The following is a 1153433-nucleotide window of genomic DNA, read 5'->3' as shown; positions in this document are numbered from 1 at the left end:
CGCTGACACTTTCTGATGGCCCAGCACTGAAATCTGCAGCAATTTGAATGATTCTCTTCAGTCGTCGTTGGTCCCTTTCTTGCTGAATCTTTTTCCGGGCGCAGCGATGTAGGAGATTTGATGTTTTGTTGGATTCCTGATATTCGCGGTACACTTCATCGCTACCTCGGAGATGATGTGTCCCATAGCTCCTGCGTCGATTGTAACACCACGTTCAAGCTCACTTAAATCTTGCTAAGCTGCCACTGTAGCAGCAGTAAACGATCTAACAACTTTGCCAGACAGTGTCGGAAGTTCCATGCGGCTTTTCGCGGATGATGCTGTAGTATACAGAGAAGTTGCAGCATTAGAAAATTGTAGCGAAATGCAGGAAGATCTGCAGCGGATAGGCACTTGGTGCAGGGAGTGGCAACTGTCCCTTAACATAGACAAATGTAATGTATTGCGAATACATAGAAAGAAGGATCCTTTATTGTATGATTATATGATAGCGGAACAAACACTGGTAGCAGTTACTTCTGTAAAATATGTGGGAGTATGCGTGCGGAACGATTTGAAGTGGAATGATCATATAAAATTAATTGTTGGCAAGGCGGGTACCAGGTTGAGATTCATTGGGAGAGTGCTTAGAAAATGTAGTCCATCAACAAAGGAGGTGGCTTACAAAACTCTCGTTCGACCTATACTTGAGTATTGCTCATCAGTGTGGGATCCGTACCAGATCGGTTTGACGGAGGAGATAGAGAAGATCCAAAGAAGAGCGGCGCGTTTCGTCACAGGGTTATTTGGTAACCGTGATAGCGTTATGGAGATGTTTAATAAACTCAAGTGGCAGACTCTGCAAGAGAGGCGCTCTGCATCGCGGTGTAGCTTGCTCGCCAGGTTTCGAGAGGGTGCGTTTCTGGATGAGGTATCGAATATATTGCTTCTCCCTACTTATACCTCCCGAGGAGATCACGAATGTAAAATTAGAGAGATTAGAGCGCGCACGGACGCTTTCAGACAGTCGTTCTTCCCGCGAACCATACGCAACTGGGTGGCTTGCGGAGTATAAATGTAGATGTAGATGTAGATGTAGACACTTGTTGTCTTATGCAGGCGTTGTCGACCGCAGCGCCGTATTCTGCCTGTTTACTTATCTCTGTAATAGCTGACCCGGCGAACTTTGTTCCGCCTTAAAGCCAATAAATAATCAGATTTTGGATGTTAAGTTCAATTTTTTATTAGGACAAATAAAAATTAAGTATTTTAATGATTCTTTATGTTTTTTGGTGCATAGCTTCCACTCTTCAATTCAGTACCTTGTGATACACGACATTTTTTGTTTTATTATCAGGCGCAAGAACAAACAACGCATATGGTCTTCCGACCCGTGAACATGCCACATATAATTGACCATTTGAAAAATATGGATATTCCAGATTTAAACCACAAACTTTCAAAGATTGGCCTTGTGATTTGTTAATGGTCATGGCGAATGCAAGACGGATCGGAAATTGAAGTCTTTTAAACTCAAACGGCACATCGGTTGGGACCATCGGGATCCTCTGAATGAGAACTTCCTCACCCTCGAATTTTCCTTTGAGTATCGTCGCGTAAATAACATTGGTCATCAATTTACTTACCTCAAAACGTTTACCGTTGCACAGTTTTGGTTGGTTTATGTTTCGAAGCATGATTACTACGGAGCCAACTTTTAGGCGTAAATTGTGCGGTGGTATGTCAGGCACATCCTAAGAGTTTAAAAATTCAATTGGGTAGTTGGTGGCTTCATCTTCATTTGTTACACAGTCAATAGATTTGAATGAATGCATTTTACCAATGATCTCATTCTGAATTATATAGTTTAGGTATTCTACATCTTTATTCTTAGCCGCTAAAATTGCTCGCTCACTCAACCATTCATTACTTTTGTAGTTAGTAATGATGTTTGGGAATACTTTGTTGATAAGTTCGTCTTTCGATGAGTCAAAGTTACAGAAATTATGAGGAAATGAAATCAATCCGCTCGATTCTTCGACAGGTACTCGACCATTACCGATAGTCAGCAATTGCTCAAAGAAATCTTCAGCAGATGTATCATTAAGCAATGCAACTCTCATGTTTGTAGTCAGTTAAAGTTTCTTCACAAAGCGCCATAGATTCGATGATTTGAGGCAAGCATTTATTTCATCTGCAGCCATTGATCTTGGGACTACTGGCAGTGTTTGGCGGAATTCGCCAGACAGTAAAATCATTGCTCCTCCAAAACATCTCGAGTCATTGCGTAGATCTTTCAATGTTCGGTTAAGTGCCTCTAATGCACGTTTATGAGCCGTTGTGCATTCGTCCCCGATCTTGGATGCTGATAAAACTTCGGCCACTGCTGAGTTTTTTGTGATATTACATGTTGGTTATTCAATAGCTTGAAGATTTAACGGTAATTTTAATGCTGGCTGAGTCGTACAGCATCTTTCTAACAATGTGTCTGCTATTCCGGAAGAACCAACTGCAACCGCAATGTTGGATCTCGCACGAACAGTGGCTAAAACTACTGACATGAGGAATGTCTTGCCAGTTCCACCAGGGGCATCCAGGAAATATAAACCACTATTTCAATCATCAATTGCCTTCATTAATGTATCATAAACTTCCTTTTGTTGGGGGTTCAACAGGGGTACATTCGTTTGAACTACTAAATCTAATTTGCGTTTTGTTATTCCACGCCAGAAGCGTTTCTGTTATACTACGTTTTATAGCGGTCGAACGGAATAAAAAGTATCCTATGCCCGTCTCCTGGTTCTAAGCTACCTCTTCACCAATTCTCAGCCAAATCGGTGCAGCCGTTCTTCAGTTATAGTGTAACTAACACGACTTTCTTTTATATATAAAGATTAAGTATTCATTACACATTTCTGAACGCACGCGTAATATTTTTCAATCTTTTTTTAAAAAAATACTCATAATAGTTTATTCATCCATTTTAAATAGTTTATGAACGCATTCATAAATGTCAATCATTACTTACAGATTATGACAAAAAAATTTGACAGCTCCGAAACTAAAGAACTTTTAGGGAAAATAACGCATTTTTCAAGTATTCGTCAATTTTTCATTATTTTTAAGATGTATTCTGCTATTCGGGGCGGAGACAAATCCAACAAATCAAAAACCATGAAAATTGGTCCAGCAGATCTCGAGTTATAAGTGTTGTAACAAACCCGACTTTGTTTTATATATATAGATTTGAATACGCATGCCTATACCAGTCTCTTCGGCGCTTCAGCGTATACACTGCAACGTTTAGAATACCATGAGTGCAGTATAAGAGAGAGGAGCAAGATGCCTTATGGGCCAAAACAAGGTAACTTTCGTAATGTGGTGATCCGTTCTAAAGTACTAGTTCGAAATCTGAAGATTACCTGCTCATCAGATCGAAACTGCTAAAATAAAAATGTAGTACAGTGTGCGACGCAGTAGGTGTTTTCTTTCATTACGGAAGCAGTGAACACCGTTTTCCTGAGACGTCGTACCTTAGGTTGTGTTCGTAAAGAACTGCCAGTATTACGATGTAACCTAGCATGACACGAGTGATGAAAACTGTAGGTTGTAACGTACTTTGGATGCTTGCGTACGTTACATCTACAACGTCCACCTGTTTGAATAAATCTTGCTACGCCAAGTTAAGAAAGGTTGTGACCGAACAAATTAGGTAACTACCATAATGGTTCAAATGGCTCTGAGCACTAATGGACTTAACTTCTGAGGTCATCAGTCCCCTAGAACTTAGAACTACTTAAACCTAACGAACCTAAGGACATCACACACATCCATGCCCGAGGCAGGATTCGAACCTGCGACCGTAGCGGTCGCGCGGCTCCAGACTGTAGCGCCTAGAACCGCTCGGCCACTCCTGCCGGCGTAACTACCATACAATGTGTCTGTTTCAATGGCTCCTGTTGTGCACGTAGCATCAGATATCATGCCGGCCGCGGTGGTCTAGCGGTTCTAGGCGCGCAGTCCGGAACCGCGCGACTGCTACGGTCGCAGGTTCGAATCCTGCCTCGGGCATGGATGTGTGTGATGTCCTTAGGTTAGTTAGGTTTAATTAGTTCTAAGTTCTAGGGGACTGATGACCATAGATGTTAAGTACCATAGTGCTCAGAGCCATTTGAACCATCAGATATCATGCACTTTTCATCTCCTCATCATAATCATCACAACAACGTTCACCTCACTTATCTAGGCCCTACCTGTGTCCATTCATAGAATCAAAACATTCTGAAATTATTTCTGTATTTTCATCTCCTGATGAGGCACTGGCTGATGTAGGACTGTGAAACAGGATGGTATAAGTCGTGGTTGTAATAGCTCAGTTGGTTGGGTTGGGTTGGGTTGGGTTGATTTGGGGGGAGGGGAGCAAACTGCGAGGTCATAGGTCTCATCGGATTTGGGAAGGATGGGGAAAGAACTCGGCCGTGCCCTTTCAAAGGCACCATCCCGGCATTTGCCTGGAGCGATTTAGGGAAATCACGGGACACGTAAATCAGGATGGCCGGACGCGGGATTGAACTGTTGTCCTCCCGAATGCGAGTCCAACTAGCCACTGCGCCACCTTGCTCGGTCGGCTCGGTTGGTAGAGTAGCAATAATGGTAAATTGAAGGTCGAGTCCTGCTCTGGCAAACAGTTTTAATCTGGAAGCAAGTTTACTTTTCTATTGGCACTACCTACTTCTGGAGCAACCCGCCCTACACTCTGGTGACAATTCAATATCTTAAGCATATTCTTATGTGAACCTCATAATTTACCTTCAAAAAATTAATGTAAGTGGCCATTTCTCTGCGCCAAATAGTGAAGCAAATGTTCCTCTCTCTTTACCTTTTCGTTTCTCAATCAGTCCTGTGAGTTTTTTCTCCTCTCTTCATTATCTTGTTTCTTTCATGTTCCCATTCCCTTCCCCCCCCCCCCCCCTCCCCGTCACACCACGACCCCATCTCTTCTCTCAAGTGCATTGCTTACCACGGAGCACAATCTAAATGTAACCACTAGTCATTTGCCTTTATTATTCAACTTTTCACAAGCAAGTATATAGGAGTTGGACGAGAATATGGGTACACCGAAAACCTATTACTATGCCTACTACGATGTAGAAAACCCGTTGGCATTAAATACAACCTCCAGTCCTTTGTTGTTTTCAATGAAACGTTATACCATTCTTACTCAAAATAGAGGAAAGTTCAGTGGCGACGGCAGCTTCCTTGCCGCAGTAGATACATCGGTTCCCCTCAGATCACCGAAGTTAAGCGCTGTCGGGCGCGGCCGGCACTTAGATGGGTGACCGTCAAGGCCGCCTTGTGCTGTTGCCATTTTTCGGGGTGCACTCAGTCTGGTGATGCCAACTGAGGAGCTACTCGCCCGAATAGTAGCGGCTCTGGTCAAAGAAAGCCATCATAACGACCGGCAGAGCGCTGTGCTGATCACACGCCCCTCCAATCTGCATCCTCATTGAGGATGACACGGCGGTCGGATGGTCCCGATGGGCCACTTGTGGCTTGAAGACGGAGTGCCCTGCTTCAGGGACGACGAAGGAAGGGCATAAAGGTCACGCACTCTCTCTCCAAAGACGATCACAAAGACTCAATAAAATTATAATATTGACATCCAGTGACTGCAGTGGCCATGGTAGTTGCGACAGTTCATCCTCATGCTTACAAAACCAGTCCATGACGATGCGAGCTAGGTGAACAAGGGCCCTGTCGTCTTGGCACACAGCATCACCATTGGGGAAAAAGCATTGTACCATTGGATGGACCTGATCAGCCAAAATGGTCACGTAATTTTTGGCAGTAATAGGACCTCACGGAGTAAACACACAGCCCATCGAATACCACTACATGCGTGTCCAAATCATCACTGAACCCCGCCATGTTTCTTTCTGTGGACGTAAGCTCAGTCAGAAGATGGAAACAGAGCAGAACATGACTCCTCCGGCCTAAAGCCACTCTTTCATTGCTCCATATTCCAGGTTTTACGGCTTTCCTGTTACGGGCATTTGCGTCACTGATGAGTGGTTTCAGAATTCGAACTCATCCTGCAATTCTCTGCTTATGGGCCTCCCTTCATGTTGTTTTGGGGCTGACAAAGTTCGTGAGTACGATATTCATTCCGCAGTGCCTTTTTCTCCTGCCCTCTCCTTATTTTCGTCAAAATCCTCAGCAACGACCGTCTGTCAAGATCACTCAACATCTACACTACAGTCCCTCTCATTATTTCCGTCAGAATACTCTTCAATGACTGCGTTCATGATCACTCAACACATTTTCGTCGGCATTGCGACATAGCAGATCATGCTTTTTCTGCTTTCCCTGTATGCGCAGTATATCTTGGGTACAGCGTCTCTTGAAACACCGAACATTTCGGTTACGGAAGCACCCACCGTACGAACATAAATAATTTTTCCACATTCTAACTCACTTAGCTCCGACATAACGCACTCACAGCTACACAGATCATCGTTCTGACCACGACTGACACTTGCGACAGATTGAGGAGAATGGACATTTCGTTGTAAATTTTCATCAGCATGCTTTATGCCTTTCGCAGCGCCCTCGATGGCGAAAATGCGAAACTCAGATGTGTGGTGGGTTGCAGTTCACCGAGGGGTTCATCGTAATCTTTTGTCGTCCCTCAGGGCAAATGGTGGAAATAACTACGTTTCATTTGTTACTCAACTGATACAAACTGTTCGCATTATTAACATTTTCCGACGTGCGTACCCCACACACTTTTTAATAAATAATTTCGAAACGATGTAGCACGAGGCAAAGTTGTTTGCGTCCTCCAATGAATATCCAGTGGACATAATATATTGTATCAGACTTCGTGTATTGGAAAAGACGAGTGCGGCGTTGTTCACGCAACATTCTTGGACGGTGTGTGTGTTCTGATCTACAAAAGACATAACAGAACGTCATGATATTTTGTAGACTCCAGCCTTTCGCAATAATAAACGATCCTTTTCTTGTACGTCACATGGAACACATTGATGCAGGTTCCGCAACTGTGCTATTAATTGATCCGAATAAAATGCCAACAGCAGTTGCACTTATTTTATTTTAAAAACCACAAAATAAAAGTGAAATTATTGCTTGTATTTCATTCATAAATGACTCTTCGCCGATCCAGAAAGGTTTGCAATCTTAGATGAAATTCCCGGTGGAACCTACTTATCTCGCGAGGCGTTGCCGACGTACAAAAGATTAGCTGTAAGTTCTGCCGGTGCACTATCTCCCTTATCCGATTACTTGTTTTTCGCTTTAACTGTCCTTCACCTTTTTACTTTTTTTCCCACGAATTCCTCTCCTGAGCCAGCCTCTTCATCTCACAGTAGCACTTGCAACATACGTCCTCAGTTATTTGCTGGACGTAATCCAATCCCTGTCTTCCTCCACAGTTTTTACCCTCTACAGTTCTCTCTAGTATCATGAAAGTTATTCCCTTCTTGTCAGTGTTTACCATAAATTCCTTTCTTCTCCAATTCTCTGCAGTACCTCCTCGTTCCTTACCTTATCAGTTCACTTAATTTTAAACATTCGTCTGTAGCACCATGTTTCAAAGGCTTTGATTCTCTTCTGTTCCGGTTTCCCCACAGTTCATGTTCACTACGATACAATGCTGTGCTCCAAACGGACATTCTCAGAAATTTCTTCCTCAAATTAAGGCTTATGTTTAATACTAGTAGACTTCTTTTGGCCAGAAATCTCCTTTTTGCCAGTGTTAGTCTGTTTTTTATGTCCTCCTTGCTCCATCCGTCAAGGGTTATTTTACTGCCTAAGTAGCAGAATTCCTTAATTTCATCTACTTTTTGTCCATCAATCCCGATTTTAAATTTCTCGCTGTTCTAATTTCAACTACTTCTCATTGCTTTCATCTTTCTTCGATTTACTCTCAATCCATATTCTGTAATCATTACATTTTTCATTCCATTACTGCAATTCTTCTTCACTTTCCCTCAGGATAGCAATGTCGTCAGTTTATCTTATCATTGATATCCTTTCAACTTGAATTTTAATTCCACTCTTGAGCCTTTAATTTATTTCCGTCATTGCTTCTTCGATGTACAGACTGAACAGTAGGGGGCGAAGGACTGCATCCCTGTATTACACCCTTCTTAATCCCAGCACTTCGTTCTTGGTCTTCCACTCTTCTTATTCCCTGTTTATTTCATTCCTAAGGAACTTGTGTTTCTGTATTCCTGTATTTTCCGATACATTTTTGCACTTCCTTCTTTCATCGATCAGCTGAAGTATTTCTTCTGTTACCCATAGTGTCTTCGCAATTACCTTCTTTGTACCTACGTTTTTATCTCCTACTTCAGTGATTCCCTTTCTTAGGGATGTCCATTCCTCTTCATCTGAAATGCCTACCGAGCTATTCCTTATCGCAGTAGCTACAGCCTTAGAGAACTTCAAGCGTACCTCTTCATTCCTCAGTACTTCCGTATCCAACATTTTTGAACATTGATTCTTCCTGGCTATTGTCTTAAACCTTAGCCTAGTCTTCATCACTACAATATTGTCATCTGAGTCTATACCTGTTCCAGGGTATGCCTTACAATCCAGTATCTGATTTCGGAATCTTTGCCTGACCATGATGTAATGTAACTGAAATCTCGTATCTCCCGACCTTTTCTAAGCATACATCCCCATCTTCTGATTCTTGAACAGAGAAATTCGCTATTACTAGCTAAAATTTATTGCAGAACTCAATTAGTCTTTCTCCTCTCTTATAGCCCATTTTCTCGAGTAACCCTTTATTCCACTCCTTCCCCTACAGTCGCTCTCCGGTCCCCCGTGACTACAAGATTTTCATCACCCTTCACCTACTGAAGTACCCGTTCGATATTCTCATATACTTTCTCTCTCTTTCATCTTCAGCCTGCGACGTCGACATGTGTACCTGTACTATCGCTGTCGATGTTGTGTTGCTGTCAGTTATCGCTGTCGATGTTGTGTTGCTGTCAATTGTGATGAACTATTCACAGTAACACACTCTCTCTGCCCTACCTCCCTATCCATAATAAATCTTACTCCCGTTACACCATTTTCTGCTGTTGTTGATATTATCCTACACTCATATGATCACAAATCTTGGTCCTCTTTCCATTTCACTTCACCCACCCCCACTATATACTGAGCCTTAGCTTTTCCCTTTTCAGATTTTCTCGTTTCTCTAACACGTTCAAAATTTTAAGATTCCACGCCCTGACTCGTAGAATGTTCTCCTTTCGTTGGTTATTAAACCATTTTCTCATGGTCACCTGTCCCTTGGCAGTCCGCTTCCGGAGGTCCTAACGAGGGACTGTGCTGGAATCTTTTGCCAATTGAGGGGTCAGCATGACACTTTTCCAGCTACAGACCACATGATTTTGGATACGCATAATGTGTCTTTAATGCAGTGGTTTACATAGCCTTCTGTATCCTTACGCATTACTGATTCTATCGCCTTTAGGTGCAGTTTCCTACCCGACGGGCAAGAGAGTGCCCTTAAACTTTAAACGCGCCTCCGCCCACTTTACAAGAATGGCTAGACTTCTTATGCCGGAAGTCTTCGGCCGCCAAAGCTGATGATTATTATTAAAAATTTAAGCGGTGGCTAGGTTCAAAGCCCGGACCGAGGACGTTTTGATAACTAATCAGAAACGCTACCCCTACAGCACGGCGAACCTCTAACTGTGTACTTACCAGTAGAGATGCATTGTTCCTGAACTGTTCTGAGGTGGCCGAGCTTCTTAGGCTAACACTCAGAACCGGAAATTGTGTGTGCTCTAAGTACAACTTAAGCTCACTCATGGTTTGTGACGAATGGTGATAATTCGAAGATGGTAATATCGAGAATGAGCCTGCATGAGAAACACGACGGAGAACGTAGCACGCCTGAATTTTTTCTCGTTACCTCGAGAACTGATAAAGAGACTAAGACTGCGCGTCTTTATTAAGCCCTGAATGTAGGGACTACCATTATGGGAAATAGTAAGCAACACTGATGTACCTACACACGATTTAACTAAACATCTTGCTATCTTCTTCACACTATAAGTGAGATATTGTTTGTACCACACATGGAAGCCGGGTGACTTCATCAACAGTCTTGAGGTACTGCCTGAGCAGCTCAGATCGCTTAGCTTTGATGTGTTCCACTCACAGTGTTAGTTCCAATCGGCAAAAAATTTCCGGCGGGCATCTAAGTCTTACGCCGGCATGCTCCTACCTCAACCTATTTTATTTTTAACGAGGAGGTTTTTCTGAAAAGATTGATGGCGTCGCCGTGGGAAGCGTTCTTTCTCCCCTCGGCGTCCAGCTTCTTTGCGAACTGTTTTTAGGAGATAACCCTTAAAGCAGCCGCTCCTTCTCTCTCTCTCTCTCTCTCTCTCTCTCTCTCTCTTTGATGTTCCTTTATGACTGTTTCATAATGTGGTCGCATGAAGAGGATAATCTATCATAAAAGACTGCTGTTCTTTGATGTTCTGTCTAGATGGAAGAATGATAGGTTTCTTGGTCATTCGTTTTACTGTAAACAAAACACCGCAATATCACGCTAGGAAAGAAAAGGCAGAAGAAAATTGACTGGCAGAATATTCACGACTACGCTTTGTACGTATTTGATGTTTTAGTAATCTTATTACTGACTGAGACATATCCAAAAATTGTTTGAATGGAACTAAATAATTCTTTTACTCAAGAATGAGACAAATCCTGTAACGAAACTATTTAGAAGATCTCGCACTATAGCTTGTAATGTGTCCTTCCTTCCTGGTGGATAATAAAGTGAGAAAAAGAATTAAATCCAGCAGAAAGTATCCAGTACATGAACAAATGTTTGCCTCGAGAAATAAACGTCACAAATGCGATTGCATGATGCAGTCTCTATTATAACACACGTCAATTAAGTAATCAGTTGTCTTGTTGTATTATATCACATTCATTGTATTGCGTAGGTCGTCGCTTATTACCTTTCTTTCGATGTATCGGGCCATTGTTTAAAAGCAGTTTGACCGTGAAAACGTTAAATTAACTTACATTTAAAGAGTGGTATTACCTATCAATTCGAACTTCGTACAAGATGCAGGTTCAGCTTTTTAAGAATATAGTATTTAAACGGTGCGACACGATAAACTATCAGTCGTTCTGCCTTCAGGCAGTTTGTGCACAATTTCTGGCACTTTCATCTGAAATATACAACTCATACAATAAAATTAATATGTCATTACTGAAAGATTTCTATAATGAATGCAGACATATTTACTGACAATGTGACAATAATTAATAAATGAGACACATTACAGAGCCCAATCGAAGGTACCTCCCATAGGATCGTGGCAACATGTGAAGTGAGTTACAAGAAGAGCAAGGTCTCGCTACCAAATCTTTTGTTTTACAAAGGGTTGATTTTCTTCAACATTTCACGCATACACTGCCTCTGAATTACAACCAATATTCATTCTCCAGTCTTGGACGCTATATTAATATTTTATGACATAGTTCTCTTATAGATTAATTATTTCATCGTAAGCTCTTTAAAAAATTAATTTTTCACAGTACCGCCCGACATTGAAAATAGGTACAACATACTTCATTATTTTTGTCAAAAGAACACTTTTTTTTTGTAAAATAACTCAATTTCAATTAATACAGCGAAGCCGGATACCAGTGTGGGAAAGAATGACAATTTATTTATTTAATTGATCACATGTGCACTCCCACAAAGTAAATCCCTACATCCAGTTTGGTGAGATCTGTGAAATGAATGAATGTATGGTCGTCTGCTAACCGCAGATAGTGAATGTGAATATATGATCATCTTTGAGTCGATCCTTTGGCCACCGTTGGTGGGAACAAAGAGATGAAATTTGCCTGAGCTTTGAGCGCCTGAAATGTGGCTGACCAACGCGGTAGAAAGGTGCTCCCCCACTTCGACAGAGGTGGGAGAGAACCTCAAGAACGGCCATGTTTCAGCACTCTGCTGCTGGATCTTGTGCTGTTAAGACCTGTTTTAGTTGTGCTCCGTAATGACGAAAGAGTGGAGACATGGTATGCATGTGGAATATTTAAGAGTAGTTTGAAATAATAATTTCTCTATTTCAGGAACTTTTGTGGGGAGAATTAAATGTCAGGCAGGTAATATTAATGGGATTGTAGGAATCTTCGGAAGTGACCAACAGTCACAATGAAACCACGTGTAACAATAAGTTGAAATACTTCCGTGTGCTTAAGTTAAGCTGAATTACTAGCGTGTGTACAATAAGTTGAAATATTTAAGAAATAGCGTGTGTACCATAAGTTGAAATATTTAAGAAATGGCGTGTGCAGGACTTGAAATTAGAGACGAGTACTTCCACGTGGTGAGTACTGTGTGAGTCTCAAACTGTGTATGAGACAAAAGATAAAGAGAAGTACTCGTCCGTGGTATCAGTTGAGGACTCGCGTGTGTGATGAATACGTTCTTAATATTACTTTGCGTGATATAATTTCGCGTGACGCTAGATTCAAACTCTGAGAGAGAAGCAAGGTGAGTCGGCCGTCTATCCAGCAACGCCACTTGGCTTGCATTGCACAGGAAGACGTGCATGTATCTCCAGAGTTCGTAGTAGGAAAGTAGAATTACGAAGTGGGGCAGTGTCGTGTGAAACTGGGATAAATATTAATTGAAGTGGGAAAGCTGAAAGTGATAGTGTTGTGACTATTTAGTGTTTTATATTTCTTATTGCAGTGTGATGTATGTCAGGTAATTTTGGTATGTGTGGTTTGCATGGGAGAGTAGCAAGGTAGTTTCAAAAGATTAGTGGGTTATGCTTGTTCCTTCTGTATCGCTCGATCTGGAGGAAAGTTTCGTGATGATGATTGTGAGAGTCGAAGTGTGAGATATAATAAAAGATCCACCATCCTATCCAGAAAGTGCACTGTACCGTTAAATAATTACGAGACCATAATATAGAGAATCACCAATGTAAAGCTGTGCCCACTGGGCGGAATTTCTCATGTGTTATTGTTGTAGATTATAGAATTTGTGTGTTTAGGTTAGAGAATTTATCGGAATAAATAAGATAGTGAAAAGAAAAAGATTGGTGGGCTTTTCCTTCGAATTGTATGTTGCCATAATGTCCCGAATTTATAATGTGTGCGCCATTCATATTCAGTGCGGTGGCCACGTGTTGACAAAAGCCGATAAATAAAAAAAGAAAGAAAATGTGGTATTGCCAGTGCGTAGTGTACAGTCAGAGTTCTGTAAATTACTGATAGTCAGATGCGTGTTTCCGTTGCGTATTAATCATATAGGAGGATAACTTGTAACTTAAGTGTGAGTACTAGAGTTCATGTTACTCGATAAATAAGAACGAATCCACTCGCTTGGCAGACCACTCATCTTGCAGGCCTGACTGCTTGATGCCACAGTATGAGCAAGGCATGTGGGTGCCTCTCAACTTCACCTCAGTTTCCGTATCCTGATACGTTTTCCCACCAATATCCTAGACCAACTCAAAGTTCTCACATCTCTACAAACACCCGGAGCACCTTTGCCCGTACTAAATACCCGTAAATTCGAGTCACAGCAGTCTGTTTTATCTCCCACCCTCGAGAACCATGGCCTGCTGCGACTTTACGAGAGTGACCTAAGAAGTTACGGGCCTGTTAGTGGAAAAGGGAATTTACGTTTTGGAAAACCTCTTTAGCCCATTTCAACATTAACACACTTCAACTTGCAGTGTTCAGTGACATTATTCCATCCTTTTGGTGTTCCTCTGGAAGTGCTGCAAAATACTATGCAGAGTGATCAGAAAGTCTCACTGCCCTCTACGTATTACATAGATGATAATGTACGAGTACATCTGATGAGTCCACTTACACCTTGGAGGAACTGATCGTAATGAGCACGTGGGTTTACGAGTGACCCCATGCAAGAAAATCGATGAGAGGTATTCAGCGTGATTTCACTGTAAGGTTTCAGAAACGTTCCCCACCAAAAACCAACAGTTCCACGGTTGGTGAAGAAGCTCTTTGTGACTAATTGCATAAAGGATAAGTCCCGCACAGGAAGATCAACGACACAACTGGAATCGTGCGTGGAGACTGCAGCGTCTGTCGAACGTTCGCCAAAAGAGTCCGTTCGTAAGCTGCTGCAAGAGTTTGCAGTTCCTTACTCGGCGATACTAAAACATATGAAGAAAGATTTGGAGTTAAAGACATTTAAATCTTCTTTTGTAGATGAACTAAGTGATAATGAGATGCAAAAACGTCATCAGACTTTTGGAAAGTTCGAGCGAATGATTTGGCCACCCAGATCGCCCGACGTAAGTCTCATCAAACATTTATGGGACATAATCGAGAGGTCAGTTCGTGCACAAATCCTGTACCAGCAACACTTTCGCTGCTATAGAGTCAACATGGCTCAATATTTCTACAAGGGACTTGTTGGATCGATTCCACGGTGATTTGCTGCACTACGCTCGTCAACAGGAGGTCCGACACAGTATTATTATGTATCCCACAACTTTTGATATCTCAGTGTGTAATGGCCAGTCTGATCACATAAGTTTATCCAATCTTTCCGTTTAGCACTACTAAGAGCCCCCACCATTACTACCATAAAACAAAGTCCTGACATCAGCGCCATCACATCAAGAATTCATCTTTGTTTCACTGCATTAAATTTTAAGTTAGTATCACATTCGGTTTTATATTGCAAAGGATGAAGAGCGGCAATTGGACTGCTCCGGCCCACCCCCTGTAGGGTTTGTAAATTTGAAAACTGTCATACTTCAGCCGCCAAGAGCTGCTGACAAAACATTTCTTTATTGGCAAATGATTTCTATCATATTCACGTATAGGCCTATTCAAGTTATTTATATTGGCGCACATATCAAAATTACGGCGCCAAACGAAATAAAATCCACTTTAATCACTGCCGCCAATACTAAAATGTATTACGTTGTCAACAGTAACATGAACCAACACTGTCAGACTTTCAGTAGCTATTGTATAGAATGCCCACAACTAAATATGTACACAAAGTATGACAAGGTTGGTACACTTTACTATTGACTATATAACGTATTTAATTATTGACGGCAGTGGCGTAGGATGGCTTTCCTGTCATTTGAGCTACAGTTTTAATACTTTATAAATTGACATGAAGATGGTTTGAAAATCGAAACTGGTTTTTAACAAAGAATTATCAGCAGCTGTTGGCGGGCGAAGCATGACGTTTTTCAAATAATTACGAGCTTTGAGGAATACCTTCACAAGATATACGAGATGCGACAATAAAGTAATGAGACTGATTTTCTTTGTAAGATGTGGCAACCCTGCAGGCTTGCGTAGGCACAATATCTTTGACCTTGGTCTATAAGCTGCTTCTAGTCCAAGCAGCACATCGATGCAACTGCTCAGTCGTGAGTTGTGCTGTAATAAGTTAACACGTGTTTGTGTCTCTCGTCATGGAAATGGGACTGCATAATATTGCGCAATGGTATGCCATTTCTTTTTGCGTTAAATTGGGTGAAAACGCGACGACAACTTACGGTAAGCTTCAGAAGGCTTTTGGAGAGAAGGGTATGTCAAGAGCTCAAGTTTTTCGTTGGCATAAAATGTTTAGTGAAGGCAGAACGAATGTTGAAGATGAAGACCGCAGTGGCGACCATCAATCTCACGGACGGATGTCAACTTGGCCAGGGTGTGTGTACTTGTACGATCTCATCGAAGATTATCCATGAAAATGATTGCAGAAGAAATGATCATCAATCGAGAAACAGTTCGTCTTGTAATATCTGAAGATCTTGGTATGAGCAAGATTCGTGCAAAAATTGTCCCCAAGAATCTCACACCACAACGGCGAGAAACAATGAAAAATGCGGCAGCCTATCTGTTAGAGCAAACGGAAATCAATCCAGAATTGTTGAGCCGTGTTATCACTGGTGATGAAGGCCGGTTTTTTCAGTACCATCCAGAGACAAAACGCCAAAGTTCCCAATGGTGCTCCGAGGGATCACGCAGACCAATAAAAGCTCGCATGTCAAAGTCGAAAGTGAAATGCATGCTTGTGTGTTTCCTCGATTCCAAGGGATTTGTTCATAAAGAGTGGGTGCCTCCTGGACAAACAGTTAACCAATATTACTACAAAGAAATTTTAGAAAGACTTCGTAAAAGAGTTCTTCATGTGCGTGCCAACACTGCTGATAGTTGGATTCTGCATCACGATAATGCGTCATCCTATACTGCTCTGTCAGTACAGCAGTTTTTAATCTCGAAACAAATTTCAGTACTGCGACAGCCACCTTATTCACCAGATATCGCTCCGTGCGGCTTTTTTCTATTTCCAAGAGTCAAAACGGCGGTCAAGGGACACCATTTTCAAACAACACATAATGCCCAAAAAGCTGTGACGAGGGTCTTGGAGGATATTACAGAAGATGAGTTGCAGAAATGTTACCATCAATGGCAGAAGCGCTGGAAAAAGTGTGTGCAATCAGAAGGAAACTACTTTGAAGGAGACAACACTAAACTTGACTAAAATGGTAAGCAACGTTTTTTTCACATCAGTCTCATTACTTTATTGTCGCACCTCCTATTGAGAGGGTAGCGACGACTATATAAGTAAATAAATGCTGTTCTCGAGCTATTGACCAGTAAAATTCCTGTTGAAAAAACGAAGTTGATGTGGATGAATGACAACAACAACAACAACAACAACACTGGTAGGTAGAAGAGAGGAAGTGGCGGAAGTAAAGCTGCGAGGGCGAATTGTGAGCCGCGCCTGGACAACTCAGTTGGCAGTGATTCCGGGTTCGAGTACCAATCTGATACACAATTTTAATATGCTAAGAATTTTGGATAATAATACTAGAAATAATTATGTGAATATCCGCTGGCCGTTATTTTTCGTCGGCTTGTGACTGTTCGCAAAATGAAAACGATTGTCAACACTGGCTGCATATCAACAGACGTCTGAGTTGAAAATTATAGTCGCTTTTCCTGTACAGACAGACAAACAGCGCCTAAGCCCTAGGAGCTGCTGGCCGTTCTCTGGGAATGGTTGCTGATGAAAAGGCCTGGGCAAGGCGATGAGCCAAATGGGGCTCTCAGCCTGCGGTAAAAAACCGACGGACGCGGCGGCGCAGTTCCTCAGACACATTCCGCTGCAGACGCCTGAAGATGAGTCACGCGCTGCCCTCATCTCCGTAAACCCTTGTTAGCTGCGAGATCTGTGAGTATCCCACAGCGACGGCTACATTGCTCAGCGAGCAGGCGCAAAGTACAGTTCGATATGACGCGAAGGTCTGTTCGTAAGAAATCTAGGCCACGATACCAATTCAGTACTTCATTATCAAACACTAGAAGCAACCGCTCGTTGTAGTAGCCATCCTTCTCTGTCTATCGCCACCATTACCATTTGGTTATACCAGAAAAGGAGGGAAGCGAACGGAGGAAGAGGACAACGTTCCGTCGACGGCGAGGTCACTAGAGATGAAGCACTAGCTCGGATTACAAAATAATGGGGAACGAAATCGGCCGTGCCTTTTTCAAAAGAACTGTCCCGAAATTTGCCTGGAGCGATTTACGGATGGCAGGATAGAGATTTGAACCGTCGTTCTTCTGAATGTGAGTCCAGTTGCTGCAATTCATTCCACTGGCAACATTTTGTGATACAGATGCTATGGGTCTACTTCTTGATTTTTTTCCCCAGGATTTTTCCTTCTAAGACACTTTTTGTAAAGCTGTTGTTTTGAATTAGGTATCTACGTTATTATTTATTCTCTGTATCACTTTAACTAATATGTCACTTTCTCTTTCACTTCTTTTAGTATTTGCTCATTCAGCTTTCTTTTAGTTCCGGATGCTTCTGTGAACCTTTTACTGCTTCTAATATTTTTTTCCTGTTTCCGCAGAGTTCACTCTTCACAAACAATGCCTGAAATGGACCAAATAAATGTCCTTATGAATATCTTTCTTGTTTCTGTATTAGCACGGTCGTTGGTCACAAATTTATCTTACTTTTGAAAAGGGTTCATTGCAATTCTTGTTTCACTGTCCATTACACAAGTAAATGACAAATGTGGCGAGCAAATGAGACAAATGGCTGCCATCTGTTCTTGTGATTCCCAAGTAACAAAGCTAATTTGCATTAGTATCGTATTTTTTATCTTAATACCTGCCCCTACTTGTCTGGCAGATTTATCTGGATAAATTATTTCAGTCTTGTTAGTTTAATTAGATTTACTGAATCAGTCGAGATAAAATCGTTAAAATGCAACGATGCTAAATGATATAAGTGTTATGAATATTATGAACAACACGCAATCTAGATCACATTCTTTCAGTTGCACAGGACAGTTGATACCACTGATACAGTACAGATTGTGTGATGAACCGATGCACATCAGCTCATGCCTGTGTAGCACTGTGTTTTAGAGAGAGGTCGAGAACGATAATTGCAATTAAGAAACACGATATCAAGACTGGGATTTGTTCATAGAATTACAAAACGTGATCCATGTTATCTTCTGCGACACACTGCCTCCTTTCTGCAGCAGGAAGACAACAGGCATCCTAAATGAAATTCTAACATAAACTGACGGGTTGCCTACGTACAGGGGCAGGGAGAAATGCAGACAGATTCATTACGTCATCATGCTCCATCCTTCTCCTAAGACATGCCCATCGCCTCCATTCCTCCCCCTCGTCCTTCCCCCTCACTCAGCCCCAAACCCCATTCCCAAGCAATGCACCTTCTCGTCCTCTCCCCTCCCCACCCCTGTCCCAAGCCCTGCCGTTTTTGGGAAATAGGCCAAGCACAGAGCCTCTAAATCAAATTTGTTACAAATACTGAGCTCTCTCAGTCACAGGCTGCTAATTCGTTGCCATAAAAGCGAAACAGTCAATAACATTTCTCAGCCCTTTCTTGAGCCACACTGTCCTTTTTTGGAAATACGCCAAATAGAGAGCTTGCTATGGCAAGGACATAACATGGTTATAGTCCAGTGGTGTCAGTAATTCTATAATGTCTCCATGGCATGAACATATTCGTGTCTTTTCCATGTCCCAGGGCCCAAAATGGCGAAACGTTATACTACAAGCAGTTTGAGAGAATATTATTGAATCATTTTGCTAGATTTTTGGGTTTTAGATTCAGCTATTGTGAGCAGTATGTGCATAAACATATTATTTCGTATTTTAACGTTTTCCGAGAAAAAAGATTTGAAGTTACAGCCATTTCCATAGCGAAGTAAATAACCTATTTTTGTTTGCTGCATTTTCAATGTTTCTTATGTATTTGTGAGACAAATGTAAAACGGTTACTTTACTTACTACATACTATAGATTTGCGCTATTAAATCACTATATTTCAAAATTGAATTTTTTATGATAGTGTGGTCTGTGTGTGGGGGCAGCACCTGTCGCAAATGATTTTCAAGGAACGGTGTGTACGAGAAGAGAATTATTATCACCAGATGTTTGTACAAGTTTTTCACTAACGGTTCACTTCACCAAACACCAATCTGGGGGACAAGATGATAACGCATAGTGTTCGCTTTACAAAGTATGCTTGCCGTTATTGATTAGCTAATACAGATTCTTATTTGTTTAGATTTCAGACGTAGTTGAGTCTATGTTCCACTGAGGCAGACAACATTTGTTCTTATCTATATTATAAACATTATTGAAATAGCAGTTGGAGATGGACGGCTTCAAATGTAGACAGTATTATTACTGGTTGCAGATCTGCAACACATATATGAAGGCCCTCATCCCACTCAGCAGTATAAAAAAATGGGAAATTCAAGAAAAAGCTTAATTAAAATCCTTTTATTTCCAAATCGCATTTATGTGAAGCTATGGGGTGATTCTCACGCAGCACATAAAATTAAGGTAGGTGCGCAGATATCTTGGTTAGTTAATAAAAATAGGCTACAGTATTTTAAAAAACCATAGAATTAGCACCTGGAAGTAGCAACTCATCGGAATAATTCTGCTGCTCTACTGCACATGATAGACAAAGCAGAACAGATAGCAAACAAAATATAACAGAAGCGTAGAGAACACAAACAGAGGAATTAAATGCGTCATAACAAAGCACGAGAGAGATGGAGAATATAACTTCGGAATTTATGAACTCCCTGGGAGAAGCAGCAACCAACGATTGTTTAGGTTGTGTGTAGATTCTGTGATACTGGAGACATGGCACATGCTCACAGTCTCGATGACAGCAATGGAAAACAGATTTGAGAGCTATGGCACAATCAACTTGACAACTCTTGCATTCATGTAACTAACAAAGAAGACTGGAGAAGACAATTAAGGATTTGTTAGGTGACAATCAGTTTGCTTTTTGGAAAGGTAAAGGCATCAAAAGACGCATTTCTGACGTTACTCTTGGTAACAGAAGCAAGACAGAAAAATCAAGACACTTTCTTATATATGCTAGTCCCCCACCGGACGCCTCGCCAAGTGGCGGACCGGAGAAAGCCTCTTAGATATTACAAAATTGTTAAGGCTTTCGTGGCCACTTGTTGACAAACTGCCTATTGGCTTCTGTCTCGGGTTCTTCGGCCGACGTTCATCTAATGATTTTTCTGACGTTTCGCCAGCGCGAGTGGCTGGCATTGTCAAAGCTTCACCCTCCATTGCCGGTGGTGAACTCCACCGGCAATGGAGGGTGAAGCTTTGACAATGCCAGCCACTCGTGCTGGCGAAACGTCAGAAAAATCATTAGATGAACGTCGGCCGAAGAACCCGAGAGAGAAGCCAATAGGCACTCTTAGATATTGTTGGACCCTGGAAGTTAAATATTCGGGGCGGATCAAAACTAGCAACATGGGTGGCATCTGCACTCCAGAAGAGCGGCCAGCCAAAGGCTTGTATACTCCACGCTAAGGGCGGTCTTGAAAATCAGATCAACAATCCGTTCTGAAGCAAGCATGGCAGTTGTGCTTGTCACCTTTGAGTCGTCATGTGTTGCAGTAAGGTAAAACGTTCCGGTGCTGCATTAGCTCCGCATTCTGATCTCTGTGTGGGTGTTGCTTTAGTGTCACAAAATCCCAAATCTACAAAACGACAGAAGCATTGCTTTCACTTATGCACATATAATTGTCGTTCACTAGTGGGAGACGACAGACCGTCGGAACTAGAAGAGGAATTAGAAAAAAAATTAAGTGGACATTGTCGGCTTAAGTAAAGTATGTCGTAAAGAGGAAAATTGCTTTCGACTGAATTTGGGAAATTTCATCTGTTACTGTGGTGAACCAAATGGAAGAACTAAATGGCGTCGAGTTCTAGTAAACAAAACAATAGTGGACAACATAGCCGTATTAGAAGGCACTTCAAGCAGAATTGCTCGTTTGGTCCTCAAAATATCATAAAGGTATAAAATTCACGTAGTTCAAGCATCTGCTCCTACTTCTAGTTACTCGGACTAAGGAAGTAAAATCCTTCAATGAGTGCCTGAAAGAAACCTGTGAAAAATGGAGAGACTGCTTTTATAAAATTATAATTGGTGACTTTAATACCCAAGTTGGAGCATAAAAGGAAGGTGATTCAGTTATTGGCAAACATGGAATCGATGAAAGAAACGGCAGCGATGAGGGACTGGTTCAGTTTGCAGAATGCATGAGAACACCTATTGTATATACGTTCTTCAAGAAGCATCCTAGACGCAAATGTACTTGGAGGGGTTCTAACTTTAAAGTGAAAAATTAAATAGGTGTCATTCTTAGCAACAGGCCTCAAAACGTTAAAGATATCTCTGCGCTGAACAGGTTCAAAACAACCTGTGATCATGATTAATAAGAGCAAGATTTGCATTGAATACAAAAGATGAGAAATTGAGACTAATTAAAGAAAAAAGAAAAATTTTTAATATCAAAAATCTCGAAGAACGGAAGAAGGAATTTCAAGAAAAAATTAAGAGAAAATTAAAAGAATGTGAAGCAGAGACAGTAAGAAAGATACCAATCACAACAACTAAAGAAGTGGGTGGCTTGTGCAGATCTCAAAACCAACCAAAGAAGCTGACAACTAAACATTAAGTTCGATGGACGAGAGGAGAAAAATGAAGTAGTAAAAAAATGGTTCAAACGGCTCTGAGCACTATGGGACTTAACTGCATTGGTCATCAGTCCCCTAAAACTTAGAACTACTTAAACCTAACTAACCTAAGGACATCACACACATCTATGCCCGAGGCAGGATACGAACCTGCGACCGTAGCGGTCGCGCAGTTCCAGACTGTAGCGCCTAGAACCGCTCGGCCACTCTGGCCGGCAATGAAGTAGAAACAAAGATAAGATAGAATATACAGACTCTGAGAAAGAGCATGAAAGACGACATAAAAAGTATGAAGATGATTTCTAAAAGCCAGTCTTGAAAATAAATCTAATTTAAAGATAGCCAAGAGGAAGCTTATGATTGGAAAGAATCAGCTAACAGTATTAGACACAGACCAAGGCCGAATTACACTCCTGGAAATGGAAAAAAGAACACATTGACACCGGTGTGTCAGACCCACCATACTTGCTCCGGACACTGCGAGAGGGCTGTACAAGCAATGATCACACGCACGGCACAGCGGACACACCAGGAACCGCGGTGTTGGCCGTCGAATGGCGCTAGCTGCGCAGCATTTGTGCACCGCCGCCGTCAGTGTCAGCCAGTTTGCCGTGGCATACGGAGCTCCATCGCAGTCTTATAACACTGGTAGCATGCCGCGACAGCGTGGACGTGATCCGTATGTGCAGTTGACGGACTTTGAGCGAGGGCGTATAGTGGGCATGCGGGAGGCCGGGTGGACGTACCGCCGAATTGCTCAACACGTGGGGCGTGAGGTCTCCACAGTACATCGATGTTGTCGCCAGTGGTCGGCGGAAGGTGCACGTGCCCGTCGACCTGGGACCGGACCGCAGCGACGCACGGATGCACGCCAAGACCGTAGGATCCTACGCAGTGCCGTAGGGGACCGCACCGCCACTTCCCAGCAAATTAGGGACACTGTTGCTCCTGGGGTATCGGCGAGGACTATTCGCAACCGTCTCCATGAAGCTGGGCTACGGTCCCGCACACCGTTAGGCCGTCTTCCGCTCACGCCCCAACATCGTGCAGCCCGCCTCCAGTGGTGTCGCGACAGGCGTGAATGGAGGGACGAATGGAGACGTGTCGTCTTCAGCGATGAGAGTCGCTTCTGCCTTGGTGCCAATGATGGTCGTATGCGTGTTTGGCGCCGTGCAGGTGAGCGCCACAATCAGGACTGCATACGACCGAGGCACACAGGGCCAACACCCGGCATCATGGTGTGGGGAGCGATCTCCTACACTGGCCGTACACCACTGGTGATCGTCGAGGGGACACTGAATAGTGCACGGTACATCCAAACCGTCATCGAACCCATCGTTCTACCATTCCCAGACCGGCAAGGGAACTTGCTGTTCCAACAGGACAATGCACGTCCGCATGTATCCCGTGCCACCCAACGTGGTCTAGAAGGTGTAAGTCAACTACCCTGGCCAGCAAGATCTCCGGATCTGTCCCCCATTGAGCATGTTTGGGACTGGATGAAGCGTCGTCTCACGCGGTCTGCACGTCCAGCACGAACACTGGTCCAACTGAGGCGCCAGGTGGAAATGGCATGGCAAGCTGTTCCACAGGACTACATCCAGCATCTCTACGATCGTCTCCATGAGAGAATAGCAGCCTGCATTGCTGCGAAAGGTGGTTATACACTGTACTAGTGCCGACATTGTGCATGCTCTGTTGCCTGTGTCTATGTGCCTGTGGTTCTGTCAGTGTGATCATGTGATGTATCTGACCCCAGGAATGTGTCAATAAAGTTTCCCCTTCCTGGGACAATGAATTCACGGTGTTCTTATTTCAATTTCCAGGAGTGTAGAGGTAAGAAAGAAATACTCGAATACATCGAGAATTTTTTATAGTAACCTGCACTGATAATATGTCAGTCCTAAATGAACTGGATGCCTCTGTTCCTCACGTCCCAGAAATACTCCCCTGAGAAGCCAAACATGTTATAGACAAGATGAAAATAGGAACCGCTCCAGTTAGTGACGAACTCCACTCGATATTTTAAAGCTGATTGATGATGAATCTATAAAGCATTTAACTAAAATTTGAATTTGTTTGCACAGTGGGAAACTACCAAGAGACTGGAATAAAGCCATAATAATTCAAAAATATAAGAAAGGTAGTGCTTAAGACATAAAGAACTATCGCCCAGTCAGCCTCCTGTCGCTAATGTACAAAGTTTTTACTACATTTTTGACTATCAGACTTGACCTGGCCCAAGCCACTGAGCAATTCGGTTTCGTGCAGGGTTTAGTACAACTGATAACACCCTCAGCCTACGCGAAACAATTAGTAGTACAAATGAATACCATCTACCCCTTTGCCTTCTCTTCATAGATTCTGAAAAGGAATTCGATTCGATCGACCTCCCAGCTGTATTTGAGGCTCTAACAGAGCAAGGAATAGAACATGCCTATATTAAAATTTTATACAATATATGCAAAACCTCCACAGCGTTTATGAATGTAGCTGAAGAAACCAATGAATTTCCCGTCGAAACAGGCGTAATACAAGGCGACTCTATATCTCCAAAACTATATTCAGCAGTCCTCTAAAAATTAATGTCTAAATTAGATTGGAAAATAAAGGGAATCCAAATTCTGGGGAGACGTTGAATAATCTGAGGTTAGCTGATGATGTTCTACTATCTGCAAACAGTATAGAAGAACTCCAAATACTGGTTAGTGAACTTGCGTCAGTCTGCTCTGAATCTGGCCTAAGAATGAACTGTGATACAACCAAGATCATGATGAAGGAATGGACACAGGCGGGAAATATGTCTGTTAGATATACGCAGCTTCAGACGGTCTCAGAATAGGTCTATCTGGGTCAACGGCTAAATATGAAAGAAGATTTAAAACCAGAAATATTTCGACATATTAAATTAGGCTGGCATGCTTATGGAAGATACTCCTCAGTTTTAAAGTCCAAGAAAGAAGAAAACACTTTTTGTTAAGTGCATACTATCAGTAATAACTTATGGCTGTGATACATGAACGTAAAATGAGTTAATTGTCAGTAAACTAATAGTAGCCCAAAGAGGAATGGAAAGATGACTGTTGGGTTACACAAAGAAAGGCAGCAGTTGATATCAGGCACACAACAAAGTGAGTGACGTAATGGAAGGAGTGAAGACCTTGAAATGGCAGCTGGTTGGCCATGTCGCTCGAAGAAAAGATTGCAGGTGGTCAAAACAAGTACTAGATTGGAGCCCGATTTATCAAAAACGACCAAGAGGAAGACCAGCAGACAGATGGGAGAGAGACTTGAGCCGGAATGAACTGGCAACGTGAGGCTCAAGATCGGCAGCAATGGAAGACCTGCTGTGACGCTGTGGTGCACGCCGAATCAAAGAGGCCACATTACCAAGTGATCGAATTGGCTGATGGCGATGATGATGATGATGACGAATATATAATAGAATGATTTTTGGAACTCTACAAACTCAATGAAAGTGTCCTGAGGAAGAGAAAGAAAGAAAGAGAGAGAGAGAGAGAGAAACGGTAATAAAATATATACAAGAACAAAGAGCGAAAAATATACATGGAAGACCAAGAGAGAGAAGTGCTCGGAATGAAAGGGGCGTAATCAGGGATTCTGTATTTCCCATTTTTCAGTTTCTCAATCTATATATCGAGAAGAATGAAGATTAAGAGTGAAAGGACGTGAGTGAAGAGATTCGTTGCTAATGTTGTTATATCGTCAGGAGAACCGCATACGACAAAATTGCTGCACCAGGTATGTAGGATATATGAGAATAGCATAAGAATAGTTCCATTACCAGCAGGCAGGTGCTGTTAGATGTATGACCGGAGCAAAAGTTCTCATGTATTAACCATGAGGGGAACGTAGAAATCGACCTAGAGGCGATACACTTGAATTCCGGAGGAATACGTTTGGCAACACTGACTCCCTCTACTTATCTTAAAAGACTGATGGAAGAAATAGAAACCCTCATTTATACGTTTCGCATATTTAGAGAAAGTTTTTGACAGTGTTGACTGGAATTTATTATTTGAAATTCTGAAATTATATGGAGTAAGATACAAAGAGCAAAAAGAGACCGTACACGAATTCTCCAAAGTAGCGGAAGAGCTTATGTACAACTGTACTGCTTCGTATCAGTGCGTCAATGATATAATAATACTTACGTTCTAGGAGCTTCAGAATCTTCACTGTACGCCACACTTTCAGTCACACCTTCTTAAAGAAGGGGTCGTCTTACGACATACCTGCTGAAAGCGTGTGGTGGTGAGAGCGACATTATATTTCCTTCGGTTGCATACAATGATGATCCAAAATATAATAGCCACTGCCCAACACGAAATTGAATGCCGCCTGGTGGTGTTGTGGGCAGGTGACGCGGTAAGGAAAGTACAAGTATATAGGGTGAGCACGTATGGCGTAACACCTGCTTTATTTCGGGAACGATTCCAGGTATCAAGGTTTTCGGCAAATGATAGTACGCTGCAGTGCACGTACTCTGGTATGCGGTAAAGAGTCTTAAGCCTTGCATCGATCGAGATCTTGGAACAACTACGATTTTTTTTTAAACAGAATTATATACTTTCTTTAACGGCACCCGAAAGCGCTTGAAAAGACGAATACAGTGTTGTAATGCTCATTAATGTTTGAGGCTGAAATTCTCCGCAAAAGTATCCGTGAAATGTACTAAAACTGGAAAGCAATGTAGCTAGACTTAGCTGTTGCGGTGTATTCCACGATTTCCTATACGACATAGCTATATGGTCAGCTAAGATTTTCGTATATGGAAATACGCGGCAAATGCTGGCTTCTGGCGTATCAGATAGGTCTTAGGGAAAACTATTTCAAATGTATGTTAACAGGTCTTTATGGTAACAACTATAGTTCCGTCAGGCAGTTTTCCATTTAAACATCCCCGTTGCTGCTTACTTGCCAAAGTCGAAACAAAAACTTCAGTTATTCGTACTTCATAGTTATAAACAACGCTATTCATGGAGAATAGGAAACTATTGTTGTAACTTCCTTGGATCTGAAAAAAAACCTATATGTTTGTGCCTGATGCCGCCTGAATGCTTCTTAAAATTAATCACCTGCTGTTGAGCAAATATGTCTATAAATTCACACTACTCGAAAAGGTAATTAGGCAGAATACACTTTAAATAAACTAAACAGATTATGACCATATGCCATGCATAAAATAAATATTTTTCTTAACGAAACGCCTTTTTACACATAGATATGTGGTCATAGTGTTTACCGTCGACTGCAGAGGACATCTGGAATTGCCGTTCGAGAGAGACACTGATGCTCATAAATTAAGGATAACGCTGATACATGGTGAAACAACGCTCTGGTGGGCGGTTTGTGGGTTTAAATCACCTTTGGGTATGACCATGCGGTGCATTTGACCTGCGGTCGCCTCACGGTGGCGTTGGCAGCAGTCCACATACGCAAAGGTGTGTTGGTGCATGTCAGAGTACGGTGCAGCGAGTAAGTGTGCAGACGTTTTCAGATGTCCTAATGATGACTGTGTGTTGAAAATGGCTCAAAGAACACATATTGATGGCGTTATGAGGGGTAGAATACTAGGGCGGTTGGAGGCTGGCCAAACACAGCAAGTCGTAGAACGGGCCCTCCGTGTGCCACAAAGTGTGATCTCAAGATTTTGGCAACGATTCCAGCAGACATAAAACGTGTCCAGGCGCTACAGTACGGGACGTCCACAGTGTACAACACCACAAGAAGACCGATAACTCACCATCAGTGCACGCAGACGGCCACGGAGTACTGCAGGTAGTCTTGCTCGGGATCTTACCTCAGCCACGGGAACAGTTGTCTCCAGACACACAGTCTACAGACGACTGAACAGACATAGTTTATTCGCCCGGAGACCTGCAAGGTGCATTCCACTGACCCCTGCTCACAGGAGAGCCCGTAGATCCTGGTGCCAAGAACACAGTACATAGCCACTGGAATAGTGGCCCCAGGTTATGTTCACGGACGAGTCCAGGTATAGTCTGAACGGTGATTCTCGCAGGGTTTTCATCTGGCGTGAACCAGGAACCGGATTAATGTCCTTGAAAGAGACCTGTATGGAGGTCGTGGTTTGATGGTGTGGGGTGGGATTATGATTGGTGCACGTACACCCCTGCATATGTCTGACAGAGGAACTGTAACAGGTCAGGTGTATCGGGACGTCATTTTGCACCAGTATGTCCACCTTTTCAGGGGTGCAGTGGGTCCAACCTTCCTCCTGATGGATGATAACACACGGCCCCACCGCGCTGCCATCGTGGAGGAGTACCTTGAAACAGAAGATATCATGCGAATGGAGTGGCCTGCCTGTTCTCCAGACCTAAACCCCCATCGAGCACCTCTGGGATGCTCTTGGTCGACGTATCGCTGCACGTCTTCAAACCCTTACGACACTTCAGGAGCTCCGACAGGCACTAGTGCAAGAATGGGAGGCTATATCCCAGCAGCTGCTCGACCACCTGATCCAGAGTATGCGAACCCGTTGTGCGACCTGTGTACCTGTGCATGGTGATCATATCCCATATTGATGTCGGGGTGCATGAGCAGGGAACAGTGGCGCTTTGTAGCACAAGTGTTTCGGAACGGTTTTCTCAACTTATCACCAATACCGCGGACTTACAGATTTGTGCCGTGTGTGTTCCCTATGTGCCTATGCTATTAGCGCCAGTTCTGTGTAGTGCCACGTTGTGTGGCACCACATTCTGCAATTATCCCTAATTTATGAGCATGAGCGTAGATCTACAGATGAAAGTACTGTATATTGGATGATATGGCGTTGCGCGCTGTGACGATTCGAAGGCGCATACCGCACACTGGCGTAATTGGGGCTTCTTTCAGTACTCCCCATGGAAAGGAATCAAGAGGACTCAAAACAAGGGACCTGTCCGGCCATTGTACTCCAGCATTCCGTCCTATCCTATGGCCAAGGATCTTTCCATTCAATACCTGTGTTGCAACTCGGGAAGAGTGAGCTGGGCAGCCGTGTTGTTCGACCCACATACTCTGTCACTTATGCAATGGTACGTCTTGTAGTATCATTGATAGAATGTTCGTAAAAAAGTGTGCAAACAGATCTCTATTTATTGTCCCTCGGATAAAGTAAGGTCCCACAGTGGAATTTCTTATGATGCTGCAACATAGGTTTATGCTTCACCATCTTTGTCATTGTATCTAACGAAGCTAGCGTGGATTTTCAGGTACCCAGCAATGCGTACTACGTAAAGCTACATTACCGTGGTTCATAAGCGTTGCTTCGCCGGAAAGAGTTCTCGTTGGGAAAACGTAGTGCCGTCTCTGAAGCGATGCAGAGCAAGCCAACAAAATTCTATACAACTTTCTAAATTACGTCTTCGAGTGCCTGATGTAGCGACACATGATAAAAGTGGAATTTATGGCGACGTAAGATGCTAATGACACTCATCTGGTTGACCCCACATTCCTTGGCAATACGTTTTGTGCCACCGTTCACCGCATAAAAGTAGCACATCTAAATTCTCATTGGTGTATATATCTGCCCGCAAGGAGTGTTGAAGCAGAAGTGACCTGCCGATAGACGACACAGTCCATGCCACTTCTGCAGTGAACACAAGTAAACAGTCGACGTAGTCTTGCGTGAGATTGTTTACAACGCAACAGCTGATTTCGGCAGACTTGTCCTCCGGGATTATAATATTTCTGGGATTTATTTGCGAAGAGTTTCAACCTCAACATTAACAAGCAGTATATCATTGCACTAGTGTTCTCTAGCGCTTTCAATATCCCTATCGATACGAATTAAGACTTTATCACATTCCAACGTACATGCCTCTTCGTGTACTATCATTTGCCGAGAAACTCGTATCAATATTTGGAAGCGTTCACGAAATAAAAGGGGTTTTCCGTGACTCATCATGTATATCCAGAACAGAGACGAATGGGGGAAATCATTCTGGCGACGATACGGATCGCAGATGGGGAAATCCAGTGACACTCCACTTTGTTAAAGGGAAGATCGTTGTGGCTCGATGCCTGGGGCTGATCAGCAGTTCGCATGTCATGAGCGTCCACGCCTTAGAACGTTCAATTTTACGAACCCCAACGACTTTGACAAAGCGTAGGTTGTTGTCATCTCGTACCTGGGAACGCCTATCTCGGAAATGGTGCAGGTGATCGGTTGCTGAACGTGCTATGGTCGTTAGTAACTATGCAAAGTCGACGGAGGACGGTGAGACGACAAGTAGGCAACATGATGTTTAACGTTAGGGCTTCGCCATAGAATGTGCTGACGACAGAGCCCAATGCTGGGGCAGGCACAAGTTTTTCGGAACCCACCGTTCAGCGCACATTGTTGACCACGAAGGGCCACAGCGGACGACCCATTCGTGTTACCGTGTTGACTGAACGACGACTGCATGGACATGGGATCATCAAGACTGAACAATGAATCAGTGGAAACCTGTCGACAGGTCAAGTAAGCTGGCCGCTGTGGCCGAGCGGTTCTAGGCGCCTCAGTCCGGAACCACGCTGCTGCTACAGTCGCAGGTTCTAATCCTGCCTCGGGCATTGATCTGTGTGATGTCCTTAGGTTAGTTAGGTTTAAGTAGTTCTAAGCCTTAGGGGACTGATGACCTCAGAGTGCTTAGAGCCATTTGAACCATTTGGTCGAGTAAATCTGGTATTTTCTTACGTCGGGTCTATGGTCGTGTTCAGAATTTCCGTCATCAAGGCGAACGACTGATTGAAACATGCATCGCACCACGGACGGAGGCCGGTGTGGGCAGTATTAATTCTTTGGGACACATGCACCTGACCTTCCATCGGACCTGTGGTAGTAATCTATGCACCAAAATTCCTGTGGTTTACGTAAACATTATTTCGAGCCACTTGCAACCATTCATACTTAATGTATGACCGATGTGGCATATTCCAGCAGGATAGCTGTCCGTGTCGCAAGACCAGAACCGTTCTACAGTGTTTTTAGGATTATGATAGGTAAATGACGTTGATGGCCATCAAATTCGCCTGATCGCGACGCGATGGAACACATCTGGGACGCTGTAGTGCGCCAGCTCTGCGCCCACAATCACTGGCCCGGAATTTATGGGAACTATGTGACGTGTTTAAGCCGTCGGCACACGGACCGTGCATCCGGACGTTGAGCGTGCCGAGTTTCTGACGTCATAGCGTGGTATAGCACGTTCGGGAGTCTTTCTGAACGTGCAGAGCAATATCTGGCGTGTCAGATATTCTGAGCGTGCGTCTGAGCGTTGACCAATGAGATGGCACAACGCCACCTACGTCATACGCACGCCGTCACCCTTCAGTACAGAGCTGTGAGGATCCATATTGGCATTCATTTGAAACCTATATGTATATATGCCGTTTCTCAGCACCAGTAAATTGAGAATCACTGGAAAACCCGTTGTTAGTTGTGTGATTCGTTCCAATAAAATAATGAGAAACATCATATTCGTGGCAAAAGAATTATTGTAACTTGCGTATTATGAGAGTAGGCTATTTGAAGGCAGTGACACACTGAAGATCCACCCAAAACACATTGTTCTTGGTACAATTTGTTATAATTAAATTTCAATTAGTAACAGTTATCTACAATTAACGTTTTTAGCAAGGGGTAACACAATATGGCTAAGAAGAATGAGCGTCTTGTTGGTTAAGTGTAATGAGTAGCGTCTCTCTTCGGTACTGAGTTTTTGTAGGGGCGGTGGTTCGCGTCTTAACACTTCCAAAATTTTTTTCCTAACACTCGCGTTTTTATTTGGTTCTGATATTTTATTATTAGTTTGATATAAGTATATGTTATAATATTTGATGTTATGTAAATATAAGCTCACCTTTTTTTGAGGGGTGACTTTGTTTGATTGGCTTAATCTACAGGACAGCTTGCGCTACTTGCATAAAGATATTTTGCTCCTTTTTCTTTTACGCTTCGTAATTCACACGTTGCAAAGATTCTGCTACTGGGTAGGAACAGTGATCAAGTAAGACTGACCTTGGGGTTTTACTAAAATGTGGGAATGATGAAATAATGTTTATCTTATGCGGAGAAGTATTCCAAATTTGTACCGCAATTTTTGTAATGGAACTTTTATAAGCCTGTGTCGTTATTGACTGGACATGGTACATTCCTTTTCGTGAACGATGAAGGATATGTGCATTTTAATAGGGCTAACGTGGGAATTTTACGCGCGGCCGTTGAGTAAACAGTGTGATTTACGAACTAGAAACATCCCTCAACTGCCGCAGGAGTGCGTTGCGATCGCGTATACCACGTTGGGGCCCACGTACCGTATGCACAAGTCGCATCGTTCCTGAGCGTTTAGCAGCACGTTGAACTTGGCACGCTCAACGTTGACGTTCGACAGCACGGTCCGTGTGCCGACGGCTTTTTGGGACATCTCGTGCCGCATACCTCGGGAAACCTACCAAGGACTTGTCGGATACATAAAATGCAGAAAGCCCGCTCTAGGCGCTTCAGTCTGGAACCGCGTGACCGCTAAGGTCGCAGGTTCGAATCCTGCCTCGGGCATGGATGTGTGTGATGTCCCTAGGTTAGTTAGGTTTAAGTAGTTCTAAGTTCTAGGGGACTGATGACCTCAGATGTTAAGTCCCATAGTGCTCAGAGCCATTTTTTAGAAAGCCCGCTACATCGACTTCCAGAGCTGGGCCAACTTGCTAATGAGCAGTAGGTGATAATGTTTCGGATTATCAGTGCAAATCGGTGCCCATTGCGAAATGTGATAAAAATGATACTCTGTTTTAGCTATTTCGGTATCATCGCAGATGAACTGCAAGATGCACATGCTCTCATATATGTTTTAGCCAACACGCAAAAACATTTTAATAGCGGGGCGTGTTCAATGTGTTCTGAAACTAGTAACAAAATCGACGCTCTATTTTTTGATTTCGTTGTATTAATGGTGTTCTGTGTTATAGGACTAAGAGAAAAAGGGAACATTGGAGATGGTACCTGCGATGCAACGCCCCATGTGGAAAATTAATCACCGCTGCGCTTGGTTTTCTTAAAGCAAACGGGAACGCAGCTGCAGACGCCGCTGCCCTTTGTGCCCGCCTGTCCTTGTGGCTGGGTCGGATCACCCACGTCTCCCGTTGAGCTCGGCCTGAAGCCTCCCAGATGTTCCTGCTTTTGAGGGGGACACACACTCGCCCCGCCCACATCTTCCACCCGTCTACTGGCGACTGTTACGAGGATGTCACACGAAACACTTGGGGCGTTACTTGGAAATACTAGTGTATGGTAGATCTAAATAAAGACTCGAACGCAGTAGAGGAGGTAAACAACTGGCAACTTTCACTCTCTGTTCTTCCTATTTTCTTACTATTACCAAATTTTAAAAAAATGCACAGCACTTTGCTGTCTGTAAACTGGCAACTTTCACTCTCTGTTCTTCCTATTTCCTTAATATTATCAATTTTAAAAAACACTTTGCTGCCTGCAATTATGTTTTTTTTTTCTACAGGTTTCGGTTCTGAACTATCATCAACGGCAGAACAGAAATCGGCAGAAAAATAAAATACTTTATTGCAGACAGCACAGCGTTATCTATTCTTTTTTTAAAAAAAAAAAAGAAAAAAAAAGTTGTACATGCTGTTGGCCATCGTCTAAGCAAGATGTTCAGTTTACTATTATCATCTTGTGTATACAGTAAAACAATTTCTGTTGAGAAACTCTGTCGTTTGGACAACTCGGAATCTGTTGATACTGTCACTCAAGTTTCGGCATTTCCGTGTCGTTTACCACGCTCAAAAACGACGTGACTGATTCTCTGCGAATGATGTTCTGTACATGTAGAAGTCACATCTACAGAAGATCGTAGCGAAATACAGAGTACACAGATTGGTAGAAGACTCGTAACAAAATTATAACGTAGTGCTTAGAAATGGAAACGAATGCTCCTGTTACTGTAGGACTAACTACACAAATAGTGATCAACTATTAGAAACATCACGTAGCGTAAAACATTATAGAGTATCGTTCGGAGTAATTTAGAGTGAGATGAAAATATAAAACTATTGTTAAGTAAGGGGAAATTCGGTGTAAGAACTCTAAGCGAGTATTAATCACGCACGATGAAAGTAGCTTATAAAATTCACCTTTGACCGATTCACGAGTACTGTTCGTCATTCTGGAACGGTCAGCAAGAAGAACTGATAAAGCGCAGAGAGGAAATAAAAACAAGAAAAAGTGTGTTTCGTCAAGGACCGTTTAGAATGCTCGATATTCAAATGATTAAACCAATTGTTTCCTCTGTTTCATTTATTCTTATTTCTCAAAATACGCCTGTGACAGCAGCTTTTGAGCATCGGCTGTAAGTTTAGACGCTCTGACAGCATATACAAATTTGTAACGTGATGATATTCTAACGGCAAAGGGCTTTGAAGAGCAATTGAACGAAATGGAGAATCTTTTCAAAACTAAATCCAGGGTAACAGAATGTAGTTGAATTCAGTCAAGCGATGCTGAGGAAATTACACGAGGAAACATAGGAAATGTATTTTGCTGTTTGGGCAGCATGACAACTGAAGACGACCAATGTACAGGGTGGTTCTATTTAAACTTTCGCTACTTGTACCAGTGTAGAATGAAAACTACTCGTATTTACCGTATGTGTAACCAACTTTATATGTTAGTGCGCTGCAGGACTTGCGTTGTTAGGTGCAGGTATTGGTACGGCGACATATGTTTGAAACAAGCATCAGTCTTCATTACAGTTGCAGATACTGCAAGATGAGGAGCGCGTTACTCCTAAAGCTGTTTCATTAAAACTGCAATAGAGCTACAACTTCCAGGCTGCCATGGATGCAGATGGTCGTTACATTGAGTAAAGTTTGTAAATTGGTACGTAAACATCGTACGCAGTTAACAGATTAACCTTTCATGTGAAAATTGAAATTTGTTTCTTTTCACAGTGTATTTCTTACTTCTCTTCTGCCTGTGTGTAAAAATGTTTGCACAAAGTTTCATTGTCCTACGATCACTCGTTTTTCATGGGGGCCCTCTCAAGTAGCGAAATTTTTATTGTAGCCACCCTGTATATAAAATGGATACGGGAAGTGGCACAAAAAGTATTTCTGAAAGAGAGGAATTTGTTAACACCGAATATAAATTTAAGTGTTAGGAAGTCTGCTCTGAAGTTGTTGGTCTTGACCCTTGTACTGAAGTTAAAAAAAATAGTTCAAATGCCTCTGAGCACTATGGGACTTAACATCTGAGGTCATCAGTCCCCTAGAACTTAGAACTACTTAAACCTAGGCCGGCTGAAGTAGCCGAGCGGTTCTAGGCGCTATAGTCTGGAACCGGGTGACCGCTACGGTCGCAGGTTCGAATCCTGCCTCGGGCATGGATGTGTGTATTGTCCTTAGGTTAGTTAGGTTTAAGTAGTTATAAGTTCTAGGGGACTGATGACCTCAGCAGTTAAGTCCCATAGTGCTCAGAGCCATTTGAACCTTAAACCTAACTAACCTAAAAACATCACACACATCCATGCTCGAGGCAGGATTCGAACCTGCGACCGGAGCAGTCGTGCGGTTCCAGACTGAAGTGCCTAGAACCGCTCGGCCACACCGGCCGGCTGTACCGAAGTGGTAGAGTCCAGAGAAGAAGAGAACTGAAGCTTGTGAAATGTGGTATTACAGAAGAATGCAGAAGATAAGATGGATGTATAGAATGTACTGAATCGATCTGCGAGGAAAAACCTCTTATAGCACAACGTGAATAAAGAAGGGATCCCTTGATGAGACACATTCTGAGGCATCAAGGAATCGTTAATACGCTAAAGCAGGGAAGTGCGGGTGGATAAAATTTTAGAGAAATAACGAGGCTCTAATGCAGTAAGAAAGTTCAAATGGCTGTAGGTTGCAGCAGTTATTCAGACACGAAGAGACTTTCATAGGATAGCCTAGCGCGGGGATTTGCATCAAACTAGTCTTCAGACTGAAAACTACGCAACCACAGTTTTAAAATATATGAATATCAGATCGAAAAGCGTATGTGATCTGTAAAATTTGAAAACATCATAATGATCATCTAAATTGTTAACCAAAAATTAGGAAAAAACGTGTTGTGTGATTAGATAAATGATTTAGGCTTCACTTTGGGGACATTTCATTGTAAATATTTTTGGCATGTAAGGCGTTGGGGGACAGGATTCTGTATGAGATGTCGGTGAGTGGTCAGATCTCAGCGGTGTGGATGTAAATGTTGTATGTTAACCGGGGACCTAGAAACGATGGAGAGGCTCCATTCCCGCCGCAGCAGCAGTGGTCCGCAACCCCACGACTACCTCTCCGCCACCCTCTACCGAACCCAGGGTTATTGTGCAGTTCGGCTCCCGGTGGATCTCCCTGAGGAAACGTCTCACACCAGACGAGTGTAACCCCTATGTTTGCGTGGTAGAGTAATGGTGGTGTACGCGTACGTGGAGAACTTGTTTGCGCAGCAATCGCCGACATAGTGTAGATGAGACGGAATAAGAGGAACCAGCCCGCATTCGCCGAGGCAGATGGAAAACCGGCTAAAAACCATCCTTAGACTAGCCGGCTCACCGGACCTCGACACAAGTCCGTAGGGCGGATTCGTGCCCGGGAACAGGCGCTCCTTCCCGCTCCGGAAAACCGTGCGTTAGACCGATCAGCTAACGGGCCGGGCGGATGTAAATGTACTGAATACGAGCATGACTGTACACTCATAATATTCCCGCCTGCCGCATGATACTGTTTTGTGCTTGATTAGGAAAAACAAGCGAGTGCATTCCGCTTACTCTCGTTACAATCGATGTGTCGCTGACGCCCTTCACATCGAAACAAATGTGACCACATTCGATCAGCAGCGGTAGAGTACGTATCCCACAGCTCGATCTTTTGCATATCTGAAACTGCACTGCGCAACGAAATCAAAGGATAACTTTTTCGAGATCCCTTGATTGTCTTCTGTTACTGCGTGGAAGTTCGAAATTTGGCTCAAAGTGCCTACAAGCTTCCTCTGTAAGACAGTACCAGCATAGCGCCTGCGACCTCACCCTCGGGCTCGACGACGTTTCAAACAGCAAGGCATCGACACATACTGAAAAAAAGGCCAGAGCTCAGAAGTCCATGCGATGTGCAATGTGGGTAAATAATATCACGTATGCACCGAATTTCACCACAATTCTCCAAACGCCAGCCGGCCGAAGTGGCCGTGCGGTTAAAGGCGTTGCAGTCTGGAACCGCAAGACCGCTACGGTCGCAGGTTCGAATCCTGCCTCGGGCATGGATGTTTGTGATGTCCTTAGCTTAGTTAGGTTTAACTAGTTCTAAGTTCTAGGGGACTAATGACCTCAGCAGTTGAGTTCCATAGTGCTCAGAGCCATTTGAACCATTTTTTCCAAGCGCCACCGTGGACTTGGAACACAATAGGCACCCCCTCTTACCCTCATTTCATCCCTTCTTTTGACGCCTCTGCGATGGGGGTCAGAACCGCGCCGCCCAGCGCTGAAGTCATGTGGTTTTCTTATGGGTGGTCGCCGAAAAAATTTCAGATGCACCACCGCTCAGGACCGACACGAAAAGGCGTCCGGGGTTGGCATAAAGGGCGCCAGTGAAACCACCCTTCTCTTGGGGCGTTTATTAATTAACATTTCGCCGTCGAAACCGATATTTCTCAATGCGATTAGCAACAGGACGACGTTCTTGACAACCTCTGAAGCTGTTGACACCCCGGGACGTTACAGCCTCTCTCCGTGGGTGTGAAGGTACACACATCAAAAAAAGTTTTTCATCGCTCCAATTCCCAGAACTCCTGAAGATAGACGTTGACTGTGAATATTGTATCACAGATACAGTCCCTTTCACTGTTCAGATATGTCACTAACCCCCCCCCCCCAAAAAAAAATGTAAGCAATCATGCATGAGCAGTGCCTATTAGACGGAGAGCGTCCGACAGTCGATCAGTTCCAGTCATTCCAGCAGGAAGGAGGTACACGGCTCGTGTTGTCTATAGTTAAACCATGTCGAGACGGTGAATACCTCGGTTCGACCGTGTCTGCATGGTTACTTTGTGTCAGGAAGAGCTATCATCAAAGGAAGTGTCCAGGTGTCTCGGAGTGAACCAGAGCGATGTTGTTCGGATATGGAGAAGACACAGAGAGACAGGAACTGTCGATGACATGCCTCGCAGGCCGCCCAAGGGCAACTACTGCAGTGGATAGCCACAGCACGTCGCGTTACGACCCAAACTGTGCGCAATAGGCTGCATGATGAGCAACTTCACTCCCGACGTCCATGGTGAGGCCCATCTTTGCAACCACGACACCATGCAGAGTGGTACAGATGGGCCCAACAACATGCCATATGGACCGCTCAGGATTGACATCACGTTCTCTTCACCGATGAGTGTCGCATATGCCTTCAACCAGACAATCATCGGAGACGTGTTTGGAAACCACCCGGTCAGGCTGAACGCCTTAGACAAGATGTCCAGCGAGTGCAACAAGGTGGAGATTCCCTGGTTTTAGGGTTGCATTATGTGGGGCCGACGTACGCCGCTGGTGGCTATGGAAGGCGCCGTAACGGCTGTGCGATCCGACCGATAGTGCACCCATATCGGCTGCATATTGGCCAGGCATACGTCCTCATGGACGACAATTCGCGCCCCCATCGTGCACATCTTGTGCATGACATCGCTCAATTAGAGTGGCCAGCATGTTCTCCAGCCATGAACCCTATCGAACATGCCTGGGACAGATTGAAAAGAGCTGTTTATGGACGACGTGACCCACCAGCCACTATGAGGGATCTACGCAAAATCGCCGTTGAGAAGTGGGACAATCTGGACCAAGAGTGCCTTGATGAACTTGTCGATAACATGCCATGACGAATACAGGCATGCATCAGCGCAAGAGGACGTGCTACTGGGTATTAGAGGTACCGGTGTGTACAGCAATCTGGACCACCGCCTCTGGAGGTCTCGCGGTATGGTGGTACAACATGCAATGTGTGGTTTTCATGAGCTATAAAAAGGGCGGAAATGACGTTTATGTTGATCTCTATTCCAACTCTCTCTACGGTTCCGGATCTCTCGGAACCGAGGTGATGCAAAACTTTCTTTTGATGTGTGAATAAGGACAAGTGAGTGCCTGCAACCAACCTTTCTGCGGTCTAAACATATTTTCCTACAGCTGGAGTTATCGTCTGGGGTGCCATTTCGTACGACAGCAGGAGCACTCTCGCGGTTATCCCATGCGCCCTAACTGAAAATTTGTACGTCAATTTGGTGATTCGACCTGTTGTGCTGCCATTCGTGAACAGTATTCCAAGGGCTAGTTTTCAATAGGATAACGCTCGCCCAAATACCGCTGTTGTAACTCAGCATGGTCTACAGTGTGTCGACATGTTGCCTTGGCTTGCTCAATCACCAGATCTGACTCCAGTCGAGCACATATGGGACCTCATTGGACGACAACTCCAGCGTGATCCACAACCAGCAGTAACCGTCCGTGTGTTGACAGACCAAGTGCAACAGGCATGGAACTCCAATCCACAATGTGACATCCTGCACCTATTCAACACAACAGATACATTTTTGCATGTTTGCATTCAATATTATGGCGGTTACACTGGAAGTTAATGTACCAACATTTTACATTTGCAATGGCTTATCTCGTGCTTACATTACACTGTGATTTTGCCAAGGTAATCACTTAAATATGTACCCGGACAAGTGTTTTCCCGAAATTTCATTACTCTACGTTAATTTTTTCCTGGTGCTGAAATTTTTTTCCGAAGTGTATTTGGAAACAGTTTCGTACTGCTTAAACTTAACTCTACATTTTATCTTCGATTTTTTGCATATATGGAGTGTCCCATTTATCTTGAGCACCCTAAATATCTGTTTGTCCAGATGCAAATCACAAAATGTTTCAAGAAAATGTTCTTTAGCCGTCAGGGGGACATCAGGCAGCATGACTGCCTTCGTTGTAGCTTTGTTTTTACGAAGATATGAACACCAGTATGACTTTTTTAAATGGCACTCTGTATCTTTTATTCGGTAATTCATTTCCTCTATTAAAGACCTATTCAAAAATGTATCACAGTGTACCATTCACTGAAACACAACGTTATTAATCATATAACACAACATTGACGTTGACGCTCACAGCGCTTAGTCCAGGTATTCGGGATAATGGAACACATCCACGTGCTGACGATGACAGGGAACAGATGTAAACATAAGTAGAATGCACACCCGTCATTACGTCAACCAACGTCAGTGGAAGAGTTGCGTGAGTAGAATGTACACCAACGAAGAGAAGGTAGAAATGCTACTCATCTATGTGGAATGAAAGTTAGCAGATCAGTAATTGCAATACTATTTTCTTATGTACAGGTACATTTAGTACAGTAGTTTAGTCCGTTTGAATCCTGTTGTGTAGAGCAGACATATAGTAGGGGCTGTCCTTCCTACAAACTGCATCGACATAACGTTTCTTTTATTGCTGTCGTTGTTGAAGGTAGGCGAAATGCTACGCAGGCAGTGGAACTGTACAGAGAGCGACATCCTGACAAGAACCCACCTTCCCGACGCATGTTTTCTCGTCTTGTTGCGACACATCAGGAAACGGGAAGTTTCAACGCACGACAACGCAATCGTCGTAGCACTCGCACAGACAAAGCTGCCGAAGTTACTGTTCTCGGTTCCGTTGCTATGAATCCACATGTGCGCAGACGACAGCTTGAACACGAGATTGGCATTCCTAAAAGCAGTGTGCATCGTATTCTTATACGTTACCGGTTCCATCCTTACTACGTACACCTATATCAAGAATTGCATGGGAATGATTTCCAGAATCGTGTACAGTTCTGTCAGTGGGAACAGCAGCAAATCCTCGCCAACTCGAACTTCTTCTCCAATGTTCTATTTACCGATGAATGTTCCTTCTCAAACAAAAGATAGGTAAATACAAGGAACATGCGTTATTGGTCCAGCGACAATCCACGATGGCTTAGACAGGTGGAACATTAGCGTCGGTGGAGAGTTAACGTCTGGTGTGGGATGCTTGGTACTACAGTTATTGGCCCTTCTTTCATCAATGGTAGTCTAAATGGCACAGCGTATGCCAACTTTCTCAGACGAATTCTTCCTCGTCTTCTGGACGAAGTGCCGCTAAGAACCAGAATGCTTATGTGGTATCAACACGGTGGATGTCCAGCACATAATGCTTTGCGTGCAAATCGTGTTCTGAACCGAAGGTATCCTGCCAGATGGATTGGCCGAGGAAGAACAGTTACTTGGCCTGTTAGGTCTCCTGATTTTAATCATCTGGATTTTTTTCTTTGGGGATGCATTAAAGACGTTGTCTCTCGCGATATTCCAACAACTCCAGAGAACATGAAGGAAGGTATCGTGTTTGCTTTTAATTCTCTTCAGCAGGCAACACTGGAAGCAGTAAATAATTCTTTCATTCAACGAGTGCACCAGTGTATAGCTGTTCAGGGTCACTACTTTGAGGACATTTGAATTTTCTACTCCTGGGCAATAGTACAGGAGAGTCAAAGTCAATTTTGTGTTATGTTTTCACTTAGTTTTCATTTGTTTTCTGACAACTCTAGCAAGTGGACAAGTTTCTGATCCCGGGCTCGAAGTCAGTGGTGTGTTATGTAATTAATAACGTTGTGCTGGAGTGAATGGTACACTGTGATACATTTTTGAACAGGTCTTTAGGAGAGGAAATGAAGTACCGAATCAAAAATAAGGGTGCCATTTAAAAAAGTCATGCCGCTGTTCATATCCTTGTAAGAAACAAAGCTACAACGAAGCTGATTGAGGTCCCCCTGACGACTAAAGAACATTTGCTTGAAACATTTTGGAATTTGCATCTCGACAAAGAGTTATTTAGGGTGGTCAAGATAAATGGGACACCCTGTATATGCCAGTTCTCCGCAGTCCTTTGTTACTGCTCTACGTCCTAGGGTTTACCTTCTACACTGGTGAGCCAATACATTACGACTACCGGCATACATCGTGATGGTCCTCCATGAAACGCAATACAGCAGCAATTCTGCGTGGCATGGATTGGACAAGCCATTGGAGGTTTCCGGAGGTACGTGGCACCAAATGTTTATGCATAGGTCACGCAATTCTCAAACAGAGCTGCCTTGAATCAAAACCGCCACAAACAATGGTCATCACTCTAGTGACTGGTTTGATGCGGCCCGTCACGAATTCCTTTCCTGTGCTAACCTCTTCATCTCAGAGTAGCACTTGCAACCTACGTCCTCAATTATTTGCTTGACGTATTCCAATCTCTGTCTTCCTCTACAGTTTTTGCCCTCTACAGCTCCCTCTAGTACCATGGAAGTCATTCCCTCATGTCTTAGCAGATGTCCTATCATCCTGTCCCTTCTCCTTATCAGTGTTTCCCACATATTCCTTTCCTCTCCGATTCTGCATAGAACCTCCTCATTCCTTACCTTATCAGTCCACCTAATTTTCAACATTCGTCTATAGCACCACATCTCAAATGCTTCGATTCTCTTCTGTTCCGGTTTTCCCAAAGTCTGTGTTTCACTACCATACAATGCTGTACTCCAGACATACATCCTCAGAAATTTCTTCCTCAAATTAAGGCCGGTATTTGATATTAGTAGATTTCTCTTGGCCAGAAATGCCTTTTTTGCCATAGCGAGTCTGCTTTTGATGTCCTCCTTGCTCCGTCCGTCATTGGTTATTTTACTGCCTAGGTAGCAGAATTCCTTAACATCACTGACTTCGTGACCATCAATCCTGATGTTAAGTTTCTCGCTGTTCTCATTTCTACTACTTCTCATTACCTTCGTCTTTCTCCGATTTACTCTCAAACCATACTGTGTACTCATTAGACTGTTTATTCCGTTCAGCAGATCATTTAATTCTTCTTCACTTTCACTCAGGATAGCAATGTCATCAGCGAATCGTATCATTGATATCCTTTCACCTTGTATTTTAATTCCACTCCTGAACCTTTCTTTTATTTCCACCATTGCTTCCTCGATGTATAGATTGAAGAGTAGGGTCGAAAGGCTACAGCCTTGTCTTACACCCTTCTTAATACGAGCACTTCGTTCTTGATCGTCCACTCTTATTATTCCCTCTTGCTTGTTGTACATATTGTATATGACCCGTCTCTCCCTATAGCTTACCCCTACTTTTTTCAGAATCTCGAACAGCTTGCATCATTTTATATTGTCGAACGCTTTTTCCAGGTCTACAAATCCTATGAAAGTGTCTTGATTTTTCTTTAGCCTTGCTTCCATTATTAGCCGTAACATCAGAATTGCCTCTCTCGTCCCTTTACTTTTCCTAAAGCCAAACTGATCGTCACCTAGCGCATTGTCAATTTTCTTTTCCATTCTTCTGTATATTATTCTTGTAAGCAGCTTCGATACATGAGCTGTTAAGCTGATTGTGCGATAATTCTCGCACTTGTCAGCTCTTGCCGTCTTCGGAATTGTGTGGATGATGCTTTTCCGAAAGTCAGATGGTATGTCGCCAGACTCATATATTCTACACACCAACATGAATAGTCGTTTTGTTACCACTTCCCCCAATGATTTTAGAAATTCTGTTGGTATGTTATCTATCCCTTCTGTCTTATTTGACGTCCTCTAAAGCTCTTTTAAATTCGATTCTAATACTGGATCCTCTATCTCTTCTAAATCGACTCCTGTTTCTTCTTCTATCACATCAGACAAATCTTCACACTCATAGAGGCTTTCAATGTATTCTTTCCACCTATCTGCTCTCTCCTCTGCATTTAACAGTGGAATTCCCGTTGCACTCTTAATGTTACCACCGTTGCTTTTAATGTCACCAAAGGTTGTTTTAACTTTCCTGTATGCTGAGTCTGTCCTTCCGACAATCATATCTTTTTCGATGTCTTCACATTTTTCCTGCAGCCATTTCGTCTTAGCTTCCCTGCACTTCCTATTTATTTCATTCCTCAGTGACTTGTATTTCTGTATTCCTGATTTTCCCGGAACATGTTTGTACTTCCTCCTTTCATCAATCAACTGAAGTATTTCTTCTGTTACCCATGGTTTCTTCGCAGCTACCTTCTTTGTACCTATGTTTTCCTTCCCAACTTCTGTGATGGCCCTTTTTAGAGATGTCCATTCCTCTTCAACTGTACTGCCTACTGCGCTATTCCTTATTGCTGTATCTATAGCGTTAGAGAACTTCAAACGTATCTCGTCATTCCTTAGTACTTCCGTATCCCACTTCTTTGCGTATTGATTCTTCCTAACTGATGTCTTGAACTTCAGCCTACTCTTCATCACTACTATATTGTGATCTGAGTCTATATCTGCTCCTGGGTACGCCTTACAGTCCAGTATCTGATTCCGGAATCGCTGTCTGACAATGATGTAATCTAATTGAAATCTTCCCGTATCTCCCGCACTTTTCCAAGTATACCTCCTCCTCTTGTGATTCTTGAACAGGGTATTCGCTATTACTAGCTGAAACTTGTTACAGAACTCAATTAGTCTTTCTCCTCTGTCATTCCTTGTTCCAAGCCCATATTCTCCTGTAACCTTTTCTTCTACTCCTTCCCCTACAACTGCATTCCAGTCGCCCATGACTATTAGATTTTCGTCCCCCTTTACATACTGCATTACCCTTTCAATATCCTCATACACTTTCTCTATCTGTTCATCTTCAGCTTGCGACGTCGGCATGTATACCTGAACTATCGTTGTCGGTGTTGGTCTGCTGTCGATTCTGATTAGAACAACCCGGTCACTGAACTGTTCACAGTAACACACCCTCTGCCCTACCTTCCTATTCATAACGAATCCTACACCTGTTATACCATTTTCTGCTGCTGTTGATATTACCCGATACTCGTCTGACCAGAAATCCTTTTCTTCCTTCCACTTCACTTCACTGACCCCTACTATATCTTGATTGAGCCTTTGCATTTCCCTTTTCAGATTTTCTAGTTTCCCTACCACGTTCAAGCTTCTGACATGCCACGCCCCGACTCGTAGAAAGTTATCCTTTCGTTGATTATTCAATCTTTTTCTCATGGTAACCTCCCCCTTGGCAGTCCCCTCCCGGAGATCCGAATGGGGGACTATTCCGGAATCTTTTGCCAATGGAGAGATCATCATGACACTTCTTCAATTACAGGCCACATGTCCTGTGGATACACGTTACGTGTCTTTAATGCAGTGGTTTCCATTGCCTTCTGCATCCTCATGTCGTTGATCATTGCTGATTCTTCCGCCTTTAGTGGCAATTTCCCACCCTAGGACAAGAGAGTGCCCTGAACCTCTATCCGCTCCTCCGCCCTCTTTGACAAGGCCGTTGGCAGAATGAGGCTGACTTCTTATGCCGGAAGTCTTCGGCCGCCAATGCTGATTATTTATCAAAATTTAGGCAGTGGCGAGAATCGAACCCGGGACCGAAGACGTTTTGATTATGAATCAAAGACGCTACCCCTAGACCACGGGTACCAAATTTTAAATACCGAAACAGCCTCCAGAATCGTTTCACAAACCTGATCCACCACAGACTGATATTACCACTCCTAAGTCCACAGACAGGCATCCGAGGTATCGTCCTGGACAATGGGATCGCCAATGTCATTCTTTTCCTCAATTAATGAAATACGTGAGGTTCTGTGATGGTCGAGATACCGACCATCAGCCGAGGACAATGGCAATAAGTCAATCAGAAAGAGAAGAATAAGAGTTTTCATGGTATGTTTTTCTAATCTTTAACTCTAAAAATATAGATTTCTAGATAAAGGCTGCTAATACGTGCTGTCTTGGAGACACAGTGAAGCGAAAGTTGGTGTATTTTTCTTCGATCAGCAACGCGGAAGACCAGGATCGCCATGTGAAGGCTGGATGTGACATTTTACAGGACAACAAGACTGAGACAAGTAACGAAAGAGTCCAGAACAGTTAGTAACATAAATCCGCAAAAGCATGTGAAAGAAAGACTCTTAGTTATATTTAACACAATCTTTACGTATTGCTACCGTTTTGAGGACCAAAAATCTCCTAGTAGAACAAGTATTGTACAGGCAGAGATCCTATGAAAAGCTGGCACTGTTCGTGCACCAGTGGCATTTTTCTATGCCCGCCACATCTTTTTACGTAAATTAGAATACTATGGTTTCATTAACTTTGTTGTAAAATAAATCAAATCATATCTCGCAAACAGGAAACCGCGTAAGTACGAAATGCAGTGACTTCAGCTATCGATCCTCATCAGACTGGGAAGTAATTTTGTGTGGTATCCCAGAAGGGTCTATCTTAGATCCTTTGCTTCTACTTGTGGCCTCTTAATGACTTCTCGTCATTACATTGCCAGATGAAAAATTTGTTTGTTTGAAGACAATGCAAATACTGTATCAAATAGCAAGCCGAGCATAGTTTTAGAAAGGGCTGCTAATGACATTTTCCATGGACATTTATAAATGGTGTATAGCCAAATCACTGTCATCAAACTGTGATTGAATACGTGCAGTTCAAAAAATATAAGGTGTTTCCACGCAGCATATGTGTAAAGTATGAAAAAGCGCCAATAGAAGAGGCCAACAGTGTTAAATTCCTGGCATTACAACTTGATAATAAATTCAGTTGAGAGGAGCATATCACGGGACTTCTCAAACACCTAAACAAATTCTTATTTGCAATGCGAACGTTACTAGACGTATGTGACACAAAAATAAAAAGTTGGCACAGTTTGCTTACTTACATTCCATAACGTTCCATGGTATAATATTTTTGGGTAACTCTAAAAGCCAAAGAAAGTTTTCTGAGTCCAAAAGCATTATTTGCAGGTGAATTCACGAACATGTTGTTGAAAGCTGTTCAAGGAACTGGGATTACCAGCTACCACTTCTCAGCATACTATCTAAAGACGCCTACTTTAGTTTAAACATGGGTCCACTACTCAGGAACAGATATTTTCAATAACTTTCTATCATCAACAAGATGTCTACTTCTAGCTAAAGTTTAATTTAAGTGGAGCCTGAAAGATATAAATGCGACCAAGTCCTTCTACTCCATTGCCAAATTTCCGAATAAAGTCAGTTGATGTGCTATACGTATGTATGTATCTATTTATTATTATTAGTATTAGTCCATGAACCATGGACCTTGCCGTTGGTGGGGAGGCTTGCGTGCCTCAGCGATACAGATAGCCGTACCGTAGGTGCAACCACAACGGAGGGGTATCTGTTGAGAGGCCAGACAAACGTGTGGTTCCTGAAGAGGGGAAGCAGCCTTTTCAGTAGTTGCAAGGGCAACAGTCTGGATGATTGACTGATCTGGCCTTGTAAAAATAACCAAAACGGCCTTGCTGTGCTGGTACTGCGAACGGCTGAAAGCAAGGGGGAACTACAGCCGTAATTTTTCCCGAGGGCATGCAGCTTTACTGTATGATTAAACGATGATGGCGTCCTCTTGGGTAAAATATTCCGGAGGTAAAATAGTCCCCCATTCGGATCTCCGGGCGGGGACTACTCAAGAGGATGTCGTTATCAGGAGAAAGAAAACTGGCGTTCTACGGATCGGAGCGTGGAATGTCAGATCCCTTAATCGGGTAGGTAGGTTAGAAAATTTAAAAAGGGAAATGGAGAGGTTAAAGTTAGATATAATGGGAATTAGTGAAGTTCGGTGGCAGGAGGAACAAGACTTCTGGTCAGGTGACTACAGGGTTATAAACACCAAATCAAATAGGGGTAATGCAGGAGTAGGTTTAATAATGAATAGGAAAAGAGGAATGCGGGTAAGCTACTACAATCAGCACAGTGAACGCATTATTGTGGCCAAGATAGATACGAAGCCCACACCTACTACAGTAGTACAAGTTTATATGCCAACTAGCTCTGCAGATGACGAAGAAATTGAAGAAATGTATGATGAAATAAAAGAAATTATTCAGATAGTGAAGGGAGACGAAAATTTAATACTCATGGGTGACTGGAATTCGAGTGTAGGAAAAGGGAGAGAAGGAAACGTAGTAGGTGAATATGGATTGGGGGACAGAAATGAAAGAGGAAGTCGCCTGGTAGAATTTTGCACAGAGCACAACATAATCATAGCTAACACTTGGTTTAAGAATCATGAAAGAAGGTTGCATACGTGGAAGAACCCTGGAGATACTAAAAGGTATCAGATAGATTATATAATGGTAAGACAGAGATTTAGGAACCAGGTTTTAAATTGTAAGACATTTCCAGGGGCAGATGAGGACTCTGACCACAATCTATTGGTTATGACCTGTAGGTTAAAACTGAAGAAACTGCAAAAAGGTGGGAATTTAAGGAGATGGGACCTGGATAAACTGACTAAACCAGAGGTTGTACAGAGTTTCAGGGACAGCATAAGGGAAAATTGACAGGAATGGGGGAAAAAAATACAGTAGAAGAAGAATGGGTAGCTTTGAGGGATGAAGTAGTGAAGGCAGCAGAGGATCAAGTAGGTAAAAGGACGAGGGCTAGTAGAAATCCTTGGGTAACCGAAGAAATATTGAATTCAATTGATGAAAGGAGAAAATATAAAAATGCAGTAAATGAAGCAGGCAAAAAGGAATACAAACGTCTCAAAAATGATTACGACAGGAATTGCAAAATGGCTAAGCAGGGATGGCTAGAGGACAAATGTAAGAATGTAGACGCTTATCTCACTAGGGGTAAGATAGATACTGCCTACAGGAAAATTAAAGAGACCTTTGGAGATAAGAGAACCACTTGTATGAATAACAAGAGCTCAGATGGAAACCCAGTTCTAAGCAAAGAACGGAGAGCAGAAAGGTGGAAGGAGTATATAGAGGGTCTATACAAGGGCGATGTACTTGAGGACAATATTATGGAAATGGAAGAGGATGTAGATGAAGATGAAATGGGAGATACGATACTGCGTGAAGAGTTTGACAGAGCACTGAAAGACCTGCGTCGAAACAAGGCCCCGGGAGAAGACAACATTCCATTGGAACTACTGACGGCCTTGGGAGAGCCAGTCCAGACAAAACTCTACTATCTGGTGAGCAAGATGTATGAAACAGGCGAAATACCCTCAGACTTCAAGAAGAATATAATAATTCCAATCCCAAAGAAAGCAGGTGTTGACAGATGTGAAAATCACCGAACAATCAGTTTAATAAGCGACAGCTGCAAAATACTAACACGAATTCTTTACAGACGAATGGAAAAACTAGTAGAAGCCGACCTCGGGGAAGATCAGTTTGGATTCCGTAGAAACACTGGAGCACGTGAGGCAATACTGACCTTACGACTTATCTTAGAAGAAAGATTAAGGAAAGGCAAACCTACGTTTCTAGCATTTGTAGACTTAGAGAAAGCGTTTGACAATGTTGACTGGAATACTCTCTTTCAAATTCTAAAGGTGGCAGGGGTAAAATACAGGGAGCGAAAGGCTATTTACAATTTGTACAGGAACCAGATGGCAGTTATAAGAGTGGAGGGACATGAAAGGGAAGCAGTGGTTGGGAAGGGAGTGAGACAGGGTTGTAGCCTCTCCCCGTTGTTATTCAATCTGTATATTGAGCAAGCAGTAAAGGAAACAAAAGAAAAATTCGGAGTAGGTATTAAAATCCATGGAGAAGAAATAAAAACTTTGAGGTTTGCCGATGACATTGTAATTCTGTCAGAGACAGCAAAGGACTTGAAAGAGCAGTTGAATGGAATGGACAGTGTCTTGAAAGGAGGATATAAGATGAACATCAACAAAAGCAAAACGAGGATAATGGAATGTGGTCGAATTAAGTCGGGTGATGCTGAGGGAATTAGATTAGGAAATGAGACACTTAAAGTAGTAAAGGAGTTTTGCTATTTGGGGAGCAAAATAACTGATGATGGTCGAAGTAGAGAGGATATAAAATGTAGACTGGCAATGGCAAGGAAAGCGTTTCTGAAGAAGAGAAATTTGTTAACATCGAGTATAGATTTAAGTGTCAGGAAGTCATTTCTGAAAGTATTTGTATGGAGTGTAGCCATGTATGGAAGTGAAACATGGACGATAAATAGTTTGGACAAGAAGAGAATAGAAGCTTTCGAAATGTGGTGCTACAGAAGAATGCTGAAGATTAGATGGGTAGATCACATAACTAATGAGGAAGTATTGAATAGGATTGGGGAGAAGAGAAGTTTGTGGCACAACTTGACCAGAAGAAGGGATCGGTTAGTAGGACATGTTCTGAGGCATCAAGGGATCACCAATTTAGTATTGGAGGGCAGCGTGGAGGGTAAAAGTCGTAGAGGGAGACCAAGAGATGAATACACTAAGCAGATTCAGAAGGATGTAGGTTGCAATAGGTACTGGGAGATGAAGAGGCTTGCACAGGATAGGGTAGCATGGAGAGCTGCATCAAACCAGTCTCAGGACTGAAGACCACAACAACAACAACAGTATTATTATTATTACTACTAGTATCGTATCTCCTTATTAATACCAGATAATGTAATAAGAATCTGACGTGTTCCACATCCTCGAGGGTCTTCTCAAGAGGAATCAATGGAACGAAGAGTTCATCCAGTTTAATCTAACCTAATCTAAGATCAGCACGGCAGTAGACTAGGTCTGTGCGTTGTAGCTTGAGTTCTGGGAGGTGTAAGATACAGTTCGGCACTGGCGCCTAGTGAATAAAATACCATCTTACGGAATATCGGACCAGTTTTTTGATTGGATGGAGCTCTTCCTACAAGATAGGCCTCAACACCTATCGCTGGGGAGTGTTATTGGGCCGTAGCTGTTCACGACGTACTCTTATACATAATTTATTTGCTGGAGAGCGTCGAAAACTCCGACAGGCTTATGTCGTAGGCAGCGAAGTCGCAACGCCAGAAGATTGTAACGAAATGCCGAAATATTTGCAGGGATTGTTGCACGGTACCCGGAGTCCACCGTCAGCATAAATAAATGCAACATAAATCGACGGAAAGAGTCATTATTGTTCGCTTACAAGGTTTGAAATGGATCACTGGAAAGTCAAAGTATCTACAATTATGGAACTGGAGAGGTTTAAAGCAATAGTAAAACTTGTCGCACGAAAAGCAGATGCCTTCGATTCACCCAAGGATTCCTAAGGCAACCCTTTATCGATCAACGCATATTCCTCGCCAGTCAGAAACCCCAAATAGACGGGAGTAACAGAAATGATCCAAAACGTCCTTCATCAGTGGTTCGTTCAGTAAGCTCGAAACAGCCGCTGACAGTTACGAATGTAACAGTTCATCTGTACAACTCGATGCATCTGATATCCGATGACAGGCTACCCAGAAATTCTCACCAGCTGATGTCGTTTTACTAAGTGATCTGATCAGCATTTGTGCAATGCTGTTCCACTTACCTCACTTTATTTAGGGCAAAGAAACGGATTTTCAAGATCATTCTCTACTTCCTCTACTTAGCTACAGTGAACAAGTAGATCAATACAGAATAGCCACAAAACAAAATAAAATTCCACGTAAAGATATTAAGGACTTGATGAAAATTAGACTGGAAATATCAACTCTCGTGCAGAAATTACTTGAGTTGGACGACCCTCAGGATGGAACTGAGCCCGAGACACTTAAAAGGGCCAAGTGCTGCAAATCCTTCTGCCAGTATCGTTATAGCGGCAAATGAAGGGATGGTTGTGATGGTTTTCCAGTCTTTGATGCTCCGACTTCTCCACGGAGATGTAGGTTAACTTCGTGTAATAGTAGATCACAACCCGTTGCGAAAACCCAATTTACGTAATTAAAAAAAAAAAAAAACAGTTTCACACACAGAGGTAAAGTGTTCTTAATCTGTTAATGATTTTTCATTACTCTTTTCTAACGACTTTAATCGTTTATCTAAATTTATATTTTACTTTATACATGAATGAATAAAAATGTTTCACACAGTTTACACACGCTCGTAAGAAGCTAATAAACTAGAGACACATCAGCAGATTTCCGGAAAAATAGCATCCATACAATTCCGAAGGCAGCAATGGCAGATAAGTACGAGAATTATCGCACAATCAGCTAAACAGCTCCTGCAACAAAGCTGCTGACAAAAATAACATATTGAAGAATGGTGAAGAAAAATGGGGATCTTTTACGTGATGAACAGTTGGTTTTAAAAAGCTATGGGCGTAACAGAGGTAGTTCTGACGTTGCTTTTGATAATGGAAGCAATACTTGAGAATGATCAAGACACCTTCGTAGCATTTGTCGCCCTACAAAAAGCAATGTAAAATGGTTCAAAATGTCCGAAATTCTCAGATAAATTGGTATCAGCTGTAGGGTCAAACGAGTAATGCATAATATGTATAGGAATGAAGAAGGAACAGTAACAGTGCCAGACCAAGAACGAAGCACTTGGATTAAAAAGGTTATAAGACAAAGATACAGCCTTTCTCCACTGCTGATCAATCTGTACGTCGAAAACCCAATTACGGAAATGAAAGAAAAGTTCGGGAGCAGGATTAAAATTCAGGAGAGGAAGGATATCAATGATAAGTTTCGTTGATGACATTCTTATTCTCAGTTAAAACGACAAAAATTATGATGGGTTGTGTGATGTCACCGCCAGACACCACACTTGCTAGGTGGTAGCCTTTAAATCGGCCGCGGTCCGCTAGTATACGTCGGACCCGCGTGTCGCCACTATCAGTGATCGCAGACCGAGCGCCGCCACACGGCAGGTCTAGTCTAGACTCCCTAGCACTAGCCCCAGTTGGACAGCCGACCTTGCTAGCGATGGTTCACTGTCTTCATACGCTCTCATTTGCAGAGACGACAGTTTAGCATAGCCTTCAGCTACGTCATTTGCTATGTCCTAGCAAGGCGCCATATTCAGTTACTATGAATGTGTTCTGAACAGATATTGTGCATCATTTACCATCAAGAGCGACGTTCATCATTAATGGATTAAAGTTAAGTATCAAACTAATTATGTCCGCTTTCTGAATTCTAATTCCTTGTCATGTTCCAGACCTCACTTCAGTACAGTTCTTCCCTCCTCACGCCAGCCTGCGTGAGCTAAAACGTGTGCATTTCGGCCTCCACTAGTAACACGGTGTTGGCTCTTCTGCCAACACAAAAGGTTGAACAGCCTAAATGAGTAGATGACTTTCATTGAGAGTAGACCGGAAAAAGACAAAGGTAATTGGATGTAGCAGATATGGAATTTGTGATGAAGTTATCAAAATTAGTACCACGAAGTAGACGAAGTGAAGGAGTTCTTTTACTTTGGAAGCAAAACAACACGCGACGAACGAAGTAAGAAGGACATAAAAAGCAAACCAGTACAAGCAAGTGTGTCACAAGAAATGTACTAGTATCAAACATTGGCCTTAATTTGAGGAAAAAATTTCTGAGAATGTACGTTTGGAACACAGTACGGTACGGTAGTGAATTATGGACTATGGGAAAACCGGGACAGAAGAGAACCGAAGCGTTTGAGATGTGGTGCTCCAGAAGAATGTTCAGACCTAGGTGGGCTGAGGTAGTAAGGAATATGTAGGAAGTTTCCCGCAGAATCGGCAAATTTAACATGTGTTGAGACATAAGGGAACCAGAGGGAGTTTAAAAACTGTAGAAGAAAACAGAGGTTGGAAAATCCGACAAATACATGGTCCAGTCGCATTGAAGTGACGTCAGTATGCACTAACCATTCACAGACTGCAGGTATCAGCACTAGCAACGCCGGGTATACGGTATAAAGCATGTCGTAGTGACGCGGAAATAGTGAAGTCGTTGCGGAAAAGGAGCGATTTATCTGACGTCCAAAACTACATGATCATTGGTTTTTGGGCCAAGGGTGGAAGCATTTCTGAAGTGGGTAAGTTAGAAAACTGCTTGCGTGCCACAGATGTTTAATTATACAGTACATGGTAAAATGGCGCTTTCCAAAATAGACGTCGGGCCAACTGCAGTCCCCGTCACCTCAAAGACTATTCAGAGAACATTGCTACGTATGGATTTCCACAGCAGGTGCCTGTTCGTGCACCCGTGATGGCTGTCGTTCATTGGCGATGAAGGCTGGAAGTTGGACGTCAGTACTGCAAGTGGACGTCCACCGAGTGCCGACAGGTGGCTTCTCAGATGACAGGTGGCTGTCGGCGGGTACGTTACGAAACGCCTCAAAGCAAACAGTCTGCAATGCTCTTCGGAAGGGCCCAGATCGGATGAGGGAGCATTATGGTCTGGAGAATGTTTTCGTTGCATTCCCTCGGTGATCTCGTCGTTCTGGAAGGCACAGTACATCAACACAAGTAAGCATCTACTCTTGGGTATCATGTCCACCCCCATATGCAGTCTGTTTTTCCTCAGTACGATGGCATCTACCAGAAGCATAATGCAACATGTCACGTTGCTCGTGGTTCAGAGAGCACCAGGATCAGTTTGCCGCACTCCCCTGGTCACTAGAGTCCATGTATTTAAACACGACTGAGAATGTGTGGGACCGCCTCTATCGGGCTGTTCGCGCCTTGGATCCTCAGCCTAGAAACCTAGAGCAACTGGCTGCGGCACTGGAGTCGCAAAGGCTCCACATCCCTGTTTGTACCTTCCGGAATCTCACTGATTCTCTGCCTGCACGTCTCGCAGCAGTTCGCGCTGCAAAAGGTGATTATTCAGGCTTTTGACCGGTGGTCATATTAATGTAACTGGGCAGTGTAATTGAAAACATTGTGTGCTACTTTTGGCACTGGAGAAGATATAGTGGTGAGCTGCATAAAAAATGTCACCAGATTGAGGAATAAAAAAAAATGCGCGTCATACTCTCACTCTGAGCGATCCAAATGGTTCAAATGGCTCTGAGCACTGTGGGACTTAACATCTGAGGTCATCAGTCCCCTAGAACTTAGAACTACTTAAACCTAACTAACCTAAGGACATCACACAACACCCCGTCATCACGAGGCAGAGAAAATCCCTGACCCCGCAGGGAATCGAACCCGGGAACCCGGGCCCGCATCTCGTGGTCGTGCGGTAGCGTTCTCGCTTCCCACGCCCGGGTTCCCGGGTTCGATTCCCGGCGGGGTCAGGGATTTTCTCTGCCTCGTGATGGCTGGGTGTTGTGTGCTGTCCTTAGGTTAGTTAGGTTTAAGTAGTTCTAAGTTCTAGGGGACTGATGACCATAGATGTTAAGTCCCATAGTGCTCAGAGCCATTTGAACCATTTGAACCGGGAACCCGGGCGTGGGAAGCGAGAACGCTACCGCCCATCCTCAAGTGTTTATACATTCATGTACATGTTTATACTATTGGAGATCGCTGTATAAACAACCCGACTGTATAAATACAGTGGTCTCCAACAGTATTATCATGTACATGAATGTATAAACACCTGAGGATGGGCGCAAGCCTGAAACCGGTCGTTTGACATAAATAACCCGACTGTATAAGTACTGTGATCTCTAACAGTATAAACATTTACATTAATGTATAAACACATGAGGATGGCGCAAGCCTGAAACCGGTCGTGTGACAAATAAATAACCTTTTATTGTGCCTGGTAGCGGATATTTTTCTACACCCTTTGATGAATGAGTTTGCGAGCATCAAAATATGTGATTTAAATTGACGTACCTTATGACTGTAATGAATCAAAAGCTTCATTTTTTACACCACCAAGGGACCATAGACTTTAATATTTGACAGAAACTGGAACATGATTCCTGTAACCGATCCTGAGGAAAAGGGGTCTTGACTGCCGAACAGACAGACGCAGAAGTGAGTGCAATATCCCTTCTAAAAGACAATCGGAATAGCGTTCTCGAACACGTTCTTTAAATGTCTTTTCCACGACGGCATCAAGCACCAGCCGTTTAGAAGTCACACTTCCAAGTAAAACACTATATCTGTATTCAATACAGCAATTTTCTTCTTCATTTCAGGTGTAAGCTGCCGTTTTAGATTTATCTGAATGAATCACGGTCCCTGCCTCCTTATCCGTAGCGCTTCAACATTCCCAATGCTCGTAACCCGTGGCCTCTTCCCGTCTGGCTACGTTTTGGCGGGCCTACATGTTGTCAAGGCTGTTTCGAATACGCCTCAGATGTTTCGGTGGGAAGCCCTTAAACGTCGCCGGCCGGAGTGGCCGTGCCATACTAGGCGCTGCAATCTGGAGCCGAGCGACCCCTGCGGTCGCAGGTTCGAATCCTGCTTCGGGCATGGATGTGTGTGACGTCCTTAGGTTAGTTAGGTTTAATTAGTTCTAAGTTCTAGGCGACTGATGACCTCAGAAGTTAAGTCGCATAGTGCTCAGAGCCATTTTGAACCTTAAACGTCCTCCATCACATTTCCAATCTCTCCCCACGTGATTTCCATACTTTTGCAGACCTGAAGAAAGATACTCCTGGCCGTCGCTTTGACTCGGTCGAAGAGGTACACATCTCACATTCATGGTTCCGCAGACAACCACAATCAACCTTCGATGAATGCAATGACCGTTTTGTTTCACAGTGGAATAAATGTGTTAACAAGTTGGCGGTTACTATTGGAATTGCAAACAGTTTACTTACTCTTTTTCCATCTGTCTCGTTTTCATTTGACTGCCCATTATAGTTCGTGCCACATGATTTCAGTCTTAACATTGGGGCTAAGTTGTGTTATCCCATGATCTGACGATGGCCTGCGCTCGGAACGCGTAAACAAATACATTTTGAACAACAAGTGGACATTTTTTATCGGCGACCAAATGAAACAGCGAGAAAGATGTGATCAGTATTCACATAAATGTCGCAGACCTTCTGTGCAACTTTTTGTCGCCCTTAAACTAATTTAACCCCGTCTCCTGGGTCAGAGGTAGGCACTTGATCTTTAGTTAGCTTGATTTAGTCATATAGGTGTGTAGAGAATTACTCTGGGCTCACCACTCAACATATCCGAGTAAATCCGTGGAGCAATGCAATCCATACGGAAATACATTGTCCAATTTTCTCGCGTGTCACACAACGCTATGGCGACCGAGTGAAATTATCAGTTTCCAACGGCAAACTGTCCTACGTGAGGCCATACGAGCGGATGAGCGTGTGACGGACGACGCGGCGAAGCCGACGCAATCATCTACTTTCATATTTTCGGACGAAATGTGTAACACCTATTTTCGACCTATTTTGTATCTTGTTTCTGTGTCAAATTGTAGTGTTACTTACGCAGAGAGTTGTATCTATCATGGAAATCCTGTGACTATATAAGCCGGCCGGAGTGGTCGAGCGGTTCTGGGCGCTACAGTCTGAAACGCGGGACCGCTGTGGTCGCGGGATCGAATCCTGCCTCGGGCAGGATGTCCTTAGGTTGGTTGGGTTTGAGTAGTTCTAAGTTCTAGGGGACTGATGACCTCAGCAGTTAAGTCCCATAGTGCTCAGAACGATTTGAACCATTTTGTGAGTATACAAACATATTTCAATTATGCGAATTTTTTTAACGATGTTGTTTAAACAGTGTATTTGGATTTAAATAACTACTGGAACGCAGCTACAGAAGTAGCATGGCGGAGTGGAAACGATGAGGTTGGCCCGCAGGTGGCAACTCGTCCTTTTTGACGGGTAAGGAGTCTGGGCAGAGCAGTGCTGTGGCTAACATCTAGCGGATCATTGTGGCTCATATTCTTGGGGTTTTGAGACCAAAAGACCTTAAGAGCAGTATTTATGGCTCTCTGATGCTGCATTTGGTGGTACTATTATCATGGCATGGTTTTTTGGCCCTGTAAAAATATAACTCCGACGCCAAGAAGATCTGTAACAGGCCGAGGGCAACAGTACGGAGGACGACGGTTCAATCCCGTCTCCAACCATCCTGATTTAGGTTTTCCGTGATTTCCCTAAATCGTTTCAGGCAAATGCCGGGATGGTTCCTTTGAAAGGGCACGGCCGATTTCCTTCCCAATCCTTCCCTAACCCGAGCTTGCGCTCCGTCTCTAATGACCTCGTTGTCGACGGGACGTTAAACACTAACCACCACCACCACCACAACAGTACGGCCGTGACTGCATCGCCGCCATAACAACAGCCACAGCAAATTACGCTACCAGTGCCACCAGCCTTCCACTAAATTGTTTATATTTGGCGCTCTGTAAATGGACCAGGTAATTGTGAAATTTGGTTGATTTTGATAATGACCGTGGTGTTGCTAAAAATTCTATCTTACACCCGTGATTATCCCGAATCACAAACCTAGACAAGACTCCTATCCCACTGAATTTAATTCCGAGTGTTCTAATTTATTATCGAAAGGCTTATTCGGCAGCTGTGACTGCTTTCTAATGTGTAGAGTTACAGTGTTTAAAGTCCAGTTTTGTAGTTTGAGAAATACTCCACTACTAGAGCATTTTTAAATCAGTCTGCAGTCATTTTCTTAAATAACTTGCCTTACTTGAAAAGCTGTCTGAAACCAGTAAAGTTGTTAGTTACAAGAACCATAATATATCTGGAGTGAAAAAGATTATTAATTGTTGCATTTATGCACTTTGATCAGAATTACAAAGTTTTATCAGTGTTCATTTCATGAGAAAGTGGTTGAACCCGTATTTAATGTGGTGTTGGCATTTGCACAGCCAACTATATTTTGAGTACGTTAGAAGACTACTTATCAAAGCACATTTGTTATTTAAAGAGGTATAGTTTGTTGTGCTTTACTTAATTAATAATTGTTGATGAGAATACTTACCATTTCTCACACATACTTGTGTAGTTCTGTTAATGAGCATTGTTCTTCAAACCATGAAAATTTAAGGGTCCACATGTCCTAAGCTACGTAGCAAAGCAAAGGCTCTGAAGGAGTGTAGTTAGATTTGCATTCTGTTTAATTGCTTCGAATTGAGCTTAAGAAAGAAATATTTACTGTTAGTTATTCTATTGCAAGTTGGTTAATGCACAGGCATAGGGATCCTGTACCAAGCAATGATGTTATAGAGTATGATCATTAACAGACCCCCCGATTTAAATCAGAATCATTTCATGCTCTTCCCTGTTTAGTATTGTTATTAGTTTCATGTGTGTTGGTGATGGTTCTATGAACTACTGCACCTAATTGATTTAAGGTACATGTTGTTGAGAGGCATTTGTTACTGTTTGCTGCCTCGCTGGCCATTTGTTTGTCTGACTTCCAGGTTAGTAGTACATTTATCTGCAAAGTTAGGTTACTGTGTTGTAGTGTGAACAGATATAAAGAAAGAGTTTAGTGTGTAAATCAAGGAAGGTTAGGTTAGCCTTAGCACTGCCTTCTGCTTTATTAAATTGCTTGATACCAGAATACCAACATAGGATGGCGACCGATATTAATACGTAATATTACAACTTACTTTTGTGCTAGCAGAATGTCAGTTCCTGACCCACCTATTTACTGTTGGTCATACTCTGCTGGAGTGTTTCGTAAACGAATCCTAGTCTGATTGTTCTGTTGCCATTAGGTTATCTCATTGTCACAATTTCTCAAAAATTCCTCACAGGGGTTTAACGTTAGTATTGACAGACGTGAAGGTGGTTGGTGTTAACGTTACAAGTTGACTCGGTTTGTGGCTTGTGTTTCAGTTTACACTGTCTAATAATATTTTGATCACTGCTGTTGAAGACTGTTGTGTGCATGTACATCTATACCCTTCAAAACACAGTGAAAAGCTTGGCAAGGTGTATGTACCATTGTACCAGTTGTTAGGGCTTTTTCCCCTTCTAGTCACATGTGCAGGGGTGCTTTTTCTGCTGACTCCAAATATTTCAAGAATATGCAGACCGGTTAAAGTGGGCACTAATTTCGAATGAAACTACTTTGAATTATTATCTATCTTACACATGCAGGTTAACCAAAGCGCATTCAGCATTTTGGCAATCAAGTGGCGAATCTATCATCATATCATTACAGTTGCAATGGACATGTTAGAGCTAATTATGCCCCGACGTAACTACGAATCAGCCTTTGATCAGAGGGAACACTCGTATAGTATGCTGTACTGTTTTGTAGTACATGTGAATCACAGGATAAAAGAAACTGAAGTAGAGCTTCAGGCTCCTCTGTATAAATATCATTTCAGCAGCGTTGCTGGAGAAACCAGATGGCAAAATAATATCATTTCTTATAGCTTTAAATAATTCTAAATGTTGTATATAAAACAGAGGGTCCTGATCCAAACTGAAATGATTAAAACACGTAGTTACTTAGCGATTACATCTCGTGATCTAACAACAAACAAATTTCGTCTAAAGCTAATTAACTAACATAGAATATCGTTAATATTAACGTGTGGCGTGCCACAATATGCTTCTTTGGTGAGGTATTATATGATATCAAACAAAGTGCATTTTTCCATCAAAAAAGGTATATAACTATATGTAGATAGGTTGGTTGGTTTTGAGGAAGGAGACCAGACAGCGAGGTCATCGGTCTCATCGGATTGGGGAAGGAAGCCGGCCGTGCCCTTTTAAAGGAACCATCCCGGCATTTGCCTGGAGTGATTAAGGGAAATCACGGAAAACCTAAATCAGGATGGCCGGACGCGGGATTGAACCGTCGTCCTCCCGAATGCGAGTCCAGTGTCTAACCACTGCGCCACCTCGCTCGGTCTGTAGATAGGTAAAGTGGTTTTTAAGTTTTAGTCATACGGCAAAGTATGCACCTCTGTGAGTGTTATCATTAAAAAAACTCGTTTTAATATCTTGAACCATTTATGAAATGCAATGGGTTTTAGGACCATGTGTTTCCCGTTGTGCATGGTCAGAACTGGGCGCATAGCTACATTTCATATATAGAAACATATTGAACACCTTTTATTCGACCTATTTTGTATCAGTATCTATATTTATATGTCAGTTGCTTCTACAGAATGTTGTATCTCTCATGGAAATTCTGTGACTATATAAACATATTTCAGTTATGTGAATTTTTTGAGCGATGTTGTTTAAACTTTGCTTGTGGATTTAAATAACTTCTGGAATGATTGTTACATAATGTACTGTAAATGACTTGGTCCACAGTTAGGGAACGAAAGGTTGAATTTAGAAGATGTGGGGAAGCCCCGCAGCTATTAAAGTAGCATGGCGGAGTGGAAAAGCAGCGATTGGCGCGCAAGTGGCAACTCGTCCTTCGTGACGAGAACGGAGTCTGGGCTGATCAGTGCTGTGGTTAACATCTCGCTAGCAGTAGCGGATCATTATGGCTCATATTCTTGGAGTTTCGAGGCCAGAAGAGCTCAAGAGCAGTATTTATGGGCCTCGGATGCTGTATTTCGTGATACTATTATCATGGCATGGTTTTTGGTCGTGTAAAAGTATAATTCCGACGCCAAGAAGATCTGTAACAGGGCGAGGCCAACAGTACTGCCTTGACCGCATCGCCCCCATAACGACAGCCACTGCAAATTACGCCACCAATACTACCAGCCTTCCACTAAATTGTTTATATTTGGCACTCTGTAAATGGAACAGGTATTTGTGAAATTTGGTTGATTTTGATAATAACCGTGGTGTTGCTAAAAAGTCTGTCTTACACCCGTGATTATCCCAAATTACAAACCTGGACAGGAATCCTATCCCAGTGATTTTAATTCCGAGTGTGCTAATTTATTATGGAAAGGCTTATCTGGCAGCTGTAAAAATAGTTGTGATTTCTTTCTAATGTGTAGAGTTATAGTGTTTAAAGTCTAGTTTTGTAGTTTGATAAATACTCCACTTCCAGTGCATTTTTAAATCAATCTGCAGTTATTTTCTTAAATAATTTGCCTTTCTTGAAAAGCTGCCTGAAAATAGTAAAGGTGTTCGTTAAAAGAATAATAACAATGATATGAAGTGACAAAGATGATTAATAGTTGCATTTATGCACTTTGATCAGAATTACAAAGTTTTATCAGTGTTCATTTCATGAGAAAGTGTTTGACCTTAATTTAATGTTGTGTTGGAATTCGCACAGTCCACTACATTTTGAGTACCTTAAAGGACTGCTTATCAAAGCAAGCAAAATATTCAGTAACCAACGATTCAGTAATTAACACTGCTGTAGGTAGTTCAGGTAGACAGAAATGAATGTCTCTATGAAGTGAGACAGACAAATATATGTACAAGGAAGGTAACAGCAAAAAAGCCTACGGTAACGGATGAAATGTTCCAACTGATGGACGGACGAAGGAGATACAAAGAAAATAAACTGAGAAAAAGACAGGAATACAGCAGTGAAAATCACATATGAATGAATCATGTAGGAAGTGCGTAGAAGCTAAAACAGAATAACTGCAGTGATTGTGAAAAAATCGAAAAAGAAATGGTGGTCGTGCGGTAGGGTTCTCGCTTACCACGCCCGGGTTCCCGGGTTCGATTCCCGGCGGGGTCAGGGGATTTTCTCTGCCTCGTGATGGCTGGGTGTTGTGTGCTGTCCTTAGGATAGCTAGGTTTAAGTAGTTCTAGGGGACTGATGACCATAGATGTTAAGTCCCATAGTGCTCAGAGCCAAAGAAATGGTCGTAGGAATGATTTATTCAGTGCATACAAAGGTCAGAACAACCTTCAGTGAAATTGAAAGCAGGGCGCCAGCACTACGATTGCAGTGGGAATTTTACTGCTAAACACAGAAAATAGACCATATAGGGGGAAGCATATGGTGGAGGCCTCTACGGGGAGGATTTGTTCGATGACGTGATAGAAGACATGGGAGTAAATATAGAAGAAATAGCAGATCCAGTTTTAGAGTCAGACACAGCTTTGGAAGACTTATCATCAAATACAGCGGTAGAAATAGTTGACATTTCTCCGGAATTTTTCAAATCATTAGGGACAACCAAACGACTATTTAAGTCGATATGTTGAATCTATGAGACTGGAAAATACGGTCAGACTTCAGTAAAAATATCATCCACACAATCCTGAAGATAGAACGGGAAGATAAATGCGAGGACTATCGCACAATCAGCTTAACATCTCTTGAATTTGCTGACAAGAATAATGTACAGAAGAATGGAATAGAAAACAGATTAACTGTTACATGATGTTTAGTGTAGCTGTTGGCGTCAGGCACCAAAGAGGAATTTCTGACTTGCGCTTGATAATGTAAGATCTCTTGCTAAAAGAAAATTGGAATAGCGTTTACGAACACGGTCTTCAAGTGGCTTGTTTACGATGGCATCAAGCATCAGTGGTTTTGGAGTCTACCCTCCATGTAAAAAAGACTAAATTTGTCTTCAATAGGGCCGGCTGAAGCGGCTGAGCGGTTCTAGGCGCTACAGTCTGGAACAGCGCGACCGGTACGGTCGCAGGTTCGAATCATGCTTCGGGCATGGATGTTTTTGTGATGTCCTTAGCTTAGTTAGGTTTAAGTAGTTCTAAGTTCTAGGGAACTGATGACCTCAGGAGTTAAGTCCCATAGTGCTCAGAGCCATTTTTTTGTCTTCAATAAAGCAACTTTATTCTTTACTTTAGGTGTGACGTGACTTTGAAATGCATAACATAGCTCTCCTACTGGCTGCGAATCAAAACAATACCCACCCAACACATAATTAATTCTGTTGTCATCCAATATTTTTCTTGGCAACTAATCACTAACCAGTTAGGAAATTTTTTTCTGACCAATGTTTTAATGCTCCAGAATACCGTAAGTAGAGTTCATCTTTCCATCCTATGCAGTAAATTCCATTATCACGGCAATCCTCTGATATTCGTTTCCAGATGACGTTAATGAATTCCTTTTATGGTTCACTACCGTATTGCTCGGCATATCCCCAAGGACTGACGTCTCGTCGGCTTTACCAGTCTGGTGTGGAAGATAAAATGTGCCGTTGTCCCATTCGGATTACATGCCTGTGGAAATTATCGAATTTCACGGTAAATCTTTGTGCTAGTAAAATACTTCGTCAGATAGAGGCCACTTGTACTCATAAATCTAGGGTACAAACCAATGTTGCTGTTTTGGTCTTCAGTCCTGAGACTGGTTTGATGCAGCTCTCCATGCTACACTATCCTGTATCCCCTACTGCAACCTACATCCTTCTGAATCTGCTTAGTGTATTCATCTCTTGGTCTCCTGCTACGATTTTTACCCTCCACGCTGCCCTCCAATACTAAATTGGTGATCCCTTGATGCCTGAGAACATGTCCTACCAACCGATCCCTTCTTCTAGTCAAGTTGTGCCACAAACTCCTCTTCTCCCCAATTCTATCCAACACCTCCTCATTAGTTATGTAATCTACCCATCTAATCTTCAGCATTCTTCTGTAGCACCACATTTCGAAAGCTTCTATTCTCTCCTTGTCCAAACTATTTATCGTCCATGTTTCACTTCCACACATGGCTACACTCCATACAAATACTTTCAGAAACGACTTCCTGACGCTTAAATCTATACTCAATGTTAACAAATTCCTCTTCTTCAGAAACGCTTTCCTTGCCATTGCCAGTCTACATTTTATATCCTCTCTACTTCGACCATCAACAGTTATTTTGCTCCCCAAATAGCAAAACAAATTTACTACTTTAAGCGTCTCATTTCCTAATCTAATTCTCGCAGCATCACCCGATTTAATTCGACTACATTCCATTATCCTCGTTTTGCTTTTGTTGATGTTCATCTTACATCCTCCTTTCAAGACACTGTCCATTCCGTTCAACTACTCTTCCATGTCCTTTGCTGTCTCTGACAGAATTACAATGTCATCGGCAAACCTCAAAGTTTTTCTTTCTTCTCCAAGGATTTTAATTCCTAACATTGGGGATAGGCTACAGCCCTGTCTCACTCCCTTCCCAACCACTGCTTCCCTTTCATGCCCCTCGACTCTTATAACTGCCATCTGGTATCTGTACAAATTGTAAATATCTGTCTCGCTTGTGTGTTCGTGTGACCCGTTTTTTTTTCCACAACTGTAGCTGCTTTGTTAAAGTAAATGTCCATCTTAAACGTAACTCTTGCGTTGAGGCGACCGTGGCGAATACGTGAATGTGTGGTGGTGTGTTCGTGTTGTTCGTGAAATTTAGAGAGAACAGAAGGGGTCAGACCGCCGCGCGGGATTGGCGATCGGTCTCAGGTGCTGCAGTCATGGACTGTGCGGCTGGTCCCGGCGAAAGTTGGAGTCCTCCCTCGGGCACGGGTGTGTGTGTTTGTCCTTAGGATAATTTAGGGTAAGTAGTGTGTAAGCTTAGGGACTGATGACCTTAGCAGTTAAGTCCCATAAGATTTCACACACATTTGAACATTTGGTGTCAGACCCCCTGGCATCATGTAGCCTTACGTAACATCAAAAGGACTGCCGAACAAGACGACTTCACTGGACAGTCTTGTCACCACCAGCTGTCCCAAGTTCACACTCAACGGGACATTACCGAATTGTTTGGTATCCAAACCAGTGCTTCGGAGTAATTTCTAGTTATTAGGACTGCAAGCCATCACATATTCTACCTTTGAAGTCCAAATACTGCTGCTGAACAATTCTTGCGGCACCGGGATTCGACTCCACTACCTCTGGGCAAAACACTGCGACTATGAAGACGGACTGTAGTAGTCATTTCACAGATTGTAGTGAAACTTAATGTTACAAGGCCAAGTTTTTGAATATACGTCACTTGTCCAAAACACAATTTTGAGAGAAAGAAGCAATATTTGAATGGAAGGAAGAAATAAAAGAATATGTCTGAAAGTCTACTTGTCACGTAAATTTGGGTGTCGAGACAAGGTATTGGTTAGGAAGTGAGGTCTATGTAACTGACATACTGACGCTTCGATTAGCAATCGTAGGACTGTGTCAAATGGGTATGGCTATCGATTGTTCAAAGCTGCATGAGATTTTGATAAAGCGAGCTTGTAATCAAGCTCTGTACATTTATGAGTTAACTGTTCAAATGTGTGTGAATTTCTAAGGGACCAAACTGCTGAGGTCATCAGTCCCTAGACTTACACAGTACTAAAACTAACTTATGCTAAGAACAACACACACACCCATACCCGAGGGAGGACTCGTACCTACGACGAGAGGATGAATTAACTGCTGGCAATCATACTAGGCGAGATGCACTTAATGATGTATAAATGTCGTATAAAAAGAAAGAAAGAAATTCACTTAGAAACTAGGAATAAGAAAGTTACGAGAATTGTTTTCTTTTTCGCTTTTCACATTATTTGCTACTCTGTACTTAAAGCTGTTAGAGGGCCTCCAGTTTTGCACTTAGATTTCCGAACAAAGCACAAAAATATATTCCGAGAAGTGATAAGATAATAGAAATAAGAAAGTTTAAACATTGCAGAGTCTGCTCGCGTGTGAATCATGCGTGCCCTTCGAATGGATTACGTGACACGTTTTTCTACAAATAAGCCAGTGGAGCGTTACACCTAAAGCGTCAGCTCGTGAGAAATTATATGTCTATGTCTAAGGGATAAATTATGTCATAGAATATTTTGCACACCAGCGTCGACTAATGTAATGGCTGTCGGCTCATTTCTTATGGGATTACTCAATGAAACACTGTACAAAAGCAAACTCAGAGTAGTCGAGAGATATTAGAAAATTCTATCTACTATTACACGCTACACATTACCGCCAACGCTTTCTGAATTAATACAAAGTGGTTATAATTAAACCTTCGCTACTTGAGCCAGTGTAGACGGAAAAATATTTACCATAAGGGTAGGGAATGGTGTTCAGGCTGTGCGCGCCAGGATTTGCCTTGTTACTAGTTCTAGTGCTAGATTTGCCCTTTGGCCACGGTATTGGAACGGCGACGTACGACTGCAATTTGAGCGTCAGTGTGCATTACAGTTCAAGACAGTCAAGATAGATCTGGACAAGGTTAGCAGGACTTTATTCGTAAAGCTGTTTTACCAAAACAACAGTAACAGCCCTGGTGCTCTTCGCATTAAAGGAATACGGAAATGTGCTCTTTCCGAAGTGGGATTGAAAAATATGATTCCGAAGTTCGAATTAACTTATCATTTGCGAATTGCTCCTGGGAGAGGCCGACGGCTAATTGCGTCACAAATTGTTGAAAAAGCTATTGTTGCCATGACAAAAAATACTGGACGCGACGTGTGACCTGCAAGCAGTGCACGAACTGAACATCCGTGGTCCAGCGTTGTTTCGGGCAGCACTAGAGCAGTCTACAGGCTGTCGTGAACGCAGATGGCCATCACGTTTGTAACCTGGAGCGTAAACATGCTGTGTAATTAATAAATGTTATCCTCGCACACGAAAATTAAAATGTGTTTCTTTCAAAGGTTTACGCGTTTTTTCTTCTCTCGCATATCTTTATAAATGTCTCCACGAGGTTTGATTGTTCTACGATCACTTGATTGTCACGGGGCCCTCTCAAGTAGTGGAAGTTCAATTATAACCACCCTGTACATTCACGCGTGCTCGTTCGCAAATGGGTAAGATCCTCAGTATTGACTGTGAGTGATGGTACCTTATATCGTTGACAAGAAGTATGTATACATCTTCAAGTCGCTATTTCAATAACACCACATTTTAAAAATAATAGTTAAGAGCCAACGGTGAGAGCTATAGCTGTAACTTTGAAACGGATCACGTTGTCCACAACATACAGTAATTACGTAAGTCAGTGAAAAGATCAGCTTTGTGATGAGTACAGACCGCGGGACGTAACCCAAAATGCGGTCGCAGACCGCCAGACACCGCGTCGTGTCAATCGCCCGTGAGTAACGAGACAGCGGGCCACTGTGGCGGACAGATGACCTCTCCGATACTTGCCGAACTGCCGTGACGTCACTGGCCGGCTGGTTAACATGTGCGAAAGCTGTTTCGGCTTACGAGCGGCAACACAGCGGCGGAGCTAGAGCAACACAGATGCTCTGTCCGGTAATCGGCTTGAACGCACTCCCAGAACAGATACATATCACACTGATACCGACAAGCCGATTCTCTATTTATTAAGCAGTCGTTATTGTCAGCTAAGGCATTTCTTCTCTTGTACTGACATCAGTTCACGGAATCCTGCCAGTAGCTGTGTGCGCGGGGCAGTGCTGTTCTGGAAAAAGACCGCCTTGTCTTTTCCGTGTCGGATCATTATTTCTATCATAATTTACCTTATTAACTACATTTTATCTAAAAGCTCATACGGGAGTACAGTCAGTACTAGTACAACGACGTCCGGCTGCAGAAAGGGGAAGTAATTCGTCCATTCATTCCAATTAGCATATATCAAATAGAAACACGTTTTCAGGAAAGGCTTATTGGACTGTCTAGGCATGAAGATTTAAAAATTAGTTTGCAAGGGTCATGCATACATATACTGAAATAATAGCGATGACATAAGTGGCTTGTATGTAACTGTAGCAGCAACTCTTACCAAACTTCTGTCGAACCACCTTCAGATGGAGATATGTATATCTTATTCAGTTTTACTAGGATTTCCTATCAACTAAATCAAATACAAGTGCTCAATAATGCTCATATATATGAAGCAAAACACTATGTCCGGCTGGTTAATACCATGTTAGTCCACCTCTTGAACACAATACAGCAGAGGTTATTTGTAGTATGCATCGGACAATTTCTTGATAGCTTTCCGCGGAAATAAGACACTAGATGTCTATGTACAGCGCATGCACTTCCACTAAATTACAGGACGTGCTTCGTGGGCACGAAGCTGGTGCCTGTCAGCGACCCACATGTGTTCAATCAGGTTCAGACGAGACAAACGTCCAAGCTATCAACATGAGTTCAGTATCACGCTCTTCAAACTACTATAGCACAAATCTGGTTTTGCGGCTTGAACAGTTACGCTGCTGGAAGACATCAAGCATAAAGGGATGCAGGTGCTCCGCAACAGTGTTCACGTATTCCATAAGTGTGGTGACGCCATTAGTTACACCGTAGGCTCCATGCGGGGGCAGGTGAATATCAGCATAGCATAATACTGACCGACCGGTCTGCCTCCGTATTGCCGTGCATGTTTCGAGCGGCCGTTCGCTTGGGTGACGTGGTAGTCGGACATATCCTGGTGCAACAAGAACCGTATTTCATCCAGCCAGGCAACATGTTTCCACAGATCGACGGCACGTGATTGCGTGTGCAGTGCTATCGTAACTGACTAAGTTGTAGGATCAACAAGGAAACACGTAGGGTTCTTCTGCTGCGGAGTCCCGGCCTGTTTTCTACGTCACCGGGCAGTAACCACTCACAGACGACAGGTGGCAGCACTAGTAGTGGAGGGCGTACAGAGCGTGTCGGAGGAACAGGGAAAACAGTGCAATCGTTGTCGTAATGCGGAAACAGAGCGATTTATCTGTTACGCAAAAGGGCACGATCATTGACTTTTGGGGCAAGAGTGGAAGCAATTCCGAAACGGCTAAGTTTGTAAACTGTGAGCATGCCACGGTGCTTACAGGGTACCGTGCATGGCAAAATGGCTGTATCCGAAACCGCTGTAGTGTGCAATGAGTCGTAGGTGACCGTGGTCAACAATGCCTACGGAGAGGTCTAGAGTGAATAGCCGTGCAGCTGTCGAGCAACTGTTCTCCCAGATGAACCAAGAGGTTGCCAATGGTGTCTGTTGTGTTAGGGCCTCCACAGTAAGCACCTGGTTGATGCATCCATGCTGACTACTGTCCATCGGCGGCGACGGCTGGAATTTGCACACCAGTAACGCAACTGGAGGTCCTGTCAGTGACAACAGGTGGCCTTTTCAGATGAATCACGTTTCTGCTCCATCGAACAGATGACCGTTGGCGTGTACTGCGCGACAACAATCGTTGGAAGGGTTCAGGCTGGGGAAGGGAGCGTTATGATCTGGGGACTGTTTTTGTACCATTCCCTGGGTGATCTTATCATTCTGGAAGGCAGAATTGGCCAACACAAGTATGCACCAATCCTTGAAGACCATGTCCACCCCCACCAGCAGTTTGTTTTTCTTCGCCGCGATGGCATCTACCAGTAGGGCAGTGTGTCACTCAGATCGCAGTATACGGGCGTGGTTCGAAGGGCACCTGTGTGACAACTGTACTCCCCTGGCCATCAAACTCCCCGAATTTAAGCCGAATCGAGAATCTAAGGGATCGCCTAGATTGGACTGTTTGCGACATGGATCGTCAACCTAGTAACGTAGGGCAGATGGCAACGGCACTGGAGTCGGCTCCACATCCCTGTCAGTACCTTCCAGAAATGGTTCAAATGGCTCTGAGCACTATGGGACTTACCATCTGAGGTCATCAGTCCTCTGGAACTTGGAACTACTTAAACCTAACTAACCTAAGGACATCACACACATCCATGCCCGAGGCAGGATTCGAACCTGCGACCGTAGCAGCAGCGCGGTTCCGGACTGAAGCGCCTAGAACCGCTCGGCCACAGCAAACCGGCTACCTTCAAGAACCCCACTGACTCCCTTCCTGCATGTCTCATGCTGCAAGAGGTTATTATGCAGCTTTCTGACAGCTGGTCACATTGAAGTGACTGGATAGCCTACCTATATATTGCACAAGAATTGTATCTGTTGTCGTACGTGGCACAGATTGCCGCCTATTTCGCTTTATGGAATGGGTAATCCTGCCAACAACACATTCTGTGACGAGGTGTGGACGAACAACACCTTGTTGCCTATTCGTGGTTTCACCGTTCTTCAATTACTTTCCATAGATACTCACGACAGCAGCATTCGAGCAGCCGAGCAGCTTCGCCTTTTCGGAGATGCTCGTTCCCATAGCGACTCCGGGTCATAATAATCTCACCTTTTTCAAAGCCGCTTATGTCTGTAGATCCCGCCACATATTGTTCGGATCGTCGCTACAGTGATTCTGTAGTCGTGTCTCTTCGCCTGTATACTTGACTTTCCTCACCGCGCCGTGTCCAAGGCATCACCAGGCGGCATTCACTCCCACGATGGGCAACGGTTCTTATACACACTCACAGAAATGATAAGAGGAAAGTGTTACACCACGTAACACACTTGTTGTACATCAAACTATAAAATTACTCATTCTCTTCTTCCCTTGTTTGTATAAGTGAATGATGGTCATTGATCCAAGATTGAGTCTAAAATTCTTCAAATGCTTCAGGTTTTTTTCGGTGTCAAGATTAGAATTGTTTCACCGGTTGGTTTTGTCTTATCCATCACTAACGTTATCCTTCCGCACAATTCTGCTAAAGAGTTTAAACTTCCCTGCAATTACTTTCTTACTTGAGGACTGAGGTATTCTAATTAGAGATTGCACGTATCCCTAAATTGGAGTTGAAATTTGAGATTCTCACTCTCTCTCTCTCTTTCTCCTGCCACTTAAGAAAGGCTGTACAAACCTCTAGTGCAACATTTCTTTCACATGTGTTGCTATTTCGTAAGGGTTGATCCAGCCATCAGTTTTTATCTTGTATCTTCCTACGACAGTTTCGTTATATTGTGTCGAAAGATAATGTCACTCGTAGAAGTAACAAGCGAGCGTTCAACATAACCGTTTTAAACTACAGTACTGATGTTCCATTTGCATCAAGAGCTACATCTCTAATGTCAAAAAGTGCGCCTTCCTGTTCAGATTAATTGTCCAGTCATGATATCACAGTTCTGTCACGTATCTTAACGTAATGTGCTTTAAATAGCTTAGTTACAAATTTATTATTTAAATGATTTCGCCATATTCCAAAAAGGTTCTTACTTTTTTTCTGTCGGTTTCTTAGAGTAACTTGCTGTTCAGAAAGGTAAGTAGGGCTTATCACAGACAGCTGATAGCTGTAATTGTAGAAGTGTGCCTCGACCGAAAAACATACCAGGAGTGTGTGTGTGTTTTCTCTCACGCGACCACTTAAAGTAGGTTACGATAAGACGCGCGCCTGGAACGGAAAACAACTGGACAGCCGCTTCCAAAGAAAATGTCCGGCCACAATTTTAATGCTCATATGTATTTATAAGGAGAAAACTTTGGAAGATACTTCCTTCTGGAAAGAAAAGAAAGGATAACCTGTGACATCGTTTTACATGTACCGATTTTTTTTCTTTTTATGCTGTCATTATCAGCGATTGACTTGTTTCTATCAAATGTAACTAAATGATGCAGCAGTGAGAGTTTTACATAGCAGTTAAGACATCCATGGCCACTTGTTGACAAATTGCATGTAGGTTTCTGTCTCGGGTTCTTCGGCCGACGTTTCTCTGATGATTTTTCTGACTTTCGCCAACACTGGTGGGTGGCATTGTCAAAGCTTCACCCCCCCCCTGCACCCACCCCTCCCCCCATGCTGGTGGTGGCTCCATCGCTATTGGTGGGTCCACTACCAGCAGTTGCTTTGACAATGCAGCCACTAGTGCTGGCGAAACGTCAGAAAAATCATGTCGGGCGAAGAACCCGAGACAGAAGCCAAAATGTAATTTGTCAATGAGAGTTTTATGTATCATCAGGCATTTGTCCTAAGGTACTGGATTTACATCTCTCTACATCTTCCCATGTAATAGGTCATTCAGCTATACATATGCACCTGACTTCTACATGCTCTCTGATGTCATCCACCTACCGTCCATTAGATCTCATTTACATCCTTTGTTATTGCTTGAAATACAGCAGAAAATTTCCAACTGCATGGCTACAAGACCCCACCACCGCCAGTTCACTTCACTGCGATTAGAAACATAATTAAATCTTCCAGTAGGCTCGACTACTTGCTTCACTGATCTGTTAATTTGTTTCCTTGTTTTTCCAGTTCTGATAATTCCCAGCATGCTCCTCTCAGTTCAATGAGCAGCCTTTCATTTAAGAACACTTGTCGTATGGAAAGTCGATGTCCCACTGCCATGAGTTCAAACTGGTAAAAGACACTGATTCGAAAACTTTTGTTTGAAGTATTTTGAAAGCTTCGTTTTCAACGCTCTCTTAGTTTACTTTTCTCTTTCACTCCGTTGTTGCCTATCAAGTAATTGTTTCCAGCTGCCTTTAACACAAAAACTCGTCCACCGGTTGTGTAACTTCCTACTGAATCTGAACTGTTTTCTTTGCGATTTGTTGGTTATACATTAATTTAGTCTCACTCTGATAGATTTTGAGATATACTTTCAAACTAGTCCTATTTCCATTTGCATTAAAGAAAAGTAGAACAATGGTACCAAAAAACGTTAGTAGTCAGACAATTTCGAGTAACGTTGTATTTCTTCACATTTTTCCGAGTGTAAGGATCTGAAACATTTTTATAAGGCGACTGAGAAAGGTTTCGTGATATGGAACTTCCTTGCGTTGCGTCTCTTCCAGTTCCTAAATTCCCCGTTATGTTGACAAAATCTTACATTCCAGATGAAATATTAGACTAGTTCTTAAAACTTCGAATAACATTAACTCGGTAGAAAACTGGACTTATTACTCAAGATGCATGTCATTTGATCCTTTACATTTCTACCAACAAGGTAGTACAGAACTGAGACGCTCATACTCTTTGAAAATTTCAAAACCTCGATTTTTTTTGCTTAAAATGTTCTCTGGACACTCTGGTATATTAAAATTTTTCTTGCTGGTCGTTTTCGCAGCAGATGTATATAAATTAAAGTACTTCAAAGGAAAGAGGCCTTTTTTCCATGCTGCGCATTAAGCTTTTTATTTACCCTGTGCAAGCAGACGCGTTTCGCCTTAATTACAAAGCACGTTCTTTGGGTGTCCTGAAATATCACACGATTTTTTCGTTTTCACATACAGACTATCGTTTGCACTGATAGGTTATAGATTTAACACAGTTCGTTGAGATTTTTATAATAAAATGGAAAAGTACTTGCAGATCAGCGTCTAAATCATTATTTCTTTGCCAAACAGGTTTCTCCCTGGTGGCAAACTGATTGAAAGTTTACATTTTTCGTTTTTGTCACTTTTTCAACGTGTAGCAATTTAACTTCCATTTTTGTGTGTATAGTGTCATTTGTTTTTGTAAATTTTGCCAACTTTCTCAAGCTTTGCTTTCAACTTTTATTTTGTGACTATATAGGTGCTGATGTTAAGTTCTGTGCGTGCGTGCGTGTATGTGAGTGTGTGTGGTGTGGGCGCGCGCACGCGTGCATGTGTTTGTGTTTGTGTTTGTGTGTGTGGACTTTTATTTCCTTTCTCTTTCTTTGTTTATTATTTTTTCATGCATTTGTATTCTTGGGAGAGAAAATGAATCTTGTGATCAGCCTTTCGGACTACTCTCGATGATATAATCAATCAGTGTAAACGGTGACCAGTTAGTCATATTCACTTGGTCGTTAGGTAGTATCCATCTTTCAGCTTTTGTTTTGTTCAAGCGGAAATTTTCCGGTAAGGTTAGGGGTTGTGTTTCATTATTTATTCCATTTTCACATTTTTCTCTCTTGTGGTAAGTTTCTGATTATTTTCTCTAGAATCTTCTGCAAAAGATGAGTGGCTTGTCCTATATTTTCACGTTCTTATATGTTGCTTTGTGTCGGGCGTCGAATGTTCTGCTGGTTTGTCCTACATATCTTCCACCACATGTGTTGCATTGTAGTTGGTATGTTCCTGCTTTCTGGTAGATGTCTGTGTCTCTTGCTGTTTTTGGAATTTGCTTTTGAATTGAACTGTCTGTTTTGAGTGCTATAATTATGCCTTGTCCTTTGAAAATTATTGTTATTTCATGTGTGAGTATGCGCCTGTAGGTCCTTGTGTGTCATCCTTAATTGCCTTTTGGGGATGTTTGTTATTTTATGTGTGAGTTTGTGCTTGTAGGTTATTGTGTGCCATCTTAAACTGTCATTTGAAAATGTTGTTATTTTATGTGTGAGTTTCTGGTTCAAATGGCTCTGAGCACTATGCGACTTAACATCTGAGGTCATTAGTCGCCTAGAACTTAGAACTAATTGAACCTAACTAACCTAAGGTCATCACGCACATCCATGCCCGAGGCAGGATTCGAACCTGCGACCGTAGCGGTCGCCCGGCTCCAGACTGTAGCGCCTAGAACCGCACGGCCACTATGGCCGGCTGAGTTTCTGCTTGTTGGTCATAGTGTGTCCTCTTGAATTGCCTTTTGAAAACGTTTTTTATTTTATGTGTGAGTTTGTGCTTATAGGTCATTGTGTGTCTTCTGGAAAAGTCGTTTGAAAGTGTTTATTTTACGCTTGTAGGGCATTGTGGGCCATCTACGATATTGTGGTGTTCATCACAAGCTCGCCAGGAATTATGTTATTGAGTTACACAGCGATTTGCGAAAAAGTGTCTCCGAAAACCATCATAGCGGGACGAAAATAATCGACATTTTGCTTCAACCATGACATGACAGTCATTATGTAAAGTATGAACGGGTTCGACCTTGAGATCAGGCAAGCCTGTTCAACTTCTGCACAAACGCGGACGAAAAGTGTATCGACCAAGCAGAGCAGAGGATGACAGAAGCTGCCAAACAGGCCTGCAGGTGCACCATGTTCACGCAGAAGGTGGAGGAGGACCTCCTTTTGGATCTGGAAGGATTGCTATATAGTCCGGGCATCGATGACAAGAGTTATGTTTAATTTATCTATCAAAAACTTAACAACTCGAAATTGTATTTGTCAAACTGGTGAGAAATGTAAGTTGGAAAGGATACGGGATTTTGATTCTCTACCAGAGTATGTAGCCGTTTTGCGATATCTTCAGAAGTCTATTTCCGGTGCACGTTTTTTTATCAATTTTATGGGCGAAAAAAAAGTATTTGTTTCAACACGTCACAGTTTGTTAGAACTTCATATTTTTGAATTATTCTCTGTAAGCTGACAGGAAATATATCGAAAATGACTTATACAAAATTATTTTGTTACACTCCAATAGGAAGTTTTCGGAAATTCCCATCCATGACTAACGTTCCGTCTGCAAGGCGTTCTTCCTCGCAGTGCAGTGGTTACAGGGAGCCCCTGCTGTAGTTTACTAAACGATTTCTTACAAACAAAAGTGTTAAAAAATAAAACTATAATATCAGCTTTAGAATTAATTTTTGTTTTACTTGGGAAAAAAATCACGAAAATTACGTACTTTTTTGGGTTCAAAGAGGACTGCACCCTTAATGCCAGTTTTATAGTTCTTGTTATCGATTTCAATAACCTATTACTAAAATAGGTTACAACAAAAGGAAGGATGTAAAATAACGAAATTATACTCATTGTTCTTATATGTTAGAGTAGGGAGAAGGCATGATTAAATTTGTAGGTGATTTGGGAGTATACATGATGAGAAATTTGGTGCACAGAGGCGCCGCCTCACAGCCAACCTAATTCATTTGGACATAGGGTCGAAATGATTGTCGATGACACGTACCAGTGCCGCATTCCATGTCGCTTCAACTCTGTGCCAGAGTTCATCAACCAGCCTGCCAATCTCTCGACAAATTTCCTTGGGTGGAGTCTACAAATCAACACGGGTTTAGAAAGCATCGCTTGTGCGAAACTCAGCTTGCCCTTTTCTCTCATGAGATCCTGCGAATCATGGCGTATTCCGTATTCCTCGATTTCCGTAAAGCATTTAGCACGGTGCCACGATACCGACTGTTAACGAAAGGTAAAAGCACACGGAATAGGTTCACAGGTAAGTCACTGGCTCGAAGATTTTTTAAGTAACAGAACCCAGTGTGTTACACACGACAGCGATGCTCTTCAGGGCAAGGGTATCGTCAGGAGTACCGCAAGGATGTGTGATAGGACCGCTGATCTGACGCACGCTGACTGTAGAAGGATATAAGATAACTGCGACAAAACTTCTAGCTGGCGTTCTGAAGGGCGGCTGGCTCTAAACGTACAAAAATTTAAGTTAATGCAGATCAGTAGGAAAAGCAAACCCACAATGTTGGAGTACAGTATTAGTAGTTTGCTGCTTGACACAGCCACGTCGGTTAAATATCTAGACAGAACGTTGCAAAGCAATATGAAATGGAATGAGCATGTAAGCACTGTAGTAGGGAAGACGTATGTCCGACTTCTGTTTATTGGGAGAATTTTAGGAAAGTGTGATTCAATTGTAAATGAGTCCGCATTACGACGCTAGTGCGAGCTGTAGTAGAGTATTCTTCGAGTGTTGGGATCCGCACCAGGTCGGATTAATGGAACACATCGAAGCAATTCAGAGGCGGGCTACTAGATTTTTTATCGGTAGGTTTGAACAACACGCAAGTAATACGGAGATGCTTCGGGAAATCAAATGGGAATCACTGGAGGGATGGCAACGTTCTTTCCGAGGAGACTACTGAGAAAATTTAGGGAAGCGGCTTTTGAGGCTGTCTGCAGAGCGATTCTCCTGCCGTCAGCGTACATTTCGCGAAAGGACTATGAAGTTTAAGAGCAGTGAGATTGATGCTACAGGGTACAAATGAGCGGTAACCTTCTTTTGTCACTCTGTGACACATGAAAGTTCTGTGGATATTCATCTCCGTGGACTTTTTCTGGTGGATGGAGCAACAATGCATTTAAGCATTTAGTGCCCTTTTTTTCTAGGGTCTTCCGCTACGTTGTGCATCTGCCATAGACCCAGTTAAGGGATTTCTTTCCAGTTTCCGAAGATTAGCCTCCGTTGGGGCTTCTTTCTTCAAGCGACTAAAAGTTTTCATAATTTCATCATATGTCTCACCCGCTCATTTCTTTTCATGCACTCTACGCTAAGAAGAAAACGTTCAATTGAGAATCTTCTTTTATCCGCCATTATGAGAAATGTTTGCAAACAGTATCATATTGGTAAGAAAACAGAATACGAAAAGGCTCTGGGACATCTGAGATCATCAGTCCCCTCGAACTTAGAACTACTTAAACCTAACTAACCTAAGGACATCACACACTCCATGCCCGAAGCAGGATTCGAAACTGCGACCGTAGCGGTACGCGGTTCCAGACTGAAGCGCCTAGAACTGCTCGGCCACTCCGGCCGGCAAACAGAATACGATCACATGCCTTAGCATTCGTCAGAACCTCAAGAAAAATAACACGATCGCATACCGTATTTTCATGGAGTGGGGTCTGCATTGTTGTAATTTTACGCTTAGCTATTATCACCTGCACTGCTGTAATTTGAGTGATCTCTGCCAAAAGACTTGTGTAATACGGGCCGGAAACATTATTTTCAATCTAGAAATCTACAGTACATTTCCAAATCCATGTAACCGCGAAACTAAAATTATGTTAACTCACTTGAATACTTTTTGATCCCGACTTCTGGCCCACCCCGAAGAAGCCATTAATTCTGTCTTTTTTGTGTGGTCACTCAGAAATCTTAATAATTTACCTATTAAGTCATGTAATTAACTTTTCTCCAATTTGACTTTGCTGTTTGCCACCTTCATAGCGTTGCATATCTGTCGACCAGCACTGCAAAATCCGTTGTTAACGGTGCAGAAGGTAAGGAGTAGTCTAATTTTGACTGCTGTCTTTGTATCTAAGGCACTATAAACACTAAAGTGTGAAGTAGAACACGAAAAGTGTAACTTGTAGCATGAACACCTTCGTCACGCGAAGATAAATGTAACAACTTAAATCCCTGACCAGGGAGTCTGCGACCTCAATACACCTCCGGTGTACAGTGTAAGTTGTGTCACCCATCTAGTTCAACGTTATTGCTCTCCTTCTGGAAAGAATATTACACTCTCATTAATAACAACACTCCTTGCCACACAAGGAATTAGAGACTATTCTCGTAGCTGCAGCGTCATAAAAAGACAAAGGCGTGAACTCAGACCGCGTAGTGAGTCACGCTTGTAATCACAGCGTGAAAAAATGTCCTGCCTGTCTGTAGGTTTCTCACAGAGTAAACAGCGTTCTGATAACGAGACTCCGTTTGCTTCCCCAGCCGGCTGTTGCGACACGATGCCGCGGCCGTCCTCAAAGTTGGGGTGGGGGGGGGGGGGGTCGGGCGGCTCAGAGAGTAATAGGAGGGGGGCCGGCTTTCAATAAAGTATTTATATTTCATGTTATGTAGATAAAGACTTACGGTAAACAAACACTGGTGGCGTCTGATTCTCATTTCCATGAACCAAGTTTGGAAGCTGGCCCATCGTTAATTTGGTGTCTTATTTCACAAAAGCTGCCCAGTAGATCCTGTCAGCAGGAACGGTGAGAAATGTCACGAATCATATTTCATCACACAGTCTCTGTCACCTGTCACCCGCTGTGTTACTAGTAATGACCATAAGCTACTTTCCAATGTGACCGCCATTTCTTTGCAACAGTAATTGCAAGAAAAAACTGTTCTTCAGTCATTTTGACAGTCCACCCGATTTCAGCCAGGCTTTCGGAGTCCGCTCAAAAGTGGTGAGAAAGGTAGAAGTTCATTTCTATTGTGTGTTCAAAGGAAGTAATTAACCGAATTTAAAATAAAGCGATAAAAGTTCTATCCTTCCTATGGATAAGTTGCTGATTTGCGGATTACGAGAGATCCCATGGAAGAGATTCACAGTGTCTCTTCTCCTTCGAAAATATCCAGTTACAATAAGCAGAAAGATTCCGATTTAATCTAAGCACATTCTTCTTCCTCTGTTCCTATCAGCAACGTTATTTCTAAACGCAGAACTAAAGTACGATTATCTTACGTTAGGCATTCGTTTGAATAACGAGGAACGATCACAATGTGTTCGCTGTTTGGAAATTTTAGCTAACGACAGCCTGAAACCTATAAAACTAAAGACACCTACAGACAAACGTCTGGACCATGCAGCTAAAGCCATCGAATTTTTCAAGTGCCATGGGCAACGATTAAAAGGAAATGACAGATTCCTCAAAATCTGTTATCAGTTCGTAAGGAAGCCCTAAGTGCATCTCTACAGGTATCCCACGAAATTGAAGAATTCGAATCACCACACATTATTGTTGAAAAATTACGTCCTCCCGCAGCCGACGAAACTGCAAAATCGTGAAGGAGAAATGTTTGGCGAGCATCTGATGTCTGTACCACTGTCATTGTATTGATGCAGTAGTCACTGACACGAAAAATAACTTGCTATCACGTCTTCAAGAGCAAAAATTCGCTCTGAAACTTGATGACAGTATTAATATCGGAAATCTTTCCAGCCACTTGAGTTTGTATGCTACTGTTATGAAATTAAATGCAAGGACTTTCTATTTTGAAAATCTCTGGAAGGAAGGACTACAGGCGAAGATGTTTCTTTCTTGTGAATTTCTTTTTTGTTTACAACAATCTGTCATAGACAAATTGTGTTGGTATACATATCCATGCGGCGGCAGTATTTACTGGAATTAAACAGCAGTTAATGACAAGAATGTGTGATGTTTCTCGTCCGTAAAACTCGTACTTTCCATGACACACAGGGAGACATTGGTCCAGTGTGGGCTTTGATTAACGTATGGCAGCGAAACTTGGGAAGCGATTTACGCTGGAAAAAATAAGTTCCAATTTTGGCCACCAGATGCAAATCTGGCGCTCTGAATGCAAGAAAGACGTTGTAAGTAGACTATTTAGGTTTTTATATTGGTAACGCCATGTAGCGCTCTGTATGAAAATCACTGGCTGTGCTGTGTGCGGTCTGTGGCTGGGTTGCATTGTTGTTGGCTATTGTAGCGTTGTGCAGTTGGCTGTTAACAGCGCGTAGCGTTGCGCAGTTGGAGGTGAGCCGCCGGCAGTGGTGGATGTGGGGAAGTGAGATGGCGGATTTTTGAGAGCGGATGATCTGGACGTGTGTCCATCAGAAACAGTACATTTGTAAGAATGGATGCCATGAACTGCTGTATATATTATGACTTTTGAACACTATTGAGGTAAATACATTGTTTGTTCTGTATCAAAATCTTTCTTTTGCTAACTATGCCTATCAGTAGTTAGTGCCTTCAGTAGTTCTAATCTTTTATTTAGCTGGCAGTAGTGGCGCTCGCTGTATTGCAGTAGTTCGAGTAACGAACATTTTTGTGAGGTAAGTGATTTGTGAAAGGTATAGGTTAATGTTAGTCAGGGCCATTCTTTTGTAGGGATTATTGAAAGTCAGATTGCTTTGCGCTAAAAAAATATTTTGTGTCAGTTTAGTGTTGATCAGAATAAGTAAAGAGCGAAATGTCTGAGTACGTTCAGTTCTGCTCAGCTGTTTGAAAATCAGATAATGTAAGAGGTTTATCAGCACAGTAATTCAATAACTTTTCTAAGGGGACGTTTCAACGTATAGAAATATTTCCATGCTGGAACGTGGGCAGAAATGCATAATGTTTATTTTATAACTAATCGCTACCTACACAGTTTGTTCAGTTTGACCACTGGTGACATCGACGAGACGCTGCTACATCCGTAAAAAGACGTGATCAACAGTTGCTGGCAACAGTTCCAGTGGAATAAGAGCAACGAGTTCCAGTATATTGCCCTTCAGACCAGGCACAGACGGAACGTGTCCCGGTAAGCATCTTCTTTTAGATATCCCACAGCCAAAACTCAAATGGATTCAGCTCAGGTAATCTTACAAGATATGCATCTCGAAAACCTCTGGAGATAACACGTTCGTGGAACATTGCGCTGACCATATCTTTCACTGTGCGAGCGACTTGAGGTGTTGTCCCAACTTGCATGAAAACAATGGTTTCCAGTACGCTGTACAAGAAGATCTCGATAACGTGCAGACCTCAGGGTACCTGACAGGCCCTCTGGGTGTATTCTCGTCAAAGGAGAACCGACAGAGAGTATAGGTGCTTGTTAATCACACCATACAGTCACACATCGCCAGCACAATGGCTCTTCGCGCACAACACGCGGTTTAACAGTACCCAAATTCGGCAGTTCTGTATATTCACTGCACCCTGTGGTGTAAATGCGTCTGGACACTAAATACAATATTGACCAGTCACATAGCAGCAACTTCGATCTGTGTCAAAAACCGAAGAACAAAATCAGAACGTTGCTGCGGATCATGAGATTCCAGTTGCTGCACAGTCTGGATCTTGTGTGGGGTACCGATGTAAAATAGACCGCAAAACTTTCCGTACAGTTGACCGTGGGATGGACAATTCCTGTGAGCACTAACACTACCCGTGCTGCACAGTCAGTCCCAGCAACAGCAACAGCAACCTCGTCAATAGCTTTCACCGGAACAGGACGCCTTCCTCTTCCAGCTGACACACCAAGCTCACCCGTGTTTTCGAATTTCATTATCATCGTCTTTAAACCATTTTGACTGAATTCTCTCATTTTACAAGAGCTGAAGGGCGAGCTGTTTAATAGTTAAAAGCTATTCAAGATATATGTAAACAGCTGTGCTATTACATACGTGTTTGTATGTTGCAACAAGCAACTGTGAGCAATATGTACATGAATCTAGTCTGCTACACAAAGTGCTTTATGTTTTAAATGTTTTAGCGATGATAAACCTTTATAATGCGCTGTTTTTATCCACTTGACATCTTGTGATTGAGGTCGGTTGGTTTGGCGTATAAACTATAGGGTCATCAGTCCCTGTGCGTGAGGTCAGCGTAAAATGAACATGTTTTACAGCAAAAGATTCTAAGACCTGAAGATGACAGCTTAGTCTGTTGAAACCGGTTGTCTTAAATAAAGAAATACTTCATGCGATTTTGGCTGTTGGATGGTTTTTAACACTTAAACCATTTAATAACATCGAGCCTCTTCTCAGACCTTTCAGTCGGCAATACTCTCCCAATGCAGTATTTAATTACTGTCGTTCAGATGAAACAGTTCCACCAACAGCGCTCCGTCTCTCTTCCCGATAGCCGGCCGCTGTGACCGAGCGGTTCTAGGCGCTACAGTCTGGAACCGCGCAACCGCTACGGTCGCAGGTGCGAATCCTGCCTCGGGCATGGATGTGTGTGATGTCCTTAGGTTAGTTACGTTTAAGTAGTTCTAAGTCTAGGGGACTGATGACCTCAGAAGTTAAGTCCCATAGTGCTGAGAGCCATTTTTCTCTCTTCCCGATAGCCACACAGTTCACTCACGTTAAGGCTTGTCAGATGACAGCGTGGATGTCATACCGTGATACAAACAGTCTACGGCGCCAGATTTGCAGCTGACGGTCACAGTTGGAACTAGTTTGTTTTCCAACGTAAATCGGTCCCGCATTAGCGCATCTTCCAAGTTTCGCTGCCATACGATACTAACATCCCATATCGGATCCCCGTGAGTTGCTGCACTTTAATTAGTACCACTCGGTGCAACTGGAAACAGTGAAGTGCTGAACGTTGCAGTCAGTGTTGTAAATTTGGTGAAAGCACGAGGTTTGAACAGTACGCTGTTTTCCATTTCTTCGAGGATAGAATCCACGCATGATTCGCTTCGATTGCCCTTGGAGGTACGATGGTCGTCTTGTGGCGAAATTCTTCATTGTGTTGTGGAGCTAAAAATTGAAATTCGTATTTTCCAATTGAACAGGAGTCCCACACCATCGACTCAGTTTCTGGATTGAAAATGGCTTCTCATATTGTGCTGCTTGGCCGATGTTTTTGAGAAAGTGAATGATCTTAACATAGCACTTCAAGGACGAGATAGTAATATCTTTCTAAGCCAGAAAGTGCTTGCGTTTAAGAGAAAACTCGGATATATGGAGAAGGATAACTGCGAGACGTTTTCTTGACTGAATGATTTCGTGGAGGAAAATGAGATGGATGTTCGTAAAAGTAATGTAATTGGCGTAGTACATCCCCAAACCTTCTTCAACAGTTCAAGAATAAATTTCCACAACCTTCATCTGAGTGTGACTGAATGCACAATCCGTTCGATACAATCGTAACAAACCACTTTTCAACAGTGGAACAGGAGGAGCAAATAGAAATCTCAAGTGACGGAACCCTTCAAAATGAATGTAAATCGAAGTCTTTTGAAAATTTTTGTGTGCAGACTCGGAATGAATATCCCAATTTAACAAAAAGGACAGCAGATATATTGTTATCCTTTTCATCAAGTCACTGGCATTAATGAAGACGAAACATCGGTCTCGACTGTAGCTGAAAGGAGATCTGCGAGTTGCTGTTTCAGAGATCCAATGAAGACTGAATCCGATTTCTTCTTATGAAGAAGCACACACAGCATACTTAATGAGCAAGTGTAAAAAGAAAAAAGAAAAAAAAGCCTTGTGAACTTTTACTGTAGTTTATTTTTCTTGATGATCAGTTTGAATACAACAGTTCTTAAACTGTCATTTAAATGTTGAATATTGTTTTATTTGTACGTAATGATATATCAGATATTAAAACATTCTAAATGAATTAAAAACATTACAGATGCTAGCAGTTAAATTTTAACTAAGTAACGAATTTACGAACTAATTTGTAAAAAAACATGTAGTGAAGTACACATATTTTCTCAGTTACAACAACTACACTCACAGCTGCGGTTATTTATATACTAGTTGTATTTGTCATCCTGCATCACCTTTGACTAACAGAAATGTATAATAATTTTTAAAAAAGTTTACCTCTCCTGTGCTCGAATGACAATTTCTAATTATTACTATTATTGCTGTTGTAACAAATAGTTGCAGTGATTAGACAAAAGTAAATACCACGAAGAGCCAAAGAAACTGGTGCATCTGCCTAATATCGTGAAGGGCCCCTGCGAGCAGAAGTGCAGCAACACGACGTGGAATGGACTCGACTAATGTCTGAAGTAGTGCTAGAGGGAATTGTGGCTGTCCATAAATCCGTAAGAGTAGGAGGGGGTGGCGATCTCTTCTGAACAGCACGTTGCAAGGCATCCTAGATATGCTCAATAAAGATCATGTCTGATTAGTTCGGTGGCCAGCAGAAGTATTTAAACTCAGAAGAGTGTTTCTGCAGTCACTCTCTAGCGGTTCTGGATTTATGGGGTGTCGCATTGTCCTGCTGGAATTGGCCAAGACCGTCGGAATGTACTATGGACATGAATCGATGCAGGTGATCAGGCACGAAGCTTACGTATGTGTCACCTGTCAGAGTGTATCTAGACGTATCAGGGGTCCCATATAACTCCAGCTGCACACGACCCATACCATTACAGAGCCCTGCTGACATGCAACGTCCATGCACTCATGAGGTTGTCTACGAGGTGTGGCTAGAAAAAAAACCGGACTAGTACTGGTGAAACAATAAAACGAATGCAATAAGGCTGAAAGTCGCGTGGCCTGTCACGTGACTCTCGCTCCGCCTACTGCTCGAGTTTCATCTGCCTCCTGCACTCAGTCTGCCCGTGGCGTCTGTTTTAAGTAGTTGACGTTTTGTCTGTGCGTCGGAAAATGTTGAGTGTACAGAAAGAACAGCGTGTTAACATCAAATTTTGTTTCAAACTAGGAAAATCTGCAAGTGAAACGTTTGTTATGTTACAACAAGTGTACGGCGATGATTGTTTATCGCGAACACAAGTGTTTCAGTGGTTTAAACGATTTAAAGATGGCCGCGAAGACACCAGTGATGACACTCGCACTGGCAGACCATTGTCAGCAAAAACTGATGCAAACATTGAAAAAATCGGTAAACTTGTTCGACAAGATCGCCGTTTAACAGTCAGAGCAGTGTCTGAGTTAACAGGAGTTGACAAGGAAAGTGTTAGGCAGATTCTTCATGAAAGTTTCAACATGAACAAAGCGTGTTCAAAAATGGTTCCAAAGTGTCTCACAATTGAACAGAAGGAACGCCGAAGAATGATTTGTTCTGACATGCTGGAAAACACTGAAAGTGATCCCACCTTCTTACAAAATGTTATTACTTGCGATGAATCGTGGTTTTTTACTTATGATCCCGAAACTAAACGCCAATCGATGCATTGGAAAACTCCTGGTTCTCCACGATAAAAAAAAGCACGAATGTCAAAATCGAAATTCAAGGCAATGATGATTGTTTTTTTTGACATCAAAGGGATTGTGCACATTGATTGGGTACCAGAGGGACAAACAGTGAATCAGCATTACTACATTAGCGTCCTGGCTACCCTACGTGAGCGAGTACGGAGAAAACGGAACGATTTGTGGAGAAAAAAGTCATGGATCCTTCACCAAGACAATGCCCCAGCTCACAGTGCGTTGTCAGTGAAGACGTTTTTGGCAAAACACAACATTCCCATCTTAGATCATCCACCCTACTCACCTGATTTGGCCCCCTGTGACTTTTTTCTTTTTCCTAAAGTCAAGTCAGCTTTGAAAGGAACTAGATTTGAGACTGTTGAAGCAGTAAAAGAAAAAGCGACGGAAGTAATGTATGGACTTACCGAAAGTGATCTGCAGCATTGCTATGAACAGTGGAAAATTCGTATGGAGCGGTGTAGAGACCGAGGAGGAGAGTACATTGAAGGAGATAACATGAAATTGTAAATAATTGTAAATAAATGTTTTTTCCAGCATCAGTCCGGTTTTTTTCTAGCCGCACCTCGTATATACCCGTACACATCCATCCACTCGATACAATTTGAAACGAGACTCTGCCGATCAGGCAACATGTTTCCAGCCATCAACAGTCCAATGTCGGTGTTGAAGGGCCCAGGCGGGGCGTAAAGCTTTGTGTCATGGAGTCATCAAGGGTACACGAGTTGGGCCTTCGGGTCCGAAAGCCCATATCGATGATGTTTCTTTAATTGGTTCGCACGCTGATACTTTGTGATGGTCCAGCATTGAAATCTGCAGCAATCTGCGGAAGGGTTACACTTATGTCACGTTGAACGATTCTCTTCAATCGTCGTTGGTCCCGTTCTTGCAGGACGTTTTTCCGGCCGCAGCGATGTTAGAGATTTGATGTTTTACCGGATTCCTGATATTCACGGTACACTCGTAAAATGGTCATACGGGAAAATCCCCGCTTCATCGTTACCTCGAGATGCTGTGTCCCATCTCTTGTGCGCCGACAATAACACCACGTACAAACTCACTTGAATCTTGCTAACCTGTCTTTGTAGCAGCAGTAACCGATCTAACAACTGCACCAGACACTTGTTGTCTCATATAGGCGTTGCCGAACGCAGTTTACATATCTCTGTATTTGAATACGCATGCCTATACCAGTTTCTTTAGCTCTTCCGTGTAGAATTCGTGGACCGCTTTTGTTCCAAGTACGAGAAGTGCTGAGGAAGGAAAGCGAAGTATGGGAGGGGCTAAAACAATTTATGTTTCAGAAGGAGACAGATCGCGACGCAGTTTGAGAACTCCTGACGTACAGTATGTGGAAACTCAAGGAGGCTGCTATACCGTGGTTCAGCTGTTGCTAAAACTTACACTGCGACATTTCTTGAGTCTTAGATATAAAACCCCGAGGCCCGCGAGTCGCTGCAGAGATTAAGTCAGAGGCATTCACTTAAGGTGGCCAAAGAAACCGGCCCTTCCTTAGAATTATATGTACGGCTATATGCACGATCTGGCAACGTTGCTGAAGTGTCTGGAAGGAGTGTTCTCTTCTTGAGATGTTACAGTGCTCATGGTCTAGTATCACAGTAGTATTACCAGTTAGGCAATTACCCGATTTTCGGGTAAAACCTTGGTCGGTGTGTATTTTAGAGGGTAATATGCAATGGCGGGCATTTTACCGGTAATTTTGTAGTTTTGACACCAAACATTTTTGTTTATATTCAAATGGTTCTTTAACTTTTTTAAATGTAAGTACAGTTCATATATGAGAATATCAGAACTGTGACGTGTCACATTAGGCAATGAGCCTGGGAATTCGGCGGTTTCTCTGCTCTTCCTTTGCTATTTGTTTGAACGGGTGTGTATCGTATAAGCCGACTAGTCAGCGTGTTTTGAGAGCAGTATCTCACTGTTTTACCGGACTACAAGATTGAATGTTCTGGTGCAGGTTATATATGTGGTCAGTAATAGTACAGTTATTAAACTATAGTGCTTTTATTTCACTAAAACGGATAAGTGGTTGCGTAAAGCAAGTGTTAGTGTGATGTCTACAGGCAATATGCATACTCTCACCTAATTTACCCGAAACTCCTAATTCACAAAGTGAGCTTATTGAAAAGGACCATAACGCTACCTCTACAACAACGTCGGGTTCTTTGACAAAGGGGGGGACGGACATGATTTGGCTTACTGCAAGGTATGTGATAGTGTTTTATCAGCGCATAAATCTGAAATTTTGAGACACACGAAGTTTTCCAAGCATATTAATCAAATGAAAACCATTGCATCTACCTCTAATAAATCTTCAGCGCTAAATAGCAATGCAAACGACGTAAAAAGATCACAAATTATATTAACGCCGCTTTTTGCTGCCAATAATTTACCAAGCAGCGCCTTGGATTCATTGATTCCTCTTTGTAAAAATGTGTTTTCTGATTCAACAGTCGCCCAGAAGATTGCTTTAAAGCGTACGAAATCTTCAAGTGTTATTAAGAATGTGTTACGTAAGTCATTTTCAGAGCCGTTGTATGATAAACTGAGACATAAAGGTACGTTGTTTTTACTGATCATGGAGAAACTACTGATCTAACTGTTATTAAACAATGTGCATTAACAATCGTGTATTTTGATAGGGATCCAGGCCAGATTAAAAGTAGTTTCTTTGATATGTTTGAAGTTTCATCAGGCTTTGCTAACACCTTGTACAAGAAAATGATACATTCTTTCAAATCAAAGAGCGTTAATCTTGATAATCTCGTCGATTTTAGCTCGGACACAGCAAATGTTATGGTTGGAGAGCATCATTCATTTTTTTCGTGCCTAAAAAGAGACTTCCCGCATGAAGCACGTGTTAAATGGTCATGTCATATGATTTATGTTTGTACTTCAAAGCGTGCTTAAAATTTCCAAGAAGCATCGAAGATTTACTGAGAAACTTAGGTTCTCATATCAGTAGACGTTTTGGCAGGAGACATTTAAAGAATTTCAAGTGTTTTTTCGTACTGAAGTACACGATATTCTGTCCTAGTGCAACTCTAAGGTTGTCTGTCAAATCATGTGTGGACAGAGGACTTAATGCCTATCTGAGAAATGTTGTTGTGGAAGATCCGTTTCAGTTACAGAACATATGGTTTCAACTACGGATAACGTATTTATTTTCGTATATCTTGAATTCATGTCGTACTTTTAGGCATACTTACAGATTTTAATAACTTTCTCATCTTCTTCACAAACATGAAGTCGGAAGTAGAAAAAATGCTAAGGGATCTGTGTTCCAAATTTATTAATTTTGATCTTATTAAGACAATTCCCATTTTGCTGTTAGGTCATACAAATTCAAGAGACTTCGTTGGATTAGATAAAATATACTTGGATATCGCTGCACAGGAAACATTTGACGGACTCAAAGCCAACACTGAAGTGCAGCAACAGGCCATAAATTTATTTATTTATTTATTTATTTTTTTGCAGAGTTGTTTGAATTTCTGCGTAGAGCTTGTATCACAGATCAAAGGCGACTTGACTTCTCACATCCCATTTTTGAAATAATTACCTTAGTGGAACCTAACGTAGCTCAATCGTACACTTAAATCCTTGTTCCTTGTCGTAAAAAGGTTTCCTGTTCTTCAAAAATTCAATAACTGTCAGCAGCTGGACTCGGAAAGAAAAAATCATGCTCTGCTCGAACATGAGAAACTTTGATTAGATGTATCTAAACCTGACACTGTGTATTCGAAGAAATTTTTTGATACGATATCTGCAGCCAAAACTCAACATTTTCCAAATTTACAAAAAGTATTCTTACTTCTCCTCTATCTTCCATTTTCTAACGCCTCAGTGGAATGAATATTTAGTACCCTTAAAAACCTGGAAACGGTTCATAGGAACAGACTGAAAACTGAAACAATAGTAGTACCGAAGGCTACAAAAGAGGGGGTAGAAGGCAAAGGAGGGTGTGTTTGTAACGAAGCTACGAGAGAAATATGAGAAGCACTGTATGGCACCGCTCTGCGCCAGGAAACTCGGATTAGGTAAGTAAAATGTTTAACTGTTAATTTTTCATGTAATTTATGGTCATTTTTCTTGCAACTATTTTTGAAACCGAGGGTATTTTGAAATAAAATCGGGTAAGTTGATGATACCCGGGTGAGTAATTTAATTGATAAGCATTGGCAACACTGAGTGTCAGTCTGGCTTTAGAAGCCGAGCAGTGCGGACGTGCGCTGTGTTTCTGCCTGCGACACACATAGCACGTCTTGTTTCCTTTGCGGACTTACACTCCGCTTTATTGTGAGAAGGAACATGACCAACCGCTTTAGGAAAGTGACCTTTAACAATGAATACACACGACCAAAAGCGCTGGAAGTAGAACGCTTCCTCCGCGAAGAGGCAAAGTTTGCCCCACCATCGGACATACTGGGGATACGTCCTTCATTTCAAAGGAGTGTGTTATCTGTCCAGGTCGTTGACAATGCGGCGTGTGACAGGATCTTGAATGCTGCTCAGTATCTCCTCCGGTTTTGTCACGTTGACAACAACGTCGGCGCGATCACAGTGGCGCATGTCTTCGTAACAAAGCTGCCTTTCGAGACGCCGGCAGAAGAATTCACACCGGCCTAAGGTATAATTCACGGTCACACAGCAGAACGCCGGGTGCGTCAGATCGCGACTGATCTTCGTTGTCACATGCCGTCCTATTAAAATCATCACTGGGTGTCACACGGAGTTATACACAATGGTCAACCAGGTCTGATCTGGGTGCGGCAAGGACGGTCATCTCCGCTCGGCAGGCCTGCAACGGGGCAATACTCAACTACCGACCGCTGAGATGTCGAGAGAGGCCCCACCAACTGTATTGACTATCACCTACCTGGCGGCCTTCACTTCACCGCGACCGGCAGAGCCACTGCCACGTCTATCTGCGGGGTCCGACAGAACGGAGGCATCTGCATCCCTGCCTCCTTCTATCACACCGACGCCTGTGGATGCCGTACCGGACGCTTCGATTGAACTTTCACCACTCATCGTCGTTCCTACGACGGATTTTGTGCCGGAACGTCGGGAATCCCTCCAGTCTTCCGATGATCAAGGTCGGGTTCACAAGCAGCGCTCACCCAAAAAGCTCAAGCAGTAGCACCGTCCGGCTGGCCATCCTGATCTAGGGCTTCGTGATTTCCATAAATAGATTCAGGCAAAAGCCGGGGTGGTTCCTTTGAAAGGGCACTGCCTATTTCCTTCCCCGTACTTCCCTAATGCGATGGGACCAATGACCTCGCTGTTTGGTCCCCTCCCCCAAATCAACCAACCAACCACGCAATACCGTATGACCTCCAACCGGGATGCCTCGCCTCTCGTCCCTGATTCCATGGCCCATTGCCTTGATTTCTCAAGATAAAGAGGGCCAAGATGTTAAATTGGCAGCTGGACCAGTAGTGACACGTGCGATGCCTGCGCAAACTGACGATATAGAACAAATCTACCCGCCGGCCGTGGTGGCCGTGCGGTTCTGGCGCTGCAGTCCGGAACCGCGGGACTGCTACGGTCGCAGGTTCGAATCCTGCCTCGGGCATGGGTGTGTGTGATGTCCTTAGGTTGGTTAGGTTTAAGTAGTTCTAAGTTCTAGGGGACTTATGACCTAAGATGTTGAGTCCCATAGTGCTCAGAGCCATTTTTGAACAACTCTACCCCACTGGCTACTCGGATGTTCTGCCGCTGCCATCAGCGATGTTTGTGGTGGATCGTAAGGACACATTCGAGGCGCCGACGATAACGGTGTGGAGCGACGACGTCGAGGACGCATCGGACCTGCGTAGGGGCCTGTGGCGCTCGCAACGGAGCAATAAGTGCGTGGCAACAGCGATGGATTCCAGGGACACCTGGAGCCGCGCTGCCGTTGCCCACCTATGTTGCCTACCGGTGAGATCCCTCCACGCGGTGAGCCATTGCTTGAGACGTACCGCGTGGCTACGATTAACGTCCATTAGTACTGGAGGAAACGCCAATTCCTGTGAGAAATGATTTGGGCTTCCGACATTTTTTTCGCGCTTCTCCGGAAGGCGCACTTTTCCACCCTGCCGGACGTGCCGCTTACACCTCTTACGTCTCTCCTGGCAACGAACTAGGATGCGGAAAGGTCGTGTATGTTCGTGAAGGCATATTAGTTGAGGATGTCATGTACCTGCCTTCCGCAATTGATTTGGCGCTTACAATGGTAGGCACCATATCGTAAATTAGTATGTCCCGTTTGGTTCTGGCCATAAAATGGACAGAGCTCGATTTTTCTGAGATCACTCACCTCTTTCTCGGCCGCTTGTAAGTAGGCTGTTAAGGTTTTTATGTTGGTGACGGCACGTAGCGCTCTGTATTAAAATCGCTGACTGCGCTGTGTGTAGTCGTTTTGAACACTATTAAACTAAATACATTGTTTGTTCTCTGTCAAAATCTTTCATTTGCTAACTATATGCTTTTCAGTAGTTAGTGCCTTCAGTACTTAGAATCTTTTATTTAGCTGGCGGTATTGGCGCTCGCTGTATTGGAGTAGTCCGAGTGACGAAGATTTTTGTGAGGTAAGTGATTCATGAAGGGTATAGGTTATTGTTAGTCAGGGCTATTCTTTTGTAGGGATTACTGAAAGATTGCGTAGAGCTAAAAATATTGTGTGTCAGTTTAGTGATGATCAAAATAAGTAAAGAGAAAACTGAGTATTTTCAGTTTTACTCAGCTATTTCAATATCAAATAACGTAGAATTTTAACAGCACTGTCATTCTTTGCATTCAAAGAGGAAGTTTCAAGCTTCAATTGCGTTTTACATCGCAAAGACCAACAACCACACTGCCAGGAACTACGCTTTGTTGTCCACGACCTCTGTGACACTTGGAAGATTCGACATGGTGACGTGCAAGGCCATATATATCAGACAGACCACTCTTTAAGTCACCTGGATCAGACTTATACCTTCCAGGGGCTCGCAGGTAAAGAACGCTTGTCCTTGGCATTCTCGGACCACTGCGCGTACGTCACCACCATCCTCCACTTACAGCAGGCGCAGTGGTGCAATCATGTGCCATGGAAATTAAACACCACTCACCTTATTAATCCTGATCCCCAGTGACATATAGCGGAAGTTTGGACAGCTTTGAACACCGACGACGGCTTGTGGCTGGTGTGTGCCAAGACTATGATACGACGAGTCTTGATGCAATATGGTAGAGATGTCAGCAAGGAACCGCCATAAAGCAGGCTTCTACTTCACTGTGCTTCTTGATCCTGATATGTAACCAACTTCTCAGGTCGTTCACATGGAACACACCAGTATCAAGGGCCACATAGGTCACTGACTCATTGCAGATGGCAGGAAGACCCCTCAATGTATCACATCGTTATTGCCAGGAATCACTGCCGGTAACAACTGATCTCGCAGAGGGGCATAGGGGCCACCAACCAGGCAGGTATCGAGGCTGGCTTTGTGGAACACTTTTACCGCATCTGTCAGTATAAGCAACATTAAGTTCATGACTTGGAGCTGATTTTGTCCCACGTCACTGGCACCATCTCGGGCCTCGAAGCGGAAACCCTGATGAAGGACATCACTTGTTACAACGTTAAGGATGCGATAGCGAATGGTGTACCAAACAAGTCGCCTGGCATCGATGGCCTCCCTGTGAAAGTCTACCAGGCTTCTAAGGGTTTGGTAGCACCAAGGCTGATCGCGATGTTCCAAGAACTGTCGATGACAGCCGCCACGGTTCCGCCGGTAGTAATCGAAGGCATTATCATCCCAGTTCACAAGCCATTGCACATTATGGTTGCCCATGACAGCACACTAATCTTACAGAGTACCAACTACAAGATATTTGCAAATATTTTGGCAACAAGATGTCGTTGATTGTTCCAAGTATAATATCCACCAAACAAACGAAGCTTGGTGGACTTGCCAGTGCCTAGATGATCATTGATGAATGTCGAGATGTGATTGCTCCAGTAGGTATGTGCCGTATCCGTGCAGCAGTGTTGGCTTTCTATTTTGACAGCGTTTTTGATCGGGTGCGACATGGTTAACTCTTCGCCGACATGGAGTGGATGGACTTTCCTGCCTCTTTCATTGGTAACGTACAATGTCTCTACGCCAATGACCACTCCCTTGTCCAGGTTAATGGTTGTGTCATCGTACTGGTAATGATCTGCCATTCCTTATGTTAGGGATGTCCGCGATCGATGCTCCTGTATGCTCTCGCCCTGGGGCCATTTATTGGATGGCTCATGACACACTTGTCAGTATTCACTCTGTGGCAATACATGCTCCACTATCGCGCCTATGCAGATGACCTGTTTCTGCTTGTACAGTCATGGGTAGAGACCTTGTGCATACTTGATCCGATCCCCACGTGCACGGACGTGGCTGGCAGTGCTTTGAGTGTTGCAAAATCTGCAGTGATTGTAATTGGCCGTGGACTCATATGAGAAGAACTGGTGCCTCTACCTTGCATACAGAGCTTCCAATACCTTGGCATCATCTTTACGTCCACCACCCATCGCACAGCAGCAGTCAACTCCAAGTAACTCACATGACCATTCAGTAACACTGCCTCCATTGCCTTGATGCAATGCAACATGTGGAATGTCTGAGCGTCCCTGTAGTTTCCAAACTGGTTCATAATACAGGACACCAAGCGAGGTGGCGCAGTGGCTAACACACTGGACTCGCATTCGGGAGGACGACGGTTCAATCCCGCGTCCGGTCATCCTGATTTAGGTTTTCCATGATTTTCCTAAATCGCTACAGGCAAATGCCGGGATGGTTCCTTTGAAAGGGCACGGCCGGCTCCCTTCCCCGTCCTTCCCTAATCCAATGAGGCTGATGACCTCGCTGTCTGGTCTCCTCCCCCAAACAATCCAATCCATAATACAGGACATTCCCTGTTGTTGCCAACTGCTCGCAGCCTACAGCCTGCATTGGGCCACTTCTTGATGGCTGGTAAAATTTTATGGTCAAATACAATACACTCATCATGCCCCAAAAGGATTGGGGGGCTTGAACTCATCAAGATCCGGTGTCATGTGGCAGCCTTATATCTAAACATCATGAACAAACAATGGTCGGGCACAGAGAGTCGCATGACAGCTCTTGGACGATTACATGCCAACCGCCAGTGTTGGTAGGACATGTTGCACCTATGTTTGCTCTAATGTCTGTCTCCTTTCTGGACCTTAGCTACCCATGTAAGTGCTCCCCATGTCTGAAGAATTTCTCGATTTAATTACTGCATGGTGTACCTTGCAACAAAGTTGAGATCAAGTATCTAATAACGAAGTATACTGCAGTGTTGCCTAACATTCATCAGTTGCACCTCCCAGCATCAATTCCAGCGACATGGTACCATGTGGAAAATTCGCCACTCATAGCCTTCACATTTGATGTGATTGGTTTGATGGGTACTCCTTTATGCTCCAGCTGTCACTCAGTAGACGATGTCGGCCATCGCCTGACCTGTACCAGTGTGCAGCCAAGATTTATGTGATAGTCCAGGTCAAAGGATGGATGGTCACCTACCCTTATGTTGTCGGGGGCAAATTGAAGCTCACTCCTTGGATCCTACAACAAAATGAACATGTGGTGACTGAACGACGGCCATGTTACCGCGCTGTGGAAATCTGCGTGCTACCCTGCTCAGCTGGAATGTGCCTGGTGTGGTTGGCTCGGCTGCTGTCCAGGTGCATAATTAACACCCCCTCATGTTACTTCAAGTCCCTCATACCGCACTGTCCTTGTTTTCTATTTAGCCTCTTCCCTACCTACCACTACTGTGACGCACGGTGAAATTTCATGATTACAATTGCTGCCCAATCTATCCCCTTATCTGCTATCACGCTGGAGGCGAGCTACATGAATTCATCTCCCATCATCCCTAAATTCCGTTTGAGTACAAGGAACGGTCAGATTTCCCCATTTGCATTTTCTGGCGTTATGTATTGATTTGGTGTATTCATTTTTTTAAAATAAAGTTTATATTTCCCTCTCATGCTCCACTAAAATAAAGTAGACTGCAAAATAAAAAATAAAAAAAGAATGAGTGAAAGAGATCGATAAACCGCATTTTAGCTGTGTGCTAAAGTTATCAGTCTGATGGAAGTAAAAGATAATGCGCTTCACTTTCTAACCCATCAGTAATAGCAAAATCATGCACAGGTGCTGCCGCAAAACAGCTCATAGCTGCCTCAACGTCAGAACAGTTCACCCTCGACAGTTTCGTCGCCCTGCTGCAGCCAGCAGCTACCGGCTACCGGCCACGTGCCACCAGCAACCTCATGTCAGACGTCGTCCGACCAGGTAACCATGGCGCTATAAGTGCTTGTATCGACTGTCATTTTCTTATTTGAAGTTCTAGTATTTATCTTGCTGGTAGGTACAGAATTTCGCATACGTTGTTGAAGAGTCGGAAAGAGATTCGCAAGGGGACAAAAGTCTAAGAATTGTGACTTCGCTTTGGGCTTAATAGAAAAGTGAAGGCGGCGGAGGCAACTCTAAGCCGTTATATTGTGTGTGTGTGGGGGGGGGGGGGGGGGGGAATTCCTTTTGCGCAAAACACGCCTGAATAGGATTTTCTTGTCTGAAGATCATTCCTGAATGAATGATTATCCACATTTAGAAAATCTAGTTAATTGGCGAACCGTAAGTCATACAATGCGACCATTGAAATGTCTTGCGACATCTGCATTGAATAGGCAAGATTCAGGAATACTGCATGCCCTTATTCAAAGCAAAAAAAATCAAAGGTGTGACTACTACTGCATTCTTGCTTGAACGTCATCAGTTCGCTCATCGAGCTTTCCTATGGAGTATTATAACTGGCGACGAGTTATGATGCGTTTTGTTAACTTCTTGAGGAGAAATGATAATTAATTTAAACCCTCAGCTGCCGACAGGTGTTGTTGATATGCCTCGATAGGGACAGCTGAAAATGTGTGCCCCGGCCGGGACAAATAGCTGTTAGGAACATTACGTAAGTAGATTGTGGACAGTTGGGAAAGTTGGTTCTCACGGGAAGCGTGCAAGGGATAAGTCCCTGCAGTCGCGCTATTCATCTGTGTCCTCGGTGGCTTAGATGGATACAGCGACTGCATGTAAGCACGAGATCCCGGCTTCCTGTCCCGGTCGGGGCACACATTTTCAGCTGTCCCTATCGAGGTATATCAACAACACCTGTCGGCAGCTGAGGGTTTCAGTTAATTATCATTTATTCTAAAGAAGCTGCATGGTCATCAGTGGTATCTGATCTTTCGAGAACAGTTACTATCTTCAAACTTATTGAGAAGAAATTAACGGCTGAGCCATAAAAAAGGACTTGTTATCAAGTAAAGGTCAGTGTGAGCATAACACTTTGCATCTGGTGCCTCAGAAAGGGTGTTGTGCACTATCAACTTCTCCCCCCCCCCCCCCAGAGTGTCCATCGTAGCTGATTTTTGTTGCCACCAACTGACACACCTTTCAGCCCCAGTATAAGAAAAAAAAGTCCGACTAAACTGCTTCGCGTGTAGCTTTTACGCGATAACTCAAACCCCTGATTTCACAGACAAAACTATCCAGAACGTTGGTTGGAATATCAGCCCTCATGCGCTTGTTATTCTGATCTGAAGCACTCAAATATTTACCTTTCCCGCTCCGTTTCGAACAATCGCCGGACAAAAATCCACTTCAAATCTGGTTTGACGACATCTTCAAGACAGAACCAATAGAATAATAAAGGCGTGAACCGGTAAACTTTCTGAGCAATGTAGACCGTTTAACGTAAGGTGAAAGAATATACTGGTGACGATTAAATTCTCTCTGATATTTACTGTTGTGTTCAATAAATGAATGAACATGCTATTAGAATATGCATTGCACTAATACAAATGAAATACAACTTACCGTGAAAACTTTATGACGATCTTTTAATAAAAAGTAAAGTACCTGGAACACGAGCGTTTCTATATCGGCATGAATCAGTAATATACAGGGTGATTCAAAAAGAATACCACAACTTTAGGACTTTAAAACTCTGCAACGACAAAAGGCAGAGCTAAGCACTATCTGTCGGCGAATTAAGGGAGCTATAAAGTTTCATTTAGTTGTACATTTGATCGCTTGAGGCGCTGTTGACTAGGCGTCAGCGTCAGTTGATGTTAAGATGGCGACCGCTCAACAGAAAGCTTTTTGTGTTATTGAGTACGGCAGAAGTGAATCGACGACAGTTGTTCAGCGTGCACTTCGAACGAAGTATGGTGTTAAACCTCCTGATAGATGGTGTATTAAACGTTGGTATAAACAGTTTACAGAGAATGGGTGTTTGTGCAAAGGGAAAAGTTCTGGACGGCCGAGAACGAGTGATGAAAATGTAGCACGCATCCAGCAAGCATTTATTCGCAGCCCAGGAAAATCGACTCGCAGAGCTAGCAGGGAGCTGCAAATTCCACAATCAACTGTATGGAGAGTCCTACGAAAAAGGTTAGTTATGAAACCTGAACGTCAACTACCCGAGGCGATGGATCGGCCGCCAGGCAGCCTGTGACAGAGCACTTCATCACTGGCCTCCAAGAAGCCCTGATCTTAGCCCCTGCGATTTTTTCTTATGGGGGTATGTTAAGGATATGGTGTTTCGGCCACCTCTCCCAGCCACCATTGATGATTTGAAACGAGAAATAACAGCAGCTACCCAAACTGTTACACCTGATATGCTACAGAGTGTGGAACGAGTTGGAGTATCAGGTTGATATTGCTCGAGTGTCTGGAGGGGGCCATATTGAACATCTCTGAACTTGTTTTTGAGTGAAAAAAACCTTTTTAAATACTCTTTGTAATGATGTATAACAGAAGGTTATATTATGTTTCTTTCATTAAATACACATTTTTAAAGTTGTGGTATTCTTTTTGAATCACCCTGTATTATTCACTCTGGAATTCGAGACGGTCTATGTTTACTTGCTGTCCTATGTCATACTCTAGTAGTGTGGAAATGTGGCACTTCATACATAAAACTGTGTATTCACGCTCATTGTACTCTACAACGTGGCACCAGAGACCACGGTTCCGCTGCACCAAAATACTCAGAAGACATGCCAAATAACCTCAAAAATTTTGCTCGTGGAGTTTGGACTCATCCTTTATAATCATTGATCGTATAATCTGCATTGGGAAAACCATTTCCTTCCCATGAACAATCCTGAGTCAGTGAGTAAGCCGCACTTCCCGCTATATCCTTTCTCTGAGCGATTCGTATCTCACAGCACCGTGAGAGAGCCTCCGAAGATATTTGAGAGAAAGAGAATGAGTCCGTGACACGCTCTGAAAGGTGTACTGGGATTGTGTAAATGGTAGCTCATTGTGCAAGAAAGACATGCATCTTAATTTTAAAAAGTTGGAGTCCACAGCGAAAGCTCTGACTCAGTACTGAATTTAGCGAGTTTCGAAAACACCATGTAGTTGATGAAATACTGTGACTTGAAAAATAAGCAGGGTACTCGGACATGCTGGACAATACTCTGTCGTACTGAGAAAGATGAGCGAGGGAACAGGATATCAGTGTGCCAAGGATCCCGTGGATAAAAAATGCAGATTTCTTCCACGAGGTTCTAATTACAAATGAGAGTAAATTTAATTTTTCCGATAACAGAGTGTGGTGCGCGTACTGTAAGACCTTCGATACACACACCATCAGATTATTTGACTTGTCGCTCTAACGAAGTAGGCGAGTGCCAGCAATATGTCTCGTGGTCTTATCGTGGCGTGTTTATCTTCCGCCGTCAGGTCAGACGATAGAAATGCCACTTGCACGTTTAGAGTAGCAGATTGACGGTGACCAACTTTACACAGAAATTGATTAATTTTCACACACATTTATTAAAATAATAAAAAGCATAGACATTACGTAACTTGATTCTGGATGCTGTTTACAATTGACAATCTGAAGTTCCTTTGGTCTTGGTACGTTAATCTTATTCTCTCATATCTCTGATACTTGACAAAGTGTCTATTCATTTATATTCATGGCTATGACAGGAATATGGTAATCTTATTAGGCACAGACTGAAACTTGACTATAGACTGGTACAGACAAATGCAGACTGGTACAGACTAATGCAGACAAATGCAGACTGACTGATCGGAGGTCTGTACACTCGTTATAATACCTCACGCGTTCAGGTATCACTGCGCGAGTGCGATCCGCGAGGAGAAAAGGTTCTACGTTAGCAGCAATCTCATTGGCTGCGTTACATATTAATACGCGGATCTCATAGTGCGGAGACGGACGAGCGCTGCGCCTGCGCTGTTGTGCTTAGCGGGGCGCGCTCTAGTGGGAAAGTTGTGTACGCGCTGACTACGCGGAACTATGTACGCAACACAGGGGTAGACTCCTGTCGTGGGAAGGTCAAACAGGTACAATGAGAAAAAAATACAGCTTCTCCCACTATTGTAAAAACCACAAATTTTAGCCGTAAAATGTCAACCCCATCGGTGCTTTGGTGACAGGCATTGAAAAGGAGCACGTAAGTAATTGAATGATATGCTTCTTCAATAATGTAAGAATATTTACCAATACGTGACACACAGACTTGTGCAAAACATATCAGATGCTGCTATTTTTTTGTGATTTTGTATAGCTGTACGAATAGCTACAAAGACATGTATAGCCTGCTTCAGGTTTTTCACTGTTAATTTTTTCACTCTTCATTCGCTTTCCTTTCTACTGGAACGGCTTATTTAAATTTTTCTAGATATATTATTAACTTCTCAGAATTATCGAGGGATTGAGAACTGTCAAGACTGTAAGAATATGGAGAAAGACCCCACACTATTAACACCACTTTGGTTGGATTCTAAAAGAGATTTTGTTTTAAGCCAAGGTCGGTTTCGAACAAACATTCACTTTCAAGCAGCGTGCACATATACGAATATATGTATATTATTTGCCAAAATGGAATTACAGACGTTCGCTGCTTGTGGGCATTGATTTAAATCAATGGGGAAAGTTGAAAATTTGTTCCAGACCGGAATTCGCACCCGAGCCATAGGAATATGCTCTGACCACTAAGCCAGCCGGACAGAGTGGTCATCGAAACTGCAAGGACTACCGTAGCACGCTTCCCGTCAGACCCAAATTCTCAGATAATTCACACATTACTAATGTAGTACCCCATGCCCATTATGCTCATTACTCATGGCATTTCGCCGATTCCCGTTACGAGTTCGAACTGTTGTGCATCCGCGCACTGAAGAGATCATTGGCCGCCTTGGCACCTTGGTTCCAAGAGTTCTGGAACCTGTACAGAAAAATGGAATAGAGAACAACATAAAGATTGCTCATGAAAAGCACACAGTGCATGTTGTACCACCATACAGCGAGACCTTCAGAGGTGGTGGTCCAGATTGCTGTACACACCGGTACCTCTAATACCCAGTAGCACGTCGTCTCACACTGATGCATTCCTGTATTCGTCGTGGCATACTACCGACAAGCTGATCAAGGCACTGTTGGTCCAGATTGTCCCACTCCTCAACGGCTATTCGGCGTAGTTCCCTCAGATTGGTTGGCGGGTCACGTCCTCCATAAACAGCCCTTTTCAATGTATCCCGCCATGTTCGATAGGTTTCATGTCTGGAGAACATGCTGGCCACTCTAGTTGAGCGATGTCGTTATCCTGAAGGAAGCCATTCACAAGATGTGCACGATGGGGGCTTGAATTGTCGTCTATGAAGACGAATGCCTCGCCAATATGCTGCCGATATGGTTGCATTATCTGTCAGAGGATGGCATTCACGTATCGCACAGCCGTTACGGCTCTTTCCTTGACCAACAGCGGCGTACTTCGGTCCCACGTAATGCTACTCCAAAACAGCAGCGAATCTCCACCTTGCTGTACTCGCTGGACAGTGTGTCTAAGGCGTTCAGCTTGACTGGGTTTGGATCAAACACATCTCCGGCATATGCGACACTCTTCGGTGAAGAGAACGTGGTGCCAATCCTGAGCGGTCCATTCTGTACCGCGCTGCATGGTGTCTTCGTTGCAAAGATGGTCCTCGCCACAGAAGTCTGGAGTGAAGTTGCGCATTATGCAGCCTATTGCGCACAGTTTCAGTCGTAACACAACGTCCTGTGGCTGCACGAAAAGCATAATTCACCATGGCGGCGTTGCTGTCAGGGTTTCTCCGAGCTATAATCCATAGGTAGCCGTCATCCACTGCAGTAGTAGCCCTTGGGCGGCCTGAGCAACGCGTGTTTTTCTGTATCTCCTCCATATCTCCTCCACGTCCGAACAACATCGCTTTGGTTCACTCCGAGACGCCCGGACACTTCTCTTGTTGAGAGCCCTTCCTGGTACAAAGTAACTGCGCGGATGCGATCGAACCGCGGTATTGACAGTCTGGGCATGGTTTAACTACAGACAACACGAGCCGTATTCTTCCTTCCTGGTGGAATGACTGGAACTGATCGGCTGTCGGACACCCTTCGTCTAGTCGGCGTTGGTTGTTTACATCTTTGGGCGGGTCTACTGACATCTCTGAACAGTAAATGGGACTGTGTCTGTGATACAGTATCGACAGTCAACGTCTATCTTCAGGAGTTCTAGGAACAGAGGTGAAGCAAAACTTTGGAAAGAACAACCACATATGTAGATTATTTGCATTCGTACACGTGCTTTCCGTTTGAAATCGGACATTTGTTTGAAGCCAATTGGGCTTAAAATAAAACAAAATTTCGAATCCAATAGTGATGCCTTTCATCCTACATTCTTTCATATTTATGTTAACAAAATAGAACAACAATATTTATACGAATACTTCTCCACCATGTCAATTAAGTGTGGTCGGTAGCCCAATGGGTTGGTGTCAGAATACAAGAAATTCGGAGCTCAATACTCATTGGTTATATGACTGCGTTCCTTAACCTAACACTCTCTTCATCTCTAGTAACGATTAGTGGATGTGAGAAATATCAACTTACACTGTGCTTCGGAGCCCACTTTACACTATAGATTCCACTGCAAGTGTTTGGATAAGTGAGTTCAAAATTTGGAGGAAGGCAGGGCATACTACGGTGGCATATATGCCCCATTTCAGCCCACTTTTTATATTCCATCCTACAATGTATGACGGCTCACGCTGCTGCAAGTTAGAGAGCAGGCAAGACTAGTCTATGCTTCTACCCATAAATGACAGATGGCCGAGAGCATGAGAACGAAGGCGAGTCGTGCTGGAGCGTGCATAGGAAGCTGTGATCGCTTGTTAACACTGGCACCAAATGTGGAATTTTAGTTATTTCTATTTACCTTTTAAATGATTTTGCAGAGTTCCAGTCATACTAATGGTATTATCCACACTGACGGCTTTTTAAAAAAAATGGTTCAAATGGCTCTAAGCCCTATGGGACTTAACATCAGAGGTCATCAGTCCCCTAGACTTAGAACTACTTAAACCTAACTAACCTAATGACATCACACACATCCATGCCCGAGGCAGCGTTCGAACCTGCGACCGTTGCAGCAGCGCGGTTCCGGACTGAAGCGCCTAGAACCGCTAGGCCACAGCGGCCGGCGACGGCTCTCTGATTATGGTTTCAATAACTCTACTTTCACATCACGTTAAAATTTAAACCAGCACGTATGTGTAGGGTGTTGCGTTATTTAGCATAAAGGTGAATTGTTAATTAAAACGGCTTTGGAATCATTTATGTGCGGTTTCTATTTGTCAACAAACTCGTGTTACGCCAGTTTTATATATTATTATGGTGTTCGATAAGTGATAATTAGATTCTGCGATCTTCGATGCCAACTGACTAGACTGGATCCTAGAAAATAGTGGTTATAGCATGTGGATTTCTGACTGAAATAATAAAAACTCTGGAGACATCCTAGTATCTTGAGCATTGTTTATCGTAGAGTCGAAATATTCCCACACGTTAAACAAAAATTCACTGTTTGATGCATGCTTGTTATGATATGGCCGAGGTAAAAGAAAGCCAAATGGGATAAAGAGACAGCTATAGAAGACAAAGAAGTAAGTATACCTCCTCAGAGTCACACTATGAGACGATCTAGGGAAGATGATGGAGTGTTTTCTCGCGAAATACTCAACGCAGCACTCCAAATGCAACAATTCACAAAGAGCAACTTGTGTTGTTGGCATGTCCGGCACAGCAAAGTGTCCCGGCGGGAAACTCCCTACCTCACCCTGGTGAGTTAATTAGTTAGGAAGGGGCAGGAAGTGCTATACTTTGGCGTCCCTTACTGAGGATACAGCCGTTAAAGAGTGTGTCTTTGATGTAGTAGAAAATATTCTGAAAATTGCAATCTGCGTGTGAACTTTGAAAATAGGCAATAGAATGCGTTTCGTATAATAGATAATATTTTAAACAATTATTGCTACATGTGAACCTCGGAAACTGATATTAGACACTGAATAACTGATATGGTACAAAACATTTTCAATAATTAATATTACACATGAGAAAGATTAAGTTAAATATTGAACATTAGGAGAGAACTATGAACTATTGTACTGGATTACGTTATTATGGACAATGACTGTTGCGCCTCTTGCATAATAATAGATGTCACATTTGGCAATGTTTATTACGTGCAGTGAACATTAGCAAGAAATGGGAGACAAGTAGTAAACTTCTGAATAAAATTTATAGCGTTCTTTTTCTTTCATTATCTCGAATGAAAAAGTTATTTTTAGTCAAATATATGTCTTCACATTTTAACAGGAATATGAATACTTTTTACTGACAAAACCAAAAATATGTCTTTTTCAAAATTTCAAATGAACAATTTAGATAGTAAACGGAATATAACATTTACGACAATAGCCAAAATTTCAATAACCATTGGCGAATATTTATTGTCCAGCCTGTTGTTAAACGCTCATTCCGTAACTTGTTGATTGTAACTTGACTCTTTTCATCAGAAACAATATCATTCAAGGACGATATCAATTTTTCAGAAGCCATAGAACTTTCGACGAATCTCGTTTTTAAAAACAACGTTTAAATCTGAAAAAAAAACAAATAAACAATAACCGGTATCGATTTTAAGCGGTTGTTTTTTTCCCATCCCTAGCGCACAGCTGGACGGTGGGAATGACTTGGGGCACGGCGAGCGGCTGAGGACGTTACAACTGGCCAGGGTCCAGCTTGTTAAGCAGCTCTTCGCGCGTGCATTCAACTTCGTGACGGCGTCGACGCGCCGCCTAACTTCGCAGTAGTTAATGGAAGTTGTAGTTACATAATTACTAAATAAAATAATTTTTGGCGTAACTTTAGAAGAAATTCAACTTGCAATTTTTTGGGCTTATAATTCTTGTGAGTGGTAAATAATTGCTATTACAAATCAGACAAGATGAAGATGAATTCTTTTAGTTAAAATACAGGTCGTGAGATTGTCACCCAGAGAAGTGTTACCAATAATGAGAACAATATAAATGAATTGGTTAATAATGACAGTGATACTTTACTGCCTTTAAGTGAATCACATAATGTAGGATTTGACGATATTCTAAAGATAAAAGGGGAGCAAGAGATTAACGACAGTGTGTCACGTCGAATCAAGAGGATTGTCGAGTACTAATGATGAGACTAGTGTTGGGACTCCTGAAAAACCTGATCTTAGGGGTGTAATATATGTACTGAGATAGTTGTCACAAAGTAAGTTATAGGTAGAATGAGAATTTGTGTAGGAAATGTTAGCAAATTAATAACAATACAACTACTGAGCGACTTGATCTGTTGGCAAATCTTCTGAAGATACACGTAAGGAATCTGAAACTGAAATGGTCGAAATGAACTCTGAATTTACAGACTGGAAAAAATTGTTAATTGCTAGGAATGCACATACTGAAAATGACAAAATAGATACCTAAAAGGAGATATTAAGAGACGTTATAAGTGATGAAAATAAAGTACAGGGATACGTCAATAAAATGAGGAAAGGTGATGTTCAGAATTATGAACTGATGCCAGACACAGATGTCATAAATTAAAATATAAGCGAAATATAAGTGAAATATGTGGAAAAGTATTTTGAAGAAGGGAAACAGATTAAAGTTAACACTGAAATAATGGAGGGCAAAGTTAATCATTATACAGGGTGATTCAAAAAGAATACCACAACTTTAAAAATGTGTATTTAATGAAAGAAACATAATATAACCTTCTGTTATACATCATTACAAAGAGTATTTAAAAAGGTTTTTTTCCACTCAAAAACAAGTTTAGAGATGTTTAACATGGCCCCCTCCAGACACTCGAGCAATATCAACCCGATACTCCAACTCGTTCCACACTCTCTGGAGATGTTAGAGAATTGGCTGTTCCCTCAGCTCGAACAAGAAGCACAACAATTCATATTTCAGAAGGATGGAGCGCCACCACATTGGCACTTATCTGTCCGTAACTACCTGAACGTCAACTACCCGAGGCGATGGATCGGCCGCCAGGCAGCCCGTGACAGAGCACTTCATCACTGGCCTCCAAGAAGCCCTGATCTTACCCCCTGCGATTTTTTCTTATGGGGGTATGTTAAGGATATGGTGTTTCGGCCACCTCTCCCAGCCACCATTGATGATTTGAAACGAGAAATAACAGCAGCTATCCAAACTGTTACGCCTGATATGCTACAGAGAGTGTGGAACGAGTTGGAGTATCGGGTTGATATTGCTCGAGTGTCTGGAGGGGGCCATATTGAACATCTCTGAACTTGTTTTTGAGTGAAAAAAAAACTTTTTAAATACTCTTTGTAATGATGTATAACAGAAGGTTATATTATGTTTCTTTCATTAAATACACATTTTTAAAGTTGTGGTATTCTTTTTGAATCAACCTGTATAGAGTACGCGAATAAACCGATTTGTGGGAAAGCTAATACTTTTTGTGATATTCGTATCCAGAATGGTAAAGTTAGGAAAAGAGTCTAATTTTAATCGGTGAAGTAAGTATATAAATGACATAATTATCATGTAAGTGAATACAGGGGGGGATAGGAAAGAAAAGGGAAGAAAGTATTAATGTCAGTTGCATCGGGATTTCAATTACGCCTTCAGTTACAAAATACGTACCACAACTGCGGATTCCGCGTGTTGCCTGTTCTTTCGAACAGGTCAGAAAGAACAGACGCTATGCATTCATATAAATGGCATGATTACTGACAAAATTTGTTTGTTATCTGGTTATGATGAAAAAGAAGCGTTGCTCAAAGTTCTGAGAAAGCATCAGAAAATATTTTCTGAAATATGTTATCAGGGGAACTATGCTTACTAGTTTGAGATAAAAGAGAGTATCCCTTTCAAGGATGGTTTCTGATCATGCCATATTAATATGGCAAGTCGTAGGTAGTAATAATCAGCAACTGTTTATCAAGTTAAACTGCAAATATTATTATAACGTATCGTAAAGTTATGTTAATGTATCACTAATATTGTGTGCCAATGGCCACAAACGTATTTTCTATGTGTATATTACGAAAAAAAGACAGAGAAAAATGCATTCACAGTGCAAGGATTGTCAGTTCAGCCGGGCGCTTAATGGAATGGCGCAGGGATTAGTAAACGGTGAGCCGACAGCTGTGCAGTCAAGGACCTAAAGTGACTGGAAAAGCGCCGTTGACGCACTGCCTACAGACACGCGTCAGAGCAACTTAAGAGTCCATGTTTCGTTTGTCAATAAAAATGATATATTATTCGCTTTCTAAATAAGAAAATGAATCGTGTGTGGTTTATATTAAATATATGTTGTTTATATTATTGAATATTAATACAAATAACTTTATTGCGAGTTTCGTTGCCTGGAAGATTATGCTATTGCATATATCTAATTTGTGTACTGTTCAGTGTGAGTTGCATGTATTGTGCTGTTGGAGATTAATGGAAACAGGATGCTATAAACACCTGAACGCCATGACTAGCCTATTGATCGATAGCTGATTTCACAGTTAGCAACACATGATATGGCTGTGTCGTGAGTAAATCTACTCTGATGTGTAACATACACTCCTGGAAATTGAAATAAGAACACCGTGAATTCATTGTCCCAGGAGGGGGAAACTTTATTGACACATTCCTGGGGTCAGATACATCACATGATCACATTGACAGAACCACAGGCACATAGACACAGGCAACAGAGCATGCACAATGTCGGCACTAGTACAGTGTATATCCACCTTTCGCAGCAATGCAGGCTGCTATTCTCCCATGGAGACGATCGTAGAGATGCTGGATGTAGTCCTGTGGAACGGCTTGCCATGCCATTTCCACCTGGCGCCTCAGTTGGACCAGCGTTCGTGCTGGACGTGCAGACCGCGTGAGACGACGCTTCATCCAGTCCCAAACATGCTCAATGGGGGACAGATCCGGAGATCTTGCTGGCCAGGGTAGTTGACTTACACCTTCTAGAGCACGTTGGGTGGCACGGGATACATGAGGACGTGCATTGTTCTGTTGGAACACCCCGTTCCCTTGCCGGTCTAGGAATGGTAGAACGATGGGTTCGATGACAGTTTGGATGTACCGTGCACTATTCAGTGTCCCCTCGACGATCACCAGTGGTGTACGGCCAGTGTAGGAGATCGCTCCCCACACCATGATGCCGGGTGTTGGCCCTGTGTGCCTCGGTCGTATGCAGTCCTGATTGTGGCGCTCACCTGCACGGCGCCAAACACGCATACGACCATCGTTGGCACCAAGGCAGAAGCGACTCTCATCGCTGAAGACGACACGTCTGCATTCGTCCCTCCATTCACGCCTGTCGCGACACCACTGGAGGCGGGCTGCACGATGTTGGGGCGTGAGCGGAAGACGGCCTAACGGTGTGCGGGACCGTAGCCCAGTTTCATGGAGACGGTTGCGAATGATCCTCGCCGATACCCCAGGAGCAACAGTGTCCCTAATTTGCTGGGAAGTGGCGGTGCGGTCCCCTAAGGCACTGCGTAGGATCCTACAGTCTTGGCATGCATCCGTGCGTCGCTGCGGTCCGGTCCCAGGTCGACGGGCACGTGCACCTTCCGCCGACCACTGGCGACAACATCGATGTACTGTGGAGACCTCACGCCCCACGTGTTGAGCAATTCGGCGGTACGTCCACCCGGCCTCCCGCATGCCCACTATACGCCCTCGCTCAAAGTCCGTCAACTGCACATACGGTTCACGTCCACGCTGTCGCGGCATGCTACCAGTGTTAAAGACTGCGATGGAGCTCCGTATGCCACGGCAAACTGGCTGACACTGACGGCGGTGGTGCACAAATGCTGCGCAGCTAGCGCCATTCGACGGCCAACACCGCGGTTCCTGGTGTGTCCGCTGTGCCGTGCGTGTGATCATTGCTTGTACAGCCCTCTCGCAGTGTCCGGAGCAAGTATGGTGGGTCTGACACACCGGTGTCAATGTGATCTTTTTTCGATTTCCAGGAGTGTATATTTTGTAAAAAAAATTGTTAAACATATTTTAGTGTCAATATTGTGAAATGAAATAGAGGAGCCAGAACATTGAGTTTATCATATGTAATAGGTATCAAATTTTATCCGGCAGTAGGGATGAGTACCTTAGGAATTAAAATAAACATGAAAATCTGAAAAGTTGATAACTCAAAATAGCAGGGAAACCATACTGTAACAGTGTGGATAGAGTCCCAGTAGGGTTGGAGTTTTCTATATTTTTTAAATTTTCCACTTTTCACAAAACAGAAAATTTTTAAAACATTTTGGTTGCGAGATATCTGTCATTTTTGTCCCATTTCAGTCCATGTTTTATATTTCATCATACCGTGTATGCAGGCTTACGTTGCTGCAAGTTAGCGAGCAGGCAAGAGCAGTAGAATACCCTCCCCAAATAAAAGACAGGTGGCAAGAGAGAGTGTGAGAGTGAAGCCGAGTCGTGTAGAAGCATGCACAAAAGGCAGTGATTCATCTGTTAGCAGTGGTATCAGTTGTATAACTTTATTTATATTTATGGTTTGAATGTTTGTGCAGATTCCGAGTATGCTGCTGATCTTATCCACACTATTGGCTTTCTAATTATGAGTTCAGTAACTCTGATTTTAGTTAAATATTTCATTTGTTTATTTATCATTGCGGACTGAAATGGCCAATCATGAGCGGGCAGGTGCAAAATAATCAGGCTAGCTCATAAGGAAGTCTGGAACTATTTTTCACACAAACAACATGTTCACGATACGGGAGGATATTGTGTCTCGTTCAAATTAAGTTAACAATCAAACAAGCGACGGGAATCGTCTGTAAACACAGTCTAACTATTTTTCTGAGAGGCAATACGTGTGTAAAAAGAATGTTGATAAAAACGTGGTTTCTAAGTGTCAACAAACTCGTGTTATGACAGCTGTTACATGTTATTATATTGCTCGACAAGTGATAATTACATTCTGCGATCTTTGATAAAAACTTTGATATTAGACTAGCTCTTAGAACATGTTTGCTGTAACATGTCGTTTCCTGATTTTGAGAATGAAGTAATAAAAACTCTGGTGGCATCCCAGTACTTTGATTATCTTAGTTATCGAAACATTCCCACACGTACCCTAAAAATTTACTTTTTAATGCGCCTGTGTTCTCAATGGCGACCGACAGAGAATAAATCCAAGTGGACTAACGACGGCTATAGAAGACACAAGGTAAGCATACGTCCTCCAAGTCATGCTAGGAGACCACCTTTGCAAACTGCTGGAGTCTTTTCTCGCGAAACACTCTGTAGCCCTCCACATGCGGCAATTCACACAGATGCATATCTTGACTGTTAGTGTGTCTCATGCAGTAATGTGCCTCGGCAGGAACATTCCATATCTCTTCTTAATTTATTTATTAGTTTGGAAGGAGCGGAAACCGCTACACTACTTCCAACAGGACCATGCTTCGTAAACCATTACTGTATTCAAACCAGACTTGGGTTTCAGGAGTGTTGTACGAGCTCCAAGTAACTATTACAGCCAACATCCTTTCTGATCTGTTTTACGCATTATAGTTTTTGTCTGCTTCCCCTTTTTTCCTCTTACTGATTCTTGCAACGCCGGATAAGCTATTCCTGGAAGCAGTAACAGCTGTCTTGCTAACCTGACTTTCTTACTGGTAAGAGTCATGCACAGATGTCTTGCTAATATGACCTTTCTTCGGGTAAGAGTCTTACATAGATATTCTTCATCTTTACTATTTACTATTTACAACTTCTTTGTTTACATACCAATATGAAATAGAAGAAAGAAAGCTTCCTCCCGCCTGAACCACTCATTTCTTTTGTTGTCTTTCTTACTTCAGCGAAAGTGTATAATGTAGCTCCCTGAAGTAGGAGAATCCTTTCAGTTCCACAATTTTTTTCCAGTTTAAGTAGTTGAGCAAGTAGTTCTCTTTTCTCCTACTCATCAGCACCATCGACTTTTATTATGTGTATTCTCAAAGTCATATTCTGTGTTATTTGTACTTTCCATCCCTTTCAGCAGGTCTTATAAGTCTCCCTTACATTTGGGTTATGTCGTCAGCGTGGGTATGTACTCACATTACACTATCATCCCCCTTCCAGAACTTTATTTCACTTTCTCAATTGTTTCTTCATCGTACAAGGTGAAGCACTTAGCACACAAATAAACTGGGCTGCAGGTGTATGATAATAACACCGTGCTCTCGAAACCCATTTTTCCGATCGAGAAGGTAAAAATGAAATAATTTCTCTCTCCGTCTTTCTTTTCTAGAGTTATGCCGCCGTACTGAGTCCCATGCGTTTTAGGCTTTGTGGCCAGATACCGTACCTGTTGCCACAGTCGTCAGTTAACTGAAAGGAAGGAAGTCGTGTACCTTATCTATCTGTGAATCGTGTAACCTTTGTACTGTGTGTTATCGTTTTTTTACTATTTTTGTATCGTATTTTCTGAGACGGAGATTGCGTTCGGGACCTGCCCATAATTTGCTTATACTACCGTGGGAAACTGCCTAAAAACCACACTCAGGCTGGTCGGTGACCCAGGCCACCGGTCCTTAATTTTCCACACGGATTCGGTACAGGTCTGGCAAGCATTAAGCTACACAAAGCTTAAAACAAACGTTTCTCACAGAGGGCCAGATAACTGAGAAAATGATGGGTGTGGGCCGCATCATCATCATTGTGTACAATACTGGCAGGCCAGAACGAAAGCCACAGGGAACAAGACGAGAAATTAAGATCAGCATTCCATATTAATCGTGGATGAGTAGCGTGCAATGCATAAAGGACAAGGAAAAGCAACATACACAGTCCAGTCACACTGATGAGATCACCACCTATGTTGGAAGTCAACGTGCAGTAACTACACACAGACGGCAGGTAGCAGCACAAGCAGTAGAGATTGTATAAAGCGTGTCGGGGAGACATGAGAGACAGCCCAGTCGTGGAAGTAATACGGCATCGAAACAATTTATCGGACGTCCAAAAGGGCATGATCATTGGCTTTCGGCTCAAGGATGGAAGCATTTCCGAAACGGCCAAGTTTATCAACTGTTCCGTCCCGCCGTAGTAAAGTATAGCATGCATCCCAAACAATGGCGGCAAGGCAAGTGTGGTGCACCGTGTGCCATAAATGACAGGGATGAACGATGACTGCACAGATGTGTGCTTGCAAATACACGTGCAACTGTTGAGCAAATGACCGCCCAGATAGATGAAGGGGGTACTAATAGTGTCTCCTCAGCGACTGTTCAGTGGTAGTTGGCGCGTATCACCTTCCGCTGCAGGTGTCTGCAGGTGACAGCTGTTCGTCAGTGACTGAGGATGAAATTCACGTCGATACCGCAAGTGGATGTCCACTGAGTTTCGACAGGTGGCCTTTCCAGATGACTGACAGCTGTTGGCGTATACGGCGTGAAACGTCTGAAAGCAGAAACCCCACAACAAACGTCGGAAGAGTCCACACTGGAGGAGGGAGCGTTATGGCCTGGGGAACGTTTTCGTGGCATTCCCTGGGTGATCTCATTTCGGAATGCACAACACCACTTGCGGAACCTGCGCACCCCTAAATGCAGTTTGTTTCTCATCGGCACGACGGCATCTACCAGCAGGACAATGCAACGTGTCACACAACTTGCAGTGTACGTGCGTGGTTCGAACAGCACCAGAATGAGTGTACCGTACTCCGTTGGCCACCAAACTCCACTGATTTAAATCCAATAGAAAATCTGTGGCACCATCTCGATCGAGCTGTTCGCACCATGGATCCTCAGCCGAGAAATATAGCGCAACTGGCCACGGTATTGGATTAGACATGGCTCCACATACCTTTCGATACCTTCGTGGACCTCTCTGACTCTCTTCCCGCTCGTCTCGCAGCGGCCCACGCTGCAGTAGGTGGTTTTTCAGGCTTTTCACAGGTGGTCACATTAATCTGACTGGGCAATGTATTTATTCACTAAAAAAGATGTCACAGAAGGCGATGTTAGCAAAACGATAGTTATATCGGTTCTAGTACGCACGTGTCCGAATCTCTCACGGTAAGCAGCAAAAAACGTTACTGAGTTTTTTTTTTAAACTCACGTTTGGCTTTCAAAAGGTCATCAAGGTTTGGTTTGGTATCGCCGCATCCAGTCACGAGAATTGCTTTCAAATATTCATCAGTCAGTTCGTTCGATGTGCTGACTCCACATACTTCCTTTTCCGCAAATATTTCCTCATAGACATACGTTGTTCCAAACACCGATGCCATAACACAGGCAAATTTCTTCAGTTACGGAAATTCAACATCAGAGAAGCAGCGATAAAATTCAACAAACTTTTCCTTCTCTGTGCTTCTCTTTCAGCAAGTCATTTGCTTGCAAATCAGCTCGAATTGTAATTCAATTACCACATCATCAAGGTTAGAGTCACACAGGTTCTGGAACAGAACAACGTAATCTCAGTTCTGTCAAGGTCTGAAAATTTCTGAAAAAAAATGCTTATTCAAGTCACAAATTATTTTTTCGGAAAATCAAAGTTGATACCTTCGGGGAATATAGCACTAAGCTCTTTGAAATGAAAATGAGAAAAGCGATCTCCTTCCAGTTTTGCTTCAAACAACGACAGCTTTCTCCGAATTCATTTGATGACTTTGTAGAAATCACAGACGAGGCTAAAGTTTCCCTGAACTTTCAAATGCAGTCCATTCAGGTGGGATGTGATGTCGGCCATAAACGACAACTTTGGCAGCCACGCAGGATTTGACAGCTATGGATCAGTTCTCCTTTTCAGAAAGAAAGACATACGTTTTGTTTCGGAGCTGATAAAAACGAAACAAAACTGAGCCACTTCACTGCTCTGTGAAAAACCAAGTTACAGAATTCAGAATAAATGTCCTCAAGAAAATGATGGAACTGGCGGTGGCCGAGTGAAAGTCGCTGAATCACTTGAATGTGGGACAAGGCGCCGTCTGCGTTATTTGTAATGGTGAGCCGGCCGTGGTGGCCAAGCGGTTAAAGGCGCTACAGCCTGGAACCGCGCGGCCGCTACGGTCGCAGGTTCGAATCCTGCCTCGGGCATGGATGTGTGTGATCTCCTTAGGTTAGTTAGGTTTAAGTAGTTCTAAGTTCTAGGGGACTGATGACCTTAGAAGTTAAGTCCCATAGTGCTCAGAGCCATTTGATTTTGTAATGGTGATTTGACAGTCTGTACGCAAGATGATATGAGAACAGCGTGCGTAGATCATTTGTGTACAAGATATCCGGCTCCGTAAGTCGAGATGCCTGCGTCGGTCGAAAGATAAGGGTGGTACTCTTGACCTCCTGATGCAGGAACGAAGGTTCTCGTGACAGGTGACTATGTCGTTGTTCGAAAAATTCCGAAGGGAGTGCGAGGGGTTCGCTATACACGAATTATGTTTCAAAAGCTCCATTGCCACGTTTAGCTGCTGCGCGTAGTCCGTAAGTTCAGCAGCTGGGTAGAAACGTCTCGTGTTCCACGCGCTTATCAAGCAAATGCAGTCACCGTTGGAGAGTCGGATGAACTAATGTCGCGGGTAAATCCGGCCCGCAGGCCGTAGTTGGACAACTCCAGAGCCATAGGAACAGGTTAAATTAGTCCGCAAACCAATGCAAAGAGCATGGCACAGCGTAGTTAGAAAGGTACTGGCATGTTGTGTTTCTTCCCGTTCCAAAATCGTTTGGAACGTAGGAACCATTACTGCTTAAACACCTCCGTGCGTGCTACAGTTAGTCTAATTTTGTCCTTCCGATCCCTACGCAGCTATAATGTGCGAGACTAAAGATTATCTCTATATTCTTCAGTTAATACTGGTTCTTGAATCTTTATGAGTAGGCTTTCGCGAGATAATTTACATCTGTCTTTAATAAGAGTCTCGCAGTTCAGATTTTTCAACATTTTTGTGACGCTATCCCGTTAGTCACACAAACATGTGACCATTTGTACCCCCATATGATCCTACATTCATCAATAAGTGTTGTATGGTACACAACTCAAATGATCTTCAGAATTCATGGCTGTCAGGATGTCACGTCTGAAAAGCGGGAGATGGGTTTTCACATGACCGATGTTAACGAAATCCATGCTTGTTGGTCCGAGATAATGACATTATGTTTGAGCTCAGAATATGTAACACGCAGTCATTCTACTAGTACTACTACTACTACTACTACTACTACTACTACTACAAAGACTGCCTATACTATGCTTGTCCGTTCTTTTCTAAAGTGCTGCTGCGGTGTATCGTTAATCGATAGCACAGACGGACAATATTAGAAAAGTTCACAGAAATAGGAGAGAGAGTGCCACGAAGAGCTTAAGGGAGTTGGGCCTTTTTCGTTGCGGCGAGATGTTTTCACGAAATGACAATCACCACTTTCCTCTCTGAATGCCAATTCTTTTTCCTGACTCCCACCTCCATACAAGGAAAACTCCCCATACCACCCCTCTCTGATGTAGTGGTAAGATGGCCCACTGGAGAGCCCGTCAAAAACAGAACACAGATAAAGTATGAAAACAGGAAGAAGGCGAAAAGCTGTGGTAAAAATAGGCAAAATAGAAACAGTGAACGCTCCAAAAGCAACACGTGCAGTACTGAGCGACATTTGCTGACCGTCGTTTCGTGGTCATGTGGTCACGGGTTGGACTGCGAAGGCGAAAATCTGGGTTCAAATCTCTCTCATGCATCACTTTTTTTTCCACAAAATTATGAACTGTCCCTCCGGTCATTGACATGCTTGTGCGCTATATTCGTGGTGTAGCGTCCGTTTGCAACATCGACGTGTAACGAAGGGACCTTCAAACGTAAGTACCTCCTATTTGTTCTACGCAAGTACTACATGTTAAGCCTCTTGCGTTCCGTTTTGGAAGTTTTGACTCTTGAATTCCTTCGTTGTAATATATTTCACACTCATTTATTTGTTGGTTTCGTCTCTGTGAGAGATCTATGAGGGATCTCGCCTGCTCTCACTATTCATCACATTTACGTATGACAATAATATATTCTTACCGCATGACTCATATTCTATGACATATCGTATGGCAACTGCCAAGACTACAGAAGGTGAACAGACACGTCGATGACCGGACGTACACTTCATACATTTGTGAAAAAAATGGGACACGAGGGAGGTTTGGGCACGGATCGTCCCCTTTGCAGTCCAACACCGTGACCACATAACCACGACACCGTAGTTGTTGCGAATCTCTATATGGTGCCCAACTTGATTTTGCACCGTTCACTGTTTCTATTTTGCTTCTTTTTTCAAAGTTCAGCACATCTTCTTCCTGTTTTCACGCTTGATCTGCGTTCAGTTTTTGAAGTACTATCCACTGGGCCATTTTACCACTAAATCTGAGAGGGTGGGGGGTGCAATGGGGAGTTTCCCTTGTTAGGGGGAAATAACCATCGTGATAGAGTAGAAAAAAGAAGTAGACGTACCTTTTCTCCAAATGCTTCTATATTACTTAAACGCTATCCCCGAACCCGGTATCAAGTGCAGCGTAGGGGCAACAAAAATTCGGTTTTCAGTATTTCGCGTATGACGTCATATTTCGTGAACTACACTCATGCTCATAAATAAATGATAATTGCAGAATGTGGTGCCACACAACGTGGCACTACACAAAACTGGCGCTAATAGCAAAGGCACATTGGGAACACACACGACACAGATCTATAAGTCCACGGTATTGCTGATAAGTTGAGAAGACCGTCCCGAAACACATGTGCTGCAAAACGCCACTGTTTCCTGCACATTGTACCTCGACATCAGTATGGGATATGATCACCATGCACACGTGCAGGCCGCACAACGGGTTGGCATACTCAGGATCAGGTGGTCGAGCAGATGCTGCGTTATAGCCTCCCATTCTTTCACCAGTGAATGTCGGAGCTCCTGAAGTGTCCTAGGGGTTTGAAGACGTGCAGCGATATGTCGACCGAGAGCATCCCAGACGTGCGCGATGGGGTTTATGTCTGTTGAACAGGCAGGCCACTCCATTCGCCTGATACCTTCTGTTTCGAGGTACTCCTCCACGATGGCAGCGCGGTGGGGCCGTGCGTTATCATCCATCAGGAGGAAGGTGGGACCCACTACACCCCTGAAAAGCGGACATACTGGTGCAAAATGACGTCCCGATGCACCTGACCTGTTACAGTTCCTCTGTCAAAAACATTTAGGGGTGTACGTGCACCAATCACAATCCTACCCCACACCATCAAACCACCACCTCCATACAGGTCCCTTTCAAGAACATTAAGGGGTTAGTATCTGGTTCCTGGTGCACGCCAGATTAAAATCCAGCGAGAATCACTGTTCAGACTATACCTGCACTCGTCCGTAACATAACCTGGGACCACTGTTCCAATGACCATGTACTGTGTTCTTGACACCAGGTTTTACGGGCTGACCAGGGGTCAGTGGAATGCACCATGCAGGTGTCCAGGCGAATAAACAGTGTCCGTTCAGTCGTCTGTAGACTGTGTGTCTGGAGACAACTGTTCCAGTGGCTGCGGTAAGGTCCAAGCAAGGATACCTGCAGTACTCCGTGGCCGTCTGCGGGCACTGATGGTGAGATATCGGTATTCTTGTGGTGTCTTACACTGTAGACGTCCCTTACTGTGGCGCCTGGACACATTTCCTGTCTGCTGGAATCGTTGCCATAATCTTGAGATCACACTTTGTGGCACACGGAAGGCCCGTGCTACGACGTGCTGTGTTTGGCCAGCCTGCAGTCGCCCTAGTATTCTACCCCTCATAACGTCGTTTTCAACACACAGTCACCATTCTCACGTCTGAAAACGTCTGCACACTTACTCGATGCACCGTACTCTGACATGCAGCAACACACCTCTGCGTATGTGGACTGCTGCCAGCGCCACGGTGCGACGACCGCAGGTCAAATGCACCGCATGGTCATACCCAAAGATGATTTAAACCCGCAAACCGCCCACCAGAGCGTTGTTTCACAATGTATCAGCATTATCCTTAATTTATGAGCATAACAGTAGGTGTTGTTCGATGTCGATGTCATATTTCGTGAACTATGAGTTGTACAATTATATAATTTTGCAAGTACGTTCACTGGCGCATTTGGATTCTGCCCGCAAACTGCGTTGCGAGTACAGTTAGTAGTAAACAACCAATAAATAAAACGTTATGCCTGATGTTTAAGTTTGCATGAACAGCGGAAACGTAGTCAGCGATAAACTTTTTTCCTTTCTTCAGAAAATGGGCACTGGAGAGAGGGGGGGACGGGTGGGGGGGGGGGGGTGGAGGGCGTGTCAGGGAGGAAAAGTTTCGTAAAAGTTTGAAATTATGTGCAAAGTTTGTTGGCGGCAGTCACGAAGTGGTCTCATTCTCGAATAATGGATGAACAAGATCCGGACATTTGTGCGGCGTCAGTCACGCTCTTCAAGACAAACACACAGTTTCGCACTAGAATATTTTTCTTATTGAGCTAAACCTTTAACATAAGATTATCCCTCTTAAAGCGTTTTAAATTTTCAAATTCTACCTGAAACCTCTTGATACGCAGCAACGTTCTGAATTTGCCCTTCGGTTTCTGGTACTGATCGGTCACATGTGGCCGGGCGACATTCTACGGAGTGACGAGGGACATTTGAGACTACAGGGTGCAGTCAATACAAAGAAATTCCGAATTTGGAGAACTATTAAATCGTGTGTCGTGCACGAAGATCCATTCATTTCACTCGCCGTACGTGTGTGGTGTGGATTCACAAGCACCTTTAATTCTCCGCACGCTCTACTTTGAAGAGAATGCACCCGTGTGACCCGTCAGATGTACCGCGATGTATGTGCACGTTATGGAGACCTAGCATTTGTAGACTTAGAGAAAGCTTTTGACAATGTTGACTGGAATACTCTCTTTCAAATTCTAAAGGTGGCAGGGGTAAAATAAGGGGAGCGAAAGGCTATTTACAATTTGTACAGAAACCAGATGGCAGTTATAAGAGTCGAGGGACATGAAAGGGAAGCAGTGGTTGGGAAGGGAGTAAGACAGGGTTGTAGCCTCTCCCCGATGTTGTTCAATCTGTATATTGAGCAAGCAGTAAAGGAAACAAAAGAAAAATTCGGAGTAGGTATTAAAATTCATGGAGAAGAAATAAAAACTTTGACGTTCGCCGATGACATTGTAATTCTGTCAGAGACTATAAAGGACTTGGAAGAGTAGTTGAATGGAATGGACAGTGTCTTGAAAGGAGGATATAAGATGAACATCAACAAAAGCAAAACGAGGATAATGGAATGTAGTCGAATTAAGTCTGGTGATGCTGAGGGTATTAGATTAGGAAATGAGACACTTAAAGTAGTAAAGGAGTTTTGCTATTTGGGGAGCACAATAACTGATGAATGTCGAAGTAGAGAGGATGTAAAATGTAGACTGGCAATGGGAAGGAAAGCGTTTCTGAAGAAGAGAAATTTGTTAACACCGAGTATAGATTTCAGTGTCAGGAAGTCGTTTCTGAAAGTATTCGTACGGAGTGTAGCCATGTATGGAAGTGAAACATGGACGATAAATAGTTTGGACAAGAAGAGAATAGAAGCTTTCGAAATGTGGTGCTACAGAAGAATGCTGAAGATTAGATGGGTAGGTCACATAACTAATGAGGAGGTATTGAATAGTATTGAGGAGAAGAGGAGTTTGTGGCACAACTTGACTAGAAGAAGGGATCGGTTGGTAGGACATGTTCTGAGGCATCAAGGGATCACAAATTTAGTATTGGAGGGCAGCGTGGAGGGTAAAAATCGTAGAGGGAGACCAAGAGATGAATACACTAAGCAGATTCAGAAGGATGTAGGTTGCAGTAGGTACTGGGAGATGAAGCAGCTTGCACAAGATAGAGTAGCATGGAGAGCTGCATCAAACCAGTCTCAGGACTGAAGACCACAACAACAACAATGGAGACCTACTTGTACAGCGCGTAATCCCAAATCACTGTTTTCATGCAGGATATGGCATGACGCGCGCCCATTGAACGAGCTGCTTAGTGCAAACCTCCCACGAACGTGTTATCTTCAGAGGTTTTCCAGATGCATGGCCCGCAAGGGCACCTGATCTGAATCTGAATTTATGTAACTTTTGGCTCTGTGAGTATCTAAAAGAAGGCGTTCAACAGGGACACGTTCTATCTCTGCCTGATTTGAAGGCCTGTGTACAGGAACATTTACATCTACATCTACATGGATACTCTGCAAATCACATTCAAGTGCCTGGCAGAGGGTTCATCGAACCACCTTCACAATTCTCTATTATTCCAATCTCGTATAGCGCGCGGAAAGAATGAACATCTATATCTTTCCGTACGAGCTCTGATTTCCCTTATTTTGTCGTGGTGATCGTTCCTCACTATGTAGGTCGGTGTCTACAAAATATTTTCGCATTCGGAGGAGAAAGTTGGCGATTGGAATTTCGTGAGAAAATTCCGTCGCAACGAAAAACGCCTTTCTTTTTATGATTTCCAGCCTAAATACTGTATCATTTCTGGGACACTCTCTCCCATATTTCGCGATAATACTAAACGTGCTGCCTTTCTTTGAACTTTTTTAGATGTACTCCATTAGTCCTATCTGGTAAGAATCCCACACCGCGCAGCAGTGTTCTAAAAGAGGACGGACAAGCGTTGTGTAGGCAGTCTCCTTAGTAGGTCTGTTACATTTTCTTAGTGTCCTGCCAATAAAACTCAGTCTTTGGTTAGCCTTCCCCTCAACATTTTCTATGTGTTTCTTCCAATTTAAATTGTTCGTAATTGTAATACCTAGGTATTTTGTTGGATTTACGACTTTTAGATTTGACTGATTTATCGTGTAACCGAAGTTTAACGAGTTCCTTTTAGCACTCATGTGGATGACCTCACACAGATATCTTTTCTAAATAGTTTGCAGTTTGTTTTGATCTTCTGATGACTTTATTAGTCGATAAACGACAGCGTCATCTGCAAACAACCAAAGACGGCTGCTCAGATTGTCTCCAAAATCGTTTATATAGATAACGAACAGCAAAGGGCCTATAACGCTACCTGGGGGAACGCCAGAAATCACTTCTGTTTTACTCGATGACTTTCCGTCAATTACTACGAACTGTGACCTCTCTGACAGGAAATCACAAGTCCAGTCACATAACTGAGACGATATTCCATAAGCACGCAATTTCACTACACTTTCAGATTCCAGTGGAACTGCCGCGAACAAGTCCTAATTACGAAGTTTTACGGATGCTGCATCTCGTCGACGTCTCCGGTGCTCACACTCAACACAATGTGTAAGCGAAGGTTTATAGTAAAATTAACAACATGAATCGCTTGCATTCGTAGCGCCAGATTTGCATCCGGTGGCCAAAATTGAAACTAACTTTTTTCCAGTGTAAACCTGTTCCTCATTAACGCATTAAGATATCTGAGAAGTTTCGCAGCCTTACGATAATAACAGTGTAAGGTGTCGTGGTCTCCTGACCTCCATTACTTACATGTTCCGTCCTCACAATCGTATTCTGCACATCAAGACGCTTCATTCGAACCCAACCTCGATAAGGTAGGGTCAATTTTGTATGAATTCATGTAAGCGATATGCAAATCTAGTAAGTAATTCGCAAGCGCGCACCGAGGTTGAATAAATTCGAGGCTGGCGTACACAACATGATGGACACAGGAATTTTCGTTCTAAAGAGGAAACCAGCTCGCTGGGAAGACCGTCCCTTCAGAGGGCTGGGTCAATAACATACCTACTTCAGCCAAAGCGACCACCCATAGAGAAGACAGCTTTTGGCAGAACGAAGGGATAACGAACCCCGTGTTCGACTTAAAAGCAAATTCCGCTACTTTGTGTGGGAGCGACGAGAAGACGCATTTTTCACGGACCGACTGCGTAGTTACGGAGTTCTCACAGGAGGACAGTAGGCCAATATGCCTAACGGAGATGCTACAGATTTCCGCATTGGTCGACTCAAACGAAACGTCATTCTCCCGTTTAAAAGAGAAACGCTGATTGGCGGAATATTTCTGACGCAAACAGCCAGAGGAGTGAGGGACGACAGCGAATAATATACCCTTGCAACTTTTCCATTGTCGCTCTTGGAGTGGGAACACGTAACGAGAACGAGTGCGCTCGTATGTGTACGCAAAGAGCGAGGAATAAAGTCTCTCCTCAGTACTTCACTGGGAGAGCACCTCTGTCGTTAGCGAATCGGAGTGACACTCTACACTGAGTCGCTCGCGATTAAGCGTTGTTCACTGTGTTGGCCGCCACACTTATTGTGGGGTGTGAACACGGAAAGAGTACTAGTTAAACGCCTGTGAGCGAGTATCGAGTGGCATCGCGGTGGACTGGTTATCTGAGCGGTGAACCACACCAATAGTTAGACTAGGGTTGGATAGGAGTCCTTGACTTCATCAAGGCATAGGGAGAGTTTGATTGGTTTAGGTCAATCCAGATAGAAAGAGATAGTTGTGTTATTTGCAAGCAGTGAGCGATGCAGGCAGCAGTCCTCGCAGCTCACGGTATTGTGCGCTACAGCGTATGCGAGCCCCATCTGTCCTCCCTAACAGTACACTCCACTACATTTCTCACACGACAGCCTTGACCGTACCTAGAAAAGTTATTCAAGTTGTGTAGGAGCGGCTCTCAGCCATTCTGCAGAGTAAATAACATTCTTAAAGAAAAGGGAGAAAAGAACCTTTCCATACTTTGTAAAATAATAACATTCCTATCCATAAGAGGCAATCTACTGCTCCAAAAAATACCCGGAAATTTATTATTATTTTATAAGAAAAAGTTTCACTTGATTTCTCAGAATTTTTGTAATAAATAATATTTTTCGTTCGTTTTATGTTTTTCTTACACTAACTAGCAATACTCCCGTAACCAAGCATTCCACTAGTTACGTGAGAATATAGAATATTTTTGTGTCTTTTTCCTTACAGTGGACGACTCCAGAAGATATTTGTTGCTGAATGTTTTCCAAGCAGTTCTAGTTGGTACATTAGGAGCGTCTGTCTGACTTCTGTAGTAGTGGGAGGTGGAAATTGTTTCTTGCAGGCGCCAAAGGGTACTTGTTGGATCAATCCATTGTGCGACTTGACAAAATAAAAGCTACAGACTCACAGAACAGGCCACACTCGACGTCTGTGAGCAGCCGCATTTTAATTATAGTCACCCGGTAGATGTAACAAGATGATACACAACAGAAACATTTTTTTTTCGATGCTAAAATGTAGGTGCAGAAATAGATATGTCGGATTCCGCCAGGCAGGAAGTGCGCGATGAGCAGTAAACACGTCGGCTGCACAGTGCCGGCGACCCTGGGCTGATAAGGCAGGCAGCCGCGAGCCCTAGCCGGCTGTCCCAGCGGCTATTACACCGGCAGACGTCACGCCACGGCCCGGCCGAGCAGCGCGGGAACTTCCCGCCATCACAGGTTCAGCTGCGCCCGGTGAGAAGGAAAACTCGCACGCGTTGCAAATTTCTTGCGCAACAGACCTCGCGGGAAGCCGCCATCGTTGATATGATAAGCTCAGTCCTACCAACCGAGCCGACTGCCGCATCCTCGCATCGCACCGCGCATAACGAGCAAAGCTGTACCGAGGAGATGACGAGACAGACTCCCGTCAAGTGCGCAGGTACAGTGATGACGCAAAATCTGACAAGTCAAAAACAAATGCAGTTTAAATTTTTTTCTATCTTCTGCCTTTCCGCCGCCGGTGATTGCAAAAATGGTTCAAATGGCTCTGAGCACTGTGGGACTTAACATCTGAGGTCATCAGTCCCCTAGAACTTAGAACTACTTAAACCTAACTAACATAAGGATATCACACACATCCATGCCCGAAGCAGGATTCGAACCTGCGACCGTAGCAGTCGCGCGGTTCCGGACTGAAGTACCCAGAACCGCTCGGCCACCACGGCCGGCGCCGGTGATTGCAAATGCACGCTTTGGTCACGTATGTTAATACAGCATAACAAGTTGAAGTAATAGCTGCTTTCAAATTCTGGGTAAAATAGATTAAGAGCACTGAAATCGAATCCCATTTGGATATTTTGCACATTTTTCAGGGTATGTGTCAAGATATGATGATCCAAACGTCAAAATGGCTTTTCCAGAGACTTCAGTATCCTGGGTGAAAGGAGGCTATTTATTGTAACATCTTGTCCACAGCATACGACACAGCTGTTAAACTTCACTTCACAACGAATTTTCTGCACTTACAACAAAGAAATACAAAGTAAAATTATAATAAAACGATAATTCTTGGAGGATATTTTCTCAACTCTTAATTAAGCCCTTTTTTCTATTTCTAGCCAGTAACGAACGAGTATACACCATTTGGGAATTATAAAGAACAAATAAAATATGTTTATTATCATTATTATTATATGTCTGTGGACCCAGTAGGACCACGCAGTGCTTTTAGATTCATTTTCCCGACCTCTTTCTCTTTGTGTAGACAACACCCTCCAGCTCATTTGAGTCCTGGTTGCTTTGAAACCACATCGTAGCCAAAAGTTTATCTTTTGGCTGAACAAATTCTTGTCTGGGTTCTCTCGAGCTCTTTCTTAACTTGTTTGATGCATGATATATCATTTAATATTCCACTGTATGCCGTTATCTCCTTTGTAAGTCTTTAAACATTGCCAAAAAAAACTTAAATCCTCGTTTCCAAATGTCTACTCTCTCTCTCTCTCTCTCTCTCTCTCTCTCTCTCTGTCCCCGACCCTCCCCCCTCCACACACACACACACACACACACACACACACACACACACACGAATGAAACGAATTCACAGGTTGGCAACCTGCACGAAAAACAAATGAACAAACATAAAGCTGTAATACTGTGCTGAGTGCGGGTTGCTGCAAAAGAAATACTGCAAAAGGTAAAAAATTGCCGAGTGCGAATGTGCAACCAACATTTTTTCAGCTTCAGCCTATAACGAAGGAAAAAGCAGTGGTTTCCAGAATATGTGAACAACAGGCAGAAACACCGTAAGTAAAATGCACGCCTTCTTTTTAACGAAATAACTCTCTTAACCTATAACAACCAAAATGTACAAACTTTATGTATCCATATTTCCAGAACGACCGCAGTAGATGCTTTGTAAATAAACGCGAAACTCGTCTTGTGTAAAATTCCCTTTAATTAAATGCAGTATGCTTAAGACGGAAAAAACACAATATAATAGGAGTTGCTGTGGAAGACTGCCATGCAAACAAGCCTTGTAGTTTTTGAGAGAACAGCGCCTTAAATTATACTGACTGAATGTGACATTCCACGAGATTAGGAATGCCGATCTACTGAATATATGGTTCTGTTTAAATAAATCATAGCATATCTCCGTCCACCAATTACTTATACAGAAGTTTAATTGCCTTTTAAATATTATTATGTTCCAGAAACAGTGTTTCTATTCGTAGAATGTTTTACGACGTGTTCGGAGCGTCCAGTATACTTGCGTGTTATTCTGTATTGCGAATTTATCTTTCCGCCTTTTGTTATTGTATTCGTACTCAGGGAATACGAGCAATACTAATTAATATAAAGCTTTATTGTACTGGTCCTTTTCTCAGTTTGCGCTGAGTAGCGGCGTAGCAGAGCCCGCTCTTTACCAGCACGCAACAGGGGGGTGTGTGCACTGTCTACCTTTGTGCGTCGTCGTCGTCATCTGGCACCGGCGACTGTTCGGCAACAGGTGTCTGCTGGTACGGCGTGTCGCCGGCGTCGGCGGCTTTGGAGTGTACGCAGCCCATGGCGACGAGGCTTGTAGGGGTCGCGCACACTCGGAGTGTTTTGTGGCGGCGGCAGACGCAACGCGTGTGCAGTCGCGGCCGACGCCTGGTAGGCACTGCCTGCAAGCCACATGTCCGCCGCTCGATGTCGTCCGCGTTGAGTCACGCCCTCGCGCGGCCAGCCGCCGGACCGTCGGCGTCCATCCTCTGCTTATGTTTCGCACGTGATAAAAAGAAATGACAAAGTACCAAATAAAGGGCACTGCGTGCTGCGGCTAAAAAATACAGGCTGTCTCAAAACGTACGCTACAATTGCAGTTGTTTGTTTGTTTGTTGTTGTGGTCTTCAGTCCAGCTGCTGGTTATTGCAGCTCTTTATGCTACCCTATCCCGAGCAAGCTTCTTGATCTCCCAGTACTTACTGCAACCTACATCTTTCTGAATCTGTTTAGTGTATTCGTCTCTTGGTCTCCCTCTACGATTTTTACCCTCCTCGCTGCCCTCCAATGCTAAATTTGTGATCCCTTGATGCCTCAGAACATGTCCTACCAACCGGTCCCTTCTTGTCAAGTTGTGCCACAAACTTCTCTTCTCCCCAATTCTATTCAATACCTCCTCATTAGTTATGTGATTTACCCATCTAATCTTCAGCATTCTTCTGTAGCACCACATTTCGAAAGCTTCTATTCTCTTCTTGTCCAAACTATTAATCGTCCATGTTTCACTTCCATACATGGCTACACTCCATACAAATACTTTCAGAAACGACTTCCTGACACTTAGAAATTGCGGTTGATGCAGTGGTATATTGAGAGGTTGTCACAATGTAAAATTGTGCTGAAATGCAGGAGGATCTGCAGCGAATTGACGCATGGTGCAGGGAATGGCAATTGAATCTCAATGTAGACAAGTGCAATGTGCTGCGAATACATAAAAAGAAAGATCCCATATCATTTAGCTACAATATAGCAGGTCAGCAACTGGAAGCAGTTAATTCCATAAATTATCTGGGAGTACGCATTAAGAGTGATTTAAAATGGAATGATCATATAAAGTTGATCGTCGGTAAAGCAGATACCTGACTGAGATTCATTGGAAGAATCCTAATGAAATGCAATCCGAAAACAAAGGAAGTAGGTTACTACAGTACGCTTGTTCGCTCACTGCTTGAATACTGCTCAGCAGCGAGGGATCCGTACCAGATAGAGTTAATAGAAAAGATAGAGAAGATCCAACGGAGAGCAGCGCGCTTCGTTATAGGATCATTTAGTAATCGCGAAAGCGTTACGGAGATGATAGATAAACTCCAGTAGAAGACTCTGCAGGAGAGACGCTCAGTAGCTCGGTACGGGCTTTTGTTGAAGTTTCGAGAACATACCTTCACCGAGGAGTCAAGCAGTATATTGCTCCCTCCTACGTATATGTCGCGAAGAGACCATGAAGATAAAATCAGAGAGATTAGAGTCCACACAGAGGCACACCGACAATCCTCCTTTCCACGAACAATACGAGACTTAAATCTATACTCGATGTTAACAAATTTCTCTTCTTCAGAAACGATTTTCTTGCCATTGCCAGTCTACATTTTATATCTTCTCTACTTCGACTATCATCAGTTATTTTACTCGCCAAATAGCAAAACTCCTTTACTACATTAAGCGTCTCATTTCCTAATCTAATTCCCTCAGCATCACCCGAGTTAACGCGGCTACATTCCACTATCCTCGTTTTGCTTTTGTTGATGTTCATCTTATATCCTTTTTTCAAGACACTGTCCATTTCGTTCAACTGCTCTTCCAAGTCCTTTGCTGTCTCTGACAGAATTACAATGTCATCGGCGAACCACAAAGTTTTTATTTCTTCTCCATGGATTTTAATACCTACTCCGAATCTTTCTTTTGTTTGCTTTACTGCTTGCTCAATATACAGATTGAATAACATCGGGGAGAGGCTACAACCCTGCCGCACTCCCTTCCCAACCACTGCTTCCCTTTCATGTCTCTCGACTCTTATAACTGCCATCTGGTTTCTGTACAAAATTGTAAATAGCCTTTCGCTCCCGTTATTTTACCCCTGCCACCTTTAGAGTTGTAGTATGGTCACTCACATTAATTAAGATATTCACACTGTATTTGGCTTATGTAGCAGGCGAACTAACACACTAAAGTTAAAATTTTCTGAGGTGTTAGGTCGCATCATATTTCCTCTTAAATAATCGACGTTTCGACATCTCTGCTGGGATCATCTTCTGGATCTTCCGGTGTCCACTACTGCAGTGGACACCGGAAGATCCTGAAGAAAATCCCAGCACAGGGGTCGAAACGTCGATTATTTTAGAGGAAATATGATGCTGACTAACAGCGCAGATGATTTTAACTTTAGTGACAGCGACCATGAAAGCCTGCAGACTTACATAAACCAATTTTTTTACGTTCTATTTGGCTTGCAGCATAGTATATGTCATTATAAGACATAATGAAAATGAAAGCTCCAAATCTAGCTGCAGTAAGGTAATATGTTTTTTAATATTTACGCGTCAAGCCTATTTCGGCTCGTTGTCATTATCAAGCAGCGTCTAGTTGAAAGTAACTCCCATATTGCATCTATAGTAAATTTTTTCTGTCAAGTAGTAGTAAGTATAGTATTTTTTGTTGTCACGAAACATAAAAAATACGTTTTTGACAGATAGCCGGTCGTTGTGGCCGAGCGGTTCTAGGCGCTTCAGTCCGGAACCGCGCTGCTGCTACGGTCGCAGGTTCGAATCCTGCCTCGGGCATGGATGTGTGTGATGTCCTTAGGTTAGTTAGGTTTAAGTAGTTCTGAGTCTAGGGGACTGATGACGTCAGATGTTAAGTTCCATAGTGCTTAGAGCCATTTGAACCACTTTTTAACAGATATTTTGACAGTTCTTTGCTACGATGCTATATGTAAAGAATCGTCAAAACGCTGAAATGTCAAAATACCTGTGAAAAACGTATTTTTAACGTTTCGTGCCCACAAATATTGTACGTACCATGACATGACAGAAAACATTTGCTATATGTGCAGTACGGGCATCACATCCAACTAGACGTCATTAGATAATAGCAATAAGCTAAAATAGGCCTGTCACATTAATATTAAAAAACATATTACCTTACTAGTTTAGAAGCTTTCATTTTCTTTTGTGTGTATTCCAGGGTATCGTGAGTGAAGCGCAATGACAACAGTTCAAGAAAAGGCTCAGTGTTTGGAATCGTTTACTCAGACTAAATTGGACACGCAGTTTCAAAGGAACTTCCAAACGCAGCATAGGAAACACCCACCCCCGCGAACGTCGATATGCTGATAATACAGGAATTGTGTGCAGACACGAAGCGTTGACATGAAGCATCATACAGCACGATTTCGAACAACTGAAGCCAACACAGAATGGGTGCGACTGGCTCTTCATCAATCACTGCAGGGGTCTGCTCGGAGGGCGTTGCAGGAGCTGCAAATTCCTACGGCAAAAGTGCAGTGGGTCCTTCGGAAAGCTTTACATATGTATTCATACCGATTGCTACTGTTGCACGTATTGAAACCAGACAACAAGTCACAACGTATTCTATTCGCTGCGGACTTTCTTCACCGTTTAGAGGAGGACAGAATTTTTCCAAACAACCTAGCACAGGGGTAGTCAAACTGTGACCCGCGAGCCAAATGCGGCCCGAATTACGTCCGCGGTTCTCAGCCGCATATTATAACAATATGCACCTAGCAACTGCGACGGGAATCCAAAAACATCAACGTTTCTTCAGGGTGTAGTTTTCCTACTCAGTATTGATGTTGGTAAATTCGGACGTGAGTTAAGTAAAGATGGCCGCTTACTTCAGGGGCAGATGTCTAAAAGACCGGCCACTGCGGCGTTAGAAGACGTGAGAGGGGGAATGTTTTATCGCTTCTCTTCTGATGATGACGAATCAACGGGCTTGCGTGACTCAAACCTTTCGACTACAATTACATACATTGTGACACGGAAGTACCATGGATTCGTGAATGCTCATTGCAGATACGGTCGTCATCAAATGCGGTACTTTTTTGCAGCAAAAACACTGAATTAATTAAGGCTGTTTTAATACAATACAGTGAGTAGAAGGAAAAGGGCATTTAAATCACTTAACACATTTTTGTGTGCTGTCTCGTATTCAACAGTCCATTTAAATAAAAGACAAATACTGGTATTGAAGTCGTTCGCACACATAGTAAACCAAAACTTCTCCACGAAACTATAGTGTCAACTATTAGATCGCTTAGTTGGCAGACCATGGTCAGTACGGAAGTGTTCCGAATGGTTCCGGATTTAAAGATCAGTGCAAGCTGTTGCAAAGTGATCTTTACAGCTTTGATAGCGCACATTTCAGAAATGATGATAGGCAGAAAGTTGCGGTTTGTTACATAATGTACACACAAACCCAGAGCATTTTTTTATTATTTTTTATTTTATTTTATTTTTTTTTTAGGTACGTTGTTGACGAAATCCGGCCGGAGTGGCCGAGCGGATCTAGGCGCTACAGTCTGGAGCTGCGCGACCGCTACGGTCGCAGGTTCGAATCCTGCTTCGAGCATGGTTGTGTTTGATGTCCTTAGGTTAGTTAGGTTTAAGTATTTCTATGTTCTAGGAGACTGATACCTCAGAAGTTAAGTCCCATAGTGCTCAGAACCATTTGAACCATTTTTCTGTTGGCGAAAATGACAACGCCCGCTGCTGGCACAGTGGGTGGAATGGTTGACAGAGACCATATCTGACAATCAGGCCCAGGGGAACATCCGGACACGTTAGAGAAGCAAACCATCATCACATCCGACCATCAGACTGGCACAAGAGGTTCAAGGAACCCGTAAGTCTCCTGAAGAGGACGAGTTCTGGGTATCGTAGAACAAGTAACGATGGTGCACAGGATGTGGCAGAACGTTAATGAGGACATGTTAGATCAGACGTGGGAGGAACTGGAATATCGCTTAGATATCCCGAGTGCTATGCATGGCGCACACATCAACTCTGTTAAATGGCTTCCAAGACTTTTAGGTCTGTGTGAACGTTATGACGAAAACCACACCTATCCCAATTTCTGAAATACATATGAATATAGTCGTAAAGATAATTTGGGGTGGGGGGAGGGGGGGCAACTTATCGCGCCCTTTCTGCAGCTACTGTATTACGGGCTCATTACTTACTAATTAATGTACTTTACCAACTAATGACAAGATCGGTACATATGTGGCTCTACGTGCTGTCCCACCTTGTCAGTATTGGCACTTGAGCAAAAACATTTGACGACCACTGAGCGCGGGGTACCGGCGCGGTCTAGGGCGCCTTGCCACGTTTCGCGTGGCTCCTCCATCGAAAGTTCGAGTCCTCCCTCGGGCATGAGTGTGTGTGTGGGGGGAGGGGGGCGGGGGGGGTTGTTGTCCTTAGCGTAAGGTAGTTTAAGTTACATTAAATAGAGTCAAATGTTTTTTTTATTCCAGTCTTCGATCACAATATCAATTCTTTTGACGATGACTGGTTTCAGTTAGCAATGACCACCCTCAGATCTTTTCTACATTCAGCACAGATCTGAGTATATGTTTTGACGATGCCATTACGGCCAGATAAATTTAGGACATGGTGTAGAAAATATTTGAGGATGGTCATTACTGACTGAAACTGGCATTGTCAAAAGAATTGATGTTGTGATCAAAGACTGGAATAAAAAACATTTGACAGTATTGGATCACTGTTTATATACGCGATTATGTCGCAGCTGGTGGAATTAAGTAGGATGTAACCCTAGGGACCAATGACCTCAGCAGTTTGGTAGCATAGGAACTTACCACAATGAAACGACCACTAACCTAGCATTTTCTGACGAAGCAACATTCCAAGTGTGTGGTAAGGTAAACAATACAATGTTCGCATCTGGGCACAACCAGACCGCACCGTTGTTTGATGGTTGATCGCAGTGTGTGACCATTTTTTTCTCAGAAAAAAGTAGTTCAGTACAATAATCGCCTTGATATCCTGGAGCTATTTGCGTTATCACAACTGGCTGACCTCCAAGACACAGTCGTTTTCCAACAAGATGGTGCACCAACACAATGGGCTCAGACTGTGCGAGCAATTCAAGACCAGGTGTCTCCAGACAGCCGGATTGGGAAGGGTGGTCAAGTTTCCTGGCCTCCTAGATCGCCTGACATCACACCGATGGACTTCTTTCTATGAGGATATGTCAAGTACAGAGACCACCAAACGCATATCAGCTACACGAATGATTTAGAGAACCGAATCGTTGCTGCCATTGCTACAGTTGATGTAAGTTTGTTTGTGGATAGAACATGAATGCAGACTGGATGTTGTGCATACCACCACATGCGTACATACTAAATTGAACAAAAACTTGCAGAGCTAGTGTGTCACATAAGACAAACATGGTGTGAAAATCTTACTTAGTTTGGATGCTATAACACAGTAAAGTTGTACCATTCCTCTGGAAACACACTGTACTAACAGTTGTCAGGCTACTTTTCTGAGCTCTTTCCGCAAATTTTGCAATTTCGTTTTTCCAATGTGTAGTTGGAGTCACTGCAAACTAATGCTAATCATATCTTCTATGCGACGCCCTGTGGTTTTCCATTACAAAGAAATTATTTTTAAAGCATAAATTTACGCGTCCATTCGATAGAGTGCTTCTAAATTAATCTAACTGGATATAGTTTTATCGACAAGTATTAACAGGGGTAGTAAAAGAAGAAGAAGAGCTAGTGGTTCAGCACTACACTGGTCCCTGCTGGTTGCTACCGCCATGCAGCAGCGCTGCTCAATCACTGCTGGAGCATTGGTTGTTTATCCTTCGTGTTTTAATGCCCTTTCGTACATATTGATCAGAAAAATATCGTAATAGACTAATTTGCAACCGCTCTGTCGAATGAGCACGTAAAAATCCGTTATGAAATTTTTTCTTTTTTTGTAATGGGAATCAAACCAATGCCTTTTATAGTCAATGGGAGTCGCGTGAAAGATGTTTTTGGCTGTCTCTCGCTGCACATTACACAAAAGAAATTGCATATATCCGATGAAACGTCAGCGAAAATGCGGATGACTATTCATAGAAGGGACACCCGGCATATACAGGGTGTCCCAGGAGAAATGGTCCAGAGATATGGAAGGAACGATCATTCGAAGCAAGAAAGTCTAGTAAACGTTGGCTCTATAATGCATACCTTAAAAGCCATGAGCACCTGCTTATCTTCTTTACTGTGAGACACATTTCTGCCAAACAAGGTATGCGTTGTGGAGCCCATTGTTACTAGACAAATTTTTCTTGTTTTCGTCCATACTATCTCTTCCAAAAATACGAAAGACAAAGATCTTGCAGTAAAAGAGACTTTTTTCCCAGCATCGAAGATGAAGAAACGTTCATAACTCTTCAAAGCCCACGTTCACTACACAAATTTTTCTTGTTTTGGTCCATACTGCCATCTCTCAAAATATGGAAAGCGAAGAGCCTGCAGTGCCACAGATAAACAAGTGCCCATAGCTTTTAAGGTATGCATTCCAGAGTCCATTTTCATTAGACACTTATTTCTTATTTTTCTCCACACCTCTGAAAGTTTGTCATGAAAGTACGAAAGTTCCCTATTACAAACGCGAATGAAATGGAAAATAGTCTCGGCAACGGGAACATTCAATAGAATTAATAGCTACTGCAAGGGATAAGTAACGGTTAATTTCTAAAATATTGTACAAAATAATAGTTATTCGATAATTGTATTTTAACTCATTTTATTAACGTATGTACAGCGTCCTCTTCGACAAAGCTGGAATTACAGTTTGAAGAGGGCACATTTTAACAGACGTTTCGTTTTGTTAGTGCTCATTGGCATACCCTTAGTATATTAATAATTTCTCTTCTCGTCAGGTCCGAGTTAAAAAACAAAGAACGGCTTGGAATCTGTTGCTGAACTGTCCAGTGCCATGCGCCTCTGATCTTATGGCGTAAGTCCACGAACATTGTCCGTCCCGTTTTGATTTATTAGCAGGCGTGCTATGAAAATCATTCTATGTTAAAGGTCTGTAGACGGGAAGTTGTAACATATTTATCTGTGTCACTACTACTGAACGCTTCTTCTATGCCGTTAAACTTCAGGGTGTAACAAAACATGTAAGTACTGGGATGTAACAATTTGTGGGTATATGGAAAGGAATGATGACACAGCCTCAATCGTAGGTAAAGCAGATGGCAGACTGTAGTTTATCGGTAGACAAAGTGCAATAAGTCTACAAAGGACATAGTTCACAAAATGCTCGCGCGACCCAGCCCACAGAATTTTTCAAGTTCGTGGGGCGCCGGACCAAATAAGAATGGTGTACTGAACGTATGCAAGAAGGCTAACACGAAAGTGGACAAGTCTGGTTGCTCCATGGGAGCGTGTCATAGAAACTGTGTAAAAGCTAAACTGGCAGACGCTTTCGGATACACGACAACAAGCCCGCGAAAACTCGCAAAGTTTCAAAAACGACAACTATGTGAGGAACCTAGCAATATATTACAACTTTGAAGACAAGACTAGACTAGTTACTGTTTGTTTTTCCTTTATTGTTATTTCAGTTCCCCTCGCCCCATATCGAACTGTCAGTGGTACAGTCAATCCGCTCTTCAGTCAATTGGCGATAAAATCTAAATGAGACGATAAAATAATGAACACAGAGGCGATATATTTACGATGAATTTAAAACTTGTTAAAGGTGAAATTAAAATGGAAGTTTTTATATGTAAGAGACATGATTTCCTTGGCTTTTAGTTAAACACAGTTGTAATAAATGGTAAAAATCAGGAAACACAAGAAGATCACATTTAAAAACATTTTTAAAAATCTTGACAAAAGACACTGATGTTAAAAAAAGCAATTCACTGACACTAAAGTTGTAAGTACCCGCTCTTGGGTAGGCAGTCTGTTGCTGAAGGGGAAAAGATGTTCATTGAGAAGATAGAAGAAGGATGGAGGACTGGTGCAGATGTTTCGATGAGGCAGGAGTAGCTGTTGGGATACAAGAGGGGTTGGAGCAGAAAGTTTTTAAGGTGGCTAAAATTTGATGAGGACGTGGACTAGGGAAATAAGGGCAGAAGGGAAAGACGTTGAATAGTGAAAATATGGGGAATGGAGGGAGAGGGAGCCCTGGTGATGTCTAACATGTGTGGTGGGTTTAAAGCTCATGATCTGGGGAGGGGTGAGGGGCAGAAGAGGGGGTGGGGAGATGATAGAAGTTCCTTTGGGAGAGTATGCGCAGGGTGTGTAGGTGTAAGGTTGGTGAGATTTTTTTTCTTTATTGTTATTTCATACCCCCCCCCCCCCCCCCTTGTTCCCCATATGGGCGAAGATTGAGCGGTGAACTGTCGGCGCTATATGCCATCCATTCTTCAGCCAATTGACAATAAAAATTAAATGAGATGAAAAAGAAACAAATAGGGGAGATATTTACATTGAATTTAAAACTTCTTAGAAGAGAAAAATAAAATGGAAGTTTTTAGGTATATGAGAGATATAAAAAAACGTTTAAAGGTTGACGCCAAAGCATTGATATCTGAAAGAAGCATTTTCCTGTCACTAAGAAGCAGAAGGACCTGGGCTGGGATAGGGAGTCTGTTGTTGGCCGATTAAGAAGGAAGGAATCTGGCGGTATAAGGTTGGAGGACTGGTGCATAACAGTGATGGAGTAGAAGTTGCTGTAGGGACAGAAGGTGGGGTGGAGTAGCGGGAATGTTGTTGAAGGTGGGGAAAGTCGTCCGATGAGGAAGGAAAGAATCTGGCGGTATAAGGTTGGAGGACTGGTGCATAACAGTGATGGAGTAGAAGTTGCTGTAGGGACAGAAGGTGGGGTGGAGTAGCGGGAATGTTGTTGAAGGTGGGGAAAGTTGTCCGATGAGGAAGGAAAGAATCTGGCGGTATAAGGTTGGAGGACTGGTGCATAACAGTGATGGAGTAGAAGTTGCTGTAGGGACAGAAGGTGGGGTGGAGTAGCGGGAATGTTGTTGAAGGTGGGGAAAGTCGTCCGATGAGGAAGGAAAGAATCTGGCGGTATAAGGTTGGAGGACTGGTGCATAACAGTGATGGAGTAGAAGTTGCTGTAGGGACAGAAGGTGGGGTGGAGTAGCGGGAATGTTGTTGAAGGTGGGGAAAGTCGTCCGATGAGGAAGGAAAGAATCTGGCGGTATAAGGTTGGAGGACTGGTGCATAACAGTGATGGAGTAGAAGTTGCTGTAGGGACAGAAGGTGGGGTGGAGTAGCGGGAATGTTGTTGAAGGTGGGGAAAGTTGTCCGATGAGGAAGGAAAGAATCTGGCGGTATAAGGTTGGAGGACTGGTGCATAACAGTGATGGAGTAGAAGTTGCTGTAGGGACAGAAGGTGGGGTGGAGTAGCGGGAATGTTGTTGAAGGTGGGGAAAGTCGTCCGATGAGGAAGGAAAGAATCTGGCGGTATAAGGTTGGAGGACTGGTGCATAACAGTGATGGAGTAGAAGTTGCTGTAGGGACAGAAGGTGGGGTGGAGTAGCGGGAATGTTGTTGAAGGTGGGGAAAGTCGTCCGATGAGGAAGGAAAGAATCTGGCGGTATAAGGTTGGAGGACTGGTGCATAACAGTGATGGAGTAGAAGTTGCTGTAGGGACAGAAGGTGGGGTGGAGTAGCGGGAATGTTGTTGAAGGTGGGGAAAGTTGTCCGATGAGGAAGGAAAGAATCTGGCGGTATAAGGTTGGAGGACTGGTGCATAACAGTGATGGAGTTGAAGTTGCTGTAGGGACAGAAGGTGGGGTGGAGTAGTGGGAATGTTGTTGAAGATGGGGAAAGTTGTCCGATGAGGAAGGAAAGAATCTGGCGGTATAAGGTTGGAGGACTGGTGCATAACAGTGATGGAGTAGAAGTTGCTGTAGGGACAGAAGGTGGGGTGGAGTAGCGGGAATGGTGACGCAAATGGTTATTGGGAAAAAGGCTGGGAGAGAATGGCAGATGAAAAAATAGGAGGGGTAAGGAAATGTGGGGAGGGGAGGGGAGGGAGAGGAAGCCCTGATGAGGTGGAATGAGTGGGGTGGACTTGTAACTGGTAGGATGGGTAATTGGGTCGGAGTTCATGATCTGTGAGAACGAGAGGGATGAAGTTTCTTTGGAAGAGTGTATGGAGAGTAATGTAGATATACGGGCTGTGGAATGTATTGGTAAAGGCAGTTGGTGGGATGTGTTTAGTTATAGTTCGCACATCGACATTTTAACACTCATTCTTCCCGCGAATGGAACGGTAAGTAACATTAATATCCTACTTGGTACAGTGGCAAGTACCGTCTGTACTTCACAATCGTTGGCAGAGAAAAATGCCGGATGTAACATTTATGAAATTCAACTTACAATTACACACAATAAATCAATAGGTGCATAGTTTCCTGTCTCCTGTGTCTTCCGTTAGAAACCACTACTATCAAAGAAGGTTACTACTGACAAGAGTCTTTTATTCTTTTACAGTTTGCCAGGTCTGACTCTGTTGTTACAGTTCAACGTGCGTTCCGTATTAAGTTCCATTGCAATCCTCCAAGTGATAACATACGTAGGTGATACCACGAGTCAGAAGACACCGGTTGTCTTTGGAAAGGGAAGAATACGAGACGACCAAGCATGACTGAAGAACATGTTGAAAGAGTCAGAGAGTCTTTCACCTGTAGCCCTAGGATATCAGTTCGGAAAGCTAGTCGTGAATTAACAGTTGCAGTGACGTCTGTTTGAGAACTTTTATGGAGATGTTTACAACTGCATCCTTATCATCTGTAGCTGTTACAGGCTATGATTTATGCGCTAACATTACGAACGAAATGTTGTTGCATTACGACGAAGATTTTCCGAATCTTGTTATCTTTAGTGATGAATTGGGAATGTGAGAACGCTTAATGTGTGCATCTGGAGGTCAGTAAATCCACACGAGAGGTACAGCTGCAAAGAGACTCCCATTAACTGGATGATTTTTGTGTCATATTCCGGAGGAAAGATTATGGGCCTATCTTTTTTGGTGAAGCAGCTGTAACTGGTGTTTCTTATCTCGACGCGCTATAACTATGGTTTTTTCCTCAGTTGGAGAGCGAGGAACTCACTGTTTGGTCCTCTCCCTTAAATCAACTAACCATCCTCAATTGTAAGAAGCTGAATCACAGAGCTTTATTTGGCAGCAAGGCGGCGTGCCGCCTCATTGACGTAGCTCAGTACGCGATTAGTTAAATGGCATTGTACCCGACCGCTGAATTGGCCACAAGGGGCCGGATGACAAAGCTAGTTTCGCGTGGCCTCCACATTCACCCGAACTGACGCCACGGTGTTTTTACCTTTGGGGGATCATAAAGGATCGTGCGTATGTTCCTTCGCTACTAGTCTATCTACCCGACTTAAGAAACAGGCTCGAAGTAATTGTTACAACAATAATTATTCCAGACACACAGATCAAGGGTTGGGAACAACTCGCACATCGACAGGATTTGTGCCATGTGATACGAACGGTGCTCACATCGAACACTTGTAAAATAAACTGTTTGAGTCGCTCTTTCACTTGATGCATTATTTGTAGTTTTAAGTTGAACGTAATAAACGTTGCAAAGCCATAATTTTGGATTACATGAGCATAAACAGCCATTGGTTAAGAATTTTCAACTGTCAGCAGATATTTTAACTCCACCCAATTTTAACTCAGTCAATGTCAGCTATCTTTATTGCATCAAAATATTCGAGGACTGAGAAATAAAATTAATGAATTAACTATCTGCATAGATGAATTGGAGTCTTCAAACCCAGCTGACATAATCTGCCTCTCTGAACATCATGTGACCACTGGTATAGAACTTTTAAGTGTTACAGGGTTTAGGTTAGCATCTCACTTTTGTAGATCAGAAATGGAGAAAGGAGGAGTTGCCACATTCATCAGGAATTGTCATAAATTTAAGAACATAGACATTCATAAATTTTGCCTAGAACAGCATGTGCAACAGAATTAGAATTTCACAAAAATCCTTCATAATATTAAGTGTATATCGAGCACCTGCAGGTAACTTTAATCTGTTTGTAAGCCACCTTGAAGCTGTACTGGCCCATTTAACAACCAAAAACAAAGAAATAGTGGTTGCTGGTGATTTCAATGTAGATTTCCTTAAAGACTCTCCCAATAAGAACCTATTTGAGTTAGTAACACTATCATTCAACCTAATTCCCACTGTAAAGTTCCCCACTAGGATAGCCACTTGCTCACAAACAGCCATTGATAATATCTTAATAGAAAAGTCCAATGAACAAAATTATATTACAAAACCAATAGTCAATGGCCTCTCAGACCATGACATGCAGTTCCTTCTGTTAAGTGTTAATACTGAACAGGATATAAAATCTGTTAAATCTGAGCTCAAGAGGGTAATCAGTAACCCAAAAATTGATTATTTTAGGACACTCCTCAGAGACATTCACTGGACTGATGTTTACAGTGCTCATGGCATGAATGAAAATTATAACATTTTTGCTAATGAAGTGCTTACCTTATTCGAACACTGCTTTCCCCCAAAACTTACCAAGGTTAGAGCAAAGTCTACAAAGAAGCCATGGATTACTCGAGGAATAGGGATATCTTGTAAAACAAAAAGAAAACTGTATCTGTCAATCCGAAACATTTCCAATGTTGACGCTATAGCACATTATAAGAAATACTGCGAAATATTAAAGACTGTAATACGGATGCCAAAGCAAATATATTACAAGGAAAAGATAGTCATATCAGATAACAAAATAAAGACAATATGGGATATAGTGAAGGAGGAGACCGGTAGAACCAGACATGAAGAGGAACAAATAGCATTAAGAGTAAATGATACATTGGTGACAGATGTGTATAGTGTTGCAGAACTTTTTAACAAACATTTTATAACTGTTACTGAAAAGATGGGGTTGTCAGGTTCGGTAGATGCTGCTATGGATTACCTTAGACCAGACAGTTCAAGTAACTTCCATAATATGAATTTGACCCTCACTACACCAACAGAAATAATGTCCATCATAAAATCTTTAAAATCAAAAACATCTAGTGGGTATGATGAAATATCAACAAAGTTAATTAAAGAATGTGATTCTGAGCTAAGTAACATATTAAGCTATCTGTGTAACCAGTCGTTTATAAGTGGAATATTTCCTGAATGGCTGAAATATGCTGAAGTTAAGCCACTGTTTAAGAAGGGAGATAAAGAAATAGCATCAAATTTCCGTCCAATTTCACTGTTGCCAGCATTCTCAAAAATTTTCGAAAAATTAATGTACAGTCGTCTTTATAACCATCTTATCTCAAATAACATACTGGCAAAGTCACAGTTTGGATTTCTAAAAGGTTCTGATATTGAAAAGGCTATCTACACTTACAGTGAAAATGTGCTTAATTCATTAGACAAAAAATTGCAGGCAACAGGTATATTTTGTGATCTGTCAAAGGCATTTGACTGTGGAAATCACAATATCCTTTTAAGTAAACTAGAATATTATAGTGTAACAGGAAATGCTGCAAAATGGTTCAAATCTTATATCTCTGGCAGGAAACAAAGGGTGTTATTAGGAAAGAGACATGTATCAAGCTATCAGGCATCATCCAACTGGGAACTAATTACATGTGGGGTCCCACAAGGTTCCATTTTGGGGCCCTTACTTTTTCTTGTGTATATAAATGACCTTTCATCAGTAACATTACCAGATGCCAAGTTTGTTTTGTTTGCTGATGATACAAACATTGCAATAAATAGCAAATCAAGTGTAGTCTTAGAAAGATCAGCCAATAAAATATTTGTGGACATTAATCATTGGTTCCTAGCCAATTCTTTGTCACTAAACTTTGAAAAAACACACTACATGCAGTTCAGAACTAGTAAGGGGTGTCCCAAGAGTATATGTCTAACATACGATGACAAGAAGATAGAAGAAGTGGACAGTGTTAAATTCTTGGGATTACAGCTTGATAATAAATTCAACTGGGAGGAGCACACCACAGAACTGCTGAAGCGTCTTAACAAATCTCTGTTTGCAATGCGAATTTTGTCAGACATAGGGGATATACAAATGAAAAAGCAGGCATACTATGCTTACTTTCATTCCATAATGTCATATGGGATTATTTTTTGGGGTAATTCATCAAGCCAAGCTAAAGTTTTCCAAGCACAAAAACGTGCAGTAAGAGTTATATGTGGTGTGAACTCAAGAACATCCTGCAGAAGCCTGTTTAGGGAACTAGGGATACTAACTACTGCTTCCCAATATATTTGTTCCTTAATGAAATTTATCATTAAAAATATATCACTTTTTCAAACCAACAGCTCAATTCATGGAATCAATACCAGAAATAAGAATAATCTTCACAAGGATTTAAAGTCACTTAGTCTTGTACAAAAAGGTGTGCATTATTCAGGAACACACATTTTCAATAACTTGCCAGCAGCCATAAAAAGCTTAACAACCAATGAAATTCACTTTAAGAGAAGCCTAAAGGATTTATTGGTGGCCAACTCCTTCTACTCCATTGATGAATTTCTTAGTAAAACCAACTGATTTGTATATAAGTACAATATAACTTCTGCACAATTTCAGTGCAGTAATGTGTTCGTTGAAAGTTTGTATGTGTGTGTGTGTGTGTGTGTGTGTGTGTGTGTGTGTGTGTGTGTGTGTGTGTGTAAGTATAATCTAACTTCTGCACCATTTCAGTGCAGTAATGTGTTCATTGTAAATAAGTGTTACAGTAGTTGTATTACATGTTTATTACCTTGTAAATAAATAAAAACTTTTTTATTTTAAATTCAGTGCATTAGTATTTGTAAAATGACTCTTAGTGTTCATTAAAAAGTGACGATCATTCCACTTGGGACCTGTGGAATGGTACATTAGCTTATTTGTTTTAGTTGTAAATATTTGTCATGTATTGTTGTTTTTCCGACATGATCCACATCCTGGAGGACCTCCTCACTATGGATCAATTAGAATGAAAGTAAATCTAATCTAATCTATCCAGACACATTTGGCACCAGTAGAAAAAGATAATATGTTGCATGAACATGGATCTGAAAACGCTTTGTTTCCGTGTTAGAACTCTTTTTGTATAACTTTTGATAGTACATTAATTACACGAAACATACGGAACAAAACATACTGGTATATCGTATGATCCTTTTCCTTGGATAACATGTAACTAGATACCTTTGAAAGGTGGATATGTCAAGCGTTCTAAGTACTAAATCGCTCATTTGTCAAGGCAATATAAAAAGCAATGTACCTCTTTCTGTACATAACTTACTTGTATCCAAAAAAGTTGAGAAGATATTCGTATAGCATAGAACTAAGCTGCTCACCTCATCAGTGAAAAAAGAAATGAGAAAAATTAAAAATTAAAAATTTATGAAGAACTTCCTAAGTGCCCTACCAGGGAACTGACTGGTTATTATTGCCAATAAGACAGTTTTTGTTTCAATTGCCATTATCATCAGGTCTCCACGTTTTATTTGTAATACCAGAACTAAACAAATGCCAACGGCCTTGCTGACCACATGCCCTTCCATATCCGCATCCAGTGACGCCTGTTGGCTGAGGATGACACGGCGGCCGGTCGGAACAGTTGGGCCTTCCAAGGCCTGTTCGGACTGAATTTAGTTTTTAGAACTATAGAAATACGGCAGTAATATTTAACTAGCAGAACTGTAGACAACAAAAATGTATAAATTTTTTACCCGAGAACAACAAAATTAAATTCAAGAAAAAGTGTCTCAGTACTGACTTCTGTTTCTTAAACAACCCCTTCCTGGCGGTCAGATGCTGCAAAGCTTACTGTAGAACTTCCTCTACTATTGAGGAAGAAATGACAACATCCTCAGCAGATACTCCTTTTTTTGCAACTGATAAACATGGTTGGTCTTTCTGATGAAGCACTGTATGGCATACATCAGCCATGGTCTTCTTCCCTATTCTAAATAAATTTATACTTTTCCATTTTTTTCAGAGCAAGAATTTTTAATAGTTATTTGAGATGGATGAGTATGAGACACTTTGGTCATACTGCAATTAGCGAGCTTACACCCCTGCATGACAACAGTGTTACAGCAGCATCTTTAAAACCCGAAAAGCCAGTCTTATGTAATTACATAGAAAGGGTTCATAGCTTTACTGGCTCAACAATTGTGCAACACAGGCCTTTCTTAGTTTTTCTATAACTGCAAAATCTCTGTCACAGCTCTAAAAGCTCAGCCCACTCACAAAAAACTTCCCCTTACCTCTGTAAACCATCCCATGTTGCAGGCCTTGACGCATGGCTCTTGGACATACAGGGGAAAGCACTGCTTGGCGCAAAGACCATGCGCCATTTAGTAATAAAACTAAAAAACTAAACACCTCCCGAACATGCCATGAAGGGCCAACGGTACCGACCGGCCGCCGTGTCATCCTCAGCCCACAGGCATCACTGGATGCGGATATGCAGGGGCATAACGTTAGCACACCGCTCTTCCTGCCGTATGTCAGCTTACGAGACCGGAGCCGCTACTTCTCAATCAAGTGCCTCCTCAGTTTGCCTCACAAGGGCTGAGTGCACCCATCTTGCCAACAGCGCTCAGCAGACAGGATGGTCACCCCTCCAAGTGCAAGCCCAGCCCGTCAGTGTTTAACTTCGGTGATCTGACGGGAACCGGTGTTACGACTGCGGTAAGGCCGTTGGCTCATTTGGTAATGAATGTCTTAAATATTTCCTCCGTGATCTGACGCTTGGAACAAGTCTAGGGACATGCAAGAGAGTACCGAGAACACAATAGCACTGAAAACGCGTTTTCGAAAAAAATGGCAGTTAGAGGATTTGACATTCCCACTCATCATTCGCCCATGGTACTAACTCTGCCGTATCTCCGAGCACACCCCAAAAAAGAGGGATGAGCAACGCTAGTAACCAACTACCACTCCTTGGTCTGTACAACGAAATGTGTGTGAGTCCACCAGCAGTCACTGTCAGCTCTAAATTGATTATCACTGTTACTGTTTAATATTCCTAAACATAAGTGTCAGTAGCTCCATACCGAGTTACCCAATACAAACATTCAATCTGATACTATTACACTGATATGTCAATTTGAACGCTGTCCTTTCATTCCCTACGGAGATTTTGTGTTATAATTACGTGGTAGTGAGTGTACTGAGCTTTGTACCAAGCCCGGCCCCGATTGCTCCACAGGTCTGATATCTTGTTGAGACATGCGGTTGACACATCAGAGCGGTTTCTAGGCATACCAGTTAAATCTTACTTCTTCTCCACCAGCAAGGGAAATCTCTGCTCGACATCCACGAAACACGCTACACCGTCACGTATGCTCCCAACACCGCATATCACGTCAAACACTCTTACTCGTTCATTGACACAAGCCTCTGTAGCCGAGGTCACACCGGCACGGTAGCTCAGTGTGTTGGGTCAGAGGGTTAGCTGCACTCTGTAATAATATATTTATTAAAAAAACTAAGTGAATGAATCAACGATGACCTTGAACCGGTGTCATGGGAAGCCCGCCCCGAACATATGGAACGAACAATAACGAACAAAATTAGATCAGTAAAAGAAAAAAAAATAAAGATCGCTAACATACGCCTGTGCAGTGGCGCTCAACTCCGTGCGAAGTGGGTTCGAATCCTGGTGGTGGATGAAATTTTCACTGCCAGTCGTGCTGTAAAGTTCCTGGTTACGAGTCTTTGTGTCAATGTCCTGGATTAAATCTCAAATCTCTCCGCAGTGTCTCATGAAGTCAGGACATGTGACACTATTGATCTCGTAGCAGTCCGTCCGTCGGATGGGGACGTTCAGCTCGGCGACCGTCTTCGTGTTTTTCAAGAGAAGTAGACTATGTTCCATCACCGGATTTCACACTCTCTCAACGTCATCATACGACACAAACCTAACATGTATCCATTATGCTCACCTACAATCCACAAAAACACATTCGGTACAATTCTCACTTATCCGCAAGGAATGGCACCAATGTGCGCGTAGCAAGAACACCCTTTCTGCTTTGCTGAACCCACCCCGTGAGATATCATAGCCAACAATGCTATACGACGTTTAATGTTTGCCTACACTAACGAAAAATTCTCTCACACCTACTTATTCGCTTCCGTGAATTTCCAGGCGCCCTGCTACGTTGCGAAAGGGCACCGCCTCCCTCGGCCTTTGCTGTTGGAAACAGACATCGACGCTTTGAACTTGGTGAACAGCTGGGCATGCATTGTATACGTTAAAAGTGTATCAAAATGGAGGAGGAATTTCACAGCTTGAACGTGTTTCATCTCTAAAAAGAACAAAAGAGAGTGGGGCTCAACTTCTCACCGACATAGAGGGTATTAGGGACGGAACACAAACTCGGATTCGACAACGATGTAGGTGGAAATTATTATGATTTTTTTTTTCAAGAGAAAAGCTGTGGCATTTGTCTTCAGCGATTTAGGAAAACTAAGGGGAAACCTAAATTTGGATGAACGACCAGGGATTTGAACCGCTTTCTCTCCAGTGCGAGTCTGCAGCACCTCGATAGGAGTTTCATCAACAGATCGCGTGTGTTACTGCATTAAAAGCGGTAAATTGGTTTGGTTAGTGAATCGCGAGAAAATGCTCACGAAAATCTGCAGAATGGCAAAGTGAGTCCCGCTACTTGGACTCATCTATGAATATTGTATATAGCTTAGGTATTCATTTTAAAATTCACAAAACATCGATTTAAAAACACAAGCAGATCCTTTGCTAGGTTAGTACTTGTCCCACACCAGATGCTTCTAGATCGTGCCTCGAGTCGCTCTCAAGCTGCCTAGTTGCAAGAGGGCAATTTCTGAAAAACGATTAAAACATAGGCCACTAAGAAATTACTTATTGAACATTTCATTCTTAAAGTACCCCCTAACCCCCCCCCCCCCCCCAAAAAAAAAAGAAACAACGGTCCAGAGAGATTGTCAAGTGAACGTGGTTACTATAATATTGGAACTTCTCTACAGATCCATCTCGATAGAAAATTTTCATCCAAGAACTGGGAAACAAAGAAAGTAGTAAGGAAAGAAGATACGATTTTAACGTCCCGTCAAATACTTGGTTATTACCGTCGGAACACAAGTTCGGACTGAATAAGGGCAAGAAATGAAAAGGGCGTGCCCTTTTCAAAGAAACTATCCTGTATTTTACTCATACTATTTAGCCTAGAAGTGGATGGTCAGGCAAGGATTTGAAGTGGTGTCTTCCGGAATGTGACTCCAGTGCATTCTCACTGCACCGTCTCGCTCGGTCCATTTGCATATTAAATCGACGAAGAGCGAGCACTACATGCTAAAGAAATGACAAAATCATGTGACTCGGTCTATGACATAGCTTACCCAGCGCCAAAAGCAGCTTTGAGAAAAGACATCTTCGAACGAAGTGTCTATCTCTGCTAAAAACAAATTGTTTTACGAAGGAATATGAGTGAAAATATGGCATACACGTGGAATAAATCCACCGAGCTCAACTGCGATTATGTCGAAAATTTGTTTTACAGAAAAATCATCTAATATCTTTTTGCTTAACTTCAGTCTATTCTGGCGCAGGACCGAAAGGCGCATGATTGCAGAGGAATGGGCTAGAATCCCAATATATGTAGACGGAACGGAAATGCCCTGACCCTACTACCAGTGGAAGTATAGTGTGATACTTTCCTTGTGCCGTGCTGCAAAGCACACGTTACTGTCCTTGCGCTAGCTGCGTGCAGAAAAGTGCGGCGTGACAGGGTTGGAAAGCGCGACATACACACGCGTGACTGCGGCCGAGACGTGGCATTTTTTACGGGACACTTAATTTCACTTCATTATCATTAAAATTAATAACCATCGCAAGTTCGCAATACCAAAAAGTAAATGTAGAGTAATGAAATTTTAGGAATACATGTGTCCATGTAATAAAGTTAAGTGATTAACATTGCAACACCACAGGTTAACGTAAGTGCGAGTAAGCTAATGCAAATGTGAAATGCTGGTACATTAATAACCACCTTAACCGCCAGGACGTTGAATGCAAGCTTAAAAATGTGCATGCATCGTGCTGTACAGGTCCCGTTAGTTTGTGGGATTCCTGCTGCACTTGCTGGGTGAATACGGGGCGGTTAATGCTGGTTGTAGATGATGCTGGAGTTGTCGTGCAATGTTGTCTCCTGTGAACTCGATTGGAGACAGATCTGCCGATCGAACAGGCTACTGCAACATATCGACACTTTATAGAGCATGTTTGGTTACAACGCAGTATGTACATGAGCGTTATCCAGTTAGAAAACACTCCCTGAAATGCTGTTCATGCATTGCAGCACAACAGGTCGAATCACCAGACTGACGTACGAATTTGCAGTCAGCGTGCGTGAGATAAACACGACAGTGCTTCTACTGTCATACGAAATCGCATCCCAGACCGTAACTCCAGGTGTAGGTTCAGCGTGTCCACTACGCAGAAAAGTTAGTTGCAGGCCCTCAACTGAGCTCCTTCTAACGAACACACGGCCATCACTGGCACGAGGGCAGAACCAACTTTCATCAGGAAACACACCAGACCTCCAACCTGTCGTCCAATGAGCTCTTGCTCACTGAAGTCGCAAAAGACGATGGTTTGGGATCAGCGGAATGCACGCTACAGGGCGTCTGACTCGCAGCTGTCCTGAAAGTAACCGATTAGTTACAGTTCATTGTGTGACTGTGGTGCCAAGTGCTCCTCAAATTGCTGCTGCAGGTGCAGTACATACGCCAGATCGTACTGCGTCTGTAGCAGCAATTTGAGCAGCGGTTGTCTATACGCCGAACACGATGAGACTCCCTCTTGGTAGTGTCACGTGGCCGTCCAAAACACAGTGTTCTTGCGACCATACTTCTCGTAGCCACCGCTGCCAGCAGTCATATACACTGGCTACATTCCTGCCGTCTCTCTGTAGCGTCGCAGAAGGAACATCTATCTTCTCGTAGCCCTGTTACACGTCCTCGTTCAAATGATGGCGCGAAAGTTGAATAGGCAAAATCATTCAGATGTAGATACATGCATACTAACTTTTATGTACGTCGCGCAGCTCCTTCTTGGTGTTGCGATTTATTTCCATCAGTGTACAGGGTGGTCCATTGATCGTGACGGGGCCAAATATCTCACAACGTAACTGTCAAACGAGAAAACTACAAAGAACGAAACTTGTCTAGCTTGAGGGGGGAAACCAGATGGCGCTATGGTTGGCCCGCTAGATCGCGCTGCCATAGGTGGTCCAACTAAAACATTCATATTTCTTTACGTACTACGCGAATATGTAATAAAAAATGGGGGTTCATACTTATAAATACGCAGTTGATATCCGTTTGACCTATTGCAGCGCCATCTAGCGGGCCAACCATAGCGCCATCTGGTTTCCCCCTTCAAGCAAGACAAGTTTCGTTCTTTGTAGTTTTTTCGTTTGGCGCTTATTTCGTGAGATATTTGGCCCGGTCACGATCAATGGACCACACTGTATATTCATACGGAACTTGGAGTCTTATTTTCGCCTAAAACAAACAAAGGTAAAATTAAACAGAAATAGGGACAAGAGGTACATTACTTGCTCGAGAAAGGAAGAACTATGCCTAGCTCGAAAGACAAACAGTCAAGAACTGAAACTCCAGCCGGCAACCAGCAGGCAGCTAGCGTGCGCCCTTTGCGAGTGTACCCTTTAAGCTGACACAACCCTTTAGCTCCATTAAACGAATCGTAGAGACCGACTGCTGGAAATATCGGTTTCGTTGGTCGCCCAGCACAGAAAATGTGTCCCTGTGTCTCCTAGCAGCAGGCAATGCAACCTATTGTTTCTGAGTGGGACACTAAATTATTTACCATCATTCGCCTCCTATGATTTACGCAAATATCCTAGACGGCCGCTTCGTGGTTCTCTTTAGTGTCCTCGAGTGACAGGAAAAAGCGCTATTCCGATATGTAAGAAAGCTCTCAGAACAGAACTATAGACCTTTCAGTACGTTGCAGAATCGTTTACAATATTTTCTACTCGCTCTTGAGGAAATTTTCTGGAGACATCTCCCCTGTAATAATTAACAAGGTTCCCACAAGCGAGAAATACTGTCGGCTCCGACCGTTCAATAAATGCAGACGGGTTAGATAGTGGATCTCTGGTTGACAGATGAGCGACTTTGGAAATAAAAAAAGTCCGCAGGGGCCAGATCTGGGGAGTACGCAGGATGAGGCAGCACAGTGATTTCGGTTTTTGTGCAATAGTTACGCACCAACAGGGACGAATGTACAGGTGCGTTATCCTGATGCCGGAACCATGAAGTGTCTTTCCACTTTTCAGGCTGTTTCCATCTCACATTTTCTTGAAGGCGTCATAACACGTCCCGATAGCACTATCGATTAACAGTTTGCTCCTGTGGCACGAATTCATGATGAACTAATCTTTCAGAGTCAAAGAAAACTATCCGCATGGCTTTGACATTTGACATGGCCTGACGAGGTTTTTTTTTTTTTTTTTTTCTTGGAGAACCTTTCCTGATCCACTGTGAAAACTGAATCTTGGTCTCAACATAATAGGCGTAGACCCACGTCTCATCGCCAGTTATGATTTTTTTAAGGAACATCTAATTCTCATTTGAGGGATCCAAAAGCTCTTCACAGATTACGAGGCGAAGATCTTTCTGGTCTTAACTCATGAGCCGATGGACAAACTTGGTGGAAACAGGATGCATTTCAAGATGCTGTGTTAGGCTTTCATGACATGATCCAACTGAAATGTTAAATTCTTCGGATAGTCAGTCTTCGATTAGCACGCCCAATTTTTTTGACGTTCCTAACACCAGCGGCGTCGGTAGTCGTCGAAGGGCGTCCTGAACGGCCGCTATCGTTAACTTCCATCCGGCTATTTTTAAACCGTGTGCACCATTCCTAATACCGAGTACGGCTTAAGCACTCATCGCCGTAGGTTTCCTGCATCATTTGGTGTGTCTGTGTAAAGGGTTTCGTGAATTTCATGCAAAATTTTAATGCAGATGCTTTGCTCCTCTAAGTCTGCCATCTCGCAATTCACAAACTGTGCGACACAACGTGCTACCGAATACAGAACTGAACAATAACAAACAAACAAACAAACAACAATGAATTTTCCGGCAGTCACACTAGACACAGATTGTGCAGGGATGCCAACCGCCTTTCCCTCCAACACACCATTGACGCGAAATTACGAATGCTACAGAATTTTATTAACATGCCCCTGAGTGTTCTCAGTGAATAGGCACTGTGAGAAGCGAGAAGCAAAGGCAGTATCTGTTGTACCTAAATTTCATAGGACTTGTCCGTAAGAGCCTACTTATCAGTGTAACGCCATTGTACGCAATCTACGTAATAAGGTGGGTACTTGTTTTATTATTTGAGCAGTGAGCTCCAATATATGTCTAAAGTATTGCTGCTGTTAATTTTAACTGTAATCTGCACCACATATCCCGGTTGTTTGTCCCATTATTTTTTTAAAAAAAATCAGATGCTGTGCCGACAGCAAGCTGAACATTGCTGGACGTTGACAGCTGGCCGCCATTAAGCAGCAATTTCAAATTATCGTAATTATTATCCTGTTCTTTCCACAGTCGACACTGGAGATCGGGGATATCATTTCTTTCATCATGATCTACAGGAAACTGACATTTTCAAAGTATTTAACGATATATTCAAATGATTTTTGTTACATGCAATAGGACACAGATTTCGCCTGCACTAAGATGTAACTAAATCACACGTAGGTCCTTACATACTGAAAATGGTGAAATACATTTTTGTGTGTGTATATAGCCTATAATGATTAACTGTTTTTGGGCATGGATTTCAAAAATTATACATGATCCCATGCTACATTTTTGTATCAGTAAAATCTAAGAACGATCCGTGCATTCGCATATCTTGGCAGTGAACCAAAATCAAAATAAAAATAGAAATAAAATGTAAATTAAATCAAATTAAATTAAATTAAATAATAAAACTTAACATGCATATTCCATCCAACACTCACACATTAATAGTATATATATATATATATATATATATATATATATATATATATATATATATGCTCTCACTTCAACAATTATTTTTCTGTTCTTAGTGCTTTATATTTTGTTCTTCAATGCCCAACAGTGATTCCGTTCTCCCTTCAACATTCTCAGTGGTTCCTTGGGACAACTTCGATGTGTCACTGTGTTCATCCCACCTAAAACTGACACAGTGGAATAGTAACTCAAAGCACTGAAACACCACTCCCAGGCTGACTTAACTACAGCATCATTCTAATTTAACACACATTTCATTAATTTTCTTAAGAAATTAACAATAGAGAATTTGCTATTGTTTGCCTTCTGTTAATTTATGTTTAAATTTCAGTTCTTCTGTGATGTCCAGAAAATTTAATACCATGCAGAGTACAAACTCTGGCAATCTAACTTTAATGCACAAAATGGTCATGGAGGATCATCAATTGAAAGTGGGTGAAATTGTTCACACTTGTCTGATGTCATCTGTAAGGGTAAATCACATTTTAACTGAAGAATTAGAAATGAAAAAAATATCTGCAAGATGCGTGCCGTGACTCTTGATGCTGGATCAAAAACGCATGAGAATGGATCTGTCCAGATCGGAACAGTGTTTGGCCCATTTGAGGAGAAACGAGCAAGATTTTTGCACTGGTTTGCGACCACAGATGAAACTTGGGTGCACTGCTATATCCCAGAGACAAAACAACATTCAAAGCAATGGAAACATGCTGATTCTCCGAAACTAGAGAAAGCAAAGACAATTCCTTCGGTAGGAAAGGTCATGGCATCAGTTTGCTGGGATGCGAAGGGGATTCTGTTAGTAGATTATCTCCCCACTGAGCAAACAATTACTATGCTAACCTCCTGGACAAATTGCAACAAAAGATGCGCTAAAAAGGCCAGGTTTAGCAAGGAAGAAAGTCATCTTCCATCAAGTCAATGCGCACACGAACACATGTGCAGTCACCATGGCAAAATTATATGAACTAAGATATAAATTGTTGCCACACCCACTTCATTCAGCTGATTTGGCTATGTCAGACTTCCATCTCTTCCCAAAACTGAAAATTTTTCTTTTGGACGAAGATTCACTTCAAACGAAGAATTGATAGACAGAGTTGACAACTATTTTACAGGTCTGGAGGAAGCTCATTTTCGAGATGGGATCAAGGCACTGGAGCACCGTTGCATGAATCAACAAGCAGACTACATTGAAAAGTAAAAAATGTTTCCGTGTGTAAGTGCTTTTTTTCTATTTCATTCAGAGAACTTTCCAAACCACCCTCGTATTTTTGCACACAAATGTTTAACTTAATTGCAAGCATGAGCGTCGTAGCAGCCCCTTACTTAGAGGACCCGCACAACCGACAGACAAGATGGGCTGCCAACCTCCTTGCAGGAGCGCAGAGAGAAACATTAACAGCCGATATAAACAAACAGACTTTCCAAATAAACACGGAACTACTCCGCTAGACAACATGTGACATTATTCCACCAATCAAAACTCATATGACTCCTGTAGCACTTCGCCGACCCGGCTTTATAAGCGTTCCCAGACAGTCAGAACAGCAGTGTTTACCCACTGCTAGGAACAGCTCTGGCCGGTACTTGTGCTGGCCCTAGCAATTGTATACCCACACTGTAGCGTTGTATTAGCATGTTGTATTGTGTAATTAGCAGATTAGATTTTGATCAGTAATTTCTTCCATCGTCTTGTTTCCTTATCTGGTTTGCCACCCCAAGAGTTGTAGGGTTTACTTCTTGTTTTTGCGTTTAAAACTTAGTGTATGCCAAGAAGGCGTTTTCCTTTAATTATAATAAAGTGTTTTAAAATTGACTGTTCGTTCTTTCCTGCCGACGCAGGGCACTACAGTTATTGACGACCAGGATGGGATTTTCGTTTTAGAACGGCCTCCTTCAAGGAACTTCTTCAGTCCTTGGTTGAAACTCTATAGCAGATTCAGGCAGCGCTCACGCGTTCGGAACTTCGCTCTTGCTCACCATAGAGTTGATTCCATCACAGGTATATTGAACACTTTGCACGTGGCTCCACCGACGTTTCCGGCGCTCGATAGGTTTGCCGAATCATGGTCAAATTATGTCGAACAGTTGGAATAACATTTACTGGCATATGGGATCTATGAAGAAAATCGAAGTCAGGCTTTTTTTTTTTTTTTTTTTTTTTTTTTTTCCAACAGTCGGTCCAAAGGTGTATCGTTTAATTGTTTAATTCAACAATTGAACCCTGAGCAGTCCACTCGCGGTCTCTCATTTACTCACATTAAGGGCTGCCTTTTTGAGTACTTTGACGCACAAATACGGGTCAGACATTCTTTTCCTACACTAGGCCAGACTTATCGGGAATGGATTATGACGCTCCAGGGTCTCTCCCGCAATTGTAACTTCCGGTGCACCAACGTTGCCTGCAAGTAGTCTTATGCCTCTTCGTTGATTCGCGGTATGGTGGTGTTTCACACACCGACGAGGGTTTTCAGGCTGATATTTTGAAGTTACAAGACCCGTCCCACGACACCTGTCTGCCGATCATTCGTCTGTCTATCAGCAGTCTCATCAGCTACAACAACCGCGTCTTGATCCCGCTGTTTTGACGGCTCGGCAGTTGCCTAGCGCTGAGCAGGACTCTCGTCGATCCGTTAGTCTATCCGTGACGGAAGTCTTTCACCCGGCATCCATCCTGTCCGGACTGTTTCCGGACTCACCAACGGTCGGAGTGCCCCCATTGGAGAGCAAGATGCATGGCTTGCAGCGGAGCAGGCCATATCGCTGTGTTGGGTCAGGCTCAGGAGAAACTTCGCGTACATGCAACACTTCCTGCAGACGCACAGAGTCGTCACGAATCGGAAACTAAGGACCTGAAAGCCTCGTATTCCATTGATGGCCAAGTATTCTCCATCATTCTGTCGGGTGCCTGTTTTCTTCTTACCTTGGAGGCTGCGCATATTCTGGTGGTCTTCCAAATTTACATGGCATCATCCGTTTCTGTTGTGGAAGGAGCCACATACCAACGCTTTACCCCATACACTTGCGCCTTGCGCAGTTTCAGTAATCACTCTGTTAGTCGATGGCGTTTTTTCCACACAAATCTCTTACGACAGTTGTTCCTTCACCACTCAGTTTTTGAAGGTCAGAGCCCCTGGATGCTGATAACCTTTTTGTGTGGACATTTTCGGTCGTCTGGTTTTATCAGTGCAGGACACAGTACAGGCGGTGTCGATTCGGTCATCGGATACCCTCCTTGTCCCGTTGTTCAGAAAATACAAAAGTTTGTTATCCTCCACACCAGGGGTGAAGGGTTTCACGGCGCATGTTCAGCTTGTCCCCTCTGCTTTTCATCGTTTTTTTAAGGCCCGCCCAGTCCCTTTTGGTCTCCGAGGCAGGCTCTAGGCCGATCTTTGCTGCTTACAATAAAAAGGCATGCTTTCCCCTGTCGCGCATAGTCGCTGGGCGACGCCTATCGTGGTAGGCGAGAAGCCGAATGGTGCTTTATGCATCTGTGGCGATTTTAAGGTCACGGCCAATTCTCAGTCTGTCATCGATGTATATCTTATCCTATCAGTGGATGACATACTCACATGTCTTGCGGGCTCAACAGTTTTCGCCAAAAGTGATTTGCACGATGCTTACTTGCAGCTGCGTTCGACTCGCATGCAACTGCGTGTTCTGTGTGTGACGTAGATCACTGTCTACTTGCGGTCGCTAACAGCAAACCTCTTGGTCATCAGAGGACTTCCATCCTGTTTCGACACATTCCTCTAGACGAACGAAGATTAATGTGACGTACTCCATTCCCCTGCCGCGTCTTGGGCATAAAATCGAGTCTTCAGATTCTTAACTACGGTGATTCTAAGTTAGCGACAGGTGTTCGTAAGGTACTACAATTTCCACGTATACATCTGCTTGACAGATGTCCTGTTTACAGAGATAGTGGCGGCATGACGTGTGATTTCACATGTCGGACCCTCTGCTATGTGTTTGTCTCTTTCCTTGTAAGAGGCATTCTCCGTTACTAAAGATCATTTTATATAGGGCTGATGCGAGCATAGTATAATTTCTGGACAGTCATCGGTATACACCTATAGTAACAGCGTTGCATTCTATACGACTAATAGGTCGGAAACCATAACAATCTAACATTATAGCGTGTTTTAAGTGCAGAACATTGTAGCCTTAGGAGTGCATGTGTTTATCGCTTACCAAAACCTTCTTGGTAATGACCCCAGAAACTAGAACAATACTTTAGAATTTTTAGCGCAGTTGATTTACGCAAAATGCCGCAAGCTCCATCCGTCTGGAGCTTCATCATGCATAAAAACCACCCGTTTCTTGTTCTTAACCGTCTTTTATATCATCACAACAGTTTCATATTACTGTACACCGATAAGGGGTGCTAACCTCCTCGACATTCCCACATCTGGAGAAATCTTGTGCTCTTGGGTCGGTTCGGGATAGGATTTACAGCCACGGTTCGCACTGTTCCCACACGAAATGTGGAACGTAGTGGTCTACTTGACTACTTCTGGTCAGCTGCAGGAAGCGTTGGTCAAAGACAATGCGAGGAAATCTTCCGGTCTCTAACTTCTTCCAAAGAATGCGAGAATGCTCTGTGACTCCCATCCACGTGGAGAAAGATCGTAAGTTACAAACTATGATCGAAGTGCTAGAGATATGTAGGTCACTGTGCCGGCCGCTGTGGCCGAGCGGTTCTAGGCGCTTCAGTCTGGAACCGCGTGACCGCTACGGTCGCAGGTTCGAATCCTGCCTCAGGCATGGATGTGTGTGATGTCCTTAGGTTAGTTAGGTTTAAGTAGTTCTAAGTTCTAGGGGACTGATGACCTCAGCAGTTAAGTCCCATAGTGCTCAGAGCCATTTGAACCATTTTTTGTAGCTCACTGTCAGGTATTCTTTGGTGTATATGTTCGAGAATTAACAATGATTGAACATACTACACAGTCATCTACCTACATTCGCGGTGGTACTCGCAAAGTAGTGGAGGGGTTGTTTAACGATGATACAGAAACTGGTAAGTATGCTGCCGCGTCATTGGTCAGTGTTGAAATTACGATAAAATTGCTAAAACTGATCGCACTATCAACTATGATGCTTATTATTACAGTACATCTTTTCCAACCCAATTGTCTAGGTACACTGTTGATTACTACATAATGTGATTTACATTGTGCGATGTCTAGTCTCCTGGGGGAGTCAATGGACCAAACGTGTTAATGTCAGTTCAGAATCTGACACAGACATCGAAGTCGTGACGAAAAAAAAGGTATGGCAGGCCATAAAGTGTGTTACAGAAAACAAAGCTGTGTATCAAACAACGAAAACAGGGTTCCTCTCCTGCGACTGATGACATGTGGGAGAAGGTTCTCATACAGTACAGGCAACGAAACTTTACACCGATCTCTGCAAGCGACGTCGATCACTGGCTACCAGCTCCAATGGATCAATACCTGTCTATTTAATAGGATCGCCACTTATGCTCGATGCCGGCATGTAGACGGTATTCGTTTTCGATGTATCGGAAGGGAGAGATGCGGTAAAAATCTATTGGATGAAATTAACGGAAGTTTCATAGTTCGTAATTTTTCTCTGCCGGATGATACAGAATAACGACGACAGAATGTTTGGGTGATGTATGTGAACGGATCCTGAGGGACGCGGATCTGCTTCAATGTTGAGTCTTCCTAATTTTCCCAGCAAAACACTGCCATTACTGTTCCTACTGTCATTGTGTCGTAGAAGCAGGCTTCATTTGGCGCTCACATTACACATCGTACATGGGTGGAGGAGCTACGACAACATGTTCCCACTTCCACGAGTGGTCAAAAGACGCTCCTATAGCATTTACTTAGCTCACTCTGTTTCTAAATAGGTTGCAGAATGTGGTGGATATTGCTCTCTCCAGCTTCTGGGTAAAATTGCTAAAATTAATCTCACTGTCAACTACGGTGTTTATTACAGTACATTGCTCCATATCAATGGCGTCTTTCCAATCGCGACCGTCGATTGGGTACACTGTTGATTACCGCATAATGGTTGACTGACACCACTCTGTTGAGATGGAGGGAACCTTGACGGAGCGCTGGATATCTGCTACTTGTCGCTGTGGAACATGGGATTAAATGTAGAGGTCATCACCTTAATACAGCTGTTTGGAAGCGTTGCTACAGACTCGTCCTATTTCCATATGCTGCGATACCCTACAAATGTTTGTTTTCATTTTTTATTATTTTTTCACCAATAAGATAATCGTACCTCTTTTGATTTATGCTACCTCACGCGTGATGTGAGCAGCACCTTCCGGCAATGGTCAACATCGGAACAGTAATCATGTAAATGACTGCAAAATGAAGGAACAATGCTTTTCGAAACGGATCACCGAGACATCTGCTACTCTTTCGATGGGAAGATGAGATTAACTGTACAGATAAACACCTTCGAATAGTTATTGGAAGTGCTCTACAATAGCGCAAACTCTTCCAGTTTCCATATGTTGCGATGACTTCCACATTTTTGACAATGAGAAACATCGCGTCTGTTTTATTTCTACCGGCCTGTGGTGTGGTAACTGAATAGTTTATGCCGTGCGATGTGCAGTTTTCTGTGAGAGCCAGAGGATCGAAATGTGTTAATGTCGGTTTAGCATCAGCTGACACAGGTCTCTAAGCCATGGTAGAAAAAACAAAGTGCATGGCGGTGTCCACTTATTGGGTGTGTTGCAACTGAAAAAAAACTTCTTATGAAGGAGCAATACAGGAACCATCTCGTGTGATTGATAGTCTGTTGGATACGGTCATCCTACAGCACAGGAGATGAAACTTTACACTGATCTGTGGAAGTGACTTCGATCACGAACCACCTGCCCCAATGAACCAATACCTGTATATTTAATAGGATCGCCACATATGTTTGGGTGATAAGACATGAATGCACCCTGAGAGACACAGATCTCCTTCGAACTACCTGTACATAGTTTGGAGATGTATCACAAAATCTTCATCCTTCCTCCATGCCGTGTATGATGGGCAGTCTTCCTAATTTTCCCAACAAGAAACACCACCATAACTGTTGGTACTATCTCTTCTACTACCTCATGTGCCAGGGGAAAGCTTCGTTTGGCGCTGACCTTACACTCTGTACACGGTTGGCTGAGCTGTGACGCCATGTTCCCATTTCCACCAAGTAGCCAATACGCGCTCCTGTCGCATTAACTCAGCTCGTCCTGTTTCCCCACAGGATGCAGAATGTCTTAGGTATAGCGCTCTCCGACTTCTGTACAGGTCAGACTAAATTGGGATGATCACATGGACTAAGCTGCAGGGAGGGCGGGACAGAGACTTAGGAGCAGTTACAAGATGCAGAGGGAAAGTCTAAAAACAGCGCTGGAGTTCTTGGTGTATGGGATCCTCAGCAGATATGTTCGAAAAAAAAGAAAAAGGTGACTCGTTTCGAGATATGAGAGTGGCACGAATATGACTCACCAGTGAGTGTAGTCATTAAAAGACATCTCTACAGGATCCAATGCAAATATGTGGTTGAATGGATACACTTGATTCCAAATTGCGGACAGCATTTCTGCCTGAAAGCGTAACACTATCAGCGACTATGTGTGCCTGTAGACTCAAGACCGCTTTTTATGCAGGGTGATGATAGCATCGGCGTTATGATCGTGTTTTCTAATAGCGCGGTCCTTACGTGAAATGTATGTTGTGGCCAGCTTCAGATGTAATTTCTCAATAGTGTTCCTAAAAAGAACATTGTGTTCCCTTCATGAATTCTCAGTTGTCCTACTTGGTGAGTGTAAACCGACTGCTGAAAAAAAAGTTACTCGCCATAAAAAGTGACTCTCATGACTAATTTAATTAATTAGCCTATTCAATTGATATCAATGACGTGCTGGCTGGCGGGTGGAAAAGATGCCTAGGGCACTGCGAAATGATTCTTGACGAGTGTTTCGGTCTTTTTTTTCGTTTTGCGATATCTTTTAACGAAATTTCATTCTCCCACTTATACAGGGCGAGGCAGGCTCTCACGATTTGTTTCGTAAATGCTAGTATAATATAGCATAGCACTGGTAAAAGGGGCCCTGTCATAGTGTACAAAATAGCTACTTTCTCTTGAATTATTGCTTCTTGTTGTCAAACGTAAAATGAATGTGTTTTTTCCGACATGTGTGAAAGATTATCTGAAACGTTTGTAATACACACGTGCATGACAGTTTATTTACAGACACCGAATGCGAGAGACGCTCTCAGGTCGTGTAATTTGTTCAACAAGCTGGAAGAATTTGCTTAATATAGATTTATTTTTCTTTGGAGTTTAAATCCTCGCTTTTTCTTTACTCTGATGACAGTTTCGAAAAAAACGAGGACATTCTGTGGTGATCGGTAGTTCTCGCTTTAAAATAGTCGAATTTTTTTTCCTGATTTTACGCAGGGTGGACACGTCTCTGCTGATCATTTGTGATCGGTGGCGGTACACTTCGCTGGGCATCACAAAATAATGAGATGCGACTGCAGTCGAACGTAAAAACTATGCCGATTTTGCTCATAAAACTAAAAGAAAATTGACTTCCCCTACTTTCGTGGAAAGAGGACAATTATTTTGGTCGCAAATGTGTTTTGCTTTTTTTAATAGATGCTTGATTATAGATGCGTTTACGTCAAATACAATTGTTCTCCATCGCCGAACGGCAGGCTGCTCCTGGCGAGGGGGAGGGGGGGGGGGGGCGTGTCTGCTGTGTTGGTCAAAGGACACAGCCGCTGTATGTCCAGGGGGCAGCGTGTGGGGGCTCTGTCGCTATATTTTAGACGAACAAGTTGCACTTGAGGCGGCCGTCCTTTTATCTCCTTTGTTTAGTTGACTATACACGCTACTGTGTTGGCATAAGGAGCGCCACCTTAAGGCGGTGGCCAGATGGTGGAAAGCCGAATGCTGATCTGGACCATTCTCCGAATGGGCAGGATTATGCCTGTAACTTTGCCTTTTGTGCTAAGGGGCCCCACATCAAAGGCATGCCGCAAATCACGAGGGCATGTTGGGGTCTACGGCCGTAAACGAGTTGGCAGAAAAACAGCAAAGGGCGCGACTTTTGAAATAGCCATCTAAAGCGTCCTCCGGTCGGGCGGGGTTATGCTACTCAATTTCCCTTTTGTGTTGAAAGCTGATTGCCGCCAGCAAAGGGCGGATAGCGGCCTGTCCGCACTGCAAGGCGGTCAGCAGAGCAGCTGGCCGTTTGCAGGAGCCTGTGTCCCTCCTGTAGTTGAATGGAGAGGTGGAGGGAGGAAGGAAGGGTCCTCGATTTTCGGCAGTTTGTGGATGCCTATCGAGGAGAATGCACATTCAACTACCGCCTCCTCTGTATTCTTTTAGGATGACGATTTTCCCTGGTACATGTGCTGCATTATAACTGGTTCATAAGGAGTGCTGGTTTTTCCACAACAATTTCGAATTAAAACTGTGACGCATTTTTTTCCATCAGTTGTGGTAGCGTGTATTGGCTTGGATTACCTGGGCTGCAGTATGGTTTTTGACAGGCATCTGTAGCGAACTCTGACATCAAACAGTGATAGCTACTATATGCTTACAGGTAATACACTTTTTAAACTCCTCTTTATCCAATACCAGCATTCATCAGTTGAACGTATTTCCCACCAAAAAGAATAAAGTTAGTACCTTACACCCCACCTTTTTCCCGCCAGCTTTTAGGTGTAGGGTAGAGTTTGAGTGTGCCGGCTGTTGTGGCCTAGCGGTTCTAGGCGCTTCAGTCTGGAACCGCACGACCGCTCCATCGCAGGTTCGAATCCTGCCTTGGGCATGGATGTGTGTTATGTCCTTAGGTTAGTTACGTTTAAGTAGTTCTAAGTTCCAGAGGACTGATGACCTCATATGTTAAGTCCTATAGTGCTCAGGGCCATTTGAATCATTTTTTAAGTGTTTAAGTGTGTGTGTATGTCGCTACTTTGGAGTGGCATTGCGAAATTTCTTGACAGCCGGATAACACCAGTTGTATGGTGTCATCAGTTTTTGCGCTATATTGCGCTTTTATGCCGTCCTTCTGTAACGCTATGCATATAGTTGTGTACTTAGGCCCAATCTTTGTGATCAATTACGTAATTAGGATCGATTATTGCACCAGTTTCCCGACCAAAACAAATAAAGTACACTAACCTAACCTTCCTCTCCCGCATCTGGACAGTTTCCTTATGTTGGGGGTGCACTTGGGCTTTCCATCCAGTAGAATCAGGGTTCGAGTCCTGGAAAGGGAACAGCCATTTTTAATTTCCCGTCAATTCCAAGCACGTCTGCTGGTTTAATTGTGTTATGGGGGTGCACTTGGGCTTTCCATCCAGGTGCATCAGGGTTTGAGTCCGGAAACGGTACCGCCAATTTTAATTTCCCATCAATTCCAAGGGCCTCTGTCGGTTTAATTGCATTAGGGGGTACACTTGGGCTTTCTGCCCAGTAGGACCAGGGCTCAAGTCCCAGAAAGGATACCACCAATTTTAATTTCCTGCCAAAATTCGAAATTCCCGACAATTGGGTAGTTTGGGGGAGGGGGGTGGGGAAGGGGGGTAGAAGGCTGGGGCACACATGCAGCTGAGAAAAATATGTGATGTCATCCGGGGGTGGGGGTGGGTGCGGTCAGGGCAGGGAGGGGTGGGAGTGGGGATGATTAATTGATCAATGTAATTAATTTGCATATCAATTTGATATCAGAAGTGTCCTCGTAACCTCACTATACAACTACTGATGATGTCATCATTGGTGGCTCATCCGCAGTGGACCTTGTGAACAAGCTGGATTGGCGGTTTCAGGTTTCTTTCCGAGGCTAACCCGCATTGCTGCAAGGAAAAGTGTTACTTTTTTGCACGAGAGGTCAACTATCCCAGGTTCACAATTGATGCCCTCAGCCTCCACGCCTCTAAGGAGTATGTCAAAGTGATTCAAAACCTGCCTCCTCCCACCAATCTGAAGCAACTGCAATCTGTCCTCGGTCAAATCAACTATTATCAGCATTTTATAGCCCATGCCGATGAGATTTCGAGGTGCGAATTGGGTTTGGGAACACGGTATGTGAGCAAGCTTTCACACATCTCATGTCAGTTCTCTCCCTCCCTCCTCGTCTGGTTGGTTACACCACTTATGATCTTGCCCCTCATCATCGCTGCCAATGCCTCGGACTGTGGCCTGGGTGTGGTCCTCTCACACGTGGTCGAAAGCTTTGAGAGGCCAGTGATTTTCACATTCAAAAAATTGACCGACTCTCAAACCAAATATAGTAAAATTTAAAAAGAAGCTTTGGCGCTGGTTTTCGCCATGACAAAATTCTACAATTTCACGTGTGGTCATCATTTCATTCTGCAGACCAATCACAAACCTTTGGTTTCTTTGTTTCACCCGGGTGCTGCAGTGCCCACCCGGATGGCGCCCCACCTCCAGCATTCGGCACTCTTTCTGGTGATGTTTGACTTTGATATTGTCTATCACACCTCTGAACGGCACGCAAACGCCGATTTCCTGACTGCCTGCCGGGGCGGACCACGAGTATGCCGCCTCCCCCTTGGTTTGTTTCCATGTGGGCCTGGATGTGGATGCAGCTCTGGATGCGATTCTGTTGGATGCCAATGCAGTCTGGCGGGCCACCACACAGGATCAGACAGTGCAAGCTCTCCACCGCCAAATCTATGCAGGTTGGCCAATCAGTCATTGTAGTGTCTGCGGTGCCAAGGTCCATAATTTTTTGGATGATAAGCACATTCACTTTTTTCGCAGTGGCATCATCCTTTTGCATAGTGATTCCAATGTTCGCTGGGTGGTCATACTGCATGCGTTGCGCCACCATGTCCTCGACCTCCTCCACGCTGGCCATTGGGGCATTATCCTCACCAAACAGCTGGGATGTTGACACCTTTATTGGTGCAGTTTGGATAAAGACATTGCCTCCCCCATGTTAGCTTGCACCACATGCCAAAGACGTCAGGCAGCACCCCCATGCCAGTATTTTTTGTGGCCGGATCCAGCTGCTTCATGGGAATGTCTCCATTTGGATTTCACATTTCTGTTTCATGGTTCCCAGTGCCTCATACTGATCGACTCCATGTTGGTATACCCTTATGTATCCCACACGATGAACACCACTTTTGCTGACACTATCAAAATTCTCCTTTTTGCTGTCAAGGGACTCCCCAAAACGATTGTTATGGACAATGGTCCACAGTTTACTTCACCCAAGTTTAAGCAATACTGTATTGCAAATGGAATTTCCCTCATCCAGACTTCTCCTTTTCAACCTGTGTAAAACAGCCGGGCAGAACCTTTTGTGCAGATGTTCAAGACCCAGCTCAATAAGCTGCTGAGCCATTATCCACTTCTTTTTTTGTCTACATACTGTGCAGCCTTCCGGCATGTCAACCAGCTCCACCTCAGTCTGATGGACCATGCCACCCTGTGGTGGACCACTGCTTCTGCCTCTGCCTCAGCTGCTGTCTCCACCACCAGCTGCCCGTGCTGCATCACCACCTCCCGCCACTGCCGGGCACAAGCCCGTGGAAGTCGACCATTTTTTTTCCCAGGGGGAGAAATGTCATAGTGGCTCCTTATTTAGAGGGCCCACACAACCAACATGCAAGATGGGTTGCCAACCTCCTTGCAGAAGCATGGAGAGAAACATTGCCAGCTGATATAAACAAACAGACTTTCCAAATAAACACTAAACGACTTTGCCAGACAACATGTGACAGTGTTCCACCAATCAGAACTCATATGACTCACATAGCACTTTGGTGACCCGTCTTCATAGGCATGCCTGGACAGTCAGAATGGTAGTGTTTACCTACCACTTGGAACAGCTCTGGCCAGTATTTGTGCCGGCACTAGCATTGTATACACTCGCCATAGTATTGTTAGTAGCGTGTTGTATTGTGTAATTAGTAGAGTAGATTTTGGTCAGCATTTTCTTTCATTGTCATATTTCCTTATCTGGTTTGCCACCCCAAGACTTGTGGCGTTTTCTTGTTGTCCTTGCATTTAAAGCTTAGCGTATGCCAAGAAGGCATTTTACTTTAATTACAGTAAAGTACATTCAAATTGACTGTTTGTTCTTTCCTGCTGACCGCAGGACACTGCAGTGTGAGAAAAAGCTGTTACTATCTTGCTGAAAATGAAGAGGTTGAAATATCTCAAAAGCTTTAATAAAATCCATATGGTTGTGAAATATTAATAATGCAATGCCAAATGATAAAAAAGTTAATTTACTGACAGTTTGTGCTTCTTATAATATTCTCATTCCACAAAATAGTGCCAGAGATCATTATATGCATTATGTAAAAATCTTGTACTAAAAATTGTGGCTGACATATAATTCAAAGCTGATTGTAAAAAATCGTGGCATGGTATATCTGAACAATGTAAATACAGTGTGCAAATATCAGCAATTGAAATACCACTAAATTAACTATTTTTGCCATTTTACACATTTGTGTTATACATTTGTATAACTCAATGAGTGCTTCGTGTACAATGTCCATCAGTGCATATAATTCACAAATTTTCATGTCTTTCATTTCTCAGTCTCCTTGGTCTCCAAAAGGACATCAACATTAATATCTTGTTTATCACTGGTTAGCCTGCAGGAGAAGAAGAAGATGATGTATCCATAAATTCAGTCACAGAAAAACAGAAAGAAAGAATGATAACAATAAAACAAAATAAAAATGTAACGAAGTTACAGGAAAAAGTCATAACACAGTATAACTGCTAAATCCCTGTAGATGATGTAAACAAATGAGGGAATGGCTGATATGCAAACTAATGAAAGGAAGAAGTATTTTTGTAAATACTACAATTTTTTTTAGGATATTTCACATATTTTAAGCCAGACATAGGTCACTATTCTCCACATTTCACTCATATAAGTGCCTGTCTCTATAACACTGATACATTACTACATTATTGTTACTAATCACTTAATCTGGTTTATAAAATAACGAAAGTGTACTTTTACTATTGATACAGAGCACAGTAGTGTTTCAAAATGCCAAACTATATGTGAGTAAATTCATAACTTTTTTGAACATCTGCAATAAATGACTTATTGATAGAAGTATTTTATAGAACAAGTATTCGTTTTATGCACCTAATTCTTCACGACAAATTTTAAAATGTACCGTTATTTTACAAATTTGTTATTTAAGGCTGCATAATCTTTTACATAAAAAGAAACTCTGTCACTGTTCTCATACTACTACCAAAGATCATGGTTTCAAAATTAAAAACCTCTTTGCAAAAGCTACAACATGGACTAATTCAGAATACATAGAATATGGTAAAAAGTACAAAACATATCATTCTCTTGAACACAACAAATGTAAATCAGTCAAATGAGGAAAAAGGAAACAAACAATTACTGTAAGCTAATTTTTAGGAATGAAATAAATGATTATCACAAAAATGATCTTTACAAAATGACTAAAACATGATTCTAAAATTTAGCATAGACCTAAAATACGAATTTATTCATACAAAACGATTTAAATGGCTGTCAAAAGTTTCTTACAAGAAACCACACACAATATCAGCCCCTGCATGTTTTTTTAATTGTGTTTAAGGCAGATAAAGCTTGTGGTGAATCAGTGAAAGCCTTCTAAATGGCTATAATTTGATACAACTTGGAAGTATAAATTATGTAAAATTAAACTAATGAAAAATCTCAAGCATTAGGTTTTCTCCTTTGCCATAAAAAGGTAGAAACAGGAAAGACAATCTAAAAGCTTTATATTTATTGTTGTTTATGATGTTCTAGTCATCCACATTATCATATTGTTGTAAGTGGAACTATCTGAAACTAAAATTATATCCAGAACATGGAAAAGAGCAAGAAAAATTTGCATTGACAGTATGATTCTAGAAAATGCTAATCAGCATATCTATCTTTACTAGCTCATAAGTATAAAGGGTAATGTAAGAAATGAAATTTTCTGTCATATCAAACTTGGATGACAAGTTTTTGGGAGAAATTCAATAGCCTCCAGATCAAAGTAGTATATAAATCTGTAGATAACAGTTTATATATGCTGACCTACAGCTCTGAGACCTAGCAAAAATGAATTAACCACAGTAGACCTCTCAATAGTTAAAAAACAAGGCTTTTCTAAAAAAATAAAAGAAAAAATGGGAAAATGACATATGATCTGTTACTGACAACAGAATGGTCAGATTCATCATGTAAAAACCTGCTCTAACTTTTTTGTAACTCATAGTTAACCTCAGTTAAAATCCACAAATTTCAGCTGCCAACATGAACTTTAAATTACCTAAAAATATCATGAAGTGTATTTCCTTGCTTGGCACTTGTAGTTAGCAGAAGGACACCCCTGGATGCCATTACCTGTTAGTTTGGAGAGCATTGTGTGCATGACTGGGGGAGTGCAGCCATTTTGTTACCACAGCAACGTTCACTGAAGAAAAATACTGCTTCAAGAAAAATATATGTCCTTGGCCCAATACTATTCCTCAATAACATAAAGGACTTCCCACAGAGCATCAAGCATGGACAAACAATATTGTTTGCAGGTGACTTAAATGTTATAATCAGTGACAAATCACCAGATGCACTGATAGAAAAAGCCGAACAAACACTAAACAGTGTACGTGAGTGGGCATCCAATAATAAACTAACACTAAATTAAAAAAAAAACAGATGCTGTTAACTTCTATGTCTGCAAAAACCACACTATAACAACTTTAAGTTAAACAATGAAACTATAGAATGTGTAGACTTGGTATGCATGTTGAGTCAGTTAAAGTGGGAAGAACATATTAAATACTTACTAACAGAATCACTACAGCATGCTATGCTCTTAGAATTCTGATTGCAATGTGTGATACTACATGTGTCAGATCTGTATATTTTTCTTATATCCACTCTGTTATTACCTATGGAATAACATTTTGGGGAGTCAACAGTAAAAATATTCAAATAGTTTTCAAATTACAGAAAAGAGCAATTCGTATAATAACCAGGAGTGGCAGTAGGGCTCATTGCCTTGAACATTTCCAAAAGCTGGAAATCCTAACTGTCCCCTGTGAATACATTTTTCAAAGTATTATGTATGAAAAAAAAATAAGTAAAAATAAAAAATAAAAAAAATTGACTGCTATGTTAAAAATTTTTTAGTACACAGCTATGAAACTAGAAACCAATACAATCTGCATCTGGAGAGGAAAAATAAAGTCAAAACTCAGCAGAGCTTGTTGTACAATGCCGTTAAATTATATAATAAATTACCCCAAAATATAAAAGATACTGACACAATCGGACAGTTCAAAATAAAAATAAAAAAATTTTTATTAAATAAAAGTTATTATGCAGTAACGGACTATCTTAATTAAAACATGCAGCGTAATTAAAGTAGCTTGCATTGTAATACATGAGGAAATAATTATAATATGAAATCAAGAATTGTACAGTACTATAAGAAAATTACATAAGGATATAAAACTAATGTAAGATACTTTAAAAATATGTGTAAATATTAATTTTATGTGTATAAATTGTAGGTATATTGTATTGTATATGATTTTGCTGACGAAATCCACACAATGTAAATTGTTACATGGATTAATAAAGAAATCAATCAATCATTTCTGGGGGAGGGGGTTTCCTTTCAATTTCTAATAAGTATTTGGAAACACATGTTTTGACCCTAGTTCAATGAAGCCATCAATAGAAAAATACAAAGGGGTTATGTGATGTACAAAATGTTCTTAAACTCTTAGAGGAACATCTGAATAGTTACATGGTAGCCCAAGGCCACTGTGGCTGGGAAGAGCTGTTGAAAGTGTACCTCAGCATGTGATTTGTAGAGTGCCTCATTTTCTGACAGAAATGGTTAACAGAGATAACGTTCAAGCAAATAACAAAGGACTGTAATATTCAAAAGAATTCACAAATTTTGCACATCAGTCACTTAAGGGCACAGTAAAACTGGATCAATTATTCTTACTTTCCAAAATTTTCTCCTTCTGCTACAGTGTCTGGTAAGTTCTGATTCATTGTTTCTGGAAGTAAAAGTGCAGTAGCTTGTGTTGCCAAAGATAGAGCACCAAATATCACCAAAGGTAGTGGCCGCCAGTATTCAGCCTGGAAAAAAGAATGGAATTTACCATGTGTAGTTTTGTACAGTGAAAAATCAAGCAATGGGAAATCTGGACTGGAATAACAATATTATGAAAAAGACATACTGCTACTCACCACAAAGAGGACGCACTGAATGGCAGACAGGCACAGTGCAAAAAGGCTACTAGATATTATTAGCTACGAGATAAGACTTTTATCAGAAACAGACAAAACAAAACACACACATGCATAACTCACACACACAGTCACTACCATCTGCGGTAAGGCTCAACTGCAACTGCATCTGAGGTGAGCTGTGACCTTTGTCGGTGTTGGTAGTAGGGACACAGAACAGAGGAGGCATGGAGTGGAGAGGATGTGAGATAGCAGGGTAGGGGTAATGGAACACTAGTGCTGCCTGTGTGAGCATGCAAGTAAGTAGTGAGGACAAGAGAACTGCTTGCTAGGCACAGCATTGGGAGGCTGTGCTGGTGGGATGTGGGCTAAAGGAAGAGGAGAGAAATCGAGAAGGAAAAATGATTGTGCAGGTGCACTGGCAGGACATAAGGCATGTGTATAGGGGTGGAGTGCAAGCACAGAAGGGGTTAGGGAGGTGGAGCACGTGATAGTTGAAACCAGGTGGCTTACAGAATGAAGGATATGTTGCAGAGAGAGTTACCATCTATGTAATTCAGGAGAACTGGTGTTGATTGGTAGACTCCATATGGCACAGACTGTGAAGCAGTTGTTGAAGTTAAGCACATTGAGTTGGGTGGTATGCTCAGCAGCAGAGTGTTCCAGCTATCTCTTGACCACAGTCTGGCAGTAGCCATTAATGTCGACACACAGCTTGTTACAGGTCATGCCCACTTAGAATGAGGCTCAGTGGTTGCAAAAATGTTAAAATGTGTGTGAAATCTTATGGGACTTAACTGCTAAGGTCATCAGTGCCTAACCTTACACACCACTTAACCTAAATTATCCTAAGGATTAACACACACACACCCATGCCCGTGGGAGGACTCGAACCTCCACCGGGACCAGCCGCACAGTCCATGACTGCAGCGCCTTAGACCGCTCGGTCAGTGGTTGCAACTTAGTTGATAGTTCACTGCTTTCACAGGTGGCTCTGCCTTTGATGGGGTAGGAGGCTGTGACAGGCCCTGCATCTAGGTCTATCATGGGGATATGAGCCATGGGGCAAGAGGTTGGGAGCAGGTGTGGAATACAGATGGACAAGGATATTTTGTAGGTTGGGTAGGCAGTGGAATACCAGTGTGGGAGGGGTGGATATGATAGAAAAGAGAATATTTCTCATTTCAGAGCATGACAAAAGGTGGCTGAAATCCTGACAGAGAACATGATTCAGTTGATCCAGTCCGAGGTGGTTCTGAGTCATGAGAGGTTGCTCCTCTGTGGCCGGACAGTATGTTGGGGATGGCAAATGACTAGAAAGACAAATCATAAGAGACTTTATTCTGGACAAGGCAGGGAGGGTAATTTCAATATGTTAAGGCCTCAGTGAGACCCTTGTCATATTTGGAGAGTGACTACTCATTACTAGATGCAATGAGCAATGGTGGCTAAAATTATGGAAGAGATTTCTTGGTGTGAAATGAGTAGAAGCTGTCGAAATGGAGGTATTGTTGATGGTTGGTAGCTTTGATGTGGATGAAGATACTGTTGTAGCCGTCCTTGAGATGGAAGTCAACATCAACGAAGTTGGGCTAAGGAGGACCAGATGGAGTAGCTACTTCTACATGACTATTCTGCAGTTCACACTGAAGTGCTTAGCAGGGGTTCACATAAAACCATAGCCACACAGCTACTCTACTGTTCCACTCTCGAACAGCAAATGGGAAAAGCTAACACTTAAACCTGACATGCAAGTTCTGATTTTAATACAATGATCATTTCTCCCTATGTAGGTTGGTCTCAACAGAATATTTTCACACTCAGAGGAAAAAGTTAGTGATTGAGATTTTGGGAAAAATCTTACCGCAGTGAAAAACATCTTTGTTTTAATGATTGCCACATCAATTCATGTAGCATATCTGTGACTATCTCTCTCCTGTTTCATGACAGTACCAAATGAATTTCCCTTCTTTGAACTTTTTTTAATGTCTTCTGTTAATCCTGTTTTGTAAGGATCCTATACCGCACAGCAATACTCCAGCAGAAGATAGACAAGCGTACTGCAGACAGTCTCTTTAGTGGACTTGTGTCTTCTTAGTCTTCTGCCAATAAAACACCATCTTTGGTTCAACTTTCCTACAACATTACCTAAATGATCATTCCAATTTAACTCATTCATTACTGTAATTCCTACATATTTAGTTAAACTGACAGCAAATGGGGGAGAAGGTGTTGAGGTTCTGATAAAATGTGGAAAGCACATCCTCCCTGTCTGTCCAGGTCATAAAGATGTCATCAGTGAATTTGAACCAGATGAGGAGTTTGGGATTCTGTGGGGTTAGGAAGAATTCATCTAGATGGTCCATGACAGCTATATCCAATAGTGTGATAGCTAATAATACTAGCATATTTTCTCACTGTGCCTGTCTGCCATTCAGTGTCTCCTCTATGTGGTGAGTAGCAATGTCTCCTTTTTCTTTGCACAGTAAAAATTAATACAAAAACAAGTAAGAATGGTTCTTTTTTGCCACCTAATATCAGTTTCATCTTTGCTAAGCTCTGCATGTTTAAAAATGCTAATTTGTACCACAGCCTAAATACCATGAGGGACCGATGACCGTAGCAGTCTGGTCCCTTTAATCCCACAAACCAACCAAATACCATGTCAATCAGAAATTTTGCACCATACATGGCTGACTGAACACATCTGAATACATCAAGAAGAAGGCAAGAGTATTTCACCTACAAAAAGATGTAGAGAAAGAATATCTATTAAAACTAATCTTTGTGTTGATGATTACTTTACTTTTTATTAATGGAGTGTGGATACATTTTCTTAGTGACTTGAATATTTTTGCAGTATGGTACTGGTGAATATTTTTTAGGATGTGAAAATAATAAAACTTTTATCTGGCACTTACTCTTCATATTTAGCAGAAGCAAGAATTTCTTAGGAAGTTAAGTACATAAGTTCTCAGTGTATTCCAGACTCTGAGAGGATTTACTTTGATAACAGTCTAAACAAGTACATTTCCCTAAAATCTATATCCATGTAAATGGTTTAACACTTTTGGTGTAGTATCCTACACCATGGCTTCTTGGACAAACAAAAAAATACACAGTTATACTGTGAGTCTTCCATCTTCCGACAAAATAAATGAAAAGGTTGCATTTCTATGAAACATCAAGCAATTGCTGTGGTTCTATATAGGCTAGCAGGGCTCTGAACTCCGCATAATCTAAGACAGGCACTACTACACAGTAACTAAATGAGACTGAAATCAATCTCCACTAAAGGTGGACGAAACGGCCACGACCATAAAAAATAATGGTCGGAAATGGATAACAAAACTGATATAAATGCTTAACTATGTATATCAGACAAGCAATGCAAGAAATGTTGCTGTGTAACCAGCACATGCAGGTAGCAACAACATATAAACATTTTTCAATGTGTATCACAGTGCACAGAGTATTTTCGTTACTGGCCTTTTTTACTGACTGTAAAATATACAAGAACAAGAAGTAAAAATTAATCCAAGGCAGGCTGGGTTTATATCTACAGAATTAAAACTATACCATCATAACTATACTTGCTGTATGCTGAACAAGTGTAAAAATATACATGTCAGTTCCACAAGAAAGTATACATCATAATTTTAAATGTAATATCCACAGCAACATCTCTGGTAGTGGTCTAGAATCTCTAATCAATGCACTTTTGCACAGAGTACAGATAAACAGTTACATAAACAGTTTGAGAGTTGAATGTTTTGTCTTGTCAGTTGAAATTTAAAGTGAGTGCAAAATACCTGAAGCGTCACAAGGCAGTACTCCTTGCGAATCATCCAAAGGGACCAAAGATGTCATATGGAGCTGCTGCTAAAATTCTTAGTGTGTCAAAGAAATTCATTGCAAACTAGGTCAAATGATATTTAGAGGTTAGAAATGTGGATGATTTACCAGAGAGAGGGCTAATGCGCCAAGCTATAATTGATAATGGCAGCAGTCGGAGTAACTATTAGGTAATTGTGCAGCTAGTAATAACATGTATTTTCATGAAAACATATTTTTATAATAGTGTGTTTTATTTCAAACAGATAATGGTGTGCACTTTCTTGTGGAACTGGCTGTACTTAAGTTTGAAAGGTTTAATTATTTCAGTCAAAAACAGTGCTGTAAACAAAATAATTGCACTGACATACTGAAAATTGACTTTACAGCTATAACAACAGACTTCTTTAGTTCTTTCTTACTGGTCATTGCAGAGAAATTCATCAGTATACTTACCAAAATATTAACAAATGGTGCAAGTATGCCTCCCACTCTAGCACATGTTGAGCTAGCACCGAGAGCAACATTACGAATAACAGTTGGAAACTGTTCTGTTGAGAATATGTACAATGTACCATATGCTGCAGTTATCCCAAGCTTTCCAATCATGGCAAATGTAATTATCAGCCATGTCATATCTAAAAGTGAAAAGATGCAGTTAATCAATATATAGACAGACTCTCTCTCTCTCTCTCTCTCTCTCTCTCTCTCTCTCTCTCTCTGAAGTAACAAAGAAACTGGTGTAGACATGTGTATTCAAATACTGAGGTATGTACTTAGACAGAGTACACCACTGCGATCAGCAATGCCTATACAAAACAACAAGTGTCTTGCACAGTTCTTAGATCCATTACTGCTGCTACAATCGCAGGTTATCAAGATTTAAGTGAATTTGAATGTGGTGTTGTAGTTGGCACAAGAGCAATGGGACACAGCATCTCTGAGCTGGTGATGAAGTGTACCATGAATATCGGGAATGCAGTAAAGCATCAAATCTCTAACATCGCTGCAGCCAGAAAAAGATCCTGCTAGAACAGGACCAAAAATGACTGAAGAGAATTGTTCAAGGTGACAGTAGTGCAACCCTTCTGCAAATTGCTGCAGATTTCAATGCTGGGCCATCAACAAGTGTCAGCGTGCGAACCATTCAACGAAACATCATCTATACGGGCATCTCATGTTCGGCACTTCTGCATGGACAGCGAGGCCCTACACCATATCAGGCAGATGTACCAGTTTCTTTGGCTTTTCAACATGTGTGTCCACACACACACACACACACACACACAATATGGATGTAGTTCTCCAGTTTCTGAAACCAGGATATTTGTTGATTGAACGTAACACCCATGGTCTGTTTGATCACAGTACACATGATTTATCTGCTGTTCTCCATTTTAATTTTTATAACTAGAAATCAAAATTCATACTTTAAGCTTATGTTATTTTATTTATATAAGCTTAGAAAGCATTAACAACCAAATCCATAAAAATGTGTTCATTTTATTTGGATGTGAAAGTTGCTATGACGCTGCATCAGAGAAGGGTCATATAGATAACAGTGAGAAAATAGGTACACCATGGTTAAGATTTCATATGAAACTGTTTGTCTCATCCATTCTAATACTAACTCCCATGTTCCAAACTTCTTAATCTTCTTTCTGAGCATCTTAATCACATTATTATTACTGATTTCAAGTTTTCCAATAAATGCATTCCAGCTATCATTTATTAAATAGTCTCAATCTTCTTTTATCAAAACATTTTTAATGTCATTTTTCTGGTAGTATTTATCTTATGACTGCAGTACAGCCCCAGTTAGCTGAACTAAAGGGGAGTAAGCCGTTTCAGATTACTTTTTTTTCATTTACGCCATGAACTTGTAATATGTACTACAGTATTTCGTATTGTACATATTTATGAAAGCTTTGAAGGTCGAAGGAATTCAAAAATCTCTTTGTAGGCAATGCTTATGTTCTTCATTACATTTAAAATTACAGTTTTACGATTACAGTATACTAATACTGTTCTTCATAGTTTGCAGCACAGCACAAAAATAAACATATAACAGAAATGAACAACAACTCAAATGCACGACTACTGGTAGTGTAGGTTTGTTCAGACTGGTGAGTCGGTGGGTGGGGAAGCTACTCAAGGTCAGGTGTTCACTTCTTCCCACCAACCACCAACCACAGCCCAGCACACTCTTGCCTCAATTTTTTTTCTGTCAGAGTGTGTGTGTGTGTGTGTGTGTGTGTCTATATATATATAAACAAAGATGAGGTGACTTACCGAACGAAAGCGCTGGCAGGTCGATAGACACACAAACAAGCACAAACATACACACAAAATTCAAGCTTTCGCAACAAACTGTTGCCTCATCAGGAAAGAGGGAAGGAGAGGGAAAAATTGAAAGGAACTGGGTTTTAAGGGAGAGGGTAAGGAGTCATTCCAATCCCGGGAGCGGAAAGACTTACCTTAGGGGGGAAAAAAGGACAGGTATACACTCGCACACACACACATATCCATCCATCCTTTAACGTGTTTTGGCGGCAACACAACCACCTAACCTTTATGCACATCGTTGTCTACCAACCCAAGTTCACCACAGGATCAACACAGCACAGCTTAACCAACACTTTTTCGCCTTTTTTCACACCAGATCTCCAGTTGCTTTCTAGTTCACCTTTATCTCTCCCCATATATATATATATATTTTTTTTTTTTTCATTTTCATTTCAGCCTCATGTTACACTTTCCACCTTCTAATACCATGTCACCCTCACAACACCCCCACAATGACCCCATTAAGTTTTATTTACATTCCCTCCGCAAACATGCCTTCGCCCTAGCCAGATTACGCTCCCATATTTTATTTTCTCAGGCTTGTCTGACATTTGGCATTACCCCCAAAGGCCTCACACTTAAAGTTCCCATCTCTGGCTGCAACCCTTCTTTCCATCAGTTCCAAACTGAACAATCCATTGCCCTTACCCATCTAATCCTTCACCTACACATCAACTCAGCCAATGAACACACCCGTCAACTCCTATCCTTAATAAAAGTCCTCAATCTTTCCTCTCCCACATCCACACCGGCTGTTCAAAGCATCCTCCTACAGGCCAACCGCAGAACAGCATGCCACCATCCACCTCAAAAAACTATCCAATCTCCTGGTTTCCCACCTCCGGAAAGGCAACTCACTCACCTTTCACAACCTTTCCAGCAAACCTCAACCTCCTCTCATTGCACACAAACCCAGTCTCTCCCATCTACTCAATCTCCCACTTCCAGCTCCACTCCCTCCAAAACCTCAAAATTCCAATCAACACAATCTGGAACCACAACACCCTAATTCAGTAGTTAACCTTTCCTCCAAACCTCTCTCCCAATCCGAAACCTCTGTCCTATTCAAAGGCCTCACCTTCAGCCCCACTCCCAGATTCAACCAAACAGCCCTCGTCAAAGATTTACTGTCCTACACTCGTACTCTCTGCTGGAAATATCACTTTGCCACGAAGAAAAATGATCCTAATCCTACTCCTAATGATCCATCACCCCAAGACACTATCCAAATTGAACCCTGCCTGGAACAGTTCCTTCCTCCGTCACAGTGGGACCCACCTCCTCTTCCTCAAAATCATCCTCTCCAAACCTTCCAGGAATTTCTGACTTCCAGCCTTGCTTCTCAATCCTTCTTAAAAAACCTTAATCCTATTGCCAACATCACCACTGCTGAAGCCCAAGCTATCCGTGATCTGAAGGCTGACCGATCCATCGTCATTCTTCCGGCGGACAAGGGTTCCACGACCGTGGTACTTGATCATTGGGAGTATGTGGCTGAGGGACTGCGTCAGCTTTCAGACAACACCACATACAAAGTTTGCCAAGGTAATCCCATTCCTGAAGTCCAGGCGGAGCTTCACGGAATCCTCAGAACCTTAGGCCCCCTACAAAACCTTTCACCTGACTCCATCAACCTCCTCACCCCACCGACACCCCGCACCCCTACCTTCTACCTTCTTCCTAAAATTCACAAACCCAATCATCCCGGCTGCCCCATTGTAGCTGGTTACCAAGCCCCCAACCACTTTCTCGAATGCCTGGAATCCTTACCCAATCTATTACCCCCGGAAACCATCCTTGTAACCATTGATGCCACTTCCTTATACACAAATATTCCGCACGCCCAGGGCCTCACTGCGATGGAGCACTTCCTTTCACGCCGATCACCTGCCACCCTACCTAAAACCTCTTTCCTCATCACCTTAGCCTGCTTCATCCTGACCCACAACTTCTTCACTTTTGAAGACCAGACATACCAACAATTAAAGGGAACAGCCATGGGTACCAGGATGGCCCCCTCGTACGCCAACCTATTCATGGGTCGCTTAGAGGAAGCCTTCTTGGTTACCCAGGCCTGCCAACCCAAAGATTGGTACAGATTTATTGATGACATCTTCATGAGGACTCACAGTGAATAAGAACTCCAGAATTTCCTCTCCAACCTCAACTCCTTTGGTTCCATCAGATTCACCTGGTCCTACTCCAAATCCCATGCCACTTTCCTTAACGTTGACCTCCATATGTCCAATGGCCAGCTTCACACGTCCGTCCACATCAAACCCACCAACAAGCAACAGTACCTCCATTACGACAGCTGCCACCCATTCCACATCAAATGGTCCCTTCCCTACAGCCTAGGTCTTCATGTCAAACGAATCTGCTCCAGTCCGGAATCCCTGAACCATTACACCAACAACCTGAAAACAGCTTTCACATCCTGCAACTACCCTCCCGACCTGGTACAGAAGCAAATAACCAGAGCCACTTCCTCATCCCCTCAAACCCAGAACCTCCCACAGAAGAACCACAAAAGTGCCCCACTTGTGACAGGATACTTTCCAGGACTGGATCAGACTCTGAATGTGGCTCTCCATCAGGGATACGACTTCCTCAAATCCTGCCCTGAAATGAGATCCATCCTTCATGAAATCCTCCCCACTCCACCAAGAGTGTCTTTCCACCGTCCACATAACCTTCGTAACCTCTTAGTTCATCCCTATGAAATCCCCAAACCACCTACCTTACCCTCTGGCTCCTACCCTTGTAACCGCCCCTGGTGTAAAACCTGTCCAATGCACCCTCCCACCACCACCTACTCCAGTCCTGTAACCCGGAAGGTGTACACGATCAAAGGCAGAGCCACGTGTGAAAGCATCCACGTGATTTACCAACTGACCTGCTTACACTGTGAAGCTTTCTATGTGGGAATGACCAGCAACAAACTATCCATTCGCATGAATGGACACAGGCAGACAGTGTTTGTTGGTAATGAGGATCACCCAGTGGCTAAACATGCCTTGGTGCACGGCCAGCACATCTTGGCAGTGTTATACCGTCCGGGTTATCTGGATACTTCCCACTAACACCAACCTGTCAGAACTCCGGAGATGGGAACTTGCCCTTCAGTATATCCTCTCTTCTCATTATCCGCCAGGCCTCAACCTCCGCTAATTTCAAGTTGCCGCCGCTCATACCTCACCTGTCTTTCAACAACATCTTTGCCTCTGTACTTCCGCCTCGACTGACATCTCTGCCCAAACTCTTTGCCTTTACAAATGTCTGCTTGTGTCTGTGTATGTACGGATGGATATGTGTGTGTGTGCGAGTGTATACCTGTCCTTTTTTCCCTTAAGGTAAGTCTTTCCGCTCCCGGGATTGGAATGACTCCGTACCCTCTCCTTTAAAATCCACATCCTTTTGTCTTTCCCTCTCCTTCCCTCTTTCCTGACGAAGCAACCGTTGGTTGCGAAAGCTTGAATTTTGCGTGTATATTTGTGTTTGTGTGTCTGCCCGTACCCTCTGCCCATAACCTGTGCCTGATCCTTCATTATTCTACACAGATCAATTTTTTTTTTTTTCAGTGCTGTTATGCTGTGTCTAAGTTTCATTAAACATCATGATTTTACCAAAAGTGTTTCATCTTATTATTTGTCCTTTGTATCAGAGGTGTAAGAAATTTCAATTACAGCATCTTTTTGATCTTCACTAAAAATCAGACATTAGACAGTTTTTACAGTTTCCAACAGGCAATTCAACAAAACCATATGTTTTTTTCACAGAATGGGTATATGATTAGTGAAACTGAACAGTTCAAATTTCTAGGTGTTCAGATAGATAGTAAACTGTCATGGAAAGCCCATGTTCAGGATCTTGTTCAAAGACTTAATGCAGCCACTTTTACTATTTGAATGGTGTCTGAAGTGAGTGATCATTTGACATGAAAATTAGTCTACTTTGCTTATTTTCATTTGCTTGTACCACATAGTATTATATTTTGGGGTAACTCTTCCCATTCTAAAAGGATATTTTTTGCTCGGAAACGGGCAGTTAGGGCAATAAGTGGTGTAAGTTCACGAACCTCTTGTCGACCCCTGTTCACTAGTCTGGGTATTTTGACACTGGCCTCTCAATATATATATTCCTTACTGTCATTTCTTGTTACCAATATTAGCTTATTCCCAAGAATAAGCAGTTTTCACCCAGTTAATACTCGGCAGAAATCAAACTTGCATTTGGATCAGTCTTCCTTAACACTTGTGCAGAAAGGTGTGCAGTATACTGCTGCATCCATTTTCAATAAGCTACCACTCAAATTAAAAAAACTTAGGAGTAATCCACGTGCTTTCAAATCAAAACTGAAGAGTTTCCTCATGAGTCACTTCTTCTTTTATGTAAAGGAGTTCCTTGAAAAATTAAGCTGATTCTTGTTGTATTGTTGACTGCATTTACTTAAACTTATGGATTGACTATTTTTGGGTTCATAAACATTTTACTTTTCTATTATTACTTTTATGTTGTAATTTCATGTACTGACACATTCCATGACCTTAGAGATTTGCTCCTCAATTTGGTCCTATGGAACTTGACGTGTAAATAAAATTTAAAAAATCATAACACAATAACCTATGTCTCCGCACATTGCCAACCCCTTCCAAATGACTTGACTGCTCACCAACACACCTAAAATGTGACAGACATTATGAGCACAGTTAAGTGTTGACTGCCTTCATCAAGTTCATAGGCAGTCCTAAGGTTCTGTGCTGTAGTGCCACTGGGTCACGTAACTGACATGCTCTTGTTCTTTCTTCATTATATCAGTATCTCACTGGGGGTTATGGAAAGGTTCTTTCCCCAAAATGAGGGAGTAAATTGAAAAATAAACATCAAACATAACATTCAAACAATGGAAACTTCAAGTTGGAATATCAACAATGCAAGGGAAAGGTAGATTGCTTCTTACCATGAAGATGACATATTAAGTTGTAGACAGGTGCAACAAAAAGACACTTGCTCATTAGCTTTCATCCGAAGACTTCATCATAAAAGGATATGCACACACAGTCATACATAAAGCAAGCACCCTCACACACACACATGACCACCATCTCTGGCAGCTCGGACCAGATGTGTGCGTGAAGTGTGCTTGCTTGTGTGAATGAGTGTGTGTGTATGTGTGTGTTTCCTATTGTGAAGACGGCTTTGGCTGAAAGCTAATGTGTAAGTCACAAAGAAGCTACCACTCAAATTCAAAAAACTTAGGAGTAATCCACGTGCTTTCAAATCAAAACTGAAGAGCTTCCTCATGAGTCACTCCTTCTATTCTGTACATATTTTATACGTAATTTGTTTATAGTTAACTCCACATCTGAGAGTCCCTTGCCCATTATCCTCATTATTCATGGCATTTAGCCAATTCCCATAATAGTTCAAGCCTGGTGTACATCTTCACTGAAGAGACCATTGGCCACCCTCACTTTAATTGTATACATGTGGAGTCTGTTCTTTCAGGCATGTCCAAAAGAACAGACACCACATGTATATAATGTGTAACTGCCTTTCTGTTGTGCCTGTCTTCAACTTAATGTGTCATCTTTACGGTAAGTAGCAATCTATCTTTTCCTTATATTGTTAACGTTAACATTCACCTTCATGATAAATTTTATTGTGACACATTTTGCAGCTACATGATGCACCTCTTTTTTGTATGTTGTGATGTTAATTGAACATGGAGAGAGTGAGGCACCTTGGGAGCAGACTTCCAACCAAAAACCCCTCCTCACACACCCAAAAGCCATGAAATTCTAGCGTGTCCAGTAGACACTCAATTCAAAGATCATTTATATTTGATTCATCCTTATAATATGGCACAAACATACTTCAGCAACCTTCTCATTCACGTTTTTTGACACAGCTGAAGGACAAACCAACATCTAAAAACTCCATCACATGTATTATTTAAAAACACCGACTAAAACTGGTTAATTGTGAGAGCTCAGCATTTGGTGCTTTATTTTGGTACTGTAGTTGTCTGGATCCATCAGATTTATCTAGGATATGCATAAATTTTTAATTTTTATTACTTTTTTAAAACTTGTAACAAAAATGATTTGGTGGCCAGTACATTAACTTTAGGATTTGACACAAGTAACGGAAATACTTGTTGATTAAAGTTATTCTCTTATACACTGAAGTCCTCATCACAGTTTATAGTTGCACTCTAAGAAGACTCCCAGCAAGGTGGCTGAAGGGAGTGACTGAACTGATATAAAATGAATAATATGGACCAGTACTGACTGCTTTTTGGTGCACCAACTTAATCCAGCAAACAACATAGTGTTAAATGCATCTAACATCAATATATATGATGATTTCAAATAGATTACATATAAGATTTTAGAAATTATTAATGCCCTGTATCAGTTTGGGTTTCGTAAATGCAGGTAAGTTAAAAACAGTGTTGCCTGCTGCATACTGTAATATCAACACCAAAAATTAATTAAACTGTTATCTACATCCATAGACACATTTTCAGAGATAGAGGACAGTTAAACAGTTTTTATGTAATCACTGATGGAATTCTGTTCTTCACTTTTTAACCGATGTTCAGCTTTCTCTGTCTGCTTCCTTTTGCATAGGCATCAGAGTGAACTGTACAGTTCTGCCATTGCTCTGTACGGCTATTTTATTGTACGTGAATTTTGGATTAAGGCTACACAGTTAGATCAGAAGCACAGGTATTGACATAAACACATTGTACAGTGCACCCTACCAGAGAAACTATTAAAAGATAAGGTACATTATATTTTATATGTAATTTGCTTATAGTTAACTCCACATCTGAATGCCCTCACCATTCCTGTTTCTTTTTTAATTCTAGGAAAAAATTCTACATATTTCCTATTATGTGGCTTCTGCCTATAAATACTGATGTGGGAGGCAGACATCTAAGCAGGTAACAATGTCAATTATTCATTTCCACAAAGTCACATCTTATTATCGAGAGAGACATTCTAGCGATCTTTGGTGAAACTCAAAATTGTTATGTTCATATAGTTCCAAGAATATTTAAAGAGAGACATCTCTTTAAATAATTATTTCAGCAATCATATCTTTCAAGCAGTTATTATTATTACTGTATTTATTGCTTTAATTTTTTTATTTGTATGGATGCCACATTGGTGACCATGACAGAACTTGATTGTTGTGTACTAATCCATGTATTATTATCAATTAATGCGTAAAATTTTGATTCCAACAATCCCAAGTGGATGGAGAGATACAGGACGGAAGGAAAAGGGACAATTCCAGATGTGCCACATGGCAGCTTCTGTTGATTTAAAAAAAAGTTAAAACTTTCTTTTTTTCACTGGCTACTTTTCTGCATAGAGCAGAAGTACTAATTTTTTTTCAAAATTTTCTATGTGCAGAACTTCTTTCAGAAAGACAATCTCAGCATCAGTAGCAGTACGTAAGTATACATTTTGAGTGTTCTCAAATTTTCAGATTCAGGTAAATTTGGGTCTGTGAAATTAATAGCATCTGCTGTATAACAGTTATGCTCATCAACAAGTTTATACAAGTACAGCCACTGCCAATAATAATAATAATAACAATATTATTATTATTATTTTTTTTTTTTGACAAATGTACAAGATCCCTCACAGATGTATGTTCACGAAGTTATTTCTGGGCTGAAAAATCACATATTCTTACGCTGCATCCACATAACGACTTGTGCTAACTATACATTTCCCTTGTTAAATGTTCACTTGTGGTCACACTCATTTGATTTCATCACTCCCTGAATCAAAGGATCTGTTTTTGAAGGCTGCAGTTCCTTGGTGACTAATTTTTCCTGATAATTTACTTTTATGTTCCCAGAATGAGATTTTCACTCTGCAGCACAGTGTGTGCTGATATGAAACTTCCTAGCAGATTAAAGCTGTGTGCCGGATCGAGACTTGAGCTCAGGATCTTTGCTTTTTGCGGGCAAGTGCTCTACCGACTGCGTTACTCAAGCACGACTTATGACCCATCCTCACAGCTATACTTTTCTGTTAGCATTTAAAATAGATTCAACATAGTTTATATTTACATTTTGCACAAGAGCTAATTCGTGCAGCACAAACACAAACTGTCATTTGTGGAAATGATTAAACTCAAGTAGTAATGTCTACCAACACGGTTGCTTGCTAGAATGCAAATGAGGCACTCAGGTCCATAAGGACCTAAAGCACATGGCCGTCGATCCCATATTTAAGTGAATACCAGAGAAACCAGTGATACAGCTTTTCAAAAATTTTCAGATACACAATGTGGGCCTACAGCACAGGCAAATCTGACTCACCATAAGATCAACAGATTTCAGAAGCATGAATAAATGCTATAATCTCACAATCGACAGTGATGTGCTTTAGGGCCTACTGATTGTCACTGCCTCAAATGGATTACTGTATGATAAAACTCATAGCTTAATATTCTATAACCCATTCAGAAAGCCACAAAATACGTTTACTGTCAGTAAAACTTTAACATATACTGATGTCTGATCTAATTTCACTACATACTGAGTGAATTAGTGTACCTGAGGAATGTGCTATCACCTAGCAGGAATTATGCCAAGTGAATCGTAATAGAAGTCTGCCTCAGTGTGCTATGGCCTGGTGGCACCAACATAAACTTCTAGTTGAGTGGCAAGGACTAGCTGTGTACATTGTCAACTGTGCACATTGTTTATCAAATCTCTACATATTTAGCCTGTAAGGCAAGCTGCGCATGTGCAAAACCTCCTTAAAATGTGCACAACTAAAGGTGTTCTCTCAACCCTGATACCAAGTGCCATGGAGTCTAGAGCAGCAGTAACGCGGTAGATTTAAGTGCCATATCTTTCAAATTACAGCATCTATGTTTAACAGCATTCAAAGAAAAAGAAACCAATAAATCCGCAAAGTGTCAAAATTTAGGGTGTTCACATGCTCTTGTGCTCTTACACAGTAGCTGCCACTGCTCAACATTGTTGTTTAATCATAGCACAACTAATAAGTAGTCCTTTGTGTCAGGCTTTTAATAGACAAAGTGCCTCTAGTCTGTTACATTCTATAGTTGGATGCCATTACATGGTATCTGGCAACAGTGAGAATATTTCTTAAAAAGATAAGATATATTTATGTGCTAGTGTAGCTAGATAATTAATTTATTTATTTATTAGTGCATTTTAATTTTTATCTAATTAATATTCATAATGGAGTCTAATTCTGATGTTCAGCAATCAGTTATGAATCCCACTAGTCAGACTGGCGAGATGTTGAGAAAACTCTTAAAAACCTGACAGAAGTGAAGAGTACTGTCCTACAAATGAAAGGACATACTAAATTAGGATTAATAGTGCAAATTTAAAAAATTGTACATGCTTAGAACAAATTGCCCATAGTACAAGGGAACTTAGCTATGCAAGTTAATGAAATTGCATGTGAGGGAAAAAACTGAACAGATTAGTCATACCAGCAGTCAATGAAAGAAGAAATTGTCAGCTGGTTGCCAGAAACAGAAGAAAAACTTGACCAGACAATAGAAAATAAATTCCCCCAACCAAGCACGAGGCAGGTCTGCACTCTGTGCATGCATGAAGGAAATTGACAAATGTAGCAGCAAAATTATTTCCACAAAACTTAAACACCTGCCACTGCACTGCACACTGTGATGCACTTGTCATCCATACTGCGAGAGAACTGTCTGCAGCAAACCTAGAACAGGTATTTTCTTCTGACACTCTACCACTCTTGTTTCCCAGTGGTCTTAGTGTGGGACAACATGTGTGCCTTTTTTTTTAAAGTGCCCTTGTAATGTGAAAAACATTTTTGTGTTACACTTCTGCTATCTGTTTCACACCAGTGGACTCACAACATTAAACTCACAGGAAATTTTCCTCTAGCCTGAAACAATTATTCATCAATTTATGTACACAGTCATGTGCAAATCAAAAGTGACAAACAAATTTAACAAATAGCATATAACATTATTCACCAAAGAAAATATTTTAAGTGGGACTCTCCTCAGTTTATTGAGACAGATATTTCAAGTCTGGATTATATAACAACTAGGGATTAAAGTGTTTTTTTTTTTTAATTAATGGAAGAACTTTCTGAACTTCCCCATCTATGACACCAATGATCACAGAAAGCTTCCCTGTAGAAACAATACATCAAAATATGGTTGATGGAATTGGAACTTTCATACCTTATTACACAAGGTGTTATTGTCAAATTAGAATTAAAATGAGTGAAAGTCCATATGATCATATTAGCTGTTTCTTGCAGCTCATAGTTCATTCAAAGATACAAGACCAGTTTTGCACCTTAACAAAAGTTTTGTAAGTTTATTTAACACGACTGCAGTTGACAATACCTATACAGAACAGCATTTCTCATGAAAGTTTTTTACAGTTTTTTAAAAGAGAACATTTATGATTTTTGTTGTACTAAGATTGTAATTCTTTTATACAGAAATGGATATGAGGATTCACCTTTAAAGTGTTAAACAGGTCACAGGTCTTTCAATGGATTACCACAAACAACTAACGTGATCATATGGACTTTCACTCACTTTAATTGGTAATAACACCTTGCGTAATATTATGGTATGAAAGCTTCAGTTTTATCAGTCATGTATTATTTTAGCTCTGGTTGCACCACCTTCAGAGTAGTCTGTATGGTCAAAGTCACTGAGGAGTATAAAACATAACACTGTACTCATTTCCTTACCACCAGCACGATAGGAAAAGCACTTCAGGAACAGAAAATGTTGTTTGCAGAATTCTCCATTCCTTTATAAAGTAAGCAAAGAATCCAGTCCACAAGTATCCAGTTGTACCAAATACTTGGCACAACAAACCAGCAACCATTCTTTTGAATGGACCAATCATTTCCATTGCTGAAAAATGAGGTAAATGCATTGATTTCCACAATATGAATTTTAAAAAAATGTTATTCAAAATCTTCCATAAGTTAAGTACTATAATAGCTCCCATTATTTTGTGTGATACAAAAATATTAAAACTATATGGCATATCGGAAATACATAAAGTGCAGCAATTGGGTTTAAATATCTCTAAGAAAAATTATCTTAAAAGTTAACTTCAGTTACAGAAAAATAGAAAAGGCCACTACTTTCCAGCTGGTTGCAAAGGCACAAATATTCTCAACCTTTTCATCTCGTTTCAAATGAAGAATTCATGGTGCATTTAAACCATCTTTTTTGTGTGTATCCGAGTGTGTGCTGCCATTTGATATGTGAAAAATTCTTGTAAGTTAACTGACTAACACTTATGCTTACCTATAACATAGGCTACCAAAAACATTCCAGAAGTAGTAGCACCAATCAACATTCTAGCTGCAACATATGAAGAATAATTTGGCAGAACTGCAGCTCCTATTCCACCAATTATCTGGAGGACAAGGGAGAGGAAGAAAATTGGTTTCCGCCCAAATCTGAAAAGTTCATTAAAAAAATCCATTTTAAGTGGTTATTTTGTGACAAGTGGTCATTTTGTGACACAAGTAAAAAATTATCAAAACTGCAACTTCTGTGCTGGGCATGTTCTATGGAGAGAGAGAGAGAGAGAGAGAGAGAGAGAGAGAGAGAGAGAGAGAGAGAGTGTGTATTTGAGGAACATGTATAGTTCTGACAACACTGGGGAAAGGAATACAACATAGCACTTCATTAGGTACTATTCTGGTACGTACCTGGAGCTACCTTAATGTAACAATAAAGAACTCAGATTCATGAACTAGTTCTCCCAATTACAAATTCAATATTTAAAATTCACATCATGCTAGTTGTCCACTCTGCATGTCGTAGGAACAAGTTCTTTGACTTGTTCCACATCCCTGAAGGTTCTCTATGATGACAAAATATATAGCTCAAGATGAACGAATGAGTGAAAGTAATATATGCAACTTCCAACAGTTTTTTTAAACCAAGCACAAACTATTTTTTTAGTTAACACCGACTGCCTGTTGACACAATGTTTATCAGTAGTGGTACACTGTCAGTTTCAATAAGCAAAAAGAAGATAACGGTCTCCAGTCTTATTAAAGAAAACTTCCCGACTTCCACTTTGACCACTTCATAACCTCACTCAGCACATTCAAACTGTGTGCACTATGGGTGGCAGATTATAACTGATATTGATTGAACAGATATAACATACACTTCAGCTTCCTTCATATTTGTTATGTTTTACATTTTTTGCACAATTATCACTCACATTAACAACAAGAGTAGTGATAAAGGCAATATAGTATATTATTTCAGTCATGTTAGTACCATGGAAGAATTTTTCCTCTACATCACACCAACTAATACTAATGTAGCAATGAAAATAATCAATTTTTGACAATGTAAAGTAATTTGGTAGATAAATAAATCTACTCACCAAGTGGCAGCAGAACAACATGTATAAAAAAGGTTATACTTATGCAAGGTTTCAGAGACAGGGCTCCTTCTTCTGGCAGAAGGATTGAAGAGGAAGGAAGAGAGGAGAAGGGAAAGGAACTGGAGATGTATAGAAAAGGGGTAGAGTTCAGAAAAGTCACCCAGAACCCCAGGTCATGGAAGACTTACCAGACAGGATGAGAAAGAAAGAGTTCCTTTACTTTCACCCCTCTTCCTTCCTCTTCAATCCTTCTGCAGAAAGAAGGAGCCACTGGTTCGAAAGCTTGCGTAAGTAAAATGTTTCTTTATATGCATGTTCTGCTGCTGCTTGGGGAGCAGATTCTTCATCCATCCAATTACATTATATTGTCAAATAATACTAATGTAGTGCACCTAATTATTATATTCCCACAGCTTCATCAATTTACCTGTGTGACAAGTCACCAAATATTATAGAGCCAAGAAGAACTCCAACCATGAACATTGAATCAGCAGTTGCACTTAACCATGCATATTCACAGACCAGGTTAAACCGAAAGAAAAGTCAAAGCTTATTAATCAATAGTAATCGTATACAGATTACAGTGAGGGAGAAACCCATCACTTACCACAGACAGCTGTGCTGACTGCACCAACATTTTCCAAGTCACTAATCAGTGGACAATGTGTTCACATTACATCACTCTTATACAAATGCCAAAAAAGTTGGTGCAGTACCTCTTCTGCCTCTAAAATCTGTGGACCATATTGCTTTCCCTCACTGCAGAATAAATAGTCATGAAAGCTGTATGATCTCTTACGAGGACATAAATTATACTGACCAACCTCCATTATGGCACTGCTCTTGTAAGTCGTCGTGTCATATATACAACTGTCACAATCCACAGTGTTATTTGTTGGTAATCTTGCATCAAAATATTCTTGGGTGAAATTTGCATCTAACTGCTGACAAGATGACCATCTCATTGCTGCAGTATCCCATGGAATTGTCATATTAATTACCTCAGGTGCCAAAACATATGTACTATTTTCCATTTCATAAGGAAGACGGCACCTGTGCGGAAGTGAAAAATTGTTAACTACTATTTTCTGTATAGAATATAGCAATCACAATTTGACAACTGTCTCATAACATTAAATATTATTTTTAAAAAAGCATGACATATTTCAAGCTGTTTTTGTGCTGTATATTTGTCTGAAGTAAAAATTACTCTACATATAGAGTCAGTGTGTGTTCTTTTGCTTGTGGACATGCTAAATCATTTGATTTTTTATTAAGTGTGAAGTACTTTCCCTCATTTTCTTTTATTCTTTTTCTCTTATGATAACAGCTTTGTGACATAAAAGACACCTCTCACACCTAATATTGTTAACAACACATTAATAACACACATTCACTTGGTAAAAATCATTATTTTTAAGTGGAAAATAAATAAGTCAGAAATAAATGTTTTCACAATTTTTGAGCACAGGTTCCTTTTTTGGGAGGTAAATATAAAACAACAGCTCATATAGGAGAATTTACAAGTTATTCATAATATCAAGAAAGAGAGAGAATACTTTTTATTCAAGTATGAGTTCCATTATTTATTATGCCTTGGATTTGTGTATGTTTAATGTGTATCACCTCGCATTTAATACAAACTTTTTTAAAGAAAGAAGTTGCGAATATAGGAATGAAATTTTAAAATTACATTGAAATGTTTATTTTTCTCTGCCTGAATAAAAGTAATGAACTCAGCAGAAGTAAGGGTTAAATTCTTAGGAAATCAGACATTTGAAACATTGTCTAAAAATCAAACTCATAACTCTTACACATTAACAAACTTGGTGGGTCCAAGTTACATATATTTTATGGTCTTTCTGGAACAACCATATCAGATATGGTAATTTTAACATCTTATCAGCAACAAATGCATCAACACTCCAATAAGACAGTAAATGGCACAGTATACTAAAAAAAATGTGACCAGCAAAAACTTTATTTAATTACATTACATTATAAATCATATTTCAACATAATATATGCAGAACTGTATTGCAATGAAATATTATTGCAGAATATTTGTAGTTTTTTGTCAGAGTGAGTAACATAAGTCATGAAGAAATGCAGGAAACTAGAAAATAACTCTTAATTTTGCAACCAAGATGAAGAGAGACATTACATAGAAAGATAAGGTGTGGAATGCTGCTAACAGCTCTCTGCTCATAGTATCATAATACATACATTTTGACCTTCTTTATGATACAAGTACAGGAGTAAAAAGTACAGAAAGTCTCCTTAGTGAAAATACAGCTATTTAAATACAGTACTTGGAAAAACTGACAGCTAAATCACAGAAAATGGATTATTATAGAATTCTGACAGAACTTAGTAAATATAGTTCAGTACATCTCATACAATTGTATGTGCTATAACAACTGACTTCTCAAACAATGAAATACAAGAAGTAGAAAGTGTTAAGATTTTGGGATCATGGATAGATCACAACTTTAATTGGAAAGGCCACTGCCTGGAATTAAGGAAGCACCTTAGTTTAGCTATGTTTGCGGCATACAAGATGAATGCAGTAGGTGATTCAGCATGGAAGAAACAAGTTTATTCTGCACATTGCCATTCACCAACGAGTTATGAATCACTTGTAGGAAAAAACAATGCACAGGGAAAGTATTTTCTGAACACAGAAGTGTGAAGTGTGATGTATGGTGTTAGCCCTAGAATGTTCTGCTTACATCTCTTCACAAAACTTGGTATTTCACCAGCAGCTTCACAGTATATACACTACTGGCAATTAAAATTGCTACACCATGAAGATGACATGCTACAGATGCAAAATTTAATCAACAGGAAGAAGATGCTGTGATATGCAAATGATTAGCTTTTTAAGAGTATTCACACAAGGTTGGTGCCAGTAGCGACACCTACAATGTGCTGACATGAGGAAAGTTTCCAACCGATTTCTCATACACAAACAGCAGCTTACCGGCATTGCCTGGTGAAACGTTGTTGTGATGCCTCGTGTAAGGAGGAGAAATGTGTACCATCATGTTTCTGACTTTGATAAAGGTCAGATTGTAGCCTATCGCGATTGCGGTTTATCGAATCGCAACATTGCTGCTCGTGTTGGTCGAGATCCAATGACTGTTAGCAGAATATGGAATTGGTGGGTTCAGGAGGGTAATACCGAACGCTGTGCTGGATCCCAACGGCCTCATATCACTAGCAGTTGAGATGACAGGCATCTTATCTGCATGGCTATGATGGAACATGCAGCCACATCTCGATCCCTGAGTCAACAGATGGGGACGTTTGCAAGACAACAACCATCTGCACGAACAGTTTGATGACATTTGCAGCAGCATGGACTATCAACTCGGAGACCATGGCTGTGGTTACCCTTGACGCCGCATCACAGATAGGAGTACCTGCGATGGTGTACTCAATGACGAACCTGGGTGCTGGGTGCAGCATGGACTATCAACTCGGAGACCATGGCTGTGGTTACCCTTGACGCCGCATCACATATAGGAGTACCTGCGATGGTGTACTCAATGACGAACCTGGGTGCAAGAATGGCAAAACGTCATTTTTTCGGATGAATGCAGGTTCTGTTTACAGCATCACGATGGTCGCATCTGTGTTTGGCGACATCGCGGTGAACGCACATTGGAAGCATGTATTCGTCATCGCCGTACTGGCGTATAACCCAGAGTGATGGTAAGGGGTGCCATTGGTTACACGTCTCGGTCACCTTTTGTTCGCATTGACAGCACTTTGAACAGTAGACGTTACATTTCAGATTTGTTACGACCCATGGCTCTACCCTTCATTCGATCCCTGCAAAACCCTACATTTCAGCAGGATAATGCATGACCGCATGTTGCAGGTCCTGTACGGGCCTGTCTTGATATAGAAAATGTTCAACTGCTGCCCTGGCCAGCACATTCTCCAGATCTCTCACCAATTGAAAACGTCTGGTCAATGGTTGCCGAGCAACTGGCTCGTCACAATATGCCAGTCACTACTCATGATGAACTGTGGTATTATGTTGAAGCTGCATGGGCAGCTGTACCTGTGCACATCATCCAAGCTCTGTTTGACTCAATGCCCAGGCGTATCAAGGCCGTTATTACGGCCAGAGGTGGTTGTTCTGGGTATTGATTTCTCAGGATCTGTGCACCCAAATTGCGTGAAAATGTAATCACATGTCAGCTCTAGTATAATATATTTGTCCAATGAATACCTGTTTATCATCTGCATTTCTTCTTGGTGTAGCAATTTTAATGGCCAGTAGTGTACTTCATCATTACCAATATTTCTCTTCTCTCAAAAAGTAGTGAAGGTGGGAAAAAAAGACTTCAAGGAGTTAACATTTGTACACAATGATAGGTAAATAAGTATGAGAGCACTCACCTATGTTTTGTTTTAGCTTGTAGGAAAACATTTGCCACTTCGTGTGTAGCACAAAATATCACAGGCAAACTGAGGAAGATATAAATACTCTTTTGGTAACGTCCAGACTCTCCCAAGTAGTTCAAAATATCATCATAAGCCATTTTTTCAGTACATTAATTCTGAAATAAAAAAGTGTAAATAATTATAACTCATTTGATATTCAGTCATATCACTGTGATTCCAGGACACTCCAGATTGTTGTTTGTTATATGCAACATTTGAATTGACATACATGAATGTTAATACTTCTTTATGCACAGTGTCTCATTTACTTTGACCATCCTAATTAATTTGTTGTCTTAAAGCAAAATAAGAGAAGTATGAAGTAAATATTGTTTATCTATCAGATGGACATCAACCAGCATGATTGCCTTTCTTATAGCTTTGTTTGTTACATCTTTTTTAAATATCACCCTATATTTTTTTTTACTTGGAACCCACTTTGTCTCCTCAAGGTCCGTTCAAGAACATATCACTTTGTACTAATCACATAAACATGTCACTAATAATAATGTAACACAAAATTTAGTTCTGACTGTCTTGCAGTAACACACAGTGTAGGTGTCCAGGGTTACGACTGTAACTACAAAACTTGTGTGTGTGCCACTTCATAGTTCACATGTGATAGTTGTGAAGTTTGTGCTGGACTTTCTCACTAGAGACCACCTGGCCTGCTAGTATGACAACAGTTGCGTAAGCAGCCTTCCAGCTGTGACCCTGTTAAAATTAACGACTATACACGCCAGAGTGCAAGACTCCACCTGCCACTTGTATGTTAACTATTGTATGTATTTTGTCTCTCATGTGTTTATGCTTTTTCATGTAATAAAGTTATAGTGTTCTTGGGTTAGAACACTTTGGCAATGAGTACCATATTTGAATCCGCATATTCCACTTCAATAGCATTGAGTTTAATTTCTATGGAGGCAGTGCTTAAATCTCTTCTTGAGCAACAACAGGCTCTGACAGTTGCTATTTCCAGTTTAATGGCTAAATTGTTGCAATGTACAGCCCTGCTAACAAAATATCCGCCGCAGTTCACTGCACATGACAATGCAGCGGGAGACTGGGATGAAACTTGTGCAAGGCTCTTTTTTTGTCGTAGACCTCACCTTGTGTGTCTCAGTTGTGTCAGCTCACAGCCTTACAAGAATCTTCAACTCTTTCTTTCAATCAGGTGTGTGAGTTACTTTCTACCTACCACTGTAAACGTACTCGTATTACTGCTGCTCGTGTGGAGTTTTGCTGTTGCCAAAACACTCATACAGGGCACGAGCAGTAGAACTACATGGACTTAGTTATCATTGTAATTTTGTGACAAATATTCATGAGGAATCCTGTGCAGATCAAATTGTTCAAAATGCAATCATACATCTTGCTCCCGACAGCAAAATTTTAGAGTGAGCTCTGCAGTGTGAAAATCCTATGCTTACAGAAGTATTAAACATCGCTCAGTCATTTGACATTTTGTGGACTGCAGATAGTCAGTTAAAAGCTTGGTCCAAAGTTTCAGAAATCAGGTCCTATTACCCCTCCCGGCCTTCAGTCAGTTCACAAGAGAACAGAAGCTATTGCAGCTGTCCATCAGACATCTGTGTGTCATATAGGTGACAACAAGAGGTCACATCATGACAGCAACAACATTGTACTTCACTGCCTTCATGCCCATACTATTTCACACAACATGAGTGGAAATGCTCAGCAACATGTAATAGGTGCTATAGAAAGGGGCACATTTCTTCTGTCTGTAACTCTCTACCAAGACTCAGTGAGCATGACATGAACAAGGATGTGAACAGTGTGTCGGCAGTGATGCTGTCTCCTTGGAAGTTATACACTGAAGTGTATGTGTTTAAAAACTACTGAGAATGCAAGTGGGCGTGGATGCAGCAGATACATTGGTGAATTCTCAAATTTATGTGGATTTAGGTTTTCCCCCTCTGGCTCTAGTGTTACAAAGGCTGATGAGTTATAACAAACAACAGATTCCTGTGACTTACAAGGAGGTGGTTGGTCCAGTAACATTCCTAATTGTGGACAATACTTACACTGAAAATCTGTTTGATTTGGACACTTTTAAACTTTCTGGATTCTCCACCAATGACAAAGTGTGTTTGGTTTCTGATCAAGTTCCACCAACAGTTAAGTGCTCACTGTGCCGCATTTTCCTCTTCATTTTCTCAAGAACTGGGTCATGCAATAGAATTTCAGGGTCATATTACAATGAAACGGTCTGCCAGCCCCCGATTTTTCTCGGCCCACCCACTACTGGTAAACTTACGGTATCAAGTAAAGCAGAATTAGATCATCTTCAATCCTTTGTTGTTATTCAACCTATTTCTTTCAGTGAATAATCATTACCACTGGAATTAGAAAAAAAACTATAGGTAAATTACACCTCTGTGGTGATTTTTAAAAATCAATTAATGCACAATCACTGATACTTCTCTTTTAACGCACTCTGATGACCTGTTAGCAAAATTATTGGGGGCCCATTATTTTTGAGTGACTGACTTTGCAAATGTCCATTTACAGCTGCCGCTAGACGAGGAATCTAAACACCTTCTAGTTATCAATACTCCGTCTGGCTTTATCAATACCACCATTTGGCTTTGATGTGGCAAGTGCACCAGCTATTTTTAAAGGCTTTTTAGAGCAACTTATTGCATCAGTTCCAGGCTGCATCAACTATTTAGGTGACATAGTAGTGTTTGATGCCTCTACAGATGATCATTTGCAGTTGCTTTATGCTCTGATTTCTGTTTTACAATCTGCAGGACTAAAAAACAATTTGGACAAGACACAGTTTTTTCAACAACATATTATTTATTACAGTTTTGAAATGTTGTGTGCTGGCATTAAACTATTGTGCCAGTATACTGATGCTAGTGTGTTGCTACATCCCAGGTCCATCAAGGAATTCTAAAACTTATGTGGATTTGGGTTCTCCCCCTCTGGCTCCAGTGTCATAAACGCTGGTGAGTTATAACAAAAAACAGATTCCTGTGACTTATAAGGCTGTGGTTGGTTCATTAACATCCCCACTTGTGGACAATACTTACACTGAAAATCTGTTTGGTTTGGACGCTTTTGAACTTTCTGGATTACCTGTCAGTGACAAACTGCATTTGGTTTCTGATCAAGTTACATCTACAATTAGGTGCTCATTGTGCTGAAGTTTCCTCTTTATTTCCTTAGAGACTGAGTTGTGCAGTAGAATTTCAGTTCACATTATGATGCAATGGCCTGCCTGCCCCCATTTTTTCTGGGTCTGCCTAATACCAGTAACTTTATGAGCTCAAGTAAAAGTAGAATTATGCAAAATTGCATGCTACCATAAATTCATACCAGACACTGCTACTGTGGCAGAACCACTCCATGCATTATTACATAAAGATGTCCCTTTCCAATGGTCCCCAGCTTATGACTAGGTATTGAAGTTATTGAAATCTACGCTGCAGTCGGCCCCTGGTTTGGTCACTTTTCAGCCAGGGCAGCACCTTGTATTAGCCACAAATGCATCTCAGTTTGGCCTTGGTACCATCCTTGCCCATAAATATGCAGACAGATCAGCACATCCTATTGCATATGCCTGTAAAACTTTAAAGTCAGTGCAACCGTGTTATTCTCAGATAGAGAAAGAAGCTCTAGCAATTGATTATGCTCTAAAAAAAATCATGTTTTTTTATATGGATCTCAGCCACAGATCCTCTTTTAAGTGAAGTTGTTTCTTTTGCAACACAGCTGTCGGGACAAACCTCCAGGCTGTACTTCTGATCCTTTAAGAAAGCGAGCAGTAAGAACAATGCGTGTTCACCCACCATCAGGTACGTACCTCTATGAGGAGCTAGGCATTTTAACTGCGCCACCACAATACATAAATTCGCTAATGAAATTCTTCATAAATAATCCATCACAACTTGAGAAGAACAGTGATGTTCATATCTTCAACATTAGATGATACAGCGACCTTTATTATCCATTGTTAAAGCTGTCACTGGTTCTGAGAGGATTTAAATATGCTGCAATAAAAATTTTTTGATCGTTTGCCCAATAACATAGAATGTCTGACAATTAACAAAGCACAGTATGAATTGCACAAATGAGAAAAGAACGAGGACGAAACATCAAGAAATCGGAAATAACAGAACGAAATCTTTTTAAGAATAAAATAATTCGGAGGGCTTTGAGGGCGGAAGAGTGGAAAGGACCGCATGGGGAGGAGAACAACAACAAAGGAGAAGATCACTGTTACGTGATCCTAGTTGGTCAATACGAAGACAAGAAAATATTACAATAATTCCCACCATTATTCACAAATTTAATAAATACGCTGGGATAGTCGGATTTTTAATTATCTCCAAAAACAAAGTCGTTTCAGATTATGCTTATCCATTACGGATATTTTAGAACCGTGACTGTATATTAAATGTAAATAAGTTATACACAACTGCAACCAGTCACTTTTTTTCAATAATAATGCTTTATTACATGAACCGGTTTTCGATCCCTTTCAGGTTCATCTTCAGATGATTTCGGAAGGATCCGGGAAGTTACATCATTACTGGTAATAGCATAATGCTGGGTGCTGGTTCTATGGCAGAAAGATGGGTCACACTTTAATGTATCGCCATGACTATAGCTTATCTGTCGATATGGATGTAAATTTAGTTTTTACTTACTGCGACAGTATAGGCGGCTTTTTTCGTATCTGTCTGCCTCCATTTTGATGTCCAGAACACTTTCACACGAACTATAAAAGCGTAAACTAATATAGTTATATAGCGCGCGGGAAAGACGAACACTTAAACCTTTCCGTGCGATCTCTGATTTCTTTTATTTTATTATGATCATCATTTGTCACTATACAGGTTGGCACCAACAAAATATTTTCACACTTGGGAGGAGGTTGGTTATTGAAATTTAATGAGAAGATCCTGACGCAACAAAGAACGCTTTTGTTTTAATGACAGCCACACCAATTCGCCTATCATATCCGTGGCACTATCTCCCCTATTTTGCGATAATACATAACGAGCTACGCCCGTTTAAAATTTTTCGATGTCCTCCGTCAATCCTATCTGATGTGGATCTCAAGCCACACAGCAATACTCCATAAGAGGGCGAAGTAGTGTATTGTAAAGGGTTCCTTTAAATTAGTAGACGTCTTTAGTAGATCTGTTGCATGTTCTAGGTGTCGTGCCAATAAATCACTTTGGTTTGTTTTCCCCAAAACATTATATGATTATATGCGTGATAGATAAGTTATTCGTAATCGCAACCCCTAAGTATTTAATTGGATTTGCAGTCTTTAGGTTCGTGTGATATACCGTATAACCGAGATTTAGAGCTCCTTTTATTACTCATGTGGACGACTTTACACTTTTCATTATTTAGAGTCAATTGTCACTTTTCGCATTGTGGTATCGTCCAGAGATAGCGGTGCCACACCAAAGGCGGCAATGTGAATTGACCACCGACATAAACAAGAGCTCGCCCGAATCCGCGACAACCAATGGGAGGCACTTCTGAAGACCATGTCTCCCTCTCATCATAGCAACGCCCTCAAGCCGAGGTCATTATAGTGTCGACTGTCGAGCGTGCGAGAGGTCTACCCAGCTCGTGACATCATATGAAGGAGTCAGCATCTTGGTGTAGGACCAACGAGTTAAGCTTTCCGATGAACTTTTACTTTAGTCAGTTTTGAACATCGTACATCAAGAGAACAGATTGTTTATAAGTAAATAAACTGATGCTTTGCTAGCCAACGACAGTTGCAAATTATCTAGTGTTCTGTGGCAAAGAAGTGGGTCAAAGTAAGATGAATCTTTTATTCATTTATGTAATAATGAGAACTAATATTTCATGTCTTCTAGTTTGACTGGCCTTCTCGTAGAGCAATCAAAGAACCCACAGTTATGGCCAGACGAAAGTAGTTTTGTCTAGTCGTAACACACAGCATACATATACCTTGTCTAAACCATTTTCCAATTGGCTTTAATGGTCTGAAGAATGGTAAATGACAGCATCATCTGGAACAATCTAAGAGGGCTGCTCAGATTGTCACCTACGTAATTCGTGTAGAGAACAGGGACAGTAGATGGCGCATTACACTTCCTTGGGGAACGCCTGCTATTAATTCTGTGTTACTCTATTACTTTCCGTAAATTAATATAACTGTGAACGTTCTGACAGGGAATCCAGTCGCTAAACTGAGACGACCGTCCATAGGCACACAATTTCATTTCAAGTCACTTGTGAGCTACGATATCAAAACTCTTGTGAAAATATAAAAATATTGAATCAATTTGACATTCCTGTTATTAGCACTCAATGCTTCGTGAAAGCAAAGAGCTATTAGTGTTATATGAGATTGATATTTTCTGAATCCCGTTGGCTATCTCTCAATAAATCGTTTCCTTCGAGGTAATTCATAATGTTTGAACACAGCACATGTTCCAAAATCCTGCTGAAAATCGACGATAGTGGGGTCTGTAATTCAGCGGATTACTCCTATTTCATTTCTTGGGTATATTTGTGACTTGTGCAACTTTCCAGACTTTAGGTACGGATATTTCGACGAGGGAGGGGTTGTCTACGATTGTTAAGCATGGAGCTATTTTATCATCACACTCTGAAAGGGACCTGACTAGTATACAATCTGGACAGGACGCCTTGCCTTTATTAAGTTATTTAAGCTCCTTCGCTAGACCGAGGATATCTATTTTTAAGTTCATGTTGTTCTCGACTGGAATTCTGGAGTATTTACTTCATCTTCTTTGGTAAAGGAATTTCCGAAAACCGTGTTTACTAACTCTGCTTTAGTGGCACTGTCATCGTTAACATCGTCATTGTTACCGGGCAGTGAAGTATCGATTGCATCTTGCAGCTGGTGTACTTTACATATCATCCTGTCCCTTCTCCTTATCATATTTCTCCCTAAGTTCCTTTTGTTGCTGATTCTACGGACAATCACATTGTTTGCCTTATCAGTCCACCTAATTTTCAACATTCTTCTGTAGCCACACAATTCAAATTCTTCGATTGTCTTCCTTTCTGATTTACCCACTGTCCATGATTCACTACCATACTATTCTGTGCTCCAAACGTGCATTCTCAGAAATTTCTTCCTCAAGTTAAGACCTATGTTTTACATCACTAGACTTCTCTTCGCCAGGAATGCCCTCTTTTCATGCAGTGATGTGCTTTTTATGTCGTCCTTGTAGCGTCTATCATGGGTTATTCGGTTCAGGTTAGGAGAATTAATTAAATATGACTACTTCGTGATCCCCAATTTTCATGTTAAGTTTCTCGCTATTCTCATTTCTGCTACTCCTCTTTACTTCCTCCTTTCTTCGGTTTATCTTAATCTGTATCTTGCATTTCCAACATGTCGAAGACGGGATTCTCGATGCGGACCGCCAACATGCATACTTCTACAACCAAGGTTTCAGCCTAGTCATCCATCGATGGGTTAGACACTGGACTCGCATTCGGGAGGACGACGGTTCAATCCCGCGTCCGGCCATCCTGATTTAGGTTTTCCGTTATTTCCCTAAATCGCTCCTGGCAAATGCCGGAATGGTTCCTTTAAAAGGGCATGGCCGACTTCCTTCCCCGACCTTCCCTAGTGTCCGATGAGACCCATGACCTCGCTATCTGGTCTCCTTCCCCAAACAACACAACCCAACTCATCCATCGATGAGAAAAATGCGTGTCGCCTTGAAGGGTGGATATGTAGCAAGAGTCTAACACCAAGCAGAGTCATGGTCGCAGCTGTTTTATTTTTAAGCTGACAATTAAAACTTGATGAATATTGCAAGTTGCACAAGAGCGAAGGAAAGCAAAAATCAAGAGAGATAGATCAGCTATGTTTGAATTAAATAAAGATTTTCAGAAATTAGCTAGAAGAGATAAAAATATGTTCTTTAATGAACAGTGCAAGGAAGTTGAAGATAGTAACGGAATGGGGAAGACAAGAGATCTTTATAAGAAAATTAGAGAAATTAAAGGAAAATTCCAGGCAAAAATTGGAATGATAAAAGATAGAAACGGGAAAAAAAATGATCGTATGGCATTGTTGGCCGGGAGGTCCCATGCGGGGAAGTTCGGCCGCCGTATTGCAAGTCCTGTTTAGTTGACGCCACTTCGGCTACTTGCGAGTCGGAAAGATCTGAGTGAATCAGAGGATGTTAAGGAAAGATGGGCAGAATATGTAGAAGACCTATACAAGAAAGAACTGCATAATGACAGGGCTCTTACTGTTGATGTTAATGTTAGTTTAGAACTAGAGCCAGATATTTTGGAGAGCGAAATCCAGTGGGCCCTTGAAAATATGGCTGATAACAAAACTAGTGGACATGATGAAATACCAGCAGAATTGTTTAAAGTCACTGGCAAGGATGCAGTGAAAGTGCTGCACTCAGTATGTCAAAAAATATGGATCACGCAGCAGTGGCCAGAAGACTGAAATAGATCAGTATTCATCCCCATTCCAAAGAAGAGAAGTTCTAAAGAATGCTCAGATTACCGAACAATCGCACTTATCTCACGTCATGTTGAAAATCTTACAAAATAGACTTCGCCAATATCTAGATCGAGAGCTACCAGAAGAACAAGCTGGATTTAGGAAAGGAAGAGGAACTAGAGATAAAATGGCTAACATTCCGTGGATTATGGAAAAGGCAAGAGAATTCCAGAGACATGTGTACCTCTGCTTTATTGACTACGCCAAAGCCTTTGACTGCGTCGATCACAACAAATTATGGAACGTACTGAAAAACATGGGTGTATCAGATCACCTCATTCATCTGATACGGAGTCTATACCTTGATCAAGAAGCCACGGTGAGAACTATGTGTGGAACAACGAAATGGATAAAGATTCAGAAAGGGGTCCGGCAAGCCTGCATACTGTCACCGTACTTATTCAATCTGTATGCAGAACATGTTATGAGGAATGCGAGGCTAGATGAAGGAGAAAGAGGAATTAAAATAGCTGGAATAAACGTAAACAGCCTCAGGTACGCGGATGATACGATCTTGTTGGCAGGAAGTGAAGAAGAATTGAGAACACTCTTGCTGAAGGTGAAAGACGAAAGTGAAAAGGCTGGTCTTAGGCTGAATGTGAAGAAAACGAAAATTATGGCAACTACACCTACCAATTCGTGGGATACAGCAGGAGAAACTATGGAGGTAGTGGCCACATTCAGTTATCTCGGTTCCCAGATCTCTGCTGATGGCGACTGCAGCCATGAAATCAGGAGACGCCTGTTGCTCGGTAGACAGGCGATGTCAAACCTTGACAAGGTTATAAGGTCCAGAGATATAACACTAGCAACAAAGATCCGTATCGTGAGGGCTATGGTCTTTCCAGTTGTGATGTATGGATGTGAGACCTAGACCATTAGAAAGGCTGAACGGCGAAGAATTGACTCCTTCGAATTGTGGTGTTGGAGGAAACTTCTTAGAGTTCCATTGACTGCAAAGACAACCAACAGATCAATATTGGAACAAATAAAACCAGATTTCTCCCTGGAAGCTCTAATGTTAAAACAAAAGCTGACCTACTTTGGACACACAATGCGAAGGCATGCTTCGCTGGAAAAAACATTAATGCTGGGGAAGATTGAAGGAACTAGAAGAAGAGGACGTCAGAGTATGAGATGGGTCGATGGCATCACGGAAGCAATGTGTTCCAACCTGGAAGGTCTATGGGAGAAAGTGCAAGACAGGAAAAAGTGGCGTGATTTGGTTCATGGGGTCACGAAGAGTCGGAACCGACTAAACGAATATATGTATAGAGAGAGATACAATTCAATTACAGAAGATAATAGAAGGCAGAAAAGGAAAATGGAAACAACTATTTAATACGTGATTTAACATATTTCATAAAAATAATTGTATTTAATAATAACTGGAAATCTCGTTTAGATGACCTGCCAAGTGCTTGAAGATTCGGCTATATGCATTTCCTTTGTGCCCTGCATCCTAGAAATTCCCTGGGAATATTTGTTTCGCATGTTATCAAAAGTTCCCCAGGAATAAGGGTTTATTGATGCATAACGAAGGTACAGATTTAGAGCGTTATTGCCCATGACGTAGCTATTTTTGTTGTGGTCTTCAGTCCGAAGACTATCTTGATGGAGCTCTCCATGCTATTCTAGCCTGGCATCTCTCTAGAATTTTTACCCCCCACACTTCGCTCCAATACAAAATTTGGGATCCCTTGGTGTCTCAAAATGTGTCCCACCAACAGGTGTCCTTCGCAGTTCGCTGCATTACAGCTGTCGAGTCAGTTGGTGATGGTGGGCGGTTTGAACAGGCGCCACGTCACGTATGGACAGAAATTTTGACTGCTCGCTGTGTTCCTGCCAACGGCCTACACCAGAGATGATTTATGGAAGAAAAAAGGCGCTTCTTTCAACGCGTCTTAATCGCGCAATGGAAATGCTCTTCGTTGTGTGTGTTGATACTCTCAAGACCGTGCGGAACGCGAATGGAAGACTTATACGGAGTGTTCGGGAATTCCCGTTACAAACTTTTACGACTTGTGGAGGGGAGTGAGTACATAATAATTTTGCGTATGAATCCATGTGCGGGGCCGTATCCGTTCTACGACGGTTTCAGTTTAGATTGTAACGCGTCCACGTCTGCTGACAGAAAGAAAAAGCCTCAGAGTTTCTTGTCCTGATATGCAATAAGGTGGGCGGGATGACGTGTACTACATGAGACGGTTACCTGTAGTCACTTTACGTCTACCTTGCTGCGAGACCTATTCAATGCCTGTGCACACGAGAAGGATGTCTGTGTATTCTGAAAACGTGTACCAAACCATGTTTACCGTATCGGAGACGCACAGACACAACCTTTTGCGTTCTGTTGACCAATTACATTAGGTGTGTGAAAAGTCATCAGTTCCATAAAACTTGAGGTTTTCTAAGAGACTGTCATGATCTACACAATTAAACACGTTGGAGGGATCAGACAAATACCAGATAGCGATATATTATTATTTACGGCTTGCACTATTTGATGAGTGAATGTATAAATAGCTTTCTCAGCCGAGCAACCTTTCTGGAATCCAAATTGTGATACGCTAAATAAATTATTTCAACTTAAGTGTGTAACTGGTGTTTGGTACATTCCTTTTTAGAACATTTTGTAAAACATGTCAGTAAAAATTGGACGGTAATTGTTTAAGTCTGTCATAACACCTTTTTTATAAAGTTATTTAATAATTGCATATTTTTATCTATCTGGGAAAATTCCCTGTGGTAGTGATGCAATTCATATATCACAAGCTGGCCGCTATGGCCGAGCGGTTCTAGGCGCTTCAGTCCGGAACCGCACTTCTGCTACGGTCGCAGGTTCGAATCCTGCCTCGGGCATGGATGTGTGTGATGTCCTTAGGTTAGTTAGGTTTAACTAGTTCTTAGTCTAGGGGGCTGATGACCTCAGATGTTAAGTCCCATAATGCTAAGAGCCATGTATCACAAAGGACATCACTTCATTCGGTAGAGATGTCCAAAGAAGATTAATTTTCGCTTTGTTATCACTGCCGATATTTTCTCTTTATTTTTGAAGATCGTCTCGTTACTTCTCATTTTCCAGCGATCTATAGTTCGTATTTAAAGCATCTTTTTCTGATAATCCTTTTTATTTTTTCGCTTGATTTGTTCATTGTTTTTACATCAAGCTGAAAATCATAATTTTTTAAATACAGTAAGATAGTCTTCTTCTGTGAGATATTTCTACAACATATTGGAGACATCAATCGAATGTTGTTGTTGTGGTCTTCAGTCCTGAGACTGGTTTGATGCAGCTCTCCATGCTACTCTATCCTGTGCAAGCTTTTTCATCTCCCAGTACCTACTGCAACCTACATCCTTCTGAATCTGCTTAGTGTATTCATCTCTTGGTCTCCCTCTACGATTTTTACCCTCCACGCTGCCCTCCAATACTAAATTTATAGGTCGAATAGGTCATGTAAATCGATAGCCTCAATAAATGTTAAAAAGACTTCTTTGCAGTGGTGGTAAACTACAGGTAAACTCCATTCTTTGAGTGTTGAATTTTTATCTCTGAGTGACAGCACAATATTCGTTGTGCGGTACCCCATTCTCTGCATGTCACGCCAAAATGGCCTGAATAGAGAATTTTGTTAGAGAAAACACACTGGCGCCAGCTGTACTTGAACTACTGAAGTGCGATGTCAGTTATAGCGCAATGTTTCATGTCAGCAATCATAGGTAATACGTGGGACGGTAGATGGATTTTTCTTTTCATCCTTGATATTTAGTATAAAAAGTTGCCGAGTAGTTGAAATCCAGCGGCGGGAACTCTGAATTATTAAAAAACTGTACAATCAATCTAATATCTCGCACTTTAAAAACCGCCTAAAACAGTACTGTCGACATGAAACAGAACAAAGCAGCCGTTATCCCGCAGACTAGTCTGATTAAAGCCAACCGCCCCCACTTGCTCGGTACAGTATTTGGAGGGAAAAAAGAGGACGTACTTCTAGAATAGTGACAACTCTTGATAGTCCATGCGGAGCTGTAAGAGGGATGAACGAATAACACAAATGGCGATCTTGGGAAGAAGGGCTACGTCCTATCGAAATCCTGTTGGTTAAATTTAGAGAACCGATGCTAATGGTACATTGTGTGACTATTACGCTGCCACTACTGCACGCGTAAAGTTAGTGTTGAGGGCGCGTACAGAGGCATATAGATAGACTTTTTCCGTTCCTCAGTATGCGGTTGGAAGTTGACAGAAAACAGACGATGTTGGTACGAACTATCCTCCGCTTCGCGCTGCACTGTAACTTGCGGTGTATACAGGGTGAGTCACCTAACGTTACCGCTGGATATATTTCGTAAACCACATCAAATACTGACGAACCGATTCCACAGATCGAACGTGAGGAGAGAGGCGAGTGTAATTGTTTAATATAAACCATACAAAAATGCACGGAAGTATGTTTTTTTAACACAAACCTACGTTTTTTTAAACGGAACCACGTTAGTTTTGTTAGCACATCTGAACATATAAACAAATACGTAACCAGTGCCGTTTGTTGCATTGTAAAATGTTAATTACATCCGGAGATATTGTAACCTAAAGTTGACGCTTGAAACCTCCGACGTTCAGTTGCGTGTTGTAACAAACACGGGCCACGGTCGGCGAGCAGCATCTGCAGGGACATGTTTACGATGACGACCGTGTTTACGAGTGTGGCTGTAGTGCACTGTTGTGGTTTGGTCTAGCTGTCGCAGTGTCTGCATGTAGCGCTTGCTGCTATTGTTATTCTGCATTCGTCTCCGCACGCAGACCAACTGTAGTACACCGTGTTACCAGACGTCTGTGATAGTGTAGTGTTGTAGGAACTGTGTGTATTCGAACTCTGAAGAAGTGGAGATGATACTCATCTATGGCGAGTGTCGACGAAATGCAGCTGAAGCCTGCAGGGTGTATGCAGAACGGTACCCGGACAGAGAGCATCCAACGTGCCGCACATTGCAAAACATCTACCGCCAACTGTATGCAACAGGTATGGTCGTAGCACGCAAACGGGTCCGTAACAGGCCCGTCACAGGAGAAGCGGGTGCAGTTGGTGTGTTAGCTGCTGTTGCCATGAACCCACACATGAGTACACGGGACATTGCGAGAGCCGGTGGACTGGGTCAAAGTAGTGTCATGCACATACTGCATCGTCACCGCTTTCACCCGTTTCATATGTCGCTACATCAGCAATTACATGGTGATGACTTTAATCACCGAGTGCAATTCTGTCAATGGGAATTAACAGAGAATGCGTTGCAGTTCTACCTGTTTACCGATGAAGCGGGTTTCACAAACCACGGGGCGGGTAATCTACGGATCATGCATTACTGGTCCGTGGACAATCCTCGCTGGCTCAGACAGGTAGAGCGACAGCGACCGTGGACTGTAAATGTATGGTGCGGAATCATTGGCAACCACCTCACTGGTCCTCACTTCATTGCAGGGGCCCAAACAGCTGCAACATACATCGCGTTTCTACAGAATGATCTGCCAACGTTGCTCGAAAATGTCCCACTGGTTCAAATGGCTCTGAGCACTATGCGACTCAACTTCTGAGGTCATCAGTCGCCTAGAACTTAGAACTAATTAAACCTAACTAACCTAAGGACATCACACACATCCATGCCCGAGGCAGGATTCGAACCTGCGACCGTAGCGGTCACGCGGTTCCAGACTGAAGCGCCTTTAACCGCACGGCCACACCGGCCGGCAATGTCCCACTGGCAACGCGTCGACGTATGTGGTATCAGCATGATGGTGCACCTGCACATTCCGCAATTAACACTAGGCTGACCCTTGACAGGATGTTCGACGGGCGTTTCATAGGACGTGGAGGACGCATAAATTGGCCAGCCCGTTCTCCTGATCTTACACCTCTGGACTTCTATCTGTGGGGTACGTTAAAGGAGAATGTGTACCGTGATGTGCCTACAACCCCAGAGGATATGAAACAACGTATTGTGGCAGCCTGCGGCGACATTACACCAGATGTACTGTGGCGTGTACGACATTCATTACGCCAGAGATTGCAATTGTGTGCAGCAAATGATGGCCACCACATTGAATATCTATTGGCCTGACATGTCGGGACACACTCTATTCCACTCCGTAATTGAAAACGGAAACCACGTGTGTACGTGTACCTCACCCCTCATGGTAATGTACATGTGCGGCAGTGAAAAAGACCAATAAAAAGGTGTTGGCATGTGGACGTAATGTGCTGTTCCAGTCTCTTCTGTACCTAAGGTCCATCACCGTTTCCTTTGGATCCCTACGTAATTCGGTGCTATCCGATACACACGATTGAACAGCGGAGGAGTGGTACTCAAGCGTCAACTTTAGGTAACAATATCTCCGGATGTAATTAACATTTTACAATGCAACAAACGGCACTGATTACGTATTTATTTATATGTTCAGATGTGCTAACAAATCTAACGGGGTTTCATTTAAAAAAACGTAGGTTTGTGTTAAAAAACATGCTTCCGTGCATTTTTGTATGGTTTGTATTAACCAATTACACTAGCCCCTCTCCTCACGTTCGGTCTGTGGAATCAATTCGTCAGTATTTGATGTGGTTTACGAAATATACCCAGCGGTAATGTTAGGTGACTCATCCTGTATATATACAGATACAAAAGGTATTTCGAGCTGCCCGCATCTCGTGGTCGTGCGGTAGCGTTCTCGCTTCCCACGCCCGGGTTCCCGGGTTCGATTCCCGGCGGGGTCAGGGATTTTCTCTGCCTCGTGATGGCTGAGTGTTGTGTGCTGTCCTTAGGTTAGTTAGGTTTAAGTAGTTCTAAGTTCTAGGGGACTGATGACAATGGCTGTTAAGTCCCATAGTGCTCAGAGCCATTTATTTCGAGCGGGTCATATTTGTATATCTGTGCTTTATGCGTTAAATAATTTAGTTAGAAATAGCTGATAGGTAGCGCCCAAATGATAGCTTTCGAACTTGCTGGACCGGAAAGCACTCTCTTGACTGTGCAGTTCAGCATGTAGTGACAAACAAATTGTACATATGTAGCCAGTAATCTTACTCGTTACACACAATTTCGAAGAAAAAATATGCAAATTATCTGCAGAACATGCTACGAACTTTCCGCAACTGTGTGTGTTTTTATAATGTTAGTCACTCTCAAGTACTTCTCAAAATTTTTCCTTGAAACTGTACCTGACACAGGAGTTACTCGTTTATAATTGCAAAGCAGAGCTGCATAATACATTCAAATCAATACTGCAACTTCGTTACTACAACCGATACTCTTCCCCTTAGCGTATTCCGAAATGTCATCTGCCGTCGCTCAGTGATAACTATGCATGTGGGCTCCGCGAATTTAACGACGGAGAGTGTGAGAAACTGCGGGGAAGCCGACGTGCTGATGACAAATGGTGAGACGGTTTGCGCCAATCAACCACAGTTATAATGTAAGCTGCGTAGTCTGTTACGCTCTTAATGCTGTAACGCAAATGCCTGCCTGGAACATAGCGTGTTGTTACACACAATCTCAGCATGAGACTCTCACGACAAAGTCTCCACTCTGCAAGTTTCATCCATAAAGTAAATTTATACCACGTTCGCTTGTAACAAAAAACACTCTAGTCAAAGTAATGAAGATTTCGATATCTGTCCATCGAAGACTTTCCCCCCCCCCCCCCCCCCTCCAAGGGCCTCATAAGTCTTTTGTGAGTACGTGCTTGGCTACCACGGGACTCCAATCTTTACAGCATTACTTCCTTTGCGTGCTGTAAGCTTGTACTTACACAATCCCTTTCGCCCTCTAACTCTCCATCGGATGATTTTCTTGGTGCATAAACTAAATCCAATCTTGGACATGGTTTATGATATGGGGCTCGACTTTCCACTTCCTGGATTTTCTACAACTTTTCATTAAATAAAAACATGGTTCCCGTTGTTGGGTTTGACCTGCCTCCAATTTTCAAAACTCCCCAGAAGTGCGGATTGCGCAGGGAAGGCCGCCCAGTGCAGTGTATCCTCCAGCTTTGTGCCTTTCCATCTTTGCACACGTCCCCTTAATAAGGTAATACAGCCAAAATCCCACACCGTAGCTATCCCATTGTAGGAGAGGGTCCTCAAGTACCTGGAGGGTGATAACCCCCTGACCATATAGGGATCCCATTGCTGGAAGCTGAAAACTCCGCAGGTACGCCAAGGAGTATGTGACCATCGTGACTGGGGTATTGGACACGAGCAATGGATTACTGGCCAGGTAGCCATTGCTGAGGCTGGTTGGCGCCCACGGGGAGAGCCCCCATTCAGAGTAGGTGGCATAAGGACTGATAGGGATTCCTTCTTGGCCACAAAGCCCTTATTCTTTGTGGATAACATAGAAGACAAGAATGGGGAAGTGGCAGCCATCTCAAAAATGAGAAGTGGATCCATTTTGATCGAAACAGCATTCCCTGCCAGTCATGGGCTCTGCTCAGTTGTAACAAGTTGGGTGACATCCCCGTGACTTACTCCCCATGGTAGTCAAATGGTTCAGGGCATCATTTTTCACTGAGACCTGCTCTTGCAATCTTATGACAAGCTACATGCCAACTTCGAATGACGGGGTGTACAGTTTGCCTGTCACGTCCATAGAGGGCCAAAGGACTATAGGGTTGCTACTGGTGCCTTCATCTTGGCCTTTGAGGGCGATTCATTGCCTGAAAAGGTCAAGGTGATAGTATACTGATGCATTGTGAGACCATATATTGCCCCCCCCCCCCTCATGTGGTGCTTCATGTGTTTGAAATTCTGGGACATGTCTTCGTATTGCAATGCTAGCCCCATCTGTAGAGACTGTGGATGGCTGCTGCCTGCGAAGACTCCTTGTGCCACTCCCCCCATCTGTCGAAAGCACCATTCATCAAGTTGAACTGTTTTCCAGGAAGAGAAAAAAAATACAAAAGTACAGGACTGGACAAACTTATTTACCAAGAGGCCAGGAAAAAGTATCAGCAGTTGCACCCAGCATATATAACAGTGTCCTATGCTGCAGCTGTGGTGACATCATCCACTTCGGTGACAGTGCTCCCACCCATTACTCCTCCTACTATGGGCACTTCTCAACCAAGCCTGACCCCATGATGGTTGGGGGCTCCCATCTTGCTCCTTCTCTCTCATCTACTTTGGAATTGTTGACTTCCCATCGACTGGGGACATTGGCTCCCTTCTTCCAGCTGGAGACAAATTGCCTTCCTCTGGCTTCTCTCGCTTGGAAGGAGTCCCTCGGGACACTTCCTTCCAAGGATTCTGGATTCTGCTGGTCTACAACCAGATACCAGCCATCAGCAGAAGGCGCCACAGCCTGTTGATTGTGGGGCTTCATAATCATCATCATTACCTCTCTAAGGAGAGGAAAGACAAGAAGAAGTCCTCAAACAAGGAGGTGGTTCTGATGGCCCCCCACGCCACCAGAGCCATCTTTTCCACTCCTGTGGCTAAGGCAGAGATCCTGGCAGCTTCTGAGGCCCTGGGTTGCACCATACAATTGAACTCAGAACTTGTGCGTGTTGATGCATTAACTCCTTAACCAGTGTCAGCAGGTGATCCAAGGGCATAACCCCACCTAGTAGGTGCCTTCATGGCCTCACTGTGCATTGACAATATTATTCTCCACTGGAACTGTAGCAATTTTTCCCCTACATGGGTGAGCTATGACGTCTTTTAAGCACTTCACCTGCCTTCTGCATTGCCCTTCAGGAAACTTGGCTTCCAGTAACATAGGCCCCATCACTTTGTGGATACCAGGGATGTAATTAGAATTGTGCTGCCTATGACAGGATGACAGGTTGAGTTTGCTCATATGTTCTGGACACTCTGTATGGCAAACTTGCGCCTCTTAATATGCCTTTGGAGGCTGTGGCTGTTCGGGTAAGGGCATTTCAGGATATTACCATCTGCAATGGCAAACTCTCTCCCAATGGTGAAGTGTCTCAGAACATACTGCTTGCAGTGGTTTCTCAGCTCCCTCCACATTTCCTAATCTTGGGTAATTTCAATGCCCATAACCCTTTGTGGGCTGGAACCAAGCTCACTGGTTGCAAATGAGACCTTAAAAACTTACTGACAAAACTTGACCTTTGCCTCTCAAATATTGGTCACACATATCAGTATGGCGCATGCTACTTTCTCAGCCATTGATCTTTACACCAGCAGTCTTTATCTTCTACCATTCACCCAGTGGAGAGTAGAGTGAACTGTGTGATAGTGACCACTTCCCAATCTTTCTGTCCCTCTTGCAGCATAACTCCCCTGGATGCCAACCCAGATGGGCTCTCATTAGTGTTGACTGGGGTGCTTTCACCTCTGCTTGTCGCCTTTGGCTCCCCGCTGCACGGAGATATAGATGAGGCCATCGAGCATACAACAACAGTCATTCTTTCGGATGCTGATTCAGTGATCTCCTGTTCCTCGGGTCCACCCCGATGGAAGACAGTACCTTGGTGGTCATCTAAATCGCAAAGGCAAAGGTGGGCTCTCCAACACCATAAGTGCTACCCATCGATGGAGCACCTCATTACCTTCAAGTGACTCTGTGACTGTATCCACCACTTAATAAAATGATAGAAGTGATAATACAGGGAATGGTACATTTCAACTACCATACCATTTACCTTTCCTTCGCAGGTTTGGGCAAATATCATATCTCTCTACAGATACCAGACACCTTCAGATGTATCTGGTGTTACCGTGAATGGCATTTTCTACACTGATCCAGACACTGCTGTCAAACATTTTCCTCTACATTACGCTTGAGCCTCAGCATCTGACATTTATCAACCTGTCTTTTGATTCCTAAAACAGCTGGTGAAGTGAAAACAATTATCTTTTAATACATGCCACCTGGAGCCATATAAGCCTCCACTTCATTCACTGAGTGGGAATTCGTCAGTGTCCAGTTGCCCAGATACAGCTCCAGGGCAAGACTGCATCTACAACTAAATGATCAAGTATTTACCAGCGGATTGTTAGCGTCATGTCCTTGCAATCTTTAACCACATCTGGAGTGAGGGCAGGTTCTCATTGCAATGGCGAGCAAGCATCGTTGTCCGAGTATTGAAACCAGGTAAGCACCTTCTGGAGATGGATAGTTGTCACCCAGTTAGTCTCACTAAAGTTCTCTGTAAGTTGCTTGAACGCATGGTGATCCGATGGCTGTGTTGGCTCCTAGAGTCTCGATGTCTTCCGACTTTGTCCTAGGGTGGTTTCCGCCACCCCACAGCTACTGATAATCCAGCTTACCTGAAGTCTGCCATCTGAACAGCTTTTGCCCAAAGTCAACATCTTATAGCTGTCTTCTTCAATCTGCAAAAGGGTTATGACGCCACATGGTGATACCACACGACCGCTAACTTACACAAGAGGGGTCTGTGGAATCCACTCCCAATTTTTATCCAGAATTTGCTGTCATGCTATATGTTCCAGGTTCGAATTGGCGCTTCGCACAGGAACTCCAGCTCCAAGAGAATGGGATTCTGCAGAGCTCTGTCCTGAGGGTCCATCTCTTTCTAGTAGCCATCAGTGGTATAGCAGCAGCTGTGGGGCCCTCAGAATCATCCTCTCCTTGTATGCTGATGACTCTTGCCTCTACTATTCCTACTCGAATGTGGGTACTGCTGAATATCGAACACAAGGAACCGTATGAAAGGTGCAGTCATGGCCCCACATTCATGGCTTTCCATTTTCAGCTGCCAAGACTCATGTCATGCACTTCTGTCGACATCATAGAATTCACCCACAACCAGAACTACCTTGACGACCAACTACTCAATGTGGTGTTGTGATGTGGTTTCCCAATCTTTGCCAGCGGATGTGATAGTGGTGGATTCACCTTATTACACTTCACTACCTGAGTAACACCATCTGGGATACCGATTGCACTATCCTTCTGCATCTTTACAAAGTGCTGATACTTGTACAATCCTGCCTCAATTATGGGAGTCCGGCATACGGTTCAGCATCACCCGAAGCATTTTGGATATGGGATCCAATACACCACTGTGGGGTTCAACTTGCAACAAGAGTCTTTGGAACTACCTGTGTGAACACCTTACTCGTGGAGGAGACTGGGGTCCCACCATGGTGGATCAGGTACCAACAACAGCTTGTCAATTAAGTTACCCACATTCACAGCTCCCTAAGCACCCAAACCACTGTCTCCTCTTTCCAAACACGAAAATCCATCTCCTGCAGTGGCAGCCAGATAAGTGACTATGATTGCAATCTATATCCGGTCCCCCCTCCCTGAACTCCAGTTGTTACCTCTACCACCTCTCCTTTGGGTCCACTCACATATACCGCAGTGGTGCATCTTTTGGCCACTTCTTCGTGTTGATGTATCACAAGGTCCAAAAGATTCGGTTCATCCTGAGGTCCACAGCCACTTTTCTCAGCACATCTCTGGATTCAGAAGTTATCTGTACTGATGGCTTGATGGTTACTGGTCATGTAACCTTTGCTTATACTCATGCAGGACATCCTGAACTGTACTCCTTGCTGAATGGATATAGTGTTTTCATTGCAGAGTTGGTAGCCATCTCTCGTGCTCTTGAGCATATCCATTGCTGCAAGGGTGAGTCCTTTCTCATCTGCAGTGACTCCTTGAGCAGCTTGCAAGATCACGACCAGTGTTACCCTCGCCATTCGTTGGTCATAATTATTCAGAATTCCCTGTATGACCCTAACAAAGTCGACTCCCAGTGACCTTCATCTGGACACTGTGCTATGTTGGGATCCGAGGGAATGAACTTGCTAATAGATTAGCCAAACTGGTTATCAATAAGCTGACTCTTGGGATAGGTATTCCAGAAACAGACCTCTGAACAGTATTATGCTGTCTAGTTTTAGGGGTCTGGAATATGGAATAGCTTACTCTGACTTCACCAAAAAAACTATGGGTGATACAGGAGACTACAAATCTATGTAGTGCTCCATGTAGTCCTCTCGCAAGGACTCTACTGTCCTTCGCTGGCTCCACAATGGCCATTCTTGGCTGACTCACGGTCATCTCCTCCAACGTGAGGACCCAGCTCACTTTCGTCGTGGTTTCTGTTTGATGGTGGTGTACATCTCACTGCACTGTCCAAACCTAGCCGCCCTGCGCCAGAATCTCACTGTTTCGTTGCCCCTGATGTTAAGAGACAACGCCTCAGAGACTAAATTTCTTTTTGACAGGAGGCTTTTACCACTCTCATTAAGAGGGGCCACTTAATCTGAAAAGACCTCCTGTCGCCACTTAATGGACGTCCAGTTGCGGTATTAGCGTGAAAAATCCAGCCTACGTCGTCGATGAGCAGCAGTCAGCATGGGTGCACGGACCAGCTGCCTGATGTGGAGGCCAATACGCAGCAACGTTCGCTGAACGGTCGTTGAGGAGACACTGTTAGTAATCCCTTGGTTCAGTTGCTCAATTGCAAGTCTGTTTGCCCGTAGACATCTTGACAGCCACCGTTCACCTGTGCCATGTATAGCGCTTGGTGCACCACAGTTGGCTCGGCGCCAACCTTCAATGGCACCAGTTTGCCAAGTACGGTATATTTAACCACGCGAACCGTTTCTAAACTTACCCGTTTCGGAAATGGTTCCATGAGTGGCCCGATAGCCAATGATGATGCCCTTTTGGAAGTCAGATAGACCACCCGTAACCCCATTACGACGACTGCACTTTTGCCCTGCGACACGCTTCATATTCGCTCCACTGGTAGTGCCGTCATCTGCCGCCTGTGAGCGGTTATTGGACGTTGACCACGCACATGGGTGGTTGTTGTTGTTGTGGTCTTCAGTCCTGCGACTGGTTTGATACAGGTCTCCATGCTACTCTATCCTGTGCAAGCTTCTTCATCTCCCAGCACTTACTGCAACCTACGTCCTTCTGAATCTGCTTAGTGTATTCATCTCTTGGTCTCCCTCTACGATTTTTACCCTCCACGCTGCCCTCCAATATTAAATTTGTGATTCCCTGATGCCTCAGAACATGTCCTACCAACCAATCCCTTCTTCTAGTCAAGTTGTGCCACAAACTCCTCTTCTCCCCAATTCTATTCAATACCTCCTCATTAGTTATGTGATCTACCCATCTAATCTTCAGCATTCTTCTGTAGCACCACATTTCGAAAGCTTCTATTCTCTTCTTGTCTAAACTATTTATCGTCCATGTTTCACTTCCATACATGGCTACGCTCCATACAAATACTTCCTGACACTTATATCTATACTCGATGTTAACAAATTTCTCTTCTTGAGAAACGCTTTCCTTGCCATTGGCAATCTACATTTTATATCCACTCTACTTCGACCTTCATCAGTTATTTTGCTCCCCAAATAGCAAAACTCCTTTACTACTTTAAGTGTCTCATTTGCTAATCCAATTGCCTCAGCATTACCCGACTTAATTCGACTACATTCCATTACCCTCGTTTTGCTTTTGTTGATGTTCATCTTATACCCTCCTTTCAAGACACTGTCCATTCCGTTCAACTGTTCTTCCAAGTCCTTTGCTGTCTCCGACAGAATTACAATGTCATCGGCGAGCCTTAAAGTTTTAATTTCTTCTCCATGGATTTTAATGCCTGCTCCGAATTTTTCTTTTGTTTCCTTTACTGCTTGCTCAATATACAGATTGAATAGCATCGGGAAGAGGCTACAACCCTGTCTCACTCCCTTCCCAACCACTGGTTCCCTTTCATGCCCCTCGACTCTTATAACTGCCATCTGCTTTCTGTACAATGGGCGGTAGTCACATTAATGTGTATTACGGCCCGCAGTGTGCCATGAAGGCCACAGTACTACAGGCTACGGCGTAGCGGTGTGCCCTTAGCCTCGCACGCCGCCTGCTCGGCATGGGCGCGTGCACGTGTACAGGTGTGACGGAGGGGGGAGGTACCGAAGTGCTTGCAAGCTCGTTGCGACACAGGCAGCTGCGGCCGCTTTCCCTTTCCGCACCTGTTGCCTCCGCGTATCGCTCCTGCTCCTCCCAGTATTCAGCTTAGGGGTCTGTGTTCCGGTACGAGTTTTTCTCCTGCAGACGACTACAGTCGCTCATAAGAGGTCCGTAATGAAACGAGAAAACCCCAGCAAGCTCCAAATTATCTGGGCGCGGGTTTTCCGGCTTGCAGGTTATCCGTACGTAGTCCGGCGATTTAAAATAAAATTAAAAGAACGAAGCCAGAAGTATTGTGATAATTAGAACGAAAGTTTTCCGTTAGAATATGAAGTACTAACACCACTACCTCCTACTGTGTAAAGAATCTAACTCCCATATACCGGGTGATCAAAAAGTCAGTATAAATTTGAAAACTGAGTAAATTGACACACATGCTCGGAATGACATGGGGTTTTATTATAACCAAAAAAAATACAAAGTTTCAAAAAATGTCCGACAGATGGCGCTTCATCTGATCAGAATAGCAATAATTAGCATAACAAAGTAAGACAAAGCAAAGATAATGTTCTTTACATGAAATGATCAAGATGTCTACCATCATTCCTGAACAATAGCTGTAGTCGACGAATAATGTTGTGAACAGCACTGTAAAGCATGTCCGGAGTTATGGTGAGGCTTTGGCGTCGGATGTTGTCTTTCAGCAACCCTAGAGATGTCGGTCGATCACGATACACTTGTGACTTCAGGTAACCCCCATCCAATAATCGCACGGACTGAGGTCTGGGGACCTGGGAGGCCACGCATGACAAACGTGACGGCTGAGCACACGATCATCACCAAACGACGCGCGCAAGAGATCTTTCACGCGGACATTTTGTGAACTTTTTTTGTTGTTGTTCTAATAAAACCCCATGTCATTCCAAGCATGTGTGTCAATTTTTACCTCTCTATCTACATTATTCCGTGGTTTATTAAGTTTTCAAATTTATACTCATTTTTTGATCACCCGGTATAAAGCATCTTCAGCGTCTTAATGCTTTACAGATTAGTTAACGTTTTAAATGTTTGACATTATACACGTAAAAACTTTAAGGCTGAAGACACCAAACCATAATTATGGAGATAGATTCTCGTGGAAAGAAAACAGCGGTGTGACTAAAATACTTTAAGAATACATTATAAACAGTCTTGCCTGCAGTAAAATATTATTGAAGCGGTTATCGGTTTCGGTCAGAAGGTGACCACATTCAAACCATTCATACTGTAATATGAATACCGAATAGATTTAGAGGGAAGTCTGACAATAGTGGTAACATATGAAATATGTGATGTATGACAAAAATGAAAAAAAGAAATTATGCCCATGATGGTGAACGGAGCAGGTGCTGTGATTGCGTGACCGTCAACTGGTAAGGAGAGCCACGTAGTTCTTGCTTAAATACGCGATGCTTCCCTCACCGCGTACCGAATCACGTCAGGTACAGTCCGTCAGGCATACAGGATGTAAAACACTTGTTACAGTTGGTATGTACCGAACAGTTACACAAAAACTAATAACAAATGAACCAATAACTGCAGTACATTAAACGAAATAATTGCTTTAAACAGTACTTCGTATATATAAGAGAGACAGATAACCATTAGTAATGGAGAGACAGCCATCTGTGGGGATTTGTTAAAAACTTGTAGGTCGTATTCCAGCAAAGCGACTCAAGTAGTTCCCATAGAGACGGCGCTGACGCATCGATATGCTTCGTCCAACGGAAGATAATTTCAGAGCAGCGACAGCTACTGGATGTTAAATACGTACGAGCATGCACGCATTATTCATATTACAGTATAAATTATCTGACCGATACGGGTGTCCACTGTAAATAAATATTTTATTGCAGTCAAGGCTGTTTGTAATCCATTTTTAAAACGTAATTATATTACTTTTATTACTTCTTGATTGTTCACCCCTAGACTAATGACAAAGTGAAGACCAAAACTGGTAAACCAAGAAAATGATACTCCTTTATACGTTCATGTAAGTGATGCGTAACGGCTGCATAATATGCCTTCCATTCCAAGCAAAAACTAGTCTTTCACACACCTCTGTGATTATGACGTTGTATCTCCTGAACTGTACGTCGTACAGTGACAAAATTTTGTGTGTAAATTTACTGGTATGTGTGCATACTCTCCGTCCGAATAGGCTTTGGAAGGCCCCCGAGGTACCGACCGGTCGCCGTGACATCCTCAGCCCCCAGGCGTCACTGGATGCGAATACGGAGGGGCTTGATGTCAGCACACCGCTCTCCCGACCGTAGGTCAGTTCACGAGACCGGAGCCGCTACTTCTCAATGAAGAACCTCCTCAGTTTGCCTCACAAGGGCTGAGTGCACCCCGCTTGCCAACAGCTCTCGGCAGACCGGATGGTCACCCATTCAAGTGTAGCCCAGCCCGACAGCGCTTAACTTCGGTGATCTGACGGGAACCGGTGCACCACTGCGGCAAAGCCGTTGGCGGTATGTGTGCATACTGTCACCAAAATGTGTTGGGAATGGAGATAGTAGTAATGAAATTAAATTGGCATCCCTAATGAAGTTTTACTGCATGAACAGCGAAAATATAATGAATTAAGCGATAAACATTGTTTCTTTCAACATTTAGTTGCTGGTGTCAGCGGAAAAAAGTTTTGAATAGGTCTGAAATTGCGTGTAAACTACCTCGTAAGTCGCAAACTGCTCACATTCTCAAATATTAGATGAATGTATTCTGTGTGATTTGCGCGCCATGAGTTAACACTGCCTCAAGATATATAAGCAGTATATAACTATGAGGCTTGGAACTTAAACAGTGGCAACTATTTATTCACAACCGATACAAAAGAGTTACATGTTTTCACCTCTTCCTGTTCTTCAAAGTAGTCACCAGCGCTGCATAGAATCCGTTGCCAGCGATGTTGAAGGCGTATACCGTTAGCAGAGCCTGTTGTGTTGATGGTGTGAGTGGAGCGGACTACTGCCTGTCGAATCTCTGGAACAGTTCTGAAGCGAATGCCGCGAAGTGGTTCCTTCATCTTCGGAATAAAATGCACAATATTACTGTTCGGTTTTGGAGCATCACCTGCGACCAGCTTTGCGAAAGAAGCGCCGACACTTTCTGCACAACCCACCCATCATTTTGCACGACAATGTGCGGGCGCATACAGCGCAAGCTGAGGCTGCTCTGTTCGGTCGATGGGACTGGGAAGTACTGTACCATCCACCATACTCCCCGGACGTAAGTCCTTGTGACTCTGATTTGATTCCGAAGATGACGGAACCACTTATTTTGAAAACTGTGGAGGCCAGCATAGTGGTGCGGCGCAAAGCGTCCAACGACGTTCAAATGCACGGCTTAGCAATCAATGACAGTATGAGAATAACCTGGGAGTAGGTGCTTTGCTGCAAATACCTCCATCAGTTTGTCTGCGTTATAAATTCATCGGAAGATATCCTGCTGGAGTGGCTGTAGGCATACGACTCTATCCACTGTGCAGTATCGAAAAATTAAGTTGCAGATATGCCAACCACAGTTATCGCAGAAAACATTAAACAGCCACCAGTGATGTTCATCCTCTACAGGTTGTGCGGCTTATGGTCACCCCAGAAGGCTACTTCGTGGTTTACGTGTTAATATCTGTGAAACATCGTGTTGTGTACATAGTTCCACGTAGTCAGCGCGTATACAACTTTCCCATTAGAGCCCGCCCCGCTAAGCACAACAGCACAGGCTCATCCGTCTCCGCACTACGAGATGGCACTGCCTTAGAGACGGACCAAATTCTGCTTCCGCCGATCGGCGTATTAATATGTAACGCAGCCAATGAGATTGCTGCTAACATAGAACCTTTTCTCATCGCGGATCACACTTGCGCAGTGATACATGAATGTGCGAGGTATTAAACGAGTGTACAGACCTCCGATTAGTCAGTCTGAAGTAGTCTGTACGAGTCTGCATTTGTCTGCACCAGTCTGCACCTAATAAGATTACCATATTCCTGTATGTAGCCATGAAGATAAATGAATAGATACTTTGTCAAGTATCAGAGATATGTGAGAAAAAGATTAACGTACCAAGACCAAAGGAACTTCAGATTGTCAATTGTAAATAGCATCCAGAATCAAGTTACGTAATGTCTATGCTTTTTATTATTTTAATAAATTATGTGAAAATTAAACAAGTTCTGTTTAAAATTGGTCACCGTCATCTACTACTCTAAGCATGCAAGGGGCATTTCTATCGTCTGACCTAATGGCAGAAGATAAACACGCCACCATAAGACCACGAGACACATTGCTGACACTTGCCTACTTCGTTAGAGTGACAAATCAAATAATCTGATGGGGTGTGTACCGAAGGTCTTACAGTACGCACACCACACATCGCTTTATCATATTACAGTGCCCGGTTGGATATTCCTTGATTGTGTTTGGATTTCTCAAAGTTCGGTTTGCGCATGTCTGCCTTGCAGTCAATTCACGCGGTTGTCTAGCTGTCCGAGGTCATCCGTCATTATTAGTCCCGCTGTTTCTGAAATGACTGCTTAGAAACTGCACCTCCTACTCGACCTCGACAGATTCAACAAGACTCCGCGACAAATATTTGCGTCACTCCCATCTGTTACTGGTTGTGGTGCGCCTCCTTGGTAGGTCTGGTTATCCGCTGCCAAATTAGTCTGGAGAAGGAACTTTTCTTATGTGCGAAACTTGTTTCGCTGCTACGATGATCGCGTGCAAATCGATCTGCAAAATCTTCGACGGTCTACCTTTTACGAGCCGTAATCTTAAATCACGCTTGTCGTCCCTGACGAAAATATAAGGAGCGTTCAAAGAGAAACCAGCCGGAGTCTCGAATGCGCAAATCGGTGACAGGAGGGCAATATCATGGCGTGTGTAACGAGGTGTGGTTCCGACCAGAGCGTGGAAGTTCACAGCCTGTCGCTAGAGGGCACGCGTGCCCGTCACGTGACTATACAGAGCTAGCAGCAGCATGCATCAATGGTCCAACGCTGCCATTCGTAAGAGCAGGAAAGGTAATGCTTACGTTCTTCTTTGACCAAGATGGCACCCTCCTGATTCACTTCCTGCAGCACGGTACAACAGTGAATGCCCAGCGTTACTCGCAAACCTTGACCACCCTTCACCAATCGATCAAATCAAAACGATCAGGTAATCTCACCCGTGGGGTCATTCTGCTCCACGGCAAACGGCCAACACAGTCGCGGCACTCCTGCAGAAATTCAAATAGGAGGTTCTCGGCCAACCTCCGTACAGTCAGTCCAGACCTCTCTCCCTGTGATTACGCCGTTTTTGGTGCCCTTAAAAAAGGCTCTGAGGGGCAAACGATTCACCTCGGACGATGACGTCCAGCTGTACAAGCGGAACTGGTTAACGTCAAACATTTAAAAATTTTCAGATGTGTGTGAATTCCTAAGGGACCAAACTGCTGAGGTCATCGGTCCCTAGACTTACACACTACCTAAACTAACTTATGCCAAGAACAACACACACACCCATGCCCGAGGGAGGACTCGAACCTCCGGCGGGAGGGGACGCGCAATCCGTGACATGAAGCCTCGAACCACGCAGGCACTCCACACGGCCGGGAATTTTATGAGACAGCCATTCACCACCTTGTTTCACAGTGGGTCAGGTGTCTCAACAGCCTGGGTCAATTCCTCTAACATGCAGGTACTGGCTTCTGTAATTATGCCTCCGGCTCGTTTCTTTTTGAACGTCCCTTATACAATCGTCATTACGACGGTGGGTTCTTTACTTGCTACGAGAGGAGAACGAGTGGAAACTAGAGGGTGAAAAATATTGGTTCACTTTGTTACAAGATACATATAAAGATTTACTTAACTTTTTTTATGATCCATTTCCACAGAAATGTTCAAAATATTATTAAAGGATCACCAGATACAGACAAATTTACAAGACTCTTCACGTGAAGTGCGTAGACTTGACGTTCGCTGTTAAAGCTCAGCAGAACTCGTAGTATATACACATGCTCTATCTGTCGTCTTAATCGTCGATCAGGATGTTCCTCTGCTCGGCTGTATAACGGCTTCTCGGTGCGGTGACTAGCGCGAGGCTGAGAGAGGGCGTGTCACCGCCAGCGCCTTGCATTCGTCATCGCAGTGTGCAGCGAGCCATCGTTATCTTCCGTGGTATCGACGCGAGGCACGGACTTTGTTAAGGCACCGCGATCTATGGATGATACCACAACGCTAACAACCAATCCTCTGCGTTTTAGATTTGGTCTGTTGTACGTGTGTGTGTGTGTGTGTGCGTGCGTGTGTGTGTGTGTGTGTGTGTGTGTGTGTGTCCACATCTCCTCCTAAACCACCCTACTGATGTCAACCAAATTTCGTGCACGTATCCCTTAGCATCAGGCAACAATCACTTTGGGGGTAACAACCACTTACCTAACATACAGTACTGGCCATTAAAATTGCTACACCAAGAAGAAATGCAGATGATATACGGGTATTCATTGGACAAATATATTATACTAGAATTGACATGTGATTACATTTTCACGCAGTTTGGGTGCATAGATCCTGAGAAATCAGTACCCAGAACAACCACCTCTGGCTCTAATAACGGCCTTGATATGCCTGTGCATTGACTCAAACAGAGCTTGGATGGTGTGTACAGGTACAGCTGCCAATGCAGCTTCAACGCGATACCACAGTTCATCAAGAGTAGTGACTGGCGTATTGTGACGAGCCAGTTGCTCGGCCACCATTGACCAGACGTTTTCAGTTGGTGAGAGATCTGGAGAAAGTGCTGGCAAGGGCATCAGGTCGAACATATTCTGTATTCGGAAAGGACCGTACAGGACCTGCAACAAGCGGTCGTGCATTATCCTGCTGAAATGTAGGGTTTCGCAGGGATCGAACGAAGGGCAGAGCCACGGGTCGTAACACATCTGAAATGTAACGTCCACTGTTCAAAGTGCCGTCAATGCGAACAAGAGGTGACCGAGATGGCACCCCATACCATCACACCGGGTGATACGCCAGTATGGCGATGACAAATACACGCTTCCAATGTGCGTTCACCGCGATGTCGCCAAACACGGATGCGACCATCATGACGATATAAACAGAACCTGGATTCATCCGAAAAAATTATGTTTTGCCATTCGCGCACCCAGGTTCGTCGTTGAGTACACCATCGCAGGCGCTCCTGTCTGTGATGCAGCGTCAAGGGTAACCGCAGACGTGGTCTCCGAGCTGATATTCCATGCTGCTGCAAACGTCGTCGAACTGTTCGTGCAGATGGTTGTTGTCTTGCAAACGTCCCCATCTGTTGACTCAGGGATCGAGGCGTGGCTGCACGATCCGTTACAGCCATGCGGATAAGATGCCTGTCATCTCGACTGCTAGTGATACGAGGCCGTTGGGATCCAGCACGGCGTTCCGTATTACCCTCCTGAACCCACCGATTCCATATTCTGCTAACAGTCATTGGATTTCGACCAACGCGAGCAGCAATGTCGCGATACGATAAACTGCAATCGCGATAGGCTACAATCCGACCTTTATCAAAGTCGGAATTGTGATGGTACGCATTTCTCCTCCTTACACGAGGCATCACAACAACGTTTCACCGGTCAACTGCTGTTTGTGTATGAGATATTGGTTGGAAACTTTCATGTCAGCATGTTGTAGGTGTCGCTACCGGTGCCAACCTTGTGTGAATGCTCTGAAAAGCTAATCATTTGCATATCACAGCATCTTCTTCCTGTCGGTTAAATTTCGCGTCTGTAGCACGTCATCTTCGTGGTATAGCAATTTTAATGGCCAGTAGTGTAGTTCGGGAGATACGACGTCATAAACAATGAGATGCATGAAAAACACTGCATCATGCATTACTTTTATTACTTCCGTGCTACATCTACATCTACATCCATACTCCGCAAGCCACCTGATGGTGTGTGGCGGAGGGCACCTTGAGTACCTCTATCGGTTCTCCCTTCTATTCCAGTCTCGTATTGTTCGTGGAAAGAAAGATCGTCGGTATGCCTCTGTGTGGGCTCTAATCTCTCTGATTTTATCCTCATGGTCCCTTCGCGAGATATACGTAGGAGGGAGCAATATACTGCTTGACTCCTCGTGAAGGTATGTTCTCGAAACTTCAACAAAAGCCCGTACCGAGCTACTGAGCGTCTCCCCCGCAGAGTCTTCCACTGGAGTTTATCTATCATCTCCGTAACGCTTTCGCGATTACTAAATGATCCCGTAACGAAGCGCGCTGCTCTCCGTTGGATCTTCTCTATCTCTTCTATCAACCCTATCTGGAACGGATCCCACACCGGTGAGCAGTATTCAAGCAGTGGGCGAACAAATGTACTGTAACCTACTTCCTTCGTTTTCGGATTGCATTTCCTTAGGATTCTTCCAATGAGTCTGAGTCCGGCATCTGCTTTACCGACGATTAATTTTATATGGTCATTCCATTTTAAATCACTCCTAATGCCTACTCCCAAATAATTTATGGAATTAACTGCTTCCAGTTGCTGACCTGCTATATTTTAGCTAAATGATAAAGGATCTTTATTTCTATGTATTCGCAGCACATTACACTTGTCTACATTGAGATTCAATGGCCCTTCCCTGCACCATGCGTCAACTCGTTGCAGATCCTCCTGCATTTCAGTACAATTTTCCATTGTTACAACCTCTCGATATACTACAGCATCATCCGCAAAAAGGCTCAGTGAACTTTCGGTGTTATCCACAAGGTCATTTATATATATTGTGAACAGCAGCGGTCCTACGACACTCCCCTGCGGCACACCCGAAATAACTATTATTTCGGAAGACTTCTCTCCATTGAGAATGACATGCTGCGTTCTGTTATCTAGGAACTCTTCAATCCAGTCACACAATTGGTCTGATAGTCCATATGCTCTTAATTTGTTCATTAAACGATTGTGGGGAACTGTATCGAACGCCTTGCGGAAGTCAAGAAACACGGCATCTACCTGTGAACCCGTGTCTATGGCCCTCTGAATCTCGTGGACGAATAGCGCGAGCTGGGTTTCACACGATCGTCTTTTTCGAAACCCATGATGATCCCTACAGAGTAGATTTTTAGTCTTCAGAAAAGTCATTATACTCGAACATAATACGTGTTCCAAAATTCTACAACTTATCGACGTTAGAGATGTAAGTCTATAGTCTGCACATCTGTTCGACGTCTCTTCTTGAAAACGGGGATGACCTGTGCCCTTTTCCAATCTTTTGGAACGCTACGCTCTTCTAGAGACCTACGGTACACCGCTGCAAGAAGGGGAGCAAGTTCCTTCGCGTACTCTGTGTAAAATCTAACTGTTATCCCATCAGGTTCTGCGGCTTTTCCTCTTTTGAGCGATTTTAATTGTTTTTCTATTCCTCTATCATCTATTTCGATATCTACCATTTTGTCATCTGTGCGACAATCTAGAGAAGGAAATACAGTGCAGTCTTCCTCTGTGAAACAGCTTTGGAAAAGATATTTAGTATTTCGGCCTTTAGTCTGTCATCCTCTGTTTCAGTACCATTTTGGTCAGAGAGTGTCTGAACATTTTGTTTTGATCCACATACCGGTTTGACATAAGACCAAAATTTCTTAGAATTTTCTGCCAAGTCAGTACACTGAACTTTACTTTCGAATTCGTTGAACGCCTCTCGCGTGCCCCTCTTCACACTACATTTCGCTTCGTGTAATTTTTGTTTGTCTGCAAGGCTTTGGTTATGTTTATGTTTGCTGTGAAGTTCCCTTTGCTTCCATAGCAGTTTTCTAACTCGGTTGTTGTACCACGGTGGCTCTTTTCCATCTCTTACGATCTTACGATCTTGCTTGGCACATACTCATCTAATGCATATTGTACGATGGTTTTGAACTGACTACTCCCAGCATATTTCGCAGACAAGATCCAGATGTGCCGCTGAATGTACCTACACAAATATATCTTTGTACGACGCATAGTTCAAAGATATGACGTGATGGCCGGCCGAAGTGGCCGCGCGGTTCTGGCGCTGCAGTCTGGAACCGCGAGACCGCTACGGTTGCAGGTTCGAATCCTGCCTCGGGCATGGATGTGTGTGATGTCCTTAGGTTAGTTAGGTTTAACTAGTTCTAAGTTCTAGGGGACTAATGACCTCAGCAGTTGAGTCCCATAGTGCTCAGAGCCATTTTATGACGTGATAAACATAGAGATGCGCGAAAAAATGCCGCATCATACATGAAGTTTGAATACATTTATCCTTTACTACAAAGACACTCCTTCAATCGAGTCAACTGAAGGAAAACCCGGACACTTGACAGCGCTTTTGACACTTTTCAGCTGCGAAGCGAAAACGGCTGCAGGCGCAAACAGGAGCCATCTGTAGAGCGCTATGTAGAGGCGGTGTCATAGAGAGGTCTACAAAATCACATTGTATACACGTGAAGCAACTGAGCCCGTTGTAAAGAAACTGTTTCATAATTTCAAAGCTGCTCTCAGGAACACATGGAAAGGAAATTTTGTCGATAGTGCACTACAAACACAGTTAATTTTTTGCATTCGTTAGTAACAGAAAATTGGCAAAATGAATACCCGTGCAATGCCAGGTTTATCAGCTAATCAGTTTAATAAGTTGTTGTTACAAAATACTGACCGGAATTTCTTTCAGAAGAGTGGGAAACAGGTAGTAGGCGACCCCGGGGAAGGTATGTGTGGATTCCGCAGAAACGTGGGATCACGCGAGGCAATACTGACCACAAGTCTTACATAGTAGATATGTTCAAGAAAGACAAAATCTATATTTATAGCATTTGTAGATCTAGAGGAAGCTCTTGGAAATTTTGAGTGGAATACAGTTTGAAACTCTGAAAATACCAACGACTAAAACACAGGGAGCGGAAGGTTATCTGCAACTTTCACAGAAATCAGACTGCAACTATTAGACTGCGAGGACATGAAGGGAAACTAGTGATTGAGAACGGGGTTAGGCAGAGCGGTAAGTTATCCATGAAGCTGTTAAATCTGTACTCTGATCAAACAGTAAAAGAAACCAAGCAGAAATTTGAAAAGGGAATAAAAGTTCAAGGAGAAGAAATAAAAGCTTCGAGATTTGATGATGACTTTGTAATTCAGACAGCAAAGAAATAGGGAGAGCAGTTGAAAGGAATGGATTGTGTCCTGAAAAGAGGTTATGAAAAGGGCATCAAGAAAAGTAAATCAAGGGAATGGAACATAGTGGAATTAAATCAGGCTATTCCGAGGGAATTAGAGTAGGAAATAAGAAAAACGTAGATTAGTTTTGCTACTTGGGCAGCAAAATACTTGAAGAGTGCCGTAGTAGAGAAGATATAAATATGCGAGAAAAGCGTTTCTGAAAAAGAGAAATTAACTAATTTCGAATATAAATCTAAGTTTTAGGGTGTTTTCTTAGAAATATGTTTGTATGGGGTGAAACATGGGCAATAAACAGTTCGGGCAAGGAGAATAGCTTTGAAATGTGGTGCTATAGAAGAATGCTGAGGGTCAGATTGGTAGATTAGATAGCTAATGAGGAGATGAATTGATACCACTATCTGACTTGAAGAAGCCATCGATTGACTGTATACATCCTTTGGCGTCAAGGAGTATTGTGAAATTGATAATGGAAAGAAATGTTGGAGATAAAAACTGCAGAGGGAGACCAAGACTCAAACCAGTAAACAAGTTCAAGTAGATATAGGTAGTTGAACAGTGAGCTGTGGGTTTAGGTGTGTGAAAAAAAATTAGCATTTAGGCAGTTTTTTTCTGCATGGCTTTCCGTAGTACATGTGCTGCAGGAGATACGTCTTGGGCTAGACAGTACGTCAGCCCATCAAAGCACACAGGGGATCTTAATCATAGAACGAAGACAGATAATGGAAGCTGTAAGATAGTCCAGCAGCCGTAAAACTCTGTTAACAATAGCACGTTGTTTTACAGCTGGGCAGTTTCTGGAACACTTTCAAGGCAGTTATTGGCGACTGTTCCTTACTTTCTTACTTGTTTATCGCGTGACGACAACAGCATATATTAAGAAATACATGTAATTTACAATTATACATTTAAGGGTTTTGGTACAAAGATAATATGTTTAAATTCGAAAAATTAATAGTTCAATAATACTAAGAGGAAAATTAGAACTGTTAATTCAGAAAGATACCTTTAATCAGTTCAACATCTAATGAAAGAGGCCATTTGATAGCAGTCACTGAATGCTCATGCATAATTTCTCAGACGGCAATTTCTGACAATATGCTGAAAGTTTGGTTCTTGGATTCCACAGTGACAGTCTGGCGAGTTTTGAAGCCCCCATTTATGCATCATTTGCACCTAGCGTGAGTGGACCTTACCCTGCTCGGTCTTGGCCTGTCGACTCTCTTCAGATCAAATCTTGGTATTCTGGCAGGTGGATCTTGAACACCTTTTATTGTTATAGCATTTCATCTCTTCCTCCACTCTTAGTTAATGTAGAACCTCTTATTATTTCTTCCATTATGCCACAGTGGAGCGCTTGATATCAGGCGGTCTGAAGGAGCGTCATTTAAGATTGTATGAATTGGAAAGTCCTGGGTAGTCGGAGTGATGCAGCTTTCTCCATTGTCGATTGGTTCCATCTTGGCGTCGCAATTCAGATGATGGAATATTACTAATAGTGTGAAGCCAAGGGATTGATGTGGGTTTTAGTGTAAACGCAATAACTATCATTCATTCATTCAGATAATTGTCCAGTTTCCTTGTATGAGCACTGTGTTGCCAATCTGGATCACAGTATTCGGCAACTACGTATTCCGTAAGCTGTAGTCCCCAGAGTGAGTGCTTCAGAACCACAGGTTGTGCCATTCAGTTTCTTTATAACATTTCTAGTTTTCAGCTCTTGCTAGTATTTGCCAGGAGTCTTTTATATGTTAGAGACCAATCGAGTGTGACACCAAGATATTTAGAATGGAAATTGTGTTTAATCATCTGTTCACAGATGCTCACGTTGAGCTATTGGTTTGCAATTCTGCTATTTAAGTGGAATGCGGTTGGTTAGCATATTTCCCATAAGTGTCGTCAGTTTCTTACTTTGGACATGCTTTCTTAGTTTCAGCCATGAACCTTACCTAGTTTTTCATTGTCGCCGATAATTGTGATAGGCTCTCTACTCGTAACATATGTCCAGTAATTTATCTGTTCATTAATAATGCTTCATAAACTTTATGAATGTGTTTAATATTCAGCTGCAGAATAATTCATGCGATGTAACAACGAGCTTTACCGTAGCCATTAGCACAGAAAAGGAAGAAAGGTGAAATTCAACATCTAGTCGACAGACAACGCAGGGCATGTGCGATATTTGGTGTCGAAGTTCATCATTATAGGACGATGCAGCCAATATTAAGAGTTCCTGAGAATCGTTTCTTATTCATACACTAGAGCTACTAGCTTGACAACTTGGTCACGAGTAGGCCTGTCTGAAAAGCCGGGAACTCAGGCTTTAGACGGCTGTGCATAAGAGCTGTCTATTGTTTAGTCTCTGTCTATGAAATACTAGTTTGCTATGCTTGGAAGTAAGATCTCATAACTAATACATATCTCATAACTAGAACCGAGTTATACGCATTTGCATATCTGGCTCCTTTTCACCGGTTATTGCATATTTTAACTAAAAACTAGTGACAATGCATATTTTCGCTCTGTGTTTACAATAATTTAAAAATTTACACTGGCGGTCTCTAGCTCGATCTAGTTTTGATGTCTCACAGATTGATCGCGACCTAGAACTGCTTGCACTCGCTAACCGAGAGGCCACAGCCTAGCGAAATCATTACAGAAGAGGAACAGGAACAGACAGACAGCAATGCTCCTGCGGCCGCGCCCCAGGGTATCCCCTCTGCTGTCATAGTGTACGCGCCGGCAACAATTAAATTAAGCTACGCAGGTCGCATGTCCATTGTTTCAGTTTAGCTTTCTATTTACTTGTACACAGTAGAACGTGTTTGCAACATGTAGTGTATAACGTGTTGTGCACCATGCCGCCCGAAAAACGAGATGTCATTTCGTGGATAGCTCACCATCATGGATCATTTACATATGACGGAATCGCTTTATATTGCCGAGCTTACGAGAAAAACGTTTCGTGCAGAAAAAAAAAAGAAAAGAAAGCATCCAATAGCCCAGCATGTCATATCGCAGGAATGCAGAAGAAAGTACCACGACAACGGTAACCAAAAGGAGAAGCAATATTCCTCTTCACAAACTTACAAACCCTGTCCTGAAAGGCTTCCTGCACAAATATTGCTGAAATCAAAATATACCAGATGAATCAACATTGCGTAAAAATTACAAACCGAAAATTTACGTAAATGTTCTGGAAGAACTACGCAATGGCATTATCTGGATTTCATCTGACGAAACTACAGACACTTGCGGCCGTTACATTGCAAATTTAATTGTTGGTGCTATAAAAGAAGAACCTTCTTCTTCCTATTTAGCGGCCTGAAAGAACTTGAAAAAGTAAATCATCCTACGACCGCCAGATTTGTGAATGAGAGTATTAGAAAAATATTTCCGGATTCTTCTACATATGAAAGGGTGTTTATGTTTATTTCAGATGCTGCTCCCTATTGTTAAACGCCGACTACAAGCTCGTGGCGAAGTGTGTGGCCTTCAAACTAAGAGCAATCATGAACAAAGTGATCAGCCCATACCAGTTGTGCGGAGTTGCTCGAAGGACCGTCGTTACTTAGGCGGCAGTGCACAGACTACAGATTGGAATACTCTCGGTTGACTTCGCTAGTGCCTTTGACCACTTAGTCACGAATACCTGTTTCGTGTCATGGAAAGAATGGTATTTGGACTACATTTTATCAATGTAGTCAGGAATATACTCACAGGTGTAGAGGAAACTGATAATTCCACTCGCCAATACCGATATGGGTGATACAACCGATTCCAAATCATCCTCATAATTTACAAAGTCAACTAAGGTGTTTCTCATGTCTACAGAAACAGTAAACATTTCTTCCATCCACCTTTCACCTGCTAGACGCACACAACACACACCATAACCGATATTCTGTCAACCATTTCCCAATGCACAGAAGCGCTCAACCAGACAGTTTACATGGGAGGAAATGTTCCAGCGTAAACAAACGTCCAATAGAATCTTCTCAAATTTCCACGGAGAACACACGTGGTCACATAGGCTGCCCTACACATACTGAGTATTAGTTCTCTACTCAGCTGTCTAGAGGTCGACAGTTAAGTCAGCTATATTCCTGTGCCCCAACCAGTCTCTCCATTTGGACGGCTCCTGCCATTAATTGGGAATGTGAATCATTCCCGCCACACACCCCCAGACAGAATCATCCTAGGAAACCAGCTATATACACATGATCGAGAAAAATTGTGTCACGAAATTTTAACCCTGGATAGCTGATGCCAGTAGGAACCAAAATTACTAATGTTATGAAGGTGGACAATCTACAAAGCTTAAACTAGGGAAACTTGGCGCCACACACTTCGATTGGCCATGCGATTGCCCTGTTGACGGGCAGTGCTATGGTTGTTGGTTCACACAAAGAAACGTCCCTCGCCCCATCGCTATCCCAATGTGATATGCACACATGTCGAATAGGTCTTGCTGTTTGTCACTACCTCATGTCAGAAGCAGTCACACGTAAGCTTTGCTTCGGAGCAGACACACATCACCTGCAATTTAGCCATACAGTACAGTACAACTTTTTTTCATGGACCAGGTGACGGTATTGTGCATGAAGCTCGACGGTTGTGTGAGGAACGGCACCCAGCAAGGTGCCACCCACACCCGCAAATGATTACAGCAATTCGCTGGTGACTTGGCGAAACAGGCTTGCTAGCGGGATATCATGGTGACGCTCAAAGACCTCGAACATGACGGGAAGCTGCATTTGAAGAGACTTCGAGCTCTTCGAGGAAGCACCTATGACAAGTTCTTGAGCGGGTGGACATGACATGGGGGTCACTCATCGGTTAGTCTGGGAGGTTTTGAGGGATGACGGCCAGCATGTATTTAGTTTCCACCCTGTCCAAGACCTAAACCCTGTGGCGGACTATGAACACAGGCTAGAGTTTTGCTGATTTTTTCTGTGACTTGTTGCAAGAGATCTCGGCATAAAATCGATAAAATTACAAAAAATGACGAAAAATACGTATAAATTGAGGGAAAATACATCGAAATGCGGTGAAATCGAGGAAGTACTTGTGTGTCTTCTGCTTGGCGTAGAACAATTCTTGTACATGGGAACGAGTATGCGACAGCAAGAGGAAAACGATAAAATGTTGACATGGAAGCACCAGGAACCAGGGAAACAGTCATTTTTTTTCGTCGAGGCAGCATTCTACTGTATGTCTATTGAGGTATTAGTGATACAGAAAAGCTGACTACTGTCTTCGATGCTTTCCTGGAAAAACAAAGAACCATTTGACTCTAAACTTACTTGCATCTGCGTTAAAGGATGGCAGAGACTGGATGGAGTGATCTGTTGTGATGGAGTTTAATGAGGTACAATTTAATGGTAGACTGATGATGCATTCCAGAGAGAGAGGGAGATGCTGCTGTAGCTTATTTCACCTTTTTTTTTCATTGTTCTGTGAGTATGCATCAGTTGTGTGACGTAGCCTGCATTCGACTCATACACAGCCGAGTGTTCCGTGTGTGACTAAGTCCACAGTCTACTTGTGATCATTAACAGCAAACCACTCGGTCATCAGACGACTTCCACCTCATGTGTGATGAAACGTGACCGTGGTGTTTCGACACATTCCTCTAAACAATCCAAGATTTATGCGACGTAGTCGATTCCCCTGTCGCATCTTGGACATAAAAACGAGACTTCAGTTTCATAAATAAGGTGATTCTAAGTTTGTGACATGTGCTTGTGAGGCACTGCAATCCCCGTTTATACGTCTGCTTGACAGATGTCCTGTTTGCAAACTTAGTGGTGGCATGACATGTAATTTCACATGTCCAACGCTACAGCTATGTGTTTATCTGTTTCCTTGTATAAGAGGTATTCTCCGTTACTAACGATCATTTTCTATAGGACTGAGGCAAGCATAGTACAATTTCTGTACCATGTGCGGATGTGAACAGTGAACCTCTGGAAAGCTATATTGATCATGTATCACACAGAATCGATGTTTTAAGGAAGCAGTTTTTTTTCATTTTACAGTTTGTCACCAGAGTTTATCGCACAGAAACCTGCAAAAACGATGTATGTCATGCGCCGGAAATATATTTCTTACATAGGAATATAAACAGTATTGCATTCCATATGACTAATAGGTCAGAAACTGCAACTCTCTAACATTATAGCCTGTTTTAAGCGCAGAATTGTGTAGCCTTAGGAGGGGATATGTTTATGTTCTCTCTTACCAATACCTTCTTGGTACTGATCACCGAGAGTAGAACAGTACTTCAGAATTGATAGCATAGTTGATTTTCAATGCGATAGGATCCGCAGCTGTGATGAATTTTTTGAATGATTTCTTGAAGGCTTCAGCTGCCATTTTCTGTACGATTGTACAATTTCGGTCTTAGGCCATTTTCAAGTATTTTATGGATGATGGTTTTTTGGTAACAGATTATGCTACTATGACATCATGTTATGCTCATAAATTAGTTCGAGGTTTTGACACTATTTTAGGAGTACGTTAATTCCGAGCGGTTGTTGCAAAGCTATGGCTTTATCATGCTCCATTCCTTTACGAGATGTGCGACGTGATGGTCTACTTTTGGTCAGTTGCAGATGAAATGGGTGATAGTGCTGCAGGGCGGGTTGGTCAAAGACAATGCAAGGAGATTTTTATCCTAAGAATACAAGAATCCCCCGTGAATTCCATCCACATAGAGAATGATCATAAATTACGCACTACGCTTGAAGTGCTAGAAATATGTAGATCACTGTCTGGTTATATATGTTATTTGTTTTCGGTATTTGTTCTTGATATATCGGAAGAGAGAGATGCAGCAAAAATCTTATCGAGTTCTCTATCAGATGACGTTAGCGGAGCTTTTATAGTTCGTAATTTTTCTCTGTTGCATGGTACAAAATAACGATAATAGAACGTTGGAGTGATAGACGTGAATGGACCCTGAGGGACACGGATCTGTTTCGGACTGCACTAGCTGTATGTAGTTTCGAGACGCACCGCAATGTAGTAGCAAAATCCTCATCCTTTTCCCTGTTCCCTTACTGTCTTATATACTACTTCATGTTGTAGAAGTTGGCACGTTTGGCACTGTCGTTACACATCATACACAGTTGGCAGAATCACTAAAACATGTTCCCATTTCCACCGAATTGTCAAAACACGGTCTTGTGTCAATAACCCAGAACCCAGCCTAGCCTTAGTCTATATGGGTGGCAGAATGTGGTAGATATAGCTCTCTCCGACTTCCGCTCAGTTCTGACTTAAATTGGAATGATCACAAGCACAAAGATGCACAGGGATGGTAGGGCAGAGTCTGAGGAACAGTTACAAGATGCACAAGGACTATTTAAAAACACGTTGGAATTTTACTGTAACAGACAGGTTCGAAAAAGGTGACTCGTTTCATGATATGAGAGTGCCACGAATATGTTTCACTAGTGGCTGTAATCTTTAAAAGACTTCTCCATAGGATCCAATGCAGGTATGTGGTTGAAAGGGAAGACTTGATTTCAAATCACAGACAGCATTTCTACTGGGATGTGTAACTCTAGAGATCTGAAAAGCCAGTGTACGTTTCTTATGACCTCAATCAGCACACCATCTACTGTATCTGATCATTCTCAATCAGCCGTTGCCTATAACCCAGTGGATATATTACAGAACTTCTGACCTGGCATCGAGACAGACTGTGTAACAAACACTGGAGAAATATCTAGAGGCGGCATCATGGAGTTGCAAATACCAGCTTCATCCCAAGTTCCTTAGCCACAGCATTTTCTGAATTCGGTGATTTTACTACGAGCTTACACCTTTGTCAACGTGTAACTGCACTGATGGTATGTTAATATACACTCTGGCGATCACTGTCAATATTCAGTGTTGCCGTATTTGTGTGGAAAACCAACTTCATTCGGAGGTAATGTCAAACTTCGATTTATAAGGCTTTTATGGTTGTTAACATGGATATCGTTAGCGATACTTGTGAGTAGCATCGTGTTTTTAACATATGACCGCTTGTAAGACGATTATTCCTCTCTTTCTAAGACAGTCATGTCACGTGCAAGAGAAACTTAACGAGACATGTCCACCCATTGCTGATTTTGGCTCAGTATTGTTTCGTATCGCCAGGATCCTGTTATGGGCGAAGTATTATACTTAGTAGTAGGGGATGCATGATGGATTCGCCTTGAGCATCAGGCTTATAAGGTATGTGTGTGTGTGTTCTGAAATGTGCAAAAAAAGTGGATATCTCCTATTATAACAGAAGGTATGGATTTGACATGGAATACTGCGATAGCCGCAGAGCGAATGAGAAAAATTTTTTTTTACTTAGAAAACTATGTCAAGACGTAAGAATGATACAGATATTTATATTTCCAGAACCACAGTCATCAGGAGGGGGTACTTCCGATACTTCGATCATCGTCGAATGTCGTGCGATTGAGACTGCCGGTTTCGTAGTACGATTCTGTCTGTGGGTGTATGGCGCGCAGAGGTGTTGGCCTGTGACAGGGACGATAAATGTTTCTGGCTTACAGCAGGAGCCATCCAAACAGGACAGGAATGTAACTGACCTATCCATGTCGCCCTCTAGACGAATGAATAGCGAACTAATACTCAGTATGTGTCATACAGCCTTCATGAACGCTTGTGTCTTCCATGGAAATTTTAGAGTATCATTATGGACGTATGTTTGACTGGAGCATTATTCCCTCCCATATAAATTGTAAAGTTGAGTGCTTCTGTGGATTTCCAGTCGTTATTTGTTTGGGAGAACATCGATTGTGTTGTGTGCATCTAGCTGGTGAAAGACGGGTGGAAGACACGTTTGCGGTTTCTCTAGACATGAGAAACACCTTAGTCGACTATGTAAATCATAAGGATGATTTGGAATCTGTTACATCACTGACATAGGTATTCGCGAGTGGAATTATCAGTTTCCTCTACTTTTTCAAGTTTTCATGTGAAAGTCTTTGCAGACACGATAAGTTTCTTGTTCTCCATGGTTTACAGCATGTTCCACCTCGTTGCACCCCCAGAGTTTTGGGTTGCTGGAGAAATAATTTCCAGTCTATATCTTCGGAAATATACTGTGCAAGCAATACTGCTATGCAGTCGATATTACTATGTGCTTGATATCAACAAGTATCACGTAAATGGTACGATATTCTGGTAAATCATGTTGAAAGAGATATGTTGTTGTAATCCCAAGAGTCTGGAGGTGGGTGTAGAAAGCTGGCAAGCAAGCAGGTCGAGGTTAAAAACAGTAACGCCTTTGTACAATAGTCTGGAGAGTGACACCTCAGTCCACTGAGGGTTCTCTGGTCACACATCGGGCCAGTACAGGGGCAGATGACTAGTGGCTGTTGGCTGTAGTGGATGACTGCATGACATCATGGAAAATATCTATGCTGCAAGGAATGCATCAGGTGAATGTGCTTATGCTGTCTGTCTTTGTGGTACATGTACAAGTGTCTGGTGGTTGACAACTACATGCAGAATGCAGAAGTGGTGATTTTGTATGGTGCTGGATACGAACTGTGTGTTTACCACATTGATATGTAATGTGGTGATACAGCCGGGTTGGAGACCAGCTACACACTGATAAATTCAAGCTTATCTTGACAGTTGTAGAGCAATGTAATTGAGAAAGTGCCTTTTTGTATTTCATTACCTGTAGATGACTTTTTCTGGGTTTAACTTTCAGTGCAATATGCTGATCTGAGCAAAACAGTTTTGTCACTGAAAACTCATCTGCAGAAAATGATGCACAGTGCTTCCAAATCAGCAGCAGTAGTTTGGTAGGTTTCATATGGAAAAATTCAAGCTTTGCTCATAAATTGCAGAACAGTGTAATTGAGGAAGTGTCTTCCCATATTTCATGATGTGTAGATCACTTTTGCAGGGTTTAACTCTTAGTGCAATAAGGCGGGCTGCACAAAATAATTTTGCCACTGAAAGTCTCGCCTGCACAAAAAAAAATGGCAGACAGGGCTTCCACTCTGGCAGCAGCAGCAGCAGTTTGATGGGTAAATTCAGTGAGAGCCTATCAAAACGCTCCATTCATTCACAAGATATCCTTTGTGATGAGGCATAGGAACCTGTACAGACTGGTTCGAACAAGATGGGGGCAAGGTATCAACGGAAAGTTCTGAGAGTAACATGATGTTTTCTTTGTTCAAATGTTCAAAGACAAGTTGAGGCAGACAATCCCTCTCTGGCAGGATGCTGTCCATCATCCGCCACTGTGGCATGTCCATCATCCGCCATTGTGGCATTAGCACATCTCCAGACCAGCAGCTGTAGGAGACCGAAAATTCCAGCTATTTTTCTCTTGGTTGGTTGGTTGGTTGGGGAAAGAGACCAGACAGCATGGTCATCGGTCTCATCGAATTAGGGGAGGATGGGGAAGGAAGTCGGCCATGCCCTTTCAGAGGAACCATCCCGGCATTTGCCTGGAGCGATTTAGGGAAATCACGGAAAACCTAGATCAGGATGGCCGGACGCGGGATTATTTTTCTCTTCTGTAGGGCAGTGCTTTGAATTCTGTTTGTGTAATTGTTGGAGAGTCAGTGATTTTCATGTATGTGCCCTGGATTAGTTAGCAAAATGAGAGCATATCTGGCAGAAGCCAAAACCATTATCATATATCAGACATCCATGAAAGCAATACGGGCACTGTAGGTGAATCTACATCTACATCTATACTCCGCGAGCCACCTTACGGTGTGTGGCGGAGGGTACTTATTGTACCACTATCTGATCCCCCCTTCCCTGTTCCATTCACGAATTGTGCGTGGGAAGAACGACTGCTTGTAAGTCTCCGTATTTGCTCTAATTTCTCGGATCTTTTCGTTGTGATCATTACGCGAGATATATGTGGGCGGTAGTAATATGTTGCCCATATCTTCCCGGAATGTGCTCTCTCGTAATTTCGATAATAAACCTCTCCGTATTGCGTAACGCCTTTCTTGAAGTGTCCGCCACTGGAGCTTGTTCAGCATCTCCGTAACGCTCTCGCGCTGACTAAATGTCCCCATGACGAATCTCGCTGCTTTTCGCTGGATCATGTCTATCTCTTTTATTAATCCAACCTGGTAAGGGTCCCATACTGATGAGCAATACTCAAGAATCGGACGAACAAGCGTTTTGTAAGCTACTTCTTTCGTCGATGAGTCACATTTTCTTAGAATTCTTCCTATGAATCTCAACCTGGCGCCTGCTTTTCCCACTATTTGTTTTATGTGATCATTCCACTTCAGATCGCTCCGGATAGTAACTCCTAAGTATTTTACGGTCGTTACCGCTTCCAATGATTTACCACCTATGGCATAATCGTACTGGAATGGATTTCTGCCCCTATGTATGCGCATTATATTACATTTATCTACGTTTAGGGAAAGCTGCCAGCTGTCGCACCATGCATTAATCCTCTGCAGGTCCTCCTGGAGTACGTACGAGTCTTCTGATGTTGCTACTTTCTTGTAGACAACCGTGTCATCTGCAAATAGCCTCACGGAGCTACCGATGTTGTCAACTAAGTCATTTATGTATATTGTAAACAATAAAGGTCCTATCACGCTTCCCTGCGGTACTCCCGAAATTACCTCTACATCTGCAGATTTTGAACCGTTAAGAATGACATGTTGTGTTCTTTCTTCTAGGAAATCCTGAATCCAATCACAAACCTGGTCCGATATTCCGTAAGCTCGTATTTTTTTCACTAAACGTAAGTGCGGAACCGTATCAAATGCCTTCCTGAAGTCCAGGAATACGGCATCAATCTGCTCGCCAGTGTCTACGGCACTGTGAATTTCTTGGGCAAATAGGGCGAGCTGAGTTTCACATGATCTCTGTTTGCGGAATCCATGTTGGTTATGATGAAGGAGATTTGTATTATCTAAGAACGTCATAATACGAGAACACAAAACATGTTCCATTATTCTACAACAGATTGACGTAAGCGAAATAGGCCTATAATTATTCGCATCTGATTTATGACCCTTCTTGAAAATGGGAAATGAATAGAACTACGTGGAACTCTAAAGCCCCAGAACATACGAAGATATCTCTTGCGCCATGACTTGCATAATGAATAAATTGTTTCATGTGAACAGCTACCTAGCGTGCCAATTAGTGGCCTGATGTCGTATTGCTAATAAATGGCATGCAACCAAAGAAAGCTATATTCTGTGCCCTATGGCTGCCATTTGAGTACATACATCTGTTTGCTATTACAATCAATAGTGCACTGTGTGATAATGGAGTGGTATAAGGAAGCTATAGAAATTCTTATTGAGGCATACAGACATGAAACATTTCTTTAAGTCACAAAATCCCTCACATATCATAACAAACACACCAGGAAATATTCACTCGACAAAACAGTTGATTCATTGAAGGAGGTTAGGTGTTCATCTCACGCTGAAATTATAGTGAAGTTGAAAAGTTAACGCACAATGTTTGTGTCAGAACTTATAAAATAAAAGCTTCAACAAAGAGTGGTAGGGGATCTGCTGACGTTTATGATCCCGCAGTGTGGTATTTTAAGAAACTTTAGTTTTGCGAGACCACGTTCAGGCAAAGGAAAGGAACTTGCAGCACAGAATTTGCACAAGAAAGCATGGACTACGCTAGATACAGTAACATCACAGTAAGTACTTTTTTTACCCTTCAGTTTCCTCTGCAGTTTGTACAGTAAGTGAAAAAACTAAGCTGATAACTGGTTTGTCTTGGCAACATCACAAGACACATTACACTAATGAATTTGTGTTGTGAATGAATAGCTCAGTTGTCTGATGCATTTAGTTTACTATTCGAAGATTGTGGTTTCAAGTCACACTAGTGCCCTTATTCTTTTTTCTTTTGTAACTTAAAGGTAAATACGTCGTGAAGCTGATTTGAAGGCCCATGATCATGCACAGTGTCTCGTACTGGCCATAACTATCAAATCACAGAAAGTATAAAGCACACAGTGCAAGCAGTGTACAATTGTTATCATTATTTTCCAGGATGGCTGTCTTGTCAGTGAAATTCCAGTCTCTCTCATTGATGTTAATGAGTATTCCTTAGTTTTAGAGAAATGTGAAGCTGCACATGGCCAGCCATTTCAAACATTATCATCGTCATCATCTTACAGCAGTCCACGTGAAACAGGGAGAAGGCTTACAGCAAAGAAGAAAATGCTATTCTGAAAAGAACTGACAATATGCTGACCAGCTTAAATAAACCAAGAACTGCTCCGACTAATGTTGAGGCATTTGTTTCATATGTAACTGCTTCTCTACAGCAAATTAAAAGTAAAGCTCTGGTGATGGAAGCTAAGAGAGAGATATTTTACATATTTTGTACTGTATAAGAGGAAGACTTGGGCAATAATGAGTAACAAGACTGTTTATGTGTTTATTTTGAGTGACAAGACTGTTTACTTGTTTATTTTGTATAACAAGACTTCTTATTTGTCTATTTGAAGTAACACGACTGTTTATTTCTTTGAGTAACAAGTTTATTTATTTATTTATTTTCATTACAATTTAATTGCTTAATACCTATAAAATAAATATTAAAAAAGGTTGAACGCAGTGCTTTACCTTGAATGTGGATTGTAATTATAGCAAATTCAAATTACAAAATGTATTGATAACACCAACTAAATTAATTTATGAATATCCTACACTCTCCTGTTTACCATATTCACTTTTTAGTCATAATTTACATTACTTATTTTCAAGATTTGGCATTGTGGCAGTACTGAAATATTTTTGCAGGTTCCCACTGCCACTGTACATACCCAGTACTGGTAGTGTTGAAATATTCCTGAAGAGTGTCCCTCACTGTCCTAGCTTCCTTAACTGACTTGTGTTGACCTAATCTTCCTATGCTCCTCAGATTATTTTGCTGCCATAATTCCAGAATGATAACACAGTGATTTGCGTCCTCTTTCTTTTCCAGTTGTCCAACATAACTCTTCCCACAAGTGCCCAGTGAAAAATTATGTAGCACACAAGTAGACAGTGTGATTTTCTCTACAGCTTCAACAGGTAGCTCCATTTTCTTAAAGAAGATTCTGAACCTATTGCTCCATATTCCAAACACATTTTCATTAGTTCTTCATGCCTGCTCAAACAGTAATTAAATATTTTCTGTTGCTGTGCGAGATTTTCCTTATATGGTTTCATTATATGCTCTGGTAAAGGAAAAGCATCGTCAGCTACAACTATTGAAGGCACTGCAGTTTGAGTTCCTGATAATATCTCTGGTGTAGGAATGTTAATTAAATTTTCAGCGCCAGTAAGAGTTTCACAGAGTGGACTGTTCTGGAACATTCCTCCATCACTAATCTTCCCACTGCAATCTACATGTAAATTTATACTGTGCATCAACAAGTGCCAGTAACACAATGCTGTTACCTCCTTTGTAATTGTGGTAGTATGATCCCATTCATCTTGGTGGTTGGAATTCCATACGCTTCCCATCTAAAGCACTAAGACAATCTGGAAAGTTCCACATGTCTTGGAACTGTTTTGAGATTTTTTCCATTCAATTTCTGTTGATGGCATCGACAGAAAATGGGATGTGAATATGTCAGTGTGATTTTCTTACACATGAACTGAGAAATAAGTCTGGAAGCACATTTTCCCCTAGCAAATGAAAATGATGAATTACGAAGTGAACTGATTTTGTCTGAAAAATTCCTCAGGTAGTTTTGGCCTAGAGACTGTAAGGTTCAATTTTTAACATAAACTTTTACAATGTAAGGCTATATTTTGAATGTAATTGCCAAACTATAAAGGTATGTGATAATGCCTGGACACAGACACAGGTGAAGCTTGGATCAGAGATACATCCTTCCCCCAAAATTTGAAATTGTTAAGAATTCCACTTTAAAGAATAAAGAAAATGCTAGGGGTTTGCCAACTAACTAAACATAAGAAATAAAACTGCATCAAAAAGTTGTGGCAGAGGCACCCAGAATATACCCCAACTCTGAAATATGATTCTTCCTGAGAGAACACATCTGAACAAAAATTGTTCCCTAATTATACTTCTTAGATCATTTAAGTGTGTTATTATATTAGCTTATTTTGTACATGTTCTTATGAAATTTAACAAAATCAACGTACCTCCATATATAAACCCTTCAAGCACTGGTAAATTGTGTCTCAAGATTCAGGAATAATGGGGATATAATTCTTACTAGTATTCTGAAGGAAAACATAAGGCTTCTGTAGCTTTATCCAGTAGCTAGAAATCTCAGTGTTAGAATTAACCTAAAGAAAATCAAGGAATTAGTTACAGCTTGCAAGTATGCACAGTATGTAGAGCAGCCTAGTAATACTAGACTTATATAAAGGTACCTACTGACATCTTTGAAGCTGAGATACATTCTCGCATAACTGTGTTTTGCTTCGTTATTCTTGGACTTAATGAACGAAGAAGTTCGAAGAATTCTGTCTCACGCATTCTCAGAAAATTTTTGTATGATTCCCTGCCCTCCAAGCTCAGTTGATTATGTAATAGGCAGAGCAATTCACCAATGCCACTGTCACATCTTAAAATCCGAGGCCTACTCCACCATCTTCTATCATGCCAACATAAATTTCTTTGTCGTCATCGCCGAGATATTACTGCATTAATGACTGCAACAGCTTCTATGAGCGAGGTGGTGCAGTGGTTAGACACTGGACTCACATTCGGCAAGACGACGGCTCAATCCCGCGTCCGGCCGTCCTGATTTAGGTTTTCCGTGATTTCCCTAAATCGCTCCAGGCAAATGCCAGGATGGTTCCTTTGAAAGGGCACGGCCGACTTCCTTCCCCGTCCTTCCCTAACCCGATGAGACCGACGACCTCGCTGTCTGGTCTCCTTCCCAAAACAAAACACCCAACCAACCAACACCTTCTATCACGCCAACGTAAATTTCTTCGTCGATGTCCCCAAGATATAACTGCAATAACGACTGCAAAAGCAGCAGCTGCCACTCCCAGTTCATCATCATCTATTTTATAAAATAATGTTGCGCCATCTGCAGTCATTGTATGAACAATCACAGCTACCAGATGGGACGCAAGTGCTTGGAACAGGAAGTTGTACCATCTTATTGCACCATTAGTGGCACAAGGTGTGTCCTCATCTGTACACGGCTTAAAGGCACAGATCTGTAGGAATGACATTTCGTGAATGTCCTCAAGTCGTTGAAACATGCTATAATAATACTCGATCTCACAGGGCTCATCCTATAATATGTTATTCCTAACATTGAGTATCCAGATGGGGCTCCCACAATAAATCCTGTAGAGATGAAAGAAAAAATGAAAATAAATGTCATTCATTTAGTGTGGAGCTCACAGACATCCTCAATAAGCACATTACACATCACTGAATGTAACACTGTATTGTTGCTTGATTTAACTACAGTTCGTATAGCTGGTATATCAAACTAATGCAGGCATTTTACATATTTATCTGTAGCATGTCTTAAGTCCAAGCATAATCGTTAAGACTAGTGTTGTCCCTGTAGATTTCCTACTATCTTGTGTGTTGCTTATTTAGCTACATTTAATTGAAGTAGACATGTAACTGTTCAAGACAATGACATTATTTATGAAATTATTGCCATTATTTATGGGAACCTGTATACAATACATCTATTAAGTTTACTAAATTATGTAGCCTTCATCTATAACAAAGTTAACATTATAAATTTTGGTTTCCATCTTTCCTTTATTATTTTTGTTTAATTTTTATGGTTTTCCAAATGCTTTATACATTCTTTATTATTCACTTTTGTGTCTTACTGTTTTTATATTACATTTTCATAATTTAGGGCTTTTTCAGTAGAGATATCAATAATTTTACTTCATCTTTGACTTCCAAAACCTCTACTGAGGCACTTCTGGAAGATTAACCATAATGGTGTATTATTATAGTTTAGAGGTTATTGTATTTTCCGTACAATATAGTTTATTTCTTTTTTCCTTCCAAAGTTTATTTAATATCCGAAATATTATTGATAGATTTATATATTTTGATCAACTTGATTTAAAGCCGTTAGTTGCTTGGTTTTCTGTTATTTCCTTTTGCTGATGCCCACCAGTATTAAGAAGTGTTTAAATTAAATATTCCGGGGCACAAAACTGTTAGGAACTCTAGACATATCTGGAAATTTTATATTGCTACAGAAACTACACTGGATAATATCACCCTCTTCGTTCATATTTTTCTTAAGTAGCAGCTGTTCGGACAGTTTGCGATAGACAGTGCTAGCGATAGAAGTGGGCCAGTCGGTTATTTTGGAGTAACCGTTGTCACAGTTACAGTTATTTTTAATGGTTATAAATAAATGTCAGTCATTTTTCACGACCGAATTCTCCAGATGGGTTTACAGTTAAATAACAAAGTAGGTTCAATCCATCAGTTTCGTTGACAGCATAACCACAGTCTAACATAATACTGTGGTATAACTGCAACTGCAAGTAGAGCAAAGTGGCAGGAACATCTTACGAATCGTGTCATAACCTTGGCTAATTAACTGTCCCATACATTTCAGTTTATGTTTGGACAGTTATTGGTGTTTCATATTATATGTTTGTAGGTTATCGGTCGCTATTAGAAATATTATCCACGCAGCTGCAACAGAAAGTATGCAGAACTTCCCCACAGCACTGTGTAAATGGAATGTTAAAAACGTGCTTTTTAAAGTATGAACTAATACGTAAGCCGAATATTATAGGTAAAAATCGAAGCTTAATTTCTTGAGCTGTTTGCTTAATAGAGTAAGTTGTAATACAAGACAGAAGTATACGTATCATGCTAGATTCTTTTTTTCTTGTACGAGAGAGTGCATTTGAGGAAAGTGTGAGTACGCTAAGCCAAGTTTTATGTGAGATTTGGAAAACTGCTCGGTTTCTTCAGCTACTATGAGGGTCTTAACTTTTTGGATGGGAGAATGAATAATTACATTTCTTCTAGCCTTCACTTTGTTGTTGTCTTCAGTCCTGAGACTTGTTTGATGCAGCTCTCCATGCTACTCTATCCTGTGCAAGCTTCTTCATTCCCAGTACCTACCGCAACCTACATCCTTCTGAATCTGCTTAGTGTATTAATCTCTTCGTCTCCCTCTATGATTTTTACCCTCCAATACTAAATTGGTGATCCCGTGATGCCTCAGAACATGTCCTACCAACCGATCCCTTCTTCTAGTCAAGTTGTGCCACAAACTTCTCTCCTCCCCAATTCTATCAATAGCTCCTCATTAGTTCTGTGATCTACCCAACTAAACTTCAGCATTCTTCTGTAGCACCACATTTCGAAAGCTTCAATTCTCTTCTTGTCCAAACTATTTATCGTCCATGTTTCACTTCCATACATGGCTACACTCCATACAAATACTTTCAGAAACGACTTCCCGACACTAAAATCTATACTCGGTGCCAACAAATTTCTCTTCTTCAGAAACGCTTTCCTTGCCATTGCCAGTCTACATTTTATATCCTCTCTACTTCGAACATCATCACTTATTTTGCTCCCCAAATAGCAAAACTCCTTTACCACTGTAAGTGTCTCATTTCCTAATCTAATTCCCTCAGCATCACCCGACTTAATTCGATTACATTCCATTATCCTCGTTTTGCTTTTGTTGATGTTCATCTTATATCCTCCTTTCAAGACACTGTCCAATCCGTTCAATTGTACTTCCAAGTCCTTTGCTGTCTCTGGCAAAATTACAATGTCATCGGCGAACCTCAAAGTTTTTATTTCTTCTCCATGGATTTTAATACCTACTCCGAATTTTTCTTTGTTTTCCTTCACTGCTTGCTCAATATACAGATTGAATAACATCAGGGAGAGGCTACAACCGTGTCTAACTCCCTTCCCAACCACTACTTCCCTTTCATGTCCCTCGACTCTTATAACTGCCCTCTGGTTTCTGTACAAATTGTAAATAGCCTTTCACTCCCTGTATTTTACCCCTACCATCTTCACAATTTGAAAGAGAGTATTCCATTCAACATTGTCAAAAGCTTTCTCTAAGTCTACAAATGGTAGAAATGTAGGTTTGCCTTTCCTTAATCTATTTTCTAAGATAAGTTGTAGGGTCAGTATTGCCATACGTGTTCGAGTATTTTTATGGAATCCAAACTGATCTTCCCCAAGGTTGGCTTCTACCAGTTTTTCCAATCGTCTGTAAAGAATTCGTGTTTGTATTTTTCAGCTGTGACTTATTAAACAGATAGTTCAGTAATTTTCACATCTGCCAACACCTGCTTTCTTTGGGATTGGAATTACAGATTTAAATGCCTCACACGTCATTACAGTACCTTGTTTATTCTGTTGATCTAATTCTTCTTTGAATATCCAGATTGTGTATGTCTGAAATAATAGTATTGATGTTGGGCGTTAAGTTTTCAGAAATTTCTCAATAACAAAATTTCCTGTCCTGAGGAATATTTTAAGTATCCATCCCATGTTTTGCCGCCCTCCCCCCCTTCTGTCACACATATGAGGCAATAATAAACACTTCATCTATCAATGCCGCCTGGCTATTTTGACGGTTTTTTTTCTTCTTACAATTTAATATCATGGCAGTTAACTGTCTGACTATCTAACAGATTAATTCATAAACGAGACAGATGAGCACGCAAAATGAAGGGTTAAGTTTTGCATATAACAGAAACTTAACATAGCAATCAGTGCATCTGACAGTTTTTTAGTGTTACTTAACATTATAGAAAATGAACTGACTTGAGCTCTTTGAAAAATAAAAAATGCATATGTTATTTAAAAACATTCATGTAGTATGCATACATACTAGCAGGCCCTGATATAAGAAAATCCATACTTTTATTTAAATGCCTCTGACAAAGTATCCAACATGATTGTTGTTGTAAGCATACTTGTATTCATTTCAAATATGCCTCCATCAAATGGTTAATTTACCACACATGTGGCTGAAGTGTAAATATTCCATTATACAATTTTCCTGTATAAAATTGATGTGTTCAGTGCTATGCAGAAAATGTTCGAAAGCCAATGGCCAGAAACTAATTAAATAAAAAAGCCCATTTGCAATGGTTGTGTACAAATAGAGAAAACTCATTTTTCTCTTAGTAAAACAGGACAGACCTATTCTAGTTTACAACACAGCATCCGGATATCACATTGCATATTAACCAAAATAATTCCAGAAACGTGTGAAGCGATTTTTAGGGTTCTAAAGGAGGAATATATGAAAGTACATAAATGTTTAGTACACTATGTGGACAATAACAACTATTTTTACTTTTCAATAATTTAATTAATGCAATGTTCCAACAGCTACAAAATTAATAAAAAGTACGAAACAGATGAAGTGCTTTTTTACTTGTGGCATCCAGAGTTCAAAAACAGGCAAAGTAGAATGGAAAACTAGGAAGGAATTTTTAATTTAGAGTGTGGCCACATCTTCTATTCCGGATTGCTGAAAAGCTGGCTGGATGTTTCCAGATGTAGAGGTGGATGGCTATAGCTGTGATTCTGCCTGCAGCATATTTCACCTGCCTATTATCACACAATTAATAGCATGCTCCAAGCCCAATCTCTCCACCCCAGTCGAAGCAAATTTTAAAAAGTCGAAGGAACACGAGAAATTTGAAGCCATGTTTTCAAACACACTACAGACTTACAGAGACGTCAAATAGCTGTATCGACGCCAGCGCTCCATGTGGTTAGGCCGGTATTACATTATCAAATTTCTTTGTCAAAGATGTGATCAAATATTCTGTCAAATATATTTGACAAAGATCTTTGACGTAGCGCTAGAAGGGGTATTACACTGTCATCAAATTTGATCATATTGAGTAGCTGATAGGTGATGTTTGACAAATTTCTCTATTACACCATCAAATTTCTTTGACGAAGAAATATGATAAGTGTAATACCGGCCTAACGCAACCAAAGACAGAAAGAGAGCGATACCTGTTCCGGAACCACAAGAAATGGAGAGAGCAGAGTCCTGTTACTTGTCAACACTCTGGGACCCCCGATGGCCAGCGGTTATTTCCGTAGCGGTACGAAAATATTTTGTTCACTCCAGTAACCATTCTCTCTGGAAATATCACCAGGTTCCACGACCTTTAACTGGAGTCAGGAACACAGATACCAGCTTCCAGGTTACCTGTAGTGGTAGCCCGTTAATGCTATGTCTTTAGTCTTTACAGTCGCCTCTATCAGCCACTGCTCTAACTAACTTTATTTGTTAGTGCTGAAAGTAGAGAGAGCGCACGAGACAGTACATTGTTCTATCAACATTCCTGGTGGTCTATCCCTCTCCATCGTAGCCAGATCTGAGATCTCAGATGAGTTGACGCGAAAGCGTGTTAGAGGTGGCAAAAAATAACGTAACTGATAGAAATAACCGGTTACTGAGAAGTAACGGTTACTGCGATAACCGTTCCTCTGATTCTGGCAGTTATTTCAATAACTGTTTAGTGTCAACAGTGCATCGCGCCATCTGTTGACCGAAGATCGTACTGCGTATTTGGAAGGCGTTCTATAGACCATGGGAATAACTGTGAGACTGCACGCCATCTGTTGATAAGAACTGTGTACTATTTCGTGGGCCTTCGTTACTTTAAGCATAAACAATTAAATAAAGTTAACGTCTGAGCCGTGGCTGATAGGAGCTGCAGTACAGGCATTAACAAGTACGGTCATTCCCTTAAGCCACCGCCTTACGTGTTAATTTAGCTTGGACGGGTAGTACAAGGAAAGTTACTAAGGAATTCGAGCGACTATGGAAATAACTGTCAGAGACCGGTATTCTGCTCTGGCAGTTATCGTTATTGGCTCGTAGTTCTAGTTCTCTGGTAGTTATCGGGCTACCACCACAGATAACCTGGAAGCTGGTAACGGAATAACTGTGTGTCTAGACGTTCCTGACTCGGTGACTCCAGTTAAAGGTCGTAGTTCCAGGTGATATTTCCAGAGAGGATAGCAACTGGAGCGAACAAATATTTTCATACTGCTACGGAAATAGCAGCTGGCCATCGTGAATGACAAATAACATGTCGGAATGTATAACATAATACAGTGGAATATAATAATTATTATCCTCATCATTTGTCAGGAGATTGTCAAAATATGTGAATATATCACAGTAACTGCTAATATTTACAGAATTGGTACACCGACAGAATAAAACACAGTTACGTACAGTCTTAGACATAAAAACTGGCCGCCGGCCGGCCGCCACAGAGACTAAGTCCGAGTCGTTCACTTAAGGTGGCCAATAAAACTGGCCGCCCCTGACAACTCTAAGTCCGGCCATCTGCACAATCTGGCAACACCGTAAGATGCGGAGGTGTTAGGACGAAGTGTTGTCTACTTCCGATGTGTGCTCGCACTGTGTGAGCCCATTCGCTTGACATTCTACCCACCAGCAATAACAAGTATCCCAGAAACAGTTCCGCAGGACAGCTCGTGGCTGCGTCGCGATCATAACAGCTTACGCTCGAGCGTTTCCTCGCGCTGCAGCGGCTAGCCAGCTACCGGCCACCGGCCAGACGCCACCCGCCGCCTGAAATCCGGCGCCGCCCATGTGAACGCGGCGCGACGCTGTCAGTATATGTTTTAACTGTCATTTTCGAATTTGAAGTTCTAGTTATCATCTTGCAGTTAAGCATTGCATTTTGCATACTTGAAAATCATGAACTACGGTTAAGCATTGTAAAACTGAGTCGCAAGTGGAAGAAGGTGTAACATCTGCAACACAACGTTTACTTTTGGTATAACAGAGGGGTGAATGCAGAGGAGGCAACTAGAAAGATTTGAACTGTGTGTGGAGCGAGTGCTTTTGGGAAAAATACGCCAGGAAAAGATATTCTTGTTTCAACAAAGATCGTTCTGGCATGAATGATTTTCCACATTAAGGAAGTCTCGACTATTGATACATGTAATAGATTACCATTTCACCATCATGCGACATTTGCTGAGCCCCACCAAAAGAAGTAAAGTCGAGCAAAGAGTAGTGTGAACAAAATATTTTACATCTGATAGCTCCAAAAGTGTGTTTTGGGCTACGAATTCTGCCCCACGGGGTGTGTGCAACACAGCTGGAATTTGTTGCCAACAACTAAGACACCTTTTGGTGGCAGTGTAAGGAAATCGAGCAACAAAACTACATCACCTGTGCTACTGCATGATGACGCACTCTGTTGATTTGAGAAACAAAACTGTCCAGGAGATTGATAGTAAAGTCGTCTCTCAGGCATTTGTATTGATAGGGAAGTCCTCTCTCAAGCACATGTCCCTCTCGTCATATATTCGTAGAAATTTACCTTTCCCGCTCTTGATCGATCAACCGTCAAGGCAATTCATTTCTAGACGAAAATACTCTTAAAACTACACTGGTTTAATGACATCGTTAGAACTAGTGGGTTTCTACGGGCGTAGAATTTGTAAACAACATTAGCATTGGCAGATTGTTTTAGATATCGTGAAAGAAAATTGTGCTCCTGACTAATTTCTCTTTGGCGGTTACTGATGCGTTTAGTAAACTAATGGAAAATTTAATTAAAATATTCACAATTGGCGGCCTCCCCTTGTAAGGGTTCCTGAAAGTAGCAAGACCAATTTTGCTCGAGCGTTGTCTTACGATTCCCTTATTGAGTTTGTATCTGCCTGCTTGTAGCTCTGCTACAAAAGAATTAAAAATCTGGCTTTCAGCGAGTCTCGAAAGGCGAACGAAAGCAGCTTGCACCTGGTAGCCAAGCATGTTACCTCAGAACTGGTTTTTTCCTAAAGTGGGAAGACATCCTTTTGAGGTTCAATTGTTGGCAAATGTCAGTTAGACATGTGCCGTTGGTCTAAGCGTTTCGGTGTGTTGAATTTGTACCAATGATTTTTCTACAGGTTTTTTCTGTCCCAAATAGAGAGTTGAAGTCTCCCATTAGTATTTTCACGTCATCTTGGTGAATTTTGCTCATAGTATTTTGAGTGTGTTCCAGAATTTTTTGACATTTTCGGTGTTTTTCTTATTTTCGACGTTGGTGGGGACATGGGCATTGATGAGTTTATATTTTTTACTGGGGCTCTTAATGGGCATAGTCATAAGTCGGTTGTTGATGGGCAGGCCGCGGTGGCCGAGCGGTTCTAGACGCTTCAGTCCGGAACCGCGCGACTGCTACGATCGCAGGTTCAAATCCTGCTTCGGGCATGGATGTGTGTGATGTCCTTAGGTTAGTTAGGTTTAAGTTCTAGGGGACTGATGACCTCCACTGTTAAGTCCCATACTGCTCAGAGCCATTTGAACCATTACATTGTTGATGGGTGTGATTTCTTTGACAGAGTTGATGATAGATCTGTGTTCGAGAAATTCAGTGCCAAAGATTGGTACGCCTTTCGCTACCTTTTGTTGTATTTTGCTCTTGAAGATTCAATGGTTTCCGTAATGCAAGGATTCATTGTCAGTTAGTCGTGGTTCATGAAGAGCAAGGGTGAGAATTTTTTGTCGGTCGATTTCTTATGTGAGATTATTTAGTTTTCGTGTTTTGATCAATGTGTCGATGTTTAGTTTTCAAGTGCATGTTTTCTGCTAGTAGGGAAATTTACCAGAGATCTTCGATATTCTCTGCCATGCTAACCTGGACTCCCCAGAATCCGAAAATCCGACTGCCGCCTATCGACAGGCGGGTTGTGTACCACCTGGGGTAATGTTGACTTTGCTTACATAGTTCATGTTTCTTTGTGTCTCATTGGTTTGGCCTGGGTGATTCCAGGACCGGACAGGACCATAGGGTGTTGAAGCCTTTGCAGCCAAATATTTTCAGCTGAGCTCATTGAGCTGACAGACGGTGACCAGAGTAGCGGTGATTTTCACTCAGACGTGTCTGGATTTTGGGTTCAACGGATTGAGTAGCCGTTCAGGATTGTGTTAGTATTTGGTTCACCCCAAGTATTTGATTTCCTCGGTACCACCCATATGGGGGAGGGTTTCCCCTATCCGCCGCACTGGATTATTATTATTATTATTGTCATTATGTAATCAGCAAATCCGATATGGTGTATCTTCGAACCACTGAAATAGATGTGTATTGTTCGATTCAGTATTTCCATCACATATATATGGATTATAATTACGTTACATTGCTGCTAGTAGACATATTTCTCACTTTATCTTAGACAGTTGCTACCTGTTACTCCATCATAGGAATTTATGTGCGCAGCATTGTTGCAATACAGTCGTTCAAATTATACGATTTCTGTAGTTTCATTTCGATACCAGATCGTTCTAATCGGATTCAGTCAGTCAGTCTTAATGTGGATATTCGACTACGACCCTCATCATATGATAGGCTGGGTAAACCACATTCTTAATCGGACTGTTGAATCTAGATCACTTATCTATGACAGGGTCTGAATTCTTAAACACTGTGGGAAATAATAATCCAATGTGCTAATTACAAACACGTTAGTTAAATATAAATATATGAACTAACGAGATAACAGTTTATTTACAGGAGCAGAGCCCCATCCATCATAGCAGAGCAGTGCGAGATTGGTTTCAGGGCCAAGAGAGGATAAAGCTGTTGCCGTTTGTTGCACGATCGCCGAACATCAGCCAGATAGAGAATATGTGGGTAGAAGTAACAAGGTCATTGCCATGTGGACCTACAAATGCAAGCGACCTTTGGACGAATATAGAAATCGTATGGTGGGAAGTAAACCATCACGCTACACTGTCGACAACTTAATGAAATCAATGCCCCTACGCCTGCGAGAAATCTTACGTAATGGCCGTTGGTCGGTTGGTTACTAAAAGTATAGTCCACAAAACCCATGTGGACAATTTTCTGATAATCGGTCAAGCTTTGCTTTGTCGCAGCTCTTTAGCATAAAAGTCCATTTACTTTCAGTCTCCTCCTTACAATTCTTGCAATGCAAGGTAATTGAAAAATCTCATCCACTCGACGCCAACTGAGGAATTGACTGGTGCATGTGTTGTTCAACACACAGTAGTTGTCACCCTCACTGGAATCAATGACTGTTTGTGCGTGTGTGTGTGTGTGTGTGTGTGTGTGTGTGTTTTCGTGTTCACGCACAATCTGAATCAATACTACTAACATTAGAGAGACAACTAACAATAAATATTGCATCAAATATGACTAAAGTATTTTAATGCGATGAAACTGAATTTTTACCCAACCCACGTCCTGCGTATTACGTTAAGTAAGATGTATTAACTCCATAGTATCGTTAGCAGAGACAGTGCGCTCTTGTTGTCGAGGCTCGCGACAAGTGCAGCGATTAGCAGTGCCCAATGCCGCCGCGCTTTGTTTATGCTGGCTGAGCGTGGACACTGCAGCAGACGCTTCGCCATAAACACAAGGAAATCACCTTGGCTCTGACAGCAGTGAGCGGATATCACTGCCTGCGTGTTCTTATAGTAACCAACGTGAGACTCTACTCACAGGTGCCATGGAGCAATTGCAACGGGTATCATGTCATTAGTCATCAGAATATCAACCAGTGATGAAATGTCCACTCTATTTGAATCCCACGAAAACATGAACCTTATCAGAAAGGAATGTGAGGTGGTATTAAAATTTATCCAACATACAAAAATTAACTGCAGGGTTTTCAAGTAAGCAGTAGCAGCACACAAGGAAATATTATGTCTTGGAAGCGTATATTTCATTTCCTCTTCTCATATTTTCGCCCTTGTTTTAGTATGAAGTGAGAAAATAAACACGAAAAACTAAAGTTCCTGAGAAGTATTTAAGTCATTATCTCTTCTCATATCACGTTTGTTTCAGTATGAAGTAAAAAAATAAATAGTTTAGGGTTCTGAAGCATAGTATGACACCAGATTCTTATCGTAGGCGCTATCGGAAACGCAAAAACAGGGAGCTGTCCATCCTTTTGTCCAATAGACTGTTTCCTTTCATGGCTTACTCTCGCTAGGAGATTCTTATTTAAGGACTTGTGGGCATCAAGTTCTTCAGCAGAATAAGCCTTATCTTATTGCGCTAATTACGGTACGGAAAAAATGCAACAAAGACGAGTTCCCCTGAAGCAGTGACGATATTTGCACATGTCTGTATTCAGCAATGACTGCCAGCTGCCACAACACTTCACAGAAACCATGCGGCAGGCAACACAACTGTGCTTGCGCTTCAGACTTCATTCAGTAAGCCGTCAGATGGATGGAAACGTCAAATTAACGTCGCTTTCCGAGTCGTACTCAATCCAGAATGAGGTGTTATTAAGGTAGTTGAGCGTTCTAGCAATTACACTTTCATAATTCCAATATGAGTATCCCGACAGCCAAAAGAACCCGTTAGTGTGAAACCATCGGGAACTGCATTAATAGCAAACTGCAAGAACTTGAGGCAATACGTCGACTCTTTTCTTCGCTGGGTGACCTATTACTGTTATTTAGGATTCTCTGTGTCCTAGTCGTAATGCAAATGGAACTTCAGAGGCGCTTTCCGCTATTCTTGACAAACATCAGCAACTTGTAATCACTGCGAGTTACAACTGCGTGATGATAATGGTTCAGGTTGTCAGTAGTTGTGGTGGTGTTATGCTGTCAAACTGCTTACAGTAACGTTAATGTTGGCGCACATAATTTAGCGCTGACTACCTACTTAAGTAAAGATAGTGTTGTAGCGTCGTCGCTTCTCTTTATTTATCCTCAGCTTGAGTAATACAATTTTACGAACATACTACACCATTCGCGAGCTGCTAATGATACAGTATGACTACAGAGGTCATCGTGCGGGTATTACATTAAATCTGCAATAAATTGCTTAGCAAATATTACCCTCAGCTATGCAGCTGGAATGACTCATTACACAGGTACTCTATGTTGCATTTGGTTAAGTGACCAGTTCGCTGCAATCCTGCTTCTACTGTTCGTAAATACTACTATATACTTAAAAAATGGTTCAAATGGCTCTGAGCACTATGGGACTTAACTTCTGAGGTTATCAGTCCGCTAGAACTTAGAACTACTTAAACCTAACTAACCTAAGGACATCAGACACACCCATGCCCGAGACAGGATTCGAACCTGCGACCGTAGCGGTCACGCGGTTCCAGACTGTAGCGCCTAGAAACACTCGGCCACCCCGGCCGGCATACTTGTATGCTGACCATCCGTTATTTGACTAAATATGAACTACAATCTGATTCGCATATATATGACATGGGTTATCGCCAGCACAAAGTAATGACTAAGGGTTGGATGCCGTTGAAGTCCCGTTACATTGATGGCAAGACAAATGTTCGCAAATCTCCTGTGCTACCTCAAAAAGCAATTGCATCTTAAGTATCGAAGGACCGACGTCCACACTGTCACAGCGCGTTGAAATACAGCAACGATGGCAGATGAAAATTTGTGACCGACTGGGCTTCGAACCTGGACCTCCTAGTAACTAGACAGACGTGCTGATCACTGCACTATTATTAATTTTTTTTATAGTTTGAGAAGACTTTGAGCACCACGTAGGCTGAGGCAAAGAAGGCAGGTGTCGCAGATCCGAGGCCTCGCCGCAATGCTTCCCCCGTACCTGTCACTGAGCAGCTGCATTAATCCCATGTATTTCATGTTTGCGCCCATATATTCCTTTAACCTGTAGAACAAAATTGAAGTAGTAATTAAGGTAAAATAAATTACAGTTGCCGTCGTGTTGTTACTGTAGTAAGCTGAATTAAATTTGTATTAGTACAGTGAATATTTTAATTAAATTTTCCATTAGTTTACTAAACGCATCAGTAACCTCCAAAGAGAAATGAATCAGGAGCACAATTTTCTTTCACGATATCTAAAACAATCTGACAATGCTAATGTTGTTTACAAATTCTACGCCCGTAGAAACCCACTAGTTCTAACGATGTCATTAAACCAGTGTAGTTTTAAGAGTATTTTCGTCTAGAAATGAATTGCCTTCACGGTTGATCGATCATCAGCGGGAAAGGTAAATTTCTACGAATATATGACGAGAGGGATATGTGCTTGAGAGAGGACTTCCCTATCAATACAAATGCCTGAGAGACGACTTTACTATCAATCTCCTGGACAGTTTTGTTTCTCAAATCAACAGAGTGCGTCATCATGCAGTAGCACAGGTGATGTAGTTTTGTTGCTCGATTTCCTTACACTGCCACCAAAAGGTGTCTTAGTTGTTGGCAACAAATTCCAGCTGTGTTGCACACACCCCGTGGGGCAGAATTCGTAGCCCAAAACACACTTTTGGAGCTATCAGATGTAAAATATTTTGTTCATACTACTCTTTGCTCGAGTTTACGTCTTTTGGTGGGGCTCAGCCTTTCATTTCTTCTTAGGAAGTTAACGATAGAGACATCATAACACGTCACCAACAACAGTACTGCTCAATGAGCGACCAGATGACGTTCAATAATAGTCACTCCATGCTTTTTGTTGTTTCGAATTAGAGCATACAGTACTCCTACGCCAGACTTCTGAACTTTGCCTGTTGATTGCAAATGTCGCATGATGGTGAAATGGTAATCTATCACATGTATCAGTAGTCGCGACTTCCTTAATGTGGAAAATCATTCATGCCAGAACGATCTTTGTTGAAACAAGAATATCTTTTCCTGGCGTATTTTTCCCAAAAGCACTCGCTCCACACACAGTTCAAATCTTTCTAGTTGCCTCCTCTGCATTCACCCCTCTGTTATACCAAAAGTAAACGTTGTGTTGCAGATGTTACACCTTCTTCCACTTGCGACTCAATTTTACAATGCTTAACTGTAGTTCATGATTTTCAAGTATGCAAAATGCAATGCTTAACTGCAAGATGATAACTAGAACTTCAAATTCGAAAATGACAGTTAAAACATATACTGACAGCGTCGCGCCGCGTTCACATGGGCGGCGCCGGATTTCAGGCGGCGGGTGGCGTCTGGCCGGTGGCCGGTAGTTGGCTAGCCGCTGCAGCGCGAGGAAACGGTCGAGCGTAAGCTGTTATGATCGCGACGCAGCCACGAGCTGTCCTGCGGAATTGTTTCTGGAATACTTGTTATTGCTGGTGGGTAGAATGTCAAGCGAATTATCTTCGATGTTCAATCTGACTCATAACTTTATACGAGGGCCGAAATGTAGTAAAAAAAAAAAAATATACATATAGGTGGACGCGAACAGGCGAATATCAGTTTAGAATGCGCGACTATTACCGCTAGACCACGGGCTCACACAGTGCGAGCACACATCGGAAGTAGACAACACTTCCTCCTAACACTTCCGCATCTTACGGTGTTGCCAGATTGTGCAGATGGCCGGACTTAGAGTTGTCAGGGGCGGCCAGTTTTATTGGCCACCTTAAGTGAACGACTCGGACTTAGTCTCTGTGGTGGCCGGCCGGCGGCCAGTTTTTATGTCTAAGACTGTACTTTTAATAAATTTATCGTACACAGAATACCCGATCTTGACTGTTGCAACCAAGTGCTGTCAAAACTGAAATATAGCAGAATTTTTACCTAATTTGGTCTATCAGTCTCTGTTACGATATTCATCTACAGAGTAGAAGGAGGGGTCAATGGAAGCATCTGATTCCACCCGTCTGCTTCGACATAAAGGTGTTGTGGTGTGTGAATGTCATTACGGCACGGTGTTTATGAGTTGGTTTGTGTGTGTGTTTTTTTTTTTTTTTGTGATTTTAGGGCGCACGACTTCAATGGTCATTAGCGCCCTGACGACGTTAAGAATGCACCGCGAGGCACAAGTTTAAAACAACAACTAAAAGGGAAAACACGATAAAAGACAGACGGACAGGCATAGGATTAAAAAACAGCATCATCAAATGTCCTTAGAGAGGTTTGTCAAATTGATAAAACGAAGAACACGAGCAGCTGCTCGTGGGTCATCCGCTAAAATGGCATCTAAAGTACATGGCAGGTTAAGATCTAGACACAGTGTGTTAAAATCCGGACAGGACATTAAAATGTGGCGGACCGTCAGCAATTGCCCATATGGGCAGAACGGCGCCAGCGCAGCCGTCAGCAGATGGCGATGGCTGAACCGGCAGTGTCCAATGCGTAACCGGGCCAAAACGACCTCCTCCCGCCGAGTAGGGCGGGAGGAGGACGTCCAAGCCGCGGGAAGAGGTTTCAAGGCCCGAAGCTTGTTGTCTGTAAGTGCAGCCCAATCGGCATGCCACAGCGATAAAATGCGCTGACAAATGACCCTGCTACAATCTGATGAAGGGACACAACAAGAAGCTGTCCGAGGCTGGAGGACCGCAGCCTTGGCCGCGGCATCTGTACCTTCGTTCCCAGGGATACCGACATGGCCAGGGACCCACATAAAGCTAACCGGAGAACCGACGTCCACCAGCTGCTGACGAGAGCGTTGGATCCGGTGCACGAAAGGGTGAACCGGATACGGATCACTGAGGCTCTGGATGGTGCTCAGGGAATCGGAGCAGATGACATAAGCAGAATGTCGGTGGCGGCAGATATAAAGAACAGCCTGGTAGAGTGCAAAGAGCTCAGCTGTGAAGACCGAACAATGGCCATGGAGCCGGTATTTGAAACTTTGTGCCCCGACAATAAAAGAACACCCGACCCCGTCATTGGTCTTTGAGCCATCTGCATAAATGAAGGTCATATTGATGAACTTTGAACGAAGTTCAACAAAACGGGAGTGGTAGACCGAACCGGGGGTAACCTCTTTTGGGAGCGAGCTGAGGTCAAGGTGAACGCGGACCTGAGCCTGGAGCCAAGGTGGCGTGTGGTTCTCGCCCACTCGAAAGGTTGCAGGGAGTGAAAAATTAAGGTGTTGAAGGAGGCGACGAAAGCGAACTCCAGGAGGTAGCAGGGCAGAGACATACAACCCGTATTGACGGTCGAGAGAGTCGTCAAAAAAGGAACGATAAGACGTGTGGTCGGGCATTGACAGTAGCCGACAGGCATACCAACAAAGCAGTATATCGCGCCGGTAGGTGAGTGGCAATTCGCCAGCGTCAGCATGAAGACTCTCTACGGGACTAGTATAAAACGCTCCGATCGCAAGTCGTAAACCCCGATGTTGTATGGAGTTGAGGCGGCGTAAGATGGATGGCCGTGCAGAGGAGTATACGAAGCTCCCATAATCCAGCTTGGAGCGGACGATCGACCGATATAGACAAAGCAGGACGGTTCGATCCGCTCCCCACGACATACCACTGAGAACACGGAGGACATTTAAAGAACGGGTACAACGGGCAGCCAAATATGACACATGTGGAGACCAGCTAAGTTTCCTGTCAAATGTAAGACCTAAAAATTTTGTTGTCTCCACGATTGGGAGAGCAACGGGACCGAGTCGTAAGGACGGTGGGAGAAACTCTTTGTAGCGCCAGAAGTTAATACAGACCGTCTTCTCGGCAGAAAAACGGAAGCCATTGGCGACACTCCAGGAGTAAAGACGGTCAAGAGAACGCTGAAGACAGCGCTCCAGGACACGTGTACACTGCGCGCTGCAATAGATGGTAAAATCGTCCACGAAAAGGGAGCCTGATACATCAGCTGGGAGGCAATCCATTATTGGATTGATCGCGATGGCGAAGAGAGCGACGCTCAAAACTGAGCCCTGTGGCACCCCATTCTCCTGCTGAAAGGTGTCTGACAGGACAGAACCCACACGTACCCTGAACTGTCGAGCCAGTAAAAAAGAACGAATAAAAAGAGGGAGGCGACCGCGAAGGCCCCATGTATGCATGGTGCGGAGAATGCCCGCGCTCCAACAGGTGTCGTAAGCCTTCTCCAAATCAAAGAACACAGCCGCGGTCGGGCCCTTCCGCAAGAAGTTATTCATAATGAAGGTCGACAAGGTAACCAGATGGTCAACAGTAGAGCGGCGCCTACGAAATCCACATTGTACATTGGTAAGTAGGCGTCGAGACTCGAGCAGCCAAACCAATCGAGAGTTAACCATTCGCTCCATCATTTTACAGACACAGCTGGTAAGCGAGATGGGTCGATAACTGGAAGGCAAGTGCTTGTCCTTCCCCGGCTTAGGAATCGGGACAACAATAGACTTGCGCCAGCATGCGGGAACATGTCCCTCACTCCAGATGCGATTGTAAGTACGAAGAAGAAAACCTTTACCCGCAGGAGAAAGGTTCTTCAGCATCTGAATATGAATAGAATCAGGCCCTGGAGCAGAGGACCGTGATCGGCCAAGTGCGTTTTCGAGTTCCCGCATGGTGAATGGGGCATTATAACTTTCACGATTCGAGGAGCGGAAGTTAGGTGGCCTAGCCTCCTCTGCCTGTTTGCGGGGGAGGAAGGCAGGGAGGTAATGAGCGGAGCTCGAAACCTCTGCGAAAAAGCGGCCGAAGGCATTGGAGACATCCTCAGGGGCCACAAGGACGTCATTCGCGACCGTCAAGCCAGAAACTGGTGAGTGGACCTTAGTGCCAGATAGCCGGCGCAGGCTACCCCAGACAACAGAAGAAGGAGTAAAACTGTTGAAGGTGCTTGTGAAAGCAGCCCAGCTTGCTTTCTTGCTTTCTTTAATAATACGACGACACTGAGCACGTAATCGTTTATAATTGATACAATTCGCCACTGTAGGGTGGCGTTTAAAGGTGCGTAAAGCACGTCGACGAGCACGTAAAGCGTCTCTACATGCTGCAGTCCACCAGGGGACCGGTACGCGATGTGGAGAAGAAGTAGGGTGAGGGATGGAATATTCAGCAGCAGCGAGAATGACTTCCGTGAGGTGTGCGACCTGACGATCGCAGCTTGTGAAGGTTTGATCCTGAAAGGTCGCCCTGGAAGAGAAGAGCCCCCAGTCTGCCTTGGAGATGGTCCAACTAGAGGAGCACGGAGAGGGGGTATGCTGCAGGAGATGGATAACACACGGGAAGTGGTCGCTCGAATATGTATCAGAAAGTGCATACCACTCAAACCGGCGTGCAAGTTGGGGAGTACATATAGAGAGGTCTAAATGGGAATAGGTGTGAGATGTGTCCGAAAGAAAAGTAGGGGCGCCAGTATTGAGGCAGACACGATTGAGCTGGTTGAAAAGGTCTGCTAACAGGGAGCCCCTCGGGCAGGATGCTGGAGAGCCCCAAAGGGGATGGTGGGCATTGAAGTCTCTAGTTAACAAAAATGGTGCAGGTAGCTGAGCAATAAGTTGCATCATGTCTGCCCTGGTAACGGCAGATGACGATGGAGTGTAAACGGTACAAATGGAAAATGTAAAAGTGGGGAGAGTAATGCGGATGGCAACTGCCTGCAGGCCGGTGTGCAACGTGATGGGATCGTAGTAAATATCATCCCGGACCAGCAACATAACCCCTCCATGAGGCGGGATACCTACCACAGGAGGTAGGTCAAAACGCACAGAGGTGTAGTGTGCCAAGGCAATTTGATCGCATGGGCGTAGCTTCGTTTCCTGGAGGGCTACGACGAGCGGACGGTGCAAGCGGAGCAGCAACTTCAAGTCCTCTTGGTTGGAGCGAATGCTGCGAATATTCCAGTGAATAAGTGCCATCGTAAGAAGAAAAGGAAGATGAAAGAAGGGGTCACCTCGAAGGCCGCTGAGGGCCTGGCTTCGAGCGAGCACTGCCGCCACTATCAGTAGGCGGACAGTCATCGTCCATTGGGTCTATAGGTTCATTGGCCATCTTGGGAAGATGGCCGGGAGGGGGAGCTTCCTCTGCCGGTGAACGGCCAGATGTTTGGCTACCAGCGGTGCGGCCAGGCGAAATGGATGACGGCCTGGGGCGGCAACCGCTGGGTGGCGCAGGAGAAGAAATGCGCCGTGGCGGAGAAGGAGAACTGTGCTTCCTATGAGCCTTCTTGGAAGGACGTTTGGTGGAAGTACCGGTCGAAGGCTGGGAGGTCGAGGTACATAGGAAGTCTGCACGGGACGGTTCCTTCTTGAAGGCCCGTGCATCTGACTTCTGGGTCTTCGTCTTGGCAGAAACTGATGAAGGTGCTTGTGTCTGAGGGGTGACGGGAGGAAGAGGAGACGTCGACCGGGCGATCTTAGCACTGGCCGAACGGACGACCGTGGTGCTGAAGGTCAGATCGCATGTCTGGGTTGCCACCTCCCTGGTAGTCCGAGGAGAGGCGAGGACAGTACTGTATTTCCCTGCTGGGAGCAGCGTGGGCTTCCTACTAGCCAATAGCTTGCGAGCAGCCGAGGTGGACACTTTCTCTTTGACCCGAATTTCTTGGATACAGCGTTCTTCCTTATAGACAGGACAGTTGCGGGAGGATGCGGCATGATCACCCTGACAGTTCACACAACGAGGAGACGGAGGTGGACAGTCACCCTCATGGGCATCCCTGCCACAAGTGACACATTTAGCCGCATTGGAACAAGGCTGTCGAGTGTGATTGAAACGCTGACACTGGTAGCAGCGCGTAGGTGTCGGGACATAGGAGCGAACAGAAATAACCTCGTAGCCTGCCTTGATGCGCGATGGCAGCTTAACACTATCGAAGGTCAAGAAAAGTGTCCGGGTCGGTACAAGGTCATTGTTGACCTTTTTCATGACCCTATGGACAGCCGTCACGCCCTGCTCAGCGAGGAATGATTGAATCTCCTCGTCAGTCAATCCGTCGAGGGAGCTAGTATAGACCACACCATGAGACGAATTCAAAGTTCGGTGAGCCTCCACCCGCACAGGGAATGTGTACAGGAGTGTGCCCCGAAGCAGTTTTTGTGCCTGAAAGGCACTCTCAGTTTCTAGTAATAAGGTACCGTTATGCAACCTGGTACAAGATTTGACAGATCCGGCTATGGCATCTACACCCTTCTGGATAACGAAAGGGTTGACAGAGGAAAAATCCTTTCCATCCTCAGATCGAGAAACGACGAGGAACTGTGGGGCAGGCGGTAGTACTTTTGTCACTGGTGGCTGGTCACGTTTCCGTTTTTGGGCAGAAGTCGAGACAGATGGAGTGAAATCCATTGCGGAGGAATCCCCCATGATTGCCAGCATCTCCGATTGCGCGCTCCTTCCTTGTGGGGACCCTCTCAGAGGGCACTCCTGCCTTAGGTGAATGTTTACACCTCAGGTCACACCTCCTGAGAAACAGACGGAGCGACCAATCGGCATGGTCAGAAGGTATCAGCTCAGGCAATCACCCCTCCCCGGGCCTGGCCTTTACCAGGGGGTACGCGCGTGCCTTACATGTCTACCCAGGGCGGGGAATTACGCGTTACCCCGTCACCGGCTACGCGTGACGGGGTAAGAAGAGGAAAAAGAAGAGAGAGAGAGGACAGACTGTCTCAAACGCCGAGGCGGAGACCAGAGAAGGCAAGGAGAAGAAGGTAATGAGAAGGCAAGGAGAAGAAGGCAATGAGAAGGCAAGGAGAAGAAGGCAATGAGAAGGCAAGGAGAAGAAGGCAATGAGAAGAAGACAAGGGAAAGAGTAAGGAAGACAGTGAGGTGGAAAAGAGCAAAGAAAGGAACCAACCAAAGGAAGGAAGAAACGAGAAGTGGAAAAGCAAAATGACCGCAAATAGAGGTCGTGGAACCGTCCGTCTCCGGACGCAGGCGCTAACGACCCCCATGAGGGGGTGGGACTCCTTTTAGTCGCCTCTTACGACAGGCAGGAATACCTCGGGCCTATTCTAATCCCCGGACCCGCACGGGGGTGTGTGTGTGGGGGGGGGGGGGGGCTGTCGATCTAGGTTGCAGTGCCGGAATTTGCTGGTGGTAATTAATTTTTTTTTTCCTAGCTGTGATGTTTTGTGTATTTATGAAGTATCGAATGTGATTTAATTTATGTAGGGATGATTGATTTGTGGACTTTTGGGATTGTGGTTTTATTTTTCGCAGTTGTAGGTGTTGGTTTTTTGGCATCAGTAGCTGTGGTGGACCTATATAGGTCACCGGAAATGACCGATTCCCATTTTCATAGTTGTGTGTGTTGATGTTTTAGTATAGTCTGTCGGTAAACTGAAGAGCGAGCGAGCGAGTCCCCACTCTGCCTACCTTGCTACGTCACAGGGCGCTTCTACAGGCTGTTTCACAACGTAGTACCGGCCCTGCCGCGGCGCCCGCTTTAAATCTGTGGCGACGCCGTGTACAGATACATCCCGGCTGCGTTTATTTTTAGACAAAGGCGTTAAGAGTATAAGGAAAACAAAAGACGATAGCTTCTTCGAAACAAAACACTATACAGTAAATAATATTAACATATAATAATATTAACGGAAGTCAGGATTCTACTACAAACATACATTCACATGAATAGGCATTCGGTTCTATGTTCCTCTGTTCATCAGACGAACCAGATATAGTGCAATCAATCTGTAGAATTTAAGGCTTGTTCTTACTTTGTGTTTTTACTAAAAGGTAAAAGTTTTCTTTGAAGGGCTGCATTGAAACCTAACAATTCTTGCAACACGAAGAGTGTTTAAAAGGTAACCGGAAATTTATAATTTCGTCTGTTGTATTAGTTCGATTCGCACTGCTTTTTTTGTCACTGTCTTCGTAAACATGTCTGAAAAGTATTTGCATCCATTTCACACACTGTCTTGTGTAAAACATCTTTCTTTGAAGGAAAATGTATTTTTTGTTTCACGGCAGTAAGTAATTTCCGTAACGTGGGTACTTTTCTTTGGTTTATGTAAAAGTCCTCCATCGTTTGTCGAATGACCGATTTTGTGAAACTGGGCTATAACGATGGGCTCCCACCCTAAATTATTAGTTTTCCTTCGCGGCGATTCCAATAAACCATGCGCCTTGTTTTCGCGTTCCTTCCCTATGCGTCCTATTGGGGGAGGCTGACGTTTGCATGAACTGCAGCCTTTGATTGGGACTGGTAATATTAGCCAACAGTTCTTTTTGTGTTGCCTCCTTAAAACACGCTGTAATAACGTTACAGACGATCTAACACTCGTTACTTCGCAAATACTTCCTCTTCTTCGTATTCTGCACATTTTTTGCAATGCAGGAAGATTATCCATCACTTCCGGATACTGAAGTACATCAGTGAGTACACAAAGTCAACTGACTGACACTGGCAACTAAGATCCCACGAACAGAAACGACGTATATCACTGCACGCCGAGCTACACCGCTAGACAGGTAACAGGCAACTGATTTTGGGTGGCCCTGTAGGCCAGTGGCAGGGTTCTTCCGGGAAAGGCCACTTCCCCCACCAAAAGCGCTGCTCGCTCTTGAGTTTACAGACAGACTATATCGTCATCTGAGGTTGACCTATGTAGGTCAAGGGAAATGTCTGATTCCAATTTTCGTACTTTTAGTTGTGGGTATTGGTGTTTTGGTATGGTCACCTATAGTTGACCTATATTGTTCAAGTGAAGTGTCCGATTCCTGCAGATTTTTGTTGGTGCAGCAGAATGCTGTATTTTTTTTCTTTTTGTTCTTCACTTTGTGTTTTGGGATCATGGTGTGTTTTTTTTACTAGCTTGTCCTCACCCTAAAACCCCCAACTTCCCGCAGTTGTCTTATTGGTTTGATTGTATTTTTGGTGGGAAATGTTATTGTATTATTTATATGTATCTTCGTGTTTGTTGCCATGTGTATGTAGTGACGTCATAGACACACTTAAAATAGCCATTTCCGGCATATTGATGACGGGTGGAATCAGACACTTCTGTATCAAATAGTCTTTCAAACACACTGTAAACCGTGCCTTATCTGAAACCAAGTTTTTAATGGTTGCTGACTTGCTGGCAGTTTATTGAAAATGCATGTTCCTGAATATTGGACCCCTTTTGCACCAAGGTAAGTAATTTTAGGTCTTTATGTAGATTGCTGTTCCCATTTATAGTGCTGATATTATGTATTAAGCTATTGGTTGGAAATACTTGTAACAAATTTCATTAAGGAATAAATATACTAGGAAGCAGTGGTTAGAATACAAAGTTCGTTGAACAGGTTCCTACATGATGTTCTTGAATTGATACCACAAACGATTTTTATTACACGCTTTTACATGCGAAAAACTTTTGCTACGTTTGATAAGTTACCACAAAATATGCTCCCTTATGAAATAATAGAATGAAAAAATATGGTATGCCCTTCCTAACTGAATTTATTATCGAGTTGTAGTCCCAGAAATGTAAGACGGTCAACCTTTTCTATCTGCATGTCTTCATATGTTATTAACATGCTGTCGCTGGAGAAATCGAGCAGTTTGCAAATCTTACATAAAACTTGGATTAGCGTACTCACACTTTCCCCAATAGGACTAGCTTTTACAGCACAGGAGTAAATGAATCTGTCACATTACGTATATTTTTTGTTGTATTACAAGGCTGTACACTTTATTCTATTATGTGAGCAGCACAAGAAATTAAGCTTCGAATTTAACCTACAGTACTCAGTTTACATATTACTTCATACTTAAAAACGCACGTTGTTAACATTTTACTTAAACAGTGCTTTGGCGAAGTTCCGCGTACTTTCTGTCGCAGCTGCGAAGATATTTCTAATAGCGACCGATAACCTACAAACATATAATATGAAACACTAATAATCGTTCTAACATCAACTAAAATGTACCCGGAGTTAATAAGCTAAGGTTATGACACGATTCATACGACATTCCTGCTATTTCACACTACTCGCAGTTATACTGATAACTAAACTGATGGATTCCAATTATGTCGTTATTTAACTGTCGGAGTATTCGGTATTCGCTAGCGAAAAATAACTTGGCAGTTATTAATAACGGTTAACGATAACGGTTATCAAAGAATAACTGGAACTGTGATAACGGTTACTCCAGAATAACCGTTTGGCCCACCTCCAAAGCGTAGTATAATCTTCGGTAAACAGATGCCGCGAGGCACTGTCGCCGGTTATTGAAATAACAGCTAGTATCAAATGAGCGGTTATCACAGTAACTGCTACTTCTCAATAACCGGTTATTTCTAACAGTTACGTTATTTGTCACCTCTAGCTAGCGTCACAACACAAACAAAACACTGACGCAGGCATCTACGCTTACGTCGTAATACCGTAAGTCCGTACAGTACAAGGAACGGACACACACCCTACACTACATGCTATTTGGAGTACTGGATTTACTAGCATGTGTAAGAAATCGTATTAGAGGTGTGTTCTTACCGTGCGCGGTGGAAGTGGTCCCGCGGAACCGGTGGCGCACGGCTACAAGTGCGTGTGGAGCAACGAGGTAGACGACGTGACGTGACGTCGCAGCTGGCGTGGATGGACTAGGGCAGAAATTGCTCACGGAACAGACTGCTATTGTTGTGTGTGTACTGTGTAGGTTAGTACCCCCTCCTGTCTGCAGCGATTCAAGTGCCTGTTTCCCCTCCACCCATTCCACCGTCTGGGAGGGAGAAACTTTGCTGCTTGTTATGTAGATGGCAAAATGTCACATGAAGGATTGAATGTTTCGTAGGGGTTGTATGTACCTAGCCAGATAAATAGTTTTTAGGTAATCAGCACAACTTTGCAGCAACTACATTTAGACGTGACATTGTTCTGAAACAAAGACAGAAGGTGAAACAATAAGAGGTAACTAATATTGTTACAGTTCACAAATGAAATATAATTAGATAGCAGATCCCGCCATAATCGCAAATATTTGACATTTGCTGAAAACGTGTCAGCGAATTACACATGAACGTCTGCTTTCCATTGTTTTCAAAAATTTTGTATCTGAGTGATTAAGTAGTAACAAAGTATCATACTGTAAATTAATATAATGGAAAAGCTTTTGCGTGTCAGCGAATTACACATGAACGTCTGCTTTCCATTGTTTTCAAAAATTTTGTATCTGAGTGATTAAGTAGTAACAAAGTATCATACTGTAAATTAATATAATGGAAAAGCTTTTGCGCTAGAGGGGAACATTCGATACTGTACTAATGAACTAATTTATAGGAATGTGACAGACGGGGTCAGCACTGAGTGCCATTGGAAACGAATGCATCAACTACATTGGACAACAATTTTTTAAACAGGCTCACCACATTTTCGTAGTTACCAGTTTGACTTATCGTCGAAAATAAATGACGTTTTTTTCATAGAATGGTGTGGCTCGGAGTTAAAAAGTATGTACAGAAATTTCGTTAATACGATAAAAACATGGAATATCCGCATTTGGTAAAAGTCTTTCATCCCCTAAATGACTCGTATAACGTAAACTTGTAAGAAAACAAATTATGACTGACTAGAAGAAGCTTTTAAGTTGTTTCTTATTATTGTTACCCGTAACAGGTCCCCTTTTAAGTGTTCTTATGTTTTGCATGTAACACTGTGTTTCGTGGATTGTGACCCAGACAAAAGAGAGCCTATGTGTGTAATTAGTTGAAACCACTGTATTAGCAATGTGTGCTCATTATGGACAAGAATTAGTACAAAAATTCAAAGACATTTTCAGGAGGAAAATTCAGAACGAAAAACACACAGTAAATATGTAAAGAGAAAATAACTCTATATTCATAACACCACTTCAAATTATGATTGGTGTGTGAACTAGTAATTATTTGTAATTTAGTTATCCAGGTGTGAAACTTGTCAGTTGATTCAAGCCTTAATTCTGCTTGCTGGGGAAATGTACACCAGACCAAAACAGTTTCCAGGAAACAGAAGGCAGTTATAAGAATAATGAAACAAACAAGCGGCAGAAAATCAGGTAACCCGATCCTTGAAGGTATGAAATATGTTACCCCATCCGTGCATTTATCTGTTGGAAGTAGTTAGTCTATGCCAGAAAAAACTTATACTGAGATTTGAAACCTATTTCCTGAAAACTAAATTGGCCATGTTTACTGTACCGGAACTTGAAACAGTGATGTACATGTGATCACTGCAACATCACACTATGCAAAAACAGTGTATATCATGTATGAATGAAACTGTACAACAGATTACCAAGATGTGACTGCCTACCTACTGCAAAGCTGCTACAATTGAATCCCACAATATCTTATGCAAAAAAAAAGGTAATCGACACTTTCAATTGTAAAAAAAATTGTAAGTATACACTGTTTCAGTCAGCTTTGTAATTACTCACCATATTCATCCAATTTGTTATAAAAATTTTAATGATGCGTGTTTGATGATTGAAAAGCCAACAGCTAAAAAGGTTTTATATCCAAAATCTCATGACAGTAGCCTATATGTACTGAAAAAGAGATTTATATGACAAATTAAAAAAATGGGGAAAGTAGACATTGTTGCAGTTTATAATTGGGTTTACAACAACGCTTAATAAGAAATTCACAAGCTAAATAAACTGATAATAAGCTACTTATTAACAGCCCATAATAATCTAAGGGTATCATACAGTACTGCACTTTAGTTATCCGGCAGACATTACTCAACAGACTGTCTGAATCAAAGGCCTGTCAGAAGTTTGACTAGAGTGTTGTAACACCCCCCCTCCCTCCCCCCCCCCCCCAAAAAAAAAAAAAAATAAATAAAACGAAAACCACCCTTGGTGGTACTGATAGACTTAAATGCCCCCCATAACATGGTCTGATAACTACTGGTAGACTTAAATCCCACCCATAACGTGGCCTCATAGCCTGAGGTCTAGGTTAAATTGGAACATTATAATTTGGTTACGAAGTGGCAAAGCTTAAGGATATGAATTCGAGATAAATATTTTAGTAGGTTGTACTGTAGTATATCCAAATTTATATGTTCATATAAGACCCTTATCATCATAAAAAATTTTAAAAAAGTGTTTTTGCTCATTTTATGTGCATTCATCGTACATTAGCAGAAGAGTGTAGATGTCCATGATTGGAGTCCATCTCAACACAATTCTCTTGTGTGCGTCATTGTCATGTACAATAAACTACCGACATTTCAGATGACCAGCGAAGGCTGTGTGCAACAGCATGTAAAACATTGCTAATTTTGTTTCTTGTGATGCAGTCGCATTGAAATCATACACCATCTATGGAAAATGCATGTGTGGCCACTACCTAATTATTGGCAAAAAGGTCATATAAAAATTATTTTAGAGCTTCGCTGGTTTTTGTCATTCAGGCATCAAGTAGCAAAGTAGTACATAGAGACAGATGTTCTCCCTACCACTAGCTGTAATTCCAAGTGATAACTTGTATTGTTCAAAAATCCAGCATTTATGCATCTTTGCCTGTTCCACTACTGTCTAGTAATCTGAAATTTTTATCCATATTTTGTTAAAATTTTGAGTTTATATCAACTGCGAGACTGTGTGCCTAATCAGAAAAATTTATCCAAAACAAAGCCAAAGCATTCATAAAGCTGTGTAATTGTATAAATAGTTTCTATATTTATTTGTTTGTCATCCGCTGCTCGTGATCTCATGGTAGCATTCTTGCTTCCTAAGCAGTGGGTCCCGGGTTCGATTCCCAGTGGGGTCAAGGATTTTCACCTGCCTTTAGCTGACTGGGTGTTGTAGTGTCATCTTGATCGTCATCATCATCATCATCATCATCATCATCACTCCCCAGTACGGTCGTAGGAAGGTAACAGCAAACCACCTCCATTAGGACCTTGCCTAGTACGGCAGTGCGGGTCTCCCGCATCATTCCCCTAGGCTCTGTCAAGCAGCATGGGACTTCATTTCCATTTCCATTTGTTTGTCATTTAAGAATTCAGAACATTTAAGATGCATTACAGATATAATTGACGTATATAAAATGTACACAAGCTTGGATTGGATTTTGAGGAGTATGGTGCAGGAAATTGGCCATGGTCTTTTCAATGAAACCATTCCAGCATTCATCTCAGCAACTTGAAGAAACCGTACAAAATTCAAATCAGGATGGCTGGATGGGGGTTCAAATGCACTCTTACTGAATGCCTTAATATCGTGCCACCTCAAGTGGAATTCATGTGAAAAGGAAACTAGCAATCAAACCACATGGACCCAGAGCATGTACAAGAACCACAGACAGTAATGTTACTGAAACACGAAGCTTAGTTGCATTACACATTTGAGAAATATCAATACACGAGCACCAGCAAAAACTATTTCCTGCTTAACTATTCTTGAATTGAGTGCCTTTGTGTGGTGGTGCTTTGGAATTGCATCAGAAACAGCAAAATCAGATAAACAGCGGAAACATTCTGGTGCAAAAACACACATACTAAAGATAGTACACCTGGTGTGAATTTTAAAATTTTTTCAGTGAGTTTATATTCAACCAAAAAAAAAATCTTGCGCTTCCGGTCGTCATCTAATTCATACACAGTATTTTGACTAGGTACCTGCCAATCATCTCCAGGTGAGCCATCAAAGACTGAGGAAGACTTGCTCCATTTTGCAATATAAAGTGCAATGCAAGTACTCTGTGCATGTGTCAAAATCAAGTTTGCAAATGGACCACACTGTCACTGGTGGAACTGTGGATGTCAGCTGTCCTCTGCGTTACTGCTTGCCACGACTGTTGGCGCATTCTGTCATCTTCGATTAGAACAAATTGTGGAGATGACAGGGTTCCATGCACTGTCAAACTTGTAGCCCCTACCTCAGTTCACCAGCTTTCCGACCAGGTGTACCTCCATGGATTCTTTAGTAATTGGATCCCAAAAAGATGTTGCTGTGGTCAGAATCATAATTCTATCATGCTCCACTGAATGTTTAGTGGAAATACAGTTTTCGGCAGTAGTAGTCTTGCTTGGTTGCTAAACACAAGTGTAATATTGGTGTTCAGTGCAGCATTCTTTAACAATGTGTGGTGTGTCCTGTGTATGCCATACCACACTGAAAAGGTATTTTGTAAATTCCAGCCTTCTGTAATAACAAGTTGTCCTTCACTGATCCCAAAAAGTCTACAATTGTGGAGGATGGGTGGAAAGTCACTTTCACCTGAAATTACTGAGTAAGGTGGTGTAGTGGGTTTTTGTGATTTCCCAAAATCGCTCCAGGCAAATGCCGGCATGGTTCCATTAAAAGGGGATGGCCGATTTCCTTCCCCGTACCTGACACAATCGAGCTTGTGCTCCGTCTCTAATGACCTCGATGTCAGTGGGACAGTGTTTTCAGCTTCGTTACTGTGTCATTAGATGTTTTATTCTCTTTCTGTATTAGTCTTTTGTTATATTCACATTTGTTGTTTATTAATAGTGTTAATAATAGTAGTTACTTCCCTTGTAGAGTAAGTTTGTGATTATTGTAGTCAGGTTTTTAACATCTTCTTATTGTAGTAGCGGAACTTAGAAAAAGTAACATTTTACCATGAGTGAGAAGTGTGGGCTTTGCCGTAGGTTCATGAGTAGTGTATTGCAGTGTGAGACTTGTTCGAAGTATTTTCACTGGGGGGAATGCAGTGGGGAAGCCAGTGGGCATTCTGGTGAGATCCTCTCCTGGAACTGCAGGTTATGTAGCAAGAGTAAGTTGATAGAGGAGCAGGAGTGTAAGATCTGTGCCCTTCAGGTGCAGTTGAAAAACGCACAGGAGGAGCTAGATAGGATGAGGAGGGAGAAGGGGGTTGGGGAGTGGGAGCTGGCTGTTGGCAAGAGATCTGCTAGGAGAAGAAGATTTTCAGATAGTTTTACTATTGGTGTTTACAATACATATGACCAACTGTCAGAGTCTAGTGGAGAGGAATCCCTAGTAGCTGTAGATGTAGGAAGTATGCAGCAGACCTCAGTAGTTACGGTGGCTAGAACAGTTGCAAAGTCGAAGTGGAAGAAGAAGGTTCTGCTGTTAGGTAGTTCTCATGGCAGAGGTGTAGGCCAGCAGTTGCAGGAAGTGCTGGGTAGTGAGTACCAGGTCACCAGCATTGTGAAGCCTAATGCAGGATTGGCTCAGGTGACTGTTAACATAGGGGGGTTATGTAGGGATTTTACTAAAGAGGATCAGGTAGTGATTGTGGGTGGGGCTGGTAATAGTATTGATAGGGATGGGGATTATAACATAGATGGTGATCTGGAAAAGATAGCCACTCAGACTGGCAACACGAATGTGCATTTCGTGGAACTGTTTCAGTGTCATGATCGGCCTCGTCTTAATACAGCCCTCAGGTGTAATAACATGAGACTTGGGGGTGCGCTGATGACAGAAAGCATGGGTCACATTTCAGTGGTGTCGGTGGAGTCTATCAGCAGGACGGGTTTCACTAGACATGGCCTGCACCTCAACAGGTATGGGAAGGGGAGGTTGGCAAAGCTTATAGGTGACAGCATAGGTGGGGTTGATGGGATCACTCATGAGAAAATTCCTGCAGTAGTGGGTGTTAGAGCTGCACCTTTTTTAGATTGAAGTCAGCTGATAGGTATTCCTGCTTAAGGGAAGTCTCTCTAACAAAGGAACCACTTTTGACAAAGCTTAGGTATCCGAGTAATGAGGGAATTAGTATATTTCATCAAAATATACAAGGTGGTGAACTGCTTATAGATGTTGACTCTGAAAATATTGGTATATCTGAACACTTCTTAAATAAGGAGATAATTCAGAGGCTTCCTTTACCAGGATACAGGTTGGCTGGCAGCTTTTCGAGGAGCTCTTTGCGGTGTGGGGGAGTAGCCATGTATGTGAAAACGGCATCCCATTTGAGTCAATTGATGTTTCAAAGTACTGCACTGAAAAGGTGTTTGAATGTTGTGCAGGTGTGGTTAAATTTAACGGAGCTAAACTTCTAACTGTTGTTATTTATAGATCCCCAGACTCCGATTTCACAACATTTTTGCTAAAGCTAGAGGAGGTTCTTGGTTCACTTTATAGGAAATACAAAAAGTTAGTTATATGTGGTGAGGTTGGTTGGTTGGTTTGGGAGATTAAAGGGACCAGACTGCGACGGTCATCGGTTATATGTGGTGACTTCAATATTAATTGTATAAGTGATTGTGCAAGGAAGAGGATGCTGGTAGACCTCTTTAATTCAAATAATCTTATGCAAACCGTATTCTTTCCAACGAGAGTGCAAAGGAACAGTAGAACAACCATAGACAACATTTTCGTTCATTCCTCATTACTAGAAGGGCATTCTGTTAGCAAAAAGGTGAATGGCCTTTCAGATCATGATGCACAAATTTTAACTCTAAAAGGTTTTTGTGCTGCAACACTTGTTAAATATAGTCATCAGCTGTTTAGGAAAGCTGATCCAGTTGCTGTAGAGACCGTTGTAAATCTTATCAAGGAACAAGAGTGGCAAGATGTTTATAGCGCTGATACAGTAGACGATAAATATAATGCTTTTCCCAAGACTTTTCTCATGCTCTTTGAAAGTTGCTTTCCGTTAGAACGTTCAAAACAGGGTATTAGCACAAACAGGCAGCCTGGGTGGCTGACTAGAGGGATAAGAATATCTTGTAGAACAAAGTGGCAGTTATATCAGAACGTTAGAAACAGTCAAAATCTAAATGCAGCAGCCCATTACAAACAGTATTGTAAGGTGCTTAAAAATGTTATTAGGAAGGCAAAAAGTACGTGGTATGCAGATAGAATAGCTAAGTCTCATGATAAAATTAAAACCATATGGTCAGTCGTAAAGGAAGTGGCTGGTCTGCAGAGACAGGTCGAGGATATAGAATCAGTGCGTAGTGGGAATGTCCGTGTTACTGATAAGTCGCATATATGTACACTATTTAATAATCACTTTCTGAATATAGCAGGTGAACTAAATAGAAACCTAGTCGCAACAGGGAATCATATAGCGCTCTTAGAAAAAAGTGTTCCGAGATTGTTACCTGAAATGCTCCTCCATGATACTGACAAGAGGGAGATTGAGTTAATAATTAAATCACTAAAGACCAAGAACTCTCATGGATATGACGGGGTATCTAGCAGAATACTGAAGTATTGTTCTATGTATGTTAGCCCAGTACTTAGGCATATCTGTAACTTTTCCTTTAGGAGTGGTCGGTTTCCTGACCGATTAAAGTACTCGCTAGTGAAGCCACTTTATAAAAAGGGAGACATTGATAATGTTGACAATTTTAGACCTATTTCTATGCCATCGGTGTTTGCTAAAGTTATCGAGAAGGTTGTATATACAAGGTTACTGGAGAATTTAAATTCACATAATTTGCTGTCAAATGTTCAATTTGGTTTTAGAAATGGTTTAACAATTGAAAATGCTATATTCTCTTTTCTCTGTGAGGTTTTGGACGGATGAAATAAAAGGTTGCGATTGCTAGGTGTTTTCTTTGATTTAACGAAGGCTTTTGACTGTGTTGACCACAAAATATTACTGCAGAAGTTGGACCATTATGGAGTAGGGGGAGTAGCTTACAGTTGGTTTGCCTCTTACTTTAAGAACAGAAAGCAGAAGGTAATTCTCCGCAATATTGAGAGTGGTAGTGATGTTCAGTCCCAATGGGGCACTGTTAAGTGGAGCGTTCCCCAAGGGTCGGTGCTGGGGCCACTGCTGTTTCTTATTTATGTAAATGATATGCCTTCTAGTATTACAGGTGATTCAAAAATATTTCTGTTTGCTGACGACACCAGCTTGATAGTGAAGGATCTTGTTTGTAATATTGAAACAGTAACAAATAATGTAGTTCATGAAATAAGTTCGTGGCTTGTGGAAAATAATTTGATGCTAAATCACAGTAAGACTCAGTTTTTACAGTTTCTAACTCACAATTCAACAGGAACCGATATTTTGATCAGACAGAATGGGCATATTATAAGCGAGACAGAACAGTTCAAGTTCCTAGGCGTTCGGATAGATAGTAAGCTGTTGTGGAAAGCCCATGTCCAGGATCTTGTTCAGAAACTAAATGCTGCTTTATTTACCATTAGAACAGTATCTGAAATAAGTGACACTTCAGCACGAAAAGTAGTCTACTTCGCATATTTTCATATGCTTATGTCATATGGTATTATTTTTTGGGGTAATTCTTCTGATTCAAAGAGGGTATTTTTGGCTCAAAAACGGGCTGTTCGAGCTATATGTGGTGTAAGTTCGAGAACCTTTTGTCGACCCCTATTCAATTGTCTGGGAATTCTGACTTTGCCCTCACAGTATATATTTTCTTTAATGTCGTTTGTTGTTATATTAGCCTATTCCCAAGAGTTAGCAGCTTTCACTCAGTTAATACTAGGCAGAAATCAAATCTGCATGTGGAATGCACTTCCTTGACTCTTGTGCAGAAAGGAGTGCAGTATTCTGCTGCATCCATTTTCAATAAGCTACCACAAGAACTCAAAAATCTTAGCAGTGGCCCAAACTCTTTTAAGTCTAAACTGAAGAGTTTCCTCATGGCTCACTCCTTCTATTCTGTCGAGGGGCTCCTGGAAGAGCTAAAAAATTAAGCAAATTCCAGTGTTACATTGTTGATTTTCTTTATTTAAACTTAAGACTTGTCACCTGAATATGTTTTTTTATATTTCATTTTATCTGTTTCTAATATCTTGTTATAATTTCATGTATTGACTTGTTCCATGACCATGGAGACTTCTCCTTAATTTGGTCCCACAGAACAATAAATAAATAAATAAATAAAATAAACATTAAACCCAATCTTCCTTTCCTTCCCTGAAATTTACGGAGGATTCTTGCTATTTTAAATGAAATATTGCCCACAAAAGAAAGAAAAGCTAATGATTTTGATAGCATCTTCACCTCGTTATCCACTTCCTGATTCTTCGTTTCCGGACACTGTCTTTAGGTTGGTGAACTCTTCAGGCAGACTATCCAGATATGAGAGTGTGAGCTCTGTGTATGAGCATTTTAAGCACACACACACATAGTTTGCAACGAGTGATGATAACTTTACACTTGCAAATAGTGATCTGTGTGAGGGGGCCTATGATAAACTGAATACCCCAGAGAGCTATATCATTCTTTCATCAAACCAAGACAGCTTTCCCTATTTCCATAGTGAACCGAATGATGATATGAACGGAGTTGAGGTGGTGAAGAAACTCTGTCGATTTATCTCCTCCATGCGGCCACACTATGAAAGATCATCCACATACCTCCAAAATATAGTTGGTTTAAGGGCAGCTGATTCAATCGCCCGCTCTGTGAATTCCTCCATAAAAAGGTTGGCCACCAAGGGAGACAGAGGGTACCCGTAGTGAAGCTGTCAGTCTGTTCAAAATGTTCTTGGTTGGACACAAAGTGGGTTGAGCATGGAGCATGCCAAAACAAAGCAATGAAGTCCACCTGAAACTTTTTTTCAATTAGTACCAAAGATTCTACAGTTCTGACCATTTGGTTAGCTCTGATGTCATCCCTTTTAACAGAGGCCTCTCACACAGATTCTTTGACGCTGCGCGGAGTGGCTGTGTGATTTGAGGCACCATGTCATGGATTGCGTGGCCCCTCCCGCCCGAGGTTCGAGTCCTAGCAAACTATCCTAGCAAACTACGAGCATGCTTAAAACACTCACACAGAGAGCTCACACTGTCTCAGCTACAGAGCCTGCCTAGAGAGCTCACTTAAAGGCAGTGTTCAGAAAAAAAAGGATATTCTATCCAGCAGATTAACAGGGCACTGTCAGTTAAAATCGAGTATCAGGAAGCGGATAAAAAAGAGAACATGCCAGCAAAATCATTAGCTTTTCTTCCCTTTGTGGGCAACATTTTGTTTAAAATAGTAAGAACCCTCTGTAAATTTCCGGTGAAAGTGATTTTCTGTCCACCTTCTGGAATCGGGAAGGACAATTTGTTATTGCAGATGGCTGGAATTTGCTGTTAATATGGTTGTTAAAGTCGAATGGTTTATGTAGCACACACCACACGTACTGTGAAAGAACACCGCACTGAACGTAAATGTTGCACTCGCCTTTGCAACCAGGCAAGTCCACTACTGCTGCAAGCTCTATTTCCACGGCATGTTCAGTGGCGTATGATAGAACTACGATCGTTACAACAGCAACATTTTTTGGAACTCCATTATTAAAGAATCCATCCCTGGTGGAAAAGTTGGCTACCAGCTGGACAGTACATGGGACCTCATCGCCTCTGCAGTGTGTCGTGATCAAAGACAACAGAGTGCACCCACAGTCGTGGCAAACAGTAATGCAGAGTACAGCTGAATTCCGCTGTTCCACCAGCAAGGGCGCTACCACCATGAAATGTGGTCCATCTGTCAACCTCACTTTAATGCCTGCGAGGAATACTCACAGTGTGCTATATATTGTGGAACAGAGCACGTCTTCGTCAGCTTCTGATGTCTCACCTGAAGATGACTGGCAGGTGCCAGTTGAAATATTGTGCTATGAATTAGACCATGATCGGCTGCAAGCCTGAAACTTGTTTGAATGTTAGTACACCTGCTACCAGGTGTATGTGTTGACAGTGGATTGTAAAGTATGACACCAGTGTTACATATTTCTGTGTTTGAGTTGTTCTTATTAGGTCTAAGCCGAATGAGCTACAGTAAAAATGTATCATGGCTATGATACAGTTAGTTTGTAGTTCTCCAAGTTTAGCTCTGATCATCAGCGCACATTTGTACAGCAAATTTTGCAAATATTGACATAATGTGACTTGACATTTGTAATCGAATTCGACAGATTTGTTCCAGAACAATCCGCTGCAAAAGTAATAAATGAGTTTCTTTATCTGTGTCATTGGCATATGTGTTATTAAATAGTGCTGCTGCCTTGCTTACTCAGAATTCCCTGACTATTTGTAAGTGTTGTTATGCACATGTATAGTGTAAAGTTCAGTTGTTGTGTTTGTCGTCTTTCTGTAATTGAGTGTTTCGTGCTCTCTTTCTCTTTTCTCATTTATACTGTACTCTGACGGCTGAACTAGTGAAGCCTCTCCTGTAATTTAATATGTAGCTTCAAATTCCATGCACTCTCCATTGATTTTTGCCCATCACTGAAGACTACTATCTTATGTTAAAAGAATGTGTGAAGCCTCTTTTATGATGAACTGAGAAATATTCATTATATCAGAGGCATGCTGCTGTACAATTACAGTCAGTATATAAAATTTTAATACTTGTGATTTGTCCAGGCGCAAAATATTTAAACAGATTTCAGCAAGTTGCTGACAAATACTCTTAAGAAAAGTATTTGCTTTGATTATTTTATGTAACAATTTTTTTGGCACACATTACACCATCCGACAAGAAATCCAGTGGGCTCTGCACAGGCTAATGATTTCTTTGCAAATGCCGCTGACTCTGAGAGGGCAACGTTGAGAAAGCACTGCTAGCACAACAAGAAATCACTGTGTAGTTCATTGTCTTTTTTAGTAAATGCAATAACTCTGAGGAAGCTAAATTGACTAAACAGTGCAAATGCCACAAGAGATGAGGTGGTAGTCACAAAACAATGTGATGGACTGGATTTCAAACCTGTAGTCCTGCCTTTACCCAGCTGTGGGACATTAACTATGCCATTGGATCAAACCTCACAGATTGATGCAATGCTTGTCACTGATTCTTCCCTGCTGCTGTAGATAAACTAAGCTCACACCATCCTTTCTGTCAGAGTCACTAGTCTCAGCACCATAGGAGACTATGTGCAGAGTTTGAATGGAAAGAGGAGAAAAAAGTAGCTAGTTAAAGTTCTGTGAAAGTTAATAAGTTATGCTGAGATGACATTAATTGGTATCCCACTGCCTGCAAAAAGCAAGGATCCATGTTTGAATGCCAGTCTGGCACAAAGCTTCCTTGTCACATAAAATCAGTAATTCGTTTCTTACCTCTGTCCAGATTCTCTGTACAACAATTATAGGCAGAAATTAATGGGCAACCCTTGAGACGTTGTTAATTTTACAACTTGTATGATTTGAATAACTTTGGCATATTATTTACCATATTGTCTAACCTTCTGTTTCAGTAAGATATGACATCGTTAACAAGCCATGTTTATGTGGATCAGCGAGATAATGCTGATATAACACCATATGAGAATGAACGGTTGTCACTTGTTGATGAAAACCTGTCACATATGCCCTATAATGTGGTTGACAGTTATGGAATACTTTTGAAGATTCTTGATCTTACTCGTAATAAATTCAAGTGAGTATTGAAGCCTAAGTGTAATTTTTGTACCAGATACAAGGTAATAAAATAGTTAATGAACTTCATTGAAAAATATTTTTGTTCTTTTTGTTATAAAATGAGTAAAGTTAATAGGAAAGTATTTAAACCTGTTTATACCATTACCTGCTTTGACCCATGAGAGTCTCAAAGTGCAAAACATAGACCACTCATCAAAATCTACGTTCACAACAACTAAGATTTCATATTCTCTGGGTTCGCCAACTCTGTCTCACTTTTATTCTTAACTTGACCATACGCTACACTATAGATTAATATGTCACTGCAACCTACTTTCCAGAAAATAATGGGAAGCAAAACAAAGTCATGGATCAAAGCTGACATCTGTTATCGATGGGTTTAACGTGTGTGGTTAGATTCCAGTCTTCCCCTATTACCAAAACTTTTGTTCATGGGCCTACTATGACTGTAACTCTTAGGAAAGAGTCTTTGATGTGGGTGATAAATCAGCTGCAGTCACTTTATAGTGTTTTTTCTTCTAAGTTATTCATATTTTGCAACTGAACTCCATTTTTAAAGGACTAAAGTTAATGTTTTCATCTTGCACCTGTTACAGTTTTCTAGCATTAATCAAATTAATTTTGTGTTAAAGACTCAGAGGAAATAGTAGATAAAATGAATGTGAGGTTATAATTATTAAGGTCGTTCTGCCATTGGATGTTTGTCTTCTGTGTTCTTAAACTCAATTTGTATGAGAATCTTAAATAGTTTTAAAAAGCCAAGAAGAAAGAATCCATCTGCTCACAGTCCACATACGCTCCTGCTTCACAGGCCACCATGTGTGAAAAGAGGAAGATGTTTTACACCTGTGATCCTTTCTAAATGCAAGATGGCTGTTTAAAGAAGATTTTCTTTTCATGGACGTGTCATTAAATTCAAACTTGGAATACATTTCAGAACTTTATTTCTGTGTACTTACAAAGGAATGCCTTATACTCACCCCTAATTTTAGGACTATTTGTTGCACGTGTGCCTCACGATAAATATAATGTATTAAAAATACTGATTCTGTAGTGTATGTAGTATGAAATGCAACTTCAATGATTGGCACCTAATTTAGTTTCAGTAACTTACACTGCATTTAAATGCAAGGTGTGCTTATATGTATATTTTCCATTTATGTATGTGGTACCATCTTGGACTACTTCACACAGATCAATCATCCCGTGTAGATGCACAGAATGTGATATTTCTGCCTTACTTTTGTTGTGGCATCTTGGAATCAGACTGAATAAGTGATTGGATGCAAACTTTTGATCCTGAGAAAGGTTAATTATTACACGGAACGAGTATTTTCCTGGAAAACCTAGGCAAAGGTGTGAGTGAGAGGTCCTTGCTTTAGATTATCACTCTTCTTATCCTGTTACGTGTAGCATTCCCCTAGCAGTGTGTTCCTGTAGCTCCTGACAGGGTCCATTACAGAATGTTGATGATCTGACAGGCAATGCCAAGAATATCCCTCAGATTTTTGGTGTCTGCGTGACAGGGCTACTTCCTGACCCATGGAGGGGTGCTGTTTCAACCACGACAACAGGAAAACACCTTACGTGCCTGTGTAGGTAATGTGTATTCCTATGTAGCTGAGTGTAGGAAATACCTGGGAGTAAATGGTCAATTGCTCTCTCTTCTGCACCTCAAAATCAAGATAGTAGCTTAATTGTTTATTTCTTGTTCAAAGGTTATTACTGAACCATTAATCTTGCTCTCAGAGGAAATCAAACAGGTATACTGTTGTAGGAGACTTCTGAGAATGCCTCTCTCTCTCTCTCTCTCTCTCTCTCTCTCTCTCTCTCTGTGTGTGTGTGTGTGTGTGTGTGTGTGTGTGTGTGTGGGGGGGGGGGGGGGGGGGGCATGTGGATGCGTGGGTAGGTGTGCATTTTGCTGATCTAAGTGTGGATTACAAAATACATCTTCCTATTTCAGAGATTGGGTAAAGCAAAACAAATGAATAATCTTAATTTTGAGCATATTATTTTAAATTGCTGGCAACCCTAGCTAAATTTCCAATTTTGAATGAAATGATCCACACTGGATGTAGAATGCTTTTATGCTTTTTACTCAAAGTCATTGTTGATTTTGCAGCAATTGAAGGCGTGTCCTCAGGCGATAAAGAATCTTTTTAGAAGTCATCACTGAAACGTAACTGTCTTAGAGCCACTCATTATCTTCCACAAAAAGTTGTAAAGAAATACTGCACTAAAAACAGTAGTCCATATTTAAAAGGAAGGATATAGCAAAATCATGCGACAAGCAGGAAGGTAGTTGAATGGCAGCAGACAAGGTAGTACCGACTGCAGATACCTTTCGGCAATGACATTTTAAAAAGATTCTTTATCACTTGAAGATGCATCTTCAGTTGAAGGAAAGCCTGTTGCGAATTTTAATAAAAGTATTCTGCAGCCAGTGGAGATAACTTCATTCAAAATCTTTATTTTGTCACATGTTATTACAGGTAAACCCAACTCAAAAATATACATTTTATCAAATTGTGCCTGTAATTTTAATATGAGAATATACTTTGTCATGAATCATATTGAAAATTAAGAATAGCGGAACTGTATGCCTGGGTAAAGTTAACATTTTCCCAAGAAAATAGTCAGATGCCATTCAATTTATTAAAAGGAAAACCTATATTATTTTTCCAAGTTTTCCTATTATGATACAAAATGCACACATTTTGAGGCTGCCAGTCATGTGGGTTTCAGTTTGCACGTTATTATGACAAACTGCTCGGTTACCTTAAATCTGGATGGTTAGCAAGAATGTTGGTTGTGCTCCGTGTTGGGGTTACTCACTGACTTTTGGGATTAACTGAAGCGTTCAGTAACACTTTGCCAATTCACAACCAGACTGTCACCTTTCAGTCTAACCCATACACTGAGCTACACTGGGGATCAGTGTGTTGCTACATCAAAAGATTTTTTTTATCAACTTTTGTGCCAGTGTTGTTTTGCAGTCAGTTAAACAGTGAACAGAGCCAACATTATTGCTCAGTATGTGCATCCTGCACATTTGTGCTTTCTTTGTTTCTCCTTTATTTCAAGACATGGCCAATTATTCAGCAGCATATTGTTTGCAAAGGAAAGTAAGAATAAATATTTGTAGCATTTTTCTTCTGCAGGTTTTCTGACACACCAACACTAAATTGCTTCTGCAGGTTGTCAGAGGACCAGATGACTGAAAAGTCCACGTACATCCATAGTTTGACTTAATGACGGATGAAATGTGTTCATTGTGTACATCTTTAGTCCACAGGCCACCAAACAATGTATAGTTGTGTAAGTACGGAACATGATGTATCAGAGTGCATACAAAATATACTCAAAATAGAATGACAGAATTTGTGCATACAAATTAGTGAGACTATTGAAAATCGCAATACTATTTCTGTGTTTTGAACAGTTACATCACTGTCAGCATATATAAAAGGTTGTGGTGACAAGATTGATTTGTAATGTATCCTGAGGTCTAGTTTAAGTTACAAGATCATATTTCAGTTGAGTATTGGTGAAGCCAACACACATATCATAGGTCTTTTTGTGTATGCATTACACATGTCATAGGTATATTCGTGTCCCAAAGAAAACCCTCATACTTTTAATTGTCAAAGCCGATGGGCTGTATTGTGTTCTTCAGTACATCCCTCATTAGTTGTGTGAAAACTGATTTGTGTGTCATTTTAAATGTGAATTTGCTACCTACTTTATTTTACTTTAAATAAATTAGTGCATTTAATGAAATGGATCCGTGTTATCAACAGGAATCTGGACTTCTTGTCAGAATTCCCTAACCTTACCTCTTTGATCTTGGACCGTAATGAGCTGGATTCAGAAACTATACTTCCACATCTGCCAAATCTGCAGCTTCTTTGGCTGAATTATAATAAGGTAATTTTGAAAATTTGATTACAGCTATCCAGATTCAGTTGATAATGTTCAATTAACCTCATATATGAGTGGTTTTGCTGTTACTGATAAACTCATATTCAGGGGGAAAAAAACCAGAACATCTTGAATGACTAGGGATAGGACGTTCATATTCACAGGATATGTACATTAGCATGTTCTGCAGAAATGATTAGTGTTTGAGCCATGTTGGCCCTGTGGGTCCAAGTTCAACATCGATATTGTGGCACAACACTACCTGCTGGTAAAATGTATCTGTGGCTCCCATTGTCACTGTAAACTGAAGATAATGGATCAGTGCGACTTGAGCTGATGTACAGATGCCTCGCAGATGTATGCACGACCCGTACCGTGAAATTTGTGAGTGTGAAAGAGGGTGCATTATTTGCATGAGAGAATGTGATGCATCAATCTGGGAAATTGTTGCTCGTGTGGGACAAAGTATTTCGGCAGTGCAACGGGCACGTGCAGAGTGGTTCATGGAAGGTCATAGAACACAAGACGATGGGTCAGGTTGCACCACCCAGACCATCCACCACAAGAAGATCGTCACCTCATGCGAATAGCATTGTGGGACAGATTTGCGTCCCCTTCAGTTCTGGCTCAACAGTGGAACACATTGTACACTATCGGGGGGTGACAGTCTGTTGCCATTTATTACGACATGGGTTACTTGCGCATCATACACTTCCCTGTCTACCTTTGACAAATGTGCAGAAACATACTAGATGACAATGGTGTATGGAAACACATCACTGGGGACAGGAGTTGCATCAGATAGTGTTTTTCGGATGAATCCAGGTTCTGTTTGGTTCACTGCAGACAGGGGGGAGCAGCATCACACTGATTGGATTCGTGCAAGACATACAGTGCCAGCTCAAGGCCTTACAACCACAAATCACACGTAGTGTGTGTCCAGGATGCTGTGACCTTTGTGAATGAATATCCTTCAACCCATAGCCATACCCTTTCTGCAAAACACCCCAGACGTCACTTTTCAGCAAGACAATGTATGGCCACATGTTGCTGCACAAACACGTGCCTTCTTGGTGTCACAAGATGTCAAGTCTTTTGCTCTGGGTCGCCAAATTACCAGACTTATCGCCAGTTGAAAATGTGTGGGATGTATTGAAACGACAGGCACAGCACTGTGACCCAATGCCAACCACCACAGATGAACTTTGAAACCAGGTGAGTGCAGCCTGGTTGGCCATACCACAAGGATGCCATTCAAGCCTTATACACATCAATGGAACAACTCAGGGCCCATGGTGGATCCTGTGCGTACTGGGCAGCAGTACAAATGCTGAACTGAGGTGACTGGAATGCTAATCAGTTCTGCAGAACATTCTAATATACATGTCCTGTAGATATGAACTTCCTATCTCTGTTCATTCAAGGTGTTCTGTTTATTCTGAACATGAAATTATTATATTATCACAGTACCTCTTTCTCTGTATACAGTAGATAATCCCTCTATTACCTTGTATTCTTTTGTGTGTAAGTATTCTTTGTTTGAATCTACTGTCTGATGCCAAATTCCCACTGCTGATGCCAAGAGAGGGGGGGGGGGGGGGGGAGGACTTAGTACAAGTAAGGAAATATGTTTGCTTCTTTGTTCATTTGCAACTACTGTTACATTCAAGCTCATATCTTGTGAAACATTGCACTTTGCTGAACAAGTGCACATCTACCACAGCTCATTCCTATAACTAGTCTGCAGCTTGTGGTCCAATCAGCCAATAATAAATACTTCAAAACCAGCCAAGTCTGCTCAGCACTCTTGCTTCCCCTACAACCACGCTATTACGAGCAAGTGTATGAATGAGATGGCTATATGCTGAAAGCTGCACACGAAATAAGCCTGGGAAGAAGTGTTAACAACACAGTGCAACTACTTCTAGGGGACAAATGTTACAGTGTACTTTTAAAAGGTGCAGTTTAGCTCATGTGTTTAATTTCAGCTCCTTATTTTTTACCAACACAATAATTTTATTACTTTTTTAAATAAATACATTAGATAGTGCTAATACAGTGAGCAAAATTACAAAAGCTTTACATATGGGTATCAACATTAAGTTGTGATGTTTATAAATTTATATACATTTCGATTTTGGAATATGTAATACATCTGGAACATCGTGATACAGTCACACACAGAGTTATGCGATTAAAATGAGTTAAACCTGAACATTTGCATGACTTCATCAATTTTGTAACAAAATGAAATGTTTGTACAAATGTTGAAACAAACATTGAAATAACTTTTGTGGCTTCTCTGTGCAGTTGTAGATATTGCTCTTAGAGTAATATTTTATAAAAGGCTTGTAAATTTCTGGATTGGACCAACTGGTCGTTGAGCTGGGATTTTCACTGTAAGTCTGTCAGCTCAAGTAGGAAGTAATGAGATACATTATCAGCCATGCACTGTCTTGGAATCTCTTTGAGAACTTGTAATGAAATGATTCAATTACTAAAATTTAGTCAGTCAGTCGTGTCTGGGCCACAAATGATTGCTTGGAGTTATGGGAAATGTTCCACATCATGAACTGGAAGGATATTTTCTGTAAGAGAACTTTTTGGGTGATTTCTACATCTACATCTACATTTATACTCTGCAAGCCACCCAACGGTGTGTGGCGGAGGGCGCTTTACGTGTCACTGTCATTACCTCCCTTTCCTGTTCCAATCGTGTATGGTTCGCGGGAAGAACGACTGTCTGAAAGCCTCCGTGCGCGCTCTAATCTCTCTAATTTTACATTCGTGATATCCTCGGGAGGTATAAGTAGGGGGAAGCAATATATTCGATACCTCATCCAGAAACGCACCCTCTCGAAACCTGGCGAGCAAGCTACACCGCGATGCAGAGCGCCTCTCTTGCAGAGTCTGCCACTTGAGATTATTAAACATCTCCGTAACGCTATCACGGTTACCAAATAACCCTGTGACAAAACGCGCCGCTCTTCTTTGGATCTTCTCTCTCTCCTCCGTCAACCCGATCTGGTACGGATCCCACACTGATGAGCAATACTCAAGTATAGGTCGAACGAGTGTTTTGTAAGCCACCTCCTTTGTTGATGGACTACATTTTCTAAGCACTCTCCCAATGAATCTCAACCTGGTACCCGCCTTACCAACAATTAATTTTATATGATCATTCCACTTCAAATTGTTCCGCACGCACACTCCCAGATATTTTACAGAAGTAACTGCTACCAGTGTTTGTTCCGCTATCATATAATCATACAATAAAGGATCCTTCTTTCTATGTATTCACAATACATTACATTTGTCTATGTTAAGGGACAGTTGCCACTCCCTGCACCAAGTGCCTATCCGCTGCAGATCTTCCTGCATTTCGCTACAATTTTCTAATGCTGCAATTTCTCTGTACACGACAGCATCATCCGCGAAAAGCCGCATGGAACTTCCAACACTATCTACTAGGTCATTTATATATATTGTGAAAAGCAATGGTCCCATAACACTCCCCTGTGGCACGCCAGAGGTTACTTTAACGTCTGTAGACGTCTCTCCATTGATAACAACATGCTGTGTTCTGTTTGCTAAAAACTCTTCAATCCAGCCACACAGCTGGCCTGATATTCCGTAGGCTCTTACTTTGTTTATCAGGCGACAGTGCGGAACTGTATCGAACGCCTTCCGGAAGTCAATAAAAATAGCATCTACCTGGGAGCCTGTATCTAATATTTTCTGGGTCTCATGAACAAATAAAGCGAGTTGGGTCTCACACGATCGCTGTTTCCGGAATCCATGTTGATTCCTACATAGTAGATTCTGGGTTTCCAAAAACGACATGATACTCGAGCAAAAATCATGTTCTAAAATTCTACAACAGATCGACGTCAGAGATATAGGTCTATAGTTTTGCGCATCTGCTCGACGACCCTTCTTGAAGACTGGGACTACCTGTGCTCTTTTCCAATCATTTGGAACCTTCCGTTCCTCTAGAGACTTGCGGTACACGGCTGTTAGAAGGGGGGCAAGTTCTTTCGCGTACTCTGTGTAGAATCGAATTGGTATCCCGTCAGGTCCAGTGGACTTCCCTCTGTTGAGTGATTCCAGTTGCTTTTCTATTCCTTGGACACTTATTTCGATGTCAGCCATTTTTTCGTTTGTGCGAGGATTTAGAGAAGGAACTGCAGTGCGGTCTTCCTCTGTGAAGCAGCTTTGGAAAAAGGTGTTTAGTATTTCAGCTTTACATGTCTCATCCTCTGTTTCAATGCCATCATCATCGCGGAGTGTCTGGATATGCTGTTTCGAGCCACTTACTGATTTAAAGTAAGACCAGAACTTCCTAGGATTTTCTGTCAAGTCGGTACATAGAATTTTACTTTCGAATTCACTGAACGCTTCACGCATAGCCCTCCTTACGCTAACTTTGACATCGTTTAGCTTCTGTTTGTCTGAGAGGTTTTGGCTGCGTTTAAACTTGGAGTGAAGCTCTCTTTGCTTTCGCAATAGTTTCCTAACTTTGCTGTTGTACCACGGTGGGTTTTTCCCGTCCCTCACAGTTTTACTCGGCACGTACCTGTCTAAAACGCATTTTACGATTGCCTTGAACCTTTTCCATAAACACTCAACATTGTCAGTGTCGGAACAGAAATTTTCATTTTGATCTGTTAGGTAGTCTGAAATCTGCCTTCTATTACTCTTGCTAAACAGATAAACCTTCCTCCCTTTTTTTATATTCCTATTAACTTCCATATTCAGGAATGCTGCAACGGCCTTATGATCACTGATTCCCTGTTCTGCACATACAGAGTCGAAAAGTTCGGGTCTGTTTGTTATCAGTAGGTCCAAGATGTTATCTCCACGAGTCGGTTCTCTGTTTAATTGCTCGAGGTAATTTTCGGATAGTGCACTCAGTATAATGTCACTCGATGCTCTGTCCCTACCGCCTGTCCTAAACATCTGAGTGTCCCAGTCTATATCTGGTAAATTGAAATCTCCACCTAAGACTATAACATGCTGAGAAAATTTATGTGAAATATATTCCAAATTTTCTCCCAGTTGTTCTACCACTAATGCTGCTGAGTCAGGAGGTCGGTAAAAGGAGCCAATTATTTACCTAGCTCGGTTGTTGAGTGTAACCTCCACCCATAATAATTCACAGGAACTATCCATTTCTACTTCACTACAGGATAAACTACTACTAACAGCGACGAACACTCCACCACCGGTTGCATGCAATCTATCCTTTCTAAACACCGTCTGTACCTTTGTAAAAATTTCGGCAGAAATTTCTGTAGGTTTACTTTGTGTTTGATAGCATCAATCTTATCTGCCATAGCTGTCACCAAATGACTATCCCCACACCATAAGCTTCTTAATTAATTCAAATAATTGGTGATGTGCCATAAACTTTTTTGCTAATGGTGACCTTCAGTGCAGCCAGCATTCACTGTCGTTCGTCATAAAGTGAGTTCATCACATTGTCTTTGTGAACTTCCAGCTTGCTGGAGTAACCTGGGTCAGCAACTTCTGTTAATCAATAGAATGAAAAACCAGTTCGAGTTCCAAATATTTTATTTTTCATTTGATGACAAGTTTCAGACCAAGATCCATTTTCAAATCCGCCTACAGGGCTGAAAACCATATTTACACTCATGCGTGATACAGTTATTACCAAATTCCTGAGCATATGCCAAAGGTACAGAACATATCATTTCAAACTTACATAACAAAGTCGAAAATGGCATTTCCAAAGATGTCAAACCATGTGTAATGTACATTTACAGTGCATACACATAACTGGCGGTTTACTCCTTTCTCTGTCGTAAGGAAACCTCGGGAATGGAATAGGGCACTCTGTCAGACTATAAGAAACCTTTTTATTTATTAAAACATTCTCCAGTCATCAACAATACAATAATTCATACAATAACTGTACAAGAAGCAAAGTTGCTACACATCGTATAGCGAAGATGCGAGTTGCAGATAGCAGCAACAAAAAGACTTACAATTAAAGCTTTCAACCATTAAGGCCTTAAGGCCTTCATCAGCAGTACACACACACACACACACACACACACACACACACACACACACACACACACACACACACACACACACCTGCAGTACATTCCTGGATTTTCCATTGTTTGAATAACTGTACAAGTTCACAATAAAATTAATACTTTTTTAAAAATCTTTACCAAAAATAATCAAATACTTCAAATCACTGACCGGTAGTACACAGAGCACCACATATGGTACGTATTACAAAATTGTATATCATGTTGGCATGTAAAAATCATTAAGTGTGCAACTGTGCAAGTCAATAATAAAATTATTCCTTTTTAAACCCATTACCAACAACTATCAACTATTTAAAACCACTGAACAGTGAAACAAAATAGCACCATCTACGGCGTGTATTACGAAGTTGTGTGCCAAGTAGGCATTATTTCTACTGATAATATATTTACGTTCATGTCGTGCTGTCTGTCCATTTAACCACCTCGTTTTTTGGCTGCTTCATCTTCATGCTCCTCCCTGTTCCCGAGCCCTCCATACTCCCCCTACAACCGCACTCCCACCTTACATGCCCTTGAGTATGGTTATGTTATGTCTTCCTCTGGATGGCAAGTGCATTTTTGGTGCCTTGAAAAAAGACTGCTTGTGGTTTAATGTTCATTTTTTACGTGGGACATATTATGAAAAAGTTGTTTTATCTGCATGCAATTTGTGAAGCTGCAAAATGTGCATAAAATTAAATTTGTAAAGTTTGGTGTGATAAAAATTGTTATGCTTGTAAATCGTAGAAAGTGATGAGGATTTTTAATCTCCTATTGTTTCCTTTTAATACTAACATTGCTGTTCAGTTTTAGGCTCTGATAGCTCTGAGCACTATGGGACTTGACTTCTGGGGTCATCAGTCTCAGTTTTAGGGATTTTTATGTTCGTATTTGGCATACAACTTTGTAATAGATGCCATAAATGGTGCAGTTTTGTTTTACTATTCAGTGGTTTTAAGTAATAGACAGTTTTTGGTAATTGATTTAAAAAGTAATAATTTTATTGTTGACTTGCACAGTTTCACACTTAAATGATTTTTATGTGCCAACATGGCATACAGCTTCATAACGTGCCATATGCGGCACTGCTGTGTATTACTGGTCACTAATTTTACGTATGTGACTCTTTTTGATAAAGATTTTAAAAGTCCTCCTATTGTTTTGCTTTCTTTTAATACTTCTTTAATAATTAATTGCTGTTCACACATAATGATTTTTATATGTCGACATGGCGTACAATTTTGTAATATGCGTCGTATATAGTGCTGCTGTGTATTACTGGTCAGTGGTTTTAAGTATTTGACTCTTTTTGGTAAAGATTTTTGAAAGTATTAATTTTACTGTGGTATTGTACGATTATTGCTTGTACGGTTATTGTAAGAATTGTTCTATTGTTGATGATTGGAGAACATTTTAATAAATAAAAAGATTTCCTACATTTTGATAGGGCACCGCCTTTCCTGAGGTTTCCTTGCGACAGGGGGAGTAGTAAACTGCCAGTTACCTGCGTGCACTGTAAATGTACATTACACATTTTTTTGACGTCTTTGGAATTGCCATTTTCAACTTTGTTACATAAGTTTAAAACGATATGTTGTGTATCTTCGACATGTGCTTAAGAATTTGGTAATAACTGTATTATGTATGAGTGTAAATTTGGTTTTCTGTCCTGTAGGTTGATTTGAAAAGTCATTGAATGAAAAATAAAATATTTTGCAACTTAGGCTGGTTTTTTGTTCTATTGATTTTGTCTTTGTGGCTGGTGGTGAAATGATGTTCCAATAAGTGTTTTTCCAGCTCATAATAGTGCGATGGCATATTAAGTGCTTTGCATGGTCTTCAAATAATATAAAAAGTAATGCAATTCCCATTTGACATTACATTGAACGATGTGGCTTTCCCACATTTTCTTTTTGGGACAAGTGCATATACACCAGAGTATTCCTAATGCAGAACGTAAATCTGATATAACAGAATCGAGCAGCATTGTGCAACATTATAGTTTCCAATAACGAGGAGAAATTATTACCCCAGTGACCCTTTTTGTGTTCTCACATGAAAGAATACTTTGCAAATGCTGTATGTTCAACATTTGTTTTCTCAGTATGCCATCTTAAGTTTGAAATTTGCGTTTTCACTAAACATTGATGATCAATAGTGTGAATACGCTGTTGTCTTTTGCCCATATTTGCCGTGATGCTGTGAATCGAGCTGTTCCAAGACAAGTGCATGTGGTTGTTTGCTTTTACTCCTTCCTTTCTAGGAAACAGCTATTGTAGTCCAGGATGTGCCTCAAAGGCCATTTCTTTATGTCTGTGATACTTCTTTATAGCTCTGTCGCATTCATTCCTTTTTATCCCGAACTTTTGTTGCTTGGGTAATAATAATAATAATAATAATAATAATAATAATAACTGAATATGCGTGGCACAGTTATATAATGTGTGGCACATTCCATTTAAGATGGACCATAGTACAGCCATCATAACATGAAGAGGAAAAATATTTATTTTAAAAAATTAAATCCTGTGAAGCTAGTGTTGTTGAATTTAATAAAATAGGGTCTATCTGACATAATATGTACAAGCAATAAGGACTAGTTGGTACTTTTTAGGTAGATGAATTATTCCCATTCATACGAAATCTACAGAGAAGCTGCCCTAATCTGAGATTTCTTAGTATGATGGGAAATCCTGCTGCTCCAAGTTACTTGAATGGTGGAACAGTGTATGAACATCTTCAGTACAGGTGAGTAATGTGTTTTTTAGTTTTGTATTGTGCTTTCGGTACATTGATAGACTCAAAATTAGAGCATAAGCTTTTACACTCAACTTAAACATATATGTGAAATGTATGTTACATTGTAACATCAAATAGAACTAGTATTTTATCAACTTAAACAGTATTCTTCTGCGCATCAAACTGCTGTAGTCTGAGCCAAGAATGACGGCAGTTCACGCATGTCAAAGCACAGTTGAGAACTGTATTGTTGACGATTCCAAATGAGATTTGCAGTATGCGCATGCACATGCTTTCCACTTAGAGACATACTTTTCAGGATATGTGCTTTCTCCCACTTGCTTCTGCAGAATATATCACATAGCACCACCATCAGCCATGACAAGTTGCAAAAAATGGAATAGAGATTCTCCAAACAACTTGCTACGATCACATTCAGTGATTGCATTGGTACGGAATTACCAGTAGAACATTCACAATGTTACTGAATGCTCAGTGGCTTTTGCAGAATGTGTGACGTAGGTGCTCAGACCAAGCCTAAACGTGACCATCATCGTTCGTGACTCCAACTATAGTTCCAACATATGGGGTCTTTCATGTATTACTCACTGTCGAATTACAGAGACAGGTTTCTGGAATGGGTTTTAATGGCAAGCACAGGAGAGGGGCATTCATGACCATGGCTAGATTGGACTGTGTAAAGAACACAAAACCAGTGTCCCATGGCTGTGTTGGCACAGATCAGAGGAACATTGTTCCTGTCCTGCTATCACTAAATGCTGCTATGTTGTGCTTGTTTCTTTTTGCCCTGTCTGTGGTGCTGCTTGTAGACTTTACACATGTTCCTTTACGAAATGGATTTGACAAGAAGCAAAATTTACTAACTTGTCACATTCTACGAGGCAGAGGAGTGCCACTGGAATATTCGAAGTCATAGTTATAAAAATACTAAACAATTGTAAGACTCCTTACAAAAAAAAGGCTGTGTTACTTTGCACCAGCAGTACTGATGTAGATAAAAAATAAGTCTCTCATTCCCTCAATACTGCTGCAACAACATCAATGACAACAGCATTTTTTATCTGATTTTGTAAAAATGTCATCAGCAATTTGTGAGAGTTGCAGTCACGTGAAAAGGTGGTGGAAAAGAGAGAGAGAGAGAGAGAGAGAGAGAGAGAGAGAGAGAGAGAGAGAGAGAGAGAGAATGACATGTGAGTGACATTGAAGCTGAAGTAATTTTCTTTATTGAAAATGATAATTGGGATTAATTGTAATATGAAAATAAAGCTATGATCAATTAAATGTATCTTATTTACTTAGGGTCAGGAAATGTGTGATATGTAGTGTTTAAAGGCGTGAATCAGGCTTCTAATTTTTAAAGTTGTTGGAGGGAGGGGAGGGGGCTGTAACTGGACCCTTTCTCCACATTTGCCACATGATTACTGACGTCCTCTTCTCGAGGTTGGCAGCTGTGCCTTTACACCATCTTCTTCGAAAAAATATGGACCTCACACATCAGATTCAGCAACAGTGCATGAAACTGTCACACGATGGCTGTGAGATGGTCATTGGTGAAGCTCCTCAAGGTTTTCTGATGCCAAGAAGTGGGAATGTTGTTTATTTACAGTACCTGGCTAGTGGAACTGGGCATTGCCAGAAGAAACCAAAACAACAGCAGGGGGAATATTCTGAAGATTTGCCTCGCATACAGCTCTACAAGTTTCAGAATCTCTCTCATGTAACTCTTGGTTAACCATCATTTTGTATGGATGTGTGTGAAGATCTCTCTGCAGTATTTTTCTTACAATCCTGTCAGCGAGTCATAGGGTAGCTGCATGTTTAAATGCTGAATGCTTTGAGATAGCTGAACAGTCCCTCTTGCATGTGACACATTTTCTAGCATTGTTACACTCCAGGATCGGCCAGTAGTTTTTCTTTTCATTGCAGAACCTGATGCTCTGAAGTTTGATACCCAACTCCAATAGTTTTTATAAACGGTACAGAAATCATGTGAGCAGAGTTTGAACCGAATATGAAATGCTCGCTGAGTACTAATCACAGAACAACTGTTACCGAGTGTACTCCTCCACACCAAACACATGATGCTCAATTACCCCAGACATTGTATAATTAAAAACAGTGTTTTGGCAGTTTCAAATGCATGTACTCTTCTTCGGATCTCGAGTCTTTTCAGTGAAGGACTAGGGAGCCAACTGGCAAAGAAAAATTTGGACAGTTCCTACTCCATCCCTATTAGTGGTAAAATCTACATCTTTACTCTCAGGTCTGTGGAATGTTGAACCACTCTCAATACAATCTGGCAGCCTTGGTATGATGCGCAGCTCTCAAGCGAGATGGGGGTGAACATGGCACCTGTGTATTGTGCTTTTTGAAACACCCATGGCATGCGCGCGCGCGCACACACACACACGCACGCACGCACGCACGCACACACACACACACACACACACACACACACACACACACACACACACACATCCATGCCCATCTTTATTAACTCCACCTCACAGTCCACAGAAGTATCCATATGGGACAGTGGGTTGTGTATCTTATAATTTGGAAATAATTCATTATTGTATCTAGTTCGCCATTGTGATCCATTGTTGAAATGACAAATGATAACCCTGCACTATGTCCTGTTTGCTGTGGATGGCAGCAGCTGTCACCTTCATATTGTTCACAGTTGCAGTTAATCATGACAGTTGTAGTTAAGACTGGATGAGGCAGAGAGGCTTACCATTGCAGAATATGATAGCCCTTTCATAGATCACTTCCCTGTATAAAAGGAGCCTGTTTCAGTGATGTGACATTTGATTTTAACTAGAGACAAAACAGACTCCGTTACTGTGGCTGTAAGTCAGCTCTTTCCAAATGTGGAGCATATGTTCTTTCCTCTTTCAGAGATAAAACCTAATAGTGTGTAAAGTTGTTAATGCAACATTTATACATGCACTAAATTTTTAATGACAGAAGTACTTTTCATAATTAATCTTTCCCTTTTTATTAGTAATGCAACAGCACAGTGCATATTCGTTATTTGCATTTGTTTATTGCTGCATGATGCTGTGTTATTTTGTGTAGGATATGTTTGCATGCTTGCTTTAATACCTATTGCAGCATTTGTTATAAATGTCTGGAACATCATCTGTGATTATCGGCCTCCAAACTGCTAAACATTTTCTTGCATAGTTTGTGGAGAAAGTTGAAATGTTGAGTCTTAATGAATTGTTTGTTACTCTCTTGACAGATTGTTTGTAATATCCTGGTTTCCTCACCTGATTCACATGGATGATCGATACGTGACGATTCACGAAAAGAAGGAGGCGAACAGATTATTCTGTCGACCCTTTTTGGAACGTTTAGCAATGCGTGGTGGAGTGTTTGATACTATCAGTTCAGTACTGCTGGCTATAGAGAGGTACTTCCATAGAGGCCACAACCGCAGCACTGTCATTTGAAGAGTGTATATCAGTAAGTGGAAACTGAAGATGATAACAAGTTTTATTTCACTTAGGGAAAACATGATTTGTGATCCCTCGGTGCTTGTTTGGAGTCCATTTTCTTTTTAATGCTATGCACAAGGCTGTAAATAATGATTTATTTCTGCAACAAAAGGAATCTCAGTTGATGTTTACTGTGCTGACCTTATGTCTACGAAAAGAAAAAAAGACTATCCTTAAAATCAAATGACTGGATAAAGAATACAGTTGTAGCTCAAACTGACAGACATTAGCAGCAGTTCACATGATATTCCTTTATCTCCAAATCTGAATATATCTCATGACTGTTCTTCTTTGCACGTCTAGTTTTCATTCCCAAATGTTACCAATAAACCGTATGGATAAAAATCTTTAGCAAAAGATTTTGACAGCAGTTTGAAGTGAAGTGTGTTTTTCACTGTTATCATTCTGTGAAAAGATTTGTTGTTCCTGTTGTTGCACAGTGTATTGTTGTTGCTCAAGTAATTATGTTAAAAGAGGAGGCAATAAATTTTTTTAAATTTTTTTACTAAAATCTGTGTACTCAAGCTTTTGAAAACATTTTTTAATAAAAGTAAGAAGTTAAAGATTAATACTTGTTCTTTTTCTTTCCATAACTTTTGTGTATTTACCCATTTATAAAATTTGCTGGTTGAAATGGTGGCACATATATTTCAGATGAAAATAATTTTCAACAGTTCTCTCCACTCCAGCATTAAAAGGTTACGTAATACAGCCATACCTTTACATGAGGTTACTAAGTGACACTTAACCTACCTTCTTTCCTTCGCCTCTTTTTTACATCCATAAAGCTGTATAGGCAAAAAGGGGCACCCACAGCTTGCCTGAATTGTTGCCCTGTGTTTTCTTCTAGCAGCTGCCTCGCAAACTTACTGCACCCCATTTGTAATTGTTGGCTAGTGGTGTGTTAAAACGTTGTCTTGAACTGTTACGTGAAGTTCTGGATCCTTCGTCTGCTGCAACCTTCCATCTCAAAAGATCTAGCATACAGGTGTAACTATTTTGCATTGTTTGTACATCAGTTGTCCCATAGAGAAATATAACCCATGCCATGACATACAAAAAATTAAGCAGAATATTGATGATTAACAGGGTTATTTTGCAATGCAGAAAAGACAAAAGCTCCTGATGAGGGGAAAAAATTGCCTAGTAAAATAAAATCTCAACATCCTTGTGGAAGAAGTATTTCTTCATGGAAGTGACAGATGAACAAGTTAGCAACAGCAGTGTGTCACTATCTCATTATGAATGCAAAGATTGCATGAAATGCTTCAAAGAGGGCTTGGTTATATCAGGAGTAGAATATGCTCCCAAATACCAGTAACATGGTCAGATTAGGCAGCCACAGACTTTCAGAAGAGGAGACGTCATGGGAGGCTACTTTGAAAGCTGTTACCCAGAAATGTGACCACTGTCAAAAATGAGGGCTACATGATGAGTGTTAAAGAGCATTCTGTATACTCAGCAGATGAAGTTTCGTGTGTTGTTAACTCTCAGAACAGGGCAAACAATGATATACTGAAGTCATACTTAGTTCAAGGTGCAACTGAATTGTGATAGAAATGGGAGAAAAGGATCCTGTATTGAAAATAACAGAATTCAAAGCTTCTATGTATTATTTCCTTCCTGTTAACTTTGTGAAAATAGTTTTTGCTCAAGCACAGTTGTCACAAAGTAAATCACACCTGGAAGGGCAACACTGTGACAATTTTTTTTCCTAAATTTCTCTGCAATTGTTAAAGAGTTTGGTTTGTACAGTACATATTTCATCAAAGTAATTCCGAGTATGTTGGTATGTTTGTTACTGGTAGGTTCAATCAACAGACAAGTATTATGGTGATGCTTCTGAAATCAAATGGGAATCTCTGGAGAGAAGATGGCATTCTTTTTATGAAATGCTGTTGACAAAATGTAGAGAACTGGCACTTGAAGCTGACTGCAGAACAGTTATACTCTCACCAATGTATGGTTTGCATAAGGACCATGAAGATAGAGAATTTAGGGCATTTACAGAGGCATATAGACAGTTGTTTTCTCTTGCTATATTTGTGAATGGAACAGGAAACGAAAAGACTAGCACTGTACAAGGCACACTCAGTCACGCACCATTTGGTGGTTTGCAGAGTTAGTATGGAGATGAGGATGCCATTAGGTTGAGGAAGGCTGCATCAATCATTTTGCAACAGCTCTCTACCATCTCCCCCCCCCCCCCCCTCCTGTCTCTCCCCCTCCCACTCTTTCTGTTCCCCTCCCCTCTCGGTCTCCCAACCTGACAATCTCATGTAAAAACATACTTGAAATCTCTTACAAATAACCCCTTCTGACAGTATCTCTCTCTCGTTACAAAGTGCTCAATCTGTGGTGTGAAAATTTTCATAACCCACAATATTTTATCCTCAAATCATTAAGAAAATTATACAAATATGGAATTTAGATGGTCTCCATACAAATACAACTCTGGCCATTAATTCGCAACAGTATGAAGACGGTATGCAACTGGTAAGAAATTTACTGCATATTTGGATGTACAAATGATTTTTATTTCTGTGGAGTTGCACAAAGAAGTTAGCAGTAAGATCACCAACAATGTATACACTGAAACTTCCTGGCAGATTATCATTCTGGAATGTATACACTGGTGTGCAAAACTTAAGGATGAAGGTAACTTAAAGAAATATGCAGTGAGACAAACACAAATGACACTTTTGTCAAAGATAGTAATTACGGTGAAGCCACTGCGATTTGTGATGGTCCCCTAGACATTACAAAAAGATGGGACATGGTTCTTAACAGAGTGTATGTCACTGTGGATGGCAGTGTGTGTTCTGCAGTGTGCTCCTTTGCAGGCCACAAGATTAGTGAGCACTTCTTGTGGCAGAACGTTTGATTCCTCCACCACCTTTGACAACAGATGGACAGTCGTTGGTGCATCTGGACATGTTGGGATAAGTCTCCCTAATTTATCCCACACCTACTGGGTGGGATTTAAGTCAGGAGAAATGGGCAGGCCAGTCAATTTTAATGAATATCTCTCATTTCAAGAGCTGCTCCTCCTGCACAGTTCGGTGTGGTATTGTATTGTCATATGTAAAAATGTAGTCAGGGCTGAATGCACCCCTGAAAAGACACACATTGGGAAGGAATACGGTGTAACAATAATGTTGACCAGTCAGTGTAAAGTGTTAAAAGACTTGAGGGCAGTTCACCCACTCTACATTATGCCTCCCCACACCATTAACATTAGGACCACCAAAAGAATCATGTTCGACAATGTTCCTGCTGCATTTTGTACCCTCATAAGATGAGAGATGGGAACATGTAATGCATCCAGGCTGTTGAACAAGATCGTTTTGGTGGTGCAGGTATTACAATGCGGTGAGGCATAATGTTGCATGGACATACTGACCTCCATATTTCTGAACATGGTACACTCACTTGTCAACATTATTGTGACACTGTACTCCTTTCCCATTTGTGTCCCTTCAGGAGTACATTTGGCCCCAACTTAATTTTTATGTAGGTTGAACATGATAGTGGTACCTTAACTTGCATGACCACATTGAACTGCGCAGATCAAGGAGCTTTTGGGATGAGAGGATATTTGATGAATGGACTGGCCTAACTGCTTGCGCCCGCCCCCCCCCCCCCCCCCCCCTCTCCTGCAACTCCCATCGAGTATGTGTGGGAAGCATTAGGAAGATGTGTAGTAAGCATGTCCACATGCTCCCATGGCCATCTAGCAGTTGTCAACCACGCTGGTGGAGTGAAACACCATACCACAATCACTCCTTCCCAACCTTATGGCCAACAAGGAGCATGTTGCATTATCATCTGTGAGGCTCACACACCCTGTTAAGAACCCAGTTCTGTCTTTTTTCATATCCAGGGGACTATCATAAGTTGCAGTGACTTCAGTGTCTGTGAATAAAAGTGTCATTTCTGTTCCTATCTGTATCAGTTACCTTCTGTACTAAACTCTAGCAGTTCTTTCTGTGTAAGGTCCAAGTTCCATTAACCTGTGTTATTTAGCCATGACACATAATGTGAAAGTTTTGCACCCCAGTGTATATAATGAAAGCTTATGAGCAGGTTTCTTGTGTAGTTGAATGTTGCTTGTCCATGAAGAGATCGTGTTACACTTCATGTAAGTAGGAGAAAATTACCACAGCAGAATCATGGCCTATTAAGAATGTGATTTATTGTCCACTGAATTCACTGTTCTTGTCAGTTGAGTTCCCACATTGTCATGAGAATATGTAATAAATGGATTCAGCAGGGCCATAATCAGAATCTCAATGACTCCACACAATGAGGGCCCATCTTTCACTCAGCCATGTAGCACTGTACAGAAATATCAAGTTTCGAATCAGGAAATGTGCTTGTTTACAGCAATGAAAGAATCCTCACAGAAAGTGTGCTGTGTGGAGCACCACATAATCACAGCAAGGCAACCATTGTTGTGGAATCTCTTGATGTGGCAGCAAAGGTAGGGTCACTGACAGTGTTGAGTCCAGTGCCGATGGTGGTGGTTTTTTACTGACAGTGTTGAGTCCAGTGCCGATGGTGGTGTTTTTTTCAGATGAGACCTGGTATATCATACATCATCATGGTGGATGAAGTCATGTGTGGGAGCTCTGAGAACAAACATTAGCACATAATATTTGTCATCATTATAAGAGATCCAGGCACCAACTGTGGTGATGCAATAAAGATACACAGTGCTCTAACGGCTTTGGACGACGACTTAAATGCAAAGTAGATACCCAAACTTCCACTTCTTTTACGAGATGACTTAATTGAGAAGCTCGGCCGACCCTCCTTGCAGACTAGCCTGCTGCTGCAAACACTCTTTCACTACTTCTGAGTATGCTGCTAGGTAAAGGAATCTGTTAAGACTCTTTTTACTTGTAAAAATAAGTAGACATACGAAGTTTAATATTTGAACTTAAGACATATTACAAATCTCATTTTTATATAAATATATCAGGGTGTGTACGAACCGGGAGTTCTTTCATCCGGGAAAAACCCGGGAATTTTTCATTGTTTTAGTTTTCTGTTAAACTTTTGTAATTTTGACTGCTACGAACCGATGCTCTAACAAAGGATATTTTTGTATCCCGCTATTGCAGAATAATACTTCAACAATAAAACATAAACGAGAGAAAAAAAGGACAATAACCTACATTGCAAAGGAAATGCGCCGTATACAACGACGACACACAGTGATCAAGCAAACATCTGCGTACAGCAAAATGTGTCAAAGGCTTTAGGAAAACTACGCAATGCTTAATAACAAATTGCCTCCGATTTGCGTGAAGTCACAACTGTTAACATTATATTCGTTTTAGCTGTTACGAGCGGGCTGATGCGCATGCGCTGTTGAGTCGCGTTTGAGAAGTAGATTCTCCCGTTTCTGTCTACAGGAATGTGGCTGTTGGCTGTGCAAGCAGTCGCAGCATGATGCTACCGGGAAAAGGGGGGGCGCCAAATTCATATTCTTGAGGGGGAAAAAAAAACTTGTTTTACAAAGCGCCTAGCATCCAACGCACGTGGTCTATCGATTGTTCACAGTATTTTGAAACGCATCCCTGTTGATTTTTGAACTCATTTTAAGCTGATTTCCGAATGAATCAGTAAAGCCGGACGGATGAATGCCAATCGCTGTCTATTATTTAGTAACCTTGTCGCTGTCTGATTAAGTGGTTGATTGGGTTAGCGAATGATCAGCGTTGTTATAATTACTAGCGAAATCCATAGATTCAGACTACCTGAATGGAAATAAACGACTAACAGGAATAACAGGTGATAAATATTACGTATTATCTTCTCGGTACCGGTATATCCAAGAAAATGAAATTTTGACAAAATTTTAGGCCAGATCGCTACACTAGTAAGGACCAGTTGAACAGTCCTCGGCTAGCAGCTGCGTAAGTTCTGTTCTGGAAGTAACGCGGAAAACGTGTTGCATGTAACAACGCCTAACCGAAAAATAATCGCGGGATTACTAAACCTTTGATTCTGGCAGGGTTAGTGAACAAATTTTGACAATGGCAGGAATAGCTAGAGAATTGGTGATGACAAGATTGATTGTTAGAACGAGAAGGAGAAGAAACGGGACATCACACAAATTATGGAAGAGTAAGACGATTCCAAATTTATATAAAAATTTCGTAATACTACTTTTCGATCTCATGCTTGAGAAACTGGTGTGTATGAATGAAATGTGAAATTATTTACTAAAAAAGCTTTTTGCTTGTAGTAGGCCTTACAGGGTGATTTCGTGAATTATATTCTGTCGTGTTATAAAAATGACCATTTGTGCCAAAACAGTCTCGTTTATTTGGTGTGTGTTACAAAATTGGTACAATATTAGAAAGGCCTATTTTGTTTTATGTAGCAGTGACAAAAAAGACGTAATCAGACCGAGAAACCACACCAGTCTTGGGTATTATTTGTATTAACAGCTTTTTCAGTATTAGATAACGACATTTCGATTTTTCGTGTAGCAAAACGTTTGACGAAGTTTGATGCGGTAATAGATTCTTTCGCAGAAAGGAAAGCACACCATGTAAAGCTGTCGTAAGATTAGAGAGAGAAAAAGCTATGAGCTAAGGATTGAAGAAATGTGTACTTTCTTTCTTGTCTCTTGTATTTATTGGTTTAATGTATTCTACATTTAATTTTATGTCACAAAAACAGCAAGTTATTAGCCAACAGGCAATAAAGAGGGCAAATTTTCTGAAGAGTTCTTGTTCTCCCGATTACAAATAATCCCATTCGCTATTAATTGCGAGATTTTTTTTATAAAGAGAGGCAAGCTGTCAAATCGACCGACTGGGAGCAGGAGAGGCACCACAGGTCATTTCAATTTCCACTGTCCTGAATATAGTTTGATGGCATCCATTACAAAATATACATGTTTCAATTCCACAGAGCGAAGTACAGTATCTTGCAATAGAGGAATGCTGTATGGAGAGGCGTGGCACTGCACTTTGTCACACTTAAGACCAAATAACGTCTTATATTTCTTCGAACACATATGTTTTATGTTTCAGGCTTTTCAGAAAGATGTGCGCTACAAGATGAACATATTTTTGAAAATTCGACCTGATAAGCAAATATCGTAGATCCGAAGCTGATGCGCAGAGCAGTCTGAGTTATAGTGGGGAAGTGTGTAGTCTCTACGTGATCCTTGTTTACGTTTAGTGATTTTGCTGTTTCCCTTTCGTTTACTGTCACGTCAAATGAAAACAAAACGGATATCTGTGGCCGGGAGCTATCAAGTGAATTAAAATACATTCACATAATTACGGAAGGCTAAAATATGTTACTAGTTTCAGATTTCACATAATTACGGAAGGCTAAAATATGTTACTAGTTTCAGATTTTATTTTACTTCCATCTTTCTGACAGTCGAACATTAATCGCCTTGTGGAACACTGAAGTTATTTTTGTCTGTTTGCTAAAGAAATTTGACTTTTATTTATCTTTTCCGTTGAGCCAGCCAGTTTGTTTCAAACGAAGTGTTTAATTCCACACTATTGGCTAGTTTCAACTGTTCACTGCATTTCAAGTGCACGTTTTCATCTTCTAGGACGTATGGCGTTATGCCATAATAAAGAGCCAAACATGATATAATACAGTACTGGTGCTCCAAGAAAATTTACATCCCAAAAACCACACTGAAAACCTTAATATCAGGTCGAGGTCTACTTCATTGGGAATCTGGACATACGAATGTGCACTTTAAGTATGCACTTTAAATGTGCACATTTTAGTATGGTTCACGAAATTCCGACGCTCTTGAAGTATCTCTGATGTCTTGTTTATTTTATGACACAGTGTATGAACTTTCAGTGTTTTACACGTACGTGCATACGGACTTCCTACGTCATGGGTTAGCACACTGGACTCGCATTCGGGAGGACGACGGTTCAATCCCGCGTCCGGCCATCCTGATTTAGGTTTTCCGTGATTTCCCTAGATCACTCCAGGCAAATGCCGGGATGATTCCTTCAAAGGGCACGGCCGACTTCCTTCCCTAATCCGAGCTTGTGCTCCGTCTCTAATGACCTCGTTGTCGACGGGACGTTAAACACCAATATCCTCCTCCTCCTCCTCCTACGTCATGATAGCTAAGCAAGCGCGGTGTCGCCTGTTGTCTGCGCTTTCTGGCGACTGCTGAAACGAACCTATTTCTAACAGGTCGCGGGAAAATATTGCGAATGGTAGTTTGAAAAGCGTTACTTTCAAAGTAAATATCCTTTTACGTAAGTTGAACTGTGTGCGAGAATGTACCATGAATTCCTTAAATCACAGAGGGTTTGACCCTCATTTAAAAATCAACTCTTTGATGACGAGCCATTTAGAAGAATTTCGAACCCTGAAGATCCGACATTTATGTCATGATTAAAAATTTTACTGGCACATTTGTCTAACACGCGCAAAAAAGATCAACATTATATGCGAAAGCTTAGCATCTCTTGCAGCTTATTAACCTTAGAGACCAATATTACACGTGAAAGTTTTGCTTTTCTTGTAGCAACACTATGTATATTAATTTAAACTATTAACTTTCCGTGTTTGTGTGTTCGTGCCACTTAAGAGTGGTGTTGCTGTTGGCTGACTACATCAGGTGTCCTATGCTCTGAATATCCGCTGTCATCGGCTGGCGATATCACTTGACATGAGCTATGACTGGCTTACTAAAGCGCATCGGAATCTCGATTTCAGTGATTCGGAGAGTAACATGCGGTGTTTGGTGGAATTCCAATGTATACTTTAGTGATACGAAAATACGCAGCGTACATGTTGCTGCACATCAAAGATATTTCCAAAACGTGTCTTTTTTCCCCTGAGTTTCGTTTTCTAAAGTGCCGGGAAATTCTACGCCCGTGTATAAAACCATAACAATTAAAAGGATTGATAAGTTTTGCGGTTCAGAGAGAAAATATACTGTTACTAAACACGGAAAAAGTGTGTTTTCACCCTGGAGAAAGTGTATTTTTAACCGGCAAATCCGGGAATTTTTTCCCTTGTCCGCGTATACACCCCCGTCAGGGTTTAACTGGTAACAACTGACACGCTGACAAAGAATTTTACTGTATCCCGCCAGTGAAGAACAATACTGCTGCCATAAAACATAAATGAGACAAAAAAAATTAAAATAAAACTTCAGTTGCGAAAGAAATGCGCCATTTACAAAAATGAAACACAGGGCACACACAAGCGTCTGCCAACAGCGAAACGTGTCAAAGGCTATAGGACGAAGACTACGCAATTCTTCATGACAAAAAACTGCTTCTGATGACCGTGACGTCACAACTGTTCACATTAGGTTTAGGTTTGTTTGAAGAGTTGCTAGCGGGCTCTTGCGCGTGCGCTGTTGAGTCGCGTATGAGCAGTACCTTCTACCGCTTCTGCCTGCTTGAAGCAGGAGTGTTCGCTGTATCAGCAGTACCAACAAGCAGCCAGATGCTACCCGGAAAATTTTTTTACGGCGAACCCAAGCTGCTAGATTCGCACATGCGCAGAGCAGTCTGAGCTGTAGTGGGGAGGAGGAATAGTCTCCACTTTTAGTGATTTTGCTATTTTACTCTTTATTTACGGCTCTCATGTTAAATTAAAATACGATTCTGTGGCCGGGAGCTATCAAGTGAATTAAAATAATTCACATAATTACGGAAGGCTAAAATATGTTATTAGTTTCTGTTTTCTGATTTTATTTTATTTCCACGTTTCTGGCAGTCAAGCCTTGCAGAACAATGAATATATTTTTGTCGATCTGCTAAAGAAATTTACCTTTTATTAGTCTTTTTCGCAGAGGCAGTAAATTTAAAACGTGTTTCATTCCAAACCGCTGGCTAGTTTCAACTATTTGCTAAATTTCAAATGCACGCTTTCATCTTCCGGCACGTATGGCATTGCGCCATAATAAAGAACCAAATATGAGAAGACAGTACCGGTACTCCAAGAAAATTTGCATCGCGAAAACTTTAAATCAGGTTGGGGCCTACATCTTTGTGAATCAGGACACACTTTAAGCAGAATTATGTATTTTAGTATTATTTACGGGAGGACCGAGCCAAACGGGGACTCGTCAGCACCCAGACCCAGCAGTAGCTGGAGCGGGATACGGATATAGATAGTATTATTTACGAAATCCCGATGTTTTCGGAGTATCATATGATGTCCTGTTTCGTTTATGACGTAATGTAAGATCTCTTAATGCTATGCAAGATCTGTAAATGCTTTATACATATGAACATACGGGCTTCCTACGTCATCGTAGTTGCGCTTGGGCAGTAACACCTGTTTTCTGATGCTGTCTGATAATTGATGAAACGAATCCTAACAGGTCGTGGGAAAATATTGTGAATGGTGGTTTGAAAAGTATTACTTTCAAAGTAAATTTAATTTTATGCAAGGTGAAATATGTTAAGTACGGTAGGAGAATGTCTTTTGAATTTCTTAAATCACAGAGCGTTTGACTCTCGTTTAAAGCTTAACACTTTGAAGAATAGACATTTACGTCATTATTTAAAATTTTACTGGCACATTTGAGTGATGTATCTTAAAGTGTAAAACACGCAAAGAAGACAAATACTATATGTGAAAGCTTAGCTTTTCTTGTAGCTACACTATGTACATTAATTTAAACCATTAATTTTTCCTATTTGTGTGTTAACGCTTAATAACAGTGATGTTGCTATTGGCTGACTACATCACGTGCCCTGTCCTCTGAAGATCTGCTGTCATCGGCAGGCGAGATGACGTGATATGGGCTGTGACTGGCGTACAAAAGCATCGCTATCTCGATTTCACTAAAGTGCTGTGATTGGTGGAACTCGAATATATACTTTCGTAATACGAAAATAGGCAGCGTACATGTTGCTGCACATAGAAGCTTGTACCAAAACAGTATTGACAGGGATCAGGGCTACAGTATTGAGTGTGACCTGGTGAAAATAGCCTCGGCAATGACCCACACCAGTGTTGGGCTGGTGCCTGCTTTCGTGCGGCATGATCAGCCCCAGTTGAACCGCTCTGTCAGGAGGGTAAATATGGAGTTGGATCAGTTGCATAGGGCGGCCACTCTGTCAGACATTGGATTGGTTCCTGTCGAGGCTATTGATAGGGGGGATTTCACAAGGCATGGCCTACATCTCAATAGGAAATGAAGGGTAAGCTGGCAGGGTTGTTAGCAAAATCCGTAAGGGGGGAAACAAGTACTCATGGATGTACCTCTTTTTTAGACTAATGTCAGTGTCCAATGAGAAGTTCAGGCAGGCAGGTGCTAAAGAGGTCCAAAACTCACAAAACTGTCACAACAGGAAAGTAAATAATAATGTTACCATATTTAACCAAAATATTTGTGGATTACAAAAAAAAGCAGATTCTCACAGAAGTAAAGTAAAAAGTAATGTTACCATTTGTCACCAAAATATGCATGGATTGAAGAATAAAGTAGATGAGCTCATGGTTTGTTTAGATGACATTGAATCTTATAATGTAATAGATATAAGATGCCTGTCTGAGCATCACATTGTGTCTGATATGGAAAAGGCAAAATATCAGTGGTTATAAACTAGCAGCACATATGAGTAGAGAGAATAAGGTGAAAGGAGGAGTTGCCATATATGTCAAAAGTTATCACTGTGTAGAAAGCTTAGATACAAAAAAGTTTTGTCTAGAGCAACATATAGAAGCATGTGCCTGTCAATTTAAACTGAAGGAGGGCTCTTTTATAATTATAACAGTATATAGGTCCCCTTCAGGAAACTTTCATTTATTCCTGGAAAACTTGGATGCCTTGTTGTGCTATCTGTCAGATAGGGGAAAGCAAATTATTGTTTGTGGGGACTTCAATGTTGATTCACTCAAAGAGTGTAATAGGAAGAATGGCCTGGAAGTCTTGCTCGGTTCTTTCAATTTGACATCTGTCATTAATTTTCCTACTTGGGTAGTAAAGGACAGCAGCACATTGATAGATAACACTTTTATAGACCAAGATAGGTTTAAAAACGTAAATTCTTGTCCCATTGAGAATGGCCTTTCTGATCATGATGCTCAGCTAGTTACAGTATATGGCATAACTCCATTCAGTAATTCAAAACTACCCTCCCAAGTTGTGTGTTCAATTAATGAGTCAACAATTAGAAATTCCAGAGAAACTCTTCAGCAGTTAGACTGGGATGAGGTGTACAATGAACCCGATGCTAATTTAAAATATAACTTATTTCATGATACACTTGTAAGAGAATTTGAAAACTGTTTCCCCCAAGAAATAGGTTAAATCTAATTATAAGAAACCATGCAGAAAAAACCTTGGCTTACTAAAGGAATAAAAATATCTTGTAACCACAAAAGGGAACTGTATCCAACAACAAGAAAGAGTAATGACCCAGAAACAGCCAAATATTATAAAAACTACTGTGCTACATTAAGAAAGGTTATTAAAAAGTCCAGAAGCATGTGCATCATGTCTGAGATTAATACCTCTGATAACAAAATCAAAACAATTTGGAATATTATTACAAGGGAGACAGGGCAACCAAAAGTACAGGATGACAGCATCACCATCAAAGAGAATGGGAACTCGATAAACAACAAGCTGGAAGTTGAAAACATTTTGAATAATCGTTTTTTAAATGTTGTAGAGAAAATAGGATCTAAATGTTCATTAGAAGAAGCAAGGCAGTTAATGGAAGAGGCCTTACCCACACCATCTGATATAACTGAAATTCCACCCACCTCTCCTTCTGAAATTAGGAAGATAATAAACTCTCTCAAGAATAAAAGCTCACATGGAATTGATGGCATTTCCATGAGGATAATAAAAACTTGTTCCCAAGAAATAAGTGGGATTCTTAGCCACATATGTAATAGCTCTCTGAAGCAGGGTATTTTCCCAGACAGACTGAAGTATGCCATTTTAAACCACTGCATAAGAAAGAGGATACGTCTGATGTCAACAACTACCGCCCAATCTCTCTTCTGACTGCCTTATCCAAAATTCTTGAAAAAGTAATGTATTGTAGAGTAGCTTCACACCTTTGTAAAAGTAAAGTTTTAACAAAATGTCAGTTTGGTTTCCAGAAGGGTTTTTCAATGGAAAATGCTATATATACTTTCAATAATGAAATATTAAATGCTCTGAGTAACTGGAAGTCACCCGTTCGGATTTTTTGTGATTATCAAAGGCTTTTGATTGTATAAATCATGGAATACTTCTAGATAAGCTCAAGTACTGTAGTATGAATGGGATAGTGCTCAAATGGTTTAAATCATACCTAACTGGAAGAGTGCAGAAAGTTGAAATAAGCAGTTCACATAATATGCAAAAAAACAGGTGATTTCTCAAACTGGGGAACAATCAAGAATGGGGTGCCACAAGGTTCAGTCTTCGGTCCTCTGCTGTTCTTAATATAATTTATGACTTGCCATTCTATATTCACGGATATGCAAAGCTGGTACTTTTTGCCGATGATACAAGTATAGCTATCACACCCAACAGACAAGAATTAACTGGTGAAATTGTAAACTATGTTTTTCGGAAAATCATTAAGTGGTTCTCTGCAAATGGGCTCTCATTTAACTTTGACAAAACACAATACATACAGTTCCACACAGTAAATGGAATGGCACCATTAATAAATATAGATCTGGACCAGAAATCGGTAGCTAAGGTAGAATATTCAAAATTTCTAGGTGTATGCACTGATGAGGGGTTGAACTGGAAAAAACACACTGAAGATCTGCTGAAACATTTGAGTTCAGCTACTTATACTATTAGGGTCATTACAAATTTTGGCGATATGCATCTCAGTAAATTAGATTACCACGCCTATTTTCATACTCTGCTTTCATATGGCATCATATTCTGGGGTAACTCATCAATGAGTAAAAGAGTGTTCATTGCACAAAAGCATGTAATCAGAGTAATTGCTGGAGCTCATCCAATATCATCCTGCAGACACTTATTTAAAGAGCTAGAGATATTCATTGTAGCCTCACAATATATATATTCACTTATGAAATTTGTTATTAACAATCCGAACGAATTCAAAAGTAATAGCAGTATACATGGCTCCAACACTAGGAGAAAGGATGATCTTCACTACTCAAGGTTAAATCTAACTTTGGCTCAGAAGGGGGTAAATTAGGCTGCCACAAAAGTCTTTGGTGACTTACCTACTAGCATCAAAAGTCTGACAGATAGCCATATAGCATTTAAAAGGAAATTAAAAGAATTTCTTAATGGCAACTCGTTCTACTCATTAGATGAAATTTTGGATATAGTAAGTGAGTAATTTCCCCAACCACCACAAAAAAGGTGTTAAGTGTCATGTAATATTTTGTGGAATGTAATATCTTGTATAGACACCTTTTATTAACCTGACATGTTCCACATCATTATGAAGTGTCGTATTCATGATCTGTGGAACAAATACTAATCTAATCTAATCTAAAACATGCTGGTGTGGTTTTTTCTTTTTTGGTGTGTGTTCATTTTCTAAAGTACCCGGAAGTTCTACGCCGGTCTGTAAAACCTAAATCATTCAAAGATTGATAAGTTTTATAGTTCCGAGGGAAAGTTTACTGTCACTTAAATGGGGAAATGTGTATTTTCACCCGGGAGAAAGTGTACTTTTAACTGGGAAATCCGGGATTTTTTTTTCCTTGTCCCCGTATACACCCTGTCATTACAATAACCCTAAACACAAAAAATCATGGCGATATCCGAGCCATGCTTCCACATCAACGATGGCCAAACCGAATATTCACGGCTCCAAGATCATGCTCTGCATTTGGTGGGATCAGCTCGGTGTCATGTACTGTGAGGTGTTAAAACCAAGTGAAACAATTACAGGTGCTCATTAACGAATGCAATTAATGCGTTTGAGTAGAGCATTAAAAGACAAATGGCCACAATACAGCGAGAGGCATGATAAAGTGATTTTGCAGCACGACAATGCTCAAAACCAAGTTGCAAAAAGAGGTCAAAACATACTTGGAAATGTTAAAATGGGAAGTCCTACCCCACCCGCCGTATTCTCCAGACATTGCTCCCTCTGACTATCACCTGTTTAGATCAATGGTGAATGGCCTGGCTGACCAATACTTCCGATCTCATGAAGAAGTCACAAATTGAATCGATTCGTGGATCACTTCAAAAGACAAACAGTTTTTTCGATGCGGGATTCGCGCACTGCCCGAAAGATGGGAGAAAGTAGTGGCCAGCGATGGAAAGAACTTTGAATGATACATGTGTAACCAATTTGTTTCATTAAAGCCTCAAATGCTGGGGAAAAAAATGGCGGAAGCAAAGCTGTCCATCTTCTATAATTCTATGTCACCACATGAAATCATTGAAGGATTGTAGGAAATCAGAAGTGCATAGACCACTGAAATTGTGGTAGGGAGCATGTTACCAGACTACTGACTGTGGTGACAATGCAGCAGGACGCTTTTAAGTTCTAGGGTGTAAGAATGAAGAATTCTGGCTAGAATGAGGTAAAATTTGAGTTACATGCAGTACAAAAAATTCGCTAGTTATGATTAATTCAGATATTCTATTGCTGAAAATTTTTCACATACATTAACTTCCAGAAAACTATAAAATTAGAAGACAGAATTGCTTGTCTGTACTTAAGTTCACGTAAAATGTCAGTACTGCCAGTAGACATATATAAAAATATATACACTATCCCAGCTTTTTGAACGAATAGTTCTTTGCTTAAGGAGGTGAGTAATAGATTGGGAAAGGTTAAAGAGCCAGAACATGTTACTTACACCTAAGGATGAGAGGGTCCCACCTGTTGTCAGCCCTGTCTAACAGCATGTCTTTGAATTCATTCAGTGTCTTTAACAGTGCTGGAGCACTAACATCATATATATGAATTTTGTTACAGGCAGCACATTTTCCCAAAAGACTCCCAACAAATCTATCTTAAATCCAAATTCTATGCTAGTAATTTCACATATTTGACCTCTTTTTATATCACTTTGTCCCTAAATATTTTAGTTATATGACTGTCTCTGGAAATTTACCAGCAGCCTTGTAACCAGGTAGTACTAGATTCTTTTTCTTTGTTATGGGCATTATCTTGTTATGAGCATTATCTTGCATTTATCCACAATTAAAACTGCAGTGACATCTATTTCATAGAATGGAAAATTTGTCCAAGTTATTGTGCATTTCCTTCTGATCATACTTTCTTGTAGACAATAGCATCATTAGCAAACTGTCGGACAGTTGTGCTGATCCTGTCTCATAAATCATTCTGTGTGTTTTACTTGTTTTGTAAATAAAACTGTCTTTTCTTGTTGCAACGTAACTTATTTTTCCCAGGTGCAATTCTCCTTTTTCTTATTCTAAGGCATCTTCAGTGGGACCTAGAATGATACTGTTTTGTTATTTTTAGATTATCAAACAGTTCACATCACATTTTTTTAATGTAAGTAAGTAATTACTTACAGTTTGTTGGCATCTGCGTTTCCTCTCAACTGTTTATGTTAATCATGTACTTTTGAAAATAATCTGTAAGATCCTACATTCATTATCAATTAACAACCTGATATGATGTCAAAAGTCTCTCGAAAATCTAGGAAGAGGGGAACTACCTGTTCATCAGTTTTTAATTTTCTAAAATATATTGTGTGTTTAAAGCAAACTTCATTTCTCACCATTAATATTTCATTGAGCAATGCTGATTTTTTAAAAGAAGCTTCATTTCTTCCAGAAGTTAGTAATGTTTGAACTTAGAATATTTTTTAGGATACTGCCAACAGATCATTTGTAAGTTTGGTCTGTAATTTTGTACATCAATTCTTTTATGCTTTTTGAAAACACAAATGATGTGAACTCTGCCAGTCACAAAAGACTGTTAACTGTATGAGCAATTCTCTTGGGGTACTGCACCAGTGGGAAATGTGACACATGGTGACAAAGTAATAAGTAGGATGGAAACTTCAAAACTTTTAGGTGTCCATATTGCTGAGAATTTACACTGGAGAAAGCACATTTTAGAACTCCTAAAACAATTTATTTCAGCCACATTAGCACTTAGAGTAATTGCAAATCTTTGGAGAGATAAATCAATATGTTCACTTATTTAGTATATTTTCATTCAATAATGTCATATGGAATAATGGCCTGGGATAACTCATCTTTAAGAAAGAAAGTCTTCTCTGGTCAAAAACATGTTGTCAGAATAATATGCTGTGTTCCTCTTTAGTCATCTTGTAGACATTTGTTTAAGGAGTTGGGCATTCTAACTACTGCTTTACAGTATATTCATTCCTTCATGAAGTCTATTGTAAATAACCCACTGCAGTTCAAAAGGTACAATGATGCACATAATTACAATATCAGAAGGAGAAATGACATATATAACTTCACATTAAGATTGCACAATGCTGCAAGTGAAAATCTGAGAGACAGCAAAGTAAAATTGAAAACAAACAGAAAATAGTTCTTCTTGAGAAAGTAGTGCACAATGCTGCAAGTAAAAGTGTGACAGATATCAAAGTAAAATTTGAAAACAAACTGAATGTAGTTTTCCTTGACAACTCCTCCTATTCTGTAGAAGAATTTCTATTATTGTAATGTGTAAAAGATGGCTGGTATGGATTACTAATTCACATCTGTATTTTTTTAAAAAATGGTTAGCATGTAGCCACATTTGCAAATTGATGTGCAATGTGAATGTAAATTACAAATTGCCCTGAAAATGATCCATGGTACATGAAGCTAACTAACTAGCTCAATAAATGTTAAATGTGACATCTAATAGGAATTCTATCAAGGTCTGATGGCTTGTTTGCTTTAAGTGTTTTTAAATGTTTTTCAATTCATTGTTTTCTTATCTCTATTAGTGAGGTCATACAGAAGTCAAACAGTGACATTGTAGAAGAAACCTGATGTGTGAGTGCATTTTAAATGTAATATATAACATTTTGGTTTACTGTCTGTTGTGCTCAGTTTTAACATGACACTGATTTACAATACAGTGTGTCCCAAAATAATGTATACACTCTTTGAAACTGAACATCTCTTTAATGAACGGGGCTAGAAATACAATTTTAGTGGTGTTAGGTGCCTCATGGTCCGACTTAACGTGGTAAATGTTCAAACTGGAGTCCATCGATTGCAATACACTGTCGACGGTGACTTGCGACTGAGCAACATGCCAACTTCATTGTTTCCAATGGAATAGCACCACAGGCTTGCTCGATTTGCTCTCTACAATTTTCTCTCTAAGATCATCCCGTGTCTGTGGTCTCGCAGTGTAAACTGTGTTTGTGAGAGTCCCCTACAGAAAGAAGTCTAGAGGAGTTAAATCTGGAGATCGAGCGGGATACTCCACACTCCCTCTTCATCCTATCCATGTGACAGGGAATGTGCAATTAAGAAATGCACTCCAGGTGAAAGTGAGGTGGTGCCCCATGCTGTTGAAAGTAATAATCTTCATTTCCAAACACAACACTAAGACCAAAAGTTGTCATTTACAACTACAAGTCACTAGTGACAGTGTTGTCAAAGAAGTACAGCACAATTAACCCTCTAGAAGACAGACCACACCAGACTGTTACTCCTAGCAGTTTAACATGCCTTTGCTTGGTTACGTATGGATTCTCCCTGGCCCAGTACATACAATTATGGCAGTTAATTGTTCCATCACGATTAAAAGTTGTTTCATCTGACCAAAGAATTAGATCTTGGAAATGTTGCTCTCCTTCACATCTGTTAATGAACCGTTCACAAAATTCGCTTCACCTATCAGGGTCATCCTCATTAAGAGCATGGAGAAGTCTTGGAATGTAAGACTTAAAGTTCTGAACACTGCTTCTGCAGATCCCAGTCTCAAGAGAGCATTGCCTCACAGATTTCTTCTGGGCTCATGTGTTTGCCTGGATTACTGCACCAACACTCTCATTGTCTGTTGAGCTTGTCTTTCATCCGATATGTCCCTTCATCATGTTGTGTACCATTCCTTCGACTTCAAACTAATCTCTGAGTCTTGCAATTGTTACTCTAATTGGTGGTGGTATTCCAAATTCAACTCTCCAATGTCGGCATTCACACTCACATTCTCTGTTTTCCAGTAACAATAATGCCATGTTTTCTGACAATCCTGAAACAAAAGAGAGCATTTAATGTTTTTCACTGCCTTCTAAATTATTACCCATACAAATTGTATTCCTGTCTCCTTTAATTAAAGAGACATTCTGTTTCAAAGAGTGTATACATTATTTTGGAACACACTGTAGTTCAGACAAAAAAGTTTGAACCTCATTTGCTCAACATGGTCCTAGAATCTGTAAGAATTTTCTGACAGGTGCTTCACTGGAATCTGACTTTGGAAGTAGTTGTACACCACACAAACGTGGTTTCGATGGATGTGCAATTTATCATTAAGTTTTTATTTCTATCACTATCCTACTTTCTCTTCAGCAACAGTCTTCTTTTTTGTAACATTTGCAAAATGTTACAGTTAAGTTAAGGAAGGTCTTTGCTGTCTTTTAGTACTTTATATGTATTTACCCAGATTACAAACAATGGAAAAACCAGGATGGAATGCAACAATATTATGAAAAGGATAGTTGCTACTCCCCATGTAGTGGAGATGCTGAGTTGCAGATATGTACAACAAAAGACTTGTCACAAAATAAGCTTTCAGCCAACAAGGCCTTTGTCAAAAATGGATGACTGACACACACGCACACACACATGACCACATTGTCTCTGAATTTTAACTACAATTTTTCTACAATTGTCAGATTTGAAGTAAATGTCTTCAATTCATCTTCTAAGAATGTTTTTATTGACTATCACTTGTGTAAAACATAAATAAAGCTTTATTGATAAACCTGCTGTTGGTGACCATTGTTGCTATAATAGCATCAGTATTTTTTATGCCTCAATGATGACACTCCTGAAAAGACTCTGGATAGGACATTTATTTCATGAGCAGGAGGTTGAAGTATATATGTTTGAGGCATAATGTGTTCAGTATTACCTCACAAGACAGTTTGTCACATGTGTTGTTTTTCGAGTTGATACTAAGCAAATTTAAAGTCACCAGCTCCAGACGCATTGGTGTTAACACATTCCCATGCTGTTGAACTTGGCGTATATTTGAATGACTATGAGTAATGTGTCTGAATCTGGCAGCCCTATAAAATAATTCTTAGCCCACAATACCAGTCATAGCTAAGTGAGGTGGCACAGTGTTTAGTTTTCTAACACCAGACAGAATTAAGCAATGCAGTTATAAGAAATCAATAGAATTTATTTGAGTACACGTACAAGAGAGACTGGCCAGACCCAGTGCAAGACATTATAAAGAGTATTCACCTGCCAGTGGCTGCTAGATTCCTGCTGCAGGAGACAGATGCAGTCTGTGTTTGGCAGGCTCTGGTGTAACTGCCTGGATCTGCTGAACAGCATGCTACTTGAATGAGACCTATTCTGTGTCCACAGGGGGCAGAGGGGCAGTAACGTATTTTACTACATTCCCCCATCCTTGGGGGAGGGAGGAGGAGCACCCAGTTGTTGGCTCCACAACACGGCACACTGATGGTTGACACGTCCATGGTGTTGGACGCAGTCATCCTAGGTTCACACTGGTCCTGGTCCATGTGAACGCGCACTTAGGATCAGAAGTGCCACAGGAGCAGACATGAACATCTTCCTCTCCCTCCCAGAGAGCAGGCAGAGGACTCCAGCTCCTTGTAAGCACCAGACATGTCAACGTCAGAAGCAGCATCAAGGGTAATGTGGAGTTGTGGTGTCCAGAAACAACACAGGAACACAGGAAGGGCTGACAGGGGACAGTAGGTGCTGGTGGCAGGGAAGGCAGTGCCAACACCACAGTGGAGGAGGCGCCCAAAGCAGTGCAGGACGACCTACGAGTGTGCTGATAAAGCCCTAGCATCTGCCCCACAAGAGCTGGCACTGCAATGGCAGCGGGAGGCCAAGGCATGTTGCCTTTGTGTGTCAGGTCACTGGAGCAGTGCTGAGAGACTGTGTCAGTAGGGTGGGCAGGCATCCTGTGGAGTTGTGGGGTCCAGAAACAACACAGGAAGGGCTGACAGGGGGGCAGCAGGTGCTTGCAAAATTTGCTGCCCAAAGTGAACAGCAATGCTGGTGGTTGAGGCGTCAGCTTGGTAGCTGCCATGTGGTGTCAGTGCCCACCTGAGGAAGTCACTGTTGGAGCGGCGTACCACAAGGCGCTCATCAATGCATACCATGAATACACGGCACTCTTGCTGGCTATGTATGATGCCTGGAAGCCCACAAGGGTATTGTTCCACAGGGCCAGATGCACACCAAGATGTTGGTGCCACTGCAGGTTTACTGTTCGAAAGTAGGAGATGAAGTAGTGTCTACAGCTGCCTGACTTGTAAGAGTTCAGCCAGGCTCTTGTCCCCAACGAGAGTCATCCTGTAAGAACTGCAGAAGAACTTAAGGGCTTCTTCCACTGGGAATTCAATGACATACTTGTGCATTTGCATTTTGAAGGTCTGCAAGAGCGTTCTGCCTATTGGATTGCAGATGAAAATGTGGCACCATGATATGGAAGATGACATTGAGGGAGTAAAAATATTTAAAGGATTGAGCCTCAAACTGCAGTCCATTGTCTGAAGCCACTGTACAAGGCAAGTAAAAAAAAAAATAATAATAAATAAATAAATAAAAAAATCACTTACAGCACCTTGACCATCGCTTCTGTCTTGGTAGATGGACAACTAACAACAAAAGGAAACTTGGAAAAGGTATCAGTAACCAACTGACAGAAAGTGTCCAAATAAGTCCTGCAAAATCTATATGGATTCGTTCCCAAGGTAGGGAGGACACTGGCCAAGGAGAAAAACAGCATGTGGTCCTGCCCATTGATTCAAACATTGGCGGCAGGCCACAACTTGGCACTCCATCTCATGGACAATACCAGCCCATAATGCACACCAGCTGTTTAGAGCATGAGGCTCTAAATTTGATATAACAACATGAGAACTTCCCTGCAAAGTGGCACAGGAACTGCAAGCTGGGGAGGACATCCTTCCATTGACAAGAGCATGTCACCATCCAACAGAGAAAACTGATGATAGAAATTGTAGAAGTTCTGTAACACGTTAGATGGCCAGCCTGGTGGGTCAGGCCACCCATGTTGTATCATGTGCACAACCTGATAAAGCACTGGGTTTGCAGCTGCTGGCCTGGAACTGGTAATGGAGAAACCATCAACAGTATGTCATACTTCTGTGTCAAATTGAAACATAACAGTTATTCCTGATCAAATGACGTATCAGGCTGTATGGGCAGCTGAGACAATACATCCTGTGATGTAAGTTGGAAATGGGTCTTGTAATTATACCTCAACAAAAATAATGCCCAACACTGAAGGCGATGACTGGTTTTGTCAAGTAAAGCAGGTGAAGGGCAAAACACGAAAACTAAGGGTTTGTGATCTGTGGCAAAGTGAAATTTTGTACTATTTAAGAAAACGTGAAATTTTGTGACAGCATAAACAGTCACAGCGACTACTTTTTCAACCTGTAAATAGTGCTGCTGGAGTGCATTGATCGATTTGGATGCCAAAGTGATATGTCGCTCAGAGCCATCCACATGATGATGGCCTGAACCACCCCCACCCTATTATGGGCTAGGTCTATGGCCAAGACTAAATGTTTAATAAGTTGAAAAACCAAAAGGCAAGACATGGAATGTAACTTGTTTTAGAGTTGCCCAAATGCTTTCTACTAATTACTACTAATTAATTACTACTAATTTACTAAGCAGGTGGTGCAGAAGTCAACCAGAGCAGCAGCTGAAGAAACCTGTGACAGCAGGCTAACTTACCCATAAATATCTGAAGTTCCCACAAATTGGACAGTTGAGGCAAAGCACGTCGCCGAGGCATTGCTGTGGCACGTTAACACAAGTGAACGTAGCAAGCCAACGCCCAGCGAGACACCCAGAGCTGTTCCAGGGGTGGAACACCCTGCCAGGAAGTTCATGACCAAGACACTCAATAGGGGGTTGAAAATATTGAGAGTTAATTAAGATTACACTTAAGGTATGTGGTGCGCAAGACAGGAAAGAGAGAACAGAGGTTACGTAAACATTCTCGTATCATAGTACTAGTGACAACAATATCATGAGTATAGTTGATTAAACAAAGAATATTAGCCTTAAGTTGTTCCAAAAAGTGTTTAAGTACAGCCAGGGAACTAGTCATCCCAAACATTAAACATCAAAGGTGTGTTACAAAAACAAACTGTTTCGAGATATCATCCATGGAACCTGCAGGTAGGCCTCAACTAAGGCTATTTCACAAGTAAATCATCAGGATGAGGCAAGGGTACATGTCAGTAACAGAGTGTGCATTTATGGTAACTTAAAAGCCGCCACAAAGTAGAATCTGACCCAGCGGCCTTTTTACAATCACTAATGGCATAGCCCACTGACACATCGAAATTTGTTGAACGGCACCGAATGATGTCAATCAATTCAGTTCAAACTTAACTTTGTCACAGAGAGACACAGGTATGGGTGCCAGGATAAAAGAGGCCAAGCCAAAGTTTTAAGCATGATACGTACTGTAAAATTAGTCTCACACCCTAAACCCTCAGAAAACAAATCTGGAAATTCAGAGCACGGTGAACATAGAGCTTGATATGGAACCTGATCCAACATAAAATGTACAGAACCAGCAATAGAAATTTCAAAAGCAATGAAAGCATCTGTTGTTGTGGTCTTCAGTCCTGAGACTGGTTTGATGCAGCTCTCCATGCTACTCTATCCTGTGCAAGATTCTTCATCTCCCAGTACCTACTGCAACCTACATCCTTCTGAATCTGCTTAGTGTATTCATCTCTTGGTCTCCCTCTACGGTTTTTACCCTCCACAGTGCCCTCCAATGCTAAATTGGTGATCCCTTGATGCCTCAAAACATGTCCTACCAACCGATCCCTTCTTCTAGTCAAGTTGTGCCACAAACTTCTCTTCTCCCCAATCCTATTCAATACCTCCTCATTAGTTACGTGATCTACCCACCTTATCTTCAGCATTCTTCTGTAGCACCACATTTCGAAAGCTTCTATTCTCTTCTTGTCCAAACTAGTTATCGTCCATGTTTCACTTCCATACATGGCTACACTCCATACAAATACTTTCAGAAACGACTTCCTGACACTTAAATCTATACTCGATGTTAACAAATTTCTCTTCTTCAGAAACGTTTTCCTTGCCATTGCCAGCCTACATTTTATATCCTCTCTATTTCGACCATAATCAGTTATTTTACTCCCCAAATAGCAAAACTCCTTTACTACTTTAAGTGTCTCATTTCCTAATCTAATTCCCTCAGCATCACCCGACTTAATTCGACTACATTCCATTATCCTCGTTTTGCTTTTGTTGATGTTCATCTTATATCCTCCTTTCAAGACACTATCCATTACATTCAACTGCTCTTCCAAGTCCTTTGCTGTCTCTGACAGAATTACAATGTCATCGGCGAATCTCAAAGTTTTTACTTCTTCTCCATGAATTTTAATACCTACTCCGAATTTTTCTTTTGTTTCCTTTACTGCTTGCTCAATATACAGATTGAATAACATCGGGGAGAGGCTACAACCCTGTCTCTCTCCTTTCCCAACCACTGCTTCCCTTTCATGCCCCTCAACTCTTATAACTGCCACCTGGTTTCTGTACAAATTGTAAATAGCCTTTCGCTCCCTGTATTTTACCCCTGCCACCTTCAGAATTTGAAAGAGAGTATTCCAGTTAACATTGTCAAAAGCTTTCTCTAAGTCTACAAATGCTAGAAACGTAGGTTTGCATTTTCTTAATCTTTCTTCTAAGGTAAGTCGTAAGGTCAGTATTGCCTCACGTGTTCCAAGCACGTGTGAAAGCATCTAAGCCAAACAAATTCTCAGTACAGTGATTGTTAATAACCAAATATGTGATAGGATGGACTACAGATTTGTAAACCATGGTGGCCATAAATAGACTAAGAATTACAATATGCTGTTTATTGTAGCGTACCAAATGGCAGTCAATGGGAGCCAATGGTAACCCAGACATGCAAAAGTTTCAGAACCAAGGAGTGAAACAGCTGCTCTGGTATCCACCTACAGCAACAATGTTTTATGCAGCACAGACACTGCAGTAAAAAGCTTATTCTCATCTGTGGATGATGCTGAAATAGAATGAATGTCCATGTCCATTTGTTCAGAATAAGGCTGAGAAACACAGAACAATACAATGTGGTCTTTACTGCGACACTTGTGACTCATTGTCCACTGCCTGGGCATGCCATTCTCTCCCGTTGCATAAAGCAAGGAGGACAGGAGAGAAGTGCTGCATGTTATCATTGTTGTTGTGGCCAGGTTTTCAGATTTGCATGGCACTGACTTCCTTGTCCTCAGTGAGCCTATTGCTATGCACATTTGTGGTTCATTATCAATGATGGTGCCATTCCCCCACTCTTCAGTTTGGTGGCCCACTGCATGGGAGACTTCAAAAGATTGAGCAATATTCAACACCTCCTCCCAGTACTTATCTTCACATTGAAAGGTCTTGTGATGAACTTCCTTGTTTGTGTGAGGCAGATGATTGTGTTGTGAACATCGACTTTGGCATAGGAGTCTTCAGAATTCTTAGAAGTAAAGTGACACTTATGTCTTGGACCCTGGAGCTCCACTGTCCAAGACTGCTTTGAATGATGTGGTTTCTTGCAGCATTGGTAAAACTGTACATGAGCAGTGATAAGAAGATAACAAACTACACAGTTCATCAAAGAAAAAAGAGATTGGTTCCTGCACGTGGGTCAACTGACACAACTGATATGTGAGAGGAGGAATCCAGGCCAAAAACAATTCCTCAAAAAGTCCTGGTTCTGTACCCTAAACGCAACTAAGTGCTGGTGGAGCTATTTTTCATCATCTTCAGCAGAGTCATCATACAGTGGAGACAGTGGCGGGTGCACCTAACATGGTGGAGCCTGAACCAACAACATAGCCATGAGTTTTTCCAAAATGGTTGTAATAAGTTGTTGGTGGTGGAGAAGTGATTGAAGTTGAGCACACAAAAATTCTTCTCATCACTGCTTGTGCTCTAACTCTGAACACGGTAACAAGCACAATTATAACAAACTGACAACCATTATTTGAGTCATGGCATGACAGCGTAACAAACACAGAACATAATCTTTAAATAGCATGTGCAAGAGAGACCAGCAAGAGCTGGTGCAAGACAATATACAGAGCTTTTGCCCGCCAGGGGCCACTAGCTTCGTTCTGCAGGTGACTGAGGTGCCATTCACAGTCAGCAGCCTCTGGTGGAACTGCCTGGAGCTGTTGAATGGTGGCACTGCTTGAATGAGATGCACACTGCAGCCTTGGTGGTGGAGTTGTAATAAAGATGATTGTTCAAAACTGCATCCAGTCATCCACATTTAAGTTTTCTACAATTTCCTAAAGTGCTCCAAGCAAATGCTAGGATGGTTTCTTTGGAAGGGTGCAGCCAATTTCCTTCACCACCCTTGAAACAGTCCAAGCTTATGCTCCATCTCTAATGATTTTGATGTCATTTAGATATTAATTCCTTATCTTCCCTCCTCCTTTTTAATACCAGTTACTCTTGTCCACTATATTTTCAGTTGGGTTATATTGGTCCTTGCTAGATGCAATGTTTTTACATGCTGCTATATGCACTCTTCCTCCTGCCAAGACCAAGTTATCTGTTCAATACCCATATCATGTCTTTCTGAATATACCTCCGTATTTTCTTTTTTAAAGTTTCAACCTAATTTCAGCCCCTCATATAATGTGATAGCATTTGCTTACTTAAAGAAAGGTGAGTGTAGCAATTAATAACTGGAACTTCTTTATTCTTGCACACTGTATTTGATATGAATTAGGCTTTAATGGTGGACTCGTCAGATGGTGAGTTTTCATATGAATCTCTCACCTTCTCTCCTAACCTAAAAAGCCTGTCATGAACATTCTGCACACTCGTGGTAACTTATTAGCCATTTTAGTGTGTTAATAAACCCATGATGTATACAGAGCAACTGTATAAATTCCATGCTAAGCACATGTCAAGAAATCTACAGTTGAGCTGGTCACACAACCACTAAAGTCTCTGGTTTATATGCAATCTTCTATTACTCTACTCCAGACCAGAGGATCACATTATTCCTCAGAAAGAAGATGCAAGTCAGCTGTCACAACTGGGTGCTACGAGTCAAATTATCTGTCTTCACCAGTTCCACCAGTCTCTGAAAGAACAGGCTGGCCTCAGATCCCAGGTGATGAATATGCCTTTTTGTTTGTCTTTACCTCCCTTCTTCTTCATACAAAATGTATCACTCTCAGTCTGAATTCTACACTGTAAGGAAAAGATACATTGGTAATTACCGTGAAAGTGGCAAGTTAAGTTGCAGACTGGCACAATTAAAGGACACTTACACAATAAATTTCTACCACAGCCTTATCAGAAGAAGGAAGAAAAACACATACGCATATGCATTCACACAAGTAAGCATACCTCACACACTCGTGACCACCATTCCAGCAACTCAGACCAGAATGCCAATTCTTAGAGACCTATCTCTTCATCCCTCCTTGTGAGCTAACATCCCATACATTTTCAGGCTCAAATGCAGTTCCTCTTTGTTGAAACGTCTTGGCTCAAACTTGTCTTTGGGTTGAAATGCACATGTCGCATTACATGCCCTAAATTAGATTTGTGACCGTTTGGTTAAATTGTCTGGCTGATGGCAAGTTTGTGAAATACAAAGTTAACATAACATATAATAACATTAATAATAATAATAATAATAATAATAATAATAATATTGGGAACTAAATTAGTGAGCCAGAAATGATGCAGGACACACATTGCAATTTGGTTAGAATAATGTTTATTCAGAAAGCAAACTAATAGCAATAGTGGTCATATTTAGAGTTACTGTTACACTCGAGGGCATATCCATTTGACACAGTTCGATCATTCACATTCGCATCGTGAAACACAAGTTTGGCACTTCACCTTGTCACTTACACAAAAGTTAGAGTTCACACTAGGTGCACGGATGCTCACCGCTCGGAGATAAAGTCCCATGATACCACACAACGCAAAATTTTCTAAGTCGTTTCACTTCCTAGCTGCCTAAAGAATGACTGTCTGTTTCCGCGTCTGCATCCGAACTGTTCCTTTGGTGTCTCTAGCCTAACTGTCTGCTTTCACTTCTACGCCAGCACTCTCCCTGCCCATCCCCGGCCACGCTTCCCATGCACCGAACATACTCACTGAACTGACTGGTGCAGTTCCCTTTCCTGAAGCCATCCATCTGATTGGATACAGCTTATACATTATTTTGCATTTTAACATATTTAAATAATCAAAGCTTGACCACTTTCACATTCTAAATAAAGTAACAATAATATCCATTGTTAAATTCTTTTACATAAAACCAATACAGATTCCTTCTTAACTTTGAATGTCATGGCCAGTAGCCTTGCACCAATGTGCTCTCTGATAAATAAATGAAGAATAAAAGTAATTATTATGCACTAGACTTTACAACAAATATTCTATTACCTAATGATTGAATAAGGTGTCATGCTGTCATCATTCAATGTGTTTTGTGTGGAGGAAATGATGATCTGATGTTTAACTGAAAATACTGATAATTTAAATTTACTATATGTTTTAAACAAATGAAGTTACAGAGTTGATACTTACAACATTTGTCATTTTAATGATGCGCTTCAATATGAAATGTTGAACATTAAGATTGCCTAAAGCATTCAGATTTTAGCATTCAGGTCTTCGTTACAAAACTTGTTAATTTCACTTTAACATTAAATCCTAAACTATTATAGATATGATCAATATTCAAGTTTTATTGGGCTCACCATGAAAATTTATGAAGGATGGTATATTAAAATAACTGTGGCTTAATTCCCTGCATTACTAGAGAATTAAATGGTTTCCATAAATGTTTCCCTTTACAGCCGATCTTAGGTCCGGCATATTTAACACTGCTGTGTCTCCTGAGCCACAAACGGCTTCTACTGGGTTCCGCTATGACACAGGTTCTTGTCTGTCTCATTCGCACACTACAGCACTTACTCCTCAATAGACAACAGACACTTGTGAAATTCCCCATCTCGTGGTGAATGGGCGCCCTTTGTGGCACACAGTGCTCGATGACAGGATTTGTTTCACAATTCCTGTAGGCTGATTCTTTTGGCCATATATTTAAATGAGAGTGCAATGCTCATTAACTCACACACCTCCACTCCATAAACATGTTGGCGTGCCTTATATGTTATGAAGTAGCACCCAAATTTACAAGATATAAAATAAATTCATTATATAATAACATAAATACCCTACACGCCAGATCAACAGTGTTATTATTTGTTGTGGTGTTGATGCAGCAAGCTTTAAATTTATGAAACTTATATCTACATAAATAATGAATAGTGGCATATTAATTAAATGTAAAATAAAACTCTACATTTATCAAAATTGACTGTCTATTGAAATGCTGCAGAAATATCAGCACCACTGCGCTCACTTTCATAGAACCTTTTCGTCACAACGAAGTCTCCAGCAGCGCTCCACAGATTCGGAGCCGAGTACCCTGCCAAAATTCTGTATGGCTCTGCGTTCCATTGCCACTGTTTTTTGGGAACAAATCTGTTGAAATTCAAATCAGGTGTAGATACCAGAAAACAAACTCTTTCTGAAACCCTCCAGGACCTGCACTGAATGCTTCCCCCAGTGGAATCAATACAAACAGATCTAAACTACCCAGTAAACAATTGATTTACAGCATCTGCAAGATGCTTGTAAGTTCTTCAATGATTCTGACACATTATTCAGGTCCCACTAGAGACGTGCATCTCGTGACAGATTCCCAATCAATTTCATCAGCAAATTAATATTTTCTTTTAATTTAAATAATTCCCACTAGACTCAAAACTAACAACAAATATGAACAAATCTTACCCCTTATTTAATTCCGTGCAGTGAAGCTGTGTACACAAAATGTTACTCCATACAACAATAAATTATTCCCCCAAAAATATTCTCAGATAAGTAGATAAACATACATCTGTCGTCCTAGGTAAGCATTATTAATTTTCATTTTCCCAAATTTCTCCGACCTCCATGCACCCGAATTGGTGTGACCATAACTTATAATTTGGAACTTATAACAAACATAAAACCATCCAAAAACTAAAGCCTAACACATACATAAACATAAATAAATCTCTTATATACCCCCAAAAACATAATTTATGTGCATACTGTACACTGATTTTTGTCTTGGTACTGTTCACCAAGTAATTGAGTTCTTCGACCTCCACACACCCACATGTGCATCTAAACTATCTCTTTATAATTGCACAGACCTTGTGCCCAAAAAAATCCTTATGCGACTATCGCGACTATCAACAAACAAGCTTTATTAAATCCTTAAAAAACATTGCAAATTACCCCTCCAAATAATCTTATAATCTCACACTTTCCGAATCCCTTTTCACGAATTTTATCTTCGCCTTGTCAGACAGTCCCCATATAAAACCATCCCTGCATGCTGCTAGAAAATTTACTGGGTGATATTTCCCATTGTCTCCAAAACATTTGACTGATCCAGAGTTCATCCACGGAACACCGATCATGTTAGAGGTTTGATGTGCAGCTAAAGAATTCAATTCACTTTTTATTTCATTGATTTGTTTTTTAACTTCACTATTTTCAGTTTTAATGCCAGATTCTACTTGTTCCTTTTTCTATCTACTTCTTTCTCCCCTTTACCTATTCGAATGGATAAGTTGCTAATAGCCTCTGTCGTCGCAGCCATTAGAGCATCTTGCTTACTCATACAATTTCTTACATTGCCTCCCAGAGCTGCCTACAACTTCTCCATCTTACCACTGAAATTTTTCTCCACTTAATCTACCTTAGAGCCAAGTACCCCGACTTGATCAGAAATTTTGCCCACTTCATCCCAAATGGTTTTTAATTTTCCGTGTATCAATTCCTCAATTCCAATAGCAAATTTACCTACTTCGTGTTTAACAATGGAAGGTATTTTGGATTGAACCAAATTAGTTTTTAAATTTACGTCACCCATATCGGTTTTAACAGTATCAATTTTGGATCCCAATCCTCTTATCATTTACATTAATTATGACATGTCTCCTCCAAATTCATCTCCCTTGCCTGATTTTGGACTATTTGCCCTACTAAATTCATCGCTGATCACACTCTCCTGCTCCAACTTCGGGCTAAGTGGCTGGCTAATATTTTTGGACCCTCACAAACTGGCCAACTGCTTAATATTAGCGACGTCTATTATTGGCAATTGAACTATAGAATCATACATAATCTCGCTATCAGCACAGGTACTTACCTTTGTCATGCAGGATCCTTCTGCCATGGTATTGCTGCTGATGTTGCAGTTGAAGCCGATGCTGAAGATATCGTAGCCTCAGCTGTGGTACTGCAACTGCCACTGCCTGATGAATCGCTGTTGAAGATGCCGCTGCTGGCTGGAACAATGTGCTTTCGATGTTGCCTCTTCTTCCGTGTTACTTTTTTATCACTCCTAACCACTGCTAAAACTTGGTGCACACAATTCTTGCAAAATTCGTAGCTCAGAGCCCCCATGCAAACTGCCTAAACTGCCAGACTTGAGACCTAGGTCACAGAACGTCATTAACTGTGAGAATTACATTTGTAATTTCACAACTATTAAAGAAACCTAATATTCAGTCCTGAACCAATCTGACATTAAACTTTTGCCAGAGGTCCTGCCTATCAAAGTTCAGATAATACTTTTGGCAACACTTTGAAGAATTCAAATCCAATTCTAAACTTTCCAGACTTCATATTCCACAACTAACACTTTCCAAAGTTCAATCCTGTTTCAACACTTTGCAACATTCTTATCCCTCCACTGTTGTTGTTGTTGTTGTTGTGGTCTTCAGTCCTGAGACTGGTTTGATGCAGCTCTCCATGCTACTCTATCCTGTGCAAGCTTCTTCATCTCCCAGTACCTACTGCAACCTACATCCTTCTGAATCTGCTTAGTGTATTCATCTCTTGGTCTCCCCCTATGATTTTTACCCTCCACGCTGCCCTCCAATACTAAATTGGTGATCCCTTGATGCCTCAGAACATGTCCTACCAACCAATCCCTTCTTCTGGTCAAGTTGTGCCACAAACTTCTCTTCTCCGCAATCCTATTCAATAGTTCCTCATTAGTTATGTGATCTACCCATCTAATCTTCAGCATTCTTCTGTAGCACCACATTTCAAAAGCTTCTATTCTCTTCTTGTCCAAACTATTTACCGTCCATGTTTCACTTCCATACATGGCTACACTCCATACAAATACTTTCAGAAATAACTTCCCGACACTTAAATCTATACTCAATGTTAACAAATTTCTCTTCTTCAGAAACGCTTTCCTTGCCATTGCCAGTCTACATTTTATATCCTCTCTACTTCGTCCATCATCAGTTATTTTGCTCCCCAAATAGCAAAACTCCTTTACTACTTTAAGTGTCTCATTTCCTAATCTAATACCCTCAGCATCATCCGACTTAACTCGACTACATTCCATTATCCTCGTTTTGCTTTTGTTGATGTTCATCTTATATCCTCCCTTCAAGACACCATCCATTCCGTTCAACTGCTCTTCCAAGTCCTTTACTGTCTCTGACAGAATTACAATGTCATCGGCGAACCTCAAAGTTTTTATTTCTTCTCCATGGATTTTAATACCTACTCCAAATTTTTCTTTTGTTTCCTTTACTGCTTGCTCAATATAGAGATTGAATAACATCGGGGAGAGGCTACAACCTTGTCTTACTCCCTTCCCAACCACTGCTTCCCTTTCATGTCCCTCGACTCTTATAACTGCCATCTGGTTTCTGTACAAGTTGTAAATAGCCTTTCGCTCCCTGTATTTTACCCCTGCCACCTTTAGAGTTTGAAAGAGAGTATTCCAGTCCACTAACACCTTCCAAATTCCTATCCTGGACAAGCCCCCAATTGCAAGCTAACATCCCATAGATGTTCAGGCTCACATGTGGTTCCTCTTCGTCGAAACGTCTTGGCTCAAACTTGTCTAGGTGTTGAATGCACGTGTCACATTACACGGCCTATATTACACATTTGTGACCATTTGGTTAAATTGTCTGGCCAATGGAAAGTATGTGAAATTCAAAGTTAACATAACATATAATAACAGTAATAATAATATCAGGAACTAAATTAAAGACCCATAAATGATATAGGCCACACAGTTGTGATTTGGTTAGAATAATGTTTATTCAGAAAGCAAACAAATAGTGAAAGTGGTTGTGTTTAGAGTTACTGTTACACTCGAGCGCATATCCATTTGACACAGTTCGATCATTCACACTCTCAACGTGAAATACAAGTTATCTACGCAAAGAGTTAGAGTTCACACCAGGCGCACGGCTGCTCACTGCTCAGAGACTAAGTCTTGCGATACCACACAATGTGAAATTTTCTAAGTCGTTTCACTTCCTAGCTGCCTAAAGAACGACCATCTGTTTTCGCGTCTGCATCCGAACTGTTCCTTTGGTGTCTCTAGCCAAACTGTCTGCTTTCGCTTCTACGCCAGCACTCTCCCTGCCTATCCCTGGCCACGCTTCCCATGCACCGAACATACTCACTGAACTGACTGGTGCAGTTCCCTTTCCTGAAGCCGTCCATCTGATTGGATACAGCTTATACATTATTTTGCATTTTAACATATTTAAATAATCAAAGCTTGACCACTTTCACATTCTAAATAAAATAACAATAATATCCATTGTTAAACTCTTTTACATAAAACCAATGCAATTTCCTTCTTAACTTTGAATGTCACAGCCAGTGGCTTTGCACCAATGTGCTTTCTGATAAATAAATAAAGAACAAAAGTAATTATTATGCACTAAACTTTACAACAAATGTTCTATTACCTAGTGATTCAATAAGGTGTCATGCTGTGATCGTTCAATGTGTTTTGTGTGGAGGAAATGATGATCTGATGTTTAACTGAAAATATTGATAATTTAAATTTACTATATGTTTTAAACAAATGAAGTTACAGAGTTGATATTTATAACATTTGTCATTTTAGTGATGCGCTTGTATATGAAACGTTGATCGTTAAGATTGACTAAAGCATTCAGATTTTAGCATTCAGGTCGTTGTTATAAAAATTGTTAATTTAACTTTAACAGTAAATCCTAAACTATTATAGATATGATCCATATTCAAGTTTTATTGAGACCATCATGAAAATTTATGAAGGATGATAGACTAAAATAACTGTGGCTTAATTCCCTGCATTGCTAGAGAATTAAATGGTTTCCATAAATGTTTCCCTTTATAGCCGATCTTAGGTCCGGCATATTTAACACTGCTACGTCTCCTCAGCCACAAGCAGCTTCTACTGGGTTTCCCTACGATATACATTCTCCTATCTCTTACTCGCACGCTACAGCACTTAGGTGACAATAGACAGCTGTGAATTTCCCCATCTCGTTTGGAATCTACACCCTTTGTGACACACGTTCCTCGATGACAGGGTTCGCTTCGGCTGACTCTTTCGGCCATTAAATGAGAATGCAATGCTCGTTAACTCACATCCTCCATCCATAAGAAGTCCCTTTCCCCTCTAACCGTTTCTTCTTTTATCCTCTGTGTTTCAGAAGACAGGAGTACAGTTATCAATTTTTGTATTTCTGTTAATGGTATAATGTTAATGTAATCTTATAGAAGCAACAATGTTTTTCTTTGAAATGTGTTATCTTACATTCTTTAGGTGCTTTGGCTTTTGCTGTTTACTCTTATGTGTATTGTTGACTGCCATTAGTTATAAGCTGTTACACATTACAATAAACCCTGTAGAAAGAGGCTTGTTTTCATGCTTCACTTACTGTGCCTAATCAGAGTTTATGTTGCCTCTGTCTAGAACTACGGTTCCTGAAGGTAAATCTGTGGTGAAACTTTCATTGAGATGCTTAGCTGCTTAAATATTTATCTACTGGAGTATGTACAACACATGTAATATTTGTCGAACATTTGTATGTGTAAAGTGTAGAACAGCTTCAGGAAATTATTGTGTGTTACATTAATGAATGAAGAACACAAATCAAACTAAATTTCAGGCATTTTAAGGTTTTATGGTCATGCTCATCAGAATTTTGGACAAACAGTCACACTTTGATCTTCCCCCATGTCCGACAACATCTATTGTCGAAGTTATACTTTGCCTTGTACAGAACTGTGTTAACATATGTTTTCTGAGTCAAATAACTGACTAGTTTCAGTGAATGGACTCTCACTTTAAAAAAAAATAAAAAAAATAAATAAAAAACATGTGGATTGTCTTCCACTGGTGCATTACTGATGTATTTCATGATTATGCCTGTACCATGACCATGAAAAACTCTGTTAACTTTAAAAATGTAAGATAGCTCATTTAAATCGTACAACAAAAGTAGTTATAGCAGAACTGAACTTTTTGATAGGCAAGAAGTGAGGTGCTTAAGTAACTTATAGTAATGCAGCCAGGTAATGCCATCAACAACTGAAGGTATTTTGACAGGTGAGCACTCCATCATTTGTAAGGCCTGTGGGGCTATGTCAACCTGCAGAATTCCAGGCAGAATTTAAGCCTTAAAACGTCATCTTCATTTATAACATCATTTGCTTGTTTAATCCCAATAACTCTCTCAACCCTTTTGCAGGCTGTGGAAGATATACTTCCCACTAAATGTATTTCTATACAGCATTTAGTGGAATGAGTGTTACCACTTCCGTAGTCTCCTGGCATCTAGTGACAGTCCACTGTACCAGCTGTAGTTTCTATTTGTTGTGAAATGTAGCGTTTAGGGCTGTGGGAAGTATATATCCCAACAAACAACAGTGTTTTAGTGGTTATTGGGAAGCATGGTTACAACCAAAATAGTTTCTGGAAGAGGCTTGGGAAGTATACTTACCACAATACTAATCTGTCATTTGTGGTCCTTGGGAAGCATACTAGTCTCCAACATAGGGCTTTCCTGAACCTTTTGGGAAAACATCTTATCACCTCCGTCTCTGTCTGGCATCTTGTGGTGGTACACTGCATCTGGTGTACGAAAACTGCTACAACAGTCAGTTTCTGTTTGTCATGGGATCACTACTGTTGTCAAAACACATTGGTTCACTTCTGCAATATCCATTATAGTGACCTGTATCAGCTCATACTTTTACTGTGTGGTAGAGTTTCAAGGGTTGCTTTCACATTGTGTTAAGTAAACTTTAACATCAGTAACAAATATTTTTAAATAAATTAAAAGAAAACAGAAAATAAAAACGGAAAACACTGTTCATTATTTTTTGTGTGTAATGGCAACACATAAAAGCTCACAAAAGGGAAGTGAAAAATCCATTTACCACCGCAGTTCTAATACCACCATATTTTTTATCCTAAATCACAAAAATAAAATTATCAAAAAATAAATGTAGTCAGTTGATCACAATCCCAACAGGATAGCAAATAATTATCTTCATTGGGTTTCTACAAAAAATATGTGCATGAAAGGGTTAAGAATACGTCCAGTACCTTGTCACTTTTGACACATCACCCACTGCCTGGTCTGTGATACCAATACATGTCCCGCAGTCACAAATTTCCTTGAATGTTGTAAACATTTAAGCTATGTACACCAGCTTCCACAGTTCTGATGAGCTGACCAATGTGCAGTATGCCACAACTGTATGGAATATGGTAGACACTCTTCTTACACAAACCAAGATCATCTTTTCCAGATGCTGATGTTAGATACTGGGCAAAATATCCACAGTTTTGCAGGACAAGTGGGATTGTATTCATAAAATGCAATGTTTATTACCCGATTCTGTGCACTGCATGCAGTGATAAACCATCAAAAAGAGTTGAGAGAAACACTAGCACCATCCTGAAGAAAAGTGCCTTGTTATGGTTAGTTGATGTTTACTTTGGTGTTGAATTATCTAACCTGTTTCGACATGTGTTGACTTCCACTTGCAGTCTACTCAGTGATAAATTCTATGAGTAGACAGATGGAGGTGCAATGGTTGACCTTTCACATCTGTAACTGCGGGTCTTTCTTCTTGCTGTCCTATTAGGATTGTGATCAACTGACTACATTTATTTTTTGATAATTTTATTTTTGTGATTTAGGATAAAAAAATATGGTGGTACACATATTGCCACGGCACCTTTATGAGGTATTAAAACTGTGGTGGTAAATGGATTTTTCACTTCCCTTTTGTGAGCTGTTATGTGTTACCATTACATATAAAAAATAATGAACAATGTTTTCTATTTTTATTTTATGTTTTCTTTTACTTTATTTAAAAATATTTGTTACCAATCAATATTTTGAGGAATGTGCCATTAAGTTGAAAGCATTGAAAAGTTAATTTTTTTTAATGGTAACTTTGTAATTTGGTCTCAAGGCAGTGAGAATATGCATAGTATATTGTAACATTTCAGTTCAATCCACCCAAATTTTCATTTCACTACGGAGGTGGAAAAACTGGAACATTCCATTTATAGGAAGCTGACTCACACTGATTTTTATCTTCAGGCAGCTAGTCGTCACCAACTGGCTCAGTGTGTAGGGGTACTTCGTTCATTGGCTTTGGCATCTCAGATCCTGAAAGTCTTTTAGCTGAGTAAGCCCACCTTGAAGTTACCTTCCACCAGATTAAGTGCAGTGAGGAACAGATCAGATATATGTTAAGCTATAGAGCAACAATGAATCAGAGAGAGATGAAAATAATGTGACACCTATGTCTACAGCAATTTTGGTTTAAGTACATACTATGCCCAACAGGACTGATTGTATTATGAGGAAGCATGATGTGAAGCATGTTTTGAACCACCATCTAAGACTATGGTGCTTCAAGTTCTGTGAAGGACAATCTTAGTTGGCATAAGGCTGGTGTCTACCTTATCCCGTGCAGTTGTGGCGATGGAAACATTTGTCAGTTAGGGCTGTGGAAGACCACTGTATGGGAGATAAGTGTCACACAGTCTTACAAAAACTGCGAAAATTCATGATTGTAACCAGCCTTGGTACGAGTCATCTGATGCAATATAACAGCAAAGAGATGCTGTCACGCACCTGCAGTTACTGGGATAGTTTCTACAAGGAAGCTGTGGAGACTAGACTAGCAAACATCCTTATTTAAACAGCTTGTCTGTATAGGTATCAGCATACATATAATGTACCAACCGGTTTCAGTCCAGAACCAGTTTATGGTAGTCAAGTATGTAATTATAAAACGAACATTATGTATCATATACTTTTTAAAAAAATCCATGGTACATAATTTAACCCTTTTAGTGCCAAATACGATCTGACCGTGATCCAGATTTTCGGTGAAAAATGCCAGTAACGATCTGATCGTGATGCCTTTCTCATTCGCTAGGAAATACTAACAACTTTGCCTTCAAGTGCAGAAAAAATGAATGAGAAAGGCATCACGATCAGATCGTTACTGGCATTTTTCGCCGAAAATCTGGATCACGTTCAGATCGTATTTGGCACTAAAAGGGTTAAGTCATGCAAAACAATTCTGAATACAATAACTGTGTGAAGTGCAGGCACTAATGAAGACATTAAAGTGGCTCAAGATAGTCAACAACAGAATCACAAATGATCACAAAGTCATAGTCACTATGACATTGTTATCCTTTGTGATTCTGTTGTTGACTATATTGAGCCGCTTTAATGTCTTCATTTGTAATGATTAATGCCTGCATTTCAAACAGCTATTGTGTTCAGAATTGTTCTGCTTGGCTTAAATTATGAGCATGTATCTTGTCTTTCGAAAAACAAATATGTAATGTAGGTTTCATAATTGCATATTTGACTATCATGAATATGGCCCTGAACTGAAACTGGTCTGTAAATAAATTGCAGTAAAGTCAGCATTTGTGTTGTGCACTTCCTACATGAATATCCTTATCAACACTTTGGAGACCAAGCCCAAACACAGCTCTGGCCGCGACTGTGTTACGAAGACTGCGCCCGAGTAGAGGTCGGGCGGCGATTTTATTGATGCGTGAGCCACCAGTCGCTTTAAAACTGTACACATTTCATATAACAACAATGTACGGAAGTCTCACAACGTGCCTCTTGACTGGTGCTGCCTTGTTTTGTTCATTCCTAGAATTATTTTGAAATAAACAGTGAACATAATAGCTACTGTCATTAATGTCTGAGCCGATATGATCACTGACGTAATTTTTGTATGTACTCAATACGTTCTGCAGTTCTCTGTAATTCTGCTCAAATACATCACATTTGTTGAGTGAGCAAGTAATTTTGGAAGTTAAAGAGGAAAAGAAATTTTCTCAATAACTCACCTTGCATTTTTTTTCTTGTGAAGTTAATTATACTTTCTGTCATTATTTTAAAATCTGTGATCTATCGAAGAATTGTAGTAAATATTAAAGCTTGGCCTCTGTCTAGAATGTATTACTCTTTAAGATCCATCAATTACAAGTGTGCCAGTAATGCTCTAAGTAATAGCAGAAATGGCCAAGTTGCCATAACTGCAAGAGACACCGCCTTATCATGCGGGCAGATAGGCTTGTTTATTCATTTGAAGCTGAAGGCTATGTCACTGCAGCACAGCTACTGGTGGTGTCTCCCATTCCACACAGGCCACAATGGATGAACCAGACGAAGAGTATGCCACAATGTCCCATCCCTCCTATATCCACTCCCATAGTCCTTCCCCAGGATGGTGGGTATATAAGGACAGCGAGTGAGACTCCTGACGTGCTCCTGAAGAGTCAGTGCACTCTGGTAGATAAAGCAAACTAGGAATCAGTCCCTGAGAGGCACTGGTTCACCGAGGTAATCAAATGGAAAACTGGGAGTTTGTCAAAGAATGTACAGATTTTAAAAAAGTCTGGTGGATGATGGGAACATTTCAACCATTCAAGTCACCAGGCCCTGGTGGGATCTTGCCTGCTCAACTGCAACAAGCAGGACGGGGTTTAATTAGATTCCCTTGTGGATTGTTCAGGGGTCAGCTTAGGAGCAGGAATCATTTGACATGCTTGGAGGGTGATGAGGGTTGGTTCAAATGGCTCTGAGCACTCTGCGAGTTAACTTCTGAGGTCATCAGTCACCTAGAACTTATAACTACTTAAACCTAACTAACCTAAGGACATCACACGCATCCATGCCCGAGGCAGGATTTGAACCTGCGACCGGAGAGGACGCACAGCTCCAGACTGTAGCGCCTAGAACCGCACGGCCACTCCGGCCGGCGATAAGGGTTGTTTTCATTCTGAAGCTAGGAAGAACTGATCAAATCAGGGCTAAGGATATGAGACCAAACTGTATGTCCTCCCTTCTTCTATGGACATTAGAAAAACTGAGTAACATGCATGTTAGGGTTCCTCCTTATGTAAATCAACAGGCATATCAACCAGGCAGATCATGTGTAACAGCACTTCACCAACTGTTTTGAAAGTTGGAAAAGCTCTACACTTTCAGGAAATTGCTCTCTACAATCTTCTTGGATATAGAGGGAGGCTTTTAGCAATATAGCCTTCAGATCCATGGTTAGAGCTGGTGGATTAAGACAATGCCAAGTAAAAGAAAGGTAGATACCAACATGACACACGAGAAAATGGTGATCAACAGCACCAGGATGTATCTGAAAGGAGTAGTTTTGTCCCCACTGCTTTGGAACCTACTGTGAATGAACTCATAGAAGAGTTAAATACTCAAGAATACTTTGTCAAAGATATGCAGACAATAAACTGGTAGAAGCCGATCTCGGGGAAGATCAGTTTGGATTCCATAGAAATATGGGAACACGTGAGGCAATACTGAGCCTACGACTTATCTTAGAAGCTAGATTAAGAAAAGGCAAACCTACGTTTCTAGCATTTGTAGACTTGGAGAAAGCTTTAGACAATGTTGACTGGAATAATCTCTTTCAAATTCTGAAGGTGGTAGGGGTAAAATACAGGGAGCGAAAGGCTATTTACAATTTGTACGGAAACCAGATGGCAGTTATAAGAGTCGAGGGACATGAAAGGGAAGCAGTGGTTGGGAAGTGAGTGAGACAGGGTTGTAGCCTCTCCCCGATGTTATTCAATCTTTATATTGAGCAAGCAGTAAAGGAAACAAAAGAAAAATTCGGATTAGGTATTAAAATCCATGGTGAAGAAATAAAAACTTTGAGGTTCGCCGATGACATTGTAATTCTGTCAGAGACAGCAAAGGACTTGGAAGAGCAGTTGAATGGAATGGACTGTGTCTTGAAAGGAGAATATAAGATGAACACCAACAAAAGCAAAATGAGGATAATGGAATGTAGTCAATTTAAGTCGGGTGATGCTGAGGGAATTGGATTAGGAAGTGAGGCACTTAAAGTAGTAAAGGAGTTTTGCTATTTGGGGAGCAAAATAACTGATGATGGTCAAAGTAGAGAGGATATAAAATGTAGACTGGCAATGGCAGGGAAAGCGTTTCTGAAGAAGAGAAATTTGTTAACATCGAGTATAGATTTACATGTCAGGAAGTCGTTTCTGAAAGTATTTATTTGGAGTGTAGCCATGTATGGAAGTGAAACATGGATGATAAATAGTTTGGACAAGAAGAGAATAGAAGCCTTTGAAATGTGGTGCTACAGAAGAATGCTGAAGATTAGATGGGTAGATCACGTAACTAATGAGGAAGTATCAGAAGGATGTAGGCTGCAGTACGTATTGGGAGATGAAGAAGCTTGCACAGGATAGAGTAGCATGGAGAGCTGCATCAAACCGGTCTCAGGACTGAAGACCACAACAACAACAATGCAGACAATGTAGTCATAGTATTTACTTGGCAAATTTGCTAGTACTTTTAGAATAATGGCACTATGTGCACTGGACACTGTGTAAAACTGATGCAGAAAACGGGATCTAAGGGTAAGTACCAAGAAAACTGTTGTTGTACCATTTACAAGGAAGCATATCCAGCACACTTGCTTGAATCTCAAGCTCTTCGATGGACCTCCACCGGTACAGGCGTAGTGAAGTATGTAGATGTAACCCTGGAAGCCACACTATCATGGATCCTCATATAAATAATACATGTTGCAAGGCAAAAGACAACCTGTGAGCACTACAAGGGCCTGTGATACAAACTGAGGTTTAAACCACAGGAGTATTAATGAATACACGCCACTGTAATAAGACCTAGGATAACAGGGCTACAGCATGGTTGAATAAACTGTATCAGAAGGGAGCTGCTAAGGAGCTTGGTTGGCCTGTTTAGCTACAACAGGTGGAATTAGCAACACACCCACTGCTGGAATGGAGCCCATGCTGAACATGCTCCAATTACACATTTTGGTTACAATGGAGGTGGCAGCAGCAGGGACATGCTTTAAGATTTCCAGAATCTCACACCAATATAGAGAGTGTGTGGTAAATATAGAAATGGTTGGGGAAATGCTAGCTGACCATCCAATAACTTCAAGCTTCAATAAACCTTTCAGTGGAACAACTGGAAGAGGGGAGCAGTGGAAGAATGAGCCACAACACTGTTAAGACGACATAGTCTGGTGTCCTAGCAAGTTGAAAACAGATGAAGCACTGGGCCTGGAGTATACGAGTTACTGCCTAGACTTCAGAGAGCAGTCTCTCTAGGGGGGGCCACAGTATTCTAGGTGTAAGTATTCACTGTCAGAGTGTGAACAAATGAAAATTTGCATAGGTGCTACAAGTAGCATGACATATACTTGTACACAGACAGCCAAGCAGCTATGAAATCTGTGTCAGCCCCTGTAATAAGTTCTAAGATCATTGTAGAATGCCATGAAGCCCTTGTGAGACTAGAGAAAAGCAACATGTAAATCTGCTGTGGGTCCCTGTTCATTCAGAAATAGTGGCAAAGAACAAGCTCATAGACCGGACAGGACAGGCACAATCACTTCATTTATTGGGCCGGAACCTGTTCTAACTGCCATTAATAGCCCAGTCAATGTGTTGGAAAAAAGGCCTAGACCATGCAAAAGGTGGGATAGAAGATTTTATTTTTTAACTTCCTAAAGCGGTTTGAAAGATTGGAAAAACAAGTTTTGCCAACACAATTTATGTTGGCTAAACATTCTGTTGTCAAAAACTTCAAAAATTTTGGACTTTTCGTCAATTTTTCAGAAAAATCTCAGTTTCTTTTGCTCTTAGAGCTTTGGTGTCTATTTTCTTTCTAAAAGAGTATGAAATCCTCTACAAATTTGTTTACTACGACTTTTTTCTGCTCCTAATACCAAGGGCACTACTGTTCTCCAAAAAATAATAATTTTTCAAACCTTGTGCAAAATAGTAAAATACCAATTTTTTGAGAACTTTTATTTCAGTTTCTGTTGGTATAGTGGAAATATGTTACACACTGGAAATGAAAATCTCACTTTGAAGCATGGCTACAGTGTATACCATCACAACTGTCTGTGGCCCAGTACTCAAGTGTTCCCATTAAGGAAGCAATTGAAAAAAAAAATTGAAATTGCCCTGAATATGATTGAAAGTAAGGAACCCACAGCAAAATATGATTGAAAGCAAGGGACCCACAGCAAAGTCATAGGTTCAGTACTATAGGATGGTCACTCTCCTAAAACAATTTATTGCAGTGATTGAACAGGCATATAGAAACACCATCTCGATATTGTCTGAAAAATACTTCCCTACTTCCATTCATCAGGACAATTTTTGTGTGCTAAAAGTGGGCACCTCTATTTACAGGATGTGTTGAGAGTCAAGAAAAATATGCATCTATTGGAATATGAAAAGTTCACAACCAAAGGGCATTTTACCATACAGTGAACAGAAAAGTGGTGGTTTTGGATTCCTTCTGACATGACTACAGAACAGGCATCAATGGGAATGATTAAGAATTCTGGAGGACTTGCTTCTGGCTGTGTGATTATAGATAGCATATTAACAAGATGGTCTTTGGGAATTAGTCACATGCTGAAAATTTGTGTAAAAATTGACTCATACTGCGAAGTGAATTCTGTAACATCAGAATAGCATGTAAATGCAATAACTCATCATGGCAGTCACAATGGTATGGACTCGCATAACCTGCACAGCTGGTTTTCAGTGCAGCTTTCTGTTCCTGAAAGTGATGTTATAATGTCTATCAGCAGTTATGTCACAGGAGTAGAGAATGTTAATCATCTTGTGTGTCACACAGAGAGGGAAAAAGGTATGATAAAGTGTAGTTGCTAACAATTTTGACACTGTAAAGATCCATAGAAAAGAAGGGTGAGCTTCTCCTTTCTGCGATCAGTGCTATAAAAGCTGGGAATCCTAAAATTACTCCTTTTGATCCTTTAACTCTGTTCTAAAGGATTTGTTTCATGAAACAAAGTGATTGAAGAAGTAAAATCCCTTCCAAAATGTGAAACTACCTTTTATCTAGCTGTTGTAATTCGCCGATCATTCAAAGCGCCGCCACGCAATTACACGCGTGCTCTACATGCGGCGCTGTCTGCCAGCCATGCAGCAGCTGCGCCACCTAATTGGCCAGCCGAGCAGCGACCGCTAGACTGGGACTCAGTGCTCATTCGAATGCTAACGTGTACACATGTCTTGCTTGTCAACTTACTCTGTGACTTATATGTGTTGTGACGTTCTGAAATATATTTGTTAAACTTGACGTTATAACAATTGGTGACGAGGTAGTGGATTTTTCCTTTTCACCGTTGACCCACAGGGTTCCACGGCTAGTGTCGAGCAACTATTGCAAAATCTCCTTGAACAGCAAATGCTTCTAACAGCTAAAATTCGTGATTTCGTTGCGGCGTCAAATCCGGGGCGTTTCTCATCGTTGGCTGTACCTCCTTTTCCTCCTTACGACGAGACGGCGGAAGACTGGTCTGATTATGAAAAACGTCTTCGACAGCACTTCTTGGCATTTCATGTCACGGACGAACAACCATGTAAGTCTCTGTTCCTTTCCTGGATTTCACCTCAAATGTATCGGTTGTTGTCGCAATTGGATCCTTTGAAGGATCCTGCTTCTTTGTCCTTTGCTGAAATGTGCTCACTTCTGTCTGTCTATTTTCAAAAGCAAACGCGTGTGGTAGCCTCTCGTGTTGCCTTTTATCGTTGTCAAAAACAGCCACATAAATCCTATCGCACTTGGGCTGCTGAACTTCACGGCCTCAGTCGAAAGTGTTAATTTGTTACTGACGTTCACAAAGAATCCTACGCCGATTCCATGGTACGGTGCCCAACAAAGAAGTTGGCGAATCCGACTCTAGATGAAGTTCTCTCCATTGCGCAGTCTTTTGAAATTTCTCACGCCGCTGGGGCGCAAATAGAGGCGTGGGGTGATGTCGGGGAAATACAACCTCTGTACGCTGTTGACGACGCATGCAGCGCGTCCCCGCCGGCCGACGTGGCCGCAGTGCGCTCCCAAGCGCAGCCTCGGCCTAGCCCTAAACAACCCGCTAAGAAACTGCAGCAAAACCCCCGGCAACTTCCTTCATGTCCGCGGTGTTTTACGAAACATTCGCGCGATGATTGTCCCTAACGTTGGGCTGTGTGTCACAATTGCAAAAAGAAAGGTCATGTGTCTTCCGTTTGCAAATCCGACCGCATACATGATGTTCATGAACATGACGCTGATTCTGATTCTGTGTTGTCTGTCAATTGCACTTCTTCCCTTTCAGGGAAGTTATTCCTCACTGTCCAAATCCTTGATCGAGATGTTCGCATGCAAGTGGATACCGGTTCTGCTGCCACTATAATTAATTCTCAGATGTATCTTCAGTTGGGTTCTCCACTCCTGTCACCTGTCACTTGGCAATTACGGACGTACAATAAACAGAAGATTTCTCTCTTGGGACAGTTTAATGCTGAGGTATCTTACAAATCCGTCGTTCGCACTGTTCCCATATTTGTGGTCGACCAGAGCAACGCAGAAAATCTTTTTGGTTTCGATGCCTTTCGCGTTTTTGGGTTCTCCATAGATGACTCTGTCAATATTGTCTCTGATGCTATTCCTTATGCTCAACTGGATTCCTTGTCGACGACATTTTCGTCCCTTTTTTCTCCTGGGTTAGGCCGTGCAAACAACTTTGAAGCTCATATCACGCTCAAACCCACTGCTCGGCCTAAGTTTTTTCGGGCTCGGCCCACTCCTGTGGCCCTTCGTGATCGGGTAACGGGAGCTGGATTGTCTCACTACTTCAGGGGTCTTGCTTCCTGTCACTTCCAGTGAGTGGTCCTCTCCTGTCGTCGTTGCTAAGCCAAATGGTGATACTCATCTCTGTGGCGATTTCAAAGCCACTGTAAATGCTCAATGCCTCATAGACACTTACCCTATGCCCCGTCCTGAAGAACTGTTCACTAAACTTGCTGGAGGCCAGTATTTTTCAAAAATTGACCTGTCAGAAGCTTATCATCAACTTCCTCTCGACGCTGCTTCCTTGCAGTTTCTGGTCCTTAACACGCCTTTCGGCCTCTATCAATACCAACGATTGCCATTCGGGGTTGCTAGCACCTCTGCTCTCTTTCAGCGATTCTTGGAACAATTATTGCTCCCTGTCCCTGGGTGTATCAATTACATGGACGACATTGTTGTCACTGGCTCCACCACTGAAGAACATCTTCAAAATATCTGCACACTTTTTCATGTCTTACAGACTGCCGGTCTTAAGTGTAATCTTCAGAAATCACAATTTTTTCAGGCATCCATCACGTACTTGGGGTTTCAACTCTCTCGAGAGGGTATTCGTCAGCTTCTGCAAACTGTCGCTGCAATCGATGCCCTTCCTTGCCCTACATCTGTTAAGGAACTGCAGGCCTTCTTGGGGAAAATAGCATACTATCACAAGTTTTTACCGTCTGTGGCTTCGGTGGCTCAGCCGTTACATCGCCTGTTGCATAAAAACGAGCCATTTCACTGGTCCGCATCATGCGATGCGGCTTTCCAGAAATTGAAGACTATGCTGAAACAGGCCCCGTGCCTTGCTACTTATCGACCTGGCCAACATCTTGTTCTTGCCAAATACGCCTCTCAATACGGGGTCGGTGCAGTCCTTGCGCACAGTATTTCTGACGGTTTGGAACAACCCATTGTTTATGCCTCCAAAACGCTCACTGATGCCCAACAAAAGTATTCTCAAATTGAAAAAGAAGCTTTGGCCATCATTTATGCTCTTCATAAGTTTGGTGTTTTTCTCTATGGCTCAAAATTTCATATTGTTACTGATCACAAACCACTTGTTTCCTTGTTTCATCCATCAACGTCACTTCCCGACAAGGCTGCACACCGCCTCCAGCGTTGGGCTCTTTACCTGTCTCGTTTCAATTATGAGATTCATTTCCGGCCAACGGCTCAACATGCCCATGGGTCCTGATCAAGTATTCGATAGGGACGAACTTTTGTGTTTCCACCTGAATGTTGCCGAGCAGCAGGTTGTGGACAGGTTCCCCATCACCGGGGACAGGCTGGCGGCTGCTACGAGTTCTGACCCTACCCTCTCCCAGGTTTTACGCTGTGTTCAGAAGGGTTGGCCAGATCGCCCGTCCGCTAAGACTTCTGATCCGTTGCGGAACTACTACGCTTTGCGCTACCGCCTCACGGCTAGGGATGGTGTTATCCTCCTCTCCACTGACAATGCTTCGCCGCGTGTCGTGGTACCTGCGTCTTTGCGTGCTTTGGTCTTGCACCTCCTTCACCAAGGGCACTGGGGTGTGTCTCGCACAAAATCTGTGGCGCGCCGTCATGTGTACTGGCCTGGCATCGACTCTGATATAGCACACATGGCGCTGCCTGCGGCCCTTGTGCGTCACAGGCCGCTGCCCCAAAGTCATCTTTGTCACCGTGGCCTTCACCTGAGAAGCCCTGGGAGCGCATTCATGCTGACTTTGCGGGACCCTTTTTAGGCACTTATTGGCTCCTCGTAATTGACGCCTACTCTAACTTTCCTTTCATTGTCCGTTGCATGTTGCCTACCACCGCGGCAACCACCAGTGCTCTCGCCTGCATTTTTTCTTTGGAATGCCTCCCCTCTACTCTTGTTACTGATAATGGTCCGCAATTTGCGTCTTCCGAATTTGCGGATTTTTGTGCTCGTCTCGACGTTATGCGTGTCACGGCCCCCCCGTTCCATCCACAATCCAACGGTGAGGCTGAACGACTGGTCCGCACATTTAAGGCTCAGATGCGGAAACTTCTGACTTCTTCTGCTGCTGATGATGAGCTTCTCCAGTTTCTGGCGTCTTACCGATTCACCCCCATGAGTGACCACAGCCCGGCTGAGCTCTTACATGGCCGACAGCCCCGCACGCTACTTCATCTTCTGCGGCCTTGCACCTCACGGCTGCGGGTGCCTTCACTTGGCCGGTTCACCGCCGACGACCTCGTCTGGGTATGGGGATATGGCAAGCAGCTAAAATGGAGCCCGGGCCACATCTTACGACACTGTGGCAGACGCCTGTATGAAATCCAGACGGACACGGGTGTTGCAGTGCGTCATTCGGACCAGTTTCGGCCTCGTGTGCCAGCAACGCCTGTTCCGAATGCCGCTACACCACCTTCAGCTCTACCTGACGCTCGAGATATTGGCATCTCTCAATACTCACAACGCAGCCCTCTCACTATCATCGCGATGCCAGCATAAGAACGGACGCCACCAGGAGACGTACCCATGCAGGAACCGGATGACCATCCTCTGTCAGAGCAAATCTACTCGCCTCCTCCTCCAACGGATGCCGACACATCGCCCATGTCTCCTGTCATATCAACTGGACTTGCCGCAACGGGCAGATTGGTGCATGGGGCCCTAGCAGATTCGACCCCTACGTCTCCTGTCATCTCGACCCGTTATCATCGGGGACACTTCCGTCCGTATGGGAAGCCTCCTCCTCGAGACTTTACAGCGAGTCAAACAAGGCCTATGGACGTTAGCCATCTCCAGGACACCTCCATCAAGACCAGTGCAACAATTTCAAAGGGGGGAAAAGTGTTGTGACTCACCGATCATTCAAAGCGCCGCCACGCAATTACGCGCGTCCTCTACATGCGGCGCTGTCTGCCAGCCCTGCAGCAGCTGCGCCACCTAAGTGGCCAGCCGAGCAGCGACCGCTACACTGGGACTCAGTGCTCATTCGAATGCTAACGTGTACACATGTCTTGCTTGTCAACTTACTCTGTGACTTATATGTGTTGTGACGTTCTGAAATATATTTGTTAAACTTGACGTTATAACACTAACGTCTCTATTGTTAGAAAAAGGCATGTGAAAAAGAACAAAATCTTCGTTCTACAATGACTTTGTTCCAGTGAAGGTTCTGCACTCAGCTGCACCAAATAAATTTTTTGTCATTGACAGTAATAGTTTATACACAAAGTAAAATAGCCTTCAAATGCTTCCTTCAAATCAGTAGCCCAAAGTTATGTTTCTTACCTGCAACATCATTTTGGGTTATCAGTGTGCTACTGTATCTGATGAGTGCCCATGCAAGACGGAGCACTGTAGCACACACGGTGCTGGTAGAATTTGCACGGATACAAAACATTCTTCGGTTGAAGCTGCAGTTGAATCAGAGATGATGAACCAAGTCCCTCAGACCAAGGTTTTGTACAGTGAATGAAACAAGAATCACTACATCATGCTTTTTAAAAAGAAATTTTGAGAGTGTATCATTGAGGTGGACCAGGCTCAAGATAATGCTGATGTCATGATTGTAACATCTGCCTTTTCAAGAACCAAATATTTTGGAAGTGTGATCATAGTGAGAGATGATGTTGACCTAAACTGCATCCTATATATTTGACAGCAAAAATACTCTGTTCACTCATGCCTTTAGTGGACATCAGACAACAAACCGCATTTTCAGTCAAGAAAAAATGTTTCGTGCAACATTATTAATAAACATCAGCACCTAAACTCAGCACTTGGCATTTTCAAGAAAGTAGGTGCTACCTACAAAGAAATAGTAACAGCTGGAGAACAGTTCATTATCACATTGTATAGTGGAGTTGTCAGCAGTTCCAAGACACTAGACAGTTTGCACTACCAGCTGTTTGCCAGTCTGCCATAAAATGGTGATAGGGAACATTATTTGCAATGGCATAACCAGCAAGTCCAAAGTTGGATGGGAAACTGGTAGCCTCCTAAGAAATGGGGCTATATTCACAATATCCACTGTCAGAGGTTTGTTTTCTTCACATTGTTTCATGCTCATGTAAACCGAGCCATTGCAGAGCTGCTTCTGCAGAAAAACGGGTTTCAAATGTTCTTCCATTTGCAAGAACTGCAGTGGAGTTAACTGCGAAAACATGCCAAAATTTTGATACGTAGAAAGCAAAGATCAAGTAGATTTTATATAAATTATTGATGAAACAGGCATCAGAATCAATGGACTGGAAGAACATATTCACTGTTGCAAGAACAGGTCGGTCTGGAACCTGATTCTACTGCTCAAGGCACTTCTGGTGAAACTGAGGAGTCTGGCCAATAAAAAGGTTGGAAGTGACTCATAATCCACCTGAGGTGCACCAAAGGTTGCAGTATACTGTCAGAAGTAAGCGTGCTCAAGTCAGGGCTGAAATACCTTGGAGCTTAACTTTGACTAGTGATGTATGAATCACAGTAGATGTATACAATATATTTGTAATATATAAATGGAAACTGAAATAAAAGTGTTCAAAAACTAGGCATTTTGCCATTTTGCACAAAATTTGAAAAATTTATATTTTTTGGCAAACTGTTTGCTCTTGCTATTGGGTGCAGAAAAATGTTGTAATAATTAAATTTGAGGAGAGTTTTGTGTCCGTTTTAAAAGGAAATAGAAGTCATAGTGCTGGGAACAAAAGAAATTCATATTTTTAAAAAAAACTGAAAAAATAATGAAATTTTCAAAGTTTTTGGACTACAGAAAGTTTAGCTGACAAAGTTTGTTGGTAAAACTTGGATTCACAATGTTTCCAACATCTAAACTTTCTGACTGGACTATAAGGCGGTGGTAAAAATCAAAGTTGTGTAGCTGGATCAGGAGGCAACACATTGAATTTGTAAGCAATCTCCTTTGTAGACAGAGTCCATTTCCCGAATATTCAACCAATAACCAAATTCTGCCACCCGCTTTACCCATGACTGAGCCTAAGTTATAATTCCATTTCCTATTCCTGGTGTATGAATTGGCCAATTCCAGCTGCAGCTCATTGATATTATAGTTATAGGACACACTAAATTTTTTAATTTTGTGAAAGGCACAATTTAACATTTCTGAAGATTTGAAACTAGTTGTCCATCATCACACCACATTGAAATCTTATAAAGATCTGACAGAATATTTATGCAGCTTCTTTCAGGCATTACTTCATTTTAGACAACTGTGTCATCTGCAAAATGCCTGAGGTTACTATTAACATTGTCTGCATTGTCATTAATGTACAACATGAACAGGAAGGAACCCAACACACTTCCCAGGGGCACACGTGAAATTACAGCTTCATCTGTTGACTCTCCATCCAAGATAACTTTCTGCATCCTCCCTACCAAAAAATCCTCAATCAAGTCACAAATTTCACTTGATACTTCATAAGATCATCTTTTTGGCAGTAAGCGTGGATGTGGTACCAACACAAATGTTTTTCGGAAATTGAGAAACACTGCATCTACGTGGCCGCCTTGATCCAAGGCTTTCAATGAGAAAAGTTTACAAGTGGAAGCAGGCCGCTCCTCTGCCTAGTTTTCTGTTCACCACCGCCGCCACCACCACCACCACCACCACCACCACCACCACCACCACCACCACCACCACCACCATATACAAGAATGTATTCATCTACCTGTCATTAATACTCCAATAGGTTGTTCTAGTGAGATGAAGCTTTGTCATGAAACTATAGTGAATGCTATGTAAAAATTTCACCTGTATTTTGACAAAAAGTGAAGCACCGAGAACGAGAGGAGGAAATAAAATGTAGAGGGGGTGGGGATCTTATGTTACTTTGGTGGTTTCAAAATAGATCCAGATTAATAAATAACTTGGTAATATAAACCCACATGTAATATGTTGCACCCTCTCTTGCCTGGATGTGCGCACTGGTTCAGCTGGGAAGTGTGTCATACAGCCATTGCAGCCTCTCCTAAGGCAAGCTGGCCCATAACTGTTGTACTGGTTCGTAATATCCTGGATACTGGCACTGGGACAGAGTTGACATCTTATCAGGTCCCATATTTGTTCTTTCAGGGACACAATGGTTATCTTGCTGGCCATGGGAGGACCTCAATTCCTGCAGGCAGCTCATAAAGACATGTGACATATGTGGATGACCATAGTCAAGCCGAAATTGGCACCACACGATGATGCAATATGTCCATGACATACCATTGCATTGTCACAGTTTCCTCAAACACAACCTACCACGAACCTGGCTCCCGTTGCTATGATGTCAGGAGTAGCACAGATGTGTCTGTCCAAAACAGTGGACATACAAGATCACTCCCCAGATCGCCGTCACACTCACCGACAGTCGTTCGGGGTGGTGCAGGTCCGTGATTCATCGTGAAATAATGCGACGCCATCCGTCAGCTGTCCACACTTCCTGGTCACAGCACCACTCCAAAACCAGCAGTTTGTGTTTTGCTGTTAACAGTTGCCTATGTATGGGATAGTAATATCTAGTAGGGCAGCTAGTCTAGGTGACCAAATGGAGACCTACAGTGAGGCCCTTTTCAAACCCTGTCAGGTGCTGATAACACTCTCTCTTATGAATATGTGGCATCTCTGTGTCCTTCACAGTGATCATTAAACATGTAACAATTTTTGTTCCCCTTATACACTATACCAGCTTTGGTAACAACACTAAACACGAACAACACTAAACACGAACAACACTAACACATTCTAGTGGCTGTTCTACCTGTCACAGAGTGTAAAAACTCTAACCGTTTATTGGTACCCACCGATGGTGTGTACATACACGAAGTTACACTGACATCTAACCATGTCTTCTTGGTGCTTCACTTTTTTTGTCAAGCAGTGTATTAAAATGTACTCTTCTCACTTGAAGATGAACATAATAGTGGGATAACACAATTAACAGCTACGGTAGACAAGGATGAGATTACTCGGCAATCCGGGAATATGAAATGCATGAAATATTTATGATTCTTTATCTTCAGTGAGCTAAGTGCTGAAGATAGTTCTACATTTTCTATTAGTCAATCAGTTATGTGCATCCATACTGCCGTAACATTTAAATTGCTTGGAAATAATACTGTTTTGTCCAGTCAAATACTTTTAACAGATTAAACAACATTCCAGTTGGTGATATTTTGTCATTTAATATTTTGTGTAGATGGTGAAGTGACAGATGGTAATTTTGGACTCCAAATTGTGCCCAACTAAGGATATTATGTTTGTACATATTTCCAGCTATTGTTAAATTCAATAATTTTCCAGAACTTTAGAGTAAGATAATAAAAGTGACACTTGTCAATAAATAATTATCATCAGCTATCTGAATCTATGTACTAATCCAAGTTTGCTTTCAACTTTGAGGAAGACAATTAATGTAGGTGATGTAGTACACATGTCACTGAAAATAGCCACTGTGTCACACATTGTAATATTTGCTTCAAATGTTATCAACCCATAAGATCTTTGATTTTAATAAAAAACATTTTCCCCTAAAGAAATGAAACCAACAACTGTTTGTGGCATGTTTGTTGCAAACACCGCTATGGTTTCTTTTTAAAACTTCAGCACCCTAGTTATATTTAAGAAGTGAATACTAAATGTTTAATTGAAAGACTACTGACATAGCCGTACATTATATGGTAATTTTCTTTAATAGAAAAATCATCTTGCTGCTGGACAATTTTTCCTGCTTCTCTTAGACCTTCATCTATATGGTTTTAACTATAGTCTCAGATTATAAATTTAGGATACCATATGCATATATTTTGAGTTTTAATAACTTTTTTAAACAAGAATAGTAATCCAAATGCAGCTGAACACATCTTTATCTATGCTTTTACTAATTGTTTTGTGTACATCCCTTTTCTTGGATCATAATGTTTTTACTTCCTTTACTAACCATGGTTCCTCTGATGTTATATTGTTTGCATGTGAAACAATTATTAAAGATAAAAAAAATTATTTAGAAATTTAATATACACATCAAGTCAACTGATGCATTGTAAGGTATTTCTAATGTTGTCTGTTGTGAAACAGCTAATCAGTCATTTTGTGTTGTTCATTGTTTACTTTGAGTAGTCATTTTGTTTACTATGAGTAGTCATTTTGTTTACTATGACTCGTTGCCTCTCATATGCTCTGAACTCATTTCTAACTGGGAAAATGTTCACTTTTTTGATAATGCCTTTATATTAAAAAACAGTTTTGCACTGACATCACATTATCTTGGCCAAAGATAGAACAGTTGATCAAGCAAAACAGTTTGTGATGGGAAGGGCACTCCATGATGGACTGACAAACCGTTACATGATGATCACTGCTCACTGCAAGATATCAGTGATGCAGAGATTGATGGGGAACCATTCTAGCAATGATAGGGTGCACAAATGAGGAAACCTATTGACATAAGCGACTTTGAAATTTGACAGATTGTGATGGCCTTGTGCTAAAAACTAGCCTCTCTGAATTGCAAAGCTGTTGGCTATTTGTGTGCTAATTTCGTTAGCATCTATGGAAAGTTGTGAAAAGATGGTGCAACCAAAAGTAGGTGACATGGTGTTGGATGTCCGCACCACCTGGTGAAATGTGGAGGCCAGAGTCATGACCTTCTGTGAAGCAGGATAGGTACTAATCTGTAACAGATTCGATTACAAAGTACCATGCAGGTACAGAGACAAGTATTTTGGAGCACACTGTTCATCGCACATTGAACATGAGGCTCCACTTGCATTTCCATGTTGATCTCATGATGTCACCAATCGAGACTGTAATGGGCATGGGATTGCCAAGACTGGACCATGAATCGATGGAAATGTATCATATGATTGATTGTATCACATCTTCTATTACTACTAGGCCAGTACTTGATCATCATATTTGAACTTCCTGGTTAATGCCTTGATGTCAGCTGGTTCTGGCTGGTACCAGGAAGATGTGTGCCCAACATTTACAACACTCTTGCATTTAATATATGCAGAAAAATTTGAAACAAGCCTTTATGCAGCAAAGTGTGACAACTGAAGGCCTGTGCTGGAGCAGGACAGAATTTCATTGATATTAGCAGTTTTTATCATCATCTCTCATGTTATTGTCAAGAGTGTGGACACACTGTGTGGCAAAACTATTACTTGGCTATTCATAAACTAGAAGAACCTAGATAAACCCGAATTTCTAGAAGTCCTGAAGTTTGTGACAAGAATATGAAAAGGCAAGAATCACTCAGAACAAAACTCACTTGCAGATATAAAGGTTATGCTGAGTACATTCTGTATGGAACTGTGTTGGCTAATATTGTGTGAATTTCACATGGTAATGCTACCAATGAAGAGTTATACTTGTAGGTAACTGAGTATTCTAAGAATCTACTGAGAATGAGGTTGCCTGATGTCATAACACATCACTGCTCCTACAAATTAAAATATTCATGACTTTATGTTGGAGAGATAAAAATCCAGTTGCATCAGTGTTGTCCTACAAACGTGACTGAGTGAATGTCTGTAGTTATTTTCCTAACCACAAAGCCCAAACATAAACATGCTTTATCAAAATGACAGAAGACAGTTGAGAAAACTATGAACTTGGTCTGACTTAAATTCCTGGCAATGAATACCAGGTTTCATTACAGCAGTGAGGGAAGCACTAGAACTCGTATCCTATAACACAACCAAAACAACTTTGTTATCAACAGATGGTAGTGCAGAATGTTTAGCTGCCAGATAGTGTGAAGCAAGCCATATACTTGCGTATTTGTAATGTGTGCTGTTAATGTAAGCAAAATGAAATATAGGTAGTTACAGAGTGCTTTTTTATGCTGTCACAATGATGATGGTAACAGCTGATAGCTAAAGTAGATCAGACCGTGGGCTGCAGCCAATACTACTTCCATTCACTAGAATTAACATTAAAATTATGCAGTATTTTAGAGAGAGACAGGGGTAACTTGAGTACAAGTTCTCCATCTGTTATACCAAATGAAGGACAACCCAGTTTACAAATCACCATACTTAAGGCCTGGACAACAGAAGAGTGTGCCTGGGGCACCAATGGTGTGTATTTCAAAACTAAGTTAAGCTAGCATGAGCCATGGAGTCAGAACACTCAGTTATGCTGAAGAATTAGTAATGTGTGCACTGAATAGAGGGAGGCGTGAAGCAATGTTAGTTAAGATTGAAACCTCGCAAGTGATGTGAGGCACACTGTGGATGGTTAAAGTATGATAACAATTTTCTGACAGTGAAAAAACTAACAATCTACAAATACATTTGCACAGTGCTACCATATACACTGATAAGGCAAAACATTACTGTCTTAGCTACATGCAATAGCTTGTCTGTCTGTCTTTGGAATGATATAAATCACTGATTCTGCATATCAGGGATCTGACAGTCTATTGGTAGGATTGTGGAGCTGTGCGACATTAGATGCCTATGTGCAGGTCATCTAATTCACATAAATAACAGACTGCTGATCTGCGTACGCAACGGTTGCACCTGATAGCAACCCAGACAGTTACCAAATGATTTATATCAGGTGAATTTGGTTGCTGAGACATCAATGTGAATTCACTGTAATGCCCCTCAAACCACTGCAGTACAGTTCTAGCTCTGAGACATGGACTGTTATACTGCTGAAAGATGACATCACAGTCAGGGAAGACATCAAGCATGACGGGATGCAGGTGATTTGCAGCTGAATCGTGTCTTCAATTACTACCACAGGTCCCATGCAAGCACAGGAGAGTGTCTCCCATAGCATAATACTGCTCCCACCAGCCTGCGTCCATGACACACTGCATGTTTCAAGCCACCTTTCACCTCAATGGCGGCGTTTTAGTAGACAACCATCGACCTAGAATAGCAAACATGTGATTCACGTGATAAGCCAACATGTTTGCATTGATTGATGGTCAAATCCCGACAGTCCCTTGCCAGATCCAATCATAATTGATGATGTAGTGGGGTCAACATGTGAACATGTAGGGGTGGTCTGCTGTGGAGCTACTTGTTCAAAAATGTACAATGAATGGTGTACTCCAAAACACTTGTGCATGCATCAGCATTGTGCTCTCCTGGCACACAGATCACATCAGTACACAAAACTGGCCACAGATCACCATCTGTCCTACTTTACAGAGCACACAAGCCTCCAACCCCACATTCTGTGACGAGTCATGGACATCCAACCATTTAGCGCCTAGTTGCAGTTTCACTGTCGTCCTACCTTTTTCCATACATGCTCAAGACGGTAGCATGTGAACATTCCACTGCTGGTTGCGGCTTCACTGTTTTCGAGATACTTGTACACAGGCTCTGTGTAATAACAATCTGCCCTTTGTCAAAATCGCTTATCTCAATGGATTTTCCCCATTTGCAGCCTGTATCTTCACTATGGTGATTCCACATCCATGTCTGCTCTGCTTATATAATTTTGTTACCGCATCACATGCCTGCAACACCACCAGGAGGTATCCAACGTCACTATGGGCAGTGGTCATAATGTTTTGGCTAATCGGTGTGTGCTAGAATTATCATGTGACTGCAAAAGAATAAGAACTGCAAGATCAGGCACAAAAGCCAAGAGGACGGTACACTTGCAACTGCAGTTAACAAAGTTGTAGCAGATTACATGGCCAGCTGCACTGTAATGTACAGAATCTAGTAATGTTATGAAAAAAGAAAAGATACCAACATGGTGGAATACGGCACAAAAATTATACCAATTTCAAATACTGAAGGATATCAGTATACTAATGATAAAATGCCTACTTCATACACTTATAAAACATTGATCCACACATAAACAAACTGTCGGCAGAGTGACTTGTTTCAGTATACAAAACTTATTAGGAATGGTTAACATCTCACTGTGGAGCAATCCACAGAGGGGGGCGGGGGCACGCGTGGAGATAATGCAAAACTGAAGACATGCGATTTCCATGATAAGATGGATAGTAAAAATTTCATGAAAAAGTTCATATTAAAGTTCACACTGTGGTAACCAAAATGCAGCATTTTTGTTTTAGACAGTGCAGCTTGTCATAAAAACACCAAAAGACATTTTCGCACTGTTCTTGAAAACCTAACATTTAGACAAGAATATGGAGAAATACTGTCAATGTCAGTGAAGTCATGACCCAGTAAGCACTATTAGTTCAACCAAAAGAAAATCATTTGCACCAACCAATCGGATATCTCTTTTTTACCATTGTATATTGTAGCAATGAATAAATATTGCTTTAAACCAGCAAGGAGAAAGTGATATCAAGAGGAATGTGATACAATAAACTGTTGGAGACCTTGTAAAGCCAAAGTATATGCTTACAAATGAAACATTAAATAAAATTATAAATTAAAGTATACATAAATTCCATTTGTTTTAGTTTATTTTACAAAAGGCTATACAAAAACAAAAATGCCTCCCCTCCTCCCTTTCGGAATGTTACTGATGATTTGTTTATGTCGGCAATGTTCTACAGATATACTCAAAATGATTTTACTGAATTGACAAAAATATATCTGTCACATTTCAGACGAGTTACATAAAAATTGCTCTTAGTAACCTTCCACAAAGTAAAAGATTAATAATTTTCATCAAAGTGATATTTTAGATAGTGACGGTAAATTTTCAAATTATCTAGGATATTTTGTACGTTGATGTATGAAAATGCAAAATTTACATAATTTTTTATTCAAAAATGAAGGCAGTTTTTGCACTATCACATTTCAGCTGTGCCTGAAATCATTTCTGTTTACTTTGTGTTTGGTTAACAGGCAATATGCATCTTAGGGAAGAGTGAAAAGATCAGTAACAAGTACTAACGGTAGCCCATGTTTCATGATAAAGAGCTATATAAAGCATATGGCATCTTATAACAGACACCTTTATATACTTTAAGTAGGAGTTACAAGAAGGATTAATGTGCAATGATGTAAACCTTTCTGGTAGGTTATTTACAAGAAACTCCCTTGAAGGAGTTAACTTACGGCTAAAACTTAATACACAATCTACATCAAACAACAGTATAGTGGCTTAAAAATACCAACGCTTTGTTGTAATTCACCTTTTGTGCAGAGATTAGACAAGACATAAATGAACTTTGATCAATATGTGTGACAGTGTTCCTATTTAGCTCACCACATGAAGTAAGGAAAAGGTCACCAACCTTCATATAAAAATATCAAAGTTCCCTTCTATATGCATTTAGTGAAGAGCCCTGACATTTGGAAGTAAGGACATGGTTGTAATGTTGTACACAGTTACACAAGTTAAAACATAATTTTCTTTAATGTATCACTGAAATATTGCAAGTCTTCCACAATTAAATACTATTTATTGTATGAATTGTCTAGTTTGCACTGCTATTCAATGAATTAACATTTTAACCAAATGTGTATTATCCAGATGCAGTAGAATTTTATATCAGGGCTCTTCATCAAATAAGGTACAGAAGCAATGCAGCAATATTGACATTGGAAATACAAGAATATTCAGTACACTGGGCTTTTGGAAATGTATTTCTCAGTGATGAAAATAGCTACAGCTAAATCTGTTGAAAAGAAGTTCACCAAAACAATACAAAATATAAAAGCATTTCCATAAAAAATTTACAAAATTGCCTTACTCCATATGGTATGGTCTGTGTTAAAGCATTCAGTCACTTTTTTCCCTCCTCAATTCATCAAATACAATTTCTTCAAGAACTCACATTAGTAATGTTCACTAGTATCGTCATCACAAAGAAACCTAACAATCATAATAATAATCCACTTCAAAGCCAAACAATTTCAATTTATCTGTGCTTGAAAATATTCTTAAAACAAATACTGCTGTTTAAAATTTGTGTAGTATACTAACCAAACAATAGTGAGACTGTTTCATAAAGTTATAACAAAAGTTTTTATATTGTGCTACCAGATGATGAAAGACATTGGCCATGAAAACAGTAAATTTCCTCCCTTTCATGCAGTCTTGCAATGATTCTTCTGGGAGTATTTGAACATACTAGGCTTTGTGCAGTCTATAACACCACCCAGCATTTGATTTACGACATTTTTATATGTCTAATACTTTAAGAATCAAATCATTTTTCACGCAAGGACAAATGACTCGTGTTGTCTTTCTGTGTTGGCACAAGTGAAATACATTTGAACATAATTCCATTCCTACATTAATTTTCAAGTAATGTATCTAAGAAAAAGGTTCACAGTGATCGTGGCAAGACTATAATCTATGTTCCAGTATTAACAGAGACTAGATACATGAATTAATCAATTCCTTCAAATTCACAACAGTATTGCACTAGGCTTTAACAGAAATAGTAAATACAATAGTCAGCACAAGCAAAACAAGTTATATATATATATATAAAAAGAAAATATCATACTCAGAAACTGAGACATCAATTCTTTACATGGCATTGTTGCTTGTATTACATGAGTATCACACAAAATGCATGAAGTCAGCTCTGTCTTTTGCTAAATTGTTGTTATTGTGCTTCAAATAACAATAATGATGATGATGATGATGATGATGATGATGACAGATGATGATGGTGACGGTGATGACAATGACAACAATGATGGGTGATGATAACAGGGTGTATGTTTCTTTAAGACTTACTATGAAAGAAAATAATGTAAGCTGCCAAAGAAGCACTTTGTCTGTTACATAAATACATAAGCATTAGCAATTAGAATGTAATTTTTTAAAAAAGAGAGTCAACAGATTTTTAAATCGCTTGGTGTCGATAATAGCAACACTCAATATAGGGACCTTTTTTTAAATTAAGTGTGACAGAAAAAAAAAAAAAAAAATCAGAGCTAGTTGTCACATTTCACACAAATTTGTTAAAAGTATATTACATAAATGTACACAAAATTACTTTACTTCTGTTATGTAATGTATGCAGAACATGCATTTACACATTCCTAACGGTGAGTTGTATCGCTAGACATGTTTACGAGCTGAAGGTATAATGATGACTTAATATCGGGCAGTCTATAATCACACAGCCAACCATACTAGAAATCCTGCTCGAAGTTTATTTTTCTTCACCACATCATCAGTTATGTACTGTCTCACATTAAAATCTAAAAGTTTAACACTATTCAAAATCATAGGTGCAGATGCCTTTGATAATGGTATTTTCTTTGAGCGAAGTCAAATGCCCAAGGCTTACAATGCCTGTAAGCAAATCTGGTTACATCACAGAGGTAAAAGTACAAGCTATGTCCAATGGTCCCTCTATTCTAAACACTTTCACAGTTGTGGCTTCAGGTTTGCGGTATTCTCTTTTCTTCATGAATTTTGGGCAGGTTCTTTCACATCCATGAAATTTCACTGACTAATCCTCACTGTTAAAGGGACATGGGAAAGAATCTCAGATCACAGACGTCAGTGTGTGCAGTAATCATTGCACTTGTGGATGGAAAAAGATGAAGTAACAGTCATTTGTAGCTTTTTATATTAAATATACAGTACAGTCAGTTCACCATTCAACGGAAATATCGTTGACAGAAAACAAATTTTAAGACATTTTAAACCCACTGTAGATAGTGTTGATTCTGAGCTTGTCGATAAACTCACAACTGTCACAAAAAAATCACAAAATTAGTGCACCGTACAGGCTGCTCAACTGAGAGTCTTTAGCAGATGCTTGAATCACACACTTTAAAAGAACCACCACTAATATTACAAGTACAAAAGTGGTTCTCTAGGTAGTTCAGTTATGCATGAAATCAACATATGTCTATTAGTGGCACAATGCAGTCGATGTCTGCCACCTTTGCCGGAAAGTGGCAACATACAATGTCACACTGTTTCTGTTATAAATTCGTACTAGGCATCAAAATATTTCACACACTTCTAATGTCTTCAAATCTGTCGTCATGACAAGTATTCTCAAATACACAGACTAATTGTGACACACACAACAACTGAATCATTTCTCCAGGTATGGCCAGTCTCACAGTTCCACAGGAATGGTCTACAGACCACTGAACCTCATCACATATTGTATGCTACATATATGGGGTCTAGTTGATCAGCAAGGAAGCCATCTCTAAGATGCATGCGCTGTTTCTCTCCACGGGAGTTAATTGGCACTACACCTGGATCAACAACAACCACTACTCCGACAACAAGATGGTGTTCCTCCAGAACAGTATTTGTAACGAGAGGAACAAGATCGAGAGCTTCATTTTCATTCCCATCCAGTTCAACCACCACCACCAGTAAATTTGTCCATGTGAATACAGCACTGAAAATGAAATTCTTTAATTAAATTGTTGCTATTTAATATTTACCATGAATGATCATTTAAAATTCTAAAATTAATACTATAAGTACTACATGATTAAGATTATGCATATAATAATCAGAAACTTATTACATGAACATGTTTTCATATAAATTATATTTTGAAGCTGTATTCTGGCAGCTTGTATCTAAACATTTTATAGCTTTCAACAAGCATAATAAAAATGACATTTTTATGTTATTTCCATGCTTATTTCTGCACAGACAAAAAAAAAAGGATAAAGTGACATGTCTTCAAAACAATTCACGCAGCATGGTAAATGGAATGGGGGATAGTTTAACATATCTCAAAGTAGGGTGAAATGGAAGAAGAAGAAGAAGAAGAAGAAGAAGAAGAAGAAGAAGAACAACAACAACAACAACAACAAAGAAGAAGAAAACCCATAGCTTTCAGGATTAAACATATTTGATTTGGTGACAAGAGATGACATGAGACACACACACAGTTATTAAAGTAGGCAAGATTTTGGAGCCAGTGTCTCCTTCTGGCAGAAGGGTTGAAGAGGAAGGAAGAAGGGTGAAACCTGATTGACTGTCTTTCCCAATTTTAATGGATGTTTCAATTAAAGTTTTGTTTTTTACAAATTGAATTTTTTTAAATGCAAGTTGTTACTTCAGTAACATAAGAAGTATGATCAGGCCCAGATCTAGGGGGGGGGGGGGGGGGGTGGAGGGAGGGGGGACCAACTGGGGTATCTCCCTTGGACAGCAATTGCAGAGGGTGCCAAATTCATATTTTTGAAGCAAACAAACCTTGTTGCACAAAGCGCCTAGCATTCAGCAAACATTGGTCTATCGATTATTCATATGATATTAGCGTGTGTGTGTGTGTGTGTGTGTGTGTGTGTGTGTGTGAGAGAGAGAGAGAGAGAGAGAGAGAGAGAGAGAGAGAGAGAGAGAGAGATATCTATTTCTGACAAAGGTCTTACTCGCCGAAAGCTTTAATTGTGACAGTCTTTTTGTTATGCCTATCTGTGACTCAGCATCACTGCTATATGGTGAGTAGCAACTTTCCTTTTCATAATATTGTTGCATTCCATCCTGTATTTTCCACTGTTTGATTATTCATATGATTTCTGAATGAATCACAAGCTGATTTTTGAATGCGTGCATAGTGTACATGATATCTCTGCTGGGTGAAATCCCCATCGCATCTATAAATAAAAACACTTACCAGGAGACAAAAGGAAACAGGGCTATACAAGTTGGGCCATATGAACCCAAACAGGTGAATGCCAATTTCTGTTTATGTAGTTGACTGGGTGTGCGAATGATCAGCATGGTCATAATTATTAGTAAAATCCACAGATTCAGTCTACCAGGATGGAAACAAATGAGTTATAGAAATAACAGGTAAGAAAGATTACATGTCATCTTCTCGATGTATCCAAAAAATGAAATTTTAACATAAAATTTTTGCCAGAAGGCTACACTACTAAGGGCCAATCGTATAGACCCTGGTTGGAAGGCGACTAAATTCTGTTCTCCGAATGGCATGGAAAACGGAGAATAAATGTGGTATAACTGAACCAGTGATTCTGGTAGGGTTGGGGTTAGTGAAGTTAACCAGAGAATAAGTTTTGTTTGTTAGAATGAGGAAGAAGAAGAAGAAACAGGGAAATCACACAAATTATATGGAAGAATATTATGATTCCAAATTTATATGAATATTTTGTACTACTAATTTTTGATTCAAGCTTGAGACTGGAGTATCTGATTGAAACATCAAATTATTTCTTAACATAAAACTCTTTGCTTGTAGGAAGCCACATAGGCACTGATGGCACTGTGTGAATATATTCTGTCGTGTTATTTGTGTAAATGAGATACATAAAAAAGACAATTTGTGAAAAAACAGTTTCAGTTATTTGGTGTGTGTTACAACTGGTGCAATATTAGAACGATCTGTTTCATTTTATCTAGGAAACAGTAACAAAATAGATGTAGTCAAATCGAGAAACCACACCAGTCTTGTGTACTATTCGTATTAACAGCTTTATCAGTACTACATATTGAAATTTTGATTTTTCATATATCACCACATTTGATGAACTCTGATGAGGTAATTGACTCTTTTGCAGAAAGGAAATCATGCTGTGTAAAGCTGTAGCAAGATTAAAGAGAAAAGAATGCCGGGTCCTAAGGACTGATGAAATGTGTACTGTGTTGCTTGCCTCACTCCTCAGGACATTTTAAATTCCATTGTCCTGAATATAGTTTTGGTGGCTTCCATTACAAAATATACATACTTGAATGCCACAGAGCCGAGGTACAGTTATGCGCAATAGAAGAATGCTGTGTGAAGAGGCATGGCACTGCACTTTGGCACATTTAAGATCAAATAACATGTCTCATATTTCCTCAAACATGTATGTTTTGTATATCAAACATGTCAGAAAGATGTGCACTACAAAATGAACATATTTTTGAAACACTGATTTTATAAATTTTTGATGACCTATCTCAAATGATTTGGGGGTGGAGTGGCACTACCAACTTTTTGCCCAGATATGGAAATATCATAGATCTGTTGCTGAGTGTGATTTAGATGTAAAATTAGTATGCTGATACAACTCCACATGTCATGAATAATTTTTATTTTGACTAATTGAATAATGACAGAAACTAATGATTTCATATACTGGTAATGCTGACTTTGTAGGCTCCCAAAAACATACTCTTACAGCGGTCAAACAATGGAAAACCCAGGATTATGAAATGGAAAGTTGCCACTCACCATACTGTGGAGATTGTGAGTCACAGAAAGGCACAATGAAAAGACAATCACAAATAAAGCTTTCAGCCATTAAGGCCTACACACACACACACACACACACACACACACACACACACACACGACTGCAGTCTCAGCAACTGAAACCACACTCAAATTGTTGCCTGAGACTGCAGTAATGTACGTGATTTTTTTTTTTGTGTGTGTGTGTGTGTGTGTGTGTGTGTGGTCTATTGTTGATGAAGGCCTTAATGGCCGAAAGCTTTATTAGTGACAGTCTTTTTGCTGTGCCTCTGCAACTCAGCATCTCCACTATATGGTGAGTGGCAACTTTCCTTTTCATAATAATGTTACAATGGCACTCATCATTCAGTGAAAGGAGAACATCACCACACTGAAAAGTCTGCGAACCACTTACAGTAAGGTGCCTTTTATCAAATACTACAAACAGAGTTAGCATTAGTTGAAGATGGAACCCATAGATTCTAAAAGCAATCTCTTAACCAAAATGAAAGTTATTTGAAATATCTGCAGTCTGGTTAGCACCTGATCCCTAACTATATGTAAAACTGAAAAGAAATGCTTGTAAATCAAACAACTGTATGTCTCATTACAATTTGATTAGTTAAAAAAAAATCAAACAAAAATGAACATGCAAATTCTCTTGAAAAATTTTATGAACTGATACTACTTTCTCTTACAGAAGTTACAAACACACATTTTACAAAAAATTGTGACAAGTGAATCAGAGAGGTATCTTACCATTCAGCAATCTTTTTATGGCATCGCATGACACTATTTTCTATGTCTATAGGGTGATACCGCATTCCTCTTAACATAATAGTCTCATCAAGTGCACCAACCACAAACACAGCATCATGTAACTCTGTAAAAGACATTTCATTTTAGCAAATTAAAGTGGAAACACCCACGCACACAGGTGCACACGCACACTCACACTCACACGCGTGCACACACACGAGGAAGTACTCTTGCAATAGGGATAAATTAAATTAAATTAAGTAGTAACAGCATTTTTCATAATAATCCACAGCACAAGCATGGTGAGCTAAACCCATTCCCCTGCTATGTGCTGGTAAATGAAGCCTAGAGGAAACTGAACTGAGATAAGATCATGCATCTTACTGGTTTGTGTGTTATGAAGACATTTAGTCCCATCTTATTCACTTACAAAGCTTCCAAAACACCTCTCTCAATGAAGAAAATAATAAATTTCTTAAAATTAAAGTAAATGGTTACATACAAAACCTGCTCACAAAATGGTGGCAGGAGAAAACACACACACACACACACACACACACACACACACACACACACACACACACACAGATATTAGAATTTGCAAGCCCTCAGAGCCAGTGGCTCCCCCTTCTGGCTTCATCATGTCCACTAAGTCTCCCCTCCCATGGTTCAAGGCAACTTTTCTGAATTCACCCCATTTCCTAAACCACACCAGTCTTTTTCCTTCACCTTCTTCCTTTTCCTTAACCCTTCAGCCGGAAGAAGGGACCATTGACTTGAAAAGCTTAGGAAAATAAAGCTATAGTTCCTTTGGACAAATGCCACATGGATGCCAAGCTGGAAGATGTACAGATATTTGTGTGCAGGTACAAAAAGCAACTGAAATCTCTACAAAGAAGCAAAGCACCTAGACTTGATGAATTTTATACAGTATTTGTCATAATCATGACCTCTAGCAGATCTCTCAAGAAGCAGTCCATTTTGCATGGTAATATTGATACCACTTTGCTGCAGAATATTCTAAAAAAATGTGTACTCACATGAAAAAGCTTTCTCATGTGGGGAAAACGGCACCGATCTTGAAAGTGACTGTTTAAACCAGATAACACTTTGTTCCTACGATCTAAGAGAAGACAATCATATAGATGCTATCTTGTAAGATGTGACCCAGTCTGTACAATAATGAAAAATCCTGAGTGGAATACACGTCAATGATATGAGGAAACACAATTTCACATTCAGATGACCCATTCGTTGATGTTGCTACACTAATTGGGATCTGTAAAGAACAACTCCATAGGTTGCGATGCTCATTAAGCTCCAATAGGAGACTGCACAATATATATGTTAGTGTCTCCTGAGAAGGGCCATTTAAAATTATCTTTTTTCTACAAATCACATTTAAGTGCCTCGCAGAGGGTTCATCGAACCACCTTCACAATTCTCTATTATTCCAATCTCCTATAGTGCGCGTAAAGAATGAACACCTATATCTTTCCGTATGAGCTCTGATTTCCCTAATTTTACTGTGGTGATAGGTCGGCTCAACAAAATATTTTCGCATTCGGTGGAAAAGTTGGTGATTGGAATTTTATGAGAAGATTCCATTGCAACGAAAAATGCCTTTCTTTTAACGATTTCCAGTCCAAATCCTGTATCATTTCTGTGGCACTCTCTCTCATATTTCGCGATAATACAAAACATGCTGCCTTTCTTTGAACTTTTGTCGATGTACTCCATCAGTCCTATCTGGTAAGGGTCCCACACTGTGCAGCAGTATTCCAAAAGAGGACAGACAAGCGTAGTGTAGGCTGTCTCCTTAGTAGGTCTGTTACATTATCTTGCTGCCCTACCAATAATGCAGTCTTTGGTTAGCCTTCCCCACAACATTTTATACGTGTTCCTTCTAATTGTTCGTAATCGTAATAATTAGGTACTTAGTTGAATTGACAGCTTTTAGATTAGACTGATTTATCGTGTAACCGAAGTTTAATGAGTTCCTTTTAGCACTCATGTGGATGACCTCACACTTTTTATTATTTAGGGTCAACTGCCACTTTTCGAACCATTCAGATATCTTTTCTAACTCATTTTGCAGTTTGTTTTGGTCTTCTGATGACTTTATTAGTTTATAAAGGAGAGCGTCATCTGAAAACAACCGAAGATGGTTGCTCAGATTGTCTCCCAAATTGTTTATATAGATAAGGAACAGCAAAGGGCCTGTAACACTACCTTGGGGAATCCCAGAAATCACTTCTGTTTTACTCGATGACTTTCCATCAATTACTACAAACTGCGACCTCTGTGACAGGAAACCACAAATCCAGTCACTTAACCGAGATGATATTCCATAAGCACGCAATTTCACTACGAGATGCTTGGGTGGTACAGAGTCAAAAGCCTTCCGGAAATCCAGAAATATGGAATCAATCTGAAATCCCTTGTCAATAGCACTCAACACTTCACGTTAATAAAGAGATAGTTGTGTTTCACAGGAATGATGTTTTTCTAAACCCATGATGACACTGTGTCAATAGACCGTTTTCTTCGAGATAATTCATAATATTCGAACACAATATATGTTCTAAAATTCTGCTGCATATCAATGTTAACAGTATGGGCCTGTATTTTAGTGGATTACTCCTACTACCTTTCTTGAATATTGGTGTGACCTGCGCAACTTTCCAGTCTTTGAGTACGGATCTTTCGTCGAGTGAACGGTTGTAAATGATTGTTAAGTATGGAGCTAATGCATCAGCATACTCCGAAAGGAACCTAATTGGTATACAGTCTGGAGCAGAAGACTTGCTTTTATCAAGTTATTTAAGTTGCTTCATTACTCCGAGGATATTTACTTCTATGTTACTCATGTTGGCAGCTGTTCTCGATTCAAATTCTGGAATATTTACTTTGTCTTCTTTTGTGTAGGCATTTCGGAAGGCTGTGTTTAGTAACTCTGCTTTGGCAGCACTGTCTTTGATAGTAACTCCATTCTGCCAGGTTTCAAGACAAAAGTTTCGTTGTGGAAACTGTTATAGGTGTCTCGCATTGAAGTCCGCGCTAAATTTCGAGCGATTCTGTAAAAGGGTTGGAGGGTACAAAAATGTAGCTATGAACATCCAGTGTGACTTAAATTGTTGAGAATCTGTTTTCTGTTACTTCATATGCATCACCAAGGAGACTTGGTGATAAAATCAAACATACCAGCAGCAAGCTATCAGGCCATCATTTAGCCTTCATACAGCATGTGTGAATGGGTAATTGCTGTAATTCCCCTTAATTCCCTTGGGAACCAGTCAGTTCATTACATTTACACAATGAGAAGTTTTGCATAGTTTTTGGTATTTGTCATACATTACATTTCAGTTCATTATCATTTTAATCTATAATTCAATAACTTGTGCGTACATGTGCACATTGGGGGGGGGGGGGGGGGGGGGGGGGGGGGGGAGGTCAGTGAACGAAAGATTCATCTGCTTCTGGCTGTTTGAGAGCAAGGGTCTCAGTAAAATTATGTAGGATCAGGGTGGTGAAGAATAGGGATTTTGGGTAAGAGAAAAAATAAATACTGTTGCGGAAGAATGTGTGGCAAGTTACAGATAGTGATTTATATCATAAGGGATACACAAAGGGGCAGCAGAAATGTTTTTTGATTGAATTTTGGCTAGAGAAAAGGCAAATTTCCAGAGAGACTGAGCTATGACCCTTTTTTTTTTTTTTTTTTTTTTTAAATGAAGATGAGAGGGCAGTGTAGAATGTGCACATGTCCGAATCTTATTAATTATTTATTTATTTCTTGTTCTGTAGATCCAGTTAGTGAGTCAATCATAAGGATATGGAACGTGTCAAATTGTACAGGTTTCAATTTAAACTTAGAATAAATACAAGGGCAATTCAATGGCAAATTGTACATAGTTTAAGTAAGACATACTATAAATACAGTAACAGATACAATGTCAGCTAGATAACATAACTACCATTTGATAGAAAAAGGAGTTTCAAATAAAGGTTAAAGATAAGAGCACAAAGTTAAATCAGATATTAGGCCTACAAGAGTAAATACATGTACAGCCAATCTGTTGTTACAAAAAGTGCGCTAATGCCCAAATGCACAATAAAATCAATTGAACTACTTCTAGACACAATAAGTTTAGTGATGGTATACATTTTCTTTCAGGTATTCATCCACAGTATAATAAGATTTCTCTGTCAGGTAATCTTTGAGAACTTGTTTAAATTTTGGCAGTTCTGTATGAACACATTTGATATGTAGTGGTAGAGCATTGAACAGCTTAATGCTGGAGTAGTAAACTCCTTTTTGTACCAGAGTGAGACGTTTAATTTCTAAATGTAGATTGTTTTTGTTTCTGGTGTTATAACCGTGGAATTTACTGTTGTCTTGGTAGATGGAATAATTTTTGCACACAAAGGTCAGCAAGGAAAAAATATACTGTGCGGCAGTTGTTAGGATACCTATCTTCTGAAACAAGTGCCTGCAAGAGTGTCTTTGATGGACCCCACACATTATTCTGATTGCTTTTTTTGGATGGTGGAAAACTTTTTGCAAGTGGTTGGTTCCCCCAGAATATGATAGCATATGACATCAATGAGTGGAAGTAGCCAAAGTAGGCAACCTTAATAGTGTCAACTTCAGCCACTGAAGAAATTACCCGTAATGCAAATGTGGCCGAGCGAAGTTTTTTACATAGATGAAGAATGTGAACTGACCAATTACATTTACTGTCTATGTAAGCACCCAGGAATTTTGTGTCTTCAACTTTCTGTATTGGTTGATCTCTACATTTTATGTTAATTTCATCGGGATTACTTTGTGATGTATGTAACCTCATATAATAAGTTTTATCTGCATTGAGCGAGAGACCATTTGAGGAGAACCAATTTAAGATGTCATTAAAAACAGTATTTGTAGTTTTTTCAAGCTCATGATCAATCCAATCGTCAATTAGAATTGTGGTATCATCGGCAAACAGGGTAAATTTGCTGTTTATCTCAGAACAAAGAGGAAGATCATTAATAAAGATGAGGAAAAGCAGTGGGCCCAAAACGGAGCCTTGAGGCACACCACACATTATCGTGCCCCATTCAGACGAGGCAGGTTCTCCAGAAGAGCCATTTAGCATTACAGTCTGCTTCCGATCCTGTAGATATGATTGTAGCCACAAGCCAACAGTACCACCTAAACCATAGTATTCTGCCTTTTTCCAAAGAATTTGGTGGTTTACACAGTCAAAGACTTTCGTAAGATCACAAAAAGTACCCACTGGAGACATTTTTTTGTTAATGGCTTCCAAAACTTGGTTGCTGAAAGAGAATATTGCCTGTTCAGTACAAAGACCGGCACGAAAACCAAACTGATTTTTGCTAAAGATACTGTGGAAGTTGAGATGGTCTACTATCCTCCTGTGCACGAGTTTTTCTAGAATTTTCGAGAAGGTAGTTAATAGGGATATTGGGCGATAGTTTGTAACAATGCTTTTATCCCCTTTTTTAAAGAGACGAATCACTACAGCCAACTTGAGTCTGTCAGGGACAATCCCATCTTGTAGGGATGCATTGTATATGTTGCACAAGACGGGACTAACAAATTTATAACAGTGTTTCAGTATTTTACTAGAAATATTGTCCACACCACCAGAATTTTTTTTTTTAATGATCTAATTACTCTTATGACTTCACTTACAGTAACTGGAGGTAAGGATAACTGTGGGATTGTGTTGCTAATAGCTTTCTGTAGGAGGGACAATTAAAAATGTGAGACAGAGAAGCATTATTATTATTGCCTGTCTTCAAAAATAGCACTTAGTTCTGATGTGTGACCATTAGCTTAACTGTATCACTTCTGATTCATCTGACTGTACACTGACTATGCAACATTATGGTACTGTCAAATTCTCGAAGTGGAGAATGGAATCAACAATGAATTACAAGAAAATTTCACTCTTATCCTGATCCTCAATCTCACTGATATTCATTTTACGTGGAAGAGAGGATTTCTCCACTTCACATGTATACAAATTTCGGAACAGTTGGCATTTTGTTCACATAGCACTGAACCTAATAAGACCACATATGTGAAAATAACTCTCTTTTCATTCTTATTATTTGTTAAATAAAGTCACTATGAATTCCACTAAATGATTTTAGAGATTATAGAAGAGAAGGGGGACAGAGTTCATGCAATTAATTAATGATTTCAGTGTTTTAGGACAATATGTAAAGCTCATATCACCAGTCAGAGCATTAGGGACTACTAAATGGAACTTACAAATGACTTAAATGCTGCACAGATAAACTAATGATTAGCATATACATGATAATTGCAGCAAATATTCAGATTAAGAATAAGCCTATTGCTCCATTCAATCAGCTACAAGACAGCAACATCACAAACTACTGAAGGCCATGCTTTATATTAAACATCACTTTTATAACCATGTATAAAATACAAAATTGTTAAACTATTCTAGTTGTGAAATACATTTTCCTGCAGATGCAAAGCATAGCAATATAAAGCTGCAAAATATCAATTTTTCATTAAATGCCAACACTGAAACTGAATTGTGCAGAGTATTTAATTAAAAAGGAAAGAGCACACTAAAAAAATTCAAGATGTTGCATAGCATGTTCTAACATCAAATGTATGTACAAAATGAATCACCATACCATTTATCACATAATCAAGATGGTTGTAACACATGTTAGAGAAATGTATTTAGCAGCAGCCAAACAAAATGTAAATAAATCCTATTTAAAATGCTCTTCTTCAATAATAGGCACGATTAATGGGGATTGTGCAAATGTACAAAAATGAATATTTAAAATCTATTTAATATCAACAAGTTCTCAATAGTTTATTGGATTCATCAGTAATAGAAGTAAGGCACCTAGAGTAACAAAAACCTAATGTTTTTCGAAAGTACATACCATAATGCTGAATATCCGATGTCCTAAAACCATTATTTTCTGTCAACACCTTCCCAACCTGCACATTCTGGATGTGCACATTCAACCATGAACAATGCAGATGGATACTGCGCTACATCATGCTCAAGAAAATCTGATTTACAGAAAAAAACCTTTACAAGATGACTGAGATAAGAAGCGACATGAGGCAAATAAGAGTAGGTAGTGAGAAGTGTGTTTGGTGAGATCTGCTTGTATAGAATAATATGCAGTGTGTTAGCTTACAAGACAAGGTGGTGAGCCCAACCCTGATCAAATGGTGGGCTGCTACATTGGCCAGCCTACTTGCACTTCTTAGATGGTGTCTCACAGTAGTTTAAGCAAATGCTAGGCTTGTCCCCGATTCCACTTCAGAGAATATGATACACAAACAGATGGAATATGATAAAACACAGAACAAGGTTTACACTATTCAGAACAAGGTTTACACTATTCATTGACACATGACGCACACAACTTCCCTCCCATAGATTACCTTGATGCCAGTGCCATCAGGAAGGACATCTGGTTACGAAGTTAAATAATAAAAAATAAAATCTACAAAACAATGAAAAATTTTATCCCACATTAAATGGGGAAACACTAGGGAAAAGAAGAAGTCTGAAAGAGGGAGGGGTTTGGTGCACACCTAATTCTAACAAAGCAGCGACAAACAAATGATTACAAAAATTAGCATGTCTGGAAACAATTAGTTATTGAAGATTGATTTCTTTTCTCCATTATACTGTTTTATCTGAAACTTTTGACAATGACCAGTTAGTTTCCAATAGTAACAGTTGAGTCTCATGCACATTTAAGCTAAATTTATTGTTTCCTTTCAGGCAAAATTGGTAACTATTTTTACATTGGACACATGTCATAACAAACACTGAGAAGCACCAATTATCAAAACATATGAAGTCATATGTAAGTCAACTACTGTCTCCAGATTCATGACATTTGTACCTGAGAATAGGGCAAAATGTTAAACTTGTGATTTCATTAAAAACAGTTTCACAGAATTTGTTCCATTATTATTTAAATCAAGTTTTCACGTCTCAAATTGTGTGGCAGCCATAAGGGCGGCAGGGTTGGCACAGAGGATTTGGGGGGGGGGGGGGGGGGGGTGGACGTCAGGGAAGACAAATCAAATAAAATAAAATCATATCAGCCCACAGAAATATTGCAATAATTTCTGCACACTTTAATACAGTAATAAGAAGCCCTGGACAGAATACAAACAATGTTCTGATGATAGCCAGACATATGAACAATATGCAAAGACAGTACTAAACTGGGGGCATTGTTCTTATCTGGAACAAGTTAGTTTCTTTCATCCTATAATCATTATCATTAAACATTGTTTTCAGATTTTAGTGTGAACAACACGGCTACCCAATTCTTTTCAGTTGGTACATTGTTGAATGTCACATCAGATGTCAATGTAGTCCAAGTGGGTCACCTAAAATGTGTTAGAAAAACCAATCTGTATTACATTTTGGTGCTTCTATTACTATCAATTCCAGTTGCCATCTAGCAAGTGTACCATGCCACTGTTGTTGTAATGAACCCACTCCGAGTTTTGTGAGATAGGTTATTAAGCTTCTTGTTATCTCTCATTGTCTCATTACATTTTTTGTGTTACTGGCAATGTTTGCCTCTTACTTGTCAACATTTCTCCCTGGTTTCTTGTTACGCAAAATAATTTCCCGTGTCCTTCACTGCACTTTGTGTTATTAATGCTCTGGAAAGTACAATGACACAGCCAGGAAACCAAACTGCTAAAAAAAGTTGCAAATATCATAAAGGTACAATAAGATTTAGGAAGTGCTCAACAACGTATCTCACAAGGCACAGAGCAGGTCCACAACAACACTACTGGGTTGGTGCATTTGTTGTAGATCTTTAGCTGAAATATACAGTGACAGATATACAAGGGGCCTTTGAAAAGTCTGCGCAAAAATAAAAACTACTTACATGTTTGTGGTTAACTTTTTTTTATTTTTCGATCCAGTCTCCTTTTAGGCTTATATACTTCGTCCAATGCTCTTCTAATTGGTTGATCCCTTCCGAATAATAGGAATTGTCCAAGTTTGCAAAACAGCTATTAGTTGCTGCAATCACCTCCTCGTTTGAATAAAATCTTTGTCCCGCCAGCCATTTCTTCAAATTAGGAAACAAATAGTGGTCCGAGGGAGCCAAGTCTGGAGAACAGAGGGGATGTGAAATGAATTGGAATCCTATTTCCATTAATTTTGCAACCGCAACTGCTGAGGTGTGTGCTGGTGCATTGTCGTGATGGAAAAGGACTTTTCTGCGGTCCAATCACCAGCATTTTTATTGCAGCTCGGTATTCAAACTGTCCAATAACGATGAATAATATGCACCTGTGATAGTTTTACTCTTTTCCAGATAGTTGAGGATTATCCCTTGCAAATCCCAAAAGACAGTCACCATAACCTTTCCGGCTGAAGGTATGGTCTTCAGTTTTTTGGTGCAGATTCTCCCTTGGTAACACATTGTTTAGACTGTTGCTTGGTCTCAGGTGTGTAGTAATGTATCCATGTTTCATCCACAGTGACAAAACGATGCTTAAAGTCCTGATGATTCTTCCTGAACAGTTGCAAACCTTCTTTGCAACACTTCACATGATTCCGTTTTCGGTCAAGCATGAGCAATCACGGAATACATCTTGCCGATAGCTTTCTCATGTCCAAATGTTTATGCAAAATATTATGTACCCATTCATTTGAGATGCCCGCAGCACTAGCAATCTCACGCACCTTAACTCTTCTGTCATTCATCACCACATTATGGATTTAATCAATGATTTCTGGAGTCGTAACCTCCACAGGGTGTCCAGAATGGTCAGCATTACTTGTGCCCACATGGCCACTTGAAAATTTTGAAACCACTTATAAACTGTTCTAATCAAAGGTGCAGAGTCACCGTAATCTTTATCAAGCTTCTCTTTAGTCTCCTGACACATTTTGCCTTTCATAAAGTAATGTTTAATCACCACACGAAATTCGTTTTCGTCCATTTTTTGACAACCACTTGACTTCCTCGATTCGACGAATGCCAAACACAAAGAAGTAGACCAATATGGCTGAAACTTGGTGTGCGTTCTTTCCAAACATGCTACTAGCTAAACATGACCTCGATACGTGTCGGTGGTGTCATCTCTCGGACTTTGCATGGACTTTTCAAACGCTCCTCATAGAAAAATGTAATCTGAAGAGGATCTGAGGGGGACAAAACTGTGCTTATACTTGTTGGGGTGAACACAACCACATAATTTTGTTTTTCAAGAGTGCAATCCTCAATAATCTGTCTTACGCAAATGCAAGGATAATTATAACAATGAGTTTTGTTTCGTAATTTCTGGCCAGTCTGCTTGTTAACACACAGTGAAATACCTGTAGATAAAGAACTACTAAAGTATAAAACAAAACAGCTTAATAAATGAAACATATAAAGATTTCGACTCATTGAGTAAAACACGGTGAGGAAGACTCCTCTCCTTCACCTTAGAGTTTGATTCACAGAGACAAGACTGCTGCATAAATAGCAGATGTGTTAAACCATCTTGATTTGTGCTGCAACTGCGACTGCACGCGCGTGCCCATGCTAAGTGGGTGTCACTGCACCTGGAGCATCCAGCAGGGGCTGTGTAGGAGCAGGGGAGTCACAGCCCTCACCTCCTGCGCCCAACACTGCTGAGGTCTGTTCTCCGATACTGCTTCCGATCACTGTGCTTGTCTGCTGCTGACCAGTGCACTCTGTTCTCCTTAGGAAACCGAGATACCCAGTACGGGCATATGTCTCCCCTGTGGTGCCTGTCACCAAACGAGCATTGAAATGGTCTGCGTAGTCGCTCTCATCTCCATAAATTGTGAAGTACCCACTTGCATTGTGGCTGGACTGCACCCAAATCTACAACATAACAAAATTCTGGAATAAGGAATTAAATAATAAACAATTTTACAAAAAAAAAATCATCTCATTATTTGTATTTCTTTATTACCAAATTTTAATCATCAACTAATATACTTAGAAAGAGAAGGGCCTTGAAAATGAATTTACAATCAAGCAAATGCAGGATGAATTTCAATTTTAATAAACAACAGCACAGTTCTGTTTGTTTCTATTTAAACTTGTGGTCTTGAGGTAATACTTTCAAATCCTTGTCTAGCCATTTTCCATTGAAATTTGCCCCCTCTTTTCAGAAATGAAAGAACGTACGTATCTTAAAGTTAGTGTTTCTACCAGCTTTTATTCACAAGTTTTAGTGGGTAAGAGATTTTCATGGTTTTAATGTCAGCTGCTGTATCTGCCAGATACATCACATAAAAAATCACATTGATGACTTGATAGAAATATGTTGCAGAAATTAACAATGATTGAGTTTTTCAACATATACTTTCAGATTTTTATGGACAGTGTCATCTATAAAGAACTTCATATCGCACACTGGAAGCAAAGTACACAAATGACCTAAAGTTTGAAGAACACACAAAAAGGCTGTTTACATTATTTCATCAGTGAACAAGAACAAATTTTAAATAGTGATTACATTAAAGTCAAAGGTATCAGATAATAAAACATTTAATCTATACTGTTACATCTTAACCAGAATGAGCTCAGATCAATTATTTCTGCTGTGTATTGCACAAAGTAAGAAACTGTTTTGCATATAATCAGCCCCCTTTCTTATAAATTTTCACCTCTCGTGTTGAACATGGTGACTGTACCAAAAATTATGCCATAAGAACAAACCTGTGCCTTTTTAATCTAAATTTTTGATTGATAGGCTAAAACCTGTATTGTATTAAATAAAATTACAGTGAACCCCCTAAAAATTATAATTGATTTACAGCCATCTATTCCACTTTCTGCACTATGGTTTTGTAAGTGATAATTTTATGTTGCTTAACACTGCAGTTCATTTAGAATTAATGTGACTCTTTAACCAAAACAAAAATGTACAAACTGTTCTCACAGATTCCTGTATGTAATAAAGTGTGATCAACATTTCTTAATAGTAGGAGCACAAAGCAGCTGCAGCCATTAATAGTGACAACACTTATCATCAAGGACAGTGTCTTCCACATTCTTCTGGTTTTTGTTTGTCTACTAAAAGAATGTCATGTGACATGATGTTCACCAACTGTACTATGGTTCCTGTAATTACTAATCACGCCAAAAAAAGAAATGTATGTAAGAACCAGTGTATCAATTTTGCTGTTCATTTTTATTAGGTATCACACATTTTATTTGTGTAGTTTTTATCACATCACTATTATGTGATCCTTTTACATTTTTGTTTCATAGAAATGAAAGTACTGTACAATAAATTAGTGATCATTACAGAAAACGCAAAAATTTTGGCTACTGAATATTATATTGTCAACAGAAAATTGATGGGGGGTAAATGTTAGGTACAGTCAATTGTAAGGCATGTTTTTTCTATTGTTTTCTCATCAGCATGTGTATTATACTTACCTCTCCAAGATGGGAATCACCACACTGACCCTTTGTTTCTGGGTTGGCAATTATCACTTTTACTCCAGGCAACAGTTTACCCGATTCCATCAAGCACAGGGAATGAGGACTCCCTCTCTCTACTAGAGAGACCCTATCATTTCTTAGTGCTCGTAGGTCAACATAAACTGTTGATGGCTCTGGACTAGATGCACCCTGTAAAAAGAAATTACATGCATATATTTCTCATTTCTTTCACTCTGTAAAAGAACACTGGGTAGGGAGAGGAATTCTGAAGACATGTATTTTGTATCCACTACCAACACAACTCCCTACAATGCTTCATATACATAATGGAATTAAAATACACCAAATTCAGCAAATCCAATGTCAGATCACAGCTAACAAATACTTAAATAGAACCTTTTTTCTCTAGTGGTACTTTTAAAAACACAATACAGTGATATCAGGAAAAACTGCACTGTAGCACGTATGTGCATGCATGCATGCATGCACGTACACGCAAACACCCGCACAGAGCTGTAATCCACAATACAGACCTGCATTAAAAAAATGGGATTAGATAACTGATAGCACATGAAAAAAATCATTAACTTAATTAATTAATTTAAATATTTCTTGAAACAACTTTAAATTTTCACTACACATATCAAACACATGTATGAAACTCTACTAACCCAGTTTCACAAAAGTATAAAAAGAGAAGCCACTATTATTTCTTACATGTATTCTCATTAATATGGTAGTCCAATGCTGAATTTGGTTGGAGTGTACGTAACACAAAATTTTCTGGAATAACATGTTCTGCTATTATCCCCTTAGGCTGACGAAATATGTTTGTGGCAGCTAAAAAATATCTTAGTACCTATTAAGTAGTGAACTGCAGACCGCATGTGCAATTTTTTGATTTATGTGAAAATATGAAGACAAAAATGTGAGCACAGTGCATTAACAAGACACGATTTGCCATGGAGAAATTGTTTACACTTTACTGTCGTGGCGCTTGGGGATGCTGTGCACTCCAAGGAAGACATGGTCTGGTTGACAATGGTTTTGCACCGGAACAAAAGAAGGTTATCAAAATGATCTTGGGCTTACTTATTGACTCAGAGCAAACTGTAACAAGCGATCTGTTCACTCTATGTTGTAACAGTTACAAGAATAGTTAAATACAGAAGAGTTCTTTAAATCATGGTTATGTTATCTCACAGAGAGTCGCTAGAAAGCAGGAGCTCTCTTACAACCCTCAATCTTCCACATATGGAGATAAAATTCAGTGTCAAAATTAGTGGCACTGCTTAACATGACTACAGCAGGAGGAAAATACATGAAAGCAACTTAAGGTTGAATAAGGTAACTTTTACTACAAACAACTCAGGGTGATGGATCCATACACAAAGTTATTTGGAACTGTTCTGCAACTAGAACCCTCTATTAAAACGCTTCATGAAGTTCTCTCCTACTGACAGTAATCTGGCTCACACAGCCTACTATGTGTCACAAAACATACTGGCCTCATACCAACAGTTGACTAGATAAGTTTGCATGAAAGTTTAATATTATGCATAGTGTTTACACAATTCTTTAATCCAATTAAATTACATTTTCCTTGAGACATATGAGTTTCAATTTTAATTCATTTCCTCTGCTTCTATCATTACTGAACAATTCTTTTAGTTGATGACCACTTTGAAGTATTCTACTTGAGGTGTGTCACACGAACTACATGTGTTTTGTTTCTTACACTATTACAAAAATGATAGTCGCTACTCAACACATAACGAAGATGCTGAGTCACAAATAAGCACAAAAAAATACTGTCAAACAAAGCTTTTGGTCAAACAGGCCTTCATCAGAAGCCTGGCAAGCAGAGACTGTGATCAGGTGTGTGTGTGTGTGTTTTTTATATTCTGATAATGAGAGAGACATACACATTAACAGAAAGTGGCACTGTTAAAAAATTGTTGCTGTGAGCTGAATGAACAATTAAATATTGGCAGCAACAATCTAGTACACACTACATTTAATTAACAACCCAAAAATGCACATTTCGTACAGAACAGCCACTAACTTGAAATGTCATTTACCTCTGCAACAATATTCCTGACAGAAATACAGGAATATTCTTATTATTAATTCAGGCAATTATCAAATACTTTGTGATCGTAATTTTAATGATGATTACAAACAATGGATGAGCACAAGTAACCAATCATTGAGGCATTGATCAGTCAACAGGCTTATGAACTAGATTTACATTATTGCTAAGCTTTCTGATATTGTCATGGGAGGGAAAAGTGGAATGGTTGGAAAACAGGGTGACGGCTGGGAGGGGAATGCAGTAAGGGAGAAGGATAGGAACACAGCACCAGCACATCTGCCCTGTTGCAAGCGCAGGAAGTGTTATGTGGATGCACAATGGTGTGGTAGAGTTGTTTAGAGGTAAAAAGGGGGGGAGGGGGGGGGGGGGCAAGATATAACAGAAGAATAACAAGAGCATGGTGAGGGCAGTGAGGGTGAAGATTAATGGAGTTAAGTGTGAGACATGAGGACAGGGGGAGGTGAGGATAAAGGGGAGGAGGTGGGCGGTGGATTAAGTTGTTCTCGTCAGGGCTTCAACTAAACTCCACCAGGCTCTGAAATGAGGACACACTTCTCAAAATCTATCCTCCTTTCCCCGAGGTATTATCCCACAGCCCACCACGTCTACAAAATATTCTGGTCCACCCTTATACTGTAGTTATCCCTAAGGTTTTGCCACATGGGTTGCATCCACATGCAAGACCTGCCCTACGAACACAACAAGAACATAATATTTAAGTCCCCAGTGACCAACAGAGAGTAGTGCTGAGCCCATACACCCCCATACTGAATACAGTTAGGCCAGTGGCAGAGGATCACATGGCAGTCGTTATGTTCCGAATGGCCCATTAGGGCTAGAATGCTGAGCTTTGCTTTTGCTGCTGGTACTGGGTGGTCTTAATTAAAGTGATGGTGTTCTAGGAGCTGTAGTGTGGGTTGTATACATCACAGCACCCTGAAACATTGTAGGTATGATCATTAATTGGTGTGATTGTGGGGTGTGCTGAAAAAAAAATAATAGTTCCACTTTCTGACATCAGGGGAAAATGTGGCCCTGTAAGCAGTCAGAATCAAGTGAGAGTGCACAGAAAGGAGAAGAACAATCAAACACATGATTAAATGGTTGTGGCACATTTATTGGGATATGATCAGAAGTTACAACAAGTGTTCAATATGGTCGCCCAAGTCAGCAACTCACTCCATCTGTAACACAGGATGGCCACAGTTGCTAGCAGTGTATCCAGTGTAATCAGAGAGACATGTCATTATATGCTCTCCTTCAGATCAGCAAGAGTTCAGATACATCCCTGATAGAAAGAAATTTCAGATATCCCCACAACCATATGTCACATGGATTTAGGTTGGGGGATCTGGAAGGCCACATATCTTGAAACTGCCTAGAGATGATGCAGTCAACGCTAAACAGTTCTCGAAGCAAATCTTTCACCTGCAAGTGCCATATGGTGTCGCCCCAGCTTGCATGAAAATAGTGGCATGGACGCAGTTGTGTTCTTGCAAAGCTGGAATCACATGTTGATTAAGGAGGTATTTATAACATCCAGATGTCACCGTAAACCTAACAAGCCTGGGAGGCGTTATCTCCTAAAAGGAAAATGAATCGAGAATGAAGGAGCTTGTGGAATCACACTATGTAGTCACATAAGCTGTGTGCAGTGGATGTCTTGTGTAACATATGGGGGAGCAGAACTCTGTATGTGACAATTCTGTGCATTTTCAGCACCGTACATAGTAAAATTTGCTTCTTTAGTCCAAAGAATATTTCCTGGCCACATGTCATCCATTTCCACAAGTGCCAAAAAACAAAGGACAAGGTCACTCACAGCATTACAGCCTATGTTGTGGCTTCATTGGGCGCACATTCTGAATCTTGTAGAGACACCAGTGTAAAATGTGCCACAAAATCATTTGAATTGTTGAAGAACGGAGAGAAAATTTCCATGATAAAGCTCAAGCTCTGGCTGCAGAATGTGCTGCACGGTTGGCTATAGCTATTGCAACATCACAAACAGCTGTCATGGGAATGGACTGCCTCCCTCTCCCTTCTGTATCACTTAATTACTGGTTTCTTTAAATTTCTTGATCATATTCTGTAGCCCATTTATTGATATGGAGAACCTGTCGGCAATATTTTCGTAACGCTGCACTGCTATTGTTGCCATTCACCAGTAATACATCATCTTTCTCCTCAGTAGGCACTGCAGTTTGTAGAGAAAAGTCAGCCTCCTTAACCCTTTACACTAACAGTTACTCCACAAAAGAAATCATCATGTTTCCAAGTTACAAACAGTGTAGTGATGTCAAAACAGAAAACATTACACATCTTGACTGATTAGAGTGCCATATTTTTCCTGGCAGCAGAAATTGGAACTATAATTTTTTCATAATACTCCATCAGCACATTGATTAATGAACATACCTACAACGTTCCAACATCCTGTGATGTACACAGCCCACATTGCAGCATTAAGAACACCATCTGTTTAATTATAACCAACTGGGAGATTCTGCTCCGTCAAACACAGAGTCACCTCTGAAACTAGTCACAATAACTCAGGAGTTACACCTACACAGCATGACTATCATCTGTCCACTAGAATGAAAGTGCACCTCAAACTGTATCCAAAAGCAATGTTGACCAAGCAGTGTTCAGCAGCATGTCCAAATTCAATGGCTGCTTCACAATTCGTGCCATGTGGATTCACTTAACCTGAGGGCAGTTCTTCACCCCAGCTGAACATTATTTATCGCACAATAACTGAACATTGTACTGATGTCATACATTTTGCAATTTGAAGAGAAACTCTGAAAGTGTTTTTTTATTTCTTTTTTTTTTTTTTACAAACATTCGATATGCGAACCATGAGTGACCTGGCAGATGTCAATATGGTAATCGAATCTTGCCCTACCCATCCCAGCATGGCATCATCGACTGTGGGAGTCGTTTCCTGTATTGTCTCCCAGAGCTCCGCTACATCATGTGGTAGAGGCAGTACATACACCAGATTTTTAATGTGTCCCCACAGAAAAAAGTAACACAGAGTGAGATCTGGTGATCGGTGACGCCATCTCATGAAATAGCTGTCCCCCTCTGTAGCACCGCTGATCCATCAATGCGGCATCTCCGTGTTCAGGTACCCACGAACTTCACAATGAAAATGGGGTGCAGCCCCATCCTGCTGAGAGATGAATGGAAAGTCTGGTTGGATTTGATACATCAGCCATTGCTGCAACATGTCCAAGTAGGAATATCCAGTGACCAGTGCTCTTGGTGAAGAAGAATGGCCAAAACAGTTTCTGACATGACAAGGCACAAAAAAAACTTTTACCTTTGGGGAATCATGTTCAGATTCAATTCATTCATGTGGATGCTTTGTACCCCAGATTCAACAATTACACCTGTTCACTTTCCCATTAATGTGAAAAATGGCTTCGTTACTAAAAATTAAGTGATCAACAATGTTATCCCCATCCTCATTCAATTGTTGGAACTGCAAACAAAACTCAAAATGCTTGTCTTTGTCGTCATCACTGGGCTTCTGCACTTGGCTCCAATTTGAATGGTTTCATAGACAGCTTCTGTCGCAGGACTTTCCACACAGTCACTGGAGCAATTTTGAGTTCATGGGATGCACGACGCACCGATTTCTTCTGACTGCTTATGAATGTCTCTCGTATGTGCTCCACATTCACTTCACTCTCACTGGGATATCTGCTTCTCTTTGCCGTGCACAAGCAACCCGTCTTAACGAATTTGTTGTGCCAGTGGTAAATGGCCTTCCTGGTTGGTGGTTTCTTACCATACTTGGTTCTAAGCATCCGTTGAACAGCTGTAGCACACTTGTTTTTGTTGAACTCCAACACACAGAAAGCTCGCTCTGCACCTGAACTCAAAATGTTTGCGACTAGCGCTGACTGTCGGCAAATTACCAAACTATGCTGTGGCGATATACATGAATAAAAAAACTTTCAGGGTTTCTCTTCAAAATGACATATGTATGGTATCTGTACAATGTTTGGTTCTTGTGCAATAAAAATAACAAAGTGTTCCCGGGCTTTATGTACATGTCTAATTCATCTTAATAATATTAATATAATAGAGGGAAACATTCCACGTGGGAAAAATATATCTAAAAACAAAGATGATGTGACTTACCAAACGAAAGTGCTGGCAGGTCGATAGACACACAAACAAACACAAACATACACACAAAATTCAAGCTTTCGCAACCAACGGTTGCTTCATCAGGAAAGAGGGAAGGAGAGGGAAAGATGAAAGGATGTGGGTTTTAAGGGAGAGAGTAAGGAGTCATTCCAATCCCGGGAGTGGAAAGACTTACCTTGGGGGAAAAAAGGACAGGTATACACTCGCGCACACACACACGCATCCATTCGCACATACACAGACACAAGCAGACATTTGTAAAGGCAAAGAGTTCCTTTACAAATGTCTGCTTGTGTCTGTGTATGTGCGGATGGATGTGTGTGCGTGTGTGCGCGAGTGTATACCTGTCCTTTTTTCCCCCAATGTATATGTTAATAAGAAAGCATAATTAAATATTTGTGTCCCTAAGGCATTTGCATGTCTGCCTGCATTTGTCTTGAACATTGCTGATTTGTGGGGTTTGGTTGATCAAAATCTTTAAGTTCATAGATGAATGTCACAAGAAACACTTGCACATGCCACCTGTGAGTGCACCAGGAATATGAAGTTAATAAATTACTGAAAAGATTATCAGAGATATTATATGTCAAATATAATGCTGCAGAAGGAACATGCTGGGTGTAACTGAATATGTTGAAAAGAATGATGTTCATTTTGCCACTTATTTGTACTAGCAACTACAGGTTATAATTTAAGGACATCTACGACATTTTTGGAACAATATGTCCTATGTCAGAATACATCAAATATCTTAAGTTGCCCCAAATGAAACAAAATACAGCCAAATGTGTTACCAAGAAGAAATACATTTTAATTACTTGTACTGAATAGCAAGGACAATCAAAACAACGGTATGTGTATTTCCAACAACGGAAAGTCCAGTTGGAATTCTAACTGTTATGAAAAAGGACAGATTATTACTAACTGTAAAGATGACATGTTAAGTTGCGCGCGCACACACACACACACACACACACACACACACACACACACACAAAAATTACATGCTAAGCTCTTGGCCAAAGCCTTCTACAGAAAATAAAGCAACACACACACACACACACACACACACACACACACACAATTTCACACAAGCAGGCACACCTCATGCATACATGACTGCTATCTCTGGCCACGTAAGCTGAACTAAAAACAGACTAAAGCAGCCAGAGATAGCGGCCATGTGTGGACAAGATGTGCCTACTTGTGTGAATGCAATCTGTGTTTTCCTTTCTTTTCTGAAGAAGGCTTTGGCCACATCCTTGGTGTGTAATGATTCTTTCATTGTGCCTGTCTGCAGTGTGCCATTTTTGCATTTCTAGGCACTTCCATCCATAACCGCGCGACTGCTATTGTCGCAGGTTCAAATCCTGCCTCAGTCATGGATATGTGTGATGTCCTTCGGTTAGTTAAGTTTAAGTAGTTCTAAGTTCTAGGGGACTGATGACCTCAGATGTTAAGTCCCATAATGCTCAGAGCCATTTGAATCATTTTTCTCTTACATCTGACCAGGAACAACACATGCCGAAGATATTACAAACTTTCACATTAATAATGATAATAATAGTAAAGTGTATTAAGAATGAATAAGTTAGTATCACCAGAAGTGAAAGGGAAAAAGAAAGAGTAGAAGATTGAAATGACAGTGACAGTGGCTTAACTAAGAAAGATCGTAATTCAAATAGAAAGCTCCACCAACAAGGGGGAGGGAAAAATTGTGATGAAGGGAGAATTGATGAGGGTGAGTTGCAGATTAGTGAATGGAAGAGATGGGTATTACAGTAGAAGGTGGCCATTAGCTGTCTTTCAAAGTTTGGGAGGAATCTCTCTGATATTTTGAGGAAGATTGTTCTGAAATCAAGTTCCTGATACAGAAACTAGTTTAGAGAGCATGGCAGTGTTATACTATGCTACAGAGATGAATTTACTTTGTTGATATGAATATTTCTGTTGAGCTGTTCAGATTTTAGAGTAAGAGTTGAAATAAATAAGAGGGAGCATACTGATACAGAAGATGATAGAGCAAACATAAAGAATGATAGTTTCTATGCTTATCAGCAAGTAGCTATGATAATTGTTCATAGATAGGAGTGATATGATTGAAAAAGCACACAACACTAATGTATTGTACACAAATAGTCATTGCCATTTCCAGCCTGTATGAGGTTTCGTACAAAAGTCCTTAGAAAACAGCATCACCACAGTGAAGTAGGGGGAGTATTAGTGAACCTACAAGCTCCTTTTTGACCACAAAACGAAATAGTTTTTTTTATGTTTATTTCTGTAGTGAATGAAGTGACACTGACTCCTTTTTATAGACTGTAGTTGTGTGTTCGGTCCATTCTAAGAGGGTCCAGAATTACGCCGATGTTGTTTACAGACGAAGGAAAGGTTATTTCTCAGCCATTTAGGATTAAGGATGGAACTCCCCGAACTGATGGCCTTGTGACTAACTTCATTCCTAATATGAAGAAGCACTTCTTGGCATTCACTTTATTACTGTTACAGAGATGTGACACACAACAGACCACTGCACTCAAACCATCAACACAATTGGTGCTGCTAAGGGTATCCTATGACTTCCCCATCACTGGCAATGAGTAATACATTATGCTGGTGACTACTCTGAAGAGCAGCAAAACTTTCAAATATGTATCTATTTTGTATAAGTTGTAAATAAACAGTTGCCACTATTCTAGTTCCAACTCCCTCAGGAACATTCTGCTTAGGCAATAAGTGAAGAATAAAGAAGTAGAAACCATTATGAACAATAAATCAGTATTTTTACCAGTCTAGAACACTAGAGAATGAAAGAGACGTACCTGTAAACAAATGGCAACATTCACACGACATCCAAAACTAGTGGATACTGCACGTGGACTGAGACCTAATGCTGAAAAAAGTTTAGAAAAACTGGTAGTAAGTGAAATACGTGGACGTTCTTCTGCAACTACCACACATGTCCGCACACATCCAAGATTGATACCACGCTGCTTTAGTTGGTTCACTGATGTACCCAGGCCCTTGGTACACAATTCCATAACACCTGAAACAGTAATGCCACTAGTAATACAAGTGACTATTCAGCAAAAGTCAATGTAAAGAAATTCATATAAAAATGAGTAAGGACTTATGAAGTGGCATATATGTTTTTGAATGGGCTGTGCTTAAAAACTATGAAATAAGGGTGTGTACCAATTTACTGCCTTTCTGAAATTAAAGCAGACTGATCAGTATGTTACACTGCCCCACTATGATTCTGTTTTTCTACATGGTCAGTATGTTATTTTACTATTTTCAGGGACAATGGGAGTAGAGTATGGGTGCATGGTGGACAGATATAATTATCACTTTATATAGTTCCATAAATTTTGATATCTCAGATGCCACGTTCAATCATGACTGATGCAGTGTTGGAACAGAAAGGACCAAAAAATGTCAAAAGATACAAAAAATGTTGACAGACAAGGATTGTTGATGCTTTCAGCAGGGTTACAGCGAGAGTTTAGGATTACTTCACTATCTATTTGTTGCCTATTAAAATGGTGCAAAGTATGTCTTGTACTGACTAAAAACACTGGAAGATCATCAGATGGAACAATCAATCACTATGTAAGTCATACCAGATGGTAAGTCTCCCCTGATCCAAGGTTGTGGGCGACTTTTTTGAACTTTTCCAACTTACTAAACCTCACCAGTCATTGTCCTTCACCCTTCTTCCTTCCCCTTCAACACTTTGACCACTGGTTCTGAAAGATTCCATGTTTCACTGCCCCTTAATGTGTTTTCTCCAGTCACCACTTGGTGAGTATACTTTTTATCAATCCAATTACATTATATTAATGAAAATTGACTACTCTGTAATGTACAGAGAAGAGGTGTGTGTGTGTGTGTGTGTGTGTGTGTGTGTGTGTGTGTGTGTCGCACGCATTTCCACAGATGGGAGCTGTTGGGGAATCATACCCCTGTTCAAAAAGAGAATATCATAGGTAAATAGTTAGAAAAAAAACTAATTACAACAAAAGAGTGCCAGAAGCTTCTCAACGTATTCCTCTTAAACACCTCTAGCATCAGTAACATAATTGGCTAATACTACGAAAGACTACCTCAGCAAATCTAGAGAACTGAACTTCTTGCTCTAGGAAGAATGGGGCAAAATATCAGTATGTATTTACTGTCATGTGCTGGATTGTCTTTCTCAAATGATACAGTCTGTAATGGCAATAAAATATCAAAACATATGTTACAAGATGAAGTGGTTGGTAGATGGGTACCATGTGAGCATACTTTGCTAATAAACAGATGTTCACAAATGCTTCATTTGCATGCTAAGTTGGTTGGTTGATTTGGGGGAGAGGACCAAACAGCAAGGTCATCGGTCCCATCAGATTAGGGAAGGATGGGAAAGGAAGTCGGCTGTGTCCTTTCAGAGTAATCATCCCAGCATTTGCCTGAAGTGATTTAGGGAAGTCACAAGAAACCTAAATCAGGATGGTGAGACACGAGTTTGAAACGTTGTCCTCCAAAAGGTGAATCCATTGAGCTACCGATTGCTCCCACCTTGCGCAGTGTATACTGTTGTTGTTGTGGTCTTCAGTCCTGAGACTGGTTTGATGCAGCTCTCCATTCTCCTCTATCCTGTGCAAGCTTCTTCATCTCCCAGTACCTACTGCAGCCTACATCCTTCTGAATCTGCTTAGTGTACTCACCTCTTGGTCTCCCTCTACGATTTTTACCCTCCACGCTGCCCTCCAGTACTAAATTGGTGATCCCTTGATGCCTCAGAGCATGTCCTACCAACCGATCCCTTCTTCTAGTCAAGTTGTGCCACAAACTCCTCTTCTCCTCAATACTATTCAATACCTCCTCATTAGTTATGTGACCTACCCATCTAATCTTCAGCATTCTTCTGTAGCACCACATTTCAAAAGCTTCTATTCTCTTCTTGTCTAAACTATTTATCATCCACGTTTCACTTCCATACATGGATACACTCCATACAAATACTTTCAGAAACGACTTCCTAACACTTAAATCAATACTCGATGTTACCAAATTTCTCTTCTTCAGAAACACTTTCCTTGCCATTGCCAGTCTACATTTTATATCCTCTCTACTTCGACCATCATCAGTTATTTTGCTCCCCAAATAGTAAAACTCCTTTACTACTTTCAGTGTGTCATTTCCTAATCTAATTCCCTCAGCATCACCCGAATTATTTGACTACATTCCATTATCCTTGTTTTGCTTTTATTGATGTTCATCTTATACCCTCCTTTAAAGACACTGTCCATTCCGTTCAACTGCTCTTCCAAGTCCTTTGCTGTTTCTGACAGAATTACAATGTCATCGGCGAACCTCAAAGTTTTTATTTCTTCTCCATGGATTTTAATACCTACTCCAAACTTTTCTTTTGTTTCCTTTACTGCTTGCTCAATACACAGATTGAATAACATTGGGGAGAGGCTACAACCCTGTCTCACTCCCTTCCCAACCACTGCTTCCCTTTCATGTCCCTCGACTCTTATAACTGCCATCTGGTTTCTGTACAAATTGTAAATAGCCTTTCGCTCCCTGTATTTTACCCCTGCCACCTTCAGAATTTGAAAGACAGTACTCATGTCAACACTGTCAAAAGCTTTCTCTAAGTCTACAAATGCTAGAAACGTAGGTTTGCCTTTCCTTAATCTTTCTTCTAATATAAGTTGTAGGGTCCGTATTGCCTCACGTGTTCCAACATTTCTACGGAATCCAAACTGATCTTCCCCGAGGTAGGCTTCTACCTGTTTTTCCATTCGTCTGTAAAGAATGCGGGTTAGTATTTTGCAGCTGTGACTTATTAAACTGATAGTTTGGTAATTTTCACATCTGTCAACACCTGCTTTCTTTGGGATTGGAATTATTATATTCTTCTTGAAGTTTTTTCGCCTATCTCATATATATTGCTCACCAGATGGTAGAGTTTTTTCAGGACTGGCTCTCCCAAGGCCAAGGCTGTCATTAGTTCTAATGGAATGTTGTCTACTCCCGGGGCCTTGTTTCGACTTAGGTCTTTCAGTGCTCTGTCAAACTCTTCTAGCAGTAACATATCTCCCATTTCATCTTCATCTTCATCTACATCCTCTTCCATTTCCATGATATTGTCCTCAAGAACATTGCCCCTGTATAGACCCTCTATGTACTCCTTCCACTTTTCTGCTTGCCCTTCTTTGCTTAGAACTGGGTTTCCATCTGAGCTCTTGATATTCATACAAGTGGTTCTCTTTTCTCCAAAGGTCTCTTTAATTTTCCTATAGGCAGTATCTATCTTACCCCTCGTGAGATAAGCCTGTACATCTATACATTTGTCCTCTAGCCATCACTGCTTAGCCATTTTGCACTTTCTGTCGATCTCATTTTTGAGACGTTTGCATTCCTTTTTGCCTGCTTCACTTACTGCATTTTTGTATTTTCTCCTTTCATCAATTAAATTCAATATTCCTTCTGTTACCCAAGGATATCTACTAGCCCTCATCTTTTTACCTACTTGATCCTCTGCTGCCTTCACTATTTCATTCCTCAAAGCTACCCATTCTTTTTCCACTGTATTTCTTTCCCCTATTTCTGTCAATTGTTCCCTTATGCTCTCCCTGAAACTCTGTACAACCTCTGGTTTTCATCAGTTTATCCAGGTCCCATCTCCTTAAATTCCCACCTTTTTGCAGTTTCTTCAGTTTTAATCTACAGTTCATAACCAATAGATTTTGGTCAGAGTCCACATCTGCCCCTGGAAATGTCTTACAATTTAAAACCTGGTTCCTAAATCTCTGTCTTACCATTATATAATCTATCTGAAACCTTTTAGTGTGTTCAGGGTTCTTCCATGTATACAACCTTCTTTCATGATTCTTGAACCAAGTGTTAGCTATGATTAAGTTATGCTCTGTGCAAAATTCTACCAGGTGGCTTCCTCTTTCATTTCTTAGCCCCAATCCATATTCTCCTACTACGTTTCCTTCTCTTCCTTTTCCTACTCTCGAATTCCAGTCACCCATTAAATTTTCGTCTCCCTTCACTACGTGAATAATTTCTTTTATCTCATCATACATTTCATCAATTTCTTCATCATCTGCAGAGCTAGTTGGCATATAAACTAGTACTACTGTAGTAGGCGTGGGCTTCGTGTCTATCTTGGTCACAATAATGCGTTCGCTATGCTGTTTGTAGTAGCTTATCCACACTCTTATTTTTTTATTCATTATTAAACCTAGTCCTGCATTACCCCTATTTGATTTTGTATTTATAACCCTGTATTCACCTGACCAAAAGTCTTGTTCCTCCTGCCACCAAACTTCACTAATTCCCACTATATCTAACTCTATCCTATCCATTTCCATTTTTAAATTTTCTAACTTACCTGCCCGATAAAGGGATCTGACATTCCACGCTCCAATCTGTAGAACGCCAGTTTTCTTTCTCCTGATAACGACGTCCTCCTGAGTAGTCCCCGCCCGGAGATCTGAATGGGGGACTATTTTACCTCCGGAATATTTTACCCAAGGGGACGCCATCATCTTTTAATCATACAGTAAAGCTGCATGCCCTCGGGAAAAATTACGGCTGTAGTTTCTCCTTGCTTTCAGCCGTTCGCAGTACGAGCACAGCAAGGCTGTTTTGGTTAGTGTTACAAGGCCAGATCAGTCAACCATCCAGACTGTTGCCCCTGCAACTACTGAAAAGGCTGCTACCCCTTTTCAGGAACCACACATTTGTCTGGCCTCTCAACAGATATCCCTCCGTTGTGGTTGCACCTACGGTACGGCTATCTGTGTCGATGAGGCATGCAAGCCTCCCCACCAATGGCACGGTCCATGGTTCATGGGGGGTAGACTAGTGTTTCTGAAATGTGGAGGAGGATGTAGGCAGTTTTGACCATGCAAGCTGCACAAGGAGCAATGGAAACAATGGACATTAATGTCACAAACACCAGTCTAATTCACTTACAGAAAGGTGCTCGATATGATGATCACCAACTTAAGACACATTTTGTGTATTGCCTGATGACATCTTGCAAAACCCTTGAACCCCTCATCCACTGGTTTTTTGGTTTCTGGGGGTACATGAAAACTGTGGTGTATAAGACACCCATGGATCAGCACAAGATCTTGTGGTATGAATGCAAGTAGCAGATGGAGTCATCAGCGATTTGTTGGGAATCTTTCCAAGGGTTCTGCAAGACTTTATCATGCAGTACACTAAACATATCAAACTTGGTGACGGTCATATTGAGCACCAACTCTGAGTGAATTAAACTGGTGTTCACTGATAGTAACTGACATCATCTCCTTTACTTCTTGCCTAACTTGAGTGGTCTGAACTACCTATGCCCTCATGCACATTTGAGAGACACCAGGACACAACCAAAGAATTTTTGAACATTTGTTTATTAGCACAACATGCTCACATGGTGCCCATCTAACAACCACCACACCTTGTAACATACCTTTCGATTCACCTTGTTTATCACACTGATCCCATAAGTATATCAGATACGTTATTTCCTATAGTTGTCTAGCCATTAATGGTAATACAATATTTTTATGAGATTACTCTTACTGATGGTAATTAGTTCCACAGTGATTCAGGAATATATCAAATAAGACTTATGATTCATAATGTAAGTGCTAATGATGATCCTGTGATTTTCTGCAGGAGGTAAAAGAAAAACTGAAGAGTACATTTTTTTTTTTTTTTTTTTTTTTTTTTTGGGGTCATCAGTCTTCTGACTGGTTCGATGCAGCCCATCACGAATTTCTCTCCTGTGTCAACCTCTCCATCTCAGAGCAGCACTTGAAACCTACGTCCTCAATTATCTTCTGGATGTATTCCAGCCTCTGTGTTCCTCTACAGTTTTTGCCCTATACAGCTCCCTCTAGTACCATGGAAGTCATTCCCTCTGCACAGAACCTGCTCATTCCTTACCTTATCAAACCACCTAATTTCCAATATTCGTCTGTAGCACCACATCTCAAGAACTTTAATTCTCATTTGTTCCAGTTTTCCCACAGTCCATGTTTGATTACCATACAATGCTGTACTCCTGAGATACATTCTCAGAAATTCCTTCCTGAAATTAAGGTCTATGTTTGATACTAGTAGATTTCTTTTGGCTACGAATGCCCTTTCTGCCATTGCTAGTCTACTCTCAATGTCCTCCTTGCTCTATCCGTCATTTGTTATTTCACTGCCTAGGTAGCAAAATTCCTTACCTTCATCATTAGATTGTTCATTCCTTTCAGCAGATCATGTAATTCTTCTTCACTTTCACTCAGTATAGGAATGTTATCAGTGAATCTTGTTACTGAAATCGTTTCACCTTGTATTTTAATTCCACTCCTGAACCTTTCTTTTATATTCATCATTGCTTCTTCGATGTACAGATTGAACAGTAGGGACGAAAGACTACATCCTTGTCTTACACCCTTCTTAATCTGAGCACATAATTCTCGGTTGTCCACTACTGTTATTCTCTTTTGGTTCTTGTACATATTGTATATTACCTGCCCCTCCCTATACCTTACCCCTATTTTTCTCAGAATCTGCACCATTTTACATTGACGAATGCTTTTTCCAGGTCAACAAATCCTACTAAAGTGTCTTGATTTTTCTTTAGTCTTGTTTCCATTATTAACCGCATCAGAATTGCCTCTCTCATGCCTTTACCTTTTCTAAAGCCAAACTGATTGTCATCTAGCACATTCTCAATTTTGTTTTCCATTCTTCTGTGTATTATTCTTGTCAGCACCTTGAGTGTATGAGCTGTTGAGCTGACTGTGCAATAATTCTCGAACTTGTCAGTTCTTGCAGCCTTCAGAATTGTGTGGATGATATTTTTCCAAAAGTCAGATGGTATGTCACAATACTCATACATTCTAAAACACACACACACACACACACACACACACACACACACACACACACACACGAATAGTCGTCTTGTTGCCACTTCCCCCCTCCTGCCTTATTTCATCTTAAGTACTCCAAAGCTCTTTTAAATTCTGATTCTAATACTGAATCGCCTACGTCTTCTAAATCGACTGCTGTTTCTTCTTCCGCCACATCAGACAAATTTTCCCCCTCAGAGAGACTTTCAATGTATTATTTCTACTTACCTATTCTCTCCTCTGCATTTAACAGTTGAATTCCTGTTGCACTCTTAATGTTACCACCCTTGCTTTTAATGTCACCAAGGGTTGTTTTGACTCTCCTATATGCTGAGCCTGTCCTGCCGACAATCATTTCTTTTTAGATTTCTTCACATTTTTCATGCAGCCATTTTGTCTTAGCTTCCCTGAACTTCCTATTTATTTCACTCTTAGCGACTTTTATTTCTGTATTCCTGAGTTTCCCGGAACATTTTTGTACTTCCTCCTTTTATCAATAAACCGAAGTGTTTCTTCACAGTTACCTTTTTTGTAGCTATGTTTTTCTTTCCAGTTTCTGTGATGGCCCTTTTTACCGATGTCCATTCCTCTTCAACTGTACTGCCTACTGAGCTATTCTTTATCACTGTATCTATAGCCTTAGAGAACTTCAAGTGTATATCATCATTCCCCAGTACTTCCGTATCCCACTTCTTCATGTATTGATTCTTAGTAACTAATCTCTTAAACTTCAACTTACTCTTCATCACTACTACACTCCTGGAAATGGAAAAAAGAACACATTGACACCGGTGTGTCAGACCCACCATACTTGCTCTGGACACTGCGAGAGGGCTGTACAAGCAATGATCACAAGCACGGCACAGCGGACACACCAGGAACCGCGGTGTTGGCCGTCGAATGGCGCTAGCTGCGCAGCATTTGTGCACCGCCGCCGTCAGTGTCAGCCAGTTTGCCGTGGCATACGGAGCTCCATCGCTGTCTTTAACACTGGTAGCATGCCGTGACAGCGTGGACGTGAACCGTACGTGCAGTTGACGGACTTTGAGCGAGGGCGTATAGTGGGCATGCGGGAGGCCGGGTGGACGTACCGCCGAATTGCTCAACACGTGGGGCATGAGGTCTCCACAGTACATTGATGTTGTCGCCAGTGGTCGGCGGAAGGTGCACGTGCCCGTCGACCTGGGACCGGACCGCAGCGACGCACGGATGCACACCAAGACCGTAGGATCCTACGCAGTGCCGTAGGGGACCGCACCGCCACTTCCCAGCAAATTAGGGACACTGTTGCTCCTGGCGTATCGGCGAGGACCATTCGCAACCGTCTCCATGAAGCTGGGCTACGGTCCCGCACACCGTTAGGCCGTCTTCCGCTCACGCCCCAACATCGTGCAGCCCGCCTCCAGTGGTGTCGCGACAGGCGTGAATGGAGGGACGAATGGAGACGTGTCGTCTTCAGCGATGAGAGTCGCTTCTGCCTTGGTGCCAATGATGGTCGTATGCGTGTTTGGCGCCGTGCAGGTGAGCGCCACAATCAGGACTGCATACGACCGAGGCACACAGGGCCAACACCCGGCATCATGGTGTGGGGAGCCATCTCCTACACTGGCCGTACACCACTGGTGATCGTCGAGGGGTCACTGAATAGTGCACGGTACATCCAAACCGTCATCGAACCCATTGTTCTACCATTCCTAGACCGGCAAGGGAACTTGCTGTTCCAACAGGACAATGCACGTCCGCATGTATCCCGTGCCACCCAACGTGCTCTAGAAGGTGTAAGTCAACTACCCTGGCCAGCAAGATCTCCGGATCTGTCCCCCATTGAGCATGTTTGGGACTGGATGAAGCGTCGTCTCACGCGGTCTGCACGTCCAGCATGAACGCTGGTCCAACTGAGGCGCCAGGTGGAAATGGCATGGCAAGCCGTTCCACAGGACTACATCCAGCATCTCTACAATCGTCTCCATGGGAGAATAGCAGCCTGCATTGCTGCGAAAGGTGGATATACACTGTACTAGTGCCGACATTGTGCATGCTCTGTTGCCTGTGTCTATGTGCCTGTGGTTCTGTCAGTGTGATCACGTGATGTATCTGACCCCAGGAATGTGTCAATAAAGTTTCCCCTTCCTGGGACAATGAATTCACGGTGTTCTTATTTCAATTTCCAGGAGTGTATATTATTGTGATTCGAGTCTGTATCTGCTTCTGAGTATGCCTTACAATCCAGTATCTGATTTCGGCATCTCGGTCTGACCATGATGTAATCTAATTGAAATCTTCCCGTGTCACCCAGCCTTTTCCAAGTATACCTCCTCATCTTGTGATTCTTGAATGGGCTATTCACTTTTAATAGCTGAAATTTATTACAGAACTCAATTAGTTTTTTTCCCCTCTCAATCCCTGTCCCAAGCCCACATTCTCCTGTAACCCTTTTTTCTACTCCTTCCCCTACAACTACTTTCCAATCCCCCAAGACTATTAGATTTTCATCTCCCTTTACATACTGTATTGCCCTTTCAATATCCTCATGTACTTTCTCTATATCTTCATCTTCAGCTTGCAACATCAGCATGTATACCTGAACTATTGTTGTCTGTGTTGGTTTGCTGTCAATTCTGCTAACAACGACCCTATCACTGAACTGCTCACAGTAACACACTGTCTGCCCTCCCTTCATAACAAATCCCACTCCTGTTATACCACTTTCTGCTGCTGTTGATATTACCCTATACTCACCTGACCAGAAATCCTTGTCTTCTTTCCATTTCACTTCACTGACCTCTACTAAATCTAGATTGGTCTAAGGGTTGTGGACGAGAACCCATGGTCTAGGGGTAGCACCTTCGATTAGTAATCAAAACGTCTTCAGTCCCAGGCTCAAATCCTGCCACCACTTAAATTATGATTAATGAACAGCACTGGCGGCTGAAGACTTCTGGCATAAGAGGTCACCCTCATTCTGCCAATGGCCTTGTCGAAGAGGGCGGAGGAGTGGACCGAAATTCAGGGCACACTCTTGTTGTAGGTGAGGGAAACTGCCCCTAAAGGTGGAAGAATCAGCAATGATCAACGGCATGAGGATGCATAAGGCAATGGAAACCACTGCATTAAAGACATGTAATGTGTATCCACAGTACATGCGGCCTGTAACTGAAAAAGTGTCATGACGATCTCTCCGTTGGCAAAAGATTCTGGAATAGTCCCCCATTCAATCTACGGGAGGAGTGTGCCAAGGGGGAGGGAACCATGAGAAAAAGATTGAATAATCAACGAAAGAATAATATTCTACAAGCCGGGTGTGGAATGTCAGAAGCTTGAACTTGATAGGGAAACGACAAAATCTGAAAAGGGAAATGCAAAGGCTCAATCTAGACATGTTTTACTGTGTCTTTCAAAATGAGAAACTCAGTTAAATATTTATTATGATACATAACTAAGTCTGTAGTACCATTTCATATATAGAAGAACAAATTGAATATGGGACTTATTGTTCACTGTAGTCTGGATTCTCTCAACTATCGTCAATCATTTCTGTTATTTCCTTAGACATGTTCTGATCTTTGTAAAGGTGAACTTCCTGGTTGAAAAAAGATTTTTAAGACAGAAAATCTGCATCTTAATTGTGATGTTGACATGATTTTTAAGTCTTTTTTGCTGTACTACTTAAAGTTTATTATACACTGCTGTTATGGACAAGGTAGCAGTATGTAACATATGTTATAATGTTAACAGCCTGCATATTAATAAACGAAACATAACTTACCATATGAACAAAAAGTGTCACGCACTCTGTATTGACTGACAGCAGAGAGCCAAAGTGCAGGATTCACTTCCACTTCTGATGGAGGAATTAGAATTGAGTGATGCCCAGAATAAATACTGCAAGCAAAAATGTCATTTGATGAACAGAAAGCCTGAAAATAGTCTCAAAGCCTGAAAATAGTCTCATAATCTAAAGCACCAGAAATCAAGACACGTAAAAACAGTACACATTATAGCTAAGCAAAACTATGTCTGGAATGATGATGACACTTTTGTAACTACTCAAAGTGGTGCTCACAAGTTGCAATGCCAGCAAGCTTAGTTTTGCTGAACATTCAGCACCACATGCAGACATCAAAGCAGCTAAACCCTATCATTGACTCAGGCTGTGGAAATAGTAAAGAGAGATCCAACAATGATTAACGTATCCATGTAAGTGGTGCAGTTCCCTTGCAGATGAATCTACTTTAGTCTTTCTTTTTGCTGTTTGTTAAAAATAAATTACTTTTTTCATTGTAAACAATACGAACAGAGTGCCTTTGCACATTATTGTTTGTATCCTTTCACAAAGAGCAAAATAATGCTAATTTTAAAGGGTGTTACTGTATGTGGTGATCTGTTTCCCATTTGTTCTGAGTATTTGAATGGATCCTTTCCTTCCATTTGAAATACACTGCACTGTTACCTGCATCACAAGGTACAAATGTCATTTGTGGAACTAGATAGTGTTATTGTGTTAAAAAGTGAGTCCATGTAATAGCGAAAAAAAATTTTACATCAATACTGACATCTTTCTTCAAGAACATGAAAGGGGTAAAGTTGTCAACTGTTACTTCAAAGTGAAATGGGCAAAAAAATTATAAAAATATAGATCTAATATAATTGCTTGCATTGTGTTGCTAGATACTTAATTCCAAGTTCCCTACATAATATGCACAGTTTCTACAAAACGATACAGATTGAGACAGTGTGCAGGCTACATATTCTTCAGTTATCTTTGTAGGTGGCTACACACAGGCTTTTACAGATTATTAATTAGCCATGTCTAATACACTGAGTAAAAATGAACATATTTATAACTTTTTATGTATACTACTGAAAAGCTGCTGTAATACTTTATTTCACTGCTGTAATTTTAACTATTTTGCCACCATCTGACAGACATTAAAGCTCAAAATGTGTCCATAATTGTAAACTAATTGTATCATAAGAAAATTCAGTCAATAAAACAAGTAAAGTAAATGACAGAATTGGCGGCCATCAGTTACCTTCAGTAAAGAGAATGTGCTGTACCCACGATAGACCAATACTGACACACTAATTAGATTTTGGAACTAATATCCCTTCACGGAGAATGAGAGAGGGATGGTGATTATTTAAAAGCAAGAGCTGGTCACTCAGGCACCAGGATAGTGATGCTTATCTGATGTCTATCCCTATTCTTAATAGAGGTGAGTTGTCCTGATGACTGTGTGACCTGTCCTTCCTTTTTAATCTTTTTAACATCCGTAACCCATACTTTTCTCCTCCCCTGAAAAGCGACCATTAGTTCTGACATCTAGGTAGTGTGTCACTTTTATATGTATCAGTAGCACTACACATTTCACCACCTGAATATAAGTACTGGCCAGCAACTGTATCTCAAAACTTATTAACTGTGAAGTAATATAATGTAAACGGATAGATAACAATACCTACTCAGCAATCGGCAGCAGGGGAAGACGCGCGCGCGCCCACACACACACACACACACACACACACACACACACACACACACAAAAAAAAACTGCAGTCTCAGACAACTGAAATAACGCTGCGAGCAGCAGCACCAGTACATGATGGAAGTGGCGACTGGGTAGGGGTAACGAGAATGCTGGGACGGGGAGGGGGAGGGATAGTATGGTAGGGGTGTCGGACAGTGAAGTGCTGTAGTTTAGATGGGGGGTAGGGGAGAGAAATAAAAAGACTGGGTGTGGTGGTGGAATGACAGCTGTGTAGTGCTGGAATGGAAACAGGGAAGGGGCTGGATGGGTGAGGACAGTGAGTAATGAAGGTTGAGGCCAGGAGGGTTACAGGAACATAGGATGTATTGCAGGGAAAGTTCCCACCAACGCAATTCCGAAAAGCTGGTGTTGGCGGGAAGGATCCATATTGCACAGGCTGTGAAGCAGTCATTGAAATGAAGGATATCATGGTTGACAGCCTAACAGGGTGGTCCACTTGTTTCTTGGTCACAGTTTGTCGGTGGCCATTCCTGCGGACAGATAGCTTGTTGGTTGTCATGCCTACATACACTCCTGGAAATGGAAAAAAGAACACATTGACACCGGTGTGTCAGACCCACCATACTTGCTCCGGACACTGCGAGAGGGCTGTACCAGCAATGATCACACGCACGGCACAGCGGACACACCAGGAACCGCGGTGTTGGCCGTCGAATGGCGCTAGCTGCGCAGCATTTATGCACCGCCGCCGTCAGTGTCAGCCAGTTTGGCGTGGCATACGGAGCTCCATCGCAGTCTTTAACACTGGTAGCATGCCGCGACAGCGTGGACGTGAACCGTATGTGCAGTTGACGGACTTGGAGCGAGGGCGTATAGTGGGCATGCGAGAGGCCGGGTGGACGTACCGCCGAATTGCTCAACACGTGGGGCGTGAGGTCTCCACAGTACATCGATGTTGTCGCCAGTGGTCGGCGGAAGGTGCACATGCCCGTCGACCTGGGACCGGACCGCAGCGACGCACGGATGCACGCCAAGACCGTAGGATCCTACGCAGTGCCGTAGGGGACCGCACCGCCACTTCCCAGCAAATTAGGGACACTGTTGCTCCTGGGGTATCGGCGAGGACCATTCGCAACCATCTCCATGGAGCTGGGCTACGGTCCCGCACACCGTTAGGCCGTCTTCCGCTCACGCCCCAACATCGTGCAGCCCGCCTCCAGTGGTGTCGCGACAGGCGAGAATGGAGGGACGAATGGAGACGTGTCGTCTTCAGCGATGAGAGTCGCTTCTGCCTTGGTGCCAATGATGGTCGTATGCGTGTTTGGCGCCGTGCAGGTGAGCGCCACAATCAGGACTGCATACGACTGAGGCACACAGGGCCAACACCCGGCATCATGGTGTGGGGAGCGATCTCCTACACTGGCCGTACACCACTGGTGATCGTCGAGGGGACACTGAATAGTGCACGGTACATCCAAACCGTCATCGAACCCATAGTTCTACCATTCCTAGACCGGCAAGGGAACTTGCTGTTCCAACAGGACAATGCACGTCCGCATGTATCCCGTGCCACCCAACGTGCTCTAGAAGGTGTAAGTCAACTACCCTGGCCAGCAAGATCTCCGGATCTGTCCCCCATTGAGCATGTTTGGGACTGGATGAAGCGTCGTCTCACGTGGTCTGCACGTCCAGCACGAACGCTGGTCCAACTGAGGCGCCAGGTGGAAATTGCATGGCAAGCCGTTCCACAGGACTACATCCAGCATCTCTACGATCGTCTCCATGGGAGAATAGCAGCCTGCATTGCTGCGAAAGGTGGATATACACTGTACTAGTGCCGACATTGTGCATGCTCTGTTGCCTGTGTCTATGTGCCTGTGGTTCTGTCAGTGTGATCATGTGATGTATCTGACCCCAGGAATGTGTCAATAAAGTTTCCCCTTCCTGGGACAATGAATTCACGGTGTTCTTATTTCAATTTCCATGAGTGTAGAATGCAGCTGTTTAGTATGTAAATCACATGACTGGTTGCACAGGTAGTCCTGCCTTTGATGGGATAGGTGATGTTAGTGACTGGACAGGAGTAGGTGGTGATGGGAGGATGTACAGGACATGTCTTGCATCTAGGTCTATTACAGGGGTATAAGTCACGAGGTAAGGGATTGGGAGCAGAGGTTGTGTAAGGATGGAAAAGTATACTGTGTAGGTTCGATGGATGGTGAAATACTACTGTAGGAGGGTGGGAAGGATAGTGAGCAGGACATTTCTCATTTCAGGGCACGATGAGAGATAATCAAAATCCTGGTGGAGAATGTACTCAGTAGCTCCAGTCTTGAGTGGTACTAAGTTACAAGGTGCATGTTCCTCTGTGGCTGGACAGTGGGACTTTGAGAGGTGGTGGGAGACTGGAAAGATAAGGCATGGGAGATTTGTTTTTGTACAAGGTTGGTCAGTGAAGGCTTCAGTGAGACCCTCGGTATATTTCGAGAGGGACTGCTCATTACTGCAGATGTGACGATTATGGGTGGCTATGCTGTATGGAAGGGACTTCTCAGTATGGAATGGGTGGCAGATGTCGAAGTGGAGGTATTGCTGGTGGTTAGTTGGTTTGATATGGATGGAGGTACTGATGTTTCAATCTTTGAGGTGGAGGTCAACATCTAGAAAGGTGGCTTGTTGGGTTGAGTAGGACCATGTGAAGCAAATGGGGGAGAAGTTGTTGAGGTTCTGGAGGAATGTGGATACGGTGTTCTCACATTTGATCCAGACAGCAAAGATGTCATCAATGAATCTGAACCAGCTGAGCGGTTTAGGATTCTGGGTTTTTAGGTGGATTCCTCTAGATGGCCCATGAATATGTTGGCATAGGATGGTGCCATGTGGGTGCCCATAGCTATAACCTGGATTTGTTTGTAGGTAATGCCTTCAAAGGAGAAGTAATTGTGGGTGAGGATATAGTTGATCACGGCAACTAGGAAGGTGTTTGTTGGTCTGGAACCCATAGGGCATTGGGAAAGGTAATGTTCAATAGAAGTAAGGCCATGGGCATTAGGAATGTTATTGTACAGGGAGGTGGCATCAATAGTGACGAGCAGGACACCGTGTGGTAAAGGGACAGAAATTGTGGACAGCTGGTGGAGGAAATAGTTGGTATCTTTTATACATGAGGGTAGGTTCTGGGTAACAGGTTGAAGGTGTTGGTCTATGAGAGCAGAGATTCTCTCAGTGGGGACACAGTAACCAACCACAATGGGGCATCCTGGTGGTTAGTTTTATAGACTTTATTAAGCATCTAGATGGTGACTGGAGAGCCTGCTGGATTATTGGAATGGGGTCACTGTGGCAAGGTTTGTAGGTGGAAGTACGTGACAGCTGGTGGAGTCCTTCTGCCAGGTAATCCTTGCGGTTCAAAACAACAGTGGAGAAGTCTTTTTTCCACAGGTAGGATCACAAGGTCAGGATCAGTTTTTAGATGGTGGACTGTGGTTCTTTCTGTGGATGTAAGTTTAGTTTGCATGTTGAGGGATTTGGGGAATGATGGTGATGCGAGATTCAAGGTTAAGAAATCCTGGAAAGGTAACAGGGGGTGGTTCGGGGGCATTTGCGGAGTCACGGTTGGATGAAGGAGTGAACTGAGTTAGGCAAGGTTCAATCTGGTCTTTGGTTGAGTCTGATTGGTGGGGTTGGTGGTGAAAAAGAGTCTCCACTGTAGGGACTAGGAGAAGGAGAGAAGGTCTTTATCAAATCCTGCATGATTGAATTTGAGAGTGGGGCAAAAGGTGAGGCCTTTGGAAAGGACTGATATTTCTGTGGGGCTAAGGCTTCTGGAGAAAGACTCATGACTGTGTTTCGGTTCTGGATTCTGTGTGGTGGTGGTGGTGGTGGTGGTGGGAGGGAGTTTTTGTAGGTGAGGTAGGTATAGTAGGTCTGTGAGACAGGGTTTGTCAGCTGTGAGGGGACGTGGGGGAGGTTTGGATGTTGTTGTAGAGGTGGTGGACAGTGGGATACTCCAAGGCACGAGTGGGAAGTGAGCAGGATGGAGAGCTTTTTGAAGTGGTGTTGTGCACATTGCTCAAGTTCTGCAGGGCACGAGTTTCAATGTGTTTTACGGGTTCCAGGAATTTGTGATTGCATAGCAGGAGAATTCTGCAGATGGAGAGAAGGTACTGCAAGGAGTTTTGGGCTTGGTTTATATGGTTTTGCAGGACTATGTCAGTGAGGTCTAAAGACTGACAGAATCTGACAGGTGGAGGACATTGTGGAAGGAGGGGTGGCAGCCAGAGATGAGTAATTTGATGGTGAGGCCATTAGAGGGGATTCCATTAGCTAAGCAACAATGAATGAACAGTATGAGGGACAGGGATCTGGCTAAGGATAAGGAAACTTTTCTGTATTGGCACAGATCGTAGGACCAAGGATCCATGATGGTGGAAAAAATGCAAAAAATTAAGTAAGTAATGTAGAATTACATCCAAAAAATTACGCAAAAATACAATCAAATACCTGTGAAAAATCATGAAAAGGATGAGATGTATGCAAAAGAGGGAAAAACAGGGTGATATAAGAGGGAGACGACGATAGCAAACGGCAAAAAACTCACTGAAAGTGGTGAGAAGTCACAAGAATAAAAGTAGAGAATAAAAAAATATATATATATTTTACACCTGTTCGTTTGTCACAGTGAATCTAATGTATTTTACTTTTCTTAATGATGTTTCTGAATTTTATTCTGTCGTTTATTGTGTCTGCTGTTATGTTGAGTTGGTTCAGGTCCTTTTTTATCTCTGCCACCAATTTGTTGTTTCTAGTGGTTACCCAGTCAAAGATCTGTTTGGTCAGTCTGTGTGATGGCATTCTGTACAGGTGTCCATAGAATTGTAGTATGTGTTTTCTAATCTTTTCTGCGATTCTCTCCGTGTGTTTGTATAGTTCCTCTGTAGGTTTCTTGATCCATATTCCATGTTGTTAGTTGCGCCAAATATTTTCCAAAGTATTATCTGTTCTACTCTTTCTACTTGTCTGATATGTGTATGCCCTAGTATTAGTGTGAATGCAAACTGGGATAGAACAAAGGAAGTGTGGGGGGTGGGGATGAGTTCATAGGTTGAGTTTCAAGAACGTGTGGTACCGGAAAGATGCGGGAGTTAACACACAAAAATACAAGAAATGACACAGGGAGAGCGACCAGTTTGAAAGTGTAGGATTAATTATATCGGCAGGAGTAATGTGGAGCATAAGTTGCTGCACCAACAATCAGTCTTGTAGCCATCTGTTGTGCACAGCCGAGACAGTTGATACAGTGTGGCTCATAAGTAGAGCATGCAGTCTGGTTGTAAGGCAACAAGAGAAACACAGGAAGTATGAGAAAGAAGGAAGGACATTGAATATAGTGATGCAAAAGAAAATAGCAACATAGGAAAACAGCACTGGGTTAGGATCGAGGTAACGCAAAAATCAAACAGTGGAAAACCCTGAAAGGAAAGTAACAATTATTAAAGAAGGAAAGTTGCTACTCACCATATAGCAGAGACGCTGAGCGCAGATAGGCACAAGCAAAAGATTCTCACCATTACAGCTTTCGGCCATTAACACCTTTGTCAATGACACACACACACACTCACACACACACACACACACACACACACACACACACACACACACACTCACACAACAAAATAGGATGTGTGTGTGTGGGGGGGGGGGGGGGGGCGTGCGCGCGCGCACTTCTCTGGCACTGCTTCATGAGTATGTTTCCTATCTATCCATTTACATTATATTGTCAATAATTGTAAAATAAGCCAGATACATAGGTAATGTTGTGTAACCAAGTAGGTCAGGCAGTAAAGTAAGAGATGAAATGGCACATAACGAAGAGAATGAAACAGACAGCAACATATACTCGAAGCTGTGTAATTAAATAGGCAAACATTGTAACAATATGAACTAACTGACTTAATGAAGTTGATGCACCTGGAACATAGTACCGATGAATCATGGTAAAATTATTATGAAATATAGTTTCTATCTGAAAATATACGCAACACATCTATTTACAAAATTCATACAGAGTAACCCAATTGAAATTGTTATTCAGCTACGCGTAAAGATCTAGGATTTATGTTAGTATCAAAAACTGAACCCTGTATTTAAAAAGTTATGAACATTTTTCTAAATCAAACATGATTGTGGAGAAGTATTTTATATATTACCGCAATGTTAACTATACTGTTTCAGCATGTTTATTATTCTGGTAAGACTAACAAATTGTAAATCCAAATTTTGTAACTTGTTTTGTACAACCAATTAACTTTCAATTGTAAACTTCAAAATCACTATTTTAAACACTGAACATATTTATATTTCAATTTATAAGGGCCAGAGGCAGCGGCCCTGGAACGGTTAGTACTGCCTCAGATTTTGTAGGGTCAATGTTACTTTATCATTGTGGTGCAAATAAACAAGTTAATAAGTGGATTTTCATTTTGGCCATAATGTTAAAAACTTGTTACACAATGGCTTGATTAAATGATTAAATATGGCTGTGTGTCGTGTGTATGTGGATGGGGATAGGTGGCAGGGGTTTAAAAGTTCACTTTCTCTGAATTCAAGCGAGTTATTACCAATCATAGCAACAAACATTCAGCTACTGTTGTCGTTAATGTTTTGAAGTAAATAACTATTACTACTATAACTATTACTACTACTACTACTACTACTACTACTACTTCTAAGTACAATTGTTCTGAAATAGCTATAGGAAATTTATAATCTAAAAGGTATATGTACAAATCAAACAGTTCAAAACTGAGTGTCTGATCAACTTACCTGCTTAGGCACCACAGAGCAAATCCAAGACCACAGTAAGGATCAAGGCACAACGCAATATGACGAGAAGGATAGAGTTCACAGGCTAGCTTCATTGATCTACAAAGTGATGTCACTGCAGCATGAGACATCTTAATGCCAGCTAGCATGCCCGTTGTTGAAACACTAAATACAGAAATGTGGAATAGGTCCTATTTTAGTTACAAATAAAACCTTGTATTTATAATTCTAAATACAAATTTAATAAAGAATTAAGAACACAAAGCACATTCAAGGTGGAATGACCAGTCAAAAAATGTGAGTTATCAATATACAAGGAGGGCCAATTCATGGTTTTCAAACACAGTAATACAGTAATGCTTTGCAGGGAAAGACAAATTAAACTCTGCAAATATATCTACAATACAATCTAAACTAGGAAGTTAAATAGTAAACATAAGAGGCGGTGAAATGGGCAGTAGTTCATTCACAAACATTAAACAAAAATAAGAAAAAAGAAACAGAAAATAAATTCAGATAGAAACTATGGACTCAGATGAAAGTAGGTTTATAACAGCAATTTTTGAAAGACTAGTTTCAATATGATAGTCCCCAGTAGACAGAAAGCATCAATGTATGAGTGTATGCCTGTAACAAAAAATCAAAACAACGGAGACCAACTAGCATAATCATTATGTATCAATGATTAGGGAGCTGAAAGCCCAGAAACAATGCTCTAGAATAAAATGTACAGAATGTGTGCTTTAATAAAACTACTTTTCATAAAACTGTGTTACATAGACTCCAACACAGACCTTTCCCAAAAAAAAAGGCAAATGATGTGTGTTCTGGTCTCAGTCGATCACATAGTCATAATCTGTCAGGAAAACTTTACACAATACATATTTGTAGCTGTGTGAATTCTACCTACAAGCACCAATATCCACTCACAATAAATGCTCTCAAACAAGACACACTCTTCACTAACATGAAATACTCAGTTTCTCTGAACAACCCTATCTTAGGCTTTTACTTTCCCTACACAGTACTCATTCTCTTTTACTTAAGCTTATTTACTTGTTCATGTGCTTTCTAACTTCTTAATAACAACAATTCATACTTTATTAACTAAGATATGTTAAAGTAGGATGTTCTGAATTTAATAACATTCTTTTGATAGTTCCTCATGATTTAATACTTGGTTTTTAAAACACAAATTAATAAAAATTTCTATAGCTGATGTTGAGGAAGTATTTACTTAAATGAGTTTGCAACAAGACACATGAAAAATTTTGAACATTGTTCAACAAGATAAAGTGCAACAAAGATATGGTTTAACATATTGTCATCACCACCACCACCACGATCACCAACAACAGTACCGAGCGAGGCGGCGCAGTGGTTAGCACACTGGACTCGCATTCGGGAGGACGACGGTTCAATCCCGTCTCCAGCCATCCTGATTTAGGTTTTCCGTGATTTCCCTAAATCGTTTCAGGCAAATGCCGGGATGGTTCCTTTCAAAGGGCACGGCCGATTTCCTTCCCAATCCTTCCCTAACCCGAGCTTGCGCTCCGTCTCTAATGACCTCGTTGTCGACGGGACGTTAAACAACACTAACCTAACCTAACCAACAACAGTACACCCATTTATGGCTACTAAAATTATTGTAATATAAAATTTTAACTGAATTCATTATGAAATATTTAGCGCATGTTGTTCATACAGAATTTGTTAAGAAAAATCTATATCCAAAAGTAAAGAAAGCAAGAACTTCTCTGTTAAATGAGCACACAGCCAGCCATCAATAATAAACAATGAAGAATGCAGAAATGAAAACAATGAACAACCAAGAGAGATTCAAAAACAGTGCCACCTATTGTTAAGGTGAAGAAACAATTTTCTTCAAATTTTAACATGCGTTGCACCTAAAGGTATCCTGTCACTGTACAAGAAAGCATTCACAGGTGAGTAACTGCTGGAGTTTCACATCACAGTGTGGAATTTCACATCCCACTAAAATGCACAGCCTGACTGGAGGAATCTGCCAAGTTGTACTTTTGCTTTGTGGAGAGGAACGCGGCTAATGAGATGCAACATTGGTTTCATGACATGAACAGATCTTTGAAGATACCATATTGGATTAAGTTATATGGAATTGAACCCCATACCTGGTAGTTTTTAGGACTCCGTAGCTCAGTTGGTAACAAAGGACCCTTATAGGATCACTTGATTGTCCATCCGTCTGTACGACTGATAAGAACCCTTTTTCTCAGGAATGGATGGAGATATGAAGTTGAAATTTATGTCAAATACTGAAGTCTACTGTCACTCGGTGGTGTAAAAAAATTTAAGCTTCTAAGTCAATGCAAGGTACAGCCATTCATGGCACATATTTTGATACTTGAAAACTCACTCACTAAAACTATAGATAAACTATCTATCTGTAATTAAGTTTGTACAGAATCCTTCGAGAACGAGCCCTACTCACACTTGTCTGGTTTTTTATATTATAGTATAATAACAGTAGTTAAAGGCTACTCATATCTGATGCTTTCCGTATTATAACTTGTGTGCTGTGAATGATAGTGGTGCACTGATGATTTAACATGAGTGGAACTTTTTCGTAATATTGCTATAGTTAAATATCAAATAATTACAACCATGGTTATAGCCTTTAGCAATCTGTGTACATTGTACGTACACTTTAAGTTAGACACTGCTGACATGCTGGAATTGTAGCATAATTGATAGTCATGAACCACAAAGGTAAATTACGGGTCTGGCTACCTGTGCACTCTTTTTTTTATGTTTTCTAAGAGATTCTGGGAGTTTATTATTAATTTATACAAATATGAACTGAAATACTTGGTGTTATTTATATTACTATACAAAGATAAGTTGTCAATGTTGTTCCCAAAAATTTCAAAACGTTCTTGAATGATTTATTTCAAATTTTTTATGATACTCTAATAAAAATTCAGATGGACATGGGCTATACATGTTTTTTAAACAACAATTTGCAGGTTTTCTACTTATTCGATTGCAAGAAATAAAATGCTGTGCTCCATTGTACTATACTGTGAAAATGTGTGATTTCATTAACTTTCTCACAGTCAGTTTTAACTGCTATAGCGGAGCATATAAAACATTAGACAAATGGTTTCTCTCAAATATATTCTCCCCCTTTACATATAATTTTAACCAAAATTGTATACACAACAATCTTCTATTTTGTTTTCTTCCTCACAGCCAGTTTTAACAGAAAATAGGAAAGCTGTATTTATGACTCTTTTGTGTATGTTTAGAAAACTACTACAAAATCTGAAATGTCAAAAATGCTGTAATCCTACCTGTCGGCAGATTAAAATTATGTGAAATACTGACATTGAAGCTATGATCTTCACAGATCCAGGAACTGGAGAGACCCCTCTCTATCAAATAAATGATACCAACTATTATATGCATTCATTTCAAGTGACTTCAACTCAATGTTTCATTTGCAATAACAATAAACAAGGCTCAAGGTCAGAGGGAGGGTGGAAGAGGAGATGGACAGAGGGGTGGGAAGGAAATGAATGAAGGAGGGTTGGGGGAGGGGGGGGGGGCAGGAGGAGATCAGAACGTACTGTATTTACTCGAATCTAAGCCGCACCTGAAAAATGAGACTCGAAATCAAGGAAAAAAATTTTCCCGAATCTAATCCGCACCTAAATTTTGAGACTCGAAATTCAAGGGGAGAGAAAAGTTTTAGGCCGCACCTCCAAATCGAAACAAAGTTGGGCCATTGTAATATGAGAGACAATTTAGGTCAAATGAATGATGATACAGCTACAGTAGTTTGGTTCGAGTCGTAATCTTTGCAGTTAAGCTTTACCAGGTAGCCATTGCTATGCGTCAGGTGCTCCAACTGTGTTTATATGGGTACCCTTCCTTTTTCACGTGCTTTATCTGGTTTAAATTGATTGCTTATTTTTCTTTGATCTGATAACTGCCGTTCTCTTTGTTATAGGTGTTTACGTCACTCTAAGCTGAAAATGCATTATTGTACTGCGTCATGCATGGTTTGTCGCATTCTGATGAGTGTTTACTGCCTGTCGCTGCTCACAGCATGACTTGCTTTTGTGCGCGCTACCACCACTTACAATTTTAAAAAAAAAGAGGAATCGTCTCATTAGTGAAACAATGACAAGAGACTGCTATTTGTTGTTACTTTCACAGCTGCTTTCTTTGATAATGATCAACAAGAACCAAATAATAGGCTGCGTATGATAGAAGATGTTTTGAACGAGAGTTTAGTAAAAATTTTTCTTCGTTTGAAAATCTTTGCAGATGCCTCTTTAGTACATTACATTCTGCACAGAAATTAGAGTCATCTTAAATTTAAAAATCTAGTCAATTGCCGTGCTTCATTTCTGACTGTATCACTATTAGGCATAAGAGTAATACGAATATAAACACGACATGATATGTATATTCTTCCGCGTTTGCTGTTGTCTTACTCTAGTTTCATAGTTTATTAGGCAGACAGGATTTAAATGAGATAGCAGCAAACACGAAACAATTCATGGCAAAATGTTTATACTCACATTATTCTTATGGTGAAGAGAATACTGCATGTGATTCACAATTCATAAAAGTTCCTATTAGCAACTATCTCTTCTCACAGGTAGGAAAAAATTCAGAACAAAGAGTTGGCCGTATTGACAAACATCCCAAACAGTCTTGCCAGTTGGGTTTTTGTAGTACATTGAAATGCTGCTACATTCGAAGATGAACAATACGGAATTTGTATTTACTTTGTTGGATAAAGTATGAAAATGCAGTGGTCGAAACTCAGGGTGGAGAAAAAAGCTCGTCTACCACCTTTTTTTTAAATTTATTTACTGAAGCAGAGGTTTTGGCACCAGTATTTATCTTTGTGACAGCAAAGCATGCCTGTGTAGTGCTGCATATATTCGACGGCAGAAAATAGTTATGGCGGCACCTACCAACATTTTTCAGAACTTCCGCTTACTTTGCACTCTATTCTAAGCCACAGGCGGTTTTTTGGATTACAAAAACTGGAAGAAACGTGCGGCTTAGATTCGAGTAAATACGGTATACCACTTCCCATACATATTTGGCAATAGCAAAGCATTGCCAGGTTTGCTAGTTTATTATAATTAAGAGCACTCACTGTTTGAGACAGAGTTTGTTTTGATTTTCCAAATGTGCCAGGGTACATGAACCAATGAACAGCTAATTTATGAACTACATCACTGGTTGATTCCCTTGCTGTTCAGTGCAGTTTATACTACAGAGAGAAAAACATTGATAGTATGTGGTCACAGGAATAAAAGTGTGTCTTATTAGACTTATTCGGGGAGGAGGAGGAGAGCTTGTACAATGTTAGAAGTACGAATTACCACAACAAGCACTGTTAAGCCAAAGCTACCCTCCATTTTTGATGAAGTGAAATGCATCAGGCCAAAGCTACTGACAGCAAAGGAATGCCAAACAAAATTTTTAAATAAGCAGAACTTTCACAATGTGGAAATTAGGCAAATAAGAGTGAGCTGAAGTTGGTCTTGGGCAGATGATTTAAGTATTTTTCTGTTAATAATGTATTTCATAATATAACTTTTTTCCAAATGCAATTTGTAGTACATTTTGTTTCTCATTGTCAGTGGCAGCATACTTAGTATTCCACTACCAGCAGTTCACTGTTCAAGCCACCAATGAGCCCAGAATTGTTTTCACAATTTTCTCTGTTTTTCTTAAATGACTGCTAACAGAGTTAATGCATCTATTTTACATGTTTACATTCTTGTAGACAAACTGTGTTATTTGTACCCAGATGCAGTTGACAACTGCTGCTGGGAGTGCTGCAGCCGCAAATCATGTTGGGGAGCACACTCCGCGAGATGTAGCATGTCATTTCAGAGCATGCAGCTATCACGATGGACACAATGTCTGGTGCGTTTTGTGACAACAAACACATCCCGTTTGAGGATGGCTTAACAAAGAGTAGATAAAAATGAATCTAAATGTAAGAGCATTATCACATTAATTTAAATACTCAAAAAATAGGGAATGTACTGCCAAAAGGAATGACATCAAACCACATAATAACATTTAGCATACTGCTATTGATCTACAGCAGCGGGATGGAAGATTAGTTACCATCAATGAAATTTATTTCCCTTCACTTTTCTGCAACAGTAAATTGTCAATGATGACTATCTATCTAACATCAAATGAGTAGTTCTACTAGAAATCTTTGATTGCCTCAGTACACAGAAAGAATGAAAATAGTATACATTTATTTATTCTCTCTCTCTCTCTCTCTCTCTCTCTCTCTCTCTCTCTCTCTCTCTCTCATGGTTGTTCCCTATAACAACCTGCTGTCTGTAAATTCTCAGCTGGCTAATACACCAATGTAAAATATCAAAGAGATAGAGGGGCTGGCCAGTGCTTACCTCAGCTCAGTACAGCCGATAGATACACATAAAACAGAACCGAAAATTTACGTTCCTAGCTTTCGGAACAAATGTTCCTTCATCGGGGAGGAGAGAGGGGAAAGAAAGGGAAGAAGGGAAAGGAGATTCAGTTACTCACAACCCAGGTTGCTTCATAACCTGGATTGTGAGTAACTGAATCTCCTTTCCCTTCTTCCCTTTCTTTCCCCTCTCTCCTCCCCGATGAAGGAACATTTGTTCCGAAAGCTAGGAACGTAAATTTTCGGTTCTGTTTTATGTGTTTTATGTGTATCTATCGGCTGTACTGAGTTGAGGTAAGTACTGGCCAGCCCCTCTATCTCTTTGTTAGTGTTTGTTTCACATCTCATATGAGTTTTTCCATTAATCAATGTAAAATATCAACATTCAGCTTTGTTGGATGCAAAATGAACGCAATTACCACCAAAAGATAAAATTTGTTTGTTTTAATCTACATTTCTGTCAATATGGGCTGCTCTCTTCCCTTTTATTTAAAATACATTGCTAGGCCACAAAAACTTCTACAGCATAAATGTAAGTGACATGTACTGTGATTCATTCACCTCATTCTACACAGCATGGATCTAAGTATGCTCGGGTAAATTCTAATTCACTGCTGTGATAATCTTTTCAAAAACCCTCTTGTTAATATACTACTCAGCACTGCATAAAGATATATCTTGCTTACTGATGCTAAAATTTCTGTAACTGTCAAGAAGAAGAAACTTATTTGTAAGTACTGAAAATCTCTTGGCATTATCTATACTTTTCATGTGACGCATGATAATATTATGAAGCTTCACTTCACTAGTAAAACTTTTAATTTTAACAATATTAAGGAAAGGATAGATTGCTACTCATTGTAAATATGATCTACTGAGATGCAGACAACTGGCTGCAAAGTTGAGTAGCAATCTGTCCTTTTCCTAATACTGTTGTTATTCCAACCTGGAGTTTCCATTGTTTAAGCTTTTAGTTTTGTTACATCTTGCTCTGTATTACCGGTCAATCAAAATTTTTTTCTACCTGAAATCTAGGTAAGCCAGCATTTCTGCAGTTGGTGCCCGATACATTGTAGGCAGCTTCTTCTTTGGCATGTCATCCGTGTCAAGTGTGATAGGCCAAGACTTTATATCCACCACATTACTTGCTTCCTAGAACAAAAGACATCTTACTCGAAACAATGAACATTGTTGCAATTTAAAATAAATGGAAATAATTACATGTACATAAAATGGACATCATTAAACACTAGAGAATTACACATACAAAAAGGGTACTACTATTCCAAAATTTATTACTAGTTCTGCCATAATACTATTATATTGGTGTTCAAAGTACAGTAAGTACTCTGAAATAGAAGCTTCCAACACAGAGAAACATTTGAAATATGACAGTCTCTCCTCACATCCTGAACTTTTGGTGTTTCCTTGTTGCTATTCACTTTCCTTTTTTCTTACAACTAACTTTTCTCAATTTTTTTGTATCTCAGTTTCTCAGTCATTGCTTCTGTATAACTGATCATGTCTTCCTTTATGTAGTAAAACATTCTCCATTCTGTGGAGTAACTGTTTATTCCATGGTGTGATAAACAATCAGCTTTTCCACTCAAGTGAATATTGAGTCTCTTGCTCTCACTACATACCAAGTGTGTATAATTCAAAATTTTGAAGAAAAAAAAGTTACGTAAATCCACATAACACTTACTTTAAGACTGTGACATCAAGTCATTCTGCTATTCATAAAAACAGCAATAGTTGAACATTTAGTTTCTCACAAAAATCTTTCTATAATTGAGATGAGATGAAGCCCTTTTCCACATAACTAGAAGAGGGCATGACACTCTTGTCACACAGGTTATACCCCTGGGGAAGACACACTTGCAAGACGAGTCCAATACAACCAACCAATCACATCCTACTCCAGTCCCATCACAGCATATCCTATTATAAAAGCTGAAAGTAATCATATAACACCTCTGCTGTAATTTCTGCACAGCATTCTATGAGGACATGACCACTGACCAGGTCTCCACACAAATGAATAGCCACCACCAAACTGTGGCCAAGAAAAAGTTGACCACCTGACGGCAGGACATACTCCCAAACACAACAAGCGCAATTCCAAATGACTGCTTCAAACCAGTCACATATGAAAAAACCAGACAACAGGAAACAACTGATAAAAATAATATCATCTTCCAATTTAAACAGTGTTTTTGATATCAGTGTTCCAAGGATCTGGCTGGTGCACACAAGTTATTCAATGGAATGGAAAATATATACTCTAAGGAAGACATCGTCAGACATACAGAAGCAATGACACAGACACTGTGACTTTCTGTACATTGAAAAAGATTATTGTAGGAAAAACTGACAACATAATTTTATTAAGTGATGTCAAGATTTGTCACTTTGTTACAGCATAAACATACTCTTCCTGAATAATAACAGCTTGTGACTTATGGCAAGCTATATTTAAGGTTAACATTCTGTATACTGACCTTGGATTTTAGAAGCTTTATTACATTCTGATTGGATAAAACAAGGACAGATTTGCTGACATCAACAATCATTCTCACAGTAGGAAGTGTAGTCTGCAAATTTTGAGGATGTGGTGGTCTTATTGTTACTGGCACAGCACCTGTAATCAGATCAAATATGCTTAACAAACACTAGAAAAACCAATCAATTATAAAACATAAACTGTCACAGGAAACACTTTAATTTTATTTTCTATAACTAAATAAATTCTAACTTCAGTTGGGATTTACACTAAAATACAAAATATGGGTGAGATCAAATGATAGAAAGTCCAGGATGGAATATGAAAAGGACAGATTGCTACTTAGCCTATAGAGGAGATAGTGCATCAAAAATACACATGGCAAGAAGACTGCCACACATTTAAGCTTTCGGTCAGAAGGTCTTCTTCTGAATTAGAAGACACACAACACACACACACACACACACACACACACACACACACACACACACACACACACACACACACACACACAAAAAGCCACTGTCTCTGGTAGATGAGGCCAGACTGTGCACTCCAATAGCACCTCATCAGACAAACAATATTGTGTGTGTGGTACTGGTAATGAGGAGGCTGGAGTGAGGAGTGAGGAGGAGGAGGAGGAGGAGGAGGAGGAGGGATGGCGAGGTAGGCATGGGGGAAGATGAAATATGAGCATGAGTTAAGTAATATCAAAACAATAAATTACACTAGTCCAATGGTATACGTACCAACATAAAGGCAACCATAGAATGCACAAATGAGATCAATTCCAGGTGGGAAGATGAGTGCCACATGATCGCCTGTATTGATCTTTCCTTTCTCGAGTAAAAGGTTGCCAACCCTTTCAGCTTTCTTATGTAGTTGTGAGCAGGAAAGTGTGACTGCTACGGTTCCTTTACTATTGAGCAATGTAAATATAACATGGTCAGCTGTGCTCTGTGCCCTCCACTTCAGAATTTCCGATATGAATTGGTACTGTTTTAAGAGAAAAGAGAGATACTGATGAAAACAGCATACACCAGCAATGCAAATATATTTTTTAAATGGAAATTATTTTGATCAACAGCTAAATAAAAGTGCAGCATCTAACAAGTAAAATTTCTACCGCTGCTTATTAAGGCAGTTGAAGAATATTTCCCGAAAAGCACCATTAAATTTGCACAACTGGTCCTGAAGTATCACTTAACATGACGTGACTACTATTTTTAAAAATCCGAAGTTTCTTTTACCTTGGTCGTAAATAACACCACATACCAAAAGTATTTCATAAGAGTTGTAGTATGTGTCAAAACTTTAAAAACTGCATTCATTAAAATAATGTTAATATGTAACCACATATAAGTTTAGTGATTCAAGAACTCTTATAAATCAATGAAAATAATCATTTTTATGAGAATATAATGTAATTGGATAGATAAAAAATCTACTAAACAAGTGACGGCAGGAGAACACATACGTATATAAAGGTACTTAAATTTGCAAGCTTTGGAGCCAGTGGCTCCTTCTTCTGGCAGTACAGTTGAAGCGGAAGGAAGAGAGGTGAAGTAAAAGAACTGATGTGGTTTAGGAATTGGGGAGAGTTTGGGAAAGTTTCTCGGAGCCCTGGGTTAAAAGAGACTTAATGGAAAGGACGAGTGTGTCTTTCCTTCTTGTCCCACCTGGTAAGCCTCCCCTGAACCAGAGTTCTGGGCGACTTTTCTGAACTCTCTCCATTTCCTGATTCATCCTTTTCTTCAATCCTTCTATCAGAAAAAGGAGCCACTTCCTCTGAAAGCTTGCAAGTTTAAATGTGTGTGTTCTCCTGCTGCCACTTGGCAAGTAGATTACAGTTACATTCTATTTTTTAAAAATCAATTACATTTTAAGAGGTCTTGTAAGTAATAATCCACAGACATTTCTGCAGTCAGATGTCATCATGAATGAAGTTGATGTTGCACTATTAGCAAAAAAATTATCAATATTCCCTGTATCCAGTTTTAGCTTAAATACACCCCCATCAGTTTTTTTACTACAAAACTGTTGTGATACTACCAAAAGACTTCTTAATGTTTAGTATAACAGCTTAAAGGTCTCTGCTGTATGAAAATTACAAATTTATCAATAAATTTTTGTGTGATCTTGCCAATCTTTAATTCACATGGTTTTTATTTTTAGGTTTATGTGCTGCATAACAAAAATGTACACTGTGAATTCAGACAATAATCTCACCTTCCTTGCTGAGTCAGATTCCTCATCCACAATTCCCATGTCTCTTCCTTGGGCAGATGCAAGCCGATTGCCTTGCACTATGTTGCCTACCATGACAGAGGCAGGCCCAACGTCTGTAACAAAGTCAGCAGCTAGGAAGCCACATTACAAAAAGAAATTATTGTTACTACTTCAAAAAAAGTTAAAAACACAAAAGAAAACAGCAAAAAAATTATTTTCTTTTGCACTACCACTACACTACTGAATGAACTCACAAAATATATGCTTAATCTACGTGTCTGTACAAAACTGTTAGTAGCTATTAAAGAAATACCAAATATACAACCTTAAATATATTAAAACCTCAAATACAACAAATGAGTGCTTTTTCATGCAGTTATTAACAGAAAATACTACCTTCACCTCAAGCTACATTATAAGTGAAGAATTTTCCACTCTTTATGTTCAGAGTAATATTCACTGTCTCACACAAAATTAATATTCACTGTCTCACACAAAATTCTGTTAATTACTTCGTCAACATTAAGCAGAAAAAAGTCAAGAAAGCTAATTTTTTCTGTTACTGTAACCTCTTTCATCAGTTCCCTTTGTAATCTGTTTGCCTTTTGTGATGTGTTCACCACTTTTTTTTCCTCACCTCCCACAAGCATACTTGTTCTCTCTGCCTTAACATCAACTAAGAAATACATTAAAATTCAAAATACAAGAGTCTAAATTGCAGATTTGTACTAGGTAGCATGTAAGTGGCTACTTACCAGCTGCTGAAACGGGAGAAGCCAAAGAACAGCTAAGAGACACACAAAACAAAACTGAGCTGTCACATCTTTAACCATGTTTTTTTTTTTTTCAGAATGAAAAGGAAAGGCATTATTTTGTCTCTGGTGACTAAAGGAGCCCTACAACTGTACTGAAATACAATTGTATTGGAATATAGCAACTATCTGCACATTCTGAAGAGACTTTATTTCATTAAAACATGAATGTTTTGATTGTGTCTTGCTCATGAATTCATTGTTTATATTCAATACATCTGTTCCAAAGTAGATAGTGCACACTCAGTACATATTCAATTAACCTACTGAAATGGAAAGACTGAGATAAGATCATGGTAAATCCTGGATGGCCCTTACTATCAACAGCAATGGAAGAATGCTCGAAATGATCAGTCACCAAAGCAAGCTTGCAACATTTTTCCAATTTATATTCACAGTAAGGCCATCCCTGTGTTATCTCAATCTTAACTCAAAACTTCTCCTATTAATACAATAACTGAGTATGGATCCAACCCAATGGATTGGATAAGGAGACAACCACAGGAAGAGCCAGATAACTATATCTGGCCTACAAGTGAACACAGAACAAGTACAAGTACAACAAATGGGTGTTATCCTACAAGGCCAAAATCAGACACTATAACTCGGCAGTACAACCTGGAGAATTTATGCCTCAGAGTGTCTTATTTTAAAGAGAAAAGGGAAGCTTCAGGAATTCAAAAAGGAAGAAGATTCTGAGGAAAATTCTCAGACCAATGAGGAATACTGATGCGACTTGAAAGAAGCCGAAAAACAAAGCACCCTCCAAGCAAACCAAAAAGAGGAATGAGAAATGAGGAAGTGGAGGTTGAATTTCTACAGATACTTACTGTGGATGGATGAATGCAAACTGACCAAAAGGAGCTTCAACTACATCGTGGAGTGAAAGGCGACATCTAAATGGGTAAACGACATGAAAGGGGATGCTGCAGAAGTTGGAATTACACCATGGATAGTCCATAAAAGATGAGAGTTCAGTAGCAGAATTAACAGTATAAAATCATTTCAAGAGAAACCACCAAACAGTTGGCCCAAGTGGATCATTTCTGAGGAGGAAAGGGAAAAAAAAGTGACACAATGAAGAGGTCCTGGGAGGAGAAGAGTAGCTGCAGTCTATAAGCCAAATTCAATTTTTTTTTTATTTTTATTTTTTTATTTATTTTTTTAAATTGAGTATGTAGTTCAACTAAAGTGTGTACCTTTTGCATGAAACATCTGTAGTAAATGAAAGAATCCGAAAATGAGCAAAGAATGTTTGACATTGGTCACAGTTTAGTTAAATAATGTTCATTCATCACAAGTGACAGGCAACTGACATTCTGTTACAGTTTATAAAGATGTAAAAGTGAAAAGGGGAAAAAAAAGAGTGATCTCAAAAGTTTGAATCAAGACAGAGAGAATCTACAGGCAAGCAGCCAGATGCAGCAACGGACTTCAATAACTCAGAAACAACTCAATTTTGTTGGTTTTTGACTCTTTACACCACAACTGGGACATTTTTGTTCTCATTAAGCAACATTAATATGAAGATACAAACCACCAAAGAAAATATTAAGAAAGCAAAAGTAACACATAAGTTACCAAACCTTACTGCTGTCCTACAAAATCTCTTCTTAATACTGAGCAGAGCACCTAGCTTCAGTTTAGTTTGTCAACATTCCATATATTTGTCCAATTCTGCTGCTGGATGGCACAGCTGTAACTTTTACATGGGCATCGTCTATACTACATCAAGAAGGAACTGAACTGATTCTCAAGGCCAAATAACATACATTGCTAAACATTCCCTTGGCCTATTTTGTTGATATTTACTAACGAAACCTGTTCACCTTTTCTGACAAAAAAGTAGTGCCTTGAAGTCCTAGTAAGCCAAGAAATGTATTATCAGACAAATCAGCATCCATGAGAAATACACAGTTAACCCTTTTCTCTCTTGCTGCCTAACTTCTTGTCGGTGGCTTTGATGCTTCTTTGATGAACCAGAAACATGCATTCACATGCAAAATTTTCATCTGATATTTTTGACACAGTGGAACATGTACAAGAACATACATATTCTCTTTGCTTTCGTGGGTGGTAAATAAGCAATATACCTGAATGTATCTCACGAGGTTTGGGCAGATTTGTGACACAAGTGTGCGGGCAAAGTAGCACATTAGCTGGATGAAGAGTTCCCTCTAAGAACCGACGCTTTGTTTCTGAGAGATGAATTCCACCAAGAGGTGTCTTAGGTAAGTAGTTTGGTGGCACAAGAGCCAGACAATAGATGCCAACTTGATGAATTGAGTCAACTGCCTGGAGAACCCGTGACATCCATTGGAAACTCTGTAAATAGAGAATATACAATTAAAAGAAACATAAAAAACAAAGTCAACACAAAAAATAAATTTATTTTCAGCTGTCATGACAACACTGATAATTAAATAACAAAATACTTAAGGCAACATACTTGAGGATGGAAGGATACTTGTGGCTTAATCGTGTTACACATCTCATGAAAATGGATGAAGATAAGTAGAACGCAGTTTAAAACAATTTAATTTCTGAAAGGGGACTGAGCTCCATGTGCAATCCAAGCTTAGTGAAGCACACTGAAGCACTGCATCAGCTCTCATTACCATTTATCACTGGATCAATCAATTAAATGTTCTATGATCAGTTCAGATTTGCCATGTTCTAGACAACAGAATGATGTTTCAACTGAAGAAATTGTCAGTAAAATTTACTTTACTGTGATACAATACTACTGAATTAAGATTTGTGACTACTGAGATGACAAGCATTTCATATGAATAAGTACATACATCAGTCAAAGCAGGAAGCTGGAAGTACTCTCCTAAAAGCAAAAAACCATTCTGACAGTGGGAGGGACAAAACAACGTGTCGGTGACAAGGTACCATTAGAGACGGGGTACAAGTCTGAAGTGGATACAGAAAGGGAAGGAAATCGGCCATGCATTTTTCAACAGAATCACCCAGGCATTTACTACAAGCAATTCTGGTAAACCATGGAAAACCTACATCTATAAAGCTGAGAGGGGATATCACCATCCTTCCAAATGTGAACCCAGTATCTTGTCACTGCACCATGTTACTTGATTCCAAGAGGAAAGTGACAGGATTTTATTTTTCTTTCTTTGCAGGGGATCGAAGGATATCAGCATGGCTGATTATTTTGTCATCTTTGGAAACATTATTGGGATTTACACATAGTGACTCAAACAAGAAATGTTAAAGATTAACATGATTTAAGAGAAATATGGATCTCAGCCACACTGGGCTTTGAATTAAATTCAAAAACTACAAGTGAAAATTTCTGCCTGACTGGGACTTGAACTCTGACCTCTTGCTTTATGCAAGCAGCCGCCTTAACCACTTTGGCTATATGGACATGCATCCCTTCCAACCCAGGTCCTCAACCTATCACACACTGAACACGTAGTGCCTTGATGGTAATGATAACTTCAGTACAGATGCACACTATGTTCGAACCATTGTGTGAATCAGGTACAGCTGCAGGCAGCGAGTATAACGGACAGTGGATGCCACGCATGTAGCATGCAAAAAGTTGAGAATTTGGGTTGGTAGCTGTAATACGACTAGTCACAGGGTAGTTACAGAATGGTTAAATACCACTAAAAGTTAAACAGATTGTATACCACCTGATCCAGAATATGTATTGGACAAGAGATATAAAGTGTTTTTCTTAATTTCTATCAGTAAGTTAAACTATATGGTTCACTTATATACTGAATCAACACCTTTAACATTACTGTACATCATTTAACTGTAATCACCAGAAAATTATAACTAGTTAGAAAACCTGATGATGTGAATTAACATAGTCGTAAGTTTCAGGAAAATTTATAATTTCATTCTTGTGACTGCATTATTAAATTCTCATAGAAATGTTAGGAGAAATATCTACGTTGTAATTAAACTAATGTTCTTTTTGTTGTTGTTGTTGTTGTTGTGGTCTTCAGTCCATGGACTGGTTTGATGCAGATCTCCATGCTATTCTACCCTATGCAAGCTGCTTCATCTCTAAGTAACTACTGCACCCTACATCCTTCTGAATCTGTTTAGTGTATTCATCTCTTGGTCTGCCTGTATGATTTTTACCCACCACACTGCCCTCCAATACTAAATTGGTGATCCCTTGATGCCTCTGAATGTGTCCTACCAACTGAACCCTTCTTCTAGTTAAGTTGTGCCACAAATTCCTCTTCTCCCCAATTTTATTCAGTCCCTCCTCATTATTTACGTAATCCACCCATCTAATCTTCAGCATTCTTCTGTAGCACCACATTTCAAAAGCTTCTATTCTCTTCTTGTCTAAACTATTTATCGTCCGTGTTTCACTTCCATACATGGCTACACGCCATACAAATACTTTCAGACACGACTTCCTGACACTTAAATCTATACTCGATGTTAACAAATTTCTCTTCTTCAGAAACGCTTTCCTTGCCATTGCCAGTCTACATTTTATATCCTCTCTATTTTGACCATAATCAGTTTTTTTGCTCCTAAATAGAAAAATTCCTTTACTACTTTAAGTGTCTCATTTCCTAATCTGATTCCCTCAGCATCACCTGATTTAATTTGACTACATTCCATTATTCTCATTTTTCTTTTGTTGATGTTCATCTTATAGCCTCCTTTGAAGACTCTGTCCATTCTGTTCAACTGCTCTTCCGGGTTCTTTGCTGTCTCTAACAGAATACAATGTCATCGACAAATCTCAAAGTTTTTATTTCTTCTCCATGGATTTTAATTCCTACTCCAAATTTTTCTTTTGTTTCCTTTACTGCTTGCTCAATATATAGATTAAATAACATTGGGGATAGGCTACAACCCTGTCTCACTCCCTTCCCAACCACTGCTTCCCTTTCATGCCCATCGACTCTCATAACTACCATCTGGTTACTGTACAAACTGTAAATAGCTTTAGGTCTTTCAGTGCTCTGTCAAATCCTTCATGCAGTATCATACCTCCCATTTCATCTTCACCTACGTCCTCTTCCATTTCCATAACACTGCCCTTGAGTGCATTGCTCTTGTATAGGCCCTCTACATACTCTTTCCATCTTTCTACTTTCCCTTCTTTACGCAAGACAGGTTTTCCATCTGAGCTCTTGATATTCGTACAGGTGGTACTCTTTTCTCCAAGGATCTCTGTAATTTTCCTGTAGGCAGTTTCTATCTTACTCCTAGTGATATATGCCTCTACATCCTTATATTTGTCCTCTAGCCATCCCTGCTTAGCCATTTTTCACTTCCTGTTGATCTCATTTTTTAAGCATTTGTAGTCCTGTTTGCCTACTCCATTTACTGCATTTTTATATTTTCTCCTTTCATCAATTAAATTCAATATTTATTCTGTTATCCAAGGATTTCTACTAGCTTTCATCTTTTTACCTACTTGATCCTCTGCTGCCTTCACTACTTCATCAGTCAAAACTATCCATTCTTCTTCTATTGTATTTGTTTCCCCCATTTTTGTTGATTGTTCCCCAATGCCCTCTCTGAAACTCCCCACAACCTTTGGTTCTTTCAGTTTATCCAGGTCTGATCTCCTTAAATTCCCACCTGTTTGTTAATCTACAGTCCATGATCAATAGATTCTGGCCAGACTCTACATCTGCCCCTAGAAATGTCTCAGTTTAAAATGTGGTTCCTAAATCTCTGTCTTACCATTATATAACCTATCTGAAACCTTCCAGTGTCTCCAAGCCTCTTCCACGTATACAACCCTGTTTCACGATTCTTAAACAAAGTGTTAGCTATGATTAAGTTATACTCAGTACAAAATTCTACCAGGTGGCTTCCTCTTTCATTCCTTACCCTCATTCCATATTCACCTACTACTATTCCTTCTCTTCCTTTTTCTACTATCAAATTCCAGTCCCCCCATGACAATTAAATTTTCATCTCCCTTCACTATCTGAATAATTTCTTTTATCTCACCATAGATTTCTTCAATCTCTTCATCATCTGCAGAGCTAATAAACTTGTACTACTGTGGTAGGCGTGGGCTTCATGTCTATCTTGGCTACAATAATGCATTCACTATGCTACTTGTAGTAGCTTACTCGCGCTCCCATTTCTTTATTCATTATTAAACCTACTCCAGCATTACTGCTATTTAATTTTGTGTTGATAACCCTATATTCACCTGAGCAGAAGTCCTATTCCTCCTGCCACCAAACTCCACCAACTCCCACTACATCAAACTTTATCCTACCCATTTCCCTTTTTAATTTAAATTTATTAAGGGATCTGACATTCTATGCTCTGATCCGTAGAACATTTGTTTCTCCTGATAATACGAGGTGCATTCAAGTTCTAAGGCCTCTGATTTTTTTTCTCCGGACTGGAAAGAGATAGAAACATTCGCATTGTTTTAAAATGAGGCTGCGTTCATTGTCAATACGTCCCAGAGATGGCAGCACTGTACGGCAGATGGAATTTTACCGCCAGCGGCAAGAATGAGAACTGTTTTAAATACTTAAAATGGCGACGTTTTCCTTACTTGAACAGTGTGCAATCATTCATTTTCTGAATTTGCGTGGTGTGAAGCCAATTGAAATTCATCGACAGTTGAAGGAGACATGTGGTGATGGAGTTATGGATGTGTCGAAAGTGCATTCGTGGGTGCGACAGTTTAATGAAGGCAGAACATCGTGTGACAACAAACCGAAACAACCTTGGGCTCGCACAAGCTGGTCTGACAACATGATCGAGAAAGTGGAGAGAATTGTTTTGGGGGATTGCCTCCAGAGTTAGCATTTCTGTGGGTTCTGTGCACACAATCCTGCATGATGACCTGAAAATGCGAAAAGTGTCATCCAGGTGGGTGCCACGAATGCTGACGGACGACCACATGGCTGCCCGTGTGGCATGTTGCCAAGCAATGTTGATGCGCAACAACAGCATGAATGGGACCTTCTTTTCGTCGGTTGTGACAATGGATGAGACGTGGATGCCATATTTCAATCCAGAAACAAAGTGCCAGTCAGCTCAATGGAAGCACACAGATTCACCGCCACCAAAAAAATTTCGGGTAACCACCAGTGCTGAAAAAATGATGGTGTCCATGTTCTGGGACAGCGAGGGCGTAATCCTTACCCATTGCGTTCCAAAGGGCACTACAGTAACAGGTGCATCCTACGAAAATGTTTTGAAGAACAAATTCCTTCCTGCACTGCAACAAAAACGTCCGGGAAGGGCTGCACGTGTGCTGTATCACCAAGACAACGCACCTGCACATCGAGCTAACGTTACGCAACAGTTTCTTCGTGATAACAACTTTGAAGTGATTCCTCATGCTCCCTACTCACCTGACCTGGCTCCTAGTGACTTTTGACTTTTTCCAACAATGAGCCGTGGCCGCACATTCACCAGCCGTGCTGCTATTGCCTCAGCGATTTTACAGTGGTCAAAACAGACTCCTAAAGAAGCCTTTGCCGCTACCATGGAATCATGGCATCAGCGTTGTGACAGATGTGTACGTCTGCAGGGCGATTACGTCGAGAAGTAACGCCAGTTTCATCGATTTCGGGTGAGTAGTTAGTTAGTAAAAAAATCGGAGGCCTTAGAACTTGAATGCACCTCATAATGTCCTCCTGCATAGTCCCCGCCCAGAGAACTGGAATATTTTACCCAAGAGGACGCCATCATCATTTAACCACACAGTAAAGCTGCATGCCCTCGGTAAAAATTATGGCTGTAGTTCCCCCTTGCTTTCAGCCATTCGCAGTACCAGCACAGCAAGGCTGTTTTCATTAATGTTACAAGTCCAGAACAGTCAATCATCCAGACTGTTGCCCCTGCAACTACTGAAAAGTCTGCTGCCCCTCTTTAAGAACCACATGTTTATCTGGCCTCTCAACATATACCCCTCCATTGTGGTTGCACCTACTGTACAGCTATCCGCATCACTGAGGCACGCAAGCCTCCCCACCGACGGCATGGTCCATGGTTCATCGGGGTGGAACCAATAATAAAGTATCAAAATTCATAAATTTCAACTCGCCTAAAAACATGGTTCATGGGGGGGTGGAACCAATAATAAATTATCAACATTCATAAATTTCTACTCACCAAAAAAATGGACTTTTGGAACATTTATCAGTCATTTAATATATTTAACGTGACTTGTTCATTTTAGTCATCATGTCAATAATGAAAAACCAATTAAATCAGTTGTAATTAACTTTTTCATTAAAGACTCTCGAACATTCTGATGTAAACACTACTGATTTTCAGTAATTTTGAGACTAAGAAATTATCATACAGAACGTTAACCTGAAATTCTGTTTTTGCACTTTGTACTGTACCTCAGTTAATGTCAGGAATAAAATATAGTGTGAAAACAAGATGTAATTAATGATTTTATGATAGGTATTGTTATTGTAACTTCATAAGCAAATTTCCCCGCAAGGGTCAAAAAGAAAAATATTTAGAATATTTATTCAGAATGAATCATCATTTATTGTCTTTAAAACTGGACTAATAATTTGTTGTAAATCATTTGCTTTTCATTATAAATCAGTAAATGTAACTGTTTTTGACAATAAGCCAAACAACATATACAATTAAGATGGAGTATATATTGAGCAGAGCAAAGAACTTATCAGTTGCATTTTCGCCAATGTAATGTTGCAAAGCCTGTAACAGTTGCTATACGAACATCTTCGTACGTATATGCTTGTAGAAAATGTATCTGCTGTTAAAAGGATTCATCAGTGTGTTGGAAAATATTATTTTAACACCCAAGTTTTCATCATGTTCGAACTCCAGACAAATCTGCACATTATATCCTCTAATGGACTTTATTGGTGGAGGAGATTCGACAATTCAAAGGTAACTATTCCACTGCAAAAATTACATCACTCTCGTACTCATTCTCGTAATGAGAAGTATTTTAGCCTGAACTGCAGTTGGAGTAACATTAGAAAGCAAAGGTTTCCTGTACAGCCCAAGCAGTTATGGTGACTGCTCAAATAGAGAGAGAAATCCGAGTTCAAGTCTCGGTCCAGCACACATTTTTCCTTGTCGTCATTGAACTTAATTCTGTACCCAATTGCAAGTGATATCTGTATTTCTCTTAAATCATGTACACATACATGGTTACTGCATCAACAATGGTGTCTGTTCTGTTGGACCTATCCACCAAAACGTCATACGGTATTGAAAGATTGGCATATATTAAAGTACTTTTGTGCCAAAACAAGGTCCTTGTCACCATGATGGCAGAAGTGGACAAGTCTGGCCCTGCAAGTAGTTCCCACGTCATACAATTCCATTCATCGAGAGAGAGAGAGAGGGAGAGGGAGAGTTTATTTCTGTCTTATTACTGAAGAAATTGAGGTTTGGTATCTTGCTTGACCACATGTTATTCTCTATGGTTTTGCCAAACTTATCAAGCAATCTTTACACAGGAACAACAGCCAAAGCAAAGGCAAATTATGTACTGAGTGGTAAGATCCTTGGAGGATGAGTGGAAAAAGTAATACATTAATTAATATTTGAGAGCAGTATGATAAAAGTTTACCTGAAAATTTATTAAAGGTGGTAAATGTGTGTATTTAAGGGAATTGTTCCCATACACAGACTGTAGAAGCTGCTTTTCACTCTAGTAATGCAGAGACTTTGTAGAATTTGGTACGTGAAACTATTCATACATGTGTAAAATTATATCAAGAACTAGTGTTTTAGGAGCAAAATTAAACGGAACATTCTAAACATGAAACTTAATGTTGATTACAAACACTATTGGAGTTGAGGCAAAACTGATTACCAATTACTGTAACAAGCACAAATGAAAAAGGTGACAGACAAATCAACTATGCTTAAAATGTTCAGATGGCTCCTTTTCAATGGAAAATCATCCCACTACTCAATATCAAACAGAATTACTGTAAATGCTGTCAGTGGTGTGTACAGAAATTCTGAAACAGGCTATTTCATTCTTTTTGAAAGAGTTAATGAATGCCTGCAGAAAACATTTCGATTATGGTTTGGTTTAGCAGTTGTGATCCCCACAGTGCAGTCCCTAATGGGCAAATGAGTACTTTGGAAACATTGCTTTGGATTTCAGTAATGTCATCTCTTAATAAACCATTCACAGCATTGTAAGGACATCTTACTGTCAAGCAGGGAGAACATTTATCAATGTCTAATATCATGTGCATTTGGTGTAAGCAAGGAAAGATAATAATCTTATTCTTTTCTACCCATGTCTAACAACTTAGCCCATGAACTAGTGGATTGTTTCCTTACTTCTGTAATTAATTTTCTTTTATAGAAACAAGTTCAATAACCACTCACAGCTTCCCACATTGGTCAGTTAGCCTGTTCAATTGGTCAATCTACAGTTCATGTTTCTGAACTGAGGGACAGACATTGTCTTTCATTAACTTCTCTGTTGTCCACCTCTGCAGCTGTGCGGTCAGCACAGTGGATTGTTACACAAAGGGGCCTGCGTTTGATACCTGGCTGAGATTTTCTCCACTCGGGGACTGGGTGCTATGTTGTCCTTAACGTATGTGCTATCAGAAATGACTCTGAACTGCTGAGATGGTAAAAAAAGTGTCTGTTGAAATTTATACTTAAACAACAATGTTGAAAATTACCTCATCAATTGTATTATCACCTGTTCCATAGTGTACCTGTTCATTTCTTCTCTTTACAGCCTAAACACTTTCAAAACCATGACATCCTATGCTAACTCTCATGTGCTTCTTATTAATTATAGTTACTGACTACATTTTAATACATCACCTTTCAGTTCCGATCTTTTATTTTGCTGCTTCCTTTTTTTCTAAGGTTCATGAGGAAAATAAAATGTAAGTGGAAAAGAATTATTCAGTTTGTCTCCTGATAAATGAGATTTCATCATGGAAGGTTTAACGCAAATAATGTAAAACCTGGCAACCACCATTAACAGGATCATCATGGAAAATATTAATCATAAATAATATTATAGCACAAAAATGTTTGGCGTATTTGTTGAACAAGATTTCTGCTGTTGAGTGTGTAGGGTAACTAATATCTACAACCATTTAACTACAAAAGAATTATTTTTTTCAAAACTAACCTCTTCTTCACTGCAGTCAGGTCGTTGTTCTGCTATCACACATATTCGTTCATCGCGTAACACTCTGATACTGAAGACAGCGATACGACCACGGTAAATAAATTTCATTGGTTCTACAGCCAGCACTGTTGCAATAATATCATCAGCATTATGTTTTCTTCCTGTCACTGTCATCAAGCCATCTCGAGAACCACAGACAAACACAAGACCACCCTTGGAAACAGAAAGGGAACATTCATTAAATCATATTAGGCATGGAAAAGCCAAAAATACTGTAAGGTAAACTTATCCTCAAAAATATAGCTTCACAACTTGTACTTATTAGAAGTATAATGATAATTAAAACTTATACATTTGATGGAAACTCGTTAACTAGCAATACAAGACTTACAAAGTTAATGGAAATTAAGGGTTTTCATCATCTTTTGTCACCTTTTTAAGGAAGTATGCACAAAATATTAACGCTCTTCTGCCTGAATATGGCATATTTATCAGTTTTTGCTTGTGAAGACTGCTTTGTGTGTATAATAATGTATTTATATAATGGAAGGAAACATTCCACGTGGGAAAAATTATATATAAAAACAAAGATGAGGTGACTTACCGAACAAAAGCGCTGGCAGGTCGATAGACACACAAACAGGTCTATCGATCTGCCAGCGCTTTTGTTCGGTAAGTCACCTCATCTTTGTTTTTATATATAATAATTTATTTACTTTAAAATGATACTCTGTATTAATGTTAATTAAACAAAATGTGAATTCATGTTATCTCACATGAGGAATTGATAAATATTGTCTATAGATGACATAAAATCATTATAAAAGACCGTGATCATTATCACACATCAAAGTAATTGTCCATCTTAATTGCTATTACTCTCTGAGGTTAGTGGAGTGGAGCCTCTTGTAGCTGTATGTGTAGCTATAGGAAACACGCAGCAGACCTTGGCAGTTAATGAGCCTAAATCAGTTGCAAATTCTAATAGAAAGAATAAGGTTCTGCCGCTAGGTAGTTCACATGGCAGAGGTGTAACTCAGCAGTTGCAGCAAACATTGGGGAGTGAGTACCAGGTCACCAGCATTGAGAAGCCTAGTGCAGGGCTGGCTCAGGTGACATAACACAGGGAAGTCATGTAGGAATTTTATGGAAGAGGATCAGGTAGGAATTGTGGGTGGAACTGGGAACAGTCTTGATAGGGACAGGGAGTATGATGTAGGTGGTGACCTGTAAGATAGCTATTCAAACTGGTGGCACAAATGCGCACTTCGTGTGGCTGTTTCAGCATCTTGATCGGCCTCACCTCAATGTTGCTGTTAGAGGTGTTAACATGAGGCTTGAGAAGGCACTGGTGGCAAAGGGCGTGGCTCACATTGCAGTGGTGCCAGTGGAGTCATCAATAGATCGTGTTTCACTAGGTATGGCCTTTGCCTCAATAGGTATGGGAAAGGGAGGTGGGCAAAACTTATAGGTGCCAGTGCAGTGGGTGGTGGTGGGAACACTGATAGGAAAATTCCGTAAGTAGTTGGTGTTAAAGCGGCACCTTTTTTAGACTGAAGTCAGCTGATAGGTATCTCTGCTTAAAGGAAGTCTCCCTAACAAAGGAACCACTTTCAAAAGAGGTCAGATATCCAACTAATGAAGGAATTAGCATATTTCAACAAATTATAAGAGGTATTAGAAATAAAGTTAGTGAATTGCTTATAGATGTTAACTCTGACATTATTGGTATGTTGGAGCACCATCTAAATAATCTGACAATTCAGAGGTTTCCTTTGCCAGGATACAAATTAGCTGGCTGTTTTTCAAGGAGTTCTTTGCGGAGTGTGGGAGTGGCCATGCACATAAAAAACAGTATTCCATTGGAGTCTGTAGACTTACCAAAGCATTGCACTAAACAGGTATTTGAATGTTTGAAAGGAGCAGTTCAATTTAGTGAAACTAAACTTCCAATTGTTGTTATTTATAGGTCCCCTAATTCTGACTTCAGAGCATTTCTGCTCAAGCTAGAGAGGGATCCTCGACCACTTTATAGGAAATATCAAAAATTAGTTGTATGTAGTGACTTCAATATCAATTTTGCGTGTGGTTGTGCAAGAAAAAGGATGTCAGAAAATCTAAATTCATATGATCTGATGCAGACTGTATTTTATCCAACCAGGGTGCAGTGGAACAGTGAGCACAGACACTGACAACACTTTTATTCATTCTTCGTTACTACTTGGGCATTCTGTTAGTAGAAGTGTGAATGACCTTTCAGACCATGATACACAAATTTTAACATGAAAAGGTTTTTGTACTCAAAAACATGTTATATATAGTAACAAAATACGCAGAAAAGGTAATCCAACGGCAATAGAGAACTTTTTAAACCTTGTTAAGGAACAAGAGTGGCAGGCCGACAACACAGATGACAAATATAATGCTTTCCTTAACACATTTCTCGAGCTCTTTGAAAGTTGCTTTTCATTCGAATGTTGTAAACAGGGTACTAGTAATAAAAGGCAGCTTGGGTGGCTGAATAGCAGGATAAGGATAGCGTGTGGAACAAAATGAGAATTATATCAAAATGTAGTCACAATAGAGCTACAGTAGCCCATTACAAACAATACTGTAAAGTGCTTAAAATGTTATAGGAAGGCAAAGAGTTTGCAGTACACAAACAGAATAGCTAATTAACAGAATAAAATTAAAACCATATGGTCAGTTGTGAAGGAAGTGCCTGGTCAGCAGCACAAGGTCAACGATATAAGGCCAGTATGTAGTAAAAATATTTCTGCTACTGATAAGTCAGATATATGTACAGTATTTAACAATCACTTTCTGAACATTGCTGGTGAATTAAATAAAAACTTAGTTTCTGAAGGGAATCATACAACCCTCTTGGAAAATACTTTTCCAAGACTGATATCTGAATTACTCCTTTGTGATACTGAGAAGGGGGGAGACTGAGTCAGCAATTAAATAACTGAAAACTAAGGGCTCTGATGGATATGATGGAGTATCTAATAGAATAGTAAAGTACTGCACATTTTAGCCTTGTACTTAGCCATATCTGTAATTTTTCTTTTAGGAATGGTCAATTTCCTGAACGATTCAAATACTCAGTAGTAAAGCCGCTTTATAAAAAGAAAGAAAGGGATAATGTAGACAAGTTTAGACTTATTTTTATGCCTTAGTGTTGCTAAGGGTATTGAAAAGGTTGGGTATGTAAGGATAACTGATCATTTTATTTCACATAATTTGCTATCAAATGTACTGTTTGGATTTAGAAGTGGTTTAACATCCGAAAATGCTATATTATCTTTTCTCTTTGAGGAATTGAGCAAAAGGTTTCAGAAGCAAGGCATCTTTTTTGATTTAGATAAGGTGTTTGAGTGTGCTGATCGCAAAATATTGCTCCAGAAGTTGGACCATTATGCAATGTGGGGAGTAGCTCACAACTGATTCACCTCTTACTTTAATAACAAACAGCAAAAGGTGATTCTCCACAGTACTGAGAATTCCTCTAGACTGGGGTCCGAATAGGGCACAGTTCTCTGGGGGGTGCCCCAAGAATCAGTGCTGGGGCCACTCCTGTTCCTTATTTACATAAATGATGTGCCCTCTAATATTACAGGTGACTAAAATATTTCTGTTTGCTGATGATGCATGACATTAGCATGGTATTAAAGGATGTTGTGATCAATGTTGACACTGGCTTGATGGTGCAGGATGTTGTGTGCAATGTTGGGACTGTTTCAAACAGTACAGTTCAAGACAGAAGTTCAGAGCTTGCAGAAAATAAACTAACACTAAATCACAGTAAGGCTCACTTTTTACAGTTTCTAACACAGAATTCATCAAAACCTGACATTTTAATTTCACAGAATGGGCACACGATTGGTGAAACTGAACAGTTCAAATCCCTACTTGTTCAGACAGATAGTAAACTGTCATGGAAAGCCCATGTTCAGGAGCTTGTTCAAAGACTTAATGCTGCCATTTTTATTCTCAGAACAGTATCTGAACTAAGTGGTAGTTTGGCATGAAAAGTAGTCTACTCTGCTTATTTTCACTCGCTTATGACATATGGTATTATATTTTGGGGTAATTCTTCCCATTCTCAAAAGGTATTTTTGTCTCAGAAACGGACAATAAATGGTGTAAGTTCACGAACCTGTTGCCAACCCCTGTTTATTAGTCTGGGTATTCTGACAGTGGCCTAAAATATACACCAAAATTCTTTACCATGGTTTTTTTGTTAACAATATTAGCTTTTTGCCAAGAATTGACAGCCTTCACTCAGTTAATACCAGGCAGATAAGGAAATGCAATCCAAATGCAACTCTTGTGCAGGGAAGTGTGTAGCACACTGCTGGATCCGTTTTCAGTAAACCACCACAAGAATTCAAAAATCTAATCAGTAATCCACACGCTTTCAAATCTAAAGTGAAGAGTTGCCTCAAGGGCAGACTCTTTCTATTCTGTCAAGGAGTTCCTTGAAAAATTAATCTCATTCTTGTGCTATATTGGTAACTGTGTTCACAGAAATTTATGGCGTTTTTGCTTTCATGAACATTTTATTTTATCTGTTATTACTTTTCTGTTGTAATTTCATGTGCTGACATGTTCCATAATTTGCTCCTATGGAACTGGATGTGTAAAATAAAACATAAAAACCTTATTTAAAAAAATAAAAAATAAATAAAATAAAATAAAATGAAATTATGCCTTTACACATTTCGGCCACAGCTATCATCACGATCTGTCGGATAAACAGAACAAATGAGAAATAATATATCTACAGTAAACACAGTAATACATTTTATGGAAACAAAATGTAAATGTACCACATTTAAAAGCTCTCCACACTGTATCTCTTCAGATGTACAATTGTACCAAGACTAGTGCTGTTCAGTGAGTCAGTCTGACTTAAATAATGCTCTGTGGCTGTTAGAGTGCATGAAAAGGAATAGGAATTATCAGAGTTAAATTACTAGCATCTACCAATTAAGCCTACAGTATTTTTAAAAAATGTATGCTAAAACTTGTTGTTCTTTTACTCTCATGAAATGACTGTATGCTTCATTTGTAAAGATTAATTAAAATGTAACAATGACAGTTCCTATTGCTTGTAATGCCACCTGATGGCCACAGAGCATCATTTAAAGCACGATGCCTCACTGAACAGCCTTAGTCACGTGAGACCTTAGTTTCTCCTGGCACATACAACACTCAAATAACTTATGGGAAAGCAGCCGGGTGCCGTTGTCGACAACCACCGGTATTTCAACAAGAGAACACCCTGCTCCTGTTGAAATATCAGAGGTTGTTGACAATGTCACCCAGCTACTTTTCTGTAAGTTATTTGAGCCTTAGTCACAGTACAGTTGTACGTGTAAACTGAAGAAGTACAGTGTTTCAAGTTTTTAAATGTGGAATGCCTACATTTTGTTTCTATAAAATGCATTGCTACAATTATTGTATAGGTACTGATTTTCATTTTTCTGTTAATCTGACAGATTCTGATGATGGCTGTGGCTAAAAAGCATTGAGGTGTACTTTTTAAAAAGTAAGATATAATAATGATCAAAACAGATAATTACTTTTGCACTGAAATCATTACTTATGCTTGTCAAAAACTTATAATTGGGTGGAACAGCTTGTGTTGTGCACTTGCAGCAGCCAGTTAAATATAAAGGAAGGAAGAAAGAAGAAGGAGAAGGAGGAGGAAGAGGAGGAGGAGGAGGAGGAGGAGGAGGTGGTAGGGAGGGATCACAAGTGGTCAGGAATGCACCGACATGTACTAATGTAGCTAGAAGGTTGGAAGATGCCCGAAACAAAGAAAGGTATCACAGTCAAATATCTAATACACAAATTATTAATATAATTTTAAAAATAAATTAAAAATAACATCTCTTTCCATTCTGCCTTCTTGTTCAGAGGTATACAAAAAGTTGATAATGACAAGCAGGAAGGAAGAAGAGGGTGAAATTTAAATGTAGTCAAAACAAACTGGCCAAATAGTAACACATTGTATACCGGATGTACACCCAAATGACCTTCTTCTATTCTTTGTTATTTTATTACAATGGTAACAGATTGCACAGGGATATTTAAATTTACTTAAGTTCAAGTTTATTGTTACTAGTTACTGTGACTGGTAACAGTAAACTTGTTGTTTCATTTGATGTCAGTAACAGTCACGATAAAGCCTAACCTAAAATGTTCGCATTTAAAGTTACTTAAGTTCATTTAGTGTTATTGAATTACTGTCCAGTTTTCAGGTTTAGTTTTGTTTCTTATTGCATAGTAATTCTGTATCAAGTCTTTCTGTGTACAGCCTACCGTTTTTCAAACTGAAATGAAGAACGTATCACACAAACTCACATAATTAGAGTTTTGTTTGAGCCACATTTTCTTGTTCATGATGCCATCTTTTGGCTGGCATCAAGATCAAACACAAAAGGCGTTCACTTACTAAACACTTGGTTAATATCGGTAATTTATGTGGGTTTCACATGTAACCAGCTGTTCATTTGTATTTTGATATGATTTACTAGTTTTTAAGCCACTGCAGCCTCATCATCAGGCAGAGGTGTCACAGGTGCCAGGTTGCTGGCAGAAACAAAAGAAATTAATTAATAAAATGTTTAAGAAGTGGAAAGCCCATTACGATTTAAGTTACTTACATTACAAAGCATTGTAGAACATGACAAATTCATTCTGACAATGCACATTTTGCAGCTTTTACTTACAAACACTCTCTCTCTCTCTCTCTCTCTCTCTCTCTCTCTCTCTCTCTCTCTCTCTGTGTGTGTGTGTGTGTGTGTGTGTGCGTGTGTGTGTGTGTGTGTGTGTGTGTGCGTGTGTGTGTGTATTTAACTGCACTTTGTTTCACACTATAACACTGAATGTATAATGAACACAAATATGGAAGATAATGCACTTCACTGCATCACATCCTTTTCACCTGAGATTCATTACATTACAGAACAAAGATTTACAGGCATAGATAATGAATGCAAGTGAACACTGTAAGCTGCAGGTATGTTCACACATCAAAAAATATATGTAATATGGACCAAAACATCACACAGAAGACAATCAAATAGAATTAAACATTCACTACATAATTCAAAAGTGAATGAACTGCAAGTGTGTACAACAGAGCTGTTATTCATTTGGCAATGGCAATGTAAAATAATAAAGAGCAACAGTGTAACATAGTAGTTACATGAATAAGAAAATAATAATTGAATATAATAGAGGGAAACATTCCACGTAATGATGAACGTATCTTATTATTGCCTTTTATGAAGGTGTTTTGGTGCCAAGATGTCTTCGAAAGTCTAGATGAAAAAGAGTTCTGTATTCAGTTTATTCGTACGAGATTTTTTAAAGTTATTTTAGATTGTGAATGTATATCTCAAATTGTTTGAGGAGATCCAGCTGTAATTCTTTGTCAGCAATATATGACATAGAAAAGTTGCCACTGATATTACCAACAGAGTATTCACAATGACATAAAGCTCGACTTAAGTTTTTGAGTCAGAAGGCATTTGTAAGTGCCTTGTAGCAGATTTCAAAGTTTCTCACTGTTTGTCCTGCACAGAATCAAGAACAACAGCAAAAGAATTTATACATTAGATTTTAGATACCACTGTCCAGTGGATTTACAATTGTGAAAAATTTCACTTTATAATATACTGTCTATATGGAAGGATATTTTTATATTATGTGGTCTGAAAAAATTTGCAAGTTTGTAGGACACTTCACCAAGGAACTGAAAACTGGCAAATGACTAAGGCATTTATGAGAGAGGGATTGTATCTATTATTCTGAGCTACACAGCTGATAGAGTATCAACAGCAATAGATAGATTCATACTGCATAAGTTAATAAGAGACAGGACTGATCCACCATAGTAGATAAAACATGTCAGAACACTGTTGCAGAAGCAACGAAAAAAGCATGCCAAATTCAGAAGAACGCAAAATCCCCAAGACTGGCTAAGTTTCATGGAAGCTCAAAATTTTGTGCGGATGACAATGACAGATGCTTTTAATTGTTTCCACAATGAAACGTTGTCTCAAACTATGGTAGAAAACCCAAAGAGATTCTGGTCGTATGTTAAGTACACCAGTGGCAAAAACATTCAATACCGTCACTGCGTGATAGTGATGGAAATGTTACCGACGATGGTGCCACTAAAGCGGAGTTACTAGATACAGTTTTCTGTAATGCCTTCACAAAAGAAGACAAAGTAAATATTCCAGAATTCGAAACCAGAACAGCTGTAAGGATGACTGACATAAAAGTAGATATCTTAGGTGTTGTGAAACAACTCAAATCACTTAAGAAAGGTAAGTCTTCCAGTCCAGATGGTGTACCCATCAGGTTACTTTAAAAGTATGCAGTCACAATAGCGCTTTTCTTAGTAACCATATACAACTGCTCACTTGACGAAAGGTCTGTTCCTAAAGACTGGAAAGTAGCACAGGTCACACCAATATTCAAGAAAGGAAATAGAAGTAACCCATTGAATTACAGACCCATATCACTGACCTCAATTTGCAGTAGGATTTCGGAGCATACACTGTACTCTAACAGTATGAATCACATTGAAGAAAATGACTTATTGATACATAAGCAACACAGATTCAGAAATTATCATTCTTGTTCAACACAGCTAGCTTTTTATTCCCATGAAGTAATGAGTGCTGTCGACAAGGGATCAGATAGATTCCATATTCCTGGATTTCCAGAAAGCTTTTGGTACCATTCCTCACAAACGACTATTAATCAAATTGTGTATATATGGAGTATTGTCCCAGTTGTGTGACTGGATTCGTGATTTCCTCACAGAGAGGTCACAGTTCGTGGCGGTGGACGGTAAATCATCGAGTAGAACAGAAATGATCTCTGGCGCTCTGCAAGGTAGTGTCATAGGCCCTCTGCTGTCCCTGATTTACATAAATGATCTGGGTGATAATCTGAGCAGCCCCCTTAGATTGTTTGCAGATGATACTGTAATTTACCGTCTAGTAAAATCATCAGACGATCAATTCCAATTACAAAATGATCAAGAGAGAATTTCTGTATGGTGCGAAAAGTGGCAATTGGCACTACACAAAGAAAAGTGTGAGGTCACCCACATGGCTACTAAAAGAAATCCAATAAATTCTGGGTGTACGATAAATCACACAATCTAAGGGCTGTCAATTCGACTAAATACCTAGGAATTACAATTACGAGCAATTTAAATTGGAAAGACCACATCGATAATATTGTGGGGAAGACGCAACAAAGATTGTGCTTTGTTGGCAGAACACTTAGAAGATGCGACAAACCCACTAAAGAGGCAGCCTACATTACACTAGCCCGTCCTCTGTTGGAATATTGCTGCACAGTTTGGGATCCTTACCAGATAGGATTGATGGAGGACATTGAAAAAGTGTAAAGAAGGGCAGCTCGTTTTGTGTTATCACACATTATGTATGAAAGTGTCACTGATATATGCGAGTTGGGGTGGCAGTCACTGAAACAAAGGCAGTTTTCTTTGCGGCGAGGTCTATTTACGAAATTTCAATCACCAACTTTCTCTTCCGAATGCAAAAATATTTTGTTGACACCCACCTACGTAGGGAGGACTTATCATCATAATAAAATAAGAGAAGTCAGACTCGAATGGAAAGATTTAGGTATTCCTTTTTCCCATGCGCCATTCGAGAGTGGAATGGTAGAGAAGTAGTATGAAAATGGTTCGATGAACCCTCTGCTACGCACTTAAGTGTGAATTGCAGAGTAACCATGTAGATGTAGATGTAACTAGTATTTAAATATGTTTGTTTCATTACATGTATCTGCTTCAACGTTGGAAATGTGGAGTAAACAGTTTGAAGAAGAACTGACTTGAAGAAACAGATTAAAAGTTTCATCGGGTGGCATAAGGTGTGAACTTGTTTTCAATAAAGAAGCACCATATGATACACAATGATTTAAATACACTGTCAAATCACATTAATGTGACCACCTGTTAAAAACCTGAATAACCACCTTCTGCAGTACAGACGGCTGCGAGACGTGTGGGAAGAGTGTCTGTGAGATTCTGGAAGGTACCGACAGCGATGTGGAACCTTGTTGTTTCCCATGCCGTAGCCGTCTGCACAAGGTTTCCCAGTTGAAGACCCATGACCCAAACAGCTCCATCGAGGTGATACCACAGATTCATCTGGAAACGCCACCTGTCGCCACTCAGTGTATGTCCAGTAGTGGCACTAGTAAGCAAATTCCCTATTTTGCTGCCAATAAACAGCAGTCAGCAGTCAGCATGGCTACAAGAACCAGACACCTGCTGTAGGAACTCACAAGCCGCAACATTCATTGAATGGTCAAGGAGCAGACACTATTGGTAGCCCTTTGTTTCATATGGACAATCAGTTGCTCAACAGTGCATCTCTATTCATCCATACACATCTCCTCAACCTTCATTCACCCTGTCATCTATGGCCTTGTAGTGCATAACAGTTGTCTTGGGGCCAGCTTTGGATAGCACCATTTTGCCATGCACCGTTTACTTTAACCAAGGTGGCACACCAACAGTTTACAAACTTTGTAGTCTCAGAAATGGTTCCACCATTGGCCCAAAATCCAATGATTATGCCAATTTGGACATAAGATAAACTGCTCTGTTTCCACATTATTATAATGGCTCCACTTTCTTCTATGTCCCCCTGACACACTTTACATACCATCCGCTGTCAGTGCTGCCACCTACCATCTGTAAGTGGTTATTGCATGTTGACATCGATCATAGGCAATGGTCACATTATTGAGACTGGATCTTGTATTATACATAACTACAATAATTATTTAGTTTCCAGTGCCTTTATTGTCTTTTTTTTTTCTTTTTCGAAAAAATGTGATTAAATTGGTACAACCAAATAATCCATAGTTGTATTCACTTGAAAACATAATGGCAATTCAAATTTCACATTTACTGTAGCTGCAGCTTTTTTACATATAGGTTACCACCAGAAACTCATTTATTACTCCATTTATCAGGAGCAAAGCACTTTAAGGTCCTGGAGAGTATGTCGATTAAACCAATGCAGTATGTTTTCAGTTCAAGCACTAGCTAACATAGAAATACACCACATCCTTACCATGTGGCAAAGCAAATGCATATTTCATTGAAACAAATCAAAGTACCAATGTAACTAAAATAAGGAAAACAAAGTTCTCATATCAAACACAGAATGTTTCAGAAGTTGAATGGTTAATAAAAGGAATGAATACGTACAGGCCCAAGAAATCCAAGAAGGCCACTGCGAACATATTCGGCTTCCCCAATTGGCTTGCTGTCACTGTGGAGAGGCTGCACTCTGAATGTGCTGTTCGTCAGACCTTGCAGTCCCCAGTATTGGCTGCCAGTTGCACTTGAATTCACACAAATCTCACCTACTTCATCAGTCTTACACAGGTACGATGGTCCATCCATTTTCACAACCACAATCACACCTATACAAAAGTTTTTGTTCTTCATGCATTACAGTTTACAAGGATGCAATGAATAAAATGAGAAGTTACTAGCCTAAAATTTAAGATTTTAAAGTGTATAACGACAATATTGTTTGTGTTACTTCATATGTAATACACACAGTAAGCTTTACAAAAGATAAAAGAAAACCTTTTGAGCATATGTTATGTGAGGATGGAAGGAAGGAAGCTTAGGATTTAATACACTGTCAACACAGAGGTCATTAGAGATGGAGCAAGAAGAAGATTATTTTACAGCTACTACTTGCAACAAAATTGTATCTTACACAAGACCTATCTCATTTGCTGTCTCCTAGTGACTTGTGAGGTCACCCTGACTGAAGGCCACAGCCTGGTGCAATGGTTTCAGACTACCCATCACTGGTCCCTGCTAGATTTTCACATTCACTGCCAGTGCAAGTCATCACTGAGGCTTCTCATTTCCTTGCAGGTGGACAGACCGGCATATGCCCGTGAGCTCGAATGCCTCAGAGCCCGGATCCTTGGGACTATCACCATCTGCAACGAGTCCATGAGTTACTCCATGGCCTCTATCCATGGACTCACTTGACAGTGCCTTCGGCACCATCCTGGGGTAACTTGTGCAACTCCTGTCACGTGTCATCCTGATAGGTCCTTTTGCAGTGATGCCCATGGATACTGATGTGACATCTTCCCTGGTGGTGCCTCCCCTATACCATGTAAAGTCTATGACCTTTTCCTTTGGTGATAGCTGTTAGTGTGGAAGAGGATGTAGTGGCACCAACTATAGAAACCAAGTAACTGGCACAACATTACTATCTATCACTGTTGCACAACTAGTCAGATGGTGCTCATCCACAGGCGAGCCCTCTGATGGGCAAGCAGTATCTTTTATTCGTCTCTCTTGCTGTGAATAAACTCTAAAAAATAACAGAGTACACTGTCTTCTACAAAATATTACATGGTCACAAAGACATTTCCAAGTACTGATAATATATCAAGTTTTGATAAGTTGTGTCCTTATGATAAGCAGTGGCATACATTTCCTGCAACTGTAAATGCTTTTCAGAAATTTGAAAGAACTGTTTGATCAATCTAAAGTACATGTGTTACTAACTAAGCATAAAAATGAAAAACTGAATGTCCATCTATTGCTCCGAATTTGATGCTAAAGAAAACTGCTTTCACAGTCATTACATTTACTCTTTGAGACAAGACTAAGACATCGTTAGTAATTCAGTAACTTTTGGTTCACCCTAAATGCTACCATTTCTTTTGGTTGCGATCTTAATTACCTGCACCTCAGAGACTGAATGTAATAGCTGTGAAAAATGAAAGGAGAAGCACAATCAGTTGTTGCTGGCTTAAAAACTCACAAAAACTCCCAGAGAAAATAACTGAGCACGTAAGTCATGAAACTGTAAGGTACAGAGAGTATAAAGTCATGAAAACTCATTACAAAACAACAAAACGGGTAGCTGGCATCAGTAATAAAGGCATCATTTCAACAGTGTTCACTGATTTTGGCTGATGGGCACTTTTTATCTTTCATCTCTTTGGTTTTTAGAGATGGGGGCTGTAGTTCTGGCCACAGAAGGGCCTATGGGGGCCTTGCTGATCACCATGTTGTCCATCAGCCAGTGGCATCATATGGATGTGGCATAGAGGAATGGGAATCCCCAGATGCGGAGACATGAATTGGGAGGAGGTAACAGGACAGAAGAAGGGGAAACCAGTCCACCTGCTGAGAAATAAAGCATTGGTATTATTAGCCTGGCTGGTACGATGTTGGAGCAAGCAAACACTAACTAACTAACTAACTAACTAACTAACACACACACACACACACACACACACACACACACACACACACACACACACACACACACACACACACACACAGAGAGAGAGAGAGAGAGAGAGAGAGAGAGAGAGAGAGAGAGAGAGAGAGAGAGCGCTCATCAAAGGATAACTCTAAAAGCTATGAAGTTCTCTATCCTTTGTGTGTGCCTATCAGAAACCAATGCTTTTTCAGGTCTCCTTTTAATCTAGGAGTATTTACTTTCTATATGAACTTTCCTACAAATCTAGTGCCATCCCTCCTTTGGGTATGTCCACAATCTACACCCAAACTGTCTCTGCTGTATTGTCTGCCCACATCTGTACCAACATTTTTCTACTCGTCTTTGTTACGCATCCACTCTCCCTCCTCACACACGCTGCTATCCAAATTTTACACTTTTCCTTTTTCACCACGTGTGATGACAACTTTTGCATGATCAAATATCCTCAGGTTACAAAACCATCTTATATGTCCCAGCACAGTTTCTTCTGTCCTTTTCACTCCCTGAACTCACACTATATTATCCACTTCCTCTTACAACAACCTAACACTTTACTTGCCAATTCCCTGAATCATTTCCCGTTTCCTAATGGATCCCTGCTCCATCCTTCTGCTCCAGTTCAGAAAAGTATTCCTTTCCATGGCTAAAACCCAGTCCTGTATCCTGCACCTTAAATGCTGTCTAAACAATGGAATCCCCTCCTAGTGACCTAACCATAAAAATCTCCTCCTCTGGATCCCACCTCTCATTTCACCACCACCACCACCACCACCACCACCACCACCACCACCACCTTCTCCTCCTTTTCAGATTGTGACAGCCCTATCCCTCAAAAACCTGGTACTGCAAAAACATCTCTCCCAGGTACAAGCATCCAAGAACTACCTCTACTCTCTCAGCAAAAAGACTTGGCAAGATACTGTTACTGTGCAATCCTGATTACATATACATCTTCAAAATAAAAATTCTTGCTCTCCAACACTTGGAGGAGCATTCCAGGTACCACCTCCATGAAGTGTCCAACATGTTAACATCCCACTCCCACCTAGGGGCACCACCTTCGGTCAACACCCATCCTACTCACATCCTCGCCAACCCCCTCATAGCATCCAGAACCTGCCTAGCTGACTTCTTCAATTTACCATATCCTCCAAAACTCCCTCCCAACACCCCAAAAAACGTTGTTAACGTTTCTACCAAAACCCTCAGTACCATAGAAGTTCCAGTTCTATCCAAAGGCCTCAGCTTCAGCTCTCTGCCAAAGTTTAACCATGTTGGAACTGTCAAAGCCAACCTAATCCCAACATTGAACATTGCTTTTATCATTTCACACCACCATCCAACAGTGACATTCCTCTCCTCCCACCTAAATGCCCCCCCATCACCTTCCAGGAATTCCTAACAGCCACCATGGCCTCACCATCCTTCCCAAGGCCTCTTCCTAAGAACACTAACATTTGAACAGAAGAAAGGATAGCCATACACAACCTCAAAACAGATCCCAAGCATCCTCCCTGCAGACAAAGGCTCTGCCACTGTCATGATGAGTCACAGTGATTATCTGACGGAAGGCCTCTGCTGACTGTCTGAATACTCCATTTAAAAGCTCTGTCATAGTGATCCCATCCCAGGAATCCAACATAACCTCCTTACTGAAATCCGTAGGCCCTTCCCAGAATCTCTCCCCTGAGTCCACCTCCTTTCTCACCACAATAATATCCTGCAGACCTGCATTCTACATGCTCCCCAGAATCCACAAACCCAACAGTCTTGGAGGCCCCCCTATAGCTGGCTATTGTGTCCCCACTGAATAACATCCATCATGCTCATGGCCTTGCCACTACCAAACATTACCTCCCCCAACATTCTTCAGAATCCAAACTCACCACCTCATTCCTTATACACCTTAGCAACTATATCCTGACCCACAACTACTATTCCTTTGACGGGATGGTATACAGACAAATCCATGTAGTAGCCACGGGCAACCACATGGCATCCTCCTATATCAACCTGTTTATAGGCTATCGATAGGAAAACGTCCAAACCCCCCAAAACTCCGAATCCCTAATCTGGTTCAAGTTCATTGTGATATTGTCTTGATCTGGACTCAGAGCCAAAACACCCAACCCCTGTTTCTTCATACCCTCAACATCATCTCTCCCATCCACAACACTTCACCTGGTCCCCCACTATCCAAATGTGCCACCTTCCTGGATGTTGTTGACCTCCTACTCTATGATGGCTCCATCCACACCTCTGTCCACATTAAACCCACTAACCACCAACAGTACCTGCATTTTGAAGCTGTCATCGTTTCCACACCAAAAAATTCCTCCAATACAAGCCTTGCCATTTGGATTTGTGGATGGTGTAAGCCCCCTGCAGTGAAGAGAACTCCCTTTACCAGCATGCTGGAGGTCTCATGGAGGCATCAGAGACAGGCAATACCCACCAAATCTAGTCCATGAACAGATTTCCTGAGCCATACACCATATCCTCACACACCCTTAAATCCTCCCACCACCTCCTAGGATCAGCTAGACAGAAGCACGCCCCTATCATACAGTACCACCCTGGAATGGAGCAACTGAACCATATCCTTCACAGGGCTTTGATTATCTTTCATTCTGCCCTGAAATGAGGGATGTCCCATCCAAAATCCTTCCCACCCTTCCTTAAGTGGTGTTCTGTCACCCACCCAACCTACACAACATCCTAGTCCATCCCTATGCCAAACCCACTTCCAGCCTATGAAAGCAATCATGTCATATACCAACTTTGTTGCAAAAACTGCACAGCTTTCCACATCAGTATGACTACAGACCAGCTGTCCACCAGGAGGAATGTCACTGCCAAACTGTTGCTATAAACAAAGTTCAGCACCCAGTGGCACAACATGCACCAGAGCACAAAACACGGCTTAGGAAAACATGCTCATTTTGGATGGCTGCTTGACAACCCAGACCGACTGGATCCTTCCCTCAATCACTAGCTTCTCTGTACTACACAGATGGGAGCTATCCTTTTAACACATCTTCTGCTCCTATAATCATCCTGGCCTCAATCTCAGGTACCCCATTGTCCTGCATCCTCTGCCTAACAGTTTCTCTTTCCTCCATCTTTCCACCACCTCCTAATTCATGTCCCCACATCACCTTCAGAATATGGCACCCCCCCATTGGCCCCAACAATCGTGGCTTACATATCTAGCCCATATTCCTGCCACCCCTCCCTCCCACGTTCCTAGCAGGCAAACCAACTGCCTCCCTCCAAGACACTAGCCACCCACCTTTAGTCCCCCTCCCTGCATCTTTCTCCAGCTACCCACCACGCCCAACACTACCCACACCACAACCAGCCCACCTGCCAAGAAACAAAGCACTGGCACTGTTAATTCAGCCACAACCTTGTAGTGGCAGCGGTGCGCATGTACCTGCATGCTTCGGTATTTTACTCTGGCTCATCAAAGGAGAACTCTGAAAACAAGCAAGTTTGCTTTCTTTTGTATGAGGCTATTGACAACTCAATGCTGCTGCTTTTCGAGTGAGTGGCCTCCTTTAATCCAAAAATGTTTACATTCTGCAAGAAATCTCCTATAACATTTGTAGCAAGAGAGACATGGTTATAATGTTACACTGCTACTTTCTGTTATGGTACTGACAGACCTGCACAATACACAAAGGATTTCATTATTATCTGTTATTTTGATTGAAACAGATTTATGCAAATGTAGATAGAGTTCCTTACGACCTCAAAAACTGTCAACAAAAAAAAACAGTTAAAACGTATTTATACTCACTGCCAGGCATGACCTGACCACAGTCTTGCAACGTCAAAGAGGTCAGTGAATTTTCTTGATCAACACGAACGACACCATAACTGAGACCCGACATTGACAAAACTCCTCGACCAGTAGCATTTACTCCAGCTCTGCCAGGTCTGTAAATGTTACAGAACATTTTAATTGCAGTGTTTTATAACAATAACATGTGCAAAAATCATTCCTAGTTTTATTTTGTTCAGATTTCTTAACTAACATTTAAAAATGAAGATGATTAAAAACTACTCTTAATATTGATAAGTAATTATTATGATAAATTGCAACAAATAGCTGCAATAAGTAATTATTAAGATAAATTGAAAGGAAGAACTGATAGTATTATTATCGCAAAAAACTGATAAATTAAAAGATAAATCTAGCTTTTGAGCAAAAATTAAAATTACATGACAGTAAATAGCCTCTGTAGTTATTTTTTAACCTAACATTTATGCTATAATTTTCCCCCAACTTCTTATATTTGAGGCTTGTTCACAACTTCTGCAAATAAACTGGATCACGAAATTTTTGGGGTATTTTTAATTTGACTTTGACACAATTAACTTTGAAAAGTGAATTATTAATATCCATGTTGTAGTGGTTTAGCTCTATTCAGTACAATCTAGGGCATATCTGTTATATTGGGAATTTTGTTTCCATTTGTATCATATAAACACTTATATATTTCCACTGGGACAAGTTGTTGGGACAAGATTAGACTTTCTTTTGTTCCAATAACATTCTTTTCGCAGTTTCTGACAAATTCCACATTTAGCATCCACTAAAACTGCTTGTGTTCACTGTAACTTAAAAAATTAAACAGTTATAGTAAAGGAGGTATCTATATGTAGGAACATCTTCACTTGTCCATCATCTGAAGAAGACGAAGTTCTGTTTGAAATGATTTCACCGAGACTCTGAATTCTGCACTATATAGTGTAACTCCCATACTAAGTATTTATGCAAGAAAACCTTTGCTCTTTCTTGTGCAGTTCTACTTTATATCCTTCATTTCTTAACACAAAGTGTCTAGCTTAAAAGAGCGTTTCTCTTTACTCGTCATCTCATCTCCCCCCGGCTCACGATGCTTCAGTTTATCTGGTGTTCATAATATATATAATACCACTGCTGCTGATTTTTTTAATCTTTGTTTTAGCCTGTGTACACACAAATAAACTCTAGTCCTGTAATGATATGTAACTAATGTGTAATTAATATCTCAAAATAAAATAAATGGGACTGCTAAAATAACTAAAGAACTATTTTTATGGTGTATTAGTGCACAACTAGTTTCTTATCTTGAAATGTGTCCATAAGCTGTGACAAATGTTGTCACATTTGACATACTCTGTGGCAGTGAATGACTAGTTCACTACATGCATGTTCATGCTTTTTGCAAGAAGGCAAAAAAAAAAAAGACATCAGGAGATCCTATGTCATCTCATAGAAAATAATGAGTACATATGTTTGACAGTGGGAGGAACAACAATTGAGAAGTAATTTTCTCAGTGTGTGGAGGAACATGTACGTAGTGAACTGCTCATCAACCGCCACTGAGTTGAACAAATTTAATAAAGCTTGTACAGGGAAAATGTTCAGTTGAAGTAGCTAAACAGCTACACAATAACCTGTCATGATAAGTAGTTCCTTACTAATATAAGCAATCATTTCTTTGGTGATTAGGATATAGTTTCAGAAACCCATTTCATGCTGTTAATGTACTTATATAAAAAAGTTATGGTGTATGCTGAAGGTTTTCCAGCTGGGATTACGAGCTACAGTATATGTGTAAAGGACTGAAAGAATGCAGTTACATAATTAAACCTAACTATACCACTTCTCAACCTGTGACTTCTGCTTGTAATCAGTTTCTCTTTTTGGCTTTAGAAGGCCTACCCAGTTTCTCAATTTTTTTATGACACAGTTATGGCCTCAAGTTTAAATTTAAAGTTATCTTCCTTTTTGTGTAAATCATATCCAACAAACAAAGGTAATAAAGATAACAGACCCTTCCTAAAATGCAGTTTTGACACAAATATAAAGCCCACCACTGAGAAAAAGCAGATATTGAAGTAAATTTTATTTTCCAAATTTAACAAATAATCAAAGTGAACAAACCATTCCTGTCTTTAACCCCATTTTCTTTTACTGATAGCAACTGTATGTCAGGATTTAAAACTTCTTTTTATACATCTCTAAAATGAACCCATTTTAATTAGAATACAAACAACTACAATCAGTAATAACACTAAACCAAACAAATGAAAAGGTATTCATAGATTAATATGCACATTCAGTCACCGATTGCCATACATTGCCTATGTCTTAGAATTATTAACAACACACATCTATTCACAGATGATGCAGTCAAATTTCTGGAGTTACTCACCTTCGCACAGACACTGTGAGGCATTCACTGGAGCTAGCACATGGGCAGATGGCATCAGGACGAAGGCCTTTGGCTTGGAAGACACCAAGAAACTGGTCACACGAGGAGAGCGACCATGGGTTTGCCCCATCTGCTACTAACAGCAACCTGAGTGATGACAAGCTTACTTCTTTATGGTCTTTGGTCGCTAACAAGCCCCAGTGCAGGTCCCGAGATTTTACAACTGCAACACTTGCTGTGAACGTTTTTGTACAAATGAATGACAGAAGAACACAGAAAGTGTTATACAGGAAGATTGTGTGTTAATTTAATATTTAGCTTTAGAAACAGGATTTCAGTTGCCTCTTGTTTCGATATTGTTTGATTGGCATTACTAATGAACACGTGAAATGTTTAGACTTATGTACAGAAGACCGCGAAATGAAAACTATCAAACATTTTTATTTAATATGTTCACACAATATCCTGTACAGAAATTGAACAATAGTGTGAATAAATATAGCTAAACATAGTATAAATCAAGTGTTAAGTGGTAGATAGGTCTATAAATATAAAGTTGAAACCTACAGCTCTGCTTTCAAACACTCATTCTTCCTCTGTACAATAAGTGGTAATCTCTTAGTTTGTCATGAACCTCCCTGTGTGTCTCTGAACTGCCTTAACCATGTGACAATTACAAGGAATACAGTTATTGTGGAGAGCAGGAAGTAATTCAATTTCAAAGCCTTCAGAGGTTGTAAATGTGACTATGAGCAATACGGGCAACTGCAATCAAGAAATGTTTTCATGTTAGACCATCAGTCCAAGTGTGTCATTGTAACTTGTCCCACAATGAGACGAGAACTGCATCTCCATCCATGACAGCAGGAATGTACTATTCTGTTTCACATGATTTTCATCATGACGTATGTATGAATTATTCAATTAGCTTTGGAGGCACATCTCAGCCATCAAGTATTAATTTTTGCAACTGTTTGATGATCGAATAAATATACTCCACCAGTTTGTCTTACTATCAGCTTTTATCACTCCCTTAATTGAAGCTTTTCTTCTTCAATCCTCTTACATTCACATGTTTTCACTGTTGCACTAAATACCAAGCTTCAAAGCTGAGATACAGCTCAACCAAGGAAACTGTGTGTGTGTGTGTGTGTGTGTGTGTGTGTGTGTGTGTGTGTGTGTGTGTGTGTGTGTGTGTGTGCGCGTGTGTGTGTGAAAAAAATTGTGGGAAGGTCTTACAGGACCAAACTGGTGAGGTCTTTGGTCCTTAAGCTTACACACTACTTAATCTAACTGAAACTATCTTACACTAAGGACAACATACATACCCATGCCCAAGGGAGGACGACTCGAACCTCCCGACAGGGGGGGGGGGGGGGGGGGGAGCCGATAAATATAATATTAACCTTTCATAGTTAATATTATTTTCTCCTGAGAAATAAATTTTGCCTAAGGCAAACAAGTGCTCACAAAATTAATACTAAAATTCAATGCTGTCCTTCCAGGCACACACTTCCATTTGTTCTGGCTGTGTAGTGTCAATTTAATGCAATCTTAATGTCACAATTAAGGTTATAAGTAGAAAAACAGTAGCCCACATTTCAAATAGTGGGAATTAGTTTCCACAAATGCATACAATAAAGTTATTAAGCATAGCTACTGCCAAATGCATTACCTGTAATGTTTTAAGCTTACAGGTATTGTCATAACAACTGACATTTGAAACAGATAAAAACTACAACAGCTCTAAAACATTGCACTTGAGAAATAGTAAGTACCCATGAAAAGTTATAAACATACCTCTATATTTGGTGATCATCTGCATCCATGATGCTGGGTTAACTTTCATGAGTGCATATGGTATAAAAATCACATGCATGCCATTGAGAACACTTGTGAGAACACTGTGCCACAGTCCAACTTCTCGTTTGAAGTCGAGGACACACACCATGTTTTCACCTTCAGTGTAACTGCAGGCCATTGTGAGTGTACGGCAGTGAGCCAGCATAGCTGTTCGGGTAACGGTGACACCCATGACTGAACCATCTTTGTCTGTTGTGTACTGAAACAGAGCATTCATTAGATAAACACAAAATATGAAACAAATCTACAAATCTTGACCTGACAAATTTCATGGGATGAAATGGTACTCGAGCATACTTCAGAGTAGTCAAACTGAATTAATAAATGAAAAATACCCACGAGTAAAAAGCAGTGAGAAATAACATTAAAAAATGAATCTAAATGGAAATGCAAGGGGAAAAAATGTTAATAGATGAAACACAAATGTCACTTCAACTACAATTTTGTAGGAAAAAACTAACTAACAGCTTACAAACTCTAAACAATACCACAAGAATAAGCTGTCTGGAACCAGTATAACATAAGCAATAAAAATAACTCAACTGCTTTTTGTTATTTGTGTGTCTTTGGATGCCACTGCAGTTGTGCTAAATGCCCTTCAGAAAGATGACGTAACCTCTATGTGCTCGTGACATTTATTTGTTCAACAAGGAATATATTCAAGAAAGCTTTCATGCTCTTATTTCATTACTTTATCATCATCATCATCATCATCATCATCATGATTTGAGTACTTACATTTTGTTATTGGCATATGACAATATTTCCTGTTAATCCATGGAAATGATGCTATGTAAAAATTTCAAAAAAATATAAACACAAGACGCATGCACAAACACACAGACAGACTGACCCTGAAAAATTTAAATAAAAACATCTACAGACTGAAGCCACTGTATGGCTGTTTCGTCTTCATGGTGAACTGTTGCCAGTCCACTTGGCAGCTGCCAATACACACCTTCTGCCACAAATGTTTGATCTGAATTTTGTTTAGAATTGTGCAAATGTATGATCCAAATTTTGTTCAGAACTATGTGGAATTCATTATGGTTACCCTCCTAACTTTAACATTAATTTTCAGACCATTTATTTTCTTTTGTAGGTTGTGAAAAAACATATTAAATCCATGAGAAAGAATCATAATGAATCTAGCAAAACCTAAAATTGTCCCAAGATGTGTCTTGATTCTGGTTTAATTCAAGCAATTATGAAAATGACAGTGACAAATACACTAAGATATTTGGTATTGCATTACATTCTGCAATGCATTATTACACAACCCAATAAGTGTTCTGAATACTGTAGCCACATTTTGTAACCAAACATTCCAAGATTTATCTCTAAACAAAACCCGTGTTTATGAGACGATAATCTAATTATCTGATACTAAGGTGACATTATTCAATGATTACCTCTATATATGCAGGCGTGTCATCTGTCAGTCTTGGAGGGGGAAGCCAGTCTTTTGGTGTCTTTGCTAAGTGTTCAGTAACAAACCACTGCAGTTTGGGCCAACCTTTAAATGCCACTACTTCACCAGTGGCAGTTTTTGGCAGACCTTTTAGGCATGCTTCGGACGTCAGTGCAACCTGAATGCCACAGCTGCCTAGCAGGAATCCTATCTGTTGCGATCCCGCATCCTGCATATACACATTAGAGTTAGCAAACCTGGTGAGAATAATCAGTTCAAAATACCAACACCTATGTGAAAAGTAAAGCTTAAATGTCCTTTGTAACACAAACGGTGAGCACAAATGTAAAAAGTTGACTTGAAACCACAAATAACAACAAGTTTAACAGATCAAAAAAACATTATGGAAAAAATAGATTGCTACTTACCACATAGAGGAGACAGTGAGTCACAGAGGGGCAAAACAAAAATACATATATTTAGGCTTTCAAATGCCTTCTGAAATAGAAAACACACACACACACACACACACACACACACACACACACACACACACACACACACACCTACTACCTATGACACCCACAGCATTCCCATTTAATGTTCTTTTTCTTCAATTTAGAAGATACAATTGAACAGAATAATAATCGCTGCAAAATCTATTAAAACACATTACTTGTTATATCTGTAAGACATTATACTATAATTTAGTTTTTGGAGGAAAAAACTGGATGGATAAAAAAACTTACCCGTCTTGTCAGAGGAACTTCAATTGGAACTGGCACAATTCCAGCTTGCAAGCACCCATAAAAGGCACAAATAAAATTTATAGGATCATTATTTGGGTAAACAAGGGCAATTCTGTCACCAGGCTTCAGACAAGTATCACCACCTTTGCTGAAGGCCTTGTTAAGCAAAGTGTAAGCAATTTTCTGTGATCTACTGAGAAGCTTTCCTGTAATAAGAATGTACGAGTTAGTACTAATTAAGAAACTAAAATTCAAAATATATTTGATTCTACTAACAACAGTCTTCAGAATTTTTTAAATAGTATCAGAAGTAGCCAAACAGAATGAAACGAACCATAAGTCAGAGTGATGGTCAGCTTTCCATTGGGGTCTAGAACTGTTGCTACAGGAGCTTTGTATGATGCAGAGCCATACCTTTGAATGGCAGCCTCCAGATTTCTTGGTAATCCGGAAGGAACCTATAAAACAATTGTATTTTTATCTAAAATGTCTTAATATTTATATTAAAAACTGTAGCCTTATCATCTATGAGAGACACTGAGAAGCTCTGAAAATAAATGGTTCTAATCTACTGTTGCACTTTCAGGAACGAGAAGCAACAGCAACATCTAATTTAATCCACTGCTGCAACTTTCCATACTGTGTAACTATTAGAAATGGTGAAAGAGTGCCTATTGTAATGCTCCATATTGCTACAGAATCCAGGGACTCAAAATAGGAAAAGTTACATTCAATTAGGTCTTTTTAAAATTTCGAACTGTATTATAGTATGCCTCAAGTGTTAGTATTTGAATTTTGGGGATTCTCCATCCACAACAATGACCTTTTGTTGCTTCAGTGAATTTAAACACAAGAAATTTTCTTGGCAATGAAAGGCAGAACAAACACATAGCAAAAAGTTCTCCCAAAATGTGGCATTATGTGTTACACAGCCATTTCTCATTATCTTACACCAGAGCACCCATTATCAGGAAGAATGTAATACTGTATGTAGTTATCAGACTACCTAACTTAAGTACAAGGTGTTCAAGACAGTATTTGGAGGACTGCCAACAAATTTAATTTCAGAAGGCTGAAATCCGTATTCATCATAACTTGTGACGAAATGTCTGGGATAAACTGTAGCAATATCCGTCTGACCTAGTGATCAAATGGCAAGCAAAAATTTTTACCTCCTGTGATTATTCTCATCCAAAAAAAAGTTAATAAAAAATGCAAGTAAAAGAATACAGGAATGCTTTTCTTCACTATAAAAGGTCATATCACAAAATTATGCTTGATAAAGGTATATCACTAATCCCAGGAAGGTTGTAGTGTGTCTTCCCGCATTTCTCAAAAGAATCCAGGAGAAGTGGACAGTAATTACCATGCCTCAGTCCTTGTTCCCTGCAAATGTTCCCACATGTTCTACTTCCTCACCAAAAACTGAATAAAAGCATTTATTGAGAACCAGTACTGAATAACCTTCCTAATGTTGTGTACTATGGTGGCTGCAATAAGCAGTTTCAAGAATACAATGGTTTATTCATCTACGAGTAGAAACCTGTAAGGAGACATGGAGGTAAAATTTTGAAAAAGTGTGAAGTGCTATTACTCTCTTATTTTTTTTTTAGTTTGATTCATCAGTAATGTTATAATAGTCTACAAACTAATGCAATATTATTACACAGTAGTTTTGGAAAAGATATATCTCTATTAATTTAGTAAGTACTTTATTGTGGAAATTCTAACCACAAGTTGCTCTCCAATTGCAGAAGTCATCGAACTGCCTTCTGGTTTGGGCGCATTTGGATCTTTAGGATTTGCTGCAATTTCTAGTTCTATATCATCATCTTCATAGAACTCTGGAAGAGGTCGACGCTTTGGCCTCTTGAGTGTATTGAGGAGTTGCTGGATCTTTGCAGACACTTTCCATCTCCCAGTACCTGAGAAAACCCAACACATATAATAACTGACAACAATCACTAGGCTAATGAAACATGAAATTTCACATTGACCACTACATCACTGGAAACATGCCTAACTAATTAAACAATAACCTCATAGAGAGTAGGTCTTCCCCTTGACTAAAACCACAGTCTTCACTTATGACAATTTAAAACGGATTAGTATATGTGAAATTTTCTCCATGTCATTTAACGTACAGCAGACAGATCTTTACTCACTGTATGTCCAAAGCTATACTGGAACCAAATAGCTATGTACAGCACAACCCAGTGAAAGCAATACAACTGAAATACTATCTAGCAAGATGGGTAAGGTTACCACGTCAGTGCTATGCATCATGAAGCACGACCATTGCAGTGGCAGCAACAAACCTGGCTCTGTCTTCATTATTTATGTAGAGGAGCTGAATATGAACAGCTAAATGCACTTTGTATCATCTACAATATTATTTTATGTGTAGTAACACTCCTGAAAAAAGAAATCCTCTATATTTCAAACAGAAATGAAACACACTTCAATTATGTTGGTGAATTTGTTCTGAAACTGAAGCTCACCTATTTTGATGTGAATATGGGAAATGAACAAAACAGAACAGTGTTCATATTATCCATAATGACTTTACACAAGCAATGTTACTTCATTGCTGATATTTTTCTGTATTTCCTACCTTGTTAATTAAAAAACAATTTTCATTGTACAGAAACTGATTGTTGTTTATGATTTAATTATTAATTTGGTTGTAATGTTTGATAGTGTTTCTGTTACTCCTACCATGATCATGATCAAAACTGTGTCAGTTATATGACAACACATACTAAAGGAAATAATGAAAAATCCGACACCAACAGAATACTTCTTGAAGCTATGATCATGATCAAAACTGTGTCAGTTATATGACAACACATACTAAAGGAAATAATGAAAAATCCGACACCAACAGAATACTTCTTGAAGCTATGATGGCAAGTTGAAAAGGTCTTGGGCTGGCAGTGAAACAACTTTTTATGGGTCAAAAATATACTTACATTTTGAATTGGTGCCAATTTAGATGAATTCACTTTCTTTCCCCATTTTTCCCAATGAGATGATTTCATCCCTGAAGTGTAATTTCTTGTCTGCAAAATATATACCTTTGACTGTGAGAAAACACTATTCACTGAGCTCCAAATGTTTACCAGCCATAAATTTCTACAGATGTGGGAATAGGAAGAAGCAACACGGTGTGAAACATGGTGAATAAGATGGAGGTTTCAGTAATTCATGCTGAAAATCTGCTGGTTTTCAATTTTATTTCCACTCCAAACCTGACCTCACCTCAAGCATTTTTTATCCAATTGTCTCAGAAGACTTACATAGAATTCTCCAAAAAGATACCTCTGCTTCACCAACTGCACTGGACATAACTCTTCTAGGAAATAAAAGCAACTTTTCCACTGCTGGTGGAGTACATGGCAATTGGCTTCCACCCAGTGCTTTGTTTCTGGTGGAATGTGACACCTCACAGCTCATCCACAGTGACACAGAAAAATATAAATCAGGAGGATTCTTTTTCAAACAGTCAACACATCTGTGTTTGTTTTTCGTCGGAATTCAAACAATATAGCATCTTCCACATTCTTTTACTGTAGTTAATTATTATGTAAAATGTACCATGCACTTTCTTCTGATACATCTGTATCATGAACCTTTCTAGATAACTTTAACTGCCAACTATTACTGCATATTTTCTTGGAAATTTCATCTGTGCCTGCAGTTTTTGGATTATCCACAACATAGATAATCTTCAAGAGAAGTATAGCTATATCTGAACTGTGGATCACAATTGTCAAAAACGAATCAGTGTACTATTTAGCAACTTTCCATGAATTTCTGTTGGCGATAAACATTATTTTTTCAATGTGCAAATCTTAAAAGAGCTGGCAAAGCCATTGCTATGCACAGACGTGGAACTCTAATCATTTCTGATTTTATAGGATAGTATTACAACCTAATGTGTCAACCATTACTGTTCAGAAAAGATTTTGTATAAAAAAAAATTGTTCAAATGGCTCTGAGCACTATTGGGACTTAACTTCTGAGGTCACCAGTCCCCTAGAACTTAGAAATACTTAAACTTAACCAACCTAAGGACATCACACACATCCATGCATGAGGCAGGATTCAAACCTGCAATCGTAGCAGTCACTCGGTTCCAGACTGTAGCGCCTAGAACCGCTCAGCCACTCCGGCTGGCTTTTGTACCAAACTGTGGAACATTTAGCTATCTAGAAGTGGTGATTGATGAAAGAGATGGACTTCGTGATGTATAACTGAAACTAACAAATTACATTTCCTGAATGAAGGTGTGAAGTGTGCTATTTTTTGGTCTCTTTAAAACTGACTTTGAACTGTTACTGTGTTTTGTCTTGTGGGCTTTACAACTGAAATAGTGAGGAACCAGTTGGAAATGGTGTATTTATTGTTAGTAGTGTACATTATTCAGGTCAGTGATCAGATTTTGGAATCTTACTAAATGTGGTATTAGTTTTGGAACAGTGATGATTTAACCTTGTCTTGCAGTTAAAAGTGAGACTGGTAACCCATACTAAGACAGTTTTCTGCAGTGCAGTAGTGAAGGGAATGATTGTGGGAGTGTCATAAATGATTACTAGTAAAGCAACATAGGTGTAGATTGTACATGCTGTCTTACACACTGTACATAAATAAGATTTTGGTATTTTAGCTGCATATGTAAATGAGTCTTCGTGATATCAAGAGATGCCAAGAAAGAGACAAAGGAACAATAACGTCCTCATGATGGAGCTAAACTGATGTATATTCAAAGACAAAAAATAGACGAATCACGAAGGAATTATCTGAGTGGAATGGAAATCGATAGATGTGATGAAAAAGTACAGACAAACAAATGATCACAATTTCGGTAAAATTGTGACGATTTATTCAAGAGAAAGAATTTCACAAATTGAGCAAGTCAGCAATGCATTGTTCCACCTCTGGTCCTTATGCAAGCAGTTATTCATGTTGACATTTGAGTGATTAAAGTTGTTGGATGACCTTCTAAGGGATATCGTGTAAAATCCTGTCCATTAGTTAATCAAAATTCCATGCAGACTGGAGAGCCCTGACCATAATGCTCCAAATGTCCTCAATTGGGGAGAGATTGGGTAATCTTGCTGGCCAAGATAGGGTTTGGCAAGCACAAAAACGAGCAGTAGAAACACACACCACATGTGGGTGGGCATTAAGTTGCTGAAGTGTAAACCTAGGATTGCTTGCCATGAAGGGCAACAAAATGAGGTGTAGAGTATCATGATATACCACTGTTCTGTAAGGGTACTGTGGATAACTATCACAGAGGTCCTGTTATGAAAAGAAGTGACACCCAGCCCATCATTTCTGGTTGTCTGGCAGTGTGGCAAATTGCAGTCAGGTTGGTATCCACCATTGTCTGGGGTGATTCCTTACATGTCTTTGCTGGTCATTGTGGTTCTGTTCAAAGGGGGATTCATCACTTAAGACAATTCTACTCCAGTCTATGAGATTCCAGACCGAAGATATGTCTGGAGATGTGCCAGACCGTAACAACCTGACTGTTGTCCACCATATGGCCTGACAATCAGGAGTGTTGGTCTGGGGTACCATTTCTCTTTATAGCAGGACCCCTATGGGTGCAGCACAGTGGTAATCAATGATATTTTAAGCCTCGTTCTGTTGCTCTTCATGGCAAACCATCCTGGATTTACATTTCAGCAACACAATGCCCTCCTGCACAAGCCAAGAGTTTCTACTGCTTGTCTCTGTGCTTTCCAGCAATGTCGCCAGATTTCTTTCTCTTTCTCTCTCTCTCTCTCTCTCTCTCTCTCTCTCTCTCTGGTTAAGAACATTTGGAGAACTATGGGCACGGTCCTCCAACCAGATCAGGATTTTGATGATTTAGTACACCAATTGGACAGAATTTGGCACAATATCCCCCAGTTGGACATCGAACAGCTCTATTAATCAGTGCCAAGTTGAATAACTGCATTACCAAGTTGCTCAATCTGTGAAGCTCTTTCTCTGGAATAAATCATCCAATTTTTCTGAAACTGTAATCTTTGTTTGCCCGTATGTGTACATCACATCTACTGATTTCCTTCACATTTAGATGACTTTTTGTTGTGCATCCTTTTTTTGTCCTAGAGTGTAGCTGCACCATTATGATTAAACTCATAAGAAGCAGTAATTTTAAGTAAAAAAATACATTGCCAGTTGCATATGACACAAATTTTCTAATCAGATGGTGAATATTCTGTGATACTGTCTTAGAGCCAAGTCATGAAAGCTTTATTACTTCCCTCCCCCATAAGGTATTTTAGATGGTAAATCTGTGCCTTTAATTGGGCTGTTACCAGAAATGTCAGTTTTCCAAACACAGCCAACAATCACCTTCCTGTAATTCTGAAATTCATTTAAATCCACTGATTTGAAACATCTCATCAACTGATTGAATCTGAAACACAGTTACTTAGAGTGACAATTCTTCAATTTCTTCTTTGCAACATACAGCGTAACAGTTTTTTTTTTTTTTTGTAAATGAAGTACATGAAGTAGTTTTCACCTCATAAAAAGTTGTTACATACCCATATTGTCATCTGATGTTGAAGACTGCCTCGACTGGTTATACCGATTGACTCTGTCAGCAGCTGTTAGGCGACGAGACTGTGCTGTGTTGTGGGTAACATCAGGTGGCTGGGAATCTGAAAGCAAGAAATGTAATGGTAAAATAAAAGTCAGCTTACAAAGAAGACAAACAAACAAATCAAGAAAAATTCGAACTTGAAATTTCCATCATCAAAAGATAAAGGCATATGAGGAAAAAGAAAGAAATTAAGAAATATTACGATAACGTTCTCCAGAACATTAGGGAAGTTTTTCCTATCTAATGCTAAATGTTAAAAGTGTTAGCAACACTAACAGTAACATATTTTTAGGAGTTGACTGCCATAACAGAGAATGTCTGCTGTAATACCAAGAATATAACTGACTGATTGCATGGGTACATGGGCAAACATTCAAAATCATGGAAATTCTACATTATGGCAGCACTGCAAACTTTATTTTCATGAAGTTCTTATTTTAAGCACAAAGCTACAATGGATTCTCTTCCTGAAACACTCTACATTGCTCCATTTCCAAACACACTATCTTTGTTCATTCAGCCCTTATCTAAGTAACACACAAATTGACTTGAAAGAAAAAAAATTAAATGCACAAAAATGCCATTATTTGCTTCAGAATATATATGAGACATTGAATTTATTCATACAGGGTATGACCAACAAGCAACAAGACTCATTTCTCCAATGCAGTGGGAAGGCATGAGGTGCTCTCTATATGGATGGGCTGGGTAGTGGATGGATTTTATATGAACTAAAGAGAGACAAGTCAGAAGGAATACAGGAAGATGTCAAACAGAAAACACACACTGCATGCCTGACACTTACGAAATTATGAAAATATGGACAAAGTGTAAGAACTTATGAACTAAGGTCGTCAGTTAGGTTTTGATAGCAGAGAATTTTAACTAGCTAAAATCCACTGTGCCTTCAATTGAGAGTGACAGCTTGCAAATGCAGAATGTACGAGTAAAGTTGGTGCTGAAAATTCTCTCATAATCAGAAGGAACAGCACACAATGATTTGTCATGAATTGCTGGGATTACTGAAGGCTAACCAAATGATATCCAAAGACAACACTTTGATTAGATTATCACTCAGATAACATCCAAAGAGCTGAGTGGCATGCAAGCACTTCTCCTGAACCAAATTATGCCCACATGTGTAAATCAAGGATGAAATTAATAATCATCATCTATATTACCAAAAAGGTATGCCCCAAAAGCAGTTTGTGACTCTGGACGAACAGTGAATGCTAAATTTTAGGTAGAAGTACTTGACTAACTGAGAATTAGGTTTGTATCTGAAAGGAGACTTTTGTTTGTTTGTCTTTGTTTTAGGGCCCAAAAACAAAGAGTGTCATATGCACCCATGTCAGAACCGTAGAACACGAAGATAAAGAAAGGAGTTAAAAATGACTACACGTTAAGCCCAATCAACAAAAGGAAAGATAGGTGAAAATGGCGATGTTGGAGAAAGGTCTATAAAATACGCCACAGGGAAATGGAGGTCCTGAACTAACAATTAAATGTCCTTTGCCATGTTCCTACAACAGATAAAACATAAAATGCTGTCAACAGGCTGCACGTCATTCACTAAAACGGCCGATAACTCAGACAGCAAACGCAAATTGTCAAAGGTTCAGGACAATGAGCACAAAGTGGTGGGGGAGCACCACTTGACAAATGGTGATGGCTAAAAGGACAGTGCCCAATATTTAACCAAGATAAAATGACCTCCTCATGGTGAGAGACCCGAGAGGAGGTCGCCGAAGCTGAGGGGGGAGGCTTAATTCCCCAGAGCTTGTTCCCATTAAGGGAGGACCAGTAGTGATGCCAAAGTGACACCACCTGCTGATACATGACACCACAGAGATCATCGGAAGGTATGGAAGAACTAGCAGGACAAGGTATAAGGACTGCAGCGACAGCAGCAGCGTCAGCAGCCTCGTTTCCTGTCAGACCAATACGACCAGGAACCCACATAAACATCACAGTGGCTCCATCAAGAGTGAGCAAGTGACACCTTTCAGGGACCCTTTGCGCTAAGGAATGGATGGTGTACAGCACACGCAAGCTTTGAAGAGCACTGAGAGAGACTGAATAGATGACCCAATTGAAAATCCTGTATCAATGGATGTACTGCATGGCCTGATATAGGGCAAAGAGCTCTGCTATTAATACTGAGCATTTTTAATGGAATCTGATGCTGAAAAACGTCAGTACCAATTATGAAGGCACATCCAAGTCAGTCCGAGAGCCATCAGTGTACACAAAGGTACTATCGCGAAGTTCCGCGCGAAGGTCATGAATCTTTCGGTGATAGGAGGAGGCTGGAGTAGTGTCCTTGGAAAGTGAATGAAGGCCAAGGTGAACACAGGCCACCACACGAAGCCAAGATGATGGCAGGTTCATATCCATTGGGAACATGATAGGCAGCATGAAGTTAAGTTGCTGGAGCAAGAGCCGAAAGCAAACTCCAGCAGGTAACAGAGAAGAGGGACACGCCCCATCCTAGCGAGCAAAGGAGTTATCAAAGGAGGAGGCATAAGATGGGTAGCCAGGCATGGCAGATGATCGGCATGCGTATCTGCTGAGGAGAAGCAGTAGGTCGGCAGTTTCTGCATCTAGAGTCTCAACCAGACTAATGTAAAAGACACCAGTGGCCAAACATATGCCACTATGGTGGATACTATTGCGAGGTGTAAGAGGGATGGACATGCAGTTGCATAAACGAAACACCCATAATCTAGTTTTGAATGGACATGGGTGCTGGTCCTCAGGACATACCATTAAGAACACACAGGACACTGAGGGACTGCATAAAGTGGGCAGCCAGGTAAGACAGGGGAGGACTAAGAAATTTTCCTATTCAACATGAGCCCCCAGGAATTTTGTAGTTTCAATGAACAGAAGAGCAACAGGCCCAAGATGTAAAGACAGTGGAAGAAACCAATAGTGCTGCCAGAGATTGATACAGTCTTGTCAGTGTAAAAACAAAAGCCATTGTTGATGCTCCATTAGTAAAGATGATCGAGACATCACTGAAGACACCACTTCAGGAGATAAGTCCATGGAGAACTGCAAAAGATGGCAAAATTGTCAACGAAAAGGGAGCTGGAGATGTCCAGTGGAAGAGAGGTTTAACGGCAATAGCGAAGAGGATGACACTCAGGACAGAGCCCTGAGGCACATCATTTTCCTGGATAAAGGTGTTTGACAAGGCAGAACCCACACGTACCTTGAAAATTTGGTCTTTTAAAATTTGTGAAGGTATTGGGGCACGTGGCCATGGAAGCCCCAAATGTAGAGAGTACGGAGGATACCAGTCCTCCAGCAGGTGCTTAAGCTTCCTCTAAATTGAAAAACATGGATGTAGTCTGGTATTTCTGCAGAAAACCATGCATGACATGGGTGGGCAAAGTGACGAGATGGTCAACTGCAGAACGGCAAACACTATATCCACACTGTGCAGGGGTTAGTAAATTGCGAGACTAAAGCCACCATACCAGCTAGGCATGAATCATATGTTCAATCACCTAGCAAACAGCTGGTGAGAGAGAAGGGGCAGTAACTAGAAGGAAGCTGTTTGCCTTTACCAGACTTAGTTATAGGTATGACAGTGACTTCACATCAGCATCTGGAAAACATACCCTCTGTCCAGATGCAGTTGTACTTCTGTAGCAGAAAATGCATGCAGAATGGTTCTGCAACATATGAATGTGAACACTGTCTGGCCCTGGGACAGAGGATCGGAATGAAGAGAGAGCATGACCTAGCTCCCTCATAGTAAAGGCAGCGTTGTAGCACTCATGATTCTGAGAAGAGAAGGATATCACCCGAGGCTTCTCCATTCATTTCCGATGGAGGAAGACATGGTGACAGTGGAAGGAGCTCGAAATCTTCACAAAATGCCAGCCCAAGAAGTTGGAGATAGCAAATAGGGTCTACTACTGTCAGGCCGGAAATTGGGGAATGGACCTTAGTCCCAGAGAGCCATTGGAGGTTGGTCCACATGGTGGAAGAGGGAGGGGAACTGTTAAAAGAACTAGTAAAGGAAATCCAGCAAGCTTTTTTGCTGTCCTGAAGAACACGAAGACACTGTGCTCAGAAATGTTTGTAATAAATGCAGTTTGCCATCGTATGATGACAGTTAAAAATGCAGGCAGCACATCTCTGTATGCAAATTACAAGCCTCTGTCCACCAAAGGACCGACACACGGCGCAGTAATGAGGAAGTGCAAGGAATGAAACATTCTGCAGCAGTAAGGATAATGTTTGTAAGATATTCAAACTGGACATTACAAATGGGGAAATGTTGTTCGTCAAAGGTTGCCAGGAGCAAAGCCTCCAGTCGGCCTTAGAAAGCTGCCATTTGGGTGTGTTCTTCGGTGGTGTAGGAGTCAGCAAACAGATAGCACATGGGAAATGGCCAATCGAGTATGTCAGAGAGAACGGACCACTCAAGATGATGGGCAAGCTGGGCAGTGCAGAAGGAGAGGTCCAAATGGGAATAGATGCGCATGGAGTCTGAAAAGAATGTGGGTGCTCCCATGTTACGGCATATGTGGTTAAGTTGACCGAGGTCAGCCATGAGGACACCTCTGGAACAGGTTCTCCAAGACCTGCAAAGGGGATGGTGCACATTTGAAACATGGAGCAGCAGAAAGGGATGAGAGAGTTGGCCAATAGGCTGGAGGAAGTTTGCCCTGGTGGCATTGGAAGACAGAGGGATGTAAACGAGCCATCGGGAAAAGACCAAGTGAAGACTGCAACAGCTTGAAGACAGGTGGTCAAGGAGATGTATTGGATATGAATGTCACCCCAGATGAACAGCATGACTCCCCTACAAGATGGAATGCCACCCTCAGGGGGAAGGTCAAAGCAGACAGGGAAGAAATGCGACAGGTCCAAGCGGTTGTGAGGATGCAATTTTGTTTCCTGGAGGCAGAGAACAAACAAACACTGCAATTTTAAGAGCAGCCATAAGTCCTCTCTGTTGGATCAAAGGCCAAAATGAAGACAATAGAAGCTTTTGAAGTGGGGTGCTACAGAAGAATGCTGAAAGCCAGAAAGGTAGATCATGTAACTAATGAGGAAGTATTGAACAGAACTGGGGAGAAAAGAAATTTGTGGCACAACCTGACTAGAAGAAAGAATCAGTTGGAAGGACACATTCTGAGACCTCAAAGGATCACTCATTTTGTACTGGAGGGAAGCGTGGGGGGTAAAAATCGTAGAGATGAGTACAGTAAACACATTCAGAAGGATGCAGGTTGTAGTAGTTACCCTGACATGAAGAGGCTTTCACAGGACAGTGTAGCAAGGAGAGCTGCATCAAATCAGTCTTCGGATCGAAGACCACAACAACAACAACAACAACAACAACAACAACAACAACAATCCACAAATGCTGAAGTCCAGATCTTTGTGCTTTTTGTTATCACCAAGAATAAAGTAGACAAGTACAAAATGCAACAGCTTCCCAGGTAATGCCATACTGGGATCATATATGTGAAGAGAATGACACACAGTGAGCACTATCATAACTCTAATAATCACACTAATGTTAGGAACTCCCTGGCTGGTTCTCTATTAACATAATATGCAAACATCTAATATACAAACTTGCATGGAACACTGCTTGTGGACATTCTAGAACAGAGTTTGCACTTCATGTTCATTGGTGTTGTACCAATTTTGTTTCTTTAGAACTGAGAAATAGAATTTGTAGCAAAATATGACACAATTCTTTTAAAAAATGATATACGCAATATTTCTGTCATATGAGAAGACAGTGCTGCTTGCTATACCTTAAGAGGAAAGTTATTCACTCACTAACTTAACCTACAAGAAAACGGACTGGGACATTACTAAGACTTTAATTTCCATGCTGTATTAGTGTATGATCTTAAATGTCTGCTTATGCCATGACAGACAATCCCAACCACCTGCCACAAGGTTCATATCCCCGTTACAGACCCAGGTGCAAAACCTGCCCAATCCACCCACCCAGCACTTCCTATTTCAGTCCTGTGAGGTTTATCCGACCCCATCAGGGGCTAAGCCACATGTGAAAGCAGCCATGTCATTTAGCAGCTCTGCTGCATTCACTGCACAGGGTATGACTACCAAGCAGCTGTCCACCAGCATGAGCGGCTGCCACCAAACTGTGGCCATGAGCAAAGTAGCCCATCCTGTGGCACAACATGCATCTGACCATAGCACACTTGATTTCAATGGCTGCTTCACTACCCAAGCCATCTGGATCCTTCCCTCCACCACCAGCTTTTCTGAACTGCGCATAAGGGAATTATCCGTACAACACAGACTCCACCTATGGTAACATTCTGTCTCTCCCCCCCCCCTCCCCCCCAACAGCTTTGACCCCTACTGTCCTCTCTCTTCACTCTCATCTCCCACCCTGTTCATTTGCAGCCTTCTGCCAACACATCTGCCCATCTTTCCGTGCTCCTCTCCTTTTTCGTCTTCCCCCCCCCCCCCCCCCACCTCCACCCCTCCCTCCTGCCCCACAAACCTCGTGAAACTGCACCTGTTGGCAGTCTAGTCAATGCACACTCCACCAGAAAGCATTCGTCTCTTTCTCCACCCTTACACTACTATCCCTTCCCCTTCCCTGCCCCCTAAAGTTTGCTGCTTACATCCCATGTGATTTCTGGTCCGAGATGCTTGAGTTAACGCACATGTGTGGGTGAGGTGTGCTTGCTTTTGTGTGTGTGTGTGTGTGTGTGTGTGTGTGTGTGTGTGTGTGTGTGTGTGTGAAAAGCTTTATGTATGTGTTTTAATTGTGCATGTCTCCAACTTGGTGTGTCTTCTTTATGGTAAGTAGCGTCCGTCTGTTTCTAAATTGTTGATATTCGTACCTCGAGTTTCCATTTTTAGATTTAAGTTCCTTTGACAAATAGTTTTATTTCTATTGCAGCAAGGCCCTTTTTTTTTAAGATTAACTGATTATGCACTCAATTTAGATAACATCTGTAAGAAACCCAGAAATATCAGTGTAAGATCCAAAGAAAAGATCCCTGCAGATCAGTGAAATTAAAATCCTAGTGGTTAAATTTTGAAGGATTCACAAAAAAGTGTCAAGAGTTTGATGCATCCCTAAAAAGGACTGAAGCTCACATGATACTACACACAGGATGCTGGTTAAAACCTGAAGCTGACAGTAATGGCACCTCCGGAGAAAATTTAAGCATATAATACTGAAAGGATAGGGAAGTGGGAAATGGAGGTGGCGTATTTGTCACAGTACAAAAGAACCTCAAATCCATGAAGACAGAAACTTAAGTTGGATGTGAGGTTATTCTGGTAAGACTCAGTATCCTCGGTGGGCATAAAATTATAACAGGGCCCTTCTAATAACCACCAAACTCGCTTCCTGATGTAACCAAAAACTTCTGAGGAAACCTCAGTTTGCTTGTACCCTAAACATAATGTAATCATTTGAAGAGACAATCACCCAACAATCAGTTGGGGTAGTTTTAATTTTGTTAATAATGGGTGTGACAAGACTCCTGTAAAACATTACTAAATGCCTTGACTGAAACAATTAAAACTGAACTAAGTCCGAGAGCCAATGGAATTCTTATCAGATTCTGTACCCAATTTGCAGCTGATTTAGCCCCTCTGTTGATTATAATCTCTTGCCAATCCCTGAAACAAAAAACTGTGCTCAGTAGCTGGAAGAAAGCACAGGTGAAATTGTCTACAAGAAGGGTAGCAGAAGTGATCCAAAACACTACCATCCGATATTTCTAGCATCCAATTGTTGTAGAATCGTAGAACATTTTCTGGGCTAAAACACAATGAGGTATCTCAAACAGAATGAGTGCTTCCATGCCAACCAGCACGGATTCTGAAACCATCAATCATGTGAAACCCAACTCTCACTTTTCTCACTTGACATCCTAAAAGCCAAGGATCAAGGCTGTCAAGCAAATGCAGTATTTCTTGATTTCCAAGAAACATTTTACAGAGTACCACAACTATGCTTATTGTCACCTAGGGTTTCAAGCAAAATTTGTGACTGTTTGACGATTTCTTCATAGAGAAGACACAGCATTTTCTCATGAATGGAGAGTCATCAACAGATGTGAAGAAACTTTGTGTGTTTCCCAGAGAAGTATTTGGGTCCCTTGCTACTCATGTTGTATATTAATGACCTTCCAGACAATATTAATAGCAACCTGACACTTTTTTTTGCTGATGATTTAGTTACCTACAAGGAAGTACAGTCTGAAAGAAGCTGTACACAACCTTGATAAGATTTCAAAGAGGTGCAAATACTGGCAACTTGTTTTAAATGTCCAGAAATGTAAAATTGTGCATTTCACAAAATGATAAAACATAGTATCATATGAATATAATATCAGTGAGTCACAGCTAGAGTCAGTAAACTCATACAAATACCTGGGTGTACCACTTAGTAGGAACATGAAATGGAATAATCACATATACTCAGTTGTGGGTAAAGCAAGTCACAGAATTTGGTTCATTGGTAAAGTACTAGGGTAATGCAATCAGTCTACAAAGTAGATTTCTTACCTATCACTCATGTGATCCATCCTAAAGGCTCTTTAAGATAGATGGAAACTATCCCAAGAAAGTATACTAACAAAGTTTTTCTGTACACCTCTTAAGAAGGTAGGAGGCACTTGGGAAATTAGAATTTCCCACAATATGATTTGTGATCCACAGGAACTCACTTCTACATTCATAAATACTGCAGACTTGATGTCTTGTTTTTATCACCTATAACAACGTCAATTACACATGAAAATGCAAGATTTTGGAAGTCTTTAAACATTTCTTTGTACCAAAAGACAAAAATGGTATCTGGTCTTATGCCAAGTACTGTGGTGCTCAAAAGTAACAAAGCCCTTCTTCAATCAATGCAACTGTGCCAAATTTGTCAACTGCAGTTTCTCACAGGTCAAAGAAATTCTTAGCATGATGTTAAGTCACTCTCCACATATTGCAACAATGTTCTTTTATGGTGCTCAAGGCACAAGTCTCTCTTTCTGAACACACTGTATTATCTGATTGTGATAAAGTTAAGCACACAGTGTACTCATGCACTGAAAATGTTTTCCAAAGCACTTGCCCATTGTCACCTCACGAGAAATACTTTTGAGGAGAAATATTTGAGGTGTGCAGTCTCGTGTAACATTTTTGTTATTATGGATGAATCTACAATAGCTTCATAGATTATCATCAACAGTGTCATATGATTGCACACCATGAAACACTTCCGTGAGGATCTGTAACACTCATACCCACTGTTGCGGTGTAAAGTCAGTGCCAGCACACCAGTTGGGAATGACAGGGAAGAGAAGGCTATGAGAAGAGGTCAGCCAATCGTACACTCACTGACCTCCCTCCAGGATGACAAACTGACAGCAGCGGGAACTATGTGAAGACAACATAAGTGCCATGCCACACTACTGAGAGCCCACTTAGATAGCAGCTTCAACATTAGCCACTCTGTTAGCGACACACTGTAGCCTCTATCATTAGCAGTTTCTATGTAGCACAGGCTTGTGTTCATCTATTCAGAAGAAGAATGATTATTTTGTATGTCACCCTTTTCTTGCGACACATCTATCAAGTTAAGTATTGTAATGTCATTTTATAATAAAACTCATTAATATGAGTTGTTTGATTGTTTATCTAGTGAACTGAGTATGCAGGATTGTGAACTGAGTATGCAGGATTCCTAGACACAACACTCAGCAATGTTACGAAGAAGTGAACTCCACAACTTCTCTCCATCTTCTTGGCCAAATATTCCTGATGGACATTTCTAGAACCAGCACTTCAGTGGCACACACTACTGACCTCAGTTGTACAGGCAGATTGCACCGCATGTGTGTATGTGTCTAAAACTGCATTGCTATGATATGAGTGCCAGTGCATTCTTGCAGCAGATACAGTGCATCACAAGAGAAACTGGTCATTTGCTATACTCTTTTTTATTGCTTATAAACACATGTACATACACATAATATAGTTCTCATTTTTTACTGTGAAGAAGTCTCAGGAGTGAATTAATTCAACTGCCTCATTATCGTAAGGCTTCTGGAACATTATCTTTAGTTTCTAGGCACATGCCAGAAATTCAGAAGTCCTCACGAAAATCTGCTTGCTCCACTCCAAGCTCACTGGAATATGGCTGATAAGAACCACAGGTCTGACAGCAACTGACGAAGACTAGCGAGATCTAGTGGGAAGTATCTCTTTTTAAAAAAAAAAGAGGGTACTCAGACAGTACAAATTCACTATTACCTGTAATATTACAAAATGTACTTACAGGGCCGCATGTTGTGCATGACATCAGTGATGTCAGCGACATCACGCTCATCCCAAACTGTGAGCCCAGGGCCACCATTAGGAAGGCGGGTGTGACGAGGCTGTTGCGAGCGTTCCCGCTGCTGTGGCGGCGTCTCGCGGGCAGAACCTGTGCTGCTGGTGTCCGACTGCAGCTGTGGCTGCCCCTGCGGGTGCTGGTGCCCATGCTGATGGGATCTTGGCACGACTGCGCGCTCTCGCTCTGGTGTGCTCTGCACGTCGCCACCACCCTCATTTACCACACTGTCTTCATCAGAGCTTGATGCTGTACCGATAAAAAACATCTTTTCACACTGCACATAGTGTAAGAGTAAGTGAAACAATTTACAGTGATTCCCATTAATTGGGATGGACTGTCATACATATTGAAACTTGGCAGAAATGTAAAATACAAACATTCACAAAACACAGAAACTGATACAGGCAAATAATTTGTGATAAAAATTTTTAATATATTAATCCACTGATTATTTGAATATCCATCAATCACAAAATAAATTTAACAAACACATCAGTTAATTCATATTTGCTGGTATGTGATGATGACCCTGGGTATCAAATATTGACAGACAATGAAATAACTGACATTGTCATTGATGACCAAGAACCATGTGACAACAAGGATGAGCCTCAAAAAGAAAGAGACTATTGACAACTACCATGTTGAGAAAGGACCATCCAATGAGGAAGACTTTTACTGCCTTTGTATGGCTATAAAGTGGTTAAAACAACAAGAAAAATGTGGCACTGCCTTTAAAGCACTTGTAGGATCACATAGTGAGAAAGCTAGTCCTAGCTGTATAGCAAAAATAAATTTTAGACTTGTTTTCCACACTGTAGGACTACCTCAACGGTTATTTTGAATATTTTTCAAACTAATCTATGTAGTCAATTTTGACATGAAACATGAGTGACAAATACACACACACACACACACACACACACACACACACACACACACACACACACACACACACACAAACGCATAAATAACTGTTCCATGGTTTCAAATAATCAATGCTCTATTGTATGTCTGACATGCAGAAAACTGATATGTTAAGTGTGGTACAGCACAACAGAGTTTGATTACCTCAAGCAATAATAACTACTTGAGGTACAGCACAACACTTAACATGCCAGTTTTCTGCATGTCAGACATAAAATATGTGAAGCCATGGAACAGTCATTTATGTTTTTTTGTGTCGGGGGTGGTGGTGGTGGTGGGGGGGGGGGGGGGGGGGGTTCAAATACCTTGTCATTTATGAAAACATTTTGTACCAAAGTTTACAGAAAAATGAAAACATAAAAACATTGATTTAAACACAAAACTGTACACTCATGTTTCATGTCAAAATTGACTACACAGCATAGTTTGAAAAATATTCAAAATTACAGTTTGGACATACAGGTGGGATTCATCTTGGGAGATCAAGCTACATATTCAGTGTGCTGAATTATTTGCCACTGAAGTTATTCATAAACAATAGCAGCCCTCTATGTAGACCACTACTGTTCTGTACTATGAAATCATCCTCCTCTGCACAGCCCCAGGGACACACATAAGCATAAAGGATTTTATTTCTATGGGGCAAATCAAAGTCCTGTGAGCCACACAAAGACGATTCCTTCAGACAGACAATGTTTCATCCTCAGCCAACTTGTTTACAGATGTTTTATAGTTTGTAATGTGTTACAACATGGTTGTAAAGTTAAACACATCTGACATAACTTTGGAAGGCAAACCCAGTCTCATACACTGAGAGAATCCAGTCTCAATGGCAGTTTGCTCACACTAAATGCTCACTAAAGTGAGTATTCTCATTGGTGTTTGCCTATGACAAATGCCACTTCCATGAAACCTCCTGCCTGCAGCTTTATCGTCAGCTTTATTATCCTGGAGACTGCAGGTCTTATACAGAGAAGTATGCATGGAAGGGTGGTCATATCCCTTCAAGTCTGTAAAACTAAATATCAATCATCATAACGTAACAACAAAAAATCCAGAATGGAATAATGACAATATTATAAATAGGATAGATTGCTACTCACCATATAGTGGAGATTTTGAGTCACAGACAGGTATAGCATAAGGATTGCTAAATAAATAAGCTTTTGGGCAAAAGGCGTTCTTCTGAATTAGACAACTTACACCCACACATTCATGCGAACACAACTCACACACATGACCATTATATCTGGCTGCCATAGTCAGACTGTGAGCATCAGCACATGATGGGAGAAGCAATAATATGGGTGGTGAAGTAAGGAGGTGGCTGCAGCAGGGAGGAGGAGGGATGGCAGGGTAAGGATGGGGAACGGCAAACTGCTGCTTGTGGTAACATACAGAGTGAGGTGGGGAGAGGGTAGTGCCAATTAGGTGCGTTCTATTCCACCAATGCACCCAGTCTGTTTACTTCTCCCATTTTTTGCTCCCACTTCCTCTGTCTAAATCACTCCTGACTGCATCTAGCTGCCCCTACCCTCTCAAATCTCGTCCCTGTATGCTTCCACAAGCAGCACTTTACTGTCTTCCATACTTACCCTGCTATCCTTCCCCCTCAGATTCCTCCTCATGCCAACCAACCAGATTGCTTCTCCTATCATACCCTGACACTTGCAGTCTGGCTGCGGCAGTGAGAGACAGTGGTCAAGTGTGTGAGTCATGTTTGCGTGAATGTGTGGGTGTAAGTTGTCAAATTCAGAAGAAGACCTTTGGCCAAGAGCTGTTCAGCAGTTTTTTTTTTTTGTTTTTTTTTTTTTTTGAACCTGCCTGCAACTCAACATCTCCAGTACGTGGTGAATAGCAATCAGCCATTCTCATAATATTGTCATCATAACATGTTTTAGCTGTCGGCCACCCTTGACCAAGTCATCTGAATATTGTACCTGTGGTCTGAGAATGTTTTTACAATTCCTGGACAATCAGAGGATGAACATGTGGTCACTTGTGACCCTTATTTGAATACGATTTGCTTCCTTTCTGCTAATGACACTCCTCTGTTGGTCACTCAGTAAATGATACATCAATACCCCTCAACTGAGCTGACTGCTCCATTCATCTTTTCACACACTGGCACTTGGCAAGCATGTTCTTTACAAAGGAACCATTTTACAATTTAGGAGAGCCATAGAAATCTAGATCTGAATTGTCAACACTATGCAACCTCATATGATCGCAATATGTCAAGACACATACACAGTTTACTGTTTTCTCAGTAAATATGAATCAGTCAATGATCCTATTTTTCATTAGGACATACCAGCCATTTATTTTCAGGCCATGCTAGACACAGTCAAGAACAATGCATGGCTAACATGAGATTCAAATATGGATTAATAATATCATTATTAACTAAACTTTAAATTCATAAAAAAAATTTACTGCTTTATGTTGACTATTTTCAAAATTTTGATCAAGCCAGATTTCGGAGACCGACTGTCACATGAAGAATTTTTGTTCTCAGTGGTTCATACATCTTTGTTTACTGAAAAGGCACTTTCAATTATTTGTCACAAAGAAATATAACAAATCAATAACAACAGATTGTAAATATCTATCACCTAAAATAAGATAAATATTTTGTGGCAAATCATTCTCAGGACTGACTGGAAAGGAGGGCGAGTGAATGATACGGAAATGTGTTCTGAATGTGGTACCACCCAGAGATCATGGTGCCACACCAAAGTTGTCAATGCAAATCAGTACCACAGAAGTAACAGACTTTAGCAAGATCTTGCTGCACTCTGTAAAAAAATACGGGTGGAGTTTCTGAAGACCATGCCTCTGCTCTTAGCACAACACCACCATCACATCTGAAATCAATATATTGTCAGGCATCCAACAACAAGAACTCAGTCCCAGTTTGTGACATCAGCTACAGCAGTCAACATTGCTGTAGAAGACAATGACAGCTGTAAACTTTCAAATGAACGTGTACCGTTACAAATGTCTAACACTGAACATCAAGATAACAATTTGCTACTATCAAGTGATGCTTCCGTAATCAAAGACAGTTGTAAATTATCAAGCAATTCTGTGGCAAAGCCAGCCGTGGTGGTCTGGCGGTTCTAGGCGCGCAGTCCGGAACCGTGCGACTGCTACGGTCGCAGGTTCGAATCCTGCCTCGGGCATGGATGTGTGTGATGTCCTTAGGTTAGTTAGGTTTAAGTAGTTCTAAGTTCTAGGGGACTAATGACCACAGTAGTTGAGTCCCATAGTGCTCAGAGCCATTTGAACCATTTGAATCTGTGGCAAAGAACTGTGTCAAAGTTAAATAAATCCTTTATCCATTTATGTATTGAAGTGAACTAATAATTCATGTGTTCTTATTTGATGAATCTTCTCCCAGAACAATCAAAGAACCCGCAGTAATGGCTGGACAAAAGTAGTTTCATCTGGTCACAACACAGAAAAGATGGTGTTTAAATCAGTGGTTAATCATGCTGATTGATGACACTTCCATCACTTGGTCTACTGTAGTAAATCAGACTTGTTTGTAGGAGATTCATGACGAAACTTATGTGACCACTGTTAAACTGAGAGTGGCTTAGTGATGATGTGGACCACAGCTTCTTTATATTGCATTAGTTTGGTTCTTATTCTTCAATTATAAATTATCGAAGCACTAGATACATTACATCCTATGGCACAACACGTTTTGCAAGATGTGAGCACCTTTCAAAGTGACAACATTGATGCCACACTACTAGTTCCATTCACGTGTCCAACCAACATGCAGACTGTCTTCAACAGCTCCCAGTGAGAGTGAGAGAGTGAGAGAGAGAGAGAGAGAGAGAGAGAGAGAGAGAGAGAGAGAGAGAGAGAGAGAGGAAGGTGAGTAATAACAGAATAGTTTTAATGTCTCACAATAAAGCACTCCCTGAACCCTTACTAATGAACTGATGCAGCTGTCTGTGTGGTGAGGCAAGATGCAAAATATGGGTTTGGATTGTGAAGATCATTTTATGTGGGGTGGGGTGGGGTTGAAAGTAAACACATAAGATCACTTGTGTGAATTAAAAAAAGATTTAAACAAGATCTCAGATGGTACAGAAAGTGTCAATAGTCCCTTCACAATAAAAAGAGAGCGATTCTCCACATGAATACTAAGAGAATTCCATTTAATTTCAGAAATATTGTAAGTTACACTAATTCTGAGGGTGTTGATTCAATTAATATGATGAGGTAGCAGTTAAGAAGAACAAACATGGAAAATAGGGAAACTGAAGCAACAACAGAATTTTATTGGTAGAAAGAGCAAGAGCTCCACTAGAGAAATATTACTTATACTACTCTTTCCAGTTCTCTTCCACTGTGTGAGATGGGTCCTTACTACAAATAGTTGACAGAAGAAAGTGAAACAGTTGAAAAAGGGCTTCTCACTTTGTGTTGCTGCAAATTAGGGGAGAGGGGGTCATGAATGAAACAACCTAGTTGAGATGGTGAAATCATTTCACAAAATGTCAAACAACAACTTCTTCCTCCAAATGCCAAAACTTTTGTTGCCTCCCACCCACATACCGGCAATGACTATCGGATAAAATACAAAAAATTGAAGCTCACAGGGAAATACTGGGGTGTTCCTATTTCACGTGCACTATCCAGGAGTGTAATAGCAGATACACAGTTTCAAAGTACTATCTTGTAACTTCTACCCAAATTGAAGTGCAGTGCGTTCATACATATGCAAGTGACACTCCCACACCTGCAGACTTCCACTGAAACTATTATCAGTAGGAGGGAAAACTAACAAGATGTTATCCACTAGATAACAAGGTGGAAGAGCTGTGTACAGCATTTACCAGAGTCATGCCGGTCGCGGTCCCGATCTGGGCTCTTGGCCATGACGGAGGTTCGCTTGGATGGCATCGGCAGTGATGGCTTGGGCCGGCCCTGCATCGCCGCCAGCGCCTGCTGGACTGCCTCCTGCCGCACCTCTGCAACACGACACACACTACCATTACTAACACTACTCTGCCTACCACACTAGTCTAAAGATTATATATATATAGACACACACACACACACACACACACACACACACACACACACACACACACACACACACACACAAAATTGCAAAAAAAACTGTAACTAAATGTGCACTATAAGTTAGGTGACAAGAGTAGCTGAATTGAATATCGTTGACCTGTGTTCTTTCAGGTCATAACCAATGTTCAATTGTAGATAATAGCGTGTTTAATGGGCCTGGTGTGACAGTAAATAAAATGATTCTAAACTTAATTACATATATTATTTCAACCACTATTGACTCACATGTCACTTCTGGTTTTGCAGCCGCATGCACTCTAAACACAGTGTTTTCCAGACCTCACAATGGCTGCAACCATAAATCAGTCAATACTGATTCTTTCCATTTCTATCAGTTAAAGTGGGCTACTCCTATCCACCACCTGGTTGAAAGTCTCAGACAGATTTTCCCTTTCCTCAGGGTGTTACAGAGACTCTCAGCACACCATTGTCTTTACTATGATGCCCCTACCCATCCCAATAATCACACACCAAACAAAAAACACAAAATTTCCAATTTCCTACCCATTTTTGTTTTCACGGGAAGATAGATTATGCAGAAGTCTCATCCACTTTGAGGTCATTAGAAAGGAAGTAAAGTTACGGTTTAATGTCCTATCAATGATGTCATCTGAGACTGAACACAAGCTGAGATTATTAAAAGATGAGGCAAGAAATCGGTTGTGTCCTTTTCAAAGGAACCACCCTAATATCAGCCTTAAGCAGTTTTGGGAAACCACACTGAACCTTTATCTGGATGACGACATGGTGACTGAAACATCATCTTTTTGAATGCAAGTCCAGTATCTTGACCACTGCACCATCTCACTTAATCAGATGGTGTAGTCATGGATGGTGGCAGTGTGGTGGAGGTGGATGAGAGAGGAATCTGCCAGCTTTTATCACTGGAACTATCCTGGAATTCACCTGAAGTAATACAGGCAAACCCCTGAAAAACAATGCCAGGATGACTGTACTTGGATTTGAGCCACACTCCTTCAGAAGATGGGTCCAGTGATTTAACCACTGCATTTTCTTGAGAAGTACGAGCATTTGAACTCGAAGATGGGTCCAGTGATTTAACCACTGCATTTTCTTGACAAGTACGAGCATCTGAAGCCTAACCCTAATGGAAAAAGCTCTTGGCTTTGCACGAATGGCAGATAATGCATAACTATTATTTCCTCTCATTTCAGCTTGTAGCAATTTTAGCTAACCATTCACGCCCCACTGATACTCAGACCACACTACAAATTCAAGAAGAATTGGTCATCAAACAGTGGCAACTGCCACAGATATGACAGTCTCTTTGATCGAGACAACTGAAGCTAACAGGTAATGCTGCAGCCTTACCATTATCTCAAGTTACCAATTTTGGCACTAGGAATGCCCCTCCAAAACTGTTCTCTCACTGGCTAACAAAAACTAGCTGATCTGGTACACTGGCAACTTGTGTACAAGGACTGCACGAAAACTTTTTGGAGAGACGTCCAGTCAATGCTGTGAGACTAAGTGAGGAGCCCCTGGCATATTTAATAAGCATCGTTAAAGAAGAGCAAGTGCCCCAGTAACGTCAAACTGGGAGACACGCATCTCGTTATGGGTCGCAAGACAGCTTTCATGAACTGATGACTACTAGTCAAGAGAATGATGATACTCTCACCAAACATGAGCTATGCAGTTTAATACCATACCACATTTGACTCTTTTTCAGATGTGCACATCCCATCTGAATTGCTCAGCACAGTCTTCCCCTTTTGAGAGTTCGAACAGTCTACTCACAATTATGAACCAAAATATTGTGTTATTGTCTGGAAACAACTGCAATACACAAGGTTAAAAAGTTACTACATTTTGGCATGGCCAGTGGAACTGTTACAAACTGCTTAGCATCTCCCAAGCCTGGGGCAAACTGGGCCTCACAGTGAGTAGGTCCGTCCACCTGAGGCCGTGGGTCTAAGGATCCATCGACGGCAGCACTTCATCATGGCTCCCGTACGCACTTGTCGACGGTTTCATTACTGATAGCTTTGGTTAACTATGTTCATCTTTTGGTCTCTTATCAGGTGATATTTTCTAATTACTTTCTGACATACGGGAAGTCTGGGTAGTTGCATAGCCACAGACTTGATTACCAACGGAGACTTGACCGGCAGACATGCTACGTATCTTCACCCATCATGGAATTTAAGGAAACTACATTCCTGGGACTACTATGGCCCTCAATGAGAATATCACTGTATCCCACACAACACCTAACACAACGCTATATATTAACTGATTACAAAACATTAAGTCTATAAAAAGAAAAAGGAAATAACACAATAGAAACTTTGAACTGTAAAATACTACAGCTGCGGCGCTAAAGGAAGTACAACTATCACATGCAGTACACAAACTCTGGTGATCAGTGGATTTTTTTTTATTTTTTTATTTACGCAATTTGAAAGTCACGTAACTAACACAACTGCTACCTGGTAGCGTGCATACGCGCGTAAGCCACTACCACCAGTCTTGCTAACAGCAATCGGACACGGAATATAAAGCTTGGCAGGCAGCCTCAAGCAGTCTACGTATAATGACGAAGAATCTTACCTGCCGGAATTCCCCTCACCGCTGCGGCGGTGACGTAAGTGCTATGTATACCTCTGTGATATCAGTCACATACTCGTAACTATTTACTAGCACTGTAGTCCTGTACATTTAGTTTTCTTGAAGTGTGTAAAAATCGGTAGCATTCTTACGTGCGATGGCCAGTCACTCATTGCGAAGAGCTATTCTATTCGAGACAAGAGCTGTAGTGCACACAATTTCAGTCATCGCCAATGGTCATGATTGTCGGTTTCGGGCACTAAACAGCACCATTATAAGCGCTCTTACTGACAATGAAACATTCCAAGGTAATTTCGGTTAAAATGTACAAATTAAAAAATATATTAAATATAAATCTTCGTCGAAACATATGCTTGTTCTCCCCTAATATATCCACATAGTCTCCCCTTATCTACACAAATTCTTGTATTACTTAATATGTTGTTATTAAAACGCACTCTTAAAAAATTAAGTTCACAAACCGAAGAGACTAAGACAGTACGTACAAATATCGTGGCTCTGAAACCGTGGAATGCTGTCCGGCCATCCATATTTAGGTGGTTCTTTAAGAAACCTAAGGCAAATTCCCAGATGGGTACTTTGAAAAGACACGGCCGATTTCCCTAATGTGAGCTTGTGCCTCGTGCCTAATGGCGTCGTCGTCGCAACTATATTAATTCTTTTTTATATAAAAGTCGTATGCCAGAACTGTACACATCCTCTGGAACTTACTAATTCATTTGTTGTCCCGATGCCGCCACTGCGGTAGTTCAATACGTCGGCTTGGAAAGTAAGCATGAAATACACGATAACCAGTAATTTACTTATTATATATGGAACATCGTAATTTACTTATTATATATGGAACATCGTCGTCGCAACTATATTAATTCTTTTTTATATAAAAGTCGTATGCCAGAACTGTACACATCCTCTGGAACTTACTAATTCATTTGTTGTCCCGATGCCGCCACTGCGGTAGTTCAATACGTCGGCTTGGAAAGTAAGCATGAAATACACGATAACCAGTAATTTACTTATTATATATGGAACATAATAAAATTGCGGAGTGAACGAAATCGAGCAACAAAATGAAGAAGGAAAATTAGAGTCGAAAACGAGATCATAAGATAAGGAACACAAGCTCGAATTAAGGTGGACGACATGGGCCCGTTCTTAACCGATTTAGGGAAATCGCCGTTCTTAACCGATTTAGGGAAATCGCGGAAAACCTAAATTTGGATGGCCGAACAGGGATCTGACCTCGTCCCCCTGAATGCGATTCCAGTGAACTAACCTCTACGCCGCCTCTCAAGCAACAACGTCCAATCGCCTGCATCAGCTTGATATTTTCGTAGATAATACAAGGGCTATCCGGACAGTAGACTCTGTTTTCGTGTAGCAAGGGAGCGAGGAATAAAAACGATAGGGAGGAAGCCATATTGCCTCTCATTCGGTTACAGGAGCCGTTCGAAATGGGTATTGCAACTGAAAATCCAGCTCACTGTGAAATCCGTTCTGTAAAACGGCTATCACGAAGCCCCCACTTCAACACGTGATATTCGTCATGGAGGGGTATCGTTTCACGAAGCCGTTACAATACCACTGATCTGAAAGATGCTGGGCGACAAGCTTTCATACAATTTATACCAGCAATGCTCCGACGAATATCGCACACGACTGGCGGCATTTTATATTCTTCCATGTGAATGATGGTACACAGACTACTTACCTTGAACAAGTAATAGTTCGTATCTCAGGAAAACTTATCTACAGAATTGTTTTCCACGTTATTTGAATTGGGTTTATGTTGGTTATTATAGGGGATAACGGGACTTTGTGGCCACCCTGTATAATACAGGAAAGACAAATGATGATGACAGAAGTAGTTGTCTGTCAGTAGTCAGCAAGGAAAGAGTGCAGGAAAATTATGGAAAATTTGTGAGAACCGGCGACTCATGACATGTCAACCATATGATAAATTTTCGCATGAGTCTGATTAGATAAACTCGCGGGTGGGCAGAATTCACGCAGAGGGAATCTAGCAACTCATTTGGAGATATGATAAATCTTTAAATCTGAATGACGTTAATGCAGAAAAGGAACAGATTAAGATTTTTAATAAATCTGCTTCAATTATTTCAGCATTTTATTTATACTCTAAAAGAGGCTTCTTACCCTCTAACACTGTTTACAGTTAACTGACCGTATTTATAAACTCACTGACAAAAGTATAACATCTTTCCAAAAAATGAAAGAAAGCATCGCAAGCGTAACACCACATTCACTACTCAAACATGCGACGAAACTTCAAGAAAACGTAAACAGAATTTCGGAGACCGTTTCCCGCTGTCCTGATTACAAGTAAAGCCCAGGAGCGGTTTTGGTAGATCGGTCAAATACCGATTTTTCCGATCGCCAGTTATGCACGAACTGCATCTGAAAATCAGCTGTTCCGGTTTATGATATAGCAAGTACAACGCCTGTTTCTCTTCAGTTAAATGTTAACGGCAGACAACTTCATGTCCAATCTAATATTTCTATTTCTTCACTGCACAAGATGTTACTCTGTCCAGATTATCTGAAAAGACGTAACCTCACAACGCAAGCACATTTCAAATCGGTTGTGTGTTTACATGGGAGCGAAAATTGGTTGATTCCTAGAATCGATGTTGGAGTGTTCACACGACCAACCAGAAGCGGCACTGGAAAACGATTTACAATTTCGGGATCCCCACATGCCCTCAATGAATTACAGCAACCATCGGCAACACGAAGCTTTCGCTTTGTTGTTTTTCGTCCTCTGTAAGTACATCCTCCTTTTGCTTAAATATAGATTTAAAGCTCAACATCGTTATGTGTGACGAAAATGCGAAACACCGCTTGTTTTCTCACTCGGCTTTGTTCCGCACACTATCTTTTCTGCTCCTCAGTTAACCAATATGCGACATACGCAACGTAATACTAATTTTTCAGCTGGCGTTATGGGACCGAGCCACGGAAATGCCTACTGACCTGACACAATAAATCACCGACCGAGTAAGAAAACTATTTCATTTGAGGAAAGTTTCACTGAGTGAGGTGGAAGGCAATTAGAACTTACGTTGGCTACGTCAGACGAATTTTTCCTCTGAGAAAGAATGAAATTAGTAATTTAGAAATGAACCAGGCAAAAATTGTGGAGAAAATCCACAGTTTTCGTCGACTTGAAATAGTTAGAAACCACACTGCAGCAAAGGGGCGGTAGTGGGTAAGGCTAAAGACTGCCAAACTCCTTAACAAGAAGAGGCAACCGTGGGTGGATAAGGCCAATTAGAGCATCGCTCTGCGCAAAAAGTAATGCCCTGCAAAAGGCAAAGTTTTATTAATAGCAACGGTACCTACTTAGCTGGCAGCTAGGAAGTTGCATAATTAGTGAACAATTCAGTGAACGCCAAACGCTCGAAAGAACCGACAGCGGAGCGACAGATGCACAGCCAATTAACGTAGCGGTTCGGGTAGAAAAGAGTTACATTGTAATGGCAGTGTCGCCTAGCAGTCCAACTAAGTTACCACATCCGGACAGCGACGCTAACCGCGGTTTCAAGTATACGTTTTGGAACGTTTACAATGACTTTCAAAACATAAATCTACAGGAAACTGTGTTCTGTCACTATCTATTTTTCACAACAGGCGTGTGAGGAGATGGAGACATTTAAATGAATTATAGTACGAACACCGACCAAACTGCCGTAAGGACTGAAATGCAACTGACTCAGGAAAAAAAACTATGATTAAAGGAACAAACGATAAGATGCAGCATTGTTAGCATCATAGAAATGATACGGACTTCGACATTGTCAACGATGCCAGATAGATACTTTACCACCTGAAGTCACATTATGCATTTTCGTAAGTACTTGAAGATTCTCTGTTTGTGACTTCGACTTTGATGGCTGTTACGCATTTAAAAATACTGTTGCGATATTTAAATTGACTACTGTTAAAGAAACAAGAAATTATATCTACAAAAAGATTGGAAGCGGTGCTAAGAAAAAATACAAGACAGAGAGGGATACATGATACTGTAAGTGGAACTGTGGAATTCGTTGTATTACTGCCCCTTTCTTCATTTTCCTGGCCTTTATTCTGCATGTCCACGTGGTAATATTAGTGGTAGTGTGTGGCCGGATGCTCTTACTGCCGGCAGAATTAATTATATTACTCCTGTCCACGCATCAGGCGCTATGATAATTTACTAAAAGTCGACTGAATTTTATCACAATGATTATTATGACGCACTAGCTGTCAAACCCGCCCGGGTATTCATTTGGAAATTTCCTATTAGAAACGAACACAAAATATAAACTGTGTTTGAGGTGAAGTACCGAAAAAATTTAATATTCATGTATTCGCGAAAACGCCCTTGAAATTATGAAACAGTGCAGGATTCAAATTAAGGAACATGATTCTGGACAGTATCTGTTCGCTGGGCGCAGCTGCTTCGCAAGCCTACAACGCAATTTTGTAAACGTCTCTATGGCAATGGCCCTTCACAGTTCTATAGACGGCGATAGTTTTCGTCTACAGCCATTTGCACTTCGCAGTTGAAAGCTATTAAAGCGCTGCCAAATGTCAGGAATTTCCTTATGGTGACTACTGCAATCTTATCTAAATCTAGATGATACTCTGCAATTCACAATTGTGGAAGGGTTCAACGAACCACCTGCAAACTACTTCTGTAAGGTTCCACTCTCAAACGGCGCGCGGGGAAAACGAGCACTTAAATCTCTCTGATTTCGCTTATTTTGTCATGATGATCATTTCATCCAACGTAGGTGGGCGCCAAAGGAATATTTTCGCAATCGGTGGAGAAAGTTGGTGACTGAAATTCACGAGAAGATCCAGCCGTAACGTAAAACCACTTAGTTTTAATGATTGTCACCCCAACTCACGTGTTACGTCTGTGGCACTTTCTCCCCTATTTCGCGATAACACAAAACGAACTTTTTCGATGTCTTCCGTCAGTCCTATCTGATACAGTTCCCACACCGCACAGTAATACTCCAGGAGAGTGCGGGCAAGTGTGGAGGTAAAAAAATAGTTCAAATGGCTCTGACCACTATGGGACTTAACTTCTCAGGTCATCAGTCCCCTAGAACTTAGACCTACTTAAACCTAACTAACCTAAGGACATCACACACATCCATGCCCGAGGCAGGATTCGAACCTGCGACCGTAGCGGTCGCGCGGTTCCAGACTGTAGCGCCTAGAACCGCTCGGCCACTCTGGCCGGCGTTTAGCCCGAAATCGCTTTATTCGAAACAACTCTGCGGTCCCGACAATTTACTATTTAGGACGGGGCGTGAGTCGTGCTTGGGTAGCTCAGATGGTAGAGCACTTGCCCGCGAAAGGCAAAGGTCCCGAGTTCGATTCTCGGTCCGGCACACAGTTTTAATCTGCCAGGAAGTTTCAATTTACTATGAACTTCCAAACTTTTTTGTTGGACAAAAATCTTTGACCGAGAAAAGGTCTCACTTCTCGAACGAATAAACTTTGCTCACAAAGAAAGAGAGAGTCTACCCTCTGTTCACAACTGAACGAATTCTTACGGGGATTTGGATACCAGAGGAAGCAAGCTTCACAGTAGACTCGCAAGCCCAACGAAAGCCTTGGGAGGGGGGGGGGGGGGGGGGGGAGGGAGGGAGAAGAAAGGGGGGACTGGGGGAGGCGCAAGCCATGCTTTCGTCACGCAGTGATGGCACTATACATGTGCTTACTGGTTTGAATCAGCATGGTACGACAAGCACTTTGGAAGGAATACGCTGCTCACGGGCACTGTACTATTAGACCGCCAATGTTGCCAGCCACCGGATACGATACATTAGTGGGCTGAAGTCGACCGACCTTTTCTATTCCGTACGTGGGAGCTCTGTTAGGACGATACGAACATGCTCCCTGCAAAAGTAATGTCACTCGATTTTACTGGTAAAGTTTTTATTAGTTAGACAGAACGAAGAAAGCATTCGTTGCTATTACAGCTACTTTACCGTTTGCGTTTGGTCTGCTGCGATTGTCAGTTGTCGAATTACGTAAGAGTTGTGCCAAAACTGCTGAAACGTGTGTCGAAATCAGCGTATCTCGCGTCCAAATATTTTGGCAGTTTTTTCTAAGAACTGTAAATATTTTTTTAAACATAACGGCAGAAAAGTCAAGTCATTTATGATCTGTCTGATGCCGTTTTGTACATGATCTATGGATGAATAAATTAAATCAAGGGGAAGAACCGCAAATTCGCTTAAAATAAAGATGGAGTAGCTTAACGCAGTTGCCGAAGAAGAGACTTCTGCAGCGGAACTCTGTAAATATTTTGTCACTGATAGCTCTACAGTGTTGCTGTAGATAGTAGTAGTAGTAGTAATAATAATAATAATAATAATAATAATATTTTCGTGTTGTTTAGTGGCCGAGAACAAGAGTGTGAACTGGACGCCATTATGGCGGCTTGTGTGTCCCTACCCATTCCCAATTATCCAACCGTGGAAAGTGGACTCATAGTTTAACGGGGAATCCGAACTGCGTGTCGTTCCTGGCGATTCTTCATATCATTGAGAGATAAAGGCTAGATTAAAGGCAGACTGGAAGTGACCGGGACTCGATCCCATGGACCCTCTGTTTCCAAGCACCCGCTTCGCCACTGGGTAACCAGGTCAATGTTGATAATTAAAAAGAGAGATCAATTTACGGCTACGATTGAGCGCTATATATTCGAGCCAGACAGAAATAGTACAAGAATGGCAAAAACCAAGACCTTCAGACTGTCCTGCCTACCCCCCCCCCCCCCCCCCCCTCCGAACAAGCTAGGTCTCAGAATGCTCCCATTTCAGTGCATTTATTGCTGAAAAGTGTTGGTAAACTAACAAAACAAATGGGTACTGAATTTTATGCAAATTCTGTCGAGTTGGAGCTTTTCTAGAAGAAGATTAGAGTTCAATGTTCTGTCGACAGCACGGTCAATAGAGACGGGCCACAAGCTCTGATTACGACAGGATGCGGCAGCAAGTCAGCCGTGCCCCTATCAAAGGAACCATCCTGAAATTTATCTTGAGCGATTTAGCATGGAATATGACGTGAAAACTGTCTTTTAAGTTCTGTGAAACTGGTGGCCATTTTTTCCTGCATACGCATTGCTACTTTATCGTTCAAGAGGCAATCGTTTTCAGGGGGGGAAAAAACTCTAAGGAAAGAATTACAACATTGGTAGGATGCAATTCGGATGGACCTGGAAAACTATTCGAATTAGTCACTGCTACAAGTTTTAAATCATGCTCTTTTAAAAATTGTCGAATCTCACCAGTTGAACATGCGGTCACTATGTTCACCGACTGGATTATCAGTTTGGTTAGTAAACACTAACACATTTTTTCCCACAAAAACTATGATATACGTAACGTATACTTTCGGTGTACATTACATTATGACAAGTTTAAACTCAATCGGGAAATGAAACGACTAAAATTTGACGAGATCGAGAATACCGTACTTTTTCGCATTCTTCGCTTAACAGAAAATTCTTTCGACACGGGAAAGAAAGAGCAGTGGATACACTGGTTACCTTGAGATCACCGAAGTTAAGCGCTGTCGACGTGGTCGGCACTTGGATGGGTGACCATCCAGGCCGCCATGCGCTGTTGCCATTTTTCGGGGTGCACTCAGCCTCATGATGCCAATTGAGGAGCTACTCGACCGAGTAGTAGCGGCTTCGGTCAACAATACCATCATAACGACCGAGAGAGCGGTGTGCTGGACCCACGCCCCTCCGATCCGCATCCTCCTCTCAGGTTGACACGGCGGTCGGATGCTCCCGGTAGGCCACTCGTGGCCTGAAGACGGAGTGCTTTTTTTATGGGAAAGAAAGAAAGGAAAAATATCTGTCCCCTAAGTGTTGTGTTAGACGTTTTTCACTGAAATTTAAGGACAAACATGTTGCAACGTGTGTTACTTATTTGCAGTTTATCTGATCGGCGCGTGCAATAGCAACATCTTGAGAGCTTGTGCAGCGCCTCCTGTATGAGGTTTTCTTTATGGCGGACGCTCGTAGCAAGTGCTAAGGTGGAGGGTGCGGCGACCATAACCTTCCATCACGAGCTGCGCCATAAGCGGTAACTGCTTGCACGAGAAGCGCCAAGCAGCACCTCCAATAGTACGGGAGCACGTCGTCACCACTATCAACACGAACCTACTTTGCTATCAAGGCTGCTGTAAGGCATTACATACCGCCATAGCTGCTTATCCGGTCCATATTCATCTATATCTTGTACCAAATCTTCGGCTTCACAGTTATCGACCGTATAGGAAGATGGCTTACGTTAGACATGTTCCGCGAATACTGCACAGTGTATGATCGTAGTGTATCCTAACTACAGACAGCAATTTTACGAAGAAATCAGAGGATAGCGTTCGATTACACTTTAGTCAGGATTAAGATTAGTTTCCAATGTCTAACCATGATCTCCATGCCGTCCTTCTCACAGCAATACTAAGGTAATGGTAGTGCTACATTACTTTATAGAGAACAAATCTGGCTGGACTGCTAACCAAATCGCACAGCAGACAGAGTGGTGAGTAACAGTAATGCAACAAGAAGTTCGAAATTATTTATAGAAATTTAAGAATTCAGGTCCACCTGTCACGCAAACATATGCAAACACGACTACTGTTAGAGATTCAAAATCAAACAACTATTATTTACAGAATGACTGCAGGGTAAAACAGTGCTCTAGAATTTGAACAATGCTGCATTCTTTTACTTCAGAAACAAAACACGAAAAAAAACTATAAACGCATCAGCCTCCGCTTCGAAATATACAAGACATGCACTAACATTATCACATTTGTATAAAGAAATTACATTTTCATCAGAAAAACTGGGTGACAAACCTCTGTGAGCGAGAAATATTCCTGGGCCGTTGAACTCTCTTATCCAAGGGTAGAATTATTTAAATTTCATATCCAAACTCATTTTTATAAACATACATCCAGTTTGGCAGCGCGAAAAATCTTGTGGATACAGATAGATACAACACGAGGCGCCCGCAAAGGGGAAGAGCCACTTGCGCCCTTCTGAAATCTGTGCAAGACTTAATTTCAGAATTCTCACGCATTTCTAGAAATGAATGTCTCTGACTCTACTCAAGCGCATATTTAACATTGCCGAATGCAAGTGGAAACACTGTGGCTTTAGTAAACACTGCGCTGTTTGGTTATCAGGTTGTTCACGTTAAATTATATCGTTTTCTAGTCCTGGCGGCGGATTCACAACCTGTAAAGAACACTGCCGAAATAAAGTACCCGAACTTTTCTCTACCGCTTCCATGTACAGTCCTCAGTGAGCAACAGAAAGTGAAACTTCAAACTCCTAGAACAGTGCGGGTATAAATACTACATTATATCTGCCCAGCACTCGTCCCCACTTCCCCAAAAGAAAAGCATGTTCGACTGCTACTCATCTTAATCTTAACAGGAAGTTTGCATTTGACTCTCAAAGGCTTGCTGAGACTTAATTCAGCTTCGCGAAGTATAACAACTATAGCGGAGTACGTTTATTCCCCTCTGCTCCATCTTTGGACCCAAATGCTAAAGAAACCTCAATTTCTGCACCGGAAAAGTGAAAAAATGTAAAATATCAAGGCCGAAAAGGTGTTTGGACCTTTACAAAATTGTTAAGGCTTTAGTGGACACTTGTTGACAAACTGCCTATTGGCTTCTGCTTCGGCTTCTTCGGCCGACGTTTGATTGAAACCGAGCAGAAGCCAATAGGCAGTTTGTTTGGACCTTCTTAAACTGAAGTGAGTGCAACACCGCGCGACATCCAGCCACAGAGGTATCAGTTCTGTAGTTCAGTTGCCACGTCCAAACAATAACAGAGAGACCAGGGCCATTTTGGTGGTGTCCCGGACTATTAACAGCTGTTTCTACTGACCAATTTGATGGTCGTGTTTGAAGGCTTGCCGTGTCCACATTCACAAATACACTCCTGGAAATGGAAAAAAGAACACATTGACACCGGTGTGTCAGACCCACCATACTTGCTCCGGACACTGCGAGAGGGCTGTACAAGCAATGATCACACGCACGGCACAGCAGACACACCAGGAACCGCGGTGTTGGCCGTCGAATGGCGCTAGCTGCGCAGCATTTGTGCACCGCCGCCATCAGTGTCAGCCAGTTTGCCGTGGCATACGGAGCTCCATCGCAGTCTTTAACACTGGTAGCATGCCGCGACAGCGTGGACGTGAACCGTATGTGCAGTTGACGGACTTTGAGCGAGGGCGTATAGTGGGCATGCGGGAGGCCGGGTGAACGTACCGCCGAATTGCTCAACACGTGGGGCGTGAGGTCGCCACAGTACATCGATGTTGTCGCCAGTGGTCGGCGGAAGGTGCACGTGCCCGTCGACCTGGGACCGGACCGCAGCGACGAACGGATGCACGCCAAGACAGTAGGATCCTACGCAGTGCCGTAGGGGACCGCACCGCCACTTCCCAGCAAATTAGGGACACTGTTGCTCCTGGGGTATCGGCGAGGACCATTCGCAACCGTCTCCATGAAGCTGGGCTACGGTCCCGCACACCGTTAGGCCGTCTTCCGCTCACGCCCCAACATCGTGCAGCCCGCCTCCAGTGGTGTCGCGACAGGCGTGAATGGAGGGACCAATGGAGACGTGTCGTCTTCAGCGATGAGAGTCGCTTCTGCCTTGGTGCCAATGATGGTCGTATGCGTGTTTGGCGCCGTGCAGGTGAGCGCCACAATCAGGACTGCATACGACCGAGGCACACAGGGCCAACACCCGGCATCATGGTGTGGGGAGCGATCTCCTACACTGGCCGTACACCACTGGTGATCGTCGAGGGGACACTGAATAGTGCACGGTACATCCAAACCGTCATCGAACCCATCGTTCTACCATTCCTAGACCGGCAAGGGAACTTGCTGTTCCAACGGGACAATGCACGTCCGCATGTATCCCGTGCCACCCAACGTGCTCTAGAAGGTGTAAGTCAACTACCCTGGCCAGCAAGATCTCCGGATATGTCCCCCATTGAGCATGTTTGGGACTGGATGAAGCGTCGTCTCACGCGGTCTGCACGTCCAGCACGAACGCTGGTCCAACTGAGGTGCCAGGTGGAAATGGCATGGCAAGCCGTTCCACAGGACTACATCCAGCATCTCTACGATCGTCTCCATGGGAGAATAGCAGCCTGCATTGCTGCGAAAGGTGGATATACACTGTACTAGTGCCGACATTGTGCATGCTCTGTTGCCTGTGTCTATGTGCCTGTGGGTCTGTCAGTGTGATCATGTGATGTATGTGACCCCAGGAATGTGTCAATAAAGTTTCCCCTTCCTGGGACAATGAATTCACGGTGTTCTTATTTCAATTTCCAGGAGTGTATATTAAAAAAAAATTGATCAAGTGCGACTACGACTCGAACTCCGAGGGTTCTGTACAAAATTGATTACGTACAAAAAAATATTCATACATCAGGGGACTGGAGAGTCTCTATTTTTTTCCGTTATCCACATTCTTACTGGAAGGATATCTGACCCGGAAATTACAACACTTTCGCTGAAGTTTCAATTTTAACTTTGAAGTCGGATAACTAATGACAAAAGAATTTTTTTGCGTGTGATGTAATAACAAATTAACTAATTTCGCTTTTTCCTTTATTTGTACTGTGAAACCTTGCTTCTTGCACATTTCATGGTTCTAGGTCAACGGAAACTACCCTACAGGTTTTCTTATGAGTGAATTTGCGAGTGCCAAACTATGTGAAATAAAAGGCGGTATCATTTGATTGCACTGACTCGTATTTTACACAACCGAGAGACCGCAGACAGCAGTATGAGACATGAATGTCAACTTGACACGTATCAACAGCCTGACTGGCCGAGAGACAACAAAGTGATTCTAAAAGTATTCCATTTTTCCGATTAATGTGTAACCCTACAAATGTACTTATCGTATATTAATGAAAGAGGCTTACCTTCAATGAAGAGCAGTAATGTTTCTTTAAAAAATATTGACTAGATAACTATCAAAAGTTCAAAATACAAAAAGCTTTGTTTACTTCCTGTCAAATTTATTTCTCGTGGGCACGTCTCGTTCTCCAGCTCAACTAACCAGTTACATAAAATTGACTTTTGGAATCTTGTCCCCTCTATGGTAATCCTTTGTGGACTCATATGGGCTGAAGTGAACCACTCTGACCATTTCTGCTACACTCCTCGATTGCTGTTACATTGCCCTTTCCTTGTCAAAAATCGTCAACAAGAGGTATCTGCGAGAAGCAAGTGAAGTTGTAATATATCGAGCTGTGCGCTTTCTCCTTTTTGGATGGCTCATCGAATTATGCGTAAAAAGCAAATAGCTTTGACGATATATATTTCTTCAAGTAACACTTCGTCAGTAAAGAACATTTAACGCATATTAGGTCAGTTCAAATTTCCAACGTTTTCATTCGTAAATTTCGCGTTGCGTTAAACTTTGCGCATTATTCTACGAAACAACAAGATGATATACAGGGTAGTAAACCTCAACGTGTGCTCCCTTGGTAGATCGGAAAATGTCGAGGCGGTATTCTAATTACCGCCAGGTGTTCTGTAACATGTGTTCTGTCACAGTACCCACAGCAGCTTGTATCCTAGCCTTCAGTTCGTCGTCGTCAGCAACTGGTGTGACGAAGACTCTGTCCTTGATATAACCCCAGAAAAAACGTCAAGGGGCTTAATGTCTGGAGGGCGGGGTGCTCAGGGTGTTGGGACCGTTCCTTCCAATCCACCGATCCGAACATTACTCCCCTCTTCAGACATTACGCCCTTTGGCTTTTTTTCTGGGGTTATATCAAGGACAGAGTCTTCTTCAGACCAGTTGCTGACGACGACTAACTGAAGGCTAGGATACAGGCTGCTGTGGTTACTGTGACAGAACACATGTTACGGAACACCTGGCGGGAACTGGAATACCGCCTCGACATTCTCCGAGCTACCAAGGGAGCGAGAACACGTTGAGGTTTACTAACGTAAGTCGTCTAAAAAAAACTAGTAACACTAGTCTATATAACGGCATCAAATGTAAATTATTATGACAAACGGTTATTCTGAAATAAATTGTTATAATCAGGACAAGACTTTGTGCTCACGCAGTATTACACGCGTCGAACTGGGCTATCGTGCATTATCAGCATCAGTAACAAACAAATATTGTTATCTCAAAGGGGTATAAGCCGTCAGTATACTGAAGCCCTGGAGAGGGCTTGCGCTATTCAAAGAAGGCCTTCACTTGGTGCAGTATTAATACGAGAGATAAATTACTCAGTTTTCAGAAACTGAAACATTTTCGTATTGTTACATACAACTAGTCACATTTCTTACCTATAATTACAGCTTTAACGAAAACTTGAAATATATTTACAAACACACAATCACGATAAGTTAAGAAAACCACTAGGGTATTTGTCTTTTTATTATCTACGATAATGATCGAAGCAGACGAAATGAATTAAAATTTGTGCTGCGGCCAGTACTCGAACCCGCGTCTTTGTTAGTTATACTGTTAATCACGAAATTTAAGAGTTGCGAATGGGCGCTGGTTAATGTTCACTTATCTGTAAGAAACGTGGGTATTAACTACGCAGTACCTGGACATGAGGACCGACGGCACCGTACGCTGCTGCTGTCACGTTCTGTGTGTCGCGTTCTGAAGATGGAAGCAGAAGCAGGCAGCGGAAACGGAAGTAGGCCGAACCGCGTGAAATCATCACAGCGCATGTAAGTCGGTGTTCTTGGAAGTACTCGGCAACTCGCATACAGCTGATCTAACGTTTTAAACTGTGCCCACCGCAGGATCGCGATGAAAACAAAAAATAAATAAAAAATGGTGTCCTGTCGCTAGTGCCATACGGCATACTCAATGTGCATTATGGCGTAGTCATCACTAGCTATAAAATTATTGCGCGTTATTCTGAAGCAGAACGTACTCGTCTTTCCCCAAGTATCAGTCATCATATCAGCTTGCCGTAGACATCACGCCGACACTACACAACAGCAATGTTCGGGCTGCTAGATCTGAGGGGTGTGCCACAGCAGGCGCATCTGTGAAGTCACATCGGAACAAGTGGATTAAGAAACTGCACTGATGTCATTACCTGCACGTAACTTTACTGTACACAGAAACCTGTACGTATAAATCGCGTGGATTGTTCAAGTAAATCGCAGTGAGTACACAGATTACCAACGGGACGCAAAAACAAGTAAAAAACAGCGAACCGAGAGGTTATTGAAATCTCCCACAGGAAACCTTACCTGTGATGAGATAATTGCGCAGCTTATAATGAACGCGAGAAGAAATATGTAGTTACTTCAAAATTGGTAGAAAACTGTCAAAATGGAAACTACTCGCCAGAAGAAACAAAATTGGGTTTAAAAATTAATAGAAACAGTAACAGAAACGGAAACAGAGCCTGCTGCGATTATTGGAAGTAAAATTATTGTAGAAAATTCGAGGTACTCGTAACTTCTGCCAGTTAGAAGGAAACTGAGTGACAAATTGACAGGGTAATACAATTTTCTTTTCTTCGACCATTCTTGCTACCAAATACTTTTTTCCCTAATGTTAACACAGTCTCGACTTGTTAGAACTAAATCGAGTATCGTTAGAGCTTCGTCTGCTGAGGCATTGCTGAACCGATAAATGGATAGCTTATCGGAATCGTGTGTGCACAGCAGGAGTCAAGTTGAGCTGATATGTAAACCTGCGCAGATGCGTATGTACAGTTACAAATGCACAGGTGTAGCTGGCTTTGCATTTCGACGACGACTTCTTTTCGAGACGTCGAAAATTTCGTTAGATTATCCTTATCATCCTCAAATTCATAAACTTCCGGTTCTGTGATCATTGCTGAAGAAAGGCATCGTCCATCTTAACTATTTCTCTCAGCCTTGCTGTTGTTGAAGACCAAGAGGCATAAAGAGGTAAGTTGAAGAACGGTAGGGTAGAGAGGTGAGAGCGGAGGAGATAGAGTGGAAGGAGTAGAATGCAGGGATGTAAGAAGGCGATGGAGTAGGGTGGCGAGGATATGGAAGAGAGGTGTAAGGAGGAGATTGGTAGGATGGAAAACGAAGAAGAGTAGGAGGGGAAGAAGGATGGGAGATGGAGATGTCAGGGACAAAGGGAGAAGGGAATCACAAGAGGAGCGAGGAAAACGAAGATGGAAATTGACATATCCATTTGTAGGCCATTGTAACCACTTTATCAGAACTTCAGACTCCATGAACTTAAATAAGGCCTACACGCAGAGCGGATAGGTCACAGTGGCTATATAATTACACACGAACACACTCCGACAAAAACCGTAGGAGCTACACGGTCCCCTAGTCGCTTGACCCCCTCACTTCCATCATGACGACGTTCAGCGACGCTTCTCCTCCTGCCTTTAACGACAGCAATTTTCTGTAGCGTGCAAGATTATATCGCCGGGGGCTACATAAAGTAAAATACATTCACGACGCGTTATAAAGTAATGCACTGCAAGATGAGCCAGTACCAAAATCATTCCGGCCTCCACGTGTCAAGAGGCACGTCATACCTTCAACGAATAAAAGGAAAAGTGAGATTAACGATGTAGGTGAAAGAATTACGTAACTGTAGTAACCAACGATGATTCCAAATATGCTAGCAGAACACCAGTTTATTGATCAATAACAATGTTTTAAAACATTGTGGGATCTTATTCGTAACGGAGAAGGGAATAACGTAAAAAAGGTACTAAACCATAGACGAGAATTACGAGACGTGTTTTTTAAGTAAGTACCGTTTCGAAATTAAAAAAAAGACGTGCTAAGATATCTCAATAATTTTATTTTTACATGAAAGCCTGTACCTTAATCTACGCACTGACGCCATTACAGTCTGATTCTTCCTTGTTTACGTTGTGTACTGAGTGTTTAAGATGCCTCCGATAATCTTGAGTCCCGCCGACTGTGAAGTACGGGCTGTTATAAGATTTCTTCGTGCTAAAGGCCTAAAAGCGATCGATATTCATCGCGAGATCTGTGCAGTTTACGGAGAAAACATTATGAGTGATGGAATGGTAAGAAAGTGGCTGAGAGCATTTAAAAATGGCCGCACAAATGTGCATGATCAACAACGGAGTGGGCGTCCTTCGGTCGTTAATGAAAGTTTGGTGCAGGAAGTGGACAATAAGGTGAGAGAAAACAGACGCTTTACGATTTACTCCTTGTGGGACGACTTTCCTAATGTTTCTCGTAGTGTTTTGTATGGCATTGTGACCGAGCACTTGAATTAAAAAAATGGCTCTGAGCACTATGTCCCCTAGAACTTAGAACTACTTAAACCTAACTAACCGAAGGACATCACATACATCCATGCCCAAGGCAGGATTCGAACCTGCGACCGTAGGAGACAACCTCGGCGAACTGTACCTCCGAGGATGTCTCCCGCAGTAAGAGACGAAACGTCAGGGGAGAGTTTTATACTTCGACCGCGACCTATCAGCCCGGAAGTTTTAAGTGAAGACAATACCGGCCGTGAAAGCTTTCATTGTAGAAGTCAGTGAAGTTCTGGAAGGCACCACCGACAGGAGCCTTGCCGACTTCAGTGCCATGGCCAGTTGCTTTGTAGTTCTTGAGCTCGCTCAAAGCTTTGTAGACTTCCTGAATTGTTATTGGGTTTATATTTTCTGGTGGGGTTTTTATTGGAGTTTCTGTGTTTATTTGAAGAAGCTCAGGGGGGATCCTCGCAATGTAGTAGTCCGTTAAATGTTTCCGCTAAAATTTCTGAATTTCTTTCATCACTATGTCCCATCTTATTGTTTTTATCTTTTACCATTGGGGGATCACATCTTTGGAGTTGTCTGCTAAATGTTTTGTAGTAATCTCGTGAGTTTGTTTTCTTACTATTTGGTTCTATCATATAAAGTATATCTTTTTGATACTGACGTTTTTTTCTTTCTTTTGCTACCGCCTTTATCCTGCATTGTGCGCAGTGTCGGCAGGGTTAAGTACGGAATTGGCATGGTTAATTTTTAAGGGGTGGCCGGATGCCCTTCCTGCCGCCACCCCATACCCCCTCCCCCGGGACGGAAGTAGTGTACCCCAGCTGTCTGCGTCTAGTGTAAATCGTGAAAGACTGTGAATGTGTCTCAAATTTCTGCGAGTCGTGTAACTGAAGCGGGACGTGGGGACCAGCCCGGTATTCACCTAGTAGGATGTGCAAAACCGCCTAAAAACCACATCCAGGCTGGTCGGCACACCGGCCGTCGTCGTTAAACCGCTGGGTGGATTCGATCCGGGGCCGGCGCGCTACCCGAGTCCAAGAAGCAGGGCGTTAGCGCTCTCGACTACCCTGGCGGGTTTTTTTGATACTGACGTTTGACCCTCCTTAATGTTTTTCGAGTCATATTTCTTTGTTTTGTGAGTTCCAAGTGGGATTCTTCTGTTTTTGGACTAATACCTTAACCAGACATGGTATCTATCTTCCACTGTTTTATCACATTCGTTAATTTACCACTCACTGGTGGTTTTTCATAGGATTTATTGGGATACTTGTTTAGCTATCTGTTTCAATTGCGGCATTATTCATCTAGATCATATGTTATTTTTATATTCCTAGTTTGTTCTTCATATTTCTTGTTATTTATCAATTTATGAGGGTCACAGGTTCTCTTCTGTTTTGGGTGGGGTTTTTGTTTTTTTTCTTTCTCAGTGGGGTGAATTTAATTTTTATTTTTATCAAGTAATGATCTGATCCGACGTCAGTTCCTCTCATGACTTTCACATTGTAGATTTCTTTGTGGTAGTTCTTATCCATGCAAACATGATCCAACTGCCATTCTCATTTTGTCCAGTCTGGGTGTTTCCAGGTTTTAAGTTTATTTGGTCTTCGCATGAAGTATGTTGACTTTGAGTATATATGGACCAACCCAGCGGATTCCTAAAATGACCGTGGAGAACCGCCTAAAATCACACTCGGGGTGGCCGATGTACCAGATCAACGGCCATCCGCACGAATTCGGGGTGCGTCTTACGTCACTGCCACGCAACCTTGAGCTATACGAGCAGTTTCTTTTCCTCGCAATTCCTTATCGAGAACACGTATAGAACACACACGTCGACCGTTTGCAGCGACATGCTAGTACGGCAGGCGAAACGCAAGCGGCAGTCCAGTCGCACCTGCGCGCCTAATTGACGACGCTGAGAACTTTGAAGCCGGCCGAGCGCGGCTCCTCAAATTTGTAGTCGGAGGGCGTCTTTAATTACGACACGGAAGCAATAACGGGCGGCGATAAGCAACGCTGTCGCGTAAATTGAATGCGCGCGCTAAGAATGTAAGCCGGAGAGGCGCGGAACGGAAGGCTATCGCCGAACTGTTGGCGCCGTGATTTATCCAGGCCCGTAATGGCGGGCTCGCTTATTACTTACGATAAATTAGCGACGGGCCAGTCGTCGGCGGCGGAGGCGGCGGCCTCTGTTTAATCACGGCACGCAGCGATGGTGTAGAGCTCTCCGGCTCGCAGTCTCGCTAGGGTCTGCGCGGGGTGAATGTAATGAACACAGACGCTCTCGTATGATTGTCGGCGTTTTCTGTCCCCTTCCCCAGACAGACGGCTAGCAACGGTTTTAATAACCATAACCACAGAGGAGCTTAGCAGCATTGTATGAGCATGAATATGGAAATAAAGCAGTAGGAGTCGCAATCACACCTCTGTAGTGATAATAAAACTTGGCTGCAGCGAATCACAACATCGCGCAATACTAGTAATAATCTACTGCATCACGTGTGCGTCTACAATAAAGTAACTTCCTGTCGCGGCAGGGACGAAACCGACTGTTCACTGCATCTGACATCACCTTTAATATAAACAATGAAGTAATTTCATTTCATCAACACAAATCGCTGTTTTTACACGACTGGAAATTTATTCGTAAATTATACAGCTTGTAAACTACAGATGGTCATAATCATGCAGCGATGACCAGACTGGGTAATACAGCCTTATCTCTCTAATACTCTGCCCTGTACTTCTGTGTAGAGATGATAAAGAGAGGTGTCCAATGTCGGTGTGAATGACCCCCCATACTATCTCTCGTGGTTCGGTTTGCTGTTGAAAATGACGACAGTAGACTGAAAGCCGAGATATTAAAACACGCGTCTCAAAATGTATTAGCGCATGGAGATACTACAATACTACTGTCTGTCGTACGCATTAACAAATGAGATATTTATATTAGCAGCTTTGGTACTCGAAAGTGATTGAGACTACTCAAAGCGAACACGGCACCATACCCTGGCGGAATTCCATTTATATTCAACAATAAGTAAGCAGGGGAATTAGTCCATTTCCTCGCTTATGTTTCTCGAGAAACCACTGCGCAGCGCACAGTTTGCAAATAAGAGCAGGTCACGGATGTTAACAAAAGGGTCACAGCACTGAAAGCACAAAACTACAGACTTTCTGATGCAGGACCCAGTAGAATTTTCAACGCTCCACCATTACGTTTCTGAAGAAAATGTAGCTTCTCTCAAAGAATCAACAGCTCGTGTGGACTAGGTAAATTCTTTCAATCTGTATTTCCGAAAGGCTTTCGACATTGTACTGGTCTCTCGACTGACAACCAAGACGCAACTATAAGGTGTACCTTCATAAGTAAATACGAAGCTTGAAGAACTGTCTAATACACCGATGAAATCCACTGTATAATTTCAAATACTTTGCCTTGAAAAAATCCGATATCAGATTTAGTACCATTTATTCTAATGGCGGCAGCCACACTGGAGTCCATGTTTATGTTGGAACTGGATGTTGATAATGAGCAAGCATTGTGTAAAGTTTGTGTTCGTTAGCCAAAACTCAGTATCATCTCAGACGTCAAATTAAATCGTGGACCTGTACGCCTGGACGAGTCAACAAACATTTACGTATAGAGATGACTTGTGGATTTGGGTATAACACTAACAGGGGCTCGATTAAATGCAAGAAAATAAAAACAGACGGGTCTCCATATGGTGTCATGGCTTCGAGCTTAACTACGAAGGAATTACATCGTCTGAAAAGACTGTATTCTGAAGCTGAGTAAAGCATGGAAAACAGAAATAGCGACGTTTAAATGGGCACGGCAGCCACGGAAGGAAAACATTGCTCGAAACAGGAAAGCACATCTATACATTCGCAATGTTGATACTTGAAGTCCTGAGAGCTGTCGGCCGGAAACTGGGACAGAACTACCCGCAGGCGCGAATGGAAGGGGAGGAAACTCTTCACTGGGGTCATGACTGGCCAAAAAAGATTTTAGTAGAATCTTCTATATCTTTACATTTACCGTGCAAAATGTGACAGCTAACATTCGGAAAGTAAAGTGGCACAAAAACCAGAAGTCTGGAAAATGGCCGTAATCCTACAAATTCCAAGCTACGTAGCACACAAGATACTCTTAAGTTGCTTGCACGAAGGCCTGCGCTCATGGATACGTTTGTAGCGTGACTGGGCAACATTCCACCTAGGTAAAAGAACACATTTAAAGACAAACCGGATCTGCTGTGCAACAACAAATCCGACACGGTTTCTGAGTCCACAAGTAGAACCGGAAAACCACAGGAATCTGATTACGGTAGGACAAGACGGAGAAGACCTTTGAGGGGGGGGGGGGGGGGAAATCAGAAACACTGACTTCCTAAACATAAGCGGAAGTGACTGAAAGAACGTCAGTCCCCTCGCTCACCATTTACACACTCTCATCGCCGTGGTCTGCACACCTTCGTTAACTTCAAAATCGTGTTGGTGCTTGGTGAAGTACTGACGATGGTAAGTGCACGCTTCCATTTTATGGGGTCATGGTGGAAAGTAATGCCTTCGAATTTTTTTAATATGAAAATTCTTAAAGCTTATTAAATAAAAACAAACGCTGTTGAGATTCTACATTTTTATTTTTCCTGTCTATATATTTATTTCTCAGAATAGTTTCCCTAACGACGAACACACTTCTCTCAACGAGAGACCAGTTTATTGATACTGTCATTGTAGAATCTTTGACTGTGTTCAATTGGCTCTGAGCACTATGGGACTTAACATCTGAGATCATCAGTCCCCTAGAACTTAGAACTTAGAACTACTTGAAACTAACTAACCTAAGGACATCACACACAGCCATGCCCGAGGCAGGATTCGAACCTGCGACCGTAGCGGTCGCGCGGTTCCAGACTGAAGCGCCTAGAACAGCTCGGCCACAGCGGCCGGCTTGACTGTGTTAACGGAGCCGCAATCTCAACCTCACCTCTGCTTGCACTGCTTTATCGCTATCAAAGTCAAGTCTTCGAAGGTATTCTTTAAGTACTGGATACAGACGGAATTGGATGGGGCCAAGTCGGCACTGTATGGGGAATGATCGATGCGTCGGGTTCTTGCAGATGTCGCAGCGCTCGTGTGGGACAGGCATTGTCAACGGAAGGAGAAGGTATTCCATTTGTGATCGAACTCTTCGAAAACTAAACTCGATAACAGCGCGCTGTTTCTCCCGCATTGACATAGTTACGTTACAGACAATCGTGTTACACACTGCAATTTGGAGCCCTACAGAGACAGATGGCAGCAAATATGTCGACATAAAGAATAAAGACGTAGAATGTTAATCACGTGTCTTTTATTTAAAAAGCTTTAAGAGTTTTCACATACAAAATTCGGAGGAATTAACTTTCAGCGCGTTTTCGATATTGTGTAAATTGTGACGTTGTTAGAGTTCGAAATTAGAATTATATTAATACCTTCAGCTGCTAACGGGCGCTGATATATATCAACGGGGACAGGTGAAAATCTGTGCCCCGACCGGGACTCGAACCCGGGATCTCCTATTTACATGGCAGACGCAATATCCCTCTGAGCCACCGAGTGTACAGAGGTTAGCGTGACTGCAGGGACTATCTCGCGCACGCTTCCCGCGAGACTCACATTCTCACCTTGTATGTCCACACACTATATTCGTAGTGTCCCACCTCAACACACTCGTTACTCGTGGAAGACATTCTTACGAAGTCCCGTAAGAGTTCGTGGAATATGTGTGCATCCGCACAGAAGGAGGAGGTCATGGCCGGTGTTGCCAAAACTATATACTTATATGGAACCATGTAAGTATATTGTTAGAGTTCTGTGGGAGTGCTACTACTACAGTTCCTAGATCAACTGTGTGACAAATGTACTTCTCAAATTTTCACACGAAATCACGTGTATCATTAAATTGCAGTTTCTCGACAAATACGCTGAAGCGACGTCCTATGCACTCGTGTGAACGAATTATTATTATTATTATTATTATTATTATTATTATTATCTTAAAACAGAAAACAGTTTATATATTAGAGAGTTATTATTAGGGGTGGCCAGTAACAAATTGTATGCCCCTCGTCCACCTCGCCGCAGCCGGAACCCACCCCTAGATCATCATTTGACTGCCTGGTGCTGTTTACGGTTCCAGCAAGATTTTATTAAAAACAACAGCTCTGAAAATACTTCGCGAAAATTGTTTTGACATACGATTTCAATACGAAAAACGCACTCACAGCAAAGAAACAGAAAAAAAGTCGGCGGGGAAAAGAAGGGTGCGGTCTTCCAAATTTCAATCCACGGCGACATAAAATCTCGTTAGATCGGTCCCCTCTCAATTTGGCGTGCCGCAGTGCGGGAGATAGATTACTGTCTAATTATTTTACGCCGCGTCGGCGACCCCCTAACGAGCGCGGGAGCCGCCATTCACGTGACGTAATTGCGTGGGTGATTACGCACAAGCCGCAGGGAGCGTCGCCAAATTATTCGGCCAGAAGTGCAGCGGCGCGGCGCGCTGCAGCTCCTTGCAATTACGCGCCTGCTCTCTGTGCAGCGCCGACATCCGGCGACACCGACTCAGCATACGATGAATGTATGGCCTGTATCGCCGTCCCCGTGACTCCGAAAAGACACGCCGCGCCACTGAGGCCGGCAGAGCGCGAATCGCCACATTATTTGCGCCCACCTCACAGCCACGCTACGCATTAATTAGGCCCGAGTTAATTAAAACCAGTTAATATTTCCTGCAAGAGAGGAAAAAACTTAATCCGCGCCGTGCGGCGTTAGGTCAGAAACTGCCTGTCGCCGCGTTGTATTTACGGCCAGGGATCGGAAATTGCAGCCGCGGTCGCGTACAGGATTGGCCTGCGTTCGTGGCAAGCCGCCTCTGATTGGCTCGGGGTCCAACACTCCGCAAATGGCAACTCGCCGCCGCCGCAGTCGAGGTCCTGACGGCAGACCAACGTTTGTTAGGGGTGCGCTTTCGGTCACTGCTTTGTTAATTCTTGGGCGCCAACCGTTTTTTAATCCATCATTTTCCGCCTCCTAACGCTATTTAAGTTCAGATATTTCCGTAACTGTTCTACTTAAAAATCATAGGCAGGGTGATTCATATTAACGTTCAAAAACTTCCGAAGCGACGTAGATGACGCTTCAACAAGTAGTATAATATAAGGCAGATGGGAATCGCAAATGTCGGGAAATAAAAAAAAAAGTGGACGAGAAATGTTGAACATGTGGCGTCACCAGGTGACGCACCTCGCCGCAAGAGCAGCGGCTGAGTCTATCGGTCTGTCGCACCTGATATCCCAAAACACCTCACGTATTCACGTCGGTGTGGCTCTAGTCCCGCGTACGCAGTTTTAGCGCGTCGAGCTCAGGATTCGAGTCTTGCGTCTGGATGGCAACATTCTTTTTCGATTCCGTTACACAATTGTTCGTTTACATTGCGGTAAGATTTAGTATATTTAGTATTTACCTGTCTCCACTGGTTTATTGCGAAGTACAATACAACAAAAACCTACCGGATTGCGTAGTATGGGAAATTTGATTGCTGAGGTCATCGGTCCCTAAGCTTACACACTTATTATTATTATTATTTATTTTATGGCCTTCATTGGACCACTGTAGTCAAAAATACAAAGTTCTAAACAAGTTGTTACACGTGGATACAATTTGGTTCGAGAATAACTTAATATATTTAGGTAATATAATTATTAGAGGCTATTCTTATATGAAAGGTGTTTTGCTCTTCTGTCTGCCCAATATTTCTTCATTCTTTTAGATATTTTCTTTCTTTCTTCATCTGAGACAACTCTTCCTGTACTCCTTACACTCTACTTAATCTAACTTAAACTAACTTACGCTAAGGACAACACACCACCCATGCCCGACGGAGGACTCGAGCCTCCGACGGAGGAAGCCGCCAGGACCGTGGCAAGGTGCCCTGGACCGTGGCAAGGTGCCCTAGACCGTGCGGCTATTATGTATCTGGATATGCTTGAAAACTTTTCACTTCCACAGATCTATGGAACTGATCGAGATGTGATGGTTTACTATCAGCAAGATGATGCACAAACATCTTTCCTCACGGATGTTCGAGGTTTCCTCGATAATCGCTTTCCAGGTCGGTGGATCGGTCGTGAAGCGCCAATCGCATGGTCACCTCGGTACCCTAACTTGACGCTACCCGATTTCTTTATCTTGACTTTCATTAAACACTGTGTGTATGTTTCTCCCCCAACAAACAATTTAGCAGACCCGAAAAATCGAATCTACGCTGGCGATGCACAAGTTACGCCAGATTTGCTGCTACGAGTGCGGGAACAAACTGATTAGCGGTGGCATGTTCGTCGCGTCACAAATGGTATTCACATCGAACCAAAATTACACATTATACTTTTACGTCAAAATTGAGGTGGTTTCCTACAAAATGACACATCTATCGGTTCTGTAAGTTATTGAAATAACTTTCTACATCGTTGTAAAGCCCTTCGTGACTCACCCTGTAATATCGTAACGACTCTCTTTTTAACTCTGAAAGTGAACAACAAACGGAAATCGGCAGGTAGTGTAATGGTAGGATCCCCGTTCGCCGATTCCCTACCAGGAGACAAGAGCTTGCCTGCACGTGTGATAGGGCAGACACCTCTGCGTCCTGAGAGAGCACTTGGACCTGCAGCGGTGTTTGCAGAAGGCCGACCCCCTTGGAGGGCCACACATCGATCTGTCGCTAATTGAGCGCTAATGTCCACACAGCGGGCACGGGCCCACTGCCTGGGGTGGCCGTACAGTCACGTCCGCGGTCCGCGCCACCCCACAAACCCTCCGGCTTCCTAACAAAGCCATCACGTACGTCTGCTGCGGCATCCTACAGCGTATTCTACCATCACGACGTTCACTGACGGAAAGAAGCGCAAAGAATCGACCACCGTGGAGAGCTCCATCACTCTTCGGAATGATGAATTAATAGAAACCTGACTGCACTACTAGAGAGTCGAAGGGCATGAAAAAGGGGGGGGGGACTGGGGGGGGGGGGGCTCTCGTCCGTGTTACACAACCTGTACTGAGAGCAAGCGGTAAAAAGAAAGGAGCAACAGAAATTTGGAAAAGGGACTAACGATCATTCGCAGGAAATGTGTAAGTTTTGCGGATGAAATTGTAATCATGTCGAAGACGGGAATATCAGTTGAAGGGAATGGACAGTGTCTTGTTGAGATAAGATCAGCACCAACAGAAGTAAAACCAGAGTAATGTAATGCATTCGAATTATATCTAGCGCTGCTGGCGTGATTGATTAGAAATGAGATACTTAACGGCAATAGATATAATTTAGGTTAAGTAGTGTGTAAGCTTAGGGACTGAGGACCTTAGCAGTTAAGTCCCATAAAATTTCACACACATTTGAACATTTTTTTTTTTTAATCTTTTCGGACAGCATGTATCAGGCGTGTAGCGTTGTACGGAAGTGAAAAGTGGCTGTTTAAAAGTAACAAGTAGAACATAATACAGCTTTAGAAATGTACCCGTGGTTTACACTGGATGAGGAACGTTTAACACACTACACAGTACTCAAAATACTCTGATAAAAACTGGTATGAAAATTTGAAGATTCCAAGGTAAGCATAAAGTGGTTCATTAAATGTCACCACATCGCCAGCGGCTGAGCGCTTAGCTTTTTAGTCTCAATCACGAGATCGCCGGTCTGATTCCCGCTATCGGCACGCTTCTTTATCTTTTTATTACGAAACTGAAATGTTAATTAGCAAATATGTGAAAAGTCATGTTTAATCAAAATGACATATTTTCCTTTTCAATTACTAACCGCATGAAAAAACGAGTATCCATAATGAAGTTAGTACTTTTAGTAATATCATATTTGCGTTCTTACCATTACATTTGTATCTTCGTGATTTATAGCAATTAAGAAGTATTTTAATTTCTATTTAGTTAGTTAACGTTTTATTTTATTAATGCATCGAACCAGCGACCTCAGGGTTACGAGATTACAAGCTAAGACCTAAGCTACATGCGATCTGAGTAGTTAAATGAAGATGTTTTTGTACTTAATAGCGCTCTGAAAATCTCAAAGTCTATTACTTGGAGTGTTTTTGAGAACAGAATCCCAGATTCCTTAAAGAATCTATCTCCCATGTATAAAAGAGCTTTAAACGTCTGATTATAAGTGAGTTAATGTGTGATACATTTGACTTTAATTATGTACGCCAGAAAAATTTTAGAAAAGGTATGAAACAATGGTCAAAGTTTTTGGAAATCGCGAAATGCTCTCATTATCAAACACAGGACTAATACAGACTTGGTAACTTGCTCCCCATTTTAAGCGTGAGTTAATTCTTCACACATCTCAATGTTGTTCAACATCATATCTGCTGACATGTGTTTGCTACAGTGACGTAATTTTGCAGTTACCTTCAGTGAAATCTGTAGATACTATCGGCAAAGTGGAAAGAACAGCGGAAATGCAGTATGCGATAAACGATTTTCCTTTAACCATTTGGTAGGAGATGTCAAAAAGAGAAAGTTTCGTCTATCTATATCCGAATCCCGCTCCAGCTACTGCCGGGTCTGGGTGCTGATGAGTCCTCTCCAGTCTGGCTCGGTCCTCCCACCACTTTTCTTCCTTCACTTGCTGCCAGGTCACACCTCTCCTTTCTCCAGATATTTTCACTCCCATTTTCCACCGTGTTCTTGGGCGCCCTCTAGGTCTTTTCCCATCCATCTTTAGTTCTTCCATAAGTTTGGGGAGTCTCTGCCCATGCATCCTCTTAACATGCCCATACCATCTTAAACTCTTTCTTTCAATTTCTTCTCTCATACTTTCTTGTTTCAGGTCCTTTCTAATCTCTACATTCCTTACTCTGTCCATTCTTGTTTTTCCCTTAACTGCTCTGAGAAATTTCATTTCCCCTGCTTGCAGTCTGCTCCAGTCCCTTTCTGTCATTGTCCATGTTTCTCCACCATAGGTGACAATAGGGATGCAATAATTCTTATACATAAGGAGTTTTGCTCTTTCTGAAACTTCATTATTCCAAATCAGGTGTTTTATTGTTTGGTAGAAATTGCCTCCCTTCTGTAACCTCCTATTAATTTCGTTAGTTATTCTCCCATCCCTAGATATTTCACTCCCTAAAAAAGTGAAACTTTCTACCACTTTGAGGGGTTCTCCATTCAAGGTAATATTTCCGTTGATACCTTTCTCTCTTCCAAATACCATTACTTCACTCTTATCTTTATATATTTTTAATACATACCTTTTCATTATTTCCTTCCACGCATCAAGCTGTAACTGTACATCTACCTCTTTATCACCCCATATTACCATATCATCTGCAAAAATCATCTTTTTGTCTTTTTCTTTCACTATATCTTTAACTGCCCTATTCATTCCCTCCATCACAACATTAAAAAGTGCAGGAGATAGAATACTTCCTTGCTTAAGTCCTTTTCTTATTTCCAAGTATTCAGAGTTCCCCAATGGTGTTCTAATTCTGCAATTGTGTCCTCTGCACATTGTCTTTATAACATTAATGTATCCATCTTCTATATCTATCTTCTTCATTTCTTCCCAGAGTCTTTCCCTGTCAACTGAGTCATATACCTTTTCTATGTCTATAAAAACCATTATCACCCTTTTGTTATACTGCCAACTTTTTTCCATTAGTTGACGGATAGAAAATATCAGGTCGATCGTGATTCTTCCTTTCCTAAACCCATGCTGTTCTTCACTCAGCTCCTTTTCTATCTTTTCACTAATTCGAGTTAGTAAAAAGTTTCGTAAAGTTTAGAAATTGTGTGTACCGTTCGTTGGAAGCCGCTAAGTACTCTCATTCTCAAATACTGAATGAGTGTAGTCGGGGTACACAGCCTCTAACTGTAATACTGATTTGTCTTACAGTGTTCTGTTCGAATGGCTCTGAGCACTATGGGACTTAACATCTATGGTCATCAGTCCCCTAGAACTTAGAACTACTTAAACCTAACTAACCTAAGGACAGCACACAACACCCAGCCATCACGAGGCAGAGAAAATCCCTGACCCCGCCAGGAATCGTACCCGGGAACCCGGGCGTGGGAAGCAAGAACGCTACCCCACGACCACGAGATGCGGGCTTACAGTGTTCTGTAAAGTATGATTATACCTCTTATTAACAAGTGGGTTATGACAGCACTTTAAATCCACCCAATAACTGCGTGGAATACTGAAAATCAAATTTCTGTTGCCGCTGGAAGCCGTTAACAATCTGCAACTGGTTCCGGGATCACGATTTGCTAATGCACGTGTCCGCGCACTCACCCACAAGAACTGTATGTCTGAAGAAATTCGAAATGGGGCAGTCCGAAACGCCCCACTGCGTGATAATCTTTCCGGATTGAGCACGTGGTCCACGGCGTTCATGTAAATAATCTTACTGAAGATAAATAATGAGTAATTCGCGTGAGAAATCCTGCTACAGCATTTGTGAACGCATTCTTTCCATTTTATTACCTTCGGTATTACTTCTAGTGCTGGGTGCAGCATATCACTCCTTATACTACAAAGAGGCTAGACGTAAGACACACAACAATCTCTTCTCGTTGTATATGCTTTGTTGCAACCCTTTATGATCTCATGGCTTTATTTTAGATTATTTTTGTATGTATGCTTTTGGTTCTTTCGTTACTAACATAATTATTGTTTTCTGTTTATGTGGGACAGTATTTGCATCAGAACGAAAGGTCTTTAAGTGTTAGCCACACGTTTCTCTCTCCACCTGATTTTTGAGAGTAGCCAGTGGCAAATGTGGCGGTATTCTAGCCTCTGCTCTGTGCTGACGCTATTCACGGTTACTTTGTGCAGTCCATTAGGCAATTCTTCGAGGACTTGCACGCACATTACACCGCTTTGCACTTCAAGACGTTCATGTGCAATGAATGCTGCTCCAAGATGAAAGCGCCCAATAGACTGCATCAAGTAAACACACAACTTTAACGCAGCAATGATTTTTGCAAATGAATTTCGAATGCTTCATACGTCATAAAAAGAAAAAAAACGTATTTGACACGTTCTTCAAGCGACAGAAACGTTACCCAAATAAAAAATTCTATCGCGTTTCTGATGATTTTTGTCTGGAAAAAGTCTTTCTTTCCTGGTTCCCAGCACGTGATTCAAATACCAACGCATGAGCTGCCACTAGCCTTAGAATATTATTTCAGTTTCTGTTTCTTGTTTTCCCTTTAAGCGCGCATAAGACCGTGCCGCATGTTCTCTCATGTGTGTTAGCTTTATTAATTATGTATTTACCTTCATCGTCAGTTACATAAAGCACAACAAAAATTTAAAACTTGCTTAATAGCCGTTACACTGATATCTGATCTAAACAATTTCCCCAAGAATGTCATTACTTATTTTATCATCAGTCTTGGAACTGATTCCTCTCCAATGTTCATCTCTTCGTCTCAAAACAGCACCTTGCACCCAACGTCCTTCATTATTTGTTGGATATATTCCAGTATCTGTCATCTCTTATAGTTTTCGCCCTCTATAACTTCCTCTAGTGGCATGGAAGTTATTCTCTGATGTCTTAACACATGCTCGGTCATCCAGTCCCTTCTTCATGTCAATGTTTTCCAACTGTTTCTGTCATAGGCGAGCCGGCCGAAGTGGCCGTGCGGTTAAAGGCGCTGCAGTCTGGAACCGCGAGACCGCTACGGTCGCAGGTTCGAATCCTGCCTCGGTCATGGATGTTTGTGATGTCCTTAGGTTAGTTAGGTTTAACTAGTTCTAAGTTCTAGGGGACTAATGACCTCAGCACTTGAGTCCCACAGTGCTCAGAGCCATTTGAACCATTTGTCATAGGCGATTCTGTAGGAGAGTTAACATTGTAAAATTGCCATTGTAGCTTACATGATATATCTTGTACACTGTCATTTGTAGTTTATTCTCTTTTGATCATTAGTAAAGAGACCCACCTCCCTAGTCGCGTTCGCTAACGCACGCCCGTGCGGTGGCGCTCAAATCGGTTCGAATCCTGTAGTGGAAGAAATTTTCACTGGCAGTATTTGACCGGCAAGGGGAAGAGAGGTGGTGCCGCAAAGTTTGTCGTCACCACTCCTTGCGCCAATGTCCTGGATTAAATGCCAAACCTCTCTGTAGTGTCTTCTGCAGTGAGGAGTAGTGAGGCTCTTGCTGGTGATCTGTCCGCCGCGTGGGGACGTTTAAGCTCGGCGGCCTCCTTTGTTTTATTCGAAGTAAGTACATTATGCGCCAGCGCTGTGTTTACCATTAAAAACAAATTTTTAAAGCGCTATTTTAAGTCCCTATTCGATAGAGCGATCCCAAATTACTCTAGTGCGCTATTCGTTTTATCGATATGTGGTGTATCGAGAGGTTGTAACAATGGAAAATTGTACTGAAATGCAGGAGGATCTGCAGCGAATTGACGCATGGTGCAGGGAATGGCAATTGAATCTCAATGTAGACAAGTGTAATGTGCTGCGAATACACAGAAAGATAGATCCTTTATCATTTAGCTACAAAATAGCAGGTCAGCAACTGGAAGCAGTTAATACCATAAATTATCTGGGAGTACGCATTAGGAGTGATTTAAAATGGAATGATCATATAATGTTGATCGTCGGTAAAGCAGATGCCAGACTGAGATTCATTGGAAGAATCCTAAGGAAATGCAATCCGAAAACAAAGGAAGTAGGTTACAGTACGCTTGTTCGCCCACTGCTTGAATACTGCTCAGCAGTGTGGGATCCGTACCAGATAGGGTTGATAGAAGATATAGAGAAGATCCAACGGAGAGCAGCGCGCTTCGTTACAGGATCATTTAGTAATCGCGAAAGCGTTACGGAGATGATAGATAAACTCCAGTGGAAGACTCTGCAGGAGAGACGCTCAGTAGCTCGGTACGGGCTTTTGTCAAAGTTTCGAGAACACACCTTCACCGAAGAGTCAAGCAGTATATTGCTCCCTCCTACGTATATCTCGCGAAGAGACCATGAGGATAAAATCAGAGAGATTAGAGCCCACACAGAGGCATACCGACAATCCTTCTTTCCACGAACAATACGAGACTGGAATAGAAGGGAGAACAGATAGAGGTACTCAAGGTACCCTCCGCCACACACCGTCAGGTGGCTTGCGGAGTATGGATGTAGATGTACTCTCTCTCTCTCTCTCTCTCTCTCTCTCTCTCTCTCTCTCTCTCTCACCACTATCACTACCACCATACAACATAAACGTATCACTACACTGTAGACGCATCCTTTACACCCGCCTACACTCTACAAAAACATTTGCGACAATTCTCACATACCCACATGGAAAGGGGCCAATGTGTGCGGAGGAAGAACCCTTTCCGATAGGCGGCTGAACTCACCCCGTTGGATACCCCAGCCAACAAAGCCATACGGTATTCATATTTTTATACTGTACAGACGTCTCTGATATCCAGTTTCTGTACGCACAGGGTCATTTTCCTTTCATTTCTTTCTCAATCATCACTCTACTCGTTAAATAGCATTAGGTGTAACCAGCACATGTAACTACACTCCTGGAAATTGAAATAAGAACACCGTGAATTCATTGTCCCAGGAAGGGGAAACTTTATTGACACATTCCTAGGGTCAGATACATCACATGATCACACTGACAGAACCACAGGCACATAGACACAGGCAACAGAGCATGCACAATGTCGGCACTAGTACAGTGTATATCAACCTTTCGCAGCAATGCAGGCTGCTATTCTCCCATGGAGACGATCGTAGAGACGCTGGATGTAGTCCTGTGGAACGGCTTGCCATGCTATTTCCACCTGGCGCCTCAGTTGGACCAGCGTTCGTGCTGGACGTGCAGACCGCGTGAGACGACGCTTCATCCAGTCCCAAACATGCTCAATGGGGGACAGATCCGGAGATCTTGCTGGCCAGGGTAGTTGACTTACACCTTCTAGAGCACGTTGGGTGGCACGGGATACATGCGGACGTGTATTGTCCTGTTGGAACAGCAAGTTCCCTTGCCGGTCTAGGAATGGTAGAACGATGGGTTCGATGACGGTTTGGATGTACCGTGCACTATTCAGTGTACCCTCGACGATCACCAGTGGTGTACGGCCAGTGTAGGAGATCGCTCCCCACACCATGATGCCGGGTGTTGGCCCTGTGGGCCTCGGTCGTATACAGTCCTGATTGTGGCGCTCACCTGCACGGCGCCAAACACGCATACGACCATCATTGGCACCAAGGCAGAAGCGACTCTCATCGCTGAAGACGACACGTCTCCATTCGTCCCTCCATTCACGCCTGTCGCGACACCACTGGAGGCGGGCTGCACGATGTTGGGGCGTGAGCGGAAGACGGCCTAACGGTGTGCGGGACCGTAGCCCAGCTTCATGGAGACGGTTGCGAATGGTCCTCGCCGATACCCCAGGAGCAACAGTGTCCCTAATTTGCTGGGAAGTGGCGGTGCGGTCCCCTACGGCACTGCGTAGGATCCTACGGTCTTGGCGTGCATCCGTGCGTCGCTGCGGTCCGGTCCCAGGTCGACGGGCACGTGCACCTTCCGCCGACCACTGGCGACAACATCGATGTACTGTGGAGACCTCACGCCCCACGTGTTGAGCAATTCGGCGGTACGTCCACCCGGCCTCCCGCATGCCCACTATACGCCCTCGCTCAAAGTCCGTCAACTGCACATACGGTTCACGTCCACGCTGTCGCGGCATGCTACCAGTGTTAAAGACTGCGATGGAGCTCCGTATGCCACGGCAAACTGGCTGACACTTACGGCGGCGGTGCACAAATGCTGCGCAGCTAGCGCCATTCGACGGCCAACACCGCGGTTCCTGGTGTGTCCGCTGTGCCGTGCGTGTGATCATTGCTTGTACAGCCCTCTCGCAGTGTCCGGAGCAAGTATGGCGGGTCTGACACACCGGTGTCAATGTGTTCTTTTTTCCATTTCCAGGAGTGTATTTTGGAACGAAGGAATGAGGATTAGGATTTAGTGTCTCGCCGACGACGTGGTGTACAGACAGAACACAACTAATTGCTACCGCTTTCTGAAAGAAATTAGTCTAATTATTTTGCCACCGCTTTCTGAGAGAAATTATCTTATAATTACTCAAGAACACAAGATGCGAATGGGAAAAGCAAGCTGGCCGCTGTAGCCGAGTGGTTCTAGACGCTTCAGTCTGGAACCGCACGACCATGGTCGCAGGTTCGAATCCTGCCTCGGGCATGGATGTGTGTGATGTCCTTAGGTTAGTTAGGTTTAAATAGTTCTAAGTTTTAGGGGACTGATGACCTCAGATGTTAAGTCCCATAGTGCTCAGAGCCATTTGAACCATTTGGGAAAAGCAATCAGCTGTGTCCTTTTAGCATTTCTGCATGTGTAGTCTATTACAAAGGTAATCGAATCTTAGTGAATTAGAAAAAAAAAACGCCGCACTGGCACATACATACGGGTTCAGCTAAAACGATGTTATGTCGCGTTACAACAGGTTACGTTAAGAGCCGCAGAAACATGGTACGTTGCCGGGAGATTTGGTATTTACACAAGCTACTGGTAGCTTACAAATACTTGCATCTAGTTAAGTACTGCGGAAAGTCTGTACATACTGGGTGGCCACCATGAGAGTAGTCAGGTACATTTTCGCCGGTGTTTCAGCAGATATCTGAAATTTCGTTTTTGCATTGTGCAGCTGGAGTCAGCCGAAAGAAATAGTTCTCTTCAAGTCTTTCTCGCGAAACCCAGTGTCGACGGAAAGCGTCGGTTTGTTTACCATTAAAAACAAATTTTTAAAGCGCTATTTTAAGTCCCTATTCGATAGAGCGATCCCAAATTACTCTAGTGCGCTATTCGTTTTATCGATATGTATCAATAGGGACAGCCAAACAAGAAGAATAAACAGCAATTCAGCAGCGACTCAGTAGCGCTGAATGCTTGACGGTAGCAGTGAGCACGGGTCAGCGCAACGCTGTTGCTGCATCGAGCACTGGTACTTCTTTAAATTTCATAGTCCCAGTTGATACACATCGATAAAATACGTATCGCTCTGGACTGATCTGCGAACGCTCTATCGAAAGAGCAAGTAAAATTCCGCTTTAAAAAGTAATTTTGTTAGCGACGGAAAACAAACCGGCGCTTTCCGTCGACAATGGGTATCGCATGAAAAATGTGATCAGCACTGATTGTCTGCGCTGATTCCAGCTCCTTAATGTAGAAATGAAATCGCAAATATCAGCTGAAATACCAGAGAAAATGCGCCTGACTACTCTAACCAGACATAATCTGTGAAAGTCGTGAAAAGCGATGTGGCGCTGAAAACGTCTTACCTGCACCGATGCTATCAAGATATGAACATGCACAAACACTAAATAAAGCCGAAAAAATGTGCGGTATCATTCAAAAAATGGCCTATATCTTAAACCAAATGAGCTCTGGATGATTGCGTGTCTCCCCCCACCCCCACCCCAAAAAAAATGGATTTTGTTCTATTTTCTGCTGCAAAATAACACAGACTGACTTGAACACGCAAATAACAAAAAATCGTATACTTCATCAAGCTATAACTGCGGTCTGCAAGATTCGTACCAAGTTTTAGTTTCTTGTTCTCTTCTCCATCCAGCAACAATGTACGACACCTGTCTGAGAAATTAAAGTAATGGAAACAAGACACTATTCTGCGTTTACGACAAGTAAATAAGGAACATATTTGCAAAAAATGTGATGAAACATGTTGCTGTGAACTTTATTTAGCGTTTTTAGCACTTGTCTGTATAAGAGGCAACCACTACTCAGTACGAAACAGAAGCAAAGAACATCGGACCATAAATGGTAGGTTGAGTGTAGAATTTATGACAACCGTCGCCATCTGTATTTATTTTAGTACGGTGTTCTCTTACTAATGATGAACGTTTATTCCTGATAAAGACTGTGTCCTTGAAAGAGAGACCGTGCAAGACTCCTTGCTCAGCTTTACAGACTTGGTGTAATGCCTCTGAGGACTCTGTCATTGTCTACCTTTCAATCTTTCAACAAGAACACTCATCGTTGACTGTTCGGTAACATCACATCTATGATTAACAGCAGGACGAAGCTAACAATATAACAGCGAATTGATGGTATTTACACACATTTATGCAGAATTAGTCCAACAGCAGCATTTCGCTTTGTTGTCTGCAAGAACGACAGCCTCGAAGCATGCGCTGCTCGTTCCTGCTCCCTGTAATTAACGTCAGTTAAAAGCCGCGTGTTAAACAGTTGCTCGAACATGACTCCGAGCAATATCGCCGACACTTTCGCTTTAGCTGAGCCGCCAGCAAAGAGCGCTGTGTTACACGATATCTTGAAACGGCTTTAAAAAATAAATAAATGGATACGAGCAAACGAAGAGGAACAGGATACGTAAAATGTCAGACAACCTAAAAAAAGGTGAAATGCATGTTTCCCTCCTATTAACCACACCAATCAGCCACTCCCCTTTTACGCACGCACGCAAGCGCGCGCGCGCGCTCTTTCAGGAGGCAGTCTCTTTACATGTCGTATTCAGTACAATAAGACACCTTTCGGCGGAGCCCTTTTTATCGGTGCAGTGTCCTGTATTTTAAGTTTGAAAGCCTCGAGTGTACACGAAGTTGCAGAAGGCAAGTGAACTTAAATCCAGTGTTGATACCTAAGCATACGTGAAAGCCCTCACAAATAGCATGCACAGGTGAAGTCGATGCTGTTTATTCCATACATTAGTACCAACAGCACCATCACTGTGCGAAGTAGCTATTGCCTTAGAACTCTGTGAAATGTTTATTGGACTAGAAATGTGCTACCTAACACCAATTCAACTCAGGAAAATTTGTTAATTGGGCTTTTTATAAAAAAATGAATCAAGCGAGGTGTAGCTGGTTGGTCGATCAACGACAAATTGTTAGGACTAGCATCCAGAGTTCCAGTTCCTTATCGTCAAAAACGATGGTATCAGCAACGGTGGCCTAGCTTTGACAATAAACGAAGTGTGAAAAAGGACACTGAGGGTTAACGTCCCGTCGTCAGCGAGTTTTCAGAGATGGAGCCCAAGCATTGCTTGGGGAAGGAAACTGGCTTTGTACTTTCCAAATGAACCATTCAGGAATTTTAACCAAGCAATTTCGGGACAAGGGAATCTGTAAGTATGGCTGGCTGGACGAGGGTTTCGAGAGCCGTTCTTTGGTGTGTGCAACCAGTATCTTATGGTTTAGTGATGGGGAAAGGGATCTAACAAGAAAGTTAGAAGAACAAATCTCAGAAGTCGCTTGTAATTATAGGGCTGGGATTCTATCACGTTTCTCCAGAATATGACTTTATAATATTTTACGAATGCGTGACATCACTTTAAGAAAAATATTGTGGTAAAATGCGTCTATCACTTTGTGCATTCACTCTTGTTCTCATTACGTAAGGACAAGGAAAAGTCCTTAATTAAAGGTGTACTGTAATCGTATTAAACGACGGCGGTATTTCAGTGTGATTATATTATGGGATATACATTTTTAGAATCTGGTGGATATCAGCTGGTGACTATGAGACCATCCAGTAATTCCATTTCGAATTTAGACTCTGAATTCCAACTGAATAATATGATATACATGGATAACCATCGTTGCCCAAAAGTGAAAATGCGCGCTATTTAGAAAGCGTAAGTACCGCATAACAATAATTTTAAAAACACACTGTCTCCGGGAAGTCATCATATTTCTCCCACATCTCTTCGTAGTCCCATGTCGAAACAAAGGCTCGAATGTGCCGTCCAGGGTCGGAGTCTTTCACACTTATCACGACGCTAATGAGAAGACCCACGATACTTCACTTTCGCTGCGCTGACAACTGACAAAAGTCAGAAGATAAACTCGAAAAAACCTGTGCTAAAAGCGTCCTCCTAAGGATATTCTCGTAGATTCGAAATTTTGGTTGACGCCCAATTTTTAAGAACGCACCAAGTATTAAAGGCTAGTTCTACCACTTCATGGTAGAACCATCTCATACACAAGGGTAGTAATTCCAAGCTGCCTTACTGTTCATTAAATCTGCTGGGATTCTATCAAGAAGAAAAGTAAGTTTTTAATGAATAAATATTAGCGGAACAAACCGCAAATTCCATCCTTTCCCATCCTTGAAACTAACCAAAGTGTTGTTAGTTTTGAATAAATATCTTTTTCCAAAGCTGCTTGGAGAGCTTCGATATTAGACATAGTTTGATTTCGTTGACATGGGTTTTTAATCGACGAGTTTTCTTTTTGGCTTTAGATTGTATAGTGCAGTTTATGGTGTCGCTATAATTACACTCTAAAATAACTGCAAGTATAATAGAAATTTACATCCAGAAGAAAAAAAAATGAACTGATCACAAATCGTGTGTGAGGGGGTAGAAATTGTAGAGGGGACGAAAAGATGAATCAGTAAATAGGTTCAAATGGCTGTTGGTTGCAGTAGTTATTCGGAGATGATTTCGGTTGCACAGGACAGAGTAGCGAGAAGAGCTGCATCAAACCAGTCTTCGGATACAAAACCACAGGGACAGCAGCAACTTTTGTAGTTACAAGCGAGTGTGTCCTGCACTTTCATCAATAGCGTATCTCCATAGCAAATTTTCCTCGACTTGCTGTTAGTTACGAAATGGTTGAAGTACCGATTAGAGCAGTATGTCAAGCCAAGTACTCGTCTAGAAGAACCAGATTTTAATGATGTCATAACGTGTTTGCCGCGTTCGTTTCTTGTTTTCCAAGTGTTCCTCCCGGAAAAGACCCAACAGTCCGTGCGTCCGCATTCGCACCCTGCCCTGCCACGAGATCACAAATGCAGATCCCGGAAACTGACCGTGTTTACCTTGAACATCCCTGACGTCGACGGTACCAGGCGCCCTGGACGACAGGTGATGGTAGCTGTGCCGCCTCCTGAACAGCACCTTGCAGCACTCCATCTGCTGCGCACAACACAAACACTTCTCCAGGCTACCGTGTAAGACGCTCCACTATACATGCAGTCCCACCGCTTCGCCACGCCGTAGCCAGCATAGCGACAGTATCACGATGACGTATAGCCGCCAGCACACAGGAGTTAACCATCCACCAGGGCTACCTACTCTCTCTGTGCAGAGATTTATTCTTGCTGAACTGCTTATCACATACATACAACGAAAAAGGAAACAAGCACGGAGAGCAACTTTTGTTTAAAGGATTAAATGAAACACTCTTCGGTACTGGTGTGCTACATAATGTGACAGAAGTGTAATGTCTTACGAGAATGCACAGATATTAGCTGATAATTACCGCCCAGGAATCAAATACTCCCTCTCTTTATTAGAATTTAACATGTCGGCGCCGTTCCTGTTTTTGTATCGTAGTGCACAAGCCTGATCCTTAACGGTAGTCTAACTCTACAGCATCAGATTTCATGCACCATAAATTTTAAGTTCATCACATGCTCCGCAGTTAAAAGATAAATCGACCAATTTTCGTAAAACATGGTCTCGGCTTCGAAGGCAATCTATATTCAGGCACTACATTTTCCAGTATATAAAGTCGATTAAACAGGAAAGGCGTTATACATAAATCACGAGCCTTTACAGAATGGAACTTCTGCTAAACACAGGAGTTGGGGTGAAATTTGCGTCCCTAGCAGACTAAAGGGTTCGAGTTTCGGTACGGCACACAATATTTACTATCATGTATGATGAAATAAAACACCAACAGCCACTCCTTTACAACATTACTTTAACGCTTGTCATGAAAGATGAGGCAAGTACCGTACTCATTTTGAGGCGGCAACATTCACATTATACACTGAGCCAGGGGTCACATACTAGAGTTCGCCTGCTGCTGGGCTGAGGGAAAATAGTTCTATGGTTAGCACCACATTCGATCGACGAATTCCACTAGAAAGCCGATATAGTATCATGTGCTCCAAACTTTACTTACATTTTGCAGAAATACCTGAACGAATCATGTTTGCCCAATAAAAATAATTTTATTCTAAATAAGGCGTCGGTTGTGTAGCATAGGTCTGACGATGTGAGAAAAAATAACTGGAGCGTTCTCATAAGAGACGCAAAATCATCCACAAATTCAAGTAATAACTGTGCTCTACGTTTTGGTCTAGCTCGCGTTTCAACGAAAATAGTTGACGGCAGAGTTGAGGGCTGGAGCGCACGGAAGATGCAGGTCAACAAGTATGTTCGCACGTGTAACATACAGTTGGCTTTCAGCCAATTTAATCAATTCTTATCGTGAAAAGAGATGTCGCTGATGCCAGTAAGTGTCTCATGACCGTTTAGCATAAGAAGGTAACCGTTAAAGAGTCACAAAGAAATTCCAATGGCAAGAAGAATATAAAACATCGAAACGCGGTGAAGGGGAATATTATGGACAAATACAGTTTACAATTACTTCGAACCTCTAGTTCCACATAGTTCCACATAGTTAAAGGGTATACATACTTTATAAGCACCGTGACTTCTATGAGATGTGACCAATTAACATTGCCCATCATTCTCCCAAATACACATAACCAAATAATCCTTACTACTAATCTGACTAATCACTTTTCCTTCCCATGTAAGGCTACACGTAAATCAGCACCCGGAATTTTACAACAGTTACTGCAATATCACGAAACATTACTTAGTGTTACGGCAATCCCTTTGTTTCCGAATGACGCACTAATTTTAAAAAACAATAATGAAGCTTTTAAACAAAGGTCACTTTACCCTGTAAAGTCTTAGAAAATCCTTAACACAAAACGATAGCTGTGTAATCCATTGGTGAAAAGTCACAACAGAAAAATAGGGAAGAAGACCTGGACTGGTCGCGGACTACATACGAAACAAATTTTATAAAAGCGACTGTTGGTGCTACATTTCATCATCATAATTCGTTAATATATTCAGATAAGCTAGACACAATGCAGGTTACCGTTACTTACTTCGTCCTGTGTGGGGAGCTACTCTCGTCATACCTTTGTGTACGAAATGACAAAATTAATGTGTGTATGTAAAGCCTTGGAGAGGCGGCGCCCTGTCTAGACAGTAGTTGTAACTGACCGACTCTGAATCAGAACGTGAATGCAGCAGAGTCCCGATCATCCACGTGCGGATTATCAAGCACGATGGCTGCCATCGCAGAGGTCAGCTATTTTTTATTAATAAATTGGATCCAATACTTTTCGTTTGGAATACAACTTTCTGGTTGCGTAGATGTAGGCTACGAAAATATCTGCGAGTGGTTACTTAGTGATACCTCTGAATCGGGATTTGAGTAGCTAAGAGAAGCGGGTATAGCAAACAAAGTGTGTTTTGCAGAGAAAAAAGAAAGAAAGAGGAGGGAACATGAGGCGACTGAGATTACCGTTATCCGCTAAAAGGCGGGACAAAAGGCATTTCACCATACCGGTGTTTTGCCTCACTGGAAAGTGAAAAGTGTCGCCAAGGAAAACGTGACTGGAAAAGAAAAAACTGAAAAAAAAATAGGACGATTATTTCCCGAAAGTGATCTGAACTGGGCTGTGATACGAAAGTCTGTGTGTTTTAAGTGATAGTGTGAACAGTTTGTGAGTTTCGGAGTATAATGCATATGTAATGCAATGGGCTTGCAAATGCAAAATGTAGCACGATTTGTTGAGATAGAAAACAGCAGTTTCCGGTAAATAACAAGTGTATCTTGGATTATACCTAGACTTCCATTATCCGTGCAGTCTCGTTTTCGCATTAACCTGGATAATCGGGAACTTGCCGTACTTTAATTTCACAGCGGCTGTTTTACAGGAGCTACAACTCAATAGCTCTTTCGTTACCGTAGCGAAGTATTTCAGTCACTGTCGTTGACAGTACGAGTAGTGTCTCCAAAAGTGGAAAGAAGCTCGTAATGTTTAGGCTGTAGCTTAGTCCGAAGAAGATTCGTCCTAAACACTTCTCACTGTCGTGTGCACAGATGTATGGCTTGCAATGCGTATGGTGACAGTTCGGTACACCGGACAGCCTCAGCTGTTATTGTTGGCACCGCAAGCGAAGTTAATGGCACGGTTCGTGTCCCTACGATATCGCTGTGTACGAAAGAACCCGGCTGGCTACGGCAGTGGTAGCGACGGCGCAGTCGGTTTACCTGCAGCGTGGAGGTCTCGCGCGGTGAGCCATCAGCCACGGCGAGCGGCCCGCCACACACTGGTGCCAGAGGTGTTAAGGCCAGAGGCAGAGAGCACTGGGTATCGCGTCATCGCTTCCGCTGGCAGGCGCCGAGCCGAGCCGCAACGCGCATTCTGCACGCGGCTACTCTTTGTGCACAACTGCCGTGGCTACCGGCGCTTTATTACGTGCTGTTATTACCGGCACCGGGTAGCATCCAGCCGTGCGCAGCGTGAAGAATCCACACATCGGACTGGACTGCCATGTGGAAGACAGGTTGCGTTATTCACACACGACATCTTTCAAGCAACAGATTCAGATTAACAGATTCTGTCTTCCTATATGCCTTCGTCACCGCAAGACGCAGTTAACTCCTAACCAACAGACGATCGGAGTTTCTACACTAATATGCGATTGGCTCGACGTATCTATATTGCTAAACGAGTATTCCGGAGCCGGGGCACGGTACCCTGACCCACTTTCACATTTTCAAACGGCTTCCAGCGGCAACAAAAATTCGATTTTCCATATTTTCCCTACTGTATGATCAAATATAAAAATTTTAAATGCTGTCACAATCTACTCATTAACAGACTCGAGGCAACGTGGCTGATGGTGCGCAAATGCCCGGACTTCATCATCCAGTATTTACGAATGAGTGTACTTCTGTCAAGCTTTACATATAATTTCGGAGTCTTATTGAAACACAGAGCGAGGTGGCGCAGTGGCTAGCACAATGGACTCGCATTCGGGAGGACGACGGTTCAATCCCGCGTCCAGCCATCCTGATTTAGGTTTTCCGCGATTTCCCTAAATTGCTCCAGGCAAAGGCCGGGATGGTTCCTTTGAAAGGGCACGGCCGACTTCCTTCCCCTTCCTTCCGTAATCCGATGAGACCGATGTTATCGCTGTTTGGTCTCCTCCCCCAGAAACAACCTTCTTATTGAAACATTTTCTCTTTCGCAGCCCCCATAAAATTATGTAACAACAAAGTTTATCGCTTAGAACACTTCCACTGTTCACGCAGTGAATTTACCATCTACACTCCTGGAAATGGAAAAAAGAACACATTGACACCGGTGTGTCAGACCCACCATACTTGCTCCGGACACTGCGAGAGGGCTGTACAAGCCATGATCACACGCACGGCACAGCAGACACACCAGGAACCGCGGTGTTCGCCGTCGAATGGCGCTAGCTGCGCAGCATTTGTGCACCGCCGCCGTCAGTGTCAGCCAGTTTGCCGTGGAATACGGAGCTCCATCGCAGTCTTTAACACTGGTAGCAAGCCGCGACAGCGTGGACGTGAACCGTATGTGCAGTTGACGGACTTTGAGCGAGGGCGTATAGTGGGCATGCGGGAGGCCGGGAGGCCGGGTGGACGTACCGCCGATTTGCTCAACACGTGGGGCGTGAGGTCTCCACCGTACATCGATGTTGTCGCCAGTGGTCGGCGGAAGGTGCACGTGCCCGTCGACCTGGGACCGGACCGCAGCGACGCACGGATGCACGCCAAGACCGTAGGATCCTACGCAGTGCCGTAGGGGACCGCACCGCCACTTCCCAGCAAATTAGGGACACTGTTGCTCCTGGGGTATCGGCGAGAACCATTCGCAACCGTCTCCATGAAGCTGGGCTACGGTCCCGCACACCGTTAGGCCGTCTTCCGCTCACGCCCCAACATCGTGCAGCCCGCCTCCAGTGGTGTCGCGACAGGCGTGAATGGAGGGACCAATGGAGACGTGTCGTCTTCAGCGATGAGAGTCGCTTCTGCCTTGGTGCCAATGATGGTCGTATGCGTGTTTGGCGCCGTGCAGGTGAGCGCCACAATCAGGACTGCATACGACCGAGGCACACAGGGCCAACACCCGGCATCATGGTGTGGGGAGCGATCTCCTACACTGGCCGTACACCACTGGTGATCGTCGAGGGTACACTGAATAGTGCACGGTACATCGAAACCGTCATCGAACCCATCGTTCTACCATTCCTAGACCGGCAAGGGAACTTGCTGTTCCAACAGGACAATGCACGTCCGCATGTATCCCGTGCCACCCAACGTGCTCTAGAAGGTGTAAGTCAACTACCCTGGCCAGCAAGATCTCCGGATCTGTCCCCCATTGAGCATGTTTGGGACTGGATGAAGCGTCGTCTCACGCGGTCTGCACGTCCAGCACGAACGCTGGTCCAACTGAGGCGCCAGGTGGAAATGGCATGGCAAGCCGTTCCACATGACTACATCCAGCATCTCTACGATCGTCTCCATGGGAGAATAGCAGCCTGCATTGCTGCGAAAGGTGGATATACACTGTACTAGTGCCGACATTGTGCATGCTCTGTTGCCTGTGTCTATGTGCCTGTGGTTCTGTCAGTGTGATCATGTGATGTATCTGACCCCAGGAATGTGTCAATAAAGTTTCCCCTTCCTGCGACAATGAATTCACGGTGTTCTTATTTCAATTTCCAGGAGTGTATTTCCTTTCAAGTGTCATTAGGCTAAAGGTAGGACGAACTGTATTTACTAACAAATCTCGTGTACAGCCTACACAGGAATACTGCTCAAGTGTGTGATAACAAACAGAACGTAGCGAAGAAGCAGGGACATAGTTTCCGGGCAAATTCCACACACATAGAAGATGAAACTTAACATTTTATTTTATTTACATGTTACAGCCGGCCGTTGTGGCCAAGCGGTTCTAGGCGCTTCAGTCTGGAACCAAGCGATCGCTACGGTTGCAGGTTCGAATCCTGTCTCGGGCATGGATGTGTATGATGTCCTTAGGTTAGTTAGGTTTAAGCAGTTTTAAGTTCTAGGGGACTCATGACCTCAGATGTTAAGTCCCATAGTGCTCAGAGCCATTTGCATGTTACATCTCATTTTCTACAACTCTTCACAGTACGTTAAACGTGGGAAACATGGAACAACACCCACCAGCCACACCACACGAAATATTTCAAATTACTTCTGCCAACGTTGCTAACCCATCAACCGTCCATCACCCTCAATGCGCAGATACTCCACAACACATTTCTAAGATCGTGATGAACACTGTACTGCTCGTCAAATCACAGTTGAAGCAACAAAGTGAGCCGCACCTTGACACAAGCAACGATGTGACTTACAAGTCAGTATTAGTAGCTTCGGCGTAATGAAGTGCAAAATACTGGCGGCGATTGTAAGAATTTAGCATTTCATGTAAGAAAGATTTTCTTGTGACTCTGTTCCTGGGTGTTTCCCATGATTAATTCACTATGAATAGCTGTAAGTATAAGTTCTAACGTGAAAGTGAAGCATTTCCCGAGCCCTGTCAATACAACAATATTTCTTTCTCTATCGGTCAGAAATTATCAGCTTCCTCCTCTTCTGCTGCATACCCTCTATTGGATGTTTGCGATCACATCTGCCCAGTCTTCTCTACCTCTTCCAGACTGGATCAAGACTCCCACATTTCTTAATCCTGTCCACTGTGTGATGGGTGTCAAAAGTAAGTCCTGAAAACCGAACCACACGTTTTTATTATCGACTGTGTATGGCGATATATACACTTCTCGATCACAAGTATCTGGACACCCCTACGCAATGCGGAATTAACCACTACCTGTCACTACATGCGGACCACCAGCATAAAAGGAAGCGGGGGGTATTGTGTTTTCATCAGAGAAGCAACAATAACAGAGTGGTTCCGTCAAGAGAGAGATGAGTGACTTCGAACGTGGACTAGTTATTCCATTTCACCTGAGTATCAAACCCTTCTAAAGCTGCCTAAATCAACTCCTTCTGACACTACTGTAAAGTGGAAACGCGATGGAACAACCGCATCTAAACCAAGATCAGCCGCATCTCGTGTTATTACGGACAGGGAATGTTGTGACTTGGCAAGACAGCCAAGCCACTAGGAGGTAGCCGAAAGGCATGCGTTTAAGCTCACGCAGGCTGGCGTGAGGTCTGGAACAGTTAAAGGAGGTGAGACTAGTAAAAAAAGTACGTAGCTTCTGGAATACTTAACTTTAATCCATAATTGGTGAACATCGGTCTGACGGTACATGCATCACAAGATAAATAGCAATTGATAATGGCGCCTTGCTAGGTCGTAGCAAATGACGTAGCTGAAGGCTATGCTAACTATCGTCTCGGCAAATGAGAGCGTAATTTGTCAGTGAACCATCGCTAGCAAAGTCGGCTGTACAACTGGGGCGAGTGCTAGGACGTCTCTCTAGACCTGCCGTGTGGCGGCGCTCGGTCTGCAATCACTGATAGTGGCGACACGCGGGTCCGACGTATACTACCGGACCGCGGCCGATTTAAAGGCTAACACCTAGCAAGTGTGGTGTCTGGCGGTGACACCACAGGGAACGTCAGGCATTGCAAAGTGCTACCATCAGTCCAGATAGCACAACGACTGTGTTTAGGGAGTTAAAAAGAGTGAGGTACAATGGTCGTGCATGCGCCACATTAGCCACACATTTCTGTAGTCAGCACTAAGCAAGGTCTAAAGCTGTGCGAAGACCACAGCGGACGATTGGAAACGATTAATTTGGAATGATGACTCACGCTATACCATGCGGTAATCCGATGGAAGGACTGAGTCTGGCGAATGAGTGTAGAACGTTACCTGCTATGATGTGTACTGCCAACAGTGAAACACTCAGGAGGCGAATTAAGGTGTGAGGGTGCTTTTCGTAATTAAATGTGTGGTCCCCTTACTGTGGCCAAGAAAATACAAAATGCTGAAGGATACGAACACACTTTACAGCATTATGCACTGTGTACAGGGGACGAACAATTTGGAGAAGATGACTATACTAGCATGACAATGCAGCCTGTCGAAGCAGCATTTGCGAGGCGGTGGTTTGTGGACAGTAACGTTCCTGCAATGGAATGGCCTGCCCAGAGTCCCGACCTGCACATGTACCTGCACCTGCAGCTGAGTTAGTGCGTCGACTTCGATTCAGGCCCCAGCATCCAACATTACTATCCCTCTCTGGTTTCGGCTCTTGAGGAAGAATGGGTTGCCATTCCTCCACAGACATTCACACACGTTATTTAAAGTGTCTCCAGCAGAGCCCACGCCGTGATAAAGGTGAACGGTGGACATAGTCCGTATTTATGTTCACTAATAAGTGTACGGATACTTTTGATCAGTGAATGTACGATGAGACGATTGTCTGCTTGAGAACGCTTTTACTGTCGCCATTTTTTAGCCGATGACTAGCCACTAACGGAAAATTACTGCATTTATACTATATCACGCACCAAATCGGAAGACAGCGAGCGCGTACAAAGAACAGTACGAGTGGTCATAAGCTTTTTTGCCCTATGGGAGAATATAAAGCAAAAGCTGAATACTCTCATCTAGTAGGCAAAGATATTAGGTACCTAACCAAAGTCTACATAGAAAATTCTAAGTTCTGACTTTTGAGAGCGAAATCTACATTGGTGTGCAAAACTTAAGGGCGAAAGTAAGTTTCGTATGATATTTTACTGCCAAGTAAAATAGCTAGATGAACCTTCGAACATACGTCGAAAGAACTGCTACAATATAGTACAGAAGGTAACAAATTCTCAATGTGATGAACACAACTCACACTTTTATTTAAAGACAATATTTAACTAAGTCACTGCGATTTATGATGTTCCCCTGGGTATTACACAGGCGGAACATGGTTCTAACAAGGGTGTGTGTTCACCGCGGACAGGAATGTATTCTCTGCAACGTCCTCTCATCATGGCCACAAGATTGTCAAGGATTTCCTGTGGTAGGGCGCTCAATTTCTTCACCAGCGCTCTTGACAAATGCTGGTAGATCTTTTGTACATATGGGCATGCTCCGATACCTCTCCGCAATGCATCCCACATGTGCTCGATGGGATTTAAATCGGGGGAAAAGGCAGGCCAGTTCATTCGCCGAATATCCTTCCGTTCCAAGAGCTCCTCTCCGCCTCCTCCCACAATAAGACATGGACCACCACAACTGTTCCGGCACGCTGGTCGGGCACGTTACAGCAGAGAGGGCTGTGAAGGAGACGTCAACCAACTGCACGGGGACCGACCCCTCTCTAGGACGACAACCCGACGGCTAGGACTTCGACCCGAAGAGGACACAAACGCCGCGCCACCTGGTACGTCCTAGTTGAAGACTAGCAGTTCTATGACTTCCACAGCGGCATCAAGAATAGGCACTTGTATAGCAGCGATGTAGGAACTGTATTTCTCTTGTATTACGAATCGTGTATACTCAAATTTTTCTGATTTGTATGTCGCCCTTTGCTTGCGGCACATCACCGTAAATTCTCAAAGTATTGTCATTTATTATCTGTAATAAAAACATTACTACGATTTGCTTGAATTGTTGTCTAGCGATCCGAGAATGCAGGTTTCCTAGGCACCCCATATTTGACGAATAGGCAGGACACGACAAGAACGATAGCGTTCGACAATGTTACTGCGTGCTTTAGGTGTTCCCATACGAGAGTACATCCAAATCGCTCCTCAGATTGAGTCTGCGCTCATCCGGCTCCTCTTTGGTCCAGTCCCTACGCTCTTGAACTATCGCAAACGGTGCAGCCAATGTGCACGTGTCAACCAACCGGAACGTACTGGATATCTGGCAAAGAAATTCCCCCGGGTAGTCCCCATGCAACTGTGGAGGGTGACATTGCGTGCCTTATATGTGATTGCAACTGCACCCGCTTTTGTGGTGGGTCCTTTGTTGCACAATGCAGTGATCATCCGCTACCGCAGTTGATGGTGGTCGACCACCTCGTCTCCATCGGGCAGCAGTGGCTGTAGTTCGGAACACTCCTCAGGCACGTGAAACAACGCGTGAGCAATAACAAACTCCTGGGCTACACTCATCACACATCGTTCTCCTCCCAGTTTCGCGATGATTCTTTCCCGTGTGAAACCATTCAGATGTTGTGTCCTGGCCGTGTTGTAATGAACACCACCACACTGCTCGCTGATTGACACATACTGTCTTTTGCCGTTTCTACAGCTGCCTTGTGTTTCGGGGTCAGCCCCATTTGGTGCTGTAGTCACGCTGACATCATGCCATGTGACATCCAGCTTTCTCTGCACGACTAGGATACTTTTGACAACATGCTCCCGCACTTTTACTCATTTCCATCGAGTAGTTTATATGCAATGTTGATACGTAATATTTCTTTCATCTAGCTCGTCCTTATGTTTTCCACACCATTGTATTAAAATTCTTCAGTTCCCCCCGAGTCAATCCCATAAAGGCTGTGAGGACAAAATTACACTAATGAGAGCACGCACAGGCTTACATATGCGATCATTCGTTATACACTTTATATCCCACATGTCCACCAACCCCCGTTCACGAAGCAGGCTACACGCCTACGATGTCAAACGTAAGAGACAGTGACAATACAGTGACTTCACGGTGTCGCTGCGACGTTATAGCGGGCACGTACTGCAGCAGATAACGCGCCTGACACCCGGTATCTTCAACCAGGAAGCGACTGCTCTTTGTCAACGTAATGTCCAAAGCTCAATTCGTAATGGACACAACGTCAGCAGGTTCTGCTAAGTATATTTCGTAGTTCCAGAACATTCAGAAGCAAGAACAGGCTAGATCGTCCAGTTGCAGGAAACAATCATCGCATTCTCCAAACGATTTACGGATACCACAGAAATCCTAAATCTGGAATGACGGATGATCAACGCTAACATACAGTGTCATTTTATTTAACCATGTCGCGTCGGCGCTTCGCTCGTTAGGAAAGATCGAAATTATTGTCTTATTGCTCTCTAATCTTCAAGAGCTAAATATAGACAGTTTTCGAAAGAAATACTTTTTCCTCAGTTCCGACCTGACATCGTTATCACCAATAAACGTTCCACGCTATTTCGATCACGGTTTGCTGGTCCGAGAATTACTCCATCAGGCAATAACAATCGGCTAGCAGTATACGCTACGGCACGTCTGAAGTGAATAGTAAATACCGCTTTCGTCGCATAATTTCGGAATAGATCAATGTTACAGATAAAATGAGACAAGACCGACCTACAACGACGAATGCTTCCACAAAATGGTATCGATATTGGAGGATTTGGGGTTAATGTCATAACTGACGAAGATCTAGGCAACAGAAAATTTGTTACCGCTATGTGTTCCAGAAATAGACTGACGACTACAAGGCAGCACGAAAGTAAACTACTTGAAATTTACTCCCCCTGTCGGAGGTTCGAGTACTCCCTCAGGCATGGGTGTGTGTTGTCGTTAGCATAAGTTAGTTTAAGTTAGATTAAGTAGTGTGTAAGCTTAGGGACAGATGACCTCAACAGTTCGATCCCATAAGACATTACCAAAAATTTCCAATTTTTACTGGAAATTTCCAACATGAATTTTCAATCTGCAACGGAGTGTGTGCTGATAAGAAACTTCCTGGCAGATTAAAACTGTGTGCCGGGACTAGAACCTGGGACATTTGTCATGTTGATCGAGATTCATGTTTCTGCAAAAACCATCATCAAATGGAATAAGGCTGGTGCCACTCATATTAATTCCATCTGGAATAATATAGGCTTGATTAAACGGTTGCATTGAACAACTGCCTGTATCACGTTTAAACTGGCATCCAGAAAGCACGCTTATTTGATAGATTCCAGTTACGTTAAACCTTTGAAAAAATGTACCGTGGTCAATGTATTTTACTTTACATCCGAATAAAATGCAAAACTGCATACTTCTGCAAAGAAGCGAAAAATCAGATTAAAGGTATCAGTGTCTAATGAAGGAAGAAAGCGAAGACGTGCTTAGCAGACGGCATTTCCTGATGTAGGCGAAAAAACAAGCAGAAATTGCCTTAAGTAAAAACTAATAAACTGTTAAACTGTTTTACGATCTTAAACGCAAAACAAAAAGTAAATGTCACTAATTATAGAACACTGATGATGTTTACTTCAGTGAACTGAAACGCGTCTTGAAAGAAAAACATGCATTTTCTTGGAGTTGTAACGACGGAAACTCAGAAATCAAGGAATTATGTTAGAAATAACTCAGCAAACATTTTAGACGCACGTTATACATATTTTAGTACAAAAATTTTCTTGGCCCATCAAATGTTTCAAACTTTTTTTGCTTTGGCAGCTGATACAAAGACAAGGTATTTGACACGGGTTTTTCACACACTGTGGCAGATGCACTAGTATGATGTAACGATAGTAACTATATTTATCGCATTCGATTCGGTATGCATGCGTAGCAGGTACCTGAAAACGAAACAATATTGTCTAGCAATCGATTGTACATGAATGAGACGAACAACATAACAGACTAAAAAAAATCGCTGTAAGGAAATAGAATTTCACTGGAATAAATAGTAACAGCTTAAAGACCTACAGGTATCCAATACGTAGCCGACTCCACGACAATTACTACGAAAATGCATTTTATTACTCGATCAGACCCTTAATACGACGCGATGCTGACCGGTCGCTGCGTTATTCTCTGCAGAGGTGTCATTTGAATGCTCTATGGAGGGACATGTGATCAGTACACAGCTGTTGTCAGCTTTCAGGCCTTGGAGGCGCCGCTTCTCATTCAAGTCGCTCCTCAACTGACCTCACTAGCCTGAGTACACTTCGGCAGTACCCACAATCAAACCCTGGATCTCAGATGGCATGTAAGCAATGGAGGCGGACCATTGAGATCTAGTCAGTTATTATTGTTATAACAACAATTATTATTATTATATTTCTCAGCGCAATATTTGTGCATATGACTAGTGATGGTGATGGTGTTACAGGCGTCGTGGTGAATGGAACATTATTCTCAACGGTTTCATTGCGACAGCACTCTCTGCAACCAAAGCTATTTTCAAATAGTAGCTTAGGCTGCAAATCAAAGAGTTTCTAAAATCTGTTTCTTTCTTTGGCGGATAGTTAATTTAACGCAACAAATTCCGAGTATTTACAAGCCAGTTGCTCTGTCTGGAAAATTGCCCACTAATCACACACACCTGCTCTCTCTGTAACGTGACGGTTGTACGGAAGTACTTATTAATACAAACATTTACGAAGTGCTGTTTCGTTGACCGAAAGAAAACCATCTTGCGCGTAGACAGTGACAAAATTAGTTTTTATTTGTAATAATGTGGAAAAGGTCGTGTTCGGACGGAACTCCAACAACGTCAATAATACAGACGTTGAAAGGTTGAAAAATACTATTAACAGTGTAATTACAAATGGAAGCTCTCCAGTTTTAAAATCTAATACTGAATCAATCACAAAACTGGAACGATAACCACACAAAATATGAGTGAAGCAGACAATCAGTTGCTCATGATCTCTTCCAAAACAGCTGACTAGTATGTCGCAGCTAAGAACGATCTTTAAACAAGCTCTGTGCTCGGTCTCTGAATAAAATAGAAATCCTCTACAACGCACATATGAAAGGAAGATCCCGGAAAGGCGTGCGGGGCTTCAAATGCTACAACGCAAAGGAAGTTCCGCAAAATTTCTGTGGCGCATTTCTCCTGAAAAGCATCTCCGCTTTGCCAGCTGTTTGCTGTGGGCGAGATAACTGGCGACGCCAGACGCAGGAGGGAAAGCAGCCCCCCCCCCCCGCCCCGCCCCCAGAGAAGCGGGGGCGGAGGGGCGGCGCCACGCCGAATCGATACGGCGCCCTTGGTCTGGCAGCCGCCAGCCTTGGCAATAAGGCACCTGCAGCTTCCTCATGCTGGTGCTGGCAATCTCGCAGGCCCACTTGCGGCCAGCACAAGTCACACAGCTATAAATCCACGCACTACAGTATTTCCCTATTTTAATTTACTGTACATACGCCGACAACACTGACGTTTTTGGCAGTAAACGTGAGAGCTTACATTCTCCTAGGAGCCAGTAGAAACATGCCCAGAGTTAAGTACCAGACGCGTGAAGAAGATGAGTTAATGAATAGATAGCTATATGACAACATATGTTCACATGCGTGGTGTGGTCGAGAAGAACGAAGTACTGCCGAACACATCAGCTTGCAGCAGATTATCTGCTGTTGCCAGTAGAATGCAGTGAGAGTGAAATACAAGGTGTTCATAAATTAGTTATATATATGTAACCTTCAGTTTTGAAAAAGAGAAATAACTTACAGAAATGTTTGATGCAGCACTGTAAGCAGTATATCTTGAAGTTTTATTTACAAATGTTCAATGTGGCTATTTTTTGAAAACAAGACAAATGTCCCCTCTGTAATCAGTTTCCTGCCAAATCATACGAAGCAAGTCTTGACATGTGGTGGCAACTGCTAGTGTCGCATTTCGTCGATGTTTTCCTGACGCGCAGGAACAAACTTTGTCTTAACAGCATACATAGAAGTCACTGGGGTTAGATTAGGTGATCATGGTGGCCGAGACACTGTTCCACCATGTTTAATGCAAGGCGGCACATTCCTAAGGAGATATGTGACAACTTCACTATTATAATGTGGTAGCGTGACATCTTGCTGCAAAATAAATTCTGTTCCCATATCCTGTTGTAACTGACGCATTACAATGTTCAAGCATGTCCATGTACGTTAGGTCAGTTATAGCTGACTCGGAAAAAAGAAGAAAAGACCGTATATTTTGTTACACATTACACCGCAAAAAACATTTGCCTTAGGGGGGTCCCATACGTGAAATCCGAAAATCATGTCGATTCATTTTACTACAGGTACGGAGGGTGGCTTCGTCACTGTACGCAAATTTATTAAGAAAATCATCTTTAGTCGGCATTTTGTTAAACATTTCTACATAAAACCCAGTTCGCTTTTCGTTGTCACTTTCTCTTAAAGATCGCAACAGTTCCAATTCGCACGGATTGAAAGACTGGCGTTTACGAAATACCTTCCACATATTCAATATATTCATGTGGCTACGAGTGATAAACTACAGCACTTGTTCCATAGCTGCGTCAGGGACTGCTGGCCAACCATTACCCAACATCCTACGTGATACATAGACAGTTTCGGTGAAGTGATTGTACCAGTTAATAACAGTTTGTCTTTGAGGTGTTGGATTGTGATATTTAGTCCTGAATTGTCTCTGAAGTGTATTTGGTCCCATAAGACCTTACCACAAATTTTCAGATTTCTGAACTATAGTAGCGGATTTGGATTCATAAAAATATAAACAACACTACACATGCTCTGCACCGTCATACGACTCCATGATAATTGTTGGGATAATTCATTCGCGCAAGCCACCTAGCGGGAAGGTCGTGAACTAACAGTGTTAGCAAGCACAAAACTTGAATATATACTGCATTCAGTGCTGTATCAAACATTTATGTAAGTTATTTACCTTTTATCACAGTTACAGGTTGCTTTTGTATAACTAATTTATAAACACCCTGTATAAGATAGGAGGCAGCAAATGGCGAGTTTAAGTCTGGGGTGGGGGGGCGTGTGTGTGTGTGTGGGGGGGGGGGTCTTCCCTCTTCCTCATGACATGCAATAATAACTGCAGCGCCGGCCGGTGTGGCCGTGCGGTTCTAGGCGCTTCAGTCTGGAACCGCGTGACCGCTACGGTCGCAGGTTCGAATGCTGCTTCGGGCATGGATGTGTGTGATGTCCTTAGGTTTAAGTAGTTCTAAGTTCTAGGGGACTGATGACCACAGATGTTAAGTCCCATAGTGCTCAGAGCCATTTGAAACAATTACTGTAGCTTTTACAATTCGCCTTAGATTTCGTTGGCTTACCGCACTTTCGAAATATACAGATATTTTAGGTGAATGTAGGAACTGTTGCAATACAACTTCACTAAAAGTTGGACTTAGTACTGATCGGGGTCGATCAGATGTTTGCTTAGGCATATTAAAGACAGAGCCATAAAATATTAAACTTTATCGGGAATGCGTCCAATTGCTGGGGGTGCTGGCGTCTGAGTTGCTAAGTAACTTCGTAATTGTAATTGTACAGCAACAACTATAATGTATTTCCAGTATCACTTATCGTATCGAGCGAGGTGGCGCAGTGGTTAGCACGCTGGACTCGCATTCGGGAGGACAACGGTTCAATCCCGTCTCCAGCCATCCTGATTTAGGTTTTCCGTGATTTCCCTAAATCGACGACCGCCCCCGAATATACTACACTACACTACCGCGCAGGAAAGATAAATACACGTCACGCAATAAAGAAACTGATCGTCGAAAAAAGTACACTAACGGAAACTCACAAGGGAAGCACTCAACAGCTAAAGATTAATGAAACTAATTTTAAAATGCGGAGACTGTTCCATCCCCACTACGGTCATTCATCTCCGTGACTCTGCATTTGCGTACAGCCCACGTTTGAAGGTTTACGGAACAAAGGTACGAAGCACAAGCCGCTGGAGCAACAATATCACACGTAAGAAACGATTACGGCCACCAGATTCATAGCAATCATAAATCACTTATTATTTCACATACGCTGAACATTTGCTTGAAACCTTATATGTTTAAGAGTATTTGCAAAGCCGTATTTTACAAAATACAACTCACTATGACGCCGTACGTTCTTTACTTATTCACTTCCGAAGTACAACAGTAGAATTTCAGTGAAGTGATTAAAACAAAGCGCAATGGAACAGAATGCACACGTGAGGAGAGCAACACGTAGACATGCTACATCATTTTCGGTGTCTCCACAATGCAACAGTGTAATATCAACAATCACAGAGATCACATTACATGAAAAAACAAGTACTGTAAATCACCTTTATAATCAGGAAGTTGCCACCAGTATGTTTACAGAGTTGTGCATATCGGCGCAGGAAACTTGTACTTAACATAATAAATATGGATAGTGAGATGCGTGTGGCGTGACCTGGGGTGTTTTAATTTTCAAGCCTACAAAATCAACAAGACGTCAGCGACAGAGTTCGTACTTTCTGAAAATAATGTAATTTTCTGTTACATGGTTTTGTTTCTACAATTAGTGCTACAGTAGGTTTTCTGATTATTTACCTTTCAAACATCGATTGTACGACAGATGCACAGATCTACTAATAAATGACTTTGATGCCTGGTACCAACAGACACATCACCGTATTTAAAAACTATTTTTATTCGGTTTTAGCCGTTCGGGGTGTGCTGCTTTTCTTGTCAGTGTGACGTGGCAACCGCCTTACCTCAGTGTAGTGTTGTCCCCGCTACTGAGTACTGCTGTGACGAGCACATCTAGCTAAAGGTACTGCGTGATGGGAAGCCGTGGCAGGCCCAAACTGGCCCGCTGTACGTTCGCCGTAACGGCTCCGCCATGGCAGCAGCTGTTTTCTCAACGTGTTTCGGCAAGTGAGTGTGGCGGCGTTTTGAGTGCAGAACAGGGCGCGCGGGACTGCCACACTCCGCCGGCGGCCAGCGACAATAGCAGCGTTTTGGGGCCGGAAGCGGTGATGGCCAGTGAGCAATCAGCGTTTCATCTGATGGCTGCGGTCACAACACGCGCTACGCAAGGCTTGCAGCCAGCTCGGGAATAGCAGTAGCGTCCTAGACAAACGTGGGATCCAGATCAGGGTACTGTCACCCTTTAGAAACGAAGTGACGCCCTTTATACACCCGTATCCAGTGACTAACTGGATAATAAGTTACAAATCCTAAGAAATGATTAGGACTTAACGTCCCGTGGACGACGAGGTCATCAGAGCCGCAGCTGACTATCGGACTGCGAAAGGAATCCGGTATTGTCATTTTCAAAGCGATGTAGGCAAACTACGGTAGCTCTAAATTTGGTTGGCTGGATGGCACCATGGATTTAGTGGACGTCAGAATCTCTCACATAAATATTCTGCTGTTTCCTACTTCTTACAAATAAATCGAAGCTTGCCACTGTCTTCAGCTGAGTTTACATAATCTTTCCAATTCACACTGTTACTCCTATCTGTTTATCTGCCATGACTGATTCAAGACGTATTACTGTAGTTAAAATCTTCTGGGTTATTAGGCCGCGTCATATTTCTACTAAAATGTTCGACGTTTCGACCCCTCAGCTGGGATCTTCCTCAGGATCTTCTGGTGTCCACTACTGCCAGAACACATAGTAGAAATATAACGCGAACTAATAACGCAGAATATTTTAACTACAGTGACAACGGCCATGAAAGCCTGCAGAATTACATATCAAGATGTATCAGTTTGTCCAGGTTCGACTGAATATTATTACAATTTTACATACGGCGAAGTAGCAAAGGTTTTAGAATACCGAAGCACTTACAGAGTATGGACGACCTTCATGTAGCGTACTATTTTTTCATATACACAGAATATCGCTGTATGTGAAGGAAGCAATAACAGAGTTACTTGCGGTATGAATAGAAAATAAGAAGCAGGTACTAGGTCACCTGATTCGGCACTTTCTGTCACATGGGTACTGAGCAGACAACTCATATATTCCTGTTTTCGTGTAAACCTAGCCTTTCGAAGAAGTCATTGTATTTTCTGCAATAAATATTGCGAGAGTTCTTTAAAGTTTACCGAGCGAGGTGGCGCAGTAGTTAGACACTGGACTCGCATTCGGGAGGACGACGGTTCAATCCCGCGTCCGGCCATCCTGGTTTAAGTTTTCCGTGATTTCCCTAAATCACTCCAGGCCAATGCCGGGATGGTTCCTCTGAAAGGGCACGGCCGACTTCCTTCACTATCCTTCCCTAATCCGATGAGACCGATGACCACGCTGTCTGGTCTCCTTCCCCAAACCAACCAACCAACCAACCAATCTTTAAAGTTAATCGACGAAGTGACATGCTCTAGATTGATTACAATATCTTTGTTCAATCACTGGACTCACGACCAATTACGGTAGTCAAATAACAGGGCGTACACATAAAGCAACGATTTACGATGGATCGCCGGCCATGGTGGCCGAGCGGTTCTAGGCGCTACAGTCTGGAACCGCTCGACCGCTACGATCGCAGGTTCGAATCCTGCCTAGGGCATGGATGTGTGTGATGTCCTTAGGTTAGTTAGGTTTAAATAGTTCTAAGTTCTAGGGGAGTGAATAACCTCAAAAGTCCCATGCTCAGAGCCATTTGAATCATTTGAAACCGAAAAACTAATTCTGATCAAGAAGTAATGGCGAATTTTCGACACCAATCCTCCAGGAAGTACAGGCTGAGTTACTCATGTTCTTAATGTTAACACCAGAAGTGTTTGACGCAATGTCAATTACGTAACTGTCGTAAGGACATGAGGAAGGTTCAGATCCTTGTACTAAGGTGTGTTTTCAATTTGGAACTAGTCAACTATGTGATTATTGCTACGATGAGTAGCAACTGCGTTGTCATTAACATAGAAGTTATCTGTTGTGAACGTGTTTTTTTGTTCCCAATTTTCGAAACATTAGCTGTAACGTTTACACTGGAAATCGGTATTATCCCTTTGTCAGAACTGAGTAATAAAGACAATTACATTATACTAATCTATAGACTGCAGATTGTGTGTTGACACACTGTGACGTCAGTAACTTCTATCATTTGCATAATAGCCATATCGATGTTTCATTTCGACATCGTGTTGTCATTGAATTTCTAGTTAAAGAGGACACATCACATGCTGGAATTCATCTAATACTTCAGGATGCATCTGGAGATGTGTAGATGGGCGGCAGCTCTGTTAGGATATGTGAGGTACACTTCAGAAATGGGAAGACAAGCATCCAAGGTAAGCCTCATAGCGATGTCCTTCCAATTGCATCCACAGTACGCAACAAGAAAGAGTAGGATAGTTCATTGGGGAAGACAGTGAACTGAGAACGAAATCGAAATAAAACTTGCATCAGGATATAGTACAGTGTGATTCAAAACTTGAGTTTTCTAGAAGTTTGGGGTGTTTGGTCCCACACTTATTCACCGAAGATGAGTTCAGAGAACTACCACCGCTCTATGTTCTTCAGACATTTCGAAATGGAGAATTTTTTTTAATGAATATAGCGACAGATGACCTAAACAGGTCTACCTTTATCAGCGCCAGCGTAGGGAATTGCTTTGATTTGAACTATTACGAAAACCGCAAAGTGTTGCATTTTAGTTATCCTTGACTGGGCAGACTATATACGCTAATTGTTGCATCCATTCACATACGAAGCTCCGTCCACCTAACTGACCTAAAACTGGACTGCTAGCAAACTTTGCTTGCTTTCACTCAAAATTTTACTATGGTACAATCTTCTGAAGCACTGCAGCTAGAAGTATTTATTCTACAGAAAACTGCAATAGCAACATTGCGTGTCCTTGACAAGCGAACATACTTGCAGACGCCATTTCAGGGACCTAGCGAATTACGAGTAAATTCAATCGCTCTTAATAAGACTTGTGGCTAACAGCAAGAATTAGTTTAAAGTGAACTGTGTCTTTCACGAACATAATATTCCAAGAAAAAGTAAGTTTCATACAGGCTACACATCCCTGTCGGAAGGTTCACAACGGAGATTTGCATTCTGGTGCAAAAGTCTATAATAATTTGAAACGACCTGGCTGATTGAAATGGCGCACATTCCACCACAAAGCGATTTTTCGTTCTGTAATAGGTTGTTGGTAGACATCAGGCAAGAAATTAAAATCCCCAGTTATCATAAGAGCAAAAGAATACCTCAGTAAGCACTCACCCCACAATTTATCAGGATATTTGGACTCAAGGATATAAACTCAGTATTACTCTAACGTTCGTGTTAAACAAGGTTGACATTGCGCATAAAGTTACATAAACGATTTGTTCGAAGTATTACATAAATATAGCAAATGTGTAGTGTAAAAGTAGCAACAGTGGACGTATAGGTTTCCTTTCAAAATACATAAAATAATCGAACTAGTTTCTACAGTTATCAGTGGGAGAGGATTAAAGCTAGTTCCATTTTGTTGTTAGTGTACCTCAGAGAAGTAATCTGCAGTGATTGTGCCTCTTAACGTATAACCTGACCTGCTCTATATCTCTGATGGCTCTCCTTCATGAAGGGATCTACAGAACGTCATGTGCGAGGGAGGGTGGCGTGGAAGTGTATCTGCAGTAAGATATCGCGCGGCTCCATGCTGCCCGCGTCATTACTGGGGGAAATAGCTGGGGCGTTTGAGTAGGGAAGTCTTCCCCATCCTCCTTGCTGTCTAGACTTGTTACGCTCCGACAATCGTCTTTTCGGTTCCGTATAGAGATAGCTGCAGAACCGACGCAACGGGAAATGTGTGTAAATTAAGATCTTGTACATGGTTTACCCAAAAATAAAAAAATTGCGAGGACAATTCAAAAAGTAAAGACAATTTTTTAAGATGACAACATTGTAACTTTATTCCTCTACACAAACTTAATCAACCTCTACGCCCCTGGTTCCTTCCTTGACGCTCTTCCTAACTCCGCCCTGGAAGAAGCACTATGGAGTCGTCCGCATTCAGAGCTGTAACGCCTTCACAACCTCTTCATCCGACAAAAACTTGCATTCACACAAGTGTGCCTTCATCCTACCAATATAGTTACTATCACTTGGAACTTTCTCACGACGGTTTGGTGGCTCCACCAGCACACCAAAATCAAGATTTTGAATGCCCTAGGTTGTCATCAAAGCTGTATACGAGCGGGACTTAACCAAAGAGAAATCACATGCTTTGTAAGCTTGCCTCTTCGTTTTGATACTGTGTTCCAGATCTCGCAGTAGCTCACAGTACCTGTCTCTGTTCACTATTTAACCTATAGGACCATAATTAATCAGGAGTGGAGTTCTGATATCCCACGAGCACTGTCATCATCAGTCTGCTTGCAGATGCTTGGGTTCTAAACATTTTTGCTCTGCCACTTACTCTGAGTTCCTAGTGAAGGGTATCGTCAACGGTTAGTATGCGACCAAGAAAATTTTCTCTTTCCTCTTCAAAACGGATTATTTTAATCTCGACATTTCCGAACTTTGTTTTTGTTTGTGTGTCAGTTGGAAAATTGGGACTTTGTGGTAAGTTCTAGGCGCTTCAGTCTGGAGCCTCGCGACCGCTACGGTCGGAGGTTCGAATTCTGCCTCGGGCCACGATGTGTGTGATGTCCTTAGGTTAGTTAGATTTAAGTAGTTCTAAGTTCTAGGGGACTGATGACCTCAGTAGTTAAGTCCCATAGTGCTCAAAGCCATCTGAACCATTTTTTTGTGGTAAGTTCCTATGGGACCTAACTGCTGACGTGATCGGGCCCTAGGCTTACACACTACTTAACCTAACTTTAACTTACTCTAAGGCAACACACACAAACCCATGCCGGAGCAATGACTCGCACCTCCGACGGGGGCAGCCGTGCAAACCGTGGCAAGGCGCCCTTAGACTGCACGGATACTCCGCGCGGCTGTGTCGGTTGAGTTGGTACTGTAGCAATAGGCACAAACTTTGCAGTAGTTAGAGACGCATTGGACGATTGCAAATACTCAATTGTGACTAATGTTCAACCTGTGCATAATATCAATCCTGGCACTACGCCCGTCACGACTCATTCGGTCAGCTGTCTCGATGTTCCTATCCGTTATCGAAGTGGACTACCTACCCAAATACTCTTCGTCGCAGACACATACATACCCAAATGTAGGCGATTTATGTACTGGAGTAAATTTTTCATTCACTTAGGCAGCTAGTATCACACATCAACTACATTCAGCAAATAATCTTCGCAGCTTTTGCCCCGTCAGAGTGTTCTAAGGGAACCATTTTTTCCTTGTTGCATACGGACAGCGAGACACTCATAATGAAATGCTCTGAAATCACTACGCAAAGAGCTATTCACTGAATCAACAGCGTTAAAGCAGAAGAATAACAGAGTCACTGTTGAGTCAGCGCTGTCAACCTACAGAACAGGAAGAAATGGCTTTACGTATTGATTTACATTCGTATCTGTGAATTTTTGGTGACTTTCGGTATGACCTTCGTAATCAATAATGTGACCAGCAAAACGACGAGCTTGTCCTAAAACTCTGCTGGTGAGAGCACTGTCAGATTGAGTTCGCTGAAGCTGCGGCAGACGAGTACATCGGTTGGCTTTGAAGCACGCCCTACAGCGACCACGTCCGCCGGTGTAACCCTGTGGCGCCCAGGCGGGCGGATATTGCCTCCCGCCGTCTGACAGCAGTCAGCGGCGGAAGACGACACCAGCCAGCGAGGGCTGGGGAAAGGCAACCTCGCCACCCACACTCCCTTCGAGTTCCCGCTGTCTGGCGGAAGTAGTACGCACGTTCGACGCAGAAGATACACTCAGTTTCGCATTAATTCAAATATAACGCTGTGTTGAGGAAAATATTCAGACCAGAGATCGAAAACGGTATTTGGATGCGAAAAACTGGGAAGAACTGTATTCCAAGCTCGAGGCATTTCGTTACACCATACGGAGAAATGGTTCAAATGGCTCTGAGCACTATGGGACTCAACTGCTGAGGTCATTAGTCCCCTAGAACTTAGAACTAGTTAAACCTAACTAACCTAAGGACATCACAAACATCCATGCCCGAGGCAGGATTCGAACCTGCGACCGTAGCGGTCTTGCGGTTCCAGACTGCAGCGCCTTTAACCGCACGGCCACTTCGGCCGGCTCATACGGAGAAAGTATGAAATTTTACTGATATACGGCACGAATAGACGACTCACGATTAACCAAGAAAATCTCCCAATTCATGAACAGGACGCGAGAAAACAAAGCACGCTTGATAGCCGACAACTGGAAATAATTCACTGAAGTAGTTGTTGGACCACCTCTGCATCATTGGAGTAGTTTTGGATATTCAAGGCAATTTCAAATGGTGGTAATACACTTTGGAATGGTCTCTCACGATGTCTAATGACTACTGAGGTCTCTGATATGGAGTACCTGGCAGTAGGTGGCAGCACAATGCACCTAATATGAAAAACGTATGTTTTTGGGGGTGTCCGGATACTTTAGATCACATAGTGTACGCTGCAGTAACACCCTCAAACGGAAACTCTTTGATCGCCCCTTGTATCATATGAAGGAATACTAGCTGTGACACTCTTTCACAAAATATGGGTTTACGAAAATTAAAACACGTACGATAACGAGGTTAAGAAAAGAGACTGCAACTACCTCTTAGTTCTATCTTTTTATCAACAAACGGATTCTCATTTTTTACCAGACATCAATGGTGAAGTTGCAGTGCCAGTTTGCACAAAAATTAATTTTGCTATTATATGGCTCTGAGCACTATGGGACTCAACTGCTGAGGTCATTAGTCCCCCAGAACTTAGAACTAGTTAAACCTAACTAACCTAAGGACATCACAAACATCCATGCCCGAGGCAGGATTCGAACCTGCGACCGTAGCGGTCTTGCGGTTCCAGACTGCAGCGCCTTTAACCGCACGGCCACTTCGGCCGGCTTGCTATTATATGCTAGTAGACTACGATCAATTCGTGGCCACATCATTTTTATGGTAATTTTTGGATGTCACGTTTTAGCAACATTCTTTTTACATTCACATGTTTATCTGTTCCGTCAGACATCAGCCGCGATTAATGTATGGTATGTTTGTGCCGAGTATCATCATTTCCTGTGTTGTTCTGTATTTGTTGCGCATGTTGATTTCTATGATATTATCAACTTAGGAATCCCAAAGAGTATTTTTAAACTGAATTTGTGTAAGCGTTCTGTGTCCATATTTGCTCCTCATTTCCACGTATCTGTTTGTGGGAACTGGTGTAAAAGGAAAAAATCGTTTTGTTATGATACGTATATAAACTAGATTAAAATTTTATGAACTCTGGAAAGAAAAGAGCTTAGCTGATAGTGCATCTGAACAATAATTAGTACAGAAAGAATTATTGTTGACAGTCCTATAATAGGATGCCCCAATTGACGAAAAGAAGACTTTTGCAACCGTGGAAGACCAAAACTTTATGGAAGGAGAGCATAGTCTGCACCCTTGCCATTCACGAACCGTAAGCCCATAGGTTTCAACAATACTCTTAATATGCTATTTGCAGCGGAAGAACTATTCCCAGTGTAGAAATAATACGGAATAAAAAGGTTATTTGCAATTACAGTAACATTAAATTTTTCCGAAAGAATTAACGTAAGCTACATTATATTTTGCATTACTGTGGTTATCTTCCCTGAGAGCCTCGAATTGTTTATCTACAAGCGTTCCGAGGACGCAAGCATAGACGTTAAAGCGATGTCAGACATCAGCGCTGACGTAGATGCTTTATTGGGTAGGGTGGAGCTTTCTCATTTTTCTTATGTTTTATCAGCGGCACCGAAAATCACCGGTACCACACGTGCCAGCAGAGAGAAAAATTCAGCTTGCCATATAACTTCGCCAGTTCATCGCAGTCTTATAAGAGGGAAAAGAAAATTGCATTTTGAAAACTCCCAAAGAAAGGTCAAGGACTGTAGAAATGCTTTCATAATCACCTGAAGCTAAGTTGGAGGAAGGAAATGTATTTTGTGGTTTCTGCAACATCAAATATTACGACACTAGATCCGTGAAGAAAGCGGAATGGGTCAGGTATGATAGTGCAAAGTGCGGTTCCACCAAATTTGTGTAAAGGCAGTCGACTTCAAATGGCTCTGAGCACTATGGGACTTAACATCTATGGTCATCAGTCCCCTAGAACTTAGAACTACTTAAACCTAACTAACCTAAGGACATCACACAACACCCAGTCATCACAAGGCAGAGAGAATCCCTGACCCCGCCGCGAATCGAACCCGGGAACCCGGGCGCGGGAAGCGAGAAGCGAGAACGCTACCGCACGACCAGTCGACTTCAAACAATTCCGCTGTGGGAGATACGTGTAACAACTACAGGAATACTTATACGTGTAACAACTACAGGAATAGTTATACGTGTAACAACTACAGGAATAGTTAAAAAGCGTAATCTTCGATACTCTATATAACTGTACGACAGTTTCCTACAGTATTTCAAGTAGTACAATCCACAAAGTTTTAATCTTTCTCTTGTTTCAACATTTTAAATTCTACTTTGTACAATGTAGAAGAATAGACTTTGAAGCAATGTACCTTTATAAACAAAACTTATAACTAGAATATATTCACCATTACAATTTAACATGTGTAAAAAAATTTCTGCTCCGTTAGGATTCAAAATGTTCAGCACCACCTTGCCCTTTATTTTATTAATTTTGCGCGTATCGCCGATTTCCGAATGGAGCAATCCCTTGTTCACATGATACAAACTCTGGACGGCTGGTGTTTGTGTTCGCACACCATATATATTACAGGACAGCCACGTTAGTGTGTGAGAGGTTGTACGGAATAATCTCTGTTTGTAGCGTACACAGCAGGTGGCCAAGCGGAAGCGGACCAGCAGGTGTTGATAGCTCTGCGGGTGCAGTTGGAGTCAGGAGGTTGCCTACATAGTTTCTACATCTGGTTAGTATGTATGAAGGAGGTTTCTAACAACGAAACGAGCTAGCTGGTGCCCCACGCTTGTTCAGCTGGGTTCAGATCCCTGGAATTTAAGGTTTAGGAAGTACTCTGAAGTTTTCAAAGCCTCTACCAGCCGTTTGCTAAGACCACAGCGTCCCCGAGGAACATAGTTACCTCGTAATACAGATGAACGCATTCTCCATGGACAGATTCGTATACAAACCTCTCAAGAGCGTCTGCCTCTGGGATCAAAGGTCCAAAATAATGTCATGAAGATGTTTCTTATATAGGGCGTGTATTTTAACTTGAGACAAAGAAGTATTTCGGTAACGAGACATTGTACAAAATAAATAAATAAAAAACAAACATTTAAAAAATCTAGTTGGAAAGTTAATATGAGTAGATTGGTCATCTGTCCGTACAACAACTGGCCATCTCCTAATCGCCCCTCCTGGGGGTTCAACTCTGTATTTTCGAAAAAGGAACCCCCACGTTCATCGCATATGCGGATTCTACGGGAAAGAGAACGTACGGTTTACTCAAACCACTGTTCCCCATTCCTGGTAACAATCGACAAATAACTAGTACCGATTACAATTCCAAGACTTCCATCATAATTCTTAAATGCTTATTTGTTATCAGGTTACTAGTTTCGGTTGATAACTATCTTCAGACCTGAGCAGAAACGTGTTGCATTATACAAATCACAGCATTATAAGTGATGGTGCAGTCAAAATAATTAGCAATTTCAGCTTCGTCAAAGAAATAAAATTTTGGCATTTGTTTGTCGAAGCCGGATTGACTAATGACTTTGACTGCACCGTCACATACGTGGTGTCCAAAAAGTCTCTCCGCAGTCCCGTATGATTATTAGCTGCTTGTGCCATATGATTGTGGATCCCATATTTTTCAACGAAACAATAAACGCACAACGATACTGCAGTGATATTCTGTACCCGTTCATAGGAGAACTTGTGTTAAGCGAAATACTGAACGGTTGTTTTCAACAAGATGGTGCAACCGAGCATATAGCTCGCGTTTTCAATGCCACTGCTTGCTGATGTTTTTGGTGATCGCATAATTTCACAGGGACTTTGGCCTCCACGATCACCTGACCTAACACCACCTGACATTTTCTTCTGGGGTGCAGCGAAAGCAAGTGTCTATCAAAACCGTCCAAAATCCATCGATGAACTGAAAACTGCAATATCCACGCCAGCCAGATAGAGAATACTGCTTTATTTTCTTTTTGTGATTGATACGCTATGGGATTATGTGCTCGTACAGAATCGTCAGGTGGCTACAAAACGTACGAGCTGTACTTCATTTTGAAGCGGCACTAGCTGGGCGAAAAATACCCGCAATATCCACTTTCACTGCTTCTGTTACAGAAGAAATGTTACAGCTTGTGTTTCGAAACATGATCAGACGAATTAAATTGTGTATTCAACAAAAGGGGGGCACACTTTCAACATTTAATGTGAAAATTTATAAGTAAATATGAATATTCAATAATTTAATAACTTGTATTTCACCGAGTTTCATTTCGGTATATTCACTGCGGCATACGGCACGCGCGGCTAACAATCTTACGGCACTGCGAAGAGACTTTTTGAAGACCCGTATATCTAATACTGGAATTACAATCCAGCAAACATTTTCCTGGGTCACTGAAAACTTCTCCGTGACGATATCACGACATGAAAATACTAAGGGTGCCTGTTTTTGCAATTTAGAACCGACGCATGTGGTTCTACATTTCATTTACTATGTATAATGTAAATAACGTTAATTTTATTTAAAAAAAACTTCAAAAATGCGGAGGTATTACATTTTAGGACGCTCTTATAGGTGCTGGCGGAGGTAGAGCTTAAGTAGAGCACTCGCCCGAAAAAAAAAAAAAAAAAAAAAAAAAGGAGAATCCGGATTCGAGATGCGATCCAGGACACAGATTTAATCTATCAGAAAGTTTACCCTTACAAGTTGGTTTGACTCACGGGTGAGTGTCGCGGAAAGGCTGAAAACTGTGAACTGACAGGCGCTTGCAGACAAGACGATAATTGTCCCACGAAAGCCTACTTCCGAAGTTCAAATACATACCATGAAGAGAGGAATCTAGGAAAGAACTACAGACTCATAGGTACAGTGTCCGGGACGTATCGTGAAGACAAAATCATATTAATTACAGTACGCACGGAAGCATTCTTCTCCCGCTCCGTCCGCAATAGGAAAGAAAAGCATCCTGAAGCTGTCGGCACACGGACCGTGTCTTTGAACTTCAACGGTGAGCTCAGAGACGATGTGACTTGTGCATTCGGTACATGTGTCACAACGTGACACACGCGACCGCAGCGCGCTCCAGCGGCAGTTGTCGGCTGTCTCTGGCCCGTAAATTACACTGTTTATGAAAAATCCTCCGTTGCCCAAATGCTAGTCAGGTTGTTCGGTCTGTAGTATACATAAACAGAAACTTCAATATCCATAAACACGTGAAAAGGCAAAAAGCAAAATACAGTACCATGTCAAATCAATAAGGATACCGGATTATAAGACGAATGCCTCGTCAATATGGTGCCGATATGGTTGCACTATCGGCCGGACGATAGCATTCACGTATCGTACAGCCGTTATGGCGCCTTCGATGACCACCAGAGGCATACGTCGGCCGCACATAATGCCACCCCAAAACAGCAAGGAACCTCCACTTCGCTGCACTAACTGGACAGTGTGCCTAACCTGACCGGGTTGCCTCCAAACACGTCTCCGACGATTGTCTGGTTGAAAGCATATGCAACATTGATCGGTGAAGAGAACGTGATGCCAATCCTGAGCATTCCATTCGGCATGTTGTTGGGCCCATCTATACCGCACTGCACGGTGTCGTGGTCGCAAAAATGGACCTCACCTCGGACGTCGGGAATGAATTTGGGCATCATTCAGCCTATTGCGCACATTATGAGTCGTAACACGACGTCCTGTGGCTAGCATTATTCAGCAGGGTAGCGTTGCTGTCAGGGTTTCTCCGAGCCATAATCTGTAGCTAGCGGTCATCCATTGCAGTAGTAGTCGTTGGGCGGCCTGAGCGAGGCATGTCATCGATGGTTACTGTCTCTCTGTATCTCCTCCATGTCCGGACAACATCGCTTTGGCTCACTCCGAGACGCCTGGACACTTCCCTTGTTGAGAACCCTTCTCGGCACAAAGTAAGAATGTGAAAGCGATCGAACCGCGGTATTGACCGTGTAAGCATGGTTGAACTACAGACAACATGAGCCGTGTACCTTCTTCCTGGTGGGATGACTGGAACTGGTCGGCTGTCGGACTCCCTCCGTCTAACAGTCGCTGCTCATGCATGGTTGTTTACATCTTTGGGCGGGTTTAGTGACATCTCTGAACAGTCAAAGGAACTGTGTCTGTGATTCTATATCCACAGTCAATGCCTATATTCAGGAGTTCTGGGAACTGGGGTGGTGGAAACTTTTTTTGACGTGTGTACTTTAATTAGGAACCAATGTCCGGAAACGTACCGTTTCTGTTCTACGGTGGGTTCAGCTCAGTTGTTTAACTCATCCATCTCTACTTGAATTAGGCGTGTCACAGAACAGTTATTAGGTAACACCTAGGGACTACTTCTTGTGGGATCGTACACAAAGTTTAATTTACGGAGAATCCTGTAGAGACAGAAGCAGATCTGCTGGCACATGTTCTGGCAGCTGCATTAGAAACTGATGAAAGACTAGGCGAGATGCAGAGTGTTTACCGGAACATACTTCGTAGGTACAAAGCCTGCAACAATACTGGTGGTCGCCACATCGAGCCGCTGTTGTAATGCATCAGTACTGTTGTGTACGTACAGTATCATGGATTCTTTTCAGTTTTGGAATAATTTAAGTATGTGATGTTTAAATGTTAACGCAAACAAATGTGCTTAAGTGAGAAATGGATTGAGCGTTATGTTTTCTTTCGAACTGTTACTTAAGAACAGTACTGCCTCACGCCTAATTCAGTTTATCAAACAGAAGCGGATGAGTTAAACATTTGAACTGAAACCGTCGCAGAACGAAAACGGTACGTTACCGACATGGGTTCCTATTCAAAATAAATTTTTTGTGCACACTCCCCTCTACAAGCTCTAGAAGTTCGTAACGGTAATTTCAGAACACCCTATATTTACATAACATCAAATATTACACAATGTAGTTTTATTCTTCAGTCTGGAACCGCGATACTGCTACGGTCGCAGGTTCGAATCCTGCCTCGGGCTTGGATGTGTGTGATTTCATTAGGTTAGTTAGGTTTAAGTAGTTCTAAGTTCTAGGGGACTGATGACCTCAGAAGTTAAGTCCCATAGTGCGCAGAGACATTTGAACCATATTGTAGTTTTATTAAATTAATAAGAAGGTATTATAACCTATTGGAAAAAAATGGGTCCAGTGAGATGAGAACAAGCAACACATAACCTGATTTCAGACAATTGTATGACGCTACTAACTGCACCACACAAAGCGTGAATCGGCGACGACCGTATTTGCATGTCACGGGGTATCCCATGAAACCTTTAACCGTAGCTATGTTACTAATTGGAAATTAATTCTGACTAATGGTGCCAGGAAAATTAGTTTTTTTTAATAGATCCTCAATGTTACGTTGCCTTCAAACGGTATACTCTCATAATTCGCTGCTTGCAATACGTATTTCTTTAATTCTTGGTAAGGCGGGTACCAGGTTGAGATTCATTGGGAGAGTCCTTAGAAAATGTAGTCCATCAACAAAGTAGGTGGCTTACAAAACACTCGTTCGACCTATACTTGAGTATTGCTCATCAGTGTGGGATCCGTACCAGATCGGTTTGACGGAGGAGATAGAGAAGATCCAAAGAAGAGCGGCGCGTTTCGTCACAGGGTTATTTGGTAACCGTGATAGCGTTACGGAGATGTTTAATAAACTCAAGTGGCAGACTCTGCAAGAGAGGCGCTCTGCATCGCGGTGTAGATTGCTCGCCAGGTTTCGAGAGGGTGCGATTCTGGATGAGGTATCGAATATATTGCTTCCCCCTACTTATACCTCCCGAGGATATCACGAATGTAAAATTAGAGAGATTAGAGCGCGCACGGAGGCTTTCAGACAGTCGTTCTTCCCGCGAAGCATACGCGACTGGAACAGGAAAGGGAGGTAATGACAGTGGCACGTAAAGTGCCCTCCGCCACACACCGTTGGGTGGCTTGCGGAGTATAAATGTAGATGTAGAACCACGAGTATGAAGCTTCTCGTCATTTTTTTACGTCATGAAACTGACGACGGGTTTTCGAGAGATCCTCAATTTGCTGGTGCTCAGAAATGGCATATACAGGGTGGTCCATTGATCGTGACCGGGCCAAATATCTCACGAATTAAGCGTCAAACGAAAAAACTACAAAGAACGAAACTTGTCTAGCTTGAAGAGGGAAACCAGATGGCGCTCTGGTTGGCCCGCTAGACGGCGCTGCCGTAGGTCAAACGAATATCAATTGCGTTTTTTTTGAAATAGGAACCCCCTTTTTTATTACATATTTGTGTAGTACGTAAAAAATATGGAAGTTTTAGTTGGAACACATTTTTCGCTTTGTGGTAAATGGCGCTGTAATAGTCACAAACATTTGGCTCACAATTTTACACGAACAGTTGGTAACAGGTAGGTTTTTTAAATTAAAATACAAAACGTAAGTACGTTTCAACATTATATTTCCGCTGTTCCAATGTGACACATGTACCTTTGTGAACTTATCATTTCTGAGAACGCATGCTGTTACAGCGTGATTACCTTTAAATACCACATTAATGCAATAAATGATGTCCGTCAACCTCAATGCATTTGGCAATAGGTGTAACGACATTCCACTCAACAGCGAGTAGTTCGCCTTCCGTAATGTTCGCACATGCATTGACAATGCGCTGACGCATGTTGTCAGGCGTTGTCGGTGGATCACGATAGCAAACATCCTTCAACTTACAAAAAAATGGTTCAAATGGCTCTGAGGTCATCAGTCCCCTAGAACTTAGAACTACTTACACCTAACTAACCTAAGGACATCACACAATACCCAGTCATCACGAGGCAGAGAAAATCCCTGACCACAGAAAGAAATCCGGGGACGTCAGATCCGGAGAACGTGCGGGCCATGGTATGGTGCTTCGACGACCAATCCACCTGTCGTGAAATATGCTATTCAATACCGCTTCAACCGCACGCGAGCTATGTGCCGGACATCCATCATGTCGAAAGTACGTCGCCATTCTGACATGCAGTGAAACATCTTGTAGTAACATCGGTAGAACATTACGTAGGAAATCAGCATACATTGCATCATTTAGATTGCCATCGAAAAATGGGGGCCAGTTATCCTTCCTCCTATAATGCCGCACCATACGTTAACTCGCCAAGGTCGGTGATGTTCCACTTGTCGCAGCCATCGTGAATTTTCCGTTGCCCGATAGTGCATATTATGCGGGTTTACGTTACCGCTGTCAGTGAATGACGCTTCGTCGCTAAATAGAACACGTGCAAAAAATCTATCATCGTCCCGTAATTTCTCTTGTGCCCAGTGGCAGAACTGTATACGACATTCAATGTCGTCGCCATGCAATTCCTGGTGCGTAGAAATATGGTACGGGTGCAATCGATGTTGACGTAGCATTCTCAACATCGACGTTTTTGACACTCCCGATTCTCGCGCAATTTGTCTGCTACCGATGTGCGGATTAGCCGCGACAGCAGCTAAAACACCTACTTGGGCATCATCATTTGTTGCAGGTCGTGGTTGACGTTTCACATGTGGCTGAACACTTCCTCTTTCCTTAAATAACGTAGTTGTCCAGCGAACGGTCCGGACACTTGTATGATGTCGTCCAGGATACCGAGCAGCATACATAGCACACGCCCGTTGGGCATTTTGATCACAATAGCGATACATCAATACGGTATCGACCTTTTCCGCAATTGGTAAACGGTCCACTTTAACACGGGTAATGTATCACGAGGCAAATATCGTCCGTACTGGCGGTTGTTACGTGATACCACGTAGTTAAACGTTTGTGACTATTACAGCGCCATCAATCACAAAGCGAAAAAAGTGGTCCAACTAGAACATTCATATTTCTTTAGGTACTACACGAATATATAATAAAAATGGGGGACCGTATTTAAAAAAACGCAGTTGATATCCGTTTGACCTATGGCAGCGCCATCTAGCGGGCCAACCATAGCGCCATCTGGTTTCCCCCTTCAAGCTAGACGGGTTTCGTTCTTTGTAGTTTTTTCGTTTAACGCCTATTTCGTGAGATATTTGACCCGGTCACTATAAATGGACCACCCTGTATACACGTGGGCTTCAACTGAAGGCGAAAATGGCGGCTTGCGGCACTAGTGAAGAGAGATGGCGTGCATGTAACGTAGGTGGCCTTCTTTCATCTCACTGATTCAAACGCACGTTCAGAATATTTGACATGCTAGACACTGCTCTGCACATTCGGCGAGGCTCCTCTACGTGCTCTTCCACGCTATGACGGAAACTCGACACGCTCAGCGCTCGAATGCACGGTCCGTGTGCCGACGGCATAACATGTGGTAAAATGCTGAGCAGTCCCTGGCCCGCACTGTACACAGTACGAATGTACGCGCGGACACGTGGACCCGGTGAGAGCAGTGAGGGTGTAGGGCAGGGCTCGACCGCCTCCCCTGGCAGAGCGGCCGGGCGCCGTGGAGCCTGCACGCCGCACACGCGCTGTTGCCGCGCCGGCGACCAGCGTCCCACTGCACCCGGCGTGCCTGCCACCGGCCCACTCCATTAGCGACGGCCTTCGCAGGTGCCTGCCTACCACCGCCCAACCAGCCAACCGACCTACCTATCTAGTTTACCTACGGTCGGTAAAGAAAGGAGCAACAAATTTAAAGATGATGTAAAACAGTTATCTGTGAGCCTTACTTCCATTTTCTCCCACGGTGTGTTTTGACGGCTGATACACCCGTCTTCAGGCAGATCGCTCGCTTACACTACCATTGTGTTTGCTGATGTAATTCACTGTCAGTTTTGAACGTAATTTCGCTATTAGTTACCGTCCTTTGGCATTCCAGTTCTTGATAAAGACGTCCTAGCACGAAGAACTCTTGAGAGTCGTTATAAATACACGATTTCATAATTAAATGACACACAAACATGAAAAAAAGCAGTCCACAGTCTGTACACATTTAAAAGCACAGTACTGGAACTAAAAGAGCATTACCAGCTTACAGCACGTCAAAGATATAGGTAATTGGTGTAAAGGGTGATTAATATACGAGGGTTGTCCAGAAAGTAAGTTCCGCTCGGTCGCTAAATGGAAACCACAGTGAAAACCAGAAACGTTTTATTTGCAACAGTTAGGTACACTGTTGTAAGTTTTTATTACACTATTGCAATTTCGGCCTTAGGCCGTTATCAAGTGCAGCTGAAAAATACAGAATGTTTAAAAAATTATTTTACAGATTCATTATGTATCTCGGCGTTGAGCCAATTATACAAGACAATTTAACTATGTAGCCATATTACATACATATTATGGCTTCAAGCCATGTCAGCGTAATGTAAGCCGACACATTTGTATGTCGTTGTGAATATCGTTAAATACATTCGTGACGTTGTTACACAGTGCGAGCACACGTATTCAAACATCGTAAAACAACATAATCTATAAGCGCACATGCTCGTTAAGCCATCACTAGTCACAAATGCGTGAGACCACAGCTGCAGACTACTGTTTGCAGGCTACTAATAACAGTTTTGGCGCGTAAACAGATTACAGATATTGTTTTGCTATGTGTGGAGAGCCATTGCAGTCCAACGACTGTACTAGAAAGCAAAGAGTACGCCCTCGTTGCACAATTATAAAGTCTGCTATAAAATCTTATGAGACTTATTCTTAAACCATCATAGATAAACGTGAGGATTACTCATCGAATTACATACACAAGGGTTATACATCGTTATACATAAAATCTTACGTGACTTATTTTTAAAACATGCATGGACTACAATGGCGCTCCACACACAGCAAAACAATAACTGTAATCCGTTTACGAGCCAAAACGGTTATTAGTAGCCTGCGAACAGTAGTCTGAAGCTGTGGTCTCACGCATTTGTGACTAGTGATGGCTTAACGAGCATGTGCACTTACAGATTATGTTGTTTTACGATGTTTGAATACGTGTGCTTGCACTGTGTAACAACGTCACGAATGTATTTAACGATATTCACAACGACATACAAATGTGTCAGCTTACATTACGCTGACATGGCTTGAAGCCATAATATGTAAGTAACATGGCTACATAGTTAAATTGTCTTGTATAATCGGCTCAACGCCGAGATACGTAATGAATCCGTAAAATAATTTTTTAAACATTCTGTAGTTTTCAGCTGCACTTAATAATGGCCTAAGGCCGAAATTGCAATAGTGGAATAAAAACTTAACAGTCACTGGCGTAAAGATGATATTCTTCAAAAAACATTTTTTAGGACTGTGAATCCCAGCTACAACAAGTTTAGTTAGGTACACCTTCCACCTACTTCTCTACATAGTCGCCGCTGCACCTTCGAGTTTTGTCATAGTGTTGTATCATCTTTCCAATATCCTCGCCATAGAAAGCAGCCGCCTGTGCTGTCGGCCAATTATCTGCACTGGTCTGCACCTCATTGTCTGTGGAAAATTTTTATCTTCATAGCCAGCGGTTCTTGGAGCAAAGATGAGACTCAGGGGGACTGCACTGTGGGTGGTCAAACACTTCTCATCGGAAACGCTGCAGGAGCGTCTTCATTGCCCCTGCAGTGTGTGGCGAGAATTGGCATGAAGAAGGAACTGCTCCACAGTTGTGTTATGTGGGCTGCATGGCACAGGCGAAATCTCTAACCAGGCCCTCATACTTGGCGGGAGACGCTATTCTCTACGCATGTTTACGTGCTCACTGTTCACTCAAAACTGAAAAGAGCGACACGACACGATTGACGGGCATACTAGAGACACTACCCAACACATCTGTGCGAAGCTTTACCGGATTTTCCCAGTGCTTTCCATTTCGCAACCGATCGGAACTTACTTTCTGGACAACCCTCCTAGAAAGAACAGATTTCAGTTGTTTATTATAGACAAACTATAATAGACAAACACACTGTGCATGTCGCTGAATAGAGCACGGTTCAAAGTGTGTTCGCACATAAGCTATACAACACACTGAACATGAGCACCAAATGTAGCTCAAGAAACATCGTAACGGTAGTCCACTTTATTCCACAGACGAATCAAAAAGCCCCTGTTTACTGAATAGACACCTTCAACAATTCGATTTCTCAGCTCTTCAACAGTAGCTGTCATAAGTGGGACAAAGATTCTGTCTCGTATGTACCCCCATGTAACAAAAGTCGAAAGCTGTGAGGTCTGGTGAGCTGGAAGTGTGGTGTCACCGCCAGACACCACACTTGCTAGGTGGTAGCCTTTAAATCGGCCGCGGTCCGCTAGTATACGTCGGACCCGCGTGTCGCCACTGTCAGTGATTGCAGACCGAGCGCCACGACACGGCAGGTCTAGAGAGTCTTACTAGCACTCGCCCCAGTTGTACAGCCGACTTTGCTAGGAAAGGTTCACTGACAAATACGCTCTCATTTGCCGAGACATAGTTAGCATAGCCATCAGCTACGTCATTTGCTACGACCTAGCAAGGCGCCATAGCATTTGATAATTAATATTGTGAAGCTTGTACAGTAACGAGAGATGTTCACCAATTGTGGATTAAAGTTAAGTATTCCATCAGCTACGTACTTTATTTGCTAGACTCAAATCCTTTAACTGTTCCAGACCTCACGCCAATCTTCGTGAGCTTAAAAGCGTGCATTTCGGCCTCCTCTAGCAACACGGTGTTTGCTCTTCTGCCAACACTACAGGAAGGCCTCTTCCAATCCAACGTTGTGGAACAGTGTTAAGATAACGCCGCTCCTCAAGATGAAAGTGAGGCAGGGCGTCATCATGCATAAAAAGAAGTCACTGGAATCTTCTTGAAATTGAAGAAACAACCAATTTTGCAGCAGGTCCAGGTATGACTTTCCGACCCAGTTTCCGCCGCAAAAAAGAAAGGTCCACAAACTTTTAACAGAAACGGCACATAACGCACGCAGTTTCGGCGAGTCTCATGTTCGAAGACGAGGCCTGGATTTTGTAACCTCCAAATTCTTACATAATGGCGATTTACTGAACTCGATAGATGAAATGTCGATTCGTCCGAAAAGATTAGTCGTTCAGAAGATTGTACACTACCATACCCCGGAGAACTGGATTGCAAAATTACTACCTGCTGATACGGTCACTTGGACGCAGTTCCTACAGTAACTGCAACTTTTAAGACCTCATACGCAGGCGTCGTTTCAGAACACGCCACACCATTGTTTGAGGAAGTTGAAGTTCCTGACCTGCCCGTCTTTTAGTCTCCCGAGGACTCCGTGTGAACGCATATCGTATACGCTCGACATTTTCATTGGTCTTGAGTGGCCGACCAGTGCTCTTCCCTTTGCAGATGCAACCAACTTCCAAGTATTTTGTACGCCAGTCGGCTTCTTGCTGAATCGGCAGCGGACCGCAAGTTGCACTTCAAAAATTGATCGACTTCGCGCAAATTCCAACACACAAAATGGTTTTTCTGATGGTGTCGTCGCCAAGTTGCTGCAGACAGACAACAGCGCAGCTTTGTCAGAGCTTTGAACCTTTTTCTGTCCAGTGAAATGCGCAATGTATTTGAATCTTTTATACTTTATCTATAATAAATCCGTTCTTTCTTTCTGAACCCCCCGGTATACTGGTTTAAATCACAAACTTTTTTTAAACATATTATCGCACAACACCTTTTAAACCTCGATTTCAGTATATTTATTTTTTTGTTAATATATGGGTTTTGTGATTTGGGAATACTTTTCATGATTTAAAGAAACTTTTAATAGCCAAGATGACATTCAGTATTATTTATTGCTGATGACTCGTTTCAACAGTTAAAAACTGTAATCTTCTGATCTTCAAAAAAGTAGTTGTTATACGCCTTGTTTCGCTACGACTGTACCACAAATGTCATTTTGACATTTTAGTGGACAGTATATAGCACTTTCCACACAGGTTTGTTAAAAATAAATACAGGTTTGAGTTGAACTGTGTACTTAGAACAATGTGGATCCATTATGTATTTACACGAAACATGTGCACAAACGTGAACTGTTACGCGATCAGCATCTGACAAGCATCAGTGGAATGTTAAGTGTGTGAACATCCCTAGTTACACAAGATGCCATTTCACTGTATTTTTTTTTATTTGCAACATACCTACTTTTATTTTTAACGCACCTCTGTGGAATGTGCTACATACTATCCACTACAGTGTCAACGTAACATGTGTGATACAGTCATAACGAAACAGGACTATAACAACAATTGTTTTTGAAGATCAGAAGATGACAGACTGTTGAAACCGGCCGTCAGGAGTAAATGGTACTGAACGCGATCTCGGCTATCAAAATTATCTTCAAAGCACACACAGACAGCTCCTTCCAGTCTCTAATTCGGAGAAATTTCATGATTTTGGTAATTAAAAAACAGATGATAGTGTAAGTTCACCGCCACTGTCTCAGCTTTGTCACTGAACATGTTCCGCTATTATTTGAAAGTGAATAACAGATTTCTAATGTAAACCACTCATCCACCTAAAAGTAATGGTGCAGATAATTGTTTTAATTTTTTTTGTATTATAAACAGTCGCAGTTTCCCAACCAGTCTAATTTGGACGACGAAAGATTAAAAAAATGTTAACGAATCTACTACCGAACCAATCCTTACACTGCCAATTTATTTGTTTTTGGATTGGATACCACTACGAATAATGACAATTTATTAGAAACTAGGTTATTAATTCATGACTGCTGATCACTGAGAAAAATTATTTACGGAAGAATGGAAAAAATGGTAGAAGCCGACCGGGGAAAGATTAGTTTGGCTTCTGGAGGGTATTAGGGTCTTGCGGGGCGATACGGCTTATATTAGAACCAGACGCAAAAAAAGGGATACCTTCATTTACAGCATTTGTAGATTCAGAAAAAGCTTTTCACGCTGTTGACAGGCCTACACCTTTTAAATTCTGAAGAATACGGACAAAATACAGAGAACGAAAGGTTATTTACAAAGTGTACAAAAACCAGATTGCGATTGTAAAGACATAAAAGGGAAGCACCAGTTGAGAAGTGAGTGAGACCGGATTGTAGCCTATTTCGTTTGTCAGTCAATCTGTATACTGAGCAAGGTTCAGAGGGAATAAACAAACATTTTTGGGTTTGTCGAGACAGCGCAATTCTGTCAGAGACAGTAAAGGCCTTGGAAAAGCATTGCTAGCGTGATTGTAAGATGGACACCAACAAATGTAGAACAAGGACAATGGAATGTACTCTCATTTAATCGGGCAATGCTGGAGAACTGGATTAGGAAATAGAGACATGGGAAGCAGTAGATGAGCCATGCTAATTATCTGTTGATGGTGGAAGTAGAAAGAATATACAACGAAAACTGATAATATCAAGAAAAACGTTCCCGAAAAGAATAAATTTTGTTCCTATCCAACGTAAATTTAAGAGTTAGAATGTCTTTCTTGAATAAATCTGTATGGAGTGTAGCCTTGTAAGGGAGTGAAATGTGGGGGATAAATAGTTCAAACAAGAAGAGAAATAAAGTTTTGGACATGAGCTACAGAAAAATGCTGAATATTCGTCGGTAGATCGAATAACTAATGAGGAGGTATTGAACCGAACTGCGAAAATAAATAAACTAAATTAACACATCAACGTAACTAAAATAAGGAAGCGGTTAATATGACACATCTAGCAGTATCATTGAACTGACAGTTTGGTTAATGAGGGAGGTGCAGTAGCGAAAATTTTAGATGATCGGATGGATCTAGGTTGCAGCAGTGACGCACAGATATACTCGCACAGGATAGAATAAAGAGAAAGGCTACTTTAAACCAGCCTGATACATCGTCCATCGTCTGCCGCTCTAGTAACAGAATGAAATGCCGTGACTAGCCCTGCAGCTAGAAAAACCGGTGAAACCGGACAGGCATCTGACGTCAGAACAGCACTGGTCTAATCTTCGCCGCTGTCACAGCAAGCACTGAATGAGTGATACAGGCAGTTCAGTCAGCAATGCGAAAACTACCGTACCACCGTCCACTGTCTACCACACAGCCCCCAACGCAAATGGGGTCACATATCAGTCTTGCAATTTGATGATTAGCGCTTCTGATCAATAACTGATAATAGAAGACATAGTAACAACGGAAATACGTCCGAAAGATGGAAGCCCAACTTTTGGAGACTGACGGTGTATCAGATAGCCTTTTTTCAACTTTAAGGGACCGGGCAAAAAATGTCCAAATACGCATATGTACTAAATCATCATCTATTTCCTGACCTTTATCCCGTATCTTCATGTGAACGACATCTTAATTATTGGATATGGCAATGTTTGTGATAGAAGGTGGCCAGTCACACCATCCCTCATCATTTGTGTACTATATCTGCCTGCGTATAGTGTTATCCCATTTTTGTGAGAACTTTTTCTGTGTGTTTGCGAAACGTGTAACTGAGACAAGACGTGGGTATCAGTCCGGTATTCACCTAAGAGGATGTGGGAAATAACGTAAAACCACATCCAGACTGTCCAGCACATGGATCTAGTTAATTACACCGAACGGATTCGATCTGGGGCCGGGGCCGGATGCGGCTAAAACATTTCTGTTTTAAAATAACCAAAAGACAATAGATGAACTGAAGACAGTGATAATTGATTACACTTGAAAGATTGGTAAAGGTGTTCGCAAATAAATGTAAACCTGAAACTTTCTGGCTGATTAAAACTGTATGCCGGACCGAGACTCGAACTCGGGACCTTTGCGTTTCGCGGACAAATGCACTACCGTCTGAGCTACCCAAGCACGACTCACGCACGGTCCTCACAGTCCTGCCAGTATCTCGTCTCAGGACGGTAGAGTTACGGTCCGGCACATCGTTTTAAACTGCCAGGAAGTTCCGTATCAGCGCACACTCCGCTGCAGAGTGAAAATTTCGCTGTGGAAACATCCCTCAGGCTGTGGCTAAGCCATGTCTCCGCACTATCCTTTCTTTCAGCAGTGCTAGTTCTGCAAGTTTCGCAGGACAGCTTTTGTGAAGTTTGCAGGTAGGAGACGAGATACTGGCAGAATTGAAGCTGTGACGACGTGGTGTGAGTCGTACTTGTGTAGCTCAGACGGTAGAGTACTTGCTCGCAATAGGCAAAGGTCTCGAGTTCGAGTCTCGGTCCGGCAGACAGTTCTGGTCTGCCAGGAAGTTTCATATCAGTGCACACTCCGCTGCAGAGTGAAAGTTTCATTCTGGAAATGTGAACGTGTTTAACTATGTCTTCAAGAAGGGAAAATTTCCAACACCTACTGTGGTATTAGTGAGTGCAGTGTATTTAACGGTAATTAATATAATTGATTAATTTCAATTTTTAATTGTAATAATGTTTAATCCCATTTCCCAACATAACTGCAGTAACTGGCAGTGAATCCCGGCCCACAGCTTATACAGAGATATGAATGTGTTGCCAGCCTAACGCTCCCCGTAACGCGAATCATGCGGAGCTCGCCGCTGCGGAGGGACTTTTGCGGAGGCACTGTATAATTTATTGCCTACAATGTTTCCAAGTGTACTACCGATCACAAGCCAAGGAATAGCTTTCTGTCGAAGGTTTGTTGCAAAAACAGCCAATCTGATGTTTTTATCTTCAAAGTTACAGGTTAGATAACTTTTGGAACATTTGAGCGCGATTGAAAGTCCTTATGGTTGAAGTAACACTAACAGTGCAGTCGCTTTCGTAATGCGGAAACGGAGTGATTAATCTGACGTCCAAAACGGCATGATCATTTGTATCCCTGTCAAGGGCGGAAGCATTTCCGAAACAGCCAAGTTTGTAAACTGTTAGCGCGCCGCCGCGGTTACTGTATACCATGCTATTCAAAACCAGCACAAGTTTAGTGAGGCACAAGCCACAGATGATGCTGCGGACAAGGTTACGGGCGAACATACGTAAAACTGTTGATAAACTGATCGCTCAGATGAACCAAGGAGGCACCAACAATGTCTCCTCACCGACCGTTCAGCGAACGTTGTTGCATACGGCATTTCGCAGCAGGAGCCTGGTCCACGCATCCTCCCCCTCAACCCTTGTTGAACAACGTTCATCGTCTATAAATGTTGGAATTTGCACGCCTATACCGCAACAAGACGTCCACCGAGTGGCGACAGGTGGTCTTTTCAGATGAATCGCGCATTACGCTCCATCCGACAGCCGCTAGTTGGCGTGTATGGCAAACACCCTGCAACAATCGTTGGAAGGCTCCAGACAGGAGGGCATTCCCTTGGTGACTTCGTTATTCTGGAAGGCAGAGTGAATCACGCAAGTATATATCCATCCTTGGGGGCCACGTCCACCTCCACAATGCAGTTTGTTTTTCCTCGGTATGAAGACACCAACCAGCAGGACAATGCAACATGTCACACAGTTCGCAGTGTACTTGCGCAGTTCGAAGAGCACAAGGACGAATTTACCGTGTTCCCCTGCCTACCGAACTCTCCAGATTTAAACCAAATCAAGAATCTGTGGGACCAACTCGATCGGGCTGTTTACGCCATGGATCCTCAGCCAAGATTTTTTGCGCTGCTGGCCACGGCACTGGAGTCGGCTTGGGTCCACAACCCTGCCGGTATCTTCCAGAACCCACACACACTACTCCTGCACGTCTCGCACAGGTCCGTGCTTCATAAGATGGTTATTCAGGCACTCGCAGGTGGCCACATTAATGTGACTAGAGAGTGTAATTGGATTGCTCTGCCCATATTTTGAATACACCTCGGCATTTTTGTAGATGCACTTACAAGAGAATGTTATCCAACCGTAAGACAGACAGCAACATCACTAAACTGAGTAACATAACTTAAGCCCTAAAAGCTTCAATAACAAGTCTATAAATAAAAATACAGGGTAGGGCAAATGGAAGTGGCCTGGAGAACAGGTGCTGTTTTGCGTGATCGACGTGATATGCCGGTCTCTTGCGACAGGCGTCGGGTTGATTTGGCAGGCCTCTGAAGCATTTTATGCTGAACTGCAGACATTTTCTGGTGTCAAGGCACTTTTTTTTTTTGCTAGACTTGTTCAAAAGAGATCCTATCTGACGCCATTTTCGGACTGAGCGTTGCATGGCTTTTTCTGCGTGCACTTTGACGCCATTGAACTTCTTAGCGAACAACTGATCACACCGTTTCCACGAATGTGCTGTCAACTAACTTTCCACAACGAACATCCGCTGTTCTAGTGAGAGTATCGTCGTTCCCCTCGCATTGCTCCACTCACACAGCCCGCTCTATGCTCTGAACCGGTGTGGATCACATGGCGGGCGTACGCATGGTGTGTGCGTCACGGGGTGTGGTTATATGCACACATTCACGTCCAATCTCATCCACTCGTCCGGACCACTTTCATCCCCCACCCCCTCCCCACCACTAACCCTCCTCCGACTTGTAACAGTTCCACTCATTTCATTACACGTGAAATTGCCTAAATGTGCGGTGTATAAAATACAAGTCTATGACGAATTCTTGGAACCCATAAGCACAGAATTAGATATGTATTACGTTGTAGCCGGAGAAACAGTGGTATGCAACGGTGGACATCGTGCCGGAAAAGAAAATGTTCATCCTACTGATCACCACTGCATGTAATGATGTACAACCGTAGTTGACAGGTGAAGATTACCACAAACTAAAGTATGCGTAGCGACCCAGCGGCTACGCTTTCGGAGCCAGCATAACGAGTGTGCGTTGCGTGGCGAGTCGTCTATCCCCTGTGCTATAGGCAACCGGGCACACCAAAAACGCTGCTTTTTCTCCTTCGTTCTTCGCAAACGATTAAGAAAAAACTTCAGCTTCGTAGTATATTTATCGGGATGGCGGCCGGATCCTAAGATCAAATCGATACATTTCGGCGTTCGAATTAGCCGCCAGCTTCAGATGCAAAGCTGAACTAGGTTCGCATGCGAAGATGGCGGCCGACTGAAGCGACGAAATAAGTCCATTCGATCTTGGGATCCGTCTGCAAATCCAGCGAACATGCCACGAATGTAGTAGTAAGCTGGGAAAGCCTACGCAGTCTCAAGTTTTGCTTCTCACCACAATCTTTTTGCTTAGAAAATCTAGTGCGTTAGCAAAATACTCGCATCCCAGCACAGCACTTGGTCTTATGTAATCGGTACATATAGTCTTTTTGTTTTGGACGTTTTCTACACATTCGCAAAGTGTGTGTTGGTCCATGCCCACAAACATTCGCTTAGTGCATGATTAATAGCGATAATTCCAGGGCGACTGCTTCACTTCTGACGAATATGGAAATCGATACCACTTCTCCAAATGCACAATGAAACCAACCAACTGTCCTACAACCAGCGAACATAGCGTCTCGAAAATGTCAATAGCAAGAGTTGAGGGTCATTTCAACGATTACTCAAAAATGGCTCTATTAACTCAGATGACCAAGACTGCAAGCTTTTTCATATCCATTGATTATGGGCATATTCAAGGTCACATTATCAATTATTTTTACCACTAATGACGCGGCGGCTGGTCGGTACCATTGGGACTTCTACGCCCGATCGAAGACTTTTTTTTTTTTTCTTCACTATAATGATCTGTACTACTACCGCACTTAGGTACACGCCAACGTCACGATCATGGTGTGGTGACTGAGTCTTGTTCGACCATAAAAGTGACTGGTTATTCTAATAACCATTGCAAGGATGTGACCACCACGGAAAACAGGTGGTGAACGAATGACGTCCTCCGTGAGTCTTCCAAACAAGCTGCTGAATATCAGTTTTTCTCACATTTGTGTTAATGTGAACGTGATTATGTGCATAATTTCTCGTAATCCTGTCCGAAGAATCTCATGGATTGATGGTGAGGACATTAAGCTCTTAATTAAGGTGCCGGCAACCGAATTTACAGTCGTTCACAACGACAAAACATTATTACAGCATTCAGGCACTCGTCACGGCTATTCATTAGGTCGCAGGTAGGAAACGGCACATATCTCCAGTACCGTCTCGCTAAGAAGACGGACAATATTCCCACTCTGCCCTTACCATCAGTTTTGAGTGAAGGTCTAACGTTGACATAATGAGTCATTTTGTGTCTCACTCCAGTAAATGATATGATCACCTGTTTAGATACACAAGCATTTGGTTTCGATAAGAAACGTAGATCTGTGATCCATTTGTTTCAAAGGATGTAAAAAGATACATTCTACAAAGAATTTATTCCTACATTTGCACTCTACTCTTCTTATCATATGCATCTACTTTCCATACCATTTAATTAAGCTCTTTACACATACGTCTGGGATAGATCTTACATTAGGGATAGCGGTTATCGCTGAAACAATTGGTTTTCGGTTACAATGGCTCTTTTCGTCTCTAGTTTAACTTGACTGTTAAAATCGATCGAAAACATCCGTTTTCTGAAATAAGCGATTTCGTTTGTTTATTGCTATTACTTCCTGTATAAACGTAAACTTCGAACAAAGGCTAAAAAATTCTAATGAATGTGAAGGCGATTACGATCGATATGTGGTCGAATCTTCGGCAGAGGTCGGTCTCGTTGTCTCCAGCAAAATTGCGAAGGTTCAGGAGATGAGGAGGGGGGGGGGGTGAAGAGGAGTGGGGTGAAGAGAAGTGGGGTGAAGAGAAGTGGGGTGAAGAGGAGGGGAGGAAATAGGAGGGGAGGAAAGAGGAGAAGGGGTGGGGGGGGCATCGGTGACGAGAGTTGGGCAGCCATATTGTGGTATTCTGTGGCCCCATGCTTACTCTGTAAGGCCGCATTACGACAAAGGATTATGTGACCATTCTGGCTGATCAGATCCATCCCATGGTATGTACAAAGTTTGTTGCCCAACTGTGAAGCTGTGTTCCACGACGCCAGGGCCGCTGTTCACACAGCTCGGAACTGGTTTCGTGAGCACGAGGATGACTGTCGCATTTCCCCTGGCCACCACAACAACTAGATCTCAATACTATTGAGCTTCTGAGGTCTATTCTGGAGACGAGGGCACATTATCGCTATCCACCTCCCTTATAGTTACCTGAACTTAACACTACTATGCAAGGAGAGTGGTCTAGGATTCACTTTAATATCATACAGGGGACCTGTATTACCAATTCTGAGAATGCCAATGGGTTTCCTACAATATATCCGGCAAGGTAATGTGCTGTGTCTTTGGTATTTCTGTATTTTTGTCCATCTGCTGTGTACACTCCGGTAGCACCGTGCATGGCAGAGGGCTCATCGTATCAATAGTACAAATTTTCTTTTCTGTTCTATCTGCACATTGACATACGTAAAACATTGACTGTCTATATATCTTTGCATGTGTCGTAATATCTGTCAACTTATACATGTGACCCCTACGTACCACGGTTTTCCTCGAATACCGGTTCGATGAATGTGCACAATAGAGTGTTGCGAGAATTACGCCGCTGTTTTTTCCACAGATTCTCATCCGAGGTCGCCACGAACAACTGTTCCACTTTCGCATGCGCTATACCTAATTGTTACGATCCTAGCAGCGCGTGTCTGTGTTAGTCCGATGTGTGATGTCGTGCCAACGTGATGACGACATGAGGCACCTTGGAACTGGTGGCACTAGCGTCCCGTATGCAACATCCTTTACGTGTGTATCGTATTTTTCCAGGACACTTACAACAAATGGGAGCCTTCCGTTCGCCTTCCCTGCTGCCGATGGCGATTGTTGGACCGGAGATAATTTTCCGTTCCGTGTAGCAGAGCGTGGAGGGGATCGGGCTACCGCAGCGTCCACTGGGAGTCCACGAGGCGAGGCGTGGAGCAGCGCTTTATTGGCGGCGGACAATGTGGCCGATGGGCCGAGCGCCAACGGCCGCCCTGCCGCTGCTTTACGAGCTGACCGACCATTGTCTGCCCACCAGCACCTGTCTGCAACACTCGCCCGCGCGCTGCAATAACACTGCCACTCCATGCTCACTACCACCCTCGCTAAACGCGACTCGCTCGTCATTTGTCACACACGCTCCTAACGGCACGGTTTCTAACGGAATGTCGTGTATTTCCGATATAGAGCCGCCCGTAGTGAGGTGATGCATTTTAAATGCTGACGAGCAGAGGAGAAACCGGTTTCGTAATTGTGGCAATGGAAAAACGAACAGACAAACAATGGTCCCATATTAATAAAGTTGTGTTTCAAGCAGTTCCAGTCGGCCGCAGTGGCCGAGCGGTTCTAGGCGCTTCAGTCTGGAACTGCGCGACCGCTACGGCTGCAGGTTCGAATCCTATCTCGGGCATGGATGTGTGTGATGTCCTTAAGTTAGTTAGGTCTAAGTAGTTCTAAGTTCTAGGGGACTGATGAACTCAGACGTTAAGTCCCATAGTGGTCAGAGCCATCTGAACCATTTGAATTGGAAACAATTCCATCAAATTCAACAAGACTATACGTTTTACATGAATAAAGGTAGAAACTAGGCGTAAATTTTAAATTACGCATGGCAATTAAAAGTTAGCTTAGCACGAATTATACGTTGCCAATTCATGGGATTGCCGGTGGGTCTCTCCCCTATGCAGTTAGCAAGCTCGTATGTTCATTCATTATCCAATGTGCGTCGGGTCGCAATTCCGATTACACAGCTTTTTTTTTTTTTTTTTAAAAAAAAAAAAAAAGAGTGCGCTCTCCGTTTCAACAGCTGCAATTCCGTTACAACTACACGGTTTGATTTTGGACTCAATAACGGATTGGCAGTAAGAGGTGCGCGGATCTGGCTTTGGCTTAAAAGGCCGCCATACACCACAGAGAGAGAGAGTGTGTGTGTGTGTGTGTGTGTGTGTGTGTGTGTGTGTGTGTGTGTGTGTGTTCTGCTACCAAACCATTAATATAATGAGAACCATACGATACCACTAGGTATCGATCTTTTCAGTTTGGTACAAATAATTTCGATATACACATACTCATAAAAATAGGTTGGTACTTCAATAGTTATATCCGGCATTTTTAAGTTAGTTCTGAAGCACTTCACTTGAACTCATGTAACTCTATTAATTGCTCCGTAGTTGTACCAGCTATTATCACCAATAGTGTTATAAACTACTGACCTCCGCGTGAGACAGCTATTCTTGTTCGTTGAGAGGCAAGTTCAGATATTTGGCGGGAATCTTTTGTGGAATGGACCTCTTGCCGGAAAAGTTGTCGCAAAGGGACTTGATACTGTTTTTTTAGTACTGCTGAAGGCAAAACTATTATACGTTATTAGCGCGCAGAGTGTGGAAATACTGAAGAATATATCCATTTCAAAATGCAGAAACTGCTTTCATTGGAATAACCTTCGTAAGTCATCTCAGTAGCAATCCTTTGACCATTTCATATTTGTTGGTACAAGGGCGACGACGACTTGGGACCAGCAACACACTGCACAGAAGACAATGAGAGCAACAACGAACAAACGTGGTGTTCGATACAGTTCCGTACTGCCGCCTAATGAACAAAAGGCGACAGTGCGAAATATCAGACCAACTGTGTGATTCGATTGAAAAGTTTTTAACAAAGAGAATACAGCGTGTCACTCTGAACGGAGAGAAATCTTCAAACGTAAAACTGATTTTGCATACTCCAAGCGACTGTTACAGGACCATTACTTTTCACAAAGTGTAGCGAAATGCAGGAAGACCTGGAGAGGATCCATTCTTGATGCAGCGAATGGCAGCTGGTACTCAACGTAAACAAATGCAAAGCACTGCGCATACACAAAGAGAAAGACCATTTCGTATGATTACACAACTGCAGGAAAGTCACTGAAAGCAGTTATTTCCACAAAATATCTAAGAGTATGCCTACGGAGCGATCTGAAGTGGAACGACGACATAAAACTAATCGTAGGAAAGGCAGACCCGCACTGATTCATTGGAACAAGCGTCACGAAATTTTAGTCCGTCAACACAGAAGGTAGCTTACGAAACACTCGTTCGACCAATACCCGATTACTCCTCGACAGTCTGGGATCCGTACATCGATGATTGAGAAGACCCAAAGAGCTACTGCACGTTTCGTCGCAGATTCATTTAGTAAGCCCGAAAACGTCACGGAGATGACCGAGGAATTCCAATGACAAATGCGACAAGAGAGCCATTCTACATCAAGGTGTCGATTGCTGTTGAAGTTCCGAGAGCGTACGCACCTGGAAGATTGTAACACCATATTTCTTCTTCGTATGTACCGGGTGATCAAAAAGTCAGTTTAAATTTGAAAACTTAATAAACCACAGAATAATGTAGATAGAGAGGTAAAAATTGACACACATGCTTGGAATGACATGGGGGTTTTATTAGAATCACCCCATATTGCTAGACGCGTGAAAGATCTCTTGCGCGCGTCGTTTGGTGATGACCGTGTGCTCAGCCGCCACTTTCGTCATGCTTCGCCTCCCAGGTCCCCAGACCTCAGTCCGTGCGGTTATTGGCTTTGGGGTTACCTGAAGTCGCAAGTGTATCGTGATCGACCGACATCTCTAGGGATTCTGAAAGACATCCGACGCCAATGCCTCACCGTAACTCCGGACATGATTTACAGTGCTGTTCCCAACATTATTCCTCGACTACAGCTATTGTTCAGGAATGATGGTGGACATACTGAGCATTTCGTGTAAAGATCATCATCTTTGCTTTGTCTTACTTTGTTATGATAATTATTGCTATTCTGATCAGATGAAGCGGCATGTGTCGGAAATTTTTTGAACTTTTGTATTTTTTTGGTTCTAGTAAAACCCCATGTCATTCCACGTATGTGTGTCAATTTGTACCTCTCTATCTACATTATCCCGTGGTGTATTCAGTTTTCAAATTTATACTGACTTTTTGCTCACCCGGCGTATCTGGCGAAAAGACGGTTAAGATAAAACCGCATTCGACGCTACACGCAAGCTTATCAGCAATCGTTCTTCCCGCGAACCATTCGTGAATGGAACAGGAAAAGGAGGAAGTCGCAGAGGTACCCCAAAGTACCCTCCGCCACACACTGCAAAGTGGCTTGAGGAGTTCGGGTATTGACGTAGATATGCGGGGTGAAACGACGAACAATCTGCATCCGTAGGGCCGGCCATCGGCCAGTGCTGGTGCGCTGCGGACCTCGTGCTTGGGAGGCCGCTGGAACGGGCTCGCCCGCAATGCGAGGTGCCCGCCGCAGCACGCGCCCCCATTCCTTGCGTGTGCTGGGTCCTGAGTTCGCGGCCGGCCTGTGTGCTGCCACCCACCACAGGCCGACTGCATGCGGCGAGCCACCCATATATTTCTTTCCAGAAAATGTACTATTAACCTAGAGCCGCTATTACGCTACCACAAACATCTACATACGAGGTGCGACAATAAAGTAATGAGATTGATTTTATGTAATCTGAGGCTTTCCCGGCGAATGTGCTGTATCCAACGTTCTCGGGTGTCCAGCCGGATCCGATCGTCGAAGTTCCACGATATTTCGGCGAATAACCGTTCCGCCATCATCAGGTGGTGCTGATGGCGGAACAGTCATTCGCCGAAATATCGTGGAACTTCGACGATCGGATCCGGCTGGACACCCGAGAACCTTGGATACGAGATTGATTTTCTTTGCAAGATGTGGCAACCCTGCAGGCTTGTGCAGGCACAACATCTTTTACCTTGGTCTATAAGCTGCTTCTAGTCCAAGCGGCACATCCATGCAACTGCTCGTTCGTGAGTTGTGCTGTAATAAGTTAACACATGTTTGTGTCTCTCGTCACGCAAATGGAACCGCATAAAATTGCGCAACGGTATGCCATTTCTTTCTGCGTTACATTGGATGAAAACGCGACGACAACTTACAGTAAGCTTCAAAAGGCTTTTGGAAAGGAGGTTATGTCAAGAGCTCAAGTTTTTCGTTCGCGTAAAATGTTTAGTGAGGGCAGAACGAATGTTGAAGATGAAGACCGCAGTGGACGATCATCAACGTCACGGACGGATGTCAACTTCGCCAGGGTGCGTGAACTCGTACGATCTGATCGAAGATTATCCGTGAAAATGATTGCAGAAGAACTGAACATCAACCGAGAAACGGTTCGTCTAATAATAACTGAAGATTTTGGTATGAGAAAGGTATGTGCAAAAATGGTCCCCAAAAATCTCACGCCACAACAGCGAGAAAAACGGAAATATGTGGCATCCGATCTGTTAGAGCAAACGGAAATCAATCCAGAATTGTTGAGCCGTGTTATCAATGGTGGTGAAAGTTGGTTTTTTTCAGTACGATCTAGAGACAAAACGCCAAAGTTTGCAATGGTGCTCACCCAGACCAAAAAATGCTCGCATGTCGAAGTCAAAAGTGAAATGCGTGCTTGTGTGCTTCTTTGACTGCAAGGGAATGGTTCATAAAGAGTGGGTGCCTTCTGGACAAACAGTTAACCAATATTACTACAAAGAAATTTTAGAAAGACTTCGTAAAAGAGTTCTTTGTGTCCGTGCCAACATTGCTGATAATTGCATTCTGTATCACGATAATGCGGCATCCCATACTGCTCTGTCAGTACAGCAATTTTTAACCTCAAATTTCAGTACTGCCACAACCACCTTATTCACCAGATATCGTTCCGTGTGACTTTTTTCTGTTTCCAAGAGTCAAAACACCATTTTCAAACAACACAAGATGTCCAAAAAGCTGTGACGAGGGTCTTGGAGGATATTACAGAAGATGAGTTCCAGCAATGTTACCATCTATGGCAGAAGCGCTGGAAAAAGTGTGTACAATCAGAAGGGAACTACTTTGAAGGAGACAACACTGAACTTGACTAGAACGGTAAGCAACATTGTTTTTCACATCAGTCTCGTTACTTTATTGTCGCACCTCGTATTTCTCGGAAGAATCCTAAGGGAATTTAACTCATCCACGAAACAAGTGAGGTGCAAAACGCTAGTTCGACAGGTCGAGTTGGTTGGTTGGTTGTTTGGGGAAGGAGACCAGACAGCGTGGCCATCGGTCTCATCGGATTAGGGAAGGATGGGGAAGGATGTCGGCCGTGCCCTTTAAGAGGAACCATCCCGGCATTTGCCTGGAATGATTTAGGGAAATCACGGAAAACCTAAATCAGGATGGCCGGACGCGGGATTGAACCGTCGTCCTCCCGAATGCGAGTCCAGTGTCTAACCACTGCGCCACCTCGCTCGGTTGACAGGTCGAGTATTGCTCGTCATTCACACTGTTAACATGTACGATTACTAGAGGAGCTACGGAAGGTCCAATGAAGAGCAGCCATTGCGTCACTGATTCGTTTACCAGGAGCGAGAGTGCATCACAGAAGTGGACAATAAACTCCAGAAGCAAACGCAACAACAGAGGCCACATAAATCAGGGAAGAGATTACTGGTGGTATGCTGGGAGCACAGCAACATGTTACTTCCTCCCTCGTTCACCTCACAAAGTGACAACGTCGGGAAAATCAGAGAAATAATAGCTCATACAAAGGCTTAGCGACAGGCGTTCCTCCATGCGGCATTCACGAATGGAACGGGAAATGAATGAGATCACAGTTGAAGCAAAAGTAATCACCGTAGAACACCCTACGGTGACTTGTGGATTCTAAAGTGTGTGTCATTTACGACGGCGGCCGAGTTTAGGTTCGTTCTGCGCATCTGACGTCACAAAACACAGTCGGCCAATGAACAGAGAACGACGTTGCCAGAGATCGACTGCAGTCCAGAGCACGGACGAGTATCTTCAGTTTTAGAAACGTTCTGTCATAAATAAAGTAATTGAACAAAAGCAATGTCTTGATAGCAGACTTTGTTTTATAGAAAGTTTGGAAAAAGCATTCTTTATACCAATTGCTTCATATTCTATTAATTAATTAAACCAAACAAGCAATAAGCCTCCTAATTCAGCCGATAGCAAGGAAAGGTGTTTGTATTATTCTTACTAACAGCTTTTTCGCAATAAAGAACAGCGGTAATTGTTTATTTCCTATTGTACTTCGACGAAACGTGAGTAATTCATAGTCATACCAACAGTGTTTGTCTGTATTTTGCGTGACATTTTAAAGACCTCCGGGAGTTCTATTGAATGACGAGCTGCGTTAGTGTAATGGTTAAAGTGTGTGGCTGCTGAGTGAAAGGTTGTGAGTTCAAACCTTGTTCGGTGCTTAATATTTTCTTTATTTAAAAACAATATAGAAGTGTCTTACTTCAAGAATTTTATTCGTTTGAATGTATCTTTTTTTTTAAAAAAAAAAGAATTTCTAGTAGCAACTAAAATCGACCATACGGAAAGTATACGCTATGGACTTTTACCTCTGCAAACTCTTCAAAATTTCGTGCAATGGTTTACTACATCTAATGCTGCACAATAACTGCGTTGAACATCGAAACAAAATTAAGTCATTTATGGGGGGAAGGTATCAGTCAAAAAGATGTGTAAAAATCAAATTTTTGTGCCAAATAGTTTTTGTGAAATCGAATGATAAAGTGTGACAAAGCAGTCGAAACACCTTGTGTCTGCACAGGCGAGCAGTGCAATGATGACAAAATCGCGCACAGCGCGGACTGCGGGGAGTACCTCTCTGTAGCAGCGAAAGGGTTAATGTGGCCATGGTGGCTTTGCTTCATAAACTGCGCGCTCCCCCCTAAACGTAAGTTAGCGAACTATACTATGGCGGTGCTTCTCTTGGCGCGTACAACTGGCAACGCAGCAATCTCCCGCGTCTGGGCGGGCAAGCGCGAACCGCTAAGATAAAAGAATTTAACTATAGATGTAGATGGGAAAGATAGCCCTACCGAGGCCTCACTGCTTCCATGCCACGAAGCGTCGTCGCTGTTATCGGTGCCATAGACGGACCTGCCGGTTATTACTTAGGTGGTCGTAATTTTCTGATTGCTCAGTGTACTTGTAGTCTTTGTCTAGAATGCTATACACCGAAGGGGAAATTTTCCTCAAAAATTTTTTTACATTCTGTACAGAAAATGTTGTGGGATAATATGTCATGTTAATTATTGCTGTTATTAGACGTATCTGTATTTTGCTTTTTACGCCATTCTGTATGTGCTGAAGACATCGATGGCTTGTGGTCGACTGTTACCGGCAACTGCAGCTGTAAGAGGAGGTACTCACCAGAGTGGTAGCGGCTCTCGTTGCGCGTGAGCCGCCGGTTGCCTCGGCGGCGCGCCCTGGCGCCGGGGCTGCTGGACCCCGAGCCACAGCCGCCCCCGCCCCCGCCGGCCGCAGACGGTCCGCCTCCCGGCGCCGCTGCAGTCAACACTCGGGTCAGACCGGCCGCGACCACACACACAGCCTCAACACCACTCCCAGCCCCTCCCGCCAACCGTAAGGCGGGCTGCGCCGCTGCTGGTAAGGGCACTGCGCACTCACCCTTCTATCTTACCAACACTCGCCTCTCAAGTGACAATTCGTCGCTTCCTAAGTGTATCTCCCAACAGATTGGCACTACTAGTGCGATCCACATACGCTGCTCCACCAGACAATTCAATGAGGCGGGGAAGATTTGACATACCTCGTGAAAACAGCCGTGTCCCTCCAGTGACAAATATATATATATAGATCTGCGTTTGTCATGAAGCTTTATTTCATCCACTACGCGTTTCTAAGGTTAACTATTACCGTGAGATGGAAGGCATATTTTACATGACTTTTCTTACAAGGAGAGGTCCTAGCGGAGGGATCGACTTTTTGAAGCCATCGTGATGTAGGTTAAGATCCCAATTATCACACCCTGCACCCTCTCTTGCCAGTAACTGACCAAGAAAAAAAAAAAAATCTGGATTTCACGTCATAATGGTGTTAAAAAAGGAATGTTGACCGCATTGATTACGTGGTGTAATGGACAGAGTAGTGTCTTCAATACAGGAAGTCGTAGGTTCGAATCTCGTTACGTGCTTCAAATTTTATGGCTCTGAGCACTATAGGACTTAACTGCTGTGGTCATCAGTCCCCTAGAACTTAGAACTACTTAAACCTAACTAACCCAAGGACATCACACACATCCATGCCCGAGGCAGGATTCGAACCTGCGACCGTAGCAGCAGCGCGGCTCCGGACTGGAGCGCCTAGAACCGCACGGCCACCGCGGCTGGCTTCAAATTTTATTTTTAAATCTTAATAGAAATGATTTTTATCGTAATTTTTATTCAAATAATATTTGTTTTAAAAGTAATTTTTTGTTTCTACTTCTTTGTGACATCATTTTATTCATTAATCAACGTCTTGATTTGCTCTCATTTTCCTTTCTATCATTCTCTTTCCGCTTGAAATCTTTATTCATGTGATTTTAATTAATTTTATGTTTCAGTTTCGGTCTAATTTCTATAGTTTTAACATTTTCACACCATTGCACATTCCGAATAAGTATATTATTTCGTCTTTTATTTTTTAACTGGTAGATCGGCATTTTCAAATATTTAAGCATTGTATTAGATAAATATAGTCACATTCACAAAAATTACGAGCGGAAGAAAATGAAATAAAGATAAAATAAGAACAAACGAAAACTTCATACACTGATTAAAATGAAGTAACAAAGGAACAGAAATAAAAGATTGCATTTAAAACAATTAATTGAATAAAAATAATGACTGGAGCCATTTTGGTAAATATTTAAAAATTAAAAAAAATTAAAACACCTGAGGAGATTTGAACGCACAACCTTCTGCATGTGGAGGCTTTGACCTATTCGTTACACTGCACGACCAAACCAGGCAGCATTCCTTTTTTTAAAAAATCGGCATCACGCAAAATTCCTAACTTCTTTTCGTCGATTACACGCAAACGAGAGTGTACCAAGGTAAATAGTTTCAGGGTGTGATACCTGAGGGCTTGAACTACATCAATCGTAGAGATGGTTTCAAAAATTCAATCTCACCGCAGGGAACCTCTCCTTGTTAGCGGTGAACAACTGGAGTTTCGTGCTAGCGGCCAACAGACTGGGCTGCACATTTTACTGTTAACAATTAAGCGAATTATTCACAGAATTGAAAGGTGTCACGCAGCCGATAGTTTAAAGATATTAAAGGTATTTTTTTCCTGTTTTCCGTCTTTCCTTTAGTCGCTCTAAATTCGTGGAGGTATGTACCGTCCATGCAAATACATGAAGGCAGTTTCTTTATTGGCATACGCGATTCGCTTCTTTTATTTGGGAAGCATCATCAGTGGCCTGAAATACATGTGATAGATATAATATGCTGCCGCATTACATTTTGTTGTGTTTCTCTCTTTCTCTCTCTCTCTCTCTCTCTCTCTCTCTCTCTCTCTCTCTCTCTCTCTCTCTAAGGTTAGAAGCAAATTCTGTAGCACGAACGATAAGCTCACATTACGGAACTTGTGCAACAAAAGTTGCTTCTAACCTAAAAAAAAAAACAAGAGAAAGACACGACAAAATGTAATATATCGGCGTATTGTATCTACCACACAATACACTTACTGTATGTATAGAAGGAAAAATGTATTTCAGGCCACTGACGATGCTTCCCAAACAAAAGAAGCGAAACGCGTATGGCAATAAACAAAATTGCCTTCATTTGGTTGCATAGACGGTACATACCTCCACGATATTAAAGGTACTTACAGTGGGTGAAGAGCGGAACGTGTGTTGCTTTCTGCCACTCAAATTCGCGTATGATTATCAATCTACGTCTGTCACCCAGTATTGTTGTTACATAGCAAATATGTTAAATTTTTTCGCCAAAGAATTTAAAGGCAGACAGTTTACATAACATCATCATAGCAAACACTCCTTGGTCAATTTTCAGTCTGCTATGATAATGGAGGTATAATACGGCAAGTTATGTTGACGTCACAAAGTTGAAGCTAACGTCCGCCATGTTGGTAGCTCCAAACATTAGCATCTGGTGGAAGTGCGTTGATAAAAAAATAAACAAAAAGAAATTGCCAGCTAATACCATCTACAGGCTTACTAGTCCTAAAGGACTCTCATTCCATTCTGAAGTGGACACGACACGTTCAAGTGATATTTTCTTTTATATATCTGTATTTTACTTGTGCTTGTTGCTCTCAACATAGTGCTTTTATTTCTGTAATATGATTTTAGATTTCCAGTCATTATAACTTGAAGAGCGCTCTAGTCAAACGCCGTGAAAAGGAACAATTGTAAACAATTCGACATAGCAAAATACAGGGTGTTTCAAAAATGACCGGTATATTTGAAACGGCAATAAAAACTAAACGAGCAGCGATAGAAATACACCGTTTGTTGCAATATGCTTGGGACAACAGTACTTTTTCAGGCAGACAAACTTTCGAAATTACAGTAGTTACAATTTTCAACAACAGATGGCGCTGCGGTCTGGGAAACTGTATAGTACGATATTTTCCACATATCCACCATGCGTAGCAATAATATGGCGTAGTCTCTGAATGAAATTACCCGAAATCTTTGACAACGTGTCTGGCGGAATGGCTTCACATGCAGATGAGATGTACTGCTTCAACTGTTCAATTGTTTCTGGATTCTGGCGGTACACCTGGTCTTTCAAGTGTCCCCACAGAAAGAAGTCACAGGGGTTCATGTCTGGCGAATAGGGAGGCCAATCCACGCCGCCTCCTGTATGTTTCGGATAGCCCAAAGCAATCACGCGATCATCGAAATATTCATTCAGGAAATTAAAGACGTCGGCCGTGCGATGTGGCCGGGCACCATCTTGCATAAACCACGAGGTGTTCGCAGTGTCGTCTAAGGCAGTTTGTACCTCCACAAATTCACGAAGAATGTCCAGATAGCGTGATGCAGTAATCGTTTCGGATCTGAAAAATGGGCCAATGATTCCTTTGGAAGAAATGGCGGCCCAGACCAGTACTTTTTGAGGATGCAGGGACGATGGGACTGCAACATGGGGCTTTTCGGTTACCCATATGCGCCAGTTCTGTTTACTGACGAAGCCGTCAAGGTAAAAATAAGCTTCATCAGTAAACCAAATGCTGCCCACATGCATATCGCCGTCATCAATCCTGTGCACTATATCGTTAGCGAATGTCTCTCGTGCAGCAATGGTAGCGGCGCTGAGGGGTTGCCGCGTTTGAATTTTGTATGGATAGAGGTGTAAACTCTGGCGCATGAGACGATACGTGGACGTTGGCGTCATTTGGACCGCAGCTGCAACACGGCGAACGGAAACCCGAGGCCGCTGTTGGATCACCTGCTGCACTAGCTGCGCGTTGCCCTCTGTGGTTGCCGTACGCGGTCGCCCTACCTTTCCAGCACGTTCATCCGTCACGTTCCCAGTCGGTTGAAATTTTTCAAACAGATCCTTTATTGTATCGCTTTTCGGTCCTTTGGTTATATTAAACCTCCGTTGAAAACTTCGTCTTGTTGCAACAACACTGTGTTCTAGGCGGTGGAATTCCAACACCAGAAAAATCCTCTGTTCTAAGGAATAAACTATGTTGTCTACAGCACACTTGCACGTTGTGAACAGCACACGCTTACAGCAGAAAGACGACGTACAGAATGGCGCACCCACAGACTGCGTTGTCTTCTATATCTTTCACATCACTTGCAGCGCCATCTGTTGTTGAAAATTGTAACTACTGTAATTTCGAAAGTTTGTCCGCCTGAAAATGTACTGTTGTCCCAAGCATATTGCAACAAACGGTGTATTTCTATCGCTGCTCGTTTAGTTTTTATTGCCGTTTCAAATATACCGGTCATTTTTGAAACACCCTGTATGTTCTCAGCATTTTCGGGAAAAGGAAATAGACGGAACATAGTTTAATCAGTCCTTTTACGTCACATGCTGCGCATCTTGGTTACTCGAAAGGAATAACAAAAACAAAGTAACAATATCGAGGCCAAATGCGTCGCATTAGAGGATCAAAAAATAATATGCCTTTAAGACCAGAAAACGTCTGAATATGCCGTCCTCACGCTGTGCTATTCACGAAAGCAATGGAATATTTACTATTCAAAGCAACTGTTGGGTGTTCACGACAGAAATTAGAAAGAAGAAGCAACTGTAAACAGTACTCTGCTAATGTATAGGGGTTACTAACATGGCGGCGCCGGCTTCAAAACAATGTACAGCAGAAGTCCGTAACGCAGCCACATCTCCTTACTGTTCCTCCATGGCTATGATTCAGTTTTGTGTACTCTTTGGTTTTAAACTCCGCAGCGAAGAAATTTAATTTGTGTGATACATAACAACGACACTGAGTGACTGATGTACAGTGGAAGCATTTGGGAATTTCAGCTGGAGACTGCAGCACGCATATTGCTATCGTACTATAAGCTCCTTTAATATCTTTACGCCATCCGCCAAGTCACTCACTTCAGTAGTTCTTATTAACATAACAGTGCATGTCACACCTTATCTTCTTGGCCGCCTCACATGCTGCTTCACCTAAGTGTTAAGCTTACCACTAAGAACAGCCATGTGAACGACCTGAAGGTGTTGGTTAACTATAGAAATGCATAGTAGGTTAAATACAACTTCGTGAATGACGCAGTATTATATATTTTTTCCATTGCAGTTAGAAGTCGCAGTCCTCAAGTACAGTCCATAATGAGTGTAACCGGACTTCCCTACAGTTCTACCACGACTCTCTCTATCGACGGGAAACACTGGATCGCCTGAGCGGGAAAGCATTTTTTTAAGCCTCCAGGGCAGAGTTCCTCATCTACCGCAGTTACATGTACGTGCATACTTTGCAAATATGAAAAGGGTCACTTGGCACTGTACCGCACGCTAGGGTTTCCTCCCGTTCCTATCACACACACAGCGGGGGAACACAGACTGCTTCAACGCCTCTGTGCGCCCTGACTAATCTTTCCGTTGCAATTATAAAAACTTAAAAAATGAATAACCAATGTCCAAAAGCAAATTAGGTCCATTACGCCAGTGATTTTCTTACACTTCAGAATAAAAGGAACCAATCAAATAGGGAAATCGATTCAAAATAATCGTCATTATTTATTGCCCAGTGCTATCAGTTGAACTGCACAAATTCATTTACGATTCCACTCACAGTTCACAGTATTTGAAACTCATCAGCACAAAGCTTCAGTTAAAATTTATGTACGATAAATGTTGATAGTACGAAAAAGATTTTGTAGGCTGCCTGTGTCACAGTCTCATGGTGCAGAGCAAAGACAGCGTCACACGTTGTATACAAAATCGTACGCACAAAACCGACACTGATTATACAGTAATTTTAACTGTTGATGGAAGTTTAACACTTAAACATATTGGAATTGTAACTAAAACGACCAGTTACCGATGGAAGTGTATTTCAACTGACATACACAGCAGTGTTAAGCCCAACTCAAACTGTTTTACCATTTGCATTTATACTCGTTAATACATGAAAAGGTCAATTCTTTAATCAAGGCATTACAGCAGACTAGCACCACAAATTTTAGACGGACGGCCGAAAGCAACACAAAATTTTCAGTCGCCTGGCGACGGAAATCAGTTTCTCGGGCATTTGGAAATGAAGGTTGGAGTTGAACGTCTCATCGACATCCATGTCATTACAGACGGATCATGAACTGAACCCGGATGAAACAATAAATCGCCCATGGCCTTTTTCAAGGAATCTCCCCGATATCCAGATTCGATGATATTCAGGGTAACCAAGAAAAGCTTAAAAAATGGTGGTCGGACAGGGATTAGAGACCTGCTGCTGCCGAAAACCAGTCTGAAGTGTCTTGACCGCTCCACCATTTCGCTGCGTCGTTGAGCATTTGAAGAACGCTGTGTGCATGTCTTCCGTCGTTGACATATCGAGCTCTAAGCAGATATTTTTCAGTCTGATACGCATATGATAATACCCAGCGTGTCTTCCATTTTTCCACGAATGTCGATTTATTTCATGTTATAACACATTTGTATCTCGTACAGTTTTAAATTTACTTAACACGTCTCGACACAAGTCCCAGAAATAACTGGAGTACCTACTGGGAATTGCGTGTACACTAGACTGGAAACACATCCGAGACGACAGTTTCCACGGAAGAACATTTAAAAACATTGACTGCCCAATGGCTGCATTTCGTAGGAGCATATTTCTATAATCAGGAAACAAAAAAACTGATTAAGTGTTAGTTTTCTCCTGTGTGTGTCTCCGCAGTATCGACGTAACTTCTTAACGCTGGAATGCATTTTTATGTCCACCGCAGGCTGTCAGATTTTTTTTGTTTTTTACGAATGAACTATTTATTACATTACTGGCCACAGCCGAAATTAGTCAATAATGTACCGGGGCGTTGTAATTAAAGTGCTGCTGCTCATGGAAGTCCAGTGTGAGCAAAAATTTGTTCTCATTCTGGACAGCAGGTGCAAATCTGGTACTGTACACTTTTTCAATGACGGTACGACATCCACGCTGTCATTTGAAAACTCATAATGTGAGTGAACAGAAGGGCTATCGAGAAGAGAGAGCGTGCGCTGTTAGTGGGACTGTTTTATATGAACGGCAGCAATTACAGGGCAAGATTGAGAGTGTATCGCCGATTGAAAAGTCTGAAGAGAAGCCTGATGTCACTATTTGGCATAAAAAAGATGATAATGTAATCTGGAAACATGTTGCTCATATTCCGACGGAGTAATTGCGAGCAACTCTTGACCGCGTCGTTTTACGGATGCATCATCTTGTCGATGTGCTTATACTGGACAAATTGTGTAAGTGACGGTTAATAATAAAATCAACATTATGCCTTTCTCATTTGTTTGACATTTTCTGTCCACGTCACGTTCCCAATTAATTACATATGGAAGCATTTCTGTACGTCTTTCTCGCATTCACAGCGCCAGATAAGCACCTGGGGGCCAAAATTGGAATTATTTTTTCAAGTGTAAAACGGTTCCGTATTAACGCATTTGCTTGTCTACCAAGCTTCTCTGCCATACGATAAGTACAGCCACAATGGATCTTCCCGAGTAGCTGCACTGTACTTCTGGCCACCCGGAACCTGCATGATGTAATAATCTTCATCTGAGTACAACGGGATGCGTCCTTTGAAAGTGGACGCCCGACTTCCCCATCCTTCCCTAATCCGATGGAACCGACGACCGGCCTGTTTGCTCCATTCCCACAAATCAACCAACCATCTGAGTATTTTTTTTTTGTTTTGTTTTTGACAGTCTACCCGTTACCATAATGATGTAATGCCGTCCATCTGTATTTTAAAAAATTGTTACAGCGTACGGTGGACATAAAATTTTTTTTCGCAATAAGGACCGACGGAGTACATCGAAAAAGTTCAAAGAAAGACAGCACGTTTTGTTTTTATCGCGAAATATGGGAGAGAGTGTCACAGAAATGATACAAGATTTGGGCTGGAAATCATTAAAAGAAAGGCGTTTTTCGTTGTGACAGAATCTTCTCACGAAATTCCAATCACCAACTTTCTCCTCCGAATGCGAAAATATTTTGTTAACACCGACCCACATACGGAGGAACGATCACCACGATAAAATAAGGGAAATCAGAGCTCGTACGGAAAGATATAGGTATTCATTCTTTCGCCGCGATATACGAGATTGGAATAATAGAGAATTGTGAAGGTGGTTCGATGAACCCTCTGCCAGGCACTTAAATGTGATTTGCAGAGTATCCATGTACATGTAGATGAAGAAATTGATTCCACGTTCATATGTGTCAAGTCGTTTTGTAATGCCTCGATAAAAGAATATGTCTTGTTCTGAAATAAATACGTGCGACTTAATTTCTGAATACCTATCAAATAGTTTCATGAAAAGGGATCGATCCTATTGCCTGTACTACACAGCTTTATTACAATCACCATAGAGCATTCGGAACGAAATATGTGACGACATATTGAAGGCGTCCTGCACCGCATGTGAACCCATGTTCAGTTAGATGACAAATCTCTATGGTATTTTAGTCTCATCATGTGAAGACACAAAAACTGACTAATAGTACGCTATTATTTCACGCATCCATATTTACATAGGTTTATATTACCATCAAAAATTGGTCACTTCCTAAATCGAGAAGTATACGCAGCACATAGGTCTGACACAGAATTGGAACTATTAATACTTTGCAACTATTTATTAGAGCACTGAACTTGCGATGAGTGTACGATCTGATATGTAAAGATTACACCGTTCTGGATTTCTAATATGTTGACCTTATTGGGATTTTAATCACAAACGCCAACTCCAAGTTTCTAGAAGAAACAGCTACAGATTTTCAAAGAGCTTCTCTCCAAATTTCACCAACCAACAAACTGAGTTCTCTGAAAAGGCTTACACCTAGTGATAATGGGCAAAATCCATTGGGAGACATCGTGCTCGTAACTAACCAGCCGCCTTCACTAGCAGGAAATCCCCTAGGAGAGGCGGCCAAACTCTAGTAGGTATGTACTTTGCCCAGTACCTGCGTTCTAAAGTCATGCTCCTGATGATGAGCGGCAGTGCACAGCTAGAGCGGTGCCATACCAGCAGCGAGCAGCCCTCTGCAGTTAGGTGCAACAAGCTGCGTCTACGGAGCTCTACTGTAGCCGCCACAATCTGGTGCTGCTGCCAACAACTACAGCTACTACTACGTATCAGAGCAGGCACTAACATGCAGCCCAAGAGTGAGCATTTAAAACACAGCAAGCAGCGTGCAAGAGAGGCAGAAGCGACACACACAGACACCAGTCACGGGAGCCCGCCACCCGCTGTAGCCTTACAGCTCCGTCTCCATACAACACACACTACTTGTTAGAATTCAGATACTGTCTGTTAGTTGTAGTTTTCTGTCTAATCTATACTTACACCAGGAAAGGGATGATTTAAGTGAAGTTAATTATACATAGGTCCAAATTTTAGTTATCATTACAGGAGGAGAGTAAATTTCTGTACTTGTAAAGAGATCATGTACGTCTCACATAAAGACAACGCAGACACGGCTGACTCATAATGCAAACGCAAATGGGGTACTCGTATTTTATTCTATTGTATTTCTGGGCTCCTCGTGAATCACTTTCATAAATATATTACCGAATCAAAAACAACTCCTTGTTTCGAGGTTGCAACAAACAATATATCGGATTATAAAGCTATTTTCAAACAGCTGATGAATAACAGGCAGCTTGGAAGATCGCACAGACAAATATTTTGGGAGATAACGATCTTGCACAATAATGAGAACAGTATGCCAACACTTAACTCAAAGGGCAGAATTTTGGTCTCCATTTTCCTCTTAGGACAGAAGTTTTCCAAGTGTTTTCACGTGCTGCTCCTCTACGTGAAGCGATATGAAATCAACGCGCTCCCTCCCGTGCTCTGCGAGCTTTTATTTACTTCACATTTTTACAAGTGCGTCTTCGTGGCTCAAGGTTTTTCACACCATTTGCTTCAGTTCATGTTATGCTATTACACTCTAATCTTCCTATATTAAATTGTTGACAATAAAATGTTACACTTCAATACGACAGAAATCTAAGAACTTAGATCGAAAATGGATGACGATTTCACAAAGATATAACAAATTTTCTTATAAAATTTGTTGTTTCACAGTTCATGGTTTCACGTATTTTTCGTACAAGACTTCTTTAAGATATATCGGGCGCGTGGGGGGGGGGGGGCGATAAAAAAAGAATTTTAGTTATTTGTTGTATGAACTCCCATTGGGGGCGGGGGCGGCAGCGGCGAGGTACTGAATTGCTTTCACATGCTCGAGTGAATCGCATTTTAGTTACGGCGTCATGGAAAAATTAATGGTGCAGTAACGGGTTCGAACCATGATTCTCTGTAGCTACAGTAACCCCCCCCCCCTGCAACCCTCCACCCTGGGCTTTTTGTATATTTTGACAATGCTTTACCAGGTATCGTTTTTTCCTTCTTCCCACATCCTGTGGACTGATACACACTACCATTACTGGCGCGACGCACAGTCAAGTTACACTGATCCACATTTTATCATGCCACTGTTCACGTAGATAAAACATGGTCAAGGTTCCACAATTCAGGGTCAAAGGGTACCAACGATAATATCCGCTGATGACACTGCTATTCTCATTGAAAGTGAAGAGAAACTGCACGGCCTGTTGAATAGCACGAATAGATTAATGGGCACACACTATTGATTGAGAGTAAACCAAAGAAAGACGAAAGTAATTAGGAGTAGTAGAAATGAGATTAGTGATAAACGGAACATCGAAGTTGGGGATAACGAAGTAAAACAAATGAAGGAGTTCTTCGATAAGAACGGAGGAAGAAATGGATAGAAGATAAAGTTGAGACTGAATATATCTCAAAGAAAATGTAATTGCATCAGCTCACTAGATCACCTACGCCTGATGTACAGGCGAGATTTCTCCATTACGTGGGTTGTTATTCCAATATCGGAGAGCCTCGGCAGTACTGACACTAGAAGAAGGGGAAAACCAAGATGGGCTGAGGCATGAACTGCAGTTTGTGTAACGGAGGGCACTGGGCTAGGGTAGTCCGTGCAGCCAAAATGCCAGGTGGTGCAGTGCACAGCATATCTGCCTAGGAAGCAAGAGACCTGCGTTCAAGTCCCGACTTTGGCACAAATGCTGATTCATTATTTCGGCAAGAAAAATTAATTCCTTGAGATCAAGCGATCGATGAAGGAATTTGTTAGCCTGGAAGCAAAACAACATAATTACGACGAACGAAGCAAGGACATAAAAAGCAGACTTACACAGGCAAAGAGCGCATTTCTGATCAACATCGGGCCTGATTTGCTGAGGAAATTTCTGATGATGCCCATCCGGAACAAAATACTGTCTGGAAATGAATCATCAATTGCGGGAAAGCGGGATATAACAGAATCGTTTGAGATGTGCTATGAAAAGATGTTGAAAAGTAGGAGGACTGTTAAGATACGAAATGGGCAGGTTCTCCGCAAAATCGGCGAGGAAAGACACATATGGAGAACAGTGACTATAAGAAAGGACAGGATGACAAGAGATGTATTAAGAGATTAGGGAATAAGTTCGATGATACTAACAAGGGAACCTCCCCATCGCAAACCCCTCAGATGTAGTTATAAGTTGGGACAGTGGATAGGCCTTAAAAAACTGAACACAGATCAATCGAGAAAACAGGAAGAAGTTGTGTGGAACTATGAAAAAATAAGCAAAATATACAAACTGAGTAGTCCATGAGCAACATAGGCAACTTCAAGGAAAGTCTGAGCTCAGGAGCGACGTGGTCCCGTGGTTAGCGTGAGCAGCTGCGGAACGAGAGGTCCTTGGTTCAAGTCTTCCCTCGACTGAAAAGTTTACTTTCTTTATTTTCGCAAAGTTATGATCCGACCGTTCGTTCACTGACGTCACTGTTCACTGTAATAAGTTTAGTGTCTGCGTTTTGCGACCGCACCGCAAAACAATGCGATTAGTAGACGAAAGGACGTGCCTCTCCAATGGGAACCGAAAACATTTGATCGCAAGGTCATAGGTCAACCGATTCCTCCACAGGAAAACACGTCTGATATATTCTATACGACACTGGTGACGGCATGTGCGTCACATGACATGAATATGTTGTCGACCCACCTAACTTGTACACTTGGCGAATGGGTAAAAAGATTCTTTAAACTTGCCCGATTTAGGTTTTCTTGTGGATGTGATAATCACTCCCAAAAAAGTGATGAAAACATAAGAGTTTGTCACATAATCTGCAACAAATAAATGCAACAGTTTCACAGTCGCACAGTTTTCCCTGTGCTCTGTCAAAGCATGTGTTTTTAACGTTTTCAAATTTTTACGTGTGTAGAGCGCAAATCCTGCATATGCCCAAGCAAATCTGAACATGTCGTGGAATTTTGGAGAGCGAAGTTCATTATGTGTGAGTGCCTGATCTTTGATAATTGTGTGAAAATAAAAAATTATACTTTTCACCCGAGGGAAGACTTGAACCCAGGACCTCTCATTGCGCAGCTGCTCACGCTAACCACGGGACCACGGCGCTCCTGTGCTCCCACTATCCTTGATGTTGCCTATTTTGCGCATGGACTACTCAGTTCCACACAACTTCCTGTTTTCTCGATTGATCTGTGTTCAGTTTTTCAAGGTCTATCCACTGTGCCAACTTATAACTACATCTGAGGGGGGTGCGATGGGGAGGTTCCCTTGTTAGTATCATCGAACTTACTCCCTAATCTCTTAATACATCTCTTGTCATCCTGTCCTTTCTTATAGTCACTGTTCTCCATATGTGTCTTTCCTCGCCGATTTTGCGGAGAACCTGCCCATTTCGTATCTTAACAGTCCTCCTTGTAAGAGGGAGATGTAACGGCGACACACTGTAGGGGAAGACAGAGATTGGAACATATCAAACAAATAGTTGCTAACGTTAGGGAAATGCTACTCTGAAAGAAACAATTTGGCTTTGGAGAGGAATTCGTGGCGGACCACATCAGGTCAGCCACAAGAATGATGAATAGAGGATAAGAGGGGAGGGGAGGGGATGGGAGAGGAATTCAGTTTTAGAGAAACATGTTTCGAAGCAGTAGAACTACCAGTTATTTCATCCATGACGTAAGGACTAAAATGATAATTATTCACTCTGAGGGTGTGGTGACTTCGGTTCAAAATGAAGCACTAGGGAGTTTCGCAGAAATAGAACGATTCCTCTTATCAGTTATTGGCCGATCAATATGGTTTTCCATAAACAGTAACACCCATACTTACTCAGGTACTGTGACTAGTAGCCCTGTCATTAAACACAGCTTTCGTCAGACCTGACAGGGCGACAGCATCTGTTCTCAGGGTTGTGTCAGACGGGAACTTCCGCAACAATTGTGTGTGCCGCGTGGCAAGGCTGACTGGAGAGAGGCGTACGCTAGAGCTATAGCTAGGACGGGCACAGCCATCTACGCGCTGCGGCGGCGGCGCGGCGGCTACCTGAGTGGTATCTCTTCTCGTTGTGCGTGACACGCCGCTGCGTTCGGCGCTGGCGGGGCTGCTGCCGGCCGGACGATGGAGCTGCCAAAACAACAACAGTCACCACTACCACACTCTGACAGCGCAGCCGGCCACCACACACTGCCACACTCGCACCAACGTCACAACATCTCACGGGGAGCAGAAAGACCGCCATCGTATGTCACGAGAACTGACACTTTACTCAGAACGGGACTCCAACCAGGAACTCCTGATTTCCGCGAGCAGTCGCCTAAACAATTAACACTGTGTGAGTTCGCTTCCACTGCTGACTCAAACTTCCGCCTCTGCACAGCACTCGAGTGGGAATTACAAGGCAATCATTTACTCTGCCTGACGAGGGTATGTGATATTACTTCAGTGATTACAAAACCGAATCAAATTTACAAAGGACTTAGCGAAATGAGTCGAATTATCTGTACGGTGTTGCACCCCCTTCGGCCAGGATGCGTGCGCTGATTTTATTGGGTAGTGTGTCACAACACCGTTGTACCCTCTCCTGAGGCAAGCTGTTATGCCTGATCCTTGATATCCTGGACACTTGCACTGGGAAGGAATTGACGTCCGAGTTGGTCTCACACACGTTCTATCGGGTGGAGAACTGCGGATCTTGTCGTCGACTTTAGTACCTCGACATCACACAAATAGTTCGAAGAGACAAGTGTCACGTCAGCACGAGCACTGTCCTGTTGAAAAGTGGCACTACGATAGTGTCGCATCACAGGTAAAACATGAAGATGCAACATGTCGGTGACAAAACGTGCCATCAGAATTCGCTCAACAACTATTGATATGAAGTCATATCCGATGGCTTCCCACACGATGTCGCCACGAGTTACACCACGGTGCCTCCCCAAAAACGTATGAAAAATGGTACTCCTCCGCAGGTCGCTAGCATACTAGCCGACGATGGTGACCTAGGGTAGTACAGAACCGTAGTTTATCGCTGAACACAATGACGCCTTTCATCAGCAGTCCATATCCCTCGGTCACCGCATCATTCTAAACGACATCCGACCACGTCTTCTGATTGCTTCACTTTCTCTGTTACGTAGCGTACCTGCTCACCGCCTCTGGCCTTGAGAATGGCATAAATTAGGCGATGAAGAGAGAGCACAAGATTTTTCAGGCATGCCATTCCTACCAGAAGCCCCTCATTGATGTTTACATCCCGTAGAGCTACACCACAGCGCGGATGTTGACTGCTAATTTCCACCCGCTGTTTCAAATAATCCCAGACATTTTCTATATGAGTAAGATCGAGCGTTTAGCGAGCGGGTCGAGAAGCGACTGAGTCCCAGGGTGTTCGTCACACCCGGTACATACCCTGTATGTGTGCCGCCGTATGAACACCACTATTATCACCTTGGAAGAAAGAAATGGTTCAAATGGCTCTGAGCACTATGGGACTTAACTTCTGAGGTCATCAGTCCCCTAGAACTTAGAACTACTTAAACCTAACCAACCTTAGGGCATCACACACATCCATGCCCGGGGCAGGATTCGAACCTGCGACCGTAGCGGTCGCATGGTTCCAGACTGTAGCGCCTAGAACCGCTCGGCCACACCGGCCGGCACTTTGGAAGACGGCACTGTCCACAGCACGTTCGTCATCAAGATACAAAAGAAAGCGCACCAACCGGCCACCGAGAATGTTTCAAAATACATCGAGGACCACTTTTACGGCAAGAAATCACCGGGCTCCAGGTAGATAAGCACCCCTGAAACGTCTCAGTACCACCTTTGACCTCATCTGGCAGTCGGTTCACGTGACGCATCATTTGAAAAGAGGCAAAATCACGATTCATCGGACCGCACTAAGCTCTTAAAGTTCGCTGCTGTCGAGTTTCTGCGTTGTTCTGCCCAGTGAAGACGTGTAGCCTCAGGTAACGCCGTGAGTACTGGGGTTTTGTGAGCTACACAACCCCAGATTCCCACTGCACGCAGTTCCTTTCGCAACTGTGGCTCGTAAACTGTTTGAAATTGATCTGTACTCACAGACAGCAGCAATTCCTGTCGGGTTTGACACCATTTGTCACTGACTAGGCGTCACACTCGTCTTCAGGTACTGGCGGTTAGGATCTTTTCACGACCACTGTTGCTACGCCGCCTTACATGGTTGCGAGTGGAACACCGTTCCGTGTAGACACGAAAATCGGGCAACTTCCATTCACTGTGTGATCACGTGCAAGTCCAAACACGATAACTCCTCTCTGCCATCCATTGTGTGACGTCGACCCATCTTACTGTGCTGATTAAATGCAGCCGACTGCCACACGCACACAACTTCACCGACAAAAATCCCGCCGGCGATGAGGTCCGCAGTTCAACACCATCTACAGAGCTACAAAGCGACCAACGTGCTTTCTTAATGGAGGTCACGCAACATTTGCTCCGCTGAGCTGAGTTCGATCCATCAACGGTGATATTCCCACACACGCCGTGGAAGAACCCGTTGCAACAGTGTGTTCAGAAATAATATAGGAAAATGTCACTGAGAATGTAAGTTCGAGCCAGTACTGGAGACCTGTGGAGAGAGCCCAATGAAGGATAAGACTGCGCGGGATAAGCTGGAAATCCGGATTGGACTCGCAGTCTGGGACAAATTTCAATTTTAACGGTATTTTCATCGCTCTGCCGGATCAGAACCGCTCATATCATTTCATGTCATTGCACCTTCTTTGACTTTATCCTCATCTGATCATTCATTCCACTTAATTCAACTGCTATGTTGATTAATCCAAATTCCATCTACATTAACTGATTTACTTTCCAGTTTCTGCTCCATTTTGACGTTTTTGCTGCACTATTGCATAAACGCTGGCGCCGCTTTGTACTTGGGCGGCGTTGTGCTTTTGTGTCCTCTGGGGACGTCCCCATCTGCTGCTGATCACGCACGTGTAGTGCACCGCGTAGCGGCGTTAACTGAATTTAAGTTAAATTTTGTCTCATTATTAATATACCTTGATACCTCCAGTAAAGTCTTTTCGTACCGTTTACAGTATATGAAAAGTCGTCGCATTACACGTTAAATAAATGTGATATTTCTACAATTCTAGTACGAAAATAATTAATATTGTTTATGCTGATTACAAACAATCTCATCCATCTTGAAATGCTACCGAGCTAAAGCCGAAACTTCCCACAGACCTCGCATCTACACACCCTTGAAACTCCTCTTTTAACCTAACTTTAATAACTTCCCCCTTTGACAACCAAATCCGCCGCGACAACCTTTTGCTATTAGGTCAAACTCACTCCTCCCTATCTCTTCTCACATCGGGTTCCCCCCCTTTTCTACCTTATCCATCTCTCTTTCCTCCATAACCTTGGCCTAGTTTCCGTCCTCGTCATCCAAGCCAGATGTCTCCTGCCACCAAATCTCCCGCACTATACACCCTACATACGAACTCTATATTAGTTTCTTACTCCTCACACCTACATTTAACTGTCTTGTTACCTATTTATCCATTCATCCTTCCCAATGCTGGTGCTGGAATTTAGTTTCTTTTTTTTAATGGTGACTATAATAAATTTCCAGGATTTAAAAAAAATTTATAACATTTTCAATGGGCAACCGTCCTTTTCATTACTTAAAATGACAAGAATACAATTTGTAATTTTAACTTCCTTAAAACTAAAATTGTATCTTTCTATTAAGGCTCACGGCTGATGAGCGGCTATGTACCGTAGCCAACCTGGCGAGCTAGGGAAGCAAGTACTAGTATAGAAAAAATGAGAATAAAGTCATGTTCAATTATTATTTACTGTAAACATTTTCTCCCAACAGAATTATTTTTCGTGTATTATCAAGAACTACGGCAGAATATATAAACAGGACTACTTAAACTTCTTTTCGAATTTACACTGCGTGATTTGGAGCCCTTTGTTTTTGTTATAAGCAAGGAAAATATGCATACAGAAGGGACAGGTAACTTTAAAGGTGTTTTATGTTTTTACTGTAGACGGCTTAATCTTTCAATTACTGTTTATTCGTGGTGCAGACAGTATTACTGTTTTGACGTGAAACAAACATATTAAACACTATTCTCAATTTGGAGGGAACTGTTGCATTTAATTGGTAACGTTAGTATAGTCTTCTAATTCGTTATTTTCTCATTTTATTTACAGTACCTGATGACAGCTGTAGGTCGAAACATATTATATAGTATGAAATTAAGTATGTTGAAAGTGTGATGTGAACGGATATTGGAGCAAAGGATAAGTTTTTTTCCCTTTTACTTATCTTAAAGCTATATCAAAGGATTCTAAGCTCTGTGCTACGGAAACAAAGGGGTAAAAAAATTCTACATGACATTTCGAAACAATATTAAATAAAATGATAAATGACTGATTACCGCAACCAGGGACGTAAAATACCATGCATCCCATTACTTGTTCCGAGAGGCTGAATTCGTTCTTGCACACTCACGTTAGCATAAATGTTTGACGTCACCATTTACCGCACTCTTTCAGGGGATATTTTTGCTGAAACAGATCGTTAGACCTCCACAAATTGTGGCGTGACTGTGTATTTATTGACTTGTTATTGTACCGCCATTGAAATTTTGGTTGAAAATAGTGATTTATTTCACTTACGTTTCGGTGTACTGCGTTAACATACACATTAACGTAAAGATCGCTGTGGACGTTAACGGGGAAACTTAGTATATGAATTACGTTCTTCAAAAGGCAACCCACATTAGTGATAGGCACATGTGAAAACAAGTGAAATTGTGCAGATGTGACCGTCATGAACCTTCGAATATGGGGAAAGTGAATTGGAATCTAAGTTATATTAAATGACGGACCAAATGTGCTGCGATTTAAATATAAAGGTTGTGAACACGGAAATTATTTGCCGCAGCACGCACGAGCAACTAAGAAAACCGTGTGCTGTCATTATATTGTAGCTACAGCGGTATTTTCAAAAGTATTTATCTTAGTCAGCAAATATATGAACTCCACTAAAATTTTGTCGTCTCCTTATATTAAATAGTCACGTACGAACCACGGTGCACTCTTTCTGAGCTTGAAACATCGAAACCGGTGATAGCATGTATACACAAGCTGGTCACAAATAGTCAGAAAAAATTGTAACGGTGTTGGAGGATAGGCTGTGCTGAGAAACAAATGTTAAGAAAACAATTAGGTACAATGTTCTGTTTCCGAGACAATTAGCACTGAAGTCAATCAGGACGTTGCGCGCGCAAATTCAAGCCGTCCGCCACATACAACTTAGTCAGTTGTTCGCGTAGAATAGGTGATAGCGCACAAGATTGTCATCTTTTGGATCGAGTTCGATCGTTACTACGGACTCAAGTCCAAGTCTGGTATCGTTCTCCTGTTCGGTCTTAGGAAACCATACGAAGCACACGTTTGGCGACACCGTCTCTGATGGGCCGACTGAATACACACGCGCAACGGCCCAATCAGCTACCTCCAACGCTAACTGACCCTGAAACAGCACATCGTATCCGATTTTCGTCTTACGAATTATTTTCCAGCACAATCTACCATGCAACATCTTTAAAGGCATTTCAGACTGTTTCTGACCACCATATACATTTTTTTAATGGTTGGTTGGTGTATTCACTAATTTTTTGTGTAGTAACATACTAACGGAAAGCTAATTTATAGTTCGCCTCTGCATTCTACTTGCTGTTCTTCGGATAAGCAGGCTACGCCTAACAACGGCGGTTGTAACAAAAGTACTGAAAGGACCACCCGTAAAAAATTTTGCTTCAATAATCTGCAGAGTTTAGGGAGAGACACGAGAATGCTAGCATGTATATCGCTGCACTCACAACGGCATCAACAGACGTCTTTTTGCTGCAGTAGTTGTTGCTCTAACGTGCGTTGAAATTTCAGTTGCGACGGACTGCAGTAACGACTGAACTGCAAAAAGTATTTCGTTAACGCAAACGAAGGAAAATTTTGAATGTTCTTCACACTTTTGAATGTCGTTGATGCCTATCATTGCGAAGGAGACTTTGTCGAGAATTTAAAAAAGAATACGAACAACAAGTGTCAGTATTTTCCAAAATATTGTATATTATTATCTGAACGGAACTGACAGTGGAAAATTTAAATAAAACGAATCGAACCTGAGACACACCAAGTTGTTGAAATTTCTAGTTAGTCGTTCACATGTAACAACAAAATAACTTAAATTGAATAACCACTTTTTAATAAAAAACGTAAATACTTGCTAGTGGCACATCTGAACAAGCACGTGAAGTATATGCGTGCCATTGTAGAAAATGAGACGAAAGTGAAGATATTCACCTCTCAATACAATAACCGACGGCGAGAGTTTTTCTGATTATACGCACCTGGCATTTGTGCCTGATGAATAGGGTTTGGTTTAGCGGGCAGCTGGTAATAATGACATTATGTAAAGCATGCCGGGAGATAATTGGAATGAAATTATGGCTCAGGCAAGGACAGCAAACATGCACACTGATAGAAAGCCGCAACTATGTTCCTCTACTTGACAGAGGCCATGTCATATTTTATGACCTAAGGCCGCTACACAGTCAGGTCCTCACCGAGAAAAAAGATTGCAGCCCACCCGGTGCCAAGAGGATTTCCTCAACTGAACCTTTCCCCACAATTTTACAGGGAATCTTCAAGAAATGACCGCAGTGGGTGCCTTTAAGATATCCGTAATATGGATCTCACGATTTTCTTGGGACGGACACGCGCAGTGTAGCCACTCTTCAGTCGAACTGTTACATTTTCTAAGTGTTCCGCCAATAAAACGCAGTCTGTTTTGCCTTCCCCACAACATTTTCTACGAGTTCTTTCCATTTTAAATTGTTCATAATTGTAATTCCTAGGTGTTTAGCTGCATTTACGGCCTTTAGCTTTGACTGATCGCGTAACCGAAGTTTAACGGACTCCTTTTAGCACGAATGTGGATGACCTCACACTTTTATTATTGAAGGTCAATTGCTAATTTTAGCATCATTAAGATATCTTTTCTAAATCGTTTTGCAAGTTGTTTTGATCTTCTGATGAGTTTACTAGACGATGAACGGCAGCACCATCTGCAAACAACCTAAGACGGCTGCTCAGATAGTCTCCTAAATCGTTTACATAGACAAAGAACAGCAGAGCGCCTGTAACACTACCTGGTGGAACGCCATAAATCACTTCTGTTTTACTTGATGACTTTTCAACAATTACTACGAACTGCGACATCTCTGACAGGAAATCACGAATCCAGTCACATGACTGAGACTATATTCCATAAGCACGCAATTTCACTACAAGCCTCTTGTGTAGTACAGTGTCAAAAGCCTTTTTGAATTCTAGAAATACGGAATCAATTTGAAACCCGTGTCAATAGCGCTCAGCACTTCATGCGAATAAAGAGCTAGTTGTGTTTCACAAAACGATGTTTTCTAAAGCCATGTTGACTGAGTGGAAATAGACGTTCTATTCAAGGTAACTCAAAATGTTTGAACAAAATATATGTCCCAAAATCCTGTTGCATATCGACGTTAATGATATGGGCCTGCAATTTAGTGGATTACTCCTACGATCTTCTTGAATGTTGGTTGTGAACTCTGCAACTTTCCAGTCTCTGGATATGGATCTTTCGTCGAGGGAGTGGTTGTACATGATTGTTAAGTATGGAGCTACTGCACCAGCATACTCTGAAAGCAACCTAACTGATATACAGCCTGGACCAAAAGACATGCTTTTATCAGGTGATTTAAGTTGCGTCACTACTCCCAGGATATCTACTTTTAAACTACTCATGTTAGCAGCTGATCTCGAATTGGTGAAGGAATTTCGAAAGGCTGTGTTTAGTAACTCTGCTTTCGCAGCACTGTCGTCGATAGTATTTCCATTGCTATCGCGCAGAGAAGGCATTGACTGTGTCTTATACAACGGACAATAAGATTTTTTGTTGGATTATTTGCTTTTCGTATCCCTCGTTACTTTGGGAATCTGTTAAAGCTGGTTACTATTGAGAATTTTCATCCCATCACTTCAATTTCTGATCGACATTAAAAACCTCGTCAATGGGCAATGACACACATTAAGCCACTATTGCTGCGCTGAAAATTAACCTACAAATGTGCTTCTCACTCAGCACATTTTGTTTACATATGGAGATGGTCTATCCCCTGCTTACCCTCCTTCCTCCCCCTCTAGAAGTAGGTCTGTAAAATAAAATAAAGATATAGTCTTGAACAACATGTCAAAAAATATCCGTGATTGTCCCGTATGAAAATGTGGACACGTACAGCAAATTGTCTAGCAAACTTTGGACGCGATGACAGAGTCACTTCCGATGTTGGAACAAGTGTGCAGAACAGAAACCGCGAACAGAAAATGTGTTTGCCGATACTTCCAACATTTTCGGTAAGTGAAAGTAACTGTTAATGATTGCGGCAAAAACTTTGACATCTCTTTCAGTCAGCACCGTGAAACACAGATTCAAACAAGTGCGACAGTTGCTGGCACAAATCTGTGATTGACTCGTTTTGGAGGGCTTTGGAATCTCGAAGCTCGAGAATCTGAATATTCCATCCAAACACTGTGCAGTACAAAATTCCGCGACTAGGCGCTTCTAGCTTCTAGTCGGGTCTCAAATGGAATTCTGCCATGCGGCGACACTATGAGAGCATCGGTGTGAACGTTGTTGCTTAATTACTAAAGCCGTGTTCTACTTTACCTGCGAATTTCGAACTGGCTGACCTGAAGGAATACAGGCTCTGTTGTGAGATCCAAAAAACTGCTGGTGAAACATACCTCATGCTAAGGAAAGCTTCTGGTGAGCAAGCTTTGAGGCAATCAAGAAAATATGACTTTTTTTAAGCGGTTTAAAGATGTCCGGGGGCCTGTGGAAGATGCCAAAAACGCTGCCAACCGTCATCATGAACAACTCCAGAAACGATCATGCAAGTGCGTGAAGTGATCCACAAGTACTGGAAGCAAACAATCCATAATGGTTATGACATGGCTGGAAATTCATAAGGGACATGCCAACGCTTTGATTGAACATGAGACGAATTGTAGTGAAGATCGCTACCCGTCTTATGAACGCCGATCGACGATATCATAGATCGTCAGGTGTTCACTGAACTGCAAACAGCAGGTCGAGATGACCCATATTTCCTAACCACTATCATTATTGCCAATGAATCATGGGTGCACGATTACGACGGTGAAATAAAGCAGTCGTCTTCGCAGTGGAAGAAACCATTCTGTCCGCTGGCCAGAAAAGCGCTCTCAATGTTAATTATTTTCTTTTATATATTCACAGAACTGCCCACGAAGAATTTCTTTCACGTGGCCACACAGTCGCAGGAAAATCCTACTGCGCAGTATTGAGGAGACTCACGGGAGATGTGAGACGCGGACGTCTTGACAAAAGGGAGAACATAGACGCCGCTACATCACGGCAAGGCACGTCACTCACAGTGAGTGTATGTCTGGCTGAAAGCACCACGCGCATTACTCGCCTGATCTAGACCCCCTTACGATTCCTTCCTCTTCCCGAAAATAAAACGGAAGCTGAAATGGCGATGTTTTAACCCTACAGAAATAATTCAAGAGGAATCTCAACTAATTCTGAACAGGATTCAGTCAACAGATTCCCAGCACTACCTGGAACAAAGGGGAAAAGAACGGAAGCGTTGCCTGTAAGTGTCGGAGGTCTATCTTTACGGCGACGGTGGGACTTAAGGTGTAAGGTAAGTTCCGGTTCTGATTTTTACGGGGTATTCTCCGAAATTTTGAGTAGGACCTCATTAGTGTGAACGCCGAAGATCTGTCTCCGATTCATGTCAAACATTATTGCCTGGCAAGCAGTGGTGGAAACAAAAGTACAGCTCGGGGAAAGAGACCATGTACTACCATTTAGATTCACACAACGATAAGGTAGAGAACCATCACGCCATTTCGATGGCGATCCGAAGATGTGTAATGTCAGTACTTCAATCCATTCTTGAAAAATTCTCCTCTGGTAGTGTCCACTAGTCCTATAAACATTTTAAAGTCGAATGAGGGTATCTTTACTTTTTGATTCCATTCACGGGTATCTTTAGACACCTGGTAACATGGTATATTCAGCACAGTTGTTTCACTGTCGGTCGCTTGGTCATCTCACGATATCAGGCAGTCAAAGATCAGAGGCCTTGATCGTTACTGTACATGCCCCATAGCGATTACGTATGTATCGGTTTATAGCCCTAGCATCTCGGCGACCATGCGACTCGACTCTTGAGCAGCCATTTCACATGCTGCCTATAATGAATGGTGTGTGTGTGTGTGTGTGTGTGTGTGTGTGTGTGTGTGTGTGTGTGCTGCCGCTGCCAAGCTGGCATCTCTCGCAGCACCGGCCGACACATAAATATTTATCGGATGCCTGGCGCACAAAGCAACGTTTAGCAACGGTCGAGGAGGGGTGCGGCGGGGGTGGCGCCCAGCGCGTGGGGAGAGAGAGAGAGAGAGAGAGAGAGAGAGAGAGAGAGACTCTCTCTTGACGCTCCCGCCTCGCCTCAAGCCCATCACCACTAGTGGCCCGCATCACTTTACGATACTGTAACAGCACCAGCCAACCATCGCATCCGTTGCGGAAAACCAGCAGTTATAACTGTGTTGTCATAGCCACGGAGGCAACGCTGGAGTGATCATAGATATGAAATCGTTATCTCACGCTCAGAACATGCGGCGATGCCGTAGGCAAGTCATCTTCATTTAATCAACATGAGATGTGGTCATTTAAACTGCACTAATACAAAACTTCTAGACTAATTATCTTTAATATAGACATTTCATCGTTTTCTCATTTTTCTCTGGATTTCTTTTAGACAGTATTTTATCACATATGCGTGTCGTCAAATTAAGTTGCGGCGCTGAACAATTCGAAACATTCATTACTATCCAATCCTTTTCTCTGGTGACAACTAGTTATTTTCACTAGCCCCTCCCCAATGTTTTCGCTGAATTGTTTCTATGATCCTTCTCACAATTACTTGAAGTAATACATCGATGTTACTTCTTTTGTCGGTATTGGAGCACTACTTCCGTCCTTACCTAAAAGTTTCTCTCTGTCGTTCTGACCAGTTCTCCTCCTCGCTTAAGTTAACCTAATATACTGCAACCCCTGTTTAGTTTGTGGGGTGTCGGGCATTCACTTGATATGCCTTAAAATTTCAGTTGACTTTTTCCTTGAGTCGTTCTATGTTAGATATCTGTCCAGTCTCTTGCCTACTCAGCAATCTGTGGCCTCCTTCTGTCTTACTGGGTTCTAGGATTTTTTAGTGATTCTTCTCTCTAGTTTCTTTACGTTTTCTAGTGTATCTTTCCGATCCATGACCAATGTTTTGTTCTGTATAAGGTTTATGGCTTAGTAACAGCGTTCTAATTTCTTTTACGTACAGCGATAGGCGTGATTTATTGTAGATCTTTCCAATCTTCCAGAATGATCGAGTAAACTTTTGGTTTCTTTATCTCATTTGTTTGTATCATCTCCCCAAGCTCTCTTCGTATCACCATGTCTTGTCGTAAAGTAGCTTTTTGGGTTGACACGTATTCTGTTCTCTCGAAGGAGATCTGTAGTCTGATATTGTCAGCCTTCTCTGTCAGGACCTCGATTTGCTTTTCTGTAGTTTCTGCGCTATCTGTAATCCGATGTCATCAACGAATGCTAAGCAGCGAATATCTAGTCCTTTACTTTTCCTTTCTAGTGTGACTGTTTTATAGAGCCCTGCATCTTCAATACTTTCTCTCATTCCCTCACAACTGTTTCTAATTTATATTATTATTATCGTTTTTCATCGTCCAAATGCGATAGATTCGGTTAATATCACAAGAATTGTGAAAAGAAGTGGAAAAGATGTTCATAAAACCACTCAATACGTATTCCTGGAAGAGGATAATCGCTGCGCCTAGAGATCGAAGATGGATTACGGCGCAACTGTACCGTCGTTATGCGGATAGTAACAGGATATTAATTGTATTTATTAAGCTTCTTCTTCCGTCGCTTGGTAATGTCTGACTGACGGCGTTCCTCTTCCCTTTACCTTAGATGATAATTGTGTCCGCTATTTTTTGGAAATATGAGTAGCGTCCAGCCTGTCTGTCTTCAATGCGTTTTCTTATCTGTCTGTCTTCAATGCGTTTTCTTATTTCTTATTTTTGACTTATTCCTGTTTTTCTTCTCCTCTCTCTTCTTCTAAAATATTCCATATCTACTGCACGAAACATTTTTTCTTTATTTCACCAAAACCCACTCTTCACTTGTAAAGGATGAAGAAAAAATGCCGCACTGGGAGGTCGGCATGCGATTCCTCATCCAGATTAAAGACTAAAGTTTACCTAGGAAAATCACATCAGGTGTACTTTGAAGAAAAAAAAGTATGAAAATGAGGAGCTGGCAACACTGTCACCTCGTGTAGCGCATCGGAATATACAGGGAAACGAGATCACCTCATCAGCCGTCGTAGCTCAATGAGTAAACTGCTGAGACACCAAACCCACATCCACAACGGAGCTTTTTTTCCTTTTTTTTTTACGTCCGTTCTCTAGTTCTCGTCGTTTATAGGCAGGACATCATTTTGTCTCATGGGAGTTGTCTATCGCACGACAGTGGCGTCCATTAAACCGCATGCATGTGTCCACCAACAGCGCAGTGCACAACCATGACCAGCTCCGTCAAGCTCACGTATGGCGGCTTCCCGATGGAGTACACCAACGATGACTACATCGATATGCTTTTGGTCCTGAGTGCATCCGATAACCGAGCTGCTGCTGCTCCTCGAGCGTAAGCAGCGCATATCTTCAAAGGCCAATAATAAGGTTTTTCGTTGCCTGGAGAACGCCTTCGGGACACCGGTAATTTTCGTCCACAAGTAATGGACAGAAGTCGTCCAACGACTAGACGTACTCCACAAACAGAGGACGTGATTCTTGATATCGTTTACTAAAAACCTCAGCGAAGTAGCCGTGATATTGTAAGACAGTTCACATACCTTAAAGAATGGTTGCTGAAGTGTTGCATGATGAAGAAGTGCACCCATATTCATGTTAACTAAAACCAGCGATCAGAAGACTGTACTCGACGAGTACTGTTTTGTGAATGGCTTTTGCTCCAAGTGGAAGATAGCTAAAATTTTATAAATAAGGCGATACGGACTGATGAATCTAGCTATTTTCAATGTACACAACAGCCATTATTGACCGTAATACAACCTGCTTGTCACATGTGAACGTGGCTTTCAAGCACGCTTTGGCGTAAGCCGGTGTGCTGGAATAGTGGGAGAAGTGTTTTTATTGTGCATAGCATGATGTGCAATCTCGTGTAGCCTACCTATAGTGTTCTTGAACCTCTTTGTATACAAACGTTCTTATTCTATTCACTATTATCTTCTATTGGCTTTATTTGTGTCAAGGATGAAACAGAGTGGTCATTTACGTTTTGCAAAAGTTTATGTTACGTCTTAATGTTTAAATAAAGGTAAGAGTAACAGAAAGAAACACACAAAACAACGCAAAACAAACGTTTGGCGCGAAAGTGACTCGAACATCGGTGAGTCTGCATATCTGTTCCTCATGGTATTGCCTCGTGTCACATTGACAGAGCCTCTTCTTTAAATCTCATTTGTATTAAACCTGTTTGTTGCACTAGGTTTTGCTACATACATTTTTGTCTTGAACTGACATGAGCAATCTTAAGCCCATAGCAAAGTGCGGCTTTTTTCCCTTCACTCTACATATAGCAACGTAGGGTTTTAGTTTTAAAATTTATGTGCAATGCACGTCATCAAGGAAACTGGACCGTCTTTTTTTATTTCCGCCGAACTTTTTACAGATTAAGACTATGGTATACTTCCATTTACTGCTTTACAAATGATTGGTTTCGGTCACTTAATACCATGAGCTGGGTCCATACTTCGCAGTGAGCTTAGTAAGAAGTAAATACTATCCGTCTCATAGGAAAATCAAGTCATTCTATCTTTATCATTAGTTAAGTGTGTGTACAGACCTGACTCTACTGTATCCACTTCCTTAACATGTCATTCATACACAAAAAGTATTAGGGGCACACTTTACACTCGCTGTTGCGTCAGGAAAAACGTTGGACGGTAAGGACAACAATAAAATATTAGAACTAAACAGTTTCAGTTAAACGTGTCGCTGAATAGTACACAGAGGTATTTTTACACCCTGAACAACTACTTTCGAACTCTCCACAGCAGAGAAGCGAAATTTTTTTTAATAAGAAAGTACAAAACGAAAATGTTGTCGTCAGTGATTAACTAATTTTGCCAATGAGACAACGATGCGTATCTGTGACGTAGGCTGAAGGAAACCGGTCACTGTAGTTTATTACATATCCATTCGGTGGGCAGTTGAAGGGCACCACTTGAATCCCGCTCTGTGTTAGCTAAATTTTCGTATCAGGATGATGAGTCTTTACACTTAGTGGTAGTACGAGCAAAACAGAATAAACCACGCTAAGAGTTCAGTTGTGTTATAAAACGTACACTGCTGCCAGCAAAATAAATTCTGTAATATAACAGTGTTAATACATTAAATAAGCCACAACACGGAGAAAAAACTCTTCAAACAGCCGCTCCCAAATTACATACACACAAACTAAAACTAAACAGAAGTGAGTATTGATGCAATTGCTAAGAGAAAATGAGAATCAGTACATAACAGTCAAAGCAACGAAAAACTAAATTTGTTAACGGTTCTTATTAAGCGGTTCGATCGAGAGTTAAGAAGAGCGCAGCACCATGGACCAGAGAAGAAAATTGAGCACACACTTAATTGCATTGCAAAAAAGGGCCTTCACACAAAAATGTTAGGGAAATAGCAACACACAAATCAATATTCTTAACTAAAACAATATATAAAAAATTAACGTATTTATAAGTACAGGAAAATAATTTAACGCTTAAATGTAACAACTGCTTTCCAAGGAAAGTTGGTACACTGCAATCTATATATATATATATATATATATATATATATATATATATATATATATATATATATATATATATATATATATAAAGCATAGTGCATTCATTTACATTCGTGACATAAACAACGCACTTTGGAAACATGGTGTGTCCCGTTGTTTCTCGTTAGTCGGGTTTCAATGCCGTCGCGAAGTAATGAATACGATACGCAAGATTTATGAAATGTTCCGGGGGCCAAATGAAAAACCTGGCAATGTGTGCCGAGAATAGCACCATGACCTCGCCGCTTCAGCCTCATAATGGCAACACAGACAACAAGTCTGGAATTGAGAAGTGGTTCTTTCAAACAAAAAGGGATGCAGCATTCAGCAGACGCCGGGACGCGACCGCTCGGTTATTGCGCGGTTAGCCTTGAAACGGTTACGTGCGCTGCCGCCGACAATTGCACGACAGGAATTAAACATAGGTGCAGTGTCGTGGCAGACGGCAACATGAATCACGAATCTTTTTCGTGTCTCAGAGGGACAACAAAGGCAGTAAATTCAAGGTTATTTGTCGACACAAAACAAAATTCGGTCGCAAACAAGATATATAAAAATCGTGTTGCTTCCTTCTGCCTATAGTGTTCTTCACAAATCCGAACTTTTGTTTTTCAGGAGAAATCAAGACCTGAGTTATAAGGTATCAAGAAGCCCCCTCATCCCTGACGCAACGAGCAAAACACACACTCAGATTACACTGTACGCAGTAATTGTATAAATCGGTCCTTTTCGATACATGATTCAACAGTGACATCTCTTTCTTTCACGCCGAATCACAAAAAATGTGCACCCTTCTATCCCATCAGCTGCAATTGTCGGCTTGCAAAGCAGGGTTGTCTAAAGGAATCTGCCGCCAATACAAAGTTCTTGGCATTGCACGTACCTATGCACTAAGTATCCAAGCACTAATTTCGAAATTGTAAATAATACAAACGTGTTAGTTTAAAGCTTCAAATTAAATTTATGGAATGTCAAATCATGTCTATCATTTTGTTAATAATATTCTGACCATATTGACCTTTGTATAATTTACGTAGTTCAGAATATTGATGGGTTCAGCTCATAACATTATTTGATTAGTTAAAAACAGGAAAAAACGCTATCACTCTGGAATGATGTTCTGATAATAGTACTACCGACAACGACGATGAGCTTCGGACTTCGCATACTGGCAATGCGTGTACTCTTCGATTACGTGCCATCTGCATCTATCCTCAATGATATGACGGTTATCAAATGAGAGATCATCATAACAAGTGTTCGGCAGTGCAGTAGACTATTCTAGCCGTTATGTGTTGACCGTCAATGGCGGGCGCATCAGTAGTGTAAAACGTTTTCTTAAGCATCTTCCCTTATTCTCTTGTTAAAACTACATCTCCCTGACGTATTTTAAAAGTTAAATAACAGATGATTTACGACAACTTTACTTCATTACCATTCTACCACTTTCTCTTTTTACTATACGAAAAAAATTACTACATATTGATAATTAGAAGAAAAACTTCAGGTCATTCTTGACGACAAAAGACACAAAACGTTAGTATCAACATGTGTTTCGGGTCTGCACTAAAGCGGTTAGTACTGGTACATTACATTAAACAGCATATGGAATTAATGTATTATTATTATTATTATTATTATTATACGATTAATACATTCTTGCCAACGTAGATGGCATGATGAAGAACAATATTCTTTGTGATGTAGGTAGTGCGATTTCAGTTAAGAATGATCCGTTATTCGTTCCAGGGGCAAGCCGAGACTTTTTCGTCGGCGGTAAAGCACTTTGGAATTGTAAAGTGGTTGCAGGGATTTACCAAGCCATTTGCCGTAGGCAGACGGCACCATCCAACTCACAAAGCCCCTGCATCCAATTTTCGGCGTTTGTTTCAGCATGGATGCTTTCAAATAGATGAACAACCTCGCCCGCCATGGCATATTCGTACATCAGCTCCTTAACAACAGGTTCTCTACGGTATTGGGATAAATTCTCTACGGTATTGGGATAAACCTCAGTCAAAGCTCCAAGCGCTTGGTCCGCCACTATGGATTAAGTCACAGGACGGTGTTTTGTATTCTACATGAAAGCTCATACTATTCCCATCACCTGCAACACGTGCACGGATTACAGAACAAAGCTGAGGACATTTCCGCACGAGAAATGTTTTTTCGCTGGTTGTTTCAACAGTCCGTCATCACTACGGTCTTTCTGTTGTCAAGACTCTACAACGAAGAAGCGACCTTCGGTAGGGATGGGATCATAAAACTGTACACTGTAATGTCTCTTGCAGCGGTCTCTCCCCGATATTTTCAGAAATTTTATAAATTATATAACTCAGTACATATCTCGAAATATCTCTTCTTATCTTACCGATTCCTAAACTTTAATATACGATGATTATCAATGCAAAGTAGTTTCAAGCCCTATTATTCCTTGGAGAGTCCATTTACTCCATGGAATAGCTTCTCTGCTATCTATGTTTTCTCTTATGAAAAGAATGAGGCAATGCTTGCCGATTAGCCGTGAAAGAAGGAGGATGTATATGTATCTATTGTTCAGCTAGTCGCCATCTTGATGAGATTCTGTATGAGAAGGAATTTAATACATGAACTAAACTAAAGTAAGTGTGTACGCGTATTATTTAACTGATTATTATTGACAGTGTCTGCTTACTACGCTGTGTTGCACGGGATCAGTGGGGAACGTCTGATTTACACTGGACGAACCTGCCGTTTTGTATGTCCAAGATATCCAGTTCAAATAAATAGGCTAACACGGTCTTACCAGCAAATCTCCGGTCTTCCCCATGTGATCACCGAAAGTTAATAATTATTACAAATGTTTTCAGGAGATCGACTGGCAATTTTCGCCGCACCGATACTTCGAAATTGCTTCACTGCCTTATGGAATTTAAGTTAAGCTCAATTTAATCAGGATAGAAAAGTATTGAACTGTGTGAATGTGATACGCCTGCTTTGTGAATGAAAATTCCCTTAATATACGCATGTTTTTACTATCCTGATCAGTGAAGCTAAATCAGGCCGGTGTGAGAGAGGTTTTTCAAATTTTAGATCCCACACAAAAAATATTAAAACACGTGTGTGGAATTTCTGCGCACACTGAATTTTGCCCGGAAAGTGTCCCTTTACGATGATGACAAATACTGCGGCTGGAGCACCAGCCCACTTCAGCATTACTGTTCAGCAACACACCACCTTCATCATCATCGTGATCATCTATCTAACGACATCGGTAGGACGAGGATGCCCTTGTGATTAGTCACTTACACCACCGGACTTAAATCCTTCGACTTTTATTCGTGGCGGCATCTGGAAAGTTTTATGTCGCTGAAGCAGTTGCTGATATGAAGACCCTTTGGCAGCGTACCAGTGAAGCTATTCAGCTACAGCATGGAACATCCTAAAACGTGAGGCAATGCGTGAAACGACGTGTGAACGCTCACTTTGCATCCCATGGAAGCCACTTGCAATATCGTTTGTAACGTGGGAGTAATTAATACCACGTAACGCGTAATGTAACGTACCAGTACAGATTTCCTCGTAGCAGAGTCACTATCCATTTGCAGAAATAGCCTCACGTCGATATAAGCGTTTCTGTTCCTCCTGTCAGGAATAACCTCCCGAAGTTTGCCCCTACGCGACCCAGTGGTCGGTGGAGAGGCGGCATTCTGCCCCGGCATCCTGGTGTTGCCCGTAAAGGCACGCTGCCCCGCCTGCTGTGGCAAGGACATCGCTCCAGACGGCATTCCGCGGTCGAAACAGCTACGGCAGCTGCTTCTGCGCCTTTCCCCAGGAAGCTTACCGCAGGCCGTTCACCGCTCTGCCCATTCTCTGTGCTGCACTGACTTATCTATATCTCCTCTATATCGTTGCACTTCATGATAATTGTGGTGTCACCGCCAGACACCACACTTGCTAGGTGGTAGCCTTTAAATCGGCCGCGGTCCATTAGTATACGCCGGACCCGCGTGTCGCCGCTGTCAGTGATAGCAGACCGAGCGCCACCACACGGCAGGTCTAGAGAGACTTACTAGCACTCGTCCCAGTTGTACAGCCGACTTTGCTAGCGAAGCTACACTGACCAATACGTTCTCATTTGCCGAGACGATAGTTAGCATAGCCTTCAGCTAAGTCATTGGCTACGACCTAGCAAGGCGCCATTACCAGTGTATAGTAAAAATGGAGATTATATCTGTACAAGAGCGATGTACACCGATTATGGATTAAAGTTAAGTATTACAAGATTTTCGTACTTTATTGCAATTCTCAAGACATTGTCCTGTTCCAGACCTCACGCCGGTCTGCGTGTATTTAGACGCGTGCATTTCGGCCTCCTGTAGCGACACGGTGTTGGCTCTTGAGCCAACACTACAATAATAGTAACAAACGCAGCGGAAAAAAAATCTGATACCCCTGAGAAAGGGACACGTTTAGTATTGTTCGCTCCATTTTTGCAGAGCGATTTTTTCATTTACATTTTGTTTGTATTTCCTAATGTTTATCCCGTCCACTGTTTTCATGAAATGGCACATTAATTTTTATCCAACTAAGCGGCCGGTCGCCCTTCCTGTCGTCACATTCGTCCGTTAACAGAAAGGGAATGTTGTGTGCGCCATCTGTGTACGGATCGTATAAACTCTGCTCTGCTTGCTATTGTATCGTAACTACGTGTATCTTGTTTTTCTGAGGCAGAGATTGAGGAACAGCCCCATTCCTGTCTAAACGAGCGTGAAAAATCGCCTCAAAATCACCCAGGCTGCCCAGAAAATCGAAACAACGGTCGTTAATCCGCCCCGCAAATTCCATTAGGGTCTGTCTCAGTTCCATCGCGCAAGATATTGCTGTGTGCATTAAACTGGACGAACAGGTCTTCCTTTTATGTAAAACATTCTCGGTATTCTTGCCGCGTCAGTTCTGGATAAAATGTCGGTATATAGAGCAAAAACTGTTTCAGACGAGGACTACTTAAGGTCCGAGATTAACCGTCTGAAGCACGTGTTCCGAAAGAATGGCTATGGTGCACTCGATATAAAGGAACCGTTCTCAAAAAAAAAAAAAAGGAGGAAACGTGAAAATGCTGCACGCTCACAGGATGGAACACCGATTGCGGTTCTTCCTTTCTGTGGCGCGATTTCCAGCAAAATAGGAAGAGTCCTGCGTAGACGAGGTATAAGACCGATTTTTCGTCCTCCTAAAAAAATTAAGGAGATGATGGGCCCTGTTAAGGACAATCTCTGCCTCAGGGTCCCAGGAGTTTATAATATACCCTGTGAGTGTGGAAGTAAGTATATAGGTCAGACGATTCGTACCGTTTCCGACCGCTGTGCAGAACACTAACGCCATATTAAAAATAGAGAACTGGAGAAATCGGCAATTGCGGAACACAGCCTCACGAACAAACATAAAATTTTGTTCGATGAAACAAAAATTCTGTCCCATGCCTCCACGTACTGGGATTCTGTTATTAAGGAGGCTGTTGAAATAAGAATGAGCCAAAATAACTTTAACCGCGATAGCGGATACCATCTGAGTTAGGCATGGAAACGAGCGCTTGGTGAAAAGAAGCAGCAGAGACGTTCCAAGGTTCACGTTCCAACGGAAGCGGTGGCGCCACCGGGGCACACAGTGACACTGTCTGCGACAGCAGCACGTAATCGCCGACAAATCATAAGCTGACCAAACATAAGCCGTCCACGGGCTATAAATAAGGCTACCACAGCAGCAGGGAAGACAGTCAGTTGCTCCTTGCGATGACGATGGAGGTAATCGTCGAAAGCTCGAGATTTTATCCAGAACTGACGCGGCAAGAATACCGAGAATGTTTTACATGTAAGTGCAGTCGCGAAAAACTTCGTTCCCAGGTCTTCCTTTTCTTGATCATCACTCTGCTGTCTTTTTTAAGTTATCGTATTACATTATCGATTCTGGGGTTTCAAAATCGCATCTTCAGATGCCATAAAAAAAAAAACAATATGCACATATAAAATGTATTTTAGGTTGTGCTCCACGGCACAGCTTTTATAAAAGACATTTTTCTCTCCACCCCTACAACATTCCTAAATTTTTTATCCTCCAACTGCTTTATGTTATCACCTACACTGAGTTACAGACACACTCGTGTGCCAGCCGTAGCCGAAAATTCACCACCACAGAAAAACATGCAGCCTTCAGCTGTCGTTTGGACGGCTAGCGTGTTTAAAATTAGCCGAAATATGTGGCGAGAGACTTCTGGTCATGTGGTTTAGTATCGATACACATCTACAGCGTCTAATCAGTCAGCAGACGCAGACGTTTGTTTCACGTGCCGCGTAAGAAATAAGTTCAGTGTGCGACGGAACTTAGGGTCGCTGTTGCGCAAGTATCCAACAGGATATAGCGGCCGATGTGTTTGTTTCTGCCGCGAGTGCGGCGTATTGTTAGCCTGTTGTGTTTGGTAGCGAAAGTGGAACAGCTGCGCTCGCGTCAGACTTTAACGAAGGTGGCGAACGATCTCAGACCCATTTACAAATCTGCGGAGAGGCGGCTGCACGAGAAGCACGGATTCGACGCGGAAGTAGCAGTCTGCAGCGGCGACAGACCAACTTCTGAGACAAAGCGTTCTGCCAGCAGATGCTCGTCAGGACGGGGGCGCTTTGCGCAAGTAGAATTTAGTTACTACCTGAACACGTTTAAGGAAACGAAACAGCCGACGCGTGAAAATGGTAAGGGCCGAGGGAGATTGGAGAAGTCGACGCAGTAAAATTCAACGTTCCATCTTTTCAGGAACAGGCGAGAAGTGGAAACTTACATGCCAATGGAAACGACAAGTTTACTGTTACCAGCTACAATTTATTTTATTTACACTACGTGCATCACAGGTTTACACCTCCAGTATCAGGTGGATTGAAGTGAATTAATACGATATGTATGTGTATGACTTTGCAAAGCGTGTTGCACTCTCTAGTAGCTGGAGGAGGATAAAAAAATACTTTTTTCGTAAATGGCTCGAACTGTTGTAGTTTTTGACTACAAAGATGGGCAGAAACATACACCGTGCGTCCAAAAAGTTCAGAGACTTCATTATAGTACAAGGCACTGCCGCGAAGGAGCTATCGTGACAGGTTGAACCAACAATTGAAGAGAACAGATGCGCATTTGACCAGTCAGGCTTTGTCGAGTAGTGGATCTTAGACCATAGTGTATCAACGTTGTTGTGTCACAAAACGAAATGTAGCAACGAACTGAACGTCTCTATATCAATGTTTTGAAGGAGAGGACAGTGTCCGCAAAGTCTGTCCCGCACACCTTGATTCCCGACGAGAAACATGGGCGCGTGGACGCCTGCCGGTACTTGACTGAAATACAAAACACGAACAATTTCTTTTCGGAAAAATCATCACGGGTATAGAGACTCGGTATTAGGGGACTGATGACCATAGATGTTAAGTCCCATAGTGCTCAGAGCCATTTGAACCATTTGAAGACTCGGTATTATCACCAAGAACCTACATAAAACGAAAGGGTGCGGAATTTACGTGGAGGACACAACAGACATAGACGCCGATTTGACGCGTGAATTTAACCGTGTTTCAGAGAAGGACTTTTCCGACAGTTTCACATGGTGCTTGAACGTTGTGTTCGGTGATGTACTAGGAACGTCTGAAGCATTTACACTCCGTTTTTCATTAACCCAGTCTAGGAATTTTCGCACTGACGGTGTAAATAAAGCCTGCATTTACTTCCTGTGGTTCTACCTGCCGTCTTTGCTTATTTCGGCTTTTACGAAGTGTATGTGATGTAAACACAACAGCAAAGGCGCCTGTAAACAATAGCAGCATTTTTAAATTTATGTTTCTGTCCATCTTTGCGATGAAAGACCTCACAAAACTTCGAGCCATTTATTAAAATAGCCTTTCGTTTTTGTCAGTCTTCTGCTACTAGACAGTGCCACAGGCTACACCGAAAGTCGTGCACACAACGCGTACATGTCGTATTATGTAATTCACATGAAGCCACCCGATGCTGGAATTTTCGACGTCTGGAACACATAGTAGGGATAAAATAAACTTTGTCAGGTATCAGTAAACTAGTAATTACTGATATCAATAACAGTCACGGTAAAGCCTAATCTGAAACAATCGAATTTAAAAATTGAACCATATAATAAGGTCATGCAAACTTTTTTAATAGAACTTCGTTCTACAACAACTCACGTGACCCACTTTCAAACTGTCAAATTTAATATTCACATTCTGATTTTATTTTTTGTTTCATAACGTCCACGGGCATGTAAGTCTCTTCTAGTGCCTAGAATTTCGATGTTTGCTTTGTATAATGTTATCAGTATTAAGAACAAAATACCGAAAGTTCTTTCTGAACAGTTAAATGATAAAAGAAGGCACAACTAGGTAATCGTTTGGGAATCGTACCGATTTTCACATTTTCGCGCACTGCCGTTCACAACGAAAAGGGAATCTACACAGTGGCTGACCCTTCAGTCTCGTATCTCTGTCTCTATTATCTCTCTATTAGGCTTGGTTGTGTCTTAATCGAAGTTTAATATTGATGTTTAAGAGTGTTTACGACATTTTTTTGTTTCTGGTATCGGCAATTCTACCTACAGTAATAAAGCTGGGATAAGTTTGTAAGTGTCTCGCTAGAAAGCGCTGGAACACGGTAACGTAAGTAACTACCTAGCGAGTGTTTCACGAACGATCAGGTGAAACAAGGCCGTTAAACGCTCCGGCACTGGCAAATTTCGGCACTGTGATGATAAATTCGCAGCCTTCTCCAGTGTGAAAACCACGAGTTTCGTCTGAGTAACCCAATACACTACCTTGCATTAGTCGGTACATTTAATTAAATGAGAGTCTTACGTGTCCTGCACAGCCTACAGTGATAGCGCTTGGGTTGGGAACTGTATAGGTGCGGCTGAACACAATGGTGCACGACATTAAAAAACTAGAGAGTTGTAGGAACGACGGGAAGTGGGCACACGACGTGACTGTGTGTTCTGCAGGAAACATGCACTGATGGCGTAGCAGTCATCACAACAGCGAAGTCCAGAAAAAAAAAAAATCAACATTTAACAAGTATAATTCGCAAAGGGCCGACTATTTCCATCCACACTTAACAAATATAATTCGCTAGTGACAGATTATTTCTCTTCTTCGTGTCCTTTGTTAACTCTAAGCCAGTTCAAGCACATAAGCTTCTCATTTACAGTCTAGAGCTCCAGTAAATAATCAACATAAAGCACGATTGCAATAAAATTTTCTCTCACTTTCCTTTATCAAAAATTGCGCCAATGTATGCGACTTGACTAACACACATGAACCACAGCCACCAAAAAGGGTGGTGGCTTGCCAGCCTCAAAGACACAGACAACCGTGCACTTTACCGTAGGTGCAACTGTGGAAAGACCAGGCTAATCCGTTGTTCCTCAAGACGGGCAGCAGTCTTTAGATAGTTTCAGGGGCAACGGGCTGAATGAATGACCGATCTGGCATCTATCATTCACCGACATGGCTTTGCTGTGCCGGTACTTCGAATGACTGAAAACAAGGGCAAACTACAGCTGTGATATTTATTTTTCTCACCGAGGGCGTCCAGCTCTACCGTATGGCTTAATGATGATAACATCCTCATGGGTAAAAGACTCTAAAGTAGGTCTGCATTCGAATATCCAGGCGGGGTCTGCTCAGGAGGATGTGTTCATGCGGAAAAACAAGACTGGTACTCTAGAGGTCCGAACGTGAAATGTTAGATCACTTAATTGGCTGGGCAGGGAAGAGAATTTAAAAAGGAAAATGGGTAGTTTTAAATTAGATATAATGGGAATTAGTGAAGTCCGGTGGCTGGAAGAATAGCACTTCTGGCCAGACCAGTACAGGGTTGTCTACACAAAATTAGATGGGAATAATGCACAAGTACACTTAATAATGAATAAGAACATAGGAATGCGCGTAACTACTATGAACAGCACAGAGACACACTATCGTAGCCATGACAGACACAAAATCGTTGACGATAGCACTATAAGCCTAATACGCCAACTAGTTGCGCAGATAATGAAGAGATGGAAAGAATGTTTGATGAAATAGAGGCAGTTATTCAGACAGTTAATGGAAAGGAAAATGTAACGGGTATTGGAATTCGGTACCAGGAAAAGGAAAAATAGTAGGAGAACATGGATTGTGGAAAAGGAATGAAAGTAGGAGCCTCTTGGTAGAATAATTTACTCATGGCGAAAACTTGGTGTATGAATATTGAAAGAAGATTGTATACATGAAATAGACATCGACACACTGCAAAGTTTCAGACTGATTATATAATGGTAAGACAGAGATTAAAAAACAAGGTTTTAAACCATATGACATTTACTGAGGCGGACTCTAGCCATAATTTATTGGTTATAAACTACAGACTAATACTAACGAAATTACATAAATATGGGTAATTAAGAGCGTGGAATCTGAATAAATTGCAGGAACCAAAGGTTGTTGAGATTTTCAGAGGGAGCATTAAACAAAGTTGGCAACAGAGGAAAGGAATAAAATACAAGGCGAATGCGCAGCTTCGTGAGATGAAATAGGGAAGGCATAAGAGGTAAAGAGACAAAGCCAACTAGAAACGCATGGATAATTACAGAGATATTGGATTTATTCTGACGAAAGTTCAACAAACCTTTGGAGAAAAGAGAAACAACTGTGTGAATATGAAGAGCTCAGACGGCAAACCAGTACTAATTAAAGAAAGGAAAGATGGAAGGGATAAGAATATACAGAGGGTCTATGTAAGAAGAACAAACTCGAATAATCATAATAAAGAAGTAGGAGAGGAAACAGGTGAAGATGAGATGGTAGACACGACATTGCAAGAAGAATCTGAGAGAGCACTGAAAGACCAAAGCGGAAACAGGGTCCCCTATAGTAGATGACATTCCCTCATAATTATGTGGACCCTTGTGAGAGCCAGCCATCACAAAGTTAGTCCGCTTGGTGTGCAGGATATGTGAGGGAAGGGAACGAAGTAATAATTCCAAAGAAGACACGTGCTGACAGGTGTGAATAATATCAAACCCTTAGTTTATTAAGTGGTGGCTGCAGAATAATTACACCAATTATTTACAGAAAAATAGAAGAACTGCTGGAGGCCGTCATTGAGTTAAGATCATTCTGGGTTCCAGAGAAATGACTGAACACGTTACGCAATGCTGACCCTACGACTTATCTTAGAAGACAGGTTGACGAAAAGTAAACATACGCTAGGAGTCTTCGTAGATTTATAAATGTGGACTGAACAACACTTTTCAAAATTTTGAAGGTAGCTGGCATCAAATCCAAAGTTATTTGCAACTTGTTCAGCAAACATAGTGCAATTATAAGGACCGAAGAACATGAAAGGGAAGCAGTAGTTGAGAAAGGAGTGAGATAGCCCCTCCCCACTGTTACTCAATCCGTACATTGAGCAAGTAACAAATGAAACCAAGGAGAACTTTGGATAGCAATTCAGGGAGAAGAAATAGAAATTTTATGCTTTGCTGATTACATGGTTATTCTGACAGAGGTGGCAAAACACTTGGAAGAGGTCTGGGGCGGAATAGATATCATCTTGAAACGACGTAAGACGAACATCTACAGAATTAAAACCACAGTAACAGAATGTAGTCGAATTAGGCGATGCTGAGGGAAACAAGTTAGGAAACTGGACATTGAAAGAAGCAGGTGAGTTTTGTTATTTGGGCTGTAAAATAAAGTATGATGGCCGAAAAAGAGAGGAAGTAAAATGCAGAATGACAGTGGCCAGAAAAATGCATCTGAAGAAGGAAAATTCGTTAACGTCGAATATAAATTTGTGTGTCAGGAAGCCTTTAGCGAAGATATTTGTCTTGTAAAGAAGCGAATCGTGGGCGAAAGGCAATTCAAACAAGAAGAGAATAGAAGATTTTGACATGTGGTGCTATATAAGAAGGCTGAATATTAGTTGGTGACATCGAATAACAAATGGAAGAGGTCCTGGATCGACTTGACGAATAGCATAACTTGAATAAAAGCAGGGATCGTGCTTTGTGTGTGTGTGTGTGTGTGTGTGTGTGTGTGTGTGTGTGTGTGTGTGTGTGTGTGAGAGAGAGAGAGAGAGAGAGAGAGAGAGAGAGAGAGAGAGAGAGAGAGAGGGGGGGGGAGAAGAGATAGGGGGGGGGAGAAGAGATAGGGGTGGGCGAATAAAAATTGTAGAGGGAGACCAGGCTTAAATACAGCAAGCAAGTTCAAACGCATGTAGGCTACGGTAGTTAAGCAGAAACGAAGAGAATAGAGTAACATGGAGAGTTGCCTCAAACCAGTCTTCGGAATGGAGAGCACAACAGAAGCAGCAGAAAAGTCACAGTCTCCGAGCGAAGAATCTCTAGCTATCTCCAACATATTATGTGTCACTTGCAACAATTGTTCTACTAGAAGTGCGTGTTGGATTTGAGAACATTTACTATACGCGAAAAATCGAAGTATACTGAGCTGTGATAAAATACTTTCCGCTATTTATCAACTCTAACTTGCAGACGAGGCGGAGTTTAATATGCCTGACATGTCAGTAAAGAATATGATATCGAACTCAATTACACACAGCATTTCAGCTATCATTAGCTATTTCTGTTTCATCGAAACAGTTGCTCTAAAACAGTATGGTCTGCTAGCAAACGTTGTCAGCGGCCAGAAAGCAATCAACCCCGGTCGATATGGTTTGATTTTATCAATTCAGCTATTCCCATCAGCTACCATACTAGAGTAGACGCAAACAGTAATTGTTAAAACTCACTAGAAATTTTCTGGTTGTAGTGTCTTTTTCGTATCACTATGAACAGCAAATATTGATCATAACTATTAAGTATACTATCGTGAATACTGATAGTATGAACAAGAAAATCATCTCCTAGCACATCACACGGCAGGTTTAATGTGTAATTGTACGAAACGTTTCAACGGGCAATATAAAATGGAAGTCAATTTCAGCGAGACACGGAAACAAGGGACACACCATTCATACAATAAGGCGATAATTAGTGTTATTCCAGTTTTATATGTTAGGAAACTCACCCTGAGACTGTTTGGGGACATAGGGAGCAAGCAGTCGCGTCCGCTTCTTTTCATAGCCCTTCTGAGTGATGTCACCTGAAAAGCACAAAAAGGAAACTATCAGACACAATAAACCTACTTACACCAACATCATATAAATTTCATATAACGAACAACACACATCCGACGCAAAAAAAGACAACTAACACCAATCTCACCAATAAAATGTTAGCATTAAATTAAACTTGCACTATGGATTCTCTTTCCCGATCGTGACTGGTAGAGGATAAAGTACCCAGTTGGACTAGTGATTCCAGTTTTCTGTATAATATTTCGACGATTGACATAGTCGTTTGCGTTTTACGTTGCGATCAATGGTCCTACTCTAAGAAAACAGCCACATGACGAAGGCAACTAAATCAAACGTAGAGACAGTGTGGAGAAAACTAGAGTCGTTCGACTCGACGCCCAGAAAAATAGCGTCCAGGAAGTTTGGCGGTGGGTTGAGTGGATTGTTGGACTGCTGTAGCCTGTTGTGGGGTTGTGTACCACTGCGGGCTACGGCGGAGACGAAGCCTCCCCGTCGTTTCTAGGTCCCCAGTTCCATACAGTATAATACAATTAGCAGTTTCTCGTGTTCTGCTAATAAAAAGCGAGTGGCGTCCCGTATAAACAAATTAATTGGGATTTAATTATTTCTGAAATATTTGTTCCTCGCAGAGTTTATCACAGCCTGCGCAGGAGACAACTACTACAGAAGACTGCAGGTTGGTGAACATTTATTAGAACTTCTGCATTCCACTCAAAGTGGTGGAAGCAAATAGGTGCCTCGCGTATACCGCTATTTTAATACAAATGAGATCAGTGAGACGCCACCTGTGGTAATACGAAGAAGGTATGAACGAGAGAAATTTTGGAGGAAAGAGGTTTATCATACGCACGTATACATATCTGTTTCTCTCTTTTTGAGGTTGCCGCAGCGTGTGTGTCTTCTTCCACATCTCTTCCTAAACGAATGGATCGATTTCAACCAAACTTGGTACATATATCCCTTACTGTCACGCAACAACTGCTGTGGGGGTAAAAACCACCTACTTATTACAGTTGTGGAGTTATGACGTCATAAATAATGAGATGCGTGAAAAACTGCCGCGTCATGCATGGCGTTTAAATGTACTACCTCTATGCTACTATCTGTATTCGCAACGTATTTCGCTGACAAAATCCACATATGCTGTTGAATGTACCTAAACACATACAGTATATCATCGTGCGATAACATAGTTCAAGAGATATGACGTCATAAACCCCACCGCATCATGCATGAAATCTCAATACATTTATTCTTTACTACTGACACACTTCTACAGTCCATTCAACTTAAGGGAAACCCCTGACACCTGGCATCCATTTTGACAGCTTACAATTGCGAAGCGCGAACGGCTGTAAGCTAGAACAGTAGTCGTCTACACAGCTTGCAAAAGAGACGTTGTAGACACCGGAAAAAGTTGCGCCCCGCGTACAGACACTGTAGGGAGTCATGCTTCTTAACATACGTACATTGCGGGGGTCTTTTTTTCCGTAATTTCAAAGATGTTATGTTTTCATGAATACATGGAAATGATTTTTTTCGATATTTCACTACAAAACAGTTCTTTTTTGTTTTCGTTTCTAACAGAAAACTGACAAAACAAAAACGCGAGCAATAATAGGTTTGTCAGCTAGTCATCAATAAAATAGTATTTTTGATCACTGGTCCTTTTTCTCAAAACACAGTTTCCAGTCATCTATTATATACATAATTTTAATCACAAAGGTTTTAGGCATACTGTATACAAACAGAGACAACAGAAGTCTAATGAAAACTTTAAGATTTCTTATGACTATCACACCATTCCTAGTGCGGAAAATGCAGCCACGAGAGGGAAATATTTAATCGGCATAGTTCCAGCTCATCACCAGCTGTGAGCGTGTAAAATCTCAGGTAGAAATTCTGATCCTGAACGCATAACCCCATGAAAACCGATGTCCCACTTCGCTCTAAACAGAAACACACTTCTGTGCCCCAACATGCTTTTTTTTTTTAAGGGAAGAAAAGAGCACAGTTACAGTCTTTTAATTTTAAAAAATATTTGGCGCTCACTGATCGTTACTCATGCATAAATTCGTGCCGAATCTCCGCAGATGCGCCCTGCTGGCCAGAAATTTGCATTGCGGCCGCTCCGACAAATACCAGAGAAGTTAGCCGCCATGTGTGTGCCACAGGCAGCTGACGGCACAGAAAAGCTGCCCCCCACCCCACATGTGTGGAGCGGCTACGTACACACCGGTGCACTGCCGGTGGTACCTTGCACCTACGAGTTCTTTCTGGGACAGCCACGTGATAATAGATTTCAAACAAAACCACGAAGAATTTAGTTTAGGTGTCTTACGGGCTGTTGCTTGTAGATGTGGACTGTTTTAACATTTTGTACGATATTCAAGATTAATTCAACAAACATCGTATACACCCATTCAGGCAATATCTTTTAAACAATGAAATGCGAGTATCAATCTTGCGTCGTTGCTGAAACGCTGTACGTCCTCGATGAGACCATTACCACCAGTTAAATAGTTCCCATGCTGCCGAATTGATGTGCTAATTATAGCTGCCTGTCTGTCTGTCTCTCTGGTGCGATGGAAGCAAACGACGTTTTTTAGCTTTACCAGAACGCCTCCAGTGTAACTAGTCTTTGTGAATAAACATGTTTGATGGTTTTCCACATATATGAGTCGAAATATGTATGTGATACAGGCACAGCGGTAGATACTGGGCCCTCTTCGGTCTCTCCATTGTGCTGGAGTACGCTCTGGTCTCTCTGTATTTGTGATATGGAGAACTGTTTTATTGTTTCTCACGCATGAATCTATCATTCTGCAGCGAAATGTGTGTTGTTTGGAAACTTCATTAGAGATTAAAACTGTGTGCAGGGAGGGTACACTACTGTAGAGTGAATCCCCCCCTCCGCACTGTCTGTGGCTAAGCCGTGTCTCTGCGATGTCCTTTCTACCGGGAATTCCAGTCCAGCGGAGTATGAAAGTGGAGCTCATTTTAAGTTTATATAGCGAGAGACAGGTACTGACAGATTTGACAGAAGGTGGGTCGTGAGTAGTGCCCGGTTAGCTCATATATAATCTGAGAAGAAATTTCAAAGATAGGCCAATATCAAACTGATTATCTTTCCAATGCTGGTATAATGTGAACACCGTATAACCGCTCCGGTAAAGTCATACCTATACATCCCATATTGTATAAACATTAGACCAATAAAATAGCTCTCAAAGACTGTATATATTTCTATGCACGAAGGTCGAACATATGAGTTTTTGAATGCCGTCCTAATGCATTCGTGGTAATATTTTGCCCCTACAAGTCCGCGATGCAAGGCGGAAATGGAACTGGCAGCAATTACGACGACAATGAACGGAAACACTGCGGCACCAGTGACTCAGTAGTGTCCTCACAGCTAATGACACTAATTATATGCGTGCAGAGGATGTTGCAAAAAGGCTCGTACACGTATAAAAGTCCAAAAATTTCGAATGCGACGCCCAGTTTTTCCCAGGATATTGCTGGTACTTTGTGACTTTTGTCTTTGGAAACATTTCGTTCATTTGAAACATCCAGGGACGCATTGTGGTTGAGATTCTAGGTTAAAGCGTACGCACTCCCTTAAAGGGCTGGATGTGCCGGTTCGTAGGTGCGAAGAAAGCAAGAGCGTAGTATATTCAATACGAACATTTCAAGAAGGGCACTGTAGTTTTCTAAGCTGTGCTTCTTCGCCATAAATAATCCGTAATAGTGAAACTGCTGACCAAGTACTCATGCCTCCGTAGCACTAGTAAATAATGTCAGAATTGGAGAAGAATAGCAATGTCCACAGTTAAAATACAACGAAAAATCGCCTTCATTACTCATTAATACAGCTGTCAGCAGCTCAACAGGAAGCTCCATATATAACCACTAAACTTTTGGACATAAACTAACAGGTAGTTAAGAAAATTGAAATCTAGACTAAAATCATTTATTCTGGTTAACTACTGGGTAGGAGGAAAAAAATCTTAGTTTTATTTTATTACTAGTTATATGTGAAATGCTAGGGATGGGATTAAGGTTATACTAAACAGTAGAAAAAAATAGGTTGGAATGTCCCCTGAGAGCATAGTTTATAACGTATCATTAACTTCTACAGCGAATGAAATTTGAGCCCGTACATCCAGTTTCTCTGTCTAGTGTGAATTTTCATCTTAACCCTTTTATTACCGTCGGGACCTGTGTATCCTACAATAGGATACCAGAGAACCAGTGAGAACTTGCTGCATTTTATTGCTATATACCAATTTCCTGTGGTACAGAGACGCCTCCCAATGGTTTGCAGATTTCTTACAAGCACAGACTGCACCTTTAGAATGTGCACTCTAAGACTGACCGGTAACTCTCTTCTCCGTATTGTCACATCGAATTTGTTTGCACCTGCAGATAGGCAACCCAGTTACCAGATTTGCAATGCAGGCTGCCGTCGCGCCTTCCCGGACACATCGTGTCAATGAATTGCCGTGCTTACTGACGTTTGGGTCATTCCATGCCAAGTGGTCTAAACCTTCCCACCATCATGTCTCCAATTTTCTTCAAATTTTATCTGTAGCACTAGTCAAGTGCTAAATTAAGTTTCTCAAGATTTCAAGCCTCTAGCTGCAATACTTGCTGATCTACACCCCCTTGTCTGAAGGGTAGTAAGTTCGCATGCGCGCGACATCAGACAAAATGCCATTTTTGGGGTCTCATAAAATTGAAACCAATTCATAAGAATGGTTAGTAAGATGAGACCCTGTACAGTTTTTTGTGCTGATTCAAACGAAATTAATTATAAGATTACTGATGCAAAATCCGGTCAAACAAGTCGACTCAAAGTGTACCCCTAATTCTGTCGTGACTTAATGCGACAAATTTTGACCAATATTCAGACTGCAATAATTTCCTTGCAGATAAAGATATGGACTTGAACTTTTTACCAAGTCTTATCTTTGTGCTGGACATAATACAGCTGGATTTCCAACTACCCAGGCTTTATAGTCGCCTTGCAAAATCTCTTCAAATTTGGCAGTGTCAGCGCAAATGGCTTTATTTACCAAAGTTCAAAGCCCATTACTACAAAATAGTCAGCCTGGATTTAATTGTGAATAGTATCATCTGAAAGAGAAACTCTTGCTCTACGAGATGGATATATTTTTCTTTTGCAACGCTTCCATTAAGTGCTTATTTACTCAGGTCAGAGTATCTTATATTTTGTGTGCGCAGTGCCCTGCGTTGGTCCATGATGGCTGAGCCATTACTGGTTATCACAATAAAACCAGCATCCCCATCGCCATAGGGGCCACGCCCGATAGCCATGCAGTAACAGCCACGGGTGGGTATCTTTACTGCAGGTTCCCAAGCCTGATTACAGGGTGTCTTTACCACAGGATCCCAAGCCTGATTGTGGGTTTCTTTATGCAGGTTCCCAAGCCTGTCTTCCTCAGTTACTTCATCATTCTGGAAGCATCGTTGATTTGCAAGAGAATGCTTTCAGGAAAACTGTATTGCCGACCAGATGATGTCACTGATGGAGCTGGAATAACACCAATGATAAGTTGTTCTGGAATCCAGCAAGTATCACGTCTTAAGGGCCAATAAAATGAACTTGCAGGACCATGAGGATGCATAAAGCTTATGAAAGCATCTTTCTGTTCGACTGAGATTTCAACGATGTTTCCAATCCACCATTTCTTTTCATAAATGCAAGCAACATACTGCCCAGGCTGAAGATCCATGACTTGAACTACTACTTCAGCAGCACTAATTTTGGCCAAAAAAGATGTCGCATCATTAGAAACTCTACTGACCTTAATTGTCGTCATATCAATGGGCAAAAAATGGTGGTTTTCTCTTGTGCCAGCTAGAGTGTGCCCTTGCAGGAATCTTTCTTCTTGAGAAGCTTTTTCTTCTTCAACTTCCTCTTTGCTGATGAAAAAGAATTTGATTCCATTGATATTATCATTGCAGAAGTTGAAAAGATCTTTGGGTGTTAGAATCTGGTTTTCATATGGACGTTGCAAACTTGCTCTTGCTGCCAACCGTTTTGTTGTGCCTCCAATGCCATCACAAGGCGACTTTCCATGGCTTGTTCCAAAGAAATTCCATTCTGCTGTTATTTCAAAATCTTCTTTGTGATAGCATAAGTTGAGAAAATTCTTGAAATTCTTATATTGTGCAGCTGAACCATCACTGAAGTAGTGGATGTGGCTTATTTTGGAAAATTGCATCTTCAGGTAATTGATTACTTTTCCAATGTAAACATGGACAGTAATTGTATCGTGTCGAAGGCAGTCACTAATAACACAAAGATTCACACATTGCACCTCTTAGTTTTCACAGTAGTAGACTACAAATGGATGAACTGTTGCTTGACTGTTTTCCCAGTGAAAGCCTTGCACTGCATCTTGAACAATAAATGAATAGTTTTCAGCAAAATCCATTAGTATTATGAATTCGCCTTCTTTCAAATCAGTTTTGAGAGCTTTCAGGTGCTGGCTTTGATGCTTGGCAATGTAGTGATGACAAGACAGGTTCCAAATTTTTGCTGCAATATCTTCAACATACTCTTCTGTTGAAAGCTGCTTTGTTTCTAAAGTATCCCTGTCGGTATGAATCCATTGTTTGTACTCAATCAGTTCTTCAGGGTCATTATCTTCAAAATATGTTGCAATAACTGCTTCTACACCTTCTGGACCAGGGCAGTTTTCACAACGATGAAGCATACAATCCTTGTTTTCCAAGCTGCAAACAGCTTTGCTAAGAATTTCCTTGTAGTCTTCATTGATTGATGCACCAGTGAGCATAAGCTTGACATTTTGGTGTATTGTACAGACACAAACTGAGTGCATTCCAGCAGAGCCAACTGTAACACACCATTTTGGTCTAAGCTCGCAAAACTTTGAGAAGCCAATTTCTGGTCCATTTTGCTTCTGATAAGACACGTACATTTCCTTCAAATTGCAAAGCAACAACCGCTTTTGCTTGTACACCTTTGTTCCTGAAATTCTCACAGGCACACAGTCTTTCTTCCCTGGACAAAGTCTGCTGAATTCGTCATCTTGAAAAAAGTCATGTACTTTCTGAACAACTTCATCTGAAAGCTTCCTTCCTTGCCGATTTGCTGGAAAAGCTAGAACACCTTGCTCATTCTTCAGTTTTCTCGCTTGCTTTACCATTCTTTCTGATACATTAAATGCTGTTGTCGTATCTTTAATTGTCCAGCTTCTTGGAACCAAGGTCAATATTTGAACTTTTGTCCTACGATTTGACACTTTACATTTTTCTTTCAACTCTTCTATAAGATTATCAAGATCTGCACAATTATTGCATGGGCGACTTTTACTTGAACTTGGCTGTTCATCGTAATTGATTCCTACAGCAGCAGCAATTTGATTCCCAATTAAACTTTGTGCATCCAAGATCTTTCTTTTTGCATAGCTTTGCTTATCTCTTTTACTTAGTTGTCTTCTTTTCAATGGTGAAGCACCAATAAATGATAAACTTTTGTTGATGGCTGGTTCAGTTTCATCCGTTGTGAAATCTTGTTCAGATTGGGTTGATAGTGATGATGAATCTTCTAGCTTTTGGTTCAGTGCCGACATGCAGCGAGGGCAAAGCTTCTGACCAGGTTTTATATCAATCACTTCTTTTTTCTTTAACAGGCAAAGTTTGGCAGCTGTTTCATTATCAAGCAGTCTAAGTCCAGCTTTTACATTGTGATTCCTCTTCTTGAATGGATTGCAACATTTCTTTTGCATCGCTTGATATTCATGTAGGAAGAGGGCTTCATGGTGGAAGCAAATGATGGAATTTTCGTCAAGTTTGGCTTCTGAACGCGAAACAAGCAATTTCTGGTCACATTCTGTGAAATCACTAAACGCTTTGAATCCAGTCTTCTTAGCATAGAAGATAACATGGCACTTCGATGCAGCAGCATCTTTTCCAATTGAACAGGGGGCCAACGATTCTTCTTCTTCATTAACTTCTGACATCTCTCACTGGCCAATCACTGAATAAAACACGAATGAAATATCCAATTATATCAGTAATTCTAAGCGACTATTAAGATTCAAATTCCTAGAAATGAAGAAAAATTAGTGCATCGCGCATACAAAATATAACAACTTTGATGTGAGTTAATGAGTACTTAATGGTCGCGTTGCAAAAAAAACAAATGTCAGTCTTGTAGAGCAAGAGTTTCTCTTTTAGGTGATACTATTCACAAGCAGATTCAGGCCAACTATTTTTTAGTAATTGGCTTGAAACTTTGGTAAATTTTACCGTTTGTGCTGACACTGCCTAATTTGAAGAGATACTGCAGGGCGACCATATGGCCTGGATCATTGCAAATCCGGCTGCATTATGTCTAGCACAAGCATGAAGCTTGGCCAAAAGTTCAAGTCCATATCTTCAACTGCAAGGAAATCATTGCAGTCTTAATATTGGTCAAAATTTGTCGCGTTGTGTCACGACAAATTTTGAAGTATACTTTGAGTCGAGTTATTTGACCGGGGTTTGCATGAGTAATGTTATACATAATTTCGTTGGAATCAGCAAAAAAAACTGTACAGGGTCGCATCTTACTAACCATTCTTATGAATTAGTTTCGATTTTATTAGACTCCAAATATGACATTTTTTTTATGTTGCATGCACACGGACTAAGTACACTTCAGACAAGGGGGTCTAGATCAGCAGCTATTGCAGCTAGAGGCCTGAAATCTTGGGAAACTTACTTCAACACTTGACTAAAGCTACAGTTAAAATTTGACGAAAATTGGAGACCATGATGGTGGGAACTTTTTTCAGTTTTAGACCACTTGGTGTGGAATGACCCGTTTGCCACACCACAAACGAAGCCCATATTGTGCACCTGTAACACGAGTTGCAAAACTTAAGCTATACTCTATCCAATGAAGTATTTCTGTTTTCTTTATGCCTTGTGCTTTTTGTGCAACCTTCTCCTGAAACCGCAGAGGTACTTATGAGTAACCCTGTATGTTCTACCCCTCCCTGTGTTGGAAAATCAAACGGGGGGAAATATGCTTTCCATATTGTTACTTCTGACTACGACACTGATTAAAACAACCGTAAATTAACGCCTTTTTTAAGTGTCCTGTACAGTCTAACTTCGGTCGAACTGGTTGTTCTCGTTGATTTATTCAAGGTTTTAATGTTAATTGACGCAGAAGAGAAAAAACTTGAAAATTTTGTCGATGACATAGTTCTGTCAGCGACAGCAAAGGTCTTGGAAGAGCAGCTGAACGGAATAGACAGTGTCTTGAAAGGAGGATTACGGTGAATATTAGTAAGGGGAATGGAATGTAGTCAATTAAATCAGGCGATGCTGAGGGGATTAGATTAGCAACCGCGACAATGAAAGTAGCACATGAATTTTGCTACTTGGGCAGCAAAATAACCGATGATGGCCGAAGGAGAGAGATTATAAAATATACACTAGCAATGGCAAGGAAAGCTTTTCTGAAGAAGAGAAATTTGTGAACACTGAATACTGATTTTAGTGTTGGGAAATCTTTTGTGAGGGTATTTGTCCGGAGTGCAGCCTTGCATGGAAGTGAAACTTTGACAATAATTGTGATCACAATATACTGTTATTGCGTCTCAAAAATTTATTACAGATTTATTTATGTGCAGTTAAACATATGTTGTTCGCATACGTAAACTATGTTCAAACCACTTAAAAAAACTTTTTACACTCGATCTAATATACAGTGACTGAAAAGATCGCGATAACAAAAAATAATGTAGAATAATGAAATTTCGAGAATATATCTGTATGCCGTATGTAGTTTATGTCAGTCATTAATATTGCAAGATCACAGGTTACCGTAAGTGCGAGATGAGCCACTGCAAATGTCAAATGGTGTTATACTAATAACCGATGTAGCCGCCAGAATATTGAATGCAAGCATTCAAATATGCATGCTTTGTGTCGTACACGTTTTGTTGGACAGAGTTCCATGCCTGTTGCACTTGATTGCTCAACACAGCGACGGGTAATGCTGTTTGTGGATGACGTTAGATTTGTCCTTCTATGACATCCCATACGTGGGCGACTGGAGACAGATCTGGTGATCGAACAGGCCAATGCACCATGTCGACACGCTGTAGAGCATTTGGCTTCGAACAGTGTCATGTGGTCGAGCGTTTTCCTATTGGAAAACACCCACTGCATTGCCGTTCATGAATGGTAGCACAATACGTCGAATAACCAGATTGGCAAAGGCATTTGTAATAAGTGTGCTTGGGGTCACCAAGAGATTGCTCCTGCTACAGGTGTCCAGTAGGCAGACAGGTTGGTTGCAGGCTCTCAACTGGCCTTCTCCTAACCAACACAACGACCATCACTGGCACAGAGGTAGAATCAGCTTTCATCAAAAAACACAACAGACCTCCATCCTGATTTGCAACCTCATAGTGACACTACTAGCGTCACTCTTATGCGAATGGCTTGAAATTTGAATAGACATCGTATATCACATTTACAAGCACCCATACCGACTTCAGGTATGTCGCGTAACTACTACTTCCTGTTGCAGGTTTTTTTCCCGACAGTGTATGAATTTAAGGTGTCACCTGAATACCCGCTAGCTATCGCTATTTCGAGCAGCTGAAAGAATCATCACGCCTGTTTGTAACTTTAAAAGGTTCAAATGGCTCTGAGCACTATGGGACTCAACATCTGAGGTCATCAGTCCCCTAGAACGTAGAACTACTTAAACGTAACCAACCTAAGGACATCACACACATCCATGCCCGAGGCAGGATCGAACCTGCGACCGTAGCGGTCACGCAGTTCCAAACTGAAGCGACTGGAACCGCACGGCCACACTGGCCGGCAACTTTAAAAGGTATTTACCGAATGAAAATAAGGCCCCCAAATAATGGTTCAATTTTTCAGCAACCTTTTGAGTGAAGCCTATTTCTTGATGGTGCATCATTTTTTTCCGTTAGTGTCCACGCGCTATATCACTGATTAGTACGCCATCTTTGGTGATCACTGTGTCGAGAGTTTTTGTATGAATTACGAGCTGGAGATTGCTCGAGTCGTTGAAGAATGGTGGCCGAAACAAACATTTTGCAATTAACATCCAGTAAATCGATGTTCACATCCAAGCAAATCGAAAGAAACTTAAGAAAGACGTTAGAAGCGTCAGTTCCGATATGAAACTTCCTGGCAGATTAAAACTGTGTGCCGGACCGAGACTCGAACTCGGGACCTTAGCCTTTCGCGGGCAAGTGCTCTACCAACTGAGCTACTCAAGCACGACTCACGGCCCGTCCTCACAGCTTTACTACTGCCAGTAGTTTACAGAAGCTCTCCTGCGAACCTTGCAGAAGGTCCCGAGTTCTAGTCTCGGTCCGGCACACAGGAAGTTTCATATCAGCGCACACTCCGCTGCAGAGTGAAAATCTCATTCCAGTGTCAGTTCCATTTGCAGGATGCTGAAATTACAAACAAATTGGGTCCAGAATGAAGATTACAGCGGTCCTAGGCGCTTCAGTCTGGAACCACGGGACCGCTACGGTCGCAGGTTCGAATCCTGCCTCGGGCATGGATGTGTGTGATGTCCTTAGGTTAGTTAGGTTTAAGTAGTTCTGAGTTCTAGGGGACTCATGACCTCAGATGTTAAGTTTCATAATGCTCAGGGCCATTTGAACCATTTTCGAAGCTTACATTCAATTTCCTTAGAATCGAATAAAATATAAGTAGAATAAAGTACTATAGTTACCTTCTGCTAATCAAAGTCCATATTAAGTGCGGCACATCCGTTGCACGTCTGGATAAATCCGTATTTACTAAGACACCAATATGCAAAAAGATAAACTTACAAATGGAAGGATGTGTCAGATATGAAACGTGCAAAAAGGTTCAGAATTGCGTACCATGTTACCATCACTGGGAAAGCTGAACCTGGGCATGAACGCGTCAAATTTCAGCCTACATGAACGACAGTAATGCCGGTCATCATAGATGACGACTAGTAGGTGAATCTGGCCGGCGCGGCGCGCCACGCAGTCTGGGAAGCCGCCGACGGGCAGTATCAGCAACGGCGGCGGGAACACCAGTCCGTCCGCATCCGCAGGATGTATGCCATCACCCACGTGACTCGTCCCTGGCAACCACCGTGCGTCACCATATCCCGACTGCGCCTACCCTACTTCTGGGCCAGCAAGTTTCCTCCGGTTAGCCGGCTGCGGGCCTCCGCCGCAGACGAGCAGCCGGGAGTAATCTTGGCGGAGGAAACGCGGACAGCGGAGGCCACAGGAGGCTCCCTCAGGCCCCGGCTTATTGCATTACGAGCCCGGCTGCCCACTCTCATCAAAGGGAACGCTGCTGGCCCGTCGCTTCCCTCCTCCCCGCTCTTCAGGCCGGCTACCTGCGCTCCCAACACAGCGCTACTACTACTTCTTGCCACACGCGCCTTTCTTCGGTGATGGCGACTCACTAAATCTCGAGTGTGGGTACAAGCGTTCAGTAATACTAACGACTGTTTGTGTGTGTGTGTGTGTGTGTGTGTGTGTGTGTGTGTGTGTGTGTTATATTGTCATTCGAAGTTCCTTTCAGTTGTTTTTTTTTTTTTTTAAATTAATGGTATTTAATTCAAACGATCGATTTTGCAATTACATAGTTTCATTTTCAGACGTGTTATAAACAGAACATATCACAATAGTGAATATAAACTCATTGCAATGTAGCAGCATACAAACTGTAATCACAAATACGTGTAGTCAATGAATCTGCAAAATAATAACCATTTACTTTTAATTTTAAGGAAATGAACGAACCAAAATATCACGAAAAGGTAGAGCAGGCGGTTAAGAGCAACACAGGTAAGTATATTTGTGCACCCAACACACTTATTACGTGGACTACAAAGAAACCGATCAAACCAAACCTCCCCTGTCCTGTCAACGATAACGCAGTCACAACTTAACAGTACAGAAACATAACTTATTATATGATTGATGTCCACATAGCAACGTCCATGGATATCAGTCATGGCAATAAAACAAGAATGTATGGTTAACGTAATGACATCAAATGTACCGTCGACTCTGTATGAAAGTTCAAATGGCTCTTGAGCACTATGGGACTTAACATCTGAGGTCATCAGTCCCCTAGAACTTAGAACTAACTAACCTAAGGACAGCACACACATCCATGCCCGAGGCAGGATTCGAACCTGCGACCGTAGCGGTTACGCGGTTACGGACTGTAGCGTCTAGAACCGCTCGGTCACCCCGGCCGGCTCTCTGTATGATCCTGATTTGTCTACAATGTATCCATTAACCACCACAACTTCTGGTGAAAGAAAAAAATTAGCCGAAAAACTACAAATACTACCAGGTACAGTTACACATATTCTTGTTCTATTGCCGTGAACACTGCACATGCCAGTTACTGTATAGAGGTCACTCAGATAACTTCTGTTTCTGTATTGTATTGTTTTGACAATGTTATCGTTCACAGGCCACAACATTTTAATTCCATCGCTTTCTAAATAATTCACATACAGAACGGAGCATGTCATACGGTTACATTCCCGAGTAAGTTCCATCACGAATATACTTGCCGGTGTTGCCTCTAACGTCCCCTCTCGCATTAGCTTTTGGTTCGTTGATTTTCTTCAAATTAAATAAAATAATTATTATTTTGTACATTTTTCAGCTGCACATATTTGTGGTAATACACTTTATATTGGTGCAATGTAACGAGTTTATATTCACTATCGTTATATATTTTGCCTGTCCAAAAACGAAATTGTTTAATATGGAAGTCGATCATGAAAGAATTATCCAATAACAGCATATTAATTTTCTGATCTCTTGATGTGCTCTCGAGACTTTTAACACGGGCAACGCATTATTAACCAATTACTACCTAAGTGAAGCAGCAGCAGAACGTCATTTACTAACACGAAACCTCTTTTCCTGCGTCGTATTTCTTCTTTTCCTTTAATGTGCTTTCGATAATCTCAAATGGCTCTGAGCACTATGGGACTCAACTGCTGAGGTCATTAGTCCCCTAGAACTTAGAACTAGTTAAACCTAACTAACCTAAGGACATCACAAACATCCATGCCCGAGGCAGGATTCGAACCTGCGACCGTAGCGGTCTTGCGGTTCCAGACTGCAGCGCCTTTAACCGCACGGCCACTTCGGCTGGCTTTTCGATAATCCCTGCAGTTTTAAGCACAATTCATGTATGCAGATAAGGAGGAGATTGAGGAAATGTATGATTTAGATAAAATAAATTATTCAGATGGTTAACGCAGCTGAAAATGTATTAGTCGTGGAGACTGGACAGGAAAAGGAAGAAGAGGAACAGTATTAGGGAAATATGGACTGGGAGAAAGGAATCAAAGAGGAAGCCGCCTGGTAGAATTTTGCACACAGCATATCAAAGCCAACACTTGGTTTGAGAACCATGAGAGAAGGCTGTAAACGTGGGAGACACTTGGAAACGCCAGAAGGTTTCAGATTGATTATATAATGGTCAGAGACTTAGGAACCAGGTTCTAAATCGTAGGACATTTCCAGGGACAGATATATACTCTGACTACAATTCAGTTGTTAAGAAATGCAGATTAAAACTGAAAAAACTGCAAGAAAAAGCGGTAGGAATTTAAAGAGATGGGACGTGGATAAACTGAAAGAACCAGAGGTAATACCATAGAAGAAGAATGGGTATCTTTGAGATACGAAATACTGAAGACACCAGAGCTTCAAGTGGGTAAAAGGACGAGGGCTAGTAAAAATCCTTCGATAACACGACGTTCAGTTTCATAGAGAAAAGGAGAAAATACAAAAATGCAATAAATGAAGCAGGCGAAAGTGAATACAAACGTCTAAAACATGAGATCGAGAGTAAGTGCAAAATCGCAGGAATGGTTACAGGACATATGTAAAGATGTAGAAGAATATATCACTACAGGTAAAACAGACACTGCCTACAGGAAATTAAAGAGACCTTTCCAGAAAATAGAACCACCTGTATGAATATCAACAGCTGAGGTGGAAAACCAGTCCTAATTAAAGCAGGGAAAGCAGAAAGGTGGAAATAGTATACAGAAGGGCTATACAAGAGATATACTTGCGGGCAGTGTTAAGGAAATTGAAGAGGACGTGGAGGAATATAAGAAGGAAGATATGATACTGCGTGAAGAATCTGACAAAGCACTGAAAGACTTAAGTCGAAACAAGGCCCTGGAGTAGACGACATTCCGTTACAGTTACTAATACCCTTGGGAGAGCCAGCCATGACAAAACTCTTCCATCTGATGAGTAAGACGTATGAGACAGGCGAAATACCGTCAGACTTTAAGAAGAATATAACAATCCCATTTCCAAAGAAAGGAAATGCTGACAGGTGACAAAATTACCGAACTAGAAGTTAGTAAGTCACAGTTGCAAAATACTAACACGAATCCTTTACAGAAGAATGAAAAAACTGGTAGAAGCCGACCTTGGGGAAGATCAATTTGGATTCTGTAGAAGTGTTGGAACACGCGAGGCAATACATACACTACGATTTATCTTAGAAGATAGTTTAAGGAAAGGCAAACCTACGCTTAAAGCATTGTAGACTTAGAGAAATCTTTTGATAATATTGACTGGAAATCTCTTCTTGAAACGCTATTTACAGTCTTTATAAAAAACAAGATGGCAATTACAAGATTCGAGCGGCACGAAAGAGAAGCAGTGGTTGCGAAGGGAGTGCAACAGGGTTGTAGCCTATCCCCGATGTTATCCAATCTGTATACTGAGCAAGCAGTAAAGGAAACCAAAGAAAAACTTGGTATAGGATTTAAACGCCAGGGAGAAGAAATAAAAACTCTGAGGTTTGCCGACGACACTGTAATTCTGTCAGAGACAGCAAAGTACTTGAAAGAGCAGTTGAACGGAATGGACAATATCTTGGAAGGGGGATATAAAATGAACATCAACAAAAGCAAGGACACGGTAATGGAACGTAGTCGAATAAAACCAGGTGATGTAGAGGGGATTAGATTAGGAAATGAAACTCTTAATGCTTTAAGAGTTTTGCTATTTGGGAAGCAAAATAACTGATGATGGTCGAAGTAGAGAGGATATCAAATGTAGACTGGCAATGGCAAGGAAAGCGTTTCTGAAGAAGAGAAATTTGTTAACATCGAGTATAGATTTAAGTGTCAGGAAGTGGTTCAAATGGCTCTGAGCACTATGGGACTGAACTTCAGAGGTCATCAGTCCCCTAGAACTCAGAACTACTTAAACCTAACTAACCTAAGGACATCACACACAGACATGCCCGAGGCAGGATTCGAACCTGCGACCGTAGCGGTCGCGCGGTTCCAGACTGTGGCGCCTAGAACCGCTCGGCCACCCCTGCCGGCGTCAGGAAGTGGAGTGTAGCCATGTATGGAAGTGAAACATGGACGATAAACAGTTTAGTCAAGAAGAGAATAGAAGCTTTTGAAATGCGGTGCTGCAGAAAAACGCTGAAGATTAAATGGGTAGATCACATAACTAACGAGGAGGTATTGAATTGAATCGGTACAATACGCAGATTCAAAAGCATGTAGGTTGCAGTAGTTATTCGGAGATGAAGAGGCTTGCACAGGATAGATTAGCATTGAGAGCTGCATCAAACCAGTTTTTCGACTGAAGACCGCAACAATAACAACAGCTTAAGCATCAAACAGGGTGCAAAAACGAACAATAGATCTGTTAATCTCCGTATTATTATTGTAATTTGAACCGTATTTTATATAGGAATTGTTACTGAATGCTGTAAGAGTATAGGGTGGTTACAATTCAACTTTCATACTTGAACCAGCACAGACAGAACACTGTTTACAGGAGGGTACCCAACTATATTTGAATGATGTTCAGAATGTGTGCTGCAGGATCTACATTGTCAGTAGTACGATATGTTGTTAGGCGCCGGTATTGGCAAGGCAGCGTAGTGTTGAAACGTAAACATCAGTTTGCATTACAACCGCACACAGTTAACGTGGATCTGGACAAGGTGAGCAGGAATTTACTTGTAAAGCTGCTTTTCTAAAATACTAACAACAGCAGCAGCAGCAACAACAACAACAATAGCGCTTCTGCTCTTCCTGAGAATTGGCGCATTACAGGAATACAGAGGTGCTCTTGCCGCACCGGGGTTGAAGGACACGTTTCGGAAGTTCGAATTAACTGACGATCTGGGAACTGCTCCCGGGAGAGGCCGACAGCCAATTGAGCCACAAATTTTTGAAATTATTGTTGCCATGGCTCAGAATGCTGGACGCAATGTGTTAGCAGTGTACGAGCTGTGTCACGACAGCTGAACATTCCACAGTCCATCGTTCGAAGTGTGCACCGAACAATTATGAAATTATATCCGTAGAAACTTCCACGCCGTCGTGGATGCAGATGGTCGTCACATTAAGTTACTTGGAACGTAAACATGATACGTAATTCCAAATGTTAGCATCTCATGTGGAAATTAAAATGGGTGTCTTTGAAAGGTTTACTCGTTACATCTCTTCCGTATGTCTTTACAAATATTTTCAAAGTTTGGTTGCTCTACGATGACTTGTTTTTCGTGGATGCTCTCTCAATTGGGCAAAGGTTAATTTTAACTACCCTGTATATGGATTTATTACTGCAACTATGATTTTTTGGTGCGTCACTAAACAGAATACAACTACCCAGGAGTCCGCATCTCGTGGTCGTGCGGTAGCGTTCTCGCTTCCCACGCCCGGGTTCCCGGGTTCGATTCCCGGCGGGGTCAGGGATTTTCTCTGCCTCGTGATGACTGGGTGTTGTGTGCTATCCTTAGGTTAGTTAGGTTTAAGTAGTTCTAAGTTCTAGGGGACTGATGATCATAGATGTTAAATCCCATAGTGCTCAGAGCCATTTCAACCATTTTTTGAACTACCCAGATTTGGTTCCGACAAGAAAAGCGAGCAGAAGGGAGAACGATTACGAAATAAGTGCAATTAATTATAGACTGAATACAAGCTTGAACTGGGGAGGGAAATCGGCCTTGTTCTTTTCAAAGGAACGAATGCAGCGCTTTCCTTTAGTGATTTAGGGAAACCACAGAAAACCCAAAGCCGGATGGCCCGATAGAGATTCGAATTGCTGTTCTCCCGAAAGAGAGTCCAGTATGCTGATCACTGCGCCACCTAGCTAGGTGCAATACGGTTGGAAGCCGTGTAGTAATCGTAAAGGATGTACGTTTTGTAGTCCACTGGTCGCCTCTCGGAATGTTTCTGAACGCAATTAGTTTGCTACATATCATTTACCGTTGGTATTGCAGAAGTGACTATTTTAAGCACTACTACACAAGTGTACTAGTGCCTAGAATTGATTCGCATCTGGCTGTGAACGTGGTCTAAGCAGGCAGTGGTGCGAAAAGGCGTGTAGTTTCTCGCCGTGCTCGCTATGAACGCGTGGGTTTTGGCCGCAGGCACGCGCAAGACTCTGCAGGAGACCACATCTCTGCGGGCAGTTCGAAGAAGCTACATGTGCAACGAAGGAGTTTTCGGGATCGAACTTGCTGGAGTACCTTGACCAGCTAACGAAGCACAGAGGGCACGTCACTACAGACCACAGAGGACGAAGAATTCAGAGAGTTGTGCGACACGTGTGAGTAGTGAAGGAATGAGTTCTGTTGAATAGAGAAATGTGGAGGTGCGAGTGGATCGTGCCGCTACGCGATGTTGCCCTGACGGCCGACAGGTAGCATTGTGCCCGCCGCAACAAAGCCAGCAGGCGCGGGGCTAGACGGGCCGGGGGGGTTGGGGGGGGGGGGGGGGGGGGGAGAGACAGGCACAGGTCGGCGGGGACAACGCGAGGCCGGCCAGCGGAGGCGCGCGGTGACGTCACTCCCCATGACATCACCGCTGCCGCGGCTGATCGCTTATTATTAAGTCCGCGGCCTTTCTTGCCTCGCCAGTCTGCGCTTGCATTGCAATCTCTACCCGATTTCAAACAGCTGCACATGGGTGCCGCTATGCAGACAAGAAGGGTTTAAGCCTTAGCCCCCTCTTCGAAACAGGGAAAGAGCTGAGGACGCAAACACGCACGCGATACAAATACAATTTTTTTTTGGGTCAGTAGAAAACTGCTATGACACTAATTTCTAATGTCCCTAGAATACGGTGCATCCAGTTTTCTCCAAAGTCCACGCTGTCACAAAGCACATAAAAAAAGATCAACCCTTCAAAATAATTACTATCTATTGCAAGTGTTTTTTTTAACATTTAATAAAGTGCCCCAAAGGCAATTACTAAGAAAATTTATATCAAAGTTTCAGCCATATTTCATTTTCTACGGAAATATATGCGCCATAAATGCTAACATACCATAAACAGCTTCCTTTGGCTTTGTGATATCAAGGTACTGAGCACAGTCACCAAAGAAGACTTTTACAGTTATACATATTATTGCCTGTCGATAGTAGCTAACTTATGCATACAGGATATGATGATGAACGTAATCTGACTATAACCATTTAATGATAAAACGTTTTTCTTACCAAAATCGGCGTTTTGTACACAATAGAAATAATCATTCACTATCAGTACTACATTTTTCAGCATCTGAAAGCGACATTGAACTTTTAATAACTTTGGAACTCAAACCTTACGTATAAGTCTTCGGTGTTACTTATTTAAATCAGTATACGCACACGAAACAGGCTTCAATATTTCCTCTACGTAACACACAGACATCGCAAATAGAATATGCGGCTCTTATCTAACTGCAGTTATTTAGATAACTGCCAACCGTGAACCACAATAAAAGCACATGACACGGAAGACTGTGCTTTCACCGTATTCGCGGCCACTAGAGAAGAAAAATACAGTAATTCTGACAAGTACTGCAGTTCTCAGTACCACGTTTCGCCTAGCCGCGCGGATAAAGTGCAAATTTTGACGGTCAAGCGTAATGTTTGATCTCTAGGTCTTTTAGAAATGTTCTAGGATTTTACACAGTAAGGTTACGTTCATTAATTTCGTAATTAGTTTTAAAATTAATTTATGATTTTGATGAAGGAGAGCTACTGTATTAGTTGGTTGGGTTGAGATCTGAGTAACTCTTCTATGAAATCAATTCACTGGTTTGCGTACAGTTTAAATTCGGAGAAAATGTGATTGATAAGTCCTATTGTCACACTATCGCATTAACAGTAAGGATTATATTCGACGAAGATGGCTAAGGAATGATCCCTAATCATATCTCAGGCGAATTATGGAACTTCCAAACTTTTTATTTGCCTCAATTGTGTTGAACCAGTGATACGATGAGAAGTTTGTATTTTCCAACAACATTTTCTTTTTTTGCGTTTCGATTGTAGATATTCGTCTTCCAATTGGACGCTTTCCTCTTCTTCTGCTTCTACACAATATAGATCTACGTGATTACTCTGCCATTCACAATAAAGTGCCTGGCAGAGGGTTCAATGAACCACCTTCAAGCTGTCTCTCTACCGCTCCACTCTCGAACGGCACGCGGGAAAAATTAACACTTCAATTTTTCTGTGTTAGTCCTGTTTTATCTTATTTTATCGTGATGATCATTTCTCCCTATGTAGGTGGGAGGTGGGTGCCAACAGAATGTTTTCGCAATCGGAAGAGAAAACTGGTGATTGAAATTTCGTGAGAAGATCCCGTCGCAACGAAAAACGCCTTTGTTTTAATGATTGCTACTCCAATTCGCGTATCATGTCTGTGACAAAACGAGCTGCCCTTCTTTGAACTTTTTCGATGTCATCCGTCAGTCCCACCTGAAACGGATCCCTCACCGCACAGCGATACTCCAGAATAGGGCGGACAAGCGTGGTGTAAGCAGTCTAGTAGACCTGTTGCACCTTCTAAGTGTTCTGCCAGTGAATCGCAGTCTTTGGTTTGCTCTACCCACAATATTATCTATGTGATCGTTCCAATTTAGGTTATTTGTAATTGTAATCCCTAAGTATTTAGTTGAATTTACAGCCTTCAGATTTGTGAGACTTGTCGCGTAATCGAAATTTAGCTGATTTCTTTTAGTACTCATGTGAATAACTTCACACTTTTCCTTATTCAGGGTCAATTGACACTTTTCGCACCTTACAGATGTCTTATCTAAATCATTTTGCAAGTAATCGACACGTCTGATAGCGGTCATAAGATGTTTTTAAATGTGTAGTTCTGAGCGGCGGTCTTCGATCAGTCACTGATTATTGCCACATATTTTATAATAGCGTGTCCTTTGATGCACATAAATCTTACCTTTTTCCCGATATTTTCGCTTTCTTTTACGATATTGATAATGCCCGTTACCAGAGGATATGTTTTCTTGAGGAAGACTGTGTGCCTTGGAGCAAGCTGCTATAATCCGTCAAAATGAAAATTTTTTGCTGTGAGGTTCTGCAAGTAATGTGAAACTGCGAGAATAGCTGTGGCTACTGCATGAAAACTGGAGGTTTCAGTGGGAAGCGAAACACAGGAACACACAGTCCACTCTCCCATTACCTGTGAATTTGGAGCTGTCAGTATCCATGGTGTTACGGGTTTAAATACAGGTGTTTCTATTGGTGACAGAGGACGGTGTACTGAACAACATTACTTCCGTCACGTCATCCGTTAAAGTGCAGATATACGCACGCAAAATGGCTATTCTATACTGACAGGCATAATCCTCTTCGTGGCGTAGAAAACACCAGGTAGCAAATTATGTGACATGTCTATGGGGAGACTGTTCGATGCAGAAAACAAACAAATATCACACTGACGTGTGCAAAAATTAAGGTGCCACATATAAAAATATCTGCATTTATATCCGTTACACACTGCGTGTATCTAACTGCTCAGCAGTCACCGTTCTCCGGCGAATGTTTTTGTTGAACAGACAAAAACGTCGGCTGCTGAAGTTATTTCGTCACACTGGTAATCGGGATTAGGATATGACAGCGCTCTTCAGAGATTAGAAAAGTTTTGCTTTAAATCTGTGAAGCTAGAACATAATTCTGATTTTTGGGCAGTGTTTATTCCCTGTCCACTGATTTGTCCCTGAAACAATGTCGAGTTTCTTATCAATGGGCGTTCATTTTCTGAAAGTCTTTCTCAGGAAGAATATGTGTCTTGCGTATCTAGGATACTACACACTGTTTTCGGCAAATACTTCAGTTCAATGCATGTGTCACATACTAAAGTACTCTTATCAAAGATTCTCGAATGATGTCCAAATACAGAGATCCAGTTAAATACAACAGGTTGCAATGTATTGACATCTAGTAGTACTGGGAGAGTCAGAATGCACTCTGTGGTCTGCCGGTGGCCTTGCTTCGACACTCCGATCTAATTCACAATAAAGGATGACAGCCAAAAACAGTTGCAGGATAGAATTTTTTTATTAAAATTCTTGACCAAGGTTTCGGTACATATAAATATACCTTCATCAGAAGTAAAACTTCCTGTGTCCTAGTGTCAAACAGGTAAAGCTTGCGCTTGGAACATTACCTTCATCAGAAGTAAAACTTCCTGTGTCCTAGTGTCAAACAGGTAAAGCTTGCGCTTGGAACATCAGATGTTCCAAGCGCAAGCTTTACCTGTTTGACACTAGGACACAGGAAGTTTTACTTCTGATGAAGGTATATTTATATGTACCGAAACCTTGGTCAAGAATTTTAATAAAAAAATTCTATCCTGCAACTGTTTTTGGCTGTCATCCTTTATTGTGAAGAATTTTAACAGTTGCTGCTGCAGCCATGTTTAAAATCTTGAAACTCCGATCTAACATTGGTTACCAGAGTGGACTCCACGCGGAAGGAGCAGGTTTCAAATCCCCATCCGGCCATCCAGCTTTAGGCTTTCTGTGAATTAAGGGGAATGTAGGAATGGTTCCTCTGAAAAGGAGAAGGCCGATTTCATTCTCTATCCGAGCTTGTGCTTCGCCTCGAATGACGTCGTCGTCGACCGGGACAACTAGTATGTGCTGCAAGTACAAGTTGTTCTGACTCGTCTCGTAGCGGCAGTTACTTTTCTTACTTTTTTCTTTTTTTTATATCTTAAAACTGTATAAGGTGTAGATTTCAAGGTGACAAATATCCCTTACCTCAATTTCTTTTTAGCTATTAGATAGTAAAGAACGAGTACAATAGGCATGTCACGGATTGCGCGGCCCCTCCCGCCAGAACGGCGTGTGTGTGTGTGTGTGTGTGTGTGTGTGTGTGTGTGTGTGTGTGTGTGTGTGTGTGTTGTTCTTAGTATAAGTTGGCTTAAGTAGTGTGTAAGTCTAGGGACCGATGGAAGGGAAAAGAAAACGAGAGAGAGAGAGAGAGAGAGAGAGAGAGAGAGAGAGAGAGAGAGAGAACGACCGGTCACAAAGTTGAGTACGTGCGCGTGCGCGATAGAAGTTGGCCGTTGCGTCATCAGAAGGCAGCAACTGTAAATATTTGAGAAATATCACTCACATGGAACTTAAATTTCGCCAATACACCGTGTGATGGCGGTATTGTGTAAATTTAAAAGTTAATTCTCGTCACACGATGTGTCGGAACATTTATTCGGACTGAACGATGATGCGCGTTCCTTAGCACATTTCTATCTGTTCATCGCTGATACAAGTGAAAAAATGTGCTTCACTTCTGTACACTTTCCCTCGCGAAGCATGGACCTTGCCACGCGGTGCGGTGGTGTATGTGCCTCAACGATGTTGGACAGCTGTACGGAGTAGCTGCGAGCACATCTGATAGGGATCTAAGAGACCCCACACATCTGATAGGGATCTAAGACACGCCAGAGAAACATATCGCTCCTGAAGCGGGGCAGAGTAGCCTTTCTAGTACATGGTGGGAGGGTCAATAACCTGGATGAGTGACAGAACTGGCCTTGTAGCATCAGCCAATATAACCTGGCGGACGGCTAAAAACAAGAACGAACTACGGCCGTTATCTTTCCCAAGGGCGTGCAACTTTAATAGTTTAATGCTGGTGGCAGCATCAAACGAGCATTTCCCGACAACATATCTCACGTGAAACTTCAACACACAACCTCCGAATAATGGCTATGGGACTTAACTGCTGAGGTCATCAGTCCCCTAGAACTTAGAACTACTTAAACCTAACTAACCTAAGGACAGCACACATATCCATACCCCAGGCAGGATTCGAACCTGCGACCGTAGCGGTCGCGCGGATCCATCCTCCGAATACAGGAACAATTATACGTATTGGAAGTGTTGGGAATTCTAGTTACATCACTGTTAAGGGAGTTAAATGAAAACCAAAATAATTATTGTGTGTGTGATGCAAGGAGCATCACTACTAGTCATACGGGAGTGTAGATATCGCAAGGTAGACAGAATGAGTGCGAAACAGAACAGAAAAGTACAGGTGCGGCATCAGGAAGCTGGCACTCTCGAGTCGAAGCACAAGTTTACTTCCCGTAATCTCCCTTTTTTCCCATTGCTCTTTTATGCCTGGAAAGCAGTTCATGCGAATTTAATGGGTAAATTATGAAACAGAAGAACGCATGGTAGTGCAGAATTTAAAAAGTGCCGCAAAGGCCAATTGTGCGTGCTTCATGAATCCAGGAAACGGCTGCGCCAGCGCCAGCGCCAGCGGGCCGCGCAACGCTTTAGCAAAAAAGTCCTCTTCGTTACGGCAGTGGCCTTATTAAAGTTGCACAGCCTAAATCCCGCAAATATTTTCCTTTTTTTCCCCCTAGGCAACGAACAGTAACAGCGGCATCGTTTAACGCCAGAAGCTGCAATAAACACATTCAAATTTACAAGACAGATGGCGGCGCTGGGGACGATTCTCAGCCAGCCAACGCATGCGGTCGTTTCCGTTTTGCGTGATTTACACGAAGCACGGAGGTGGTTTTTGCGGCTACTTGCACACTTAACAAACTCGTGAAATGATGTACGCCTAAAAACGCATGTTGTGGAACATCGACGAATTTGCATTGATCAACCACGGCCGAAAACTTTTATTGATCATACGTATTACAAAAACTGAAATACGCTGCCGTCACTAAAAAGTTGAGACTACATCACATTCCTAAGTAGTTCTGGGGTCTCCCTTCTCACTGAGATCGTTTGTAATTGCCAAAAAACAGCTACTCAGAATTATCACTGTACTGGAAATGGAAGACTCCCTGTAAACCTCGAAATCTACTTTTTTTGTTACAAACCTGCAGTTACTTCAACTTAGTCCAATGGAATTATGTTGTGCGTCAATGCACATTATGAATATGTATAGTAACGCCGGGAAGGAGAAGTACGAGAGGTAATGGGAAGTGAGGATAAAATGAAAGAAAAGGTTCCGCCCTTACAGCAAAGGTCATACACGTATGATTAGCATAATTGGCGAATGTCAGTTGTGCCATCGGGTTGCTACGAGAAAAGTTATAAATTGCGATTTTGATTTTGAAAAAGGTGACAACATTGCAAGTAGGTTGTCAGGAGCTACTCCATATCGCAATAGCATTGGGTTCAACGAATTCAGTACTGCTTGTGTTGTCTCTTCTCTGGTGCATTAAGAAAAGAACAGCGAAATGACGGAGGAACTTCAACTGTGCGAGATTTGTTTCTCTTTATCCAAGCGTTTTTCCTATCTGTATACGCATCTATGCCTTTCCACCTTTTTGTTACAGAATATTTTTTCTGTACCTTCGCCCAAACCCAGTTATGGTGTACAATTTCACACTCCGTATTCCTTATGGAACTACTCATCCCTACTTTCCAATCTCTTGAAGTGCAGCAAAAAACCTTCCTCGGTTCATTTACCATCTATACGTCTGGCTACACATAATCTATCTCGATTTAATTTTTAGTAGGGTCATAATTATTTCTTCCACTCGAGTATATTTCCTAGTCCATTTATCTGTTTTGCCAACGGCCTTGCCGCTGTGGTAACACCGGTTCCCGTCATATCACCGAAGTTAAGCGCTGTCGGGCTGGCTATCACTTGGATGGGTGACCATCGGGTCGGCCGAGCGCTGGTGGCAAACGGGTGCACTCAGCCCTTGTGAGGCAAACTGGGGAGCTACTTGATTGAGAAGAAGCGGCTCCGGTCTCGGAAACTGACATACGGCCGGGAGAGTGGTATGCTTACCACATGCCCTCCATATCCACATCCAGTGACGCCTGTGGGCTGAGGATGACAGGGCGGCCAGTCGGTACCCTTGGGCATTCATGGCCTGTGCGGGCAGAGTTTAGTTTATTTGTCAGTTTTCCTTTCGTTTCTTGCAATTCCCAAGACGAATCTCTCCCTTGTTCGTGGAGAAGCCCTCAGATTTTTTTTATGCTTGACCCATTAAAATACGTCACTATCCCACGTTGAAACTCGCAATACAAACTCGCTGCAAATTTTCCTCTTCAGTCATCTCAGAAGCTTTATTTTTAAAACTTTACTAGGGTCACCACATCATCCCACAGCATTTTTAGTCTTCAGTTTATATATTTTGCTGCTGATCAAGTCGTTGCCTTCGACAGTCGTAAATATAAAAACTCGTCAACTGGTTCTATCACTTCGTTGTCACTTTGCGCTACTTTCTTTTCGATATGTTCGTTATATATTATTTTAATCCTATTTTAATGTATTGTCAGGGCTACTTTCGAACTAGATCTACTACACTTTTCCATTCTTGTCCGCAGCTTGTGGTCGTGCGGTAGCGTTCTCGCTTCCCACGCCCGGGTTCTCGGGTTCGATTCCCGGCGGGGTCAGGGATTTTCTCTGCCTCGTGATGACTGGGTGTTGTGTGACGTCCTTAGGTTAGTTAGGTTTAAGTAGTTCTAAGATCTAGGGGACTGATGACCATAGATGTTAAGTCCCATAGTGCTCAGAGCCATTTGAACAATTTCCATTCTTTTTTATTTATAATAATGTAAACGCACTGTAGGCAAAAAGTAGCAGGTCATTAGCAAAAAATGTGGTTTGGATATGCTTCATTAAGATTTATTCTATCTTAGATTTTCTGATGCATTGTTACATAAAGATGTAATTGCATCCTGCCGATGATCCATGTCTTTAGCTCTACGAAAAATGAAAAAAGACCAGGAGGAAGAGGATTCAAAACGCAGAAATTCTGCAGTAAAATGTGTGAAGTCTCTGACAAGAGAGTTTGGACATTTACCACGAATAAAATGGAACATCGCTTGCCGACGTGAGGAAGGACGGAAAGAAGGCATAAGATGCGGCAGTGCCAGCGTGGTCAAGAAAGACACGTTAAAGTGAACTGAAAAGGCGCCGTATGAACAGAGACTGCCGGAGAGAGAGGCTTCCGTCGCAACTGCAGACGGAGACAAAAAAGGTTCAAATGTGTGCTATATCTTATGGGACTTAACTGCTAAGGTCATCAGTGCCTAAGCTTTCACACCACTTAACCTAAGTTATCCTAAGGACAAACACACACACACACCTACGCTACAGACGTGCGTACACTACTGGCCATTAAAATTGCTACACCACGAAGATGATGTGCTACAGACGCGAAATTTAACCGACACGAAGAAGATGCTGTGATATGCAAATGATTACCTTTTCAGAGCATTCACACAAGGCTGGCGCCGGTGGCGACACCTGCAACGTGCTGACATGAAAGTTTCTAACCGATTTCTCATACACAAACAGCAGTTGACCGGAGTTGCCTGGTGAAACGTTGTTGTGATGCCTCGTGTAAGGAGGAGAAATGCGTACCATCACGTTTCCGTCTTTGAAAAAGGTCGGACTGTAGCCTATCGCGATTGCGGTTTATCGTATCGCGACATTGCTGCTCGTGTTGGTCGAGATCCAATGACTGTTAGCAGAATATGGAATCGATGGGTTCAGGAGGGTAATAAGGAACGCCGTGCTGGATCCCAACGGCCTCGCATCACTAGCAACCGAGACGACAGGCATCTTATCCGCATGGCTGTAACGGATCGTGCAGCCACGTATCAACCCCTGAGTCATCAGATGGGGACCTTTGTAAGACAACAACCATCTGCACGAACAGTTCGACGACGCTTGCAGCAGCATGGACTATCAGCTCGGAGACCATGGCTGCGGTTACCCTTGACGCTGCATCACAGACAGGAGCGCCTGCGATGGTATACTCAACGACGAAACTGGGTGCACGAATGGCAAAACGTCATTTTTTCGGATGAATCCAGGTTCTGTCTGCAGCATCATGATGGTCGAATCCGTGTTTGGCGACATCGCGGAGAACGCACATTGGAAGCGTGTATTCGTCATCGCCATACTGCCGTATCACCTGGAGTGATGGTATGGGGTGCCATTGGTTACAAGTCTCGGTCACCTCTTGTTCGCATTGACGGCACTTTGAACAATGGACTTACATTTCGGATGTGTTACGACCCGTGGCTCTACCCTTCATTTGATCCCTGCGAAACCCTACATTTCAGCAGGGTAATGCACGACCGCATGTTGCAGGTCCTGTACGAGCCTTTCTGGATACAGAAAATGTTCGACTGCTGCCCTGGCCAGCACATTTTCCAGATCTCTCACCAACTGAAAACGTCTAATCAATGGTGACCGAGCAACTGGCTCGTCGCAATACGCCAGTCACTACTCTTGATGAACTGTGGTATCGTGTTGAAGCTGCATGGTCAGCTGTACCTGTACACGCCATCCAAGCTCTGTTTGACTCAATGCCCAGGCGTATCAAGGCTGTTATTACGGCCAGAGATGGTTGTTCTGGGTACTGATTTCTCAGTATCTATGCACCCAAATTGCGTGAAAATGTAATCACATGTCAGTTCTAGTATAATATATTTGTCGAATGAATACCCGTTTATCATCTGCATTTCTTCTTAGCGTAGCAATTTTAATGGCCTGTAGTGTATTTCACCCGAATCCACTGAACTGAAGGGTGAGACATTTTAAACCACGGGCGAAACTGCCCGGGTTAAAAACAACTACTACTGCAGCACGGACAAAAAAACTGAGTTCACCATCAGTAGTGAGGGGCGGTTACAGTTTCCATGTATCACACGATATTTCTCTGTCAGTACAAAAATCTTTAGAAAAGTTAAGATGGTGGGTTTAATAGTTTCGATGGTCTGCAACAGTCTTGAGTACAATGGCCAGAATGTTCATCCAACCATATGAAACTGTCAGACTCGCTCTTCTGTGGGATGTTGTTCAACTCGCGCTACGCACTAGCTTCAATGTCTGACTGTCATCAAAGCGTCAACCATTCGTCAGCATGTCTGCACTGTGTCGTTTTGTGGTAGGCTCGTACTGATGACAGCAAGTCTCGTTACCCGTGATCGTTTTTTACCGGAAAAAATTGCCCGTGTTTTGTATTTGAACAAGTCGCGGCAGGTCTCCTTGTGTCGTTTTTGTTCGGATGTCAAGATGTGTGAGACAAACCCAAAACGTGCTAGAGAATGCACGTATTTCGTTAGTTCGAGCTGGAACCGTAGCTACTGCGATAACATGCCAGGAATCTGTATTTATTGCTACTTCACCTGCCAGCATTCATACAAAAGATTCAATGTCATCCACAGTTTCATTTATAAAAAGTCACTAACAGTGACGGTCCTCTATCATTTCCTTATGGTATGCCCAAAACTATGTACTATGATTCGGTGGTCTTAGGGCCTGATGCGCTGCAGATGATATGGGTACAGCAAATGTTCATGAACTACCCCTTCCCCCAGATAAGAGATTGAGACACGCCTTCTGTTGCTGCCAATCGTCGCACACTGGTGCCAGGTATTTTTGGGGCGGTGTGCCTGTCTGCGGTATCGGCACTGCACTGAATGCCAAAGTGGTTGCTACTGTATTCTTCCTCTAAAGCAGACAAATGGGAACTGGGGCGTCAGAGGTAATGGGGTAGCTGCCTACGCACGGAGGCGTTCAGTGGAGCGCGGAAGCGGCTTCATAACGGGGCGGCGGCCGCCCAGAAACCACAAAAGGCGCGCAGGACGCGGGTCGCCGGCTGTCCCTGTTTGACAGAGAGCTGCAGTCGAAAGGTCAGACAGGCGAGCGCGGCGCACTTTCACCGCCGATCGCGGCGGACGGCCGCGGTTCGACCCCCGGCGCTCGCCGGTGGCGCAACGCCGCGCGCGCCACCTCGCGGCTACCAGCTTCACGGAATCAGGTCGCTCAGTGCGCCGTTTTCACGAGAATAATAATCACCTGTGAACGACGAGCGAAGTAGAAAAGGATAGAGCTGAAGTAGTGAATTAAAATTTGTGCTAAGCCTGGGACTTGAACCCGGGTCTCCCGCTTATTAGGCTGATGTGCCAGCCACTATACCAGCCGTGGCACTGTGACTACCACACGTGCACGGACTAACCAGTGTAATGCCCTCCCTAACGCAATCTTCAATCGAGGTGGTAGCCACAATGCCACAGTACAGTGGTTAGCACACCTGCCTAGTAAGAGTGTACTTTTTCTACTTCAGAGAGTAGTTTTTGAAATTTATAAGCTACGGTACAGAACTTATGTGACATTGAGATTGTGTGTCCTATAGTATAAAAACACAAAACATTAAAGGTGCATTATTGGCTTACATTAGAAATCTGGAAATAGACAGTTTTTATAGAAATGTCCTTATCGATTGGTTAAAACCGTAAGATTCTATCTGATAAATGTAATATTCAATGGCTGGCACATTGCCCTGTTCATTTTTGCACTGTGATGTGTAAGTCAGTTTCGCAGTGAAAGACTGATTATATAGGTCTGATCACTTCAGATACTTAACATTCAATTAATGTCCAGAAAGTGTAGTTGGAAGGCTAGTCAACTTTATTATGTATCTCCTTTCCGCCATTCTCAAGTATTTCAGAAATTGTCTAATATGATTATTAAACTGTTTTATATTCAAAATTATCCCACCAACTTGCTGATATCCATTATAAAGAACTAATTATGCTTCTGTAAAGATTGGAGCTCATGTAATTCAAAGTGCAGATTTTATTTCTTCAGGTTGAAGTTTGAACGTCTTTAAAAAAACTTTTCTTGATGTTTAACTTAATTCTTTCTGGTAATTTAGTCAGTAACACAATCTTCTGTTTCTTTCTTTAACATCAGCGTAATTGAAATGATCAAACAGTTTTCTTTAAATAACTTCATGTATAACATGCGTGCATGGTTAGTATATGAAATTAGTATGTATTTGGAATGTGTAACATTGTTTTTTTTTTAAATAAATGATTTTATAAAAAAAAGTAAGCAGGAGACCTGGGTTCAAGTCCCAGCTTTCACACAAATTTTAATCCACTACTTCAGCCTCCATCCTTATTGAGCACATAACTCCGACTCTCATGTCTCCAGGAAGATGTAATTCCATCAGGCCAGTATATCATAATTTTGTTGTGTGATTCATTTTGCCAAACACAATTCTTTGCCGTTCAGCTAAATGCACTGATAATATTTCCGGAATCTTTTAATGTGTCTGACATGTGCTAAGCGGCTACCTTTATTTTTAATTTTTGTACGTACGAAATGTTCTCAATTTCAATATTATTTAACGCTGTCTTCAGACATCCATAGCCGGCCGCTGTGACCGAGCGGTTCTAGTCGTTACAGTCTGGAACAGCGCGACCGATACGGTCGCAGGTTCGAATCCTGCCTCGGGCATGGATGTGTGTGATGTCCTTAGGTTAGTTAGATTTAAGTAGTTCTAAGTTCTAGGGGACTGATGACCTCAGATGTTAAGTCCCATAGTGCTCAGAGCCATTTGAACCATTTGACGTAATGGCATCTCACTATAAAATTTGGTGTTCGATAAGCCAATTTTCTTAACTGTCTGATCCCGTCTTAATTAGAATTTACGATTTCACAAAATCTTGTACGCTGTGTTCGTATTTTAATACTGAAGCAGATCATTTAATACTTTGCTTAATCCATGAAATTAACCAGTCCCTAGTTCAAATGCAATAGTTCAAATAATATTAACTGAAAGCGCATGCTCTACAGATCATTCTTTAAAAGTTTCCTAATATTGTAAATCGTTGTAAACCACTGCATAATAATAATGATAATAACAATAATAATAATAATAATAATATTAAGCATGTGCGGTATACGCAATGAGTGCATGATTGCGTAGTATGTTCGTGGTGCTCAGAGTACTTCTGTTGACAACGTCGTTTCGTCGGTGATGCAGCTTTGCCTTGTTATTGCGCGGAATTACAGAAAGGTGGTAAAATCTAAATTATCATTCTGCTACCGTATGACATTATCGGAATCAATTTTGTGTACGCCTGTTATTCTATGAATACGATATTCATCGTGAGAAAATAAAATATTATGCGATCATCATCTCTGTCACTGCTATGAAAAAAAAAACAACGAACAAATTTTTCCGTAAGTTAACCACGACGAATCGCGATAATAAAGAAATTTAAATGACCATTGTTAAATTTGGCTACGTGCTTACATAGTATCTGTCAAGTTTCAAAACAGGAGTTTATACAAATGTGCATAAGTATGTCAAACACGTCGTTAACGGAAACGGGTCTATTTTTTTCACCGATAAATTGAACAGTAATGCTGCTGGAAGTCATACAAATAAATGCGGACTGTTATCAGTACATTATCAAGCTTTCCGAATAACCCACGCAAATTCTCTCGGTTGAGATTTGCTGCTCAGATACACATGAAGGGGGGGGAGGGAGGGAGGGAGGGAGGGAGGGAGGGGGGGAGAGGGGGAGGGGGGGAGGGAGGGAGGGAGGGAGAGAGAGAGAGAGAGAGAGAGAGAGAGAGAGAGTTAGGGGGGGAGGGATGAAATAATAAGACATATTCAGATATCGATCGACATAGCTAGCAACCGCTGAATCGTAGAATGACAAGCAAAGAATATCTGGAGCCGCTCTTGAATTGCCTCTGCGAAGCGTGCTTATTAACGCACTGAGACGAACTTTACATCTGGAGTAGCTTAGTGCCCTATTCGAAATTCTACGTAACGTATTATATACGTGGCTTCTGAGTAGGACTGCAGCATCAGCCTTTATTCGTGAATTAATCCACTCTGATATTCCGAAGAAGTATGTACGGCATTAGAAATAATGCATGGTTAATTCCACTTGTTTTCTTATCGCAACAAGTGCACAATTAAAGTTATTATTTTTTTTCGTGATGGCGTTCGTCCACGTAAAACAAAGTCTGACTGATTGTTTCTATGCATCTCCTTCACCAAACTGTACAAATTACTACGCACTTACATATATTATACGCTGGCTCACAAGAGTTCTGCAGGATTACTCAGCAAACTCGAGTGGAGAAATTACAAGAAATCTGTTGCGGGAGCACGATCTTCAGCAGAGTTAAATATGATATGTATTATGCATCGTAAATAAAGTACCACCAACATCAAGTTCATTGGACATACACCACCAAGTGACTAGCGTGACTGAGGGGGGTTGGGAGCGGGCGTTGTTTCGGCCGTGATCTTCATGGACGCATGCCAATATACATTCAACTCGTTTAGGGAAACAATTGCATATTTAAACCCTACTGAATGGGTTAAGATTTGGATCCAAAACCTCTGGGATACGTGTCCAGTATCTTCAGCACTGGGCTCCGACATCTCATGGCATTATTTCAGATATACTTACGCATCTCAAAACGACGACGATAAAATAAGCGAAATTGGACCACATACGAAAAGTTACAGGCAATATTTGTAGATACGCTGGGCAAGAAATGACTACATACCCTGCAGAATATATAGGTAAACATGAAAATAGTCGCCAAATAAGGAGAAACAGTTTTTCATGCTCATGGAGTTAATGTGAGAGTGCAACGTCGGTACTACACACAGCATTCGTCTGCCTAAGCAACAATGCAAAGACGCTGATTATGAGAAGAGAAATATGCGATGATAAAGCGTCATCAAAGAAAAAAGGAAAAAGGACGTGAGATATACCTATATCAAAGCCAACTTCATTACGCTGTCAACGATGTTCGTGATTCTATGTGAAGTTTTCAAGGTGATGACGCGTCAGTTTCTTACTCTTGCTGCTTCGCCCCCCCCCCCCCCCCCCCCCCCCCCCCCCGATGATCCCATAGCAGAGCATTAATGTTAGTTTTCTCCATCGGCGAAATCAATATTTCAGGCCCTCTATCAACATAGAAGTGGTCCTTTGTACAAAAATGTGTCTCTCACAGCGAACGAGAGGCGTGTATGGCCACATGATGCACATGGTCGATACGGGCCGTGCCGCTTTTGCCATCTGGCGGCAGTGGCCGGCAACGCCGCGGAAGGCGTCCTCCAGCGGCTCGCGACGGACAAGCTGGAGACGTAGGCCGCAGGTGCTCACAGTGGCAGGGGTCCAGGCGGCGTGCTCTGACGCAAGCGGCTACCACTAACAATAGCACAAATTACAGCTCGTGCTTGTGTCTTTTCTAGTTTTCTTTTGATTCACACATGAAGCCGCAGTGCTCACTTTACGTTGTTACTGATATTGTTGTGCCGCGCGGGATTAGCCGAGCGGCCTCAGGCGCTGCAGTCATGGACTGTGCTGCTGGTCCCGGCGGAGGTTCGAGTCCTCCCTCGGGCATGTGTGTGTGTGTGTGTGTGTGTGTGTGTGTGTGTGTGTGTGTTAGGATAATTTAGGTTAAGTAGTGTGTAAGCTTAGGGACAGATGACCTTAGCAGTTAAGTCCCATAAGATTTCACACACATTTGAACATTTTTTGATGTTGTTGTTGTTGGTGGTGATTAGCCCGAAAAATGGTTTGATGAAGGTCTCCACACAACTCTGCCCTGTGCAGGCATCTCCATCTTCGCATCGACCGTAACTTAATTACTGTATTCATGTCACTCTACAATTTTTATCCCCACACTTTCCTCCATTTCCAAATTAACTATCCATTAATGCCTATCAACCGAGTCTTTTTACTCAAGATGGACCACAAATTTCTTTCGTCCAATTCAAGTCAGTACATCTTCTTAAGTTATTCGATCTACCCATTTAATCTTCAGCACTCATCTGTCCATCACATTTCAAAAGCTTCTGTTCTCATCTGAGCTGCTTATAGCTCATGTTCACTTACCTGTAAGGCTACCCTCCACATGAACACCTTCGGCAATGATTTAAATTTGTATTAGATGTTAAAATATTTCTCTTTTTCAGGAAAGTTTTCCTCGCTACTGCAAGTCCACATTTTATAATCTCTTTAGGTCTGCCACCGTAAGTTATGTTGCTGCATCTGAAGAATCAAGAGTACGATAAAAATGTCTATAACCAATCACAGTCATTAATACAATACTATGGGTTTAAGGATTTTGACTCTCGTTGTCACGTAGGGATGATCTAAAACTGACCTACAACATCTGTATCTGATTCCATCTGAGTGACGTCATTGTGGCTGCTGTAGGATGTGCTGTTTTGCACTATGAGGTGAGCCCGGAGAGAGGATAACCATCACTTAAAACGTAATAATGAAAAAGGGCGTACCAATTTCGCAACATCAAAGACGCCATAAAATGGGCGCTAATGCACTTACACAATCAGTAGATCAAGTTTAGATCGAAACTGTCTGACGGTAATTAAAAACTCTGAAACGCGTACTTTAGTGCAACTAAGTCACTGAAGTCGATACTGATGCAAATTTGTTTTTCATTCCCTAATGCTTCTGATTTTCTCCCCTAGTACTGAACACGACCTTCACCTCTGCAATGTTTGATGAAATACGACAATTATTATGGTGGTACAATTTCCAAGACAAATCGTACGTTCCCAACAAATGGCAGACTTGGTCGATCTCAGCGCATGGGAGACAATCAACAACTCCACTATGCCCAGTCCAACCCTTCAGTCAATGACTGCGTTACGTTTCTAGGTTACTCCGTACAAAATCCTATCCGATGTAACACAGAAACTTCCCTGGTGTGAAGCGAAGCTGTGCAGCTTCTAGCAGTACTGAATACTTTTAGTGGCGGGTGGTGCTTACAAATTGCTTGAGTAGTCGGTCAACCGCCGGCCCAGCACGACACGCAGTTCTGCCTCGAACAGCGTCCGCCGCCTGCACAATAAACATGCCTGTTTACAGCGCACTGCGGGCCCGTAGTTGGAGATTAAACTGCCTGTCACGGCCCGACACTCCTATCAGCGTACAAGGATAGCGATGTCGGCTTCAAGGGCGTCTCCATAATCCGCTACTACGACGAACCACGCAGAATATGCTAAACTTACTTGTCGTGGGAAGCGCTGTCAGGTTTCTACGAGGAAAATCTGCCTTGGAACCACTGGACTGTCAAACCTGCTTTGCAAATATCAATAAACAAAACTATAAAAAAATGGCTATAGACGTATTTAACGCTTACTTTATCTGAGTGACAAAAGTTTGTCGCACCGACTGCCATTAGTTAGAACTTTCTATCTTGTGTTTTGCACTACTGCACAATTTCAGCTGTCCAGTGACTGAAATACCGACAAGTAACATAGCTAAAATGCAACTGTTTAGCAGAAAGAATAATAATTACCGCACACAGTGTTAAAATTTAGTGGGTTGGCCTAGTACGTATCATATACAAAAATTTTGGCTCTGATCCAAATATGGCCATTTGATGGGTCTTCAGTTTATTTTTATTGACTTTCGATTAAACAACAGACGGTTGTTTTGTACTTATATTTTATCTATGTTACACCCTGTACGCATTTCAGCCACTGGAAAATCGCTGAATACCAATGCTGTGCAGTAATGGAAAACCCAAAATAACTAACGGCGGCCGGTGTGGCAAAATGTTGTCAAAATCAAATGGCTCTGAGCACTATGGGACTCAACTGCTGTGGTCATAAGTCCCCTAGAACTTAGAACTACTTAAACCTAACTAACCTAAGGACAGCACACAACACCCAGCCATCACGAGGCAGAGAAAATCCCTGACCCCGCCGGGAATCGAACCCGGGAACCCGGGCGTGGGAAGCGAGAACGCTACCGCACGACCACGAGATGCGGGCAAAATTGTTGTCATTCAAGAAATTTGTTCTCTTCTGAGGACTCATTACAAGCAAAAAAACAACACTTATCACGAAGTACGTGACAAGCAAAAAAGTTTATGTCATTGAACTAAGGACTTCTCTGCGTTCCCCAGATTATTTTATCTAGCGTTTACAATTTCAAAGTTCAGCGACTCTCGGTTGAAAAAGATATATACTGTGGGACAACGACACCGCTAGCATTCCCAGAGATATCTAAGAGTTCAGGACGACAGGGGGTGACTCTGATAAACCTGGAAAAATTTCGGTCGAACGTAGTACCCATATGGCTTACGTGTATGCAAAATTACTTTGGGAGTAAGATGACTCGAGCACTGATTGGGTTATATAGCTGATCGCGCAACGCCTGATACGACGCTAGTGCAATTTATAAAAATTGAAAATTTCATAAACGGCCATTTTCGGCGAGTCCGAAAGCATGAAAGAAAATCTTGAATACTTCCAACACACCCACAAACTTTCATACCGGCTTTGGACACACCTTCACAACGCAAGGACAGTGAACTATGAGAAATACTCAATTCATTTTGTTGTTTACACACTTACTTGCAGATTAAGCTATCCGTTCAGTACAGCACCTATTAAAAATATGCCCACGAGCAATGCTGGACTGCACTGTTATCTGAAGTCATCACGAGGTACACCTTTATAGTCTAAGAATCACAGGCAAACCGTATGCACGGCTTTCCACAATGAAGGGCAAATGTCTGACATAAGACCTGAGTATTTCCGACGGCTCCTGTTGTACACACAGATTTAACTATATCTGGTTAACGATATCAAAGTCAAAGCCAGTCCCATAAAAACAACGATGCAAAAGTAACAAAGTTGTACACTTGTTACGAAATGGGAGTCTATAGCCCTATCGTGAGGAGGGTGGTGATGGGCACATCTTTAGGTTCTCCCTTCACTGCAGCTGAGAATTGAATTGAGATGTATGTCTCGCTGGCACAATATTTTGGAGACGTAGCTTGCCTTCATCACCACCTTACTGTGGAGGCGAGCTGCATCTTGTGAATGCAGTACGAACCCCTCTCCCACCGACACGTGCGAGAGGCATTCAATAAGTAATGCAACACATATTTTTTTCTCTTCCGATTTCGATTGAAAAACATGCGGAACTTATGGAACATCGTATATTATTTCCGCTTATAGTTTCATAAAGTACAGACAGATGGCGGCGCTGTTAAGTAGCCACAAAATGAGATCTGTAACGGGGGTGCGTTCCGGGCAGAGAGCTGGCACTGAGTTTCTTCGGGCGGGAAACGAGAGTATCGCAGATACTCATAGTCGCTGGCAGAATGTCTACGGAGACCTGGCAGTGAACAAAAGCACGGTGAGCTGCTGGTCGAGGCGTCTCTCATCATCGTAACAAGACCGCGCAAACCTATCTGATTCCTGCGCGCCGGCCGGCCGCACACAGCTGTGAATCCCAGAATGTTGGAACATCAAACACACTCATTCGAAGTGATCGACGGATCACAATCAAATACCTCGCTGCTCACCTGGATGCCTCTCTTGGTAGTGCCCACCGAGCGGGGTGGCGCAGTGGTTAGACACTGGACTCGCATTCGGGAGGACGACGGTCCAATCCCGCGTCCAGCCATCCTGATTTAGGTTTTCCGTGATTTCCCTAAAATCGCTCCAGGCAAATGCCGGGATGGTTCCTTTCAAAGGGCACGGCCGACTTCCTTCCCCGTCCTTCCCTAATCCGATGAGACCGATGACCTCGCTGTTTGGTCTCCTTCCCCAAAACCAACCAACCAACCTTGGTAGTGCCGACACACTCGTCCACCAGTTGGGGTACTCGAAGGTGTGCACCCGCTTGGTTCCTCACTGTCTAACGGGATACCATACAGAGTAACGAAGGACCATCTGTGCGCAATTGCCTGCGCGTTATGGGGCTGATCGCGACAATTTTTTGTCGAACGTCCTCACAGGCGATTAAACATGCGTTCATCACTTCCAACCGGAGTTGCCACACCGCCTCTCCTCCGAAGAAAGAGTTCAAAGTAGCAGCCTCCGTGGTAAAGTCCTGGCGACGGTGTTCTGGCACTCTGATGGGGTTATTCTGTTTGATGTCCTCCCTCGGTGGAAAGATCAGCTATGAAATGTTTTGTGCTACCCTTAGGAAACTGAAAAGACTGCTTCGGCGTGTTCGTCACAACAAAACAGCGAACGAACTTCTCCTTCTCCCTACCAACGTACAGCTTCACACAACTCTGGGCACCCTACAGCCCGGATTCTACAGTTTCCGACTTCAATCTGTTTGGCCCAATGAAGGATGCACTCCGCAGGAAGATGATGCGGAGGTTACTGAAGCATCAAGACGTCGGCTCCAACGGCGACCAATAGAGTGGTACCATACACGCGTACAACCATCACAGTAAGGTGGAGTAAGGCCGTCGCACTGGAGAGAGATTATGTTAAAAAATAGGATTCTGTAGCCAAGAGAGTGGGGAATAATACAGTGTATTCGAATCCTCAATAAAATCAACCTGTTTTCAGAAAAAAGAGTTGCATTACTTACTGAACGACCCTTGTAGCCGCGGGGTGAGAGGCGCCATGTCAGGCACTGCGCGGCCCCTCCAGCCGGAGGTTCGACTCCTCCCTCGGGGCCGGCTGGGGTGGCCGAGCGGTTCTAGGCGCTACAGTCTGGAACCGTGCGATCGCTACGATCGCAGGTTCGAATCCTGCCCCGGGCATGGATGTGTGTGATGTCGTTAAGTTAGTTAGGTTTAAGTAGTTCTACGTTCTAGAGGACTGATGACCTCAGAAGTTAAGTCTCATAGTGATCAGTTCCATTTGAACCTCCCTCGGGCGCAGGTGCGCGCGAGCGCGCATGTGTGTGTGTGTGTGTGTGTGTGTGTGTGTGTGTGTGTGTGTGTGTTGTTCTTAGCACAAGTCAGTTTACGTAGTGTGAAAGTCTTGGGACCGATGACCTCACCAGTTTGGTCCCTCATGAGTTCTGACAGATTTGAAAATTTGACCCTCGTACATGCAGCCGATAAGAAGTTTCACTCTGCGCAGACCCACACGTAGGAAAGTCGTGCAACCTCAGAGATGTTTTCACAACTTTTAACAGACAGGACAGCATAAAACTGGGTGACCGAGCACGGATTTGAACTGCCGCCCTCCAGAATGTGGGTCCAGTGTATAACTACTGCGTCACACCGTAAAGTTTATCTTTTGATATTCTATATAAGAAAGAAAGAAAGAAGAATTTTATGTCTTGTTGACGTCGAGGCCATTCATATGCTGCAGTCAGTCAGTCGTAAGATGGTAGAGGAAGAATCTCATTAAGACCCCGTTGTTAAAGAAATCATCCCGCTTCTTATTTTGAATTTTTAGTTGTAACGGCATGAAAACTAAACCAGTACGGCGGGACGGGGCATCTGAATCCCGTTGCTCCTGGATACGACGCCAGAAACCTTACATCGTGTTCTGTAACGAGCCAATCAGGGGATGCGAACCTGTGGAAAGAACAGTTCGTTCGTAAGATCGCAGGGGAATATTTTCCAGTTATTGATCTTCGAACATGAAGGCGGTTTCAGCGGGAGTGGCTGTCTCGAACGCTGATGATTTATTCAGCGAGAAGAGTCCGTTCTGGGAATTTCCGGTGATTTTGTAACCGTGGGGAGGAGGGGGCGGGGGGTGGTATTGATCTGGGACGGATTCTCCTGCGGGGCGACGGAATCTACAATGCGTCACAGACGTTTTACCGCGAGAAATAAGCTGTTCCGGTTGGTGCCTTCACAAAAAAGGCTTACTCTGAGAATAAGCCAGAGGTAGCTCCGGAACAGCATTTCACTTGGCGGTCAAGACATCTAGGGAGGACATTACGCAGTTTTTTTTTTTTTTTTTTTTTTTTTTTTTTTTTTAGAGAGACGAGAACTTTGTTGTATATATTACAGGGGTCTCTCCGGAGAGTTGTGTGCATTTTCTCTGCTGTTTCGGCGGATATGTGGAATCTCGTTTTTTGCAGTGTGTCGATGGAATCGGCCAAAAAAATGCTGTTCATCATATGTTTTCTGCCACACCCAGCGTCAACGAATACTGTCGGTTAAAACGGCTTTCGTGTAACCATTCGATAGAGCACTCCCAAATTTGTCTAGTGCGATATTTGGTATAGCGGTATGTATTAACAGGGCACTAGAACAAGACTACTCCTGCAGCGACTGAACAGTGCTGCTTAGTGGTTAGTGGCGGTAGCAGACAGCCTGGATAGGGCGACACACGAGACAGGGCAAGTCGGGCAAGAACTGCTGGAGCACTGGTTATTCTTCCAATTTTACAGTCCATATTAATACAAATCGGTGAAACGAATATGGCTCTACACTAATTTGGGACCACTTTATCTAATGGACACGCAGAGTTCTGCTTAACAGTCGTTTTCTTTCTAACGTTTTCTTTCTAACGGGAAACAAACTGGGCGTCGCATGAAAGACGTGACAAGCAGTGTTTGTTTGGAATGACTCCCAGCTACACATTACAAAACGAAATTGTAAATATCTGTCGCCTAACGACTGTTAGGAGAGAGACCCGGTATGTGTATATCAGTATATGTTATAAAAATGGATGTATTATCTTCCACACCTCCTCCTAAACAAGTGCACTGATTTCAGCCAACCTTGGTGGAGATATCGGTTGCTGTCACACGACAATTCCTGTGGGGCAAGAACCAGCTATTTAGCGTAATTAAGGAGACACAACATCACACATTAGATTAATATTTTTTCCATAGCTCATAGAAACAACATTTCGTAATGAAATAGAACGTGTCAGTTTAACGTAAGTTTTCTTTATACAATACAATTTTTTTACAGTTGGTACTCCGTATCTAAAAATTCATCTACTAATAAGGGAACCTCCCCATCGCACCCCCCTCAGATTTAGTTATAAGTTGGCACAGTGGATAGGCCTTGAAAAACTGAACACAGATCAACTGAGGAAACAGGAAGAAGTTGTTGGAACTATGGAAAAAATAAGAAAATATACAAACTGAGTAGTCCATGCGCAAGATAGGCAACATCCTTGATAGTGTAAGCTCAGGAGCGCCGTGGTCTCGTGGTTTGCAAGAGCAACTGTGGAACTGGAGGTCCTTGGTTCAAGTCTTCCCTCGAATGAAAATTTTAATTTTTTATTTTCAGACGATTATTATCTGACAAACTCTTATATTTTCATCGCTTTTTTGGTAGTGATTATCACATCGCCAAGAAAACCTAAATCGGACAAGGTAGAAGAATCTTTTTACCCATTCGCCAAGTGTACAAGTTAGGTGGGTCGACAACATATTCCTGTCACGTGACGCACATGCCGTTACCAGTGTCGTATAGAATATATCAGACGTGTGTTCCTGTGAAGGAATCGGTTGACCTGTGACCTTGCGATCAAATGTTTTCGGTTCCCATTGGAAAGGCACGTCCTTTCGTCTACCAATCGCACGGTTTTGCGGTGCGGTCGCAAAACGCAGACACTAAACTTATTGCAGTGAACAGAGACGTCAATGAACGAACGGACAGATCATAACTTTGCGAAAATAAAGAAAGTAAACTCTTCACTCGAGGGAAGACTTGAACCAAGGACCTCTCGTTCCGCAGCTGCTCACGCTAACCACGGGACCACGGCGCTCCTGAGCTCAGACTTTCCTTGAAGTTGCCTATGGTGCTCATGGACTACTCAGTTTGTATATTTTGCTTATTTTTTCATAGTTCCACACAACTTCTTCCTGTTTTCTCGATTGATCTGTTTTCAGTTTTTCAAGGCCTATCCACTGTCCTAACTTATAACTAAATCTGAGGGGGGTGCGATGGGGAGGTTCCCTTGTAAGTAGAAGGAGTTGTCATTCAGTAATTCTTTTCATTTGTTTTTAAGTGTTGGTTGGATATCTGTCAGATTTTTATTGCTATTTGTCAAATGCCAAAGATTTTTGTCGCAGCATAACTTCATTCACCCCTTTCTGTGCCAAAGTCAGATTTGACACAGAATAGTGACGATAATCCTTTCTTCTGGTGTTGTAGCCATTCACTTTGCTATTACTTTTGAATTGGGATGGGTTATTAATAACAAATTTCGGGTGGACTCCAAATATTATTCTGATTACCCGCTTTTGTGCAATGAATACTTTTTCTCTTAATGAAGAATTACCCCAAAATATGATGCCATGCGAAAGCAGTGAATGAAAACAGCCATAGCAGGCTAATTTACTGATATGTTTATCATCAAAATTTGCAATAACCCTAATAGCATAAGTAGCTGAACGGAATTGTTTCAGCAGACCATCAATGTGTTTCTTCCAATTCAATTTCTAATCAATGCACACACCCAGAAATTTTGAATATTCTGCCTTAGCAACAGACTTCTGTTCAAGGTTAATATTTACTATACAGAATTGCACGTACTGTGTCTTCTCATAATTTAGTGAGTCTCTATTTGCAGAGAACCACCTAATAATTTTCTGAAAGACATTATTTATAATTTCCTCAGCTGATTCTTGTTTATTAGGCGTGATTACTATACTTGTATCATTAGCAAAAAGAACTAGGTTTCCATATTCACGAATATAGAGCGGCAAGCCATTAATATATATTGAGAACAATAAGGGACCCAAGAGAGAACCCCGTGGAAAACTATTCCTGATACCTACCCAGTTAGAGGACTCTGCTGATTTCTGCAGACTACCAGTACTGTTAGTTTCAACTTACTGCATTCTTCCAGTTAAATATACACAATGAGATGCTTTAAAAACTCCTGCATCATGTGTGACATATAAATTTATTACTCTTGTGCTACTAACTCTATTCGCAAAACTTCTTGAAACGTTATCCACATATGCCGCTGAATGTGTCTCCAAAAGTAGATCAACGTACGACACACATATCACGAGATTTGTCGTCATAAACACTGAGATGCATGAAAAAATTTTGCACTATGCATGAAGTTTTACAACATTTATTCTTCATTACTAAGATACTCCTACAATCAACATAAGGAAAATCCCTGACACCTGGCAGCACTTCCGACAGCTTTCAGCTGCGAGGCGCAAACGGCCGTAGGCGAAAATAATAGCCGTCTACAGGGCTTGCAGAAGGCGTTGTCCCAGAGACGTTTAAAAAATCGCGTTGTAGACACGCGAAGAAGAGGCGTTCAGCGTACAGGACCTGTCCGTTATTATTTTACATCGAATCTACTGCGTAATTTCAGAGGTATTTTCACAGATGGATAGATACGACTTTTTTTCGATTTTCCACTGCAAAAACTGATCATTTTCCGTTTTCGTTTCAAACGGAAGCTGTAAGGCATCCCTGAATCTCCTCCATGTCATCTACATACTCCATTAGACCATCGTCTCGGTCTTTTCTAACCTGTTTAGAGTCCACTGAAGAACTTCGTACTTTCTAGCCACAATTCTCTAGCTACATATTCCGCTCGATTTCGTTTCAGCTATAATTAAGCGTTCCGTTCTAGTTTGTTCCCCTGCCTCCCCTAGTAATAGATAACATCCGGAGAGAGAAATGATTGGAATAACAGGTGTGAAGTGCGGGATGAGATGACGGCGTGTTTTGCCCTGTCGTGCAAGTCCCCAGCAGCGCGTGGCGCGGAGCCAAGGCAGACAGACGGCGGCTGTTGGCTCAGTGACCCCGGGCAGAGGACAGTGGGCCCATCACACCCGTCGCCACTGCCTGGATCTACTCTCAGGGCAAATACAAACAAAGGTATTCACCTAGCGCCAAAGGCATCCCCGTACCACTAAAGTGACGAAATGCTCTTCGCCGCCGACTGGCGGGAAAAGACGCAGATTTCAGTCTCCCACTTCAGAGACTTTGTTCTGTTCAAGACAAGCAGGCTATGATCACACTAGTTACTTCCCATCCAAAGGATGAAGTTCCATGAGATGACAGTCCGTAGCTCGTGGTCTATTGGCTAGCATTGCTGCCACTGGATCACACCGTCCCGGGTTCGATCCCCGGCCGGGTTGGGGATTTTTTTTTTTTGTGCCGGAGGACTGGGTGTTTCAGTTGGCCTTATCATTTCATCATCATCATCATTCGTGACAGTGGCTCGATTGGGCTGCGTGAAAAGTTGGACTGTGTAAAAATGGGGATTAATCGCCCGATTCTGGGAAAAACAGACTGTCGCAGACAAGAAGAGAACCATGAGACCAGCCACTCTTACGGACACGAACCTTGCTGACGTGAAGGATGAGATACTGCGTTCATCTTCAAAACGTCTGAAAATACTATCTGTCGAAACTCAGATTTCGTATTTTAGTGCTTGGAAAGCGATCCACAAGTTCAAATCATCTTTGTAGCCTGCTAGATTTGGAAGTTCTGGATAAAGAAAAGCATCTAGCGTACTGTACATGGTTTCGATCATCTGTTCATGTCCACAGAATCGCAGACCTGGAATATGTTTTCTTCAGTGGTGAGGCGTCGTTTCACCTTAGTGGGTACGTGAGTAGTCAAAACACAATAATTTGGTCAATCCAACTTCTAGATGTCTTTAATGAGAACACCTTGCACTGCCAGAAAATCTGAGTGAGGTGTGCCATACCACTTCGGCAGACAGTGCGCGGGGGGAGGGGGGAGAGGAAGGGGTTATTTTCTTTGGAATTACAACGTTACGTACCAAACATCATTATGAAGTTTATTCCGCTTCTCGAGGCACCGTAACTTTACTGTTAGTTGCAGCAGGACGGCTCTGGTTGTCACACATCTAATGAAACAATTCGTTTCTTCAGCGAATATTTTGTCGGTCGAATCATTGGAAATCTGTGGCAACTACTATGGGACCAAACTGCTGAGGTCATCGGTCCCTAAACTTACACGCTGCTTAACATAAAGTAAACTAACGGACGCTAAAGACCACACACACACACACACACACACACACACACACACACACACACACACACACGCACACACACACACACACACGCACACACACACACACACGACCGAGGGAGGACGACGGCAGCAGCAGCGCGAACCGTGACAAGGCGCCTAGACTGCACGGCTATCCCGCGCGGCGGTCGATTCATCTGTGACGCATTATGGACCCCATGTTCTCATGATTTAACACCTCCGTCCATGCCACAAGGCCATAATCGTGGTGTGAGGAGCACGACAGTGATGCCTTCGCCACCAAATGTTTCTGACCTTAGTCCGATGGAACACGCCACGGACTGTATCGCGCGCCGGCTCTGCACTCACAAATCACCGGCCCTAATTTACGGAAATTGCCTGACCTGTGCCCAGACGACATAGCAAGCATTTATCGAATCCATGCCACGCAACTGTGTTACAACAGTGAATCAACATGCAATTAAACTGGCAGTCATAACGTTGCGCCTTGTAAGTGTGTACATAGATAGATGTAAATTAGCGTTAAGAGCTGCACCGAACCAATCTTGGAACTGAGTTTTACAATATGTCCTGTTACATCCAGGGAAATATACATCGGTTCCCGTGAGATCACCGAAGTTAAGTGCTATCGGGCGTAGTCTGCACGTGGATGGGTGACCATCCAGGCCGCCATGCGCTGTTGCCATTTTTCGGGATGCACTCAGCCTCGTGATGCCAATTGAGGAGCTACTCGACGGAATAGTAGCGGCTTCGGTCAAGAATACCATCATAACGGCCGGGAGAGTGGTGTGCTAACCCCACGCCCCTCCTAGCCGCATCCTCCACTGAGGATGACACGGCGGTCGGATGGTCCCGGTAGGCTACTCGTGGCCTGAAGACGGAGTGCTTTTTTTAAATTTTTACATCCACGGAAATATTTCACATCAACCGGCTGAAAAACTCCATGGAATTACAACAAGAAAGCAAGAGTTATTGAGAAAATATCCATCTAGAGTGGAAATATTACTTACATCTTCCGCCCCAACTCCAATGTTACGATGTGCTGAGCAGGTTGACTGAAGAGAATGGAAAAAGGGAACTGAGAGTGACGCCAGCTCTCACAAATTGCAAGGATAAATAAACCGGTTATCGAGTGCCCAATACTGCGATCGTTGATGAACACGGCACTTATTTGAGCATCTTAATGTAGCATTACGACCGACGCGTAGGTTTTCCCTTGCAGCAGGGGCGTTGGCATATACAGAAGCCATCATCAGCTTGATGAGCATAGTTCTGGGGCTACCCATTTGGAGCTTCCATCACCCGAGACAGTTTAATTCCGCAGCGGAGACAATATCTAAAATTAAACTGGGTCACTACACATCCGATAAACGTAACGCTGATCGATTTACTCGGTGTTTTATTCAAGCCAAAACACATAGAATGACATTACACTCAAAGTATGGTTACAATGGAGGACGAATAGAACCATAGCCTCAATACAGTCACGATTAAAATACATTTTCCAATGTTCATTTCAGATATTATTTTCCTCTGAACATTATAAAAAAGAAGGTAAATTCAATTGTGACTGCAATTTACCTGCGACGTACCTCACGTCGGACCTTCCCACCTAATCCTTCTCGCATTTTGCTCTCCTAATGCTCCGTAACTGTTATACGAAGAAGTTAACAGATGTTGTGCCGTTTTTGGTGGTACTGCTAGCAAAATATCATAGGTGAACAGGTAAATATGGCCTTCAATTAAAGGAAGCTGATACTAAGCATTCGTCATAAATGATACACACACGACGCACATTAAAGGATTCCTGTCCTTGGTACAAAGGATTCTACCTGAACTAAGTATAAGCCACTAAGGAAGCCGTTATCCACATGAGGTACATTACGTGACACTTACGCAAGATATATCACGGAGGCATGCAATCGTCGCACAACTTATGCCTGTCTGCTAAAGGTTGCCATCCTACTTTTTTGAGTATCTTCATTTCATATCAGTGTAGGCTTCACTAACCTGTTCTTATCCTGGCAGCGCGCCTTTGAATTTCTTCTACGTCTTCTGCCACGCCAGTTTTATAAGGGGAAAAAAACACGTCCTAGGCTTTGGCAGAACTGTTTCAACAAATGTCATTTCTAATGGACACGTGTAGCCATTGTCAACAATACAATAGTTAATTTAATAGTGTGTGTATGTGTGTGTGTGTGTGTGTGTGTGTGACATAGAGAGAGAGAGAGAGAGAGAGAGAGAGAGAGAGAGAGAGAGAGAGATGGGGGGGGGGGGGAGGAGGGGGCAAATTGGGGGTGAGTTTACACCCACCTAAAAATCCTAACAGCTGAGCTACAGAGGACAGAAATGACGCTCAGGAGATGTATCTGCAGCTTGTAGCCATATCAGACTGCCACGCTAACTATAAGACGCCTAATATTTGCTATGAGAACTCCGCTAATCGTACTGCCCGTGCATTCAGTGCACTTACTTACCTCTACGCAGTCTCGCCCGAAGCAACTTAAGACAAGACACTGTTCTCTCCTGATGAAGACATTTATCATCGTATCACCGAGAGAATGTGCAGGAACGATTGTCTCCTCACAAGATGACCCATCTATTACTCTTAAAACGACGTACGCTCATTACTCCACACATTACACAGGGACGCACATGTCATTGTGCAAAATTTAAAAGACGTCTACGTCTTCGGTCACGGTAGTCGCATAGGCGAGACACTCCACTCCTAGACGAACTGCCAGGGGCAATCAGAGAATGTCAGCAGTAACTCACTGATGGCGGGCAATAATTCGTTTGTGCGGGTTGCGGACGAACGATCTCACAATTGGTGACGTGCAGCTCGAGAAAATTTGTTTCACTAGCGGCGTTATTCGGTGACACGAAGGGGTACGGTGGATAATAGTTAACTGCAGCGTGGCAAACCGGACGCTCAAAAATTTCCCGTGAGAGGCAATAATAAACTACGTAATCTATTGGCTGCAATTCAGCTGGACAATTACAGTACAGAGCGAACGTTGTCATCACCAGCTGACATACTACACTCCTGGAAATTGAAATAAGAACACCGTGAATTCATTGTCCCAGGAAGGGGAAACTTTATTGACACATTCCTGGGGTCAGATACATCACATGATCACACTGACAGAACCACAGGCACATATACACAGGCAACAGAGCATGCACAATGTCGGCACTAGTACAGTGTATATCCACCTTTCGCAGCAATGCAGGCTGCTATTCTCCCATGGCGACGATCGTAGAGATGCTGGATATAGTCCTGTGGAACGGCTTGCATGCCATTTCCACCTGGCGCCTCAGTTGGACCAGCGTTCGTGCTGGACGTGCAGACCGCGTGAGACGACGCTTCATCCAGTCCCAAACATGCTCAATGGGGGACAGATCCGGAGATCTTGCTGGCCAGGGTAGTTGACTTACACCTTCTAGAGCACGTTGGGTGGCACGGGATACATGCGAACGTGCATTGTCCTGTTGGAACAGCAAGTTACCTTGCCGGTCTAGGAATGGTAGAACGATGGGTTCGATGACGGTTTGGATGTACCGTGCACTATTCAGTGCCCCTCGACGATCACCAGTGGTGTACAGTCAGTGTAGGAGATCGCTCCCCACACCATGATGCCGGGTGTTGGCCCTGTGTGCCTCGGTCGTATGCAGTCCTGATTGTGGCGCTCACCTGCACGGCGCCAAACACGCATACGACCATCATTGGCACCAAGGCAGAAGCGACTCTCATCGCTGAAGACGACACGTCTCCATTCGTCCCTCCATTCACGCCTGTCGCGACACCACTGGAGGCGGGCTGCACGATGTTGGGGCGTGAGCGGAAGACGGCCTAACGGTGTGCGGGACCGTAGCCCAGCTTCATGGAGACGGTTGCGAATGGTCCTCGCCGATACCCCAGGAGCAACAGTGTCCCTAATTTGCTGGGAAGTGGCGGTGCGGTCCCCTACGGCACTGCGTAGGATCCTACGGTCTTGGCGTGCATCCGTGCGTCGCTGCGGTCCGGTCCCAGGTCGACGGGCACGTGCACCTTCCGCCGACCACTGGCGACAACATCGATGTACTGTGGAGACCTCACGCCCCACGTGTTGAGCAATTCGGCGGTACGTCCACCCGGCCTCCCGCATGCCCACTATACGCCCTCGCTCAAAGTCCGTCAACTGCACATACGGTTCACGTCCACGCTGTCGCGGCATGCTACCAGTGTTAAAGACTGCGATGGAGCTCCGTATGCCACGGCAAACTTGCTGACACTGACGGCGGCGGTGCACAAATGCTGCGCAGCTAGCGCCATTCGACGGCCAACACCGCGGTTCCTGGTGTGTCCGCTGTGCCGTGCGTGTGATCATTGCTTGTACAGCATTCTCGCAGTGTCCGAAGCAAGTATGGTGGGTCTGATACACCGGTGTCAATGTGTTCTTTTTTCCATTTCCAGGAGTGTATAATTGAGCTTTACGGCGGGGAATATCATACCGGAGCTGAAATAGTCTAAACCCTTCAATGTGTGATATCAGAGAACAGAAAGCAAACCCGTGTGTGATGTTTAACATTTTATTCCGATTCTCTAGAGTTTTTTTATTTTTCTTTTTAATCCATATACGTAGCTACTGCCTGGTTAAAAACGCTGCAACGACAGCAGCTGTTTAAGTAAGGATTAATTCGTTTTAGGTCGTTCTATACAGCTTCCGCGTACTTCAAGAAAATGACATGAACGCTGAGGAGACGTAATATGACACTATTCATTAGATGACATATTCACATTGCATTTTCAGCTTCTGGTCAACGTGATCAAGTCATATTGGCCTACTAGAGTGAGATATTATCATCGTTTACCATGAAGCGTTAAGCGCAGCACAAAGCTTTTGTAAATCTACCTGTAATACTGTCATACTCACATTATGTAGGTGGTAAACTTCACGACAAACATTTACCAAAATGAAGTAGCACCGTCGTCATCGTTTTCAGTTCCAAGATTGGTTCGATGCAGCTCTTACGCTAATTTACATAGATCTGTGCACACACTTATAAGGCGAAACGTTGTGACTGCCAGTTTAATTGCATGTTGATCCACTTTTGTAACACGGTACAACACAGATTTTGCGTGGCATGAATTCGATAAGTTCTAGCTATGTTGTCTGCGCACAGGTCACCCAATTTTCGTAAATTGTGAGTGCAGAGCCGCGCACAATACCGTCCCTGATGTGTTCCATCGGATTAAGATGAGACGACATTGGTGGCGAGGCATCACTGTCATGTCCCTCATACCACGACTCTGGCCTTGTGACGTGGACAGTTATCCTGCTCTGCATGAGGATGTCATGGCAGTATGGAAGCATTAAGAGAAACAGGTGGTACGTTTGACGTAGTCCACAGCTATCATGGTGGTTTTAATTACTACCAACAGTTTCATGCTAGCCCAAGTGAATGCCTCCCATAGCTTAATACAACTCCTGCCGGCTGGCGTCAGTTATGTGCTGTGTATCGACCAGCTGTTCGCCTGGAAGACGGCGTATTTGGACACTATTATCGACCTGACGTAACAAGTAACGGGATTCATCTTACAAGGGGATACGTTTCTAATGATCCATGGTTCCGGTCTCGCTGTCCACTGCAATTGTTATTAAACTGACGATGTCGCCGGGTCAACATAGGAACACGTAGGGGTCGTCTTTTGCGGAACTCCATAATTAACAGTGTATGCTGGAAGATTGCCCCCAAAACACATGTGCTTGCACCGACAGTGTGCTCTACCTGGCACAGAATGCTGCCTACTCCGCTTTACAGAGAGAGTAAGCCTTAGACCTCCACGTTATGTGATGAGGCGTGGACGTCCGATATCTTGATGGCTATCAGACGTTTCACTGCCCATCAGCCACTTTCCATAGATGCTCACAACAGTAGAACGTGAACAGCCGACCAGTTTCGCCCTTTCAGAGACTTTCGTTCCAGGTGCCGGGCCATAAGATGATGATGATGATGATGATGATGATGATGATGATGATGGGTTTGCGGGGCGCTCAACTGCACGGTTATCAGCGCCCGTACAAATTCCCAACCTTTGCTCAGTCCAGTATCGCCGCTTTTGATGAATGATGATGAAATGATGAGGACAGCACAAACACCCAGTCATCTCGAGGCAGGTGAAAATCCCTGACCCCGCCGGGAATCGAACCCGGGACACCGTGCTCGAGAAGCGAGAACGTGACCGCGGCCCGTATCGTCGCTAGCAAGATTTCCCACCCATCTCTGCTCCACTTACTGTCAGTCCTTACCGTATTTGCATTCAAATGTAGCCAGCTTTTAAAATGGTGTTCATCCTTATTGTTGAGTTGTACAATGCCCAGAGCTGCATGGTACATGATGACAGTAGCTTGCCCTGGCAGTCTTCCATATGTCGTTATGTCGATAAGAAGATGATCGTCCAATCTCTGTAAGTGATGGTGGTACAGTTAAAATATTTGAGCTATGGCCCTGGAACCACTGTAGCTAAAACCGTGTCGCGTGAGATGCACACGTGGCGAGCCGCAGCGGCCACCCGCTGAGCCCTTGCAGGACGCTTCCACCACTATAAATATCCACGCCTGCCAACTCGGCCCTGACACACGACGCTTAGTGGCAAATCGGGCCGTCGTGAGAGCTAGACACACAAGGAAGCCGGCTCCACTGAAAACACGCGCGCTGAAGGCACCTTTCGTGCACGCACGGAGAGCCTGTCCTCATCGACAAAGAAATGTTTGGAGAGAGGAGTCTGTATTCTACACTCTTAACTATCCCGCCCCGTGTGTTGAGTGTTTGGTGCTTTCTACGAAGCAGACATCTCTCAGCCTGACGCCTTTCGTAACTTCTAGGCTCCAAAGGTGGTAGTAGTAGGTCTTGATAAAGAATAAAAAGAGTGGGTATTACTGGACGGTGTATTTTCTTGTGTCCAACCAGGTAGATGATTTCTCATCCCCCACTTTCTGTCATTAGTTATCGGAATGGTTTGACGAAGCCCTTCATGCTTCCCTCTCCTGTGTGAGTCTCTTTATGCCAGAGAAGCATCTCAACCCAAGGGCCTCAATTGTTTCTTTTATAATCTCCAATCTTTGTCTTCCCCTACAAGTACCTCTTTCTATGACTCCTCTGGTACCATGGAGACTATTTTCTGATGTCCGAACCCAAGTGCTATCATCCCCACACTGTTTCCACGTATGTATTTTCTCACCATTTCTGTAGACGGCCACTGTATTTCTGTTTAGTTCACTCAATTTTCAGCCTCCTCCCGTAATCACATTCCGAACGCTTCCATTATCTTCCCTTCCTGTTTTACTCACAGGCTATGATTCACTTCTATACAATACTGTACTACTGAAGAACATTCTGCGATATTTCTTTCGCAAATTAAGGTCTATTTTGATACTGGTTGACTTCTTTTATCGAGGAATGCCCTCTGTGCTTGCGCTATTTCGCTTCTTATATCCTCCTTACCTCGTGCGTTGTGCGTTATTTTCGCACCAAGGCTGCAGAATTCCTTTTCATTTCTTGTACTACACGGTCCGCAATTTTAATGGTAAACTCGTCGCTAACCTCATTTCTGCTGCTGTTCAATACTTGGGAGTTTCTCTGGTTGGTCTCATTCCATATTATGTGATCAGAACTCCATTCCAATTAACAGATGCTGTGATTCATATTCATGTACAACATTTCGACGTCCGACACACTCGCCTTTGTCAGGTACATGGAGTGATGGGCACAGATGCGCTCACTATCTGGACTCAGAACGATCTCGTCGTCAGTCCGGCTGGAAATCCGAAAATATACGAACTGGTTATCACGTCACGAAAAACCTCGGAAACACACTTCAATAGTCACAAAGAAGATATACTTCATACAGTTTTGAATATATGTGACGATTTGATTCTGTGTGCCGGACAGGGATTTTAAACAAAGACTCAGCTTTAAGCAGGCAGTGTGCTATCTAATACGTCATCCCACCACGCCTCAAAGAGCAAGACTGAAAATGCAGCGATCTCGGTTCGAATCTCAGTCTGGTACAAAGTTTTACCTCGTCAGTCATAATTTCTAATGCTCAATGACGAAGGGTGGCGAAGTGTTCGGTAATTTGTACAGAAAGGAAGGGAGGAAGGAAGATACTGATCACATGAAATCACAAAGATGATTTGGAAACTTAAAATTATTCCAGGTGGAGAAAAATATGGCATTTTTAAACGAAACGTCAGTCGCCTTTAAGCGTTTTAGGGAAGTCGCCGAAATCCTAAATTTAAATGGCCAGGATTGAAATAGAACTTGTTAGTACCGTATATCGGTCTAGATCGTCAACAACTGCCTCACTTTGCTATCTAAATGTGTACGACTCAATGCACGCTACTTTTATAGTTGTCTGCACGTTACGTTTATAATTGTCTGTTTTGCAATCATTTCGTTCGTTGCAAATGGGGCTCCACTGATACAGGATGTTTTAAAAAAATTCACCCGGTTGTGGTACGGAGGTTTGATCGACTTTCCTTCTGAATATGAGTCCAGTCTACTAACCAATGCACCACCCCATCGGACAAGATGTCAAACTAACATTTTCAGTGACTGATAGATCAGGAAGTGTTTTCTGCTCGGCTAATTCTCCTCATTCCGCTAACTATCAGTTTTCAGCGTGTTTCAAAAGAAAAACAAACATTCATCCGGTTTCTCAAGAGGATCTGTTCTACATCATGAGCGGCCGTGAGCCGTCCCCTGGTACGAGTGCCATACCGCTCAGGCTGACTGCACATTTCCTCCACGGCCATAGCAGCGTGTCCGAGTGTGAGCAGGAAGAACGGTGAACAAAAAAATGGTTCAAATGGCTCTGAGCACTATGGGACTCAACTGCTGTGGTCATCAGTCCCCTAGAACTTAGAACTACTTAAACCTAACTAACCTAAGGACATCACACACATCCATGCCCGAGGCAGGATTCGAACCCGCGACCGTAGCAGTCGCACGGTTCCGGACTGCGCGCCTAGAACCGCGAGACCACCGCGGCCGGCCGAACGGTGAACACGCCGCATTTAAATGGCAATGCAGTCGCACCGGGTCGATTTCATACTTCTCATTTCTCAACAACACAGATCACAAACAGAACAAACTTTCATTGTTGTTTATTTTCGGTACACTGAAGACACAATTTTCATCTGGTACAAACTGTTTGCATACTGACGGATGCTGCCAACTTCACAGATTTTCGTACTCTGGTTGCCACGGAATGTTGACTAATTTAGTTTCATAATCGAAAAGAAAGGGCTTTCGCATACACATGTTGATCGAAATATTGTAACACTTTAGCAACCTCAATATGGAGAAGTGGAAACTAAGAAAAACAACGTAAATGTAAAGAACAGCTTTGACATAAAAGGATTTGTCTTTAAAATGGGAATTACATGAAAACTATCCTTGTAATTGCTTCACGGTCACGACGAATTCTTCAAACCCCGTGTTTAAAGCTAGTCACTAAGGAAACTGGACTGTATTTGTCAGAGTTTGTCCCTGCTACAATGCAATTTTCTTTTCAAATGCATCCCCCGCAAATAAGAAATAAAGTGTTCCCACTTTTCACTGTCTTCCTATGGGCAGTGTGCAGTGAAGTCCACTTAAAATACGAGGTCTCCCATCTATTCCGGATGCTGTAATTTTCGTTCCTGCTCTCGTGTTTCCTTATAAATTCAACACTAGCGGGTTTTAAATCGAAAAGTCGTTACGAAATGCCCCCTGACTTAACCAACGTACATTGCAGTCATATATATTCTCCATACTCTTCGTTAAGTTCCATAGAAACCCGTTGAAACTGACAGTGGAATAATGTGTACGACTTCAGAAATTTTACTATTCATACTACGAATTTCTCACGCGCTGCATACGTGCAAAATCATCACGAACGGCTTCCTGTCGTACAGAACAATGAATTCCGTCTGTCGATCGTTGTAATGTCTTTCTCTTTTATTTTCTATTGTCTGCATAGTACTGTATTGTCGTTTCAAAGTAAATTTGCAATACTCGACGATTATGAAAATGCGTAATACATTGTGAATTCTCATCCCTATCTTCTGCAATTCCCATTATGTTTAAGGCTTGTGACGTCAGATCGCTAGACGGCCTCTTTTTTTGTGCAAACTGCCACTGGATCAGTGAACGTCCTTCATGTCATTAACGAATAGCTAAGGATAAACAGTGCTGACACCACGATTCTGCCGAACTGAAGGGACTTGTGCCGACCGCCTGTTCTACATGAATGAAGACACAAAAAATTGATCTAAGCGTCAATACAAACTATCTTTTCATATGTGTGCGATGTCTCTCTGATCCAATCCGATCGTTCGCTAGCTCACTCGCTCGCTCGCTCGCTCGTTATGCAATGTGCGTAGAGTCGAGACGGCTATAACACAGCAAGATAAAACGTTTTGCGTCTGCGGAAGGTGCTTCCGAATATCGCATTGCAGCGCTGGTCTCCGAGATCGGCTGATCTTAGCGAATGCGATTTTTGTTTGCTAAAGTCACAACGGCCGACAAGACGAGTTTGACTATTGTCTGGATGGTTTTCGGGCAATTTGTGGAGGAAACATGGAACATTTGTGAAAGGTAAATGAAACCTTTCTTCTTAAACGGAATTTAAAAAAATAAAACATCGCTGTATAAGCGGCATACAAATGAAAAATACAATTCAAAAATCACCGTCATAACTGTTAATACATTTATCCCACAAAACGGGCAATGCCTTTATGAGTGTAACCAGCGTGCACCTCTTCGATCAATGCTCACGTAACGTTGTGCTTTAATTGTGACGCCTTGTTACAGAAAGTCAACGAGCAGTCAAAGAGCATCATCATCGCTTCCCCGGAGCTGGCGTGCACGGCTTTGGATTTTTTTCGATGTCAGTAAATTTACGTGGTGCCACTGTTGGCGTTGAGGCCTTCCGGCTCAAAATTATGACAACATATTTCATCTCCGGCTACAAATACGGGCCAGGAAACGACATTCTTCATGAAGATACTGTACCAGCTGCCGAAGTGATGTCTACATCCTGCTCAACTTGTGCGACACCGTCAAGCTATGTGGAACCCACTGCGCACATATTTTGCCGAACTTCGGATGCTCTGTCATGACGGCGTGAACGGCAATACGACTGATGCTCGACATGAGCCGAATATCTCTCACTGTCTGCCGTCGGTCACTTCTGACGGCAGCGTCAACGGCAATAATGACACAATGAGCCTGTCCTGGCTGACTGCTGTCCTTTAGTGACACCCGACCTTCTCAAAATCGCTTACTCCCAGCTAACAAAAGCGCACGTGACATACTACGTTCGCCACACATAGCATATATTCCGGCGTGAATTTCACTTCTCTCCACTATTCCTGCATTCAAAAACCGCATTACATCTCGCTGTTCCTCATTCTCGGCCTCCATAGTGAAGTCAAATGCACCCAGGTCTGGCTCTGAGCACTATGGGACTTAACATCTATGGTCATCAGTCCCCTAGAACTTAGAACTACTTAAACCTAACTAACCTAAGGACAGCACACAGCACCCAGCCATCACGAGGCAGAGAAAATCCCTGACCCCGCCGGGAATCGAACCCGGGAACCCGGGCGTGGGAAGCGAGAACGCTACCGCACGACCACGAGATGCGGGCACACCCAGGTCTCTCACTGTCCTCACGTCGAGCACATTTAACACAAAATGGCGCAGAAGAGAATCTTTGTGCTGTTCTTTCTTGATTCTTAATACTAACGTCCGCACCATGCTCGTTATATAGCCTGTCTCGTTTTCATTTGGCTGTCCCTTACAGATGCATGCATGTAGAAGACATATCACTGTAAAATGAGATGGTTCTTTTGAAACTCCCATTACCCTGCAATGTTTCTCTACATAGCTCATCGTCCGTGTAGGTACGTATATGCTCGAATAATTTCTATTACTATTTTTAACTGGAAAAGTGAAGCGTAGAGGGTGCACGTGTGGAAGGGGAGAAAGAGGCGTACATGTCTATATGGGGCAGAGGTTGAGTGGGGAGGGAATACAGACGTCGTCCGAAGGCAGTGAAAGCGGTCAGGCAGGCAGGCAGGCGCAAAGTGGCGCTGACGCTGCCGGCAGGTCAAGTGAAGGCCGGGTTCGCGACCCGCCGCATTCCGGCTGCGCAGCTGCGGACCAGCTCCGCACTGCTCTCGCTGCGCCCGGTTCTGCACTACGAATCTTGTCAGCTCTGCACCCTACCTCAATCAAACGTTTGCAATCAATTTCTTCCAGTGCTTGATTGCGTACAGATTCTCTCTGCTGATGCTGCTGTGCTAAGGAGGTTTCCGTGTCACTCCACCCTCCCCCTCCCCCTCCCCCCAACCCCTCCAATCCTCTCCTCGTCAGTACTTCAGTTATTACAGCTGTAACTCCTCGTTATACAGAAGCTAATAAGGATTGTTTTTAATACTGTTAGCACATATGGCCAAGTGTAACATAGAATGTAAAAAAAAAATAAATAAAGGACGCAGAGTCTAGAAAGTGGTTAAATTAGGTAACTCGTTAATTTTTTTTTTACAAGCAAGCAGTGTTTCAATAGTCGTTGGGGAAATGACTGGATAATGCTTTCTCTGGATATCGGATAAAATTATCGAACATTACCTATAATACGCAATGAAAAGCTAAGGCCTGCTGTTAAGTGTCTGGGTAGTAGATCCGTATGTATGCCAGCACCAGCAATAAACAAACATCCTTTCTCCATCCCCTACTCAACAATAGAAACCGAGCACTAGCTCCGTCGAGTAAGGAATTGTGTCCCGTTTGGAAAAACTATCCACGTATGAAAATGAGCACATTTTGGGGGAACCATGGGAAACCTGATTACTTTGTTAGGACAGGAATTTCAGATAGGCTCCTCTCAGGAATACAGTGTGTTAAACATAGTGGCATTTCACTTAGTCACGAGACAAACAGAAAATAGAAGCCACTTATCTGAGATTAGGTCCTACGTAGACCAACATTTACTAATGCAATAGAATAGAGCATTGTGATGACTTCATCTCATTTATAAAAGAAGGTTCCCCAGAATGTTGGCATACGTTGTTCCTACTTATATATTAAGCCAAATACAGGATGTTTCACAAAGGACTTTACAACTTTAAAAATTCATATAAATTTATCAAAAGAAAATACACAGCTGTGTTTAGTGTTATTTTGTAGGGAAAAACGTTTTTTTACCTTAAACTAAAGACGTTGTATGTGCCTTCCGTTGGTTATCCTGCACACATCTCAATGAAATCCAGTTTCTTCCCAAACTCGCTGTATCATTGCAGGTGTAACTTATTCAGTGGCGGCGTAAATTCTTGCTCTAAGTTCAGGTAGAGAGGCCGGCACAGGAGGTACAAACACGATATCCTTAATGAATCCCCGTAAAAAAAAATCGACTTGTGTCAGGTCTGGGAAACGTGGAGGCCATGCAATTGGCGCATTATGGCCAGTCCACTGACCTGGAAAGCGGTCACTGAGAAAATAGCGGATGTCAGCCAGGTAGAGGGGTGGTGCACCATCTTGCATGAAGTAAACATTTCGTTCTTGTCACCACCATCGACCTGTGATATCAAAGATTGTTGTAACATATCCAGGTACACTATCCCACACGTGGTTCTCTCACTGAAAAAAAGGGCAGTACACTTTGTTCTTGCTCAATGCACAAAAGACGTTTAGGGCTATCACGAACATGTTGCAATGTTTGATGTGCATTTTCACTGCCCCAAATCCTACAGTTGTGTGTGTTAACCTTGCCACTTAAGTGAAAATTCGACCCCTCAGAAAACATTATTTTTGTCCAAGAAACGTCCATCGTCATCTAATCGATTTAACATATCCGCACAGAAGTTCATCCTAGCAATTTTACCAGTGTCTTTTATTACTTGTACGATCGACAATATGTACGGTTTCAAATGCAAATGGTTTCTCAACACACGCCAAACAGCCATATGAGGGATCTGCAGTTCGCGATATGCGCGCCGTGTCGATTTCGTATGGCTGCTGACAAAACGTTGTCTCACACGCTCAACGACATCCTCAAATGTGCTTGGACGACCTGATGACTTCCCATGTCTTACCGAGCACCCTGTTTCTACAAAACATTTATGCCACTCATAAATTGTGGGCCTACTAGGAGGATCTTTAGCGTACTTGCTACGGAAATTACACTGAATTATTGTCGCAGACTTCGACTCTTCAAACAAAAAGACACAGCTAGCATGCAGTGAAGGCAGCCATCTTTAACGCAACTGCCGCTGGCGCTCCTTACGATGTGATACAACACTAGCGAACTACGCAAGACAAATCTTGTATTTCCATCCAGATTGATACTACAATCACCTCTGTGGGTACAATTAGTTAATTTATATGAATTTTCAGAGTTGTAAAGTCCTTTATGAAACACACTGTACAGTGACATCAGTCACTAACTACAACGCCAGCGATCTGCGTTCTCTATTTAGAACGATCTTTGAAATGTCATGTTAAGTAAACCAGACTGAAAACTGAATACAGATGACGCTATTCGGTTTTACTACAGACAATAGAAACAAAAGAAAGTCTCCTCCTCGTTCAAAATACTCCATCACAAATGGTAGTAACACCTACCAAAAAACAGAGAATCGATGGCCAAGCGTCAGAGGAAAGAAACGCCTATACGGAGGAGAGGAAGATCAGGTTTAACATCCCGTCGACGGCGTTGTCATTACAGAAGTAGCTCTGAAGTTGGTACTGGGAAAGGAAATTCGCTGTGTTTATTTCAAAGACCCATTCCTTTTACGATTTTCGGCAACAAAATGGTTCAAATGGCTCTGAGCACTATGGGACTTAACATCGGAGGTCATCAGTGCCCTAGACTTAGAACTACTTAAACCTAACTAAGCTAAGGACATCACACACGTCCATGCCCGAGACAGGATTCGAACCTGCGACCGTAGCAGCTGCGCGGTTCCGGACTGAAGCGCCTAGAACCGCTCGGTCACAGCGGCCGGCTTTCCGGCAACAACGGATAACCTATATCTGAGAAGCCGGATACGGCTATGAACTACCACCCACATGAATATTTCACAATTTCAAAACTGCATCACGTAAATACGACAAGGGGACTCGGAAGGTTGTAGTGCCTGCAGAGTCCTCAATACACACACTGAGCTAGTTTCAAAAACCTAAATTTGAAATAAACTTAAGCGAAAAACCATTCAATAGCTCTACTCCAGCGAAGGAAGATGGCAGAGTGTAGGAGTTATTTAGTGGTATTCACATATATAACTAGAAAAGTTCAGTACAATGTTGGAATCCAGTTCTTGTATTTACTCCGAAAAGCCAGTGGACAACTTCATTTAATTTGAGAACATTAAAGATTTCTGTTAAACCACGCAAATTACAACAAAAATAGACAAACTCTAACATACAACAATAATTCAAGAAGGGAAATCGTAATTAGTTTACAGAGACTTTATTTAGGAATATCTTTACTGACCTGCAGCTTGAGTCTTACGAACAAAAAGAATAATTTTCAGAAACAGTTTTCACAATTTGTTTTGTATTACCTACATTGGGGCGAATAACAGAATTTTGAGAAGGGAAGGATGTAAAAAATAAATAAAAAGATGAAGTGAGTATTTCAATACCGAAATTCTTGAGAGGTTACACGAACAGTACTAAATACAACTTTGCATGAGAAAATACGGATAAACAGGAATATTCGGATGGGACTCTTTCCTGTGTACAATATAGAAGACCGCTTTCAGTGTACATCAAGAGAACAACTCAGTAATGCTGGAGCATCTCCGACAATAGTTAATACAGGATCGTAAGAAGAGTTCTTGCGCACTGCTCCCCAGTAACCTGTTTTCCGGAGGAGGAAGTAAATAGGATTACTCCTAACGGAAGGGCTCACAGTGGCGCAGAAGCCTAAGCGGTTAGTCGGAGGAAATACAACTTGTCCGGGCAGTTTGCGACAGAGTAATCCAGAATTCGGAAGCAGACAGAAGCCCTGGCGACAAAGTTCTAGGAACGTTTGAATCAGCAGCAATGGCAGAGGTCTGTCTCAGAATCACGAATATTTGAGCGCCTCAACAGTTTGTAGACGAGAAGCCAATAGCATACCCACTTTCTACTAAACAGGTCTCATTACTATTACTATCGTAAACCGCTCGAAGTGCTTTTACTGGTTCGACATAGAGGCGGTATATCACAAGATAGTTTTCAATTTGCTTTCGGGGAAAAACAACTATTGTGACGAATAATTTAGACAGAAAACGTCTACAGAGAGTAACTCATAAAAAAACTAAACTGCAATGTTGGACAAACTCGCCAAAATCCACGAAGTCGATTGGAAAAGATAAATAATTCTCCTAAATTACAGTTAACTGGAGGAAGACTTCCTTTCTTCTGTAGATTTTATTTCTACACTAAGAATTACACATTTATACCGATGAGATTAGCTTCTGATCTTATAGATAGATTTCATAGGCCTGAATACCGTACGTTTTTGAAGAAAAATGAAGAGCAGTGCTGAATCATCAGAACAGATCTGTGTCGGAAACAGTTTATAGTGAAGTACGTTACGCGGACAACATACAAATTAATGACAAGTACACCGTTGATGCACTAATCAAAAAATTACAATTTTTAATCAAATATTTGAGTGCTGTCCTTTTTCCTCTCGGTGAGAACGATACAGTTTCTGCGACAGCGTTACTCTTATCCTTTGGCAATTCAGATGTGTCGTTTCCACTGTGTCTCGATAAAGAATATTATTAAAGGCTGAATTTGTGGTTTACTTGCCTGCGAGGAACACTGATTGCTGAGAGACATCAAGGTGAAGCTTTGATACAAACAAGTGTAGGAGCCTTGGCCTAGTGAAGTCAAAGTTTCAGGAAGTGAAGCGTGGTGCCTTGCGCAAGCAGCTTGTCTAGGTCAGCCCCTTCTCACATTACCATGGAATCAACTCCTTCAAGGATGTTGGCTTAAAGCTTGGCCGACGTCAACATCATTAGAGGCGTTGGTTTCGCTTAGTTAGGATCAAAGAAAGGAATAGCCGTAGCCTTCTTGAACGAACCATTTCAACGTTCGTCTGAAGTAACAATGTAAAGTCCGAGTCTGAATGGTGCACGCAGATTTAAGTTTAATTCCTTCGGATAGCGAGAACAATGTCTTAACCACTCTACCGTATTCTGAAGTGCAATGAGAAAATTGGTTGTATTTGCACTTGAGTGGCTGGCCATTCAACTGATGACTTTTTCGAATTTGTAATTTCGACAATTTTAAGTACGTGAAATGTCTCTAAATCAGATGTTCATCTTGGTACTCTATACATCCAGCTTATGTCAGCTGCATTGCTTTGCAGCGTCTTTACTTTCGATATTTATTATTAAACTTTTCATATTACGTTTTGTCGCGGTCTTCGTGATTTTCTTGGAAGTAAAAGCACTTCGTCCAGAAAAACTGAGGGACCACGGTAAGACAAACATTAATAAGCTCAGCACTTTAGCCTCTAATGTTTTTATGTTCCTTCGATCTTACCAGATCACGCTTCGCAAGGACGTGCGTAAACACAACAGCAGCGATAGAGACAGCGTCACCACTCCTATTTTCAATGCATCAAAATTCGATTACCCTGAATACGTCGGAAGTATCAGTTATCGTAAAATGCGTGTCGTAATACTAGATTGTTGTCCCATTGTTTAACATCAATTTATTAATCGTATGTTCACGTATAATTCTCTACCCAAAGTTTTTGCAACTCCTCTGACCACCGTTGGCTTTCGCTGTGTCAGTCAAACATTTCTCCGTTGTAATGGCCGCTGAGCGTTTAGATGGCTCGTCGTCATCAATACGTCCCTTTACAATATGTTTTGTTCTCAGGTTAAGGGTTTCTGTAGTTATCACTTTTAATCATCGAAGTTTCAATCTTATAAGAAGGACTAGAAATATTCTGCAATGGTGTACTGCAAAAAAATTTATGAAAGTTGCTAGCCTGATAAACTTGAAGGCGTCTTAATTCCTTCCGTAATTTGCGCCCCATGGAGCAGCTTTTTTTTTAAGTGTATTTATATGGCCTCTTTCCGCCTACCTATTTAGTCAGTTAGATTGGCATTTAATCGGTTTGCAATTACTTTTTTTTGTTGACAGTGGATTTCCGATACGTCGCACACTTTAAATACAGATTGTCATTCCAAATAACATAAATAATTTTGACTTTTTTTAGGTTTATTGGGTTGCCATAGGCGACAAATAATTGGGCTAGATATTTACACCGCACGCAAAACACTAATTATGAAAACGAGTGCAAACGGCTTCGCCTTCTGACATCAGTTGCTGGTGTGACCCTGTTTAGTCAATCACATAGTGTTGAAGACTGAAGTTAAAATCTTCTGGGTTATTAGGCCGCGTCATGTTTCTCCTGAAATGTTCGACGTTTTGACCCCTCTGCTGTTGTTGCTGTGACTCGGTTTCTTCACATCTTAAAATTTTGAGAAGAATGTCGGTCTCTTGAAAATATCTTGCAAAGCGCATATAGATTTTCGCCTATCAGTAACGTTCGTGATAGCCTTGGGTGGGGGAATTCTGTTTTCGATTGCGTCATAAAGTTTGCCCTGCTGATTGGTGTACCTGGAACAGCCAACCAGTAGATGGTTTAGACCTGCCAGTTCTGAAAGGTGAGCTTCGCAACATGAAGAGGTTAAAACTCTGGTTCTACTGAGATGCACAGGATAATATAGTGCAAACTTTTCACATGCGCCTCTGAGGGAAAAAAACAGTCTCTCTAAACCAATGTATGACTTGCGACATCAGTATTACTATTTACACCTATATTCCTGTGACAGTGTTTCGAGTCACAAGGAAATTAATTCTCAATTTTCAAAGTAACTGAAGGGTGTAACAGCCTATTTTTTTCATCTTTCTGTGTGTAAACAGTTATGAGTGCAAGTTTTCTTTTAGTTTTCTTCCGAAATGGTTTCGTCTTCGGTACGACTTCTCATGACCACATGTGTAACATAGTTACACACACGACTAAAATGTATAGACACCTCACAATTAAACTGTGTCCTCAAAACGCCGAAATTTGGACTTACAAGTCACGAGCTTCACTATATTCCAATGAATACTTTATATCGGGCTGTGTAAATTCTTAACCACCAGACTATTATCGTTTAATTCCCCGATGTGAAAAGATCGTAACAGACAGCAGGAGCTCTGATTACAGAGAGAAATCGACTGTGTTCTTTCCTAAGTAATCATCCTGGTATTTCTTTTAAGCGATTAAGCGAAACTTGGAAAACCTAAATGTGAATGGTCGCACAGGGAACTAAATCGTCCAGTGTCTTAGTTGTTGCGCCAGCTAGTTGTGTAACGATACTATAAACGGTTTCCGGAGGTGAAAAAAAAAAAGAGATGCCGAAGCAGACAAATCATCTATTGCAGGTAAACAACCACTGTGAGCAATAAAGTTGCCATTACATAGTTGACTGATTACACGTCGAACATTCATACCGTGGAGGTAGTTGTGTGAAATAAGTTATTTTTGGATAGAGACTGTGGCATCTGCCAACGATACTTTAGTTCGATATCTACACAAGCCACCGTGCAGCGCATGGTGAATGTATTTCGTAGCAATATTTGCGATTGTTAGTCCAATTGCGTATTGAGCGAAGGAAAAATATTATTGTCTGTACATCCACGTACGCGCCCAAATCCTTCCATTATTATTCTCAAAATCTTTACGAGAACAACGGCAACAGAACGATAACTCCGTCTTTCTCGAATTGAGGTTCTCTATATTTATCCAAATGAGCTTTTGGAAACTACATCACCTTCGTTCCCCACAATTCCCATTTAAATTCCACTATCATCTCTGCTACTCTTACATAAGTGCTTTCCAGCCTAATACGATCCCCGCAGTGCATTATCTGACAAGAACTCAACGATCCCAGCAGTGCATTATCTGACAAGAACTCAAACACCGATACAATACTTAGAATTACTTGAACTAGCGTGTAGGATACGATTTCATATAAGGAGCACTGCACTTTCCAGGATCCTTCCAACAAATTGAATTCTTCCATTTACCATCCTTAATACTGTTTTTAAGTGATCATCCCATTTTATTTGGCTTCTTAGTATTACCCCCAAAATCTTCTATGACGTGACAACAAGTTCGCAACTAATCTTACATTTGGCTAATACCAAGCGCTTCCCGTTCGTTATAAACATTATTTAACATTTACCAAAATTTAAAGTGAGCTGCCTTTCATGAACAAACACGCTACAAAATGATGTGTCGAAGTGGCGTGGGACAATGGTATGTTTATTAAGTCCAATCAAACAGAACGCAACAGCACAATTTCTTAAGATATGACTTGCACTGCTTGGTTCAAGATGATAGTCCTCGAGACAGTAGGCGGTGGTGAGCATACGGCATCCGGAGGATGGACAAAGTCCGTCAACTCTGTAGTGAGATTAGAGACTCCTCGTTGGCACGCCGAGGTGGACGCCGATTCGCAAACTACTAGCCGCACCTGGTGTAAGCGCGTAGTGTGAACTGGGTGCACAGCAGTCGGATGGCAACCGAAATACTCGCCCGCCGGAAGGATACGAGGTAGTGCCGCGATGACCTTTGATGGTGAGGCTGGCGCGACACGGTACCGTGTCGGCTGCTGGAGGTTCGGTTGGAAACAACCCTGCGTGTTTGTGTTAATGCCGGACTCATTCCTTTCGATCTCCAGAGTAGTGTTGCACGTGCGCCGCAACTTCGGCAACCCGCGGTGCACGACTGTATGGTGGGTTGCTGTGTCGACGTGGAAGCCTGGGAATACAGCAAATTTTGCCAAATTCTTTCCGCATTTGCTTGCGGTCCACCAATGAGTACACTGTCCTCTACACAACACCATCATCAGAGAACAGTGTTATAATGCAGCATACCAGCTCATAAATCATTTACATGTATGGAAGAACATTAGAGTATGCCAGATGTCCTTTAGTTTTTGTTGGACTTTCGCGATCCATTATGACGTAAGGATTCTATTTGTCAGATATTCAACGAAACAGTCACTTATTTGCACAGATACTCCTTATCGTATCGTAGTAGTCTACGTTTTGTGTGTGTGTGTGTGTGTGTGTGTGTGTGTGTGTGTGTGTGTGTGTGTGTGTCTTTTATGATTGATAACAGAGAGGGAGGTAGGACTACCACCTTCGCATGGCATGTTGTACGGGATACGTCGTATTTGAGGGGAGAATTTTGCGACACGTATTATGAACACCAGTCCCGTAAAAACAAGCGTTTGTCTTTTTGTCTCTAATTATTTTAAAGTCCGTATTTGGTTTGAGCACCGCTGATGTTCAAAGGAGCTCTTTTTTCCACTCTTTGGAGCCTCAGAAGAACGAAATCTCGTGATATCTTGCCATTCATTGGTGAAGCTGAGCATGCTGTGTTATTTACCTCGTCTTCCACTGCGTATTTAAATAGATCTTCCATCCCAATATCCAACGAGATTGTTCATGCTGTTTAAAACTAAATCTACGTAAACTGTGACGTTATCAAAGCTCATCGAAGACATAAGTGTTAAAGAATCAAATTCTGATGAAAATCAGTCAATACAACTCCTACGAAGAAAGTTAAACGAGAAGTGATATCAAAACACCTGGGGATTGTGGGTGAAACCTGTTATTGGACTATGCCACAAGGCCCGATGTTTCATCTGCGCGTAAATTCTCTACACCTCATGGCGGTGAGTCAGATCTTAAGCAACAAGCTAGAACTGAAACACACAATGGAAATACAAGATCACGAAATACAACGACAAATCCCGATTCGTATTTTTCTAACCAATTCACCTCTCAAACATCTCACACGCACAGTGACCGCACCAGAACTAAAAATAGTGTTTCGTCAAACATGACCACATTTACGCCAGCATGGGCTGTTCGAAGAAACTGATATTTTCGAGGATTATAGTGTTGCTAACAGTGATTCGTGTGGAAGAACGAAGGGAGAAAGTTTGGTGGAAGATATATTGGCTCCAAACTCCCTAAAAGATGTGACCGAAACTGTTTCTTTTCAATTACAACAGATGCCAGCAATAAAGGTAATCGTAAAAGATTTCGTCTCTGTGTAAGATACGTCAAAGCTGCAAGTGGTGTACGAAAAAAGTTGCTGGAATTTTATGAAAGTGCCAGAGAAACAGTAAGTTCAATTATTCATAAATATGACAATGTAGTTAATGACAACGGCTTGCCTTTAGACAGGATTACTGCCTATACCGCAGACAACACTAACTTCGATTAGGGTAAGCTAACTTCTGTTCTTTGGCTGATTCATGATGCACATGGCAGAAATTTTGAGACCAACTGTTCAGCTCATATTGTTCACTATACGATGAGTCATGCAACTGATTGTCTTGAAATAGACGTGCAAAATGTTATTCTGAAAATACTTACTCGTATTTCCATTCCTGCGAACCGCTGCGGAGACCTGAAGAAATATGTTCAGTTTGTAGATGTTGGATGCAGATATTGAGACACGTTGCAGCTTGCTGGCTTTCTTTCGTACGCGTTGTAGAAAGACTGATCCACAACTGGTATGCCATCAAAAGCTACTTCAAATCACTGGGAGGGGACTCTTCTACAGTTCTGAAGAAGTATTTTGATCCAGAAGACGAACTTAAGAATACATTCCGAAACATTCATTTACTATTCTTCACCAATGTAGGTAAGGCTTTTGTTCAGTGATACAACATCATCTTGAAGAAAAAAAAAACAAAAAAAAAACAACTTTGTGTTCTGCTTTACGGCAGGTCTTGTCATGGGGGAAGCCTCGTCAGAGAGGTCCACCGCATGAGCGTCTTGGGAAGTGATTCAAGTGGTGGTTTCCCGTTGCCTTCCACTGATGATGATGAAATGATGATGAGGACAACACAACGCCCAGTCCCTGAGCGGAGAAAATCTCCGACCCAGCCGGGAATCGAACCCCGGCCTCTTGGCGAGACAGACCGCCGCGCTGACCATTCAGCTAACGGGGCGGACACATCTTGAAAAGAGACACTATTTCTATGGGTAAAGCTTATGGAGGAATGTGCTTACTGAAGAGAAAACTTCAAGACAGCAAAGAAGATCAGTTGTTCGCATACGAATGTCATGGACGTTCTATCTTCTACACGAAGAACCAAACTGGAGAGAAAGTTTTATGCAGTTACACCAAGAAGCTTTAAACTGTCTTGAAAAGTCGTACGATTTCTCGGAGAAGAATGTTGCAGCAAAGCTACAGTTTTTCGGTTTAAACAGAAGCACAGATTTTTGTGCCCTGACAGCTGCAGTGCAATCCTCCAGTTACGTGAAAAAATTTGTGAGGAGGAATCGTATGAAGAGTTTTGTCTTGTTGGGACCGTAACTGCCAGTATTTTTGAGAGTACAGAAGCCGCCTCAGACAACTAGTTATCAGTGTTTACTAATCAAAATGTGTAATTTGTATCAAATTTATTTGTTGAAGGCTTTTATTCCTTAACATCTAACAAATGGTCGTATGTGAGGTACAGATGGAGAAAATAAGGTAGTTTTATTAATGTTTTTTAAGCATGTTTTGTCAGAACTAAAGCACTGCAATATATAAGTATTACTGTTACAAAAGGTGTTAGTTTCTTTTACGAAATTCTATAATTATCTCATTTTGTTAATGAATATAATGATAACGTAATTAAAATTGGTACCTAACTTTTGACGGCAAAGGACTTGAAAGAGCAGATGAACGAAATGGATAGTGTCTTGAAAGGAGCATATAAGTTGAACATCAACAAAAGCAAAACGAGGATAATGGAATGTAGTCGAATTAAGTCGGGTTATGCTGAGGGAATTAGATTAGGAAATGAGGCACTTAAAGTAGTAAAGGAGTTTTGCTATTTGGGGAGCAAAATAACTGATGATGGTCGAAGTAGAGAGGATATAAAATGCAGACTGGCAATTGCAAGGAAAGCGTTTCTGAAGAAGAGAAATTTGTTAACATCAAGTATTGATTTAAGTGTCAGCAAGTCGTTTCTGAAAGCATTTGTATGGAGTGTAGCCATGTATGGAAGTGAAACATGGACGATAAATAGTTTGGACAAGAAGAGAATAGAAGCCTTTGAAATGTGGTGCTACAGAAGAATGCTGAAGATTAGATGGGTAGATCACATACCTAATGAGGAAGTATTGAATAGAATTTGGGAGAAGAGGAGTTTGTGGCACAGCTTGACAAGGAGAAGAGACCGGTTAGTAGGACATGCTCTGAGGCATCAAGGGATCACCAATTTAGTATTGGAGGGCAGCGTGGAGGGCAAAAATCGTAGAGGGAGACCAAGAGATGAATACACTAAGCAGATTCAGAAGGATGTAGGCTGCAGTAGGTACTGGGAGGTGAAGAGTCTTGCACAGGATAGAGTAGCATGGAGAGCTGCATCAAACCAGTCTCAGGACTGAAGACCACAACAATAACAATTCCTTACTTCTTACATCAAAAAGTGGTAATACCAGGGGGAGGAGTACAGCTACGAGTGTTGGCGAGATGACTGAGCCGTGCGACAACGAGTGGCAGGCTGCAGTGCGGGGCTGCCAGGTAGTACTGTATATCGGAGGAGGGAGGTCTGCGTGTGTCGCTGTACGGCGGGGCAACCTGGGACGCGTCAGGTGCGCCGCGGCACGCATGTGTGTTGCACCTGGCTGGGCTGCCGGCCGCACTCACGTCACGAGCTCCGGCAGGCCCGCGCTCCTCCAGCCAAACACAGCACACGCAGCGCTCCGTACTTTCCACGAAACACCAATATCAGGATGTAGGCAGCTCAAACGAATACTGTTCATCACGTGACAACGGAAAACGTCGGTTCCTTTCTGGCTACAAATAAAACACTTTTTTTTTCGTGCGGAATTTTGTGTGTCCGCCGCGCGGGATTAGCCGAGCGATCTGAGGCGCTGCAGTCATGGACTGTGAGGCTGATCCCGGTGGAGGTTAGAGTCCTCCCTCGGGCATTTAGATTAAGTAGTGGGCATTTAGATTAAGTAGTGGGTAAGCTTAGGGACTGATGACCTCAGCAGTTAAGTCCCATAAGATTTCACACACATTTGAACATTTCTTTTTTGTGTCCATTCGACGTGACAGTCTTAATTTGGCGTAATGCGATGTTCGATTTCACATGGGTCATCATGGACAGGCTAATAATTAGTAACCACTCCTGCAACAAGAGAGCAGCGCTGCTGCATGGTGATATAAAAGTACACAGTGCTGCACATGACGAGAGAAGTCAAGTCGGTCAAGCGAGACGCCGTGAACATTATCGATCTGGTGAGTGCCAGACACCACTGGAAACTGGCCGTTTTAAAACCCGAAAACGGTAAAATTTATCGCCATTTTCGCGTTAACTGTTTGACTGGATTTGAGATGTTCCTAGTAAACGGAACACAGCATGTCATTCTCAACGGAAAGAAGACTTCAGGCGTAAAAGTAACTTCGGCAGTTACTTTCAAAAACATATACATAAATGACACGGGGGATAATATCGAAAATCCTTGAGAATTTTCGCGGATGCTGCCGTTGTATACAGAGGAGTCGCAACGTTAGAAAATTTTAGGGAAACGCAAGTAGAGCTGCATATGACCGACGCTTAGTGTACGGGTATGCAGCTGTCCCGCAACATAAAGAGATGTAACGCAGTGCGCATAAACTGGCAGGGAAATCTATTATTTTATGATTAGCCGATTACAGAACAATCGCTCGAAGCAGTCACAACCATAAAATATCTTGGTGTATGCGTCCGGACCAATTTAAAATGGAACCATCATATAAAACAAATCGCAAGTACTGCACATGCCATATAGACATACATTGCAATAATCCATCCACAAAGAAGTTACCTTACAAAATCTCGTTCGTCCAACACTTCAGTACTGATCGTCATACTAGGATCCCTAGCAGACAGGTTTGACAGAAAAAATAGGAAACAAGAGCAGCGCTTTTCGTTGCAGTTTTATTTAGTGAGTGCGAAAGTGTCACGAAAATGCTCAGCCAGTTCCTGTGGGAAACGTTGCAAGGAGGCTTTCTGCATCACGTTGTAGGTTACAGGTAAAATTCCGAGTGCTTACTTTCCTAGAAGCGCCAACCAGTATATAGCTCCTCCTCCACGTATCTCGTGAAAAGAACACGAAAGTAAACTTAGAGAGATGTGAGGTTACTCAGAGATTTACCAAAAATCTTTCTTCCCGTGGACCATTCGCGACTGGAACAGGAAACGCATGGCGAGCGGAGCAGCGCTGTCCGTCTGCTGAAGTCATGCAAGCAGGGCTATTCATTCGCTGGTGGAGTGATGGCTTCTTTGTGTTTTTGCTGTCATGTTAATATACATCGCACCAGAGCGTCCTACCGAATAGGCACAAAAAATCCCACTCGAAAAAACCTTTGCGTGTAACGAGAAACACACCCACGTTCTTCGTTAACATCGGGCAAGAAACAAGTTATGAGCAGCATTCGTTTGTGCTGCCTCCGTAGACACATTGTAAAATTTGAAACATTACGTATATGCCGGAGCAACACAGAAAATGCCCCGAACGACACTTAGGGGAGACACCTGTGTAATTGCCGCGGTACTTATTCACTGATGCGTTCTCTTGACTGTAACAACAGCGCTAGACAGGAATTATAGCAATTTCTGTACCTAAGTGTAGTCGTAGCGCATACAATAGGGATGGCAGATCTACGCAGCACTGTTTGACCTGCCAAAAGGCCTCTGCATGCATTCATTCACTCTTCTAATTTTGGCTTCCAGATTTTGTACCTTACTGAGGCAACCTAAGCTGGTACAAAATTTCTCTCAGAGTAGTCTCTATTACAACACATGCAATTTCAAAATCAAATTTTGGTCCTGTGCAAACCTAAGGAAAATATGATCGGGCCTTCTGCATCCTCTGCTACCACATTCGCTTACTGTAACAGATGCAGTCTGTACAAATGAGTTGCATAAGGGGCAAAGAGCGCGAACTGAGAGGTAAAGATTTATAACTCAACAGTTTGACACAAACCATTTTCAACAGTTCCCAGATGTCTACGAAGAAATAGACGTCGCTTATCAGACGCGTTCCAACCCAGTTGTCACTGTAAACCAAGTGTATCCTGGCACTGTTTACGAGGTCAGGTGTGTAAAAATTTGCCTACAAACTTCAGATTAAAACGGATCAGAAACACCGACACTTAAAACTATATAATGCTCATGAATGTGTCCAGATTTGTGACCTATTCACAACAATACTCAGTTCTACACTATCTACAATAACTAGTACACTTCAGTTTTGATTTGAAAATCGGAACACAAAAATGGTTCAAATGGCTCTGAGCACTATGGGACTTCACATCTGAGGTCACCAGTCCCCTAGAACTTAGAACTACTTAAACCTAACTAACCTAAGGACATCACACACATCCATGCCCGAGGCAGGATTCGAACCTGCGACCGTAGCAGTCGTGCGGTCCCGGACTGAAGCGCCTAGAACCGCTCGGCCACCTCGGAAGGCTAAATCGGAACACATTCACAAACCTGATAAGGAGGAGGCTGGAATATAAAGCGTTACGGTTTCCAATCTGTGTGTAGTCGACTTTCTTTGCGAAGATGTTGACTCTGTCATATTCAGAAACTGCAGGAAATGGAAACTGGTTGGCCGAGGGGGAAGTCAGAATTAAGGTCTCTTAAATGCAAAACCACCACGTTGGCTCTCGCTCAACTCGACGAGTCTACAGCAGCCAAGAATGACGCAGTCAGAAGACAGTCTATCAACGTCAACCAAGGCTTCGCCTCCACTGTGGCTCCGTATCTCTCACTGCTGTTACCTTCTCCCCTGACGGCATCCACTGAAACAGTTTTCACATTTTGACGCTGCAATACTTCTCGCCTCTCTCTTTAACTCCCTGACGTCGTCCAAAGGTCGCCGCTCTTGTTCCACAGTTCCATTGGACATTTAGCTCTGTGTCTTGCATCCTAATACTACTCAAAGATCCGAAATCAATCCAAACATCAACGAAGACGTATTTTACTGTACTGTATTATGTCGTGGAGCTGCTGTGCAGACTATTCCGTAAGATTCGGGTATGAATTCTTTGTTTTATACCTGTCATCTGAGTTCTCAACCAGAATGTGATCATACTAATCTTAATCATAGATATCTTAATCATAGATGCATTAATAAATAATATCCCAAATCAGTTCCAAAACTTCAATGGGGCGTAGTGGAAACACTGAAAAAAAAAATCAATGTGGAAATAATTTTCTGTGACACAGCAAGTACCCATCTGCCTCACGTAAAAGATTCATACGCCCGAGGCCACAAACAATTATAACATTAATCTGTAAACTATGTAATGAACTGTCTCTAAGGATCTGGAGAATGGAAGTGATATCATTCAACTAAGAAAGAAATGCGTTGCAGGATTCATCTTTTATGTCCTTTCTTCTCGCTAATCTGGAGGAGATTATAATGTTTAACGTCCCGTCAGTAACGAGGTCGTTAGACATGGAGCACGAGCTCGAATTTGGGAAGGATGGGGAAGGAAGTCGGCCGTACCATTTCGACGGAACCATCCCGTCATTTGCCTTAAGCGATTTAAGCAAATCACGGAAAACCTGAATCAGGATGGGCGGACGCAGGTTTGCACGATCGTTCTCCCGCATGTGAGACCAGGGTGCTAACCACTGCGCTGCCTCACTCGGTCATACCGTATATATAGAAATAAGTTTTTCCTAAGAAAACGGACATTTCCTACAGGGTGTCACATTACAAAGTGATTTCTTGCTCCGCGCCTCCTAGCTTCCCAACGTCCAACACATCAACTCTTTCCAAAAAAATCAGCTTATATGTACGAAGGTCACTGAATCTACACAGGCGTCTACGGGGTGGTGTTTCAGCATCAGGCAACTTGGCATGTTTGATTGAAATTAACAGCTAGAAAAGGTTTTGCATACGTGCGAACGGGAGTGGACTGAGATTCAAGAGGAGCAGGGAATGACAGAACGAGCCTTACAAGAGAAAAAGCAACAACAGCTTTACTTCAAAAAACAAGGAAAGAAAAAACCAAAGTATAGACTTTCTATCTAAGAATTACATCTGTGAAATCAAAATCTGCTGCCTTGCAACGTTCAGTAGCGTCATGCTCCACTCCGTACACCATACCATGCTTGAACCATCGCTGGCATCCTTCCTTAGGGTATCAGAGACGTTGCAGATGTATCCCGTCCCACTCTTCGTTGACAGCTCTACTGAGGTCATCCAATGCGACAACAGCGTTTCCAAACTTCAACTGCTTCCAAGAATGTTCAATAGGGTTCATGTCAGTACAAAGTACGGGCCATTCGATTCGGTTGATTGCTGCTTCCTTGGAGGAAGGTTTTCGTGAGGTGGTCTGGTTGTGCTAGTACGTTACTGTCTTGGAAGACGAATCCATCGCTGAAATGTAGACTGTAGAATCGGACAGTAGCATCGATGATCCTATCCCGATACTACACGGTCCTCAAACTATCCTCGATAGCCACGGGAAGTGTCCGCCGTCCGTAGGTCATACGAGCCCAACACCTGACTCATCGAGCTCCTGAACAATGCATATCTGAGATGTGCCGTGGTACCTGACCACCTGCACATTCTTCTGAGCTTTCATCGGGCACCTGAAAAATCCTGCAATCGTCCTTGAAGGTAACCCAACAGCACTAACCCAGATTACATTCCATGTTTTCCCCTAACCTTCCACATGCACCACGGGGCAGCGGGTTTTCTACTGATGTTAGTAATGAACGTCTAGAGGCCACGCTGTCGGGCGGAGACAGTTGGATCAACACGCCCTCCCAGCTGTCCCAAAAAAGCAGTGTCAAATTTTGTTGCGTTCTTCATGAGGTACTAGCTAAGCCTTAATTCGTTAGTAGCACTGATCAGTTGGTGTTTCAAATTTCGGACAATCACTAGATGGGTATCTTCACTGTTTTTTTAGCAGGATTTTGAAACACAACTAGCTCTTTATTCACATGAAGTGTTGAGTGCTACTGCCAAGGTCTTTCAGATCGATTCCGTATTTCTGGATTTCCGGAAGACTTTTGACACTGTACCACACAAGCGGCTCGTAGTGAAATTGCGTGCTTATGGAATATCGTCTCATTTATGTGACTGGATTTGTAATTTCCTGTCAGAAGGGTCACAGGTCGTAGTAACTGACGGAAAGACATCGAGTAAAACAGAAGTGATTTCTGGCGTTCCACCATGTAGTGTTACAGGCCCTCTGCTGTTCCTTATCTATATAAACGATTTGGGAGACAATTTGAGCAGCCGTCTTCGGTTGTTTGCAGATGACACTGTCGTTTATCGACTAATAAAGTCATCAGAAGATCAAAACAAACTGCAAAACGATTTAGAAGAAATATCGGAATGGTGCACATTAGTGCTAAAAGGAACTCGTTAAACTTCGGCTACACGATAAATCAGTCTAATTTAAAAGCCGTAAATTCAACGAAATACCTAGGTATTACAATTACGAACAACTTAAATTGGAAAGATGGCATAGAAAATGTTGTGCGGAAGGTTAACCCAAGGGTGCGTTTTATTTGTAGAACACTTAGAAAATGTAACAGACCTACTAAGGAGACTGCCTACATTACGCTTGTCCGTCCTATTTTAGAATACTGCTGCGCGGTGTGGGATCCTTACCAGATAGGATTGACGGAGTACATCGAAGAAGTTCAAAGAAGGCAGCACGTTTTGCGAAATATGGGAGAGAGTGTCACAGAAATGATACAGGATTTGGGATTAACGACATTAAAAGAAAGGCGTTTTTCGTTGCGACGGAATCTTCTCACGAAATTCCAATCACCAACTTTCTCCACCGAATACGAAAATATTTTGTTGACACCGATCTACATAGGGAGGAACGATCACCACGATAAAATAAGGGAAATCGGAGCTCGTGCGGGAAGATATAAGTGTTCATTCTTTCCGCGCGCTATACGAGATTGGAATAATAGAGAATTGTGAAAGTGGTTCGATGAACCCTCTGCCAGGCACTTGAATGTGATTTGCAGAGTATCCATGTAGATTTAGATGTAGATTTGTGTCTCACGACAGCGTTTGTACACAAACTGCTTTGTTCACGTTGCAGTACAGCGCGCTCAAATGAACTGCACTAGGAACCGAAGTATCGAGGACTGTAAGCGACAGAGATGGGGCAAAATTTTTTCTACATCTTTTACATTTTACTTTAGTGAGCCTGTTCAACATAGTTGGGAATTCTTGAAGGAGCACTCTAGTAATGCCAAGAAGATACTGATACTGTCTCACAACAGACCCACGAACGATATTAAAATATCGGAAAGCGAAGGAAAAACTGTAAGAGCTCAGCGACAAGGATAATAAATCACCTCGTGATACGTCTCACTCTTTCTGCCGAGCCATTGCTTCTGTAATATGGAGTCCCGTCACGAAAAAGGGTGACGTATGGTACTGCTGTGTAAGCACACGAAAGGGAACGTCAACCGAGGTAGGGGACCACAAATAACAACTTTGCTCGGCGGGCCTAACACAGACATTCTTGCCTTTCGTGGCTGGGGGTAGTTGTGTGGGCAGGTTACCGTTTGGCGCTGCCGTATCTTAGGACGGCAATCAGCGCAGCTAAAATTAGCCTCCAGCTCTCTCCCGCGCACGAACCCGCTCGGCAGGTTGTCTGCCCCGTACACACGGCCAGAGGCAGTGCCAGTGGCCTCACTGCGATACGCCCACCTACACGTCCCACTTACATACGCCTTTCTTATTGTGCTACCAGTTATCTACGATATGAAAACCGCAGCCTCAGGCCAGTTCAAAGGTTTTCGATTGTTGAACTAAATTATTATATTCAGTAAATCTACATCTATAGTCTACAACCCACCTTATGTAGAATGCCGTAGGGTACGTCGTAAACCACTAATATTTCTGCACATCCCTCTTGCAGTCACGAATGCTGCTAAGGAAGAATAATGGTTAATAAAACTCCGTACGACTTGGAATTTATCCAGTTTTACTGTCACGGATATTTCGCGAGATGTGTACTACTTGATTAAACCTGGAACGTACGGTATCGGAATTTTAACAACAAACCTGCAACTGCCCGTGGAAATTTCGAAATATGTTTTTCTTAACTGGTGTTTGTGCTTGCGCTAGACACCCAGCACCTTATTGCGTAAGTGGTATAGCTGACAATTAGAAAAAGGAAATCTGTGATGAGCGCAATCAGCATATAATAGCTGATGGCAGCTGAAAACAAAATATAAGATTCACTGGCAATAAATACTATTCTTTAAGATTTAGGGGAGAGGGACGAAGGTAAAAACTGTAAAAATACGCTAATGTATCCTGAAGTGACATTGCTACAAATGGTTCAAATGGCTCTGAGCACTATGGGCCTTAACATTTATGGTCATCAGTCCCCTAGAACTTAGAACTATTTAAACCTAACTAACCTAAGGACATCACACAACACCCAGTCATCACGAGGCAGAGAAAATCCCTGACCCCGCCGGGAATCGAACCCGGGAACCCGGGCGCGGGAAGCGAGAACGCTGCCGCACGACCACGAGCTGCGGACAACATTGCTACATAATCATGAATATTATGGGGACTGGAAAGTAATGTCTTTCTTTACTTTGATTTCAAACAGACAACTTATTAACCTTTTTTTTATTTTTAATCACTGAAGTAAAATCAGCCTAGTTATCAACAATCAAATAACGCGCAAATTTTCAATGTCTGATCGATAAAAATCAATTGGTTTTTGAGCAAACTATGATGACAGCATTTTGGATATCATCCACATTCTCAAATATTTTGTCACTTAGAAAATGTTCCAATCGAAATAAATGGAAATTCGATTATGCAATATCGGGTGAGTATGGTGCGTCACACAATACCTGCCACACCAATTCACTATTTCACGGTTCTTTTTGCGAAATGCAGTCTGGCATTATCATCAACGCCTTTTCCGTTGACCTTCGCTGAACACTTTTCGATTAAAGATTTATTTATTCGATGCAACAGTTCGCGGTAAAGATCTGTATTCACAGTTTGTCCAGGTTTCAGCTCATCAAATTGAACGGCCTGCGAATACTCCATGGAACACACAAAAAACGCCTTTTAGGCGTGTAAACCCGGCTCAGCTGTACTTTCTGGTAATTCATTCGCACACAGCCATTACCTTTTGGATTTTGGATATCGTAGCGGATCCTTATCGAGAGATCGAAAAACACTTCTGAATTGTGCCGGTGAAGCAATAAGTTTCATATGGTGGTACGATCAGCTTTGTTTGTCTTCGTTAATCTGCCGCAAATGTTCTTGAACGGCCGACCAAGGTTGGTGAACACTGTTTGACAGTTCCTCGTGTGTAGGTGCAAATGTCAACAAGCAGTGAGTTAACGGATTTCAAGCGTGCGTTGATAATTGTGCCAGACTGATGTGCCACTGGATATTGGAGATTATACAAGAATTCGGATTTCCTACGTCAACACTGGCTAGAATGGATTGTCAATGTGGCAGGCACGATGTTTCCATAAGCGTAAAACGCCACGGAGGACGAATACAAAGAACGTGTTGGCAAACAGACGTCAACAGTCTCCGCAGACCGACCGCCGTTTTAAACGTGGCGTGTTACCAAAAACCCGTTTCCAGCAGGACAGCACGAAGATCAATGCAGCGCACAGGATTCAGCAGTGGAGGAACGACTTCACATGGCATTCAGAGTATATCATTTCCCTAACATCTGATGATTGCCAGATTGGTTTTTTACTCTGCAGCGGAGATTGCGCTCATCTGAAACTTCCTGGCAGATAAATCGCTTTGCTGAAACGGGACTCGAACCTATAATCTCTCCCTTTCGCGGGCAAGTGCTCTACCGACAGAGCCATCCAAACACGCCTCACGGCCAGTCCTCATAGCTACACTTCCGCCAGTACCTGATCTCATACATGCTAAACTTCACAGGAGTTCCCTGCATACCTTGCGATACTAGCACACCTAGAAGTATGGATACTGTGAAGTAATGACTTAGCCTTAGCATAGGGTGAATCATGTTTAGATAGCTCAGTTGTTAGAACACTTACCCACGAAAGGCTGTGACTGGCCCCTGATAACATGCAGTCAGTCAACACTATTTATCTCTACGGATGGTGATAGGTCTTGTCATCGAGGTGACATTTCGTCTAAGCGCCTTGGTATGCGGCGGTCCGCTTATACGGGCCGTCTTAGATTACTAAACCCAGAGATGGCACGTTGTACGTATGTCAAAATGAGAAGAGAAATTACGAAGACAACTGAGAGAGGCAATCACTGTCCTGACTCAAGGAGTGAGGGAGAGGGGATTTTCAAATTGTTGATACAAACTGAAAATTTTTGCAGACAGCCTAGAGTAAGTTATGTGTCGCTGCTGCTGGTGAACGATTGGTGAACGGATCAGCGGGTGAACACAGCGGGCAGGCGACCGAGAATAAGCCAGCCGCCAAACAATCCGCCGGCATAGAAGAAAATTATGAGAAACTAGATCATACCCGCCGCAGCGCTCGCATATCAGTGAAATGAAACGAAACTTCAGTATGGCCATATTGGCCAGGAGACCCCGTTCGAGAAGTTCGGGCGCTTGGTGCAAGTTTTTTTATTTGACGCCACTTCGGCGGCATGCGCGTCGACGCTGGTAAAACTATGACGACACCATACACACCCAAGCGAGAGCGGAAAGAATTCGACTGGGCCGGGGATCGAGCTCGGGACCATACGGACGAAGGTCAAAAGCGCTAACCAAAAGAACACAAACAGTTGACGCGTGTTAGTGCACGTCTTAGGAACTGTAAGAAACGGGTGACGCTCAGCCGCTGAAACACAACAGATCTGTGACATGGTACGGAAGTACGGATTAAACACATAGAAGACTGTATAAGCATTGCATTCACTACGCTGAAACGCATTATATAGACCGTGTCAAACAATACAAGCATTTTTACAAATCTAATAAACTTAAAAGAGTCAAAGAGCATACAGCTTTTTAGAAGATTAATTACTGTTCTATAATACGCATTACATCCCTCAAATCAATAAATGTTTTGTACCACATACTTACTAAAGTAGCCTATGTTATTCGTCTGCGTTCAATTTATCTCCGTACCAAATTTCATTAGAATTGGCTTAGCGTTTTATCCATGCACGTGTGACAGAGTCACTTTCGCGTTTGTAATATTAGTATGTATGGAAAAACATTCTGCTCTGTCCGTATCTGTATGTGAACTGGTGATGACATGTACTGCGCCAAGAATGATATATTGTGATTCTTAAGTATAACGATTGATTTCAAAGACTGGTTAATGATTTTAAGTGGCGACTGATTGTGCGTATTATGGATAAACACAGAGACGAGAAATTTAATTTCTGCCACAAGTTATTTAGTAGCATGGCTTTCGACGATCACTCTTCTGAACGTAGTGATACTATCTGACTCGTTTGGAACGTTGGATTGGTTAGATTTAGTTTTTAATAGAGGACTGATGATATATTTTTGCAAATGATATTTATTTATTCTGTGCAACTGCATTTCTCGTAGAAAGTTGTGATTTTAAACAGGAATCGTATCATTCAAGTTAGCCCTCGGCAATATCTTTTGCTGAACGAAGTCAGGTTCTCATGATCATTTACATAAGGGCTTATTCACAGATAAATAATGATATTTCTTAGGGCATTTAATTACGGGCAGATTATGTGAGTGATCTCCCTGAAGTGACTTTTACACCGTTAAACTTCTCGAAGTCAAATAGTGCCGTGGGTAGACCGGAAAAGGTTCTCTCAGTATACGCGATAGCCCCTTGGTAGGTGATCCGCCACACTGGCTGTCGGCTGCCCGCTGCTATTGACCACCTACTCGGTTCACCGATCGTTCACCAGCCACACCCCGTATCTTAGACTAAACTTTCTGCAGCAATTTTCAGTTTCTATTAAAAACAAGAGAAGCCCCCCTGTCCGTACAGTGATTGCCCCTTTCAGATGTTTATTCTAACTGCTTATTCTGACATGCTTACAGAGTGTGATCTCTGGATTTAGCAATTTAAGACATGCAATATAAGGGGATCGTCACACACCTAGCTGCTACGACGGAATGTCACCTCGGTAACAGCTGGAGTCGGCTCTACCACCATCCGTAGGGGCCATGAATAATAACTGACTGCCGATATCGACAGCCCTCACAAAGCAAACAAGTCCCGATGTGGCACACATTTTTACTATGGCACGAAGTTTGAATTATTATCTAGTATTTTCTGAATCGAGGCTACTGGTGACAATTGATTGCTGCTTCAACTTGTCTCTTCCACAATATGAAATGCTGGTCGGCAAACCGCCTGTGCTGCTCAATGTCCAATATACAGAGTCCGCCAGAAAAATGTAATCACCTTTTGTCAGGCTCTATCGAGATAACGATATTGTTCGTCTTGAGTTACGAGTGTGTTGTAGTTTAGTCTTTGGCTCAACAGATCTTAGTACTTTTATCTTGGTATTCAGTAAACAAGATGGCTGGAGCACGCTTGACATTCGAACAACGAAAATGTATTGTGAAGTGATTTTTCAAGTTTGATAATGCCGTTGAAGAGCAACGTCAGTGGAGGCGGGAGTTTGAAACAGAACCGCCAACCCGCCAAACAATTAAACGCATTATTGACAAGTTTGAACTGCGTGGAACGATTTGTGATATTCACAAAGGATGATCAGAAAGACAGCGTATAGCTACAAGACCTGCTTCGTCGACTCTCGTGTTGGAGACGTCTGTTTATTCTTCAAAGAAGTCTGCTACGCAATGTGCACGTGAAGTGGGAGTTACTAGTACATCTGTATGAAGAATTCTGAAAGCTGCGAAGTGGAAAGGTTACATTCCACGATTACTGCACGCGATTAATGACGACGATCCTCACTGCCAAATGCAGTTTTGCGAATGGTATCAGCAAATGGTAACTGATGACGAACAATTTGTGACGACGGTAGTGTGTAGTGACGAGGCACAATTTAAACTTAATGGAACCGTTAATCGGCATAACAGCATGTGCTGGGCACCGGAAAATCCGCATGTTTGTATGGATAAAGCGGACAATCTACCTGGGAATCATGTGTGGTGTGCACTATCATCTAGGGGCTTAGCAGGGCACTTTTTCTTTGATACTACTGTCGCTGGAGAAGTGTACCTGGAAATGTTACGCGCATCAATTTTGCCAGGTATACGTGCGCTTTATGATCTTATGTAGAGGTCTTCTAATAACAGGAAGGGGCGCCACCCCACTACCACCTAGCCGCATGAGCTTTCCCTGATGACAATTTTCCGGGGCCTTGGATGGGACGAAGAGGGCCCATTGAGTTCCCTCCAAGGTCTTCCGATCTAACGCCTATGGACTTTTACTTGTAGAGAACTGTGAAAGATAACGACTATCGACGTAAGCCACGCGCTGGAGGAACTTCGCCAGGAGATTACAGCGACATATGCAGCGATCTCCACTGTAACATTGACGTAGCTGCGGCGACCGCTCGTCGTTTCGTTATGTGTATAGCCGCCAACGGTGAACATTTTGAACACTTAAAGTAACCATGTGCTACACTGAAGGTTGTAAAACATGTGTGATCAATTATTAAATGTAAAATAAACACATAAGTAATACTTTTTGTTCCTTAAAGCGTGTACACATTTAGTATTTATGCATACTTCGTAGTATTAAATACATTTTAGAAACATTAGCACACTGTATCTTTGATACTGCCCAACTGTATTCTTTCTTTTTTACTCTCTCCTAATTTGGTTACTTAAAACCCACTCAAGAAATAAGTGCAGTATCAGTAATAATTTCATTGCTCCGAATGTTACAGAGCTTCGGGGCACCAGCGGTACACACAAGCGCCCGCCTGCGACAACAGTTTGTAGTATGGAATTGGTGGGCTATAATTCAGCGTGCAAGCGCGCGCAGACGTCCGACGCAGCCCGGGATTTCACTAAATCAGCAGTGGCAGCGGCAGTTGCGCGGATCACAACGGCAAATTATGCCCCCGCCCCGTTTCAATAGGGAATCAACGTTTGCCGTCGCGAGGCCGCGGCCAAATTCTGTTGATTCATGGGACGCTTGGAGCGTAATTAAGCCGGACAGAAGCAGATCGCGTGCGTGTGATAAACGGCGGCCGAAATGACCTTCAGCATCTGGAAAGCTGCAGTGTGGGACGGTGCGAAACCAGACTACAAGGTGTTCAGCCGCTAAGGAAAAGCTGTTCTGCGATTAGTGATGCTTGTCTCACCTCCCACTGCCAAGAGACGACCGCCCGTGGCGGTCAGATGCGGACAGTTGCAGATTGACTTTTTTCTCTGCTTCTTTTGTGAGGCCAACCCAAAACGAGTCTTGAGACAGGGTAAAGAAACGTTGGGTGGGAGAAGGGGGGTGGGGGAGGAGTGGAATAAATCACAGGAACTCTTCCAGTTTTCAGTTATGCTAGTTTGGAGAAGGATTCAACGCAGTGTTATTAACGAAAACATCACGTTAAATATCAGTCCTGTGTTCACCACTGTGCCATCTCTGTCGATTGGTGAAGTGGCTGTTTAATCCTAATTCGATCATACGCCACAGTATTGTTTAAACATCGCTGACTCACAACGAGCTATATTCCCAAACTTTATCCACACCACACTATGGAGGCAGCAAATAAAGTCGTCACATTATACCACAAACTTGGTATTAATACCGATTGAAATACTGCCCTTCATACAGCCTCCACAGAAACAATGTAAGTCATAAGCATCGACGCTTCGTAAACGGTAAAGTTACGTGTTCGTCCACTTCTCCAGATATGAGGCACAGACTAGAGCATAAACCACCAGCATGTCAACACAACTAGAAATAATATCAGAAAACAACGAAAGCGTTCCTTGACCGCTAACTGCATCGTCAAAGCAGTTAGGGTATTTAAACAACGAAAAAGGAAGCAAGGAAGCCAGACTGAAGCCTTCTCAACACAAATAGGAAGTCCTCGCCTGACGACGAAACACACACAGCACACGATTTCCAAACTAAGCATATGTCGAACGATCGGTACAGAAGGCTGTGAGTCATCTTGAGCTGGAAGAAGCACCGTTTGACGTGGCTGGATGTAGATGGGAGTGCCAGGTGCGCGGGAAAATAATTCATTTCTAGTAACTTCTACAACAATTTCAGAGTAGTAATACCGTTCCGGTATCATAAAGCACGCAGGATTGTGAATGCTGAGGGGAACGTTATGGGCTAACGCATCACTACGGATGATACCGCTTTTCCGACACGCCGCATCAACAAATTATTTTTCCGAAGACTCTTTCTTGAGAGTACATTCATTTTATGTTCAACCCAGTCCGCAGCTCGTGGTCATGCGGTAGCGTTCTCGCTTCCCGCGCTCGGGTTCCCGGGTTCGATTCCCGGCGGGGTCAGGGATTTTCTCTGTCTCGTGATGACTGGGTGTTGTGTGATGTCCTTAGGTTTAAGTAGTTCTAAGTTCTAGGGGACTGATGACCATAGATGTTAAGTCCCATAGTGCTCAGAGCCATTTGAACCATTTTTTCACCCCATCTTCAGATGTTTACAGCTACTTACGCGTCGTGAATACTGTTTCCATACTTAGTGCCTATTAAAATAGCCTTCCTAAAATTTAGCACTGCAAAATTCTACGACGCCGTTAATGAAGAAATTATATTCACATTACGTAAAAAAAAAATGTAATACTACGAAGATGGGATGCCCGGCATCTTGAAATGTCATCATAAGTAACTGGTTGCAGATAATTCATTACATACTGACGGGAAAAAAGCGACCCCAACGAGTTGTGCGGCATAAACTACAGTTGGTAATCGTGTTTCTACATCTGAAACATGACGTCTGTTCAGATTCCGCGCCAGTCGCTTAAGAGTGGCGCTAGTAGCACCATTATGAGGGTGCAAATTCCGACAGGAAAGACTATCATGATCGGCGCATGGCTCTGGCGCATCGTACTGCGTCTGCAGCAGCAATTTGAGCAGCAGTAGGCACAACAGTGACACCACGAACTGTAACAAACCGGTTACTTCAATGACAGCTCCGAGCCAGACGCGCTGTAGCGTGCCTTCCACTGACTCCAAACCACCGCCACTTGCGACTTCAGCGGTGTTAGAGCTCGTTATAATGCAGGGTGGAGGTCTCTTGCGTTTTCTGGTGAAAGCTGATCCTTCCTCGGTGACAATGATGGCCGTTTGTGGGTTGAGGGCGTATACCCAGCTTGTCTGGGTGCTAGACACACTAAACGTACGACTGGAGTTACTGTCTGAGATGAGATTTCGCATGACAGCAGGAGCGATCTCGCGGTTATCCCATGCACCCGTACTGCAAGTCTGTACGTCAATCAGCGATTCGACCTCTAGTGCTGCCGTTCATTAACAACATTCCAGGGATGTTTTCCAACAAGATAACGCTCGCCCACGTACGGCTGTTGTTACCCAACATGCTCTACAGATCGTCGACGTGTTGTCTTGGCCTGCTCGATCACCAGACCGGTCTCCAATCGAGCACATATGGGACATCGCTGGACAATAACTCCACATCCACAAGTAGCATTAACAGTCCCTGTACTGACTGACCAAGTGCAACATGCATTGCACTCCATCCAACGAACTGACATCCGGCAGCTGTACAACACAACGCATGCACGTTTGCATGCCTGCATTCAACATTCTGGTGGTTACACAGGTTATTAATGTATCAGCGTTTCGCATTTGTAATGGCGTATCTTGCGCTTAGATTAACCTATGTTCTTGCAACGTTAATCACTTAAATATGTTACCTTGGCAAATGTATTCCCGAATTTTCACTAATCCATAGTTGACAAGAATTATTTACTATTTTTAACACGGAAATAACACAAAATATGCGCCGGGCAGAGCACAATGCTTCCTCTCTCTAACACGCATTTCTTCCGCGGGCCGATTTAAATCGCGGACGGCGGCTGCCCACTTGTGCTACAGAGTGTAGATGAGCATTTCTGATTCATTTCTGTTTGTTATGGCTGGTGCCACTGTAATTTGACTTTTTCCACTAATAATTTGCTCTATTACTCAGTCTGAGAAACATAGCTATGAGACTGAACTGAAGTGAATCAGGAAGGGACTGGGCTGCTGTATCACAGGGCAGGATATAGGTCGCAGCCGACACAACCCTGACGGCCGTAATCCGGTTACGATCGTCGTCCAAAAGCGGACCGACACAGTGCCTTCCTTAAATATGAAGCGCCAACTGGCAGTAACACGGAGCCAGAATATTTGATCAACGGACGCTCTCCGACTTCTACGATGTCACGCAACCGGTCGATCAGAACGGCACGCTGCAGAATCGATGCTCATTCTGCTGAAACGTAGTACGTGCAGTTTTCACGGCTATAAAACCGCAACCTACATTCGATGCAGGGAAAAAATTTTGAGGTATAGATGAACAGCCAGAATAGAGAGCGACAATGTATCTGTCCTGAAAGGAACAAGAAAATTATATTCACACTGCTGCTGTTGTTGTTTATGGAAGTAGTTCAAATGGCTCTAAGCACTATAGGACTTCACATCTGAGGTCATCAGTCTCCTAGAGTTAGAACTACTTAAACCTAACTAACCTAATGACATCACACACATCCATGCCCGAGGCAGGATTCGAACCTGCGACCGTAGCAGCAGCGCGGTTACGGACTGAAGCGCCTAGAACCGCACGGTCACAGCGGCCGGCTATGGAAGTAGTGGTGTTTAAAAATTAGTACTGTGTTGTCTAGAGAAGCATACAGGGCTATTACAAATGATTGAAGCGATTTCATAAATTCACTGTAGCTCCATTCATTGACATATGATGACGTCACACAACAGATACGTAGAAAAACTCATAAAGTTTTGTTCGGCTGAAGCCACACTTTAGGTTTCTGCCGCCAGAGCGCTCGAGAGCGCAGTGAGACAAAATGGCGACACGAGCCGAGAAAGCGTATGTCGTGCTTGAAATGCACTCGCATCAGTCAGTCGTCATAACAGTGCAACGACACTTCAGGACGAAGTTCAACAAAAATCCACCAACTGCTAACTCCATTCCGCGATGGTATGCGCGGTTTAAAGCTTCTGGATGCCTCTGTAAGGGGAAATCAACGGGTCGGCCTGCAGTGAGCGAAGAAACGGTTGAACGCGTGCGGGCAAGTTTCACACGTAGCCCGCGGAAGTCGACGAATAAAGCAAGCAGGGAGCTAAACGTACCACAGCCGGCGGTTTGGAAAATCTTACGGAAAAGGCTAAAGCAGAAGCCTTACCGTTTACAATTGCTACAATCCCTGACACCCGATGACAAAGTCAAACGCTTTTTAATTTTCGGCGCGGTTGCAACAGCTCATGGAAGAGGATGCGTTCAGTTTGAAACTTGTTTTCAGTGATGAAGCAACATTTTTTCTTAATGGTGAAGTGAACAGACACGATGTGCGAATCTGGGAGGTAGAGAATCCTCACGCATTCGTGCAGCAAATGCGCAATTCACCAAAAATTAACGTGTTTTGTGCAATCTCACGGCTTAAAGTTTACGGCCCCTTTTTCTTCTGCGAAAAAAACGTTACAGGACACGTGTATCTGGACATGCTGGAAAATTGGCTCATGCCACAACTGGAGACCGACAGCGCCGACGAGTAGGAGATTGGAAAACCGATGGATCGGTCGTGGTGGAGATCATGATCAGCAATTCATGTCATGGCCTCCACGCTCTCCCGACTTAACCCCATGCGATTTCTTTCTGTGGGGTTATGTGAAAGATTCAGCGTTTAAACCTCCTCTACCATGAAACGTGCCAGAACTGCGAGCTCGCATCAATGATGCTTTCGAACTCATTGATGGGGACATGCTGCGCCGAGTGTGGGAGGAACTTGATTATCGGCTTGATGTCTGCCGAATCACTAAAGGGGCACATATCGAACATTTGTTAATGTGGCGTGTATAGTAAACGAGAGTAAGCAATAAAAACAGAGCGCAATGTCTGACTATAATCTGAAGACTCATGAAGTATAAATGGAGATGATGAGACGTTGCAGTTTATGTTAGACATGTATTTCTGAACAGGTATTTGCGTACTTTGAAGTCTGGTTTCGTCATGGCAACCAAATAACAGAAACAATCCGTTGTAATCACTACTCACGTATCAGTCACACCATGTTGTCTACAAAGCGGGCAGCGGCCAGACAGCAAAATGGCGTCTTACCTGCAAAAGAAGAGAGATTTCATGTCAACATTATTGCACTTACAAACTTTTCATGTGATATATATCCAACGTGTAATATAAGCTAATGTTCCACTTAATCGAAGTGCAATTAGATATCGCAACACATCGCCACTGTACATCAACTCATTATGTACTGTACGGATTACAGCAACGATGCAATAAATCGGCACACCTACAAAAGATCCAAACGCTTCACAGGAAACACTTTGAGGGTTGAATGCGGCATCTAGGATACATTATATTAGCATCGTAAAGGACGCTACCGTTTTCACGGTGCCAAACAGCAATGGCTGGAATTGTAAGACACTAGCAGACTTACTGAATTCTTGTCACACCCGAACAAATAGCGACGTACCGAACACAAAGAGTGAGTAAACTGCAGGAAACTGAAGTAACTCTGCACAAACTCGAGAGCAAGTGCCTCAGCGTGCACTGTTACTACTACAGCAAGTACTCTTCAGGAGACATCCTCCAAAAAGCGTTTCCAGTGACTCGTACTGACAAATCAGTGTCAAGTGGGAAGCACAGAAGACGAGATAAGCACAGAAAATAAGATACAGGCAAAGAAAAGAACGAGAAAAAAATTGATACCTTAGAATAAGGATAGCCAACTTTTGTCTACCGTTCACTTTTGTATCTCTGTTGGTAGTAAAATTTTCTAACCGCTCTCTGGTTCCACAGCTGATGGTCTTTGAAGTAGAAAAGTAACTTTACTTTATTAAATTTATAACGCAGATTTACAGCAAGTTAAAGTATCCCACGTATGCTAATGTTAAGAATCGGCTACTAACTCACTTGATACATGCATGTAAACGAGTAGTATTTTTTTTTTCAAAAACTTGGAAAATAGTTAATACAATGCCCTATGAACATAGATTCGTTAATATAAAAACAGTAATATCATCGTAACGTTCACTTCACAAAACCGAAAAAGAACAAGACATTTAGCGTGTCCCAGATGAAGTATGAAACCGGAATTTGGTTACAATAATTACAAGTCTGTTGTTTGAAACTGATAAACAATATTTTAATCAAAACAATCTCCATTGCTATTTATACATCTCTCCCACATCTCCGGCCGGCTATGAAAACCACACAAAAAAAAGTTCTTTTGCAACGAACCAGTCAAAGAGCCATTTTCGTTCACTTTCATACGAATTGAAGTGTTGTTCAGCGAGAGCGTGTCCCAATGATACAAAAAGATGATAATCGGACGGAGCAAAGTCAGTAGAATAAGCCGCATGTCCTAGTATTTCCCCACTGAACGCCTCGATCGTTTCCCTGACCCGTTTTGTTGCGTGAGGTGGGGCGTTATCATGGAGCAATATGACTGTGTTGCCTTTTTCCATATTTCGGTCGTTTTTCACGTAATACTCGATGCAAATCCATCATCTGCTGTTGGTAGCGATCAGTGTTAAAGGTTTCGTCAGGTTTTAAGCAGCTCATAATAGATGACACTCTTCTGATCCAACCAAATACAGAGCATTGTCTTCTTTCCAAAGCGATTTGGTCTTTTAGTGGATGTCGATGGTTTGCCTGTAATCACTCATGATTTACGACTCTTACGATTCCCAAAATATATCCATTTTTCATAACCTGTCATTATTCGATGGAGAAATGACTTTCTTTTCTATCTGACGAGTAGCATTTCACAAGTGGTCTTTCGATTTGCTTGCTGTCTTTCGTTCAGTTCATGCGGAACCCACATTCCCACGTTCTGCACCTTTCCCATAGCTTTCAACCACAAAGAAATGGCTTTCTGCTCAAAAAATGGTTCAAATGGCTCTAGGCACTATGGGACTTAACATCTGAGGTCATCAGTCCCCTAGACTTAGAACTACTTAAACCTAACAAACCTAGGGACATCACACACATCCATGCCCGAGGCAGGATTCGAACCTGCGACCGTAGCAGCAGCGCGGTTCCAGACTGAAGCGCCTAGAACCGCTCGGCTACAACGGCCAGCCGGCTTTATGCGTCACATTCAATTCTTCCGCGAGTTCCTGTTAAGTCTGAGTATCATCTTCATCCAATAAGGCCTGCAATTCGTTGTCTTCGAACTTTTTCGGTGGTTTCCCGCGCTCATCGTGTCTCACGTCAAAATCACCACTTTTCAATTCTTTGAACCACTCGAAACACTTGTGTTTTCCCAAGAGCATGCTCGCCGAAAGCTTCGACAAGCATTCGATGCGATTCTGCAGCAGTTTTCTTCCAATGATAACAGAAAATCAATGCTGTCCGCAAATCATAGTTCGTAAGCACAAAACTCTACATGTTTACGGGTTTGAAACAGATTGCGATGTATGGGACTTGCGCGGTCTCACGGGATATACACTGACGGCTAGCACCATCCACAGGGACATTTCGGTTTCATACTTCTACACATGGCGTTCTGCGAGCTGTCGTCTCTTATATGACGCAATGTTACGTTCTTCGTCTCCCATACTGCAGTGTGCTTCTGCCAACGTATTAATTTTACTGTGTGTTTATTTTCTGAAATGTGCGTGTGATGAGGCTGACGGCAGCGTGTGTGCGCTCGGTATACAATCTTCGCCATTGAAGTACTTGATTACAAAGCTGCAAAGTCACCGCCTATCCACTGGTCGTGACTGTATACATAATTGTAACATAAAATGCTAGATTGCGATACGACGTGAACGTGCAGCCGAAGCTCATCTTGATCACAAAATCGATTTACGTACAGTTTTTCAACTCCACGAAGATGAAAGTGTAGCGTTACATTATCTTTGAAGTTGATTATTTAGTTCACGTCCCATGAAACAATTCTCTATTTCAGACTCAACGTTCATTCTCGTGTTAAACGAACGACGAAACTAAGTATATCAAATGAAGTAAATCAGAGCAAATGCAAACAATGAGAAAAAAATATGCTGGTAATTTGCGAATATTCGATTTATTTGATTCTAGTTTGCGCTATTCAAACAGATTCTATTTCCAGTAGCAGCAGACAAGTGGAGAGAGAGAGAGAGAGACAGAGAGAGAGAGAGAGAGAGAGAGAGAGAGAGAGAGAGAGAGACTGACGTAAGTGTACAGATACGAGCCACAGCGCCACGCTTAGACACACTATTCTTAGAAATTCATCGCATTAACGTTGTTAACCTGAAGATGATTATGATGAAACTAAACATAGCCACGTTTCAGAGATTATGAAATACTCTTGGACGTAAGCGTATGCGTTTGAAGTCGTAATCACATAGTTCTGATAACCGAGAACGCTGTTTAACATTTACCATTCTTTAGGCCCGTCTGAAAATACATCATTTGAGAAGTTAAAGATTTGGTTTACATTTTTCGCACTCAGGCCCAATAACCAAATATACATACCTCGCAGGCACTAAACGGCTACAACGACGTATAATTTGTGTTCGTCGTATTTCTTTTTCGTAAAGAAGGCTCTTGAAATTGAGCTGTTTGTTTTTATCCGTTTCTCTGTGCGTTCCTTGCTGCTGTATGGTGATATCGCATTTAACAAATGGGCGTTGTTTACCGTGTCGGTCGGAACGTAAACGCTATCTCCCCCCCCCCCCCCCCACCCACGTCACGTGAATGTATGGGGTTCTATGAGTTACTAGTTCCCTGTTTCTTTTCATTTACTGTGTGTCTAATGCAGAAAGGTATTGGCAGTCGTTGTAAAGGATCTAGAGTAGCCTTTTCGGGCAAAAAGGTAAGAAAGCCGCTTGTCTGTGCCAGAGCGCACGAGAGGGTATCCGAGTGGGGTACGGAAGGGCGGGGCGTGGGTTGCTTTCCTTAGTTCTGCTATCATGTCTCTCGATCTGGTAGAAACTACAACAAAACTAACCCGCCAGGTTAGCAGAGAGCGCTAATGCGCTGCTTCCTGGACTCGGGTAGGCGTGCCGGCCCCGTATTGAATCCGCCCGGCGGATTAACGACGAGGGTCGGTGTGACGGCCAGCCTGGATGTGGTTTTTAGGCGGTTTTCCACATTCCACTAGGTGAACACCGAGCTGGTCCCTATGTCCCACCTCATTTACCCGACCCACAGATATCTGAAACACATTCGCACCAATTCACGACTTACACTAGACGCAGACAGCTGCGGTACACTAATTCCGTCCCAGGGGGTATGGGGTGGTGGCAGGAAGGGCACCCAGCCACCCCTTAAAATTAACCATGCCAACTCCGTACTTAACCACGCCAACTCCGTACTTAACCCTGCCGACCCTGCACACGATGCGGGACAAAGGCAGTAGTCAAAGAAGAGGAAAGAACAACAAAAACGTCAGTCTGCATCGAAGTTTCCATTCTCCCATTACAAGAGGACTGACATGTTTTACATTTAGGTCTTTCTTCTTGATGTGATTTTATTTTCTAAGTTATTTTTTTAATTGTTGGCGCAACGATAAATGGTATCATACGAATAAACTACGCGACAGTGTCCGGAGCTTCATGCAGGACACTCGCACACAGTTTGTGTTCATGAACTATGTGGAATCACTTGCCCCATGACAGTCAAATCTGATGATAAAAAAAAAACTTATTCCTCCACGGAAAGGGAAAACCTCACTTCCAGAGAAGGGCGAACGTCAGCATGACAACATCGGCTTAACCGCAGGTTCCACACGAAACGTGGTTGATTTTACAGTGCTCGCACAAGATGAGGGTCTTATTTGTCTTGGATGTGGGCGCTTGATGCTGCGCTCGGATACCCTTCCTGACGCCTCTCCCTAAGCTCACGCAACCTTCCTGCTGACAGTCCACACACAATTCCGCGTCTGTTTTTATTTTAGAGGTATGTGTATTGCGTTTCTCAGGGGCAGCTGTAGAATCTGTGTGTTATGTTCTTAAAAGCGGTTAAACGGTCTGAAAGCCACGACCGGCCCTCTACAAGTCCCACGGTCGTCAATAGGGCGCGCCCGATTCGATTCAGGTCTCGGTCAGCTAGTAATTCAGCGTCCTAGCTACTCCTGTGTGACTAGATCGTAGCGACGCAGCCTTCTAAGGCGTAGGTTGTAGGTTTGACTCCTATTTAGGGTATAGATGTATGTTTTCACTGCGCTGTTAAGAAGTATGAACACAATATGCACGATTGAATAAGTATATTTAAATATATAGATTCAATGGTGCACACTTAACAGGGGAGGTCGTCCTATTGGAGGCAGAGAGATTGGAGAGAGGGGATGCTATACGTAGTTTTACAAGCATGGTTTAGTTCAAAGTTCTTTTTTTTGGGCATATGCTTTAGCTAGGAGGGGGAATGAAATTGATCGAGTCCTTTTCATAGTAATCATCCAGGAAATAAGCTTAATCGACTTAGTAAACGCCATAGAATCCCAAATCTGGATGACAGACCTGGAATTTAAACCTTGAAAGTGATTCCAATGTCTGTAACGCAGCCCTGCTTAGCCGGTATTACGCAATACAATGAGGTCCAATTGTATCGGTGAGAATCTGCAGCAGGTACCAATTTTAATTACCGTCGAATCTTCAACATACGTTTGCGTAGTGCTGAAACAGAATTCAACTCAATATTATCCGCCAAGCATTACGAAGTGATTTTCTGGGTGTATACAAGCCGCATTGAAATTATAGCACCTTCGATTATCTTTTTCCTCTGAACTGAAGGAAGACAGAAAGATGCGGCTTGTTTTAAAATACGCCTGGGCTCGTTGTGAATGAATGATACAGATATCTGCATTGTGTGGCACAGACACTAGCGGCAGCGGCGGGAATGACGGCTGTTTTTGATACTTCATATGGGGAAAAGTGTCGTCCTGATGTGCGCCACGAATGCTGACGAACGACCGCAAGGCTCCGTGCGTGGCTTATTGCCAGACACTGTCGACGCGTGATGACGGCATCAATGGCACTTTCATTTCATCGATTGTAACAATGGATGAGACAGGAACGCGATTTCCAAGACGTGAAAACGGTCTCCTAACAATGTGTTTGCAGCAGCCACGGAATATTGGCGTCAACGTTGTAAAAAATGCGTGCGGTCGCAGGGATATTGCTTTGAGAAGGGATGAAACTTCCACAGATTTCGTGTGATCAGTTTGTGAGAAACGAAAAAAAGCGAGGTGTTTAATGCACCTCGAAAGTACGTCATACTAGTGCTAGGAACGGTTCTGTGAACTAACAGCAGGTTCTCTCTGACATGGGGACCCAGGAAAAAACAAATTGGTGAACGCTGCTGTTCCCGCATACGGGCCCAATCTGTGTACAAACACACACACACACACACACACACACACACACACACACACACACACACACACACATACACACGCGCGCGCGCTCGCGCGCTAAAGACAAGATATATCCGAAATTGATGGTATTTCTTGTTGTTACAGAATTTTTTCCAAGCATAATATTTCGTAACAAAGTTACTACAGATAAAGTGTTTCATTATAAATTTCATTTACAGGAACAATAAGGAAGATTCCAGAAGTCGCCAGGCGCGCCTGAGGTAGTTGCGATCGAGCAACAAATATTACAACAACTGAATGTAAATCTTCGTCTTTCGTTATGCAATTCCACTACGGATCATGTCAAAAGCAGTATCACCGAGTGAATTGTAATAAAATGATTCAGAACATTTATTTCCGTCAACGAACAGTTCAGCTCCCCCTAGAATCTTTCAGAATTACCCCAGTCTTTCGTAACTCCCACGACGTACTGAAATCCATGATTACGATAGTGAGGTACATGCAGTACTTCGTAACTTCCGGAAAGCATTTGACACAATATTGCGCACACACTCTTCATCGGAAGTACAATCGTATGCGACGTGACGCGAAGTTTGTGACTGGACTGATGACTTCTTGGTAGGAGTTTTCTACGGTGGAGGATGATCGACATCTGTAGAACTTCATGTGTTCGCACGGGTTCCTGTTCATGTTGTTATTAATGACCTTAATATTATCCAATATTAACAGTAGCAAGACTTTTACCAGATGACACAGTTAACTGTAATCATGCATTATCCGCAAAAAGTTGGACAAATAATATGTTAGATCTTGGTATTATTTCGAAGGGGTGCGAAGATTAGGAACTTGCTTTTTAATGTTCACAAATATAAAATTCTGCCCTTCACAAAATGATAAAATGTAGCATCCTATGACTAGAATATCAATCAATCACAGATGAAATCTGTCGAGTCCTTCAAATACCTGGATGTAACAGTTTGAGGGGATTTGAAATGGATCAATCACATACGCTCAGTCGTGTATAAAGCACATAGAAAACTTTGGTTCATTGAGAAAATATCAGGGAAAGGCCAACAGCCTACAAAGGAGGCTGCTAACAAAGAACCCGTGGGACGCATGTTAGAATACTGCCAAGTCTGTGGGACACTTGCCACATAGGACTAACATGTGATATTGAGCTTATACAAAGAAAGACAGCAGAAATGATTACAAGTTTCTTTGATCCATGGGAAAGCGTAAATATGATGTTGAAAGAACAAAACATGCAAACGCTTCAAGGCAAACGCAAACTAACCCGAGAAATCGACTTTAACTGATGAGTCTAGGAATATCCACTGAGGTGACGAAAGTCACGTAATAGCGATACGCATATATACAGACAGCGGAAGTATCGCGTTCACAATGTATAAAAGAACGGTGCATTCGCGGAGCTATCATTTGTACTCAGGTGATTCGTGTGAAATGGTTTCAGACGTCATTATGGACGCACGGTGAAAATTAACAGAATTTGAACGCGTACAGAGTACTGAAGCTAGATACAACGGACGTTTCATTAAGGAAATTGTTGAGGCATTCAATATTCAGAGATCCACAGTGTCAACAGAGTGCCGACAACATCAAATTCCAGGCATTACCTCTCACCAGGGGCAACCCAGTGGCCGACGACCTTCACTGAGCGAGCAAGGGCAGCAGCGATTGCTTGTCAGTGTAAACAGATACGCAACACTGCTTGAAACAAACGCACAAATCAATGGGGGACGCACAACGACCGTATCCGTTAGGACAGTGCGGTGAAATTTGGGATTAATGGGCTATGGCAGCGCAGACGATCGACGCGAGTGCCTTTGCTCACAGCATATCGCCTCCAGTGCCTCTCCTGGACTCGTGACCATATCGGTTGGACCCGAGACGACTGGGTCAGATGAGTCCCGTTTTCAGTTGGTAAGAGCTGATGGTAGGGCTCGAGTGTGGGGCAGACCCCACGAAACCATGGACCCAAGTTGTCAACAAGGCACTCTGCAAGCTGGTGGCTCCATAATAGCGTTGGCTGTGTTTACACGCAATGGACTGAGACATTCACTGTAAATGGTTACGTTCGGCTACTTGGAGACCATTTGGAGCCATTAATGGACGTCATGTACCCAAAAAACGATGCGCCTTGTCACGGGGCCACAACTGATCGCGAATGGTTAGAAGAACATTCTGGAGAATTCAAGGGAATCATTTGGCCACCCAGATCGCCCGACGTAAATCCCATCTAACTTTTATGGGAGAGGTCAGTTCTTGCACAAAATACTGCAATGGCAACATGTTCGCAATTGTGCAAGGCTAGAGAGGCAGCATGTCTCAGTATTCTGCCAGGGACTTCGAAAGATTTGTTGATTCCATACCCCGTGGAGTTGCTCAACTACGCCGGGAAATGGAGGTACGATACGGTATTAGGAAGTACCCCATGACTTTTGTGGCATCACTGTACTGCAGCCCCCTACGTCTCTCTCCGGTACGGCCAGGATAAGATTAGGCTTACGATAGTCAACACAGAGGCGTTTAGGCGAGCACTGTTACCGCGCTCCATAAATGAAATGGAACGGGGAGAATCCTAGTAGATTGCACAATGAGAAGTAACCTTCAAGATGCAGTTCACAGTTGCTTACGGCTTGTGCATATAAAGAAATTCAATTAGCCAAGGATTCCCGATTTTCCAGGCAAGTTGCCCCCCCCCCCCCCCCTCCCACACACACACAGAGACAGAAAGAGAGAGACCACCAGCGCCTATAGCATTCACCTGTAACAGTGGTTGCCAAACGTTTCCTCTGATGTAACACTTTATAACATCTTGTTAATTTTAAATGTCAATAAATTTTCAAAAAAATGAGAATAACTTGTTTTATTCAGTGATTGCTTCAGTTTGAAACAATAGCTTATAGTACAGACATCATACTGAAATTTTTAAAATAACGGAGAACATCGTGACAATTCATGGGAAAAGTCGTGATATTAAAAGTTTTTCGCGTCGCAGTTTTTCACTTCCTGTGGAACAGCAATGTTTCGCAGGACACAGTTAGGAAACCCCGGCATATACTATTTGTAAGCTCAACGAAGACTAAGGCAGACATGAATTCAAAGGCAAGCCAAGGAGAGATGGACTGAGGATCAGGCATCTCAGCAGGGCAGCTTCAGATACTGTGGAGGATGCAAATAGGTTAATGTTCGGTAGCAGGGTCGCCAGTAATAAGGGAGCGTGGACTCGCTAATGAAGCGTGCCGGCCGGCCGCGATTAACGTCCGCCTCTGCTCTGGCTGCGCCTGCGTCTGCTCCTGCGCATGCGTCGGCAGATTAGCACGGCCCGCGTGTCAAAGAGGCGGCGCCACTCCCCGCTCTCATTAATTCTCGCCTTTACCGCCGGGGAATCGCCTCGCAAAGCGATGGCTGCAAAGCGCGCCGGAACATCGCAGTCTGCAACTGTCCACAAGTACAAATGGTTCAAATAGCTCTAAGCACTATGGGACTTAACATCTGACGTCATCAGTGGCCTAGAACTTAGATCTACTTAAACCTAACTAACCTAAGGACATCACACACATCCATGCCCGAGGCAGGATTCGAACCTGCGACCGTAGCAGCAGCGCGGTTCCAGACTGAAGCGCCTAGAACCGCTCGGCCAGAGAGCCGGCTGTCAACAATACAGCAAATCATATCAGCGCGCTTCACAAAGGTCAGCCATCATCTGTAAGTGCCGGCCTCTGTGGCCGAGCGGTTCTAGGCGCTTCAGTCCAGAACCGCGCTGCTGCTACGGTCGCATGTTCGACTCCTGCCTCGGGCATGGATGTGTGTGATGTCCTTAGGTTAGTTAGGTTTAAGGAGTTCTAGGTCTAGGGGACTGATGACCTCAGATGTTAAGTCCGATAGTGCTTAGAGCCATTTGAACCATCTTTAAGTATCATTTCCGGCCGTCCCTCCACCCTATTCTTCCAACTTTTCTTCTCCCCCCCATTCACTGAAACGAAATCTAGGGGAAGATTAGTCTAATGTCATGCGACACGAAGCAGCATCCCACCATACTCTGCAGCCTGCATCTTTAACACCGAAGTCACCAAGGTGCTAAGTTACACTGACGGAAAAAAATCGCAACATCAAAAAACAGTTAATATATAGTAACGAAATTTCGGAAATACACTTGTCTAGCTAACATACTTAAGTGATTAAAATTGCAAGATCACAGGTTAATGTAAGCGCGAGGTAAGCCAGTGGAAATGTGAAATGCCGGTACACTAATAATCAGTATAACCGCCAGAATGTTGGATGCAAGCATGCAAACGTGCGTGCATTGCGTTTTACAGGTGCCGGATGTCAGTTTCAAAATGGCATCTGTAGGTGATGTACATTAAAAGCAACGTGCCGTCATTGAATTTCTCACTACAGAGACAGAAACTGTGGGGATTATTCACCAACACTTTTGCTAAGTCTATGGAGCATTTATTGTCGACAGAAGCACAGTTAGTCGCTGTGCATGAAAGGTGAGGTCACCAGAAGGCTGTTCGGCGGAGCTCCACGATTTGTAGCGGTCGGGGAGACCTTCCACGGCTGTCACACCTGACCTAGCTCCCTCGTTTGGGCCATTAAAGGATGCTATTCGTGGAAGACATTTTGAGGAGGATGAGGAGGTGATTCACACAGTGAAGCACTGGCTCCGCCACCAGGACAAGGATTGGTACCGACAGGGCATACAAGCTCTTGTTTCGGCTGGAGGAAGGCCACAGAACGGGATGGAGATTACGTCGAAAAATAGGGTGTGTAGTTAAAGCACCATTCTTTCGTATGTGCAATTCTCATTATGTTCAATAAAGAACTATTGAAGAAGAAAAAATGCGGTACATTACCTTCTGGGCAACCTTCGTATTACCTTCACTGAATCACCTGATGAAAAATTAATACGTCTGGAAGCAGGAACACTTCAGAAAGCAAACGCTGTTCCGGTCTGTGCCATTGGTTGGAAATAATATGTTTTTCTGTCAACGGCTGGTAGTGTGACAGACCGATCCCAGAGATTACTTTTTAACAGTCTATTCGTATCTTCTCCTACAGCAAACATCGGTTGCGTCCATTATCGTTCAGGCAACACCATAATGCAGGGGGTACATAGCACATACAAGAGAAGAAACTAATTGCACCCCACAGCATACTTATAACCGCCCACACTAAAAATAATCGTAAAATGACGTGTAATGCGGCAGGCTGTGTGACTATTCCGCTCCACAAAGACAAGGGATTCAGCTGTTACGGAGAAGAGAAATGTTGAGTCTGTCGGCGGTCGACAAACTACGAGGTGCATTCAAGTTCTAAGGCCTCCGATTTTTTTTTCTAATTAACTACTCACCCGAAATCGCTGAAACTCGCGTTACTTCTGGACGTAATCGCCCTGCAGACGTACACATTTTTCACAACGCTGACGCCCTGATTCCATGGCAGCGGCGAAGGCTTCTTTAGGAGTCTGTTTTGACCACTGGAAAATCGCTGAGGCAATAGCAGCACGGCTGGTGAATGTGCGGCCACGGAGAGTGTCTTTCATTGTTGGAAAAAGCAAAAGTCACTAGGAGCCAGGTCAGGTGAGTAGGGAGCATGAGGAATCACTTCAAAGTTGTTACACGAAGAAACTGTTGCGTAACGTTAGCTCGATGTGCGGGTGCGTTGTCTTGGTGAAACAGCACACGCACAGCCCTTCCCGGACGTTTTTGTTGCAGTGCAGGAAGGAATTTGTTCTTCAAAACATTTTCGTAGGATGCACATGTTACCGTACTGCCCTTTGGAACGCAATGGGTAAGGATTACGCCCTCGCTGTCCCAGAACATGGACACCATCATTTTTTCAGCATTGGCGGTTACCCGAAATTTTTTTGGTGACGGTGAATCTATGTGCTTCCATTGAGCTGACTGGCGCTTTGTTTCTGGATTGAAAAATGGCATCCACGTCTCATCCACTGTCACAACCGACGAAAAGAAAGTCCCATTCCTCCTGTCGTTGCGTGTCAACATTGCTTGGCAACATGCCACACGGCAGCCATGTGGTCATCCGTCAGCATTCGTGGCACCCACCTGGATGACACTTTTCGCATTTTCAGGTCGTCATGCAGGATTGTGTGCACAGAACCCACAGAAATGCGAACTCTGGAGGCGATCTGTTCAACAGTCATTCGGCGATCCCCCAAAACAATTCTCTCCACTTTCTCAATCGTGTCGTCAGACCGGCTTGTGCGAGCCTGAGGTTGTTTCGGTTTGTTGTCACACGATGTTCTGCCTTCATTAGACTGTCGCACCCACGAACGCACTTTCGACACATCCATAACTCCATCACCACATGTCTCCTTCAACTGTCGATGAATTTCAATTGGTTTCACACCACGCAAATTCAGAAAACGAATGATTGCACGCTGTTCAAGTAAGGAAAACGTCGCCATTTTAAGTATTTAAAACAGTTCTCATTCTCGCCGCTGGCGGAAAAATTCCATCTGCCGTACGGTGCTGCCATCTCTGGGACGTATTGACAATGAACGCGGCCTCATTTTAAAACAATGCGCATGTTTCTATCTCTTTCCAGTCTGGAGAAAAAAAATCGGAGGCCTTAGAATTTGAATGCACCTCGTACTGACACCTGAATGAGAATTTCACTCTGCAGCAGAGTGTGCGCTGATATGAAACTTCCTGGCAGATTAAAACTTTGTGCCGGACTGAGACTCGAACTCGGGACCTCTGCCTTTCGCGGGCAAGTGCTCTACCAACTGAGCTAACCAAGCACGACTTACGCCCCGTCCTCACAGCTTTACTTCTGCCAGTATCTCGTCTCCTACCTTCCAAACTTTACAGAAGCTCTCCTGCGAACCTTGCAGAACTAGCAATCCTGAAAGAAAGGATATGGCGGAGACATGGCTTAGCCACAGGTCCCGAGTACTGACACCTGTCTGAAAGGCATATGCTATGCAGGTCAGGTAAGAATTTACCGCTGCTTTGGAGAAGGTATGTCTCGTGATATTAAAACCCCACAATTTTCCTTTGTGATGTTGTTTTGTGAACTGTTTCGCGAGGAATTTATTGGACACAGGTTAAAGCAAAACGTCGCCAGAGATTAAAAACAATACAGAACTTTGTAATCTCATTATATCATCGCCGTCTCACAGAGCATACGTCATGGGTTAGCGTACATTCCGTTAACTGTGGTTGTCCTCTAAACAAGGTTTCATATCCAACGGGATGCGAAGAGGGAGATGATGTTTCACGCTGCCTGCAACTGAGTTCGAGTTGAAAGTCGCAAAAGAAGAAAATGGGGAGTACTGAAAAACAGGAAAAAATGGACTGTCTCCCACTACCGTGAGAGGTGACTTGTAAATTTAGAGGCGGTACCATTTTATTTTTTATTTTATTTATTTGGCCTCTATCTGCGAAACTGTTCCACCAGTTACACTCTTATGTAAATTACTCTTACCTTTCTCGGCCTCACTAATCACAGTTGGATTTTGGCCTCGTCTAGCAGACTCATCCAGAGCGTTTTGTCCCTAGCATCCCCTTCCCTTGCTCCAAGTGTCTGAAGATCCTTCGGCACCTGGTCTCTCCATTTGATTTTAGGTCTGCTTGAAGGTGATCGCGCTTCGGGTTTCTTCTCCAACTCTTTTCTGTCTTGGTCCCTTCTCACTTTACTCGTCTTGGCTTTCGCGACGCTATCTGGTTCATTGTACACCTCCCTGAGTTCCCAGACTTACCTTCTTCACCATTGTCCTCCCTCATAATATTGTTATCTAATATGTTTACAAGTCATATACTGATATTTTAGTTTCTTTCTTAATTACATGTTATCAATCCAAATGACAGAAAAATAAAAACTTCCTTGTTCGTAGGATGAACAGACGTCCGTGCATTTGAACCAACTTTTAATAGTTGCGGCTAATAGCAGGAGATCTCCGTAGAGCCGGCTCTTCTTCAGCGTGAACCTACGTGCGCCGGGTCGTTAAGCCGCTATTTTTAAAGCCGCGGGCCAAGGTGCGTGAAAGAAGCGCTCGGCCTGCACCACGTCCTGTTTGTCGGCGCCGATCCCTGCGGGGAACAGGTGCAGGCAGCCACATCCAGTCCGGCGCATGCGCAGGCCGCAGACGCCAAAGATACAGCCACGCATGTGTAACCGGCCAGTGGAGCGCGCGTGTATAGAACACTATGAGAATCTTCTTCATGAAGTGTGAATAAGCCGGGTGGTCGTCGTCTCTATGGGGAATAACCTCGACGCCTCTCTCAACAGTTCAATAACATATTCTACAGTTACGCGAATGTACTGCGTCATTACGTGTTTTAAGAAGGCACTGATGTTGCTAGGTTACTTGTGACCATATGGTACCGCAATTAGGTTGTCTCCATGTGTCACCACGCACGCAATAGAGCAGCCCCTTGTTCCCGACCACTCACCCTCCCTGGGTTTCTGTCCCCCCTCCCCCCCCCCCTCTCTCACTCTCTCTCTCTCTCTCTCTCTCTCTCTCTCTCTCTCTCTCTCTCTCTCTCTCTCTCTCTCTCTCTCTCACACACACACACACACACACACACACACACACACACACACACAAAACAGTTACAAATCATTCGTTATGTATTTATTTCGTTACTGAACATTATTACTGATGTGGCCACTACACATAAATACATGTTCGCTAACCTAGCAAGTTACCACGGGTATAATCGTGCTTACGGATACGCTATTTGAGTGAGTTCCGTTTGACGAAGAGATTTCTCTCTCCAAGATACTGACGAACAGTCAACATGGTTGTACTGGCGTTAAAGGTGACAGTTAAGTCGAAAGAGATGAAAACACTGTCACAGAAAATAGTTCCGCAGTCAACTGTCAGACAACTGCTCCGCGCAAGCAATTACAGGCACACACGGCAATTCTGACGTACTACTTCCGACCTCTGAAGTGGCAAGGTACGGCGCGTATGCGATCGCCGTACGGCAGTGGCTGTTGTCCGGCTGTGGGCTATCGAAAAGTCGGCGATGTACCGTAAGCCGGAAGCCTTAGGATGCCAAAGATGAAATTGGAGGATTACGAATATTGTCTACTCCGTGCCGGGCGTTGTGGGCGAGCGGTTCGAGGCGCTTCAGTCCGGAACCGCACTACTGCTACGATCGCAGGTTCGAATCTTGCCTCGGGCATGGATGTGTGTGATGTCCTTAGGTTAGATAGGTTTAAGTAGTTCTAAGTTCTAGGGGACTTATGACCGCAGAAGTTGAGTCCCATAGTGCTCAGAGCCATTTGAACCAATTGAACCAATGCGGCTAAGGAATCGCTTTAGTTACTCCTAGTCCGCTGAGGATAATGATCTGAAAGAACTACAAACTCGATCGGAGACGGGCACGAAATGCGTGCAGGGAAGAAAACAAAATGTTTCAGTGAGTAACGAAACGGTATTTCGAGTCTCGTGCACCACACTTTAGCAGGGAAAACATAACATAAGCAGTGGCCCTACTCGCAGAGCATGCTCTATCTCCATGTGATGTCCAAATCATACAATTTCTTTCGTTAGTGTCAACTTCTGCCATCTGTTTCACTATGCGAAAAGCAATTAGCCTAGTATTAATAGCCCCTGTGGTTTCGCGAAAACTTAAGAAATGTTACGGCGACACAAGATCAAAAGCACTGCTCGAATTACTAAGTTAGGGCGTAGCAGTGCGTTACTGTTTCGCAACCTACAAACGGTATGAGATAATCGATCAACTCAGTGGCGGAGCGCGAATAGTTTACTACTGTGCTGTCTTGAGCAATGTGCCGTAAATCGAGAAACAGAAACGTTTTCAATTCTGAAAAGAAAGAAGACGGACGTGTGTGGACCCAAATGTCTCCAGTACTGATATTTCACTGTGCCTCTAATTTTGTAGCTACCAAAGAGAGGGAAATTTTATATTAACCAACAGGTGTATTAACAACTGTTAACGAAAAACTTTTTCATACCGACACTGATTATAGGCAAATTTACCTCCACATATACAAAAAATTAGTGGCCATCGCGACCCAAACAGAAGTAGAAAACTCAAAAATAGTAACGGTACTACTTGTACAACAACTGAGAAAGACGCACAGCCTCCTAAACCAATTGAAATACATTTAAAAAGTGAAATTACTGCTTATGGTTACTTAATAGTGAAGTTAGAGAATAATAGTAACGTGTGGTTCACCCTTCTTGATAGTAAACAAATTTAAACAGATGTAGCCTCAAAAGGATGAGGAGCCAAAACATACGGGATTTGCGAATGAATAGAGGAGAAACCCGCGGCTAATCAGTTTTGAGTCGAGGCGCAAGACGTACCCGAGTACCGTAAGTGGTGTGTCGTCTAGCAGGAGCGTTATGCACGCGGAACAGAATTTCTGGCCGGCACACTATTTCTCTCTACAAAATACTATCTGGAAATACTGTGGATGGAGTAGATGGGAGAAGAGTGGCGTCCCATCAACGAAATACACCACCACCACCACCACCACCACCACCACCACCACCACCGGCACTGCCTGTTGTGTCTCTATGTAGCCCCTTCCTAAATTCATCCTTCTTCCCTCTCTTATGTTCCTACTCTGAGATTTATAATCCCACAGTATGTTTGATAAACTGTTATTGGAAAAGTCGAGCTATATTTCCATTCATCGTAAATATTTTAATCTGTTCTTATTTGCCGGCCGGTGTGGCCGTGCGGTTCTAGGCGCTTCAGTCTGGAACCGCGTGACCGCTACGGTAGCAGGTTCGAATCCTGCCTCGGTCATGGATGTGTATGTGTGTGTGTGTGTGTGTGTGTGTGTGTGTGTGTGTGTGTGATGTCCTTAGGTCAGTTCGGTTTAAGTAGTTCTAAGTTCTAGGGGACTGATGACCACAGATGTTAAGTCCCATAGTGCTCAGAGCTATTTGAACCATTTTTTGTTCTTATTTCGTCATTTCTTTTCTCATTTTCGAAAGTACATACAGGAACGCGACTCAGAAAAAGCATTCGGCCACCGTGTGTACGTGATAAGCTTGGCTTTATGTTGTACATTTCTCTTCCGTACAGAAAATTTAACACTGATCACGCTTTACAAAATTTTCTGCACGGTTTCTGCTCTAATTTTTGAGTGGCAGACATAGTGTTCGGATTTTTTATTTTAAATTGTATGTCTATTTCATCAAGGTAAGAAATTTTACAGCGTGAACGACAGTAAATGTTAACTCTTAAGTATGACATTATGTTCTTTCTCTCTCTTCTAGGTCGATCTGAAGTTTATCACAACTGATCGGAATTCGTAATCAAAATGTAACAAATTATCGCACTCGGAGACGGATATAAATTCTTCAGTTGTTAATCCATTCTATACCTTCGTTGCTTATTGGACTTTTTTATGTAGTACACTCACTTCCCTCTTAAGCCGTTAATATTTCACCTCCTACTCTGAATACTACACACGTGTAACATTTTCGTCGCGACTTAATTACTGCTTCGTTATTACGGAAATGAACACATCGGTTTTACATATCTACTTAGATAATGAAATATACACGTTAACTACGAGGGGCTCCTAGAGAATTAACTGAGTGCGACTAATCTTGCAGATGAAATTAAAAAAGCATCCGCGTGCCCATAATTCACACCCTCGCGACACAAGTAATTTCAGCTGAAACGGCGTAACAGGTGACCCCGCCCTCGCCGTTACAAAGGGAAGGAGGATCCGGTTGCCCGCCGTCTGTCGGAGGGGGGTGAGGAGTGAGGGGGGAGCGAATGATGAATGAGGCTATCAGTCCCGCAATGCTGGTAAAAAGCGCGTCAACAAATAGAGGGAGGCAGGCAGGCAGGCGCGAGCAACGACAGGGGCGCAGGCCAGGGCGTCTGGAGCCGAGATGAAACGCCGCTGCCTCAAATAGGCGCGACTCTGAAAATAGCAAATAGTGTGGCCGCGAGTCTGCAGGGGCAGCAAAAAGCAGGGAACGGGGTGGCGGGACGATGTGCAGCCGCAGGGGAGACGTCGGGGGGAACGACAGATGCGAAGCAGCCGGACGCCTGGTCCGGGCCCGTCGACGTAAACCGGGTCAGGGATTATCGCGCTGCGCCCTGCTGATACCGCTCCCGAACAACCCTCGGATCGTATTTCAGCGGAAAACGTAATCGGGCACAAGCCAGCCATCGTTATGTCTCTTCCCAACAGATAAATCTGGGGACGGAACAGCGTTTAGTGCATAGTGCTTTGGAATGGGGAAAAAAACCGCAAATTGGCGTTCATAAGAAGAAGAACAACACCAAAAATGCAACAGGAGCGTAATATGTAAGAAATTGTCCACGCAACCTGTCACTGATGATGCCTTGCAGAAAATAAAGGCGAAACGCGTATGGCACTAAAATTGCGTTTTATTCAGTTGCTGTCAGACGGTCCATAAGTAAAAATTATCAATATACCGTAATATTACACGCAACTGAGGAAGACAGAACTACAAAAGTTAGTGGTAATTTTTGGCCCTATGCACCCTCTGCAGACTCGTAGGCCCAGTATTTGCTGTTTTTTGTTCTTTTTTTGTTTAGAGTAGCGCCTTTTTGAGACAGCAGCGTTTCACCTCGGTCCCATCAGATTTTGTTAGTTTACTAATAATGTTTTCTGATGTTGATGTACAACAAAGTTTAACTACTACAGAACTTGAGGTGCATCTGTTACCCTATCATGAAGTTGAGTTTCTGAGCGAGCCACACTGATGTCTAGTTAAGCTGCCTGATAAGAAAATTATTTCCTGACACTGAAACCTGCATTACTAAACCGCATTTCCAGTTGCAGGCTGTGTACCTAACGTCTTCCGGGGACAACAACAATTTGATTTTCAAAATTGCGCATAATTATTGTCCGAATTTAAAAATTTCGTATGCTTTCATAATCTGTTCGTTAAGAGTATAATCTTAGATTAAAACTTTAACACAGTAAGATAAGTATTGTAATACCTTTCCTTTAATTTACGTCTATGGTCACAAACTTTTTGTTAACAGATTACCGGTTTCGGTCTTTAATAACAAGCATCACATCTGCAGCAAAAAATGGGAAAAACATAAATACACTCGCAAACTGTATACAGCTTAAGATCAATAAATAGACCATAACGAGAAGTAGTACTGACAAAATTTACATTTGTGCGATTTAAATATTTTTAATAATATTACTTTAGTCGTGTTGTTCTTTTTATTGCTGTAATGCCTTTTACACGTTATAAGCTCATTACAGACTTCCCCCTTTATTTTCGCTGTTTCAATTAATTATTGAAAACTAGTGTATGCCGACATTAGACACATCTGGTGAACTTACAACACAAACATCTTGTGGTTACTGTACAGCAGCTTGTTTTAAACAGTAGTACTACTGACAACATGACTCGTGGCCCGCATCTCGTGGTCGTGCGGTAGCGTTCTCGCTTCCCACGCCCGGGTTCCCGGGTTCGATTCCCGGCGGGGTCAGGGATTTTCTCTGCCTCGTGATGGCTGGGTGTTGTGTGCTGTCCTTAGGTTAGTTAGGTTTAAGTAGTTCTAAGTTCTAGGGGACTGATGACCATAGCTGTTAAGTTCCATAGTGCTCAGAGCCATTTGAACCATTTGAACATGACTCGTGCATGTGATGTTATTTATATGTATTTGACGATGCTGGTCCTGATTCCGCATTTAACATTTGACGATGCCACTATGGCTGCAATACATTAGGAATTTGTTTTTATGAAATAGGTATGCCTCTTCATATTTAAAGCACACAAAGGTAAATTTTGTCAGTACTACTTTTCATTGAAATGTCGTGTGGCTAAGGCCCCCCGTCGGGTAGACCGTTCGCCTGGTGCAGGTCTTTCGATTTGACGCCACTTCGGCGAACTGCGCGTCGATGGGGATGAAATGATGATGATTAGGACAACACAACACCCCGTCCCTGAGCGGAGAAAATCTCCGACCCAGCCGGGAATCGAACCCGGGACCTTAGGCTTAACATTCCGTCACGCTGACCACTCAGCTACCGGGGCCGGACACTACTTTTCATTATGGTCTATCTATTGTTCTTAAGCTGTATACAGTTTGCGAGTGTATTTATGTTTTTCCCATTGTTGCTGCAGATCTGATGATGGTCATTAAAGACCGAAACCGGTAATCTGTTAACAAAAAGTTTGTGACCACAGACGCAAATCAAAGGAAACTTATTACATACACGGGTCACTGTTTTTTCGCGACGATCTCGCAGCTTGTGATAAGTATCGTAGTTAAAAACTACGTGTCTGTGTGTGTGTGTGTGTGTGTGTGTGTGTGTGTGTGTGTAACTGGCTGCAAATATCCGGACTATATTTATCCAGTAATTAAGAATGACAACACTTAGCCACTTCCAACAAACTTTCCACAGAATTTCGAAGCTTTCGAAACATTTTTTCGGCGACCCTTCCCCAGAAAATGATAAAAGCAAAAAAAGTTGATTAATTACAGAATATAAGGCAGCTACGGCGTCCTTACTAACCGTCGATACTACACAAAAACTTCGTACTAATGATATACAGGGCAAATAATAATGGGTAAATAACAGAAATCTGTCTTGGTCTAAATAATATGCACAAAAACTGGACGGTTCCTGTATTTCTGCAAATAATTTAAGTAGGTAGGATCTTTACACCCCACAAGTAATCAGGATGACGGACGTTCTTTGTGAATACAGGAAAATTAAAGAGACCTTTGGAGTAAAAATGTAGACTGGCAATGGCAAGGAAATAGTTTCTGGAGAAGATAAATTTGTTAACATCGAGTATAAATTTAAGTATCAGGAAGTCGTTTCGGAAAGTATTTGTATGGAGTGTAGCCACGTATGGAAGTGAAACGTGGACGATAAATAGTTTGGACAAGAAGAGAATAGAAGCTTTCGAAATGTGGTGCTACAGAAGAATGCTGAAGATTAGATGGGTAGATCACTTAACTAATGAGGAGGTATTTACTAAAATTGGGGAGAAGAGAAATTTGTGGCACAACTCTACTAGAAGAAGGGATCGGTTGGTAGGACACGTTGTGAGGCATCAAGGGATCACCAATTTAGTATTGGAGGGCAGCGTGGAGGGTAAAAATCGTAGAGGAGACCAAGACATAAATACACTAAATAGAGTCTGAAGGATGTAGGTTGCAGTAGGTATTGGGAGATGAAGCTTGCACAGGATAGCATGGAGAGCTGCATCGAACCAGTCTCTGGACTGAAGACCACAACAATATGTTCAATATAGGTAGTTTACGACTGCTGTTGAGTCAGTCATACTGTCGCTTTGAACGGTGCAAGGGCAGTTTTGTAGATAGGCTATCGCCTCTATGCCGGCCGGAGTGGGCGAGCGGTTCTAGGCGCTTCAGTCTGGTAAACTGCGCACTGTCGAACATGATCGTATTAGTGGTCGATATTTTACGGTCTAGGGAGGCATGATGTTGCATGGACTTCAAAATCTTTGAACACGGTACACTCGCCGGTCGTAATCCTTCCCCAAATACGTTTTTTCATGGGTGCATTTGGCTCTGGCTTCATTTTTATGGAGGACAATGCACTACGGCACCGAACTGCGTAGGTGGAAGGGTCTTGGAACGAGTAGCTATTCAGCGATTAGACTGACCTGCCATTTTCCACAACGTGAATCACATCGAGCACTTGGTGAGGCGACGTTCTGCAGAACATCCGCAAAAAAGCATCGAACAATTGTCAGCCGCGCGCTGGTGGACCAATGGTATGCCGTAGCGTAAAAACTTACCAATCTTACGGCCAGCGTGGGAGCACTTTGCAAGCATGCATCACGGTGCGTCGTGGTCTCACACATTCTTAAGAACCATGTCATGTCTTAAGTAATGTTCAGGGGACCGTCATAAATCACGGCGACTTCAGCGTAATTACTGTCTTTGAATAAAAGTGTCATTCCCGTCTGTCTCGATGCCTATTTCTTTCAACTACTTTCTGTACTATATTTAACAGGTCTTTCTACTTTCTACGTATGGTTCGCCGGCCCCTGTGGCCGAGCGGTTCTTGGCGCTTCAGTCCGGAACCGCGCTGCTACTACGGTCGCAGGTGCGAATCCTGCCTCGGGCATGGATGTGTGTGATGTTCTTAGGTTAGTTAGGTTTAAGTAGTTCCAAGTCTAGGGGACTGATGACCTCAGATGTTAAGTCCCATAGTGCTTAGAGCCATTTGAACTATCTACTTAAGGTCCAAGTTTCATCAAGCTATGTTATTTCGTAATGATATATCATGCGAAAGTTGCTGTCTTCCTTAAATTGTGTACACCAGTGTAGTAAACTGCCTCAGCAGGCCTCTAACACTGACACAACTTTCATTCTCTCACTGATTTCATCCCAGTAACCTCCAACCACTTTATATCAATAAATGTAAATTACTCAATATTGTTACAGCGAAACTAGTAATGGCTAAAGAAGTATTTGCTTGTTATGCTGAATTATATCAGCTCACTCTCTTTACAAGACACACTGCTTACCAACGTGTACCTTCGGTTAATTTTGCTAACACAACAAAAAAAAAAAAAAAAAAAAAACCAGCCCAATTGCTACAACGCAGATGCATAACGCAGGCAGCAGCAATCGCTACTCGTTTGAACGTTGCCCAATTTCGCGGCAACTGCAAAGCAGTTTCGCTTATTAGTCGGCGAAGTGGCCCTGCGCTCTCTGGCGAAGAGTACGTACGAGCAGCTCCGAGTCCTCGTAGAACGTGAACAGCCCCGCGCAAGCACTCTCAAGCTGAGCGCAGTCATCAAATGCGATTATAAATGTCGGCACGCGACTCAGCTCGAACACTGGAGCGGGTCTAACCGGTAACGAGAGTTCAAAGTGGTGCGGCGTGATTGGATTAGAACAAATAGGGGCGGCGTCTCACGTGGTGGGAGGTGGACGGGGAGCGACTGCTAATTAGACCAGAGTTCGCCAGCCTGCGATGAAAAGTCTGCGCAGCGGGACCGAGGCAAGTGCAGGGCCACACGAGTGCGAATAATGTGTGCGTTCCGCAGAGCTTACGTGGGGTGCTCACGGCGCTTCACTAGCTTCCTACGTATATTACGAGTGCTACTTATTCGATACGAACAGGAAAAAATAAAAATTCTGTGGAGAGCTCAGTTCGGTAGTGGTCCCCAACGACGAAAGCATTCGACAGTAATGATTAGGACAGGTAGACTCAAATTTCCAAGTAATTATAAGCAAAGAGTGGCAAGGAAGACTAGCACTCCACGTCACGTCGACGACGATAACGTTACAAACAGATCACCGGCTATGGCTGGGCAACTGGCCATTTCCCCTTCGCCGTGATGGATGTAGTGATTTCACAGAAAACCAAAATCTGCGTGGCCGTATGGGTTGCCCCCAAATGTAATTAAAAATGTCTTAAGGCCTGTGACAACTCGATCTGTCGAAAAGAGACGAAAAATCACAAAAAAGTGTGAAATTTGAACTCGTCTCGTACTATCAAAAATCAAATAACCTATGGGAAGGCAGTCGCGTAACGTCCTCGACAACAGCCGTTATTTTCCACAGGTGCGCCTCTAGCTGTTTTCAAGGCACAAATGAAACCATAGATCTCTGTGCTTCATAAATTAAAACCTCGTCAGATGGCGCTAACCGACAAAGACAACGCGCACCGTAAATAATTAGTATCTACACAATTGATGATGACAAACGCCAGACGTTTCCAACAGTGAAATAGTAACTAAAAACTATAACTGACCTGCTCTATATTGGCCAGGCAGAGAACAGGATTCTATGCAGAGTTTTAGCAAAAACCTCCGTCTCTGCTTATAAAGTTAAAAGCTGGTTTAATCCCCACGGCCTCCTTGAAAAGACCAGCCCAGTAACTGGAAATGCACGCCAGAGTCTGTGCGTCGCTATACTCCCTCGAATGACCAGTGTTAAAGGAATGGTCCACAATCGCTAAATTTCCCGGTTGTTGTAAGCCTGTGCGATGCTTATATTCTATACACTAGCCGTCCACAGTCCTGACCGTCTATCCCGTGTATATACCACAATTCTATGGGCTAAGTGAACATCCGCTTTACACGAACCAAGATCATCTTTTACAGGCTCTCATCTTTTACATTTTGGTCGAAAAACAGACTTTGCACAGTGTTCCCCCAGGATCAGCAAAACTGTAGACTTAAGCAGCATTTACGGTTGGCCGATAGCGTAACTCGCTTCTCATTTGTCTTTCACTATAGCCAATTTCTCGAAAGGTTACCTCAAACTGGGCTAACTAAGCTGACAAACTTTCAAGGGCTGAGATGACACGCGCCCTATAAACAGCGTATAGATGGCGACGCTGAGCCAGATGGTGACAACTGTAAGTCTGAAGATGCAAATCGGTGAGAGTTGGCTTCCTAAAAACGGCTTGGACCAACGTACCATCACTTTCCTTCTGGTCAACACAGTAGGGAAGGGAAAGTATCTATTTCCATCTCCATACTGAAGCAAATATTTGGTTGGATTTAACTGCCATTTTCTAAAGAGCTGTGAATATTCCCGACGCTATGAGGCCAAATAAAAGACGTTTCTCTCACAAATTTAAGAAAACATGTAGCTTCCAATGCCGCCAACTCCAGGGCGCGTTCCTCGAAATTTTCCACAAGAAGATTTTCAATAATAGAGTCCCCATAGCAAACCAGTCTGATTGCTCATACAACTAGTAAATGAATAAAACGTAAGTGGGAGTCAATAACTCAGCAACAATTAACCATTACGAATCCATTACAAGAACGCGAGTAAAGAGGGACACAATCCATTGAAACTTACTAATATCAGTCATTCAAACGCAACCTTTCCAATCGCCGGATGAAATCTAACGAGATCTTTATGTGACGTACGCCGACCAACCAAGTGGACTCAACAGAGCAGCGGGGTGTTTTGGGACATGGTTTGCCGGATTATCAATACTTCCGACTTAGAAATATTTCCTTGCGGAATTTCCAGAGAGGTTGTACAATCTAGGAGGGAGAATACCACACGAGTTAAGACACTTGAAGGTATCGTGTGGCAGAGATTCGACAGACAGTAGACCGCTCCATTCGCACCATCAACAGAACAAGCTCTGCTAAAGGTATACTACGCCTTCCACATCGCTGGCAACGGGTTCTACACAACGCTGGTGACTACTTTGAAGGACAGTAACAGGTGCAAACATGCAACTCCTTTGTATCGGCTGTGAATGAACAGTTGCCACTATTTAAGTTCCAACCCTCGTGTAAGAGGAAAAAGAAAAATAAAGATGCATCACAAAGGAATTATCCGAATGCGACAGAAATCGGTAGATACGACGTAACACAATCAAATGACAACAATTTCAGGAAAATTGGATGATTTATTCAAGAGAAAGAGCTTTACAAACTGAGCAAGTCAGTAACATGTTGGTCCACCTGTGACCCTCATGTAAGCAGCTATTCGGCTTGGCTTTGTTTGATAGAGTTGTTGAGTCTTCTCCTGAGGAGTAAGTGCTGGATTCTATCCAACTGAAGCGTTAGACCATCAAAATCCCGAACTGGTTTGACGACCCTGCCCACAATGGTGCAAACGTTCTCAATCGGGGAGCGATCCGACGACCTTGCTGGCCAAGGTAGGGTTTAGCAGGCACAAAGATAAGCAATAGAAACTCCCGCCTAGTGCGGATAGACATTACCTTCCTGAAATGTAAGCCCAAGAGAGCTTACCAAGAGCAATAAAACGTGACACTGAATACTGTCGACGCACCATTGTGCTGAAAGGGTTCCGGGGATGCCAACGAAAGGGGAGGCCTGCTATTAATTGAGATGGCATCCCAGACCATTAGTTCTGGTTGTCGGGCCGTATGATGGGCGACAATCAGGTTGGTATCCCACCGCCATCAGGGGCGTCTTCACACACGTCTTCGTTAGTCATCAGGGCAGAATTCGAAGCGGGACTCATCACTGAAGAGAACCTTACTCCAGTCAGTGAGTTCTAGGCCGCAACAAGAAACACAATAGGATTTGTGTTCTGGGCATCACGGATAAATTGGCAATAGCAGATCATGCACTGGGACCAGAGAACCACCAAATCTGTTGTCCGACATCATAGTGTCATCGACGTCCAAACAATACTATTCTACGACGTACAGAGAATATCACAGAAAAAAAAGAATAGAAGAGGGGGACTGCAATTAGACAAGTACCGAGCGTCAGTGTTATATAAAGCAGATAGTGCCAGCACTTTCCCACCACCATCTGAGAAACACCCTTGGCGTTACGTCGCCACCTTAGGACGTGGTTCGATGGCAACACATCACGTCACGACCCCATCCGACCCTAACCGACTGTTGGGTATACACGTGTGAACAGTTCGACTTGCTGGATTTTCTGGAGTCTGAAACTATTATCTGAGTCTCTACAGCCTCTACTGATACCTCTGGTATTAGGAGACGAGACGTTAGGCACAGAAGACGCCTTAGGCCCCGAGATAATGCCCACACACCGAAAATCATCCAGGATAGTAACGCTGCTCGTGCGCAATGCTTTCGTGTATTAACGTTGAGGGCACGTTAAGCGTCAAATGTCAAGCCCTGACAACAGGCGACTTCCCGCGTTTCACTACAGTTTTCTGGCGTCGCAGCCTTTCGCATCGTCCGCATAAGACCTTGCTGAGCTTCCGGACCTGTATACTAGATGTTTTACATGTATCGTGAATAGTATCAAGCTGTGTAGTTCCGTTGGGCTACTCCTAACGATACTCTCAAATTTTATGAATTAACACAACCACAGCGTATTGTAAAGGACTTACCCACAGCAGCGGTGAAATGCCGGGCTAGAAGCGGCTGCATACTTGGGAGCGAGAAGCGCCGCGGAAGAGGAACCGGGCATTTGCCGGTGTCAAGAGTCAACCAGGCCCGGGAGGAGTCCGCCCCCGCAAAAAGCCGACCGCCGCAGCCGGGTAGCGGACAAAAAGCGGCGCGTGACGTCACGCCAGCGGCCGCCCCGCCGCTTACAATCGGGGACGTGGCGCGCGATCCCAAACAACGACGCCGCTCCGTGTCGTGTCGCTCTGTTTACATCCACCAATCTACGCGGCACTCGGCGCGCCACGGAAACGAAGGGAGGAAGATTAGAGTTTAACATCCTGTCAACAACGAGGCCATCAGAGACGCAGCACAAGCTCCGCTTAAGGGAGGATACGGAAGGATATCCGCCATGCTCTTCCATAGGACCCATTCCGACATTTGCCAAGTCTAGTTGTTAAGGGATTCCCAACGTTCTAAGAGATTGTCTCGGAGCGCAGTTTTCAGGACAGGAGCAACTTCTATCCATTGTGGAAATTCTAGACACTATACTGTGTCTGGCTCAAATGGATCAAATGGCTCTGAGCACTATGGGACTTAACATCTGACGTCATCAGTCCCCTACACTTACAAGGGAACCTCCCCATCGCACCCCCCTCAGATTTAGCTATAAGTTGGCACAGGGATAGGCCTTGAAAAAGTGAACACAGATCAATCGAGAAAACAGGAAGAAGTTGTGTGGAACTATGAAAAAAATAAGCAAAATATACAAACTGAGTAGTCCATGTGCAGGATAGGCAACATCAAGGATGGTGTCAGCTTACGAGCGCCGTGGTCCCGTGGTTAGCGTGAGCAGCTTCGAAACGAGAGGTCCGTGGTTCAAATCTTCCTTCGGGTGAAAAGTTTAATTTTTTATTTTCAGATAATTATTAAAGTTCAGGCACTCACACATAATCAACTTCGCTCTCCAAAATTCCAGGACATGTTCAGATTTGCTTGGACATAAGCAGGATTTGACGGTCTACGCACGGAAACATTTGAAAACGTAAAAAACATATGTTTTGACAGAGCACAGGGAAAACTGTGCGACTGTGAAACTGTTGCATTCATTTGTTACAGTTTATGTGACAAACTCTTATGTTTTCATCACTTTTTTGGGAGTGATTATCACATCCACAAGAAAACCTAAATCGGGCAAGGTAGAAGAATCTTTTTACCCATTCGCCAAGTGTGCAAGTTAGGTGGGTCGACAACATATTCCTGTCATGTGACGCACATGCCGTCACCAGTGTCGTAAAGAATATATCAGACGTGTTTTCCTGTGGAGGAATCGGTTGACCTATGACCTTGCGATCAAATGTTTTCGGTTCCTATTGGAGAGGCACGTCCTTTCGTCTACTAATCGCTCGGTTTTGCGGTGCGGTCACAAAACACTGACACTAAACTTATTACAGTGAACAGAGACGTCAATGAATGAACGGACAGATCGTAACTCTGCGAAAATAAAGAAAGTAAAATTTTCACTCGAGGGAGGACTCGAACCAAGGACCTCTCATTCCGCAGTTGCTCATGCTAACCACGGGACCACGGCGCTCCTCAGTTTATCTTGTCCTTGATGTTGCCTATCCTGCACATGGACTACTCAGTTTGTATATTTTGCTTATTTTTTCATAGTTCCACACAACTTCTTCCGGTTTTCTCGATTGATCTGTGTTTAGTTTTTCAAGGACTATCCACTGTGTCAACTTATAGCTAAATCTGAGGGGGGTGCGATGGGGAGGTTCCCTTGTTAGAACTACTTAAACCTAACTAACCTAAGGACAAACACACATCCATGCCCGATGCAGGATGCAGGATTCGAGCCTGCGACCGTAGCAGCAGCGCGGTTTCAGACCGAAGCGCCTAGAACCGCTCGGCCACAGCGGCCGGTACTGCGTCTGGCGAACAAGAGAATAAGCAAGACTACTCTAAAATACTATTCGAGAGTTTTCAGTCCTCGTTAGATCGGATTAAAAACAATGCTTGCCAGTGAATTTACACTGGTGGGATCTTTGGACTCTAGCGTGTTACGGAGAGGTTTAGAAACCTTGCATGGGGGAATTTATTTGCGCAAAAGGCTGTTGACTATTCTTGAAGAAACAGTACGCAAGGCAAACCGAAAAACTTTCATCTGCAGCCGCCATCGATGTCGCACGAAAATAATCTCTCGTATGAGAGACAAGTCGCGCACCGAAACTGCACAGCAGCGGAAAACTTTGCTCGTTTCAGTAATGACCTCATCGTGGATTAAATGTACACCGAAAACTTCCTTTCGAGGAGCGTCGTTTCGACATGGCTGAATCTCAATTTTTAGGAAAAGGTCGTTTAAACACTTCGATCCATTATGAACCATGTAACAGTGCCCAAGAACTGGGCGAATCTGACGAACTGTGATCAATAAACCATCGCCGAATATTTACATTTGTTATATTCGTAAGTTGCTCTTGATGTCGAACATAAATATGTGCCAGGAAGAGAACCCCCTTTCACCGAAAGTATATGGTTTTATGAAGTGGCTTAGAACTATACAACCTTGTCACATGTCCAAATACGATTAGGCAAAATCTGTGCCAAAATACTGAATCACTTACTAGCAACAATTTACAGTTAAGTATTCATAGAAACTATTAGATCCCTTATTAGTAGCAAAACCTGGCAGAGCAGCTGAACGGAATGGACAGTGTCTTGAAAGGAGGATATAAGATGAACAACGCCGGCCGAAGTGGCCGCGCGGTTCTGGCGCTGCAGTCTGGAACCGCGAGACCGCTACGGTCGCAGGTTCGAATCCTGCCTCGGGCATGGATGTGTGTGATGTCCTTAGGTTAGTTAGGTTTAACTAGTTCTAAGTTCTAGGGGACTAATGACCTCAGCAGTTGAGTCCCATAGTGCTCAGAGCCATTTGAACCAAGATGAACAACAACAACAACAACAACAACAGCAAAACGAGGATAGTGGTATGTAGTCGAATTAAATCGGGTGACGCTGCGGGAATTAGATTAGGAAATGAGACACTTAAAGTAGTAAAGGAGTTTTCCTATTTGGGGAGCAACATAACTGATGATGGTCGAAGTAGAGAGGATATAAAATGTAGACTGGCAATGGCAAGGAAAGCGTTTCTGAAGAAGAGAAATTTGTTAACATCGAGTACAGATGTAAGAGTCAGGAAGTCACTTCTGAAAGTATTTGTATGGAGTGTAGCCATGTATGGAAGTGAAACGTGGACGATAAATAGTTTAGACAAGAAGAGAATAGAAGCTTTCGAAATGTGGTGCTACAGAAGAATGCTGAAGATTAGATGGGTAGATCACGTAACTGATGAGGAGGCATTGAACAGAATCTGAGAGAAGAGAAATTTGTGGCACAACTTAATTAGAAGAAGGGATCGGTTGGTAGGGCATATTCTGAGGCATCAAGGGATCACCAATTTAGTATTTTAGGGCAGCGTGGAGAGTAAAAATCGTAGAAAAAATGGTTCAAATGGCTCTGAGCACTATGCGACTTAACTTCCGAGGTCATCAGTCACCTAGAACTTAGAACTAATTAAACCTAACTAAACTAAGGACATCACACACATCCATGCCCGAGGCAGGATTCGAACCTGCGACCGTAGCGGTCACGCGGTTCCAGACTGTAGCGCCTTTAACCGCTTGGCCACACCGGCCGGCCCAAAAGAACAGACACCACATATGTACAATTGAGGCGAAGATGATTCAGTGCGGATGCACATCAGGCTCGAAAGCTTACGGGAATCGACGAAATGTCGCGAGTAATGAGGATAATGGGCAAGGGCACTACATTAATAGTGTGTGGGGGTAAGCTGACAATCTGGGCCTGATGGGCGTGCTAGGGTAATCTGTGCAGTTGCAACGACCACAGTGACCGGATGGCGCGGTGATCAGAGCATCTGCCTAGTAAGCAGGAAACACGGGTTCGACAATTGGCAGCGTCTGTCTCTGTACCGCGGCAATCCGTCTCCAGCTGTCACACAAAACAGCGCGCTGCACCAGAAGTCAGAGCTTTCAGGCTAGATTTTTTCCTCGAATGAGAAAAGACTGAGGCATGTTGGTGAGTACACTTTTACAAAACGGGAGGTCTAATGGAGAAATTTTTTTTAAATAACGATGGCTCGGAAGCAAATCGTGGTGAATACATGGTCGCAGAACGACAGCCAATCACCGACGAGCAGGTGGAAGTTTGTCTGGTAAATTAATGACACTACGCTACTTTAAACGTAGCTGATTAAATAGTCACGCTTTACTCAGTAACATCACACAAAATTTCCGTCGAACGCAACCAGCCATGGCGAGGATTTAAAGTCTACATAGCTTTGACTGCTCACCGGAAATATTTATCTTAATCTAATTACTAACTGCGCCTTTTAGCGTAACGAGTATTAGCCGGGGCTAGTTAGTGTAAACGCAGGCACGCTCGTCGTTGATTGGCTGTAGTTTTACGGCTGTAATTCCACGACGGTGCATTTCAGACTTCTGGTTACGTGAAAAATTTTCCATGCTTCTTCATCGCTATCCTACTTTGACACTAACAGGTTTTTATTCTCAACCCTGCAATAATCAGAAACAACGTTATATAAATATCTCGCAATATTTAGGAAGGAATACCGAGTCGAAAATGTATAACAATGTTCTCAAAAATTCGAAGCAATGCCAAACGAAGGAGTAAATGCGAAGATTTTTATAGCCGTTGTAATGGTTCTTTATTTACGTGACCATTACGGCACTCCAACCCCAGTTCTTGATACCAGTAATATCGTACTACTTTTCTGCGAAGTAACAGACATATTTTTGTGACAATATTCACATTTGGTTTTATTAATGTATAGGTACTCCGATGTATCGATATATTACAATGATATGGTTCTTGTGTGTATTCATTTCTGTGAGACTGTCACAATCTTTGACTTACTTGTAACCGTTTTGGGGCGAATGCGCACAGAGCAGTCTTTGTTTCACTTTGCAGAAGTTATGTTGTTATTTCGCTTTGTAAAAGCGAAGAAGTGTGTGTGAATTTACAAGAACGTTAATAAAAATGTCGAGCGTGAACACCAAGTCAAAAATTATTTCTACCATACCATTGTTCTGGTCTGGGATTGTTTGATCATTAAGAATTTCCTGAAAAACGCATTTGTTAGGTCTTCAAATATTGCTAAAATACAGCAATCAAAGTGGAATCACCCTAGAATGAACAAGATGAACCATAACAACTTCGACGAAATCTACGTGGGAATCCATTCAAGAGAAGTGCCAAAATTAATGACTCTTTTACAGTGACTTCATTATTTCCATTCTGACGATACCATCCACAGTCAATAACTTTGTTGTTACCCCGTAAAGCGAACATATGCTGCGTGAGCAACATTATTAATCTGATTTCTAACCTACTTTGCAAGTGGTGGTATTGTTAGACCATGGACTCTAAATACACTCCTGGAAATTGAAATAAGAACACCGTGAATTCATTGTCCCAGGAAGGGGAAACTTTATTGACACATTCCTGGGGTCAGATACATCACATGATCACACTGACAGAACCACAGGCACATAGACACAGGCAACAGAGCATCCACAATGTCGGCACTAGTACAGTGTATATCCACCTTTCGCAGCAATACAGGCTGCTATTCTCCCATAGAGACGATCGTAGAGATGCTGGATGTAATCCTGTGGAACGGCTTGCCATGCCATTTCCACCTGGCGCCTCAGTTGGACCAGCGTTCATGCTGGACGTGCAGACCGCGTGAGACGACGCTTCATCCAGTCCCAAACATGCTCAATGGGGGACAGATCCGGAGATCTTGCTGGCCAGGGTAGTTGACTTACACCTTCTAGAGCACGTTGGGTGGCACGGGATACATGCGGACGTGCATTGTCCTGTTGGAACAGCAAGTTCCCTTGCCGGTCTAGGAATGGTAGAACGATGGGTTCGATGACGGTTTGGATGTACCGTGCACTATTCAGTGTCCCCTCGACGATCACCAGTGGTGTACGGCCAGTGTAGGAGATCGCTCCCCACACCATGATGCCGGGTGTTGGCCCTGTGTGCCTCGGTCGTATGCAGTCCTGATTGTGGCGCTCACCTGCACGGCGCCAAACACGCATACGACCATCATTGGCACCAACGCAGAAGCGACTCTCATCGCTGAAGACGACACGTCTCCATTCGTCCCTCCATTCACGCCTGTCGCGACACCACTGGAGGCGGGCTGCACGATGTTGGGGCGTGAGCGGAAGACGGCCTAACGGTGTGCGGGACCGTAGCCCAGCTTCATGGAGACGGTTGCGAATGGTCCTCGCCGATACCCCAGGAGCAACAGTGTCCCTAATTTGCTGGGAAGTGGCGGTGCGGTCCCCTACGGCACTGCGTAGGATCCTACGGTCTTGGCGTGCATCCGTGCGTCGCTGCAGTCCGGTCCCAGGTCGACGGGCACGTGCACCTTCCGTCGACCATTGGCGACAACATCGATGTACTGTGGAGACCTCACGCCCCACGTGTTGAGCAATTCGGCGGTACGTCCACCCGGCCTCCCGCATGCCCACTATACGCCCTCGCTCAAAGTCCGTCAACTCCACATACGGTTCACGTCCACGCTGTCACGGCATGCTACCAGTGTTAAAGACTGCGATGGAGCTCCGTATGCCACGGCAAACTGGCTGACACTGGCGGCGGCGGTGCACAAATGCTGCGCAGCTAGAGCGCCATTCGACGGCCAACAACGCGGTTCCTAGTGCGTGTGCCGTGCGTGTGATCATTGCTTGTACAGCCCTCTGACACACCGGTGTCAATGTGTTCTTTTTTCCATTTCCAGGAGTGTACTACTTAAGTGACGCGAGACAGTTGTTACTGCGAGACAATTCTCTTCTACACTGACCGAAAACAAACCCCAACGAGATGAAAATATTAATGAAAAGTAATGAAATTTATGGAATACATTTGGCTAGGTAAACAATTTAAGTGATTAACATTGCAAGTCCACAGGCTAATGTAAATGCGAGAAAACCCAGGGCAAATGTGGACTGCTAGTACATTTATAACCGGTGCAACCGCCAAAACGTTCAATGCAAGCATGCGAACTTGCATGCATTGTGTCACATAATTGCTGCATGTCTGTTTGTGGGATGGAGTTCCATGCCTGTTAGACTTGGTTGATCAATGCAGGGACGGTTAGTGCTGATTGTGAATGACGCTAGAGTTGGGGTCCGATGATGTCCATTACGTGCTCGATTGGAAAACATGTCGACACACTGTAAAAAGCATGTGGGGGTAGAACAACGGCATGTGGGAGATCGTTATCCCGTTGGAAAACACCCCCTTGAATAGCATCCATGAATGGCAGCAGATGAGGTCGAGTGATATAAATTTACAGTCAGGGTGCGTGGGATAACCACAAGAGCGGTCCTGCTGACAATAACTCCAGGTGTAGGTCCAGTGTGTCTTGACAGGGTCACGTGGCCGTCCGGAGATCGGTCTTCAAAAAATGGCTCTGAGCACTACGGGACCTAACATCTGAGGTCATCAGTGCCCCAGAACTTAGGACTACTTAAACCTAAATAACCGAAGGACATCACACACATCCATGCCCGAAGCAGGATTCGAACCTGCGACCGTAGCGGTCGCGCGGTTCCAGACTGAAGCGTCTAGAACCGCTCGGCCACACCGGCCGGCGGAGACCGATCTTCTTGGGACCGTACCTTCCCGAGACCACAGGAGCCAGCAATATTTACAGCGGCTACATTCCCGCCAAGTCTTTCTGCAATATACACGACCTCGTTCAAACTCAGTATGCCGTTGATAATTATGTCTTTGTCGCTTTAAAGCAATTGCTGACTAACATCAATTCACTACGTCCAATCTCAAACGTAACTAACGCTCCAGACCGTTACACAGTTCATGTTTGAAGCAAATCTGATTTGCATCCTCTTAGTGGCGCTACTAACGCTACTCTTACGCGACTGGCAAAATATGAATAGACGTCTCATTTCAGATGTAGAAACACGCGTACCAACTTTCATGTATCTTGCACAACTCCTTCTTGATGCTGGGATTCATTTTTCCGCCATGTCAAATGGTTCAAATGGCTCTGAGCACTATAGGACTTAGCTTCTAAGGTCCCCTAGACCTTACAACTACTTAAACCTAACTAGCCTAAGGACATCACACACATCCACGCCCGAGGCAGGATTCGAACCTGCGGTCGCGCGGTTCCAGACTGTAGCGGCTAGAGCCGCTCGGCCACTCCGGCCAGCCCGCCATGTTACCCCTGTGTTTGAAGAACAACGCTATGAAAATATGCCCGAATCTAATAGGTTGCAAATTATAGCCAGTGGCTAATGTTATCAGTTTCACAGTTAAATTCAGCAGACTTTTCGTTCCTGTTCCATCGCCAGCTTACATGTTAGCTTCAGACGTGAGATAAACGCGTTGCTGTTCACAACAGCATAAGGGTTATTTTTAACATTTTGTCCTCTGCTGTTGTGTAAAGCAAGAAGCGAAAAAAGATCTGCACGGCAGGTGAAGAATGAATTTCCACGGCGGTATTTCGCCGCTGCTCCTTATATTACGGTGAGAAGCGCGAGGGAAACTTGATCCCCGCCATCGGCAAGTTAAGGCACTCTGATCATGGCGGCCGCTGATGGCCACATAGTTGGCGGCGCCGCAACTTCAGGGCTTCCACTTCAAAAGTTCCCCGTCTCACGGCCCCGGCATGAAGCCCCAACACCAGGTGTTACGGCAGGTATTGGTTCTTACGTTCCGCCGCTATCAGCGGCTTTCACAGACGTAGAAGAGGAAAACTTCACGATCATGCGGTCTCTCCACAGCGTTAAATATGCAGACTGTAACAGAGGTACTGTGTAAGACCTACGTAGTCTCCACGTTAAAATGCACTTGTTTCGTGGCACCAGATGGGTGGCAAGAATCAATGGCTGTTGTTCGACTATAAAAAGGGTGCACATAGATTGAAAAATAAGTCACAATGCCGACGTTTGCTTTCTATAAATACACAAATTTCCATAAATGAAAGAAAAATGGCAAAAAATCCCTAACTAAGAACCGTATGCCGAATAAGACGAAAGTTCGCCCAACATGCATGAAGTAGACAACATGCAGCACGCTCCAGACTGTCTGGGTTAACGCTAACCTGAGACTGCACGAATCATCGAAAAATACGGCGAATCCAATAAACTAGTACATATGCTTTTACCGGAAACTGTTATTTAATGTATTTATATGTAACATTTGAGAGCCCACTTCATTACTTACCAACACACGTTACTCGGCGTAAACTGACAACCTGTTTACAAATTCACCGTTTAGACACACAGTTTTCAATATTGCTTGGATTCAGTTGACGTTCTGGAAATAATTGTCCAACTTCTTCTTCTTCTTCTTCTTCTTCTTCATAGATTAGGCACTGATGCCGTTCCGTCTTCACAAATTACCCGTCCGTCTTTTCTTAGTGCTTCCAACATCTCTCCTTCCTGGAGGTTTATAAGCTGCTAAGGCTAGTTTGGAAAGTCGTTTACTGTCCATTTTTTGTACCTGTTCGTATAAGGCGTTGCGGTATTTGATTATTCTGCTTTTCAATTGGCTCTACTTTTAGTTATTGACGCATTGGTTCGCTTCTTATTGGCTCTGAGCACTATGAGACTTAACATCTGAGGTCATCAGGCCCCTGGAACTTAGAACTACTTAAACCTAACTAACCTAAAGACTTCACACACATCCGTGCCCAAGGCAGGATTCGAACCTGCGACCGTAGCAGTCGCGCAGTTCCGGACGTAAGCGCCTAGAACCGCTTGACCACCGCGGCCGGCTCGCTTCTTATTTCGTGCGTTTTTAAGTTCCTTTTATTCTTTCGCACTTTCTATTTTACCTACTGCTCTCCTTGCAGGTATCCAGCATTCACTCCCATCAGGAAAGAGCTGGAGGAGCTGGAGGAGCCATTCTTCTAGAATTCTACTCTGCTTTCTTCGCTAGTTATATTTTTAAATACTGTATGGATAAGACCACATACACTTCCAAATGTATCCAGTTTTACACCTAGATCATCTTATTGTCTGGGACAATTTGAACTCCCAGATAAGTACAGGGCGACACTTGTTCTAAAATCACATTATCTACAATAGTTTTGGATCAAACGCTATCTTTGGCCCCGAAGGCCACCAGCATAGTCTTGGTTTTAGGTACCTCTTATTGTTTATGGGTGTAATTCAGGTGGTTCAGCGCACGTTGTAATTCATCTTTTTCTTCCAATATGAAGACACCATCGGTATAAAGCAAAGGATTTAACATCACATCATTTTTCTGTTTCTGTTTTTCATTCACTTTCTTCCTGACGTTCGTCCCCGTTTTTCCGCATTCAAAACATCGGTATATTCAAATGAATTTTGTTTTGCATATTTTAACAACAGATAAACGCATTTCAGTGTTTCGGTGTGTGGTAATAGGTTTCTCCATCGCCTGTTCTTGGCGCTATTCCTCTATCCAAGACACTTTGTCCAGTGCATCCGCGTCGCTTAGCAGCTGAAATCCCGCTTCCCAGTCATTTTATCACTCGCGCATGTTTTCGTCATCTAAGTCATTACATAGCAAAATTTGTATTGTAAAAGAAAATATACGTTCTGATTTTAACAGACTACTTTAGGCTGTGTAGCTGTTAGTATGGAACTAGTCAAGTAATTTCAGTACACTGTGCACCTGAATGAAATATCAGGGTTTAACATCCCATCAACAACGACCACGGAGCGTGCATTTAACCGAGCATTTAAAACAGCACATATAGCAATGTGGGATATCATCACTGTTTTCTGCGAGATACGCGACAGAGGGATGCCACTTGTCTCGTTAATCTCCTGTGGAACCGTTTGTGGAAGGAAAAGTGAACAGCAACACACCAGCCGAGAGCACGCGAAAAAGGATTCATGTCTAAAGGTGGAACTGACTACTGCATGTTTTAAATTCTTTGCAGTAAAATACACTGAAGCGCGAAAGTATCTGGTATAGGCATGTGCGTATTCAAATACAGAGATATGTAAACAAGCAGGATACAGCGCTGCAGTCGGCAACGCCTGTATAAGACAACAAGTGTCTGGGGCAGTTGTTAGATAGGCTACTGTTGCTACTATGGCAGGATATCGTGATTTAAATGAGTTGGAAAGTGGTGTTTTAGACGGCGCACGAGCGATGGAACACACCATCTACGAAGTAGTAATGAAGAACAGAGCTTTTCACCGCTGGTTCAATTCAAAACGCGAAAGCGTGATGGATAACCTCAGCTATCTCTAGTTGCAGTCGATACAATAAGGGTGTCGTGTATCACGTTGTGGTTTACTGTCTAAATTCTGAAGGGGAGGTTCCTAGAAGAGTCAACCAATATACGGGGTGTTTCAAAAAGGATTTAACGACTTCAAAAAAAAAAAAAAAATCATAGAACCTTACTGAAAGATGATATAGAGCTGGGTTTAGAGTTGTTTTGTAGGGAAACACATCAAGGTTTTTTTTTTTTTACCTTAAACTAAAGACGTTCTAGGTGGCTTCCGTTGGTTATCCTGCACGCATGCCATCGGAAGTGAATTTCCTCCCAAACTCGCTGTGGCATTACAGGTGTAACTTTGCACGGTGGCGGCATACATTCTTGCTCTAAGTTCAGGTAAAGAATCCGGGATTTGCAGTTCGCGAGATGCACGCCGGGTCGATTTCGTAAGGCTGTTGACAAAACGTTGTCTCACTCCTCAAGATGTGCTTCGACGACCTGATGACTTCTCATGTCTTACCGAGCACCCTAGTTCTACAAAACATTTATGCCACTCATAAATCGTAGTCCTACTAGGAGGATCTTTAACGTGCGGAAATTACGCTGAATTATTGTCGCTGCCTTCGATTCTTCAAACCGAAACACACAGCTACCACGCTCGGGTCCAGTGAAGGCATCAATCTTTAACGCAACCGCCGCTAGCGCTCCTTACGGTGGGCTTCGGCGCTAGCGAACTACGCTAGACAAAACTTGACGTATTTCCCAACAAATTGACACTACAATCACTTCTGTAGGTACTATGAATTAATTTACATGAATTTTCTTTGAAAATTCCTTTTTGAAACACCCAGTACAATGAGGTGATACATATCATGTGACAGGTCATAATATCATGTTGGACCTCCTTTTGCCCGGCATAGTGCAGAAACTCGACATGGCAAGGCCTTAGCAGATTCGTTGGAAGTCCCCTGCAGAAATACAGAACCACCCTGGTTCTATAGGCATCAATAAAAGCGAAGGATTGCCGCTGCAGGATTTTGTGCACCAACTGGCCTTTCGATTATATCCCATAAATGTTCGATGGGATTCATGTTGGGCGATCTGGGTGGCCAAATCACTCACTCGAATAGTCCAGAATGTTCTTCAAACCAACTGCGAACAACTGCAGCCCAGTGACTTGGTGCATTGTCATGCATGAAAATTCAATCGTTGGTTGGGAACATGAAGTCCAGGAATGGCTTCAAATGGTCTCCAAGTAGCCGAAAATAAACATTTAAACCAAAGACCCAGTTCATCCCATGTACACACAGCCCACACCACGCGGTCAAAATCTGTTATTTCCCGCCGTGCGGCCACAATCACGTCTGGAACCATTTCACACGAATCACCTGAGTAGAATTGGCAGCTCCACCAATGCACAGCCCTTTTATACTTTGTTACCCGACACTACCGCCATCTGTTTATGTGCATATCGCTATCCAATGACCATTTGTCCCCACATGGTTTTATTCCCTCTATGCATATCTCACGAAAACCGCGAAGGAAAAATTACAGATATTCAACCTCACAGGGAGGATTACCACGAATCATCTTTCGCTGATCATTCGTGACTATAAATTTAGCAAGGGAGAAGTGGCATTGGAACAAAACGTACTCTCCACTACACATCATAAGGTGACTTGCAGTCCAAACAAATGTGCTGTGTTTCGCGTGTAAGTCATCTCCGAAATATTTATCGTAAATATTTTCAGTAACTGGTTGTTAGATAATCCTATGATTAGAAGAGGGCAACACACTACTCATAAGCAAGGGAGACGTACAAATGTGAAAATCTGACCTAGATACCCATTACGGACCCCGCTACAAGTAATTCCGCTGCGTATCGCCAGGCCGGGCCGTATGACTTTATTCGTATCCTCCTCTGGCAGCGCGGCGTGTTTTGAACTTGCTGGCAGCGAGTCAGTCTCCGATGTGTCCTCCGCGACTGGCGACCCCGATCGCTTTATTTATTCGCGGCCGGTGGCGGCGGCGGCGGTCAGAGAGACGGCTTATATATAATTGGTGGGTGTTAAATTAGGCCCCGTGGCCGTGACAGCGGCGGCGGTGGCGCTGCTCCCACAATTGAGTGCGGAGCGCGGTAGCGCGTCCATTATACAGGCCGCCCGCGCCTCTGCTGACGTCACACCGGGCCAAGGGAAACCGGCGCGGCGGAAGGGCGCTTTTTTGTTCGGCAACAGCCTACGCCACGCTCTTGCCCGAACTCGGCTCTCGCTAAGGATTTACGTGGGCAAGCTTGCTAGTTACGCCCTACGGAAAGCCTCTGGGCGTCTTATTTTCGTGTGTGTTTCATTTGGTTAGTTTCCTGTAGCGTTTTTAATAATTTGTTTTTCAGTACTGTCGCTTACGCAACTTGAAATGCTGAGAGTGTGTCCTCGGAGTCTTTCGCGACGAAATGTCTCAACGCGTGTCAGTTCCACTAAAATACTCGGGATAACCATTGACAGCTGGAGTATTCTACTCGAAATGGCGCGGCTTGAAAACTGAGTAGATTTAATTCAATGCCTAAGCGTGTTTATAGTATATGTGTTTGTTGTTTTATTCACATAATCATTATCGGTTCTGTAGTCACATTACGCGGACCGAGTCGCATAGGAGGGGTTAGTCAAATTTTTAACTATCATCTCGAAAGAATGAAGTTACATAGTTATTTTTGTATATTTGCTGGAACATATTTGTGCTGTTGGTACACACTGAAATAATCAGCCCATCGCACCATAACATTCCGCTGCACGAGCGAAAACGAAAATCTTTCGCGGTAGAAAAAGGAAGGTTGCTCCTGCGTCAGACCAGTCCGCACGGCTGAATAAGTCACCTGGTTTTTTGATTTCTTTTTTGTTTTTTTCCCCTCCTCTAGCGGCCTGCTATGGTACTGTAGCTCTGGTATTTAATCGCAAACATCTCCCTGTTAACGAGACACAAACAAATAATTACGCAACTCCATTTGTTGCTAGCTACGACTAAAATTTCACTACTACTCCTCCCCCTAACACGACGATCTCAAATATTTTCCGAAAGATGTATTTTAAGGAATATCTCACTAAATGACGTATAGTCTCTTGTCATAGCGATCCTAATAGCAGATACATCAGTACCAACTCCTTTTTTTATGGTTCCCTATCTGAACCGGTAAAAACGGAACTCCGACTGTTAAGAACCCCTTTTCTCAGGAACGAGTACATGTATCCAGCTGAAATTTGTATCACATACTAAGGTCTACGGTCCCTTCGCTGTGTAAAAAATTTAAGGTTCTAAATCAATGTGATCAAAAGATGTGGCCATTTATGTAACGTACGTATTTCCATATTCGCAAGCTCACTCTTGAGTATATTCCGCTGACATGGAATCGTGAAATTTGTCAAGAAGCAAGGTTTCACAGTACAAGTAAAGATCTAATCTCGACCGGACACCGGGTTTTCCAGCCTCCTTTTTTAACCTAGCCTTCAACTCTTAACGATGTGAGGAGTTGCCAAAAAAAACGTTAAACTGGAGGTAGGTTGGCGTGACACGCAAGTGGCGCCTAGTAGACTTTTGTACCAGGCCGCTGAGCCACACGAAATCATCATCATAATCATCATCATACATAACTCTTTACGGGACCCACAGGGCGCGAGTCCTACTCACACGTGTTCAGTTTTTTTTTTTTCAGACGGTAGTAGTTGTTTTTGTTGTTCGTATCGTAATCCACACATGGTGTAACATGCTTGTTACTCTAGCACACAGGTTTAAAATTCAGTTGCCTGGCTTCTCTTTTAACTGGAATGTATGTGTAATACTTTCGTGTGTGTGTGTGTGTGTGTGTGTGTGTGTGTGTGTGTGTGTGTGTGTGTGTGTGTGTATTTCTTCTAATTTTCATTTCGTTTCAATTTTCAGGTTGTGTAGCTTTTTTCATACCACGTGGTGGTAATTTCACCGTGAGTAATTTCAGTAGCATCTTGAGTAAGTTTCATTCTTCATTCCGCGTGATATTTTATTGCTATTTGTGTCTATACGTTTTACATTTGTGTTCTTGAAGTTTTCACAAACATTTATAATTTTGCTTTGTTCATGAATATTCACGGCATTTGCGGGTGTTTCACGCCAGTGTAGCTTATTTGATGTGGAAGGTGATGCAGATCAATTTCTTTGTCGGAAAGTGTTTCATAGTATTCTTAAATTAACTCAGTAATAGGGACTAACCTCTGAGCCTCTGACTTACTGTGATGGGCAAAATTCTTTTTATCTCTGTTCTTGTGTGTTTGCGTGAACTTTTCCCATGAGCACCGAAGATCTGATTTTCATTTATTACCGCAATGTACCACAGCACTCAATATAATAATAATATAACTGAGACGTAACAGGCAACGACAGATCATAGTTTAAAATTATGCTGTGTATTTTAAATATGATTTTTTATGTTAATTAACTATGTTAAACTTGCGATGACTGTTTCTCAGACAAACCCGTCCTCTTTTATAAGATATAGGCATACAACCTGCGTTTCTGAAGTGCAGAAGGCAGGTCCTGTATTTGTAGATTTTGTCTGATTATCTTAGTCCTATTGTTTTTGTGCAGACTTAAGCTCCAGCTTGCTCTGAATTATTTGATTTAACGATTCCACTTAAATTGTTCCCATATGCTCATGCCACATATTCACTTGATATTTTTTATTAATGTTAACACGTTAGTTATGTTTACCAGTTCAGTGATTAATTCAGTTCTTATATTAATTTCCCAATTTCAATTAAATTGTGTGGCGACTCAGAAAATTTTGTGGCACACGAAACTTAGACTGCAGAGTTTCACATTGGCTAACTTCCTCCAGTTTCTGCTTGCAAATCACTCTCTCAAATAACCATTGTCCAATTAATAATCGTTCAATCTTTAACAATTTAATGCAAAAAATCACCATGGACTAACCTTGAACGGTTCCTGAAATATTTGAGTCAACAACTTATGCGGTCCGTCCTATATCTTCTTTTTTGTCTGATGTGATGCATATATTCGTTAACATTTTTGATTTAGAAACTGTTCGTATAGCCCCGTTAATTTGTAAGAAAATTAGCAGTTTTACTCAAGAGTTTTCTGAAATTCACAGTTCCTCGTTTCATTACTATACGGACTGGTTACTTTCAGCCGTTGGCGTGGCATTCACTATGTTGACTTAGTGCACTGGCTATACACACTGCCGCACGAAATCTGACAGACATTAGCTTGGCTGAAGGTATTTCTCTTCTTTATCGCGGCTACCAGCTTTGTATTGAGGCAAGTGACTCATTGTCTAGAGTTGAAACGTTAGGATAAAAGCCTCCTTCGTTTTACGTAAACAAATAGGTGTCGTCGTTCCTTGAAACTTAACTCCTAGATTCTGTCATGGGACTGAAAACCTAGTAGGAATGTAAAACTGATACTTTCCGACAAAGCTGGTATATTCTGTAGATGTCTAATCATACGAGAATGCCTATAAAAGCGACGTGTTGAGTGTTACAGGAGCAGCACAAAAATCTGGTTGCACGCTAACACAATACGAGTAAAAGCAGCTGAACAGGACTTTCACGTTGTGCAAGACTACGCGCAGTGGCTCACCGGCTGTCAACTATGACATACAGCCTGACTTCAGGAATTTATATATCTACACTACGCAACAGTGGCGTGCCAGCTCCTTGTTTACGGTAATAACGCCGTGGCTAAGTGGAACAGCTTTCACTCGGAGGCGCTGCTTACGCCAAATTCTTGCCTTCTGACCTTAAGTTCATAATCCACAGTAACCAATTCCTAACTCTCACGCGTAACAGTTACACATCGGATGCGTACCGGAGATACCAGCCGAAACTATACATTCTGGGTTTCTGAAAAAGACAAAAACCACAGTAGCCCCCAATGCATGTTGCAGCCGGACGCATTAAAAAAAAAATACAATATCTTATATTTAATTCGAACATAATGACCACTCATCATTGCCGATCTAAATGTAAGTTACTGTTCACCGTAATATGAAATAATTACAGTCGATTAGACCAACGCATTGCTACTAGTAACACAAGACATTAGTTGTAGATATTGTGCGTCCTGGTTGCTGGAAGAACAAAAAAATTTTCTTCAGATACTGAGGAAACTAACCTTCTGCGCACAGCATCAGAACCTTTTGATGGTACCAAAAAATTTAAGCTTTCTGCCATCTTCAATCGTTTCTCTTTCAGTACTCTGTCACATATTAATGCCCTACCTAGAAATATTGTTTTATTGCTACTACTACGCCCCCTTTCCTTGTTTTTTCAAGTTTCGAAAAGCGTAATGAGCATTATCAACACCTCCAGCTACGAGAGCTTGGTCATCGACGAAACTCAAATGTTTAAGTAAGAGAGAGGTGCAACCGTCGCTACTGTTGCAGATGAAGCATTTAAAGTGTCTTGGACTGAAAAAAGAATGTGAACAAAAAAATTAGGGATTTCTACCGTAACTTTCTCCAGAAAACAGTTTGCCAGTATGAGAACAACTTACAAGACAACTTCTCTTTCCAGGTTTACTCGAGGTGGCCTTTCTGGTTCCATACTTAACGTGCACCCAAAGCACTTTTAGTGTAGATGTTCTGAGTTGCTCCAAAAGTGCTGTCTTAATCCCAGCACCTTCTCTATCCTTTTCATTTCTGAATTCGTCCACTTTTATTTTCTGTATCGTGAAATTCAAGAACATCGTGTCAGACGCCCATATTTGCCGATGAGTCACTGAGCGTTTCTTTGTTAGCCTATGTCAGACTGGTTTGAAGAAAAATTTTGTTTTTCTTGGCCCCTAGGGATTTCATATAAGTTGTCTATCATGCTGAAAGAAACATGTACATCTGATCAAACCTACTTACGGTTTCTTTTGCGGCTACACTGTCTCGAGACATTAACCTTCAGAGGTAGAGAAAGCTTTCCATATTATACAGGAGTATTTCTTAGACTGACGTTTGCTGATCGCCCTTCACTGTTGACCGACAGTACTATTGTTTTGGTGTCCCGTATTTGGAGATTGTATTTTTGGAATTCATCCCTCCACCATGCCCAACTTCAATTGTACTCCCCAAATCACGACATCAACAGAAGCCAAGTAATTAAACGGTGTATGGGATTTCTTGATATTCTTCATCCATGATAGAGCAAAACAGTAGTGGTGCCACTCTTTTGCTGGATTCCCGTTTTGGCCTGAAACTAGGATGAATGACCTTTGTCAATAGCACAAAGCTAGTATTGTGTTCATACTGCAGGCGAGTATCCCTTGCTAAACCTTTATGCACGCTTCTCTTTTATGGGCGCTTCTCTTTTATGGGCACTCCGGGATTGTTACTCTTTACACGAAGTCAAATCCTTTTTCGATATCGAAGGACAAGCAGATCGTACACTGCCGAAAAACAAAAATAGTACGGCCTTTAAGGTTTCCAATTCGCTCAATATTTATTGCTGCAACAGTTCATATGGAGCACATGAGATGATTAGATTTGCAGATCAGTAGCACAAGCGGTTCTGAGGTATCAGGTATCGACCCTTGCTGAAACGCCGATATTAGTACGTGGTGTAGCCTCCACTTGTGGCAATGCTGACGCTGACTGTGGCATCCAGTCGATCGCACAGATGGTGAACACTGTCCTGGGATACTTCATGCCACTCTTGCTCGACCTGTTCACATAGTTCTGTAAGAGTTGTTTGCTAACGAGTTGCACGAGTCACTTCTCGTTCCATCATATCCCACACATGCTCGACTGTAGCCAAGTCCGGAGATCGTACTGGCCAGGGAAGTTACTGCACGCCGGCCGCTGTGGTCGAGCGGTTCTAGGTGCTTCAGTCCGGAACCGCGCGACCGCTACGGTCGCAGGTTCGAATCCTGCCTCAGGCATGGATGTGTGTGATGTCCTTAGGTTAGTTAGGTTTCAGTAGTTCTAAGTCTAGGGGACTGATGATCTCAGATGTTAAGTCCCATAGTGCTCAGAGCCATCTGAACCATTTGAAGTTACTGCACGTTTTGCAGAGTATGTTGAGTTTCACAGCCAGAGTTGGAACAACCCATCACCTTCCTGTTGCAAGAACGGCAAAAGAACGGGTCTAACAACATTCCGCACTCACCGAGCGCTGGTTAGTGTCTCGTCCAGAAACACCAAAAGTGAACGACAGTTGTAGCTTATGGCACCTCAGACCAGAAGGGCTGCAGTGGGACCGCTGTGTATTGGATGAATGCACTCTACGAGACAGCGCTCACCAGGTCTACGTCTTACGCGCGAATGGTCATTACTTGTGTGCAGCATAATCTGCTTTCGTCGCTGAAGATCACAGTACACCGTTCCGTCTTCCAAGTGATCCTGTGGCGGCACCAGACCAGCCGTGCGCGTCGATGCTGTGCTGTAGGTGGAAGACACGCTACAGTTGTGTGTTGGTAGTCCTAATGCTAAAAAGGAATTCGCAACAGTTCGTGTTGAAACGTCTGAGCTCGCAAGCCCTCTCACCTATGCTGAGGGGTAGCTGTACCATCTGCCACTGCTGTGCCGCTTGGACGTCCAGAACCTCGGCTACGGGTGTGAAATTGTTCACGTGACCACTGATACGAGCATCGTTGCTAAATCGAAGCAGCACGCTGCCACGGCATGATTGCCTGCTCGCTTCACACACCTGCATCATCTGAGCCTTCTGGCTGTGACCAAATGGTTAAAATGGCTCGAAGCACTATGGGACTTAACGTCTGGGGTCATCAGTCCCCTACAACTTAGAACTTCTTATACCTAAGGGCATCACCCACATCCATGCCCGAGGCAGGATTCGAACCTGCGACCGTAGCATCAGCGCGGTTCCGGACTGAAGGGCTAGAACCGCTCGGCCATGCCGGCCGGCTGGCTGTGACCATTCCTTATTAAAGTGTAGACACACATGGTGCTCTGGTAGCTATGTCACTACGCCACCTGTTGGCTGGCGACGCTGAGAGCGGTATCAGTACATCTAATATCCTCAGGTGGCGTATGCCGTCATCGGATCAGAATCGACGTCATCTATCCAGGTGTACATTTTTTTCCGGCAGTTTATCTTTACTTTCTCCAAGCATTTCTCCGGCAACATATTGACAATGAAGAGTGGGACTATTGTTGAACTTCCTTGCTTTAATCTGTGTTCTTCACCTTCTAGTACAGACAGTATGTACGAAGCCACACAACCAGTATTTGTTTCTCCTCGTACGATAAGTGTATGTCTGCGAGAAGAGGTAGCTAACATTGATACTCCACAACGCATACGTGCCAGCAGCTTTTCAGATCCAACAACAAGTTGCGAAGAATTGTCACACTCTCTCGTGATAGCAGAGTTCGTCTCTATGACAAAGGTCACAGTTATTAGTACTAACGCAGTCACTGTATTACCGCCATCTTGCGGACTATTTCACAAAACAAAGGTAGCGAGAGGAAGAACCGTTATTTGGAAAACAGGATGAGGAGTCGTGTTACCAGTAGACCAGCTTTACAGCCATGAGGGAAATAGTCTCAACGCTTTTCTGGTGTACCTGCTGTTCTATTCCAAGCGTTATCCTCCGCCGCAGTAACGGGACGATGAAGCAGTGGGAATCCCAGACGTAGACAGAGACACACAGAGGCATCAGGTGTGCGCGAGTGGGTGTCAGCGCAAGGACGACCGCATCGTAGGACGCAGCAGCAGCAGCTCCGCTCCGATAACAAAGAGCTCTGCAATATGGAGAGTGTCTGGCAACAGTACTCTGGTGTTGCACACCCTATTATACAGCTCCCAGAAATACAGTTATTTCTTTTATTACGTGAAGTACACCACTACCCACGAACTTGAGTAGTTAGTTTTACTTCACCTACTAATGCAACTATAGTCCGTAACAGGAATCCGAAACGCTTTTTTGTTCAGTGAGTCGCTGTGCAAGATTCGAATAAAATTTTCGATTAACGAATCGATATCTAGATCTGTAAGTGTGTTTAACAAATTTTGTACGTACATTAACAGAGGTGTTGAGAACCGCCACATATAGAGAAAACTTTGAGCCGAATCAGATGAACCTATGATCTGCCGAAACCGGTAATAGCGAAGTGGAAATGAAATGAAATGAACATATAGCATCGTTGGCCCGGAGGCCTTCAGCCGCCAAGCGCGAGTCTTATTTCATTCGACGCCATATTGGGCGACTTCCGCACCGGTGACGAAGATGAAATGATGATGAAGACAACACAACACCCAGTCTCCGACCGAGAAAATCTCCAATCCGGCCAAAAATCGAACCCGGGCCCGTTTGCATGTGAGGCGAGCACGTTACCACCCAGCTAAGTAGGCGGACGTGAAGTGTTATAAAGAGTGATATGTAAAATCGTCAAAATATGATCACGGGCTGATTTTCAGACTTTTTGTCTTCAATTGATTAATCTGTTACGGTCAGTCGAAAGTAATGTCATAGTGGAATGGATTAATTATTAAATTTTGTAACAAATTAGGAAGAATGGAACAGATGCTGTGAGATGAAAAAAATCAACTGCTTCAAAAGCTTTCGAAGTCGACAGGAAACAGCCAAACGTTCCATTATTATGCAATGCATCAACACGTGTGTGTGAAAAAGTGTGGACGTTTATAAGGCAGAGAAACTCTTTATCTTGTGTTTAATCAAATTAGGCAGCCGTATCGATGAGACGACGCTTATCGCTTGAACTTCAGTTACATCTTTTTGTCACCCTTTACAGATACGAAATCGGAGATTATGTTCTGAAACTGCGAAGACCGCAATATATCACAGAAATGTTTTAGTGTTGCAGAGGATCATTCGCACGCTCATCCTCGACGTTACGTCATTATACGAAATGCTTTGGCAGCTTTTAAACTCCAACGTAGATACTGTTCTGTTCATTTTTGGGGAATCTTCTAGGAGCCCCAGTACATTTTTGACTCCGCGTAATTACGATGTAAGTGGTTAAAATTTGTTACCAATTATCAAAACATCCTTGCTTGCATACTTTCTTAATTGACGACGAACTGACCAATATCTACTTTACGAAAGTTCTTCGGGAAGACAACAAATATCAAAAATCGTTTTATGGAGTCTGAAGGTACGTGCTACAATTCTGCAACAGCAAATAGTAATCGATTATTCATGGTGAAGGTGAGAGATGCTTGGTGAGGACTCAGAATTTCCATAATGATGACAGCCATCGCTCCAAAAATACTATCAGAAAATATGCGCATTCCTCAAATTTCTCTTCCACAGTGTCGCAAACAACTCATTGTGGTTCCGTCTCTGATATAATATTCATACTCACAGGATTATCACTATAAATTATGTAACGCGACTTTGTTGTATAAGGATACGGAACAGCACATTAGTGCTGCAACAGTTAGAGACGTATACATTTACTTTGACCTCCTTTCTTCTGGGTGCAGAAGACAAATTATGTGCTTTAGGAATGTATGTAACACCAACTGACTCGAATGCTGAAACATTTCTCAGCGAAATCGCATATTCAAATCCCACAAATTAACGCAGTAATTAATTCTACTTACTAACCGAATAGCGTTTCTGAAGAAGAGAAATTCTTTAATATCGAATATAAATGTAACTGTTAGGAAGTTTGCAGTGTACCTTATACGGATGTGAAACGTGAACGATACGCAGTTAGCCAAAAAGAGACAAGAAGCTTCTGAAATGTGGCGTTAGAGAAGATACCTGAATGTTACAGAATAACAGATGAGGAGATACTGAATAGAATTGGGGCCAAAAGAAATTTGAGATATAACTTGACTATATGAAGGGATCAGATGACAGGACAGATTCTGATCCTTTTACAGGCAAAGAGAGAGAGAGAGAGAGAGAGAGAGATAGAGAGAGAGAGAGAGAGAGAGAGAGAGAGAGTCAGTATACAACAGCAAATTTTAAACCGGATTGGACTTCATGCAAACAGAAGTGGCTCATAAATCCCGAACTGATTCACTGTCGAGATTCTGCAAACCCTGCACTAAATCACAAGCTTTTCCAATTACGGACGTTAAGTGTCCGACTTTCTAGAGTAAGCCTGACGAGAGAAGCTGCTTTCAGAAACAGACTTGTTGATCCACTGCTGTTATGTAAGCGACTGACAACTGGTAATCGAGACGAGTACTCGCCCTTCTACTTCAAGCGACCTTATCCCTGTAGACACAGCGTAATACACTCCTGGAAATGGAAAAAAGAACACATTGACACCGGTGTGTCAGACCCACCATACTTGCTCCGGACACTGCGAGAGGGCTGCACAACAATGATCACACGCACGGCACAGCGGACACACCAGGAACCGCGGTGTTGGCCGTCGAATGGCGCTAGCTGCGCAGCATTTGTGCACCGCCGCCGTCAGTGTCAGCCAGTTTGCCGTGGCATACGGAGCTCCATCGCAGTCTTTAACACTGGTAGCATGCCGCGACAGCGTGGACGTGAACCGTATGTGCAGTTGACGGACTTTGAGCGAGGGCGTATAGTGGGCATGCGGGAGGCCGGGTGGACGTACCGCCGAATTGCTCAACACGTGGGGCGTGAGGTCTCCACAGTACATCGATGTTGTCGCCAGTGGTCGGCGGAAGGTGCACGTGCCCGTCGACCTGGGACCGGACCGCAGCGACGCACGGATGCACGCCAAGACCGTAGGATCCTACGAAGTGCCGTAGGGGACCGCACCGCCACTTCCCAGCAAATTAGGCACACTGTTGCTCCTGGGGTATCGGCGAGGACCATTCGCAACCGTCTCCATGAAGCTGGGCTACGGTCCCGCACACCGTTAGGCCGTCTTCCGCTCACGCCCCAACATCGTGCAGCCCGCCTCCAGTGGTGTCGCGACAGGCGTGAATGGAGGGACGAATGGAGACGTGTCGTCTTCATCGATGAGAGTCGCTTCTGCCTTGGTCCAATGATGGTCGTATGCGTGTTTGGCGCCGTGCAGGTGAGCGCCACAATCAGGACTGCATACGATCGAGGCACACAGGGCCAACACCCGGCATCATGGTGTAGGGAGCTATCTCCTACACTGGCCGTACACCACTGGTGATCGTCGAGGGGACACTGAATAGTGCACGGTACATCCAAACCGTCATCGAACCCATCGTTCTACCATTCCTAGACCGGCAAGGGAACTTGCTGTTCCAACAGGACAATGCACGTCCGCATGTATCCCGTGCCACCCAACGTGCTCTAGAAGGTGTAAGTCAACTACCCTGGCCAGCAAGATCTCCGGATCTGTCCCCCATTGAGCATGTTTGGGACTGGATGAAGCGTCGTCTCACGCGGTCTGCACGTCCAGCACGAACGCTGGTCCAACTGAGGCGCCAGGTGGAAATGGCATGGCAAGCCGTTCCACAGGACTACATCCAGCATCTCTACGATCGTCTCCATGGGAGAATAGCAGCCTGCATTGCTGCGAAAGGTGGATATACACTGTACTAGTGCCGACATTGTGCATGCTCTGTTGCCTGTGTCTATGTGCCTGTGGGTCTGTCAGTGTGATCATGTGATGTATCTGACCCCAGGAATGTGTCAATAAAGTTTCCCCTTCCTGGGACAGTGAATTCACGGTGTTCTTATTTCAATTTCCAGGAGTGTACAAAAGCACTTGGAGAGTTCTGCAAACCAAACTTTCGCATCTGATACTTTGGTTTTCTGTACATTCTACACTGGTATCACAATTCAACATTTCCTCCATGACAAACTGCTCACTATATTGCTCGGCCAATTCCAGTGCAAGAAGAATGTCAATGTACATCATTAACTACTGCCGTTTTAAAGGCACGGACTGAGTTACCGAGATCGCATCATTTATACCACTGATGTTATCTGAGGGAATGAAATGTTTAAGTCCCGTTTACGGCGAAATCATTAGAGACGGAGCAGGTCCTCGGATCGAGGAAATCAGCTGTGCCCTTTCAAGGGAACCCATTTGCCATATGTGATTTAGAGGAATCTCGGGAAATCTAAACCTCTGCGGCCGAATGAAGATTTAAACTGCCACGCTAACCCCTCCCCCCCTCCTGCACCATCTGCTCGGTAATGTTACGTAAGTGACCTCCTACACATTTTTTAATGAACTAATCCAAACAGCTTTAACATAATGACTTTATAGGTCGCACCGTAGTTTGTACCTTCGCTAGACGTAGGACGCCATCTCTACGACCCTGAACGTTTTCGGGTGCTCGACTGCGTCGATTGAATTTTACACTCAGCAACTAATACACTCCTGGAAATTGAAATAAGAACACCGTGAATTCATTGTCCCAGGAAGGGGAAACTTTATTGACACATTCCTGGGGTCAGATACATCACATGATCACACTGACAGAACCACAGGCACATAGACACAGGCAACAGAGCATGCACAATGTCGGCACTAGTACAGTGTATATCCACCTTTCGCAGCAATGCAGGCTGCTATTCTCCCATGGAGACGATCGTAGAGATGCTGGATGTAGTCCTGTGGAACGGCTTGCCATGCCATTTCCACCTGGCGCCTCAGTTGGACCAGCGTTCGTGCTGGACGTGCAGACCGCGTGAGACAACGCTTCATTCAGTCCCAAACATGCTCAATGGGGGACAGATCCGGAGATCTTGCTGGCCAGGGTAGTTGACTTACACCTTCTAGAGCACGTTGGGTGGCACGGGATACATGCGGACGTGCATTGTCCTGTTGGAACAGCAAGTTCCCTTGCCGGTCTAGGAATGGTAGAACGATGGGTTCGATGACGGTTTGGATGTACCGTGCACTATTCAGTGTCCCCTCGACGATCACCAGTGGTGTACGGCCAGTGTAGGAGATCGCTCCCCACACCATGATGCCGGGTGTTGGCCCTGTGTGCCTCGGTCGTATGCAGTCCTGATTGTGGCGCTCACCTGCACGGCGCCAAACACGCATACGACCATCAATGGACCAAGGCGGAAGAGACTCTCATCGCTGAAGACGACACGTCTCCATTCGTCCCTCCATTCACGCCTGTCGCGACACCACTGGAGGCGGGCTGCACGATGTTGGGGCGTGAGCGGAAGACGGCCTAACGGTGTGCGGGACCGTAGCCCAGCTTCATGGAGACGGTTGCGAATGGTCCTCGCCGATACCCCAGGAGCAACAGTGTGCCTAATTTGCTGGGAAGTGGCGGTGCGGTCCCCTACGGCACTGCGTAGGATCCTACGGTCTTGGCGTGCATCCGTGCGTCGCTGCGGTCCGGTCCCTGGTCGACGGGCACGTGCACCTTCCGCCGACCACTGGCGACAACATCGATGTACTGTGGAGACCTCACGCCCCACGTGTTGAGCAATTCGGCGGTACGTCCACCCGGCCTCCCGCATGCCCACTATACGCCCTCGCTCAAAGTCCGTCAACTGCACATACGGTTCACGTCCACGCTGTCGCGGCATGCTACCAGTGTTAAAGACTGCGATGGCCTCCGTATGCCACGGCAAACTGGCTGACACTGACGGCGGCGGTGCACAAATGCTGCGCAGCTAGCGCCATTCGACGGCCAACACCGCGGTTCCTGGTGTGTCCGCTGTGCCGTGCGTGTGATCATTGCTTGTACAGCCCTCTCGCTGTGTCCGGAGCAAGTATGGTGGGTCTGACACACCCGTGTCAATGTGTTCTTTTTTCCATTTCCAGGAGTGTATTTTTGTTCGACAGAAGGCCTGCTGTACTCGATAATGTAGTTTGAGACAATACGCGACGACAAGCAAACAACAGCGTAATCTCTCCTGACGCTAAGGTGCAGGATTACAGCTACAGCTTAGGAAAACTTTAGAAATAGCAGAAATTTCTGCGAATCACGGTAGTGCAACAAGTTTTTCACCAAATGGCAAGAGGAAGAGGAAAATGGGGGGGCAGTAGTGTGAAGTTCTTGATCATAAGAAACGTGCCAGCTTCGTGACTTTACATACATTGCAAACTTTTCCACAGCGTCTTATGCAGTAAAAAACCTAATGCAAAGGGTAACTGGCCGTTGGATAGGATATATTAAGGATTAACAGTCAGTGGTACGAGCAGTTTGTTTCATACTCCTGCGCTGCCGCTCGTTTTAACCTCTTCCTTCCTTTCATTCCATACTCACACATAACAACAAAAACAACATTTCATGGCAGAAACACTCGTCATAGTCATCTGAGCGACACAGACAAACGCTTAATACTTCATAGTAAGTTAGAGGACGAGAATGGCAAACAAGCTCCAATAGTACCTTGCAGGGCGGACATGACGTAACTGTGTGCTCGTTGCTGTACGTACAGCCACACCTGCAGAAGTAGGTATAGATGCAGTATAGTAACAGGTGCACCGTTGGACATAATTGGCACAAAAATAATCTTCAAGCATAACGAGGCTGTCTACATCGCGAGACGATATCAAAGGGCAACGATGATTTCGTATTGGGACAAATCACTACAATCACTGGCGTTGAAGCCAGAAGTAGAGATGACAAACTGAAGTTATGTAAATAAACACTGGACTACTGCGGATAAAAACAGTGATATTTTTAAATCCATCTACAGTACGCTGTGAGACGAAGAAACCATCACAGCAGATAAAAGTACATCAGTTTCTATACGCAAGCTGGAAGGAATGTTGGACTTGAACGTCTGAAAGACATCCAGACAGAACATCTGCTCAACTGCAGAGGGACTGAAGCAAAAAAGTGATCGCGTATGCGTACAATGTTTGAGCTACACCAGTTTGTGTGTCTGAAGAACTTTCTCTGGTTACCAGTGCACCAAAGCATCAAACATAAATGAGCACTTGGACGTTGCCGCATAGGGCGCCAGCACAACGATCACTTATTTATCCCAGATTTCAATGTATACGACCATGCGCCTAATTTGAAACGAAGGCCTGCAATGCGTGGGAAGAAGCGCAGCAAGAAGTAAGTTAGCTAGCAACATTATCTGCAAACATTCTCACATCCCCCATGATAATTCCCGAAAATCTCTGTTTAGCGTTTGGGCATGCGGCTGACGCCCTACTTTCCTCCAGCACCAGCAGCACTACCACAGTCCCCGCACTACAAAATACAAGAATTTGCCGAATTATCACGGTGCCATGTGCTCTGAACATCTTTCACGGAATGTTTCTTGTGTCACCAAACCAGCCTTTACCCCTGCAGTTTCGCCCGCATATGCATTCGACACAGTGCTGCCCACACCACCTTCCCCTCTCTCGTCCGTCATAAGGAAGCGTTTTCTTCAGTACTACCTCTCAGTCACCTGAAAATAACGGAAGTCAAAGGTTGTCTTATTTGAAGGTGCGATTCAACAGCAAAAGGTGATTTCAATCATCTATTCTTCTAGTGTGAGCGTTATCGGAACAATACAACACTTTGTTAAAGAGACTAACCAAACTGAAACACCAGTGTCCCACCAGTACCACCACTACTAACGTTCCCCCACGAGAAAATGCAAGAACTTGCAGAGTTATCACGGTGCAATATGGTCCTCCACATAATTTTTCTTTTATTACCAAACTGAACTTACCCACACAACTTCGCCCACATACGCATTTGACACAATATTGCCCACACTCCTCCCAACTCTTTCTCCCTCTTCCACCATCACTCTGACCACCTCACCCACCCACCTACGTCTAGCTCCCGATCTCTCTGACCATCCCCTCTTCATACCTCTTTCTCTGTACATCCCCTCCTCACCCCTCTCTCTGTCCATTTCCTCCGCCAACTCTTCATGGTGTCCATCTCCTCCTGCTCCTTTACACGCACTGTCTCCTCCTGTACCACTCTGTCGTCATCCTCCTCCTCTTCTCTTCCTGTCTCTGTCCCTACACTCCTTCCCCCGTTCTCTATCCAACCACTCCTGCATCCCTCTCTCCCTATCCATACCTCAATGCGGGCTGACACTACTCCAACACAACGTACCTGTCTTGCAGGACAGTCTACACGTCAGGGGCTAGGAAACGGTTTCTTGCCACAAGATTTCCATTTAAAGCACGTCAATACCATTCGAGTACAGCATGCCTACTGTGCAGTGGGCCTACATGTTGGGGGAGGGGGGGGGGGTGGGGGGGCAGGAAAACGGTTTTTGCCTCTGACATGTAGGCTACCTTGCATAACAGGACAATCTGGCACGACATACTGTTCCTAAACGATATGCATATCAGTCAGAGAAGCCCATACATCAGAGCCTAGAAAAACAAACTTTAGCCCATATCTCTGCTCCCACTGGAGCATGCAGGTTACAATCCCCACAGTGCTGATACTCATGAGACCTGCAATCTCTGTGCCAAATTTAACTGAAATCGATTCAGATTTTTGGGAAAAGATGCTCGATACACACACATACACTATGATATATATAAGAGAAAATAAATGTAATGCTTCACTAATACGGTCCTGCCCCAAGGCAGAACAAAGTATGGAGCAGGAGGAGGGTAATTGTCCCTCCCTCTACCTCCATCCTTCCCTAGAACAAAGATATTCACATATGAACTAGCATCCTACCCCACCAAACATATCTATCACTACTTCGGTATCAGTTTAAAGAATGCCAGAATATCTAGTGGATACTCACTAGTGGTAACTGTAACCAGAGCTATGTGCCCTGAAATCTGAAAACTGTTTCGCAATTTACCGCGAAACTACTATCAATTGACGGTCCCCCCTCCCTCTTCTGGTTCAGTATCCTCGTGACATGAAAGCTCAACGTCTACTAAAAAAAGACATGATCAACAGTTATTTTCCCAAGGGGAAATTAGAGCTAAGGCTTAACTGCCTCACAAATGACGCGTCTACATACGGGGGCAACCTGTGCCTAAATTCGTCAATCGAGGAAGATATTTTGTGTAACGCCTTAGAAGTACGCCTCGTCGAGAGCCACACACTTAACGAAATTTTCGGACGGAAAAAGTGGCAGCTGGGAAGCGCACACGTAAAATAAATTTTGTGTACATCGGCAACATAAAAAGTGGTATTGTGCGATGACAAAGCTGCTGTGGGCCGGCGGCCGCCTGTGGTGGCGCTTCAAAAGCAAGCGTTTATTTGGAGCGCACGTGCGTACAATGCTTTTGGCAGTGGGCAGGGCTTACAAAGGCTGGCGGGCCAGCCGGCCGTTTGGAGACGAGGCGGTGATAGCAGCGCGCCCAAGGCCGGCGCGGCTCGTATTTATAGCGGCGCTGGCCGATAAGCGGCGGACGAGGCGCTCGCCAGAAATAATGCCGGCGGCAGCGGGCCGGGCCTACAACTCGTCCCCTCCACCCGGCAACTAACAGCGCCGAGGAGCGAACGCAGCCGGTGCACAGCTGAAGGACGCTCCCCGCTTTCATTACGCCGATCTCGTGACTCACGCTCATCACACCTTCCCAGTGCTCGTAGCCGGCCAGATGCTGGGCCGTCACCCCGATACACACTTAATAAACAAGCCCTCGGATCGATCGACTAAGTTCTCCGCTCTGCGCTGAAGGGCTGGCGTCACCTGCTGGTACAGAGCGCAATAACGCAGTGTTTACTGTACAATACAGTGCGAATACGAACACCATTGACAAAATTTCAGAGGTTGTTACGGATATATTCTGTGTATTTGTGTACAATGGACCCATAGTGCTAGCTAACTCTTCAATTTCGTGAGTTCCAAGCAGTTCCACGAAACTGTTTTAAACATGCAACCCTTTCAGCTCGAACTGGCCTAGAAGCAGAATGCAGGCAGTTTCATTGGTCACTTTGTGATCCCGCCAACACTATTCCTCTGCGAAGTGCTGCTTCCTGCCAAGACTTATCACAAGTTTATTTCCAATGGGCGCTAGAAAGTGCCTGCGTCCGATGAAAAGCAAGCAGCTGTTAACGGAGTACGTTCCAAGCACAACGTACCAGTTTAGACAAAACCAACCAATCAGCTCCAGGCTAGACGAAGACCCATTCTACCGGTGTACCTGAAACCCGCTCTGGCGTCGCCAACAGCCAGGAGGACGACCTCGAAACGCGACTAGGAAGCTCATCACTCAACAAAGAACGCTGTCTGACTCCAATGCTAATGGGCTACAACAAAAAAAACGCTCACTGGACAAAACGTTAGTCACTTTCTCTAAAAGAGCACATTAATCGCTCTGAAGCGCTGTAAATGTTGATAAACTGGTAACGGGCAGTCACGTGACGCTCCATCACTATTGCAGCGACGTCATGTATTACGTGACAGACGGCTGTACGGAATGTAGACAGAAAGACTTTTCTACTTGGAGACGTGACAGAATGGCAGAAAGAAGATATCCAGTTTGGACGCCTATGACAATACCTTGAATGAAGCTCCCCAAGCCGGCTGGAGTGGCCGAGCGGTTCTAGGCGCTACAGTCCGGAACCGCGCGACCGCTACGGTCACAGGTTCGAATCATGCCTCGGACATGGATGTTTGTGATGTCCTTGGGTTAGTTAGATTTAAGTAGTTCTAAGTTCTAGGGGGCTGATGACCCCAGAAGTTAATTCCCATAGGGCTCAGGGCCATTATTTTTTAAGTTGCCCGATTTGTTGGTTTATCAATGCCGGCTGTCCAACGTGTCTACGAGGAACAAAACGGCATACGAACACTGCACGTAGGAAGATCCTAACACACATGGATCGGAAACTAGTGCCTCGCCTTTTCACTGACAACCAGTTTCAAACCGGCCTTGCTGCTGTCACTGAATGCAAGTCCTCTCAACCAGTTCCCAGGCGAATACTGCGAACGCAACTGCCTCCAATCGGTATTTAGATTTGAGTGCATTGCACAAGCCAATTATATGGTTCAAATGGCTTTAAGCACTATGGGACTTAACTTCTGAGGTCATCAGTCCCCTAGAACTTAGAAGTACTTAAACCTAACTAACCTAAGGACAACACACACATCCATGCCCGAGGCAGGATTCTAACCCACGACTATAGCGGACGCGCGGTTCCAGACTGAAGCGCCTAGAACCGATAGCCACACCTGCCGGAGTTGCAAGTCTTCCACTGGCCATACATCTCAGAAACTGGACAGTAGTTAACTGAAGGCGCGTGTCTCTTTACAAACTAGGCAAGGCGTCGAGAGCACCGACTGCTTATTGGGGATTTATCCCGTAGTGTTTGGATGGTGGTTTCTTTGACGTTTTGGTGGTATTTTATGCATAATACACGGAGATCACTGGTTCAGGTTACCGTGCACTTTAATCATGATCTTTATGGCAACATTTTCGGTGGTCAAATTTGCTCTTTTGTTCGATATATACATGACAAGTATGTTGCTGGCATCCCAGTATTACAGCATGATGGAACTGGTGTTCACGGGACTGCACGCATACCTCCGTGGTTTGACGAACACTCGGACCAGACTATTGCACCTAGATTGGCCGACTTACTTACCACATGTTTATTCCATGGAAAATGTCTGACGCTATTTGCAGCTGCGGGCGAAACGTGGCAGTCAAAATCACCAGCGAGGTATAATCATCAATGATTGGATTGAACTGGATATTGAGTACATGAAAAAACTTGTTCACTTTGTTGGTCGCCGTAATGTGGCCATTATCGAGTCTACAGGCGGCGCTGCACGGTATTAGCGGGATTGCTCCTGGAGGTTACCTATTTTTTGTCCGGTGTGATGAAGATACGGTATCACTTGAGGCCGTGTCCGTCCCCGGTAGCTGAGTGGAGCCGGCACGGTAGCTCAGTGTGTTCGGTCATAGGGTTAGTTGCCCTCTGTAATAAAAAAAAACTGAGCGAATGGATCAATAACGAACTTCAATGGGCGTCAGGGGACGTCCGCCACGAACAATTGCAACGAATTATAACGAACAAAATGAGATTTAAAAAAAAAGGTGGTCAGCGCGACAGAATGTCAATCCTAAGGTACTGGGTTCGATTCCCGGCTGGCTTGGAGATTTTCTCCGCTCGGGGACTGGGTGTTCTGTTGTTCTAATCATCATCATTTCATCCCCATCGACGCGCAAGTCGCCGAAGTGGCGTCAAATCGAAAGACTTGCACCCGGCGAACGGTCTACCCGACGGGAGGCTCTAGTTACACGACATTTACATTTTCTTACTTGAGGCCGTACTGGACCTCCGATGTTTTCGCCTAGCGGCATCTGTTCGTCCATCTCCAATGAACTGATGCATGAAACTGCGTCTGAGAAAAACAGTCTCATTGCTACTGGATCGTGACAAGTAAATTCATAAAACCATGTGATGCTGTGTCCGCTGAGACGACTGAAGGGTTCCGCGGCAGGTTTCCAGAGAGCCCGCAGTTGTGCGTCCTCGACAGATATGGCAGCCGTGGCGCGGGCAGGAAGAGAGGCAGACCTATCAGCTGGCCGTTGCCCCCATCCGCTGATAGCACAGTTTTCGGTAAGGCAGCGTCACGCCGGCGTTGCCCGTCACAGTGCACCAGGCGCAGCGTTATCGACGCCCCGCGGCGACTCGCTTCCCAGTACGGAGATAATAACGGCTACATGGAAGAGCTGCTGACTCGTGCGCTTCTGGAGAATGTGTTAGCTGGTTGGTTTGGAGTGAAAGGGACTAATTCTGGGGAATGTGCTGTGAGGGTGCGCGAGCTAATTCCCTAAGCAGCACCTGTTTGCCGCGGTATCACGCAAGACGACATTAATCGCGTCGCAGTTTGGAAGCAGTACAATTACGAAAGCTGAGGAGCGTTTACAGCAGCCGGCTGACAAGAATGCTTGCGAGGGGTGAGACGGGGAGCGGAAAAACAGCCCTTACGCTCTCGCCCTTCAGTCTTGTAGCTGCCTCTGGTCTATGCTGCAAACCTTGTAGTGTTTCACTGATGGCCGTTTACGCTCTCCCAGTGAAATGTGCAACCACTAATCATATCACCATTGCAAGCAAGAAACGGACGAGTAAACACACCGTTGGCATTGTTTTAACCGAATAAAAAGAAACGTGTACCACGGAAAAAGTATTTCAAAATTGGATACGCAGCATCAGTATTACGGAAGTATGGATACTGCAGCTACTGATACCACATTCACACAAGTGGAGCTTTCGACCGATAATATTTCCATGGTATCAGTACATCTATGCCAGCCAGTCACAGTTATAATGCTGACGCACCTACATTTATGAAAATATTTTTAAAAAGGCGCACGCTACTGTATCTGGAGCAGATCTTCGCAGTCGCATTCGTATAGAGCATATTCTTGTCGAAATCGAGTACAACCTCGGACTGGGAAAGGAACGATTTGAAGGAGGGGGGGGGGGGGGGAAGGGCGGAACTCGACCGTGGCCGTTTCGAAGTGCCGAGCAAAGATACCGCGTTACGAGATTTAACTAAAAATTGGATGACTAATGGAGGATTTGAACTTCGCCCGGCCCGTACGTGTGAAGTAAGTTCTTTAACCACTGCTTGACGTCACTCAGCACGCGGCAAAATCTAGGCTGTAGAAGAGATTCTGGAGCAAAGAAGAAAGACGATTGTATTTTTAAGTGCCGTTGAGAATAAGATTGTTGCAGAAGGTGCACTAGGCCTGCCTCAAGGACATAGTCGGAAAGAGAAATGGTAGCGGCCCTTTTACGAAACCAACGTGGCATGCGGCTCGGGTTATGTAAGAGAAGCTAGGAACGACGTATTTCACAGTGACTGAATGCAGATTTGCGACTTGCGCGTCCTAAATACCAAAATGTGTCTAACTTTTGTGCAACTACGTTTACCATCAGTACGTGGAGAACAAGAAGAAAAGAATTATCTCGGTACTTGCGTTAAGCTATTTTACGGAAACGACTGAAAATTGAAGTTCATATAGCCGACCATGGACGTGGACGGCAATCTCCCGGAACGCGAGTCCAGTGTCTTATCACTGTGTCACGCCGCTCAGTGTGGTACACAGTTCACCACCTGGCTACAAGTCAGTGTTCTCGATTAAATCCCGAACCTCTCCTCATAACTCACACGTCGTTGCTGCTGCTAGGTTTGTCGGTTGCGTATGTCCTGTAAGTTATTTGTCAGACTTCCCTACTTTTCATTTTAACATTACCGACAACAACACAGACACAACATTGGACTAAGCAAGATTCCCAAAGCATCATCTACAGGATGCAGATACATCTACGTTTATATCGTAAGTAACACATTACGAGTGGTGGCGAAGGTGTACCACGATTGTCTCCCCCGGCTGATATGTCTGATAGGACGGGTGACGTGATATCCCGTCGCATTGTGTGTGTACAGCGGGCTAGGTTCAATAGCGCGCCAATTGGATGTGCACTCCAAATTGGAGGCTCATGCAACGCTCAGGTTTCTATGGGCTAAATGGGCTAACGGCTCAATTGCACGAACATTCATCGAGAAATCACTGCTGTATACGGTGAGCGTGCAGTATCTTGCTCTTGTATTATAAAGACATCTGACGCCGGCTTTCACTGAAGAATATCATGAAGGCAGGCCTGCCAGTCCAGTAATGTTGCAAATGAATTTGGTCACTAGAGGGGATCAGCGCATAACACTGCAGGAAATTGCCAGAATGCTCCCCCCCCCTCCCACTCCCTCCCGAAACAAAGAGAACATCGATGAAAGCCGGCCGGAGCGGCCGAGCGGTTCTAGGCGCTACAGTCTGGAACCGCGCGACCGCTAATGTCGCAAGTTAGAATCCTGCCTCGGGCATGGATGTGCGTGATGTCCTTAGGTTATTTAGGTTTAAGTAGTTTTAAGTTCTAGGGGACTGATGACCTCAGAAGTTGAGTCCTTTTGTGCTCAGAGCCATTTGAACCATCGATGGAATGTGTGCAGACCACATCGGCACAACGAAAGACGACCAACGTCCAACCTTCAGCCGGAAAGGTGATGGTGACACTGATCTTTGACATGGGGGTGTGGTGCGAGTGATACTTACGACGACAGGCATGACAATAAACTCTGCTTCATATTGTCAAACGTTGCACCGATTCCGTAAGGCAATTAAAGAAAAAAGGCGGGGAAAATTGAGCGCCGGTGTGATTTTGCTGCACGACAGCGCAACACCGCACTCGGGGCCTGTCAATCGTCAGAACTGTTATAGCGATTCAAGTGGGAAGTATGGCAACATGCTCCATACAGTATATGCCTAGCGCCATGCGATCATGATTTTTGTTCGCCAAGATAAAAGAGGATCACAGTGAACGACGATTCCGAAACGATTAGGAAAGTAGCTGGTGGTGATTCCGACGCAGCCGAAATCGAAAAGCTGGTTACCCGTTCCGAGAAATGTTTACAGTCTCTTGGGAACTATATGCAAAAGTGAACTTACACTGTATGTTGTCATAGCCTTCTTGCTTATGTGTATGCGGTTTAATAAATGACCATAACTTGGCAGTGTAGCTTACTTTTTAATTCTTTCTCGTGGATGTATAAATTCAACACCCATCAATTCGACAGCGTTTCCCACAGTACGTAAGCCATTAAACCTGTGTCACTGCAAACGAACAAGTAACATAGAAAGGGAGCAACGTCCTTGTCGCACAGCAGTGGTTTTTGTCGCTGCAGAGCAGCTGGGAGAAGTGTGTGCAGGTCCTGCGGTGAAGACAGGTGGCCATGGCGGAGCGCACCTGCGCCTCAGGAATGCAGCACCTGCCCCACTCTGCATTTGGCAACCAGCGCCAGGGTCGGACGCTCCCTTCGTCCGCATGACCCGTGTAACAAGCGCTGCTAGCTGTCACCTTGATACGACAGCTTGCTCCCGTCTCCTAGCATCCTCTCCTGCTGCATCTTTTTAGCACTGCGACCTGCGAGCAAGTGTATGGCACTCGGCCACGCATCTCATGCGGCTTAGGCAAAGGTAAGTCCAAGCTCTGGCGCCGATGTAAATCAGGAAGGAAGGAAGGCTAGTATTTAACATGCTTCAGTGTTAATCATGGTTGGATAACGGGTGTTTTTAGGTAATAACATTCGGCCTCAAACTGACTTCACATTGCGATGTCCCGAATATCTTGCACTTACCACACATCTACAACAGTATAAAAATGCGCAATACGAAATGTGTGCCATGGTTTTCAAGAACACCTTTCACCTGATTCATTGTACTTGCTGCTAACAAAACAGTTAAAAGCGCTCTTGTCTTTCTTTACGCTTGAACTCCGACGTGGTACTATCATTCGAACAGGTCGAGATATCGAAAGCAAACAAAACGGAGACTAACACAACCGTTTGGGGGCAGAGAGAGGCAAAGGTCAGACTCTGATTCACTGGAAGGACCCTAAGACAGAGTGATTCACGAAAGAAATGGGTCGCTTACAATGGCTACATGGCTCCGTGTGTTGGAATCGAAGTAAAAATCAAAAGGTTTGATCCAAAGTAGCTTCCAAGACTTTTTTATGTTTCTTACGGAAATGATTTGTATAGGTCAAAAATGCCAAACTGAACCATAGCTACGATGTTAAAATGATTGCGTAAGTAGTTTAAACATCAGAGCAACGCAAAACCTTCGGCAATGTAAAATCCGCTACAGTTGCAAAAATTATTTATTTCTATAAAGGAAAGCACTACTCGGTTTCAGGACATACGTTTCATGGTGCATATTAAAATGCGTGTCTACAAAGCATACATAATTACGATTAAAATATGTTAAAATAGTGTCCACAAAGCATGCCAAAATAAGGTTAAAGTAAGTTAAAATATGTTAAAATATTGTATCCGTGATACATGAGATGCAAGAAATATCCTCTCCAATCCAAGGTCTGCCAGTAAGCCTCTCGCACATGACGACAACGGTCCAAGCTTGGGGGCGTGCCGCCGGTCTCGGTGGCCGTGCGGTTCTAGGCGCTTCAGTCCGGAACCGCGGGACTGCTACGGTCGCAGGTTCGAATCATGCCTCGGGCATGGATGTGTGTGACGTCCTTAGGTTAGTTAGGTTTACGTAATTGTAAGTTCTAGGGGACTGATGACCTAAGATGGTAAGTCCCATAGTGCTCAGAGCCATTTGAACCATTTGGGGGCGTGCCATACATGCATCCGCATGAAGACAGATAGGCGGCCTATCTGAACACTGAAACGTTTCGTACAAACGCCCAACAAACTGCAGTCAGAGATGAATGGGAGAAAGCCTTGCAAATTTAAAACCTCACTCGTTCCATAAAGAATTTAAAAAAAAATTTTCTTGCTCCAACATACAGCTCATTAATGACGGTAAAATTAAATAAACACGTGAGTACATTGACGATTGTCGCCGCTTACGGCTGTTTGAGGAGCACAGAGGTAAAAGCAGTTAGCACGCCATGCCCCTTCTTCCAAATGGCCCGTTGCGATGTCCAGGACAGGGAGAAGGGTTGGAAAGGGTTGCAGAAAGTTGAGTCCTAGAGCGAAGCTTTTCCACGCTTTAACGGAGACTTATCTTCAGTGTTCGCAGGAGAAAGGGTCGGACTTCCCACTTTCATCGCTACGGCAGCGATACTACGAACGATCGGGGAGTGCGCATTGTCTCACAAGCCTCGTTTAGACGGATGCAATAGCATGCACATGCCTGTGCACTCGTACGACACTTGGATGTCGACCCCTTTAACACGGCCTGCTTTCGCCGTGCCACTGCAGTGTGAAACACGGACAACACAGTTCGCGCCTGATTGTTTATATGACAGCCGGGTCACTCAGACTGCGGGAGTAGAAGTGCACGAGAAGGTCGATAGCATAATGGATTACACTTGCAGCGTCAGAATACTTCCTGTCAGAAGACGCAAATGAGGATCCGCCACACGTTAGAAAAACCGTCAGTTAAGAGTTCCTGATCTTCAGTCTGAAGACCACCTTGGTGGCGTTGAGAAAATGGTTCAAATGGCTCTGAGCACTATGGGACTTAACAGCTGTGGTCATCAGTCCCCTAGAACTTAGAACTACTTAAACCTAACTAACCTAAGGACATCACACACATCCATGCCCCAGGCAGGATTCGAACCTGCGACCGTAGCAGCCGCGCGGTTCCGGACTGCGCGCCTAGAACCGCGAGACCACCGCGGCCGGCCGTGGCGTTGAGACTTCAAATGAACAACAAGATACTGTGATTTGTAATACTTCTCTTCCAACTCTAAAACTAAAAGTTATTCTTAGTATTCTTGCAGATAGAGTGTCTTAATACTTTCAGAAACACATATACAAAATACTCAACTAAACTACTACATTGTTCCTGTACACGTTCTGGTGGGATCACTTGAATGACACCAATTTTTTTGCCATTCCTCGAAGTACCTACGTCTAATAGATTTTTCGCCAAATCTGCTTTGTCGAAGTTCGGAATTCCTAGTCGTTCTATAGCCTCATGCGAAGCTGTATCTCACACATTGCTGTTTTGTAGCACACAAGCCTGTAACGGCGCAAACTTACCGTTCATTCTTAAAGTCTGTAAGCTGGCTTGCACGACACTACCTTGTGTCTGTTTAAGCTGGCTACACCCAAGTCCAGTTGGAACAGTAGAGGTGTGTTTGCCACGACACCTGTCAAGTCAGCCTGACGTGTGCTGTGCAAACACACAATTCCGGTAAGCCGTCAGCTTATCGGCTCGTCGTGGCTTCAACGGATGATGCTCTAGTGATTCTTCGTTTAGTTCTGACAAACCAGAACTGTTATAAGCACAGGGGAATACGTCAGGCATGGAATTTCATCTGTTCCAAATTAAATCAATAGGACAAAAAAAAGTTCACAAACTTGTTACTGTAGTAGCGAATGGATTCAGATTCTATAAGGAGATGTATATGTTTTTAATTACTCGGGGTCTCTGTGTATGTTGATGACCTCACATGAACACATACGTACGGTCCGTTATGCGCTGTACAGGATGCTGCTGGCAAATTTCAATTTATTAGCCTTTATCAGGCAACATCCAGGTAACCTGTAAGCAATATGTCGGAACAGATGTGACGCACAATGAGGTGACGAAAGTCATGGGATATCGATATGAACAGTTGGCGGTAGTATCGCGTGCACAGGATGTATAAGGGCAGTGCATTGGCGGAGCAGTTATTTGTATTCAGGTGATTCATGTGAAAAGGTTTCTAATGTGATTATGGTCGCACGATGGGAATTAACAGACTTTGAACGCGGAGTGAAGTTGAGGCTACAAGCATGGGACATTTCATCCCAGAAATCATTAGGGAATTGAATATTCAGAGATGCGCAGTGCCAAGAGTGTGCTGAAAACACCAAAATTAATGCAGTTTCTCTCCCTACGGGCAAGCATTGGCCGAAGACCTTCACGTAACGACCAAAAGCAGCGGCAATTGCCTACAGTTGTCAGTACTAATAGACAAATGACACCGAGCGAAATAGCAGCAGAAATCGATGTGGGATGTGTGACGAACGTATCCCTTAGGACGGTGCGGCGAAATGTGGCGTTAATGGGCTCTGGTAGCAGATGTCCGACGCGGATGCCCTTGCTAACAGCACGACACCGCCCGCGGCGGCTCTCCGGGCCTCGTGACCAAATCGCTGGACCCTAGACGATTGGAAAACCATGTCCTGGTCAGGTGAGTCCCGTTTTCAGCTGGTAAGAGATGACGGTAGGGCTCGAGTGTGGCGCAGACCCCTCGAAACCACCGAGCGAGGTGGCGCAGTGGTTAGACACTGGACCCGCATTCGGAAGGACGACGGTTCAATCCCGCGTCCGGCCATCCTGATTTAGGTTTTCCGTGATTTCCCTAAATCACTCCAGGCAAATGCCGGGATGGTTCCTCTGAAAGGGCACGGCCGAGTTCCTTCCCCATCCTTCCCTAATCCGATGAGACCGATGACCACGCTGTCTGGTCTCCTTCCCCAAACCAACCAACCAACCAACCCTCGAAACCATGGGCCAAAGTTGTCAACAACACATTGTGCAAGTAGCTGGTGGCTCCATAATGGTGTGGAATAGACTGGATCCTCTGTTACAATTACCGAATCGTCGACTGGAAATGGTTATGTGAGACTATCTAGATATCATTTGCAGTCATCCATATACATCATGTTACCGAACAACGATGGAATTTTTATGGATGACGATGAGGCATGTCAACGGGCCACAACTGTTCGAGACTGGTTTCGCCGACCCGCCGTGCATTCGCAATCGGCGCTGACACCCCTTCCCCACCACTCAGGCGCCACCTCGATATTTACTCCGTTTCGCAATTCGAGCGAATGATTTGGGCACCCTGATCGCCCGACATGAATCCTATCGAACATTTATACGACATAATCCCTGTACTTCTGCAGGGGACTTCCAACGACATGCCACGTCGGGCTGCTGCACCATGCCGGCAAAAGGAGGTACCACATGATATTAGGATGTATGGCATGACTTATGTCACCCGAGTGTACAAATCAATCCACCAGACCGCATTTAACAGCCACATCATTTCATAAATGGAAATGCCGTGTGGCTAGGGCCTCACGCCGGGTACACCGTTCGCCTGGTGCAAGTCTTTCGAGTTGACATCACTTCGGCGACTTGCATGTCGATGGGGATGAAATGATGATGATATGGGCGACACAACACCCAGTTCCAGAGCGGAGAAAATCTCCGACCCAGCCGGAAATCGAACCCGGGCCGTCAGGTACGACGTTCCGTCGCGCTGACCACTCAGCTACCAGGGGCGGGCATCATTTCATACATGAACAGAGGTGTTGCGAAATGTTGCAATAAAATTATTTGGATATAGTTCGATAATGACTAAATAGTCCAAACTGGTTAATAGCAATTAACTGAACATTTACAACGCGCTAAACACACAGATTGCGTTGTCGCGTCACAGTACCATCTGTGGTGTCACCGCCAGACACCACACTTGCTAGGTGGTAGCCTTTAAATCGGCCGCGGTCCATTAGTATACGTCGGACCCGCGTGTCGCCACTATCAGTGATTGCAGACCGAGCGCCGCCACACGGCAGGTCTAGTCTAGAGAGACTCCCTAGCACTCGCCCCAGTTGTACAGCCGACTTTGCTAGCGATGGTTCACTGTCTACATACGCTCTCATTTGCAGAGACGACAGTTTAGCATAGCCTTCAGCTACGTCATTTGCTACGACCTAGCAAGGCGCCATATTCTTCAAGAATGTATTCTAAACAGATAATATTGTGAATCATGTACCGTCAAGAGCGACGTTCATGATTAATAGATTAAAGTTAAGTATCAAAGTAATTACGTCCGTTTTCTGAATTCTAATTCCTTGTCATGTTCCAGACCTCACGTCAGTATAGTTCTTCCCTCCTCATGCCAGCCTGCGTGAGCTAAAACGCGTGCATTTCGGCCTCCACTAGTAACACGGTGTTGGCTCTTCTGCCAACACAACACATATACTTTTCATTGTTCATCGTGACTTTCCAATTACCGCACCATCGAGATATCTCGTCTAAACCGTTACGACCGTCAACAGTACGGAAGTCTTTTGTGGGCTGTAGGAAGCTGGCGGTGTGAATCCAGAGGTGGCGCCTGAGTGGAGGAGAGGGGGTGTCAAGGCCGATTGCGAATGCACGGCGGGTCGGCGAGGAGCCAGACGGCTGTCCGGCAGCTGCAGCCTGCAGGAAACAGGAAGCCGGGGTCGGATGTCGCGCCGGCCGCGCCGCCTGAATAGCAAGTACCCGGGCCCGCCCCGCTCAGCCCCTCCCATCACAAAGGCCGGGCCGCACCGTGGGCTCCCGTTCCACACGCCGCACCACGTCACGTCAGCCGGCCGCCTAAGCGGATCACTGCAGAGACACCCTGCGAGAAACGCCAGAACAAAGCGCACGCCATACCGTACAACATGCCGGCACAAGGGCTCCGTCAACCAAAAGGCTTGCCGACTGCCGTCAAGATGCAGTCAGGCGCAGCGCCAAGAGGGGCGAGAGAAGGGAAGGGGGTATGACACCCTCCTCCCAAAACAATCATTTTAGTGCAAGCATTTAGGCATACTGGACGCGATGCCATAGGGAAACACAGTAATCGAGGGGCTCTGCTATTACCGCTTTCGCCACAGCACCAGACAGGCGCTGTCCGTGATGAGTATTAGGTGGGGGGCTCCACTGAACAGTAACCAGCAGACCTGAGTGCTCACATCGGGCGTAACTCTGTTGGTGCGAGAGTCACTGGCTGATCCAGCACCGTGGGCCTCGATGTGTCTGTGATGCGGCCGTTGAATGTTGTTGAGATCCTTCCATTCCAGTTACACATGCATCTACACTACTGGCCATTAAAATTGCTACACCAGGAAGATGACGTGCTACAGACGCGAAATTTAACCGACAGGAAGAAGATGCTGTGATATGCAAAATGATTAGCTTTACAGAGCATTCACACATGGTTGGCGCCGGTGGCGTAAGACGTGCTGACATGAGGAAAGGTTACAACCGATTTCTCATACACAAACAGCAGTTGACCGGCGTTGCCTGGTGAAACGTTGTTGTGATGCCTCGTGTAAGGAGGAGAAATGCGTACCATCACGTTTCCGACTTTGATAAAGGTCGGATTGTAGCCTATCGCGATTGCGGTTTATCGTATCGCGACATTGCTGCTCGCGTTGGTCGAGATCCAATGACTGTTAGCAGAATATGGAATCGGTGGGTCCGGGAGGGTAATACGGAACACCGAGCTGGATCCCGAAGGCCTCTATCATTAGCAGTCGAGATGACAGGCATCTTATACGCATGGCTGCAACGGATCGTGCAGCCACGTCTCGATCCCCAAGTCAACAAATGGGGACGTTTGCAAGACAACAACCATCTGCACGAACAGTTCGACGACGTTTGTAGCAGCATGGACTATCAGCTCGGAGACCATGGCTGCGATTACCCTTGACGCCGTGTCACAGACAGGAGCGCCTGCGATAGTGTACTCAACGACGAACTGGGTGCACGAATGGCAAAACGTCATTCTTTAGGATGAATACAGGTAATGTGTACAGCGTCATGATGGTCGCATCCGTGTTTGGCGACATCGCGGAGAACGCACATTGGAAGCGTGTATTCGTCATCGCCATACTGGCGTATCACCCGGCGTGATGGTATGGGGTGCCATTGGTCACACGTCTCGGTCAGCTCTTGTTCGCATTGGCGGCACTTTGAACAGTGGTCGTTACGTTTCAGATGTCTTACGACCCGAGGCTCTGTCCTTCATTCGATCCCTGCGAAACCCTACATTTCAGCAGGATAATGCACGACCGCATGTTGCAGGTCCTGTACGGGCCCTTCTGGATACAGAAAATGTTCGACTGCTGCCCTGGCCAGCACATTCTCCACATCTCTCACCAACTCTCACCAACTGAAAACATCTGGTCAATGGTGGCCGAGCAACTGGCTCGTCACAATACGCCAGTCACTACTCTTGATGAATTGTGGCATCGTGTTCAACCTGCATGGGCAGCTGTACCTGTACACGCCATCCAAGCTCTGACTCAACGCCCAGGCGTATCAAGGCCGTTATTATGGCCAGAGGTGGTGGTTCAAAATGGCTCTGAGCACTATGGGACTTAACTTCTGAGGTTATCAGTCCCCTAGAACTTATAACTACTTAAACCTAACTAATCTAAGGACATCACACACATCCATGCCCGAGGCAGGATTCGAACCTGCGACCGCAGCGAGAGGTGGTTGTTCTAGGTACTGATTTCTCAGGATATATGCACCCAAATTGCGTGAAAATGTAATCACGTATCAGTTCTAGTGTAATATATTTGTCCAATGACTACCCGTTTATCATCTGCATTTCTTCTTGGTGTAGCAATTGTAATGGCCAGTAGTGTACAGGGTGTTTCAAAAATGACCGTTATATTTGAAACGGCAATAAAAACTAAACGAGCAGCGATAGAAATACACCGTTTGTTGCAATATGCTTGGGACAACAGTACTTTTTCAGGCAGACAAACTTTCGAAATTACAGTAGTTACAATTTTCAACAACAGATGGCGCTGCGGTCTGGGAAACTCTATAGTACGATATTTTCCACATATCCACCATGCGTAGCAATAATATGGCGTAGTCTGTGAATGAAATTACCCGAAACCTTTGACAACGTGTCTGGCGGAATGGCTTCACATGCAGATGAGATGTACTGCTTCAGCTGTTCAATTGTTTCTGGATTCTGGCGGTACACCTGTTCTTTCAAGTGTCCCCACAGAAAGAAGTCACAGGGGTTCATGTCTGGCGAATAGGGAGGCCAATCCACGCCGCCTCCCGTATGTTTCGGATAGCCCAAAGCAATCACACGATCATCGAAATATTCATTCAGGAAATTAAAGACGTCGGCCGTGCGATGTGGCCGGGCACCATCTTGCATAAACCACGAGGTGTTCGCAGTGTCGTCTAAGGCAGTTTGTACCGCCACAAATTCACGAAGAATGTCCAGATAGCGTGATGCAGTAATCGTTTCGGATCTGAAAAATGGGCCAATGATTCCTTTGGAAGAAATGGCGGCCAGACCAGTACTTTTTGAGGATGCAGGGACGATGGGACTGCAACATGGGGCTTTTCGGTTCCCCATATGCGCCAGTTCTGTTTATTGACGAAGCCGTCCAGGTAAAAATAGGCTTCGTCAGTAAACCAAATGCTGCCCACATGCGTATCGCCGTCATCAATCCTGTGCACTATATCGTTAGTGAATGTCTCTCGTGCAGCAATGGTAGCGGCGCTGAGGGGTTGCCGCGTTTGAATTTTGTATGGATAGAGGTGTAAACTCTGGCGCATGAGACGATACGTGAACGTTGGCGTCATTTGGACCGCAGCTGCAACACGGCGAACGGAAACCCGAGGCCGCTGTTGGATCACCTGCTGCACTAGCTGCGCGTTGCCCTCTGTGGTTGCCGTACGCGGTCGCCCTACCTTTCCAGCACGTTCATCCGTCACGTTCCCAGTCCGTTGAAATTTTTCAAACAGATCCTTTATTGTATCGCTTTTCGGTCCTTTGGTTACATTAAACCTCCGTTGAAAACTTCGTCTTATTGCAACAACACTGTGTTCTAGGCGGTGGAATTCCAACACCAGAAAAATCCTCTGTTCTAAGGAATAAACCATGTTGTCTACAGCACACTTGCACGTTGTGAACAGCACACGCCTACAGCAGAAAGACGACGTACAGAATGGCGCACCCACAGACTGCGTTGTCTTCTATATCTTTCACATCACTTGCAGCGCCATCTGTGTTGAAAATTGTAACTACTGTAATTTCGAAAGTTTGTCCGCCTGAAAATGTACTGTTGTCCCAAGCATATTGCAACAAACGGTGTATTTCTATCGATGCTCGTTTAGTTTTTATTGCCGTTTCAAATATACCGGTCATTTTTGAAACACCCTGTACATACATACTCCACAAGACACCAAACGGTGGATGGCGAAGGGCACGTAGAACCACTACTAACCATTCCCTTTCCCGTTCCATTCGCAAATGCAGCTTTGGAGAAAGATTGTCTATAGTCTTTTGTTCCGGTTCTGATTTCTCTGGTATTTGCTGTCTTTGCGGGACATCACGTTGGTGGCAGTAGGAATGCTCTGCAGTCCATCGCAGATGTTGGTTCCTTAAACTTTCGTAGAAGTGTTTCGCCAAACAATAACCTCCTCCTATCCAGAGACTTCCATTAGACTTAATGGAGAAGTTCCATAATTCTGTCGTGTTAGTCGAACCTGTCCGTAACAAATACAGTGGCACGTCTCTGAACTGCTTAGATGTTTTTCTTTAATCCGACGTGACACAGATCCCAGACACTCGAGGAGTACTAATGAATGGTACTTTTAATTTTAATAATTAACGGCCTCAGTGGCACTGTTAGCCTAGAATTTACTATCGTTTTAGTCGGGATAACTCAACCGTCTTCAGAATAACAGTAACTACCGTCTTTCCATAGTGGACATCGTCAAGCTAAAACTACAAATCCATAAATTATCGTCAGACTGTAAAACTTATCTGGAACTGCCTCGGCCCCACTTCGCGACCGCGTCACTATACAGAATATTTTCGTAACCGCTAATGCGATGAAGGGAATTTTCGTTAATTAGTCTCACAGTCAAGTAGATAATTAATATTATATGTAAAAATTTGTTCGATAGTTTTTTCATGAAATAGTTAATGCAGGAAGTTGATTACTCATTGACACTTCGAGTTCAATTAGTGTTATTTCCTTCGTCATTAGAAAGTATGTGCGAATCGGACTATTATGCTATGTTCTGGAAAAAAATAATAAAGTTCAAGTCCGATTGCGTAAACCAACCATTAGTAACACGATCACGGTCAAACATTTTGTAGAATAACAGTAAACGCGATTTTTGTACATTTGTCTCCTTATAGTCACTGCATGGAGTTGTACCGACTCATCAGAATTGCAGAACTGAGGACTGTGCATACAGTTCAATTCACTCATGACTACAAATCAAGAGAGCTGCCCTGTGCATGAAACAACATTGCGTCATGACGACACCGGCAACACATGACTGAGGTGACACTCCAGTACGAAACCATTTAGTCTGCCTGTACAGGCTGTGTGGACAGACATCTCGGATATAGTGGTTCCCACTGTTGTAAATATGGCAGGCAGTATTCAGAGTCGATGGCAAGCAGGATGACGTAGCGAACACTTTTGACAGCTATTGCGCTCTGATGGCTACTCGATAGGTTAGAGGCTAACCATAATATACAAGGGTGGGAGCCATGCGTTTAATGTTACCTGTGTGGGCGATTTCAGGACGGAGTAAACATTCAACGCCTGAGAGACCGTGGGTGACCGCGTGCTACAACATGTTACGAGGGTCGACATTTCGCATTTGCCCTCCGTCGATGTCCTACCCGCACAGCAGGCGTCCTAGCAAGAAAGCTCGCAGCATCCTCTGGATCACATATCACCCGTCCGCTGTCAGATCTATTTCCTAAAAGCCCGGTGAAGCTTGTGTCCTGATCAGCGTGAGTGAACAAGGGACACGTGGGGTAGTACCTTTTACACAGGTGACGCGAGTGTAAGCCTGGAGAGCGAGTCTCTACGACACTTCATCACATGGCGCGCCCCTGCAACACTCAACAAGCACGCTAGTGGAGCGCCTTTCACGTGCACAGAGCGAGACAGCGACGCTAGATGTCTCATCGGGAGCAGCATCTCGTTAGTAGCACGTACGCCGCTGAATTAATTCGCTAGGCATACTGCGATGCCTGAGACGTGCACGGGTGACACGCTGCAACGAAATACACACATTTCCGTAGATCTGGTTTCCATTTGGTAGATGGCCCTGTTCCTCCCAGGAGTTAAATCTGATTAAATAAGCGTGACACACTACTTGCGAAAGTATTGTAGACAATAATCGAGCTACACTAAACGAAGAGAGAAGGAAGATTCGAAGTACAAATACAAAATTTCTCGCAGTCTTAACAGGGAAATGGTCCAGTAAGACGTTTCCAAATCTGCCCTGAAATTTTTTTTACACAGGAAGAAGCCAACGAAAGAAATGCACTGCCAAATTTTAGCTGCTGCAAGTATTTTGTAAAAAACGTTGAAGAACAGCTTGTAACACCGGTTCCTACAGCCCTGCCCGCCTAGTGTGCGACTCTAAAGCTCTGCCCCTATACAGAGCTGCAGGCGAATCACTCACGCAGCGCTGCATAGCGGAATTATCCGGAGTTCACAGACACCAATTTTAAGCACCTAAAGTCTGGTTTACAATGGAGCGAACGGAATCCGCGCGAATGATCATTTGCAGAAAATTCAGTACCATTCGCTTGTGTATGGGTAGAATCGTTTATACTAGAGCGAACGGAAGGGAACACGAGGTAGCGAACATTGCCTATGAAAGATGTGTTATTAATTTTTTGTTTTTGGAGCTAATATTCGGCATACAGGATAAAACTCTATCTTGTTAGAGCCACAATGCGGAACTTTGCTGATCAGTGAGGATTATTTTGCCTGGCATGACAAACATGCAAAAGGCGCAGGAAAGGAAGAATTTAAGTGTCTCAATTTGTATGGAAGCGTGACATGCGTGGAGACTTTACACCGAATTGCATCTCCATCTCCCCTTAGCACTGGTCTAAAATTTTCCTTCTACGTCGGCTGCCATTTTTCCCTGGCTTCTCATTACCACTGAGGAGAAATTTAGAAACAAAACTCTAATTACCGGCGTCGAGCATCATCTCATTTTTTAATTGCGTCATATCGACATGTAATTCTGATAAAAATGGCTAGCAGAGAAATTGATTTCGTTAGTTGCATTCCACATTACTGAGAAACTGGAAGAAAAAAAAATTTACTACTAGCAGGCATCCCTTGCGAAAGAGCAATAAATATTGCTTCAGGTGCATCTGTGTTGTCAATACTTACCTATACTGCAAGAAGCAACTGATAATTTGTAATAGATGTTACTTGAATGGCTAATTAGAGAGAATAGTAACTGTATACGGTAGTGTCAGAGAAACTATCAACGAACGGTAACCTGAAACGTCCTTTACAAATTACGATACGGTTGTGTCTATTTCCTGTTTAGAAACGTACCGCCGACCTCGGTCGTGAGTGTGTGTGTGTGTGTGTGTGTGTGTGTGTGTGTGTGTGCGTGTGCGAGTGTGCGCGCGCCCCTTGTTGCGCATTCGCAGTTGCTACAGCGCTAGCAGCTGTGTACATTTGTACCGCCTCCCGGCGCGTTACGAATTTGGCAATTTTCATATTATATATATTTTTTAAATATTTGCAGTGCTCCTTACCAGCTAAAATTTTGACAGCGAATTTCTTTCGTTTTCTTCTTGTGTAAAAATTTCAGGATATGTTTCGACATGTCTTATTGGACCGTTTTCTTGATAGTTAAACCGTGCGACAGTGTTCCAGAATCGCTCGACAAACACCCGTGGGAGACAATACAAGAAATGGCATCACAATTTTTTTTTAGGAATTTGTGGTAAGATCTTATGGGAGGTCATCGGTCCCTAAGCTTACGCATTACTTAATCTAATCTAAACTAACTTATGCTAAGGACAACAAACACACCCATGCCCGAAGGAGGACTCGAACTTCCCACGGGGGGAGCCGCGCGGACCGTGACAAGGCGCCCTACACCGCGAGGCGCATCCTAAAAGCTTCAGTCTCAGTGACGTATCGAAATTCATTCTTTCCGTGCATTACCCGATAAAATAACAGAAATGAGGATGTGATACCGTAAACCAGCGATTGTAAATCTTTTTGCTCAAGAGCCAATACATCGTGAGGTGTAACTTCCGGCCGCACATGTACTCGTCTTATTATTAACTGGTAAACTAGATGAATTAGGCTAAGTCCCTAATCGAGGAGCTGTATTAAGGGCGCTGTATGTTGGCTGCCGGCCCCCGAGAAGTAACCGTTAAAAGTCGGCACCATTCGGAACAATTTGTGTCGACAGTTGCCTTTATTACGTTGCTGCCACCCTGAGACAACCTAAAGCTGTTACACTGTAATTACTTGATGAAGTGTTGTGCAGCCTGTGTGATCTGAAGACAGAGTGATTAATAGCAGTAATTGCAGTTATATTAAAATGGCTTATGCAATATGAGTCACGATCATAAATGTTTACTAAATGTCTTGAATGTCATTTTTCTTCTCCTAGTTGCGTTATATTACAACATTCTTAATTTCAGATTACTTGATACAAGTATGTACTGTATTTGAAGGTAACCGTCTTCAATCACGAATCCATATTACTTCCGTGCGAAATTCACACTTTAGCAGCTAATCGATACGAGAGAGAGAGACGTCCATATGTTGTCGCCGCTGGATGGCTATCGTCGAAAGGATTCCGTGTGTATATAGCGTTGCAGATAAATTAAGAAAACGAGAATGAAAAGTATGTTGAATTGTGCTATTGTCTACAACATTTGTGTCGTCGTAGGGTGTCCCTATGTTCGCAACCTTCGCCTACGAAAATATCTAGAATTGCGATGCAATTTATTACGTTGCGAGACAGATTTAACTTGTGAGTCGCAACATTCTTAACCTGGACACTTCTTTTTCGCGAACAGTGCTGTTCCGACTGAACTAACCAGAACAACAACGGGCTAGGTCATTTGGCTATACTTTTTTCTTCCGATGAATATAGCGTTCAGAAGTGAAGTACCTCCGTTCGATTGCTAATCCGTAACACAGTAATAATATGTGAGGGGTTTTCTTAAGAAAAGTCTCTGCTTTCATACGAGCTTTAGAGTTTCGCAGGCTCTCCAACAGTACAGAAACTGGGTTAACTTCCCCCGAGTGGCACCGCTGTTGATACGGCGCTCCCATGTGTTGCTCAGCCATACAGAGCAGATCCATTCTGCAGTCGCAACATCTGGTGCAGCACTGGCGGCCGGCCTCGACGTATGCAGTTCATTCCAGCAACATCCGCAGCCCGGATTCTTGACGACGTACACGCAAACAGCTGCCATTTACAAACAAAGGTTCCTAAGAAAGCACCCGCCGATAAACAAGCAGCTAACAGGTCACTAGTCCTCCGCTGTTTGAAGAGGCTCACGACATAGCACTTTCCAATCACTGGTGTTCTTACATCGACACAAAGGAAAGCACACAGATAACGAGGAAGCGAGTCGCAGCACTAACACAAAGGCTCCGGTGAATAAGACGCAGTTAATAGAAGCCACCCACAAATCATCAGCTGTATGCCAATGAGCTCAACCACAAAATCTCTATTCAGAGTTCTGGTAAGACGATAGAGATCAGGGCTCGTACGGATCTATGGTCTATTAGATAGTGGAAATTTTAGTGGTACACTAAGCCACGCAGCGTACGGTACTTACTGAGTCTGTTTGTAGATGTAGATGTAGCAAACGAATTAAGAATGCAAGATCAGGAACACGCTAATAACTTTCAGTTTGAAACTTCCTGCCAGATTAAAACTGTGTGCCGGACCGAGACTCGAACTCGGGACCTTTGCCTTTCGCGGGCAAGTGCTCTACCAATTGAGCTACCCAAGCACGACTCAGCCCCATCCTCACAGCTTTACTTCCGCCAGTACCTCATCTCCTACCTTCCAAACTTGCCCGCGAAAGGCAAAGGTCCAGAGTTCGAGTCTCGGTCCGGCACAGAGTTTTAATCTTCCAGGAAGTTTCATATCAGCGCACACTCCGCTGTAGAGTGAAAATCTCATTCGGGAGCTTTCAGTTTCTCTGCAGCAACTTTATCTCAAGTTTTGCCAAAACACGTGCATCTCCTGCTGGAAACGATTGCTCAATCGGGCATAGGAACCGCGTGTGGTACATCATCGTCGAATGATTAAACAGGGCAGAAATCAACAACTTGAAAATCATTCGTAATGAACGACAAAGGAGGTTGTTCATATATCACTAGATGTTAACTGTGTTCCTGAACACGAAGCGATGCTGCTAAATCGTCAGCCGCCTATCGCCATAGTACAGTTACACCGGATGTTCCCCAATATCGACGAAGAAACGGTAAAAAAAAAAAATAAACGTACATATCACTGACCCACCCGGACAGCAGCGCGCTTTAAAATGTCGCTTACAGGATTCGGGGAGGCGCACGGGCTGCGGATCGAATCCGCTCGTCGGATTAAGAACGAGGGTCGGCGTACCGCCAAGCCTGGACGTGGTTTGCAGGTGGTTTCTCACATCCGACCAGGTGAATACAGGCCTGGTACCCACGCCTCGCCTCAGTTACTGGATTCACAAACAATTCGGAAACAGTCAAGAGTTCCACTTGAGGGGGATAACAGTAGACGTGCACGCAGATGTGTACAAAAAATTCCGTCCCGCAGGAGGAAAGAGGGAAGATGGAACGGGAGGAGAGGGTTCAAATGGCTCTGAGCACTTTGGGACTTAATTGCTGAGGTCATCAGTCCCCTAGAACTTAGAACTACTTAAACATAAGTAACCTAAGGACATCACACACATCCACGCCCAAGGCAGGATTCGAACCTGCGACCGTAGCGGTTGCGCGGCTCCAGACTGTAGCGCCTAGAACCGCTCGGCCACATCGGCCGGCGGGAGGAGAGGGCACCCAGCCACCCTCTACAACCAACATTTGCCAAATCCAGATTAAAAAGCGGACCACGTAAAAATACTAACAGAGGCCAAGAATAAGAAGAAGAAGAAGACGACTCACATACGCTTTCCCGTTCTCAGGTTCGCCCCAGTAGCTGAGTGGTCAGCGTGACAGACTGTCAATCCTAAGGGCCCGGGTTCGATTCCCGGCTGGGTCGGAGATTTTCTCCTCTCAGGGACTGGGTGTTGTGTTGTCCTAATCATCATCATTTCATCCCCATCGACGCGCAGGTCGCCGAAGTGGCGTCAAATTGAAAGACCTGCACCAGGCTAACGGTCTAACCGACGGGAGGCCTTAGCCACACGACATTTCCCGTTCTCAGAACAAAGTGAAGCGCACTGAATCGAAACTTCATAGATTGAAATTGTGTGCTGGACCGAGACGAACCTGGAACTTTTGCTTTGACAGGAAATTGCTCTACCGTTGAGCTGCCTGAGCATGACACATGACCCCTCATCACAGATTAACTTCAGTCAGTACCTCTCTCTTACCTAATAAAGTACACATATGTTCTTCTGCATAGCTTGCGGTACTAGCGCTCCTGGAGAAACGGATATTGCCGAGGAATGGCTTGGCTGCAATCTGGGGGGCTGTTCCCAGAAAGAAGCCAAAGATTCCGGTATCGAGTACCCGTCCAGCACACTATTCTGAACTGAGTAGTACTTTCACGTATTCTTGTACGTGCCCATGCTCAAACAACTCCATGTACTCGTAAATTAATCTCGTAATAAAATCCAACAGAGATTACTGTTTTGAAAACTGGGAATTTGTGGTAAGTTCCTATGGGACCAAACTGCTGATGCCATCAGTCACTAGGTTTACACACTATTTAATCTAACTGAAACTAACTTACGCTAAGGACAAAACACACCCCATGCCCGAGGGAGGACTCGAACTTCCGACGGGGCGAGCCGCGCGAACCGTGGTAAGGCACCTCGAGCCACGCGGCTACAGTTTTGTTTCGTCGACGCTGAGTTACTTCGAGAAGGAGAAGTGGCACAGATTTGACAAGGATAAGAAAGAAAACTAGACGGGGCCTTTTTTAAGGCTCATTACATAAATCAGTGAAAGCACGTAAAGCCTACATGCTGATGAGTGGACTAGGATGTGAACCCTGCAACACTGCAATATGAGTTCAAAGCCTTTATCACTCAGCTTCGTTTGTAAGACAGGAACCCCCCCCCCCCCCCCCGCCTCTCTATCTCTCTCTCTCCCCCCCCCCCCCCCCCCCCCCCGATTATTTCAGCAGCGGAGCGATTCGCCGGAAAACTATGGAATCAGATCGGCTCTCCCACTGCGCTTATAGGGAAGCCTCAGCTTGCACATCACCTTCATCGAAGTCCATTTACTTTGCTGCTGATAACGAAAATAGGACGAAATACCACATTTCAAGCGTTGTGTACTGATCGACCTCATTAGAGAAAGACCATATGTTCAAATTATCGGGTGCGTGGAAGGAAATAAGCAGCTGCCTTTTCAAAGAAACCATCCTTGATTTTGACTTAAGTGATTTTGAATGCGAGTGGCTTGACGCTATGGACCGGCAGTACAACCGCGGACTGTTCGAGCAAGAAATATGCCGGGAGAAACTGAAGAATCACAAATACAGCAATGTTTCACTTTGTGGTTGACGCTTCCTTTTTGTCCGTGTTTCCTTTCAAATATGTAAGTGTAGAAATAGGTTCTTCCTTAGAAAACCAATTTTCTTCTTTAATATCCATCCATATTTCGGAGAAGTTCAACCATGGACAGTGAGTTCACTTTATTTTACCGGAAACGCCTGGCTTGGCACTGAGACATATATATCTTGTAGTTATATATTTGTAACGGGAGGTTGAACCACAAGATGAATACATCAACGCCTTATTTGTCTTTTCAAAAATTAAACTATACCCGCTGACGATGCTGAAACTACACCGAATATGTATGGGCGCTAAAGAGGAAAGTTGTGCTTGCTAAAGGTATAACACTATTTTCCAATTATATACAGCAATTTTTGTTCATTACACAGATCTATTACGGGTGTAAAAAGAGACAACGTTCGGACATTAAGAGAGGTATTTTAGAATGTACAAATAACTCATACAGCAATGGAAAATTAACACCGATATCTTCATCGGGAAATGGAAATCTGTGTTCCCGTTTTAAATTCATAGTTCAGAAGCCCATTTCTGCTTCACAAAAGATTCAATTGTGGAGTACGTGGGAACACATATGCAGTCGGTTAACAGGACTTATCTCTGCTTCTAGTTATTTCGTAATAGATAGCACTTAAAATGAAGGTTTAGGAGATTAAGATTTTCTTAGCAACACAACGGAAGAAACAGGATACAGTTTGTAAATTGTGTGCGTGTGCGCTAATAATGCAGCTAGAACCTCCAAAGAAAAACAAAATTCCGGGAAAAAAATCTTAAAGAACAGACAGCAGTCACAACTGGCGTGTATTTGTTAAGTGGTGCTTCCTTCCTTACAGCAACGCCTTACATAAATTAGTGTCGTAGGTTTAACGACGAGAGTGAAGGCCGAACAGGTTTCTCAAGGTAACAGCTGTAAAAATCCTCGAATAAAGGAGTCTACAGCATCTCTACTTTGATCACGCAATGCCAAACGTCGCCTGTGGCTAACATATGGTTCGGAGATGTCGGTAATCATTGTTGCGTAGATAGAGTTGTACCGCATTGTGAAGTCAAAATGTAGTCGCTAATAGATGTTGCTATTCTCACGAAGTAAAACTGCAAGCTAATAAGGAAGCTTTCAACGACACATATACTTTGTGGAAAGCTAGCATTACTCGTACACGGACGTGGAGAGATATTCTATCTAAGGTCGCCAGATTATTTATGCCTATTCCGTCCCGGCAGTCGTTATAAATTCAGAGACGGAACGACAGGCATGGGAGTAAAAAGCTCAACGCGGCAACGCACTACGCGACTTTATGATGGGCGGAGTCGTAGCACCTGGGCGTAATGTTCTGTCGACAACGAGCTCATTAACGACTAGCTACTTCACCACGAGTTTCGAAAGGAATATGGCTGCAGTCTGACAAGAATCGTATTAAAAAGAGGCGTGGGTCGATCGCGAATCGAAAGCAGGGTTCTGACATGGTTACCATTCAGTCTGCCCTGGGTGATGGAAACGTTTATATCGACGGATAGATGAACAATTCGCCGTCTACGTCTTGGAGATAACTGTTAACACCAAGAGCCTAATTACAAGATAGACCCCGTATCTACTACTCAAGTGAGATTACGTGCTCATTATACCGAATGAGTCAATAAACATACAACACAATGAAACGGCTGTCGAATGTTACAGGCGGCTGACATTGGCTTTGCTGGGAGATAAACAACGACGGCGAAAGATCCTTTTTCACCATATCAGAAATAACGAGCTTTCAAATTCTGTATTAATAGGACACGGCTCTCTGCTCCAAAATCATTATTATTAATTGGCATATGGCAACTTAGACCACAAATATCCCATCAGCTTTTATGGGCGCAATCAATTTATGTATCTTATTCACATGTTAGTATTATCTTTTACTAATTTCACTTACATTCGCAACACATTAGACATTACACAGACAGGACAGGTGGAGATATTTTAACACACACGCGTTCCTGGGGTATGACTCGAATCAGTAGCGTCCACTTTACGGGTAAGATATATTATGCTTTACAAATTCAATGTAAGGCAAAACACATAGTGTCAGCTGTTTATGTCTATTCCATAAATCCTTAGAGGAAAGCAGCAAACCAAGTTCTATCACTAGAGCTGATAAAACAGGAACACTTTCTACGATAAACATTACTAGCTCAATCAGCCCGAAGTCTCCACCCACAGTTCAAACGTAAACTGTTAATGGTATGTCCGTTTTACCTTGTACTGTATCCGTGAACTTCAATTCTTGATCTGCTGGTGTTTCAATCTAATAACAATACTTCTTATTCTTTAAGATTTACATCCTTTCACCTACCAAAAAGTGAATGCTGTGTTGTCTTAGAAACCTACATCGATAGGATTTTTCTATCGATGTACCCAAACAAAGAACATCTGCCGTGTTCTGTGTACCTCATCGTATGAAAAGCATTTATAATTTTTGTCAAAAGCCTTTGAACTATTACGTTGAAAGACAATGGTGCACGAGGTCCACAGTACTTTACATGTAGTGATGTTTTATGGCAATGGACACAACATATTAAGAACTACCCAGTGTACTTACATGGGAATAAATTTTAAGTGTCGATGACCTGATAGGAACTACTATTATTACAATTACGTACTTTGCGTAGAACACTGGTATGGTGAGCTAGCTTCGAACAGTGGCACCCTTGGTGCAACAGCAACATGTGAATTTCTAAAACATATAATTCAACTTGAACAAGAGGTTTATTTTGTAAGTTACCTGTTTAACTTTATCTGCTCACCCACAGCACTTCCTCGCCGATTCTCAAGTAGCAATCCCTCCGGGTCACGAGTGTTTTGGTTTCGCTTGTACACAGTGCCCGAAGCTTTTGTGATATTTCATACGCTATAAACACCGCACATGAACTCCAAGTGATAATTCCTAGTATTTCGATAGGAAGATTAAAAGCGTGTCATTTGGAGAACCAGCCCTGGGCAATGCTGAAGCGCCCACACCGGGAAATTTCCTTCACTCACGATCTACACAATTGGCTATGGGCCTGTCCATTCACCAGCTTGGCCAGTTCTGATTCTTCGTCTCGCCATCCGAATAATTTATTAGAAACTTCCATTGCTGTTGAGTAACGGCCTATTTTTCCGAGGTTGAAAACTACAGGCAGTATCCAAGGATGTTCCTCTCCGACACCATTCCTCAACTGCAGGAAATAACTGTCGCAGAGCTACACTCAACTTCTGTACTTATTTATTTATTTACTTATGTATTTATTCACGTCAAGTTTCACATTAACAAATGCTCATATTCGCTGAAAGCCAAGGTCTAGTCGTAATATCTGGCGTATAAAGAAGGCAGAGAACACAATGACCACGTACGTTTGGCTTGAATGAGCACCTGATTGTCAGGTTCATCCAGAACACTTTCTCGCCGATTCTCAGAACGCAATCCCACCTGGGTAATGTGTGTGTTTTGGCCTAGCTTACACTCAACCTGAGAAGCCTTAGTGATTCATCATACCCTATATTTATCGCACATTAACTCTGCCTGCCAAATCCTGGTATTTAGATTAACAACACTAAACAGTTCAGTTATAACAGCCATACTGAAAGGTGGAAGTCATTCGGCTTTCTGGGATCACCTGTCATTCTAAGAATGCGTGCATGTTCCAAAACAATACAGACGAATTAAGTTATGTGAATGACGCAGTCAACAGTAATTAAGAAGTTGAAATACTATGAACAGAGGGTTTCTCGATAGGGAGAACGCAGCATGTTATCTTGAATGGACAATCATCGAGAGGTGTAGAGGTGTCTTCAGGCGTACCCAGGAAACTGTTCAAAAAATGGTTCAAATGGCTCTGAGCACTATGGGACTTAACATCTATGGTCATCAGTCCCCTAGAACTTAGAAATACTTAAACCTAACTAACCTAAGGACATCACACAACACCCAGCCATCACGAGGCAGAGAAAATCCCTGACCCCGCCGGGAATCGAACCCGGGAACACGGGCGCGGGAAGCGAGAACGCTACCGCACGACCACGAGATGCGGACAGGAAACTGTGCTGGGACCTTTATTGTTCATATTGTATATTAATTACCTTAAAGACAATAGTAGATAATCTCAGAGTTTTCGCAGATGATGCGGTTATCAATAACGAAGAACTGTCTTAATAATATGCGTACATACCCAGGTCGGATCTTGATAAGATTTGAAAGTGGTGCAAAAACTGGCAACTTGCTTTAAATGTTCACAAATGCAATAATGCGCGCTTCATAAAACGAAAAAAAGTAGCAGCCTACCCCTAAAACTGGAATCGGTTAACTCATACAAATACCAGAGTGTAATAACTTGAAAGAGATATGAAATAGAACGATCACATACGTTCGGTCGTGGGTAAACCAGGTGGCACACTTCGGTTCGTTGGTAGAATACTAGGAAAATGCAATTAGCTTACAAAGGAGATCGTTTACGAAGCACTTGTGTGGGCCACCCTATAATATTGCTAGAGTGCGTGGGACTTATAACATATAGGACTAAGAGGGTGCCGGCCGTAGTGGCCGAGCGGTTCTAGGCGCTACAGTCTGGAACCGCGCGACCCCTACGGTCGCAGGTTCGAATCCTGCCTCGGGCATGGATGTGTGTGATATCCTTAGGTTAGTTAGGTTTAAGTAGTTCTAAGTTCTACCGAACTGATGACCTGAGAAGTTAAGTCCCATAGTACTCAGAGCCATTTGAATCATTTTGAACTAACAGAGTGACCCTTGGGAGAACGTCTCGGAGATGCTGAAGAAACTGAACTGGCAGGCAGACACTTGAAGACAGATGCACCAAAGTTTCACGAACCAGCTTTCAGTAATAAATCCGGGAATATGCTACAACCTCTAAGTTTCGCTGCCCTAGGAATAGCGGAGAGAGAGTTCCACTACTTACAAAGCGCAAACAAGCATTTAAGCATTCATTCCTCCCGCGCTCCGTACTTGAATGGAACGGTAGAAACCCTAACAACTGGCGCAATGGAGGTTACCGTCTGTTTGCAGAATATTCAGTATTACTGACAACATGACTCGTGCATTTGATGTGATTTATATGTATTTGACGATGCTGGTGCTGATTCCGCATTTAACATTTGACGATGCCAGTACGGCTGCAGTGCATTAGGACTTTGTCTTTATGAAACAGATCTGACGATGGTCATTAAAGACCGAAACCGGTAATCTGTTAAACAAAAAGAGTGTGACCATAGACGTAAATTAAAGGAAACTTATTACATATACGGGTAACTGTTTTTCCGCGACGATGTCGCAGCTTGAGAAATGAGGTGTTCGAGACGGCAAGAAAGTAAATGTAGGAACAGCGTAGGACTACGAAGTATGCGAGACAGGATCAGGTGGATGGATCTCTTCGATAACCTGGACTACAGCAGTATTGCCAAAACGCTTAGTATTAGGCACGGGGCGAAGCAGACTTGGGACGAATGGCGGTAAACGTGGGAAGAGTGACGGTATAATAAAAGAAGAAACTCGGAGAAGATACCCCGTGGAAAACCGGTGTGCCGGATGAGTGGGTGAGGACGGCAGCGGGCGCACAGCCACACTGGCGCCTGGTCAGAGGCTGCTGCGGCGCCATTTCCGGTACGTCTGAATTGTGACAATGGCTGGTGTCCCAGTGCTGCGGCGACTGGGTCACTGCCCCTGCAGCCGGGGGGGGGGGGACCTTCTGCGAAACAGCGGAGAGCGATGCATGCGCCGGCTGCGTAGGCGTGTCCAGGCGGAAGCGCCACGCCGGTACCTGCGTAGCGCGACCGCATTCTCCGTGAGGTCTCTGCCCAACTGCTCTACACGTACACCATACCGAGAACTGTACACGGCTTTCAAAAGGGCAGGTCAACTTCTTTCTTCTCGCGCTGTGAGACAATGCGTCTACCCACGTCCGAGCTCGCTTACTGCATTCATTCACTTTCGTGCAGCGATATAAAGCAAAGAATCAAATTCTCTCTCTTCCGATAGTGCAAACAAAGATCCCAGGAAACTATTTTAATATTATAACACAAAAAATTAAATTGATATTTGTTTGAGAGCAGAATTAATGACAGTCGCACACTCTGACAAGCAAAAAACTGATTTTTTTTTTAAGAATGTAAAAATGGCCATGTTCACTTTCGCTATCGAACGTTCCAGTACTATGCAATTAAATTAACAAAGAAAATACCAATATATTCACGTAATGTCGGGCTATCGTTTTCACAGCTTAGTGTGAACTGTAGCAGTCTCAGTGTCTCGTATAAACATTACGATTGCGGCGTAAAAACTAGTAAATGTAATTGCAACATTCTGATTTATAATAATGAACAAACAAAGAACTGTTCCAGTTGCACAAGTCCATTGAAACGAACCGCCTTTGCATTATTATGCATTTCTATAAGCGTACTGCTCCGTATTTTCACATATATATCATGGATATACAAGTTATTATTTTAACGCATCGAAAATCAAATCGAATGTGAATGCAGTATCTCAATCACGAAAATTGCTTAAATATCTTATCAGACTACCGTTACGATTGGATGGTGTAAACTGCTATCTTTCTATGTTTTTCGAATCAACTACTCGACGCCTGTTGCGGATGGGGGAAAGAAAATACGAGGGTGCTTAAACCTTCAGCGGTGGCAAATTCACACCGAGCAGAAAACAATCTCTACATCTACATCCATACTCCGCAAGCCACCTGGAGGGTACCTTGAGTACTTCTATCGGTTCTCCCTTCTATTCCAGTCCCGTATTGTTCGTGGGAAGAACGATTGTCGGTATGCCTCTGTGTGGGATCTTATCTCTCTGATTTTATCCTTATGGTCTCTTCGCGAGATATACGTACGAGGGAGGAATACATATACTGCTTGACTCCTCGGTGAAGGTATGTTCTCGAAACTTCAACAAAAGCCCGTACCGAGTACTGAGCTACTCGTATATTTGAACTTCGGCTTCTGATATCCGCAATGGGGGGGTGACGAACAAAGGACCTAAGAGTAGCACCTTGGCGTTTTCCACGTAAAAAGCAATATATTCGTGTTCCTTCAACCATTGTCAGACCAGTTACAAGTGACCATTGTTGCTCGGCAAATTTAACCACTTCTCAAAAAGCTACGAATAATTAAATAGCAGCTGTATTCAAGTAATTCTATGGCCAAATTGCCTTCAGCGGTTTCGAATTATCTCAGTCCATCTTTGAGAGTGGTCCAGTAGAAAAAAGATAACAGCGTCACTGATCCTTTGTTGCACGTCTTGTCAGCGCCACGGTGTCCTACAGCGAAAAACAATTTTAAACAACTGAAAATGAAGTTAATTCCTATTATGATGTTGCGTATTGTATACGAAGAGTAACTGGTTAAGTTCGAAACCGGTAACTGCAGTGAATAACGAAATTTTTTGAATTATGACAATTTAGTGTTTGGTAGATGTTTCTGGACTACCTCTGACTTCGTACTTCACGCGGAATTTGAATTGTGTGAGTGATAAATAGATAAAGATGTTGAGGGATGGGAAACATCCAGGGGTTTAATTTCGTTCGAACCGTGGTTTATACGTAGTTAGTTGAAGTGACTTGGCCACCAGATCGTGCCACAGCAACGAGGAAGTTGCGGACGTACCGATGGTGGGGTCCTCGAACTGTTGCAGCCAGACGTACAGCTCCTCGAGATCGACGACGCTCTGCTTGCGGGCGGCCTCGTCGTCGTCGTCCATGGCGACATCGACATCCCGTCGCGAGCGGAGCCGGGCTGTACGTACACCGCCGCTGCGCTATGCTGTGCTGTGCTGTGCTGTGATCTGCTCTGCTCCGTTTGTCCCGCGGCCGGCACCGGGCGCGCGCGCACCGTCACTGGCGGCGGCTCCCTCGCCTGCCGGCGCCCGCCGCACACGGCGCCCCACGCGCGACACTAGCGCCGCGCCGCGGACCACGCGCTCAACCGCCCACCGCTCTAGCCAGCGCGCTACCGCTGCTCCGTGCGTACAGTACTTCCCTATCGTATTGTCAGGAGCGTACGCAGCATCCCAGTTACGGTTGGCCAACACACACTAATTCCGCGGTGAACAGCGAATTAGTTTTGACATTGCACATGCTACAGATCAGTATCCATCAAACGTTCCGCGTTTCTTCAAACTGGTACTGACAAGTGAACCTCCCCATCGCATCCCCCTCAGATTAAGTTATAAGTTGGCACAGTGGATAGGCCTTGAAAAACTGAACACAGGTCAATCCAGGAAACAGGAAGAAGTTGTGTGGAACTACGAAAAAAAAAAAATAAGCAAAATATACAGACTGAGTAGTACATGCGCAAGATAGGCAACATCAAGGATAGTGTGAGCTCAGGAGCGCCGTGGTCCCGTGGTTAGCGTGAGCAGCTGCGGAACGAGAGATCCTTGGTTCAAGTCTTCCCTCGAGTGAAAAGTTTACTTTCTATATTCTCGCAAAGTTATGATCTGTCCGTTCGTACATTGACCTCTCTGTTCACTGTAATAAGTTTAGTGTCAGTGTTTTGCGACCGCACCGCAAAACCGTGCGATTAGTAGACGAAAGGACGTGTCTCTCCAATGGAAATCGAAAACGTTTGATCGCAAGGTCATAGGTCAACCGATTCCTCCACAGGAAAACACGTCTGATATATTCTATACGACACTGGTGACGGCATGTGCGTCACATGCCAGGAATATGTTGTCGACGCACCTAACTTGCACATTTGGCGATTGGGTGAAAAGATTCTTCTACCTTGCCCGATTTAGGTTTCCTTGTGGATGTGATAATCACTCCCAAAAAAGTGATGAAAACATAAGAGTTTGTCACATAAACTGCAACAAATGAATGCAACAGTTTCACAGTCGCACAGTTTTCCCTGTGCTCTGTCAAAACATATGTTTTTAACGTTTTCAAATTTATCCGTGTGTAGACCGTCAAATCCTGCATATGTCCAAGCATATCTGAACGTGTCCTGGAATTTCGGAGAGCTAAGTTCATTATGTGTGAGTGCCTGAACTTTCATAGTTGTCTCACAATAAAAAATTAAACTTTTCACTCGAGGGAAGACTTGAACCAAGGACCTCTCGTTCCGCAGCTACTCACGCTAACCACGGAACGACGGCGCTCCTGGCTCACACTACCCTTGATGTTGCCTATCTTGCGCATCGACTACTCAGTTTGTATATTTTGCTTATTTTTTTTTCATAGTTCTACACAACTTCTTTCTGTTTTCTCGATTGATCTGTGTTCAGTTTTTCAAGGCCTATCCACTGTGCCAACTTATAACTAAACCTGAGGGGGAACCGATGGGGAGGTTTCCTTGTGAGTTGGTGCGTCTGTATGCGTGTGGAGATGCAGCATGCGACTTCCGTTTATGAAGGTACGGGACGTAGGACGTCAAACGGGCCGACTTGGAGCAGGAGAGGCATCACAGGACATTTTTATTTCCACTGTCTATACTTTAACAAATAAATTCATAAAACTTTGTCAGCATCACCAGGAAGGATTCAGAATTCACACTTTTAGCAGTGGAAGTTGTAAAACATAACGAAATAATTTTTTTACATGTGAAATTTCATCATTTTTTCACTTACTAAGGGCAGCATTTGTTGCTATAGGTACACTTTTCTTTATAAATAAGAGAGATTCTTCGATGAATTTTGCACAGCATCCAAACCATACTTAAAGGTGTATGAAACTCTAGAATTTTCCACGTCTATTAAAAACTGTGGTAAAAATTTAGGTAATTAACTACAAAATTTGTGTTTTTTTCTAAACATGAAGTTTAAAATACAACAGCTCATTCGTTTTTCCGTAAATTAAATAAATTCTAGAGTTTCATGTACCTCTAAGTATGGTATGTATGCTGTGCAAAATTCATCGAAGAAGCTCTCTAACTTATGAAGAACAGTATACATATAGCAACAAATGCAGCTAGGCGACCGCCCGGGTCGCACTCGGCTACGTGACCGCCCGGGTCCCACTCGGCTAGGTGACCGCCCGGGTCCCACTCGGCTAGGTGACCGCCCGGGTCCCACTCGGCTAGGTGACCGCCCGGGTCCCACTCGGCTAGGTGACCGCCCGGGTCCCACTCGGCTAGGTGACCGCCCGGGTCCCACTCGGCTAGGTGACCGCCCGGGTCCCACTCGGCTAGGTGACCGCCCGGGTCCCACTCGGCTAGGTGACCGCCCGGGTCGCACTCGGCTAGGTGACCGCCCGGGTCCCACTCGGCTAGGTGACCGCCCGGGTCCCACTCGGCTAGGTGACCGCCCGGGTCCCACTCGGCTAGGTGACCGCCCGGGTCGCACTCGGCTAGGTGACCGCCCGGGTCCCACTCGGCTAGGTGACCGCCCGGGTCCCACTCGGCTAGGTGACCGCCCGGGTCCCACTCGGCTAGGTGACCGCCCGGGTCGCACTCGGCTAGGTGACCGCCCGGGTCCCACTCGGCTAGGTGACCGCCCGGGTCCCACTCGGCTAGGTGACCGCCCGGGTCCCACTCGGCTAGGTGACCGCCCGGGTCCCACTCGGCTAGGTGACCGCCCGGGTCCCACTCGGCTAGGTGACCGCCCGGGTCGCACTCGGCTAGGTGACCGCCCGGGTCCCACTCGGCTAGGTGACCGCCCGGGTCCCACTCGGCTAGGTGACCGCCCGGGTCCCACTCGGCTAGGTGACCGCCCGGGTCCCACTCGGCTAGGTGACCGCCCGGGTCCCACTCGGCTAGGTGACCGCCCGGGTCCCACTCGGCTAGGTGACCGCCCGGGTCCCACTCGGCTAGGTGACCGCCCGGGTCCCACTCGGCTAGGTGACCGCCCGGGTCCCACTCGGCTAGGTGACCGCCCGGGTCCCACTCGGCTAGGTGACCGCCCGGGTCCCACTCGGCTAGGTGACCGCCCGGGTCGCACTCGGCTAGGTGACCGCCCGGGTCCCACTCGGCTAGGTGACCGCCCGGGTCGCACTCGGCTAGGTGACCGCCCGGGTCCCACTCGGCTAGGTGACCGCCCGGGTCCCACTCGGCTAGGTGACCGCCCGGGTCGCACTCGGCTAGGTGACCGCCCGGGTCCCACTCGGCTAGGTGACCGCCCGGGTCGCACTCGGCTAGGTGACTGCCCGGGTCCCACTCGGCTAGGTGACCGCCCGGGTCCCACTCGGCTAGGTGACCGCCCGGGTCCCACTCGGCTAGGTGACCGCCCGGGTCCCACTCGGCTAGGTGACCGCCCGGGTCCCACTCGGCTAGGTGACCGCCCGGGTCCCACTCGGCTAGGTGACCGCCCGGGTCCCACTCGGCTAGGTGACCGCCCGGGTCCCACTCGGCTAGGTGACCGCCCGGGTCGCACTCGGCTAGGTGACCGCCCGGGTCCCACTCGGCTAGGTGACCGCCCGGGTCGCACTCGGCTAGGTGACCGCCCGGGTCCCACTCGGCTAGGTGACCGCCCGGGTCCCACTCGGCTAGGTGACCGCCCGGGTCCCACTCGGCTAGGTGACCGCCCGGGTCGCACTCGGCTAGGTGACTGCCCGGGTCCCACTCGGCTAGGTGACCGCCCGGGTCCCACTCGGCTAGGTGACCGCCCGGGTCCCACTCGGCTAGGTGACCGCCCGGGTTGGCGAGTGCTGTTGGCAAGCAGGGTGCACTCAGGTCTTGTGAGGCCACTTGAGGAGCTACATGACTGAAAAGTAACGGCTCCGTTCACGAAAGCTGACAACGGCCGGGAGAGTGGAATGCTGACGACGTGCCCCTCCATATCCGCATACAGTGACGCCTATCGGCTGAGAGTGAAACGGAGGTTAGTCGGTACCGTTGGGCATTCCGAGGCCTGTTCGGATGAGTTATTTACGAAGCATCTTCAATGGCGAAGTTTTGAGGTGTACTTTGATGACCACCCGTCGCAGGGTTAACTGGTGGTGGTGGTGGTGGTGGTGACGACTTTCAGAAACTGAGAAGCTGTATAACGAAGAATTTACGGTGAAGCCAAGTCCCTTAAAACCAAACTGAGAAGCTGCGCAGCCGAGGCCTAGCATGCTTCTGAAAACACGAAGGGCGACGAGCAACGACAGCGAGTTATGGTCATGGGCGAGAGCGCGCAGGCGCCTGGATTCTGCGGCACCGCGTGGGCGCCTGCCCGCCCGCTTTCCCTCGCGCTGTCATCCGCAATCGGCCTCCACTAACGCAATTTGTCCGCGTGACGCCGCGCCGCTTTTCCGCAAACCACTGGCCAGACACTCACGTCCGGTGTCCCGCGTACTGCGAACGTTAGGCGTCCATTTGGGGTTCCGAGAAGCGACCCCGTGGCAGCTGTGCCTCGCCGAGAGTCACTCGACTGGCACTCTCGAAAACTCGACGAGTGGAGCGGCGTCAAGAGCCCGTCGCAGCGCTCGGCTTGCCGAGTGCTCTCCGGCCGACTGGAGCAACGATTCCGTCGGTCGCCACACGGCCGTCTGCTCGCGAATGCACTTCCGGCGTCCAGTCGCAATCGCCCGAACGCGGCGAAACAATTGACGCACTCTCGCGGAGGTCGCTTTCTTGGCCTTTCCCTCTCACGGTCAGTCCGAGGGATTACTCCATTGCACAGAATTCCCTTCACTGAGACTTCTACTGATCTCTATCTCTCAGTCTTCGTGAGAAAAAGAAACAAAGATGTTATCTGCGAACTAAACGGCGTCACGCGCGCGTAGCGGAACTATTCGTGATAAAACTATGGCGCAGTTGCAAGCACTTGTTACGCGATCAATTTCAGGCCGCTGCAGTTTGTACATATACTTTCAAGGATACTGATGCAACTTAGGTAACGTAGCAACAAATTACTGTAGCGCCATTGTACCGGTCAATAAGTTACACTGTGCTTTGGTTATAGTGTTTTTTGTCTCAGGAACCATCTACCTGCCTCGTGAGATTTCTTAATCGCCCATGACTCACCGATAACTCCGGCCGACTGTGCCTGTTATCGCTATTTGCAGTAAGTGAATAAACTAACGTCGCCAGATTAATGTTTCTGAACGATTACTCTGAAAGTGCAACCCCTTACATTATTCTAAGTTAAAATCCTCTGGATGCAAGGACATCAATTCGATCCTACTTCGAAAGCCGACCATCAGTATTGTGACCGTGGATCGATAAGGGCAAGGCGGGTGGGCTTAGCAACACACTGGTCATCCAAAGGACTTATGAACGCAGGAACCCCGGTAAAAATGGCATATTTTCTTATTTGCTTTCAACGCACATGATATTGTGAGAATAATGTGCACTAACCAGAGGAACAATTCTGCCAGGATTTTTCTGCAGACCGCGGTTATCTATCTCAGTGACATAAGGACCCGCCGTTGTTTGCGGAGATGCCTCCTCTCCCTTACCCCGCCCGTCTACAAGAGAGCTCCTGTACAACCAGGAAAGCCCTTGGTATTTTATTCGGCGGTTAGGTTCCGAGAAACTGCTGTACTGGCTTCTGCCAGATTGTCTACTCACTTGGTGTCGTATGCGCACTCCTTCCACCGGAACAAAAGGATTTGTTGAGTTTCCTGGTTAGGTCTATTTTACAGAAATCCTGTGATACATCACCTGTTTTCTCTGTCCAGTTTGAACTTTATGACCTTGCATAAAATACCTCTTGATACGTGATCAGGAGCTACGCAGGGTGAGGATCGGGGGGAAGAGCTGGGGGGGGGGGGGAGGAGCTAGGTTTTGTTGGTTGTTTTGGGGGAAAGGACCAAACTGCGAGGTCATCGGTCTCATCGGTTTAGGGAAGAACGGGGAAGGAAGTTGGCCGTGCCCTTTCAAAGGAACCATCCCGGCATTTGCCTGGAGCGATTTAGGGAAATCACGGAAAACCTAAATCAGGACGGCCGAACGCGGGATTGAACCGTCGTCCTCCCGAATGCGAGTCCAGTGTGCTAACCACTGCGCCACCTCGCTCGGTGGAGGAGCTAGAGGAGGAGGAGTTGGTGGGGGGAGGAGCTGGGGGTGGGGGGAGGAAATGGTTCAAATGGCTCTGAGCACTATGGGACTTAACTTCTGAGGTCATCAGTTCCCTAGAACCTAGAACTACTTAAACCTAACTAACCTAAGGACATCACACACATCCATGCCCGAGGCAGGATTCGAAACTGCGACCGTAGCCGTCGCGCGTTCCAGACTGTAGCGCCTAGAACCCCTCGGCCACCCCGGCATGCTAGGGGGGGGAGGAGCTGGGGGGAGGGAGGAGCTGGGGGGAGGGAGGAGCTGGGGGGGGAGGGAGGAGCTGGGTGGAGGGAGGAGCTGGGGAGGAGGGAGGAGCCGGTGGGAGGGAGGAGCTGGGGGGAGGGAGGAGCTGGTGGGGGGGAGGAGCGGGGGTGGCTGTGGACAAAAATACGGAAACACAAGGAATACAACACATTCCATCCCTAATACGCTACAGGAAAATCGTTGCGTTGAAAATACCTTGGCGTGCGGAATTAGCGGAGCGGTCTTGGGCGCTGTAGTCATGGACTGCGCGGCTGGTCCCGGCGGAGGTTCGAGTCCTCCCTCGGGCATGGGTGTGTGTGTTTGTCCTTAGGATAATTTAGGTTAAGTAGTGTGTAATCTTAGGGACTGATGACCTTAGAAGTTAAGTCCCATAAGATTTCACATACTTTTGAACGTTGTTTTTTTTTTTTTTTTTTTTTTTTTTTTAATACCTTCTAGTTGTCTAGAAACGGGTAAATACAGGTCCTGTATGTTTTTCAAGGGAATCTTATACCATTTTTCCTGCAAAATAGTGGCAAGTTCTGGAACGATGATGGCTGTGGATAGCATTCATACACCTTCTTTCCAACGTAGACCACAAACCCTCAATACTAGTGAGATCTCGTGAGAATTCATCCTTGTGCTCACTAAACCAATCGTGGATGCGCGGGCTGTGTGAACAGGGGCTCTGTCCTCTTGCAGCACAGCGTCAGCACTGGGGAACAAACATTGCACTGTTGTTGTTGTTGTTGTGGTCTTCAGTCCTGAGACTGGTTTGATGCAGCTCTCCATGCTACTCTATCCTGTGCAAGCTTTTTCATCTCCCAGTACCTACTGCAACCTACATCCTTCTGAATCTGCTTAGTGTATTCATCTCTTGGTCTCCCTCTACGATTTTTACCCTCCACGCTGCCCTCCAATACTAAATTGGTGATCCCTTGATGCCTCAGAACATGTCCTACCAACCGATCCCTTCTTCTGGTCAAGTTGTGCCACAAACTTCTCTTCTCCCCAATCCTATTCAATACTTCCTCATTAGTTATGTGATCTACCCATCTAATCTTCAGCATTCTTCTGTAGCACCACTTTCCAAAGCTTCTATTCTCTTCTTGTCCAAACTATTTATCGTCCATGTTTCACTTCCATACATGGCTACACTCCATACGAATACTTTCAGAAATGACTTCCTGACACTTAAATCAATACTGGATGTTAACAAATTTCTCTTCTTCAGAAACGCTTTCCTTGCCATTGCCAGCCTACATTTTATATCCTCTCTACTTCGATCATCTTCAGTTATTTTGCTCCCCAAATAGCAAAACTCCTTTACTACTTTAAGTGCCTCATTTCCTAATCTAATTCCCTCAGCATCACCCGACTTAATTAGACTACATTCCATTATCCTTGTTTTGCTTTTGTTGATGTTCATCTTATATCCTCCTTTCAAGACACTGTCCATTCCATTCAACTGCTCTTCCAAGTCCTTTGCTGTCTCTGACAGAATTAGAATGTCATCGGCGAACCTCAACGTTTTTATTTCTTCTCCATGAATTTTAAAACCTACTCCGAATTTTTCTTTTGTTTCCTTTACTTCTTGCTCAATATACAGATTGAACAACATCGGGGAGAGGCTACAACCCTGTCTTACTCCCTTCCCAACCACTGCTTCCCATTCATGTCCCTCGACTCTTATAACTGCCATCTGGTTTCTGTACAAATTGTAAATAGCCTTTCGCTCCCTGTATTTTACCCCTGCCACCCTTAGAATTTGAAAGAGAGTATTCCAGTCAACATTGTCAAAAGCTTTCTCTAAGTCTACAAATGCTAGAAACGTAGGTTTGCCTTTCCTTAATCTTTCTTCTAAGATAAGTCGTAAGGTCAGTATTGCCTCACGTGTTCCAGTGTTTCTACGGAATCCAAACTGATCTTCCCCGAGGTTGGCTTCTACTAGTTTTTCCATTCGTCTGTAAAGAATTCGTGTTAGTATTTTGCAGCTGTGACTTATTAAGCTGATAGTTCGGTAATTTTCACATCTGTCAACACCTGCTTTCTTTGGGATTGGAATTATTATATTCTTCTTGAAGTCTGAGGGTATTTCGCCTGTTTCATACATCTTCCTCACCAGATGGTAGAGTTTTGTCAGGACTGGCTCTCCCACGGCCGTCAGTAGTTCCAATGGAATATTGTCTACTCCGGGGGCCTTGTTTCGACTCAGGTCTTTCAGTGCTCTGTCAAACTCTTCACGCAGTATCATATCTCCCATTTCATCTTCATCTACATCCTCTTCCATTTCCATAATATTGTCCTCAAGTACATCGCCCTTGTATAGACCCTCTATATACTCCTTCCACCTTTCTGCTTTCGCTTCTTTGCTTAGAACTGGGTTTCCATCTGAGCTCTTGATATTCATACAAGTCGTTCTCTTATCTCCAAAGGTCTCTTTAATTTTCCTGTAGGCGGTATCTATCTTACCCCTAGTGAGATAGGCCTCTACATCCTTACATTTGTCCTCTAGCCATCCCTGCTTAGCCATTTTGCACTTCCTGTCGATCTCATTTTTGAGACTGCACTACAGGATGAAAATGATCATCCAAAGTGCTCACACAATCCTCGGCAGTAATGCGACCATGGAAAGTAGCCCGGTGCCCGTGGAATACCATGATATGGCTGCGCAAATCGTCACTGAACCTCCGTTATGTTTTACCTCCGCCAAAAGTTGGAAACAGTGTGAAACAGACTCATCCGACCAACTGACATTCTTCCATTGCTCCACAGACCAAGTTTTATGGCTTCGGCACCAATTTTTCCTGTTATGGGCATTTGCCTCAGTGATGAATGGTTTTGGAATTCCAGCTCGCCCTGCAATTCCCTGTTTATTGAGCTCCATTTGTGTTGTTTTGGCGCTGACGCGGTTCGCGAGTGGAACATTCAGTTCTGCAGTGACTTTTATATCTGGTATCCTCTTACTTTTCGTCACAAGCCTCTACAATAATCGCCCGTCACGGTCACTCAAAACACACTTTCGGCCGCGTTGTGATTCAAAGGATGATGTTTGTCTGCTTTCCCTGTATGAGGTATAGATCTTCGAGACGCTGCCACCTGTAATGCCGAATATTTCGGCGTCCTTGGTTACGAAAGCACTCACTATAGGAGTACCAACAATTTGCCCACGTTCTACTTCACTTAGCTCAGACACAACGCACTCACAACTACATAAATACGCTTGCAACATATTGAGGACATTGCACAGGTGCCGTTCGTAGACAAACACAACAGCGCAACCTGCAGGTTTGGCAAGCATCTGCCTTTATGTTCAAGTATGTGTTTCCATACTTTCGTCCAAGCCTTGTACGTGTCGCCAAATGTGCCTCATGCTGCTTGTCTGGAGTCTACCTCGCTCTTGCCACTGAATGGTTTAACAAATATATATTTTAACAAATATACACCGGTAAGTACATAATACTGCCTCAATATCACGTATGCAACCGTGCCGTGACGAGTCAAAATATTCGTATCATTGAACTTCTGCAAATCGCACTTGATATATAAGCACTGGGTGGTTCATCTTCGACAGCGAAAAACGCATGAAATTATGCAATAATAGAAGCATTCCAGTAACGATGGGTCCAGAAACGAGGAGTACAAATGTATTTGAAATGTAAACTTTTTCTGTTAATTCTAATTTCCCCCATGGCTGTGGAATGTGATGCATGGAAGATGGGACACTGTGGTATTTTTCTGCTGATGTAAGACGACTTGCCGTTCGTGCCGATGCGGTCCAAGATGGACAGGCCGAGCAGGGCCAGTAACTTGCCTTGTCTGACCTCAACCTCTGAATTCTTCTGTTTGAACTCATCTCACAAGTGAGAGGTAAAACAATCCAGCTGATTCTGCTGAAGAACTGTTGCAGTGAATTGTAAAGTCCTACCAAGATTTATGATATGATTCCAGGCACATTTGCAATAATTCGTAGCTAGCTGCAGAGAGGTGCACCGTTGCATCCGAGCCCACGACAACGAAAAGTGGAACATCTTTTTAACAGGTACAAGTGTAAAGAAATGTCGACCCTTCTGAATTTCTTATTAAGAACGTTTTCCTACTGTCTTACAGCTTCACCCGTATTAGTTATTAATTTTGATACAGCCTGTATATTTATGTCCCTTGCTCTTCTTCTACTTCCTCCTCTGCGTTGTCCCGTCGTCCAGGAGTTTACATTTATTCAGTTTCACGATCTTGAAATTATTTGTATGCCACTATCGTCCATTAACGTAAGGGACGATCGTCGTGTACAGCATCTATCTGTCTGTCAATCCTGTAAACCTTGTTTTGTATGTTACCGTAAACGTACCTGCGTATGTCTCGAGTCCTGCGGCGGGGATAGGGGACCAGTCCGATATTCATCTAAGTCAACGTGCGCTGACTTCTGAAAACCTTACACGGGCTGCCTGTTGTAGCAGACCGACGGTAATTACGGAAACGGAGGCTACTATGTGCCACTTTAGCCGAAATTGGTATGAAACCAGTGTTATCATTTTATTTGAACATTTCTTTTTTTGTAAATAGTGAAAAAATATTTGTAACGAAAACGACGCACGTTAAGAAAAGATACACTAAGACCAACAATTCGAGATATTAGTAAAAGCGCCAGGTAGTAAGGGCCATACAACAAAATACAGGTTTTTTTAAATAAGAAAGGTGTTTCTGAGTTCACATACAAGTCTCATTTGTTTATGTGATTTGTTTATACATCAGAAGACCAATATGATAAAAAATTAAAGTAAACACATATTTAATAAACGTAAATTTTACTCTGGAAATAATATTTTGATTCTTTTATACGACGCAAATTACCTAAACAATGCTTTTTTTAATTACAAAGTTGAAGTTTAAAAAAATGTTTTCATTGTAATGCAATGGATCCTCATTATCTGCAAGTTCATGTGCCCCACCCTGGTATCTTTGACACTGCATTCAGTTTTCTTCAAATAAACTCTCCACAAACAAAGTTTGTTTGAAAGACCCCATCTGAGGAGTTGCTGATGTCTGCTAATTGCCTGCAACTGCTTTTAATCTCCTTTCGCTCATTCCGCCTTCGAAAACATTTGAAAACAGCTTTCTTCATTACAGTCTCAGGCCACTGCCCTCGACTCCCACTGCCAAGTTGCTTCTTGTAACTTGGCATCGTACCCTAAAAACAAAGAAAAGATTTCGTTATGTGGCTCATACGACCCGACTTTGGTATGGCCCATATTACCCGACTGACACTGGACATTAAAACACTGACGACGACGGCGGCGGCGGCGGCGGCAACGGCACCATCACCACCAGAATCAAAACTACAACAGTAACGACAAAAACAAAAACTCTCATTACTACTTTCCGTTGTTCGGATTCTACAGAATCACAAAGGCCCAGAGCGAACAAGCTCTGACCCGAGACCTATGACTAATGCATGTCCTGCCTACGGCTTGTCCAGATCGCCATATTTGAAGCAGCAAATTTAGCCGTGACACCAACAAGCGAACGAGCACGCAGGCGCGATTTATTCTCCAGAGAACTCACTTTCACATTTGGAGGGTGATCTGTGTCGCTGATGCTTGTATTAAATAAACAACAAGCATAAATTTTCTATTCATGCTGATCCCGAGGTTTGCCTCGAAATATTATGGTCGTTGAGACTCATTTTGTGTTGATTTTTTTTTTATCTGTCCATCACGGTCATTCACTTTATTAATCTTCGCGCGGATGCTAGGCAGCTGCAAATCATGTTCTCCAGGTCTTTATATCATTCCTCTCTGTCTCTGTTGCCGTAAAAAATGTGGTCACACTACCAGAGCGGTTGCCGTATCGCACCTCTAATTGGTTATTTCCATAATGAACTATTTGTCCACTTGACACACGGCACAAGAGGAATTACTTGAGAGTCGCAATTTAGAATCTTGTGTACTTTCAACTCCCTATACGTAAGGGCACAGCAAGCAGATCTAGAACTTAGTTCGTTGAAAAGTTCGGTATCTTTCAAGAAGATCCCAGGCAGCAGATATTCTCAATTTCAGTATGCGAAAATTGATGCGTTTGTGAATGTTACAGGACAATTCTGGAACGCCCGGAGCGCCTTCAATAAAACTTAACACACATATGGAAGTTATGATACTCTGACTTCAAGGAAGTTTCAGTTTAATGTGAGATTAGCAAAATAAGCATCCCGGAAACATCAGGTAATCATTGTCGCCGTCGTTCTTCTTATATAATTTGATCTACGTACTTCAGTCCTGGTCTTACTTCCACTCATTTCCTATTGACGTACCCACCTATCACGATTTTTCGAAACGCTCTCATGTTATAATAAACGTCCAATGATGTGAAACCTTCTTTTTACAATAAAAGGGATAATTTGAATATGCATTATTACTTGTAAGGCAATATCCAGCTCCGGTATCTGCCTACAGCCAAGAGGAACGTCTACAAAAACTTTCTTTGGATCCTCGAACAAGATTTTTTCCTGTTTATTATTTGACGGAACGAGTCTATTGCATCCTGAAATTCACGAAATGCACAGCACACTGAGGGGACGTCAACAACCTACCCCTGGAAAGCCGTGACGTCCTTTACCTTTAAGAAGCCACGTTGGGCGTGGAGACAAAGTGAGTGCGCAACGCTAAGAAGGAAGAAAGAACGATTAGGCTTTAACGTCTCGTCGACAACGTGGTGATTACAGAAGGAGCACAAGCTCTAGGCAGAGAAGAAGGAAGTCGTCCTTCTCAAAGGAAGCATCCTGCTATTTGTCTCAAGCGAGCTAGGGAGACCATTGAGAACTTGTAACCTCAGAGTTTCCCGACGTGATTAATGGTGAGCTTCCGAGACTACAGTCGAGTTGATGTCTCCATTATATGCGCAATATGTCGACGATCGGCCCAGCGTGCTGCGAAGTTTGCTGTGGTGTGTGCTGTCTGTACTTCAAACAGAACGTGAATTATTGTTGGTCCCGGTCGCTATTTATAGATGTCTTTGCTTCCCGAAGCCCACCACGCCCATATATGCTCTTTTATTTTTCAGAGACAGTACCTGTATTCCCCGAAAAACGCACTCTCTTAAGAACTCTCCAAGCTCTGGTGGATGTGATGGCTGCCTGGAACTTAATTAACCGAAAGCCGGTCCCCAAGCCTTCTTCAAATTGAAACCTCCGTACCTGTTTAATAGATTTTTTGACATCTTTACTTCGATGGGCTATGTCCCGGAAACTTGGCCTTTAAATCACGATGCTGGTCTCGTATTTCATTTCATGATTATATTAGAGGCAGTGCTCGGCAACCGCTAATTTGTTTGCTCGTTTTTAGTCGCGTGTGTCGCTGATCTTTCTATTTCTTATATTTGTTCACGGGAGCGAGATACACTGGACGCCGTGCTTGAGTAGAGTCTACTGGTCTATTTGAACCGAATACTGGAATAGCATAAGTTAGACACGCTTCTCTTTCTCTGAGTCTCAACCTCTTTCCCATGCGCTATTAATTTTGACTGCAATGCCTGCTAAATTTGACGATATGAGTACTCTTTCATTCGGCACACTATTCGTAGGTGTTGTAACTCTTTGGCGAGGATCTCCTTCTCTGGAAGTGCTCGAAATCTATGTGCCAGAGTCTTTAGTACCGAATTTCCTTCTGACGGTCCATTTGAGCCCAGGCATCGAGTGCACGGAACCGCAGAACCTGTACCATCTGAAGACAACGTCGACAGTGCCGGTTGTCGAAATACGGGACCAGCGCGTAATTTTCGCACCTTTGTATTTGTAAATACTGACAGTATTTGGAACAATACAGCCTTTCGAGTAAGGGTGGCAGCGTGAAAGAAGAGAAGATATAGTTGAAATTGAACCGAACGACGTGAAATAATAATCATGCATTTATGATACTTCCTTCCATATGCATTTTGCATGCACATAATTTTGAACACCATCACCTATGACAATGCTGTAAACAAATTATCCACTTTATAAGTACTTTAAAAAAATAACATGCTCTTTGTAATAAAATAATATGAGAAGAAAGTCTTCTATTCTTGATTAACACGTTAGCTTGGTAAAACATAGGTATGAAGCTACGCATCCGTGATACCCTTTTGCCTGTAATACCTAAAAGTCTCTCGTTAAAATTTCCTACAAATCGGTCTACCACAAAATTGGTACGCAGTGTCAGACGCCTGTTAGAAAAGCTTTCTAACTGTACCTCATTCATCCCTGTACGATTAGTATGTGTTGAGAAGAAGGGATATTAACATGAGAAATTATGTATTTGATTATGGAAACAAGAACTCAGCTCTACAATCTGAAGTACGCCATTGATCACAGAAAAACCTCAGTCTGGATGGTCTGACAGATATTTGAAACTTTAATACTGCCGAATGTGATAAGAGTGTCTTCCCACAGCGTTAGCTCGCTTGGCGTGCTAGGAGGGCGCACTGCAGAAACTTATGCCGAGAGCAAGCAGGGAGAGCCTGTATTGCTGTGAAATGTCATTTCGTCATCCACAGCATCAAATGGTTCAAATGACTCTGAGCACTATGGGACTTAACTTCTGAGGTCACCAGTTCCCTAGAACTTAGAACTACTTAAACCTAACTAACCTAAGGACATAACACACAACCATGCCGAGGCGGGATTCGAACCTGCGACCGTAGCGATCGCGCGGTTCCATACTGTAGCGCCTAGAACCGCTCGGCCACCCCGGCAGGCCATCCACAGCATCGCTCCCACATATTTAACTACTACTCCGGTGGCCTATTAACCCCATTATCATTGTTTTGGAGAAATTCCGGCCGGCCGATGAGGCTGAGCGGTTCTAGTCGCTTCTGTCCGGAACTGCGCTGCTGTTACGGTCGCAGGTTCGAATCCTGCCTCGGGCATGGATGTGTGTGATGTCCTTAGGTTAGTTAGGTTTAAGTACTTCTAAGTCTAAGGGACTGATGACCTCATATGTTAAGTCACATAACGCTCAGAGCCGTTTTTTTTTTTTTTTTTGAGAAATTCAAGGAACAATCCTACATCTAAATCAAACCACGTGTTAGTACGTTACTTTCCTTGGTGAGGCTAACTGATTAGCATACCTTTTTTCCGCAGATAATATGCCTGTCTCCACAACGCGTAAGATTTCAATTGACACTCTGTTGTAGCCGAAAATTTATTTCAAAATTGTCGTGTCTACTACAAATGATGCTCAATACGTAATCGTGCTACGTATGAACAAGAAGGCAGGAATTGCGGACTGCATTCTGACAGGCCATAAAATTTTAATAGATCATCAATCTTCCGAGAAAGCGTGACAATCGATAGAAACGTGCCCCAAGCACTCGCGATGAAAAGAAAAAAAAAAAGTTGTTCAGCTTTAAGGCGAAGGATTGTAGCTAGTACGTTTAAAGACAAGACAAACCCTTGTCGTAGAATTTTTGCCTGTAAGACAGTGTGTTTGCTGTGACAGGAGCTACAAAACCTGCGTCGGTCTAGTCATAACAAGCTAGGATTTCCGTCGCGGAAACTGCACAACTACTGTCAGCATAGTGCGCTTGGTATACGCTTCTACGACACTAAAATAAAAAAAAAAATCTCTCAGTGAAACACACACAAAGTTAATACAGAAATACAGCGCTTGCTTGATGTTCTCTGTGTTTACTTTACAGTATTTTTGTGGGAATCCATAGAAATCTTCCAACAATGAGAACGTAATGAACTGTTTGACTGTGGAGCACAAGAGTCGTAAAAACTTCTAAAGGAGAGTGTTCCGTCTCCTGACTCCCGCTACGTTAAGTAATTTCTATGTCTTTGGAAGGAAATAATTTTTTTAGACGATAAATCTTTACAAATGTTTTTCCCACCTGCTTAGTACCCTTCTGCCCTCCCTTAGATACACAACGACGAATTACACTTAAATCGATACTCCGCGTGCCAACTTACATTTTGCTTTGGAGTTAACTGCAATCTTTCCTGGCCCATTCGTAGTAGGTACACGTGGAGAACAACTAGTTATCCTCCACATCAGTTCTAATTTCTTTGATTCTTTTTTCCGCCGATTATATTTTACGTTTGGCTGGAAAAAAGTAGTACGTAGTCTCACTTTTCTAGGAACCATCGCTCTCGGAACATTAACAGTAAAATTCTCCACGTATTACAACCCATCACTTCAAGTGCCTGCAACTCCAACGCTACTGCGCTTACTAAACGAACCCGTGATCAAGAGCATCATTTTTCTACCAGTCTTCGCTATCAATCCTGCCTAGTATGAGTCTCAGACTCGCAAGTAATAAACGATAATCAGTAAAACGTTCTACACTAACACTAAGAGACCGCCGGCCTTTGACGCGCGGGGTTGCCGCGTGGTCGTGGGCGCCTTGCCACGGTGTGTGTGTGTGTGTGTGTGTGTGTGTGTGTGTGTGTGTGTGTGTGTGTGTGTGTGTGTGTGTGTGTGTGTGTGTTTTATTCTTAGCGTAAGTTAGATTAAGTAGTGTGTCAGCTTAAGGACCGATGACCGTAGCAGTTTGGTCCCATAGGATCTTACCACAAATTTCAAAAACCGCCGGCCTTGGTGTGTCCGTTTGACGCACAGATCACCATCAACAGCGTCACATGTTTTCGCTTCATGAGAGACTGCGGAGATGTTTGGAATTTAATATAGGCCATTATTGTAAAGCCTGGGGATCAGGAACCTTACGCCACCTCCTACCATATCCGTGTCGGCAAAATACGGGGAGGGGGTGGGAGGAAGAAACTTTCATCTACCAACAGGATTCAAACCGGCCACCGTCGAGCTCAGTACCAACGTACAGGCATGCAGGTACTGTGCCGGGTTGTAGAAGGAAAAAAACTGTAGACGAACACAGAACTCCCGCTATCATTTCAAAAATCATAACATGTAAACTATTAGAGGTACAGAATCGAAATTCGTTGCAAAACGTTTAACAGTTCTTAAAGCTTTTCTCCTTTGTCCTATATAGTAGATTAGACTTGGAGTTCTTCAAAATAGTAACAGACCAGGAAAAGTTGCAATGTGTCATCTGGTATGTAGAATCCAAACATGTGACAACGGCACTGAGGAATTATTGACGCCAGTATGGGAGGGCATCACCGGTAAAATCAAACACAGCGAGGCCGTTCAAAAACTTTGAAGTGACAGACAGTGTCGAATACCGTCCTCGAAGTGGGCGTCCCGCTGTGTCTCAAGTGAGTGTTCACAGAGTGCAAGCTGTGTTTCAACGCAGCCCCCAGAACTCAGTTGGTCGAACTGCAGAAGGCGAGACCAACTGTCCATGAAGTTTTACATGAGCGGTTACGCCTTTTTGCGTAAAGGGTTCAAATAGTCCAAACACTGCAGGCCAATCATTGTCCTCTGGGGTATTCAGTAGCGAACTCCATGCTGACCTCCACTTACTACCTGAAAAATTGCTTGTTTTCAGATGAAGCAACGTTCCACATTTATGGACATGTGACTCGACACACCATTAGGATCTGGTGCTCCGAACACACACAACGCACATGGACATTACCACGATAGGCGTATGCTTAATCCTTGGTGTGGCATAATGCACGATAGGGTGACGAGCCTTTTTTACTAGGCAAAGGAAACGATAATGGGAATTGTTCAACTGTACATGCTCGAACAGTCCCTGCTACAGTGGCTGAGCGGTTCTAGGCGCTACAGTGGGAACCGCTACGGTCGCAGGTTCGAATCCTGCCTCGGGCATGGATGTGTGTGATGTCCTTAGGTTAGTTAGGTTTAAGTAGTTCTAAGTTCTAGGGGACTGATGACCTCAGCAGTTAAGTCCCATAGTGCTCAGAGCCATTTTGAAGCCCCTGCTACAACAGATCGACGAACAGCTGCCGTCCACGTTCTTCCAGCATGATGATGCACCCCAATCTGGAGTCTGAACGTGCGAGAGGTGCAGAATACCACTTTTGCTGAGGGGTGGGTGGGTGTTGATGGTCCGAACGCATGGCTCCCACGCTCTCCCGATGTCATACTATTGGCCTTCTCTTTCTGAAGTTACGTCAGGGATCGTTTGCACACAAAACCACTCAATGGCACTGTTACCCTTCGTGCACGAATCAATGATGCAGCCAGAAGTTTTGATGCTGCAATGCTGACCCGTACAAGGACAAAACCCGAATATCGCCATGATATTTTACGAATGAAGAGCGGAGCATATCTCTTCTGCTACTACGTCTTTGTTCCTGTGTTTACAGAGGTGGTTGTATGAATCAAAACAAGAAGAAAGTGTCCAGCAAACATGGAATCTAAAGTGCGTATGTTAACAGCTATGTGCCCTTGGTGATGCCTCCTACTTTCAAAGACATTTCTTCTACTGAACAAGTGCTCATAGCTCACTTAAGGTAGGCATTTAGAGCCCATGTTTAGCAGATGTTTTTACTTCGAATGATCGTTCCTGCCATATCACTGAATGTTGGCTATTCCTTCTTGGACCCTATGTAATAACTGAGGACGTTGACTGTTAAAATGCATTCCGAGTTGAAGAGATTTGCACAGAATGGGGGCTGCTGATGCAGCCAGCCAGAAAAAATGTTATAAAAAGGGAAGTGGGGCAAAGGCTTCGAGGTCTCCACATGCACGAATACGGCCTAACATGTCGACGGACGCAGCGTGGCTGGCTTTTTCGAACGTACGGCGAGTGACGCAATAAAAGCGGAACCTAGGAAAAGCATCGCACATGGTTCTCTGAGCGGCTTAGTGGCAGTGACAGCTGTGCGACGTGCCATCAGGAGGAGAGGAGCCGCAGCACGCCAGAAGAGGTCCAATTTCCAGGGTTGCGAAGGAAATCCGAGCAACGGCCCACACTGCTACCTGCAGGTAACCCGACCGGCCACACACGTCCACAATCCGAAACGCCACCACGCCTACTAGGCGCAGCCGTGCTGGATCCGACCTTCACATAACGAACAGTGCCCACGTCGACGATCACGCGCATCACTACAGAGAAAGAGTGTACAGCTGTCACTATCGCACTACCGCTTATCCTCGGCTCAGTTCTCTGCTTGAATCACTTGTGGGTCTTACTCCAGGCTTCAATGGAATAGCTAACAAGATAAAGCGGAGAGAGAGAGAGAGAGAGAGAGAGAGAGTGAGAGAGTGAGAGAGAGAGAGAGAGAGAGAGAGAGAGAGAGAGAGAGAGAGAGAGAGAGGCCACTACTTTTATACACGAGATCAGTTCAAAAAGTAACGGAAATTTTGCAGTCTCGCGTGTTGCATTAGTCCCAGTAGAAGCATTTTGGAATGCCAAAATCGCAAAAAGTTCGATAAGCTAAGTCAAATATGCCCAAGGTGTTCTTCGATTTTAACGGTGTAGTGCACCGTGAGTTCCTGGCACGAGTTCGAACCATCAATAAGGAGTACTGGTTACACGTACAAAGGCGTTTTAGTGAAGCAATCCGAAAGGAAAACACCCGGATTTATTGTGAAAAAACTCATGGCTTTTGCACCACGATAATGCACCCGTTCAGACTTCCTTGTCTGTTCGTGAATGTTTGGACAAAAAATACAATGTAATGATGTCCCAGCCTCCGTATTCGCCGGACATGGCCACATCTGACATCTCATTTTTTTGGACCAGGGCCGCGCGAGATCAGCGGAGCGGTCTCGGCCGCTGCAGTCCTGGACTGTGCGGCTGGTCCCGGCGGAGGTTCGAGTCCTCAAAAATGGTTCAAATGGCTCTGAGCACTATGGGACTTAGCATCTGAGTTCATCAGTCCCCTAGAGCTTAGAACTATTTAAACCTAACTAACCTACGGACATCACACACATCCATGCCCAAGGCAGGATTCGAACCTGCGACCGTAGCAGTCGGGCGGTTCCGGACTGAAGAGCCTAGAACCACTCGGCCACCGCGGCCGGCTCGAGTCCTCCGTCGGGCACGGGTGTGCGTGTTTGTCCGTACGATAATTTAGGTTAAGTAGTGTGTAAGTATAGGGACTGATGACCTTAGCAGTTAAGTCCCATAAGATTTCACACACAACATTTTTGGATCAGAATAACTTTAAAGTGAAACTTTTTACAAGGACCATCCAGAAAGTAAATATCGTTCTGCCATCTTAAAATATTATTAAATAATAATAATACGAGGAAGAAGAAGAAGAAGAAGACTACTTTTCCACATAGTCGCCTTTGACACTAAGGGACCTGTCGTATCTTGCCGCCAGTTTCTGTACATCGTCTTCGTACCATGCCGTCGCGGCTATTGAACCAGGTCACGACAGCGCCCTTCAGGAAGGACACGCATTTGCTAGCAAGGTGTTCTTCCATTCTTGGACAAAAGAAAGAGTCCGACGGTGCCAGGACCGGACCGTAGGGAGGATGTTCAAAGAAGACCCGCTGGAATTTCTCACGCAGCAAGGCTTTTGTCTGCCGGGCATTATGCAGGCTTGTATTGTCGGGCAACATAATAATTGCACGCAACAGCTTGACCCTTCCTTGGTTCCGGATAGCCCGACGAACATGCCCAAGGGTAGCACAGAATGTATCAATATTCGCTGTTGCGGGGCATGAAATCTACGTGCAGGACCCCTTCACAGTCTAAAACGTAGAAGCCATCAGCTTTGAGTTGATGCACTTTGAACTTGCGTGGCTTCTGCGGAAACAGAGGATAGTGCCGCTCCATAGCTCACGCTTCACTGTGGGGTTGGTATGGCAAAACAATGTTTCATTCACTTGTAACAATTTGGTCAATGAACGTGTTGAAATCCCTTTCGTAACGCTCCACGAATGCTAATGCAGCACCCATTTAGGTAGCTTTCTGGTCATCCGTGAGCATGTGTGGCACTCATCAAGCAGAGAGTCTGTGGTATCCTAAGTGCTGAACGGTTATTTCATGCGCATTTGAACGCGGTGCCTCCGGACATTGTTCATACACGTCACTAATCGTGAACTGTCAATGATCTCGAAACATGCAATACGCCTTTCGTTTCAGCACATCTATCTACATCTATACTCCGCGAGCCACCTTACGGTGTGTGGCGGAGGGTACTTATTGTACCACTATCTGATCCCCCCTTCCCTGTTCCATTCACGAATTGTGCGTGGGAAGAACGACTGCTTGTAAGTCTCCGTATTTGCTCCAATTTCTCGGATCTTTTCGTTGTGATCATTACGCGAGATATATGTGGGCGGTAGTAATATGTTGCCCATCTCTTCCCGGAATGTGTTCTCTCGTAATTTCGATAATAAACCTCTCCGTATTGCGTAACGCCTTTCTTGAAGTGTCCGCCACTGGAGCTTGTTCAGCATCTCCGTAACGCTCTCGCGCTGACTAAATGTCCCCATGACGAATCGCACTGCTTTTCGCTGGATCATGTGTATCTCCTCTATTAATCCAACCTGGTAAGGGTCCCATACTGATGAGCAATACTCAAGAATCGGACGAACAAGCGTTTTGTAAGCTACTTCTTTCGTCGATGAGTCACATTTTCTTAGAATTCTTCCTATGAATCTCAACCTGGCGCCTGCTTTTCCCACTATTTGTTTTATGTGATCATTCCACTTCAGACGATCGTGACGAACGGTCGCCCTGATTACATCTGTTTAAATGGTTCAAATGGCTCTGAGCACTATGCGACCTAACAGCTGAGGTCATCAGTCCCCTAGAACTTAGAACTACTTAAACCTAACTAACCTAAGGACATCACACACATCCATGCCCGAGGCAGGATTCGAACCTGTGACCGTGGCGGTCGCGCGGTTCCAGACTGAAGCTCCTAAAACCGTTCGGCCAAACAGGCCGGCCGAACATCTGTTCTGCCATTCTGAAACATTATGCACCACTTCTTGACACTGACGGCATTCATTACACCATCGCCATAAGTGGTAACACGTCTGCGGTAAAGTCGGAGGGTCTAACATTTTCCGCCTGCAGCAAACGAATGACACCTCGCAACTCTCAGTCGGCGGGATTCGCAATCGGCACAGCCTAGGTCAAGCTATCTCTGCACTTATAACGCGAGAAGGTCCGACACGCAACCACATGCCGGCAACTGTCGGCATCACAGTAAACACTGGAAACCAGCGAGCGGCTGCCACATGACACGGGCGCCAACTACCGGGTGATCAAAAAGTCAGTATAAATTTGAAAACTGAATAAATCACGGAATAATGTAGATAGAGAGGTACAAATTGGCACACATGCTTGGAATGACATGGGGTTTCATTAGAATAAAAAAAAAGTTCAAAAAATGTCCGACAGATGGCGCTTCATCTGATCAGAATAGCAATAATTAGCATAACAAAGTAAGACAATGCAAAGATGACGTTCTTTAGAGGATATGTTCAATATATCCACCATCATTAGTCAACAATAGCTGTAGTCGAGGAATAATGTTGTGAACAGCACTGTAAAGCATGTCCGGAGTTGTGGTGAGGCATTCGCGTCGGATGTTGTCTTTCAGCATCCCTAGAGACGTCGGTCGACCACGATACACTTGCGACTTCAGGTAACCCCAAAGCCAATAATCGCACGGACTGAGGTCTCGGGACCTAGGAGGCCAAGCATGACGAAAGTGGCGGCTGAGCACACGATCATCACCAAACGACGCGCGCAAGAGATCTTTCAAGCGTCTAGCAATGTGGGGTGGAGCGCCATCCTGCATAAACATCGTACGTTCCAGCAGGTGTTTATCAGCCAGGCTGGGGATGATGCGATTCTGTAATATATCGGTGTACCTCTCACCCGTCACGGTAGCAGCCACTGACGTTCTGCTGCACAGCGCCATCTGTCGGACAGTTTGTGAACTTCATTTTTTTTTTTTTTGGTTCTAATAAAACCCCATGTCATTTCAAACATGTGTGTCTATTTTTACCTCTCTATCTACATTATTCCGTGGTTTATTAAGTTTTCAAATTTATAGTGACATTTTGATCACCCAGGATATAAGCAAACATCGTTTACTTCCTTGACGGCCCTGGTACAAGCATAGATGAGATTAAAACCCCGTCGGTGTGAGGGCTGAAAACTGTCTCCAAGATAAGAGTTTCAGAAGCGTTTCGGGGATTAGAAAAATCATTGGATTACTTACACAATGTCTAACGGTGACTATTTTGAGGAGAGTGAAAGATTGATGTAGACGAATAAATAAAATCCTTCCCAAAAAACGTTATTTTTCCAACTCACTTCGTACACAGTTATTTTTTTAAATTCGTTTTTACACCTATTACGCTACTAAAATATACACGTCGCGATAAAGGCAGCTTCTGAAATAAAGAAAATAACGTACCGCCGCGCGGCATTTTTCGAGCGCAACACGCTGTTAGTTCGTTAGGAGACAAAGTGCCCAGCCTCAAAGGAGCAGTGCGCGGCGAGCCCCGGCTTGAGTGGAGGCTGCCCGCCGCCACACGGTTCAAATCCGCGTAAACGCTGCGCGGCCCGTTGTGCGGCGATCGCGAGATACCAAAGAAATTCCCCGGCTTCCCGCCACAGGCGCTCGGGAGGCCAGGCGCAGCTGCGCTCGCTGAAAGGGCTAATCAAATATGGGCTCGTCCACTTGACGAGGTTCCGCCCGCGCCGCGCGACACAAAAGAACTGCGCACAATCGACCCGCATAGCGCCGCTTGCTCGCGTCACACTACCGCCTGGCCTGCTGCTACAAAGATATTTCACACTAGCAGGCAAGGTGGCGGTGGGGAAGCGGAGCGACCAACACACTGTGCCTCCCAGTTCTTGTACAGATCGCGCACACAAGCATATCAAACGTGCAGGCGATTCGAAACGAGTACAGCAGTCGCAAAGGGCTACGACTATTTAGTACATAGCGACACATCGATAACAATCATAGAGAGTGTAAAGTGATTTTTTTTTTTTTTGTGCGGTGCCGCTCGACTCGGGGGCGGCCGGTTCGAATCCTGTCGTTTGGAAATTTTCACTGTTAGTATGTGGGAGGAGAATTGGTGGGGCAAGGTTCCTGATCACCAGTCTTTGCGTCAGTGTCCTAGATTGAGTTCCAAACTCCTCCGCAGTGTCTCATCAAGTGAGAGCATGTGACACTTGATGATGTGTCCGTCGGATGAGGGCGTTAAGCTCGGCGTCCCGCTTTGTGCTATTCGAGAGGGGCAGGCTACGTGTTGGCACCGGATTTCACCCTCTCCCTTCCGTTCATCCGTAACAACAAAAGCCCAGCACTACAGTGCACAAGCACTCATCACCGTCATCAAGACGACACAGGTATAAACGTGCCACTTCGTAACAGGTCGGAGACGGGAAAGGCAAACCACCTCCATTCGGGCCTTACCTGCGTCTGCTTCCCCACGCTCATTTTCCCTGAGTATAGGACTACTTCGAGCTATTAGATGCCGGCGATCCACCCTCGACGTAGCGGAGCGAGAATAACTGACTGACTTCGCAGCTAAAGTTTCCGGGTTTCTTGCCGCTAGTGCGTGTATACCCATTTCTTTTCGGTAGTTTTATTTCTGTTGTTTTGAGTTCAATCGAAGCGATTAAACGGCTGAATTTGGATAGCGAGAAAAATTCCCATGCATGTACAGGGTAACTATTGATTATACTTGTTGAATGGTGATTATTAATATTGAATAATGCTGAAGCCTGTCGAAAAATTTTAGTATCAGCCTACAGCAGCTACTTTTCATAGATAGTACAATACTTTTCAATACAGCTGAACCAGTGTCGCGACTTTGTTATTCCTAACACATTATAAGGAATTACTTACCTAAAGCCGGCCTGGGTGGCCGGGCGGTTCTAGGCGCTACAGTCTGGAACCGCGCGACCGCTACGGTCGCATGTTCGAATCCTGCCTCGGGCATGGATGTGTGTGATGTCCTTAGGTTAGTTAGGATTAAGTAGTTCTAAGTTCTAGGGGACTGATGACCTCAGAAGTTAAGTCCCATAGCGCTCGGAGCCATTTGAACTTACCTAAAGATCGAAAATATGCACCTTTTTCATGTTACTGTATCGGCGATTTTTTTAAACCAACAGTCCATAAGCTCCGAATTTCTGCAAATTGGATATCGCACACTAATTATGATGTACATGTGGAGTCACCGAGGCAAGCGCATTACAAATGAGCATTTTCATTTCTGTAATTAGTTCCGGCAGAGAGGCACACCACAAGGTCTTTCACATAACAACATGAAAAGAAAACATTATATGTCAGGTCGGGCATCTAGGTGTCAAGAGCGGAACAAAGCGTCTACATGGCCAGCAGATCCAACCGTTTGGAAGATAGTGATTTAAAAATGTGATCCATCTTACTAAAAGATGCAATCCGCGCAAATCATCTCTGCACTGTGATACCGGCAAGCCAAATGTTAAATCATTACCCGCAGAATGCCTTCTGCACAGGATCCGCGATTTTCAGTGATGAAACGAAACTTTTCACTTATGCATCATCGCGCATCCGCCGGCTTCCGACTCACTGTGCTTTCGAAACGACTGGAATCTTAAAACTTCTTTTTACACTGTCTGTAAATCGATGCGTTACACAGGTATAGCTGTTCGTAATCTCTGTTTCTGAGTTTCAATGTATTTATTTATTTATTCACGTTTATGTGACTTACGGAAGTTTCCGCGATATTAGGCCATTACTGACAAAGATGTGACTGTGCACACCGGTACAAAAAAGAAAAAAAAACAAAAACAAAAAAAAACAAGAAATTAATTTCGAAGTATTCATAACAGTACACTCATAATCAAGAACAATGATGTACATTACTGGCCAAACAGTTTGTTGTGGGGCAAAACAAAATTGACTGCACAGCGCTTCAGGTTTGTCGGTATCGAGGAGCGGAGGTGTAACTAAAACGAGTCCGTTCATTGAGTAGTTTTTCAGGACGGTTGTAGTGGTATCTATTGATACCCAATATATTTCAAGTGCACACTGTGTGTTGCGCGTGCTCAGAGCGCAGTATTTCTTCGGAACTGTATCTGGCTTCAAGACAACGTTGCGCAAACGGGAAGGCTATTTTTCGCAGCTTTCAGCTTCTGGTTTTCTCACCCTTTGCAACTGATCTCATAGAGTACATTCATTGAGAACTGCTTGCCTTTATGGTCAAACGATTTTTGTCTACTGTCTCTGTGGTATTTTTTTCAACATACTATTTTTGTAGACACTCATCTTTCCTGGAGAATGTTCCGGGCACTGTTTATCGATCCATATTGCTTTAGAGTGATTTTTTAGCTAACAACAAAGCCGCAGAACATTAATACACAGAGGAGGCCCCTTTACTTGGCACACAGAACTGCAACTCTAATAATTTATATACCCGCCGACAGTGTTTACGTGCACGAAGTTAGATTGATTCCGACCGTGTCTTTGGGTGCAGCATCTTTTTTTAGGCAGTGTATGAACAAAATGTCTTTATCACTCCGTATTTTCTACTCTCTCTCTCTCTCTCTCTCTCTCTCTCTCTCTCTCTCTCTCTGTGTGTGTGTGTGTGTGTGTGTGTGTGTGTGTGTGTGTGTGTGTGTGTGTGTGTGTGTGTGTGTGTGTCGTGCATGCATGCGCGTCGGGGCGAAAGAGGATGGAGGTCGAAGCAGTATTGTGCTTTCATATGATTACAAGAGTAGAAAATGCAGCAGCAGCGTTTCGTATTTTACGTAGGATGATTGCTCCAAATCAGTAATCGCTTACGTGAAAAGGTGCACTGTTGTTTCACTGACTTTTTACTACTGAGATATTCATTACATACGATGCATGACATGCAACTACCATTGTTTCTAAGAACTAAATCAGCGATTTTCATGTTACAGATCCACTGCATTTAGTAACTTTGCTTTGCTTTTCGTACCAGCGTCTTTGTTGAGTTTAGATGTTTTTAACCTTAAAATATCGATTTTTTAATTGTTCAACGAATGAAGGTTTCAATGGTACTAGTCAATCATTAACGTACATGTAATACGAACAGACTGCTACGGTCGCAGGTTCGAATCCTGCCTCGGGCATGGGTGTGTGTGATGTCCTTAGGTTAGTTAGGTTTAAGTAGTTCTAAGTTCTTGGGGACTTATGACCTAAGATGTTGAGTCCCATAGTGCTCAGAGCCATTTGAACCATAATGCGAACACTAGAAAATATACAAGTAAATAGTTCGCCACTCAAAGGTTTGAGTACCAGAGTGCTTTAATGGGAATGGTCCTACTCGAGATGGTATGGCCTTGCCTCTTCCAGAAGTGACCTCTGTACCGTCCCATTCGGCCAATTATCGGGGAACCTAACCTTGAAGTGCACGCCGATACGCGGTGCAACTTAGCATGGTTAACCTGAAAAAATCATTAGTAAAGTTGAAAGAAGCCATATGTGACAGAACAGAAATCATAAGACCGACTGGGTTTGAACCCTGGACGTCTGCAGTCGAGCACTTGCCCACTTAGTCGAAAAAATGTATAAAAACGAAAGGGAGGAAAGCAAAAGTATGTCTTTTCTGTTATGAAGAATACTTACAGAATTAAAAGCACTGTACAATTAATTTATCCGCGATGGTTTGGGGATAAAGCAGCTGTTTTCGTAAATCTCGCTGAAGGGAAAAAAATTAACCAGACTGTTTTCAAAGAACAATTTAGTTCATCGTAGCTATTTCGCTGTAACTAGTTTCGGACCTACGCCCACTGTAAGCCTGTATCATAATGTTCTTCGGTACAGCAAATCTGATCTCTAGTTGATGTGATGGCAGATGTAAATACATGTGTCCGTCAGCTTTTCTTTAGCTAGGTCTTGGTTCAGCATGACATGTATCAATGAAGCACACCTCTATACTACACTGTACAAGGTTCAAATGGCTCTGAGCGCTATGCGACTTAACATATGAGGTCATCAGTCCCCACTGTACAAGGGGGAACTTTTCCCCAATTCAGTAAGCGTAAAGAACTTGCAAAAAAAAAAAAAATGGTTCAAATGGCTCTGAGCACTATGGGACTTAACATCTGAGGTCATCAGTCCCCTAGAACTTAGAACTAATTCAACCTAACTAACCTAAGGACATCAGACACATCCATGCCCGAGGCAGGATTCGAACCTGCGACAGTAGCGGTCACGCGGTTCCAGACTGAAGCGCCTAGAATCGCTGGCCACACAGGCCGGCTAAAGACCTTGCATATCATGTAAAAGCTTTTGTTATATCTGTACTAGAAATCCTCGCTGACGATGGGCCTTGGCCCGAAAATAAGAACGATATACATAATTCATTTAAAAAGTTTGCGTTTTTTCTGTTTTTCTTTAGTTATAGTACCTACTGGTTATAAACTGAACAGGCATATACCTGCCAGCAGTTACGAGTGTAACTGAGAGCCAATTTGTTATTACAGAACAGTAAACGAACAGTGTTTCTGGTCTCACATAGTCTGCTATGACAGAGCTACGAACAGCTGCTCCATTGGTACACAGGTAGGACCGCAACATGTTCATACTGCCGACGAATCTGCTGCTTTATTCAACTACAACAGGAATTGAAATCAATACACCGGATTAGTTTCAAACCAACAATTCGGCTGTATTTAAATTCAGTCTGTCAAAATCAGACGGCGTTTTGTGATTATTTGTTAACAAACCGCAGCGGTGCATCCGAATTCGCACGCCGGGCAGCTGGAGCAGTTGTCATGCGCAGCCTTTGTTAATCCATTCCATGTCGGCGTAGCCCGGCGGTGATTAATTCCGCGGTAACGAACCAGAAGGCAATGTGTATCCGGCGGCCGGCCAAATACGTCGATCCCGAATTCAAACAGGGCGGCACAGCCACATAATGCGGCCATTCATATGTAAACACGGAACGCGGCGTGGGCCCGCGCCGTTCGGCGGCCGGCACCCCGATTGCGCAACGCCTGGGCCTTGAACTTCCCTGGCGACACATTCAAGCCGCAGGGGCAGGGCACTCCTGCGAGGGTACAGCGGTACGGCTCACCTGCGCCATCTTCACACGGGTCCTCTCCAGCGATAGACAAATTTGCATCGTTGGCAACTAGTTTATTGGTGACCAGTCATTTTTGGATCACTTTATTTTTACTAGTCCACCACCCGTTTTATATACAGAGGGGGCCAAAAAATATGTATCCACTGTTTAAAAGTCCACAACTTGCAAACTAATTGACCGAGTTTTGGTGAAAGCGTAGCTTAAAGTCCAACTTAAAGATATCACTGCAGTTGTTCGAAAAAGTCCACCTTAAAGATATCACTGTAGTTGTTCGAAATGGTCACCATTAACATCCACATACAAACGATGCCGCCAAACTGCAGCACGAACTACTGAGTGCAACGTGTTCAGTTGGATATTTGCACATAAATGTACGATGGATTCTCGAAGTTCATCCAATATGCGTGGCTTTTGTCGATAAACGACGTCCTTTAGTGTTCCCCACAGGAAAAAGTCCAGAGGAGTTAGGTCTGGGGAACGTGGTGGATACTCCACAGCATCTCTACGGCCTATCCATCTTCCCGGTAGATTATCGTCAAGATACGCCCTAACACGATTTTGGTAGTGGGCTGGGGCACCATCTTGTTGAAAGGAAACTCTTCCGTCTCCATACAAGTCTCGGATGGCAGGTAAAATGGAGGTCTGAAGCTTCTGAAGGTATACCTCATAGGTAACAGTGCCGGTGGAAGATGGATAGGCCGTAAAGGTGCTGTGGAATATCCACCACGTTCCCCAGACCTAACTCCTCTGGACTTTTACCTGTGGGGAACACTAAAGGATGTCGTTTATCGACAAAAGCCACGCGCATTGGATGAACTTGGAGAATCCATCGTACATTCATGTGCAAATATCCAACTGAACACGTTGCAGTCAGTAGTTCGTGCTGCAGTTCGCCGACATCGTTTGTGTGTGGATATTAATGGTGACAATTTCGAACACCTACAGTGATATCCTTAAGTGGGATTTTAAACAACACTTTCACAAAAAATGAGACAACTGCGTCAATTAGTTTGCCAGTTATTGACTTTTAAACAGTGGATACATTTTTTTTGCACCCCTCTGTATAATTATGTAATGCTGTAGGCAATTTCAAAAAGTCAAAACTGTAAACTAGAAGTACTTTCACTCGATAACAAAGGCGTACCCCACATTTGAGGTAAGAAGAGTGGAGGGGAACACCAACTAGTGTAATTCTTTTCAGATTTCACGACAAATGATTCTGGGCGCACTTGATATAGATCAGTATCCATTACATGGTCCCCTATATCAAACTGATAATGATTTAATACATCTAGCTGTATGGCAGGCTATGATGCCTAACTTTAAACATGTCCATCATAAACCTGCACATATACTACGTGCTTGGAAGCTCTTTTGCTAATGTTAATCAAATAATGTTGCTCGGCTAACAATAACTGACTCATTAGCAAGGCCTTCTTTGGCAGCTTTTATCATCCTCTCTGATACTGAAACTGTAGTGGATATCACTTCCCGATTTTTAAAAGTAAAACTGAATTTCAGGAAATGTTTTGGGCAGTGATACAGTTTGTTGAACGCTCACATCTTTAACTAATTCAAAAAATCTAAGAACAATTAAAGAAGAAATGACGGCTACTTAAAAAAAAAGAAAGAAGATTAGCATGCCGAAAAGCGAGTTCTAGCGAATCTGGGATTCTCGAGTCAACTCTTATGTATTCTTATAACAAATTATTGATTTCCTGTCGTAGATGCGTAATGGTGTACGCAAAACCGGTAAGTCGAGATTTAGGAAACGCTTTGAAATTTAACGAGAGCGGTTCAACGCAATGAACGAAACGAAAAAAATTAGGCGCTAAACGATGGACTGTGGAATTCGAACAAGCGACGAGTCACCACCGGCAAAGGATGAGACCCAGCTCGGAACGAGGAGCGAGACCGACCGAACGGGACTGAAGGTGGAACGAGACCGACTTTATGGGAACGCTGAACGACCGGTGCTTAAAAGTCGTTCCTCAGTCCTTTCAGTTTGGTGAACTGTTGATTTTCCAGTTTCTATTTGAGAAAAACGTTATTACAAACTGAAATTCAATTCATAAATGTTCTGACCAAAAAGTAGGAAATCTGCTTCATTTGTCTACGTATCTTAGTTCTTAAAATAAACGTAGCGTGTCTGACGTATCGGGCCCATTATCATGATGATGATGTCCTACTTCGGTGCGGAAGCAGGTTTTGAGGAAAATTTCCATATCCCGGACAGTACAATTTGCTTTGTCTGCATTGTAAAGTTATTGTCAGTGGAGCAGAACACGCTGCGAGGAAACTGAGGATCGATAATTTCCAGTATCTCCAGCGAGACAGAGTGCCGAAACTGCTTTATTATGACTACTCTGAACGTGACTGTAATGTGGAGGGGCTATTCTTCGAACTGGGCTTCATTTATGACGTTAAAATTTTTTTGAACATTATGCCAGGAAATAGTTATCGAATAATAGTATAATATACTTAGTAAACACAATTGTGTATAAGTTGTTACTTTTTATCTGTGGATTACCGGTTTTCAACGCCAGCACGGGCGAGCCCGCTTCACGCCGGAGATTCCTGCTGTTACCAAGCAATGATGATAATCGAAACCGGTAATCCATAGATAAAAAGTGACAACTTATACACACTTGTGATAACCAAATAATTTTCTGATGCTCATAATTCACATCGTCTTTTTTTTTCGTTCGATTTTTCAGCGGTCCTCAACAGTGTCCCAAGTAGCTATTCCCTGAATCTCGCAGGTAAAAAGATTCTGTGTCAAGACCCTTGCGGCGGCCCCTCTCTCGGCCATACTCAGGCAGATGCCAGGTGCGGCGGGCCCCATTGCGTCTCTTGCCCCCCCCCCCCTCCCCCCCCCCCCTGGCGTCACTGCCATCAACCCGCTGCGGCATCTCAATTGGTAGGGCCCCTAGACTTTACGGATATACTAGAGGAGTATACATATTTATTTAAAAATTACGACGCCCAGGAATCAATCCTAGGCCGTCCACATGCAGTGAACATTCTATCACAGTCTCACGCTGCCAGTCGGAATGCTGAACTTACTTTAGGGTACTAAAAATGCACGGAAAGTTTCAAAGTTGGTTTTCTCGAGAATTTCTCAGTGTTTCATCGACGTGTTTTGGTCTACTGAAATCTGAGTGCTGAACTTAAGTAAGGCCCTACCATGAATATTAAAAATTAAAACACACAGACTGCCGTTTGGCCTCCTTGTAAGGCGACATCCCCTTCGGAACGGAGGAGGCGGACTCTCCCAGCGCCGAGAACGACACTGCGTTTCTGCGTGGGTGCCGAGTAATTTTGCGTTAGTTCTAGAAACCACAGCTGCCGCCCTAATTAGGAGCATAATTAATGTAACGTACAGGAGAGGAGCGCAAAACGAAGGCTGCCTGCTGAAAGGGGAAACCAGCTCCTAACAAGATAGTCATTCCTTAACGATGCAATACTGATCCTGTAATAGCGAATATGCGATGCTGGTAACTGTGCTGAGGCATAGGGAGTAATGTCTAAAGAAAGTTTCTGTCAACTTTTGTGTAGAAGACTCAGTCTTGTGAAATCGTATTAAAATACTTGGTGCGCCCTGTACAATAATCGAGAAACGGAATGAACAGTAAATCCCAAACTTAAAGAATACCATGGTAACACTTATTCTACAATTCTTCGTTCGAAATGGGAGACTATATCTTATAGCGGCTGCCGCCTGGTCTGGAGAGAGACCTGTGAAGGAAGAGAAAATCCTTTACCACCCTTGGAGACGTGTTATGATCTGCACTTGCGTGTATCAGTGTATGTACGAAAGACACGTTATTCGCCACATAACGTGGTACAGCAGAGGGAGGAGGGGGGGGGGCGGGGGGGCAGCGGTGCTGTAACGCCTGCGCGGCGCAAATGCTTCCCCCTCCTGACCCATTTGGGCTCCGCTCACCACTGTTGATATACGCAACGCGCGTCTGACGTCAACAGTCACTGCAGGATCTAAGCCATGTACGGTTGCCAGCTCTACGAATTGGCTCCACAATTAGGGACCGAGCAATACGGCGCAGAAATTAAAACACTGTACTCTCATTCTGGAGGGACGAGCTTAAAATTCTCACACGGCCATACAGAATTAAAGTTACCCTTTAGCAGATAAGGCGAATACCGGACATAGTGCTGAACGCACTACAGCAGGTCAAAGAACCCGAGGGGGCTAGTCGAATGTGAGGATATAGCCGCAGTTAACTTTGCAATGCTAAGACAGAGAGATGGCGGAGGAATACTTTTACAGCAGAACACACTGCCACTATATCTGATGTGATCCACTCCTATTGGGAGGACACTCAAGGTTTTGTGTGACAGTGTAAGCATTGACTATTAGTCGGAGTCAGTTATTGGTAGGCGGCTGAGCGACGTGTCTGCTGACACACAACAGCCGCAACTCGCAACGCTGCTTTCTGTGGGGTACAGCCGCGTAACGACCGACTACGGCAGAGACCGATCGCCGTCTGGTAATCACATGCACAATCGCATATCAGTCAAATTCTCCCTGTTAAAGTAGTGTTTGATCTGTTAATTTCGTTGCTCCGTGCTAAGTGCCTCTTCTTTTTCCTGCCCTTAACACTTATCTTCATGGGGTCGGCACATTAGTTTGAATTTGGCAATGTTAGTAGTAAAGGGTGGCAAGATGTCCTTACTGTCGCCCCACCCCCTGGAAGGAATGTGTGTATCTCGACGTGTCTTCGTCAAGTCTTATCCCGTAAACTACGCGAACGATTTCGAATCGTGTAACAGAGGAGCGCAGTGGGTACCAGCCCGGCACTCACCTAGTCGGATGTGGAGAACGGCCAAAATACGAGATTGGTTTGGAAAGTTCTCCGAATCACCGGGAGAGGTCAGCGCTAGCCCAACGAGTTGTTCACGTGATATTCATTGGACTGTTGCCTGTAAACACGTGCCACGTCAGTGCTCTTGGAAGAGAGCTGTGGCGGTGAGTTGACTCTTTTTGTTCCCGCGTAGTGATTTGCGAAGATGGAAAAAAATCGAGATTCGAGCACTGATTAAGTACTTCGTAAAGCAAGGTATGAAAGCAAAGGATATTCATGCCGATTTCCAGAATACACTGGGGGTCTCTGCTCCTTCATATTCAACTGTTGCCAAGTGGACAAATGAATTTCAATTTGGTCAGGAGAGCTTAGATGGTAATCCTCGCAGTGGTCGGCCAAAATGTGTCACTACTCCAGAAATAATTGCAAAAGTGCACAAAATGGCCATGGAGGACGGCCGACTGAAAGCGCGTGAAATTGCTCACGTTTGCCAGATGTCATCTGAAAGAGTATATCACATTTTAACTGAAGAATTAGAAATGAAAAAATTATCTGTAATGCAGCGACTCTTGACGCTGGATCAAAAACGCAAGAGAAGGGACATATCGGAACAATGTCTGGCCCGTTTTAGGAGAAACGAACAAGTTTTTTGTGCCTGTTTGTGACCACAGATGAAACTTGGGTGCACTACTATGCCCCAGAGACAAAACAACAGTCAAAACAGTGGAAACATGCTGATTCTCCGCCACCAAAGAAAGCAAAGACAATTCCTTCGGCGGGAAAGGTCATGGCATCAGTGTTCTAGGATGCGAACGGGATTCTGTTTGTAAATTATCTCCCCACTGGGCAAACAATTACTGGAGAATACTATGCTAACGTCCTGGACAGATTGCAAGACAAGATACGGGAAAAAAGGCCAGGTTTAGCAAGGAAGAAAGTCATCTTCCATCAAGACAATGCGCGCCTGCACACATGTGCCGTCACCCTGGCAAAATTACACGAACTAAGGTCTGAATTATTGCCACACCCGTATTATTCACCTGGTGTGGCTCCGTCAGACTTACATCTCTTCCCAAAACTGAAAATTTTTCTTGGTGGACGAAAATTCACTTCAAACGAAGAATTGATAGCCGGAGTTGACAACTGTTTTGTAGGGCTGGAGGAAACTCATTTTTGAGATGGGATCAAGGCAGTGGAACATCGCTGGATCAACTGCATTAATCTACAAGGAGACTACATTGAAAAATAGAAAAAGGTTCAGTGATGTAAGAACTTTTTTCTATTCCGTTCCGAGAACTTTTCAAACCATTCTCGTACAACATCCAGACTGGCCGGTACACTGGTCCTCACCTTTTAATCAACCCGTCGGAATCCACCGGCGGCCGGCGCGCTTCCCAAATCGGCTATCCGGACAGCTCGCGTAAAAGCATTCATCACCAGTGACAAATGTAATTAAGGTGAATTAGCTTCTCAGGCTGAAAATGCCTTACTTCCGCCAAATAAAATAGGTTTCCTAAGTGAGCTTAGCAACCCCGGTGGCCGTAACATTTGTATGGCAAATAGGTAGCGACAGAATCAAACATTCTCAAGAATAATCCGAGAAGCTCAACATCAGTGACATTTTAGTGAGTTCCGTTTGTAACGGAATAATCGTAACGTTTCGTTTCAATGTCGCTCTGGGCTCTTGCAATACTCCTTGAGGTGGTCTGTCGTATTCTGTTACGCTGGTAGCCTGCTCGCCAGGCGCTTGCCGCTGCCCAAAAAAACGCCTGCCAGCGCAAGTACGGCAAGCAATGTGCAGGTGACTACAAGCATATTCTATAGCTTGACTACATACAGTCTTCATTCACAAAGGTTCTAACTCGTAACTTGCAAGCAGATATAACATTTGCATAGGCTCCCACTATTGACAGCATCCGCGTTCACGATATCTCTGAAACCTATACTCGAAAAGAAAGCAATCGTCAGGTACCTGTTTACAAAAGAGCAACCATAGGAGCAACCGTCCAGAGAACGAAGTTGGTCGCGCCTTCAGTTTTGGTCGCCTTTGTCGTATTTCTCTATAGACGACAATTATGGCTGCTAATGTAAGCGCTGCGATACGTTTTCTTCATGTACTTACTCTGAAATGCAAACTTCTTACTGCAGGTTGACGGAAAACGTATCAAAGAACGCACAGCAGTATTGCACAGCTGTCATTACCGTGACCATACTGGGCGTGTAGGTCGCAGTGGACGGTCAACACTGCACCTTTCAGTGTCTGGCAGTCTCTTCGTTATTCTGAGCCACGCGTAAGAACAGCTTTTCGAATAATATGCGGTATACAATTCTGAAATACCTTACGACACTTTTATTTTGCAGCTCCAAGAACTTTTCGAACTATAAGTTGTACTATACTAAGGTTCAATTGTGTATGTTCCCCGTTACGAGACAATGAAGGGGATAATGAAGCTTTACGTAACTGTGTATAAAATGGGTAAAAGCTGCAAAATATTAATGGTAAAACACTCAATGAAAGACGCAGTACAGTACGCAAAAGAACTACTCTGAAGATTCGAAGAACTAGCTTCATCGGCGGAATCTACGAGCATTAATACGTCAAACAACATACCACGGTGAAGGTTTATAGGCCACTAACAGCTCCAACGCCTCTCCCCCATCCACACACGGAGCCGGAGAACATCTTAAAATAGTACAGTAATATCTTCCATTCACTTCTCTGTGCTCTGCGATGGTCAAATATTCTAGAGGGGCGGCTGTCGAACAGGTAAGGTCACGCAAGTTCATGTTTGCAATAACGTCCCTGAACTAAAAAATACTGGAATGGTTCCTGCAAGATGACTCAAATTCTATCCTTGCCAGTTCACTGAATCTTCTCTTACTAATTTCGAAGTAAAGAAGTTAAAAGCAAAATTTATTGCCAACAGTAAAGTGGAAGTGACGTAAAATTACATACAACTGGAAGTATTGTAAGGCTGGGTACTCACACGGCGTTCGTGTTTTTTATTTCCAAGTAATTAGTGTGCTATTACAACAAAGGGTATCAGTATACGAGAAAGGTGTTTAGCACAATTGCATTTGAATAAATGATAAATCCTCAGACATGTCGATACACACTGTATGATCAACTCAATTAAACACACTTTTCTAGTAGCATGCAGCACCACATACGGACATGACCAATGCCGGACACCTTGTGGCATGGACAGAGAAAGTGTTTTGAGATTCATCATCATGCGCCGACACTGTTCAACAGCGTCGTAAGTGGCTTCAAGTCGCGCTCGTCTCGCTCTATGGCGACCCAACTCGTCCAATAGGATTGTAGTCAAAAGAAGGGACCGTAAGGAAGAGGTTTCCTGCAACGTGGTGTTGGCAACATACGGTCGACCATGACCGGAAAGTAAGCTGCTGTGTAGTTCGCCACCGAGAGACAACAGATTTATCAGGAGGCCACTGCATCCCATATGGACGTCCCCACAACGGAATACATGCATTCCCTGCCTGAAGGACGCACCATCGACGAGAGGCCTGGATCGCCTCGTGTGGTTTATAACGTTCCGTGTCCTGATATCGGCGGTACCAATGTGTACAAAAAAAGACTCATCAGTTCAGGCGATCTGTGTCCATGCTTCGCGTTTCAGAGGCAGTATTCCTGTCACAAGCATTAACTTCGAGAGTTAACCGTGTCTATGCTGCTTCAATCCTTGATAGTCGATGTTGACCCCTATCAGCTCTTCACTGTCCAAGGCAGTAGACTCGCAGCGGCAACGTCTTCCTCGAACCGACGTATTCAGGGTACATTCTTCACACGCGGAAATTCTAGTGGCGACACAACCTCGGAGAAAGAGAGATCCTGCGTCGGGCGCTACACGTCTTATTATGATTATGTCTCTGTTGTGGTCTTCATTCAATAAACTGGTTTAATGCAGCTCTCCGCGCTACTCTGTCCTGTACACGTCTCCCAACCTCCGATTAACTACGGCAACCTACATTTATGTGTACCCCCCCCCCCCCCCCATATTCCATCCATTATCGAATTGATTCCTTGATGCCTCACTATATGTCCTGTCGACCTACACCTTTTAGTCGAGTGTCGAGTTGTTCCACAAAACTCTTTTCTGTTCATTTCGATTGAGAAGATCTTAATTAGACAATCTACCGATACAATACTTAACATTCTTCTGCACTATCACATTTCAAAAGTTTCTATCCTCTCCCTCGCTTTACTGTTTTTCCATTTTTCCATACAAAGTACAGTCCAGACCAACATTTGCAGGAAGACTTACTGGCACAAATTTGTATTCGGCGTTAAGAATCGTGCCTTCGCAGAAAAGCATTTCTTGCGGCTGCCAGCCTGCATTTTATATCCTCTCAACATCGATCATCGTCACTTATTTTGCTACCAAAACAACAACTTTTCTGTTACTTTTAGAGTCAGTTCTTAATCTAATTCGCTCCAAATAACCTCATTTTACTGGACTACATTCAATTACTATTCATTTGCTATTATGATGTTCATCTTACAACCTCTTTGCAAGATAATATCAAATCCATTCGACCGATTTCCCAGATCCCTTGCTGTTCCTGACAGAATTACAAAGTCGATGGCAAACCGCAAAGTTTTTATTTTTTTCTCCCAATACTACCTTCCCCTTTCCAAACTATTGTTTCGGTTTCTTTTTCTGCTTGCTCATTGTGCAGATCGAAAAACGTGGAGAATAGGCTACAACCCTATCTCACTCCCTTCTCAACTGTTGCTTTCTGGTATTTGTACAAGTGGGAAATAACCTCTCTCTCCCTGTATTTTATCCCTGTCACATTCAGTATTTCCAGTAGTGTACGCTAGTCAACATTGTCAAAAGCTTTCTCTACCGGCCGGGGTGGCCGTGCGGTTCTAGGCGCTACAGTCTGGAACCGCGTGACCGCTACGGTCGCAGGTTCGAATCCTGCCTCGGGCATGGATGTGGGTGATGTCCTTAGGTTAGTTAGGTTTAAGTAGTTCTAAGTTCTAGGGGACTGATGACCTTAGCAGTTAAATCCCATAGTGCTCAGAGCCATTTGAACCATTTGAACCAAAAGCTTTCTCTATACGGCAAATATGCTGATCTCTTACAGCTTCCACTCTGGTGCCATTTTCACTGCGAATATATGGGCTGACACCATTCCAGTCGTTTCATGAGTGCTACAATTCTATTCGCTGTAGCGACTGTTTCTCCAACACAATATTTACGTTATATTATTTTGGTTTCGAGTGTAAATGCCGCCAAAATTTATGACACAGTCCGCTATGATTGTGAAAAGCCCATGAACGCAATCAAACTGTTCGAAAGCTGTCGAGCTTCTAACTTGAAGTAGCCATTTTTCCGCAGCATATTTGGCAATCAATCTAGCAAGGCACCTTACGGGCTGGACCTCTTCCATTTTTTTCATAGTTCTTGTGTTTGAAACTTATTGTCCGGACGTCGGTCTCCTAAACTTGTACGACACAATTTTCAAATAACATCGTCAAAACCGATTTTCAAGATCAGAAAGTTTCCCAGCGCTGTTAAGTATGAAACATTCTCAAACTATAAACGAAGCCATAGGTAGCAGAATTTGTAGCGTGAAAGCCTGCTAATTATATGGCTGCTGGATGGAATCTCGCTAGTAGTAACACTCGTTTAACTTTTATTTAAATTCTGTATTTGTCATCAAACGGATATGTTGAAAACATATACCGAATCATTTCCAACAAAAAATAACATCACCTGATTTTTAATTACTGTTCTCATGGAAATGTCGGTATTCACAATAAATTAAAATTTAGTGCGAAAATGGGAAACGTCGAAAGAAAATAAAATAATCTTTTTTATTTCCAGAGAATGAATTGCATTAATGATGTATATCACGTTTTTAAAAAAAAAATTAATAACAGGCCCTTCGTATGTTCGTATCAAATTTTAAATTAGTTGCATGCAACAAGTAATTAGAAAGCATTTTATTGGACAATTATGATTCAATATTCGTTAATTAACCTTTCTATTTGACAATGAGTCTAGAATTTGAATAAAAGTTTCAAATACGTTTTTCTACTAACAAGATTCAACCCAGCACCCATACAATTACTAGAATTGCACGCTAATAATTAACCTACGGAGGCTATGTGAATAGTTTTATACGAGGTTAAGTCAGTTAGAATTCAATTTTGCTCTAATCGTCTTTGAGTTAGCTCTTAAGACTTTTTGCGCTCTCCAGTCGCTACATGGCACCGCGGTCTTCGCCTGTGGTAGGTTGCGGCGTTATCACATCAGTCCGGTTTGCGCTTTTGCGATATAAAGATGATCGCACCACTTCCTGTTTGAAACATAGAAGAACAGCGTTCCGTGATCTGTTTTTTGTGGTCTGAAGGTGTATTAGGAGCGGTGGACCAAGTGAACTGAAAAACACTCGATAGGTCCCTAACTTTCCGACAACATCTCTCCAACGTGGCCGCAAAGGTGAAGACCCGTAATAATATCATTTACAAGCTTGCTCGCACCTCTGGGGTTGCAGCGCTCAAACCCTGAGATCAACTGCTTTGGCACTATCATACTCTGTCGCTGAATACTGTTCTCCAACTTGGATGAACAGTGCAACTCAACCAAACAATCCGACTTACCACAGGCTGCACACGTAGCACTCAAAGTGCATGGCTACCAGTTTTAAGTAATATCCAACCTCCAGCTCTACGAAGATCAGATGCTCTCCTGAAGACCTGGAGATACGTTCAGAAGAACCGCCAGCTACCCGTACAGAGCGATATATTAATAGCAGAACATCAGCGTCTGAAGTCAAGAAACCCACCTTGGCGAACTGCACGACATCTTGAAGCCTGCGACTTTAACATCAACGAAGTATGGAAAAGTCAGTGGGAAGAATCGTCAGTGTTCAACGGTCAACTGGTTGAAAAGCCTTCCATGCGAGTTGCAGGTTTCACACTACCCAGACGCCAGTGGAGAACCATCAACCGCATCCGAACAGGACAAAGGAACTGCGGATATCTAAAGCACAAATGGGGCTGGGAAACATCTCCAGATTGTGACTGTGGAGCTGCCCTGCAAACAATTAATCACATTGTTGGTGAATGCCCGAAACGAGCCTTTGGGGGATCAATAAATGACATCCACCATGCATCACCTGAAGGGTTCAACTGGATCAACAGACTGGACTTCTAAATCTAAGAACTTGCGTAATGTGTAGATAATTTAGCATAATACTTTGAACATTTGATTCTGTACATGTATTTTGCTTGTCATTTCTTACAATGTATACTCTTAAAATTATGTATTTGATCCAAGCTCTGTATCATCGTACGATAGATAATAAGTAACTGAAAAACATGGTAACTGTTGAAAAATGATACCAATAAAAATTGTGTACTCTTGTTGTGGTAAATTATAAAAAGTGATCAGATAGTTATTGACTTACCACTGTAATGAACATCGCTCGGAAATATTCTAATACTCAAAAGCAATTTTATTGAGCATTTTCAGAACTGCGCCGTACTGTTTTAGAAAACTTATGTCCAGGCACTGAGCTCCAACTGCTGTAAGAGTGAGGAAAACAGAAGAGAGCCAATCCATGAGGTCCCCTTAATACGTGTCGTTTATTCGCAGCTGCTGCTGCTGCTGCTGCTGCTGCAGAGGCAGCAACACATCGAATAAACGACGTCCGCGACCACAAAACCGCGATGACAGAGTGACTAATCTGCTCGGAAAGCATATGACTGCTGCTCTCGAATCACACTTCACTTTACATAAAAAAAAAGAGAGGAGAGAGGAATGGAGAGCGAGTTAAACCGACAAACACGAGAATCTCCTACAAAAAGGGCAAAGTAAACAGTGACTACCCACCACGTATCCCACCTCCTGCCATTCCAACTCGTGCCCCAAGTGGTGGCAAGGAGAGGTGAACAGTGTAACGCAGAAAACATTAATGGGCACCTGCTATGGGTTTCGACGTAGGCAGAGCAAGAAGTTGCCAGCGCGGACTCACTAGGGCGGGCATGTACGTGCTCCTCGTCCGTGCCGGCCGCCTCTGCTCTTGCCAAGAGTTCGAAGTCCCTCCAAGGTCACGGACGCAACACGCACAAGCAAAAACCTAACAGCCCACGCAATGAGTCGAAAAAGGTAACAGGAGCAAACATACCACTTGCCGGTTCTGCATCTATGTATTAGATAGCTTGTTATGAGGGTAATGGCAGAAGGCTAACGTTTAATTTTTTAGTTCGTGTTTAATGCCTCTATGTCCGTGACGGCATTATTACAGACACACACACACACACACACACACACACACACACACACACACACACAATTTGGAAAAGGACGATTTCATTAGAGAAATCAGTTGGTTAATAGCATTGGGTACTTTGTAGGAGACTGCAATCTATGAGATCTGCTCGTTAAGATTAACGCGCGGCGCACTTGTTTCAGATAAGGGAGCTCAGGGAGACACGGACAGAATCCGCAGAGCGGATTAACAAGCACTGTTCTGAAACACCGGCCAATCTATGTGGTTTTTAGGCGATTTTCACGCTAGTTTAGCAACTGATGGGCAGGTGATCTGTCTTCGCCTCAGAATACACTATACACAAACAGTTAAAGTACGATTACACGCGGAACAATGTTTACACGACTCTCAAGTAGATGGTGCATGTCATACCTCCGTTCGGTTAGCTCATGAGTAGAGTTACGATGTGTATCTGGCCATACAAATAAATATAAACGTGCAAAACTGAATCGTATATTTTGTAAAGGGAATCAGTCGTTAATTTGATGATCTTGAGTTGTTATTCCTTCAGGTTCTACATATGTAACTGCACAAACTGACGTTAAAGTGATACTAATCTTACTTTTTTTATAGCGACATCAGTCAATGACTCTTGAGCTGTTAAAGTAAAAGAACCATCAGCCGGGAATCGTACCATCTGAATTTAAATTTCAGGTAGCAGAACCGACGATGCTGATAAAGACTGATACAAGCACTGTGTATGTATACCGCGAGGATGAAGACAAGAAGGCTCCCCACTCCATCTCTTTCAATCTCCGCATTCCCCCTCTCTGTGTCCCATTCTCCCCCCCCCCCCTCCCCCCCCTTCTGTGTCTTTGACCTCGTTAATTGCTAACGCAAATTCACATTCCGCAAACAGTATTCTAGTCATACGGCGGTCAACCACAAATATAACTTCTTGTTTTCTGTTTAGACCATCTGTGAGGAAGAAAACAAAACAACATTCTGTTCAGTACGCAATTCTTGTTGGATAATATGTATAACGTGAATGAATATTTGTCTAATGGTTTATATATCCCCCTAGCATAGTGGAAATTGAATGCGAGAAAGGAAACAAAACTGCACATTTTGACAGCACAGTAAAGCCTTTTCTTCCTCGCAGTCCGTTTTAACAGAAACCCTGTACGGTGTTGTTTTAAAAAAATATAGTTTATGTCCGTCCGTATGTTTAATACGGTATCATCTACAAATCTGAAGTAAATCTATCGATAACTTTTCCAAATTTTTGCAAACAACGTTTCCCCGTTATAAATTGTATACGTAATTATACATTACATGTAAAATTATATGGCTATGTCCGCCCAAATGTTTATTAGAGCAACACGTAAAAATATGAAGCAAGTGTGTGTGTGTGGGTGGCATTTAAAACCGTTTGTCGTAATATATGACGAAATACTCTCCGGATTACAAAAAGTCGTAATAAACTTTGTTTACCTCGAAAAGGGACATACATTAACATAACGCTCGACCCACCTGCACCACATCTGGGGAGGGAGGAGGAGTGACTTTGGAATCTTAAATAGGATCCCCTATTTTTATTGCATATTTGGATTCTTCGTGAAAAAAATATGTAACTTTTGTGTGAAACATTTCTTTCGTTTCATCATATATGACGCTGTAATCGGTACACATGGAAATGAGATGACAATTGTTGCAAAACGGTACCACCTGAAACAAGTACACATTCGATTAAGACACTCGAAATACTTTTTTGATATTTTTGATAAGGCTATCACGTGACACCTCCCACAATCGACTGAAGCACAGACCGTTATCATGCGCTCAGTCCGCGGTCGGACTGTGCATGTTACTACAATGATTCGGAATGTACGCATCTAGTCGCAACTGTTCCACGATATTAACGATAGCAGTGAAGGTCGATGTCATTGCCGCGTACTTTGAGGCCCATACAAATGTTGACGAAGCTCGTCAAAGGTATACTATTCTGTTCCCCGAGAGGAATGCTCCGTTTGCAACGACGTTTCGCAGTACTGTCCACCTGTTTACTGAAACGGGAAGTGTTAAACCTAGAGAAAGAGTCCGACCGCGGCCTGTGACAAACGAAAATAACACAGTGAATGTTTTAGCTGCGATTGCTGCAAATTGCGCGAGGTTCAGGAATTTTGTATAGAAACGTTCTACACAGACTGCATGCACACAAATGGCATCCATTTCATTTATCGCAGCATCAAGAACTGCATGGTGACGATTTTCACAATCCCCTGAATTGCAGCAACTGGTTACAGTCAATTAATTTCATTTAACAGATATTTTTCTCCGATGAATCAAATTTCACGAATCGTGGTCAAGTGAATTGACATAATGTGCATTATCTTAACCAACATGGTGAACATCCGGTACAAGACTGTGTGTGTGGTGCATCATCATTCCGATCAAGTTTCAGTTTGACCAAACTCTAAAAAGCTCTCACATCTCTGTTTTCTACAGACTCAAATACATCAAGTGAAATTAGTTTGTCGACCAACAAGTGTGGCCTATTTCCTTGTACACGTGCTAATTCTGCTTTCTCTACAGGGCGCCAGCCCACGTTTACCACTTAGTGCACTGTCATCCTCAACTGAGCTGTCCAGACAGCTCCCGCGGCCAAGTTCTACTTTCAGTTTGCCAATACCCTAGTATTCTACTTCGTAGACGTAACAGAGCCTCCCCTTCATATTTTACCGGGCTATAATGCTTGAGAGCGGGGCTACGGCGAACGATGTATTGGTCTTGAGTGCATGGCAAACTGTCGCGAAACTTATTCACAGGGTTACACTTGGTGTTCAGTTGATTACAGCGTTGCCCATGAAAGTAAACTGAGACTATCCAAAGAAGAGCAACGCATTTCGTCACGGAGTCGGTTAGCAAGAGCGAAAGCGTCACGGAGTTGATTATGCACCTCCTGTGGCGGACGCTGTAAGACGTACGGGTGTGACCTGCGGTCTGATTTACTGTTGAAATTCCGAGAGCACATGTTCATGGAGGAGTCCCGTTGCACATACGTCGAGAAACGTTGATGAAGACAAAACTAGAGACATCCGAGTTCTCACGGAGGCTAACCGCGCGCCACTCGCGGCTGGGTCAGGAAAAGGGGGCGGGTAGGGAGCCAGGAGGGGGTAGGAGGGGGTGATGGTGGTGGTGATGTGGGGGAGGGGGGGGGAATTATCTGACGTCCAAGAGGGTAAGATCATTGGCTTCCGGGCCAAGGATGGAGGCATTTCCGAAACGGCCAAGTTAGTAAATTGTTCGCGTGCTGTCGTGGTTGAAGTATTCCGTGCACGGCAAAATGGCGCCATCCAAAACCGGCGCCGTGGCAACTGTGGTGCAACACGGGCCATAGGTGACAAGACTGAACGACGGCTGTGGAGATGTGTGTGGGCGAATAGACGTGCAAATGTTGAGCAACTGTCGGCCAGAGTGGCCGAGCGGTTCTAGGCGCTGCAGTCTGGAACCGCGCGACCGCTACGGTCGCAGGTTCGAATCCTGCCTCGGGCATGGATGTGTGTGATGTCCTTAGGTTAGTTAGGTTTAAGCAGTTCTAAGTTCTAGAGGACTGATGACCTCAGATGTTGAGTCCCATAGTGCTCAGAGCCATTTGAACCATTTTTTTGTTGAGGAACTGCCCGTCCAGATGAACCAAGTGGGTACCAACAGTGTCTCGTTAACGACCGTTCAGCGAACGTTGCTGTGTATGGGCCTCCCCAGCAGGCGCCTGGTTTGGGCGCCCATGGTGATCGCTGTTAATCGGCGACAAAGGCTGGAATTTGCACGCCAGTACTGCAGCTGGACATCCACTGAGTGGCGACAGGTGGTAGTTTCGTACGAAACGCTTTTTATGCTCTATCAGACTCATGGTCGTTGGTTGGCGTGTACGGTGTGAAACGTCTGTAAACGGACGCCCTGTAACAACCGCTGGAAGAGTCCAGGCCGGAGGGCATTCCCCGGGTGATGTCATTCTGGAAGGCACATTAGATCAACGAAAGTATTCGTCTATGCTCGGAGACTGGGATTACCCCTACTTACAGTTTCTTAAACAATGCAACGTAACATGAAGTTCGCGGTGTACGTGCGTGGTTCTAAGAGCGCCAAGATGAGTTTACCGTATTCCTGTGGCCACCAACCACACCTCCGGCTTTAAACTCACAAGGGGACTTTCCATACTGTAAATCACGGATTTTGATGCACTTCAAGTGTGTTGTAGAGGCACTTACCTTGAGTACCAGGCTTTCTGGTTTTTTTGCGACGGGCCTTGGTTTTTGAGAATATCGAATTTGAAGTTCATTGCGCGCTGTGTATACCCGTAACATTACATACATTCCGAACAAGTCAGCGTAGCGGTACAGGTTCATGGCTACCGCGATGGGGGTACCGTGTTCGAATCCTGCTCGTGTAGTCTACTTTTTTTTTTCAAAATCGACTGAATTTAACAATTTTATTTCAAAGAATATCACCAAACCGTGTAAGGTGAGCGAAATTATAAAGATATATTCAGTTACTAATTTTTTCTGTCATACAATATTACAAAATCTTATCTTTCATCGTCCACTTTGCTTGATGTGCCAGAACAATATTGTGGGTGATACTTATCAAAGAAACAACCAAAGCACAAATTTTCGCAGCATCACGCGTATTTTATGACAGCAACCGTCTTGCAGGCGCACGGTTTCTTCATGAGCGATACCGGGAAACACAATTCTTTTGCATTCAAAAAGATTTCGCTTTCATCCGCTAATTTCGATGCGAACCATGCGTATCTAATCATGCTTTCAAAATTAGGTGTGTTGAATTGATGTAGGATTAGGGAATGTAATTTTATCGAACCTTCCCTAGAAGCGATCTCTCTATTGTCTTTCATCAAGACGGGAGCATTCTGAATCATTTTCGTGAAGATTTTCACCTGTCGGTAAAAACAAACACCGGAGAACTGGCAAATGAGGCGTGCACTTTTATGGTGCAGGTGCTCGCTTTCCTTTCATCAGTGAGTAGATGATCGTATAAAGCTGAATCGGTTTGCCCTCCCCACGAATCGATAATGTACAAAAAAATTTTCTGTTCCACGTACGGAAGAATTACAGAACGCAAAAATTCATCGTACACCAGTTTCGTGAACTTCCCGGATTTCGTGCCGGACACGACTACATTTCTGTATTTCCCAGTTAATTCGTCTATGCGTTTTTGAACGTTAGGATCAAATTTTCCGTACGGTTCTTGCATACAAAAACAACAACAAAAAAATGGGAGCAGGATTCGAACACTTGACCTCCAGCGCGGTAGCCGTGAACCTTTACCGCTGCGCTACGCTGACGTGCTCGGAATATATGTAATGTTACAGGTATACACAGCGCGCAATAAACTTCAAAATCGATTTTCTCAAAAACTAAGGCCCGTCGCTAAAAAACCGGATAGCCAGGTACTCAGGGTAAGTGCCTCTACAACATATCCGAAGCGCATCAAAATCCGTGGTTTACAGTATGTAGGGTCCCCTTGTCAGTCGAAAATCTGTGGGACCACCTCGATCGGGCTCTTCGGGCCATGGATCCCCAACCAAGAAACAAAGCGCAGCTGGTCACGGCACTGCAGTCAACATGGCTCTACATCCCTGTCAGTACCTTCCAGAATCTCATTGATTGCTTTCCTGCACATCTCGCAGCGGTCCGCGCTGCAAAAGGTGGTTATTCAGCCTTCTGACAGGTGGTCACTTTAATGTGATTGGACACTGTACGTTGCCGTTCTATGTCAATCACTTACGTACAGCATTCCTTTCGTCCGGTATTCTCCCATTACTGTCCGCACTTCTGTGTGATCCTGTGTGGCTTCTCTATATTGTCGAATCTCTGGACGTCTAAATGGTTAAAATGGCTCTGAGCACTATGCGACTTAACTTCTGAGGTCATCAGTCGCCTAGAACTTAGAACTAATTAAACCTAACTAACCTAAGGACATCACACACATCCATGCCCGAGGCAGGATTCGAGCCTGCGACCGTAGCGGTCGCTCGACTCCAGACTGTAGCGCCTAGAACCGCATGGCCACTACGGCCGGCCCTGGACGTCTATTTCCAATTCTTCGTCAATTTCTGAATGAACCTTCCAAGTCGGTCCCGTCCGCCACAGGAATGTAAGCAACGCTACCTACACCAGCGGTGGACGTGAACGAGAACAGGTGAAGCGCCAAAACGATCGGCATCCATTACAGCAAAGTGCTGGCGCCGTGTCCATGCGGTGGTACAAACCCGCGGCCGGCAACAAAGTGGCGAGCGACGAGCGGCAACCGGGTCAATCGATAGCGGCAGAGCCGCGCCGACCGTCGATTCATTAAAAACCATTATGACGCGCCAGGCCGCGTTACCAGAGGCAGGCGCCGGGCCTCCTCAATAAGCCCCGCGCTCAATCGCCGCCGAGATTGGCCGCCATGAATATCTGATGGCCGTCCGCATATGAGACGCGCCACAAAGCGGACGCGGATCACGCCGCAACCAGGTGCGGGCGTCACTAACACGTTCGTTCTAAATTAGGCCCATTTACTGTACTCCGCTAACGTGTTCTAAAATCTACGTTTGCAAACAAAGATTTCATGCAACTCTTCACTGATGGTAATCATGGTCACAAGCTACGACTATCCCCCCTCCCTTCCCGGTGACGAATATTAGCACGAAATAAATCTCGAGTGAACAGCCTTGTATGAGTGTGCATAGGACACAATATTTCGGCAATCGACCACGTCGCCATGGTGCGCTGATGTACTGACTGGCGGTGGGCCGGCGCCAGGTATATACTGTATAGGACAATCTCCCTCCTCCCTCAGGCGCTTCCTATGAGTCGGTGCGGTCCGCGCCCCGCGCGCGGTCCAGGTACAGCGTCCGTTCTCCCGCCGTCTGGGCGCTGTGTCCTAGGTCTTCTCGTTCAGGAGGGTCTGCCGGCACTGCTCTCTTTATTCTTCCCTCCTCACCCGAAGTCGGTACACTCTGGGAAATATCTTTTTTCTCCTTAATCTGAGTGATCGCGGGTTCCCACGCCTTGCTAAGCATGTAACCGCTGTCGCGATTTAGTTGTGGATCCCTTACTCTAATCTCTATGGCTTCTATGATGACACAGTCCCAGTATTTTGAAGTCTGTGTCAGGACTTTGGTTTGGTCATAGTCCATGCTGTGGAGTTCCGACAGGCAATGCTCAGCGATTGCCGACTTACTGGGCTGTTGCAGTCTAGTGTGCCGTTGATGTTCTCGGCATCGGTCCTAAATGGTACGAATGGTCTGACCTATGTATACACTCCCGCATTTATCAGATACCTTGCCAGCATATGGAACAGGTTCTCTGATACGTCAATGTCTCGAAGACTTTTAAAATAACAGCGTCCTGGGCGGAGAACGTTCATCAGAGACGAGATAACGTCACAACTGGCACGGCGAAGTGTGGCACTACCGGGACAGAGTGAGCAGCGATTTGCGGCTGTTTGCTTATGACACTGTAGTGAACGGGACACTGTTGTCTTTAAGCGACCGTAGGAGGATACGGGATGATTCGTTTGGTGTCGTCCGAAGAACGAGGCACATGACAAAGTTGGTATCTCACGGCGCAACCGGAAGCAGAAGCGCCGTCAGACGCAGCTACGAATGCGAGACGTCAGCATAGACACGCCCTCAACGTTTTCGAGTCGTCGCCACTGCTGAAGACCATAGTGCGGCTCCAAGGTAACTAGGCACTACGGTGGCGCTCAGCTCACTCTGCAGTCAACGCCAAAGACGACAGCATCGTCTCACGACAGAGCTAGCAGCGTGGCAGTTGTATTAGACAGAACTTCCCCAACGAAGTGTTATAGGCCCTCTATTTTTTCTGATCTATATTAACGACATAGGAGACAATCTGAGTAGCCCTCTCAGATTGTTTGCAGATGATGCTGTCATTTACAGTCTTGTCAAGCCATCAGATGACCAAAATGAATTGCAAAATGATTTATATACGATATCGGTATGGCGCGAAAAGTGGCAATTGACCCTGAATAAAAAAAAAGTGAGAGACAGACAGAATTCAAGGCTGTAAATTCAACTAGGCACTTTGGGATTACAATTACAAATAATCTAAATTTGGAACGATCACACAGATAGTGTTGCGGGTAGAGCAAACCAAAGACTGCGATTCATTGGAAGAAAAGTTAACAGGTGCAACAGGTCTACTAAAGAGACTGTACACCACGCTTGTCAGCCCTATTCTGGAGTATTGCTGTGCGATGTGGGATCCTTTTCAGGTGGAACTGACGGATGACACAGAAAAAGTTCAAAGAAGGGCAGCTCGTTTTGTCACAGGTATGAAACGTGAATTGGAGTGGCAATCATTAAAAAAAAAGGCGTTTTTCGTTGCGACGGGATCTTCTCACGAAATTTCAATCACCAGTTTTCTCTTTCGATTGCGAAAACATTCTGTTGGCACCCACCTCCCACCTACATAGGGAGAAATGATCATCACGATAAAATAAGAGAAAACAGGACTAGCACAAAAAAATTTAAGTGTTCGTTTTTCCCGCGCGCCGTTCGAGAGTGGAACGGTAGAGAGACAGCTTGAAGGTGGTTCACTGAACCCTCAGCCAGGCACTTTATTGTGAATAGCGGAGTAATCACGTAGATGTAGAACTATAAAGCACAGTTAACAATCAACTGTATGTTAGGGGTAGAGACTACTATTCTGTACTGTATCATGTGATACGTTGGTGTTGGCTCTGAGCACTATAGGACTTAACATCTGTGGTCATCAGTCCCCCGTTGGTGTTCAGTGACAGTTATTAACATATAAACATAGACAGTATTGTGGACATGGACTGTTTACAAGTTCAGAATTTCATCGTGTTCAAGTTATAATAAACTGATCGAATATTTTGTACATGATGTAGTATCCACTCGGCTTCCTCCAACAGTAAATCTAAGAACCCACCACTGTGCCGACGAATGTTTTTTCGTGCAGCATTAACATTTTGGAGAAAAATTTGGTGTGATAAACAGCACATTGCTAGGAGTGTCGAAAAACGCAAGTTACAGATGATCAGTAGGAAAAACAGCCCTGTGTTGTCCTAACGCAGCAGCATTAGAAGCGTGCTGTTTGACACTCTCATGTCAATTACGTATCAAGGCATAACGTTGCAAAGCGACATTAAACGAGACAAGCATAGAAGATCGGATGTAGGGAAGATGAATGGTCGACTTCGGTTTACTGGGAGAATTCTATGAATATGTGGTTCATCTGTAAAGGAAACAGAAAGGAGACGGCTTACATACTCGTAACACTTGTGCGACCCATTCTTGAGTACTGTTCGAGGGTTTGGAATCCAGCCAGGTCGAACAGAAGGAAAATATCTAAGCAATTCAGAGGCATCCCGTTGGATTTCTTACCGTCAAGTTCAATCAACAACCGAATATTGCGCAAATGCTTCTGAACTCGAATAGGAGTCACTCGAAGGGAGATGACGTATTTTTTGAGATTTATTACTGATTAAATTTATACAAGCGGCATTCGCAACAGATTACAGAACAAGCCTACTTACACAACATACATGGCTTTTCAACCACCTACGGTACATAAATAAAAAACTGTAAATAAAAAATTGTTTTATTACTAGCAATCACGATGCTTGTAGGAAACTAAAAATGCTTCGCAATTCGAATTTGGCGGGGGAATCAACTGAGGCGGCCATATTTATGTGATTGCAGCCCAGTAGAATCTAACTTTCGAACTCGGCAATGACAGAGCGTGTGGTGCGTGCGGGAGATGCGCAACCGCCTATTGCACACACAACCCGCCTGGCACTTGTCTGGCGTTTATGCTGTGCGACCAACGGGAAAAAAATACTCTTTGTGTATCTCGCGTAAGGGAGACGAAGACAAGACAGAAATTACGGCTTGCACGGAAGCGCATACACGGTCGTTTTCTTTCGCTCCATCTGCTAGTGGAACAGGAAAGGGAATGACTAGCAGTGGTAAAAGTACCTTCCACCGTACACCGCATCGTTGCTTCCGGAGTGCTTATTGTTCGGTGGTTACATTTGTCTATGTCTCTGGACAGTGCTGCCCTCCCTCGAGGTATTTGTACATGAGAGACAGTGATCAGTATGCCACCCCACCAAGGGCACATAACAGTACACTCGCCGTAGCGAGAGAGAGATTTGACAGTGGTGAATTGGATGTCGGGCGGGGGGTTTGTCCTTCGCTCGTGGCAGCGCGCGTGCCATGTAAACGGCAAAGATGTATATTTTGATTGTTAACTTACCTATGAATATTAAGTGATTATCTGAACTCCCGTGTTTCATTACAATCTGAATGGATTCGAACCATTATAGAGTCTTCTTCAATTCATGGTCCTCCGGTACATTTACGTTTTCGTCTGCGAACGCTAATACTTATGTAGACGTAGATGTCGACTCAGATATGTTGTTCGTCGCTGATAAAAACAATTTGTAGTGTAAATCAACCAATAGTTTCGAAAAATCTCCTCCTAAAATAAGCTACGACATTTAAAAACTAAGGTCACGGTTCCCACAGTGGTTGCTTAATTACAGATAAGTTTAGTGTATCTGACAACTACGTTACTTCTGTCCACAAACTGTCCAAGTGAGGGCATATTCTTATAAGAATGGTCATCTCTGTATCAAAATGAAGGGAATCAAACAAATTTCAGGACAGTGTTAATGTCACCACTGACACTGACGTCTTCGTAATGGAATAAACCTGCACTGATCATGGCTTGACACACTAAATTATGGAACTAGAATCGGCTGAATAAAAATGCTGGAACTGCCTGTTAAATGTAGATGGCCGACCACTTAATGAAAAAGACTAGAAAAAGAAAAACGGCCAAGCTACACTCTCAGAAGTCATTGACACCCTCTTCCAAACACTTTAGATAGGTCTAACATTTCACAAAATTTTCTATTGCACGTTACTTTAATGTTGTTATTGTTTGGAATGGTAGACAGGTATCCACATACGCTGCTGGTTGTCCTTATATCAGCGTGTGAAACGCGTGAAGCTAAAATATTGTACCGAAAGTGATAGGCTTCACATACTGATGGATCATCCGGTCGGAGGAGGAACTGTGTGTCACTGGATAGCATCCTGTCCATCATCTGGCGAGCATCACTTCCTCCCATCACTGCGGCTCGAATGCATTTGATCGACCGCAGTTATGTTGTTTACCACCTCCCATCTATCGTCGTCAAAGTGACGCATAATCTTTCTGTCTGCAAACTTCGCTTGAATGCAATCAATACATAGAATTTAGACAGGGAATGAAGATTTGATAGTGAATATGATAAGAGTCCCTAATGGGGAAACGGAGCAGCTGTTAGATACTTAAATAATAAAAAGTTATATCCCAAGTTAAACTGGATGGATATAAAAATACAAGACAGTCGAGCAAGAAAGTTAAGTAACTCAAAACAACTCACTAGGAATTACTCTTACACTACCAAGTAATCACTGGTGTAGAGAAAAACGTCAACAGGAACTACGAAAAGATCAAAATTAAGACGTGGCCTTTACAACACCGCCAGAAGTTAAGTGTCTACGGTAGATCAGCGACCAAAGAACTACTAAGAACAGTGAATTTTTGTGAGTTTAAATCAGGGGCCGAGGTCGGGCGTTTAGCGCCGCGCTCTCCCACGGACAATGTGGGAGAAATGGCTCCTGATGAATCTGGTGGGGAAGTAGTGTTGGATACCACTCGAAGGGTGTACAGCCGCTGATGTGGTGCTAGGGAAACTTTGCTGAAGACACGCTGATCATCCCACGCACAAAGAAAGAAAACCAATTTCGTATTGTAACGACTGCCAGTAGAATGGATAAGATAACAAGGGACAGGGTGTTTATCAGAAGCAGTCCGACTGTAGTAATATACTATGTATTCAGAGTGAATTTTTTTCTCGAATAGTTCAGTGCAGATTCTGAATGACAGAACACCATCTGCTCTAGGAATATCAGGTCATAATTCCTACATAAAATGATACCTTACCACACAGACAAAATCCTGATATTTAGTATTCGATGGTTAAGTAGTGGGTTCTTAGGACTGATTATTCTAGCTGTAGCGAATATTTTCAACACTGTATAATAATTGGCAGCTCTCTAATAGATTCAGGTGCAGAGCCGCCAGCCTACTGAAATACTAATGATACAGAAGGAGATAGTGATGCATGTTTTTAATATATGTTATAAATTTAGATTAGTTAACGAAACTACGGTTTAGTTTGTAACAGCAATAATTAAAAACAAAATCCTGGCAGATTAAAACTATGTGTAAGACTGGAACTCGAACCTGGCACCACTGCTTTTCGTAGCAAGTGCTCTGTCGACTCACGATATGCGCCCCTCATCCTAATGTCCCAGCTTCGAGTGCCAATCCGTTACACACTTTTAATTTGCCAGAAAGATTCAAACCCGCACGTACTCCGATGCAGAGCACAAATTAATTCTGAAATCAAATAAATATCCGACAACTTCTTTCACAAAACTATCGAGCAGTCAGAAACTCGTATCCCGGCAGCAAGCCATTGGTAGATAACAACGGAGATGAAGCTCTTATGAGTGTTGAAATACAATCTAGGAAAATAGAAAAGAAACAGAAGTAAGCAGAATGGGAAAAAGCTGGTATGAAAAGCGCCCACGATCCTAAGAGAACAAGAGTATCTACTCTGCCTTATAAATAATAACGGCGTGATAGACAAGGCGAAACACAAAAGGACTTTTGGTGATTAACAAACATATAGCTCTACGGCAAACTAAAATCGGTATCAGAAACGTTTCCATGCCTACAGAATAATGGCACTATTGTTGTGCAGCTAGAAATAATGATGATGTGGAAAGAAATAGTGAAGAGAATAAAATTTTCATTTTGCAGCGAAGTGTGCGTTGATATAAAACTTGTCCGCGAAAGGCAAAGGTCTCAAGTTCGAGTCTAGACCCATCACACAGTTTTAACCTGCCAGGAAGTGTCACATGGCGAGTGAAGAGCATTAATGTTGGCGGATGGTCCCATAATACCGAATGCAATCAGACGTCCTCAAGAACACGGTTGTGTCGTCAGAGACGTCAGCTTTGTTAGAATGCTGCGGCGACATTTTTTATCTTCACAGACGTCATAGCAAACGGATAAGAACATAAATGTCAGTTTCATTCAACGACGGTCGATTGAAACGGGGAGAACATGACAGGGTCATCAGAGATAAATATGGCAGTTTTAGACAGATGCCCTCGCTCTTTTCCCCCGTTTCTGTTTAACGAGTCTTACTTCCTAAAAGAGAAACAAAGGTAGCTTCAAGCTAAAATGAGATTTCTGGTTATTAAATCCAGTATAAAGTCACTAGCATCCAATGTATTTTGTCCTCGCGTCTGCTAACAAAAGAGTACGCTTTCATAAGCAGTACTTCACAAGGCTCTGGTACTATTATGAAGTGAGATAGACAGCCACAAATGCTCCTCCGTGTGTGTTTAATAGGACTGTCAGGGGACGGAAATTGCTTTCAAAGGCAGCTGTGCGCCACATGCCCGCTTTTTAATCCTGTAGAAGTCTGTGCCATCCCCGGGAAACAAATAAATGACAACATCCAGGATATTACACTCGCTCACTATCATACTGTACTATACGCAGCATGTGGAAGGATTATACCTACCACGAGCTCATGAACCTGGTAAAACTGAATACTGTGACTTAACAGTGAACTAACGGATGACTGTCGACGTTAAACTTTAACTGAAGCAATGAACTACTAGAGAAATGACACATTACATAGTAACAATTCTTACAATACGTTAAGTAAAATATTCTCTTACATACACTCAACTTTTTCCATTATTTTTATCTAACTTGCTCAAGAAATATATGACGCGGCAACGTACTCTTAGATTTTCCAGCGAGAATATACTACAGTTACCATGACAATGGTTCGACAGTGTAAACCTGTGTAAGATGTTCTACATTCTAATAAAATTTGTGTAAGCTATTGGGAAAGATAGGAAACAGAGAACAATACGAGTGGAACACCAAATACCAAGCGGTCGGATTAAAAACGGTGTCAGGTAGGAATGCAGTCTTGGAAATAAAAGAAAGTTTCAGTTGAGGATTAAAATTCAGGGTGGTAGAATAGCAATGTTAAGATTTGCTGATGGCACTGCTAGACTCAGTGAAGGTGAAGCAGAATTACCGAACCCGAGGAATGCTATCAACGGTATACTCGGCACAGAATACGGACTGAGGGTAAACTGAAGAAAGACAAAAGTAATGAGGAGTAGCAGGAATGCGATTAGTGATAAACTAAACATCAAAGTTGGTTTCCACGAAGTAGATGAAGTGAAGGGATTCTGCTATGTTGGAAGTAAGACAACATATCATGGACGAAGCAGACAGGACATAAAAAGCAGACAAGCACAGGCAAATAGAGCATTCCTGGGCAAAACAAGTCAACTTAGTATCAAACGGTGGCCTTAATTTAAGGTAGAAATTTCTAAGAACGCACGTTTTTGGAGCACTGTATTGTATGGAAGTGAATCATGGGCCGTTGGAAAATCGGAAGAGAACAGGCTCGAAATGTTTTAGACGAGGTGCTATATGAAGATGTTGAAAATTAGATGGGTAACAAATGATGAGGATCTCCACAGAATTGGCGGGAAGAAACGAATGGAGGACACTGACAAGGAGAAGGCACAGGATGATAGAGCATATGTTAAGGTGCGAAAGAATGACTTCAATGGTACTTCAAGGCGCTACTGAAGGTAAAAACTATAGGGAAAGAGAGAGATTGGAATATAATATCCAGCAAGTGACTGAGGACCCAAGGTGCATGCGCTACTCTGAGACGAAGATCTCAGAGGTTGTCGGCATAGAAACTGTAGTCAGAGAGTGGGTCGCATCAAACTATTCAGAAGACTGACGACGAAAAAGTTGTTACGAAACTATTTTGAGCACCAGTAAAATAATATTTGCTTCTTCTGATATATTTTGATGTCTCAATTCCAATATTAGTTTTTTATTCAGGCTCACTCGATTGCACTGCTGTGGCTCTGTTAAAGTGCGTCCCTTTCATTAGGAAAAGTATCTGATTATTTTGTTACAATGCGCTGCAACGGCTACTTCATAACAAGCGTTCCGTCCATCATTGATGCTGAAAATCTAGTGCTTGAGGTTCCGTTCTCTAGAACACTAATGGCTGAGGGATATACTAGAAATTCAGATGGCAGAACTTCAAAGCACAAAATTACACCAAAGTACGCACGGGAGACGGTTCGTCACAAATATTACGAAGCGCATTGGCAGGTTACTCCGAAAGAAATCGGGTAATACAGGTCGTGCAGGATTCTCTGAAACAAATGGAGCCATAGTGGGTAAGATCTATAAATATATTGTGTCAAATGCAGTTTCTTGGCATACTAGATCTCGATACGTCATCTCTTGATTATCGCGAACGGTCGCCTTGACCACTGACCTACCTGAACACACCTCTACGCTTGTCGCAAACATTCAGTCTTACTGATGTTTCCCACCTTGGGGGAATGGATTTGACGGAGGACTGTGCGTCACCGTGTCATACTGATTTATATAAAATAAACTGAATTTGCCAATATTATAATGACGAAATGTAATGACGTGAAGAGGGAAAGGTGGGGGGGGGGGGGGGTAATAATAGTAGAGCGAGGCCTAGAGATGAATACAGTAAGCAGATTTAGATGGATGTAGGTTGCAGTAGCTACACGGAGATGAAGAGACTTGCACAGGATACAGTTGAATGGAGAGCTGCATCAAAGCAGTTTTTGGACTGAAGACCACAGTAACACCAATGACGTGAAAAGATATCATCGAGAATTATGGCGTACTGAACCAGGTATGAGATTTATCTGTGACCGGGTAAGTCACAGTCCACCACCAATTTCGTTCTCCGCGTGATGCTGGACGTTATTACGTCATACCCCGCAGAAGAACAGAAAATAGTAGGAGTGAAATAACAGTGACACTGAAATGTTGAATCTGGTATATTCAGGAGAATATAACTGTTTTTTTTTTCAGGGCGTCCAATGATCTTCATACATACATAGTAAATAACTTACACGTCATGGGACTAACAAAAAAAGACAAGAGTACAATAGAGTATACAAAAACTGAAAACAGAAATGTAAGTTTGAGTCCTGGCGTGGACAAATTTTCATTTTTCACTGTATGGAGAGCTGGACTCCGTAGCTGAACAGTCAACGTATCTGACTGCCATGTGGAGGACATGGGTTCAATTTCCAGTACTACCGTGCATTTTTCTTTGGCCGAAGGACTGGCACAGTGTGCACCAATCCACCTGAGGAGATACCTGAATGAGAAGTAAGGGTTCCAAGAATAGACACGCTGAAAATGCCAGGGTGAGCCGAGTGATGAGCCTATGCATCTCCACACCGCATCTGAATGACGCCATGTGGCAGAGGGTCGCCATCGCATATTCATCAGGGCCTCACCTGGGAATATATAGAAAAAGCAATGCAGGCTTCCTTTAACTGCTATCACAAGATTAGGAATTTTCTCTTTTCAATAAAACACGTGACAGACAACTTTTAGATGGCTGACGTTTAGTCGAACTCGCTGTTCGTTTAAGAAGACTTGTATGGACGAGGGGAGCAGTGACGGCAAAAATGAATACGAGCAGCGTCTCTCTTTAAAATACTTCAAATACGCAGAAACTTTCGAAATTAGTCAGGTTCTAAAAGTTAGTATTCTCGCTAAATAAACGCGTACATAACAGAATAGACGAAGGTGCGACAGAATATAGAGCTGAAGAAATAAATAATTTAATCGAAGTGATGGTGGCAAGTTGACCTGGACTTGGCTACTGGAGAGTGATCACATGGAAGCTCGACATCCCGCCATAACGTACGTTGCTAATGGCGATCTAAGAAAATGGAAATGCCAGGAAAAGCTAGGGTCATGAAGGGGGCCTAGAAAATGTCACGCACACAATTTAGTAGTCACCCCATTTCTGATTCCATTATGCGTTCAGAATATACCACAGTCTCCAGGTGAATTCAGTGAAAATGTCAACCTATGGAATTCTGCAGCCAGGGGTTGATTTTCATACTTTTATTCACATTACGCGTTTCACGTATTCTAAAGTACAATTGCCCGTAATGTCTGTCTGCTTTTGAATAGGGAGCTGGTGGAGTTACAATAAACGGATGGCGACAGAACAGAGTAAAACAGCATCAAATAATGACTAAAATCCGGCTTTTCAAATTGCTTCCTTATAGCTCTCCATAAACCGAGGACGTACATTAAACATGTGAAACCATTCCATACACTATTAAATACTGCAACTAGATGAAAGAAACGTAGTACTTCACTACTTACAGACATAATAACGCCTTATAATATGTGAGGTGCAGCTTACCTGAAAAAAAGAGGAAAAAAGTAGTATGAGAAAAACTTCAACAGTAATTTAAACTTGTAAATCGTAACACATACAATACATATACTGAATTTTAGTTTAAGCGACGAACACGAACTTCTGGTTCACAGTATTGGTACTACTATCTGAATTCTAATTTAGGAGTCAAGTACTCTTCAGTCTCTAAGTTAGTTCTTGGCAGATAATACCATGACCTAAAATTTGCACTTTTGCAACAATCAAAAACAGGTGTCTCATGCATGTGGTAAAAGCTATGCATTAATATTTTCCCCTTACGCTACAATTTAATATCTAGTGACATCTAGATTGTTCAATGAGTAACACTACCGCCTTTGCAAAAAGGTGGAGGGAATAAATAAGTGGCGGACTTGTTGCAGCTGCTGTTGCTTACGGCACACGATAATCTTCAAAGGTTCGTAGCAAATACGTTACAGGTGCTGGTGCTAATCAAAAACATAAGAGAACAAAACAATTAAAGAAATTAACGAATTACATACCTACGTGACTTCCGTCAAAACATATAACGAGAAGAATATTAAGGACTGCTTTTCGAGGCGCACTGTGTGGTCAAAAGTATCCGGCACTCCCAAGAACATACGTTTTTCATTTAGGTGCATTGTGCTGCCACCTACTGCCAGGTACTCCGTATCAGCGACCTCAGTACTCATTTAGACATCGTGACGGAGCAGAAGGGGAGAGCGCTCCGCGGAATTCACGGACTTCGAACGTTGACAGGTGATTGGGTGTCACTTGTGTCATACGACTGTACGCGTGATTTCCACACTCCTATACATCCATAGGTCCACTGTTTCCGATTGGATAGTGAAGTGAGAACGTGAAGGGACACGTACAGCACAAAAGCTACTGGCCGGCCTCGTCTGTTGACTGTCAGTGACCGCCGACAGTTGAAGAGGGTCTTAACCTGTAATAGGCAGACATCTATCCAGACTATCACACAGGAACTCCAAACTGCATCGGGATTCACGATGACAGTTAGGCGCGAGGTGAGAAAACTTGGATTTCACAGTCGAGCGGCTGCTCATAAGCCACACATCAGGGCGGTAAATGCCAAACGACGCCTTGCTTGGTGTACTCCGTAAGCCATTCAAATCCTCAGGTCGACCGCGCGTGTCTGAAGACGTTGCAGAACAAGTGAAGCAAAGCTTCGCTAACCCGGCGTGCTTCTCGCGTACTGCACGTCCCATATGCGACTGGCATGTGTTAAAAAGGCGTCTGCATCTCAAACCGAACAAATGAACAATACTGCAAGAACTAATAGACACCGACAGAATTAATCGTAAGAACTTCGGGGGAGGGGGGGAATGTTACATAGATTCGATAAAGACAGAGTTCTTAGGAGACATTACCGTTAGTATTGCGTCGACTTTTCACTAATTTGGTCGTGATCGCTCAACAGTTAATGTCTTCTGTGCATTAAGTAAGAACAAAGTTTACACTGTGTTCTTTTTCCAAATGCAAACAATTAGTTAACGGAACAGTACACTCAGATATGCTGGAAAACTTTCTAGCGCCGTTGACTAAGAAAACTAACCAATAACGTAGCGTAGACTTCAGGCACGACGGCGCCCAGCCCTATGGCCTCTCCAATGTAGAAATTTCCTCAGCAGCCGTATTTCCAAGTAAATGGATTCGTTGAGGTGGCCGATTACATGGCCCCCATGTTCGTCGGGCCGGACACGTCCTGACTTTTTTTCTTTTGGGGATTCATAAAGGATACCATGTTTATATCACTTTTTATGGCTTCTGTAGCAGCGTCCGGAGCAAGAATTATGTCTGACATTATGTAGTGAGTTTGGCAAGAAACCTACTTCCGATGAGCTGTGTGCCACAAAACCAATGGAGGTTATAGTCAACCTGTTTACTACAAGGGAAAAAAATGATGAAATTTGCTGAATAATGATATCAAAACCAGGTCTGTAAGTAATACGAATACGTCTCTTTGAATTCTCAAAGTAGTAATGTCCTTTTAGAAACAATGTGTACATTGTTTTCGCGATACACACTATGTATTTACTTATGTAGTGTAAATAGGATAAGAAGGTCTTGTAAACCAGAATTGGTTAAAAAGAGTGTTCCATGTTCAAAACGGTGGACGTAAACCGCTCATAAAAATCCGATACGTCTAATATACGCGCCGTAACTAGAATTACAGTTATTCTTATAAGATAATTTTCCTGGGATTCACCAACTCTCAATCTATTACCTTCCAACCATAACTAAACCTCGGGCTACGCTACAAATCAGTCTCTCGCCGCAAATTACATCCCAAAAAATAATATATAAGCAAAATAAACATTGTGGATGTTGTGTTCCGCTTGTGTTTCTGCACGCATAACATCACACGCGACTTCATTACCTCACTGATCAATACCGACGACCGGTACCGGAGGGCTAACGCAACCAATTTCAGTGTCAAATGTTCAAATGGCTCTGAGCACTATGGGACTTCTGTGGTCATCAGTCCCCTAGAACTTAGAACTACTAACTAACCTAAGGACATCACACACATCCATGCCCGAGGCAGGATTCGAGCCTGCGACCGTAGCGGTGGCGCGGTTCCAGACTGTAGCGCCTAGAACCGCTCGGCCACCCTGGCCGGCTTTCAGTGTCAGCCACGTACGTTTTCTGTATCTTCACTCAACTCTGCCTTGATATGTAGGTCACTGTATTAATAGCAAATGGACTGTAGCATATGATCTATTGTGCCGGGGTTTAATTTCGGTTATTTCCGGCCGATTTGGAATCCCTCGCGCCGCGAGAGCGCATGGAGCATGACTGTCGCCGGAAGAGGGCAGGTTGGCGGAGATGTTACTTACGGGCTGCAGCGACCTACACAGAGGTGTTGTGGACAAGCGTCTGCCGTGACCCGTTGGCAAGAGTTCAAAAATGTTCAGATGTGTGTGAAATCTTATGGGACTTAACTGCTAAGGTCATCAGTCCCTAAGCTTACACACTACCTAACCTAAATTATCCTAAGGGCAAACACACACACGCATTCTCGAGGAAGGACTCGAACCTCCGCCGGGACCAGCCGCACAGCCCTTGACTGCAGCGTCCAAGACCGATCGGTTAATCCCGCGCGGCTTTGGCAAGAGTAGTGCTTTTCCTCACGGTTTGGCGGGACCGAGTTCGGTCGCAGCCGTGAGCATTGCTAGTGGAAGGCTACTTCGGCAGGACGCACAGTATTCGGCGTGTCCTCTGCTACTGAGGTTGCAAACAGTTGGTGCCCATTGTGGTGCCGATTTGGAGTCCGGTCTGACCTTTGCAAGTACTGGACGCGGTGGCGGCTGCTGGATGATACTCGTGGATTTCCTACTTCGAGTAATCTTCGTTACATCCTTCCCTCGGTGCTCTCAAAGCAAGCGTCTGTCAATGGGCTCTGGATTTTATGAGAAATCACGGTGAGAATCCGATTAGTGTGCACATCACTTGACCGTGTGGTGGTTATTTGGACTCTGTATCCTGGTTGCCCGTTGTTACTTATATAAATGTGTTGTTTATGAAGGTTTTGCCTGGTACTGCTTGAGTCCAGTTCTGTCAATGTGTGTGGGATTGTGGCCGTCACTATGCCAAAATGATTTTAGAATCCAACGGTATAGAATCCAGATGTGGTTCTTCTGACTTACGAATTGTACCTTACAGTCAGTGGAGATTGTTGAATCTAGTTACCTTATTTCTGATGCATGGCTATCGTTGCCTGTTGGTTAGCATCACGAACTCGAGCTGTTTACTCAATTGTGTGCATCTAAAAAAGAAAACTAAAGAAGAATTTCTGCATTTGTAGTATGTTAATTTTTTACTAAATAATTAATGAGTTGTCTGTTTTACAGGATACGTGATTATATCTCATGTTAACTGTGATCTTGTTAAAGATGCCTGAGTACCACGACTGAAAATTCTAATGAAAAGTTTCTAGTACTGTGGTAGCGGCAACAGCCGTTCTACGTTAGTACAGGAGGAGGAATTCTTGCTACTGCCGTCGCCTCTGGCACCGCATCTATCGTCGTCATAAATTTGAACGACTTTTGTCAGTCATTTTGGCTACTTCGAAGGCAATGGCGTTTTGATAATTATTGGCAATAGCCGGTGGTTGACGTTTGTAACAACCAATTGATCATATTTTTGCTGTTTGTAATGTAAATGTATTTTTTTATTTCATTTAATATTCTTTACAAAAAGGAACTGGTTTTATACTGTCGCCCTTTGAGGTGTTTGCCATCAGTTGGTTATTGAAGTTTAGGCTTTTCACTTAATATTGTTCTTGGATATTTGCTTTTAGAAATAAATTCATTTGTGTTTTTAGAAACGTTAATAAATTCATTATGGCTCAGTTCCTTTCCACTCAACAACAGCTCCCTACCGCATTTCACCTAGGAACACAACATCTGCAAGCGCCTTATTTGGCGAAACGATGAAATACTCTGAGAATGACTGGATGCATGATAGAATCCCTTTACCTATCCATTACTGTTCAGAGGCCTCCACCAGTCCACAAAAGGTATATAACACACACTACTTGGCATAGCACTCACGTTCGTGTAACTGTCAGAAAAGTTACTCATCCATTGATATTGCGATCGGGTAGCGGCGATCGCATTGGGTATGCATCGCCCGCTAGGACTACTCAGCGAAAGTTGGGTGAGTCACTGGCAATGGGACATACCCACGCCTCGTCACACAGTCCCACTTGCCGCAAAGTGACTGCGATTGTAAATCCCGATAACCTTCGGCACCGCGACGCCTGTACAGCGCGACTTGGCTCATTATCCCATAAATATGGCCGCCCACTCTGTAGGTGGACGTACTCGTACCTCCTACAAGCTACTGGTCTACACGCCGACCGGCGAAGCTATAATCCTGCATGCAGTGCAATCAAAACTGCGTTTCTAAATGATTGGTGGCTACGTCCGCATAGTTTATCTTCCCTTTCACGGTTGTCTCCGGTGAGTATTAATCGCTGTCATCCGTGAGCACTTCGAAGCTGCCCCGTTACGAATATCAACTGTGGTAATAATCCGGTTCAGCTTTTATTGTATTTTCTGCTTGCTCCCATTTTACGCATTACTTTTCTTAAGAGTAAGAACGACAAAAAATTATCACCTGTGTTCGTTTTTTCTACGACAAATCCATGTTCATTGCCATCACTGACGTGAAAATTTACACATTTAAAAACAGATGCTTCATTAATTAGCGGCTTAAGTGCTACACCCGAACTCAGAATTGTAGTTGCAGATTATACTTAAGTGGTCACTTCCGCATACTTCAGTAAATCAATAATTGTTAATTGCTTGCAATTATGAAAAAAAACTGAAATCTGGGAGACATGCGTAGAAATTCATTTGTTAACACACAAAATTTTCTGTTGTTGAGGCTCAGCGGCCAACTGGAAAAATGCAAATCGAAAAGTGCGGAACTCAATTCTCTGTTGATCCTAGAATTCTTATTCTGTCAATAAAGCGTTTTTTCGCCTTTCGCAAGGAACCTTATGTGTGAAAAAGCTATGTTGCATAGTGGTTACGAGCCCATTTTGAACTGTAATTGCCTCTGTAACTGGCATTTTAAGTCAGTTCAAAGGACCATGCTTAGTAAAGCACTGTAGAGTTTCAATCAACCTTAGAGCAGAGGACAGATTTATTTTGACATCCGCAAGCAATGTTCTAAATTGTTGCAAGCTTCCAAACGAATTAAAACTTTTGCCGTTGCCGCATTGGGAGCTGAACGTGGATCTATGATTCTCACGCCTTTAGGAGTCTCGCGTTGAATGCCACTTTGTCATTTACTCTTTAACCCGTTTCAACTAGCGCATTTTATGCAGCAGAGCCATAGTCTGTGTGTCACCAATTATTACCTAAAATATATTCAACTTTCGTGGATGGAACATGCATTGATCCACATTAGCGTTATTGTTGTTCTTGTTTCTTAGTCCACAATTCTGAAAACAATTTAAAAAGTTTGAATTCTTCGTTTTCTTAACTATGTTTTATGGTTCCTGAAGTTTTCTTTGCAATTAGGATATTCGGCGATTTACGACTCCATCGTCCATTTCCTCTTTCGATATATTCACCGAGAACCACAGTCAACAAAATTCTCTCCGATTGTGGTATAAGCTACATAGGACAAATTCATAGTCAATGTACAAGAATACTGCATCGAACACAAATGGCACACAGGCCTTCTGCGGTCGCGAACATCGTACTTCCAACGGCCATTCCGTGGGGTTCGAAGGCTTCGATTCACTAGTCACAGCCACAGCGTTCAAGGAAGCAGGGGAAATTCGAATAGCAGACAATCTCATCAGCCCGGGATGAGAATACAGTTCCAGACAATTACTAGTAATCGAGTCCTGTCATGCCACACCTTGGATTTCTGTCCTAATGCCAGCGACGAATTTAAACGAGGAACCGTCTCATTAGCAGATTCCGCGCGCTTGTGTGTGTGTGTGTGTGTGTGTGTGTGTGTGTGTGTGTGTGTCGCTGTCGAACCGGCTAACATCTGTTGGAGCTTGCGCATTTTGTCAAGTAGTTCTGGCGTATCAAAGAATATACAGCTACACCTTCACAATCGACAGTCAATAAAAGACATGGATTAGGAATGGCTGGAGCAAACTCGGCCGAAATGTCCGACCAAGTACGAATTATGACACGGACGCACGCCCGAAAATGATCAAATATTCATGTTTCCATGCTATAACATGAACTCTCTTTGTATCGGATCGACAATAATACTTTTATCCTCTAGTGCATTTTGTTAGTTGTAGTTTTAGTCTTCAGTCCGAAAACTGGTTTGATACATCTCTCCATGCTAGTGTATGCTGTGCACACCTCTTCGTCTCTGCGTAAATACCCCAACGTATATCTACTTGACCCTGCTTACTTTATTCAAGGCTCAATTTTTTGTTCCCCGCATTTACTTCCATTACCAAATTGACTATTCGTTGATGCCTAAAGATGCGCCCTATCAACCGATTACTTATTTTAGTCACGTTGTGCCATAATTTTCTTTTTTCCACTGTTCGATCCAGTAACTCGTCATTTGTTACTCGATATAGCCATCAATGTTCAGCACTCTTCTATAGCACCACATTTCAAAAGCTTCTATTCTCTTCCTGGCTGTCAGGCAAGTAGCCTTGTGCAGAAGTGAAATGTAGAGGACAAACAATTCAAACATATTCATAAAACACTCCCTAACACTTAAATTGGTATTGAATGTTAACATACAATCAAATTTTGTTCAACTGTTCTTCCAAATCTTTTGCACTGTTATCGGCAAACCGCAATGTTTTTATTTCTTCTCCTTAACTTTAAGCCCCTTTCCATATTTCTCCTCCTTTACTGCTTGCTCAGTGTGCAGATCGAACGACAGAGGGGGACTACTCTGACCCACTACCTTCTCAACTAACGGCTTCCCCATTCATGACCTTCGACTCCCATCAGCACATGTCTTCTTTAGATTTGGAATTATTACATTCTTCCTGAAGTCTCAGAGCATTTCGTCTGTCTAATACATCTTGCTCATCAGGTGGATGGTAAGATTATACAGCGTAAGGTTGTGTGACACAACACCCCGAATACATCCAGAAGTAAATAAAACAAGGAGTGGATTTTGTCAAGTTATGGCGGCGAATTTTATGACTTTACACAAGTGCTTTTTAACGTTTATGGCTGTAGATTTACGGAACTTTTTTTAGTTTTAATGGTACTAATGACGTTTTACTGTGGCATTCGAAAACGGCTTCCAAAAATATTAAACGGCTTAATATGTGTGGAACTTGTTCAAATACTAACAAGATAACAACGCTGCAATCCACTGTGCCTCCGCCAGCAGAAGAGGTGAGCGCTTGGCACGATCGTCATAGTTTATAGCATACAACAGCACTGCTAAAAGTTTCCACATTCGCCATTAACAAAAAACACGGGAGTATATACAGTCTGCGGCTGAGTAACTTCAGAAGCCAGTAGTCTGGCCGCTAAAACATCACAGCACAGGCTACAGGTTCCAAGAGCACTGTCGAACACACGGACTTTACCTGATTTACTTGTCTGCCTGCATTTAGTGCAGCAGAGCACACGTTAGTGGCGACTCCTCTACCGACGGCAGGCTCTGGTTTGCGGAACGAGTATCTTGTTCTATTTTATCAACATAAGCATCTGTTACGTTGTCGAAATAGTTAGAAAATCCGTACCTCACTCTATTTACTGACCCGGATGTATATGGAGTGGCTTGTAGTAACTTTCTCCCTATGCTTATCGTTTTACGATCATGAATATGTTACTTGAAGGCTCATCAAGAGCAGGTTCTGTTTGAAATAGCACCACCGATGAGTGCCCTAGTTTGAAACAGTATTGTGCAGCAGAAGCGCTCCACAAATTCGGTGACATCTGATGGTACCACAGACGACCCTGAAACACGGGCACGGGATATCCTGCAGGAAGTGACAAATTTATGAATGGGCTGAGCATGCACGGCGTACGAAGGGGGCGGGGGGGTTCGTTCCACAACCTGTGCCATCTCGGTTACTAGCTGTAGGGTTGAAATGGCTTTAAAATATGTCGGTTGGTAGTGCTGCCGAGAAAATCTGAGGTTATGAGTTCGAATCCCATTCAGTAAATGGGTTTCTGTTTCAAGCGAGCCGCTGTATTGCAATATAATTCACAGAATACGTTGGACTTCAGATTCTGTGGCTGAAGCATATCTGAATTAATGAATATTTGACGATTTTATTTGAGTCTAGGCCCACAAATTACGAATTCTTGTATTGACTCCATGTTGCCTACAACTGCTAGTTTTTAGTTTACTTTTGTATTACTGCACAGCAAAAAATTTAGTCACTTCTTTCTACTTTACCTAAAAACGATTAACTGAAGATCAAACATTGTTAAGTTAGAAACTTTCTAACAGGTCACCTGAAAGTTTTCTACAGCCGAAATTAAACAATGTCACGAAAATAAACTAAAAGTTAACAGTTGCGGGAAGAGCGGAATCACTGAAAACAATTAATATCCGAAGACCAAACAAATAATCGATAACTGTACTTCATGTTCAAAACTGGACGATAATACAGAAATCCAGCTTATTCATCCATCTCGTATCTAGATCCATTACTGTATTATGTCGTCGCAAGCTGAGAGTATCAACGTACAACGACACTCATTAACCCATACTTTACATGATATGAAAACTTTTTTTCCATTTGTGATGAAAAAACGATCCTGAATGAACCTTATTGCTTTCTCTCCAGTAAAGGCGGCTGGCGCCTAGGGCCACTGTTCCTCCCCATTATAGATAAAAACTGGAGAAAAAGCTGTTGTCCCCCCGCCCCAAAAAAACGAAAAAGATTATGCCTCATACACACATTATCTGAAACAAACGAGATCCTGCCGGTAAAATGCAGAAAACAGCCTGGAATTATTTATCGCCGCACATAGCAACAGAATTCACGATGAGATTGGATTCCCTTAACAGACGTGTGGACAGTGTTCCGTTCTTGATTTAAATCTACATGGTTACTCTGCAAATCACATTGAAGTGCCTGGCAGAGGCAATCGATTTGGTAAGTTGTAACACTGCTCTCAAATAGTTGCCCATGCGGTACACTACGGCGTTCGGTTGTACTAATCTTCCTGCTTATCACCTGTAATTCTAGGTCGAGTTATTCAACACAACGATACAACGTACAGCGCTTTTACTGTGAGTGGTCAAAATTCAAGAGAGTCGTAGCTCTGTACGTCTTCCAAGTCCTATGAAGTCCTATGTGAGAGATACGATCCTTAACAAACAATTCACCGAAGTGTTTTATGGCGTGGGAAGGTTTCGGTTTAGTTTCAGTCTGCACTGGAAACACAGTCGAGGGAACTTAGATCACTTCCTTGAAGAGCAATGGCTCCCACAGCTTGCGATCGAATTGAAACGTGCGTCGGGACCAATGTAAGTGTTGAGACGACTAAATGCTAGCTTTATAACATATAGACTTTGACAGTGTAGGCATCTGCTATCTGACATGCAGATACACGTCCTCTAAAGACACCCCAACGTTGGCACGTAGTTTCTGCGACGCGATTTGATAATGCCTTCGCGCACTCAAGCGAATAGCACCATTTATCCACCTATCAAGAGTTAAATGAAACTTCTACAGTACGTCAACTATCAACGAACTAGTCACTGATCATTGTTAAATAATGGACAGTTGGGGGGAGGGAGAGAGGGAGAACAATGTGGGACCGTAATGAATATTAACAGGTCAGTGGACCAATACAGAGCCTTGTTTTGTTTGGCTTCGTGTTAACAGTGCACGTGGAAGTAACTAAATAGTAGATAAAGGGCTTCCAGTAATTAAACACATCACAGGCTATCGGACAAGTGACTAGCCTCTAAGCCGTCCTTATAGTATTCGTTATCAAGATAGTATATGTAACTATTTCAGCGAAGGAACTTACCACCTTATTGTTCTGATCACTGATATTTCTGACCCAGAGTGCTGCGAAAAAAATAGATCATTTATAGTCTGACAAGCCAATGTGGGAACCTGCATCAAGTACCCTATCGAATGGAAAGAGAAGGGATTCTTTTTATGTACCAACAACATGAAAAGAAAACCGGGCGTTTATAATTTTTATATTTGATAAACTATCCAATCGTAAGGTCCGGACACCTATTAGTGGACATTAATAAGAAGTGTGTCTACCCTTCACCGTTACGAAAGTTTGAACTCTACATGGAAAACTTTCAATGAGGTGTCTGAATATCGGTGAAAGAGTGCCAACCCATTCTTCCACGAAAGCTGAAACCAGAGACGGTTGTGATGTTGGACACTGCGGTCTAAGGCAGATCGACGTTCTGAATCATCCGAAAGGTTTTCCATTGGATTCACGTCGTGTATCTGGGCAGGCCAGTCACTTCAGGAATGTTATCGTCCATCAACGATTGCAGCACAGGTACTCCTTTTGTTTTGCTAAAACAATCATTTTCTCCGAACTGCTCCTCTGCTGCAAGTAGTATATAATGCTGTAAAATGTTTTCATTTCCTACCACATTTAGTGTATCCTGAAACGCATTAAGGGGGCCATACCCTAACCACGAAAAACACCCGCATACCGTAACACACCTCCACCGTAATACACTGTTGGCACTACGCATTGCGGCAGGTAACGTTCTCGAGGCATTCGTCAAACCCAAACCCTTCCCTCAGACTGTGACAGGGTATACCGTGAGTCATAATTCCCAATCAAACGTGTCCAGTATCAGCTGTCCAGCAGCGTTGTTCTTTACACCACATCAAGCGTCGCTTAGACTGACTTATGACCTACTCGAACATTGTAAGGGACGCTTGCGCAGTTACTGTGCTAGCTCGATTGCTGATAGCAGTTTGGAACTCTCGACTGATTTCTGCTCCTTATTTTTACGGAATTTTTGCAACCAGCCTCCGCTAACCTATCCGCCGATACGTCTCGACTGGGGCACCGGTAGAATGGTTGAAATGTACCTGAGTATTTATTACTCAGGTGACTTGCCCACGTTAGAAGTAACAAAGCTCTCCTGAATGACTCAGACTGCTCTTACTGCTTCTCTACTACCAAAACACAGTACAATACACCCCTCCTCGTTTTGTACTGGCTGGTCTGGCTCTCGTGACATCTAATGATCAACTCTACATTACACAGGGGTGCCGGGATGTTTTTATCATATAGTTTATTACTTTGTAACACCCAGTTTATTGAGGAACAAGGATGCCTGAGCAAACTGCATTTTTAGTAGCTCGAAAACGCACCCTAGCACTTACGAAACCTTTATTCCTAGTCAGTAGAATACATACCGTTACAACAAACCGACGTACGATAATTTTCGTGTCTAAATATATACATAGTTAGAAAAAGCCAAAATATTTTATACGTTATGAAGCGAAATTACTTCGAACAGGAAAACGACATAAATGAATCAAAAATTAATTTTCAAAATTTATTTTACGCATTACCTCAATCAATCTAAACGTAATTTCGAGAGTCGAAACCGCTGCTAACACTCAGATCTAGTGGTCATCATACACATGCTTTAAAATTATAACGATGCAACCGGCAGTCTCGTAGAACGCATGCAACCCTCGATGTTGTCGAGAGCTCTCACAGGGCACAAGCAGAAACCATAAACTTACACTGTTTTGGTAAACCGAACGGGTAAGCCGAAGTTTTTATTGCTTGAATCCGTACCTGCCAGTGGCATACCGCTCAAGTTCTCGATAGAGGAAACTGCCCTCGCGCAAGCAGCGACAACCAAAAGCTTTATTAATCTTTCTAGCAGATTAAAACTGTGTGTCGGACCGAGACTCGAACTCAGGGTCTTTGCCTTTCGCGGGCAAGTGCTCTACTATCTGAGCTACCCAAGCACGACTGACGCCCCGTCCTCACAGCTCCACTTCCGCCACTACCTCCTCTCCTACCATCCAAACTTCACAGAAGCTCTCCTGGAACACTCCGCTGCAGAGTGGAAATTTCATTCTGGAAAAATCTCCCAGGCTGTGGCAAAGGAGTCTCCACAATATCCTTTCTTGCAGGAGTGCTAGTTCTGCAACTTTCGCAGGATAGCTAGCAGGATAACACAGTTTAAGTTGCTTAAGATCTCTCATTTAATTTCTTGAATAAAAGCACTTGTTGGATTAACATCTGAGCAAGATATGAAATCGGTACACACACAGTATTACCGAATAACCAACGTTAACAAATTCACAGAGAACCCATTATTTACAGTAAAAGGAACAGTAAAGCCATTGCGTAAGCACGCCATGCTTCGAACCGGGATACTTGATTTAAATTTAAAAGTAAAAGTTACCGTCAGTTTCTCTGTCACATATGTAATTTCTGATTTCGTTGAAACAATATTATAAAAACTTCGTACAGCTTAAGAAAATTTCTAGCACTATACTGAGCCCTCTCGATTGATCCGATGCAAGTGTACCCTTTAGTGGAACACGCTTATTGGAAACAATGCACCAGAACATCATACCTAAACTGACAATGCCGGAAAGCAGGGCAATTAATGTACATCAGTATTCTTTATCTGTCTCACGGACGAATAATATCAGAATGTGGATATTCATGACCACATTCCTATTCGACGTTTTGCAACGCTGACCGGCGATTTACAGCGAAACAGAAAAGGCGTGAAACATACCGAAAAAGAGAGAAAAGCAGTTTTTCTTGTTGAACGAGTGTGGCGTGGATGAGGAAAGGCGGAGACACTGAAAGTGAAAGGAATGAATGGAAGAATGTACTCCACTAGTACAATAAAAACACGTTGTATTTTAAATGAATGGAACAAAATATCGCTATAAAGTCAAAAGCAGATGTAAGAAAACCATCGAAGATCTGACTACGCAGTGCTACAGCCGTAAACATAACCCTCTTCATTTATACTTACAGAAATTTATGTGGTTAACAACTGAAGGTAATTATAGTAAGTGTAATCACGAGGAGACGACGACGCACTTTGACGGTCTGGCGATCAATGGAACAGCCAAACACTTTTGGACAAGGAAATTTATGGACGTCTTTATCTCCATTTGCGTAAGGGGAACAGAAAAAAATAGTACGTATTATTCCTAGCACTCACGTACCGATGTCGCTTATAAGAATATGCTATGCGAGCTTCAGAGCCGTTGTGCTGTTAACACCAATGTCCTGTTTTTAGTTTTGATGTGAAACAATTTGTTAAAATTTACAACAATTTGTACATTTCTTTATTTGATCGTATCGTAAATCTGTGTGAAGAGGCTAATTGCAAAACGTCTTCCTACGCGTGAGATACTATAGATATCTTTTGCTATTTTACTTGTTACTGTCGAAACGACTTTGTACTTATTTGCGTTTTATCCCCTATTAGCATGAAACTTTGCTCACTGTCTCATTACACAGTGTGTGTTTACGATTACAGTTTCACAGGGTCGTGACAAAATGGAAAACACAGAACTTGCAATTGAAAAACTGCTCCAAAATAACAACTGTACAGCAGAGAGAGACAGCTACCTGAATATCAGTATGTGCTATTAAGAAAATAATGTGAATCCAATGATGATGGTGAAACTTCACCGAAACACTCAAGGGTGAAAAAGCAGAAAATTGTGTATGTTCAAGAGAGAGTTTATGTCAAATGGCTGATGATGACGAGAATGACGAATAATGAGTTTAACTACAATAATGAACAAAACAAATGCCGTCGGCGTCGGTGTAAAACATTTATATCCGCGCTTCCACACTATGAAAGCACCTATTTTGTCCTTACATAGCAGGATTACGCGTACTTGCAATGTGTCTCGACGTCAACGCCATGCTCAATGAAGTCCGGCTGTCATTGCTTTTTACTGAGTCTTTACGTGCCATAAGCTAGCAGTGTCTAGACTTATCTATGAGTGATCATTTCTGTAGCTGATATGGACAACCTACATGCATCGCCATTTATCTGAAGTAGTCTTTACTTTTGATTAGATACGATAGCAAGCCGGAAGATGCGAAAACAATCAAGCGTGGGTGGGACAAGTGCTTTGTCGGTCAGCAGTCTCACTTCAAAACTGCCAGTTCCTTTCCAAGATTTCGTGTAATGCAGTCGTGGCAGCCCAGGTCCTTTCACACGGTAACACAAAGTACCAGCGTGACTGATGCTAATGTAACGGCCGTGGTAATGTGACAAAGCACCGTCACGATTTCTCGGTTACACAGAGGTAATGCGGTGGCATTTTCCGTCGCCTAGAACAAATTACTATCTAGCTAGGATAGCAGGCTGCGCTACGCACTTACGTTCCCCGAGCGGGAAAGGTCATCTTAGATTCTGTTAGGCGGAACAGCGACCGGTTTCAACACCTAAAGTGGCAGGGTGGCGATTATGACGATAAAACGTCACCTGCAAGTTTTCCGTTATCGTTGCTAACAAGAGGAGCGCGTCTACTTGTAATCGCCGATTTCGTTCAAACTTATGGTGTATGCAGGGCTTGGCCAGATATGAAAGTGACTGAAGTGGGAACTCCAGATGCCCAGGAGTTTAGAAAAAAAATAGCAATTCTGTCGCGGGGCGGGCGAGGCACGAGCCATCTATATTAACGTCATTTCCAGACAGCGGTTGACGCAGCGGTATGAGGGCAGAACGGTAATCTGAAGGCCATGCGTGGAACACCTTTACGGATATCTGTTTTTCCAATTTCTGCTTCATTTACACTGCAAATGAACCGAAATAATGCTTAATATATCTGATTTATTACCATTTTCAAAAACATAACAAAGAGAGGCGAAGGAAAATATTCCATATAAATTTACAGGAAGGTGTTACACTTACGGCGTCCACGAAGACTCAGCAAATAACTTACCGAGAGGGGATTGTAATTAAAGTGTATGGGATTTCGTGCCCTGTTAGTTTCATTTTCAATTTCGAGCAGCCCTTGGCGCTAATGAAATCCTTTGATATCTGTTTTTACAGTCAGGTAAAGATGAACGAAAAGCTTCAAAATCCAAAGGGAACAATAAATCACGTCCCGAGAGGAATGGATGAAAATACATTCTACTGTACATCAGCAGCTATCCTCGCCAATATTTGGCTAAACGGTGCATTGTTGTCGTTGTGGTCTTCAGTCCTGAGACTGGTTTGATGCAGCTCTCCATGCTCATCTATCCTGTGCAAGCTCCTTCATCTCCCAGTCCCTACTGCAACCTACATCCTTCTGAATCTGCTTAGTGTATTCATCTCTTGGTCTCCCTCTACGATTTTTACCCTCCACGCTGCCCTCCAATGCTAAATTTGTGATCCCTTGATGCCTCTGAACATGTCCTACCAAACGATCCCTTCTTCTAGTCAAGTTGTACCACAAACTTCTCTTCTCCCCAATCCTATTCAATACCTCCTCATTAGTTACGTGATCTACCCACCTAATCTTCAACATTCTTCTGTAGCACCACATTTCGAAAGCTTCTGTTCTCTTCTTGTCCAAACTATTTATTGTCCACGTTTCACTTCCATACATGGCTACACTCCATACAAATACTTTAACCATACAGTAAAGCTGCATGCCCTCGGGAAAAATTACGGCTGTAGTTTCCCCTTGCTTTCAGCCGTTCGCAGTACCACAACAGTAAGGCCGTTTTGGTTAATGTTACAAGGCCAGATCAGTCAATCATCCAGACTGTTGCCCCTGCAACTACTGAAAAGGCTGCTGCCCCTCTTCAGGAACCACACGTTTGTTTGGCCTCTCAACAGATACCCCTCCGTTGTGGTTGCACCTACGCTACGGCTATCTGTATCGTTGAGGCACGCAAGCCTCCCCACCAACGGCAAGGTCCATGGTTCATGGGGGGGAACGGTGCATTACACGTGATTTACTTACATTCTGTGCGCTGCGAGAGAACGTTTAATGAATGCACACCGATTTTGTTTTCCTACAGAAACTTTAAAACACTCGTGCCATTGCAAACATGCAACGTTTATAACGTGTGCAGGATACGGAGAAAATTATTGCAAAATTTGGAAATTTGTGATAAGTTCCTTAGGGACCAAACTGCTGAGGTCATCGGTCCCTAGGCTTACACACTACTTAAACTAACTTAACTAACTTACGCTAAGGACAACACACACACCCAGGCCCGAGGGAAGACTCCAACCTCCGATGAGGGAGCTGCGCGAACCTTGGCAAGGCGCCTCACACCACGCGACGAAAATTATTGCTTCCCTGTTTTTATGATGAGTGTCACCGTAGCAGAGGAAATCAGCAAAGTTCTCGGGTACGCCCTTCCAGTAAATTTATTTGCAATCCCAATTTTACTTTGCGTTTCGTTTTTATGCCTTTTATGAAATTTTTAAAAAATTCAATGTAGTGTGCATTTTCGGATTATATGCAGTGAAAGGAACGTAAAAATTGCAAATAAAAAAGTTTGCATAAAATATTTCGACCCCACCACACACTGATTATCGTTCCGCACCTTTCCGCTGCGCCAATCGCTTCATGGAACTCACGCTAAAATGAATGGCTGACGCCTTGCACGACCCGCACCAAAAATGCTATCTTCCCTAAACGGTTGACCATCTGGAGCTCAGCCTTCTGTCATTTTCGTTTCCGACCAAGCCCTGCACGCACCAAAAAACTGGACGAAATCGGTGATGAGTAAGCGCTGTCCCATTGTAAGATACTCTCGTCAATAAAAGACACCACTTTTTTGGCAATGTATGAGGAATGATTTCCTCAAAGATACTTAATCCGCAGCTCGTGGTCTGGCGGTAGCTGTCTCGCTTCCCGCACACGGGGTCCCGGGTTCGATCCCTGGCAGGGTCAGGGGTTTTCCCTGCCTCGAGACGAGTGGGTGTTCATCATCATCATTCATCCCCATTACGGTCGGAGGAAGGCAATGGCAAACCACCTCCGCTAGGACCTTGGCTAGTACGGCGATGCTGGTCTCCCACATCGTCCCCTATGCTCCTCGGAGTATGTGACATCATCATCATCACTTAATCGATAATCAGTCGGAGTAAGTGAGGTACACACAAACTGAAATGAGGACTTCCAAGTCTTAGAACCCTGCTTCTTAGACGATAACGCCGGCTATTGTGGCCGTGCGGTTCTAGGCGCTTCAGTCCGGAACCGCGCTGTTGCTACGGTCGCAAGTTCGAATCCTGCCTCGGGCATGGATGTGTGTGATGTCCTTAGGTTAGTTAGGTTTAAGTAGTTGTAAGTTCTAGGGGACTGATGACCTCAGAAGTTAAGTCCCATAGCGCTCAGAGCCATTTGAACCAATTAGACGATAACGAGCCGTCCCTCGGAACGAGACATAAAACTCAGCAGCCGCCTTTGTGCTATTTGCAAGGGATAGGCGAGTTTGCGGCATTGGTTCTTATCATACACATTTACAGTAAAATGTGTGGATACAAATCCTTCATCAAACCCGCCAAAATTTCTTTACTGATTAGGAGTTTCAGCTCATCGATGAACCCTATTCAGATAAAAAAAAAAAAAATACTCAAGAACAACAAGCCCCAGGAGGTAGTGGTACCACAGCTGAGTTGCTTCGCTTGGTAGACAACCAATGATGGATGTATTGAAACGATTAATATCCACCATCTGGGCAGCAGAAATAATTCCTGAAGAATGGAAGGGAGGAATTATATGTCCCATCTTCAAGAAGGGTGATGCTACCTAAGTATCCAACTACCGAGGAATTTCAATTCTTGGAAATTGGATACGAAGTCTTTAAAACTCTGCAGCTAAAACGAATGAAACCACTGGCTGAAGGAACTGTAGGTACATATCAATGTGGTTCGTCCCTGGAGGTCTACCACTGACCACATATTTACTTTGAAGCAGCTGGTACAAAAATTCTATGAGCTCAATCGGGAACTGCACCTCATAGTCATCGATTTTCGGCAAGCTTATGACAGCACTGACCGCGTCACATCATGGAAAACGTTAGAGGAACTTGGCACCCCATCGAAATACATCCGTCTAGTTGCAGCTTGCTACTCCCAGTCATCTATTGAAGTACAGTGTGGCAACCATCACCAACATTTACTAACAAAATGGATTGAGACAAGGAGATCCATTGGCGCCAATATGATTCAACTTGGTCTTGGAAAAAGTAAGCCGTGGCACTTGCCGAACCAGAGAAATGGAGATGGTGGGAGCAGACACAATTCTGGCATTTGCTGACGATGTTGTCATCCTTGGCGACACTCTAGAGCAAATGTGCTGATACTTCCCGATTCCTCAAAAATGCAAAGGAAATTGGACTGGAGGTGAACGAGGACAAAAGTAAATATTTTGGAGTATCACGTTGTCGAGTTCTCCGTCCCTCCATTGTTGTAGACGGGCATACCTTCGAACGAGTTGAAGAGTTCAAGTACCTGGGCTCAATATTAACCAAGAAAAGTGAAGTGACGAAAGAAGTACATCAACGCCTAACAAGTACTAATCGCGTGTTCTTTAGTCTGAACAATCTTTTTAAATCTCGTCTGATATCTCAGAAGAACAAAGTCCATATGTACACGACACTGGTGAGGCCAGTACTTTTACACGGTTGTGAAACTTGGGCGACATCAGCAACGACAAAAAATTCAGTATGTGAGTTTGAAAGAAAGATACTTCGGAAGATCTATGGACCCGCCTAAATAACTTGGAAGGTAAAGAAGAAAGAAAGAAGAGGCAAAGAAGACCTGTACGAGAGGTTTGGAAAGCTACACATTGGACGAATACTGGGACAGAGGCGACTACAGTGGTTTGGCCACATCTTACGAGCGGACGGATCCCTTCCTGAGAGAGTCCTCCACTCTCAACCCACGGGAAAAAGCCCGAGAGGACGTCCAAGAACGCGAAGGAAAGATCGAGCGACGACGATCCTTCAAAAGTGGAACCGGCGGCCGTGGAGGATGATGCTGGAGACCGAAAAAGATGGAGTGCCATCTGCAGCAAATACCTCCTCTCTTGTGATTGTCAGGAATTCCTTTTATTTGGGTTTTTGTGTTTGTAATTTTTTTTCCCTATTGTTGTTCTGTTGTAGGCATCAAAGGCCCGTAAAGGCAATAATTGATGATGTTTACATGACAACAAGAGCGATTCAGCTCAACAGATTGTGACGATGTGGCTAGTGGCTGATACGCAATGTCTTAAGTAACAATTTTTATTGGTATACATCACAATATGGAAGTTTAAATATCAAATATATTTGCTATTGTTCACATCTTTTATGCAATTATCTGTATTTTAAATCTGAAGACAGCTCGCCGATGAACTGAAACAGCTATTTTAGCGATCTTGACCTAGGATTTTGATTCACACATTTTAATATAACGGATCGCTGTCTCCCGATTAGACAATACCAAAAAAACTTCTACTATCGTGAAAGAGGCTGTACGCGGCAGAAAAATCAGAGGATCAACTGAGGACTGAACCTTTGGATTTATGGTCTGACGTCCATTTAGCCTCATAGTTACACGATTTTGCTCTACCAGTGTTAAAAAAGACGTTGAAGCAGAGTGCTGTATTATACCTGAATTGTTCAGCTCCTTTGTGGCAATGCTTCGCGGCGTATTCGTGTCGTTTGGTAATGTAAACGTATGCTGCTGACGAATGTTAAATTATCAGGACTCTTACACGTTGCTCTCGTGGGGAGGATAGACTACTGTACAGTTATGCTATTATCGACCTACGGTCGCTTAATTTGTCACTTAATTTTCAAAATCTAGGCCTACCATCTGGACGAGATAAACTCGTACATGTGCACAGAATGATGGGATCGCTATTCTAATTACCACAAGCAGGGATTGCTCATGTAATAAAAATGCTATGAAATCATTCTCTCATGCTCAACTGGCCAATTATTTTGTCATTTAGAGCAAGTAAGTCATTATGGATATGAGAGTAAGTTGGGTTAAAAAGGGGGGGGGGGGGGGGGCGAAAGATTCATCCTACTACTGGTAGCGGAGTGTGTCAACAACAGAGCGCGATTTAAGTCGCTTTATCGTACTTCGTCTGTTTGAATCGGGCACACAGCAACTTACGTTTTTCATCAAAAATTCTTACCTTTGCGCATATAAATTTTCAGAAACTGCTAATACACAAACGAGCGAAGAAAGTAAAAAAAAAAAAGACAAAACACGTATGTAACTAAGTGTTAAATCTTTGCGATGCTTACCAAATTCGCCGTTGAGGACCTGGGTGAAACTTGTTTGGAGTTTCATCGAACAAAATCTGATGTTAAACAAGTGGCCGAAATTCTCAGAATGGAAAGTAAATGCCTCTAACTACCAATCGCGATTCAGTTTAAATTAAAAATAACCAAGTTGTAGGATGGATACAACGAAAAATATAGTAACGCTATAATCTATACAAGTATGCCTGCCGTACAACACTGAAGATGAGCTGTATCCGAACATCTGATAACAGACCCGTCACACTTAGAAAAAAGGTTATATAATTTTACAAAGGTCCTGTCAGACACGTAATGCACATGCAGAGACAGCTGAACATTTCAAAGAAACAAAACAGATAATCTTGAGGTGGGACTCGATGACAAGATAGAAAACTGCTTTCGGAAAGTAATTGCATTGTATTTCCCTATGGAATACGGACGTCTACTGGGTTGTTTATTTCGTAAAATCGCAGGTCTTCAATTAGGGGCACAGCAGATACTTTCTCTCAACGTTATCATAATTACTTTAGACAGCGGCTAAGCCGGCCGCGGTGGTCTCGCGGTACTAGGCGCGCAGTCCGGAACCGTGCGACTGCTACGGTCGCAGGTTCGAATCCTGCTTCGGGCATGGATGTGTGTGATGTCCTTAGGTTAGTTAGGTTTAAGTAGTTCTAAGTTCTAGGGGACTGATGACCACAGCAGTTGAGTCCCATAGTGCTCAGAGCCATTTGAACCATTTGAACGGCGGCTAAATAAATAAGGCTAAATAAATGAGGGTTCTCGAATCGAATGATAAACATACTACTCAACAACGCGATTAGGGACAAGACTGCGAGTTATCGTGCGGATGAGAGGAAACCTGAAGAACAACTGCTGCAGTGGCGCGATAGTCTTTAAATAGCTAGGGAAGCCGCAGGCCGCAGCCGCTCATTTAAGCGACGCCGCGTCCCCCCACCCCTGTGACAGCGCCGGCGGCGTTCAACGGCTCAGTAGCGCCACGAGATTCTCCGTGCTTTCGCTCCCAGCGCAGCTAGTTGCGTCAAACACCGTGAAAGGAGGACAGCTGGCGACTTTTTGTGACGTGCGACGATTTAGTAAGGGATCTCACACTCCTGACGAAACAGGTGCTATTAACATTTAACTCACTCAATGCCTTTCGCCATAAAGTCAGCCACTTCTCTGCGAAACGTCAAATTTAACTGGACGTAACGGTCTGTCTTCAAGTTGCACAAACACCTGCTTCAAGTTTTACCTTCGTTGCCAGAGAGGCCATGTTTTTCCACTTTTCGAACAAGGCAAGCAGATCAGACACGCGTGAATTTCAAAATGAGGTATTCTTAACATATCAAAGCCCTGAAAAATCAACCCCACTCCCACACTTACTCAACACTTAATGACCCACGCCAGTACTCAAAAGTAGAAACCGGCGTAACAGTTCTTCAACCGCATCATGAAATATAGAAAAAACTAACAACTTGAACTTTCAAACTAGACTCGCCAACAGCAGTGGGGAAGCAGTTTCGCAGTTAATGGAATACTTTTCAACACAGTAAGTAAATTACGTTATAAAAATGAAAACATGCCATTATATCAGGTAACTCTGATGAACACATACCAGACTCGATAAAAGGAGGGGGCAAGTACTTTTATCATTTAGTTCCGACGAGGAAAAGAGCATGTAAACAAAAAGAACATCGGCTAAAGCCATAAAAAACTTCATTCGACACGCACTGTTAATGATGATTTTAATTAACCCTCGCCAACATTCTTAAGCAACCACAGGCTAGCTCGGCACGGCGAATCAACATTCTGGATCCAAAAGTAAGCAGTAATCAAGGGAAAAAAAATCAACATTCGAATCGAATTAGTAAAAACAATATCGGAGGCCAAAATTTTCGTATGACATAACTGTCGTTAACATATATTTTAAATTTTATAAGCAACATAATGTAAGGACGTGATGAAGACGGCTGAAAATATTGTAAACTTTTTGAGTAATGATGTCGAGAAGAAGGTGTCTTTCCGAAACAAACAGATACGATTTCTCCACGGCTGTTGAAGAGCCACGTCCTGTCAAATTTGCGCCCACAAAACGTCTAGGAAAGAACCACTAGTCCGCCTGTAGCTTGCCCGACAGGTAGAAAAGCAGAGGGCTTTCGCGTGATGTACTGATAAAGAGGACTGGAGATGCTCCAACAAGAACAGTACAGTCAAAATATTTATAGCTAGAAGTGACAATTTATTTTCTGTCTGATGCAATAACAATGTTTTTACCTGCGACCAGGTCTTCAGAAACTATGAAGAAAAACAATAATACCAAATTACGAAGCAGGCTTTAAAAAAATCGTATCTGTTCTACTCGATAAAGCACATTTTTAGATAAATAAAACTGAAATATGGCCATACCAGTAGTCAGTATGTGGAACACGGAAAACATGTAAGATGTGTTTTCATACTAAGTAGAAGGTCATTATGCGCGTATATAGGCATTACTGGAGTGATTCATCTACACGCCACTTACAAAGATGAAAACAACTTACTTTACAATTATAATTCTGCATACACATCTATACAGTGCAAGCCACTGAAGGGCATAGGAGAGGCTACTGTGCACCTTTTTAGGCTTCTTGCCGTTTCTTCACGTATGGAACGCGTGGAAAATGACTGTTTAATCGACTCTGTGCACATTGTAATATATCTAAATCTACTCAAAAATGGTTCAAATGGCTCTGAGCACTATGGGACTTAACTTCTGAGGTCATCTGTCCCCTAGAACTTAGAACTACTCAAACCTAACTAACCTAAGGACAGCACACACATCCATGCCCGAGGCAGGATTTGAACCTGCGACCGTAGCGGTCACGCGGTTCCAGACTGTAGCGCTTAGAACCGCACGGCCACCCGGTCGGCTCTAAATGTACTACTGGAACGATACGTAGGGGATTGTATAATGTTCCTAGCCTCAACGCTTAAATGTGCTTCTTGCAACGTAGTAGGTCCTACCTTGAATCCGCATGGACAATTCATGACTGGTACGCCGGCCCCTGCGGAAGAGCGGTTCTACGCGCTTCAGTCTGGAACCGCGCGACCGCTACGGTTGCAGGTTCAAATGCTGCCTCGGGCATGGATGTGTGTGATGTCCTTCGGTTAGTTAGGTTTAAGTAGTTCTAAGTTCTAGGGGACTGATAACCTCAGAAGTTAAGTCCCATAGTGCTCAGAGCCATTTTTTGAATGACTGGTACACACGTCAGCCCTTATGAGATTTTAATCGGTTTTCCACATTCATTAGGCTAAATGCTGAACTTCACCCCAATCCCAGCCTCAAAAAATACGACACCCAAACAATCAAAATATGATAACATTTACTGAAGACGGTGGCGACAGGAGGTGCATCCGGTTATAAAGTTAAAATAAAGTAAATTAGCCAGATCATGAGAACAGCGGACCACAAATGACGTGGCAAGCGCTACGAAAGAGAGAGAGATATGCTATATCCAGTGTCACACAACAACACATTCCACTTGTGGTCGAGTGCGAGCGTAACATAAACACCACCAGACAGTACTTGGATTTAATGACTGGATTAAGTTTTAGTATTCTATGAAGTGTACTATAGCTAAATAATATATCCGTCTACAACAAAAGCTAAATTGAAAGAAAAGAAAAATTAGGTACACGCCCAGGATTGAATCACACAATAAATGTCGAACACGTTGCCCCTGAGGCACTGTTCTAGAGACAGTCACAAAGAAATTTTCGACTAGCAGAGTTGGGAACTGAATCCGCCGTGCAAATAAAACTTGGAGGCTGATTACACGACTCGCGCGGGGTGCAAGTTCCTTTTACGTCGCAGGTCCACAAAATTCGGAGAAAACACAGAAAACGAAGTTACGGCGAAGCGCGTCGGCTAGCATCTGAGGCGGAACGTCCTCCCTCAGTCTCTTACACGGTCCCGCTAATGAACCGGTATTTACATAAAGCCGTCGGCGTTCGCTATCGATACTCAGGCCCTAAAAATAACACAGATGTGAGAGCTACAGCAGTACAAAAGCATCGAAGTAACACAGTAACTGCGCTACGCGGCGGCCTGTCGGCTAACCTCTTTGTCGTGGCCGCGGAAAAGGTGGCAAAACAAGGGGAGGAGTCACATTTTCGGTTGAACAAATCTGGCAGGTAGTTATTAGAGAAAACATAAGACACTCCATCATTGTATCGTGCTGAAACAATATAGCACAAGCTGCAATTAATGGCGGGTAACACGTTACGAGTAACAATTTCTGTTGATAATATTTTTCTCAATCTACATAAAAAAATTAAGTTTCGAAAAGGGAGGTAATGAATGAAACTTGGCGTGAAGACGAACTTATTTTGTTATTATACGTTTAAGAGATGATGATATTTAGTTTGTAGGGCGCTCAACTGCGCGGTCATCAGCGCCCGCGCAAAATCCCATTTTTTATACAGTCCAATCTAGCCACAGTCACAAATGATGATGATGAAATGATGAGGACAACGCAAACACCCAGTCCCCGGGCAGAGAAAATCCCCAAAATCCCCAACCTGGCCAGGAATCGAACCCGGGACCCTGTGATCCAGAGGCAGCAACGCTAGCAACTATACCACGAGCTGCGGACGCGTTTCAGAGATCTTGAAAATGTATGCCTTTTGTCTAACTAGTTTGTCAAAATAAAAAGAAACACAAATAGTACAACGATTTCGAAATTATTACGTTCACCAGTCATTACCACCACTCTCATGACACAAATTTTGATCCTAGTTACTGCTCAAGCTATAATACAGAAATAGGGCGAAAAACAAACAGAACGATTAGAACTAATCAACTACGCAAAATTCACACTTCCCAAATAATAAGAGTGCACGATCTGTCATCAAAAACACTTTCGAGCTACATTTGTTCATATTCACACTGTTATACAATTTATAGTTGTGTACTAAACCTTACGTGTTACATGACGTTGCACGTAGAATAATTTCAGAGGAGACTCGCACGTTTTTTATGTAGGCAGAACATTATGAAATTTTTCAGTCAAAGTGTGGGAAACGAGAACGAAGCTCACATAGTTAGTGACGGTGATGGAGATCAAGTCGGTGCTGACGCAAGATAAGATTTCATGGGAAAATTTTTGTGGTTGCCTACGAAACCGTGATTGTATCCAGGCGTCCAACTTCTCATCCGAAGCAAATCGACGGCCACGTATATCGTTCTCCAGAGCACCAAAATGTTGAAATCGCATCGGGAGAGATCGGGACTGTATGAATGGTGGGTGAGGGCTTCCCAGAACTAATGCAGCTTAGTCGAAACAGCCTTGGCAACGTGTCGGCGAGCAATATTTCTCAAAAGAATGATGCCGTCCGTCAACATTCACGGGCGTTTGGACTCTTTTTTTGTTTTGTTTTAGAACGCAAAAACAACTGAAGTCATTGGTGCCCACGTCATAACCCTAGAACACCAATACGAAGAAGAAGTTAAAAGCGACTACACGTTAAGCCCAACCTACGGGAGGAAGAAAGAGAGCGAAGAACTAGGACTTCCCCTTGGAGAAGGGTTCACAAAATACGTCGTGCAGACAGTGGAGCTTCCGAACCAAAGATTAATGATGCTACGACGGATAAAAGTAAAACGCGGTCGACAGCCCGCATGCCGTCCGTAAAACGGCCGATAACTCACACGACATACATACACTGGAACGTAAGTGAATAAAAAAAAAGGGCACTCGGTCAGGAAATGGTGAACCGTCATAGGTTGACGACAGTGAGCACAAAAGGGTGGGGGGATCACTTCTCAACATGTTGCGATGCTGAAAATACAGCGCCCAATAGACAACTTAAACTTAGTAAAGTGATCTCCTCTCGGCTCTCTCGCCGAGAGGAGGTCGGCCAAGCCGCTGGGAGAGCTTTAATTTCCCAGAGTTTGTTCCCACGAAGAGAATACCAGTGGTGATGTCAAACTGAACCACCTGCAGACGGCAACCGTTTGGACTCGATGGCGCACTTCAGTTTTTGTAAAATGTCCGCATACCGCTGAGCGTTAACTTAGTGCCGTGTTCCAGGAAGCCAATGAGCGTAGGGCCCTTGCTGTCAAAGAAAAACTCCCTTTCCTAGAGCGGGCGTGCCTTTTGTTTGGACTACGTTGCAGGAGTTTCAGTGGGAAGCCCTTACACGTCCTCCATACGGTGCTGACCTCTTGCCATGCTATTTCCGCATATTTGGAGCCCTGAAGAAAGAAATTCGTAGCCGTCGACTTGCTTCGGAAGAAGAGGTGCACACCTCGGTACAGTTCTGTAGGCAACCGCAAAAATTTTTCCATGAAGGCATTGACCGTCTGGGCTCACAGCGGGATAAATATATTAACAGTTGTGACGATTACTTTCAAGATAACATACAGTTTCCAGAATGAGATTTTCACACTATAGCGGAGTGTGCACTGTTATGAAACTTCCTGGCAGAATAAAACTCAGTGCCCGACCGAGACTCGAACTCGGGACCTTTGCCTTTCGCGGGCAACTGCTCTACCAACTGAGCCACCTAAGCACGACTGATTCCCGTCGTCACAGCTTTAATTCCGCCAGTACCTCGCCTCCTACCTTCCAAACTTTACAGAAGCTCTACTGCGAAGCAGTTTTAATCTGCCAGGAAGTTTCAACTTACAGTTTGCTTACTTCTGTTCCATCAATCTCTTTTTCCACTTGAATGTCCCTTATACCTAGTATTCAGAATGATTCTAGCAAAGGCGTGTTTTGGAAAAAAAATCTGGGATCAAATCTTTAGCACAAATGCGTTATACAGCTCACTACGAAGTATACTTAGCTGTTGTGCGCAAACCTGCAAAGGTTTCTGTGGGAGTAAGGAACGCCTACCACCCACCACAGAGGAAGAAGTGAGAAGAGGGTGACGTAAAAGCTAAGCGTAGGAACGTCTCTAGAAATTACGATCAAATTTTGTACGTACATGACCCGTTACTCTTATGAAAATATTGTGAAGGTAACATATCCCAACGACATGTACGAGTGTGGTGGCGGTTAGAAGACGTGACACGTAAAAAATATTCGATAATGACAGAGATTAGCATCAAATCAGTATTTATCGGGGTCTCTAGACTTCCTGGTGACAGTAGAAGACAGGGAGCAGGAAGGGTGCAAAGACTGTGACAACACAGCAGAGCTGGCACACGTATCACTTGTTACCGGGGAAAATTCATTGTGACGGTAGGATACTCTTAGCACCATCACGGCTGAAGATTTGGGTTGAAACGGCGTAAGAAAAAAGCATAACTCGGGAACACCTAGAGCATTAGAAAACAAATTTGGTATACACACAATATACTTTTGTATAAAAATACACTGGGAATAAGATATCGCTACTACCGCTACAGGTGAGGGTGAGAATGAGAAGGAAAGACACAAAGGAACGACTGAAAGCGAGTTGTTGGTATTTCTTTCCTGTAATCGGTTGGAATACCTTAAAAATACGAAGCGCAATCTGTCTCTTACTTGCACTGTTCACTGCTCGACACCACGAGGATGAGCACTGCAGAGAGCCCATAATTTTGTCAGCCTTTATCAGAGCCGAAAATCATGCCATACGGGTTCAGCACCATAGGTACATTTGACGTCCTACATGGTTTCGCATGATGCAAACCAGCGGAGAATCCGTTGTCGGCGAAAGTCCTTACCCTCGAAACGACAAGCACTTACTGGCAGAATTACACGTGCCAACAGAACTAGAACGAAAATGAACGGCGAAATTCGCTAGAGATACAAATGAAATATGTGTACAATTATGTTTGAAATACCTCTAATTTATACGCTATTTGTTTTTGCAGAACACGAAGAGAACAAAAAATTCTGTATACTCCAAAGAACGTGAATACGCTACTTCAAATGTAATTGAATGCATGAAGAATCATCATCTTTCATTTAGACTGAGGTGACAGAAGTCATGGGATACCTCTTAATATCGTGTCGGACGTCCAGCAGTTCGACGTGGCATGGACTCAACAAGTCGTTGGAAGTCCCTTGCAGAAGTATTGAGTCGCGCTGCCTCTCTAGCCGCCCCTAATGGCGAAAGTGTAGCCGGCGCAAGATTTTGTGCAAAACTAACTTATCGATTTTGTCCGACGAATATTCGACGGGATTCGTGTCGAGCGATCTGGGTCGCCACATCGCTCGCTCGAATTGTGCAAAATGTTCTTCAAACCAGTCACGAACAACTGAGGTCGGTGACGTGGCGCATTGTCAATCTTAAATATTCCATCGTTGTTTGGGAAAATAGCGTCATGAATGGATGCAAATGGTATTCAAGTAGCGGAACATCTAGAGGAACCAGTCCATTCCATGTAAACACAGCCCATACCATTATGGAGTCATGACACTACCTTGTTGACAACTGGTGCGCAGACTCCACGGGGCCATGGACCCCACTCCAACACTATCAAGTCATACCAACCGAAATCGGTACCCACCTGACCAAGCCACGGTTTTCCAATCGTCTAGGGTCGAACCAATACGGTCACGAGCCCACGACAGGCGCTGCAGGCGTTGTCGTACTGTTAACAAAGGCCCCGCGCCGGCCGTCTGCTCCCACAGCCCATTAACGCCAAATTTCGCCGCACGTCTCACATTGATTTCTGGGGTTGTTTCACGCAGTGTTGTTTGTCTGTTAGCACTGAGACCTCTAAGGAAATGCTGCTGCTCTCTGCCGTTAAGCGAATGCTATTGGCCACCGCGTAGTCCGAAGTGAGCGGTAATGCCTGGAATTTCGTACTCTCGGCATACTCTTGGCAGTGTGGATCTAGGAATATCGAATTCCTCAAAGATTTCCGAAATGGAAAGTTCCATGTGTCTAACTCCAAATACGATTCCGCGTTCAAAATTTGTTAATTCCCGTCATGCAGGCTTAGCCACGATGGGAACATTTTCACATGAATCACCTCAGTAAAAGCCGGCCGAAGTAGCCGAGCGATTCTAGGCGCTTCAGTCCGGAACCGCGCGACTGCTACGGTCGCAGGTTCGAATCCTGCCTCGGGCATGGATGTGTGTGATGTCCTTAGGTGAGTTAGGTTTAAGTAGTTCTAAGTTCTAGGGGACTGATGACCTCAGCTGTTAAGTCCCATAGTGCTCAGAGCCGTTTGAACCATTTTTGAACCTCAGTAAAAATGACAGCTCAGCCGATGTACTGCCCTTTTATACCTTGTGTAAGCGATTCTGCTGCCGTTTGTATATCGCTACCCCATGAATGTCGTCACATCAGTTTATTTTGCACATGTAAATGCATCTGCTTTGTATTTCTATACCTCTATATATTGCAACGCATGCCAGGCACAGTTCATATTTATGTGAAACAACTTTCCCTATGAAACTGTTTTTAAACGATATTTTGTTAAGCGTCACGATAGAACAATTTCGAGTTCAGTACCATTTTGAAGTACACTTACGTTAAGGAACAACAGAAATGCATTTGGATATTAAAATTATACTGAAGTTTGACAATACCGTCAAAAACCGAAAACAGTTATTTAAACATGATTGACTATGTATCATTCACACATATATGTGATTATGTTGTTTTAACAGATCGTATACAGTGTTTGGTAGACTATCAAAACAGTGTCTTTTTGCGTCTGTTTGACACTCTACTGCAAGGTGTGGAGCGGGTTGTCCGAAACCTAGTTCATTACAGAGTCGCAGTTGGGCGAGATGGTATGGCGCAGAGGCATTCCCAGTTTCGAGTAAATGGAAAGGCATTACTCGTTGCATTATAACCACGGGGGGGGGGGGGGGGGGAGGGGGGGAGGGAGGGAAGGAGGGGGAGAGAGAGAGAGAGAGAGAGAGAGAGAGAGAGAGAGAGAGAGAGAGAGAGAGAGAGAGAGAGACGTGCGTTGCGATTATGTACGAAAACTGACTCCACATCATATGTTCCTGTGGTCCTATACAAAACACGGTAGAGTCGCAGGAAGTGAAGTCCGCCACCGGTGGCTGAATGGTCAGTGTGACGGATTGTCAATCCTCTGGGCCCGGGTTCGATTCCAGTTTTGGACGGGGGATTTTCTCCGCCCAGGGACTGGGTGTTGTGCTGTCATCATCATCATCCTATCATCCACAACGGCTGCTGGTCGCCGAAGTGGCGTCAAATTGAAAGACCGGTACCCGGCGAACGGCCTGCCCGACTGGAGGCCCTAGCCATAAGATTACATTAAATAAAAACAGGAAGTAAAGGAAGAGATTTGCAAAGAAAAATCACAACATAAAAACATAAAATGCAGCACATACAAAAGGCTTCAACAACAGACCATTAGTAATAGCAAAAACCGTGTACATATGCAATGCAAGTGGCGACGTCATTTTCAGGTTCCTCTGACCGTAATCAACAGTGTACCAGTAATATTTCTAGCGACGTATATGCACTGCAAAATACACCGAGATCGTAAATGATCAATCGGAATAAAACCAGCATTTCAGGAAAATAGTTTCATTTAATAAAATGAATGTGGACCATTACAGAAAGCGAAAGTCGTCATAGTGCTCGCGTATTTGGCTTATTCCCCTACGGCAACGGACTCATACCCGCTGTTTTAAATACTATCAGTTCACTCGCACGCAGACGGAATGTAACCAGTTCCCGCGCACGACTGCACGCGCAGTCAGGAGTGACGACCTAAACTCGCACTCAGCTTCGTCCGTTTGTCGGGAGAGAGCACAGGTTTTGCACGGAATGCTGACTGTTTAAGCTGGTGGGGGCCTTACTTGGCGCCGCACGCGCGCTGGCCGCGTCGAGCGCGCTTTACGACGCCGTCGGTCGCCGCACTCGTCGCTCGTAAAACACGCGCCGGTGCCGACCGCGTCTTCCCACCTATACCGGCTCCCAATACATATACTCTCTGCTATTCCGAGAATTACACGATCGTAAATCGAGTGTCCATTCTGCAGCAGGCACGGCGCGACACTGGAGAACCGCTGTCGCGGCAGGGTGTGGTGGGATCCAGCAAGGGCGCGCGTTGGGAGGCTGAAGGCCGCGCCGGCGGCCGGCCCACGTTCATCCCCGTCAATTTACTGCCTCCGAGGGGCCGACCCAACAGCGGCTGCTCTCGCCAACTGCCGCGTCAAAATACGTCACTTTTGGTGATCCCACTTCTAAAGTCTTATCGCCGTCGCTCACTCGCGGCCCGGGGTTACATCGAAGTGGACTACTACTGTATCGCTCCAATGCGATACGACGTAGGTTTGGCAAAACTTAAGTCCTGCTCTCGCAGAGGGTAAGTGATTCGCTTTATACACTACTGGCCATTAAAACTGCTACACCAAGAAGAAATGCAGACGATAAACGGGTATTCATTGGACAAATATATTATACTAGAACTGACATTTGATTACATTTTCACGCAGTTTGGGCGCATAGATCCTGAGAAATCAGTACCCTGAACAACCACCTCTGGCCGTAATAACGGCCTTGATACGCCTGGGCATTGAGTCAAACAGAGCTTGGATGGCGTGTACAGGTACAGCTGCCCATGCAGCTTCAACACGATACCACAGTTCATCAAGAGCAGTGACTGGCGTATTGTGACGAGCCAGTTGCTCGGCCACCATTGACCAGACGTTTTCAGTTGGTGAGAGATCTGGAGAATGTGCTGGCCAGGGCAGCAGTCGAACATTTTCTGTATCCAGAAAGGCCCGTACAGGACCTGCAACATGCGGTCGTGCATTATCCTGCTGAAAAGTAGGGTTTCGCAGGGATCGAATGAAGGGTAGAGCCACGGGTCGTAACACATCTGAAATGTAACGTCCACAGTTCAAAGTGCCGTCAATGCGAACAAGAGGTGACCGAGACGTGTAACGAATGGCACCCCATACCATCACGCCGGGTTATATGCCAGTATGGCGATGACGAATACACGCTTCAAATGTGCGTTCACCGCGATGTCGCCGAACACGGATGCGACCATCATGATGCTGTAAACAGAACCTGGATTCATCCGAAAAATGACGTTTTGCCATTCGTGCACCCAGTGTGTCTGTGATGCAGCGTCAAGGGGTAACCGCAGCCATGGTCTCCGAGCTGATAGTCCATGCTGCTACAAACGACGTCGAACTGTTCGTGCAGATGGTTGTTGTCTTGCAAACATCCCCATCTGTTGACTCAGGGATCGAGACGTGGCTGCACGATCCGTTACAGCCAAGCGGATAAGATGCCTGTCATCTCGACTGCTAGTGATACGAGGCCGTTGGGATCCAGCACGGTGTTCCGTATTACCCTCCTGAACCCACCGATTCCATATTCTGCTAACAGTCATTGTATCTCGACCAACGCCAGCACCAATGTTGCGAGGCATCACAACAACGCTTCACCAGGCAACGCCGGTCAACTGCTGTTTGTGCATGAGAAATCGGGTGGAAACTTTCCTCATGTCAGCACGTTGTAGGTGTTGCCACCGGCACCAAACTTGTGTGAGTGCTCTGAAAACCTAATCATTTGCGTATAACAGCATCTTCTCCCTGTCGGTTAAATTTCGCGTCTGTAGCACGTCATCTTCGTGGTGCAGCAATTTTAATGGCCAGTAGTGTACTTTCCTGATGTGTCTTCTTAAAATCTGCTTATCTGGGCTGAAAATAAACACGAAATGTAAACAATATTTCAAATTATCCATACTACTGACCATTATAAAGAAGACAAATGCTGAAGTTGTTGAGACAGCTGAGACTTCTTATAAAGTAGTTTGAACCCAAAATAAGTAGTTAAAAGTATGTGGTCGTAACGACAAATTTTGTTATTTAGGCAGTTAAATTACAGGAAACAGTAAATGCAACATGAGAACTCAAAAAAGTTCTCAAGTTTTAACGACATTAGCCACATTTCAGCATAGAATTCTATCAATGGTAACAGATGAAAATTTGTGGCCGACAGGGACTCGAACCCGGATTTCTCACTTATCGCGAGCAGTCGCCTTCACTGCCTCGGCCATTCGAGCACGCTTCCCTTGCGAGCCATAGTCCCAGCCTGCTACTCACTCCTGACGTACCGACACCTCCCTGTGAACCCCTCACTCGCTGTCCCTGTTTCCCGAAAGAGATCGGGCATGGTGTGCATCCGCACTGCAAGACAGGATCACTGGTCGTCGTCACCTTATCGGCATATCAAAATATCAATAGGCTGACGACGACCAACGATCCTTTCTAGCAGTGCGGATGCACACCATGCCCGATCTCTTTCGGGAAACAGGGACAGCGAGTGAGGGGTTCACAGGGAGGTGTCGGTAGGTCAGTAGTGAGGATCAGACTGCAAGTTTGTGTTGGATGGGAAGCGTGCTTGGGCAGTCGAAGCAGTTCCGTCGACCGCTCGCGATAAGCGGGAAATCCAGGTTCGAATCCACGCCACGCTAAGCTGCAGCACTTCGCCGCGCAAAAAGAGGTCCGACATGATAATAGGACGTATTTCTTGACTTTTGTCGCCTCAGTGTACACTGAAGATGCCCACTGTACAATATTGCAGTCCACGAGTTTCTTAATCTAGGACAGAGGTAAGATCGTCTTCAACAACGAAGAGGGACAGCGCGTGGGGAACAAATCTAACAATCACATCTCATCACGCCAAGTATCCTCGTCTATATGTGAAGAACAATCTGACAAGGTAATGGCTTATTAGCAGCAAAAAAAAAACCACAGTGCTCAGTATATTGGCGAATCGTAGTTGTAATAGCTGTTCGTGAAACACCAATATTCGGCAAGACATACGGATCAATCAGCAGTAAATCATCGAGTGCCCATGACAATTCCAAGACGTTATAGAATTTTTTTTCCAGAATATATAAAGTTCCATCGTGTGTATTTAGCCTCAATGAATATTATTCCGATGCCTGTTTTTATGCGTTAGATGCTGATCGCATTGCTGCGCCGAGAGCCGGACTGCGGACCAACAAGTCAATGCTTTCTCGTTCGGTCGAATGTATTACATCATCCTAGCAGCATATATATAGCTCGCGTTTCTATCACGCAAGAGAAGAACTACAACGTAGGCAAATGCATCTCTCCGCAGTATCATATCACTTCTTCAGAACTGGAGCTGTGTTGTTTACGTCATACACGCAAAAGGATATTTACGACTCCAGTTCACAAACAGAAATCTTTAATCTACCACGGAAGATCAGGAATGTTCTACACGTTATTTAGAAGGGGTTCCGGTGGCTAAAAAAAAAAAACAAAGACCGTGTACACAAAGTTGCTCTGGAGTGATCCCCCAGCAGTTATCAAAGGACGGCGATTTTGTCTCACTGAATCGTTATTTATGAAAACGTATCAGTAGTGTTCACCACATTAAAACAAAATACGAAAGACATGCCGTAGTAACGTCAAGTCATAGGACACGAATTTGTGACTGAGGGAGAGTGTTAAAGAGCTTTCAAGCCTATTACACAAGGTTGTCAAGATAATACTGATTGAAATGTCGTTTTCGGCAGTTTGTGACAGCGTAATTTGCATGGCAAACAGACCATGCACGACGTACCCCGTAGCTATTTAAGCCATCTTCTGTAAAGAGCTGTTATCGTGTTCATTAACTACGGTAATTTATGCCGTCACATACTTATAAAATCATACTGTTCCCGTTTTATTTTGCTACCCTAAGAATGTCGAGTGTCCTAATAACGGAATCAGCTCTCAAGTTCCCATCTTACTTTAAACGTTTCCGCCCATTACGCTAGAAATTGTCGGATGTTCGCCAGCCAAGTGACTATTGTTTTAAAGGAAAGAACTTGAAGTTTCGTCAAATACTCTTCAAATATATAAAACCTTCACCCTTTATATTTTGGCAGGCGTAACAGATGGGTTATCAATTACAAATATCCCTTTCTTGTTCTGCATTTCTGTTGGAACTGGAATTTAATGGATCCAAGTTTTAACACCTATGATATTACCGATACAGAATCATTTACAATTTTTTCACCATCAATCACTTTGTGTAACACACATTATGCAGCACCCATAACGACATATATTCCATACCTTTATGAGATTTTACGCCACTGAGAGTCCGTTGATTCAGACCGTCGCAAAAACTCAACTTTATTTTGGCAAGAGACAAGCAGGTTGTACGTTTTCCTCCGCTAATTTCCACAGTGCCGTAACATTCTCTTCCGTAATAATTCACGAAATTTCTCTGCCTCGTGATGATTGGGTGTTGTGTGATGTCCTTAGGTTAGTTAGGTTTACGTAGTTCTAAGTTCTAGGGGGCTGATGACCATAGATGTTGAGTCCCATAGTGCTCAGAGCCAATTCACGAAAATTGAACTCAGAAGGGTGAGCAGGTGGCGGGAGGTAAGCTCCTTGGCGAGTGACTGGGGAGGGGAGGGGAGGGGGCGGGGGACTGTGGGAAGCCCAATACAGTTGCAGCAACTATCAGCCGAAAATTTCTGACCAATACGAATATAGTAAACATTGTATGATGATGATGATGATGATGATGGTGGTGGTGGTGGTGGTGGTGGTTGGTTTGTAGGGCGTTCAACTGCACAGTCATCAGCGCCCGTACAAAGTCCCAATTTTTCCAAGTCCAATTTTTATAAATCCAGCCTAGCCACTGTCACGAATAATGATGATGATGACGCCGATGGTGACGATGAGGACAACACAAACTCCCTGTCCCCGGGCAGAGAAAGATCCCCAATCCGGGCGGGAATCGAACCCGAGACCCCGTGGTCAAGAGGCAACAACGCTAGCCACTAGACCACGAGCTGCGGACGTAAACGTTGTAGATATGCAGTCAAAACACTGATTCGTAAAACAAAACTCTCTCAAAAGTGATAGCTACTTTTCATTCTTCTACTGCGCCAACTTTCCACATTCGCGAACAATGCAGGGAATCAGTCAGCAGCAACTTGAGCACTTGGCTACATTCCACGAACGGATACGTAGGTAGACCCATGTAGTTTCATGGACATTCACATGTGTTACTGTTATATGAGACTCAGTCTCTCGAGTCTTTTCAAAGAAGAAATTCAGCACATTCCTTTATTTTGGATTTTGTTGCAAAACTGACTTAATTTGTAGCAAACGGAATAATTCTGGAGAGCATAACTGGTTACGGGGCTTTAAAGGTAAATACTGAAAACACACTTTTCGATTATAATAAAGACGATGTGAATAAGTTGCGCAACAAAGAACTTGAGACAACGGTTTCATCTAGTAACATATATAACAGCATTAATATTTACATCATTTAAATAAATCATCTGTCTCTCAAATCTCTGTAAACACCGAATAACAGTCGCATCAGTTTCATACATGAGGCGTAGTACTGTGACGAAATAATGAACCTAACTCAATCTTGTGAAGCATTTTTCTGTAAGATAGTTCACGGTTATTCTGGCTTCGACATTTCTACAACTCAGAATTATGACTGCATGATTAGAATTTGTTGTGAAACCGCCAAAACAAGTACTTCAAAAAGAGGATACCTTATTTCGAAGACTGTAAGCCGTAGTGTCCTGTGTTACGCTTGTTCTCATGAGGAACATTCGGTCTCCATGCCGCTGATAACCGAACGTTATGACGCACTTTAATCACATTTCTGTGGGAGGACTCCAAAATGGATGTACTTAGCTTGTTGACGAGTTTGTTTGCTCGTGAATAGAGCAAGCAAGTCAGAAAGCTATCGGATGGAAAAAGTTCTCTAATATTTAAAAAAACGCGCCACCTGTTCCAAGCATAGAAAACTTACTTTGGGTTCACAGCCTGCAGTTAAATTTTCTGAACGCGGTACACCAGAAATTTCTGCGAAGTATCTCCTGTCGGGATGAAACACAGAAGGAGCAAAAAATCCGGAGAACTAAGAATGAGGTTTTTCCTGGAAGCAAACAAATAACTACGAATCCACCACTGCCATCTGTAACGCTACGCGGAAAAACATAGAAACATATACGTTTCTATAAGGTTTCTGATGCGAAAACTAATGCCGTGAGTCCATGTGACCGCTATGCAGAAAAAGAGAGAAATAAATACTTTTATATACATTTCCTGGCGAGCAAAACGAATGTGGTGACTCTGTGGTGACTCCAGGGGCAATGAATAAGCATTTTTCAGTGCATTTCGCTTTCTTCGGTAAAAAGCACTAATAGAAGCAATGCAAATAATTTTTCCCGGAAACAACTGAAGCGCATACGGTAATTCGAATGCTACTGTACCCAAAAGTTGTGAAAAACAGGAATAATTGCACGGCAGGTCGCACTTTTACACCGAAGTCGTTTTGAATTCAGGCATTACACGTTTAGATGATAATGTGTACCACTAAGTTCCAGTACGAAATTTAGCAACGTAGTAGGAGTATGCCAGAAATGCCTCCTTTGTGTTCCTCACAAACTGTACTGCATTAGTAATCAAAACTTTTTATGTTTGCCTGTAAGCCATTGACAACGAGTGTTCGGAATAACGGATGTCCTTCTAGACTAAAGTAAGTGAGACAAAGTCTTCAAGAAAATAGTCTGTCTTACTGTCGTTGATTCCGTGAACTGAGCTGTCCAGACGAAGATATACAGGTTGAGACAGGAAAAAAGACACGCCACTAAAAATAAAACCCGCCAAATAATCGCTGCAATATCCGGCGATGCGCGGGGTCAGCAGACACCGCACGGCTGATGGCCTGAGGATATGTACAGACTTATATTCTGTCACACGTACGATGCATATAGTGTATACTAAATAAATCAATCAACGATACGGTACAATATTGTTATTTAAGTAAGACAGGTCAGAACTAATAATGCTCAACTGTGCTCGCGCGTGAAAACCTCAGCAGGGTCAAACTTTCAGCTTATTGAACAGAAAGAAAAAGAAAATGCATGTTAATCGAGGTGAGACAACTTATCGGTTTCGAGGACGGAAAAACAGTGATACAATACACACTACTTCAGTATTTCAACAATTATAATGCAAACAGTGAGAGGTATTACCTATGCGCAATTGAGTTCCTGAGATGAACTTTATTCGGATTTAGCTGCTGGTAATAAATCTCCTATTACCAGCCAAAACTTACAAAAATCTAATTTTGCTGTGCAGGTATTTGCTTAAACCGCACACACCAAATATATAGCTAACTCAGTCAATGCATCTTTTTGTGATGACGCAGGAACGCTACTGAAATGACTCTCGTCCCTGCCGTTATTTATTGGCACCATCATTTCCTATAACTAATTTTTCAATTGACTTCATTCCGTCACGCTTTTCCCTTGATGCTCTACGTGTGACTGACGGCTTCCTGCCGGTATCAACAGGTCACTTCCCCAACAGCTTCGTCGTGGAGTGAATGACTTGTAGGCAGTTTTTTTTTTTTAATACTCTTGCTAGCAATGTAAATTTTAATTTGGGTTCATATAAATTCGATTGTGTTGGAGTGGCAGTGAGAGGAAAGCACTCTAATGACCGTACGCCCGTATGTTTTTGAAAGCTCTTCGATTTCGTATATGATGTACCGTAGTTTATGGCGACACATTAGAACTTCAGATCGTTTAGATTTTTAAATTGGTTACTTTCTTCGACGTCTCGACTCTGGAACCCATTATCTCCTCCTTTGAACCTTTCATGTTAGGTGTCTTGTCAAAAGCAACAGAACGGTTGTGAGCATTACCAGGAATAGTTTTTGAAGGCGTGGGAGCGTAAAGGGTGAAACGGCTCTCCCGACTCACCTCATACACGATACCCTTCAGCAAGAGATCGACGTCGAACATTTCCACTGAATAACATTTGACGAGCTTGTCTCTGACGCTGTTCAGTGCCACAAAACAAACAATAGCATTCTTCTTCTGCCATTTACCATTTCTCCAGCGATTCGGAATTATACGAGTTTGGGGAATGTTGGACATACTTGACGCTACCAAGCGCCCCGGGAGGAATGTGTGTGCCCCAGCTGTTTGCGTCTGAAGTAAATCTCACGTTCGTGTGTGACAAATTTTACAAATGTTCGCGGAGCGTGTATCTTAGACGGAACATAGGTACCAACCCCGTGTTTACCTAGCTGGGTATGGAAAACCGTCGAACAACCACATTCACACTGGCAGGCTCACCAGCCCTCGCCGTTAAGCTGCGAGGTGGATTCGATCTAGAACACGCGCGCCTCCCCGAATCCTGGAAGCGACACGTTAACGCGCTCGACTATTCGGGCGGATCTCAACAGACAACAGTAATAATAGATAAAATATTAACCTTGCATCTGTAAGAAATGACAACAAAATCTCAGTGCGCTGCAAACTATCCCATAAGTCAGCAAGCTGTTCCAAACTGCAGTATACTGCAAGCGGGAAGCGGTGGGGGTGAAGCACTGGCAACGGCAACCATGGTTGCTGCCATCACCGGTCACGTGCGATTCGATTTTTATTTTACTTTATTAGGGACTACCACATCTTCGTAGCTGGTGCCGGTTGTTTAGGACACTGATGTCCTTATCAGTCTGGGGTTATGGCGCTTATTCTGCTTGGGTACTGTTTGTTCTCAAATTGCGGTTTCCTGCACAGTTTGCTTGGTTGTTCCATCGGTGTTTTATCTCTCTGCTTGGTGGAACTCCACATACCAGTAACCTCCATAAAACTAAAGGAAATCACAAGTGAAAAATCTCAATTAGGATAACATTTGGTTGTATTTTTTTCCATTAGATACTATCATTTTGTGGGTGGGCTGAATGCTGGTTTATATTTGTCTTTTTCGATGTCGTAGCCGGCCGAAGTGGCCGTGCGGTTAAAGGCGCTGCAGTCTGGAACCGCGAGACCGCTACGGTCGCAGGTTCGAATCCTGCCTCGGGCATGGATGTTTGTGATGTCCTTAGGTTAGTTAGGTTTAACTAGTTCTAAGTTCTAGGGGACTAATGACCTCAGCAGTTGAGTCCCATAGTGCTCAGAGCCATTTCGATGTCGTAAATCCACGGTACCTGCTGAGTATTTATCTAGATCTACATCTACCTCTACATAAGTACTCCGCAAGCCACCGTACGGTGCGTGGCGGAGGGTAGCCTGTACAACAACTAGTCATTTTCTTTCTTGTTCCTCTCACGGACAGAGAGAGAGAGAGAGAGAGAGAGAGAGAGAGAGAGAGAGGGGGGGGGGAGGGAGGGAAAAACGACTGTCTATATGCCTCCGTATGAGCCCTAATCGTATCTTATCTTGGTGGACCCTACGCGAAATGGGTGTTGGCGGCAGCAGCATTGTTCTGCGGTCATCTTCAAATGCCGGTTCTCTAAACTTTCTCAGTAGTGTTCTTCGAAACGAATGTCTTCTTCTCTCCAGGAATTCCCACCTGAGCTCCGTAACTCTTGCATGTTGATCGAACTTACCGGTAACAAATCTAGCAGCATGTCTCTGAATTCCTACGAATCGTCACACATGGGGTGCTGACGGGCTTATGTTTTAACTATATCCTGGCTCTGGCTAATTATCGTCATTCTCGACATTTCACTTCACTCGGGCCTAGTTCTGTTCTAAAATAATTGGATTCGAGGGAATAATATTCCCACTCTCACGTCACTATATTCGATGTCTTTTTACTTGTTCAATGATTTCTTGGTTTTGTGGCTAAATGCGTGCCATACCTTTCCCGTGAGCCTCATCCCACTACTTACCTCGCACTTGGCCATCACAAAGTAATTTTGAAGAGGCTATAGTTCACACATGTTACGTCGTTGTAGCCCTTTCCGAAAGTTATTTCCAATGTCACAGAAAAAGTATATAGTTCCATTAGAAAAAGTCAGTGCCGAATTACACAGTTATAAACGCTGAAAATTACTTGGGTGCCTCTGAGAATTCGCCATACTGTCCACTTTAAAACGTTAGTTCTGGATTCATCTGGGATGCTCTGACTTAGCTGCCTCACCGCTGCGTATATTACTAATAACAAATTTCATTAGAGAATAAACATGCCGGAATAGAGTACTTAGTTTACACAGTCCTTTGAACAAGCTTCCGCGATACAAACTCAAATTTACACCACAAAGAATTCTCACCAGATGTTTTCTGACCCCGAAAACTGCAGTCTGGCTTCATGAGTTACCCCAAAAGGCGATACCGTATACGGTAAGTGGGTCACGGTTCAGGAAGAAAGTCTTCAGGAATACGACAAAAAAAGGGGGAGAAAGGAATACAATAGTTCTGAAATCTACCACCGGGTTGCTCCAAAATGCCTCGTATTCCGAGAATTGCTAGAAATTTGCGCACCAACAGCGACCCGTGCGTGGCACAGAAATGACAACACCGGCAGAGAGCTGCGCGCAATAACTTGGTTACGTACTGAGCGAGCGCGCCAGCAGAAAGAATGTGCCGTGTCCTTGCGCGGGAACTCACGTAGGAAACGGCGACCACTTACACAGTCCCGTGCTGCCGCAAAGCGAGATTGCATCTGCAAAACGGCTGAGGGCTTTCGCGTTTCGCTTCTGTAACTGCCTCTGGCGCATAATTGCGAACACATACTGAAGACTGCTCACTCCATCAGCGTGCTAAGAACGCACATAACTCTTGGATTATGACCACTTCCGAATAATTTCAAGGTTTATTTCCAGCAGCAGTGCGAACTAATTTAATATTTCTTGATACGTAACTATAGGGTACTGGGATTACTCGGAGAATCTGTCTCGTCATCTTACAGAGACAACAACCAAACATTCATAAAATGGAAAACTGGCAGGAAAAAATTTCGCATCATCTCGGTTCCGAGAGTTCCGGAATCTGTACCGAAAACTGGAATGGGGATCAACATAAACATTATTTCTGCTCTTTTTATTGCTCATGAAAATCACACATTGCATGTTGTACCACCATACAGCGTGACCTTCAGGGGGGAGTGGTCTACATTGCTGTACACACCGGTACCTCTAATACCCAGTAGCACGTCCTCTTGCATTGATGCATGCCTGTATTCGTCGTACCATACTATCCGCAATTTCATCAAGGCACTGTTGGTCCAAATTGTCCCCTCCTGTATGGCGATTCGGCGTAGTTCCCTCAGAGCGGTTGGTGGATCATGTCGTTCATAAACAGCCCATTTCAATCTCTCCCAGGCATGTTCGATACGGTTCATGTCTGGAGAACATGCTGGCCACCCTAGTCGAGCGATGTCCCTATCCTGAAGGAAGTCATTCAAAAGATGTGCACGATGGGTCGCGAATTGTCGTCCATGGAGACTAATGCGTCGCCAACATGCTGCCGATATGGTTGCACTATGGGTCGGAGGATGGTTGGTTGGTTGGTTGGTTTGGGGAAGGAGACCAGACAGCGTAGTCATCGGTCTCATCGGATTAGGGAAGGATTGGGAAGGAAGTCGGCCGTGCCCTTTCAGAGGAACCATCCCGGCATTTACCTGGAGTGATTTAGGGAAATCACGGAAAACCTAAATCAGGATGGCCGGACGCGGGATTGAACCGTCGTCCTCCCGAATCGGAGGATGGCATTCACGTATCGTACAGCCGTTACGGCGCCTTCCAAGACCACCAGCGGCGTACGTCGGCCCCACATAATGCCACCCCAAAACAGCAGGGAACCCCCACCTTGCTGTACTTGCCTGACCGGGTTGCCTCCTAACACGTCTTCGACGATTTTCTGGTTGAAGGCATGTGCAACACTCATCGGTGAAGAGTACGTGATTCCAATCCTGAGCGGTCCATTCGGCATGTTGTTGGGCCCTTCTGTACAGCGCTGCATGGTGTCGCTATGGACGTCGGGAGTGAAGTTGCGCATCATCCAGGCTATTGTGCACAGATTGAGTCGTAACACACCGTCCGGTGGCTGCACGAAAAGCATTATTCAAAATGGTGGCGTTGCTGTTAGGTTTCCTCCGAGCCATAATCCGTAGGTAGCGGTCATCCACTGCAGTAGTAGCCCTTGGGCGGCCTGAGCGAGGCATGTCATAGACTCCTGTCTCTCTGTATCTCCTCCATGTCCGAACAACATCGCTTTGGTTCACTCCGAGACGTCTGGACACTTCCCTTGTTCAGAGCCCTTCATGGCACAAAGTAGCAATGCGGACGCGATTGAACCGCGGTACTGACCGTCTAGGCATGGTTGAACTACAGACAAAAAGAGCCGTGTACCTCGTTCCTGGTGGAATGACTGGAACTGATCGGATGTCGGATCGCCTCCGTCTAATAGGCGTTGCTCATGCATGGTTGTTTACATCTTCGGGCGGGTTTAGTGACATCTGTGAACAGTCAAAGGTACCGCGCTGCATAGCTGAAGGCATATGCGACACTCATTTTGATTAAGAACCCATGTACAGATACGTATCATTTTCGTTCTATAACTTTTCCTATAAGATATTTAACTCATCCACCATGGAATTTAATTTGGAGTGACAGAGTACATTTCGTTTCCTACAACAAAACTCCACTGAGAATTCAACTCCAAGGAGAGAAGTTAAGAAACTCGCGCATTTATCACTGTCTCTGATGAAACTTAAATATTTGTTTACATTTCTTCAAAAGGAATAGACATGCTCCCCAGTACTTCGCGTCAAAGATTAAGTGCATGTACACAAATCGTAAAGGAAACGCATTGTCTCACTTATCTACTTCCTTGGCTGTGCCCAACCGTAAAACGAAAGCATTCACTAACTCCTGCGGTCTACTCATTGAAAAAGCTATCCTGCACTCCGCGCGCACAACTAAATACCATATCACTTTCAAGAATAAACTGAAAAACTTCTATCACTCTCATACCGATTTCCGTAAAAATTAATGTATGTGGCCAACCTCCTCCGGCAAATGCTCCCATCTTCTCCCATTTACGGTTATTTTCATTTTCCTTTCTGTCAGTCATCTCACATTCTTCTTCTCCTATCATCATTTATTGTGTTTTATCACAAATCTGTTATTGTGCTTTTTATGAACAAATTCCATGTTTCTACTTTTCTTTCTGTAATACAGTAATGTCTAAATCTTCTATTTTGAATTAGATGTAACTTATAGCATGCTTATTATAATGAATGTAATGCAAAATTCTTAGTTATATGTAACAGACGGTGCGATCGCCGTGATTTTGCCAGGTTAAATTAATCAATACACGTGTAAAAATAAATAAAAGTAACAGTGGATCGATGAGGTGACCAACAATGTCGGCAAACTGTTTTACTTACGAACCATGTTCTGGTACGCTCACTCAATCTCTTGTCAATCTTTTGTGGAGAAACCTCATTTCGTGTCAGCAGATCTTCCGTCGTCCCTCCCCCCCCCCTCTCTTCCCCAATCTACAAAGGTCTTTCAAATGGAACTCTTCGTGTGTCTCTCCAAGAGAAGTCAATAGGGTTAAATCTGGCGATAGGGAGAGGGGGGGGGGGGAGGGGTGCAAGTAGTTCGACCACCTCGATCTACCCACCTTTGCACGAATCACCTGTTAAATGTGACAGCACGTGATGGTCTGATACTTTACCTTGACGGTCCTGTTGCATACCGTAACAGGTGAATATGTGACATTGATTTTTCCCTCAACCCAAGTTGATGAGTTGGAACACCTGATCTCAAGTGGGTGTAACACCGAAATGGTAAGTTTCTTGGGTTCATATTCAGATATTGCGTACTCAGTCCCCTCTACAAGTTCTCCAAGTCTGTAAATGTAACTACGGAATACTCTTATGTGCCTAATACTACGTAAACTATGCCCGAGTGAAGCTCACTTTCGTTCAAAACAAACTTTATTAAAATATTCATTCTTCCCTCACATATGCAGTAACAGCCAACGATTGTTACTTCCCTGGCAGATATGTAACACCGTGGTGCTTCTCGAAGTTGTCTCACTACAGCAACAGTCAAGTCATGGCGTTCATAGCACGTAGAAGAAATTGAACGAGATGCGATGTTCCAGCTAAAATCGAGCTGAAATAATTGTTGCATACAATATGAACATTTGACGCTGGTGTTCGAGGGAAAGGGAGAAGAAGAATGTCCGAACGTATTCCGTAAAATATATTTGCGAGGCAAAGGAACTAATGGCGCAGGCTCACGAAAGCTGACTAGATCCTAATATACGGTAGTCGAATAGTCGCAGACTACGGAAACAAGTTTGCACAGTCAGGCTGCTAGCGATCAGTTCAAGTGGAATGGACAGGATAGAGCTATATGCTTAAGTTGTCCTGTATTCTGCGAATTATAAGTGTTAGATTTCTGCCTCTATATCAGAAGAGCCTATCCTCTTTGCAATTCTGATGAAAGCTAACTAATTCAATGGTCCTACTGCAAACTTGTTATGCATATTCTGCGCTGATCTAAACGCCTGATGTACTTTCTCATTTTCGTACGAAATACATACGCGACGAACGCAAATTAACACGTAAAACGCTGGTCAGCACTCGTATTGAACGCTCGTAAGTTTAAATTCCTGTATTAGGATACACTACGGTAAATCTGGTTGGCACAATACTAAGTGATGAGAGAGTAAACAAATACTGTGGCTAGTTGCAATGTTTGTGTGTCTGACACTTACGGCACTGTATCTAATACGAATGAAAATTACTGGAGATAAAATCGCTATGTAGGAAAGACGTTACTATAAGGTTAGCACGCATGAATAGATAATGGATACAATCTTACACAATCTAGTCAACAGTAACCTCATGCGGGGACTTACCGCCCACTGCTCTTTGAAGAACACATGCAACTACACTCTGGTACAAGCAGAACGTAAACAAGTCTACATAATTTACAGACGACTTTCATACAAAGACAAAGACTACATAACAAGTGCGGCTATTTAAGTATCGTCGCATGGAAGCTCCTCTAACAGTATTACAGATACTAATTTCTTCCTCGAAATCCGTGTTTAGAACGCATAGACATTCCGTGAAAATATTATTTTAGCAAAGAACATTATTCCAAAGACAAAAATTTCCGTTACTAATCTGACATTCCATTCATAAAGTCGCTGAATAATTTCGTGGTAGTTTCCCCCCTTGAAAGAAGGGTGATGATCAACTGTGGGTTGAAATCTGACCCTGTACTCCGCAACCAATAAATTCTCTACTAGAGAATTAACTGGATTACTGCCTGTCTAAAATGAATCAGAGGAAAAGTAAACTGGCGAAAATACGTCGCATCCTTCGTAATGCTACTGAGGTTCAACAAGGGTGGTGTTTAAGGACAACCGAGTACGAAATTTTATCTTTGTCATACGCACTCCATTTCCAAAAAGTCAATTGACGCTAGACTGGAGCAAAACCTCGCGACCTTAAACTGAAAATAGGGGCAGTAGGTAAGCAGAATTCGAGATATATGTAATCAAGAACCAAAATTTTCGGATACGGAATGAAATTATAAACAAGTGTGTGGCAAATGGACGAGTTACTCTTTCATCTTTCCTTGCGTTACATTTATGTTTACAAATTCCCTGAGACGGAATCGTCGAATGGTTGTGCCAAATTATGCAAATATACGAGTATTATAACTAAAATGAGAAGAAGGATCATGGAGACAACTCCTTATTTAGCCAACGTAACTAACTACCAACGCAGAATGGCATTATACCCAGAGTAGTGTATATAATTTTTATGATGGCGATTTGGCGAGTAAAAGTGATTGGAGGTGACAGCACAAAGTCTTGGATCCCCAGTGATCTCGTCAGTGGCCTGGATTAAATCCCAACAGTCTCTTCAGTGATTCTTACAATAAGGGCATACCACCCATGGTGATCCGCTCGATGGATGGAGAAGTAATGGTCGGACGATTCTTGGGCGCTCTTAGGTGGTTTAAGGTGTCGTTGGCGGTGAAGCATTAAAGACTAAGCACGATCTCTGTAAGAGAAAATGGGACGTGTCCTTTTCAAAGGAATCATCCTCGCATCTGCTTTTATAGATTGCGTCAAACCACAGATAACCTAAATCTCGATGCCCGTACAAGGATTTGGACTCTTGGCCTGCCAGACAGGAGTCGCGTGTTTCTGCCATTGCGTCGGGGCAGTATTACAAACGAGTACACTACGAGAAGCCGTCTGTGTTCATCCTCTTCCATCCTCAATCGTAAGAATACTGTGCTGGGCAGGTAGGCGTCACAGTCGTTCACAAGGTACAGCTAAGTATCATTCCATAGGCTGCAAAATACTGCTTATTAAATTCACCAGTCTGGGTTTGCAGCATTGTTTGGAACGGTTATCGAGAACTATAGAACTTGTTGACTTCAAGAGTGAGAAATTTTTTAAAAGTAGCTTAAAGGTACTGTAAGACAGTTGTAGCTGGTTGCTGCTACAGTGGAATGGAACAGTATGCACATTTGACAGGACAACATGTGGATGTTGTTGTTGTTGTTGTTGTTGTGGTCTTCAGTCCTGAGACTGGTTTGATACAGCTCTCCATGCTACTCTATCCTGTGCAAGCTTTTTCATCTCCCAGTACCTACTGCAACCTACATCCTTCTGAATCTGCTTAGTGTATTCATCTCTTGGTCTCCCTCTACGATTTTTACCCTCCACGCTGCCCTCCAATACTAAATTGGTGATCCCTTGATGCCTCAGAACATGTCCTACCAACCGATCCCTTCTTCTGGTCAAGTTGCGCCACAAACTTCTCTTCTCCCCAATCCTATTCAATACTTCCTCATTAGTTATGTGATCTACCCATCTAATCTTCAGCATTCTTCTGTAGCACCACATTTCGAAAGCTTCTATTCTCTTCTTGTCCAAACTATTTATCGTCCATGTTTCACTTCCATACATGGCTACACTCCATACAAATACTTTCAGAAATGACTTCCTGACACTTAAATCTATACTCGATGTTAACAAATTTCTCTTCTTCAGAAACGCTTTCCTTGCCATTGCCAGCCTACATTTTATATCCTCTCTACTTCGACCATCATCAGTTATTTTGCTCCCCAAATAGCAAAACTCCTTTACTACTTTAAGTGCCTCATTTCCTAATCTAATTCCCTCAGCATCACCCGACTTAATTAGACTACATTCCATTATCCTTGTTTTGCTTTTGTTGATGTTCATCTTATATCCTCCTTTCAAGACACTGTCCATTCCATTCAACTGCTCTTCCAAGTCCTTTGCTGTCTCTGACAGAATTACAATGTCATCAGCGAACCTCAAAGTTTTTATTTCTTCTCCATGAATTTTAATACCTACTCCGAATTTTTCTTTGTTTCCTTTACTGCTTGCTCAATATACAGATTGAACAACATCGGGGAGAGGCTACAACCCTGTCTTACTCCCTTCCCAACCACTGCTTCCCTTTCATGTCCCTCGACTCTTATAACTGCCATCTGGTTTCTGTACAAATTGTAAATAGCCTTTCGCTCCCTGTATTTTACCCCTGCCACCTTTAGAATTTGAAAGAGAGTATTCCAGTCAACATTGTCAAAAGCTTTCTCTAAGTCTACAAATGCTAGAAACGTAGGTTTGCCTTTCCTTAATCTTTCTTCTAAGATAAGTCGTAAGGTGAGTATTGCCTCACGTGTTCCAGTGTTTCTACGGAATCCAAACTGATCTTCCCCGAGGTTGGCTTCTACTAGTTTTTCCATTCGTCTGTAAAGAATTCGTGTTAGTATTTTGCAGCTGTGACTTATTAAGCTGATAGTTCGGTAATTTTCACATCTGTCAACACCTGCTTTCTTTGGGATTGGAATTATTATATTCTTCTTGAAGTCTGAGGGTATTTCGCCTGTCTCATACATCTTCCTCACCAGATGGTAGAGTTTTGTCAGGACTGGCTCTCCCACGGCCGTCAGTAGTTCCAATGGAATATTGTCTACTCCGGGGGCTTTGTTTCGACTCAGGTCTTTCAGTGCTCTGTCAAACTCTTCACGCAGTATCATATCTCCCATTTCATCTTCATCTACATCCTCTTCCATTTCCATAATATTGTCCTCAAGTACATCGCCCTCGTATAGACCCTCTATATACTCCTTCCACCTTTCTGCTTTCCCTTCTTTGCTTAGAACTGGGTTTCCATCTGAGCTCTTGATATTCATACAAGTCGTTCTCTTATCTCCAAAGGTCTCTTTAATTTTCCTGTAGGCAGTATCTATCTTACCCCTAGTGAGATAGGCCTCTACATCCTTACATTTGTCCTCTAGCCATCCCTGCTTAGCCATTTTGCACTTCCTGTCGATCTCATTTTTGAGACGTTTGTATTCCTTTTTGCCTGTTTCACTTACTGCATTTTTATATTTTCTCCTTTCATCAATTAAATTCAATATTTCTTCTGTTACCCAAGGATTTCTACTAGCCCTCGTCTTTTTACCTACTTGATCCTCTGCTGCCTTCACTACTTCATCCCTCAAAGCTACCCATTCTTCTTCTACTGTATTTGTTTCCCCCATTCCTGTCAATTGCTCCCTTATGCTCTCCCTGAATCTCTGTACAACCTCTGGTTCTTTTAGTTTATCCAGGTCCCATCTCCTTAAATTCCCACCTTTTTGCAGTTTCTTCAGTTTTAATCTACAGGTCATAACCAATAGATTGTGGTCAGAGTCCACATCTGCCCCTGGAAATGTCTTACAATTTAAAACTTGGTTCCTAAATCTCTGTCTTACCATTATATAATCTATCTGATACCTTTTAGTATATCCAGGGTTCTTCCATGTATACAACCTTCTTTCATGATTCTTAAACCAAGTGTTAGTTATGATTATGTTGTGCTCTGTGCAAAATTCTACCAGGCGGCTTCCTCTTTCATTTCTGTCCCCCAATCCATATTCACCTACTATGTTTCCTTCTCTCCCTTTTCCTACACTCGCATTCCAGTCACCCATGACTATTAAATTTTCGTCTCCCTTCACAATCTGAATAATTTCTTTTATTTCATCATACATTTCTTCAATTTCTTCGTCATCTGCAGAGCTAGTTGGCATATAAACTTGTACTACTGTAGTAGGTGTGGGCTTCGTATCTATCTTGGCCACAATAATGCGTTCACTATGCTGTTTGTAGTAGCTTACCCGCATTCCTATTTTCCTATTCATTATTAAACCTACTCCTGCATTACCCCTATTTGATTTTGTGTTTATAACCCTGTAGTCACCTGACCAGAAGTCTTGTTCCTCCTGCCACCGAACTTCACTAATTCCCACTATATCTAACTTTAACCTATCCATTTCCCTTTTTAAATTTTCTAACCTACCTGCCCGATTAAGGGATCTGATATTCCACGCTCCGATCCGTAGAACGCCAGTTTTCTTTCTCCTGATAACGACATCCTCTTGAGTAGTCCCCGCCCGGAGATCCGAATGGGGGACTATTTTACCTCCGGAATATTTTACCCAAGAGGACGCCTTCATCATGTAATCATACAGTAAAGCTGCATGCCCTCGGGAAAAATTACGGCTGTAGTTTCCCCTTGCTTTCAGCCGTTCGCAGTACCGGCACGGCAATGCCGTTTTGGTTATTGTTACAAGGCCAGATCAGTCAATCATCCAGACTGTTGCCCTTGCAACTACTGAAAAGGCTGCTGCCCCTCTTCAGGAGCCACACGTTTGTCTGGCCTCTCAACAGATACCCCTCCGTTGTGGTTGCACCTACGGTACGGCTATCTGTATCGCTGAGGCACGCAAGCCTCCCCACCAACGGCAAGGTCCATGGTTCATGGGGGGGAACATGTGGATATGCTACACAATTGCCTGTGCAGCTACACCATGAAGTCCAGTATCAAGCCACAGTGGTCTCGTTATCCTTATCTTCGTCACGTGCTACTCCACACTGCTGTGTTTGAATCACTTCAATGAAATTCCACATCTGCTCTTCGATGACAAATAAGGGAAGAACGAGCAACGATGGGAAATATTATGAGAGTTCACCTACGTAGTCTCAGACAGCTTTTTTAAGCTTTTCAACATGTAACATGTCATTTATGACTGGTGTGGAACACGTGATCATAATCGTCTGTCGTACGGTACTGTTTTGTCAGTGTCATTCGTTTCTGCAGTCTTCATATTTGTTAATCTTCGAACATTGTATGTGATAAAATGAATCTGTGGTGCGTATTCTTTCGGACATGCATTCGTATAACTGATTCGTCTCGATGGGCAACGAGTCGACCTCCATCACTGTGGATGCAGGATTACGTCTGAGTTTCTGCGGGAATCTCAAAGTAGCGAGCATGGAGGATATATAGACAGGGGCAGGGACTACGGACAGGTGGTGCTAGGTGGAACGGCCGAGAGGCTTGCCAAGGTAGTCCGCGCAGTTGCAGTTAACACCGTGTTCGGGTGGCGCTCTTGATAAAGCAACTGCCTGGTAAGCACGAGATCCCGGGTTCGAACCCCGGTCCGGCACACATTTTTACTCGTCGCCAGTGAACCCGCTTTCAGTTCCGATGCAGCTGACATCAACAATTCCTTCTCTTCCCTTCCCTTTCTCCCTCCCCTCCTCCTTTACATATCACTCCAAACATCGATTGACACATGCAGCTTTTACAAATTTATTATCTTGACGAGTGGTAGAAAGGATATCCATATTTGTAAATCATCTTCACTTAGGGTTAGGCATTCGAGCTGGATACTTCCGTTGTTCCTGTGGTGTTTACTTCAGAAGTCTGGTATCGGGGAGTGTTGCACGCGGCGCGCCAGCCAACAGCGTCATTCTGGCGCGTCTGTCAGCTGCATGCCATTCAGGGAGCACCTTATGTATTACGTGTTCATTTTCAGGTTAGGTTAGGTACAATAGGGGTACTTAGCCACTGAGTTATTCATTAACACAGCGGTAAGCAAATATACAAGTATTACAATAACAAGTGAGAGCTGTTATTTCCACCTGCTGAGCAAGATGTATGAGGCTGGAGATATTTTCTCAGACTTCAAAAAGAATGCAATAATTCCCGTTCATTAGAAAGCAGGTGCTGGCAAGTGTGATTATTACAGAACGGTCATGGTTGTAAGACACTGACACGAAATATTTGCAAAATGAAAGGACTGGTAGAGACGACCTCGGGAAAGATCAGTTTGGGTTTGGGGGAAACGTGGGAACGTGTGAGATAATACTGAGCCCACGACTAATATTAGGTTGAAGAAAGCCAAACCTTGGTTTATATCACTTCCAGGCTTAGAGAAAATTTTGACAATCTTAACTGGAATACCGTCTTTGAATTTTTGAAGGTGTCAGGAATAAGATAAAGGCAACTGAAGGTTCAAAATTTTTAACATCTAACCTCAAATTAACGTTTTTGGAAGTCTTTTCTGAAGGTACTTGTGTAGAGTGCAGCCTTGTGCGAAAGTTAACAAGAAGAGAATTGAAGCTTTTGAAATACGGTGCTACGGAAGAGTGTCGCATCGCATAACTAAAGGGAAAGTACTGAAGCAAAATGGGGGAAAGTGTACTGCACAACTTCACTAAAAGAAGGGATCGATTAACAGGACACATCCCGAGATATCCAAAAATGTTCAAATGTGTGTGAAACCTTATAGGACTGAACTGCTTAGGTCATCAGTCCCTAAGCTTACACACTACTTAACCTAAATTATCCTAAGGACAAACACACACACCCATGCCCGAGGGAGGACTCGAACCTCCGCCGGGACCAGCCGCACATTCCATGACTGCAGCGCCCTTAGACCGCTCGGCTAATCCCGCGCGGCCCCAAGATATCGAGGAAGTGTCAAATTTGGTAATGGAAGGGAGAGTGTGTTTTCGTGGAGGAGGGATGGTGGTGGCGGGACGGAAGAGAAGGTTTGAATACAAGTTGTAAGTAGGCTCTTTAGATTTTTATGTTGGTAACGCCACATAGCGCTCTATATGAAAATCACTGTGTTGTGTGAAGGCTGTGGTTGGTTTGCATTGTTGGAGTATATGCTATTGTAGTTTTGGGCAGTGGTGGATGTGGGGAGAGAAATGGCGGAGTTTTGAGAGCGGATGATCTGGACGTGTGTCCATCAGAGACAGTAAATTTTTAAGACTGGATGTGATGAACTGATATATATATATGACTTTTGAACACTGTTAAGGTAGATACATTGTTTGTTCTTTATCAAAATCTTTCATTTGCTAACCATGCCTATCAGTAGTTAGTGATTTCAGTAGTTAGAATCTTTTATTTAGCTGGCAGTATTGGCGCTCGCTGTATTGCAGTAGTTCGAGTAACGAAGATTTTTGTGAGGTAAGTGATTCATGAAAGGTATAGGTTATTGTTAGTCAGGGCCATTCTTTTGTAGGGATTATTGAAAGTCAGATTGCGTTGCGCTAAAAATATTGTGTGTCAGTTTGGTGATGATCAGAATAAGTAAAGAGAGAAATGTCTGAGTACGTTCAGTTTTGCTCAGCTGTTTGAAAATCAAATAACGTAAGGGGAGCACAGTAATTCACTAATTTTTCTAAGGGGACGTTTCAAAGTACGCAGTTGTAAATGGATGTAGGTTGCAGTAGTCACGTAGACACACGTGGGAATGAAGAGGTTTGCACGAAATAGACTAGTCTCTTGACTGGAGATCACAACAATAGCAATGTCAAATTTTTCTACGGAAAGTCGGAAACAGGAAGAGTGGTTCGATGCGGCGCTTATCACAGGGTTGCCAGGTACCACGGCAGGATGGAGCGTGCGGCGTGGGACCGAGGCAGAGAGCACAAAAGCAGCTGCGTCTCTCTCCTGAGAACGATTCACGTAGTCGCCTTCTTACGTGCACTCGACTCCAGCGTGTTGCCTAAGCGCGCTACGTGAGACGGTAGGAATAGGCCAGAGAGGAAGAAGCGTGGTCCGGCGGCGGGACAGGCCAGCTGGTTTTGGTGTGGACGGGAGGGGCGAGGTCGAGACGGCAGAAGGTCAGGGCGCGGCAGGGCGTTATCTGGCCGCCGTATCGCCCGGATACCCCGCGCTGGGCGTCTGCCACGTCCGGACGCCGGGCCGCCTGTTTGTTCCGCGATCCGCGTAAAGATAAGCGCCGGCGGCCGCACCGTTCAGAACGGCCTGCCAGCGTCACCGCCGCTCCCACACGTCGGACAGCGCGACCGTCCAGAGGCGGACCGAGCGTGCGGACCGCCCTTCTACTCGTGTGCCTTCTTTGCTATTCTGCTCCGCTTTTGACAAATCGGAAACGCAGAAGCGAAAAACAACGATTAAACGATGGCAACTCCTATACTGGAACAGCAACCTACGAGGTGCATTCAAGTTCTAAGGCCTCCGATTTTTTTTCTCCGGACTGGAAAGAGATAGAAACATGCGCATTGTTTTAAAATGAGGCCGCGTTCATTGTCAATACGTCCCAGAGATGGCAGCACCGTACGGCAGATGGAATTTTACCGCCGGCGGCGAGAATGAGAACTGTTTTAAATACTTAAAATGGCGACGTTTTCCTTACTTGAACAGCGTGCAATCATTCGTTTTCTGAATTTGCTTGGTGTGAAACCAATTGAAATTCATCGACAGTTGAAGGAGACATGTGGTGATGGAGTGGGTGCGACAGTTTAATGAAGGCAGAACATCGTGTGAAAACAAACCGAAACAACATCGGGCTCGCACAGGCCGGTCTGACGACATGATCGAGAAAGTGGAGAGAATTATTTTGGGGGATCGCCGAATTACTGTTGAACAGATCGCGTCCAGAGTTGGCATTCCTGTGGGTTCTGTGCTGCTATTGTCTCAGCGATTTTCCAGTGATCAAAACAGAGTCCTAAAGAAGCCTTCGCCGCCAGCGTTGTGAAAAATGTGTACGTCTGCAGGGCGATTACGTCGAGAAGTAACGCCAGTTTCATCGATTTCGGGTGAGTAGTTAATTAGAAAAAAAAAATCGGAGGCCTTAGAACTTGAATGCACCTCGTACTTTAAGCCTGTCTCATAGTAAGATTCGGCCTAAGTTTGCAAGGTGGCGCGGTTGACAGCAGGGAGTATGAACGATTATGTCGCAGTCACACGGTGGTTGCTGCAGTTTGCGTCGTGGTAATAACTCCGCTTCAACTGCAGATGTTTGTAAAAATAAGTATGAGTTTTCTCTACACTAAAACAACTCTTCTTTGCTTGGCTCTGAAGCACTATGCGACTTAACTTCTGAGGTAATCAGTCCCCTAGAACTTAGAACTACTTAAACCTAAGTAACCTAAGGACATCACACACATCCATTCCCGAGGCAGGATTCGAGCCTGCGACCGTAGCAATTGCGCAGTTCCGGACTGAAGCGCATAGAACCGCTCGGCCACCGCGGCCGGCAATCACGGCATGAAAATTAGAGAAATTTGGGCCTATACGGAGGGATACCAACGGTTTACTTCCCGCATACTATCGATTAAAGGAAAGAGCAGGTGATGGAGAGGGGGGAATGGAGGAGAGCGGGAAAGAGACGAGACTGGTGGACAACGATCCGTCACAGACCGCGCAGTGGCTTGCGGAGCACACATATAGATGCACCTTCACTGTGTGGCGTGGTCGCTTTGCCAGGATACTCCCCAACAGAACGGGACTATGGCAGCAGTGGGAAAAAAAAACACACAAACACACACACACACACACACACACACACACACACACACACACACACACAATCCTGTCGCAGGTCAAGAAACCCGGAGCTCACTCGCGCATGCGCCGGCAGCTGGGCGTGTTGGTCCTGCCTCGCCCGCAATTAGCGCGGCCGCGCCTTGGTAAACAGCAAGCATATGCTGCTAGCGCACAGACGGCGTGCCGTGGTCCCCAGAGCCACACGCCGCCTCCAGGGACAGAGTACCCAGACGGAGGGCGGAGGCGAAGCGGGACGACCTTCGCCGAACACCTACTTGTCTGTTGTTGTTTCAGTCATCAATACTAGTGTAGGGTTTCATACAGTACTCCGTTACTGTCACTTGCCAGCGACTCTTCTCATTTCATCCTACCGGCTGCTTTCCTCGTCGTCGACAATTGCCTTACACTCTCATGTTACACTAAAGAGCCAATATATTATGACCCAATACTTCATAGGGTGTTGGCCCGACTTTGGAACGCAAAACATTAACTATTCTGCGTGGCATGGTTTCGATTAAACCTTGGTAGGTTTCTGGATGTACGGCTCCAGAAGTCTACCCAAAGGTCACGCAGTTCCTATACATTACGGACAGATGGTTCGAAGGCGTGGAGCTGGCACCCGATAGTGTCTCAGATTTTCCAGTCGGGTTCACATGAGGCAAATTTGGCAATATGTACATCAACGTGGGGGAAGTTCACTATCATTCTTCTCAAACCATTGTAACATGACTCAGGCCATGTGACGCAGACAGTTATCCTGCGTTCTCGCTCCCACGCCCGGGTTCCCGGGTTCGATTCCCGGCGGGGTCAGGGATTTTCTCTGCCTCGTGATGACTGGGTGTTGTGTGATGTCTTTAGGTTAGTTAGGTTTAAGTAGTTCTACGTTCTAGGGGACTGATGACCATAGATGTTAAGTCCCATAGTGCTCAGAGCCATTTGGACCAAGTTATCCTGCTGAAAGAGCCATCGCCGTCAGGGAAGACATCAAGTAAGAAGGTTTGAAGATGAACTGCAAGAATGTTCACGTAGTCCACGGCTGACATGGTGCCCTCGAGTACTGCCACAGGTCCCGTGTTAGTCCAGGTGGCTGTCCCCCATAACATAATACTGTCCCCAGCTGCCTGCCACCGGGTCTCAGTTTCGAGAAGCCGTTCGCCTAGATGACGCGTATTCAGGCACGTTCATCGACCTGGTGTAACAAGAAGCGTCAGACGTTTCCATGACACACAGGTCAATCTCAATGAACCCGTGCTCATGCAATCGTAAAAACAAATATTATCTTTGGGTCAGCACGGGAACGGGAGTATATAGCGGAGCCCCAGCTTCAACAGCGTACGCGGAACGGTGTGCTGCGATGCACTTGTGCCTGCACCAGCATTGTACTCTGTCGTCAGATCTGATACACAACGCCCATTGTACTGCGTTCCGATGTGTGCAAGCCTCCATCTCCGTAACATGTGATGAGGCGTGAAAGTCCAATAGTTTTCCGCGTATTGGGCCATCTGCTGTAACCAACAGACTAGCGTCTGAAAGGAAAAATAGTTCTTACGTAACCAAGCAAATGCGAAGATACAACCCATTTGCGTAGTATGTTGTGCATTACATAATGGAGAATTTTAAGCACAATAAATAATTAATCTACAGAGATTAATTGATTATAATGCTAAATTTCGTGAAGTCTTGACAATGGTTGAGAAATGAAGAGTACTCAGATCGCAAAAAATTTAGCATTACAATATTATGTAGTTTATTTATTGCGCTTAAGACTGTCCATTGCGTAAAGTGTATTTTCAACGTTAAGAAACAAGTCTGACGCGTAACACTCTATGCAAGTGGATTGTATCTTTAATTTTGTTTGGTTACTACAAGGGTTAGGAGCCCTTTCAGACACTAGTCAATTGTTTCCTGAAGGTGGGCCCATTTGTAATTCAACCTGAAATAAATTCAAGCATTAGGAATTCTTCTGTGGAGGTGTTTACATGTGTAGTCCTGTATTTGCGGTAAAACTTGAAAGTAATGGTTGACAGGACACATACTAAAGCATTAAGGAATCGCTAACCTCGTAATGGAGGGAAGTGTTGGAGGTAAACAACTGTAGAGTGAGACCAGGGTTTGAATACAGTAAGTAGATTCAGAAGGCCGTAAGCTGCAGTAGCTGTACAGAGACGACGACGACGACGAGTGTACAGTATAGTTTAGTACGCGAAGGTTCATCAGGCCAGTCTTCCGACTGAGAAAGACACAATGGGTAGTAAAAATTAGTAATTATTTGGTGAACAGCTTTCAAGCATTTTTTTTCTTTTTCGTCTAATACCGCTATAAGAGGTAAGGAAGATTAGGGTTTAACACTCCGCCGGCCGCGGTGGCCGTGCGGTTCTAGGCGCTCCAGTCCGGAGCCGCGCTGCTGCTACGGTCGCAGGTTCGAATCCTGCCTCGGGCATGGGTGTGTGTGATGTCCTTAGGTTAGTTAGGTTTAAGTAGTTCTAAGTTCTAGGGGACTAATGACCACAGCAGTTGAGTCCCATAGTGCTCAGAGCCATTTGAACCATTTTAACACTCCGTACGAGACGTCTGAGTATTAAATTCGCGCCGTGTGGAAGTCAACTGGCCCATTTTCCATTTAAGAATGAAATATTTTACAGGACGCGTCTGTAGGTCGGCTCAAGTATTGGTTGACTATGGAAAACAACTTAGAAACGGTGAATCTGTAAGAAAAAGAAAAACATCTGACGCTCCCGCTTTTCAGAAAAACTAACAATTAAAATTTTGCGCATGTTAGAACAGGTCGATTCACCTCCTTTTTAGGATTAGAGAATTTCTGAAGAGCTGACAAGAGCAGATTGCCATTTGTACGCACTACATCTTAAATCTGTAAAGCAAAAGCAGCAGAAATTTCACCGTCAACTTACAAGGACCAGCTGCTGATGGTAATTAGCCACTTCGCAACTTCAAGGACATCATTTTCTGCGTAAATAACGCTAAAGAAAGTAAGAGCGTGCACTACGGCGAAACACCGAGGGCGTCAAAAGACGCACAAGGAGGAGAGGTTGTTAGCAGCGAGGGGCACTCCTCAATTTCCGGAACCTGCCTCCCCCCCTCTGTCCCCCTCCCCATTCTCACTCTCCCTCCCTCCTTCTCCTCCTCTACCTTCTTCATCCCCCCTCCCTTCGTTTGGTAGAACTTACTGTGAGCAGAAATGCCATGATGCACTTATTCTCAGATCCTACGTTAAATAAGTCTCCGCATAAATGGTTCTCATGTCGTAGGAAGAAAGGTGATACAAACGCCAGTAGGACCTACGCTGACAAATCACTATGGTATAATCAAAACAATTTCGACTTGCTTTAAGGGAGATTTAAATTATAGCCAGCGTTAGACGCAGCAGTAAAATAGTTTGCTGCGTTCTCTAGTCACATATATCGGACCATTTATCATAGAAAGAATTTAATTTTTGAATATGGGGATAATGCGTGACATAATTACGTCGACGAGAGTGGAAAAACAACTGAAATTCGCCTAACAAAACTTATAAGTCGTGTTCTTAGAGAGTATGCCAGTGTTTAGTTAGTTGGCACTTCGGAGACTTACACATTTCGTCCGGTCGAACTCTCTGATGTCAGTCTTTGCGAGTACTTTAACCTGAAAAGAATATAACCTATCTTCTAATGCGACCATGTACACTTTATCGGCGTTTACAGCCGATGAAAGCTCCCGGGATTCCAGCCGGCTGGAAAAGATCACATTTTGTGACGTTCCGATGTAGGGCGATGTCATTTTTGCGAAATCCTGTGGAGTCAATTTACTTGTAGAGAATTTATATTCGAAAAAGAATGTGCGACCATTATACTGCCACGACGATGTATTTCACGTAGCGATCACGACAAAAAGGTAAGATACATTATAGCACCGATAGAGGCACACAGTCAGTCATTCTTCCCTCGCACAGCGCACTAACAATATAGGACAGGAAATCAATATTACCGGTACGACGTATCTTCCGTTATGCACTGTTACTTCGCTTGCGTAGTATTCTAGTAGCGGTATCATTTGCTTCAATTTGTGGCGAAACGATAATGTATATAAAATAATGGACTAACTAATGAATATTCAAGACATCATAGCGACAGAGAAGTTTTATGCTGGCAACCGGCCGGACAGTTGGAAGTTTTCCCCTCGTATCTTACAGATATTAACGCGGCCCATTTGCCTGTCATTGTCGAGCGGTGAATCGTGGTTGATTCACAGTTGCTGATACTGCACTATTCTCAGGACTTCATAACTACACGCGGATATACACTCCTGGAAATTGAAATAAGAACACCGTGAATTCATTGTCCCAGGAAGGGGAAACTTTATTGACACATTCCTGGGGTCAGATACATCACATGATCACACTGACAGAACCACAGGCACATAGACACAGGCAACAGAGCATGCACAATGTCGGCACTAGTACAGTGTATATCCACCTTTCGCAGCAATGCAGGCTGCTATTCTCCCATGGAGACGATCGTAGAGATGCTGGATGTAGTCCTGTGGAACGGCTTGCCATGCCATTTCCACCTGGCGCCTCAGTTGGACCAGCGTTCGTGCTGGACGTGCAGACCGCGTGAGACGACTCTTCATCCAGTCCCAAACATGCTCAATGGGGGACAGATCCGGAGATCTTGCTGGCCAGGGTAGTTGACTTACACCTTCTAGAGCACGTTGGGTGGCACGGGATACATGCGGATGTGCATTGTCCTGTTGGAACAGCAAGTTCCCTTGCCGGTCTAGGAATGGTAGAACGATGGGTTCGATGACGGTTTGGACGTACCGTGCACTATTCAGTGTCCCCTCGACGATCACCAGTGGTGTACGGCCAGTGTAGGAGATCGCTCCCCACACCATGATGCCGGGTGTTGGCCCTGTGTGCCTCGGTCGTATGCAGTCCTGATTGTGGCGCTCACCTGCACGGCGCCAAACACGCATACGACCATCATTGGCACCAAGGCAGAAGCGACTCTCATCGCTGAAGACGACACGTCTCCATTCGTCCCTCCATTCACGCCTGTCGCGACACCAACGGAGGCGGGCTGCACGATGTTGGGGCGTGAGCGGAAGACGGCCTAACGGTGTGCGGGACCGTAGCCCAGCTTCATGGAGACGGTTGCGAATGGTCCTCGCCGATACCCCAGGAGCAACAGTGTCCCTAATTTGCTGGGAAGTGGCGGTGCGGTCCCCTACGGCACTGCGTAGGATCCTACGGTCTTGGCGTGCATCCGTGCGTCGCTGCGGTCCGGTCCCAGGTCGACGGGCACGTGCACCTTCCGCCGACCACTGGCGACAACATCGATGTACTGTGGAGACCTCACGCCCCACGTGTTGAGCAATTCGGCGGTACGTCCACCCGGCCTCCCGCATGCCCACTATACGCCCTCGCTCAAAGTCCGTCAACTGCACATACGGTTCACGTCCACGCTGTCGCGGCATGCTACCAGTGTTAAAGACTGCGATGGAGCTCCGTATGCCACGGCAAACTGGCTGACACTGACGGCGGCGGTGCACAAATGCTGCGCAGCTAGCGCCATTCGACGGCCAACACCGCGGTTCCTGGTGTGTCCGCTGTGCCGTGCGTGTGATCATTGCTTGTACAGCGCTCTCGCAGTGTCCGGAGCAAGTATGGTGGGTCTGACACACCGGTGTCAATGTGTTCTTTTTTCCATTTCCAGGAGTGTATTTCTACAAGCAGATTCCGAAAGGAGGTTACCAGCGTTCCAATGTGTTGCAACCATCTTCTGTCACAACACAAAAATGATCGACCCTTTCGTCTTTACGAATGTTTAAAGCTGCTGACTCCACCGGTATCTGAGACTTCAATTTTGTTTTTATTATTCCACAAAAAGCGAAAATCAAAGTGTTACTGGTTAACCAGATACGTTTTAGCAGTAATGTGTCATTTAATTCGTAAAATTAATAAGATCTCAACCCTTCGTGAACTTATAAAATAACGCAATATCTTTTCAAGCCGTATCAGGCATACTTCTGTGTGTTGTCTGCGACTTTTTGGTGAAAACTGCTTTTTAATAGGTGGACGTACAAACCTAGGAAATTAACGAAGAAAATATTCTATGTGCAAAACAGTCTAGACAATATTTTTGTTCAATGGTTATTACTGGTTTTGGTCGAATTAAGCCATCTTGAGATTTAAAGCAACATACAGGACGGTTGCTAAAAAACGGCGTCCAAGTTTCAGATGTAGGTAGCAACAAGAATCCCGTATTTAATATGAAATCTCAAGACGGCTCAATTCGCCTGACACCGGAAACAACAGTTCAACGAAGGTTTTGTCTAAATTGTTTCACTCATTAAATAGGAAAAGAAAATCACCGCTGTCTCGTGCGACATAACGTTGCCTTTCCGTAGAACATGTATAAGCGATATATGCGGAGAGAGTTGTTGTTTTATTTTATTTATGTGTTTACTTATCTTTTAACTGAGAAGAAGAGTGATATGGCAAGTGAATCCGTAAATCAAACAAATTATGTCATTTGCTAATTGTTTAGCACTCATTTTCTCTATAAACACAAATGTAAATGTTAGTTTGTTAAAAATCGTTTATCTCTGAAAGTTCTTGACCGATTGCTTTGAAATTTTGACAAAACGTTGCATTCTAATACAGGCGTGTTTTCAAGTACCTATTTCTTTAATATATTATGTATGGCATACGTAATTGTAACTGTGAGGTTCTTCTAACAACATTCCCCAATTTTTGAATTTATGTACATTTATATATTACACATATTTTTAAAAAAGAAAATAAAAACTCGCACATTTACCGGTGGAAAGTTGCATCAAAATTTCAAAGCAATCGGTCAAAATCTTCCGGAACTTAGCGATTAGGAACATCTATATTTTCTATATAAATACAAAAGTATAAGTTCGTTTCTTCAGAATCTCAAATCTCCCTAAGATCTTCGTGGATTGCTTTGAAATTTCGACGCAACAATGCATTGGAATACTCAAGTCTTTTTATATAACTATGGGAACACCCTCTGGTATATATATTATTGGCGTTTTTAGGTACCAAATTCGGAAACATTTTTACCAAAAATCTAAAAAAGTATCTTTCCGATTTACTTCACATTTTTACCCGTTACTGTCATAAACGTTGACACACGTACGTCTATATACTTATATAATAGGAAACGTTGTTCGCAAACATGAAAGCTGTATTTATGGCTTGTGGTTACAACACTACTACAAAATCTGTATTAGCAACAACAATAAAAAAAAAGCTGGAGGTCAAAGAGAGGGGGAGGACGAGATGAACGGAGAGGTGTGAGGGAATGGACATGGAAAACGGGAAGCAGGAGACGATTACAGAGAGGGGTCAGGATGTGGGGAGAGGGGGGAGGGCGGAGAGAGGGAGAGAGAGGGGGGGGGAGAGGAGGGGGCGGAGAAGATAGAGAGGTAGCAAAATATGGACAGCGAGAGGGAGGAGGAGGAGGAGGAGGAGAAATAATGTGAGATCAACAGAGAGATACAAAAGCTACCGAATCCTAGCACCGATAAAAACACCATTGTGTATTAGGCAAAGGAAGGATTTAAAATAACGTGTAACGCTAAGAGACGCACACTGCCTTAACAGAATAAGTAGCGATTGGATCCTTCGTTAGCTAACTATTAAAGCGTGGTCGTGATGGCGGAATGCCAGCGAACGTCTCGTCAGAGCAGCGGGCGATGTGGCACAGCTGTATTTACTCTGAGCGCAAAAAGACGGCGCCCGAGGCATAATCACTTCATTAAACGGAGTGCCTTCATTACGGTGACCTGGTTGCCAAGAAGTTTACCCACTTCTGACTGGAGCCGAACATACTGAGACGGCGGAACCTCGGTTGAAACTAATGAATATAAAGCAGATTCCTAGAGCCATTTGTCGAATTTCCCACGAGGACCCATAACGAAATTGCCGCCCGGAATATAAATCAGCGGAGCGGACCGAAGGAGCGGCCTCGGTGCCAGAGGCAGTATAGCGGTCCGCGGTCCTCCGGCGTACCTCCGCGATAAATAACCGCCGCACGCAGGCTTCCGCGCCTCCCCAAAATTGCGCCCTCACGCCAAAGCCGCCCGCAACACAATATTTTACGCACTGAACGCAAGCGGTCCAAGTCGCGCCTCAGTGTGTGCGCAGACGCGCCTGCCTCCAAGATACACAGCCAGCACTGAATTTCCGCGACGCTCGAAGTCGCTGCTCCTTGTAGTCTACGGTACACGAAGAATGAACGTCTAGGTTCTAGAGTCTAGCCGTGTGCTACACCTGGATTATAAAGTGATCAGTACTTACTCATGTAGCAAAAATATGCAAGCTTAGGGGAAAGTCTACAAGCCAACTGTCGTACCTACTTATCATAAAGTTCTAATCACCACCTCCAAAAAGATCAAGCTTGCTGAAGGCGTTACTCCTCTACATATTCAACCTTGAACGCGTCATATCTTTTCCGATGATAAGTGACTAGGAGCAAAGCCTTCTAGATACAAGGCCTACGCACAGCGGCCATATTGGCACGTGACGTCACAAACTGTTGGCCATCTTATCTTCAGTCGGCAGTCCAGTTGGCGTGTATGTTGTGTTGAAAGTGTCTGACACGTGAAAGTGATATATATTTCATACAGTATTCGCCTACAGTTCTTCGAAGTATGGGATACAAGTGCTGCGTTCCCTTTTGCCAGGGAAAATATAAATCCCAAAAAGGCATGAAAGTGCACATGTTTCGATTTCCCAAATATGTGAAGTTGAGAAATCGCTGGATTGCAGCTATTCCCAGACAGGAATTTGTGTCTACGCATCATTCAAGGGTAAGTAAATGACAAAAATTTGTAGCGTGTTATTTGTTTTCATTGCACCACTTTTGGCAATTGCTTTTAAAAGCATTTATGTATCATGTACCAGTATCATTTGTTTCTTGATTCTGGACCATTGCTGCGAGGTTAATACGAAGCTGGCTGTGAAATGTCTCTCATATTTGCAACTATTGTCACACAGAATAGTTATATTAATTAGTGTGGCCCGAAAATGTTTAGTATTCCTTATCATTCCTACCAGATTATTAAGTTTCCAATACTTTTATTCGGATGAGCTGCAGAATGATTTTGTTCAGTTTTACATATACAGCTATTCGGAAATAATTTCAATTTGAGTAAACTACCTTAGAGAATTGCTTTAATGAATTCAGAGTTCGACAGATTAAGCAGTATAGAAAGAAGAATTTCGAGGTAAGCGCATTATGATTAAATTAACAGCACTCTGTGACACGAATTTCAATCAAGGATATAGGGGAAACAATCTTTTCATGTTTAACGTTCTAAAGTTCTGGAGAAACAGGGAAGTAAAATATTATTTCGGGTTTTTTGATTTATTAAACATTATGTCAGGAGATGTTCCATTTCGTCGAATGATTTGAGTTTCGTGTGAGGTCAGCAAATTGGAGAGGAAAATTTACGAAAATAACCAGGGAAACAAATTCTTAAATTCTGTAGGAGCTCCTGCTGCTTTATTTAAAACCGAAAACGTCTGCTTGTTGTTGCATATTGCCGATTTTTTACGACAATAAAGCGTAGCTCCTGAGGTAAAAGACAGAATTTAAAATTACGGTTTGTATTCAAGCCTAGAAACGCGTATTTAAGGCATATCGTCAAAATAATTTTGCATCTTGAAATAACATAGAGCAGTTTTGTTCAGTTACTTTACGCAAAGATATAAATTTCCATGCTTTGATTAAAAGGCCTGTGGAAGAGGAAAGCATGAGAATTCCTATGCGGTATCAGCTCTAAAACTCGTAAAGTTCGTATAGTTGCAGAGTGCTTAACAGGAGCGTCCCGATACAGACCCAGCCATCAGTATGTGACGTCACAAGGCCTGTCGTCTATGTGGCGTTGCTTGGAGGCGAACTTCATTGGAGAAATGTACACTGTTCAGCAAACGACCTAAATCTACATCACAACTCCTCAATTCAGACTTACGCGCCTAGCTGAGGATTTATCAAACCCCTTTCACACCGTTTCAGTCTCGAACAGCGTGCGGTAGAAAAGAACACTTAAATATTTACGCGCGAGGACTGACTTATTTTACTACGATGATGATTTCACTCGATGTAAATGACCATCGACAAAATACTTTCAGACTCGGAAGAGAAAGTTGGAAATTGAAATTTCGTGAAAAGATTTCGCAGCAACGAAAAACGCCTTTGTTTTAATAATCGCCACTCCCAACTTATGCACCACTTCCGAGGCACTCCCTCTCCTACTTCACGATAATACAAAACGAGCTACCCTTCTCTGAACTTTTTCCATGTCCTCTGTCAGTCCAATCTGTTAACGATGGTATACCGCACAGCAGTACTCTAGATAACGACGGACAAGCGTGACGTAGGCAGCCTCTTTAGTGGATTTGTTACATCTTCTCAGTGTTCTGCGAATAAAGCGCAGTCTTTCGTTCGCCTTCGCCGCAACATTATCTATGTTATCGTTCCAGTGATTGTTATCCCTAGGTATTTAGTAACCTTCACAGTCTTTACACTTACGTTATTTATCGTATAACTGAAATTTAACGGATTCCTTTTAATATTCACGTAGATGACCTTACACTTTTTATTGCAGTCAGTTTTCGTTTTTTGCTCCGCAGAGATTCTTGTCTACGTCAGCTTGCAGTTCGTTTCGATCTTCTTATGACTTTCCTAGAGCGAAAAGGACAGCATCATCTGCAAACAATCTGAGGACTGCTCAGATTTTCTACGAAATTGTTTAGGTACATCGGAACAGCAGAGGGCCAGTAACACTACCTTGGGGAACCTCATATACCACTTCTATTTTATTCTCTGACTTCCCTTCAAGTAATACAAATTGTGACCTTTCTGACAGGAAATCACAAATCCAGCCGTACAATTGAGACGATGCTTCAAAGGCATGCAATACGATTAGAAGTCGTTTGTGAAAAATGGTATCAAAAGCATTCTGGAAATTCATAAATACAGAAACAATTTGAGGTCCCATGTCGATACCATTTATTACACGTGAGAATAAAGAGCTACTTATATTTCATGAGAACGATATTTTCTCAATCCGTGCAGTGTGTCAACCAACCGTTTTCTTCACGTAACTCATAATACTGGAACTCCGTAGACGTTTAAAATGCTACTGCAAACCGCCGAAAGTGAAATGGTTCTGCAGTTCAGCAAATTATTTCGAGGAATATTTCCTTCCCTGAGTACGGGTGCGACCTGTGCAATTTTCCGCTCTTTAGGTATACATCTATCGTCGAGCAAGCGGTTATAAATGATTGCTAAGTATGGAGCTAATATATTAACAACCTCAACCTCGAAATTTACATACAATTCATTTTAGAAATACCTATTACGTAACGGTTTCTTCATTCGAGGAAAGAGGAATACGTCCCCCGACGCCATATAAAGAGAATACGAACGTGTGATAAATGCGAAGGGCCAAAGAAGCCCGTGCAGAATGAGCTGGACCGTCGCGAGGTAAAAGCACTCCACTGGACAGTTATTCGCGATGTTTCATCTTGACAGGATTCCGCTAACAAATGCGACGGTTTATCCCTTACGATTATTATCTTTAAGGACCACCACATGGCAATTCTGTTCAGCTCCACGTCACTGCAAGACGGCTGGGTCTTCCATTTTTTCGGAGACGGCGAATCCACGGGTTTTCAACACTTGCTTTGCTTCTTTGTCTGGAGGTCATGGTGGTACACCCAGAACTTGCCCACTGTGAGTAGGCAGCTGACCTGACACAGCTGCGGGCTCGGTTTGGCGGCATTTCTGAATAAGCGTGAGCAGTCGTGCAATCCAGCGGCTGGCGACCTATGGCATGTTCAAAATGTTGGGCACGATGTTGAAAAATGATCCAAGGCTGATTTTCAGTTTTTACACTGTCGCCTCGATTGTGATACGACTGTCTCCGGGCAGGGAACATCCACTTCCTAAAAAAATGGCTCTGAGCACTATGAGACTTAACATCTGAGGTCATCAGTCCCCTAGAACTTAGAACTACTTAAATCTTACTAACCTAAGGACATCACACACATCCATGCCCGAGGCAGGATTCGAACCTGCAACAGTAGCGGTCGCGCGGTTCCATACTGAAGCGCCTAGAACCGCTCGGTTGCGATTCCTAGTTCCTCACAGAGAGATGATATACCAAGCTGTTCACCATTCAGACTTGTTTGATCACGCAGGTACTGTCTGGCGTGACGTAACTAATGTGTCATGTGATGGTGCACTCTCGCCGCACACTTCCACGAATTCAAATGCACAAAACAAATTACAGCGCGATACTCCGCAATACTAATAAGCTGCGCTACTTTGTTTTGGCTCTTTCAGCGATGCGCCGTGGAAATGTAACGCAGATATTTCAATTTGCACCAGGATTGCAAATATCTAACTGTAAACAAGCAACGAATTAATTACGTAACTCCGTTTTTCGAGGTGATAAACGATCTTTTATGATTGTCTCTCGTTAATCCTTTTCTGAGTACTTAAATAAAACCTTAATCTATCGAAATAGGATGAAAACCAAAAATCTATTTTTTTCGACCTGAACCACGGTGTGGTCCCCTGAACACAATTGTTGTTGTTGTGGTCTTCAGTCCTGAGACTGGTTGGATGCAGCTCTCCCTGCTACTCTATCCTGTGCAAGCTGCTTCATCTCCCAGTACGTACTGCAGCCTACATCCTTCTGAATCTGCTTAGTGTATTCATCTCTTGGTCCCCCTCTACGATTTTTACCCTCCTTAACACAATAAGCCGAAGATTTACTTAAATTGTTTTTCTGCAAGCGAATGAAGACTCCACACAAATAATGCAGCTAGGAACACAGTCTAGCTCATCAGTGGCAACGAGGAAGATCCTCGCTATACTAAGCACGCACTATAATGTTGGCTCGGCGACTAAACGGCTTCTGCCTAGCGTCACGTGGCGAAGTCTGAGCGCAAGTGGGCGTCTGGCTACCGCCGGCCATCCTATATTGCGGCAGCAGAGGGCGCTCGTAGTACAGGACCGATGCAGCTGTGAGCCAGCTTAGGCGCGACCTCTACCGGCATCCAACCGAAACTTGAAATTCCGTTGCCAACTGTGAAGACGCCCATTGGATGATAATGATACATGATACCACACTAAGTTCTCGTTTCTTCTAGAACGCTGTTACATGTATTTTATTTACTCCGCCCTTCGAATAATACTGACGAGATGTACAGAACAACTGTTCTGCACCACTCGCTGTACTGGGCTAAATGTTATTTTTCTACTTTGAGTAAGATGAGTGCATGTCGAACCGTTCGAGTCGTGCTCAAGGGCAGGAGTGAAGCGCACGCGCCAGGCCTGCGGCTGCGACGTATCTGGTGGACCGGAGTGTCTGGGGTAATTACTGCTAGCGGCGCATTCGCTGCGCGACGGCGGCCGCGACCGCAAAATACGGCCGGCCCGGGCGCCGGGGGCAAATTAGCACAGCAGATAGCGTCCTCGCCTCGCGCCGCGCCGCCAAAGGCGACGAGGCTGGCGAATAAGCCGAGGGGCTGAGCAAGGCTGAGAGTCGGATCAAAACTCAGCCAGTACAGCGTCAACACTGACTCCTCATACGCTGGCCAGGGGTCTAAACAGCAAACACCGGACTAACGCTAACAGGGAGATCTAGTGTTTTCGCTTTCAGTTACATCTACAGTGGCAACTATTTTCGACTTTGCAGAGGGAGACGAAGCGAACTGTGTTCCCTGTTGTACAGCGGACACCCAACCTTCTTGCATAAAAAATCTGAAGTCAGTTTATATGAGATGGGGGAGGGGAAAACCTCTGAAGTTACGTTACCATCATGGTAGCCACTTTGGAATCCGCCATCTCGGGTCCAGCTCATAATTTTTATTACGAAATTTATTCGCTGATTGCGACTTTTGCCTTCAGATGTATTAGTGACACTGCAATGAAGACAATATTATTGTTGGTCCTTAAAGGGCAGAACCAGCTATATGGAGTTCCAGACACTTCGGTAACTTTATGACGTTGCTTAAGTTTAGAGCAGAAGTGAAAAGGTGGTTTGTGTGCGTCCTAGTGAGTATAAGAGACATCCGATAATCGTAAGACTAACTTTGAAAAATATTTAATCTGTAATGAGTACGCAGATGAAGATCTGAGCTTTGAAAGCAGGAGACAGAATTACTAGTAGAGATACTAACCGATTTACTCATCTTAATTATTACTGGGGGTATGTGTATGAACCTTAAGGTAGATGTAGGCGCAGCATTATGCCATGAACACGTTTTGCGTCAGCTATTACGTAATTACATTCTGTGGTAACAGGAAAGTTGTTTAGTGATGTTCAAAAATTCTTCAAATGGCTCTGAGCACTATGGGACTTAACATCTGTGGTCATCTGTCCCCTAGAACTTAGAACTACTTAAACCTAACTAACCTAAAGACATCACACACATCCATGCCCGAGGCAGGATTCGAATCTGCGACCGTAGCAGTCGCGCGGTTCCGAACTGAGCGCCTAGAACCGCGAGACCACCGCGGCCGGCTTTAGTGATGTACTTCAGATGTGTTAGTCAATCTGCATCATGCAAATGCGATGTATTTACAAGTAAGAAACGTATTACGTACTGTCAAGATAAAAGGTATAGACTTAACCTGAGTTTATTGCCCAGACCTGGGCGGTTGTTATCTTATTACGGATGCTACGTTCATCGTCATGACCAGTGACGGAAATGGCACAAAACATTTATTTAGTTCAAAGCTGTTGGTTAAGATTTGTAAAATAGTTATTTTATTTACTTATTATAGGGCAATGGCTTTATTTATTGGTTTATTTGTTTATTATTATATGAACATTATAGACGTTACAGAAGTTTAAATGTTAATGTTACATAAGACGTTACTCATGTTCCAATGTTTCAACTGTTGCGGCAGATGTCCATAAGTGATAACGTAATCGTTGGCCTGACTGAATGCGCTAAAGCATCGATATGAACAGCATTTTCGCAGGTGCTTTTTCGAAGCGCATAGTATTATTGGTAATCCACTTCAGTTGACTTTTTTATTGACTGAATCAATATTATAACCACTTAAGTGTAGTTATTTAGCAAACGAGCGTCGGAAAAAGTCTTTATAAAGCTAAATCTGATTAATGTTAAGGAAAATGACTTCCGTGCTGACCCGAAACCCATTAGATTGTATTATATTTAGGAACACTTTATTGTCTGAAGCATAAGGCGTATGGTTTTTTAGAAGGAAAAGAACCTCAGTTAAGCCTATTAGCACTGGACGATACGAGGTACAGACAGCTGATTCTTCACAACTAACTGGCTATGATTAAAAGTAAGATGATGAAGCAGTAATACTGTTACATATAGATAGCTTAAGCAATAGCATTGAACTTTTAACTTTTAAGAGGGTTTCACTCCCTCCGGTTTAGTCCTCTTACTGGCATTTAAGAGAATAAGTTAAACTGAAGTTGAAATTTATGGAGTGCTAGTCTTCCAAGTTCCTCAGGAGAGCTTGTGCGAAGTTTGAAAGGTAGGAGATTTACTGGCGGAAGTACAGCTATGAGAACGTGTCGTGAGTGGCGCTTGGTAGCTCAGTAGGTTGAGCACTTGTTCGCGAAAGGCAAGAATCCCGCGTTCGAGTCTCGGTCCGGTACATAGTTTTAATCTGTCAGAAAGCATCATATCATCGCACACCCCGCTGCAGAGTGAAGAATCTCCTTCTGTGAACGTATGTTATTTATAAGACGGACAAGCAACTTCAACATTGCGTAGGTACAGCAGAATCGAGTAATTACTTAATTTACTTATAGAAGAAAACAACATATATTTACGTGCTATAAATGTCATTCTACACAGAGATATGGTGTAAAGTAACTTGAGAGTGGGATAACAACACGAAATGTACAACAACTATACGATGTAGTACTTGCTGCGAGTAAAACGAGCAGCGATAAAATTAATATTATTCCTTGTCACAGAATATCTAGCTACAAACTTCCGAGTGGGTGGTTAGGCAGGAACCTGAGAGGGTAGCTTAAATTGCTGCTTGCGAAACGATGAGCAATAATATTCATATTATTCCTCGTCACAATTATTTCGCGGATAATACTCGTCTCACAAGACTTCCGGCAAACCAGACGCAAATGAAAGTAGGTATCAGTTCCCGCGGTTGTCGATTTTGCGTGTAACGTCATGTTTTCTGGAAGTCTTGTGAAATGGGTGTTACTCGCCAACTTTATAGATCGAGTGCAGTGATGAATATTTTAAATTTTACGTATTTAGATGAACATGTTAACCAGGGCTAACATCTTAAGTGAGCACTAATTGGGGATTCGCTTCAGGCTCGTACTGCTGGTGACCGCACCTGGATCAGCCGTAACAGTTTTGCGTGTCCAGGGTTGTAAAGGTACGAAGTTAGAAGAACTTTGTAGCACCATTCAATAAATCACCTCCCGATAGGCAGAACACCACAAACACTTCGGCAATATTCAATGGGAAACAACTTACGCAGCCATAAAAACTAAGAAAATAAAAACAAGTTATAACGCCACATTTTGCTCCATGTTAGAGATACGAGTCTTCTAAAACAATGTCCAGCGATTCAGTGTCTCGTCAACGATGAAGTACTCAGAGACGAAGCTGGCGTAGTGACTTGCATTCCGGAGGGCGGCGGTTCGCGGCCCTCTCTGGCCATCCGGATTTAAGTTTTCTGTGGTTTCCCTGTACTGCTTACGGAAAATGTTGGGTGATCTCTTCAAAAAGGAAAGGTGATCTCTTCAAAAAGGAAACTGTCTATTTTCTTTCCCCATCTTCCCCAATCCGAGCTTAAGTCACGTCTCTAATGACCTTGTCGTCGACGGGACTTCAATCTGTCTTCCTTAGAGCCGGTGCATAAAACCGGATATGGGAAGGATGTTGAATGAAATTGGCTGTGTACTTTGATAAGTATTCACCGCGGAGTATACCTTATGTCATTCAGGGTAACTACGGGAAAATTAAATCCGCACAGCCGGTGGGGATTTGAAGGAAGCCTCTTTGATTTGAACCACTCCTCCCTGATTCGGTTCCAGAGGCTGAACCACTGCGCTATCTCGCTCCAAGTGGACAGCGTATACCCTCACCTTCCGCCTATGGTAAGACTAGGAAACGAGAGAGCCGAGAGAGCTGCACTGCCATTTCGTTGCACCTTGCAGGACGTCTTTTCATGTCGTGCGCACTTCAGCACTGACCTGATCCGCTAATGCCTTGCTCTACTTAGCTGAAAACTGGAAAGACTCGAACAGCTGTCACAGGAATTCCCGGCAAACAACTCGTCGCACGACTTCTTGTATTATCACGACCCTATTTACAAGCCGCTCAGACTTCATCAGACTCACGTAACAAGTAATTATAGGCTGAATACACGCGGCAATTCAATCCTCTTGCATTGACTTTTTTCACACAGATGACGATGTCGGTATCGGTAACATATCAATCATCCTACATACAATCATTTTAAAAAGTTTTGGACTTTATAGTTCTAATTTCATTCTATAACTTTGTGCCGACAATTTGTTGTACGTATGTATATCCATAAGCCATGGACCTTGCCGAAGTGGTATGGCATGTGTGCTTCAACAATACAGATAGCCGTACCGTAGGGGCAACCACAATGGAAGCCTTTTCAGTAATCTGGATGATTGACTGTTTGGGCCATGTAACATTACCCACCATGCGCTTGCTATGTTGGTTCTGCGAATGGCTCAAAGCAAAGGCAAACTACAGCCGTTAAATTTCACGAGCACATACACTCCACTGTTAGGCTTAATAATTACAACATCCTAATGAATAAAATATTTACCTACTCGAATCTCCGCGCATGGACTAAACACGGGGATATTATCATCAGGAAAAACAAAACTGGCAGTCTAGATGTCGGAACGTGGTATCGGGCAGTCAGATAATTTTAAAACGGGTATGGATACGTTGAAGTTAGATATAGTGGGAATTAATGAAATTCACTGCCAGGATGAACGGGACATTTGGTAATGCGACACATGGTTATCAACACAATATCAGATACGAGTAATGCAAGAGTAGGCGTAATAATAAATAAGAAAATAAGAACGAGGGTAAACTACTGTGAATAGCATAGTGAATGTATTATCTTAGCCAAGACAGACACGAAGCCAACATCCATCACAGCACTACTAATTTATACGCCAACTAGCTCCACAGATGATGGCCACTGAAAGAATACGATGAGAAAGGAAATTATTCACAAAGTTCAGGGAGACCAAAACTTAATTGTGATGGGTGACTGGAATTCGTTGACAAAAGGAAGAGAACGAAAAATAGTACAATATGGAGTGGGAGACAGGAATGAAATAGGAAACCCTCCAGACAAATTATGCTCAGAGCATAATTTAACCATCGCGACCACTGCGTTTTAGAATCATGAAAGTTACTGACCACGTGGAAATGACTGGGAACACTGGATGGTTTAAGGCTAGTTACGTAATGGTAAGACACAGATTTCTAAACCAGATTTTAAAATTTATGGCTTTTTCAGGGATAGAGGTGAGCTCTGGCCATAATTCATTGGTTATGAACTGCAGATCAGAACTGAAGAAATTACGAACAAGTACGAATTTAAGCAGCTACTACCTTGATAAACTGAAAAAACTAGACGTTGTTGAGAGTTTCAGAGGGAGTATTAGGCACATTCAGGCTGAAGCAGCGAATTGGAATACAACAGAAGAAGAATGGGTAGGTCTCAGAGATGAAATAGGGAAGACAGGAAGGGATCATATACATAAAAGGACAAATCCTAGTTACAATCCTTAGGTAACAGAGGAGATACTGAATATAATTGACGAAAGGAGAAAATATAAAAATGAATCAAAATGACGCAGTCAAAAAAGAATACAGGCGTCCAGAATAAATAGCAAACGTAAAATGGCGAAGCAGTAGTAGCTATAGGACAAATGCAAGGCTGTAGAAATAGGCATTAGTAGCGGAAAGACAGATGACGCCTGTAGGTAAGTTAAAGAGACTTTGGAAATAAGATAAGAAACCAGATTGCAATTGTAAGAGTCTATCACACGAAAGATAACCAGTGGCTGGGCTATTCCGAAATTATTCGATCTGTACAGTGGAGAAGTAATAAAGGAAACCAAGGAGAAATTCGGAAAATGAACTGAAGTTCAGGGAGAAGAAATAAATACTTTGAGGCATACCGAAGACATTACAGTTCTGTCAGAGACGGCAAATGACTTGAAAGAGCAGTTGAACGCAATGGACAGTGTTTTGAAAAGAGGTTATCAACAAAAGCAACACAAGGGTAATGGAATGTAGTCCAATTAAATGAGATTATGCTGATCGATTAGTAAGTTAGACACCGGCAACAAGATTTAGACACCGGCAACAAGATAAATGACGATCATCAAAGTGGAGAGAGCGTAAAGTGGACAGTGGCAATAGCAAGAAAAGGAGAAATTTGTTAACATCTAAAATAAATTTAATTGTCTGGAGTGCAGCTTCATTCGGAAGTGAAACGTGGACGATAAGCAGCAGAGGCAAAATGAGAATAGAAGTCTTTAAAATATGGTTCTACAAAAAAGGTTCAAATGGTTCTGAGCACTATGGGACTTAACATCTGAGGTCATCAGACCTAAGGACATCACGCACATCCATGCCCGAGGCAGGATTCGAACCTGCGACCATAGCAGTAGCGCCGTTCCGGACTGAAGCGCCTAGAACCGCTCGGCCACAACGGCCGGCTATTGTTCTACAGACCATTGTTGAGCCGGCCGCGGTGGCCGTGCGGTTCCTGGCGCTCCGGTCCGGAGCCGCGCTGCTGCTACGGTCGCAGGTTCGAATCCTGCCTCGGGCATGGGTGTGTCTGAAGTCCTTAGGTTAGTTAGGTTTAAGTAGTTCTAAGTTCTAGGGGACTAATGACCACAGCAGTTGAGTTCCATAGTGCTCAGAGCCATTTTTTGAACCATTGTTGAATATTAGATTGGTATATAGCTTAACTAATGAGGAGACACTAAATCGAATTATAAAAATCAGTTTGTTGCACAACTTAACTAAAAGAGAGGAGCGGTGGACAACACACGGGGCATCAAGAAATTTTCAGTTTGGTAATGCAAGGAAATAAGGTGGGGTGGGGTGGAGTGAGACAAATTGTAGAAGTAAACTGAGGTTTGAGTATAGTACGCAGGGTCAAATGGCTGTACGTGGTTGAAGGAGTTTTGCAGAGATGAAAAGGTCTGCTTAAGCCACATTAGCGTGGAGAGACGTATCAAACCAGTATCTGGGAAACATTAATCCGTTTTATTGCTGAAGTGAGTTTCAGCGAAGTAAGGTTTTTTTGTTTCGTTATTTTATATTTTTCTATCACAGTATGAATAGTACTATACAGGCTGATGTAAATAATTTTATGATAACAATGATAATCGGTTGCTAGAAACTGTTTGTAAATAATGATTGTCGTCAGCAGCTCTTGGTGGTTCTTAAATATGACTTACTTCTGTAAATTGTCTTTTTACTTTGCATTATAAGTTATTAATTTAATAGCTTCGGCTGTACGAAACACATTTCAAGAAAAAAGTACTATTAACTACGAAATTAACAAGGTAGCAGAATGATGCAAATTTGCGTACAGCAACTTTTTTATGCAAAAATTTTGAGACTGTATCAACCGCGTATACCAAAAATGAAGTCATTACAAAATGACTTCAGATAAAGGGTCATTGCTTACGCACGAAAATAGTTCCAATGTGACCACCGGGATATCCTTGACCTAAATGACAGGTGCCATCAACGCCATAAACCTGTCTGCTGCAAGAAAACGCAGGAAGTTCCCATGCCGCAAAGTTCATGAGAAGGGTGCCGCAGGTTGCGATAAACATAGCTGGTAACGCGGGTGTCGAATAAATTAACGCCCGTCTTAAGCGTTGGTTCGCGTCGCTTTCCGGTTGACACCGGATAATTCTTTAACGAACAATGTGGAAAACTACCAGCGATGACACGGTCGTGTGTAGAGTAACGACAGAAACGAACGATGGTCGATAACCTCAGTGGGCAAGCCACGTCCATCTCGCGCCATACAAGTCAGCGGGCGCGCTATTACACTTCTGGTGCCCCCCATTGTTCTGTCCGCGCGTCGCTTCCACATTAGCTTAGAAAGCGGATGCATTTAATCTTGAAATCGGGCGGCCTATGACAGGGGTACTTACAAAACACAAGGGAACATTACTCGGGCCTACAATATACTAGACAATATTTCACTGATTATTTTTGATGAAGGTTTTTTTTCATTTTTTTAGTATCACTCCTTCCAGTGAAAACCATTCAAATTCTGACAAAACAACGAAAGAGAAATCTACTACACAGTGTCGACTCCAGTGTTCTCTCAGCACATTCTGTCGTCCCTCGAGTATCTCCACCATTCAGCTACCGAGATTTCATCATCGCTGTGTGTAACGATACCGACACTCGACACCGTATTGCGTTAGTGCTCTGGAACCCAACACTGGCGGTCACACAGTGAGTATGTGGTACGCTGGGTCGGGTTGTTCCAACACGCTCTTGCTTGTTTACGCGAAACGATGGAAACGTATCGTTCCTGAATAGGTACGATACGACAAGGCAAACTTGGAATTCCAGACGCTACACAATTTGTCATATACATCTACACCCCATACTGCGCAAGCCACCTTGTGGTATGTGGCGTAGAGTACTTATGGTACCATTATCACTGGTTCAATTTCCTGTGGGCGAGTCAATTTGAAACAGCGGCTTCAAGTGCTTAGCTGTGTGTATTTATTACAAAAAAGCTGTAGTTATCACAAGTAATGCAATCCTCTTCATCCTGAAATTAAGAGTGTTTCGTAATCTTGATGTTACAGCAAGAGATCCGAAAGGGGCTGACAACTAGGCGGGAAGAAAAGATGAAGAATTAAACAATGAACGACAAGTTAGAGCTTACACAGGTACATCAATGCAGAGACGTGCAAAGAAGGCTTAAAACGGAACATAAGGTCGGATATGGCGATCAAAGCGAAGACGAAGGCCTGCTGTCTTACTAGATGACCCATCCCAACATTGGAGTGACGTTATTCGCGGATGCCGCGGGGCAGCTACGTGATGAGTATGCTTGGACGGAAACTTGTATCCTGCTCTTTCCGAAGATTAACGTACGAGGAGGTACCCAAATCCCCGAAATTTGAAACGTGCGCGTTAATCTTACGGGTAATGAAACAGCGTTAAGTGACTCACCATACGTCCTCCTCGAATCAGTGCGGCAAGTGGCTGCAATCTAAGTGGTTTAGTTAGCTATTGGTGAGCAAGTGCCCTCTGTTGTATTTTCGTGAGCTTGCGGTTTAGCGGTGGCTGACCTCAAGAGCAACGTGCCTGTATAAAGTTTTGTGTTAAACGCAAGTAAATCGCTGCAAAAGCGGAAAAATTTGCAAAAAGCTTTTTGGAACAACGGTTTACGATAATCTCAGACTCGCGACTGCTACAAACTTTTCAAGAACGGGTGAACATAGAATGAATCAGTGATCTTTACGGTCAGCAGTTAACTGGCATCACAGCAGAAAATGTGCAGGGCGTTACGCACTTGATTACCCAAGATCGCAGGCGTCCAGACTATCCAAAACCTCTGTAACACATATGGAATAAAACATGGCAAATGCTGTCAGAAGAAATGAACGTTAAGGGTTACGGCGAAGTTTGTGCTACGACTTCTTAAAGGCAATCAGAACCAACAAGGCGTGTATGTCTGCAGGAAACTTAAACAACTGCCTCAAGCCGATTCAAACTCTCTTTCAAAGCTTCTCACGAGAGACGAAAATTGGGTTTATGTCTATCAAGGATACCAGACGGCAATCGGTGCAATGAAACACTTCTTCACCACGGCCACTTGGTATGCGCGAAATGGTCACGAAGGTGCTTAGCGAACTCATGTGACAGACGCTCAAAGTCGGGTGTTCTGCATCACAGCGTGATTTACTGTTGAAGTTCCAAGAACGTAAATTCCTAGAGGAATCAACTAATATACTGCCACTGCCTTTGCCTATGCATATCTCGCGAAAAGACGGATGAAGGTAAAATTCGAGATCGCGCAGAGGCTTACCAACCATCGTTCTTCCCACAAATCATTCGCGACTAAACAGGAAAGAGTGGAAGTGACAGCCAAATGCAACGTAAGATTGCTTGCGGAGTACGGTTGTAGAGGTAGATAAAAACAAGAGGACCATGAAGTCAGTGTTGATTATATATATAATGTAAGGGGCTGCTCATACAGCGTATGTAACCCCTGGTCAGGCGGTCGATGAATAGTTTTATCACGATGTTCTAAGACATTTGTATCTATACAACTGCATTTGATTTGTTATTCTCTGACAGCAACGAGCACTGCACTCCCTCGTGTTGTATTACTACGATTTGGTTTTTTGACTACGGAGGATTGAGTCTGCTTCCCCAATAAGCTGGTCGTTGCCTAACATTAATTCACAATTTAACCTCCAGACTACGAACTTTCAAAACTAATACAGAAATAATTTCAGTATACCTTTAAAATCTGTGTATTCGTTGCCAAGGGAACTACTTTGAAGGTGAACGGTAAAATAAGTTCTAGGAAAGGTATAATTTTTTTTTTTTTTTTTTTTTTTTTTTTTTTTTTTTTTTTTGTAATGCAGGGGGTCTGAAAAGCTAGTTGCAACAAGCATTTTCCGAGGTTATTTCGATCTGTGGTCGTATACTGTTAACATTAGTATTTGCTAATTCAAGCGGTAGCTAACAGTGTAAATGTTCTCCCCGTACTTCCGACACTGTAATATGATATAATGTGCAATTGGAAATGCAAATTTGTATTATTTTTCACAGTAATGCACGTAACTGATTTGAGATAATTCTATTTTCCGTCCCAACCGTGAATTTTTACAGCTACGATAGGTTTAGACGATTAAGTCGAAACCGGTTACAGCTGTAAACGCTGCTACTGGAACTGAAGATAACATTGTTTAGTATAACAGTCAACTGAAAATTCATCATCAATTCAAACAAATAAATATTTTGAGTTCCGACAAGAAAAATTCTATGTTCTTTATCAAAAAGAATCTGGAACGCTTGCCAATTTACAGTTGACTGCCGCCGTTTGTAAGCACAATGGACGAAGCTTACGAATGGAGGTGTAATTTCTGTTTAGATGACTGGCAAGGTTATCCCGTTGTAAAGGTCGAGTGGAAAAGTTTCGAGGATGCGTTGTTGTTAAAGTAGTCTAAATTGTAATTGGATTATACTTGTGAAAACATCAAAGCAATGTGGGACGGAAAACTGATGCTGGATTCCCTAATATGAGACTGTTTGCGTTAGGCTGTGCTGCATTATTTGCCACAGATAGTCTCAAGTAAATTTTCCACAGATAGTCTCAAGTAAATTTTCTTACCCTTGACTACCAAGTTTTGGAAACTGGACATTTTTAAAAGATCTTATGGGACCAAATTGTTGAGGCCATCGGTCCCTAAGCTTACACACTTTTCAGTCTAACTTAAACTATCTTACACTAAGGACAAAACACACACCCACGCCTGAGGGGAAGACTCGAACCTCCGACGGAGGGAGCCGCGCGAACCGTGACAAGGCGCCCTAGACCACGCGGCTATCCAAGTTTCATATCACTTTGAGGCATTTGTGAGAACGAATTTATGGCTTGGAGGATGTACTGTGTAAATTCAGGTAATTGTATTCTGCCGCGCAATAATTCATATCTTACTAAACAACAACAACAAGAATATCGTATCTTTGGCCTGGTTACGTACATAGAACATCTTACACCGTATTAAGCACTGTAGACCTTCGGGTCGTTCGGTATAGAAATGTAAGGAGCAATACGTGAAGACGACCGCACCAGGAACTACAGAAAGTGTCGTTAAAACGTGTTCCGAACACGGCAGACAAGTGCCTGTGCTCTCATGTTGCGTCGTATGCGATTGGTCTTGCGTTACCTCAGAATGATTGCTAGTCTGGAGAACCATTACCTGGAGAGCACTTCGTATACTAGCGCCTAGCCGTTCGACGCTGACACTAATTACAGAGACGGGGGAGCAGTATATGGCTGGCGGTGCCCACTGCGGAGGAACTGTGAGCGTACACACATTTCTCACGTGGAGCGGTCAGTGGACGCCCTTCTGAAGGTCACACGGATACCGCAGTGGTAGGCAGCAAGAAGGACCATAACGCATGTATCCCGACTAGGCGCACCATTTTCACTTCACATGCGCTTGCTACTGTATTTGCCAAGTAGCCCGAACCCGCAAATGTATTTCATGCGTATGATTGCAAAATACGCTGACCACAGGGCAATTTTGTAATTATTTATGGCACGTGAAGTTCAGCATTCACATATCAATCCTCCAAGGTAGTTCGATGTGATATCCTTAGGTTAGTTAGGTTTAAGTAGTTCTAAGTTCTAGGCAACTGATAACCTTCGATGTTAAGTTCCATAGTGCTCAGAGTCATTTGAATCATTTTTTTTTCATACCGTGATTATTTCGCGAGATGTTTGTTAGTGTATTTTGTGACTCATTTTGAACGTGGGCATTCGCAATTTCGAGACAGGCTCTCCGCTATGTGCATGACCTCTCTTGTTACGATCCCCAGTGCATTTCGTTGAGTATTTCCGTGACACTCTCTTATCGAGTAAACAAACCCGCGACGAATCATGCGGCTCTTCTTTCAAACTCTTTTTGCTTCAACTATCGTGATAAAGAGTTCAGAATGATTAGCAGCAGGCCTACTTAAAAACTGGTGGAATGAGTGTTTTACTAGTGACCTCTTTCGTGCGTTTAACTGCACTTCTTCTGGATTCTTGCTGAAAATTTGAAAAGGAAAGCATGCACCCAACGTGTCACCCATTGTGCTCGAATTTCGCACGACTGTGACATATACTCAGATGTATCAAGTGCTACTCTACTGTGATATGCTTCTGAAGCACTTTCGAGAAATCAACCACGAACGCCATCGGCGACTGAAGAGTCACCACGGGAGTATTTGGTGGAATAATATAAGACAAAAAAAAAAAGCTCAAACGGCGTACGGGCGGACTCCCTGTCTGGTGCCTCAGCCGGTTGCGCTAATGCCACTGTTCCACGCCTGGTAGGATTCGAAAGATTCGTAAAACTCTAGGTCTCGTTTTCTCGAAAACTGGTGAGAAGCGCACCGTACTGATATACCCGTTGGGTACAACTGTTCCTTGTACGTATACTGTCTCCGTTGCACACGGCTGGATTTGTACGGTGGTCGTACCTTAAATCGTACGGACAGAAATTCTTAGGTACTTGAAGGCTGATTCCAGAGAGTGATCGCCGGTCGTGTGTTAATACGATTTGTACGCCTATTTATGCTCATAAGATTAAATTTATATGAGTTCTAGTAGTAAGGCTAGGTATAGTGGTTGGACAAAAATATGAAACACCGTGATTAATACATGCTAAAACGTCATTGCAGCCGCCAGTCAACCCTGCACGTTGCGCTGTAGCAATTGACCATAAGCGGCACCTGTGCGATGTCCTCGGTACGTTGCAAGTTTAAGTCATGGTCAGAACAGTGTCCTTTGTCACATATCAATCCTCCAAGGTAGTTCGATGTGATTCTCGAAAATTCTCGATAAAATCGACTTTAAAGTTTTTCGAGTGCCTTTGATACGCTATATAAAGGTCGATGTTTCGACAGCCAGTGTGGTTTTGTGGCAGAATGTTCACCTACCATGTAGATGCCTCAGGTCGATTCCTGGCTGTGGCACATTTTTAAACATAGGTGATGGTTCAACGTGCATTTCCGTCAAATACACAGAAGATGCAAAAAGTTTAATTTTTAATATTTTCGTCGGCCGGGGTGGCCGAGCGGTTCTAGGCGCTACAGTCTGGAACCGCACGACCGCTACGGTCGCAGGTTCGAATCCTGCCTCGGGCATGGATGTGTGTGATGTCCTTAGGTTAGTTAGGTTTAAGTAGTTCTAAGTTCTAGGCGACTGATGACCTCAGAAGTTAAGTCCCATAGTGCTCAGAGCCATTTGAACCTTTTTTTTTTTTTTTAATATTTTCAAATCGAACAAGCAGTATAAAAATCTTTTATAAATTCTTTCCGGAAAGCATTTGACACGGTGCCCCATTAAGGACTGTTAACGAAGGTCTGAGCATATGAAATAGTTTCCCAGACGTGAGTGGCTCGGAGACTTCATAACTAAGAGAACTCGGCACGTTTTCCTCGGCGGCGACTGATCATCGGAGACAGGGATAACATCAGGAGTGCCCCAGGGAAGTGTGATAGGATCGTTGCTATTTTCTGTATACATAAATGGTCTTCAGACGGTGTGGGCAGCAGTATGCGGTTGTTCGCTGATGATGATGCTGTGGTGCACAGGAAGGTGTCGAAGATACGTGACTGTAGGTTGACACGAATGACCTAGACACAATTTCTGTTTGGTGTAATGAATGGCAGCTGGCTCGTAAAGTAGAAAAACGTAAGGTAATGGGGATAAGTAGCACAAACATACCCGTAACGTACAGGTACAGCATTAGTCGTGACCTGCTTGACACAGTCGCGTAGTTTAAATATTAGGGCGCAATGCTGGAAACCGTTACGAAATGGAACGGGCATGTAGGGACTGCAGTAGGGAAGGCGAATGGTCGTCTTCGGATTATTGGGCGAATTTTGAAAAAGCGTGGTTCATCTGTAAAGGACCACATATAGGACGCTAGTGCGACCTATTCTTGAGTACTGCTCGAGTTCAGGCACCTGCACAAGGTCGGATTGTAGGAAGACATGGAAGTAATTCTGAAGCGGGCTGCTGGACTTGTTACTGGTAGGTTTGAACAATAGGCAACTGCTACGAAAGTGCTTCGGGAACTAAAATCCCCGGGAGTGAAGCCAACGGTCTTTTCGAGAAACATGACTGATAAAATTTAGAGAACCGGCATCTGAAGCTGACTGCCGTACGATTCGACTGTCGCCAACATGCATTTCGCATAAAGACCACGAAGCTAAGATTCGAGAAATTAGGGATCATGCAGAGGCTCTATTTGCAGGTGAAACAGGAAAGAAAATGACTAGCAGTGGTGTAGGTTACCCTCCGTCACGCACCGTAGAGTCGCTTGCGGAGCATGCCTGTAGATGTAAGTAAGAATTTATATGTGCATTGAAAACTCAATTTTTGGTGCCACATGAAATTATAAATAAGAAGACAACTATTTTTTTATAAAATTAACAAATGTGTGTTACTTAGCATAAATTTGATGAATTTTATATTTAAATGACCTAGGTCTTCAAAGTGAGCGGAAAAAAAAACATAATGAGCGTAACAACACTAAAATGAGCTATTTCCACGCTCGAGCGCTACGCGATACTAATTTTTTCATCCATATTTACGTATTTTACACTTCACGAAATTCTCGTAGAAGATACACCTAAAAATTGGCGTCCGCGGAGAACAGAACCCAGGCCCCCCACATGACAGGCAAGCGTTCTACCACAGTGCCATACTGTCTGTCGAATCGTCGACAGTACTTTAGGGTGTTAAGCACATTTAGAAAACTTTTCGCGTGAATTTTTGGGAGATGCAACGGAAGGAAGATCGGGTTTAACGTCCCGTCGACATCGAGGTCACTGGAGATGGAGCACAAGCTCGGATTGTGTCATGATGGGACGGAAATCGGCCGTGTTATTTCAAAGGAAGCATGACGGTGTCTGCCTGGACCAATTTAAGGAAATCAGGGAAACTTAATCATGGATGGCTGGACCGGGGTTTGAACGGTCGTCCTCCCGTATGCGAGTCCAGTGTGCTAGCCACTGCGCCACCTCGCTCGGTGTAGAGTTGCAACGTACTGCTTAGGGAAACTGATATTTTGCTCGCAGTTGTGAAGGTCTGGTAATATAAAGGTAAAAAGTTTGAAAAATCCGATTGCCGTGTGATCTTCTTGTAGGAATCGAAGCCCTGTCATGCCGAACATAGATACAAATCTACATCAGCATAAATCGCCCAATTAATGCAGTAAGACCTGCATATGATCCATACCATGACTTAGAACAAAAATAAATGTAAGGTATTGTGTACTAATAGACTAAGAGGTCGATTTTTCTTTGATTAAGTTATTGCCGATAAAAAATTCTGACACAGGAACAACGGTAAAATACAAAGTCCTTTACAGATGAATACTGGTGGTAGGAAAACCACGTGCTGGGCAGACATTCTAAGGAAAAATGTTGAGAAAATGTAGGTCGCCCAGCAAAGTAGTGGCTATGGTGGGACCGTGATAATTAGTACTGATAATATGTTGTAGATGATTTTATACATGTTGTTCGTGATTGCCGACTGTGTCTATTTCGAAAGTACTGATTCTATTATGATTCAATACATGCGATGAAGGCGATGTTTTGATACTGTTCATCGTGTCCGAAACTAGTCATCGCAAGCAAAAGATATTTCTCATGGCAACTTCAACAAAATTACAAATGGTAGTTTTAGAGAAAACACTCATTCGACCAATTTTTGCCAGTCTGGGACCGTCATCAGGTTGTATTAATAGAAGATATACAGAAGGTAGAACGAAGAGCGGCTCGTTTCGCCACGCGATTGTTTAGAAAGCGCGAAAATATTACAGAGATCCTTATGAAACTCCAATGACGGGAATGATACGAGAGACGACGTTTACCACAGAGTCGGTTACTGTTGGAATTCCGAGGGTTTAAATTCCAAGAAGAATCAGAAGACATGCTGCCTCCCGCCAAATAGGTCTCGCGAGGTAATCAAGATGAGAAAAATAAAGAAATTACAGCCCGTGTGAAGGTACATCAACAGTAGTTGTTCTTTGCGAATGCAATAGGCAAGGATGGAAATGATAAAGGTTCAAAAACCATCCTCCGCCGACACGCGGAAAATAGATATACACGTATTTTTTTTAAATTACACAATAAGAAGACAGCTAGGAAGCCGGTAAATAAAAAAAAAATTCGAAGTTACGATAAATGGGCCATGAGATTCATCAGACTCGTCAGACTCGTCAGAGACATAGGAGGTTGGAGATAACGAACAAACCAAAAAGTATATGATGCCAAGGACGGAGATAACGAATATGGCGTGAAGAAATTGACTCCAATGAGCTGGTCACCTAGCAATGTCTAAGAAGTCGATGTCCAAAAAGACATTTCACAGAAGGTGTCGTTTATTTTACTTATACTCTCGCAAGCAATTTAGACGCACCGTGAGTAAAACATCGGCCACCTACACACTGTGGTACCCACTCGCGTAGAGTGAGAACTTTTACAGTGCACATCTCGCTATCGTGGACTCTACGGCATGCAAGAAAGGAAAAAATATTTAATTTTCCTGTGCATATTTCCAATAAACTCCATCCACGTTCCGCTATTTTCACTAGCATCGCATACCAAGCGTCGACAGCAAAAAGAAAGTTCCTTTGCGCACAGTGTGGTTTTAAGACTGCAGCAGTTCGAAAGCTGGCAAATGGGATAACAATGAAACCCTGCAAACAACCTAACGGTGTGCAGTGGAAGATATTTCTGGAGTCACTACCACCGCTCGTGTTTCCTGGTCGTTTCGCACATGGTGATGTTTAAGCGTATGCTTGTGCTCAAATTCCTCTGATTATCTCGTCGTCGTGGTCATTCCGCAAGCAGCATGCGGAAGGGAGTAATAAATACCTCACTCTTCGTGGAAAGCACGCTTTTCGAATTTCAACAGTAAATCTCCCCGGAATGCGCAATGCCTCTCTAGCAGCGTCTAACTCTGGAGGTGGACGTGCATATCGAAAGATTGCAAACGGCCTGTTTACAGTTTCTACCCGAATGAGTCGTTACAAAACAGGCAGTGTTAATCATTAAGAATGGTAAGATAAAATTAACATCTGCAGTATCAGAATACTACTCATTTTGCTGTCGAAATGTCGTTAAGGAAAGTACGCAGTGTCACACAAGGAAAAAAAAATTCAGTGGCTCTTTTTCCATCATGATGACAGTTCTTTTGCATTACGGTAACACAAAAATCTGAGATCTAAGAAAAAACGGTTGTGAACATGAAGACTGCTTACAACACCACACTGTCTTATTAGGCATGGAACTCTTGGAGGTGGTACACCTCTTCTTCACTCGACATTTAAACTCTGTCAGTTATAGAGGGGTGGTGTGTGTGTGTGTGTGTGTGTGTGTGTGTGTGTGTGTGTGTGTGTGTGTGTGTGTAGGGGGTGGAGGGGTAAGGCCACACATACAGTTTAACGTGGAGTCTGAACCCGGCACAACTGTGCACTCTGCACATGTAGAAAGTGGAGAAATGAGCAGTAAGTGGCACATAGAAATCCTACAGCCGACTGAGTGTTGAACCTGAACCTTTGGATTAGTAGTCTCGCACTAACCGACCCATGGTGTAATAACTCATACTAAAAGAACACCCGCCCCCTGCGCACTATCATTCGCCGAATAATTTGATACATGGAACAAATTTCGCAATATTACGGGTGTTACCACTGAGGTGACTATCGATGTTTCGGTATTAATTTAATTAGATGACCTGCAACTAGCCTGTCCGAATATTGTTGGTGAATGTAAACTCATTTACTGTATTCTCGTAGCAACTGCAGTAGCAGCAGCGATAAGAGTACTTTTTTTGATCAGCGGAAAGTGTTTTAATCACAAAAGATCTCCGTAGTTCCCTAGTCGTCGTCGTCGTCGTCGTCGTCCCCCCCACCCCCCCCCGTTCTGCAGTAAAGGCTTGAGGGACTAAAGGCTTGAGGGACTATCGATGATGGTGACTTGTGCCTGGGATGAGGATGTTCCAGTTCGGGCCCCATTGTAGCTATTCCAATGCAGTACGATGTGTGTAGGAATCGTATTTCATAATCTCGCTGGCCTTCAGCTACATCAGCAATCGTAACAACTCTAATGCAACACAACATTGCACTGCACAAGAATTCATCAACTATTTACAAGAAAACATCATTTGCTGATCAGTATAAAGTGGCAGACAGCCCCCCCCCCCTTTGCCACAAACTGTTTTTTGGGCAGGACAGTAACGCAGGGTTCCAGCATTGTGCCCAACTCTCACTGGCGAATACGGGGATGATGGACTTGACTGTCACGCTCAGCACTTTCTGTTAGTTTCTTCCCCTAGAGAAGTCTGTACATTTCATTTCCAAACTGTGTAACATGGAACTTGTGGAAGCAAACAAGAATTGGCTATCGGATAGTAACAAGGTACGGCTATGTGCATTCTTGCCGGGTTAAATTTTTGACACAAAGTGTTGTTATCCTAAAGCTGTAGCCATAAAGCAATTTGAACAAATTATTGGGAAGCCATTCGTCAGGAGCTCCAGCACGCCGGTGTCGTTGCACAGTGAGCGCAGGTAGGCCCCCTTCTATCACTTCTCGATAAACGTATCCACCGGAACACGATGTTTTATAAAACCGAGATGTATGTGAACGCAGGGTTCCGTTCACATACAGTGAACTACCGAGACAAAATTACATTACACTTTAAAAGTTCCCTATAATTCCTGTCTCTCTTGTAAGACCCATTTCAAATCGCCTACGGTGTTGAAAAGCTAATAACAAGCTTCACTTAGCACTCTGAAATTGTGGTCGTAATCAGAGGAAACAATCAGCCTTGTTCTGTACATCGAACCAGCTGGACCAGTCTTGCGTCCGCGCGAAATCAAAATGAAGATTATTGCGGCAATAGTCTCGCAGTATTACAACGGAGCTTCCGGTCGGGCGCCATGCACTTGTACCCATTGGTAATTAAACGCGTTATACACAACGCTCCCAATGCCGACTGCATAACGGTGGAGCGATGAAACTGTTCACGGGCAGCTAATGTTTATTTAGAGGGCCTTGTTAATACTGCTGTACAAGCACAGCGTCAAGCGCTTGGGACAGCAAAAGAGCTTGTATTCACCCCTCGCATGCAGTAGCCAGTCCATTGCATCGCTTCACAGTATCGGTGAATTTTGAAATTAATTTTGACCACATTTATCGTTGTGTCAGACTGTAGCTCCTTCATATGCTCTCATCCCAAGGGCTCAAATTTCCTCTTATGTATTCTTTCTTCTAATAGAGGTTACAAATTGAAACAGAGGAAGTCTCTTTCACTATTATAGTCCGCCAAGATTTCAGACGATGACATTCCGATCTTCGCCGAACAGCCTCTACAAAAAAAAAACCACCTCCTGTAAGAAGTCTACACGTTACCAACAGCAGATAGATCCAACGACAATGTTCTTATTTTTTCCCTTTTTTTCAATTTTTTTAAACGCCACTTTATGCGACTTATTTGCTACCGACTTGTCACCAGTATCAGTAAGAGAACACAATGACACCATAAAAGCGCAGTTCATTTGGTACAGCGTAAAACGACACCTCTCGTGGTTCAGCTACACTGCTTACAGCATGGCTGATCTTGCGTTTAAGTACACTACCGAATTTGTTGAAAAGGGTGAAATCAGCGCATCCAAGTGACACATTACGAGGCCTAATTCTCTTTGCCATTTGTTCAGGGCACTATACGTTAGTTAGGTTAACAAGAACACCTCTAGAAACAACCAAATATTTGGCAGCTCAAGCACTGAATATGTCGCAATGTTGTTTTATTATGTCATAAAAGCAGACATAATGCAGCACATTACAGACTGAATGAAAGAATCAGAACACACAAAAAGCATACACAAAACTGGGGACGACTGCGCGCGCATACAGAAAAATCCCCGGTCCACACTGGTAATCGAGCTCGAGACCTCCGCATGAACAACAAGCAGTGATAACCATTACACGGTAAAGGCAGCCGTCGAGCCCATGAAATATATTCACTTACTACTCCCGCCCCCCCCCCCCCCCGCCTACAGTTGACCAGATACGCCATAAAGATGGCTAACGATTCATCGCGATTTCCGCTGTCGTGATGCTATACAGCATAAAATATGTACACAGAACAAATTTTTGTCCAGTCTACGTATAGTTTCTTAATTTTAGCGCTGCAGTATCTTCACGACGTGTGGTTTTGTCAGGTATCAATTACACTAGAACTGATTGAATCATATTCTCATACAGCCGAATACATCGGTGATCTTATGAGAGAGATCAGTGTTTAACGTCCCGTGGACAACAAGGTTAGCCGGCCGAAGTGGCCGTGCGGTTAAAGGCGCTACAGTCTGGAACCGCGAGACCGCTACGGTCGCAGGTTCGAATCCTGCCTCGGGCATGGATGTTTGTGATGTCCTTAGGTTAGTTAGGTTTAACTAGTTCTAAGTTCTAGGGGACTAATGACCTCAGCAGTTGAGTCCCATAGTGCTCAGAGCCATTTGAACCATTTTTGACAACAAGGTCATTAGAAACGGAGCAGAAGTTCGGATTAGAGAAGGATGGGAAGGCAATCGGTCGTGCCCTTTCAAAGGAACCTTCCCCGGCATTTGCCTGAAACGACTTAGGGAAATCACGGAAAACCAAATGAGGATGGCCGGAGACGGGTTTGAACCATCGTCCTCCCGAATGCGAGTCCACTGTTCTAATCATTGCGCCACCTCGCTCGGTTAGGTGATCTTAAAATGAGAGCATGTAAAGCGTGGAGGAGAGAACAGGGAGAAGGAACACAATACCAGAGATGTCCGTAGTTCTGTTTTATTCAATCTATTCGCTCCACATCCCCCGCCACACTACCACCCATTCCGTAGTAGTTCATGGATTACAGATTGGCCTTATCGTAAGGATGTGTCTGATCATGTAACAAATTAGATTTGAGAATATATTACTGTTTTGTCTATTTTGTTGCTTGGTAGTTCAGTGGGTAAATTAGGAAGAGCTAAAAAGAAAGAAAGAAAGAAAGAAAGGATCGGGATATTGCTCTCCCGCCAGGCAAGGATCTTCGTGCGTCACTTACCACATGTGGCATCGTTCCAGTCCCTCCAGGACGGCCTCAGGTCCACGCAGCCTCCCATCAAACGAATACCAGGGGTCTTTCCCGTAGAAGGCGGTAACGGTGTACGAAAAAAGGACTCTGCTCCAGCTAGAGTCACGCCAATAGCCTGGTCACAGGCTTGCGATACAGATTTTACATTTACTTTTTCCACAATCTTCCTAAATGGGTTGCAGCTTAAAGGTTAGTCGTTTTCCTTGGATGGCCGACGGTTGCTAGCAACAGTTGAAAAAGCCCTGGCGGGAAGCAGTATTTTGTCGTTTAGTGTATTAATGTGAGCGAGAATCGGCAAATGCAACTACTGTACCTTCACGCGGGTAATCATTCTGATCGTCTAAGGGCATAAATATTGAAACAGTTTACATGGAGCTGTTAGGAGCTCACGAAATCAATCAGGGTTCGCTTGACAACTCTCATAGGACTGAGCGTCACAGGCCCTATAGTGAGGATGATGATGATGATGATGATTGGTTTGTGGGACGCTCAACTGCGCGGTCATCAGCGCCCGTACGAAGTCCCAATTTTTACACAGTTCATTTTCTTTTCACAATCCAGTCTACACAATCTCACAAATGATGATGATGCTGATGATGATGAAATGATGAGGACAACACAAACACCCAGTCCTCGGATAGAGAAAATTCCCAAACCGGCCGGGAATAGAACTTGGGGCCCTGTGTTCCAGAGGCAGCAACGCTAGCTCCTAGACCACGAGCTGCGGACTATAGTGCGGATTTGGTGTTTTAACGTCTTCACTTGACTTGAGAGTTGGTGATCCTTAAACACACACACACACACACACACACACACACACACACACACACACACACACACACACGCGCGCGCGCGGAAAGAATGCAAGAACAGGAAGTGCGTTTCCGTGCACGGAGGTAGAATTGTGTTTAGTAATCTCCTGGTTTTTCTTAGCGATGGATGCCTTTCGTAGCTGCTCAAGAGCTTGATATGTGGGGACATCTTTCATCAGAGCGTGGGGCCAATAGCTCCAGGCAGCGTTCACTGAACGAAGTTTACTTTGCGAGGTTTAGCTGAAGCATTTCTTATGCCGAAATTTGAATATTGTGCTTTTGTGTGTCTTTTGCATTGAATGATACTGCTATTTTGTTGTGTAGATGACAGCAGGTACCGCTGAAGAGCCAGTTGAAGGCGGCGAATAAAGTGTTGGCGGCGTACACGTTCCATTCAAGTAGTCGCAACGCAGTCTTCAGAGTAGTGGCCAACGGCCTTGCCGCAGTGGTCACACCAGTTCCCGTCAGATCACCGAAGTTAAGAACTGTCGGGTTGGGCTAGCACTTGAATGGGTGACCATCCGGTCTGCCGAGTGCTGTAGGCAAGCGGGGTGTATTCAGCCCTTGTGGGGAAAACTGAAGAGCTACTTGACAGAGAAGTAGCGGCTCCAGTCTCGGAATCTGACATACGGTCGGGAAGCGGTGTGCTGTCCACATGCCCCTCCGTAGCAGCATCCATTGACGCCTGTGGTCTGAGGATGACACGGCGGCCGATCGGTGCCCGTTGGACCTTCTGAGACCTGTTCGGTCGGAGTTTAGTTCTTTAGAGTAGTGGGAAGAGTAGCCCTGTCTCGCAAGGTTGTTCATCTTCATTTTGACAGACTTTACAAGTGTACTAGCGTAACAATTAAGCCGGCTCCCCCAATAAATGTTTCATCTACGTCTGCATCCATACTCGGCAAGCCACCTGATGGTGTGTGGCGGAGGGTACCTTGAGTACCTCTATCGGTTCTCCCTTCCATTCCAGTCTCGTATTGTTCGTGGAAGGAAGGATTATCGGTATGCCTCTGTGTGGGCTCTAATCTCTCTGATTTTATCCTCATGGTCTCTTCGCGAGATATACGTAGGAAGGAGCAATATACTGCTTGACTCCTCGCTGAAGGTACGTTCTCGAAACTTCAACAAAAGCCCATACCGAGTTACTGAGCGTCTCTCCTGCAGAGTTTTCCACTGGACTATCATCTCCGCAACGCTTTCGCGATTACTAAATGATCCTGTAACGAAGCGTGCTGCTCTCCGTTGGATCTTCTCTATCTCTTCTATCAACCCTATCTGGTACGGACCCCACACCAGTGAGCAGTTTTCAAGCAGTCGGCGAACAAGTGTACTGCAACCTACTTCCTTTGTTTTCGGACTGCATTTCCTTGAGATTCTTCCAATGAATCTCAGTCTCCTAGTAAATCGGTACAGCAATACGTCGCGTACTTGGTATCACGCGTCGCACAGCGCTGCACAGATTCTCGCCGCGGCTGCGAGTGGGATTCGCTTCACGCCTCGGAAGCTCAGAGGTCGGTCGCAAGGAACGTTTCCGTACTACTTAACAACATGCTAATTGCTTGGCGCGAAATCCAAACACCAATACGATAAAGCGAAACGTCGTGCGATACCAGCTAAGGAAAAAGAGAATTTTTTTCAGGTTAAATGAAACCGATGTTGCGACAGTGTTCGCTTAAAAGGGTCGAGTCCTTGGTCACGGTTGGCGCACTCTGAGTGTACTTGAGGCAAACTGATGGGCCAGTCTCCGTGCAAGGAGGGCATCCTGTCGTAGGTCAACACCGCGGCAGCACGGCAACGGCGCCTCCGGCAAGTAAATCTGAAAGGGGGGAAACCCGCCAGCAGGAGGGCGAGGAAGGGCAAAGCCGAAAACCGTGTCGTACGAGGCGGCGGCACGCGTCTCGGCGCGTCACCGCGGCGCACGGTCGGCCGGAGGCGCCGCGTCGCCTGTGCGCGGCGTCCTTGTCGTGGAGGAGGGTCCGTCCTTGTCGACACGGGTTGGCACTCGCGCGTCCGGCCCAGGCCGGCTGTCCCGGCGCCGCGCTCGCAGATCGGCCCCGCGTCGCCCGGCGACCCGACTCACTTTCTCCCGCCACTGCACCGGCGCGGCGCTGGCGCAACCGGCAGGGCACGCCGGGCCACGGCACACCGCCGGCGCTCACTCCCACGTCGGCAGGTAGTCCCCCGAGAGGATGCCGTGACTTCATTACGAGGAGCTGTCACACGGCTTTGGTTGTTGTTGTTGTTGTGGTCTTCAGTTCTGAGACTGTTTCGATGCAGCTCTCCATGCTACCCTATCCTGTGCAAGCTTCTTCATCTCCCAGTACCTACTGCAGCCTACATCCTTCTGAATCTGCTTAGTCTATCCTTCTCTTGGTCTCCCCTCTACGATTTTTACCATCCACGCTGCCCTCCAGTACTAAATTGATGATCCCTTGATGCCTCAGAGCATGTCCTACCAACCGATCCCTTCTTCTAGTCAAGTTGTGCCACAAACTCCTCTTCTCCCCAATTCTATCCAATACCTCCTCATTAGTTATGTAATCTACCCATCTAATCTTCAGCATGCTTCTGAAGCACCACATTTCGAAAGCTTCTATTCTCTCCTTGTCCAAACTATTTATCGTCCATGTTTCACTTCCATACATGGCTACACTCCATACAAATACTTTCAGAAACGACTTCCAGACGCTTAAATCTATACTCAATGTTAACAAATTCCTCTTCTTCAGAAACGCTTTCCTTGCCATTGCCAGTCTACATTTTATATCCTCTCTACTTCGACCATCAACAGTTATTTTGCTCCCCAAATAGGAAAACTCCTTTACTACCTCAAGTGTCTCATTTCCTAATCTAATTCCCTCAGCATCACCTGACTTAATTCGACTACATTCCATTACTCTCGTTTCCCTTTTGTTGATGTTCATCTTATATCCTCCTTTCAAGACACTGTCCCTTCCGTTCAACTGCTCTTCCAAACCTCAACGTTTTTATTTCTTCACCATGGATTTTAATACCTACTCCGAATTTTTCTTTCGTTTCCTTCACTGCTTGCTCAATATACAGATTGAATAACATCGGGGATAGGCTACAACCCTGTCTCACTCCCTTCCCAACCACTACTTCCCTTTCATGCCCCTCGACTCTTATAACTGCCATCCGGTTTCTGTACAAATTGTAAATAGCCTTTCGCTCCCTGTATTTTACCCCTGCCACCTTTAGAATTTGAAAGAGAGTATTCCACTCAACATTGTCAAAAGCTTTCTCCAAGTCTACAAATGCTAGAAACGTAGGTTGGCCTTTCCTTAATCTAGCTTCTAAGATAAGTCGTAGGGTCAGTATTGCCTCATGTGTTCCAACATTTCTACGGAATCCAAACTGATCTTCCCCGAGGACGGCCTCTACCAGTTTTTCCATTCGTCTGTAAAGAATTCGCGTCAGTATTTTGCAGCTGTGACTTATTAAACTGATAGTTAGGTAATTTTCACACCTGTCAAAACCTGCTTTCTTTGGGATTGGAATTATTATATTCTTCTTGAAGTCTGAGGGTATTTCACCTGTCTCATACATCTTCCTCACCAGATGGTAGAGTTTTCTCTGGCTCTCCCAAGGCTGTCAGTAGTTCTAATGGAATGTTGTCTACTCCCGGGTCCTTGTTTCGACTTAGGTCTTTCAGTGCTCTGTCAAACTCTTCACGCAGTATCATATCTCCCATTTCACCTTCATCTACCTCCTCTTCCATTTCCATAATATTGTCCTCAAGAACATCGCCCCTGTATAGACCCTCTATATACTCCTTCCACCTTTCTGCTTTCCCTTCTTTTCTTAGAACTGGGTTTTCATCAGAGCTCTTGATATTCATGCAAGTGGTTCTCTTTTCTCCAAAGGTCTCCTTAATTTCCCTGTAGGCAGAATCTATCTTACCCCTCGTGAGATAAGCCTCTACATCCTTACATTTGTCCTCTAGCCATTCCTGCTTAGCCATTTTGCAGTTCCCGTCGATCTCATTTTTGAGACGTGTGTATTCCTTTTCGCCTGCTTCACTTACTGCCTTTTTGTATTTTCTCCTTTCATCAATTCAGTATTTCTGTTATATATATAAGCTGCGACAACCGAATATGGCAGTGGTTTTGCAAGTAAACCTACCCAAAGGATACACTTCGATTTTGCTACGCACTGAATCTGTCGTAGTGTAGAGCAAAATTAGACAAACATTCCAGAATGAGATTTTCACTCTGCAGCGGAGTGTGCGCTGATATGAAACTTCCTGGCAGCTTAAAACTGTGTGCCGGACCGAGGCTCGAACTCGGGACCTTTGCCTTTCGCGGGCAAGTGCTCTACCAACTGAGCTACCCAAGCACGACTCATGCCACGTCCTCACAGCTTTACTTCTGCCAGTATCACCAGGTCCGCAGGAGAGCTTCTGTAAAGTTTGGAAGGTAGGAGACGAGATACTGGCAGAAGTAAAGCTGTAAGGACGGGGCGTGAGTCGTGCTTGGGTAGATCAGCTGGTAGAGCACTTGTCCCCGAAAGGCAAAGGTCCTGAGTTCGAGTCTCGGTCTGGCACACAGTCTTAATCTGCCAGGAAGTTTCAAGACAAACATTTTTTTATAACTGCCCATACGGCCACTAAACGGAGTGAAACAGCCACTTGAGAAATACTGAGTTTAAGATTTCTGCATGTATACCGTTGAAACATTAACATACATGAAATAACTTCAAATATAAGTTCTATCCTTTTTAATGCATGTTATAACGGTGCACCCAGATTTGCCAAAGAAGCCTTTCTTTTCAAAATCGCCTCCCTCCCCGACACTAATTCCTTTCTCATTTCGACATCTGACGAATAGGAAAACATATAGCACCGTTAATACCTAATTCAGTCATATACGGCGTAGTAGTATTTCAGAAACGCATTTGTCAAAATTAAGCTAAAAAAAAATATCTCCATATCGTTGTACGCGCGCTCGATAAATGTCCGCTTCAATGCCACTTGTCATGTTGAGATGCTTAGTAAGTCTTGACCGGATAAATATCTCTACACACACACACACACACACACTATATATATATATATATATATATATATATATATATATATCCCTTTTGAGAGACCGACTGAAATTCAGGAGTCATGATTTCTTCTTCTTTCTTCGTTCTTCCCAAATTCTCTTCATACGTTCACTGTGTTCTCTCTTGCGTTCTTCCGACCATCTCTTTCCCGTTCTGTTCTTCGTATGTTCTTGTTTAAGTGGGTGTTTCAGTATGATGCTTCTAAACTGTTCTCTATTGTTTATGTCGTCTTCTGTGATCCCCAGTCCTTTAATGTCTTCTTCTGCTTCAGTGATCCACTTTGTCTTGTTTTTGCTCTTGTTTACTATCTCAAAGACTTGTCCTGTGAGCCTGCTTTTATTCATCCTGCTGATATGCCTGCCGGAGTGGCCGAGCGGTTCTAGGCGCTGCAGTCTGGAATCGCGCGACCGCTACGGTCGCAGGTTCGAATTCTGCCTCGGGCGTGGATGTGTGTGAAATCCTTAGGTTAGTTAGGTTTAAGTAGTTCTAAGTTCTAGAGGACTGATGACCTCCGCTGTTAAGTCCCATAGTGCTGAGAGCCATTTGAACCTGCTGATAAGTCCATAAAATTTCATCCTTCTCTTTCTAATGGTGTCTTATTGTTTCTATGTCTTTGTATCTCTCTCTCGTTGGCCTCTTCACCCAAATTCCTTCCCGAAACACTGGTCCATGTATTTTCTTCAGAATTTTTCTTTCCTGCTTTTCAATCTCTCTGATCTTAGTATGATCACGAATCACTGTAGTTTCTGCAGCATGAAGTGCTTCTGGTAGGGCTACTGTGTTGTAATGCCTTAGTTTCGGATTGACAGAAATAGATTTCTTACTATAGTGATTCCAAGTGAGCTTATATCCTTTTTGTAATCTGGAGATTGTACCTTTATTGGCTATTGAGTTCAGTCCTCATGGCTGGATTATCACTCCCAGATATCTGAAGTGGGCAACTTGTGCCACTTTCGCGTACTGAGTAGTAATGGGGAGATTATATATATACACTGAACAGTCAAAGATACTTGTACACCTGCCTAATATCGTGTAGGGCCCCGCGGGCACGCAGAAGTGCTTCAACACGATGTGGAATGCACTTGATTGATGTCTGAAGTACTGCTGGAGGGAAATGACATGAATCCTGAAGGGCTGTACATAAATCCTTAGGAGTACGAGGGGGTGGAGATATCTTCTACACGGCATGGAGATCTCTTCTGAACAGCACGTTGCAAGGCATTCCAGACATGCTCAATAATGCTCATGTCTGTGGAGACTGGTGCTCAGTGGAAGTGTAAACTCACAAGAGTGTTCTTGAGTCACTATGTAGCAATTCTGGACGTGTGGGTTGTCGCACTGTCCTGCTGGAATTGCCCTAGTCCGTCGGAATTCACAATGGACATGAATGAATGTAGGTGATCAGACAGGATACTTACGTACACATGTCAGATATCAGAGTCTTATCACTCCAGCTGCAGACGCCCCACACCAATACAGAGCCTCCACCAGCTTGAGCAGTCCCCTGCTGACATGCAGTGTCCACGGATTCATGAGGTTGTCTCCACACCCGTACATGTCCATCCGCTCGATACAATTTGAAACGAGACTCGTCCGACCAGGCAACATCTTTCCAGTCACACCACGTTCAAACTCACTTAAATCTTGATAAGCTGCCACTGTATCAGCAGTAACCAGCTAACAACTTCGCCAGACATTTGGTGTCTTATATAGGCGTTGCCGACCACAGTGCCGTATTCTGCCGGTTTCCATGTATCTGGATTTGAATACGCATGCTTATACCAGTTTCTTTGGTTCTTCAGTGTATGTACAAAATTTTATCTATCTTTTAATCTTGTGTGTTCTATATACACTCCTGGAAATTGAAATAAGAACACCGTGAATTCATTGTCCCAGGAAGGGGAAACTTTATTGACACATTCCTGGGGTCAGATACATCACATGATCACACTGACAGAACCACAGGCACGTAGACACAGGCAACAGAGCATGCACAATGTCGGCACTAGTACAGTGTATATCCACCTTTCGCAGCAATGCAGGCTGCTATTCTCCCATGGAGACGATCGTAGAGATGCTGGATGTAGTCCTGTGGAACGGCTTGCCATGCCATTTCCACCTGGCGCCTCAGTTGGACCAGCGTTCGTGCTGGACGTGCAGACCGTGTGAGACGACGCTTCAGCCAGTCCCAAACATGCTCAATGAGGGACAGATCCGGAGATCTTGCTGGCCAGGGTAGTTGACTTACACCTTCTAGAGCACGTTGGGTGGCACGGGATACATGCGGACGTGCATTGTCCTGTTGGAACAGCAAGTTCCCTTGCCGGTCTAGGAATGGTAGAACGATGGGTTCGATGACGGTTTGGATGTACCGTGCATTATTCAGTGTCCCCTCGACGATCACCAGTGGTGTACGGCCAGTGTAGGAGATCGCTCCCCACACCATGATGCCGGGTGTTGGCCCTGTGTGCCTCGGTCGTATGCAGTCCTGATTGTGGCGCTCACCTGCACGGCGCCAAATACGCATACGACCATCATTGACACCAAGGCCGAAGCGACTCTCATCGCTGAAGACGACACGTCTCCATTCGTCCCTCCATTCACGCCTGTCGCGACACCACTGGAGGCGGGCTGCACGATGTTGGGGCGTGAGCGGAAGACGGCCTAACGGTGTGCGGGACCGTAGCCCAGCTTCATGGAGACGGTTGCGAATGGTCCTCGCCGATACCCCAGGAGCAACAGTGTCCCTAATTTGCTGGGAAGTGGCGGTGCGGTCCCCTACGGCACTGCGTAGGATCCTACGGTCTTGGCGTGCATCCGTGCGTCGCTGCGGTCCGGTCCCAGGTCGACGGGCACGTGCACCTTCCGCCGACCACTGGCGACAACATCGATGTACTGTGGAGACCTCACGCCCCACGTGTTGAGCAATTCGGCGGTACATCCACCCGGCCTCCCGCATGCCCACTATACGCCCTCGCTCAAAGTCCGTCAACTGCACATACGGTTCACGTCCACGCTGTAGCGGCATGCTACCAGTGTTAAAGACTGCGATGGAGCTCCGTATGCCACGGCAAACTGGCTGACACTGACGGCAGCGGTGCACAAATGCTGCGCAGCTAGCGCCATTCGACGGCCAACACCGCGGTTCCTGGTGTGTCCGCTGTGCCGTGCGTGTGATCATTGCTTGTACAGCCCTCTCGCAGTGTCCGGAGCAAGTATGGTGGGTCTGACACACCGGTGTCAATGTGTTCTTTTTTCCATGTCCAGGAGTGTATAAATCGATGTGTTTTCTTTTTTAGATATGCCTTATTTTTTTCAAGTTGTAACATTTTCACATTTAATTATTTTATATTTGAAATTGTTATTGTTGTAACTTCATAGTAAATCTATACAATACAGAGGAAATGCAGAACTATTCAGATTTAAAAAATGCTGACTACACTTTGAGTTTGCGCTCGAAGCACAGAGGATTTAGAAATATTTGACTTTTTCTAGAAATCTGGGTGCACTGTTGTAACGTTCATTAAAACCAATAGAATTTTTATTTGATGTGTCTTGTTCGATTCGTTATCGTTTAACAGTATTCACTCACAAATACTGAACTCATTTTTTTAAAAATGGGCGTTTCTTCCTCTTAAGGGGCTCCGGAACGCCCTATACTTGCAATGTTAAAATAACGCTTATAAATTACATCTTTCCTCACAAAGTATTTGTGGTAGGAAGTTGAACTTTTTACAGATTATTTATTGGAATATGGACTACAACTTAACACAGGGATTTTACAAAATTTTAGTTCAGTTATTAAAGATGATTTTTTTTTCAATTGTAATGAAAATTCACAACATTTTTTTGCAATTTTTTATTTATATATTCAAAAATATACAGTTTTTTGGAAAAAGGCTGTGTTAAATTATGCAGAAGGTACTGTGTAACATTTACTGAAAGTTTGAAACACATATGTTTGGAAGATCCTTAGAAAACATGTAATTAGTATGAGAAAATAAAAGTTTTGGGAATCGAGCGACAAAGATTGGATTACCTTTTTAGTACATTCCAGGTCCATAGGATGGATTATCTTCATCCTCTGCAAACTCCTCCTCCAGCTTCCTCTTGTTCCTCCTCCTGTTTACTCTTGCTTGTATTTCTAGACTCTTTACAGCCCTGTCTGCAGCCCGAAGGCGTTCCTTGTCTAAAGCAAGCATCGCTCGTTGTTGTGTTCGTAGATTTTGCTACCATTTTCTTCAGTTGCAGTTACTGCAACACTGTTCCAAAAGGTGGTCATGTATGAACACTTATCACATTTCAGTTGTATTTCACTAGCAAGTCCTACGTGCTTTATTATGGAGAGTTCCAGACCAACTTCACTACAATGAATACATCTTACACAGTTTGAAAAAATTCCTTTGAGAACCGACATAACAAATATTTCATTCACATCCGATTCGCACATAAAACATTCATAGTTTTCACTCATTGAACCAAGCTTCTTCTGTGAAGTATTTTCTTTCCCACTTTGACTGCTACGGGCAGGTGTACTTGAGAGGTTAGGTTCACTCACTTGGTTATCGTCTTTATTGTTTACAGTAATAACACATACCTTTGGCTTTCCAACATTTCTCCTTTTCTTAAAAGCCTTCAGAGGATTTCTAATAACTTTACTTTTACTCATTATTATACTTCAACAAAACAGAGACTCAAGAAACAGAATTAACTACGAATATTTTCGAGATAACGACAGAGCAAATAAACATGAAACAATCGACAATCACACCAGCGATATATATTGAACCATCACAGGTTAGCCACAACACATACTTTATTTCACATCACTAAAATGTACCTGATGAACACGGACGTTAATAATAACACCATTTGACAGCAGTTTAACAGCGCCACAGTGGGTCACGCCCATGTAGAACACATTTCAAAAAAAAATTAAAAATAGTTGTAGTCTTCGGAGTTGAATAAATTATATATCTATTAAAAGGTAATAGTCTGCAGATTCAGAAAACGCAAGAAAGTAAAAATTGAACTTTTCATGATTTTGAGCCTTTCCGGAGCCCCTTAACGGCCGTATGGGCACGTATAAAAAAATGTGTCTTATTTTCCCCTGCACTACAACATACTCAAAGCCGATCAAAGCGGAAGTGTATTACTTAGGTAGGTACTTGTCAGTCGTCCTTTCACCCCGCGATGCAACATACTTTTCCCGACTACGAATCACTTGCTTGCACAAGTTTGCTTTCTGGCTGTTCAGGAAACGTGCCACTTCGAAAATCACGACAGCATTCTGAAAATGACTGCCACGAAATATTTTCTTCTGCCAACGAAAAGGAAGGAGTGACTGGGTGCCATGTTGCGAGAATACAGGTGTTAGCGAAAGTCTGATTGCCCGAAGAAACAGCATGTGCGTCTGTTCTGAGAGGGATGAGTTGGACCATTGTCGTGGAGCAGTATCACTCCCTCGGGCATGAATGGACGAAGACGTAATTGATGGCACAGACCACGAACGTCGTAGATGTGTCGGCTCTGCCAAAAAGAGTTCCAACTACGCCTAAGTCGGCAATCAGTTCTGTCTTGGCAGCCACCCGAAGCAGATCATTCCAGCTACGGTACTCAGCCGTTTCTCACCACCACTGGCGCTGGACTCTTGAGTAATCGCTCCGCTCTGTTGGTCTCTGTTGAATTTCGTCGTATCGCCCTTGGGTGCTGCCGCGGGAGTTTCGAGTGCATGTGACAAGACTGAATCATTTCATCAGAATATCTGTGCTGCAATAACCTACGTCGTGCGTGACATTGAACTTGGTCTCACAATTATTAAGTGTCTCGTAATTATCAAGCATCACTCACGCATCCCGTGACAGGTACAGCGCTTCTGGAGCTCGAAGTGCCAGATATTCCCATTTCATTAACTTACTGTGGACTTTAATTTTTTCCCGATACTGGGATCAGCGATTTAAGCTGTATTAACCTTTGACAGCAACTAAATACTGTAACTGTAAAATCGTTCATTTATTGCTAAAGACTACAGCAAACTGCTTACTCTGATCCGCCTCGGGGCCAAGCGATACACTCAGCACTCGTCCCTGGCGATTATGTGGCTTACAAACTCATCTACAATGGCCTGACACAGGTGCAATATTTCCGTTGCTGCCGAAAACGAATTTTGCCGTACGATGCTGCAATTCATCAATGCAATGCACAATTTTGTTTAGACTGCCTAGCGGCATGCTACACTGCTGCGGCGCGGGGATTTGCACGTGTACCAGAAACTACAGACATGTACCAACAAAAATAAACTCCGTAACTTTATTACTTCGAAGCAATGGGTAAAATTTTATGACTAATCTCTTATATATACTGCTCCCTAGCCTTATACACTAAAAGCCACACACACACACACACACACACACACACACACACACACACACCCGTGCCCGAGGGAGGACTCGAACCTCTAGCGGGAGGGGCCGCGCAATCCGTGACATAGCGCCTCTAACCGCGCGGCCACTCCGCGCGGCGATCTGCAGTTTTCGATTTTATTCAGTGGTGCTGCCGCCTTGTCTTTTGTGAAGCCACAGCGACTTCTACACATTCTTCCAGTATGATTACTGTGCTTTTTTTTCGATTAGCAGTTCCCTGTCATGAAAATGTGACCCAATTTTACTCAGCTTCATTTATAGAACAAAAAGCTGTTCGCTTCTTTCACTTTATTACCTGTCCTATTTGAATTTATAACCTTCTCATGTCTATCACCGAAGTAGGTATCGGTCTTTGGGGTTATTTATGATTAAAGTGAGACACCAGCCAGCTCGATTTATTTCATTTTTAGCAGCTTAATTATCAGTTATGCTTGTACTTTCATCTTTTAGTCTAAGTGCTCTGATGGTCATGCTTCAAAATTTTTTTTTTTGCGTGTTATGAACGGAAAAAGGCTTTCACTGAGCAACACGCCGGCCACTGATGAACTGCTAGCAGGAACTGGCACTGCTTTCAACAAGGAATTTAAACCGACCCCTCACTCTGGTCGGTAGTGGTCCGTCGATAGCGCAATTTCCCAAGTTTGCGCTTCTAAGTGAGTCAACAAGAGCGAGTTTGAAGCTGCACTCTAGCGCTTGCGGTATGCTGTTACAGTAGTCGAAGAGTGTTCTGCCACTTGGAAGCAGATGCGCGGCACTTCGTCTTCAAGTGGAAGCGCAAGCAATTCAAGAAGAAAAAACTGATGGTCAATATCAGACACCAGTTACACTGCGTATTCGGGAATCTCTCTAACAGTCACTGGAGTATGAACATTTTCACAACTCATTTTCCAGTTATGTTGTTTCTCTTGTTGTTGAAGCACAGCCGTACCTTCGCTAGACGACCCATTTAGAAATATTTTGTGTCACAGCTGCTTTAACCAATCAACTGTGCGATCAATGGTGTATCGTGTTAGTTATAAACAATGCTGAGGAATTAATAGCCCTTTTCAGCTAACAAGGTAAGTTCAATATTATGCGGGTCCCCAACTAACTACAACAATATAAAGCATACTGAATCCGTGACGACGACTTCTCTCAGTCTCAAAAAGGAAGAAAAGGTTCGTAGCCCCTTCGGCAGTGGGGTTTTTAGAAACGGAGCACAAGCTCGGATGGTGCCAACATTATCTTCTGAAATAATACATTACGTAGCGATGGAATATCTAACCAAGACAACTGCAATCAAAAAAATGTTCAAATGTGTGTGAAATCTTATGGGACTTAACTGCTAAGGTCATCAGTCCCTAAGCTTACACACTACTTAACCTAAATTATCCTAGTGACAAACACACACACCCATTCCCGAGGGAGGACTCGAACCTCTGCCGGGACCAGCCGCACAGTCCATGACTGCAGTGCCTCAAACTGCTCGGCTAATCCCGCGCGGCGACTGCAATCGATCGAAAATTTCTTGACAGGTGGGACTCGGGACTCAGAACGTTCTAATGGACTGTTACCTAGATACTGGAGTAATGTCTGGTTGTGCTCCACGTATTAATAACGTAGAGGACGGTAGTAATAGTAATCGCGGGATTTCGTACTTGATGCGGTTGCCTATAAGAAATTTTGTAAGTGGTAGATCAGACCATAACCGAACGCATTTAAAACAGGGCATAGAGCGAATGGTCACAGGCTTGACTGACTGGCGAGATACTTAACTAGCAGGCACTCGAAGAAAGACGTTGTACATGTTGCTAGAATCTGTTTACATAAGCTCAAAAAGCGTCTTTTGGGACAGAAACTAAGAATATCCTTAGACACAGAAGCAATCATTCTTCTTACGACTGATCTGTAGATGAATGGGGAGAAATCTTAATGTAAGATACAATAAATACTGTCTGCCATTCACTCTATAATCATTAGTAGAGTATTGACGTAGATGTAGTAGGACATGTGAAGGGATCGACAGCTGTCCTTGCGAGCAAATCAGTCATGTATTCACCAGAATTGACTTACAGAAACCAGGTTGGCCGAAACCCTTTACTCCCGAATACGACCAAAGTACTCTACCCACTGCTTAACCATGCTCTGTAAGTCACCATCACGTTATGTTCACTAATTCCTCGCGAAGATTATGAAGCTGCACTCTGAAAATGAATTAACATCTGCTGCACAATTGGAGATTATATATACATAGAAAACAGTAATCTTAGGGACAGAAGACTATACACACATTTCGTTGCCTATTTACAGGAGGACGATTTGGAATGAGTCAGACAAAGAATGACAAGGTTCCCACATAATTGAAGGAAAACCCTACTAGCATATAACACCCGTTCTACAAACCAGACGTTGATGCCATGGATTCATGTGTAATTGTGTGCGGAAATTTACAGTTACCACAGCTAGGTTGAAGTTCAAGCAGAGTCACTTTGTACAGTAAATACACAGCGTAAGCGTAGCACCATCTCTGCCTTATGACTGCAGAGTAATGCAAGGCACAAATCACTTTCTGGCTGCGTCAACCAGTCGGACGTCACGTCAAAATTGGTAAGGTAACAAGGGATAATATGGAGCTCTTTCAAGTAGTTCGCAATTCAAATTTAAAGCACAGCAGCAGAGATAATATGTTGGGCAAAATAGACCGGAAAATACTTGTTTTGTGTTTTGATGGGCGCTGTAGTTGCGTTGCATAGTGTTTTGGTTTTCTTTTAATTGCAACGAATTATAAAATTGTGGTGATAAATGTGTAAAACTATATCATGTATTTAGATTTAAGTATTTAAATCTTATAAAAAATTATAAACGAATTGTTTAGGGATTATTTTGACTACTGTAGTGTCATGTGACCCGACTCAGGACTGTGGATATGAGCGGGAATCTTGGGTCTTTTGTCGTTGGTCCGCTGTGGTGGCAAGTTGGGAGCTGCAAAGTGCCGCGAGTGTAAGCAAGGACGCCAGTGTATGCGAAGGAACAACGTGAATGTGTGTAGGTGCGAGACAATAAACAGTGTACGAATTGCACCGATTACTATCTGTACAGATCGGATTTATTCGTGAAGTTAAAAATGCATGGCCACAAAGTTAAAGAGTTTCTTTTGAGTAAATAAGTTTCAATCTGAATGTGTATAGTTCAATTCACTGCTGTTCAAAAGCTAGCCAATATATGACTCAATAGTAGGGGCGCAAATGCAACCGTTTACTACCAACCCCCTTTGCAGATGAGCCACGTGAAAAATAGGTAGCGAACGAGCCCGAGTTCAGTTGCAGGATGTTGTTAGGATACGACTTACCAACGCCTGTGCCAACATTATTGACAACCAAAATCGTTCATAACGGAACCGACAAGAGAGATTAGAACTGACAGACGTAAACTAAATAATTTTGTGAAATTTCGAATATATTATTTCAAATTTTTTGCCTATGTTTTTCGCATCGTCATTAGTGTTTGTTCTGTTAGTCTGGTTCGTTTTCTCTACCAGTCTTCTGTAATTCTGATTTACTTACGTGAACGGCTGCTTGGAGTGTACTCGAAAGACTATAAATTAAAAGAAGCAATTATTAAACGAATTCGATTAGGAAATGAGACGCTTAAAGTAGTGTATGAGTTTTGCTATTTGGGGAGCAAAATAACTCATGGTGGTCGAAGTAGAGAGGATATAAAATGTAGACTGGCAATGGCAAGGTAAGCGTTTCTGAAGAAGAGAAATTTGTTAACATCGAGTATAGATTTAAGTGTCAGGAAGTCGTTTCTAAAAGTATTTGTATGGAGTGTAGCCATGTATGAAAGTGAAACGTGGACGGTAAATAGTTTGGACAAGAAGAGAATAGAAGCTTCCGAAATGTGGTGCTACAGAAGAATGCTGAAGATTAGGTGGATAGATCACATAACTCATGAGGAGGTATTGAATAGAGTTGGAGAGAAGAGAAATTTGTGGCACAACTTGACTAGAAGAAGGGATCGGTAGGTAGAGCATATTCTGAGGCAGCATGGGATCACCAGTTTAGTATTGGAGGGCAGCGTGGAGGGTAAAAATCGTAGAGGAAGACCAAGAGATGAATACACTAAACAGATTCAAAAGGATGTAGGTTGCAGTTGGTTTGGGAGATGAAGAAACTTGCACAGGATAGGGTAGCATGGAGAGGTGCATCAAACCAGTCTCTCGACTGAAGACCACAAGAACCTCTTTCATTTTCAGGTTTAAGAATTATGCTAGTAAGGGTTATATAAAATGGGTTGTCTTTTCCTTCAGTGACTTATTTTGCTTCCGAGTCACCGACTCGAGAACTGCGGGCGACAGAGTCATTGTCCAGCACTCAGCACTTTCTAGATGGAAGCCGCGCGGAAAGGTTCTGAGCAAGCGTAGTTACAGCAACTGCAAATGATGGCGAACTTCACTGTCAGGTCTGTAATTACCAATAGAAAAATGACAGCAGTTCCATTTGCAGTCCACGGTGTCTGTTATTACACGGTAAACCCGTCGCAGGCCAGCATTTGCGCGCTGTGTTCTAAAAGACTCCTCTCCAGCGCCGTGCCTGTAATTTATCGGAAAGGCTCAGTACCTGACCAAAACGAAACGGTTGATGGACGTCTGATCAGCTCTCAGGTTTCTGTTGTTTCTTAAGAGCGGCAGGCGCGGCCTGTTGGCGAGATGGTAATCTGCCGGCACGGGGGCGTGCACGGGGCCCGGCCCGCACACCGCACTGCGCTACACTCCCACGCCGCCCTGCCCAAAGCCCGGAGCACTTTCTCCACGCGAGCAGCCGGGTCGGCGGGGGCGACCTCGGAGCCACTCGGCCGTAATCTGTTCCGCCACGCGCGCAATCAGCAGCCGAGTGACGCCCGCAGCTTTCACCCGGCCGACAGTGCGGACGCAGCCCAGTTCAGCAGCTGTAGGTGTCTCGGCGCCCAACGCAGGTTTACTTTTTTTTTTCTTTTCTTTTTCTTTCACAAAATATTACGTTCGCTCATACGTTCGTACCGTTTTGCCGTAATTCAATAAACACAACAGATACACATACCGAAGACACTGGTCATCAATAATATATTGTCCTTCAATATTGCCGGCCGGCGTGGCCGAGCGGTTCTAGGCGCTTCAGTCTGGAACCGCGCGACCGTTACGGTCGCAGGTTCGAATCCTGCCTCGGGCATGGATGTGTGGATGTCCTTAGGTTAGTTAGGTTTAAGTAGTTCTACGTTCTAGGGGACTGATGACCTCAGAATTTAAGTCCCATAGTGCTCAGAGCCATTTGAACCTTCACTATTTACAACAGTCTGTCAACAATGGGGTAACTTTACAAATGCTTCACCGCCAAAAACGCCGTTTTCAGGCGAAGAACTCGTTTAGGCATGTTCGTAGCGCATTTTCACCCGGAAAGAATGTTCCTTGAACGTTATTAGATAGAGCCAGGAAAAGGCGAAAATCTGAGAGTGCAAGTTCAGGTGAATACGGTGGGTGTGTAATGATTTTGCAACCTATCTCTTGTACAGTGTTTTTTGTCAGTCTAGTAGAATGTGGGCGGGCGTTACCGTGGAGTAGCGTCGCTTCACTCACTCTTCTTGTCAGTATTCTCGGACTGCATCTTCAAGACCTCTCAGCTGTCGACAATAAACGTTAGCAGGGATGCTTACACCTCGAGGAAGCAATTCTTACAAGGGGACCCTCCATACTGTAAATCACGGATTTTGATGCGCTTCAAATATGTTGTAGAGGCGCTTGCGCTGAGTACCTGGCTATCGGGATTTTTAGCGATGGGCCTTAGTTTTTGAGAAAATTGGTTTTGAAGTTCATTGCACACTATGTATATCTGTATCATTACATGCATCCGTAGCAAGTCGGCGTAGCGCAGCGGTAAAGGTTCACGTCTACGAAGTTGGTGATACCGTGTTCGAATCCTGCTCGTGTACCTTTTCTTTCAAAATCGACCGAATTTTTCAATTTTATTTCAAAGAATATCAACAAACAGTGTAATGTGTGCGAAATTATAAAGATGTATTCAGTTATTAATTTTTCAAATATTCATTCCGTTTGTGGTTCCCGGCTGGAGTTCCAAATGTTCGTACAACGGTCGCTACTTGTATTGCTTGAAATCTATCTCCACCCATTATCATCCCCTCTCCCGTGAATACCATTACCCGTAATGGGAAGCCCAGCTCCTAGCTGCGGCCAATGAGGATGCGAGTTGCATTCCTTTACGTTCTCATCTAACTACAGCGTCAGTTGCTCGCAAAGCGTCTCTAGTGCCGTATGTTAGAAAATTCTGTGAAATGGAAGATCCAAGTGTTTCTGCGGCAGTGCAGCCAGAAGAAGATCCACAAGTAGATGAGTTGAACGAAGAATCAGAAGGCGAAATCACAAATGCCATTACCTAGCGTGATCTCTGCCAATTTCGTTGCAATTGGCGATGGATATGTATCGCAAATACAGGATGTTTTGGCCGAAAGACAAATCATTATTGATGATGAATTGATAGATTTCAAAACGAAGAAGATGAATTGGGAGAATATCACGCGAACCACAAACGGAATGAATACTTGAAAAAAATAATAACTGAATATATCTTCATAATTTCGCACACCTTAAACTGTTTGTTGATATTCTTTGAAATAAAACTGAAAAATTCGGTCGATATTGAAGAAAAAGAAGAATATGAACAGGATTCGAACACGGTACCTCCAGCGCAATGGCCGTCAATCTGTACCGCTGCGCTACGCTGATTTGCTCGGAATAATGTAATGTTACGGGTATAGGAAGCGCGCAATGAACTTAAAAATCTATTTTCTCAAAAACTAAGGCCCTCGCTAAAAAAAAACGAATAGCCAGGTACTCAGCGTAAGTGCCTCTACAACATATTTGAAGCGCATCAAAATCCGTGATTTACAGTATGGAGGGTCCCCTTGTCAGTAAACATACCATCGTTATTCCATTAGGCGCATAAAAACATTATCTTTTGGGAATAAGCGCAGATCTTTCTACAGTGAGTCGTTGCTTTGTTTGGGCTCAACAATTTCTTTTTTTTTCGTTAGGTTAGCGTAATGACACAGTTACTCGTCAACAGTAACGATACACGACAGGAATGGTCTATGTTGTTGTCGAGCCAACTGATGGCGAGGAAACGAAGAGGCACATATGACCACCCGCTAATTTTTGTAAATTTGGTTTAGAGCATGCTGTACCCGTACACCCAATTTTTGAGTATTCCCCATTGCACTCAAATGTCGCATGATGCTGGATTGAGCACAGTTCGTCACATTTCACAGTTCTCGAGTACACTGACGTGTATCGATTTGGGTTAATGTGTTTAAAAGATTTTCATCCAACCCACAAAGTCTTCCTGAACGTCAAGAGTCATTATTGTCAAAGCGATCGTCCTTAAAACGAGACAACAATTTTCTTGCCGTGCTCTGTCCAATCGCCTTATCTCCATATAAGACGCAAATGTTTCTGGTTGCCTCTGCTAGTTTCAACCCCTTGCTGAACTCGATCAGAAGAATATGCCACTTGGCTTCCATTTTCTAGCCTCCACAGCTCCATTCACTATCTCCAAATGACAAAGTGACAATATGCAGACTCAAACGGCAACAGTGAACTACAAATAAAAAAAAGACGATATATAAATAAACCTATACCAACCGAAATATTTACATGCAGTACAAGAATGCTACGAACTTTTACACCAACCTAATAATCATGCCGTAATTACTCTACAACTACAGGAGAAATGTAAACACAATACCATGTTAATTTACATCTGTACTCCAAAAGCCACCTTACTGCGTGAAGCGGAGGAAACTCCACTCCACTCCACTCCACTCCACTCCACTCCACTCCACTCCCTCTTTTTTTCTGTTCCAGTTGCGAATGGCCCGGGGAAGAACGATTTCTGGCAAGCCTCCACGTGATATCATCTCTGTTATTTTATGCTCACAGTATTTTATCAAGATATATCCAGGAGGCCGCAATGTATTGGTTGACTCTTTGAAGAACGTTTTTCTCAGTATTTTTATAGTAAACCGTAAACCACGCCATGATTCAGAACGCCTCTCCTGTAGTTGAGTGGGCATCTCCATGACGCTTTCGTGCTTATTAAATGAATCTATAATGAAACGCACTGCTCTTCTTTGGATCTTCTCTAATTCCTCCTTTAACCCTACGAGATAGACACTCCCAGACTGACGAACAATATTCTAGTACAGGAATGAGAAAGAAAGGGAAAGGGTAGATAGCAAACTAGTGACTTCCAGCCGCAGAGAGTAGTGTGAAAATGTAAAGATGACAGCTGAAAATTTGTGCCGTACCGGGACTCGAACCCGCATTTACCGTTTCTCATGAGCGGTTGCCTTAACCGCTTCGGCCATCCGGACACTGTCCCTGACCGACCCAAATTCCCAACTTACCGCACATCCGCAATGCAGCGCACCTCGTCTGCTAAACCCCTACTTGCAACTTTTTGATTCCCGTAGGAGTTCGGATGATATTAGTGCATCCTACTGAAGCAAATGTCATGGAGCCGTCAAGCTATCGAAGATATACAGAGTGACTCACGAAGATATGCAAATATTTTAATATGTTATTCTAAACGTAAAACTAAAGAAAAAAGTTCATATAAACATAGGTCCGCAAATGTTTAGTTACACAGCTACGGCTTATAAAAGATAATGCCTGAAATTTAGCAACTTCACAGATGTTTATCTGCAATTGTTTTCCAGAACATCCAGAGAAGCAAAGTAGTAAATTAGTAAAATTTTTAATTTATTAACTACTTGGTCCAATTTGCTTTTTTTTTTAATTCCAGACAACTGCAAAACATTTTCAAAAGAAGTTGCAGAGAATTTAATTTTGGAAAAATGATGGTAACAACGTTAACTAAAACTCTAGGAATGTGTAACATAATCTGCTTTTATTAATATCACAGCACAGGTGAATTCATGTTAAACCGGAAAATATAAAGCTCAGTGTTATGGAAGTTGTACAGCATATGTACAATTTCACAATACATTCACAACAAACGCTCAAAAAATGTCTGTCGTAATTCCTCTGTCGTAAATTTGAAAGGCATCCCTATTTCATAAATAAACTACAACAGTTACTATGTGGTATCACTTCAATACACTATTGCTATTATGCTCTTTCATTGAACAATACAGAAAACCATTGAACAATACAGAAAACTAACTCGTTTCAAGGTTAGGAAATGACTGAAACAACTCGCTAACGGTTGCCAACAATGACAAAGGTTTCTACATTCTTAACGGAAAGTAAACAAATATACTTGTACAATAATCTTTGCTTATCTACATGTACTGGAAAATCACTTCAGATACACGTCTCGGAAATATTTTAATAAATTCAGCAGACCAATAACAACAAAATAAATGGAAATCCGCTTTAACCTCCTACAGTTTTGCGATGGCTTCATTTTAGCGACGTTGCTAAATTTAAGGCAAAATCTGTTACTAGCCGTAACTTCGTAACTAAATATTTGCGGACCTATGTTTATATGAACTTTTTTCTTTAGTTTTACTTGTAGAATAGCATGGTAAAATGTTTGCATATCTTCGTGAATCACCCTGTTTACACACAGTATTGATGTGTTGGTCGATAGAGAGTTTTTCAGCTACTTCCTTTATGGTTCGGCTACACTTCCTGAGGATTCTTCCAATAAATATCAGTATGCCTCCCGCCTTACCTACGATTAGCTTTATGTAGTAGATCCACTTTAAATCGTTACGTACGCATACTCCAAGAAATTTTAGGGATGCGACTGCTTGTAGTGATCGTTCTGCAATCGTGCAATCACATAATGATGGCTCTTTTTACCTATCTGTACACAATACGTTGCATTTTTTTATGCTGAGATTCCTCTGCCAGTTTCTACACGAATTGTCGATTCTCTGCAGTCTTCCTGCATTTCGCTATAATTTTCTAGCAAAGCGACTTCTCTGTACACGACAGCATCATCTGTGACAAGCATCATGAAACTTCCGACGTTATCTACTAATTTATTAATATATATAATGAAAAGTGTTGGCCCAAATTACTTTAATTTTTGCGTTGTTGTCATTACGCGAGATATATTGCAGCAAGTAGTATGTTTAATGCGCATTTTAGAACGTGAGCAACATCTCCGTCGACAATTTCTGTAACAGTCTCACGCTGTCGAAACAAATCCGTGACAATTATGCGGGGCCGGCCGTTGTGGCCGTGCGGTTAAAAGCGCTTCAGTCTGGAACCGCGTGACCGCTACGGTCGCAGGTTCGAATCCTGCCTCGGGCATGGATGTGTGTGATGTCCTTAGGTTAGTTAGGTTTAATTAGTTCTAAGTTCTAGGCGACTGATGACCTCAGAAGTTAAGTCGCATAGTGCTCAGAGCCATTTGAACAATTGGTGCAAATGGCTCTGAGCACTATGGGACTCAACTGCTGAGGTTATTAGTCCCCTAGAACTTAGAACTAGTTAAACCTAACTAACCTAAGGACATCACAAACATCCATGCCCGAGGCAGGATTCGAACCTGCGACCGTAGCGGTCTTGCGGTTCCAGACTGCAGCGCCTTTAACCGCACGGCCACTTCGGCCGGCATTTGAACAATTGTGCGGCTCCTCTTCCAACACTTTCAACACCTTTTTTGTCAGTCCAACTCGGTACAGGCCTTATATTTCTTTGAAATCTACCAACAAATATGAATATAGCACCTGTCTTTCCCGTGACTGGATGTTCCACTTCAAATCACTCTGAACAGATACGATCTAGTAGTCAAACAATATCTTAGCTTTTCGTCCATTTACGTGCACTGCATTACATTTCATTTCATTTTACGATTAGAGTCACCGATTATCTGCAAATCCCTCACCACTTCGCAAAAAGCTTAGTGCCCCCAACGTCCTTGGCCACGTTGTTAACGATCGCGTCTGGCTCGCAAAATCGGCTGCTCCGTGGAGAGGGGCTGTTATTATTTCGTGTCGCAGTGAACGGTTCCATTCATCACAGCCGCGCCAAAGAAAAAACGAGAGCCGATGGACTCCCAATATACAGGCAGTCGCGGCGCCAGGGAATGGTCTTCATCAACGCGGACGGACGCTATTGGCTTTTGAAACGCGCGAATTGCAGTAATTACAAGCGCTGCAGTATGGATGATATATTGTAGCCACTTAGTTTGTTTTTCCGCGCGCTCCACTGCGCGTTGTTCTAAGCGCAGTGCAAAACAAGGTTTGCCAAACAAGGTTTGCAGCAATAAAACTGATGGCAATAGAGCGCACTTCTACACTTAATTCAGTCTGCACATTCAATGTAACAAATGCAGCGTTAATTGTTGACTGTAATGTCTTTAAAACATCCAAAAGCAGGAAGTGAATAGTGTAGCTTAAGTAAATGTTCCGAAAAAGCTTTTGTCTACTTTTTGCGGGAGTTTTCAGACGTACATTCGCGCAGCATTTTAAGTACTAATTCCCTTATTCACTTTATATATTGCACCATGACGAAACTGTATGCAATTAGCTTACGTAATTTAATTACGAAGAATAGCAATGACAATTAGCCTACATTCAGTTAATTCCTTCCACTAACTGTTTTAATTCACGTATCATTTCGATCACGCGCTGAGACGAGCAGCCTTTTCTTAAATGTTTATTTATTCTATTGCGATAACGTAGCTCAAGGAAGCACTAGTAACTGACATTGTGTTCCGCATACAAAAAGATTTATCACCGAACTCTCTAAGATATGGCCGGCCGGTGTGGCCGAGCGGTTCTAGGCGCTTCAGTCTGTAACCGCGAGACCGCTACGATCGCAGGTTCGAATCCTGCCTCGGGCATGGATGTGTGTGATGTCCTTAGGCTAGTTAGGTTTAATTAGTTCTAAGTTCAAGGGACTGATGACCTCAGATGTTAAGTCCCATAGTGCTCAGAGCCATCTAAGACACGACCAGTCAGTCGTAAAAACAAACGCGCGCGCGCGCGCGCACGCACACACACACACACACACACACACACACACACACACACACACACACACACACCTTCGCCAGACTATAGTAAAAAGGATAAATAATATATGAACTAACATCTTTTTTTACGGCTCTCCGGTAGTTTGTCAAAAATTTAATGGAGCCAACCAATATCATTTCGAATGGGAAACATCTATCTACATCAGTGAAACATTTATGACCACAGGAATTTCTATCTCTACTGCTTCATTAATTTTCACACACTTACAGAAACACTGCTCTCTTTTCTGCTGTTATCGCCCGCAATCTCTCGAGTTGAACAATTGCTACTCTGACACGTGGACGAAACAACTTATTCTGCGTCTAATGCAACAACGGATCTCTTAGATCACGTGCTAAATTTTGAACGTATTTTTACAAAACTATTGCACCGCGGTTTCAGCTACTCTAGAACAGAGAACGTTCTCGGACGGAATCCCTACGCCGCACTCGAGGAGGTCAATCTGATATCGGCAGTCTCATTCTGCTTCCATAGAACGAGCAAAACATCTCATGATCATTTCTGAAGGAAGATTAATAGGAAAAAGACTCCGGCTGCGGCAGGGATCGCTCCGCAGAAAAAGCCCCGACCCTCGGAGGGTGAAATACAATTTGCTCTTGCTGGCTGACTGCCGCTTCTGTCCGATAACTAGGAAAGGCAAGGGGAGGAGAGGGTGGAGGAGTAGGCCCTCTTATTGCCCACTCCAGGCCTCGTCTCTGCTCCCAGCGAAAAACGAACTTACAATCGGAAATTACTTTTTCCAGATCTGTAAATGAAGGCGCAGCCAAGTACAGATTAAACAGCTAATGTAAGACAGAATTTTTTGCAAGGCAGTCTTGTCCACTGTGTGACAGAAGCAAGTGAAGTGTTAACTGGTCCCCATTAAATTGAATTTGAAGAGAAAGAAGTAAGTGTGGAATATACGAAAGCATACATTCCGGGAAAAAGGAAGCCTCTAACCCGATGAGAATATTTCTGGTTTAAGAGAAGTCTGCAATAGTTGCAGCGAAAACCTTAGCTTTGTAGAAATCCCCCTGCGAAACTTCTGCCTGCGTCATAAATACCTCCGTGGCCAGGCATCGAACACACAGTCGCACACCTTATGCCTCTACGGCATGTAACTAAATCAAAATATTACATACCACCAAAAAATTCTGGAGCATCTGCTAAATCGATATGTAACACACACTGCACAAAAGAACTGAAATTGGAAGCAACATCTGACTGATGCCACCTACGTCTATTTGTGTTTCTTCCAACAAACGCCATAAAGTTGCTTGCAGGTTAGCTAAATTTTGTTTATTCTTGCGTTGTGTTGCTGCAACTACTTTAGATTGGCATTTCATAGTGCTGCTTTTTCCTCTCTTTGTAACAGTCCTGGATAGGTTATGAGGTGGTCTGTTATCTCATGCGACTGACACAAACATATCCCGTGACAATAAAAATTAATTAAATAATTGTGTAAGTATAATGTATGCCATTATTGTATTGTATGATCTCCAGGACTAGTGAAAATTTATCGCCTTTTTGGCTAATATAGCTCTCCTAATCACTACGTTTTAATGCGGGGCGTTTCCTTCAAGATAAAAGGAAACTCATCTCGTCTAGTGCACTGAGTATTTCTCTCAACAACGTGTCCAGAACTACACAGTAGAATCGAACTTTCTTTTTTTCAGCGCGCAATTCACTTCTTTGTTTTCCCTCTGAATTCCGCTCAAGTGATGTTTATAATAATCCCCTCTACATGATACAGAAATGCACACAAGGTTCAAAGCTGCCTAAGTCGGGATTTTCTTCCTTCCTTCGGGCCACATGCGACAGTCCAACCGCAACTATGAACTTAGGTGACACAGGACGCCGGGCAGTGTGGCCGGGCGGTTCTAGGCTCTTCAGTCTGGAACCGCGCGACCGCTACGGTCGCAGGTTCGAATCCTGCCTCGGGCATGGATGTATGTGATGTCCTTAGGTTAGTTAGGTTCAAGTAGTTCTAAGTTCTAGGGGACTAATGACCTTGGATGTTAAGTCCCATGGTGCTCAGAGCCATTTGAACCATTTGACAAAGAACATAAACACTTGCGACTTCCGTAGTGCATCCTTCCTAACATGTACCACTGGAACATATTTACTCATTTCTTTAAGATGAGTAACAGCTTCCAACAACCTGAAACGACCACTAATATCACGCATTTAGAAATGAGTCATTCATCACGTAAATAAGGTGATCTACAATTTTCTTCCTTGTTTAAACGTTGCACAACCAAGTGTGCCTTTGAGAAAAGGCAAGAACCGGCGAAGGACGATAGCGTATTGAGCAGGGAAAAAAAAAAAAGATTGTTTACAGGCCTTTGCACGCGCCCTCATCTCTATGATGGTGGCATCATGTTTACCGTTAAGACTTCACTATTTCGTGTTGCGTCGAGCACAGGGAACTTTCCTCATATCGTTCTCCCTGCACATCTGAAGAAAGACAAGACAACTCATGCTGTGGCACTATTAATATTAATACTACTACTACTACTACTACTACTAATAATAATAATAATAATAATAATAATAATAATAATACTAGTAGTAGTAGTAGTAGTAGTAGTAGTAGTCTGAGTTGCAATGTAAAACCAGGGTTTGAAATCAAAGTGTAACATTAGGTGAGGTTGGGCAATGCTAAGGGGACTGGATTCTTACCGGGAGGATAGTACGAGGATAATCCTCATGTAGGTTTTCACAGATTGCTTGAATTGAACTGCGCGCAAAAATCTCAAATGGGCTACGTTCGAGTTCGTCTCCATCATCGTCCAACAGAAAACTCGTTGTATAATTACCGCACTGCCGAAAGGACATTGGACTCTAAACCCTTCATCGTAATTTCACCAAGTATACGCAGAAAAGCTACTCAACCAGTAATGAGGGTCGGCGGTGCGAAGGATGCAAAAAGAGAAAATAACGGAACGTCAGCGTAAGAAGACGCACGGCACAACCAATTAATCGTCCGAGTATGCGAAGACAGAACCTGTTATGGACCGTGCTATTTATTTACATGGTTGAAACTACCAGCTAAGTCTGAGATACACGAGATACGGCGGGGCAGCACGCGAGTGAGGGGCCTTGGCCGGGACATGGATCAAGTGCACCAGCCCGCGCGTACCAGCTGTGGGTGTGTGTCCGCCGTGGGCTGACAGCGTCGCCTTACAAGGCGCCGTGGCACGCACCGCTGGGGACAATGCACCGCTGCGTAGCCCGACAACCTTCTGTTCACACCCTACTGACGTCACTTACCTCTCTCCTATCAAATACTACCGGTATCTACATTTATACTCCGCAAGCCAGCCAACGGTGAGTGGCGGAGGGCACTTTACGTGCCACTGTCATTACCTCCCTGTCCTGTTCCAGTCGCATATGGTCCGCGGGAAGAACGACTGCCGGAGAGCCTCCGTGCGCGCTCGAATCTCTCTAATTTTACATTCGTGATCTCCTCGGGAGGTATAAGTAGGGGAAAGCAATGTATTCGATACCTCATCCAGAAAGGCACCCTCTCGAAACCTGGACAGCAAGCTACACCGAGATGCAGAGCGCCTCTCTTGCAGAGTCTGCCACTTGAGCTTGCTAAACATCTCCGTAACGCTATCACGCTTACCAAATAACCCTGTGACGAAACGCGCCGCTCTTCTTTGGATCTTCTCTATCTCCTCCGTCAACCCGACCTGGTAAGGATCCCACACTGATGAGCAATAATCAAATATAGGTCGAACGAGTGTTTTGTAAGCCACCTCCTTTGTTGATGGACTACATTTTCCAAGGACTCTCCCAATGAATCTCAACCTGGCACCCGCCTTACCAACAACTAATTTTATATGATCATTCCACTTCAAACCGTTCCGCACGCATACTCCCAGATATTTTACAGAAGTAACTGCTACCAGTGTCTGTTCCGCTATCATATAATCATACAATAAAGATTCCTCCTTTCTATGTATTCGCAATACATTATATTAGTCTATGTTAAGGGTCAGTTGCCACTCCCTGCACCTAGTGCCTATCCGCTACAGATCTTCCTGCATTTCGCTGCAATTTCTTTGTATACTACAGCATCATCCGCGAAAAGCCGCATGGAACTTCCGACAAGTGGCCTCGGGATAGCATTCGCTCACTTGTAAAGCAGAGTTATAGGATTTCAACCTAGTAGTGTGTGTGTGTGTGTGTGTGTGTGTGTGTGTGTGTGTGTGTGTGTGTGTGTGTGTGTGTAGGGGAGGAGGGGGGGGGGGTTAGTGGTGATTAAATCAATATGTATCTGTGTGGGTAAGTGGCATCTTGCCAACAATATAAAAAATTGAAATGCCTAATGTTTGCATTTCGGTCTCATTTTAGGTAGGCACGGTTCAAAGGCTCTGAGCACTATGGGACTTAACTGGTGAGGTCATCAGCCCCCTAGAACTTAGAACTACTTAAACCTAAGTAACCTAAGGACAACACACACATCCATGCCCGAGGCAGGATTCGAACCTGCGACCGAAGCGGTCGCGCGGTTCCAGACTGTAGCGCCTAGCACCGCTCGGCCACTCCGGCCGGCGGTAGGCACGCGGTTTCAATCCCCGCCAGATCATACTGGTTGAAGTTTTATGTGGTATCTCCAAACCATTTTAATAAATGATTGGGTGGTTCTTTTGTGAAACCCATGCTCGATTTCCTGTCCCATTTCTCCTACAGTCTGAATTTGGAAAGGAGGAAGAAATATTACAGTTTAATGTCCCATTTACGCCTATGCTGCAGGAGCTACCTTACGGTGTGTGACGGGTGGCGCTTCTCGTACCACTATCTCTTCCTGCTTTCCTGTTCTATTTACGAATGGCGTGTAGGAAGAATAACTGCCGGTAAACTGCATCTGCTCTAATTTTTCGGACTTTCTCGATGTTGTCTTTTCCCGAACCACGTGTGACAGAAAGTTATATTTAGCCCGTCTCTCCCTGGAATGTACTGTATCGGAATGTCAACAGAGAACCTTTCTGTGATTTACATACACCTCTTACAGCCTCTGCTACTGAATTTTGTTGCACATATCCGCACGCTCTCGCGCCAACAAACGATCCTCTTACGAAACAAACCACTCATCGCTGGATCTTCTCTATTTATTCTGCTAACGCAATTTGGTAAAGGTCCCAGACGAATGAGCAATACTCAAGAATCGGTCGAGCAAGTTTCTTGCAAGCCACTTTTTTCCTTGTGAAATTATATTTCCTTCATATTCTTCCTATTAATTTCAACCTGGCATCTGCTTACGCTAGTTTTTCTTCGGTCGCTCCGAGCGCTTACACCTGAGTGTTTTGCAGCTGACAGTGTTTCCAGTGATTTTTCACCAATAGCGTAATCGAACAGTAATGGACCTCTTTACGCTCAATATGTTACATTTAGTTGCGTTCGGGGGGTAAGCTCCCAGTCCCTGCACCAATAATCGACCCGCAGGTCTTCCTGCATTTCGCTAGTCTGGCGTTGCTACCTATAAAGTTTACGACGTAATACATTAGATCATCCACATATCTTGTAAACACTAACAGTCTTATCACATTTCCTTGTCGACGACAAGAAGTGGAGGCTTGGACTGAGAAGGACGTGAAGGAAATCAGTCATGTCCTTCAGGAAGGAACTATTCCCAGAGCTCGATTCCATCCAGTGTTACCTCTCTAGTACTCCAGTCGTTGACTGAATGTTAAACTCTAGCCTACGTACCTTTCTTCCTTCCTTTCTTTTCTTCTTACGAGGATTCCTTAAGACAGATCTCTCGTTGACACTTGTTGATTCCCATGTTTAGATGTTTACGCGATTTTCTTTTTCCATAGCAGAGCTTAACGACAGAAAGCAATCTTTCTCTGCCAAATCCTTGTGCATCGACTTTAAGTAGTAAAACTTAAAAGTCATCAGACCGAATGCCTCTGACTATCATCATCTTTAGAGATAAGAAGTCACTCGCAGCTACCTTTTATTTTGGCAAATATTCCAATACTTGGTTCGCAGTGTGAGGGAGCGAACAGCACAACAGCAATATTTGTTCAAATGGTTCAAATGGCTCTGAGCACTATGGGACTTAACATCTTAGGTCATCAGTCCCCTAGAACTTAGAACTACTTAAACTTAAGAACATCACACACATCCATGCCCAAGGCTGGATTCGAACCTGCGACGGTAGCAGTCACGCGGTTCCGGACTAAAGCGCCTAGAACCGCAGCAATATTTGTATAACCTTCTCTTCGCGTTCTGAAGGCCGGTTCCTCGCTTACTGTGAACAGAATTCCACAGTACCGTAAATGAATCAACTGCCATTGCACGTGCTCATACAGATTTACTTACTATCTTTATGTGAACTTGTCACGAAGTATAACAGTGACCTCTTTTCGTGTGTTTTTCAAATTAAATTTCTTACATCCTCATTCCCAAATGCGCTTTACATGTATGAATTTCTTCATCATAACACAAGATTCAGATGATTCAGAAGTGATTTAACGAGAAAGTTCCCTCTTACGATTTCAATCCTCACCATTACGCAAGTTTTCAGTAACAGATGCAGCAGCAAACAGCAGTCCTGTTGCGAGCTACGCAATAAGCTTCAAAATGGCTCTGAGCACTATGGGACTCAACTGCTGAGGTCATTAGTCCCCTAGAACTTAGAACTAGTTAAACCTAACTAACCTAAGGACATCACAAACATTCATGCCCGAGGCAGGATTCGAACCTGCGACCGTAGCGGTCTTGCGGTTCCAGACTGCAGCGCCTTGAACCGCACGGCCACTTCGGCCGGCCAATAAGCTTCGATCACTATGTTGCGCGGAAGAGTCCTAGCCGTTCACCGGAAAAGGCGCCAGACGCTCGACTTTCACCGGCAGCTACTAGCGTTGCTCTGACACCAGTCGGTCACCCCGTACTGACCACGTGTAGTAACGTGCCGTCAAACGCTGCCCAAGTGTTACGTATTTATCGACCCACGGCGATTCACGCAACATAAATCATACAGTTAACTAAGCGGTGCATTCGAAAGAAATCATTCAGTAAATTTCACCAATAGTGGTTCACTGTAAGTGAGCAATTCTAATGAGCGCTCTTTCCGAGTGGCGTTGCAACGCAACGCCGTAGCTACGCTTTGACCCTGCGATTCAAATAAAGAGCGTCCTTTTGGTCTCGAAACAGTTGCGCCTCGAAGATGTGTTTCTTTAGCCACTGTCAATCAAGTGCGTCAACTTACCGGGAGACATAAGGAAGTACAGAAACGAAGACGGCATGAATCGATACACTCATTCAATTTTGTTTCAGTTAGAATCATCATCCGTTTGTCATTCACGAATGGAAGGCATTCAACATTTAAAAAAATGGTTTTGCGTAATCAGTTTTAAACGACTGGATAATTTGTAAATAAGTAATTTCTTGAATGATATCAGTGTGCCGCACTGGCTCTTAGTATTAGGTTTTAACAATCCTATTATTTCATTCTGTTCACTACTACGTAATTGCTTCTGTGCAGCCATTATCGTGTGCTGCAATACGTATCACATACAATACAATGAAAGTACATGACATAGAGAAACCATTGTCTGTTCAGTCGACTAAGTAATACGACATCTCTCAAAATATGACCGGTTAAATGCACATACTTGGGTTACAGTCAGCATACTTGTCTATATCACACTATTTTAGAAGCAAAGCGTGGTTGGGAAAAGTAATGTAGTACTGAACTGTAACAGCGATACTCAGTTATTTTCGCTCAATGGGCTATACTCCAAACTTGAGAATGGCTACACAGCTTAAACTACTCAGTAGAGAACAATATGAAAACAAAGGATGGTTGAATCCTAGCAGAAACAGCCCATCCGGTAAACTGATACCATTCAAGAAATTTACCGTGGTTGCGGATTCCATCACAATCATCGATTTTACGCATGACACAGGTGAGTTTCCCTAGCAGGTATGAACTGCTAATGCCCCACATTTTTATTGTTAAGAGTCAGAATTTGGAGACAATGTACATCAACATGTCTTGTCCATGTCCTATTTCTCTACGTAATCTCCATCACGTTCCATGGCGATACACCAACGATGTGGAAGAACGTGTATTCACTGCTGGTAAAAACTTTTGTCCTACTGGCATTGCCATGTTTTCACTATATGACTGACACTCCCAATGTGTTCCCCATAGAGAATCTTTAAGCAGCCCAAAGAGATCAAAGTCCGATGTAGGACTGTAGGGTGGATGAGGCAATGATGTCCAACCCAATTTGGCGATGTGTTACCGGTTTCTCAGACTTGTGTGTGGGCGTGCATTATCGTGTTGGAGCAACATTCTTGCTGGATTCTTGTCCGTTCGTACACGTCGCAAACAGTTACTAAGTTTATTCAAAGTCTTCACGTATCCCTCTCAATTGATGGCTGACCCTCTTGGCATCACATCCTCGAGAATACCGCCACCACAGTCCCAGAAGACTGTCACCATGCCTTTTCCTGCAGAGGGTGTTTTCCTGAATTTCTTCTTTTGTGGTGAATGAAGATTACGCCATTCCATGGACTGCCTTTTTGTTTCCGGCGCAAAGTGGTGCACCAGCCTTCGTCCCCCGTAACGATCCGTGACAGAAAGGCGTCACCGTCGATCTCAATAGGCTCCAACAATTCAGATGAAATGGCCTTTCCTTGAATCTTGTGGTCCGCTGTGAGCATTTGTGGAACCCATCGTGAGCACCTCTTTGAATATCCAAGAGTCTCGATCATTGCGGACGCACTTCCAATGCTGAACGACAACTGCAAAGCCAATTGTCGAGTTGCCATGTGGTCGGCACGAATAATGGCATCCGCACGATTCAGCATGTCTGGAACAGTGGCTGTAACAGGACGTCCCGAGCGTGGCTGATCACGGAGCTCTGTTTCTGCATTTCCTGTGGCTGTAACTTTCTTTACCCATCGCCCAATTGCACTCATATTAACTGCAGCATCGCCATACACGGTACACAAACGTTTATGGATGTTCACCACGGTTTCTTTTTCTGCACACAAGAATTCAATAACAGCACGCTGCTTGTAATGTGAGTCGTATGCAGACGCCATTTTGACGCTGTACTACGGCTCTGCCTTCTGCCAGAACGGTTCGAAACTTCACCACAGGAACTGTGAAGCACCAGCAAGGACGTTGTCTGTGTATATTAATGGCTTTTTTTAAAAAAAAATGTGGAGCATTACTTATTGAATGATCCTCGTAACTGTCTTCTTTTACATTTCAGCGTTTATCCAATAATTTACGTCTATGTTCCTGTAATTAGTGGAGATAATTATAGCGGATTCATCAAAACAAAATTTACAGGCACGTGTACTAGACGCAATCGTGCACAAATAAGTAATCAGGAGACATAGTAGAGACCCACGGCAGTTAACAAACAACTAACCGCTACTCTACCTGATCATACGTACCGGTAACCAGATATCTACACTAACATGCCGTGTATCCACTCTGCGCCTTTATGACAGCCTGAACTCTGCTGGGAGCACTTTCAATGAGGTGCCCGAATGTCTGAGGAGGAATGGGAGCCCACTGTTACTCAAGAGCTGAAATCAGAGACGGTAGTGATGTTGGATGCTGGAATCCGGAGCAAATTCTACGTTACAGTTTAATTCTCACACCACTGCAAAGACGACTGAAATACACATTAGTGTCAGTGGCTTTGAGAAACAGCTGAAATTCTTAACGCGGAATGTGCTCCAGGTTCAACAGGATCCCAATCAAATTCTATACCGCACCATATCTGCGGCAGAGTTAGATCTCTTCTAACGGTAATATACTGCACATCCCTCGAACAAAAAATGTGCCCAGTGGTTGGGAGAATATCGATCTACGAGACGGCTGGCAGAAGTGATCCACAAAACTACCGTACAGTGCTAATATCCCGGACATCCATCTGTTGTAAAATCTTGGAACATATTCTGAGCTGTTGCGTACGTGGTTTCTAGAACAAAACTACCTGCTCCTGCAAGCATGGATTCAGAAAACACCGGTGCTGTGAAACCTAACTCGCGCTTTCCTCACATGGTATCCTTAAAGGCACGGACCAAGGCTGTTCAGCCTTCATTCAGGAAAAGCATTGGACTCAGTACTTCAGTTACGCTTATTATAGAAAGTACGAACATATGGTCGTCAAGCGAAATTTGTGACTGGGTTGAGAATTTCTCGGTAGGGAGGAAGCAGCATGATATCTTGGATGGGAGTCATCGACAAAAGGCAGAAATAACTTCAGGCATGCCACGTGAAAGTGCTGCTGTTCCTGTTGTACTTTAATGATCTGGCAAACAGTATCAGACTTTTCGAAGATGATGCGGTTATACAGTGCTCTCTGAAAAACGTCGCTGGAACGTTGACAGACTTTGACAGGATTTGAAAGTGGTACAAATACTGAAAAACTTGCTTTAAATGTTTAGAAATCTAAGACTAACATTTCACAAAACTGAAAAATGTAGTATCCGACGAATATAATATCAATGAGTGACAATTGTAAGAGGTCAGCTCGCACAAATACCTGGGTGCAACAATGTGTAGGGATATGAAATGGAACGATCACATGGGCTCGATCGTAGGTAAAGTAGGTGGCAGACTTTGGTTTATTGGTGAAACACTTGAGAGATGCAATCAGCCTGCAAAAGAGATTGCTTACAAGGCATTCGCGCGTCCTGTCCGAGAATAATGCTCAGGTATGTGTGACCCGTACCAAACTGGACTAACAGAGAATATCGAAAGTATACGAAGAAAGGCCGAACGAATGGCCACAGTTATGTTCGGCCCGCAGGAGAGACTAGCGGAGACGGTGAAAATCCTGCACTGGCAGAAGCAAACTATCTCGTAATAGGCTTCCTACAAAGTTTCTAGAACCAACTTTAAGTGATGACTCTAGTTACAGGCACCACAATCTCCTGTGTGTCGCTCCCGTATAGGTCGCCACGATGGGTATGATTTTGGTTTAGGACGCAAAAAACAACTGGGGTCATAAGCGACCAAGTCAAAACTATAGAACACGAAGACAGAGAGGACTTAAACGACTATACGTCAGTCCCAATTGACATAATAAAAGACAGCTAAAAACAGGCACGTGGAGAAACAGCTAAAAAGACACCATACAGAAACGGAGGTCCAAAACCAAAAATTAAATGGCCTTCGCTATTTGCTAAAACGGCCGATAACTGAGACGGCAAACCCAAGCGGGAACGTAAAGGGTTAAAAAATGGACATTCCATCAAGAAGTGGCAGACAGTTAAAACTTGGGCACAATGTGTACAAAGTGGTGGGGTAGCGCCACTTATCAAATGACGAGGGCTAAAAAGACAGTGCTCAATGCGCAGCCTAGTTCAAATGACCTCCTCCCGGCGGCGAGGACAGGAGGTTAATGAATTGTCCTCCTCGAGATCCATGCACGATTGGAATGGTAAGGAAGCTTGGAATGTGGAACAATGGGAAGTACCGCCTGCCACGTATTTCACAGTGGTTAGCAGAATAAGGATGCAAATACAGAGGGACTCACAGAACCAGAGGGAAACTTACAGTCCCACAAGGTATTCCCTAACTCGCGTTACTTTCATGGCTCCCGTGATCTTGGCTCGATGACGAACCAGCTCCCATTGCTTCTCCGAAAACACGACGACACGACGTACTTTGATACCAGAGCGCAGGGATGTGGCGAGAACGGAGCACGGAAAACAGGACAACGAACCACGAGCGCGCTGCGAGCGGAGCGGACCTCGGTCGCTCTGCAAGTTAGCTGTCGACCGTAATGACACTGTCGAGCGACTAAACCGCAAGGAGGGGGAAAAAAAGAAGAGCACTTCGTCAGCACGACATGGGGCAACGGCCGGCCAGCCGAATTGATCGCCGCGCTACAAGACGGCTACTGGCGGCGGCGGCTGCTGCAGCCCCCGGAGTTACGAATGTCAATGAACGCGGCAATCGTGCCGAAGCGTGGCCCCAGCGGTCGTAACGTCGTTTCACGAAACCACCGACGCGCTGCAATTCAAATTTCAGTCGATCTCTTTGCGAGTCGGTGGGTATGTGGTAGGTAACTACAGATCCGAAGGTCCGGGCTTCAATCTGCGGTCGACATTAGGGCAGAAGACAGACATACTGCGATGTGCAGATGATATTTCTGTGTCCGAGGAGAGGAAAGAAGGCGTAGAGAACATCCCCAGCACAATGGAAAGTATTTTCTGTAACCAGTATGGTGTAAGAATAAACAACAAAAAGGCTAAAGTGATGGTGCGCTGTACTAAAGAATACACCAATCTCTAAGAATGACACTTGGAAGAGATGAATTAGAACTGACAGAGCTTAACTGTTTGGGGAGCAAGATCATAAGCGATGGTAGACAATAGGAAAGAAATTGTGAATAGATTACAGAAGATCAAACTTGCATTTAATATGAGAAAGGAGTTTACCAGTCTGAACATAAGTCTGAAAATAAGGAAACTAATCAGGAGTATGAGAACATTTGTTTGGACTGTGGGCCTATACGGCCGAGAAACTTGGGCAACAGGAAAAAAAGGAAGCAGGCAGGTAGAAGTCCTGGATATGTGATGCAACGGAAGGATGTTCAAGATCAGCTGTCCAGCTGGAGCAACCAATGGCGATTTTTCTGAATGCGCATCCAGACAGAGAGAAATTTGTAGACAGAACAATATTATTAGAACAGCAGGAGGAGGAACAGTTGAGGAAAGGAATCGCCTATAACGACTACGGACACTATATGCGCAGCAGATTATTGTAGGGAGTGCCACGTATGCGGAAATGACGGCAATCTGGAGAGTGGGCAAACGTAACATCAAAGACTACTAGACTTAAAATTTCATCTCTTAAAATATCAACTATTTTTCAGAGAAAACAAAAATTTATCCCTACTGCACTAAGACAGTAAAATCAGATGAACTGCAGTGAATAGGAAGAGGGTGTGGCTCGTCGCGTAAGTGGTTTGGACCAGAAATCCAACGGTTCAGTGTTTAACCATCATTCGATCCTAGAACTTTTCTGTTACTTATCGCTTGTTTCGTTTCTGGTAATGAGTTGTTAATGCGCCATACCGCGCTCTAGTTCGAAGCCTTCACTGAACAGCAGGTCCTCCGTAACTGGTTGGGTAAATCCGTAGGTATGAGCACTGTAGAAGCTTAGCGCCTCCAATAGGACCATTCCTAGTGTAACACTAAGCTGTTAGAACTAGCCTTCGTATTGAGACCAGCTTTACGTACTAATAAACCTCAGACAAGTACGTAATCACTGTTAGCAACGAACACACGTAACAGGGACGGCGTCATCCAATACTGAAATTTGCACAGACGTCCAGCATGGATTGGTTCGCTCTGACCAGAAGAACAAGCTTCATATCTACTAGACGATACATACGGATGAATATTAATTTCTTAATAAAAAAAAAGGCGAACTAAATGAGCATACTGTATTGAATATTAACTATTCCCGCTGTCGTAAGCATAATAAATTGTTTGCCCCAGGGGAGCGTGTAACAGAGGTGCTGATAAGCCATGAACTGAAGATAAACGCCAACGATTCTGTGACAGCGTACTTACAGAGTTTCAGGAATCATTATTAAGTGAGCAATCTAGGTACATACGGGAACCGAGTACATATTGCTCTCTTAGGGAGCGCGAAGGAGACGTACCTACTGGCACAGTGGTTTGCAGAGTGAAGTTATATTTGAAGACGACGTTACTTCTATTTGTGTTTTTCTGAGCTATATTAATTTTGTTCTAGTGAAACGTTTGCAAGGATAGCTGCACGAATTTCACAGCAATGCCAGCGCGCCGACCGGTGTGGCCGTGCGGTTCTAGGCGCGTCAGTCTGGAACCGCGTGACCGCTACGGTCGCAGGTTCGAATCCTGCCTCGGGCATGGATGTGTGTGATGTCCTTAGGTTAGTTAGGTTTAAGTAGTTCTAAGTTCTTGGGGACTGATGACCACATATGTTAAGTCCCATAGTGCTCAGAGCCATTTGAACCATTTGAATGCCAGCGCTGAAATTAGGTCTTGCAGCATAAATGCTGTCGAACTGGAATAACAATTCAAATGTAGAACTAACCTACAGCGACACAAAAGTGTTGCAATGACTGAACTACTTCGAAACACAAATGTCAAGGAAAGTATTCGTACTGTTAAAGGTGTTGTGTAAAAAATACCAGTAAGCACTGAACTCGACAAAAGAGTAGTGCGTTGGAATTTCTACCAAGGCTGTAGCATCATACAAAAACAATTCTGTTTAGGTATAGCAAGCGAGCTCATAAACAGCGGGCTAAGCCACATGAAAGTAAGCCTTTCCTTACTGAGTTAAATTTTCGCACCCTTCCCTTGACCTCTCTAAAAATATGTTGCTTTTATACAACGATCTAAACGATCTAGCGCCGACAGATCCAAAATAACTGAACAAATTTATCAAAAGTTGACAGGCGTACTTGCTATATCAGCTACTTGCTTTTCTAGTTTCTCCTTTATGCTGACCTGCTGCTGCTCCTTTTGTTGTTGTTGTTGTTCTACCTCAGCCTATCCTGCGCAAGCCTCTTCCTCTCTGTGTAACTACCGCAACGTGCGCCTCGGAACTGCGCGGTCAGCGCGGCGAATTGCTGAGGAAGAGGCCCGGGTTCGATTCCCGAACGGTCGAAGATTTTCTCCGCTCGGGGACTGAGCGTTTGTCGTCCTTACGATCGTATCGTCGTAACTGACATTCTGCTATTAAGATGGCTAAATGGGCATGTCAAGAAAGCGAATAAATTGAAAAAAAAAAATGAAATAAAAACATACTCCAGCGTACAACCACTGATATCTGCTTACTGTATTCATCCCTTGGTCTACCAATACAATCCCCCCCCCCCCCCCCTCCCATCCCAAACTGACGATTCCTTGAGGTCGCACGACGTGTCCTATTGACCGATCCATTTAGTACTCTTCCTTAATTTATCCGGTTAACCCACTTAATCCTTCAGGATTCTCCTGGAGCACCACATTTCAAAAGCTTCTCTGCTCTTCTTGTCTGTACTGGTTATCGTCCACGTTTCACTTTCATATGAGGCCACATATCTTAGTAAAAGATTTCCTTACACACATATTTTTTTCAGATGCCCCTTTCTAGAAAAGCTGTCCTTGCTATTGACGGCATGCAGTTTTCATCGTCTCTAATTCGGCCATAGTCAATCATTTTGTAACCCAAATAGCAAAAGCCTTCTACTTTCCTCAACACCGCCCGCTTTAAAATCGACCACGTTCCATTACTTTTCTATTACTTTGATTGATATTCAACTTGGTACATCTTTTCAAAAAAGGTTCAAATGGCTCTGAGCACTATGGAACTTAACATCTGAGGTCATCAATCCCCTAGAACTTACAACTACTTAAACCTAACTAACCTAAGGACATCACACACATCCATGCCCGAGGCAGGATTCGAAACTGCGACCGTAGCAGTCACGCAGTTCCAGACTGAAGCGCCTAGAACCGCACGGCCACTCCGGCTGGCTGTTACATCTTTCCAAGATACTTTCCACTGCATTCATATTATCTTCCACGTCCACTGCTGCGTCTGACGGGAATACACTACCATCGGCAAACCGCAATATTCTTATTTCTTTTCAAATTTCCCCCATTTTCCTTCTTTCGCTTGTTCTATGCAGATATTCTGTAACACGAGGGATAGGATACAACCGTGATTCACTCCAGTCTCAGGTAGTGCTTCCCTTTCGTATCTTTCGTTTCTCATAACTGGTTTATGAACAATTTATAGATAACCTTTCGCTCCCTTTGTTTTATTCCTGACAACTTAAAAATTTTATGGTGCACTCCAGGCAATATTACTGTATTCTGAAACCTCTTGGCATATTAAAACTAAGCCAGACCTGGAATCGTAGCCGTAACCTCGCCTCTTACTACTAACCAGGCCAGACTCACGACCCGCTATCAAAGATTATCTCAAATCAGTGGCTTTCGCCTACATTCGAAAATACTGCATAAAATTAAAAATTAACATATACTAAAAATGTAGACTCCTCTTTGTACGATCGACCTTCCAAGAGAAGTCGTAGTGTTGGTATTGCTTCGCGTGTTGCTGCATTTCTCCACAACCTAAACTGATCTTACTAAAGTTTGGCTTCAAGCATTAGTTCCCTTCTTCTTCATCTTGTTGATGCTGAATATAAGTGAGAAAGACGTTTTCTGCTGCTGTGAATAATATTACTACATTATCTTCGTCATCAGACAGTAGTTCACTATGCGGTGCTATGGCGTCGTTCACCGTCGACGGGAGGAAGGTGCTGCATCAGCGGATCTAACGGTGCAGGCGGGCGCGCACACCTCGCGCCGGGCCGTTTACCTCTGGACTCGGCCCGGCATAACGGCGACGTTCGCAAATCGCCTGCCACTAACATTCGGCGGAACCCATTAAGGGACCGGCCGCGCTCCGCCGAGCCATCTGAACTTCACCTCTGACTTTTACACGGCGAACTTGAGGAGCTGATACGGCAAGTGAAAGGAAACACATAGTATTTGGTTCGCCGCCTCTGACGTAAGTGTTGAAGCTTGGGTCTGGCATTTGGGATTCCGTAACGTCACACGACCAACCTGACGAACCGGAACTTCGATGTCAGTAAAATTCCGTAATTATCTATCTCTGCTGGTTAAATGAAGAACTAGTAAATCAATGATTTAAGAGTCTCTCTGGTCGGTTCGATAGGATTTTTCCCGGTAACTGTAACTTTTGCCTCTCTATACCCGCACCTACACTCTGAAAGGCCGCCGTACAGCTTGTTGCTAAAGCTATTTCGGTTACCATTACCATATTCCCGAAAAAACTGCGTGAGAAGGAAAGCTAGTGTTTAGCTTCCCCTCGGCAACGAGGTAATTAAAGATGGAACACTAGCTTTGACTGCGCCAGCATTGGGAAGCAAATCGACCGTTTCCTCTTCAAAAGAAGCATATCGCCATTTCCCTTGAGTGATATATATGGAAACCAACGAAAAATTGAATCTGGATGGCAGGATGGGGATCTGAACCGCCGTTCTCCCGAATGCGAGTCCAGTGCCACGTCATAAGGTGCGCCAAGAAGATGCAATGTCGACGAGACACTATATTAAGCTTCAGTTTCTCCGAATTTATCACTCTAGTCTTTTCACGAGGCATGCACAGTGATTCCGTGGTGATGTTGCTAATATTCTGTGATGACGGAGGAGGGTAAATGTATCAATCCGAGGTAAGGGACCCTGGTCCAGAAACGACAGACACTTAAGTTATGAGGAGAAATCATTCTGATACCGCTGACAATGAACCTCTTCTATTGCGAGCGCTTCGCTTTCCATATTTTGGAACGAGGTAGTGACGTAACTCTGACTTCTGTCACAGGTTGCTTTAAAACTGTTTTAGGCAACGGTACACTTTCAGTATTTCCCAAAGCGTAAGACCTGTCAAGGAAATCACAGGAGTCGTCAAAGCGAGCAGTGCTTTACATTTTGATTTATACCAATGGAAGGATGAAATTAGAGGGGACAGGAGAGGTATCGGTTTCGCAGAGGTCAATTCGTTACGCCCCAAGTAGCGCATTCAGCCTGCGTGATCTTCCTCTATTAAGCGTAAAACTCTTATCTGACACGGTCTACATTTCCCCTCGTGCAGCCTAAAAACGCTGGATAATCGTGTATCCAATGTGCCAAGAATTCTTCCGCAAGAATGGGAAAAAATGGCACTACCTTAACGGCAAATATCTTGAGCAGTTCTAAATAAAGTTTTATTATACAACAAACTACGAAATTTGTACAGTATTTGCCCCTCAGCCGAGATTATTTACTGTCAAGTATATCTGAACATCGAAACTGGCTTCTCATGGTATTGGGTTTCTCAAGTTGCCGAATCAGTACGAGTCAAAATCGTTTCCTGTGCCATACCATTTATAAATTACGGGCAGAAAGAACGGAGCGAAAACTATATATTTCAGAATCCCTGCCATGACCTTATGAGAAATTGTACGTAGGGCACGTGAGAGAAGTATACAACATGAAGACGATGCAGGTGCGGTTCCCCGAAATTGACATACAGATCAATGACAAATTCACGGCACAATTGCCAAAGACATTTATCCAGCAAGACAAGAATCCTATGATCCTGCGCGTAAACAAAAAAGGCGAAGTTTCACTGGTGCACAAGGCATACTAGTGTGAAAGCAGCTGCATAATATATACGGTTGAGAAGCCTATGTGAAAAGAATATCTCAGCTTGAGAAAAACAATGTCATAATAGAGGGATCAATACCAACCATCCGGTTCGTGAATACTTTCCAGTTTAAAGATTTGCAGCTCCTCCTGCTTCGCACAGCAACTCTCATATGAAATGCAGCGAAGAAATAAATGCGAGGTTAAAATTATATTTATATCTTACTGCTACACACAAAAATATTGCAAACATCAAAGTGTGCCGGCTGTTTTTTACGTAACTGTCCTGACAAGACAGTTCGAAGGTCAGAGGAAGGGAAAGGCATACCGCCTACAATAGGACGTCTCCCCGTACAGCACTGTTGTAATCAACCAACCTTTTGTCTACATTACACATTTTCTAATTAGAACCACTCTGCCCTACTCCCAACTCCCTGATATTTGCCGCAAAAGAAGCGAAATCTACACGGGTCGTACCTCAAACAGTTTCCTCTACCCGAAAGGGTAGTTAATGAAATGTACACAGTAAAAAAAAAACAATAATTTCTGGTACAAAACAAAAGGAGAGTAAAACGCGCTAATAATGTTCTATGGGCCGTGTATAGCATTAATCCGAATGCAAACACTATGTGTGTAACTTTTCCAAGAATTATCCTGGACGGCCATGGATGTGTGTGATGTCCTTAGGTTAGTCAGTTTTAAGTAGATCTAAGTTCTAGGGGACTGATGACCTTAGAAGTAAAGTCCCCTAATGCTCAAGAGCCATTTGAACCAATTATCCTGGAGAATACGACAAGATGAGTCTGCGTTTTGCATCACACCAATCCTGGCATACTGTGTGTTTAAAAATGATTATCTGTACGATGAGTGTAAAAATCGTAGCAATTTCTACACACTGTGTTGTTGCATAATACTTCGCGATAGTAATTGTAATTTTAGCTGTCCTTTTTCGGCATACTACAGTTACAGATCTCTAAGTGAGAAGAAGATACCGGTATCAGCCTCTAGGTAGCCCACATTCCTAAGCAAGCTCATTAACACACGCTAATTCGACATCGTTGGCACTACATGAAGCGTGTTAGAACGCTGGAGGTAGAAAAAATTCCCCTCGCTATTACTTCAGTGGTAACGGAAGCAGAGATGGTGACCTATTGTTCCCAGTCACCATACAGTACCATCTCTCCGTAGGATCTTCAACAGTTAGGGTTTGTGACTGTCGATGGTAATGTGTCCGTCAGGTGGGAATATAAAAAACGGCGACCCTCCGCCCTCCCCACTTCTTGATACCCGAGAGGAACAGTTATGCAGCGTCAAGAGATTTCAAGTTTCTGTCCCTTGCATAACCAGCAGTACCAACAACAACAACAACAACAAAAACAAAATAATCACATCACAGTACAGATACGCACATAAGAATGCCCAAAGCTACGTAATTCAGAGCGTCCCACGAACAGCAGTAGATCGGGATGACATGTGCTCTATTGCTAGGCTCATGGAAACCGAGTTCATTATTGTGCGAAAGTCATGCTGAAGAGATGGTTGGCCATTGCCGAAATTAGAGCGTCTCGTTATCAGATTTATAAAAGAGGGCAACATCGCTTAAGAACAACGCCACAGTTGATGTAACAATTAAGTCGGTAGCGTTAAAATATTGCAGACCGGGATCATAACAAAATTCTGTAAATTTAATATATGCTTTTGTGTGGCTCGGTGGGCAAATGCCTGACCACTAATCCAAAGCTCCGAAGTTCAATCTCCAGTCGGTCCAAGAACAATGTTCTGTCGCTTACCGAGTCTTTCAGCTCTGACAACGATTTGCTTATGTAAAAAACGTGAAGTTTCATCATGGTTCTGAGTCCACGTCAAACTGCAGTTTGCCTGTACAGTGCTGGGCTAAGTCGTTTCGAACGTCGGAGGCAAGCACAGGCATACCCAACAAGAGCACAATTAATGCAGCATTGCGGTGTTCCAAAAACACTGATAGTTAGAGCCAGCTTTACTTCACTATTTATATAAACAGGATGCTCTGCACGATGCAGAATCTATCTTGTGTCTCGTCTAGCTTCCCATACACTGATGGAAATGGGAACCGTAACACTATGAACGCTTCGAACGAGTCCTACCGGCCCGGTACTTCAGTATTTCCATACCTCTGGGATATGATGATTAAAATTTCATCGTTATGATAGCTTATTTTCAGTACAAAAACAAGCCATCCTACAAATGAAGAGCAATGTGTGTAAGTGATTGCTACTGAATATGTCCAACGTTAATGCAAATGTTCAGGTGGGGATAGCAACACAGCATACTCAGCGAGCACACGCATACAGCTTAAAGCCATCTTTCGGACTCTGAAAACACCAGATTACTGGCGTATGGGGGTGTGAGAGCATCATACCAATAGATTGCACGAACAGTTTGCGGTAGAATGATGACTGCACACCGAGTGTAGACGAGATGTACCCAGGAGAATAGTGAGGCGAGAACAGGAATGAGTCCTTCCAGACGAACTACACTGGCTATGACGAACAGGCGGATGACAGCAGCTGAAATCTAAGCAGGGATACGTGGCGGAATATCACCCAGAACAGTTAGGAGCAGAGACTTGCATAGTGTACTGGGACGTTAAGTGGCATTCTGTGGCGTTCAAAGGCGAGTTTCGTTTCTGTTTGTGGTTGTTTATAAACAGCCTCGTGAGAGGTCACACAAAGGAGCGACCCACGAGAGCCATGCAACTCCAAGAATCACAGAATCGGGAGCTATTGGATACGGGAACGGGACTGATTTGGTAATTATGGAGTGGAGGCTGAATGTTCACCGGTATGTGGCAAGAATGGTAAACCTTGTTGGTATACCCTTCGTAACCTGGATACCAGATGGTCCAGTCCAGCAGGATAATGGCTGGACAATGTAATGCAGTTCACATCGAAAACGCCTTAAAGACTGTACGGATCCTGGACTGGTCTACTTGGCCTTGTGATGTGTTACACGCAGAGATGTGATATTAAAATCTAAACTTTCATACCAGCCTCCACCTCTTTGTTATCTGACACAGCACGTGTTTCTGTCACGGCAGGAAATTCCTCAAATGAAACTGAGATCCCGTCTGCCTCCGCGCCGCTTCGATTACAGAACAGAATGCGCACCTGTGGTGGACACACACACACACACACACACACTACTGGCCATTAACATTGCTACACCAAGAAGAAATGCAGATGATAAAGAGGTATTCATTGGACAAATATATTATACTAGAACTGACATGTGATTACATTTTCACGCAATTTGGGTGCATAGATCCTGAGAAATCAGTACCCAGAACAACCACCTCTGGCCGTAATAACGGCCTTGACACGCCTGAGCATTGAGTCAGAGCGTGGATGGCGTGTACAGGTACACCTGCCCATGCAGCTTCAACACGATACCACAGTTCATCAAGAGTAGTGACTGGGGTATTGTGACGAGCCAGTTGCTCGCCCACCACTCACCAGACGTTTTCAATTGGCGAGAGATCTGGAGAATGTGCTGACCAGTCCAGCAGTCGAACATTTTCTGTGTCCAGAAAGGCCCTATAGGACCTGCAGCATGAGGGTGTGCATTATCCTGCTGAAATGTACGGTTTCGCAGGGATCGAATGAAGGGTAGAGCCATGGGTCGTAACACATCTGAAATGTAACGTCCATTGTTCAAAGTGCCGTCAATGCGAACAAGAGGTGAAAGAGACACGTAACCAATGGCACCCCATACCATCGCGCCTGGTGATACGCCAGTATGCCGATGACGAATACACGCTTCCAATGTGCGTTCACCGCGATGTCGCCATCGATGCTGTAAACAGAACCTGGATTCATCCGAAAAAATGACGTTTTGCCATTCGTGCACCCAGGTTTGTCGTTGTGTACACCATCGCAGGCGCTCCTGTCTGTGATGCAGCGTCATGGTTAACCGCAGCCATGATCTCCGAGCTGATAGTCCATGCTGCTGCAAACATCGTCGAACTGTTCGTGCAGATGTTTGTTGTCTTGGAAACGTCCCCATCTGTTGACTCAGAAATCGAGACGTGGCTGCACGATCCGTTACAGCCGCGCGAATAAGATGCCTGTCATCTCGACTGCTAGTGATACGAGGCCGTTGGGATCCAGCACGGCGTTCCTTATTACCCTTCTGAAACCACCGATTCCATATTCTGCTAACAGTCACAGGATTTCGACAACGCGTGCAGCAATGTCGCGATACGATTAACCGCAATCGCGATGGGCTACAATCCGACCTTTATCAAAGTCGGAAACGTGATGGTACGCATTTCTGCTCCTTACACGAGGCATCACAACAACGTTTCAACAGGCAACGCCGATCAAATGCTGTTTGCGTATGAGAAATCGGTTGGAAACTTTCCTCATGTCAGCACGTTGTAGGTGTCGCCACCGGCGCCAGACTTGTGTGAATGCTCTGAAAAGCTAATCATTTGCATATCACAGTATCTTTTTTCTGTCGGTTAAATTTCGCATCTGTAGCACGACATCTTCGTGGTGTAGCAATTTTAATGGCCAGTAGTGTATTAATGTGGATACCAGTTCCGAGCGGAATGAAAGTTTAATCATATAGTATCCGTTACGTGGTGAAATACCTCCACAAAGCTTGATAGATATCAGACTAGTGCTTCACGGTGTAACACTTTCCATTTTCATCAGCGTGGTTAGACGGCGGAAGGGCCTTGCTACCGTTACAGTTCGGACTAGAGCATTAAGAGCGGTGCGGGCACTAAAATTGTAATCCGGCGCGGCTAGTGGCGAGAGCGGTCCTGCAATCACCGCACATCTTAGCGCGGAGCGCACACACTTTCCCACCGGCCGCGCCTTACGTAAAGAGGGCGCCGGCGCGGCGTTCGCCAGTGTGAGAACGGCCGCGTCAGCGCCGGCCCGCCGGCTCCGAGCGCGCTCGCTTTCGGATTCCGCGGCCGCCACGTGGTGGGAACGGGCGTTCATTACACAACGCGGGCCCTCGGGAATTCCTCAGAGTTATTACGGGTCGCGACCTTGAACCGCGGGGCCCTCTCTGAACGTAACTCTTCTGGCACCCGGGCTGGCCGCGGCGCAGTAACGAAAACATTTCCATAAACACAAGCGTCAGGAGCAACACCCATTTCGCTTCAAAATTGCCGCATCCGAATATTTCCGCAACGAAGGCGGTAACCAAAAATAAATAATTCTTACTCATCAGTTTTCTTTTCACCTATACCCCTTTGCAAAGTTGCAACTGTCATTCAGTGTGTAATGGTTCTTTATTTACGTCACCATTACGGCACTCCAACCCTAGTTCTCGATACCAGTAATATCGTACTACTTTTCTGCGAAGTAACAGACATATTTTTGTGATAATATTCACATTTGGTTTTATTAATGTATAGGTACTCCGATGTATCGATATATTATAGTGATAAGATTCTTGTGTGTATTCATTTCTGTGAGGCTGTCATAATCTTTGACTTACTTGTAACCGTTTCGGCGCGAATGCGCGCAGAGCAGTCTTTGTTTCACTTTGTAGAAGTTAAGTTGTTATTTCGCTTTGTAAAAGAACAGTCATGACTTCTGTTTGGTTAAAGTGGAAATTAAATATATGAAGATTGATACAAAACTGTTTTCTTGATAATGTGACAATTAAGAAGTAGTATATGTGAATTTACAAGAAGTTAAATAAAAATGTGGATCGTGAACACCAAGTCGAAAATTATTTCTACCATACCATTGTTCTGATCTGGGATTGTTTGATCATTAAGAATTTCCTGAAAAACGTATTTGTTAGGTCTTCAAATATTGCTAAAATACAAATCTGGACCTTCTAGCAGTCAAAGTGGAATCACCCCAGAATCAACAAGATGAGCCATAACAACTTCGACGAAAGCTACGAGGGAATCCATTCAAGATAAGTGCCAAAATTAATGACTTTTTTTACAGTGACTTCATTATTTCCATTCTGACGATACCATCCACAGTCAATAACTTTGTTGGTGCCCGATAAAGCGAACATATGCTGCATGAGCAACATTATTAATCTGATTTCTAACCTACTTTGCAAGAGGTGGTATTGTTAGAAGTGATAAATAAAACAACCTTTAGTTACAGTATTTTTTAATTTTTTTTACTGACTCACAATGCAATGAAATCATGTAGGAACATATTTACGTTTAGCCTTCATATCAGAGGTCTCCTCAGCATCTGGCCACCTCCTCAGCATCACTTTTGCGCAGTAATGAAACCGGTTTACGTAAGCCTAACGGTAGAGCACATGTCATCTCGATCTACTCAACATCATAACTGCTCGAGGGGCACACCGAATTACGTAGGTATAGGAATTCTAACGTGCGTATCTGTATTGTGATGTGTGCTTGTACAGTGTATTATTTTGTTTGTGTTGTTGTTGCAGTCGGTTAAAGAAGGGAGGGAAACTTGAAACCCGTTCCTCTGCAGTATCGAGAAGGGGGGAGGGTCGTCGATTTTAATATTCCCACCTGACGGACGCATCACCGTCGATAGTCACAAGTCTTAACTCTTTAAAATTCTATGGAGAAATCTGAGTTAGTAATTTAAGACCATGGCGCACTGTATGGTGATTGGGAATAATGGGTCACCATCTCTGCTTCTCTCCCGCCCGAGTTATAGTGGCGAGAATTTTTTCTGTCACCGGCGTTCAAACACGCTACATGTGGTGTTAACGACGCCGAATTCTCATGTGTTATGAATGTGGTTATGAATGTGGGCTACCTGATGTAAACATCTACAATTGTACTACGCCGGGAAATAATGCTTCGTTGTGAATATGAACGCAAGAAAAATAAAATCGGAAAAGCCTGATATCGGTATCTGCTCCTCACTCAGAGATATGCAAGTCTAGTATGCCGAAATAAGCCAGCTGCATTACAGCTATTAACGCACAGAGTCGTGCACCAGTTCAGATTGTAGAAGCTGATAGAGTATAATATCCAATGGACGTTGTAGGAGTTAACAAAAACACTTTTTTTTTACATTCATCGTACAAATAAACGGTTTTAAGTACGTAGTATGCTAGGTTTGGCGTAATGTAAAACACAGTTTTCTCCCATCGCATTCACCATGATAATTTCCGTTTCGATTCTGATTAATGCTCTCCTCGGCGCATAGAGCAATATTAATGTGTTTTACTCTCCTTGTGACTCTACGTGTACTCATTACAATGTTTTGCTCTGTTGCACTTTACAGCGCACAGTGAGCAATCCTACAATATTTCGGATGTGTGGTCCTCCGCAGTTCCCATATACTTGATAAATGGCTTTTTTTAGGAACATCAACCGAGAAGAGGACGTCTGAAGCAGTTTTACTACATGGAAATGAAATGTGGTCCATGGGAGCGAAAGAACCTGCAACCATCTGAAATGTTGTGACACAGAACAATGCCAACAATAAAGTAAACTCAGTAATATGAAATTATTAAGTGCTTTAAATTTAAGGCTTGGATACACCTTTAAACTACGAGACTGGTTACTTATTATTCGACCTTTGTTAGGGACTACTCTATCATCAGGAATCTGAGAGAGAATATTACAAAATAAATTTAATCGTTATAACCACGGACGTCACGTCGGACAATAAAACGGAATAGCTATATTAAAACACGCCTTACTCTGGCACCAGCCACATCCAAAATAGGTACTTGAGCTCGTTGTTACAAAGCCCAGGAAACAGATGAACGTCAACAAGGTTCCTTCAACAAGAAACCGGTCGACTTCTGTTTCCTCTGAATTTCTTGAGGTGCATCATTTCTCCGTGCACTGGGAGATACGCCCAACCGAAGTCCTTCCTACAAATAGCATACAACTGTATTCAGAATGAGGACTTTCCACCACTACACGGAAATTTCAGCAGTCGAGACATTCGGGCTATGAAGGCACACGGCTGCCGCTCACAGACAGTAACGAGTAGAAAGGCTACACGGAGGGGGGGGGGGTTGGGGAGAGGGGGGGGGGGGGGCAGGAAGCGAGCGGTTTCGCGGATACGGGCGCGCGCAGCAAGGCTGACGCTGGATGGACGCGCGTGGTCGGCCATCCTCGACTCGATCTCAATGTTCAGCCAGGCGGGTTTCTACAGGCTCCCGATTGCGTCGTACTCTGGAGATTGGCGCAGACCAAGGAGGTGTTCTAGCAGTCGGCACTGTTTGGGCAAACAACGTACACCAAGAAGAGGCTAAAACAATTTATTTCGTCCCCCTCATAACGCTTCCCCAAAAATTAACGCATACGTTCAGTTTTCCCTGCTATCAACTAGTCTAGAAAATGCTCCCATCTTCTCACATTTACGCTTTTTGCTCTTTCCATTTTTCAATCAGTCGTGTCACTTTCTTCTTCCCCCTACCCCCCATCATCTTCATTAATCGTGTTTTATCACCTTCTTCTAGCTCTCACTCATCCCCCTTTTCTCTGATGTCCTTTGTTGTTAGCCCTCATAATTTAAAACTGTAATTTGTCTCTCTTGTTGCATTCATGAACGAATGTAAACTTTTTTTGTATTTTCGTGCTACCGAATTACTAAATGCTTTATAATGTTGCGAATTAGACGTAACTTCTAACATACTTATCGTAATGAACGTAATGCGAAATATGTAGAATTTTATGGTTAGATATAACACAGAGTCTGATGGCCTTACTTCTGCTAAGTTACACAAATAAATAAATTAAAACAAATAACAAAATGTTTAAGGGCATATATCAGATATCTCAGATAATTTTTACGTCCAAAATGAAGGATAACACTCAAGAAAAACCTATGTACAATTCTCTAATACCATCGGTTCGTTTCCTTCTGCTGCAGTTGAACTTCAGTAAAGACTAGGTTGACAAGCGTGGGAGAAGAAACACAAAACAATTATACAGAGTCAGAGTTCTGAAGCAAATAAAGTGACGATAAAAGATAACGCTGATTCATTACTATTACACCTTTACTATGGAGATCCAAGCCGGAATATAAATATAACTCTGCTTGTCTGCCATGTGCTTTTCGAATTTTATGAAGCATCATCTATGGCCTGTAACATATTTTAATGTATATAAGATGTATGATTCCAGAATGAGATTTTCACTCTGCAGCGGAGTGTGCGCTGATATGAAACTTCTCTGGCAGATTAAAACTGTGTGCCCGACCGAGACTCGAACTCGGGACCTTTGCCTTTCGCGGGCAACTGCTCTACCATCTGAGCTACCGAAGCACGACTCACGCCCGGTCCTCACAGCTTCACTTCTGCCAGCATCTCGTCTCCTACCTTCCAAACTTTATAGAAGCTCGCAGCGAACCGAAAATGAGCAGTCGGTTAGCAGTTACAGAAGATAAATTAGAATATGGTTTGAGAAACAAAGTCCCATTCAAAGGTAAATTCTCTACGTGCTTCAAATCAAGTTTGTAATCAGTGTGTACTATCACTGTGTTCTTTAATCCACAACCAAGCAAAAAATAGAACAGCTCAAAGTAACACGACACGAATACTGAGAAGCGGCATAATGATGAATAGACGAGTAAAAGGAAACCCAGGTGTTAACCACGTCATATTCAATTATATAAAATCAAAAAGACGATAACCAGATAAAGTCACAACAAACGGACTAAAGAAATTCCTTATAAGAATCCTTATGATCAGAAACTACCCCAACAACGAACTAATCCAAGACATGGAAACACCGTCAGGATAAAGGCTCAACAAATATTGATCTGTAAAACCAAAAGAACGTATCAAGTTTGGAAGTACTCCACTAAGCAGGAAGTTTGCTCCTGAAAAGTTGCAATTAAACGGCACAACGGCTTTAAATCATGCTATTCCTCTTGTTCCGTGCCATGATATTCATTCACGTACCGACAGCCGTTCTGTTATTTTATCCCCATTATCGATATTATTGGTGAAATTTGACACAAATATTTATGAATAGTTCAAGAATTGTGTTTCTATTAAAATAGCTACTTAAGAACAAATGAATATATTTTTAAGATTCTGTGTTGAGCAAAACAACGTTTTGTTTTTGTGTGTTTTTTTTCAAGTTATAACATATTTATTGTACACACACACACACACACACACACACACACAGTGTGATTTACTACAGAAAACATACTTCAAGAAGAATAACACCAAATTATTTTGTTAATAACAAAAGGATAGCATGCAAAAGATGGAAAAATAATAGCTTAAATTGAGAATCCAGAAATATGAGAAGCGGTAAAGAAACGGGGTAATTAACAAAAATCCTTGGATAAATGAGTGCTCATCACATGCTACAAATTATAGTCGTTCTGAGAGTAAACTGAGAACACTGCCGGAGGTAGGGAGTCCCAGTTCTTCACTAGAGGCAGAGGCAATGAATTTTCTGTTCAGCGTGCCTCTATACCCAGACTGTTTCGGCGTACAAGACTAATCCACAGTCTACTGTCCATCACCGAAGAGTCATTACCCAACCACTGACGGTTCGGTTGGAGGAACAATGCTGTCATCTAAAAGCTTGTTACCAAAGATCTAAAACTGTGTCAATGGAGAACTTAAGCATGGAATTTGCAGAGAAATCTGTTTCTTTTGGTCTTGTCCCGTCGTGAACATGCCTGTTCTAATTAGCTTCTTAGATGACGTAGGCGAGCTTTTCCTACAGCGTTATTCTGCTCATCTGGACGAAATACTTATAACGCTTTTCCTACGTGGCAAATGAATTGACGCATAACTTGTTGGAGCACGGAAGTATGTATCGGCCACACAGACTGATTATTTCCAGCAGCGTTTATGTCCGCCGAGGAGTTCCCCGTCGGAGCTCGCGGTGCCGGTCTGCTGTGAGCAGTGGTGACCAGAAGCTGTTAACCTTGTGTGCGAGCTGCCTCTACACGGCGCCACACTACACGCATACGAGGGAGTCCCATTATCATTGTATCTTTCGCAACTGGCAACAAGACTGCGTATGCACTGTACAAGGACGGGTTATCTTGTGCAATCTGACGAGGCGCTGCGGAAAGAAGGCCATGTGAAAACCACTGATACACAGGACTGCCATTAATGACGTGTACGGGAAGTAGGGGGGACGGAGGAGGAGGAGGAGGAGGAGGAGAGAGGGGAGGGTGCTACAAACACACAACCCGCCACGCACTGTCCAAGCGATGGAATTACATTAGCGCATTACATAGTACTTTCCCAACTAAATAGTCCATACATAAAGTTACTTATTCCACGTTACCCAATGTAGGTTGGGCGACTGGTGGAAAGATAGGGACTGCTACACCTTTTCCGGCATAGTCTACATCGACATCTGTACTCTGAACACGTCTGTGAAGTGCATGGCAGAGGGCTCTTCCCCTTCGCACAAACGTTTTCTTCCCATACCATTCGCGCAAGGAGCACGAGCGTAATGTCTGTTTAAACGACTCTTTCCGCGCTGTCATTAGTTTATCAGTCTTCGCGGTCCGTACGAGAGCAAATATACAGGGAGCTGGAGTACACAGCGTGGCCCAGGAGGAATGGCCAGTATTCAGGAATGTGACAAGAACGATCATTCGAAGCAAAAAGGTCTAGTACACGTGGACACTAAAATGCATACCTTACAACCTATGAGCACTACCACTTCTTCGATAATGGGAAACACATGTCTTCGACTGAAGAAACGTTCATAAGTGTTTGAAGTATACATTTTAGTGTCCACGTTTGCTAGACTGACTTGCTTCTAATGATCGTTCCTGTCATATCCCTGAATATTGCCTACGAATGTAGGGTTTCCCGGGATTATTTGCGCACATATTCATATGTCTGCCAATCCAGGTTTTCATCATTTCCGTGACAAATATGTAACCATTCGTGCTGACCTTCTAGGTATACGTTCAATATCCCCTGTTAATCCTATGTGATTCAGATCCGTCACACTCGAGCGATATTCTAAAGTAGGTTGCACGATTGTTTCTTTAAGAAACATCCTTTCTAAACTTATTACATTTTCCCAGTATCCTAACAGCAGACCGAAGTGAACCATCCGATTTACTTACTGCTCAGTAACTGCGATCATTCTATTTCATGCTCCTCTCCCTAATTGTAACAAGTAGGGTTTTGTATGTGTTTACTGATTCCAATTATAATTGACTGATATTTAGGCACAAGATACAACAGAACTGCGTGTTATGTCATTAAAATTAATTAATTCAGGAAACTGTACAAAACTCGGTGCGCTGCTAGCATTTTAAATGTTCGGTAAGCGACCTGTGCCATGTGCATTAAAATTCAGTAATTTCTGTAACACTGCCACGGTTGCGCAGAAAGTAACATCACAACAAGGAAAGCGCTAACCAAAAAACTGATAACAAAAACCACAACACGGAATTATTTTCAAACAACTTCAGAATTGTTAAAGAATGGAAGTATCAGTAAATAATCTTCTACATGCCATCTTGCTGGAAGATATTGGGGACGACACCTAATATAGACTTGTTGCGGAGAGTAATGCACTATTTATTCTCCTTATGATGATACTCACTTCACACAGCTGTTTTAAATTTTTTTAATAATTGCCGGCCGGGGTGGCCGAGCGGTTCTAGGCGCTACAGTCTGGAACCGCGCGACCGCTACGGTCGCAGGTTCGATTCCTGCCTAGGGCATGGATGTGTCTGTGATGTCCTTAGGTTAGTTAGGTTTAAGTAGTTCTAAGTTCTAGGGGACTGATGACCTCAGCAGTTAAGTCCGATAGTGCTCAGAGCCATTTTCTTTATTTATTACAGTCGATTTAGACGCTCTTATGGCTCCATCAACTGACACACCTGGTGACCATCATCATACTATACCATCACGACATATTTCATAGTCAGAGATCGTTGATCCGTATGTCTTCATATTACGACACTTGATAACCAGCTACGATTAAGAAAAAAAATTACACTTTTCAGTTGCAGAGTAGATCGATGGTCACCACGCCTGCTGACGACAAACCTTGAAAGCTCTGAAATTGGTCTCTGTTAATAAACAACATTAAACACAACTGTGTGATGCTGACATCATAATAAAGGGAATATGCATTCATTATTCTCCACAATACTTTAGTAAGTAAGGCTATTTTTTCTGGGACAATCGTGGAAGGAGACTGAACTTCCACAATTTACAGGTGAAATCCTCAAAAGAGATACATATATCCAGTTTTGTTTAGTCACCCAGAAATCTGTATACGTTTTGTCTTCTAAGTCACCGGCATGCAATGACTTACAGAGATTTATATTTTAGGTGTCTCTTCTCCATTTCTGGAGGCTTCCTCTACTTGACAAACATTAAGCCATGTCATTACGTTACTTAAATTTTAAAACTCTGAGAAGCTTGTAACTGTTTCAAGGAGTATTTTTTGCTTATTTACACTGTCTTTGATTTCTTACTTCTTAGTACTTGTCTTTAACACTGGACGACACCCTGACAGGAACAACTTTCAATTAATTAAACAAGATTTTTCCATCTCCCTTTTAGTTTGCTTTTGATCTGTCTAAGCTCAAGTGTGTTCCTCGTTGCAGAGGATCTTGTTTTAGAACTTTCTATCTCTCTCTTCTTCTATCTTCTCAGCGATCACAGGCCCTGTAGACCACGCGCTGCATCAACGATCTGCTTCCACCGCCTTCTATCTCTCGCAGCCTCTCTCCACCCTGCGGAAATTCCTAATGCTGCGATGACCTCCTCTATCATCTTTACACCTTGTATGAGGTCGGCCAATGGTCTTTTTGCCTGGAGAGTTCCTCAAATGCTTTCTTGGTGATCCTGTTGTTTTCCATTCTGTCCACATGTCCAGCCCATTGCAGTCTCCTACTTTTTAATTTCTGAATGATAGTGGGTTGCTTCATTAACATAAATTTCATTGTTCTTTCGAATTCTCCCTGCACCATTCTCCAACACAGGTCCCCAGATTGTTCTCATTACCTTTCTTTCGAAAACACTCAGTTTTTCTTTTTCATTCTTTGTAAGCGTCCAGCTTTCTGAGCCGCATAGTACTATGGGGCAGATAATAGTGTTGTATATCTTCATCTTTGTGGTGATTGACAAAACTTTACTTTTGAGTGGGTTGCTTAGTGAGTAGAGACATCTTGACCCTGAGGCTATTCCTTTTTAGAACTTTCTATTAACCTAAATTCTTAATGTTGTTGTTTCGTGTGGCTTGGTCTTATGTAATGGTCTTCGTATTACAGACACGTAATGAAGCTGAGAAAGAACGGATCAAATGGCGTTTATAATTCCTCAGATCCAGACCTCTACGAATGGATTCGTCAGATTTTCACCCATCGCACCTGATCGTTTAAAGCACGTGCAGACTGTATGTGGAAGTATGAACGGCCGACACAAAATGATGAAGCCGCCCTCCAGTTTACTGCTGAAGGAGTGATGCTGCAGAAAAACAGCCTGCATGTGTCAAATGAGACACACGAGAAGTCTGGGTAGATACCTTGTACGAGGTCGTGCTGCAAGTAATGTCTCTAATTTTTAAATACTGTTACGGCACCTTAAATAAAACAATCTTTATTAACTTTCGACATCTTTGTTCTGCATGTCCACGTATCTATTTTTCAACGTAGTCACCCTAACGACGACAAATTTCTCCCAACGAGAGAATATTTTCTTGAGACTGTACCATCACTGGAGAATGTTTCACTTTGTTGACGGAGCCACAACCTCATTTCTGCTTGCACCGCTTCATCATTATCAAAGTGAAGTTGTCGAAGGTGTTCTTTAACTTTTGTAAACAGATGAAAATCTGATGAGGCTAAGTCGGGACTGTACGGAGGATGATCGATGAAAGTGAACCCAAGGCGTCGGATGGTTGCTGATTTCGTAGCGCTCGGTGTGCTCTGATATTGTCAAGCCGAAAGAGAGGGTTCTCCATTGGTGAACGAACATTTCGAATTCGAAACTCTTAATTACAGTACACTATTACCCACGCTCAGACATACTTACGTTACACATCGCTATGTTAGACGCTACAATTCGGAGCCCTCTAGCGTCAAAGGCTATAAATATGTAGACATGAAGAATAAAGGTATAGAACGTTAATGATGTTTGTTTTATTTAAAAACGTGGAAGAGTTTTCACATAAAAAAATCAACATGCATTACTTTTCACCGCGTCTTCGTGGACTATCCAGGTTACCTATCACACATATTGAAAATATGTACCGGGCCTGAACTCTAATCCAGCTTACAGCTTGTACCAACACTATTGACGAAATGTAGATAGGAATTAAAGCTCAAATCAGGGGTGAAGTGTTAATTTTCGCTTTTTTTCCTCAATTTGATTAAATTAATTTCTGTAGAGTTGTAAAGCACTATCTTTCTCTCAGATGAGTGACACATAACTGAAAATTATTCTGTCTTCGAACTTTGATCTCTTCACTTTTTAATTCAGTTTCTTCAGTGGCTGTCGTGTAGCTACGTCAAAGAGTAACGAGCGGAACTCAACAGCTCCTTCTATTCGCTTTACAAGTAGAACATGAAACTTGCTTCCTCGCTGTCACATGACAGTGATAGACAATTTTTGCTTAAATTATTCAAAGAAGCTCATGCTCTGTGGCGACTGCATGTAAAGTCGCTGCGCCGCAAGAACACAGGATGAATTTAAAGCTGGGAGAAACCGACGTTTAAGTCCACTTGACTGAGAAATACTGGGCACTGTTCGACAAAATTTCTCGTAAGTCAACAGTAATCAAGACCACGAAAGACTAGGTGTACCGGCATGAAATGAGCGTTTTTTTTTGTGAAAATGAAACACTAATTTTGAATTGAAAAGTAAAAACATTTTATTCAAAGTACTGCCCATTGCTTTCTACACATTTTGACCACCTTTCCGGCAATTTGTGGACAGCACGCCAATAGAAATGTTCGTCTTTTGAAGCAAACCAATCAGACACCCAATTTTCGACTTCTTCGTAGGAATCTAAGTGTTCCTCAGCCATTGCGTCTCCCATTGATGAAAACAAGTGGTAGTCGGAAGGGTCCAAGTCTGGTGAATACGGCGTGTGGGGTAGCAGCTTCCAGCCAAGTGTTTTGATTGTATCCTGAACCAGTTTTGCTTTGTGTGCAGTTGCATTGTCGTGTAAAAAAAATTACTTTGCCATGTCTTCTGGCCCATTCTGGTCTTTTTTCGATCAATGCATAGTTCAAATTGGTCATTTGTTCCCCGTAGTGATTAGTATTGACAGTTTCACCGGGTTTTAGAAGCTCATGATACACCACCCCTTTCTGGTCCCACCAAACACAGAGCATTGTCTTCTTGCCGAATCTATCTGATTTTGCAGTCGATGTTGATGGTTGTCCCGGATTAACCCATGATTTTTCCCGTTTAGGATTCTTAAAATAAATCCATTTTTCATCGCCAGTAACAATTCGATGCAAAATTGATTTTCTTTCATGTCTTTTGAAGCAAAATTTGTCAAATGGTTTTTCGGTTTTCCATCTGTCTTTCATTCAATTCATGTGGCACTCATTTTCCACACTTTTGGATCTTTCCCATAGCTTTCAAACGTTCAGAAATTGTTTGTTGTGCAACATTTAGCATTGCTGCCATTTGCTTCTGACTCAAAGTATCATCTTCATCCAATATTGCTTGCAATTCGGCGTCTTCGAACTTTTTTGGTGGTCTTCTACGTTCTTCATTTCTTACATCAAAATCGTTATTTCTGAACCGTTGAAACCATCTTTTGCATGTTGCTTCTGATAGAGCATCATCACCATATGCCTCGACAAGCATTCGATGCGACTCTGCAGCACTTTTTCAAATGAAAACAAAAAATTAATGCTTTCCCCAAATCATCACTTTCTGGTGCAAAATTCGACATTGTTAACACGATGAAAACAAATGATGTTGTTTGTTCCACGACTTGATGTATACTAAATATCTTTGACAGATGTCATACCAACCAAACAAAAAAATTAAGGCTCGTTCACAACAAATGTTCCCTATCGACACATTTGTATCTTAACGCTCATTTCATACCGGTACACCTGGTATGTATCAGCATACCAGGGACGGTACTTGCCTCTACATCTCTTCTGTGTTGTCGTAGTTTCGTAACAGGGGCAGTAAGAAGCGATCAGTTTTCGGACAGCGCGTAATTGTGATAATAAGTTTGTTCAAAAATGGTTCAAATGGCTATGGGACTTAACATCTATGGTTATCAGTCCCCTAGAACTTAGAACTACTTAAACCTAACTAACCTAAAGACATCACACAACACCCAGCCATCACGAGGCAGAGAAAAATCCCTGACCCCGCCGGGAATCGAACCCGGGAACCCGGGCGTGGGAAGCGAGAACGCTACCGCACGACCACGAGATGCGGGCAATAAGTTTGTATTACGTACTCTCAACAGCGGTAAACATGGAGCTGAGTACGCGTCACCGCGAGGTGAGAGAAGAACACGCGGCCAGCTGCTACGAAGTAGCAGTTTCTTAAGGAATATAGGGTCATGTTCTTTATCAAGTCGAATTAACAGAAAAGTGTTCACTATTGATCCCACTTAATGCTAAGAATGATAGAGTATGAAATGAAACGCTTGCTCTTTGTTATGAAAACTTGAGAGCACCCACAACGAAACCACAAAAATCTCATCATATTAACCCACCTTGTATGTAGAACAACAGAAATCCTACCGTATTAGGCTAATAAAACTAATATACTAAAGGTAAAACAAAAGAACCTCTACATAAAAAATACCTCTAGAAAATAAATACGTCATATAGTCATTGTACATCTCTCACCAATATTGTGATTACTTGTGAGATGTAGAAAGGATTATTCTTGGTGGGAGACAGAAAGGTGGCCAATTGATATGCCTGTCATTTTCATTACGGGCTTCATTTGTTATATATGGATGTCAACTATTTTTTGTATTATCGAAACAGCGCTGGGTGAATACAATTTCAAATCCACATTCCTTTTTATACCTGTATCTTCAGCCACAGCAAAATCGAGACAAGAAATTTAAATTTCCGTATCTCGTTAAAGCAAAGCGGCACAAGGAACCAATAAAATAAAACAGCTACCTGCGTAAATCACATAACATTTTACAGAACCCATGAAGCGTTTAGTTTCGATGGTTTACACTTTTAGCTGGATGCAGAGGATTTGCACATAACTGATAATGGATACTCCTGTATTTCTACCAGGTACTTACTGCCTTGTTATATTTACAGCTGACTGGGCAGAAATAAACATGTATACGAATTATCACTTACGAAAAAATACGCAATATCTACCGTTGAAACCAGTAGTGGGTGTTACTGAAAACCGTGAGACCGACGGATATAGACAGATGTTTTATTTTGTTTCATAAACGGACGTGGCTATTCAATTAAGTGGGCGGCGACAGTCTGGACCGTAAAAATTATCCTGCACCAGATTTCTTTGCTGTATGAGGCAGAAGAAGACTCACCCGTCTTCTTGGTTGCGTGTCCCCGGCGGCTACGCCGAAGAGTCGAGGCCGCACGGTGCACGCCCGGCTTCGCCAAGTACTTGACGTTGGCGTTCCTGCCACGCAGCTGCTGTGACTTCTTCCTCCGCACTGGTCGTCGCCGGGGCACGGGAGACACGCCCAATGGGACATACGTCTCTTCTTCCGATGTTTCTTCTGACTCGCTATTTTCCACTACCGTAACACACTGAATCTGTTTCACACTTGTCACTCGCACGGGGGGCGTAGGTGGTTCATCATCGGACTCTGATGCAGCGTCGCCAGTTAGGGTAATGCACGTAGCTGCCACAGGAAGTTCCGGTAAGTAATTCGCGGGTTGTCTTTCTAATTGTTCTGTAGACAAAAGAGAAACAACACTGCGTGAGCGTTCGCCTTTCTTGATCGGTCGTGCACTTATTTCGCCCACATCATGGCTTTTGCTATGTCGTAAAATTGGCCGCGATTTATCCCCTTCTCCCAAGGAACGCGAAGTTTTGTCCCCAGAACTACTGCTCCTCACTGGACCCGGTGCAGGGGATGGCATCTGTGCTGGTTCGTCGCCTAACCGCGCATTGGAGTCTCCATCTGTCGCTGCACGGGTTGGAGGCAGTGGAGGGTACTGCCGTTCTGCACTGTCACACTGTTTACCATGATAGTCTCCCAGAATACTTTCGTACAGTCCGTCATCGTCATCGTCGTCGTCATCCAGTCCACCGAGCGTCAGGGGATAATGAGTGGAGTCATGCGGCGCACAGTAGTCGCGAATTTCCCGCACTTCGTATTTAACTGGTTTGTGGTTGTTACGGCGAGCGCTTCGTCTCTCTGGCGGTACGAAGATCATGGGATCGAGCTTGAGCGCCGCCAGGGAGCGAGGGGGTCGGCTAATAACTACCTGATACATGTCAGATCGCGCTGTATTCGACTGCTGTCCCTTACGGCGCTGTCCTCCACCACCGCCTTTCCTCTTGCGGCTGCTGTTACGTCTCACAGAACAGCTAGCACCACTGGTCCTCTTGAAGTAGCCATCGCGACTCACACTAGGTTTCGGTTTCGCAACAGCAGGCTTCTTCTTGCGGAAGAAGCCTCCGCCACTGGATGGGGGACTAAACGGTGGCGGAGAAGGTAGTGGAGCGTCACTGAGTCTCGGATTGGAAAATGAGAAACCAGAATCCTTACTAGACGACACGGCGGGTGAAATGGTGCGTGGTTGAAAACGATGGTGATCCTTTAGCGCCGAGTCGAGGGAATGATGTGCTCTTTTGCCAGCACCACCATCCAAGGCGCCACCAGACGACGATGTCGGCGACGGACGCGGTAACTCGAGGCTGCGCGGAGCCATTGCGAGGGGCGCATCCATCCATACCCGTCCGAGGCTGACGCTAAGCGCAGAGTCCGGCCGACTGCTGCCCACACTAGCACTCGCACTAGGTCCCAAATCGTCACCTCGGAAACAGCGCGGTTGCCTCCGCGAGTACACGGGAGAACGCTCGAAACGTAAGATCTCCACCGAGCCAGAATCTTTCGTGAGACGCGGGGGTGGAGTCGGCGGACGTCGGGAGGCAGCCGTGGATGGCGCCGGTTCTACCGAGATCCGCAACTTTCCGCTGCCTTCAGCCGTTGACGCACCGCCGTCGCGCATACCACGAATCCACTGATTGTAGCCGATCACCATTGAGTCCGGTTCCTCGTCGGCTATCGTCACCAACTTGCTAGTGGTCTCCGCCGCCAGCGAGGCCGGTTCCGGTTGCGCGGCAGATTCCGCACCGCCCCCTACGGCAGACGCCGTGGCGGCGGCGGCCGCCGCCTTGGCAGCTTGTTTGGCCTTCCCTCCTCCGCGTTCCAGGTAATTCCTCTTGATGGAAATGCGCTTGAAGGAATCGCTGCGCTTGAAAGACGACTCGGCGCGGTCCTTCTTGCCCTTGCGGCCGCCACCGACGAGGCGGCGCAAGTTCTCGAACGTGATGGGCTTCATAGCGCATCACCGTCGCCTGGCGGCACCATTGCGCGCACGGCCTGCTAGCCGTCCACGGAGCGACTGAGGCGCGGTGAAAGCCACAGCTCCAGCCGCGGCCGCGGCCGGCGAGCGAGCGAGCCGAGCGCCGCGCAACGGCGGCCGGCACAAGGTCATTTGCCCACCGGCGCACTCCTGCGGACCCTTCCCAATGACGAGAGATCAAAGCACTCGGGCCTCTCCTCAAAATCTGTCCGTTCGGATACCTAGAGTGCGTGTGCATGTGACGCTGCCAGGCGCCGAAGATAAGGGAGAAGAGGAGGAAGAGGAGGAGGAGGATGATGATGGCAGAGATAAAAAGGCAGGAGCGTGGGGAGGCGGGCGAGTGGAGGGACTAAAAACCGGAACGCTGGTCCACTGTTGCCGCATGGCCGTGCAGGACCGGCCAAACGAGCGAACGACGCATTTGCTTTTATTGCCTTGCCTCTCGGGACATTCGAGGCTGCTCAGCCTTAGTCTTCCTGGGCTCGCAACCATGAATGACAATGCAACCACTTGTATAATGTCGGGAATAGTCTGTGCAACTATAGCTGCAACTGACACGAACTGTGCGGGGAAACCACCTGATACGTACGCGATCTGCTGAAGAGGTTGCGTACGTCTGAGCGAATCACGTAATGGATGACATTAGCTCCTTCTTCCGATTCCTACCTCGCTGGACGAAACTACAGGAAAGTGCCGATTGTCTAAGTTAATGCGGACCCGAGACTGCACAGATAACTTATTGACAATCCAGAAATACATATGTTTCTACTCGAAACTGCTATTTAGTGTACCTACAAACCATGCTACTCGAGACACTTGATAGCCCACTAAGTTACTTGGACGTTACTCGGCTGAAACTGACAAATTATTTATAAAATTCGACTTGAGCCACAACGTATTTCGTATCAATTGCTTTCATTCGCTTTCGGAAAGCAATCGTCCACGTAAGTTGGTAATAATCGGCTTTATATGAAAACATATTTTCAGGAAATAAGAGCGGACTTTGGCGTAAAGATGAAACTAAAAACAGAAAAATATTTCAGGGATGTCCGATGCTGCACCATCTTTTGGCGGGGAAATATGAATCACACGCACAGTACTGTATCCTTTAAAGAAAATATTCATTCTAATTACAACACAATACTTCTGGCTACGTTATTTCCTTAATTTTTCAATAACTGCCGATTATGCGTGGATACTCATCAAACGGGACAACCAGGAGCTTACTGTACGTATTAGGAGTGATTCACTTTTGTCGAGAAACGTTATTCCTACTTTTTTATGATCCAAAGATGTTTCAGCACAAGTTCGAAATCATTACAACTGTACTGTTTGTATGCACAGTACAATGGTTGTTGGTTGGTTGGTTGATGTGATTGAAGGGACCAAACAGTGGGGTCACCGGTCCCATCGGATTAGGGAAGGAAGTCGGCCGTGGCCTTTCAAGGGAACCATCCCGGCATTTCCCTGAGGCGATTTAGGGAAGTCACGGAAAACCTAAATCAGGATACCCGGACGCGGGATTGAACCGTAATTCTCCCGAATGCGAGTCCAGTGTGCTAGCCACTGAGCCAACTCGCTCTGTACAATTGTTGCTACCTTTATAGGCGTTACGGAGTGTTATGCGTGAAAATCGACTAATTATCGTTTTTACCGAAAAATAACTTGTGCCTGAAAGTTGCGAAAATTTTACAGAGTGATTTCTCCATTGTTAAATAGAACAACCAGAGACACATATTTAAAAATAATACTACAGTAGAACAATGGAAACCTTTTCTTATAACACGCACCGACAAATTTTTGTTGATGACAGGCTGTTCCATGACATCTACTATATACAGGTTCACAAATGTTCTAGCGAGAAAATATTACTTTATTAACAATTGCTCTGAAGCATGATTGCGGCGTAAAAACGAAAATAGACATAATGGTGTTTTGCAAAGATAGACCACAATCATTACACATTTCTTTAAATGTATGCTTCAGCTACACATTATTAAAAGTTGATACTTCTTTGCAATCCAATGTACTACTAGATAAACTCTATCTTGAACTTATCTTGTCCACTGCAGACACCGTTGAGCACGCAATTGCGGTGTAAACTGAGAAAACTTCAACAACACACTGCTGTTAGTCGCAGTTTTTTTCGTGAAACGTTCATTTGTCTGTTAGATAATCCATCAGTCACCAACAACCGTACCAACATATGATGTGAATCAGGCTTGCAAGGGAGTTAATGGACAAAGGCACAAAAAAGTAACGCGTCATGTTACCTGTCTTCCAGAAGTACCCTCAAATAGTAACTTGTTTATTATGATCTAAGAGAAAAGTTAAGCTAAATAAATCAACGACATTTTAGTAACATTTCGTTAAAAATATAGCGGCGTATGTTAATAATTGGTTCACAATTAATAACAGTATTTCAGAACAGGCCTCTCTATTAAAGTCCGATTCCTCATTTAATTGTTAGAATATTAAGCAATATTAATGTAATGTAGAAAAGCTGGATTGTTAATCAGTTAATAACTTTATCTTTCATAGCCGTTGAAGTTCATATCCCTAAAATGAACAACAACCACTTTGTAAAAACTCAGGTTGGCATCACACGACGCGGCAAAAATTCTGTATACATAAAATGTCACAGCATCGTTGATATCTTTAAGTTCGGAGCCAGTCTCGGTTAACATCCTTTGTTTTTAATAAAAACAAGTCCCAGGGCATCTTGATTACAACATGCAACACACAGAACAAGTCGTCGATGTAAGGAGCAGCGAAAACGATTTGATCTGGTATCGACTATTTGTAATCTAGCGTAAAAAAACGTTGAGTAGCCCTAGCTACCGTCATCAACGAAACAAAATGAATTTTATTAATAGCGTGCTTCCAGGTGTTCTGCAGAATTGTTTCCATTGGGAGTACATGTAAAGGCAAAATTTGCAGCACTTGATGAAAACAGATGGATCGGCCGTCGAAATATTGTACAAAAATGGCTTGACAGAATACCATGAATGAATTAATCATGCCGAGAAAACGTGAGAGATCACAAAATTAATGTGTGTGATAAAGAAAATAGCTACTGGATTCACGTACGCATCTTCTCCCTAAAATTCTGTGAATCGTAAATAAATAACTTTATTATACAACTACTTGTTCAAATGGTTCAAATGGTTTTGAGCACTATGGGACTTAACATCTGAGGTCATCAGTCCCCTAGAACTTAGAACTACTTAAACCTAACTAACCTAAGGACATCACACACATCCATGCCCGAGGCAGGATTCGAACCTGCGACCATAGCGGTCGCGCAGTTCCAGATTGAAGCGCCTAGAACCGCTCGGCCACTACTTGTTGCACTGGTATCCAAAAGTATCAGACGAGTTTAGAACAAAAAATTGATCGGAAGCCAGACATGCACAATCAGAAACTCAAGATGTAAAACGTGTCCCAATACAGATCAATAGCATCTCGCCTGCCAAGAATCTGGCTGTGTGCAAATGTTCAATATTAGTTTACGTGACAGAGTTGTGATAAGACGAGGACAAACTGTAACGGTGAGTGGTACGTTCGTATCACAGAGAATTTAATCCAGGTCGTACAACAGGATCATAAAATGTTGTTTGAAATGTAAGTAATTTTCCTGAGTTCTACAAAGATTATGATACCTGTTTCAACGAGTATACACGTATGGACAGCAGAAAAAAATATAATCACTGTTAGGGGAATAGTCAATAGTCATTCAATGTTGTTCAAGATTTTTCCTCACAACGTACAATTTCACAATAGGTTGGAGGTGATCCTGACGGAGAGTATCACCACTACCAAGGCAAAGCCCACAGATAGCTTCAAGTGGTTTCCGGCGAAACATGGCGTCACAAGGGCGAGATATTTGAACATTGGGTTAGGCAGCGACGGTTTTGTCAGATTTGATTCCTAGTAGTACAGATATTTGCCCTGACACTTCAGGCCCTTAACCAAACTGACAAATCTCTCACATGTGTTCAGAATGAAAAGAAAATGTGTTGCTTCTTCTAAACCAGTGCTGTGTGACTGCCGCATGGCTTGTGCTTATTGCGGAAGATTAGTACTGGGGAAATACAGAAGCGTCCGATCTTACCCGTCGGCTTTGACCCATGACGTCACAAATGTAGCGGAAACGACTATAAACGACAATTCCAATATGGCGGATATAAAAACATCGCATACGTATTATCCAATATGGCGGATATAAAAACATCGCATACGTATTATAAACACTGAAATACACAAGTTTCACAAAAAGCCTAATGACTCTAACGGGACAAGCGTGGGAAATTGGGGGTTTTTGGGTGGGGACAAACTAAATATACACAAATGTAGCCACCGACCGCCATGCAAAACCACGCAAAACAACGAAATAAATCAACATCACAAAACTGACCAAATACCAAAAAACACATTCCTATCCAGAAACGGACACTTCCCTTGACCTATGTAGCTCAACAGAACCTACCGATCACATCCTCCAATACAAAAAAAAAAAAAAAAACGAACACTTCCCTTACACCTACATACATCTACAACAGCTCCCAATCACATAAATTACGATCGAACACTTCCGTTGACCTATATAGCTCAACAGAACCTACCGATCACATCCCCCAACACCAACCTAAAAAACCAACACTTCCCTTACACCTACATACATCTACAACAGCACCCAATCACATAAATTACGATCGAACAAAGATAATAATAAACAAGTGGTACTCGAGGCCAGGCAGGGGGGGGGGCAGCGCCCCCCCCCCTGACCCCCCCCCCCCCCCCGCCAAAAAAAAACCTCCCAACCTAACCTCGTATTCAGGGCTACGCTACAGATCAATGTGTAGGTCCCTAACGTCACGGGTCAAAGCCGACGCGTGAGATCGGATGTTTCTGTTGACACAAAACACACACTTAAAAAACAAAAAAAAACGGAACTTACCTCAAAAAAGTTCCAGCCCCACAAACTACACTCCTGGAAATGGAAAAAAGAACACATTGACACCGGTGTGTCAGACCCACCATACTTGCTCCGGACACTGCGAGAGGGCTGTACAAGCAATTATCACACGCACGGCACAGCGGACACACCAGGAACCGCGGTGTTGGCCGTCGAATGGCGCTAGCTGCGCAGCATTTGTGCACCGCCGCCGTCAGTGTCAGCCAGTTTGCCGTGGCATACGGAGCTCCATCGCAGTCTTTAACACTGGTAGCATGCCGCGACAGCGTGGACGTGAACCGTATGTGCAGTTGACGGACTTTGAGCGAGGGCGTATAGTGGGCATGCAGGAGGCCGGGTGGACGTACCGCCGAATTGCTCAACACGTGGGGCCTGAGGTCTCCACAGTACATCGATGTTGTCGCCAGAGGTCGGCGGAAGGTGCACGTGCCCGTCGACCTGGGACCGGACCGCAGCGACGCACGGATGCACGCCAAGACCGTAGGATCCTACGCAGTGCCGTAGGGGACCGCACCGCCACTTCCCAGCAAATTAGGGACACTGTTGCTCCTGGGGTATCGGCGAGGACCATTCGCAACCGTCTCCATGAAGCTGGGCTACGGTCCCGCACACCGTTAGGCCGTCTTCCGCTCACGCCCCAACATCGTGCAGCCCGCCTCCAGTGGTGTCGCGACAGGCGTGAATGGAGGGACGAATGGAGACGTGTCGTCTTCAGCGATGAGAGTCGCTTCTGCCTTGGTGCCAATGATGGTCGTATGCGTGTTTGGCGCCGTGCAGGTGAGCGCCACAATCAGGACTGCATACGACCGAGGCACACAGGGCCAACACCCGGCATCATGGTGTGGGGAGCGATCTCCTACACTGGCCGTACACCACTGGTGATCGTCGAGGGGACACTGAATAGTGCACGGTACATCCAAACCGTCATCGAACCCATCGTTCTACCATTCCTAGACCGGCAAGGGAACTTGCTGTTCCAACAGGACAATGCACGTCCGCATGTATCCCGTGCCACCCAACGTGCTCTAGAAGGTGTAAGTCAACTACCCTGGCCAGCAAGATCTCCGGATCTATCCCCCATTGAGCATGTTTGGGACTGGATGAAGCGTCGTCTCACGCGGTCTGCACGTCCAGCACGAACGCTGGTCCAACTGAGGCGCCAGGTGGAAATGGCATGGCAAGCCGTTCCACAGGACTACATCCAGCATCTCTACGATCGTCTCCATGGGAGAATAGCAGCCTGCATTGCTGCGAAAGGTGGATATACACTGTACTAGTGCCGACATTGTGCATGCTCTGTTGCCTGTGTCTATGTGCCTGTGGTTCTGTCAGTGTGATCATGTGATGTATCTGACCCCAGGAATGTGTCAATAAAGTTTCCCCTTCCTGGGACAATGAATTCACGGTGTTCTTATTTCAATTTCCAGGAGTGTAGATTGGCCACCACAATCACACACAAATGCACCCTAACTAACCACTTTCGGCCTATACATTTTACCCACAGCCCTTAAAAAAACCCGAAAAATGCAATAGGCCTCTGGGACACTCTTCCGCCAACAGTACTCATCTAAATGAGATTGAAGGTTGGAAGAGCGCCTCTTCCCCCTCCCAAGAACTGACTTAACCGCCCCCCACATCCCCTCAATTGTGTTAGTGCAAGCCCCAGTATCATAATTCTTAAATTCTAGACTGTGGTTCACTACTAAATGATTAAATCCCCTGTCACCCAACCCCCTATAAGAAGAAAAAGCATCAGAAACTATTGTGGACCCGGGCTCTACATACTCCTCAATTAACCCCACTAATTCAGCCTTCGACCTCCCCTCCACAACCCTAAAAACACATTCAGTACCCCCACCCCCGTGAACAACAGCCCCCCACACCCAAAGACCAGCCACAGACTTCCCCCTCCCATACTTCCTTTTACCAAACTGCGACTCGTCCACCTCCACAAGCACCCCATGCCCACCCAACTTACCCCTGTACTTAATAAATTCCGAACACACTTCACGACAAAAGGAATACCAGTCTAAAACAGTCCTCTCACTCACACCAGTCTCAAACGCGCAAAAACTCTGTGGGCATCTATAACAAAAATAATATGTAATAAGCACAATCTCACGCATGCCCAATCTAGACTTCTCGAACCAGGTACCACGCCTTATAGAACGCCATACGCCATCTTTCCGGCAACACCACATGTATCCGTCGCTGGTCCGAGAGGCCGGAACTTTAACCAATTTCATCGCCTCAAGGCAAAGAGAACACTTAACAACTTCGGCGATTAAACCGAATAGTTGTAAGAACTTGATAAGTTCTAACGCTGTCTCGCCCATCATCGCCCTCAACCGAACACTATTAAGGCGGTCTTTCATATCCATTCCTAAACAAAAAACCACAACCAAATACACTCAATAACAAACTCACCCGACATACAGCAATGAGCATTAAATTAAAACAAACGAAAACCATGAACACACCACCAGAGAGCACCACAAATAAAAACAAGACTAAACTCCGCGCCGTAATGACGTCACACACCACAACACGCTTACGTCACGGGTCAAAGAAGACGAGTAAGATCGGAGGTTTCTGTTGACCCAGTACTGGTGTCAAGATAATCTTTTGAAAAATGGATAATTCTTTTAAAAAGAAGTAGACAGTAAGTGGAAAAAACGTGGAGGCCCAGCTACAAACATAATTTGTATCTCGGTCAATCCTGGAATTTTTTCTGACATGTATTTTAATATCTATTGTGGCACGTAGGAGAAAGACAACAAGCTACAATATTATTCAATTGGTCAGACGCCGTGTCATGCTAGAAGCCCGCTACGACGACGACGACGACGACGACGACGGCCACAGCCACCACCACCACCACCACCAGATGTTGCAGTTCCTAGAGCATGACCAAACATGTATTTTAATACTACTTCATATGTAAACTTACCAGAGAGGTTCAATAATACGAACTACAAACTTTTATGTTTATCCGTTTGTCTCCGTTTCGTATTGTTACCCTCATCGCGATGGACACACTTCGTTCCTGATCCTAAGGTCATACCTGAAATAACAGCTAATTACATAATCTGCTGGAATTCGCCGTGATGCAAAAACAGCTGAAAAGGCAATTGTTCATCTGTCTCCTACAAACCACTGATTCACAGAGCGCAGTGTTGAAGCTTGTAACGTTCCGATGTGCGCAAGAATTGAGTCAATGTCATGGAAACCTCACACCTCCCTTGTTTGCCCCTCCTTGTCATGGCACTTCCATTGTTTCGTGAAAGGCAGCCGAAGTGTTATACCGCGGCTTCGTCCTTCGCCGCACGCCCCACTTGGACGAAGGCGCGCCGCGGGTCAGGAATACAGATACCTCGCTTTCCTCGGCCGGCCAACTATGCGTCACGGATGGCGTAACCGACGACCGTGTGCCGCATCCGTACCGGAGGGCCGCGGAAACAATCGAACATCTTGTTGCCTTCGGCTCAGTGTGTTCGAGGGGCAACAAGGAATCTGGGCGAAAAGACTCTACAAAATATCTATACTGACCGATAACAAGAGAGTAAAAAATACATGAAGACTGGAAACGTCAAACGTTTTTAAGTACCGAGTCGCACATTTGTCAGGAGAATCAACATGCAATGTATCTCTGTTTACACAACTTATTTCTGTTCCACAAATTAACAAGGTATTCTGATGCCACAGAATGATGTTGCACGTCTCTTCACAGTAAAAAATGCTGAGACAAATGATAAAATAAATAATTTTTTAAGAACGTTCTAGGTGTCATACCACAGAAGTAACATGTCCAAGTGCGAAAAACAAAGTTTTTGTTCGAAGTGCCATTACTACTGTGGCATTACGTTTTGTTTGTACATTAACACAGTTAGGACGCTGCACGATAACATGAATGGAAAGGTTATTGCCAACAACAGACCTGGAGATAATTTCAAAATCATGGCGGGTATGAAGAAAGGTTGTGTGATAGCTGACTGTGCGATAGCTCGTACTTCGCTTTCAATATTTGTTGGAATTGTATTTCGTTTTGTCGACTCGGAACTGCCAAAGAACACAGAAATATAATATAGCACTGACGGTGGTTTGTTCAGTCTCAGTAGACTACGGGCCAAGACTAAAAAAACCACTATAGCCATCATTACACTTCAATATGTAGACGATAATGTCGTTTTTGCCAACTCAGAAAAAGATCTACAAACAATTCTAAATGCATTTAATTAATCATATGCTAGTATTAGATTAAGCCTTAACAGAAGACACAAATTCTGCATCAATCTGTACCGAAATCTATCGCCATACCCCGACAATCACAGTACAAGGCAAACAAGACCTGCAAAACATAGAATGCTTCCCATACCTTGGCAACCATCTTTCCGTAAATGCAATACTGATGCTAAAATCTGACACCGTCAAACGTACCAGCACGCTTTTTGTCGTCTTCGGGTGAGGGTAGTTGATAATCATAACATCGGTATTAAGACCAAGCTCTATGTATACCAGGCTACTGTTATATTATCTATTACAAATGGGTGCGAAGACATGGACTACTTCCAGAAGGCGCCTACGATCTCTGAAGAAGTGCTGTCAGCGTACACCCAGCTAAGAATGGTCGAAGAAAACTAGGAAGACTACACAAACAATACAAAGATGTATTAAAGGACAACATGAAAAGCTGTTAAATTGAATCTGGTAACTGAGAAACTCTGCACTTAATCGTCCACTATGGCATCCCAATGTTTGGGAAGGATTTCAGAGCAACTAAAGTGGAAAACAGAAACTGGCAAGCGCAGTGCTAGGAAACAAAGCGAGCTCTTGCAGGAAAGCAACACTATGTAGCCAGTCCTCACCAGAACGAACGTATGTCAACAATGTGGAAGAAATCTACCACTCCAGGATTAGCCTCTACAGTCACTTAAAGATCCCCCGGAAACTGAGTTTGGAAACCATATTCGTCAACAAGCAATACCATATTGCATCATGTTTTATTTGTGATAATAAAAGAACAGACATACAACAGTAATGTTTTAACCAGCAGAACTGTAGCCAATAAAAACATTTTTCACATGCCTTTCGAATTTTTTACAAGAGAGCACAAAATTAAATCAAGAAAATCTCTCTCAGAAGACCGATGTGTTGTTTCTTCACATCTAGAAGTTTGTTTTACTATTTTTGAAACCATAATTATTCCCTTTCATTATAAAGATGTTTTATTGATATGAACAAAAGCTTACACACGAACTGTGCATCAAATACGTGGAGGAGACCTTGACGCATGGCACTTGGGACAGCAGAGGGAAACACTGCTTGGCACGAAGACCATGCGCCGTCTAATAATGAACGTTTGAAATATTTTATTCGTGATTTGGGCGTTAGAACAACCCTAAGGACATGCAACAGAGTACCGAGAACACAACAGCACTGAAAAGGCAATTTTTTGAAAAGGTGGGACTTTCACTTTTCACACCTCACATCTGGAGATTTTGTCGATTTTATTTACATGTAAGATAGGAACGTGATGGCACTCGCCTACGCGAAGTCCCAAGCTCTACCACCGTGTCACGGAGTGGTTCGGGCATGGTAAGACCAAGAAAAGTCTTCATTATATGAAAGCGCGACACAACAATAATATGTTGTACACAACTGTTTCATTTAAGCATTTCAACTACGGCATCACATTGCATATTTCTCTTAAGAAATTTGTCACAAGTTATCTATTACATTTCAGGAGAAATAATGACATTAATAATTACAATTACTCTTCATTAAGACAGACATAGGCTCAGAAACAGATGTTACCATATCATTTGATCACTTACCCAACAATGTGAAATGCCTGGCAGGTATGATGAAATGTAAATTTGATCTGAGGAAGTCTCTTACGCACGACTTCTCCAATAGCAGAGAAAAATTTTCTGTAGAATTTTTAGCGTATTTAGAGCAAAGGCGTTACATCCTAATGTTATTGACAGAGGAGATATTTTCTCTGTTATGTGAATTCACCTGTAAATGGTCATATGTGGCCATACATAAATACCAATTACGTTCTGTTAACTGACTAGTTCCACTTCTTTACATGAATGACCTTACAAGGAGGATGCTTAGTTCTGATTAAAACTGTGGCATAACCTCAACGGAGGTAACTAGCTCCGCAATCCGCCTCAAAACACGCTGCGTGAAAGAATACAGTAACAGGAGGTCGTCTTCAAAAAACACTATCACTGATACCCGCCTAGACCAGGTATGAATGTACACCGCCACGCCAGAGTACTGTCTGTGCCACATAGAACGTTGTTCGATCAGTTCACACCAACTAGTGGCCAGAATCGTTACTTGCACTGAACCAGGGTTCATCCCACTCCCGTTGGCCCTAGTAAGATTTTCATTTCAAAAAAATGGTTCAAATGGCTCTGAGCACTATGGGACTCAACTGCTGAGGTCATTAGTCCCCTAGAACTTAGAACTACTTAAACCTAACTAACCTAAGGACATCACACACATCCATGCCCGAGGCAGGATTCGAACCTGCGACCGTAGCGGTCTCGCGGTTCCAGACGGCAGCGCCAGAACCGCGCGGCCACTTCGGCCGGCATTTTCATTTCAGTACTGTAGTTTGGTACGGTGAGATTGTTGAATCAATGGAATGGCTCGCACGATCAGACCACACTATCCGACATGCAGTATTTGTGATATGATACTGCGAGAAACAAAGGTCCTAAAGCGCCATCAAGACGTGAAGTAAATGCAGGAGCCAAGCGGACTTACTCCTTCCTCACAGCTGGAGTGTACACACGCTTTCTGCTAGCTGCACACGATCCATGACCGCTACGCATACGTATAACCGTTTCCCCGGTAACAGCAGCTTTCTTCGTCTGTGACACTGCACCTTTGGTTTCCCAACTCAATTACATCTCTAGCGAGGCACGTTCCAGCTGATGATTATAATCAGCGTGATATGGTGGAAGGAGGAGGGGCAGACACATTAAGATAGTACGTCAGTCACAATTCGATTCCGGACAAGTTGGCTTCTTCGTTAATTTTAGAGTAGAGCAAGCTGTGGACGGGCAAAGAGTTGAGCTGTTCCATTCCTTTTACTTCGGTAACTGTAACATGACAACTAAAATAGATCTACTACAGTTAATTGCGCTCGCGTGACCGGTTACATTCCGTTGGAGACGGCCAACGTCGAGACTCATCCGTTAGATATCAGCAAACTTAGCACGCTCCTTTCAAATGCGATGACGACTCGCCACTTGGAGTTTCAGTCAACCCATTCGCTGCTTATTAGGAAACCTGACTGAATTGTTCTGTTTAGAAAGAACTGGTGTCAGCTGTAGGTTACGAACTACCCAATAAATCAGAAATTTAGTCTTCGAAGTGAAGAGTAACACACTCAGCTGACAATCTGACCAATAATTGAGAAGTTTAGACTTTGAAGTAAAGAATAACACGCCCGTTTCTGATTTCCGAAATCCTGCGAACACATCCATGTAATATTTGTGCTCTCTACCTCAAAACAGACAACAGGGTCGCAACAGTATACATGAGATGCAGTATGCTCCCTTGATGAAAAATCATCCATCTATCTACACAATTCACGAGGAAATTTCTAAGATATAGCGATTCCTATGTTTTCCTCGGTTGCTTAATGAACGGTAACAGTTCTAGTTTCTTCCCTCTTGTATAGACGTACGGTTGAGCCTCATTAACGCAAACAGGTGTCAGTCAGCTGATGAGACTCTGGTATATCGGGACAAAGGCATGAAGTCCTCTACGTCGAGGTCATAAAAGTCTTAGCAGTAGTCAAGTAGCAAATGGATACGGATGGAGCAGATCGTAGTCTTATGGCTGTATAACATCCACGAGACATATATATTTTTTATTACGAGTGGAATACGAACGTGTGGATAATATTCATTCAATTATGTAATTATTTCTTAAAAAGATGATAATTATGCAAAACAGAGACAATATTTGTTTCACAGTCTTTGTTAATCTATGTCATTCTTTTCTTTTGTTTTGTACCCTTTTGTCGTCTTCTTCCGATGTACGTCGCAAGACGCGAATCGATTTGAGGTCTGTTAAATGAAAAACATTTAATGTAAAATTATTGTACTTTTATGTTCATTTGCTGATAAAAACAAATAGAGCCAAATGCGTTAAAACTATTTATGATTAATTGCTGAAAATTCACTTCCTCTTTTAATTATAATTTTCTACTAATTGTTTTATCATAGCTGCAAGAAGCGCAGCCATTGTTAATCATATAGCAACTTCGTCTGTATTTCTAGTTGAAAATAGCATGGGTTTGTGTTAAACTAATTTGCAAAAAATTTAATATGTTTTTTATTGGTGGCATCAATTTAAATGATTTATTGGGAAAAGGAAAATCTTAATTAAAAAAGAAATCCTCTATCTCTTGTTGGCCACATCTTAACTTTTATTACAGCGGCAAATTTAAATTACTTGAAACTGCAAACTTTCAATATTTCGATGTGTAAGAAATAAATGTGAACCGGTGGTACTGAACTCTATTTCTAAAAGAAAAAAATTAATCGAATCAGACTGCATTTTCTAAGAAGGAAGGCTAGTGTTTAGCTTCCCGTCGGCAACGAGGTAATTAAAAGATGCAACACTAGCTTTGACTGCGCCAGCATTGGGAAGCAAATCGACCGTTTCCTCTTCAAAGGAATGGTTCAAATGGCTCTGAGCACTATGGGACTTAACTTCTGAGGTCATCAGTCCCCTAGATCTTAGAACTAGTTAAACCTAACTAACCTAAGGACATCACACACATGCATGCCCGAGGCAGGATTCGAACCTGCGACCGTAGCGGTCACGCGGTTCCAGACTGAAGCACCTAGAACCGCACGGCCACACCGGCCGGCAATGAACAAATAACAGACCTTCAACAGCGTACGGGCAAAATATAAAGAGCTACTCATACATTCGTTATCTCTTCTGCACAGCAGTAAAGAATAGCATTATCTTTAATTATCCTCGAACGTTCGAAGAATTAAGACACAATTCTTGTTTTAACCACGTCACCAGTTTTTTGATAGTGATTCATTAGTGACCAAATGAGATTACTTTTCAGGAGGTCAGGTTTTTTCACGGTTATAAATATATGACATACCGATTCAGAGACTGACACTGACATATGAATGACTTTCGTCCTTCTACGTATGACGCGAAGGTGAAAAGCTCTCCACCTGCCACTGAACGGTCAACGTTTCAATTATTTAGCAATGAAGTCACCTTTTAGGTCGACGAACTTTGCCTTACAGTTTTCTAGTGAGCAGATTCCAACCCTGAAGTATGTCGCAAACCATTCACCTTAAATGGACTGAAAATGATTTTCACCGACAAATTTCCTTATATGTGGGATTTGTTCAAACACTGTGTGTGTCATGTTTGATGAACACGGTAGGTGTTCCCACGACCTTGTACCACATAAGATTCTATAACTTACCCAATAATAAAACACTTTTGTATCAGGTGCATTTTCCCGATGAAATGTTGTTTGTTTCTCTTTTGCAAGCCCCCTTATCATGTAATTTTTTAACCAACTGGGCTACAAGGCTTTCATAATGTTTTCCACCTAATGTTTTATCCTTTGCAAGGCTGTAAATAGTGAGATACTTTTGCATCCAACATACACACTGGCAGCGCGCCGAACACGTCTTCGAAGTCGTCATTTGTGGTTGCTGTCTTGAGAAATCCTTCGAGTGAATCTTCTTCAAAGATATTGCGGGCGCTTCTCAGTTCAGACGCCCATGTTTTAACTGCCATCTATGAAGGAACTTTTACTTAGTTACTATGAAGATAAACCACTTTGTTTTAAAAGCGGCACAGTATCCGAGTTTATCCGGAACAAAAAGACGGTTTTAAAAATACTTGTAAACTTAACTACTCTACAGATGAAGTCTGTACTTGACTGAAGCTATTTTGAATCATATACCAACATTAAAATACAAAAATTTCGTCAACAACATCTCTCCATCGCGATGATAATTTTGATCGAGGCCTTGACGAAGACGTTCTTCGCAAATTTCTCTGGAGTGGGCAGGCTCACTGCAACAACAGACTTAGTTTTGCATAAGCTTCCTCTACGCCGCTATTTGTAAGCTTAAGTCAGGAACTAAAATTAAAACAGCGAAATTCTTAATTCACAAGACAACCGCAGAAACGTTCCCGCTATTTCAAACAAAATTTTATTTTAACCTCATATGAGCCAAAACAAAATGATGGAGATACAAAATACTGAGGTTTTGTCAGCTTACAATTACATTAACAATATTCCGTACAAATAGGCATTTCATTATCTCAAAATGTGTTTCAATAATGGAAATAACAGATCAATAAGGATCGCTGTTACTCGCAAATGCAGGTCGTACGTACTTAACAGGAAGCAGATTACATCAGAAAGCTCTACTGTTTACAATAAGAAACTAAAGAGTTAACAATTGTTTATTGCGTTCTGTATGTCGTTCGCAATAGCGAAGAGCTTACAGTAGAAGATACTGTTTCACAGCAATGAAGTTGGACAAGTCCTCACAGGTCACAGTTCTTAAGATAACCATTTTAGAACTCATGCTTAGTGGACATTTTTGTCTTGTTTTGGTCCATACTATCGCTTCTCAAAAGGTGGAATATCTTTTTTTTTAACATCCTGAACTTCTTTAGATGAATGAAGACGTAAATCTGGGACGCGACAGTGTTTATCCTTTTCAAATGAACCATCAGATTTTACAAGGGCATTCTTTCGCATGTTTCCACATACAACCTTGGGGTATTTTCCACAACTACCCTAACGATCAAAGTTTTCATTTCCCTTTCCAAAATGTTCATTTTACCTGCTGAAACGGAGAAATCAAAATGCATTTTGTTGACGTGGTGTCGCCGCCTTGACTCGACGCACATTTTGTAGACGAGCGAGCGAGGGAGCTGGCTACACCAGGGAGACCACTAGCGATACACACATGAACCGGCAACTTACAAGTGACACTAAGGTACACTTTTAGTTTCGGTGCGAAAGTTTCCATACTCACGTATATAAAAGATAAGAGTCTTGTGGAATTGGATGCATGTTTTTGAAACAACTTCCAGAAGTTTTCTGAACAAACTGTCGCCTAGAATAATTTCTTTCACGTTCCGATAGCCCGGAGGGGGGAGGAGAGGGGGGGGGGGGGGGGGGGAGAGAGAGAGAGAGAGAGAGAGAGAGAGAGAGAGAGAGGCGGGATGAGCTTGAGGCTTACGTAGCCACTTATCTCTGAGCTCAACTATAAAATTTCATTGCGTTTAAATGACTGTCTACTTAGCTGCGCAATAATGGATACATTACTCACGCCTGCATTAAAGTTATTACAGCGTTGCTTCTACTGAAAGACGCTGACTGATATACCACAGGGTGTTACTGGTATTACATTGTTCAGGTAACAACACAGCCAACTGATATAACTGCGTAGGTTTTCTGCGTCCAGAGCCTGTTAAGATTAAAGTTTTTCTGGACAGGACACGGCGTCGTATTGTGAATAACTATCACTGACGAAACCAACGTTCCGGTTACCGTTGCAAAGGTGAATTTTTGTGATCCAGGGTTACTTAAACACGGTCCAGTCACATTAATGTGACCACCGATTTCGAAGTGCAATAACCAATCACAGACGGCAGGTGGCAGCACTAGCAGTGGAGGGTATACAAAGCGTGTAGAGGTGACACGGAAAACACTGCAGTCTTTGTCGCAATGAGGAAACGGGAAGATTTATCTGAAGCCCAAACGGGCATTATCATTGACTTTCGTGCCAAGGGTGGAAGCATTTCCACAATGGCTGTGGGTGTAAACTGTTCACTTGCCGCCGCGGTAAAAGAACATCGTGCAAGACGAAATGGCACGATCCATAACCGGTGCCGAGGCAATTGTGAAGCACCACGGGCCATAGATGACAACGATATGTACGATCGAATAGAAGTTCAACTGTTAAGCAACTGACCGCCCAGATGAAGCAAAGGGCTACCAACAGTGTCTCCTCAACGTCTGTTCACCGAACGTTGCTGCGTGTGAGCCTCTGCAGCAGGCCTCCACTTCATGCACCCATGCTGATTGCTGTTCATCGGCGATGGGGGCTGGAATTTGCATGTCGATACCGCAGCTGGACGACCACCGAGTAACGACAGGTGGCCTTTTCAGATGAATCCGTTTGCATGCTCCTTTGAACAGGTGTCCATCGCCGTGTACAACGCGAAACGTCTGAAAGTAAATACCCCGCAACAATCGTCGAAAGGGTCCAGGCAGGAGGGCGTTCCCTGGGTGAGCTCGTCGTTGCGGAAGGTACAGTGAATCAACACAAGTATCTATCTATCTATCCTTGGCGACCATGTTCACTCCTGCATGCGGTTTGCCTCTCCTTGGCATGACAGTGCAGTGCAACGTGTCACACAGATCGCGGTGTACGTGCGTGGGCCCGCAGCTCGTGGTCGTGCGGTAGCGTACTCGCTTCCCACGCCCGGGTTCCCGGGTTCGATTCCCGGCGGGGTCAGGGATTTTCTCTGCCTCGTGATGACTGGGTGTTGTGTGCTGTCCTTAGGTTAGTTAGGTTTAAGTAGTTCTAAGTTCTAGGGGACTCTCTCTCTCTCTTCTATAATCCTTTTTTTTGTTATTTTGTATGTTTTTTTGTTGTTTGTTTGTGTTTATTCCTTTGATGTATCCGTGTGTATAGATATAGTTATATACATTTATAAAGTTCGGCGCATCATGTGCCAAAACGTTGCATACCCCTTCGCGATTTACAATACTTCTAACTTTAGACTTTCTTTGCCCCAAATTTCCGTGGAACTGTTGCGTCCACTCTCACACAGTACACTAATAACTTCCCCATTCATCAATTTATTCACATAGATGTTCTGGCCCATATTCTCCTTTAGCCTTTGGCAAACACATAGCGAACATGCCAAAATAGGTGTATTCAAATACCATACGGGAAAAAAAAAATTAATTTAAATTCAATATAAAAAAAATCAAAGTAATGCAGTTTTTTTGTATAAAAAAACCATAAACAATTGAAGGGAAAAATTTAAATAAAGGACACTCAGTGAATAAAAGTGTTGCAACTCAGCCAAGAGACTACTAAAAGAACAATCAGAACTGAAAACGAGAAAATATACAATTTCATGTAAAGATATGTAATTGTTAAAAATTGTAAATAAAAGTTTATATACGTAAAAAAAAAAAAAAAAAAAAAAAAAAAAAAAAAAAAAAAAAAAAAAAAAGATGACCATCGATGTTTAGTCCCATAGTGCTCAGAGCCATTTGAACCATGTTTTTTACGTGCGTGGTTCGAAGAGCACCCGCACGAGTTTACCGTCCTTCCCTGGGCACCAAACTCCCCGGATTTAAACCCAATCGATAATATATGGCACCACCTCAATCGGGCAGTTCGCGTCACGGATCTCCGACTGAGAAACCTAGCGTAGCTGGCCATGGCACCGAAGTCAGCATGGCTCCGCATCCCCGTCGATACCTTCCAGAACCGCATTGACTCTCTTCCTGTATGTCCCGCAGTGTTCCCTGCTGTGAAAGGTTGTTAGCCAAGCTTTTGAAGGTGGTCACATTAATGTTGCTGGACAGTGTACATGTCGAAGCTGCTCTGTCGAAAATGACATTACGTCACGATTTTAAAGTCGATGGTATCAATGGTCGTTAGTGGCGGAAGGAATGGGAAACTTTACTGTGATGGCGTCCTGTGGCGGAGGGAGTGGGGATCTGCTGTTGTTTACTACCTCTTACAGTGTTTGCCATGACTGATAGTCATCGGCGAATGTGGGCTCCTGTTTTCCTCAAGCTGGATGCGGCAACGCGGCGGTGGTTACACGTCGGTAACGCGGCCTGTTTGTTCTGATGGCTGGCAGCCAGGTTGGTGGAAGCGTTAAGTCCATCCTCTCTATTCTCGTTATTAGAATATTCCAATATTCAAATGGCCTCTGTGGCCATTCCTGACTATCTGGCAAGTAATCAAGTTTCGTTGGAAAATGGCTCTGAGCACTATGGGACTTCACTTCTGAGGTCATCAGTCACCTAGAACTTAGCAACCGTAGCGGTCGCGCGGTTCCAAACTGTAGCGCCTAGAACCGCTCGACCACCCCAGCCGGCAAGTTTCGTTGGATTTTTATTTTCTTACAGCAGTCTTTCTGGTGTTTGGGCATTGCAAATTTGCTATGGTCCTCAAGTCGAACGTACTGCTCGAGCCCCGCTTTCGCTGATGACTGCCTATCACGGCAACACATACAGTAGGGTGCACTGAGCCCCCCCCCCCCCCCCCCCCCCCCCGAACCTTCCCTCCTCCTGTTACCGGAAACCTATTACAATAACGTCTCCCAATCATTCCACGGCTAGCGACAAAATATCATGTCTTTAAAACTGTGACGTGGTGTCGTGCTCGCTAGAACAGTTTTGACAAAATCGGTGACTCGGGATAACAAAAATACACGCGGAACCTGAATACGGTAAACCCACTATAGTCGCGGCCAAAACGTTAGTTTCAAGAGAGACAGTTATTTACAATGTGACGCCGTACCACACACATGAAACTGTCATGTTAACATAAACTATCTCAGTGTACTGTTTGAAGAAATTAGGCGAAACCTTTCACAGGTGGCACAGAGGGATCTTCAGCGCTGCTTTGGAAAAGCACTGTGTTGCGTGCTGCTACGTGTGTTGCAGAAAGGACTATAACGAAGAAACTTGTAAATGAGTTTCCGAATGGAGGTGGAAGACTAACCAGGTGCGTGACGAGGGAGGAATGCACCGGCTGCGGCTCCCATCTCCGGCAGGAACCGAAGCGGGCGCCAAGGACGCTGAGTGGCTCGGGCGTCCAGCTGCCTCACCGCAACCAATCAGCCTCACTTCCTCACCGCGCATCCTGTGTGCTTTCTCTCTCGCCAACCGACATACCACGTCACGCACGCCTACTAAAACTTATTACAACACAGTCTGGACGTAGCGGCGGCACGTCACTGCGCAGAACTTTTCAAAACTTTATTCGCTAGGATGACGTAAGAAGCAGAGCACCGCAGGAAAAAAGAGGGCATTACTGGCCAAAAAAGTCTAAAATTCTCAAAAGTTTGCATTAATTTCAGAGAGAATTTTTGAGTGTGAACATCTGGAGCACAGTTATGTAGCCGCGCTGTCTGCGACGCTGTGCAACAGTTCGCGCGGGTCCCCCGTCGGAGGTTCGAGTCCTCCCTCGGGCATGTGTGTGTGTGTGTGTGTGTGTGTGTGTGTGTGTGTGTCTGTGTGTGTGTGTGTGTGTGTGTGTGTGTGTGTGTGTGTGTGTGTTGTCCTTAGCGTAAGCTAGTTTAAGTAGTGTGTAATCCTAGGGACCGATGACCTCAGCAGTGTGGTCCCATGGGGACTTACCACCACCACAGTATTGTATGGTAGTGAATCACGGACTGTCGGAAAACCGGAAAAAGAAGAGAATCGAAGAGTTTGAGAGGTGGGGCTATAGAAGAATATTGAATATTAGGTGGACTGATATAAAGAATAAGAAGGTTCTCCGCAGAATCGGCGAGAAAAAGAATGTGTGGGGAACACTGCCAAGAAGGAAAATTTTTGGAAATTTGTGGTAAGTTCTTATGGGACCAAACTGCTGAGGTCATCGGTCCCTAAGCTTACACACTACTTAATCTAACTTACACTAAGGACAACACACACACACACACATCCATGCCCGAGGGAGGACTCGAACCTCCGACGAGGGAAGCCGCACGATCCATGGCAAGGCGCCTTTTAGACCACGCCGCTACGCCGTGTCGTTCTGACAAGAAGGTACCGATGGTTGGACATGGTTTAAGGTATCCGGAATTAACTTCCATGGTACTTGGGAGAGCTGTGAAGTAAGGGAAGATAGAGTCTGAAATATACTTGTGTATGTAACTAGTACTTGAGTAAGTTGTGTGCACGCTCTATTTGAACGGAGAGATTGGCACAGGAGAGAAAGTCGTCGTGGGTGCATTAAATTAGCCCCAAGTCTGACGACAAATAACAAAAATTCGCTAGGAGCGCTGTCAAATCCCCGTCTCCTGATCTTCATTTGATTTAAAAGTGTATTTTTTAACCGTAGCACAATTCAACAAAATTTTAGACCAGACACTTTTCGCTTTCATTGGCATAACATCGTCAGTAGTGGCTGCCGTTAATCATTTCCTCTTACATATTCTGAAGTCGACAGGTTCAGCCATCGCTGCCAGCAGAGATCTGTTCAAAAATGCTTGGTTTTACGTTCACCCTTAGCGGTTTTCCGACTTAAAAACCCCACGTTCGCCTTTTGCTACATCACATTTCCTTACACCTCACTTTTATGTAACTTAGCATAAGTTGTCTTCACAGAAAATTTCCTACACTGAATGTACAGCAAGGGAGAAACAGTAAAACTTTTTGAAGAAAACTTGTATTAAGTTTTACAGAAGTGAAGTGCAAAGAACGCCAAAAGAAGAAACGGGCTCGTAAAAGCTGAAAAAACAGGAAAAATGAACATGAAACCTAGCCTTGTCGAACACAAGCCGTGCTGGCGCGGGAGAAATTTGTGGATTTCAAAGTATGTGAAAAGGCGTAATTAACGTCGTCCACCACTGATATGATTCCTCAATTAGCAGTGAAACGCATTTGTTTTAAGCAACAGAAAAAAATCAGTACACCTGCTACAGAAGCTGTTAATCCAATTAAACAAATCCATTTAGTTTTTTCACAATTTTTGCAAATCACTTAAAGCGATTAACAGGACAGTCGCTTCGACAAGACCATGACCGATTCCTTTTCAGCCCGTGTCCAACCCTCGTTAAAGCACAGTCTCTAATACTCTCATTGAAGCGGAACCTTCCTTCTTGATGCACCCAACTACCCATATTTCGAAATAATAGCGATATATAAAAATATCTACGTATCGTCACAACGGTACGTCCTTCTAGAAGTCGTCAAGGCTGGAAATACCATGATGACCATACACATTATTTCCGGGCGGGAAGGAGCGCCTGGCCCCCGGCACGAATCCGCCCGGCGGATTTGTGTCGAGGTCCTGTGAACCGGCCAGCCTGTGGATGGTTTTTAGACGGTTTTCCATCTGCCTCGGCGAATGCGGGTTGGTTCCCCTTATTCCGCCTCAGTTACAGTATGCCGGCGATTGCTGCGCAAACAAGTTCTCCACGTACGCGTACACCACCATTACTCTATCACGGAAACATAGGGGTTACACGCGTCTGGTGTGAAACGTCCCCTGGGGGGTCCACCGGGTGCCGAACCGCATAGTAACCCTGGGTTTGGTGTGGGGCGGCGGAGGGGTGAAGTGGACTGCGGTAGTCGTCGTGGGGTTGTGGACCACTGCGGCTGCGGCGGGGACGGAGCCTCTCCGTCGTTCTAGGTCCCCGGTTAACATACAATACATACAATACACATTATGGCCGCTGCCCACCGCGGGATTGGATGTCGCCTGGTGGCGTTGCGGGCTCCTGACGCGGTAGGAAAAATACGACTATATCAGCGGAGCACAGACGAATGATTCGCAAATGAGGACGCCAGCTAACATAAGCGACTCTGACGAAGAGCAGACTGTTGTGGCTCGGCCACCTGGCGAGGTGCATCTCGTGAACAGCAAGGCTGGTCGGCTAGTCCCGTGTAAAGTCATAAGCAACTACTGGAAGGTGTTGTGAAGAACGGAGACACTGGGAGTAGACAAGGTGTTGGAAGTCAACGTCTTATCACAGAACGCAGAGGTCGGATGATTGTACCCCCTGTACACTACGACAGCCAGCGCTCCGTGGAAGGTCCATCGACAGGTTATATGCTTGTGCAATCATAAATATTTCGGCGTATCGTTCAGCGCACACCGTTGAAAATAGGGTTCCGCAGCAGACGACGCCTTCGTGTTCCCATGTTGACCCACACACGACGTCAATTACGATAGCGGTGGGCACGTGATTATCGTGGATCAATGGAAACCTGTCGCCTGGTCAGAAGATTCACGTTTCTTATTACGCCATCGTCCAGGCGAACGGCTAATCTGAACAGGCACTGTGCCATGGCCGCAGGTCCGAGGCTGCATTTTTATGCTTTATAGAACATTCACTTGAACTTCCAAGGCACCTGTGAAGATACATTAGCAGCTGCAGGCTACGTGAGCTTTCCGGAGCACCTGCATCCCTCCATACCTGATTTCTGTACCCCAACGGCGATGCCATTTTCTAAAACGATAACTGTCCGTGTCACAAGCCCGCAATCCTGCTACGGTGGTCTAAGTAGCAGGATAGTGACCTTCACTTCGACATTTTGGCCTCCACATTCTCTTAATCTGAACCCTTGGAATACTTCTGGGATGCTATTGGGCGCCAGCTGCAGTCCACAAACTACCGGATCGTAGTTTACAGGATTTGCCTTTAATTGTCAGCTTTATTTGAATCATCTCGATTGTAGTTTCGAACTTACCTTCATTTTCGAGAGAAAGAGTTTTCTCCTATGCGCATGTCAGAGAAACAGACACCTCGTGGTATATACTAACATCTGATGCCATGGTCAACACAGTTCAAACGGTGGAAGCCAACAATATTTCCGCTCAGCTGTCCTCAGGGAGTCACACCTAGTGATACGTGGCTGGCGACCACGGGGCCCCGAGCTGAGTCCTGGCATTGCTTCCACTTACTTATGCCAGGCTCCTGACTTTTATCTTTCCTATCTGGCCACCCTCGGACAGCTCTTGTTCTTTTCCGACCCTGACGCTATTAGGTTTCGAGGGCTAGGGGTCTTTCATTTTCCAACCTATACTTCTCATGCAGCGTCTGACCCGGAGCGGGCGGCTGCAAAAGGCGTTTGTATCCCATGTTAGGGGCGGCCTCCAGAACTGCGGAAGGCAACGGAATACCACCGCAGATTATCTTCCCTGCATAATGCAGTCTACATTTTATGCACAAAAAATGGCTTCCTCTCATGTTAAATCAGTGTCCGGAGGTAAAATAGTCCCCCATTCGGATCTCCGGGGGGGGGGGGGGGACAAATTGAAAGGAGGCAAAAAATCAAAACGAGAATTGGTACCTGGAATGTCAGAACTCTGCTACAAGCAGAAAAACTAGAAAACCTTAAAAGAGAGATGGAAAAGAATCATACGGACCTCTTAGGAGTTGCTGAGGTAAGATGGAATGGACATGGAGAGTTGCTGTCAGATGAATATGTATTCTACTACTCAGGAGGAGAAGTAAAAGGAATTAATGGAGTAGGAATGATTATGACAAAGGAATTGGCTAAATGTGTGGAATATGTAGACTATGCAAATGACCGGGTTATTGGTGTAAGGCTGAAAGGAGCACAAAAAGATTTACTGATTGTCCAGGTGTATATGCCAACTTCAGAACATGATGACCAAATTGTAGAGGAAACGTACAATGTAATAGAGAGAATAATGGACGAAAATAAAAAATGCTGCAAAATAGTAATGGGAGACTGGAACGCCATTGTGGGAGAAGGGAAAGAGGGAAACATAGTAGGCAGTCATGGTCTTGGAAAGAGAAATGACAGAGGTGAATAGTTAATTGACTTCTGCAGGGAAAGGCAGCTGATAGCGGCAAGCACATGGTTCAAGAACCATAAGAGGAGGCTCTACACTTGGAAATCACCAGGGGATAAATACAGAAACCAAATCGATTTTATACTGGTAGAAGAAAGATACGGAAACGGGATCAAGAAGGTGAACACATTACCAGGTGCAGATATTAATAGTGACCACAACTTACTTATGGCAGAAATAGAAATAAGAATGAAAAAACTGAAAAAGGCGACCATGGTGAAGAAGTGGGATCTAGAGAAGATAAGGTCCAACAAAGAACAAATTACAGAAATGCTGTCTGGGGACTTTCTAAACATATTACGAGACAAAGAAGCACCTGATAATGCCAACGAGTACTGGAATATGCTGAAAGAAGGAATCATTAAAGCAGGACAGCAAAATATAGGATATGTAAAAGGGAAAAGGTAAAAAAAAACCATGGGTCACACAAGAAATGATTTCCAAGATGGAGGAGAGAAGAAAATTGAAAAACAAGAACACTGAAGATGCAAGAAAGATATACCGAAGGTTAAATAACGAACTGCGAAGAGAAACAGAGCAGGCTAGGAAAAAATGGCTAAAAGAGGAATGTGATGAAATTGAAGAACTGGACAGGAAGGGAAGATACGACTTACTATACAACAGAGTAAAGACTATGACATGGGAACAAAACAGAGCAGGAAGTGCTACTACGGAAATTTTGAGTAAAGACGAAGAGGTAGTGTACAAAGATCGTGACGATGTCCTCCAGAGATGGGAAGAATATATAAAAGAGCTATATGACACAAATAGCAAACCAGAAACTCTGGAACTTGAATCACACAACAGTGTAAGTGATGAAGAGAAAGGACCGACCATCATAATGGAAGAAGTAAAGTCTGCCATTGCTGCAATGAAAAATGGCAAAGCAGTAGGTACAGATACAATACCGGGAGAAATACTAAAATGCTTGAACCACAATGGAATAAGAGAAATATTGAGGTTATGTAATAAAATATATGACAGTGGTGAACGGATTGAGGACTTTTTGACAACAGTAATGATTCCATTACCGAAAAAATAAGGAACCAAGAAATGCAGCGAGCACAGGACAATCAGCCTCATTTCACATGCAGCCAAAGTGATGTTAAGAATAATTAATAAAAGACTTGAAAAAGTAATAGAGGAGAATCTCGGCGAGGAGCAGTTTGGCTTTAGATGGAATACGGGCACCAGAGATGCAATAGGGCTCCTACGAATATTGGGAGAAAGGTTTATTGAAAAAGGAAGAGACCTATATATGTGCTTCATCGATTTAGAAAAGGCATTTGACAATGTGGTTTGGGACAAGCTGGCGACTATTATGAGGGAAAAGAAAGTGGACTGGAAAACCAGAAGACTTATAAACTCATTATACCTTAATCAAAAAGTTTCAGTTAAAGTGAGAGGAGAAAGTACAAACTGGATCAGACTAGGGAAAGGAGTAAGACAAGGATGCTGTTTATCACCTACTCTTTTCAACCTGTACTTGGAAAATATGATTGACCAATGCTCATTAGATGACAAAGGAGTAGAAATTGGAGGAAGAAGAGTAGGGTGCTTGAGATTTGCTGATGACATGGTCCTTCTAGCCACAGGGGAAAAGGAATTACAGGATTTGGTGGACACCATTGCAACTAACGGAAAAAAATATGGAATGAAAATTAACACAAATAAAACAAAAGTATTGGCAATAGGAGGAAATAAGGAAATAAAAATTGTGCTGAATGGAGAAACACTAGAACAGGTGCAAAATTTTAAGTATCTTGGAAGCAGGATAGACACCGACTGGAAGTGCACCACAGAAATTAAAACAAGGATAGCAATGGCAAAAGAGGCGTTTTATAAGAAAAGGAGAATCTTTTGCAGCGGTCTGGACAGAGAACTCAGAAAGAGACTCATAAAATGTCTTGTATGGAGTGTTCTTCTATATGGCGCTGAAACATGGACTATGAGGAAAAAAGACAGAGAAAGGCTGGAGGCTTTTGAGATCTGGACATGGCGGAAGATGGAAAGAATAAGTTGGATGGACAAAGTAAGAAATGAAGAGGTACTGAGAAGAGTGGGAGAGAAAAGACAGTTACTAGATGTAATAAATAGAATCAAAAGAAATTGGATTGGGCATATATTAAGAAAGAATGACGGACTGATAAAAACAGTTTTAGAAGGTTATGTAGAAGGGAAAAGGAAGCGAGGAAGGAAGAGATTCCAGATACTAGATGACATGATGGATGGTACAACATACAGCAGCCTTAAGAAGGAAGCAATGGATCGCAGAAAATGGAGAGGCAAAGGACCTGCTAATATAGCAGATAACTGATGATGATGAACCGCAAAAACTAACTCAAGTTAATTTAAGCATTCCGTCTTCAGGCCACGAGTGGCCTACCGGGACCATCCGACCGCCGTGTCATCCCCAGAGGAGGATGCGGATAGCCGCTCCTCAATCGGCATCACGAGGCTGAGTGCACCCCAAAATGGCAACAGCGCATACTTTTTTAATTATGGCTGATTAGATCATGAAATTATTACTTTATTCTCCATAACATCAGATGATTGAAAATTAAAATGTTTTCTTAACTAACTATTTATGCTCATTTCAAAACTTTTTTCCATTGTGGCTAACTTTTTTCATAATGGAATAAAGTTTATTTTATTTCTTGTCAAGGGAGTTTTATAAGGGCAGCAGGCTGTGTACAAAAAAATCGCCCCCCTTTTCAGGTCAGTGGTGTAGCTGGGAGAGCAAAAGCAATGGAGTGTACAGGTTTGGCGAAATTGGAGACTTTTTGCCTGAGACTAACCTGTCTTGCAATGAAAATCAAATTGGGATGGATGAAGCACTTTATACGAGCTCTTTCACAAGATGGATATTGCCTTAAATCGGCCACGAAAAATTAAAAGAGGGAATTTCTCTTGGTTCACAAACTCTCAAACTGGTGAAGGAGTACGCATTTGAGTAAGAAGAAACATGCATGGAATGTCTTCACGTCTGTTACTTAAAACGTTCTTGAATAAATAGCATCTAAACTACAACAAAATTGTCGGACGATTAAGCTGTGTTGTAACACGAATGTAGATGTCCACTTCCTACACAAACCTAGTGACTACTTCCTGAAAATCAGGAATGTTAATGAGAACAGCAAGGCAAACGCCTCCATCAAGACGTTAAGGAGACGGAGAAGAGGTACCAGAGAAGATGGAAAAACAAGGCAGACGACTGCTTTTGGATATTGAAGAGGGAGATTAAAAATGAAGGATCTGAGAGGAAACTGAAAAAGTCAAAGCTAACATAGTATGTTTTCATAATATTGCAAAGAGAATTGCTTGTTGTGATTCCTAAAATACGTAACTGTAATTAGTAAAATTTAGACAGTGAGTGAAATTTCATCATAATATTCATGCTTCCAACTAGCTGTGTGTCTGAAGCCATGTATTTATTCCGATCTTCCATTAGTACATCTCCTCCTCCACCCCCCTCTCTGTTCATCACCTCCTTCAACCCCTCTCTGTGCATCTCCTCTTTCACCCCCTCTCTCTGTCCATCTCCTCTTTCATCCCTCTCTGTCAATCACCTCTTTCACCCCCTTTACTGTCCATTACCTCCTCCACGCAATTTCTGACCATCTCCACCTTCATCCTCATCTATCTATCCATCTCCTCTTCCCACCTCTCCCTGTTTATGTCCTTCGCTTTCCTTTCTTTGACCATCTCCGCCTTCTACCTTTATCTTCCTCCTCTACAGTTTCTGTTCATCACCTGTCCCCGTCCCTTTCCACCAATCTCCTCTCCCCTTTATCTGTCCACCCCCTCCTCCCCCTCTATCTGTCCATCTACTCCCTCCCTCTATCACTACATTATCACGCTCGGCCCAACAGAAGAGTTGTGGTTCTTACCCCCACAATATTTCCATCCAGACTGTAACTAAGTGTGTAGAAAATTTGGTTGAAATCGTTCCAGGGGTTTAGGATGAGCTTCTTACTCGTGTTTCTGCCCACGAATGCAAGTGTCAAACACGAGTATACACTCTGGTGACAAAAGTCTTGGTATAGCGATATGCACATATAGAGATGGCGGCACTATTTCGTACATAACGTATAAAAAGGCAGTGCATTGGTACCTATCATCCATAGGTGATTCATGTTGCAAAGATTTCTGAGCTATTATAATGGGACATTTCATCTTGGAAACCGGTAGGGAATTCAATATTCCGAGAACCATGGTGTCAAGAGTGTGCCAAGAATATCAATTTTTAGGCATTACCTCTCATCACAGACAATGCAGAGGCCGACGGCATTCACTTAACGATCGAGAGCGCCGGCGTTTGCGTAGAGTTGTCAGTGCTAAGAGACGAGCAACACTGCTTGAAATAACCACAGAAGTCAATGTGGCGGGCCGCGAGGATCTCCCCGTCGGAGGTTCGAGTGTGTGTGTGTGTGTGTGTGTGTGTGTGTGTGTGTGTGTGTGTGTGTGTGTGTAGTTTGGTCCCATACGAATTTAATACAAAGTTCCAAAATTTCAATCACTGTGGGATGTACGACAGTGCGGCGAAATTTGACGTTAATGGGCTATGGCAGTAGACGACCGACATGAGTGCCCGTGCTAACAGCAGGACATCGCCCGCAGCGCCTTCTTGGCTCGTGACCACACCAGTTGGACGCTAGACGACTAGGAAACTTTAGTGCCAGCCGGTGCGACCGAGCGGTTCTAGGCGCTTCAGTCTGGATCCGTGCTGCTGCTACGGTCGCAGGTTCGAATCCTGCCTCGGGCATGGACGTGTGTGATGTAAGTCTAGGGGACTGATGACCTCAGATGTTAAGTCCCATAGTGCTCAGAGCCATTTCAACCATTTTTTGAAACCGTGGCTAGGTGAGGTAATTCACGATTTCAGTTAGTAAGAGCTGATGCTAGGGTTCAAGTGTGGCACAGACTCCATGAAGCCATGGACTCAAGTTGTCAACAATATACTGTGCAAGATGGTGGTGGCTCCGTAATGGTGTGAGCTGTGTTGATACGGAATGGACTGAGTCATCTGGTTCAACTGTACCGATCATTGACTGGAAATGGTTATGTTCCGCTGCTTGGAGACCATTTGCAACCAGTCATGGACTTAATGTTTCCAAACAACGATGGAATGTTTATGGATGACGATGTGCCATGTCACCATGCCACAATGATTCGCGATTTATTTGAAGAACATTCTAGACAAATCGAGCAAATGATTTAGCCCCACAGATCGTCCGACATGAATCCCATGTGACACTTAATGGACATAATCGAGAGGTCAGTACGTGCACAAAATCCTGCACCGGCAACACTTTCGTAATTATGGCTCTGAGCACTATGGGACTTAACATCTTAGGTCATCAGTCCCCTAGAACTTAGAACTAGTTAAACCTAACTAACCTAAGGACATCACACACATCCACGCCCGAGGCAGGATTCGAACCTGCGACCGTAGCAGTCGCGCGGTTCCGGACTGACGCGCCCAGAACCGCATGGACACCGCGGCCGGCTCGTAATTATGAACGACTATAAAGGCAGCATGGCTCAATATTACTGCAGGGTATTTCCCCCGACTTGTTGAGTCCATGCCAAGTCGAAGTGCTGCCCTACACCGAGCAAAACGAGGTCCGACAAAATATTAGACGGTATCCCATGACTTTTGTCACCTCAGTGTATTTCACAAACATTTAACATATTTCACCTCTATCTCCAGCGAATTTCGCCCTGCAGTTTTATTTTCACGCAGTTCAATATTTATGACGTCGTATCTCCTGAAATGTGAGTCGTACACTGACATAATTTTGCAGGTACATCCAGTGAAATATGTGGCTACTGTCTGCGAGATGTTTTGCGATTAGAGTCAATAGAAAGAAGTAATAAATTAAAACGATAGTTTTTCTTGCCTCTTACTATTTTCCATCGTATCTGTTGAACTATTTATCGTACAGTGCAATAGTTTCTGTGGTGCCTTCAGTGGCATGTGTGAATACTGTCTCTATTATGTGTCGCGAATACAGTTAGTAGTGAAGAAGTGAAGAAGTAATAAAGTAAAACGTGAAGCTTCATGCGGCAGATTTATTGCATAAACAGCAAAAATATAGTAAGCGATGAAGTTTTTTGGTTTTCATAATTTTTATGGGTTGTCACCGACAGAAAAATTATGTAGGTACATTCATTTTCATAATATGTATGGAATACATAGCCCATATGGAATACAAACGTCTCAAAAATGATATCGACAGGAAGTGCAAAATGGCTAAGCAGGGATGGCTAGAGGACAAATGTAAGGATGTAGAGGCTTGTCTCACTAGGGGTAAGATAGATACTGCCTACAGGAAAATTAAAGAGACCTTTGGAGAGAAGAGAACCACTTGTATGAATATCAAGAGCTCAGATGGCAACCCAGTTCTAAGCAAAGAAGGGAAGGCAGAAAGGTGGAAGGAGTATATAGAGGGTCTATACAAGGGCAATGTACTTGAGGACAATATTATGGAAATGGAAGAGGATGTAGATGAAGAGGAAATGGGAGATACGATACTGCGGGAAGAGTTTGACAGAGCACTGAAAGACCTGAGTCGAAACAAGGCCCCGGGAGTAGACAACATTCCATTAGAACTACTGATGGCCTCGGGAGAGCCAGTCATGACAAAACTCTACCACCTGGTGAGCACGATGTATGAGACAGGCGAAATACCCTCAGACTTCAAGAAGAATATAATAATTCCAATCCCAAAGAAAGCAGGTGTTGACAGATGTGAAAATTACCGAACTATTAGTTTAATAAGTCACAGCTGCAAAATACTAACGCGAATTATTTACAGACGAATGGAAAAACTGGTAGAAGCCGACCTCAGGGAAGATCAGTTTGGATTCCGTAGAAATGTTGGAACACGTGAGGCAATACTGACCTTACGACTCATCTTAGAAGAAAGATTAAGAAAAGGCAAACCTACGTTTCTAGCATTTGTAGACTTAGAGAAAGCTTTTGACAATGTTAACTGGAATACTCTCTTTCAAATTCTGAAGGTGGCAGGGGTAAAATACAGGGAGCGAAAGGCTATTTACAATTTGTACAGAAACCAGATGGCAGTTATAAGAGTCGAGGAGCATGAAAGGGAAGCAGTGGTTGGGAAAGGAATGAGACAGGGTTGTAGCCTTTCCCCGATGTTATTCAATCTGTATATTGAGCAAGCAGTAAAGGAAACAAAAGAAAAATTCGGAGTAGGTATTAAAATTCATGGAGAAGAAATAAAAACTTTGAGGTTCGCCGATGACATTGTAATTCTGTCAGAGACAGCAAAGGACTTGGAAGAGCAGTTGAACGGAATGGACAGTGTCTTGAAAGGAGGATATAAGATGAACATCAACAAAAGCAAAACGAGGATAATGGAATGTAGTCAAATTAAGTCGGGTGATGCTGAGGGAATCAGATTAGGAAATGAGACACTTAAAGTAGTAAAGGAGTTTTGCTATTTAGGGAGTAAAATAACCGATGATGGTCGAAGTAGAGAGGATATAAAATGTAGACTGGCAATGGCAAGGAAAGCGTTTCTGAAGAGGAGAAATTTGTTAACATCGAGTATAGATTTAAGTGTCAGGAAGTCGTTTCTGAAAGTATTTGTATGGAGTGTAGCCATGTATGGAAATGAAACATGGACGATAACTAGTTTGGACAAGAAGAGAATAGAAGCTTTCGAAATGTGGTGCTACAGAAGAATGCTGAAGATAAGGTGGGTAGATCACGTAACTAATGAGGAGGTATTGAATAGGATTGGGGAGAAGAGAAGTTTGTGGCACAACTTGACCAGAAGAAGGGATCGGTTGGTAGGACATGTTTTGAGGCATCGAGGGATCACAAATTTAGCATTGGAGGGCACCGTGGAGGGTAAAAATCGTAGAGGGAGACCAATAGATGAATACACTAAGCAGATTCAGAAGGATGTAGGTTGCAGTAGGTACTGGGAGATGAAGAAGCTTGCACAGGATAGAATAGCATGGAGAGCTGCATCAAACCAGTCTCAGGACTGAAGACCACAACAACAACAATACTTGACTCCTTCAAATATGGTATTTTATTTTGTGAGAAATCTTGACATGACAGAACAAAATGAAACTAATTTTCAGAATCTGTATTACGGACTGTTTCTGGAACACAGATTTTTTGATAAATCATTCGACAAAAAAGTGAAAGCAGGGTTGGACGCCAGAATGTATTTCCATTTGTGACATGTGTGTAGGCTCGGTGTCTTCTAGTTGAAAATGACTTTACAATCGAAATTTCTGTGGTGATTATTAAAACAAATGTTACGGTCAGAAGTAAAAACCCTTCTTCGAAAATGGAAAATGTGTTCATAATAGTGAATTCCGCTCAAGAAATTATACTTAATACATGTGAATGAGAACACAATGAGGCTACGGACAGTAATCTTATTATGTGTTGATTATACATGACAGGTCACGATTATTGCGTACAGACCAGAAGGCAAAACAGCACAGATATTGTTCGTATGGCGTAGCTTTGGACACGCAAGCAAATTTGACAGGGCCACCCAAGATTCTTATTGTCATTGGCGATCATCCAATTCATTATTATGTACTCTCTTAGCCAAGGCTCCACAAGGTAGGTACCCCTAAGTGCAAAGCCAGTTTACGTAGAAAAACAAAGGAGAAAACAAGAATAGAGTCACTGACGACGCCGCCTTCCAGCGGTGATACCGATCTAAAATGGCAGGGGGGAAGTACCCGGGCCCATTCTGCGAGTACCCGGACACTGCGGGGCGGTCACGGAGCATCTCTGGCCGGGTCGTGAGCTATGGGCGAGTCAAGAGTGTGCGGGGGCAACGTCCGCTGAGCGTGCATACTCGTACACACACAGCCGGCCCACACCGGCACAGCGCGCTGTCTACTGCATCTAGTTCTCCGCCACTCGTTCGCTGTCGGTATCAGGTTCACAACCAACCTCCATAGCTCAAATGTCTTTAGGAAAATATTTCTCTTAAAAAGAATGGCAGTCACGGCATTTTTTTAACTATCGAGCTGAATATAAATACAAAACATTATTAATGACACGACTACTCTTTTGTATTTCTGCAACAACTATCCCCGAGTTTTCGCATGTACGGAACAACAATGTTAGTGTAGATTGCTTTCAGACTTTTGCCTAAGGATGAGGGAAGAGTAAATGAGGAAGAGCAGGGGCTGGTAGGGCCTTACTGTGAGTACGGAAGGGGGGGGGGGGGGCGGGGGGGGGCATGGCCTACTGAGGGTGACGAGGGAGGGAGACTAACTGAGGGGCACGGGGAGCTAGGTGAGGAAGGGAAGTGAAGCACACAGGGTGCGGGGGTGGGGGGGTGGGGGAGAGAGGCGAATAGACTAACAAAAGGGCACGAAGGAGGGAGGGGGGGGGTAACTGAAGTATATAGTGTGTGATTGTGTGTGTGTGTGTGTGTGTGTGTGTGTGTGTGTGTGTGTGTGTTCCACGTTCCTGCTAGACCAATGGACCGATTTCAATCAAATTTCATACACATATCCCTCACTGTCTGGCTAACAATAGCTGTCGAGGTAAGAACCACCTACCTATCATACTTCATGAGATATGACGTCACGAACAAGAAGATGCGTGAAAAACTGCCGCATCATGCATGAACCTCAAATTTATTACTTATTTAGTACTAACTCTATTCAGAGCACAGCCCGCAGGTAGTAAGCACATAAACCACTGCATATACCTAGAAAATTATGTTATCGCATGCTTGAAAATGACACTGCAAGACGAGAAGAAAATGAATACGCAGGGTGATCTCAGCCTGCAGAACACCTGAACACACATTTCACAACTTAGACCTAGCACAATACGATGACCTACCTGTAAAGATGACGGTGTAAAATAATAATTTATCATTTATTTACAGCTTACTATGTTTGAAGAAAATACTTCATCTGCCGAATTCCCTTCTATGAAACCAAAGATTAATCAGTTCTTTGGTGCACAAAGAAGGGGAAAAATGGAGATTAGGGTTTTTAAAGCTCCGTCGACGATAAGGCATTGGAGAAGTGCATAATTTTGGATTAGGGAAGATTGGTGCAGGAAATAGGCAGCATCCTATTTAAGCTTTTATGTCCCAGCAATATGAAAATGAATACGACTTTAAATTTTTCACAAAATTAACGTTTTTATCATCGTAGTAACCAATAAGTACAAGAATAAATGGGCAAAAAGTAAACATTCAGTTGTTTTAAGGAGGTGGTTTCACTTTGGAACCTCTGGGACATACAGTTTTCATCCACCCATCATTGCATGAGATTAACTATGTGATCAAAAGTACACGGACACCTGGCTGAAAGTGACAAGTTCCTGGCGCCCTCCATCGGTAATGGAGGAATTCAATCAAAGTCCTTACTGTTACACATCATCGGATTCGTCTCCATTGCGCTATGAGAAAATAAGTGCCAAACTATAGCATCCCATTTAAAAAAGAAAAAGTGGACCTTTATATCTCCGACGCGACCCGACTTAGCAACAAAAAAACCAACGTCATATTATGGGCCCCGTTTCCCATTCAACATTTGTCCCACAAACTTTTCAGCTAGTATCATACTTTCGGAGTTATTCTACGTGGCAACAGTTAGTGACTCACCCTGTATAATAACGAACCTCGTACAACACAACTACTATTAAACGCCACATCGATGTCGAACTTCACTTGTCATGGCGCCATTGACCCTAACACGACTAATAACCCTTATTTATTATGTAAAATCTCTCTCTGTTATGTCGATAAATTTGTCTTTGTTACAAATATGTCCTGCGTTCTTTGACCAAACACACTACTTACTTTATCCTTTATTGCTTCACTTTTATTCATCTTGTATTAACTCTTGACTACACTCACTATTTAGAATGACATTAATAACTTCGTGGAAACAAAACCTATCTGAAATCTCTTTACTACTGTTTCTCGAAAGTATTGTTAAGGAATCAATAAAAGGAAGACTTTCATTTATGAAAAATTAATCTTTGTTAAAGAAGAAAACATGATATAACCAACAATGAGGTTCTTACATTAACATCGGCCTCTTAAAAGTTTTTGAAATTAACTTGAAAAGGAAGTGAATCTGCTTAAACAATGTTCAGAAATATTTTCTGAGATCAAATAATTGTCTATTAAGTAAACTGTAGAGAAAAAGCAAACGACGAGTTTTCAATTTAAAAAATGATAGTAAAACTAGCAAACTAAAAATACCGAAAAGTATCCTATTCTAAATATCAAGAAACACAGTTCAAGCAATACCTTTTTATCCACAAATATAGCCAATTGTCTTATTATTATAATTATTTCGTTTTCTTCGCAAAGGTCCTCTACTTCACTGTTAGTTTCATGATCAGATATTTCTGTTTTATTATGCCTCTCGAAAAGAATCTGCTGTATCCGACGAGACGGAGTGTTCCCTACTAGCTGACGACATCTCCCAAATTTGTTTATTTTTCAAACATTGCTCCATTCTGACTGAAATACTTATGACGACTACTAAGAACAGTAACGTTTATAACTTTTTACGGTAGATTTCGACCTCCCACTGGCACGTAGGTACGGAAATAAAGGTCGCTGCTTAGCACGCGCGTCTACAATGAAGATAAACAGCCGGTTCCTACAGGAATGGGATTATTAACAATAGAGTTACGCGTGGTGTAAGAAATCACCCCGGGAATGTTGTCAACGGTTGACGTTTCTTTTACAACTGACGCTGTAAGTAACCTGAACCGAAGCTTATCAGTAGAACCTCTTACCGAGTTATGACAGACTAGCGACGTTTCTAACACACAAAAACCTTCAGAGTTCGTTGTCTGCACCTAAGTTGCGATCTCCAGAAAACTGTAGCGAAGTGCAAGAAGACATGCAGAGGATCTACGCTTGGTGCTGGGATTTGGGTTGACAATAATATAATATGTATGATTTATTACACATAAGCAGGCGGAAAGACTTATTGCTATCGATTTCGCTGCCTGCGATATGTCACTGGAACATTAACAACTGTAAAATATCTAGAAGCAAACGTCCGTTGCAACCTAAAGTGTAATGAGCACATGTAAGTATTGCAGAAAAAGCTTACGTCACGTTCAAATTCATTCGTAGAGTCGTAAGTAAACATAATTCCTCCACAAAAGAAGTGGTTAAGAAACACTCGTTCCACCGATTTTGGGGTATGACCCGTTAGCCTAGGTTAACAGAATAGATAACAACGATGAGCATTCCGCCGCAGGTTCGTTCAACAGAAGCGAGAGCTTCACAAAGGTGCTTAACGAAGTCCAGTGGCAGACGCTAAAAGATAGCAGCTGTGCGTCACGGAGAGGATTACTTTTAACATTCCGAGAATGGGCATTCTAAGAAGAGTCAGACAGCGTATTGCGTCCTATCAACGATGGAAAACCAGAGTAGCTATACTTTCCTTCCTCACCAATCCCGTTTCCGAATGGTGCGTATCCAGGAAAATTGTCAATAATCCAGCGCATGAGCTCTAATTTCTCTGGTTTTCTACGTGGTATGCAGAAGTAATATGTCATCTGGCACTTGTCAGGACATAGTGTCTCGGAATCGGAATTTCAGATAAATTTTTGAAATACCTTTTACTACTTCAGTCGCTTTTTAGCAATATTTAATAGCACGATGCTTTTCAAAAGGATGCTGCCGTCACCTAGAGCATTACATTTACCATTTACATATACAGTACATTAATCTGAAGTGTGATGACGAGTACTCCTCGGGTGTGCCAGTGAGGTTACGTGCCGAAATTTTATCATTCTTTCCGGGAAATTTTTCTTGGAAATAGAGTACAATAATACAAATCACCATCATTTAGCGTTTCACATTCAGATGATTAGCAAAGAACATATCACCACTGAACGCTTTCACAGTTAGATGTGTATGAAGCAACGTTTGGTTAACGTCTGAACGTGAAAGAGCGAAGTGATGATGCCGTGTTTATTACTGTGCTCTGTGTGCCACAAAGACTCCCACAAAAGTGATTAAATTTTGGTAGGCACAATTCATAACAATTCATATCACACTTGATATTAATGAACAGGTGAATGTAAGATACCAGACGATGGCGACATGTTGCTGAAGAGTGTCATGCTTATAAATATTAGTAAAATGTAACTCAAGCAGTAAAGATTATTTTAATAAAAGTAGATCTTTCAATGATGCTAAACGGATATCTTTCAGCGTCTCTGATCATCTTCGTAACGTTTACTACACAAACCCGTGCCGAAACGCGGCCCCCCCCCCCTCTTTTATGGATTTTCTCGGTGTCTTCTATTAATGTTGCGTAGTGAGCATCTTAGACTCCAAGCAAGACCCAAGAATCTGTCGAACGAGTGGTTTCTAAACAAGGAACTTCTTGACTGCTAGGTCGGGAGTTCAATCTTTAGCAAGGCTCACTTGAAAGTGTGAACAATTACGACAGGAAAAGTTTTAGCTACTAATGACTCATCATACAGACAGAAAATGATTGTCCGGCAGGTGCAGAGCTCAACCTTCTATGGGATGTATGCATTACACATCACAAAATGGATGTCGTCTACTTTCAAGGGAAGTTCAAAACAAAAGATTAGCTCGCGCCAAACACCGAATGGAAAATGGAGCACCACATGTAATCACAAATGCTCGCAGCATCAAGATCGAAGCTGAACTCCTTGGGAGATACAAACCATACAGGGCGTTCGGTTGGGATTCCACTCTTAAAGAGTACATATAGAATCATATTGGTGTAATGGGGTGGTGAGAACTGATGGAATGTGATGACAAGCAACCGAATGCGAAACAGTCTGTCGTGGGGCTTACGCTGAAACTGGCTATCGTTAAAGCCGTGCCTGCAGATATTGAGAAAATGTATTTTATAGGCATGGAAAAATCGAACATCCAGAGGCTGAATTTGTCCAGTGTTTTCAGGTGGTAAGAAGTGCAATGTTAAACACTTTTCAGAAGGGATATTTTGCTCTAAAGAAGTATCATTTTTGTACCCTGAGCAGGAATCAAGCAAAAGAAAGTGCTCATAGCATAGCTGTAGTTCTCTTAGGCCCATTTTTTCCACTCTTGCTTGCTGTGACAAACATTCCCTACTGGCCTTGTCAGCTCTCGCACACGAGAAAGAATCGTAAGGGACAGAGCACTTACAACTTATCAGAGCACAATAAATTACTTTCCAGCCAATTTACTACCCAGATTAACAGTCGGTACAATTGTATAGGAATGCGTCAAGGCATTGATGTTAGTTTATCTTGATACAACTCTCTTGGTACTTCTAATTTCCAGGGTTCCTTTCATACTCATTTCGACTTCAAATCCCGATTGGTCGGAGTTAAAAACAAAATCTTTACTAAGGGATGGCATAAATTTATTTATTTCATCTACAAATGCGTATCGCCTAGTTGGCGCTTTGTTTGAAATTTCAGTATCTTACGTCTTCCAATAGCGTAGCACTGTTTGAAGTTACGAAACCATCCATCCTTCCCTTGAAATCACTGTAATATATGTCGCGTGCAGTCCGATGTGCATAATGTAGTAGGTCATTACCATGCCCATCCTATATACTGTGTACTGCATCGAGAATCCTTGAAACGCGCCAACAGGACTTTCTGTAACAAGTGCACCTTGTCCTCCCTCGAATACCCGTAGTTTTCTGACACACGACACGTAAATATTGCTGCAGACTTATTCGAAGTCTGTTCATGACTGTTTTTTTTACCAAGCAGCGGGGCAACTTCCAAGTACGTAATTATGTTTAGTACCCGCTCCTTGCTCAATGATTGTTATCCATTACTATGTTTCACAGGAGACGAGATTTGTGGCTCCCCGTCCTATAACGATGATGAACTACGTGGTTCGACAGCCGTTTCAGTATCACTTTCACTTGTTAAGCACGTGGGGGCTTCTGCCCACTCGTAGCTTATAGGGTGCCTAAAGGATGCGGCTTTCTCGGATAGCTATACAACAATTCAAGCAAATCACATTAATGGTTTTTATTACAAATAAGAAGATCGACAATACTTAACTTTGAATTTACAACGGTGTCGCAAGCGATGGGCAACATGCAAACAAGTAATGTTCTTCGCTATAGACAATGTCCATGTAAGCAACTGATATGAATCGTTACTTAACTGCTATCGCAGCACTCTCTGTTAGGCCGATGTGCATAATGTGTTTCTAGTACTGTCCGGCCGAGGCTGCCAGGAGCGGCGCTTATATTCTCCTCGGATAGAGGGCGCTCTTATCGTGGTGCGGTCCTTGTCTGCGGACTACTGGCACACGCCGTCTCACAGCCTTCTTTGCTCTTACGTTCTTCATCTTCATGCCGTCGCTTATCGTTACGCCGGAACTAAGTACGTATGGTCGTATTGTACTCGACGTCTACATTGTCCGCACAGTAGAGCGTGTACGACACCACACATTCCATCGGCTCGTCTTGCAAATGCCACTTCTTTCTCACTCTGTAAAATTCCTTGCCTTCCTTTCTGATGAAATATCAACTTTGGCAACTGTTATATGTTTGGTTTGTTTATCGTTGCCATGGCTCTGCTTTGTACCGTATAAACACCACTAGTACTGTAGCAGTGTTGTGAGTAACTCGTCCTCAAGTAATTCAACTACGCTCTGTAGACTCAAGCTGTGCTAACCACTAGATGCCTCCTGTCCCGCCACCCTGTATTATTAGCAGCCAATACTGTGGTTGCATGGCAGGCAATATGTGGGGCGTCGAATGTTGTAAACATCATCGGTCTTTTGCTACATCGCATTCATAGGGGTTGCTTACAAGCCACTTTTTTCGTTGAAGAACCGCCGGACTTACTCAACATAAGGTGGCAGATGTGAATGCTGATGCACATTTAGAGTCTCTGACATTGCGTGTGTATCGATGTAACTGAAGACGGATCTCCACCTCGTGTGCACATGAAAGCAGGAAGTAATCGGTTCGCGATTTAGTGCAAACACGAGAAACTCGAGTGGAGAGTTGATGGCCTGAAGCCGCAGTGTCCACTTGGGGACGGCTGGGCTCCCTGGCAGGGGCAGGGGCGGCTGCGGCCGCAGCTGCGCTGGTGCCGGCCTTCGGCGTCGGCGTGCGTGGGTGCGCCGGCAGGGTCACGCCCGCAGGATTCCTGGCAGCGGGCACGCCGCAGCGCAGCAACAGCGCCGACAACGCCACCGCACCGACCGGCCTGCGGTACAGTCCCGCCACGCGCGAACACTGCTAACCAGGCATGCCGCTTCATTACAGCCCTTTAACGGACCACTCCTCTGGAAATGCTACAAGTTTTGTTACCTTCGTGAAAACGCTCTTCCTGGCATTCTACATCTAAATCTACACCACGCAACAGCAACCATGGTCAATATTCAGGGATATGACAGGAACGCACACCTGAAGCAAAAAACTTCTTACTGACTTGTGGTTTCCGAAGTAGAACACATTTTATCAGACGTATGAAGGAACGTCTCAGCCCTGTTTCCCCTAATCGCTAGATTGGCCGTGGTAGTACAATTAACCGGCCAGAAAGATCGCCAGGCCTTACGCAATTTGACTTTTGTTTATTAGGTTGGATGACGTCTGAGGTGTACAAACGGAAGGCGTGGACCTATGGCCGAGATGAAATGCTTGGTCACGTCTTGGACACTTTTGCCCTCATTAGGGAACGTGCAGTGGCATTCAGACTACCAACACATTTCTCCCGTTTAGTGCAAAAATGAAGTTAAACGTGGACTATTAGAACATTTATCGTGTACTGTGTAACAGCTGTAACGTGACGGTAACGATAATGCTCAGGAGTGAATTTGTTAAAAATACACGCTATGTATTTTTCAACTGAAACTTTGTAAAATGCGTATTGTAATATTTACTAATTGTAATATTTTAAACATGGTCGCACTTCAGCAGTGGTTAGGGATGAGTAAATGGATCCGAAACAGTCAACCAGTTGCAAAGATAGGTGGTTTTATTCAACCTGTGACCATGGATTCGACGGATCGAAACCCGTCGTTTTTAGAAATACACATAAGTAAAACTTCACATTGGAAAAACAACAAATAATGAAGAATCTCTACGCATTATTGTGCACGTCTTGTTGCAGTTGTTGTCTAGTACACAGTAAATGTCCGAATACCCCATAGCTGACTTCAGTGCACTAGTGTACTCTTAGGAGAACATGCGTTGGTTGTCTGAACAGCTCGTTGACTGGTTTGATTACTTACTTGGCAACCGCTGACCATAGGGGCCTGGATATGTAATAACGTATACGATGATGAGTCGAGGGCCATGCAAGGGTGCAAATGGCTCTGAGCACTATGGGACTTAACATCAAAGGTCATCAGTCCCCTAGAACTTAGAACTACTTACACTTAACTAACCTGAGGACATCACACACATCCATGCCCGAGGCAGGATTCGAACCTGCGACCGTAGCGATCGCGCGGTTCTAGACTGAAGCGCCTAGAACCGCTCCGCCACAGCGGCCGGCGCATGAAAGGGAATCAGTGGTTGGGAAAGGAGTGAGATAGGGTTGTTGCCTATCCCCGATGTTATTCAATCTGTATGTTGAGAAATCAGTAAAGGAAACAAATGAAATGGGTAGATCACATAACTAATGAGGTATTGAATAGAATTAGGGAGAAATTTGTAGCACAACTTGACTAGAGGAAGGGATCGGTTGGTAGGACATGTTCTGAGGCATCAAGGGATCACCAATTTAGTATTTGGGGCCATTGTGGAAGGTAAAAATCGTTTTGAGGGAGACCAAGAGATGAATACACTAAGCAGATTCAGAAGGACGTAGGTTGCAGTAGGTACTGGAAGATGAAGAAGCTTGCACAGGATAGAACAGCATGGAGAGCTGCATCAAACCAGTCTCTGGAATGAAGACCACAATAACAACAACATACGATGATGTACGCTGACAGCATAGTTTCATTTGACAAATGTCGGACAGTTTCATTTTTTGGTGATTTTTGCAGTGTGAAATTTTAGTTACATGTATTTCTAAAGAAGACGGGTTTAGATCTGTCGAAATCGTGGTTTAGGTGGAGTGAAACCACATTGTTTTGCAACTGGTTGGCGGCTTTGGATTCATTTGCCTTACTGACTGTTGTACAAACGTAAATCTGGCAATGTATTGGATAATAGAGAAAATAAATAACAATGTACATCACGGATACCTAACTCGCAGCCCACGTGTAGCAGGCTGTCCAAAGCGTGAACCAATGCGGCCCAAGAAGCAAGCATTTATAACACGATCGGAAAAAAATCCAGTTTAGGTAAAGTTATGATAAACTGAATACTTTCGATTTGAAACTCCCGCCACGTGATTCTATTCTTGAACTTCCCCCAATTTTTTTCCCCCTTTGGCCAGCAGTTATTGTTAGTGTTCAGTATTGTTAGTGATCTCGTCTTCTTCCAATGTGGCCCAGGTAAGCTACGGCTTCGGGCATTCCTGACGCACATTATGTGTGTTATATCCGGGAAACGATTCGGAATAAGGCTTATGTCAAATATAAAGTTTTTGCTTCAAATGATCGTTCCTGGGACGCCCTCTATACTCGGCAAGCCACCTTGTCGTGGATGACGAACGGTGTTTTATTTACCACTGTCATTTCGCCCCTTTTCTGCTTCGGCCGCAAGTGGTGCAGAGGAAGAATGATTGTCGGTAAGCCTCCATGCGAGCTCCTGACTCTCTACTTTCGCCTTGTTGATCTTTTCGCAAGCTTTAAGTAGGAGGAAGAAACGCATTGGCTGACGCTTCTAGGAGCGTACGCTTCAGAACGTCAACAGTAAACCACAATGCGAAGCAGATGACGCCTCTGTTGCAGCGTCGGCCACTGCAGTTAGCCGAATATCTCCGCGCTCCTTTAGCGCTCATTAAATGAACCCGTAATGAAACACGCTCCCCTTCCTCGGATCTTCCCCATTTCCTCCACCAATCCTATCTGGTGCGGATCCCAGAACGATAAGGAACACTGAAGTACTGGCCGAACGAAGTTTAGTTTTATGGGGTCGTTCCTCTTTAAGCCGTCCAGTACTCATAATGCTAGATATTTAATGGATATGACTGCTTGCAGTGATTCTTCCTCAATCACCTAACCACACAATAGCGTGTCTTTCTACTTGTTTATGAGCAATATATTACATCTGGATTATATGAGGGACAAATGCCAATCTCTGCACCAAGTGTGGGTTGGTTGGTTTGGGGGAAGGGACTAAAACAGCGAGGTCACGGGTCCCATCGGGACTGGGGAAGGATGAGGAAGGAAGCTGATCGTGTGCTTTTGAAAGGAACCATCCCGGCATTTGCCTGAAGCGATTTAGGGAAATCACGGAAAACCTAAATCAGGATGACCGGACACGGGTTTGAACCGTTGTCGTCCCGAATGCGAATCCAGTGTGCTAACCACTGCGACACCCCGCTACTAATCTCGCTTCAGTTTTCTGCCGTTGCGACCTCCATGTATACAACAGTATCATTCATAGAAGCCTCACGACGTTATCCACAAGGTTATTAATATATACAGAGAAAAGTGATGATTCTTAAAGCATTCCCTTGGGGTTTCGCCCGAAGTCACTTTTGCGCTTGAAAATTTCTTTCCGTTTTAGAAGGATATGCCGTGTTCTGCTTGCCAGGGACTTTTCAATCAAGTAACATAACTGGTCTTCTATGCCGAAGGCTGGAATTTATACGAAAAGCTGCATCCACAATAGAGAAGACCAAAGCAACAGCGTAATAAACTTCAACTCTGTTTCGTAACCAGGAAGTAAGATCACGACTGCATCGAGAAAGAGCTCACTAAGACAACTGTAATAGTCGCAGCCCCGAGACGAACGACAGTACATACGCAGCAGGCTCGAACGCATTAACTGGAAAGGTGGGTTACACCTGAAGAAATGCTCCTTGCAAGTCGCTCAGCCGAATTCATTCGGTTGTCACAAAGAGCAAAACTAACCTCCAGTGATGGAGAAGTGTAGAGACTTATTCTGTGAATGTGAGGCTGAGTAGATCTGAGCCCGCTTGCAGTGCAGTGTCGTGTACGGCCAGCCTCATGTGCCACGGGCCACAGGCGATTTGGCGACCAACCAGTTATCATCCAGTGTGGCTGAAGAGATCCGTGGAGAGACGTGCAGGGCCCTCACCAAGACCAAGACAACCAAATCCAACATCTCAAGCGATGAAGAGTTGGCACTCGGGCAACCCCGGAGGATTACAGCACTGTGGTGATGCCAGCAGACATGGGGAACTCTACAGTCATCCGAAAGAAGACAGACTATGAGAGAAAAGTGCAACAAGGTCTGGAAGATCCTGCATACAAACCAACAGAAAGTGACCCTACGGACAAAATGGACAAAACGACCAGGGCTCCACTGAAGGAGACGGGCCTGCCCGAACAAGTCATCAAAAAGCTGTGTTCCAAAGGGCCAGTACCACCTAGACCGTATGGACTCCCCAAATTTCACAAGAACGCGGTTCCTCTTCGACCTATTGTTAGCAATATCGGTGCTGCCGCCTATCCCCCTGCATGTTACCTAACAAAGATGCTTGCACCACATGTGGGCAAATGTGTGCACCACATTCAGAAGTCAGAGGACTTCCTACAACGGTTGAGGCAGCTACACATTGTGGACTCTGTCATAATGGTCAGTTTCGATGTGATGTCTCTCTTCACACGAGTATCATTGAATGACTCACACGATCTTATTGGATAGAGATTCGATGGAGCTCTCCTCGGCTTATTCAGGCATGTACTAACCTCGACGTATTTCCTACATGGGAATCAATTTTATGAACAAACGGAAGGGGTGGCAATGGGCAGCCGCCTATCACCAGTGGTTGCCAATCTACTCGTGGAAAAATTTGGAAAGAAGGCACTTACATCGGCCACATATCAACCCGTACTTTTTTTTAGATATGGGGATGACACCTTTGTCATTTGGTCCCATCGCAGGAAGAAGCTAGATGATTTTCTGCAACATCTGAATTCAAGCCACCCGAATATAACATTCACAAGGAACTGGAGAAGAATAGACAACACCCATTCCTGGATGTATTAAGAGGAAGGCTGATGGTACATTTGGGCACAATGTGAACAGCAAACCAACACACACTGACTTATACCTGCAAACCAACTGCTGCCACCATCCGGCACAGAAGCTCAAAACTCTAGTCCACAGAGCACGTACTCTCTCAGACCCCCACAGTTTGGCGATGCAAATAGAACACTTACAGTCGGTGTTCAGCAAGAATGGATTCCCATCTAGAGAGATCCAGAGGGCACTTCGAACTCCTGGTCAACCACAGGATCCAGAAGAAGAACCTGAAGAAGCGAAGAGGGTGGCTTACTTGCCATATGCTGGATCGATCTCAGCAGAATTCTGATGAAACATGACATCAAGAGCGTATTTTGCCCACCCACTAAGATTGGCACAAGTTGCGAAATGTAAAGGAAAACCTGGGGTTACGGAAGCCAGGCATTTACAATATGCCATGCGAGTGTGGGATGTAATACATCGGACAGACCACCAGTATAGTTGACATCAGATGTAAAGAACACCAGATACGTCCCAGACGCAGACAGGCAACCGAATCAGCCATAGCAAAACACTGTCTAGAGCTCGGTTACTTGACGAACTACAATGACACGAACATTGCCACAGAGACCTATAGATATTGTGACTGTGTCATAAAAAGAGTCCATCGAGATCAAGATCGCGGAGAATCTAATCAACCGTGACACTGGATACCAGCTCAGCATGGCCTGGGATTCAGCTCTTGAACTTCTGAAAACTCAAAGCAAAACACATCGAAATTTCACAAGAAACAGGAAATTGGAAATTTTTGGTAAGGTCTTATGGGACCAAACTGCTGAGGTCATCGGTCCCTAAGAAATAGGAATGGGGACCGAGAAAACAGCCACGAGACAGAGCACCAAACACTACAGATTTGTCCTGACACTCCTGAGATGACGACCAAGACCCTAGAGGAAGGCCAAAGCGGGCGAAACACTCGATGCGGCGCGGACCAGTTACGAAGCGTCCAGCAAGGAACAGAAATGGAGACTAAGGAAACATCCAGGATACAGAGCACCAGACACTACAGATAACGACCGCGACCCCACAGAGCGGCCGAGCTGGGCGCGGACGGCAGTCGGAGCACCAGCTACCGCAGAGGACCATGGGAGCCGCGTCAGGCGGGCGCGGACCGCGTAGGGAACACACGATGCAAGGCACCTATCTACAAGAGGGACGATCCGCGCGTGGATGTCGAGGCCGCCCTACAAGAAGCGGAAACCCGCTTCCGAATAGCCCTCCACGCTCAGATGGAGGCAACCTGCCTTAGGCTGAGGGAGGCCTTCCGTCCCCGACCACAAATGGAGATGCGGGCGACCCAGAAAACCACGCGGATAGTCGTTGAAGTTGCCTCCCAAACTTCCCTGACGCAAGAAACCACCAAACAGAAGAAAAAACTGGTTATGAACCGAGCAGTGCAAACATCTGTCTCTGCCACATCCAGAATACCCAGGAAGTGCAAACCAGCGAATTCGTGAACTGGAGCAACAGCGTGGTCAACTCCGAAAGACTACCCCAAGCTAGACGCAGCTCAACTAAGAATTGCGGACAGGAACGCACGGAACTGGCTCGAAGTTTAAGGAGGAAGAAATGGAAGCAGCAGAAAAGGTAAGACAAGGGAAAGAGCGCGCCAGCGCCAACCCTATCACCACAAATGGCAAGCACACAAACTAGAAGACACCACCAAAAATAGCAACCTAGAATCATAAGCTAGTATAATCACACAAATAAATATACCCTTGCAATGTACCCTTTCAATTGTAATACAATAAATATATCTAACCCAAGGCTGAACACAGCATGTAGACGCTCTCAAGCGGCCCACCCTATCCCCATCAGGAAAGGGAATGAAAAGATTAATTTAAGAAAAAACGCCCAAGGAGCATTCTTGGGTAGCACCTGAAGAAGACAGATAGTTACGCCGTCGAAATATCGTGCGAGAACGACGCAAACATGCAGCAGAAGTCCCGTTTTTTCAAAATGTCACCAGATCGCCGGGAAAGCCTTAAGAATTACCTCAGAAAATACATGAATTACAATAAATAGTATCGACTGCTATAGGTAACAGTTCTATTAAATTAGTAAAAACGACCCAGAATCTTTTAGGAAACAAAAGGTGATTTTTTTTTTAAGGTGATGTTTGGGAACCTGCTGCCTTTTGCTTCACAGCTCAGGCGATTTCAACATGGCAGTCTGACTTCCTCACATAGTATACAGGGTGAGTCACCTAACATTACCGCTGGACATATTTCGTAAACCACATCAAATACTGACGAATCGATTCCACAGACCGAACGTGAGGAGAGGGGCTAGTGTAATTGTTTAATACAAACCATAAAAAAAATGCACGGAAGTATGTTTTTTAACACAAACCTACGTTTTTTTAAATGGAACCCCGTTAGTTTTGTTAGCACATCTGAACATATAAACAAATACGTAATCAGTGCCGTTTGTTGCATTGTAAAATGTTAGTTACATCCGGAGATATTGTAACCTAAAGTTGACGCTTGAGTACCACTCCTCCGCTGTTCGATCGTGTGTATCGGAGAGCACCGAATTACGTAGGGATCCAAAGGGAACGGTGATGGACCTTAGGTACAGAAGACACTGGAACAGCACATTACGTCCACATGCTAACACCTTTTAATTGGTCTTTTTCACTGACGCACATGTACATTAGTATGAGGGGTGAGGTACACGTTCGACGGGCGTTTCATAGGACGTGGAGGACGCATAAATTGGCCAGCCCGTTCACCTGATCTTACACCTTCTTTCTGTGGGGTACGTTAAAGGAGAATGTATACCGTGATGTGCCTACAACCCCAGAGGATATGAAACAACGTATTGTGGCAGCCTGCGGCGACATTACACCAGATGTACTGCGGCCTGTACGACATTCATTACGCCAGAGATTGCAATTGTGTGCAGCAAATGATGGCCACCACATTGAACATCTATTGGCCTGACATGTCGGAACACACTCTATTCCACTCCGTAATTGAAAACGGAAACCACGTGTGTACGTGTACCTCACCCCTCATGGTAATGTACATGTGCGTCAGTGAAAAAGACCAATTAAAAGGTGTTAGCATGTGGACGTAATGTGCTGTTCCAGTCTCTTCTGTACCTAAGGTCCATCACCGTTCCCTTTGGATCCCTACGTAATTCGGTGATCTCCGATACACACGATCGAACAGCGGAGGAGTGGTACTCAAGCGTCAACTTTAGGTCACAATATCTCCGGATGTAATTAACATTTTACAATTCAACAAACGGCACTGATTACGTATTTGTTTATATGTTCAGATGTGCTAACAAAACTAACGTGATTCCATTTAAAAAAACGTAGATTTGTGTTAAAAACATACTTCCGTGCATTTTTTATGGTTTGTATTAACCAATTACACTAGCCCCTCTCCTCACATTCGGTCTGTGGAATCGATTCGTCAGTATTTGATGTGGTTAACGAAATATATCCAGCGGTAACGTTAGGTGACTCACCCTGTATACTACCTGAAAACTGTATCTACAAATGTCATTATTTGATAATTAACTCTGACAAATTGTATCAAAAGGACGCGTTTGTGATAGATCACAATTGTGCTTTAGATGTGAAACGGTGTACTTCCACTGAAGATAAGTTATAACAGTAAAAACATCAAATACGGGAAGCAGATACCTAGTTTCCAGTCACGTCATTATTACAAATTCTAGCTACAATGGCGTGTTTGCGAGGGATCCCACATTTGCTTATGCTGTGAAACGGCTTATTATACACCATACGCTCTATGATAAAGAAAACGCATCAGATACCAAATACGTAGCCTCACTCAGTGTAGTAAGGAGGCCCGTTAAGTTCTGCTTGTGACGTAAAACGATGTCTTACCTCATTAGCCGCGTTCCTATCCACGAAGCAAAAATCTGACAAACCAGCTTGTTCATTTCACGTCTGGAGTGTAGTGGAGCGTGGAATTCCACGTTGTGACGTCACCAGCTTCTCGTCCGCGTGCGTTTCAGTGTCCCGTGAGGGCACGGTTTTGAATGTCTGAATACGAATCCATGTGCGGAGATGTACGGTTTCCATCCTACATAAACATTCACATGGGCGGTGTGTTCCAAATGCCACACGGTAGTAATTCACAATGTGTAACAACTTAATGGAAAGTACTGTACCTCAGAATTGGAAATTGTTAAGTAGTTACAAGAATGAGATTTTCACTCTGCAGCGGAGTGTGCGCTGATATGAAACTTCCTGGCAGATTAAAACTGTGTGCCCGACCGAGACTCGAACTCGGGACCTTTGCCTTTCGCGGGCAAGTGCTCTACCAACTGAGCTACCGAAGCACGACTCACGCCCGGTACTCACAGCGGTCGGGCACACAGTTTTAATCTGCCAGGAAGTTTCATATCAGCGCACACTCCGCTGCAGAGTGAAAATCTCATTCTGGAAACATCCCCCAGGCTGTGGCTAAGCCATGTCTCCGCAATATCCTTTCTTTCAGGAGTGCTAGTTCTGCAAGGTTCGCAGGAGAGCTTCTGTAAAGTTTGGAAGGTAGGAGACGAGGTACTGGCAGAAGTAAAGCTGTGAGTACCGGGCGTGAGTCGTGCTTCGGTAGCTCAGTTGGTAGAGCACTTGCCCGCGAAAGGCAAAGGTCCCGAGTTCGAGTCTCGGTCGGGCAAACAGTTTTAATCTGCCAGGAAGTTTCAAGTAGTTACAACTTTACTTTTACTTATGTTAAAATTATTATAGTCCATACATACAGAAGACGAGGGAGAAAGGAATACACAATTTGTTCTTGCAGCGCGATAACGATTCGTCTCTGTACGTACGTTCTCACTAAAAAAAAAAATTATCTACCAGGCACGCACGTTCACAAGAATTTTGTACGAGGAATTGAGAAACAAGCTTTATACACTTATACTAACTAGAATACCATAGGAAATCAAAAGTTAGTACACGACGCACTATAAACGGGTTAGAGCATTCGAAATTTTTTAAGCTTTCGTAGCTGCTTCTTGCCGTGCTATTAGTTTGTTTTCTCGGGATCCTCTATCGGTGGTTGGCTGCCCGTTATCCTGATGTTTCCGCGGCGCCATCATTGATTTATCCTCACCGACTGTTAGGGGTGGAGGACTGGAAACTCTTTCTGATGAATCTTCGAAAAGCTGTTGAGGCTAACATACGCCTACAATCCCGGGTAAAACACCAACGCTCAACAAACTATGTTATTATATGTTAAAAATGACGAAATTTTTCCAGCTGTACTAAGGTGTTGGTTTTATTGGCAACTAGTTTCGATGTTGTTACATCATCATCTTCAGGCCCATACTTGTTGACAGCAACCGTATGCGTCTAACACTAGCAGTCAGTGGTGAGATAGTCGTGTTCCATGGGGAAGGCAGGTAGTAACTCTACCCGTACGCGCTAGCTACTAGTGCTACTATAGCGCGCGTACAGGATAACCACTTTTTTCGTCGGAAATGAAATTATTCAAATTGAACAACTAATATCGCCAACTACATCTACTCTTAATGCTGATTAACGTCATACTATTATTTCTGTTCTAAACTGATATTTACTACCCTAAAATACCATCCCTTACTTCGACTGTCCTATACTGCAATGTATAAGAACTTAAACTTTGCTGCCTTAATCTCCGACCGCTGACGTTATCACCGGGGAGGAGGGGAGGGGGGAGGGGAGGGGGGAGGGGAGGAGGGTGGAGGTGGGGGGCGAGGGGGCGATGTGGGCAGGGGGGCTGGGGGAGGGGGGAGGAAGGAGGGGAGAGGTGGGCAGGGGGCAGGGTGGAGGGGGGCAGGGGGAGGGGGAGGGGGCAGGGGGAGGGGGCAGGGGGATGGGGAAGGGGGCAGGGGGAGGGGAAGGGGGCAGGGGGAGGGGAAGGGGGCAGGGGGTTGGGGGAGCGGGGGAGGCGCGCTCAAAGATGCAACAAATGGAGCACACCTATCTCACCACTGACTACTAGTGTTAGACACATACAGTTGCTGCCAACAAGTATGGGCCTGAAGATGATGATGTAACAACATCGAAACTAGTTGCCAATAAAACAAACACCTTAATACAGCTGGAGGAATTTCGTCATTTTTTAACGTATATTATACTAGCTGACGTCCCAAGTCGTCCGTTTCAATTGTGCATATTCTCCTCTGTAAATCCTGACCAAATGATGCTTCTCTGTAGCGGCGTGATATTAAAACCTGGGTAAAGAACGGAGGGGGGGTGGGGGGGGTGGAGATATAGTGGTAGTGGTAGTTGTAGTGGGAGGGGGAGGGGGAGGGGAAGGGGTGGGGGAGGGGAGGGAGAGGGGGAGGGGAGGGCAGAGGGAGGGGGGGCGAAGGGTGAGTGTCGCATAACCTGTTAAATAATCTAATTTGCTCTAAGAAGAGGAGAAGTAATACAGTGAACACTTCTATAAATAAAACCCACATACCGCAATAAATCCGATTTTTTTTTCTTTTGAATATTTCGACTGAGGGAAGCTTGCTGAACAAATGACAGTGTTATTGGTTCGAATAATTTCAGGAGACCGGAAGCGATTATCAACGTCGCTTCAACGGTGTACCACTAACGACTAAACACTTTTCACGAAGAAAAACCTGAATGACGAGTCATCACGCACCTTGTTTTAAGTCACCGTTTTCATACTCTGCTAAGAATATGATGATACAAAAAAGCGTCTGATATTGCTATAATGCTGAACAACTAACTACTTGATGGGTGTTAGCATTTGGTTCCAGAGACAATTTGTACCTACAAAAGGTCCGTGGGTTCGTGTGAACTCAGAATCGAAAATAGTTGCCACCTTCGCTCTCCGCCAGCACGTGAAGCAGTGTGTGTGTGTGTGTGTGTGTGTGTGTGTGTGTGTGTGTGTGTGTGTGTGTGGCGAGCATCGTAAAGTAGCTACTTAACAGGAGCTGGAACACGGTGTGAGTCAGCCAATGGACACGCCCCGACAGTGGGCATGGCAGCGGTCCACGTCGCTGCGGAACGCACCGGCGCACAAGATTAATGGACCCCCCCACCCCGTCTGGAGCGGCCAGCGTTACGAAACCAGGCAGTAAATGGAGCCTTATCATCTGACCTTCCCATTAATTTTGGTACCGTTCTTGGCAACTTGTGAAGCAATGTTATCAAGAAACATGAATGATGACTATAGGTCTCTCTCAGCCATTAGAAATCAAGATGATCTACAGACACCGAATGCAGAAATATTATCTAGAGAAGTATTCACAATCCAGACAATATGACATGAAAGGTCGAGTAATATTTGGTAATAAACAACATTTTACATTTCCATGATAATTTATTGTTTTCCGTCTGTCTGCCAAGTTCTGCCTTGGTACACTAACGAACCTCTGAGAGCCAAAATAGTAGCGCTGAATATTTCTCTACCTGACACGCACATGCATCAATGTGTGTGTGTGTGTGTGTGTGTGTGTGTGTGTGTTGGCGCTATTACTGCCGACAGTCGTGTATCTCAGCTATGTTGGCGAAAAGCCCTTATCTCTAGAGTACCAGGCCCAGCTATTAACGAAATTCGTGTAACATTTTCATTATTTTCAATGTATTCTGATGCAAATAATCGTTTTTAAAATTTTTAACATCTTATGTCATCTAACACGTGTGGAACGTTGTAGTAATAGCTCTGGATTTACTAAACGTGTTACCTTATTTTTTGAAGGTACGCCAATCCCTAGATATACAGGGTGTTTCACAGTTAATGTTACACACTTCTAGAAGTCGTAGAGGGGACCTAGTAGATTAAGTTTTACATACATACATACGACCAACGACGTTACAGAGCGTCAAAGTTATAAGCGCCGGCGTCAACAAATTTATGCATATAGATAGGTTGATTCCATGATGATGTTATAAACTTTCTAGGATGATTATAAATTTATCCATTTGAGGTATGGGTACCTCCACCGGAAACGAACAAGTCCGAAGTTATAAGCGAAAATCGTTGTGATGCTTCTGACAGTGAAATATATGTAGTGGTACTGTTGCTGCTAAGCCGTCCGGAGTGGCCGAGCGGTTCTAGGCGCTACAGTCTGGAACCGCGCGACCGCTACGGTCGCAGGTTCGAATCGTGCCTCGGGCATAGATGTGTGTGATGTCCTTAGGTTAGTTAGGTTTAAGTAGTTCTAAGTTCAAGGGGACTGATGACCACAGTAGTTAAGTCCCATAGTGCTCAGAGCCATTTGAACCATTTTGTTGTTGCTAAGATTCTAGGTAGGCATCTTTCAAAGGTGATAGTATGGACCAAAACAAGAAAAAGTGTCTAGTAAATATGGGTTCTAAAATACATACTTTAAGAGCTATGAGCACTTGTTCAGTAAAGGAGAAGTGTTTCACAGCAGCGAAGATGAACAAATGCACATAGCTCCTCATGTACGCATTTTAGAGCCATGTTTAATAGGCTATACCTTGTTTTGGTTCAAACTACCAACCTCTGAAAGATGCCTACCCTACAATGTTAGCAACAGTATTAGTACATATAATCCACCGTTGTTAGTATATTATGTTGTTATTATATTATGTCGTTAAAATTCACATAATTGTTAGGTTAATTTTACACAAACGTCAATTTTACAATTTGTAAGTGTTCAAATAAGCCGGCGGCGTAATAAGGTGGATCAATGAACACCAAAAAAGGTTGAATGTTGGAAATAATTCGTGCAGTCGCTTATATTTGTACAATGGTAGGAGGGACTGCTATGAAACAACGTGCTAGAAATCCTGACCGGTGGGAGCTGAGTGTAGGAGTGGGGGTGCGTTTGAAGATCACTTTTGTACGTTTTTCTTGAAAAAAAAAAAAAAAAAAAAAAAAAAAAGGTTCTGAGCACTATGGGACTTAACTTCTGAGGTCATCAGTCCCCTAAAACTTAGAACTATTTAAACCTAACTAACCTAAGGACATCACACACATCCATGCCCGAGGCAGGATTCGAACCTGCGACTGAAGCGTCTAGAACCGCTCGGCCACACACCGGCCGGCCGTTTTTCTTGAATAACTCGGAAACTACAGCCTCTAGCAAAAACGTAGCGCAGCACAAAAAATAACCACATTAAATTTCTCTACAAAAGGTTCCTGTTTAGTTTTTCTGTATAACAGATTGTGCCTAATGAGCGAGACAATACGAAACACACTCACTTTTTTTTATTGCGGGTTGAATAAAACGACATCGGTGGGGGCATCTGAATCACCACGTACATTGCAATTACGGATGCTGATAGGTTTTCGATGTCTGAGCTACGGGAGACTCCAGTGACCACTACAATGATGACGAATACAAGTTACATCGCCTACCCAGTCGAATCCAACCAATCCGAGTATAAGAATGGCAATCACCACCTTATAATCCAACGTTAAACACTTATTTGTGTAATGTTACGATGTTCGACAGCAGAACCGATTCGGCAGAAGCAATGATGAGTTTGTGTTTAATTTTCGGTGGGATTATTCTACTGGGTTTCTGAATTATCAGATTTACTGCATTCTGCAAGCTTTCGTTCTATCCAATTTAGATGCTCTTCTAGGACTATCCCGAGATCTTTTTGATAGGATAATGAAACTTCGTCAATTAGTATCGGAGGAACTGTTTACTGATTAGTTTGCTACTAATTTGCTGATCAATTTTTGATGTAGTATGAAGATCAGTGACTTTTGAAAATTCGGTGTGGAAACTCAATATTACAACAAATGATTCGTTTTCGGATTCGAAAAAGCCTTTAAAGATTTTTGGTTTAATGCGGGAACGCTGTTAAGAGTAATAATCATCCCAAACGTTCGCATACGGGAACTGACAGCAGTATGAAACCTTGGCGTGTGACAACGTATGACAAGTGTTAGGTTTCCAGCGGCTCAGAGTTGACACGAGACTAAACAGCAAAACCGCGAGTGCTGGTGAGCCACCAACACTCTCGTGGAACAGGCAGACCGCAGAGTCCGTCTCTGGGAAAACGAGCTGTGACACCGCAACACCTGCTCGTTACCCGTCTTACATAACATACGCCAGGGTCTACAACCGGAATTCAGCGGATTCCTCTCTTTGATCATACCGACTCTGAAAGAAAACATCTGCATCTACATATATACTCCGCAAACCACCATACGGTACATGGCGGAGGCTACCTTGTACCACTACCAGTCTTTTCTTTCCTGTTCTACGAGCAAATAGAGGAAGGGAAAACGACATCTACACGATTCCGCACGAGCCCTTATTTTTCTTGTACGTTGGTGGCAGTCAGCCACAAATGCAGGTCCTCTAAATGTTCTCAATAGTGTTCCTCGAAAAGAACATCGCTTTTCCTCCAGGGATTCCCATTTGCGATTTCGGAGCATCTCCGTAATACTTCACAAACGTGTTGACCGAACCTACCGGTAAAAACTCGAACAGCACGTTTAAATGGTTCGATGCGCTCCTTTAACTCGTCCTGATTGCGATTCCAAACACCGTAGCAGTACTTAAGGATGGGACGACGAGACGTGTTCTACATGTGGCCTGCTTTATAGATGAGCTTCCTTTCCTGGAATTCTCCCAATAAACTGAAGTCGGTCATTCCCCTTTCCTACAACCGACCTTACATGCTGGTACCATTTCGTGTCACTTTGCAACGTTACGCCTAGATATTTGAGGGTACAGTCCCATATGAACATGAATTTCGGTAATTTTAGCTTTGTTGCTATTACGCGATATATATTTTGGAGCACGAGAAAGGTTTTTAGAATTATTTTGGAAACTGGACTCTTGGACGTAAGTTGAGTGCGTATTTCTGCGATGTACAGAGTGATCAGAAAGCCCAATTACCTCCTACACATGACACTGATGTTACTGAACAGATCGTAATAATCACGTGGGCTCACGACCGACCCCATTTGAGATAAAGGAAAGCTAGTCACAAATTAAAGGCACGCTGGTCAGATGTCGAAATTTAACAATGTGAGACCTCGAAGTATTTACAACTGTCACTCGATAGATGTCTTACTTTCAAGAAGCACTGCAGTAACTGGAAGTCGAAAGTTCCCACCAGGAACTAGCTTCTAGGGAAACCGGCCGGATCACATTGGGGTAGCCAACCTGAAACTCCACCAATCTCTGGTACTGCGCTCTCAGCGGCATAGCACACATGTCCTAATTGGTGTATAATTCAACACATGACAAGCAGACGGACATAACTCTCAAAGACCCCTGCAGAATCTTAACAGTCGAATGGTGTTATCAATTCGGAAGAATAGCGGCACCTCCTGTTCGAAGAGAAAGAGCTGCGAATGACGGAAGAGAGAAAGGGTAGCAGGAGGGAACGCATCCTGTGTGTGGGCCGAACCGCGTCCGCAACGACTGAAATCAAGGAGGAGTTATCTTAGAACACCGATGGCACTTAGAACCACTGCTGAAAACAATAGGGTACAATTACGGAGGACTATGACCTACATTCCTCTGGCTGTAAACGAGTTTCAGAAACTGTACATCCTGGCTATGATGAGATATGGTCGACTGAATCCACTGAGATCTGGAGTAAGAAGATCAAAGGTTAATTTAGCAAGATGGGGCTACAGCGATCAAGATGATATTCAGTGTGACTGTGGAGAAGAATCGACTTTCGTAATATGCTTCTGTGTCCAGACTCTTGCATAGGACTTCATCAAGGAACAGAAAATGCATTGGAAGTGGCCGAGTTTTGGGCAAAAGTAATATAATCATAAGATGTATGCGTCTGACACAAGAATTTAAATATATACAGGAAAATCAATTAGAGAGATTCAGCATGATCCCACTGTAAGGTTTCCGAAATCTTCGCCATCAAAACCAATAGTTTTACGGTGGAAGGCGGAGAACTTCGGAACTGGTTGCATAAAAGATAAGCCCCGCCCAGGGCGACCACCAACACGACTGGAAACGTTTGTGGAGGCCGCAGCATCTGTCGAACGTTCGCCAAAAGAGTCCTTTAGTAAGCGGTCACAACAACTGGGAGTTCCATACTCGACATTAAAAAAACATATGAAAAATTACTTGAAGTTAAATGCATTTAAACCACTGTTTGTAAACGAAATGAGTGATAATTACATGCAAAAACGTCATCAGGCTTGTGGGCGAATGCTCGACATCGTTACAGCTCTTCCCTCAAGGAAAGCGTTTTTTTCGATCGAGTGTGCAATATATTGCAGTTCCAACCCGAGGAACATTGGAACATTTAAAACCGGAGTAAATAAAACCCACTTTTTTATGAGGAACTTTGAAACAACCCACTTTGTGTCAGAATCTGGCCTTCAGTGCGTGCAAATCACTTGGTAGGTCCGTATTCCTTCGACGGTGCTGTGAATCACATTGCGCCATGTCTCACTACATTACGTGATTAGCTTATACCACATCTGCAAGGTCGGGAACTGATCGGTCGTGCAAGGTTCCAGCAGAATAGAGCACCAGCCCATTATGCTATTGCTGTTTGGGAATAACTAAATGGGGTATTTCTTGGTAAATAAGTTGGCCGTGGTTCTGTCTATTTGCTTACCCTTTTGGAGTTGTGATCTGTCATCTTGCGACAAGGCATTAGGTTCATTAAACACATGCCACACGTTACAGGACAATTGACGAAATTAAGGATGCTTGCTGTTCGACATGCAACTGCTTCCATCACGTCAGCAATGTTGAGGAGAATTCCACATCGAACAGGGAGGAGAAACATAGTCTATTACGAAAACTATGGTGTACGCATAGACATTCTCGAATAAATCACAAAAAACAGTCACGCTAACTCAAAGTTGTCCTTTGCCCTGGCCACGCATCAATACAGTGCTTCCCTGTATGAACATGTGGAGACGTGATGAGGAGCAATCTAACATTCCTTTTCTTGTAATGTTCCCTCTGCAGTTCGTCAATCACGTGTGTTCCATTTTCACACATGCTAAACAAACCCCTCACCAATCGTGCAGTTCAGCTTTGATCTTGCTTTCTTTTTCGTCAATTCAAATAACCTGGTAAGGATTTCAGACTGAGGGAAACACCCAAAAATTTTTACAAACTCTTTGTGCATGAATTCTTACTCTCCCAATAAATTTGAGTCTGGCGTCTAACTTCATCGCGGCTACATTAAGGTGGGCAGTTCCACCTTACATCACTCTGGGTAAAACTAAAATACAATTTTAGCACATTCTTCTCATACACTGATTTAAGCAGTTCACAACGAAAGCTTTAGTTCCTGTACCTCCATCACCTTAACTCGAGCAGTACCAAGGACGGGATGGGCGACTCTATGACTAAGTTTCGAAAAAATTGCCATCTGTTCAGTTACTGTATATTTTAAAAGTGAAACAAATGTTTCCAACGAATTCTTCTACCAGATTCCATAAACGTTTTAAATTTTCAGTTGAACTTAACCCCAAAATTCAGTGTCACTTTCCCCAATAAACGTGATATTCATTGTTTTCAGGTTCCAGACCTTCCTTATACATCAGTAGGTTTTTAAAAAGTATGATGTTAATGTAAGTCAATAAAGACAACGAATTTTATTTTTTCCGATTTTGTGTGTATATGTGTGTGTGTGTGTGTGTGTGTGTGTGTGTGTGTGTGTGTGTGCGCGCGCGCAGCAGCGCGCGCATTAAGCCCCCCCCCCCCCCCCCCAATCCTTCTAGGTAATGCACGTTATGGAAAATACGTTGGTAATGCTAGGATTAAAACTCACCATGACAAAGTAAAGCAAACAAAAGTTGTGCGCGTACTAGCATCCACACTCTTTTTAAGCTCACCAATCTTACGAAGACACTGCAGTGGATTTTTTTTTTTTTCAAGGTAAAACGAAAATCTTTCACTATAAAATAACTAACTGCCACAATCACACTAATCAGAAGCAGTAGTATCCAAAAACATGATTATTGACGCATGTGGCCAATCATAAACGTGTCTGCTACTGTGGACTGATTAGTGCATAACACTTGGTACTCAGTAATGGTTTCCTTACTCATTCACCGATATAGATACGGAACATTTAGCTGGCCCAGTGAGCCACAAGAACTTTATAAAATATACATGCGAACTAGAAATGCGAAAGATTTCTACGATCCAACGACGGCACAGTATTCTGGAGTACGCCAGTCTCGTAACTTATCCAGTAGTCCCTCGTTCGTATGTAACTGAGATCAAAGAAACCAAGTTCACTGTCATTTTTACTTATGTTCCTGTATGAGGCTGACGTATTGTGAGAGCGAAAGTGTTAAGCATATTGCTAATACCTTGCGAAAAGCGCTGTTGATTCACACTCTCACAGTCTGTTTTCTTTTCCGCAGTATCGTTACATAAGAATAACTTATTTTGCAGGAAACACGGGCAAATTTCTGTACTCATTACAGCATATGATTTCGGTTGACAACCGGTTCGGAATGTATCGAGCAGCGGTTAGCGAAGACAACGCACTACGTCGTGGGGATACCGCGCGAACTCATCGGATTTATCACAAGTCTCAGTCGTGAGATGTGATCGAGGACTATGGGGATGAATATAAAGTTTCCAACATTGGCAATACAAACGGGAAAAGTCCTTGTGTTACGAAATTTCTTAGCGGCTGCAAACAGTGAGAGTGAAGAAGTAGATGTATAGAAGACAGTATGGATACATGGTGTGGGATATTTCATGGATAGCAAAACATGTTACTATGATGTAACACAGGCAGCTTCCGAAACAACGTACCTCGCATAAACATGAGTCTAATTTTCTATAGCTAAATAGTTGCAACAGTTTCGTCATAATTATATAATACCTGTAAAATTACAGTTTTATTCGTGAAAAGGAGCTGGTAGTTACTGATTTATTTGCTTGAACTAGGATCACGCTTGCGGCACCTAGCTTGTCTACTAATGTACCAAAACAGTAGAATTTTTCAGTAAAAATTCTTAGTATAGGAATTTATCGCAATTTTTTTAGTTATTGTTCGTAACAGTGCGACAGGCACGAAGTTTAATATACATAGTAAGCTTTTAACGAATGAAATACCAAAAATAAGTCTGCCACTAACGAATTTGTTAGCTGTGTCCAACACATTTAACACAAAGGTATGAGTAAGAGTTCACGGCGTTAAACTGTAAGATGAGACGACTAATGATGTGGTTTTAATAAGACATGATACAACAGAGGAAAATTAAACTAGAATACAATTATTTTTACTTCCTATATTCCGTGTCTTGTGAGGATTTTGCAGAGCGAATCAAACCGCAGCGTGCCTAATGCGATGACAGCTGTTTTGGTTAGTAACGAATAATTGTCGCGAGCGAATTATAAGAAATAGAAAAGCAATTACAGCGTCAGAGTAAGCAACATTAAGTTTTACCCGAAGACTAATGGGTCTGGAACAAGCGATCATGCGATTTAGCTCAAATATCTGGCAAGCACCTAAGAGATTCTGTGTGAACAAATAACGCTGAAGAACCGTCGAGGCCAGGCAAAAGAAGTGACAAAATAAGACTTCGTGAAAGTAATTCGCTTGTCGGTAACAAAAGCTTCAAGGCAGCGTGTTCCATGCAAATGCACTGTAGTCGAGCAGTTTAACAATGGTATTCTTTGCGCCGTTGGATATAAATCAATTCCTTAGTGCCATTTATCACGCAGTCACAAAAGCGCGTCTTGTAATCTCGCATGATTTACGCACAGACCATTCGGATAAATGCTACCATGAAATTTCTTCACAATAGTGGAGTCGTGTATCATCATCTAAAGTCTGGACCACCTATTTACGAGGTCGGACCAAGGTCACATTAGCGAATGCAGAGAGATGTAAAACTTAATATTTCAGGCAGCTGCTCATTGTTATACCTTAAGCTGGAACAAGAGTGTTTCACGTACGTACACTCTGCTTCAACTCTCTCAAGCTTGCGGAGACTGATACAACGCTCTCCACACGTAGGAGTTTCCCCATCAAGGCACTTCAGATTTTTTTATCTCACAAATGCTTCATTAGCTTACAAGTACAGAGTAGAGATTCACAAAGCTGAGAATGAAACGGAACCGTAAATTAGTGAATCTAATTCCAAGACATAAGGCAACGAAAAATTCGACAGTTCTGGGTAACACGTTTAGCTGTACTTCAAACTTTCACATTTTGACCATGCAGGACGTTTCTCCTGTGAATTTCTTTTCCATTTCAAAACAAAGTCGTTTTTGTTGATACGAATGTGATGAGAGATTATAAGTACAATCTGCCTTGGCATTTTACTGAATGCGTAACAGTAGGAGAGAGAGAGAGAGAGAGAGAGAGAGAGAGAGAGAGAGAGGAAGCTGGCGAAAGGGTTGTGTGGTAGCTACTAAAGAACAGATTCAAGTCGGACCATTGCAGATTATCTTATACTGAAAGTGGTTTACTTCCAAAAACAAGCGGCATGGAAATTCAGAAATTATACACAAAAAAATCATCTTCTGGCTGTAATAACTCTTATTTCTCGTTTTCGAAGGAAGACGTGTGTTTAAACATTCAATATATTAATGTGAACCTGGAACATTTTTTCACTTTGCCATGTGCGCGATGTTATTATTCTTGAATTTTTTGTCTTCCGTCATCTATTATGACGTATCATTATTGCAAGGAACACGGTAGACAGAAGCCTTACGGAAACCAAGCTCATCCTTTATGGAAGGACCCTTATCTTACATGGTAGTCGAAACACACACTTCATCATACTTCCACAAAATACGAGCCATCCTTTTAGAAATGCTCCCTGCGTAAGGCAAAAACGCCATACACTTTCGTGCCACCTCAATATTATGATCACTCATCCGGGGCACAGTTGGTCAACAGCGCGCCGCACGTCTGATTTGTCTTTACTATAAACATTCTGGCGACAGCTGACTTCGAACTAAACTCACGAACTCTCAGGGTGCGAGATCAAATGCGTCCTGTGAACCAAGTTTGGAAGTACCCCTTCAAGTTTGGCCGGATTGTGAGAACTATCACCCTGCACGTACAAGTCAGAACAGGTACGCTTTCTATAAACGGCATGCCCCAACGTACCATCCACTTTCCTCCTGATCTACACATCAAACATGGGGAAAAAATGTTCAAATGTGTGTGAAATCTTGTGGGACCTAACTGCTAAGGTCATCAGTCCCTAAGCTTACACATTACTTAACCTAAATTATCCTAAGGACAAACACACACACACACGCCCGAGGGAGAACTCGAACCACCGCCGGGACCAGCCGCGCAGTCCATGACCAAACAAGGGAACAAAGCCATTCTTTTCCACTTCAATCGTGGAAAAATATTCGGCTGAATTCAAAATTCTAAAAAGTCGTCGTAATTCTCACTGCCATGAGAACAAACAACGAAATTATGGTTTATATATCCGAAAAAACACGCAGGTTGTAAAGCCGCACACTCCAAGGCACGTTCCTGGAAATCTTCCATAAACCAATCGGCAAAAATAGGTGACAATGGGCTCCCCATCGCAACTCCATCCGGCTACGCCTTGTACAGGTTACTGAATAAAAAGTGCGTCGAAGTCAACACTTGTCGAAATAGGTTCGTTAATTCAGCGCCAAATTTAACCTCAGTCAACCGTGACGAATTAAACAGAGGAACAAGAGTCGAAGAGAGAGACCACATCAAAACTTACTAGAGTGTCAGAGTCATTTCGAACTGCATTCCCTCTAATCGACGTAAGAAATCTACCGAGTTGTTAATGTGGTGCTCACACCGACCTACTATAGGGCTCAACAGAGTAGCAAGGTGTTTTGCTACACGATATGTCGATATGTTACAATCGGCCTTGTGGACCTCAGGGAGGCCATTTAACCTAGAGAGGACAGTACAATAAAGAACTCTACTACCTAGAGTCTCCTACGATTCGGAACTTTTCTTCGGGAGGGTGTCAGTTTTTCTCTCAACACTTCTCTGGGGTCTGCACCGATCCTGCGACACGCTGAAACAGACACTACACAATGCATCTTTTGAACGTAGTCCTGCTTGACCAAAACACCGATAGCATTGATCTTCTCCGCAGGTAAAATAATATCTGGATACGTGTGAGTGAACGTAAAGTAGCGCTCTCGGCTGCTCTGATATTGCTTTTGTGTGGACGTGCCTCCTCTGCACCAGGAGATTGTTTAAATACAACCCGTTCAACAGAACTAATAAAATCAGTCACTGCGTAAATGGTTAGGTATCACTAATTTATTTATTGATTTGCAAAATCAAATCAATAAACGTTTGGTAATGTCCGCATAATAAAAATATGGACAAACATCGAAGGTGTTGGGTACTGAAGACGACACTGATAAATTATACGAACATATCTAGAACTTTGGAACAATTATGAACTAAAGTTTATAGTCCAAAAACTTGTCTCTGTGGAAAACGTTTTTAAAAGGAGAAGAAATCCTAACATAAAAGCAAATTATCACTAGGATAATGGTGGTTCCGTGCAGCAATGTCTATGCGGTGAGAGTTTTCAGTCAGATGAATCATTTATTGTCTCGCGCTAGACACAAACTGAGTATAGATACGATAAAAGCAGACTAATGCAATCCTTGTAATCTGTCGTTTGAAACACGGAGAGGCTTTTAGCAACAAAATTGAAGGTAACAAAAATTGCTGAAAGCTGTAACTTGCTGTAACAAATAGAATTTTTATTTTGTGCTCACCCACAGCACTCAGCTCAGCAAATACTTTCGACAGGCAACGGTCGGTAATTTTGTCAATTTAGTCTGGCAACGCTAATTCTAGTACAAATTACTCCAAGCGATACTGAAGAACGTTTACCACTCAGAAAGAAATTACACAACTCAAAAGGCTTCCGCGGAAAACACAAGGACATTACTTGAGTCACTTTCCAACTGTCCACCAGATCGGTAGCTGCTGCACACGCTGGATTTTCGCTGGCGTGTAGCCTGACCAGTAAACACTGCTAGACTAAAAGTAACTCCTATTGTCATCAACGTCACTGATTTCGCTGGTACGCTGTTGTTCCAAAATATAAGCCAAATCAACATTAACAGGCGAACAGTACTAAACAAACAAATAAAACCATGAATACATGCCATCAGGAGTATGAGATGCTCATAGCGTCTAATACGATGTTTGAATTATAAAACAGACCTCAGTTTCCGTGTGCTACCTGCTTAGAGCAAGCAGACTTCGTCACCAAAACTTCCAGACAGCTTTAGGAATTAAGGCTGCACACATTCCTTGTCAAAATTCTGGTGCTGGTAGTTCTTTTAGAGGAAGAAGAAATGCAAAAGAGCAGTGCATTTGTGTGGCTGTCGGTGGAGAGCGTTTGCTCGGCGTAAGCCGCCAGCCACGGCGGCAGTGTGTACTCTTGTTCTACCCTGCAGGGGCCCGCCACGTGTGGCCCGCGCCGCCGGTTACCGGCGTGCACTTCGCTGATTGCTCCCCGCAGTAGCAAGCGACCCTCTCTTCCCTACCTGTGAGATAATTACTGCCGCCTCCTCACCCCCCGACAATTCTGTTCCTCCCCATCCAGCCAGCGCAGCGTCTGCACTCTGCTACTCACTCCGCGGATTACTTGAAAACCGCGGCGCTCGGCTTTCCGGAGCAATGCGTCCGCTGAAGCTTTTCCCGGAAACACGTAGCCGCCTGTCTGGTAAAAGCCGTTCGAAATCTCAAGTAGTCCGCCAGGGGAAGGAACAGCAACTTACACACAAACTCCGAACCTGCCATTCGGCAGTTTACCCTAGCAACACGCAAACATTCTCCATTTAGGTAAGCACAGAAGCGACTGCCAAGGAGGGCGATATAATCTGTGCCCCTCCATATCCGCATCCAGTGACGCATGTGAGACGAAGACGACACGGCGGCCGGTCGGAACCGGTGGGCCTTCATGGCCTGTTCTGGCGGGGTTTAGTTTAGTTTTTATAGCAGATACTGGCGAATCTGACAATGCTTCGCAATTGCGAAATGCTTAAGTTAACTGCATATACCGGGTGATCAAAAAGTCAGTATAAATTTGAAAACTTAATAAACCACGGAATAATGTAGATAGAGAGGTAAAAATTGACACACATGCTTAGAATGACATGGGGGTTTATTAGAACAAAAAAGAAAACAAAGTTCACAAAATGTCGGACAGATGGCGCTGGACAGCAAAACGTAGGTGACTGAGCATGACAATCGTGTATAAAAGGAGCTGTAATAAGAGAGAGAATCAGATGCGCCAGCAGTTGCAGCATGTTGACGTTACCTGAATAGGCGCTTTTAGTGAAGCTGTATCATCACAATGGGGAATGTGCTAGTTCAGCGTTACGATCCTATCGCCATAGGAAGGAGATTTGAACGGGTAAATGTCCGTTGACAAATGCAGTTGTGGTGAGAATGATTTCGAAGTTCGAAGCCACGGGTTGTTTAGACGATAGACCCCGTAGCGGCCGACCGAGCATAAGGCGTAATGCTGCTGAGACAGTTCAGGAAGAAATGGAGACTGTAGCGGGTTCGTCTATGCACGAGGAAGTAAGCGCTCGTGCAGTCGCACGTCGCACCGGCATTCCATACACTACTGTTAGATGGCACTTAGGCGTACTCTCCGATGCTATTCGTACAAAATCCATCGGCATCATGAACTGTTACCTGGCGATTTAGTGAAGGTGAGGGCATTTGCGGTGTGGGCGTTTCAAAAGATGGCGGAAGATGACGATTGGTTGAGTAACGTGATGTGGACCGATGTAGCTCATTTCACGCTCCGAGGATCTGTCAACGCCCACGACTGCAGAATTTGAGCTACCGAAAAATCATAGAACTGTCGTGGAAACTCCATAGCACGACGAGGAAGTCACGGTATGGGTTGGATTTACCACAACTACCGTTATCGGGCCTTTTTTCTTCGAGGAAATGCGTGATTCTGGTTTTGTAACTGCTACCGTGACGGGTGAGAGGTACTCCGATATGTAACATAATCGCATCATCCCCAGACTGGCTGATAAACACCTGCTGGAACGTACGATGTTTATGCAGGATGGCGCTCCACCCCATATTGCTAGACGTGTGAAAGATCTCTTGCGCGCGTCGTTTGGTGATGATCGTGTGCTCAGCCGGCACTTTCGTCATGCCTGGCCTCCCAGGTCCCCAGACCTCAGTCCGTGCGATTATTGGCGTTTGGGTTACCTGAAGTCGCAAATGTATCGTGATCGACCGACATCTCTACGGATGCTGAAAGACAACATACGACGCCAATGCCTCACCATAACTCTGGACACGCTTTACAGTGCTGTTCACGACATTATTCCTCGACTAAAGCTATTGTTGAGGAATGATGGTGGACATATTGAGCATTTCCTGTAAAGAACATCATCTTTGCTTTGTCTTACTTTGTTATGCTAATTATTGCTATTCTGATCATATGAAGCGCCATCTGTCGGACACTTTTTGAACTTTTGTATTTTTTTGGTTCTAGTATAACCCCATATCATTCCAAGCATGTCTGTCAATTTGTACCCCTCTATCTATATTATTCCGTAATTTATTCAGTTTTCCAATTATACTGACTTTTTGGTTACCCAGTATATCTTAATCTCCTCCTCGGACCTCTCTGTGACGATATCCTCCTCCTCCTCTTCGCCCTCTCCCAATCCATCTTCTCCTTCCGCCTCTCTACATCATTCCCCCTTTTATGTCGGTCGATTTCCAATTATTCATTCTCGGGTTACAGCCAGTTACATGTGGCAACGGTGGGACGCTCGGCAGCATGTGTGTTATGTGCCGAAGAGACATTACGCCGATGTTACACAGTCCCAAGAGACCACCAACAGTCATAGGAATGGCTCGATATGTTGTCCATTATGTTGGATTGTTAATGCTATCCTCCGAACCCAGTCCTTATGAACTTTGACCAACACATCTGGCTGAATTTGACCATACGCATCAACAATGCGCTGCTTTAGATGATGCAAATCCCGTATTTTCACAGAATAAACCAGTGCTTTGACATGACCCCAAAGATAAAAATCCAAAGGAGTCAAATCTGGTGAACGTTGTGGCCACTCCACAGCACCCCTACGACCAATCCACTTTTCAGGGAACTGCAGATCCAGGTATGCTCGCACATTGTGCCCATAATGTGGTGGGGCTCCATCATGCTGGAAGAATTCCGGAAATGTCCCGTCCTCTGTTAACAACGAGGGAAACACTTCTTCATCCAATAGCCTCAGATAACCGTTGGCTGTTAACATACCATCAATAAAAAAAAAGGTCCAACGACTTTGGTACCCCACACACCACACCAGACCATCACTTTTTGTGAGTTGACCGTTTTGCAAGCAGCAATCCACTGTAGATTTCTGTCGGACCAGTATCTGTGATTCTTCTTGTTCACTTCGCCATTGATAAAGAAATTGGCTTCATCACTGAACAGCACCTGATAGGGGAAACGTGGGTTTAGCTGCAGCTGCTGTTTCACCCATTCTGCGTACTGTACCCGACGGTCTGTCATCCTCGCCCAGGTGTTGGAGCAGCTGACTTTCGTACGGGTGTCATTTGTGCTGCGATAAAATTCGCAGTATGGAGGTACGGCTAACCCCACATTCTTGTGACAGGCGACGAGTACTCTGTTGCAGACTCTTGCTAAATGATGCCAACACGCTCAGTGTTGTTGCTTCATCGGTGGCGGATTTTGGTCTTCCAGCCTTAGGCTTATCTGCGACAGAACCTGTTGCTCGGAATTTGGCCAAAAACTTGGCAACTGCGCTGTGAGTGATGGGCTGTCTGGTTGGGTGACGACTGTTGAAATCCTCAGCAATGACCCGTGTGCTTCTTTCTCCTGATATCAAGATGATTTCAATGCATTCTTCATGTGTTAAGGACATTTTGTAAACTATAAATAAGGAAACAATTATTAAAACGATAGCATGAGTAAATGATACCTAACAGTTAAACATATGTAACATATCAGGCATGGGATAGTCACTTTGCACCGTTTCAGACTCCATTTTAGGACTTCTCAGTACGTAATACTTACGCTGCCGAGAGTCCCACTGCTGCCGCAAGTAATTGGCTATAACCCGAGAATGAATAAAGCATTGTTTTTCTGGTGAAATTCTCTATCTGTCTGATATGTCACATGACCACATTCCAATTTGAAATTTTGGAGTTGAATCCAAGATGGCGACTTTCAAGGTGGCCGCCATGTTGGTGGCATAGCCTATAAAGTTTCCCCCTTCCCGTTCCTCGTGTGTAGGGACTCTGTTTCCTTGTTTCCTACTCCATTTGGATTTTATCAGGGTGTTTCTGGACTTTTGGACCACCCTGTATTTACTTATGTCGCCAACGAATCCGTGATTGGGAACTCAAGTCGCTAAATCATATACAGGGTATGACAGATCTCCCCTGCAGCTGTACGTGTAAGGATAATACTTTCAATGATATTTTTAGTATCGTTTTGATCTGTGAACGTGCAAGATTACAAAGTACCGGACGATTCACATATCGTAATAGTTTCCTAATGATAAGACAAGAAGCCATACATACAACTTTGTTTTCTATTGAGACCGACTGCGAGGAAGAAAACAAAACAACATATACACTACTGGCCATTAAAATTGCTACACCACGAAGATAAACGTGCTACAGACGCGAAATTTAACCGACAGGAAGAAGATGCTGTGATACGCAAATGATTAGCTTTTCAGAGCATTCAAACAAGGTTGGCGCCGGTGGCGACACCTACAACGTGCTGACATGAGGAAAGTTTCCAACCGATTTCTAATACACAAACAACAGTTGACCGGCGTTGCCTGGTGAAACGTTGTTGTGATACCTCGGGTAAGGCGGAGAAATGCGTACCATCATGTTTCCGACATTGATAAAGGTCGGATTGTAGCCTATCGTGATTGCGGTTTATCAGCTCAGAGACCATGGCTGCGGTTACCCTTGACGCTGCATCACAGACAGGAGCGCCTGCGATGGTGTACTCAACGACGAACAAGGGTACACGAATGGCAAGCCGTCATTTTTTCGGATGGATCCAGGTTCTGGTCGCATCCGTGTTTGGCGACATTTCGGTGAACGCACATTGGAAGCGTGTATTCGTCATCGCCATACTGGCGTATCACACGGCGTGATAGTATGGGGTCCCATTGGCTACACGTTTCTGTCACCTCTTGCTCGCATTGACGGCACTTTGAACAGTGGACGTTACATTTCAGATGTGTTACGACCCGTGGCTCTACCCCTCATTCGATCCATGAGAAAAGCTACATTTCAGCAGGATAATGCACGACCATGTTGCAAGTCCTGTACGGGCCTTTCTGGATACAGGAAACGTTCGACTGCTGCCCTGGCCAGCTCAATCTCCAGATCTCTCACCAATTGAAAACGTCTGGTCAATGGTGGCCGAGCAACTGGCTCGTCACAATACGCCAATCACTACTCTTGATGAACTGTGGTATCGTGTTGGAGCTGCATGGGCAGCTGTACCTGTACCCGCCATCCAAGCTCTGTTTGACTCAATGCCAGGCGTATCAAGGCCGTTACTGCGGCCGGAGGTGGTTGTTCTGGATACTGATTTCTCAGCATCTATGCACCCAAACTGCGTGAAAATGTAATTACAGGTCAGTTCTAGTATAATATATTTGTCCAATGAATACGTGTTTATCATCTGCATTTCTTCTTCGTGCAGCAATTTTAATGGCCAATAGTGTAGTTGGACACACACTTTTTGTTTGAAATTATATAAAAGCAGAACGAATATATATGGGAGAAAGGATTTATCTACTACTGTATTTAAATACCCTGCTAGTGTAACTGAAACTGACTGCGGGAAAGAAACTGAAACCACACATTTTCGCAGCATGCTCTTCCAGGTCCTTTGCTGTCTCTGACAGAATTGAAATGACGTCGGCAATCCTCGAAGATTTTATTTCTTCTCCATGGATTTTAATCCCTATTCCAAATTTTTCTTTCGTTTCCATTACTGCTTGATTAATATACAGATTAAATAACATCGGAGGTAGGATATAACCCTTTCTCACTGCCTTCTCAACCATGCTTTCTCTATCGTGCCACTCGACTCTCGTAACTGCCATCTGGTTCTGTACAAACTGTAAATTGCTTTAGGTCTTTCAGTGCTGTGTCAAAATCTTCACGCAGTATCATATCTCCCATTTCATCTTCACTTAAGTCCTCTTCCATTTCCATAATACTGCCCTTGAGTGCATCGCCCTTGTATAGATCCTATATATACTCCTTCCACCTTTCTGCTTTCCCTTCTTTGCTTACAACTGGGTTTCCATCTGAGCTCTTGATATTCATACAAGTGGTTCTCTTTTCTCCAAAGGTCTCTCTAATTTTCCTGAAGGCAGTATCTATATTATCCCTAGTGAGATATGCCTCTACATCCTTACATTTGTCTTTTAGCCATCCCTGCTTAGCCAGTTTGCACTTCCTATCGTTTGTACTCCATTTCTCCTGCTTCATTTACTGCATTTTTATATTTTCTCCTTTTTTATTGGAGTTTTCTGCCAAAACCTTAAGCATATTGGTCAAGAATTTCTCGACATTTTTTCCACATAATGTTCGACCCAACGTTTGTTAGAGTATCGTCTAAAAATTCTTTCGAAATTTCTGCCATCAACCTTTCCCATTTATACATTTATATTCTATATACTACAGAAATGTATAGTCTACGCCCGTCGGAACGTTTACTAGACTATCGGGTAAAAGTTTGAAGAAAATCAAGTAAGAACTTTTTCAGATTTTTGTTAACAACGATAACAACAACTTGTCTTTATATACACACCTGGAAATTGAAATAAGAACACCGTGAATTCATTGTCCCAGGAAGGGGAAACTTTATTGACACATTCCTGGGGTCAGATACATCACATGATCACACTGACAGAACCACAGGCACATAGACACAGGCAACAGAGCATGCACAATGTCGGCACTAGTACAGTGTATATCCACCTTTCGCAGCAATGCAGGCTGCTATTCTCCCATGGAGACGATCGTAGAGATGCTGGATGTAGTCCTGTGGAACGGCTTGCCATGCCATTTCCACCTGGCGCCTCAGTTGGACCAGCGTTCGTGCTGGACGTGCAGACCGCGTGAGACGACGCTTCATCCAGTCCCAAACATGCTCAATGGGGGACAGATCCGGAGATCTTGCTGGCCAGGGTAGTTGACTTACATCTTCTAGAGCACGTTGGGTGGCACGGGATACATGCGGACGTGCATTGTTCTATTGGAACAGCAAGTTCCCTTGCCGGTCTAGGAATGGTAGAACGATGGGTTCGATGACGGTTTGGATGTACCGCACACTATTCAGTGTCCCCTCGACGATCACCAGTGGTGTACGGCCAGTGTAGGAGATCGCTCCCCACACCATGATGCCGGGTGTTGGCCCTGTGTGCCTCGGTCGTATGCAGTCCTGATTGTGGCGCTCACCTGCACGGCGCCAAACACGCATACGACCATCATTGGCACCAAGGCAGAAGCGACTCTCATCGCTGAAGACGACACGTCTCCATTCGTCCCTCCATTCACGCCTGTCGCGACACCACTGGAGGCGGGCTGCACGATGTTGGGGCGTGAGCGGAAGACGGCTTAACGGTGTGCGGGACCGTAGCCCAGCTTCATGGAGACGGTTGCGAATGGTCCTCGCCGATACCCCAGGAGCAACAGTGTCCCTAATTTGCTGGGAAGTGGCGGTGCGGTCCCCTACGGCACTGCGTAGGATCCTACGGTCTTGGCGTGCATCCGTGCGTCGCTGCGGCCCGGTCCCAGGTCGACGGGCACGTGTACCTTCCGCCGACCACTGGCGACAACATCGATGTACTGTGGAGACCTCACGCCCCACGTGTTGAGCAATTCGGCGGTACGTCCACCCGGCCTCCCGCATGCCCACTATACGCCCTCGCTCAAAGTCCGTCAACTGCACATACGGTTCACGTCCACGCTGTCGCGGCATGCTACCAGTGTTAAAGACTGCGATGGAGCTCCGTATGCCACGGCAAACTGGCTGACACTGACGGCGGCGGTGCACAAATGCTGCGCAGCTAGCGCCATTCGACGGCCAACACCGCGGTTGCTGGTGTGTCCGCTGTGCCGTGCGTGTGATCATTGCTTGTACAGCCCTCTCGCAGTGTCCGGAGCAAGTATGGTGGGTCTGACACACCGGTGTCAATGTGTTCTTTTTTCCATTTCCAGGAGTGTATTTGTGTACCTACACACTTAAAATTAGTTACTTGCCAATTATCACGGTACCACTCAGAGAGCGTAGCAACGATCTGAGGGCTCTAGACCAATTGCGAATTATAAAATATATAAATTAACGGTGCATATGCTCTTAGCTATATAACACAATTTTGTTTACACGACGTCAAATGACGGTATTGTTGCAGCATCTTCACGAGGTGTTTTTCATTTCTTCTGAAGATTGTATGCAGGCATGAAATGTGGATAATTAAAGCTATTGTGAGAAAATTAATTTTTATGATGTTTCCTTTCCACTACTACTGTTATGTCATTTGTTTTGATAAACTTTTAGTGAGTCATCTGCGAAACAGCAATGCTTTTCAGTGTTGGCTTTCGTATTTTAGGAACGAAATACATACTAGTCGAAGGAAGTACCGAAACATTTCTATCTTAAAGTATGTACCATATATACGCTAGTTTTTGGTGTACTGATCCATACGAATTCCTTTGTGCAGATTAACTGTATAGTTAGTAACATGTTGTTTTTCCGTGTGTTAAAATGGTTAAGTTGCATCTGCCGTGTCTTCTCTATAGATGTTTTCCGAAGCTCGATTACTTTTTACTGACTCGTCCCGATTTTTCAGTCGACGATATTCGTTTAATGGCTTGTTGTGATTTGTGTCACCATCTTCACATCTCAAGTAGGTGAGACGGCCAAGTTGAAGCTATGTTGGACATCAAGAAGAGATTTAGGAGATTATTGCGCGCGCGCGCATTGCTTGTACAGCCCTCTCGCAGTGTCCGGAGCAAGTATGGTGGGTCTGACACACCGGTGTCAATGTGTTCTTTTTTCCATTTCCAGGAGTGTATTTGTGTACCTACACACTTAAAATTAGTTACTTGCCAAACTGCACAAATGCTGCGCAGCTAGCGCCATTCGACGGCCAACACCGCGGTTGCTGGTGTGTCCGCTGTGCCGTGCGTGTGATCATTGCTTGTACAGCCCTCTCGCAGTGTCCGGAGCAAGTATGGTGGGTACGTCCACCCGGCCTCCCGCATGCCCACTATACGCCCTCGCTCAAAGTCCGTCAACTGCACATACGGTTCACGTCCACGCTGTCGCGGCATGCTACCAGTGTCAAAGACTGCGATGGAGCTCCGTATGCCACGGCAAACTGGCTGACACTGACGGCGGCGGTGCACAAATGCGCGCGCGCGTGTGTGTGTGTGTGTGTGTGTGTGTGTGTGTGTGTGTGTGTGAGTGAGTGCGCAATAGCGCTAATCCATATACACAAGAAAGTGTTCCGTAAGCGTTTTCAAAGCATGAAATTGTGCAAGTACATACGGTAAGAGGTTTCGTATATACCGACTGAAACAATCTGAATATACGTACTGCATAACTACAAAGTCCGATAGTTGGATTGCCGCACAATTTTTGCTTCTAGTCGTGTCATTGAGAGACTACTAGCCCAGGAATAGCATGTTTGCTTCCTTGCGCGCAAGATACCGAACAAACGCCTATTCTCATGCCACACAGTAAGAAATTTGATTTCCAACTAATCTAATGAAATTGTACTTACTGTTACACCAAAATATCAGACTAAAGATCACGCACTAGTAATAATGACTTTGATTAGAGAGTAATGCAATTTTTTTAACTTTATTCAACACAGAGATTCACTGCAACGTTATGGAAGATGCTTCACTGCTTCCTAATTATTAACATACTCACCGAGTTTCTTGTGTTTGTCTTCTATTGTTCCAAGGTCATTAAACGCTTCTTACCTGCAAAAGAAAAAATACAGTTAATAAAGAATACGTCTTATGAATTGTCTATGAGTACAAAAGAAAACAAATGAGTTATATATCCTATGTCTTCTAGACTCGAAGTATTACGACAAATAAATAAATAAATACCCTCCTCCCGAACAGGCCATGAAGGCCCAACGGTACCGACCGGCGTGGCCAGCACACCGCTCTCCCAGCCGTTTGTCAGTTTCCGAGACCTGAGCCGCTACTTCTCAATCAAGCAGCTCCTCAGTTTGACTCACAAGGGCTGAGTGCACCCCGTGTGCCAACAGCGCTCCGGAGACCAGATGGTCACCCATCCAAGTGCTAGCCCAGCCCGACATCGCGTAACTTCGGTGATATGACGGGAACCGTTGTTGCACCGCTGCGGTAAGGCCGTTGCCTTACTTACAAGTCGCATACTGATAAATATTCCTTTTCCGTTGCAGTAAGACACATCAGTCTAGTAGACACACACACTGACAAGCTAAGCTACTTCGGAAGATAGTATGAACAAATTACGTTTACGATAATGACGTTGTCAGAGTCATTGTGTATCAACTGGTGAACCAACAGAGAATATTTCAACACGTTTTGAGTATTTAGAATGTAATCGCTGACCAGAGAAGATAGTAACTGCTCCGTATTAATAACCGTCTCAACAGAAACTTTAGTTACATTAAGGATATAACAGCGACTGATTTCTCGTATTAAAGTTTCTCACATAGCTAAAACAAGTTGAGCGCTAACATCAAAATTATATTTATAATACACTGAAAAGCAATTTTTGATAAAGTAGAGCGGCGCTTTTTGCGCCTGAACAGACGCAACAATAGTGGATGATCCTTTTCATATATTTCACATTCCCTTTACTATCAGCAAACAAGCGCGGTACCTATAATAAATAATCGAAATTAATTAAATGCTCATCATCTGGTTTTGCTGTTCTTGCACTGGCCGTGTTTGCAGATAAAATTACAGCATATAGGCCTAAGGTCCGCTGTTATGCAAAACATCTTTCTTCACATAGTCCCTAACACGTTTCAGCACCTTTTTACTATTGTCGGTGTGTTTTGTTTATTTAAACTTATTGTAAGTGATGTTGTAAGTTCAAAGGTTGGTTGGTTTGGGGAAGGAGACCAGACAGCGAGGTCATCGGTCTCATCGGATGAGGGAAGGACGGGGAAGGAAGTCGGCCGTGCCCTTTGAAAGGAACCATCCCGGCATTTGCCTGGAGCGATTTAGGGAAATCACGGAAAACCTAAATCAGGATGCCCGGACGCGGGATTGAACCGTCGTCCTCCCGAATGCGAGTCCAGTGTCTAACCACTGCGCCACCTCGCTCGGTTGTAAGTTCAAAAAAATGGCTCTGAGCACTATGGGACTTAACATCTGTGGTCATCAGTCCCCTAGACTTAGAACTACTTAAACCTAACTAACCTAAGGACATCACACACATACATGCCCTAGGCAGGATTCGAACCTGCGACCGTAGAAGTCCCGCGGTTCCGGACTGCAGCGCTAGAACCGCACGACCACCGCGGCCAGCGATGTTGTAAGTGATGATTAATCTACGAAAATTACGAGTAAAAATATTTTTGTTGTTTATCGTTGTCATTTCCCTAGTTTTACGTTATAAGGTTATGCAGGACCCCACCTGACGTTATCGAGTGCTGGTAGCTTATCTGTAACTAAGTTATGTTGACGTGAATTTGGTTGGCGAGTTAACACATCACTTTTGTTTCTGAACGTAATTTTGTTGTGTGAAGATATTTGATTCACATGAAAGAGGAGCTGCGAATGCTAAAAGTAAGTAATCGCAAAAATATTCGCGAAATATCTTTACACAAGAAAATTACGTTCAGATACAAACTAGTGTGCTAACTCGCGAACAAAATTTAGCTGCAAACGAAAAGCTACATTAGCCTTGACGTACAAAGAGTTCTGCATACATCTGTGATGTAAAATTAGGTTAATGACAACAACAAACGACAGCTGTTTCAGGTCTAATTTTCGTACATTAACAATAGGAAGATTGGCTTCAACGTCCCGTCGACATCGACGGAGCTCAATCTCGGATTGTGCAGGGATGGAGAAGGAAATTGGCCGAGACTTTTCAAAGGAACCATCCCGGCACTTGGCTGGAGCAACTTAGAGAAATCACGGAAAATCTATATCTGGATGGTCAGATGCGAGTTGTCATCCTCCCGAATTTTTCGTACATTCATTATCACTTAAAACATGCTCACAATTTACAGATTTGAATAAAGAAAACCTATTGACGGCGGCAGAAAGGTGCTGAAACGCATTTGGGCCTGAATCTTTTTATGGTGTTCTCAATATCGGTTGAGGTATTAAAATGTCACGCATATTACTCGATCGACTTTTCCGCTTCGCTGACCCATGTCGCAACCCTCTGCCGCTAGAGGGCTCCGATTTGTAGCGTGTCATACGGCAGTGTGAACGGCTTTAATGTGGAATGGTTGACACCTAAATACAACATTACCATTCAGTTCGCCCTCGCCGGCCGCTGTGGTCTAGCCGTTCTAGGCGCTTCAGTTCGGAACCGCGCTGCTGCTACGGTCGCAGGTTCGAATCCTGCCACGAGCCATGGATGTGTGTGATATGCGGTCTGAAGTTTTCCCGGCGTATTTCCAATTTGAACAGTTCTCGGGTATCCGACCGGGGAGCGTCGTAATTTCTCCACAATATTTCGGTAGACGTACACGCTGCCATCTTCAGGTGGTTCCTGACGAAATTTCGTTTAAGTAGTTCTAAGTCTAGGGGATAGATAGATACGAAGCCCACACCTCCTACAGTAGTACAAGTTTATATGCCAACTAGCTCTGCAGATGACAAAGAAATTGAAGAAATGTATGATGAAATAAAAGAAATTATTCAGATTGTGAAGGGAGACGAAAATTTAATAGTCATGGGTGACTGGAATTCGAGTGTAGGAAAAGGGAGAGAAGGAAACATAGTAGGTGAATATGGATTGGGGGACAGAAATGAAAGAGGAAGCCGCCTGGTAGAATTTTGCACAGAGCACAACATAATCATAACTAACACTTGGTTTAAGAATCATGAAAGAAGGTTGTATACATGGAAGAACCCTGGCGATACTAAAAGGTATCAGATAGATTATATAATGGTAAGACAGAGATTTAGGAACCAGGTTTTAAATTGTAAGACATTTCCAGGGGCAGATGTGGACTCTGACCACAATCTATTGGTTATGACCTGTAGATTAAAACTGAAGAAACTGCAAAAAGGTGGGAATTTAAGGAGATGGGACCTGGATAAACTAAAAGAACCAGAGGTTGTTCAGACATTCAGGGAGAGCATAAGGGAGCAATTGACAGGAATGGGGGAAATAAATACAGTAGAAGAAGAATGGGTAGCTTTGAGGGATGAAGTAGTGAAGGCAGCAGAGGATCGTGTTGTTGTTGTTGTTGTGGTCTTCAGTCCTGGGACTGGTTTGATGCAGCTCTCCATGCTACTCTATCCTGCGCAAGCTTTTTCATCTCCCAGTACCTACTGCAACCTACATCCTTCTGTATCTGCTTAGTGTATTCATCTCTTGGTCTCCCTCTACGATTTTTACCCTCCACGCTGCCCTCCAATACTAAATTGGTGATCCCTTGATGCCTCAGAACATGTCCTACCAACCGATCCCTTCTTCTGGTCAAGTTGTGCCACAAACTTCTCTCCTCCACAATCCTATTCAATACCTCCTCATTAGTTATGTGATCTACCCATCTAATCTTCAGCATTCTTCTGTAGCACCACATTTCGAAAGCTTCTATTCTCTTCTTGTCCAAACTATTTATCGTCCATGTTTCACTTCCATACATGGCTACACTCCATATGAATACTTTCAGAAATGACTTCCTGACACTTAAATCAATACTGGATGTTAACAAATTTCTCTTCTTCAGAAACGCGTTCCTTGCCACTGCCAGCCTACATTTTATATCCTCTCTACTTCGACCATCATCAGTTATTTTGCTCCCCAAATAGCAAAACTCCTTTACTACTTTAAGTGCCTCATTTCCTAATCTAATTCCCTCAGCATCACCCGACTTAATTAGACTACATTCCATTATCCTTGTTTTGCTTTTGTTGATGTTCATCTTATATCCTCCTTTCAAGACACCGTCCATCCCGTTCAACTGCTCTTCCAAGTCCCCTGCCGTCTCTGACAGAATTACAATGTCATCGGCGAACCTCAAAGTTTTTATTTCTTCTCCATGAATTTTAATACCTACTCCGAATTTTTCTTTTGTTTCCTTTACTGCTTGCTCAATATACAGATTGAACAACATCGGGGAGAGGCTACAACCCTGTCTTACTCCCTTCCCAACCACTGCTTCCCTTTCATGTCCCTCGACTCTTATAACTGCCATCTGGTTTCTGTACAAATTGTAAATAGCCTTTCGCTCCCTGTATTTTACCCCTGCCACCTTTAGAATTTTAAAGAGAGTATTCCAGTCAACATTGTCAAAAGCTTTCTCTAAGTCTACAAATGCTAGAAACGTAGGTTTGCCTTTCCTTAATCTTTCTTCTAAGATAAGTCGTAAGGTCAGTATTGCCTCACGTGTTCCAGTGTCTCTACGGAATCCAAACTGATCTTCCCCGAGGTTGGCTTCTACTAGTTTTTCCATTCGTCTGTAAAGAATTCGTGTTAGTATTTTGCAGCTGTGACTTATTAAGCTGATAGTTCGGTAATTTTCACATCTGTCAACACCTGCTTTCTTTGGGATTGGAATTATTATATTCTTCTTGAAGTCTGAGGGTATTTCGCCTGTTTCATACATCTTGCTCACCAGATGGTAGAGTTTTGTCAGGACTGGCTCTCCCACGGCCGTCAGTAGTTCCAATGGAATATTGTCTACTCCGGGGGCCTTGTTTCGACTCAGGTCTTTCAGTGCTCTGTCAAACTCTTCACGCAGTATCGTATCTCCCATTTCATCTTCATCTACATCCTCTTCCATTTCCATTTCCATAATATTGTCCTCAAGTACATCGCCCTTGTATAGACCCTCTATATACTCCTTCCACCTTTCTGCTTTCCCTTCTTTGCTTAGAACTGGGTTTCCATCTGAGCTCTTGATATTCATACAAGTCGTTCTCTTATCTCCAAAGGTCTCTTTAATTTTCCTGTAGGCAGTATCTATCTTACCCCTAGTGAGATAGGCCTCTACATCCTTACATTTGTCCTCTAGCCATCCCTGCTTAGCCATTTTGCACTTCCTGTCGATCTCATTTTTGAGACGTTTGTATTCCTTTTTGCCTGTTTCACTTACTGCATTTTTATATTTTCTCCTTTCATCAATTAAATTCAATATTTCTTCTGTTACCCAAGGATTTCTACTAGCCCTCGTCTTTTTACCTACTTGATCCTCTGCTGCCTTCACTACTTCATCCCTCAAAGCTACCCATTCTTCTTCTACTGTATTTATTTCCCCCATTCCCTTTATTTGCTCCCTTATGCTCTCCCTGAATCTCTCTACAACCTCTGGTTCTTTTAGTTTATCCAGGTCCCATCTCCTTAAATTCCCACCTTTTTGCAGTTTCTTCAGTTTTAATCTACAGGTCATAACCAATAGATTGTGGTCAGAGTCCACATCTGCCCCTGGAAATGTCTTACAATTTAAAACCTGGTTCCTAAATCTCTGTCTTACCATTATATAATCTATCTGATACCGTTTAGTATCTCCAGGGTTCTTCCATGTATACAACCTTCTTTCATGATTCTTAAACCAAGTGTTAGCTATGATTATGTTGTGCTCTGTGCAAAATTCTACAAGGCGGCTTCCTCTTTCATTTCTGTCCCCCAATCCATATTCACCTACTATGTTTCCTTCTCTCCCTTTTCCTACACTCTAATTCCAGTCGCCCATGACTATTAAATTTTCGTCTCCCTTCACAATCTGAATAATTTCTTTTATTTCATCATACATTTCTTCAATTTCTTCGTCATCTGCAGAGCTAGTTGGCATATAAACTTGTACTACTGTAGTAGGAGCTGAGGATCAAGTAGGTAAAAAGACGAGGGCTAGTAGAAATCCTTGGGTAACAGAAGAAATATTGAATTTAATTGATGAAAGGAGAAAATATAAAAATGCAGTAAGTGAAACAGGCAAAAAGGTATACAAACGTCTCAAAAATGAGATCGACAGGAAGTGCAAAATGGCTAAGCAGGGATGGCTAGAGGACAAATGTAAGGATGTAGAGGCCTATCTCACTAGGGGTAAGATAGATACTGCCTACAGGAAAATTAAAGAGACCTTTGGAGATAAGAGAACGACTTGTATGAATATCAAGAGCTCAGATGGAAACCCAGTTCTAAGCAAAGAAGGGAAAGCAGAAAGGTGGAAGGAGTATATAGAGGATCTATACAAGGGCGATGTACTTGAGGATAATATTATGGAAATGGAAGAGGATGTAGATGAAGATGAAATGGGAGATATGATACTGCGTGAAGAGTTTGACAGAGCACTGAAAGACCTGAGTCGAAACAAAGCCCCTGGAGTAGACAATATTCCATTGGAACTACTGACGGCCGTGGGAGAGCCAGTCCTGACAAAACTCTACCATCTGGTGAGCAAGATGTATGAAACAGGCGAAATACCCTCAGACTTCAGGAAGAATATAATAATTCCAATCCCAAAGAAAGCAGGTGTTGACAGATGTGAAAATTACCGAACTATCAGCTTAATAAGTCACAGCTGCAAAATACTAACACGAATTCTTTACAGACGAATGGAAAAACTGGTAGAAACCAACCTCGGGGAAGATCAGTTTGGATTCCGTAGAAACACTGGAACACGTGAGGCAATACTGACCTTACGACTTATCTTAGAAGAAAGATTAAGGAAAGGCAAACCCACGTTTCTAGCATTTGTAGACTTAGAGAAAGCTTTTGACAATGTTGACTGGAATACTCTCTTTCAAATTCTGAAGGTGGCAGGGGTAAAATACAGGGAGCGAAAGGCTATTTACAATTTGTACAGAAACCAGATGGCAGTTATAAGAGTCGAGTGACATGAAAGGGAAGCAGTGGTTGGGAAGGGAGTAAGACAGGGTTGTAGCCTCTCCCCGATGTTGTTCAATCTGTATATTGAGCAAGCAGTAAAGGAAACAAAAGAAAAATTCGGAGTAGGTATTAAAATTCATGGAGAAGAAATAAAAACTTTGAGGTTCGCCGATGACATTGTAATTCTGTCAGAGACAGCAGAGGACTTGGAAGAGCAGTTGATTGGAATGGACAGTGTCTTGAAAGGAGGATATAAGATGAACGTCAACAAAAGCAAAACAAGGATAATGGAATGTAGTCTAATTAAGTTGGGTGATGCTGAGGGAATTAGATTAGGAAATGAGGCACTTAAAGTAGTAAAGGAGTTTTGCTATTTGGGGAGCAAAATAACTGATGATGGTCGAAGTAGAGAGGATATAAAATGTAGGCTGGCAATGGCAAGGAAAGCGTTTCTGAAGAAGAGAAATTTGTTAACATCCAGTATTGATTTAAGTGTCAGGAAGTCATTTCTGAAAGTATTTGTATGGAGTGTAGCCATGTATGGAAGTGAAACATGGACGATAAATAGTTTGGACAAGAAGAGAATAGAAGCTTTCGAAATGTGGTGTTACAGAAGAATGCTGAAGATTAGATGGGTAGATCACATAACTAATGAGGAAGTATTGAATAGGATTGGGAAGAAGAGACGTTTGTGGCACAACTTGACCAGAAGAAGGGATCGGTTGGTAGGACATGTTCTGAGGCATCAAGGGATCACCAATTTAGTATTGGAGGGGAGTGTGGAGGGTAAAAATCGTAGAGGGAGACCAAGAGATGAATACACTAAGCAGATTCAGAAGGATGTAGGTTGCAGTAGGTACTGGGAGATGAAAAAGCTTGCACAGGATAGAGTAGCATGGAGAGCTGCATCAAACCAGTCTCAGGACTGAAGACCACAACAACAACAAGTCTAGGGGATTGATAACCTCAGATGTTAAGTCCCATAGTGCTTAGAGCCATTTGAACCAGTTCGCCCTCCGTTCTCAGATCTTCATCCCGACCCACGAACTCCAATATGGAGAAAAATTCCTCTCTCTATGACTTTTTTTACCTGTGCTATAATAAACGCTTTATCATACACCAACGAGTTGATACAATTTCAAAAAAATACCAACTACGTATATTTTTACGACAATATGAGACACAAGAGATAACGTGGCTAGTTGTATAGCTAAATGAAATGTGGATTCTTACACGTTATTCGGTGAATAAATGTATCCATTTTTGTAATGGCATCAGTCCGTAATTTGGTGATTTTGAATTTGCTGTTGCTTCAGGTACTTCTTATGTAGCTGTAAAAACTGACATTAAAGGGGAACTACTACGTCAGTTAACGTAGATTCTATAGGGTCCTGAAAAAAAAAAAATATTTTTTTATAGGTGCAGCAGTCTTTGCTCGCGCCCGTTTAAAACTATAGATGCATCAGTTGTGACCCGTGCCCTTTTGAAACTGAAACTCAGATAGCAGCACTGGTAATACTTTCTTCTCGAAAACCCAGTCAATGTAAGTTGTTTACAGATTTTAAAAACAGATTCAAGCACCGTAAATGTCTATCGCATGAGTGAAGGCAAAAAGTCCAAATTAAGTGTGCTCATTTGTAAATAATTATATAAAGATATACCACGAGATCACATCGAATTTCGTCTATTCTTAGGCAACTGCTCCGCTTGGAATAAGAGTAACACACTCACCAGAAATCTGTTGTACCTAACTCATTCTAGGAGAAACAACAACATTCATCATTACTTCACAGTGAGACGACACAGTTTTTCCTATGCAATAGAGATTTAATCATTAAAAAAAACCTACGTAAACAGGACAGATAATTTTCTGTGCAGGATTTCGCAGAGGTGATTCTTCCAATTTCTATAGCAGGTAAATTTCTTATTAGCTAGGTTGCTGCTACTGGAAATACTGGACTTAAAGTCATGGCGACAGCCGTGCTACAGGAAATCCATACTCTGTGAAGAAACTCAAAGTACTTTTTCACATTTTGTTTTTAACAAAAAATGGTTTGTATTACAGCTTCTACAATTATCAATGGACTGATTAGTCACTCTTTTCTTGTGAGTCTCCAACGTGGTCCACTGACTGCGCCATAAAAATTGGCTTATCCGTCCGGAAAGGTTCCAGTGAAGTCCAATACACTCAAGGACATAGAAAACCCCAACGTCTCCTGCCTGATGAACACCTACCTTTCTAAGAAGAAATTTTAAACTGGCCTGTGAAGGACGACCGCCAAGACGACGAGTGAATGGGTTATTTTCGTGGTATGATGCAATGGGAAATGTAGAACCGCACGTATTGGATTGTATGCAATCAAAATAACGTTAATGGGAATAACAAGGAACGTCCGAGATCAGTATCGTCTACATTTTTTATAAAGCCATCAGTTTGCAGCTTTTAATGATATACAGAGGGGTCCAAAAAAAATGTATCCACTGTTTAAAAGTCCACAACTGGCAAACTAATTGACGGAGTTGTCTCATCTTTGGTAGCGTAATAGTTTGTAGTTCCGGCAATCGCCACACAAGCGTTGTATTGCGTTGTTTTGTTTTTTTAGATGACAGTCGCCAGATAGTCAGTGTTTTGTTCTTAGTTGCACCCAGTTACTCGAGTAAACATGGCTGGCGCAAGGCTTACATTCGATGAAAGGAAGTCAGTTTTGAAGTGGTATTTTAAGTACGAAAACAGTAATGAGGTTCAACGGCATTGGTGAAATGAGTATCAAACAAAGCCACCGACACGTCTAACGATTCGTCGCATTCGAGACAAATTTGAAGACGAAGGCTGTGTTAAAGGTGTACACAAACAACGACCTGGACGACCTGTAACAGTAACAAGTCCAGCCAGCCAGCTCCCGTCGTGTGTTACAACAATTCACTCGCTCATCACAGAAGTCTGTGAGACAGTGTGCCCGTGAAACTGGAGTGAGTCGCTCAAGTGTTCGGCAGCAAAGTGGAAGTGCTACATCCCACGATTGCTACACGCAATGAACGAGGACGACCCAGAGCGTAGAACGGAGTACTGGGAGTGGTTTACTAACATGGTGCGCAACGATGAAGAGTTTGCAGAGATGATTGTGTGGTCTGATGAGGCACAGTTCAAACTCAATGGTACAGTAAATCGCCACAATTGTATTTACTGGGGCGCCGAAAATCCGAACGTTCATGTAGACAAAGCCGTGAATTTCACAGGACTAAATGTGTGGTGTGGGTTGTCTTACCGGTGCTTGATTGGGTCATTCTTCTTTGACGGCACAGTTACCAGTAAGGTGTACCTTCAGAAGCTTCAGACATCCATTTTACCTGCCATCCGCGACTTGTATGGAGACGGAAGACTTTACTTTCAACAAGATGGTGCCCCAGCCCACTACCAAAATCGTGTTACGGCGTATCTCGACGAAAACCTACCAGGAAGATGGATAGGCCGTAGAGGTGCTGTGGAGTATCCACCACGTTCCCCAGACCTAACTCCTATGGACTTTTACCTGTGGGAACACTAAAGGACGTCGTTCATCGACAAAAGCCACGCACATTGGATGAACTTCGAGAATCCATCTTACGTTCATGTGCAAATATACAACTGAACACGTTGCAGTCAGTAGTTCGTGCTGCAGTTTGGCGGCATCGTTTGTGTGTGGATATTAATGGTGACCATTTCGAACACTTACAGTGATATCTTTAAGTTGGACTTTAAGCTACACTTTCACCAAAAATGAGACAACTCCGTCAATTAGTTTGCAAGTTATAGACTTTTAAACCGTGGATACATTTTTTGACCCCTCTGTATATATAACCGAAATATAACAACTAAAATTCTATGTCTTGTTTGCCAATCACGTTTGCGTCTAATAACAATGCGAATAAAGATGCCAATATAAAGTTAAAATACAACCTAAACAGTTTTTCTTAATTTCCGACAAATGTGTCGGCTGACATAAACCCGTAAAAAATATACGACTCAAATGCTGGCAAACTGAAACCGTCCGAGGAGAAGTGTTAAACAAACGTGGCGGTCTACATTTAGTTGTGGGGCTGTGCAGGGCACTGACGTAACGATGTGTAGTGAACGGCGGCGCTCTTGCGTGCGGGTTTACTGGACGACGCTGCTGTCATCCTGACTAGGTCGTCAGTTAGGTTAGCTCAGAACTGTTCCCAAATTGGGCTAAGAGACGCAACCAGCAAAAGTTGCAGAAAATGGACAGATCAGCTGCACCGACTGTTAGCGGCAGTTAGTCTGATCTTGTCTTCGCAGTCGCTGCGGGCAGTATGCAGTAGTGTCTTCGTCGACTACTCACTCAATCCTGGTTCGTCAAAATTTGTATGTAAGCTTTCGCTAGATAGTTGCATCTGTCTCCAACACAGTTCATCATGCTTTTCAGTTTTTCTGTGACACCCTATCGTGGGTCAGAGAGACCTGTGACCATTCGTGTTGCCATAGTTTGTAAACGTACATTATCTCCTGTTTCACCTACCTGATATTGATCACACACACACACACACACACACACACACAAGAGCGATGTTCTGTTGGTACTGTCTACTAACATTACTGCTCTTTCAATTCGGCAGTCTATAGAACTAGCTTTGCACGTCGTAACACAAAGATGTTGTCTACTAAAATATGAACCTGGTTATTAACTAGCTGTTCAGGGTACTAAACTCCAAAACAGTTCTTCAAACTACAGCTTCAACATTATTAAAATGATAGGTAAATGGTTATTTTCTAGCCATAGACAAACGCCTTGGTGTTGAATAATTACGTAGATATTCATCTCGAAAGGAGCGAGAGCATTCGATCTCGAGAAGCCACACTGACAGGTATTTCATGTCTTGTAAACAAGGCCGTCCAACTGAACGTCTGCACTAAATTCGCAAGTAACTACCCTGCCGTAGGAGGGACTGGCAATCAGCTGAAGGTAATCGATATCAATTTTTCGCCAAGGCGGCGGATTTACGTTAAGCGTGAAATTCAAGTTTTCCGGCAACAAGGCTATTAAATACAAACCAGGTGACACCACCATAAAACAAGCAGGGCCGAGAACGAGTATTACAGTTCTGACAAAAATTATGTTTTAACGATCCAAGAGTAAATTGAATGAGAATAACCTTTATTTCTTCTTTGAAAATAACACTGAATTAAATTCAACAACAGCAAATACTGGACAACTTGTAAAACATAAGGAGTAATGCATAAAACTGAAATTGATGACGGCGGCGTTAGCTTTAATTATTAAGAGAGGTGTAAGATAGTTCTGCAGAAGACGTATGGAAAACCGATATTCGAAGAGAAGCTATTTTGATTTCCAGCGGAAGTTTCCCACAAAATAGCCGATGAACGTCGTTTCATTTCACAGTGTGAAACATCATATTTTATACTAACTCCTGTAACTAAATACTACTTTCGGAAGTCACGTTTTTTTCAAGAATGCCCTTAAAAAAAGCCTGTTACAAAACTGAGCACGATAACTACAGATTCCACATCAATTACAATAAATAATACATACATCCCTCTTCCCAGCCAAAAGTTCCGTTCACAAAGCTAATAGCAGAAATAATAGAAACGTGGATCTTGTATTCTTTAGGCTCTTTTGATGCAACTTCGCACGCTAGTCTAGCTTGTCGAAGTCTCTTTCTCTCTTCAGAACTACTGATTTCATAATCATCTCATTAGTTATCCGCTGTACCCATATCTACGAGAATCAACACATACCACAGCGGCAGTTACTTTAGACGAAAAACGCCTCAGTTACTCATCTTACAGTTTAAAAGGTGTCTCAACGATTTATTGGTGCCCCACTCTTCCCACTTAATCCACGAATTTCTTAGTAAAAATAACACATTTATATGTTACTAGTAACACCATGTAACAACAGTTCTATGAAGCATTACACTTCTGTAAATCTTCAGCGCTGAAAATATTAACAGTGCAGGTACATTTATAATATGTGATTTTACGCACGTGAATACGTGAACATTTACATGTTCACAAAAATGGTTGATTCAATAGCAAACGAAAAACAGGTCTAATTTTTAACTCTTTTGCATCCCTGGGGTTCACTACATTTAGGACATGTGGAATATGGATTAAATCTAGGCAAGCAACGAGAACCTCTCTACGCGTCTGCCTATCGACATACGTATATAAGTTAATCAGGAAAATTAGGGTAAGCAGAGCTTTGTGTGGAACGTTCAACGAATAAATACGGAAGTAAAACTATTATCTACCAACTTGACAGAGCATCCTAAGAAGTTCTGGTCTTACGTTAAATCAGTAAACGAGTTGAAGTCATCTGTCCAGACATTCTGTGATCATAAGTAGCACTGGAACAGAGAATGACACAGAACAGGCCGAAAGAATAAAGGTCTTTTTCCAGAACTGTTTCACAGTAGCAGATCGCGCTGAAGTTCCTCCTGTAAGTCGACTCATTAACGAAATATTACATTTATCGACGTAAGTGGCCAAGGGATAGAAAAGTAACTCAAATCTGACGGGATATCACTTCAATTCTACAGAAAGTATGCGAAAAAAATTGCCCGTCTTTTAGATGCAGTGTGCGTAGATCTCTAGAGGAACGAAGCCGTAGGCAGATAAGAATATTGAATAAACTGTGTGGCTGGTTGGAAGAGTTTCTAGCTTACAGAACACAGCATGTCATTCAGAATGGAGAGAAGTCTTGACACGTGAAAGCACATTCGGGTCTGCCCCAGAAGAATGTTATAAGACAACTACTTTTCACAATAAATATATATATATATATATATATATATATATATATATATATATGTAAGTTCCATGAGGCTTTCCGCGGATGATGCCTTTGTATACAGGTTAGCAGCGACGCTAGAAACTTGTAGCGAAATACAGGAAGATCCTCAACACAAACAAATGTAACGCATTGCGTATACACAGACAGGAGGACCCTTGATCGTATGATTACACAATTGCAGAACAATCACTGGACGCAATAATTTCCATAAAATGTCTACGAGTATGTGTACGGACGGATTTAAGGTGGAACGACCACATAAAACTAACCGCAGGACAGGTAGATGGCAGACTGAGATTCAGTGGAAGAATCCTCAGGAAATGTAGTTCCATCAACAAAGAAAGCAGTTAACAAAACACTCGTTCGACCAATACTTCAATATTAGTGCACGGTATGAGATCAAAACCAAGTAGAATTGATAGTGGCAATGTTCCTTCACTTTCCTGTATTTATTCATTTCTTTTATTTCATTGTAAATATCTGTGTACTCCCCATGGTTGTCACAAGTTTCCGCAAGTGAAATGCTCTGATATTTCTCTGATTTCCAGATAGGTTTTAGCATTTTTCTCTCATAAATTTTGAGATCTCAAGGGTAAGTAAAGATGTAAGTTGACAAAAAGATGTAAAGACTTCTGTATATCTAAATACTTATCAACCCTATTTTGTAACTTCACTACACCTTTTTTCTGTGTATCTGAAGTTTTCAGGCAACATTATTGTCTGCATTTACTCACGTACAACTCACTTAAGTGACCAAATGATGTTATGGAACCCTCAGCTTGATTCACTTCTGAAACCTTTTTTATGGTTTTGAAAGGTATTTCTGTTTAGGGTGCTGCAGCTGCCTTGTAATTTTTTGTGCCACTATGGCTTATATGCCAGCATAAGCTCCTAACAAAGTACTAGGACAAAATTTCCAAGGTACTCTTGTGTCATTGCCAAACATTTTTTCTAAACAGTTTGCAAAATCACTGTCACGTAGCCATTCAGCACATTTCTGGGTATACTGTGCCTTTACTATAGTAATGTTTAGCGCTAAAAAATATCCAGTGATGTAAAAAATCCCACATTAATACCGGTACTATAGGTTGGCACAATGCATGCTGCTGCAGATTTATTCATGCTAGAATGCACGAAAATACAGGAACGAAACAGAATACCATGTATTATAAATGTTTAGGCGATATAAATTCCAGAGCAAGTAAAAGTTAATAACTTAATAGTTTCCAGATGTTGAATGGATAAAGTGATTTTTAAAATAATTTTAATGTAAAACCACACTAACATGTTTAAAAATACACGTAAGTCCCACTAGCTATTAGATAGGTACTCAATCACCACGTTCGGTGAGAAAAGTACTAACTTAGTAGCACTGGCACAGTGACAACCCATCAACACAAGCCCAAACAGAGCACCTAACTGAGCAATACGAGTATACATTCTACAAAATGGGCAGGAAACAGGAAAAAGTATAGTCTACAGCATGTCATATGCAACTTCCTTATTTCTACAAACTCCGAGGGAGACATCGATTAAAAAGACTAAGAAGCAAACGACTTCCCACAATTTGCCAAAAACTGAAATGGGTTTTCAAAACAACCGTCATAGGTTTGATGACCATTAGCTAAAAATCAGGATAAATGATTGAATAATCAGGACGTGGGAGGAAATGCTGAAAATCGGTAATCTCCCTCCTAAATCAAGAGAGTTGACAGGTACTTATCATCAGGAGAAGAACAGTGGTTGTCAATAGATGGGTATGTCCAGTTTCAGAACGCACATGTGATGAAGAGGAGATTAACGAAATCAACCCCCTCGTCTAAAGAAGAAGCAAGAGAAACAGAAACAACGGGAAAGCAGTGCGGCAAGGCATACCTAGCCGATCTGTCCTCTTCACTGAATAACCAGTGGTAAACTTCCATAATGAACGCCAAAATTTGACTATAGAAAAGGATAGGTTACATCAAGCTGCGCAAGAGTATGTCGAAAATGCCAAAGTCAGTCGGTCACTTTTGAGTGCCACTCTGTTGGCAAGCTTTCCCAGCTTGCTCGCGATGTTCCTGTTCTCCTCCCTTAATTTTTAAAGCATTATTGGAACACCCATTTATGGTCTAATGCATCACTAAAATGGCAGAGCAAAAAGAAAGAAGTGCAGTCACTGAAGATAAAATCCCGTTATGGTCAGTGAGAAGTTGTGCAAGCCTTTAGGCCTTTAGCAGTCTATGCGTCACTTTACAGTCAGAGCACTTCATTTACCGAGGACTGACGAAAAAGACGAACGTCCGCCGTCTTCTTGACTGCTATAATTGCCTTGGAGAGCTTGGATCCTTCCATATGACTGATTACGGTCATCTTCCACAGGTTGCTGAAAGCTAAAGACTTGCTTCATATTGCGCAATATGCCTGGAATTCTGACGTGATACCCTCAAACCTCCAGCCATTCATCGCTGAATTTCACCTTTCTTGGTTTCACCATGATGCATTACTACAACAATGCAAAATTTGCCACATGACTGAGAATGGAAAGTTGCTTGTTGACAACTCTCCTGCAACAATCAAAAGCTGCTGTGCCTTTGAAGGTGAGATACCGCACAAAAAACAGATTTTCCATAAGAGCCACTGATATTTCCGGCAGATTCTTTGACGCCTGCAGCCCCTACCTGTATGTTTTTGGTGGCCGAACCTTGAGACTCTACCTGCAGAATGCGAAAATGAAATATTCACAGCGTCCCTCATGCCTCATAAATGACCCGAGTTACTGGAACGAGATTTTGGCAAATGACGGCACGGAAATATCTGAGTATTTTTCTACATGATAGGCATGTGGAATTTTCTGATGTATCACATCATATGTAATGGAATCATGCAATTTTTAAGTCTTCGATAGCTGTTGAAATGAGAATTAATGTGTTCTTGCAACAAGATACGTTGAGGAATTACACATTTGTTTTTATAACGAACATGTGATTTTTCATGTACTTTTGACCTGAACTGACCACATTTCCTCGTTTAATAAACCAGTTTTTCAGGATTCTGTCACAACTGCAAGCGCATTAGGACATTGTGCAAACTCCGCTATGTTTTGTCAAAGGAAGTAAATTTAAACAAGGAAACAAGATAAATATAAAACTTCCTGGCAGATAAAAACTGTGTGCCCGACCGAGACTCGAACTCGGGACCTTTGCCTTTCGCGGGCAAGTGCCGTACCATCTGAGCTACCGAAGCACGACTCACGCCCCGTCTCACAGCTTTACTTCTGCCAGTATCTCGTCTCCCACCTTCCAAACTTTACAGAAGCTCTCCTGCGAACCTTGCGTACTAGCACTCCTGAAAGAAAGGATATTGCGGAGACATGGCTTAGCCACAGCCTGGGGATGTTTCCAGAATGAGATTTTCACTCTGCAGCGGAGTGTGCGCTGATATGAAACTTCCTGGCAGATTAAAACTGTGTGCCCGACCGAGACTCGAACTCGGGACCTTTGCCTTTCGCGGGCAAGTGCTCTACCATCTGAGCTACCGAAGCACGACTCACGCCCGGTTTCACAGCTTTACTTCTGCCAGTATCTCGTCTCCTACCTTCAGATGGTAGTCTGCCACTGCTACTGCGACAAAAACGAGATTTTTCCTGTGTTCTTTTGAATTTTCCGTGGTATTTCCCTGACACTTTTGAAATTTCCTGATATTCCCTGATATCTAGCACTTGTGGCAACCCTGACCCCGTACCTTCTGTTGCCACAACCGTTAATTTTTCTTTTAATTGGTTTCTGTATCACTTTCCATGTGTAGTCTTCTGAAGTAAAAATTTTATTTTATTGCGTGTAAAATGTAAACTGTTATACAAGTATTGTTTTCGAGTTTTGTGTTAATGTATTTCCTGTTTGCTTCCTTTTATCATTTGTTGTTCAGCTTCTTATCTTTCGACTGCAGTACCACCTCTGTCAAAGATGATGTTTAAGATGTGTTTGTGGCTGACCTAGATGAGTGACTTCTTTTTCGGTATTGTTTGCAAACACTGTAAATTGTTTGCAAACACTGTAACTTCTTTGGCGAGGAGAGTTAGTTAAAGTCTGATGATGGCTTTGTAAGCTGAAAATCCGTTAACCTGAATAAAATGATACTCTATAACATAATCAATATAGTGATTTCCGCTTATTACATATAGAGGACCCAAAGAAGAGAAGCACGTTTTTGTTACCGGTTCATTTAGTAAGCGCGAAAGCATCACAGAGACGATCAAGCAATTCCAGTGGCAGAAGCTGAACGATAGGTGTTCTGTAACACGGTACGGTCTACTGTTGAAATTCAGAGTGTGTACGTTACTAGAACCGCCAATCAACACACTGCTTTCTCCCACGTATATTTCGCGAAACGACCACTGAGATCAAATTAAAGAGATTCGGAGGTTTACCACTAATCGTCCTTCCAGCGAACCATAGGCGACTGGTATGGGGAAAAAAGAAGGGTCTTAGTACACGAAGTACCCTCCACCATACACCGTAACATGGCTTGTGGAGCATAGAGGTAGGCGGAGTGAATCTTCCTCTGTGCAGCGGAGTGTGCGCTGTTTTGAAACGTCCTAACAAATTAAAACTGTGTGTTGAAAATTAAAATTGTGTGTTGGACAAGGACTCGCAACTGGAACATTTCCTTCCGTTGACAATGCTCTTACCGACTGAACTTTTACAGCTCAATACACGAGTCCGAGGACGTTTACATCCGACAGGTACTTCGCATACAGCGCACACTCTGCTCTAGAGTGAAAGATTCGTTCTGGAAGCCATACACAGTCTGCGGCATATCCATTACTCTGCTACGTTCTACGTTCCTTGGGTTCTAGCGCTGGCTAGGTAAGGAGGACAGTTTCTGTGAAGTTTGGAAAGCATGAGAGAAATACTGGAGGAACTGAAGCTGTGAAGAAGGGTCGCCAGTCTTGTTTGGATAGCTCGGTCGGTACGACCTTTCGTCTGACCAAGAAGTTCCAAGTTAACCTGATTGACGAATTACCTTGTGTTCCATTGGTCAACAACCTGAGTTACCCTCCATAAAGTAAAGTTCAAGTCGGTGCTCGGTGCAGGAAGTAGTCGCCACCCGCTAATTAAAGAATATAACAGATTTTTAAAAAAAACTAGGGGCAAGCTGTATGATAACCGACTCCAATTTGATGGGCAGACGTTCACAGCGTCGACTTTGTATCAAAATCTGATCTTCAAAGTGTTCAGACAGCTATCTATTTGTACTTGGTGACTGGTTTCGATTATATAACCATTCTCATAGCAGAATGTCTTCTTATTAGGCATCAGTCCACTGTGTGAATAAGCGGCTTTTCTACTTTTCTATAGCTAGTAAAGGATGCTAGAAATTACGCTAGGCGCAAATTGAGACGCGCGTGACGCGACGCAGCGCAATGCGCCTCTTTTTTTTTTTTTTTTTTTTTTAAAAAAACTTCACAGGTTCAAATGGGTCCGCACAAATTGCGACGCGACGCGACGCGACGCGACTGGGACGCGACGCGCGCCTGCGCCAGGTGGCGCGGCGTTGTGGTTGCGGCACAGTTTCTCGCGCCGCGCGTCACGCGAGCACCGCGGTAGGGATGAGGCGGGGAACGGGAAGGCACTCCTGCCATATGCTCACTTCGGCATGGCGCATATGGGCAGTGGAAGCATTTCCCATCCGAAAAATACAATCTTACGGTAAACTGAATTTTATTGTCACTGAGTAGTGTTTCGTTTTTCGCCGTTTAAGCGCTCCATCTCTTTTCGTTAGTACATAATAGTTTTCAGTTACATATATGATTCCGTAGAAACACTGGAACACGTGAGGCAATACTGACCTTACGACTTATCTTAGAAGAAAGATTAAGGAAAGGCAAACCTACGTTTCTAGCATTTGTAGACTTAGAGAAAGCTTTTGACAATGTTGACTGGAATACTCTCTTTCAAATTCTGAAGGTGGCAGGGGTAAAATACAGGGAGCGAAAGGCTATTTACAATTTGTACAGAAACCAGATGGCATTTATAAGAGTCGAGGGACATGAAAGGGAAGCAGTGGTTGGGAAGGGAGTAAGACAGGGTTGTAGCCTCTCCCCGATGTTGTTCAATCTGTATATTGAGCAAGCAGTAAAGGAAACAAAAGAAAAATTTGGGGTAGGTATTAAAATTCATGGAGAAGAAATAAAAACTTTGAGGTTCGCCGATGACATTGTAATTCTGTCAGAGACAGCAAAGGACTTGGAAGAGCAGTTGAATGGAATGGACAGTGTCTTGAAAGGAGGATATAAGATGAACATCAACAAAAGCAAAACAAGGATAATGGAATGTAGTCTAATTAAGTCGGGTGATGCTGAGGGAATTAGATTAGGAAATGAGGCACTTAAAGTAGTAAAGGAGTTTTGCTATTTGGGGAGCAAAATAACTGATGATGGTCGAAGTAGAGAGGATATAAAATGTAGGCTGGCAATGGCAAGGAAAGCGTTTCTGAAGAAGAGAAATTTGTTAACATCCAGTATTGATTTAAGTGTCAGGAAGTCATTTCTGAAAGTATTCGTATGGAGTGTAGCCATGTATGGAAGTGAAACATGGACGATAAATAGTTTGGACAAGAAGAGAATAGAAGCTTTCGAAATGTGGTGCTGCAGAAGAATGCTGAAGATTAGATGGGTAGATCACATAACTAATGAGGAAGTATTGAATAGGATTGGGGAGAAGAGAAGTTTGTGGCACAACTTGACCAGAAGAAGGGATCGGTTGGTAGGACATGTTCTGAGGCATCAAGGGATCACCAATTTAGTATTGGAGGGCAGCGTGGAGGGTAAAAATCGTAGAGGGAGACCAAGAGATGAATACACTAAGCAGATTCAGAAGGATGTAGGTTGCAGTAGGTACTGGGAGATGAAAAAGCTTGCACAGGATAGAGTAGCATGGAGAGCTGCATCAAACCAGTCTCAAGACTGAAGACCACAACAACAACATATCTGTATACCTTTTTGTTTATTCTTTTGTCAAGAACAATGGACAGTTCAATAAATGGTAAGCCATTAGCTGCTGGAATTATATCTTCTGCCTCCACTATGTTTTCAGATCGTAAATTCAACTAAATACCTAGGTATTACAATTACGAAGAACTTAGAAATTGGAAGGAACACATAGAAAGTGTTGTGGGGAAGGCTAACCAAAGACTGCGTTTTATTGGCAGGACACTTAGAAAATGTAACAGATCTACGTAGGAGACAGCCTACACTACACTTGTCGGTCCTCTTTTAGAATACTGCTGCGCGGTGTGGGATCCTTACCAGATAGATCTGACGGAGTACATCGAAAAAGTTTAAAGAAAGGCAGCACGTTTGGTATTATTGCGAAATATGGGAGAGAGTGTCACAGAAATGATACAGGATTTGGGTTGGACATCATTAAAAGAAAGGCGTTTTACGTTGCGACGGAATCTTCTCACGGAATTCCGATCACCAACTTTCTCCTCCGAATGCGAAAATATTTTGTTAACACAGACCTACATAGCGAGAAACGATCACCACGATAAAATAAGGGAAATCAGAGCTCGTACGGAAAGATATAGGTGTTCGTTCTTTCCGCGCGCTATACTAGATTGTAATATTAGAGAATTGTGAAGGCGGTTCGAAGAACCTTCTGCCAGGCACTTAAATGTGATTTGCAGAGTAGCCATGTAGATGTGGATGAGAAGGGACAGACAATTCATCGTGATGGTAGTGATTAAGGAAGAAGGAATATTATGAAATCATGTGATCTAGAAACAAGGCAGGAAAGTGAAACAAGGTTATGTACTTTCTGTCTGTTATGCTGACGTATCTCTATGATACAAGAAGTCGAAAAGGCTTAATTTCCACGGGGATGACCCCACTGTGCTCCTGGTAAAAAGCGTCCGAGATATGAAGCAGGCCATTATCTGGATATGGATGTAATAAGAGACATTATACTACTTACATGTGGACATCACATTTCCACTGCAATCTAGATAAAATTGAGAAGCCCTCACGAATAACGATGTTTTAATCGGCTCGTCGAGGTATAGTAATTCAGTGGTTGCATACACACTATCAGCATTAATAAACTAATTATAGAACAGGCTACAAAAATGTAGTGACCGGTACTATTCCGAAAGTATGAGTATCCTGAAAGAGTGTGGTGATTTGATATATGTAATTCGTTGAAATGTATTGCTGACAAATGTAGATCTACTTACATGACAATGTCTTTTGAACGACGCATTCTGTCGCGCGCATTCCCCTCACCTGCTGACGATACACTGACCATTGCGTTGTGCCACGTATCAAATGTTTGCTTTTCTCAATAACAACTATTTTATTCGCGAACCACGCATTGTCAGTGTGGCAAGACGTAGGCGAGTAACCAGCATCAGGCATGTGCGTGTCATTCCGCCTGAAGGGTACGCTCGTCATTACTTTGATACTGCTCAGATGTAGAAAAGGAATAAAATACTTTGGTAAGTTTCCATTCCAGTCGTTCAGTGTTAAAAATACGACGGGTTATGGGATTCAACCAAAATTCCAACAGAATTGGTGATCTATTTTTGTGTGAATTGTTAACCTTTTCTCAGCGGAAGAAGCATCACCATTTACGAGTAACAGACACATTTCCCTTCTTGACTGGTTTAATTGTACTTCTTTTGCCAAAGCACAGTATAATTTGCACAAACTCATTTTTGCAACAGCTATTGTAACTGGTTTCTGAAAGAGAGTGTTTCATTAAAGAAGTAACTGGCGACAAGAGTGCTCAATAAAATTCTTCTGGGTTTGAGGCAGCACTGTCAATTATAAAATTCCGACGTTACAGCGACTATTGCAAGACGCCTTCGTCAGGGTGTATTGCTAACTGCTGAATTAGTGCTAGTATGGTTATTTCTACACTATTTAAGAGTGCTGTCATTGGATACGAAGGTGAGGAGGAAGGGTATTAGGTGTTCTTTTATTGGTGTTTGCACTACGTGTTTTTATTGGCGGAAATAGGCGTTTTCCATTGGAGTGTGACAACAGCCGCGGAAGCCTACGTTTACATTCATTGTGTCGGTTTGCGGTAATATAAGAGAAGAAATTTCATGTTTATTTTCATACTAGGAAATTCTTGTTTCACTATCTGTCGATAACTCTTAAAGAATTACAGTCGCTCGAATGAAAAAAATGAAATACAAAGTACAGCTTCTGGTGTATCGCAGTGGGTAAGAAAGTTCAGTGTGTTTACGAACTGTCAAAGGAGTCTCCTCCATATGTGCCATCATTCGCCAAAATCTCGTTTCGATGTCTCGAGCGGCTTTAGAGATATGAGGGATGTTGTGAATATTTCAGTCCCGCGGGCGTGAGATAGGGAGTGAACGCGCTGCATAGGGTCCATTTTCTCGAGATCGGAGACAGATAAGAGACCTCCTCCCAAGTCTAAACAAAAATTCCATATGTTAGCTAAATTTCATACGCAGCAACATATGGTGTAATATGCGCCAAACGCAAAATCATAGCGACCCCCACAGAGATTCATTTTGTTGAGATTTCAAAAACTGAATAATTTTTTATTGTATAAACTGCGTGGAACTCCTAACTACCACATCCTTCGAGATAAAAGCTACTTTTAGACAATGGTTTTCTAAAAAATCAGTAATTCCTTGCATCCTTCTAGAGAATGAGAATGAAATTCGAAGGAGCAGCACGACTGACTTTTAGAATATATGTTCTCACGTCAAATGCAATTTTATTATTTTTCTGCAACCGTTACGCAAAATAAAAAGAGCTTTTACAACAAATAAACGGGTAAGTTAAAGTAATCTTCGCGCTCTCAGTACGAACTGTGTTGTCTCACTGGCCCTACACAGGAAACAGGGAGAGATAGCTCTTTGCAGGTGAAGTTGTTTGCACAAGCGAAACGCAAACAGCAGCAACACCGCCGAAGATGTTTCAGGCCGTTCGAACTACAAGTCAGTAACGTTCATGAGTGCAATGTTTGCAGTTTACATGTCTATTAAGACGAGCTTGGTACTTTACTATGTAACGTAGCAACTGCCTTACAACTTCTAAATAACTATATGTCCACCTGTTATTTATAGTAATTGTCTTACTATTTACTTTGCAGATCTACAGCTTGAAGACCAATTAATGACATCATTCAGTAATAAGAGCATTTATACCGTTTTGCTAACCGACACGCGCGTCCTCTTTTTGTACCCCATTTATTCCACACCGTGCCGTTCAGAAATCTCGGCGACAACAGAATTTTCCGTTATTTTATTTACAAACGATGTTGTCTTGAATTAGTTTGAAGACGTAGGAAAATAGCGGTACCGTCAATAACGCGTATGTAAGCAACACGTACAACTCAAGCTACTACGACGTAATAGAGCCAAGTTTAGAACAGCGTCCTTAGCGGTAACCACTGTTTACGGAACACACATTCTTGCTAACTAAGCAGCATGTAATTGACATATAGCGTCTGAGTGAGAAGAGAATAAATCAGAGAGAGAGAGACTGACAAGCTACGGGCAATTGAATAATCACAGAATCAAGTACAAAGTTTACGAAGCAAATGGTATGTTCTCATTCTCTTATAAAATATTCTTAGAGTGACTCAGGAGGGCTCCTGCTTCATTTCACGCTGAATGTAACGTACGTTTCCTAATTTGAAATCCTGACTTTGTCTACTTATTTTGGCAGGGCGTTCAGCTGCTCTGTTTTCTTATAAGCACTTATTTAGTTTTTTGAAAGAACCAGAAGTCACATGTGCTAAATTTTGTGAGTAAAGCGGATGTGGACTCACAGGAACATTTTTTTCCGGCCAAAAAGTCGCGAATCAAATGCGAGGTATCGTACGGCGCGTTGTCGTGATGATGGAAGCCACGGCCCATTTTTCTCGTTTCTTTCTTCGTTTATCGTTCCGCACACGTTGCCGTACGCCATTTTAAAATTCGGGGTTTACAGCTGTTCCCCTTGGAACTTGCTCCGATCGCACTATGCCTTGAATATCGAAAATAGCGATCAGTACGACTGAAATTCTATTTTGACTAACGTGCCTTTTTAGAGCAAGGAGGTGTTTTTCCACTGCGAACTCTTGAATTTTCGTCTCAGGGTCATACCCACAGACCCAAGTTTCACCTCCAGTTACAACTTTGGACATGAAGTCCGGATCTGAATGAAGATGATTCTTGAACTTCGTGCAACCGACCCGTTTTTTCTTCGTCCACCACTGAAAAGTCTGGCAACAGATTTTGTACTCACTCGTTTCATTCGGAAACTATCGGTTGAAATGCTTTGCACGGACCCTTACGAGGTACCGAGTTCTACGGCAAGCTATCGAATAGTTATTCGCCTGTTTGGAAGAAATATTTTTGCCACTTTTCTGGTGTTTTCTTCTGTTTTTGAGGTTGACGGGAACTTCAGATCATGTAGTGCTACCGGTACTTAATAAGTGCTCAGTCGCACGCTGAGAATAGGCTTGAACACTTATTATCGCGAAATCACAGAAGGGAAAGAATCAGTTGCTATACGCGACTTTTCAGTATACAGCAAGAACAGCACAGAATAAACAAAAAGTAAATGAGTTACAGCTCCAAGGAGTGAGAAATGAACATTAACACAGCGTTCGAAGTCGCGGACACGAACTTGGTGGTTGACGCATTCATTTGTCACCGCATAGTCACTCAGCTCGCGCCGCAACTGCATCTACGGATATCGCGAACGGAGCTAACGCGCGGGACCACAGCAGTCGACGTGTACAGCGGTCGCTACAAGGTTAATGGACGTCCTGAACGTTGTTCCTCTTCTAGTGACTCATTTCCTCTTTTAAATCGTTCGTGCCATTAGCAAACAATGTTCAGAGTTACAGCATTATCGCCATACATAAACTTCTACGTTTCACGAGTTTCTTTGCCAGTTTTTTGTAACTTGAAACACAATATAACGTTGTCGCGTAGTTCGAAATCCGTGATGTGCGACAGACACGGCAAACACAAACTCACTTTAGCGTCTCTGGACGCTGACTGACACGTCAGAACGTCTTCCAACTTGACACTGACTGTGTCAACGGATTAGGCTATCGGACAAATTACATCGAAGTTAGATTGTCAGACGAGAATTTGAAGCACCTAGGAGATACAGAAAGAACAAATATATGGATAAAGTAACAGACTGGAGAAGAACGCGTAAATATGACTGCACTGAAAATGAATGGAATGGGGTGGGATATGTAACTTGTAAATGGGTGATAGATGGTCCAAGAATGTTTCTGCTGGATTTCAAGAGAAAAGAAAAGATATAGAACAGCACCTAAAGAAATTAGGTCGAAGATATCAGAAAACATTCACGTGCAACAAGGACACATTTTGCTAAATACCGTAATGTACAGGAGAGTCGACGGAGGTCTTTATCGTCGTTGGAAATTAGGTAGTAAGTAAGTTTGGAGTTCAACGTCTATGTTGAAGCCAACATAGATAGAGATTTACAGCAAGCTCGTCTGCACGACAATGGGGAACACAACTGCCCCTCGTTTTGATACTGAAACAAGGGGAATCTGCATTATCGGAGAAGGATTTGAACTCAGATCCTTACCAACGCAAATTAATTGCCCTAACCACTTGCTGGAATGTTGGGTAAAGTGGTCCAGTTAGTGCGATATCGGTTTGCGATGGTGTATGTTGCCCATATCCAGTAACTTACGGCCGTCACAGCGTGACGTTGTTGAAAAGTAACATTTTGCAGATTAATACCACATTGTTCGGCTTTGGTCTTAGCATGTAACGCAAGCCCCCATTTCCCGCATGCTGTTTTGACTGGGTAAGTATCGTCGGGTGAACCTTCTGTTTCACCTAAGGAGCCTTGATCAGGGCTGAATTCTTGCGTGGGTTTACGGAACGTACTGGACGCCCAGCTGCTATTTCCATGCCGCGAATAGACTGGCAGAACCGTGACAGTGCTGAATACCAGGCCGGCACGGAACGCGCAAAAAGCAGACGTCGCCACCACAGCCGTTAAAGGAGGAACGCTGCTCGGCTGCCGCGTGCGACATTTTCCACCTGCATGCTTTTCTCCGACCCGCGACAAAAACTTCCCGAGAAAAACGCGCTCGCCGGCACTCCATTCAACACGCCAAGCCGCTATCCGGGCACTCCATGTAATCACTAGTAAGAAGTCGACTTGATGTCATTTCTGTGCAGACCTGACCGTCAGTACTCGATACGCCTAAGGTACTAATACATGCCTTGAGCACTATGGGACTCAACATCTGAGGTCCTCAATCCTCTAGAACTTAGAACTACTTAAACCTAACTAACCTAAAGACACCACACACATCCACGCCCGAGGCAGGATTCGAACCTGCGACCGTAGCAGTCACGCGGTTCCGGACTGAAGTGCCTAGAAACCAGACGGCCGCCGCGGCCGGCTACTAATACATGCCCGGCGCGTTGCCTTCTCATTACTATCTAGACTTTGCTGTCAGTGATTATTTGGCGCAGGTGCACAATTACGTTTCTTCCCGTGCTAAGAGAAATGCGAAGAAAATGTGTCCAATTATTCCCATCTCTGAAGAGCCTGCTTGTAATGAACGGTGGTTCACATTCGATTTGTCTCTCTAATTTCTGTGGACGGAAGCCCTTCCAGCCGTTCAAGGTCAGAAGATATGTAATGCTTTGAACAAACGGTCGCTGAACGGCGACACCTTGCCGTACACCACGGCATTATTAGCAAATAGCCGAAGATTGCTACACACGAGATCCGTTACAGCACTTACTTGCGAGTGTATCTATAACAGCGGTCCTATCAGACTTCCTCGGGGTACTCCTGATGTTACCCTTGTCTTTGATGAACACTTGCCATCGAGGACAGCGTATTGCGTACTGTCATAAATTCTTTGGGCCACTCACATATCTGGGATTCTAATCCGTGCGCTCGGATCTACGTTTACAGTCTGTAGTGGGGCACCGTACCAAACGTTTTCCCGAGATCTATGAATAAGGAATCTGCCTTCCGTCGCTCTCAACATATCATGTGTAAAGTAAAAGCTGAAGTTCGCACGGGCAGCACTTTCTAAATACGTGCTGAGTTATGGACAGCAGGTCTTCATCTCAAGGAAATTTATTATAATTGAACTTGGATTATGTTCAAGAATTCTGCAGGAAACCAACGTTAAGGATAATGGCGTGTTATTTTCCGGGTGTGTTCTTTTCCCGTTCTTATACACAGGAGTCACCTCCGCTTTTTTCCACTCGCTCGGGACTGCGCGAAAGGTGCAAGGTAGGTAAGACCAACACCATCGCGCACACTCTGTGAAACCAAGTCGGGATTCCATGTGGACCACATTTTTCAGGGTACACATTTTGCATACTAAAATTTTTCATCAGTAGGCCTAACTGCAGACACGTACTGGGATCTGTTAGATACGCTTTAAACAGGAGAACGTTGGACTGCAGCAGACTAGGACATCACAATCACAGTCGAAGTAGTAAGTCGCCTGAAGTTAGGAAAACCAACGAGTTCATACATACTGCGAAGGTTACAGGAACTGCCTCAGCTAGATTACTAAGCTGGTCTTACACTTTAGTAGTGGGAAGGGTAATGATGTCTACCTTGACCTAATGCGACATTTCGTTCTGCTGAAATGAGACATTCTGTCACTTCCGGATGGCAGTGAGAAGATTTAATCTCCATTAAGATAGCAAAGGAGAACCACATCTACGTTTCTCAGCACAAACCCAGCCACTACACTCTTTCGCTAATATGAGGTTAAACCTTGGCGAAAGTTTAAATGGTATTCTGTTCACTATCACGATGAATGAACTGTCTGAATATTCCACAGATGAGCAGAAGGAAGGAAGGAAGGAAGTTTCTCACAGTCCTAATAGTTTTGTAAGTTTTCGATCCTGCCAGCAGAGAGGTATTACCTACTACAGTAGCACACAACTCGCTTCCATCGAGCACGGGTTGCGCTGCTGCCGGAAACATAACACTTCGGGAACAACAGCCTATCACTCCTAACACTCAGTTCATCTCAAAAAGAAGTTAAAGTAATCATTCGCCAGACGGCAGGTTTGACCACGATAGTGCTTGTGTTGGAACTGTTATTCAGACAATGGTATACTCCAGGCGTGAAAGGAAAAAACACTTTCCGCAGCGAGTTACTTCATAGAGACAGTTACAGAGATACCAACAATTTAACCCTAGAGAAACAAAGCAAGGGGAATATGTTACACTGTTAGTAAACCATCGTAAATTTTTCTACTCCAGATTTTATTCAAAGGAAGGTGTCATTTATAGGTTATGCACCAGTTAATTACAGTTGTTGATCTCCAATGGTGTGTCAGAAACAAAATAACTAAAAAAAGACCAATTTTATGCCCTGTAGTGACAGTTTTACTGCTCAAAATGTTATTGAAAAAGAATTCCTTATTTTTGTTATGTACTAGTTACAAATTATAATAATTATTTTAACTGCAAGAGTACTTTATACACAGAGTGAGCAAAGAGTCTCCTGGTTTAGACACTATCATTACAATTTAATCAAGACCTAGCTCCCTATATCTTCAACTATCCCCCGGCGATTCTTCCTCCGATTCCACATTTTCTGCTTAAATGTCTGGGCCAACATCACTGTCTTTTGTACAGGCAACATTATCTAAAATGTTTTTCCTCACTAAATTCTTTGTTGTCTGTGTCTGTATTAGCTTCTTTAAACAAACTCAGCACCATCGAGATTGGAAAATGTGTGTGAATCCCTAAGGGACCAAACTGCTGAGGTCATCGGTCCCTAGACTTACAAACTACGTAAACTAACTTACACTAACTTATACTAAGAACAACACACATACCCATGCCCGAGGAATGACTCGAACCTCCAGCGGGAGGGGAATGCATAGAGATTATGCTGCTTCCAGTAGCGAAAGGCGAAGTCAGCATTAAAGAGGTGATAGTTCACATCACTCTTCCGACTGTGACTGCTTGATATTTCACATAAGATGTCACTCTAAGGTAAATTCTGAGCGATAAAATAAATATGCAGACTATTAGGAAACAGGCATACCACGACATTACGACAAGATAACTGGGGCAAGCAAACTTTTAGTGTCAGGTAGTTAGTAATTCAGTCAATGTTAACAACGTGAGGCTACTTAAGAAAAAAAATGTTCAAAAGCGTGTGAAAACTTATGGAACTTAACTGCTAAGGTCATCGCTCCCTAAGCTTACACACTACTTAACCTAAATTATCCTAAGGACAAACACAAACATCCATGCCCGAGGGAGGACTCGAACCTCCGCCGGGACCAGCCGTACATTCCATGACTGCAGCGCCTCAGACCGCTCGGCTAATCCCGCGCGGCGCTACTTAAGAGCACGTGTCGCTCACGTGCCCAGGTTGGCGGGAACCACGAAGAGATACCACTGCAATCGTGAATTTTACGAGACTTGTGTAATCTAGAATTAACAAGTAACCGGAGACAAGGAGCACAAAACGTGGGCTATGTACTAATTAAAGGGGTAAGCCTACTTTTCCACTGTTTGAATGCAAAGCGCGTGTACGGTGGAAGAACTTGTGGAGACAAGTACACAACGACCACCTACTTCACAGCGTGTTGGTGCACCTTTGGAACACAATAGAGAAGCGATTATAGCTGCCACAGATTTGGACAACACCTTGGTAGGCCGCCGGAGATATGAGACAGCAGTTGTCTAAGCAAAGGTGATGCTACTTCAGTAAATTGCGGGGAAGTGGTTTGTGGACGCGGTGCTGACGCCTGATATGATGATGATTATTGGTTTGTGGGGCACTCAATTGCGCGGTCATCAGCACCCGTACAAAGTCCCAACTTTTACACAGTCCAATTTTGTTCACAGCTCAATCTAGCCACTGTCGCGAATGATGATGATGATGAAATGATGAGGACAACACAAACATCCAGTCCCCGGGCAGAGAAAATCTCCAACCCGACCGGGCATCGAACCAGGGACCCCATGATCAAGAGGCAGCAACGCTGGCCACCTTTTTTTTTTTTCAGTGTTGAACCCTTGCCTGAGCTACCGTGCCGGCACATGGAAACGCGTCCTGCTGGAGGAGGCCATCGCCGCCGGGGAAGAAATCAAAAATACAAAACAAAACAAGACGTCCGCAACAATATTTACTTAGTATGGTCCATAACGATCTGCCCTTTGTCAACGTTGCTGATGTGAGTAGAGTTCTCCATCTGCGGCCCGTATCGCCGCTAGAATAATTCCTCATTTGGCGCTGCTGCTGTCATACACTTTTATTATCGCGTTATGTGCCAGCAACGCAACTAGGCAGCATTCATTCTCTTAGTGGGCAGCGGTCGTAATCTTTTGCCTCATGACTGTGCAGCATCATCGAAGTTCTGGAATTATTTTGGAAGTCACATGGCGATTTTCAGTGTATACTGAACAGGACAGCTAACCGATAAACTCTGTAAAACCGATTCGTGTTATCGTTTTAATTAAAATGCGCAGGTAGCTCCTCCATCACGGGATTACATCTCACACGATTGGAAATATAAGAGATAAATTTCATGAGCAAGATATTGAAAGCAAAAAATGGTTTTTCTTTTCGTCACAGATTTGAAAGCTTTGCTACACAGAGGATTGTATGCCTCATCTACAGAGGGAAGTATATGGGATTTTCAGCGTCAGAATGTGTAATATTTCTGGCTTATTCAGCCATCATATTAGGTTCCAGGAAGTTATTCCCAGGGCAGTGGAGATGCAAGAAGCATAGAGATGACGCAATGTGGGATGTGGTAACGGTGACAGATGTTAGATTCGGTACCATTCCCGTGAGACAGACCGCCTGCATGATGCTGCTGCTCTGTGACTGGCTGCTGTGTTTGGCGGTAGGGCGCCAAAACGTTAAAGTTTAGTTGCTATTATTAATTAAACCTGTCATCCAAATTACTTCATTTTTTTAAATAAACATCTCTCAACAGCCAGCTATCAATCAGTCATTTCAAAGTTATTAAAATCAAAGTATTACTAAAACAAAAGACTGACGATTTACTGCCGATGCACTTCTGTGACGTTCGGGTCACGCCTTGCTGGCTTGGCGCGCTAAGTGTCTCGGGCAGTCCGGCTCTCCAGTTCTGACCGAGTAGACAGACATGTTGTCTGTTATAGCAGTATTTGTTTCATGCAGTTTTATTTACTACAGTTCCGACCGTCGCTAGGTACAGACATGTTGTCTGTAATAGTAGTATTTGATTCATGTAATTTTATTCTCCAGTTCTGACGGTTCCAGTAGACAGACATGTTGTCTGTGGCAGGATGTATTTCATGTTATTTTAGCCAGATATAATTACTGTGGAAATAAATGTTCAATACGTTGTGATCACGAATAGTTTCTCGTGTCTATATCAATAAAAACGCGAGTGGCATCCCAAATGAGTTATAGTTTATTCGTAGCAGCAGTTCCTTGCGAAGTTAATTTCAGCCTCAAGAAAAAGAATCCACGACCTGCGTGCAGTTTTCTGCGCTGGGGACATCATCATCATGAAGACAGCAGGTAAGTGGAATGTACAAGAACTCATGTATTCCACACAGGGCAGTGGAAACAACTAGGCACCCACGTGTGCTGCATGCACAATACAAATGTGCTCAGTGACACGTCATCTGCAGTAATGCAGAGGAGGTAAAGAAGGATGAAAGTATTAACACTATCTCACTTTTATTCCTTTTTTCTTGCCGTAAATGGAGCACACGTATTGCTCTCTTCTTCAGCTGTGAGCACCTTTTACATCTTTAAATCATATGCGACGTAACATCTATACATTCTATTGCTACACAATTTAATTATTAACAGTGCAAGACGCAACCTAAGCTGATGGTGATGGTTCGCCATCGAAACGCTTATCGAATGAAGTAAAAACTGGGAGACTGGCACGAAATTATATATGTACTTTAAATTTAAGTAGAAGTCACCGCCCTAACAACTTAGCCAATGACGGATGTAATCATAGCATGTAAGCTTTCACGGCCGGCGTCTTCATTACTTAAAACTTCCGCGCTGAATTGCCGTGGTCCATATATAAAACTTCTTCTCCTTCCTGACGTTTGAGCCAATTTACTTGCAAGATGAATTAAGCCATTTGCGAACAGCTTTCAAGAGAAATGGGTACACTGACAAGGAAATAGTTCGAGCACTCCACGCTAGAAGAAAAGTGTCCGAAAATACACGACAACAGAAACCGTCGGCTGGTAAAGTTTTTCTTCCATTTATTCATAACATCACGGACCGTATTGGTAAGTTTTGGCCGAGTTTCAAGGGGAGACAATCTTTCGACCTACCAAGAAAATTAGTGAAAGTTTAAGATCGGTGAAAGACGCACGACACTCCTTAGCTACTCCAGGTGTGTATAAAATTCCGTGTAGCTGTGCATGGTTTACATTGGAACAACTAAAAGTAGTGTTAATACCCGCCTAACGGAACACAAAAGGAACTGTAGACTGGGACAGATTGAGAAGTCAGCTGTAGCGGAACACGTTTTCAAAGACGGTGCTCACGAAATAAGATTTAGTGAGACAAACGTGATAGATAGGACCTCACATTATTATACTCTCATGTATAGAGAAGCTATAGAGATCTATAAGCACGGAAATAATTTTAATAGAAAAGAAGAAGGATTAAAATTAGACAAGATATGGCGGTCGACTTTGTACCAACGAAGTGACAATCGATTACTTGTAATCGAGAGAGATGGCACTAGCCAGAGATAGTTTTAAAGTCGAAAGAACGTGACGAGTGGTGGCACCATCTAAGCACTCTATGTAACTGGGACCACCAGCGCCTAGCAGCCAGTCGCCGACTCACCTCAGATGATGTTGCCCGCAACCGGCAACGAAACGTCAGGAAGGAGAAGAAGTTTTATATATGGACCACAGCAATTCAGCACGGAAGTTTTAATTAATGAATGACGGATGTAATTCATATTTGACTGTTTCTAGTTGTTTGGATGTGCCTTCCTCTACAGGAAGTGTCTACTCCGCAAGTGATGTTTCGTAAGAGTAAGAGGCTACGCGTCAAAACACGAGAAGAGCATGTAAACGTGGCGAACGTAGAAAAAGAAGCGAGCGGTGTGCATGCTGCGGGCAGGCGTGGCGGCAGCCGGATGTGGGTCAAGGCATGAGAAGCGGTGGCGCGGCGTGGGAAAGCGCCGCGCAGCCACAGACAACACCGACCCGACTGCACAACTGAGGGGCAGGCAGGCAATTCGCTTTCTCGCGCGCACAGCCGGCATCCCTGCCCTGAGCGGCCGCAGCGGCTGCTCTGCACTCCACAGCACGAATACAGCCGGAAGCACCACCTGTCAAGCCGCGCTGGCTACATATTCTCCCAACCCCGCAGTCCATGTCGCTAGGCTAGACGAGTGGGTAGCCAGTTCGAATTCCTGCGGTCGAATAAAACGTTCATAAACAGAAATTAGACACAACGAGGAGAACTGCAGTTTATTGAACAAAATACGAGCTTAACCAATACAGCACCGGATTTGTGTGACAATTCATGACTTCCTAGCAGACAGAACTTCGCATCTGTGTTCCGCACGCCACCTGACGGTGTGTGGCAAGGGCTACCTCTGGTACCTCCTTCGCCATTCCATTCGCGAACTCAGAGTGCAAAAACTACTAGCAATAAACTTCCGTCTATTAGTTTCTCAATTTCTTCCTCGTGCTCGTTTTTCACGACGCGTATGTGAGACGAAGTAACATGTTGCCCGACCCCTCTCCGAACGTAGGCTCTTGTGATTTTAGCAGTAAACCTCCCCGCGATTATATAACACCGGCCGGGCTGGCCGAGCGGTTCTAGGCGCTACAGTCTGGAACCGCGCGACCGCTACGGTCGCAGGTTCGAATCCTGCCTCGGGCATGGGTGTGTGCGATGTCCTTAGGTTACTTAGGTTTAAGTAGTTCTAAGTTCTAGGGCACTGATGACTTCAGAAGTTAAGTCACATAGTGCTCAGAGCCATTTTTTTTTTAATTATACAACGCCCCCACTTGTAGTCTGCCAATGGAGTACGTTGATCGTCTTTGTAAAGCTCTCAGGTCGAGTAAACGACCCCTGAACGAACCGTGCTGCTCCTTGTTGGATCTTCTGTATCTCTTCTATCAATCCTACTTGATAAGGGTCAGTCGAGTAAGTACTTTATAAGCGACGTCTTTCGTGTATGATTACATTTCCACAAGATTCTTCGAACGAATCTTAGCCCGGCATCTGCTTTTCCTGCCATTTTTTTTACGTGGTCATTACATCTTAGGTCCTCAACATGACGTAAGCGACATATGTACACAGAATTTCTTGAGTAACCGAAGGGAGGCATTATTGCCTACAAAATATATGCAATTTAGTGGAAATTTCAGATGCGGCATAAGGCTGTTGTCCACACAGAGATGACTGATACGAAATGCAGGAAGACCTGCAGAGGACTGATCACTGATCACTTGGATCAGAAACAAAGTGCGAAAGTTTGCTTTTCTGTGTAAAAAAAAGCAGCTACATACCATCCAACGAACATGAGATGATGTTCCCTAAGTACAAAAGCGGTAACAGAAAAAAAGCGCACAGAAAATATACCGCAAACAGCGACAATAATTCCTTAAAACATGGCGTAACATAAAATAATAAGATTAAAAAACCCACTGATGATGGTGATATTTGTCGCCGAAACTAGTTTGGGAGAATAAAGAAATAAACGATTAACAAGGTGTTTTGCATCAAGCCGGATTCAATTTCTGATTTAACTGTTTTCCCATTAAGTTCTCCATTAAATTTATACTTAAAACTAGGGAGATCTTTTTTCCAGCACCCTGTGTATCGGCGTACCTCGCACCCGTCACGCTAACAGTTTGAAAAGTTGCATTCCGGTATCAAGCGCCATCTCTCGGCCGGTTTTTGCACTCGTTTTTGGTTTCAATAAAACCTCAAGTCGTTTGGGGCACATGAGTGAAGTTTTACCTCTCTGCCTGCATTATCACGCGAATAAGTGCACTGTCAAATGTTAACAGAGTTTTAAGGTCATGCTGTAAAGACGCGGGACGCAACCGAGCAGTACTGAATTCATGACTAGGCGAAGAGTCCTGTGGGCGTTACGTCAACAGGAAGTACCATAACTTAATGGAACAACTATGGAAACAAAGACACACAATGGATACCGTCGGCATTTACGTCGTTGCGTTGTTATTTCCATCTACATCTATATGACTACTCCAAAATGCATACTTACGTACTTGGCAGAGGTTTCACAGAACCAGTTTTACACTGTCTCTCTACCGCTACACTCTCAAAAACCACGCGGAGAAAAATAATAGGTAAATATTTCCGTGCGAACTCTGGTATCTTATTACGATCGTCATTTTTTCCTATTAGGTGGAAATCAACGGTGATCTCCTTTTTTTTTCAATCGAGAAGATTCCATCGCAGCAAAAATTGCTTTTTTAAATGACTTCTACCGCAACTTGCTTATCACATCCGAGACACACGGTTCTGTTATTTCGCAATAGTACGAAACATGCTGACCTTCTTTCAACTTTTTCGATGTTGGTCGGCAATGCTATCTGATAAGGATCCTACACTGCACAGCAGTACTCTAGCAGAGGATGGGCAAGCGTAGTGAAAGCGGTCTGTTCAGTAGGTACGTTACGTCTAGAAATGTTCTGCCAGTAAAATGAATATTTGGTTCATCTTTCGCATTATATTTTCTGTGCAATGATTTCAATTTAGGTTGTTCATCATTGTAATCGCTAAGTATTAGTCGAATTTACAACCTTTCAATTTGTGCGATTTATCGTGCAACCGAAAGTAAACACTTTGTTATGTTTCATATGGGGGCGGTAACACTTTTCATTGTTTGGGGTCAATTAGAACTTTTCAATGCATATATCTTGTGTAAATCATTTTGCAATTGTGTTTGATCTTGTGATGACTTCAACAGACGTTAAAAGACAGCACGATCTGTAAACAACCTAAGAGTGCTGCTCAGATTGTCTCCTAACTCGTTTACATAGATTAGGAACAGCAGAGGGCCTATAAAATTTTCTTGGGGAACTCCATATGCCACTTCTGTTCCACTATACGACTTCTCGTCAGTTACTACGAACTTTGAACTATTTGACAGGACAGTAATTATGTAGAGTAATATGAACAAATGGGGTAAAAATCAAATGAAATGCAATTACTCTCCAACATTCGACAGAAGATAGTCTCTGATAACTAAACACTCAGAAAATATCTATGAACCACCTTCAGACATTTTGTCGCTATAATTCACGTCAACTCAGTATCAGTATTTTTTAACCGAACACGGACAGGTAATACACTAGGCAAGAAATCCGGCGAAGTTGAGTCAACTAGAGAGGCTTTCACCAGGCCGTGAGCTACACGGATACATAAACAAAAATTACCTGCCTCCTCTGTGTATCTCTCTCGAATTATGCACGCCGCTTCTAATGTTCGCAACCCCTCCCGCGCCAGGCTCGCACACACACACACACACACACACACACACACACACACACACACACACCAGTCTCATTAGTTCCGTGATAACAGCTACGGTATGAGACACTTCAAGTGTGCCCACCCTGGAACAAATGACAGATGACAAATTACTGTAGACGAGCCCACGTGTATTGAGAGATACCGTAGTCAACACTTGACACTTCTCGATTGACTGCAGCATCATCGTTGCACTGACTGGAAATGGCAGCTATGATTCTTTCTTTTGTCAACTCCCGTAACAGGTCTCAGATAAAGTATTGGAAAAATCTGAATGTAACCTATATTTTATATCACAGCCCGCCAAATCCCGTGTGTGGCTATACGTCCCGGCTATACGTCAGGACGAAGTGGTGCGCTGCAGTCTCAAGCAACAGCCTTAAAGTCACGGAACGGTCTACACTCTACACTGTAGAGTGATGTGCACGACCGACCACTTCTTGTCGATCAGGTAGGAATGCACGCTTCGGAGAACCATCGCTTCACAATTACAAATTTCGGCTGTCACTTCTTGCAAACATCCCGATCATGAAGATCTCGGAGGTATATTAACACAGCCACACGAGTGACGTTCGACGCAGGTGGTGTGTTATTCCACGACAGTGCTCGTCCGAGGGCGGCTCTAGCGTTTCATGACCTCTTATACACGAAGAAAAATCTTCACGGACAACATTTGCACTATGACGAAAGGGTGAAGATGGTTATTCAGCACATCGGTTCCAACACCAGGATACAGTAATCTATGATGTAAGGATACATACGTTGATCGCGAGCTATTCAAAGTGCCTAGCGGTGAATACGTCGATAAGGAGCTCAACAATGTCTATTAATTACTGTAAGTGCCTCTAGTTAGCGACGAAGAACCTACAGTGTGGATAATCAATGGGTCGCTTGTTCGAATCTCGCTATGGCCATTTATTTCGTTTTTTTTTTTTTTTGTTCAATTCGAATACCTACATCATTTAAATATAAAATTCATCACTCGTATGCTACTTAACTCATATCTAATCATCATTTTTTATGAAAAATGCACTACTTCCTGATTCTAATTACATATTGCACACAATGCAAATATAAATTCTTAATTATCGATATTTTCTAGAATATTGTTAAAATTAAAAAGAGTATTACAAATTTATTAACAATCTTTTAAAAATATTAATAATTAAGAATTTATATTTGCAATATGTGTGATATGTAATTAGAAACACGACGATTTGTATTTTTCATACAACTTGATAATTATACATGTGTTAATTAGCATACATGTGACGAAATTTATATGTGAATGATGTACATATTCGAAATAAATGAAAAATTTATATAAAACATAATAAGAGGCCATTGGGCGATTCCAACCAACGAGCCACTGATTATACAATTACCATTACCCAGCGCTGTCGAGTGAGCCACGTGGCCCGTCGTGAAATTCGCCTTAATTTTAGTAAACTTAAGTTCCTCGATAATCTTCAAAGTCGACCTTCTCCAAAATTTTTAATAGCTGCATTTTATTGCTTTGGTGGTCATATTTTATTCCTGAACTTCACGTACTATAAATGTAAATAACAGGAAAAGACTCACTGCCGGATGTTCGGATTGGCTACGTGTTACATTCACAGCGTGGGTGTGGAACAGAAATGGCAATACAACGACGATATCTTAGAAAGACGTTTAAACAGAGGACAATGCTCTACACTAACGGTGCTTGCCCATTAGTGCCCCGTATACAAAATAATGATACAGTTTTCGCTGGGCTGCCCCTGCCTTTCATGTAAGTGCCTATAGGTGAACAGCTTCCTGGACACTCCCAACGCTGAAGGAAATTTTGATCCGCAGAATTCGCTTATTTGGGTAGTCAGGAATAAGGAGGTTATCAGCACACCTCATACTTTCTGATAATCAGATTACGACCAGCTGTTCCGGTATGTCGCTCATGGGGCAACACTGTTGAAGATCAGAACGTCGGATGCGAATGTTTTACTCAGCTGAACGTCTGATGCCCGATCTTCAACGTTATGTCTCTGACGATAAAGGATGGATGTTCGAACGATGACACTGTGATCCCTGCTAATAACTCCTCTTGCCGTAGAGTAACAATGCGCGCCCGGTGTAAGCCTGAAATGGTCTTTCAAGGCATGTTCGCAAATTGAGCTGCACTGTCCCTTTTCTCGACTGGCGCAAGGAGTGTTCTGTTGAATTTCACTGAGAATGCAGCTTTACTTTTAGCTGATTTACCCACGTGGCTCTAAACAGCCATTCCTCTGATGAAAAGAATACTGAGACAGAGGTTTCTGGCGACAACTATAACAACAACAACAACAACAACAGAGTGGTGCAGAACATTTTCTGAGCAGCTTAATTCACTTGTCGGCTGCCGGTATCATTCTGCTTGCTTTCTTTTTTAACTTTCGTCAAGTGTTTTGTGATTCGATGCACCTGTTACACAGTTTGTTTCTTGACAAAATACCTACTAGAGACACGCTTCCAGAATAGACCCAGGATTCAACAAGTCAGTGATGGAAGAAGAACAGCAGTGACTCACCAGCGAAGGTAATGAATAACCTTACAATAGATGGGCCCAATACGGCTGCCACTTCAGTAATACGAAATCCCTCCACATAGAAGGAGTGGTGAATGATGCTGCTGTGTAAATATACGAAAAGTAACGCCAGCCGCGTCAGGGGACCGCTTTTCGTGGCTGGGGGTAGTTGAGTGAGCATCTTACGGTTTGGTGTTGACATATCTAGGACGGCAATCGGCGCGGCTAAAGTTAACTTATAGCTGTCTCTTACAGTTCTGTTTCAGGATGAACTGAGGAAAGAGCGAATGCTTATATATGTCTCTGTGGAAGCTCTGTAATCTCGTTCAGTCTGCCACCACAGTCCTTGCAAGAGTCATACGTGAGAGAATGAAAAAGAGTATTAGATTCCGTCTTGAGAAAAGTTTCTTGGAGGCCACTAACTCTGTCTTTCGATCGGTGTTTAACATATCTCTGCAAATGTCCGCCTGGTATTAGGCTTCAGCGGTTCAAAAATACTTCATCATTTTTCCATATCTCATTTCCATGCAATCATGCACATTACAATTTAATGAAGACATAAATAAGATCATTAGATACCGAAATTTAAACAGCAACAATTTTCAATGTGCCTAGACATAAAATTAAGGAAGGTTTTGTACAAGAACATACGAACGAAGCAGCTAATAAAAGGTAAATCGAAGTTTTGTTGAAGTTACGATGATGCTTATTATTAATATATTCGTAAAATGTTTACATCGAGGCAGCCGAGAATTTGAGCAAATAAATGCTGTTCGTACCAGCCAGTGTTACACAAAGTCAATCAAGTCGTCGACAACTATTCGGGGCCGACCGGGGTGGCCGAGCAGTTCTAGGCGCTACAGTCTGGAACCGCGCGACCGCTACGGTCGCAGGTTCGAATCCTGCCTCGGGCATGGATGTGTGTGATGTCCTTAGGTTAGTTAGGTTTAAGTAGTTCTAAATTCTAGGGGACTGATGACCTCAGATATTAAGTCCCATAGTGCTCAGAGCCATTTGAACCTATTCGGGCTCAGACGATACGCTGTCTTTTCAGGCTCGCCAATTCATGTGTTCCTCTTTAAGCATGAGCTTAGTCCCTCTACAAGGGCTGACAGGTTCGAAAAACTGACAAATTTACTGCCCCATATTCCAATCCTAGTTTTCTTTACATCTGCGTCAACTCGTCATTTATAGCGGCGATGAAAAGTGGAAGCTGTTAACCTCTCTGCAATTTAACACGAGTCACAGCAAGCATACTAATTGCATTACAAAATAGGTTGGCGTATTATTGTACAAAAAAAATCTTTGTACGTTATCTGCTGAACCACAATTCTTTCTTCTTCAATTTCAATATTTAATCAGTATATATTAATTGCTATTGAGAACCATTGACTGAAACGTACTACATATTTATACACGATGCAATTATCCTTTCTTTAACTAGTGGGACCCAACAGCTACAAATACAGACAGAATTCCACATGTATCAATATCCCAATATAAAACAAAGAATTGAAAAGCACCTACCAGAATATAGTATCACAATACCTCCCGTTTCAAACAGAGCACACGAAAGCAAAGGCAAACCTCCACCGCCGTAAACGGTATTGTTGATATGATGTCATTACACGCACTTTAGGCAAAACGCAAAAAATAGATGGTAATAAGGCTGCGCAACTGCGCTTCCAAGAGATCGGTAACGAATCCAAGTGCAGTTTAATGAATCCTGAAGCTTACTGTTCACTTGCTGGCAGTATCTTCGCGGCAAGGAGAGGAAAGGACAAGAGAGGAGAGAGGAGAGACGCTGGCTTACAGATACAGATTATCAAACTCTGCGGCATCGCCCTGAATTAAATATTTCTTGAGTGAGGATTTGCGACTGATGTTAGTGATCCAACTTTCGAATGGAACGTTATGGTCGCTAGACCACACCCATTATTCGAGAGGAGTACACTAAGGACTGCCGTCTGGTTCTATAATTAACTTTGTTTTAAATCCTTATCGATCCCCGACACACACACACACACACACACACACACACACACACTCTCTCTCTCTCTCTCTCTCTCTCTCTCTCTCTCTCCAGTGACAGGAGGAAGGCATCCGCTAATCATCATCTGCATTAGGAAGTTGTCTCAATGCAGTAAGGTATTCCTGTTCCCGATGTTCAGCACTTGGTATGGATTAGCCTTCAGAAATGCTTCTTTAGTTCATTAAACGCTGTAAATGCCTAAGCTAAAACGATAAATAATGGTACCTTCATCAAAATTCCCTCGTAAATTACGCAATGAATCTAAACTTGCAGTAAACGCAGGTAAAACGAATATTGATGAAATTTTAATGAACAAATTTAGTATGGCAATTGTGTGTAACATTTCCATGTATTTCTTATGTCTGAGTGAGTGAATGGACAAAACCGGCTTATCCTAAATTACAAGTGACTAAATGTAAGGTATCAAAACTTTAAAACTATTTAAATATTTTAGTTTTTCCGAGAATGGCTAATTATTAGAAATAATTATGACTAATATTTCACCAATCGAATCAAGTATGTGAACAATACAACGTCTAAATCTCGAAAATTAAGACTCAAATTCTGTCTTATTGTGGCGTTAACAAAAGGACCATACTGGAAACAAAGAGTAGACTTTTGTATGGCTCTTCCGGTTAAACCGTCACGCCATCGCATTGTGGATATTTATAAAATGAACTTTAGAGAATGTACAATGTGTAGAAATTGAAGAACGAATGAAGGATATAGTTTGAAGTTCCGTCGCAGACGAACGTCATTTGGGTCAGAGGCAGGAGAGGATAAAGAAATCGGCAGTACCATTTTTTAACGCACCCATCCCCAGGAAATCGTAAATCTGCACGATAGGGACTGGGACTATAGTAGCTGTCTCATTAATGCGAGTCTGGTGTCTTATCATTGCAGCGCCTCGCTTAAGTGCAGATATGAACTCTGCGAAAGGAAAGAAGAATTTACTCAAGAGGAATGAGACGGTCCGACAAAAGCTAGAAACAGACTCAACTGAACGTAGAATTACTAAAAATTGCAGCCCTTTGCACCCCTCGAATGTGTCCAGTAGATGGACAACACACAATTGCTCCTACTACCATTAGCTTAAAAGTCGGCAGCTAGGAGAGATGTCCTCCTATTCGAAATATGCTATAAATTACCACACTGCTCATTCGGCAGTCTCCTGCTTTTCCACGTGCAAGTAGAAAGAAAGGAAGGTGGTTAACAACAAGAATTGACTGGCGATACTTAGAAGCATAACCGAAGCAGATTGCTGATAGATGTCACATATGAAACAAGCTTCAGGAAAACTGACGAAATATCAAATCGCGACACGTGACTAATGCTTCGAAAACTTCCGCTTGAAGCAGAGAACGAACAGAGGAAAGTTCCAGTGTTTTTCTATCCGCAACACACAACTGAGTGGTTGGTTAAAGGATCACAACCGATTACAGCGGCTTTTGAACACAGGTAACCACAACAAAGCTCAATCTTTTCACAACTGGCAGAGGAAAAAGGATGGGCAAAGCACGTCTGCAAACAACCACAGTTGCGTGTAAAGTAATACGAGAAACGTACAGAGCGTTGTTAGAGCGCAGTGTGCCATCTTGCGGTACTAGAGTAAGCCGCCTCGTAACATGGCACTAGCCTCTGCTTTCTCCGGTAGTGGCGTGGTAGTTCCCCTTATGGGCATTGTCACATCTGGTTTTGATGGAAGTCCACTTGTCGGTGACACAGGCGAACGACTTTCAAGACGGCTTTCCTCCCGCCTTCCGTAAAGAACTCTCCGCGTGGGCACTACATCACCGGCCCGTATAATCTGAGGCGCGCTACTGGCACTACTGGCAGGTGAAAGGCATAGCTATTAACTGGAATATGTTTGCAAGTGAAGCTGCAAGTTCTGATACTTTGAACTATCTTGAAATGCGCACTATAGGGGAAAGATATTTCAATTTTATTCTAAATTCTGTTTGAGGGCGATATACAGTAAGCTACCCGATTCGGTATCCCTAGCACATTTACATTTAATTGGTATCGAATTTATTTTCTCTTCAATAAAGGAGAACGCCATAAAACAGCAGTATTTCTTTCTTAAACAGTGCTGTATATTATATGCAGTACTGCGACAGAACTCATTCTGCTTATGCCGGCCGAAGTGGCCGTGCGGTTAAAGGCGCTACAGTCTGGAACCGCGCGACTGCTACGGTCGCAGGTTCGAATCCTGCCTCGGGCATAGCTGTCTGTGATGTACTTAGGTTAGTTAGGTCTAACTAGTTCTAAGTTCTAAGGGACTAATGACCTCAGCAGTTGAGTCCCATAGTGCTCAGAGCCATTTTGAACCATTCTGCTTATTAGATAAATACTGTGTTGCCTGTCTGCTGCATTACCCGAAGGGCTCAGAAATTTTATTTGTGGGGAAATGTGAGGCTGGTTTTGCTCGGATTTCTTAAAGGACTTATCCTATCTTATTACTGTCGACACGGTGTGGCATGCACGTGTTGTATGGCGCCTTACCGTTTCTTAGCTTGAATATCACCTTGAGTGCTTATTTGGAGGTATTCTTATGGAATTTACCACGCACGAAGCGTCTATCGCTTCGCTTTAAGAAATATTACGTCGATGGTCTTTCGTAAAGTAAATAATTTAACTTTGTTTCGAGTCATTAGTATTCCAACTTGTTTGACACGTCCTGCTACGAATTCCTTTCTTGGGCTGACCTCTTCATCTCTGTATAGCGCTTGCACCCTACGTCTTCAATTCTTTGTTGAATACATTCAGATCGCTGTCTTCCCCTATAGTTTTTTACCCTCTACACCTCCATCCAGTACCATGAGAGTTATTCCCTACTCTCTTAATACACGTACTATCATCCTGTCCCTTCTTCTGGTCAGTGTTTGCCATATATTCCTCCCTTCGTCTGTTCTGCGGATAACGTCCTCATTCTTTATCCTATTAGTCCTTCTAATTCTCAACATTCTTCTGTAGCACCACATCTCAAACGCTTCTCTTCTGTTCCGGTTTTCCGACTGCCAATGATTCACTACCATACAGTGCCGTACTCTAAACGTACATTCTCAGATATTTCTTAATGTTTGTGCAGTTATACTGTATGCAAGGGGTTGCAGTTTCTTTACACAGTGTCAGCTTTACCTTTCCTGCTGACGGGATAAAATGTAACGCTTCGTTACTCTCTTCCAGCACGAAAGAAGATTTTTTTTTTTGTTGCTTTCACTGACTTTTGCGACAAGAAGCTTCAACAAATTGCAATACTTCACAAAACTGGTCTACTGCGACGTTGTTGCGTGAAACATTAACGACGCGGTATGCCATCCGCGAACTTTTAGAGTATTAAAACAAGATACTAAGTTCTTCCATTCTAAGGAAAACTGGACGTAGTTTGTAAAGAGCGAAACAATAAACACAGAGATTTTAAGGGTTTAAAAGGTTAACCATAAAACACAGTATAAATGGGATGTTCTCAATTTGCAATACGCCTATTGCACGTATTTCTTTCACATATACACTCCTGGAAATTGAAATAAGAACACCGTGAATTCATTGTCCTAGGAAGGGGAAACTTTATTGACACATTCCTGGGGTCAGATACATCACATGATCACACTGACAGAACCACAGGCACATAGACACAGGCAACAGAGCATGCACAATGTGGGGACTAGTACAGTGTATATCCACCTTTCGCAGCAATGCAGGCTGCTATTCTCCCATGGAGACGATCGTAGAGATGCTGGATGTAGTCCTGTGGAACGGCTTGCCATGCCATTTCCACCTGGCGCCTCAGTTGGACCAGCGTTCGTGCTGGACGTGCAGACCGCGTGAGACGACGCTTCATCCAGTCCCAAACATGCTCAATGGGGGACAGATCCGGAGATCTTGCTGGCCAGGGTAGTTGACTTACACCTTCTAGAGCACGTTGGGTGGCACGGGATACATGCGGACGTGCATTGTCCTGTTGGAACAGCAAGTTCCCTTGCCGGTCTAGGAATGGTAGAACGATGGGTTCGATGACGGTTTGGATGTACCGTGCACTATTCAGTGTCCCCTCGACGATCACCAGTGGTGTACGGCCAGTGTAGGAGATCGCTCCCCACACCACGATGCCGGGTGTTGGCCCTGTGTGCCTGGGTCGTATGCAGTCCTGATTGTGGCGCTCACCTGCACGGCGCCAAACACGCATCGCTGAAGACGACACGTCTCCATTCGTCCCTCCATTCACGCCTTCGCGACACCACTGGAGGCGGGCTGCACGATGTTGGGGCGTGAGCGGAAGACGGTCTAACGGTGTGCGGGACCGTAGCCCAGCTTCATGGAGACGGTTGCGAATGGTCCTCGCCGATACCCCAGGAGCAACAGTGTCCCTAATTTGCTGGGAAGTGGCGGTGCGGTCCCCTACGGCACTGCGTAGGATCCTACGGTCTTGGCGTGCATCCGTGCGTCGCTGCGGTCCGGTCCCAGGTCGACGGGCGCGTGCACCTTCCGCCGACCACTGGCGACAACATCGATGTACTGTGGAGACCTCACGTCCCACGTGTTGAGCAATTCGGCGGTACGTCCACCCGGCCTCCCGCATGCCCACTATACGCCCTCGCTCAAAGTCCGTCAACTGCACATACGGTTCACGTCCACGCTGTCGCGGCATGCTACCAGTGTTAAAGACTGCGATGGAGCTCCGTATGCCACGGCAAACTGGCTGACACTGACGGCGGCGGTGCACAAATGCTGCGCAGCTAGCGCCATTCGACGGCCAACACCGCGGTTCCTGGTGTGTCCGCTGTGCCGTGCGTGTGATCATTGCTTGTACAGCCCTCTCGCAGTGTCCGGAGCAAGTATGGTGGGTCTGACACACCGGTGTCAATGTGTTCTTTTTTCCATTTCCAGGAGTGTATGTGCATCCAAATACCCGCCCCGATAGACGCGCGTTATCAAGCCGCTTCTGGGATAGGGGTGACCACATTTCGCCCAGACCGAATCCCCGACGGATTGACGACGAGGGCGGCCAGCCTCGATGTGGTTTTTAGGCGGTTTCCCATAGCCCACTAGGAGAACACCGTACTGGCAGCCATGTTCCGCCGTAGTTACATCATTCTCAAATATTTAGAAAACTTCCGCACACTTTCACATGAATAACACTAAAGACAGTTGGGGTACACAGATTAACTCGTATGTGTTAAGCCATTCCCAGTTTATCTGCGTGTTCTTTGTTTCTGAAAGAAGGAAGAGCCAATCAGTGAAGAACGTAGGAAGGCAGCAAGATCAGTGTTTAACATTCCGTCCGCGAAGCGATCGTTAGAGACGGAGTACTAGCTTGGATTTAAAACTAGCTTCGTTCGTGAGACCAGAAAGCAACAGATACTGGCGCCCATGCTGGTGCTGTGTTCCTTGGCTTAAAGAAGGCGTTCCGCAATGTCGCCTAATAAACCAAATACGAGAATACGGTATATGAATATCAATATGAGTGCACTGTATAGTATCCAACAAACAGAAAGCAGCAGGGAGATCTCCACATAAAAGTAACTTCGGGCGTATCCCAGCGAAGATTGTACATTCATGTTTAGGGAACAACTAGAGACAGGACGTTCATATTCACAGGACATGTACATTACTATGTTCTGCGTCGTTTCACCATATCCCACACATTTCCGATTGGCGAGAAGCCTGGTTATCTGGAGGGCCAGGGCAAAAGGCTGGGTCCCTGTGACACCAAAAAGGCACGTGTTGTGCAGCGACACGTGGCCGTGCATTGGCTAGAAGAATGGCGTCTGATGTGTTATGCATAAAGGGTATAGCTACGGGTCGCAGGACGTCATTCAAGTAGGACACACTGGTCACAGTGCCCTGGACATGCCTCAACTTAGATTTGTGGTTGTACCCAATAGCACCCCACACCACAAGCCCTTGAGTTAACTTTGTACCTTGGTATGTCTTGTGCGAATTTAGTCACTGTGAGACCGCTCCCCCCGTCTGTGGTGAATCATAATGCGGCCATCATTTTCAAACAAACATATCCAGGATTCGTCCGTAAACATTATCTGAATTCATTCCTGAGTCTGGGACGCGCACCTGATAGGCCTGAGAAAGGAAACAGAGAAGAGTCAAAGAAGAAGAGTAGACCTCGTAATAGGTTCATTAAACAAGCGCGAAAGCATCACGGACACGTCCAGCCAAGTCCACAGGCAGACGTTGCAAGGGAGGCTTTCTGCATCAAAGCGTGGGTTATTGATTAAAGTCTGAGAGCGTACGTTCCTGGAAGAGTCTCACAGCCTATATACCGGGTGATCAAAAAGTCAGTATAAATTTGAAAACTGAATAAATCACGGAATAATGTAGATAGAGAGGTACAAATTGAAACACATGCTTGGAATGACATGGGATTTTATTAGAACCAAAAAAATACAAAAGTTCAAAAATGTCCGACAGGTGGCGCTTCATCTGATCAGGATAGCAATAATTAGCATAACAAAGTAAGACAACGCAAAGATGACGTTCTTTACAGGGTATGTTCAATATGTCCACCATCATTACTCAACAATAGCTGTAGTCGAGGAATAATGTTGTAAACAGCACTGTAAAGCATGTGCGGAGTTATGGTGAGGCATTGACGTCGGATGTTGTCTTTCAGCATCCCTAGAGATGTCGGTCGATCGCGATACACTTGCGACTTCATGTAACCCCAAAGCCAATAATAATCGCACGGACTAAGGTCTGGGGACCTGGGAGGCCAAGCTTGACGAAAGTGGCGGCTCAGCACACGATCATCACCAAACGACGCGCGCAAGAGATCTTTCAAGCGTCTAGCAATGTGGGGTGGAGCGCCATCCTGCATAAACATCGTACGTTCCAGCAGGTGTTTATCAGCCAGGCTGGGGATGATGTGATTCTGTAACATATCAGCGTACCTCTCACCCGTCACGGTAGCAGTCACCGACGTTTTGCTGTCCAGCGCCATCTGTCGGACATTTTGTGAACTTTGTTTTTTTTTTTGGTCTAATAAAACCTCATGTCATTCCAAGCATGTGTGTCAATTTTTACCTCTCTATCTACATTATTCCGTGGTTTATTAAGTTTTCAAATTTATACTGACTTTTTGATCACCCGGTATTATAGAGTGACACACCGCCCTAGTAGGTTGGTGGGTCGTTTGCTACTAAAAACTAGGAAAAAGCTGCAGAGAAAGGCTCCTCTGTTTCTACAGTTGCCATTTTTCTTGTGTTTTACATACTTACACTGTTCATTAAAAGGAAAAAAAAGCATGTGATACGTAAAGTACATTTTCAAAAAGGAAAACAAATTTTATTAGATTCGCAAGAAGAAAATAATAGACGAATGGAAATATTTAGATAGTAAAAGAAGTTCCTTTACTCAATATACCTCCTGAGTATATTTCGAGGAAATACCATGAACGTACAGTTAGAGATTTCAGTTAACCTACAATCGTTCTTCCCGGGAGCGATTGCCGGCCGGGGTGGCGGAACTGTTCTAGGCGCTACAGTCTGGAACCGCGCGATCGCTACGGTCGCAGGTTCGAATCCTGCCTTGGGCATGGATATGTGTGATGTCCTTAGGTTAGTTAGGTTTAACTAGTTCTAAGTTCTAGGGGACTGATGACCTTAGAAGTTAAGTCCCATAGTGTTCAGAGCCATTTTTGAACCGGGAGCGATTCGCGACTGAAACAGTAAGTGGGGTAAACAACAATGTTACATTCTCCGTACACCATAAGGTGGCTTGCGGAGAATGGTTGTAGGTGTACCACAAGAATGAGGAAGGGAACGGAATAGGCTGCGTTCTTTTGAAGGAACCGTCCCGGCATTTGCCGTAAGAACTTGAGGAAAACCATGGTTGACGTAAATCTGGTTGTCCCAGCGAAAATTCCTCCGACATACGAGTTTAGTGTATTAATCCACTGCGCCACATCGCTTGGTGGAGGCAGAAAATGTCATCAGCGTAACCGATGTACAGAAATTGCCTAAAACCATTTCCTAGCCGGTCTTAGGACAAGAACAGTATCCGCTAAACCACTGAACGGATTCGGGCTGGATGTGACCTACCTCCCTGCCTCGAAAGCTAGCGCTCTAAGCTATACGAGAAGGTCCGTTCCAGATCTCTCTAGCCTGAATGCGCTGTACTGGCCCCAAGATAAACGAGAAGATCGTGGACTAGCTGTTCCTCGAGACGGAGCGTCTGGCGGTAGCGACGCGCCCACAGGCAGCTCCGGCTAGCGCAGAGGCAGCTGCAGTACGGTGCGAGTAACAGGTGCTGGAAGCGCCCGCGGACGCAGGAAACAGTTTACAAAGAGCCCGGGGGCGTGCCCGGAATCACCGAGCCATTAACGGGAGCGCAATAATGGCGGCCGATGGCCGGTCGATTGTGTGCGCGCGCTAGCTAGATTAATAGGGGGCCGGGGATGAAAGGCGGGTAAACAGCTACGCGCATCTCCGCAAGTGCGCGGGCAGAGGGTGTTGTCGCTCGGGCACCGTGCGCGGCTAAGGCACGTGCCCTGTCCTGCATTCACCGTACTAGTTCACCATGCTGCAGCAACTGAAACCACATTGCAGCTTTGTTTACTCAGGCCGAGGGTGTAAGAGCAGAAAGTTCACGGCGAATGACTGAACCGTTCATAATATACTCTTACGAGGCGTAACAAATGGCTCTGAGCACTATGGGACTTGACATCTGTGGTCATCAGTCCCTTAGAACTTAGAACTACTTACACCTAACTAACCTAAGGACAGCACACAGATCCATGCCCGAGGCAGGATTCGAACCTGCGACCGTAGCAGTGGCGCGGTTCCGGACTGAGCGCCTAGAACCGCTAGACCACCGGAGGCGTAACAGGCAACGAGGAAACTGCGTGATGTAATACGAGAGGCAATACCGGTGACTGAATCACGAACCAGAGAACAGTGAAGGGTATAATGTGGGGGCAAATCGTCTCTCGTGATTACATATACAGCAAGGACCATATCATCCGGTAGAATACAGCAGAATAAATGTTTAATCGTGTGTGGCTTGGTGACTCACTGTTCTTTGCAGTGCTTCACAATTCCTATTACAGGGTTCAAGGTCGGACTTACAAGGAGACGGCACAACCGTGGGTCCGAGATTTGTCCGAAATTGTGTGTGGTGAAAGAGGACCCCTAACCTCAAGTGGTTAAAATATTAGGAAGTACTACTCGGAAAATCCCGGGAAAAATCAATCCAAAGTTTCTTAGGTGCCTTATGAGTATAAAATGTTAGTCCGTTGCCGAGCCGCCGTCTGTCCTACACGTTTAGCGCTCTGACCGTTACGCCAGAGATCTCGGGTTCGATTCCTCCTCCGGCACTTTTTCTTTTCTTTTCTTCTGTTGCTTGCAAAATTGCAGCGCATTGTTACAGGAGAATCGTGAAATTAATTCCCAGGAAGATTGTATAAAAATTCATTCTATAATTCACCGTCAATTATCGTCACTAATATTCCGAGACATGATTCAATATGCCTGGTTTGCTCAAAATTATCAGACACTCAAAACATTTTCGTAAATGTTAATGGGGCATGCTTTTGTACAGTTTTATTGCAAACGCCCCGTGATTGAAAAAAAATCCGCTTTTATATGTTGCACAAGATGTCGCAAAAAATTGCTTTGTTTGTTTTTACGATAATTACCACTGCGGTTCTTGTTCATAATTATTATATGTATGAAAACTAAATGTTTCCCAATTGACTTTGTTATTCTGATTAAAAACTCAATGTTTCCCCTCATACAATTTACAATGAAAAATGGAAAACCCACCGCCATGAATTGTTGTTGGACAAAAAGAAAATAATTTTTATTCAATAATGTAACTAATTTGTTAAAGATAATGTAGATTTGCGAAACTTTATGAATAATTGGTGAAATAACAAAACAAAATGAAACAGAAGAAAAAAAAAGTGCCGGAGGAGGAATCAAACCCGAGACCTCTGGCGTAAGACTCCGAGCCCTAAACATCTAGGCCAGACGGCGGCTCGGCAATAGATTTACATTTTATACTCATAAGACACCTAAGAAACTTTGGATCGATTTTTCCCGGGATTTTCCGGGTAGTGCGTCCTAATATTTTAACTACTTGAGGTGGTAGAGGTCCTCTTTCACCACACAAAATTTCGGACAAATCCCCGACCCCACAGTCGTGCCGTCTCCTTGTTAGTACATAAAGTATGGTTACGGACCCATGTCGGAAATGTTCATTTAGGATACTGAATTAATATGGAGATCAGATCATTTTCATATCTTCCTCTCGATGATGGAGAGGACGTTCCTCGTGACGTAGAAGAGAACGTGGCGACTACTACTCGAAAGACTACTCATATCGTGCGCTCCTGTGAAGCACACATGTCACAGGTTCATTATCTCCGTTTTCTGCGTACCGTGAGGGAGATCTGAAAGTTATCAATTCTTCCAATTAACTTTACATCCTAACCGCACATGGGTTCTTTACCAGAACATAATCTACCAAGTCCCCTCCACAACCTCTAGACGCTTGTAATAGGAATTGCGAAACTCCCTGTATAATTGTTTTTATTGTATTACCTATAGCCAAAAGCTTCCTACGTCCAATATGTTTGGGTTAGCCTGTGTAGATCCTCCATAGTGCAAGCGTAAGGACGCAGCTCACAGTGCAAGGGATGGGTGGTAATCTACACGTGTCCAACGGAGTTTGTTGGTGCAGAGGCACCCCCACTTCCACACGTTTCCTTCGGATCTAGCAACTTCTCAGTGTAGTCTGGTGAGAGACTTCCCGGTCGTCCACTCCACGGTGTGAAGTTGTTCTGTGGGTGTTGCCCTGTCACAGAAGTGTGCAGTTCTCTCTTTCCAGATCTGTAGTCTTGTGCGTTGTAGTGTACTCGTGAGGCTGTGTGTGACAGACGCATTTTCTAGATTTAATATGTTGATGGCCTGGCAGGTGGCCATATGGCGGGTGTACCACCGAGGTAACGCCTTTGCTTTCTCGTTTCTGGCCGACAGTTCCCGTCCGATGTCCTCTGGGACAATACCAACAAGACTGTACAGTTGGTATTTGGGTATTGTTGTCAGGCATCATATTATGATACGGCATTATTCATTACGTAGTATGTCGACCTGCTTGACACGAAGTAGGCCAGTGGTTCCCAACCTGCTGGTAATTATCCCCCTAAGAGGTAAAATGAAATTTTCTGATGGGTGAAAACTAAACGAGTCGATTCTGTTTCAATCAAGAAACTATATTATTTTCAAAAGATCACCACTACTATCACAATTTTGTAAGACTCTAACACTGATTATATGAATTACCAATAGTTACCTTTTCTCAATTAGTAGCATTAAAGCGGTGGAGGTTACAGGTTACTCACATAGCCCACCCACTACACACGCATGTTGTGCTTTGTCCCGAACAGCGCTGATGATAAAAGTGACACACATACGCAACAAATGCTAAATATCTCGAGAAAATGCCTTCTCAAAAGTTGTAGATAGTACCTGCAGTAGTCCAGAAATTGTTCCATTGCTCGCTTCGAAACAGATAAATGAATTAATTGACAGCACAACACAGCGGTAGTTACATGAGGGCTACTATAGTGTTGTAAACAGTATTATATTATATTATTATCATTATTACTATTACTATTAGCGGCTGGGGTCAGATATAAAGCATTAACAGCCTGAAATCTTCCATTTTCTGCCAGTTTAGAACTAAGCAGTGCAACAGTCAATTGATTTACGATATGTAAGAACAGAGCACATATTTTAACTTGGTTAATTTTAAATGAAGTGGCAGTGTGTAAGTCAAGCAAGTGCCGCAATTGAGAAGAGCAATGAAGGGCAAGTATGTTTTGTAGCAAGTGCCTACCCTCACAGTGGACAGTTAGCTTTCTTTCCTGAGGAGGAGTTGTGGGTAGCACATGCGATTCATTCTATCAGCACAGCACAGCACCCCCCCCCCCCCCCGCAGACGCACACACACACACACACACACACACACACACACACACACACACACACACACACACACGAACTAAATTTCATTCATTTTTCATCTTTTAAAAATAAAAGTGTTCCAAGAAAAAACTTTCATTCTACAGTTTAGTTATGAGCTAAACTTCGTGATAATGTGGCAGAAGGGGAGGGGGGGGGGGAGCGTGGGGGTACTAGCTAATGTCCAACTGCACTCAGGCGCAATGGTCTAAGAAAGGTTGTGGACCACTGATATAGGCCATATCGAGCACGTCAACTCTGCTGCTGAATAGGATAAAGCGAGGACTGTGGTCTCTGCTACGTAATCCTGCGCACCCCACACAGTTTCTGCCAGTTTGCAGATGATATTGCTTCTCACTGCACCTTTCTGTTAAATGTTCGTACTGTGTGTTCTGAGGAGAGCGTTCTAACAAAGGTGACAACCAGGTATCTTGAGGCTGCACACTGTTACACTGGCATGACCTATACTGTCAGCTTGAAGGTTCTTTGAGCTAGTCTGTTCTTTGCGTGGAATACACATGTTTCGGTTGTGGCACGATTGAGTGCGAGCAGATTGTCCTTGTAAGAAGTGACGAATTCCTCCAAAGGTACAGATAGGCAGTTCACGATTTCGACACTATCTGATTTGGCAGTGGTGGCGCGATAGTTAGCGTATATACGAAGGTTGTCAAGAAAGTAAAAAAACTTTTCGGCATAAATATATAAAAACAGAAGATATCAACACAAAACTTTATTTACAGAGAGTACCTTAGTCTTCCTTTCAAAGTGGTCGCAATAGCTGTCAAGACACTTACTGTAACGAGGAGCCAATTTTTTAGTTCCCTATGTTGTACTCCTCTACCGCCAAAGTCCCTGCGCGTTTGAGGTCGCCATTGTTAGCAAACTGTTTCCCACCCAAACATTCCTCTAGTTTCGGGAATAAGTGAAGTTTACTTGGTGCCACGTATGACGTTGACGCTCTTGCTGTGTTCGTGCTGATGCCGTAATGACTGCCGGGCTCCCACTAGGTCTTCATCGCACATATTGGTTCTTCTTGATTAAAGAGAATGCACCATTTCCTCACTGAAGAGCTGTTCATTGCACTATCACCATGAACATTCTTAATTTTCCTAAAGATTTTCGTAAGCCGAACATTTTGTGCATTCAGAAAACAAACGACACTATACACTTCACATTTGGCGGGGCTTTCGACAGGTGCTGTCATGTCGAAAGATCACAGAACAAACAGGCGGGATCGCGTGGCAACAAAGCTCTGCTCACACTGAGACGTGGCAAAGAGCTAACAGGCACGATTGCGTTGCGGTGGTGGGGGATCAGCATCAGGCGTCGGATGGCCCTCGTAAAACACTAGGCGTTTTGAAGGAGGAGAGGCTCCTCATTAATATGGCTGTTAAAAAGCACCCGGAAATTGGACTGCCCTATGGGAGACCAATCTTCTAAGTGCTCCACCAAGTCCTCTCTGTCTGTAAAAGAGCGACATCGACACCAATTGTTTGTACCTACGCACATAAACTGTCTTTAAGTTGAAGATCGATTTAAAGGGGTCAATGTGTACGCACCTATCAACAACAACCTTAAACACGATCTTCTCATCTCAAATATTTGTGATGCATACAAAGTTACGGCACTTGGTCCACGTATGTGTGAAATAGCGGCATTGACAAGTTAAGTTGGATCAACTGGACCACATCATATAGCACTGTTTTCATTATAACAGGGCCAGAGTTGCAACCCTATCCGCCAGTTTGCTTAGACCTACAAAACTGCATACACTAAACTCAATAGGAACATATCTCCGAAGACCCAATGGTACTGTCCGACCGCTGTATCATCACCAGCCTGTAAGCGTCACTGGATGCAGATACGGAGTGGCTTGAGGTCAGCACACCGATCTCCCAGTCACTGTCTGTTTTCGTGAGCGGAGCCGCTACTTCTCAGTCAAGTAGCTCCTCCATTTGCCGCACAAGGGTGAGTGCATCCGCTTGCCAGCAGCGGTCGGCAGACCGAACGGTCATCCATCTAAGTACTGGTCACGCCCGACAGCGCTTAACTTCGGTGATCCGGCGGGAGCCGGTGTTACCATTGCGGCAGAAAACTACCAGATGACGTTAATTAAACATCTGCGAATAGCAATACCTTGACCATAAGTTAACTATTAACTGAACCGTAACACTGCAACCGGTCAGCAATTGGAGAATAAATGGTTCAAATGGCTCTGAGCACTATGGGACTTAACTTCTAAGGTCATCAGTCCCCTAGACTTAGAACTAATTAAACCTAACTAACCTAAGGACATCACACACATCCATGCCCGAGGCAGGATTCGAACCTGCGACCGTAGCGGTAGCGCGATTCCAGACTGTAGCGCATAGAACTGCTCGGCCACCCCGGCCGGCACGGAGAATAAATTATCTCTTATTCCTGTCTAGAGTTAAACTTTTGTGTCTAACTATTTGTCTATAGAGCTAATATTTTAACTTCCATCTACATATATTCACACCAATCAACAAAGAGCTCACTCAAGAATTGGCATACATTTCTTACAAAATGTTTATACCGAAGACAGAACTGTAAATGCTAACGGTGTACAAAATTTATGAAACGAGTTTATACTTGTTACTGGGATGTAAGGCGTTTAGGAAATCTTTCTTTCCGCTTTAGGTAAGCAAAAACCACCAAAAAAATAGCCCTAGTAACTGGTACAATGGGAAGAACCCTCTGCCATGCACTACACTGTGGTTGGTAGAGTACAGATGTAGATGCAGATGATGTCCGCTCCTCGCTTCACGAGTACCCGTTTTCCCCAAGGAGGGGAAAATGAGAGAACACTACCGATGACACACTCAAGGAAACACGCCATTGCACCAGAGCTGCAGCGAGAACTTTCAGTGCCGTGCGACGATGCGCGGTGAAGGCATCTACAGTGGGGTGGCGACAGAGTGCTGAATGGACGAACAGCGGAACCCGTAGACGCCTCCACAGCCGCGAGTGGCGCCAAGATCACATTCTATAAAACGGCCGCGCGACCATTCCGGCCACTCTATCGGAAACCCATATCGGTGGCAATTCCCGCGCAAGCAACCGGAGCCGTGCCATGAATGGGAAATGCGAGCGGCCGCGCGATCCATCACCCGCCCGCCCTCGCCTCGTCTGGTCCCGGCGCGCGCTGCGCCGCCAGTGCTGCTATCCATCTCGTCTCGTCTCGTCTCGTCTGCGCTGCGATCTGCTCTGCCCTGCTCGAGTCGACGAACCTCTGGTGCATCCATTCTGCTGCTCAGGCTCCACGGGATGAAACTCTCAGTACGGGGCTGGCTCGCATCCACTTTGGGACATCTGTACGTCCTTTTCTCTAGACCACACGGACCTTTGCCAAGCATGTTGCTAGACGTAAAATTGGCCCAAAATGGTATTCCGATGGAGAGAATGATAATTATTTGGCATTACGTCGTACAAGGATAATTGTAAAATGTCATTTCCTGCCGTGCCTTCTCCGCACCAATTCTCCATCCCCTGTACATCGGAAACAGTCTGTGACTTACCCTCTATTCACTGGATTGTGTGTGTGTGTGTGTGTGTGTGTGTGTGTGTGTGTGTGTGTGTGTGTGTGTCGGCGCGCGCGCGCCAATCCACTGGGTAGAGGGTAAGTCACAGACTGTTTCCGATGTACAGGGGATGGTGAATTGGTGCGGAGAAGGCCAACGAAGCCAACTCAAAATCAAGTTATTTCCCTGAGGATGCCACGAGTTTCCCAGCACACGGTGGAAATTAACTTTTGTAAAGTCCTGTCAGGACGCCGCCGGACTGTGGGACTGTTATGAAACCGAGCGGGAAATGGGGAATGAAACTGATTGCATGCGGCAACCGAATCTAAAAAAATGGCTCCGTGTACTATGGGACTCAACATCCGAGGTCATCAGTCCCCTAGAACTTAAAACTACTTAAACCTAACAAATCTAAGGACAGCACACACATCCATGTTCGAGGCAGGATTCGAACCTGCGATCTTAGCGATGGCGCGATTCCAGACTGAAGCGCCTAGAACCGCTCGGCCACATCGGCCGGCGCAACCGAATCTCGTGACCGATACAGCTGAAGTGGAAACAATTTTCGTGCAGCAGAATCCGACAAAGATACCAACACGATCATATTTCGGAGAAGGATAAGAATACCAGTTCAGAAATGATTCCGCAGCAACTGTGTCAGAATGCAAAATTACTGAATGTGGTACATGTGTAAAATCAATTCACGGTGTTAAAATTTGACAAAACCGTACACACGGATTTTCTTGTACGCTTTTGCCAGAAACCTGTTTAGATGTGCTTGTTTTTCACGATACTTCGCGGTAAGTTATCAACCTCACCGGTGGAAATAACGAAATCTACCACAGCATTTCTTGATGAGGAGCGAACAATCTTCCTGCTCGATGCGACAAAACCAAAGCACAATAAACAACCACTTGTATTAAGCGTTCCCGTATATTTAGTAGCAGACTACGACAATCAGGTCATACTATCACTAGCACTACGTACCGTAATCAATTGGAGCACATTTACGCGAAACTAGGAAATGTGATGCCACAGCTGGTAAATCGCACATGTATCATGTTACTTCAGGCATCTCATCTTAACACAATAATCAAGTAGTCATATTTACTTAAAAAAATAAAAACAAAAAGGCTCTGAGCACTATGGGACTTAACATCTGAGGTCATCAGATCAGTCTCCTAGACTTAGAACTACTTAAACCTAACTAACCTAAGGACATCACACACATCCATGCCCGAGGCAGGAATCGAACATGCGACCGTAGCAGCTGCGCGGTTCCCGATTGGAGCGCCTAGAACCGCTCGCCCACCGCGGCCAGCCCTATTCACTATATATTAACTCAATTTATTGTTTGTTAATGTTCATTATACAAAAGATCTGGAGAGGATAATTAGGAAACACGACAATGTGTACTAAGCGCTGAGTGATGTCCTCCGTCCCAAATCCATCACAGCGGTTCTAATTTTAAAATGTTTTATTTTTTCAGGGAGACTAAACTTCACAGTTAAAACAGGCTGCAAGATCAGTGATTAAGGTTCCCTCAATAAGGAGTTCATAATAAAAGCAGACGAAGCTTGGTTTGAACAAGAAAGAAGAAAATGCCCGAAACATGGGCATTTCATTAAGCAGTATTGTGTGCCTGGAGTCCCTTTACATTCTGTATTGACGCTTAAAGTGAAAACTTGGATAAGACACTCATAGTGATAATGGCATGAAACGAATTTCAGTTACGAGTTCACTTAGATTCGCTATAGTAGGGCAGATGATTTTCGCAGCTCTCCACCTGACACCGGGCAAGGTTGCGGCGCAGTTATCTTTGTTACTGCTTGATCAATTTCCAAATATGCTGCGTATCCAAGTGCTTTAAGAAGGCTCTTTACAACGCCACAGAAAAGAGTATAAAAACAATATGAGAATTTTTTACGTGGAAATGCTACTGTGATTTAAACTGGAGGTTTACATATTCGTAAGCACGGTAGCCGTGGTCTAGGGGTAGCGTCTTTGATTCATAATCAAAACGTCTTCGGTCCCGCGTTCGATCCCCGCCACTGCCTAAATTTTGATAAATAATCAGCATTGGCGGCCGAAGACTTTCAGCATAAGAAGTCAGCCTCATTCTGCCAACGGCCTTGTCAAAGAGGGCGGAGGAGCGAATAGAGGTTCAGGGCACACTCTTGTCCTAGGGGTGGGAAACTGCCCCTAAAGGCGGAAGAATCAGCAATGATCAACGACATGAGGATGCAGAAGGCAATGGAAACCACTGCATTAAAGACACGTAATGTGTATCTACAGGACATGTGGCCTGTAATTGAAGACGTGTCATGATGATCTCTCCATTGGCAAAAGATTCCGGAATAGTCCCCCATTCGGATCTCCGGGAGGGGACTGCCAAGGCGGAGGTTGCCATGAGAAAAAGCTTAAGTAATCAACGAAATGATAACGTTCTACGAGTCGGGGCGTGGAATGTCAGAAGCTTGAACGTGGTAGGGAAACTAGAAAATCTAAAAAGGGAAATGCAAAGGCTCAATCTAGATATAGTAGGAGTCAGTGAAGTGAAGTGGAAGGAAGACAAGGATTTCTGGTCAGATGAGTATCGGGTAATATCAACTGCAGCAGAAAATGGTATAACAGGTGTAGGATTCGTTATGAATAGGAAGGTAGGGCAGAGGGTGTGTTACTGTGAACAGTTCAGTGACCGGGCTGTTCTAATCAGAATCGACAGCAGACCAACACCGACAACGATAGTTCAGGTATACATGCCGACGTCGCAAGCTGAAGATGAACAGATAGAGAAAGTGTATGAGGGTAATGCAGTATGTAAAGGGGGACGAAAATCTAATAGTCATGGGCGACTGGAATGCAGTTGTAGGGGAAGGAATAGAAGAAAAGGTTACAGGAGAATATGGGCTTGGGACACGGAATGAAAGAGGAGAAAGACTAATTGAGTTCTGTAACAAGTTTCAGCTAGTAATAGCGAATACCCTGTTCAAGAATCACAATAGGAGGAGGTATACTTGGAAAAGGCCGGGAGATACGGGAAGATTTCAATTACATTACATCATGGTCAGACAGAGATTCCGAAATCAGATACTGGATTGTAAGGCGTACCCAGGAGCAGGTATAGACTCAGATCACAATATAGTAGTGATGAAGAGTAGGCTGAAGTTCAAGACATTAGTCAGGAAGAATCAATACGCAAAGAAGTGGAATACGGAAGTACTAAGGAATGACGAGATACGTTTGAAGTTCTCTAACGCTATAGATACAGCAATAAGGAATAGCGCAGTAGGCAGTACAGTTGAAGAGGAATGGACATCTCTAAAAAGGGCCATCACAGAAGTTGGGAAGGAAAGCATAGGTACAAAGAAGGTAGCTGCGAAGAAACCATGGGTAACAGAAGAAATACTTCAGTTGATTCATGAAAGGAGGAAGTACAAACATGTTCCGGGAAAATCAGGAATACAGAAATACAAGTCGCTGAGGAATGAAATAAATAGGAAGTGCAGGGAAGCTAAGACGAAATGGCTGCAGGAAAAATGTGAAGACATCGAAAAAGATATGATTGTCGGAAGGACAGACTCAGCATACAGGAAAGTCAAAACAACCTTTGGTGACATTAAAAGCAACGGTGGTAACATTAAGAGTGCAACGGGAATTCCACTGTTAAATGCAGAGGAGAGAGCAGATAGGTGGAAAGAATACATTGAAAGCCTCTATGGGGGTGAAGATTTGTCTGATGTGATAGAAGAAGAAACAGGAGTCGATTTAGAAGAGATAGGGGATCCAGTATTAGAATCGGAATTTAAAAGAGCTTTGGACGACTTACGGTCAAATAAGGCAGAAGGGATAGATAACATTCCATCAGAATTTCTAAAATCATTGGGGGAAGTGGCAACAAAACGACTATTCACGTTGGTGTGTAGAATATATGAGTCTGGCGACATACCATCTGACTTTCGGAAAAGCATCATACACACAATTCCGAAGACGGCAAGAGCTGACAAGTGCGAGAATTATCGCACAATCAGCTTAACAGCTCATGCATCGAAGCTGCTTACAAGAATAATATACAGAAGAATGGAAAAGAAAATTGAGAATGTGCTAGGTGACGATCAGTTTGGCTTTAGGAAAAGTAAAGGGACGAGAGAGGCAATTCTGACGTTAAGGCTAATAATGGAAGCAAGGCTAAAGAAAAATCAAGACACTTTCATAGGATTTGTCGACCTGGAAAAAGCGTTCGACAATATAAAATGGTGCAAGCTGTTCGAGATTCTGAAAAAAGTAGGGGTAAGCTATAGGGAGAGACGGGTCATATACAATATGTACAACAACCAAGAGGGAATAATAAGGGTGGACGATCAAGAACGAAGTGCTCGCATTAAGAAGGGTGGAAGACAAGGCTGTAGCCTTTCGCCCCTACTCTTCAACTTATACATCGAAGAAGCAATGATGGAAATAAAAGAAAGGTTCAGGAGTGGAATTAAAATACAAGGTGCAAGGATATCAGTGATACGATTCGCTGATGACATTGCTATCCTGAGTGAAAGTGAAGAAGAATTAAATGATCTGCTGAACGGAATTAACAGTCTAATGAGTACACAGTATGGTTTGAGAGTAAATCGGAGAAAGACGAAGGTAATGAGAAGTAGTAGAAATGAGAACAGCGAGAAACTTAACATCAGGATTGATGGTCACGAAGTCAATGAAGTTAAGGAATTCTGCTACCTAGGCAGTAAAATAACCAATGACGGACGGAGCAAGGTGGACATCAAAAGTAGACTCGCTATGGCAAAAAAGGCATTTCTGGTCAAGAGAAGTCTACTAATATCAAATACCGGCCTTAATTTGAGGAAGAAATTTCTGAGGATGTACGTTTGGAGTACAGCATTGTATGGTAGTGAAACATGGACTGTGGGAAAACCGGAACAGAACAGAATCGAAGCATTTGAGATGTGCTGCTATAGACGAATGTTGAAAATTTGGTGGACTGATAAGGTAAGGAATGAGGAGGTTCTACGCAGAATCGGAGAGGAAAGGAATATGTGGAAAACACTGATAAGGAGAAGGGACAGGATGATAGGACGTCTGGTAAGACATGAGGGAATGACTTCCATGGTACTATAGGGAGCTGTAGAGGGCAAAAACTGTAGAGGAAGACAGAGATTGGAATACGCCAAGCAAATAATTGAGGACGTATGTTGCAAGTGCTACTCTGAGATGAAGAGGTTAGCACAAGAAAGGAATTCGTGGCGGGCCGCATCAAACCAGTCAGTAGACTGATAAAATTTTTATGCTGAACTTTTATCCTATGAAAAACGGATATTAATAAGCGATAAACTGTTTCCTTTCATTATTTTGTGTCGAGTGTCAGCAATGAAACATTTCGAAAACGTTTGAAACTACCTGTAAAGCCGTACGGCTCCCTTCGTCGGAGGTTCGAGCCCTCCCTCGGGCACGGGAGTGTGAGTTGTCCTTAGCGTTAGTTAGTTTTGTTAGATTAAGTAGTGTGTAAGCTTAGGGACCGATGACCTCAGCAGTTTGGTCTCATAAGATCTTACCACAAATTTCCAAATTTACGTGTCAAGTTTATTGGATGCTGGTAAGTGCTCTCATCCTCGAACAGCGAGTGAATGAAGTCTGCGTAATTTGAACGCTGTGAGTTACGCTACCTCAAAATGTACACGCAGTTTCCAACGTTATTTCCTGTGTTAACCCTGTAACGTAAGATTATATCCCTTAATAAAAACAATATGGCAGCATTTTAAAGTCTTAAATTCGGTCGATAATTAAATGCAATAGAGAAAATTAAATTTTCGTACTCCTGGGAGCAGTTAGATAGGGGTCCATATGACAGTTTAAGCCGTTCGGTAAAACAGATTTTATGCCACCAGTTGCTTTTCGAGTTTGATCCTATTTATTGTACGACTAAATAGTTTCCGTGTCATTGCAGACCTTCATATTGAGGTATTTCACGAAGATCAATTTCTGGGTAGTAGCTAGATGCTAAGGCCTGGCAAAAATTATGGAAATTTTGGCGTAAGTTGACAACATGTCTACGAAACGAAAATATCGTTATGTTTTAAGATCCTTACATTGCATTGCAGCTTAGTATCTATATTACAAGTTTATTGTCAACGTGTGGGAAAAAGTACAACTTACACTGTTCATTTATATTCATTACCTATGCTTGTAACTATTGGTTAGTTCGCTGATTCGGGGGAGGTGACCAAACAGCGAGGTCATCGGTCCCATCGGACTAGGGAAGGATGGGCAAGAAATTCGGCAGTGCCCTTTCAAAGGAACCATCCCGGAATTTGTCTGAAGCGATTTAGGGAAATCCCGGAAGACCTAAATCAGGATGGTCGGACGCGGGTTTGAACCGTCGTCCTCCCGAATGCGAGTCCAGTGTGTACACTATTGCGCCACCTCGCTCGGTCTTGTAACTATTTGAACGTGTAGTTTAATGCATCTGATGTCAGAGACCGTGAAGTGGCGAACTGTGTTATGGAGTATCCTCACACTCTTGGATTTATGTTCAGGTCGTTTACAGTAAAAAACAAAAAGCAACGAAGCTAGCCTCAAGCTGCACTTGGTCCAGAAAACAAGGTCCCTGTGACAACGGCATCAGATGATAAGCCTGCAGTGGCTCGAAGAGTAGTTTATCTTACATGAATCGTATCAAATTCAAATAGTGTTCCCTTGCATATAATACCACTATAAACAAAGTATGTAGTTCGGTTGCGAAAAGTGTCAATGCGGCAGCTATACGCGTCAAAAATAACCTTCATATTTCAAGATATTCGCCAACTTGCTCGCTACAACTTAGAGAAAGCCGTTCCTGTATACACACGGTGATTCCGTGATGATATGACGGAGAAGGGCGAATGTGTCAATCTGAGGCGACTGACCCTGGTCCGGAAAGTGTTCAGTCGAAAGTCATAAGTGAAAATCGCTTTGGTACCTCTGGCAGTGGAACAGATGTACCGGTACTGTTGCTCAGACTGTTACATACACACCTTTCAAAGGTGGCAGTATGGATAAAATAAGAAAAAAATGTCTAGTAAAGATGGGCTTTAAACAGCATACCTTAAGATCAATGAGCAATTTTTGATCTATACTGTGGAAAACGTCTCTTCTACTAAACGAGTGCACATAGCTCACAACGTATCCATTTTGGACGCTTATTTACTACACATTTTGTTCATATTTCGGTCCATATTACCACCTCTGAAAGTTGTCTAGAGTGCAATCTTAGCAACAGTACCGGTATGTGTATTCCACTGTTAAGGGGTATCAGAACGAGCATCGCTCATAACTTTCAACTCGATCGTTTCCAGATCTGCGTCCCATACCTCAAATTGATACCCTTCTGCATCATCCGTAACATCATCACGGCACCTTCCTGTACGTGTCCGTTCTGGGTGTATTTTGTTGTGGCCTGGATTTGTTGCATCACCGTCTTCCTTCTTCTTCTGCCACCCCACGGTTAGGCCTACGGGCTGCTCCGCTCTCACCACCCCATCCTCACTTCTCTTGCAGCACAGCCCATAATCCATTCCTAGTTTAGGAAGCCTCTGTGGTGACATACGAAGTCCATGTTCTCTCCATTTTTCCTGGTATTGGACTGCCCTGTGAGTTACTGGTTGGATTACTGTTACTCCCTTATTACTTCATCTCTGATTTTGTCTTCTCTCGTGCAGCCTTTCACAGATCTTAGAAGCTTATTTTTGACGCTTGTAGTTGCTGTAAATTTTTATTTCTCAGTCTCCATCATTCTGCCCCATATAAGTAAGTAGCAACTGCAATGACTTTATAAAATTTCAGTTCTCTCTCTCCTTGTTTTACCCCTAAGTGTTCTTCTCATTGTGCTAAATATACGGAGGTAAGTATTAGTGTTTTCGTGTGTAACGATATCCTGATCACATGGTATGTCACATCCCGAGTACTTGAACTGGGCTACCTGTTCTATTGGTTTATTATTGAGGGCTATTTTTGTTCCTACTGAGTGAGTACCTAAAAAGGCCACGGCTTTAGTTTTATTTACAGATACAGTCTGATTTTTTTTTAATTTGTCATAAGACCCTACGGGACCAAACTGCTGAGGTCATCGGTCCCTAAGGTAAAACTAACTTGCGCCAAGGACAACATACACACCCATGCCCGAGGGAGGACTCTAACCTCCGACGGGAGGAGCCTCGCGAACCGTGATAAGGCGCCCAGCACCGCGCGGCAGTCTGATTGTAGCTTGCATTTATCTCATTTAGTTTATGTAATGGTATTTGTAATTTGATTTCGCTATGTTGTACGACAACTTGATCATCCACGAATAATACAGTCCGCAGCTTGTGGTCGTGCGGTAGCGTTCTCGCTTCCCGCGCCCGGGTTCCCGGGTTCGATTCCCGGCGGGGTCAGGGATTTTCCCTGCCTCGTGATGACTGGGTGTTGTGTGCTGTCCTTAAGTTAGTTAGGTTTAAGTAGTTCTAAGTTCTAGGGGACTGATGACCATAGATGTTAAGTCCCATAGTGCTCAGAGCCATTTGAACCATTTTTGAATAATACAGTATTAATACATTTATTCGTCAAAATGTTCAAATGTGTGTGAAATCCTATGGGACTTAACTGCTAAGGTCATCAGTCCCCAAGCTTACACACTACTTAACCTAAATTATCCTACGGACAAACACACACACACACACACACACACACACACACACACACACACACACACACACACATTCCCGAAGGAGGACTCGAAACTCCGCCGGCACCAGCCGCACAGTCCATGACTACAGCGCCTCAGACCGCTCGGCTAATCCCGCGCGGCCATTTATTCCTCCCAGTACTTATGCCTGAAGGTGTTGTTTCTCTTATCAATTCTCTGATCATGTCATCTACACAAATATTGAATGATGTTCGTAACAAACTACACCCTTGTTTTACTCCTTGATTTGTTTGCATCTCAGGTGTTATCTGTTTATCAGTGTCAATTCTAACTCTGCTGTTCACAGGGTGCAAGCATTCTGCTACTTGGGGCAGATTCCTCTTTTTTCCGTTATTTCCCACAGCTTGTCTTTGTGAATTTTGTCACGTGCTTTTTCTAATCTACAAAAGGTGGATGAGTTTCCAGATTAAATTCTTTTCTCCCTTGGATTATCTGCTTCAGTGCAAAAATATGGTCGAGGTATGATCTTCCTTGTCGGAAAAATGCTTGTTCCTTCATTAAAATTACCTCCAAAATATTTCACAGTCTTTCATTTATTATTTTGCCGTAGGTTTTGTAAGCAATATTCAGAATACTGAAGTATGCGCCTGTAATCAGATATCTTTCGCATGTCTTACCTACTGAATGAGTGGATCACGTAACTAATGAGGTGGTTCTGACAAGAATGACTAGGAATTTGTGGCAAAACTTGAGTAAAAGAAAGGATCGGCTGATATGACACGCTCTGAGACATTAAGAGATCACCGATGTAGTACTGGAGGGAAGTGTGGATGGTAAAAATCGTAGAGGGAGACCAAGAGTACATTAAGCAAACTCAGAAAGATGTAAGTTGCAGTAGTTGTTCGGAGATGAAGAGACTGGCCCAAGTTAGATTCTCATGGATAGCTCCATCAAACCAGTCTTCGGACTTAAGACCACTATAAAAACATATACTGACATGAGCTTTGCTATTTTCCATTCCTCCGATATCTCGTATTTTACCCAGCACATGTTAAAGAATTACAGGGTGTTACAAAAAGGTACGGCCAAACTTTCAGGAAACATTCCTCACACACAAAGAAAGAAAATATGTTATGTGGACATGTGTCCGGAAACGCTTACTTTCCATATTAGAGCTCATTTTATTACTTCTCTTCAAATCACATTAATCATGGAATGGAAACACACAGCAACAGAACCTACCAGCGTGACTTCAAACACTTTGTTACAGGAAATGTTCAAAATGTCCTCCGTTAGCGAGGATACATGCATCCACCCTCCGTCGCATGGAATCCCTGATGCGCTGATGCAGCCCTGGAGAATGGCGTATTGTATCACAGCCGTCCACAATACGAGCACGAAGAATCTCTACATGTGGCACCGGGGTTGGATAGACAAAAGCTTTCAAATGCCCCCATAAATGAAAGTCAAGAGGGTTGAGGTCAGGAGAGCGTGGAGGCCATGGAATTGGCCCGCCTCTACCAATCTATCGGTCACCGAATCTGTTGTTGAGAAGCGTACGAACACTTCGACTGAAATGTGCAGGAGCTCCATCGAGCATGAACCACATGTTGTAACGCACTTGTAAAGGCACATGTTCTAGCAGCACAGGTAGAGTGTCCCGTATGAAATCATGATAACGTGCTCCATTGAGCGAAGGTGGACGAAACTAAAATGAGCTCTAACATGGAAATTAAGCGTTTCCGGACACATGTCCACATAACATCTTTTCTTTATTTGTGTGTGAGGAATGTTTCCTGAAAGTTTGGCCGTACCTTTTTGTAACACCCTGTATAAGATTCACAGTTCTAAGACAATTCTTCAATTTTAATCTTTGTTTATCTGCGTTTAGATACTATGGAGACAGGACATTACGCGCGTATTCTTTGTACATATGCACATAACGACCACTTGAAAATGGCTATTGTGGTCGAAATCTGATGACAGAGTACGACGTGACGACTTCTGTCTAGTTAGTTGGGGGTTGGGTTGTTTGGGGGAAGGAGACCAGACAGCGAGGTCATTGGTCTTATCGGATTAGGGAAAGATGGGGAAGGAAGTCGGCCGTGCCCTTTCAAAAGAACCATCCTGGCATTTGCCTGGAGCGATTTAGGGAAATCACGGAAAACCTAAATCAGGATGGCCGCACGCGGGATTGAACCGTCGTCCTCCCGAATGCGAGTCCAGTGTCTAACCACTGCGCCACCTCGCTGCCTAGTTAGTGAAGTTAACAAAGGAACAATGACTCACTTGATTTCTACCAAATTTGTCGAGACTTTAATTATATCTTACGGCCCAGCCTCATAAACGGGTACAAAGAAGTTAACCCACGACGTCCAACGCGTAACTGGTAAATATTAACAAACGATCGACCCTCTTGATCCTCTCTTCGCCCTTCTGGTCGCAGTCAGAATGGGATAACTCGCTCTTCCATCAGGATTAGAACGAGATGCTGCCGCGGCGAGTGTCCTCGACATTTAGTGACCTCTGACAAGAAGAGCGGCTGGAGCGTTAAAAACGCCCAGCCTCCTCCCCCAAGGTGACACACCTCGCGTTCTCGATAACGCTTTATCACACGCGAGGAAAGTCTCGCGAAGACGCCAGCACGCCGACGCCGGCGCCGGCATTTGCAAATCCCGGCCGTAAAAACGGCGCGCGCGCGCGATACGGGGCTGGCCGCGGCTCAGTAATCCCGGCATTGCGTGATTTTCCGCCAGCAATTCCGTCGTCTGTTACGCGGGTCGCGCCATAAATTAGGTAGCAGTGGACAGGGCGACTCTGCCGAGAGTCGCGGCACTTTTACATATTTATGAGCCACTAAGAGCGCGCGGGGTAAATTTTTCAGGCGGTGCTTTCACAGCGATGAGGCGGCGGCGGCGAACCGTGGCGAATCTTCCCTCTGACCTCGGCCACACGAAGCGGTAACCAGATTCGCGCGCCGACCACGGCCAAGATCACACGCGATACTGCCGCAGCATTCACGGCGCGTCGCATACACAGCTGGCACCCTAACGTTACTACGAGTACCTTGCTGCAGCCAGTACCGTCCTCCCTCAAGTTAGTCGTACGCCTTTCGCTACGTTTACACTACTGGCCATTAAAATTGCTACACCAAGAAGAAATGCAGATTATAAACGGGTATTCATTGGACATATATACTAGAACTGACATATGATTACAATTTGGGTGCATATATCCTGAGAAATCAGTGCCCAGAACAACCACCTCTGGCCGTAATAACGGCCTTCATACACCTGAGCATTGACTCAAACAGAGCTTGGATGGAGTGTACAGGTACAGCTGCCCATGAACCTTTAACACGATACCACGGTTCATCAAGAGTAGCGACTCGCGTATTGTGACGAGCCAGTTGCTCGGCCACCATTCACCAGAGGTTTTCAATTGATGAGAGATCTGGAGAATGTGCTGGCCAGGGCAGCAGTCGAACATGCGGTCGTGAATTATCCTGTTGAAATGTAGGGTTTCGCAGGGATCGAATGAAGGGTAGAGCCACGGGTCTTAACACATCTGAAATGTAACGTCCACTGTTCAAAGTGCCGACATTGCGAACAAGAGGTGACAGAGACGTGTAACCAATGGCACCCCATACCATCACGCCGGGTTATACGCCACTATGGCGATGACGAATACACGCTTCCAATTTGCGTTCACCGCGATGTCGCCAAACACGGATGAGACCATCATCATGCTGTAAACAGAACCTGGATTCATCCGAAAAAATGACGTTTTGCCATTCGTGCTCCCAGGTTCGTCGTTGAGTACACCATCCCAGGCCCTCCAGTCTGTGATGCAGCGTCAAGGGTAACCGCAGCCATGGTCTAGGAGCTGATAGTCCATGCTGTTGCAAACGTCGTCGAACTGTTCGTGCAGATGGTTGTTGTCTTGCAAACGTCCCCATCTGTTGACTCAGGGATCGAGATGTGGCTGCACGATCCGTTACAGCCATGCGGTTAAGATGCCTGTCATCTCGACTGCCAGTGATACGTGGCCGTTGGGATCCAGCACGGTGTTCCGTATTACCCTCCTGAACCCACCGATTCCATATTCTGCTAACAGTCATTGGATCTCGACCAACGTGAGCAGCAATGTCGCGATACGATAAACCGCAATCGCGATAGGCTACAATCCGACCTATATCAAAGTCGGAAACGTGATGTTACACATTTCTCCTCCTTTACACGAGGCATCACAACAACGTTTGGCCGGCCGAAGTGGCCGTGCGGCTCTGGGCGCTGCAGTCTCGAACCGCGAGACCGCTACGGTCGCAGGTTCTAATCCTGCCTCGGGCATGGATGTGTGTGATGTCCTTAGGTTAGTTAGGTTTAACTAGTTCTAAGTTCTAGGGGACTAATGATCTCAGAAGTTGAGTCCCATAGTACTCAGAGCCATTTGAACCATTTTTGAAAAACAACGTTTCACCAGGCAACGCCCGTCAACTGCTGTTTGTGTATGAGAAATCGGTTGGAAACTTTCCTCATGTCAGCACGTTGTTTGAATGCTCTGAAAAGCTAATCATTTGCATATCACAGCATCATCTTCTTGTCGGTTAAATGCACGTCATCTTCGTGGTGTAGCAATTTTAATGGCCAGTAGTGTATTTCTCACACATCTTCAGCAACCTGTAACACTCCATTCAAATTTAACTCACACACACTACAGCAGTCCTCCATCCGCAAGTTGGTTTGAAGATACAAGTGCCTTAGTAGGCGAGGTACTATTGGAGGCGTTCTGGCTCAGAGAGGAGTTCAATATGCGGGAATAATTTCTTTCCTACCATTTTTCCAATATCAAATTGCCTGACAGGTATATAAACAAGTTTTAAACCTAATTTAAAATCATTTCTCCTGGACAACTCCGACTCCATTGAGAATTCCTACTTAAAAACTGGTAGCCAGTAAAAAACACTTGTTTTTAAGCGTAGTTGTGTCACTGGGAATGAAATGACAATGCGTTTATTACTGTTAAACTAATCACGTACACATGTCCTGTAAACCGACTCGTTCATCATCATTCGATAAAAGAATCGTTCAAAAGATCTATGAAACATGTAACGAACTAACTAACCAACCTGCCTTCCGCCGACCTTCGAACTGACTGTCTTTGTGGCTCGAAATTTTTCATATTGTCAGAAGGCAAAGCAGTAGTAACAAATAAACAATTCTAGGACGCACTAGCGATCTAACCTTAGGCCTTTGGATCTGTAGGCTTGCACTTAAGGATTCAGCCACTGAACTCAGCTACGTATGAAAAAATATTCTGTTTCCCTCCCCGTTCGGATTTTGACGTTGAGAAATTGGTTTTATTTTGTGGCTTCTATGCACACTAGTACGAAAGAATATTAAAGTTTAACATCCCTTCGACGATGAGATCATTAGAGATACGGTACACGCTTGGATTAGGAAAGAAAGTCCTCTGTGCCCTTTACAAAGAAACCAACCCGAGATTTACCGTAAGTGATATTGCGGAAATCTAAATTTGGATGGCCAGAATGAGATTTGAACCATCGCCCTCCAGAATGCGAGTCCAGTGTTCTGATCACTGTGCCACCTCGCTCGATATATACAAGTACACCAAGTTCAAAATTACGGGGCTGGCTTTCTGCAAATAGCTACATAATTTAAAACACAAACTTCATTGCCATTAATGATAACGAATAAATAGAATGAACGAGTTCTTAGCTTAATCAACTATTTGCAAAAAAGGAAAAACACACACACACACACATTGTTCAACTTTTAACAACAGCCAGTCATTCCTTTCTGTGTCTATGGCACCGAAAGGCTATATGATTGATGTCCTCAAGCCGGCCGCTGTGGCGCTTCAGTCTGGAACCGCGCGGCTGCTACGATCGCAGGTTCGAATCCTGCTTCGGGCATGGATGTGTGTAATGGCCTTAGGTTAGTTAGGTTTAAGTAGTTCTAGGGGACTGAGGACCTCAGATGTTAAGTCCCGTAATGCTTAGAGCCATTTGAACCATTTTTGATGTCCTCTATCTTCCCCACAGCACTCAGGACACAATTACCGGGCGCACTTCTTCTGTGGCTTTTAGATATTTTGAGTTCGACTCATTTTGTCGCGACTGTTGTTCGTGTCTATGTTGCATAATCGGATTTGTTTTGCCTTTACTGGCACGGCAAATGTCCTGTTACAAAGCATTTGCAAGAACATTTCACTGACTTACACTGTCACCGTGCCCCGATAATTCAATCTGTACACTGAGTAGGTAGTAACTAAGACTTATTTGGAAAGGGAGATGAAGTTCGAGAAGAAAAAATAAAAGCTAAGGTGACGTTGTAACTACGTCACAAACAAACGAGCACTCAAACGAAAGAAATTGTGTCTAGAGAAGAGATTACAAGGAAAACAACACTTAGTAATAGCAAGCATAATAGCGCGTAGTCGAATCTGGCGATGATGAGGAAATTAGATCAGGAAATGAGACAGTAGGCCCGATCGTGGCCTTGCGACGAGGACTGGAAGATGCCTTCACGGTCGGCGAAAACATCAAGCTCGAAGCGATGCAAGTGGTTCGCTATAATATTCACGTAGTCTACTGTTCTCATGATGCCTTTGATTATTAGCACAGGGCCACGCGGGATTAGCCGAGCGGTCTGAGGCGCTGCAGTCTTTGACTGTGCGGCTGGTCCCGGCGGAGGTTCGAGTCCTCCCTCGGTCATGGGTGTGTGTCTTTGTCCTTAAGATGATTTAGGTTAACAAGCGTGTAAGGTTAGGGACTGATGACCTTAGCAGTTAAGTCCCATACGATTTCATACACAGACATTAGCACAGGTCCCATGGAAGCCCAGGAGAGCGTCCACCATAGCACAGTAAAGCCCTTACCAGCCTGCGTCCGTGGCGTGGTGTATGTTTCGAGCAGCTGTTAGCCTGTGGAGGAGGGCGTATCCGGGCAATACCATTGCCGTAGTTTGATCAGAAACGCGGTTCATTCGACCAAGTGACACGTGTCCATTTATCCACGGTGCAATCTCGATGACCCCGTATCCAACGCAATCTCAAGTGACGATGTCGTTGGGTCTAACATGGTAGAAAGTAGGAGGTCTTCCGCAGCGGAGCCCCCTGTTCAATAATGTGTGCTCTGAAACAATTGTGACTCTTCCATGATTGTACTCTGCACTGTGCAGATCGTCGCTAATTCTGTTTTTCGTGGCGATCAAGCCTTCGACCTCAACGTTTTGAATTCAGTTTCTATACATTCTTAGGACGGCAGAATGCGACCAGCCGTAAAGGCCCGCCATTTCCGGTATGCTCTTTCCAAGGTGCCGGGTCGTAACAATTCACCATTTGTCAGAGTCGAGTCTGTCTGCGAATTTGCCCATTTGTAGCCCGTATCGTCGCTGGATTGGTTCCCTATTCGCCTTTTTCTCCAGATATATGCTTCTTTTACCTTGTCACGAAGCCGCAATGACACCAGGCTAAGTCACTTTTGCTGTGGGAAAAGGTGGTCATGTTTTGTCTTAATAGTATGCACCGACTGTTAGGAGTACTGAGACTGTTTTGAGGTACCCGACGCTGTATTTAGTGGGTGTCGGCAGCTGCGTCGAATCAGAGACGGCCGGAAGGAGAGGAGTGTGGATATTGGGAGCTGAGCGGAGCCGGCAGAGCCGGCGCGCTGAGCCTGGCTAACGGGACCGGAGCCGAAGCCGGCCCCGGGCGCAGAACGCGGTCGATGCCCCGGCTCTGGACTGCCGGCTCTGCACGGCGCTGCGCCTGCGTCCACGGAGGGCCGCTTGCTGCCGCGCCGCCGGCGTCGCTGCCCGCCCGTCCTCCGGTCTTCGGAGCACTGCTTCTTCAACTCCACGCTCAAACGCGAGAACACGGCGAACGCTTCACGAAGCCGTGCGCTTATTCCTTTCTACTGCAAGAAAGCAGACGTACTTGCCTGTGAGGATGCAAAGATCTCGACATAATGGCCAAAATTTTTGTTTGATCTTTACAGATCCAGAAAAATTAGACCAAGTTCCAAGAACAATAATATGGCAAGCTTTACATGCGCATCACGTAATTAATTTTTAATGTAGGTGTCCTATTGGAAGCACCCAATATCCGCGATTGATTGATTGATTGAAAGGGAGTATGGGACCAAACAGCGAGGCCATCAGTCCCGCGATTCCGAAGTGAGTCACAGAAGAAAGAGGGTCTGCTAAAAGTAGACGGGTTTAATCGGGGATCATTAAATACACACAATAAGAAAGTAAAAGATGCGACCAAATCTAAAAACTGGAAAACGGGGGGGGGGGGGGGGGGGGGCGGTCTTGCGGTCACAGTCTGACTGTAAAAGAAGTTCCAACCACAACCAACCTGCCCGTGCTCCAAGACTGAAGTAGAACCTTATATCTGGAAATAAAAACCACTTTCACAGAGGAAACTGAGGACCTGATCAATCATCAGTGGCTCGTCTGATACTGTTAAATTTATGGAATCGGGAAGACTACACTTAACACTTAGGGCCGAAAGAAGGGGACGTTACACTAGTATGTGAGATCTCGTCAGTCTGGCTCCACAAGCAAATTGTGGGGGTGGGTCCTTACGTAGGAGGAACCAATGGGTGAGCCGATTATGACCAATACGTAAACGGCATAAAACAGTGCACTCCTTCCGAGAGGAACGGAAGGAAGAGCGCCAAGCTGCAGTAGACCCCTAGATTGTGCGGAGTTTATTACTATGAGCAGTAGTGCTCCAGATGGCATTCCACTTTTGGGCAAAAAGAGATTTTACGTAGATCCGCATACCCACAGCTGGAATCAAGAAAGGAAATGGGGTAACTATCTGCGTTTCTTGCCAAACGGTCAGCCAGTTGATTCCCTGGAATGCCCACAAGACTTGCGACCCAGAGAAAGACGACTGAACAGGCGGCACGCTCAAAGGCAGAGAGGTCATGGATAGCACAAACCAAAGGGTGACGAGAGTAGCATCGGTCGATAGCCTGCAGGCTGCTCATGGAGTCTGAACAAATTAGAACACTGTGGATTGAGGCCTGAGAAACAAAATGGAGGGCCCTGTGAATGGATAGAAGCTCTGCTGTGAACACACTACATGTTCCCGGCAATAAATGGTGTTCGAAGCCAGTAGGAAACATGAAAGTGTACCCCACCTTATTCATTGTCTTAGAACCAGGCACTCTGGAACTCGGTAACGATGGCACAAACAAGGCGTCGGTAAACCATAAGAGCGATAGAGACCCTGGAACAGATTGGTCCTAATCTGTAGTCTAGGCAACATCCAAGGGGAGGGGGGGGGGGGAGGGTCTGGGAGGAAAGACACGGGGTGCAGTCCAGTGACTGGAGATCCCAACAGAGGGAAGTGAGACGCATACCAACTGGCAATCCCACCCATGGGCGAAGGGTACACCGGATGGTCAGGGAATTGGCGAATGGCGATTGCGTAAGAAACAAGGAGTTGGCTCCATCGGATGTATAGAGGGGGAATGCCCACTTCTGTGAGGAGACTGTCAACAGGACTAGTGCAAAAGACACCAATAGCCAGACGCACCCCACAATGATGGATAGGGTCAAGGAGTTTCAAATTGGAAGGAACTGAAGGAGCTGCTGAGTCATAAACCTGTCTACCATAATCTATTCTGGACAAGATCAGAGCACGGTAAAGATGGAGAAGAGTGGAACGCTCTTCACCCCAAGATGTGTGGGCCAGGAGGCGGAGAGCATTAAGCTTCCAGACACATGTAGTCTTGAGGTGTTGAATGTGGGGCAGCCATGTCAGCTTGTTATCAAAAGTAAGGCCCAAGAAACATGACTGTGCTACAACATAGAGGAGCTGGTTGCCTAAATAAAGTTCTGAATCAGGGTGTACTGTGGGTCGAAGACAAAAATGCTTGACTGTCGCGAGTAGCAGAGAAACAAGCTAAATTCAGTAGTATAGTAGAACATAAATTCTTAGCCATAGCAGCAGAGAAGCGTACGTGACCGGACGCAACCACTATTTACTACTTATTCTGCCAACAAGGGAGGACTCTATAGCATCACGAGGCTCGGAGTAAGCGAGGAAAAGTGGCTCTGAACACAGTGTGGAAATATCATGCCTGTACGCCATGCGAGTGTAATGCGCTCCCGCGTGATCAGCCCCGCCCCTATACATAAGGGTAGAACCTTCCAGAAGGATGACGACATGCGCTAAGATGCCTATAAAAGGACTACCCACCTTACTGGAAGGGTCGTTGTTGTGTAGTCCTCCAGAGGAGGTTAGCTATTGTCACTGTGTGACAGTGGCTGGACTAGGAAGAATCTGATGTAGTCGACACTTAGGCCGGCATGCTCGACCTCTGCGCCACAATACTTAGGCTCAGGGAAGAATAGAAAGTCTTAAAACCAAAAGAAGACACTTTGTAGATAGACTTGTACATAGGGAATGTGCCAGGGGATGCTTCCAGTAATAGTAATCTTA

General features: G+C 42.9%; 3 protein-coding genes, 1 non-coding gene and 1 pseudogene across 11 annotated transcripts; 3 read left to right on the top strand and 2 right to left on the bottom strand.

Annotated features, from left to right (window-relative positions):
• Window positions 1-164342: 164342 nt before the first annotated feature.
• On the bottom strand, window positions 164343-187454 carry LOC126460736 (organic cation transporter protein-like; the record flags this gene model as incomplete). Its single annotated transcript, XM_050095942.1, has 7 exons — window positions 164343-164687; window positions 168066-168202; window positions 172604-172785; window positions 179166-179173; window positions 185254-185422; window positions 185825-185979; window positions 187354-187454. Coding segments are annotated over 7 exons (819 nt in total), but the record flags the coding sequence as incomplete, so codon positions are not given.
• A 78518-nt stretch (window positions 187455-265972) lies between these two features.
• On the top strand, window positions 265973-295658 carry LOC126466274 (leucine-rich melanocyte differentiation-associated protein-like). 4 transcript variants are annotated; one of them, XM_050096374.1, is made up of 5 exons: window positions 265973-266277; window positions 278713-278890; window positions 282693-282819; window positions 291493-291626; window positions 294886-295658. In XM_050096374.1, exons 2-5 carry the CDS (start codon window positions 278715-278717, stop codon window positions 295094-295096), a joined length of 648 nt encoding a protein of 215 aa, XP_049952331.1. In that variant the 5' UTR covers window positions 265973-266277; window positions 278713-278714; the 3' UTR covers window positions 295097-295658. The 4 variants fall into 4 exon arrangements, with proteins under 4 accessions (XP_049952331.1, XP_049952328.1, XP_049952332.1 ...); XM_050096371.1 differs by having other exon boundaries at window positions 278709-278890; window positions 294886-295657; XM_050096375.1 differs by lacking the exon at window positions 265973-266277 and adding an exon at window positions 266301-266528.
• A 58121-nt stretch (window positions 295659-353779) lies between these two features.
• Window positions 353780-1002217, bottom strand: LOC126466217 (disco-interacting protein 2). 5 transcript variants are annotated; one of them, XM_050096368.1, is made up of 27 exons: window positions 1000198-1002217; window positions 609507-609581; window positions 567641-567775; window positions 471659-471793; window positions 465819-466121; window positions 455454-455570; window positions 450619-450812; window positions 449222-449345; window positions 448888-449093; window positions 448140-448367; window positions 446665-446926; window positions 444865-445099; window positions 442458-442597; window positions 436594-436811; window positions 425307-425519; window positions 416296-416527; window positions 413391-413521; window positions 411911-412157; window positions 411160-411299; window positions 409683-409810; window positions 402199-402363; window positions 393651-393766; window positions 382784-383007; window positions 373697-373891; window positions 371893-372127; window positions 361229-361352; window positions 353780-357673 (listed from the first exon to the last, which is right to left on the bottom strand). In XM_050096368.1, exons 1-27 carry the CDS (start codon window positions 1002185-1002187, stop codon window positions 357421-357423), a joined length of 6765 nt encoding a protein of 2254 aa, XP_049952325.1. In that variant the 5' UTR covers window positions 1002188-1002217; the 3' UTR covers window positions 353780-357420. The 5 variants fall into 5 exon arrangements, with proteins under 5 accessions (XP_049952325.1, XP_049952323.1, XP_049952324.1 ...); XM_050096366.1 differs by having other exon boundaries at window positions 371842-372127; window positions 1000198-1002215; XM_050096367.1 differs by having other exon boundaries at window positions 371842-372127; window positions 413391-413503; window positions 1000198-1002215.
• On the top strand, window positions 940494-940611 carry LOC126425169 (5S ribosomal RNA; annotated as a pseudogene).
• Window positions 1002218-1052512: 50295 nt separating the features above from the next.
• Window positions 1052513-1052587, top strand: Trnas-cga (transfer RNA serine (anticodon CGA)). The gene has a single exon. It is a non-coding gene; the product is annotated as a tRNA-Ser (tRNA).
• Window positions 1052588-1153433: the final 100846 nt, after the last annotated feature.

This window comes from Schistocerca serialis, chromosome 1, assembly GCF_023864345.2.
Source record: "Schistocerca serialis cubense isolate TAMUIC-IGC-003099 chromosome 1, iqSchSeri2.2, whole genome shotgun sequence".
NCBI lineage: Eukaryota > Metazoa > Arthropoda > Insecta > Orthoptera > Acrididae > Schistocerca > Schistocerca serialis.
Note: the sequence above shows the minus strand (reverse complement) of the source record. Positions and strands in the feature narration are given on the sequence as shown.

Coding starts and splice junctions, on each gene's coding strand:
- LOC126466274 (XM_050096374.1), top strand. CDS start 278,715: ATGACATCGTTAACAAGCCATGTTTATGTGGATCAGCGAGATAATGCT. Junction 278,891..282,692: donor CTTACTCGTAATAAATTCAA/GTGAGTATTGAA, acceptor TGTTATCAACAG/GAATCTGGACTTCTTGTCAG. Junction 282,820..291,492: donor TTTGGCTGAATTATAATAAG/GTAATTTTGAAA, acceptor GGTACTTTTTAG/GTAGATGAATTATTCCCATT.
- LOC126466217 (XM_050096366.1), bottom strand. CDS start 1,002,187: ATGAAGCCCATCACGTTCGAGAACTTGCGCCGCCTCGTCGGTGGCGGC. Junction 413,522..416,295: donor ACCTCGTGAGATACATTCAG/GTATATTGCTTA, acceptor GTGGCTTCCTAG/CTGCTGACTTTGTTACAGAC. Junction 373,892..382,783: donor ATGTTGCCATTTGTTTACAG/GTACGTCTCTTT, acceptor TTCTTTTTACAG/GGTGCATCTAGTCCAGAGCC.